Here is a 1,069,302-nt window from a genome sequence, read left to right on the forward strand (position 1 = left end):
GAATATCAATTCAAAATCCAAAGATTAAATCTTCCAAACCAATTTACATGATAAACATTCGTGTGATAACAGAGCTGTTATAATAGATTCACCACCGACAATTTTATACGAGACTGCTAATCCATAATCTTCTCAAAAATTCGATTCAATATTCGTGCACACTGTGCCACACATTTCACTCGTCAACTTTGTTTACCTGTCCCAGAAAAATCCATATTTCGTATCCCTTTCAATTAGTTCATCAACCCAACTAAATATTTGAATACAACGGCAACAACAACAAAAAAAACGTTCGAAATAATTAATCATCTGCTGAAATCGAGGCAGAAATACAATGCATCATCGCATAGTATCAAATGATTGCCAGTAACATGAATGGAGCGAGGGATCCAATCTAAATAAAAGTGTCCATCCCAAAAATGTCCTAAGCAAATAAATTATTAATATTCATCAGGTTGATCTGATGGAATTGTAACGTGTAATCAACCAAAAACCATAATACATACAGATTCAAGCAAACATTTATGATGAGCATAACAACACTCATGTGAACAACAGAATTTATTTGACGGAGGAAAATTGATTAAAATTATGAAATTTGTTACATTTTACCGCTGCTGGACGGAGTGAAATATTTGTGTTTGATTTGTCGTGGAATGAATTCAATCTTGCTTACAGAATAACCAGATCACAGCACTGCTCCAGCATGAACACTGAGTTGACAAGTGTCAAATTTGCAGGCTTTAATGATAAGATCTGTCGCTTAGGATTGCTTGTATTGTATGTTTTAACTCATACAACAAAAACAAGTCATTTATCTTTACAAAATCAACGCAGAGCATACTGCAATTTCAATATGTTTCATGTTCATGCTAGAAGCAGTGCTGAATTTAATTTAAAAAAAAAATGTTTTTCTGAGTTGAACACGTACAATTAAAGCCATTTCTGAAAACCCATCACATTTCTGAAAACATCACCGAAGAAATGTGAACGAAAAAATGTACCGAACGTTACGTGCGGTGGCTCCTTACACAGAATTAAGATAATTCCTTTCGTACCTCTACCAGACACTTACATTGTAAATATTTTAGCTTTCAAGACATCATATTTAACCGAACAGTTGTTGAACCGTATGAAAATGTAACAAATTTCTCAGAATTATCTTTGTAAATAAATCTTCGTTATACCTGACATCAGTCAATTTTTATTACAATTAATTACTTACATTACACTTTCTTACTACTGTTCCCACCCACCCACTGAAGGTGACGTCTATAATGAGTATACAATTACACTTTATTTAGTATTCTCTGCAAATGGCAAATTCTTTCGCTTTCATTCATACTTGAACATCTCTAACATATTATACTAATCGTATCGCATAATGATATACGTCGAACCATCTCTCGAGAAAGTTGATAGCCACCCACCACACAGCCAAATACTCTGGAGATTCTATAGTGTTGAATATTATAATAATAAGAATGGATAGAAAAACGCAATTCCACTCCGTTCCATCGACATTCAACATTATGCAAATGTTTGGCATTTTCCTTTTTATTTTTCTATTCTCAGAATATTTTTCTTCACTGTTCTTATTACTGCGTAACGTCCAAAAAAAAAAAACTAAACGAGCTTTTTATACCACATTAATCTTTATGATATTTTCGTGTTGTTGTTGTGGCTGTTTCGGTTTTTGTTCTACCTATATTCCAAGAGCCAATTGCAGATATAGAAGTATCAGTCAAAAAACCCTTAAAGTGTAAATGTGACGCAAGTCCTTATCTTACTTACAAAATAACTGATATCGCTGAGGGTGACGCATTGTGCGTCGTACGCAAAAGTTTTCTCAACAAAAATTAACTCAAAAAATTTGTGAAAGAAAATTTTGCAAAAAGAAATTTGCGTCACAAGTGATGGCACCTCACTTATATCGATAATAACCCAAATCCATGGAAAAATCCGATGGAAGTTAGGAAGTGCCAGAGGAATCATCTGTCATCCCAAAATTTAGGAACCAACCTTGGAACACCTCACTCATGTCGAAAACAACCCAAATCCATCAAAAAATCCGATGGAAGTTAGGTAGTGCCAGAGGAATCATCTGTCATCCCAAAATTTATAGAACCAACGTTGAAACATTTCACTAATGTCGAATATAACTCAAATCCATCAAAAAATCCGATGGAAGTTAGGAAGTGCCAGAGGAATCATCTGTCATCCCAAAATTTAGGAACCAACTTTGAAACACCTCACTAATGTCGAATAAAACCTAAATCCATCAAAAAATCCGATGGAAGTTAGGAAGTGCCAGAGGAATCATCTGTCATCCCAAAATTTAGGAACCAACCTTGGAACACCGCACTCATGTCGAAAATAACCCAAATCCATCAAAAAATCCGATGGAAGTTAGGAAGTGCCAGAGGAATCATCTGTCATCCCAAAATTTAGGAACCAACCTTGTCATCCCAAAATTTAGGAATCGACCTAGTGGCAGTTAATACTTAATGATCCCAACAATTCCCTACAAGAAATACATCCCAAAACAACATACACCATTCACCACATTACCATCCATATCATGCAACAAAATATACAACTTACAACACACACCCACATATAAATTGGCTTTTATATGGGATTTGTATGTAGACTTTGTGGAGCTCCAGCTCCCAAGATATGAGTTTTTTCCAACTTTTGAAAATTCCATTCTTATTTTTGGGGCATTATTAGCCTACAACCAAAATTTCAGGAAAATCTATAGAAACGTTTAGGAGTTGCTGGATCCACTTTTCCATAGGAACTAACGAGTAACTAACGTAGGCGATTTTAGTTTTCTGAAAAAACGAAATTTTGCTTCTTTTCATACAAACATCAATATTTCGAAGTTCAATATCTCGGCCAATGTTGAAGCTGCAGTAACGTGTGATAGCTCGTTGAACTCGTATGGATTCCTAGATTCCCTGTTTTGGGCCAATTGGGGCCAAGGGGAAGAAGTCAAAAAGTTGCTGCAAATATGCTCCGCCGTCCCCATTTTTTTAAAACATTTTTGGTAGTGGACTTGCGTCACGCCCGCTTACGAACGTGCGGGCATGATTCCTTGTTGAATTTCAAATTATTTCACATTTTGACTGTCATTTACTTGTGTTGACATTATTGCCGAGAATTAATGTAATTTAGTCGACGATTTTACTTGTAACAACAGTGAAACTCCCTGCAAAAGGTCGCTTTTGACTCTCGTTTTTATAATTTAGTCCTCACTTACACCGTGTCTTATTCGTTAGAGCGACGGTTTTTCATTATTTCTGTTGTGAGATATGATCTAAGAAGTACGATTTAGATACATGATTACCAACGATGCTGAACGAATCTTTTCTGCAATTGGAATAGAGATGATATTCATCTCATTGTATCAAGTAAAGAAAATGAATTGGATTGAACAGCTTAGTTGTAATATGTCTTCTTCTTCTTCTGTAATATTCAAGGCACTATTTGTTGTGCTCGGTTTAGTTTTGTAATTTTAAAACTAAAAAAAAGAGAATGAAAAATAATTCGGATTCGTGTTGAATAAGATTTCATGGCTAATTTTCTGACTGAACTAGTAGATTGTGGAAATTGTTATCGTCACTACTGCAAAACTCCGTGATGGCACTACCTTCGGGTCGGTATTTTAGACACAAAATTTAAAAATCAAATTAAATTTTCGATCACATTGCCCATGAAAATATTGTTCATTGAGAGGTCCTATGAAATAGTGCTCAAATCCACAATCTATTATGATTGATCAATTTGTGAGTCGAGCCGAACCACAGCAGAGTAAAATAGACCAGGTAGTAGCGGTTCATTTTTGAAAAGTCAAAGAAGCGACCTACTACACTGTATTAAAAAGTACTCAAATGTACACTGACATAAATAGAAAAATTGTATTCGCAAAAAGAAAGACTACTAGATAATTCAGATCCCAAGTCAAATCAAGCGCTCCTGCCTGGTTTACCTTACTCTGCCGTGGCCGAACTCACGTTTTAGGTACTCGTTAGCACATATATTAAATTTATGACTATTGAAAAAAGATATTGAAGTGTCATAAATTTTATTGCATCAAAAGATGTTCATTTGCTATATAAATATACAAAAAACAAACAATCAACCTTTGCAAAAATATTTAAACTAAAAATTTATTTTATATCCCATTCAGATGCTGAATTGTTTAAAATGTTTCTAAAAAAATCTTTTGTTTCGTAAAAAAACAAAAATAATTTGTGACAAAATAAAAATGTAAAATGTATACAACATAAACGAAGTTTTATTGATCCGTCCGGGAATAACATTAATAACCAAGGTAATAACATAACATGCTAAAAGAATACTTTGTGTTTAAAAAAATTAAAATCTGCTGAATGATTGAAGAGAGATAAAAACACAATACAGTGGCTAATTCTTAAAATCCAGCCACTATTGAGAATTTAATAAATCCACATTACATTCCATAATTTTTGGCAGTTGTCAAAAGCTGCATATGTGTGCGCGTCTATTATTTAAATACCGAATAAATTTGCTACAAGTCAAGTTCAATTTTTGCATTGATTAATCCACGCCATTACTCGTATAAATTTATACGTCAGAGAGAGCTTTTTTCTCCTCTGTCAGTTTTTCTATTTTGCCATTTAGTATGGAAATGAAAACTAAAATTGAAATATCTTTGCTATTTTAAGTGGTTTTTCATATTTTTTGGACCAAAATGTTTTAAAGTGTGTTTGGAATCGATTGACATTAACAAAATAATAAAATAGAAAAAATTATTTTCACACAATCTGTTGATGCCAATCGATTCCAAACACATTTTAAAACATTTTGGTCCAAAAAAATATGAAAAACCACTTAAAACATCAAAGATATCTCAATTTTAGTTTTCATTTCCATACTAAATCGCAAAATAGAAAAACTGACAGATTGTAACAAAGGAGAAAAAAGCTCTCTCTGACGTATAAATTTATACGACTAATGGCGTGGATAACAAAAGTATAGAATTTAACTAAACTCTATTCCCATGTACTGCGTAATCATCAAGAAACTGACTTGACTTGAAGCTAATTTATTCGATATTTCAAAAGGAGCCGCTAATATATGCAGCTACAGTACGTTTGACAACTGCCAAAAATTATGGAATTCGTGGGGATTTTGGTGATCAGAGCAGCGATTATTATTTGGAATTTCGATTCTGTTATTTCTCAAAAATTCTTAACTTCTTAAAATTTCCTAAAAAGTTCTAAAAAAAGGTCCTAAAATGTTTTAAGAATTCCCGAAAAAATTCCGAAAAGTAAGCCCAGGATTCGAGGCGAAGCCGAGGTAAATAAACACACGGAAACGGCTCTTTCTTTTTTATTCCAAGTTATGTAATGGCATTTTTATGCAATGTTGAGGGCGTTGAAAGAAGTGCATGCATTATGATGAGGACGATTTGTAGAGCCTGTAGCATGTAAAATTAAAATACTGTTCCGAGAAACAGACAAAGCTGGGAGCTTCCACATTATGAGAATTTAAAAAAAAAATCCTTCAATATAACAACTGAACAATGTACAATCCGTTCATGCGTCTAATGCAATTTCGATAAATTAAAGCTTGATTATAATATATAATACACATACCATTCGGCAACAAAATTAATACAAATCAAGCCAATTTAAATCATTGATATTCGACTGAGTATTCACATTAAAATGCATCGATAAATAATAATAATAAAAAAACTGGGAATATTTTCATCGGAAAATTTTACGAGCTTATCAAATGCTATTTTCGAAATAAATTTCGCATGATGAACCAACGCAAACATAATCACTTTTCAGCATAATTGCGCGTGATATTTATTATCATTTCGAGTGCTTGTAAAGCGACACACATCATTTCCCATTTTTGGTATAATATCATACGCGCACATTCGAGATTAATTTTTCCATTTAAATTCTAAACGTCTCATTAAACAAAATTCTCGTTCAGTTTTTGTTGTTGTTTGATTTTGAATATAACATAGAGCGGTTGTGGTGCTGCGCTATTTATGAAAATGCAAATGTAGAAATAAATTTGTTTAAAATGGTACAATTGCTAAAGGTTTCCTATGTGCAGAATGAGCACCAGAGCTGAATATCACCAGCTGGTGTACAAACAAAAACACTTTGTATTGTAAACAATTCAAAGACAACCTACACACAGTGCATTTCTACGTGTGTGTACAATAAGTGTGTGTTAGTAGATCCAGCTGGTGATATTCAGCTGGTGCTCATTCAGCACATAGGAAACTTTTAACAATTGTACGTGTAATTAAAATCAGGAAAATTAAACATGAACCTGCGAGTTATATCACGACAGAGTAAAGTTAACCAGGCAGGAGCGCTTGTTTGACTATGGACCTGAATAATCTAGTAGCCCTACATTTTTTGCGAATAAAATTTTTCAATTTAGGTGTTCGGTGTTCAGTGGTCGTTCATTTGAGTTCATTTTCATACAGTGTATTAGGTCCCTTATTTGACGTTTCGAAAATGGACCGCTACTGCCTCGTTTATTTTACTCTGCCGTGGTTGTATTCACAATAAGCAATAAGCAATGAAAGAGATGTTTTTTTTGGAATAATTCAAACAAAATATAAATTCATGTCTCCTCTCCCCCCCCCAATCCGAATTGAATGAAAGTTCTCTCGAATTGCTAGACTTATTTGAAGAAATAAACTTCGCATTGGCACGAGAAATCACAATTTTCTTCAAGCAGGACCGACTTCACGTATTTTTATTTCGATTTCCAACCAACAAATATACCGTAGATAGAAACGAATCGTACGGATATGGAGAAGTAATTTTCAAATTTTAAAGGCTTTTGCCATGGTTTTAGTACCTTTAATACCTTGACAAAAGAATTTAGAAGCCAATAAATAGTAAGACCTTTCGACCATTGTTTCGATCTGTGAGAAAATTAAATACGTCTTTCGACGTTTTGCATTAATATGCAGTTCAAAAATACCATTTCTCATCAGGCCATGGCAACAGTGGTACTCGATACAGTGCTCTATCGAACACTATACCGATTTGCACACGAATAAGTCTAGCGAATCATAATTGAAATAAATTTCTATTCGTTCCCAAACTCAACCACTCGTGACCAGTGTATGTGGTTAGCCACCACAAAGCTGGACATACAAAGTATCGTACGTAATACACGTGCTAAAACTTATGAAAGTTTTTTTTTCCAAAACTTCATAAGTCACACGTATAAATGTAACGTTGGTGATTCTGTTATAGACACAAGGTGCGATGTATCTATCAAAACAACTAGGTGAAAATTAATACAGGAAATACAGACTGTGACTCTGCGACCACTGGTCACTCACTAACAATCAGAAGTATTTAAAAAAAAAAAAAACAGGGAATGATTCTAATCGAGCATTTGTTCAAGGCTGTAGACTTTGGGAAGGTCATGCAGAACCCCATTTTATTAGATGTAAAAAATATATTAAATCGAATTTGTATAACGTGGTGAGTTTTTAGTATGTAGAAAATTTTCTTGTCTGTTCTGTTGTTATAAATATTTCTGTTTCCAAGTTTGTGAATGTCTGTCGACAATCAATCACAAAATTTGCAGATGGACAATTACGATAATCATGGACCTATACCTACAAATAATTCGAGTTAAGTTCTCTCTCAGTCGTTTTTCGAATATGTCTAATTGGAAGTGCGAACATTTGCCACCTAATTACATGACATGTAATGCAATTTTCCCTTTATCTCTAAATCATCAACATAATCAACTCGTTCTGTACTTTACTATGTTATAATGCACCTAATAAATCTGAAATTCCATTTTATAGCCACATGTGCAATGCAATTTCTCCGCAGCATAATTTTCACAAAGTCAATGTGAGGTTGCAATAATGTCACTAACTGGTCTGACATGGTAGACATTGTGGGCGATGGGCTAAGCTAACATACACACAGACAGCTTATTTTCGAACAAACGGAAATATCTGTTCAAGTATGGGAAAGCATTACGAAATATTCTGCCCATATCACGCCATATTTCATTTTGAAAATATTATTTGCGACAAGAAATTCTCTTTGTAAAAGTCAATGTTAACTTTTCATTCTTGTGCCGGGCTTTTTATATTCTTTACTTTCATTACACATGGTGCTGATGCACAAAATAAATTTTCTTGGGATTCTATGACCGTAAAATATTGTCGTTGGTGTTTTATAGTTTAATTAAATTAAACGAGCCATCAGAACAGTCGGAGCGTTTGCTGCGACTGAGCCCCGTACAAACCCGTATATCTATTGCGTACGTGACCCTAGTGCGTCTGTCACCCTACTTTGACCGTAAGCCTATGCGCCGGTTAAAGTAGTTAAAGTAAAATTATTATGTAATGTGTACGTACATCTTAGAAATTGCGCATAGCGCAATTACGAAGCCCGTACGACGTTCCTTTCAAATAAAACAAAAATTTCAAATAGCCCTAAAATTTTAATTTATTGAGTATAAATACACATATGGCCTAGTATCGGCCTCAGTCCGAGGATCCAAATTTAATTTTTTTTTCAACTACATTCTATTCGGCCTTTGATTACCTTCCAAATGAAACAAAAAATACGGAAAACGGATGAAATTTGCTCGAGTTATATGTAAAATACACATAGGGCCCTAGTAGCGGCCTTAGTCCGAGGACCCAAATTTAATTTTTTTTTCAACAACATTCTATTCGGCCTTTGATTACCTTCCAAATGAAACAAAAATTACGAAAAACGAATGAAATTTGCTCGAGTTATATGTAAAATACACATATGGCCCTAGTAGCGGCCTTAGTCCGAGGACCCAAATTTAATTTTTTTTTCAACAACATTCTATTCGGCCTTTGATTACCTTCCAAATGAAACAAAAATTACGAAAAACGAATGAAATTTGCTCGAGTTATATGTAAAATACACATATGGCCCTAGTAGCGGCCTTAGTCCAAGACCCAAATTTAATTTTTTTTTTCAAAAACATTCTATTCGGTGTTCGATTATCTTTCAAATGAAACAAAAATTACGAAAAACGGATGAAATTTACTCGAGTTGTATGTAAAATACGCATAGGGCCCTAGTAGCGGCCTTAGTCCAAGACCCAAATTTATTTTTTTTTTTCAAAAACATTCTATTCGGTGTTCGATTATCTTTCAAATGAAACAAAAATTACGAAAAACGGATGAAATTTACTCGAGCTGTATGTAAAATACGCATACGGCCCTAGTAGCGGCCTTAGTCCGAGGACCCAAATTTAATTTTTTTTTCAACAACATTCTATTCGGCCTTTGATTACCTTCCAAATGACACAAAAATTACGAAAAACGAATGAAATTTACTCGAGTTCAATGTAAAATACACATAGGGCCCTAGTAGTGGCCTTAGTCCAAGGACCCAAATTTAATTTTTTTCAACAACATTCTATTTGACCTTTGATTACCTTCCAAATGACACAAAAATTACGAAAAACGAATGAAATTTACTCGAGTTCAATGTAAAATACACATAGGGCCCTAGTAGTGGCCTTAGTCCGAGGACCCAAATTTTTTTTTTTTTCAACAACATTCTATTCGGCTTTTGATTACCTTCCAAATGCCACAAAAATTACGAAAAACGAATGAAATTTACTTGAGTTCTATGTAAAATACACACAGGGCCCTCGTAGCTTTTCACTTCTAAGGCCCTAACTCACGGTCCACTCACCCGATTTTACAAAAACTTTTTTTTTTTGGATTGGTATTGACAATACCTATCATTTGCCGTGTCATTTACATTTCCATCGTTTATTTTGCCATAAATATCACCAAAAGACCTTAAATCACTTAGGTGGCCCTAACTCACGAAGGGCCGACCCGAATATGCCCATCTTCGAACTTTTTGACTATCTTTCAGGGAAAAAAAAATTTTGAAATCGGATTTGATTTACTCAAGATATCGACGTGACAGACGGACGGACAGACGGACGGACAAAATTTTTATTGCGGATTCGTTATCTATGAACATAGGCAAACACTTTGCCCTTACCGTCTGCTTCGAATTCCATCAATTACACACGGCATCGTAATCCTATAAGCCCCTTCGTACTTCGTACGGGGCTAAAAAAAAAACCATAAGGGAAGGAGCGCAAAAACGGACATACAAAATATATATATCAATGTCATTGATATATTATATGGCGCAGAAAAATTTTCATGTCTTGGGCATAAATTTCTGAATTTTCCTTATAATTTAGGACATCAGCATGAAAAGTTGTTGTGTAGAACTTTATTGATCAAATTGACACTGCCAGTTCAAGTGCATTACCTTATGCTCAAAACAAACGAGGCATTGAAAACGTGTTTTGGTCCTAGTTTTCATTGACAGATGCAGCAATCGCGATTTTGAATAGAAAAAGTTCTAACTTCATTTGACAGTTTCGAAAATTTCGTCATGAAAAATAGGACCAAAACACGTTTTCAATGCCTCGTTTGTTTTGAGCATAAGACCTGTTCAAATGTTTATAATAAACAGTTTATTCACTTTCTGTTTACTTTACACTTTTCTGCTCGGCATAAACAATGTTCATTCTTTGCTGCGCAAAATTCTTTTCAAATCAAGAATTTCAAGTTTGATGACAATTTGATTTTACTTTCATGTTGTTACTGTCATTCATTCTGAAATTCGGTGTAATTAAATCATTCACATTCAACCGAAAAACACTTGAAGTTCAATCAGCAATTGAAGCAATCAGCAAAACTTATGGTTCGTTTCTCATTCATTCAATTACACCGACCAAATACACAGAGGCATTTATATGTTTACTCTTATTCGCTCCACCGACTTCATAATTCGTATATTTGAAACAATTTCTGAAATTTTCAATAAAATATGATATCGGTCCAGTCGGTATGTTTGGTTGGAATTTATTGGCAAATTCTCGGAAACATTTTAAATATTTATCAGCCTGTATACCGTAAACAAACTTATTCGGTCATCCAATATTCACTTTGACTAGGCTTCAACATCATTTTGCGGTTTTGTGACCTTTCGTGTATTTGTTTCATATTTTTTCCGGTTCTATAGGAAAATAAATTTTTTCTTAAGATGAAATTTTACCCCAAAAGAGTGGAGAATTTCCATAAAAAAGTTTGTCGTCAATTCTTCGTTAGGTAGGTACATTTGGTCTCCAATGTGATGAAAGGAATTCAATCGAAAATTGTGAACAACTTTTGGGTAATTTAATTTTCGTGGTAACGAAACAATTTTGGTATGAATTTAGGTTCTTGAGACAAGCCTTTGAAAACGTTCATCATTTTTCCGATCACCTCACCTTATCGCACAAAATGCCTAAAACCGAATTCAGTAGTTACGGGAAACCATATATTCTATTCTATTCTTGTGGAACTATTGAATGAATGTTTTAAAAGAAGCATCGTTTCCATTATTGCTCCCGAAGATTTGAGATACATATATGAATTACAAAAGCAAAATCTACATCGTTCTCAATTAATTTGAAACCGACATCACCATGTATAAGACATTCGTGAAGTACATAAAATCCTCAAAGAAAAAACGTCTCTTATATGATAAGAGTCTTATTGCATAAAAGTCGATTACGAAACTTTTCTTGAATATTCTCGCTCTTAGATGCAAAGTACTTTCAGTTTTTCTCTACTCGTTAAGCCACCTTTCTTTTATAAGAACCAGAAACAAACTAAAAAAAACTACCTCTCCCATACTCCCATATGTTCGGTTTCCATTAAAAAAGAAACTTAACTCAATTTTTAATGCAGGGAGCTGCGGGAATCGACCGAGAAACCCACCTTTTTGACCGTTATTGGAATAAGTCAATTTCTTCGTAATTTATTATAAGTCCTTCAATTTGAAGTGTACTGGAAAATCTCAAAGACTTTTCTTAAACCGGAGCTATATTTGAATGTCTTATGTATATTTTCACTGACTGTCAGATATTTTCGTTACTCGTCCCTTAGCGCTGTTACTATGTAAAATAATAAAAATTTCGTCATACTTTCGATTAAGCTTTCACATTTCCTCAAATTTTATCCTTTGAAAGTCTTTGATGGAAGAGGAGCACAACATCCAAAAAAAAATACTTTTCATGTTCAGCGCCACTAGAGATTCTACAGTTCATATTAAAGGAATTATAATAAATTACGAAAATATTGAAATAATCAAGGCTGTCACGCAGACCGACATTTTATTAGATACGCGGGAACACACCACGTCTGATGATTTTACATACAAATAAAATTCACCACATCATCACGGCGATGACAATCATCACAGTGGGTGAATTTTTGTATGAAATCCGCCATGTTATCATCAAGTGTGTTGTGTAACCTGCGTATCTGTAACTGCGTGACCTCCCCAAAGTGTACAGCCTTGGAAATAATGGCCGAAAAGGTTTTTTGTTGGTCCATTCCCGCAGCTGCATAACCATGTCTTGTATCATGTGAGCATTGTAAATGCTGATATAAATGGAAAATTTAAATGTGATCAGACTTTTTCCTCTAGACTATGGACAAAATAAAGGTAAATTGAACTATTTTCGCCATTATTGTCTCAAAAACATCTATCTCGAAACTCAACATCAGCAGCTCATAGATTTATAAGCGACTAACTTATATATAGTGTTGAGATACTCCGATGTGTTTTCCTTTGTCGACTTTTAATAAAATCGATTTCAGTATTGATTGGTAGCCAGGTAATTTACAACAATAATCGGATTAGAAACTTTGCCTCATGTGGGAATTATAACGATATCTGATGAAGTTTTGCTGCAATTCCTGGAATTGTGATGAAATTATTATTTCAATTCAATATAATATTTCTCTGGATAATACTACGAGAGGTTGAGGCACAGTTGTTAAATTTGAGTGAACGAGAATTGCAACTGTCTTCAAATTTATGCTTAAACAACACATTGTAACATTTAATGATTTACACTTGTCAACGACAAAAATTATTACCTCATTTCGTGGACACCAACGTTGAAAATAAAGAAAATTGAAAATTTGATTTAATGTATGACAACGTCATTTTTACACTCGACTTAATTTCATTTTTATTTTGTACAGTTTTCACCACCCCAAATTCCACTTAACATTGTTTTCTAGAGTGTTACGGTACTACGCCACAAATGTGGAACACCATTTTCCCCATTTTCTGTTTGTGTCCTTTCACTAATGGTTCCAATTTATTTGTGCTTTTTCACTTCAATTTGCCATATCCAAATCATTGTTAGTGTAAGTGCGAACAATGCTTTCACGATGGAGTAAAGAAAACGTTGACATTGATATTCATGCACTAGCGATATATGGTGACGTTTCATCGCCGACAAATGGATTGTATGTTCGGAAATAAAGTGACAGTTGGTACAAAAGAAAATCCAGCTACATGAAAAAACTTTCACATGCCTGCTGGCCGAAAATCGTTCTTTTCATCGAATTTCATGAACTTTCGACCGCATTGACACACAAAATCCATTGCATAACTCGGAATAAAAGTGAAAAAGTCAAGTTTTCGTTCGTTTATTGACCTCGGCTTCGCCTTGGATCAACTTCAGACAAAAACTGTACTTTTTATGCCTTGTTATGCAAATGACTATTATACATACTCGTCTCATACATACTCGAAGCAGAAATTTATTAAATTTGTGGATCAGCCTACGACATCGATGTCAAGTGAACGATTGAGAGGCTATTTTATTTATCTGACCGGAAAATTAATTGATTTAAATTTCCGTAGAATTTCAGTTCCTTAGCCGTAAATCTATCTACCTACGTCCTTCATCTATTTTTTTTTTTATTTCAGAAACGTAAATAAGGAAGAAATTCTTTCCACCTGACTATGGATAAGAAACGGCCTATCATTTACAATATTTTATTGCACAACATAAAACCCAACGTAACCTTTTCTATTTCAAATTTCAACCATTTTTTCTTGTCTCTGTTCTTGAAAATTACGTCATACACATAACGTGTGTCATGTTATAGATGAAAGCTGTGGAAAACCCTTTTTTCCCATCTGAGAGTGCCAGATGCTTTAACGGTTTCATTTATTATACAACATGGAGAATCTAGGAAATTGTGAACAAAATATGCAAATGTTTTATGTATGACTATAGCCAGTGTGTATAAATATTGTAAATTTTACAGTATATATGACAGATAGAATGGCCTCAGGTTTTATACGAGTGAGATGTTAACAAATCTTCACAAAAAAAGAAAATATTTTATAGGAAAACCCGGTTGGCCTGTCGAGGCGCCAACTTTTTTTCAGTATTTCATTCTTTGCTCTTTTTTCCTCGTGATACAACTTCACCAGGTGAAGTTTGTTCACAAAAAAATGGAGCTCTGACGTTAGTAACCTTATGATAAGATGTACTAGAAAGTAGAAATGTAGAAGAATTATACAAAAATCTGTTACATTTGACCTGAAATTTTTTAATTAAGAAAACACTTCTAACGTTTATTTTCTTCTGACATAATGAGCTCTGGGCGCCGATTCTCATGAATTCATAACTTGAAAGTCACCTTAAAAGTTATGAATCATATGGAACACTTGTCACCTGTCAAGTTACGAATTATTAAATTCACGAGAACTTGCGCCCTGGTTAATGTGCTGAGTAAAAAATTTCAAATTACGTTTCAAAATCTGTCAAAATAAAGGTGACTGTACAAAAAATCAGCTTGCTTTCCATTTCGAGAGTACTTATCGAGGCGTTCAGACATGCAAACATTCGAATTAAAAAATAAATTAAATGACACGGCTTCGTGTTTCATTTATTTAATTGAACACTTGCATAATGATTAATTATTTTTAATAATAAAGTACTGAACTGAACAGTGAACAATGCCAGTCAACTGTGAAAATTGACACAACATTTTTGTAGATCCAAAAGAGCATTCACATAACGTTTTCATTCTTTCACTTAGTAAGGCACCGATCAGGTTCAGGTCTACCTTATCCCGAATATAAGATTTCAGGTTCAACTCGAGCCCGACCTAATTTGAATCAGGCTTTCTCATTTCAGGTGCACCGATGTCTGAACGTCAAGAGCTGAAATAAAAATTGTATGTCCACGTTTATTCAGGTTGGACCTGACATGACTTACTTCTAGTTTTCTCGTTTCAGCTTAAGTCAGGTCAAATGTGACCTGTTCCGAGCAGTACTTACCTAGCCTTAATTTTCCTTTGTCAGTGTTCTTCCAAGAAGCTTGTTGACAGTTAACTGTAGATTTGCTGATTCATTGGTCTGGATTTGAATACACTCAGGACCTAGAATACCAGAAAAAAAAATCATAAAACGTATTGACATATTTCTGGCCAAGAAGATCTGGTTGTGGTCTACATTTTTCTCCATTTGACCAAAAATGAGCAACTAATTGTTTTCCGTTCGCTCGTTGTATATGGCTTAAGGGGGAACAGTTGCACGCACGCGCGTGGTAGTGGTAAAATCGTTTAAAAACTTTTACACTCGCCAAACCATGAAAACACTGAATATCACGCGTCAAAAGTTATCGGAAACCCCACTTTTTTAGTTCTCTCTCAGCAGACCTTGCAAACAGGCGATGTTTTACTTAATGGTGGAGTTTGTTTATGTTATTCGTCAAAGAGAGAAATTTGATACGAAGGCGGAGCTTACTCTCCGTATCAACGAGTAGCGTGATGCACATCGAACGATCAACTCGTTCGGCTTTACATCGCGTATTTTCGGTTTCGTTTTTATTCTCATTCTTTATCTATACATTCAAGTTCAACCTTGAACGGTGTGTTATTATATTTGATTTTGTTGTTTGTGTATTTCATGGTGTGACGAGTGTAAAGTTGTGTGCATCACAGGATTGAAACCACTCAATCACAATATATGAGTGAGTTCGTATACCACGAGAATAATTTTTGCATAAGTATACACGTATAGTGTAATTTCGTGGTTTCAATCCATGTGATGCAAATAACTATTGTTTGTATGAGTGAATAAACTGAAAGACGACTGAAACAAAATGCGTCACTATTTTCAAAGCCAGTGATAAACTCTCTAATGCTTAAGTTTCCTCTTACCAAAAAAGTTCTCCATGTGAGAGACAGAATTGAAATTTTTCAATTTTTTCTTTGTTTATTTGACAACTCGCTCTCTCACGGAGTACTTTTTGTTGAGTGGAGTGGACACTTAAATAGCCGTCTTTTTCTAAATTTCTTATTTCTCTTACTTCTCTCATTTATTTATATATTCGTTATGGAGAAATGAGAGAAGTTGGAGAAATAAGAGATTTAGCCAAACACGGTCATTTAGAGAGTTTATCACTGTAACTTTATTTTTAGGTAATTTTAAAATTCCTAAAAATAGTCCGTGACAAAAGTAAATCAAAAATCGAAATGAAATGACATGATTGCATTATTTTAATTGTTGAAACTGGAAATTTGAATATAAATAATTCAAAATTACTATCACGCACATCTGGTTGACAAAGTAATGTTTTAATTGAAAGAGATTGAACCAGTCAGTCATAAACACTGAACGAGATGTTGTTCAAATCGGTTTCTACTCGTAGCCCGTCTATGGAAAAATCTCTCTCAAAGACTACGTCAATCTATCAATGGATGGGGATTCAATACTTTTCCATTTTGCCGGAAACCTTAGAAGCTACTAGTAGGACGAATAGTTTGAATAGGAAGTTCAAGTGGATATTTGCAGTGAATATTATGATGACGATATGTGAATCTTGTGCGTTTTCATTTGCGATATATTTATCAAAACGTGAGAATAGACAGGGTAATGTTGCGACAGGTCAAATTGTACAATTCGCAGTCTCCAACTTGTTGATTGTTGTGCTCGTGGCCACAATACTAAACTCTCTACTGCTGCGACAAAAGACCAGACAGATCTTCAAAAATTGCAAATTTATTTCCAAATCTCTACTCAGTTTAAACCAATGCGTTGACTACAAAGCGTTTGCCGATGAATTCAAAAAATCTTTGGCCAAACTTTTGCTTTGTTTAATTGTATCCTTTTCGGCAGGACTGTTATTCAATTTTCTAAGCAACAGTACGAATGCATTTTTGTGGACAATTTTTGCAATTTATCCGCACTTCTTCATTGTAATCACATTCAGTTATTGGACTTTTCTGATTCGTTTAGTCCGAGAACAACTTCGGTTCGTAAAAGATAGTCTCGTCCAGCTGCAGAAAAATGTCCAAATTTTTAGAATCGATCCAGAGATACGCAATCACGATTCCAGGTTGAGAAGGAATCATGAAACCTACAACTTTTTCGTGAAATTGAAACGAATCTACGGCGTAATTTATGAGACATCCTTAATTGTGAACGAGTTCATTGCAGTTCCGATTTGTTTGATTATAATTTTCGTTCTCATCTCTAATGTGTCTAGTGGATATAAAGTGTTCTTGTCACTTCGAAATGATGTTCCTATGGAGCGTGTGGTCGGTGAGACGCTTTCGTTCAACGCACTTCAAGCAAGGGTACTTCTTATAACAGCTGCCAAATAGAGTACTATATTTTGTATGAAAATTTGTTTCACATTTTTTTACAGTGCCAAAAATTGTTCGATACACTGTCCAGTTTCAGTACTCTATTTGGAGTACCACTCATGCTTGAAGGGCATTGTTTCGTTCCATACGAGTCTGTGGTGCACAAATTATGTCACGTAAAATAATGTTTCAGGCCCGATATTTGCAATCTTCATCATGCTCGCAAGTCTTTGCACGCTGATATTTTCTTGCAGTTCAACATACGCTGCCAACAATGATGTTTTAAGGCATTTGCACAAATTCGAGTGCAACAAATTGGAGAGAGAGTTTGGCATTTCAGCAATTTTAACAGAATTTTCTACACAAATCGTGCAGCAACCGATTGAGTTCACAGTTGGAGGCTTTTGCTATTTAACTCAACCATTTTTGGCCACTGTAAGAAGTCGCTATCTAGGTTGTGCCTAACACTTACCATTTGTTTCCGTAATTTCAGATCATCACAGGCGCTATGACCTACGTCATGCTATTGGTTCAATTTTCCACATCTTAATTGGAATGTTTTCAAAGCTTTTACATTTTGTTGAATCCAGTCTTGAGGTTGAATAAAGCACGTCATCTTAAGCAAATTAAGCTTTCTTTAATTTTGTTAAAACGAACTGCTACAAAGTCAATGCTGTCAATCTGAACCTGACATTATTTACTTCAGGTTTTCTTGTTTCACGTTTAAGTCACACGGTGGGACTGAACGAATGCTGATTAAACTTGTAAGTTTCCATTACAGTTTTTTTTCATAAATGAGTTGGGGGAGGGAAGTGCTATTCAAGTAACCAATGTTTTGTGAAATCTCCTGAGATGTTTCTGAGAACCAGCACCACCGTCAGCTAGGTGTTAGGCAGTGGTTAGCTGAAGCTTTTCTGATTAATACGACTGGACTTGAATACAGTCAGGGCCTGTTTTGAGGCATTTTAAATTAAATTTACCAAAACTGATCCTATTCCTAAAAATAGTCCGTGACATAGACAGTGCCTAATAGACACGCTATACTACAAATCAAAAATCGAAATGAATGAAATTGTTAAATATGCAACTAAATATAATTATTGAAGCAGGAATTTTGAATATAAAAAATTCAAAATTATTATCACGCACACCTGGTTGACAAAATAACGTTTTAATTGATAGAGATTGAACCAGTCAGTCATAAACACTAACGAGATGTTGTTCAAATTGGTTTCTAGTCGTAACCCGTCTATGGAAAAATCGCCTTCGGCTCGACCAGCAATGCCCACACGTTTCGATAACAATTTTGGAAAGAGATGCATAATAGTTATTTACGTATCGATTGAGTAGGCCGAAAGAGTTACGTATTAAGTTTTGTATGCTTGCTAAGAGGACCGAAAGTAAAGCTGTCAATTCGCTGGGCGAAAGCTTTCGCTTTCGCCCCTTCAATTGACATTTCTTTACTTTCGGTCCTCTTAGCAAGCATACAAATCTTATATAGAGTGTTCCATTTCGGAGATGGTTCAAGTTTGTCCCACGGCATCGTCATATAAAAAATACCGAAAGTGAACACGTAATTCATTTTTTGTATGCATAAAAGTGAACTATATCCGAAATGGAACACTCTATTGTACCAAAGTTCATTCAATATGCCACCAGTTATTTATTACCGCACAACTTGGTAGCTCACACGATCACATGTCAAAATTTTACCAATTCACATCTGAAGAGTGTTTTATCAGAGAGTTACTCTTCTCTCTAAATGAGTGTCAAGGTCAAGTAACGTGAAAAATTACGGTACTCGACGTGGTTACGACACCTTCATTCATAAAATCCTTTCGAGCAATTTAAAGCTTCAATATTTACATGCATAATGAAAGCTGTTCCGCCCTGTTCCACCCTTTTTCGGAACAGAGTGTGTATCAAACACCTCATCCGATTTATTGAGTGTTCAACATTTTCGCTTTCTTACTTTCTCGGCGTCTACACTGTATTATATTGTAGACATTTAAATAATGGCTTCTGTAAGAGGCATCATTTTATTGTCGTTTGTATCCTTCATCGAAACATCTGCTGTTTATTACGGTGATTTATTTCACTTTATACAGTCAACCAAACCGTTATCCGTTGTTATTTTCAGTGAATTCAACTTTTATCTTACAGTGAAGAGCTCGAATTCGAAAACTTTATATAGCTGAGACGGCGGAAAAAAATTAAAGCGACGTTTTCGATTTGAAAACATGCAAAGTAGAGTGTCACAGAGAAGCTTACTTTCAGACTGTTGTGTCAGTCTTGTAAGAATCAGTGTTTGAAACTACTATTTACTCAGTTGACAATCTATTTTTTGAACTTAAACTCGACGATTCCAAGGTAAGTCTTTTCAACCAAAAATTATTAATTTTCTTTTTAAGAAATGTTTGGAAGATTAAACCCTTCATCCAAATCAGAGTAATTTTCCTTTTAAAAATAGTTTGCAAATTTAAAATTTTCATTCAAATCAAAGTAAGTTTTCTTTCAAGACTTCTTGAGAAAATTAAACATTTCACCCGAATCAGTCATTTTCCTTTTAAGAATTTTTTGGAAAATGAAACTTTTCATTCGAATCTGAGTAATTTTCCTTTTACGAATTGTTTGGACGCCAATATCGATCTGGACGATAATATCGTCCAGAACGATAATATCGTCCAGAACGATAATATCGTCCAGAACGATAATATCGTCCAGAACGATAATATCGTCCAGAACGATAATATCGTCCAGAACGATAATATCGTTTAAAATTTAGTTTTTTCAAAAACAATCTGGACATCACATGACATGTAGACATATTACACCCAAACTGGATTTTGTTTTTTTTTTTTTTAAATAGCAGATACCTGTTCGCTAGAATTGAACGACGAATCGAATGAGCTACAACTCAATCATATCGGTGCGAGCTGGTTTTCCAATTATCTGAGAAATTGGCGAATTGACTCTTAATATAAACTAGTCGAATAACCAATTAAATAAGGATCAGTCAAGGGACCCAACCCATCCAGAAGATGGGACCTAGTTTTAAAACAATTTAACGGCAACCACCTTCAAATAGTCCCATTCATTCAACTTCACGCCGAAAACAATCACAGTTTTATTATGATTAGAATTACACTTTACTTTCGCAGCGATGGTGTACAACTGATGTGCATGTAATAAATGGTGCACAATATTCCACGTTGATGTTGTATCATTGAAATAGAATAATTATTGAAACGCTACTCATACTCAATGATCTGCATAAAACCGTATAAATTATACGTTTCAGCTACCACAATTTCTCCTTCAGTATTTAGGTGAATACATTCGATAAACCGAGTGTTTAACTGCACCGTTGATACATCTATTCAAACACCTATGTATCATCGAAATAATTGCCTGTCTTTTTACTGTATTATTGCATGGGATCGTGATTCAGGAAACAAAACTTCAAATTGGATAGAAAATTTTCTGTTTGGAGTTGTTTCTGACTAGGGAAATTAGATCATTCGTTGGAATAAAATTACGGTTTTGTGCTGGAATAAATGTGCATAAAACGTTCATGTGATGCCTCTAGAAATCGTGATGACAGGTGTCAGTGTTGTTTATGACATATCCCGTTAAGTTTAGTTTATTCCATTCCGATATTTTCCAAAACTGACTCGTCCGAAAATTTTTAGCTACACTTCATGCTATGCGTTTATATCGACTTCGCATTCTCAAGTAAAATTGCATTTCGAACGTGCTCTGCATACAAATCGTTTATCATAAATGCAAGCTGGTTCCACAGTCCACGTTTTCCGTGATTTGGTAAATTTCTTCTCGGAATTTTTCTTTCGTTTTTGCACACTGTCGTTTTTCTTGTGAAATGTGAACCAGTGGAACGAATGTAATATTTTGATGGCATTGAAAATGCATTTTCCGACTCACATAACTGGCTGTACAGTGTTGGTAATCTTAATGTTTTTTTGTGGAATGCCCGGACATTAGGAACAGATTGATTTATGTATCCTGTCCTTTATCCTGCATTTTCTTATTCACAAGTTTATTCACATTTCATCTCGGTGAAAGTAGTGAATGCGACTATTCATTATTAGTCACGGCGGCTATTCATCTGTTATCGATAACGACGACAAAAATAATGTCAAGCTGGAGGTAATATGGTCCTTTATATAGTAAAATACATGTTAACAAAATTGAAGTACAAGATTTGCGAATTTACTGTCGCATTAAAAACTAATTGACATGGGGAACTTGGTCAAGGTACATTCGTTTTCGATGATTTCCAACTTTTCTAGGAATTTAAAATATATCTTAAACATCGATGGCTTGAAACGTTAAGGTTGTATAGTGTTCTAGCAAACAGACTCTTAGATGGGATTAAACCTTTCTATCTTTCTATCTGAAATGTTATGAGTGTTGACTATGACATCTGAGTCTACAATGAGGACCACTCATAAAGTAGCTAACACTGTTTAATAAACTATTATCTCTAAACGTGTAGAAGTGACAACATTCTGCATGAGATACAATTTGAATTGGAATTGGTTATTGAATTTCCTCAATATATTGGTCGTATGTTACCCATCTCAACCTTTTTCTTGTTATGAACCTGTCCTTTGATAAAATGAAGTCAATAAAACTTCTTTCAGACTTAAAATATTTACTATGGTTCCGCTTATACCACCACACATCCTTATTTTTTATTTAAAACTTACGTATTGCACAACCAAGTCACGCATTCTGTAAGATATCTTGTGTCGTGATCCCGTTTCCAGTTTGGATACAATGTCGTATAAGAAACCTTTTGTCGGCTTCTCTCACACACAAGAGGTTTGGTATTTATATCTATGGTCGCTTAGCTTTATAAGTATGTGCTGTGCGTACATTCATGTTCATATATTCATTTATGTGCCAGTGGCAACAAAAACTCTCGATGATTTTTTTTCCAATCGTCGACTGAAGTGTTTACCATTTCGAAAAGGATTAACTTTTGTATATACCTTACCAGCAACATTGTATGAACGTTTGTGCCAATGGGCTAGTGTCTCGCTTAAACCGTATCCGAGACGATGAAGAAGGTTCACGTTATATTGCATATACGAAGAGGAATGTTCACAAATTCCCGAACGTATCACCAGCTATTTTCTGTGTAACATTTTAAATTCCAGTCACGCCAGAACATATTTTCCATCTATCGTGTAAATCTATCTCAATCGTTTCTTATGTACGGCTTTTTTCGTACTTTGCCTATTCCTCGATTATTTTATCGATACCTCATGTTCGGTTGACTTGCATTTTTATCCGTTAAACTATGTCGTAAAATAGCATTTTTTTCTAGTGATAATCAATAATAAAATCGTTGGTGATTAGCACGATTTTAATTTTATCATCTTACCTCCTAGTTCTACAGTTTTTTTAAGACTATGAATTTGAGTTGTGACTGTTTTATTCGTTATTATTAGAAACAATGTAACCGAGTTCTGCGATTTGGATTTTCCATTAAAGTAAAGGTTAATCGAAATTGTATTTTAACACGAGGAACATGGGTCACGAGGTGATCTACACAATTAAGGGTTTTTTGGGAATATCGAAATAATCCAATTGTTTCAAAAGCTAAGTTATAAATAATAGTTAAACATTCCGTGCGATTGGAGACAAACTTATTATTCCACGGAAACGTCAGGCATTCTATTCTATTCTTCTGTCATGCAAGCCTTAGACCACCCTTCCCACTCTTGCGTTACAAAATTTATGAATGGCCCCCAATATGTTTTTATTTAGTTATGTAGTTTAGTGATACGCTTGCCAGTGAAATTATTCCTCCAATTGCACTTGTAACTATTACTGTAAGTTCTACTTACACAACACAAAAAATATTTTCAGCTTCTCTATTAACCCCTCTAGAAACAGATAGTGATCTGTTATCATCAACGACGACGAAGATAAGCGATGAGTACAACCTAATATCATCTTGTAAAATGTATGTTAAAAATAATGAAGTAAAAGATTTAACTCGCTACATTTCCTAGAAACTCGTTTTCCTTATCGGACACTAGCGCTCAAATTCATTTCTGGGGGGCTTCATGAGCAAAATAAACGACTCAATACTCAATGGTTTGGATCTCAATGTTAATGGATAAATCATTAAAAGTAGGGCGTTTTGACACAAAAGAAAGTGATAGATTTTATCATTCTACTTCTTTGAAATAACTTCTAGAAATCCCTCAATTTACATTATTTATGGATCGATTTTCAATTCCAATTAAAAGTAATCCAAGTTTTTACTGATAGTATAAGCGCTTAAATGAGTTGAGTGGTATTTTTTTAGCTTCAAATGGAAAACTAAGTTTGCTCGAGTTTAATTTAGACGTAAACTTCGCATTTAATTATGCCTAAGAGCCCTTCATTTGCAGTATTGTTCAAACGTTTAATGGTACAATGGAAGAATATCGAAATGAATAGAATGTTTGAATGTAGCACAAACGTGAAACCATTTAAAATACCATCATATCCCACCCCCATACCATCTTTGGGATTCTAATATAAATTTTCATAGTTTACTGTTCACATAATATGAGAATTATTGTGTTTAAGGATGGGTGGGATGGGTACACCTCACATAATGAAATTCCATTCAATGTAGAGACATCTTTTTCAAAATGGTATTGACCTCTTCAATCAACATTCCTTTGTGAGTCCTTCTCCCGTTTCATATTCAACAATTTACAATTTTTGAAGACTTTTTTCTTCAAACGAAACGAATTCTGTTCAACTTACAACATTTTTAAATTAAGATATCTTACTTGTGGAACAAAACGTGGGAGAATTTCTTCGAAATTGAATGAAGAAAATCGGAGAAAAAACCATTCAGACGAAATGTATGACCTCAAACTCGTTTCCTTTCTTGTCGGATTTTCGGTTTTCGACAACTGATCTTAAACTTTGCCAACAACAGATTATTTTTACCTTTTACATTGTATGAATTGAGTTTATTTTCGCATCAAAAGGCTTCACCCATTCAAACAAATTCAAGTCGAAAGATTTACTCCTTTTAATGTAAAATTTAATTCAAAACCTTATCTGATATAGAAAATATATTCCCAGTCGTTCATTCTCTTCATATACTTACTGTCAGATTTATATAGCTTCTTCCGGAGAGGAAATTACTTAATAACATCGCTAAACTTCTGTCTGTTTAACTTCACCAATGGAGGAATGAAGAACGTTTATGGTTGTCAAGATAGTAATGTTTGAGAAAACTGCCATTCAATGCAACCATTAAGAGTGATATCGCCAAAACTTGAACCAATTTTGGTGAAAATGAATACCATGGTTCGGCGATCCGGGCAAGCTATAGCTCGTTTGAATCGTCTTTCAATTCTGAGAAATAGGGATCTTTTACTTTTTCTGTTAGTTTCCCATTTTCGGAGTGAACACGTGAAAGTAATAGCATGTCAATGGGTCGTGAAAACAGTTTTTCGGTGATAGCTCGAGATAGAAATCTTTCTAAAATGTGAAATGTTGTAGGAATATAGGCCTCTAGCAGACCTTCAAAACGAGTATAATCATCGGTAAGGACAGCCACCCGTTCTGGACTTATGACCCAAAATATGGTGAATGTTTGGACAGTGCTGCTGGCTTGCAACAGAACTTTTCCGCGGAACTGACTATAGGGTGTTGCAGCTGGACTTACCCTCTTTCGTTCCACGTATAATACACCCCAGAAAAATTGTGTTGCAAGCCACAAAGTTAGTCGAAGTAAAATGTCGCTCCAATAGACCCATATTTTTCAGTGTTTTCAACTTGTTTTTGGTCTTCAAACAGGCTGGAGCGATAGGAATGAAATAAACTAAATCAAAATTACATGTTCAGCTCGAAATTGTGCTGAACCGTGCGATCATTGTCCTTGAAAATGTTGCTTTCCTCTTACTTCGTAGTAGGTGGAAAACATCATTTATTTGACTTCATAAAAATATCAGGAACTCAATTGCTTTCACCGAATATGGGCTTATTGTAAAGCAGAGATGCGCATCGTTCATTTGCAGTCAATAAATGGTCACCCAAGATGTAATTTGTACTTCACAAGAGGTCACGACCGTTCCCAGCTATGGAAAATGTATAAAAATCGAGTTTTTTTACAAAAATATTTTTTCTGTGGAGATTTTAACTGCTTTTAGTTAAGGTCTTAAGCTATGTATTCTTAAAACAATTGTTTTTGTGAAAAAAACTGGATTTTTGACACATTTTCTATAGCTGGGAACGGTCGTGACCTCTTGTGAAGTACAAATTAAATCTTGGGTGACCATTTATTGACTGTAAATGAACGATGCGCATCTCTGCTTTACAAAAAGCCCATATTCGGTGAAAGCAATTGAGTTCCTGATATTTTTATGAAGTCAAATAAATGATGTTTTCCACCTACTACGAAGTAGGAGGAAAGCAACATTTTCAAGGACAATGATCGCACGGTTCAGCACAATTTCGAGCTGAACATGTAATTTTGATTTAGTTTATTTCATTCCTATCGCTCCAGCCTGTTTGAACACCAAAAACAAGTTGAAAACACTGAAAAATATGGGTCTATTGGAGCGACATTTTACTTCGACTAACTTTGTGGCTTGCAACACAATTTTTCTGGGGTGTATTATACGAGGAACGAAAGAGGGTAAGTCCAGCTACAACACCCTATAGTCAGTTCCGCGGAAAAGTTCTGTTGCAAGCCAGCAGCACTGTCCAAACATTCACCATATTTTGAGTCATAAGTCCAGAACGGGTAGCTGTCCTTACCGATGATTATACTCGTTTTGAAGGTCTGCTAGAGGCCTATATTCCTACAACATTTCACATTTTAGAAAGATTTCTATCTCGAGCTATCACCGAAAAACTGTTTTCACGACCCATTGACATGCTATTACTTTCACGTGTTCACTCCGAAAATGGGAAACTAACAGAAAAAGTAAAAGATCCCTATTTCTCAGAATTGAATGACGATTCAAACGAGCTATAGCTTGCCCGAATCGCTGAGCCGTTGTTTTGAAATTGGTTCAAGTTTTGGCGATATCACTCTTAACAATAATTCATTAAAAGTCACCGAATTCAGTGCTTTTAAATAATGTTATTCAACGGTAGATTAGATCATGTACATAAAGTGGACAATGAATTATTTATGAAAAAAGATTATATCTCAAAAATGTCCAACGAATTACAAGTCCGTCCAATTTACATTTGTGAACAACTTCCATATACGAACACAACACTTCCATCCAAAGGAGTCTTTGCAGAAACGGATGGCATGAATGGTTCAAATACGAAGATTAAAATGAAATGAATACATTTTTTGCGACTTACATGTTCTCTAATTGTCTAATTGTCTCTCAGTCGGACGCACAACCTTTTTTTTGTCACACGTAGTCGTAAGTGATGAGATCAAAAAAATTGCAAACTTTCCATTACCAGCATTTTGTAAAGTTGCATTATATCATGGAAAATTTTCATTACAATCTGGGGATTGAGAGCGTACCTGTATCAGTTTTCTATTATTCAAATAAAGCCAAAACCTCAAACAATTAGAGCGGCTGACAAAAAAACCCTTTCAGTTCAACGCCATGTATAATTAATTTATTCACATTAAATTCGGTACAGCCGCAATGAAAACCAGAACGACGCATATATGCTCTTCGTTACCAGACACTGCGTGTAAAATATGGTTGTAATCAACCTAATATTCAAATAAACAAAAGTAACATCCAAAACATAACCATTCACAAAGTGTTTTAATACGGTGGATGAGAAACATCATGACATCATCGATACATAACAATCAATATCGATAGCTGCTGGATATGTTGAATGTATTATACGTCATATGGATACATTCACTAATCAATCGAGTGAAAGAAATCAATAATTAAATCAACAGGCTCTGCCACCGATTGAAAATAGATAAAATATTTGAAAATGAACGGAAATGCGAATTATATTTAACTTCCATCCATACATAATTGGACGGTGATCAATGTTACCTGTGGTAACACGTAACGAGAACATTCATTGGTAACAATCGGAATATATACATTATAAAGTGATGTGTGCAACGCCACATCCTGAATCAACCGCTTTTTAGATAGTTTTCAACTCGAATTGCAGACTAAATCGATTTTGAAACGAAGTCTGTGAGATGTACGTACACAATGCAAATGCATTGGAATATTGTCAAAGCAGACAGATTATGCAAGGTGAACAGTGAACAGGCAGAGGTGTTGAAATGTGCACAAAAAAGCCATTGGTCACCGAGTGATTCCATTTAGGAAAACTTCAGCATTTTCCAAGCGTGTGGACATTTGCAGAACTGATGAGTCAGCCTCAGACTTCTCTTAGCGAGGCCCAGATCGAGTATAGGCCCGTTTTAAAGAAGTCCGGAGTTATTATGTCCTGAGTTATTCTCCGCGAAGACATTTGCAGAACTGATTGGTGTAAAAATAATGATTAAGTCAGAGGTACAGGGCAAAGATGACTTCCTTTGTTCAGAGAGTTAGTCTTTGATTAAGGCCAAGATTAAGGCCTTATTTTCGTGATGAACAGGATTAGATAGAAAAGGTCACAACACCTACGTTTAATAATCTGGAAACGGACCTGACAACCTTACCTCTGCTGTGTCTATACCTCTATACCTATACTATGTCTGTGTCAACACAAGTATTTTCTACTATCTGCAATAACGTGAATAATGTGTTTTAGGGTACACTATTCATCTTTCCTATTTGCGGCGATACTTTACGATACGTATGTCTCTCAGTTGTGCATGTAAGTTTTAAAAATGTTACAAATAATGTTGAAATATCGTTTTGTTTCCTTCTAAAAGTATGGGATCTGTTTTAATGAAGACAGACATTGAACCATTCTGAAGACGGTCGCAGCATATTCTTTTGATATAAGCCAAAAATATTGATGGAAATTCGAAGCGTAATGACGGATTTCGGAATTCACGTAGTTTCGGTCAAAGAATCAATTGAACATTATGTGGTAGATGTGCCAAAGACGCCAAAGACTACGTATCACTATGTAAATGTATGGTACTGGTACATGATGAACAACGACAAATTTAATTGTATAATGGTATCTAATCTGGATGGTAGTTATTTCCACTTCTCTATTTTAATTATTCTAAGAATTCCAAGTTTTATTAATCATCAGTACCATCGTACCTTTTGGCATATTTTTGTGTCTGTATATATCAATAAAAGTTTTGTTTTCCACCTACAAAACATTATTTACGTAAAAGAGATGTTTAATTTATCAAAATTCCTGTGAACACAACTTCACAATGGATTTTCCAGAACAAAGCCATCCCACAAATTCCTTTGTGCAATGTATTTCGTATGCCACATTCTCGTTTCGCATTAGAGACGGAAAGTAACAATATCTATCAGAAGTAGAATTGCTATATCTGTGTAGATAGTTATGTCTGCAATAGATAAGAGGATGAAAATAAATTCTTGATTCACTCCTCCTCTTAATACGAATCATTGGAGTGACATTCCAGGAATATTGCATATTATTTGTATAAAATACTACTTTCAAACGGGTCTGTAGGCTTAGAGTATTTGGAAATTTTATTGGGTTTTACCTATTCGAAGAAAATTCGGTATTTCCCTTCTGTTGTTGTAACCGATAAAATTTCAAGAGAAAAATTTGAAGTTATTCTCGAATACTATACAATGAAATGTTAAATTAAAATTTGTATAATTTGTAAACGATTTCCATGTGAAACAATGAAGTCTCCACGTTAATAAAACTAGGCCTCACGATATGTATGTCACTGAAATTTTTTACACATAAGAGTAGCAGCTCTCTTTACATTTATTTTACCACATTTTCTGAATAAGGTCCTTAATATTTAGGACTTAAACGATTGGAAAGAAGGGTATAAAAGTTCCCGTGTAGGAGTCTAATGTTTTTTTGTCACCTAAGAAGCTCTGAAACGATAGCGGGTTATTGCCTCTAATTGTAAATAAAATTGTGTGAATTCGCTTCGCTCTGGCCACAAACTTCACACTCGTTAACGAGAAAAACTTTTTTCATTTGCTGTTTTTAACATTTTCAAAAAAATGATTTCATTCGTTCGTCTAGAGACCTCACTAACATTTTTTTACGGCCAGTACTAAGTGCAGCAGAACCGTCGGCATAAAGTGACTTCCGAACCACGCCTCGAAGTATGCAAGTACTATCTGAGGAAAGTTAGGTGCTAGCTGATGTATCACCTAAATGTAGGCCAAACATATGAACACAAAATCATCGTAATTTTTAGGTTCTGACAATTTTATTGGACGCCGAAGTACCAAGAACCAAAGTTTGATCACACGGTGAAGAAGTAGAAACTAAAAACTAGGGGTAAGTATCGAGAAAATGTGATTGAAATACGATAAAAACTGAGTAATTATAGCAAATGCAACAATTTTTTTAAGATTTCAGATGAAAAACAGAGGCATCGGTGCTGTGCTGAAAAGCAAACATTTAGGCGTCTTTTCAATACTGGATTTTAGTTCACTTTAGTTCAGCTTAATGTCGTTAGCCTCCTACAAATTTTTAGAATAAAAATCAAAAATAAATACAAAATTGACTTGTCCATGTCGCCATTTTTACGGGACATTGTTGTTGGGAATTATTGTTATTGTTGGACATTATCGTTTTTGTCCAAAAAAGCTGGCGTCCTCTAATGTATTAGCTTTCAACAGAAAATAGATTTGGTTGTAGCAGTTTGACCAACCCTGAGAAAACTGAGCATTTTATGAAAATTTCGTTAAGAGGCACCGATACTTAGCTAAAATTGTAGCCTACAGTGGTGTGCCTCATATTTCATTTTTGATGATATCTTTCCATCAGAATGCTCTTTCAAAAATGTACGACCGCAATTCCGATCACGAATGTGTTAGCTTTCAACAGAAAATACATTTGTTTGTAGTCGGTTGACCAGCTCTGAGAAAAGTGAGCAGTTCAACGAAATTTTCAACCAAATGTATTTTCTGCTGAAAGCTACCACGAACGTGGTCGGAATTGCGGTCGTACATTTTTCAAAAATGATTCTGATGAAAAGATAACATCACAAGTAAACTAAAATCCAAGTATTTATAAATTGCCCTAATGTATGCTTTTCAGCAAAGCACCGATGTCTCTTAAACTGCTCACTTTTCTTGCTCAGAGCTGGTCGAACGACTACAACGAAATCCATTTTCTGTTGAAAGCTAACACATTCGTGCTTGTTATTGCGGTCGTACATTTTTCAAAAAGGAGTCTCATGATTAGATATCATCAAAAATGAAATACGAGAAACGCTAATGTAGGTTACAATTTTAGCTTAGCACCGATTCAAAAAAAGATTTTAGTTCAGTGAAATCATCAAAAAACGAATATTTTTGCGCACAAATGTAGGCTAGAAAATTGCCAAGGGGTGAGCGCTCTTAAGTCATACGAGTTTGATGAGTGTCACACGCGTCACTATATTCAGCTCAATAAACACTATATACGAAAACACTTTGAAATTGCAATGTTCTGATAATTGCAACAATTTCATTTTAAATAAATGCAGAGTGATGCAGTTATTCACACATCAATTACACATATTGCATCTGTTTATAATTTATTCAGTAATTGTAATCAAAAGCTTGAAATGTTTACACAAAAAAAAACGTTTTTTGACACACATTTTCCCTTTGATTAAATATGTTCTTCAAATTACATGAATGAATTCAATTTTATAGAATGATAATTAACAGCGAAATACGCACACGTCATCTGGTGATTGAAATAATTTAAAAAGTTTCAATATTAAAAACATTTTTTAAATGTACAACACCTGTGCTGATTGAATATTTTATAATATTGAAATAATTGAATGAGTTGCTGCCAAATTCAATTTGTCGGACACAATTTTTCTCTCTCTCGTTTAATTTTATAGCCAGGTACATTCACATTTTAAATTTGATTATTTTACCTTGGTAACATGGTAACTACTATCGTATGAAAAATGATGTTGGAAAAACATTTTCAACAAGCACTCAATAAGTGTACCAATCTAATTTCCTCCGACGCTTTTTTCATAATTAAAGTTAAAAGTAGGTGCGAGAAATTTACTTGCTTTTTCCGACCTGGAAAACCACTAGCCAGATTTTGTACCACTTAATAATAGTGGATTTTTATGAAAAATTAAGTTATGTGAATTCTGACGTACATTTGACCAAGTCATTTCACTAATTATATCTCCTTCGATTCTTTCAGACTCTTATTCTTTCTGAAACTGAATATTTCGCATTGCCCAGTATCCTTGTACACCGGACAACTGAAATACGACATATTTTGCCATGATTTTTTGTGATTAAATGTAAAGTTTTTCTGAATTTATTCACGATTTATTGTGCGTGAAAGGAATTACATGAATTTTTCCATGACTATACGATTGATCAAATATGGTGAATTTGAAGTGTCTATGTTTTCAAGTAAATTGATGTGTTTTGTCTATTTCAGTTGTCCGGTCTCCGGTGCACAAAACGTTGTTCGTACCTTGACAGGAAATGGATTTTTTCAGCACACATCCTAATCGTCATTTCCTGGCTTGGTACGAAAAATACTATTTCCATCTAATTTCGATCAAAATAATGAACAAAAAACGTGGTGAAATTCTGTAGAAGTAATTGTATCCTTCCATCTCACATTAGCTTTAGTTAATGTTCAACATTTATTGGAATCAATTATTTGTAATGGAACTATCTGAGTGTATCTGTTGTATGCGACGAGTTTGAGATAGAATAACTAGAATAAGCAAGAGATTTATTCAGTAACTTACCAAAACTCTTGAAACTTTTGCACTATCCTATCCATGCACAATATTCGAATCTCAATGAGATGGTAATTGACTTAGTTTATGTTCAAAGTACTTCAAGTATTTACTGCAATGGTACGATTTAACGGCGAATTGTTCGTATACTTATACATGCAATCAATTTGAATCAGATGGTATGTTCGTTCTATGCACACAATATCCTCACTCATTCAATTACGATTCATGTTTAATTAAAAAACTTTGTTCAACTTCAACTTACTTGATTTGAATTATGCCAATCAAAATTTTGAAAATAGAAAACGAATTATCGTAAACTGGATATGTTAGTTGTAGTACGTCCGCAGGGCAAAATAGAATTTTCAGACTAAGTTATTGGAATTGTTGTAATTACATTTCTAATTAGAAAGAGAAAATCACACAGTCTCAAGCACATTCCTTCAGTCGTTTTCGGATTCAAACTTCAACTGCACCTATCACATTGATCAGTGTGGATGAATTTTAAGCCCAATAAGACGTAGTAAGACCTTTGGACTACTGTTTCGATCTGTGAGAAAATTGAATACGTCTTTCGACGTTTTGCATTAATATGCAGTTCAAAAATACCATTTCTCACCATGGCGACAGCGGTACTCGATACAGTGCTCTACCGAACACTATACCGATTTGCACACGAATAAGTCTAGTGAATCATAATTGAAACGAAATTTAGTTTAGGACCCAATAAGACCTAATTTGCCCCGACAGTGCATGCAATTTTACCTTTCTAACGATACCCCACACGACCTTGTACGGCTTGTGTAACTGGAGAGATTTATGTAAGAAAAGTGGATGTTTTCGATTTTCGATCACCTCTTGCTAGCCAAGCTTCGATGAATTAAAAACCAATATATTTTTGGCTTCACTGGACCAATACCTGTCTAGGCACATATAAACAAAAATGTGTCCGATTTCGGCAGGCTGTTTTTCGAAAGAATCCCTCTGCCCAAAAACCCAATTGCTTTCGAAATATCTTTCTAATAAAATTTATCTTCCAAACCAAAAACCAATTAACGTTATTATTAAACGAAATTGTTCACGTTAACCCAGCGTCCCGCCACGTATACAGTGTTTATCGTTCTGTTCAATTATTTGTACTGAAGTGTAGGGTTTCGCAGTCCTTGTTTGAACTGAGGGGACGGTATGTACTTATTAAATTACTAATATTTCGCACGCTGTTAATGTTGATTCAGTTCCCGAAATTATAAGTCGAAGCAAAAGAAAATGAAAATCTGGAACCATTTTGCCAGAAGTTATTAATGTGTGACTTCAGTAGGTACCGGTGATTGTATTCAATTTATCAGCGTTCGAAAAAACGTTTTACCAGAGAAATGTTTTTCTTTCACGTTGTTCATTATAAATGATCTTAATATTCTGTTTGATGGTGAACACATGCTACACATTCATGCCCAATTGACATCATTTATGTTTTGTTCTATATTTACTAAGAAAATGTTATCGTTAGGTGGCTGGAGGGTTTTTAATGGCAACGAAAATGTTGACATTGGTTAGTCAGGAGGAAAGCTAACATAAATAACGTTCGAATATAACTGATGGGAAACATCGATAATGAAAAAGCTACTTGTTCCTCTCTGTATTATTGAAAACAAATTAATTTTGAAATTTGTAATTCGATAATGTTGACCTTTAACAAACGACTAACATATAACGTAGAAAGTGATCCGTTGATATACACAGTTTATTGAATCGACCCAAAGTTATCTTGCCTTACACAACAGTTATTTGTTAACCAAAGGAAGAAAATAGGAAATTTCACTCTGAGCGAGGGCTGCAATTCGTTCAAGGTGGAATTTCCTATTCTCTTCCCGAGGTGAACACAACGTTTTTCATCTTAATCGTTTGATTTTGACCAACACTTCATAGTGGCTAAATAAAGATTTTCGCATCGCTAGCATGAAAAATGATTTTCGATTATTTCACAAACTGTATCAACACCATACGTTAGCTCTGCTTAATATATTACATGGTCAAACTTTCCTTACATGCCACTCAGCCACTCCCTCGAAGCAACGTGCCTATAAATTATTGCGACATTATTCAGTTTCAGATTCGATTATCTAAAAGCAACTGTATCTACTCTTTTAAATAAACTCAGAATGTATGGGAACCCACACATGGAAGGAAGTAATCCTCAATCCTAATATATGAATTTACAAAGTAAAGGTAAAAAAATAAATCGAAAAAAGGTAAGTAGGTGAATCGATACGTTGGTCCATTATAGGAGTGTGTTTCCGAACTTTACACTGTATTGGGTGTATCGTTGCGTTAGATAATGAAAGCGTTGATCACTAGTGAAGTGTAATTTAATTTGACCTTTTTTATAGAATTTATGAATTTTGTGACGATAGAGGCCACTTTAAATTGCGGCTAGTTCTATCATTAAAATATAAATTGCTAAGAGAACCGTTCATGAAAGGCGTCTGGCAGTGAGCAGTCTACCACATTTTGTCTTATACGATGTATACAAAAACAATAGTCATTCACATAAATTGAGCTAAAATGGTGAAAAGTTAAGTTTACGTGAAAACTTTGTAGATCCCAGGCGTAGCCGAGGTCAATAAAAACACGAAACTAGACTTTTGTCGTATTAGCACTAGTTTTGTGACAGACTTTTCATCAGGCCGACCAAAAATATCACATACTCTTACTGGATAGAGAGTCGAAACATCAACTGTTTCTCTCACGTTCGCTTTCACTTTTCGTTCCCAGCACGGAAAACTCATATATGCACCCCAGACGAAGAAATCGGGAACAGCTTCACGATTATAGAACATTAGTTGTGTGCTGCATATTGATCTGAGGATCATACAATGCCCGCCTAATGAATATTGTTGTTGTGTGCTGGATATTATTTTTCAGCGTGCAGGTCTTAGCTGTATGCCTGTTTTATAATATAAAATGACGCCATTTTTTTCAATTCAATAAACAACCTAATTTATCGTTTAATAGAAGAAATTGATTTAATTAACTTTATCAATTTTATTTGCGTTAGCAAAAAAAAAACAAAAAAAACTTTATCAAAATTTTTTTTTTTTTATTTTCAATTTTATTATTATTATTTGTTATTAGCCGTAGATTTATATTTAAATTCATCATATTAAATTGCTAACAGAATTTTTTTTTTGCTTACGTTTTTTCCGGTCACCCACCCAAGTACGGACCGCGACCATCGATGCTTAACCTCAGTTTCTGACTGCCGACGACTTTACCACTGCTGCTATACTGCTGGCATATAGTGGCAGTCTTATTTCGAACCGTTGTTACTTTGTATTTGCTTTATGCAGCACAGAGGCATATTTATACCTACATGCTGAATATTGACTAAATGAATAAAGTCGTCCGTATTTAGAATGGGTTATGCAACAACATTTAATTGAATTTATTTTCTATGAAATGTAGTACTTCTCCCCACTAAGCAATGTCATCGGATATTATTGTTTTAATTCTGAGCCTGGTTCTGAATTAGAGGTTTTTTCAATCGTTCTACAAAAAAACTGTTCACATTAATAGTGAGCATCTATTACGCGAATACCACCAACTATTTCTGTTAACATTTCAAAAGCCTTTAACACCGAAAATGGATTTAAAAGTTCGTTCGTCAAAATCTCTATTGAAATACATAAATGTAACATTATCATTGCATATTAATTCGGTAAAAATAGAAATATCTTTAAATGACGGAATAAAATTAGATTTTATAATCATCTTTATGCGTATGTTCTTGAGATCTTCCTTTTATTTCATTAAAACAATAAATTTATTGTTGCATAGTCCAATAGTCCATTCTAAATACAGACGACTTTATTAATTTAGTCAATATTCAGCATGCAGGTATAGTTCGATAGTACCATTTAGTCAATATTCGGCATGCAGGTAAAGTTAAGTAATACATCCCACAACTAATTTGAAGATATAATTCAACACACAGCAAATATATACCTGGGAACCTCACAATATTCCTACGAGCTGAATAATATTGTTGCCGGAACTATATTTTGAAAATATTCATATTACATGTTTATTGTAATACAACACACGGGAACATTATTCAGTCTGCAGCAAATATATGCAGCACACAACAAATGTCGAATTTGCCGAATTTGCCGAATTTTCCGTGAGTGACGTCACTTTTCGTTCCCAGTTCTGCAGTGATGTCCCTTTCGTTGTCAGCTGTTGTGTTTATTTTACTACAGAATTTGTTGAGCGAGCAATCAAAATCGGAATGTGACTTTTTGGTTAGCTTATGTGAAAAAAAAGTATGCGTGGCATTGTCACACGAAGCAAAAAGGTGCGTGTTTTTGACAACGGTGCTGAAAACGCGCCTTTTCGTTCCTAGTGACATAATATATATTACACACTTGTCACGAAGAAGTCGAGGCTTGCCGAGACTGATAGTGACAAGTGTGTACTCTATTTTATCACATAAGCGAAAACGAGACAGCAACATAGACCTGAAGTGTAATTTTTGAATTAAACTTCTAGTTAAGTAATTTTGACATCCGAACACCGCGCGTATGTGATAATATACTATTACATGCTATATGCGGTAAAAACCGTAATTTTCATACTTCAAGCACTACTTCTGACGCCCGCCCTCAGAATGTAAAGAATATTTCTGCAGACATTTTCAAAACTTTCACACTTTCATTCTTTATAAACAGTTTGTTTCAACGTTGTACGTAAGTAATTGGGGTAGTAAGTTTTTTCGCCGATAACACTAAATTCCACCGATAACAGTAACACTAACTGTAATGACCGGACTTTCACCGAAAAATCGTAACTGCAAAGTTTAGAGCAATAAAATCCAACACTAAGGTTCCTCTGAAATTATGATATTGCAAATGATTCTCTAGAATATCGATTTCCACCACAATTTTATTATTAGCAGAGTAAATCAAACCAATCCAAAGTTTTAATGTAATTCATGAAATTTCCATTTCTATTGATAAAGATCCCTTCGTTTTATTCGCTTACGCTTTCTCAATTTTCCAATCATATGTGCAGATTTTCATCAATCAAAGAAAAGTTGGTATAATACCATGTCAGTCACATTCAAAGGATAAAAAAAAAACTTTGAAAACTGACAGAAAAATCAATATCTTCTTCTGCACGCTTGAAATAATCCTACGTACTTTTAACTTCTGCAAAGATCGGTAACGACTGAAGAAAAATGTTTGAAATTATTCTATGAACGACATAAAAATGTATGAGCACAAGTAATTTTAAGTTAGACGAGTGTCATCTGCATAAGACGTCTATGCAAATCCTGCGAAAATCTTATAAAATTGCAAAGTAAATTGTAAACTTTAATGCGGCGTTTGTTAATAGACCCCAGACACTGATACTGGTGCTACTTACATCTTCTTCTTGTATACAAGATCTATGCATTCCTCGAGAGTCATTATAATATTTTCGTCGCAACGTTAAAGGACTTCATTTCCGTTGAATTACAACATATACATCATGCTTGAAGAGCACCCGCCTTTAGCTTGAACATGTTTAATATCAACTCCACCAACTTTTCCTTTTTCAAAGATTTTAAAGTAAATATTTATGGGACAATGTTCTTCGCTCGAGATATTCAGTAATATACCCGAAATATACCCATATTGAGATACTTGCATTATGCTTTAGAACACTCGGCTGAGGAAAATGGTTAACTATATTAACGTTCAGTTTTATGTTATTATATTAGAGGAGATTGAAGGTGGGATGTCTTACGATGAAATATATTAGCATAAACAGTGCTAGGAGGGTATAGCGAACTCATAATAAAACCATCGTTCTTAAAGGTTTAATAAACTGAAGTTATTGTGCAAGAAGTATGAGAATCTACATGAAGCTAGACCGAACGATTTGAACAAAGTCATGTTATTAAGACTGATACTCTACTCCGAATTTTCATTATAAACCACAACCAACAATTGTTTATAGTTGGGGAAATGTTTACAAAATGTGCGGCTTTAAAAGTTATGATTGTAGGTTAAAGTTGTACGACCATCGGATAATATTAGGGAACGTCAGATTGTTCGAACAGAAACGGAATGTCCAACACAAACGGAAACGCAAACGATTTTTCTTTGGCAAATCTACATTGTCCCAAAGAAAAACTGTTTGTGTTTCCGTTTTTGGTGGACATTCCGTTTCTGTTCGAACAATCTGACGTTCCTGATTTCCTTCGTAGTATCCAACGAGATGTTTATCCGAAAAGATTTGAATCAATTACAGAGCTACCGACGTCATGAGATAGTTTTGATATAACTGTTAACAAAATGTTGAACATTGGTGATTCTTTTCATGTCTGCCGAATGGATAATAATTCATTGTGGAGTTCACAAAGTAATTTTACGTTAATCACATGATGAATACGACTATTTAATATATCCGTTGGAAAATAGAATTTATTTTTCATTCGTGAGGGGTGAATATACTCATTTTCTTCGCTCAAAAGCTGTGAGAAGATGGCGTTTTGTTGACGCTCTCTCTGATGACAGTTCAGGTGAGAAAATTTTTATTTTCTCACTCTTGTTTTCGTGAACAAGAGTTTTTTTTCAAATGTCACTCTGTTTGTTCACGCCACGCACCGATGAAGATTTTTTTGTTCAGTTCGGGTAGAAATAGGAAATATCTCGCTTTACTCTGACTCTTGTTGGAATTTCTTATTTTTTCCCCTTGGTAACAAATACTTATTTCATTTTTTGCTCAGATGTAGAACAATAAAATCGAAGTAGTCGATTGAACAAAAAAAAAGCGCTGAAAGTGACAGGTGATTTAGTGTATGGATTTAATGGATTAGGATTTGCGAGCCACTTTCATTTTATTAATGGGGTGGTGTCCATGAGGGTTTATTAATTAAAGTTTTCTGTATTCCAACAGAGAATTGAGTCTGACCAGAAAAGTTAAATCGCTTTTCCAAGCAAAACACTTAATTTTAATTAATAACCTTATCATTTACTATCACAACACTCACCGTATGGAAATTAAAACCCCCCTCTGTTAAGCCATTGAGCTATCAATTTTCGAAAGCTTTCAACAGACTTGTTTTCCTGTGTACATTTATCCGAAGCGAAATATTATGTTACCACTTCGGTGTCGAGGAGCATACAATAATTTTTTGTGCCATCGCACGTACAAATATATGAGATTGTGATAAATTATGGTGTTCGTCTGTTTATGAAGCACGAGCCATAAATATTTTGCATATATGAGCATGACTTAGCGAATGTGGAAAATTGTGGAAATAATTGTGCGGAAACTTTTAATTTTGTAAATGAATAATGAATTGGAACTCAATGATATCGCTGTTTATAATTAGATTTTTTTTTTAATTTTATGTTTACGTTAAAAGTGAATAAAACTTTTTGGGTTCGTATCTATTCCTACCTGAGTATGGATATGGAACTTTATCAATTAATTAATGGAAGAGCATTGGCGCTGAGTTGTTGAGAAAATTAAAAATATTTATTTATGCCACCGAAATCTATTTTAAACACTATATGTAAGTTGTCACTCGAGGCCGGGTTGAGTGTGACAACATATATCGTGTGCCTAAAAAAGCAATTTCATTTTTTCTTTTTTGAACATGGTCAGCGTAGACGGAAATTTACTTTTGTGAATAAACAAAACTTATATAACGACGGCAGTACGAGTATCCAGAAGACGATTTATTAAGGAACCTAACGCTCTGGGCGAATCATTTCCAATATTTCAACTTGTCTAAATCAAATATGGGAGTAGCGTATGAGAGTGTGAGCGAGTGGGTATGTGTGTGTGGCCTGCTTGTTTTCTTCCCAAATTTATTTGCTTCATTTTCTTCCACCCTAAACGCTAAAAACTTTCGATAACAGTCGTGTTGTTTTAGGCCAAATATATACGTTGCTTCTCGGGTCCCGACTTCCATGAACGAATATATTTACCTACATCAAATAACAAATTGCCTGTGGACATGCTTATTCAAAAGAAATTTTCCTCAATGTAAGCTTTCCTTACGATACATGAATGTCCCTCGTGTCTTTATGTTTACAATTTTATAAATTATGTATACCGTATCCGTGCAGGATATACATAGAAATATATAGTACCAGCCAGGCAGATAGTAGTAGCTCGTATACAATTCACTGTTTTCTCTTGGGTAAAATATTTTTCAAATTTTTAAATTTTAGACGAAACCATACACTCGCTAAACAAACCAAAAAGTGGCCAGCGTATTCCAACGAGAGCGGTAGAAAGAGAGAGGTTGGAAAACTTTGTGCGCCTTTTTGTGCCTCTATCAAACTGTCTGACAATAAAATCGAGAACGGAATTTTAAGTTGCGTTACTCTTGAATCAATACATAGCAGGTATTTCAAATACTACATATCAGGTATTACGTTGCGAAATGTGAATATGTTGGCTTGTAATCGTGCTTGAAAAGGTAAAATCGTAAAATGTTGAACAAGGCGGATTTTTATGTTACGTAACATTTGCGTTCTATCGGCTCCAGTTTATTTGTGAGAAGATTCTTCTCCAATTACTTTAACTCTTAAAAGATTCGTTCATTACATTTTGTTTAGTTTTCTCTGTCAGACATGCATTCATGCATTCTTCATGTTATTTCTAGCTATTCTCTTGACAAATTGATTCAGTGCTTTCATCACCCACTTTTTCATTGAGACGTTACATGAGTAAAATAAGTATTTTCGTCTAGGACAACATCGTTTCTCCCATTACTGTTAGAGAAATCAGAGGAAAACAATTTTGTTTTAGTCTTTTTACTGTTTTAAATAAGTCATCGATATTCCTAGTCAATTAAAAGCCTATTATATTTTTCATTGACTGAATGAACCAACTGAAGTACGAATCTAGTATTTACACTTCCCTAAGATTCATAAATCATTTTAATGTGTACATGCAGAAAAAACTTTCATGGTATACCTGCACTTGCTGGAGCCAATCCGATGCCAGAGCTCATAATTTTCAAACTTTTTTTGTGTGTTCCGTAAACATATTCTTTTCATGTGTTCCGATATAATTACTTCCCCGTGAAAACAGGTATACATTAGCCACTATAGTCTCGCGTAATAAAATATCACAGATGACCACGAGTAGCATTATAGCAATGCAGATCGCTTCGCTGGCTTGTCGGAATTTCTTTATTTATGAGGCTTACGTTACATATTAGGGAAGGATGTGCTGCTATACGTACATATACATATATTGAGTTATGTTTCATTTTGAAGTATTTGGTTGAATTTACTGACTTAGGGCTTTTTTGGAAAAGAAAATTTCTCCCTTTTCTCATTTAATTTTGGAAGATAGATGGAACTACCACGAGATATAGTCTTGCAGCTCGTTCATTGCGCAATGTTTCAGTGATGCGACGATGTCAAAAAAATACAACAGAGCTCTAGCGTTTTTACGCGGATTTGACTGTACTTGGACTTAGAATATGGCCCTTCTGTCGTGGTTTTTATTGTTTTTATTGTTCTGTTTAGCTCGGTTGAAGTCTTGAATATGGTGACGCTGAGACTCTGAGTGAACGGTGGATCAGTGGACGAAATTTCTTTTCTTTCACAGATAATCCGTAGACCCTCTAAACCCCTGTGCGTCGTTCTTAAGACGACAGGTAAAAAAGTCCATTCTCATTGCGAGATGTATCAGATCAGAGCATTGTTTTGACTGTATTTCTATATACAGATGTGGTATTGGGTTCAGGAATGAATGTGTTAAGAGGTGGAAAGGACGAGAAGAAGACAATTGCTTCATGGATCGGCAAATTATGATTCACTTCAGGGTATACTATTCAATGAGTATATAGAAGAGAAACGGGCAAGGTAAGCTTAGTCCCAAACACACCGAGATTCAACATATAATCACCTATTTGGAAATAAGAAATGTACGTGAAATTAGCCCACATGTCTGATGTTTTTCACTTCTGTTGTATTCCTGTGAAATGTTTGAAAAGAATGTTCCGTTTTCCGTTTATAATAACTTTTCGCTGTAATCGGTACACAATACAGCATTGAGTATTGTTAAAGTTCAGTACGAAAATCAGCTTGCAAAAGGCGCACAATGGGAGAATCGAAATAGGAATTCATATCGTGAGCAATTGTATAATGTATATGAACAGCATGCAACTCAAATGGTGTTAACTTGCATTGTATGGTTTCCAGAGACACTTCTAACATACAAGCTCGTGGGACAAATCCCCCGCAGGCCCCTGTCTCGTCCCCCCCAGTTGACCTTGCTCTCTCTAACAAATCCCCCGCAGTGGGCCCCTAGTGTTCTTAGTCTAAAGGGTAATGTAAGGGCTCCCTACTAGAAAAAATTGGGCCCCTGCATAAAGCGGCCCCCGCACTGAAAAAGTCTTAAAAGTGTCTCTGATGGTTTCGGCTCTTGAATGAAAATTTTTGTTCGGCTTTCCGAATTTCTAGCTTTGTTCATCTTTCCATTTTACTACACTAAATTTGATTTCGGTTGGCGAGCTGATTTTCAGGCAAAGGATAGAGAAATTTGAAAGCTATATCATCATTGCGGAGTCGTGGAACCGCCTATATCAAAGGTAAGCAAGTACATTCAATGACGTCATCAGCTAACTGGCCTTCAATTTTTAAAAATTTCTTTAAACTCTAGTAAGTTTAGAAAATGTTTTCTAGAATATAAGCTCTGGGCCTCGATTCTCGTAGCGTTCGTAACTTTAAGAATTCGTAACTTGACAGTTCTTATGGAATTTTATACACGCAACCATCAAGTTACGAATATTTGGAGTTACGAAAATACGAGAATCGTCGCCCTGGGTGCAATTTTAACATTTCACCACATTTCTGTTCTATGTTATTACTTCCATAGTGTATGTTGGATATAATTAGCAGATTACGATGGTAACACTGTAACCACAGTTAAAGTTGGAGAAAAACTAGATCAACCCATATGATGCATCATTATCCATATGGATACAGTTAAACCACTTTGTGTTATGACAGGAAGTGGCATGCATTATGTAATAAATCATTATGTGGTAAATGGAATGTAAACACACGTTATTGTTTAATTCAAAATCCAATCAAACACTACAAGGCCATACGTCTAATTAATAGCCTGCAGGGCATCTAATTAATTGCGAGTAAATTACTGTCATAATAATGCGAGTATTTACCTTTGTAATTATGGATATTTAAACGCCTCGCATATAAAACGAAACCTCAGCGTAATACTATGCTATAGTTAAAGTGAAATTTACATGAAAAAGAGACACCGTTCTTTGTTAAAATCGCTAAACTCTGCGATACACTTATGTGCTGAAACCATACGGTGAAATTTCCGTTTCATGATAATAATGACTATGTTTAGCGTATGAAGTCATTTTATGTTCTTTTATGAGATCAAATTATAAAGCTATGCATACGATACGATATTCTAGTTTGGCTCATGTTTTGTCGGTTCACACGCTTAACTCAAAAATAAAAATAAAATGTAAAAGCAGACGATAAATTTTATAAAATTTGCAATATTTCTTCATAATAGAATATTGTAGCAAATTACATAGGAGATGGGAACGTAGTAGATGGAAATAAGTAGTTTAAAATTATGAAAATGAATTTAATTTAAATCAATTTGTAGAAGACTTTCTCTGTACGAGCAAACTGTGATACCGGTGGATTTGTACGGTATTATGTGAGTATGCTCGAACCTTGAACGAAAAAATCAATTTTAGAAATATGAATTCCAGAAAATGGTGATACACAAAAACACTAAATGCCAAATATCATTAGAAAGCTCAATAACTAGATGACCTCAGCTATCCAGTGATACCTTGGATACCTATTTCGCGCGTCACTTGTGGAAGAAAGACAGGTAAAGACATTGTACTTTTCTGTTACCTTCCCAGTGGCGAAACAGTGGACGGAAAAAAAAGTTGAGTAGTTTTTGAAATCTAGTGTTCAATTCCTGTCTGTCTAGGAGCCCGTACAAACATTCTATTTTTTTGTCGCTCAGTGAACGCGCTTCACTATTTGAACACAATGTCATCACTTAAAAATAATTAATCTCCTGTAATGTCATAATATTCACAATTTGAGTGTCACTTTTAGAATCAAAATGGGCTAGATTTAAACACGTCATTCACAGTCTACGTTTATTAACTGAAAATTTCGATAATTCCTTATTTGCGCACGGCTAACTTCGATAATTTCACATTTATTCACGGAAAACTTCGATAATTTCTCATTTATTCACTGAAAATTGACAAATTCTTGACAGTATACTAGACGTGTGTTTTATTTGTGGGTAATATGAATGAGTGACGACGTCATGGCGTGTTTATGTTTCAGTTTGATTTTTGTAATTGGTTTTTTATGGTGATTATGACATTACAGAAGATAAAACCTTTTGTTCATAACACGGTAGTAAATGGGGGTTTTGCGCACACGATGTGTTGCCGAACTCGTTTCGCTCGTATCGGAAATCTCATCTAGTGCGCAAAACAATCCCATTTACAACCTTATTATGAAAATAGCTATATTATTCATCAACACGAAAATCGAAAACTTTTTACATCAAAAATGTCAATTTTCACTGACAAGTTAATTCTTCACGGACAAAATCGGCCGTGGAGAGTCTAACCTCACAGTTAACTTTGACAGTATTAACTGAGCGACTAAAGTTAACGTCAGTGAATGAAATACAATTCCTGTCCATAAAAATGGTTCTCCTAAAAAATCAGTCCGATTTCGACAGGTCGTTTTTGCAAATAATCCCTTGCATAAACGATTCCAGTACAATCCTCTGCAGACACTGCGGATAGTATGAAAGTTTGTCACATGTACTTAAAAAATGTATAAAAGGCGAATTATTACGGAACAACCGACATCACAAAGTCTGCAATACGTTAACTGATGAACTGAAAACAATGAGATGGGAAAAACATTTAAATCAGGTTGATGAAATCAACGTTGAGAAACAGAACCATTATGTCGACACAAATCCAAATTACAAACAAAGATTTACAACAGTCGAAACTTAGGAAATTATTGGATTATTTTTTGGCGCACGAGGCGTAATACCACAATTTACAATTAACGTTTTGGAAAAGAAATTCAAAAATAAAAAGGAAAAAATTAAGGAAATCTTAATCACAATAATCAAAGATTCTGTAAGAATATTGCACCATCATTTGTATAATTAGAATCGGGGTCTCAATACAACAAAACTGCAAGAAAAATTTTCAACATGATTTATTCAGTATTCTGTGTATTTTACAATTCTATGCTTATAGAACAGACGTCTTAAATAAAGATATTACTCATCAATGGTCAAAACTGTCATATTGCTCAAAATGAAATACTATACATTCATTTTCGCAATTCCAGTCCATAATCATCACCTTTCCGTGCATTAATTTAATCAACGCACTTCAAGCAAAAGTGGTACTCTAAATAGGGTACTGAAACTTGACAGTGCTCCATACAAAATTTTACACTGTAAAAAGAGTGGGGATAAAATTTCATACAAAATAGTACTCTATTTGGCAGCTGTCATTAATAGCACTTTTGCTTGAAGTGCGTTGATTTAATACATGCATCCATTTAATTTCGGTTTGAAGATATTTATTTCACTGTATGTATTCCGGGACACAGTGAAATACGAACTTTCGCACACAGTGAAATAAGATCGCTACAGAACCCAATACCTTCAATAAAGAGTCAGCTTCGCCTCGCGACGACAATCGACATCTAGTGCGAAAAAGTACCTTCGTACCTACCTTGGCAGATAAATAACTATTATCGTGTTTGCGTCCCTTTCATCCCTTCACTCATTTCTTTACTGTGCATTACTGTAAACCGGTTTCTAGTTCGTATGACTTGAAATTTTCAATTCTTCTATACGATGCACACAGTTGGTATTTACCCATTGCAGGTAGAAGTTACTGTAGAAGTGTAGAAAATATTTTTTTTAAATTTAATCATGGATTTCAAATTTGCGAAAATATCGGAAGTGGACCTTAAAAACATAGATAATAGGAAAATGTTAATGTAAGGAAAACCTTTATGAATTTTCACTTTAAAAATTTAATTGCAATAAAAAACTAAAACCATTTGAGTGCTGGAAATCGGATTTTAAAAATTGTGTTCAAACAACGCACTTCAAGCATGAGTGGTACTCTAAATACTTCAATACTGCGATACCGAAACTTGACAGTGTGTCACACAACTGTATACAACACTGTAAAATATAGTACTTTCTGCAGCTGCCTGCGATGGTTCAGTGTGTAGTTACCGATTCTACATTAAAAATAATGTTTTGGCTGTCATATTTCAAAGAAAAAGTCAAAAAGCTGTAGTACGAGAAGACTACGATTAAAATTAGATTTAAAGGTGATTTTCACTTTGACCATCGCTACTTTTTCATGAAATCACTGAAGAAGATATCCTAAATACTTCCCACATAATGAAATTTCAGAGTTCCCACTCCTCCTAAAATTCATAAAATTCAAAAAATGGACCAAATCCTCCTAAAATCTCCTAAAATCTTCTAAAACTCCTAAAATTCCTAAAATGAGCTCACACTCTCGAAGAAATTTTGAATACTGAAAAACTAAAAACGGTAAATACAGCAAAATTATGCGGCAATGACTTTGAACTTCTGTATGAACCTGACTCAACTTGCGAAAACACTCCTTTCTTTGAGTCATGCAAATAGCGATCCTGAGCGTGGATTTAGCGAAAATAAATACATTATCGAGGATCGCAGTTTGTTAGAAGATGCGACTATCGTGTCACTTCGAACGTTTAAGGACACATTGAATAATATAAACGTCACTGACTTCCTAATGAATCGACGTATTTTCCAGATGTGCTCCAATGTACTTTACTTTTCTCGAACAACAAAAAGTCGAGAAGGTACTACTTCTTAAGAATAAAGAGGCGGAAGATAATCTCAATAAAGCATCTTCACAAAAAAAAATCGAGTTCAGAAAAACTTTCCGATATCGAGAAATCTCTCCAGATCCAGTAGAAAAAAACTTTTTAGTGCACAAGAGCTGATAAATGATGGAAACAAAAGTATGGTGAATCTTGTTAATTCGAAAGGCGCAGTAGACAAGAAAAACCTGATAAATGATCAGTTGCTGGCTAGTCGAGACTGGCGTCAGAAAAGAGGAAATCATAAAAGTTTCAATTATTAAACTACATAAGGAAAAATATGTTTTGACAAAAAAAAATAACTTTTTGTCAATTTTCTTAAACATTTTTAGTATTTTACGAAGTGTATGAGAAACAACCTTTCACATATTTTAAAAAATTCCTCCTAAAATTACCTTCCAAATCTCCTAAAATATTCCTAAAATTGCCTTAAAAATTTCCTAAAATTCCTAATTTTAGGAGCCTTCCTAAGCCGTGGGAATTTTGAAATTTGCAAATTTGCCTTGTATCTCCACAAGTAGTTTTTTTGCATATATTTGCGGCATAATGCCGCCAAAAACAACATTAAACATGTATAATGTGACTTGAGTTAATACTATTTTCAGTTGCCTCACAAAATGGTTGTCTGCCTCCATTTTGGAGTTTAGAGAAATGAAAGAACTAACACCTTTTACAACATTTACAGTAGACCATTTACAGCTACAGTGAAAAGTGTAGAAGAAAAGACTAAGAGAGACAACGGTAAAAAATATGGAATATTTTTATTGGCCCAAGGAAAATCGAAAATCGTAGCACTAGCCTTCGGTGATATTTATGAAGCGGCGAGAAATGTTTTAATGGTAACACTCTTGTCAAATTGTTCATTCGATTGGCATTAAACATTCCATTCCACTTTAAGCCCACCAAAAAGATCACTTTTCCAACCAAAACATTTTCATGCCAGCCTAGAAAAAAGAGTTTTGAATCAATGTCTACTTGCAAATACGAAATGTTTTTTCAGAACGGACCATTTATTTGGGACGCTAAAAAAACACTTGATACTTCTCAGGCACGAAGCACAATCAGTGAACCGTGTAGTAGTATCCAAGAAGGTATAAATTAAAAATGTTTCAAGTCTAGCCGTACATGCGATATAAAATGCGTTTTATTTCTCGTTGCAGTTCTCAATGAACTATCAAACACCAAACAAACAGTTACAAAAAAGTTGAAGTCAATAGAATTCCATGGTGGAAAAATTTACCGCTATTGGGGATGCGAAACTTGTTGCACCAGTGTAAGAAGACTTTAAATTTTTACATAAAAAAAATAAAAATTTTAATTCATTAACTCATAGATTCCTAGGAAACACACCGACGGACAGTACTACTGTAATGGAATAAAGTGCAACGATAAAAAAACTCGTAAGAGTAAAATTGGTGTTGCTACTCAGCGTAAACTATGTTTTACGGTTTATGTATGCTAACTGGTGCATGAACTTTATTGTACAAAGTTATTATCTTGAGCCTTCTTTCAACTGTAGGACCTTGAACTTTCGGACAACAAAAATGAAACCATCGCGTCAGCTGTTGTATTCGATAGAATATGTGGAAAACTTCTACAGAAATGTGGATATGAGTTCCGAGTAGATGAAGAAGTAGTAGAAGCATGGAACAAGCTAATAGCTAGATACCGTTTCGACATAACAATCAAACGCAACAAGGTTAAATATCTTTTATATTTATTGCAGGGGACGGCAGGACAATTTAGAGATGAATTTGCTACAACAAAATGCAAAACAGATGAAGCAAATTTATGTCTAAATTGCACTGACGTGCCCTGTAATTATATGTACTTACAGAAGAAGAAAGGCGATCAGTACCTTCCAGCAGTAATTGTAAATGAAGTGGATAACGTTGTTCAGCAGGATGCAGCGGGAGAAATGACAAATGAATATCGGGGACCATGGCCAAAATTTCCCAAATATGAAATGAAGTTGAAACAAATTGCAGAGCCATCTTGCAATGTAAGTTGTTGCGGAATCGTGATCTTACATGCTAAAAACGAAATGAAAATTTAATTACAACAGCCTTGCGACCGGAAATATAAAATTTCCTCAAAGCCACCGGGACTAGTCTTGCTCATCAATAACTATCATTACCCAAATATGCACGAGCAAGAGAGAAAAGGATCCGATATCGACATAGAAAGTATTTACAGCGGGTTCACGGAAATGGGATACAAAATTTTCGGTAACGAGTGGCTAATGGATATCCAGACAAGAGAGGTATAAATGACGTTATTGACAAACGTTGCATATTTTCCCGAACTAATAGTTCTAAATGAAACATTTCAGGACTTTTCAAATATAATTGCTGAATTTAAGAGACAATTGATCGAAGAGGAAGTCGACTCTATTTTCATCATTATATCGAGTCATGGTGTCAACCATGGTATTGATTTAGCTGGAGGCGATCGTATAAATGTGCTGACAGAGCTAATGATTCCATTTTCGGATGATAATTTTCCGGAATACCAGGGAAAACCGAAAGTTTTCATGCCGATTGTATGCCAACATATGGCCGGATTTGACGATGACTATACAAATTCTCTGGACGATCTTGGTCTGGATAATAAACTGTTTGATATGTTGATTTGCTGCCCTGCACTTCCTGGCTACGCACAAAATCGGATCAATAATTGTGGAACGTTATACTCACAGCTTTTGATGAAAAATCTCATGGATTATGCGCAATGGTGGGACTTGGTGCAGATTTTAAATAAGGTTTCGTCACTCATTACACACGCAATCCATACATCAGTATTAGCATCAAATAATTTGAAATCTGTTGCAGGTGCAATATGATGTTAAGGAGGAAATTGTAAAGAACGATCTAAAGAAGTGGACAGTACCCCATCATATTACAATCGTTTTTCGTCCATTCTATCTAATTCCGATAGCATCAGGTTAAAATTGATTTTACACCATTGGTTGCGAACATTCTATTTGCGGGCATTACTTAAATAAAATTTAAAAATTTGTTTTATGAAAATGGTTTTTTAAGACAATTATTATCAGACAATGGATATGCGAGCGGAGATGTGAGATGTGATGCACGCCTATGTGCGCAAAACTACGATCTATATGAATTCGTCCTTATGAAAATTTCAGTTTCCGGACCGATAACACCAAAGGTCTCAAAAGCGAGCAATGTAATTGTTGTGCTGATCGAAGAAAGGCTTAGATAAGAAGTAGCGGTATGGTGATGTTGTTGATCTCGCTTCAATTATGAGTGGAGCAATGCAAAAGATGTACGCGCAACACATGAATATGCTCCACTGGAGCATATTCATCGGTTGCGCGTACATCTTTGATTCTGGTCTGTGGTGCCTCTTCAGGCCAACGGAGGTTTCCTACATATAGTAAAGATACAATCGATCACTATCCTTCCCAGCATTCATCTGCTCTATATATAAATGTTTGGGTAACTGCACCTTGACACTACATCCTAAAAGGATTTCCTAAATATTTACAACTCAAGAATTACATTCCGTGTGTGGCTAAGACATGGAAAGAAACGTGATGATAATGAAAACACACAATGGAAAATATTTTTGAGAACGGCACTGTTAAAACCTCACCACTGTGTGTCACGTAGTAGATTTATCATAACAACCTAAATTAATAGGTTTTGTTTCGTTGTAGACCAAATAATATCGTCAGTCACGTACAACTATCGAATGTAAACATTTTAGTCGTTAGTCGATATAACTAATATCGTTGATGTACAGAAACTTTACTCAAGATCGTTAGGTAAAGGAAACTTTACATCCACTGCGGCAAAACTTTACCATGACAGATGATGGAAATGACTTCTTGTGTGTTTACCGACTTCGGCTACGACTCGAATCGGTAAATCTCACAAGTCCCCTTCGCACAAGAAGTACGTCATTTCCATCATTTGTCCCATCGGTAGGTAATGTACTATTAACAACAATGAAATTTGTCTTATCAAAATGGCACAGCATCTTCCTTTATTGTAGAAAAAATTGACAAAACGAAACTGGAATACCAATTCGATCAAATTTTCTACCGAATTTATTCTTTTAGAGCAATATGCGATGGAATGCTGGTCGCGAAATCGTGAAATGCATGTAATTCGTTGCTTCTTTTTGTTACGCAGCAAAGGTTATTAGAAGCTCTCTGTACGTATGGGTATGCATTTACTGAATAAACTGTGGAATTGACAGTATGGAGTCAATTTGACCAGGTTAAGCCTTATCCTTGTTTATTAACGAAATAAATTTCAATTCCAGGCAAAGAGACTAATCCTTTAGCAAATAAGGGGACAAACATTCAATGTAGCTAATGCATCACGTCACGGTATTTTAGATGAATTTTATTGGACTTTTTGTTATAACCAGAAGGGAGAAGAAGTACGAATTGATCATTTAAATTGTATGTTAAAGACTTCCGGGTGAACTCAAAGTTCATACAAACCACATAGTCGTTCAGAGTACTTTCCTCATAGCAAATTATAAGATAAAATGTGGCTCTCACCCTCCGTGTATCAAATTGTGCTAGTCAAACAATGTTTTAAATCCGACAATTTATGATTCTCGATATAATTCAGGGTGCAAGACTACACCACCGATTTTATAGCTTTGGCACAATTGATGTGTTTGTCTGGTTTCCACGCTGGAATGATATTATATGTTTTTGCTGTTAGGTAATAAGAAATCTTTATTCACGACCTGTATCACCGCAAGTTTTTATCCCTTACTTTCATCATAAATAGTCGACTGAATTAATGCTTCCTATAAAGACTTGACGTTTTTGTATTATTTATGGCAAGTAAGAAATTAATAAATTTTCCAAGAGAAAATGTGTGACTGGAAACAAAAAGCGAAAGAAACTTTTAAAAACTTTTTAGTTAAAGCTACAATAGTCACGGAGTTTTCCTGTCGACTCAATTTACTTTTGGCTCAAACGTTCGGCGTCTTACAATGTCCATGAAATTAATTTTATTGAAAATATTACGGGATACGAGTAGATGGAGGATCATTGTTTGAAAAAATGCTCTATTGGTATAGGGAATTGAAAGTAGACAGTGTATCGATATTGTGGACATTAGAAATTCTCCAAACATTAACGGACATCCAAACCAATACTCTCTCTAGCAAACGAGAGAGTATTGTCCGTTGTGATGTGGGATACATTTTAAGGGGTTGAAATCGTTGAGTGATGCAAAAGTCGACATTTCGTTTTTACCATTAGCTAAAACGGTAATTGAATTTCTGAGTTTTTAACTTGATTTAGAGTTATTTCACACATCGATCTGTGAGCTGAAATTTTCCGAAGAAAAGTTTACGGAAATGTTTTAGTTGGTTTTTTTTCTTTCTAATAGCTTATTTCACTCATATACACATGAAAACAATGAAATCTTGATGCCGATTACTTGCTATTTCTATGGGCAGCAAAAATTTCTCTTTGGCAGCAGGCATACCCAAAAACCTCTTAGAATCCAGAAATTCAAGCATCAAACGTTGAACCAATTATTGCTTCGCAAGGCGACTTGAATCTTATACGATCCAAATGATCTAGTTTCTTCGAATGATGAAGTTAAATTTTGACCATTTGGAGGATCAGCGGAATCGATGTTTTAGTTGTTAAATTTTATGGATAGTTTTGCAGATGCTTGAAATGAGAATTCATTTTTAATGATTTTATGTTCTACTTATTCAATAAGTTCATTGCAATAGTTGAATTGGTTAAAAGCAATTACAAGAATTTTGCAAGAGCTTTGCACACTTTTCTGAATCGCATAGCGAGTTTCAATAAAAAGTGCTGTGTACCGAAGAAATTAATTGTGATTATAAAGGCTTATAAAGACTGAAAGGATAAGGAGACCAGATAGATATTCTGTTGGAAATATATTTCAGAACGTTAAGACTACAATCATTGAACATAACCTCTTTTTGGAATATCTTTAAGATTGCCAGTCAGTCATAGCCCATCTTCGAATCTAACCTAAGGAATTTTATTCCTCGTCGATTAAAAAAAAGTTTTAGAAAATTGTTGAGGATTACTCAAGTTATTGGGTTATCAAAAAATGAACAAAGTGTGTGACAAACATTTTCATGTATTTAAGGTGAGTTTGGTCAATACATTCATGCATTTTTAATTATAGTGAACATTCTGTGACAACCATGTTAGAGGGTTGATAATCCGTAAGACCCATGACTTTCAGGTAAGGGAACAAGCTGAGACTATTTTATAAATCGATTTCTCAAAAAGCCATCACACCACTGTTCTATTTATCACTTCATAAGTCTCGAGTTGAACCCTTTCTAGCTATTATGTGCAGAATAAAAAAAAATCTGAAGAACAACAGCTCTATTCTATGTCATGCTATCAAGAAAATCCCACAAAAATTAATGAATTCTTCAGTTAATTTATTAACATAATTTACATTCTTATGAATCGCACATTTATCAATATAACCTCTCGCTGCTTGTACATACATACACTCCTCGTTGGCAAATAAATCTAAATCTTTCATATCTCTGTACATACCTACTGCTGATTAAATCAATATGTAGATAGATTTTTGGGTTTTTGCTCGAGATGAATTAAAATGATAATGGAAAATCGTTTAGCGGAAGAATGTATTTGTATTGCCAAGCCAAGAATTAATTAACTCTCGTATTGTGTGTAAAATCCAATTTGAATTCGGAAATGTAAATTCAATCGAAGGAATGTAATTTGTACACAAAAGATAGTCAGTCGGTCAGATTTAAGTAAATCTCTCATGAGGAGAATTAAATGTAAGGCCGTGTCGTTGCCACAGAATGTCCATGGAGTTTCGGAATAACGACAAACACTCTCAGGAATTTGTATCGATTTAATCACCAACATTGGGAAATTCCAATCATTTGTCCTAATTATGTAAAATATTCCAATTTAATGCTATAAGAATCAGAGTGTCACATGGAAATTCAATTTAAAAAATCTGGAAAACTTTTATTCAAGCTCCGATTGTTGACTACAATCGCTAGTTTCAAAGAGCTATAATAAAATGAGGATTTGCTGATGTCTTTTTCAACAAGAGACAAAGTTTCGACGAAACGAAAGTTGTTGCAGAAAACGTTAATGTGTAGGTAACATAGACAGACATTTTTCTAATAGGACTAAGATATTACTCTCAACAAAAGTTTTGAAATAAATTCTGCAAAATGACAACATCAAATAAATGTCTTGAAATTGCCTTAACTTTCAAACGGAACTACTGTTCAAATGTTAAACTTTCAATTTAATTTTCAAAAATTGCAGACGTGTTAATAATGCCATCCAGACTTGGTAGAGCAGAAGAACTAGCTGCCGTATAGAAAATGAGTTATTTTATATTCACATCAAGATTCATACTGAAAACTTACATAGACATAATGTGGCACAGGACCTGTGCTATATAGGTTACACCCACAAGACCTCAAGCAGATCTTAACTTGAATGTAATTTTATTTTATTTTTCTTCATTGTCTGATTTGTACTATAACTATGTACTGAGTATTCGCTTGTATTTTGCATTATTATCTTAAAAGCTCGTACTGTATAATGTGACGAGCAAATAATGTTTCATTGTGCGTCTAACATTGAATCGTAACGAAATCCCAAAATGGCATGCAAAGCTCACTTAATTAATACGTGCGTCTTATAGAATTATTTTGAGGTGATATGGAACTGATGGATTTACTTTATTACAGACGACAGGCGAAAGCGTACACGTGTTCGAATTTAGAAGCTTGTTGTGATAGTTAGTGCGTGAGTTGATGATAATCATGTACTTTATTTGCATTATCACGAAATTTACTAAAACACGTAGCAGGGATATGTAGCGTATCATGGGACACAATAGCAAGATCATGGTATAATGATTTTGCAAGTGAAATGAATTTTCAAAATTTAATTTGGAAATCATATCATGATTGTTAATATAGAATGGCATATGGGTGATTTCATTTGTTCCGCACGAAATTTCATAAACTTTGTTTCGTTAGGGCTTGCTACACTTATTCTCCTATGTAAATCGAATAGAGTTATAGTAGACCGGTAGGTATAATCGAGTAATGAGGCAAGATTTTACCAATAGCGAAATGCTGTTTGGTTCGATTGTAATAGATTTTGGACTGATTTTTTGTGTGTAGATTTTTCACATTTACCGAGAAGAAGCAAGACTTTCTTCAAGCATGTAAAGCACTGTACGTATACGATGTTCCAAATTTTTATGTTGTTGAGTGGAAATACAGCCCTTCCCTTGGGTCGGATATAAATAAAAATTTGGTACCTCAAACGTAATATTCTAGTACATTTCATCATAAAATTACTACTGTTGGCGATTTATTTTTTCGTGAACGAACTTTACTGCTATGAGATTTCATGGATGACCAGAGTGATGTTATGGTTATGAATTCCGAGGTTTCATATTACAGTATTAAGAAATTTGTTCCAATGGTTGGGAAATTGAAGGAAATGTGACTTGGCCTCAATGCATGGAAAGGACGATCCGAAATTTGGTGTGACTCTATTTTAGTTGGGTTCGTTTATTGCGTTTGTTTGTTGATTCTGTTTGAATGAATTTTTTCTGTTTTTTGCTGCGCTTGGGTGTTTTCACAGCAGTTTTCCACTTTATTTCCCGATTTTCCATCAGAAGATGAACTTGCTCTTGTAAACTTTCGAAACTCGTTCAACTGAAAGTGTACTGCTGTCTCGTGTAACGGACCAGTGGAAACGACTGAAGATGGTTAGACCACGTTAACCTCTGACCGCCACTGGTTCCGGAGGTCGAACCAGCATTTTATCTCCACTTTCGCTTCACGCGATCCATGGGAAAGGGAAGAGTAATTATGCTCTGTTTGTTTGTTTGTTTTGGTGATTGTTCTGCATATTAGATAACGCCACCCCTGGAGTTAGTCTGGCTTCCAGGTAAAATAAAGTTTTGTACCATTGGTCGATTACAATGATACTTATTTCGTATAATTTTACACCAATACATGCATGCGTAGACACTTTTTTGCTTTTGAGTTCAATTTACCATCTTAATTAAGAAAAACACACATACCAATAAACATTTCATGTTGAGACCACATATTTTACGTAATTTGGTTATAAATTTCCTCTCTAGGTATAATTACTCTTAGGTTCTAACATCACAAAAATGATACTTTCCTATCTGGAGAGGAATTACGGCTGCATTTCTCTATTCTCTACTCTACCTGGTAGAGAAATATTGTGCACATTCTGTGCACAGAAAATGTACAAAATGTGTATGTAATGTACACATAATTGTTAGTACACATTTAGTACACATATTGAGCATATTATGTGCACAGAATGTGCACAATAATTCTCTATCAGGTAGAGTAGAGAATAGAGAAATACAGCCGTAATTCCTCTCCTGGTTGTAAAACCAAGATAAGAATTATTGTACTCAGAAACAGTTACTGGTAATTAATAGATGTAACAGTAGGTAGAGTTTGAAAACGCTGTAAACTTTAGGGTCACGAAGATTACGCGACTGTTTCATATTTCGTGCTGGTATGATTTAGTAAATTTTGTTTGTATGGAAAAATTGCGTTCCTGCGCATCTAATAAATAAAGCTCACAACGAGTCAGGTTATCTGAAATTACCTGCAAAAACAGGTTCAGGTAAGTTAAGGTATTTTTCTGAGATTACCGATAGAATGTCATAGGATACCATCTATGGTTAGGACTTCTATGAAGTCGACTCAAAAGACTTCGGTAGATTTTACTTTTCTATAAAAAAATTTAATCATTTTTCCATAGAGCAATGATATTGATGTAATACATTTAAGTGTGTTCTTCCTGCTACATTGCATACATGATTTATTTCCTTAGAAGAAATAAAAGAGAATAATAACATCAAGCATCATTGTACGTACATATGGTTACAAAACTTTCAACTTTTAAAGGAAATGGAAATGCAAATATTACACAGATTTGCCATATATTCCAATTTCACTCGAAATGAGTGATCCGTTCGCATAAATATGTATTCTGAACATTACCTACTTTCTTCTATTCCCGAGAACAATATCGAATTCGCAAAATAATAATCATTATTTCTACAGCATGTAGAAATCATAAATCGGGTGTATGTATGTATGTAACGTCTAAATCCGTGCAGTATATACCAACATGTTGAAAGATAATATGAAAATCTGTTTTTTCTTTTATTTTATTTTCGCTTGAAACAAAATATTCGTTTCCATTATTATGAATGATGAGATTAGAGGAAAGGAAAAAGAATATTGCTCGTAGGAGAATGAATATTGGATGATAACTTAAGGGAGTCACTTGAAGTGGAAAAACTCTGGTGTAAAAATATGAAGAGCTTGCTTTATATGTGGAACATAAAGTATTGTAAATGTAAGAAGACGCATTGGCTGGTAGTGGCATTTAAATATAGGATTTTGTTCAATATAAGAAATTCTCCACCGAATTTTCAAACGACAACTTATTTAAATTCATAAAATATTTTCGTGACTATCATCCACCCACATAAATAAATCCAACGAAGGGATTCACAAGCTGTTCAAAAATCAATTAAATTCACTAGATTAACGAAGAGTAATTGACAGTGTAGAGTTAAATCTATCGACTTAATTGTACATCAGATTGAAAACCGAAAATGTGTAATTATATTCTCTCTAGTATCACTTGACTTTATACCCCATCATCACAAACTCTCGTTGGGCTGACGATTTAAATCTTTCACAATTGCTTGCTACCACAAGACTTCTATGATTGCATTTCGAGCAATTATTGCGTCTAGCTTTTGTATTATTCAAAAGAAACTTTGAGAGGAAAACAGAAATTATGTTTATCTAAATCTTTTGCTATATCATCGTGTACACAATTGCACAAATCAGAGTTTAACGTTAAAAAATCTTAAACGTAAAAAATATCGTGCATCAGATCCGTGGAAAATTTTATTATTATCAACAATGAATAGAACGTCTTGGATTGTTGAAGGTATTTTGCCATTTATCTATTTCCGTACCGGAAATTACGTTATAGCCTTTCCCTTTAAAGTCAGAAATCCAGAAGAAAATTTATTTATTATTAGCCTGATAATCAACGATACCGGAGTTATATAGGAAGTGGAAGGATATTCGCTTTATTGTCAAAAATTTCAACGTTGCAAGGAAAATCAGGTATCGATTTGCTCGCATTTGCTTCGTATTGTTCAGAAAAACCTTAAAACCAAAATAGTTTTATCATCCAGAAGAGAATCAGTAACACTTTTTACATAAAATGTCCATTTTTTACTTAAAACATTTCCGATTACAGGAAGTGGATGTTTACTGTCTTTTTTTCATTTCCAATGCCACCTAGAGAGTAATCAAATTTTAAAATTTTCATTCTAAAGCCGTTTCCGGCGATATTTTTTTTTACTTTATTAGGGAGGTAATAGGACCATTCCCTCCCGAGGGAAAACTTTTACCTCGCTCGTAAAGTAAAAAGCATGCTGCACACGGGAAATAATTTGATATCTCGTATCACGATGAGCATACCTCGGGCTGAGGCCCTCGGGTACTGTTACTCATCTGGAGATATCAAATTACTTCCCTGGTATAGTAATCTACTAATTCATGCCACAAAAATCACAAGACCATCAACGCACAGTTTGTGATAATTGAAAACATAGTTTTTCACATAAACATTTCCTCTCGAAGTGGACAAACTTTTTCTTGTCTTCTTTTCCTAATTTCTTTTTCCATGAAAACATAAACACTGGTGATGAAGGAAGAAAATTTCTCGGTTGGAGTGTTTTACGTTATTTGAAAAACTTTTCTTTTATGTTCACTTGTTTGCACTATATTATCAAATTTATTTATTAAAGGATGTTCACCTCTCACTCAATGCAACCGAAACTGGGTCATTCATTTTCTTTTCTTTTATGTTTTTTTATGTTTGACTTTACCGCAGAAAAGTTTTTTGTTCATTTGTTTAAGCAAATCTACATATAATTCTGATTAAATTCCGGGGAATTTAATCAATAAAAAATAAACTCCGACGATTTATGACGGCAAAATCACATCTAGTGCACAAGACAATAGCTATTATGTAATGTTATAGAAGGAGAATAATGTAAAAATTAAAAATAGAAATTTTATTGAACTACGTCTGAAGCATGCCTTCCACCCAATAAGAAACATAAATGCGGTATTTGAAGTTTAAACTTTGAACATTATGTTGATAAAGAAAAAATTTCCACCAGAAACCAACACTTTGCATCGTAAATTCCGTATTTCAACTACTAAAATAAATGAATAAAAAATCTCCACTAAAATACTTACCTTTCCACTTTTCACCTCTTAACGAAAAAGTTCAAGGTGTCCATTTATTTCCATTATATCAAGAGTAAGTTTACCGAAGTACAAGCGTGAAGCTAAATAAATCGTACGACTTCTGAAGTGCTTTTAAAGTTTTAAATGAATATTCAATTCAAAGCGTCTTAGATTTGAGATAAACCAATTTATTCCGTTGCATTTATCGCTCCACAATCCCACAGTTAGTGATGAATGGAAATAGTTAATAGAAATCCATTGAGATGTGGTAACTAGGAACTTTTCCCATTAACAAATGTGGACAAGCAATGCTTCATGAATCCGGTTGAAATGTAGAAAAATATTTAGTGATTTATCTCTTCATTTCACTAACACTATTGCAGTCTGCTTTATTTCATTAGAGGAAAATCCTTTGTAAGATCAATCGTTGCGTCCTTTTACAGGGCGTTTGGAATCACTGATAATACCCCCATCTAAAATGCCTACACATAACGAGCTGATGAAAGATTTTTTTCAACAAAAACATAGTTTTGTGCTCATGGTTCACGTTGTGTAAAATTATCAAAGACGACAGTGCTGTTTCGACCTCAGGATCAAGTGACGGCCTGAGACAAGCGTGATCTAGTCATCATCAGTTGTTTACACTGATCCCTTCCCAAGATTTTTTTAAAATCAAAAGTTTTGTGTGACAAATTCTAATTGTTCGCGCTAATTTGCCCACCAATTCGCACACATTTTTTACGTAATTTTGTTTGTAATTTCCAATCTAGGTATAATTCGTCTGGGAAGTTTACAATGAAAATTTTTTGATGCGAAGTTCGGACATGAACAAAAAGCTCTTTTAAGAATCCCCTATACTAGCCGAGCGTAGCAAAAAAGCAGCAGTAAAAACTTAATCAGCATTCGAGCAACAAAAAAATTAAAATGAACTCACACTTAACCAAACTTGTAACCGCCTCCGAAGGAAAGCAGCATGTACGAATCAATAGAAGATAATGGACAAATAGTCGAACGGTGGGAACAGATTTTCCATTATTGTTTCCCCCTCAGAAAAATCACATACAAACGATTCTCTCGCATGTGAATTTCTTCGCCAACTTGAAGCAGTCATAAGCATTGAAACATCGAAAGCGGTAATGTTCAAACTCAATCTTTAGATGTTGAGTGGGTATGAGATAAAATGCAGTCTTTAGATGTTGAGGTAACGTGGAGAACGGTCTTTAGATGTAATCCTTAGATGTTCAGTGTGGATATAAAATGCAGTCTTTTGATATTGGGACATGGAGAAAGTACTTTTTAGATGTTGAAGTGGATACGATAAATGATTTTATACGTTCCAGTACACTCCCTACGGAAGAGTCAGTAGGATCGAGTATATATCGAGACACCTCGATTTAATAAAACATTTCGTATCGATTCGTGATTGAATCGAAAGCATCATCACTTTTTTATTTCTCTACGAACAAAGCTTAATCCAAAAGCTTAATTCGCGTATCGTGGTAATCTCAAGGAGCTTTATAAGATTTTATTTTCGTTAGGTTTGAGACTGTCAAATAATTAAATTTTAAGGAGGATTTACGATGTTTAACTAATTTCATCTCTTTAATCTCATAATATAACGCAACTTAAGTAAATCGAACAGGAGCTTTCGTTAATGAACGGAACATTTTCGACATGAAATTTAACACAAATTATGTTGGCACTGGAGTCGAAGAATAGAAATCAATTCAGTAAATTAAAAATCCATTCCTTCAACGTCCGCTGATTCATTCCACAATTTTATGTTTCGAACGCCCTACTCAGAAACGCAACCAAATACAATTGTCGGTGGCACTTCGGTTAGGATGGTTTTTATGAGAAGTCCTCAGGGAAATCCTTCTTTATTGTACTTTCGTCACATATAACTGAGGAAGCAATAATTTCTGTTCTAAACCTCTTCACAAGCATATGTTTCATCGAATAAACAAACAAACAAAAAAATTCCATTGCTTGGAATGAATGATGAATGAATGATGGGAAATAAGAGAAATTCGATTGGAATTATTGTGAGGTCTGAAAATACATGACCAATTTTGCGTTGTTGACAATTATGCTGCGTTTTGCATTGTTTATCGGATCGTGAATTTTCGGCCAAAGACGTTTAACAATTATGCGATGATTTGCCGATATTCGGTGTCGGTAATATATATACACTCGAGTTATATATGTTGGCCATATTCACCAGTATCATAATGTACTAATTATGGGTGAGAGCAACTAATGTAATCTCGATAATGTACTAAGAAATACGTGGATACGTACACTCATCTACAATATTAGATTTAAACACTCGACCCTCTAATTCAATATTCCATTTTTAATCGTTTGTCGATTGCTTCACATTGTATTTTATGGTTGACGCAATTAAGATGAGTTATGGAGATGAAAGCATAGCTAACTCAAGCGTGAATTGAATTCAATTGATGCATTGTAGCACTGGTACACATCACAATATATGCAATTCGCTCAACTCATCTATATGGTAATTTTGGTTGAGATGATAATTACAAGTTAATTTAAGCCAATGAATTTCAAATTTATGGTAGGTTGATCGATAGATAGACAGGTAGAGTGATAAATAAATATTGTATGCATAGAAGCAAGATATTAATGAATCGTAATTCAATCTTGACATCACGTTGATACAACCAAAACTAAAGCAAACGTTAAGAGGCATCGATGTTTTGTTGAAAAGCATACATTTGGGTGTTTTTTAAATATTTGATTTTCGTTAACCTTTTCAAAAATGTACGACCGCAATAACGACCACAAATGTGTTAGCTTTCAAAAGAAAATAGATTTGCTTATCGCAGTTAGACCAGCTCTTAGAAAACTGAGCAGTTTATGAAAATGTCGTTAAACTGCTCACGTTTCTCAGAGACTACAACCAAAACTAACTTTTATTTAAAGCTAACACATTCGTGATCGGTATTGCGGTCGTACATTTTTCGAAAAGGATTCTGATGAAAAAATATCATCAAAAATTAAATACGAGACACTCAGATGTAGGCTACAATTTTGGCTAAGTACCGATGTCTCTTAACCAAATAATAATTAAATCACGTTGATATAACACTCAGAAATGATTAAAATCACCATTCAGCTGATGTTTTTTTTTGTTTAGGTCTGGACTTCCAAACCACGCCTCAAATTATGCAAATAATTAGGAAAGTTACCTAATTGATATCTCGCCTAAATATAGGCTAGACATGTGAATACAAACTCATCGTATTTGGGTTACGTCATACGAGTCCTAGAATGTGTAACATCAATGTAGTCACCAAACCCACTGCAACTACCGAAATTATGAATGGTGAGTAAACTTTTGGACGTTACCAATGCGATATTATGGCTAGGAAAATTCCATGTGGAATTGTCTCTCACGAAAATCAAACCCTAATCATTCTGGCGGAAGACTATTACGTAACGAATGATCCATTTCGTCGTGTTGGATATCCTTACAGTTCCTTATCATTTGTACAATAGTATCATTGCAATTGATGTAATTTAAACCATCAAATCAATACTAATTTCCAACTCAAGAAATTATCAGCTGCGATACATCATTTTACAACTTCTCGTATTCATCATTAACTTTACTAAGTATTCATCCCGACAAATTTTAATTAATTTACACAATCATATCGAATATCATCACTCATCGAACTTCATAATATGGTGGAACAAAATAAAGTCGAGCATGGTTGCATAATGCTACACTGGATTTCAAGTTTATTATTGCGAAATTGTCTTTTTTACCAGGCTTCGGAATGAATATTATGCAAAAATCTCAATGTAAAAGGATTTGCAGAAGGTAAAGACTAAAGTTTATGGTGGCATATGTGTTTCGCTTTTGACTACACTTATCCACACAACCATGCAAACAAAGATAACAATGTCTGATATGCTCGTTATTCTTGTATAGAGAGAGAGAGTAAAAAACGCAAATTGCTCGGCACGGGATATATTTACCCCTACGAAAATGGAAAATTTAATTACTTATCCATTTTATGTTGCTCTTTCCATATAAGGATATTATGTAATATATATCAACACTCAGCCGTATTATGTTCTTCTTTTAGTTTAGCAGCCACACATATTTGAATGCGAGGCTCTTATAATATTAAAATTAATCGTCTTAAGTTCCATTATCATTTTATCAAAGTCTTTTGATTGATAGGGCTGAAACGGCTGAAACTAATATAAAATGAGAGATTATTAATTTCACAAAGGAGTGGAAGGTCCATTCAATGTGATTGTAGTAATATCTAGATGGGTTCCCTTTATAGTCAGTTGTATGTCTACCTTTACGGTACTGGCTGTATCCCTTTATAGTCGTTTATAGTCGCTGTTTGTTTATGTTTGTTTAATGTGATTGCTATTTCTTTGGACAGTCTCAATCTATTGGTAAGTTAACAGGAAAAGAAAAATTCTGATATTTATCGTAGTTCATTCAACGATGGCTCATTCTTATACTGTCTCAAATATTTTTTTAGTTATAGAACGCCTGAAAATATTCACCTAGTACACGGAAGATGTTTGGAAATATAGGAAATTGAATCAGTTAAGGAAAACGTTAACCGTATCGTAGACGAACGTAGATAAATCAGATTGTCATACGACACCCAAATATACTAAATGTGTGTTTATAAGAATCAAAAACCAAATACTTGATACGTAACATATGCGTCAGTGAATTTATGAATGCAGTTTAATAGGGTTCAATCAGGGCCTATTTTGGGAAATTCATTTTCTAAAATTCCTAAAAATTTGTTACAAATTTCCGAAATTTCCTAAAACTTTCCAAAAAATTTTACATTTTCCTAAAATTGTTAGTAACTTTTAGAAATATTAAATTTTTTAATGAAATCCTGAAAAATGCAGAACATTATTTCCCAAGAAGACCTGGATTAAAGTACTCAATACTCAATTTGAGCTAGCAACTACACTTTATCTGATACACACTTCGACGACATATAATGCATGTCCATAGTGCATTACACGTACCTACACGAAAGTTCTAAGTTTATTTGATTAAATAGAACCATTGCCACAGTACCATTGCGAACTGAAACATTTCGTTTCATATGGAGGACATTTATTCACTTGGACTATTTATAGCAAGCTGTCTAAATTGAATATGTTTGTGAAATTAATCACACCATTAAACAACGTGCATAACATAGCATAATCATCAAATTATATTGATTTCATCTGAGATATTCGTTTATCTCGTTCACATTGTTCAAATAAGGTATTCCTATCACGTCCATTTATGAAACCCGAAAAACAGCAATAAAAGCAACACTTTCACCTTATACTATTCGTTTTCACATTTTCAACTATACCGTCGCTCATACTGACGACATACTCCGACCCTATCTAGCAAACAAACTACCTTTATTAAGGTGGTGAAAGTGTCAAGTAGTCTTTGTAACTTACATGCAAATTTCATGTATTCAGTCAAAATGTAGAATAGTGTTTGTAGAATACAAACAAAGAAATAGGGTGTGAATTTGACACAGATAGCTGAGAGTTTCTTTGCTAGAGAGAGTATTGATGTACCTCAACATACATTGAGTAAACGATGTGGATCAAAGAAATTGTTTGTGATGCTCACAAAAAACTTGCCATATTATTGAAGTAGGATATTAAATCGACTAGTACACAGTACTGACTACTTAACATCCAAAAGTTTTCCAATAAAACTTTCAGTCAGCTGACAAGAAAATATTTTATTCACTTAAAGTACAATAAAGCAACTCTCGTGGGTGATTGCATAGCATATCCGTTTGAATATATTATAACTCAAACAAATAACCAACAATCGGTCGTTTTACTCGAACCGAAAGACCAAATATTTTATCGAGACAAGGGGAAATTATTCATGAAAATTTGCAGCTCATGGGATGAATCCAATTTTCTTGTTGTTTAACGTTTTGGGAAGTTTTCGTGAATTTTTCTCGTTTTGTTGTCTTTAGAGATGTTGTACATGGAAATAAGGTGCAGTTTTCCATTGCATCCATTTTCAACTGTTTGAGTGGATTCCGGATTCGTATATAAAATGCATAACGCTCTTAACTTATGCAAATTCTTTTTTTTACTTTTAAGAGAGTACATAATCGTAATAACTGAGAATAGCCAGCATTTTTCAATCCAGTAAATAGCGAATTGTGTAACTTTGATTGCTTTTACTTGCCATTGAAAATGAATTAGTTTTGTATGCAAACAGCAATGGATAAACAATTCAACAAGATTCGGAGTTTTTCATGTACTCTGACGATTCAGACAATTTTTTGTGTAGATGGACAGTGGACCACGACTATGTTAAATGCTATATGCAATGTACAATTAAATGTAGTTTTTTAATGTTTTCAACCACTTTAATTATCAAAGGTCAAATTGACCTTTTTTTCAAAATCCTACACTGAAAATTCGAATATAATTTTAACGCAACATATCAAATCAACCATTGGATATTAATGGGCAAAGTTTGGCAATGAAACCAAGAAAACTTTTTCTGTAATAAAATTGGATTAACTCAAACAATAAAGATCTCTCGTTTACCTAATTCACATTGATTTACGAGTGTGACCATTTTCTTATAAGAAGTAGGTATAAATGGAAAATTCAAGGCGATTATATCGTTTATGGACGATACATTAGCGTAAATCTTTGACGTTTGCAATGGCTGTATTGATCCCAATGAATTATAAGATAAGTTTGCTTAATAGATCATTTATAACAGTCGAGAGTTTCTCCAACAGTTTTATTGTGCGAAAAAAGTTTTTCAATTTACCTGCATTGTTTTAAAACGTTGGCGGTTCAGTCACTCAAACGGAAAAAGAAAAGAAAATTTCTCTCGCATGAGACGAATTTGACATTTTATTAATTTTTAAACTGTTTGTTCATACTACAACTGTGCATTTCTGCGATCGTAAACAAAATATATTTATGCCATCACCATAAATTCCCTTGAATATTACAGCAATTACGATGCAATGTAAATTTCCATAATTTAATTAAATGAAAAAACTATTTCCTCACACAACCATTTTGAAAAAATAAAGTTTCCCTCCACTGACACAAATAACATATCTTCAGACAACGTCTGTGCGATTGTGGGTGGTGGCAAGGAATTAATATTTCAACTAATTTGTGAACTGCCGAGATGGAAATTTTTAAACTAATTTTCTGTTTCCGTAATTTCTTTTTTGTGTTACAGAAAGAAATTTACAGTTCTAAGAAAATGAAATGGTGAGATTTTCATTCGGAAATGTGTACAATACAGACGGGCTTTATTCGGATATATTGCGTACATCGAAAATGTTACAAAATAATAAGTAACTTGAAGAAGACTAATAGTTGTTTATGTTTTCCCGGATCCCAAGACGAGTGGTAGAGCCTTACAATTATTTAAAAAAACTGACATATTAACAGTCACAATTTGAATACTAATTTCAAATTGGTCCGCCTTCCAGCTGATAACCACATCTCATATATGGTTAAATTTGATTTATCACGACTGAGTAAAGTTACAGGTTTATTTTACTCTGCCGTGGATTTATGCTTAGTTTCCTCTTACCAAAAAAGTACTCCATGTGAGAGACAAAATTGAATTTTTTCAATTATTTCGTTGTTTATTTGACCAGGGCTTATTATTGGGAATTTTTGAATAATTTTTTAGAATTTTTGAGAATTTTAGGAATTTTTAAGAATTTTTAAAGAATTTTTTAAGAATTTTAAGAATTTTGAGAACTGAAATTCCCAATAATAAGCCCTGTATTTGACAGCTTGCTCTCTCATGGCTCTATCACGGAGTACTTTTTGTTGAGTGGAATGGACACTTTAGATAAATAAATTGATAAAATAATTCATGGAAACAAAATTCCAGCGATTAGTCGAATATGTAACTGTGAAGATGACGATAAATTAGAAGCAGATGCTGACTGACTCAAAAAATCTCTTCGGTCGGGTCATTGACTGTATATAAAATTTGTAAAAAAATCCCTTCATTCATACAAAAATCAAAAAGCCTGCGGTATAGTCCTAATGCACAAAGGGCCAGTTCTGGTCTGATTAGGATAAAGCTGTGCAATGGTTGAACATGACAATTAAATTGCAAAATTTTGTGCTGGCATCGAACCAGTAAATCGAAAATAATTTCAACGAACATTTTGTTTTGTAATTAAATGCTTTTTGCGCCAAACGAATTTTGTGTGGTGAAGTGATAATCAGTTGATAATCCAATATAATATTAGGTTTATTAGGATTGTGCAATATTTAAATATTACCAGCCTAAAGGGATTCGAATTGTGGTTTGTTTATGTATGGCGTTCATGTATTGTTAACGGTTGACAAGTGGTTTCATTTCAAATATTTAGTTTGAACAAAATGCCAACCAAATTTTCAGAAAATTAATTGTTTATGAAATGAAACTAAAATAAAAAAAGCCACAGATAGACCCATCGACTATCGATAACACAATTTTATATCAGAGTTTTAAAAGGCATCGATGTTCCCAGTAATTAAGCGATTCCAGTATATGATATTTTTGCGCAAAAATTGAATTCGCTACGGGATTTTCAGATTTTGAGACAAGCACTTTATTGACTGGAAACTGTAAAAAAACTCGAATATGTTCCGAACTAAAAATCACCCACTGTAAGTAAAACATGGTGAAACCGGAAATCGACATGATTGCACGTAAAACTTTTGATCATCTCATTACTATCATCGTGGAAGGATAGTAGTCGTGTTCAATCTTATTGCCGAAATGTCAGGAGTTACTTTCGTTGATACAGAAGACTTTTCCTGAATCCTTATTATTCAAAAGAGGATTTCCACAGGATGACACATTAGACCCTAATGGTTGAAATTTTGATTTTTTCAGTAAAAATGAAAAGTTTATTAGGGAGGTGCGGGAAAACAGGAAAATATCTCTGAATGTTTTCGCTCAAAAATGGTGTGCGATATGTCAATTAGTTTAAATTCTTAACCTGAAAATAACGGAAATACGGCGGCAATTAAAGACGACGAAATTGAGATGGTCGCGCGAATTCTTCTCAAATGAAAAGCAATCGATGAATAAACAAGAAAAAGAAAAGTTAAAATCAAAAAAGGGTTGGGTACATAACAATTAAAATGTAGATCTTTTCCGTACCGTTCTCGTTTTACACTCAATAATTTTAATTATTCAATTCCTTCTTGTGTGTATCCTTCGTCTTAATAAAGGCAATCCGTTAACGAACTGCCCCTTTTGAGAACTAGTGAATTTGAATAACATGTACCAAATTTTAAGATGGCAAGATGGAATTGATCTAATCTAGCGAAAATATTTGGAGCAATTTGATTTATAAACCTGCTTTCAGGTTTACACTTCGTTAACAAAGAATTTGAGAAAAAATATTTTGTCGTAGCATGAAAAATGAATAAATGTTAAAATTAGCATTTCTCCATTAAATACGGGCAGTGGTTGAAACTTTTTTGTACATTCACTAATGGTATTCCTTCTAATAATCACGACCACCATTGCTATCCTTTCCCTGTAAGCACCATTTTTATTATTTTTTAATTAAAGCGTAAACCATAGAAGGGATCTGTGCAGTTTTTCCGAGTAAACAATTTCAATTTACAAAAGGTGTATACCATCAAAGCTACCTGCAGTCGGAAATTATATTTAAATTATCCGTGTCCATTTCAAAGCGAGAGAAAAGTTTTTATTTATAGTCAATGTAAATTAAGAAGAAAAAGTCATGATTGTCCCGACAAAAAAAAATTAAAATAATTGCGCTCTGCTGATTGCAACTTCCAGTGCTATGATATTGTGCATTTTATGATTATTTATTTTTTAATATTTATGTTTGGGTTATTCAATTTAGCAATTCACAGACGGTATGCTTTAATCATGAACTACTTCCGCCCCATTGAGGTCCCTTCATTTGTACATTCATCATTACAATGATAAATATTTTCTCCTTTCCACGATTCGCTGTTACATATTAATTGTTGTGGTGCAACAAAAAAAGAGTTCATTTATTGGGTGGTGTGGTGGTGTTTCTGCTAATCTTATTCGACCTTGTCAACATCACATCCGCAATGATGATTAACAAAACGTTACAAGAATATTAATTAACAAACAAAAATCCCATTATAATGACATCTCTCATACGAAAATGGTGATTGATGATGATGGCATTTTTCTCGCTCGATGTTTTCCAAATGAAGTTTTCTTTCTTCATTTTTTCTTTTCTTTTGTTGAATGAAAACAAAATATTTTTTCCGCCGTCATGTCATAATTTGTTGTTTGCGTTGCTTGTCGACAAAATATAATGGTAACATTTTCATACGGTTTCGCATATCAATCATTTAAAAATAACGAAACGAAATGGGTAGGCCATATTTTCCAACTCTTAATTGGAAAACTTTGAATGTACATACAGCAGGAAACGAAACCATAAATTGAGATATACGAAAAACACTGTAATTCGATTGTTATAGTATAAGATGGACACAAAGCAGATCGCCACCAACCATAAATGGATGGAAAAGCAAGACTTTTTCAGAACTTTTATCATTAGAAAAAATTTTGTTGTTCGCTTCATGGGAAATTGAGTAGTCTACTACGATGGATGTTGAAATAGTAATTTTTTCAGCAACACTTCTAAAATCTAAATTAGGACGTGTGCTGAAAAAATCCATTTCCTTTCGAGGTACGAACAACGTTTTGTGCACCGGACAACTGAAATAGACAAAACACATCAATTTACTTAAGAGTGATATCGCCAAAACTTGAACCAATTTTGGTGAAAATGAATACCATGGTTCGGCGATCCGGGCAAGCTATAGCTCGTTTGAATCGTCTTTCAATTCTGAGAAATAGGGATCTTTTACTTTTTCTGTTAGTTTCCCATTTTCGGAGTGAACACGTGAAAGTAATAGCATGTCAATGGGTCGTGAAAACAGTTTTTCGGTGATAGCTCGAGATAGAAATCTTTCTAAAATGTGAAATGTTGTAGGAATATAGGCCTCTAGCAGACCTTCAAAACGAGTATAATCATCGGTAAGGACAGCCACCCGTTCTGGACTTATGACCCAAAATATGGTGAATGTTTGGACAGTGCTGCTGGCTTGCAACAGAACTTTTCCGCGGAACTGACTATAGGGTGTTGCAGCTGGACTTACCCTCTTTCGTTCCACGTATAATACACCCCAGAAAAATTGTGTTGCAAGCCACAAAGTTAGTCGAAGTAAAACGTCGCTCCAATAGATCCATATTTTTCAGTGTTTTCAACTTGTTTTTGGTGTTCAAACAGGCTGGAGCGATAGGAATGAAATAAACTAAATCAAAATTACATGTTCAGCTCGAAATTGTGCTGAACCGTGCGATCATTGTCCTTGAAAATGTTGCTTTCTTCTTACTTCGTAGTAGGTGGAAAACCTCATTTATTTGACTTCATAAAAATATCAGGAACTCAATTGCTTTCACCGAATATGGGCTTATTGTAAAGCAGAGATGCGCATCGTTCATTTGCAGTCAATAAATGGTCACCCAAGATGTAATTTGTACTTCACAAGAGGTCACGACCGTTCCCAGCTATGGAAAATGTATGAAAAATCGAGTTTTTTTACAAAAATATTTTTTCTGTGGAGATTTTAACTGCTTTTAGTTAAGGTCTTAAGCTATGTATTCTTAAAACAATTGTTTTTGTGAAAAAAACTGGATTTTTGACACATTTTCTATAGCTGGGAACGGTCGTGACCTCTTGTGAAGTACAAATTAAATCTTGGGTGACCATTTATTGACTGTAAATGAACGATGCGCATCTCTGCTTTACAAAAAGCCCATATTCGGTGAAAGCAATTGAGTTCCTGATATTTTTATGAAGTCAAAGAAATGAGGTTTTCCACCTACTACGAAGTAAGAAGAAAGCAACATTTTCAAGGACAATGATCGCACGGTTCAGCACAATTTCGAGCTGAACATGTAATTTTGATTTAGTTTATTTCATTCCTATCGCTCCAGCCTGTTTGAACACCAAAAACAAGTTGAAAACACTGAAAAATATGGATCTATTGGAGCGACGTTTTACTTCGACTAACTTTGTGGCTTGCAACACAATTTTTCTGGGGTGTATTATACGAGGAACGAAAGAGGGTAAGTCCAGCTACAACACCCTATAGTCAGTTCCGCGGAAAAGTTCTGTTGCAAGCCAGCAGCACTGTCCAAACATTCACCATATTTTGAGTCATAAGTCCAGAACGGGTAGCTGTCCTTACCGATGATTATACTCGTTTTGAAGGTCTGCTAGAGGCCTATATTCCTACAACATTTCACATTTTAGAAAGATTTCTATCTCGAGCTATCACCGAAAAACTGTTTTCACGACCCATTGACATGCTATTACTTTCACGTGTTCACTCCGAAAATGGGAAACTAACAGAAAAAGTAAAAGATCCCTATTTCTCAGAATTGAATGACGATTCAAACGAGCTATAGCTTGCCCGAATCGCTGAGCCGTTGTTTTGAAATTGGTTCAAGTTTTGGCGATATCACTCTTAAAAACATACACACTTCATGTTTACAATCACCATATTAAATTTGTTCATTCGAATAGTCATGGAAAAATTCATTCAAAACCGTTCTCCCACGTTAAATCGTAAAGAAATGAAATATATCGTTCAGGGAAACCTGACATTTTATTACAAGAAAATCATGGCAAAATATGTCGTATTTCAGTTGTCCGGTGCACAAAAATATTTTTATTGCCTATCCACCCGGAATATTGTTGTCACACGTACATTTCCCACCCGCGGGAAGCGGTCGTTACATATGGGAACTTTTTCATTACATCACAAGTGAAGGAATATTCATATGCAAATAGACCGAGTGCTATTTTGACAAAAAAGTTTCGAACGTCCATAAAAATCAAATTTAGCATGATTACCACAAGAACAAATGTTTATATTTATTTTTATTAAATTATTTAAGAAATACATTGCCATCCCGGTGCCATCCCGATGGTCAATTTGTTTCATAGCAGAAACTCTAAAAAATGTAAAATAGGATATTATTCCACAGCTGATAGGGATATTTTGTTTGTTATTATTTTTGGCAGTCATGTTCGTTTTGAAGCAAATTTTGGAGACTCACTTTGACGTCAATTTTCTATTATTTCGCAGCATTTTAATCGGTGCAGATGTATATTAAATGATTAATTGAACTGTTGTGGTCACTTTAGACGTAAAATATAAACATATCACTCAATAATTAATTATAGAAACAAACATCAACTACACACATACACCGGCACAAGTTTCGTTTCGATTTTTTATAATTTCACTGAACAAATGTTATACATATGTCGTTCGTTCATAAACATTTCGAACTTCATTTTTGACCACTTTCTTCTGGATAAAAAGTTTTATCTTTTACGTCCGCTATCGCTCATATTAAACTGTTTTTTCCGAAAATTTTCATGTGTTCACCATTTTAAACTATCAACATCACCAAACTGTCAACGATCAAAATATTCCATTCGGCGCCATTTTGGCTTTTCGTTTTAACTCTGGTAATTCAGAATGTGGTCTTTCTTTTTAAGCGCTTAAATTTTCAAAATTTTTCTGAATCTTTCATACTTAAAATTAAAATACTAACTAATACTTTTTCAACTATTTATACACGTTCCGAGCGTTTTTTCTATGTGTTCATTTGGTAAAAAATAAATTACGTCATATGAACACGGTCTATTCATTACATACCAGGAGATTTTCATTACTTATCAGCAGATTTTCATTACTTATCAGCAAAAATGTATCACATGAAATATTCTTTAACACTGAGAAACAATACTCGCGATGTTATTTTAGTTTTGATATTACAAACTTTGTCACTTGAATTAAGTGCACACCAATCTAAGCAAATTCATTAAAAACTATCGAAAAAAATGAAATAAAAAACACAAAAATAAGTGACGGCCATTTTGTCTATAGCCATAATTTCAATTTTTTCAACTTCGACGAACACCTATGGCCAAACAATTTTAATTTTTGCATTTTTCACTTATTTTCAAAAACAATCAACACTTTTGTCTTTATTATCATGTATTCACTTCACTTCACAGCAAAATTTATTGTAATACCACCAAAATCGACAAATATTACGCAAAATATGAATCTAGCACTTCACAAAAACAAAACAGTCGAAGTAGTCTGTCAACATGTCACCAAAACAATAGTGTTGCCAGTGATGCTTTCGGGATTAATATAATGAAGAAGTGTGAGCCGATTTCATCAGCAGACTAGATTCGTTTTAAAACGTTTCAATGCAACAACAGATATTTTTGTTTGTTTTGTTGTATCGGTAGTTTTTATGTTTAGTATTAGTCCGGCAGTGAATAAAATAGCGCGACATAAATGTTGTGAAATTGTGCATTAATTTAGAATAATCTTTTGATATTCAAGAGTCTGCCAGTTGTCTACTGGAACAGTGTTCCAGGAACACTTTTGGTTTTGAACTCTCAGGTCCTTGGGTGGGAAAATGTACTCGTAACAACAATATTCCGGGTGGATAGGCAATAAAACAGCATACATTGGATGCTGCTTGGTAGTTCATTACACTCGGAATCAATTTTGTGAACTCGCGAACTCACTCGTGTGGTGTTAAGCAACTCGCTTTGGAAACGGTTATTTTGACTCACACTTGTGAGTTCGGCTCGTATCACAAAATTGATCCCTCATGTAATGAACTACCTCCGCAGCATCCAATGTAATCTACTATTTTACTGAAATATTGCTCGAAGCAAAATCGAATGTTTTTACAGGTTGGTAACAGTGTTCACCTGTAACAGGGTTCCCATTTTTCAATTTTGAAAAAGAGGACATTCAAAAAAGAGGACGAAAAGTGAATTTCTGACACGGAATTACAGCAACTGTACATGCTTTTTGTGCGACTATTGTGTAATTTACACCAGTTCATGCTAAAAACAAATAAATCTGTGTACAATATGCATTGAAATCTTCCTGATATTCTTTTGGATTCCTTCTCAGTGACAACATCCACTCCATATTACCTATATAAAGACTTCGTTTTACCTTATCCTTGCGTGATCTTTGATCGCTACGCTGTTCTTGTAAAATGACTAACTTTTATTTTAACGTATGAAAAAATGAGGTGGTAAAGAATGCGAGCGAAGCGAGCGAATTTTTTTTTTGTGATGAAGATTTCGTTGTATTACCGTTCAGAGATTTTCTGACAGAGAAGATTGTTAGTTAAATCCGCGCAGCGAAATTTTTTCGTTCTTTTCGAGCTGAAAAAAAGAGGACAAAGACGACGTCTTCTTCGAAAAAGTGATGTTCTTAAAATTTTTGTAAAAAAGAAGAACGAGATGAAAAAAGAGGACATGTCCTCTAAAAAAGAGGACGAATGGGAACCCTAGGTAACACCAAAAGCAATAAAAAAAAATCGAAAAAGCACCGCTGCTAGCATGAGTACTGAATTGACAAGTGTCAAATTTGGAGGCTTTAGTGATAAGCTTAGGATTGTTTGTATTGTATGTTGTAAATCAGAAAACAAGTCATCTATCAGTCACCAGCCTCCGAATATTTTCTAGAAGTAGCGCTGTGTTTGTTGTCCCCTACAACAATTTAACATTGGATCGTTGTTAATTGGAGCGATTTACACGGATACAATATTATATACTCATTAGCGAGGCTATCAAACCTCTATTACACAGTAAATGTTTACAATTGCTTACAGTTTCATAGGAAGAAGGATTCCTTTTTAAGTCGATGTTTTACCAACCAATGAACCGACGCTTTTGATAAATTAATGTGAGTCTACGGTTTATATACGAAAGCAATTGTACGTTGCAAATTATTCACATTTCAATTTAAAATCAGCATTTTGACGGAATAAAACTCGAGAGATGAAATAATGGCCTATTTGAATTTATCTGTCTGGTGTCTGTCGTATGTTTAGAGTGTTTAACATAATGAAATAGCTTTGGTTCAGCCCTTGAATGATATACTCATTGCTTTGAATTTGCTCCTTTGATGTTGTTATGTACACGTAGGTGCAGAGTGCCACAATTACCAGATATGGAAACTGTAAGACAAATGAAGTTAATTTATTGTGAAATTGTGAAAATTGTCTGTAACATTCAAATTTAAATCATTAAAATGAAAGTAATGCGGTAAAATATCCGAGTCAAAATATTTAAAAAGTTCACTACTTTCGACAGGCCAGAGAGTAAGAAATCTATTTCTATCAGGCTCAATGCTTGATGGATTGAAAAATCGAAGTCATTTGCTTACCGCGGCTCGGGAACTCCTATTTCCTCCTAGAAGTGAACACATAATTTTATATCTTTTGGGGCCTACCACTGCTCCAAGCATTAACACAAACAAATATTTGAAGGCTATAATAGACTTTGCATTTCTTTCGGAAAGATACTAGCTATGCTTTCTTGTCGTGAGTTAAACACGTCCAAATACATACGCATTACGCATCATATATCAAAATGTAGAGGCTAGACGAGTGTTAATGCTAGGAGCAGTGCTATGTTCCTATAACGAACGTAGGAGAATTCCTGAAGTTTTCTCCTGACTGTGCCTTTTTGCATCCGTTGCATGCAAAGTTGGTTACGAATCTGTTTAGTACAAATACGTAAGTGATAAATACAGTCACTAAAGCAGCTGCTTGTGCCGAATCAGCAACAGCTGAACATCTCCAGCTGATCGACGAAGACAATACCTTTATATTACAATTCAAATGCAAGCTACATACGTTGAGGTCATCTATATGCGCACGTAACTAATATGCCTGTAGTAAACACGTTGTTTAGAATGTATTTCGATTGTACAAGTAGAGTGGTTTTGTTGATCAGCTGGTGAACAGCTGGTGATCAGATATTACTAATTCAGCTACTTTAGTGGTAGTATCTATAATTTAAGGTTGGGAGCAACAAGGTTCCATCAAGAAAAGATTGCGAGATAGCGAAAATTATCTCCGATTCCTAAGAATGAAGAAATGTAACCAACTCAATAAATACTATGCTTTCCGAATGCAAAATTCCACCATTCCGAACATTTACTACATTTACATTAATTATAAAAGTCTTGAAAGACTCGAATATATTTTTTATGTCGAAGAACCAGCTTCTGGTTACCAGAATCGCATGATGGTACTGAACGGTGTTGGGACTTACTGCATTGAAGCTGCATTTAATTATTATACGTTGAAACACAATATTAAGAATAATTAAAGTTAAATATATCTGCAATTGATGTTCGAATGGCTTAAAAAATGTCGACAGATTTTCTAAAAATATGCGACCCAAATTCAAATTTTATTGCTGCATCGAGTAATTATCAGACCAATTTTAGCATTTTAGCGGTTTATCTGGCCTTTAATGATTTTTATCAATCGAAATGAAATCTCAGTCGGAATAGGAAGGGCAAGGAGTGAACCAAGAGACTCCGTATTTCTTATCCGGAAAAATGAAATATTTTATCACCGAGAAATAATACAGAAAATCGATTGCGAAAATCTCATAATACCTGAAAGTAGATGTTCGTTTATCACATGATTTTATGCTTCTGTATCGCTTGTTTTCAGAACGAAATCTTCTTCTTTTTTTTAAATATTTTCCTTTTAATTAAAATTTATATCTCCGGTGGTGTCACACCATAAATTTAAGTTAATAATTTTTTCTCCATTCTTTTTTTTGTGTTTATGGTTGGGATTGGGACGATGAAAGTTTCAAATGTTTCTCGTTTCTTGGTAGAACATTTTTAATGTTTAATATTTATACACCAAACAAAAGATTAAATCCATCTTTGAAATGTGGATAAAGAGCTGGATGAAAAAATGCTTAAATTGAAAGCGTTGTCGTTTCATTTTCGTTTCTTCCTTTTTTCAATTCAATTAAATTAAAAAGTGTTACATTTCGGAATGAATTTAAGTCCTTCAATGTCGCTTAAAGCTTTTTATTTTACCCCGTCGAAATTGCATTCCCAAACACACGACTCGATAGACTAAAAACAAGCCCTTCTGCAGTGAAGTATAGTCAGTGATTTGAATTGTGAATTTCCCAACAAACACCATCTTATAATGCATTTTCTATATAACTACCGAAGACCTTTGTATCCCTGCGGTTTGAAGTTTGAATCGTTCCCAAGTACCTCCTTTACTCCAAACAGAGAGCCATAACCATGCCACAATTTTAACTTTTATTTTATCGTTTCTCGTCCTCCGTTTACTGTAAACGGAATGAATGGATCTTGTACTATGCTTTCATACCATACTTACATAACCGCATGATATCTCTGTAAAATACACAGCATTATGTTCGCGCATAAATAGTTTTCCTCGGCATGACTCAGAGAAAGGAAATATTTTCAATTAATTTTTCTAAGATTTTATGTGCTTCCATATTTCCACCAATTTTAGCTGGGGCAGTGGCGTTTTTCTTCTAACATCAAGCTGTATCTTCTTGAAAGAATTTACTTTTAAAACTTGTCAAACAGCTTTTATTAAGGTGGTGAAAGAATCAAGTAGCCTTTGAAATTTACATGTACATTACAACGTAGTCATTCAAAACGTACACTGATAAAAAAATTTCTTCAACATACATCCAGTATGTATGAAATGGCTGGCAGACAGCTTCATTTCTGCCTTACTTCGGATATGTATATTCCAACGTCTGGCAAGTATATCGTACATGTTCGACGTACAAACATACGAGTGACAAGAATAGTCACGAGCAGTACGTATGACTATACGTCGGACATGTACGATATACTTGCCAGACGTTGGATATACATGTCAGACGTTGGATATACATGTCAGACGTTGGAATATACATATCCGACGTAAGGCAGAAATGAAGCTGTCTGCCAGCCATTTCATACATACTGGACGTAAATTTTTTTATCAGTGTAGAACAGTGTTTGTAGAATACAAAGAAATAAGGTGTGAATTTGACACAGAGAGTTTGTTTGCTAGAGAGAGTATTGAATAAGTTCAATGAGTCAGTATATTTGTTGAAATTTAAAAATTGTCATTTTCTAGACTAGACATTTTCCCATCGGACTTGTGGTATAACCAACATCAAATATTTTTTAGTTTTTCATTTTCCATGTCAAAATAATTTCAGGTCAACAGGTCAACATGAAAATTTTCAGGTCAATTTTGACCTGATCTGAAATTTTCAGGTTGACCTGACCCGATAGTCAGCCTTACATCTAATCTCATTGTGCTGAGAACCTAACCCAGTTAATATCCATTAGCTGGCTGAATAAATTGATGTCGTTAATATCAAAATAAAGGAAGAACAAAATGGAAAAGTTTTTGTATTATGGTAAAACTTTTGCTGAAACATCGTCATCATAATTCGTCAGGCGCGGAGAATATCAGAATGAAACAAAAATGTTAGCAATGAAAAATTTCAGTTATCATTTTATTTTATGAACCTGATGGACGATAAAATGTAAATACTTCGCAGAAACAGTTTGATGAATCATTTCCATGAATTTGTAGGAAAAAAAAGGAAATGAATCTCCTGCTAGTGTTGCTGAATTACGATGGTTTATCTAGGAAGACAATCAAAAATATATAATTTTATATGCACAGCGGAAAATGTAATCAACGAACTTTCCCGTTCGTTTTATTCTGTTGAGCTGATTCTCACATTAGCAGCAACAAAAAATCGTTCTAATGATTTACATATGGCGATAAACATTACACTCGATTTATATTCTTGTTTTACACGACTAAAACTCGGTAAAACTGCACACAGAGACTAATTCCCCCTTTTTTTAACTTCTGTTACAAAACCAAACGAAAACATCGAAATTCACCAGAGAGAACATAAACCGCAACAATTATTTTTAAATGCACAAATTCAACATGCAATGCAATGTTTTGTACGAAGATTAAAAAAATTGCATGTTGCGAGTACAAAAAAAATTGTATTACAAAAGGCGAATAAACCTAAAAAATAATGGCTTTTGTGCACCAGTTGGCAATCTATTAATTTATTGGAAATTGCATTGAGAGGAGGAACAACGACAAAAACGAAGGTTTGCGATTTATATATTTTTTTAACAGTTTCACAGAATATAATGGATATTGAATTGCACAAAAAATATTATTTACTCTTACTATTCAACATGTGTGCACCACTTTCCATAAAATGTTTAAAAGCTTTTTTCAGTCTCCCAGTATGCTAATGGTGAGTAAAATGAATTCCATTTATTTGGATTTTATGTCACTTAAGCACTTCCAAAAATATAGCACTCAATAAATCGTGTGCACTCTAAAATTTAAAATGAAAATTTGGGAGTACAGGTATATTTCAACAGTTGAACAAAGCACATAAACGTAAATGACCATTTAACATACGTCCTAAAATTTCTTTGAAAGGGAAAGGGAAAGGGTGTATTCAAGAAAATTTAACTGTTCTTACAAATTTGGTTAAATTTGGACTCTTTTTGCGTGACGAGGGAGATGAGTGTCAAAAATTCCATAAAATAGCGTTAAGGCCAACACACTATAGCATCTAGTGTCATCGGGAATACGATATTTCTACTGTTTAAATCATTTAAAGTCTGTTACAACCGGTTTTAACAATAGAAATATCATATTCCCAACTGACACAAGATGCCAGTGTGTGTTGTCCTTTAACTTTCCATATACAGCTTACTTAAGAGGCATCGATGCTTAGCTAAAATTGTAGCCGTATTCTATTTTTGATGATATCCTTTCATCAGAATCCTTTTTGATGTGTTTAGCTGTAAATGGAAATTAGTTTTGGTTGTAGTCGTTCGACCAGCTCTGAGAAAAGTCAGCAGTTAAACGAAATTTTCATAAAATGCTCAGTTTTCTCAGAGCTGGTGAAACTGCTGCAACTAAATCTATTTTCTGTTGACATCGTCGTTATTGCGGCCCTATATTTAAAAAAAATGATTCTGGTGTAAAAGCAAACTAAAATCCAGTATTTTATTTACATCTTAGGGTGGTCTCATAGTTCCAGCCGTTTTGCCTAAGTTTTCCAGCCGTTTACAGTTTGAATTAAAGCAATGAACAAGTCATATAAACGATGGAAGCGATATGTAAATGGAGAGCTAGACGGAGGATGACTGTGAATTTTACGTTACGTTTATTGAAGGCCATGCTTCGTTCAATTCATACAATCTTCAGACTTCTCCTCTTAAAATTGCATAAAACGGCTACATTTCTGATTTTAATCAAATTATGTTTCGAAATTTTAATTAAAATTTACGAGATAAGGGCTCTGTAGTACAGAGTCTGTACCTAGGTACTGATTGTTTTCAATTTATCCACCTTCTCCACCTCTATTAAGTACAAAAATTTCATATTAAGTTTGTACGAAAAAATATTCAAGAAACGCCGCAATGCTTTCGACTGCGCTTTAATGACGGAACTCTCTGACTTGAAATGGAAATACGTGCGTGATTGTACTTACAATATACACGCACATCGAATACAAAATTCTGCAGGCAATACGTACTAGCGTGGTTTCCAACTTTCGAGTTTTAATACAATTTTTGATGATGTAGAAGAAAACATTTATTAAAATAATAAAGGTGCTGCCCTCGCCCTCGTAACAAAGGTTGCTCATATACACAGCGTATCCATCTATCACTTAAGACATTTCTTAAACTAAAAACAAATCGAATTTAACAATAGAAAATCGTCGTCAAACAACAAAAAAAAAATATAAATTTTTCAACTGTAAATATGCTCAACTATTAAATGAATAGTCTTTGTCAAAATTAGCTCGGACACGTTTTTAAGCTCGGTCTTATCAAGCTTAAATTGGTTAAAAAAGTCTATCTAAAAAAGTTTGGTAATAAAACGAAAAGTGGAAAACTGTTCATGTTAAACTGTTCATTTTAATAGAATAACATTACGTGGCTGGTAAGTTTGGTGTTCATAATTTCGGTAATTCATTGTTTGATTTATCCACTGTTGCGTGCTTTATGTATTACATTTTAATGGATGAGTTCAAGTTATTAAACAAAATTTTTGAAATAAGTTTTCGAAGAAATTGTGAGAAATTTTCTTTGCTTAAAAAAATAGACGATAGAATCAAGCCTTGTTATTTGGCACAGTATATTAACCACCTGAATTTATTTTAATTAGGGCTTTGGAGTGAAAAGTTTCAATAAATATAATTTTTATGCACAATCCAACGATTTCTCTTGATTTAAGTAGCAATTAGTCTTGAATGCAGTCTGTAAATTAGGGAATTTTGAGAATAAATTAAAGACTGGCCTGGCCCGATTTATTTTTTGTATGAAACAAGAGCTGTTTACAAATCTTCACTATGCAACGTCCGAAGGACCTTTGGGTAGCCAGTGTGGCACTGGTGAATTATCACTTTTTTCAACACAGTGCTGTCGGTGGGCATTGCCTTTGAAAATATATATTTCCTTTGAAATTTAAAAAAAAATTGTTGATGTTGAAACAAACATTTTTCAAAAACCACAGAATTATATGACATGACAGCCATATTATGGCATCATATTATTTACGTTGACAACCTATACAATGCGGTCACTGAAAATTGTTTTTTGCGATAACAATTTCTATGTAAATTATTCAATTCCAATAAACGTTCGATTGTCTACTTATGATCCTTAAGAGGCATCGGTACTTAGCTAAAATTGTAGCCTACATTTGCTTGTCTCGTGTTTCATTTTTGATGATTTCTTGATGATCAGAATCCTTTTTGAAAAATGTACGACCGCAATGACGACAAGGAAAGATATCGTCAAAGGTACATCCAGTAATTAAAAAAAAACGTCCAGATGTATGATTTTCAGCAAAGCATCGATGTCTCTTAATACTTTCAGTGTAATGGACATTTTGACTTTCTATAAAATTTAAAGCTTCCTAATCAATCTTAACCTGCTACAGACGGCAAGTATACGACAAATATTATTATCGGGTCCATTATCTCTATCAAAGTATTTTTAATCTCTTGATTTCAAATCTTGTACTTCAATTTCTTTAACACGAATTCTACTATATCAAAGACCATATTACCCAGAGTTTGTCATTATTTTTGTCGTCGTTATAGATAACAGGTGAATAGCCGTATGTGACAGGTTGATGGAACAGAAGGCACGGTTTTGATCCCCAGACGTGAATCTTTTTCTTTTTAAATCTAGTTTTCAAAATGCGAATTCATGATATTCTAGATAAATAAACTTTGGGAATTAGTGTTAAAGAAAGTCGGTATTCCGTTGTGATGCCAGTTGAAACTATGAAACTTTTCTGGTATGGTAACGAAAACAATGGATTTCGTATGTGTTGGATACCAAAACTTTTTTTTTTGAAGGAGTTTGGAGTGTAATTTTTAATAAGGCTCGGAATCAGGTCAGGTCGACCTGAAACCTTAGTCAGGTCACCTGAACCTGATTTGACCTGAAACCTGATCTTTTAAATTTTGACCTAACCTGATTGACCTGAAAACCTGAAAACCTGATTTTGAAAAAACCTGAATTGACCTGGTCAACCTGAATGACCTGAAGAATAAATATGCAGAACGTGCAGTTCAGCTTTTTCACTATATTATAAAAGCTGCATGTAAGACATCTGGTTTCAATTTTTGCCGCAAAATGATCTACTAAACGTATGCTATATTGCAAGTAACAGAATGTTGCTATGTAAGCTAGTTTCAATTGTAGATGTTGTCTCTTTTCAATAAATCTCATTGTGATAGGTTATAACACCTTGAACAATAAATTCTATCCCTCGATGTAACATCGAGGGATTATAAAACGTGTCATTTACGTTTGTAGCTTAATGAACTATTTCATCAAAAACTACGAGACGTCAGCACCAGCACCTGAAACAGTTTCAGCTCCTGACCTGCCACGAAAGAGAAAACACCCTTCCACCAATGCAGAGAATATGGATGGCGAGGACGATGACCTCCGAAAGCAGTCATGCTCAAACGATCGAAAACCACCAAAGCATCAACTGAATTCAACAAATACATCAATCGGCCATTATTTCACGAAGAAGTCGATAAGATCGAATTTTGGAAGGAAAATCAAAGAGACTTTCTGGATTAAGTGCGATTGCAAGAGATTTCCTCCCAATTCAATTTGGGTCTGGAACCAGATTTCTCTAAGGGAGTGCACATCGTGACACCCACTTGTGCATCGCTGCAGGAAAAAACAATCTCAGCGTTGATGAGCGTCAAGTCCTGCTACAAAGATTTAAAAGCTTAGTTCTTTAACATCTGACTAATCTTTACACATTAGCAAACTCACGCTTTAATTTTCTTGAATACATAGCTGAATTATAACCGAGGCTTCTTTTCTTGTTTTGATTTCGGTTGTTCTTTCACAATTTCATTCAACAATTATGGCCATCCCAAAGATTGATTGCTCAAATTTTACATAAGATTTCGAACTCACATTGCAAATCTAGAGAAATCTTTTTTGTGGGTCAGTAAAGAGGTCGGGAGTGTCGATAAATTACTGTTTTATAGTGAAAATTTCGAATTTACGATCAGGTCATTCAGGTTGACCAGGTCATTTCAGTTATTTCAAAAATCAGGTCAGGTCAGGTCAGGTCATTTTTTTCGGAGCAACCTGACCTGATTAGGTAAGCCAATTTCAGGTCACAGGTCAGGTTCCGTTCGGTCGACCTGTTCCGAGCCTTAATTTTTAAGGAACCAAAAAAGAAAATAAACATTTCGGTGTTTTTTCATAAAGTCGAAAATTGAAAACACATTGATTCTGCAGCTAAACATTTGCACCAACAACAATGAAAACATTTACCCACGGCAGAGACAAATAAACAGTTTATTTTACTGTGCCGTGATTTACCAGTTATAACTGCTTTAGAAGACATACTGAAATCTGGCTGAAGTATTTAGCTTGTGCATACTACTCCGTGCGAATGTTTTGATATATGTATTTACTCAATCTCGTCTACATATTTGAGGATAATTTTGCACATATTACAACAAATATGGCGTAAATAAACCAATAGCAAACTGTCGTGTGGATATTTGTACATGGCAAAAGCAATGTTTATTTTCCATTAGTTAGATCTAATTCATTTTCTAAATTACTCTTTCATTTAAACTCATTTCATACAAAATGTTTCTGGTAAATAGTTGCAAGAAGACGGTAATTGTAGCAATTATGTACGAGTACAGGTGTGAATACCATAAGAGAGAAATGTGTTTAGCCAATACCCTGATGAACGAATCAAGTAGCCTTTGGAATTTACATGTACATTACAACGTAGTCAGTCAAAATGTATAATAGTGTTTGTATAATACAAATAAATAAGGTGTGAATTTGACACAGAGTGCTGAGAGTTTGTTGGCTAGAGGGAGTATTGGTTCGGCAACGTGTTAGTGGTAGGTTAAAATCTGTACTCTTGCAGAGGTGATTTTAATAGCATATTCTGAATTAATCGGAAAAGTGATTTTGTGAGACCACATTTCTGTAAAGTAAGGCCCATTTAAGTATTTTGCCACATCAGAATGAATTTTCTACTTTAGTCTTACAGATTTACAATGATTAAATAATTTCGGCCTATCTAGCAACAGCTGGTTTTGTCTCGGCTGGTGAACATTGTAACGATTTTTGACTTGTTTGCTCGTTTGATCGTGCTAACAATGAAATAGAAAGCAGCTGATATAAAACCAGCTGATGCTAGATCGGCACACTGAAATTATTTAATCATTGTATGTTCCTAAATATTGCTAATGTTCTTCAATTTGTTTGTTTTGTGTCTGAGCTGAACGCTCGGAACTTCCTAATATTTCATTTGCTAAATCTTACAAACCGTTTTGTTTCTCTGCATTAAAATTACGACTTTATGAATTATCGTCTCGTTATCGCAATGCACACACTGATCGCTGTCCGCCATAGTAATAGATGGCGCACAGCGATCAGGGACTATTTTTAGGAAAACATTTTTCATATTTTTCCAAGATTTTCACAATTTTCCAATTTTTTTCCAGAATTTTCCCTATTTTGAGGAAAAGCGCGAAAATTTCAAGTCGTTTTCCCAAAACTAATCCCTGATAACGATACACGAAGACATATTTTACATTGTAATGAAGGCGATGAGTTGGTCTTATCCACGGAGCAGGAGCTCTAGGTAAAAAGCCAAATTTATGATAATATTGATACTACCACCACCGTTTTTATTTAATGCAAAACTGAGGCGAATTCATTCTACATACATTCATGGCCAGTGAATTACATTTTCCGACAGACTGCATAATCTAAAGTGGCAAATTTATGTCGAGCTGCTATCTGAAATTAAACAATTTGCATAGTTTGAGCAGGAAAATTCAATTGCCGAGAACGGGTAGGTATTTTAAAATACAAAACCAGCTACAAGCAACAGCAAGCGATATGTCGATTAAATGCGAAAAGATTCACTCGGCTGGAATACGGTTTTTTCTACTTTTTTTACTATTTACCTCACGCTCTATGAACATTAGACATTAAATGAAGATTTGCGTGCGATTTGTTTCATTGAAACTTTCATGGATTGTGAAGACTGAGTAAAGGAATATTGTCACGCTTATTAATGTGATGGGGTACATTAATAAATGAGTGTTGCGCATGAATATCAAAGGAACGTAAGTTGGCTTTCAGCTGTCTTCTATTTACAAAGGGGACATACAAAGTGGCTATATACATCTTGAATAAGAATGTTTATGGCATACACCACACACTTATTCGAAACATATCACATTTTCTCAATTAGGTTAGGAATTTGGCACGAAACACCTTAATTCAAAGGGAAGTAATACATCAAAATGTTGTGTGTGTAGAACATGGTTCTATGCACGTAAAATTCATGCAAAATTCGTCCGAAAATTTCGGAATTCCAGACGAGAGACCATTAACAGTGTATGGTTGGACCACAATAAATTGAACTGGAATTGCTCACCATATAAATTTTAGCCATACTCATTTGTCTGAACAGCTTGTGGTAAATAACGGCTGCATATTACCATGTAGAGGAGATTTTGAACTTTAATCGTGATTGAGAGTGTGTTTTCCAGCCAGAATTTTACCGCTGTAATTGTTGGGTTGATCGTAAATAATGCGAAAATGAGTAACACGTGATACAAAATTAACCGTTCTACCGTCTGTGAGCAATCGGATTTATTACAATTCTTTTGATTTAACATTTTTTAAGAAATCTTTTACTTCATTACTATACAATCGTATGTCTTGAAATGATACAGCAATTTTCAGGACCGTGTTTATCTCTTTATTCAGTTATACTTCGTTGTCAAGAATAATTCGACTATATGCACCGTTTCGGTTGTGTTAACACGTGGTGGTGATTTTACTAAATACAGTAAGAGGGAATATGGGCTCTGAAGAAATGACCCGCAACCCTCGACTTTGATGGTTTTTAGAAATGCTTATTTTAGCATTCACATAACAAGATTGCCACATTCATACATATAAGCCATGATACACTTCGCAATAACGTAAAGATAAAATATTTTATTTTCTGAAGAATAAAAGGCAAGGATGAAAGCTTCACTCTTGGTAAGGTTAATTTGTTTGTTTTTTTTTTATAAAATACGGAGATTAAATGATGCAAATATTCCAGCTCTGTCCGCCTCACACGTAACACTTGAAAGAACATTTGTAACTCGTTCACTTCCAAAGCAGCAAAAAAACCATTAAAATCAGATAACGAAAGTCAGAATTAGATTACAATCTACATCTACACGTTATGCCACACTTCTCGGTAAATGAAATTTTTAGGCTTTTCCTTATGCGAATTCAAATTTTTATATTTTTTTGTCCGTTTGTTCCTTTTTTTATATTATTAGAACAAAGGTTGGCTTGCTCCTCCAGGCAGTTTCGCTCGTATATAAATAATGAAAATGTTTAATTTTCTATTTAGAATCAAACAAATTAAATGAAATTGCTATTGTTACCATGCTCTGCGTTTTTTTATTGGTTGAAATGTTTTTTTTTATAAAATATTTGTATAGAACGCGACACATAAAATTACAGGATTATGCTAATCTTCCTTGGGTTATTTTGTGTGAGTAGGAGTTGGATTATATCCTGTGTTCCACGTGAAACAGAAGACAAGGTGTAACACAGTTTCCTTAACTTAAGTCGTTAACTCCTCGGACGGAAGGCGTAATTGTGTATCTAGTTACCTTTTACTCGGACATATAGTCTTAGTCCTATCTGAAATTACGATAACAATTCAGTTTTCGCATTTAGCTCTGATTTAATGCGCTTACATTGCACAAATGTCTCAATTGAAATAAATAAATCTAAACTGAACTGAAACTAAATTTTAGTAAATAAGGATAAGTATGATGATCGGAAAAAGTAACGATTTCCTGGTGTATTTAGTCTAATTTACTATTTATTTATTTATTTTTATTTGTTGTAAAATTTATTTTTTGAAAAGATCGAATTATTGCTGGCTGCGCCATTGTGAGCAATCTTTTTTTTCGCTTGTCATTTACTTTCAATTCCCCTACAATTCCTTATAATTCCATCAATTTTTTGTCTTTCCATCAATTACAATTATTTACCAGAGAGCGGAGTATCCGGAAAAGTGCAACATAACTGTTCCAAATTTTAGTTTCGTACATTCTGACCATTCTTCTTTCAATGCGCCGAAAGCGTTTCGAAATAATCTGTTCATTTCAAAACGCACGATTAACTTTGACAACTCTCTATTTTGACAACTATATTTATAGTGAGTCACCAATATCCTCTCTAGCAACCAAACTTCGTTTTGACGCAGTCCCATGAAAACACGTATCGACTAGAATCAAAAACTCTATAAAATTGTCTTTTACACGAGGTTTCTATCTGCCGTATTTTCCGAGTTATGGCTGACATACTAGCTGACATAGCTCGCACTTAAAACGTACATAGCTCTCAAATAAACGACTTTTTAGGGAAACTATGAAACATGCGTCTACTAGAATGTGAAACTCTATAAAATTGTCTTTCAAACGAACTTTCTATCTGCACATAGCTTAATAGCTTAACACACTCATAGCTTCGAAATTATAAGCTTTTATGAAAATTTCTTTAAATTAGTTTCTTAGAATTACGTCCTTGACATACCCTAAAAATTTCAGCCAAATCCACCGGTAAATTTAAAAGTTTCGTTGTAACAGAAGGACAAAGTGACAAAGGTTGGTAAAATTCATCAATTTCAAAATGTATGAAAATCAATTTCTTCATACAAATTTCTACAACTCGTATTACGAATAAAATACTTTGGGGGTAGTAGGAGCGAAGGGGGAAAAGTCAAAAAAGTCATGTATATATGTTCCTCAGTCCTACGAAAAAAAAAATTGTCAAATTTTTCAGTGTAAACGGACTTGCGTCACGGCGCTTGACTAACGTAGGGCCATGATACAAATTGGTAAGTTGTGAACTGTATTTCCACACATTTTTCAAGTAAATATTCAGCCAGTGGACCGTATGAGGTTAAGTTGCCTTCTGTGGATGAAATTTGACATTTTGAAATGACCTTGGAACACACTGAGGAAAAAGTAGTTACCTGCTACAGCTGCGATCTGTCTCCCGCTGTAGTTTTTGAGAAAATACAGCTGTCACAGAAAATATTTCGGCCCGTAGCTGTCACAGCTGCATTTTTCTACTTGCTATCAGAGCTGTAGTTGTGATTACCTACAATAGCTGTGTGATTGCCTACAATCAAAATGTTGTGATCGATAGGCACGGGTTCGAATCATGTCGGATCCTGTTTTTTTTTTTAAATATTATTAATAAAAATAATTTTGGTTTCATTTCTGATAAAAGTCAGCTCAAAATTAACTTAATAATTTAAAAAGAAAATATTTCTGGCCTTTCGGAGTTACATTTCACACAGTACTGGGGAGTATTTTGATATTCTGTTGTATTACATCCTACGAGTTAATTTTGAACTGAATTTTAGCTGAAATGAAACGAAATTGATTTTTTATTAATAATTATTTAAAAACTTGCCTTGTTGGGGCGCGAACCCGGGACCTCTTGATCTCCAGTCCAGAATAATCCACCTGAGCTACGGAACATGTATGCTACAAATGCCTTATGTTAATGTAAGCTACACAACGCATATTCCCGTTGATAGGTAATATACATCCCTGTAGTAGCTGTATTGTATGTGTAACATTACCTACATGAGCTACACATATGAAAACTGTGTATACAACACGTAATTTGTCATTAATAGTTGAAAGATATTATTGCGACAATATTGATTCACGTAAAAATAAAAATCAAAATATTAAGACTAAAGTCTGGAAAAATGGTTCAACGAGCACAGGCTAGAGACCCGCCCGACCTTCATAAAGTTTGATGATAAACGGCCGAAAATATGACATCCGAAAAATTTCTCAGTATCGATGGAACCTCGGTGAACTTTGACGAGGGCTGTGACCTCACTAATGCAATTATTTGATTAAGTTATTTTATATTATGAATGTGGAGGACTTCAGCTTTAAAGAATGACTAATATGCAGTAGTTTGGCGGGGTGGAACACACAGTTTTTATCTGAAAGTAGTCACGTGCCAAACTACTACATGTTGGTATTGCTATAAAGCTGACGTCCTCCAGATTCATAATAAATCAAATAATTGCATAAGTGAGGTCACAGCCCTCGTCAACGTTCACCGAGGTTCCATCGATTCTGAGAAATTTGTTGGATGGCATATTTTCGGCCGTTTATCATAAAACTTTATGAAGGTAATATTTGCTTCGAGAGCACTCGACCTCAGATTTCCAACGAGCCCATACACGTCCGTGTCCTCATCACCTTACGTAAATGAAATCCAGACTACGAAACCTCATTTTTCGACTTTTGGCCGCTTACCACCCGCCAGTTATGGAAGATCAAAAATATATGAGCCTAACTATCCATATAAGTCCCGGAAAAAATAGCACCGATTTCGGCCTGTCTATTACAATAACTAGCTCCCGTCAATTGCGTTTTTTTAATAAAAAATTTCGATGAGCGGACAATAAGTAAGTCGTGTTAAAGTTTTATCTTAATTTTTTTTGTCCCATTTTCTCGAAAGATTTCGTTTCCTGAATATGCAGAGCTGCTGGAAAGACCCAACATTAGCCGTAGCAGGTAATCATTGAGAGCGGCTGTTGTAGGTAATTTCTTAAAAAATTACCGTCATTGAGTAACTTTTTCAAAAATTACTCACCACAGGTAATACGTTACTTGCTGTGGGTAATTTTTCCAAACATTACCAATTACAGCTGATCTATTACCTACTGCAGCTGTAGTTTTCAAATCTTTTTCCTCAGTGCAAACCTATTTTGCAGTCATTTTTAACCGATTTTTACGAACTGTGTACTCGCCGTTTGCGTTAAGATTACCCTTAACTTCATTACATTTCGCTCATAATTCATGTAGGTAGTCAAACTCGATGAGTGTGATTGTACACATCATGAGCGTTTATACACATTTTCAATATTATTACAATTGTAGAGTAGATATGACAGTAAATTCGTTCAATATTCACATGCAGAAGGCTTGTTATAATAGTGTCAAAAGCCACAATTTAAACCTATGAATGTTAAAACGCTGATCAATCAACTTACTAACAGTTTTGGATAACATTATATTTAACAACGCTGTTACTAATATAAGCGCTACAGTACCTATACTTATATGATGCGGGCACATAATATCAAAATTCGTATGATGTTAAAATTGAGTTTAGCCATTCGGTAGCCATACATATAGAGAACACTAGTACATGCTAAATTAAATTACACTATCGAATACAATAGGGCATTAAGGCCTTTGTATATTATTTTCCAATACGGCCGAATGTTTTTTTTTAATCTATGCAAATTAGATTGAAACTACAATTACAATTCGGGACGTTGAACGGAATTTACGCAAATTTATCAAAATTTAAATGCAACCTTTTCAGATCATGGAAATATTGTTTATTGGGCGACGTTCAGAAATGACGTTCACTGTTCATCCACTGTTTTAGACTCCCTACCTCATCGTCCACAATTTTGCTGAATATGGTGTGTCCTAATTCACCGGACAATTCTTCCCCTGAAAGTGGACATAATTTATGGTTATAGTTACCACTCACAGCTGATATCTGCATTTCATTGAACATTAAAAAGCTTTAAGGCAGCTCGCATATTTCGGATTGAGCACGTTATTAATCCGTAAGTTCTTGTTCTTAACAACGAAACGAACACGAACCGAGCCCGCAAACAGTTTCTCGAAAAACATTTCATTCGTGCGGCGTTAGTAGATGGCGTTTTGTTGAAGCTCTCTTTGATGACAGTTCGGGTAAGAAAATCTGTTTGCCATGGAGCGAATAAGAGTTTCTTCTCTTTGCAACTATCCCTTTGTTTTGATTTTGAAAATTGGTGAACCAAATTGATGTGTTATTTCGTGGATAATTGTTATTTACATGCTACATACGTCGAAAACTGTACTTTTCATGTTTTAAGCACTTCTTTCGACGCCCTCAGCATGTAAAATCCATTACATAACTCGGGATAAAAATGAAAAGTCTCGTTTTCGTGTGTTTATTGACCTCGACTTCGCCTCGGATCAACAAAATTCACACGAAAACTCTACTTTTCATCTTTTTATCCCTAGTCATGTAAAAGACTATTACATAACTAGGGATAAAAAGTTGAAAAGCAGAGTTTTTATGTGAATTTATGTGAAACACACGAAAACTAGAATTTTCATTTTTATCCCGTTACATTTTCATTATGTAGCGGGTAGCCCGAACGAAGTGAAAGTGACAAGCGAAAGTGTAAAATCAACTGACCACAACAGATGCGTATACAACTTTTCATGTAAGGGACCGAAAACCCGAGCAAATTTTATTCAAAACCACCGACACATGAAAATAACTGTTACATGCTTTTGAAAACCTAAACCAATTTCCTTGTTTTCCCTAGGTGTGTAATAATCTAGGGAAAACAAATGCATGTGTTCAACTCGGGTAGAAATAAGAAATTCTAACTACACTCGCGGAATTTTGAAAATCGACACATTTTCTGTTTCGTGGCTTACTGTACTGGTTTTTTGTGAATGTTACATGTATCTTGATATGGAGAAATCAAAAACTCAAGTAAAACACAGAACTACTAAACGTAAGCAGAACAAGACTGAAAATCTTCACCGGCGTAACAACTGGACACTACGGATTTAACAAACACCTCACAACTATAGGAAAACGAACGGATCCAGGGTGTGATCTGTGTGGCCATCACACTGACACAGCCGAACATTACCTCTGCCATTGCCCAGCTTTCATCATGAAAAGGCGAAAGCACTTAGGCAACTACATCATCAGGTATAACCTGATCAAAAACATTCACCCAAGGGACATCCTAAACTACATTACTAGTACAGGAAGGTTCCAATAACCAGCAACTGCACTAATAAGTCATAGCCAGCACAATGGGCCCAAACAGAGGCCCCCGTGCGTGTTCTACCACGGTAGAACGGCTACTTAAAAAAAAAAAAAAAAAAAAAAAAAACACAGAAACAGAAAATGTGTCGGTTTTCAAAATTCGAATTGTTGGAATTTCCTATTTTCTCCCCTCGGTAAACGAATAACCAATTTACTAACTTGTGTCATACATGTATGTCTGTATTATTAATGAAAGATCTTTGAAACTATTAAACATACAATTCAAATTTACACTGAAAAATTAAATATTTAAGGTGAATTTTTGTAGAATTGTGAGTTGATAAAACATGTGAACATGAGTGTTACGACAATATTTATGTTTGTGGTATAATCGTTTCATGTACACTATCAACAAATTGTGAATATAAAACCGCCTGCACTGAACGTGTATTCAAGGTCAACACCTGAGTTTTTTTTAATTACAATTTAACGAAATAGTATCGATGTATATCGAACAATGCTGTCTAATTTCACTTGTTATGATAATACAGCAGTAACGAATACGTTTTAATAGCACGAGATCAATAAAATTTCGGCTAGTATCATCAGTATCGCGTATCATCTTGGTGAAGTCTTTGATCTAATCAAAACGTTAGAGGTGTGTTTTGTGTTCAATATATCGGTTTCCGCAGAAAACTGTAACAAACGGACATTACATAACTTTTATTTTCGATAAAGGCAGATGATATCAGCAAATGATTAATGAAGATGGAACTCGAGTGTTAAGACCATTCACAAAAATCAATTAACCATTTCGCATATGTTTAAAAATAAATCCAATGCATTAATGAAACGCAATTGTGAAAGATAATGTGTACATAATGGCTTATCATCAACCTGAATTGACTTTATACACAGCCAGCGATTGTGTTGGAATTGTAAATATTTTCGTGGTTTGAGAGAGGATGTTTATGACAGTTCTGAGAATTGGTTGCCGTAATTGTTGGCCTTTTAATCACGTAATCAGTCTATACACAGAAAAATATATTATTTGGAGTCGCGAGGTCTAGTCATTATCGTGTTGTTGAACTTAGTGCTTGCCTTCCTAAGAAACGTAATCGTTGGATCAGATTCTGCCAACTACCAAACCGGAAGTGACAAAATTCGTTGTCTGGTTGAATCTGGACCTTAGGACCTCGAAAACTGTACTTTTCAAATTTAATTTCCTAAAAAATGATTTTGATTTTTAAATTTCGTATCTCAAAAGACCGACTCGAAGGCAGTGCCATCTCTAATTTTTGCGGTAGTGACGACAACAATTTCCACAATCTACTCGGAAGAAAAATGAAAGGTCTCGTTTTTGTGTGTTTTTGTTGACCTCCGCTGTCATTTATACGATTTGTACTCGATATATGGCATATACCACACCACACAGCTCCTAGCATGAACACTGAATTGACAAGTGTCAAATTTGGAGGCTTTAGTTATAGGAGCTACAGCTTAGCATTGTTTTAACTCATTCAACGAAAAAAGTCATTCATCTGTACAAAAGAAACGCAGTGCCTACTGTGATTTCATCAGCCTCCGAATTATTCTCTACGTTCATGCTCGAAGCAGTGCTGTGTATAATACTCATTATAATCGAGTATAAAATCGAGACTTGGAATACTGTTAACGGAAAACGCATAATTTTAGAACTCAGCAACTCAAAATTGTTCGTGTTGTTTCACCCTTGAGCCCCCTTTACGACTTTAATATTCTGAGTTCTTGCAAAAAGAAAAATTGAGTTCTTGTTAAAGTCGTCAGATATAGGAATGAAGTCTTCACTAGATAATGTATTAAAAACTTGTAATACCTCAACAGGCCAACAGAGTTTTTCTACAGCAAATGTTAGGTCGTTAGGAAGAAAGGAATAATTCTTTACGACGGCACGAAAGCGTATAGATCATCTTCAAGGACGTTTAAAATGCCATCCACGATAAAGCTCAAAACACACTAGGGTTTCGACCAAAATTTTCTTTGTTTTTTGATACTTAACGAAACTGTATCAAAGAGAATTTTGATCGAAACACTTTTTCGATGCCTATAGTGTGTTTTGAGCTTAAGAAGTACGATTCACGGTGAAAAAATTCAAACAAATAAATGAACGAAACATTTAACGAAACTTAAGTGAGGTTACGTGTGAAAGTACCGGTACTTGATGATTTATTCCACAAAAATTCCAAATTTTTTCAGTGTAGATGCCGGTTCTAATTTATGACAAAGATTACGGCAAATTATTGGTTTTAGTACTTACAAATCAAAATTATCTGCGCGTTTTCTTTTTATTGGAATGGAATAGTCGAAATTATAAACATAAAAAATTTATGAATTTTAGACAATCTAAAAGTGTGATATTAATAAACTCATAAATATACAATCAATGACACCGTACCTTACGCTTATACTATTAGATTAGTAGGTAACCAATTCGTTCTCAGACAGTATAATTAACTTGTTCCAAATACACCGTTTTCCGTTGAAACATTTAATTTTTTTTTTTGAATTCATCGGGTACGGGTACACGAACACTTTTATATGAATTACATTTATAACAACGATTTTTAGTTATTGGTTTAAGTGTAAAATATACTAATATAATGATGGACGCATAACATGACCAGGCAGTGAAAAAAAAACGGAAGCAAAACTTTTAAAGTCTTACCTTTCATTCTCTTTGTCCATTGAGTGCTTCTGTATCCGCCGCATACAGTCTTAACGATTTCAACTATAACAATTTATGAACAACATGGATAACTTTGGTGAAATAAACCTCGCGTATGAAGAAAACAATGACGACCGGAAAACTAAAGGTGCTGAAGATCCAACCATAAATGATCTACCTCCAATTACGCCAAATATAAATTATGGACCGAAAGAGGGTAGGAGAATGCTGAAGAACGTCTTATTGATCAGCTTCTCTTTTACCTTTCTTTTCACCGCATTTCAAAGTATGGCCAGTTTACAGAGTTCGTTGAATACAGTAAGTCAATGTTGCTTGACCTGGCTTGTCGAATAAATTAAAATTTCTTTACCTTTGAGGGTGGACTGGGAACATACTCATTAAGTGTCATCTATGGAAGCATGATTGTGTAAGTAACAATATTGCCACATTCTCACAATGTAAGCTCAGTTTAAAAATTGTGGTTCACCGTAACACAGATCAAGCATGTTCCTGCCAACATTTTTAATTCGAAAATTGACTGCAAAATGGACTCTCGTATTGTCCGTTTTCACGTATTCAACATACATTGCTGCCCAATTTAAGCCGAGCTACGGTACATTGATTCCCTTCGCGGTTGTCGTTGGGTTGGGTGCGGCCCCACTGTGGTCGGCAAAGTGTATGATTTTATCGCACATTGGACATCAGTACAGCCAATTGACTGGAAGGAAGGATGCAGAGGTAGTGATAGTTCGGTTTTTCGGGATATTTTTTCTGTTCTTTCAATCATCGTCGATATGGGGAAACTTAATTTCTTCGGCGGTGTTGGCTCAAGATGCTAGAAAGTGTACAAATGACGTGGATAAAATATGTGGAGTTAATTATTGTCCAGACACGAAATTTTGCAATGCTGCTGAAAATGTCACTGATACGATTCGGGACTCAACGAGATACACATTAGCTGGAATTTATTTAGCATGCTCGTTGACAGCCGCTGTAATTCTTGCTATTTTCCTGGATCCACTCACAAGGTAATTGCGCACTTAATTGCGCAGATTTCTGAAGCAATACTAGACTACACATTTTGACGCAGATATGGTGAAAAGGAACGATCTGGCAGCTCCTCTAAACTAGCCGGGAATCAATTGTTTATTGCCACATTTAAGCACATGAAGAAACCGATTCAAATGTTGATGATTCCACTAACAGTTTGGTCCGGAATGGAACAAGGATTTTTCGGTGCTGAATATACCGCCGTGAGTATATTGCGTGGATTTTGGCCCAATCGAAGTTTGTGAAAATTTTAATTTTCATTTACTTCCAAGGGTTACGTGAATTGTGCGTGGGGCATAGAGAAAATCGGTTATGTTCTGATTTGTTACGGAGTGGTGGACGCAATTGGATCGGTTTGCTGTGCGCCGATCGTACGATACACGGGACGCATCGTAATTCTTACTTTCGGAGCTATTGTGAACATTACCACTATAATTGTCATGTTTACGTGGAAACCAAGTGCAGACGCTCCGATCATGTTTTTTGTCGTAGCCGGTTTATGGGGACTCGCAGATTCAATCTGGCAGACGCAAATCAATGGTCAGTTTACACATAAATTTGTATACAGTTAGATGCAGTGAATTTTCAGCATGAATTTGCTTTAGATGATCCAAACATGCAACCAAAACTGTTTATACGGTTCAAGGTGTTACACGCAAGTGCGTGGCGGTAGTGAAACCTTTATACGTTATCTTTATACCTTTATTGAAAACGTATAAACAGTTTGGACTTTTTGTGTAGATCATCTGGAAAACAGGTGAGACACATTCATGCTGAAATTCCACTGCCTCTATCTGCAACTCAGTTTTGTCTACATTTTCAATATCTTTCGGCTATACACAGCACTGTATGGAGTTCTGTTTCCACAAGATGAGGAACCGTCATTCAGCAATTACAGGCTATGGGAATCATTGGGCTTCATTCTAGCTTACATATTTTCGAATGTTTTATGTGTAAATGTGAAGCTCTACATTTTACTTGGTGTAATTTTGGCCGGAATGGCGGGATATTTTGCAGTAGAATTCTTAGAAAATCGACGAAAAAAACGCAAGGATGCTCCTTGATGGTCGATTTATCGAATAAATGTTTTCAATCATTCAATATTTCAACAACGATTGTTTTACTTAATTAATTGCAGCAACCTCACTTTTTAAAACAACCCCCTATTAAGTAGTCGTTGATAATTTAGTACTCTCTCAGCACAACTTACAAATTGTGAGTCAGATATTTGCATAAATCTCTCTCATAAATCTATGTTGCTGATTCTGACACACATTGCAACAGAAATAACTTTTATTTCGCCTTAACGTTCACTTCCATATATTTTATACTTTTTGTTTATAATACGAAAATCTCAGGTATAATACGGAACAGAGTGAGCTTAAACATTTTCAAAGAGACAAACTAAAATGGATCATCCGCAACTACTACACCCTACACTAATCTTAAGAACCACATAAGCTTCTTTGTGAATATTTTAGAAAACGTGAGGGAAATTTTGTCGTCATTTTGCATGTTGTTGCTAGTTTGTTTTCTTTGTGCCTTCAGTTCAGAGGATTTCTACATTAAAGTTTCGTAATGGCATGGCGTACGGTACATGTTTCTAAAGTAGCTTGTACGTAGCAAGAACAGCATGTGTGTAACCAATTTCTGTATGAATGTCGGTTAATGCTTAACACCAATGCACTTCAAGCAAAAGTGCTTATTGCGACAGCTGCCAAATAGAGGACCATTTTGAACGAGTTTAATACTCTGTCCAGATCCGCTTTTCTATTTAGAGTACCATTCATGCTTGAAGTGTGATGTTAACACCGAAATTTTCTTATTTTCGCAGAAAATAGCGTATGACAGTGGAGAACTATAAAATTTTTTATTTAGAACTATAAAACAAATCTACTTAAATTCACTCAAATGTCGTTGTATGTTAGATCTGCTACTTCTTTTGACCCAACAATTTCCTGGCTGGAGCTCATACTTTATCCACCATTTCTGCCGGAGACTGGTATGAATATACACTACAATTAAAGTATATAAGAAGTAGTAAACTATGTGAGCTAGTAATTCTCAAAGGATTTGTTCATTGTTCTATGGATAAAGTTTTGTCTTAAATTCAAATTTGTGCGCACAAATTTCATAAAATTATTCTAAATGGATCCTCGGACAAATAAAATGTTTAATGTCTGCACTACTTACACACCAAATGTATTTACGGATGATATTCACACGAATGTTGAACTTATAATGAGTTCGAATCCATATAATTAACACGCCGACCTAATGAACGTTATATCTGACTTTTTTGAACAATATCCCTAAATTCCAAATTCTTTAACCGAAAAATAATTTGTACCATTAACAGTAACGCAGGTACAACAGAACAATGGAATACCATTTACCAGTAGGTAATTCCTCCTTTATTATGCTACATTACATGCGTTTAGCTTTGGGATCAGCATTAAATTTATAGACTTTATGTTTACGGTCCCATTGTGACACTAAAGCGACAATGTGGTAATATAGGGAATCTAATGTCGTGTACCTTTTGTTTATTTTGTTGTAAAGTACTCCCACTGTTGTGACGATTATAAAAACCGACAAGCTATGTGGACAAAATGACCAAACATTTGCAACTTGTAATAGAACATTTCGTCGGTGGTTCCAAATTTTCATTTTGATGAGTGAGAATACCCTTCGAGTCGGCCTGTAAAGTCGCCACTCGACAAAATAAAAATTTGGAACCACGTACGTACTGTGCTGTACGTCATTGGCTCTACGTGATTAAGAATGTAATAGTATGTTACGTCACTGTTTGTAAATATTTGTTTAGGCAAGTGTGAGGTTTGCGGAACGAGCCGTAAGCGAGTGGAGTAATAACACGTGCCTAAACATTTTACATGTTTGTGGACGGTAAGTGCATTTTCCCTGTCACAAGCAGTGATGTAAAGTGCACTTTACCGTGCATAAGCATGTAATAGTATATTACTTCCGAGGTTCCAAGTTGTGTATTTGATAAGTGGGGTGTTACAGCCCGACCCGAAGGGGAGGACTGTATTCCCCACTTGTCAAATACACAACTTGGAACCTCGTAAGTACAATGCTTTACGTGATTAGGCAATGTAAATGAAAATGAAACATGCCGTAACACGTAAAGTATACTAATATAACGTACTGCTTTGGTGATTGCTATTTTGACTCGTTTGTTTGCAGCTTGAGCCTTCACTCGTCAAAATAAAAATCTTCATCTACTATCAACGCTACTGTCATTCAATATCAACACTTACCAAAGCAATGCTAACCGATACGGCTTCTCACACACGGCATACCTTCAGACTCCTTCAAAACTAAAACAGATTTTAAACAGAGCGACGTCCTATCAACTCTGTTATTTCAAAACATGAGAAGAGAAGTATTTCAAATGAAAGAAAGCTTTGAGGAAATGCACAGTGAAGGAATAAAGGGTTAAATGTCAACGTCAACGATGAAAAAAGCCAAGGCAGCTCTCTAGCATATAAGGAATACGTAATGAAATTCACAAGGCACACTGAGTGATTTTAGGCCTCCAAATTTTGAAAATAATCGGTGTGATATTGCTAGAGAGCTGTCTTGAAAAAGCCAAATACTTGGTGATAAACTGAAAGATAGTGACTTGGACAGAACATAACAACTTCGAAGTAGTTCAATCTTTTAAGTATTCGGGGTCTGTACGCTGTAGCTACCCGTTGCCAACGAACTGGACGAATAAACTTTTTTTTTAAGATTTTCGAAATGAAAATACAAACAGTAATCTATGGCACGGTTAGAGGATATGGTGAACATCGTCAGCGTGATTAAGTCACCAAGACTGAGATGGGCTGGTCATGGATAAAAGACGGTTGACTGACCAAAAAACGTTTTCATGAATAAAGTTGATGGAACGAAACCGAAGAAGATATGGATCGACTGCGTAGAAATCGACCTAAAAGATATTGATGGAATGACGTTTACTGGTTCTATTCTTACGTTACACATCGTTATGAGACAAATGTTTCTGATGTTTCCTTTCTAAAAAAATTGTCAGTCCCAGCCAAGGACGAATCCAAACAGTTCGAACCCCACTTTAGAATCTAGAGTCTAGATGTCACATTCCTAATGCAACATTGAATTTTTAATAGCATAATTGTCGACGCAAAATTGATCTAATGTTTTCAATCTAGCGTTGCTCAAACGGTAACACAAAATTATTTTGTTATTCTACTGGAAACATAACAAACGAAATTCAATTTGATTGTGTAGTTTAAGCATGTTTAAATGAAAATAAGAAAATGTACAAAATTCAAAAACTATAGTCATATCACATAACAGATTCTGATTGCCCAAAACAGCTCGTTCCAATCAAACTTTAATTCTTTTAAGGCTGCGCTAGCTTCTCTTTAGAGTGGACTTCTAGGTGCTTCTTCAAACTAGATCGACGGCGAAATTCCTTTTGGCATACGTTGCACTTGTGCGACTTTTTACCTAAAATCAAAATTTCGATTTATTTTGGCCACTTCATTCTCAAACTGGATAGACTAACCGCTGTGAATATCCATATGATTCGCCAAAGTACCCTTTTGTCGGAATGATTTTTTGCAAATATCGCACGCGAACGGCTTTTCATCTAAAGCAGAAATTCTCGTAAGAAATTATGATTTTGGGTTACGTGAGTCGAAATTTTATTTGCAGGTTAGTGGCGTGGATGATAAAGGTTTAGAAATTAACTGTATTTGACTTACCGGAATGAATCCATTGATGTCTTTTCAAATTGCTTAAATGAGTGAAAGCGGCAGCGCATTCCTTACACTTGTAGGGCTTTTCATCTGAAAACAATTTTCGAAGTTTAAATTTTGTGCAGCGCCCGTCTTTTAAATTTTTGCACTTACTAGAATGAATCCGTTGATGTCTTTTCAAATTGCATAAATGAGTGAAAGCGGCAGCGCATTCCTTACACCTGTAGGGCTTTTCATCTAAAAACAATTTTCGAAGTTTAAATTTTGTGCAGCCAGCGCCTGCGTTGTACATTTTTTAACTTACTAGAATGAATTCGTTGATGTGTTTTTAAACTGCTTGATTGACTGAATGCAGAATCGCACTCCTTACAATGGAATGGCTTCTCACCTAAGAAACAAATTTTTTGGCTTTGCATCGCCCGAGACCGACAATTATATTTATTTCTACTTACCACTGTGGACTCTTAAATGTCTCGTAAAATTGGACTTCCAATTGAATCGCTTCGAACACTCTCCACAGAAAAACGTTTTTATTTCTTTGAAAGAATGGACGACAATCACTTTAATCGATTCAAGGTGCGAAACGGTTTTTAAAAAAGAAACTTACTTTTACGAGAGTTCTGACGGTTTTTATGAGACACCTCGGTGCTATCCAAGTCATACGTAATTCGTTTCCCAACACCCTTCCTAGTCTGTAAGGAACGAATCTTGAATGATCGGGCATTGAGTAAAGGAAAGAGGAGTCAATTGCAAACATCAAGAAAACAAAAATTGAATTAATTCCAGAGTGAGGAAGGACTTGACCAACACAGAAGTGGCAATTTCTAATGTCAAAAATGGGATACCTGATGCTTCACACGCATTGATCCTTCTGATTGGATGAAATTCAAATTATCTTCTTCCGATGACAGCGTCGAATTGGCTGATTGCCCTACTCTGTCCGATTTATTGTGCTGTTCTACATCGAGTGAAATATCGTTCGATCCCGTCATAATCACGCTTCCTTCATGCCATTCCTCTGCACCCGACTGTACGCCTTCAATTCTGCAATCAGTCCGACGATTTTAAATTTAAAAATGTTACAGACACGAACCCTGTCCTTACTCTTGAAGTTGTCCCATTTGACCAGAGTCATTTAGTAATGTTCGTTCATTCGTCGTGAAGACGTTCATTTCGGCGATTTCTATCTGCGTTCTATCACTAATTTCAGCTGTCAGGTCTTGATCAACCTACAAAAATGAATTATGGAAAATGGTTCGTAGAACGAAGCATAATCTTGGCATACTTCTTGTGTTGCAAGTAACCTTTCGTCTAACAAAGCCTCATTCATCCGATGAGCCTCGGTCAAGGTATTCAACTGACTTCGCAATTCTAAAATCATCTCGTATTGATGTTGCTGCTGCTGCGAGCTATTCTTCCGTAATTCTAAAATCATTTCATGTTGTTGCGTCACTTGATCCTTTAAGTCCGAATTACTTTTTTGCAATTTCAAGATCATGTCCTGCTGCTGTTGCAATTGAGTTTTCACGGCAACTAATTCTTCTCCTAAAACTGTCGAATTATCCTGAAGGTCGTTTCCGGCCGGACTATTTTCTACACACTTTTCTTCGACAAAATTGCTTTCGCTGCTAGCCCCACTGCTTAGATTAGTTGTTGGCGATCGGATGTCTCTACCACTTGATGGCTTATCGTCGAGTTCTGAGCCTACATTGAGTGCAGGAAGTTCCGGCCCAAATTTGGCTAACATTTCGTCGAGATACACACTGTCGCATCGACTGTGATTCAGAAGGAGACTATCAAACATGGCAGTAGAGTTATCAAATGGTACAGGTTGCAGTCGGTCTATTTCAGAAACAATAGCGCAGAGCAAACCTTCCGTGGCAACATCAGCTGTTGAATCGACCATCATACGCTGTTTTTTAAGTAAAGAAAAATGTATCAAAAAGACAGGACTAGGACTGCCTGTACATCAGTTTTATTATGTGCCTCGACAGTTCTCAACATTTTACCTCTGATGAAGTGTCCATTTCTTTATTGAAATTAGTTATAAACAAATCGATTATGAAAACCAATGAATCGAGTATAAAAGGTGATCTAAAAGCAATACGTCAAAACGCAACAAAAGCGAAAACATTTCTTAACTCAGTGACGAAAAGTAAAACTTTGTATGCAACTCGATGCTTTTTTCGACACACGATGTGTATCGTCATACTCGGCCTACGGACTAAAGATAAGAGTCATTTATATCTCGGTGGCATTAATAACTATTGTGCAGCACGTTGAGAATTGATGTTGTCAACCGAGCGAAGCGACTATTATTACATCCTGCACTCGATCTAGATCTTTGAAATGTCGAAAAAAGCTTGAAGGTGAGATGCGGCGCAAATATAGCAAATTGAAAGAAAATCACAAAAGCGCAGTTGTTGTTTGCTAAATTGTCACATATGGCTAGTGTAGGCCACTATACGCATCGTGTAGCTATTGAAACACCTCGCACTGAGATTCGTACAACGTTTTATGCAACAGATGCATCTAAAGTTCGCACTTTTGGAACATTATGATGCTGAATTGCATAAATAGCTAATTTACCATAATGAGTCAAACTTGTCAAGTCAAATGTGTTACCAGAGGTACAAGATTAATAAAAAAAAACGATGATATTTATCGTTTTACAATAACTCTGTTGTGATGAGAGATAATGAAATATGATTCGGACGAAAGGTAAGTTTTTTTCATATTTATAATCATCGTTATTTCCTCCACTATTTTTAGACCCGTACGAAGTACTGGGGTCTTATGCGTTTACGCATACGTCCGTAACACGTCGAATTGGACTCCCTGAGTAAGGGGAAACCTATTGTGGTTGTCTAGAGATGCCAAATCAGTGAAAAAAAAATGTCCGTCTGTCCGTCTGTCCGTCTGCACGATAGCTTGAGTAAAACGCATCTGATTTTGAAAATTCTTTTTTTTCCCGTTTGGTAATGTCAAAAGACAGGCTAAGTTCGAAGATGAGTGATTTTGGGTTGACCCTTCCCGAGCTGCGGCCCAATAAGTGCTTTACGGTTTTTCGAAGATATCTCCGGACATTCAAACGTTACACTTGTGACTGATACGTCAAATAAAAGGTATTTACAATACCGATCGACAAAAAAAAAGTTTATGGAAATCGGATGACCGACTCGTGAGTTAGACCCCTTCGTGTGAAACAGGCACAGGGCGGCAAGCAGTTTTTGCTTGTAGGTCGGCCACATTTCAACATATTTCGTCTGTTTCAGCTTTATTAGATAGGTATTGACCGTACCAATCAGGGAAAAAAAGTTTTTGAAATTATGTTCTCCGGAGCGTGAGCTAGGTCTCTTGGAGTGAGCTCTTATCTGGCTACTCGGCCGTACAGTGAACGTGGAGTATTTTGTCAATATCTCGAGTAAATTTTGACCGAATTTCATGAATTTTTTTTTGTTTGAAAGGTATTAACGAATGTAAAGCGTCGGTAAAATTTCCGGTCTCCTAACAAAATGGCTGCCGGTGGCCATATTGGATTTTAATAAAAGTGATATATATTGGGAAAAATGGTAGAGTGTTTCTGTTAACATGGAAATAATTTGTTATGTGTGTGGGGTGTTTCAGGAATTCCATATATGGACATTCACCTATATTGAGCTATATACAGGCATATAGAGCTATATAATAGCATATTCATCTGTGAAATGTTTATTTATAGGAAAATATAGGTAAATATAGCGGTATATAGCTGTTTAAATAGGAATTTATGAAAGTTGACTTCGTACGGGGCTGTCTATATTGCCTCCGGCAATTTATTTGTATATGCTAACAAGGCAAAGAAAGATAATGTAAGTGATTCTAAAGGGCGAATAGCTTTTCAGTAGAGAATGAAGTAAAAGAAATGAAGAGTTTCACAGTAAAGGCTTTTGATACGAAAAGGTGTTTCGTACGGGTCGGCGTTAGCTATGTTTAAATTTTGACATTCGTCATAAAATTGCTAATGTGAGTGTTTTTGTAAAAAAATATCTGCTATCACATTTCACGGATATTTTACCAGTTAAAAATTTGGTTCATTTCGCTGCATTTTATTATGAAAACGGAAATTGTATCAGATTTTTGTTTGGGAATCATAGCAGAACGAACTAATTTTTGCGATAACTGTCCGGTACCTGCTGACATAACACCTTGGTTTTTATCACTGACCTAGTACGTCTGTCTATAGGGAAACTCAATCTTAATCGTAAAAGATTTTTGCATAATTTCATTACATTTCTAGTACTTTATGATATAAAATTGCTAATGTCAGCGCTCTATTTTTTATGCACCAACTTCACTGCCACGACCATTCATGGATATCATGGATATTTACCAGAGTGAAGTTGTTTCACCAGAAAATTGAGCGCAAAGAATGAAGTACTGAAATACAGGCCAGTGGTTTCTTGTCTGTTTAACAAGTCCTAACAATAAACTTACGGTTGGAGAAATGATAGAAGTCATATTTGCAAACTATTTCAGTCGAATTGATGTTATTCATTCCAAATTCAATGTCCACGTTGATATAGGTACATACATAGGTAAACGACTTAACATTAGTAGGTAATGCATGAGTATAAACGAATAGGATTGAAATTGTGGCTTCTTATTTTTCACCGACAGTAATTTGTTTTCGGTTAGTTTCTGGAAAAGTATCTTAAGATTTTAAATGTCTTAACAAGTAAAACTCGTATCAGACGGAAACTTTCCGGTGACACTAGTCAAAATAAATAAAATCTTACCTGTAGCAGGTAAGTATGTCTCCAGGTAATCTACAATAGCTGCCATAGCTGTAGTGTCTCATACAAAAAATATAGCTGCGACAGGTAATGTACATTACCTTAAGACAAAGTTACCTGCTCCAGGTAAGATTTTCAACTCTTTTTAGTCAGTGTACTGTCATTCAATATAACTACAGTTTTGGTAAGACTTACCAAACCAATGTTAACAGATGCCCGATGCAAAATTCTTACATACGGCATACGAAGCCAAGGATAGTGAATTGGACAGAACATAACAACGTCGAGGTAGTTCAATATTTTTTAAGTATTTGGGGGTCTGTAAAATTAACGTTTCCAACGAACTGGACGAAGAATTTAAAACGAGAATAAAGCAAGTCAACAGGTGTTGTTTAGATCGACAACTCTGCAGCATTTTCCATTGTATAACCTAAGCTCACGCCATAAACCAGGCAGGTGCAGTTCATTCTTAAAATGTTAAATAAGAGACCTAATAAACTGTATGAAAATTAATTCAAATGAACACTGACATAAATTGAAAAATTTTATTCGCAAAACACAAAGGCTACTAGATAATACAGGCCCCTAGTCAAATCAAGCGCTCCAGTCTGGTTTACTTTACAATGCCATGGTAAGCTACAAATCGGATTACAAAGTACAGCGTAATTGTCGACGCAAAATTGCTCTTATGTTTTCAACCGAGTGATTTTTATGAAAATTGGGACATTGGTAGTGTGAGAGAACTAATAAATTGGAAAACTATGCTAAACCATGCTAACAGATTATTATTATTTTGTTGACTTGCGGCCAGAAAATGTGTCATTACTGTCTTGCTACAAGCCGGTTTTTCTGGTCACAAGACAACAAAGTACCGTGGTACTGTCTTACTGGGATTTTTTTTTTGAAGTTGAGGCGTGTAAGATGAATAATTCCTCGCCTTCGGCATGAAATACAACCTAAAATACACACCTAAAAAAACGTCCCAGCAAGACAAAAGTATTGTTATTCTATCGGAAACATGATAAAAACGATTTAACATAAGAAAATGTACAAAATTCAAAAACTCAAGTCAAATCACAAAGCTGAAACCTATTGCCCAAAATAGATCGTTACAATCAAACTTTAATTCTTTTGAGACTGCGCTAGCTTCTCGTTAGAGTGGACTTCGAGGTGCTGCTTCAAATTAGATCGAAAGCGAAATTCCTTTTGGCATACGTTGCACTTGTGCGACTTTTTACCTAAAATCAAAATTTCGATTTATTTTGGCCACTTCATTCTCAAACTGGATAGACTAACCGCTGTGAATATCCATATGAATCGCCAAAGTACCCTTTTGTCGGAATGATTTTTTGCAAATATCGCACGCGAACGGCTTTTCATCTAAAGCAGAAATTCTCGTAAGAAATTATGATTTTGGGTTACGTGAGTCGAAATCTTATTTGCAGGTTAGTGGCGTGGATGATAAAGGTTTAGAAATTAACTGTATTTCACTTACCGGAATGAATCCATTGATGTCTTTTCAAATTGCCTAATTGAGTGAAAGCGGCAGCGCATTCCTTGCACTTGTAGGGCTTCTCATCTGAAAACAATTTTCGAAGTTTAAATTTTGTGGAGCCAACGTCCGTCTTTTAAATTTTTCCACTTACGAGAATGAATCCGTTCATGTGCTTTCAAACTGCCTAATTGACTGAAAGCAGCATCGCAATCCTTGCACTCGTAGGGTTTCTCATCTAAAAGTAATTTCCACAGTTTAAATTTTGTGCAGCCAGCGCCTGCGTTGTACATTTTTTAACTTACTAGAATGAATTCGTTGATGTGTTTTTAAACTGCTTGATTGACTGAATGCAGCATCGCATTCCTCGCACTTGTAGGGTTTCTCATCTAAAAACAATTTTCGAAATTTTAATTTTGTGCAGCCAGCGCCCGTCTTTCAAATTTTTGCACTTACTAGAATGAATACGTTGATGTGCTTTGAAACTGCCTAAATGATTGAATGCAGCGTTGCATTCCTTGCACTTGTAGGGCTTCTCATCTAAAAACAATTTTCGAAGTTTAAATTTTGTGCAGCGCCCGTCTTTTACATTTTTTAACTTACTAGAATGAATCCATTGATGTGTTTTCAAATTGCCTGATTGACTGAATGCAGCATCGCATTCCTTACATTTGAATGGCTTCTCACCTAAGAAACAAATTTTTTTGGCTTTGCAGAACTTCTCTATCGCCCGAGACCGACAATTATATTTATTTCTACTTACCACTGTGGACTCTTAAATGTTTCGTAAAATTGGACTTCCAATTGAATCGCTTCGAACACTCTCCACAGAAAAACGTTTTTATTTCTTTGAAAGAATGGACGACAATCACTTTAATCGATTCAAGGTGCGAAACGGTTTTTAAAAAAGAAACTTACTTTTACGAGAGTTCTGACGGTTTTTATGAGACACCTCGGTGCTATCCAAGTCATACGTAATTCGTTTCCCAACACCCTTCCTAGTCTGTAAGGAACGAATCTTGAATGATCGGGCATTGAGTAAAGGAAAGAGGAGTCAATTGCAAACATCAAGAAAACAAAAATTGAATTAATTCCAGAGTGAGGAAGGACTTGACCAACACAGAAGTGGCAATTTCTAATGTCAAAAATGGGATACCTGATGCTTCACACGCATTGATCCTTCTGATTGGATGAAATTCAAATTATCTTCTTCCGATGACAGCGTCGAATTGGCTGATTGCCCTACTCTGTCCGATTTATTGTGCTGTTCTACATCGAGTGAAATATCGTTCGATCCCGTCATAATCACGCTTCCTTCATGCCATTCCTCTGCACCCGACTGTACGCCTTCAATTCTGCAATCAGTCCGACGATTTTAAATTTAAAAATGTTACAGACACGAACCCTGTCCTTACTCTTGAAGTTGTCCCATTTGACCAGAGTCACTTAGTAATGTTCGTTCATTCGTCGTGAAGACGTTCATTTCGGCGATTTCTATCTGCGTTCTATCACTAATTTCAGCTGTCAGGTCTTGATCAACCTACAAAAATGAATTATGGAAAATGGTTCGTAGAACGAAGCATAATCTTGGCATACTTCTTGTGTTGCAAGTAACCTTTCGTCTAACAAAGCCTCATTCATCCGATGAGCCTCGGTCAAGGTATTCAACTGACTTCGCAATTCTAAAATCATCTCGTATTGATGTTGCTGCTGCTGCGAGCTATTCTTCCGTAATTCTAAAATCATTTCATGTTGTTGCGTCACTTGATCCTTTAAGTCCGAATTACTTTTTTGCAATTTCAAGATCATGTCCTGCTGCTGTTGCAATTGAGTTTTCACGGCAACTAATTCTTCTCCTAAAACTGTCGAATTATCCTGAAGGTCGTTTCCGGCCGGACTATTTTCTACACACTTTTCTTCGACAAAATTGCTTTCGCTGCTAGCCCCACTGCTTAGATTAGTTGTTGGCGATCGGATGTCTCTACCACTTGATGGCTTATCGTCGAGTTCTGAGCCTACATTGAGTGCAGGAAGTTCCGGCCCAAATTTGGCTAACATTTCGTCGAGATACACACTGTCGCATCGACTGTGATTCAGAAGGAGACTATCAAACATGGCAGTAGAGTTATCAAATGGTACAGGTTGCAGTCGGTCTATTTCAGAAACAATAGCGCAGAGCAAACCTTCCGTGGCAACATCAGCTGTTGAATCGACCATCATACGCTGTTTTTTAAGTAAAGAAAAATGTATCAAAAAGACAGGACTAGGACTGCCTGTACATCAGTTTTATTATGTGCCTCGACAGTTCTCAACATTTTACCTCTGATGAAGTGTCCATTTCTTTACTGCAATTAATTATAAACAAATCGATTATGAAAACCAATGAATCGAGTATAAAAGGTGATCTAAAAGCAATACGTCAAAACGCAACAAAAGCGAAAACATTTCTTAACTCAGTGACGAAAAGTAAAACTTTGTATGCAACTCGATGCTTTTTTCGACACACGATATGCATCGTCATACTCGGCCTATGGACTAAAGAATCAGTTAAATCTCGGTGGCATAAATAACTTTTGTGCAGCAAGTTGGGAAATTGGGTTGTTTTCGTTACTAGATGTGAAGTTATCAAACGTTCGCAGCGACTATTATGACATCCTGCACTCGATCTAAATCATCTAAATCCTTGAAATGTAGAACAAGAATAGACCGGCGAAAGCGGCTGGTGAGGTCTTTTTTCTAATTTTTGTTTGGAACTACCAACTATTTGACCTACCAAAACTACCACATTTTCGAATTGCAATGTTAACTGTGAACTATCGGTGATCAGATAACGAATAATTATTATTTGCCTGGTGTCGATATGCTCATGGTGGCTTTGCAATTTTGAATGTTAATCCAGCTCGAAACTACCAACCACCAAAAATACCAACTACCGACTGAGAGCTACCAAAACTACCAAATTTGTGGAACAGACAGACGGACAGACAGACAGACAAACCGGCCATAATAGGGTATTTTTTCTAGAAGAAAAAAGACCTTAAAAAGGCTTGAAGGTGATATATGGCATTAAAAAGCCTTATAGCCATAACAGCAAATTGAAAGAAAATTACAAAAGTGTAGTTGTGATTTGCTAAATTACCGCATATGGCTAGGGTGGGCCACAATAAGCATCATGTAGCTATTAAAGCGAATTCATACAACGTTTTACAACGTGATTTACAATATTATTATATTATGTTGTGATGAGGGAAAAGGAAATATGATTCGAATCAGTTATTTTCAAACAAAGTACAAACCATCGCTCTATTTTTTGTGAACCAACTTTACTGCTATCACATCTCACGGATATTTTACCAGAGTGAAGTTATTTCACCAGAAAATAGAGCGCAAAGAATGAAGCACTAAAAAAAACATTTTGCGTCCGTTTTCATACGGAAGCCCATACAATGAATGGGTGCCGACTTGCATCAGCGTTAGTGAGTCTCGATTTTTCTCTAAGGTAATATCGCAAAAAATTTTGTTCGGAAACCTCAGTAGAACGTACAAAAATTATATACCCAGAGTAGCCTCCTAACATAAAACATTGGTTTTTATCGCGGACCAGAGTACATTTGCATATATTTATGACAGCGTATAGCCGGTATAGCCTTAAAAGGGAATGGGTAAGGTTTGATAGGTCAAATGAAAAATAATTAAACTTTTATTGCCTATACCCAGTTGTCCGTTTAAGATTGTTTCTAGCTTATACGGTGTTTAAGTAGAGGAAATATAACTGATATCGGGGTATACAAGGCTGTATACAGCCTTGGGGGCATAGCTGTCACAATAAAGTGAGCTGAAAATTTGATTTTTCGTGGCAGTATGTTTTCACGTGAAAACAATTTTGAGTTTTCTTCGTTTTAATTGCATGTAGATGTAGTGTGTTTGACTTCAAAACAATTGAATAGTAAACTATAATCTTTCATTCGGTTGAATTTGTCTTTCCCAAATTTTAATTTAATTTTGTTTGCAAAATACAAAACAAATTCGAATTTTGCCTCCTGTTTTGACAGCTATACCCCGAGATCACTTTACACTTAATTGGTCAAAAAACTCTCTGCTCAAACACTGTATAACAGACAAGGACTACATAAGTAAATAATATCATTTTAACATACTTTTCACAATATTAATAGGACATTACACATCGTTTATTCGTGTCTACGTCTACGGTAACAGATAACTATTCGTTCAAAATTCACGGGAAAGATATTTCTAATCCACACACAGATGTCACTGCAACCAAAATTATCTGATGATGAGGATGATGACATCCACGTACCCATCATCCCACGCCATGATGACCATCTGTCATAACAGTGTTACCTGAGCTGTAAACACACGTCATTTTAGCATAAAAATAACAAAATTTCTTCGGAATCGTTACCGTGATAAAAATGTGCAAATTCGCCCAAAACTCAGAATTGAATTAATTTTCTGAAGCAGTAAAAGGACACAAAATGCAAATTCCATACATGAGAGTTGCAATTTATGCACTGACATTCTTAACGTACGCTTACTCCGGCTATGGATCGAATATAATATCCAGTTTACGAGATGCAATCATTGCTGCTGAAGCTGTTTTCGGTGATGTATTCAAGGCATTTCATCATTGGTTCAAATAACATTCGGATTTTTTTTTAATTTTTTTTTTTTCGTTCAATTAGAATGCAATACATCTGGCAAAGAAATTCCATTCCGTACACGAAATATTTGACGCTGCAGTGGACGAAAATTGTGTCTACAATTGTCCCGGAGGTATTATTGCCTCATTCTAAATCAAACTCTTGAACATGTTCAGCTTAGCTTGAATTTTGTAGGTGAAAAGCCGACACGAAATAAGTTCCATCAGCCTAGCAAAGATGGGTGCGGAAGTCTTGGAATAGGAATTAGTACCGAATATTTACCAGCCGCTGAAATGGCTACTTGTTGTGACGATCACGATATTTGTTATGATACGTGCAACAAGGATAAGGAATTGTGTGATCTTGATTTTAAGCGATGCCTTTACAGTTACTGCGATAAATACGAAAAATCAACAGTTGGAGGTGAAATAATGGTTAAAGGTACGGTTGGAACGAATAATTCACCGGAAAAATTCCAATCTATTGAAGAACTGACTTTTTGATAGGATGTAAAACTGCGGCCAAAATGCTGTTCACCGCCACACATACATTGGGATGCAAACCGTATCTGGATGCTCAGTCCAAGGCGTGTTATTGTCCGTCCACAGATAGTAGTAGCAGTCGAAGCAGTAAAAGTAAATCGAAGGACAGTAATAAGCGAGAAAGTCGACAACAAGATAACAAGCAAAAACCACCAAATTATGGCTGGAAAAACACCGACGAAATGTAAAACGAATTAATAGTCCTTCCGACTATTTGGGTTATTTTATACTAACATCATCAGCCTAGTCATTGGGTATTATCTGATATTTTCATAGTTTCATTTTCTGCGATAACTTTCATTTGAATGTCCATAGTGTGGATTTTTTGGATAGAATGAGGATCATTTTTCGTTTGTTTTTGTCACCCACCGCAATTTGGCTTTATATAGAAAATTGCAATTTTTTATGGGATTAAACGCTCCTTGCTACCCGAGTATTAAAAACGTTTCAAAATGTCAGTTGAATCGAACAGTGCCAGAGCAGTTCCAGTACCTGCATTAGTTTACTATAGCTGATCGACAATAGCCCTCAATCGATTTTCTTAAATGGTGCTTCTGTTACACATATGTGACTGGAATTTTCTGTGGACTCTGTATCAGGACCAATTTTAAGGAATTTATTTACTAAATTTACCGGAATTCCCAAAAATTACTTTTCAAAATTTTTCCTAAAAATGGGCCCTGCGTATACTTCATGGCACAATAGTTACCACGACGAACATAAGATAATTTTGCACAGTGAAAATCTCTACTAGTCCGTAAGTATTTCAACATTTATGTATGCATTGCTGTGTTTGAACAATCACAATGAATTCGGGTAACCCCCGAAGATCTTTGATGCAGAAAAACATTGAACTGGCTATAACGCGTTATTACATCCCATCTACTGGAAAATAGTTTCGCGCGTTTCTTTTAAATTTTTCAATAGTAATTTTTTCTTTCGGGTTCAGCCAGAAGTTTTTACTTGAAACCCGACCAGATCCGACCCGACTGAAGTACAGACCCGCCAGAACAGAACCAGTTCGGGTCGGGTTTAAAAGTCGGGTTGCCCGAAAATTCGGGCTGCCCGCACATCTCTAGTTTTAATTCTGAAAAAATCTGAAAATACGAAAAATTCCGAATTTTTTGCTTCTGAATTTTCAGAATTAAAACTCCTTAAAATAAGGCCTGACTAAATAAAACTAAAGGAGACGCACCCTTCGAAAAATACTAAGAAGTCAGTCCAGCTTAAGTGTTAATGCTAAAATCAAGTGCATTTAGGATTGGGCTAATTAGTACCTACTGTCCCAAGTATTAAAAAATATAAAAATCGCGAGGGGCACCGCACTGAATTTGCAACTCTTTTTCCTCGTGCAACTCTTTTTTTCGGCATGCAACTCTTTTTTTCGGCGTGCAACTCTTTTGCAACTCTTTTTTTCATATTGCAACTCTATGCAACTCTTTTCAGTGCGGTCCCCCTCGAAAAATCGGCTAGTTTTCACATATTTCGCACAATACACTATATTACAGTCAGAGGCAGCGAAATTTCAGCATGAATTTGCTTCAGCTGTTGTGCACATGATCGACACAAACAAAACTGTTTTTAGTCTTTATATGGTTTTACAACTGCGTGTACCTGCTTCAACCGTATAAATAAACAGTTTTGATTGTATGTGTGGATCAGCTGATACACAGCTGAAGCAAATTCAAACTGAAATTTCACTGTCTCTAACTGTAAAAAAAACTACCCAACATTGCACGGACGACGACGTCGCTTTAGATTGTTACGTGGAATTCAGTTCCAACAAATTTGACCGCGATAGTAAGAAAGATATCTTCATTCATAAAAGCAAAAGCTTATTCAAATAGGATAACATTTTCTCATGTTGTTAAGATAACAACGAATGAAAGACTTGGCTAGACTTACTACCACACTCCAAAGTAACTAAACAAAGACAATGTAATAAAAACCCTAAGCGGATCAAAAAAGTACGGAACCCAACTTTCGGGTGACTACGCAGTAAGTTCACCACAAACTCACCTCTTGTGTTTTTATGGATTTCAATTGCTTTGCTTTTCCATACTTCGACCACACTCCGCGTTCCGAAATCGACACGTTAAATGTTATAAAAATTGGATGCTTTAAAGGCTGTATTTGCCTTTGGAACTCACCTTACGGATTGAATTTTTGGGTTTACCAATGAACTTTTTCATTTTTAAAATTTTAAAGAGCGCTTTGCCGGCTCGATTTTGACGGTAATTTCATTAATTATAATGGTACAATCATATAAAACAAGGCCCAATGTTAACATATCTTCTGCTTATCAAGGCTGTCAAGACTTTCGTTGTTGGGCTCTAGGACGCACCTAACGACAGAAAGTTCTAGTGTACCATCATCTGTCAGATATTACAAAAAATTGACGTTAAAATAAAGGAATTGGTCCCGAATGAAGAATGAAATTCAAAAGTTATGTATGCCGTGTCAGACAAGTCATCTATAATTCGTTTAGATTTTCAAAAAAGAAAAATGAAAATTTCATTCGTCACTGGACAGCAATTCCGTTTTTATGTTGACGCCAAATCTAGATTTGTAACAAAGTGTGAATGCATAATACGTCCTCGGGATAATACGTCCTCGACATAATACGTCCTCGACATAATACGTCCTCGACATAATACGTCCTCGACATAATACGTCCTCGACATAATACGTCCTCGACATAATACGTCCTCGACATAATACGTCCTCGACATAATACGTCCTCGGCATAATACGTCCTCGGCATAATACGTCCTCGACTATACCAAACTAAAATTTGGAACAGCTATGTTGCAGCCTCCCGGATACCTGGTAAATAAGTGTAATTGATGGAAGTACGAAGTGTGAAAGTGTGAACATTCACTAGGTCGTCAGGGCACTCTCAGCGCCCAAAAAAGGTCGTAGAACAAAGGTTTTTCATATCGGTATGTCGTATAGTCAGCGTTAGTAATGTGGCATAGCTTTCAAACAGCGTTCTGCAGAGCAGAGTGGAAAGCCAAAAATCAGCCGTCATCTCCAATCAATAATAACGTCTTAGGACATCGATGGATCACAACAGTGTCTAAGCAGCCGATGTTGCCCTGTAGTCCGATTTTCCGCTGAGGTCTAATCAACTTTGATTTTCACAAAATTCGCGTACGACCTGTGAGAGTGTGATGTGGGCAACCTTCACTGCTTGAGACGATTGTGATCCGTAGTTGTCATTATTATTGATTAAAAGTGACGTCTGACTTTTAGACGATTTTTGGCTCTCCACTCTGGAGCAGACAGGTATTTGTATTGTATTGTATTGCAATGAACTTAAACAATGTCTTGATGAAAGGACTAAAAATTGATTTTAAAATTTGCAAGAAAATTTGTCGAGTGATGGAACGATTCAATTAAATTCACCATTCCCAAATGAAACGCACTAGAGTCACTCCTAATATTTATGATCCATTCTACAACTCAGCTCTGGAAGCGAAGAACTGATTCAGCACGAAGTCTTGCCATCACAAAATATGTCCATGAAATTGTTGGCGATTTGACGATCCAGTGCCACTTTAAAACAAATGAAATTGACACACAAGACTTTTATGCAATGAATCCAAAACCAAATTTTATTCGAAAAGATATGCAAAACAGAAACGGCTTTAGATCTTATTGAAGGCAGCTACATCGACGGATTGAACAACATCTTCGAATGCTTCGATCTGTTCGGACAACAAATCGATCGACACCTTATCGTCTTCGATGACGCACATAATTTGCAATTTCTTGATACCGTAACCGACTGGAACCAATTTCGATGCTCCCCATAAAAGACCATCCATTTCGATGGAACGAACATTTTTCTCCATTGCGCCCATGTCTGTTTCATCGTCCCAAGGCTTAACGTCGAGCAGAACGGAACTCTTAGCAATCAGTGCAGGTTTCTTGGATTTCTTGGCGGTATATGCAGCGACACGTTCGGCCTTGATGCGCTCGGCCTCGGCGCTTTCCTCTTCATCTTCAGATCCGAACAGGTCAACATCATCATCATCATCGGCAGCTGCTGTCGTTGGTTTTGCTCCGGCGACTTGTGGTAAAGCTTGGCCACCCCATGACGAACGTTCTTGAGCGGAGAACGATGCAATATGTTTGTACCATCTTTGCACGTGAGCGGCAGATCCAGCTGGTGCCTTACCAAGGGCCTCGAAAACGGACAAGTCAGCTTTCGATGGAGTGTATCTTAAATGATGAAATTGTAAGGAACATAACCTAAAAACAATTTAAATTCCTGAAATCGTTACCCTTCGATATAACTGTGTTCAGCTAAAAATGCATCGAGTTCCTGTAGTCCCTTTGGTGTTTTTACATCTCCGAAAGCCATTTTTGTAAGATTTATCGGCGTTTTCTTAACCACGGGTAAGTTTAATCAACGTGCACGTCGCGTTGGCGAAAGAAAAAGGAGAGCGCTTTTGTCAAGATCTTTGACAGATGTGTACCATCGAGTGGTTTACATCATTTTTTTCATCGACGTTTTTTTATCTAAGGTAAATGAGGCAGTAGCTGGCCACTTTTGGGATTTTTCAAGTTTCGTCAGCATTTTGACATTTTATAATTTTATCGGAAACTTTTATCGGCTCTTTGCATGTAATAGTTATTTTCATGCTTCGGGGACGAAATTTTGGATATTTTTTTTTCGAGTTTTCTTCCCTTTGCGCGAAAAATTGTATGTGTACCTGTGTGGGATAGTTGAGAAATTGCATGAGATCAATCATTCAAAACAGGTATATGTATACAGCTTTATACGCAGAGGGCTGGAAATCCGAGAAAAAATTAAAATTCCATCATTTCTAGTCCAGTGTATGTAAAGTTGTATTACCTGTATGATTGTATGCTTGGGCAACAACAAACGAAATTACCTTAAATAAATCGTGCAAAACAAGTACCTAAATCAAGGTTCTGAGAGAACAGGTTAAGACACTTTCGAGTTGATGACGAAGGCGGTGTGATCAAAATTTTCCTGTAGCGCCAACTAGGTTTGGAAAATATTAAATGACGATTTCAACTTAACAAAAAAAAAATTGTTTTCAAGTTGACTTTTCAAACAATATACATGTCTGAATTGTTAAGATTTGTGTTTCACCCGCCTTCGTAAGTGTCTTAACCTGTTCTTTCAGAACCTAGTTTATGTTCGAAAGAACTCTATTGCCGTAAGGCTCAATGTCAGGTCTCATATCGAGCCTGATTTAAATGTTCCCAGGAACTCTTGGCTGACGGCTTGGTTGATTATTTCGAATTCGAAACATCTTTGTTTGCTAGTTCTTCATCAATAACAGTTACGCGCTTCATTAACGTTACGTACATGTGAATACGCAGAAATTCGTTATTAATTCATTATAGTTGTTTTCTTAAATTAGTTGGAAGAAGCAGTACAAAGAAAGAGAATTCAGTTTCAGGAACAGCCAAAAAAAAAAGAGTTTTGTAACCCGAGGATTTACCTAACTACATTGTTAGTTGAGGAAATTCCCATACAACAGCAAATTTCTATCAAAACATAATAGTGAGGACAATGGACCCAACTAGATGGCATCCGTGCGTGTTCTATCTCATCGAGGTAGAAAAATGATTTAAAAAAAAGGATAAATTTCGTGCCACGAGACAAAATTTCAAAATGTTTCGTAATTTGTTCACTTTGAAAAATCGGATCTCTTGTGGACGTTACGAACTTTCAACATTCCAAGAAATCCATTTTTTCCAAGAATTCAATTATTCTTCTTTTGCTCTAAAAATGGATGCAGTATTCGTTCGGTTTATTTTAAGAAAACTCTTTGTGATGCTCACTGAACTATCGTCACATATGAAACCCAAAACGCTTTAGTACCTCTGTTCGAACCGAAGTTCTGAAAGAACAGGTTAAGACACTTTCGAGTTGATCACTAAGGCAGTGGAATCAAGATATTCATGTGGCACCAACTAGGTTTAAGAGACTTTATATGACGATTTCAACTTAACATAAAAACAATTGTTTATTTTTCATCTCTTATTTCCCTTTTTGTAGTTGTTGTAATGAAAAGTAAACCTGGATGAAAAATTCGTGCACTAACTTAACAGCTGTCAGAAGCTGTCAAAAATGATCTAATTTTCATGACTGGAGCATGAAATAGTGATTTACTTCGTTCGGGCTTCAACTTGCTTGATTCTTGGAACTATCAGAAAAAGTTTCCATCGCCCTTGTGATCAACGCAGAGGGGTTTCAGCTTGCTCTTCCATCTTGTAAACCACTTGTTTAGTCATCTCATATTGTAAAACTTCAAAGTTATCCGTCAAAGTTTCCCGTCAAATCCCTCTAGGTGTGAATCGCTGATTTTTGCTTTGAAACACCTAACCTTACAATACAGTCGATTCACTTAGTAAAAGGAAATGCTGTGAAATGGCTATGAAAAAGTCATTATTCCAAACCAATCTATTCAAATCGTTGACCATTTACAATGGAAAAACAAACGTAAGGTTTACCAAATCAACTGCCACCAGCGCAGCTGAGACATCTGAGACGGAAAACGATTCTGCCACTGACGTTACCCCGGCCACTGTTTTGTTCGATGGCGATGATACCGAATTAAGGGAAGCGACTATTGAGAAGAATCGCAACAAATCTCGTCTGTTGCCGCAGCACCAAAAAATGTTGCACGACACTCGTCCCTACGATGAGGCGCATTCTTGGATTCATAATACGGTTAAATATAAGCGAATGATGTTTGGCAGGTACGGGCTAGCAAGCGGTGTTGATCCTCGCATTTGCTTCTACAGCAACAACGAGTTAGCAGATCAAAGAGAATACGAACAAGTTGCATTCCCATTCACGTTGCAGGAAATGATGAAGGAGAATGCACAAATCAAAGCCGAAAAGGAGGAAAAAATTCGAAAGCGAGAGGACGACATTGACAAAAAAATGGCCAAACTCGATATGTGGACCAAGGAACTCAATGCAAAAATTGCGAAGAAAGAAGCCGATGCTAAAGCAGCGAAGGAACGAAAAGAAAGACTTGTCGAAGAGGTACGACGGCAGTTCGGCTTCAAATTGGATACAAAGGATGACAGATTCAAGGAACTTGTGGCTCAGAAGGAGAAAGAGGACAAAAAGAAACAGAAGGAAGAGCGCCGAAAAATTAAAGAAGAGAAAATGATGGCCAAATTGCTACAACGAACGACACCATCCAGCGAGGAGAAACTATCACCAACCGAGGGCAAACCACCAACCACATAAGGCTTATGACTTACGGTTGTACAAAGAATAGTTAATAAATTTAGTGACTCAAACGACATCACGGTGGTTTATTTCAATAAATAAATTCACAAAATCAGCAGAATCCCTACCTTGCCGCGCCTCCTTCAGGATTCGATGCACCTGAAAGCAAGACTAACACGACGACTGGAAGAAGATACATCCAATATTTGGCTAAGAAACCTCGATTGTCTTTCACATCGCCCCGTTCTCTGGCTTCTCTTTCTCTTTCCATTTTCTGAATGAAACTTGCTGTGTCCGGGCTGAAAAACAAAAGTCAACAATGAAATCGTTGCTACAGAGCGCAAATTATTTCGAATTTACATTGGTGCCAATTCGGTATGCTTGACCACTACGTCTGTATTGAATTCTTCCAGGGCATCAACTTGTTGGAAGTGGCTTTGATCGCGACAATTGCCAGTGCCGTATATCGTTTGGCTTACACCGAGTACATGGCCGACATGGTTGAGTGATACCCATAGGACATCTTTCAATTGAGAAGCAGCTAATGCACACTGGAAGAATAGAAAAAATCCGCTTAGTCATAACGTTGACATGCTTCGATTGATCAATGAACTTACAGCTCGTGAGTACGTCAAAAAATTGTACTCCTCACCGTTCTGACCTGACACGACTGCTTTTAATCGGTACATGCTGTCACTTTCTGCCAATTTCTATTGAAGGAAATCAGGGATTAGGTCGGGAAATCCAAGAGAAATCCACACACAAACCTTAATTTTCAGGCGTTCGTTATTCGACAATGGTTCTTGAACCATTGTAAACGAACCCGAGTTCAGACTAGAAATAGTTATGTTACCGCGAGGCGTAAATTTGTCGGGCAGGTCTTTGTCGATTGCGTGGTACAAGTTTATGTGAAGCCAACCATCGTACTCTAAAGATGACTATTGAATGGATGGAACAGTGATTTTTGAAAAATTGTTATTTTTATGTCAGACTTACTCCTGAAATTGATGAAATTAACAGAATCGTCAGGCAGAGCTGTAAGAACATGTTCACTGAATATTTAATTAATGATTTTTTCTCGATACGATGTCAATTCAATCCAGCCAGTGTGTAAAATAAACTGTGACATGACATACACGCACACATCCGTACATTTGACATTTACTACTGTCATTATTTGGTACGTTAAAACTATAAAATTCAAATATAGGTGGCGGAATTTCGATAGAGAAATAAGAAAATTAACTACTGTTGTATTCGTGGTATTGCAAAGTTAGAGACTTGAAAGATTTATCTTTCAACAACGAGTTGAAGTCTTGCCAGAACATAGAAAATTTTCTGTTGGAAATTTGAATGATTCGATATTTTCCTTGAAAGACTTTGTTAATTAACACTACCTTCTGTACACATTTTTACGTAGAGATAACCACCGCACCCAATAATTGCAACCTACTAAATTAAGCAATTTCATAGAATTTGTCTATTTGCAAAACAAATCTAATCGACTAATCGCATCCAAAAATCATATGCGCACCCTAGTTTCATGGGGCACCCAAATATGTTTAAAAATATTAGTCCTACGGGCGGGAAATTTAGTTTAAAGGACATTAAAATGTACACTTCCCGGCCATTACAATGTTTTAAGGGATGTCGCTCAATAATCGAAAGGTACCGTATTCTTCAATTTGTATTTAATAGTACACTATGATACCGGTGAATATAGCCAGCATCTATAACTCGAGTGTATATGACACAAACACGGGTGCAACGAGCGTGATCGCAAACATGTAAACCGAACGATCAAACGACACAAAAATGTAAGACCTATAAACTCCAATGAAAGTACAAACCAGGTATGGTCTATTGGTCTATACATACAGAACGGAGGAAATATCGATTTCATATAAACAAACGGCGACATGTATTATCACCCGGGGAATTATCCCCCAGACTGGAATTATCACCCGGGGAATTAACACCCAGGCATTATCACCCAGATCAAAAGGAATTATCACCCGGGGAATTAACGCCCAGGCATTATCACCCAGATCATTTTGAATTATCACCCGGGGAATTAACAACCAGGCATTATCACCCAGCTATGTGAGAATGATTTCCCAGCAGTTTGTAGCTTAGAAATTATTACCAACTGAATTGGGAATTATCACCCGGGGAATTATCACCCGGGAATTAACGCCCAGATCAATAGGAATTATCACCCGGGGAATTAACGCCCAGGCATTATCACCCAGCTATCTGAGAAGTCATGCTTAATTAGTCTAGTTAATTGTGTATCGTCTGAGAGACAAGCGCAATTAGGTAATAATGCATCATCTTAGAGACATGCACATTTAGTCTAGTTATTTGTGCATCGTCCAAGAGACATGCACAATTAGTCTAATCATCTAGTCATCTAGTCTAGTCTAGTAGATTGTGTATCGTCTTAGAGACATTCACAATCAGTCTAGTTGATTGTGCATCGTCTTAGAGACATGCACAATTAGTCTAGTTAATTGTGCATCGTCCTAGAGACATGCACAATTAGTCTAGTTAATTGTGCATCGTCTTAGAGACATGCACAATTAGTCTAGTTAATTGTGCATCGTCTTAGAGACATGCACAATTAGTCTAGTTAATTGTACATCATCTTAGAGACATTCACAATTAGTCTGGTTCGTTGTGCATCGTCTCAGAGACATTCACAATTAGTCTAGTTGATTGTGCATCGTCTTAGAGACATTCACAATTAGTCTAGTTGATTGTGCATGTCTCTAAGACGGTGCACAATTAACTAGACTAATTGTGCATGCATCTTAGACGATGCACAATTAACTAGACTAATTGTGCATGTCTCTAAGATGATGTACAATTAACTAGACTAATTGTGCATGTCTTAAGGACGATGCACAATTAACTAGACTAATTGTGCATGTCTCTAAGATGATGTACAATTAACTAAACTAATTGTGAATGTCTCTAAGATGATGCACAATCAGCTAGACTAATTGTGCATGTCTCTAAGACGATGAACAATCAACTAGACTAATTGTGCATGTCTCTAAGACGGTGCATAATTAACTAGACTAATTGTGTATTCATCTTAGACGATGCACAATTAACTAGACTAATTGTGCATGTCTCTAAGATGGTGTACAATTAACTAGACTAATTGTGCATGTCTCTAAGACGATGCACAACCAACTAGACTAATTGTGCATGTCTTAAAGACGATGCACAATTAACTAGACTGATTGTGAATGTCTCTAAGACGATGCACAATTAACTAGACTAACTGTGCATGTCTCTAAGATGATGTACAATTAACTAGACTAATTGTGCATGTCTCTAAGACGGTGCACAATTAACTAGACTAATTGTGCATGCATCTTAGACGATGCACAATTAACTAGACTAATTGTGCATGTCTCTAAGTCGATGCACAATTAACTAGACTAATTGTGCGTGTCTCTAAGACGATGCACAATCAACTAGACTAATTGTGAATGTCTCTAAGACGGTGCACAATTAACTAGACTAATTGTGCATGCATCTTAGACGATGCACAATTAACTAGACTAATTGTGCATGTCTCTAAGACGATGCACAACCAACTAGACTAATTGTGAATGTCTCTGAGACGATGCACAACGAACCAGACTAATTGTGAATGTCTCTAAGATGATGTACAATTAACTAGACTAATTGTGCATGTCTCTAAGACGATGCACAATTAACTAGACTAATTGTGCATGTCTCTAAGACGATGCACAATTAACTAGACTAATTGTGCATGTCTCTAGGACGATGCACAATTAACTAGACTAATTGTGCATGTCTCTAAGACGATGCACAATCAACTAGACTAATTGTGAATGTCTCTAAGACGGTGCACAATTAACTAGACTAATTGTGCATGCATCTTAGACGATGCACAATTAACTAGACTAATTGTGCATGTCTCTAAGACGATGCACAACCAACTAGACTAATTGTGCATGTCTTAAGGACGATGCACAATTAACTAGACTAATTGTGAATGTCTCAAGGACGATGCACAATTAACTAGACTAATTGTGCATGTCTCTAGGACGATGCACAATTAACTAGACTAATTGTGCATGTCTCTAAGACGATGCACAATCAACTAGACTAATTGTGAATGTCTCTAAGACGGTGCACAATTAACTAGACTAATTGTGCATGCATCTTAGACGATGCACAATTAACTAGACTAATTGTGCATGTCTCTAAGACGATGCACAACCAACTAGACTAATTGTGCATGCATCTTAGACGATGCACAATTAACTAGACTAATTGTGCATGTCTCTAAGATGATGTACAATTAACTAAACTAATTGTGAATGTCTCTAAGATGATGCACAATCAGCTAGACTAATTGTGCATGTCTCTAAGACGATGCACAATCAACTAGACTAATTGTGCATGTCTCTAAGATGGTGTACAATCACGGTGAGCTTGAAGAAAATTTTATTCGACCTCTCGTGGACATGAAAAGTTTCTAGTGGTTTTTGTAGAGGGCGGCACCACGAATAAGAATAACATAACAAGAAAATATTTCGATGGGAAAATTTTTAATTAGATCTTTTTTTCATTTTTTTGGAAGCTGCGGGAAGCTTTGAAGACTGTTCGGACTCCACTGGTGACTCGTTTGATCACAAAAATATAGTTGCTGTTTAGCCTGAGGTCTAAGCTTATTAAGGCTCGGAACAGGTCAGGTCAACCTGAAACCTGACCTGAATTATCTGTTAACCTGACCTGACCTGAAATTTAATTACCTGACCTGACCTGACCTGAAGTGATCTTTAACCTGTTTCGACCTGACCTGAAAAAACCTGACCTGACCTGATTTTTTTTAAAAAAATTTTACATTTCTGATAATTTTATAAATTATGTCAAAATTATATAAAAGTTCTATTCTGCTAAGTATTTATTAATTAAAAACGAAAAAAAAAAACATTTTTAAAAACAGTCAAGCAATGAAGGCTATTTTAAACACGAGTCTGATGTTGATTTCGGGTACTTTTAAGAGGCAAGTCTACACAATTACTACAGTACATCCCACCTAAATGATTTATTTTTACAGTCAAATGATATGCCTCAATATTTCATTGTTTTGTTGAACTATTGTTTTGTCCTGACAAGCGTCATGTAAATTGTCCTTGAAGATCAACGACATTAATGTTTTGGACTACTGGAATTCCTATTCTGGAACATTTCCCTCTTTGCCGAGTATAGCCCGCGATTTTTTCGCGGTTCAGTCCGGATCGGCCTGTGTTGAACTGTTTGGAGCTGTTGACGTTATTACCCCCACCAGATGCTCTCTCACACACAAAACTAAACACGCGGTTATGTGCGTTAAATCGTTGTACAAAGAGCGATCACCCCTTGGCAAAATTCTAGCCTACATTTCTGCGCAAAAATATTCGTTTTTTGATGATTTCTCTGAAGCGAAATCTTTTTTTGAAAAAGTAAAACTATTAAAGCATGCAAAAATGTGTTACCTTAAAAAAAGTTGGTTTCTGGTTAATAACTTATCCCACTTGGAGAAACCTTTGAAAAATGTCTCATTTACACATTTTGCAAAGGTTTCGCCAAGTGGGATAAGTTATCAACCACAAACCAATTTTTCCTTTAAAAGTAACTGATTCTTGCATGCTTTAATGGTTGTGCTTTTTCAAAAAAAGATTTTGGTTCAGAGAAATTATCAAAAAACGAATACTTTTGCGCAGAAATGTAGACTAGAAATTTGCCAATGGGTGAGCACTCTTAAATTTTGTTCCTCTTCCGAAAATACTGAATTATTGTTTTTTATATTTATGATTTCTACCGTTTAAAATGTTCGACTTATTTCTTCAATAAATCACGAAGAAAACAATAACAATATATTGGCTAATCAGATCGTTTGGTATTCTCTTCAAAACAATGCTTCCTGACTCAGATCTAGGCTGAAAACGCCCATAATATTCAAATTTTTCTTTTATCAAATTCAGGTCAGATCAGGTCAGATCAGGTATTTTTCATATTAGGTCAGGTTCAGGTCAGGTCAGGTTTGGAAATTACCTGAACCTGACCTGATTCCCTCAGGTATTTTTTCTCATGACCTGACCTGACCTGAACCTGACCTGTTCCGAGCCTTATGAGCTTTACGGCGATACCAACAAACATCTTTTATGAAGCAAAGTCATACAACTAGGTCGCTGCAAATTTGAAAGGCCTTATCCCATGTGGATGATTTCTATTTTGTCTCAAAAAGTATGTTTAGTTATTTTACATAATTTGGAAGTTAATTAAGGTCGGAAAATAAATTTGTATTTCATTCTGATATAATCTTTGTTGTTAGACCTGAACGACCATCAATTTGTCTTCGTATAATGTCTCATTTTTTAGTGGAAACAACTAAAATGTTGCAGAGTTAGCTTAGAATGGCTATTGGAGAAGGTTTTTTAATTTGTGACTTGAGATAGTGCAATTTGCTCATCGCTGCGATTTATAAAAAAACATATTTCGAGTCAAAAATCTTCTTTCGACTTTTATTAAAATATGTAAAATAACTAAACATACTTTTTGAGTAAAAATAAAAATAGAAATCATCCACATGTGATAGAGCCTTTCAAATTCTCAGCGACCTAGTTTAATGACTTTGCTTCATAAAAGAAGTTTGGTGGTAGTCATTTATATCATGATTGGTAACGTTGTAAAACTTAGATCTCAGGCTAAACACCAACTATATTTTTGTGATCAAACGAGTCACCAGAGGAGTCCGAACAGTCTTCGAAGCTTCCCGCAGGTCCCAAAAAAATGAAAAATCGATCTCATTAAAAATTTTCCCATCGAAATATTTTCTTGTTATGTTATTCTTACTCGTGGTGCCGCCCTCTACAAAAACCACTAAAAACATTTCATGTCCACGAGAGGTCGAATAAAAAAAAATTTCAAGCTCACCGTGCAATTAACTAGACTAATTGTGCATGTATCTAAGACGATGCACAACCAACTAGACTAATTGTGCATGTCTTAAAGACGATGCACAATTAACTAGACTGATTGTGAATGTCTCTAAAACGATGCACAATTAACTAGACTAACTGTGCATGTCTCTAAGATGATGTACAATTAACTAGACTAATTGTGCATGTCTCTAAGACGGTGCACAATTAACTAGACTAATTGTGCATGCATCTTAGACGATGCACAATTAACTAGACTAATTGTGCATGTCTCTAGGACGATGCACAATTAACTAGACTAATTGTGCATGTCTCTAAGACGATGCACAATCAAGTAGACTAATTGTGAATGTCTCTAAGACGGTGCACAATTAACTAGACTAATTGTGCATGCATCTTAGACGATGCACAATTAACTAGACTAATTGTGCATGTCTCTAGGACGATGCACAATTAACTAGACTAATTGTGCATGTCTCTAAGACGATGCACAATCAAGTAGACTAATTGTGAATGTCTCTAAGACGGTGCACAATTAACTAGACTAATTGTGCATGCATCTTAGACGATGCACAATTAACTAGACTAATTGTGCATGTCTCTAAGACGATGCACAACCAACTAGACTAATTGTGCATGTCTCTAAGACGGTGCACAACCAACTAGACTAATTGTGCATGGCTTAAAGACGATGCACAATTAACTAGACTAATTGTGAATGTCTGTAAGATGGTGTACAATTAACTAGACTAATTGTGCATGTCTCTAAGACGATTCACAACCAACTAGACTAATTGTGCATGTCTTAAAGACGATGCTCAATTAACTAGACTGATTGTGAATGTCTGTAAGATGGTGTACAATTAACTAGACTAATTGTGCATGTCTCTAAGACGATGCACAATCAAGTAGACTAATTGTGAATGTCTCTAAGACGGTGCACAATTAACTAGACTAATTGTGCATGCATCTTAGACGATGCACAATTAACTAGACTAATTGTGCATGTCTCTAGGACGATGCACAATTAACTAGACTAATTGTGCATGTCTCTAAGACGATGCACAATCAAGTAGACTAATTGTGAATGTCTCTAAGACGGTGCACAATTAACTAGACTAATTGTGCATGCATCTTAGACGATGCACAATTAACTAGACTAATTGTGCATGTCTCTAAGACGATGCACAACCAACTAGACTAATTGTGCATGTCTTAAGGACGATGCACAATTAACTAGACTAATTGTGAATGTCTCTAAGATGATGTACAATTAACTAGACTAATTGTGCATGTCTCTAAGACGATGCACAATCAAGTAGACTAATTGTGAATGTCTCTAAGACGGTGCACAATTAACTAGACTAATTGTGCATGCATCTTAGACGATGCACAATTAACTAGACTAATTGTGCATGCATCTTAGACGATGCACAATTAACTAGACTAATTGTGCATGTCTCTAAGACGATGCACAATCAAGTAGACTAATTGTGAATGTCTCTAAGACGGTGCACAATTAACTAGACTAATTGTGCATGCATCTTAGACGATGCACAATTAACTAGACTAATTGTGCATGTCTCTAAGACGATGCACAACCAACTAGACTAATTGTGCATGTCTCTAAGACGGTGCACAACCAACTAGACTAATTGTGCATGGCTTAAAGACGATGCACAATTAACTAGACTAATTGTGAATGTCTGTAAGATGGTGTACAATTAACTAGACTAATTGTGCATGTCTCTAAGACGATTCACAACCAACTAGACTAATTGTGCATGTCTTAAAGACGATGCTCAATTAACTAGACTGATTGTGAATGTCTGTAAGATGGTGTACAATTAACTAGACTAATTGTGCATGTCTCTAAGACGATGCACAATCAAGTAGACTAATTGTGAATGTCTCTAAGACGGTGCACAATTAACTAGACTAATTGTGCATGCATCTTAGACGATGCACAATTAACTAGACTAATTGTGCATGTCTCTAGGACGATGCACAATTAACTAGACTAATTGTGCATGTCTCTAAGACGATGCACAATCAAGTAGACTAATTGTGAATGTCTCTAAGACGGTGCACAATTAACTAGACTAATTGTGCATGCATCTTAGACGATGCACAATTAACTAGACTAATTGTGCATGTCTCTAAGACGATGCACAACCAACTAGACTAATTGTGCATGTCTTAAGGACGATGCACAATTAACTAGACTAATTGTGAATGTCTCTAAGATGATGTACAATTAACTAGACTAATTGTGCATGTCTCTAAGACGATGCACAATCAGCTAGACTAATTGTGCATGTCTCTAAGATGATGTACAATTAACTAGACTAATTGTGCATGTCTCTAAGACGGTGCACAACCAACTAGACTAATTGTGCATGGCTTAAAGACGATGCACAATTAACTAGACTGATTGTGAATGTCTGTAAGATGGTGTACAATTAACTAGACTAATTGTGCATGTCTCTAAGACGATTCACAACCAACTAGACTAATTGTGCATGTCTTAAAGACGATGCACAATTAACTAGACTGATTGTGAATGTCTCTAAGACGATGCACAATTAACTAGACTAATTGTGCGTGTCTCTAAGACGATGCACAATTAACTAGACTAACTGTGCATGTCTCTAAGATGATGTACAATTAACTAGACTAATTGTGCATGTCTCTAAGACGGTGCACAATTAACTAGACTAATTGTGCATGCATCTTAGACGATGCACAATTAACTAGACTAATTGTGCGTGTCTCTAAGACGATGCACAATTAACTAGACTAATTGTGTATGTCTCTAGGACGATGCACAATTAACTAGACTAATTGTGCATGTCTCTAAGACGATGCACAATCAACTAGACTAATTGTGAATGTCTCTAAGACGGTGCACAATTAACTAGACTAATTGTGCATGCATCTTAGACGATGCACAATTAACTAGACTAATTGTGCATGTCTCTAAGACGATGCACAACCAACTAGACTAATTGTGCATGTCTTAAGGACGATGCACAATTAACTAGACTAATTGTGAATGTCTCAAGGACGATGCACAATTAACTAGACTAATTGTGCATGTCTCTACGATGATGTACAATTAACTAGACTAATTGTGCATGTCTCTAAGACGATGCACAATCAGCTAGACTAATTGTGCATGTCTCTAAGACGATGCACAATTAACTAGACTAATTGTGCATGTCTCTAAGACGATGCACAATCAACTAGACTAATTGTGCATGTCTCTAAGACGATGCACAATTAACTAGACTAATTGTGCATGTCTCTAGGACGATGAACAAATAACTACACTAATTGTGCATACATCTTAGGCGATGCACTATTACATGCATGTATCTCAGACGATACACAATTAACTAGACTAATTAAGCATGACTTCTTAGATAGCTGGGTGATAATTCCTGGGCGGTAATTCCCCGGGTGATAATTCCTATTGATCTGGGTGATAATTCCTGGGTGTTAATTCCCCGGGTGATAATTCCCAATTCAGTTGCTAATAATTTTTAAGCTACAAACTGCTGGGAAATCATTCTTACATAGCTGGGTGATAATGCCTGGGTGTTAATTCACCGGGTGATAATTCCAAATGATCTGGGTGATAATGCCTGGGCGTTAATTCCCCGGGTGATAATTCCTATTGATCTGGGTGATAATGCCTGGGCGTTAATTCACCGGGTGATAATTCCAATTTAATTTCAGTTTTTTCAGTCTGGGGGATAATTCCCCGGGTGATAATACCCGTCACCAAACAAACTCACCTTTCAATGAAAATCATAGAGAGGTGAGTTTGTTTATATTAAACAGCCTCGATGAAGCGAGGCGGTTTAGACAATACCTATAGAGTATACTTTCATTGATAAACTCTAGGTAAATAATAATGACGTCACGCATATCGCACACTATGACAGAATTAATGTTAGGTATAATACCCTGAAAAACAGCATTTAATCTAAAATTTGCCTAAAATTTGAATTTCAAGTGAACGATTCGATGAAAAAGTGAACCGAATTTTTTTTTTAACGCTTTCTTGTATGACTTGTATGAAAATGACGCTGCGTTAGAAAGTATGACGCGTATGACGGCACTTTCCACTTTGAATTTCGACCGCACTTACAGCGTCAATTGAAGTACAAGATTTGAAATCAACAGATTAAAAACACTTTAATTAATACTGGTCGAATGCTTGCCGTTTGTAACAAATTAATGTTGGTACATTCAAGCGTATGCAATAAAATCAATATTTCTTTGTATTCTACAATCACTATTATACATTTTGACTGACTACGCTGTAATGTACATGTAAATTCCAAAGGCTACTTGATTCTCTCACCACCTTAATAAAAGTAGTTTGGTTGCTAGAGAGGGTATTGAATAAAATGGATAAAAATGCCTTACCAGAAGTCTCTTTAGTCAATATTTCATGCCGTTGGGACTCGCTTACAGCAGCTTCTCGGGTGGCCGTGATAATAAAGATAGCAACGCAGAAGAGACCTTATCTCAAATTTTTCTTCTGTCAAGCTTGACAACAAAACATAAAGAAAATTCTAATTTGAGTTTCCACTCAACAAAAAGTACTCCGTGTGTCTCGCACAGAGTAATCATCCATGAAAGTGTACTCTATAGGTATGGTCTATATCAAAATTTGTATGGAGCTGAGGAAATAGCGATTTCATATAAACAGACTCACCTCTCAATGAGATTTTCGTTGAAAGGGGAGTTCGTTTATATAACGGCAGAGAAAAATAAACCAGGCAGTAGCGGTTCATTTTCGAAAAGTCAAATAAGGGACCTAATTCACGCCGTAAGTGTGCCTAAAATTTGAATTTTAAGTGAACGATTCGATGAGAAAGTGAACAGAAAAGTACATTTCAACGCTTCCTTGTATGAAAATGACGCTACGTTAGAAAGACCTCCGCACTTCCCATTTTGAATTTCGACCGCACTTACGGCGTGAATACACTGTATGAAAATGAACTCAAATGAACACTCACATAAATTGAATAATTTTATTCTCAAAAAATATTGGGCTACAGCTACTAGATTATTCAGGTCCGTAGTCAAATCAGCACTCCTGCCTGGTTAATTTTACTCTGTCGCGTTGATTTGAAATCGATATTTCCTCTGGTTTTTATGGATAGACCACCATACCTGGTTTGTACTTTCATTTCGTATGATGCTTAGATAGAGATGCTTTTTTCATCTTACCAAAATTGATGCCAACATTTATATCTCTGGTAAATTTTCGGGCTTCACTTCAAAGTTCGATTATTAAAAGGTAATAAAAGTCATTTGTTTCAAATTAAAAAGCAACTTTTTCGTGGATATATTTTGCTTTTTTTAAGATTTTATTTTCAGATTTCATTTTTATTTATTTCATTCTACACATTAAACGCACTCATACATTTAAAAAAATCATTCTCTCTGGTTTCACTAGGTTTTTTTTAGTAATATTTTATATAAATATTTTTTGTTCATATAATTAAATTAATTATATTTATAATATGTATAGTTTTTACCTTCTTCTTCTTCTTCTTCATTTTTTTTTTCTTTAATTATATTTTACAATTAATTTCTTTGTTTCATTTTTTATGTTTTTTTCATTTTTCTTTTTTTGTTAATAAGTTTAGGCTAATAATAATTTTGTCTTCAAATTTAAATTTATTCTTCACTATTTTTGTTTAGATATAACATTTTTTATTTTTTTCATTTTTTTCTTGTATTCAATTTATTAATCTGTAAATTTATTTATTAAACATAGTTGATTCAATTTGTGCTAAACTTTTATGTTTTCATATTCGTTTTTTATCAGTTTCCTTTTTTTTCAGATTTTTACCTATTTTCTCACTAATTTTGTTTCTTAGTTTTCCAATTGAATTTTCAATTCTTTTGATTTTTAAAATGACGGGCTCGTTATCTAAATAGTCAAGTTAATTGGTTTTTTAAGTTAAGAATTTTTCGGTCAAAAGACATTTTCAATAGTTTTAAAGGTTTTGTTTTTTAGGTTGGAATTATCGCGAAAACGATTGAATTTTTTTGTTTGTTAAAGTTTATTGAATTTGTAAAACATTAAATGGTTTAACTGGTTGCTTGTTTTGCTTATAATTTTCCTTTATTACGGTTTTGTCTAGAAGAATTACGGTTTTCGTTTAAGATTTAATACTGTATGAATATAAGTTTATGTGTGTTATTTCTGATATTGTGGAGGGGAAAAAGGGGAGACTGTTGGTATAACATTTTATGGGTTTTATTATGTTTATTGTCATTGTATACGTACCATTAAATTGGAAAATATATTAAGTACCTCAGTTAAATATTTTTTTTTCTTTTTAATTTTTTCTGTTATTTTAACGTTCAAATCTCCAAACAAACAATTTCTCTTTCATTTTCATTACTTTAAAACAGAAGTGCGATTCATTTGTCGTAATTTTTTGTTTCTTCTATATATATTCATACAATTTTAAATCGATTTTTATTGCTATAGTAAATTTGGTTTTATATTTTATTTATGTTGTTGTTAAGCTTTCCCGAGAGTATTTTTTTTTTTTAGAAAAAAAGAAGTTGAATTTTATCGCAAATGTTTTGGTTTTAAATTCTGATTCATACATAAAAACGATTTGATTTGATTCGTAATTGCAGATTAATATTTTTCTCTAACAGATCCCTAATTTCTTTTCTGTTCTTTATTTTCATCATTTCATTTTGTTTAACATTTAACATTAGCTGGAGTTATTCAATACTCCTAAAGGAACTAAATTTTATTATTACTTAAATACAAGTATACTTCAAATAGTAGCTCATGAAAAACCAATTTTTTTTCATCGAATTTTGAAAATTATTTTTTTCTTTTTTAATTTAAGTTTTTCTTTGAATAAATGGAGGATTAATAATCGAATCGTTGTCTTTTCAAGTTCGGTACAAAGCTGAGAAAATGATTTTTTAAAATTATGACTAGAGTTCATTTAAAAAAAAGGTCAGCAAACAAAGACGAACGGTTAGAATTAATACTTTTTAGGTTAATACGTCAGATAAATGAAACGTTAAGTTTAATTAAACATTTTTAAGAATTTATTTCTTAAAAGAATTTTTATTTTCAATTGGATGAGTGTTATGATTAACGTTATTTCTAGAAGTATATTTTGGCTTTAACTTTTAATTGAATTTTCCGGTATCTTTCCGGCAAGAACATTGCCGCATTTTTCATAGTCAATTTGAGAAAACTTTTAATTTGTTGTTGTTTTGTGTAATTTTCGTTAATTAGTTTTTCATAAGACTATTCAATTTATAATTTCTAGAAAAAATTCATTGTGCTAAATTTTAATTATTTTAGTTTTCTTCTGTTAATTTCTCATTTTTTTTAATTGTTAGTTTATTCGTTTAATTGTTTCCATTTTTTTGTTTGTTCTTTTAAATAAATTGCAACTATTTACAAGTGATATTTACACCAAAAAGCTCAAAATGTAAATTTGAAGTGCGCATAACATCAAAATTGAACCTAAAAACTGACATAAATTGTTGTTACATTTTTTGGATTTAGGTTTTTTTTAGTAATTTGGAAACGAAAAAAGGAATGAAAAATCCATTGATTTGCAAAGTGTTTTGTTGTTTTACTCAGTTTTTTTTTAAGTTATTTAATTTTTATGTTTCTCTTCTTTTATTTATTTTGTTGTAATTATAACACACCTAAACTTTTAATATTATTTTTTGTTTAAATTTAATTAATTGTTTATTTTTACTTTTAATTATTTGTTTTTTTTTCTTTTCTTTTTATTGAATAGCGCTAAAAGTAGCAAAGTTACTAAACTGTGATTTTCATTTTTCTTTTAATTCATTTTTTATTGGTTTTTAATTTTAATTTTTCCTTTTAATTTACTTTATGTATAAATAATAGTATTTACAAAACATATACAACAAGAGTTTTATTTTAAATAATTACTATCAATTATTTACTTTTTGTTCTTCTTCTTTTCATTAATTGGATTACAGTTAACAACTTAACGTTTTCTATGTAACACTTTTTATACAAAAGAAAAAAATTGTAATTAAACAGAAAAGAAAATTGTTGTTCATTCAGCTTCTTGAAATGAGAATCGTTTAAAGTATAGGAATGTGTGTGTCTGTTAAGTTCTTCGTCGTCTGATAATTTCGATTAGTTCAAATTATGTTGTTTTATCGATGATAGATGTAAATTAACAATTTTTTCTCAATCCATTTTCTTCATTTCTATTCTTTTGTTCCTATTTATCGATTTTATTTGTTCATTTCGTCATTCTATCGTTATCATTTGTCTGTTTTATTTCTTTTTCTTTAGTTTTTTTTCTCTGAATAAATGAAATAAACAACAGGTAATTTAGTGGAATTAATAAAAAAAAAAAGTTTTTTCTTCTTAATTTTCTTAATTTTTTTTCTCTTTAAATTTAATCGCCTTGTCGTCGAACAAGAGCGGTGGTTAAACGTTTCGAACGTCGCGATATCGCTGGGGTCGTTGTTTTCGATGTTGTATAACTGTTACTAGGGTAAACATTTGCAGTAGAGCTTTTAGGCCTTCTGGATTCATCGTCAGTACAATTATAATCGACATTACAGCAAAGTCGACCGTCCTATTGATTAAAATTTGAGGAATATTTTTTTTATTTTTTATTATTTTGTTCGAGTTAAAAGTTGTATTTTTTTAAGAAATATTGTCTCGTCTTGATGTTTGATGTGTTTGCTTATTGGAATGAAGGTTTTGATACCTTGATACTTACGTTATTTTTTCATTCATTTCGATTATTTAAGTATAAACGAAAAAAACTAATTTTTTCGGAATGGAATAAAGTAGCGGACTTATAATGATATATCTAGTGAGAAAACAAAGCCTTCAAAACATTCACTAAAAAAATTCTTTACTTTACTAGTGAGGTAATGTGGCCATTCCCTCACTAGTGAAGACCCTTTCCCTCGCTCGTAAAGTAAAACGTCATACTTTACACGTGAAATAATTTGATATCTCATATCACAATGAGTAAAAGTACCTCGGGCTGAAGCCCTCGGATACTTGTACTCATCTGGATACGAGATATCAAATTACTTCACTGGTATAGTAATGTACTATTGTCTCCTAAGACGTGAGTACAGGTTTCTCGAACTTTGGAAACTTTGTTTTTGGAAAAGAAATTAGTATAGAAGTATCTGCACCATCTAGAAATTATTTGTAATTGTTCTAATTACTTCCGTTGCTTCATTTTGTTGTTCTGGTTTTTATAAATTTTAAACTTCTCATCAAACATCAAGACTTCAACAATATCAACAACCTTCGTCTATGTATGTACAATTAAATGTTCAACCTTAACACAGTAAACCTCATCAATTTTGCCTGCATCAATTATTTACACAGACTAACGTCTGACTATATCGTTAGCTCGAGTTATTCTCGTAGATGAATTTTATCGTTCGGGGATCCTTTGAAATGTAATCTTTCGAGTAGTTGGCCTATGATATAGGTTTTCAGTGAACGGGAATTTTTCTTCAGAAAAAACTTTGTGATCACAGTTCTTACGGGCACAAAATCGAACACATGGCGAACGAATACTTCTGAATTCTGAATAGGAAGCTTGACTTCTCTCGAAAAAATACTTTGCCTGGACTGGACTTTAAAGGTTGAGTTGTTTCTCTGTCACTCATACCTGTTCCAATAAAAAGTGATGCAACAGAAATAAATGTTAAATCTATTGAAGTAATAGATCTCAAAGAAATGTTCAAATCGACTTTATCAAGAAGTTTAAGTAGAAGGTTAAGAAGGCATCGATTTTGCTGTGTCTAAGTTCTGCAGCAGAATTTTCATCCAAGCATCAGTTTTCTGTTGCATTGTCGACCATATACATTTACACTTAATCTTTGGCATCCTTATGTTATGACTAAGAGTTTCAATGCTTTTAATGTACAGTGAAGAATGATTTCGGCTGTTTTCACATTCTAAAGATACCAAATGCCTGTCTTATCTGGGTTCCGAATGTAGGACGATTTTTGATGGAGAGAAATGATTTTATTGAAAACAAATCATTATCTCGATGAATTAAAAACATTTGTTTATGACGAACATAAACATTGTTTATTGCGGAAATAAACTTTGACCGAATAAAAATGTTGATGTGAATTGAAATTTCCGTAGTTAATAGATTGATTTCTCTAATTATGCATTAGAGTGTCCGGCCTTATTCACTATTTTTATGGATGCAATTAGGGAACGAACTATAATTTTGTTTTACGTTTCAAAAATTATGTTTTCTTTCCATATTGAAACTCCCGTCATAACATGATAATTACCTGACCACAAAATACCCTTAATAATTATTTTTAAGTATAATTTCTAACGACCACTATTTACCACTAACAACAACAACTACCACTACAATTATTTTAGTTTAAAAAAACACATTCGGAATTAATTTTTGTTATTCAAACAAAGAAACATGCATCATGCAAGCAAAAGAAAAATACAGAAAATTTTCGCTATAAATATAAAAAATGGCATAGAGAATTCGTTAAATTTTTTTAAATTTTGGTTTCGCTGTTTTTTTTGTATTTGTTTTAATGTTTAACATTTTATTCTTGTTTGTAGAATTTTTTTTGTATTTACTTTTAACGGATATTCATCTGAAAACTAATTAAAATTTACCATAAAAACAAAATAGATTTTAAGAAAAACTTTGTCAATTTAATTTTTCTTTTCTTTTGAAGGCACAACTACACATTGATTGAAAGATGTGAACATAGGGAGAAAGAAGAAAGAGAAGAAGTAGTGAGAAGATAGAGAATTTTTATACATTGAATATGGACAGCAAAGATACGGAAGGTGTATATTTAAGTCAAATTACGAATTTAAACAAAAAAATCAAATCAAATTCTGTGTATCATTACGAAATAAATTCGTGAACTTGTACAATATGAAAAACATTACAAGACATGCTGACTTTGGAGATGTGATTTAAATTGTGCTCGTGCTGTTTCAGGTCAAACAAAAAATCGAAATAAATTAAAGTTAAAGGAAATCAATCGAAATAATTTTTCACGTTTACAACCCAATAAAACTATTTTAGAAACGTTTTTCTGATTCGATTCTTTTTGCTGATTGTTGAACCCACAAATCCACTTTCGTTTTGGCCTCGAAGTACTGCATTCAGACAAATGTCGGATACAATGTTGTTATAAAAGTAAATAACCAATCTAATACTTCAAAATCCAAGAAAGCTTGAAGTACTACATTCAGATGAATGTCGGGTGCGATGTTGTTCTAAGTAAATAACGAATCTAATACTTCAAAATCCGAGAAAGCTTAAGTGAATTTGTGGGTGAAACTTGATTAAAACGAAGAAAAGTTTCGAGCGTAGTTTTTCTAGGTGTATTTCGTTAACCATTTTTTTGTTTTAAATTTAAAAAAACGTAAAATGATAATAAATTTACGAAAAGTGAAATGAAATTAAAAACTAAAAGTTTTGCTGGAATGTAACATTTAATGTGTTTGTGTGTATGTGTATTATATTCATGGTGTAGTTATGTTGACAAAATATTTTCTTAAAAACTGAGAAGTTTTTAGTGTTTTCAAGGATTTGGTTTATCGTATTTATGAATGCGCCAGGTGAAATAATATCTCAAGATTTTTAAGTCAAAATTTGCACAATTTGTTTGACGGACAATATTATGTAGTTTCTGCTACTCTGACAAAAATATTTCTTTAAAATGAGCAGGTAATCTGATTTTACTTTACTAGGGATGTAAAGTGACCTTTCCCTCAACGTTTTCGTGTGAATTTTATTGATCCGAGGCGAAACCGAGCTCAACTTTTTACCCCTTGTCATGTACATTTCATACTATTTCATATAAAAACAGAGTGCCTGCGTAGGTAATCCAGTTTTTATATATGATAGAAGATTAACTGCTGTAGACATACGCTTTTTCAACGCACTTCAAGCATGAGTGGTACTGTAAAGAGGGTACTAATACTTGACAGGGTGACATATAACTGTAATACACTGTAAAAAATACAATTTCATACAAAATAGTACTCTATTTGGCAGATGACTATGGTCACTTTTGCTTGAAGTGCGCTGGTTTTTTATATGTAATATCAGTGTACAGTTTGCATTGTAAATAAAACTTGCAAAGCTTGGTTCTCGATGTATTCATTGTTTTATTCTTGAATAGGCACCATTATAAGAGTTCCATAAACTCCTTTCGAGTGTACAATGAAACAGTGAACAGGGAGCCTTTATATGCGATTTCAACATTTAAAGCTCCCTCGAAATTGGATTATTGTAAATCGACACGTGTGACGCAAAAATTGTTTTTTACCACTTCAAATGGAAATTAGTTGCTCGAGATTCTAACGATTCTTAAAAAGAATTCTCTAAGACACTTTGTTGTTCACATTTTGTTTTGTTCAACTTAAATTTTTTTTTTAAAGAAGAAATAGGGGTCTGTGTCTGTATGAATTCATTCCCAGATTTCTCTGTCTGATTTGTAATCGAGCGATTTTTATCTAACCAAAATCAGTTCCGTCTCTTTCATAAACAAAATGAATGCACAATTCACAATGTGCCGGGTGCGACCAATTTAACTTTTCAAATTTTCATGGTGATGGAAATACAAATGCAAAAAGAAACGTTTTATGTGAATTGTGAATGAAAGCAACTGATTGAAATTGTAAACAGAAAAATGCACGGTCTATTCAATTTGTATAACTAACAAATTTGACTAATAAAACTTGACTTAATTTATAAGTGGCACATTCATTATAACGAAAATAATTAGAATATTAAAAAGAAAAATTGGTAAAAACTCATATAAAATCGAAATACAAAAATGAAAACGAAAAGAAAACCGAAAACCCAATCGAATAAAATCAAAATATCGAAACGAAAGATCAAAACCAATCAAAAACAAAATCATAATTAATTAGGCAAGGTTAGTGTAGTTAAAGAGTGAATTTTTACCGATGCACACAACACGCGGAATTGCTCACCAGTTGGGCACAGTACGGGACCTGGAAGAATTCGCAGGTTACAAGAGTTACGGCTTAGTTCTCATATGTCAAAAAAAGTTTTTTTTTTAATTCTTTTAAATAACTTTTCCCTCTCTTTTTTTAAAAACTCAAAACTCCTTTCATCGAAACGTTTTGCATTATCTTTTCAGACAATTTTTTTCTTTGATTGATAAAAGTTTTTCCTTTTTTAAAATATGAAAACAAGCAATAAATGAACCAAGTAGCGAGTTAATTATAAAATTCTTAATTAGTTAATTTGGCTAAATTTTTAATGAGTTATTTGTTGATTATTGACAAACAAAATGAGAAAATGAAACGAAAAAAAATATGAAAATATTGTTAAAGAAACAATAAATTCAATGAAATTAATAATGTTAAAGAACATGATGAAATGGAAAAATGTTTTTAATTGTAATGGAAGATAAATGTGAATGTCATGAGTATAATATTTAAGCGAGAAAGTAATTGTAAATTGACGATTGTTAGAATTTTTTGCCTTTCAGGAAATTTGATAAGGTGAACTAAATAAGTTACGAGAAACTTTACAATTTATAAATCATTAAAATGTCAACGTGTAACTTTATTCACGAATTTCATTTCCCTTTCTATGATGTGTGGAGTTACAGGATAATTAGAAACTCTATAGGGTATATGGCGCTCGAGGTGCAATACAGGAGATTTCGGAAGGCAGGGCTGATTTTAAGGAAATTTAATTCTGAAACTTTCGAAAAATTCTGAAAAACTTACAACTTTTTAAGAATTTTCAGAATAAAAATTCCCAAAAATAAGCCCTGTCTAAAGCATTTATCAAATTTTAATAGCTACAGAGGAAATTCTTGCTATGTTGATACGGAAAATTCTGCTTGCTCGCGATGGAAATGATTACCATAGGAACAGACAACATGAGAACTACACAGTTTCCATAACGTAATTTAATAAATAAGCGATGATCTCTGGCCTTGAGCCTAATTAGAGGTGTGCTCCGGCGTATGCTGTTTAAAGCATCGGACCAATCTGTAGTCCAAATGAGAGAATTACATAGCACACAATGTTCTACAAAAGTGTGCAGATAGACGTTTTCCTGTAAACTTTTGAATCCTCCCAAAATTCATTAAAATTGCGCCAACTCGACAAAGAATCGGTGCGCTGATTCCTTATAAAATCGACGTTGCTAAAATGACGTCTCTTAGAGACCGTCTCAAGAAAAGTCATCTTCAAAGGTCGACTATGGAAATACCACCTGTACATTTTTGTGGATCATCGATTGCATCGAAAGAGTCACATTCAGCAAAAATTGGAAGAGAAGTGAAAAGGACTCATAGAAGTCGTGAGCAGGGAGATTTGAAATTCTCCATGGCTGTCCATGTTGGACTGTTTTCAAACATATCTGAAAACAGCGCCTTAGTAGATCACACAACGTATAACACATATTAGTAGAAAGTGAAGAGGCTGTAGGTGCGACAGTAACCTAGATAACACTATCAGAATCTATGTGGTTTGGACTGTCGCTAGCCACATTCATTCAATTGGGAAGTTTAAAAATATACTTAGGAAGGTGTTTTAATGGTCCGCAAGGCTAAAATAATGAATCCGTGTTTTTTTATATTAAAAAAAATATTTTAGCTTCCTGTCTGACACTGCAGCCATTTTCAATTTTTAGATATAATTGTCCACGCTAGGATACTGAATCCTTCAAATGTTCAGAGACACTTATTCTACCCCAAATTCGACTTAGATGTACATCATACAGTCGATTTTTGTATTATTTTTTGAATATTAAAACTTTCACTTCTCACACACTGAACTGTGTTACATAATCTATCAATCAGGTTAGTAATTTCTATCGATTATGGATTAGCTGCAATATAATGGCATAAACACTAGCATTTATTGTTAGCTCTTACGCAATTAATAACGTCCCCTCTGACGACGACGCCTGACGAACCGGTTAAATAATATTGTTTTTTGAATACTAAATCGTCAATTCACAATCGTTTCCATTAATCACTAAATTGTTATTGGCTTTTTTTTATTTTCTATGACATAGCAGCGACGGTAGCGGCTTCTAGCAAGAAGTCTTATCGATAAATAAATATTAAATTAATTTTATTTGGTTAAAAAAGAAAAAAAAATGATTAGAAATTAATAAATATCAATCGAACAATGCTCATTCATTAACACTGATAAATATATAGGCACACTGTTTAATACAGATAAATATAAATAATTAATGACAAATGCTCGTTAAGTAAATTTAACGGATCATAATAATGACGTTCACCTCTCCTATTCGTTGGAAAATTATTTCCAAAATAAAAATTTTTTAATTTTAATTTAACTTAAGAGGCACCGGTACTTTTCCGAAAAGCATACATTAGGGCGATTTTTAAATACAGGATTTTAGTTTACTTTTGATATCTTTCCATCAGAATCCTTTTTCAAAAATGTACGACCGCAATTCCAACCACAAATGTGTTAGCTTTTAACAGAAAATAGATTTGGTTGTAACAATTTGACCAGCTCTGAGAACAATGAGCAGTTTATGAAAATTTCATGAAACTGCTCACTTTTCTCAGAGCTGATCAAACGACTACAACCAAAACTAATTTTTATTTAAAGCTAGCAGATTCGTGGTCGGAATTGCGGTCGTACATTTTTCAAAAAGGATTCTGATGAAAAGATATTAACAAAAATGAAATACGAAACACGCAAATGTAGGCTACAATTTTAGCTAAGTGCCGGTGCCTCTTAAACGAGTAAAAAATGACAAATTATATAGTCGAACGTATGACGCCTAATGAACGGAATATAGTTTCGGGAAAAAAAAAACAAAACTGTCTCGGTAACTAAATGGATCTTGCTTAGGTTTTTGATTTTAATCGAAACCGAACCCATTTCTCGCACATAGACTTACCTTACAAGCACATTGTGTACATTGACTGGACAGATCACTAAAACTCTGACCAGATGCGTATGTATGGCCCTTGTATGTGCAAGTTTTTCCTGAAGTACTATTTGTTGGGCCTCTACACGGGTCGTCCTCGCATCGTTGACAACAGTCCCCTGACGTTAACGGTAAAGGATTATCACAAGTTAACGGAGGACATTCTAACTTCCAGCAGTCGAATTCACCGTACTGTAAAATGGCGGTAAGAAAAACGTATTTTGAATCGAAATCCGAAGTCCGCCGTATCCGAACGAAAAGATCACACTTACCAAACACTCACACGTTTGGCATTGATATATCCATTGCTCTCCACTCTTAAATACTACATTTTTCAATTCCTGATGCTGGCACGACTGAAATAGGGAATCATTTCAAGTTGTAAGTAAAGTAGTCTGATAGAGCGCGACAAACGACGTCACTGCACTCCTAAACACTTATCACTTTAACTCACCCATTTTGGATCACATTGAGGACAGCACATATCTCGCCCGCTGCTACCCGTCCATGTTGAACAGTTGCATTGCTGATCTTCGCACGAAATAACACCTTTACGACACGTACATATCTTACATGGTTGATTGCGAGGAAAAACTCGATCTCCGTCCTTGATTTCGGCGTCTTCGAACATACAACCTGCATAGAACAAGCATCATTTGAATTCGTGATCATCATCAGATCGTCATTTCGAAAATGCCTACTTAAACGACACGATGGATCGTCGGCTGAACATTCACATTCGAAATGTCCTTCCGTATTCACGCATTTCGCCGTCGGATGGCAACTGTGAGTATTGTAGTAGCATTCGTTGATGTCACGGCATTCGTTGCCATGCGTTTCATAGCCTGGTTTACATTTACAATAAGACCAGCCAGGCATATTAACACACACGGCGGAATCGTTACACGTTCCTAGTGGGAAGATAAATGAAACGGAAGGGTGAGTGAATGAACTATTAGAATTTTTTCGATAAGTCTCATACTTAGACCAGTTGCGCATTCGTCCAAATCTTGTTCGCATGAATTACCAACAAAACCATAACAGGTACAAACACCTGGTGACGAGCAGTGTCCCCCATTTAAGCATGGCTGTTCACAATAAGCTGAAAATGAACGAATGAGCATCCAGATATGCACATACATTGATCAAATGGTCAAACGTACGTTCACAGTAGGTTCCGTTTCCCTTGTAGCCATCCTTACAGTAGCACTCATAAGAACCTTGCGTGTTCGTGCATACAGCATTTTTGTCACATTGATGTTGGCCAGTTAAGCATTCGTTTACTTCGGCACAATTGAATTTGTCCACCTGCCGATAGCCGGGCAAACACTCACATACGTATCCACCTTCGATGTTAATACATTTGGTGTTTAGGTGACAGTGGTTTCCATTTACTCCACCCTTTTGAGCACATTCATCGATGTCTGAAATTTTATTATTTCGCATTTAGACCAACGATAAGATGGACATTTTTGTGTTACACAAAACAGTGCAAGAAACTACAAAACATATTTGGGAAGACGAAAATGTAACAAAATAAATGAAAAATTTTATGCATGAAGATTGCAAGTTACTTGACAATGAAATTGAAATTTGGAAATAAAATTTTTTGTTTTACGCGCCCTGACGAGATTTGAACCCCAGACCTCTTGCGTATGAAGCAAGCGTTCTACGTATCAAACCACAGGACTGTTCAGTCCTGTGGTTTGATACGTAGAACGCTTGCTTCATACGCAAGAGGTCTGGGGTTCAAATCTCGTCAGGGCGCGTAAAACAAAAAATTTTATTTCCAAATTTCAATTTCATTGTCAAGTAACTTGCAATCTTCATGCATAAAATATTATTTCAATGTTCGGAACACCACCGAAGCAATACAACATTCAAAATATAAATGAAAAATGTTTCTACATTTGTATTTAATGTTTATTAGGAGTCACCATCGCCTTAGTCTGTACATTAGTAATCTACGTTTTAGATAAGTATCAAGCTGTAGAGACCACACCACCTTCATAATCTCCATGGAAACATTCAAACGATTTTTATAAATGATGATTAACTTAGACTTCAAACGATGAGGAGAGTCTCCCAATCAATAAAAATTGACAAACGGAAAGAAGACGATAAATTGCAGTTCGAACGAAAGTCCGGTTTCTTACCAAGGAAATGAAATTTTAGGCGACTCAAATTTTTCTTACCCTTCCTAAGTATTTCTTTAGCGACAAGATCTCGGACAAAACTGCGTTTCTGAGACTTTGTTGTTTTCAGAATTGAGACTTTTACTTTTTGATACTCAGTCCAAGACTTATACTATCAACAGCTGTAAGGGGTCATCTTTGAAGAGTTGAATGCACAGATTAGGAGGAATTAGGGGAAAATGTCTAAAATCAGAAAGGAATCCGAAGGAGGAAAGTAAATTATGTTTTTTTAAGTACTTACCTACTAGGGAGGTTACATTATTTAAGATAATTTCCGAAATTCTGTTCAATTAAACAGAAGTTGGAAAATTCAATGATGGACGTCAGGCTAACTTCGTTTATGGTCAAACTAAAAGTCTTCATCGATTAATGCGTTAGGTCATTATCACTGTATTTTACACGACAGCGTGTAGATCGTGTAGACGCTCTCGCACTACCTCAGGAAGGATGGTAAACTTGATTTTCTTACCGACATCGTGTAAAAAATGGTTCAATACTGATAAGGCACTGTTGATAAATTACGTCAGGATTTTAAAGATCCGCCCCTGTCATGCTATTTTCAAACAGATGTTTGGATCGTCACGCAAATCCTATACCCCAATACCCCATCCTACCCTGTTGCCTTACTAAATTCATGAACGATTCAAGTTGCGTTCTCGAATGGTCGATGACCTCAGTTGAACAAATTTCAGACCAAAAGTCCACTTTTACTCTTTAAAGAATAGCTATCGTTGTAAAACCAATATTTTGTGTTTCCCTTTCTATCTACTTACATTGTTCACTTCATAGCTGCAATTCGGTAATTTTTATGAATTTTTCTCTCTGAAAAAGATTCCTGCAATCCAGCTGTTCGATTTCTTGGGATGCGTATAAAATGGACACTCAAAAGAGATTTGCACTAATACGAAGACACTCAGAAAAACGTCTCTGTTTTTCCCTCGAAATCAACCAAGGTGTGGTTAAATGAATTTTAATTGAGCATTTGGATACACTTTCGATATTTTCGTGCAGCTGACTTATAAAACTCGGAACCCTGAAACTGATTGAAAACTGGTTGGGGTTGCAATTGGTGGTGGTTGGAATTTTTATAGCAATGGTCCTCTGAGTGCAAAGGAAGTGGGTGGAGATAGGCCAAGTTAAAAAAAACATGTTTTCAAAGGGTCGTGGATACTTGAGGGATGAAGGTTCTGTAGTAGTAGACGGACATTACCTCTACCAATATCCAAAAAAATAATTTTTCAAACACTCTCTCTGTAGAATGGATGGGCTAGGTTCCACTGCCACCGATGTTGCGGATGAAAATAAAATAAAAAAATTATGGAACCTTGGTCAGGGCTCCGAGCCGAAAACATCGAAAAATCAAAAGTGCCTCCAAAAGCTCCATTAAAGTTCATTCAACCGCACCGTGAACGGATTGTTGATGCGAGACTTTAATGTGTCAGACATATTTCACTCCTTTCTATATCTAATTGAAACTACCAAATAATACAAACGAAATCAAAAAATGGGACACAGAAACACTATCAGTGCAAACAAAATACACAAAAAACTTTTTTAAAACAAAACAAATGTCTACAAATCGAATCAAACTTACCCGAGCAAAAAAACCCATCTCCTTGGAAGCCCGGATGACAGGTACACATGTACTTGGTGTTAAGATTAAGACACGTAGCATTAGTATGACATGCGTGACCCTTTGAGCAATAGTCTTCCCCTGATGATGCATGTATGATTTTTGCACAAGAAAGTTTCAGGCATAGATGATGATGATAGGACGAAGTAGTTTAGAGGATGTTGGTTTTTTATGATTTTGTTTTTAGTCACATAAGCGTAGATGAATAGGATTTTTGGTTTTGTTTTTTGTGTAAGCATAGGAAAGAAGAAAAAGTTATTTATTGTTAGTGTGGTAAAATTATTTGTCGGGTTAGTAATTTGTTTTAATTAACAATCAGTCGTAAAAAAGTAATAAAAATGAAAGCAAGAGAGATATAAAAAAATGATACGAAAAAAGCTTTTAAAAATTTATGGAATGTTTGGAAGTTATTGTTAAAAAAAAGCCTTAAAGCAACAAAATTGTATTAAAAATGGAACAAAAAATATTTATCCAAATGTTCAATTCAGACGAGTTTATTAATCACAAAGGAAAACATTCAGTTTTTGGAATAAAAATAAAAATAAAATGAAAAAAAAAGTAAAACAAAAGAAAAAACATTCAAATATTGAATGAAACAAATGAATTTTCCGTTTTTGGATAAAAAAGTGATATATTTTACTCAACAAAAAAAAATTATTATTTATAAACAATTAAGCTTTCTCGTAGGTAAATGTTAAAACACAAATACCAAGTACAGTGAAACCCGAACAATTTTTTTTTCGAAACAATTGTTTGTTTGCTTTTATTCGCGTCAAATTGACTTTCATCGGGAAAATGTCTAATTGCAAAAAAAAATTGTGTGACAATAATTATATTGTTCGATGACCGGGATGCGCGCGGTGTCGTTTCACTTATTTATGTGGATTTAATTTATCTCATTTAAAAAATTATTATTTTTTTGCTGCTCTGGATTTTTTTTTTGTTCGCTCTCTGTTTAGTTCATAAATTCATTAGATTTATCATTGGGTCATCTCAACACAGGTTTCACTGAATTTATTTGATCCAAATACTCGTAATTATCACCTGGACAGTACGGGCAACATTCTCCTGGTGTTTTCTTTTGCTGTTCCGGTGGACATTTCAGATCTGTACAAAAATTCAGACACGCCATATTGCCATCCTTACACGTACAATCGGAGCAACCGATCCGCTTCTTTTCACCATCGTCGTATTCAGTTCCATTTATGTAGCATTTTTCTAAACGAAACAGACAAATTTTTAGCAATGGGACGCACTTTATATCGATTGATGGATTTACTTTTACACTGTGGACAGCATTCCCCTACCACAGGTTGTGGATTTTTACATTTCGGCACACCGCAATTCATTGGTCCACACTTTATATCACCTTGATGACATTTGCACGTAGTACACTCAACATTCCACTCTTCACCATCATTCCTTATCACATTATCTATCTTACACGATTTTTTACAGTCACATGATTCAAGTCGCTGCACTCGCTCCTCTGCATCCACTAGCTGATAGAAAGAACAGAATTTTAATTAATATTTGTGATCGGCGGACGGGTCGTATTGTGGTTACATTTACCCTTTGTTTTAAATCAATTAAGTTATTTTGTAATGAAACTATTGCATCTTGAAGAAGGCTAAATTGTGCACACGTAGGACATGATTGTTCTATGTGCGGGCACTGTTTTAAATATCCGTAAGGTCCTGGTATAATATGGGCCTCTTCAATATCACCCTGAAATAAAAATGGAAAAAATGTCTTGATTTACATGTCCGTTGAAAGCAGTACGACAGAACATTAAAGCTATTTCCTAAATTGATATAGTCATTGAACCGGACGAAGGAGAACAGTTTATAACCGAACGGAGTTCTCTTTAATTGGAATAGAATTTAAGAGAAAAACGGTATATAGTACCACTTCAGACAAAAGTTCAATTTACGAGCCTTGGGGCGTCTTGTATCCGCAATCGTCTTGTTCGAATAAAATGGAAAATCTTCGCGCTGATGTAATTTTACATGTAGGAACAGTGACTGCTAAAAACAATCAATTAAAGGACGGTACTAATCAATACTAAGGACATAAAAATGTTTTATGTTCATTACAACATTAAATCAAATGACACACTCGAGGCTGCTGCAGTAGTGAGTCGATATATCATCCCAATCAATCCATATTGAATTTTTAATTTAGTTAATTTAGCAAAACGATTTCGTCATAAAATAAGGAAACAGCAGTCTTTACGCCTCCAATATACCTTTGTATATAGAATCTTTGTAGAGAAGGATTGCTTTGAAAAACAGCCGACCGAATTCGGACTCATTTTCCGTTAGACTGTATTTGCATGTACTTCCGTGCAAATGGAGTCTTATTAGGTTTACAATTCATCCGCACTGAGTGCAGTTAGCATCTTCAACCGAAAAAGACTGAGAAATTACACTTTTCCTACAGAAATTTCTCGAGGTACATGAAATGTACATGGTCGTGAGGGGTGGCATTAGAAAGGTAATTTAATCTTCTTTCGGGGCAAAAAGGGTCTTATTGGGGTTTGGAGGCACCTACGATGAAATATGAGAAGTTCATATGTTTAAGTGCTCATATTTCATCGTAGATACTACCAAACTTCCGTAAGAATCCAAGCGCCCTGAAACAACTTAAAATATCCTTTCTAATGACACCCCACACAACCATGTACGTTTCGTGTATCTCGAGAAATTTCTGTAAGAAAAGTGTAAGTTTTCAGTCATTTTTGGTTCAAAACTTCAACTACACAGATCTCAGTGCGGATGAAATTTAAACCCAATAAGACCCTATTTTCCCTGGAAGTACATGCAATTACCTTTTTAATGACACCTCACACGACTTTGTAGGGCTCGTGCAATTGGAGAATTTTCAGTAAGAAAAGTGAATGCTTTTGATTTTTCATCACCTTGCAAGAGCCACACAAGCTTCGAAGATTTTTTTAAGTGGTTTTGGCTTCTAGGGTAGAATACCTTTCGAATACCCTTTCACTGGAAATTGGTCCGATTTCGGTCGGCCATTTTTCAAAAGAATCCCTCAGAAGGAAAACGCCTGAATGTGACATTATGTTCCAGTTTTTTGATTAAAGCTTCCGCAAACGATAAATCCATATAATTAACGATAAATTGTTTTGTGTTCATTGCATTACAGAACAACATACCGTCAAATCATAGATAATTAATCTAAAATTGGATGCTTTTGACATTTTGAGTGTTTGATGATACGGTTGAAATTGGGTTAGATCGGACGAAAATTAAATAATTCATTCGGACATGTGTCGCTATACACCGCTGGTCGATTGACCACATAGCTGTGTTTATTTCAATGTTTACTCTATCAGTGAATTTGTTTAAGGGAACACGCTCATTTAATTTATTGGTCAAAGGGATAATCAGTACCGACGACAATACACACATTTGACTATTTGATTTCCGATTGTGATCTGAATAACTACCGTCAACTCGTATAATCACGGTTTTTTGAAGGGAAAATAAAAAAGACTTTTTGATAAATTGAATGATATAAAATTAGTTCACTCACCTTAAACGGAAACTGGCTTTCTAAATCTCTTTGTCCAACAAACAATTTCATACTGGAAGCACTAAAATTTCTATCTGGCATATAATGTATCACTCGTCTATATAATGGATGGCAGTCAATTAATAGTTGAATTTCGGTTCCACTTACTGAAAGTGCAACCTTGTGCCATGTATAATCAGCTAAACGATACGAAAATTCTTCTTCGTGAAACATTGTAATACCATTCGATGTTGTTTGAAAATGAAATCTGATTTGATCTTTTCGGCCGCTTGATTGAAGTTCTAAATACCTGACAATATTTACTTACTCATATGGCTGAAGATATTTTATGTTATGTGGCTATCGCTTCGACAAGGTTTACCTATTTTCGCCGTGTGAGAATGATATGATCGTTCCAATGTTTAATTGTTCCTGTCGCACGGTGGCAGTAAATGTGAAATCTGCAGATCGTCGTATGTATTCGGCCGCCCGTTGGTATGTGACCATAGGAAGCACAAGATTTCGTTTTTTCATGTCACTGCCTTGAAATAAAATCTTGGTGTTAATGAAGAAACTATTGATTTCGGAATAAAAGTAAATAAATTTTGTTGTTGGCTTGCGGCTAGAAAATGTGTCATTACGTCTCGTCTCAAAGTCGCATCTTCCGTTCACAGCACAACAAAGTACTGTATTATCTTGCCTCCCACACGCCTCAACAAAAAAAATGTCCCAGCAAGACAGTAATGTACTATAATCGCTTCACAGAAATATAAAAAAATGGCCAAAAAAATCAATTTTATTTCCTGCCCGATGCGAAAGTTACCCATTACATAGCAGTTTATCCCCTCCGAAAATGATCCATTACATGAAGCATATTTTCGGTTCATTTCGCATAGGACAAACAATAAATTACGTAATTACGTAATCAATTAATTCGAAAGCAACATTGTGATACTAGCAAACACCCGCATGTGTTTTTGAGCAACTTGCTTCGAAAAATATTTTTCAAAAAATTGTTGTTTGTATATCTCGCCTTCGGCTCGGATAGAAACTTATCCTAATGTCAGTTACCGAAGTTATTTTCACAGCAACCAATGTAGTCTCTACTATTCTTCAACGTTATGTACAATTATCGCGAATGTCAAATTCAAAGACATCCCCTACCCCTAGTCTGCTTCAGTGAAATTTCGGAAATGCTTTCTCTTATTCTATGTTCGTTGGAAATAAAATTTAATTGCTACCTCTGCCGCAGTATTACAAGCAAAATAATTAGTTCTAACAGCGAACCATTCTACCTTCACATTAAATTCAAATTTTGGATATAACAATTTCCTTGAATAAATTATTTAAAATTTAATAACCCAAGAAGTAGTTGAAGGTTTCTATAAAATTCACCGTTGCAATGGACAGTTAGGGCTTGAATTGACCTTGAGAAAAGTTCGTTTTTTTTGCAACCAAATTTTAATTTGCAATAAATTATGGCTTGTGAAATCCAAACTCTTTCAGCCTTTTTTTTTAAACAAAAAACCAAACGATTTCCTATACCTTTCAACTTCAATGAATTGCAGAACGAAGAGGAAATCGTTGAAGGTTTCTTTTCTGCCAATTATAATATCCGAAGAGTTACAATGGTATCGATAAAGTTTAATTGAAATCACATTTTTTAACTCAGCGATCATTTCATGTGCCGATCTGTAGCCGAGTTGTTATATTGAATCATCGATAAAATTTATTGAAGTGATCAATTGAAAGAAGACTAATTGTTGTTGACTCAATTAAATAGAAAGTTCAAGGAGTCTAACTTTATACTTGTTCAGGCCAATATTGTAATTATACAGTAAAAGAGTAAGAATTAAGAATTCAATAAAACTAAACATTGACAAGCTTTCAGAAACAAGTCTTAATGCACAGCATAGTGAAACAAGTTTAGATCGTTTAGTGAATTATATAAATGGATGTAGGATGTTAAGAGTAAGGTTCACTGGTACAATACACGATTCCCCAGTGAAATTTTTTTTAGTGAGACTTCTAAAAAACCTAAATCGAACGAATTCAGACTTCTCAGTTCTCAGTTTCATACAAAATTTTCCTCACTGTGAGAAGTCTGAATTCGATCGATTTAGTCCTTGTGAGAACTTTTTTTATCGAGATGTGACGACAATTCCGTGGGTGTTTTTTTTGATAGATATGAACACCTTTCATAATTTGATGAAAACCGATTAAATAATTGGTTACGTGAAAAGTAATAAGAATTCCAAATATTGCCTGAACTTTGACCTTTTAAAAACAAAAAAATGATTCTAATTTTATGGAAAAAAACTGCGACCACTGAATTTTCATCGAATTAATTGACCAATGAAGCCATTCATAGACATGATTGACATGATTTGAGAAATATGAAATTTCGGCAGCACTAACATTAATCAATTAGTTATTAATCATTCAGAAAAAAAACGTTGAAATATATATCGATATTGCTGCCCAAACAACAAAATATTAATTGCCATTAGAAAGCAGTTCAGCATCATAAAGATTCAAATTTCTACAGTGCAGAGTCGTAAATTTTGAGAAGGCCCGCCAGGGAGAAACTGAAAAATCGTTTAATGTAATCGTGCAGTTAGCAGAACATATCCACTAAAGTCATGGCTGAATTGCCACTATCCACACCATTCATACTAGATTTAACTATGCAGAAGTACTTTCTATATTATTCAAATTGGAAATCTATGTCGAGTGATCTGAATGGTCTGAGTTTTAGATCTTGAGGTCAAGGTTGAGAAATGGCAACTTACACATGAATGAAAGTGACGTGATAGGATTGTGTATGGAAGTTACAGTTAGATAAATCTAAAAGGACACGATCTGTTCATATGGCTTAGTTTGGATACTTTCCGAAAAGTAGACACTGATCAGTCCATTAGTTTCATAACTTTTACTGGTATACCTGGTTACGGATCTGATTCCATTTAGTCAGTACCTATTGTAAAACTATCTCAGAGGGAAGACTTATCACCTGATTTATGTACACCAATTACCTTTTAACACTTTTAGCCAGAGGACCTCAACAAATAACCTATTGAAACTAATTTGTCAATTATGGTGAGATCAACTGTTGTACGTATTTTAATAGCGCACTTTAGCGCCGTTTATTACAATCTAAATGTTTATTAATTTTATGTATACACAACTTACGTATAATATTAATATATCATTTAAATGAGACTATATACATGTCATATAATAATACCGGCATCATACTGGTTCTAATAATAAATATCGTTCGTTAAGCCAACATTACTTTTGTAAAATATAATTATTATTTATATTGAGTATTTAAAAACTAGGAGTGTACTTGTCAAAAATGTCTTAAATAAACTTAGTTATTTGTTTGAAAGCTTAATGAAGTTGATGAGCTTCTCTCGAAGTGCGTTTGCATTTTATATTTTAATTATGGTCTGGTATTTCTACCTTTCGCGTTCGTTTTTTCGAAAAAGAAAAAAAATTAATAAATTTGTGTCATATTGCTGGAGATTAAGAAATTCATTGATTTGATTGGTTTTTACGTATGTACAGAGAATTTAATCTGACAGTCTATATCACTGCAACTGAATGGTCTGCATTGGCGACACATCACTATCGCTACGTGCAATAGTAACAGAAACTAACAAAAGCAAAAAATAAGTCGACAGACGAAAGAAATACGCGACATGAACAACTTTGAGGTGAATTTACATCATACTTTCAAAAGTTTTAATCCCAATCGTTGTAATAAATGTTAGATAAAGATTGCAAGATGGGATAATTGTTTATGTAGGTGGCAAAGGATGGCAAAAGAGAATAGATTAAGGTTAGCCCGTTTAGTTTGTGTTTATTCCGTAGATGGAAGCACGGGTTTTCAGGTGGTATAATGTACCAATCCACGTGTACCAACTTGTAAAAACAAAAAATCAAAACCAACTGCTGACCAGAGAAACGATCTGTTATCAATTCTCTGCCGCTGACCGGTGGCGATTTGCTTGACGAACGAATAAATAGAGAAATAATTCCTTACTTTATTTTATCTTGGATATTGGTTGGAATTTTAGGGTGAATTCTTTGATGACTTTTAAGGGTTTTGAAAGTTCTAGGGACATTTTTAAGATTTAAATAATTTCTATGAATGTGATGAATTTCTTCGAACGTTACACAATGGTTTTTCGATTTTTGAAAAGATTTTCGACATCTTTTATAATTTGGGAGTTATTGTGCTTTGTAATTGATTCCACAAGAATTTTGTTGAACCAATGAAAATCTAGATTTTTCTTTTCTGGATTTGGTTAGACACGCGAAAATACTAAAAAATATAAAATCTAGATCTTCATTTGTTAAACAAATTTTGTGTGGAATCATTTACAAACCTCAACAACTCTTAAAACAGAAAACATGTCGAATTTTACTTTTCGCTCCCTGTAACTGATTTCTTACATTTTTCCGCTCCTTGATTTCCTACATTTTTATTTTTCAGATAGAGTTAGTTCCACCACTTCGCAAAAATCTTTAGTCTTTTCCCTATTGCACATATTTAGCGAACAGTTTCTCTTGAGTGCGACAGAGGTCTGGATTGTTGAAAATTTAAAAAGATGAGTTCGTTCTCCCATTTAACTACCACTGGTTGGTAATGGGTTTTCATCTTGTTCTTCACCGGTCATTTAAACGAACTTTTGAATACTTTAACCTTAGATACAGATTGCAGAACATTTAACACAGTTAACGAGCAGTGAAAAATGTAAAAACCAATTTTCCGCTAATTAATGTCGACCAATGTTCGCACAGTTAATGGATATTCAATTGTTTATAGATTTTCACTCACTTCGGCGTTGTATTGTAAAAGCAATTTACTTTGAAAAGTACTTTACTTTCAAATTCGATAAAGAAATTAGAGTTGAACGACATTGACAGCAAATTCTACTAAAAAGGCGTAGAATGGACATATCGGCTTATAACTGCATTATTACATCTTAGACTATTAACAATTGTACGAAATACGTTCTGGTTAAATTTATACTTTTTATATCTTAATATGCACACTGACTGCCACATATGGCTGGAGGGCTAGCCATAAAAATTATTAACATATTTTCCAAGTAACTAACTTATAAATTCGTAAAATTAAAATCCATAAAAATTGAACTTTACATGAAGCTCGACATTGTGCACTAAAGCAATAAAATGTGCATTTGCTGTTACAGAAATTACGATCGAAAATTTACCACTGCTTCTTGTATTGTTGTAGCATTACATCATCCATTTTCAGTTAAATTAGTCGGAAGGGTTGAAAGTAACTCGAATAACATGTGTAAATGCAAAACAATTGTCGTATGGTTTACGGTATAGAAACGAAATAACTGTTAAATGTTGGGGAAAAAAATCAGAACGGATTTATGGAAAATGTAATAGCCTCTGAGCTAAACCTGTAGAAACGAAAAAAAACTATTCATACAATTCATGTAACACTGCAATGGAATGAAGAAACAATGGAAAAAGTTGTTATAATTTAAGATTCAACTTTTCACATAACTGCCTTGGCTGACATAATATTTTTATGCAGACATTAAACTTAGCTGTTTAGACGTGATGTTTGCAACTTTTTGAATAAAAATACTTTTACTAAATAAGCAGGGGTATGGAGTTCCCACTCTAATAGCGGTTCGCTCTCGATAATGTCTGTTCTGTCACTAAAAATACAGACCAATTTTTTGCCGATTACGCATTAATAAATGAAGCGCATGGATATGGTAAATAAAAGTCAATTTTCACCCGGGTGAAAATGAAGATCTCAAAACCCCGAAATACGTGGTCTCACGTCTCAAAAGACAATAGATTTCAGACTGTTAGACCACGTATTTCGAGCCTTTGAGACCTACGTTTTTTACCAGGACAGTCTTGTATCTTAGATATCTTACACAAACTTATACAGCTCTTAGGGACGATCTTCTGGTAAATCAACTTACAGAGATAGAAACAAATTACCAGACGGGACGCAAAAACCAACGTAAGAAGCTAAAGATTGAAGTTTATACATGCTCACTCTGCCTATTAAGACTTTTGCTAAGTCACTCAGCCCGATACGTATAATTAACTCATTGCCTTTAGCTTTTATTCTGAGGTGAAAGTCCTAATGTTACAATTTCCCCAAGTACTTTGAACGCATCTACCATAGACAATGCCAATGCGATAGATCAACAGATTTTGGTTTAAAGAATACCGGAAAATTGCCTTATGCCACTCAGCATCATGCAAAATTTGCAAACTTTAGACGCCTCTGAGGCATAAAACGTTGTATGAATCTAGGTGTAAAGTACTTTCGAAGGCTCACGATGCTTAGCCTGCGACCTCTTGTCATAATTCTACATCTAGAGCCTAATAAAGTACTTCGCACTCGATGTCATAAATAACTGTTATACAGCTCAGCATCATAATATGCAAAATTTGCTCATTTTAGATGCCACTGTTGCATAAATTATTATATGAATCTCGATGTCGTTATAGTTATTTTGCCGTATTTTGCTTACTAGTTAGTAAATAGGGGGTTTGCGGGTGTGTTGCTGAACTCGCTTCGCTCGTATTCGCAATCACTAGATGTGAGATTAATTAACTAGTTAGCAGAATAGCTATGTTCCATAATGTCTTAGGAGCCATTCACACAAAATATAATGGAATAGAATTGATTGTCTTAATCTCTCTCCGCCCTTAGAAGTGTGCGTACTTTGTGAAGACCACTTATCACATATAATTTTTAAAAAAATCGAAAACACAAGCCCAACCACCCTCTTTCTTCGAAAAAAATGACCCGTAGCATGAAATTCATAACAGTGTCTGTGCATTTCTTCGTAATATATTGCATGATGTTGTAAAGGTGATTCAAAGAAGAAGAAAAAATAGATGAGAAACTTACTGAGACGATAAGCGTATTTCATCGTGAAGCCCTGTGTTATCTGTGTGACGCCGAGGTACTGCGAATGGTTATTGTGGAGGTTGAGCGCTTCTAGAAGATCTATGCCAGGTTCCAAAGCGCTCGCTGTAAAGAAAAAACAAAACAAATGTAAATAAGTTGTAAAAAGCACACTTAAGCTAAGTATAATTTATATAATTCGAAGTATAGTCAGTTGAAGCTTCAACATAAATTATTCAAGAATATAAATCCATTATCTGTGGCAATTAATCTATTTCCCAAAGATAATAAAACAGGAAAACTCATGAATATTGTGCCAATTTAACATAAAGCGAAACACATAGGCATATCCTGTCTCACTGGAAGACGTTTTTCGCGATGGTTATTGCGGCTGGTATCCGAGCATATATATAAAAATTAAACAAGGCGAATAACTGATGTAAAGAATTCATTAAACATTTTATGAAACGCTAACGCACATACAATACATGGCATTAAAAATACCACCGCCACACGACTATGCTTGTTTTCCATTTATTTATTTATTTCTGGTGCATGTTTTTCTTGGTGGGCCCCATAAATTCGAATATATACGTACACAATCCCCCAAATGAACTAGAACCACTTTAATATTAAAAAATTCATGAACAATATCCTATTGATCAAATAATATTTTATATAAATTCGTTGCTGAAGTATATTGTAAGTAAAGTTAGATGATGGTGATGGCATTATACGACGATTCGACGGTTCTCCTTACGTGATACGTATATGTATATAACAGACAATTTCTGTAAATGCAAGCCTATCTATTTGATCAATAAATTACCTGCCCTTTTTACCGATTTCAATGGCATCCCTTCACCAAATAAATGTATGAATTAGTGATTAGTTATACTATACCCTTACCCCAATCTGTCTATACACAACAACAGTTTGTTGTGTCATGTACACCTATCAATCCATTTACTGTCGCAGTGTTTACGGCCTAAACACCGAAATTACAGTAACATATTTTCAACTGTCCAGTGAGCTAACATGAAAAATTAACGAATAATTAGAGACGAATTAACGAAAACTAAGAATTTTTGTAATTTTGTGGTTGCAATGCAGTGAAATGACGCCGAGAGTGTATAGAAGTAGAAGGTGGAACTGAATGGCTCTTATTTTATTGTGAAAATTGTAATATCGTTTTTACTTTAAAAAGAAATTTACATTTTTATTTCGTTCTGTTTATACAGAAACATATATCATCCGTCTGGTATGAACCTAGCCACACAAAAAAAAACTCTTAAAAAAAAAGAAGTACGAAAACTATATACCTTATGTGTTATCATTGCGTGCTGTTGTTTTTATTCTGTTTACCAATTCATGAGTAAATAACTTTGAGTAGAAAAATGTGGGTGGCAAGGGAGTGTATTTGGTGTTGTAACAAACGGTAGACGACGAAAAAAAACCTTAGAATTCAAACTTAAAAATAAAGAAAGCAAAAAGAAATCGGTCTCGGTTCGATAAGAAGTAGAAAAACATTCATGGAAAAGCTTTAAAATAAAATTTAAGATTATGAATCACGATAGCTGACCGGTCTTAATCTTATCAAAACAAGTAATTCATTTTGATGGCGTGCTTACACCAAACTTTGGGAATCCATAAGCCATTAGAATTACGTATACATTCACGAAATCTGTAAACTTTTGGCAATGAAATCGGACTTTTTTACATGCATACGTTCTCCCTATGTTACCCATTAATTCAAACACGATGCTTGTCTAATAGAACTAATAAGAACAACTTATTTAAAATATCAGACAGAAATATGAACATTTCTTTATTAACTCTTCAAAGCAATTACTTCTACCTAATGAATACAGTACATGAGATCAAAATTGGCCTGGGAATATTTATAAAATTACAACAAAATTGTAGCTGGTTGCTTATAAAGGTTAAATGAAGTTACAATTCAACTGCAACGTATGAATTATGCAACAAAAAGGCGATATATTTCTTTAAATAAATTCGAACAGCGTTAATGTTTAAAAAAAGAAAGAAAGAAAATTTGTCCATATGTTTGTCCAAGAAGAATGTAAAGTACATTCAGATCATTCTAATTATAAAACAGAATAAGTTTTATAAGAATTAATGCCTTTCCGTCACGAATGTGCAATCGATTATGTTATCGCGGGTGTCTGTTGTTTGTACGAGCGTGTAGTGTATTTTCTTTTCCACAACGAGGGGATGGATTAAATTAACCACATGGAAAAGCCGCATTCAATAACTCAAACCGAAATCATTAAAATAATGGAAAATTGTCTTTGAAAAATAGTTGAGATTTTTGTTTATTGTTGTATGGTGGGCATTTGTCTTCTGGCACATATAAACCACATAAAATCTACCATTCGACTGTTAATATGTTTACCAACAAGATTACAGAAATAAATCAAACGAACAAAAAAAATTGTTACTCGGACACGTATATCAAGACAAATTTATGTTTAAAATTACTTAAAGCTGATTATTTATGGGTATGACTTTGCGAAAGTAAATTCGGCTCGATGCAAACGCTTAAGAGTGCACAGTTTGTAAGGTGCTGTTATTATGAAGGTGTTAAAATAAGCCGAGGAAAACATATAAAGTAGTTTCGTAATTTATCGATTTTCTTATAGTTCGGAAGATAAGTTTGATGTTATAAAAACAGGAATGTTTGGATAAAGAGTTGGATATTGATTTAAAATTTATGTAAAAACTTCAATTTGATATTATTGTACGAGCGATATTCATTGAACCGATTGTATGGACACTGGAAAGGCATTCTTATCAAAAACTGAACAAAAGAAATTAATGAAATTGTTATTGATCCAATGAGTTTCATGGCAAAGTCTTTCTTTTATGACTTTGCGGTACGATTACATAGTCTTTCAATATGCTTGAAGATTGTTGTTTTTCCGTCTTCATGTTATTCAACGTTGAAATTGTTATTTCATAGATCTCTTCATTTGAGTACGTTTGAGGCGTACATCCAGTATTTTCTACACATTCTGCGAATAGTCACACTATTATACTTTGGATAATCGCACATCGTATGCACGATGTGCGAATAGCATTTTCGTCTTCTGTATTCGTTATCTGAATTTGTTTTTTTTATCAAACTACAGAATACCGGCCGCGTGTGGAAATTTTGTTTTCTTCCCGGTATCCGAGTCAAATTTCCCGGTATCTAAAATCGTAAATTTGATTTTTCGCCACATATTTTTCCCGATTTTTTCGATTTCCCGGTATCTAAAGAATTTTTCTGAAAACTTCCCGGTATTCAGGATACCGCGGATAGCGTGAACTTCCACACGCGCTACCGCCTAAGACATGGTCTGTAATTTTAAAATTTGGTAGCGCCTGTGAGCACTCTATAGCTAAAGCTCTCAGATACCTTTCATCACTTGGATAGATACATTGTTTGTCAAATTAAATTCCAAGCCTTTTACCTTAGTCAAAATTAATCGTCGGAGAACAAGACGAACATGGTTTATACTCATCTGTGTCATCTGTTATCATCTGCAGCAACAAAAATAAGATGTGAGCTCTAGCTAACAAGTACAAGTGGTCTTATACAGGTACAAACAAAAGTGTAGCTTAAAACAAATGAAGTAAAAGATTTTTTTCTACCATTTAGTAGATTGATAATTATAGTGACGATATGCTTCACAAGGAATAGCTGTGAAATGTTACAATTAAAAAATAAGTCGAGTACTTGATCAGCTAGCATAAATGTCTCAATGTATTTCCACCAACATTTAAATACTAAAACACTTAATTGATATTACACGTTACATTCGAAATTTATGGCAGGACATATATCACTCATTTAAATTTGTTACACATAATTACAAATAAACAATTATCAAAACAGAAGAGACTGAACAAAATAGTTACGAGCTTTTCAACAGACATCTTCTGACGAAGTTAAAACTGAGAGCAATCCAATGTAAACAACTGTAGCAATAAAAACAGTTTAAAGATTATTTATAGTTAACTATAAAGTGAAATTATGAGTTTTAAATTGGCTGGGTGAATATTGAAATTGTTTTCGAGAAAAGCATATTGTAATTGTATTATAGCTTGCATATGCATACGCTTATCGATTGCATGATGCAGAATGATGTTTATTTGTTCACTCAGCTTAAAACAAAATAATTAAAAATGAATTATACCCGTGGGAATCGTCCGTGAACTTAGCAAATTCATTGGATTTTTGGCCATTAGCTACCTTTACAATTTTGAAATTATTTGAGTTCAAAGACCGTCTATGTTGGTGATTACGTAGTTATGTTTTTGCGTCTCATTTAAAATTCGGTTGGTACATATCGATAGGGTTAAAATCATTTCTAATTTGGTTCGAATAAACCACACACTACATCCTCTGCTTCGGTTTCCATTCAGGTATATAACCATAATAAAAAACGATAAAAACCAAATAATAAATCCAATTAAATTGGATTGTAAACACATAATAGAATTTGAATGGAAAAAAATGTTAAAAAAGGAAATATAATAAAATAGAAAAATTTACAAATGATAGTAAAATATTCTTTTATGTGACGTGGTTAATTTTAAAGGGAACTAAGAATATTGTCGGAACTATATTATTTATTGAACAATATGAAACTCAACACACAATATTATATATTGTAACAATACACACAGCCCGACAACAAAAACTGATAAAAAATTCAAAATGTCTTCTTCGAATAGCCGACTGCAAAAGGATCAACAAAAACATGAAATTTGACACTCGGCATTTTTTTTTGTTCTTCTTCTTGTGTAAGGGGTGCAATATTGTGTGTATTATACACATAGAGAGAGGAAAAAAAACCACAAGAACAGTTGGGACACGTGCTTGAAATTAGTGACAATATGCGATGCATATAAGGATGAAATGTGTATGATATTGACACGTTTATATTCCATCACCGGGGTATTGATTACTTACACTCTTAAAATGCACTGGAGCATTGCTCGCATGCATAGTTTTGTCCATACATATAATAGTGAATCGACATAATTTTAATCGATTGGAAAATTTTCTAATTTTGGGATATAAATGTTGGTTTCGAGGACGAAACACATTCAATATTGAATGCTATTATATGCCACTAATGGGCATTACATATTAGGTTCTTTCAGGCACATAATTTAATTGGTTTTAACGGGTGGTCGTTAGTCGAAAGTGTTTCAAACTATTTGTGTTAATACACAAAAATATGAAATTAATTTTATTAATTTCTTTAATTAGAGCTATTACGATGACTTAAATATAGACCGGGTATATTTATAGGTCCATTGAAAAAAGAGAAAGTTTTTACTGATTTGGCGTTATCGAGCATTTTGTAAAAATAGTCTTCGAAGGGTTGTTTCTTCGATGGTATATTTGATAATTATCGGTTAGCGTTAAATGGTTGTGTATATTGCCAGAAATATATTTGAATTAGACATTATCAGCTGCATGACAATGGAGATCTGACTCAATTTAATTAACTTCACAGTCATTCGTAAGAAAACTAAACAGTTGCCAGGTTTGCTCTGCTGACTTAATTATTCAATTAAAAAGGTATGTAACACTTTTTCAAAAACTTTATAGAATATCTTATAAGGTCATGGGGACAGCTTCACTCTTAAGTTTTTGGGCTAATTTAGAGCCGAAGTGCGTTGGCATTGTTTTAGATACACTGACTCAGAAAAAGGTAATCAGCAGCTGAGATTGCAGCATAAATAATATTTTTTGATCTAGCGGGAACCAGACCTCAAATTTACACTTCAAAGCCATATTCACCTATGAATTAGAAAACTTAAACCTTAAACCAGTGGCAATTAGGGGAAACAATTTTTTTGCTGTTTTTGTTGCTCTTCGAATGCACAGGAACCGCCAGAAGTTCGCCGAAATAATGACACTTTTACCCTTACTTTTAACTGCTTGTAACTCGTCTTGGTTGCATTTAACTCCCCATTTAAGATATATTTGCCTGAAAACACATGACACCTCACATCTTTCTAATGACACCTCACACGATCTTGTATGTTTTGTATAGACATTGAATTTTCCACAAGAAAAGTGCTAGTTTTCGGTTTCGATAGAGTCGACGAATTTTCAAAAAATTATTTTTGGCTTTGAGTGACCAATACCTATATAGGCACATATAAGTAAGTCCACTGGAAAATGCTCTCCGATTTTGATAGGTCAAAAGAATCCCTCAAGAACAAATAAACCAGCACTTTGTGAAGAGCTTTGTTCAATTACATGTCGTGTGAAACTTAGCAGAAGCGTGATTGTCATCAATCCATAGGTTTTAGATAATGTGACCCAACGTCCAAATTAGTACAAAAACAATACTAAAAACGATAATTAAATCGATTTTAATACAAATGCAATAAAAATGAATTGCTATAATCACAAAAAAAAGTATTATTAAGCCTTTCATACGAATGGTAATCATTACAATGCATTTTCTACCCTCACTGCACACGCTAGTATATGTTGGTTGCACCTGTCCGTATTTATTGTTTATTGTACAGCACGTAATGTCTTTTTAATGACGTCATTCCTTTTTGATCGGTTATCCTTTCCTAATTTTTTTTTTTATTTCGATTTTGATTCAAACTAAAATTCTTTTTTTTTTAAACAAAACCAGTCACTACGAAGTAAGTGCAGCCGCTATGCCAATAAACTGGATAAAATTATTAACTGCCTGAATAATGTTCCATAATGATTCATTGAATATGATTATCAAATTAATTTATGACTGCAAAAAGCTATTAAATTGTAATAATAATCTCCGTAACACCAAATTTATCTTGCAGTGATTTATAGTCGACAATAATTCCTTTTGCAATAATTAATATTAATGAGACCCGTTCATCAACGATAATTAATTAATAAATTACTCCAGGCCACAGTTGATGCAAAATAGTGTTAAAAGCAAAATTATATAGAGACATCGCCATTCTCAAGTCCTCGAGGCATTTGTTCCAGTGTAATTTCTTATCCATTAATGAAGCTATCATTATTTTCTTCTTTATACTTTCAAAAAAGGTTTACTCGTAGACATTTAAGAGAGTAGAATTCTCACGAGATATAAGCCAATAATTAAAATATAACGAAAAAAGGCACAAAATTTCAGAAAAATGTTATTTACTAAACGAAATACATTTATTTTCGTCATATAATGTTGTTAACCTTTTACGGACGGCAAGCATACTAATTGTAAGATAGTTTTAAACAGATTAAAATAAAAAGTATTTGTTTATCGATTGAAGAAAATAGGAAATTCCAACAAGAGCGAAGTGTCGCTCGTGTTAAAATTTCCTATTTTCTTCTACCGGTAAACGCAAAATTTTTTATATGTGAAAGGTGTGATCAATATTTTTTTCCATCAAACAAAAACTTGTTACACAATTTTTCAAAACAGAAACAAAAATAAAGGTTAAGTATCGGGGAAGAAAATTTCTATTTTCTCCCCTGTCGAAACAAGTGGCAAGAAAAAAGACATTTTGCCACCCGAACTGTCATCAGGAAGTCGTCATCAAAATGGCCTCTTGAGCTAAGAAAATAAGGTTCATCCATATATGAAAAATCTTTTACTTCATTTGTTTCAACACGTATTTGGCTGTGTAGGACAACGTTAGTTGTAGCTCGTTATTTACTTTTGTCGTTGTTGTCGATAATAAATGATGTAGTCATCCGTGAAAGGTTAACTTTCTGGTGTATGCCTTCACAGAGCAATATATAATATTGCTGTTACGGTTCGGTCTCTGTTGTAAACGTGCACAAGACTATCATTTTTCTAAACACCTTTGAGCCGGTTTTTAGTTAGTTATGTGTACAGTGTACACACATTTTCCAATGTAAAGTTCCAGTTAATATTGATAGGGTAATTTAAATGAATTTGAATAGAATTTGATAAATAATGTTATCTCGTGCAATGTAAATACAAATAATGTTTTAATATTAATTGACAGACATTAGCAATATTGAAAATTTTATGTTTTCATTTGATTATACCAAGGTATTAATTCGCTAAACGAATGCCATGAAATATGATTCGAAAATGCAAGACATAAAATTAATCAATTTTCTTGAGTGTTTTATTGGGTCACATTGAACACATTTTAAACTTAAAATTTTCATAATCTCGTTTAACATTCTCAACCAGCTGTAGGTATGATACATAACATAATACTCTATTACACTAAGCATCAATCTTTCGTATTATATATTCTCGAAAACATTTACCACATCTATTATCCCATCGATCCATATTCTGATTGATTTACACCACCGAAAGGTATTTGAATTACATTAACTTGACCGTTTATATCTCTTTACAAGTGGCTTGTTTATGATATTTTGGGGTTGAATCTACTTTACAACCTATATAAATTCATATTGTGTGAACGATATAATGTATTCATACGGCTATTGAGGGAGATTGGCCACTTACACATACACTACACGATACGAGGGTAAAATGACAAAATCCAATTTTCACCGAATAAATGGTGCTCTTTAAAAAATGAAGTAGAAATGGAGCTTTAAGATGCAGTGTAAGTGATGATTTCTTCAATTTTTCTTATTTAACAATTTAGATCACGTCTCCGCTCGACAGTTTAGTCTTTCAGTTTGGCTTGACTTTTGTAGATAAGGAAATGAAAGTAAATGATTTGAGTGCTATGAATAATATTAAACAACGCTACAAACGAAACGAGGGACAACAAAATAAAATGTAACATACAAATGACTGTGTTGACGTTAATATTTAAACATATTTTTTTGAGCATTCCGTGGTGGTCGTGAATAGAATTTAATCTGAAATTATATTCAAGAGAGTGTGCCGACGATTTCTGTGTACATGTTCTTATCTGATGTACAGTAAATAAAAAGTGTTCCATGCGAGGCGAATGCAGGTTTTTTGTCGTTGATTTGATTTTTATTGGTGCATCGTACACTTATTGCTATTTAGTAATATGCGATTAAGACGATTTTTGTGAATTTGTGAATTGAGAATAATCGTTTTTTGAGTTAATGAGCTATTCAGGCAATTCGAGAGCATACTTTTTTCAGAAAATATTTTCCTGAATTTTTTCTTCAAAAATTTGAATGGTTGAATGGAACCATACGTGGCGTAGACTAGGACGTCTTTCAGACCTCCTTTCACCTTTTTTTAAGACATACTTTGCAGACGAAGCCTTAAGAGACCATTCACAGTGTTAGAAAGTGAACAATTACGAATTTCAGTACTTCCTCTCTTTCGCCTTTACTCCCTATACTACTTCTCGTTTTTAGTCTCAGTCTCCTTTTTTACGAAAATTCTAAGAACATCACTTTTATCATAAAAACATTCTCTTTGTCCTCTTTTTTCCAAAACAAACGTTTTTTAGGTAGATTTGACGTAGCTAATTCCCACAGAGTAAAAAATTCTTACTGCTAACCGTTTAGCTAACAAAACGGACTTATTAATTCAATAAATTCATTTTCACAAAAAATTTCACTCGCTTCGCTCGTGTTGATAGCCTTAATTTTATATCATTAAACAAAGAAAGAAAATCAAAAATATTTTTAAACAATTTGATAGAGAAAATTGAAATCCATATTAGCGTAATATTCGGATGATGTCACTAACGACAAAGAATCCAACGATATAAGTGCCTACATAGGTATTTGAATGCTTGTCTTTCACCGTGAATTCCGATGCAAATTATATAAAAGTTGTGCAAAATGCGTGTGCAATCGTTGTAAATCCACTTTTCGTCCCCTTTTTTGTAATCGACAGCGTCCTCTTCTTGTCCTCTTTTTAATGCCGAAATGTCCTCTATTTTAAAATTCAAAAATGGGAACCCCATCTTAAGTCGCTAAGCTATTTTCCAAATAATCTTAAAATGTACTGGAAGTGGCTGTCTCATTCAATTGTTTCTGATTTACATCACTAATTTAACAGACAGCAATGCCTATTTTCATGCTTCAAAAAAGGCTTAATTTTGTTTCAATTAGTCATTTGTAACGTGTTAAATATGTAATTGCATTTACAGCAACACACTTGTGAACGAAGAAAAATCAAAAAATTTAATTAAAACCATTCGTTTCATTTAAGAACCCGGTAGGTATATATAACGTTCATTTGATACACGTTTTTAAAGACATTCCCCAAAGTCATTATCCCATGCATTTTAATACAAAATAGAACATCAAATATGCTATACTAACTATTATGAATCGAATGCATGGCACGAATGCAAACGCTTCCACATACTTGTGAAAATTCCTCCGACTTTTCGAACAATAGTGCCCTCTCATCCAATTAAAAACTTTTGCTGAATATTATTCATTAGATTGCATAATATTTTATACATCAGAAAAATTTCATATATGAAGGTTAAGGCTGCAACTGTTTTATTCTCTTTGTGTATGGTTTTGCGAGTGAGTTTTTTTTTTTCGTTCATCATCTTCTTTCTTTCATAATTTTTTTCATCGTAGACAGAAATATTTTCGAAATGCTCAGGAATGCACCACATTGATAATGAAATTACATTTAATTAAATGCTTCTCGCCTATGTATTGCAAATGAATGGACGGCGAACGGAGATAACAATGAGCGCTCAAATGCAACGTCTTGGTTATTGTCGCACTTATTGAGGTTACAATCGAGATTTGTTGTATAGGAAAGGGCAATCAAATTTCAGCCTAAATTTGCTTCAGTGGATATTCAGCTCATTCCGAGGCTCATTCACTCTACCACTATCACGCGTGTGCGTGTACTGTTAAATCCGTATAAACACAACTGTCTTAACTTCATAGGGACCATAGGGACCAAGTGACCCATGGACTGGACACATGGCCACTGGAAAAATAGGGGCACTGGAAAATCTTTATTCGCTTAAATTAACCGATGTAATAAAAATAATTTCAATTTGGGTTCTTTAACCTGTCACATACATCTGTTATCGATAACGATGACAAAAATAATGGCCAGCTCTGGGTAATACGGTCCTTTATATAGGAAAATACATGTTAAAAAATTGAAGTACAAGATTTGAAATCAACAGATTAAAAATACTTTGGTCGATGGAAGTAATATACCCGATAATAATACTGGTCATATGCTTGTCGTTTCATTAACCTGAGTGGCGGCCAATGAACATTTATTCAAATTACCAATGTCTGACCAAAATGATCAAATAATCCGTATAATATCTTAACGTTTTTGCTGCAATAATAAATATGGCCGCTAATAGACTTTAAAATCGTAATAGTTTTACATAAAAAATCAATATTTATGATAGGTGCATAGCACACACAACTTAAAAAAAACACACTTTTTTTTCCAATTCATTTCATGATGAGGTTAATATGGCGGGTTGTTTTGCGACAAAGTCATAAGTGTACATTTGAATCGGTTTACATTTTTTTATTATTATTTTTAATTATTGAGCATACACATTCTTGGCAATAAAATAAATGAAGTTGTTTCATTTTAATTAATGTGTGATGACGGTGATAATGAAGCGACTTCTAGTTTTATAAGTGGAATGATGTTTCTGTCGCCCACATTAACTATTTTAATGGAAAATCAGGTAATGTTTTGACAATACTCTTTAAATAATTCAATATTAAATGCGACTGTGGCGCTTATAAAGCAATAACAATCTGAAAGAATTATTAACAATAACTTTTGATACTGGCTTAAGATATAAGAAGCGATAAGACAGTTTGTTTGCGTAATAATAATACTGCAAAGATAAACAATCCGAAAAGGTCTAAACACCAATTGTATAATAAAACAAGTGAGTGCAATTAATGAAGAATTTAAACAATTTTTGTAATTAATAACGGGCACCTGCATACGCAGACATAACTAGATGAAATTCTTTATTGAATAAAATGTTTGAAGACAAACAATAGAAATACCTGATGCGCAGAGATTCTTCTTACATATGAATGCCAAATGAGTGAGAAATATGTATTTGCATAATAAATTTTGCTCGTCTTTTATCTACCATGTAAGACTTTAAATATGAATTATATTCAATTAAAAGGAACATAATAATAACCGCAAAGAGTTCTGTTTCTATACTCATATTATATGTGTGTCCCCGCCTATAACATTCTAAACAGCACCAAAATAAAAATAAAGCGAAAATATTGCACGCCAAGATGTTGTTAATGTCTTGTAAAGAACCGCAAAAGCCAGCATATTATGCACAATAAATTATGGTCAAGAACAAAATAGTCATCAGAAGGATCACGTTTAAAGTTTATTAACCAAAGCATAAACTCCAGGACATTATTATTTACGATTATTTACAATTCGATTTTTTTCTTGTTACCACGATACCACAATGCTAACCAATGTGGCATATAAATTAGAAATGAATTCTATCGCTGCATCCCTCATTTATTTTAACCTCTATCGCCTGTTAAATACACTTTACGGTAGAGTACAGTCTCAATCCGAGATACCTTTTACAGTTCTAGTGTAAGGAGTTATTTTAGGGACTTGCTTTTATGGAATTAAAACTTCTATTGTTGTGAATTTAATGTAAGGTAACGTCTATATCGCATGCGGAATGAATAAAATGAATTGGATTGCAATGACATTACAACGATAAAAGTTATACAGCCGACGTCAGTGAAATTGAGGCAGGAATTTGATACAGCGGTTTTTCAGTTCTTTTCAGTCCACAACACAAAAGTTCTTTTATCCTCCTAATGAAATTTCTAGTGAGAAAAGTGCAGCACTTTCTCTTCAGTGGGTAGAAAATAAAACTTTTCTCACTCGAACTGTCACGTTGTTGATGCTGTTTCATGGTGAAAAACGGTAAATGCACATATAAAAAACTCTAGAAAACTGTAGTTTGACCCATCGTCATGTATGGTTGTGTGTGAGACGTGGTCCATGACATCCAAACAAGAGCAGATGCTGAACTGCGTTGAAAGAAGAATCTTAAGATCGATATGTGGACCAGTACATGAAGCAGATGGTTGGAGAAGGCGACCGAATATGGAATTATCCGAAATTTTTGGGAGGAATTAGCATCACAGCTGCAGTAAAATCAGCGAGGCATGTGGCTAGGACGAATGATGACCGGACTGCTGAGAAAGCCCTCGACAGGAAATTTGAAGGACGTAGACCGAGAGGGCGACCACGGAAGAGATGGATGGACTGTGTGGTCCAAGATACTAGATCATTGGGGGTCGCGGATTGGAGAAGTCTGGCCGAGGACAGGAACGAGTAGAGTCATCCAAAACCCGCTTGGGTTGACAAAGGCTGTTAAGTAAGTAAGTAAGTATGTTCACCTCTCGGTTAAATTCAAACTCGAACGAAATTGCGTCCTTGCCCCCAGTAAACAAAAAACTTTTTCATACATGCGGTGTGATTAACGGTATATTCTCCACTCGAGAGGCTATGAGAAAAAGACCTTTTGCTGATGTGTTGTTTTGACAGGTGAGAAAATAGAAGTTTTCTTCACCGAACTGTCACGTTTGGTTTTTTTTTGAAAAATTGTGTAATAAGTTGATGTTGTTGATTCGTGAACGTCCCTCTCTTTAGAATTTTCTATTTTCTTCCCACGGGTAAACTTTCTACATATTGTTTCCTTTTTTAGTAATTTCTCAGCTGTTCTATTTGGAAAGTTGATATATTACGACGAGTATTCATTTTTAATTTGTAAAATTACTATTAGTCATGAGTTATCTGTTATCGTCTACAAGGACATACATAATTACTTGGCTTTGAAAATTCTGTATATAAAGCAAACGTGCGTCAAAACTAATGAAGTGAAAGATTTTGTGACAAAAACAAACAAAGTAAGTAACAGATTCTAACAATTTTATCACACGATATGCTAGCCCAGTTAAATGACTTAATAAAATATTGTTAAAAAACAATTCGGTGTACCTGCAACGGATGCCAAGCAACCACGTTACCACGTTGCTCAATCAATATTACGGTTAGATTTCTTCCAATTAAATATTATCTACGAACATCCACATACCGTTTATTGCATTTTAATTGTACTACCTACTGTTATATGAATGCGTTAAATTAATGTCAATAATGACACGAGGTGATGATGATATAAGTTTTATGATCTTCAATAAATATATTACGTTCGAGCGTATTACAATACGTTCTGCTGAGGCTATGAACTTTTTTTGTTTGATGAAAAGAAAACTTTTTATTTTGTATATAAATATTGAATGTTTTGTTAGCGTAAAAAAAAAACTGAACTTCCTTCGAGATACGAAAACATTGGTTTCTAACAAGTCGAAAATAGCAAATCTTTGAACACCTGATCAAAAAGAAAATTTAAATATTTTATATGCAATTAAGCCATATATTTGAAGAAGCAACACAAAACGCCGATGGTGAGAGTTCGTAACACACATCCGTTGATTAAACAGCTTCGGTTTATTCGGGTATCCGAAAAAATTTTAACAACAAGAAGAGGAGAGAGAAGAAAAAAAAACAACGAACAAAAAATAAATATTTACAAAAATCACTTAAATACCGAAGCAGATTAAAATCATACGATGTTTACATAATTTTTACAGCTCAATTAGATAAAGAAGATGCGCTTCTCTCCATTCAAATTTGTATATAAAATTCAAATATTAACTAACATAATCGGATTCAAGAATTTTATATAGATATTCTGCTTCTATACGCGTTCGAATCAAACTATAACCGAACTATACAGTAATATATATAGAAACGATATAATGGTGTAGCTTAGCTGAAAAAAAAAACGGCAAATCGAAATTTGCATATCAACTACAAGTCTTTTAAGACTCAATTTCAGATTGTTTTTGATCTTAAAACTTTTATGACTTTTTAATATACTTACGGGTACGTCTTTAATGAGCTATTTAATATTTGTAATTTAGTATCGAAAGCTAAGCTGACGGGGATAGGATCGTCGGAATGGATGTTCTATAAATCATAGTCGCGTACTGTGCGATCTTTGATTTTAGTATGATTGTACATTATAATACAAAATGTGATCTTAATGTCGCACGTCGAACAACTCATTTCCATTCATTCAACAAAAGTGTGAGCCTGTCATTGTAATACAAAATTTTAATATGGGAAAATCAAAGTTAAAAATCACATCGTTAAAATTACGACCACTTTTTATTACCATTTGACGATAAATGTCACCACAGAGTGTAATATGGCAAATGAGTTATTGTGCGATCGTGTTTTCTTTAAATTATTTTTTTTTCTCCCTCTTGTTTTCTCACTTCAGTTCGGACACTGTGTGAGGTCGAATTTTTTTTATTTATTCGGCGCTGACTTTTTTACGCTTTTTAATCGACCATTCATTTCTATACTTTATGAATTGCAAAAACATGTTTTACATTAAGAGTGTATACTAATGAAGTGAATTCTTTTTTTTTTACTTTATTGATTTGGCGCCGTTGAACATAATTCTAATTTATTGATTTTAGAATAGTTTTATTCTAGATAAAACTGTTGTATGTCTTGCAAATTTGTTGCAATGAACGGTTCTGCTGTCCTTGAACGTTGATCTAAATTAATATGTACACTTGAAGTTGTACGGCTCGTTCAAGTCTTTTTTTAATTACCTTTAAGAAAGTAGCTGAACCAGTTAAGATGTTCATTTAAGATGTTCTGTTTGAAAGAAAGGCGCAACCCTTCGTTTATGATTATCATATATATATCACAAGCATAAACCAATGTAGTGAGCATCTTCATCTGTATTCCACAATATTCCAACCTGTTATAACCTCCTCAATTTGCATTTAAGAGACTTTGAAGTACTAGATTTGGAATTTATTCAAAACAATTCGTAAATAGTGAATTAAGTGGATTTATGTACTTTATTGACTTGAAAAGTTTTTTTAACAAATTATGATACACTATCCACTTCCCAAATTATGAGATTTAACAAATCACCCGAGAAAATGCAATTTTCATCTTTTTCCCCGATGTAAATTCAAGTTTTTCGCACGATGTTTCAGCGGAGGGGAGAAAATAGCTATTTTCTCACCTGTGTTTCAAAACATCGATTTGTGTGTATTTAAGGCCTGTCATAGGGAAATGACAGGACAGTTTCCCGAAAATGTATGGAAAATTTTATCACAAAAATTCGCCAAAAAATTCAAAGTGTCAGTTGCGTCGAAATATTTTCTGTGTTTTTGTCGCAACAAAACAAAAACAAAATTTTGTTTTTGCATCGAGTAAAAAGTGTTTAGTGTTCAAATATGAGGCGACCTAAAGAGACTATGCCCGAATACAATGGATTTGCCTATGACGGGCCTTAAAAAAAGACGCTATAGCAATCCAAGAGTTGAAGCAATTTATTTTAGTTTGGCCTGTTCATGTCTTTTTTTTTACCTTCAAGAAAGTAGCTGAACCAATACATACATTTAGAATGTTCTACTTGAAAAAAAGTCGAGCCTATTCTTTTATGATTATCGTATATCACACGGATAAATGTTCAATCTAAATAGCCTCAATACAAACAACACACACTCTACGGTTCCAGGTGGTTCCGGGTGGTTCCTGTGGTCCAATCGAAAAGTGATGTATGGAAGCGGAAGGTGCCCCTTATTTTTGATAATGAACAAGTCGTCCTTACATCATTTTGTCCAAAAACTTCGAATTTAGCCGATATAATTTTGGGTCATTTTGACTCTGCCGCTATTATCTGTAGAGTGTGTGTTGTTTGTATTGAGGCTATTTAGTTCAATCTATTGAACATCCAGAATGCATCCCACAACATTTTTAACAATTCCTGAAAGTTCTAGCCTCATTCGTTTACATTTCATAGACTTTGAAGTAGTAGATTTGGAATTTACTTAAATCAACTCATAAATAGTAGTAGATTAAGAGTATTTGTGGATTAAATAGACCGAAAAAATCGAAACATTAAAACCGTTTCTAAGATAATTTGTTTGGCTGTAATGAGTTCACCAACAGTTTCAATTTGTAAAAAAAAGAACCCATGATATTCCGCACCCTATACCTCATAAATCAACACACAAATCGCCGTAAAGTCTCATCCGACATTTTACTGTAACATCATTAAGAACATTTACTACCCGAAATGAAAAAGGAAAGAAAGTATAAAATAACTTGTGCAACGATCTAATAATATTATTGTTGGTAGTGAGACCCATATTGCCGTGTGGTTTCTTTATCGAAAAAACAAAATGTATAGAGAGATGCATCCAGAGATAGAGTTTATTTTCTGGAAACACCATTATATGAGACACTGAAATGGTGTTATTTCAGTAAACATAAACGACAAACGATTGTTAATAAAATATATTGAGGGATGTGTTGACTGTGTCGTTTAATAACTTTCTTCTTTCACTGGGGTGCAAAAATTTCCAAACAAACAACAATGACTATTATCACAACATACCGCATTTATATTGTGATGTATTGTAACCCCTAAATCCCTAATTATTTGCTAAGTGTAAACACATTCTATATTGCCCAGTCGTAACTAAACAGTAGGTTTCATGAAATGTATGAGGAGAGAAGGAAAAGAAAAACCTTTTAACAAATTCGTTTCCAACGAACATGATGTTATATTTTGTTGCAGCTTTACATTTTATTTCATTTGTTGAACCGCTCAGACAAGTGTGAGAAATACTTTACCGAATTCATTCATTACCTTTCGTCGTTATAGTTAAAATATTACTTTTTTTACGTTCAATGCTTCTTCGTTATTTTATAAATTTAAATTTAAATTTAAAACAAAAAAAAACTTATTTATTATTACTATCAGTAAGTTATATCGATCGCACGCGATGAAATGAATAACTGGATAAGTATAATTTTTCCGGTGAAATACAGTGGAGAAAAAATGTGGAATATTATGTGAAGCAGACGTTTCGACAAAAATAAAACGATTCTTCTTTTCAAAGGAATTAAATTAATTAAATTATGAATTTGTTAAAATTGATGTCATATTTTCATCGTCTTACTCAAACTGTTAACTTAAATCTCGTGTGAAAGTTTGTGCATTCTTACAACAGACAAAAAAGATAAAGAAACATCTTTCCGAACGAATTAATCTGCTCATTATCACATAATTTATCTGTGATTTCGGTAGTAAACTACACAAATTAATGACAAGTAGTGGACGCGATTACAAGATAAAACATATTTATATTGAAACATCAACAAATTAATCCGTTATACGAACCCAACGTACTGAATTTAATCTCATCACCGATAGAAAAAGTTTTAACAAACACAAAAAAAAAACAAATACCAAAATATGTCTCTAAACGATCAATTTGATTTCGAATTTAAAGAAATTTGGGTTTTATTTCGTTTATCGGATGTAAAATGACATTCTTCATAATCTGTTGTATTCACCATGCATCCTCAATTGGCTTTGAATTACCTCAGATCAGTATAATATACTTGAAACATAACTAATTAGTTGATTAAAGCATTTTTGGTTGAAACATTTTGTAAAATAGACTCTCTGTAACCTTACCATCTATTAAGAGCCATTCACAAATGACGTCACGCTCGAAGAATATTATGACGTCACGCTCGAAGAATATTTGTGTCAATTTCTTTACGTGACGGAGAGGAGGAAAAAAACATGACGTCAGTTGTGAACAACCCCTTATAGCATGTGATAAGTTCGTGCTCTTTTGTAGCTAAACGATTGTTAAAACTAATGAAGTAATAGATTTTGTAAAAATCTGCTGTAAGTAATGGTATCAAATGAAGTAACAGATTGGATCATATTCCTACAGATATATGCCGTTGATGAAAGGTTAATCCATCTACTATTTAAAAATTAGAATAGTGAATCAAAGGACTCTCCGGAATTATTTCTCCGGTTCAATGAAAGTTCAATTCTTTTCCGAGTCATTCTACATATAGCGAGCGTTTGTATGTTGGTCGTATAATATTGTTCAATGCATCAGCAGCATACATAAAACCACTATTTTACATGACGCTATCATCAGTACATTTAAATTGTTTATTTCACATTAAAGACAAAATTTATGAGGAATAAGAATGAAACCTTAGCTAGTAATAAAATTGAATTTATGGAAGGTACATAATGAGACCATAAAAGCCATAAAGCCGTGACAATATAACATCTAGCCTTAATGTTTCAAGTCTCATACATCAGTTAGGAAAACTTTACCGACTTCAAAAGTTATTTCCGTTGTGGCTGTGAAAAATCGATTTCTTCGTATAGTTTTTATAAGCAGAGGCTATAGCAATCCAGGAGTTGATCCATTTTTTTTGAGTTTCGAATCCGGTACACTTTCTAGAGCTCCCCATCTTCATAAGCAAATTATTTTTATTTTAGTGCACAATCTCATAATCTTTATTTAGCCAATGTGTGCAGAGAAAAATTAAATTCACACAACGTCAATACAGCGGCATAATGTCTGGGAGTTGATGAGTGCGACTTACACATCAAGTGGAATTAATTAATCGTCGTTGACACTCATCCAAATGATTTTCTTTTTAATTCAGCGAAAAAACTTTTTTTTGGAACAAAGCATACAAGATGATAAACACACGCACACATTCGTTAGGAGGTCTATCGAAGAAAAAATGGAACAACTTCAATGTATTAGACTAACAGAAAACTGGCAATAAATTAGCAGCTTAAAACTGAAACACTTTCGAGGAATTTAAATTATCGTGCGATATTATTGTTTTGACTTTGATCCATGTTACGTAAAAGTGTAAAATGTTCTGATCAATGCCAGAATGACTGCATTTAGAGGACGTTAACCACTGAGTGCAGACGTACGGGGGACTCCTATCCGATAAGAAGTCGGTTCTGATTGTTAAAAAATCCCCAAACATGACCTACATCAGTTCATTGTCTGTTAATTTTAACTGAAAATCAAGTTACTTTTACGAACAGTTTTAATCACCCCCATCTTTACTCAGACTAATTATTTCTAATTCGCTTAATCTTTAACCCTTCCGTCGTGTTTGCTCATTTTATTCAATTGGAAACGTAATTATTGCGCGTATTTAGCGATGTAAATTTCGTATATATATGCCATGCCTTACTCAATTCATCTGTAATTCTTGACAACGTTAAACAGAACTGTAGTAGAGCTAAACAGAAATCAGTTAAACATAATTAGATTTGTTTAACGAAAACCCCCTCGATATACTATGTGTATGAAGTTTTCACTCGTCAAAGCAAACTAAATAACTGAAATGAGTGTGAAAATTAAATTAGCTGTGAAGCGGATAATTGGTGTGTTTGAGAAGAACATGGGATAATTAATTATTATTTTGTTTATTCATTCACTGCGGTGGAATAATATTAGACGAAAAAAAAAAAGGTAAATGCTGTGATGTTGTCGAAAAGAATAGTTTCGTTTATAGGTGTGGTTGTGGAAATTGTATCATGACTTATTGTTGACTTTTTCGAATTTTTATTCGCTAAGGATATGCACACCAGTCTCAGGTGCCAGACCACAAGAACAAATAGTGTCGATCTATTCTGCGGAGATGATCGATAAGCTTGCAATGGTTCTCGATGTCACCAACTTGCCTTATTTCCGATCTCGTAAGCTTAAGGAGTTCATTAATCCAGGATTTCGACACAACTGGTCGCGGAATAGCTTAGTATGAATTCTGCCTTGGTATGCAGTCCATAGCTGTTGACGTTCTTATTGCAAGCATTACGCAACCGAAGTTTTTATAGCTTTCGTAGACAGCCCTAGTTTTGCCAAAAAAACCTGTCCGATCCTAGATTGGCGAGCTCGTAGCCTAACAAAAGGCAAACCCGATACATTAAACGCGATTTTCAGTTTCTGTGAGGTATAGCTCGATTCGGTTTGGGTTTCAATATCTGTCGGGCTAATCAGGCTCGTATTTGAAAAATTCAATTCTGGTCGACACTCAATCACCTCTAGTGTGTCTCCCGCTGTTTGATGCGTATTTTAACGGTTACATTACCAGAAATACAATTTGCTCTTTTAGACAAGTGTTAAAAATCAATTTCTAAATTTCGCTTAATATTTCTGACTTTCCAATCGTCTGCACGTGATCGGCACGTGTTTGCAACTAGAACGTATCCACTTCATGTCTGATTTCAATATTTCGTCAATATGCAATGTTACCATGTCATTTCCATTCGCAAACATCAAATCCACAACAACGGTGTGCATAGTACAATCTCTCTTTGAAAAACGCTGGTGAATTAACACTTGTAATGTTCACACATCAACACCGCCACAAAGTGTTTTAATTAATGTTCAAGCGACATAGTAGTGTTTTAGGACGCTATTTTTAGTCACCGCGAAAATTTTTGCATTCATGTGCGATACATCACATAATATTTGGTGTGAACCGAAATGTTCATAAATTATGTGCAAAGTAAATGAAGATGTGAATCTTATGAATTTTGTTGGCATTAAACAGCAAGCAATTAAATGACATTTATAAATTTGCTGGTAATTTAATGCAATTTGATTCATTAATTATGTGTCAGCGACACGTTAAATACGACATAGGAAAATTTGCGATTGTTAATTTATTAGCAAGAAAAACTGATAAAAATCATTTTTAATTGAAAATGAATCGAAATGACATCTATCTGAATAGGATCAATTTGACAAAACGTACCACCCGATTGTATTTCTCTAGCTATCGCATAAGCAGATACTTCACCGAACAGTTTTCTTTGATGTATAAAATATAACGGTTTCCATCAGAATATTGATTTTCTTCATTACCTGACATGAAACCAAACGAAAAACAACTAAAATAACCGAAAAACGCATAATAAATACACCCTCGTAACACTCTATGTAGGTACGTGTACAAGTCAAATGGATATGGATAGTTGTTTTTCTACCATTTCCCCGTATAGAGTTTTGATGTATTGTTCAGCTAAAAAGTCGGTTCGTGTTCAGGGTAATTTATTTTCTCAGGAAAAATGTTAACTTGGCAATATATTATGACCGGCTTTTATGAATTCTGTTATTTTCTAGTCTTTTTTTTCATATGTAGTTCGGTTTTAATTCTAAAAATAAAGAACCTCGTCGAAATGGACGTTAGATTAACCTCTTTTTTGGTTTATTATCAGTGTTTTGTGTATTTTAAATAATTTAAAACTCAAACACAAGCTTATATGCTCATGACCACATATCGATTTTTCGTTTCGCTGGTGAGTGTTATGAGAATTAATTTACGAATTATGCATCGCCAAAATTAGACTGAATAAACGAATATCAAAATGACAGAATATCTCGTAATTTCCGTTTGATAAATTTGATTCAACGAGTTCCTCCTTCATTTCTTTTTACTATCGAACGACAACTCATGCGCTTATTACAATTGAATATTCGATTTCCACCCTCCAAATATATATTTTATCTTTGGTAAACAGCATGAAATCAATTCGAGTAGAAAATGCAAGTTTCCAGTTGAACATTCGATTTTTTTTCATTCTTTCTTTCTTTATTTTATACTTTAACACACTTGACGATCTTATAACAATCGAAGACTAATACCCAGTTTGAATGTACCCCGATATACATAATTCCTTTAAATCTACAATATCCTTGAACACACACACACAATAAGGACATGGAAATTTATTTTTCCCGTTCATCGAAAGCTAAGCCTCCTCAAATAACTGGGGTAATTACATAATATATAACGAGATACATCAAATAATATAATATAAGGAGCACACAAATCTCTAAATAGTATACTAATACCATGCATGTATTAGAGTCCACTAAAAGTAAAAAGCGGTATTTATTGTCAGAGAGAGTGAAAATCGATGAATTCTTTTCGTTCTTTTTTTTTTCGTTTTAGTCACCAATGATAAAATGAAATATTTATGCAATTTCTGTATAGTGTGTTGTCAAGCTTCCTACATCATATTCAGTCAATAACCTTAATATGCAGACATAGTAAAGTATATATTAGCTCTACTGTGTGTACATGTATATATGACAAATAACTCCGAGTAAACAGAGTACATAATATTATGTATGAACGTAGTATATACATGAACCTACGACAGACAGTGACTAGACTGATTTTTTAAATGCATTTAATGTGTAAGACATGAGAATTTACGACAAAAAACTTTTTTCTCCATTTTTATTAATGAAAATTTAATTTTCACCCCGACAGACGATAAAACCGCAGTGACACATCAACAATGTTGTTGAGAAGGGAACTGGAAGAAGTGGAGAATGACATTTTTTTGTCGCTGTAAATCGTCAATAACATAAATTTGTAAATTACATAACAGAACGACTAAGAACTCCGAACGGCTATAGTTACTAGATATTGCATTCAACTATTTCATCTGTTAATGACATCAGCAGCGTCAAGCTCTTGCTGATTTATTTGTTAAAAAAAAGAAGTAATAGTAATTTGTTCACCGAGGGAAGAAAATAGGAAATTCCAACGAGACAGAAGCTTTATGACCAGGGCCGAACGAAGGCTGCGAACTGTTCGAGTTGAAATTTCCTATTTTCTTCCAGAGGTAACACATCGTTTTTCATCTGTGTAAGGTGTGATTAACCTTTTTTCTCCACGATACGAAATCATCAATTTGTTACACAATTTCAAAACAAAAGCTAAGGCGACAGTTCGGGGAAGAAAATTGCTATTTTCTTCACTGTCAAAATGAGGGACGAGAAAAATAGACTTTCCTTCACCCGAATTGCCATCATTTTTTCATGGCCTTTTGAGTTCAGAAAATAACGTCAGATATGAAAAAAAAAACTTTTCACAACGCAGGCGAGAAGATGGCCATTTTCTCCCCTTACTCAAACAAAACCCTCGAAATGTAATTTTCAACTTTTCTTCGCTCGTTGATTAAATAACTATTGTGACAATCTGTTGTCAAAAATCTGTAAAAACAAGGCTAGAAAATAGACATTTTCTCCCCCGAACTGTCATTAGACAACGTGTCAACTCAACATATCTAAATACAATCTTCTCACACGCCTTAATAAAAAACGTCCCAGCAAGACAGTAATATACTAAATCACACCGCACACATGAAAAACATTCTGCTGAAAGTAGGTAGATCAAAAGAAGTATTAAACATATTCGATGACAAGCACGTCTTTGCAGTCTTTGATAAGTTATTAACCATATTATTCCATGACAATAATTACTTTTGCTTAAAAACTACAATTGTTGCACTTGAGCAACGTGCAATTATAAAATGTACATTTTTCATATGAGACGGCGAGCCAACATAATACATTGAGGTTGTTCACCATAACCGTAGGTAATCCGGCTCATTTAGCATGGTCGAAATTATAGTTTTTAACATTTTTATCAACGCATATTTGCACAGTCAAAAGCAAATGTACAGTACTGTGGCGCCCATACGACGCTTTTGGTATAGTTATCACAGTTCGCACTTCCACATAACTTTATACATGTACTACGATATTTCGGCACAATTCGATTGCTGAACTGCTGGTTACCAAACAGGCTGTGCCTGGTGGAGAAGACAGCTAAACGTTTGTGTTTTCCACTATGCAATAAAGTTTTGGGACGAGAACGAGAACAGAAATATAACAAAAAAATTATTTTGTTGAAAACTACAGTATATAGCAAGAGAACTTGTTGTTGGCTGTCACAGTATGAGTCATAGTTTTTTTTATGTGATCCACGTGATGCGGAAAATTTATTTTCCCTCTCTGAGTTCGGAAAGAAAACTTCCTTTTTGCAGATTTAATTCTCCAGATACGAAATCGTTAAATGGAAAAATCTTCAGCAGTAGAACGTTATCCAACACAAAGATCAATACGATGAGATATTCTCATACGTATAGGTATATTATTGGCTTTGTTCCCATTCTATATACAAATAGATGTTCGGTTAGTGTTTTACATGTAACTATGTGATAAAATGATGTAAAATCAATACCCAATAACATATTTTTACGTTATATGTTAAGGGCGATGTCGTGTACAACATATTTAAGAAACTGACTAGCAACATCGCTTTTGATTTGTGAATTCAATTTGTGATTGTTTGTTCAATTTGGTTGATAAAAGGACATTCGATAAAATTACGCTTAATCGCTTGTGAAACCACGTGCTCTCGTGAACGCATTAAAAACACACCAGCGCATAAGATGTGTGTATATCCATATCCGTTACATAAACCGACCATGCCTTTTTGTCTGATTCGTTTGCAGAACCAGTAGCATGTCGCGACCCCATGATGCTGTATGTAATAACATCGTTCGATATTTTAAATCATCCAATAAATTCTGGTTCCACTTCACATTCAAGAATTGTGGCCCTCCTAAGCCATTTAAAATGTGCATTCCATGCGTTTTGATAAAACTCGTTTTTATTTTCCTTTCCTACTATACTCTACATTCGCATTATGCTCGAACGATGAAAAAAAAAAAAATTCGGCATCGTGCACATGTGCACACTGATGAGATTTCGCCAAGAACACGATTAAATTTGGACTACCCTTTTTTCGCGTGTAATCAAAGTGTATAACTGCGTGTTGTATACATATATATAACATCGATACAGAAACAGCTTCAGATCAAAGATGAGAGACGATACACAGTGAGTGTTTTGTTAAACAGTGCGCCCGATGGCCTGATGTGTTTTACTCCTTTTTGGAATGTTGAACCGCATATTTCGGCTACTCGTTTTGTAATTCAGATTGAATAGTTTGTTTTTAGAAGCCGGTTGAATTTGATTTTTGTTTTAGTTTTTGTTTTTCTGTGTTCTTTTCAACCAATTGAAATTTACCGACGTGGAGGTAAGGTATTTTGGCTGTTGCTAACCAAAGAATTTGACAAACATCGACATAAACGGAAAATAGTACGAAAATGTTGCTGAAAAGTATATTTCGTAGAAGCTTGGGACTTTAGTGTTGAAAGTCTCTATCAATGATCGTGACGCAAGTCATACTCTGTCCTCTATTGGTACTAATTACTGATTGATCAGCTTCATATTTTACTAAATTCAAGACTGCAAAGCGAAGAATTTCAGTACAAACCTAGACAAATTTCCCGTAGAAATGATTCATCCGACTTGCAAGGTGAAAAACGTGTTTCCCTTTAAATGTACGTAAACGGAAACTAAATGAGTCATCCGATAATTGATCGTTTACAATTTCAAGTTAAGACGAGATTATGTATGGATGAAGAATATTACGTCATTTCTTGTATCATCCGATGAAGTTGAATTGCCAACACTAACACACCATTCAACACATTTTAAATATTTAATTTCACTTTAAGAAAAACAATTTAAAAAGTTTTTTTTTCGCCAATTTATAATTAGAATTAAATTTTTTTTTGCTAATATATATTGCAAGGAAACACATGTTATTCAAAGTGTGTCTACTAGACATTAAACATGTGTTTTTCTTTTTTAGGTTCGGCGTCTGGTTTTATTTCGAGGAAGATTGTCGGAAAATGTTTTTCTCTTTTATCGGCGTGTACACATTTACATATATATGTGTACATGAATGGGTTAAGTGATTTATCGATGCACTGAAAATACCTTGATGTAAAGCATAACATAATTAAAAGCTAATAATAAAACATTTCTAGCGATATTACCACTCAATTAAAGAAAAGAGAATCGGAAAATGGATCCCACCATTCGACGGAAATATAACTCACCCACAAAAAAAATGTTCTCGAGTCATTTTGATGTCCTTGTTAAATTTTATTGATAAAAACATAAAGCTTAACTGGCCTAGATTTGCTACATTTTCCACAAGAACTGGTGTGTTCCATTTCATTTTTTCTTTTCTTTTCCGAATCAACCAGCAAAAAACGGCAACGTCATCATTTCCTTAGGTATAAATTGGGCAATCTTCGCATAAACCACATTACATAAAAAGAGAGTGATTTGCAAACGATGATTTTGCAATCTCCTCTGTGTAATATATAAATTCACAAATCGCTTGGAATAGCGTTTATAGTTTCATTGAATCATCAATGGAAATAGTAAAATAAAATGAAAATCTTTCCTTTGATTAAATTATTTATTATTTGAGTATATATCATGACAAGGTAATCGGATTAACGTTTTAACGGCGGTCGGTGATCATGTAAGGAATTACTCGTAATAATTTGTTTTATGCGAGAGAAGAAAATAAAAACTTTGAAATTTTAGCTACACAAGAGATTATGATTATGTGCTGTAAGAGACATCAGGTAAGATAAAAGTGCTGAATCCTGAACAAATACGTCAACAGAAATGTGCAAAAGCGGAATTAATGAAAGAATAAACAATTTAATGGTGAGAATAACTGATTTCTGTTGCTTACTGAAATAATGGGATTAAAGTGGCTGTGAATTAAGACGCTTGACAACGATATTTTAAAAGTTACACAGATATTATTATCGAGATAATATCAAGTTATCCGATGACAAAATGAAATTGAAGATACGAATTGATTGCAGACAATTTATGAAGGTTACGTAACTTACTTCACATGCTGCACACTGACAAAAAAGACCTGAAAATCTTACCTGTAACAGGTAACTTTGTCTCCAGGTAATGTACAATATCTGCCACAACTGTATTTTTTGTATGTGGCACGCTACAGCCGTGGCAGCTATTGTAGATTACCTGGAAACAAAGTTACCTGTTACAGGTAAGATTTTCAAATCTTCTTTGTCAGTGTGTAGCATGTGAAGTAATATAAGTAGGAAAACAACATTATTTCGCATGCTTCGAAAACCATACTTTTCATGTTTCAGTTACTACTTTTGACACCCTCAGCATGTAAACTCCATTACATAACTCAGGATAATTCGGCTACGCCTCGGATCAACAAAACTCACACAATAACTCTCCTCCGAGTTATACAATGGACTTGACATGCTTTTGAAACCTAAAGCAGTTTTTTTTGTTTTCCCTAGGTGTGTAAGAAGCCACTTTCGACCCTACGGAAAACAATAGCATATAAATGACAATTATGACATACACGTCATGCTTCCCCTGAAGAATTATTAACCTAATTAACAAGAACCGACTTTATTAACTTCTGACAGCTCGTGTGCAAATTGTGTGTATCCGCGGTATTCAGGATATTTGGAATTTTTGTTAAAAATTTCGGATACCGTGAGAAATTTCGACTCGGATACCGGTTTGACATTTCTCCTTGCGTTCAGCTCAGTCGATTTTATATTTTTCGCTTATGGCCAGATGAAGGTGTTTACTATCGCAATGTTTGTAAATAGCCTTCACCTGCCCTTATGCAATAACCTTTATTGAATAAAGCATCGTATTGTCATGGCAAGAATCTCGATTGTTTCCCTCATATGCCAATAATATACTATTAGATTCCGATATTCCGCAGCACAGCCATTCCATCGACTCCTCGTTCATCATCTTCCGTAATTCTAAATCTATTTATTTTCGGAAATTGACTGAATAACATAAACGAGAACAATTTCTTATTTCATAAATTAATCCACGCTTATGCATAATACCAAACTTTATTTATTTCCACCATCATAACACAAAATGAAACATTTTCGGAAAACTATATGGAAATAGAGAGAGGCCTAACACGGATTGACCTATCAAGTCAATAAATCAAAATCAAAATAAATGAATCAACGGTTAATGCTACAGGGCCTACATTCAGCAAATGAAATGGAATATATATATATATCAACTGGCGCGGACGGTAACACACATATATATATGTGTAAAAAGTAAATCAAAAGCAAACATTATAACCGATGTATTTGTGATTCTGATGTGAATGTACAATATTTCCATCCATCCCCCATTAATTTTCAGTACACTGAACAAACATTATTAATCACTGGTTGGTAAAATGTGTTTAAAGTTGTACTTAGACTTAAACGAATTGAGTTTTGTTTGCTTTTGGTGCAAGTGCTTTTAGTTGTTATTAATACTTACAGTGATATAATGTTCACTCGCAGTCAAATACATTCGTGGTTAAACTGACTAATAGAAGACAAAAATTCTAGAAACAATTTAAACAAGAAATAAAAATCATGTTGACTTTTATTACTTCAAACGAATTTTTTTATTTGATATTCTGTTTCAATTTAAGCGTTTCCTTTTAAAATTATGGCCATTTGTTTCTGCAAAATAAAAAACTTCTCCATTTGAAATATTTCTTTCAATGGAAATGATGAACACAATAATTTATTTCAAATATAAATTACAGTTCTTTAAAGTAATGCAAAACGCCTTCATTTGCTAAATGGCTATTATTTGCGTTGCTTCTTTTAGCCATCAGTATTAGAAATGAATTTAATGTAAATACAAATCAATTACTACACATAATACAACCGTATATTATATACGTTACGTACGTGACTGTTAATAAAGTGATTTTTACGAAGAAGTTAAATTAAATGCGAAAAAGAAACCCATATTAACCCGAAACAAGAATGAAAAATGCCGACTTGATATAGCTAATAAACTGCGACCGTGTCGTTTAAGCATATTCCGTAATTATTCTTATTCTTGTCGTTCTAAATTGCCCGGTGCCATGATTCATAAAATACCTTCACAATGGGTCCCGATGGTATTATGTACATATTGTGTAATGTGTGTTCTTGCGTGGATTGTAAGATTATTGTAGCCGCACAGCCGTTGACACTGACAACGGCTCGGCAATTAATTATGCTAGCTGAAAAGCATCTAGATGATTTTTTGATTGTGTGATAAACTAATTGGATCGTTTGTTTTATTGTTTTGTATTGTTTATTAGACTGGTTGGGAGTGTGTGATTAAACGAAACGAAGAATAGGAGACAAATTGACGAGAGATGGTAAGTGATGATTGGATAGAAGGTTAACAAAATAACTTCACGAATGATAATAATGTCACTGGAAATGTTTATGGTTGGGTGTAGTTTTTCGTTGAGAATTTCTTTTGGAGAGAACACTTCATTACATAATACGTGATGGACAGATTTATGAACATTCATAAGGGCAACATTAGGTGAAACGTGTCGAAATTTCAACTTAACATTCGGACAATTCGAGGAAAATTCTTAAATCTGAATTTGAATAAACGAAACATTAAATTTATGAAACCTAAAATGTAGGTCCCCTTCCAGTAGTAACGAAAACTCCTGAAAAAGAGGTAATCTTATAAACGAGCTATGAGATGCTATTTGCAGCCGCTGTCAAATAACATTTTCCTATTAAAATAGATATTTACATGATTCTGCACCGAAACCCGATCATTTCATCAATTAAGAATTTATGATTCTGACCCAAAACCAGTGCATTTCATCAATTAAGCATTTATTTCGATGCAGCATGTAAAATATCGTAACTCGGACGAAAAGCGAAAAGTCACGTTTTCGGGCTCGTTTTCTGGTGGTTGTTGACCTCCGCTTCGCCTCTAATCAACAAACCTCACACGAAAGCTCGACTTTTCACACCTTTTCCGTCACAAGGACTAAAAAGTTGAAAAGTCTAGTTTTTGCATGAGGTTTATTGATCCGAGGCGAAGCTGAGGTCAATAATCAATCGAACAATTGACTTTTCATTTTTCGTCCGCAGGCTGACACCACTGAAAAAATGGTTCATTGATGAAATGAACGGTTTTCGGTGCAGATGTTAAACATTAGTCCGATTGTCTATTATGGCTATGACACACGGTCCTTGCAAATGAAAAGTATTTCGCAAGTTCCTATGAACTACATCTTCATAATGTGGTGAACATGTAGCTGTGGCTTGCTACCCCATGCAAATCATAGGCGCATCTATTTTGTCAATTGACATTTTTTTTCCTTTTTGTGATATGCGCCGCAAAGTTCTACCAGTGGCCATATTTTCTATCGCTTCGGATGCAATCGAAGACAGAGACGTTTCAATGACAATTGCAGAATCGGGAAGAAAAATTACGTCATGTCTACTAAACCACAATAAATCTTAAAAGATCCCTCTGCGAAAGTTTTCACCTGATAACAATGTTTGAAATAAAAATTTCCGAGAAACGTCTTTGGGTATTGTCACGCACATAAAATCGGCGGATGATGGAATTTTAATAGGGAAAAAATTGATTCTCCATTTCGAATGAATTCACATTTTCAACTGCGAAGCAGACAAAAAACTATGCTGAACATTTAACAAAAATTAGGGTGCAAGATGAATACGGTTTTTTTTTCTGCCGCCGCTAAGTTCTTGAGTAAACCGAAATGGGTTTGGTATGGTTATAAATACAGGGTGTTGTGTTTATGAGATGTAGTATTCATATGCAAGTGGGTTATTTATGTATTATTTAGAACATTCCGTTAGGGAATTTATGGTTTGTGCAGTAATGGTTATAATATGCAGACAATTTTCTATGGAGTTTCTTGTTCACATAGCTGGGAAGGGTGTATGGGTGGATTTAGCGATGATATACGGAAAATTTATTGATTTTTTTGTTTATTCCAATCTAGTGTTGTACAATGCGTGCTTTTAACTTTACAAAATATATTTTCTGCGAACTGACTAGATTTGAAACATTTTCCATCGTTTCTATACTCTACAGCTTGCCACAAATGCATGACGTAATTTTTCCATTAAATTACAGAGGGGCAGTTTAACGTACATAACATAGAAAAGAGAATGAGAAATAAGTTCATTGCATGCAAATTATATGTAATTTACCACATATTATTCAACTGCTCTATAAATAAAGTCAGTTTTCGAAATTTAAATACTAAAAAAAAAGACAAAAAAAGAATGGCATTGAAAATAATTCTCGAAACAAATCAAAGACAAAATCAAAAATTCGTCGGTTTTAAAAAGTTCTTGGTTTCGTTTTCGGTATATCCGTAACCGTATTATAAGCCTAAACCAAATTCGCCTTTTTTTTCCAATACACCTTCTTCGTGTGCTTCTTATAATGTTAAGAGTTTGATTTTCAATTCATTTCGGTTGATTATTTTTTTCTGCCTGAAGGGTCTCTTCAAATTCCTTTTCTCTTGTCCTTGATCTTTTTGATTCTGATTATTCGGGCAAATTTTTTCTGCTGCTGCTCTTCTTATTTAAAAAAAAATAGCGCATTTATATACTCGCAAACACAATTCAGCTAATGCAGAAAATTGATTTATGCTTTGAAGAATCTGGTTTCGGTTTCATACAAACAAACAAAAAATTTTATTCGGAATCGGAAAGTTACAAAATTGGATAGAAATTAAAATTATTCAGAGATGGAATTCATATACCTTTGAAAGTAAATATAAATTGTGCTAAATCCACAAAACTCGATTTTATCGAGCTCGTTTTTACTGATTTCGACGATGGTGTCGCTAATTTAAATTCAATTTGAATCGATTCAATTGCAGTTGTTAGTAACGAGTCACCAAAAAAAAAAATTTTTTTTTTCGTTTTAATCGAAATGAAAAGCATTTCAAATTTATACGGTGAATCGGACGATAACGTTTCGGATTCTTTTTTTTATATTCTTTTCTTTCGATAAATATATTCCGCATTACATGTTTCAGTTTTACGTAAAATACAAATACGAATTAAGTTCAATTCCACCTTGAACAATTGCAAATTACAGCAAATTATAATTTTAAATTGAATCATCTTATTAAATCGTCCGGTATTGACTAATAATCGATTTTTATTTGAATGTGGTGACCGATTACTTTGAGTATTTATTGGAAAAAAAATGGTGTGAATTTCTACTCAAGCATTTTTATTGTAACTCGTTTACCAACAGTCCTATGATACTGATTATTGGGTGTATAAATTTTAGAAGGTGGGTCTATTTTTAGCGAATGTTTAAGTTAAACTATAAGTATGTACAAATCAAATATGAACAAATTTTGGTACTAGAAAAGGCGCTATGTTAGCCTGTTGAAGTTCCTCTCAATAACTTTAAGACTAACTAAGGTAAAATTGGGGAAAGTGTATTGGAATTCGAGCAAACTTTTACGAACTCAATTTCATTTGAAAAGTGGAGTAGTCGCCGAAGAAGAAAAGACATTCATCAAACATCATTTACAGTCACAATCTCAGTTTTATACGAACAAAATTTAAAAAAAAATCAAATCCATAAAGTACGACCGCAATTCAGTGTTGCCATACAGATCTTAATCTTTAATATCTCGAGAAATATGAATTTCTGAGGTGTCAAATGGGGCATAAATTTACGTGTTTCACGAGTTAAAACTCTGTCTGACAACACTGAATTGCGGACGTCCTTTATGGACGTCCCACAGTAAGAAATTTATACATTGTCAATTCACCGTGTGTAGACGCAACGCATGGTCAAAATTGCCTGGTATTTGTTACAATTATAGGCTGATGTCGAGTATGAAAGATCACTTTATCAAAAAGATTAACGTAAGTGTATGCGTTGTAAAATTGTTACAACCGATCGGATAGTTAACGGAAATAGTACAGAAGAGTGTGGTAGTACAGCCGACTGCAGATCTGTTTTATATGTATTCGAAAACAACGAAAAAAATGATCCGTAAAAATGTCTCAATTATTCTCATTGATCGTCACTGTTAGGTGTCGATTGAAATTTTGATTTAGGCGAATTTTATAACGAATCGAACAACTAACAAATTCAATTCGAACTTTAAATCCCAAATCAAAATTTCTCTCCATTTCCTTTCGGTCATTCATACACTAGTCTTACAGTTTACGGTTAATAGGTCATGACAAAACTAAACCGCCGGTACTCTTGCTACTATAGCAGCAACGAGGAAAAAAAACCGAATTTATCACCCTACTACACAAACATAGAGTACACATATTGCAAAATGTAATACCTACATAAAGTCTAACAAAAGGATAATGTGAAACAATAGGCCTTGTAAAACACAACCAAACTATACCGTAATTGAAATGTATGTCACACTACAACACCCTGTTTAGCATTTTCGCACTGCACAAATTTACAAATTTGGAAAATCAATGGTAACCGTTTAAGGTTCTTGTTCCACATTTTCACACTAAATTAGTTCCCTAATTTGTTAACAATTTAATCGTCTATGCCGCAGCATAGATTATGGAGAAAATCACTTTTATTTAATCGGTTTCAATTGAATTAGGTCTTAATTACTAGAATAAAAATAAAAATAAAAATTTTTGTTGAACGTACCTGGAAGTGGCAAAAATAGGATGGCCAAGGTCACAATGAGAGCCTGGACACATCCCCAGGATGACCAAATCCTTCCAGGAAGTTGGGTCATGGCAGAGCTACACGATGCGCGGCCTCGGCCGGTCGGGCTCTTTATAAAAATCCTCGGTGAGCACCATTACAGTACGCGGAACAAGTTACAAAATGTCACTTGTCGGTAGTTTTTCATCCACAACCACATGAAATTTTCTCGAATGTACAAATTAAAACAAAAAACCAAAATAAACCACAACAAAATCGGAAGGAAAGTGACTCGGTTCTGATATTTATTTATTTTCTATTAAACAAAATCGAATTGACCGTAGAACCAGATGGGAGAGAGAAAAAAAATTCAATTGTGCGAACCGAAAAAGAGAATTTAATTTTTTTTTAAAGAAATATTTTTACGCACTCAAAAGCAAATCAAATCAAATAAAAAAAAACACACCGCAGAAAATGAAAATTATTTTTCAGATTTTCACACACAAACACAAGACCAGTGTCAGAGAAAAAAAAAACTATTTATCGAATGATTGTATGCGCTACGTGTTCTTTGAGTATATAAAATACAAGGTAAATAAGAATCCCTTTAATATTTCTCTATATTATATAAGTGGTTCAACCACCACTCTGCGGAAGGGTATAACGTTTCGTTTGACACAACAGAACTTAGCCAAATGTCACTTACTTACAATGTTTATTTCAATTATCTAACTTTTTCCAGCATTTTATTTCACAAAATCCACAATTTCTGTTTTCGCGCATCATATATCATCAAGCTCTGCAGCTAAACTTCAGTGAAATTATGAAAATTACACGGTGTTCACGATTTAGACTCTTTTTTTTCTCTTAAATTTCTTTCACAAAATTAATTGTTTGCATGTGGTGTTCATTTATTGTCGCGATTCGATTTTTTTTTTATTCCTTTTTTCACAGTGTTATAAAATCAGCGAACAATCAAAAAGAAACGAAAAAAAAATAATTTAATTCAAAGATAATCTTTTTTAGTACCTACAATCGTGTGACAATGCCGCGACAAACTAGAAAATCCTTTTACTCTTCTCGATATCCGCTGAACAACTGAACAGAAATGAATTTTCTAACACCACCTCAAACCTCGTTGAATGAAATTGTATGAGAATGAAAAGAGTAGAAGTGCTGCTCCGAACGTGAATAGTAGTGAATATATAAAATGTTTCGGCATATACGAATGTGAGCGAATTCCTGTTTGAAAAATATAAAAACGACATTGGAGTGAATAAAGCGACACGAAAATTTTGAAAATAGGAAATATCAGATGAACACGGATTCTGCTTATGTTTCTGTACGTTAAAAATTGTTCATGTGCAAAATTCGATAAATGTTCAGGGAAATACATTTACGGTGTTTTCAAACCATTTTTTTGTTTTAATTGATTTATCAATTTAAATTTCACTTACTTTTACTCAGTTATACATCCAGTCACATGATTTTTGATCGGAAAAGCATTTTTTGCTAGTAGACTAGACTGAAGACCAGCTCTGTTAAGTTAGGATGACTGACCCAGTGTTACGTTTGGGGATGAGTGTTTTATGGACTTTTCGTTTAAACATTGGAATAGGTTAGGTATTCAGGCTATTTCAAAGTTTAAAACCTTGAAATCAGATGGTCAGCAAATTTCAGTAAGGGTTTGTTTTACAAGTTGGGCTTTATCAACAAAAACATGACGAGACCGGACGTCGAGGCAGAGGTATTAGGTCAAACGTGACAAGAAGTTCATTCTAAAAAAAACCGTTAGTTCACAAATTTTTGTGATAGCTGCGATAGCTTGGCTAGGCGACCTGTGTTGCATGGTCCCATGAAGTTTCTCCACGTTTTCTGTGTGACTTGATTGGGTCGTTCTGCTAACCGATATTTTTTTAAACTGAAAATGTTGACTATAAGTCAGTATTGGGTTTGGGAATGGATCGTTAAGAGGACGATTAACCTGTTACAGACGGCTGTCATCTGTTATCGACAACGACAACAATAATAAACGACAAACTCTGCCAAATGAGGTCTCATATAGCAAAACAGTATGTTCAAAACAAATGAAGTAAAAGATTTCTGAAATCAATCTATGAAAATCTTCGATCAAATGAAGTAATAGATCAGATATTAAAACTGTTAATATGCTTGCCGTCTGTGACAGGTTTAGTCGCAGGAGAAGATCAATATACACTTTGATTCGTGTGGTAATTTTATGGCGGAGACCAATAAAGACTTACAATTTTAAAATTTTAAAATCATTTCGTTCTCAGTTTATCCGTTTATGTAACAAGAAAAGAACCATTCATTCTAATATGCTACAGTCGAAATAATATACAACAAAATGAAATGAAATATGCCAACCGCATTTGGTAAATCGATTGCGATTTGTTGAATGGTTCACTTCGCGCACTTCATTATAATCAATAAAAGTTTAATTTAAAAAATTGGGTTGCCAAAATGTTTTTTTTTATATTCATCTTCTGATCGTTTATGTGTTTCTTATACACACGTTGGTCGAATCAAACTATTTCGTTTGTACGTTATATGCATCGGCATTCAGTATATAATTTACGAGTTCGGTTTCAATGTTGATAAAATATGAAATAACTTAACTTTTTTGTATTGAGTCATCAGTTTTCTATTAAACTTTTTTATTTTCTTTGAAGTAACTTATAATTGATTTAATGAATTTTTCAGTTTGGCAAGTAAATGGAAAACTATTTTCAAGATTGTATCGGTCTAGATATATCGCCATTCATTTATTTATTGTGAAAAGTTTAGGATGAGAATGTGAGGAGAATATTATCACAAAGCCAATTTTAGTTGAACCGAATTTGAAATTTATATATTGAAGTAGAGAGGTTTCCTCAAGAATGAGTATTTAATGTCAACGAATTAAAAATGTCCCTTCTTGAATGAATCATACCCACTAAAAATCTACTGTTGTAGTCTGCAAAGTGCAAACAGTAATTTTGTCTATAAATTCTTCGGCAAAATTATTGGTAACAACGCCGAACCGGCTTTTCCCAAAGTAATTTATAGTCATTTATGGATGATCTAATTATTGTAGAATTTAGAAATAACATTTGTTTCTGAAGCTTAAAATAACCTCCAAGGCACACTTGCCGGATATATGGCAAGTTTTTCGAAATTTCTATACGGTGTTTAAGTAGAGCCAGATGTAAAATCAAATCGGGGTCTGCTGTCATTGATAATACAAAAGAATCTTACAGCAGACCCCTAGATGGAACAATAGGTTGTTGTTTCGCCATCTCTCTCACTTAAACACTGGAAAAATTTACCGTTATTTCCCTAGTAACTGCCATTTTGACAATATTTTCAGGCTCACACATCACATCACACAATTTAATCACAATGAGCACATTTTTTGTCTGTGCCCGATATCAGCGCCATCTCACACTATACGGCTTAACAATTGTGTATGATGTCTTGAATGAAGAATCTCTAAGAATATGATTTTCCAAATTCATGTTTTACCTGTGTAACCATTTCTTGGTGAAAAGGACTTTAAAACCTTGTCCAGTCTTTGACACTGCAATAGGGAAATGCTCTTTGGAAACTAAATCTTAACCGTAAAAGATTTTTGCATAATTCTATTACATTTCTAGTAATTTTTGCCGTAAAATTACTAATGTCAGCGCTCTATTTTTTTGTGAGCCAAATTGGCAAATTCACAGCCATGACATTTCATGGATATTTTACCGGAGTGAAGTTATATCACCGGAAAATAGAGCGCAAAAAATCAAGTACTTAAAAATAAAATTGTGGCGCCTCTACAGGCCAAAGAAGAGAGATTAAAGAGATTTTCAGAAATTCCGTTAGTTCAAAAAATTCGCTGTTGTAACCTTAGATAGCGATTTAGCCTATAGTTAGGAAGTATTCTTCTTGTTTTGCAAGGTTTTTTTTGTTGTTGTTCATATCTTATCCGACCCATCGATACTTGAAGCCTTCGTAAGATATATTGCACGAATTGTTTTTTTTTTTAAAGAAAAATGGATATTTGTTTTGAGATAATAGACCCTGGTCATCAAAAGTACAATGCCCAAATTTGCATTTCAATGAAAACCAAATTAAAATGGACTTTCAATGGTCAATGAAAATTTACAACGTTGAATGCCATCGGTGGTAGATTCTAGAACCATTCACCTAGTTTTTCCGCAAAATTTATTTTAAACGAAAAACGTTCTAAATGACAATTTTCGATCAAACGTTGTAAGAAAGAAAAAAGTACAAAAAATCGAAGAGCTTTTTTTTCCCTAATCCCCTCAATCATTTTGATATAGTCGACACTTTTATGGTTTTCAATATAAATCGAAATATGATGAAGATGACCAATTTGGGGCAGAACGCAATGAAAAATATTGCTGGAAAGTGTTTTTTTCCTATGTCGATATTATGAATTCAACCCTTAAAATGGTGTCATATAAAATATCAATTTGATGTGTAACATATGGCAATTCATTCAAGAGTGTTTTCTCGTGTATTAGGTTCTTCTGTTTCTCGTTTTTTTTTTTAAATAAAAAATAGACCTAAACAGTAGAAATTCGTAAAATGGAAAGGTCTTCGTCTCCATAGCATGAGAAATGAAGTACTAATAGGGTCGAAATATATTAATTTTTTAGTGGAATAAGCATACATAAGTAACTAATAAAATGCTAAAAAATGGGGTGATGAAATTGAGTTGATTCGTAGGGGTGTTTGGTATTTTCATATTTAGATAGAAATTTTTATTGTAATTATGTGAAAACATACAAAAGAGACACAAAACACAATCCAGTCAGGTTAAAAAATGAACCTAATTACATGATCGTTTAAATATTTTTCCGTTTCTCTTTTGATATTTTGATGGGCAGCTAAGTTCAATTGAACAGGTAAGTATTTCGATATTTAACGACGAAATCGAACTCTAATTGGGAAACTATCCGAAAATATTAAATGTCATTGCAGTAGGGCAGTTATTGAGACACTAGTATGGTGCTGGCATAGAGATATAGAGCTTATATGAGCTGAAATTTTATACAGGACAACGTTTTCTAAATAAAGGTGTTTCAACTGTTAACTTAAGCAATAATATTTCCGGGATACATTATGCGTGTCCGATTCTTCAAACACATCGTCACATCAAAGATATAGTCGCTTGACATCATGATATGACATCATGGTGTGTAAAACAAAGATGAGTGTTAATCAAATCATACAAAGAAATTGGTTTCTCTAAATTTTCTTTAAAAAAATATTTTGGAATAAGAGCAAGAGTCTGTTTCTTTGCATCCTGAGCCCATAACCTGTTACATTTTAAAACAAATAAAGTTTTACTTCTTTTCTGACGCCTCACCTTTTACAGCCGTGGACCACCGGCTGCACGTGACTTCCGAACCACGCCGCCTCGAAGTATGCGATAACTCTTTGAAGAAAGTAAGTTGCTTAATTGATATCACGCCTAAATATAGCCTAGACAAATTAATCGTATTTGGATTACGTCAGACGAGTCATTCAGTGTGTACATGGTAGCAGCCATCAAACACACTGAAACTACCCAAATTATGAAGCTTTAACGAACTTTACTACTAATCGCTAGAAAAATGCCATGTGGAATTGTCTAATATGGGTTTCGAACCCCGATAATATTGGTGGAAGGCTAGTACGCAATCATTGAGCTATCCCGTCCGTCTATTATTTCCCCTATTAGAAACTTTAGGAGATTGATACAAAATCTATTACGTCATCAGTTTCAACATTTATTTTACTACTATTATGACCGCATAAAATGAGATATCATATCATCGTTATCGATAACAGATGGCATATGCAGCAATCAATCACATGTCAACTTTCTGAAGAACGAAAGTCCTGTGAAAATTTCCCAGAAAGTGTGAATGATTATCTTCAACAATACAGCTCTAAGACATCTTCAACGATACAACTCTAAGATATCTTCTACGATGCAACTATGATATATCTTCCACTACGAAAGTATTCGTTGATTCAATTTTAAATAAATATTCTTCTCCCTTTCATTAACTGGTACAATTATTCGATCGTCTTTTCGAAACCATGTCGCTCAACTGAAATATTTTTTTTTTTCAAATCAAACTCCAAATGGGTTTAGTCAACAACCAAGCGAACATTTTATATTTTTCTACGTTGTTATTCTTCAGCATAATTCTTGTTCGTTATGGTTGATGCTTCCACCTGGTAACTACATCCATGTAAACATATTTTGTATTTTGTCGGAATGAGTAAGGACACATACAGACACTGTGGCACGAGGCGAGAAGTTTATCATATTTCACATGATTTCTCTATGCATAATATAACCAGTAGCATGTTGTATTACATTATGTATGTTATCGATGTTCCTTTCGACTTTATTGAATGTTATTCTAATTTGTCGACTAATCCTTCACAAGACGACTATTTTAAATGTGAAATAGACAAGATGAAGAAAAAAATTCCGTTGACAATTTCTACAAATTTAATTTATTGGTTTTTCTTAGTAAGACAACTGATCAAGATGTTATACACGAGTGGTATAGAGATGTAATACAAGAGTGGTATAGATTGGAGAAAGAAAAAGAGGTCGTTGATTTTGTCGAGTAAAACGACCATCGATTCATAGAGGCTATCATAGTACATTTAACATATTCTTATTTTGGGTGATTCGGATATTAGTTTATAACCGAGTTTCATATTTTATGAAGATTTACGATTTATTGATATGCCGAAATGAATATTTTTACAATAAATCGTATAAAATCTGTCACATTTTTGAATTATGACCGTACACACACGCAGTCAGCTCTAGTTGCTTCCGAGTTATTATGACTGTATTACTCTCCAGGCAAGGCAAATAAAATTTGTGTATTTTGTGTAATTTTTTTTTTATGACAGGTGCGTTATGGCATTATAGCCATTACTCCATAGATATATATATATATATATATATACGTGACTGTGAGCATTATATATATAATATAAATGAAGAAAAAAAATTTGTTGCTATATAGTCTGTTGGTGAAATCAATATTGTTTTTGTTTGGTTCTTTTTAATTTTAGTTGTGATCAACCATCCGTGATAATTCATATTTTTATACATTTTAATATTCATAGTCGGATAATATTCTGTGTTCTCATAGAAAACAGAACGATGTTGTGCTCATAAAACCGGCTAACTGGTGGGCGTTTTTTTTTTTGCTTGTAGGAATTACAGGATTTGGATTTATAAAAATTTTATCGAATGTAACGCTTGAGCTACTCAAACGGATCAACCCCGTAGTGTAACTTTTTCGTATTTACAGCATATTATAATAAGCTCGAGGGACGGGGGAAAAATCAATTGATAAATTCATTTATTGTCACATAAAACAATTACCAAATTTTCCGTTTGTGGTTGTATGGATATGATCCACCATTTATATTGACTTGGTGTTAAATAATTTTCCATTTAGCGTTTTCTTTCATTTAACTTTTTCTTTTTTTTTTTGATTAAATTGCATTCTTTCCAAATGGTGACTTGAGGTCTCCTATGGCTAAATCTCTGACCAAGTTTATAATATATTTTAAAACGTGCGCCGAATCTGTTGAGTTGTGGTTTCATGAATATAACTGTACGAATACATTCATTTTTCTGCTGATTCGTTTCGTGTTTCCATTTCCGTTCGATGTGTCCAAACACACAACCACAAAAATAATATAATTATTATTATCAGTTTATGTTCCGAAATGTTTATATAAACAATGCCCCGGTTATGTATTACACATTTATTTGTCGAAAATATGATATTGATTTTATGAATGGAATTTTAAATGCTTTCGAAAATCGCTATCGAATCCGGAGAGACTTTAATCGGGCCTTTGTTGCAAATCAATTTCGATTAGATGAATGCAGTAGGTATAAAAATGAAACTGCTTATCAACAGAGGGGGTACCTAAAAATGCGGTAATACCCTCTCTGTAGGTATATATGTGAACATCGTCGATGAAGTGTCATTATCAAGTGCACTTTAAATTCCACATGTCTTACCAAATCAACATTTAATTTGAGCAACAAAAAAAAAATTCTGCTAATTGAGCGAATTATTAACATGGCATGAGGCATTTTAGGTTTCGCTAACGTTCACGAATAATGTTCTCACAAGCGAATGTCGTTGGATGTAATCGGAGATTTATTGAGTCAACGAAATAACAGAAATAAGCTATTTCTTAGCACAAAAATGTGGCTTTATAAATTCCAGTGCTAAATGTACAAATTACTATATTATAACGTGTAGATCAACCATTGAACAACCTTGGCTTTGCATTGTGGTTTCATCTTCACTTTTGTATCGAAGGGTCTATTTGACTAGAATTTGTTTTCGATGATTAGACAAAAAAACGCGTTCTGTTTCAACTGATCATATGACACTTGTCCCCTGAAACGTTTCAACTGAACCCTCTGTATCTGTAGTACCGAAATTACTATATTTTCTAATAGAGCGTGGATTGTATGGGTGTATGCACCAACACAAGTTATAATTTTACGTACCAATATGAAATTTTGTATATAATATATATAAGTTTACCGTCCGAATTGCCGACAGCGCTGTACTAAAACCTACTAAAATGCGGTCAAATGTTGAACAAATCCCACAATCTATTACTGTGCGATTTCTCAATAACTGCCGCTAATATGCCCACCCATGAACTTACTAATTTACTTCCACTATGCCCACCCATGAACTTACTAATTTATACTTCTTTCCAACGCGAAACATTAAACGATTCCAGAGAAATGTGTTGATGCCATCGTTGACATTATGTAAATCTTTAATTAGCAATTTACAATCGGCATTTCTCACATTCCAGTCAAACACGCCTTCGTCGACCAACAAATCAAATGTGACCGCTCAATTAACTGAGTTTGACGAAATCAATTTTTCAAAGTCAATAAATGATCTTCAATTGGTTCGAGTGTTGTATATAATACACTGTATGGTGTATACAATATTGTTCATTCCAACGGACTTCACTGATCAAATAAATATTTATTTAAAAGCTGCGATATATATGGAAGACTGATGCCATTCTCTAACATAGCTACACTACAGCGATTTATTCATTTCTGATAAACGATGTTTTATAATAATTGTGACCTTCGAAGCAATTAGGAAAATTTCAAAGTTTATTGGATCGGATTGCTTTTATTCATCTGAACATGTGTATGTATTTTACCGCAATGATATAGATGACCTTACCGGTCATCGGCGTCATCGGAGACAATATAATTTATTCTTTGATCTGAAAGCAGATCAGTGCAAATTATTATCATCTCCTGATCAGTTTTGTTTGTGACGTCTGGTTAAGGAAAAATTTACGTAAATTTAATTTGCGGCTTTTATACTGAACGACTGAACCAATTAACATTAATTTCGATTTTAACCCCAGGTGAAAGCTATGCCAATTTCTGCTAAGGATTTCTGGAACTTACTGGAAGAATTTACCGTATAGGTCTATTCATCTGTTATCGATAACGACGACAAAAATAATGACAAGTTCTGGGTAATATGGACCTTTATATAGTAAAATGCATGTTAAAAAATTGAAGTACAAGATTTAAAATCAGCCGATTAAAATTACTTTGATCGATGGAAGTAATAGACCCTATAATTATACTGGTCATATGCTTGCTGTCTGTAACAGGTTAAGCCTAGGATCCATTATTTGGATCACAAAATATGGGTGAATAAGGTGGACAATTGCTTTTGAGTTGTTCAGATCAAAAAAGCAAGACAAAATAGGGTGGCGACACCACTCTCCATGTAGCTATTACTATAAAATGTGTCCAAAAGGCATTTTTTCCGCAATGATCTTAAAAATTGTCATTACGAGGCGCAGCCGAAAATCCACAATTTTTCGGACACGATTTAATTGTATCTCCAAAATAACAATAGATCGAAGCGTCTCCGTTGTTTTTTTGGCATTTTTTTGGTGTTTTTTTTTAAGTGTAGAAGCTAATTCGGATGGTATTTGGGTGAAATAAGAATCCATAAATTTTCAGTAAATTTTGAAATTTTCGGAAATTTAGTTCCTTACGATAGGCCCTGAGACTTCCACGGATAAAGACGTGTTTATCAATATTTATAATTTTTCTTTTTAAAGCATACTTTGAAATTAGCCTTTTGCCTCCAACGAACCGAAGAGAAGTCAGCGCCACAAGTAGCTGTAGATATGAAGCATGAAGCAATCCTTAACATGCCCTGTGACTCACCAAGCTTTAAACCAAAAAAGTCTACTTTTCTTAGACCATCTGGGATTCCTTTGAATCCGGTTCATTGGCAGATGAGATAAAGTTCCATGAATGGAACTAAGAAAATGCGACAGTTTTCGATCTATTTCAAGCCGATTTCTTTTCATCTTATCTGCCATTTTAGGCTTTTGAATAAGTCATTAAAAATTAGATTGATTGGAAGACATAACAAAATGATTATCAGAAATTTATGACTTGTAAGGAATTTGGAACCGTTTTTGAGATAATAAATGAAATTCGGAATTTCGTATTAAATACTGTATGTGTACAGGTTGGGTAAAACATTTTGTGCAGTCGTAGTTTGGGTCGTAGCTCAATCTGTATTTCATGTTCTAATTTCCTGTTACATTTTGAATCTAATGCAACCACAGCTTTACACAGCCAATATATCAGAACATATATTGTCATTTCCACACGGGACAGAAAAATGATTATCATCACCTCTCCGGCCACCATCCAAATAATATTTGTTTTCTTTTGCATGATATAATTTTTGTGAAATGAAATTAATTAAATTTTATGTCTTTTGACATTCATACAAAACGAATCTCCATTTGCATATATATATGCAAACATAATTAATATATGAAATGGCATTCCATGTGTGTCTCTCTCACTGAATATGATATTTTAATTAAAATCAAGATTGGTATATCGAATCGGATTGATGTACGAATTATACCTATATGCAAATATTGTTACAATGTATTCAAAATCTGCATTCCTTTTTGATACATAGCACAGCATTTGGATGATTAATTTATTAATTTATGATTGATAGTTGGTTTTCGCTTTTAATTGGCAAAAAGCATGTATTTTGAGTTGCTATTGGCTTTTTCAATTAGAATATTATTTAACTTAACGCAAAACAGCTCTATCAATATTTCGTCATGGAGCCGTTATAATAAGCAAAATCGAGTTCGAAATTCGGTGCTGCGCCAAAATATAGAAGCACACGAACTTTTAGAGTTTTCAGCGAGCGTCGAAAGATGAGGAAGGTAGAACAATTGGTCGGTTCAGAAGATTCATGAAATGAGGTCGTGCTACTCTTCCGAAGAACGATGGTGATTGAGAGTGGGGAGACCATTGCAAGTGGAGTCTAACTGAAAGCAAACCTGACCATACGGCATCTTTCCTGTAAGTAATCACTTTAGAATCGCTAAACCATCAATATTGGGGCATACATTTTCAATTCATTTGCAGTGAAATAAACAGACCAAACTTTTTGGCCTTTTTCAGTCATTAAACACACTGTTTTAGTTCAACCATTCAATCTATTACTTTGTTTGGTAATCGTTAACAGATTGGTATAAACATTTTGAGTTCATTATTTAGTTTACACCAACGCACTTCAAGCATGAGTGGTACTAGAAAAGGGACCGAAACTTGACATTGTGTCACACAACTGTAAAACACAGTAAAAAATCGTTTCATACAAAATACTACTCTATTTGGCAGCTGTCGACCAAAATACTATTTGGCAGTTTCTATGGTTGATATGAAGTGTGTTGTTTCCACATATTTTTGCTATAGATCGCTTCAGGTGGCAAAACTAACGACAGTACCTAGTTCACTTTGATGACCACACATTATCCAATCACGGTGGGGCTGAACGAACTTTAAATGAACATGTCGACTTCCATCTCGGTTCTTTTCATAGCTGAGTTAGGGGAGGCGTGTACTATCCAACGGCACATGTTGCAGGTCAGTTCGTTCAGCCCCACCGTGGCAATTCTAATTAGTTTCAGCGGTTTCAGCATTTTCAATAGCTCTGGGAAAACTCAGCAGTTTATGTAAATTTCGGTAACCTCTTGACTTTTCCGAGAGCTGATAAAACTGCAGCAAGCAAATCTATTTAAATTTTTTTTAAATAAAAGCAATTTTTACCAAAATTCTTTTTCAAAAATGCAAGGCCTTTATTTCCAGAAGAAATGTGTTTGCATTTAATCAACGCACTCCAAGCAAAAGTGCTTCGATTGACTCCTGCCAAATAGAGTACTATTTTGTATGAATTTTTATCCCCATTCTTTTTACAGTGTAAAATTGTGTATGTAGCACTGTCAAGTTTCAGTACCCTATTTAGAGTACCGCGTTTGCTTGAAGTGCGTTGATTTAATACAAAATTGAGGTTGTTATTCTTGATCTGCACTTATGGAATAAGCACTTCGTTTTCTCTCCATTTACACTTTAAACAATAGAAATGAGGCTTGGCTTAGCTAAACGGAAGCAAGACAGAGTGGTTTTCTTTGTTAGTGAAAATCAAGCCTTATGTCAGTTTGACGGTCAAACTTTGACCAACTCTGAGAAAATTGAGAAGTTTATAAAAATTTCTGTTAACTACGTCTATTATTTCAGCTAAAAGAAATCTTCACTTAGAAAATTTGTAGCCTACATTTGGGCTCAAAAATATAATATTTTATAATGAAAATTTTGCATCTTTTTGGAAAAAGTGAAAACATCGTTGGGTGTTGAAATATGTTAGGTTTCAATCATAAATAGAAATGTTTGTAACCTAATTAAGAAAAAACGCAAAGTTTACGAAAAATGACAAACATTTCGAGTTTTCTCGGACCTCGGTTTTTATTACATTAACACAAATATTTCTATTTTTGATTCAAAGCTGACACATTTACAGCGCGCTCACACCTTGGCAAATTTCTAACCTACATTTGTGCGCAAAAATATTCGTTTTTTTGATGATTTCTCAGAACCAAAATCTTTTTTTTTTTTTTAAGTAAAACCACTAAAGCTTGGTTAAAGGTTTCTACAAGTGGGTAAAGCTATGACTCACAAAATAAATTTTCCTTTAAGAGTAACACATTTTTGCAAGCTTTAATGGTTTTAATTTTTCAAAAAAAGATTTTGGTTCAGAGAAATAATCAAAAAACGAATTTTTTTGCGCACAAATGTAGGCTAGAAATTTGCCAAGGTGTGAGAGCTCTTAAGAGGCACCGGTACTTTTCCGAAAAGCATACATTAGGGCGATTTTTAAATACAGGATTTTAGTTTACTTTTGATGATATCTTTCCATCAGAATCCTTTTTCAAAAATGTACGACCGCAATTCCGACCACGAATGTGTTAGCTTTTAACAGAAAATAGATTTGGTTGTAACAATTTGACCAGCTCTGAGAACAATGAGCAGTTTATGAAAATTTCATGAAACTGCTCACTTTTCTCAGAGCTGATCAAACGACTACAACCAAAACTAATTTTTATATAAAGCTAGCAGATTCGTGGTCGGAATTGCGGTCGTACATTTTTCAAAAAGGATTCTGATGAAAAGATATTAACAAAAATGAAATAAGAAACACGCAAATGTAGGCTACAATTTTAGCTAAGTGCCGGTGCCTCTTAAGAGGTTCCGAGCGTACGCTGAAATTGTAGCCTACATTTGTGCGTTTCGAAATTTTTGATCGCTGATATCTTTTTACGAGACACCTTTTTGAAAAATGTACGACCACATTTTCGAGTAAAAATATGTCAGCTTTGAATAAAAAATAAAATTGACTGTGAAAGGTCCATGTGCTTTGAGAAAAGTGTACCTTTGATGCAAATTTGGGGCATCGGTACAGTTTTCTCAAAGCACATGGACCTTTCACAGTCAATTTTATTTTTTATTCAAAGCTGACATATTTTTACTCGAAAATGTGGTCGTACATTTTTCAAAAAGGTGTCTCGTAAAAAGATATCAGCGATCAAAAATTTCGAAACGCACAAATGTAGGCTACAATTTCAGCGTACGCTCGGAAGCTCTTAAGAGGTACCGGTAATTAGCTAAAATTGTAGCCTACATTTGTATGCCTCGTATTTCATTTTTGATGATATCTGTAGTCGTTCGACCCAAGGTTCTGAAAGAACAGGTTAAGACAACTCTGAGTTGATCACGAAGGCGATGACACACAATTGCGTCAACGGCTGCGAAGTTTATATGTAAAATAGAACTTAACAAAAACAAAATTCTGAATTTTCAAGAAAAACATTTTCTTCAAGTGGATTTCTCACACTATCTGTTTATAAAATTTGGTGTCACCCGCCTTCGTGGTTGTCTTAACCTGTTCTTTCAGAACTTGGTTCGACCGGCTCTGAGGAACGTGAGCAGTTTAACGAAATTTTCATAAAATGCTCAGTTTTCTCAGGGCTGGTCAAATTGCTGCAACCAAAATTAATTTTTATTAAAAGCAACCACATTCGTGGTTGTCATTGCTGTCGTACAATTTTGAAAAAGGATTCTGGTGGAAAGACATCACCAAGAATAAACTAAAATTCAGCATTCAAAAAACGCCCAAATGTTTGCTTTTCAGCAAAGATCCGATGCCTCTAACACCCAACGATGTTTTTAGTTTAAAAAAAAAGCCCAAATTAATGTAGGCTACAAATTTACCAAGTGAAGATTCCTCTTAAGAAATCATAAAATTTTCACATTTTACAGAATTTTCACATTTATGACCTGGCGAAGTAGAGGTAAATAGCTTTGTGACAAAAATACCGGGGGTGCGATGTTTTTATTTTTAATTTTTGTGTGAACATATTTTGTTGATTCGACTTTTAGAAACGGCTAGAATGAAAATGTATGTTAACACCAGGGCGAAAATATTTTCTCGAATATAGGAACTGGTTAACACTGATGCAAGCAGAACTTATGTAATTGCTTGGACTTGGACGTTGTCATTTCGACTAGTGGACTAACAGTTTCTTCCTTCACCGAGGGCTGGTCTGGGCTCACTGATTTTATGACGATACCACCACTCGCAAAAAGAAGAAAAACCAGATTTTACGTGTGATACTCACTTTACTTTCAAATCAATTTCCATTGCGAATAAACCAACCAGTACTTATGAAATTGTCATTCAGCTATTATAACTGCTATACAAAATGTGACCTTATTTCTCAAACACAATATTTAATTTTTGGCACATCTCCATGAACTCTGTGTATACGATTTATGAGTCTACTCCACTTTATATGTTTCAGGTCTAGTCGAACCCTGGTCGGATATCGTTGATGATTCCAATGAAGAAAAAAAATCTAAATGCTTATTTACGAGCCCTTCGTCACAGCATGATGATGTTATCACGATACACCGCACCGTTGGAAGACGGTTAGACTGTTTTGTTGATATGTTGATTAGATCTCCGAATTGTATGGAATAATCGGCAATCAAATTAAAAAAAAAAACAGAAGAGAAAAGAAAAATACGAAACGAACGAAAGAAAATCCCCAAATTTGTAGTAACGTTGTATAATAGAAAGCAGTCGGTTCCGTCGGTCCAGAACATTGGGAAATGGTAATTGTGGCAAACATAAAAGACAAACTTCGACATTATAACTCATTTATTTCTACAATTTTGTGGAAAAAACCACAAGACCATTTTTCCGAACTTGATTACAAACAAAGTCGTAGATTCATACAAGACGGCCCAATTAACGATAATCACAGCGAAAATTGGTCTGTGAATTTTCCAACAACAAAACGGGGAAAAAACAACACCAACATTAACCAAATGTATATATTGGATGGCGTAGTAAATTACGACCTATCACAACAGAAAATTGATGCTGTGACCTTCACTTCAGACATTACACAGTAACAGTAGATAAATTATGATTGGGATGGTATTTCGATGAATATTTGCCGCGATTACAAGACACAATTTGAAACGAACAACAATCACGGTCATTAAATGCTACACCCGCTATTCCGTTGATTTTTCTTATCCCCTATGAGCATTTGCTACACATACACTTTTCCCTCTCCCATTTCGATGAAATGAGAATGTTGATTGTCACAGCATATTTGCTTGGATTTTGTCGCTTTCCAATGAGAACTAATCAGCGTGCTTGTACTTTTCCGTACTATATACGCGGACACATTGCGTTACAATGAAATTGTTGCAAATTTGAAATTGAAAAAGAAAAAGAAAATCCCCGACCTGCAATATGACCAAGCTATCCAGCTATTGTAAAAAATCTTTAACCTCCTCAAGTTCGCGTGCCCTAGCTTGTTTGTTCGCCCATCGTGCTTCTGCAAGCTTCGGACTCAGTCCCCATCGATCGTGATGTAACGGTAACGAACATGCTGTGTTTGGTGCTTTCGATTTTTTGTTTTGATTGGCCATTGCCGCAGTCATTGAAAAGGGTATGGTATCGGCTCTAGCATGTCGCTTTAATGCCGGACAGGGTTTGCCAGCCTTGACAAACGGTGGTTCTCGTAAATATTTTTTCAAACATCCCTGATGATAAACGTGCCCGCACAGAACCCGTTCAACGTACATATCGTCGGTGTCATTCACAATGACGTCCGACGGATTTTCCGGTAAACATTTTTGCAAACAAATCGGACACACTTCTATGCAGAAATCGTTGGTCGCTTCAATGAGGAATGACAGCGTCTTGTACAGCGACGGCTGTATGGTGAATGGAGGCGTTCCTTTCGGCGGATTCAGTGGCGGTTCCACACATTTTCTTGAAATTTCTTTTGCTTGACCGTTCAAAAATCGAACCAGCACAACCGGCAAATTACTCTCGAAATTGTTCCAGCTGGAAATTTAAAATTGAAGTTGGATGTTGCAGTGACACTAAATGACATGTTAATGTAACGCACCTTACACCTTCCGCAGGATACAGTTTCGGTACGGTAACTTTCGTTTTAAAGAAATACTTGCCACCATTTGCGCATAGAGATACGCAGGAAGTTTTTTGCTTCAGTTTTATCTCACTACCACTGGTATCAGCGAGTAACTTTTTAAGGTTCGCTATCTCATCATAGACAACACACAGAGAGTTTTCAGTCAAATAACTAGCCAAAAATGCAGTGACGTGGATGATCTACGGATAAAATGTTTGAAAAGCCGCATTGCGAACTGAAATCGAACATCCGTGTCAGCAGTGTACCTGAGGTTTTCCCAAATATTCCTTGGCTTTCAGATCGCCCATGGTTGTGAGACATTGCAAAAGCTTGGGACTTAAAGTTTTGCTTTTCAGTTCGATTAAGATACTATTGTCGGGATACTTTTCCGGATGTCGGAAGCAAACGGTAAGTTTCTTATAGTCGGTGTAAGTTAAATCTATGCGGATCTGAAACGGCAGAAATTTAGGAAAAATTGAGGAAAAATATGATGTTTGGACTATACCAGAGAGCTAATTGCTGTTACAACTTTAGAATTTTCAATCAATTTCTCACATCTTGCTTGAATATCCGCTATTTCTGCTGGTATGTCCATATTTTCTAATGTTTTTGATATTTTTTGGGTCGTTCAAATGTCAAATCTAAACTGTCAGATCAGTTCATAGATGTCATGTCAAGTTCTTTTTTGAGTGATGTGTTAGATGTCGCTACCGACAGATAAGATCGGCGCCAATTTTTATGGAACAGATGAAATAAATCCATAAAGTGAGAACGCCATTCAGTGTAACAAGTCTATGCTCTAGACTCAGACGGTTGGTTCATTTTGTCACAGCTGATAAGAACATTGCAAATAAAACCGCGACATGTGGAGAAAACAGTCATGCATCATGCTGTTTCTACCCCACAACTAGTGACTTAAGGCCAGTTCATGGTCGCATATATCGCAAAAATGTATGCGAGTATGAACTGGCCTTAATTTCATTGTGTGAAGTATTCTAACACGCTACAGTTCACCAAGAGCGACTTCTGACCTCTTAAGATTATCTAGTCTGTGGGTCACACAGGTCACATGTCGAAACCAGAAGGCAAGTTATAATTGACTCTGCAGTCCGCTAAAAATTCAAAATTAAAAGTGTCCAATCCAAATCAAACCCAGTTCCGTATATAAATACTTATATAGACTGTTATGATCAGAGCGAGAGTTCCCAAGACCAGTTAATGATAACTTGCCTTGGAGTACTTTGTTAGAGTATGCATGCAATCGTAGCACTCTCGAGTATCATAGTTTACATACTTTGTCATTAAAGAAAATTTTCTTCTCATTCCAAAATAAAACTTCGTTCTGTTAAGACGTGTTTTCACTGAAACGTAATAGGTTATGCGCCCAGCAACTGAAACGGAACAGAAAAACAACAGAGGGTTGTAACGAAGTACATAAGGAATCAACACGCGACAGCAGTGGGTTGTCGAAAAAGAAAATTGGACAGAAAAAGCAGTGGGCTTTCCGGTGAAACGATCTTGGCAGTGGGTCAAGCGTTCATATAGCAGAGGGCTATATCCGGTGAATCGATCTTGACAGTGGGTCAAGTGTTCATATAGCAGTGAGCTATATCCAGTGAATCGATCTTGACAGTGGGTCAAGCGTTAATATAGCAGTGGGCTACATCCAGTGTAAGGATCTTTACAGTGGGTCAAGCGTTCATATAGCAGTGGGCTGTATAAATTCATTGAACTCGGCAGTGGGTCGAGCGGACGAACAGCAGTGGACTGTATCAATTCATAAAACTTGGCGGAGGGTCAAGCATTCATAAAATCAGTTGGTTGAACATTCATGCAGCAGTGGGCTATATCGTTTCATCAAACTTGGCAGAGAATCAAGCGTTTACATATCAGCGTAGGAGCGTGCTACATATCAAGTCGAATCTCATTTGAAGAAAATGGAGTCGGAAAAACACGAAATCAAGAAACAATTTATCTTCAACGGTAAAGACTTCAACAACTGGAAGTTTCGTGTGGAGATACTATTGAGGGAGCATGATGTTGAAGAGTTCATAACAAAATCGTTGGGAGAATATGATGAAGCCATCGTGAATGAAGGCGATGCTCAAAACGTCATAGAAAGAAAGAACAAACTGAAGGAAGAACTCAAGAAGAAGGAACGAAAATGCTTTTCTCTAATTGTTCAACGCATCGGCAACGATTATCTCGAATATGTCAAAGAAAAGGATAACCCGAAGATGCATGGACGTCTCTATGTGCAGCATTCGAAAGAAAAGGCGTTTCCAATCGAATGTTTCTCCGTCGTAAGCTGTTGACATTGAAGATGAAAGAAAACAAGAACTTGGAGAATCATTTGCTGACATTCGACAAAATATTGCGCGATTTGAAGGCCGTTGGAGCAAAGATGGAAGAAGAGGATATCGTATGCCAGCTATTGTTATCACTTCCGGCGAGCTATGATTCTGTAGTAACAGCGCTTGAAACAATGAAAGCAGAAGAACTAACCATGGAGTTCGTCAAAGGACGCTTATTGGACAGTGACATTAAAAAGAAATCAATGGTCAGTGGAGGTCAAGATCGCGAAAGTTGTACCGAAGATCATCCGTCTGCAATGATGGGATACAACAAGAAACAAATCACCTGTTACCTATGTGGCAAGAAAGGACATTTTCAAAACAACTGCCCCGATTATGAGAAACGATGCAATTGCGAGTACAACCGAAAGAATCGTGCAAACTTTGTCGAGAAACAAGAAGACTCTGATTCTTCAGCTTCTTCATTTTGAGGTGCTTCGATTGAGGGGGCGTGTTAGAGTATGCATGCAATCGTAGCACTCTCGAGTATCATAGTTCACATACTTTGTCATTAAAGTAAATTTTCTTCTCATTCCAAAATAAAACTTCGTTCTGTTAAGACGTGTTTTCACTGAAACGTAATATACTTGTCATTACATATTTTCATATAAATTTTTGAAATATCCCCAAGGTTAAATTCATCCGCAACTAGGGTTCCGCAAAGTTTGTGTTTATATACTTTGGTCTAGCCAAGACTGCATACTTTGGGGAGGTCATGCAGACCGCCATTTTATTAGATACGCGGGAACACAGCACTTCTGAACCTCCCCAAAGTATACAGCGTTGAGTTAAAATATCTGGTCTGAACTATATCCCTCATCATTCTATATCAGTCTAATCTCATATCACCCTAAATTCAGATTTTTAACCGCTTCCTCAATTTGTCATCAGACTTCTCACTCTGATCATAACAGTATATTCATAAATTTTTGACACCTGACCCACAGATCAGTTAAATTTAACTGGTTTTCGTTCTCTTTGAACGAAAACTATATAAATAACAAAGTATATAAACACTGAAGGTAACGCAGACCCTCAGCGGATCAGAGAAATTACAGATACAAACTTTCAGGTGAATTCATTTTCGTATGTTGTCTAACTTATGTATGTCCTTCACATTTCATTTTCGCGTGACGTATTAAGTTTTTCGGAGCCGGAGCTAAAATTCACTGGAAAGTTTGGATCCATGTGTATGTGTATGTGCAACTGTGGATTTGCATTACCTTAAGTGTTTATATATACTTTTGTAAATATGGCAAAAACAAATTCATCTGTCAGACAAACCAACACCCGCATCAGTCGTTGTTTGACACTCATCGAGACCAGTATAGTAATTGGCTATTTTTTTCTTTTTGACGCTCCTTTAAGACTGTATATACATACAGCGCGGATTAGAACGATATTTCTCAAAACTGTCACTAATTGACTGTGTCGGCAGCACAGTGTATAAACAAAGAGGAGGTAATGCCAAATTATAGCAATATTGTGTTCATATACTTTGGATATGCTGCCGTTTCCCATATGGAAGATAAACGTCAGTGATCGATATAATCGAGAAAAATCTTATAGAGTGTTAAAAGAGAATGTCGAAAAGCGTGTATACCCCTATCGAACTCAGCTAAATAGATAATTATGATGAGAGAGAAGGAAATATAATTTAGACCAGTTATTTTAACTTTCCTTGGAGTATTCTCGAAAATTTATATGAAAATATGGTATGACAAGTACCCCAAGGCAATATATTATTATTTGGTCTTCGAAGCTCTTCGTAGCTCTTTCGAATTGACTTCGTCACACTAGAGCTACCAGAGCTACGCAGATGTTTTTGTATTTGTAATCACTTTGAAACTGAAATAAATGAAATGAAATGAACTCTCGTTCTGATCATAAGAGTTAACTGGACTTTCCATACAAATTTTTACCCATCGAGACTAGTTGAATAATTTTTTTTTCTCTTCAGCTCTTCACTATACAGTGTTAAAAGAGCGTAAAAACAGAGGGAAAAACCAGTTAATTCAACTGATCTCCATAGGTGATATGTCAAAATTTCGACTCTCTTTTAACACTGTTAGACATTTTTTTCCTAAAAATTACAATATGAGTCCAAGTCTGATTCATAATGTAAGATCCCTCCAGTTTTCAAATTTTATCTATAAGAAATGTATCGCCATCTATTGCGATTGACACATTGAATGACTTAATCGAGCTAGTCCCAGTCGTCGCAGTCATCCCAGTAAACAGCAGTTCTAATTATTAGAGTAAACAAATTAAATGAGAAGTAACACTAAAATCGAGCGTTCCCTATTAAAACGGAACCTATCTCAAAATCATAATTCCAGATTAACCGGTCAAATCAAACATAAAATTGAAGAATCCTTTCGTATGCTGGCCATGGGAATAAATCGAAGGCGGATTCCCGAGCATTTTGACATTTCGGTTCGGAGACGGATTGCCAGGCTCGTGATTTTGTCAAACGATAAAACATATGTCATTCGTACACAGTTATTCGATGGAGATAGTCGGGCAGTGACTTATTTTCATATAATTATTTATTCGACAATTGAATTCATTATTTAATTGTTAATCATAAATCGAAACACTTCGATAACATTGCCCATCAAATTGATTTCGTTTCAATGCGAATTATTTTACTGTGATAAATAGGAAAAAAATTATTGTTTTATGTGTACACACACACGCATTCCATCATATACTTCAAACGAAATGATCGTAAAAACTTGGTATTTAGATGCTAAACAGTGAGAATATTTGTTTTTTCAAAGAAAAAGTGTATTTAACGAACGTATCCAGTAATTAAATTAAATTAGTGCCGTGATCGAAAACGTGTGTTGTATTGATACTCGGGCCAAGTTCGATTTACATTTCCAAATTCAATTATTGCCACACACTTGCAATGTAAGAAAAGAAAAAAAAAGAGGTAGAAGAAGCAGAAACCTTTTCATTTCGTTGAAATGACGTTGCCCATCATCGTAAGTAAGCATCGAAGCATTACACCGTCCTAATTAGGCCAGTTAGCTGTGTCTTCGGAAAAAAAATAATATTCATCTTATCTCCACATTAAGTTGAAGTTTGTGTTTGTATGCTTCGGTCTTAGTCAGCTGCTCTTAGTTCAAAAAAAAAATTGTGCTGTGTTTTGTTAATATAATTACGAAAAAGAAGAGAAAAAATTGATAAGGAAGTAAATAAAATATTATGTGTGATATTCAGGAGGTTACACCATCATTGTAGCAGGAATCAGTAGTCATAGGATTAACAAGACCATTGGTAAGTAAATGCGCAATCTAAATCACATTTCAGCTCCCCATTACCATGATTATATACTTTTCCCAAATGTTCCGTACCAAGGAAAAAGTTTTTCCTTGACCTTTCCAATCAATTTTTCCGTTTAGAGGTTGTGTCCTTTTCGGTTGTGCGTAAAGAAGAAACGATTCCAGAAAATATTAAATTTATTTTTCCTCTGCCATTTCTCCTGCGCATGTCGTCACATCGATGGGGGCAAGGAACGAAATAATATTTCTTTTTTTTTGTGGATATGTTTTCTATATGTGCACTTTAGTGCTACACTGTCAAATTGTAGTACTAAATTTCGATGAAAAACACAGCCGAAGGGCATCTCTGTGATGATATTTCTGTATACGTAGTGCTCGATTTTATATTGTATATACGTATGTACAACATGTTCCATGTCCAATAGTTTTTATATTGGACAACTCAAGGTTGTATTATACTTGATGTGTTAAAAATATGTTGGGTTTTACTGGATAATGAACGTGTATTATAGATGTACGTACGTATGTTGTATACATTCGTATTTACTGTAATATAGTTTGCTTCGAACATGGCTTCTCGGTCTAATATGATGGTTTATTTCGGGAATATAATTCTTATCCGTCACAATTCACAAGTTTTATATTGTCTGTTCCATTTTATAATTAATTACAGGATCAGTGACCTTCGTAACCTAATAAAGTAGTTTTTGTTTTGTTGCTTTTACAAAAAGGTAACAATTATTAGCGAATGTGCTCGTCCAGAACCGGTACACTCATTCACAAGTTTTAATGAATTTATCTTGGCATTTATCGCTTAAATTGATAAGCAATATTAAGTAAACGATTACGATTGGCAGCCTAGAAAGTAATATCTAACTGTGTGATATATAGTGGGCTACGCCAGGGTCATAACAAAAAACTATTACAGCGAACGACCATATGACCCTAATTTTGCTGTAATAAATCTGACTTTTATCTTCAAAAAATATTTGATGTTCCGAATTCACTTTCAGTCCCTATGACATGGTGTGTGGAGTGGATATGAGTATGTTTGAGGTCGAAATCTGGTTGTTGTTACCCACTGAATTGAAACATATGAAGCAATTTTAGCCTCAGACTCGGTGCTTTCATTATTTTTCGTTATCATGGAAACATATATCAGTTTTAGCATCTCGCATGTCGATTGATTTCATAAGGAGGTATTTATCCGCATAGTTGGGCACTGAGGTCATCCTCTGTTGTCTTTTTGTTAAATTCTCTGCACGTGGTCTGTTTGCTAATCTGTATCGATGCAGCAATAGTCCAATCTTCCTCTACTCTCATTACAGACTTAACAGAAAGCTCAAATAAGTTAAAAGAAGGATTGATCAGAGATTGGCTAGTTATGATAAAATTTTGGTGGACAACATTTTTGGTTGAAGATACTCAGTTTTGAAGTCTTACCAAAAATTGGTCGGTCATCTTTTTACCGACTTTTATTTCCTTGGTGGCTGAACTGGCTACCAAGGTTTTCTTTCAAGACACAAAACACAACACAACACAAAAAACCTCACCGGATGACGTATTCTAAAACAAATTTCGAAAGTCCCGAAAAATTGTAAGTTTCAATCAAAGATTGAAAATGCCCAGTACTTCCAGTCCGGATCTGAAAAAATCACGTCCCAAATGTGGCAATTCTATTTACAATTTGAATGAATGATTAAGTGTGATTTGCATACTCCTTCGTCAACGTAACACATCCCCTCTAAAGTTGCATTCATTAAATGAAAGCACCAACGAATGCAATTTCGGTATTGTCCCTGAAACTATGCGTAGATTTGTACACTTTAACTAATCATAACCAGTCATTAACACGGCAGAAAAATATGTAAAAATGTTCCATCTCATATTGACTATCTAGGTGTGGTATATAATGTACAAGTATGCCCATACTTCATTGCATTTCACAGCCACAGGTTTTCATATTATAACATTTCGGAATTCATCATAAATAGAATGAAGCAATATACACCGTCGACTTTTATTAATTCCACCGCATTGGCTCATAACATGCTGTTTTTTTTTTGTCTTCGTCGTTTTAACTCATGGATGGAAAGACTAAACTAAAGTAAAAGATTTTTCGTAGTAACACATCTTTCTCCTCTCACATGCGATATATCGATCGAATGTTAATATGTTTTCCGTTTTATCATTGTAATGTTTGTGTTTCGCCTGTTAAACTACAAAATGATTCCGAAAAAAAACCACATACACAAAGTACAAAAGAAACTTTAAAATCCTGTTACACGTTTTCACATTTCAAAATAAGGTCAGCGCTCAGTAAAGCGAATACAGAATTTAAAAAAAATGTTGATAAATCGGTGATGTTTAGTTAGCATAAAAGTAGTTCATATACTTGTTCCATATGAGGTAAAATTATTATAGTTTTGTGTTATTATTGTAACCTACCTGTTCACGGTTCTGTTTGTGTGTGCACGTTCTGTATAATATTTTATGAGCGTTGTAATCATTTGTGAGTTGCACTGAACGTAATTTATTGAATACCCGCACATGAATAAAAATTTCAGCTATAAATACTTAAAACTATGCTTCGTAGTGAGGTGAATAATCTATGTTCCCTAGTAAATATTGTGGTTTTAACGGTAATCTTCCAGCCCTTCTAACCACTTCGTTCGCCACATCGACCACATTACCGTTCGCCCATTTTCTTCGTTCGAAATTCCATCACATCAATAATTGAATTCAATGGCAACCAGGGCTTTTTTTTGGGAATTTCATTTCTTAAAAATTCTGAAAATTCCCAAAACAATCTCATTTTTTGCGGAATTTTTTTAGAATTTAAATTCTTAAAAATAAGCCCTGAGGCAAAAAGCAAAAAAAAATGCAATTTTAGTAGTCGGAGAGTTTGAAATGAGTTTCAGCTGTTTATCAGCTGATCCACTCATACAAGCATATGTGCTAATGCTCGCTTATACGGGTGAACAAAGTACACGCATGCGCGTGGTATCACCATTAAACGGTAACACCGTTTAAAGAGGTTAAACCATATTTGTGGGAGCTGAAAAACATCTGAAACGAGATACGTCACTTATTTCTAAGTCATCGACTGTAGAAGGTGTTACTAAAACAGATATTGGCATGCATTGTTCTACCAAAACAACACAACTAGAATGTACTTATTAAAGTAGTGTATGAATTGACTAAAAATTCTTAAACTGACGAAATGTTCACGCTATCAAGGTATGGAGAATTTATCAAAAATGTTTGAACCGTGTTCTCTTGTCAGAGGCCCTTCTTCCTGCTAAATAGAATACCTAATTTGTGAATGCCTCCTAACATGAAAATGGCATTCGCATACGCTTGCGAAAAGATCTTTTTTTTACAGACTGCTATTACAAAATTACCAGTTCATCCACCTGTTTGTTTTATTATCTCATTTCCTTAACGATGATGAATCCCAACCATTTTCAAGACTAATGATGGTGAATAATAAACGTAAACTTTAGGGACAATTAGTTCCTAATTATGTGAAATTATCCCAAAAATATTACTTCTTCCTTGTAAAAGAAATTGACGCGTATTTGCTGTACTGTATTGAACAGGTAGAAAAACAACAGAAACGAAACATGACATGAATCAGATCATTTAATGACCATGATAGGTACACTTCTTTACCATCCTCAGGTGTAGTGATAAATTTCAGCAACTCGCCGAAGATAACTCGGTCAAACTGGTTTGGGGCCCAGGCCATAGTAACATTTAAGGCAACGAAATTTCCGATACTCTAGCAAAAGCTGGAGCAACGAAACCAGTCTACGCACTGGAACCCTTCTGGAAAAGGCCACCATCCTTCTTCACAAATCTAAACAGTAAATGGAAAAGAAAAAAGTTCAAACAACACTGCGATTCCACGCTAGACAATCAGAAAATGTATGAAAATCAACGCCAAGAATTCTACTTATCTCCTCTCACTCAGCAGGAAAAATATCAGATCATCCTTTCTTATTGGCCATTGCTTCCTAAACAAGCACTTGTTTACTAGTCCCCCCACAGCTTGTGCAACTGTGGAGACATAGAATCAGCTGAACATTTAATGCAAATATCCAGCCTACATCTCGGCTAGAGCTTTAAACTTTGGGATCTACATTGTCCTATATAATAGGTTTCTTCCAAGGTTGTTCAAAATGTCAATCGTCATCCACAGTTGTTTTCAGCCTGTCAAAATTCGTTTTTACCGTACGATGGAAGAAACCTATTGGAGCCTTCCGCCCAGTGCTATTCTGTATTATCTCAATCACACAACAAAGATTTAGGTAACACTGGTTAGTATGCACAATCGGTCCACTAGAGGCTTAGGTGCTGAGGCTCTGCTTCACCAACTCTAACTAACTAACTATGTTTGTCTCATGCAGAAAAATTTCGTTAGCATTGATGAGGAGGATGATCATTAACGTATGTTTTGAGCTGACTGCCTTAAATATCGCTTACAGTGTTCAGAAATCCAAGCTTCCGTACCATGAAAGCTAATGAACTAAAAGTTATCAAAGTCCAAATCTCATTGGGCGTATTGCATGTCTGTAGTTTAAAACAGTTTACCTATTACTCGTCTTCTTCGGTTCTGATGTTCAAAGTAGATCTCTTTACATAAACTTTGTCCAGGGTCAAATTACCACTTCGTATATACGAAAACTGAATTATCGGTTCTTGAATGGTAAATTAAACAAAACGTCTGCTATTTCCTTAACTTGTTTCGATTGTTTCACTCACAAGTCGAATTGCACAGTGTATATGTTCAAGCAATCCCAGTAAACTTCTAAAATTACAACCATCACGTCACTAACTTTAAGCAATATTTGATCAAAATACAATTCTTATAATTGGTAATCATCCAACTACTGCGCGCGTTTTTGTATACAAACTTTAAAATTATACGGCCCATAGCCATTGGTTACATTTATGTCACAAAAATGTCTATGCGAACACAGTGCGATCAGAATTAATTTCAATAAATGGACTACGGCTGTACGGCTAATATGGCTGTATTTAGGTAACGAAGTCACAAAAACGGGATTTTCAAATTTCTTTTCCATGTTTATATACCTACAGTATACTGTACGAAACCATGTTAAACAATTAATTGAGGTCAATTTGTGTGTAAGATCTTACAAAATATTATGGATATTTTCAATTCGATTTGAGTTTTTATTTCTTTCATTTATTTTATTTTATAAAAACAATTTTGTATTTAAGGAATTCAAGCCAAGTCGGTTAGAGTGTGTTTGAAACTTTAACACTTGATTGCTTGAACGTTTACAATGGTAGTGTGTTGCAGCACCCAATAGAATTGCATAAGTCTGAGAAATCAAAAGTCGTTGTCTTCGTTTGTTGAAATTGTCGTTAACCTGTTACAGACGGCTGTCATCTGTTATCGATAAAGACAGAAATAATAAACGACAAACTTATGAGGTTATATATAGCAAAAATCATGTTCAAAACAAATGAAGTAAAAGAGTTCTGAAATCAATCCCTGAAAATCTTCGATCAAATGAAGTGATAGATTGAATAGAAAACTGTTTAGCCTTCCGTTTGTGACAAAACTGTTAAGACAAGTCAACACAACACTAAATTGAAGCCTTTTATATGCAAAATTAATAGATTTTTGATGATAACTTTAAATCCGCGTTCTTTCTGGAAAAAGTGGGACCATCGTTTTGTGTCAAGAAGAATTACAATAATTTCATTAAGATTGGCTTTGAGTAACAATGATAAATTAATATCTGTGGTGATGTAGCCTACAACGAGAAAACGCAATAGTTGACGAAAATTGACATAAATTCTGAGTTTTCTCGTAGTGTGCTACACCACCACAGATATTTACCATTGTTACTCAAAGCCAGCACTTCAGAAAGGACGCTGATACGAAGTTATCATCAAAAATATATTATTTTTCCGCACAAATTTAGGCTACACTTTAGTGTTGTATTGATTCGTCTGAAGAGCTCTCACCCCTTCGCAAATTTTTAGCCTACATTTGTGAAGAAAAATATTCGATTTTTGATGATTTCTCTGAACCAAAATCTTTTTGTTTTTTGAAAAGTAAAACCATTAAAGCAAAAATGTGTTACATTTTAAAGAAAAATTGGTTTGTTGGTTATAACTGATCCCACTTGGAGAAACCTTTGCAGATTGTCTAAATTTGTGTAATCTGCACAGGTTTCTCCAACTGGGTAAAGTTAAGACTCACAAACAACTTTTTCATTTAAAAGTAACACACTTTTGCGTGCTTTGATGGTTTTACCTCTTCAAAAAAAGGTTTTGGTTCAAATAAATCATCAAAAAACGAATATTTTCCCGCCTAAATGTGGGCTGCAAATTTGCAAAAGGTCCATCGCTATTAATGGTTGTACTTTTTCTAAAAAAGATTCTGGTTCAGAGAAATCTTCAAAAAACGAATATTTTTCCGTCTAAATGAAGGCTAAAAATTTGCAAAAGGGTCATCCTACTATCCTGTTACGTTAAATAAATTGTAAGCATATTTCTAATGCCCGATAAGGATGGTCTAATACATGGAAACACATAATGACCGATTAAATATTCCAAGCAAGTTTTAACAAAATTTAGTTATTCGAACTAAACCAAAAGTATAATGTTGTGACACAAAGCCTACAAACATTTTCAATACGAAACGTGACCCAATTAATCCAGCAGCTCTCATACAAACAATTTCTCAAAAAAAATAAATATTTCCATGCACCAATCCTCCAAGTAATTCAGTCCATTAACATTATTATTAATGAGAAACGACTTACTTAACATCCACGAAAAATATTTTTACCATGAAACGAAAAATTCAAACATACAGACAATGCATACATAATCTCAACTTGAATCTCAATTCCATGCCAGCGTTGTTCGAAATAAATAAATTTTCTATATTTTAAGAAGTCGCTCAAAAAACACAACCATTTTTCCACTAACTCAATCTCTCAATTATTAGGTATCCCTACTCTATAGAACGTCACACCGCACTCCCAATCAGTTAAATAATGTATGCCGACCTGTAGAAATATATATAAACGCTTTTTATATATAGAAATATCTGTATAACTCTTATGCTTGAGTGTTTTGAACTTTTCAAAAATCTGGTCATTGGCCTATTTTCGAATCAAATTTTTTTTTAAAGTTTTTTAGATTTCGCACACTTTACGAATGGTTTCAGTTTAATAATTTTATATGGTTAATGTAAGTTATTGGTTTTGAAATGCGATAGTGAGGTAATGAATGTTGCGTTTAACGTCTAAGATGTGTGGAAATGTGTTTGGATATGGACTTTACTATCGAAAATAATTTTTATAAATTAAACAGGTTTCTCTTTTAATTTATTGTGTTATTGGGATTGTCTTGCATCATTCAGTCAGGAATTGTGTTTTCTCTAGTTGAAACTGAAATGCCTATTAAATACGACTGTGTTGACAGCGGTATATTTCACCAAAACCAATAATTAGTTAGGCTTGTAAATTGTGCCATTTGGATGTGTGTTTTTCAGATTAAAATCTTGTCAGTACAGCTACCTGTGTACACAGAAGAGAGAGAGAGAGAGAGAAAAAAAAACTGTGTTTCACCATGCTACTTATATTAATATACAAACGAATTACTGTGAATCTGTCTGTGCCGACCTAATATGCATTTACACTTATCGATAGAATTACAAATTTTTTAAATATTTTTTTGGAATATCAGTATGAATGGAAGAGAATTCTTTTACTGTTTTACTCATCTCAAATGCCACTTTCTGTGTATATCGACAGATACTTATCACAAATAATTACGTAAAACAAACAAAAAAAATCTTTGGGAACTGGTTTTTTATATGGAGTTTATTTGAGGAGGAGTTTTAAATGAGTTTTGTTTTTCTGATGAATCTTCACCAAAAATTAATTCCGTTTAATTCTCGATGTAAATGGGTTGTATATCTGTATGTACCGATCGGATTTCGTTGTCAGTTGAAGTAAAAAAATATATCTTTACATTAAAAACGATGGTGTTGCTCCTTCAGCAAGACTGGAAAAGAAAACAATCGTAACAACAAACTCATCGCTGGTTTTGTTAGAAAGAAAAAATTTGTCCAAATATTGTTAGAAAGTCTTCACCAACCTTAGTTTGTTTTGCCTCTTAGTATCCTAAAGGCTGAAGAAAAAAAACGGAAAATACCAGTCTTCATTTAGACTCAAATACACTTCTTGCGTTGAATATACATTTAAGGCGTTGAATTTTGCATCTTACTCGAATATTTAGCAAATTAGTCAACCGTTTCGTTGCGATATTATTATCAAATCTGTTACTTCGTTTGTTTAAAGTAACTTCTTGCTAATAAAAATCTTTTACTTCATTTGTTTCAACACACATTTTGCTATTATAAAAGAGGCGCTACCAAGAGCTCATCGCTTATCTTGTTCATCATTGTCGATAACAAATGACTGTAAGATTAATAAACTAGGATCTTCTCTGTTTCTTTCTCCAGGTTTTACGAAACTGATTTATCTGAATACAATCCACATTAAGGTTAACTGTACACTAGTTGCTTGACGCCATTTGGGGGTTGCGAAATTGTCCAAATGAAACTGATCCGTATATATAGGTAAACCTAGTCGAAAATATTTTTACCGTTCCACTATCACATGTCAAGCCCTGAACTAAATTTTGTTACAACTTATTGTATAAACATTTGTTTAAATATACTACAATGTTTGTTGTTAATGTTAATCAAATTAAGTTTGTTGTTTGAAAAATGTTTGCTGCTGTTTCTGTTGTAAAAAAATATTTGGAAAATTCTTTGAATTAAGTCATTTATCATTCGAGAAGTTAATTGCTTGAAATGGACAAAACCTTTAACTGTGCAATTACTAATGGGCAATGTGACTATATGACGTTAATTTGCAATTTTGTTTAATTTTGCTCGGCACATCGGGCATTGACGACTTGTATAATCTTCTTCGGTGATTATGAAAACCTTTCATAAAACGCTACATTTTTCTAAACAATTGAATATTTACATCAGGTTTCTACGCGGTAACCAAACAATTTTGACGATAAGTCAAAATGAATTGTTGGAAAAAAAATTGTTTTTTATTTTCAGTTTACAAATTATTGTTTCATTACGCTGCTCAAAGTTGTTGTTGTTTTTAGTTTTTTTTTTAATCAAATTTGAGAATCTTATAATTTTCGTCGAAGTACCATGTACACAAGAAGTTTCTCAATAAATTAATTTCTAGTCATCAAATTTGATATTTAATAATTATTTATCATTCTCCATCTTCCACAACCCAACTCTGGTAAATGTCAAGAAAACCGATCTGAAATCTATATGTACAATATTTAAACAATTCGTTCAATGAGAACATGTACCATTGTCGTCTTCATCATCTTCTTTTTTTTGCACCAAAATCTCAAAGTATGACGTGTTGATCAAGATTTGAAAGTTTTTTTTTCTTCTCGCAAAAGAGTTTTATTGCAGTTTCATTTACGTTCATTGTGTAAAAAGTATTTCTACTTTTTAAAGAAAATATATATCAAGTGCTGTGACTGCGAAATATAGGTCGGAATGTCTGAATTATACAGTTATCACTTATATACCTATACCTCTTGTATTATATATATAATATGTACGAGTAATGTACTTCACTTACCTCATTTTATAGCCTGATAGAAATCAAGTCTAAAAAGTGAGCTAAAAACATTTTTAATATGAAATTATACGAGACATTTGTTAAGAGTAATATTGTTTTGATCGCACCGTCCCGTCACTATACACAAAGAGAAGGAGAGAGAGATAGAGAAAAGAGAGTAAAACCTCTAAGCGTTATACATATTTTTATTTCAACAAATTATTTTATTTTCATTTAGGTATATTTTTATGCCTCTACAGCTACGAGAGTTAAAACTAGCATTAAACTCAACAAGAAGTTTAAAATATGTTTTTTTCTTTTTATTTATAATTTATATTTTCCATATTTTATTTTGTTTTATGCAATTTGTTCGTTTTGTTGTAATGTTTTTGTACTGATTGTTTCATTTTATTATGTTCTTGTAATGATTGCTTTATTGTTGCATGTCGACCTATAGAGCCGCGGAGAGAAAAGTTTTTTTTCGAATTGTGTCATGTTTCATATTTTATTCGTGTATTAGTTAATAAGCATTTTCCTATATATAATATTGTTTCTTCTCCATGCATAAACATTATGGCATGGTTAATGATGCTGCACGAATAACCAACAGGTGAACGTTGTTTTTTTGGTCTAGCAAAATATTGTTCCAAAAAAAATTTAGATTTTTTTTCCCAAACTTGTTTCCTCTCCAAAGTAAAACATGAGCTTTATTCAAATATTAACAAATATACTTAAGGTCTGTTGGTCTATTCACTTAAAAATGTATTATGCAATTTGTGAACTATGGTTGGCTTTAAGTGTAATAGAAATGGCCATAAATATCGATTAAGTTAAATGTTAAAGATCATTACCCACTTGCATCAGGTGTTGTTTTTTTGTTCTTGTAATTTGTCATCTTCAGAATGGAAAAATGAATACAAAAACAATTCGTTCTAAGGTGTGAACCGGGGACTATTTTTAGGGAAAACAAGTTTCGCATATTCTCCAGCATTTTTTCGAATTTTCCTAAATTTCTTAGAATTCAAAAAATTTAGGAAAATACAACAAAATATGAGAAACTTTTTCACAAAAATTGTTGCTGCGACATCGCGAATACCTTTATTAGTATATAGATGCGCAAACCAATCCTGGATGAATTCCTTAAATTACCTTCCAGTTGATTGTAATGAAGGTTTGTTGAATTGATGCCATATAAGGATTTCGATACCACCGGAAGGTTTTAAACAGATATGAGATCATTTGATTTCCGCAACATACATTGTTAAACTATGACAGTTGCATGGAATATATTAGCTCCCATGGAAATGATGTAGAAACACTTTACTCATAAAGTAGTACTTTAAAAGTACAGGTGCCTTTGCTAAAGGTTCTAGTGGGGACTGGGATGGAATAGCTAATCCACATGTCATTTTTCTATTGACTATGTCGCATTGGTAACGTCACTCATACTATATAGTTTGGGTAATGGCTAGGTGCAGTGTGGGATTACCTAGATAATATTATCGAGCCAATGGGGGACTGAAGTTTTGAAAAGCTATTTTTAATCGACGTAAAACATTATTCTAAACAAAAAAAAATTTACGGTATCTATGTCTCTAAAATGCACTGATCTTTTTATAAGTTCGTCTAAACTTCAAAACGTACAGCCGTAAGAAAATTGCAAAATGGCAGCCCTACATTTTTGATTTTACACTGTGTTTAGAAATTCTTTTGATCAGAATTGTCGATATCCATGTAGTTCTTGCTGCTGAACACCTTCCACATACTTATTTTCATCGAGACTGGAAATGGCCTCCGGCACATTTTAGACGGCTGGCAAAATTATGTCGATTTAGGGTCGAACTTTGTCAACAAAATTAATTGTATAAAAAAATCTGTGCATTTTAGAGTCCCACCGTAGACAATTTTTTGCTTAGAATAACGTTATGCCTCGAATTGGTCAAAACTTCAATTCCCCATTAACATTGAGTGTTAAATCTCGCTGCTTGTAGAACTAAATAAGAATTTTCTTCAGTGAAAGGTTCCCTTTTATGCTTAGTACACCCACTAAACCTAAAGCTTGTGCCGAACAGCTGAACATCTCCAGCTGGTCTACAAAGACAATACCTTTGTATTGTATTGAAAACAATTCAAAGACAAGCTACATACGTTGAGGTCATCTATGTACGCACATAGACGAATAACTGTAGCAAACTCGTTGTTTAGAATGTGTTTTGATTGTATATTATACAAGTAGAGTGAGTTTGTTGATCAGCTGGTGAAATTCAGCTATTGCTGTTTCGGCACAAGCTTCTGGTTTAGTGAGTGTGTAAGGATAAAGATGCTATTTCCAAGGATCCAGTCATTTCTTTGAATAGAAAATTGTTACAATTATTGCGATGGCATTGCCATCATGTCAATTAAACTTTTTATGTGTTTGCCGTCCTACAGTTTTATTTGTTCCACATCATTGCACATGTTGTCAGTAAATGAAACATATAGAGCGTCGATGTACTCACTCATACGTGTGGAGTGGACGAAATGTAAAGGCAGTCGAAGAGACAGGGAGATGCGGGAAATCAGAAACAAAACTACATTTTTTATTTACATCTTTAAAAAAAAAATCTATTTAAAATCGCTTGATAAGATTTTAGTGTAGACAATTGAGTCGTACAACTTTACTATTGCATAGAAAAATAGGTCAGCATCCTCTTAAATTTTTTGTGTAACAGTAACTTATTAACCGTACGAAGAAACACCTTTGGATTTTTGGCTAAAACATGAAGAATCGATTTTTTTAACTGTGAAAATTCTATGTCTCCAGTTTCGTGGCTGATCACAATGTGAATGTGAGATACTCTCAGAGTTCTACAACAACCAAATACAAAGTATACAGTAGAAGGTTCCAAAAATAACCAGATAAAATTGTACCAAGTCATACAAATCGAAACACTCCGATCCGAAACATGTTTCGAAGACTCTGCAGAATTCTGTGAATCTTGAAGACAGTGATACCGTACATCAAATGCAATGGAGGCGAAGGGAAAATGAATTTTGCCTGGTTTATGGTCCTCATAGACAGAGGACCTCGGCATTGCACGATATTTGTTTCTAAATTTGGTCACCCATGTCAAAAATGGTCTAAAATATCAGTCGATACTGTCCAGAATCTGGAAATAATCTGCAATTCTGGAAAAATTGGTCACTTACATCAAACGCAATGGAGGCGAAACGAAATTTAATTTTGTCTGGTTTATGGCATACATAGACAGAGGACCTGGGCATTGCACGATATTTATTCCAAAACAGGGTCACCCATATCAAAAATAGCGTGAAAAATGGGTAAATAAACCGTCGTTACCGTGCAATATTGCACGGTATCGACTGATTTCAAACTAATATTTCGACTTATTTTTGATATGGGTGACCCTGTTTTGGAATAAATATCGTGCAATGCCCAGGTCCTCTGTCTATGTATGCCATAAACCAGACAAAATTAAATTTCGTTTCGCCTCCATTGCGTTTGATGTAAGTGACCAATTTTTCCAGAATTGCAGATTATTTCCAGATTCTGGACAGTATCGACTGATATTTTAGACCATTTTTGACATGGGTGACCAAATTTAGAAACAAATATCGTGCAATGCCGAGGTCCTCTGTCTATGAGGACCATAAACCAGGCAAAATTCATTTTCCCTTCCCTTCCATTTCATTTGATGTACGGTATCACTGTCTCCAAGATTCACAGAATTCTGCAGAGTCTTCGAAACATGTTTCGGATCGGAGTGTTTCGATTTGTATGACTTGGTACAATTTTATTTGGTTATTTTTGGAACCTTCTACTGTATACTTTGTATTTGGTTGTTGTAGAACTCTGAGAGTATCTCACATTCACATTGTGATCAGCCACGAAACTGAAGACATAGAATTTTCACAGTTAAAAAAATCGATTCTTCATGTTTTAGCCAAAAATCCAAAGGTGTTTCTTCGTACGGTTAATAAGTTACTGTTACACAAAAAATTTAAGAGGATGCTGACCTATTTTTCTATGCAATAGTAAAGTTGTACGACTCAATTGTCTGCACTAAAATCTTATCAAGCGATTTTAAATAGAATTTTTTTTTAAAGATGTAAATAAAAAATGTAGTTTTGTTTCTGATTTCCCGCATCTCCCAGTGGAAAACGAACAAATCGAATGAAAAAGTAAAGAATTTCCTTCAGTCACATTGAAGGGTATGTGAAGGGTTCGTGATAAACCACGAAGTGAAAAATGGTTTTTGGATCAGTGCAGCAATTGAGCAATGATCCAACTTTTGGGTATGGAACCAAGAAATTGCAAATGCTTTCAATGAACCAGATCAATAAACTAAAGTGAAAATTTATAGAAATTCATATTTTAACAGTTTTCTATTCAAACTCTTACTTTATTTGATGAAAGATTTTCAGAGATTGTTTTCAGAACTCTTTTACTTCATTTGTTTTGAACATGCTTTTTTCTATAATAAGACCCCATTAGTCAAAGCTTGTCGTTTGCTATTTTTTGTCGTTATCGATAACAGATGACAACCATCTGCAACAGGTTAATATTAGTTTCTGACTTCGAATCGACATCACATCTGACCTTCGCAACTATTTCCACATTAAAGCAGTCAAGGAATAGAATGTCGATTTCAGATTCTATTATTAGAAGACGTATGTGCTTCAATCAATAAAATCAAAATTCCTCTTCGCATTCATGCAAAGCATTTTCCTTTTCTATTTACCATGAACAGCAATATTCAGTGTAGTAGTTACAACAAATTAATGAAATGCAGAAAAACGTCTGATGATGTAATTATCTTAAGAAACCATAAAAATGAGTTTTTGAGTTACTTCTCAGCAACAACCTTTCGCCTTGGCTTTCGCAAACAGAAACGAGCATACTCTATTATGCTATTAGTCTTAATGAATAAAATAAGATTATTGGGCCGATGTTCGTTGCTAACTTTTATCGCTTTTGTCTCGTTCCGTTTTTCGGTAGACCCTACAATTTTGGTTAATCAAAAGGCCCAATGATTATTGGCTCCGGTTTATAATGACTTACCCGAATTTATATGATTTCACCTTTTAAAATTCTTGCAAGTCTTTTCATACCCTGATGTCCATTTTTACCATTTCTTTTCTGCGAATTTATAATACTCTTGGTATTCGCGTTTGTTATTGCCACTCCATCTTTTGTAACGATTGTTTCTTTCATTCCAGTAAATACATCAGAATCATTCCAAATTTGCCGCTACAAAAATGTCTGGTGAACCAGATTCAGGTACAGGACCCGGGGGCTCTGGTGTCAAGTTAGAGTCCCCTATCAACAACAATAATAATGATGACACAGAATGTGATAAAGTGACGGCATCCAATACGAATTTTGAATCGAAAGACGGACTCAAAATACTGCAATGTGAACGTTGCGGTGAATTTGAAACAATCTCGTTGGCATTGCTGCTGGTCCATGTGGCCCAATGTAATCCAACCAATCGGGTCGAAGCAGAAAATCACAACGATACGAATAGTAATGATCAACCGCCACCTAGTGACGCAACTAAACAATCTCGAAAGCTGTTTGAGGTAAGTTTGAGAGTTCACTGAACTGTTCACATTTGCGACAACGTTTTTATTCCGTAAATTTTCCCCGATAGTGTGATGTGTGCAATATGAAATTTTCAAACGGAGCGAACATGCGCCGGCATAAAATGCGGCACACCGGAGTCAAACCGTATGAATGTCGAGTTTGCCAGAAACGATTTTTTCGCAAAGATCATTTGGCCGAACATTTTACCACTCATACGAAAACACTGCCGTACCACTGTCCCATATGCAATAGAGGTTTCCAACGACAGATCGCTATGCGAGCCCACTTTCAGAACGAGCATGTTGGCCAGCACGATTTAGTGAAAACGTGTCCGCTGTGTAGTTACCGGGCCGGTACTATGAAATCGTTACGTGTTCACTTCTTCAATCGGCATGGTATCGATTTGGACAATCCGGGACCGAATGCTCCGTCATCGTTACTGTTAGCTCTCGATCCTCAGAATGCTGGAAACTATTTGGCGGCGGTGGCCGCTGCATCAGCTGGCGCAGCTAATCAACAACCAAATTATAGTGATAGTGGTGATTCATTACGGTCGGCTGACAATGCAACGCCACCAATGCATTTCTTAACACCTCACGTGGAAATATCCATGGCCGATGACAGCAGTTTCAAGGTGAGAAAGTGTAACATTACGGTCCGTGCTGCGAACCATGCAATAATGTTCAAATTTTCAGCCCGACCAAGGAACAATTAGTGTTAGTTCAGCGTTAGAGATTAAGCCTTGCCTTTCTAATCGAATGAATGGTGGGTCACCGGCATCACCTCACTCAGCAGATTCGAATTCAAACGTTCCAAGCAGCTCCCAGTCACTGTTAGGAAATGTCATACAAAACTCTAGGCATCTATTGGTTGATGGTCAGATCACTCCGTCGATTAGCTTAATACCGATCAAACAGGAACCATCCAACGATGACTACAATGACAGTTCCCAGCGCAAATCGGACGGGACAAAAGACGACGCATCAGCACCACCAAATAGTTCACACACAAATAATTCAATTGAAACAAATAACAGCACTCCGTCATCATCTCTTACATCACTGATTAAGGTATGTGATTCGGAGTTTTGCTCTTGTTGGAATTTTAAGCAAATAACTTCCCGTAGGTGTCTCCACTGAAGTCATTATTACGCGAGGATCTGAAGCGGAGAATATCCGCACGGGCCAGCAATCGAGCTTCACGTAATACAACCAATAATAGTCAACAGAATTCCGTTACTGTCACTCCCGAAACGACGCCATCAGCTGCGACCACTTCCAATGGCACAATCACATCGACGGGTCCCGAAACCGAATTGATTCCAACATCACGAAAGCGAATGCTGCAATGTCTGTTTTGTGGCATCGAATTTCCCGATCAGACGCTGTACTTTTTGCACAAGGGCTGTCATAGCGAAAGTAATCCGTGGAAATGTAACATTTGCGGCGAACAACTCAATAACGTTTACGATTTCAATTCGCATTTGTTAAGCAAAAGTCATCAGTAGCAACTATAGATCATTTTCTTTTCGTCCGTTATTGAGAGACTCGTACGAGACCTTTAGATTTTACTTCACCTTAGGATCTTCCATTTTCGTTTTATTGGACGAAAGTTTTATGAAAACTTTTCCTGAATCACCTTTGTTGATTTGATCATCTTTGGCAAAACATTATCTTCAAATACATTCCAAAGAGTAAATTGATTAATTTTAATCTCTTCTAATTCTATCTAATTACATTGTTCGTGCAACAGTTGAAAACATGGATACAGTGGAAAAAAAGAATTCTTCTTTGAATTAAGATGACTAGTTTCAGAGCTTCGATTTTCCATTTTGAGTCACGAATTACTAATTTTTAACCTTTACAAACGACCTACGTATCACATTACAGTCATTGAATCTGCTACTTCTCTTATTTAGAAACGTCTTTAAGTTTTCAACTCAAAATCTTCTACTTCATTTGTTTTAACATTTATTTCGCTATATAACACAGCAATAACTTGTGAACAACGCACATTTTTTGTTGTCTTTGTCGCTAACAGATGATTAGCCGTATTTGAAAGACTTTTTAGGGCTTTCTCGATTTTTTGGTTTCTTATTATTTTAATGAATAAGACTCGAAACAATTCAGGCATACCTTGATCTGAAACTGAAATTCAATTAGGTCTGATTAAGTCCTAACTGAACTGTTCTGAATTGACCTGAAATCTTAAATCAAAAGAAATTCAGGTAAATCAAGTCAGTTTTTAAACGAATCCCAGATATACGTGAAATCGGACCTGATTTACCTGAATTTTTATTGGTCTTCCGGTTGCAAGTTCATGCCAGCTTCAGGAAATCTGTGCTTCAGGTAGTCTGAGCATCAGGTAATCTGAGCTTCAAGTAATCCTAGCTTCAGTTTATTTTGAGCTTTAAGTAATCGGAGTTTCAGTTGATCTAAGCTTCGGGTTTCAGATCCGAGCCGTCATAGCATAGCAATTGAAACCTCGCTCGATTGGGAAAGTGAAGTCGGATTCGGATCTCAAAAGAAATAATTTGTTTTCGAACTGCAACACTGACGATTATGCGTTTGGTAATTTGTTTGCAATTTCGTTTATATTAGAAATTTAATTACAATTTTCCTACAATCCGTGATGTCCGCTTTAGACCTAAAAGATTCTTGAATCTTAAGATTTCTTGAATAAGTCATTCGTGAGAAGTAACTCTCTAATTCCGAATAAGGCGTACAGATTTGAATGAATAGCTTTTGCTCATGTGTTGTAATGTCAAACTAGGGGTGGATAAATGTAGAAGATCTTCAGAAGATTTTCTTTTAAACAACTCATTAAAATTCCTAAATTCAGAAAAGTTTGCAGAAATTTGAGAAAACTTTTTAAAATTCGATTGAGCAAGTCCTCTAAAAATTGCCTGAATTTTTTTAAATAGCGTTTATCCTTCCCTCAATCTCAAATGAATGAACGAAAAGAAAATAAGAAATTCGCTTCTAATGGCAGAATTACTAACAATTCCAAAATTATTAAAAGGACAACAAGTATTATCAAGATTTCAAATAGATTTTCTTTTTTTAAATATAAAATCACAACAACAGTGTAAAATAAAGTTAAATTAAAAGAAAACTAAAAATAAAAAACAAAAAATAAAAACCGTGAAAGTGCAAAGTATAAAATATAAGATAAATAAATGAAAATTATTATGAAAGAAAAATAAAAACAAAAAAAAGGATTTATCCGTCCAGTCCAACTAAACAAAAAATGAATTTTATTTAAAACACACTTTTGTGACCAAATACATTCACAAAACTCACATAGCAATGGAATTATAAATTAAAACAAATCTAAATATTTTTAAAAATGAAAACAAAAATGAAGAAAATGAAATTTATATTTCTACAATTTCTATTTTATAAACAGAGTTAAAAAAAGAAAGGAGAAAAAAAAATATTTGAGATTTTCCTTTTGCGTCTTCAGAAAGTAAACAAAGCGGTTAAGGGGTTTAATAATTATTATTGATTGATTGTACAGTATTTATTTAAAAAAAGAGAAATAAATTAGAAAAAAAATTAAATTTTATTGAAGTTGATAGCAAAATAAAACAAAATATAAAAACAAAAAAAATTATTGAAATTTAAAAAATTCTTTAACAAATAAATTTAAAGTAAAACTTAGAACGAATTGTATGATAATATTATGATTTAGTGTAGATAGCATAAGAATATTAAATTTTAATTCAAACAAAAGATAAAAGAAAATATGAAAAATTTTTAGAGGCAAATATATTTATTGTTATAACAAAAAAAAGAGAGAGAAAAAATCATGTTGGCAAGCAACAATATTCCTCCCATATTTCTTACAAATTATATAGTTTTGTTATCTAATTTAAAAGAAAAAGAAAGAAAAAAATATTTTTTATGGAAAAACGATTTAAACTTTATCAGTGCACTCGACTGGAATTGTCTAAAAATTATAAAAATTGCAAATATTATAAGTGTTAGAGAAGACACTGTAGGAGTTGCGGGAATTGTTCACAATTATTACACGGCGAAAATTTATTAGAAAAATTTACATGAACTTTAAAACGAACTCAATTTCAAATTTTATTTCTTTACCTCCCTATATCAAGCTTATCATACAGTAAAATGACAAGATTGTTTAAGAGACATGTATGGTTGGCTGAAATCATTTTTCACAAATGTACGACTGCAATCTAAAAATGTTTTAACTTTCAATAAAAATTGATTTTGGTTATAGAAGTTGACCAACTCAGTTTTCTCAGAGATAGTCAAACTACTACAACCAATATTTTTATTGAAAGCTAAAACATTCAAAAAAGGTGAACAGATATCATTAATCTGAAATTAAGTTACGAAAAACGCCTCCTTTAGAGGCATGTATGCTTAGCTAAGAGTTTAGCCTACAATTGTGCGTAGGCTACAAATTAAGATAGCATCAATAAATAGTTGTTGATGATATGAAGTTGCTCGAATGTTTGTTTATGCTTTCTTTGTCGTTGAGAATAGGTTATTACATGCTACATGCGTCGAAAACCTTGTTTTTCATAATTCATTCACTTCTTTTGACGTTCTCATTCATTACATAACTCAGAATAAAAATGAGAAGTCTCGTTTTCGTGTGTTTATTGACATCGGCTTCGCCTTGGATCAACAAAATTCACGAAAACTCAACTTTTCGTCTTTCAGACCTAGTCGTGTCAATTGCAATTGTTTCATTCGACGTTTAAAAACTGATTGATTTGAAATCATCGTCTGGCCTCGCGAGAAAATTTAAATGAAAATAAATTATCGAGCTCGATATCAGAGTGAATATTGAAAATATTTGAACAATTGCGGCGTTAAGAAAATGTTAAAACTGAAGACATAAGAATTTAGTCTTGATTTCCACTTACGAAAAAAACACTCCATTTTCACTCCATTTACTCTTTAAACAATGGAAAAGAGGTGTGGTTTAGCTAAACGGGGACAAAATTGAGTCTTTTTTTGCAAGTGGAAATCAAGCCTAAGAACGCAACGTTTACAATTCCAGTCGAAAATTTTAATTTGAAGAAAGTCGAAAAGTCGAAATTTGTTATCAACAGTTAGACCACTTATGAAATCAACACTGCCTTGTCGATTGTTTCAGCTGTATTTACCTACTGGTTGGTATGGCACGACTAGAAAATGTCGATGCTGTAAGTGTTCTAATTGTAATTGGTTTAGTTTAAAGAAAACGTTTCATGAACACATTTAACACTTGTTACATCATGTCTTTTTTGAAAAGATTTTACGTTTGAAGAGAGCGATGAGCCGGGAAATTAGTAAAACATTTTGAGTTGATCGAATTTGATTGATTGATTTTAGAGAGCTCAAACAATACAAATAAAGATTAAAAACATAAAATCAAGAAACTAGAGTGCAATGTTTAGAAAAAACTACAAAAACAAATTTTAAATTTAAACCTTTTGAAACCTACAAAATGTAAATTGTTTAAAAAACACACAACACAACACAAATAAATAAATAAATTTGAAAAGTTTGTTACAAAAATGAGGTGCCTTTAATGAAGTATAAATTGAAAAGTTCAAGAATATTAGGAAGAATAAAAAAGATCTAACAAAAATCCAAACAAAACATATAGACAAGGAACATAAAAAGAAAATATTTAATTTGTGAGATACATTTAAGACAAAAAACAGAGAGAGATATATAGAGAAAATATATTTTAAAGAAGAAAAAAACAAATATAAAATACGAACGCCTATGCTTTTAAAAAGTAACGTAATTGATTTAGACAAAAAAAAAAGACAAAAGAAGAAGAAGAAATTAATTACTAAAATATGGGCCTTAAAAACTAAGAAATTACAAAATGAATTGTACATTCCATCTTTGTGATGAAAATGAAATTATTGCGTAAAATGAATACAACAACAACAGCAACAACAAAAGAAGAAGAAAATTGCAGATGAAAGAGATAAATTTAAATTACTAAACTTTAAATTATTGTACAATTTGGTGATGGATTTAAATTATTTTGAAATAAAATTAATTATGTAAAACGAATGCATTTATCATTCCTGTCACGATGGACAGCCTCTTTTTATTAACCGGGTAGTACTTGGCCTGTTCTTTAGTTTTCATTTCATTTTATTAATCCTAAATTTGTACCTGTACATGACACAAATTGTCTATCAGCGGGAAGTACTCACTGGTAAATATCTATAAGCAGGAAGAATTCAGATTTAACCGGGAAATAGCTGTCACCGGGAAATCGGAAACAGCTATCACATGGAAGAACTCACACCGGGGGATATCTCTCAGCGGGAAGTTCTCACTGGGAAATATCTATCAACGGGAAGAATTCAGAACTAACAGGAAAGTAGCTGTCACTGGGAAGAACTCACCGGGAAATCTTATCAGCTCGAAGAACCTATCGAGAAGTTTCTAGCGACGGGGATGAACTTATTGGGAAGTTTCTGTTAGCGGGAAGTCTATCAGCGAGAAATTTTTTTCTTGTCAGTGTTCAGCGGGAAGTCTTTATGATTAGGAAGTACTCAACTGGAAGTTTTTATTAGCGGGAAGAACTTATCGAGAAGTTTCTACCAACGGGAAGAACTCATTGGGAAGTTTCTAACAGGTGGAATTCTATCAGCGGGAATTTTTATTTTGTTAGAGGACAGTGTTAAGTCTCTATCAGCGGGAAGTACTCCTCGGGAAATTTTTATCAGCGGGAAGAGTTTATCAAGAAGTTTTCGTCACCATCCCGATCCCGATGAATTATTCTCTTCAACGAACTAAACTTTTGATGAGTTACTACTTCTGGTGAAACAGTTCCTAATAGGGTGCATAGACCTAAGAATTTTAAAACTTCGTCTGTGGCGCTTTTGCTCAAATTAAAGTTTCATTTAGAATTTTGAGTTTGTACAGTTTCAAAGAATGGTACCATTTTTGCATTATCAAAAGTCAAAATTTCACACGCTCCGCTCGCGACTTACTTTTTTTATTTAAATAAATTAAGGCAGAATTTCGGAAAGATTGTTATGCCCAACATATCTGTCAGATTAGACCATAAGATAATTTTCCAATGAGTTTATATCTGTTTTATCAAAGGATGGACTCGTGCAGTCAGCATCTTTACAAACATTCTCTTCTACATATTAATGAGTGAAAATTCATACAGAAGAAAGTTACGAAAAGGTTTCAGCGTTGTAAAAACTAATGTTAGACTTAAATCTGCACAAAAAGACTAGAAAGGGCTTGGGAAATAATATTCGCGCCACCGGGAAGTTAATTGCGACCCACCGGGAAATTTTTGTCAAAATTTTCGGATACCGGGAAGTTTTGACTTGGTTACCGGGAAGAAAACATTATTTCCATGCACGCAGGTAGAACACTTTCAATTTTCCAGGGTACGAGGATAATCTAAATAGATATTAGCACCTTCTTGTTAAGTACTAGAAAATTTAGTAGAAACCTACCATCACAACAATTACAATCATCACAATATTAGAAAAAGTGAGAAAAAGTGAATGCGAGCGAAGCGAGATCAAAATTTGTACATGCACGGAATTTTGAAAGCCGACACATTTTCTGTTTTTGTCGTTAGAATATTTCGTAGCGTTGCTCTTACATATTTCACTTCTGTCATTATTTTTGTCGTCGTTACTGATAACAGATGAATAGCCGTATGTGACAGGTCAAATTCCGACTTTCTAGTTGATCTCCTCGAAAAATAGTAAACAATAAACACAATCCCAACCGAAACATCTCTGATATAGAATTTTGTAAGATTTTCCATATAAAGTGGGTGGTAAGGTAACAAATGAAAAACTTCGTTTTCAAATGGTTCTAATCGTTTTATTTTATATTTTAAAAAATACTTTTTTCTATACAAAAAAAATGATCTTTAAGTATAAATAGTATGTTGAATATAGAGGATCATGCTTTTAAAATATTGATTTCGATTCTAAAGTGGGATTCTTTTGAAAGCAGCATGCACGAAATAAGACATTACCATTCACAGGGGCGTTTAATAGTACATTACTATGCAAGGGAAGTAAAGTGATATCTCGTATCCAGATGAGAAAAAGTATCCGAGGGCGGCAGCCCGAGGTACTTTTACTCATCGTGATACGAGATATAACTTTATTTTCCGTGTGTAGTACGACGTTTTACTATGCGAGTGATGTAAAGGTTATTGCCTATACATGTAACAGCCTTATTACATGCACCAGCATAGTAAAAGTCTTTAATAGTCGAAAAAATGTTCTTCTCAACTCAGTAAAGAAATGTGAAACTTTCGTTGGCTTTTTTAAGAAAAAACGTTTTGCATACAACTCGGTGATATATAATTGTTTAGTCACACGGTCACACATCTAATGTCTAAAAAAACATTTATTACTCGGTGGCAAAAATAACTACTTTTCAACTCAGCGAACCCTTCGTTGGAGCGAGATCTATGGACCAGTATAGACATTTTATATAAAGATCCACCGGGAAAACTCGGATTTATTTCGTCGAATATAGTGATCAGTGATGTACTCCGATTAAATAAAGACAATTTTATAAATTTAGCTGCTTATCAAAGCCTCTTATCTAGCTGTTTCTGTGCTTGCCGAAAGTATGCAAAATTGTTTTTTAAGACCAATCCACACAACGCTAAATTGTAGCCTAAATTTGTGCGAAAAGATTATATATTTTCGATGATAACTTCGTATCCGCGTCCTTTCGTGAAAAACTTTACTAACATAGAGGCTTTGATATGGTAAAACAACACTATGAACAAGTTTAGATTCGGCTGCTTTTGAAACTATTAGGATGTTCGGTGTGCAGGTTTCTCTGTTGGGAGAAATTTCCATGTTCAGAGAGACGAAATATGGAAAGAAATTCACCGAGACGTTAATACCTGCTACTAGACTAACATGTTTCACAGGTGAGTCGAAAAATGTGTAATCTTGTTCTCATAATTGAATCTGCACCATCTGCACCTATCACATAATTAATTTCGAATTTCGTAATTTTACGTACAAACTTGGAATCGTTATTCCGATTTTGATTTTATTTTTGTATGGAAATCTTTCTCTGTAAAGCGGTCCTGCCAAAATTATAATTTGCATTTTTGTTGTGTTCGATTATTGAGCAAATTTCTATAAACAAAAATTCTGTGTTTCTCTTAAGGCGCATTCAATTAAGTTTATTTTGCAGAAAAATATGTGTGGCTCTAATCTATTTATCATTTTCATTTATTTCCATTTGATTCTTTGTACAAATTTTAAATCGTTCATAGAGTTCAGAGGGTATAAAAATAAAAATAAAATTCGAATAAATTAAAAATAAAAAATTATTTTAATTTCGATTATAATTACTGATGAAATTAACAAAACAAACTTTCAATTTAAATATATTTTGACTGAGAAGGAATGATTATTATTATTGTGTGAATTGGATTGTCTCGTAAAACAACAAAACACATTCTTTACAATTTTCTTTTTGTTTTATCTAATTCCATTCTAGTTTTGGTTGTATTTAGTACATTTTACACTTCTTTTTTCATTGCGAGGATATTGCACATTTAAACATATAAATACGGTCGAGTCGGATGGATTTGACATTATCGTTGAACTAAGGCGGTATAACAAATAAAAGCGACGCAAATTACATCGCATAAGGCTTGTGTGAAAGCAAATGTTAAATTTTTTAAAAAGAAGCTGATCAACGCACTTCCAATAAAAGTGCTTCTAATGACAACTGCCAAATGGAGTACTATTTTGTATGAGTAATCTACTTAAGGTACCACTCATGCTTGAAGACCTTTGAGCTGACACAAATGTTGTGGAAGCAAATGAATATCCAAAACAAGGACAAAAAGGACGAAGGAGAAGATTGTTGCCTCATTCTATCACTCGACAGTTGATAAAAAATTTCCTTCACATACATTTGACACGTCAATGTAATAGCGCCGTTCACTATAGTCTTGCATCAAATGAATGAGCATTCATATTGCTTTTTTGAATAACAAAACCAGAGATCACATCAAAACTTCAGGTTTGGGAAATGTTTGTAGTCACATCGTATACTACATTTGTAAACGAAAACTGTTAATGTTCACAAGTTTGTAAAGCACTGGAGCTTTAAATAAAAAATATTTCCAGAATTAGTCAAATTAGGATAAAACTAGAACAAAATCTGTTACATACGGCTATTCATCTGTTATCGATAACGATGGCGACAAAAATAATGACAAGCGCTGGGTAATATAGTAAAATATATGTTAAAAAAATTGAAGTACAAGATTTGAAATCAACAGATTAAAAATACTTTGATCGATGGAAGTAATTGACTATAGACCACATAATAATACTGGTCATCTTGCCGTCTGTTAAAAACACTCTCGTTGGCTTATCATGCCTGTTTTACTCTGTGAACATTTGCCGATGTGAAGGTACCACATACAGATGTTGCGTAATGTACGTCTTACAAAAAAATTAAAAAAAAATCGTTCACGGTTTGAAACGCAGGGCCTACTTTTTGAAAACTAATTTCTTGAATTTCTCGAAATTTCTCGAATTTTCTGGAATTTCTTAAAATTTCTCGAATTCGAGAAACTTCAAGAAACTCGAGAAATTAGTTTCTTGAAATTTCTTGAATTTCTCGAAGTTTCTCGAATTTCTTGAATTTTCTGAAATTTCTTGAAATTTATCGAATTCGAGAAAATCAAGAAACTTTGAGAAATTCAAGAAATATTTTTCGAAGTTTCTTGATTTTCTCGAAGTTTCTTGAATTTCTCAAAGTTTCTTGATTTTCTCGATTTTCTCTAAAAGTTTCTAAAAAATATTTTAAGAAATCTGAATAGATGTTAATATTACAATCAGGGTTTCAAATTAAAAATATTTTTTTATTGACGCCTGTGGTGGTGCACGAAAAAGTTGAAAATTGGAAAATCTGAATTTTGTACAGTTAGATGCTGTGAAATTTCAGCATGAATTTGCTTCAGTTGTTTTTCAGCTGATCGAATCACACAATCAAAAATGTTTGTACTTGTGTATAAATACGTTGAAGCTGCTACACGCACGTGCTTGATAGTACTAAAACCATATAAAGACGTATAAACAGTTGTGGTTGTGTGTGTATATCAGTTGAAAAGCAGCTGAAGCAAATTCATGCTGAAGTTGCCTCTAACTTCACGTAACCCCACTTAATTTTTCGTTAAGTAGTCCTTAACCTCAATAGGGCGTTCCATTTCGGATATAGTTCACTTTTATGCCGTGGGACACCATATAAAAAATGAGTTACGTGTTCACTTTCGGTATTTTTTATATGAAGATGCCGTGGGACAAACTCGAACCATCTCCGAAATGGAACACTCTATCAATTTACTGATTTTTATATGAGAATCGTTCGTTCAATTCATTCGATATTCGACATGTCTGACAGTTGGGATCGTGTCTGACGTTTACAAGGTCATGAAAATGATCTATATGTTTCGTTCATTCATTTGTACGATATTTTTTTGTTTTATACGTAAATGGCATCAAGGTTCTGAAAGAACAGGTTAAGAGACCCACGAAGGCGGCTGACACCAGCTTTGTTAAACGCACTCATTACAAATTGTGTAAAAACTCAACTTGAACAAAATAATTAATCTTTTTTGCCAAGTTGAAGTTGTCATAAAAATGTTCATAAACGTGAACGGCGCAACAGAGAAATATTGGTGTCACCGCCTTCGTGATCAACTCAGAGGTGTCGAAACCTGTTCTTTCAGAACCTTGGATGGCATTTCTCAAGGTAAATATATTTACCTTGGCATTTCTTAACGTGGATAAAATTTCAAACGTCCTTGAAGTTGATCTATAGCGATTTCTTATCAAATTAGTTGTCAAATTCATCCAATTAACCTCAAATAAATTTTACAGATGTAAGCTAGATGAAATCGACATGTCAAATGACATTGACAATGATCTCTTTAACTACTGTGCACATTTCTCATTTGGTGCGGTGAGATTGCCAATTTTTACAGTGTACACCAGACCATCATTTAAGTCCTTGTAGCTCTTTAAAAGGAAAGTGACAGAACAAATGTTGTTCGTTTCGGCTAGTATGTGACATAGACATTGGTTTAAGACCGTTGTCCTATGAGCGATTTGTTTCCACACAGGCTTTTTGTCTATTCGTTAGTGATCAGACTGTGAAGCTAAGTTTTTTTCTTGACGAAGGAATGACTTTCTATTTGCAATTAAAAACCAACCGTTTCTTATATTCAACATAATCGTCGTTCTCGCAGTCGTTTTTTCTTTTCTCATTGTTTTTTAGTGTCTTATATCGATAAATTTCGCTAGTTTTTCATTTCTCATTTTTCTATTTACAATGAATTGACATGTTTCGTGATACAATCTTCTTCTGTTAATCTCTTGTTTAGTACCGTGAAAAATCTTTTCTTTTAAATTTATTTTGGCAAAGTCTTAGTCTAAGTTTTTGACAAATATTTTTACTAAATTTTATACATTTTGCAAGACGATGACCAACCATAATTGTCGATTTTATCGTAAAAAATAAAATTGCCTAACACCATCATGTCGGTATACATCGTTTTGTGTAAAATTTACATCCATTCGGAATATTAATTACTGGAACAAATTTAAGTTTTCGTTTTAACCGGTTATCAGTATAAGCTTTTGAGTCTGTCCTCTTTAACCGATTCGCTTTTTTGTTTAAGAAAAATTACACCACACTCATGCACGAGTGTCTTTTTTATGGCACAATTTCATCATTAAAAATTCAACTTAATCCTAAGCACTAACACTACAATAATCACATCGTTTAATTTTCTTTTAGGTATTCCGATTTACTCTAACCTCCTTCCCCGTTGACATCTATAATTTCAGTTGATTTTGCGTTCGTTTTAAAATAAATTTCTCTTCAAACAATGCCCAGTGAAATTCACTTTGTCATGTCACTCGCACACTTCCCGATAACACACTTAACAGTACGGCAAACATTTTACAACATTTCCGACTTGTTGCTGTAGATTGGAAAAATGAAAACAAAGTCGAAGCAAAAATGCGTTTGGATTTTATCACAACCATTACAATAAGTAAACTCTTACCGCGACGATTACTGTTTCGTTAAGTTCTGTTTGAGTTCATCGTTCAATGTTTCGATTGAATTAACTTGTCTCTTTTTACGCAGCGATCCCCATTCAGGCCATCATATTGTGACCATTGTTTTTACTTAAATCTACAGCCTCTCCATTGATCAGTAGTAAACCGTCACGATTGCCATGATGGGCATTGAAGTGATGGTTACCGGGAGTTAGAAGATCGTCCGTACTCAAAACAATGTCTTCATCATCATCGTCTAAAAGATCGGCGGTGATGCGACCGTTAATGTCGAGTGGCAGATCTTGACTTAGGTTCTCAGTGCTTAATGACGGCGACAGCAGTACATCACCGTGGACGATATGCGGTGCTTCATTGAATTCGTCCAATTCATCCATGCCGGCGTAATTGGTACCGGCGAGCAGTAAATATTGACCTGATTGGGATGACATGGATTTTGAGAAAAGATTTTTAATCGAAAAAAAAAACTTGGTCGGACAACAGTACCTGCTCGGTTAGGCCAAAGTAATCCGGTCATTACACAGTATCCTAATAAATCAGCTGAATTTGTTATTCCTAGAAGGGTTGAACGTAATTAGGTCAAGTTACTCGGTCATGAACCAGATATGGACAAACCTAATAGTAGTTTGTATCGCCACATTGGACTAACTTGAAGTGCAACAATGGCTACGATGGGCAAGTAAATAAACCAAACTAAACTCGATGCACCGAAATGCAGTAGAAAGTCGAGCTTCTTCGAAGAGTGTTCATACTTCATAGTGTTCCGCAGTTCCCATAGAAACCACAGCATGATACAGGATCTAGATCAATGAAATGGGTAAGTGGAATCATTCGGCGATGGTGTTCGTAAATTTACCTGCACGCTAGGACTAACCATCCCGGCCATGTTTGATATTCATCAATGTCTGATATGATATCGACCTCAGTCTGTGGAGTTAATTAGATTCGAAAATTAGCGCGGCGGTCTTAGTGTTGATTCGCAGGAATTTTCCCGATTTTCTTACCCGATTCCACACATAGAGAACCATGTGAAAAGCCACATATGGAATCCAAATTGCCATCAAAATGAACCAACTCGTTTTGCTAATCTGTTGTCTCGTCACTGCCCATCCTTTGGCGAGTAGCAGCAATATCAACATGAACGATGTCTGTAACATGAAACGTCGTAGTGTAAACTAACTGACCGCGTGAACACATTTTAAAATGAATTTCGCTTACTCGACTCAAAATATCAAAAATGTCACCGATCGTTCGTGACGCCTCATTTCCGACCCCACTCACAGCAAACCGTATCGAATAGCTGAGTATGAAGCACAGGCTAATGAATTCCAAAATCAAACTGAGCGTAAACAATTTCGTCACTGGATGCTTCTGTATGCGCACTGCATACACTTGCATCGGCACCAGAAACAGATAGACCGCAAAGAAAATCAAATTCATTTCCAATATGTTCTGCTGTTCGAACGAAAAGTGATAGGTGAATCGGCTAGACGGTGACTGATACGGATTTCCATTCACCAGCTGGATGTCATAGTCGATGTCATAGGCGTGTTTCGAGGCGTTGGGAAATTTTTTCGGATCGAAATGGTGCCATGTACACGACGAGTCACGATAGCAGGCTACAATTGATACGTACCAGAATCTGAAAAAAATGGGAAGTCAATTTTGCAATTTTGTAATGGAATTAGGTCATTCAATGGCATTGACGGCATAATGTAATTCTCGAGAGTTGATTCACCTTCAAATTCAACTGTGCGGACGATTAAAACAAAATAATTCTTATCTTGGGTATTGCCCTTTCAATAGCTACACTAGGCGCAATCACAGCTCAAAAATTTCGTTTAACTTGTTAGCAAATAATAAAAACAAAATTTAGATAAACGACCTTATCTACAGCGAGATACCTACACTATTTTCAAACACAACGGGGTAAATATGCTAGAAACGACGATTATTATGACCCTATCATCAATCACCATACCATAGAGGTCGCTGCTTCTTTTTTATTTTAAGAAATCAATTCGATTGGAGAAAATAAAAATTAGCAAAAAACATTACGAGTACTCCATATAAACCAGAGCAAAGTGAAAGTAGTGCGCTCACCAAATACGTGGTAGATACGAGATCAATGATCCGAATCATGAGAGACAAAACAATAGGCAAATGGAAAAATTACCGTGGTTGCATTAGATCACTAATGACGTAGGTGAATTGACTATCTGGCACAACATTTTCCGGCGTATCCTCATCACTGCACAGTTTCCCTTTATCACACGGCACTTTTCTCAGGAAATCCACTTTCGCTTGCTGGTTACACGTTTTATCGTACGCAAAATTGTCCAATCGTTCGAACATTCTTCGACATGCCACATCTTTGTTTAAAATCGTTCGATTGCCGTAATACTCCAAGAAGCTGTATTTGTCCAATACAGCAAATGTAACTGGCACGGGAAAACTGTCTCTCGCCGTAATATTACCGAAAATGTAGCCAAATGAATCTTTTTGCGGATGTCTTTCGGTTTTTTGAAATCCGAATTTGACGATGAATTTGAAAAAGTCATTCGTTCGAAAGGTTCCACTTAAATGTGCACTTTGGTTGAATAATATTAATTGAAAGAATAGCAAAATAAATAGTAAATAACGAATTAGCATTGATTGCAGCATCTTTTGTCTTTAAATTATTTTTGTTTCTGCTTCGAGCTGTACGCGAATGACATGTGTCATCACTAAATTGTTTTTTTTTATTTCATTTGACAAAATCGCACTTTAGAATCCATCTCAAGCAAAACGTCAAAATGTCTAGAATCCAGCTCTCTTTACACTCTTTATCCTCTTTTCCTCGGTTTTCTTCAATTAAAATTATTGCACATTTCGCTAAATTCGCAAAAAAGTTCTGTTGAGTCAACAGAGCAACGTTGAAATAGGGCAAGCGTTGTAGTTAATTCTATTTTCATTAATTAACAAACATTCAAAGTCTTTGTACGGAATGTCATTTAAAAAATTCCACCAAAAAATGCACTGAACGGAAATATTTACACTGTCACTTCTACTTTTACACTTTTAATATGCTTGCATGGTTCCGGTCGGTGGTGGACTTTCTTTGTGATACGATTTTTTTTTAATTATTTGTTTAGTATTCACCAAGGCCTGTCGGATTTAAAAAAAAACTCGGCCCGCACAACTCTTGTACAGACCATATACGAGCGGCTTTACGCTTCCTCATTTCGATGTAGTGATATCTGTATGCCTTACTTTCAGTTTGGAATTTTTATTGGCGTATAAGGTAATCTGGCACACGGTGCGAACAAAGACACATTGATCAAACTTCTTAAGAAGATAATTAGGTCGAATTCTTATCATATTGCCAAAAGGTATTTGTTACGTTAAAAATTCACACATGCTATTCTGAAGGAACTTTCAGAATATTGGTATAGATTACCAGGTTCTGAAAGAACAGGTTAGGGAGGTTAGAATAGACAAAAATAGACAAATTTTGTTAAACACATCCATAATACGAAAAGAGTTGCAAATCGAGTGGTCTGGAGACTCACCCAATCCTTTGCCCAACGGGAATACGATATTTCTATTGTTTGATTCAGCTAAAATCGGTTAAAACTGGTTTTAACAATAGATGCTAGTGTGTGTTGGCCATAAGTGTTTTCAATGATGAATTGGGCCACACAATAAATTGTTGAATGGAGCTAACGTTTTGTTGGCTGTATACCGACCTTACCACTCGCGTCGCGTATCATTCTTTGTAAAATCTACGTTTTTTCACTACACTAGTTCCTCTCACAGACCCGAAGATATTTCCGAATTTAAAGGGAAGCCTATAGGAAGACTCCTGAAGATTTTATACCTTCCACCTTTATATAGGTGGCACATATTGTAATTGTAACTACAATTTTAGAGCGAATGCGCCATACAATTTTTCACAGCAAAGAAAGGCACTCATTTTTCGTGAATCTTTAAGAGGAATCACCACTTGGCTAAATTGTAGCCTACATTTTTGCGTTTTTTATTATTTGATCGGCTATATCTTTAAAAAGAAAAAGTTTTTCAAAAATGTGGAACCATTATTTTCTCTAAAAGTATGTTAGTTTTAAATGAAAAATATTTTTTTAGCCATAGGTTTTATGTGCACCGAGAAAATCGTGCAGATTACCCAAATTTGCATAATCTGCACGATTTTCTCGGAGCACATAAAACTACAGCTAAAAAAATATTTTTCATTTAAAGCTAACATACTTTTAGAGAAAATAATGGTTCCACACATTTTTGAAAAACTTTTTCTTTTTAAAGATATCGCCGATCAAATAATAAAAAACGCAGAAATGTAGGCTATAATTTAGCCAAGTGGTGATTCCTCTTAAGTCATAGTCATTTTTCGAATGGGACAGGTAGTAAACGTAGTAAACAGGAAGGCAGATTACACTCGACGCTGTTAAGTAATTCATTTATTCGGAAACAATTTTATGATAATACTAGTAAACTCACTTGCTCGAAATTTATTGCTCGAAAACACAATTGTGAGTTTGGATTTATCATAGAAATGTTACCTCATGCACTCGAGTCCACTCGATGAAACTATTTTTTCAATAGGGGAAATAATGTTTGGAAACTAACGCTCAAATGTAGTAGATTTTCGTAAGTTTTATTAGATTTTGTCAGAGATCTACTTTTTTGTGAACTAACTTCACTGCAATGATGTTTAATGGAAATTTACCAAGGTGAAGTTCTGAAAAAATAGTGGTGCCAACCGACAGAAGCAGTACTGTGGTTCCACAGCCTTAAAGTTTCATGTTGACACATTCGATTCGTTTAATTTTCATTGTTTCGTCTCAACGTTCACCAGTGTCTGATCAAGATTTTCTTGCACTAAACTAAACCTTTATTGTGATTTCAATTAATAATTACAAAAAGAAAATCAAATGGATGTGATTAATGCAGCTGAGGTAAGTTTACATTATTTTACCAATGGAAATATTTTAATCGTAAATTACCATCGAAAATCTCGACCACGTGATTCCACACATTTTTGCATTATTTAATCTAACAACAGAGATTGATCTTATTAATGAAACTGCACACTGTGCAGTGTACAGCCAGTTCTGCCGTATTTGATTCCCATTAAATTTATGAGTAAAGCCATCCGAGAAGTTTGCAATCTAAATAAATTTTACTCGCTTTAAGAAACAGCCTACGGTGGCCAATCCAACAGCAAGTATTCACACTGACGACGGATTGTCCGGCAAAACCGTTACCGAAATAGAACGTGTGGAACAGCAGTCTGATCAATTTAATGGTATTCAAAGGGTTGCCAGTCTCTTTATACATCACAGTAGATGCTGCAATGTATATCTGGACGAAATGGTAGCCAGGATGACTAGTGAATGTGTTGCTTCAAAAAGTGAATTGAAGCAGCAACATGAAATCATTCAAGAATTGCAAAAGCAGTTGAAAACCTTAAGTGACATTCATCGGATGAATCCCCAGACCTTTTCGGATGAGGGACAACAGTTCCATCAAGCACAAGTGAGCTCTGATTTGCTTCAGTTGAACCATTGTTGACATGAATAATATTCGTAGGTAGAGGAAGAACCAACGGTTGAAGTAACCGATCGAACACCTTTAGTTATTAACAAGACTGTCACGACAAATGAACCATCGTCGCCAAGCGACTCTTTTCACGCGGAACAACCTGACGAGTAAGGACGGAGAGTTGTTTTTAGTGGAATCGTTTCAGATTTAAAATCATCAACTATTTTCAGAATTGAGAGCGCACAGGCGTCTACAGACGAATTCACTGAGGGAAGCGTTATTGTTCCGCAACCGAACGACGAGGTTTCCCTCAATACTGAAGAGCATGATGATTAACATAATAACATAACTGAATTTCATAGATGGAACAAGAACCAACCGCTGAAGTTAGTCAACATGTAACGCAGTTAGAAATTGCCGAAATTGGCACGATGAATGAACAACCGTTTCTAAGTGACTCTGGTCAAATAGATCAACTTCAGGCGTAAGGAAGGACACTGCAAGATTTTCAAGTTTATTATAACGGACTAATTTCAGAATGGAGAGTGTGCTGTCGCATGCAGAGGAATGTAATGAGAGAAGCGTAATCGTCACGCGATCGAGCGACGATGTTTCACTAGATGTTGGCCAGCTGAATGAATCGGAGGAGGCAGTGCAGGCAGAATATTTTCTGAGGACCCAGGTATTTACTTGACTTGACTAAACGATGGCAGTTTATGGATATCTGCCGCCCTTAAATTTACGTTTCTTTTCGTAGGCAATTCGTTGTTTTTTTTAATTTTTTGGAAGATAAATTCTTTTTTTGATATTTAAGTACAGTAGCTGCAAGCGAATCATGCATTTTATTTCGTTAAGTTTATTTCACTTTAGCGCTGAGCATTATTAATTTATGTAAAATTTACCTCAATTTACCTGACTGGTCCAGTCGTTTCTAAACTCTCGAATTATTCCATCAAACGTTCCCTTCCCGGTTGTCATGGATCCCTTCTTCTTTCGATACATAACGATACACTGGATGTATGCGATTCTTTAAATATTTTGCACCGATTTCAAGTGTTCGTTGATTTTTCGATTCGATTCAGATTCGATTCGGGCTTAGGAAACGTGATGGGAAACAAATTACGTATAGCCTACGAAGCACCGACACATCTCATCAAAACCCTCGAAACTGTCGCAAAAGTAAGTTTTTTTTCTCGACATAATTTTTCGCAATTTGAACCGATAAAACTGACTGTTGTTGTTCGCACTTTTAAAAGGATCGAAAAATCATACCTGTGGAGAGTGTAAGAAACGATTCAACCGGAAGAGCCATCTGGTCATACATTTAAGAGTCCACAGTGGTAAGTACGCAGGAATGTAAATGGTGTAAAACTGAAAAAAGATTGTTTTTGAGAATTGAGAATTCTTTGCGTCTGCAAGAGCAACGCTACGCCATATTTTGATGTCAAAAATTACTTTTAGGTGAGAGACCCTTCAAGTGTAAGGAGTGCATTGCTGCGTTCAAACATGCTAACACTCTGAAGGCACATCAACGGATTCATTCCGGTAAGTGAAGAGACAGAAAAGTCTGCAAGAACAACGCCACGCGACATTTTCAACTTCAAAAATTATTTTCAGGTGAGAAGCCATACAAGTGTAAGGAATGTAATTCTGCTTTCAGACAATCAAGCAATTTGAGAACACATCAACGGATTCATTCCGGTAAGTGAAGAGAATTCTATGCGTCTGCAAGAGCAACGCTACGCCATATTTTGACGTCAAAAATTATTTTCAGGTGAGAAGCCCTACAAGTGTAAGGATTGTAATTCTGCTTTCAGACAATCTAACACTCTGAAGGCACATCAACGGATTCATTCCGGTAAGTGAAGAGACAGAATAGTCTACAAGAACAACGCTACGCGACATTTTCAACTTCAAAAATTATTTTTGGGTCAGAAGCCCTATAAATGCAAGGATTATGCTTTAAGCGATCTAAGCACTTTTTAAACACGCTAACTTGCAACTTAAATTTCCACTAACATTTTCCGGTCCCAGAACCCAAAATCGAAATTTTTAACGAGAATTTCGTCTTTAGGTGAAAAACCATTCATGTGCGACATTTGCAAGAAGTCGTTCCGACACAAAAATCATTTGTTGCTTCACATGGATACTCATAGAGGTTAGTTTATCCACTACGAGAGCGCAGCAAATGTGTTAAAAATAAATTTTGATTTTAGGTAAAACGTCGCACAAGTGCAACGTATGCCAAAAGGAATTTCGATTTCGAAGTAATTTGAGAAATCATCTCAAAATCCACGGCACGACATTAAAAAAGTTTTCTATGCAATAGGTCAAACCTTTGATCTGATTTTTGATAAGATTTTAAGATTTTTGTTATTGCTCTTTTCGTATTTGTTCTAGTAAGTAATGTGAACATATGAGTGAAGTGTACTGTGAGAGTGGATGGTCATTAGTTTTTGTTTGCTTTGTGAATTAAAATATAAATAAAGTGAATCAAGATGCATTTATTCTTATTGTCATCTCACGATGCCCTGTTGTGCAATAATGGTCAAGATAAATCTAAATTTTCACAATAATTTTCGACGCAAAAACAAGCGAAATCCGTATGTTCTCCGGTACCGAGGGATTATTTATTATTTGGGTATATTTTGAAGCCGATGACCCCTTCGTACGGCGTATATGGACATACATAGTGTTTTATATAAGAATGGGGTGGGGATCCATTTATATGTATTCTGAGATGGACTTACTGCCAGTAAGTTACTGGCCAGTAGCATATGTCAGATTTGAACTATTGAAAGCCTTTTTCGGGACAAACAAGTATTTGTCTTTTTTTAATTAAAAATAGTTGTTCTCTACATTACTACACAGAAACGTGCACTGAGGCCACTGCTTGGCCCATTGTGTGCAATATTTGGTAGATTAGATATGTGCTTCTCAATGGAACTTTTCCCTAACTAATATGCGAAAAGCTTCTGGCGAACCACGATAAATGGATTACCTATTACAAAAGGTTTCTATGGACTTTGGGAAGTAGTAGAACCAATCTCACAATCAACTCGAGAAAGTATTATTAGTAGAATATTGTCCATAGCATCACGTGTGGCTAATGAAAAATCCCGGAAAACGAGATTGATAATTTTTTTCCAACTTTTTGCTATTTTGCCTTTATTTTACTCACAAATTTCTGAGACCTTGACCATGAAACAGTAACATTTTAACCATTACACTGCCTACTCTGATCTATTGTACCGAACTTCATAAACTGTTTAGTTTCAGATTCGTGTAGTTATTTCTTTGCTTTTTCGGCTTTAATAATTATTGTGTGATCTACCAGTTTGCAAATATAATCGAAAAAGTTTGAAAAATCTCAAAAATGCTCGAAAACATGATATATTGGGCCCCTTCTAACAATTTTGCTCATCTACGAACTTTAAGCCACAATTTTAATTAAAAAAACCGTTTTGAAATCGCGAGCTAGGGAATGCAATCCCGGGATTAATCCCGGTACTAATCCCGTAAAACTCCAGTACCGAAAACCGGTTTTCACCAAAAAAATACCGGGATTTATCCCGAAAGATTAAAATTAAATAAATTGAAAATTTTTAGTCGGATTTTTAGCATTTATTTTTTCGAAAACGGTGAGAATCTAGTGATCAAAAGCATATGACAAAATGACAACGTGTTAACTACGCGTTTACAACGCATCATAAGGTGCCTGAGCTTTGATTTGGCATGGCTACATACATTTAAGCGAGCAGATGTTGTACATATCAATAGATAAGGTTCCAGGTATTTGCCTACACAAGGATTGATTCACGCCTTCTGTCCTGAGAATCTTATACAAACATCGGAATAAAGTCCAGAGATACTGGATCACTTTTTAAAAAAGTCGCATCATGAAATGGTCTTAATGTACATGATTTAATGTTCATACATATTCATGAGTGTAAACTACTCATCAAACCGACTAGCGTAGAGTTGAGTAAAGTAGAGTAGAGATGGCTTTTTCTGATTGCGGTTATTTGTGTCGTTCAAGATTTAACGGTGAGACGCTGCAACACTTGTGCTTTCTTTGAGCGTTTTTCAGAGAGAAAATTGACGTTGCTAATGTCATTAGAAATGAGTATATTAAGGTTTGTACGTTAAATTTAAGAATTTGTCAAGCCCGTAGTTAGGAGGAAATTTGCTGTGATCCTTTTGGGATTTAGAAAGAAAATAAAAATTTTAAACTAATAGGCCAAAAATTTTTTTAAATTCCAAAAATTCTTTACTTGCCTCACTGGCATATTTCTAACTCTTCATTTATCTTGCATAAGTTACTAATCAAAGAAAATCTAATAATTAGCAATGTTAGACTTAACATTTGTGTAAGTTGAAACGAAAATTTCTTTGCTTTTGAAAACTCATGTAGTTTCATAGTATTGCACACAGCCCGTCTTGTAAAACCACCCTGACCACAGGACCCAGAGTACAGACTACATTGTAAAGTTTCAAACAAAACGACGATAAGTTTTTTTAATTCTGCTTTTTAAAATTTTTTCTTAGAAATCCAAATTTTTATCAAGAAATAAGTCATTTCGATTTTTCTTTCCAATCCCGAAAATACCGGTATTCCCGGTATTGATACTGAATCAAATCCCGAATCCCGGTTTTGTAAAAACGGTCCGGGATTGCATTCCCTAATCGCGACCGACCAACGCGTTTATTCAATTTTTTTTTGCAGATTCGTAGTCTGTAGTCATACTTAAATATATTCCTTTACTCAAGGCAGATTGTTCGCACCTCGTACGGGGTAAAAAGTTCGCGAAAATTGTTTAGGAAGGTTACTCGAGATTGAGGCAGAATCTTGCTAGCTGATTTCTGATAATGCTGTTTTTGAAAAATGACAGGGGGAGCAGTTTTCAAGTCGACATCGATAGCCTAACATACTGTTCCATCAGGATGCGCGCAAACTCTGAGCTGCTAGCTGATTCATCTGAGACAGATTTTGAAAAACCGAAAGAAATTCAAATGTAGTTTTCGAAAATCACCTTCTACTGTCTAACATGCCGTTCCGTCGGAAGCCGATTATGAAGAATGGCATCTGAGACGAGGGGGAAACAACAATGGAAAATCTTGTCACACCGTTTGGCCATTCTCCCACTATTCGCCTATTATTTCCCCATTATTCGCCTTCATTCGCTCATTTTTCGCCAATATTCGTTCATTATTCGCTTAGCACTGTCCCACCATTTGCTCGTGTTGTTTCCCCCGCGATCTGAGGACTGACCGGCTGATCTGTAGAAGGTCTATTTTAAAAAACGGTCGCGGAGAGCTGACCCACTAAATTCTAGGAGGACGATTTTCAAAAGGGCCTTGCTGGGCTGACTGGCTGATCTGTCGGAGATCGATTTTGAAAAACGGCTTCAGAGAGCTGACCCGCTGGCTTCTAGGAGGCCGATTTTAAAAAAATGTCGTCGGAGGTCTGACCGGCTGAATCGTTGGAGGCCGAGTTTGAAAATCTGCCTCGGAGGACTGACCGGATGATCAGTCGGAGGCCGATTTCTAAAAATGGCCTCGGACGGCTGACCGGCTGACCACTAGGAGGCCACATTGTGCCCCGAGGTGCGCCGAGGGGCGTCGTGGTGCGCCGATGTTCAGATTTATATGTATAGACTAACAATGAATGGAAGACCAAAAATTTGAACTTCAAACTATCATTAATCGGCTAATCTTAGCTACTTCTTTCCTTTACCTACTTTCGCATGCAATTTTTTCGATGAGCAAGGGGTCGTTCACAAATGACGTCACGCTGCGAAAGTGCATTAGTGATTTTAATCAGCTGACAGCGCTGAAAAAACGTTACGTTATTTGTATACGACCCCCACAATGCGTACTCTATAAAACAACGGCTTTTCTAACAAAACCTGTGTAGAAATAGCGGTGTAGGTCTTATTCTGAATGGCCAAAGTTTTGAACTTCGAAAAAAAAATCGCCAAAATGAGAAGAATCGTAAAAATATCGTTAAATGCGAAGAAAAATTAAAAAACGCCTGAAAACAGTCGCACAATTTTTTTTTGGCGATACTTCTCATTTTGGCGATTTTTATTGGCGTTTTTTCACAATGTTGATATTCTTGTGTCCCTGGACTTTCCTCTTACAAATGTAAAGGCGTTTCGTGCGATTCTAGCAATTGCATCCTTCTTCAACGTAAATTTAGGTTAATTTAGCTGGACCCTAAAGACTTTCTTCTTCTACAAAATTAATCTAAACCATCTAAAGAAGGTTTGTGCGATCGCATGGACTTTCTTCTTCGGCAAAATGAAAAAGGTTTTTCGTGTGATCCTGGATCCTGGCAATTTTATCCTTCGGCAAAATGTAATGTAAAGTTGTTTCTTCACACTTTTGTGATTTTTTCTGGTGATTAAACAAAATTAATGGATTGCCAAGAACAATCGCCAAAAATTTTTTGGTGATACTTCACTGGTATCGAAATACCTCCTCACACGCCTCAACAGAAAATGATACGGATAATGTGAAATCTTAATTTCATTTACGGTTGGTTCGTTTATAAACCCATTGACGATATGGAATTCGTTTCAACGAAATTTTTTTGTCATTCACCGAGTGTAAGAGAACCTTCAACCTTCTCAATTTTAACCGTATCGCAAGGTGTTAACAGCTCTCACTTTATTGGGTTTGATTAAATAAGCTAGACAATATAGTGCTAGACAATTGATTTGCACAAATATCGTGTAATCGAATTCCCAGCATAACAATTACGATAAATGGGTTGGGTTTTTTCCAGGTAATTTTAGTTTTTTTGCATATATAATGTAGGTTAATGTGATTTTTCCTACACTGAATCGAATCTCGGATAATTTGTAATGAATAGGAACATTATTTTCCAATCCATTACTGGATAAGTAGTTGATTTTCCTTTTTGCATTGAACCGTGATTTGATTTATTGGCGTAGGGTGTGGAGTGGTGTGGATCACGTTCATTTATTTGCCAATTTCATGACGTGCAACCCAATTCATTATATTTGATATATAATAATGGAAAAACAGCTAATTATATTCCATCATATAAACGACCTTCACAAAAAATCTGGGTTAACCGAAAAAGCGAATAGGGCCAACATCTACGCACATGTTTACGAATTACGTTTGAACGCTTCACTTTTTTGGATGGATATTATACATAATCGAGCCGGGTGTATTATAGCCGTTTTATATGTTCAAACATTTTTATTGTTTGACCCTGTTACAGAAAAGTCTGTGAAAAACGTTATAAAAAGAAAGTTCTGCGATTAAAATCAAGATAATATGCAAATTAGTGTGAGCTTCCCCTGTATTATTTACCAAGAAAATTGTATTTCTTTGCAAAGCCTTTGAGTCTGATGAGCTAGCATTGTACAACCGGTGATTTACCTTTTAAAAGGCAAAACTGCTGAATGCACATTCGCCATACAAACAACCTATATAATTTACCGAATGGGAAAGTTGGTCAGTCACATAAAACAAAATATAAAATGAAAATCATTTTTGCATGTTTCTATACATAACATTATACCCTTACCTCCATAGTACACATTATGTACGTAAAGCATTTACAAAATCAACGTAAAAATTCAAATATTTTCCTTAAAACTGTTGTGTATGAAACTCTCCACTATGTCCACTATACAGCCGAGTGTATATACTGTAATATAAGCGTTCACAAAATGAATTACAGAAAAGAAAACCTCGCATACTTTCATGTCCAAGGAGAATTTATAAGTCCACCGGAACCAAAGTGGATTGACCTATAGGCGAATACGGTTGAATTGTAAAATTTGCTCATTGTTTCGTATATCCTTGGACTGTTCGTCTTCGATAAAATGCTGAAGGTTGAGGATTTTCATGTAAAAATTATTTAAAGTTTGCGTTGATAGTCGCATACTAAAACATCGCTATTCATCGCTATAATACATCTGATTTTAATGTTGATTCATTAAATTTAGTCGTTTGATTTGTTCTGATTTCTTACCTAAAGTTTTATGAGATCATCGGTTGGTGTGGAATACTATTCCATTGGAATAGTAACAATTTTATGGATGAAACATGAATAATAAAATTGGCCCGAATCGTAAAAATATGAATACGCAGGGGAACATTTCATTGTTGTTTTTAACACTAATTTGAGAGTATTGAATTAGCTCTGAATCTGCGATTTATACACACGAAATTCTCTGTCAATTCCAAATTTATTAACTTCAAAAAACCTGTACGAAGAAAGGTCGAGAAATAGTTATTTACCTACCAGGGTAGGCATGAAGATATTTTATGGAACTAGTTGACGATTGTCGACCCGAGGCGAATCCGACATTTTTTGTTTCGCACGCTCCTCTTGGATTAAATTAACTAGTCTCATATAATATTAGAAACAGGAGCGCAAGAGTTCATATCCGTCATTGAATTGCGAAAAAGTGAGTCGAATGACAGTTCATCATTTTCTTACAATCTTTTGGTGTCAAGGAGCTGGAGCAGTGATCATATTTATTATGAAGATTGACTTCATAAATGCTGACTTTGAAGGCTTTTTCGGTAAATGCAATTTTTGCGTGTGCATTTTCGCATTTACCGACCACTCACGTAAAATATAGTAAGTACGTGGCTACAAATTTGTACTTTGACGAGTGGGAATACCGCCCTTTATTTCGGGTCGGGCCAATACCCCCTCTAGCAAACAAACTAAGACAACTAAGGTGGTAAAACTATACAGTGTACGCTGTCATAGAAAATTTTACACTTTTAAAAATAAATCAAACGAAGTACGAGCAGCGACGCTCTTTTTTGTGTTGAAAATATTACATGTCATATCACCATTTTGGTTTTCGAAAGTGAATAATTTGTGATTGTGATGCCTTTTTTAGTGTTTTTCTACATCATTTTGATGTGCAAAAATGAAATGAAGTTAAAAATTTGTGTACGTCGATATTGATTTAAAAAAAAGCGCGGTACGGCACTTCTAACACAGAAAAAGTCAGTGTCAAATTTGTCAAAATAAAATGGTATTTTGACTGCGTTAAAATGAAGTTTGTTTGCTAGAGAGGGTATTGGTCGGGCTAAAGGGAAAGGATACAGTTTCGTTAACACAAAAATTTTAAACCACGGACGATGAAAGGAAGTAAAACATATCGCAAGTATTTGAGGTTACACATTACGCGTATAATATCCATACAGAACGTATTAGTACACGTGCCGCAAGGATAACTTCCTTATTAATATACTTTTGTTAGTGTACTTCAATGGTGCTTAATGATGGCGTTCAGGCTCGTGTGCGATTTTCCACTGATCATTTCGACAGAAATATGTAGTAAAAGGTGAAATTATAAATTTGCGATCAATAAAAATGATCGATAAAAAAGGGAATGGTCCGAACATATAGATCAACTGCATGATTTATTTAATTACAATGACGTTCCATGACCATGTAAAGGTTTAATTAGGGAAACAATTATAGGAAACCTCCACAAATATTATCATTATCTTAATTTTTTACATTCAGGACCTTCGGGACGTAGTAATCGTCAACCGGTAATCATAACAAGCCCACACAAATTTTTAAATTAAGCTGAATAGGAAATGTCCTAGAGGCTAAACAAAATTTCCTAATTTATTATATAAATATACAGAGCGAAACAAGAGCATTCATATAATATATAGTCCTCGAACGTCATTTACAACAAAGAATGAGTCAAGAAACAAGAAGAAAAAAAATTCTTGTCACCGGCTCGGAAACTTTCAAAGAAATTAGAGAATAAAATGGTGGTAGTGGAACATAGAGTAAACTTAAAATAACATGAAATTTTCAAGAACGACCGGTTTCCAGTTACAAACAATATAAAGTTCATGTTTAGGACGAATTTAAATAATTCGCAAACGGTCGTAGAAAATTCGTTCGATCAAAAAGTATACATTTTCTTACATATACTAACACCAATGGAAATAGTGCTGCTGCCACAAGAAAATGTTATTCTTTGAAAGAAAATGTTTCAATGGCCCGGAATGGTAGGCGAATGAAAATCGTGTGCGAATGATGAAAGAAAAGTATCGTTTTTTGTAGTCTCTGCTATAAGCTTTTACGGCCGGTAGCCGGCTATGCCATTGGTTTTATTGACAGTGAGTTTAAACAAATGAAAATTATTTGGTTTTAATATTGTCACAAATACGAGACTGAAACAACCGAAAAGCTGAATCAATTGATTTTTTTCAAGAATACGACGTTCATAGCCCTCTTTCCAATTTTTTCAAATTTATCCAATATATGTTGCGCTCGAAATTCCGTACCCTATTCATTCTTTCTATATACAACAGGTAACACGACTCGAAGTCCAGCTAATATTTTCCACTTTAGTTCAAATCGTTACGTCGTATAAGTAGTATATATACGTTTCGTGCGCTGTGAATTTCTTTAAGTTTTTGTTATAGAGAAAAAGTCGATTTAAATATTATTTTTCGAAAAAATTATTTAAAGTTTTTTTATGCTAAAATACTAAGGTACAATAAACCTTCTACGTTTTCGATAGCTGTTGCTACAAATGGAAATTGTGGATTATAACTCGGATTATACAGTTGAACAGAAGTGATTTGTTAAAACCACCGATAGTTAATTCAAAAAAAAACTTTTTATTGCAGAATTGGTGGTTGTTAAGTTTACTGAAAAAGTTTGTGTTTATTAAAGTAAACTCTGAAGTTAATAAAATTTTATTAGAGGTCGTAATTAGGGGTCCTGAATCGTAAATTATTTTGTTAAAGTAAAATAATTGTTTTTTATGATCAAAAATAGTGATCTGGCTCATTCTGATTTTCTTTTCTTTTTTAATCAAATAATTAATTCAGCAGACGTGAAAGAGTGACGATATCGGATAAAGAAAGTTATACAAAAACTAACCGTTCTATTGAAAACACTATTGCAATTATCGTCTCCTCCCAATCAGAATCGCACAACAATAAAGTCATTCTTGCATTTACAACTAGATTATTGTGAAGTGCTCCGCAAAGATAATATTAACAACCGTAAGAAAAGTGCACATTAAAAATTTGATTCGTTTTCGTTCATGTGCAATATGGTTTTCGTTGTTTTTAGACCATGACATAATCGCATTTTCAGATTATTGTTTTTGTGTTGAGTTTTTTTTAGTTCATGAGTTGATCAATGATGAGAGAGAGACTTGGTTGTTAAATAATGATATGTTGAAGTCTAGGAGGAATTCTAATAAGTTATGATTAACTATTAAGTGTTTCAAAGTGTGTGAAATGATAAAGTTATTGATTTGTGATTTGAGATTCAGTTATGACAATGGATATGCCTTGGGTTATACGTCGGTCTATTGGGTTTTATATAACCTATATCTTAGAGCACAGTCTGCAATTAAGCATGTGGTTCTAGCAGGACAAAGCTCATAATTTCATATTTTTCGAAGAACATTCGACAAATTCCATTTTGTTACGAAAAATTTATATGACCGGTAGACACTAGTAAGATAAAATATTCCAACTAAACATTTCTTCGTTGCTACAAATGTTTTAAACGAACCTTTTTTGCGCTTAAGATACGTATCTTGTAGTTGACGTACTATACCAAGAAACAGATTTCCATTTCCATGGCTTTAGACTATTGGTTGTTAAGTGTTGTTAAACGATGTTAGAGTTTTAAAACGACGCTATTGAAATTTTTTAGTGGCAATTACGCTCAATAATGAAATTGATGGGAAAGCGTATAAAATAAAATAAAAAATTCAAAAAACTGTAGGAAACTTTCTTGCCTAAATGGAAATGTACCCTGATAAAACATGTACATATATGGGTGCAATTCGATCCGAGTTGATTTAGGAGTCGCTCTTTTACGAAATATGTGAAAAACACAGTGGTTTTCCATAAATTTTTTCCGTTACTTTCTACAGAGAATGTATCACCGCACTTCAAGAAAAAGTGTCTCGAGTGACAGATGCCAAATAGAGTACTATTTTGTAAAAAAAATGTGTCCAAATATTTTTAAAGCCCACTTTTAGTACTCTATTTAGAGTACTACTCATCCTTGAAGTGCGTTGATTGCATGCAAGAGCAACAAAAATTCATTTTTTCATTTTTTGGAGATTTTATATCATCTGGGCATACCTAACAATATTGGTATAGACAAAAATCCACAGATAATTTTCGAGTGATACAAATCCATGCTAAGTGACTCCTTCAGTTAAGTGTTAGGTGTTATTATAAAGGTAATCCCAATGGCTCTCTACTGAGAACTCATTCAATAAGTTCTGAGTTGGCATCTTGTCGTAATGGTCCTTTGAAATTTGCCTGAGTTCGCGACCCTGGTATTTTTACCCTAGAATCGATTTCTGTAGCTTCAGAGAATCTGTCGTAAGCTCTCGTATCATATAAATACAATCGACTGACTCGCTACACACTTGATAGATGCGAATGTTAGTTAGTTAAGTTAAGTTCGGTTTATTAGTTAAAATAACTACTCAAATTCACATTCTAGACTTATACACTATTCATAAGAATACTTCATTTTCACGAATTCTCTACAAAAATTCTTATACAATTTCAAATCATCTTAATTCTTAACACTCAATGGTACTTCATTATACATCTTAACTCCATCAAACATTAGGCTCTTTTGCGTTGAACTCTTTCGAAACAATGGAAGCCGTAGATTGCCATGATTACGCAGCACATAGACAGTCCTTCATTCGATTGGAAACAATTTAATGCACTAAGCAATCATTAAATCAGTCTCTTCGAACCAGTTTGGAGTGAAATCAACGAACTCACCTTAACACGTCACCTCAGCATCTGTTAGCTACGTTCGTCTTCTTCTTATAACTACGTTCAATTTTGCTTAAAACCACATTTTCATCGATTTTCGTGTTTTTAACATATTTCGTCATATACTCCTGAATCAACTCGGAGCCAACCTTACAATTTTTTTGTCAAGACACCGCAAAGGTTTGTTTTCAGTCAAGTCCGTCAAACTTATCGTGAAAAACCTTTATGGCTTAAATTAACAAATTTCCAAATTTGAAAATTTTTATGAATTTTTAAGAACTTTCAAAGAATTTAAGAATAATTATTCCGAATAATAGGCTCTGTCGTCCTCCACTTGTTCTGAATTTTCGTCAGTTCATTTAAAATTTGCAAGCGTGTGCTCTAAAAAATCACCAAAAACCCCAAGCATCTAATGTAAATGGTGAAATTTAAAAGAAAAGAATCAGATGAAGTGCTGTACATTATGTGATAAAGTGGCAGCTGCATAAAAATAATACTACGGCTCTGAATGGGAAAATTAACGATATTCTATCAAACGAACAATTTAAAATGTCATGACCATACGTTCAACAAAAACCCATTAGCCGAACCAAAAAATGAGGGCCACTCTATCGCCGACACTGAGATCTCGGTACGATTACTACTATTCAGCCATGTCACCAGCATCAACGGCAACCAATTTTTATGAAAATCAAAATCAGAGCTTATTTGGCGATCCCGTTCCACCGGCCGTTGACTTTTTGGAAACCCTAGACAACCATTTGTATGGAAGTCTACGTAGAGGCAGCTCGGCACTTGCCTCTAACAATGCGCCCTTCCTACCGGAGCTGCGACCGGTTCCAATCGGTGGAAATCATTTAGGATCCAAATCTGGAACAGAAACCAATAATAATGTTCAACGAATTCCATTGACTGATAGACGTGATAGTAATGAAACATTTTATAGCTATAACAGAAAGTGCTCGAGCTCATCGTTTTCGGATGATTTTCGGGCGAATTTAGATAATTTTCGGTAATTCACATGCCTGAATATATTGAAATTGACTCAGAAGATGTAAAACTGTGTCTTTCCTCTTCATTTTAGCAACACACACGAAATACTGCCTCCTATTCCACCCATTCCATCGAAACGAATCTTCTCATCGGAACCTCTCTATACGCGTCGACCATCAAATCAGATCGAATCGAACCGACAATCTTCGAGTAGTGATTCTCGCGATAGCAACAGTGAGTGGCATCGACCCATACGACCCACATCGAAAAATGTCGTCGAAATTAGTCACGTTGGCGACGCAATGGTAGCAGTGATTCAGGACTCTACAGCATCGAGTAGTGAAGATCATTCGCCAAAGATTGCCAGAAGCGCAACTGCCCATACCATTCAAGAAGTTCTGCCTTATGAACAGAGAAGACATAGCCAGCCTGTGATAATAACGAAACCAATTTCACTATCATCGACATCAGCGACATTGTCAGTTGAAAGTGAAAGTGATCTACTCATGCAAACGAAAACAAGGGATCTATCGCCAGCTATTATTACACAAACTGTTCAAACCGGATCAGCGTATAGGTAGGTCTTGCAAGATATTGATAACACCAAACGAAATTCTAAACCGGATATTTACAGAATAAATCCGGTGAGGCAGCACAAAAAGTCTTCTTTTGCAATTTTGAACGAACTGAAACCGAATCAATCAAGAGCTACTAGCCCATCCGGCAGAGTTTCTCCGTTTCGTGGCAAAGGTTTCAAACCATCATCTAGAGTATCGTCACGACCACAGTCCCCATCTAATGATGTAGGCGACAACAGTAAACCAATGGTACAATTTAATACGAAAACGTTTGCCGAGAAAATTGGACCGTCTACATCTAAAGGCATTCTTCTTAGAAGACCCAGTCTATCGGCATCGTATGCTGATTTAAGTTATAGGGACCGCGAAATGGAGAGTTTTGAATTTAGAACTGATGTAAAACATAGGACCCTCATACCGACCAGAACAAAAGAAACATTACCGAAGAGACCATTTTCAGTGCTTCCAGACTCAATGAAAGTAGCCCCATCACCAGCTCCACGTCGTAGATTTTACAACTCTACCGGCGATTTGAATTCTCAGACACCAGCGACGACTGAAAATCCTAAAAGTTATCATAAAGGATTACTTCAAATTGTGCGAAACGGTAGCACGTCCCCATCAAAAATACCCAGGAGAAAAAGTTTGACTTCCGAGACAGAAAAAGGATTAGAACGCCGACGCAGTTCTGTTTCACCGAGACGAAGATTTTCCATTACAACGAACAACAACGTTCAAAATAACACAAGCTCTTCCATAATTGACTTGGGAACTCCTACTTCTAATCCATCACGGTCAGGTAGTAGAATTTCGAAGCCAACAACGTTATCACCAATCATCGGAACACCTAACAAGGATTCCGAACATTCCGCCCAAGAAGACGAGAACAATGAAAACTTAGCTTCACCCACAAAACTGCCGGTTCGTGCAAATAGTTCTAGTTTAGTAGCCCGAGCCAATTCAAGAGCTGCATCTAGAAGCAATTCTCGTAACACATCTCGAGAAGCTAGCCCTGGAATATTAGGGATAAATAATAATCTCACTGGATCCATGCGAGGGAGTAGTAAGAATCAAACTAAATCGAGTTCAAGTAGATCAGACACTGGAAGCTTAAAAAAGACCAAAACAAAAGAAGAAAGCCGATCGTCGCAATCTATTCCTGCGAAAACGTCTGCAGTGTCTCCTCGTATTCCGATCAGAAAAAGCATAAATGTCAATGGCACGAAGAAAGAACCAGCCAGTACGAAAAAAGAACCGTCGTCCGTGAAACGTGAAACATCAAATCTAAAGAAACCACCGACCAGTATTAAAAGAGAAGGATCCACCTCTAAGATTGCAAAGTCGTCGTTCAAACGAGAATCATCGAATCTAAAGCGCGAACCTTCAAGCTTAAAGCGTGAACCTTCAAACTTAAAGCGTGAACCTTCAAACTTAAAGCGCGAACCTTCAAACTTGAAACGTGAACCATCAAACCTTAAACGAGAGCCGTCCAATCTGAAACGCGAACCGTCCAAATCGAACTTGAAACGACAAACTTCGAAACTGATGATGACTGCAGTACTATCAAAAAACAATTCGGACTCTGCACTGGGGAAGAAGCTGGAAAAACAAAACAGTTTTAAAGTTGAAAAGCGTCGAACAATATCGGAATCGGACGGGCCAGTAGATGCAGAGGATGCTGGAAGTCATCAAGCAAGCAAACCAGAGACTAATGGTCGGACAGATTCGAAAGATAAATTGGTACCGTTGACTAAATCCAACGTTGTGTCAATGACAACCGCCGCTATTACCGCACAACCTGTCCAGGTGACTATTTCAAATGTAAAGTCTCTCTCTTTGACACAGTTTTACAGTTGTAATTCATTTCAGATTACTACAGCAGTTACGAATTCAGTAACTTCACTCGATAGCGTGGCGACCAACAATCACGATTCGTCCAGTGAATTAGCTAAGGATAGCTTAATGTCAGCGGATCCTGCATCGATCATTGAAAAATCTCAGAAAACTCTAGAGACGATTCAAAAGACTGTGACCGAAGCCACTGACGAGATCCACAAGACGATTGAAGAAAATCTGACCGACCTAAAGTCGTTAGAAAATGACATAAAAAACGATACGAAGGTACCGTCTGTGTTAGAGAAAAAGGATAGTACTCGGACACTAGTAGATCATAGCAACGACACCACTTCAACTGTGAAGACTTTAAATAATGAGCACAACACGCCAACGGTGATAACCACAAGTGCATCGCCCATTGAACCAAATGTTTCCATTGTGGATGCTACAGCTAATAGCCTTCGACCGCAGGACAATGACGAAAGGATTAGTGTACGATCGATATCGATGCTACCGGATGTAGAGCTTGAAAGCGGAAACGTGAATAGGTCAAGCAAGGAAAATTCTGAAGCAAAGATTGGGTCCGAAAAGGGAAGCGGTGCTGGCTCAAGCAACGATGTCAAGTAAGTAAAAATTTGTTAATTAGCATGGGAAAGTTGGAAAACTCGAGTTTTCCAGATCACTTTTTTCATGAGAACGTAAAATGATGCCCATTTGAAAAGGATTAACTTGATTTATTCGGGATTGCGGAACTAAAATATTTGCAGTGAAAGTTACTCTGCCGCAAATGATAAGAAAATTGGGTTAGATGGAAAGCCACAGAGTTTTACTAAAACTTTTCTCATTTTCTCTACATCAGAAGTTAGGGTTTATACATGGGATACTACTTCTACTACTTCCTCAATTGAGAAATACAATTACATAAGTGATTTTGCTTGGTACGCTCGCGGTAAATGAACGTTAACTCTCATGTCAAGGAAGTAATGACTAATTGTCCGGAAATGCATAGAGCACAACAGTTTTCTGATTTCTCGTCACCGATTTGAGTAACCAATTTATTTGGATTAAAAGAACGTAATTTTAAACTACTTTTAAATGTGAACTCGCACACGCAAGTTTATTGCTGCAAATGCTTTTTAGCCATGTGATCAACCTAATGAATCCTTTTACCAAATTTTGGTATTGAAAAATCGTGTGCGATTTCACCTTTTATGTAGTTGAAAAACGCGTTGTTTTAGCAACGTGTGCCAAATTACCCCGCGCCTATTAATCACGTTGGGTGTTATTGAAGAGCTCATCGTCTCCTATTGTACACCTACTGTACTTGTTTGGACTGTAATTCGAAGTCAAAACCGTTAAAACTACTGATAGAATTGACTCATTTCGCTTTACAATGGTATTTTGTTCACCTAGTGAAAAAGAGTTGAAAATTTCATATCGAGGTCGTTGTTTGTGGCCAGAGCGAAGCGAGGGCAACAAGTCACCCGAGAAAATGAAATTTCCAACTTTTTTCCTAAAGTCAACCGGTAAGAACGTATCGACAACTATTGCTCACTAAGAGATCCACGAAATCAGTTTTTCAAGCCTTGTGGTCAAATTTTTGAGTTTTTTCCCGTGATTCCTCGTCTTTGCATGAAAAGTTGTGTACGTATCTGTTGTGAACGAAAGTAAATGGATAGGTATGGCCAAACGTTCAAATTTGTTCTAGCAAATTTCCACTAGAAATGAGTTCGTTTGAGGTGGCGCCATGCAAATCCGTATGTGCTCCGACTTGTATGGACTGGCCATACCTACTTATCTACGTTCATTGGTGAACGTTTCATTACATAAATTACAATTCACACTTTTATGCACTGTAGTGCGCATATATTCATTTCGCGTGCGTAAATATTCTTTCGATGGAAGTGTAAATTTGCTACAGTACATAAAAAATCTTGTTGCTAACTTGTACCTAAACTAGAATTTTGAGCATACGATGTGTTGTCAACCTCGGCTTCGCCTCGGGCTGACAATTTTCACATCCATTGCGCAAAATTTCCATTTAGGCACATGTTAGCAAAATAGCTAATATCAATGAAGTAATGACTAAAGTTCCGTGGATGCAGTGGATAATATATATTACTGGTGAAAACCCTTTCCATCGCTCGTAAAGTAAAATAGCAAACTATACACGGGAAATAATTTTATAATTTTATCGGGGTGAAGCCCTCGGATACTTTTACTCATTTGGATACGAAATATCAAATTACTTCCCTGATGTAGTCATCTACTATTACTTGCTGAGGGCGCTCCAAACGCTTCAAACATGAAAAGTACGGCATGTAGATTTTCGATCCAATATTAGTCATGTGTTAACCTGGGTCAACACAACGTTTTTCACAGCAAAGAACTCCGAAGTTTCAACTGATGTGAGAAAATGACTATTTTCTTACCTGTGTTGTGAAAAATCGATTTGTAAATCAATGATGATTAAGAGCAAATTTGGGAAATTTGGAGTCTACATGTAGGTTGGAAAATATTCGTTTTTTGATGATGTCTCTTACTTTTAAAGGAAAAATTGTTGTATGGGTGATGCAGATTGTGTAAATTTACACAATCTGAAAAAGCTTCTTCAAGTGGGATAAATTATGACCCACAAACCAACACTTTTCTTTAAAAGTAACACATTTCTGCGACCCTTTATTTTTCAACGAATTTTTTTCAGAGAAATCATCAAAAAACAAATATTTTCCCACTGTAGGCAGAAAATTTGCAAAGGGTCGATTGCTCTTCAATCATTATTTAACCGACGCTTATTTCTTCTAAAGATAATTTTAAAACCGAAATTCTCCCATGCATCTAAAAAAAATTCTTTGTCGTATTATTGAATGAATCGATACGAAAAATCACAGGATTATTGTGTCAAATTAAGGTTTTACAGTAGCATTTATTTACACAAATACGTGGTGATGTTATACATAATCGTTAGATTTTCTTTTCTAATACTTTCTTAGTCACGCAAATTTCTTTCGTACAAGATTTTCCATTCAAAAAGAAAGGTAAAATATTTCATACGATAAAAATCTGGCTAGTGACGAAATACGTAGCGTGTACCCGTTAGGAAGTTGTAAGACTTTGCGATATAGGTTACCTTTTTTCACGTTAGCAAATCGAGAAAAAATGTTTCAATTGAACTTCGGTAATCGGTAAAATTCGCTATCAATTTGGAATTCTGTCGACGATTTCACTTTCGCATATAAAACGACATAAAATCAAATTGGAACAGATTCACTTCGGAAAACTTTTCACCTGGTAATTTTCTGTGATTCTTTTTTCGTGTCACATTGTAAGTGGCTCAATTGCCACACGATAAAATTTGACACACTTTTCTGTATCAAAATGAAATTTATTTGTTCACGTGAACTTCTTTTTAATATGTTCCTATAATAAGGACTGCGAAAATTATGTGAAAACATGATTAATTGGACATGTGAAGGGTTTTCCCCGGTGGATATAATATTTACTGTTACACACACACACACACACTTTGTTTTGAGTGGTATAATAGAAAATTGTACATTAAATCGGTGGAATGGTTCGGTTTGTTTCGATTTCAAATGTGTGTTCCATAAAATTTAATTTACTGAGAATAGAGATGATGATAATTAACATTGATTCAAATAGAAAAATAAGGTGTAATCGCTTTGGTTCAGCCCAGTTGAACAGCACTTATAATACATTTTCACTCGAAACGAACAGTTTATATCGAAATTAATTGTAATGTAGAGTGTAGAACATGCAACGTTTTTCATATTTTAATTTTTTTTGTTTTGTATGTTTTCGATACAAATTTTACATTACTTTAATTAAGTTAAAAGTAAAATTATTTGCATATCTTTCGAATTAATGTTGCCCGCTACATGAGTATTTTCTTACTTTTCTTTTTTTCTCTTTTTCTTGGAAATTTTTTCCCGTCATGCATATTATACGAAATGTTTGGAATTCAAAGCTATTTTAATAACATTGTTTGTACATACATGAATTGCTTAGATATCAAATAATGGGAATATTGGTGGTACTACACATCGTTGCGTTATGGTTTAGATCCTGTAATGTGCGTTAATCTCTCGTCAATTTCATTTAGCGATAAATCTGGAGCCATAATTTATATGTACTTTTACATGCTTTTGTTTGCCCTAGGGTCGAAAGTGGCTTATTACAGCACAAGGAAACCAAAAAAAAATGGTGTGCACTTCAAAATCCGTTGCATAACTCGGTTTAAGAACGAAAAGTCTCGTTCTCGTGTGTTTATTGACCTTGGCTTCGCCTCGGATCCTTTATCATGAAAATAGCTATTGAATCGTCATTTTATTTCTAAAAGGAAAAAATCAGCTACTAAGATAGCTAGTCTCAACGTTAGCGACAGTTAGTTGACCAGAGCCTATTTTCAAGAATTAATATTTGTAAATTTCGTGAAATTTTTCAAAATTTATTTTACTCAACACAATTCAAGCATGAGTTGCACCGAGGGGTGACGCACTCGGGATTAAATGGATTTTAATCCATTTCATCCCATGTATTTCTTGGATTAAATGTATTAAATGGATTAAATTTGAAGAAGTGCGTGACCCCTCGAGTTGTACTCTAAATTGGGTACAGAAAGTGGACAGCGTGCCATACAACTGTAAAACACTGTAAAAAAACAATTTCCTACAAAATACAGTGATTCCAGGAATGAACCGCAGAGAATTCATGTACTCTATTTGGCAGCTGTCAACTATGATCAGTGTTGATATGAGCACAAGCCAACCTTTTTCTCTTACTCCAGGTTCCAGGTTCTGACTACAGGTTAGCAGGAATTGTTTTAAAATGCATACAATAATTCGAGGCTAGGCTAGAACATGTGTACATAATTCGTTTTTCTACAACGTTATTGTATTTACCTGAAAATACTCGCCAAAAATTCTCACCAAACTTCTCTACATGCTAAATGCTAATGTCTGACTTCGTTTATGTAAACTACTAAGAAAACCCAAAAAGAAAACTCACACGTCATGCTGCCCAATAGCATAATGATTATTTACATTTTCGGAAAATATTCGTGTGGGTAGATTAATAATTTTTTTGTTTTGTTATCAAAGCATCACATCGACAAGTCATATTTTCACAAAACTTTATGGTTACAAGGTCAAATTTTTAACACCATTACACGGTCATTGCAGATATTCATGAACTAATTTAGTTTTATGTTTATTGTATGCATGGTCTGGTAAAATGTAATGGCACTACTGTTGAATGGACCGATCGCTTTGTTTGTTTTCGTAATTGTTATTTAAGTTACCAAAATTAAAAATTTATTATCCTTTTTGGGACTCGGCCGTAAACCATAGATATTTACGTCGCAAGGAAGGAAAAGTTGAAAAATCGAGTTGCTTTAAGTTACTCCAGGAGGTTACCAAGTAAGGATCCAAGGTGAAGCCGAGATCTTTTATTTTTCGTCAGAGTTACTTACAATATGTTACATGCTACATGCTTCGAAAACTGTACTTTTCTTGTTTCAAGCACTTCTTTCGACGCCCTCCAGCATGTAAAATCCATTACATAACTCGGGATAAAAATGGAAAGTCTCGTTTTCGTGTGTTTATTGACCTCGGCTACGCCTCGGATCAACAAAATTCATCTTTTTAGTATATAATATTACATGCTGAAGACATAAAAAAAACGCATGATTGATGAAATGAACGGTTCTTGCTGCAGAAGATTATTTTTGTTGGCTAAAAAATTGCTTTTATCACTCAGTGTCACATCTAGTGTCTAAAAGAGCATTTTTGGCTTGGCAAAATGACATTTGGTTGACATTCGCTATCCCAATATGCAATAACAATGACAAATAAATACTAAAATCACGAGATATGACCCGCCCATAAGGCAACAATTTTGCTTTTTTATAAATGTATGTTAAAATGGAAGCTATGACTATTGAAGTAACGTGCGATTTGTGCTTGAGCGTATATAATAAAAGAAATGTTTTTCTCAAATATTAAAATTAATTGTGTTTGGTGCAGGGGCTATTTAGTTGAATTTTTGGCGAATTTTTACGAATTTGGAGAATTTCGGCAAATTGGCGAATTTGGTGAATTTCGGCGAATTTTGACGAATTTTGACGAATTTTGACGAATTTTCTTTGTAATTAAAAAATTGTTGGATTATATTTTTTCATAATCTTATCAATAATATTTTCGGAAAATCAAATTAGTTATCTATCTTAGGTTGACGATTATTTTCAATATTCTTCTCAATAAATTTCTCTTAAAAACCTCACGAGCATCCCCAAAATCTAAAAAAAAGTCCAATAAGAACCTCACAAACATCTCCGATATCTCAAAATGATGTCGGATAAACGATAAAGCCTCACGAAACTCTACAAGACAGAGGTCTTTAGATCAGTTATTTTTCTAAAGCATGCTAAAATGCTTTTTTAGCGAATGAGACATTTCCAGCTCGAAGCGGAGGTGTGTACTGGAGTCAAATTCGCTAAAAATGCCTCTTAGCATAAGTTAGGAACAACGCTTTTCCTAAACGACGTGGGAAATGAGAGACGACGTCGCGATATTTCAACACTAGTTAGGAAAAAGTACTTTTAAGTACAGAAACGTACTCTACTGAGACAAAAAAGGCCTATATCAATCAAATTCAAAATTCTCCGGTTTGTTTTTCGGGTTGCTCCTTCCTCAGGTTATTGCTAAAAATGTATGACATCACATGACAGACACATTACACCCAAAGTGAATTTTATTTTTATTTTTTAAATGGGATATTCGTGTTAGCTAGAATTGATCAACGAATCGAATGAGCTATAACTCAATAATATCAGAGCGAGCTGGCTTTCCAATTGTCTTAGAAATTGGAGAATTGACTCCTGAGATGATAAAGTCGTAATCAGTCTAAAAACCCTTAATGGGTAAATGTGACGCAAGTCCTTTATCTTACTTACAAAATAACTGATATCGCTTAGGGTGACGCATTGAGCGTCGTACGCAAAAGTTTTATCAACAAAAAATTTACTCAAAAAATTTGTGAAGGAAAATTTTACAACAGGAAATTTGCGTCACAAGTGGCAGATGATTCGGTTTTCTTTCGTTTATATTCTTTCAGTACCATTTGGAAGCATAATACAATATATAACATAAAACTGCTGATTATGAGTTTCCATAGATAGTTTCCATTTACATTTTTCAACCATTTTCCTAACAATAGGTACGTTCCTCAACATCTGCCACTCGTGACGCAAACTTCTTGTTGTAAAATTTTCTTTCACTTTTTTGAGTCAATTGTTTGTTGATAAAACTTTTACGTACGGCGCACAATGCGTCACCCTCAGCGATATCAGTGGTTTTATAAGTAAGCTAAAGGACTTGCGTCACATTTACTCTTTAAAGGTTTTTTTTGACTGATATCACTACTTTTGTAAGTATGTCATTTCGACAACATCAAAAGACCTTATGAAATTAAAAAATTATAGAGAAATTAGTCTAAATCCCAAAATCTACAAATCTTGGAACACCTCACTCATGTCGAAGATCACCCAAAACCATTGAAAAATCCGATTGAAGTTAGGAAGTGCTAGAGGAATCATCTCCCATCCCAAAATAACCCAAATCCATCAAAAAATCCGATGGAAGTTAGGTAGTGCCATTGAATGCAACAAAAAAAAATTGACACCTTGCAAAGTTTCGACACTTCCAACTATTATTGCTTAGTTCAATATATCCATTTTCTCCTTTACTGTGACTTTCTAAATTTTGGTTGTTATTTTGGTCGCGCTATAGCTTTAGACATTTGGCATTTTTACTTAAACATGTTAACGACAGAACGGATGACAACGATCAATGTATCAGAAGTTCGATCGATGGTGAAATCAGAAATTCGGCAGACAATCATGTACAAGTTTTTTCGATTTTATTCTGAAAATATTCGAGTAGAGCTATTTTTCTACTTTTCTAGTATTTTAACTAAATAGAAGTCGTTCCATTAATGGAAATTAGTGTGTGTGAATAATATTTTCTTCAAATTAAAGCTCAGAACAATATCTCACTTTAGTTTTTTCTTTAGTTTCTTTGTGAGGACAAATATACAGTCGAATTGAATATAAAAGTACTCCTTGGTAAGCTAGGAAGTCGGGAAAATTTTTGGAGAATTTTGGCGAATTTCGGTGAATTTGGCAAATTTTTGTGAATTTTGATGAATTCGGCGAATTTCGGTGAATTTGGAGAATTTTTACGAATTTGGCGAATTTTTACGAATTTGGAGAATTTCAGCGAATTAATTCAACTAAATAGCCCCTGGTTTGGTGTTCCCATTTTATACGAAAATTAGATTAGAAAGATTAAAATCTAAAAATATAATTTCCTCATAAATATTTTATTTTTAATGAAAACACCTCGGAAAACACATCCTGTCCTACAATATTACTTCCGCATAAATACACCAGTATATGATAATGATATCATGCAGGGGTTGTTTCTGATTTTCATTATTTAAATGGTCTCTTATCAATGTCAAGATATTCAAGTGAAAATAAACGAAAGTGGGTAGCAATGTTAACCGGGTCTGTAAGATAATTGGAAGAAATGTAAACCATATTTTACGCTAATATTATGTTTCAGTCATTCCGAATTCGAATAATTCTTTCTCCAGACAGTATACGCAATCTTTTGTACTGAATTAATGCACAAAATTCAATGTATATTGAGTCAGAATTCGGTTATTGTTGTTATTTAGAGGGATAATCCGATCCTTCTGGCCTGTCAAATTTTGAGCCATCGTAACAAAACTTGCCATACGTTCAGCAGACTCTAAAGAATTATTCGAGTAGAGGAACTGAGTAACAAATTTACACCGCAAAGGTACATTCATCATGACACTACCCACGCATGTTTGGTGTCATTGCAAAGCTAGTGGTGATCAGTGATAATTTGATGTTATCGTTGCGTTTAGAGGAATCACTAAAAGTTGACCAAAATAGTCAAATTTTTACCCATTTTTTTAACTGCTCATATCTCAGTGTCGATGATTTTCAAACCTTTGGTGGTTTGAAAATCATCGACACAGAGATATGAAATGCAAAATTACCTTTCTAATGACATACGACTTTTTACGTTTCATGTACCTCCCCACAAGCCACTCGAGTGTCGATTTTTTTTTTAAGTGGTTTTGGCTTCTAGGTCTAGAATGACCATAAAAGAAAATCCACTTAAAAATGCGTCCGATTTCGGTGGGCTATTTTTTATAAGAAATTCTCAAATGGATGTTTCATACCACAGCAGAGTAAAATAAACCAGGGAGGAGCGTTTGATTAACTAGGGTGTTCAGTTGAGTTCATTTTCATACAGTGTATTAGGCCCCTTATTTGACGTTTCAAAAATGAACCACTCCTGCCTGGTTTATTTTACTCTGTCGTGTTCATACTCAATGTTGTATACATCTTTCGCAGTCCATCTGGTTGCAAGATGTCCATTAGCCATAGCGATACAATATACTAGTTTTCGAAATTCTAACCTAAATGTTTTGAAATAGGAACTTAAGAATAAAAAACTGTAAAATTCAGAAGTCGTGAGAATCGTTAGTTATACCAATACCAGCATAAATTTACAATTGACCCTTTTTGCGATAAGAAATTGATTTTCTTCTCGGATTTGACCTCATTTTAGGTATACATTTTATTATGTAAATATATCCTAGCCAACATAATCCACACTAATTTTTACAGCGAAAACAACTACTAGCTTAAACTTATATTATTGTAATATAAGCGTGTTAGACTACACTATACCACAGGGAATAATTGTACCACCCTCTTTCTTTTCTACGTCTACCCATAATACATAAAATATAAAAAAAAAAATGTTTAACTTAATTACCATATAGATTTTATTACACATATTAGCCGTTTTGTGGTTAAGTCTTTATATTGTTATGTACTTCTTTTACCCGCCACTCCAGTGTAACGTTACCTGGACAGTATATTGAGTATATTTTGTATAAAAATCACGAAAACTTAGCGAAAATTCACGGTTTTTACTTAATTCGAATCGTACGTAAGTTCTGTATACCCCTTGCATGGGAGTATAAACTTCATACATAAGACGTAAAATGTTCGTTCTTTTGACTATATAGCCATACCTAAGCGCCAAGAAGTGTTATGCGTCAAAAGGGTGGTGAAGTTTTACTTTCAGTTGGGTATGGACAGTTATTACGTTGAGTTTGTTTGGACAAAATGGTAGACATTTTTACTGGTTGAGAGTTCGTTTTCTCTTATAAATAATTAAAATTTGATTGAGCCGAGAGATTGTCGAGTTAATTGCCATATTAGTTGTTATTACGACGTTTAAAATGTTGCAAAAAATGAATAAGCCAGGTGTTGTTTTCAATATAACATTACCGAATGATTTTGAGGACCAGACGAAATTCATTGAATGGTAAAGTTGGTTTATCGAAGCTTTTTTCGTTTTGTTTGAATGTGAATTCTGTTACGCTAGAAAGTTAAGTGCATTTAGTCACTTTAGTTAGCTAACTAGTTTTTGTTGCCAGTTGAGTTGAGAGTGCAAAATTGAAAGCTTTGATACACTAATGTGATTCTTGGTGCGGTAAGTTACTATACACGGTACTTCATCCACTCTATGATCTATCCTTTTATTTGATATTTTGATTTTATTTGGTCAACGGTATGGTGTAAATATACGAGATAGAGCTACCTAGTAGATATAATGTCCTAGTTGCACTGAGTAATAAAATTCACTGAGCTTTAAATACTGGTATAGTGAGTCAATGGGATCGGCTACACTACATACTTCATTCTTTACGTATCATGCAATTGTAATACTTTAAACCTGAGACTAATAATTGGTCTTAGCTCGAAAATATTTCTTCGTAACAAGCACACAAGTCCAATTTTCATTCCGAAAGTCGTGGCACATTTTTATACTCGTTTCAAGGAGCCACAGCTAATTAAAACAAGTGGAAACAATTTGATAATAAACACCAATGTCGAGGGTTGAGGGAAAAAAATTCAATTCCAATGTCGTTTAATACATTCGAATTGAATTGATTTATGCTAATTTTTGCTTCTGTTTTCGTTAGAAAAATTTATCAAACTTTTAAACACATACCGCGAATTAAGTTAAGCACATAAAGCTTACTACATAACCAGTTGTGCTTTAATTGAAGTTCGCAAAAAATGTGTCGCAAGTCCGAAACGTACAGTGGAAGTCAGTGAAATTTAGACATGAATTTGACTCAGCTGTTTTTCAGTTGGCCCACTCATACAAACAAATGTCTTTATACGGACGAAACAATTACTCGTATGTGTGTGGTCGTAAAACCGTGTAAAGACTTATGTCAGTTGAAAACAGCTGAATCTCATTAATGTCTAAATTAGGGTGACATTCACTTAATTTTTCTCTTCTTTGATCTAAACATTGAACTGCTACTAGCTCGAACACTCGTTCTATCAACGTCAAAATAGCCTCCAAATTTCGAAGATGTATGCGTGTACGATTACATGTGTTGTGCGTTTTTATTCACACTAATAACGTAGATGCTATTGGCAGGCCATTTCACCTGCAAATAGTCTTTGTAAAAGGAAAAATACTATTGGCGCCTGCGAATAGTCACTACGCACTAATAAATCATGACTCCTGTCTTTACGAAAGAAATGTAACAGCTATTAAGATAGCATTAACCAATTAGCCTCCAAATATTTCTTATGTTCATGCTAGTAGCAGAGCTGTGATCTTAATCTGTACCGCCATTGTTTTCTTAGATGTGAGTTAGGAAAGAGAGGAACTAATGTATATGTTTCGACAACGGCTTTACGGCTTTACATGTACTTGCGCCACTCTCCTCGTTTTAAGAGCGTTTTGACTGATTGGTAATAACTGAAATTTTCCATCACGTAATATAACAGCAATGGGAAAACCTTATCACATCAATTTTTTATGAATTATAAAGGTCCGTTCGTGTAGAGTTGAATGATGTGATTGCTATTTTACTAGTGTAATCGGCCTGTATTACATAGAGGTTTGATTACATAAGTAAATAGGCAATTAAATGAATCACGGACGATTAGCTGGTGGTGAGTTTTAAATTCTTTCATTTTTTTAAAAATTTTGATCGAAGAAACACCAGTTTTACCGTGGAAATTATACTCGTGGGATTACGTTTTCCCGATTTTCTTTTACCAATATTTTTAATGACATTACCGTTATAAAGTCGAAATTGGTACCAATTTGATGAAAGTGCAAATAACGAACGTCCCGACAAAATATTTGGTCGTTAATTACCATTCGCTTCAGCGATACATCTGATACAAACCACAATTTAAAAAACAAGCTCGCAATCGCAATTAAATTGCATTTAGGGCCTTACCTGGTTTTTGCAGACAGGGAAAATTGAACAAAAAAAAACCTCATCCTTCATGTGATAGCCTAGAAACTTTTCGTTTCAAGGGAGTGGATACATTGTACAAATTCTGCATAGAATAGATTTGATGTAACGATTGCTGTTTTAATCTAACTTTGCACATACTTTATCATAATTTATTAAAGTAAGGGAGAGAGTGCTGCAAAATATTATCGTGTCGTAGTTAAAATGTTAAAGAATTTCCTTTCGTCACGCGAATTTTTTTCACAGGAATATGGTAGTGAAACTAAGAAAGTTGAAATGTGTAGTTTGCCAATCGTCTGAAATGTATGTAGAAATCATAAAGTAAAAACAGTCGAACCGGAAAAGTTGAAAAATTATTTTGAGTACGGAGTACAGGTGTGGTATCGAGATCTAATTCATTTAATCGCTCCTTGATCTTGGCTTATTGTGATCACTTACTTCGTCTCTATTTATCTTGCTATTTTTCCATTACAAGTACGAACTAAATGAAAAAACAAAAATCTTTAGCGGAATCAAAATTGAAATTTCATTCTTTCGTAGGTCCGAAAATGGTGACGCTGAAGAACCACAAGGTTGTTGTAAATGCTCGAAGTGCTGTGCTCCATGTTTCTCCAAGCTATGTATACCGTGTCGACGTTTGAAAAACTTGCCATGCTGCAAACGCTGTAAACGTAAATCACCAAGTCCATCAAGCTCCGAACCGGTTAAACCGTCCTGTTGGAAACGTATGAAGTGCTGTGGGAAAAAAGCAGCAAAAGTGATGTCTGAACAGTCGCTGGAACGAGTGTCAACCGTCGCACAAATGGAAAGCGGATTACGACCAGAAACAGCAGCAGCACCGGGGAAATGCTCATTGTGTTTGGACAAATTTCTGTGTTGCCGGAAAACGAATAAAATCGAAAGTACCAGCGATACGGAGGAAGAGGGTCGAAAGTGTTGTTGTTTTCCATGTCGAAAATCGAAGAAAGAAACTAATGCATGGGCCGATAATCGTCGTGAGAGCATACTCAGCGAGCCGAAGAAACAGTATGTCTCGAACTATGTCTGCTCTTCAATCCCTAAAAATCTCTCAATCTTTTGCAGAGGTTGCTGTTCCCGAATCTTCTGCTGTAAAAGTAAGGAACCAACGGAAAGTCGACGGACTAGTATGAACAGCAAAAAACAAAGTATTGCCCCGACTTTACCACCGGAAGATAATCGCCCCAAATTAGATGAATCGCTCATCGAGCACATATCAATGATGAAAGGCGCTATTCCGATTTTGCCTATTTGCCTGGCTTGGTTCTGTTTGATCTGCAACTGTTTCGTTCCTGGATTTGGTAAGTCTATTAAGATTTCTTTTACTTTCTATACAATGTATTGAATCAACTGTTCACTCTAACATCAATGTATCCACCTTTGAAACAGGAACTATTTTGTCGGGCTTATTTTGCTTATGTCTGGGAATACCACGATTTTCTCAGCACGACGGGGCCAGAGTCAGAATTGGATCTTTTGTTATCAATTGTATAGTTGGTGTTTCCCAGGCATTTACATTACTGTTTTGCCTTGTTGGATGGGGCTGGTCCATTTGGTGGGGAACAATTATGCTTAGAGTAGCAAGTAAAGTTTTAAAATCGAACAACTGGTGCTTCATAAACCAAATACCTTTGTTTACTATAGGAAAACATCGCAAACTAAAATTAGCTGCAGACATGGAACAAGAGGAACAAACCACATCATCGAATCGTACGTCAAATCCGCCACTAGTTTCACAAAATCATCGAGATGTTGAGGCAGCAAATCGTGCTTCATAAGACAATTTCTTAATCCAGTCGCACGAGACACAAACACATTAATTTACTAACAATTTTGTACATTTTTCTACAATCCAAAAAAGAAAAGGAGTAAAACAACGACACAGCAAACTGTTACCATAGTAAAATATTGTTCGATTTTAGGTATTTTCTGTTATACCGAAGATTTTGTCTTACCGAACGAATGTTGAATTCATTTGAAAATTTTAATAAAATGTTTAGATAAGTTAACGGAATCGTTGCGGCTGGTTAGTACAGAGAAATAATTATTCGTTTCCATCGACTAAAATGCATCAATTTGATGAACGCTCTACGCAGGACCGGAATCCGGTCACCGGATCTTCTTTTAAATCTTTGAATTTGAAAAAACGGGAACGGCTGAAAAAACTTCAAATCCCAACAAAAATCTCTTCGAGAAAAGTGTGACACAGTCTTTGAAGTACAATTTCTAAAATGAATGATATCGCTAGAGTTGACGCTTTCAGCTTCGTTACGCAAAAATTAAATTTTACACCCAATTTTAGTTCAAACAAGCTGGCTTAGTTTTTCTCATCATCTGCCAAATAATTTTTACCAAAAAAAATTTAGACTGTAAACAACCAAAATTTTACCAAAAAAATCTGCGTCGCAAAGTGGCAGATGTTCAGGAACAGACCAGCAAGAAAATTTATCTGCCACATGCGACGCAGATTTTTTTGGTAAAATTTTGGTTGTTTCCAGTCTAAATTTTTTTTTGTAAAAATTATTTGGCAGATGTTGAGAAAAACTAAGCCAGCTTGTTTGAACTAAAATTGGGTGTAAAATTTAATTTTTGCGTAACGAAGCTGAAAGCGTCAACTCTAGCGATATCATTCATTTTAGAAATTGTACTTCAAAGACTGCGTCACACTTTTCTCGAAGAGATTTTTGTTGGGATATCAGTCGTTTTAGAAGTTTTAGAACACTGCTTTTTATAACAGTTTATAACAGAAATTCGAAAATTTGACGAAATTCGAAAATTTGACAAAATTCGAAATTTGACGAAAATCGAAAATTTGACGAAATTCGAAATTTGACGAAAATCGAAAATTTGACGAAAATCAAAAATTTGACGAAATTCGAAAATTTGACGAAAATCAAAAATTTGACGAAATTCGAAAATTTGACGAAATTAGAAAATTTGACGAAAATCGAAAATTTGACGAAATTTGAAAATTTGACGAAATTTGAAAATTTGACGAAATTTGAAAATTTGAGGAAAATTGAAAATTTGACGAATATGGAAAATTTGACGAAAATCGAAAATTTGACGAAATTTGAAAGACGAAAATCGAAAATTTGACGAAGAAAGTAATTCTCTATCTGCCACCATTCAAGAAATATCTCTAAAACCCCAATTGACCCACCCATTTCCAACTTTCGACATTTTTCACAAATGCCCTTCTTTTCTCTAAAACTCTGAGACTTTGCCGAAGAAAGTAACTCTCTATCTGCCACCATTCAAGAAATACCTCTAAAAACATAATTGACCCACCCATTTCCAACTTTCGACATTTTTCACATATGCCACTCTGTTCTACTCGTAAAACTCTGAGACTTTGCCGAAGAAAGTAATTCTCTATCTCTCATAACCCAAAAAAATATTAGTCCTTTCATCCTACGCTCGAGTAGCTCAAAATTTGGTCACTCTAATCACTCTAGCTCAAACGAATCTGCCCCGATTTTTTTTTTGTTCGAATCGTGTTACGAATACCTTTCATTTGATGGGTCGCACGCCTCTGTAGGTTTCAATACAGCTAAGCTACAGCCGAAAACGCGTTCCCGACCCTCGAAAACCACACTCAGAAACCACTTCGAGGCCAATAAAACAAAATTCTGGTTTTTCCTGGGGTAGTGGCGTATCACATTTTCTTTTTTATGCCCACCCTGAGGTTCCTGCAAAATTTCATGGAGATTGGCTGACTAGTTTCCGAGATCGACCGTCGATAGATAGACAGATAGACAGATAGATAGAAACATACAGAGTAAGTTGAAAGATTTTGATTGTTTGGAAAACGTTAATTTGGTGCATTTTCTATCAAAATGACCAACTTCAAAACGATGTATCTCCGGCAATTTGAAAGTTACATAGTCGAGTGATAGCTCGTTTTGCTCGTATTTGAAGCGCGAATAAGATAGAATAGGATTTGTGGTGATACTGGCCAAAGGAAAGAAACTTAAATTCTCGCCTATATATAGTTGCCGCGTCTCAAAAAAATTTCTTCGTTCTTTTTTTGGAAGTTAGACTGCGTCAAGTCCTCCGCTATCGCTCCGGACATGATCAGGTAATTAAGATCACATGCACTCGGTGACTACCATTTTTGCCTCTACCTTCGGGAATAGATTCTGATGATAAATTTAAAACAAAATATTTAAGGAAAACGTCGGGGAAAAATTTATTTCCTTAAATTTAGAAAATTATTAACAGAAATTCGATTTACATATATGTTCGTTAAGCACACGTCGCGTGTGTAAATAACGAATAGGTCAATAGAAGAAATGTTAAAATTTGAAGAACAAAAATGTCATAAAAAAGTTTTTCTCACGGAACAGCTCGTTCCCATCGAACAGCAATAAGTCTGGCATCAGTTGCACATTTTTTTTTGGATTTCTTTTTAATCATGTTGATTTTTCATCAGAGTGGACTTTGAAGTGCTTTTTCAAGTTAGATTGGAAGCGAAATTCCTTTTCACATACGTTGCACTTGTGACACTTTTTAGCTAAAATCAAAACTCAACCTCTATGAATATCCAATTGTCACACACTAGCATTTTACTTACCGGAATGAATCCGTTGATGTATTGTCAAATGGATTGATTGTCTGAAAGCAGAATTACAATCCTTACACTTATAGGGCTTCTCACCTGAAAATTATTTTTGAAGTTGAGATATTGCTCTTGCAGATTTCTTTTTTTCTCTTCACTTACCGAAATGAATTCGTTGATGTGCCTTCAGAGTGCTAGAATGTTTGAACGCAGCAACGCACTCCTTACACTTGTAGGGTCTCTCACCTAAAAATAATTCTTGACGTCAAAATATGGCGTAGCGTTGCTCTTGCAGACTCAAAGAATTTTCTTCACTTACTGGAATGAACCCGTTGATGTGATGTCAAATCGCCTGATCGACTGAAAGCAGAATTACATTCCTTACACTTGTAGGGCTTCTCGCCTAAAAATAGTGTTTGAAGATGAAAAGGTCGCGTATCGTTGCTCTTGCGGAATTTATTTCTTTTCACTTACCAGAGTGAATCCGTTCATGTGATGTCAAATCGCCTGATCGACTGAAAGCAGAATTACATTCCTTACACTTGTAGGGCTTCTCGCCTGAAAATTATTTTTGAAGTTGAAATATTGCGCAGCGTTGCTCTTGCAGACTTTTCTTTCTCTTCACTCACCAGAATGAATCTGTTGTTGGTGTCTTTTCAGAGAGTTAGCATGTTTGAACGCAGCACTGCAGTCCTTACACCTGTTAGGTTTCTCATCTGAAAATTATTTTTGAAGTTGAAATAATGCGCAGCGTTGCTCTTGCAGACTTTTCGTTTTCATCACTTACCGGAATGAGTCCGTTGATGTGCTCTCAAATTGCTTGATTGATTGAAAGCAGAATCACATTCGTTACACTTATATGGCTTCTCACCTGAAAATTATTTTTGAAGTTGAAATATTGCGTGGCGTTGCTCAAAGCAGACGTTTCTTTCTCTTCATCTTCACTTACCGGAATGAATCTGTTGATGTCTTTTCAGAGTGTCAGCATATTTGAACACAGTACTGCAGTCCTTACACTTGTAGGGCTTCTCGCCTAAAAATAATGTTTGAAGTTGAGAATGCTTCGAAGTGTTGCTCTTGCAGACTTTTCTTTCTCTTTATTTACCAGAATGAGTCCGTCGGTGTATTATCAAATTGCATGAAAGCAGAATTACAATCCATACACTGGTAGGGTCTCTCACCGAAAATTAATTTCGAAGTTGGAATTCGGTGTCAAAACATTGACAACACATCAACGGATCCATACTGGTGAAATGAAAAGAAAATTTGCAATCCTTACAACTACAATGGCTTCTCACCTTGAACACATTTTTTTGCCACGAAAAAGACGAGGACTAGGTAGTAACATTTCTTTGTGTACTTACCACTGTGCGCCCTTAAATGTGTCATCAATTGAGACTTGTAATCGAATCGCTTGTTACACTCCGCACAGGGATACGTTTTTGATTTTTCTGAGTGTATGGACAACAATCAGTTTAATTTGCTTTGCGAAAAATTGATTCCAAAGAACTTACTTTTGCGAGAGTTTCGTGGATTTTCAAGAGACACCTCGATGCTTTCCATGTTATAAGTAATTCGTTTCCCAGCACCCTTCCTATTTCGGACGGAACGCATCTGAATATATGAACGAAAATTAGAAAAATCAATCAGACATACACGTGAACTGAGAGGAAAACTCTTAGAAAATACTCATATTCGTTCAACGAGTATTGTGAAAAGCAAGAACATCATGTCCGGAGCGATAGCGGAAAAAAGAACGAAGAAATTTTTTTGAGACGCGGCAACTATATATAGGCGAGAATTTAAGTTTCTTTCCTTTGGCCTGTATCACCACAAATCCTTATCTATCTTATTCGCGCTTCAAATACGAGCAAAACGAGCTATCACTCGACTATGTAACTTTAAAATTGCCGGAGATACATCGTTTTGAAGTTGGTCATTTTGATAGAAAATGCACCAAATTAACGTTTTCCAAACAATCAAAATCTTTCAACTTACTCTGTATGTTTCTATCTATCTGTCTATCTGTCTATCTATCGACGGTCGATCTCGGAAACTAGTCAGCCAATCCATGAAATTTTGTAGGAACCTCAGGGTGGGCATAAAAATGAAAATGTGATACGCCATTACCCCAGGAAAAACCAGAATTTTGTTTTATTGGTCTCGAAGTGGTTTCTGAGTGTGGTTTTCGAGGGTCGGGAACGCGTTTTCGGCCTCAAATGAAAGGTATTTGTAACACGATTCGAACAAAAAAATAATAAAAAAAAATCGGGGCTACTCGAGCGTAGGATGAAAGGACTAATATTTTTTTGTGTTATGAGAAATAGAGAATTACTTTCTTCGGCAAAGTCTCAGAGTTTTACGAGTAGAACAGAGGGGCATATGTGAAAAATGTCGAAAGTTGGAAATGGGTGGGTCAATTATGTTTTTAGAGGTATTTCTTGAATGGTGGCAGATAGAGAGTTACTTTCTTCGGCAAAGTCTCAGAGTTTTACGAGTAGAAAAGAAGGGCGTTTGTGAAAAATGTCGAAAGTTGGAAATGGGTTGAATGGTGGCAGATAGAGAATTACTTTCTTCGTCTAATTTTCGATTTTAGTCAAATTTTCGATTTTCGTCAAATTTTCGAATTTCGTCAAATTTTCGAATTTCGTCAAATTTTCGAATTTCGTCAAATTTTCAAATTTCGTCAAATTTTCAAATTTCGTCAAATTTTCAAATTTCGTCAAATTTCCGATTTTCGTTAAATTTTCGAATTTTGTCAAATTTTCGATTTTCGTCAAATTTCCGAATTTCTGTTATAAACTGTTATAAAAAGCAGTGTTCTAAAACTTCTAAAACGACTGATATCCCAACAAAAATCTCTTCGAGAAAAGTGTGACGCAGTCTTTGAAGTTCAATTTCTAAAATGAATGATATCGCTAGAGTTGACGCTTTGAGCTTCGTTACGCAAAAATTAAATTTTACACCCAATTTTAGTTCAAACAAGCTGGCTTAGTTTTTCTCATCATCTGCCAAATAATTTTTACCAAAAAAAATTTGACTGGAAACAACCAAAATTTTACCAAAAAAATCTGCGTCGCAAAGTGGCAAATGTTCAGGAACAGACCAGCAAGAAAATTTATCTGCCACATGCGACGCAGATTTTTTTGGTAAAATTTTGGTTGTTTCCAGTCAAATTTTTTTTGGTAAAAATTATTTGGCAGATGATGAGAAAAACTAAGCCAGCTTGTTTGAACTAAAATTGGGTGTAAAATTTAATTTTTGCGTAACGATGCTGAAAGCGTCAACTCTAGCGATATCATTCATTTTAGAAATTGTACTTCAAAGACTGCGTCACACTTTTCTCGAAGAGATTTTTGTTGGGATAAAGCAATTACAAACGAGGGAGAAAACTATAAATCGAGAGTTTCAGGGTTGTGCCAGTATAATTAAGTCAAGTACCTGTTTCAATGAGCTTTCTGATTGGTCGAAATTATCCTCTTGGCCTTGGCACAACGGCGTTGAATGTGTTGCCTGTTCCACTACTTCCTTTGATTCATTATGCTCATGCTGGTCAACATCATGTGAACCATCGTTTTTCGATCTCGTGATAATTACCCTTCTCTCATTGCATTCCCCATCAGGCGACTCTACACTTTCGATTCTGCAAAGAAATCCGTGAAGAACGCGTTTGAAAAGATTGCAGAACAAACTCCGTTCTTACCCTTGAAGTTGTTCCATTTGATCAGAATCACTGAGTTGCGATCGTTCAATCGTCGTGACATTTTCAATCTCGACGATTTCCAACTGTTTTCGATCATCTGTTGGTCTTTGATCAACCTATGAAAATGAAATATGGCAATCGTTTGTAGCAAGGTAGAACGACGAGCATAATCGGGTAGTACCATGTGTATAATGAGGAGATAATAAGTCAAGTACCTGCTTCGATGAGCTGTCTGATTGGTCGAAATTATCTTCTTGACCTTGGTACAACGTCGTGGAATGTGTTGCCTGTTCCACTTCCTTTGATTCATTATGCTCATGCTGGTCAACATCAAGTGCACCATTGTTTTTCGATCCCGTGATAATTACCCTTCTCTCATTACATTCCTCATCAAGTGACTGTACCACACTCTCGATTCTACAAAAAAAAAATCCGTGAACATCGAGCTCGAAAAGATTGCAGAACAAATTCTTACTCTTGAAGTTGATCCATTTGATCAGAGTCACTGAGCTGCGATCGTTCAATCGTCGAAACATTGTCAATCTCAACAATTTCTAACTGTCTTCGATCAGCTGTTGGTCCTTGATCAACCTACGAAAATGAATTTCGGTAATGATTTGTAGAACGGTGACACGACGAGCATGATTAGAGCTTACTTGTGTTTGCTGTAAATGCTTTCGTAAATCTGAAATAATCTCGTATTGCTGCTTCACTTGACTTCTTAAATCCGAATTACTCTTTTGCAATTCAACAATTATGTCCTGTTGCGGTTGCAATTGACTTTTTAGGACCAAGTTATTCTTTTGCAATTCAAGAATCATATGCTGTTGCGGTTGCAATTGACTTTTTAGGACCAAGTTATTCTTTTGCAATTCAAAGATCATGTCCTGTTGCGTTTGCAATTGACTTTTTAGTGCCAAATTATTCTTTTGCAGTTCAAAAATCTTGTTTTGTTGCGGTTGCAATTGACTTTTTAGGACCAAGTTATTCTTTTGCAAATCAAAAATCATGTCCTGTAGCTGATGTAATTGACTTTTTATGAAAACTAATTCTTGATTTGTCACCGTTGAATTTTCCTGAGTCCTCAGATCGCTTTTGCTAAGACTAATTCTTACAGAATTCTCTTCAATAAAAGCTTCATTACCAGGAACTCTGTTTAGATTATTTGATGACGATCGGATATCTCTACCGCTTGAAGCTTCATCACCGAGTTCAGTTCCTAGTTCGAGTGCTGGAAATTCCGATCCAAATGTACCTAACATTTCGTTAAGATGTACACTGTCGCATCGACTGTGATTGAGAAGGAAGCTATCGATCATGTCGGTTGTACAATCGAAAGGTTGATGTTGCAGTTCTTCTATTTCAGTAATAATTGCGTGGAGCAGGTCTTCTGTGGGAATTTCAGATGTTGAATCGACCATGATACGCTGTTTTTGAAGCAAGTGAAAATTTATTTAACTCGAGCTTTCTTTACTGATGAACAAACGGCTGCGTGTATGGTTTGAATAAAATAATTATTTGAAATTGAAATGCAAAAATCATGTGGCACTATTTCAACGTATAAAATGGGATATTTTACCTCTGACGTATGCAGAACATCCATTTTCGAGTATAGCTACAATATTATGAACAAAACGAAAAAATTAAACGCATCAGTATTCATGAACGCCAAAGCGAAACAAAACGAAAATTTTTTATCAAATGCGTCAAACTGGTCAAACTTTACAGAGGCAGTAAGTGAGTATGTACCAGATCAATCACAAAAACGGAAACCGATGATATGTACATAATAACCATCTCTATGATGATAATAAGGACAATAACCTAATGAATGTACAAATAAGCACCAGGTATGATCTGTCCATGTCCATACAAACCGGAGGAAATAGCCAAGGTAATAATTGGCACTGATAGTGTGGAGGTAATGCCATTCAGACGCGCGGCATAAGTTCTTTTTTTCAATGGTTGACTACGATTACTTGTATTTCACAAAATATTTTCACTATCTCACAACAGATGTCCCGACTTTCTATTCCATTTTTTGCTTTTGACGAAGGGATGAGATGGCGTTTACATCGAACTTTCGTGCCACCGCACATCTGATTCGGTTATATATGGTATACCTCCTCACTATTGGCCTGTAGAGGCGCCACATTTTTTATAGTACTTCAATCTCACTGGACTATTTCTTTGTGTAACAACTTCACATTGATTCATTCCTGTGAAGTTTGTTCATGAAAAAATAATTCAGTACAGCAGTCTTTTTGTGAAGAAAAGTACTAAATTGTAATAGATTTTACCCTTAGTTTCCTATATTTACCTTGGAAATAGCGATTTCATATAATGAAACTCACCTTTCAATGATTTTCATTGATAGAGGTGAGTTTGTTTATATGTAATCGCTATTTCCTCCGCTCTATACAAATTTTGACATTAGACCATATCTTTATAGAGTATTCTTTCATTGATTAAGTACCTTTAAGGCACTATCGAGTTGATCACTAGAGCGGTAGAATCAAAAGTTTCCTGTGGCGCCAACTAGGTTTGAGCAATTTTATATGTATGAAGATTTCAACTTAACAAAAAAAATATTTTCAAGATTATACAATATGTAATGAGTGCGTTTAATGATTTCACCCGCCTTCGTGAGTGTCTTAACGGTCTTAACCTTTTGTGTAAATTCTATTACATTTCGTCTTAGACTTCGTAATGTCAACGCTCTATTTTTTTACCAGCTTCAATGCTTTCTTTTTTTAACCAACTTCAATGCTATGACATTTCATGGATATTTGCCAGAGTGAAGTTATTTAACCATAAAAAACAGAAAGAATAAAGTATTGTCTTCAGGCCGGCAAAGGTTTCCCCAACACGTTGAAGTTAATTGCGGCTTGTCAACTTTCGGCACCCTGGACTTTACTTAAATCGTCGAGGAATACCTTCAAATAAATTTCTAAAAATCTAGAATTCCGTTTTGGATTTTTAGAAATTTATTTGGAGGCATTCCTCGACGATTTAAGTAAAGTCCAGGGTGCTGAAAGTTGACAAGCCGCAATTAACTTCAACGTAAACACTTTCTCGTTGCAACGTTAAAACAAAGGTTCTGAAAGAACAGGTTAAGACACTAGCGAAGGCGTGACACACAAATTTTGACAAATTTGATGCTTTTTGTTGAAAACACTCATTACAGATTGTTTGAAATGTCAACTTGAAGAAAGAAAATTTTTTTTGTCAAGTTGATGTTTCAAACAATCTGTAATGAGTGTGCGTGTCACCGCCTTCGTGATCAACTCAAGAGTGTCTTAACATGTTCTTTCAGAACCTTGGTTAAAACAACCACTAAGAGTGTCTTGACAGTGTCTTATGTCTTAATCCGATGATATAATTTGTCTAAGTGTTTCCCATAAATCTTAAGGTCTCATTATAGTGAGGTAGTGTAAATCGTAACAAATAATTTTTATGAAAACTGAAATTGCACTAAACTTTTGATGGCGAAAAGAATAAAGTACTGAAGAATTGTAGCACCTCTAGAGGCCAGCCGAGGATTGCTCCAATGCAAAGCTTTTAACTTTAGCATTAAGGGAGGGATCGACTTTTTACCAGACACAGTAGGAGAATATTCGTATGAAATCGTCAACTGTGGTGTGTCATTCGCGTATCTGTATCTGCGTGATCTCCCCAAAGTTTACAGTCTTGCCCCAATGCTCCTTATTTTGACTTTCGAAAAATGAGCCTCTCCTGGTCTATGTATTTACATCCGTTTATTTAATTTAGAGTGTATTGATGGGTTATCGAATATAATCGATAAACATTGCCCGTACACCTCACCAAGGTATATAAACACTGAAGGTAATGCAGACCCTCAGCGGATCAGAGAAATTACCAAGGTAAATATATGGGCGGAGGTAATGCCATAAATAACCGAATCAGATGTGCAGTGGCACGAAAGTTCGCTATAAACGCCATCTCTCTCTTTCTTTAAAATTACAAAATTGCTTAGAAACCTAGGCCATCTGTTTTGTGATAGGAGCAATATTTTGTGAAACACAAGCAAATCATAGTAAACCATTTTAAAAAAAGGTGTCACTTGCATCGAACTATTGTGCTAGGCCGCGCGTCTGTATGGCATTACCTCCGTCCGTATGGCATTACCTTGGAAATTACGGATCCAAACTTTCAGATGAATTCATTTTCGTATATTGTCGAACTTAGACTTGTGCAATATGATGACGGCGCAAAATCCTTCCGATTCACCACTAAATACAACTTGACGCAAATGAATGTTAGATGTGTGCAACATGACGCCGCTAAATCGTTCTAAATTCACCACTAGATGCAACTTGACGCAAACGAATTCATTACGTGTGCAACATGACGGTGTTTATAATATACTTTATATACTTTGCACTTCACAGCAAAGTATATAAACACTGAAGGTAATGCAAATCCACAGTTACATACGGATCCAAACTTTCAGGTGAAATTTAGCTCCTTCATGTTGCACACTATTGAATTCGTTTGCGTCAAGTTGCATCTAGTGGTGAATTTCGAACGATTTAGCGGCGTTATGTTGCACATATATTGAATTTGTTTGCGTCAAGTTGTATTTAGTGGTGAATTGGAAAGATTTAGGGCCGTCATGTTGCACAAGTCTAAGTTAGACAACATACGAAAATGAACTCACCTTAAAGTTTGGATCCGTAATTTCTCTGATCCGCTGAGAGTCTGCATTACCTTCAGTGTTTATATACTTTGCTTCACAGTGCCTTTTTTAAACATAAACGGCTGTTCACACTGGCCACTTCACCATATTGATTTTTCAACAACTGCAACCAACTTAACTTTTATTGTGGTGTTACGTATATGTCAAATAATTTTCTTTCTGAGGAATACAATTCGATCGAACCAAAAAGTGAGCCAGTCTCCGGATCCTGAAACTATTTTTATTAATTAAATTATTTGTACATCTCAAATAAGAATGGCTACATCGCCAGCAGCTAGTCGAGGTTTGGTTGCTCTATTTAAGCGTGGTTGGAATGAGATCCCCGAGGTCGTAGGCAGTGGTTTTATGGCCGTAATTGGATTAGGATTGGGAACCTTTGGTTTATGGAAATATTACGATGAAGATGGTGAAAACCGACGATTTAAACAATCTATGATGATCTACAGACCAGATGATCCTAGAGTGGAAAAAATTAGATACGATTGAAGACGCTGTATACACATTCTGCAGTCTTCGATGTAAAATTAGAGTTTGTCGATTAATAAAACTTTGTTTCATTTACATAAAGAAGTTTTATTGGGAAATACTAAAGAAGTGGCTACGATCTCATATTTTTTATGAAGCCTTCCAGTTCGACTCTTGTGATTTCATCCTGTTTATTGAGTGATTTTTTCGCTTCGTCCAGATTCGGCATTAAATTATCGCTGCAAAAACAATGTTGTGACTTTGTTACATAATATATAAATTTGAGTTAATGGAATTCGATCCTACCGGCAAATGAATGATGTGCCCGCTATAAACAGAAATGATCCAAAGATAATTGGAAATCTTAACGCTGTAAAATTTAACATTTCCGACAAAATATTTTCTATATGAACTTTGTAATGACAGCAGCTTTGATGGATTCAAATGCGGTGAGTTTTGTTGAATCTACATGCAGAGGAAGGGATTGTTTCACATTTTCACCTAAGTGTTATAGAAGAGGGAGATGTTTCATCACCAAGTAAATGCATACAAATACAAAACTTGATTTGGTGCATATTTATTGATCAAAAGTAACAAATCTACATGATTTCCGTTTAAGACTACCGATGAATATTCATATTAATTAACAAAATAAAACTCAAAACTCAGTAAAAAAAAATTGAACATCCCCCCGATGACTGACAGCAAATCCAGTGAATTTGTGTTGCTAACTTCACTGTTGTAGATAACCTTAAATTATCGTGGCGTTGAAATTGGTGCCTGAAACATTTTCCTCTTAAAATTAAATTAAGTTTAAATGTTAGGCGTAAGTTGAATGTCGAAAATTATTTAATTAAAGGTGTTCGGTCGTGCAAAGTGTGTTAAAAAACAGTAATTTAATTCAAATTCGGTGAGAAAATCGATTGTTCTGTGGTCAAGTCATTTTCAAACGCCATATTCTGCAATATTTTTTGTTTTGATTTTTTTTTTGTTCTCTCGCTTATGTCAATATTTCGTTTTGTTGTTATCTCCAATCTCCAAGTGACAATTTTTGTTTGGTGTCAATTGAATTTCGAGTTCAATTTTCGACATTTCTGAATTTCATTCGGTTTTCAAGTTTAAGGTAGTAAACAAGGTGCAGTCAGTTGTTACAGTACATGTTATTATAAAATTGTCTTTGTTTAAGTTGAGAAACCTTTCGAATTGAACTCCGTCAAATTCTACTTTTTATGTTAATTATATCAATGAATGTGAACGTTTGCTTTAAGTTAATTCGAATTTTTATTTCAATTTGTTTTCGCTTCACATCGTGTTTACATCAGTCGCTACGTGTATTAAACGTTACATTAAAACCAATTGCTTTGTCTTAAACGAAATTGAATTTCATTAAACCTCTTCAGTGAAGAATTTGTGACAAATAATTGAACATTAGGTCTGTAGGCCAATCACATTAGGTTTCTCTTGTTGGGACCTTTATTACTCTCCGATTTTTTTTTTTTTAATTATAAATATTAAACAGCTGGAAACCACAGTTTATCTATACTATAGATGTACCTGAAAATTTCAATATGAACTGTTTTTCCCTAATAAATGTCATGCTAAAAAAATCTTGAACTTCTACTCTGTATGTTTTAATCAAATATTCGTTTCACATTTCCATTATTTTTGCAAACATATTTTCGTAAATATATATGTATGATTGAGAAGCATGCTATCTGTTTACCTACCTACATTATTTACAACCTACTACCTTATATACTCAACATTCTTCTTTGAAACTCAGTCACTCAATTGTGGACAGAAAAAACTCTCACAAACACTGCCGATTTGCTCCCTCACACATGATTCTGATTCATATAAATTCATATTTTAACCCTCTTTCTGGATGTTAAGCGTATAATAAACTGAGAGCATCAGGGAAAACGTCTAGTACAACAACGAAATTTTTATTGATCGGGAGACGGGAGTGTGTGTTTTATATGGACGTGGGCACTGAAGAGAGCGATTTATATTACCCAGCATTTTCCATAATAAACGAAAAATTATTTTCGATTTCTTGATGACAGTGTGCTGCAGTGATCAGTTAGTGTAGTACGTTCGAATAATCCACATTCAGTTTTTAGTGATAGAACAACATAAGTTTTGTTAAAGATTCTAAACTAAGTTCAAGTTATCGTTAACGTTAAGTGTGTTTGTAACAAGAGAAAAGAAACCAAATCAATGATTGCCAGTGAAAATGATCGGTAAAATTCGGCATTGTGATTGGGGCTACAGTGTACCATAAAACATTTTGGTAAAGGTGACCAATAATAATTATGTGGTGTATGATTGGCAGAGGCCTGCTCTAGTGAATGTAGAGGGCCACAGCATAATAATAGCCCGCATCGAAATTAAACCATCCGCATTAATTCGTTGAAATATTAGAGGCAATTCCGAATATCTTTTGGTTCTGCTGGTGTTGTTCAAAAAGTTTGTTTTTTTTTTGATTCTGTGCGTGGATTAATAAACGGGGAAAAATGGGAGCAACTCCAAGTCAAATTGAAAATGAAGTAGCTGAGCCCGATTCGGAATCAGATGACGATGAAGTAATAAAAATTCAACATCATCGACGTTATCGGGTAAGTGTACATTGCTAACATACTTTTCGATTCCCAAAAAAAAAACACTCACAAACAATTGACTATCTGAACTATTTTGTGTTTGATACTTGTTTTCATTATGCAACCACCATTTCCTGACTCAATACACTTTGTTTTGTCGTGGCTCGGTTGTTATTATCTGCTGTGCAGTGTTTTTATTGATTTTTTTTGTCTTACTGAACGATTTACTTAAGTTAAACACGGTTTCCTATCGCATCAGTATTTGGTATTTGAAATAGGTAATTTTGTTTCGTGTCAGCTAAATTTAAATCTTATACATACATCGCACCATAGTGTATGCAAAAGCCAATCAAACGCTTTAGCGTTACACGTGCCTCTCTAGATCTATATACAGAGGACGTTAGCGCCTATTCTTCTCACTGTTTCTGTAGACGTAATAAATTGAGGTCAATGAACAAAGTTATGTAACAAACGAACAGGACGAATGTGAATATAATACCTGTTACAGCATTGTATAATGCCTCGTACAACGCATTATGCTGCTTGATATAATGAAATGGCTTTGATGTGTCACCAATTGCATAATGTAATTACCAGAGCAGATTGCGAATATGCCTTTGAAAGCTTTACTTATTCGTTTTTGGCTTCATTATTTCGATATTAGAGTATATTCCAGTGATGTTCTGGGAAATGGGGAAATGAACAGATTATCCTTGGAAGCGGAAGCTAATAACTTCTTTATGGGAAAATTTGTTGCAATATTGCTACTACGTCAGGGCCGTACCTGGACCATGTTTTTAGAGTGAGCTGGGCTTCTATGAATTTCTTCGAGAAATTAGCTTTGACCTGAAGTGTTGCCCTATGTGTTATCTATGTTACCTGTACTTTATTATAGAATTTAAAAATGAAGTTTCTGAAGTGTTTGACTGCTGGTTGTACTTGGAGCATTTATGAACGGTCGTTTTTGGTCATACCTCTGAAAATATTTATAAAGTTTGTGAACATGGCTTACAGTCAAATTCTGATCATCTTAGGGTCGTTCGTTTACGTCTGAAAACGAAGTGTACGTCAAGGAACTCTCCTACTGTTTTGCACACGTAAAAAATCCCACTTTTTAGGTTTCTCTCATTTGCCTGGGTTCACTCTATTTTGCTAGAAATATTTGTGGGAAGCTAAATCAATTTTAAGAACAGACTGCGATTGTAATCACTTGCTGAAAAATACTTTGAATCAAAAAGATTTCTTACTATAATGTAAGGATTGCTCTCATCTCTCAGGATCCTTAGAAGAAAACTGAGCAGCAGCCGAAAATTTTGAAAAATTTATCCATTTTATAGAAGAAATATTAGTACGAATAAGATTTGTCCGAATTAGCTGTAAGTCTGGATCTAGGTTGCAATAAAACGGATGACTGTGAGGCCACCTTAAGAGTGATTATTTAGTTTGAAAATAAATTTTCTCAGAGCTTAGCTCACCTTCGCTTCCAGAGTGGAGAGCCGAAAAAAAAACGCCGGCGGCGTCTAGCCGTCCAAAAAAGCGGTGGCGGCGGCGGCTAAGTACGGCTTAGCCGTTAAAAAAGTTCAGGCGGCGACTGGGCCTAGCCGCCGACCAAAAAGGTCGGCTGGCGGCGGCTGGATGTCAAATTTTTGTAATTTCACGAATTTTTCACGAATTTTTGCGATTTTTTTACGAATTTTCTAGCTTTTTACGAATTTTCGATCTGTTCACAAGTTTTGGCGGTTTTAACGAATTTTTGCGCTTTTCATGAAATTTCACATCTGTTACGATTTTCATAAAATTTGGGATTTTCACAAACAAATGACCATGTCCATAGACAAGACTTTCTACAAATTCTTGAAAATTTTCTTAAATTTCTCAATTTGCTTGGAATGTCGTTTTGAAGAAAAAATAAAAAAAATACGAAAATCAAAGTAGAAAATATCTTAAAGATAGGCATCGCAAGGGACATTAAAAGTACGGGTGTATTCTCAAGTAACGGTATTGTCCCAAAAAATTAATTTAATTTTGTTGGTTTGTGTCATCTTTTTGTCTTTTATGGATAAAATATGCACGAGCCGCCGAGTTAGCCGACCTAAACCTCTGGCGGCGGCTTGCGGCGGCTAGCTGCAATTAGCCGACAAAAATCTCCGGCGGTGGCGGCGGGTCGTTTTGGGCCTAGCCGCCGTTTTTCGGCGGCTGAAATTTGGCGGTTCTCCAGTCTGTTCGCTTCCACGTAGCTACGACCCTGCACTACGTCAACTTAAGCAACTTGGATTTGAATAGAGAATCTCCTGTTAATATTGTTCAAAACGGTCTTATCCAACATCCGAGATAGTCAATAAAACTGTTCCTCCGCAACGAACCATAATATGACGATAAAATACTTATTGATGTTTGATCGCAAGATAAACAGTTTTGGTTTTAATAAAGTGAAATTCATATAACCTATCCGATAATGTTTACAATAAAATTCAATATATCTATGCTCGGCTCGTGTAATTGTATCGATACATGTGTCCGATAGTTTGATGTAAGCATTTAGCATTAACAAAATTTCAGTAGTTAGAAATATCATGTCAATTGATGTTAATTGAAACAGAAAACGTTTCATTCATTAAGCATTAGATTGATTTTTTTCTTTGTTTGTTTAAATGTAATCGAATCTGGTTAGAATGATGTTGCTCGTTCCACTAGATTGTACAACATGTTTTTGCTGAATTTAGTCGATTTTTTCCATGTTCATTGGCGTGCAGAATTTCCATAATCAATCTGTTTGTACATTCTATGAGAGCAGTCAATTAAGTTAAATTTTTGAGTCCCGTACAAATTGGAGCGGGCTAATTGTTTTGATGCACCCTTTGCGATTGTAGAAAGTGAATAGCATCGATATATACAACATTATGCCTTCTGTGTCAAACTGAAAAACAAATTGTAAGAACTCGTACTGTTGACTTCTCTTACGTTGAAACTGTCATCCGTTTTCCAGTGGTTTTGTTTCCGTTTTCCCAAGGTTCTGAAACAACTGATGAAGACACTTTGAAAGGCATGTGGCACCTTGCGTTTTCCATTCAGTTGGAATTAAAACAATTAAAAAGTCATCGAAACAATAGAAACGTCACGTTAACGAAGAGCTAAACGGCTGGAAAACGGACGACTGAATTCAACTTACGATAACGTAAATCTGCAAGAATGTGCTGAATGGTAACTATTTTGAAGCATAGGTCTGTTGCTACACGACATCCTATGGGTTTTCGTGTAGCCAACTTGTTTATGTGTAGGAAATGATTTAGAATTTCTGACGGAATCATTTAAGTTGTATTGGAAATTTCTGAAGTGAGCTGGCATGTGATAAAGAGAAAATGAATTAATTTCACTTTATAGTGTTGATGGTGTCCGATCTGATGAGATGTTTGTCGCTTTGTTATTAGATGTAGATACACATTTTTCAATCAAATACCAAGGCAACAATTTTCATCTTAACACAAATATCGATCGAAATGTCGTCGACTATGTATGCACCAGCACCACGATTAAATGACGAGAAATTAATTTTCATTGTCAAGTTTTTTAACTGATTAAATTGTCAGCATATTTACTAAGTAGCGATAGATGCTTCATTGAAACGGTTTATTTATGCTAGATTATATCCGGGTGAAAATAGCAGCTGCAATTCTTTGATAGTATCTGAGTCAGATAAACTGACCCCTGGAAATGTTCACCACAACAACACCAAACGCCAAATTGTTCTGTTATGACAACACCTAATTTCATTCATAAAATCAGATGAGCTGTCACTTTCGTGTTGGCAAAACTGAAATCTTTCGGTATAGCATAAATTACGTGTTGTAGCGTAGATTCAGTGTAGCGGTAAAAGATTTTAAGAATGAAAAATTTTAAAATCTCGCGTGGGAAGACAGCATCGGAAACCTCGCAGACGTCTTTGGGTAAAGGAGGCACAGTTACTATGCGTATCCTTTTTTCTCACTTCGCATGACATAAAATGTCAAACTTTCATTTGTTAACAATTTTCCATGATTGATTCAATTCAATTGAGAAAATTTAGCAGCAAATGCAAGTTTGACATTTTAAGACAACGCGAAAAGATCTGAAAACAAAAGAAAATTTTCATTAACTTCACATTGCTAATTGCTATCTACTCTACCATTCAAAAGTTTTCGATCATTCAGTGTAAATTGACAAACTTTGATAGGCCGCCAAAAATCGAAATAGTACTGGATTTTCACGAAAGATGGCGCATTCTATAGCTTGATCCTTAATCTTTGAAGGAAAAATATACAAAATATTTTCAATTTTTCCGAAGGTTTGCACAGTCGCTTTACCATTTCGATTTTTGGCGCCCTATTAAAGTTTGACAATTTACACTGAAAACACACAATGAGCGAATACTTTTGGATGGTAGTGTAAATCAGCAGTTGCTGTGCCTTTGCACAACATCGTATGCAAGGTTTCCAGTGCTTAATTGCGACTCAAGATTTTAAAATTTTGCATTCATACATATTAGAGTCATATTCTGAATCTGCGCTACAACACAAATTTTACACTACGTCGATAGTGTTGACCTTTCATTCTTGATGAGCTGAATTGCTGCATTGGAACGTCACTGGAAAGACACGTTGGCAAAAAAAAAATTTCGATGCGAAAGTACAGCTCATCTGATTTTATGAATGAAATTTGGAGTTGCCATAACACTTGGCATTTGACATTCATTGTTGTTGTTGCAAATATTTTAGCGTACGTCGCTGTGTGTAGGGTCAGTTACATTGTTAACTTCTCTCAAGAATTTTAATTATAACTCTACATTCCCAAAATAGTACTTGCTATCGTTGCTCTCAAATACAATTAAAGACGTAACACATTTCTGTCACTCGTTTCAATTTAAATAATGCAGAAATGTTGGTAGATGTCTGTGACATTGAAATGTACGGCATTGTCATTGGTGCTGGTACATTAAACCAAAATCACGAATTCTTCACCTGTATAGCAGGGATCAGCTGGCTGTTGCCATCTATGTGGCAGAATAAACTATACAAAGTACAGAGAAATCATTACAACATCTATCTCTTTGCTATTGCACATAGTTTCATGAACGTAATTCACTGCAGTACTTTCGTTTCGAATATATTTATTTACAAAATATGCAATCATCGTTCGGTCTGTGTATTTGTAGGCCCATAAACAACATTTCATGTAAATATTGTCACAAAGACAAACTTCGTGAAAATACCTGTCGGCGAAATAACTTGCGACAAAATCTGTGTTTATTGGAAACGATATATTTATTCAAATACTTTAAGTGCGTTGGTATTGAGCACTTCGATCTTGAGTACAGTCTGATGTAAATATACACAATTCGTAACGATTCAATGTGGTTCTCTCTTGATAAAAGAACTTTCAACAAAAACGATTAGATTTTTAACAGAAAACTCTTCGGAAAAGACTTTACTTGAGCAGTCAACTAAACTTTTGAATGAGACTGTCGTTTTGACAGCACTGATGTTCACTAACACTGCAACAATTTTTTTTTATTTCATTGATACTTTAAATACAAAGGCGTTGAAACTAACTAATATATTCGCAATTAATGAAACACACACTCACCATGCTATACGCTAAAAAAAAATCTGTTCAGAAATAACTGGTTGGTTGAGTGGTGATAACTTTGTTATTGTTTTTAGTAGCCTCTAACGTGCAAGTTCGCGAATGTTATTAAACAATAATTCGTTCTTTTCGATTCTCATTCATCATGTAAGGTAGAATCAAATTGTGCGTTTAACTGAGAGGAGTCACTAAGGATTTTTGTTGTGCTGAAAACAATTTTTAGTCTAACAGTCTAGTCTATAGTGGAGTGTTGACCTTTTAAATTCTTTCGTCTGTGATGAATGAACGGAAAATTTTTTTGTGGATTTCTGTGAATAAATCGGTGAATATCTGGATCTAAATATTGTTGTGGTTAAACGAATAAAAATATTGTGATATCGTTGATGACTATCGCAATAATCAAAATATTTGAATATTTATCTATAAATAAACCGACACTAGTCCTTGAATATTTTATCGTGGGTGAATTGCACATTGTGCCGTAAAATGCAATTTCCGTGTGATTTTTGTTTTTGTATCTTTTGTTCGAATATATTAATTAGTTCGGTTCAAAACACCCAAAAATTTCACCGAGTTGAAAAAATGAACTGATTTCAATTAAATGCTATGCAGAACATTAAATTTGCCTATGTTGCGTATCAGATACAACATTTCCGTGTGCAATAAAAATGTATTGAAAATTGCAATTATTCAAAATTTAAATTAAAAAATGGAAAATTTATTGTCAAAGTACGAAGTACGATCGTGCCAATATTTAAAACACGTATAATTACGCTTTGATTTGCTCTAAATCAAACACTCTGCTCATATTTACATTCGTACGTTTTGTTCCTCATTTTGTTATTGAGCTTAAGCTCAACAAATGCCAACATGTATAGCCTAGTCAGTAAAGTTTCAATGAAAAATCGCTTTACATAGTGCAAACACATATGTGTGTATGCATAGTGTACAATTACAGAGCAGGTGAGCAGTATAGTATTGTTCAGGTGATTTTGTGATATTGCCTCGTCTCTATTAAATCCAATATAATATATATTCTTCACTAGATAGACAGTCCGACACATTCATTGAATTTATTGTACCGCATACGTCAGGAGTTCTTTTCGTTATACGTTTCATTGCCCCACACGAGTCTATAAATATTGCTGTAAATTTTTTCCTTGTTTCCTGCGCTTTGTTCGGTTGCTTTGTATACACTTTTCTGCCCGCATACAAAAGAGTCTTTCGTTCAGTTTAATTATCGGGTATATATCGCAGGTTCATTGAAATCATCAGCAAAACATTTAAAACAGCAAGGAGAATTTTCATTGTTACAAACTTTCTGAAAATTAGGATCATGGTCATCATTCAATTTTACGACTTTTGTTTCGAACAGCACAGTTTCAATCTTTGATTGTACCACTTTTCCATTTGGACTTTCTACCATAATCACACCATAAATAAGCACAGGATACTGGGGGGAAAATTACCAAATTGTTGCTCAACTGGCATTTTACATTATTTCTAAATGAATTCGTTATTTAGAGCAGTTATTTATCCCGCGATGCAAGTATTTGTCTTTCGTCATTTGGTTGAAACATCCACTATTTTGACCACAATATTCTTACTACTATTGATCACGAGTTAATCACCTGATGAGTGATGACCACTCGAACCTTTCTAACTATTGAAAACTTATTAACCGATTTGTCTTATGCACTGCTTAGTGATGCCAAATATCTTGCACGGCTTTAGTTTTCAATGAGCAGACGTTTCGAAACAGTGGCTCATTTCCGTGTTTTTTGATCTTTTCCCTTCGAGATCGAGGTACTATAGGCAAGATGACTTTCTGTCACAGTTGGTGAAGAATGTGGTGTGTGTGGTAGAATGGAGTATATCAACAATCCATTCAGCAATTCAATTAATATCTTGGACTTCATTGCATTGAGAATCTTAATTTAAGATTGGTGTAATACTGTCAGCAGCTGTACATACAGTCAGAGGCAGAAACAGTTTTGATTGCTTGTGTGAATCAGCAGAATTCAGCTGAAGAAAATTCATGCTGAAATTTCAATGCCTCTAACTGTACAGTACAGTCTGTACCGGTAAAAGAATCAATGAAAAAAAAGTGGTACAACAAATGGTTTCCATATCTTCAAATTCCTAAGCTGTATGTTAGAAAGCAATCCTCATTAATCTCCCCTTTATGAATCAATTCATCAATAGATTAGTGTTTATCAGTCGATTTCATTTTCCTATAAAGATCCATGTGATGGTTTGTGTTAGAAAACGTTTCCATCGATTTGTAAACAATTATTTTCAAAAAATTGTTCAAATACTCGCATGTTTATACACAACCACGTTATACTACTTTAACAAAGCTGGTAATATCTGAAGCATTTTATTACATGATGTGGCGGCTTCATTGTTCAATACAGCTTATTCTTTGTGTTTATTTAATGCGAACACAACAAGTAAATAGTAACACTCGTTCAGATGTATTATCATTTTGATAAGATATTGAAACATCAGAACAAAGTATGGGATTAGAGTCAAAGATTTTGTTATCACGCCTTTGTTCAACAAGTAAGCAAGTAGCAACAGAACATTGTAGCGTAAATTAGTCTGTGATCCTAAATTGCTTAATTAATGAAAGAAAACAACAATATTTTAATGAGTTTCTCTGAAAAAAAAATCGCATTTTTGTATTTACCGAATGATTCATCCTTTTCAAACATTCAAACAAAGTTGAACCTTTTCTCTGCTCATTAAACTCGACTAATCTATAATACATGTTCAATCACTAGTTTGTAAACAAAATTGCATTTTCAATGAACCGTATGATGCTATTTTCAATTTATTACCAACAATGCAACTGATGTGGAACTGTTGAATATTTGATCACAATATTTAGATGAAATTGAAATGTATTTTGTTTAACTTTTGAATAGTTAAAGTAATTAAATTCCAACAGGAAATGTTCGACGAAATGAATTGAATGATAGCGATGACAAGCGGAAGGGATAATAACTAATTTTGCGAAAATTATGGGAGATATGGAGCCAATGTTTTTGGGTTTTGCAATTTAAAATGTTGTTTGCTTTCAGTTGGAAGTCACAAGCAGAGAATATTTGGAATTTTCAGAAATTGTCTAATTGTTCTACCACTCCGTGGCTTTTACGGTCTTTTTGCTGTTTTTTATTCCATAGAAGTCAACTTTTATGAGATTTAAGAGGAACCAGAGTACGGAAAATGTTTGAGAATTTTAGGGAATTTTCGGGGTTTGAATTCCCTAAAATAGACCCTCCTTTTAAGGCATCCTACGATTCGTACACCAAAAATCACTTTGAAATTTTTCAAGAGAAGTTCAATAAATGTAAAGAATTCCCACAACCTGATGGACTACAGAAATTATTGAATTACACTTCTATGTGAGGAAGTGCGGTGCTATGACGGAATATGGAAAAACAACATTTTTACATTCTAATTGTTTTTTCCATATCATTCCTTTCAACTTACTCATTTTTCCATGCTAGCCAAAGAGTAAACACTGGTATCATGGAAACAAACATCACCAGTCCGATAAGCGATTTATTTTCTTCCATACAACAATGCAGATACACTGCTCCGATTGAGAAATTTACTTGCAAAGACGAGTGTATGTTTATTTAGGTCATTAGATATGATGGTGGTCAATGGTTTCATGGTTTGTTTAAATACAATAAAAAGGGAACTTGGGTAATTGTGAATATTCAGATACATTTTTTTTTGCTGCAAAGCTATATCCACCACATGCAGACATACATACACTTTACATTTTTCAACATGAATATCATTATGTTCACTTGACATTAACGATATTGTACTTGCTATACATTCGTATCTTAAATTAATATTTGTAAACGATAGCGAATAATGGCACACGATCTTTAGTATATTATGCTGGAACTACAGTGAAATTACATTGTTCCTCCGGCGACTACGGACTATAATTCACTGTTTTTTCAGTTAAGAGTTAAAAATTGCAAATTTCCTCACATTGAAATAATATTCACCCGACGATAAACGTATTTAGAAGCAAAAACTTTTACGCAGAACAACCGAATAAATGAGTGTGTTCGTTAATGTGATTAGTAAGCGAATTCGAAAACTATAAGTGCAATCAGCAATTATAAATTACCAAATGTGTTTTTAACAATTTGTTGTTGTTATTGAATAAAACTGGGTGTTGTTAAATATTGAATAAAATGTCGTCCGGACTGTTGCATCAACAGCAAATTAATAAAGATTTGCCACCGCTGCCGCCATCCGCGCAACAAAATGTCTCTGGTGTTAAACCGACTTCGAGACGAGTACGGAAAATCAGTAGGGTAAGCGAAATGTTTTATGTTTTGAAGATGGAAGGTATGTGATACGTATGTCACTAGGTGCCGGAATAGGAATTGGTTCTTGATGCTTCAATATTTCGGTTCCGAAGTCAGTGTTATTGGGCAGCGCCCAATTTTTCAAGAAATTCGAGAGGATTTTCTTGAAAATTCTTGAAGATCTTGAAATTCTCAAAACTCGTGAAATCAGAAATTCTGGAAATTTCCGTTTGTAAAATTTCAATTACGGATCTCACAAACCATGATTCTGAAAAGCTATGCGAAATGCTTTAAGAGCACTTCGTTCAGCCTATCTCTCTGACTGGTTCGTTGTCCATTTTATTTAAAATATTTCACAAATGACAAAAGTGTGAACGTTCTACTCTTGGAACTTCGAAACGTGTGAGCTCCAGCCCAGTAATTATTCCTACAGCAAGCAAAAGAAAATTTATTTAAAAAAAAACGAAAAAGCAACGAAAATTGATAGCATCGAAGGTCTATAATTTGTACATTTCTGGCAAACTTCTCTAAGTACCTTTATGACGAGGGGGAAACCACTTTGATTCACCAAAATTTTGATCTAGACTAATCAATGAATTCTTCGGGGGTTAACATTGATTTACTATGATAAGCAACTAACTTACGACGATTAGCAAAGTTCATTACCTGTTAATAACTTGATTGAAATTTAGTCAATCATCTGAGTGGTTTCGTCTTCGCTTTATGATGCGATGTTAAACATTCTGGAACCCCTCTTTTCAAATGAATATTCTAAAGCCCAAGGTTCAAAAAGAACAGACCCTCTCAGAACCTTCCTAAAACTATCCTATACCGTTCACCTTCACTTGCGTCTAGCTTATCCCATACAAGTGTATCTCATTGATTTGATTGAATAATTACTCTTGCATATGCTCTACAGCAACATACTTCCATCAACGAAGTCCACTTAACCGTGAATAGGTTTTTGTCTATCGAATCTATAAATTGTTAAAGCATAGTCTTTCGCAAACAATGCGACACTTACCACACACAACATGATGTATACCAACATTATATTATGGATAAAACCACAAAACCACTGCTCTCAATAACCCTTCGTTGTATCGACATCGACCATTAAATGGATGTAAAAAAGAAAATTGAAATAATTTTCCTTTCGATTTAGATTGGACAGGGTTGTTGAAATAATGATTTATAAGTAAAATGAATATGCGGCCACTTAGACTAAGGATTCGGGTAATTATGTTGGCCCTCAAAAAGCGTAACAGAACGAAAAGTCGCAAAAGGTTTTTCTGATTATTCTACGATTTTGCTTAAATGGTGTGACAGTGGTTATATCGGGTTACGATCTGTTTATATGGTAATGTGAGACACGTTTCGATGACAAGTACGTGTAGAGTTCTATGAAGGTTGAATGATATCCCTGGATTAATTTGTTGTATTTAAACAAAACAAAATTTTGTTCTTTTTTTTTGTTTCAATTTTGAATCTTATTTCAGTACAATTGAACCAACTGCGACATATTGTCGGTGCATTTTTGTTGTGAATGTAATGAAAAACAGATCCGTGAATCATTTTCATTTTGTAAAAATATTTTTTTTCATTATCATTCTTTTCGTGCATGCATTTTGTCATTCCCGGCGCGATTCAAATGACCGTAATTTAATAGAATTTTGTGGCAATATCTGCGCAATACTCGCATAGTATTTTGAACTCGAAACTTTCCTTAGCTAAATATAAATATATTTCTTTGTATACACTACGCACACATTAAATTGTTTTCTCTGATTAAAAACAAAATGATTTTATTCTCACAACAAAAAAAAAATCATAATTTCTTTGAATAAAAGAACAGTCGGAACATGAGTGTGTCTGAAGTGATGATAATGAATATTATGATCTGGATTCTCTTGTTTTTATTTTGTCGTAAAAATATATGTTGTTTACATGCTGCGTAAAAGTTTCGTTATGTTTGAATTCACATTTAATCATGTGAAACTGTACACATATTCATTACAGCTGCTATCGCTTTGCTATGCATATTGTGATTGTCATTAGTGATTCGCAAACGTTTTCGAACAGTCATTTATGTACGGCCAATGTCACATAACTTTGCATTTACTATTCTATGTACTTTGTATGCTAGACTTCTACTAAATTATCTCGTCTAATGCAAATAAATGGAAACCTTAACACATATAGTCTAACTTGAAAAATATCTGATATTCCGTTGGCAACTGCATAAAATAAGGATTTCATTTGTTGAGAAAAAGGGACAGCAACAGCGTGCCACACATGTACTCATAATCCTCGTTTTAATTTCTTTCATAAAAGTAGATTAGTAATGCGAAAATTGTGTTTTCTTCTCTGGATAGTAAGTGGATTTTCAGATGCATAATAGAAGTATTCCGTAGGAGGATTAGACTGAATAGGAAGATAGTGCGATGCATTGTAATAGTTTTGCTTGCTTGTATTATAAATCTGTTTGACTTTGTCCTTGAAACTGGACGAGAATTGCTAAAAAGATAGATTTTTGGAAAGTTTCTTGGTTTTAAATTTTCCTCGCAAATTTAGAAAATATTTATTTCATCGACTGTAAGGGTCTGATGGTAGAAAATATGTCTTGAAGTTAAGTTAAGTAATTCTGAACCGTTTTACAAAATTTGGTTTCAAGGTAAAGTTCGTAGATGGGCAATATCAGCCTAATGATCCGAGAGATATTCTTAAAATAAATTTTTACTGGTTTTTCGATTGCATGACTTTATCAGTCCTTATCGGTTTTAAATCAATTTTGGAAATTTTGGTTTGACGTCAAGTTCGTGAATGGGCAATATTGGACTGATGGCACGATAACTTGAGTAGTTCACTGAACCTTATTTTCGAACTTTTTGTTTCCCAAAATTATTAAATTCATGGCATATGATTCACAGATGAGCAAAATCGACCTAATGTTCTTTGAACTATTCCCAACGAGTTTTTTGCATGAATTTTTGATGGCCCATAACTGTATAGTAGTTAGCTCTGAACCGATTTTCGAATACTTTCTTCCAATCGACAAAGAATACAGTTTGTTATGTGTCCAGTTCATACACGTACCATGTCAGACTAATAACGTTTGACAGATAACATCTGGGACATATTGGTATAACCATAAGAGTTTAATTCAATGGATGTAGTAACCACTTATAGCTAATGAATCTATTATTGATAACTCGGGTAAAGTTCGACGAGGAATTAATGGGAAGTATCGGAGTAAATGTGTGAGAGTTATTTCTGAAAATGTCAAAGAAAATGAGAAAACGAGAGGTATTTTCACGAGATGCATTTTTTTTACGAGATCTATTCAGCTCTTCAACACTCACTTCCTTTTAATTATTAAAGCCTCAATTTAGAAAATGGAGTTTTGAAGAATGTTTCAATGCTTTTTGATAACTTCACAGTGGAGTTTGTTTATTTTCATTTTTTTCTTTAGTTACGTTGAAGTTAATTGCGGCCTGTCAACTTTCGGCACCCTGGACTTTACTTAAATCGTCTAGGAATGCCTCCAAATAAATTTCTAAAAATCCAAAACGGAATTCTAGATTTTTAGAAATTTATTTGGAGGCATTCTTCGACGATTTAAGTAAAGTCCAGGGTGCCGGAAGTTGACAAGCCGCAATTAACTTCAACGTAAGAATTGAAATTTCATGATGCAGAGACCTGACCCACCCATAAGGTGGAACCTAGTTTCATCAAATATTTTATCAGGAATTTCAAATAGCCAATGACATAATAGTGGGATAGACGGGAATTACATAGACGAAATCGTATTTGCTTCAGCGCTTGAACAAAATATTTACATAGAAGGCCTGTCTATCCCACTATTATGTCATTGCACCCAGTTATGTCTCAATTTTTAACAACCACCAAAAATTAAACTTCACATGTGATGACAACTGCTGGTTTCTACGATATGGGATTTTCGCAATAATGCAAGGGAATTGGTTCCATCCTCTGACATAAGAGAACCAGCACTCACATGTTCCTTTTCATTCCGGCGACCCTTCTCTCAAATTTTTCACATTCAACGTACAGATCATGTTTTGCAACAACGTGCCTCATTTCGCCAATAGCGACTTTCATTTATTTTCATGGCTGAATATATGGATCCAGTTCAACACAGAACTGGGGATTTTTGCTAGTGACGTCATCCACGCTTTTTATATAGGTTTACAACTCACCGTACAATCTATTGATATCAAAGACCTGTGTTTGTTACAGGAACACGATGTTCTAGTCTCAGTGCACGTTTTGCACACGTTTCATACTATTATACTCTTAACGCTAAATTAAATGAAAATATTTTAGATTCTAATTAAAACGTATATTGTGTGTAGTTTCACGTTCGTGGTATGGATATATTGCACGATATACTCGAGAGGATACGGTAAACACCAATTCATTAAGTTAATAAATAGTCGATGGCACAATGACGAATGAAACGTGTTGATGGAAAAGTAAATTAACTTGAAGGAGTCCCATCATTTGAATAGATTGTACATTCAGTTAAAAACGATCTTCGTTAAGTTGGAAAGGTATGAAATATTACAAATTCGGTAGCTATGAAAACAGAGAAAGTTTCTGAATTAATGAGAAAAGAGCTGAGCTGAAGAAAAGAAATGCCAAAAATTTAATTTTTGAATTATTGTAGAGCGCAAATATCATTCCTTATAAGAAGGAAGTTATATCTTGAGTTATATATAAAACAAAAAATTTAATTAATTTCCGACAAGCTTCACATTAATCAACTATCGACCAACTAATTGGCATAATATGTAATATGTTCTGGCTAATCTGTAAGCCTTACAATGTACATACAACTACTGTATAGTTCTAAAACGACAACCCATAAACAATTATTTCTCGTTGCGATAAGTTAAATAAGATTTTTATTGTTTCATAATGAAACTGTAGTTTTTTTCCGAACATTCATTCGATTAACGTGAATGATTACAGAACGAAGTTAATTCGTATGAATCTATGTACAACGTTATATAATCCATCCATCGATATAATGCACGATTGTGTCAAGCATCGTTATTTATAGCTCATTTGTTGCACTTCAATAAAATGCATCTATATTACTGCATAAATTAATGAATTGATTGGTCTTAAACAAATGCACGAGCGCTGCGCCATACTGATAAAATGTTTTTCATTATCTAACAATTGGCAGCCAGCCACATGAAGAACGAGACACTATGTCTAATGACTATAGTTGAATTTCAAGGTTTTAACTTTATTTCTGTTGTAGCTTATTCGTTGAGAGTGTAGGAAAAAGAGCTTTTATTTTTATTGCATTGTTTCGATTTAATGCATTTTTCCTGTTGAAAGCTACAGTTTTGTCCCTGTTAGTAAATGGTCGTTGAGGATGAATTGAAATACTTACCAGCATGTTAATGTGGAAACAATGAGTGGCTTCAGTCGACAATAGAAATTGTGGAATATCAATTTCACCGGTCTTCAACAAGCTGTTGTTGGTTAGTTTAAATCTTTCTGATTGCTTGCGACAAACATGCATAGAAACATGAGTTAAATGAATGTACCTGTTACTGGGTGTTGTTTATGAGACGTCATGGAAAACTGTTAAATATTTATTATTGACGAACAAACAAGGTGCTTGAATGTTAAGAAAGTAATCACAGTATCGATGTCAAGACAAGACAAGACAAGAGCTATTAATAAATTATGAATTCTTATTTTATTATGACAAACACTGATATTAAAGATAAGACTACCATTCTCAATCATCTGTCTGTAGCAGATTATAATGGTCGAATAAAACATCGTTCGTCTTTACGATATTAGTGGGAAAGCCTAAATGTGTTGTCAGAAAAAAAATCACTTTAATCCGACCTGTAATCCATGAAAATGTAAAACAAAGCTATTCTTCTGACACAGAAATGACTGTAGTCTGTATCCAACCTCAATGCAAACATATAACAATGTCAATTGGTTACAATAATAATTACTCGATGTGAGCTATGAGAAGTATCGCCGCCACTCATAATCATTCTCTCGGTTACAGATATAAATCCCTTGACTGAAAGTCAGGGTCTTATGACAAAAATACTTGAAATGTCTGACACGCTGAGTTCACTATGATTTTTTGAAAATGTAAATTGGTAAAAATGCTAAACACAGAAAACGTCCGTAACATTTATGTTACCACGATAACTCGAGTATAATTCTCAAATATTTTTCGAATATTTTCAAATATTTTTCGAATTCGCCAAAAAGTTTGGAACAATATTTCGTCTATCGAGTGTCGGAGACTCGCTCCAAAATGAATCTATTTCCTATTTGCCAACCGATTTAAAAGAATCCGATGAAACGATCTGAAAGTATTTCCAGAAAGAAGTTTTTTCTCTTTTCTCGACAACTTCAATAAGCATTAACGAGTGTGAAGTTTGCGGCTGGAGCGAAGATTGCACTGACAAAACGACGCCACGAGAAATGACGACTTTCTGTAGAAACGGTGAGTTCCTGAAAAAGAGGTGAGTAGTTGACGATTTTTCATGAATTCACCTTTTCTTCAGGGAATCGCAGTTTTTTTCATGTTGTAGAAGGGGATATTCTTTGTACGAAATTTTCAAAAAAGCGAGAAGAAATGACGACCTTCTGAAGAAAAGGCGAGTCCATGAAGAATCGTCGACTACTCACCTCTTTTTCAGGAACTTCTTTAGAAAGTCGACGATTCTCGTGGCGTCGATTTTTCAGTGCAATCGAGCGAAGCGAGAACAAAAAGAACCTTAGATCCGACCGCATGAACTTTTTCTCCTTTATTTTTCCCATGTTTGCCACTAGTTATTGAGGACCTTATTTAGGAAATGGAGTTGAATAAATGTAAAGGGAGTCGCTGCCCTTATGTATGTGGGACGAATGGAACGAACAAAACTTATTATCAAATTTATTTTTTTTAAATTCGAAATTGAAAAACATTTCAATCAAGGGACCTGACTCACCCAAGTAGTGGAGCCTTGTAGAGATATGGGAATCAAGGCTTACATTCCGATTGCTCCACATAAGTGCAATGTAATCGAATATTTGTTTGACATTTCGTACAGCGCTGGTATTTGTAAACAATCATGTATAAGCCATCTACTTATCGTCATCATAAAATCATACTAGCAGTGATACTGATGTAAACGTTATTGCTGGTGATATGATTAGTGTATACGTTTACATGATTATTTTTTTTTGATGTCGTAACCAAATATCCACACTAGTTACTACCAGCGATATTAGCTCATAGCCATTTTCAAGAGGCTTCAGATAGTAGCATTTTTTTCCACTAGAATGTCGATCAAGAAGACAATTACGTTCAGTTCAATCATTCTTCTCTATCATCTAAATTACTGAAGAGAAAAAGACAAAAACACAATTTAATCTAAGACCGTCAATTGATTTTGATTAATTCGCAGCGTAAAGCAAAAATAATTTAGTCTGCATCAATACTCGGTCAGCACATAAACCATTGTGGAAACATACATCCTTAATTCGATGCATGTTTGTTTCGGATCAGCTGTGCATTTTGTGTGAACGGATTTATTTGGTGAATAAAGTACAACAAAAACATTTTGTGGTGCTCCTTTGACAGCACATATATAGCGATACTGCGAAATCGCCAGCCGAATTTCGCAAGGAAAATGGAAAAACATGAATACTCTGCGGTAAATCTTTCTTACATCGTTCATAAATCTTTACATCCATCGTTGCTTTTCCGTTTGTGAACATTTATGATTGAAATGTGTACATATTTCGATGAATCAAAATTGTGTTGTGTATAAGACGTTAAGGTTGTGCAGTGCATTACTGAATATTTTTTATAATATCAATGAAAATTCTCAAGCCACAAACTTCAACGACCTCATAAATTCTTACTCACATTCTTTACAATTTCTTAACAAAAAACGTAAAATGATTGCTAGGTATGCACTTGCTCGAGAACCGTGATGTTATAGACATGCTGTCAAGTTTCCCGACAAATCCTCAGTGGGAAGATGTTTGCCATTCCCTTCCTGAAATAGACATTACCAATACGGTGAATGTCTTGGAAAAATGACAAAATTATTGTGTATAATTTAGCCAGTATTACAGTTATTGCCCTCCTATTTAGCATTTGCTAGATTTAACAACCGAACAACTGTAGTAGAAGGTTAATTATTCTTTGGACCGAAAATAACAAAAATGATTTCCTCATTTCTTCTACGACGTCTGTATGTCTGCGATGAGCGCAAAAAAGGCGAACGTTCATCCACTCAAGTCGAATAATCAATCGAAAATATAGTTAATTTCGCGGATGAATGTACCTGGTACACTGTGCGTGTACTTGAGCTGTCTAAATTTGAAAAAACGGTCAGATCTACTCAATCACACTTCAACAAATCAATAAAAAGAGATATGCAGGGAATCATGGATCTTCATAGCCAGTGAGCTAGTAAAGATGTGAATGTGGCATTTTATTGGTTAACGTTAAATGTGGCACAAAAATGTCTGAAATGGGTTCATTTTTGCACGATTCTGTCGTTGCTAGTTCAAATCCCACCGTTGACACATGAACAGAAACGTCTTCACTTCAGATATTGATATTTCACTTAATCGAAAATTTAAAGTTTGCAGAACCAGAGTTCATAGGAACTCATAATTTTGAAAATTTGTTCTGTTTGAGTTATGCTCATGTCTCCACGTGGTCTTTCACGTGGTCGGGATTTGTTGATATCGAACTGATGCCGAATGTGCACGTACAAATGCGAATGGAGAACGAAATGTATTGAATGGATCAGTGTTGTTGATAATGTGTGGCAACAGTACTCATGCGAGCCGGTGAGCTAGTAAAGGCGTGAATATTGTAGCCTAACAGATTTGTGGTGGTTTAAAAATTATTCTGATAAAAACACATCATTGAAAAACGCACAAATGCAGGCTTGAAATGACAAAACACCGATACTTGGCTACGAAAATTGAGCAGTTTCTGAAAATTTCGGAGAACTGCTAAATTTTCACAGAGCTGGTCCAGTCTTAGACTAATCATATGATATGTAGACTAATATTTCTAGACTGGTATTTCGTACGATAAAATATGGTCCCGACATCAATTTTTCTTACACCAATACAATATACGCGCTCACGCTTTTGATAGTTCAATTTGCCCTCTTAACACATTGAAATTAATTGCGGCTTGCCAGCTTTCGGCACCCTGGACTTTACTTAAATAGTCAAAGAATGCCTCCAAAAAAATTTCTAAAAATCCAAAAATGAATTCTTGATTTTTAGAAATTTATTTGGAGGCATTCCTCTACTATTTAAGTAAAGTCCGGGGTGCCGAAAGTTGACAAGCCGCAATTATTTTGAATGTGTTAATTAGACGTCCAGGTAGCCAAACTGTAGAGCGATGGACTCACGCCCTATATGTCACGGGTTCGACTTCCGTGTCAGACATAGTTCATAGTGTTTTTCCTAATCGTAAATGATTAGTCTCTGCTATTAGTAATCACTAGCTAGCTCTATCGACCGTAACAGGTCTCTAAGAAAACACCAAAAAATGCTGAACACAGTTCTTGTACGTCATGCGTAAGTCACAATCGTGATTATAAAATGTCAACTACTAGCGACACCTATGTTCTAATAGATGAATCATACGATTTATAATTCATAATTGTAAAATATCTCTAAAATATGGGTAATGCCCATTGGCAGCTTAGGTGCTTGGAAACACAACAATTTATCAACACGTTCAATAATGGCGATGCAATGCCGTAATGGTGGAATATTAATTGATGAACCTATTATGATAGCTAACATGAAAAATAACGTTGCGAGGCGTTTTTTTTTCCTTCGATAACCCAATCTAAATTACACTAAAAATAACCGATAAACTGATTGTATTGTATTACAAATTGTATCAATCTCTCTCAAGATATTAATTGTCGATGACCTTAATTTTGTTGAACCTCATTTTGGATTTACGAAAAACAAAAATTGAGTTTGCTCCAAATTTTGGACTTTTATCATCAACACACAATCGAATGTAGGTTAGAGATACTTCAGTTAGATGAAATGTTGCAAGGATCGTTTGGTTTAATCATTGTGTTTTGATGAATTTTTTTCTTGTGTATCCCACGTTTGAATTCCATTAAATTAATGGCGTGTGCCTAATGTTTACTTTACAGACGGACAGTGAAGTTGCATGCGAAGAAGCTGCTCGTTTAACGGCTGAAATTCAAGAAGAAAATACACCAGACGATGAAGATGATATGTGCGAATACCATACCATGGCACCGCCGGACGGAGGGTAAGTAAATTTTGATATTTTATTGTTTCATTAACCGGAAACTTTTTATTGCCGACGCGATGGTTGGAGAAATTAGATATTCTTGTAAATTAATGCGAAAATGAATTTTTGGGACTGGTTATGCTAAAATTGAATGGCTCAGGCTTCCCACGCTCAAAGGATCCTAAACTAAAACGAAGAATTTCTCATAAAAATTAGTAGAATTTAAGTACAAATTTTTGAATCGTATAACATATTCTCTCAGTTTATTTTCACCACTTGAAACCAGATCGGTTTAGCTACTGTATTTTCTTCCATTGTATTAGAATCAACAAAGCTCTTCACTTGCCGACTGAGTGAACGTGTCTCTGGTGCTTGACCTTGTTATAGTGTTTCACTTCAAGAAACCGCTTAAAATATTCTATAACAATGTGACTATGCTTTTCAACACCTGTCTCCAGCCGGAAGAGAGCTTGAACATAGACACATTTTAATTGGGAGCGTAAGGATTTATGTAACAATCTTTTGTTATGCTTTTCTATCGATATGTATTCCCCTTTTACGAGTGTTCTTCTTATGAGAAAATGACAGAAAATGCACAGCTGGAACATCAATGAGTGGGATGAGAATGTTGATGACGTCATATTTCATCGTAGTTTGATGATAAGAGAGTACAAAAAAAATTATGACGCCTGAGATATACGGGTTACGTGCGGTGTGACGTAATTTGTGTAAAATTTGAATTACTTTTGCGTTAAAACTCCCAAACTCGGGGGACTTAAATAATCAAAATATGATTGAAAGTTGTTGGAAAACAAGTAATAAAAGCTTTACTAATCAGTGAACCGCTTCGTCGAGACATAGTTACTATAGTTACAGTATTGGATGTAACGAATGTAATTTGGGAAAAAGTGTTTTTTAGGGCGAATGAGAGTCTGGTTGCCCACGCGACGCGGTAGACAATTTGGAATTGCCACCACAGATCTCTTAAAATGTATACGTACAACAAAAGGCATTCGTACTTTGCCGTGTTGAAGCTTTTATGAATATGAAAGTCGGATACTCAGTCAAATTCCTTCAAATTTAATGATTGTAAATTCTAATAAGGCTTTGCGACACAACAAGAATCCGTTGATGACTCGAAACCATTTCTTGACATAAAATTTTGATCGAAAACTTTTTATTTTACAGATACGGCTGGGTGATAGTATTTGCTTCATTCATGTGCAACATGATCGTTGATGGTATAGCTTACACATTCGGTGTATTTTTAGGTGAATTCGTTTCATACTTCGGCGAGGGTAAGGGCAAAGTAGCCTGGGTCGGTAGTTTGCTCTCTGGAGTGTATTTAAGTGCAGGTATGTTCAATACTGGTATTTTGAAGTTGAGAAACGAAATTTTGATTTTTATTTTATTCCATTAGGACCGGTGGTATCTGCATTAGCTAATAAGTATGGATGTAGGGCAGTTTGTATAGCTGGAAGTATCATATCGTGTGTGGCTTTTGTGCTTAGTACATTTAGTACGTCTGTTAATATGCTCATGTTGACCTATGGTGTTCTTGGAGGTAATTTTGAATTTATGTCAGATCTACTGGTAGACTCAACCAATACTTTGTTTTTCGTAAAATTAGGATTTGGTTTCGGTCTCATTTACTTACCTGCTGTGGTCGCAGTGGGATATTACTTTGAAACAAAACGATCTCTTGCAACTGGAATTGCAGTGTGTGGCTCTGGATTCGGTAGGTTTCGCAATATTTCGAGTCCATCAGACCAGTATGGTAATCAAATTTGTTTGCAGGAACATTCACTTTTGCTCCGTTCGCCAATTATCTTCTCGAACACTTTGACTGGAAAAACGCAAACTTAATTTTAGCCGGCCTTATTCTTAACTGTGGAATTTTTGGTGCTTTGATGAGACCGTTAACGTAACTACAAATACCGATTCTTACCGCTTCTTGAGTTAATCTCTTTCGTATTGTTCAGGTATCCGAAAGAAAGTAAAGTGAAACCTCTAATGCAACGCATGTACGAGGAAAAACGTCTTCAACTTGAACGTGGATCAATCGGTGGTTCCTATTTTATGGTCCAGTTACCTGATGGCACAATGGAAAAGAGACAGAAGTAAGTGGATTGACCCTTTTGCAAAGAAAGCAGGAAATTAACCGAAGCAATTTAACAAATTCCAGAATGCCAATAAACATTGATCCAGGGGTACATTCTAGTCTTAATTTAGAGCAATTAGCTGCACAAAGTGGCTTTCATCCGGTGGCCACACTACCAACTATAGCTGAGGCTAAAGTCAACGACAGTGATAGTCCTTCGAGTCCGGATAGTCAATTAGAAATTAAAATAACAACACGTCCGCAACGGCCTCATCGTAACTCAGAATCTGATGGCAATCAAGCCGAGTTCGGTAACAACAAAAACATACCACGGAATGCGTCCCAACCGGCGTTCACGTCTCACCATCAAGGTTCGACCGATTTTCGGTTTTTTTACACAGTTCTGTTCTAACGATTCGTTTCCACAGGACTCCCGAAAAATGGTTCGGTACCATCGTTCGATCGCGTCAGAAAAACATCGCAAAGTGAGCGATTCAAGCCGTCGTTGGCAGCTATCAAAACCAGATCACGTGCTGATGTTGAGGGAGCTAGTGATGTACGTAAGCCACATTATATAAAATATTCGGCGAATTCACTTGCACCAGGATATAAGCTGGGTTCCAATGATGTCGTTAGTACACACAATGAACTTTTATTGATTCGAGTTTCGATTTACCAGTTTAGAACATTGCGTTGATTGTTCTACTTAGCTAGATTCTGTTGACGCTTTTACTAATAACATTTTCGTATTTGAATGACGGAGTAACGTCCCTGTTTCCGACTATAATGTCTCAGACGACGTAGTTGTAGATAAACGTAGTTGAAGAATTGGTTGGTACAAGTACTGTCTAAGTACTAGAGACTGGAAAATTCGAAGTAATTATTGACGAAACAAATTATAAGCGATGTAGTGAACGAGTGGTAGAAACGTTTTGGATGTCTGATTTTGAACTGAAACTGAAGTAATGGTGGTAAGCCATTATTGTTCGTAAATTTCGTGACTTCGTACACTTTTGACATAAAATTATAGTAAAAATGTCAAAAGTTCACTAAATTGTCATACTTACGAACTTTACGAGCCATAATGGTTTACCCCTAATGTTCCATTCAATAGTGTGTTAACCCTGAGCTTTAATACTGCATTTATTGAACTTTTGAGAACATCATCAACCCCTGGATTGAAATCTGTGCTATGTTTTGACACAATCAAAGACTAGAAAGTTCTGGCACTAATGAGTATTGAATATTTTACGACATGCGTTTTGACGTCTTTCTGAAGAGGCGTCGAGTTCTTGAAGAAACGATGAGTAGACGCCACTTCGTCACAAACTCACCTCTTCTTCAGTAAGTCGTCGTTCCTTTCCTTTTTAACGCGATGTCATTTTACGAAATTTTGACGAAACGACGAGAAGAAATGACGACTTTATGAAAAAACGGTGAGTTACTGAAGAAACAGCGACTACTCATCGTTTCTTCAGGAACTAGCTGTGTCCTCAGAAAGTCGTCGTACTCATGTAGTCAAATAATCAGATTAATTTAACGATTGTAAGCCATATGACGATTGAAATCCCAAAAAGATTTTTTTTTATTGAAATGTCCTTCGTTCCTTCAAAGGTAAAAATGGACACCACAGACTTTTCACTAAAAAAATTATTTTTTAATTTAATCTTCATTCGCTGACAAAAATAGTTACAAATCTTACCTGCAGCAGGTAACTTTGTCTCCAGGTAATGTACATAATCTGCCACAGCTGTATTCTTTGTATGAGGCCGTACAGTGGCTGTGGCAGCTATTGTAGATTACCTGGAGACAAAGTTACCTGCTAATGGTAAGCTACCAGGTAAGATTTAAAGGACTTTTTTGTCAGTATGTGTCATCAATATGTTCCTTTTGACATCAAGACGATTTCTTAAAGTGTAAGCAGACTAAGATATATGCTACACATAAGCTCCTAGCAATCAACAACAAAAGTGCCAGAAGAAACATTTCTACTCTTAGATAGTATAACATGGCATAGCCTTCAATCCGGAGGTGAAGAAGAAGTATGAACCTTTTTTATGACCTCTCAGTCTATTAGTTTAGTCGTAACGCTAAATGAGTCTTGTAGAATCCAAGTGAATTAATTTTGATAAGACGACTAACATCCCCTTTACACTCCACAATCCCACTTCGAATGAATTGCGATTTGTGACTGCGCTTTTATACTAACCACAGCTCAATCTTCTACTTTACACTAAACTTTGCATTAATTTTGTAGGAAACGGAATCCATGTTTACATCATCCAAAATGTCGTTGTCAGTTCGCGAACCATCGAAAATGGTTCGACCAATGTCACGAAAGGACATTTTCTATTCCGGCTCCGTAACCAATTTGCGTGAATTCCAATCGCAAAAATCGCTGTCGAGCTACAGAAATTCTGTGATTTCATTGCCAAAGTATGAGAAAGAAATGAGAGACGCTCGGGACGGTGACGCTGAGAAAGGCGAACGTGAGTGCATTTGGACTGGCTTAGAAATTGTAAATCTAAAATTCAAATTTGCATTTTTTACCCCATCAGAATACGATTTATGTCCGTGTTTCGTTTTACCGGAATCGTTTAAATCGGCAATTTCCACCATGCTTGATGTTAGTTTACTGAAGGATCCAGTTTTCATGCTAATCGGAATCTCGAATGTGTTCGGAATGGCTGGTCTTTATGTACCCTTCGTGTATTTGGTGGATGCTGCCACCATCAATGTAAGAAAACTGTCTAATGGGATTTCTTTCAGTCGATTAACCGAATTACTTCTTTTTCATTATTTTTGCAGGGCATCGATCACAACTCTGCATCATTCCTCATTTCAATTATTGGCATAACGAATACATTCGGCAGAGTTTTTTGCGGTTATATTGCTGATTTTCCGAAGGTTAACTCCTTGCTGCTCAATAATTGTTGCCTTGTGATATCAACGATTGCTGTTGCTGCAACTCCATTCTGTAAATCTTATGCTTCTTATGTTATAATGGCCATTTTCTTCGGTCTGGCGATTGGTGAGTTTTAACAGCCGACGTTTCATTCAATTTTACATTTGCCAATAAAAAATTGTCTCTTCGCACAGCTGGATATATTTCACTAACGTCAATTATTCTGGTCGATTTGTTGGGTCTCGACAAACTAACCAACGCCTTTGGTCTACTCATTTTGTTCAGAGGAGCGGCTGCAATTGTTGGATCGCCATTGGCTGGTGCAGTGTACGACGCCACGAATAGTTATGATATTCCGTTTTTCATGGCTGCCGCCTTCTTTGCCGTGGCAACCGTTACTAGTTTTATGGCACCAGCGTTAACAAAGTGAGTAAGAGTGATTAAAAGTCACAGACGGTTACTTAAAGCTCTCTGCGGAGTTTTAGTAACAATAGTAAGTCCCTGACTACTCGTCATATTTTAAGACTATTCTTCTTCTTCTTCTTCTTTAGCCTGTTTGTATCCACTGCTGGATGTAGGCCTCCCCTAAATTTTTCCATGTTGTACGATCCATTGCCACTTGTTGCCAGTTCGTGTGTCCATATGTACCTTTGATGTATTTCTTTATTCCGTTTGTCCATCTCTCTGGTGGTCTTCCGACAGGTCTTGTTGTGGGGGTCTCCAGTCCATGATGGCTTTGGTCCAACGGTCATCTGGCCTTCTTGCAATATGTCCTGCCCAACTCCACTTTAGAGACGCAATTCTTTCCATGACATCAACGACTTTTGTTTGTTGGCGAATCCATTGGTTTGTCATTTTGTCTCTGAGTGTAATTCCAAGCATACTTCGTTCCATGGCTCTTTGTGCCACTCTCAACTTATTTTCAGATGCTTTGGTTAATGTTAACGTTTCTGCTCCATATGTCAACACTGGAAGGACACACCTATCGAAAACTTTCCGTTTTAGACTATTATTCATTTTGCTTTTGAAAATCAGGCTGAGTTTCCCGAAAGCTGCCCATCCAAGACCAATTCTACGCTTGATTTCTGCAGTTTGGTTGTCTAGACCTAATTTCAGTTTGTGACCAAGGTATACATAGCTGTCGACTCTTTCAATAACTGTATCTCCAATTTTTATTTGTCTGTCGTCGTCAATGTTTGTCATGATTTTCGTTTTAGATAAGTTCATCTTGAGACCAACTTTGTTAGCCTCTTCATTCAACTCTTCTAACATGACTTGTGCTTGGTATAGATTTAGTGCGACTAGGACAATGTCATCTGCGAAACGGAGATGACTAAGGAATTCTCCTTTTATGTCAATTCCCTTTTTGCTCCAGTCTAATTTCTTGAAAACACTCTCCAGGACTGATGTGAACAGTTTCGGTGAGATGGTGTCACCCTGTCTTCTGTGTTCTCATGAAGTTTAATACATGACGTAGCATTTTCGTACACATATTGGAGCACCTTGGAGTACCTTGAGTCCACTCTACATTCGTCCAATGAGTCCCATATCGACCATGTTTCAACTGAATCAAAAGCTTTTTCGAAGTCAATGAATATCAAGACTATGCTAATCTTGTATTCGTTGCATTTTTCAATCAACGTTCTCATCACTTGTAAATGATCGTTCGTGCTGAAACCTGATTTAAATCCACCTTGTTCGACTGGTTGGTAGAAGTCGAACTTTTTCGTGTTCCTTTTTGTGATGATTTTCATGAATAGCTTGTACAGTGTTGATAAAAGACTTATGGGCCGGTAATTTTCTAGCTTTGTTATGTCCCCTTTTTTGTGCAGTAATGTGATCTCTGCATTTTCCCATGCTTCCGGGATTGTTTCCCATTGGAGGCACTGATTGAACAAAGCCGTTATTGCACTTAATAGGGAGTCTCCACCTAGTTTAATGGCTTCGATGGGAACACCATCTTCACCAGGTGACTTTTTGTTTTTCATTTCGTTGACTGCAGCCTTTACTTCTTCAACAAGTATGTCAGGCAGATCTTCTATTCGTCGAACCTTAAGTGGTCCAGTGTGCACTTAATGCCTTATAGTAAGGTCAAATGACCAAATTTCAACGAGAAAATTGTGATCTACTTTCTGTTCGACCTAGAATTGGCTATGACTGCATTAAAGTATGATAAACATTCATCAACAATTTTACTGTGTGAATCGAGTAAAAATAATGCAAGATCGGTATCGCCAGATGAAACTTTAAAGCACAAAAACGTTACACGTTTGCCTACAGTTTTACATTTAGCGGCCAATTTGTTGTACTACCAACCATTGCAACAATTTTTCTGAAATTTGTCATTTCTTGGCAAGTCAAAGATTTCATTATTGATCAGCAAACCCTCAACTTATTTACTCGTCTTCATATTTAGATATTCAATTTAGATTATGAGAAAAAGTTTTGTCAAAGTCGGTTTCGATTTGTTTGTATTTGTTAACCTTCCACATAATCTGCTCCTTCTTTCGATCTATATTTAACAGATCTTTTAACAAAATCTTCTACTTCATTAGTTATAGCAAACAGTTTGCTAAAGAGCACCAAATAAGTCCAATCTCGTTGCTTTCCGTAAAAGGTTTTTCTTTTGTGTGAGCCTGGTCAGAAATAAAAGTATTTCGCTTTCTGAGAAACCCTAAATCAGTAATTGTACAAACGGCAGTACACAAAACTTCGTAAGGAGTTAGTGACACCATCACTGTCCGACATCACACAGTCTACATCAATCGACGAATCAATATTGACTGAATTGCCTTCTCATTGCAGATGTACAAAACCAAATCGTGTACCTGTCAAAATGGTTGAACTGACACCCATTGACGAAGAGCCGAGCGAAGCTGACGAAGATCAACCCATTACAATGATACCAAAAATAATGCACACCGCACCAAGTCCCACCGTTGAGAATCCCCTAACCGCCATTGCGTCCAACACAACCATACAGAGCGATCAGAAACAGTCCACAACAACTTCCGCTGATCCGCTAATTGAGAAAAACGATAAAAGTGCGAAAATTGAGCAAAATGCCGACGAACCATCGGTTGACGTACAACAGCCGAATGAGAATGGCAACATAGTTAGCAATAATAAAGAATCAGCAATAAATGGGAACGCAAGCGAAAAAGAAATTAGCCAAATCGAATCGGTGTTATAAAATTTTGAACTTAAGGGTTAATTTATTAGAACCGTAGGAAGAGCCCTAGGCCGTCGCGCCGGTAGGGATTGTTTTTATTTTTTATTATTTCTTTTTTTTAATGAATAAATTACATTTGTTAAGCCTTTGTATAGAGAATATTTTACAAATTTATTTTAATTTTACGATTCATATGTGTGTGTAGTGTATGTACATACAAAATGTTTTCTCGATCCACCGGAACGAATGTTGGTTGCTCTATCGAAGTATTATCTTTATATAAAAAAAAATTAAATTGTTAACGATGCACAAAGTCGGTATTTATGTGTAAATGGTACTAAAGTGTCAGTCACAGTCTGTTTCACAAAATACATCGGAACAGAGAATTGCGGAAAGTTTGCGCATTTCGATCTGTTTGTACGGGAAAACATATCAAAAATTTTAATTAAATGTATAAAAGTAACGAATTGATTAGTAAATGCGAGGTGGTCTATTAACCAATGAACCGTTTGACTAAGCTCTCACCTTTACTGTCATACGTTTAGCGTTACTCAAAATTTATGGGACTTTTAAACAACATGAACAAATATTTACAGAAGCGACCACATTCACTTTTAATCAAGAAAATATTCTGTTTTGCAATCGGTCTACAATTGGCTTGGAGAATTATTTAACGGATATATCAGTGCTCCACGTCACTCCCTCATTAGGGAACAGTTCAAAACCTATGCCAATATTTTACATTACCCGATATGAAAAACGTTCTCTACTTTTCGATTTTATCCCTAGAACTGCTTTAACGAGTGTATAACTCGGCCGTCAGACATCGTAGAAAATTCATGATGGTGAAGAGTATGGAAGAGAAAATGAAGATATTGGAACCTATTGAAGAATCGAGAAATAAAATTTCGGTTGTAAGATCTGCCGTGCCTAACCATTCAGAATTTTGGATTTAAGACTTGTCAGGCACACCAGGCCAGCGAATTTTATTTATTTTATTTTTCAATTTCATTCTTCATTGAGCTCCAATCCCTTCGTTTTGACGCAAATTTAGATTTTTTTATGATGTGTGACACCCGAGGTACCTTTCAAGGCGCTTCTAGGGCTCAAATCAAAAAGTAGTGGAATAAATGTTTTTCGTATCGGATAATGAAATAAATTGGCATCGGTTTTAAACTGTGGCCTTATGGAGGAACTCAAAGCGAAGCAGGTCACCAGTGTAGGAATACCGGGGAAACGTAGATATTGATTGTGCTGCGTGTACATCACTCTACACTTTCGTCAATTTTGAGACACAAAAACAATTTTAAAAATAAAAAGAAACTTCACTCGTAGCACCCCGCTGAGATGACCTTATTTTGTGGAAATTTTCATTTCACGGGACTTTGCGAGTGAAATAACATTTGTTATTGTTTGGACATTGTTATTTTGACTAGAAGAACTATATCCCTTGTCATAGGCACGATTTTCCCTCTCGTGAAAATACAAATGTCCAAGACAAAGACGCATCTACTATTACATACTTCAGGGTCGAAAATCCTACCGTTCATCGAGCAGGCACTTCTTTCGAGAGAAAAATAAAACGTAGCGTCTTCGACTGATCGTAGACCTCAAACTCGGCTCGGATCAATAGATTTCACATGGAAACACGACCTTTCCTCCCTGAATATGTAAATACCTCAAGTCGAACTTAATTCACTTGCTTCTTTTCGAATATTACATAAACAATAAGAAACAGAATTCGCTTGCTTAAAACAATTATAAATCGTAAGCAGCAAAACTAAATCAAACAATTAACATTCACTCAAAACAATTTGCAACTGTTAGAACTTTAAGCGCTTTTGATACAAAAAATTTAAAGAAATAAAAACGAGAACAAGCAACAAAGCCAAGGTAGCTACAGTGGGTAGATATAACGACCCCACTGTATCTATCTTGAACAAGACATTAAACATAATAACCAGGAAAACTTGAAAATTGAAGGAAAAGCAATAATGTGATTTGATTAAAACTAAATACAAGATCCCATCAACAATATTGATCGTTAACATAATTTTCCCTTTTGTTCAAGCGATTCGATTTACGTTGCATGTGTACAATATAAAAACAGTCAAGTACCCTCACAAAATGTAGGATATAAAAGGATATAAAGTGAGTCTAATTTGTATAAAAAAAAGATTATAAGAAAATCGTTGAAATTAAAAGAAAATATTTATTTGTACAGAGAAATGTCTTTATTTGCCATATCAGATCAGAACGGATTTTTGAATTTGATTTTTAATTTTTTGCTCGATCAATCGTTCTGGGTGGGGTCTAATTTTCTAGTGCTCCTCCTAGAATCATAATAGTCAATGTTAGCGCATGCTGATCGCATCGAGGAAAGTGTTTGAATTGTGAAAATACCATTAGCCTCAGAGGCGCCGACTTCTTTTTTCGTATAGTGTTGCCCAAAAAAGTATTTTCGCTTTTTTGTATGATCGAAAATTGATGTTTTATTAATTGATGCTTTTGTAAAATTTAATTATCGATAAACAGCCGTGTCTTGGGCACTTTTGAACATTGGGCGAAACTTCTTTATAAGAACCATAAGCTTTGTAAAGAATAAAAGATAATTGCGAGCGTAGCGAGCGATTTTTTTCTTAATTGTGCTGCCAGTGTAAATTCGGATGAAGATAAAGTTCGTTTCAATACGCCCTTGTTTCATAAACATTCACACTTGAATTCATATACTCACACACACATTCAAATTTGTCATGTAATGACTCACTTACTTTCCTAATGTTGTAACATACTCTTACAAAACTAGAACAGCGATAAAAAGATGTTAGTCGAGTTATCGTGTGGAACCGAAGGATTTCTTTTAAATTATGTAGAATTCCGAGAAAGTAGTGAAGCTAACGTTGGAATTGTACTTAAAGTGAAATGCCACGCAGCGAGAATTTTTGACTTACATGCTCGTTTTCTTCTACAGTTTAAATCATTTTTGATGTAAAAATGATATTTATTGTGTCGTCGAGTCATAGTGTTGCTCAGCCTCGACTAATTTGGTCATAGTGTTCGTCCTCGTTTGGACCCATTATAAATTATAAACCCACTAGACAACGTGACAATGTACCAGGCCAAACAATTACGGAAGTTATTTCCCTCATTATTGAAGATTCTTACACAGTTAATCCGAATGTTTGTGAAAGACCACTAAAATTGAGTCGAGTTAAAGCTATCACAGTGCCGGAAGAATACAAAATTCTTTAACATTCAATTTTGAAAGAATTAAGAAAATGTGTTGTTGGTCGAAGGTATAAAAAATCAAATCCGAACGAAGGCAATCACTTCAAAACTAACCTAATTTTCGAATTTCGAATTTTATTGTCGTGACGTACGACTAACTATTTGTTCATAAGTAAATAATCAGAAATGAAAAAATGATTGTAAAGAATAGTTACCACGGCTGTCTCTGCTTCCAATGTCTTTCAGTCGTTCTGAAATGGAAATTCAGAAAGATTGATCAGAGAACAAGACCCAACGAAATTTTTATTTTGTTAAAATGTCAATCGAGTGTGAGGCTAGTATGCAAATAATGTAACGAGAAGCTCCTTGAAAATATTTTATTTTTGGGAGTCTTGAGACTTTACCGAAGAAATTTATCGGGGGAAATGTGTGAGAGGGAAGTACATTTGATAAAATTGTTGGTTTCGGGGAAATTTTTACTTGTTACCATGAGAAAGAAAACTTTATTTCCATGATCAGTGTGACGTGTTTAATGAAATTAGAGTTTCGAGCTTTTTAATTTGGCCGGTAGAATTCAGTGACGAGCTTCTCAGATTTAATTTGTTTATTAAAAAAAAAGAAAATAGAAAACGTGGTGTGTGTAAATTCAAGCTAGGAACTATTTTTGAGTAAAATAAAATTAGAAAAGAAAGCGAGGAAAGCAAAGAGAAAATATATTGAAAAACGTTAATATTAAGAAAAATGGACAAATTGTATTATTTCGAGTTAATAAAGCTGTGCAGTGATGTTAGTTAGATGATTAAAATTTATAAAATATTTAAAAAACAAAGAAAAAAAATATTTTTTTTCCTCATCAAACTAAATGAACATTTAAAACTGAAATAGGAGTTAATGGAAAGGGGATGTATAATTGTTGAATTATATATTGAAACTCTGATGTTTTATATTTTTTATCGATTTTACAAATTGTAATGATTTTCAAAAAATTCATGCAACAAAAAAACAAAACCATTTTTCGACAAAAAAAAAACAAAATGCAAAAAATGCAAAGATTTTTTATATAAATTAGTAGATTGTGCGCGCCATTTACATAATAATTTAAATGAATGAATGGAATTCAACAGGATAGTAATACGCATCATCGTTATGATTTTGAATTTTTTTTTTTGATAGATTTTAAGTGTCTTATTCTTACCTTTTTTTCGGAAAGGAAGAAATCCAATTCAAGCAACAGATAAAATTTGAAATGTGTATATAGAACTTAACTGAAATACTGTTTATAGAAGCGCCATCTCTAGTTATGTGTATATTATAAGTGTAACTAGGCAAAATAAAATGAACAATTATTGATGATTATATAAATCAAGGAGTTTCTATTCTTGCTCCATCTTTGTCTATTGTGCGAAGAGTTCGTTCATGAAACAAAGATCATTTATTTTACTCTTACAGACTCTTACACATCATGTCGCAATGTTTGCATCGGTTTCAGAAGTAATTTATTTCTCGCGAGAATATCGAAATATTTGGTAAGTGTGTTGGTTATTTAACTTGGATTTGGTTTGTCTTCGAATTTAGTCTTAATGTTGTATGAAATACCACAAGCCACGCCACGGTCGTCATGACGCAAGTCTTAATTTACTGAAAACATTGAGTTTTTACACCCAAAAACCCATTTAAAATTAGTTAATTATTGATTATAGTGCATTTACTCTAACACTGGAGTGCGAACATTATTGCGCCATAAGAAATACACGGTATGCAAATACATACATGAAGCTCGGACGAGGACAACTAAGACCTGTAATACCTATAAAGTAATCTAAAAATTAAGGAAGTAATTGTAAATAAACGAACAGAGCTTTGCTCTTCCCTTTCCCATGGTTCGCGTGAAGCGAATCAAAGAAGAACAAATCTGTTTCGACCTCCGGATCCAGTGGCGGTCAGTGGTTAATTATTTTCGAGTGCAATTATAATACGATGAAGAATGAATCTTTACTATAAAAGTTCTACGTAGAAGGTTCAAGCAATAACGCTTCGAAACTGAAAATCTTTTTATTATCTCCCACCCCTCGGTCAAATACATTACATCGAAATACCTACCTGATTGAGCTCTTACGGCTCTAACACCATCATCTACTCAAAGAATTGCAGATAACTACTCATACTCACTCATAAAATGCATCAGCGTTCGCGATTACCGAACATTTGGTATTTTTTTGTTTTTTGAAAAGTTTTTTTTGGGCCGATCCGATACTGCAATACCTGGCCAACCAGTGACAAAGGTGGAGCAAGGTCCTAGCACTTTGTCTGAATTCAAAAAAAAAAGTTTAATATTCATAGGTTTCTTCCAAGGCCGTTCAAAATGTCAATCGTCATCCACAGAGAAGGCAACACAACCTCACTTTGAAGTTTCAACGAACAAATTTTTTTCAAGTTGCGGTTATGTTTGCTTCTGTGGATGCTCTCGTTCGTTTTCGGCTTGTCAAAATTCGTTTTTACCGTACGATGGAAGAAACCTATATGTTAGCTAATAAGAACAGATACTACGCAAGTTACTTAAGTCTTTGTGCCATCAAACGTTACAACATTTACTTATTTTCCGTTTTTTGCTAAAATTTCATACATTTCACAAAATCGATCATAGTGAATATCAAAACATATTTTCTGACTTAAGACCCTTGACTGTTAAGCAATAAGTCTTACAGTACTTAACAATAGTTGTATACACTGACATATGCAGAAAAGAACATCCGCAAGATCATAGAAAGTCCTTTTGAAGAAGAAATTCTTTAAAAATAAAAATAAAACATTTTCAAACTTTGGATTCAGAATCATTCAAAAATTAAGTGATAATCCTTGAAAACGAAAGGAAAATCCTTGAAATCCTCAGTGGATTGTCTTTTTGAAAATCCTTTGTCAACGAAATTTACAAATATTTGCTCCCCGTTTTGTGCTTACTGACAATGAACGTCAACACTTTATACTAAAGGTCACTAATTTTCAACCATTAGGTCTGGAATGGGGAAAAATTTGGTTCCTTTCTACATCATTATTGCGTCTGCAGCACCTCTTCCGACTTATTTACATAATTTCAATGTGGAATGATAATTTCTTAAAAGTAACTACGTTCAGGACTTTTCAGCTTTCAGCTTGGCATATGTGGCTTCAATATTCGCTTCACATAAATTCATCAAAGTTACCTCTTCATCAAAAACTTTGAAGGAGAGCACCTGGGGCGGAAATTTTGAGGTCCCTATCCAAAAATTCTCAGAATTTCAATCTGTATCGATGGTGTAATTTTCACGCCTGCATCATCAAATGCACAAAAAAATCAGTTTGAACCTCCACTATTATACTTTCATTGCTTACTGTCGCAAATCTGCCGTAATTCGGAAGAAAAACAATTTCCAATAAAATAACAAAAGAAATACTGGAAATTCTTTTGTTATTTCCACTGGAAATTGTTTTTCTTACAAATTACGGCAGAAATGTTCTACAACTCGTTCCTGTGTCATTGTATTAATTGACATTCATTGCTAAAATTGCCATAATTTTAAATTTCAGCTACACGAATATTTGATCAAAAAACCCTAAAAGGGTACATGTGACGCAAGTTTCTTTGTTTTTATTTACTTACAAAATAACTGATATCGGTAATCGTGACGTATTTTGCGTCACAAGTGGCAAATGTTGAGGAAACTACTGTTAAGGTTGAAATAGGAAAAGATACGTCCTGAGAGAATCAGATTCAAAAGGAAGGAAACCGAATGGGGTAAAATGTTTCGCTCAAAACAATTTTTACCGCTGTGGCGCAGGTATAAAACGATATTTATAAACCGATCGCACATCCAAATCAAAGAACTTATTCGACACTGGCGTGTTGCTTGCGCGTTGCTCGTTTGAGAAGTACATTCGTAAAAACTCGTTCATTCATTTTAATAATTTTCTTTTACGGTCAGTTTATTTGTAGTGCCGATTTAATTCGGTCAAAGCTCTTTTAGCGGAAAAGTTAATTTGTTCTCAGCATAGAAGGATGGGCACAAAAGCATTGGCAATTTGCGGTGCAGTATTTCTCATCGTAATTGGAATGAGTGTGTCATTAATAAGTTTCAAGTATGCGTCCGAAAGCGGTAATTAAGTAATTAAGTTGTTATACAGTATTGCGTCCGTGGTTCCAATTTGGAACTGAACCACGTATACATACTGTGCTAGACGTGATTAGGAAATGTAAATATTTCATATGAACGAAGCGTCAGTTACATTGCCGTACCACGTAAAATATTTATCTTTGGGACAAGAAATTTCCCAGCCTGCCCAAACTGTAGTTATAGCCATGGATTTATAACGGTTTTCAGTAGAAGTTTAACACTTTTCGTTATATTTTAATCGTTGTGAATAATTATGAAAACATTGTATTCAATTAACTAGTTTATGCAGTGCTTCAAAGGAAAAACATGAAGAAAAACATAGCTAACGCCGACCCGTACGATACACCTATTCGTATCAAAAGCCTTTAATGTGAAACTCTTCATTTCTCTTACTTCATTTTCTTCTCTGCTGAAAAACTATTCTCCCTTTAAAATCACTTACATTATCCACTCTTTGCCTTGTTATCATATACAACTAAATTGCCGGAGGCAATATAGACAGCCCCGTACGAAGACAAATTTCATAAATTCCTATTTAAACAGCTATATACCGCTATATTTAACTATATTTCACTATAAATAAACATTTCACAGATAAATATATGCTATTTTATAGCTCTATATGCCTGTATATAGCCCAATATAGCTGTATATAGGTATATATAGATGTCCGTATATGAAATCCCTGAAACCCCACCCACATAACAAATTATTTCCATGTTAACAGAAACTCTCTAAGCATCATTTTTCCCAAGATATTTCTATTTTACTAAAATCCAATATGGCCGCCGGCAGCCATTTTGTTAGGAGACCGGAAATAGTACCGACGCTTTACATTCGTTAATACCTTTCAAACAAAAAAAAATCATGAAATTCGGTCAAAATTTACTCGAGATATTGTCAAAATACACCACGTTCACTGTACTTCCGAGTAGCCAGATAAGAGCTCACTCCAAGAGACCTAGCTCACGCTCCGGAGAACATAATTTCATAATTTTTTTTCCCTGATTGGTACGGTCAATACCTATCTAATAAAGCTAAAACAGACGAAATATGTTCAAATGTGGCCGACCTACAAGCAAAAACTGCTTGCCGCCCTGTGCCTGTTCCACACCACAACTCACGAGTCGGTCATCCGATTTCCATAAACTTTTTTTTTGTCGATCGGTATTGTAAATACCTTTTGTTTGACTTGTATCACTGACAAGTGTACCGTTTGAATGTCCGGAGATATCTTCGAAAAACCGTAAAGCACTTATTGGGCCGCAGCTCGGGAGGGGTCGATCCAAAATCACTCATTTTCGAACTTAGCCTGTCTTTTGACATTACCAAACGGGAAAAAAAAAGAATTTTCAAAATCGGATGCGTTTTACTCAAGTTATCGTGCAGACAGACAGACGGACAGACGGACAGACGGACATTTTTTTTTCGCGGATTTGGCATCTCTAGACAACCACAATAGGTTTCCCCTTACTCAGGGAGTCCAATTCGACGTGTTACAAACGTATGCGTAAACCTATAAGACCCCAGTACTTCGTACGGGTCTAAAAAATGTTTACGCATGATCATGCTGATTGAGATGTTGTTCTTGTAATGAGTTTCAACTGCAGAGTAATGATCGTTACGCATTAGCGGGAAAGTTCGTTTATCTTGGAGGAGGAAGTTTGTATATTTAATCCTCCTCCAGCATCAATAAATTCTGCCGCTAGGGTAAATAAAGCATCAGATAGAGAACCAGTGGCACTTATATTAACTTGAAATTAGGAATAAATTCGCTTCGTTCGAATATCAACGACAGTTTTAGGAGACATTGAACATTAATTAGCAAAACGTTTTAACGTAAAGTTTTCACTTTAGTGATTATGGAACACAATCAATCAACACTATCACAAGACTTAGTATCTCAGAAATAAACGGAAAGTAATCCAAGAAATAGTCTATCAATCAAAGGATGAATTATTTAGTGTTACTTAAGCTTCTTGCAATTACAGGTGGGCAAGCTATTGCTATCATTCTGTTCGGACCAGTGATAGCAGGAGTTTTTGCAATAGCTAAGCTTTTGACGCCAGCTGAAGACCAACTTAAGGATGTGGATTCATCTGAAGTCCAAGTGTAATTACTGACGTTTAGTCGTTCGTTAAGCGTTTAGTATTACAAAACCATACACATTACTAACATAACAGTAAGTATTAACGAAGGAACTAGAATATCCAAATATATTCATTTTAGAAAATTGCCCTACACTTTGCCAATTAATTCGAATAATTTATCGTAACGACTAAACTAGTTCGAAATCAATCGAAGTCAGCCCATAAAATGGCCACCAGACCTTTCAAAAACATTAAAATTTATAAAGAGGCCTAAATTGAAAGTTATTTTTAAATGTTTTCCGTATGTTAGAAGTGCATAATGTTTATGGCCTATTCTTTCTTACAGGTCAACTGATCATCTCAACAGCACATCCAACTCCAACTTATCTGAATTATCATCCTGATATGCCTTATTTTAATAGATATAAGTGGAGAGATTAAATCAATGCAATGAAAGAATGCTTCGAAAGGAAAGGATGGCGAAGAATTAGTTGCTAAATTTGGAAATGCTGGAAAAATTAAGAATCAGACAACAGTTGTTCCAGATAAAAGTATTTCCTTACACACTATGACAACGGGCAAGGATGGAGTCTCTTTACATTCGACAACAACAACTCCTCGAGCAAGGAATTCGTTCGGGTGGAATCTGTTAAATTCGACAACGACAACAACTGCATCACGTTGCACCGAGGGGGTAACAACTATTTTTATTCTTCTCATAGTTATTTCATGATTTTAATTTTTTGGTCTTCTGCTTTTTTTATTGATCGCTTTTTACCGTATTTAAGGATTGCATTTTACTGACTGTGTCTAGTATTTACAAAAAAGAAACAATTTTTCCGATGTTTGTGATTTTTATTGTTTTTTTTTTATTCTTTGTGGTTTGTGGCCAAAAATCAGGGAACTATTCCTATTTTCACTTCGATAATCATAGCTTGCTGTAGATAAATGACAACTCAAGTAGGCCTCTGAGCATCTAAAGTTCGGAAAAACGAAAAATGCTGAGAATCAACTGAGACGAAAACTATTTTGTATTAGGAGGCACCGGCACTCAGCTAAAATTGTAGCCTACATTTGCGTGTTTCGTATTTCATTTTGGTTAATATCTTTTCATCAGAATCATTTTTGAAAAATGTACGACCGCAATTCCAACCACGAATCTGTTAGCTTTCAACAGAAAATAAATTTGGTTGTAGTCGTTTCATCAGCTCTGAGAAAAGTGAGCAGTTTGATGAAATTTTCATAAACTGCTCATTGTTCTTAGAGCTGGTCAAATTGCTACAACCAAATCTATTTTCTGTTGAAAGCTAACACATTCGTGGTCGGAATTGCGGTCGTACATTTTTGAAAAAGGATTCTGATGGAAAGATATCATCACAAGTAAGGGGCCGTTCATAAATTACGTAACGCTAGAGGGGGGAGGGGGGGGTATGAGGCAAGCGTTACGGTTCTAACAAAATTGGGTCAAACTTGACCCTTTTAGCGTTACAGACCCGGGGGGGGGGTCTGAAAAATGTTGATTTTTGCGTTACGTAATTTATGAACGGCCCCTAAAGTAAAATCCAGTATTTAAAAATCGCCCTAATGTATGCTTTTCGGCAAAGTACCGGTGCTCCACCTGTCTCCAATATATGGCACTTAACTGACGAATTTTTTATAAGAATTAATTTCACTCCGAGTTTTAGTACAATTTACGATAAATGTCCATTTGTGGATTTATGTGGATTAAGTGGATTTATGAGCGCTAAATAAAAAAAGCTCAAATGCCGCCACTTTTTGCGAATGAAACATCGTTCTACTTCTTTGAGCCACGTAATGTCAAACCAAACCTCTAACTTCAAAACAAACGCACTCTAAGAACAGGGAAAAGAGAATAATTTAAATCAGAGACCTCCAAGACGCAGTAGTCCAAAATTCTCAAATAAATTTAGTTACGGACATTCCATACAAATTAAGAGGCCAAATGACACCTAAGAAAACTTCTGATAAAACCTGTTCTTTTGCTTATTCTTGGAGTGCGTTGTCATAACGCCTCGAGATTCACTTTTACGCATACAAGCAAAACACTCATTTGACATGTATATGGGGCTGCTATGGCTTCTATAGCTTCATAACAGGGTCATGTAGATACAAATTTATTTCTGTCAAATGTCACGCTCTCGAACTACTCTTTTAATGTCATCAAAATCGCTTGGCCTATCTCGAGGTAGAAATTGACCACAAACAAGCAGGCAATTAAAGGTTGGCAAAATTCATCATGCAATGTCTCGGCCCTAAATTTTTTATAGTGTGGACTTGCGTCACTGCGACTTACTAACGTGGCGCCATGACGAGCATAGTCAATCACTTCCTTTCCTAAAAATGTGTTTCTACCACGTTTGTTGAGAACAGGACCCGAAGCATTCAACTGCCAAACTTATTACGATCGACAAATAAACCTAATAAATGTAGGTCCAGATCAAAACCGTAAAAAACAAATAAACACTTAATAGCGCGTGTCCTCAGTGTTATTCTTGTTCAAGATAATTTCATTTTTTTAAGTGATAACATGATAGTCATAAACGGAGACCTCTCATGAAGTCTTTTACGTAAAGTGTTGTTCTATCAATGAAAAATTGACTGGCCTCTCGATTTTTTCTGTTTTCGCAAAGACCAGCGACATGATTATTCCGAAGTCATGTTTTCATTGGTTTGAGAAGGTTATCTCTAAAGGGCACTCATATGATCGCTCGTATTTATTTGCAAAATCCCAACATTTTCAGAAATGATAACAAATAATTGTGACTGGATGTTGAACGCGGTGGTACCACATGATGTTTTGTATCAATTGAATTTACCAGTACAGCCAATTTATCCAATAGTTCGGTCGGACTCTCGCTTTTGACATCAGGGGAGCATCATGAGAAATTCTCCTTGAACATTACCGTAAGCACTTTTCTCAGAAGTACAAGATTTCTGGTGATATACATAGAATAGTTAATGTAAACCAGTTCATGTTTTGTCCCGAAGAATTCAACACCCTAATAATTGGCAGGTAATGTAAAGGCGTTGCAAATTTGAGTATAAATTTTGTTTTGTTCAATAATTGGTTCAAATTTTGTGAAATCCTGGAGCTGCGCCGTTGAACCGAAGGAACAAAAGGAAAAGTGTTCATATACTTAAAGCTGAGGTCTAAAGAAATTGTTTCTTGTAACAATGTAACAAGCATGAGTGGTATTTTAAGCAGGGTACTGAAAGTTGACAGTGTGTGACAAACACTGTAATAGTACTTCAGCCCGAGGTACTTTTACTCATCGTGATACGAGATATCAAATTATTTCACGTGTAAAGTATAACGTTTTACTTTACGAGCGAGGGAAAAGGTTTTCACTAGTGAGGGAATAGCCACATTACCTCACTAGTAAAGTAAAAAAGCATTTCATACAAAATACTCTATTTGGCAGCTGTCGACTATGATAACTTTTTCTTGAAGTGCGTTGGTCCAATCCGTAGATCAAACTTTTGCAAACATTTTATCTCCAACATACCTTTCACGTCTAATATTTCTTTCTTCCCATTTCCAATGTAATTTTCATACCAAATCTTTTACATGCTACACGAAGCCATCAGCATGTAAAATCCATTACATAACTCGAGATAACAATGAAAAGTCTCGTTTTCGTGTGTTTATTGACCTAGGCTTCGACTCGGATCAACAAAATTCACACGAAAACTCTACTTCTCATCTTTTTATCCCTAGTCATGTAATAGTTATTTGTGTATCTGTTTTGGACGATTGTTTTTAGGCAATTTCGCGAGTTGTCCCTCATTTTCGGCCCCGACACATGAAAAATACTATTACTTCACTTGTTTCGACATTCAGTTTAATTTTCAACTTAATATAAAGAGCTCAGTACAGCGAAAACTCATATTTTTTTGTAATCGCTTTCGATAACAGATAACATAGCTTTCGCGTCTCTTTCTTTAGGGAAGCACCTCCATACCTGGTTTTTTGTTTAATTTTTTTTTGTAGTTTCATTTCAGTTTTTTTTTTTAATAACAAAATCTTATTTGTTTTACAAGGTTTGAGTTTTCGGTCTCTTTGAAACTCATTTTTGCTGTTCATTCACCCCTCGACATCATTCTGTCAATCTGATATCATCCGAATGAACGAAACATTTAACGAAACTTAAGTGAGGTTACGTCTGAAAGTACAGTATCTTGAAGATGATCTACAGGGAAACGCTGTTTGGAAACTAAAGCTCAAATTTAAGGGATTTTCATATAATTCTACGAAAAAGCTATTGGCACAAAGTGCACCCGAAATATTAAATTTCTCGAAAATCATTGAAAAATCATTGTTCGCAGGCCGTATGAATGGTATGAATAAAATTATTGAAAATGCTAGGAGTTTTGTTTTTTCCAACTGAATTCATCCTTCTACAGATTGTGTATGGAAGGAGTTTGTTTTGTTCTAACTGAATGCATCCTTCTACAAACTATGTAAACTCTACAAACTCAGTTGGTTCCGACTGAATTCATCCTTCTAGAGATTGTGTTAGGAAGAAGTTTGGTTTGTTCCTACTGAATTCATCCTTCTACAGATTGTGTATGGAAGGAGTTTGGTTAGCTCCAACTGAATTCATCCTTCTACAGATTGTGTTAGGAAGCAGTTTGGTTTGTTCCAACTGAATTCATCCTTCTACAGATTGTGTATGGAAGGAGTTTGTTTTGTTCTAACTGAATGCATCCTTCTACAAACTATGTAAACTCTACAAACTCGGTTGGTTCCGACTGAATTCATCCTTCTACAGATTGTGTATGGAAGGAGTTTGGTTAGCTCCAACTAAATTCATCCTTCTACAGATTGTGTTAGGAAGCAGTTTGGTTTGTTCCAACTGAATTCATCCTTCTACAGATTGTGTATGAAGGAGTTTGTTTTGTTCTAACTGAATGCATCCTTCTACAAACTATGTAAACTCTACAAACTCGGTTGGTTCCGACTGAATTCATCCTTCTAGAGATTGTGTTAGGAAGAAGTTTGGTTTGTTCCTACTGAATTCATCCTTCTACAGATTGTGTATGGAAGGAGTTTGGTTATCTCCAACTAAATTCATCCTTCTACAAATTGTGTTAGGATAGAGTTTGGTTTGTTCCAACTGAATTCATCCTTCTACAGATTGTGTATGGAAGGAGTTTGGTTAGCTCCAACTGAATTCATCCTTCTACAGATTGTGTATGGAAGGAGTTTGGTTAGCTCCAACTGAATTCATCCTTCTACAGATTGTGTTAGGAAGCAGTTTGGTTTGTTCCAACTGAATTCATCCTTCTACAGATTGTGTATGGAAGGAGTTTGGTTATCTCCAACTAAATTCATCCTTCTACAAATTGTGTTAGGATAGAGTTTGGTTTGTTCCAACTGAATTCATCCTTCTACAGATTGTGTATGGAAGGAGTTTGTTTTGTTCTAACTGAATGCATCCTTCTACAAACTATGTAAACTCTACAAACTCGGTTGGTTCCGACTGAATTCATCCTTCTAGAGATTGTGTTAGGAAGAAGTTTGGTTTGTTCCTACTGAATTCATCCTTCTACAGATTGTGTATGGAAGGAGTTTGGTTATCTCCAACTAAATTCATCCTTCTACAAATTGTGTTAGGATAGAGTTTGGTTTGTTCCAACTGAATTCATCCTTCTACAGATTGTGTATGGAAGGAGTTTGGTTAGCTCCAACTGAATTCATCCTTCTACAGATTGTGTATGGAAGGAGTTTGGTTAGCTCCAACTGAATTCATCCTTCTACAGATTGTGTTAGGAAGCAGTTTGGTTTGTTCCAACTGAATTCATCCTTCTACAGATTGTGTATGGAAGGAGTTTGGTTATCTCCAACTAAATTCATCCTTCTACAAATTGTGTTAGGATAGAGTTTGGTTTGTTCCAACTGAATTCATCCTTCTACAGATTGTGTATGGAAGGAGTTTGGTTAGCTCCAACTGAATTCATCCTTCTACAGATTGTGTATGGAAGGAGTTTGGTTAGCTCCAACTGAATTCATCCTTCTACAGATTGTGTTAGGAAGCAGTTTGGTTTGTTCCAACTGAATTCATCCTTCTACAGATTGTGTATGGAAGGAGTTTGTTTTGTTCTAACTGAATGCATCCTTCTACAAACTATGTAAACTCTACAAACTCGGTTGGTTCCGACTGAATTCATCCTTCTACAGATTGTGTATGGAAGGAGTTTGGTTAGCTCCAACTAAATTCATCCTTCTACAGATTGTGTTAGGAAGCAGTTTGGTTTGTTCCAACTGAATTCATCCTTCTACAGATTGTGTATGGAAGGAGTTTGTTTTGTTCTAACTGAATGCATCCTTCTACAAACTATGTAAACTCTACAAACTCGGTTGGTTCCGACTGAATTCATCCTTCTAGAGATTGTGTTAGGAAGAAGTTTGGTTTGTTCCTACTGAATTCATCCTTCTACAGATTGTGTATGGAAGGAGTTTGGTTATCTCCAACTAAATTCATCCTTCTACAAATTGTGTTAGGATAGAGTTTGGTTTGTTCCAACTGAATTCATCCTTCTACAGATTGTGTATGGAAGGAGTTTGGTTAGCTCCAACTGAATTCATCCTTCTACAGATTGTGTATGGAAGGAGTTTGGTTAGCTCCAACTGAATTCATCCTTCTACAAATTGTGTTAGGAAGCAGTTTCGTTTGTTTCAACTGAATACATCCTTCTACAAACTATGCAGGGAAGGAGGTTGGTTTGTTTCAACTGAATTGATCCTTCTACAGATTGTGTTAGGAAGAAGTTTCGTTTGTTCCAACTGAATTATTCATCTCAATAATCTCAAAGCGTCGGAAGTAAAAAATATTGATTATTTTTGTTCAGATTGTTGTCACGACTCAATGTCAATGTAATTCACTAAATCTAACGAAATAAAATTTTGGTTTGAAAAGCATGTTCTTTTGATAGTTGAAACGAAAGATTAGTCAATGTATGAGCTATTTGCAGTCGAATGGTCTGCAAACATTTTGAAATTGGCAGAGATTAACGTTAGTTTTTCTTAAATTGTGAAAGAACAACAGATTTTTCATTGCACTTTGGCCAATGACTATTGCCTTTCAGTGCGAATGGTCTCCTTATTATAGTGTAGGTGTAGTCCAAATATTGAAATAGAGACTATTTTCAATGGAGCTTACGTCGATTGAATCGAACTTAGACCAACAATACGAAATAAAATCATACCAAAGTTTTCAGTCCTCAAAGTTGTGTGCCAATAGTCACATTATAATATTGTAGCCACATTATGATGAAGAGACTATTGACACTGAGTGCCAATAGTCCTAACCATAATTCTATTACATTTCTAGTACATTAAGTCATACTATTACTAATGTCAACGCTCTATTTTTTTGTGAACCAACTTCATAGCTATAAAATTTCATGGATATTTTACCAGAATGAAGTTATATCACCGGAAAATAGAGCTCAAAGAATGAAGTACTGAAAAAAAATTTTGACACCTCTGCAACCGAGGTTTCCCATAAAATGTGTAAAATCTAGCTAGTAAAGAGCAGGTCGAACAATTTTTTTTTTATCACGGCTGACAAAATGTGGTGCTGTGCGGTGTAATTATTATGACAATTTTTATAAAATAATCTACACATTTTACAGACATGTATCTAGAAACACTTAAGGTAAGTGAGGTAGTAGCTGACCGGCTAAGCAATTTTTCAACTTTGGTCATCAGTATCTCAAGATGGTTTCGATGAAGCTAAGTTTTTCCTTCGTCAGAATTTAATTTGATCTGTTCCCATTCCGTAGAATATCAGAAATATTGACAATTAATTAATTTTTATTGTAAAAAACTGATTTTACTGAGACACTGTTTTTGATGCAGTAGCTGACCACAAAAAAACGAGTGTTTTTATACCTGACCAGTCTTGTTGCAGTAGTTGAAGCCTAAAGTTAAGACATTTTTCACATTTTTCGCAATAATTTCGCATTATTCGACACATTTTCACGCTTAATTCACTGATATTATGCTCAAAACAAACGAGGCATTGAAAACGTGTTTTGGTCCTATTTTTCATGACGAAATTTTCGAAACTGTCAAATGAAGTTAGAACTTTTTCTATTCAAAATCGCGACTGCTGCATCTGTCAATGAAAACTAGGACCAAAACACGTTTTCAATGCCTCGTTTGTTTTGAGCATTAACCAAATTCAATGATGAAAACGCATAAAAACACAAAATATCAACGAATTTTAATCACATCATTTTGTACACAACAATGCGCAGGGAAGGTGAATTTGTCACATGAAGAAAAATGTACGGAATTTGGTGCGGTCAACTACACAAACATGGCATATTTTTGATGCAACGTTTTGACCACCATGTAATTAATCAAATATTAACTTTTACCCGCTATTTATGTTAATAATATTAATTGTCGAACTATTTACTACCTCAAAACACCAAAACTTTGTCCATTAATAATTCTTTTGTCAATAAAAACCTTAAATTAGGCCACACCGATCTTACGATTTTCTAAAGAATTCTGCAACTTTGTACTGAGATGGTGCACTGGTTTCATTTTATGGTTTTATCAAATAAGTAGACATAATAATCGCATTATTTTCATGAAAAAATTAATCTTTAGGCTCTAAAGATTAATTAGAACGTTAATTTGCGTATTTTCATTTGTAATTAATTTTCCAAAACTGATAAATAATGTAGTTGGTCAGGTACACCTGCACGGTCAGCTACACCATCGTTTACCTTATTGCTTAGAATAACATTGTGCGTCGAAAAGGTCGAAATACCCCAACTCTATTGATGTTGACCATTCGCATAAAAAATCTAAAATTTTGGTTATTTCACTCGCTATTGTGCAATGAACGATCATGATCATTATTCACAACAAAACTGCAATATTAATCGTTCGCCAAATTTTGCACTTGATTTACGATGTAAAGAGGTCGAATTGTTTGTGTTTACATTCGATCAAAACTCACTTTCACTTTCATTGAACATTGAAGTGATTTGCTTCTGACTTTACTATAGAACACCAGAGACTATAGCTATTGAATTACACATTATTCACGTGAATTCCATTAAGTAACGCCAAATTAAAACATTTTGGAAAAATGAATCATTCGCTAATGCGGCGTACATTCCATGCCCCCGCACTATATACAACAAGAAAAAATCTTATCTAAAAATGTTTGAATGCGTGAAACCTACATTTTGCGAGGTGTTTCATGGCAAGTAGAATTTACAGTAAAAAAACCGAACCGGAAGAATTGTCGTCATTACAAATACTTACGACTAAAATAAAAACTTGCGTCACAGACCAAATACTTACTTATGACCATGATTATCGGTATTTGGTTTTTCTTCTTCTTCGGATTAAATTGCATCTCTTTGCATTAAAAGGAATTGGTAGTTAAATGGACAGTATTATCAACAACGTCATCAGCAAAAAATCAATTGATTCGGTTTTTGTTTTCACAGATAATCAGTGGGACGGAAAGTTTTAGGTTCTTTCGATAAACATTTGATTGTTTTGTTAGTTGCATAAAGAAAGTATGTCTTTGACGCATTTATTTTGGTTCTGCGAACCTGAAGAATGACTAACACATAAAAATTGCTATCAATTATGCCGTCCAAACTATACATTTGATTTCAATTATGCGATAGTGACACTGTGATAATTTGCGTCGCCTTCACCATGTGATAAGAGAAATTTGTAGGCAACAAGTGTTCGAATGTGTCCAACACCTAAACTAAGTCTAGACTGTATCAATTTGCAAAACTGAAGGCTTTTTACGTGTTGCACATATGCTAAACTGTTTATTTGACTCAGATGTGATGGAAGTACGTAAATAAGTCGTTTTCAAAGTTTAAATAAGAACACGATAATTGGTTGGTGAAACAACTAAGTTGGTTGATCAGAAACGGTCGAAAATAGCTTTTACAATAAATTGATTTGGATGGCAGTGTCAGCACACGGTTTTTAATTAGTAAGGAGCATTTAATTGCAAATTAAAGTTGCTAATTTTCTTGTTTATCGGATTGTCGCAAGGTGGAATGACAGACACATTGAATGAGCAAAAATTACGTAAAATTCTAGAACCCCCGTCAGTTCACAATATTGGACATAATCATTACGTTCATCAGATGAAAAGCGGTTCTAACTAGTCAAAGTTTACAATTTGCTTTTCCAGTTAAAGCGATTGAAGGTTTTATTTTTGATCGATTGACAATAATAATCGACTGATCTGAATAATAAAATATTGACGGCATGAGATAACCTTTTCAACTAATAATTATTTGAGTCGTTACTATCGATAACATCTGCGACTAAATTAGGAAACTCGCAAAAACGTTTCACTTGCCAGAAGGCCTAATATACGCGACATTGCACAAGTGCATATACTTTCTCCGTTGTACAATCAAACTAAAGGTCATATCGAATCCTTGATACCGAATGGTTTAATACTTACTACCATTGGTAACAGCAACGTAACGTAACGTTAACGGTTAACCTACCATAACGTTGTTGGTTTAACACATGAAATTTTTGTTGTTTTTTTTTTCTTCTTTTCATGTTTGTGTTGAAAAGAGCGACCATTCACAATAGTCGTACATTCATTTAGCAACTTCAAACAACCGCGAAGTTATTTCTTTTAGACTTCTTCAGTAACATTTCGACTTTTCGACGATCAAGTTGGATTTGGTTTTTTTAACGTAAATTTTTTTACTTAGTTTACGTCTTCCATTTGAATATCATTTTATTTATTTATTTATTTTCCTTTTATTTTCATTTCATTTTGTTGTTCTTCGGGTGTTCTGTCAGTTTTTTTTTTGTATTTTATTTTCGGTTTCTCATTTGCTCCGGTTTTTCGTTATTTTTAAATATTTATAAATTCAACAAAGTTCTATATAACCATTGTCGATTCAATAATTTTGTGGTAGTGCGTGTGTTTTTGCGGTTTTTTTTAATGGAAAATTGGTGATAATACGAATGCTACACTGCTACACATTGGATAGATTGAATTAAAATATTTTTATTTGAACACATGGACTGGAAAGTTCAAGTTTAATTTTGGTTTTTTTTGGGTGTACAACAGACTTAATTTTGGGTGATTAAATTTGGAGCAAACAGATAGTAAGTAAAATGAGATTACCTTAGAATTATTGAAATGAGAAGCTTACGTAAATTCGACAAACTTGCACGTACTTCATGTCTATATACTACGTTGATCAGCAATTCCAATTAAATTACAAACAGAGATATATGTTTCGATTAGAGACTGTATAAATTTCTGAAAATGTGGCAAAAATGAAAACATTTGAATTGAATTGGTGGTATTACTTTGTGCGACAATTGAACATTTTTCACAAGGTTTTCTTTTGGTGATTTTTTTTCTCTCCTTCAGACAGTCTAACCGTAGGCAATAAAAGTACCTTGATAGGCTTTCGGCGCAACCTCCAGATTTTTTCTTTCGTCATTTTGTTCTACGAAAATATTTAAAATTTAACATTTCTCAAAGACATCAGTTTGGGTGAATATATTTATTTGTAAATATTATTGTAAAAAGAACAAGTCACCGCGACTTGAATTGGCAACATTGGAAGTACACGAAATAAATTTACATTTTTATCAGTATGAAGGTACTGCTTGTGAATTAAGCGAAATTCTGATATGTTTCATTCAAAATTTGGCCGAAGGGAACATAGTTCAATGAAATTGTTTGTAATCTCATACTAAACTAGTCATTCATCGATAAACGCCGAATTTCTTGTTATAAAAGTATCTAATCGATTTGAGCAGATCAAGTGATCGATTAATCCGAAATTCGTGATGAAACTTTCATCATCATTTCATTTCCTAGAGACGCTTGTGACTCTTTTTTCTTTATATAAAACCGATTTCCAGAGACACTTAAAGAGGTGTGTCAAATGCCTTATCTGTACTCTATAAAAATGGTGTTTTAGTTTCCATTTAACGCCGACACATATTACATTTTGTTTGTTTTTCTTTTTAACATGCGTACCTTAATCGGCTGCAAACAGCTACACACGAGAAGAATTGATAGCGCATGACGGCATGACCTTAAGTTCTCTTTTACCACTGTGGATTTTCTTTTATCTAATCGGAACGTTAAAGGATTTGTGGAACAATAAAAACATTTCATGTGTCCTAAATTTAACTCATCGACGACAGATGGAAAAGTTTACTTTACTGGGGATGTCACATCTTGCAAGTATTACATAAGTCGCTTCAGATCAATCGAATTGAAACGTTTAACAAATAACTCAAATGCTAAAATTTAATGACAACAACGGCAAACGCTTCAAAAATATTTGTCAATACTCTACAAATGCAAATTGTATATATACAAACGAAGTAATAGATGGAATCGCTTGCTGCTTCCGAAAAGTTGGGAACTTATTCTCTTTCGAAACTTCTACACAATAGGCATTTAGTCGTAAACGAAATGTTTCATATTTACTATGAAATAAAAAGGGCTTCACAGTCGCTGGAATGTGTGATAAGTGTGATAACTTCGTCAGAAAAAAAACCCGCCAGTTTTTGTAACGGTTCCTTATCATTTTTTTTTTTATTAAATTTTGTGTAATGTTTGAAATGGTTTTATCAGAGATTATGATCGATTAGACATTACGCGAAGATTCCACCAAATTACGAGTCACAAAATCTGAATTAACTTGAGCCTTTGTTGACGAACTGAATTCAAAGAACATTCTATTTGTACTGAAATCAAAATTCATTCGCTTAATTGGTAAATTGTATTCTGATTCGACGTTTCTTTAAGTTTTCCCACAAAATTAATCCGATTAGTATGTTCTGAAGTACTATACCTCATTGTTCTGAGTAAATGAAAATCTAGTGCTTCAAAGTGTAAGAAACATAAAGAGAATGGGGTGCAAGCTTTAAACGTACTTTTGCTGTTTCATTGCTTCACACACACGTTCCTCTTAGTTCAAAGATGTGAACAATCGGTTAAGCAGTTGCCAGGGCGTTGCGTCAGTTTAAACAGTGTTTTTATTATACAAACGGAAATACAGACTCAGAAACAGCTGTTAAAACAACAAATAAAAGATTGAGATGATAATAACAATAAAAAAAATTAGTTCAGTAGTGCGTGACTTTGGTCTATGTAGGACATGAATGACCGAGCAAAAGTTGAGCTATTCGTTTAATCTAGGAAACATGACCAATCTTTCTAATTTTAAGCCCAAAAACAATGACGAAATGACGAAAAGGTAGCTCAATATAAGCTTTGTTTTTCCACTAATTTTGCAACGATGATAAGACGAAAATTATTTACAAATTTAGAGTCATCTACTTTGTTGTTCAACTGAACTGTAGGGGTGGCTATGAGTTCTACGCATCGAAAAAAAGCTTACTAAGAACAAAGTGACTGACATTCGCTAAAATTACAAATTAAACTCTATTGTTTGCCACGGATTAAATGATTAATGTGCGCACCCAATCGATCATAAATTAATCTCCTTATCTCACCAATTAACTCAAGTGGTTAAAAGATTGATTTTCGATTTTAATTGCCAAGTAATTAAAAAGCACTCTAACGGAGGTGTGAATCTGTTCTTGATGAAATATATTTTTCTCATAATCATAATTATGTTATACGATCGCGCAAAAAAATAATCTGCAAAGTGACGCTGGTGTTCTGCTGAAAATTTGCTAATGAAATTAATTTTTCGTTTAATTTTGGAAACATTTGGACGATGAAAATCAGCAGAGATTTTATTATTTTTTACAATTTATTCAAAGGCAATTTTGTTGCAGCATCCGCAGTTTAGCTAGGCACTCGCCTATGAAATTATCTAAAAATATCTAAAAATAAAAGAAAAGAAAAAAGAAAATTTTCCTAACATTTTCAGCATGTGAGTAAAAAAAAGTCACTAACTACGCATTATGAAGAAATAAAAATTGTTGAACTAACGTCATTCAGAATGTGGATAAACGAGCCTCCAATTTCCATTTTTCAAAACTCTCAAAATGAAATATTAATTTTTTTTTTGGTTTGTAGATCTATAAATAATTACGTAGACGATGTGCCATGTGATTCGACGACATGGTATGTGAATATATCGCTAAAAACACATTTCATGTATTATATAGTATCTGATACAACGCAGACCAATGTACCCATACTAAATATACATATATTCGTAATGTTAGAATGTGGTTTATTTAACTTTACTAAACGATATTCGTACATATACGACATATATTCCAGTTTTAGTTTTAACACACAAAAAATTCACATGAAACTTTAAATTGCCCCACGAGTGTTAAAAACTTTGAAGGTTATTCCAATTAGTGCATTTTTAAGAATAACTCAACTTTACAGGTAAAAATTATGAGTAAGCGCGCAGCTTTATGTCACTGGTTTTAAAACTCGTTGGCTTACGAAATTAAGCAAATTGAGAATAATTCTGATGGCGGGCATATTGTGCGTTTAATCGGACATCTATAGAGTGCATCACCTCTCGGGAGTTATGGCAAAAGATGGATGCATATAATGCTAAAAGTAAAGAATGGAAAAAGAGGACGAGAAAGGATTGGAAAATTCGAAGGAAAGATCTATGTAGGGATCTATGAAATCATTGCCATTTTCAATTACTCTTGCTAGACCTTTAGACCTTCAGAGTAACCTATAGTCGTCCTATCCATCGCTATAATTCAAAGCTGAATTGAAAACGAAACTTGGTATCTTTCGAGTATAATTCCGGTTCTTCCCTTTAATTAAAAGTTTACGCTTCATATTCTGTTCAATATTAATAGGTGTACGATCGTTAAAGGAAATTAATATTTTTCATTAAAATGAATAACAAAAAGTTCTTCGCATGAATGAAGCTGCAAAAGAATTTCCTTTTTATGCTTAATGCACTTACTTTGGAGCACCAGTTAAACGTACGGCTCGTTAAAAAAAAATATTCTAGAGACATGCTCTTAGTCTCTTTGATACATTAAACGTTGATTTTAAAATTATTTACTTAAATGAAATTATACAACGTCGTCGTTGGTCGTATGTGCATTGTGCATAATGCTTGCAAAAATCAGTTCGTGTATACCATTAAGCTTAGATTTATTCCATCGTGTTTTTTCTGGATCTGGCCATAAAATGATAATAAATTCTAATCATTGACGATCCATTTATGAAAAATGTATGTCTAGTGTTGCGTGCAGTCGTGTGTAGGATTTCGATTTATTGAAACAACTTCCTTTTTTTAATAAAAATCAATGGAAATGACTTCAAGGTAAAGAATTTCTTTTGTAAATAACTGCAGGTGACCGTGTGGACATCAAGGTTTTTTTAAAAGAAAATTTATTCCATTTTCTATTCAACAATTAAATTTGAAAACAAAACGCAGATAAAATTGATGATGAAGTGGTATTATCACATGGATTAGAAAATAGAGTCTGCATTTAGGCGTTTCGTACTTTCGATGATATCTTCATTAGAAAAATACTTTTTGAAAAATGTTTGACGACAATAACCTCCACAAATTTGATAGCTTTCAATAGGAAAGTTGATTCGTTTGTTGCAATTGGACCAGTTTCCACGTGTGGAAATTCACGCTATCCGCGGTATCCTGGATACCGGGAAGTTTTCAGAAAAATTCTTTAGAAACCGGGAAATCGAAAAAATCGGGAAAAATATGTGGCGAAAAATCAAATTTACGATTTTAGATACCGGGAAATTTGACTCGGATACCGGGAAGAAAACAAAATTTCCACACAAGCCAGTTTCGAGAAAATTCGGCTGGTAAATTTGCTTAAATTCGCATAAACTCCTGAGTTTTCTAAGAGACGGTCATCTGACACAAACAAATCTTTTTTTATTAAAACTAACATATTTGGTGGTTATTTTCGTCGTACATTTTTCAAAAGGGATTTTTGTAAAAAAAAGCTTTATCGAAAACGTAGTACCTAAAAAGCTCCCTAAAATAAGCTTTTCAGCAAAGCATCCATTCCTCTTAAAACTTTAATTACCGATGTCGTAACGCACAAATTACTAAACTAAACAACGAAATTGCATCAAATAAAACGTGTCGTCGTAACAACAGCTCTTCAATCAAACCCATCACCCGGACACATATATAATTATCTTCATTGTTTGTAGAAATATCATAAATTCCATCCAAAATCTAATTTACTGCTGAAACGCAAATGTTTAATCCTTCAATCATGTGACATACGGTCTACAATATATTTAATATTCACGAAAATTTTGATGAAAAAAATAAATATTTTCCCATAATCAACAATTTGCATTAGGTAAGACTGTTTGCAAAAAAAAAATTAAATTATTTATTGAGACGTTGGTTGTCGGGTTATCTAAAACCCCCAAGTCTTATGCATTTAAATATAGCAATGGACTGATAACATTTTTAAAAACTTGTTTTCTTTCACATACAATTTTCCAAACTTAAATTATGTTCGGTTGTAATATTCGTGTGCATGATGTGTGTATGTAACTACTACCGTCTGTACTTGAAAGGCAAACCTCATATATGTTTACTTTTGTTATTTTTATCTTTATGTGTAACTTACGAATTTTATGTTTATACGCAACTTAAATGTGTTAAGCATAAGCGACGCAGAATACAAGAAAAATGCCAACCCAACACGACAAACATTGCCATTGTGAATGACTTAGATCCATTTTATAAATTCAATTTATAATTAGACGATTCTCGTGGATCACAAAAATAGCAAAATCTCTAATCGTAAGATCGCGAGCAATTTAATATCAGTATATTGAACTACAACTGCGACTTATGTGATGTCTGTATGGTTGGCGCCGAACGAAACCTCTTTCGCATGCGATTTTTTTTATGTTGTTTCTTTTTCATGTTGTATGACTGAATATCGTTATACTATTGAGCCGGCCGGCTCACTGTTTTTTTGCAGACATTATGTACTGCGCAAGTTAAGGTTAAAGGAATTTTATTTTCTTGTACGTACATCATACATATCGACTAATGTTTTTTTTCTTGCTGTACCTCTCTATATTTATGTTTAGGTGTCACCATGTAATATTAATTCATTTTGCGTCTGAGCTCGTCTGACTATGTAAACAATTTTTTATTTTGCATAAAGTTATATTGCTAATATGTGGTGTTTCATTGATCGGTTTAATATGCCTATCTTGTAAAACTACTACCCGTCAATCCGACGCGTTTCGTTGAGCTGAATGTTTGGAATTCCGATGATATTATCGGTCTAAAGGAATTTCGAAATATTGCGCCGTATTAGGCTTGTTCTGAGACTTATTCTATTTTCAAAGTCGTTCATTGGCCAAACTGGCTGACTACTTATTGATAACGGTTTGGATGGAAGTTTTATATTTCTGTTGAAATACTCGAATGCTTGTTTGTGCACAAACAAAAATAAACAAAACGATTCAGATTATGTGCCAAAGTCAGCATTTACGAGGAGTAACATTTTTCGGGAATATGGTTGAATCGATTTCCTTTTTCTCAAATTAATCTAAGGGTGAAGACAGGTAATCTGTATTTTAACCTGTCACATACGGCCATTCATCTGTTATCGATAAGAACGACAAAAATAATGATAAGCAGATAAGCTCTGAGTAATATGGTTATTTATATATGAAAATGCATGTTAAAAAAATTGAAGTACAAGATTTGAAATCAACATATCAACAATACTGGTCATCTGCTTGCGTCTGTAGGAGGTTAAATTTGAAGAGGTAACCTAAATGTATTAACTAGCAGCTTTTTCTGTAGCAGACTTTCAGTCTATGGTCAACATAACTATTGAGTCTGCTACTTCTTTCGATCGGTTTTTTAACAGTTTGATACAAAATCTTTTACTTCATTTGGTTAAATATAGATTTAACATAGACACTTTATCGAGGTCTTATCACTTATTTAGTCGCTGTTGCTGATAATAGATGCCAAAGCCGTACTGAACTACCTGTTATAACAGCACTCCACATGAACAAATTCTTAAGATCCGTTACAACAATATGTCTTAAACAGAGAAACGCATTTCCTGCCAATTTAATTAATTATGGGTCTTATCTTGTGAAGCTGTCGTTTATCGTATTTATTAATTATAATTTCAAACCCTCTGCACAGAACTGCAACTTATTGTTGTTATTAAAAACATTTTTATCAATTTATTCGTCAATATCATTTTGACTCCCGAATTCTATTGGCTGTCTGCACAATGAAGCGATTATCTTGCTCAATCGTTCTGAAGAATATCAAACATTAAATACAACTTCAAACATATCGCATATCGTCATCGTTTGGATTTTTCATTATCTGGCGGGCATTAATATTGAATTTTGTTTGAATCAATAAATAATTTTTTGAGAATTTCAAAATTTTCCATTCACTTTTTTTTCCGTAAGTCATAATTTACACTCATTTAAGATTAACATGCGAGATAAGCACAAAAATAAAATCATCGGAAAAGAACCAGCAACATAAAAGAAACAGAACGTTTACACTTTATTGGGTTGAGAACTGAAATTGATACAATGTATGTGGCCGCCTCATGAGTGTAATGGTAAAATCGACACAAGACTTAAGTTCGTAAATAAAATATTTTGTGTGAACGAAATTGTATTCTTGTTCGTACTCTAACCCTGAGAACGTAATAGGATGAAAATAAAACTAAAATAAAATGAAGCCGATCAACATCGGGTACGCAATTTAAGTACCAAAGCTGAACCAACTGAAACACTTAAAAAATACAATGCAGAAGTTTGTTCCTTCGTGGAAAAACTATCGGCTGAGTTCGTCTCGTTTTTATTATTTCGTCATTTCATTGATAAATATAAAAACCACGTGCTCAGTTTTAGTATACGTATAAGTTGTCATACAACATGTTATGATCTGTAGGTGGCTACGCAACACTACAACTGCATTCATTAACAAGGCATCAGAACAGTCGGAGCGTTTGCTGCGACTTAGCCCCGTACAACCCGTAATCCTATTTCGTCCGCAACCATAATACGTCCGTAGCCCTAAAAAGCCCGGAACCCTAATACGTCTACAACCCTCTAATGCGTCTGTTACCAAAATGCAAGTCAAGTTGGGCATTGTCAAATTTACTGAAACTGTTCATTTTTAAAATTGCGCATAGCGCAATTACGAAAGCCCGTACGAAGTACCTTTCAAATAAAACCAACAATTTACGACATTATTTTAGAAACCCAAAATTTCTTGCCAACTTTCCATTGGGTATTCAATTACTTCTCAAATGAAACAAAAACTAGCAAAATCGGATGAGATTTACTCGATTTAACTTTTTTGAAACTTTTTTCGTCACGTTCTTTTCGGTATTCAATTACCTTCCATAAAAAACAAAAACTAGCAAAATCGGATGAGATTTACTCGATTTATGTGCAAAAAACACTTAGGGCCGAATAACGACCTTTGAGCCCTCCCAACAAGCCCACGTTGCATCTTACCCAAAAACAATGTTCAGCAACTTTGTTCTACTCGTCAATACCTTTCATTTGATATATCACAAGCAGCTATTGCGTGCGTATTTCGGTAGATATCGTCGAAAGACTGAAAAACACCTATAGGGCCCTAGCTCTGGAGGGGCCGACCCTACCATGCCCATTTTCGAACTTGACCTTACTTTTGTCGATACCAATCGGGGAAAAAAAGAATTTTGAAAAAAGGTTGTGATTTACTCAAGCTAGAGGGGTCACGGACGGACGGACGGACGGACGGACGGACGGACGGACATTTTTTTTATTGCGGATTCGTCATCTATGAACATAACCAAATGCTTTGCCCTTACTGTCTGCTTCCAATTCGACGTGTTACAAACGGCATATTAATCTTATAAGCCCCCAGTACTTCGTACGGGGCTAATAAAATATTTTCATCGGAAAATGTCGGACAGCATAGTGGTACGTTTTATGTCGTATTGTATATGAACTATATGTCGTTGTTATGTGTTTGCCTAACAAACGTACATTACTTTGATGGTCACTGGTCATTGAACTGTTCGCAATTTCCTAACCAATTAAACATTCCAACTGACGTCTTAACGAAACGAAGAAGTAAGCGTAAAAAAATGGTTTTTATTTAATCGAAAAGCGCAAATTTCGATACATGCGAGATGTTGAGTTCTCGCAACATTGCAGATCGTTAAAAAATGAGGAACGGACACACAAAAAAACAGTTCAAAGAATTTTTGCCGCAATTAAGAGTTTGAAATTGATGTTGACCACCTCAAGCCTTTAATTCATTATACGAATTAAAATTATGGTAATTTTTTTAGGAGAATTATTTCGATTAAATTTTTGATTAAAACGGCTGCTTAGTCAGTGTTACACGTGCTGCCAATATTATAATAAATTTACTTAGATATTAATGATGATGATGATGAACGTTACATGATGTTAGCGCCCATCTACACGATCCCAATGAAAAATTGCTATTAAAAAAATTGATCAAAACAAACAAGCGTTAGGAGATGAAAGTAAAAAGTAGTTCAGGTCAACAGTCCACGAGGTATTAGAACCAAAGATCATCACACTAACTCATCTGTTATCGATAGTGACGACAAAAATAATGACAAGCTCTGGGTAATATGGTCCTTTATATAGCAAAATGCATGTTAAAACAATTGAAGTACAAGATTTGAAATCACCCGATTACAAATACTTTGATCGATGGAAGTAATAGACCCGATCATAATACTCGTCATATGCTTTCCATGTGTAACAGGTTAAGTGCGTCACACGCAGAGTGGGGTATGGACTTCCGTGAGTGACGATACATATATTGGACCTATTTGTGAGATATGAGATCTGAAAAACATCGATCTTACCGTGACAAAATTTGCACATAAATTTCCGGTAATAGTTCGCACAGGTAGTATTTACGAATATATTAAAAGTACATTCACATTCGACGTCCGAGATATTGGTTAGCAGATAAAGTTCAAATAATTGTGAATTCATAATGCATTTGAAAGACCTTACACGCAACAAATTACGATCGTGGAACAGATATACTGGCGTTTTACGATTTTCGTGATATTTGCATAATTTGTTAGCCAGTTGACTCATGGATTTGCTATTTTAAAAAAAAACGGTGAAGATATTATCATATCTGATCTGTACATTAGATACGCGTATATATTGGGCATCACCTAAAGTTTTGGTACAAGACAAAAATTGAATTATTTGTATATCGCACGAAAAACCATATTGTCTCACGCACATGTTTCTTGTTTACTTTAGATTCAACACATGTAAACATGCAAAACTGAGGATAGTATTTATCATCGAGAACAAAACGTTCTCTCTTCCAATATTTTTTTTTCATTCAATAAACAACACACACACAAAAAACACGACTACATTTCTGTATCATCTCTGTCCTAAGGCTGCGATTATATGTGAAAAGTAATAAATAGACAAAAAAAAGGAATTCGTAGAACTCTCCCAAATCATATAATGAAGCGGCTGTAACTCAAAAGACATTTCACACAAAAAAAGGTTTTTTTTTCTTCTTCTCTGTTGCAGAATGATAATCGAAGTGTTCAAGAAAAAGGGACGCTGCGTTAAAGGCAAAATGTGTTAATTTCATTGAAGATTCGTCTCCACTTTGTCATTTGCGATTTCTTCTCTACGAGTGTATCATTTTGGTACATTCGGTTAGTTTGCTTTATCGGTTATCGATAACGACGACAAAAATAATAACAAGCTTTGGGTAATATGGTTATTTATATAGCAAAATGCATGTTAAAAAAGTGAAGTACAAGATTTGATATTAACCGGTTAAAAATCGATGTAAGTAATATGCTTGCTGTCTGTAACAGGTAAAATGTTGGAGATAGAATTTTTGTTAACAAGAGTCAGTTTCATGAACAGCAGTGTCTAGTGTATAAAATACTATCTGATCTTAAGTAAAAATTAAATTCAGATATCAATTCCATCTGATGATTTTTAGATAAATAAATAATTTCATCACTTGTTTCATAACGATCGTTCACGATAAAACAAGCTCTTGTTGATGATCGTTGTTTGTTGTTAGTTATCTTTCATGATCGAACATGTCTGACAGAGCATTGGTTCTTATGAATGAATCTCTTCTGTCTACTTGCATTCTATTGGGTGATCTCACCTGTGTTGTATTAATGCTGCAAAAGTTGAACATATCGCCTGGATGGATGGACCCATACGTGCAGGTAGAAGTAGCATGTCTATAAAACAATTAATTTTAAGCGCCATGCGCCACTATTTAATTTAATATTTTCGGCGATACCAGTTTTGAAATAAAAGTGAATTTAGTATTCATAACTCGTTGGAATTTTATATTCAAGTTTTGGAATTAATTTGGCAACTTTTTGCTACTTTTTTTTTCAATTGCAATAAGGTCTAGTACGCGTATTGTGTGAAAATATTTCAGTTATTCAATCTTATATAACATTAGTATCATTCAATAATGCTGACGGTAAAAATTCTTTTTCTACGTTGACTCTAACGAGTGTTGAAGATGCAGATGAGTCACACTTGTTAAGACAAACATGAAATGTGGTAAGGTGCGTTCATAACGCTAATAATTTCATCGTATCTCATTATGCAGTTTAAAAAAAAAGAAAGAAAATCTTGACATTTTTTCTCGGTCTTTAACTGTAACCGAATTGTTTTGACGTCATTTTTCTCAATAAATCGACAGTAAATGGCATACAATTTCCGGAATTTCATTAATCGATCAACAAATTTACATATTTTTTATTGATTTCACGATGCGAATCTTTTTTATCAATCAAAGTTAATAAAGTCGAGTTAGTTCGCTTTAATAATTTTAATTTTTTTTTGTTGTTTTATATATAGAATTACAGTGAATGGGTTTATCAATTTCGGCGGTGAAACCAGTTTAGTCCGGTTTACAGTGCTGTATCCAGTTAATAAATTCATCAATAATTTGTCGATAATTTAAAACAATTTTCTGAGTTATTTATATATGACACAATTAGAATTGTCTCACATGTCTTCTCATAGTATATCATGTCACAGTTGCTGATTATTATTATACATTTTAAAATGCAAATGTTTTTCTTCCAATCAATAATAAAATTCAACCTCAACCCAATGTAGACTGTAATATAGAATAATTATCGACTTTCTAAAATTTATAAATCACACAAATCAAACATAAAAAAAATCATTTCAAATTACTTCCACAATGCAAATAGCGTGGCAACTAATCTAAAGCGACTTTTAATTATAATGAAGCATATCAATCATGAGGTCAGATCAATTTTCTTTGAGTAAACAAATAATATTTATTAGCAGAGGGAAATAAATAAAATATTTTTGCCGTTTCGCGTAAACTTTTCTATTAAACTGCACTTTATCTCGCGCTCTTTGTGTAACACTGTCAATGTTGAATGTTGGAACTTGCATTGAAATTGCAAATTGTTTTAATTTACTGAAATGCAACAAATATGTGCAATAAATTAAATTAAATTAGAATTTTAACAGAACAAGGTTCAATGTCCTCACTCCAGACAATATTTACAATTTACACAGAGAAAAATCTCGGATTGAATTGAAATCTCATTCGGATAACATCATCTAGGATACGCTACATGTTTGACTTTTTTTCTTCAAATAATGGATTCCTGTCGAATTTCATATCCAGAGAAGAGTATACTATTTGCCTTATACTCATAATCTAGTGAGGTTTATTTTTGAAACACAGAATAGGACAAAACTTTATTTTGAAAGGACACGTGCCAGCTTCAATTGAATATTTTCGGAACATTGCATCTACTGTTACCATTTAAAACATAATCATTAACCATCCGTACCAGTACAATCATTGAATCTGAGACTTCTTTTGATCTAGGTTACTTTTTTAAATCTTTTACTTCCTCAGATTTGACACACACACTTTTATAAAACCGAATAAATCTTTAATCATTGCTTAACTATGTCAACAAATGATTTCTTTTATATGGAGTCACAAACGCACTGACGTGGACATCATTCTTCAATGTCCTCTTTGAGGACTTCTCCGTAATTCAGTGTTGCCACACAGAGTTGTAACTCGTGAAATATGCAATAAGGAGATAACATACATTTAAGACCTGTGCGTCAACACTGAATCGCGGACGTACTTTATGGATGTCCTCTAGCGTTGTTTCATCTTTATATTAACTAAGAGTCGGTTTAGGTTTGACTTCATTCTTCAGTGGAATTAGATATTATATTAGATTTTAAACGTAAACCTCGCGTTACCTTGCCTTTTATTTGCTATTTGTTCAAACTGAAGTCAAAATTATCATTATCGTGCGATAGTTACACGAAAAGGCTTCAACTTATTATAAAATGCAGGTTGTTGTGAGAGGCAAATAACCTGTTTCACAAGTTAACAAGTCAAGAAAATATTACTATAATTAAGTTGCATTGGACAATTATTGCAAAGGCCAATATCATTTTGAAGGATTGAAGGTCAGTCAATTTTAGATATTTTTGGAACGGGAATCTTACAAAATACTTAATGGAATGAAAAGAATTGTGTAGAAGAAAGCCATCTTAGATTTGTAGCCTACATTTAGGCAGAAAAATATTCGTTTTTTGTTAATTTTTCTGAACAAAAACCTTTTTCTGAAAAAGTAAAACCATCAAAGCACGCAAAAGTGTTACTTTTAAAGGACAAATTGGACAAATTGTGGATGATAACTTATCACACTTGGAGAAAACTTTGCAGATATTTTTCCGCCTCAATGTAGGCTACACATTTGCAGAGGGTTCATTGCTCTTAAAGATTTTTTTAATAAAACTCCATTATATTCGCACTATACGGTTTCAACGTTAATCGACATATGTATCTGTATATTCCCAAATAGATACAGAAACCGTGCAATCAATCATTCTATTAATACCATTCTTAAGTCCAAGAAATGACTTGCTGACTTGCTAAAATGAGTATGCTATGACTTACACTGTTTCGTCACTTTTTTTCGGTACACCATCGTAATAATGACCTTGACGTTGCCAATTTTCTAAACCAAATTTTTTATCGATCGAAAATTGAATCCATAGTTCAGTTTTTATTACGTACATAGCTTCAATCATCTTAATTTGTAACGAATTAAGAATAAATTATTTTTGGTTGAGTTATTTTTAATAAAAAAAAAAATGTAATAAAAACGCTGCAGTAGGTCTATTGGCATGTTATAAAAATACAATGAACACAAATTGGTTTATTCACAAATGGTGTGCTTGCTAAATAGAATTAAGCTCAAGTTCGTAATTTGAACACTGTCTTCTACTCTGTCAATAATATTGATATCTCAATTAACTTGTAGTAAATTCGTAAATTGATTGTAAGGATAGGATTCCAGTCATTGCTCGTTATTAAACAGCCTCGATGAAGCGGGTAACAGTGGCAGAGACAGAAATATGCGACATGAGAAAATGCGACAATGTCGTAAAGTTTGCATTTTCTTAGCGCAACATTTTTGAATTTGAATATTTAAGAATTCGATTTTAATTGACTGAACACAAGAAATAATCAAAATTTTACTAATTACTGCTCGCTACAGCTCAAACCTGGCCTGAAACGAGAAAATCTAATTTAAATCAGGTTGGGTTTAGGCTTTGAATTGATTGATCACAGGAACTGAATCAGCGAAAATATCATCACATAAACTGATTCAGAAAAAATCTCAGGTCTAGAATCTAGACCATTTAGATCACAGAAAATGAATCAGATCGTTTGAGTGCTAGCCTTGGTACATATCTCAATATAACAAATTATTTGGATCTATTCACATAAAACCAAATTTAATGTTTATGAAAGCGAGAACATTTGCCACGGATTTTATGTTTTTGAAAACATTGAACAACGATTTTAATATTTATGGGAACACCGGAACACTGTACACGGATTGTACATTGTTAAACAATTATTATAAATAAAATCATAGTTTTGTACACTTTTTCACAAGAAAACCGAAAAATCATCAGAATCAACCACATCAAAACAAGAAATTTAATTTAGAATTTTCTCAACTGTCACTTTTTCCTTGTACCACTTTGTCGCAATATGACGCAACGACAAAACGACTCTGCCACTGTTACCTGCTTCATCGAGGCTGTTTACTCGTTATGTGTTTATTTGTATTGTGACCAGTTGTTCGTATCAAACGACGTTCATGAACTAGAATCATTTGTTATCGACGGTGACGATAAAAATTACTAATTTTTGTAACAGAAGAAGTAGCAGATTGTCCAAGTGTCAGATTTTTTTTTATTTTGACAATTCTTTAGAAAATAATTATTGAAAATAGGGTCTGAACAATACCCTCCCTAGTAACCAAACTACAATTATTAAGGTGGTAGATACGTTTATGAATCACTGCTACTTTGTTCGCTCGTGTTGTTGTTGTTGTGTTTAAGCCATATTAAAAATCAGCGTTTCTCAAACTTATTTTCCCCCCTAAGTCGATTTTTTGAGAGAGTTTGGATGCTAGAGAGAGTATTGGTCTGAATAAAAAAAATCACCTTCTAAAGATCCTTCAGATTAGAGATGTTAGAGATCTTCGTACCATAGAAAATATTAATATTTGGAGGCTGATGGTATCAGGAACAGGCTTTGGATTGATTTCGTTAAAACTTGATTTAAGATTTCTTGGTGTGACTTAAAACATACAACACATGATGCAAGTGTAGATACGCAATGAAAGTATACTCTATATGTACGGTCTAATGTCAACGGAGCGGAGGAAACAGCGATTTCATATAAACAAACTCATCTCTCAATGAAAATTATCGAAAGGTGAATTTTTTTATATGAAATCGCTATTTCCTCCGGCTGGTATGGACAGACCATACCTGGTTTGTACATTTATTGTAGATGTATGCATATTGGGTGGCTTTTTGACGTCTGACATACGATTGTTTAATGCTAGTAGCAGTGCTATGATAAAATCAACCACGAATTTTGCGACCGAATTTGTGAGTAACTAGGCAAGAAATACCTTTGCGACAATATTTTTGATTGATTTAATATATTTGGCCAGTCTATTTTTAAAACACAGGTGTAAATCTGCATAATATGAGTCAGTTACATGAGACATCATTTTCCACCAGTAGCACACAGAAGCGCTTTTTTGAAACAAAAAAAAATAATTCTTAGTTAACGACTTCATAACAGTGGAATATGCCATGGAAAGATTTTCAATTTATTTTTATCTTAAAATATTTTTTTGTTAGGAATATTTTTTGTAAATTTCGTATATATTTGTTTACCGCTATGACTATGTATGTGAAACAGTGTACGCACGGAATTTTCACAGATTTTTTGTGTTATTTTTTCGTTTAAAAAAATCAAGCAATCAAGGTTAGGTATGTGTGCCGGCGAGCTAACACCAAAGTTAGGCGCCGGCGCCGAAAACAAAATCGACTAGTACACATCTAAAAATCTGAAATATGTTGTGCAGATTGAATGTACATTCAAAAGTTAGCTTTTAAGATTGTACAGCGAAAGGAACGAACACTAAACATTCAATAAAAGAAATTTAAATCAAAAGAAGTAAAAGATTCAGAAATATAATGCCGATACGATATTCTTGTCTTGGATGGAGGGTTGCATTTCACTACTGTCAAAGGATCTGAGATGTTAAGTCAGAATACCAACAGTATAAAATAGACCAGGCAGGAGCGCAACGATTTAACTACGGACCATAATTATCTAGTTTACTGATATTTTGTGAATAAAATTAATTCAATTTTTGTCACCGTTCATTTGAGTTCATTTTCATACAGTGTATTAGGTCCCTTATTTGACGTATCAAATAAGAACCGCTACTGCCTGGTTTATTTTACTCTTTGCATTGAATTGAAAGAGTTTCCGATAGCTTTAAGCTTCTTTTGTATTCCACTGAAATGTTCCAATTTTCCAATGAAGATGCTCGGAGCTTTCGAAAGCTCTCCAAAGCACACAAACAATGCGATGTTTTGGCTTAACAAGGTTGTATCTGCTTTCATCTGCATAAGCTTCTTCTGTTGGTAGGATCCAAAACAGTTCAAATCAATGTCAAAGTCAGAGTGATTGATGTTATTAAGTTGGAGGTGTTAAAATGTGTCATGTCTGTTGTGTATACAGACGTTTTACTCGTTATTTACAAACTTAGTCATTTTTGTATAAGTTAAATTTGGTGGATTCTGGTTAGTTTAGTTGTTAAGCAATATTATCGCATTTAAGTGTACGTCACCGATATTTTTCGATCGGCACACACTTCTAACGATGGCGTTTGAAAGTTGTTCTTGGATACAAGCGGAAAATCCACCGTCAGTATTCAATCGCATTAATTTGACAAGCCAAATTGAGTAACAAAAAATAGTTCAAATAGACTTTTCACTTCAAAATAAAATGAAAATTAGAAAAACGAAAAAATTCCCCATGGCTATTGATTATAAACAACGTATTTCGTGATTGTTTCATTTTGTTTTCCTTCGAAAATAAAAAGAGAGAAGAGAAGAAAAAAAACAATCTAATGATTTGCTGATCGTTAAATAAATTAACTTTTGGCTGAATGTGTATCTTTTGAATGAAAGATGACGAATCTTAAGTGTGAAAAAAGTCTAAACATTGCAAACAATATATATAAAGCATACAGCGAAAGATATCTGTGTACATTCGATGTATTTTAATGAGTTTCTCTGGTTGTTGCTTAAAATAGACCGGCCAATGTTTGAGTAATTGGTTTCGTTTCCCTTCAAAATGTATATGGCCTAAAATGGAGTGCGTAGATAATTTGCGTCATTTTGTACCAATTTCACCCGTTTGCTTCCCTTTCATTAGAGCAATCAAAGTATACAACCAATTCAATCACATCATTACGTCGTTCTGTTATGAATTGTTTACTTTCCATTTGCAGATTCGTTGAAAAATGCCACCGTCCAATACAATTGCGACAACCGATCCGAAGCAACAACATGAACAGAATGGCAATGGAGTTAAAGAAGTCATGAACCTTGAACCTCCAACGACTACAATCGTTGTGCCTCCAGATGGAGGATGGGGATGGGTGGTAAGTAGATGGAGAAACGAGTCTCTACTCCTTCGACATCATCTGCAGTGAAATTGTGGGATAACTTATTACATCTTTCAGGTTGTTGTTGCATCCTTTGTAAGCAATGTCATAGTTGATGGTATCGTTATGAGCGCTGGAATGTTCAAAGAACCAATGACAAAAGACTTTGGTGCATCAGCATCAGCCGTACGTTCGCACTGACTATCTCCAAATTCCATCTCTTATTAACAGTTTTCCTTTCCCACAGATTTCGCTAGTATTTTCACTACTCAGTGGATTCTATTTGATAGCCGGCCCATTTGCTGCCTCATTAGCCAATAGGTATGGATTCAGACCGATCACAATAATCGGATCTTTTATCGCATCGTTTGCATTCGGAATTTCCTACTTAGCGGACGGTGTAGTGTACATGTATATTATTTACGGTGTGATTGGCGGAGTCGGATTCAGTATGATCTATATTCCGTCTGTCATTATTGTCGGATATTATTTCGAGCGATGGAGAGCACTTGCAACTGGTGTTGCGTTGTGCGGCAGTGGTGTCGGAACGTTTCTGTTCGCACCGTTTAATGAAGCCATGATCAAAGCAGTAGGATGGAGAACCACGCTGCTAATTCAAAGTGCCATAATATTGACGTGTACAATAACCGGTTCAATGTATCGGCCGTTGAAACCAATCCAAGTGACTGTTGACGAAGAACAGGAAGAGAAGAAAATTATGCTTCCGATCGTTTTCACAAAACCATTACCGGAAGGACGGTATGCGTTCAGTGTACCGAATAGTGTACATAACACATGGATCGGTGCAAGCAATAACACGACCTATCCAACAGCAGCCGAGGTCTTCCGTGGCATGGGTGCCAATATGGAACGCACTGAGAGACGAACATCATCGTCAGCAACTCCTCCAACGAATGTTTTGACATCCGTTACGTCAAAAAAATTGGAGCAATTGCATCGGGCTCAACGTCGTTCGTCTGGCCACTCGACTCCTGAACATGATCATCAACAGCCGCCATTGTTCAATCTAACCAAGGAACTCAATACTCTCGGTGAGGCAGACGAAGAAAATGAAAATGACACTCTGATTGATGAGGAAATCAAACCTGTCAGCTTGATGGAACGTAGACACACTGTATCTGGTCGTCGTCCGATTCTACCGAAAAACCGAAAAGGTGCCTTAACCGACAACCGTCCTATGTATCGTGACGATGTGTTCTTCCATGGATCACTTGCTAGAATTCCCCAGTATCAGTCACAATCTTCACTGGGCTACCACATGGCTGTTACTAGAATGCCAACGCAACATGACGTCGAAGAGGTTTGTGTGTTTAAACCTCGTAGATCGTTTCAATTGTATTCTGATCTGATTGATTTCCATTCAGGAGGAGCAAAATCGCTGTGCTGTGTGTTCTGAGGCTGTGCGTCGAACACTGGCAACTATGTTAGATCTTAGTCTGTTAAAGTCACCATCCTTTATGCTGCTAGCATTGAGTGGTTTTCTCACGATGATGGGCTTCTTCGTTCCGTTCATGTTCATGAAAGATCGAGGTGTTCAAGAAATGGATGAAAGTACGGCCGCCTTCACAGTGGCAGCGATTGGCATTGCGAATACAATTGCTAGGATCGTTTGCGGTATATTGAGTTCATTCAAAGGGGTCAACGCGTTGTGGTTAAACAACGTTGCCATTACACTCGGTGGCATTGCTACAATGTTAAGTGGATTGTATTTGACTGAAGCGTATCAGTTCACGTACGCAGCTATTTTTGGAGTTGCCATTGGTAAGTGTGGATATGTTTTAAAAATTAAAATTTGGAACTCCTTACCTTCTCGAGTACAACAATCCAACTATAATCCCCAAATTTATTTCATCAGCTTGCTTCTCGGCACTACGATCTCTAATAGCTGTTGATTTGATGGGCTTGGAGAAATTGACAAACGCTTTCGGTATTCTTATGTTATTCCAAGGATTGGCGGCTGTTATGGGCGGCCCAATAGCCGGTAATTGTTTGATTTTCTCTTCAAAAGTTTTAAGATTTAACTTTCGATCCGATTGGCCCCGACTAGGTATGCTATACGATGCCACAAAGAGTTTTGACTATTCTTTCTACTTTGCCGGTGCATTGATAACCCTGTCCGCCATTCTCTGCTATCCACTCAATTACGTCAACAAATGGGAAAAAGCGAGAGCTGAGAAAGATAGTAAGAAACCTGCCGTTTAACCATCCGTGTTGAGCTGGATATTCAACACGACATGAATGTAGGGGGCCCGGTAACTACAAAGACGTTACTATGAGGTAAGGCAAGCGCAATCGAAATTAGCTGCAAACCTGCAATACTTGACAATAATTTTGAAACGGACAAGGGAAATTGAATGGGAGCGTACACGATGATGTGTTGGAGTGTTAGGCTCTGAAGTGAAGAACATATAATTCACTGGTCATTCCTTTTCCTTTTTTGACAATTTTACGCATAAATCCATCCCAATTATGTAGTGACCGTCAAGCTTAAAATGAGAATTATTTAACGCAAATTTTTTTTATTCTTCTGTATAATCCAAGACCTCAATGGTATAAACGCTATGTAGTCCGCAAACAAAACAGAGCACACGAAATCCGATTGAATATCAAAAAAAAAAATTAAAGAAAAATAAAGTTCCGAGAACTTAATTTTAAACAAATGAGAGAAAAGACCGAATTCAAATCAATTATACTGTTTTGCCTTACATTACTTACGTATAGAAATATCATTGCATAAAACGTAAAATTTATTTTAATTTTTAAGCATTTTTATAAGCTCAAGACTTAATAGTTTAGTGGTTGAATAATAATTTCTTTTCCTTTTTTTTTGGTTTTAAATACTAAGTTTTAAGAAGGCATATTATTGTGGCACAGTCACGTCTTTTAATTTTAATATTTTTTTCTTGTAAAAATTTGTATTCTACAGCTGAAGAAAAGGTGCATAAATGTTAATAATACAATAAAAATTATGAATACGCGAAACACATCACCGCTGGAACATGATCTAACAATATTTTTAATTCATGAGCAATTTTCAATATTAGAGGTATGCGAGCCGTCTAAGGTACAGCTGTCCTGTCCCCGATTCAACCCTAATCCCTAAAAGGTTCTTTTTCCTTGTAAACGAAAATATTGGAAGTGTTTTTGTTCGGACGGGTTGGATCGGACTTTTCGGATAAATTTTCCGGTTGTATCGGGTTCAAGTTTAAAACAACGGCTGTAAACTTTGGGGAGGTCATGCAGTTGCACACCACAGTTGACGATAAAGTGACATATTTCACAATGAATTGAATACCAGGTACGGTCGATTGGGCCGTTTCTTCGAAACCCGGTTGACTTATCTGGAACGCATTCATTATTTATGTCAAAATTAAATGAAAATGAGTGCGTTTGAGTCCGTTGTTAAAATCGTTATGTCCTCCACGGTGACATTAGGCCATTTTCTTACAAAAATCCATCTCCTGGGATGATTCTCGTCGCCGTAATGATGTGGGGATTCTTTTTAATATGTAAAATCATCAGAAAGGCTTATGAAACGCGGTAACTCAAAGTTTACAGATTTGATTTAAAAGAGGGACGTTAACATGGAAATGGATTAAATCCTGACATTTGGCGTGCTCCGCAAAATGTCACTTCCAAATGACCTCTTTAAGTCGAGTCGGTTCGCGTTTTAAGATCATTGATCAAGTTGGACCGGACTGAAATATCCCGGCTCGCAGATCTCTATAACGGAATTTCCGATAGAAAACGAATGGAAAAATTAGTTCATTCACTTCATTCATCGCGATGACTCAAAATTTGGTAATAAATTTGCATTAAATTTGGTATTTTGTGTTAAAAATAATTTGAATAGTTAAGCAGATTACGAAAATTCTGTGATGTGTAAATATGTTTGGATATTGTTGTTTTTGTAGCATTTTTTTTGTTTCTCTTTTTTTAAATACAGTGTCTGTGACTAAATTCAATTTTTCTCTAGTAAATTTTGTGGCACTCGACAATAAAATCTCTTAGAATCAGAGACATTATCACTTAGGACCAAAAAAGTGTGTTTTTGACCCAGATGGTGAATAAGTCCGAGGATTTAGCCCCGATGGTTCATTTAAATTTAAGTTACAAAAACCGAAAATCAGAACGTTTGTCTTCTTCTTATTTAATCATTTTTTACCCTTTCTTCCTTAACTCATCCAACTACAATCACTGATCAGAAAAATACATTTTCTGATTATGACAGCTTGTGTTTTCTCTTCTGGTTTCTTAGAGAGTTTAAAAGACTAGAAAAAGTCGTCTCTACGAGCTAAGTTGAGTAAATTTTGATAAAAAAAAAATTTGTGAAAGATAATCAAAATTAGGATCTAGATTATCGCTGAGATAGGGTATTTCATGAGCTATTAGAATATTGAACAGGAACATAACCAGGAAAACCTTTTGTAAAATCGATTCAGTAAAGCTGATGGTTCATAGAGCAAGCGAAAGTCAAAACATAGACTTAAAAGTCATTCGTAAAATCTTCTACAAATGCTAAGTTTTCAATAACTGAGAGAAAACGTCAAAGCTGGATCCTGTTAGGTATATATATCATTTGTGATCAAGATAAATATATATCATGTCGATTATGAAAGAAAAATATCATTGAAATACTAACATTAATTGTCGCATCCGCAAATCTTATCGTATTTTTGTGTGTATGGAACAAATCATGGGCGTTACAAATTCTCTTCATACAACGCCCAAAGGGCTTTTTCGAGCCAGTCCTTGCGCTTTAATAGAAACTTGTATTTCAAAAGATAGAAAGTTAAGAGCAGCAAAAGGGAGTTCACCTAAAGGTGGAATAATTCCAGAAAGAAATGATAAAGTATTTCTGTTCGTGCCAAACGTCCTCTTATACACATAACTTGATGAAAGCTTGAAGCAACGTCCCGAATGATATGAATATTTTTTTACCTAAATAATTTCGTCATTTAGCCTGTCCTGTCAAAAACAACTGGCTTCCATATAGAGACTTATCACTACCATTTTATCCGTATATGTTCCTTAAAATATGCTTAAAATTCACACTCATAAATCAGTTTTGTAATAGAAATTGCGAGTTTGAAAGTTGATATATAAGTCATCATCATATTATACGATAACAAGAAATTAACGAAATAGCTTTAAATGAAAATTATTTTATGAATTTACTTAAATTTAGAAAAATGAGAAATATTTTAATTAACAAAAATCTTTTACTTAATTTTACAATTAAAATTTAAATAAAATAAAATCGATAATGTGGACGGTGCTCATACAAAGAAACTCAGTAAAACCACATACAAGACTTCTCCGAACACATCTACTTTTACACTCTAATGGCCTTCAATCACCCACACGAAACCGCCACAACATAATTACGTCTTCAAATTAAATGCCATTTTATGTCGAACATAATAATTACAGTAATAAGGTTTCAAGTATGAACACAGTCCCAAAGTAAGTGATAGTGGAAAACAATATGAAACATTTTTGGTGCTTTATACAATGCGTCAATGTAAAATGAATTGTTTTTGTAATGAAAATTCAAGATCCGAAATAAAATTTTATTTAATTGAACTTTGAGTTGTTTTTGCAAGGATAATTGTATGAAATTGACGACAATCTGCTGAAGGAGACATGTTCGTGTTGTCATCTGTTATCGGAAGCTTCGACAAAATAAGCGATAAACTCTTTGAAATGACGGCTTATGTTGGAAAGTATTTGATAAAACCAGTAAAGGAAAAGGATTTGGAATAAGGCTGCAAACACACGAGCATATTTGCGATGTTGGGTTCGACAATTATGTTGGTGAACAATAGAAAATGCAGCATATCTGTCGATCTTGGCAGCTTATTGCTCGTGTGCTTTCGGCTTAAAGCCATGTGGAAAATACAAAAATCTAGCGAAGTACCAGATTTGATAACTCAACTGATAACATGCTTGCAGTGATGGGCATATATAGCGTGAAAACTTTATACAAAAAGTTCCAAGAACGTTATTGTTTCGATTTTTGTAAATACTTTCCTACAATTCGTAACGTTACAAGCACACGTTACCACCTATAACGTTACAACTCTATTTCTGATAGTCGTTCAACGTGCTGACACCATTATTTTTAAATAAAGTACAAATAACGTTGCTGGTGTCGAATAACCTTTTTGCTATAACGGAACATAACCATAACTTGTTGGTTCTGTTATTGTATCAGTTAACGAGAAAATAACTCTCGTGGACATGGACCACTAGAATCTTATTTATGTAAATGGAAGGACTTTTCTTCAAGAACGAGAACTTTTAAAAAATTACCTTCATCAGTAATCACGTATAGTAGTGGAACCAAGTTTATCTCAAGCACGGCTGATTTTCATCTAAAATTTGTGCATCCCGAAAAAGAGCAACTTCAATGATTAGACACGTTATGTTCTCCTCAATTCAATTTATTTTTTCGATTTTTTATTCAAAGTTTTCAAATCACCTCCACTCACTGTTACCGCACTGTTGTTCGGCTTAGCAGTTTTCGTCTCAATAGTTTTAGGCTTCGACAACCTACTGGTATAACTTCTCTTAATTTTGAAATCCATCGGTTCGTATTGGGTCTCCTGATGAATTAAATCGGGAATGGATTTCGAGGACGTTCTCCTGTCATACAATGTTATTTTCTTGGAATTATCATCATTCATTTCGTTCAAATACAATTTGTATTCCAGTCCGCTTTCACCGATTTGCTGTTCGATTTGATTCAAGATTTTCTTCAATTTCGTCGTCTCATTCTTATCACGACAGGTGCACCACGCTATCGATTTAGTACAGATACACGGCGAAAATCCCATGCTCTGAATCATTTTTTTAATCTTCCATTCCAATTCGTCACCGCTGTTGAACGAAGTTTTGGATAGTTTTATGTCACATCTGGTGATGGGCAGAGTGTCGCATGGATAATAATTGAGAAAATGACTCATTCGCATTTTTATAATTTTCGGTAATTTTCCCGGTTGCCAGTCCTACACGGCAATTGGTGAATAAATTGGATGAAAACGCAAAATGAATGTCTCACCTCCGAATGCGTAATCTTCCAATTCCACCCCATGTCTTTGGGAATACGAGTGTCTGTTACTTGCATTGCTTTCAATTGTCGGTGCGGAACTGATGGTCCACAGTTCAGAATGCAATATGAGTAACGATTATCGTTATACGTTTTCCGTAGAAAATTCTCAAATTCCATTTTCGATTGAAATGACTTAGGGTTACTAAAAAATTGTTTTGTACAAGTTAAAGTCTCTTCTTTAGTTGATGAATGCTCACAAGGATACAAGCTACCAACAACTAACGCCATCTAACACTTCCTACCCTACGGATGTGTCACGTCTATTCATAAGACTTACCGTTTCAATTTTGAATTTTCCAACGCATCGTTACACCTCTGCACGTGAGCATTTAATTTATTCAGCTGGTTCAACTTAAAATGCAATTTATCGAGAATATTTGACTTCGACAATTTACAATTAGGCATTGAGTTATGGTCGAACGGCTGAAAATGGAATAGAAATTGATTACACAGAGATCACGAAAATGAATACCAAAATCGATTACATTTTTTGCATTGACTGTGGGATCGCTTACGGTCATTTTATCGGGACAATTTGAGCAACATCCGGATAATTTGCTAAATTCGTACAGAAGGGAGAAAAGGTAAATTTGAAAATTTGGTTAGCGAATAAAAATTGTGTGCTCTATTACTCCGAACCGGCCAGACTAGTGCCGTTGCCTTCTCTACATTGGGTTCGACAGACTGTCATCGCAGGAAAAATCGTTGGATGAGATGTTGTTATTGAACGTTTAAAAAAATGAATAAAAAATGAATTATATGAATGGTGCAAAGCGAATGGCAACTTTAATTGTTTGTCACCGATTTCGCATAACATTTTACAGTCAGAGGCAGTAAAAATTCAGTACGAATTTGATTGAGCTGTTTTTCAGACATACAATCAAAACTGTTTATCCCTATTTATATGGTTAAAACTAGTACCCGTACGCGCGTGGTGAAAAGTTTATGTGGATCAGTTGTAAAACAGCTGAAGCAAATTCGTGCTGAATTTTCACTGCCTCTGACTGTATATACACAGTCTCCTCAAAATTAGGCATGGGCGATAATGATAATGATTATCGATAATCGATAATTATCGACTTTCTTTTATCGAAAATTATCAAAAAAATATCGATAATCGATAATTATTGATATTTTGATAATTATCAAGATATCGATAATTCGATATATGGATATTTCGGTCCGAAAATCCGATATTTATCGATATATTCCGATATATCGGTATATCATGAATTTTCAGATAAATATCAAAATATCGATATTTTGATAATTATCGAATTTCGATATTTTGATAATTATCGATAATTATTAAATTATCGATAACGATATGATTAATCAATTATCGATAATTTCTTTCGATTGATATTATCGATAATTTTGAACGTCTCCCATCCCTACTCAAAATACTTAACGATATTCATGCGACTCTCCATTTTTCGAAGTCCCGAAAATTTCATATGTTTTGTACGATTCGCTATATACTCGGATTTACTGCTTACACGAGCACGTATGTGTAAAACATGTTGCGAGAAGTGGAACTGTAGGAATTTAAGAAAAACAACGAAAGTCATGAATATCTTGCTAACTGTTTTGATGGGAGTGTAAATTCCTCTATCAATTTTTCACCTTTAACGACAATGACGAGAAAAATAAGAGCTCATAACGGATTAATGATATGGTCATGTGATTTTATACAAGGATAACCACTGACAGTTTCCAGTTTAATTACGAAAATTTAGTGGTTTCAGAAGTGATAATATCAACAAAAAAATTCAAATAAAACATTAAAAACTAAAATTTAAGCGAAGTAAAGGTCCCCTACCTGACCTGACACATTCAAAACTGGTGCCTTTTCACACGACCAAAAGGGTATCAGCGTTGGAACTTTGGTAGCACAAATTATATATGAACCTGAGTCCAAAAATAACGGCGCTGGCCCGCACATTGATATGTACAACTTAAAACTAACAACAACCACCGTCGACTTGTGGCCGGACTAGCTACTAATTTTGTCTTAATATAGTTCATTCAAGTTGGTACCTTGCTTGCCCATTCCATTCAATTCGTTGCCATAATAAAAAATTAAAAGAAGTTAAATTTATAAGGTGTATAAATACCATATTTCAGTTACATGATGGTTATGTTACATCTGACCAGATCGCTAATAGTTAGATTCATCTGTTGTTGAGTTGTCATTATATTGCATTACATTTCGCCTCGAGAGAGTAAAGTTAACCAGGCAGGAGCGCTTATTTTACTCTGCCGTGATTTCGTGTTGTGAAGTGCAGTGTTGTTGATACTCTCAACTTGATAGTGTCGTCCCACAGTTGAGTACCTGAGCGTTGTTCAGCACGTTGTAGCAAATTGTTCCATGTAAAACATCAGTTTTCAGTTTTCCAGGTATACGATAATTCAATGCCTTTCTCAATACATATCCAGCTGGGCGTCTACGTATATGACCCCAATATTTAAGTCTTGCTTCTTGCTTCTTGGAGGTTTCGCGACAAGTCATGCATTCGGATTACCATCTCTTGTTCCATGCGACGTAAAGACATTCGCTTCCTTTTGGTTAGTGTAGCCACTTTTACTCTAAACATGACATTAGGGACGATGATGTCTTGATAAATTCGCAGTAATGCGGTTACAAAATCACAAATCCTGATTGCTGTCATTACCAAACTGATACCACTGAGACAAAAGTGAAACAAAGACAAAATCAGGCGAACAGTGAGGCGAAATTAAAAACTATAAATGAAGCTAAAACCGAATAGATCGCGAGCCTTTGTCCATATGTATTTTTGTTTCAATGAACACATCAAAAAAAAACACTGAAAATGTACATTGACATTGGAAAAGTGTTAATTGGAGTTTTTAATTTGAGTTTAAGAAGCCGCTCTAATTTTCGAAAATTTTCGCGATTTAAAAAAAGTACCAATTTCGTGAGTTACAGTCGAAGAAATTTAGTTTTCGGGTTTTCCAAAGGTATTAATCTTATTTAACCCACACTTTATCCCACAACAATGGAATCCACAAATTTAAATTTAATTAACTCAGCGGTCGCAATGACGGCGCTGCAGTCACGATTTCAAAATGTGATATAGGGTGGATAAACTAAATTTTGGTTTTGGTTACATTTTCTCTTGGTTTTTAATTATTACATCAGGCTTCTAAATTAAGAGTACCTTTATGCAATATAAACCGTTTGAGTTTGAAAAAAGATGTTTTGTATCAGTGAACGATATAGAAAAGCGTTCAGTACGTCTCAACATACAAAAGAACGTAAAATATAATTGTACATTTAGCTACCCTACGTCCGTCATCGCTTCTATTGTCTTCAAAAACATATTGTGTGCTTGTCATGATATGTATCAGACGTTTGTTTATTTATGTGTCTCATCTAAAATGCTGGCCAGCAAAATTTTGATCATTAAATTCAACGGCAAAATTGATCTAAATGTTAAAATAATTGTGAATAATAGTGAAGTTAATGTGGTTTTGTTTTCTCTGCATAAAGGAATTTGCATCAGTTCGATGTAAAGTGCGGAGCACCATTAGAAAAAAAACTTGTCGCTGAAGAATGATCAAAAAGTTGCTGGACGCAGTAGCTACAATTAATGCTTTGCAGGATATAGAATAAAAATTAGAGAAACACCAAGAGCCGTCCATTTGAAATCTTCACAATCATCATTTCAACTAAAGACTTACAAATTACAATTTGGCATAGGAAATAAATTCAACTCTTTGTATAAGTGAAGCTCATGATTGAGCTCAATCATGAAAACAGAATCTGGTCAGGAATAAGATAAGAATATGAATATATGACGAACTTCAAAGTTCCTGATTTATAATCCTGAGATGCCTGCTCATGCAATTATGCGATTTACGATTTCCAAAGAATTTTAATATCAACTTTTAGACAAAATAACAATTTCCACGTTTGTTTTCTATTTGATTTATTTGATGTATTTCCGACCTCGTTCTAGGGTAATAAAATTTTCTGTGGATTATTTGTAACTTCATGAAAATATTAAGATGGAAAACCTCAGAAACATTCACATAAAAATTATTCTTTCCTAACTAATGTTGAAATAGCCTTTCTGCACTCATTAGGAACTTAGGAAAATAACTACTGGGCAGTCGAGGCGGTTTACTTGTAGTCCGAAATTATATTTTGGCTTCGTAGAACACAGATAAACACAAGAGAGAGGAATTATATGATATGCAGTACATACTGTCCCGTACAATCTTTTTCTAAATAAAAGTTATAGTCAAATCGGCAATATTGTATTATTTGGCGATTTGTCATATTTTGGAGTTTCTTCACACTTTGGCGATTTTTCTTGACAATTCATCATATTTAGTTGATTTGTTAAATCATCAAGAAAAGTCTCAGAAGTGTGAAGAAACGCCATAAAGACAAATTTTCAATTCTCTATGATCCTTGGAGTTTCTTTACTCTTTGGCGATATTTCTTGGTTTTTCTTCACATTATGGCGATTTTTCTTGTTGATTTAACAAATCAACCATAATGATGAATTGCCAAGAAAAATCGATAGAGTGTGAAGAGAAGAAGAGAAAAATCGCCAGAGTGTGAGGAAACGCCAAAGTGTAAAAATACGTTTTTGAAATGTCTCTACATTATCTTTCGTAAAATGATAGTGTCCTCGGGATCTTTCGTTAAAGTATGAATTCCCTAGGATCGAACAAGATGACGTTACCTGACGTAAAATAAGAGTTTCCTTAAGATCGAACCAGGCAGCATTTCGTAACTTTTATAAAAGGATAGATTCACTAGCTTCGAACAAATAACGCCTTTTAGATAAATTTCGTAAAAGGATAAATTTCAAAGGATTTGTTTAATCACCACGAAGAATCGCCAAAGTGTGAAGAAACGCAACAAAGACAAATTTATCATTCTTTGTTTTTGCCGGCGTTTCTTCATCCCTTGCCAATTTTTTATTTTTGGCGATTCTTCATGGGAATCATGATTAATGACGGCTACGAGCTTTAGCGAAAACGAATGAGATGTTCCGATCCGAATCTGCGAGCGAACTTCCGTTTCGTTAAAAAAAGCCTTTAGTTGAAATGATGATGATGAAGATTTCAAATGGACGGTGTTTCTCTAATTTTGATTCTATATCCTGCAAAGCATTAGTTGAAGCTATTGCGTCCAGCAACTTTTTGATCATTCTTCAGCGACAAGTTTTTTTTCTAATGGTGCTCCTCACTTTACATCGAACTGATGCAAATTCTTTAATGAAGAGAAAACAAAACCACATTAACTTCACTATTATTCACAATTATTTTAACATTTAGATCAATTTTGCCGTTGAATTTAATGATCAAAATTTTGCTGGCCAGCATTTTAGATGAGACACATAAATAAACAAACGTCTGATACATATCATGACAAGCACACAATATGTTTTTGAAGACAATAGAAGCGATGACGGACGTAGGGTGGCTAAATGTACAATTATATTTTACGTTCTTTTGTATGTTGAGACGTACTGAACGCTTTCCTATATCGTTCACTGATACAAAACATCTTTTTTCAAACTCAAACGGTTTATATTGCATAAATTTACTCTTAATTGAGAAGCCTGATGTAATAATTAAAAACCAAGAGAAAATGTAACCAAAACCAAAATTTAGTTTATCCACCCTATATCACATTTTGAAATCGTGACTGCAGCGCCGTCATTGCGACCGCTGAGTTAATTAAATTTAAATTTGTGGATTCCATTGTTGTGGGATAAAGTGTGGGTTAAATAAGATTAATACCTTTGGAAAACCCGAAATCTAAATTTCCTCGACTGTACCAACGTAAGAAATAACAAATTGGGATGTTTTATTTGTTGACAATAGATCAGTGTCAAATAGCGGTACATCTCTCTAAAATAGTGTCAAATAAGTTGTCAATTTCACAAAGCTAACCTCAAACAATGACAGCTTCATATAAATTTTTTTAATATTGTGGTTAGCTTTGTGAAAATGACAGCTTATTTGACGTCTCAAACGACATTGACAATGATCTATTGGTTTTGGTGTTCATTTTGATTGTGATCACCGAGATAACCAAAAAACCAACACTAACAAAAAAAACTAACTAACACGCAAAAAGATATGCGTCACAAATGGCAGCTGATGAGGCAAGCACGCAAAAGTTTGATCAACAAAAATTTTACCCGAAAAATTTTAGAAAGAAAATTTTAACAGAAAAAATTGTGGCAGATGTTGAGGAAGGAAAATTTAAAAAATTGTGAAATATGTTTCTTTAAAGAATGGAATTCAAACGGAAGAAAGCCAAATCATCTGCCACTTGTTGACGCATTTTTTTTTAAATAATTTTCTTTCTAAAATTTTTCGGGTAAAATTTTTGTTGATCAAACTTTCGGGTGCTTTCCTCAACAGCTGCCATTTGTGACGCATATCTTTTTGCGTGTCAAATCTGTAAGCGTCACTTACACCGATATCAGTTATTTGGTAAGTGGATAACAATACTTGCGTCACACCTCCACTGTAAGTGGTTTTGGGCGATTTCATATGTCGGGGCCGAAAATGAGTGAGTTTTGAGATTTTTCTCGGGTTTTCGGCCCCTAACATGAAAATTTCTTTGGGTATCTGAACACAATAGTTAATTGTGTTTCTCTTTTGGACGATTGATTCTAGGCACTTTCGCATGTACAACTCACGGAATTGCCTAAAATCAATCCTCCAAATAAGAAAACACAAATAACTATTGTGTTCCGCGCAAAACCAATTTTGGAACGATAATAAAAAGCTTTATTTTAAAAAATCCTGAAACTCAATAAAAATGTTCCTGCAGTTAGCAATCGAAATGATCCAAACGATTCGAATTAGTATCCGCTTCCAGAGACCAACAACCCCAATGGTCCAGCACCCATTGAATTGAATTATATAGAGTTGCCTCTGATATTGCCTATATCTACTAGTTCATTTATCGAAAATAAAACCATTAGATTCAAGCATCGGTAACACAACTCTGTATTTCATCTGTAGAGTGTATAATTTAGACTAAATAGACTAAGTTATTTCCCCCAGGTTAGAGCTGATAAAGTGAAGCGCTCAATCTTAGACTAACTAGTTAATCTTAGCGCCCAACGCAGAAACAAGTAAAAAACATAAAGCCGCCACAACTACCTCCATTTGAGTAACCCCTTTGAACGCAACACTGAAAACAATTCCCTCCATTGTAGACAGGGCATCCTGGACATCCAATATCGACACCACGTTGATTGGGCAAATTTGCAAATCCTAATAACATTTAAAAAAATTAATATGAAAGAATAGTTTGTTAAAAATTGATGAAAGATCACCGAAATGTTCAATGTTCGTTGCTCCGAAGAAAGCAGATGTTTTGTCGTACACATTCGACTGCCCCAATCCAACAAAACATGAGGCAATGATAAGTATGAAAACAATATTCATTTTTTAAGAATATACTGAATTTGAAGAACTTTGACGAACACAGCGTGTGTTGTAAAAAAAAAGATGTCGATACCACAAATAACGCTACGAAATTGTGTTTTAAGCTAATACTGCATTTGATTACTTATATACTGCCGCATCAAACCGATAAGTAAATGAAGAAAAAATGGACGATAAAATGTGCGTTATCTCAGTGTCTGAACCGCCCCGGTGAAAAAAAAAAACGTATTTGAGACCCTTTTTGAGACCGAAACTTTTGTATGGCCGTGAGACTACGTATTTCGAGCCTTTGAGAATATTTGAGACCGAGAATTTATCGAAATAGTTCATCGGAGTTCATCCAAAATTCATGAGACGTCTCTCTTTAGACTCATTTGAGGATGTTCTAGTCTGACTGAGTGGTCTGGTTTCGGATTTCCTAGACGTAGTGAGACTGACTGAGTGGTCTGCTTTCGGATTTGCTAGACGTAGTGAGACTGACTGAGTGGTCTGCTTTCGGATTTGCTAGACGTAGTGAGACTGGATGAGTGGTCTGGTCTCGGATTTGCTAGACGTAGTGAGACTGGATGAGTGGTCTGGTCTCGGATTTGCTAGACGTAGTGAGACTGGATGAGTGGTCTGGTTTCGGATTTGCTAGACGTAGTGAGACTGGATGAGTGGTCTGGTTTCGGATTTGCTAGACGTAGTGAGACTGGATGAGTGGTCTGGTTTCGGATTTGCTAGACGTAGTGAGACTGGATGAGTGGTCTGGTTTCGGATTTGCTAGACGTAGTGAGACTGACTGAGTGGTCTCATTTTGGATTTGTTAGACCTTGTGAGACTGGATGAGTGGTCTCATTTTGGATTTGTTAGACCTTGTGAGACTGGATGAGTGGTCTCCTTTTGGGTTTGTTAGACGTTGTGAGAATGGATGAGTGGTCTCATTTTGGATTTGTTAGACCTTGTGAGACTGGATGAGGATAAATGAGTGTCATAAAAAAAAAAACTTTTTCAGACTTCTAATTTTTGAGTTTTTTCTAGACCGTTTGAGACTTCTCTTTTTTCAGTTTTTTCTAGACCGTTTGAGACTTTTCATATTTGATTTCTTTTTAGAACTTTTTTCTTCGTTCGTTATTTATCGGAAGATTTTTTTTGTACTTCTATGTTGAGTTCACAGATGGCCACTACCCTTTACTTTTTTTATAATTCGCTAGACCAAACTGACTGAAATTGTAGAATCGTTAGTAATATTTGAATTTTTTTATTTTACCTTTTTTTATTTGTAATGTTTTTTCCGGTCACCCATCCAAGTACTAACCGCGACGAATGATGCTTAACTTTCAATTTGGACGGCCGTCGACGTTCACGTGCTGCTAAATCAGATATATCTATTTGGAGTTCTAATTTTGAACCGTTGTTACAATTTCCGAGGTCGGATGAGCAGTCTCATTGGCAGGCGGCTTGAGACCGAGTGAGTGGTCTTTTTTGAAGAAAATAATTTCTTCAATTACTGAGACCGGTTCAGTGGTCTCATTTGAAGAAAATATTTTCTTCGATATCTGAGACCGAGTGAGTGGTCTTTTTGGAAGAAAATATTTTCTTCAATTACTGAGACCGGTTGAGTGGTCTCATTTGAAGAAAATATTTTCTTTGATATCTGAGACCGGTTGAGTGGTCTCATTTGAAGAAAATATTTTCTTTGATATCTGAGACCGGTAGAGTGGTCTCATTTGAAGAAATCATTTTTTCGATTTCTGAGACCGGTAGAGTGGTCTCATTTGAAGAAATAATTTTTTCGATTTCTGAGACCGGTTCAGTGGTCTCATTTGAAGAAAATATTATCTTCGATTACTGAGACCGGTTCAGTGGTCTCATTTGAAGAAAATATTTTCTTTGATATCTGAGACCGGTTGAGTGGTCTCATTTGAAGAAAATATTTTCTTTGATATCTGAGACCGGTTGAGTGGTCTCATTTGAAGAAAATATTTTCTTTGATATCTGAGACCGGTTGAGTGGTCTCATTTGAAGAAAATATTATCTTCGATTACTGAGACCGGTTGAGTGGTCTCATTTGAAGAAAATATTTTCTTTGATATCTGAGACCGGTTGAGTGGTCTCATTTGAAGAAAATATTTTCTTTGATATCTGAGACCGGTTGAGTGGTCTCATTTGAAGAAAATATTTTTTCGATTTCTGAGACCGGTTTAGTGGTCTCATTTGAAGAAATAATTTTTTCGATTGCTGAGACCGGTTCAGTGGTCTCATTTGAAGAAAATATTATCTTCGATTACTGAGACCGGTTCAGTGGTCTCATTTGAAGAAAATATTTTCTTCGATATCTGAGACCGGTTGAAAGCTGTTGAGGAAGACATTGACTTGTCCGAGGTGCTGCTGTTTCGAATGGGTTCAGCAGAAGAAACATCTGCTTCAATATCATCAGAAACGAGCGACAAAGATCCTGAATAGAAATTGTTACCTCTTTGTCTCTTACCTTTGGTGTACATTTGCATGAATCTTTTTTGACGCAAAAAACGTCATTTTCGTACCTTTAGTGTACATTCGCATTTATCTTTTTTCGTTTTGTTGACGCAAAAAGCGTCGTGTTCATACCTTTAGTGTACATTCGCATTTATCTTTTTTCGTTTTGTTGACGCAAAAAACGTCATTTTCGTACCTTTAGTGTACATTCGCATTTATCTTTTTTCATTTTGTTGACGCAAAAAGCGTCGTTTTCATACTTTTTTCGTTGTTTTGACCAATTCAATTTCCTTTGTTAATAAAACGTTTGATTTAATTTAAAACAGTTGTCTCACTGGATCTGCAGAACGAACCAAAAGAACGCAAAACCTCAACTATTCGGTTGCATTTATTTTTAAAATTAGCATTTTCTTCGAAAGAGACCACTCGACCGGTCTCAAAGAATTGAAAAAATATTTTCTTCGAAAGAGACCACTCGACCGGTCTCAAAGAATTGAAAAAATATTTTCTTCGAAAGAGACCACTCGACCAGTCTCAAAGAATTGAAAAAATATTTTCTTCAAAAGAGACCACTCGACCGGTCTCAAAGAATTGAAAAAATATTTTCTTCAAAAGAGACCACTCGACCGGTCTCAAAGAATTGAAAAAATATTTTCTTCAAATGAGAACACTCAACCGGTCTCAGAAATCGGAAAAATTATTTCTTCAAATGAGACCACTCAACCGGTCTCAGATATCAAAGAAAATATTTTCTTCAAATGAGACCACTCAACCGGTCTCAGATATCAAAGAAAATATTTTCTTCAAATGAGACCACTCAACCGGTCTCAGATATCAAAGAAAATATTTTCTTCAAATGAGACCACTCAACCGGTCTCAGTAATTGAAGAAAATATTTTCTTCCAAAAAGACCACTCACTCGGTCTCAGATATCAAAGAAAATATTTTCTTCAAACAAGACCACTCAACCGGTCTCAGATATCAAAGAAAATATTTTCTTCAAACAAGACCACTCAACCGGTCTCAGATATCAAAGAAAATATTTTCTTCAAATGAGACCACTCAACCGGTCTCAGTAATTGAAGAAAATATTTTCTTCCAAAAAGACCACTCACTCGGTCTCAGATATCAAAGAAAATATTTTCTTCAAATGAGACCACTCAACCGGTCTCAGTAATTGAAGAAAATATTTTCTTCCAAAAAGACCACTCACTCGGTCTCAGATATCAAAGAAAATATTTTCTTCAAACAAGACCACTCAACCGGTCTCAGATATCAAAGAAAATATTTTCTTCAAACAAGACCACTCAACCGGTCTCAGATATCAAAGAAAATATTTTCTTCAAACAAGACCACTCAACCGGTCTCAGATATCGAAGAAAATATTTTCTTCAAACGAGACCACTCATCCAGTTTCGCACAGTTCACCAATAAATGTTAGCAAAGAGACTACTTGTTCCGTCTCAAGCGATCTGGACATATAACTGCAACGAGACCACTCATCCAGTCTCGCACAGTTCACCAATAAATGTTAGCAAAGAGACTACTTGTTTCGTCTCAAGCGATCTGAGTATATTACTGCAACGAGACGACTCATCCAGTCTCGCACAGTCTGGCGAAATAATATTCGAAAAGAGACTACTCGTTTGGTCTACGGTATTCTCATTTGTTCATCCGAAATGATTTTAGCAAAAACAAAAATATTTTGAGACCTAATTGAGAATTCCAGCAATTTTGAGACTGGAATTAGACCGTTGAGAATACGTATTTCATGGTCTCGTGAGACCGACATTTTCACTGGGGCGAACTCCACTTTTATGGAAAGGGGGTTACCGCTGCCCGAAAATCTGTCCAAACAGATTATATTATATTTTATTCCAATTCAATTCCAAAATTCCAACTTACTTCGACGAATTCCACTCAATTATAAATTTCGAAACAAAATATCGTTCCACTAAATTCCAGTTGAATTTCGAAAATTCTAAATAAATTCCACTCAATTCAAAATTCCAAATTCTGAAATGAATTTGAAAAGCTGGACGAGATTTTTGTATACTCTGATTGATTTCCGAGTTCCAAATTATTTAAAATGGGTTATCTATCTTTCTGATTTTTGTACTTCTCAATCGTTGTTTGTAAGTTAGTTCATTAGTTATACATGTAGTAATTTACAAATATTTCTCGAGATTTGCAAATTTCACATTTGTAGAAAATTCTAACTTGCAAGTTACGTGGATTTGTCCAATAACGCACCCTTTTTCACTTTTGTGCCACGAATTGAGAAAAACCAGCCACATCTACTCCAAACTAATTTTCCAAATGAAGAAAAAAAAAATACTTGTCACAAAGTTCAATGTTCAAGATCTATCGACACAGAACCTGTTTCGGCCTCATGATACTAAAATAGTGGCCAGGGAACAGTTGCTTAATAGTATCCCTTCACAAGGCAGGACCATGAATAATTTTTTTACAAGCAAGGGTTTCCTTGAGTTTCGTAATTTTCCAAATTTTGTTGATTTTCTCTCATTTTCTTTACTTTTTTTTTCTGAAGAAAGCCTCGAAAAAAGCTCTAAATATAAAATTTAGTTCATTTTACGTGTTTCTGGTCGGTAAGTGTAATTTTTCGAGTACATTTTTCGTATTTCCCGACCAGAAGCACGTAAAGCACTGTACGTACGAGGTTCCAAATTTTTATTTTGATCATAACGTTCCCACTCGTCAAAATAAAAATTAGAAGCCCCGGACGTAATGTACTATTACATGAGAATCGAGTGGTTCGCCCCGCGAAGTTCACCATATTTTTATTTGTATTCGTATAAATAAAAAAATCTTGATAATTATGTCACAAGTCACAAATATGTCAATCTGAAATAAATTCTGTGATAAATTAACACTTTTTTTTAAGTGGTTTTCACCGGATGCTACGACTCACCACATCGTTATTCGCGATGTATGATGTAACTAAAGTTATTATTAGGCATTTTCTGCGCAAGGGTTTGTTAAAGAAAATTTTAGATTCCATCTACTTGTTAAATTGACCTTTATATTGATCTAGTAGTTGAGGTAAGTGTTCATGTTTTGCTACTTTTTTCAAAACTCGGTTCGGTGGGTTTTCGACAGAAATAAATTGTTGCTGCGAGCTACACATTCGTTCAGTAACTTTTCAACATCGCTTTTATCAACCGCAGCTTGCTCTTAATTTTTGAAAAAATTTCTCATTTCACAAGGCAGCTAGAGGGTGGTTCACAGAAAGCTGTAAGTAGGCAAAAATGATGCAGCTCGAAAAGTTATAGAACGAATATGGCTCTCGCGGTACCCAATTTTTTTTTCGGCGGTAGAGGAAGGGACATTGAGAGTCTAAAATTTTGTCATTATTGCTTTCACCCTCTCAATACGCCGAATTCCATTGACCGAAAGTCTAGGGCTCTACAAAATTAAAGTGCGTTTACTACTAAATGGTGAAAAAACGTTAAATATGTTGTATCAGATGTATTTTAGGAGAACAATTCATTTAATTTCTTTTATTTTGCGAAGAATTTCGTATCCAGTTCTTATTTTGAAGATGGGTGGTAATAATAAAATGGATTACTCATTTGTGTACCTGATTTCCATGATTGATTCTAGGCAATTTCGCGAGTTGTAGGCCGAACGGAGTAAGGCTTACAAGCGAAAGTGCCTAAAATCAATCGTCCAAAGCAGGTAAACATGTTGAAAGCTCGAGAAAAAAAAAATCAAAAAGTGCCATCATTTTTGGCCCGAAGCATGAAACGAGTTATACATCACTGGCACATACGCGAGGATTTGGTTATTTAACCTGTTACAGACGGCAAGCATATAACCAGTATTATTATCGGGTCTATTACTACCGTCGATCAAAGTATTTTTAATCGGTTGATTTGAAATCTTGTACTTCAATTTTTTTAAACATTTATTTTACTATATTAAGGACCATATTACCCAGTCATTATTGTCATTATTTTTGTCGTCGTTATCTATAACATCCCGGTAATGTACGGCTGATGCAATGATTTACAATGAATGTTATCATTAAATAACCTCCATACGGGAAATAATGGTCGAGATGTGCGTAGCACTGCTACAGAGCTGTGACGGTAACATCGGTATCTTTTCATCTCGAATGAATCAAACATTCAGTAAAATATAAAAAGAACAATTGGACTTTCCGAAAGTCACTTTCGTATCTCTAGTGGTGCTTCGACGAATTGTTTTAGACCGAACAAATATCGCGTGGGTAATAATTTGGTGATTATATTATTGTTCTCCTTAACAACCAATGTTAACCGACGATGATGCAATAGTGAATTACAATTGTTTTTGTAATTTAATTTCAACCGTTGTTAAGTTTGACTCGAATTTAGATTTAACGTTGCGGTGGCTCTCCTCGGCTTTAATTTTGAATGATTTCGGGTCAGGCCAGACTTCGGATTGATAATTTCGAAAATGATCGTCTGCGAAATAATTTTGAATGGCGAAGCCGCTGTACTTATGAAATGTTCAGCTGCATTCTTTTTCCAGTCATTCACTTTCCAAACGGTTTCCAGGCGAAGTATTGTTTCATGTCCTTCGATAGGTCTGCAATCTGGTTGCTTCCTTTCTTCGATTCATTTTCTGTCTGTCTTATACCGTTGGACTGGAAAGCTAATTTAGTGATAAAAGAAAATTCTGATTTTTCCTGGGATGAAGATGAACATTCACTGATCACTTACCAAGAAAAAAGTAGCCATCAGAACAGTCGGAGCATTTGCTTGCAACATGAAGCATTTTGGCCAAATTAAAATATTCGGCTATACATAGTGGCGCGCAGTCAATGTCAGACAAGTATTCGTCAACGCAACAATCCTAAATATTCAATTTAATTGCCACTCGATATTCCAATATTTCCATTTAATTCCCAAAAATTCCACTAACTTCCATAAATCCCAATTCTCATTTCCACAAATTCCGTTGGCCTGTCCCAAAAATTCGACAGTGGTTCACTCATCGTTTGATTACAAATCCAAAGGATTTGGAGATTACTAATTCACAAATTTTACTAGGCCCCACCTTATGGGTGGGTCAGGTCCCTTGACTGACTGAATAAATATTCGTAACTTGACGGTTGCGTGTATAAAATCCTACAAGAACTGTCAAGTTACGAATTCTTTAAAGTTACGAAAATACGACAATCTGCACTCTGGGCGCCGATTCTCGTGAATTCAAGAATTCCAGTTGTCACCTTAATGCGAATGTCCATACGATTCGTAACTTTTAAGATGACAACTGTCAAGTTACGAAATCTTAAATTCACGAGAATCTGCGCGCTTCCTATTTTCTTATAAATTGCGCATTCGCTTTATTATATTTAAAAAAATTTTTTTTCAGAAAGTCCCATTGTCTGCTATAAACGGTGGTAAAAAGATTTCTTGATTATGTATTGAGTCGTGTGGATTACGGCCCTCGCTTCGCTCTGGCCGCAAAGTCCATACTTGTTCAATTTTTTGTATACAAACAACTACCACGAAATCACTCAAAAAAATCTTTTCGAAATAAAGTCTACATTGTTACTCCAATACTTTCCATTTACTAACCTAAGCCTCATGAATTTCAGTCCTAGTCGATTAAAAAAAAATTATGGAAGGCCTCGCTTTGCTCTGGCTGTAAAGCTCACGTTCGTTTAAATTTTCTAAATTATGAGAATTTTTTTAGCAATTAAATCTACTGAAACTCGGCCTCATTTGATCATGAATAAAGTATGAAACTCGTGTGATTACGGCCCTCGCTTCGCTCTGGCCGCAAAGTTCACACTCGTTGATTTTTTTTCTAGCATAGACAACAATAAATGACACATAAAAATTTTTCGGAATAAATAACAGATTATTACTTCAGTATTTTCCATTAACGAACTTAACCCGAGTTATTTCAGTACTTATCAAACAAAATTTTCTTGGAAAGTCGAAAATTACTCCGTATGATAAGGAGACTATTATTTAGACAGGTAATCTGTTTTTTTTTTTGAAATCCGTTGAGGATTACTTAAGTTATCGTGTTATCAAGCGACAAGACAAAAATTCTTTTGGGAATATCTCAGAGAATACCCGTCCGTTATAGCCCATCTTCGAACTTAACCTCAGGAATGTAATTCCCCGTCAAATAAAAAAAAGTTTTTGGAAATCCATTGAAAATTACTCGAGTCATCGTGTTATCAAGGAATGAACAAAGTGTGACAAACATTTTCTGTATTTAAGGATTTTGGTCGCACATTCATGTATTTTCAATCATAGTAGTGAACATTGGGTGACAAACATTTTAGAGTGTTTATCATCCGTAAGACCCATGACTTTCAGTCAAGTGAATTATGAATCCTAGAATCATGAGTCCGAAAGTCGATTTTGTAGATCTGACATCGTAAGGGTGTGCCTTATATCCTTCTATTATACTGGAGGAAACGATATTTCAGAGAATGTGGAACTGAATTTCAGTTTTTTTTCCCTTAAATTGCTTACAAAAGAGCTGTCATTTGAACTTAAGTTTTGATCCGTATCAAATCCAAAAGTGGTTGGGTAATTATAGCGAGGACGAACAACTCGCCAACATTTTGTAAGGATTAAGCAACATAACCATCATTTACATTCCAAAAATAAAGAGCTTCCACATCAAAACCATTTATTTATTCGTCCTTTTCTTTGGTAGCTACAACCACATCATCCTGTTGCCGACACATCAACGACGTCCAAAATATGATCCAAACTGGTACAAATATCACCGTGACCAGATCAAAAATCCAGTTACCATAAATCTAAAAATATAATTCGTTAGACTCGATAGGATGTCGGCGAGATTTATATGTTCATACAATGGAATCCACAATCGAGAATGTTATTGCATTCATTGTGGCCTTAAATGCTCGTTCCATTAGAAGAGGTAACGGTAACTCGTGGAATGTGTATACTGTTACACCAAGCACGGATGCGAATGTTACGAGAAGCGGATGATAGATGATGCTGACCGCTCTGTGAACACTGTTGATGGACGAAAAAAAAAATATTCAAATGGCCAGGTGCGTAAAGGACGGATATGAAGTTACTTTTTAAAGGATCCAGGTGCTGGATTCACCAAAATGGCAAACGGAACGACAAACACACAAAGCAGCAAGGCCAGCGAAAAGTTAACCATGCCAATGATAATCAAAACCGTTCCGAGTTCAAGTAAAGCGGCAATGTGAAGGATCTGCAAATGTGATCGAAAACGTTTGTGTCACATGCGAAAAATTATAGAAATCAAAGTCACCTACCTGAACACTCAGTGAACTGAACAACACGAAGAAAGGAATGACTAGGGTCAGATTTGTGATCGTTACGAATTCGTAAAATATAAATTGCTCCGTCTTAACGCCGTGGTCGATTTGAGTGATAAACGGTAGATACGCTAACAGAAATCCGATAGCATGAGCGACAATCAAAAATTTACCAACGCCAACGAAATTGAAATTTAAATTTTGCTGTTCAGCATCATCGTTGTCCTCTTTCTTATTGATCGTTAGCCAAACGATAAATGCTTTGATTAACAGAGCACCAGCCATGGCCGCCACGCTAGGCATATAGTCACCAATGGATACGAATCGATCACTAGCCACCAGTAAATAGAAGAAGTAGCTTTGATGGAATCGTTCCAGTAGATTGTTCAAACTTCGTGAAATTCCTTCGATGAGCCGAAGAAGTGAGGCGGCGCCGTGCGTTCGTCGCTGGTAATTTGTTGACGGTGATTTGTGTCCCTCCAACGTTAAGGCTTCAATGCCGTATCGGTGAAAGAGTCCATGATTACCATTCGGCACACCTGTCGCCTGTGTCAACACCATTGACACCATATGCGCCAAATTTTCTTCCAGTTTGCTTTTCAACGCACTTCTTCGTTTATTCGACGTTTGCCGGTGACCACATGATATGCCCTCTTTCAGTGTCAATCGTTGCACCAAATTCACCAAATCCAAATTCGGTAGCTGACCGTTCAGGCCTTCGATCTTTACGTCGATGAAATCGATGTCGTAATTTTGTATTTCCAAATTGATGGCAGCTTGTATCGATCCGGCTGTTGCGTCCAGGGTTCCCGATTTCAATACGTCATTCTCTTCGGTTCCATGATATGCTTGTAACCACGCTTGCATACCCAGTTGCTCCTGTTCGGTTATCAAAAATATTATGTCCTTGGCCCAGTACTTTTGGTCTGATAAATGTTCAAAATTGGCTCGTTAGTATAATGCACCAGTCAATGACCGAGCTCCACACTGTAACACTTACTGCGTGCAAAATTCGCAAATGCGAGTAACAACGGAATGCTATGCGTTATCTCTGGATGAATAGAATCTGGTGGACGATACGGTGCCGTAATGACAAACGACTCTGTCGATCCGATGCGGGGAGCACGTAGAATGCCATAGACATTCTTGCCAGTGAAAGTCTTTCCACCTCCCAGCGGATAGTTTAATGTAAAATTGTGAGAGTAAGTGTCTAGGCCAATTTGACGCATTTTCGACAGCAACCATGCGTGTGGTGTTCCGGTTTTATGGGATTCTCGTTCTCTTTCCAGTTCGTCGTACAAATTGAGGGCGTAGTTCACATTGTCCGTTTTGATTTCCGAATAGACGAGTCCTTGAAAGATTACATTTTGTTCTGTGACGATCGATCAAAAATTCGGTTCAACGTCACGTACCTGGCAGCAAGGCGTTTTCCGAAAAGTATGTCGCATGATTAAATTCCTTGTGGCTTAACAGACAGAACCATCCCAATCCGAGCAAGTATAAGAAGAGACAGAGCCGCCTGTTTACTTTAATTAGTAATTTCGCGTACTTTGACTTTTGCTGCGACGATCCTGGGTCAGTTAAGAGACCCATTTTTTGTTCGTTTTGGTTTGTTTTGGTTTTCACACACTTGACAGGTAAAACCAGCAGCCCGGTTATGATTTTGACATTTGTAAAATGCAGATGCTGTCAGTCAGAAAATGTAAAAGAATATGGATGAGTTTAACGATGAGCCTAACTTTTATATGGCGCGAAATTTAAATTTAGAAAATCAGAAAATTAATGTCGACGAGTGTGAGTCGACTCAGTTGTGAAAGAACAAGTTAAGACACTTCTGAGTTGATCACGAAGGCGGTGAAACACAAATTTTCACAATGTAGGCAGGTTTTTTAAACACACTCATTACAGATTGTGTGATATGTCAACTTAATAATAGTTATTTGTGTAATTGGTTGGGACGATGTATTTAAGCTATTTTCGCGAGTGGTAGCCCGAACGAAGTGAGACCATAACACGGGTAGCAAGTAAAAGACGAAATATTCAAATGGTACACCAGTTACTCTTAAAATTCACCAGTAGTCACCAGCACTGTAAATGAGATATCACTGGAAAGCTTTAATAATACACGTTACAACTAGCATGTTAGGTTCACAATAACCGTCATCAGTACCAGCTCAGTTCTGTCTGAAGCTCACACGGATTTCAAACATTTTTGTTGGACATTTTCTCTAACATACAGATGATCGCAAACCTGTCATGACCTGAAAGTACTTGACCTCAGCTTTACCAATGAAAGTAGATAAGTAGGTATGGCCAGTCCATACAAGTCGGAGCACATACGGATTTGCATAGCGCCACCTCAAACGAACTCATTTCTAGTGGAAATTTGCACTAGAAATGAGTTTGTTTGAGGTGGCACCATGCAAATCCGTATGTGCTCCGGCTAGAACAAATTTGAACGTTTGGCCATACCTATCTATTTACTTTCATTGAGCTTTACACATTTAGCGGCCAAAAATGAGTTTAAAGAACACACTTTTTCCACCTTCGGAGATCTTCCACCAGTAACTAGGAGATTATCTGAGGTCTGTTTTGAGGTCTACTGGCAAATACCTTTCAAACCATGTATATTTATCACAGACGAAATGGGTCTGATTTTGATAGGTGGATTTTCAAAAGAATCACTCGTTATGTTGATGAATATGTACGATATGAGAAGCGACAGTTGGGAATAGGCTTGTTACCAACTTGGTAGTGACAAAAAAGTTTGGTATTTCAGAGATTTCTTGGAATCACGGCAGAGTAAAATAAATCAGGCAGGAGCGGTTCATTTTCGAAACGTCAAATAATGGACCTAATGCACTGTATGAAAATGAACTCAAATGAACACTGACATAAATTGAAAAATTTTATTCGCAAAAAATATAGGGCTACTAGATTATTCAGGTCCCTAGTCAAATCAGCGCTACTGCCTGGTTAACTTTACTCTGTCGTGCTTGGAATCTCTTGAATGGCGAAAAAAATTTCCTCTCCACTGCCGTGCAGAATCCTATGATTTCTTTTTTTCTTCTTGAATTTTGTGATTATTTAGGTGGTACTTCGCTTGGTCCACCATCTTTCCTGTTCTAGAATTTCAGGGTTTTGAGCGATTTTTTTTTCGGGTTCCCCTCCTCGACTTTTGGGATTATTGATGTCATAATGTGATGGTTACTACACAGTACTTCATTCAAATAGTAATGGTATACTTGCATTTGAGAAATATGTGGGCATATACCTAGCATCATTTTCTTTAAATGTAGTATATGATAAACAATTTCTTACTTTAACCTGTTACAGACGGCTGTCATCTGATATCGACCACGAACAACAATAATAAACGACCAACCGACCGAATTTCGTCAGCATCGGGTGATGCGCGTAAAACATGGACTCTCTACAAAAAGATTGTATTCAACCTATTTCAAGCGAAACAAGACAAATCTGTCACGATCAATGGCATTCCAATGGACGGTTCAACTAAATCATGCAACACGATCAATGCTCACTTCTGTTGTGCTGGTGAACACTTAGCGGCGTCAATTGTATCGATTCATGGATATAGCCTCGACGATATCGATGAACTGTACCCCGAATTTGCTGGTAATGATTGGAATTTTAATGAAGTCAGCTCGAACGACGTTGTCAGGGCGATAAATGAAGTTCCCAACAAACGCTCAACTGGCGTCGACAACGTGCCAGTTAGTCTACTCAAAGCCACCTCAGTGATGATTGCACCGTTAATTGCATTTTGCTTGAACTTAGCCATTCGGACAGCGTTCTTTCCGGATGCATTATTGAAAGGACGTCTTAAGCTAATTCACAAATCTGGCGATTGCGATATTGAGAATTTCCGTGGACTGACCATCTTGTCAGCTTTGTCAAAGATTTTCGAATACCTCTTGGCTGCACAACTTACTGGATACCTGAATGATATTGGATTTTTTGTCAGCGACCAATTTGGCTTCCTCAAGAAATCTAGCTGTGTCAACGCTGCCCATCAACTAGTCGACTTTCTCAAGCTCAACTTCCGGAGGAGTTCTGGGAAACGAAAGAAAAATTGCGCCTGCATCTTCGTAGACTTGAAACGGGCATTCGATACGGTAGATCCAATAAGACTTGAGCCTAAACTATTACGTGTAGGATTGTCAGCACATGCCGCTAAGCTCATTCTCAGCTACTTACACAACCGTAGCACGGCTGCAGTCATTGGTGAGAATTCCAGCATATTCCGACGAATCCTGGATGGTGTCGCTCAAGGATCTGTTATCTCTGCACTTCATCATCTACATGAACGACATACTTCGACTGTCATTTCTGGGCAAGATCCTACTGTACGCTGACGACACTGTCTTGTATTATGCTGCTGACTCTGCTGAAGAACTCCAACGGATTATGCAGCACGACATTACGTTGCTATATAAGTTTCTATGCCGGAACGTATTGACAATGAATACAGGTAAAACGTGTTACATGACATTCGGACGAGCAAGTAACCTCCCAGACTTCAGCATTGTTGTCGACAACGATGAAATTAAACGAGTGCGGTCGTACAAATATCTTGGTCTGGTTCTAGACGAAAATCTGACCTTCGACAAGCATGTCGACCACGTTAAGAAGATGATTCGGCCATTTATCCCGCTTATGTGGAGGAAAAGCAAGTTCATTCCGGCTGACAAACGTAAACAACTGTACTTCTCCTATGTCCAAAGCCACTTGTCTTACATGCTGCCAATATACAGTCTTGGCAACAAAACTAAACTCAATGAACTGCAAATTCTTCAGAACGGCTGCATCAAGGCGCTATTTCGATTACCCAGGAGAACCTCCACGACCTATCTCTACAGCACCAGCATACTTCCGCTCGGGCAGCTAGCTTTTGTTGATCGAGTCACGCATCTCCACAAAATGATTAAAATGATGACAAAGCATAGCTTCGACATTAGGCTCAACCGTACTGTTTATCAACGCTCGTCGAGGAGAATGAGTCAAATCTATAATTCACAACTTCATCCCACTCTCCGCTCCAATCAACGAGTACAATAGACTTAGCTCCGAGCTACGACAGTGCAACAACATTGATGTTTTTCGGACAAAGGTGAAGCTTAAAGTGATGGTTGAGAGTGATGAGTTTGGACCGGTGTCACCTTTTTATTTTATAAACTGAGAACGGTGTCTTAATCAGTGATATTTAACTGTGATATGACTAGTCAAAATGCTTCTTTCTTTCTTTTATGTTTTTGTTAAACCATATTAATCCTATATGACCTGTGATATCATCATCAAATGAGCGTATTCTATTATTTGTAAAATCTTTATTTTTATTTATTTTGACGTAATGTAATCTTTCTATTGTAAGAAAAATTTGCTATATGAGCCCTATTTTGTACTTCACACTAGTGTAAAAAGAAGTGATAATTAAAACTATATTTAAAAAAAAGCTCTTACCAATGAGGCTTTATATAGCATATTCTGAAATCAATCTATGTAAATCTTCGATCAAATGAAGTAATAGTTTGAACAGTAAAACTGTTAATATGCTTGCCGTCTGTGACAGGATCTATTAAATAATTTTTTTAAAACTTCATCAAAACCCTTTAAAGAGTAAAATGTGACGCAAGTCCCTGTGTTTCCAAAAACAACTGATATGGTGCGCCACTATCCGCAAAACAAAAAGTTTATTCAACAAATTTAGAAATTTTTACCACCTTTATAAAAGTAGCTACTATATCCTTAGGTTACTAGAGAGTGTATTGAAACGGCGGACACGAAAATTATTATCGCGAAGTAATTGCGTCTGTAAAAGAGTGATGGAGTTGATGGCATACAGTTTTTTTTGGTTGTGAAACTTTATTTTATGATATGAACGTGCAACTTTCTTCTTATAGTAAGTTTTGAGTGAGTAGCGAGTATATTCAATAAGCATGACGTCGATCAGCAGCGTATCCCAACTTATCCAAATTAGGATTGCAAGCAAATTCAATCATTGGCGGGGGTCCACAAATAAGAGTAATTGTATCATTGGATGGCCCAAACAGATGATTCTTGAGCATTTCAGCTGTAATGAAACCACTTCCATATTTCCATCCTGAATGGAAAAAAAACATTTTCTTGTGACAAAGATATTACGTTTCACATGGTCTTGGTTTTTACCATCTGATGGTACATCCAAAGTCAACCATAATTTGACACGATGGGGATATTGATCTCGAATACTTTCCAATTCTTCGCGACACAAAATATCGTCTTCGGTACGATTTGCAAATAGCAAACAAATTGACGTTAAATCATCTGAATTTTTCAAAATCGCTTTGATGATTTGCAACATTGGCGTTATTCCACTTCCACCTTTAACACAAAAGATAAAAATCAAATTTACCACCTGGAAAACGTAACTGATGATGTCACATTAACCTGCAATCATGTTGACTTTCTTGATGCCGTTCACTGGATTGTAATTCGATATCTTATCTGGTCTGGTCTCGAAATGACCTTGACCATTATATAACAACCGACCGGTTGGACCACGAATATCCAAAGTTTCACCAACCTCAAGTCCATGGATGTACTGGGACATAAGTCCGCCGTTGGGAAACTTTGGATGTACGTCTTTGAAGTAAACTTTGATTATCAAATCCATGTGTCCCAAATCATCATCACTGGAAACAGGAGTGTATGCTCGTATAACATCTTCACCGTCTATGGTTGCCCTTACTTGAATATTTTGTCCGATTGGCAATCCAAGTTTGTGGGTCAGAGATGGTAATGCAAATCGAAATATGAAGGTATCATGAGTTACCCTAATCCGTTTGGATAGCACCAACGATATGAAAGTATCTGGACCCTGTAGGGTAATCGCGGAACTCATTTTCAGAAACGTTCTTTCTTGTTAAAATGAAATGCAACTGAACTGTGTGCGTGATTAACTTTTGTAGCAGAGTAACACTGACGACGTATTTTCCATAAACTTTGCATTATCGTGGTATCAACGGTTATAGATAATTTAACGTAAATAAAGATAAAAGTATGTAGTTAATTGAATGTCCGCACTGAAGCCGTTGCCTAGACACGGGTTTTCATTATGTTTGATATAATAAATCAAATACCGAACATCGAAAGAATTTAAACAGTTTTTGTTGGTATTTTGGATTTATCGATAGATTTGCAAACATCCAGCTTGAACACGCAAAGCAGAAGTGACCGTATTCGTTCTTTTTTACTTAAAAAGCGATCAATTAAACCATGCCGTAGGATTTAGCCTGTAAAATGGATTTCATTTTTATACATGGAATTAATTATATTTAATGTGTTCAATGGACAACTGATTTGCAAGATAATTTTCATTCAACATTTTGCTTGAGGATGTATTGTTTGCGTTATATATGAATTGCATTGAGTTGTCTCTGGCTACGTTCGTTCGACGAAAACATTGAAGCAGAAAACTGAAGGTGTAAAGAAAATGAGCGAAAAACATGCAACATGGGAGTTGCGGGAATTTTCTACTTTTGATGCAAACCTTTGCAGATTCCGTTGTATTAGGGCTACGGAAGGATTAGGGTTACGGACGCAATAGATTTACTGTTCTGACAGCTTGTTGGAGACTGAAAATATCTGCATGTGAAAATTGGAATATTTTCTTTACTAGAGAGTTCTGTAACAATTATCACGATCTTATGAGAGTTCACTTAAAAAGAAATAAAAGTGTCGACAAAAATAAATCAAATTGGCGAAAGTTTATTTAAATCATTTTCTGATGATCGTACAGTTGTCAACGTTTGAGCATTTAGTCGAACAGACTTTTGAAAATGTCTTTCATTTTCATCCCAGTTTCTTGCTCCATTTCCTTCTGGGCTTCAACCAAGCGTACAGCTGCATGATCACCTTTGGAGGCCTGTTTGACGTTTTCTTTTAATTTTTCTTCGAAGTCGGCTACTTTAGAATTGCGTTCCTCTTCCATTTGTTTCCTGTAAGCAAGTGCCCCCATGTCACTCTGAGCTTCACGTTTAGCGTCTCGTTCAACAACTTTCTTCTGATAATAGCCACAGCTTTTTCTTGTCTATCGAGAATGGCTTTATTGTCATAGTAAGAGCGCGAATTCGGGCTTAACAATTTTTTGTAACTCGCTAAGACTTCAGCTGCAGCTGCACTGAATTCGGGATCATTCATTTCTGCTCCTGCGTCTTCCAACGATTTCAAGTGACCCATCATTGTTTGACTCCGAAAATTCGATCGATGAAATGAACAATTTGTTAGGCTAAAATTTAGCGGTACTTGAAGAATGACACGACAAGATTTTAAAACGACGATTTGAAGCAATTTTTCAGTCGAATCAGTAGAATCGATTTGTGACGTCATCCAGAGTAAGTAAACGTCAGTCACGCTAATAATCCGAACGAATATTAAACGAACGATTTTGATCTGCCGCAAAGTCCGCGGTATTTAAAATAATAATGAAAACAATCAGTTGTCAATTTTATTATGCAAAATTGAATTATTTATTATAAATGGAGTGTTCGGTATGTTGTTCATCAATTTGAAGACCCCAAAATACAATTTTACATTCAGTACTCAATGACAGCGGCAGCTCTTTTTCGCTGTGAAAATTTTTGTTACAAATTGTTCAACGAAACCAATACCCTCTCTAGCAACCAAACTAGGAAAATTAAGGTGGTAAAACTTTACAGTGTATTCTGTCATAGAAAATTTTACACTTTTAAAAATAAATTAAATGAAGTATGAGCAGCGATTTAATTTTTTGTGTTGAAAATATTACGTCTTGATTAACCATTTTGGTGTTCGAAAATGAATAATTTGTGATTGTGACGTGTTTTTTTGTGTGTTGCTTCGTTATGTTGGTGTGCAAAAATGAAATAAAGTTTAAAGTTTGTCTTTTTCGAGTGACGCCAATATTGCTTTAAAAAACAGCGCGGCACGGCAACTCTATTACAAGAAAAAGTCAGTAGCACATTTGTCAAAATAAGGTGGTATTTTGACTGCGTCAAAACGAAGTTTGGTTGCTAGAGAGGGTATTGACGAAACTAAAGTGAGGTTGTTTTTCAAGTACCATATACAATACCGACTCAACAATGTTTTACTTTGATCGTCAAACCGACAAGATTGAAAAGATTTTATCCTAACATTTGAAAGATTAAATTTCTTAATCATCAATACTCACACGATTATATGTTTCACTTGTTGCTACGAAAAAGTTTAAAAGTAAAATGTATGGAATGGCGTTTGTCTCTTGACGGAAATGATGTTTGCTTCGCAATCAGTTTGCCATGTATGCCGAAAGAGAGAGCTATCTGTTAGCATTTCAAGGCCGTTCAAAATGTCAATCGTCATCCACAGCTCACTCCAAGGGACCAAATTTCACGATTTTTTTTTTGTTTGAAAGGTATTAACGAATGTAAAGCGTCAGAACTCTTTTCGGTCTCCTAACAAAATGGCTGCCGGCGGCCATATTGGATTTTAGTAAAAGTGATATATGCTTATTTGTGTGGGGTGTTTCAGGCATTCCATAATAAAGATATGTCGTATATGGACACGGTGATCCAATTTGAGTTCCTAAAATTTCCTCGTAAATTTTTGTTTTATTTGAGAGGTACTTCGTACGGGCTTTCGTAATTGCGCGACTTGCAATTTTTAAGATGAATATTAATACTTTCATTAAAATTACGCACAACATTTACCTATTATGATGAAGAAAAGATCAAACAATTCTACGATTACATGCTAAAAACATTTTAACCGCACACCTGACATAAAAATTTTCTCATGACTGTTAATGAATCACAATCACAACATCATAAAAATAGCATCGTTAATCAAGTTGTGAAATAATCAGACAAAAAAACTACTTCAAACGAAAAGACAATCCAACGATGAGTCTAACCGACTGACTTTAATTGCGAATCGATTTGATAAGGCAATTATGTGCAAACAATTTAAAATTTGAAAAACAACGACTTTTATTGTTCATTGATTCATTGAACGGGTCTTTCAACTATATTCTATAGTTCGGGTAAATACCTATCCCAATCGATAGGGTACTCTGAAGTGATAAATCAAAAAAGACAATAATTCGGTATTATTTGCGCATTAAATCCATACTGCTACTATTACTTCCTTATGTGCCTCTAAGCAGACCGATTCGAAAATGTGTACCTTGGGAAGACTAATGGCATTGAAGTATTAGCTGAATTCGGTCGTAAGTATGTAAGATAAGAAAAACTTGTAGACTCGTACCTCATATTGCATTTTATCAGAGATTGGATAGCAGATGGCGATGATTCCAGAAGCAACGCTATCTGTTATCATCTCTCTGCATTTTATTTATAAGCTTAAATAAGATGTAGTGCTACAGACGATATTCGAAAGTAAAGTAAGAGATTGAGGGACTGACTAGACAGATCACGATACTCTTTCCGTTGGTTTCCTTCGGTCTTTTAAGGACTAAGTAAAGTGATTTTTGAAGTGGAATAGATAATAATAGATATATACGATCAATGCATGTACGGGCCTCCCTTCATTCCTCACACAGCGATTCAAATTTTTCACGAAATCATCAGATTTTTCTGATTACTTATCTTATCAAAAAATCATTTCTAATTGCCAATTCATTGTTGGTGAGTATGGCATTGTGATTTAAGTTCTGTTTTTTATACTCATCTGTCTAAAGGCAACAACTGAACAAATCGGTCATGGATCGTAAACGACAAATTTGTAGTTTGATTGTACTGTTTGCAGTATCGGTACAATCCGTAGAAAAATATGTTGGTGAGGTCAGCATAGGAAAGCGACAAGAATTCTTGGATAGCGACGGAAAATATTTGGTTGAATGGGAGGCTTACACCGATACGCAGACAATTGTTTTTCAATTGACTGTAGAAACAACGGGCTATGTGGGATTTGGAATATCTCCCGTTGGCGGAATGACTGGAGCGGACATTATTATTGGAGGTGTTTACCCAAATGCGACGCATTACTTTTCCGTAAGAAAGGAGATACATCTCCACGCGCTTTGTATGCCATAAAAATCTATTTTTTCCTGTTTGGGTTTTCGTTATTAGAATCGTCACGGAGTTGGAAACCGTATGCCCGAAATAGATGACAATGAAACATGGGAGTTACTAGAGGCCTCTGAAAATGGTACACACACTTATCTTAAAGTCGGTCGTCAGTTAGATACTTGTGATTTGCAAGATGTTGCCATCGGAGTGAGTTCAATTCATTTTCACCGAAGAATTTTCCTCAAAATTTTTTATTTTTTCTGCTCCGATCTTGTGATTGCAGAACAGTACAACTAATTTTATTTGGTCGATGGGAGATGATGACGACATTTCATATCATGGAGTTAGACGAGGAACATCAGCTGACATAATACTGGATCCTCCGATGCCACCTATTGATACGACAAAGTAAATTGAACAGCGATACCGTAGGTAGTGGAATCAACATAATTAAATGGACAAATTTTAGTTTTCAATTTTGGAGAATGTCTCACACAATGGAAATGCCAGCAAGGGCAACCACTTATTGGTGTACAATTCAAAAAAGCCCACCGTTGCCTTCAAAGCATCATATTGTTGGTGTAAGACGTTGTTATCTGTGACCAACATCGGAATTTTTCTACAATTTTTTTGTTTTTGTTTTTTAGTACCGTCCCATTTTAGGGACTCCGGAAGCATTGAAGTACACACATCATTTCATTGTTCACAAATGTAGAGCGCCGGCTGGAAGCACTGACGAAGAATATTTCGAAAGGTACATCGATCAACCGGGAGATAATTGTTACCAAGGTACAAGAAACGTACCGACGGGTGATTGTGAAACGTATTTGTTTCTATGGGCAGTGGGCGGAAAGGTATGTAATTGGTTCCTATAAAGTATATTCATTACCACACGCCGCGGTTTCCGTTTTCGTTTAACTAAAATTCGATTTTCTAAACATTCAGCCTGTCGTCTTCCCAGATCATACTGGGTACCCGTTCGCTGTGGACGGTAAACAGAATTACTATATGTTAGAAGTTCATCTGGACAATCCCCAAGGTCTAGCAGGCCTAACTTTTGAAACTGGTTTGGAGATTTTCTACACTTCCCAGCTCAGGTGAGTTTAACCAGCACCAAGCAAAGTCTCTGAATTTGATGAACAAAACAGTTTTTGAGGAGGATCGCAATGAGTTGAAGGAGCTTATGACAAGTCTTGTTCCGATTGAATTATCACTCTATCTGATTAAGTGTTCAATTCCTTTCAGAACATACGACGCTGGCACGATAACGGCAGGCCATACAACGACGTTACCAATAGTTATTCCACCAAAGTCGGAAAGTCACATGATTGTGGGTCACTGTGCTCCAAATTGTTCCGCTAATATACCAGAAAGTGGCATTCATGTGTTTAATGTTCTACTTCATTCGCATTTGGCCGGTAAGTCAGTTTTCCCAGGGCCCGTTCCAAGTTAGTGAATTTTTAAACAAATTAGGACGAAAACTTCGGCTCAGACATTTTCGCGATGGTCAAGAATTACCTTGGATAGCTACAGACGACAACTATGATTTCAATTTTCAACAGAATCGTCCACTACTGGAGGAAGTTACGATTTTGCCGGGAGATCAACTCATCTATGGTAAAGAAAATTGTCCATTTAATGACCTTCTTCTAACAAAAATTGATGTGGTCAACAGAATGTACTTATAACAGCATGGATGCGAACGGAACAGTAGTTGGTGGATTGTCCACGTCGGAAGAAATGTGCAACGCCTTTATTGTGTACTATCCGGAAATTGACTTAGACGTGTGCAGCAGTATGTTTCCTCAGGAAGAATTAAGAAAATTGTTCGGCATTGAGTCCTATCGAGGGTAAATGATTTGTTTTCTTGTATGACGAACCGAACCTCCAATATAGCAACAAAATTCTTCTCGACTATATTCAGCTCCTCATGGAATCCGACAATCACCGCTCCCGAAAGTATGGCGAATAAAACATTTACTGAAGTGCTGGATACCATGGTCGATTGGTCGGAAGAATATCGTGCTGACTTTCAACAGAGACTTCGGTATGATGGTCACTTAGCTGTCTGTGGTCTGGCCGGAAAATACTTCGCCTTGCCGGATTCAATCGAATATCCAAATGTCACGACAGAGTATGTACCGGTTGATGTGTGTTCAACTCGGGATTTGCCTGACAGTGGTAGTAGACAGGCTGTGACTCAGTCTGTAAACATTTTTGCAATAATTTTAGTCGCAATTGTTGTTTGTTGCTTACGGAATTAAGGTTGTTGGCCATTAAGTAAAATTACTGCGCTGCTATTCACTCGAATAGAACAGGAGTTTGTAGCGAATAAATATTTCAGGTTTTTATTCCAGTGTTTTTCTTGAATCATTTGCTAAAATAATTTGAATATCCTAGCAGACAATATGGTCCTTAATTTAGCCGTAAAAGGAGTCGGTTAATTATTCGAGAATTTCAGCCAATTTATTCACATCTCAAGTTCGTTTCTTCTTCTTCTAAAAACTCGAATAAACCTGCCTGCATTGGACGCTTAACTAATTGAAGGTGTCCAGAAACACGGAAAAGATACTGAAACAGTCGTGCCTCTGTAAAATGGAAATATGTAGCAGGTTGTGGACACTGTGAAAAAACATCGACAGAGACTTTCTGGATATCATTTCACAATAAGTGATAACACAGAAACAATGTTTTCGTACACCAAAATTACTTGTAACATATTTTCAGTTCTCGTCGACAATGGTAAAATAGTAGATCGTTCAAGTTGGCTCATTCAAAACATTCTTATTCGGAATTTCTATCCTTCTGAAATTCTGAAAATTCAAATCAAAAACTCTTCCACCAAAACTCTTAAAAATTTTAGGATAATTTTTGAGAAACAAAGTGCTCGAGAGGCCTTCCACCCACCGCTGCCGAAGGTGCACATGTTTTCTATTGCAAAATTAAAATGCCCTCGATACAAGTCTTTATACTACAACTCAGTGATGAAGTATTAGTTGGATGAAGGAATCGATGGAAATTTTGGCAACGCAGGATTTTATTACCAAAGTGAAATTCGAATGATAAAAGACGATTCATTCACAATCCAAAACTACAACGTTTGGGCTCACATTAAAATTTTCGGGCTACAACTCGTGAAATTGCCTAAAATCAATCGTCCAAAACAGATACACAAATAACTGTTTCATGTGTCGGGGCTGAAAACGGGGGTTTTGCAGCAATGTTCTCGGGTTTTAGGTCGCTTACATGAAAACTTGTATACACATCTGTTGCGTCCGAGGTTGCATCACTTCGTTCGGTCCACAACAGATACGTAAATGACTATTTACCTTATGTTGAAGGTAGAACTACGTTTTGCATTTCAAAAGTTCACTTTTTGCAACTGATTGCAGAAAACGTTGTACATGCAACACCCCTCGAAATGCGGTGTATTTGACACATCTAGTGACAGAAACAACCTCTTTCGCAACTCGTTGCATAATAGCCATTAAGCACACGATGTGCAGTCACTTTAGATCCAGTGCCTTAAAAGTTACTTATCTTGGTTGCATGAATGTTGACATTTAATGACTTATCAGATAAGTCTTATCAATGAAATTCTTCATATTTAACTAGAAACTTGCGTCACAACCTTGATTTAAAGATGGTAAACCTTCAGCTGGTTTATGTTAATATCTACAGATATCCCAAAAAAGATAAATTCAACGACGATCGGCTTTGTATGAAAAGCTCAGATGCGGCTTCGGAAAATCTTTTGTTTTAAATTTTTCTTACGATACTTTACTCTGTAGCGCAATTGCAGCGTAAATTTATCTTTTTTGTGATAGCTGTAATCGAATTCATGACAAATCGGTGCTTTCTACATAACACAAGCAAAAAGCTCAATCGTACCTATCTATAATCATCCCAGGCGTCCCACTTGTCCGAAATGTCCGAAATTTTACACATTTCTCCGAAATTGTCCGAAATGTCCGAAATATTCTTCAATACCTGACCAGAATTAAATATATAAACTTATAAACATCTCATTTTCAAAAAAATTGCCTGCGGCGCGCTTTACAGAATTTTTAATTGAACTTTCAGTCTATCAATACTTTGTCCCTAAATTTTTATTCACTTGACTGTAAGTCATATGGGTCTTTATGGCAGAAAATACCGGAAAATGTGTATAGGTACCGCGATCACTATAATTGAAAATTATGTGGAAATATGACGTTAAATATGAAACGTTAAATGTGTACTATTTTTTTAACTTGAGTAAATCTAAATCGATTTTCAAAAACGTTTTGTTCGAAGGAGAACTGAATTCCTCAGGTCAAGTTTTTAAATGGGCGTTATCAGCTCAATGGTCTGGGAGTAGTTCTCGAAAAACCGATATGCTCATTGTTTATTTTCCTATGGAACACGATAACTAACTCAGCTAATTTTCTAGACCTGGTTTTCATTCAAAAAAGCATTTCCTCAAAAAAAAAAAAATTCCTGTTTTTCTGATTATGGTACTCGGGCATAATGTTACAATTCTTCCTTCGAGTGAAAATCAATAAATCAATATTAAGATAATAATATAACGAGTGAGCGCAGCGAATGAATATGTTAGAAAATAGCTGTAGCTCTAAAAGACAGCCACGTTAAGAGTTTCCTGCGTCACATCTTGGCTGACTCCAATATCTTTTTTAAGCATTTTTTCAGTATAGTCGACATTAAAAAATTTCGAATAGAAGGGAGAATATGATCGAATTTTTGAAGTAATAGTAGGAAAAGTAGACAAAATTTCCAAATTCGCCTGTGGCGCATCGAAATTTTAACATTGCTTGTGATCATTATTTCTTCCATCCTTCGATGAAATACATGCAAATGATGTAGGTCAACGAAGGAAGTGTATTGACTAAAAACCACATATTTGAGGAAATTATTCTATGCGAGGAAAATGTATTTCTCAGCATTTGTCCAAAATTTGAGGAACGGAAAGAAGCCTGACCCGTATTCAACCTGGTTTTATTTAAACATACAGTCTCGCAAGGTTGAAATACGACATGTTTCTGATTGGGAGTTGTGGTTTGTAATTGAATTCACAAGAATTTCGTTTGACAAATGAAGATCTGGATTTCTGTTTTCTGAATTTTTATACTAAAATACCAAATCTAGATTTTCGTTTGTTTGACGAAATTTATATGGGATCTATTACAAACCCTTACCTCAGAAACATGTCAGATATTATTCTTCCGCGACATGCATTAGTTAACCTACATCTTTAACACTATCTTTTCGTGAAGGTTTCAAGCCCTCTATTCAGGTTTATGATCTGTACAGCTACAGGTCATGTCAAAGTATACTTTAAAAAAAATCTCATCTCTCATCTCATATAAAGCCTTAGAATTTGTTGGTGGAATGGACTGAAATGACTTACAGACTTTTTCTAATGCGTAACTTTAGTGAAAATTAGAAAAAAAAATGTCCGAAATTTTTGCAGAAAATGTCCGAAATTTTTATGAATTGTCCGAAATGTTCGAATTTCGGACAAGGCAAAATTTAGTGGGACGCCTGAATCATCCCTTATTGAGTTAACGCACCATTCGTAATTGAATGGTTAAGTGTGTATATGTAAATCGACTCAAACCTTTCAAGAAGCAATGCAGATAGGTTGTTCTATTCGCTTGTATTTAAAGAAACAAAACGACCGTTGACAATTTTACCATATTTTTCGTTTTTATTTTGAAAACAAATTTGTTAGCATTTTCCATTTTGTGCATGCGGACAGTAGATAAAATACAAACAATATAAAAAACCTTAATTGATTAACAAACGATAAATGAAAAATCCCATAAATTTGATTTAGATTATTCTTTTAGCAGCATTTTCGTTTAAATTAGTTCTAAAAATGTCTAAATGTTTCATTCCATTGTTCTGTTTCTTTGTTTGTTTGTTTTTTTTTGTTAATTTTTTTTCTTCAATATTTTGTTTATAAAGATTAAGTTATAAGTAAAATGTTGTTTTCTCCTCTCCAATCATTTCATTTCATGGTTGCACCTTCAATCAAATATCTCGTCCTTGATATTCTTTTTTTTTTCGTCTTCGTCTCTTCGATCGTAATTGTGTGTAGGTAAAAAATAAACTAACAACTGCAACCTCCTTCCGAATCTTGCGATTCACCTGAACATGATGTTTGTGTTTGCAAATCAACAGCTGTTGTTAGTGGTGGAAGTAGAATTTCGGTTAAGGAAAATTTATTCTAATTTTGTAGGAGCGGAAATTTTTAGACATTTTTCTTATAAGCATTATTAACTGTCGAAATATACTAACCGCATCATGTAGATGCTTTCTTATCGCGCAACTAGTTATACAATAAAGAACATCGTGTCAATAACCTTGATTAATATTGAAGAAGTTGAATGAAAAATTTGTAAAAAATCTCCTGAATGTAGGCTGATAGTAAACAAAAAAATATTCAATTCAACGAATAAGCTACACTTCGGTGGTGAATCATCAAACTTTCAGTGCAGTTGAATTTTAAGACTACACGTCCATCTCTCAAAAGAACGCAAGCGAACAGAAAAATTAAACCGAGTAACTGAAAGAGAATGGTCGACTACGATTTCCATGTTGATAAAATCTAATGTCTCGTTCGCAGATGACAAACTCGTTCACAGATGACAAACCAATTTACCAATTTTGAAATCTGTTACTTGTTTCGATGAAAAGTATTTTCTCAACAGATTGATGCTATGGAACATTGGCGAAAAGTCAACCCATTTTTCGTAATTGTTACGAGGTTATCCACAACCAATTCCGCTTTCATCCAAGGCAGCCAGCCTGTTTATTTCAACAAATCCAGAAACAAAAATTTTTCTTACTTTTTTTTGTAACGGCTCTGTAGATACCTAAGATTCTCAGGGCTGATTTTCGTCAAATTGATTCTTGAAAATTCTCGAATTAAGAATTTCAAGAATTTAAAACGGACGAAATTACTGAACTTCTTAGAAATTCCAGCAATTCTTGAAAATTCTTGAACTTTTCGAAAAAAATAATCGTGAAAATAGGCCTTGCCTGAGAACTACGACCAAAGTAAGCAGTAAACATTGGTTAGTGTCCGCTGCATCTTATATGGTAATTAAAACTAATGAAGTAATAGATTTCGTAGAAAATGCTAGATAATACTTTAAACAACAAAAGATACTGATTTAATGATACGAGCGCATGGGTTGCCGTTGGTAAAAGGTGAGAGGTTAAATATATATGTTCAACTTAAAGTCAACAACGCAATACGGTAGCGCCGCTCTATCTTACTGTAGAAATAGCCCGATCTAACTTTTTTCATTCCGTTTATTGAATTCCTTTGCTGGACCAAGACAAAGTTTCGATTTGGAGAGACAGTGACCAGAATATTCTTAGATCTTAGAGAATTTACAAATTTAGTTGGTTGTATCACAAACCAAATGTAAAACCTCCACTGTTCCTAGATCGGTTTAATAAGAATTCGGAGGATAACCACAGTTCCGTATAGATTTTGTGCTGGCTCGCTCGAAACTAAAATCAACGTAAAAACCAAATGAAAATTGAATAGAAAACGAAACGATTTTTGTTTTACAATAATCAATGATTTGTATTAAAGACAATTTAGAAACATAAATTTTTAAATTATTGCTTGAAACTTAACCTAAAAATATATTTTCCTTCTTTAGTTTTCTTCGTTTACTTTATTATTAATAAATTAATTTAAATTATTTTTAAGCAAAAGAAAAATTCAACAACCACTGACGTTAATAATAGCAAAATTAAAATTAAAATCGTGAGCGGCTGCTTCCCTGGATACTGTAGAAAAAATTGTTTTCGTGGTAAAAATTCTAACGGTCTCTCAAAGGTGTAAAAGATTTCATAGGATGAAAATAATAAATTGTAGATGGTGATGCTGTGTCTGGTGTGCCAATTGTGTTTGCAAATCGTAGACTTATATTTCAGCAGGAAATTTGTAGAAATCTTCTGAATGAATCGTCTGAATAGATCACTAGCATTTGTGAAGAAAGTAACAAGTTCTAGTGAAACGACGAAAAAAAATTGTGGATACGAAAGACGAAAGAGAGACATTAGCAGTCGGGTTATAGTCTTAAATGCAATTAAGCTAAAAATAACTTCCATTTTTGTTTCGAAAATGTCCTGCACAACAAACGGACGGCCGATCTTTTTTTCTTTTAGTTTTGTTTTTTGTTAAGTTTTGCTACAGTTAAAGTCAACCAAAGTGTCTAGGTTTGCTTCAGAGGTTCTATCAACTAGTCCAGTCATACGATCATTACACGTACCTTTTACGGTGTAATCACTACCACGCACGCGTATGACCATTAAACCCATATACAAAGACGTATTTAAGCAGTATGTTGTTTGTATGAGTGAACCAGCTGGGTAATGCGACTGAAGCAAATTTAGACACGAATTTGGCTGACTCTTTTTTTTATTAAAAACTGAAAATTTTCGTCATTTCCTCAACTTCTTAAATTTAATGCGAAACAAGTGAATTTATTGCGCATTTTAAGTAGAAAATCTTTTTTCCTTTATCGAAGTACACAAAAAAAATCTCAACTAAAAAACAGAAGAAAAAAAATTATTCACGCTTTTCAACAGGCACAACCACCTTCCGGATCTTTTGTTTCGTTTGGTGAGTCCTTGAGCACTACTTCTTGCACTAATAAAAAGAAAAAAAAATTAAGAAAAAAATGAGTTAAGGAAAATAAATCAAAAAATTGCAACTCATAAACCATTTACTGAAGTGTCGCTGTCATATCGCTTGCTTCTTCAAAACTTTTCTCGCTAATTTTCAACACTTAGTCACACATTCATATTACGCATTCGAAAAGTCACACCTTTCTTATCGGAACCATATTCATCAGTTAGTCACAGAACTCTTCGGAAAAGACATAGAAACCTTGACGGTACGATCATGAACTCGTCAGACCTTAGAACAAACGGAGTGTTCTGATCACAACAACACGCTATATATCATTACCACGCACACTAGAAACGAACAACAATCATGCTGATAAAAGACAAAATATTTTCATTGAAAAGGATACTGTCTTCCGGTGGCTTATTTTCGGTTGAATCCATTCCTGGCAACGCGGCCGCTACTCTTCGGAATAACTAAGTAAAATGAGTTTTTGGATTAAATTATTTGTTAAAAAGAGTTAAAACTAAATTCTCACTTGTTTAACATTGTAACCAGCTTTAGCACTCGTTTCTATAAACATAACATTTAATTCTTTCGCTTTTCGTTCACCTTCCTCCGTCGACACTTGACGCTTATCGGATAAATCTGTTTTGTTGCCAACTAACATTATTATCACATCGCTACCTCGTTCTGTTCGCACATCATCGATCCATTTCGATGTCTGATGAAAGGAATTAGCGCCTGCAAGTTTAGAAAATTATTGCGGTTAACGAGCGGTGATGTCATTGTCTTATTAGGTGAGTGCTCGGTAATTAAATTAATTTAAATTGGAAGGAAATAACACAAAAAAATCCGAAAGAATTCCTATACGAGGTGTCGTCTGTCGATCGCCGACCTTTAAAAACTTGAACTGCTAGGGTGGTTCAATTTGATTTTATTTTTTCTTTGTTAGCAAGCTTTCCCTGACAAAACTCTGTGCTATGTTCGAATGTTAAACTTAAGACAACCAGTAGTTATACCAGAGAAAGTTTTATTGCACAAGTATTATATGTCCAAAATTATTATTGTCCTAGCACCTCGCCTAGCACTTATAACCAGTCATTATTTGAAATTTAGAGAGTAATTTGTCGTTCCCCTACGTCTGTTTTCTCTTTTTCGCTTATGCAATAAAACAGCGTATTGACATATAAATGGAAATCTCGGCAAGTCTCGATGCTCTCCCTCGTATGTCAATAATCTACTATTGCTCCTTCATGCAATTCAACGCTCATTCGCTCAACCCTAGTACACAAACCAATAAACTGACCGACAGAAAAAGGTACGCCGGCACATTTACATGAATTATATGTATTTTAATCGAGACCATTCGACACCAAACCTAAAAAAAGAACCCCCAAACCCTCCACTCATGAAATGAATACAAAAAAAAAACCAAACAAACAAATTACATATTTCCCTGTACCAGCTAAATTACAAGGCGAACGGTGACATCACTCGAACATTATCATAGAAAATCTAAATAAAATTGTCCTTTTTTCATATTATACCGCTGTGTTTGCTATATCATATGACGACGAATGGTCGTACCCATTCATCAATGTAATATGGAAAGCTTTTAAAATGTGGAGACAGAAAAAAAACTGTGTGACACAGAAATTCTTATCAATTGCGGTCACTGCCCTCACTCGTAAATCAATAAAATTTGGATTTTAAATATATCACTGGAAATGGAAACAGTCAACATGACAACACTTACTTGTAATATCATAAACGACAACAGCAACAGTTGAATCTCGAATGTACGAAGGTATTAAAGATCTAAAGCGTTCCTGACCGGCTGTATCCCAAAGTTGTAGTCGTACGGTTCGATCTTCTAAATACATTGTTTTCGATAGAAAGTCAATTCCTATCGTTGCCTGCAAAACGAAAGAAAAAAACAATTTATGTTGAACGTCTACATTTGAGAGTATTGGGTTGGGTAGTCGTCTGTACGTTCGTTCATTTATTCATGAAGTACGCACGCCAGAGGGTGTTTTTTGAATATCATTTTCTCAGGCCCGCAAAAGGAAACCGAAACGCTATTTTTATTCGATGAAATTTATGGAAATTGTTATAATTATACTTTGCTACTCTTACGCTTGTTTCTGCGACGGAGACGTTCACATAATTGGCAAACTCAACAGAAACCTCAACGTTATTATAAAGTTTATTTCACGGTAACTTTGCTGCTCTTGCCTTATGTTTGAACAAGAAATTGGTAATTTGAACCATAAAGTGCGCTTCAAATGCAAAAGAAACTTAAACATGAACTAGGAGACACCAATTGTGGTGACTGCATATAAATAACTTAACGTTGAAACGTACTTTTTTTGTTCATTTATTCGTTTTTAGGAGCATCCTTATCGTATAAAAGTTTTGTTTTAAAAAAAGATATAGACGAACAAAAGAACATTCGCCACATTTTGTCCATATTTTGATACAAATACAATAGTGCCACCACAGACAAACTTTAAGTTTAGCTCAAATGTGCAATTATTTCGAGGAAGCGCAGAATTTTCCTTGTTCTTTTGTTATGTATTTTACCTTGGCTAAGGATGCTCACGGCATTAATTTATTCAATTTTAAAGCACACTAGCACTGCAAGTGTGAAAATTTTGGAGTGTTATTTCGAGACGAATTCTACTTTTAAGAGTGATAAAGCGAAATCTTTAGGCGATTGGGGAAGAAACCGATAGTACCGATAGTGGGTGTGATCAGCTATTACACCGCATACTAAGTTCTGCGGAACATTAATGTTGTAGGAAAGGCGAACTCTCTGAACATTTGCCATATTTTTGGTCCCGTGGATGTACTTGCACCAACCGGTGTCTATGTATATGGTAAGTGTTTTCAATGCCGACATTAGTACAATATTCCTATGTTTTAAAACAATTATTTCTTTCCAGAAAAACTGTTTTCGAGATCCTCACATGAGTTTACTTTTGAACGCTATAAAAACACTTATTCTCTAGAATTGAAAGACGAATCCGACGAGTTTTCACTCATTTAAATTGGAGTCCCCTAGTTAATAACTTCATCAGAAGTTTTCGCGTTATCTCTCTTAAATTCTAAGGAACTTCTTTACTAAAAAAAAACATATTCCTGATCGAGTCTTCAAAATTGGATATGATTGATACTATCAAATTAATAGCCACATAACAACAGTGTCCCGTTTCCCGGGCTGCACACAAAGGTAAAGAAAATAAATATTCCCAGACGCCCATAAACATAAAACGTTTCCCGTATTAAATTTCATTCGAAAATTCACGATAGTAATGATGTGCACAATTTAATGGCCCCATTATTGTTGCATTCTGTGAAAAAGCAGTATACCCAAAGCCCTATATAAAACTGAAGGAGACATTGAGTTTCAATTATTATTGTAGAGCATCGCAACCCGTAGTCTGTGTATGCATGCATTTTATTTAGTAGAACGATGCACACGATACTCTAAGATGTGCTGTATGCATTTTCAGTGAGAGAAGAAAATAAATTCACCCACTTTACGACTGACATTCCCGAATTTATGGAATCAAGTTCTTGTGATGATAAAAGTAAGGAAATGGGGTCACATAAAGCATTTTGGGCTAAAGAAGAAAATTGAAACGGTTTTTTTTCGGTTCATTATTTTCCTTCCAATTTTGGTTTTCTGTCCAAATTAAATTGGAAATACAACAATCATGCATCAGCGCATTCCGATAAAGCCGATAACCAAAGTAACAAGCAGCCAATTGTAAGGTCTATTATTTGTATACGTAAACGAAACCGTAACACAATTTACGAACACCCGAGTAAAAGTGCTTATCAGAAAAATATATGGCATATACAAGTCTGTGTGTGCCGTTTTAAATCGAACTATTGTTTACTCATGCACAGTGAATCAAATATCGATAAAAGAATCGATTTGTTGGAGAAAATTGATTTTTGTTTGTGACCATTGATTTGGTAATTTTTTATTTCCGATTCCGAGAATCACATGAATCCGAAACTACTACGCACGACTACTTCATCAACTCAATTGACAGCATAGTTCGGTTAGTAATTTAAAAGCTGACAAGTGGAAATTAATACAGTGGAAGTAGAACATGCAATACATTTGCTATTGGTATTCGATTTTTGACGCAATTATTAAGATTGATGTGATTGGTATATTTACCCGGAGGTTGATTCATTTGTCGAACCAAAATCAATTACTCATGTCAACATAAGAGCTTAAGTTAGACTTCACTCGTTTGGTGTCGTTGACAATAAATTAAAATTGAGGAAAATGATGAAAGAAGGGCAGTCTTGAGGTGCCATGCCGTCGAATACCATTTTCCCTCAACATTAGAATCAGTAGATCAGCCTCCCTCGATGAAGCTTCATCGAGGCTGTTTGGAATCAGTTAAATATTCTGACTTTTGCTTGGCTCCTCTGCTAATATAGTCTTATGAATATCACTCTAATAGTCAGTTTTACCTTGTGTTTTAAATCATCGGATTGAGTTGCTAGTAAAAGAGGAACTATTGAGAGGGTCTATCGGGCAGTAACTATTAAATTCACTGCCATGGACTAACTATAAATAGATTCTGATTGAAACACGAGAGGGGTAGAGGAGGTTGACTAAACGTGACATGAACAAAAAGAAGTTGCATTAGTCGTTGTATTGTCCACTTTTTTTGTTTACATAATAAACGTGTCTCATGTTCCTACATTGCTGTGGGTGGATAAAAAAAATCAATGTTTTGTAGGGTGACAGAATATGACTATGTGATGTCTACATAGAGTGGAAAGGACAAGTATGGCTAAAGAGGACGACAGAGACAGAGAAAAAATAAAAACTCATGTGGTCATCCTTTATGCAAAGCCCCGAACCGCTTCTTGAATCAACAATCCAATTTTTTTTTTTACAAAACACCTGATGTACCTTTAGTATTCCCCATAAGTTGTCAACCCTACAAAAAATGTTTTCTTTTTATTAAAAGCAAAAAGATTACAGAAAGGTCGACGATATATTAGAATTCTTAGTAATATTAAATTGAAATATGGTCCGATATATGTCGCCGGAGGTTGCTTTACGACTACAAGAGACAAAACTAATTTATTGCACATAAAGCCGTAAAGACATAAAATGAAAGCCAAAGAGAAAATCGATACACGCGATCACATGCTTTCCAGCCATATATGTTTTACAATGCTGGGGGCTAGGCAAGTCAATAATATTGACTCAATATATATGTGTTTATGTGGGTACCGGTACACATATTGTAGTACGGATGTTGCAGGATGTTGTATAGGTCACATCATAAAACATTCAAAACCGATAAAAGGTAAAAAGTTTATCCAACCAATGTCAGATAGATACAAGGTGATAAAATATTCATTGGTTTATCTCGTTCCAAGTTCTGATGCCGGTGGACTTGGGTTTGCCTTTCTTTAGTAAAGGTTCTTTAAATGAATGAATGAATGAATTGAAGATGTAGCGAACGTAGTGAAAAGGTAGGGAGATGGAAGCACGTAAATTCTGCTTAGCTACCGAAGAAGACTGATTTTGATAGATTTTGTGGCGAATCAGGACAATGACTTTTAGACAGTACTGGCTAGTATCACCAATGTGACGACTGACGAACAGGGGGTTTTCTGAACATATTTGAGATTGTTTAGAGTTTTAAAAGTCATCGATGTTCCCAGTCAATAAAGGGTTTCCCGGTTATAATATTTTGGCACAAAATTTGCAAAACACTTAGTGAATTCAAATTTCGCGCCAAAATATCATATATATGGGAATCAGTTAATATGACTGGAAACATCGATGACTTTCGAAACTCTGATAAATCTAAAATTGCGTTTTCTTAAGGTGAATAAACTGTAAAAGAGAAAAATAAAGTTGGAAAAGCTTCATGGGAAACGAGAGACGCTTTGAATTAATTTTTCATGACGTGGGGTCGAAAACGAGGGGTTTTTCGAAAGCTTTTCAACTGTTTCGACTACTTACATGGAATCTTGTTCAGATCTGTCTTGAACGGTTGATTTAGTCACTTCCGCGTGTATACAATCACGATATTGCCTAAAATCAATCGTACAAAACGGATACGCAACAAACTACTTCCTGTAGTATTTCCCTGATCTGCTGCGTCAATTTTCAATTTTTTCATCTTTCGGCTCCATTCTTCGCCAAAATAATCTCAATTCATCTGGCAATGTATAAATACGAATATTGGTTCGTTTTCAAAGTCCCGGAAGAAATCATTCAAAATGAACGAATACATATCATCGCTACCCGCTACAATCATTATGACCTAATGATCTATTTGTTTAAACAAAGTCTCAATGTAAATTTATTTTACCAGATCAGAAGTTGATATTCCAGCCACAATATTTATGTTGAAGAGCACATGTGTTTTCTGAATTTTTTTTTTTTTTATTATTTCATCGAATTAGAATTCATATATCAAGATGGAATTTTAAATTTATTTAAGTGATCTACTTAGTCACCATACCAAGTTTGTGTGGATGGCATTTTTTGAGAAGACTAAACGACCGGCATTTAGACATTGAACCGCATAACATCAACTAAATTGGAATATACTGTCTAGATATAACAAGGGTATTGCCCTCAGCCCTCTTCAAGTATAATTTATCAAATTGACAAGAAGACCACATCATAAAAAGTTTATGTGTGGACACAGCACCAGCGATAAAATTCTGTCTGTATAATGTGGCTTGGTAAGGCTTGGCATTTTACCAAAAAACCTACCTGTCTTGGTAAATATAAAATTACAGTAAACGTCAGTTAAATTTAGACATGAATTTGCTTCAGATGTTTGCTTGTACAAACAAAACTGAATACGTTTTCAATAGCCTTTTATGTTGCGAATAAAATTAATTCAATTTATGTCAGGGCTGCTAGGAATTTCGTGCTGCGTCATTCACAATAATTGACAAAATGACACATTTTGTATAAGGAAAATGTCACTTTGTGGGTTACAGAGACATAACCAAAAAATTATTGTTGACGAAAATGTTATCTTCCGTTTTCGGCTTGTCAAAAATCGTTTTTACAGTACGATGGAACAGACCTATATGTTTCTATATGGAGTGGCTCACCTGAACTGAAAATGAGCTGAAGCAAATTCAGGTCTAAATTTCAGTGATGTCGACTGTATGTTGTGGTGAGTGGCGACCTTTATAATTGCGCTTTAAACCCGAGAAACAAAGCAAACACATTTCCAAATTGCACATCATACAATCTAGGGCCTTCTGTTAAGAAGCTCTCTTGAAGCAAATATTTATAAAATAAACAAAACTCAAAGAAAGTTAAGACTTTGAAGAATTCAATTCCTTTAGAATCCTCACCAATCAAATTTAATTATTATGCAAAACTTTGAAAGTGTAATTTTAGCATAACTGCACTTATAAAAGACGACCCCTTATAAAAGTCGAGTGGTTTGCAGCAAATAAATTCAAATAAAGTTCTTGTTCTATGATGAACCTCAACTATATTTGACGGCTCTCTGTATTCATCCGACCGTAGTGTATAAAACACTTGAAGTTTCTTCTACTATATGCCAGGATATATCAAAATTGTATGATGGTTTATTATACAACTTGTTATCCAAGTATAAGTAAATTGGATTCGACTTAATTTGACATTAAAAGTGATTGTTAGCAGATTGTAATTTCTGCAATGTTTACCACGAATAAAATTCCTCAGTCAGGATAGTCAACTGACTAGACGTTGTTAGTGTCACATCTCATCCACTTTAGGTTATAAGAATTTTGTTTCGTTTTAATTAAAATGCCAAATTGAATAAAGTTTGTCGTTACATACCTGATACGTGTTGTCGAAACTATCGTACATAAACCTTGTTATAAGCGATGTCTTCCCCACTGAAACAGAAAGAAATTACCGATTAGTTAGACGTAATTAGGTATGAGGTGATGTAAGTACGTTTGGATGAATGTTTATTTTTACGAATGATGAGTTATGCTAATTTAGTTGTTGAATAAAACAGATATCAAGCAGTTGTTACCCGTTACAGAATTTAACACAGTTAAAACAACAGTTGAGAATTGAGAGTTTTGTAAATTTCTACTGTTACTAGTTTGGACAATATTTTCGATTTGAGCGGAACCTTGATTAAAAGATTGCAAATACCGTTAGTTCATTCTCATTGAGAGCGATTCAAAATTGTTTTGAAATCATCTTTTCCTCCATATTTCTCTTCGAAAGCTCTGCACTTAACACTGTTCAAACACTGTTGTATTAGGAATTCTCCAAATCTGTTTCAGTTAAGGCTCGGAACAGGTCAGATCACCCGAATTTTACCTGAAATATAATTCACCTGGACCTGACTTGATAAATTGTTTACCTGACCTGAAACCAGAAATGTCGCAATTTGGTCAACCTGTTGTTGGGTCAGGTCAGGTCAGGTTTTAGGTTCATCTGATTTTTTTTTCAATTTGTATAAAAACAGGTCAACCTGAAATCTGACCGCACAGTTTTCATAAATTCAGGTTCAGGCCAGGTCAGGCTTTTAAAAAAAAAAATATTCACCTGCTCAGCTCAGTTATGATTTCCAAGCTGACCCCATATGGAAGTTCCGAGTCAGTCTTTGAGTTGAGAAAGGTAGATGAACATTTTCAATTTGAGAAATGATCAAGAAATGCCCGAAAATGGAAAGGGAAGGCAACTACATTTTTCTTTAAAGATTGTTTGAACTAATTACGCCAAAAATATAAAATAGCTTGTGCAGTGGGTAAATTACTTGGTTGGGTAGATGTTGTCGCAGGCACGGACAAACTCCTGTTTATTTGAGGATTGCTTACTAAAGTGCGGAGTTTAAATGCCAAGTGAATGCTGATAAAACGTGTATACGCACACGTAAGGAGAGAATATAATTAGAGCTAATTAACGGGACGGGCTGTACAAAAAAATAAGATCTTATAGTCGAATGGGGCAAATCCTACTCCCACGTGATTGTCCCGAGTCGTTTTACCTTCGGCTGAACCTTTTTAATGTCCTCTGGATTCTATTTATCCATAGAAAATAAAATCGATTTTGTCTTTCGTGTGAAGTGTTCACATTCCGTAAGTGAGATGAATTGCGTAAAATTGATACGTTTGTGTTGATTTTCTTGTACAATGCTACTGTATACGTAGAACAATATTAAAAATACATTTCAAGCGGCAAATGGAATGGAACAAGAAAACACAAGTGTTCGATTTCCCAGCCCACGGGATGAAAAATGAGAAGTGAATGAAGAAAATTATGCAGTCCATATTTTGGAGATGCCGCTACGGGTTTGTGAATAAGACAGTGAATACCAAATATTTAATGGAAAATAGATTGGACATCAGGTCGGTGTATCAATCAAAAATGTATATCAAGAACCGACAGCTTGCTTCGAAAAACAAACTAATTGTTTGGTAAACAACATCCCGATATATCTTGAAACATTTCCATTATTCATAATAGATGATGATTCGTGTTATTAATAAAAATGTAACAATTTCTGCGAATCCGTTCCCTTCTCTTAATTCATTCAATTTCTCTGTAACTGGAAAAAACCCAGCTAGAAACCCAAACCCATCAAACCATTCTGCCATAAATTAATGTGGAACACGAGATCACATAAATAAATCAATTTGGAATTTGCACAATAGAGCCCATTATCGTTGAAAGGAGAAATTGTAAACCTTTGGTGGATAAAACAACATAAGCCGGGTGTTTCAGATTTCACAAGTCCTTGACACTCCCATATAATTTTCAGTGAAATACAACACATCGAAATGACTGGAACATTTAATCACCAACAGAGTTCTATCAAAAATGTTCGTTGAACCCATCACTTTGTCAATTTAATCTTTTTTGTTTGTAAAAGAAATGGCATTTAGGATATGAAGAATTTGTAATATTTGTCGATATTGGAGGGAAGACCTAGGGACAATTGAAATCTTTGACAAACTTTTTTTTTCGATCCAACATACATTCACACAAATTCGATTTGATTTCAAATTATATTTGAAAAGTGAGTTGGTAAATACAATATAGGAAAAAAGTAAAATCACAGGCCGGTCTTCACTGCTGCTCGGCCTGGTACTCATCTCGTAGTGCCTGCCATCCTCTAGACGCGACGTCTTCGCACTCCTGGTCACTGAACGGTGATCCAAGTTCTTTCTCCGAACCGGCTCTGATGACTTCTTTCACCACACTAGCCAGATTTGGACCCATGCGATTGAATTCTTCGAAATTCGGTATGGTCATAAATAAATTCTTGGTCATCAAATATTTATAGATGCACATCACTTTCGCCAGGAAATATGCATCAACGGCCACAACGCATATCTTTGTGAAAAGTTTTTGCATCGCTCTCGTCTGGCGTCTCGACGGCATTATCGTTTGCTTTCTTCCGTTTTTTTTTACGGGAAAATTATTAATTGAACAATTGAAAATATTCTTTGATACGACTGACCTTACTGAAGTCAAGAGATAGATAAAGTTTTTTTTCGTTTCATTCAAGGCCTACTATACGTTTTGGACTAATGAAGTTTAAAGTTTGAATTCGATATGGTAAATTATGAGTCATATCGCCAAGACTTCAGGCGATTGGGGAACAAGCGGTCTCCGATTTTTATGGGTGATAGCTCGTTGGATTCGTCTTTCAATTGTAGCGAACACGTATCTTTCACTTTTTCGAAAAGAAATTTATTTTCTTTGAAAAACCTTCAAAAGTAAAGACATGTCAGAGGGTACCGAAAACAGTTTTTCGGCAATAACTCAAGAGAGAATAATTTTAAATTATTGTAATGTTGTACTATTGTCGGCCTTGGAAAGACCTACAGGTAGAGTATACGCAATGTTCAGCGAGTATATCCACGAGAGTTATGATTAAAAATATAGACTACTATATGACTGTCATAGTACCGTTCCAGATGCTGTTCCAGCTGTAGAGTGCCCAGAAATAAGCAGAAAAATCTGCATTTTGGCACCAACTTTTCTTTCAAGACTTCTGTAGGCTTGCAGCCCAAAAGTACTGGGTTCATTTATATGTGGAACGAGAGTGGGTGAGGCCAGCTACGACATCCCATACTCCATCAGTTCCGTGGAACATTGATGCTGCAGGGTAGGCGGACTCTCCGAACATCTGCTATATTTTTAGTCATAGCTCTCGTGGATCAACTAGCACCAAGCGGTGCGTATACTCTACCTGTAGGTCTTTCCAAGGCCGACAATAGTACAACATTACAATAATTTAAAATATTTTTTTCTTGAGTTATTGCCCAAAAACTGTTCTCGGTACCCTCTGACATGTCTTAACTTTTGAACGTTGTTCAAAGAAACTAATTTTCTTTTCGAAAAAGTGAAAGATGTGTGTTCGCTACAATTGAAAGACGAATCCAACGACCTATATCCCATATCCCAATATAATCGGAGACCTCTTGTTCCCAAAGTTAATAAAATCACCTGAAGTTTTGGCGATATGACTCTTATATGATTGTTTTGCATCAGATGGTAAAAACTTTGACCTGCAAAAGAATAACCTGTAGATGCCATCAGCAACAGAAATTTCGATGTGGAGTTAAACTATGACACTCACTTGTATGTTTGTATACAGAAATACTGTTCTTACGGAACGTTGAGTACGGCAAATATTTTTAATCCATTCATAAGTCATAAGTGGATGATGCAAAAAAAAAACTTGTTGGTTTTATGTCACATCACCGTATCAAGGTAAAGAGGAAAGGTGTGACTCATCACTCCATACATCAATAATAACACACACGACAGAATAACTTAATAAAGTCGGTCGGAACGCGAAATTATGACATTTGTTTTTCTGTACAAGTTGCAATTATAACCACGTCACAAAACAAATCCGAGAAACAGTAAAACGTTACAACATGAATTCAACGGTGGAAGCGACAGATTTATTTCAAATAAGCCAGTGTGTCTGCTTAGCGTACAAAAAATCGATTTCTTGACGCCACTCAATGTTTTCCCAACCGTGTCAGACATTGTGAAGGTCCAGACATTTAATCGGCGGAATCAAAAAAATTAACAATTCAACTAAAAAAGAAATTATGCCGTCCACATATACCTTACACGTTAAACTTCAGTGGGTGGTTGCATGAATTCATTTTTCATACCACGATCATTATGTGTAAAGCGAAAAAAACGAATGGTTCATTGAAATCACTTACCGCTTTGTTCACCCAAAAAAACTAGCTTAAATTTCCTAAGCGGATTTCCAAAATCTCCGGACGTCGACATTTTTTCTTCTCTTTTCGATAAAATTTCCTTCTTCACAACACTACACGTCTACACGATAGGCTTACGTTCAGTTTTTCACATAGAATTTAATTAACAAACATGAAATCGGAATGTTTTCTTCTTGATTATTTTTGCACAATTTTTATTAAACTCCAAAACTCTGAATACACACCACTCCTATACTGACGTGAAAATTGCTTAGTTGAACTGGAGACACGGCGATGACACTTCTAAACGCTCCGAATGGTTACCAAACTACAACGAGTTTCGTTTTGTCAAGTTAATTTTTCTTGTATGCACTGTCTGATGTAGCATTTCACACATTTCAGACAGCGGTCAAATTCAAATGATTATGCTACACGATATAATAGGGATGTGATATCTATATAATAGGGCATGGGACCAAGTGCTAGTTTACTCTGAAAACTACAAAGAAGTCATAAAGCAATAAAGATTCTGTAACAAAATTTAAAAGCGTTTTTTTTGATATATTGTGTCGATCGGAATGGAAAATTCGAATAATTAAAGACTTTAATTTAAAGTTTAGTGTTACAAATTACAATTGGGGGCGTTTGAAAATTGCGATGAAATAGGCGCTGCCGCTGAGTCCTATAGGTCTGTTCCAAGTGCAACAACGAAATGTCAAATTTCATCCACAGAACCATAACCGAACAAATATTGTTTACAAAGTGTTCGTAAAATCGTTGAGGTTATGGCTCTGTGGATGAAATTTGACATTTAAATGCACTAAAATTACTCTTGCACTTGCACTTGGAACAGACCTATAGATTTGTTCCAAGGTCATTTTTAAAAGTCAAATTTCATCCACCAGAAGGCAATTTAGCCTCAACTTTCAGATTGACGAAAATTTTAACGAAAAATTTACAAAGACATCTGTTGACGTTTATGTTCATCTCTGTGGATGAAATCATTATCGTTCGTGTTGTCAACGTTCGAGTTTACAGTTAAGGTAAAAGCAAAATAAAATGATCGAGTCTGGTTTTTGACAATTGAAATTCAATTGTCAAAAACCAGACTCGTTCATTTTATTTTGCTTTCATTTTATTTGGAACAAACCTATAAACCCGTCTCCATCATGTGGTTTGGCGGGTTTGGCACAGATATTTAACGAAGATTCAAATATATTAGCGTACATATTACGTTAAGAACTCCTTCAGGAACTAAAAATTCGTTACCAAAAGTGAAGATTTTGACATATTTTATATGAAAGAAGTGTCAAAATCCTCACCAGTGAAACTTGACGAAGAGTTTCTGAACGGAGAGTGTAAGGGTTGTAACGAGACTACCTGAAACATGTTATACAAAACCAGTATCTTATTTTCAGGCTGCAAGCATGTCATTACTACACCTTTATCCAAAATCGTTCTTTCGTATTTTGTAATACAAGATTCTATTGAATATGGTGTAACCATTTGAAAGCTGAAATATCACACATTAAGAAACAGTTGGACTTTCGTTCACATTATTTCATATTTATTATGGAATATATATTGGAAGGGGTTGAAACGCTCTCTTACATTTAATATTGAAGCATATTTTCCAGATAATTTATAGGTAAAATTTCTTTTCTTTTTTTCGAGAAAGCTGTTGGAAAATGCAGATCAATTAAGGCCTAAAATACAAGAATGCACAAACGATCTTAATTGAAGTGGACGTAGGTACGTAGGTTGTAATACCTAGAAAGACAATCATACACTTTACTGTTCGATTTTTGAATTTCACAATTCGTACAACTAACTTTACATATAATGTCTACAACGAAAAACGGAAATTTAATTTCTTTAATTGATGGAACAAGATAGAAAGCGATTTCCTTATCAAATCAAAAGTAACGTGACTTTTTGCTCACATTATAATGCAACATGTTAGCAATTTTAGTGTGGACTGTTTGTGATGAAAGAATTTTTGCTCAAAGTTCTTAATAAAGAAGTTTGCGATGATTTTTTATGTTGAAGAAAACTTGACGGAATGATACATTCTGACTCAATTCTTAGGGCTGTTTTAGGGAAACACGCATCTCGTAATGTGTGAATTTAGCTCACAAATTAGGAAATTGCATCGGTTCCGGATTTTTAATTTTGCATGAAAAGTTCTAAAATTGTACCTTATGAGCCCTAACTTGCGGTTGAATGACGATACCTCATTTCGCCACCAAAGACATTGCTATAAATAGCTTTCGATTTTTGATATCTCACAATATGTGTCGATTTTTGTGGCTTTCAAGTTCGTTTTCAATAGAGGACCGATAAAGTAGGAGTAAGTAACTAATTATTTTTCCTTATAATTATACTATGCACAACTTTCATTCGTCATTTTGTTCGAAACATGAGATTGAACCATATTACAATCAAATAGGGAGTAAAGAGAAAAAAATGGAAATTCGACATGTTTTCTAATGTAGGAGTTGTTGTGGGTAGGCAAGCGCTTGCAACGAGAACGAAATTCTAAAATAAAAAATCTAGATCTTCATTAGTTAAACAAATTTTGTGTGGAATCATTTACAAACCACAACAACTTCCAACACAGAAAGCTTGTCGAATTTCACTTTTGTCTCACTGTACAAATCAAACCTTTTGAGATAAAACTAAAATCCGAAATTTGAAGCAGAACTCAAATAAATTCACAATTTTTCATTACTGAATTCATTTCCCTCTTAAATCATGAAAAATAGTGAAAATTGAATTAAATTCAATTCAATTATTTGCGAGCTACGCTCATTCCAATGGAGTCGTGTACCTTTTCGAACGTACCGATTGACTCATTCGGATTTTGCTTATTTTGGAATTTGAACTTACAGTTTCGCCCTGGTTAAAGGAAACGTCTCAAAAGTTCGACAAACTTCTGAGACTGTAGCGAACCAAAAAGAATTTTCAAAATCGTTTATGATTCACACGGGCCAATAAACTTTTCTTCGTGATGTGCATTTGAAAACTGCTCCAGGGCTTAACCTGTTACAGACTTCAAGCACATCGGCAATATCAAGCATAATTATTGGGTATATTGCTTCCATCGATCAAAGTATTTTTAATCGGTTGATTTCAAATCTTGTACTTCAATTTTTTTAACATGCTTTTATACTATATGAAGGACCATGTTACCCAGAGCTTGTCATTATTTTTGTCATCGTTATCGATAACAGATGTGCCAGGTTACACGCTCAATTTTTTACTTCCTGTCGAACTAAATTTCATGGTGAAATAAATATTTTGGCTATGAAGCAGCGTGAAATCTGCAGAAATTTTTTTGAAGTTCAACGGTTTATTTCCTGCCTATTAACGATGACGAAGTAATATAATTAATAAAAATGAAAAATGTGTCGCATCGATTTTCTAATTAGATTGTTAGTTATCACAACGAAGATAAAATTTTACATTTTTTATTCGCGAGGATTCCCCTTTAATTTCGATAAAACTGTCGAAGCAAAAAGTGCAACCAGTCCTTTCCGAATAAAAGAATTTTTTTTGTATAAAATGAAGGTCTCAACCATAAATCATCAGTCACTTCACTTCTGCGTTACCCCAGCGCACATTTAATTAATATTTTTACAAAAATTTTCTGTATTGGTCCCATTTAGACCTATCGTCAGACTACCGATTACTGAATCAAAATGGCGAAACTAATTCTGATTTCTCTGCAAGCTGTATTTGCAATTACCGCTGTGCTATCAACGAATGCACCATCTGGAAGTTCTGGTAAAACTGCAAGAACTCTAACGCAATGACACACTTATTTGAGTAAAATCCCTTTCTTTCTTAAGACTTCAAATACATCGGGTCGTTCAGATCTAGATTGGATGTTCAGGGAAGAAGCACACAGCTGTTTGATGAGAGTAATTATTACGTCAGTCAGAATTGGGTAAGTTCGGAGGACTTTATTTGAACGATTCCCACAACAAGGCGACAATTTTAACAGAGTAACCACTTTTACTTAGGGTGCCTGGAATACTGCCGAGTTTGATTGTGAACGTTTGCTAAATACTAAATTACTTGCTGTAGAAACGGAAGAAGAATGGAAGTTCATCAAAGAAATGCTCAGAAATTATGGATTTGGTAGGATACACTGACCACGATTCCACCCTTAACAGATTGTCGCTTAAAAACGATTTTTTACTTTCCGATAAAGGAACGTCCTACTGGACCAGTGGACAGTATGCTCTAAATGAATTCCGTTGGTCAGCGACGAATATTGCATTGGCACCATTTGCACCATGGGAAAGAGGTTATCCGAAGAAAGCGAACGCCGGTGTGGGTGTGTTAATTAATTATATAAATCGTTACAATGCCACTTGGAGTACCGTTCCATACACACAGTTGCATCGATATATTTGCGAGGTAAAGTAATTTAAATTTTCGATCATAGGGGCAGATTGTAAAGTCTTTTCAATCTATTTCCGATAGGAAAGGGTACCAGCTCCGTCAGTAATAGCTCCACCTTGCTATCAAACCAATGACCTAGTGATTGTACTCGATTCATCGGGAAGCATCGGAAGCGGAAATTTCGAAAAAGCAAAACAATTTGTAGAACGCCTGATCAGCGCATTCACCGTTTACAGTCCGAATCGAGTTTCTTTTGTGACGTTTTCGCATTTCGCTACCACTCACATCGACTTAACGAGTGGATTAAGTCCTGCAGACATAAGTTCGACGATTTTGATGACACAGTTTGAAGCTGGTAGCACTAACACCCATTGGGGAATTGAGTTGGCAACAGAACAATTGATTTCGTCTTACCGAGGAGTTCCAATGAATATGGTCATATTAACGGACGGCGAATCCAATTTGCCGTCTAAGACTGTTGAAGTTGCAAAAGAAGCTATCAGTCGTGGCATCCGGACAATTTCCGTTGGCATAACACAGTACATCAATCAGAACGAACTGCTTGAAATGGCTGGAAACGATATTAGTCGAGTTTTTACAACAGATAATTTTGATCAACTGATCAATTTGTTGGCGCCACTTAGTCTTAAAATATGCTCGTCGAATGAATTAGTGAATTAATTGCTCGTCGAGAGAATTAGTTTCGAACAATAAAATGAAATGACAGAGCGAAGAGTGGCCTTTCATTATTCATACCTGATCAATAAGTCTCTTTTCGGCTTCGATGGAGATTGAACAGTTTCCCAGTTACTGTCGGTCAAAGAAATTCTTTCCACAGCAACAGGAAAACTCAAATTGACGTTCGTAGATACTCAGTTTATTGTCGCTTCTCTGCCGTATTCCAATTCAGTCAAATATCTCAAAATATTCACTTTCGCGAACGCCTTCTTTTGCGGGGAAATTCGTTGTAGTATGCCCGCCAATGCCAGCGCAAAATATTTATCTTCCTCGTTGCTGATATGTACTGATGCGGACGGATTCTCGTTCGATTTGCTGCTGGTAGACGACGAGACCACTGCTGCTGCTGCACCATAATGCCGGACACTTTGATTGTCGCTCAGTTCCATCAGTTCGTCCGGAGGTTTATTCAAATTTTGTTTCGCAACCGAGGATGTGTCGAGAGGAATGTCAGACGTTGTTTCTATTTTCATGTCTGGTTTTTCGATTCTAATTTCGTGGAAATATGTTGGTGATTGATGTGGTAGTGCTTCGAGTAGAATAATCTCTTCGCCGTTGGTTTGTTGATCGATTTCACTATTTAGCATGTTGTCCATCATGTATTCGTCGGACTGTGAATGTTCTTCAGACTCAATTTCCACCAGTTCGATCCCTTCGGCTTCATCGATGTGATGGTTTTCGTAATCGTTTACGTCAGCATATTCATCCTCGTTTGAGATTAATTTATCTGGAAAATGGGTTCGATTTACAATACAGCAAACTTCACTTCAACGACATCCTACCGTGTGGATCATCTTTAATGTCATCGTTATCTGTTATCTCGATTGGTTCTACAACAAACGATTCCGACGAGCTGTTTAATATATCAGCATCCCATCTCTCCGGCACAGCATCCCTTTTCGATAGCGGAAAGACAATGATGATTTTTCTTTGTTTTTGTTTGAAACTGTCCTGTCGCACACCTTACCTGCTTAGTGTCGTTCTGTGAAATTGAATCCGCAGGGAATGAGGACTGAAATGTTTTTGACAGACTACTCGTCTGGCCGACTCAGACAGTGTCGAGAGCTCGGGATTCCCTGAATTTTCTATCCACAGTCGACGACGATAGTCTTTCGGTAACGAAAAGAATGCTAAACTGCAGAATGGTTTCCTAAAATACGAAAACAAATGCAATTGTTGGGAATGCATTGGACAATTTTAATACATACTGTACAGATGTGCAGTTTCTGTAGATGCACATCGCCATCGTCCAAAATTTGCTTTTTTTGTGTTTTTATTTTTGTTATTTTTTTGACAGTTGCGTCTTCGTTAAAAAAAATTGTTGTGGGCCTTTTAGTACTTTTCATCGTTTTAGTACGCCTGTGGTGTAGTACGTGTATCAGAGCAGCAAACTTAACAAAACAAAAATATTCCGATGACATTTCGTGTTTGTTTTGCATGTTTTGGATTTACCATAATCCACTTTCGCTTTCATTAAAAACAAGTTTAAAACGATCATTCAACAATGAATCCTCCAGATAGTGGTGTTGATCCAGTAAGTGATCCTCAGCTGACCACTAGACATTACATTTTAAGTGTTGCAATCGAATTGACGAAAATCAATTTTTCAGTCGAATGATCAACTTCCTGATTCGAAGCTGACGACAAAAGAGGCATACTTCGAAGTGCTCAGAGTATGGGTAGCACAGGCTAAACAACAGCAGGCGGCTGCCGCTAATTTTCCGTATTATCTTATGGCCAATCCACATCTACTCCAACAATCTCAGTATCCATTAAATGGCATGCAATATGCAAACACTGCCCAACAGAGACATCCACTCAATCTGCCAGATATTGGACGGCAACCAGCCGATGAAGCGGCTATCAATCGGTTGCTCATGAATTATATGAATCGGAACAATCGGCAAAATCAATTTCTCAATAATCAGCAACGGAATGAAGACAGTGAGTTCGAATTTTATTGAGCAACTCAAGGCGGAAGTCTTTTTGTTGCTCTGATTGAGTTTTATTCGCCTCGCCCTGCATAACTATGGGAGGAACAATTTAGACAAAAAATTAAATAAATTTCGTTATTGTCTATGCTCCTCCGCTGACCTAACGTTACCGATTCAATTTCAGTAATCAATCAAAACGGTGGATTTGAATATGTCCTGGCGCCGTTGTACAAACGATTTTTCGCCGAGGTGATCGACGTGGTAATTTTATTCATTTTAAAATTAATTGTAGCCTTTATGATCATCGACATCTTCGAAATTGATTTGTGAGTAAAATATTTGCCCTCTCTTGCCCACCAAAATGCGCAACAATTTGCTGAAAAAATTTCGATTCGTTTATTTTTAGTGGATTTGATTTTGATGCAATCAAATCGTCGATCGAAGACGACTACAGTGAATTCATCCAATTCTCGTCGGAAATGGTGTACATTGAAATAATTACGAAAATCGTTGTTTGCTTTTATGAAGGTATTGGCGCATAACAGTTGTTATTGTTCGGTGGTGTTAGTACAGCTGTTATTAAATTTCTTTCATAAAAAAATAGCTCTGTGGACTCGTCAAAGTCACGGACAAATCATCGGAGGAGCTACGCCCGGGAAAATTGTAATGGGGATTCGAATCCTATACGTTGAGGCTGTCCTGCCGTTAGATCCAATTCCACCGGTGGATATCAATTTGAATCAACTCAATCACACACCGCTTCGGGCACTCGTATTCCCGGGTAACTGTTGCTGGCCAAATTGTATATGATCCAATTTACCAGACGATAACACACAATGAAATTACAGGATCCAATCTCGGTTTTAAAAAGGCACTTCTTCGTGCACTGGCCAAAAATTTGCTGATGGCTCTACTGTTCCCATTCTGTTTCGCTATGTTCTTCTTTCGCAGCAATCGAACCAGTTACGATATTATGACCAAAACGATTGTCGTTGAGGAAAATCCAGCACCGGTGCTAAGACGACGATAATATAGAACGACAGAATGAATTGTATGAGAATGGTGTTAAATTGTGAAATGGCGAATTTGACGTTAAAGTGATGCGATTTAAGTCAAGCGGAACGGATTTAAGGATATTTTATCAGGTTAATGTAAATAATTATTTCCCTTCTCGTCAAATTGATATATTTGAAATATTCTTTATTTGTTACATCAAACAATCAATTAAATTATTCAAAATTGGCCAAAAGTGTGGTTTACCCTGGTAGAATTTTAACTATTTTGCTGCTCCAAAAATTTGATGTGTCGAAGAGGAATACTTTAGAAAAACAACCAACCGAAATCGAACGCATTTTCCAGTTAACTTTATATGCGCCTCGAAAGATGTTGGTCCCTAGAAGCGAAAATCACTTTCCAAAAAATTCCTCGCTTATATATGGCTAGTGGGAGGTGATCAATGATCATAAACCGAAAACATGCACTTTCCTCATCGAAATATTTGCAGTTACATGAAACACAAACGATTGTTTAGAGTGTCGTTCGAAAGGTAAGTACAGTACATCTACTTTCGAGGAAAATTGGTTCTTACTGGGTTTAAAATTCATCTACACTGAAATATGATAAAATTACCATTTACGTGAACTTCTAGAGTTCCTCCAGGGCTTATGTTAAAGAATTTTAATTCTAAAAATTCCGATAAATTCTGAAAATTATTTTCGGAATTTTTTCAGAACTTTTCCTAATTTTCCAGAATCAAAATTCACTAAAATAAGCCCTGAGATCCTCTGAATCCTAACCGCAACGAACACATACAAAAACGGGTTTTCCTGATCCCTACTGGCCTCAGCTTTGTGATGACAGGAAAAATGCAGTGGAATTGACACAATGATTGTAAATTTGATGTGCTCACTTGAGACTCAATTCCTCCACCTGCTTCTACTCAAAAATTGTTGTGCGCTGGAAAGATTTGATCAAAACATATTTTTATATGGCTCGTCAACTCATCCGATTCCGGATGTTTTTTTTTTTTTTGAGGAAAGTAGGCTGATGAGGAAAGTAGGCGAAAGTTTTATCAACAAAAATCTTACCAGAAAAATTTTAGGAAGAAAATTCTAATAAAAAAGTTTGCGTCAAAAAGTGGCAGATGATTCGGCTTTCTTCCGTTTGAATTCCATTCTTTAAAAGAATATATATCACAATTATGAAAATTTTCCTTCCTCAACATCTGCCACTTGTGACGCAAATTTTTTTTGTTATAAATGTCTTCCTAAAATTTTTCTGGTAAGATTTTTGTTGATAAAACTTTCGCGTACTTTCCTCATCAGCTGCCATTTGTGACGCATATCTTTTTGCGTGTCGAATCTGCAAGCGTCACCTACACCGATATCAGTTCTTTTGTAAGTGGATAACAGGACTTGCGTCACACCTCCACTGTAAGTGGTTTTGGGCAATATCAGCTCTTCTGTAAGTTGTGATTTTTTAGAATTTGGTCGCAGATAACAGACAATCATATTGTGCAGTTTGAACGAAAATATTCTTCTTACAAAACTGTATAACTTTCTCTTTGATCTGAACCTTCCAGTTTTTATTTGACAAAAATGGAAAATTTTACGAAATTCAAAAATTTGACGAAAATCAAAAATTTGATTAAAATTGAAAATTTGACAAAAAACGCTCATAGCTCCCAAATAAGCTACTTTTTAGGGAAACCACGAAACACGCATCGACTAGAATCTAAAACTCTATAACTTTGATTTTTACATGAGGTTTCCATCTGCCGTATTTTCTGAGTTATGGCTGACATAGCTCGCACTTAAAACGCTCAAAGCTCCCAAATAAGCGACTTTTTAGGGAAACCATGAAACGTGTGTCGACTAGAATCTAAAACTCTATAACTTTGTCTTTTACACGAACTTTCTATCTGCCGTATTTTCCGAGTTATGGCTGACATAGCTCGTACTTAAAACGCTCGTAGCTCCCAAATAGACGACTTTTTAGGAAAACCATGAAACACGTGTCGACTGAAATCTAAAACTCTATAAATTTGTTTTTTAAACGCACTTTCTATCTGCCACATTTTCTGAGTTATGGGTCCTATAGCTCAATAGCTTAACACGCTCATAGCTCCGTAATTATAAGCTTTTATAAAATTTCCTTCAAATTAGTTTCTTAGAATTACGTCCTTAACATACCCTGAAAATTTCAGCCAAATCCGCCGGTAAATTCAAAAGTTTCAGTTAACAGAGTAACAAAGTGACAAAGTAACAAAGGTTGGTAAAATTCATCAATTTGCAAATGTATGAAAATCAATTTCTTCATACAAATTTCTACAAATTTCCAAGTTTTGAAATTTAATATCTCGGCCAAATCTGAACCTTATAAGGCGTGTGATAGCTCGTTGAACTCGTATGGACGCCCAGGATGGACGAATAAAATACTTTGGGGGTAGTAGGAGCAAAGGGGGAAAAGTCAAAAAGTTCGTGTATATATGTTCCTCAGTCCTGCGGAAAAAATTTTTTGTCAAATTTTTCAGTGTGAACGGACTTGCGTTCACTAACGTAGGGCCATGATCTAGATACGAAAATGTTGGTGCGTTGCTTGCAATATAGTTATTTACGTATCTGTGCGTATTGGAGCTTTGAGCGTCAATCTATCTGGTATCAATACTTTTCTAAGTAGAATTTAAAGAAGTTGCCTCATTCCTTCCTGTTTTAAGAGCTTTGTCGCCAGGTAATATACAAAAGCCTCATCCAGAAGATACAGCTGTGGCAGATTATGTCCATTACCTGGAGACAAGGTTAACTGCTACAGGTAAGATTTAAAACTCTTCTTTGCCAGTGCGAATGATCTGAGATCATCCGCACTGACAAAGAAGAGTTGATCATTGATCTCCGTCTACTTTATATTTTTGGAGAACAATTTTAGGCATTTTGATTATTGAAAATGAATATAATGATGGAGATGAATATCTACATAAATGGTACTAAATCAACGATTTATCAACCCTTTGTACCAAATCAAAATCAAAAACTTTTTCCTCTGAAAGGTAATAAAAACTAATGAATTTGATGAATCGGCGATACGCCCTTTAGTGATGTTATGTTGCCCACGAATTTTTTGACTTTACCACTTTTCTCTTACGAGTTCAACGAGCTGCCATATACTTCAAAATCTGTTAAGATTTGGCCAAGATATTAACCTGTCACAGACGGCAAGCAGTTTTACTATTCAAACTATTACTTCATTTGTTTTGAACATGATTTTTGCTATATAAGACCTCATCAGTCTTATTCTTACTGTCTTTGTCGATAACAGATGACAGCCGTCTGTAGCAGGTTAAATTTAAAACTTTGGAAATTTTTATGAGGTTCTATCAAATCAACCGTCCACAGATATAACTTTTGAAGCCGAGGGTCTAAATTACGAGGAAAACTCCGTAATTTATGAAAATTGTTTTTGTGGAGGAAAGCGAGAATCTACACAATTGCTAGATCTTTAAATTTTCTTAAAGGACATATGGTTTCCTCAACATTGATCAACAATTTTTTCATTATCACGTTGTTTCCATTCAATTTTAAGGTTTTAGGTCTCACAAATTTTGGTCTCCACGCCCTCACTTTTACCAACTATTTTCAACATCTTAAAAACAGAGCAACTATTTGCTCTATTTCTCACTTTTTTCAACTATTTTCAAACCATTTACTCACTTTTTTTAAAAATCAATTAAGATAAAATGAAAGCAAAATAAAATGATCGAGTCTGGTTTTTGATAATTGAATTTCAATTGTCAAAAACCAGACTCGATCATTTTATTTTGCTTCCACCTTATGTTAGAAAATGTTGGAATTGTAAAGTTTCGCCTGCGGCGCTAGAAAATTTCCTTTTTTCTTCTATAAAAATTGTATTACCTTACAAAAACATTATACTAGAGTAGCCTCCAGGGCACACAGAAGCGTCGCATCGTCTCTCCGCATCTACTCTTTGTGTCTTTTCACTTTAGTATTATCTGAGATTAGTCTACATATGTTCACTACGTATCGTTTAATGTATCCGTTTGGAATTCTTATCAACAAGGATGACAATCTTCTATACAAATTATGATGGAGAAAACAGAAATCGCCAATTGAAAGAGGTGTGAACTGATAGTGCAACGTCTTTTCGATTTTTTTAGAAGGATTGTGCAAATGACCTATTTGGCTTATAAGGTTTAACTCATACGTAATAAGCTAGACGCTTTTAAGTTATACATTATAAGTAAATTTTCAAAACATACAAATACTTCACTCTCAACATTTTTGATATTTTATAAAGTTTTTACAAATTTGCTAATAAGTTATTAGTGCTTGACATTTAACAAAAAACTTCCACCTGAGTCGCTTGAACAATATTTCTATGTAACCTGAAAAACCTTAGGCTTCACTATATTGTAGCCAGAATTTGTGGATTCATACCCTAGAGGTATGACCCTTGAAAAGTTCCTAACACCCAAAGTGCATTAAATTTCTGTAAACGATGCTTACGCGAACACACTCCGTCGACCTAACCTCTCATGTTGTACATAATTTCTCTACCAATTTCCGACAGTTGCTCTTAGGACTGTCACAAAACTGCAAGGAGAACTTTTCCGCTTCAGGTTTAGTAAATGCTGATTCGTGAGTATAGGATTTGGACCTAGATTTGCAAAGTTCCTAAAAACTCTTTACCAACTTTTTCATCAGAAAATATCTATTTCTAGCAACTATTTTCGTTCTTTTTACTCACTTTTCCACTTTTCTACTTTAAATTTTCCGTGAAATCCATGTATTGAATTTAGTCAATTTAGTCTTGTGCGATTTAGTCCTAGAATTGCGAAAACCCATCGGCCTTTTTTAGTTAGTTTTACTAGAGTCTGTTGAGGCTTTTAATCTTGCCTGATTTTGTTTTGTTGAGTGACAGCCAATCATCATCCCTTTTGAACAGTTAGAATTCTGTTGTTAAACGGTTCTAAAAGCATTCATTTTCATGAAATTAACAATAAAATCTCGAATGCCTTTTTCATTGATCTGAATACAAACTGGATAATTCAGAGCCGAAAATCATGGATCGAGGTCCGTACAAGAAAGTTTATCGAAAGTAAAACGGAAATTGAAAGTGGTTCGGACATGTACTAAAGACGGATGAAAAATCAAAGAGATTATAGAGATATATCCAAATAAAAGTATTCTTGCCGACAATGCATTTATAATAACATTAAAAATTACAAGTTTCTTGACCACTCAACTCACGTTCGATCCGAAAAAATTAAACAATAATTTAACCTTTCATTCCCTTATTTCTCGACCCCCATTCAAACCACTTCAAATGTTCAGAATCTAAGCCATACGTTGATCCGTTAGAACTTTTCTCCCCTCATCGTCTATATATATTAATATTATACATCACCTACACCTTCGGAAACGTCACAAAAAGTTTGTGACACAGTGGAAGCTTTTTCCGTACAGCGCAAAATCTAATTGAAATGAAAAGCTTCCATCCTCGGCAGCTATACGAAAATAATTTGTTGTTTAAGCAGTAAGTTTTTTCTCGCATAAAAGTTAGTTGAGCCTTGGATAACGGCTGGTCAGGTCGTATTTTCAGTGTTTTTAAAATCGCAGCGCGGAATTGTTTAAGAATGAAATAGTTTGTGCAATTGGTAGTGTGTCTGTGGTGGTTATATACACTCTTGTTATGTGGGTTGTAAATATTTAAGAAAATGAAGAAACTAATCAAACATTAATACTGAGTTCGGTGTCAGGAATATGCGGTACCGCTAAAGGATTATGATTGTAAATGAAAACATAAAATTCGTTGAATTTATCGTGAGTGAAATTGTTTCATAGCTGAATTTGCATAAGAAAAAAAAAACACAAACAAAACAAACAAAAAAGGAATTGCAAATTTGTGTAAATTTTACTAAAAAGAGGAAAAGAAAAAATTGAATTCAACATTTTGAGTGTTCACAGAAATTTCGATTTTTTTTTTTCAATTTCAAATTGGAATTATGGAATAATCCGGCATTATTTTACATATACCCTCCTAAACCAGCGCCGTTATTTTATACGAAATGGATAATATAGTGGTGGTTTATCTGATCCTTGCAAGTGGTTTGATGGAAATTCAAGGTATATAATTTATTGAAGTTGTTTTCATTGTTTTTTTTTAGAAATATTTTTGTTTGAAAAATAACGTAGATTTTCCACTGCATGTTAGATATATACAGAATTTTCCTTTAAGCTGCCATGTATACACAATCGTAACAGGAACTTCAATTTTTATTTACCGAAAACAAAACAAAAAGCAGAAGAAAAAAAAAACATTTTTATTTTCTACAACACACAGAAAACAACGTTACATTGTCGGTCGTGTATATATAACGCACATATATAAGAATCTTGAGATATTTATGCTTGGTTTTGGCTCGGTGAATACAAATGTATAATGCCATGAATGGAGAAAGTGTACAAGAGTTGACTGTTGAGTTTTTCCGAAAGAAAATTGTATAATACTCTTGGGTCGGTCTAACGTTGTGTGGAAGATATATGGGCTGTAAATTTGTCTAAATTTGTCTATGTATTTGGGAACTTGCTCAAGTTTAAATTTATATGTTGAAGCACTTCGTGAAACAATTGTGTAGGTTGTATTCATCGTGGAAACAATGGATACATTTTTTTTGTGTTTGTCGGAAGAAATAAACGGTGGAGTTGGGACGTCTTGAGTTTAAGGTTATGGTTTTTCAGAATTCAAGAAAATTAGTAAATTTCTTTGAGAATTCGCTAATCATCTGTTGTCGACAACGACGACGATCTTATTAAAAATGAATGAATGTTAAAACTAGTGAAGTAATAGAATCTATCTTTAAATAGAATACTTTAAACGAAGGAAGTAGCAGATTTAATGATAGTATAGCTAGTATCATAACTCAATTTCTTGAAATAGTTTTTTCTACTAATTGATTTGCTACAGCGCCGAACCAACATTAAATTATTTCAGCTAGAAAGCTGCTCACACTTACCCTGTCTACTATCGGTTCAAGAACGATATTAATTTCCTGACTGCATCCCGGGAACTGAGTATTACTGTATTGAAATGAGCATTAAAACTAATTTCTTTCAAGATCCTTAAAAGACTCTCATTACACTAAAATTTACAAAAATCTAGCCCACACAGTACAAAGAAAATTCTTTAGAGTTCATGAGTTGCAACATAAGGGAACCATTTTTTTAAAATTCATTTATTATCATTTCACAGTGACTAAGACATACATGTGTGGAAGCACAAATCCTTTTCGTGATATGAAGCAAAATTTTGAAATAATAATGTTCTGTTGGACATATTCTAATACAAAGAAAACGTACGACATCTACCCCTTACGGAAATAAGGATTTTTTTTGTATTATTCTCAAACACCTGTTGTAGATTTCATAATTCATAAAATGTATACAGAAAAATAACTAATATAGTGCTGCCACGACCTACACTATACAATCTACTACACAAAAATAATGCTGTGCATTTATTTAATTTATGGTATAATTACATTAGGGGTGGAAGGTATTTGATCGACCGCTATAAGCAGTTTTCATTTCTATCAAATACGCTTTAAATATTAAAAGAACGCAATGTGTCGAGCCTTGATATTAACCATTCGAACTTGCGGTAAAGATTTTCTTTGTAGATTATTTAAGGCGGATAGGAACGAATCGGCGGATCTAGTATGTAAATTACAGACAACATAGTCATTTACATGACGAGAAGTAACAAGTCGAAAAGTAGTGTGAATTTTGTTAATCCGAGGCGAAGCTGAGGTCAATAAACACACGAAATCTCGACTTTTCAACTTCTATACCGAATTTTGTAATGGATGTTAATTGTTGAAAGTTGATGATATTTGAAGTAAAGAACAATTTTCGACCCGCAAAATTTACCCATACCCCCATGCGAAAGTTGACCATTACACAGCAATTCACCAACGGCGAAAATGGTCCATTACATGTGGACTAATTTCGGTTTCCTATAAAAAAAATCAACTTTTTCATCGTGCAGATAGTTAACCAGAATACATTGGATGCTGCTACGTACTTCATTACTTGTTTCGCCTTCGGCTCGAATATACAAACTTGTTGAAAAAACAGTTACGGAAGCTTTGTGCTCAAAAACACATTAATTATTAATCCATTTTCAATGCGATGCTCCAAAATAGGACCCCATTACTGCTTCATCACTTCGAATTACTATTAATTAGTCTACAAAATTCTTTATTAAAACCGTACAGCTGGTTGATTTATCGCTTTTTAGAGTCCCCGTCTTTTAACATTATCTGAATTGATTTTTTTCTCCACATTAAATACATAAGTGACTTAATTTCATCGCGAGTGAATGTGGTCTCAACGTTATAAATTGCATTTCACATTTATTGCACCCCTATATTTCAAATGAAAACGTCTTTTTCAATTATAGCTTACATTCCACTTATTGATCGTATTCAAACGAGGATATTGTATTCGAAGTTGAAATAATCGGTTTCCGCGGAATAATAATCCTTTTGTGATACAAAGCCAAATGGCTTGTATGCAGGTACAATGGGTATGGGAATATGAATAGCTTGATTGACTTTCGAGCACCCATTAGTAATATAATTAATCAAACAAAGCGTTTATCCGTAATTATATTTGTATTAATTAATGTTAAATACAAAAATGTGTTTGATAGTGATAACAACTAAGTAATTAACAGAGGATGTAGGATTAATAGAGACACATAATTGACAATGATTGGTGTAATTGAGTCTCGAATTACATCGTTAGTAGCAATAGCTCCTGAGTAAATACTGACCACAAACGTGGATGATGACTAAAGACTTTGTCAGAACTTTCGGTAAATTGAACATTATTTTCCCACGATTTTTTAACGACTCGTTAATAACGAGATCTTTTATTTGGAAAATTTACAGAGCAGACTTAAATTGGAACATTTTAAAAATCTAGTCACGCATACCAGTTCCTCAAGAGCTATGCTGTGTGATATTAAATTGATCTAAATGTCATTTAAATCACACCATTTGGATAAGTTGTTTCTTTGGCTGTTACATCTTTTGATTGATTTACTCCTGATAGTGTCAAAGATAGTCTAGAATTATTGGAAACTGGCCTAAAGGCTCTAGATTTTTAATGTATGCTGACATAATTGTTTCTTAATAGAACTCCCTATCGGAAAAATTCACGAAAGTTCGCATTAGCACTAAGTCAGGAAATCTTCTTCGATAATTTATATCATCTACCACCTCTTCTAATTTTGAGTTAGGATAATACGGAATACGCCTCAATTTGTCTACGGATCTGCTTTTTGCATTTTAAATTTGATTGACTAGGATATCCATCCATTTTCTCTGTGGTTACAGAGTGTTCCAAAGCCACCAAATCAAAGCTAAAACTTTTGTTTATTTGTTTAAGAAAAGTTTTCCCCCACACAAAATTTATTGATAATTTCCTGGTAATTGCCGTTAGCATGCAACATGTGTATTTGTTGTGTACACTGTACACAAATGTTTTCATTCTAATTCAAAATTAATTATACATGAAAGGCCACCAAAACGTTAAGTGCGTGTAAACTGAAAATTTACTTGAATATTCCACTCTTTCGCTGCTCTCTTTTGCTGTGTATATCTTAACCAATTTTGTGCTTTATAAAACCTATTTTCATGGTTGTGGTGACCGAATAAGCGAACATTTGTAGACGTAGGTCCTTCTAATGTATGTTGATGGTGTGATTATGGACTTTATTAAGTAACGTATTTTTTTGCGTTTACATCAGTTCCCATTCATTAATAAACATTATTGGTGTAGGCTTTGTGGTGTTCGTTTTATTTATGTTGATTACGCAAATAAAATGAAAGAGCTTACGATATAGGCGTGACGGGACAATACATATATTATATGTCCTTGATGGAGGCTTTCAGAACATTACGGATTATTGGTCTTTTTCATGACTAAGCAAGAGGAAACATAAAGACGAAAATCGTGCTAATTCGTTTTCTAATTTTCATATTTCGCTGTTTGATGGTCTTTGTCGCTCGATGAAGAGTTATTTTCGGTTTAAATGTGGCGAAGGTGTGATTAATACTTTTGCCTAAACGATATACAACTATCACAACGGCCCAATGAATGTAAAAATGAAACCGGAAAATTTGCCGTTTCCATTTCTAAATTAACAAAACCGTTAGTATCCGGAAAGCCAATTAAAAATTCATTATACCAACGATCGGAAGATTAATCTAAATTGAGTAATTATATATCCCAGAAACATTCAACCAAACACAAAGTAGACGTCTGCTCGGTCTGTACACCATTTAGCATATCTATCGAAGACTTTTCCTCGGTGAATTGTCTGGTACCAGCGAGCAATTCCCGTTTATCATTAACCCAAAACAATAATCTTCAACAAACTAAGACCTTCCCAAACGGTTTAACGACAACATAAATTTGCATTGCAAATTAAACTTTAAGACTTGAGACGTTTCTTATTCACTCACATCACACCGAGGCGCTAGATGTGTTAACGATAATGTATCGTATATATATCATCAAGCGTTTCGATTCAAAGATATTTTCCTTTTCTATACCTGATAAACATTACATTATGGGTACCCGCTGCCATAGAATGAAAATGTGTTTTCATGTAAATTGGAAAATTGAGTCTTATACATTTCATTCCAACGTAATAGAATTTAGAACATTAGAAGTTTATATTTCACTTCGGCAACACGGGACGTATTATTTAATATGGTTTGTGGGAACAGGTAAAATGTTTTCGGTATGGTTTCATGGTTAGATAAATATATATAAATGTAATGAAAGACAGAATTATTAATTCGACCTACTTTTATGTGCTTTGAATTTCGATTCATTTGTTTAGCTACTTCCTCACATCGAATTTGTAAGCGAACATTTCCTTTTCCATAGTTTAGCTACTTACATTATGTAACATTTCGAATTTGTAACATTTCCGAACAAGAAATTATCTAAAAGTCTTGAGAATGACTGTAGTCTGTATAGTTTTACATAGAAAGTTCCTATTAGGAACCCGAAATACACCTAATGCGAAGTTATCTTTAGTCTTTAGTTCTTTGACAACTATACAGAAACTTTGCACATCCATTCACTTCAATTAATTTATTTGTCCAAAATCAGGTTCGGCTTCGCATGGCCAATCAATTCAGTCTTTTAGAGAATTTATTGACAATACGCCATGATTAACTAATATTTCGTATTAGGTTGAAACATAGCACTGTTCTTAGCATTCAAATAGAAAATGTTTGAAAGTTGTTGGACCATCAGTCATGGTATCATAATAGGCTTTGCATTTTTTTCATTTAGACAGTTGTTATACTTTCTTGGTGTGACACAACACATGAATTCTTACATGTATCAAAATTTATAGACTTTTTGACATATGACATGATGAGTGTTAATGCTAGGAGCAGTGCTATGGTCACTCGCTTCCCAGAATTAGGCAAACAATTATGCAAAAATACAAAGACGAGAAAAATAAAATTTCGACTATGTATCAAGTGCCTGTTGAGTGCATTCAATCTCGATTGGTGCAGAAAATTCGTCAGATACCTCATTATGGTAATTTGTTAATAGGACGGATGAAAAACTTGAATTTTTATCCTTGTTTTTGTTCGACAGTTTCGACCTTTTGTACATCCATCATTCATCTGTAAACAACATAACTTTCTTCCGTAAATTGTAGAACTACATAAGGTGCTCAGGTTCGGTCAAACGACTGCAATTGATTGTAGAGATAGCGCTAACACATGGCAGTTGCGACTGTTCCCGTGCCCATTTAAATAGTAACATGTTTGTTCATTTCGCTCGAGTTGGAATCTTATATTTCTCCCAGAAGTGAACACAGCTCTGCTACTAGCATGAATACTGAATTGACAAGAGTCAAATTTGGAGGCTTTAGTGATACGAGCTACCGCTTAGGATTGTTTGTATTGTATGTTTTAACTCATACAACGAAAACAAGTCATCTATCTGTATAACAGAAACGCAGTGCCTACTGTGATTTCATCAGCCTCCGAATATTTTCCATGTTCGTGCTAGTAGCAGTGCTGTGCTAAGACACAAAAAACATCGATTTATCACACCATTTTTGAAAACATGAACAAAATGACAGTTCAAGTGAGAAAAGTTCTATTTTCTTTTATTTTCTCCCCACTGGAGAGAACACACTGCACTTTTCTTACTAGAAATATCATCCAACCAACCGTCAATAAAATAGTCATTTCCGTCACAAAGGACTGAAGTCTGAAAGTACTTTTCCGTGTGATGTATCGAGCTTTCGCCCCTCGAAATGTACATGTAATTACTTTTGGTTCTCTTAGCAGGCCTACAAAGAGATTATCCCAAGACTATTCATGCTAATTGATTTGAAGTAGATATCGTGAAATTTTTAGATTATTAAAGGGTTAAATGTCAAATTGAAGGACTTTGCAGCTATTAAATCCACTTTTTCATTTAAATACTTCCAGAAGTGTACCATATCAAAATCTAGTACTTCGTGGTCAAAAAGTAATATTAAGTTGATGTGTGGATTAAAGAAACATAAAACAAGAATTCAGTTTAAATGAATAACTAAATAACTAAAAAGGCTGTTGTATACTTCACAACACTAATTGTTCGAAAGATGCAAATGTTTCGCGTGGTTAATCTTTTTGTTCGGTTCGTTGATTTCGATAAAATATTTCGAAAACCAAAAAAAATAATTAAAAACTGAAATTTCCGACCAAGTGTCACTTGAAAAAGAGCTTACCCGCAAAAAACGAACCCTAATGTGCATTTCCCAAAAGCTTAATTGCAATGTATTCTACCGAGCCATCGTCAACAACAATATATAAGTAATTCACATAAACCATTCAACAATTTATATTTTTGTTTCCTCTGCATATTTTGCAAAAAAATCTCTCTCGTATACAATATAATCCGCACTCCATGAAGATGATATTATGACAATAAAAATCCGTTCGCAAAATGTAAAAACGTTCATAAACGTTCATATTCTATATGCCCTTACGAAAATGTTGATTTTAAATATTTTAAATGAAAACTCAAACAGATTATTTTGAGAACTTCATTTTTTTTTCATATAACATTTTCCAAAGTGCTGGCGTGTTGCATTTTATACTACATAGTATTATATGAATTTTGTGCAAATGCTGTATAGATGACACACTGCACAAAGTTTGTCGTTTATTACTCAGGAAAAAGCTCATTACGAGAAGGGCATGGGAAAATAATATTTGAAAAAAAGATATTTTTCACAAAAAAAATGAGAATGGAAACTGTTTTGTCATGAGTTTTTCGATGTTGGAAAAGTAATTTCGTATGATAAATATCTCTCTGTTATATGCTTTTTATGTACGCTAAGTATGTATATTTGAACCATCGCGCGGTTGTGATACGATTTAGATGGAAACGATTCGCAAATCATATACTTATACGTAGATGGGTTGTTTGATGTACCAAATTAATGAGACCCCGTTTTTCTGTGTGTGTGGAAATATATTTACACCAAGTGGAAGATCCGACACAATAAATCGTAACAAGTTGTCGAATTTATATTCGTTCGTGAACGTGATTTACAAGCGAACGTTCCAGCGAGATAACCTATTTCGTATTTATATGAGTGTGTGTAGGTAAAGTTGGAGAAAACGAAAATAATTCTAATTTATCGAAACGGTTAAGGCGAACAATTTATGGTTGCCAGTTATTCTCCGTGTAACATGAATACCGTACTGTAACATAAAACATTAAACAAAGCATGTTACTTTCACATAACGCTTTTACAAGATAATATAAAGACAACAATGAACACTGTTTAGCGAGCAGTTCGCCAGTTGTTAATGGCCTGAAATATTGAGTTAGCAACCAGTGGCGTAACGAGTTTCGTTACATCCGTCTATGAGGAATTCGGACAGGTTTAATGTTAACTCACCCTAAACAGATTAAGCGCTGCAGTTACATACAAAAAGAGTATTCAGTCTAACGTCCACTTCCATTGTGCGTGGTCAAGCACTAAAAGAATTTTGCAAATGAAACTTATTTTTGAACAGAAGTAGTCCTCCACCTCTGTGTTCAAAGTGCTGAACATGGAAACGGTTTGAACTTTCAATACAAAATTTATATTGTGCATATAAATGTACTTCATGGTACGATGGTACAACACTTTTGCAAGATTTTTTTACAAGATACCAGTAAAGTTTTGATATGGTGAGCGTAATCTTGCGCCTTAAGCTGTTAACATAAGGAACAATTTTTAATTACATTTTAATTGTGGCATTATTACTTATGCCATTATAGTCAGCTAACAATGCCGGAACGAGTGCCATCTGTAGACCGTGGAATTCATTCAATTTACCATCATTTTCCACTACAGTATTTTATTCGATTCAGACATGCTAAGTGTTCCTTTTGTTATGTTAATTATTCTCATGGCGAAATTATGTATCGTATAAAGACATCTATAGAACCTCCTTTTTTTGTTTATATAAAACACAGTCAAGCTTCTATACATTCGATCGATGATGATGTCAGTCAGTCAGCGACTAAAACAACCAACCACCCACCCAAAAATCAACGTTCATAAGGTTATACACATTTAAAGAGTATTCATTCCAGTAGGGCCAGAGCATTATATGCTGCCCGTTGTATTATTTATATTAAAATGCCCATCTCGGCTACATTGCAGAAAAGTAATGGAATGGAACAAATAAGCGGGTAAAGCTAATTGTGCATCGAATTTTTCTATTTTATAAATCCCTGCATAGCAAGAAAACATTTTGCTCTTTTTTGTCAGTGTAGGTTTGTATAGTAAAGGCATGAGGGAGGGTGGAGAGTTTAAACAATTGTGGGTTCTACAAATTATTTTTGGGGGTCGTTTGGGAAATGTGAATTAAATGCAGTTATGGGCTGACGTCTGAAGTGGTAACTAATGACAAATGACTGGAGTGGTGAAAGATGCAAGAACTTTTTTTTGTTGAATTGTAGGGATTTATTAAGTTAAACTTGAAAGTTGTAATTAAATTGTCGAAAATTTTCGGCTTAGTGAAAATGGCTGTACTTTACAACGATACGATTCCGTCCTGTTAATTCTTTCGCGGTCATCAACTCTGTTACCATCAGGAGACATGACTCAGGACCGAACTGATAGGCGATAGTCAAAATATTTTTGCCAGTTTAGAGTATGGCACAAGGATAGTATTCAATCGATTTTACATATCTTCTTGGTATTCCTCTCAATGTTAGGGCAAAATATATAAAACCAGAAAGAAGGTAAGAGAACAATAAGTGAGTCTCTGGTATCTGAACCCGTAATATCCAATAGTGCAATACATTGTAGGCCTCTACATTAACTTGAAGCTTCACATTTTTATGCAAATATTTCCACTTTAAACGTTCAATTAATGTGTGCGGGGACTATTTTTGGGAAAAGTTTTTCGCGTATTTTCTTGAATTTTCCTAGATTTTCCATGTTTTCCTTAATTTTCATAAAAATATCTTTGGGAAAATATGGGAAAATGTTTTCTCAAAAATAGTCTCAAGTGTTATGCGATTTACGGTAAACAAACGTCCAAAACACAGCAGTGAGCTTAGCTTTGTATTTTAATGGGATACCCTGTTGCAAACTCTTCAGTTTCGGTAACTACCTCCTTTATTTCTTTTCATTTACCAGAGATGTTAGCATACCCACTGTACATTTACCTTAAGTTTTATGGTTTTAAGCACATTACTACGTTTTACTGGCGGTCCCTTGTTGGTTGTTTGTTCAAAACGAAGAAAATAAAAAATTGAAGAAAACGGCAACCAAATACAACTCTCGAGAACCATAATTTTCGGTCAAATTCTTGTATATCGCAATCCGACATGAACATGAAGAACCCAATAGTTTTGTTATATTGTAACGAAACTACACACAAAACAATATTTATATTCATAATAGGAAAATACGTAAAACAATTCATCGAGAAGTGGGTGTGGGTGTGGGCCACCTTCCGTTGTACCTACAACTTCCTTAATTGCCCTAACTAAACATAAATTTTATATTTGACATAAACCAGGCAGTAACCGCTTCCTTTTAACAACAACCAAACAGTTTATATATTTCTAGATCCATATCACTAATTATTTTAGATAAAACCGTTTTGTGGGTTTATTCATTTAATACTCTTGTACAAGGCAGAGAGTATAACCTCTATAATACGATATTTTGTGTAATAATATGTGATTCGGAGTTTTCGATTACATTTTTTTATAGGAAACAAAAAAACATAGAAAATGACGTCGTCGCATTTACACAAAAAAGAAAGTAAAAGCGAAAAAAAAGGAAATTTATGACCAGGCTTATTGTATTTACGATCGGACTTTTTATACATTACAACTTGAAGTAAAAATGAAGTAAAAATGTTGTAAAAAATAAATTGAATTTCCTGCGATATAAAAAAGATAATTTCGTCGTAATTAGTGAATTTTCTTTCGTTTCTTTTACCATATCGCAACGACTACACGACAATTTAATGTAGATGATGTACGCACAAGTACATTATAGACTAAACAATATATAAATAAAATGTATATGTGACGACGACAGGCATTAGCACCCTCTTAATTAGTACACAGATCGCTTACAGAAAATATAATTTTCAAGTTATAAAACCTGTTTTGTTGTTTTGCTGGAAGGGTGTGGAATTTGATTTGGTATTCAGTCGACGCATTTGTAACTTTTTTCTTTATTTCGTCTGTTGCACGTGGTATGAATTTGAAATTATACTCGAAATTTAATCGTTATGTGATTATAATGGTTAAAGTGAAAAATTTCTAAATGGCAAGCCAGTAGGTACGCCAGACAGTAAAACTCATTAGTCATTAAAATAGATTTTTTGTTTGTTTATTAATTCATTAATTTTGAATCTAATTATGCCAGACCGATGGTAGATGATAATGTCTTATGAAAATGAATCCCATTAAGGAATGCTAATGTGACGCAAATGACTGTGCTTGTGAAAATTATAATAATAATCGTCTGTCTTAAGAGCCTACAAAGGGTTTGGGGATCGATCATTATCATACCAGTTCAGCCGCTTATAGGCTCTACTATTTGAGTCACTTCCACTACCAAAATATCTTACTTTACCAGTGGTAAACATGGAACATATTGCCATCTATGATTTACTAGGAGCGAAACGACTAGGAATAGCCTGATAATAATATGTCTGGACGTTTTTTTAGGAACTACGGCGAACGGTCGAAATTTGTACAACAATGTGTTTGTAGCTGCGTCAGAAGGTGTGAAATATCTCTGCAAGATGTGGAACCTATGGGTGTCGGGGAATCTCGCACACGCGATCATAGTATGCGTCCTTTTACGACATGTAACGAAAAGTCATGACTGTGCGAGATTCACCACTTAGAGGTGAATCTCGCACACCATGAATTTGTGTGGTGTGCGAGATTACCCTACCCCAACCTATGTTTTGATCTACTTCTTAAATTCAAACAAGATATTGACACAATAGTTATTTACGCATCTGTTGTGGACAGATTTTAGGCAATTTTGCGAGTTGTTGCCCGAACGAAGTGAAGGCGACAAGCGAAAGTGCCTAAAATATACCGTCCACAACAGATACATGCTGAGCGCCTAAATTACGAGAAAAATTCCGAAATTAATGCCTCAGGCATGAAAAACCTTTTCACAACGAAGAGGCTAGAAAATAGATATTTTCTCCCATCCGATGAAACAACGGAAGACTTTGTTGTGAAAAAGTTTTGTTAAAAGTTGGAAATGGCATTTTCTCTGGTGAAACAACACACTCGAAATGAAATTTCCAACTTTTCGTCCCTCATTGAACAAATAACATTTCAAGCGCGCATTGTGTTTTGCCTTATTTCCTCCTCTCAATAGGCCATGAGAAAATTGTGTTTACTTGACGACTGGTCGAATGACATTTCCAGTGAGAAAATTCCAGCAATTTCTCTACCGTGGGTAGAAAATAGAACTTTTCTCATTAGAACTGTCACTTTGTTTATGTTTTCATGTAAAACGTTGTGTTCACCTCTGAGAGAAGTAGGAAATTCCAACTCGAGCGGAAATGCAACATCGCTTTCTCCCCTAGGTAAGCAAATAACTATTCCTTAGGTTGTTATAAAGTACGTTTAACTATATTGATTACATTAGCCAGAACGATCCTCCAACAATAACATATATGACTGTCGATAAAAGGTCATTTCAGTTCATGTTCACGCATAATTCCTATATCATACCATTGATACAGTTAAATACATTTCTTGTCAAGTAATATCTATTGATCTTGTCCCGCTACTCGACAATTGTCAGCCAATCTTCACATTGTCGAACAAACAAAATTTTGATGTCATTATTAGACATTTAGTGAATGGTTTGATGAGCACAAAAAAATCTAATTTCCATATTGTACTGATATACTCATATAGCATGTGTGTGATGATTTCCGGTTGACTGATTTGCGATTGAGTTAGACGAATTATGATTAGTCGCGAAGTATTCCTTTTACAGAGAGTTTAGATCGCTAATTTAACTCTACTAATCTTTTCTAGTGTTGCTGGGGCGCCAAAACCCAAAACGTTATTCGTTGTACCGTCTCCAAACACCTGCAATTATTTTGCTATTTACTTAACAAAATTGAAGCACAATTTCTCAATGCAAACAAAAAAAGGGGTTTCCATTTCGGGATATTTACAATTCATACATGTTTCGTTTAGCCGGTTATTAATGTTGTATTGAGTCGCATAACACATCCATTAACGTCTGTTTATCAATCCCAAATAAAACAGAAATTCCTCTCATAGTTCTTTGAACCATTTCATTTCATTTTTTTTTTCTAAAAAAAAGGGATGAAACGACCGATCCCTCTCAGATACTGGTTATTTGATGGAAATATCCATCATTTCAATTTCACACAAGAAAGATTTGTTTGCTCTTAAACGATATTTTACGCATCCTTTTCCATGCATACCATCATTCACGCTGAATGTAAGGCAATATTTTCGCCCTCATACTTGCTGCGTTTATTCACCCCAACGAAATATTTCTTCAAAATTGAAAAACTAAAGTGAATATAAATAATAGACTAAGAACCGACCCGATTTCACGTTGAAAATGCGTAACGAAAAACAGTGGAAATGATTAGTTCAATGGAAATTCATTGATGAATGACTGAATTTGACTATTTACTAGACACACCCGCCATGTGCATTGAAGTACGTATTGGAAGGTGTCTGTCTGTTGTCTCTACTCCCTTTATTTTCATTGAATGCCATTTTCTGAATCAGATAGCCGAACATTTTGTTCTCATCCACAGGCGTGTGACAAAAGATTGTACATTGCGATACCAGCCGTGCTGAGTGTTTTATCGTTCACGTTGTAATCACCCTACCGATGTATACGCTATTATGCAAATAATGTCGGGTTTGTTATTCATGCATTTCGGAAGTTTTGCTATGTTTGAATCTGGCTTCAGATATGAACATTTTGTCCGCAACTATCCACAATTTTGGTATTTGCTTTGGTGACGCGACGTAACATACTTCCATGCTTTAAAACTTAGTTGGGCCCTCTCGACTTGAGACGATCTATTGTTAGTGGGCAACTTCTATCGATAACAAAGACGAAAATAAACGGTGACCGCTGACCAGTGCGGTCTTATATAACAAAATAAGTTGTCAAACTAATGAAGTATTAGATTGTGTTTTCACCACATGAAAATACGTTGATGAATAGAAGCAGCAGTTTCATCAATTACAATAACGATGTGACAGCGGCTTCAGATTGGCTAAAAAATGGAATAAAAATGATTGCGGCGCTTCTCTATTTAGAGCTTATTCCTTTCGTTTTTCACCTATTCTGTAAAATTTTAATTGAAGATGTGTTGGAAAGTCACATTATCTTTCAAGCAACGGAAGCTTAGTCACTCGTTCGTAGTACCATAATTACGCCGTTATCTGGACGCGGCATGATATCGATAATCCACTACTACTATAAATACTATAAATACTAATTATTTTGAAAACTCTAATATAAGTATTGAAAGATCTACCCACAGCACTGCTTCTAGCAACAACATAAAAAAATATTCAGAGGCTGAAAACAATCGATTTGATGCAACATTTAACTATCGAAACCAAAATACTGTCAACAACTAGCGCATGTGTGTCCAAAATATAGTAAGCCGGCAACTCTCATCATTTATAATGACAACATTGTTGTATGTTCTAGTGCTTGGTTTAGTGCTTTGGTTAAAACATACAATACAAACAATCCTAAGCGGTAGCTCTTATCACTAAAGCCTCCAAATTTGACACTTGTCAATTCAGTGTTCTACTACATATTTCTGCACTCGCTCTTCAGTCTTACATTTTTATTAGATTGAGCCCAATAAAATTCTGCCAACCTTAAGTCGCTTGAAATAATCACTGACACCAACGTAATGCCACATCCTATCACATACGGCTATTCATCTGTTATCGATAACGACGACGACATAATGACAAGCTCTGGATAATATGGTCCTTTTTATATTGTAAAACGTATGTTACAAAAATTGAAGTACAAGATTTCAAATCAACAGATTAAAAATACTTTGATCGTTGGGAGTAATAGACCCGATAATAATACTGGTCATATGTTTGCCGTCTGTAACAGGTTAAAGATCGTAACGGAACGATCAACAAGTGAACAAATAACAATGCAATGCTCACACTCCTTCTCAATATTATCATTTCAACGCCACACTTCCCCCCAATAGTCCCAGGGGATTTGTGAAATGTCATCACATCAAATGTTATTAAGTAAATCCAATTCGCTATTAAATTCCGATACAGAAAAGCGCATAGACTTGACATTAAGATGGGAAAACAAGGATAAATAGGATGGCAGAGGGAAGTTTAACCCTAAATCTCCATTATTTTTCCTTTAGTTTAAAATTAACATACATCCGCAATATAAAAGAAAATCCCTAAAACCAATGCCGTTTTTGTTGTTGAAATTTTTCCCGACAGAGCGTACCAAAAAATAACAGAACGCTGTGTCTTATCTTAATGGCCCACACATATGCCGCGTTTATTGCCGTTCGGTTAAACAAGTTGGAAACAAAATTGGAATATATTATCCAGATTAAACTTTAGTTTTTTCTTCTGCAGTTTTGAACCTTAAAAAGCGCACGAATTCAATACACCCTTAGTTGGTTGTGCGATTGAAAAAGGGGATATAACTGACAGAGCAGCACCGTTTTTCGAATGGGGCAGATTTTCGTGACTTGATAGATGTTCTTTCAATTTTGACCTATAATGAGATGTTGGATGTGCGTAGAACTGAATATCTTTCCTACAATAACTTGAAATTAATTGAATCTCCAAGTTATTCTCTCTCCAGAAATGATAGATTCCAGAAATTCACTTCTCAAAATGACTATAGCTCATCCACTGTCTGAATCAATATCATGTTTTTTGGCAAATTTTTTTTTTGTTTCCTGCGAAAAACGATAAAGAAAAATCACCAACACATTCATATGACTCATTTATGCTGTTCCAGCAGTCTTTGCATGCATTCATACACCGAAGTGTAAAAAAGAAAAGCTTTCCATTCATTTTCCCTCGTTTATGCAAACATAAAATTCGAAAAACGAACAGATATCATTGTGTAGAGGAGAGGTTATAAATTTATATGCACACATAGCAAAACCTCTGCAAGTCTAGGCAACATATCCGTTCTATAGATATACGATTTTCGGTGGAATGAGCGGATTTAAAAACTTCCATAGAGACCCCCACCGCCGCACAAAATTGTTCGCCGGATATGCGAGATTAGATTATTGTTGTTTATACAAAAGGAATGGAGAAGAACAAAAAAAAGTGTAAGAAGTGAAAGAACTGAAAAACTTTGGTGCAGATGAAAGAGCAGAGGTTGAAAATTTTATTGAGTTAAGGATTGAGTTAAGAAATTTCCATAATGATGTTTGATTGTATGAATTGAATGTGAAAAGTTTAGGATAATTTTATTTAAGACGGAAAATACGATTCCGTTTTTGCTCTTCTCTGGTTTACACTCGTTTTGTTGGTACAATTCTTGTGAACTTATATTTCATTTAACATATTTTGCATATTTTATTTATTATGCTGATGGAAGTGCATGCGATTTATTAGAATTTATTCGATTCGATTCGATGGAATATTGGAAAATGTTGAGTGTATAACAAATGCAGATTTTAGTTGGTTGCGAAGGTGAATAATCTTTTCATTGATCATAAATCTTTGAAACGAAAAAGATTGTAAGGAGTTCGATAAATTACAAGTAAAAGTGCACTTCATTCGCTTATCATAGAAAAGCCTCAAACCTCCATTTGACATAATTTTGTTCTGTGTCATTGCTAGAGAGCTTTCTTCATTGTATAGTTTAAGAGTCATATCGCCAAGACTTCAGGCGATTGGGGAACAAGCGGTCTCCGATTTTAATGAGTGATAGCTCGTTGGATTCGTCTTTCAATTCTAGGAAACACGTAATCTTTCACTTTTTCTAAAAAACAATATTTTCTGTCAAAAGCTCTCAAAAGTAAAGACATGTCAGAGTGTACTGAAAACAGTTTTTCGGCAATAACTCAAGAAAAAATTATTTTAAATTGTTGTAATGTTGTACGAATGACGGCCTTGGAAAGACTTACAGGTAGAGTATACGCACTGCTTGGTGCGAGTACATCCACGAGAGTTATGACTAAAAATATAGTGAATGTTCGGAGAGTCCGGATTCTCTGCAGCTTCGTTGTCCCACGGAACTGAGTATGGGGTGTTGTAGCTGGCCTCACCCACTATCGTTGCACATATAAATCAACCTAGTACTTTTGTGCTGCAAGCCCACAGATGTCTTGGAAAAAAAGTTGGTCCCAAAATGCAGATTTTTTCCTTCTTTCTGAGGGCTATACAGCTGGAACAGCATCTGGAACGGTACTACGGCAGTCATTTTTTATCGTCTGGCTGAAGCCCTCGGATAATTTTACTCATCTGGATACGAGATATCAAATTATTTCACGTGTAAAGTATAACGTTTTACTTTACGAGTGAGGGAAAAGGTTTTCACTAGTGAGGGAATAGCCACATTACCTCACTAGTAAAATAAATCCATTTTAAAAAGCACTTTACTGCGCGCTGCGTAAAGTGCTTTTTACATCACCGTTCATGACAGATTACATTGGATGCTGTGGAGGTAGTTCATTACATGAGGGATCAATTTTGTGATACGAGTCGAACTCACAAGTGTGGTTATAAGCAACAAGTTTTGGAAACGGTTATTTTGACAAGTGTAGAGTTTGCATATCCGAGCCGAAGGCGTGGTATGCAACTACACGAGTCAAAATAACCGTTTCCAAAGCGAGTTGCTTAAAACCACACGAGTGAGTTCGCGAGTTCATGTAAAATGAGCATGTAAAATATTGTTAATCGACAAATCAAAGCAAATTGTGACAGTATGAAGTAATATCCTATTTATCTTCCCAGTTCAGTATTATTTTTTATTGTACTCAAATTGTAGTTGTTTCGTGCTAGTATAGTGCATACTACACAGCTCCTTAAAATATTACATTTTGCCGGTTGATAAAGTGTTGAGCACAAAAAAGTGCGACTGCAAACAATTAGCTTTCGAATAATTTTGTTGGAATCAATATCATAAACTTGTAGATAACGACCAGATTGTGTTTATCTGAAGTCTTTTCTTTCATTTGTAAAGGGAACGTAATTTGTTGAGTCATTTCTTTTCGAGATATTTACTAATCATAAGTGAGATTGCACTTTCGCTGCAGATTTTTCTGTTACACGTCTAACATTCACTGGCCACAACATTCTTTTTTCTGAAGCCTATGGTTCTAAATCGCGAATCGGTAGGTAAAGTAAAATCAGAATATCATCAAAGCGCAGAGTTTTTATTTAAAATGAATCGTCTTGCATTATTGATTAAGTTTTTTGACTTTGATGTTTAATAGTAAGTTCAGTCACATTGACATAGTATGGCGTTGAAAGCAAATACATGAAGGCATCAGAAACATCTTTTGCTTGAATGCTGGGTAGTTTAGAAAAAAGCTGTTCTTCGCCTTCTTTTATGTAGCCAGCTGCTTCAAATATCTCAGTTTCCACTACACCGGGTGATAGACTCTAAGATAAATGAAACAAACGGTCAAACAAACATTGGAACATTCGATAAACTTTCACCGAAGAGTTTAAGTCAACGAAAAAATTACTTACCGTAACTCGTATCTTATCGTTGTCCTGACAAATCAACTCCTGACGCATCACTTCGCTTGTTGCTGTTACGGCAAATTTTGATCCTTGATAAACGTTGTGTGACAAATTTTTATCCATGGGAAACGGTATTCTGTGGCCGAGGTTGCTGTTAATATTACAGATGAATCCGTAATCGTTCGACTTTTTAATCAGCCGAAACGCTTCACGAGTAACATGAACAAGCCCGTTGAAATTGGTTCGGATTACCTCTTCGATTTTCTGACTTACATCCTCGTCGCTAAGGATTTTTATGTTACGCGCACATCCAGAGTTATTAACCAGAATATGGATGTAGCCAAAGGTTTCTTCAATCCATTTGAAGGCATCTTTAATGGACTGTAAATCCGAAACATCGCATTTGTAAGCGTAGATTTTGCCGGGTGTTTCACCCAATTCTTTGGCAATTTCTTGGATCCTCTCATGCCGTCTTGCTAATCCAATTACGTGAATGCCATTTTTGGCAAGATCTTTAACAAATTGAGCGCCTATGCCAGCACTTCCGCCTGTTACTACGGCTATTTTTCCGTTCCACTTTTCCATGTTGCTTACTGAATGACCGAGAAAGTACGACTGCATGCTATTTCTGGATAATTAATTTCTCAGACATTTTTATCAGTTTGAAGATAGCAATAAAACTGATAGTGCTTGCTTGCTTATCTTAAATTTAGAATTTAGCAATTTTCCATGTCTCTACGACCCAATCATCCAAGTTCAAGTGCTGAACAAGTCAGTATTAGATTAGTTCCAGTTTTGTAAAGTACCAATAAAATAACAGAATTGAGTCAAAACTAAATGTGAGAAGAGAACACAAGGGTTGCTGGACAATGGTAGTCATTTCAGAATCCAAAAATCAATCTTCAATCAAATTTAAAAAATTTATTTCCAATTTCGAAAGTTCATGAAAAATATTACGTGCACTCTGGATCATTCTTAGCAATGCAAATATTGTCGAATCTTACGATTTCATCCCTCAATTGCTGAGCATTATTCAAACTTCGATAAATGCCCCACTTTCCTCGATAATAACGAGCACCACTACGCCACATCTGTATGTTTCCAGAATGTGACATCAGAGTGCGCCCATTGTTTATACTGAGCGTAAACGAAAAGCGTCCTACAGCTGCCACACCATATGTCACATAAACCCTGGCCTTAATCCACGTATTCAAAAATGGAGTAAGATCAGCCGTTTGCAATCTCGTCGTTGTGTGTGCTGAATTTATGTAAATGACCTCCATAATGTTCGGTGTTCCTCTTCGCGGTGTGAAAGTAATTAACGGTTGGGTGTCATTGCCACCAACGGCCTTGATTTGGAAAAGATGAGTGAAGCTGTTGGACGGTTGAAAACCATCGGGTAGTCTGAATATCCATGAAAAAGACATTCGCTCGCCATTTCCTCCCGTTAAGTCACCTTCATCGGGTCGAATTTCGTTGCGTTGTCGATCGAAATTTCTGCATCGGTCGTTATCCGGATTCACATGCGAAACGAAAAAGAAAACCTAAACGAAATATTTGATTTTTCTGGATGAAATGGGCTTGCTGTCCGAAGCATTCAGAGTCAATTACTTGTTTATTCAATGCACCATCGTTGCCTTGATAAATGTGTCTGCCAAAAGATGGATGACTGCAATCTGGGTTTTCGGATGTTGCACCAGAACCCCACACCGAATTTATCAACGTATACACATTTGATGTTCCGCCTTCAGCCGGACGGAGGTACACGCGACGTGCGTTTATTATTGATGGGACAATAACAATGAGTAAGCAGAACACCTTCGCGTACATTTTTGAAAAAATACTCTGATTCAACATTGCAAATCGTTTGCTGCTTTTATATAACGTTGGAATGGGTGTGATACGTCTATCAAGTTGTCATTACTACTATTTTATAGTCTTGTCGATGTTATACCAAACATGTACACTAATTTTTGATTGACGATTATGACATTTTTAATTAATTCGCGATGAGAAATAGAATGTTCAATTCAGAAAAGATTAATTAAATTTCACGAGGACATGAAGTTACACTGTCACGTCTAATCCGGCTATTCATCTGTTATCGGTGACGACAAAAATAATGACAAGCTCTTGATAATATGTTCCTTTATATTGTAAAATGCATGTTAAAAAACTTGAAGTACAAGATTTCAAATCAACCGATTAAAAATACTTTGATCGATGGAAGTAATAGACCCGAAAATAGCACTGGTCATATGCTTGCCGTTTGTAATAGGTTAAAACGGAACAAACTTGTGTACCATATCTTGCACACATTGGAGTTGTGATAATTTACAAAACGTTAGAATGAGTTAAAATTATCGGAAATTCGATACCTTTGAAGACCAATCCTAAAGGCGACATAATTCAATCGGACATGTGCATCAAAAAAACATTTCGAAACTTATGCCGACGGCGTCTAAAATGTTTTTCCCTCTTCGAATAGGTGCGAACTGATGCATGAAGATAATTTGTTTCTATTGGTCTAAACCATTCTATTCTATGCAGTGGAAACTAAATTTTTCTGATAAACAGCAAACAGCAATTCACATTAAAACCTTGAGTTCGTTCATAAATAACGTAACGAAAAAATGAGGATTTTCGTCACCCCATTCCCAATCCTGTCACGGAAAATGTACGAGAATTTCCACAAAAAAATTATGAACCCTCCCCCTCTCTGCGTTACGTAATTTATGAACAATCACCAATGGAGTATGTCTACCAGGAAAATTTATGTTCATCAAGTTGGGCGTTCGATGTCCAGCGTTTCATCACACAGATGTGGCACTCTTTGTTCTTGAATACGTAACACAAGTTTAAAATACAAAAATCAGTTAAAAAATTGAGCAAGAAGACGACACAATTAACAGTAAATTACATTGAATGCGGTGGAAGCGCTTCATTACAAGAGGGATTTTTTGATACGAGTTGAACTCACGAACTCATGTGTATGTAAGCAAAGTGATTTGTAAACTGTTAGGTGAAATAACAGGTTATAAAGCGAGGTGCTTAAAACACAAGTGAGCACCGATTTATGCTGGTTTATTCGCTGTACCATCCGTAAAGTTGTCATTACATGTATGTACGTACATGCATGTAATGAGTCATTGTCATGGGTCATACATACATGAATAGAAAACTTTAATAATAGTACATTACTATACCAGTGAAGTAATTTGATATCTAGTATCCAGATGGGCTTCAGTCCGAGGTACTTTTACTCATCGTGATACGAGATATCAAATTATTTCAAGTGTAAAGTATAACGTTTTACTTTACGAGCGAGGTAAAAGGTTTTCACTTGTGAGGGAATAGACACATTACCTTACTAGTAAAGTAAATTAGTTTTCTTTGGATTTTATAATTTGTACTTCTGTTTTCACGTACCAATTAGGACGCGTACACCTAGTAGTTATTACCTACACATTTCTAGTTACGTACCTATTAAAAGTGCAACAGTACGCATGAGTGATTAAACTGGTATAAACGCGTGTCTAAACTTTGAAGACTCATCAACCGGTTCGTTCAGCTAAAGAAGACTTCGACACATAAATTACTGGCACAAGCTGTATCACGTCATTTATCTAGTACGTTTCTTTCATGTGGTTTCGTCCCCCGCTCTAAATTACAGATTTCAGAAGAGATTTCATGAATTTCTTTGATAAAATTTATTGAAATGAATCTTTGTTTCCGCTTATTGTTAGTTAGCGACACAGGCAAATAAACATCCAACAGATGCATGGACTATTGTTATTACCATTCTTCTAAGGGACGAAAAAAAATTTAATGAAAAATCAGCATTTAATCAAGATAATTAATCAAACAATTTTTCTTTATTTCATTTTTTTTTTCGTTAATATACAAACGTATACTCGGTACTTCCTATCGGGTTAACAACTCCATTAATCAAAGCCTAAAAATTTTCGAAAACGTTCATCATCGCATAATATAATAAACCCTTGTCATAATGAATTCATTTTGCTTTACGTTTCATCATCCTTATTACATAATAATGATGGATTTAAACAATTTTCGAAACGTTCGGTGTGTTTTTGTGTATCAGACATTTTATGCTCAGCGTTGTATATTTCGAGTGTGCAATGCTGGATAAAGTGTAATTTGAAGAGCGAAATTATTCCGAAGGTACTTGATGGATAAAACATCGTTGCTCGCCAACCAACCCCTTATATTTGTCTCTAACCCCGAAAAAAAATTGAAATAAAAGAAACTCTTGTATGAGCGTTGTGCGTTGTATTATTATTTGCGAAGGAAATTTTCAAATGAATAATAGATAAACAAAGAATTCCTTTGATGTCCTCGGAAATTAAGCATCGACCAAATTAATACAAATATTTGATTATTGATTTTTATAGTACAAATTACAAATTGTGTGGAGAGTGAAAACCATCGAAATTTATTCGTTACGTAATATGAATATATATTCCCGGTGTTCCCGCCAGTAATCTAACTCAGCTGGAGTGTGCATTAAAATGTACGTCTCCTCTGTCAAGCCAATACAATAATATTGAATGTTTGTATACCAAAATGTTGTACGCCACCCTCCCATGTCAATAATGCAAGTTTACACTAAGCCGAATGTTTGATTCGACTGTCGAATATGTTAAGGGAAAATATTGTTGAGGTCCTCTCCGCTCCACCTCAATTCACAAAACACTTGAAACTTGAGTGGTATATACAACAAATGAAACCACTCACTCCATCTCTATAAATGTGTGTATGATTTCCAGTTCATATGATTGTATGTATGGTACATGTGACATTATATACTCGAACGACTTTCACCATGCTAAATGCCTATGTTGTTCTTATATCAATACACACGACACATTATTTGTTGGGAGGAAAGGCGATTTCTAATGTCAACAGAAGATGGTTCAGTCAGTCACTGTTCCACACCGATATATTTTCTTGAGAGGATTTCGTTGGTGTCTTGGAAAATTATTTGTTTTATTGTCGAATAAATGCGACGCACTTTTTTTTTGTTGAAATAAAATATTATTTATGGCATTCGTTGTCGTTGACATATACCGAAACATGCGTTTCTAGCGTAAGCACATTGTATATAACGTTCGTTGGGATGAAGAATAAATTCTGGTTTGTTAAGTACACACAATAATACCATGTTCATGTTCAATGTGAGTTCAGGTGTGTTTTTTCTGTTCAACAACTGAATGTTCGTTACGGTAATTAGTGCAAGAACAATGACGATACATTGCGTGGAGGGGAATATTTTTGTTTATTTGTTCAATCGATAAAACGCAAAGCGGTGGTTACATCTGCAGAATGACTATTTCTGATTGGATATTTAGAAAAAAGTAAATAAAAATTAAACCCTTCAATCATTGCATCAAATCACGAATATAGCATCTCGTGTCAAGGTTCATTTTAAGGTAGAAAATCTTAATCATTCTAACCTGTTACAGACGGCAAGCATATGACCAGTATTATTATCGGGTCTATTACTTCCATCGATCAAAGTATTTTTAATCTGTTGACCGTATTACTCCGAGCTTGTCAATATTTTTTTCGTCGTTATCGGTAATGGATGAATGAACGAATGTGACTGATAACGAGGTAACACTTAATCCTCTTTAGTCTGTCCACCTCGCCCGGTGATAAGTAATAGTACGAAAATGTCTAGAAATCCATGATTTCATTAGTTACATTATGTACAGTCAGAGTCAGTTAAATTTCAGCAAGAATTTGCATCAGCTGTTTTTCAGCTGATCGGCTTATCCGCACATATACAATCGATTATCCAAAATTTTCCAAAAATAATTTTTTTTAGACATTAAGGAAAATATGGAAAAAAACAGGACAATTTGGGAAAATTCAATATGGAAATTATTTTCTTAAAAATAGTTTTTGATTCATAATAGAATTGTCATTCGAATACACTGGCAAGGAAACTGCAGTTTTCAAATAGCCAAAAAAAATTGTCACAATAAATTCAACAAATATATTCAAGGTACAATCACATCTAACGAACCGTATGTGCAACGTTGCCAATTTAAATTCTTGTGCAAAGTTTGGTTGAAACAACTTTCGAGACATGAACGGTACTTTACCCAACTCAAATTCATCCTGTTCTTTCTTACCTGGACCTAGTTGAATGTGCAGTGCTTTGTCGTAGCAGCGACATCGATTTGACAAAATGTCATAAGCATTTTTCCTTCGGAAATGAAAATAACCGACACACAATAGTTATGTTCAACACTTTTCCCATTTCTCAATGCGGAATAGGTTTCTTTCAAGTGACATTGCCACTCTTACCGTGGTATTTGTTGCAGTAATGCTTATACTTACGTACGTACAGCCTCTGTACTTTAATGTACTACTACGACATTATAAATATTCAAGTGTACAGCAAACACTCACCATGAAAATACGAAAATTGAAAGCTCCCATGTTTTCTAAAAATGGAATGTATAGCGAACTTTATAGCACAAGGTATACACGTCGGTTATATCTACATACACAACACATCCATAACAAGTTACACGACCTTAAATCACACATCAAAGTTTGTGAGCACTAATTCCCTGGAAAATCGCATGTGTCTGTGTGCTAGTTAGCTGTGAAATCAAAGGCTACAGCACACGTTAACATCTCACTGATGGAAAGTTTCTTCAAAGGATGATATTTAATTATCTGTTTGTGCACGGGCACGAGAACGTCAATGCTTGTTTACACAAAATTGTATACGAATTGAATGAAATGGGATATACATGTACACAGCCATCCGACGGAGTCACACAATAACTCCACCAATGCAATATACACTTGGATAGGATGATGGATGCTTTGAATTTTGCCGAAAAAAAAATACCTTGAATATAAACACGAAAAGGAATTTCCGACGTAATCAGAGTTGATTAAAGTGCTGAATCGTGTTATTTATGAGCGCCAGCATTATTCGTTACGGCCATTTTCAGATTGAATAGGAAAAAAAAGCGAATGTTCAATGAATCATAATCAAATCGATGAGAATGGATGCAGACCAATGCATCGCTTTTTTTTGTTTTTCCGGATATTTATAGCGTTGGTATTTGCTTCAATTTTTTTTATTGAAAGCGTTGGAAGATGATTTTTACTTTGCAATCGTATACACACTAGAGTCGCTTTGTCGTCACTCTGTAAACATTCATCGTAAAAAACATCGTTTAGCACTTTGAATCTGATAGAAAGAAGTAAAATTAATGAAAATCAGAAAGCTAATTTCATCGAATTTATATCTCACGACAATTTTACTTCGGAAAATTGGAAAATTTACCTCGAACTAATTGATGGAACGGTTTTTTTTTATTGAAATAAAATCTCATATAAAGCCAGTCGTCTTTTTATGGTGTTCATTAAAAATTACCGCAATTCAGCAAAATTTTATTCAAATTATCATCCAATAAACTATTCACAACCACCGCAGCTCGTAAACAACACCAACACTTACACCATACTATAACACAGAACCATTAAAATACTATCACAAAATCAAACCCTAATTTAAGTTTAACGACTTTGATGGTCTATTAAAAACAGGATAGGAACGAGAAAAAAAACCCGAACAGAAAATAGTTTAATATGCGAGGAAAATGGCAAACTCCATAAAAAATCTATAACAAAATAATATCGACTTTGGAAAGCTCTTCAACGAACTTACTTTTCTGCATGGCTTTGCGGTTATTAACAATTCCATTGGCGTTGATAGCGAACGTCGGCGACGATCGTCGTTTGGAAAATGAAGGAATATTAAGTGCTTAAAAATATAATAAACTTTTTCATTACCTATTTGTCGCCAAAACGGTATATTACCGTTCAATGGCTTGTGTGTCTTGTCGTCATAATAAAAATGGCATGGTTTTTAACGATGTTTTATGGTTTTTAATTAGTAATGACTGGAGGGGATGTCGTTGAATAAAAATTTTACATTTTCATGGTAATCGCACAGTTTAGTACGGTGGAAATTACTTGATTTTTATTTTTTTAAGAATTGAGAGAGAAAGCGTAAATTTCACTTTATCTCGTCCGGTTTTTCGGAAGAGGAGTGTAGGTTCATGATAGTAGATTTACATTAAAAAACATGAAATTTCCATATTTAAACCACTCATCATACCGAAATCAGCCACAGCTTCCGGCACGATATTACATCGTATATGGACAAACATTTTGCGATTGATTCACCAAACCCCCCTGGTTCCTCACAGGAAATGTTCGCTTTATCAATCGTTGTATATTTAATTGGAAAGAATAGAAGACATGTACCATACAATGTCTCTGAGTGAACAAGTTTCATCCATAAACATAGCTAACGCCGACCCGTACGAAACACCTATTCGTATCAAAAGCCTTTAATGTGAAACTCTTCATTTCTCTTACTTCATTTTCTTATCTGCTGAAAAACTATTCTCCCTTTAAAATCACTTACATTATCCACTCTTTGCCTTGTTATCATGTACAACTAAATTGCCGGAGGCAATATAGACAGCCCCGTACGAAGACAAATTTCATAAATTCCTATTTAAACAGCTATATACCGCTATATTTAACTATATTTCACTATAAATAAACATTTCACAGATAAATATATGCTATTATATAGCTCTATATGCCTGTATATAGCTCAATATAGCTGTATATAGGTATATATAGATGTCCGTATATGTAATCCCTGAAACCCCACACACATAACAAATTATTTCCATGTTAACAGAAACTCTCTAAGTATCATTTTTCCCAAGATATTTCTATTTTACTAAAATCCAATATGGCCGCCGGCAGCCATTTTGTTAGGAGACCGGAAATAGTACCGACGCTTTACATTCGTTAATACCTTTCAAACAAAAAAAAATTCATGAAATTCGGTCAAAATTTACTCGAGATATTGTCAAAATACACCACGTTCACTGTACTTCCGAGTAGCCAGATAAGAGCTCACTCCAAGAGACCTAGCTCACGCTCCGGAGAACATAATTTCATAAATTTTTTTTTCCCTGATTGGTACGGTCAATACCTATCTAATAAAGCTAAAACAGACGAAATATGTTCAAATGTGGCCGACCTACAAGCAAAAACTGCTTGCCGCCCTGTGCCTGTTCCACACCAAGGGGTCTAACTCACGAGTCGGTCATCCGATTTCCATAAACTTTTTTTTTGTCGATCGGTATTGTAAATACCTTTTATTTGACGTATCACTTACAAGTTTGACGTTTAAATGTCCGGAGATATCTTCGAAAAACCGTAAAGCACTTATTGGGCCACAGCTCGGGAGGGGTCGATCCAAAATCACTCATCTTCGAACTTAGCCTGTCTTTTGACATTACCAAACGGGAAAAAAAAGAATTTTCAAAATCGGATGCGTTTTACTCAAGTTATCGTGCAGACAGACGGACAGACGGACAGACGGACATTTTTTTTTCGCGGATTTGGCATCTCTAGACAACCACAATAGGTTTCCCCTTACTCAGGGAGTCCAATTCGACGTGTTACAAACGTATGCGTAAACCCATAAGACCCCAGTACTTCGTACGGGTCTAAAAATCGACTTTCTACTGTCATACCTTAAGCAGTTGTTTAGGTAGATGAGTAAATTTCTTAATTATTTTATCTACCTAGGTGAAATAATAGCAGTGAAAAAGTGCTATTATTTCGCCGTCGGTAGATAAAATAGCGTATTCACCTCTGTCCAAATGTTTATTTAGACACTTGGGGTTATACCATTCGCCTTCGGCTCATGCAATAACTCCCCAAGTGTCTAAATAAACATGTGGACAGAGGTGAATAATCTACTATTATGAGTTTAATTTAGCCACCCTTGTTTTAACAACAGTCCGATCCATTCCCCTAAAACTAAACGTTTCTCCATACATATATCTGAATATAATAACAACCCTCGTAAGTAAACGGAGCCGATGGGACATATAACAGTCTACACTTTAGCATAGAGATATTTTACGGGAAAAGCTTAACATTAATATACACTGAACTGGCGCTCTGTCTCTCTCTCTCGACGCAGTATTATCGTACACGTATTATATAGCTTCGACCAAATTTATTATGTCATGTTTCATGTAAAGTGGTTTTCCTATGCAGCATTTGTTTTGGAATGGCCAATTTTAAGTAAAACATTGTTTTTGTGCGAAAAGTTGAAAATTGTTTGCAGCGTATACGATATGATAGCGGGGGGAACGTGTTTTGTAATGATTCTGCGAGTGGAACATGTATATTCACACAACCTTAATTTACCGAGGGCAATTTCGGTGTGCGTGTGTTGCTAGTTTCTCTAATAAATTTTAAATGTTTTCAAAATTAAATACCTTTTTCGGTCGGTGTTGTTGTGTGTTCCTCCGTCCAGAACCATAACAATTTAAACAAATTATGAATTTGTGTTCTACATGATTGTGTAGCGCGGTGTCATCTGTGTGGATGAGTGAGTGGAGATAAAATGAAATTGTTTTCAGTTTTTTTCTTCTTTTTATTTCACAGGATCAAATATACCACGGATAACAGAACATCCAATCGATACAACGGTGCCGAGACATGAACCCGCCACGCTAAATTGTAAGGCTGAAGGGTCACCCTCGCCGACCATTCAGTGGTACAAGGATGGTGTTCCGTTGAAAATCTTACCAGGATCTCATCGCATTCTTTTGCCAGCTGGAGGATTATTCTTTCTCAAGGTATGTACCATCCTAACCATTGGATCAAAATACACTAAAAGTTGTCTTAAATTGATTTTGGACCAAAATACACTGAAAATTTTCAAGTAAGTCTTGATGATGTCCATCTATAGGATCTATAGAAGACCAGTGATGGAAAACTCACGAAATCTGTTCCTCTCCAAAGGTCACAACTCTTTATCAATTATTCTAGAAGACACAAATAATTCAGATGTCTGGGGCAAATTTTACTATTAAAATGCGTTTTTCAAACAATACTATTTCCCTCATAGAAATTCAGAAGAGTTCAGCTCACCCTGAAAATAAGGGCTAGCTACGGCTCTGCTTCATAACTCCACACACGAATCCTAGTCATAAAATTGCTGTACCTGGTGCAAAATTGCTAATTTATCGATAAATTGAAGAGATAAGAAATCAGTGAAATTGACAAACTCGGAATTGTTTTGCCCCTCCTTCTGCCGTGCAACTACTTTCACTAATCTCGTAAAATTTATCCCAACTAAATCCCATAAATTTTTTATTTTCCTTCAAAAGCAATTTATTTCCATCAATTTTTGATCCTATTTCCAAATGAAACATTTAACAAAAAATCTAATTACAAAAGTACACCTTAATCCCCTTCGTTAGATAGATAGATAGCCCCGGCTGATGATGACTGTAAAAACATCCAATTTTATCTTTACTTCGAAACCCCCTTTTCGTCTTTCATATTTACAGAATGCCGTACACCGTACATGATATATACATAACATGCAACATAATAATGTTAGATAATACCATCAGATCAAGAGTACCATGCAGAAACCTTACAACACAAAACATGAGCGCACATATAAACTGCCTCATCGTTTAGCAAAAACTCCTCAACTTTTGTGTACAGCATTCGTATTCACCATATTTTCACTGTTCTCACCCACAACCCCAATTGTTACACACATACAGTTCTCGTTACAACACATCTCATTCCAACTTTTATTCTGTACGATATAGCAGTACGGTGGTTGTATATATTCTATTTTTCTCGTATTTTGTTGCAGGTTGTAAATTCTCGTAGAGAAAGTGATGCTGGAAACTATTGGTGTGAGGCGAAAAATGAATTGGGGGTGTCGCGCAGTAGAAATGCTACGTTACAAGTAGCAGGTGAGTATTTTTTTTAGTTCATAGGCTTTAAGTCATACACACGTTACACGTATATAGTAAGTGTATATACTCAAATAATTGCAATATTTTTCATATTTCAAAAACATTTTCATTTATGCGCTTTGTCGTATATCATCACACAAAATGTGAGTGAGAAGGAAAATTATATTTTTCCACTTGACGGTTTTGCAGGCAAGAGAATAGGGAATTTATAGTTCGTTTTTGTTGAGTGTGTATGGTGTAAGTGTCGGCACTTTATGCTGAAATTGCTTTGATGGAACTAAGAAAGGCAAACAAGTGGTTTAAACAATTACTTAGGCGTTTTACACTTGCTTGTTGGAGTAAGTTATGTCGAAACAATTTCGAAATACGGATTAAAATGTTCAATGTTTGGACAGAGTATCGTCGACAAATGTTTATTTTGGCAAATTCAAATCTTTGACGAAGCTCCTATGAGTCCTTAAGAATTAAGGAATTTAATCGCTAGAGAGAACATGATTTCAAAAAGGTCGATCAGATACGTTCGTTTAACCTGGAGCGTTTTCCGAAAGTAGCTTGCCTCTAGGGTCTGCAGTATATTGCCGCTTACCACTGAAAGCACTATAAAACTTTTTAAAACTCGAACTTTTCGTGCTTTCCTAAAAATCAAAATTTTGGTAGCTCGAAATCGAGATTATTTCTGCTTAAAGTATAAATGGAAATTGATCAAATTAGTATGATAGCTTAAGTATAGTTTCCACTTAACAAAAAGTATTCCGTGAGAGGCGTAAGAGAGAGCTGTCAAGTAAACAATGTAAAAATTGGAAAAAAAATCTGTCTCTCACACTGGGTACTTTTTGGTAAGTGGAAATCAAACCTTACTCGCAGGATTGTGGCTTCAGTACTTTAAAGTTTTAAAAAAATTGTTTCTCCGAAAAATAACAAAAAGTGTTCCCGATTATGACTTTCTCAGAAATTTTTACATTTTGGATCATCGTCAGTCCTACAAATGGGAAGTAAATTAGTTGTGTTACAGCTTGTTTTGTAGGAAATTTCAAACGAATTCTTGTGATAACTCCTAATTGTTCTTAATATTGCTTTAATGGAGAAACTAATGATTCTGTTAACTTTGGTTGGATGAGCCGTAATGAGCTTATATCAAAATGTTAGAGTTGAAAGTTCGGATTTCCTCAATTTATAGTTTTATTGATGACCAAATATTTCGTCCTCACATCGAGGACATTATCAAATCAATGGCTTAGGACTTTTAGAGGACTATCGACATATTACCTTAAAACGAAAGAGGAAACTAAGTTTTTTTTCTTGCTAGAATCACTTAAGGTATTCGTTATGTCATTGAAGCTAATGTATCAGCCTTTGATACTGTTCTTGATGTGAGAACGATTGATTCTGGTTATGAATAACCCAAGTTTTATGAAATTAAAAAAAAACTACCGCCCCAAGGGATACAATTCGATGGTCATGTGGATTTATGTGGAACGAATTAAATGAATTGATGTGACACCACATACAATGAAAGACAATTCTTTCGGTTGGTGGATATATTAGAAATGAAAACGTAAGCACGTCGAGATGAAGCTAGTACAAATGATTGGAAAAATCATTAGAGTCAATCTTTCAAAATATAATAAGGAATTTATTCGACAAACGAATCGACATCGGTCAGCAGTGGGTTTTCATTTTTTTTACTTAAACATGTTGGCACACGAGAAGTGGTGCTTCAACCTACGTAATAAAGACGAGTCTTCCGAATTTCACTGTTCAACTGTTACAAATTTAGTAGAAAAGATCAAGTCCCCATTTTAATTCAATATATTGGAACAACTTTGGTGTTTGATACATTAAAAAAGTTTCTAAATTGAATCAAACCCAACAAAAAACATTTTTCTATAAACAAACCAAAACCACCACAAAATGGAGATTTTTTTTAACGGAAAAGAACTTAATTAATTTCAAATTACCATTGTTTACCCTCAATTTATTTATGTTATTTATTATGACTGAAAATATCTGAGGGGCATTTCTCTGTGTAACAATACAGAAAAAGAATTGCTAATGGTTACGCTCGCAATACAATACAATTTTACCATACTAACCAACCTTTATTTCGCCACCGAAAAGATGATTCTTAAGAAAGTATATTTCTCAAAACCATTCTCAAGTGGAAAGGTATCGAACGTCATTAGTCTGTTTTACGTATTCAAGTTATACAAATTTACCAAAAAAGAAAATTCGTTGAGGGTCTTTCAAGTGTTCGCATTTAATTTCCATTCCAAAACCAGCAATAACACAAAAGCGGTTCAAGTCATTAATTATACCTTTAGTAACATGTAATTGATGATTCTCACCTTCCCATAATTTGAGAAACTTTTACGAGCTTTTTTTTCGCATAATACAACAAGATTTTTTTGCCCTCTGTTTTCCAAAGCAATTAGTTGCTCTTCCAAAAGTTTCCGTCGAAATTAAAACTTACTTAAAAAACGTTGGCAAAAAAATGGGAATTTATTACCAGCGAAATGGTGCACGGTTCCATGTACGGATCGAGGAAATTATTTTCTCGTTTGCCTTACTACTTTATTTTGCAATGAGAAAAAGATTTCTTTTTTCGTACGCTCATCAGAATGTTACGTGAGATTTACGATAAAGCTGTGGAATTCTGACTACCACGTGAATGTGCAATCTGAACTGCAATTAATCTAACGTATGCAATTGTATAAATGGTTAATGGGTTGCTAATTACCATCATCAATTCGACATTTTGATTTATATCCACATTTTAGGCATTGCCATTGTGGAGTCAATCGTTTGTATGAATGAAATTGCTTGAGTGAAAAACGTAACGGGTAAGGTACCTAATTTTAAGACGAATCGAAAAAAACTGATTTAACCAGTTACAGACGTCAAACATATGACCAGTATTATTATCGGATCTATTACTTCCATCGATAAAGCATTTTTAATCAGTTGATTACAAATCTTGTACTTCAATTTTTTTAACATTCATTTTACTATATAGTCACCCAGAGTTTGTCATTAATTTTGTCGTTGCTATCGATAACAAATGAATAGCAGTATGTGACAGGTTACCACTGGGACATATAAGAACAAGAATAGACCGGCTAAAGCCTGGTGAGGTCTTTTTTCTAATTTCTGTTTGGAACTACCAACTACCAACTATTTGACCTACCAAAACTACCACATTTTCGAATTGCAATGTTAACTGTGAACTATCGGTTATCAGATAACAGATAATTATTATTTGCCTGGTGTTGATATGCTCATGGTGGCTTTGCAATTTTGAATGTCAATCCAGCTCACAACTACCAAAACTACCGACTACCAAATTTTCGATTTATAAATAGGCGAGCAGTTAGAATAACTTCGTCAGTCGGTGCGTAGTTCTTGAATAGTAAACATCTCTTCCCCAAAAATTACGTTTGGAAGTCAATTATAGCCTTGGTAGTCCAACTACCAAATTTTCGAATTGCAATGTTAACTGTGAGCTATCGGTGATCAGATAACAAATAATTATTATTTGCCTGGTGTCGATATGCTCATGGTGGCTTTGCAATTTTGAATGTCAATCCATCTCGTAACTACCAACTACCAAAGCTACCGACTACCAAATTTCCGATTAATAAATAGCCGAGCATGTAGAATAATTTCGTCAGTCGGTGCGTAGTTCTCGAATAGTAAACATCTCTTCCCCAAAAATTACGTTTGGAAGTCAATTATAGCCTTGGTAGTCCAACTACCAACTACCAAATTTTCGAATTGCAACGTTAACTGTGAGCTATCGGTGATCAGATAACAAATAATTATTATTTGCCTGGTGTCGATATGCTCATGGTGGCTTTGCAATTTTGAATGTCAATCCATCTCGTAACTACCAACTACCAAAGCTACCGACTACCAAATTTCCGATTTATAAATAGCCGAGCATGTAGAATAATTTCGTCAGTCGGTGCGTAGTTCTCGAATAGTAAACATCTCTTCCCCAAAAATTACGTTTGGTGGTCAATTATAGCCTTGGTAGTCCAACTACCAACTACCAAATTTTCGAATTGCAATGTTAACTGTGAGCTATCGGTGATCAGATAACAAATAATTATTATTTGCCTGGTGTCGATATGCTCATGGTGGCTTTGCAATTTTGAATGTCAATCCATCTCGTAACTACCAACTACCAAAGCTACCGACTACCAAATTTCCGATTTATAAATAGCCGAGCATGTAGAATAATTTCGTCAGTCGGTGCGTAGTTCTCGAATAGTAAACATCTCTTCCCCAAAAATTACGTTTGGTGGTCAATTATAGCCTTGGTAGTCCAACTACCAACTACCAAATTTTCGAATTGCAATGTTAACTGTGAGCTATCGGTGATCAGATAACAAATAATTATTATTTGCCTGGTGTCGATATGCTCATGGTGGCTTTGCAATTTTGAATGTCAATCCATCTCGTAACTACCAACTACCAAAAATACCAACTACCGACTGAGAGCTACCAAAACTACCAAATTTGTGGAACAGACAGACGGACAGACAGACAGACAGACAGACAGACAAACCGGCCATAATAGGGTATTTTTTCTAGAAGAAAAAAGACCTAAAAATCCACGCTTTACCTAAACCTTTTTTGTAACTTCAGTTATTCGTTCAGTTTAAAAGAATTTCTATGTGTGAACCATTTTATACGAGCTTGGTATTTCCGACTCATCCGCCTTGTCTAGCAGTAAGATTCAAGGACCATTACTTGAGTACAAATTAGCTCAGTCTGTCAGTTTAGATGTGTAAAATTTCGAAATTGTGGTATTTGTTCTTACATTCATACAAGTAGTACCGGATTTATTTAAAGGATATCCAGCTGCAACATTTCCGACATCCGCCCCTTAAGAGCGATCGATTATGGCCTCATAAAATGGAAGTTCATCCACTTTTTTCACTCTTTTCAACCTTTAACAACCGGAATATAATTAAATCGGTCGCTTTTTGGTTTCACAATTGACTTAGTGTTCATACAATGAATTCCTTTAACTTACGAGATTAAAAATAAGGCGATTAGTTGGTGCGTCACGAACCACTGCAAGCTTAACGATCATCTACACAGAATAGATCGATCCTACCTGCTCTTGTTGTCTGGCACCTCACACTAGCATACATATCCTAAAGGACTGTCCATGTCCACTTTACACCAATCTCAGATTTCTCAACTTCAGGTATTATGAATTCAAAGATGAGGATCTACCATCATTAGATGGAAAATGTCTTAACTTCCTATCGAAAACGGAGAAATTTCCCTGATAGAAGTAGTAAGGTCAGAGAGAAGGGAACAAATCATCTTTAATGTTTCTCAATTAAAGACTCCGAAAACTCTAATCTATCTAGCGTTGTTACAAAATCTTTTACTTCATTAACTATAACTTATAGATAGAGCTCTCCAGAGAACATCGATTTTATTAAATTTTGTCGTTGTCGATGACAAATGAATATCAGTTGCTTAAAAACGTTTCAACTCTATGAAACCGATAGACACGCTGAAAAACACAATTCCTATTTAGACTGACTTGGATAGGGGTAATAGATTCAGCCATGATAATTAACACATATCAACTGTTAGATTGACTTGAAACATTTTACTTTCGTTATTTCAAAACCAGCAACAACATCATTAAATTACGGAAACCTATAAGTACATTCATGTGCACAGTGTGTGCACGATAAAAAGAAATGAAAGGGAAAAAATAAACTTTTGCATCTACTCTGCATATTTTCGCAATATCTTTTTGCCATGCATCGCCAAAAGCGGTTTTTAAAATATTTTATGCACAAAAAACGCTACAAATCCTCCTTCATATCATGAAATAGCTCAAAACAATGTAAATCATAGACTTTTAATTTTCTGATTTTTTTCCCGTTAGTTTTGTTCATTTTTCTTTTTATTTTGTGTTTTTTTCCCTGCTTTTGCTGGTTTTTAATGTTGGCGGTTAAAAAAAAAGATGAAATCACCGTTAGGTACTAGATGAAGCTTTTGAAATGCCTGGGGGGCATTTTAATTGTAGTTTTTTTCCCTTTACGGTTGCACATTGCATAGTTGTTGTCATGGGATGATTTTACGATTTTTTTTACATTATTTCTGCGAGACATTTCGGTCTAATTTCTACAAAATTTATTTCAACAGTTGAGATAGATTGCTATACCATTGCAAGGACTCTGTGTATGTTTAATTAATTTGTTTTACTTCGTCGACATTTGCATGAATATTTGAACATTTGTTGAATTGTTGACTTTGGCGTGGCAAAACAAACGACATTTCAATATTCTAAACGAAACATTTCCATTCAAAAGCTTCCATCTCGTCTTAACTGGCAAATTTCGGAAACGCTAAAAGTTTCTTAATTGGTTTCTGCTTCTGAGAAATAATTTGGGTCAGTGTTTTGATAATGAGTTGGAAGACACGCCCATATCTCTCCTTTAAAATGGAGCAGACAAACTGAAAATATATAAATCCATTTGTACAGTTTCCATCTCATAGACCGGCATTCACCACATTCATTTTGAAAACGGCTTATCGGAATGGTAATTTCAAATATTGATCATGTTGCATCTGTACTATAAATCAAACGCCGCACATCAATTTTAGCTATATTACAGCCAATAAAAAAAATCCCCGAAAACTTTTTTTTAAAAAAATCAACATTCCGACAATCCTCTTAAACCCATTTTTATACATTCACTCCCTTTATAGTCAATAAAAAGGAATTCAGGAAACATATGTGCAATCGATCCGGTATATTACTTATATAACGTTGATGCTTTTTGCCAATATAAATGTTTATTTTTTTGGTTGTTTAGGGAAATTTTTATTGTATGCTTTAAAATGGCTTTCATTCGATGGGAAATGAAATAAAAATTCTCTCAAATGTTTGAAACCGAAAACCTCTGTAACAATCAAATTTAATGTACATTTGATTTTCGCCGGAAAGCCATATGGTTTATTGTATTGAATTTTCATTAGTTTCGTCAACAAATTCATTCGGAGTGTTGTTATTTGACTGTAAATTAAATATCATTACGCGTCATGTCGTGATGGGTTTTGGTATGGTGTGTGAGATATTAAAGAACGAATTTTCGAAAACTTCATTCAGGTCATTTTTTATGTGTTACGGCAATGTAAAGCGTGTAAAGCACAGTACGTACGTGGTTCAATAAAAATTTTGAACGACTAATATACTATTACAGTTGTTCGTTTACCTTGACAATGGAGTTGTCGTATGGGCCATGTCGTATAGTAACAGTATCATCACATAAGGTGTGCCGAGTGCGCAGCACGAGAATAGTACACACCGCGTATTTTGAAACATATTTTCCTTTACTAGGGAGGGAAAATGGACTTTCCGTCCCTAAGTCTTTCCCTCCTTCATAAAGGAAAACATCATACTATACTCGGGAAATAATTTGATATTTCGTATCACGATGAGGAAAAGTACATCGGGCTAAAGCCCTATTACTCATCTGGATACAAAATATCAAATTCCTTCCCTTGTTAACTGTAATGGCGAGAGTGTGTTGGTGTATATACAGTGGAAGTTACTTTTCCATCTCTAGTTATGGGAAAATACTTTCCCTCACACTAATACACATTACACTGCTGCGAGAGTAATAGTACACAACTAAACCAGTGAAGGAATTTGAAAAATTTAATGTATCTCCTTTACGGGCAAGTTTATGGGAGAGAAAACGGGTGAAATTCTCTCACAAAATCGTGCATCTCTTTTTATTAAGTTTGTTATGTGTTATAGTGAAGTTCAGGAGACCACCCTTTAATATTCAATAACAATATTTTTGGTTGCTGTCCTCCGAAGCCTGAAATCAAATATCGATTTTCGATAGTTTTCAAAAATTAATTTTTCTTTACCCAATAGACCCAACTCTATTGCCAAATATGAAAGGACAAAAAAATTGTTCTACAAAAATTGTCTTTTCTATGGAGCCAAAGGTTTTTCAGATCGCAAATGGATTGCATCTTGGTTCGAGATTTTTGCGAATTCATTCATAATTGTCAGAGAGCGTACTTTCAAGTTTTACTTTTGTAAATTCAGTCTAATTTTTCTATTACAAATTAGAAATTACTTCACTTACATTGGATATACAACTATTACATTAAATTTAAATTACTTTACAGTCCTGCGCGACGATTTTCGACTAGAACCACAAAATACACGAGTAGCCCAAGGTGACACAGCACTACTAGAATGCGCTCCACCACGTGGAACACCGGAACCAACTCTTATCTGGCGTAAAAATGGACAAAAACTCGAAGTTGAAAATTCTAAAAGAATTCGAATTGTCGATGGAGGAAATTTAGCCATTCAGGATACTCGACAAACCGACGAAGGCCAGTATCAGTGTGTTGCGAAAAATATTGTTGGTGTTCGTGAATCGACAATATCATCGTTGAAAGTTTATGGTGAGTGCGAAGAGGTTTTATATCTGGTAAAAGGTTAATCGATGCAATTTTTGGGTTCATTAGTAAAACCATTCCTGGTGCGAGGTCCTCATGATCAGACGGTAGTTGAAGGTTCATCCGTGACATTTCAATGTAGGGTCGGCGGAGATCCTTTCCCAGATGTATTATGGAGGAGAAGTGCATCCGGTGGTAATATGCCTCTAGGTAAGATGATATTTACGACAATATGTTTATTCGAAGAACGTGAGAAGAGCATCACTGGTTCACAAAAAATTATTATTTTTTTCTGATGAGCAACCAAATTTACGTACCCATTTGAATGTTCTAACAGATCGGGTTCAAATTCTTGAAGACCGTAGTCTACGCTTAGAAGACGTAACTGTTGATGATGAAGGCGAATACAGTTGTGAAGCTGATAACATTGTTGGTTCAATCACAGCTATGGGATCACTTACAGTTCACTGTATGTTTCTGTTTACAGCAATCTTTATCCGCACAGTTACCTTAATCTTTCAATTTATGAATTCAGCTCCTCCATCATTCGTTATTAGACCAACGGCCCAATCCATTGAAGCATCCAACGATGCATCGTTCGAATGCAAGTCAATGGGAACTCCTAAGCCCACAATGTTTTGGTCAATTGAAGGCAATCGTTCGCTGATATTTCCTGGCGTCAAATTAAATAATTTCGAAGCCAAATCGACACCAGAGGGATTGACAGTGTTAACAGTGTCACAGGCAAAACGTAGCGACAATGGCCTGGTAATAATATGCAGTGCCATCAATTTAGTGGGATCGATAAGTGTTCGCTCGAAACTTACGATAACTTCGCAAGAAGATCGACCACCTCCGATTATAATCCAAGGTCCGGTCAATCAAACACTGCCAGTGAAATCGGTTGCGTTGTTAAATTGTCGAGCCAGTGGAACGCCAACTCCAATAATATCATGGTATAGGGACGGCATACCAGTTATTCCATCGCATAAGATCAATATCACCGAATCGGGGCTGTTAACAATTGTAGATTTGGATAAGGACACCGATCAAGGCCTCTACACGTGTGTTGCTAGTTCTCGCAGTGGTAAATCTACTTGGAGCGGATTTCTTCGATTAGAAATACCAACCAATCCGAATATCAAATTTTTTCGAGCACCAGAAACATCAAAAATGCCCAGCGCACCATCGAAACCGCAAGTTATCAATGTTACGGACGACAGCATAACAATCTCATGGCTACCAAGTAATAAAATTGGTGGATCAGAAATTATTGGATATTCGGTGGAGATTTTCTCAAATAACATGAGCAAAGGCTGGATTGAAGTGGCCTCGAAGGTTGTCGACACAACGTACACTCAACGTGATTTGACATTAGACGCCACATACATTTTCATTGTACGGGCTGAAAATTTGCATGGAGTCTCAAATCCTAGTCCTATGTCGGATCCTGCTGTTGCCGGCAAGCAAATCATTTTCGACGAAGACATTGTACTAACTGAAGCGCAGGCGGTCTTGTCTTCGGGTGATGTTGTTGAACTATTGGAAGCAAATGCAACCGACTCTACCAGTGTTCGATTAGCTTGGGAGATCATTAATGGACAATTCGTTGAAGGATTTTACATTTATTCTCGGGAATTATCGTCGATCGGTGGCTATAAAATGTTAACAGTTCTGCACGGTGGTGGTGCTTCGGCGTGCACAATTTCAGGCCTCGATAAATATGCGGAGTACGAATTTTTCTTGGTACCATTTTACAAGACCGTTGAAGGTCGACCATCGAATTCGCGACGTGCAAGAACGATTGAAGACATTCCGAGCAGTTCACCCATTAACATGGAGGCTATTTTATTGAACTCGACAGCTGTGTACTTAAAATGGCAACCACCACCAAATCAAACCATCAACGGTATGTATATTACAACCGACATTATGTAACCGATATAACCGACATGTTCCTCTTTTTCTCATCTACCGATAGGATTGTTGAAAAATTTCCACGTCATTGTTCGAGGATTCGATGCGCACAATATGTCGAAAATTCTTACAAACATGACGGTCGACGGTACAATACCATCGTTGCTTCTAGCAAATCTGTCATCCGGAGTTATGTACTCCGTCAGCGTGGCAGCTTCTACTAAAGTGGGCATGGGTCCGTATAGTTTGCCAGCGATTTTGCGATTGGATCCACATACCAAAAAATTGGATCAAGGATATACGAGGTAAGAAACGAATGAAATTGTTTATTTTACTCATTTGACTGCCGTCAAAAGCCTATACCGATATAATTGTGAAATCTTTTACTTCTTTTATTGAAAGTATTGCCTAATGATTGGTACAATTCTTTTACTTCATCTGTTTCAACATAACAATTTTGTTATAATGGCCCTTAGACTACACTACTTGGAAGTCATTGCTTACTTTTTGTCGTCGCTGTAGATAACAGATGATTATCCGTTTCTAGGGTTTTGACATCTTTCTGGTGTTTCGAGAGAACTTTAAATGACTCTTCTCTGGCAAAGAAATGATGACAGATGTCGCTACGCTGACCCTCGGGGCGGAAGCAACATCATCTGTTATCATTTCTCTGATCTCCGGTAATTCTTCTCAGGACAAAAACCGAATGGTTAAACACTAGAAGTCTTCAATAATTCACGAGTTTTGCAATTACCGCCCTTTTTTAATTCTCAATCGTGAGAAGTAAGGAAATATTGTTTACATGCGTGGAAAACCGTATTTTTCATGTTTCAAGCACCACTTTCAACGCATGTAAAATCGGCTACGCACTACTTTTCATGTTTTATCACTAGTCACTAGTTAATTATACAGTTTTCCATCCGTTACGAAACGTCGGTTTTCAAATTTCATCTCCATTCTACAAACTGTACTGGGCATTTCGCGTGATGAGTCTGAGAAGTTATTGGTGAAACATTTTGCAAGTCCGCCAAAAATTGAAGCATTCCTAGTTAAAAATGGACCATAGGATGAATATAATTGTTCATTTAGGAAGAGATCATAGTCCACTGAACCGAACACGTAAATAAATTCTTAAATTCCAGTACTTTGACCAATGAGATTTATTGTGTCTTTAGTAGAATGTCTTTATAAACAGGACATAGTATTGAGAAATATTTCTCTAATTTTCAATAAATTTCACTAAAAAACTCACCAAATTTAGTGAATTTTCTAGTGAAATTTGGTGAAATACCTCTCAAAATTAGGCCCTGTTTATAAGGTTTGAACGGTTCATCTCTTCGAAATGCTAGATTCAAGATAGGTTTTGTCTAGTTTTATTCCCAGTTGAACGTTAGTAGAGTTTAGGCAAATTGATTGAGACAAGAAGGACCAATACAATCCTTTCAAATTTGATATACAATTTACTCATGAGATGATGTTCAAGGTCCTCAGAAAAATAAATTGATTCATGAGTGTTGGAGATGTGTCCGTTTTGAAATCTTTTGATTTAACTGGCTTTTTCATAAAACTCCGTTTATCATCCCTATTCTGCTTTTTCAAGATAATTGTTGTGTCAAATACTTTTCCCAGTTAATTTGTACAATAATTCCATTAGTACGTCCATGCAATAAATAAATGTATTAATTTACCGCCCGAGGGATTACTGTTAAATAAATTGACAACATCAAATGAATTTTTTTCTCTTTTTCCACAGATATCCAATAAACCACAATTTATCCGATGACATTCTCACCCAAACGTGGTTCATTGTTTTGTTGGGTTCGATCATCGCGGTGATTGTATTCCTTTTCGGAGCAATGGTCCTCTTCAAACGTATTCAATTTATTAAACAAACTTCCTTAGGCAGTATTCATGGTAAGTGAAGTGTTGATTTTATTTTTCTATTCCAAGTGTTATTGTCTATTCGGTTATTTCTTGGCAATTTAATTTTGCCCATAAATATCCAACTAGGTTAAAACGAAAGGGTACGATAATTTCGGAGCTTTTGTTTTTTGTATTATATTCGAGAAAAATGAGAGCGGAAAATATTTTGTGAACTCGTTTTTTTCCTGCTTTCTTCTCTCGTTTGTTTTCATTTTATTATCGATGTGGAAAAAGGTTAAAATTTTTGGTAAAAAACAAATAACCGGAAGTAATTGAAATTAATTTCGTGGAAGAGATAAAGTGTGAAATAAGCTAAATATTTTCGCTTTTTGCGGATAGGTGAGTGGGGGATGAGCTTAAGCTTAATTTGAACGGAACTGAAGTGTATCTTTGCTTTACGATTAATGAATCCAAAACACTTCTCTGTGTCACGAATTTTGATTCGTACGCATCAAAGGGTCATTATTACAGTCGATAAATTTACAAGCATGAAAGGGTTTTCTGTGTCCAAAAGACTGTTAATTCGTTGCTTAAAAAATACAATTCGTGCCCATATTCGCTCAACGGTGAAGGTATTAATATCAAACCGAAAGATTTTGTTGTAGGCTTAATGGACAATCTCTAACCCTACTCGAATGGATCGATTTATAATGTATGGGTCTGGTTAATAGGACATTCATGGATTATATGCGTGAGAACGTATAACCATTCAGAGGTATATGGGTCGGTAGTATAATACTGTCTTCGTGAGGACATTTTATTGGCACAATGACAAACAAACACTGTCACCGTTGCGTTAAACCAATCATTTACACTGATTTTTCGAATGATACATTTTAAATGATACCATCTCCGCACGCAACCAGCAATTTAAAATAATTGTACAGTTCGTTCCAGTCATTATTTATGCTTATCAATACCACATTGATTGAGTACTTATGTATGCATTGTAGGCGTCCTCCTTCCGTACTTAAGGCCATGAAATTTATTGTATGAATGGTATGAATACGCATTCACTCGCTTCTATTTGTTCAATAAAACAACCCAACGAGACCGCAATAATCCGTACGTAATAACAGGGAATGTCTCGTATAAAAATGACAAACGCATTTTTTTTCTGTAACCTCGTCAGGTAGTGTAATACCGTGACAAGCGGATATAACGTTTTATTCAATAATGCGATAAGGGGTTGAAAGCAGAGGAAAAAAAGAACTGTACAAACCGAGCTTAAATACAAATTTGTAGGTAACCCAACTCAACACATTTTATATATTGCCGTCGTCGACGTATACTTACACTCAGAAACAACGTCAAGCAATTTTTACTGGAACATATTCGCCTTTCTAAGCCAATATATAACACACACTTTCACATCGTTTTATAAATGTCTTTAAAAATATATAAGACCGCAAGACTTGACGACGACGACAGCACATACAAGGGAAAAAAAACAGAAATTTCATTTTTCAATTTGAAAATTATTACAGGAAATCACGCAATTGGAACGGTAAGAAAATTTCCTACACTGCCATTGAATTCGAACGGTGTGTGGATTGATCCGGCAGGTGGAATTTGGAGACAGGCATCATCGGATCATGGACAATGTGAGTGAAATTTGATTTGTTGGTTTTTCTGTCTTTATCATTTCATGGAATCGGATTAGTGGGAAAGTGAAAATCATTTCCGACGAAAAATAAACTATGTCAAGGCAGGTGCTCATGTCGTAATTTTATCCGGCAAAATGGAAATCACATTTTTTTCTGGGTTTGTAATACTCCGCTAAAATAATAGAAAAGAAAACTAAGCCGAGTCGGTTTTACTTTCGTGCAGTCTTCGATAAAAGAATGGAAAAATCGTTTGGATTTGTGTTTCATTGAAAAATCGATATTCGCAATCGGGTGCGAATTGTCAGAGTTGTGAATATTAGTCTCGGAATTACTGTAGATGTTATTTACAGTTGTAATTTCAACAGGAAGGTCATTCTTGATGTGAACATAATTTTTTTAACTTCATTTCTCCTTGTTAAAAAAGGCACTGTGCCATATGCAAGGTTTCTACTCAAAAATATTTTCCGACTGTTCGCACCCGAACAGATTGGTCTGACACAAGAAATACGTAGGTTACATTGTTCCATGCAATTGTTCATCGATTTACAGAATTTAGTTGTTCCAATATCAACCTAATCGTAACTTCCCCGGAATCAATACGCAAACTACACACATTATTCTCCAATCGATTTCGAAATAACATTTCCGCGCATATCCTACAATATCATTCCCTCTTTTAAAATTCATTTTTCAGCCACTGTCACACGAAAAGATCAGATACCGGATTATGCACAAATTTCTGGAGCGCCAATACTTCCGCTTCCTGACTACGAACGGTAAGTTATGTGAACAGATGAATTGATGATAATTAAAGGATTAATTAAATTTACATTGCGAACGAACGTGTGTGTGTGCGTATGTGCGGGACCGTTCACAAATTACGCAAACGAAAAATGACGATGCTTCCTAGCCGTTTTTGTATGAAGAAAATTTCGAAAATGAATGGAACGTTTGCTGTTATCAGACCCCATCCTCCCTCCCAGAGAGCGTTGGTAGTTTGTGAACGGTCCCCACGAATGTATATGTACCATGTGTGTCACTTATATAAATGATTTGTACGAATGTATATATTTACCGGATTGTTCTGGTATAACTAAATTCATCCACAAATATATTCATGGCATAAATGAGAGTACAATGTCACATTTAAACAGCATAATGGTTACATTATGTTTTGTGGTATTCCTGTGTATTCCTATACGTATGTAGATTCTGATAGGTTAAATAAATAATTTATTATCTCTGGTGGGATTAATCCAGTACTAATTTAACCGTTAATGCTTTAACGGAATTGATGCCGAGAAGAGTAACTAGGATCTATGGCGTGATTAAGGTTAATTAGTTGTACAAAATTACGTACCATTGAAGCGAGATAAATGTTTTCAACATTATTTTTTCGTAGTTTCAAAATGTTTCAGCTGTGCTGTTGCCAGTGCACTCAAAACTCGTTGTGAACAGGAACTATTGGAGATATAAACTTGATTTTTTGAAATTTTCCTTGTTACAGACGGTTGTTATCTGTTGTATAGTATTCGACTCGTATAACATTTGAAGTAACCGCGATATTTGAATTGTATAATTACACTAGAGCTTTTCCCATAAATTAATGTAGACTTGTGTACAGCGGGTGAACGATGGTCTAGATCTCTTTTATATTCAACCGTGTACTGATTAACATGTAAATTAGAACAAACATAAAATAAAGATTTCACAGAGAAAGAAGAGGTCATATATAGCAAAAGACATGTTCAAAACAAATGAAGTAAAAGATTTCTGAAATAAATCTCTGAAAATCTTCGATCACATGAAGTAATATATCAAATAATAAAACTGTTAATATGCTGACTGTCTATGACAGGTTAATGTATTTAGGAGATGTATTTAGAGACCAGAGTAAAAATGAAATCCTCAATTTGTTAAAATGAGTAGCCCCACTACTTAAAAGACTGTAGAGATTGTTCATTTCCACAAATTGTGGATTTCATTTCCATCCCCGAGTCCTAATAGATATGCGGTTGGCTAACGATAATCTTTATAAAACTCAATCAGTTAAAGAAGACTTAAATCAGACTCGGTTTTATACATATTTACCATTTTTAGCAGCATCAGGTTTTATTGCAACGTCTACAATCTGTAGAAATAATCTTCTTTAACAAATAGTACATAAACATTCGACCACTGTTTCGATCTGAGAGAAAATTCAAATACGTCTTTTAACATTTTGCATTAATATGCAGTTCAAAAATACCATTTCTCATCAGGTCATGGCGTACCACTCGATACAATGCTCTAAGAACACTATACCGATTTGCGCACGAAAAAGTCAGCGAATCATAGTCGAAATGAAATTTCATTGCTGGAATCCCTGTAGAAAACTCATAAGTGTACGAAAGAGATTGTGTTAGTCATCTAGGACTGAAGTAAAAGACTTTACACCAGAAAAGGTTTAAACGACGGAAGGTGTACAGACGGTTATACGCAATGAGATGTAATAAGGCGCAGGCAGCCTTTACAGTTAGATGGAGTGATTTCATGAAATTTCACTGTCTCTTACTGTTATTAGTTTTGATCCAGACAACTAAATAAAATTTAAAGTGCAGTGCACGAAAGCACTGAAATTATGGTGCAGTGCACCAAAGCAGTAGAAATTATGGTGCAGTACAACATAGACATCACTTGTGTTCCAGTTCTTAAAATCATTCAAAATATCGTCTATTTTGATACAAAATCTTGTACTTCATTTGTTTTAACATACATTTTACTGTATAGGTCGTCGCTTGTTTCTATATTTGCTGTATAGGAATTTCTGTTAAGATAAATGTGTTTGTTATATGGATAAAATATGATCAAAAAGTAGATTCATAAACCCCACAGATTTGAATTGCGTAGTCGTTTTATTTAGTGTCACAACACATTTATTGGTCAAATGATTGCAAATTTAATTACAATTTCGCAATGAAAATTTCATTCTTATCTAATTTATCCATTACCGACCATTCCGACCAACCCTCGTAAACAAAAACGTAAATTCACAAAAACAACAACAAATACGTACTTGTTCCCGCACGAGATGTAAAAACAATAAAAAATATTATTTTTTTGTCGTTGTTCCAGATTAACTCCCCTAAATATGCCAGACTATGCCGAGGTAGCCGGATGTTCGACATTCAAAAATCCAACCTCACCCCTATACGATAGCTGTGGAGCCTATGCGACAACAAATCTCGTCAAAAATGCCAACATTTTCACAAATAATTTTCACAACAACAATAAAAATAGCATTTATTCAGCACCAACGAGTTGCCATTACAACGTCGCCGATAGGGATGGTGTGGGCGGCAGTGGTGGCAATAGTAATAATGGCAACATTGCCGGCATGGGACATTCGTTCGCATACTCTGAATCGAATTTTCCAACGCACAATAAAGCTACAAAAATGAATATAATTGAAAATAAAATGGACATGATAAATAATCTAAATCGTTCATCGTCATCAGCTAGTGTGCCGATGAATGGCTATGGTGGCGGTGTAATTGGTGTGGGTGGAGGCATGAAATGCGGTTCGGTCGGTACAATTCGACGCAATCGTTTACCCAAACTTGGTCATTGTGATAAAATAAGTTTCGGTGGTAGTGATAATGGAAGGACATTAGAGCAACCGTTATTTGTTAAGTCGAAAGAAGATGGTAGTTGGACGACCGTTCAAAATTCAACATATCATTTTCAAGGGAATTCGAACAGCAGTGATAATCATAATTTAAATAGTAAACATAATTTTAGTGGAAATAATGTGTATGGAGGCGGTGGCGGCGGAGGTAGCGGTTATTTGAGCAGTTTCGGCAAAAGCGATAATGTGTAATGAAACTGTGAGAATGCCGTGGTTGCATATTGGAATTGTGAAATTATTAAATTTGGTTGGGGAAAATTTTACATCGACACGAAATGGTAAGAGATTTTTGTAATATTTTAATGGACTAGAAACGAGCTGGAGCAAATTCATACCTTTCTCGCCATCGTTTGAAACGTTCATTTAACTTTCATAACTGGGGTTTTTCTAAAAAAGAGAATCCATAACGGTAGCCATTCACTAACAACAAAGTCAATTTACGTCACATCTTTCTTTATTAACCATAACAGCGAGTGTTCAAAATCTCAATAAATAAATTTCCATTGAAATCTAAACGGCCTAAATTGAGTGAACTATTCTCGCCCATTCCTGATTCACAGAATAGGTTTTTACCTAAAATATGAGCCACTCTACCAAACCGTGTATTGCAACGACATGAAGTTTGTGGCACGAGGAGAAAACATTTCAAAGCTCGCTCGCTTCGCTCGTGCAGCAATCACTCGAGTTGCAATTTTTTTCTCCGATTAAAACTGTTTTTATTTTTTTAAGAGGTGCTCAACGATGACGGCCTACGATGCCTAATTTTAGTGGGGCTGCAGCACAATTCGCTGTAATCTTTTTCTTTAATATTAAATTACTGTTGAGGCCGTGGTCTCCGTTGGAGAGACATAATATTGGTATAAAAACTGCCAATCCAATCCGCTCTGATTTGAAGCATATGGGTGAACAATGGTCAGGGTCAATTCTAATAATATGTGTAATGTAACGTAACAAATGCAGTAAAATAATGATCTTTGCCAAGACTACCTATACTGGTAACAATGGTAACATGATTGCCGTTTGTGAAAGGTTAAAAGTTTCATTTGCTGCCAAGATTTGATTCGAATTTTTATTCAATGCTTAAAATCGTGGACTATTATTCGATGTGGTCCAACACAAATAAGTCAAGCATTACTGAAAGTCTGACACCAAATTCAAATTCCCGAAAACGGACATCATAATTCAGCAGGATTACTGAAAAATTATTTATTAATTTAATTCAATACTAACGGGCTAATTGTAGGAATTGTCCATTAAAATATGAAGTGAAACAATGCGAGTGAATTACTAACATTTTGTTCAAGTCAGAGCTTGGCTGAAAAATGTCCCTCGGGGTTTCAATAAAAAAAAATTGTAAAACCCTTCATTGTCACACAAAAATTAAAAAGTCTTTCGGGTATCGCTCTAATACTCATAGGGTTAGGCCGACCCTGTTGCTTGGAGTCTTCAGTGATGTTAATTTGAAGATATTGCGTTTTTGATGTACAATTCCTCTCGCCCATCTCACTACAATACAAGAAACGACTTAATTTGACCAAAGGCATTTTATTTTCTTTTCGATGTCATCCTAGTCCATTGAATTTATGTAAAGTGTAAATCCTACGTGTGTGTCTCTTCCAAATAAGTGAATAATTGAAATTCAACGTTATTCTCCTATTAAACCGTGTACATTTTGTAAATGAAACCAAAATTACTCCAAGTAATATTATAAATATAACACAAAGGCATAAATAGTGTAGAGAACTAACTTGATTTGTTTTTTATTATTAAAAAAATTGAGAAAAAAAAATTTAAAAAAATTGAAACCTAAAAAGTATTTACCTGAAACTGTAACGCTCAAAGTCAATGTAATATCAGTCATTATAAAGTCATTATAGTTAAGCTTGGAATATTCCGAATAATATATTCGTTAATCAAAACATGTTGATTATATTATAAACAAAACGCAAATAAAGTTACAATTATCGCGAGCATATTTACTTTTGCATCACATTTCAGCAATGAAAAGTTTATATTGTTATAATTCCGAAACGTGCGGTTTTCTTCTAACATAATTAGTATAAATTAGTCGGTTATAGTCAACGTTTACCAGTTGTAACGAATAAAATCTAACCGGTGAAAAGTAGATTTTTTTGTGGTTTTATATAATTGTTATACATATCGTCTGATGATCCACAATTGATAAAAATTTTAATTCGATTTTCGAGTTTAAGGTCATTAGATCAAGCCCATTTTTGTTTACCTTTTTCTCTATTCGTATATCGTCGATTTATTGGTATGTACATAGCAATGCTCTTAGCATTAACACTCGCAAGTCAAACGTTGAAAAGCTTCCAATATTTTATACGTGTTCAATTGTATTCTGTCGTAACGACAGAGATGCAGCGCCTATTTTAATTACATCAGCCTCCAACTTTTTTTAATGTTATTGCTAGTAGCAGTGCTATGACATGAACAAATAATATCCGAAATGATGCGCTCGATACGCTCACACTGAAGACGCACAATTTTTTGTTTACTGATCGAGAGTGAGTTTATGAAAGTTATTCTTTCCCGGAAAATTTCTGAAATTGAAATAATGTTCATTCGGGTACAATGACTTACTGATCATATCAGATTTCGATGCAAGCAAGTCGACACTTCAAGTTTAAGTTGGTTCAGTGAAAAAAAAATAATAATTTATATTTTGTTTAGCTGATTCGAGTAAAAGTCGTAAACTGCTGTCGACTCTCTTTTCGTAAATTTTTTATTTCAATTATACCGATATGACCGATATGTAATGTCTATGTAATACATAGTATGACAATACGCTTGACAAGATCCGTATAAAGTAAAGCATGTACAATCGACTTTACCACTACATCAAGCGCTTGCCTCTGACTGTTTCACCCGTTTAAAGATGTCCAAACACTTTTGTTTGTATGAGTGCATCAGCTGAAAAATATCTGAACCAAAATGCCTAATTTACAGTCTCGGAATTATAAGAAGTAACAATTACAATCCAATCGACGCTATTCATTCCATATGCATTATGTTACGACATTTGTGTATGTATATGTGTGTAAATCGCACGTGGAATTAATAACGTCGATTGAAATTTTTGAAAATGTAACTTCTTATAATTCTTCCACCGTATTTCAAAGTCGCCGACTGTAGGGAGGATTGATGAAGTTTGCATGCAAGTTTATTTGAAGAATGCTATACCGATAGCTCTCTCACGCTTTAATGCTTTACGAAACTTTTGAATTTAATCATTTTTCATATCACATATCGTAGAACGTGACACCATCAATAGATTGTAGACTTCTGAAAATTCGCAGAAAGTTCTGATGGTCCGTTCATCAAACGATGGTTAAATTTTACAATAATCGATACAATATCAAAAGCGAATGTTTTATCAACTGATAGCTATTGATAATAAGCCAAATATTGATAATTGATAAAGACAAACTTACGATTTCTCAATTTATTATTTTCATTATTTGAAAGATTAAGATCGATTCATCGAACATTATCTAATCCAAACTATTTCAGTAGTTCCGGAACGTTGATAACCGTTGATAAAGCTGATGCTAAAATGGTTTGTAAAAAAATATGACTAAGCGCTCAGATTAAAGATAATTAAATCGGAATACGCTAATGACCAGCAATGCTAATTGTGTCTATAGACTTGTTGGGAGCAAATTCAAGCAAATCCGTTGTTATCATTCGCAATGATTTAAATTATAAATAAGAAAAAAACAAACAAACAAACAAAATGAGTAAATCTACAAACATAAATGTCGTGCAGTACTAATTGAATCTATTTAATTAAAATGCAAGCAAAAAAAAACTTTTTATTGGAAAAGTTCGTCAAGAAGTCATGCTTTCACAACTCCTACAAACAACATAATACATTCATTCATCTTATGGTAAAACTTTTTCAAGTAATGACTTTTTCCAATTTTTTTCTCTCTCTCTCTCTCTCTGTCGATTTTTTTCTTCCTTCATTTGGTTTGGTTCCACTTCGGTGTACACTGGGTGCACCATTTTTCCCCTTGTTAAAACGAAAACGAAATAACGGAATATAAAAAAAGGAAAAAGAAAGTTTTCCAGTTTGATTGACGTTTGTAGTTTATTTTCGTACGAAATTTATTGCTACCATGCCCAATAACCATGGATTCGGAACAAAGTAGTTTCTTTTTTCTTTCATTTTCATTTGATTTGGAGTACTAATTGTTGGCTAAGTAGTATTACTAAGTCAACACATAAAATTACTTTTTGTGTATAAAGCTAATATCAATTGAAAATGTAAATGGAACTTTTATTGGAATTGTGTGTACATAATACTTTCAATGCTGGTGCAAGTATATGGGTGAACTGAAAGTTTGCAAATATATTATGTGTTTGTCAGCAATAAAGACTGAATAAAATGGTAATTTATGTTTAATTTGTTGTATTCATCATCGGTTTGCTGATTAATAATCATAAATGTGGATGTTCAGATAATATTCACATCGCAAAGCGTACACACGAAATTTGAAAAAATGTGTACGGTCTGTACCCAAACATCTACTCATCATCTCGTAAGACTCATAAAAACTTATTGCCTAATGCAATTTATGCCCGAACTGATCATCCCAATCTCAATCATTAAAGAGGGTTTTTTCGAAGAAAAACCATGCCAAAAACGGACGAATTTTTGCAATAGGTCTCGGGTGTTGGGTAATCTAACACGAAGCGAAAAAATGGTAGTGTCAGGTAAAGTTGAAATTATGGAATTTTTTGGAACCGCTTTACTGGAACTGGTCCGGATCGAGGTCCGGACCAGATCAGGTCCATTGGTATATCAAGTAGTTATGGGTAAGATTCGGCTTAGAATTCAAAATAGATTTTAGAAAAAAAATGGTTTTTGCAATTATTTTGAATTCGAGCAGAAAATGTCATCGATCGTGAAAAAATACGTCCGATTTCGGCAGGTTCTTTTTCAATAGAATCCCTCTAATCAAAATTCAATTCATAAATAAATCAACTACCTCTCTCTTCAGAACATTAACTTTTTTGATTTTTCCTTTCTTTCTAAAGTTTGTACGTTCGTAAATTTTTATTATTAAACACAATAAACTGAAGAAAAAAGATATTTTTAAGCAAGTTTAACGTTTTTCTACTGCAAAACAAATCAGCTGAGAAATATTATTGAGAAATGAGAAAGTTAAAAATAAAAAAGAAAAAACCTAACCTTTTAACGCTTTTTGTAAATACATAAACTGAAAAAAAATGCTAAAAGTTAAAAACAAAAACTAAGTGGAAACTAAATAAATTTTTGAAAAGAAAATAAAATTTAAAAAATATTAAATTATTCAACAATTGAACAGCATAATTTAAGGATTAAACATGAAGAAAAAAGGAAATAAGAAGGAAAAAACTAAAATAATAATGTGCCATTATTACAGAAAATGACGACATCTCTTGTAAAATTGTACATTTGACCGTCCAAAACATATCGAATAAAATTATATTATTGATAAAAGAAATCGTTTCTGTTGCTAAATTTTTCATCTTAGCAAAACGACATAAATAAACATGGAGAATCAAAGAAGGTAATTGAATTGACTCTCAAAATAAGATCGATAAGACCAGAATATTCATCAAATATACGAATACACATTTGCGAATAGGCACTACGTATAATACTTTTCGCAATTCCGGTCCATAATCATCACCTTTCCATGCATCCATTTAATGTCGTCTTGAAGGTATTTATTTCACTGTATTCCTGGACGCAGTGCGATATTAACTTTTTTTTCGCACGCAGTGCGATATCAACTTTTTTTTCGCACGCTAAAGAACCTATTACCTTCAACGAAGGCCAAATTTTTATAAATAAAAATCTTGCATTGACCAGAAATCGAACCCCCGACACCAAAAGGTTTTTGAACACAAAGCAGCGACTATAGCCATTCGGCTATAGAGTCACACAATTATACCGAACGTATTGTTGAAGCGTATATACTAAGCATTGACTACTCGATTTCATTCAACGCGTCTCTTTACATCACATTGCAATGTGTATTGTAATGGAGCCTTCTTGATCGTTCAAATGAATTTCTGTATACACAAGAATTTTGGAAGAAAATGTAGGACATGTTTTGCATTGGAAAGGTGATTATGGCCCGAAATTGCGAAAAACGTTGTATCTACCAAGGTAGGTATGCCGGTATTTTTTCGCACACGACGTCTTGTCGACCTCGGCTTCGCCTCGGGTCGACAATCGACATCTAGTGCGAAAAAATACATTCATACCTACCTTGGTAGATAAATAACTATTAGCTATTCGCACATTGTACGAATCATCTCTTCATAGCGAAAGTATTGTAAATTGACTATTGACAATGTTAAAAAAAATTGCGTCACAGATGGCAGATGACGAGGAAAACTCTTATTTAGAAAAATGATTTCAGATGTCATTTGGGCTGCAATAGTATTACACATATAGGTATAAAAAGGTGAAAAGTAGAGTTTTCGTGTGAAGTTTGTTGATCCGAGGCGAAGCCGAGGTCTATAAACGCATGAAAACGACAAATATCATTTTTATTCCGAGTGTTATGTAATGGATTTTTTATGCTGAGGGCTTCGATGGAAGTGCTTGAAACATGAAAAGTACGGTTTTCTATGCATTTTATAGTTATTTTCCACGAGCCGGAGCCGAGTTCTGGAATCGAATTCGCTAAAAAAGCCTTTTAGCATGAGTTAGGAACAACGTTTTTTCTAAACGACGGTTGAAATACTACAAGACTAGTTAGGAAAAATAATTTATTGACAATTTGTTTTCAGTAATACTTATTTCTTCTGCACTCAGGCGCAACACCAAAACTAATATCGAATGTTTGAAAGTTTGGTTAAAGAAAATGTGTTCAGAAACAAAATTTACACAAGAAATTGTGCATATTGAACGTATGCTTTCGGAACTATAATGCACATAAGCAAGCATCTAAAGAGTAAATTTGAAACAAATAATTGGGCATACGTCAAAGAGAGTCTCCCAAAATGTTTCTAGTCAATTTGATCATTACCGATTTTCTCTTACGCATCTGGAATAAACATTAGCAACGCACTGGTCTGAATCGAAGATAATTTCATAAGCAGTTGATGATCTTTTTGTTGACCTTCATCTTCTAGATGGAAAAAATTGTAATTCAGAGCCAATTTAAGGTTCATGTATGAATACCACAGATAAACGTATCGCATATTTGCTTATTTGAAAGAAAAACTCACTGTCAACGATATTACGTAGGAACTCTTTTCAATTTACTTCTTACTTATCACAACGAACCCTAAGTTCGAAAATTTGGTTGATTCGAATCCGATTTGATTTACAGCACTGATGTGATAAGCAGATAAGCTGCATCTATCGTGGCAATGTAGTTTATATATTTATTGATATTAGCTCCTTTTCACTTTCCAAAGTCATTATCGATTCACTAATTTCACTGTGTTCAACTGGCGACAAGAAACGCCAAGCGTTGTCGTCACTATCGCCAGTAATTCCAAAAAGTCAAGAGTAACATCGAACTTGATATCACGCGGAACTGAGCCAACGAACTATCGAAGATCAACAGGTTGTTCACGCTTAATATTACCATTAAGCCATCCCTGATTCTCTTAGTCGTTTGAGATTTTCCAATTGCGTCTGTTAGGCTGAAAGCACGCTAGCAATTCTGAGTTGATGGGATCGATAATTATGCTGCATTTTCCCTTGTTTAGCATGTGGTGAATATCGAATTACAATGGAAAACGCAGCATAATTGTGTATCCTATCAATGCAAAATTCCTCGTGTGTTTCCCGCCTATCAAAGCAGTAGATTTGCCAACACACAAAGGCAGATGAAACGAATGAAGTGTACAGAGCCCATTAGAAACAATGTATGTTGATGGAGGAATAGTTATACATGGCAAACGACAACTTGTACATTTTCTATTTTTTTTATTCGAATAGTTCCTTCCTCTGCTTATAGACATAGATATCTTTCTTTCATATTTTACCGTTAAAATCTGTTAGATTCGTTTTATTTTTTCTTATTCATAGTTTAGACTGATTCTTGATTCAATCAAATTTTCTGCATCTTCCCTCGTTTTAAATACAAATAAATCAATGTCAACCGTCCCCAGAACTTGTTTAGAATCAGTAATAACGCTATCTGCTCCGGGATATAATGGAGTGGTTACTTTCCCTTCGCCTGGTTTTAAACCACCTGTCTCTATAGTTTTTCCGTCAACACCAATAACGCCATCACTCTGCATCGGCGCACTTGAAGGTTTCAGATCACTGTCGACTTCATATCTTTTTCCGTTCCTTATAAACGCAATATATTTCCAAGCTTTGACGGTTACGCGACGGTATCCAATTGCCTGTTTGGTTGGAATGTTCAAATTTTTAGTCGAATCAATTATAATAGGTCTTTTCGAGCTTTCATAATAAGATATTCCAGCGAAATTATTTGGAGCAGCTATTCCAGTACAAATGGCATCTCCTTCGTCCGGTACAATGCTGTACACAAGTCCCCCATGGTTTACAATCTCAACTTGGAAATTTAATGCTGTTCCCTTTTCACAAAGAACTACATAAGCAAAGTCCGCATTTATATCATTTCTGACCGTTTTCACGTGTTTCAGCATTACCGGAGCAAATTTCCCCGGTGTAATGCTATCCAACCGTTCAACTCTAACTCTAAGTTCTCCACCTAACAGATACTCCGTTTCAGTACCAACTAGATCGGCATGTATTTTGTCACCTTTTCTATTCACCATGCGTATTTTGTTACTGCCATAGAGAAATTTTTCCACCAGAAGCTCCTTTTCACTTTCCAGAGGCATTATTGATTCACTAATATCGCCGTGTTCAACTGGTGACAAGAAACGCCAAGCGTAGTCATCATTATCGTCAGGAATGAATTTTTGTTTGATCAAAAAATTTCGCAATTCCAAAAGGTCAAGAGTAACATCGAACTTGATATCACGCGGAACTGAGCCAACGAACAATCGAAGATCGACTTGTTGTGGATGCTTAATGTTCGCCACATGTACTTTGTTGGTGTCGTCAATGAATTCGCTGACCGGAATAAATTTTTCCAACGACTCGTCCACAGCTTTATTTTTTTTCCCACCACTGACATCGACAAAACGCCAGCCTTTATTCTCATCGTCGTTTGAGATGTACTTTTGGTTTATTAACGCCCGGCGTAAATCGCTAAGTTTTCCAGCGGTATTGAAGTCGATTTGCACTTCGCGCTTTTCAATCACAACAATAATTTTTTGCACTCCCATTTCTAACAGACAGAAATTGAAATTAGATCGCCACTTTGAAAGACAACAGTCGTCTATGTTCTGATAAAGCAAACTCTGAGTGCGCGTTTTATAAAGTACACAAACTCCATGTTTCATTATCTCTGAATTATTTACTTTTCGTCTCATAAAAAACGCTCAAATTTAAAAAAAACAAATCTTTTTTTCAACTACTAGGCCCCACCATTTGGTAGGTGAGATCGCTTGAGTGAAAATATTTTATTCGTTCTATCCGTCATACATAAGAGTAGACTAGCCACCAAAGCTGTAAAGTAAACTTATAGTATTTGAAAGTACCGCAGCTTGAAGACGATCTATAGATCAGTGCTATGCTTCATCAATAATTTCCTTTTAAATCGCTCTTATAAATGATTCAGTAATGGAGTTATCCACTGGATTTCTTCAATGTCATCGCTCCCCACATACAAAATTAACCTCAAGACTAAGAATGTAATGTAATGTAAGAATCGATTGGATCAAAAATTTCGGAAATCGGCGAAGAATTACTAAAGTTATTGTGCTAACAAAGGCTACTGACATTTTAAGCGATTTTCTGTTATAAGACCCTGACTTTCGATCAAGGGAATTAGTTCTTTATCCGGAGAGTAGACTAGCCAGCCGCCGAAAAGAGTTAAAAGTGATTTTAAGTCGTATGTTGAAGAAGCATAGAGATGAACGTAATAAATTTCCCTCAATATTATGTCGAACATTTTCCCAAAAAAGTCAAATGAAAAAGAGTCCTTCAAGCAAAACAAAAGACTCTTTGAATAATTTATAAATTTCAGTAAGTGAATGTAGGGCAATTTCAATCTAAGAATAATTTATTTCGGTGGCAATTCCACCCCTTCAGAGAGAAAGAAAAAAAATTCTATCAAAATTTACATTCAAATCCAATTTAATGAAATGAACCGAACATTTAAAACTCCAATCCGGCATAACAACAAATCATTATCATTATGAAAATAACAAACCAATTTTTCACCCAAAAAATATGAAATGAAATAAATATTCCATCAAATGAACGTCATAACCACACACAGTCTCTGTCTGCCTACAGATATATTTCGTTATGCTGTAAGTATGTACGCCAAATTACCCATTCTCATACAAACACAATTGACTGATAGACGTAAGACCCTTTCGCTTAAATTTAATATTAGAAAACAGGGCTGAATGGAGAAGAACGACTTCCAAATGCTATTATGTAAAATATATTTCATTTCGAGTTATTTATGTATCTATATATGCGTACACAACAACGTCGAAAAACCCGAAATATAATAAAATATTTTTCCATATCTCCATATTTACAATTACCATAAAACGGAGAAAACCTAATTTTTTTCTGGGTTATGCAGAAGTAAATGGGCCATACAAGTTGGCAGAGAGAAGTTGAAGAAAAAAAAAACGAAAGAAAAAAAAACAGCACAAAGGAAGCGTTTGCATTCAGTGGAGAAGAGATATAACAAACGCTTTCCTTAACTCATAATTTTCTTTCCGACTGAAAGAATATTATATATTATTCGCCTCGTATTTATATGAATTGAGCTTTCTTTTTCCTTCCAAACGCTAAATGTGAATGTGATGTAATACAGCAAAAGTACTTCACTCACTTTCCTTTTAATCATAACACACGAAATGAAAGCAAAAAAAAACATCGACCCTAAATTCATACGTTTAAGCATTCATACGTCGCACATTTATAGCAATCATAATAGCTATTCAAGGATGTGTGTTCAACGAATATAATGAAGGATTTCCATTCGAGCTACTCAACTCGCTCTCATATATATACACATTACCGACCGAGAATAAAAGAAGGAAAATGAACACATCTTTCCTGCCACATTACATATCTCAGAAATGATGTCTGTGCCGTTCGGAACGAACGGTTTTTTTTTTATCCTTCCTTCTCGTTGTTGTGTTTATGGGAGAATGAATTTTCAACAACATTCTTCATTTTTCACATAATATATATCAAAAACAAATAAATATTAATATTAATGCTGAAGTGGAAAAAAGGACGGAAAATTTATGTGAAATTCAGGTTTCTCATCTCTCCTCTACTGTGTTATATATATTAATACACCTACATCAACTGGATCTTATGCACTGTCGTGTTGTAGTATATATATACGGAAAAGGTGAGTTATTATCGAAGTGGAAGGATGTTGTTGTTTTTTTTGCCGCCGTGTTATTTCTTTGAATAATTGTTTTGTTTGAGTTTTACGTCGGAAAGCCTTTTAGTTGATGGTATCTTATCTTTTGTAAATACAACACAATGTTCACATGAATTTAAACTAGACACAAACATTTGAAGATAATTTTGATGACTTTTCTCTGAAGCGATTAAGATTAATGTTAATGTGGATCAATGGCTCCAAGATTTAGAAATAGGAACATGTGGTTTTTCGTCTAATTCAACGTATAAGTAACAGTTACAGTCGACGGCAGAGTGTATGAATTTGCTTCAATTGTTTTTCAGCCGGTCCAGAACAGAGCACTAACCGTCACAAAAAGATATTTCCCAAGTAAAAAATTTCCGGTTCTCTCTCCATGTATACAAACAAAATTGCTTATACCCGTTGTACGGGCGAAATACACTTATGTGTGTTTTAGTGGTCCTTATAAAGACGATTTTATTGTAGGAGTGTACCAGCTAAAAAACAGCTGAAGCAAATTTTTACACAAATTTCACTCACGTCGACTGTACGTTATAGAAACGGTAAGATTTCTGTCTGTACGTCTGTGCAAGATTACTGTGGCAATGCGTGACCACAGCAATAGTTTTAAATCATCAGCTGCCGTAATTTGCATATTTAGTGAATTTTAAACAAAAGAATTCTTTTGTTTACATTTTTCACTAAGTTTCTTAAGCAAATTACGGCAGTGAGTAGCTACAAAACTTTCAGAATAACAAATTTCACAAAATTATCAATCCTTGTTGCAAGTAACCAGGCTTCTATTGGAAGGAACACTTACCAATGACCGAAAAATATGAAACCTCTACACATTAGAAAAAAATCTACAAATCAAAAATTTTCATACAAAATTCCATAGTTGACCTTGGGGATCAAGGTTCACAGAATGGCCAGTATGGTAACGTAATTTAGGACTATGTATCCTGAAAATTCGATAAATTCTGAATAATTCTGACAGAACTCAGAAAAAATTCTGATTTTCCTCCAATAAACCATCTAAACTTAATGTAAGATATCTGTGCCTCATGCAGGCCCGGACTGGCCATATGGTGAATTCGGGGAATTCCCGATGGGCCTTTTGGATTTTTGTATGAGAATTTTTAATTTGTGGGCCTTTTTAAATTGAGTTGCATGGAGCCTCGATGGGCTTTTTCGAGCCAGTCCGGTACTGGCCTCATGATCTTTCCTTCCCCTCTCCAATGATACAGTACAGATAGCTTCATTTTAGACAGTTTAGATGGTTTACTGGAGGAGCATCTGAGAAATTCCGAAAAAACCAGAGATTTGGGAGCAATAACCTTCCAAGTGCACGATGGCCGAATTTTTTTTTTAATCGGCTAGGCACAACCTCTGCGGTACTCAAAAGTAGTCGAGTTCGAAGAAGCTATGATAAAGTTAGGTAAGTCTCCTCAAGCTTTGAAAGGGGTAGGGTGTGGAATTTCAAGTCGGAAAAATCGATTCACCCTAATTGCGAGTCCGAGTCTAAGAACCCTTTATATAAATTACAGCAAGAGAAGTACGAATGTACAAACTATTCCAAAAAAAAAAAAAATTTGACACTATGACTGCAATAGATAGGGAAATTGAACTCGTGAAAATTTCATGACCATCACCATCACAAATACCTTTTCATACAATGTTTCTATATAACAGTAGTCACAGTTGCGAAACTGTTTATCTGAAGGTGAGAATTGAATTATTCCCATTTCCAATCGATTCGGCTCCATTTGTATTACAGGCTGTCTTTCAGAAAACTATGTCTGGATCAGAAGTGTGATTCGGAATCGTAGTCCGTAATTAACATGCCATTACTTATACTGTACACGATGAGAGAGTATTAACGATGAGTGATGAATCGGTCGGGAAGTAATGAAACGGCAGAGTCGAAAGAAGAACTTCGATCCATACCATAGAAAGGTGCACATTTATTTCAATAAAGGATATTCAAGATACCTTAATACACACGCGATGTATATACTTCACTCATTCTTCGAACTCCGATATGTATATTTTGCGTGTTGAAAAATATTGTTAATTAACATGAAGAATCTCAATAGGAAATTGATCAGAATTGAATTCACTCGTTTATAAGAAATATAGAAAATGCTCAAATGAATTTCTCTAACAACCTTTACTGTGAACCGAAGCTTTATTTTTATTGATTCAGGAATATATAGATAAACTTATGATTAACGTATACAACTCGTAAACGTTTTTCTCCGAATATGACACGTTAATCACTAACGTGTTCCGTCCGAATAATGTGGCTATTTGGTACTAGCGAAAAAAGAAGTGAATTTGAGAATCGATTTTCGTTTCTGGTATATCCCACGTCACTCTAGTGTTCATGCGTAATCTACGTATTCTAAAAATCGAACTCACGTTTTATTCTAATGGTTCTATTTTAAGATACGCCTGTTGGTCGTCAGACCGATGTTTTATACGTGCGGGGGGAAAATTTCGCTACAATACGATGAATAAGTAGAAGAACTGACTTACACATCACAAAAAATGTTATACACAGGTTACGCAGCGTCACAACAACTGCAATAAAAGGCGTCCATTGTGTTGATGATATAAATGGTATTGTGTGTACACTTAGATTAATTTCATTTCATTTATTATGTTTTCTGATGATCAATACACTTTTTTCGCCATTGAAAACAACTAATTAACATATACCTTGGAATCGGTGTGGTTATTGAAAAACTCGTCAATTTTAGTACTAATTAGACAAGAGTGGATCGATCTGGTATGAAAGCAGAATTGTTTTGGCATCATTACATGACCGACACACAGCTCGAATATGTGTTTCAGTGAACAGAGGATTTCAGTTATGGACTGTTATTTAGTAGTTTAACAATCAGTGTGTATGGACGTGATTTGAATCTTTGAATTTTTCTTAATTAATAATCTGGACTCGATGAATAAAAAAGACTGAAAAAGTGAAATTTTGATTTTAATAAAATTTTTACCAAAATAATGTTAAGCTTCAATTCAATCAGATCTGGTGTGCGGTGATTATTAGAAGTTCTCTGGGTGCTTAAGCTATACACGAACTGTGTGCAGTCTCTGTGAATTATGGGTCTCTCGAGTCAGAATGGAATTAAAAAGGAAAAGTCGGATGATCTGAAGCAGGAATTGGATATTGATTTTCATAAAATCTCAAAGTCGGAACTGTATCAACGATTCAAAACACATCCGGAAAATGTAAATGCATTTACTGATATTTTTAGTCGGGGTACTTTTGTCATTGCATTTTCTATATATAATTTTCTGAACTTTTTCACAACTATCAACGTACATAGTGGTACATTGGTACATACAATGTAGGATGAATTGGATTGAACCGGAATAAAGTTATTGAAGTTATTTTGTGGTGATAGTAAAAATAAACATTTCCTGGTTGAATGGAAAACGGTTTTTTCTACTACAATTGCTAAATGTTTCTCATATGCAGAATGAGCACCAGCTGAATATCACCAGCTGGTGTACAAACAACAACACTTTGTATTGTATACAATTCAAAGACAACCTACACACAGTGCATTTCTACGTTAACGTCATCTACGCGCACATAACACGTATGAATGAAGTAAACACATTGTTAAGAACGTGTTTTGATTGTTTATCATACAATAAGTGTGTGTTAGCAGATCCAGCTGGTGATATTCAGCTGGTGCTCATTCTGCATATGAAAAATATTTACAGGCTGTAGAAATAACCTTTATAGTGAATTAGTGAAAATTGGAATATCTTCAAATTTCTCAAGGTTGTCTTAAGCCTTTATAGTGCGCCAATCAGGACAGGAATTATTCCCTTGGCTGAAAGTCATGGGTCTTACGTATGATAAACACTCTAAAATGTTTGTCACACAATGTTCACTACTATGATTGAAAATACATGAATGTGTCCAAAAACCTTTAATACAGAAAATGTTTGTCACACTTTGTTGATTCAGGAGGTAGGCAAGAAATACGTCCCCTTTACAGTGTCTTTTAGCAGGCAATAAAGATGAAGCATCTTTTGCTTAAACATGTTGAAATAAGTTCATTTGGTTTATTCTGAAAACTGATTTTCAATAAAATAAAAGGAGTGAACAATTTATGACAAAATAAGACAAAAAGCTGCTTTCAGAAAGGTCAATCTATATTTTTGTTGCAATTAAAAAAGCCTATTGAGAAAATATCAATTAGTCAGTCAAGGGACCTGACCCACCCAAAAGATGGGGCCTAGTTTTTGGGAATGTAAATTTTGAAAATTCAAGAATTCTCAGAATTTTCTAAAGTTTTCACAATTAAAATTCCAAGCAGTAACGGAGGAGTTTTCAGATAATTGACTAATTTTTGACCTTGTTTAAGATAGTGACAGTTTTTGTAATAGCTCAGATTATCTGTGCTAACTGCTAACACAATTGTTTTAAAAGTTTGTTCAGATTTTTCGTTGTAACACAAATATTTACTGAAACTGAACCAAACAAAAAATTTTGTGCTAACACAAATATTTGTGTTATAATGAAAAGTCTGAACAAACTTGACACATTGAGGAGCTATCTGAGCTATCACAAAAATTTTCTCTATCTTAAACTGAGACTCCGTTACTGCTTGGAGCCAGGCCAAGGAGCTTTAATTGTTAAAAATTTCTAGAGAAAAATTTTGGCACTGAATCCCTCTACCAAAGAAAATCGCAATTTCCGTAAAAAAAAACGTTTCCTCTACTCACCGTACGATTGAATAGACCAATGTTAAAATGCCATTTCGACACAAGCAACCGCACTATATCAACGAAACTTGCAAATTAAAAAATTTAATTGTTCGATAATTCGATTGAAGGGTCTGTCTCATGCACAAGCAAAATTCAATTTAGAACGAGATGGACCGAATACGCTTACGCCGCCGAAGGAAACGCCTGAATGGATTAAATTTTGTAAGACAATGTTCGGTGGCTTTGCAATGCTGCTGTGGATCGGTTGCATTTTGTGCATGATAGCGTACACAATTCAAGCGGTTACTAGTGAAGAACCATCGGACGATAATTTGTACTTGGGTATTGCACTTGCTGTTGTGAATATCGTTACCGGCATTTTTTCGTATTATCAGGTAAGGTGTTTCTTTGAGACTAGAATAGCGGGGAGAGAGTTGATCGGCAACCTGGTTGCATTTTTCAAACTAAGGAATCTAAGAGCAACAAGATTATGGAATCGTTCAAAAAAATGGTTCCACAATACGCTACAGTTATTCGAGGCGGTGAAAAGCTTACTCTACATTCCGAGAATCTCGTAGTTGGTGATATTGTCGAAGTGAAATTCGGCGATAGATTACCAGCCGATATTTGTGTTATTGAAGCGAAAAACTTCAAGGTCAGTCTTCAAACCAACTCATTCCAGACACCACTTTACCAACGCAATTTTCCTCTCTCCGTCTAGGTGGACAACTCATCTCTAACCGGTGAATCGGAACCGCAATCTCGTGGACCGAATTTCACCCACGAAAATCCATTGGAAACGAAAAATTTAGCATTTTTCTCTACAAATGTTGTTGAAGGTACCGCCAAAGGTGTGGTCGTCACTTGCGGTGACAATTCGGTAATGGGACGCATTGCTGGATTGGCAACATCTATTGATTCTGGCGAAACACCCATTGCGAAAGAATTGCATCGGTTCATTCATCTCATTACCATTGTGGCCGTATTCTTCGGTGTCTTGTTCTTCATAGTATCGTTCGCTATTGGATATCATTGGTTGGACTCGGCCATTTTTTTGATTGGTGTTATTGTTGCCAATGTACCGGAAGGACTCTTACCCACAGTTACGGTTTGCTTGACTTTAACGGCTAAGCGAATGGCATCGAAAAATTGTTTGGTGAAAAACTTGGAAGCTGTCGAAACACTCGGGTCAACGTCCATAATCTGCTCCGACAAAACTGGAACATTAACGCAGAATCGAATGACCGTGTCACATATGTGGTTTGATGGTCAAATCGTTGCTAGTGATACGTCGGAGCATCAGAGCGAGTTTCAGTATGATCGTAACAGTTCCGGATTCAAGGCTTTATCGCGTGTGGCCACACTGTGTAGCCGGGCTGAGTTTAAGGGTGGTCAAGATGGACTAGCAGTTCAAAAGAAAGAAGTTAGCGGTGATGCGTCCGAATCAGCTCTTCTGAAGTGTATGGAAATCGCTCTGGGCGATGTTATGGCGATTCGTAAACGCAACAGAAAAATAGCGGAGATCCCATTCAACTCGACGAACAAATTCCAAATATCGATCCACGAAACAGACGACCCTTGTGACCCGCGTTATTTGTTGGCGATGAAAGGAGCACCCGAACAGATTTTGGAACGATGCAGCACCATTTTCATTGATGGTAAGGAACACGTGATGACGACTGACTTGAAAGACGATTTCAACAGAGCGTACTTGGAATTGGGAAGTCTTGGTGAGCGTGTTCTAGGCTTCTGCGATCTGATGCTACCAGCCGATCAATACCCCAATGGTTTCGAATTCAACACTGATACGATCAATTTTCCTACTCAAAATCTACGTTTCGTTGGTTTGATATCAATGATTGATCCACCTCGGGCTGCAGTTCCCGATGCAGTGTCGAAATGTCGGTCTGCAGGCATCAAAGTCATTATGGTTACTGGCGATCATCCAATTACAGCTAAAGCAATCGCACGATGCGTGGGAATAATTTCGGCTGGTAATGAAACCGTCGAAGATATCGCAAAGAGATTGAACATTCCCGTGTCTTCGGTAAATCCACGCGAAGCAAAAGCTGCCGTTGTGCATGGAAACGATTTGAAAGATTTATCAAGTGATGAGTTGGACGATATTTTACGTTATCACACAGAAATCGTATTCGCTCGTACGTCGCCCCAGCAGAAATTGATTATTGTCGAGGGTTGTCAACGCTTGGGAGCTATTGTCGCTGTGACTGGGGATGGTGTTAACGATTCACCGGCCTTGAAAAAGGCTGACATTGGTGTTGCTATGGGCATTTCCGGTTCAGATGTCTCGAAACAGGCCGCCGACATGATTCTTCTGGATGACAATTTTGCATCCATTGTGACTGGTGTGGAAGAAGGTCGACTAATTTTCGATAACTTGAAGAAATCAATTGCCTATACACTGTCATCGAAAATACCGGAAATGTCGCCGTTCTTGGCGTTCATTTTGATTGGCATTCCATTACCGCTGGGAGCGGTTACCATTCTTTGCATCGATTTAGGAACCGATATGGTAAGTGCTTCCATTTGTCTTCACTGCTGTGATTCACACTGATGACTCATGTCCCCTAGGTGCCGGCAATTTCATTGGCTTATGAAAGAGCCGAAAGCGATATCATGAAGAGGAGGCCTCGAAATCCCAACAAAGACAATCTGGTCAATCGGAAGTAAGTTCAGTTAATCAGTTTAGTAATTTCAAGATAAGCTCACGGATAACTAGCGAAGAGTTAAGTATTTTCGAGCTACTTTTTGTAAAAATTTCTTTTTTGCACAATTCAGTCTCATCTCAATGGCATACGGTCAAATAGGCATGATTCAAACGGCCGGTGGTTTTTTCACATATTTCGTCATCATGGCGGAGAATGGATTCCTGCCGACAAGATTAATAGGACTTCGTGAACAATGGGAATCGAAATTTGTGAATGACTTAACGGATTCTTACGGACAGGAATGGGTATGCGAAGACGTTTTAAGCCGTGAATGCTGTGGCTCTAAATAAATCCTTCATTTCAGACATATCGAGACCGTAAAGCACTCGAATACACTTGCCACACGGCCTTTTTCATTTCAATTGTAATCGTCCAATGGACCGATCTGATCATTTGCAAAACACGTCGGAATTCATTGTTCCATCAGGGCATGACCAATTGGGTACTGAATTTCGGCTTAGTTTTCGAAACCGCGTTGGCTGCATTTCTATCATATTGTCCAGGCACCGACAAAGGTCTCCGAATGTATCCATTAAAGTATGTGGCTGTGCGTTCCGTGTTTACCGGCACTGGGTTTTATGTTCCAATTTATTTTAAAGGTTTAATTGGTGGTTACCGCCCGTACCGTTTATGCTTGCTATCCTGATCTACGATGAAGTGCGAAAATTGTACCTGCGACGTCATGCCAACAGTTGGTTGGAGAAGGAAACGTATTATTAAAATTTAAGTTTGATTTCTCTCCGTGTAATACTCATCATGAGGTAGAGTTAAGGTTTAAATAAATGAGACGCTCGAATGTTTTGTTAAATGCACACATTAAACAGTAGTAATCATCCTGCAAATTTTCGTTTTAATTCTATTTACCTAATTGGCTCTATTATTTCCATTCTCACTTGAACACTTGAACTTAACACTTGAACCTTACCCCACAATCCTTACCAATGAACACAATCCTGACCTCACGTACTCTCCTTCTATAGTTGCAAATAAGCCAACCAAATGGCCTTAGACTGAATCGCGAAAAGTGAAAAAACAACTTTCGACACAACTACATGCGCGTAATGTAGTAATAATGCTGATTGCTGACATTTGACGAAAGTCAACGCATTTCAAGTGACCAGGTGGCTCAGGAGCTAGCGGCACGTCTTTGTCAAGACCGATGTCGTGGTTTCGAGTCCATCGTCGGTTGCGGTGATTTTTTTTTATTTCACCGTTTGAATATTATTTACATTTTAGAATGCTCACAAAAACTCTAATTGCCGAACTTACAGTATAAGATTTGTGACCCCTAGCGGTCGACTAGCGTGATTCGAGTGTATGTACTAGATGTGTAGATTAAACTGTGAAGCTAAAACAACATTTTCTCAATAAAGCCGACGAAAGTTTCTATCGTGACTGAGTTAAAAAAATCTTTTATCTGTCTAGAACGATAATCTCGAGCTTATCCCTCTAGGGAGTTTTTGTTTATCTCGATATATCTCTTCTCGACAGATAAAATATGGTATGCACCTATTGCCAGACTGTTATTTTGACGTATAGGTATTATGGCCCACGCCTTCGGCTAGGGCAATAATGTCCTACACGTCAAAATACCAATCTTGGCAACAGGTACATAATATATATTATTTATTTATTTCATAAAAAAAAGTTGTACGGCGCTGGGTTCGAACCCGAAACCATCAACTTACTGAGATGTTACGCTACAGACTACACCATCACGCCTCGATTAAATTGTTATTAGTTATGGACTCTTCAGTACACATATTGGTATAATGGGCGTCTACTTCGCTAGAGTTAGTCTACGGCATGAAAATAAAGTCAAGAAAAAGACATGATTTTCCGATGAATCATGTGTACTTGTTTGTTCCTGTTCTACTAGATAGACACATTTTTTAGAAAAATCAACAAAAATAAAAATATTTTGTAGGTTTCGTTGCCAGTAATTAATTAAAAGTCAATCGGAGGTTACATCAGATAATACATACAAGGTATGTGAGTCCCTTTGTGTTGACAATGAAAAATTATTAGTTATGATCATAAACCGTGTTACCAGCCGATTTCCTCAAGATAGCCTAAATACAAAACCAACGTAAAAACAGCAAAAAAAAGGAACAAAAAGGAACTTGTTGGTTTGCATGTTAATAATATTTTTACAAGGATTTTTCGATTAAACTCTCAGGCTCCCGACCTTACGCATCCAATAAAAAAATTTAGAAGACTCAGAACGAAAAAAAAAATAAAAAAAGTTTTTGTATCTTATACAATTTACGCAAATTCGTTGATATCGAAATCGCGCTTTAGATATAAGACCGTAAATTTGTTGTCCCCGGACGAATTAACACCACAAACACTAAACGCTTGTATGTTGTACGGACCGGGTGGGAATCGATCCACTAACCTCTGGACCGTAACGCAGCGACGCTAACCACTAAGCCACGAAAACCCCATGGAATGCACGAAAAAATGTTAACAATAACATGACCAACGTATGAGTAGAAAGTTTTTCACAGAAGTGATTGTATGTGTGCGACGCACACTGTGCGTGTAGTTTATATGGACAAATAAACAACTTTTTGTTATCGGTTGGGAGGAATTTTTGTTAATTAAATTTAAACCAATGAGCTTGGATCAAGAAAACATTGAAGGAGATTTCTTCGCTCACATTATTAGGAAATCGGCAACAGATCTTTTTACGTAGAAAATGGTAGAATAAGCAGATCAATGCATTTTTGAACTTAAGCCGACAATGTTGCCTGCTTCCTTGCCATACCTATGAAGTTAGAGCTACAAAATTTCATTTTATTTGGTTTAGGTGCGGGGGAGCTTTCTGTATTGCTGGCTGTGATGTTGCCAGGGAGTTTTAAAAGCAGATCCCTTGAATTGCTGCAGTGCAGATCTCGCCGCATTGGTTATTAAACGAAGCACATTAAAACAAAAGTGAGCTTCTGCGAGAACGGTCAACAAGAAAACCGAAAAGATATAATCCGCAAAGAAGCGCAAAATAAAATTCAATTTTTGGACGTAAAAATGTTTTATTGTCAACGAAATCATAATTTCTTCAACCTTGACCTACAAATAGTCTGTGGCACGTACCCAATAGACGCGCAAAATTATTAAGTATTGATATCCTACGAGCACATTGATTAACATCAATCATTCCATTTTGTGTAAGAGTTGGTTCAGTTTTTTGAGCTGTACTTGTTTGAGTGGACATCATAGCGGGGGCAATTGCAATACTTTTTGGTTTCCATTTTAAGGTTCATCATTAAGTAGTACATCACTGGTATATATCCGGCTTACCTCGACCTCATTGAATGTATACCGGCAAATTCAGTGACTCGAGTGCTTTACGGTCTCGAAATGTCTGAAATGAAGCGGCTTAAAACTTCTTTCATACCCATTCCTGCCCGTCAGTTAAGTCATTCACAAATTTCGATTCCAATTGCTCGCGAAACCCTATCAATCTTGTCGGCGGGAATCCATTCTGAGTGCCGTGATCACGATTTGACCGTACGTCATTGAGATGAGACTGATTTGTTTAAAAGAAATTTTAGCAAATTCTTCGAAAACGCTTCATGCTCCGCTGGTTATCTTCCAGCTTATCGTGAAATGATTGATTGAACTTACTTTCGATTAGCCAGATTGTCTTTGTTGGGATTTCGAAGTCTACTCTTCATGATATCGGCGATCGACTTATCCAATAGAGGGTATTGACTTATCCATTTCATAGACCAATAATATTGGCGGAACCTAGGGGTCATTTATATTGCATTGTGAATTACATCAATCAAGACAAATGGGAGCACTTACCATATCCGCTCTTAAATCGATGCAAAAAATGGTCAAATTTCAATTTGGTATTTCCACTCGGCTGATCTAGTCAAGATTAATTTAAATTCACAAAATTTTCTCGTAATCAACCGAAAAAAGAACAGAAATTTTGGTCAACTAAAATTGTTTACACTTCTACACAAACTACACGCACACATACATTCACATCTGTGAAAAGCTTTCTATTCATACATGGTCGTGTATAGTTCACATTTTTCTTGCATTTCATTGGGTCTTCGTGGCGTAGTGGTTAGCATCGCTGCGTTGGGATTCAGAGGTAAGTGGTTCGATTCCCACCCGGTCGGTAAACATGCAAACACTCAATGTTTGTAATGTTAAGTTAATCGGGGGATATCAAATTGACGGTCTTGTAGATTTCGGCGTGCTTTCGATATCATCGGAGATGCGTTATATTCTATAATACACAAAAACTTTATTTTTTATTTTTTTTTATCATTTTGAGTCTGCCAACTTTTTTTTTATTTGTTTAGTAAAGACAGACCAAAAAAAATGTCATCAAAAAATCCTTTAAGAATAATTTTGATATGGAAACCAATGTAATTATGAAACTCACACTCTCATTGTCTAACGAACGACATTATGTTCGACAATTTTATTTTCTTTCAGCATTCTAAAATGGTAATAAATATATCAGGTGAAATAAATAAAAAAAAAAACCGCAACCCACGATGGACTCTACTCGAGCCCTCGGCGTCTCGTCTTCTAAAGCCCTGCGCGTTAGTCTTCGAGCCACCTTGTCACTTGAAATGAGTTGTCTTTCGCCAAAGGCCAACATTATTAGTGCAATTATTATTGCGCATATAGTTGTGTCGAAATAAGTGGTAAGTAGAATTTCCAGACGAAATTTTTGTACAATAATGCAACAATAGATTGTTTGCCCGAGGTCAGATTGTTGTTGATTGGGATTAGTTAAGGTTTAATTAATTCTGGCAAATTGAGGGCGACATGCATTGTGGTAAGCGGAACGTTTTTTTTTTGTTATAACGAGAATTCGTGATATTCTGTGCTGCAGATACCAAAGGATAAAAAGCGTTGGATAAGTTTCTATAATTGTATTCAAACTTGGGAAGCATCTAGACAAATCTATGGATTCGTTTAGATATGAGTTCGCCACTAACGTAGTTCATAGCCATCTGACATGCATTCTGTAAGAAAATATAGTCCGAAAAAACCATTGCAATAGCTATAGGTTGGTTGAAAATGGTTGAAAATCAAAGAAAAATTTGATGATATCCGCCATCCGATGCTCAGCAATACTTTAACGTTTTGAATGCTGACAGCAACTCTGCCGGCCTTACGGTATAAAATTTTTGACCCATAGCGGAGGCCGACTAGCGAGAGTCGAGTGTAGCCACTAGATGTGTAGATTGAACTGTGAACTAATACAAAATTTTCTCAATAAGCTGACAAAAGTTTCACCTTTTTAAACTGATGTGTGTCATTTCGTTCGTTCTTTCATTAAAAAAAAATGCATCGTGCCGGGATCGAACCCGAAACCATCAACTTACCAAGATGTTACGCTACAGACTACACCACCAAGCATTGATAAAATTATTATTAGTTATGGAACTCTTCAGTACACATATTCTTCTAATAAGGGTCTACTTAACTAGGGTTGATCATGAACTTTTTACTTCAAGTAAATAATTAAAGGAAAATTCTTAGCTATGATGTGGAAGTCTTAAATCGTATTACCGGCCAATTTCCCATGTATAGCCTAAATGCAAATCCAACGTAAAAACTTCAAAAAGGTAGAAAAGACGAGTTTTCGAGTGATCCGATGCGCAGCCGAAGTCAATAAACATGCGAAAACGAGATTTTACGATCACAATTGAAATGAAAAATGCTGTGTGCGAAATAAAGGATTTATTTTGAATCACAATATTCGGCTCAAAACTTCTTCGGATACCCACTCCTGTCTGTAAGAATCGGTTAAGTCATTCACAGATTTCTGTTCTCATTGTTCACGAAGCACTATCATTCTTGTCGGCAGGAGTCCATTCTGTGCCATGTTCACGATTCGACCGTACGCCGTTGAGATGAGACCGATTTGTTTAAAAGGAATTTAAGAAAAACACTACAAACATTGAACGCTTGTATGTTTTACTGACCGGGATGGGAATCGATCCGCTAACCTCTGGATCATAACAATAACATGACCAATAGAAAGCTTTTCATAGAAGTGATTGTATGTGTGGACTTGTAAACAACTTTTATTTTGAAAAATTTTCTTTTTTATCGGTTGGAAGAAAGTTTTGTGAATTAAATTTTAAAACAATTTCGAATTTAGAAGGAGCTGGAAAATGGATAAGCTTTCGCAAAGGTACAAAAGCTGCATTATGTGTAAATTTAAGTTAAAAAGGACGATTGACTTTTTCGTAGACTGCTGATTTTATTGAAAGGAAGTGCGGGGATGATCGGAAGTCCAATGTGGAAAATGTTGTAAGTTTTGATACAGTTTTCAAATTATGCCTAACCGAATCGTTGTTCAAGAGACCGTTGATGACGATTTGTTCGCTACCATTGTTAGGAAATCAGCAACGGTTCTTTTTTAAGTAGAAATGGGTAGAATGGGTATAAGATCAATTTCATTTTATTTGGTTTAGGTGTAAGAGATAAATCGTGGAACAGCAACTTTATTCACAAGCTGTGATCTGCAGTACAGATTTCGGTCCCATTAAATTAAAAGTGAACTGCGAAAACGGTCAGCAAGAAAATCACACTTCCGAAGAGATATTATTTTTTGGATGTTTAGAAGCGCAAAATAAAATTCGATTTTATTCTTTGTATGGATGCGGCAACAGCCAAAAAAGTTTGTCAATGGATAACAAAGAGTGTCCAACGATACTACGGAAGACATTGATCGTTGCTGTCCAAGGCTGTGACAAGAAACTGCATAAATTTGACTACGTCAGAGATCTTGTCAAGGCTCCTCTTACGCTACGACGCCACTAAAAAATGAAAAACTTATCAGACCTCGTTGATATTGGTCTCTTTCGAATGATACCAAACATAAGCGGATAGAGACCCGGCGAATGCATCTTTAATTAGTCAATGTGACAACACATAGTACAGAGGGGAAAAAAATTGTCAAGAAATGCATTCAGAAGTAAATAACTCTTCTAATTGTGCCTTGCAACTGTTTTTACTTACAACACTAACTATTCGTAGCCGATGCTAACAGAAGATAGCTAAAACAAAATCGCTTGTCTTTGGTCAATAAGAACTTTATTTAACGACAACAAATTTTCCCATTTTTCACAAATAACTATAAATTTACATAATGTGTCGAAAACCGTACTGTCCTAGATTCAAACACTTGTTCCGTCGTCCTCTCTCAGCACGATTATTTACATTAGACTAGGGACAAAATGTTGAAAAACACTGTCGGCTTGGCCTCACCAATTTCGCGCAAAACCTCGACTTTTCAACATTTCATCCCTAGGTTTGTAAATGTTCAACGTTGTAGACAAAAATTGTGCACCATACATATTAGGCATAAATCAGGAACGCAAAGAAAATTGTGACAAAATCAAACCTTTGTGCAACTCTTTCCGGAAGTCAATTAAAAAAATTTACAAATTAACTTCTGACCTAAACCACCTCGATTCGATGATCCGAAATGCTCCCATGTATTGTAATACCGAACAATGAAGTTTTCCGGTCGCCTTCAGTTATGTTAAAGATCATCCTATATCTTCCAGCTGGCATTATTTGCGGAAGCGCGAACATTTGAGCAGATATATTATCCATTTTGCCGAATACAAATCCAGTGTACGGACACGAATGGTTAAGATTGGAATATTTTTGGAATACCGGCTTCATAAACTCCAGAAAAAATGAATATTTATCTCCACCTAACCATGCACATAGATCGTCCCAGTATTCCGTTGCGATTTTTTTGTAGGTGTAATATTTGTAGTAAATGACTCCATGGATCCAAGCTTCAGTAACTGGTTTGCGTAAATTCATCGCTATATATACTCGCAAATTGTTGCGATCGATATAATTAATTCGGCACGAGACATTGGAAAGTTTATTGGGCGAATATGTCTGACAATCAACCCGTTCGTAATGGATAACGTTTATCTAATTGAAAATATCGATTATTAAAATAAAGGAAACATTTATGACGATCATGCATTTACCCCTTCCCGGAACGCTGTCCTCTCAACTGTTGGTGCAAAAAGCGAAAATGTCAACACGATGAGTAACATCATTGACGAGCCACGAACAAAAATGTTCATTTTGGTAGCAGATTCTATTCGTTGTTTTTTGGCGTTATGGTCAGCTTCACCAATCCCAACTTTGCAAGTAAAACCGTTGGCTGACTTAGACAGAACAAAAACAAAAAACACCCACTCGAAAAAGAGTGTGGCGCAAGTTCTTGCATTTGCAAACTTCAAAAACAACAGAAGAAACAAGAATATCGTCCATGAATGTCGTAAACCCACAGTTCTTGTCAACTCAGCGAATTGCAAATTGACACTTACTGTAGCTGCACATAGCGACGCGAAGGAGATCTTATTCAAATTTTTCTTTTGTTAGCTGCCTAGCTTGACAAAGAATAAAAGAAAAATTGGAGTTCGCGTCGCTAACTCTCTGACCTATGGATTCAAGGAAGTTCATTTCTGTGAACATTAATAGCGAGAGGGGAAGTCTAAAAAAAATTATTTCTCTTTCCTGATAGGAGGCGGTGTTGCATTTTCAGGAAATCTTGTAGTGACCGCGCCTAAGTAAGTCTGTTCTCAGAATTTAAAAAAAAATCCGGTGGATGGTCGTCAAAAATTGTAACAATTCTTTTTCACACACGTAACGAACTGGTATCACGTACGGATACAAAACATGCAAAAATGATTCGATAGATTTTATCATTTATTGAAAAAAACATAGCTAACGTCGACCCGTACGAAACACCTATTCGTATCAAAAGCCTTTACTGTGAAACTCTTCATTTCTTTTACTTCATTCTCTACTGAAAAGCTATTCGCCCTTTAAAATCACTTACATTATCTTTCTTTGCCTTGTTAGCAGGCAATATAGACAGCCCCGTACGAAGTCAACTTTCATAAATTCCTATTTAAACAGCTATATACCGCTATATTTACCTATATTTTCCTATAAATAAACATTTCACAGATGAATATGCTATTATATAGCTCTATATGCCTGTATATAGCTCAATATAGGTGAATATAGATATATATAGATGTCCATATATGGAATGCCTGAAACACCCCACACACATAACAAATTATTTCCATGTTAACAGAAACACTCTAAGTACCATTTTTCCCAAGATATATCACTTTTATTAAAATCCGATATGGCCACCGGCAGCCATTTTGTTAGGAGACCGGAAATTTTACCGACGCTTTACATTCGTTAATACCTTTCAAACAAAAAAAAAATTCATGAAATTCGGTCAAAATTTACTCGAGATATTGACAAAATACTCCACGTTCACTGTACGGCCGAGTAGCCCGATAAGAGCTCACTCCAAGAGACCTAGCTCACGCTCCGGAGAACATAATTTCAAAAACTATTTTTTCCCTGATTGGTACGGTCAATACCTATCTAATAAAGTTAAAACAGACGAAATATGTTCAAATGTGGCCGACCTACAAGCAAAAACTGCTTCCCGCCCTGTGCCTGTTTCACACCAAGGGGTCTAACTCACGAGTCGGTCATCCGATTTCCATAAACTTTTTTTTGTCGATCGGTATTGTAAATACATTTTATTTGACGTATCAGTTACAAGTGTAACGTTTAAATGTCCGGAGATATCTTCGAAAAACCGTAAAGCACTTATTGGGCCACAGCTCGGGAAGGGTCGATCCAAAATCACTCATCTTCGAACTTAGCCTGTCTTTTGACATTACCAAACGGGAAAAAAAAGAATTTTCAAAATCGGATGCGTTTTACTCAAGTTATCGTGCAGACGGACAGGCGGACAGACGGACAGACGGACATTTTTTTTTCATTGATTTGGCATCTCTAGACAACCACAATAGGTTTCCCCTTACTCAGGGAGTCCAATTCGACGTGTTACGGACGTATGCGTAAACGCAGAAGACCCCAGTACTTCGTACGGGTCTAAAAATCTTTCTCGTACAATTCACAGAGATGACATATTATACTGATTACCGATACGAAATTGTTAGTACAAATAATTTTGACGGGAGTTCGGAAATGATTCTAGAACGATTACTATCTGAGGACCGTAAGCATGATTATAATAATTTGCAGCATCCGTTCACGGCTCCAATTCTAATGTTTTCTATTTTAATTTTTAATCAGACATGTGCCTACCTTGTATTGAAAAATTTCTAGCAATAGCAATTGCCTTGCCTTACCCATGAAGTAAGGCTACAAAATTTCATTTTATTTGGTTTAGGTGTAAGGGAGCTTTCTGTATTGCCAGGCTGTGATGTTGCCAGGGAGTTTTAAAAGCAGATCCCTTGAATTGCTGCAGTGCAGATCTCGCCGCATTGGTTATTAAACGAAGCACATTAAAACAAAAGTGAGCTTCTGCGAGAACGGTCAACAAGAAAACCGAAAAGATATAATCCGCAAAGAAGCGCAAAATAAAATTCAATTTTGGACGTAAAAATGTTTTATTGCTACCGAAATCATAATTTCTTCAATTTCTTCTACATGGAGATTGTGGCACATACCCAAAAGATACGCAAAATTATTAAGAATTGATATCCTACGAGCACATTTTGTGTTAGAGTTGGTTAGAGCTAGTGATTAATTCTTGAGAATCGCTGCAAAATTTTATGATATTCGCCTCCGATCCCACGATTTCCTGGGGGGCAATTACAATACTTTTTCGTTTCCGTTCTAAGTTTTGTCATTCCAGCTTCCTTTGACCATATTTTCTCATACATGCCGGATTTGGGTATGAACTGCGCCAGAGGCAAATTCATGAAGCACTATCAAACTTGTCGGCAGGAATCCATTCTGTACGCCATTGGACTGATTTGTTTAACAGAAATTTTAGAAAATTCTTCGAAAACGCTTCATGCTCCGCTGCTCCAGCTTATCGTGAAATTTAAACTGATTTATTGAACTTACTTTCAATTGGCCAGATTGTCTTTGTTGTGGTTTCGAGGTTTACTCTTCATGATATCGCTTTCGGCTATCGACTTATCCATTTTGTAGGCCAGTAATATTGCCGGAACCTAGGGGACATTTATATTGCATTGTGAATTACATTAATCAAGACAAATGGCAGCAGTTACTATATCCGTTCCTAAATCAATTCAAAAAACTTCAAATTTCAATTTGGTATTTCCACTTGGAATTTGCATTTTCCCTTTTTCTTTTGATCAGCAAGGATACAATCTATGAGATTGTAACGTGATGGTTACTAGGAAGGGTTATGAAATCGTGATTTCTTGAGATTGTCATCCTCTAAAAATAAGCTAAGTCAGGATCGCATTATGCCCATCAGGCATGAATAAAACGTTTGAGGAATCTGACAATTTTAGAAGATCGGTTCGTACTGTCCAAACACCTTAAGTTGTTTCATGCGGTGATTAATGTCACACAAATTAGTTAGTAGAGTTTAGGTCATTGTTAGATTGTCGTTTGAGTACAATAAAGTGTGATCAAGATATTGAAATCGAATTGAAAAAATAAATGAAAGTTTGTCTTTTTCTTCTGACTTCCCGCACCTACACATTCAAAATTGACGGTAATATATTATCATTTAATAGTTCAAGGCAGCCTGACGTCTTCTAAATTTAATGATTCGAAATTGTCTTTATTACATAGTGTTCCCATATTTAACCATAAATTGGCAGATTCTAACATCCCAATACATTGTAACATATTATCCCTACATTCACATTCACAGTTAACTCTTTGTCGATCTTTGACGCCTTACTACCGCGATGTAAGAAGCATCTAATGACTGTAATCTATTAGATACTTTACCAGTTGTGTCTCACAATATAATTATTGAATAATTCAATTTAATTTAGATAATAATCCATATATGTTGAGTATACACGTACAACACACACTGGCTCCAACTATTTCCGTATTGTGATTTCAATTTGCCATTTAACAGAGTGGAAAGTTGTGTATCTGTCCATTATTTCGACATTGACTTAATTTGAATTGCAAACTACCATCGTACAATTGAGAATATATTCGGGACATATGCATGCATCTCTATACTCTCTACTAGTCTACCCTACCCACCTACCTATATGTGTATGGTAAATTACATAAGAATAGACTAGAACAATAACCAATTTTGTGAAAATACAACATCTCTACAGCATAACATGATCTCTCTCTCCATCCCCTCCCGGTCTACCAATCATACATAACACAGAGCAATGAGAAAATGCATTATAAATTGGTTTCGATTTTCCATTCGCATGTCTGACAATTTAATGGTTTATGGATTGAAGGTAGGATGGTTGTAAATAATAATGTAGCATCATATGTCGGTTAAGATTATTGAATTGAGTGGAATTTATCTAACGACACGTCAATTTGAACTAGAAATTTTGGCTGGTGAAATGAATTAACTTGAATTTATTGATTTTGCTTTGTATGATATTTACGGGTGAATGTTGGTTGTGTCCGACGTTATTATACGACATTGGTGGATCAAATTTAATGATTGAAGGGGAAATCATTATGGTTGGAAAGGTCAATCAGAACTGTGTGGACACTTCAGCGGCTGTTATTTAGGCCGATTTTAGTCTGTGGCAGGGCAGCTGAAAAACGAACCGATGGCAGGGAAAAAATTTATTCCAAAAACAGGTTTAAAATTTATAGTTTTTGGTCACACAAAAATGGGTCATTTTTCGTTTCGAGGTTTCGACGTAGCTTATGACTTTTAACCACTTAACTTAGAACTAATAACCGACTGACTTATAACTTATAAATTGCCATTTAAAAGTCGACATATAATTATATGTCATTTGCGCAAACTCTCTAATAAGCCCTGCTCCCTCTGGAATTCTCAGTTTTCAATAAGAGGGCGATTGTCATCCAAAGATCTTAGTGCTCATAATACCCGAAGATGGTGTAAAAGTGTAAATCCCTGAGGATATGTGTACCAGTCTCAGGTGACCTGAGTCAGGTGTCGGTGCCGGATCACAATAACAGATAAGGTCAATAGGTTGATCTATTCTGTGAAGATGATCGCTGACTACTCAGAGAAATCAATGAGGTCACTTGTAAGATATCTCTAATTGAGTGATGCATTCTGTGTCTGAACTTGAAAATATTACCAAAGGAATTTTTACTTCCCAAAGAATTGCGTCACAAGTGGTTTGTAATCTTTATATCTTTCAGTCCCTACTGTTAAAATTTTCTTAAAAGAATTTTCCTCAACATAAAATGATTTTTACTATACCTGTAAGAACAATTTCGATATACAAACCAATGTAGAAATCCACACTCTCATCTTCTAACGAACGACATTAAGTCCGACAATTTTCTGTCAGCATTCTATTATGTTAATATGACCTGATGAATGGTCACCATCAGAAATCAAAATCACTGCTACCGACGATGGACTCGAATCCGTGGCGTCTCGTCTTCAAAAGCCCAGCGAGTTAGTCTTCGAGTCACCTGGTCACTTGAAATGAGTTGTCTTTCGTCGTCATTTAATAGTTCAATAGGCCGCCTGATGGCTTCTAAAGATAATTCGGAATTGTCTTTACTGCATAGTGTTATACCATATTTAACCATAAATTGGTTTTTAGGTAGCACATAGCTTTATCAGGTTCACCCGGCTGGATTATCACCGGAAAAACAGAAGTACTTGAGTGGAGAATATTAATGACGCCTCATTTATGAATGAAGCATGAAGATTGAACTGGTAAAACCCTGACAAGGACCCCACACCCCAGTTTCACCACGACAAAAAATTCTTCCATACTTCCATATTTCAGCCATACTTTCTCAAAAATATTCTTTAGTTTCGGAGATATTCGTCCTATAAGTGCTTCATATAAATGGTTTTTCCTGGAAAATCGTTTTTCCATTTTCCGGAATAAAATTTTCTTCTACAGTCTGAAAGCGAGCCGAGCCAATTTTGACGACCCAAGCTCATGGACTTTGAATCCATATCATATGGACCCAAATGCAAAAAAACACAAGACGGATCACACATAGAGAAAAAGGCTCGGGCTTAGTATTTAATGTTTTAATGGGCCGTAAATCACTCGTATCGTCATTTTTCTCTGTGTAAACGTACCCCCATAATAATTGCTTTATGTTCTACATTTAATTTACGAAATTTTGCAATGCAGTGGAACGTATGGTTGGTTGGAATTTCAACACACATTCATATATAATATCCCTGCTAATAAAACTTCATTAAACTTAATTTCATACCAAATATGAACAAGTAAACATATTGCATCCATCCCTTTTGATAATAACAAATTTTAAACGATTCATATTAAAATGTGTTGACGTAATGAAGATGCGAAAGATTATTATTAGATAGAAAAGCAGCAACACAACCTCCCCCAAAAATAAAATCATTTTTGTTTGGATATGTGTGCCGTCAAAATCAGCTTTATCCCATGATTTTTAATTGAATCAACAAAGTGTATACTATACATTCATATCGTATTAAATGATGAAAGCAAAATTAATATAAAATGTGACGACGTCTGCTTTTGGGCATAGTGATTAGGATTACACACTTAGTAAATTGACAAGTTAGAGGACGGGATCGCATGACAGACCCTAAGTAAATGTTTTGTTTGAGAAAAATTCATTTTATACGAAACATGAACTCTCGGTTTTCTATCAGATTAAAAGTAAAGGAAGAGGGGAGAAGTCATTCGACAGATTTCTTTAATTTTACGTCGTCAGTGATACACTCTTTTATGCTCCAACCGATCAATTGTAGCGACTACATGCTAACGTAACTGTCGTACCATATTTATATAGCAAAATATATGCTGAGAAGAAGAAGAAATTATTAGAATGCTTACACTATTCGCTTCTGGGGAGTGCAAAACCTATTGAAAATTAAAACTACTTTCTCAGACTGACAATTAGAGTTGCAAATTTTACGTGTTACCGCATATTTCATTTTCATTTACATTGCCTAATCACGTAAAGCATTGTACTTACGAGGTTCCAAGTTGTTATTTGACAAGTGGGGAATACAACTTCCCTTCGGGCCGGACTGTAACACCCCACTTATCAAATACACAACTTGGAACCTCGGAAGTAATATACTATTACCTGTAGCAGGTAACCTTGTCTGCAGGTAATGTACATTATCTGCCACAGCTGTATTTTTCGTATGAGGCGCTGCAGCTGTGACATATATTGTAGAGACAAAATTACCTGGCACAGGTAATATTTTCAACTCTTTATTGTCAGTGTGCTCTCGTTGAAATAGTATAGCAATAATATTGTTGCTGAAGTTAAAGTCATTGTAGAATTTCAAGCAACGAAAAATCATTGGCAGAAATTTTCACGAGCCAATTCAAATATCTTTCAATAAAATACGATGTAATAAGTATGTAGGATGAAAATCTTACATTCGAAACAATGAAAATCGTGATCACATTAAACCTCCTACACATAAATCGAACCAATTTTCAATTGTTAACTCAAACTTTTTTCTTTTGAATTTCCAATCATTCCAGTTTTTTTTATGCTAAAATATTTTTTTGTATTATTTCCCGTAAAGCGGACGATTGTGTGCGTGTGGAACACAAACGCCGGTGGAAAGTTGCTCGTATTGGAAAATTAAATTAAAGAAAACAAGGAATCAAACAAATAAAAAAGGAAGAGAAAAATGTGCCTTCAAAGACGAAAATGTATTCAAAACATACCGCAGCACATATGAGAAAGAAAGTTGTTTGTTATGGTACCGTGTTGTATTATATTCAACAAGATGAAAATAAACGTAGCGTTAAATTTCCCTGCAGGCTGTTAGCAAATAAAGATTTTTTTTCGTTCGTTTCGTTCGTCGAATTTTGAATTATTTTTTTCCTTTCTTTTCTTTTTTGTGATAAAGAACTGCAAATATTCTAAAGGGCATCTTTATTTGACAACATATGTATTTTGGATATTATTTTTTTCTTGCCTTTACTTCATCTTTCTCTCTCGATATAAGTAATGTTCCGTTTCGTTCACGGTAATATGGTTTATCGTGCCGATGTAATGCCTAGCAAAAGTATTTACGAAGGCAAAATATGTTTGAGAACAAAAACATGTGCCTCATACCGTTTTGCTTCAGATAGATATCGTTATTTTTAAGGACGGTGTTTTATGTGCATTTCCAATGTAATATATGTTAATGCTAACACAACATCGTCTTTAAAACGAAACATGTTTTTGCTATATTTTTTTTCTCGATCCGAAAACATTTTTCGCATCGATTCACTTAAATTTGGCTCGATTTATGTTGTGTTTTGTGTTTGTCTTAATTTTATTCGGAAAACTTTCACCCTTACATTTTTCATCTTCAGTTTCGTTTACCATTTTTTTCTTCTTATATTTTGACACATCTGACAACAATTTGATTGACTTTAATATCTTAAGTCCTTTTAACAAATCATTTCCGTATTTATAAATTGATATTCTTCGTCACATTGCGGAGGGGTTGGTGAAATTATTTTTATTCGCCGTTGATTAATTCTACGCTGAAGGCTTTTTCGATTATTAAAAAAAGGCGGCAGCGTCTTATTCAATCGAATTTTTCTTCTTTTTTTATCACTGAACGTTAGAATGGACCTGAAGATTCGAGAGTGACTTCTACAATGAGCCAATCCTCCAGAAGAATAAGTCAACGAACAAGTCTTGTCAATCTCTAACGCGTTTCGAATATTAGATAAATGGGTCGTTTTTGGTTTGAGCAAGGCAGCTGCCTTGGTTTGAGAAATGAAAAAGTTTATAAACTCGGGTAGCCTTCTTAAACGTTTCAGGCTATATTAATTACTTTAACCTTCTTTTATTATGGTTTTTAATATTATAACAGCCCTATATAGCATAGCAACCTAATACCATCAACAATGAGATCTGATCCATGTAGTGTTATCGTCCGAATAGTCAAATCAACCCTCAATGACATAAATAAACAGATAAAAACATCAGTGTTGTGCTGCTAAATCGCACCCGCCTGAAGTAGTCGCAAAATTCGTATATATTGAGTAGTATCTTGTGCAACAAGTTATTGATAGTTGAATTTATCAGCATTGACCCTAATACTCCATACGAACGGAGCGCGTGCTGAGAAAATCAATACTCCAAAAATAGGTGCACACGATGCTTTCTGCAAACCGATGGTCATAACAGTTTTTAAAAAAAAAATCTCTGTAGAAATCACTTCATAAGTACATGTATTAGCGTACGTGACGGTACGTGACTTACATACTACTCGTGGTCTGGGGTTCAAACCCAGTAAAGGTGGAGAATTTCTACTTCGAGGAATATTTTGAATTATAACTACTTCTTAAGAAAATTGACCAAAACAGTGGGGAAATGAAAAAGCAGTGCGTTAATAAACAAGCAGTGCTGAAACATCTTACGTTTTCACACTAATACAACACAGAGAAAAAAGTCGGATTAAATGTTTAATCTACGGAAAGATTACGAACATTTTAAATATTTTGAAAGATTTCGTTTCAATCTTTTTTCAAAGATTACAAAAATTAAATCTTTCGATAGATTGCGTTTCGGGTTAAAATGGCTAAAATTGATGGTAGCAATAATATTTTCCATACGCTTATGATACTTTTCAATAGTTTTGCCAGGCTCAACTTCCTTATCGTTGCTCATACAGATTTATGATAATAGTTAATTAAATAATTGGAAAAATGAAAAAAAAAAATGTTGCCTTCGATTAGGATTTGAACTCGTTTACTATGATGGTTACCTCAGTTGGTACAAAGGTTTCGTTCAGAAGATTATTTTTTAATCTTTGAAAGAGTAAAATCACCGCAACAACGGTTCGAAAATAATCTTGCTAAGATTAAGAACCCAATAGCTCAGTGGTAAAGTACAGGACTGGAGATACGATACCGAGGTGAACGAGTTCAAATCCTGATCATAGTAAGTAAAAAAAACATTTATTTTAATTAAACAAATAAAATTTCCAATTTCAGAATAAATAAAACAAATAAGTCTGACTCCAATATTCAAATAAATTTTGGAAAAAAAATTAATTTCAAAATAAAAAAAATTGAAATCTCTTGGAAGATTTCGATCTAATCCATTGACAGATTATTTTCGAATGCAAGTAATCTTTGGAAAAATTAGATTTCAATCCAAAAATAAATTTGGTCCTATATGTAATCCGAAAAAGATTTAAATCTAATCCATGATTTTTGTCTGTGTTAAGTTACAAAATATGTCGTAATGTCACACCCCCCCTGAACCAAAATAAAGTTTTACCGAAAATGCACCCAAAAATTGATTGCTGTTCTAAATAGAGGGACCCTAGGGGAGTTCAAAACGATGGTCCGTTAAGCTGGACCAGATGCTTCCCCATCCCATATATTTTTTTTCTTAGTTGTATGGGGTTGGGGTAGCATCTGGTCCAGCTTAACGGACCATCGTTTTGAACTCCCCTAGGGTCCCTCTATTGAGAACAGCAATCAATTTTTAGGTGCATTTTCATCAAACCTTTATTTTGATTCAGGGGGACCGTGATGTGCAGAGATTTTTTTTGCAACTCCTTGAAAATGCTCTGTATCGCTGTTTCAAAAACCCCGTTCCCTAGTTCAAAATTGCGTTGCCGTCCTCTGCGTAACTTCATAAACGTCAATCAATTCTAGAAGAAACTCTTCCATTCCATTCATCGTTGTTGTCAGATTAGTTATCACTTTCCAATCCCCAATTGGCACCAATGGTGGGAAGTCTAATGTTGAATCCATTTTACCGTATCGATATCTTAGTCCCTAAACAACAACCGCTACAAAATCAAAATTTGATGCAATGTTTCCAATGTTTACCGTCCACGGACACGGTTCCAACAGATTTGTATCGGAATTTTTGAGTGCTGATCGCAGTACCTGAGCCAAAGGTGTATACGATTTATTTCCGTATGCGTCGCATAAACTATCTTTTATTTTAAGCAGAGTCGGCCGCCAAACCGTTCCGAATTTTTTTCGAGTTGACAATTCCACCTAGCGATTGAATTTATTTGTGTTACGAGAGTATACGAAATTCACGAAAACTTTTTACGAAAACTTTGTCCACTGCTAGTCCAGGATTGATGTAGACCTCAAGTTTTGTTTCTTGTTTCGAACGTTTGACGAATTTGTAAGGACATGCCACTTTATAAACAAATTTTGTGTTGAAACTCTTACATTCAGTCCATTTGAAAATATAATTTATTTCTTTAGGCATCTGAAATATTCTAAATTAATAACTATTCTAAAGTTCAATCTACAATTTCCAGAGTTCCCACTCCTCCTAAAATTCATAAAGTTCATAAAATGGACCAAATCCTCCTAAAATCTCCTAAAATCTTCTAAAACTCCTAAAATTCCTAAAATGAGCTCACACTCTCGAAGAAATTTTTTAATAATACTGGAAAACTAAAAACGGTAAAAACAGCAAAATTATGCGGCAATGAATTAGAACTTCTGTATGAACCTGACTCAACTTGCGAAAACACTCCTTTCTTTGAGTCATGCAAATAGCGATCCTGAACGTGGATTTAGCGAAAATAAATACATTATCGAGGATCGCAGTTTGTTAGAAGATGCGACTATCGTGTCACTTCGAACGTTTAAGAGTGATATCGCCAAATCTTCAGGTGATTGGGAAACAAGCGGTCTCCGATTTTAATGAGTCTTTTCAAGGCCGACAATCGTACAACATTACAACAATTTAAAATAATTTTTTCTTGAGTTATTGCCGAAAAACTGTTTTAGGTACCCTCTGACATGTCTTCACTTTTGAGCGCTTTTCAAAGAAAACAAATTTTTTTAAGAAAAAGTGAAAGACACGTGTTTCCTAGAATTGAAAGACGAATCCAACGAGCTATCACTCATTAAAATCGGAGACCGCTTGTTTCCAAAGTTAAAAAAATCACCTGAAGATTTGGCGATATCACTCTTAAGGACACATTGAGTAATATAAACGTCACTGACTTCCTAATGAATCGACGTATTTTCCAGGTGTGCTCCAATGTACTTTACTTTTCTCGAACAACAAAAAGTCGAGAAGGTACTACTACAATGCTGCGAGTGTAATGGCTACATTCGATACGTCGGAAAATATGAACGAGATATTTTATGTTTTGTAAACGCTTTATTTCTTGTAAAAAAAAAAACGTTTTGTAAAAAACTAAATAAAATGAAAAGGTATTAGAAGGTACTACTTCTTAAGAATAAAGAGGCGGAAGATAATCTCAATAAAGCATCTTCACAAAAAAAAGCGAGTTCAGAAAAACTTTCCGATATCGAGAAATCTCTCCAGATCCAGTAGAAAAAAACTTTTTAGTGCACAAGAGCTGATAAAGATGGAAACAAAATTATGGTGAATCTTGTTAATTCGAAAGGCGCAGTCGACAAGAAAAACCTGATAAAGGATCAGTTGCTGGCTAGTCGAGACTGGCGTCAGAAAAGAGGAAATTATAAAAGTTTCAATTATTAAAGAAAAACATAAGGAAAAATATGTTTTGACAAAAAAAATAACTTTTTGTCAATTTTCGTAAACATTTTTAGTATTTTACGAAGTGTATGAGAAACAGAGAAACAGAGCAAAAATTCCTCCGGAAATTACTTATACAACCTTTCCCACATTTTAAAAAATTCCTCCTAAAATTTTCCTAAAATTACCTTCCAAATCTCCTAAAATACTCCTAAAATTTCCTAAAATTCCTAATTTTAGGAGCCTTCCTAAGCCGTGGGAACTCTGAATAATTTCTCACCATTGTCCATTGCCATTGGCAATAAATTAAAGGAACAATTGATGCCAACACAACAATAACTGAGGCAATAACTCGCATTTTCCAATGCACCAAACCGGTAGGTAAACAACTCAAAACTAAACTCTCAAATTTAAACAAAACTTCTTTACACGTAACCGGAAGAATAATTGCGCTTGTGATATCATCGGCGTACACTCATCAAGCCATATTTCAATTTTCAGATAGACATTACCTGCGTTCTTATGCCACTTTTTGTCGTCGTTGTCACTAACAGATAGTCATCTGTTTCTAAACCGGATTGATATTAAAACAATAAATATGATTACTAAATCAATTTTCAAAAAATTTTCGTACATTTAGCATTTTGATCATTTAAATAACGTTAAGGTAAAGTATAATGACAGCACTTTAAAATATGCAAATCCGCTTCCGGATAACTTTATTTTAAAGTCTACAATTGCTAAAAGTTTCCTATGTGCAGAATAAGCACCACCTACGTTAATGTCATCTATGCGCGCACATAACACGTATGAATGAAGTAAACACATTGTGAAGAATGTGTTTTGATTGTTTATCATACAATAAGTGTGTGTTGGTAGATCCAGCTGGTGATATTCAGATGGTGCTCATTCTGCACATAGGAAACATTTAACAATTGTAGGTAATACAGCCGACGGTTCAAAAGCTTTCAATTTACGAATACTAAGATAAACGTCAATTCAAATGTAAATGTAAAAACTAAACTTCAAGCGCACCGACATTCACTCCAAAAATCAAGAGATTCTGACACCCAACTATTCAACAAGTTGTCAGGAATCGTCATTAAAGCAGAACGGAACTGAGTCAGTTCAACTGACTGTGTGATAGTGTGGGGTCGATATGTCGAGCTGCGATGGTAAACAAATGCCACAGTGACAGGTGACTTGTCGTGCATTCCAACCCTGATGAAGTTAGGATTAACGTGATATGCGTGTTCCTGTAGCTCTTCGATCGTAAGAGCGGCGATTTATATTTACCGATTATTATCGTGTGAATAAACAATATAATTGCGCTGATGCGACATCTGATGAGAGTTGTTAAACGCTCGTACGATTGCGTCAGATGTCGTTTGTCATCACCAAGCAGAAATAGAACTAAACAGTTACACTACACAGGAAACATCAGTGAAATGTCATTCGACCAGTTGTCAAGAAAACACAATTTTCTCTTGACATGTTGAGGGAGAAAATAAGGCAAAACACGACGCGCACATTAAAATATAATATCCGTTTCAGTTAATGTTACACAGAAAGCGAACATATTGCCAGTGTAATTATCGAATCTGTTACTTCTGCTTTCTAAATATTTTAGACTGGTTGATGCAGGCCATTATTTAATAATTTTTGATATACGCTGTAACAGATCAGATCGATGAAAGGTTTAACCATAGCACTTCTTCTAGCATTAACAATCGTTTGACAGACGTCAAAAAGCCTTCAAATTTTGATATGTGTGCCTTTGCATGTGTTTTGTGTAAGTTAAAACGAAATAACCATAACTTCTGTCTGTAAGAAAGAAATGCAAAGTCTATTCCAGATACGCCTACAAAAAATTTCTATGTTAATGCAAGAAGCAGTGCTATGGTTTATTTCATTATTGGACCAACTTTGATTTTGTTTGTGTGGTTTGTTTATTTTTCTGTCATGTATGTGTGGAAATTAACCAACTGCAACTAAAATTTCACGAATATCCAGATGCACCTCAAAATTATATACAGAGAAAAGTGTGAACTCCATTCAAATTTTATATCGCCGTCAGACATTGTGCTCGTTGGTTTTATTATATACATTTCAGAATTAATCACACACCAACCCCAAATCTACATAATTAATAACAATCACAGTCATAATTTCCAACAATTTATCTATGCCAGCGCACATGTGACATGAAATATTTTCGAGTCAAAATCAGATTTTTTTTGCTCTCTCGTTGTTTATAAATTTCAATAGAAATTCCCGTTTTGTAATGCGGCCGATGGATATATATGGCATATTTGTACGTTTCATTATTATTTGCACATATCACGCTTAGCACGTTGCTGTATAGACAGACTAGTCGCATTTAGCGAAATACATACGTACTTATCAGGGGCTATTTAGTTGAATTAATTCGCTTAAATTCTCCAAATTCGTAAAAATTCGCCAAATTCGTAAAAATTCTCCAAATTCACCGAAATTCGCCGAATTCATCAAAATTCACAAAAATTTGCCAAATTCACCGAAATTCGCCAAAATTCTCCAAAAATTTACCCGACTTCCTAGCTTACCAAGGAGTACTTTTATATTCAATTCGACTGTATATTTGTCCTCACAAAGAAACTCAAGAAAAAACTAAAGTGGGATATTGTTCTGATCTTTAATTTTAAGAAAATATTATTCACTATTTCCATAAATGGAACGACTTCTATTCATTTAAAATACTTGAAAAGTAGAACAGCTCTACTCGAATATTTTCAGAATAAAATCGAAAAAACTTAGACAGGATTGTCTACCGAGTCGCTCATTTCACCATCAATCGAACTTCTGATACGTTGATCGTTGTCATCCGTTCTATCGTTATCGTTCGGGCTTTAGGTTCAAATGTCTAAAGCTTTAGCGCGACCAAAATAACAACCAAAATTTAGGAAGTCACAGTAACGAAGGAGAAAATGGATATTGAACTAAACAATAATAGTTGGCAGTGTCGAAACTCTGCAATATGTCAATTTCTAAATTTCTAAATTTTTAGATGACAGATGATTCCTCGGGCACATGCTAACTCTCATCTGATTTTTTGATGGATCTAGGTTATTTTCGACATGAGTGACGTGTTCCAAGGTTAGATCCTAAATTTTGGGATGAGAGATGATACCTCAAGCACTTCCTAACTTCCATCGCATTTTTTAATGGTTTTGGGTTATCTTCGACATGAGTGAGGTGTTCCAAGATTTGTTTCTAGATTTTGGGACTTAGACTAATTTCTCTAGAATTTTTTAATTTCATAAGGTCTTTTGATGTTGTCGAAATGACATACTTACAAAAGTAGTGATATCAGTCAAAAAACCCTTAAAGGGTGAATGTGACGCTAGTTCTTTATCTTACTTACAAAATAACTGATATCGCTGAGGGTGACGCATTGTGCGCCGGACGCAAAAGTTTTATCAACCAAAAATTGACCCAAAAAATTTGTAAAAGAAAATTTTACAAAAAGAAATTTGCGTCACAAGTGGCAGATGTTGAGAAACCTATTGTTAGGAAAATGGTTAAAATTGTATTGAAGGAATTTACGGAAAAAACCGAATCACTTGTGACGCAAATTTCTTTTTGTAAAATTTTCTTTCACAAATTTTTTGGTCAATTTTTTGTTGATAAAACTTTTGCGTACGGCGCACAATGCGTCACCCTCAGCGATATCAGCTATTTTGTAAGTAAGATAAAGGACTTGCGTCACATTCACCCTTTAAGGGTTTTTTTTACTGATTACGACTTTATCATCTTAGGAGTCAATTCGCCAATTTCTAAGACAATTGGAAAACTAGCTCGCTCTGATATTATTGAGTTATAGCTCACTCGATTCGTCGATCGATTCTAGCTAACACGAATATTCCATTTAAAAAAAAAAAAAAATCACTTTGGGTTTTGGGTGTAATGTGTCTGTCATGTGATGTCAGGGGGTGGTCAAAACACATTTTTAGCAATAACCTTAGGAATGAGCAACCCGAAAAATAAAGCTGAGAATTCTCAATTTGATTGATATAGGCCTTTTTTGTCTCAGTAGAGTACGTTTCTGTACTTAAAAGTACTTTTTCGCAACAAGTGACGAAAAGTAGGACTTTCCGTTGCCTTTATTGCGAAAAACGTTGTATACAACTCGATGATAAATGCTTTTTTAGGCACAAGATGTGTATTGTCACACTCGGCCTGCGGCCTCGAGTGACAATCTAGACATCTAGTGCCTAAAAAAGGATTCATCACTCGGTTGTATAAATAACTATTTCCTAACTAGAGTCGTCGTCGTCGCTCATTTTCCGCGTCGTTTAGGAAAAACGTTATTCCTAACTTATGCTAAAAGGCATTTTTAGCGAATTTTACTCCAGCACTCGGCTCCGGCTCGAGCTGGAAACGTCTCATTCGCTAAAAAAGCATTTTAGCATGCTTTAGGAAAATAACTAAATCGATTGTGAGGTCTTGGAGATTCTCGTGAGGCTTTATCCGACATCATTTTGAGATATCCTTGATGTTGGTGAGGTTTTTATTGGACTGTTTTTTTTGAGATTTTGGAGATGCTCGTGAGGTTTTTATGAGACATTTTTTGAGAAGGGAATTGAAAATAATCGTAAACCTAAGATAGATATTTATTTTTTTTCCGAAGATATTTTGGATAAGATTATAAAAAAATATAATCCAACAATGGAATGAATCAAACGCTTGGTTAAATGTTATTCCATCCAAACACATCGGTACGTTCCTCGATAATAATTCCGTCAGAGTATGTATGGCACTTAGAATCGGAGCTCATATTTGCCGTCCTCACATTTGTTCGTGCGGATCTTCAGTGAATGAACTCGGAATTCATGGTTTGAGCTGTCAAAAGAGGGTCGGCAAGTTGTCAAGACACTCGGAGTTGAATAGGATCTTATGTCAAGCGCTATCTCCAGCACATGTACACGCCAGGCTAGAACCACCGGGCTTGTTTCGGGATGACGGCAAGAGGCCCGACGGATTGACTTTGGTTCCTTGGTTGAACGGGCGCTATCTCGTTTGGGACGCCACCTGCTGGGACACTTTGGCTCCCAGCCATCGCGACATCTCGTCTAGACAAGCCAGACGCACCGCCGAGCTCGCTGCCAGAACAAAACACAGCAAGTACACCGAACTAAAAGCCAACAATTACATCTTGAACGCCTTTGCCGTCGAAACTTTCGGCCCTTGGTCGTCCGAAGCAATAGACTTGATAAACAAAATCGGTCCCATGCTCAACGAAGTGAGCGGCGACCCACGTTCTCACAGTTATTTAGTGCAGCGCATCTCCCTCGCCATTCAGAGAGCCAATGTTTCTTGCGTTTTGGGCACGATTCCCCAATCTGCGAGCCTTAATCAGATTTTCTATTTATAAATTTTGTAAACACAACCTGTATGTACATGAATAACCTCAATAAAAAGATTTTAAAATCCAACAATTTTTTAATTACAAAGAAAATTCGTGAAAATTCGTCAAAATTCGCCGAAATTCACCAAATTCGCCAATTTGCCAAAATTCTCCAAATTAGTAAAAATTCGCCAAAAATTCAACTAAATAGCCCCTGGTACTTATCCATGTTTGGTACATATTAATATTGTGTACTGGTGAACGCTTTCCACTTCACATAAAATTAGTCCTGTAGTTGATCATACTCATCAAGTGGATGGATATACATATATCCATATTTATGCCAATTTAGCCCTTAATGAGTGGCTGCATCAGTTTGGAAATGACGTTGAAAATATAATGAAATTAATGCGAGAACATAATTTGAGTCATTTCAATCATCCCAATTAAAAGTTCATTTATTTGTTTGAAATAGTTATGGGAACATAAAGCATTAGCCGGATGCATATCGCGGAAAGTAAATAAAATTATTTCAGCTGATTATTAGCGTCGATCAGGAAGTTTGTGAAAAAGTTTACAAAAATGAACTGATTCAGACGTTTTCGAAATGAAAACATTTAGTCTGTATTAGAGTGGAAAAACATGTCTTTCTATAGTCGATTCGTGTATGATAGGTTCTTATCAGAAAAGGGCAGACAAGAACTCGTTGAAAATAATTGTCAGAAACATATTCTTATGTGCCAACTTCATAAATATTTCAATTTGTTTACAAGAAATAGGGAACAGAAAGGGTGGAAAGTTAATTGTCTGATTGAAGCTTCTAAATTTTCAGTTCATAAGAAAATCACCTTAAGAGTGAGCATAATCAAGCAGAATGATTTAGTACGCGTAGAACCGTGTGCCGGTTTTAGAAAAGTCAGTAGCGGCACGAGAATGAAAATTTCTTTTTCGGAACAAGTGACGAAAAGTAGGACTATCCATTGCCTTTATTGCGAAAAACGATATATACAACTCGATGGTACATGGTTTTTTAGGCACACGATTTGTATTGTCACAATCCAGGTAGCTCAATCGGTAGAGCGATGGACACACGCCCTACATATCACGGGTTCGACTCCCGTGTCAGACATAGTTCATAGGGTTTTTCCTAATCGTAAATGACTAGTCTCTGCTGCTAGTTATCACTAACCAGCTCTACCGACCATAATAGGTCTCTAAGAAAACAACAAAGTGATTCTAAAATGTCAACTACTAGCCACATCTATGTTCTAATAGATACTACTATTAATACTATTAATAATTCATAATTGTAAAATCTCTCGAAAATATGGGTAATGCACAACAGGCGGCTTAGGTGCTTGGAAAGCATCTGCTTTACTGCCCATCTTATTCTATCCTATTGTCACACATCTAGTCACTAAAAAAGCATTTATCACTCTGTTGTAAAAATAACTATTTCGCAACAAGCGACGAAAAGTAGGACTTTCCATTGCCTTTATTGCGAAAAACGTTGTATACAACTCGATGATAAATGCTTTTTTCGGCACACAACGTCCAGGTAATTTCCTACACTACAATACTTATAGTTATATTAGATTAGAGTTTCTGAGGCATCTGCAAGATCCTTTGTTTTTTACCTGACCTTATTTCCTCTTTCGGAAAAACTTCCAATTTTTCAATAATAAGATGATTGATATATAAAGATGGTAGATCATCATCTTGATGCTCATAATACTCGAAGGTGAAAAATCTAACCCTATAAGGTTGGTATAAAGCGTTAAATCCCTGAGGATATGTGCATCAGTCTCAGGTCTAGGTGTCATATCACAATAACAGATATGGTCAATAGATTGATCTATTCTGTGGAGATGATCGCTTGTCACTTAAAACTCAGAGAAACCAAGTTGCTTTTGACTTCAATGAAAATACTTCGCGAATAACATGCCTATTTGTTATATTGGTGAATTTAATTATTAGAAATCATCCAAACACGTAGAGCACAATCTGCTCATAGCCTAACTTCGAAATGGTGTAGAGAAACGAGGGGATTATTTAATAACGGCATATGCTCATCGTTTATAAAAGGTTAACAATTCAGTTCTAGTTCTGGAAGTTTGTTTGCCTTTTACGTGCTATCATTCTTAAAGGATAAAGATGACGCAAGTGCTTGTGTGGTCATTTATAAGATATCTTTAAGAGTGACGCCTTCTGTGTCTGAACATGAAACTTGAATTGCATCACAAGTGGTCTGTAATCTTTATAACATTCAGTCTCTACTATTAGAATTTTCTTCAATATAAATTGATTAACACTGCCTCCCCATGCGAAAGTTCACCATTACATCGCAACAGAAACAACTTTGTGATACTCGCAAACTCACTTGTTTGTTTTTGAGCAACTCTCCTTCGGCTCGAATATGCATACACTACACTTGACCAAAAGACAGTTACCGAAGCTTGTTTGCTTCTTGTCACAAGATTGTTACCGCATGTAATGAATTACTTTCGCAGCATCCAACGCAACATACCATTATTTAACAATTGTCTTACCGAAATTACCCAACAACATTTATATCCACACAATTCTCAGAATTAGCTTACATTCACAAGTGTCCTTTTGCACAGTTTCAAATTTTAAATTTTCGTGTTACGTAAGGAAACGTGTTCAACAATAAATCAAAAGAAAATTTAAAGTTTTATTTTCCACGATTATTGGAAATGTCATTTTTCAAATGGTGAAAATGATTTATCGGCGAACCAAGTTTTTTATACTTTTTTTTCGTCTATATATAGCACATCCAACGAAACTTTCTGAAAAATAAACATTTTCCGTTTTCTCATAGGGAGTGGGGGCGTTCTTTTTTCCTTTCTTTTCATTTTCTTATTACAGCATCCTGTTACATTGTCGAACGTTTTTCAGTTAAAAGTCGGTTCGACATAAAGTGCCGTCTCTCTGGGTAGATGAATTTAAATAATCTACTGACTTCCACAATAAATAAATTTACTTTTTTTCTTTGCATCGGACGCCTTTAGATTATGTATATACGAATCCATATACGTAACACTCCATCGCAATTTCTTCAAGTCATTATTTTCATATTTAAAATTTCTCTCATCCAACAACATCGTTTGTTATTCTGTTTCAAAAAAAGCACAAGTTATTTTTATGTGTTACATTACGTGCTTCTCGGGTTGACTAACGTATCGATCTTTATGTGTAAAAACAGCAACGTACAAAGTATATGTGTAAACGGTAGGTACACCCTTTTCAAATCAACTGACACTTTTGTAGCATGAAAATCACTTTTTTTAATCTCGAAAAGTACATGATTGTAATTTTCCAGCATTTTGTCCTATTTAAGTATTCATTTTGTTTAAGCAAGGAAGCAAAAAAAAGGAAGAAAAAAATCCGAGTTACAAGTGAAACGAATCGCTTTTATGGTCGTAAGCATCAGCAATGTATAACTAATGGGTAGAGGTTACTTAACTTGTCTCATGTAGAAATTTCTGTAATATTTTTTTCCCCGTTCTCTCACAGAGATTTTTCACATTGACTTTGAGCACCACTGTACGTTGGATGTCATGGATAGAAATTTATGTTTTAGCCACATTGCAGTTAAAAGGATTCGTATTTCAATTTAATGACATTTATGGGATTTACGGGGCTTTCAATGATGTTTTTGCACAAGGAGATTTAGAGCAGATTTCCAATTGAATGTTTTATCAATTTCAATCGTTATCAGCGGAGTAAACCGATGTTAGAATATGAATGTGTACCTAGCAACATCATCCGAACATCACGGTGCAGTCTTTCATAACGATCACCAGCAGAATATGATTTGAATAAAATATGAATTACTTCGAGAATAACATCCTTTAATGATGGCGGTAACCATAACATAAGCATCCACTTTCCAAGGGACAGTGGTGCAATATATTCAGTCGAATGCATAGTTATACATTGTCAGCCCATCTTGAAAATATCCACCATTGAGCAGGCCTGGACTGGCCATATTAGGCGACTTGGAAAATCACAAGAGCGCCTTTATATTAGTAATTTCATTAAATTTTCTTATATTGTCGTCTCCTACATTTCACAGGAGCGCCTTTTGGTAACAAATACCGCCCTGCAATTGAGTGCAGTCAAATGAGGCAGATTTATTAAACGAAAATGGTATCGAACTGAGAGATGATATTATAATGGCATCTTACGATTTGCATTTAATATCGATGCTGCTCAAAAATACCACATCTCATGCGGACATGGCGACAGTGGCAAAGAAATGACGAATCTTTATGAAATAGGTTATACTCTTTTGCATGTACAAGTCTAGCGAATCACAAATGAAATGAAAGTAAACTTTCATATCATTTATTGCTCTCACTAAAGTCAAGTTTCTCGCAACCGCAGTGGTTTAATAATTTATTTCCAAAATCCTTACCCTACATTCACTTAAAATTTAAAAACGACAACACCTACAATGAACATTGATATCGCACTCATTGTGTAAAGGTTACTCGAACCGTTGCAACCGCTTTCAAAGCATTGACACGATGTTTCCAGATGACCCTCATTGTCAGCTTTATAGCAGGGACGCCTATGTTTTATCCAACCACAAGATCGAGTTGTGCGCAATACTTTGTCTGGCAGGAGAACTTTACGTGGACAATCAAAAGACATTTCGAATTAATTCGTTAAAATTGCTCTCCACGAATTGATCAAATACCTTCAATTACGGTCTTTCGACAAAACGGCATCGAATTGTTGTATTTCAGAAATTCGGTGCATTCCTTGAAAAAGCCAGCTGTTAAGTGTGGTCGATATGATCCTAAATCGTTGCATTCCGGATCTTTGGCGGAATTGCATTGATAACAACTGATGGCAGTGACTGCAACAAAATTTACTGGTAAGTATGAATACTTAGGCGCTGGTTTCCACAAGGTTGTATATGAGGAGGTTACGCCGATCGCCATTATTTCACTGCGGCCGTAACTCAAACTGAATCGGCGTAGCCTCCTCATATACAACATTGGGTTTGGTTTCCATGCTTGTAGTTGTATTTGTTTAAGTGCATTCGAAATACGTAAATAGATAAAGAAAAGGAAATGATCGGAAATGCCACACTCCGTTTCTATTTAAAATAAAAGTTCGACCAAACTTTCAAACTTCAATCCATGTGGTCCTTAGAGTCACCAGTGGATTATAATTTTATTAGACAATAGGATTTCCTCTCCGAGGTTGATTATTATGTTCAATTGTTATTTACAAAACTTTGCTATACCTGCTATTAACATTGACGACAAAACTATCGAAAACAGCACAAAATTTCTTGAAAACATTTTCGATTGTACTTCAGGTAGGTTGTATACGAAATGAGCACGTATGTGGATATCGAAAGAATGCACTCAACAGTTTCTCATATGGACAATTTTCCCAAAAAAATATATTTGCAGAACTTTCACAACCGAAATCCGTTCAACAAACCGGACACGTACTCAGTTCACTAATGAACGATAATTCCGATTGTGCCCATATTTATAAACAACAACATCATACTCCAGCAGCTCATCTATGAATGGAGCGAACGGTGTGGTTCTAACCAGATTCGTGTCCAGATATTTAAGTGATAATACTGAATTACGCTGACATTACTTTTGTGTAGAATGTTTAAATTTGCTGTGAAGTTTCATTCGCGTCTTAGTCAAGCATGATATAGTCCAGTTTCGGTGTGATCAGCGTGGTTGGCAATTAAGTTTAATAAGCCATTCGTAAATACAGCAGCGGTAACATAATTCTCACTAAATTTAATTTCCCAAATTGTCGGTAATTGAGTGGCTGATTAATAATGTACGCTCCAAGTCTCATAACTGTCGAAATATTTATAATTCAATGCAAATCATGATTCCACAATCCACATGAATTGCTGTTGTCAGTAATTGTCATGCCGCAGGAATCGCAGTACCTCGGAAATCGCTTTTTCCTGAAAATCGAGCTCAAAAACTAGTTTTCAAATGTGAGCATACACTCAATGAGTTAGCGAAGAGCTATAAAATCGTTCTGCTTTGGGTAGCCATTCTGGAGAGGAAGACAATGAAATCGCAGAAGATTTAGCCCGTCTTGGGAAGTAGGTCACGGCACAGAGCGTTGTTTATTAGTGAGGGTGGATAAGAGGAGAAACGGGAGTCCCTAGAGTATTTTGTTGAAAATTGGAAGGGCTGAACGTTTACACTAAAAGGGGGTGCAGGGAACATTACCTTAGTGACGGCTGAAGGAAGACTTGGAAAGAGATTTGTGTCCTCAGGTGAGAGAATCAATGGTTAGTTGTTGGAAGAAAGGTTAGAACGAAGACCGAATAGTCTGGGTTCGTATTTCATTACAGAATCGAACGCTCCAAAAAATTACTCGACAACTTCATTAGGACGTTTTACATCCAAAATCCGTTCAACAGGTCAGTTTGGCTTAAACCTGAAGTCAGGTTACCTGAACTTGATTAGATCTGATGAATATAATTTGGACCTGACCTGAACAAATCTGAATGGCGTGGCGATGCGACCTCAAAGATAGTAATCTGACCTGGCAGGTTTTCAGGTTACCTGATTTTTTTAAGATAAAATGTTTCTATTTTTACTCATTGAAATTTACTTCATGTCGCTTCAGGTCACCGATAAATCAGGCCGTGTCATTTTAATGAGAGACCTGAACCTGACCTTAATCCAGTCAAGTCAACTATTTCAGGTTTAGGTCAGGTTAAAATCGACCTGTACCGAGTCTTCGAAATTATGCAAGCTTTGAATATTCAAACACTTATTGTCATTCTAAACTTTCAAACTCTCAAAAGCAAATATCAAATCGATCTGTATTGTTTTAACTTAACGCAGCACTGTCGACGACAATTTTACATACGAATTTACGAAAGTGGAAATGAATACTTTCCCCGGGGAACGTTAAAGCAATGAGATTGACATCTTACAAAGCAATATTTCCAGAATATGATTTTCAATTACATGTTAAGACGTTTTTTGCGAGATTTCTCATATTGCATCCTTTCTAAATGGATCGTCAAAGGACTTTAAAGGACTTTGAAATTTATCTCGAAAACTATTCCATAAAAATACGCAAATTAATCAAATTTGTTATTTGAGGAAGCACTTACACTTGTCCTACCACAAATACCAAGTTTTTTTTTTGCAATAAAATTAATGCTAACTGACTAAATGTACGTGAGTGTACCCGTAGTCATAGATACGAGGTAACAGGAAAAAAATATTTAATCAGAATATTTTAATCAAAGCAAAACATCCAGCTGTGTATGCAAGCACACATTATACAAATACATAGACCCGTATAGTTCAAGTTCTCCATTCTTTTTTCTTGTTTAATTTTTGTTTTGATAATATTTGAATGGAACACTGATAGCAACTTTTGAACAATTTTTACTTTCTCTTGCTGGGTCAAGATTATTCTGATTTTAACTCAATTTTGTTATCTCTTCAACGCAGTGTTTTTCAAAACATCGACCAAACTGTCTGGAAAGTTGCATTATATACGTACAACATTGATCAGATTTTCTACGGTTTCTAATTAATTAGGCTCGGATTCGGATAGGACAAGTGTGTCTATGTCTATTCTGCTGTATAATTTACACTTTACCCAACGGTAATCTTATCACGATCTAAATCTATCGAATCTTCTGTTTTAATGTTTGACATAAAATCTTTTACTTCATTAGTTTTAACATTTTGCTATAAACAGAACACTAAGTATACCGATTGCTCTATCAAGAATCTTTTGCATTTTCAATGTTTATTCTATAATCACGACAGAGTAAAGTTAACCAGGCAGGAGCGCTTGTTTGACTAGGGACCTGAATAATCTAGTAGCCCTATATTTTTTGCGAATAAAATTTTTCAATTTATGTCAGTGTTCATTTGAGTTCATTTTTATACAATGTATTAGGTCCCTTATTTGACGTTTCGAAAATGAACCGCTCCTGCCTGGTTTATTTTACACTGCCTTGCTATAATCTTATTGTAGTTCATGGAAGATACGTTTATCGTTCAATATTTTCCTTTTTAAATGTATGACTACCCGTTACATCTGACAGATTCACTGACAGACATCCTTTCACTAGCAACTTACATTTTCTTCCTTTGAAAAACATTTTTCCCCAAAATGAATCCAATCTCACGAAGATGCCCCAACGTTTCTGGCATTGCCACATAATATTGAGTTAAAACCCAATGAAGAAAAATGTATCAAAAACCGGGCTTTTTTTCCTCTCTTTTAAATAATTAATTTCTTTATGCATGGCTGCTGTTATGTTCGTTCTTCATTCGTCTAGGCAATAATACTGTAAAATTCATGAAAAATATCTTACCTATTTGTGTATGCAGAGGTTAGCGCATCAACAACACATAACATAAAGGAATAAAAAAAAGACGAAAAACAACACAGCCAAAAGAAATTGAGAAAAATATGAATATGAAAAATGTAAAATAAATTATAAACATATAACCCATATGCCATACATTTTATGCTGAAGTGACATGAAATTAGATTTTTATGTAACGGAATTTTATATATACGTTTTAGAAGAAGGGAAGATTGGAAGAAAATTGCATCCATTCTCTTAAAAAATACATATATAAACCGTACCCGACGAGTATATATATACGACACACGACGCATTATATATTATTTATGAAAGTGTATTTGCTGTTCGGTTCGGTGTTTTAGCTGGAGGGTGTCAAAACTGAAGGCATTGTTGTTTCGGTGTTATCTTCTCTACTTTTTTTCGTTGCTTGGAATGCTATAATGTGAGAGATTTCCACAAAAACGTTATATGCGATTTCACCTACAATATTGTTAATGTGCTGTATGCGTCTATCTTTCTTCATGTAGTACGGACGCATCAGAAAATATCTGTAACTTTTTACATGCATTATTTTGGGTGACGTTATGAAGGGGATTTTTCACTGTTTCACTGGAGTCTAGTGTCCAAGACGTAACCTAATTACTGGTTCAATCAGATGTTATTATAGTGGACAACAACCTGATGAAACGAATTATTTGTGTTGCGGTTGAATTTCGAACCCACAACTGGCAATTCAATAATTCAAAGTAAAGTCTAGACTTACACACTGCGTTATTGAGTTGTTCCAGTTGTTAATTGTTTATTTAACTAAATCATTTGAAGAACAAGGCCATTATCAACAATGGGCTCACCTTAAGAAAATAAATTTTAGATTTATCAGTCATCGATGTTCACAATCAATTAGGTGCTTCCAAGTCTAGGATAATTTGATTGGTTGGTTTAGATTGGTTGTTTTTCTCACCCTTAGTGACTATGGAGCTCCTCACCGGATGTGATCATGGAGCACCACATCTAGTCACAAAAACAACCATTACGCAACTTATTGCACAAATAACTATGACAGCCTCTGTAATACAGACCATTTAGCGATAGCTTAGTAACCTCGTAGTTTTACATTGTAATGTACATCAACGTTTCATTCTGCACAAGAACTATGGCTGGGTCTTACATAGCAATGTTGTTGCTAAAACTATTAAAGTTTTGAAGTGAGTGCGGCCTAACATTCAAAATGATCTCTCCGTTTTCATTCCGGTTACGCCTCCGTTTACTTGACAGATGCGTTTAAACAATAGCGTATGTGTACTTAAACAATGGAGCACTTGTTATAAAAGGGGTAGCCTAACATGTGCTCTATTCACGCCGTAAGTGCGGTCGAAATTCAAAATCTTCCTAACGCAGCGTCGGTTCACTTTTTCGTTGACTCGTTTACTTGAAATTCAAATTTTAGGCACACTTACGGCGTGAATTATTTAAATGCATATGTCAAGTAAAGGACAATGTTTTTGAGTGTGACGGCGCCAGTTGAAAATACTTCGATGAAAAGAAGTAACATTACAGACCGGACTATCCCACATTTCATGACAATGTTTGTATTTATAACCGACACAAAACTAGCAAGAAAATATGGATAAAAGAAAAGTATTTTTCACCGTACCTTGGTACGCGATGAAAAAATATTTTCTGATGATATGCCTTGTTCCATTTGGAAAAAAAATTTGGAATGATATCGTACACGTTTTAGGCTTTAATTCCGGGGTACTTTACGTTTTCCTTAAGCTTAACACATCTTCATATAGAAAATATGTATAATGTCTTTCAGTGAAATTGGGGGGAAAAATGGATATGATATGCGAAGATATGAAAAATGAAAGTTGAAAACGGATGTTTAGTCACCTGCTAACGAGGGTAAATAAGATGACTTGCTAAGTAATTGAACTTCAAACATAAAACGATGTTTATTTGGAATGTAAATCGTAGAGAATATTTTTTGCTTCGTTCTTTTTCTATTTGTTACGAACGCAGGTGAAATTTTCTAAAAAGAACGGTTTTCGGTTGAATCGTAGGGGACTGGGACCGGAATTGATATATGTGAAGTGAATAAGCTAATGTCGTAAGTACGAAAATCATCCCTTTGATATGCGGAAAATGTTGAAAGAAATATTATCAGGGCATGTTACGGTAAAGTATTTTCATATGTGATGCCGACATATAAATAGAACAGAATAAACAGCAATAGCAGTCGACGTGAATTATATTCAGACAACAATGTAAGGCTTATCGCATGAAAATTATTTTGGTAAGTTGACTTCATGAAAGAAATACTCAATTAGGGCTTAAATGATGCTTAGTAGGAGAGTAGTAGTAGTAGTAGTATTAATAACTTCGTCGTACTATACGAACTGGTATTTGAGTTTTCCGTCTGAATCAAAGAAAATAGGGAACCATCTCCTACCCTTCGGCTTGATTAGTTGAAAACAGTTTCCAATTCAGATTCATGGAAAGCATACATTTGAGAGTTTTGAAAATGCTGAATTTTATATTTGTTTTGATGATATCTTTTCACCAGAATCCTTTTTCAAAAATGTTTGACCGCAACGAATGTTTTAGCTTTCAATGGAAATTGGTTTTACATGCTACATGAGTCGAAAACAGTACTTTTCATGTTTCAAGCACTACCTTCGACATCCTCTCGTTTTCGTGTGTTTATTGACCTCGGCTACGCCTCGGATCAACAAAATTCACACGAAAACTCTACCTTACTTCTTTTTATCCCTAGTTATGTAATAGTACATTACTGCTATAAGGCTGCATATAAGAGACGTGTCCGTATACGAGAACTTGCGCGACATGTTTATTTATCTAGAAGGATAAATCGGCTGTCTAGATGGATAAATGGAAATTATTGACAAGTGCAACTGTTGTTGTCTCGTTTTTACTCATATGATAAAATAGAATATCAATACATGAGACGGACAATCGTATCGATAAATCTTATATTACTCTTATGTACGTCGTGTACATAGGGCACAATACACACACACATACACACATACACACACACATACACACACATACATACACACACACATACACATACACACATACACACACACCATATGCGATAAAATACTATTGTTTGTAGTAGTTTGACCAGCTCTGAGAAAACTGAGAACTGAGAAGTTTATGAAAATTTCGGTAAACTGCTGACTTTTCTCATTAGAGCTGGTCAAATTGCTACAATCAAAACCAATTTTTATTGAACGCTAACACATTCGTGGTCGTTATGTACGGCCGGTACATTTCTTTAAAAAAATACTTTGGCGATAAAATAAAATAAAATATGAAACACACAAATGTAGGCTATAATTGCAGCTAGGCATCCATGTATTTTAAAGTTTTAATGTACATTGACTCACAACGTATAGACACTCTCTTCCTTTTACATCTTATTGACTGAACGTTGAGAAAAAAAAACCTTGAACTCGAAGAAACTTTTTGAAAATGTCGTGTATCTTTTGACATTATAAATCGACAGCTTTCAGCTAAAAAACAAATTTCGATAAAAACATGTTTAACAATTTTAAAGTACAACATTTTGTCAAAGTTTCAGCATAAAAAAAGCAGAGTCGGTATAAACTTTGTCGAAAGAATCTTTCATATTTTATGTGTTGTCCTCTCTGCACTTCTAATGTAAGCTATACCTTTTGATAGGTTACGTATAATACACCACAGGAAAAATTATTAACGATTTTTTTCTCTTCAATAATTTTGCCATGGTCTTTTCTCTTCTTTTTTTTATTTTCCTTATTTTCCGGTGGAATGCTACTTCTCCGTTGAAAAACATAAAAGCTTGTCAGAGTTTGATATAAAGATTAAAACAGAAAAAAAAATCATTTTATAGTTACGGCGTAGACCAACAACAGTGCACTTAGTTTGGTGCAGTTATGTCTAAGCCTCTTACATTAAGCTGTATTAATTGTTATCGACAGAGGTAACAAGAGTACCTGGTTAATGTAGTGTCATCCTATATATATCGACGTTTGTGAAGTAACAGATTTTGTATCAATAAATTTTTCGATCAAAAGAGATATTCTTATTTTCAAGCTTTTCTTTAGTAAGCCAAAGTTCCTAAAAGCTTGAGGCTTGCTAACAGCTAATTATATACCGCCTAAAGTTAGTCTCACATACTTATACAGAAAAATTCATTGTGAATTGGTCGCATCATTCATGTCATTCTTCTATGTACGGTAGATTATGAAGGTTGAGGATGCTTTGGAACATTACCTTCTATGCTAAACATTAAAGAAAAATTCTATACAGAATTTACCCTCACCGTGATTGAACCCGGGGTTTCTAAGTGGAAGACTATCTCAGCAAAATCATTAAATTTGTGTAAAGCTACTCTTGACATTTGATTTAGAATCTATTACTTCAATTTTTTGTCATACAGCGATACTACCATTTAAGCCAGAGCTTATTTATGTTATCATCGTCAATAACATATGACTATCTGTCACAAGAAGGTTAATTCTAAATTTTCTTTTTGTAACCTTTTCAGGACAGTAGCCCAGTTGTTCGGTCATTATAAAAATGGCAAATAGCACCGTACTAAACAGAAACACAACTCGAAAATTTCGGAACTAACAAGCGGATAATGTAATGCAATTGGATACCATTATATACAACCAGGGATATGCAATTAAAGTCATTGTTTTAAATGAACATAAATGCAACCCAATAACACACACAGTTTTGTAAGTTGTTCGAATGAATTTCAGTTTTTCGTAGTAACGTCTCATTTTTTCGGTGCTGACCGTGAACACAAAGCGTCGCGTCGCTGACATGCTTTGCACGAATGGGATTTGGATTTCATATATCATTTACATTATACAGCAATGTATATTGTATGATGCATAGTTTTCCTTTCACAGACTATATATCTATTCCATTGTGGTTTGCCTGTTAGACATATAAAAATGTTAACTTTTGTTTCACAAAATGCGAACGTTTGTTGATTTTTTTTACAAACAAAGTTTCAGTTGTTTTTTTAGTGAAAATGTTTAATTTGAAATTGTTTTCACAAAAAAGTTTTGCAAAAAATGTATTGTAGGTTGACAGCAAGTTTACAGTTTGTCTATTTATTTATTCCAAAGAAAAATAAAGTTTCTGAGCAAAAATTTTGATAGAAAATTACAAATATGATGATGTAGATGTAGATGGAGCGATGGAGCCATAAGAAAATATAAGAAATAAATTCACTTTATATTCGAAGATATTTGTATTTGGTCCCATTGGTATTTGACCCTTTATCAACTAACACAACGACAACAGACAACAGGCCACTCCGCTTTAGCCTGTTACAGACGGCTGTCATCTATTATCGACAACGACAGCAAGAATAAACGACAAGCTATAGCAAGATGGCATTATATAAAAAAAACGTTTAAAACAAATGAAGTAAAAGATTTTCGATCAAATGAAGTAATAGATTGAACAGTAAAACTGTTAATATGCTGGCGGTCTGTGACAGGTTACTTACATAATCTTAAAGGTCAAGTAGACGTGCTTAAAGATTTGATTTCTATCTGTCGAAAATATATAGATCAAACCAAGTATGGATCCGACAGCTTACGCTTGCCATTTGCGAACGATTAATGGGCAGTGGACAGTGAAATCAGTACGTCTCAGTATCATCCATACGCAATATATAGAGAATGATTGCGACGTGTGCGTTGTTGTGTCACTTTGTAAGGAAAAATATTTGTTTTATGAACGATCTAGGGCATCTCCTTTGTACAATCTGATCTGGTTATATTTGTGGTAAGGGCTGCACTGGCTGTGGATCATCTCGTAAGGTTGAATTTTAAAGAGAATGGAAATTGGTGTCAAAGTTTGAACCACATTAGAAATGAATATTGAATTTGTTTTAACGTAGTGACTATTCGCAGACGCTTGCCAATAGTCAAATTATTACTAAAGATGCTATTGACAGGCGCCTGCCAATAGCATCTCCCTTATACAAAAAGCTATTGGCAGGCGAACTTGCCTGCGAATAATGTTTTTTTTACGGAGGCTATTAACAGGCGCCTGTCAATAGCATTTGCACTTTTACACAGGCTATTGGCAGGCGCCTGCCACTAGCATTTTTCCTTTTACAAAGACTATTTGCAGGTCAAATGGCCTGACCTGAAATGACCTGAAATTCATTGAAAAATTATATCGCACACATCACTAACACGAAAACGTTAACTTTGCTTTGCTTTGCTTTTGACGTTATGAGTCCCTTTACTTTTGACATTAAGAGTCCCTGTTAACTGTATGTACACTGAGCTGAGCTGTCACACACATATTTATATATTCGATTTTTCATTTTAATTTGTCAATTTGTTCTATCAGGGACTAACGTAAGGATTTTCCCGTGGGTGGGAATTCGACGAAAAGGCGCAGAAATGACTTACTAATTCTTACTTACAGGTGCCAAACACAATGATTAAAAAAAGTCGAATTTTTCGTAGGGAGATTAGAAACCTATTTTTCTTCCACTTCTGAGCCCTTCTTCTGGTGGAAAACCTCGCGTTTGTTTTGTTGTCATTTAATTTGATTTCGTATTTTGCAGAATAATTTGAGATCTTACCAATAGGTTTGTTCCAAGTAACTGTAAACACGAACTTTGACAACCAGAACAACGACAATTTCATCCATAGCAACGTCGCTTACGTGGTATTTCATACAAATCGAGCAACGTCGCCTACGCGATTTACACAGAGATATTATTAAGGTTATGGTTCTATGGATGAAATTTGACAATTCATATGGCCTTGGAACAAACCTATGGCATGCAATTGATAATTTTGCCATTTGGCAAAACATATATGCAGTTATCATCTGCGAAAAACGTTTTTTCACTATGACTTACGTTACAATCAAATCTGAAGTGAATATGTAATAAAGGGTAGGACTCAGCACGCTTCCTTGTGGGACTGCTGCTAGGATGTGAGCTAGATATCCTAGATTTCTGACAATTTGTTAGAAATAACGTTTTTGTGGAAATGATTGAACAATTTTAATAAGATAGAAAGGAAACTTTCGAAGGAACATTTTGTGTATTAGACTCTTATGCCATGCACTATCAGAGGCCTTATCTATGTCAAATGTGAACAATCCTGTAGAGTTTTTCTTATTTACAGCTTGTTGGATATGATTAGCTACCCTGAAAAGTTGATGATTTGTCGAATGACCATAGCTCGAAAACCGAGCAACAAACAAAGATGTTGTTGGTTTTAATAAACAGCCGTAATCGATTCAAAATAATTTTTTCAAAGATTTAGCTGATGGAGTTTGGCAGGCTAATTGGTCTAGCACCTGATGTATCCTTAAGGAATGAAGACTGCTTTTGCAATTGCTAACCAGCCTAGTTATCTTCCACAGTTGGTTAGAGTATTTTTTCAACTGTGAAAGTCTGTCGTTCCATCTTTCCTTATTGAAGAATTTAAATTGAGCTTTGATCAATTTGTTCAGATGGTTAATTTTCTTGTCAATGCTAAGGACATGGTTTCGCTGCCACTGTCGATTTTTGTAATTTCTAACTGATATTAACTTTAATATCGTGTTGTCTAGAGTCGGCGAATGGTCGACAGTCTTGTACACAGGAATGGTGAGGCTGTCAGCCTCTTAATTCTTAATCAAATCATCAATCAACGACTTGGAATTTAAGTGGTACGGATCTGTCGACCTCCTGATTGTTACGCTTAAACCAACTTGTCACGAACTAAACGAAAACTAAACTAAAACTAATCGAAAACTTGGAATAAAATCAAAATACTTTTTACATTTTCGTAAAAATTTATAGTGTGGACAAAATTGAATTCGTGGATGGGAATTCAAAAGGCGCTGGTGGGAAAATTCCCACCCACGATGTTCCTTAGGTTAGTCCCTGTGTTCTATTGATGGGGCCCATTTCCATCAAACTCGATAGTTCTGATAAAAGTTGACGAAATTAGCTTTGTCTAATCTGCTTTACGTAGCAATCTTTTTCATCCGAGAGCTTCTGTACAATCACGAAAAGTGCCACTGTTTCGAATTCACCGAGGGTTGTCATCTAATGCTGTCAATCTTTGAACATTATAATCCCTAAGAGTGTCGAAAGCCGCAAGGTTTTTTCTTCGAAAGCTCATCCAATTCAATAGGTATGATTCTTTCAGAATTCCGCTTGACTACATCACAGTCAATGTTTATTTAACTCATGTGGAATCCACATTGTGGATTCTAAATATCTAAGTTTGGAGGTCGTTGGGCCCAAAGGGAGAAGTCAGAAAGTTGCTGTAATATGTTCCTTAGTCACTAAAAATGTTCTTGGATTATTTTATAGTAGAGAACTTGCGTCACGCCCGCTTACTAACGTGCGGACATGATGATCGTTGTACGAAAAAATGTATTTAATTTCAAGCAATTCTATACGTTAAAGCTTCTCACAATATTCATGTGACAAACAGCTAAACATTAATTCAAACAGCCCGAATTAAATGAAATAAGTTGTGTGCTCAATGTTCATGCTTAATTAGTCTCGCGGGGAATATAAGCACTAGTTTATATATGTACAATGTACGTACACCACACGAAGCATATGTGTGTATGTTCGTCGCATTCGGAAGAAAAGCCACACTTTCTGTGCAATAAAACTTTACAAACGATTTACACGGATTTGATATCTAGAATTTCATTTATGAATTCCATTTCCCAAATGATATGCCGTATAATCAAGTCAAACAAGGAAAATATATTCAGACTCGTCGCTTTCCACTTATCATACACAGTGTTATACACAAAAACGTTTTCCTTTTTCGGGTTTTGATTTGAAACACGAAATGCATTTTAACTTGCCTACAACATACGTGTACCATTGTAAGCACTCGTGTAGAGCTTCAGAAAATGTGAAATTGTGCACATAAAACCATGTTTATTTTCCGAATAGAACATTAACTAAATTAAATGTTCAAATTCGACATAAGAGGCCCCCACATATTCAGTATAATGCTTTTAGATGACTAATAATAACACTGCGTAAGATAGTCAATTATTTCAAATGAAAGTCAAGTACCCACTAGACTACACTACACACACATACTCAGTGATAGCAATGGTATAAGTTGATTTAGCGTTTACCTTAAGGCAGCTTCATTTAAACAGATTAAGTGCTCCATTAAAATACTAAACAGAACGTGGCACTTGTCTTACACATATTACATTGTCAGATTGTTCTAAATGTAAGTGCTTCGTACACAGAGCGAAGTCAACGAGCAACTTAAAGTCTCTCGTCTATGCATTATTTTTCGTTGAGAAAGAATGTAAATAAAAGCCACCTTTGAAAAACCCTTCTCTCGTCTGTTTCAACCTGGAAATGGAAATTCTTATCTCCATCTAAAGCCCGCGCAAAGAGTTGGTAGAGTATAGCATTTTCGGTTTGCAAGCATATGACCAGTATTATTATCGGGTCTATTACTTCCATCGATCAAAGTATTTTTAATCTCTTGATTTGAAATCTTGTACTTCAATTTTTTTAGCATGCATTTTACTATATAAAAGGACCATATTATCCAGAGCTTGTCATTACTTTTGTTGTCGTTATCGATAGCAGATGAATAGCCGTATGTGACAGAGATGTGAAGAAATGATCGTCACATATCGAGAGACCAACCTTGATTGGAAATTTTATCGCCTTAGTTGGATTTCTGTCAGATAAAGTAAAAATGAAATACATACCGTATTGCCCTAATAATTAAATCTACTGCAGCTTTTGTTTAAGTTTAAAATATTGCTGGCTCTAGTGTGCTATATAAGAAGATATAAGGCAATGAAAGTTGCTTATTTTTGTCGGTAGCAGATGATATTTGTGCCACCGAGAATTGAAATACGACTCTTTTCAGCACTTATTTTAGTGTTGTAAAGTGACTTATTTCAACATCCGTTTGATGTGATATTACAACACTCAAAGCAGTGTTGATATGGAATTTGTATGAGTTGTTACAGCATTCGTTTGAATGCAAAGCAATGTGATCGATCAAATTTGAATAGTGATTGTTTACAATGAAAATTATGATTTTTTGTGCTCTTGTCTATTTCAATTCTCGGTTGGCACAAAGCATGATGTGTTACACGTATTGTAATGAGATTTTTTCAGCACACGACCCAATTTTCCTTACTCGCTCTGCTCGTAAGGAAAACTTGGATCTAGTGCTGAAAAAATCAACATTACAATACTTGTAACACAACATACTATTGTAAACTGAATAAAATAATTTCACTGTACTTACTGGAGACCCAAGAAAATGGTTCTGTTGTAACGTTCATTCGCACTGACAAAAACTGACATATAACTTTTGTTAAATTAGGATTTATACCTGACTTCAACTTATCGGCTGACAGTATAGTTAAGAAACGTGTAACGTACTTTCAATCATTTCTATACCTTATATTGGATAACGATTACAATTTCACTGTCGTTCGCCCCTGTTTCCGAATAATGGCAACAACGAATTGTAAAATATCACTTGCAGTTCCGTGATATTTTACAAGGGAATCACTCTACGACGTGTCTGTTTGTCTGTTGCCTGTTTTCACGATTATAGAGCTAAGAAAATTGTAAAAATATTTAGAAAGGTCAATTCTCTGTCAAAGTAAAAATTCAATTGAATTTTGTTCAACATTTCACGAACATGAACGTGTTATCAGGTGTGGTGATTATCTTCATGTCAATAAAACATAAATTACCAACGACAATGGCATTTGTGCCGTGTCTTTGTGATTTTACTGAACACAATGTGCTCATCTTATTATTCTAAAAAAAAAATATTTGTACTTAGTGAAGGCGTGAAGACGGTTCCATGTACCATGTGATAATTGGCTCTTCTTTCTTTTCACATTTTTGTATTCATTTTTGAAAGTCATTGTAAAAAACCATGTGTAATAAACTAGAGCTTTCAATTCGACAGTTTTCTTCCTCTTGTCTTCGATTTAATTTGTTTTCGTTCAGTAATTTTCCATTAAAATTTCCACCGGTTGAATGGTTTTAAGCCCAACTTTCACTCTTTATTATGATAAGCTTACTCTGACATTAAGGCTTTATGCATAAAGATTATAATAATTCGACGCGATGGTGAATTGTAAAAATTTATTGGCCGAATGAGCCATAAAAATTTATATCACTTAAAGTTTATGCGTCCTTTAGTATACGTCATTAAATCATCAAAGATATGACGGTGACTTTTATCATCATAAAGTATAAGGAAAAAATGAAAATTTCAATATCACTCTCCCCAACGAGGACTTATACCAGAATCCTTCATCTTCAACCGAAAATAAGTTTTTTCTTGAAAAAAATTTTGTTTCGAGATTTTTCATTCTACAGAGACATTTTATATCTTATTACCCTGCTGCTAAAATACATATAAAGCTCATTTTAACGGCATTACTTATATATTTTAAGGTAACGAATATTATTTTATGCAAATCCACCATAAAACTTGCATTCATAAACATAAGCAAAACATTACTCAACAGAGATATAAGTTAAAAACAAACATAAAAACTTCTTACAGGAAAAAAAAGTTTTTTTTTTCCTCTCTTTTGGTAGAAAGTTTTGTAACCGTGTTTCCTTTGCTCATCCTTATTTCAATAAGGATAAACAAAAGCATAACGTGCTGTGTGTGCGCGCTAATATAAACAGAAAAAGTATATTTTTATGCGTAAAATTTATGGTTAACCAGAGGGAGGGTGTGTGCAAATGTATATACGAAATGTTTAACATTCGCAAAAAAAAAAGTTTGTGACTTAAATGGTTTTCAAATCCCAGACTGATCCCGTGTCAAAATATGGAAATAATGGAATTTTTGAATTTTAATCTAAAAGTATTTATGTTTGTCGATGTTTATCGTAGCGAGGCGTTTAGGCATGAATGGGAATTGGTCGTCAGTATAGATCTCTAAGTAAGGTAAATCCATAGTTATGTTTTGGTTAAATTCTTCTGAACGTTGCTTAAAAATAATAAAAAATTACCCGCGATGTCATTTCAGTTCTGCATTTAAATAGACTATGCCAATCAGCTTTAACTAAAGCCATTTTGAAGGTCCTGAATAGTGGTGACTTTATCACTAATTTATAACCAGAAACGTGCACATTCAAATAAGAGCATTTCCATTAACAAATCTGTTTTTAAATTAACGACCAAAATAATTTCAGATTTATGTGCCACTGTATCTTCACAACAGAAAATTGTCAAAAATTTTTGTTTACTGATTGGTAACACATTTTTGGTATTTTTTCGTTTTCTTCACATTTCACCGACTGAATTGTAAGGAACTGAACACTGCCCAATCAAAGTAAAATTACGGCGTCCCAGCCGTCATTCACAGTTAATTGGTTGATTTCAAATCTTGTACTTCAATTTTTTTTAACATGCGTTTTACTATATAAAAGACCATATTACCCAGAGCTTGTCATTATTTTTGTCTTCTTTATCGATAACAGATGAATTTGAGTTTGAACTATTTTTTCGCCGATTCTTAGGAATTTATTTAGAGGTATTCCTTTACTACTCAAGTAGGTTCCAGGGTCAAAGTCATCAAAACACAATTCATTGAAATTTGAGTGAACGGGATGAGCTGAGTGAACAATAAGACATTAATTCTAGCGTTGCAAACTTAAGACCTTATGTGGAATTTGGAAGTGTTGGGTGGAAAATAGCGCAAATCACATCATGTTTCAGGTGAAAAGTGAAAAATATTTTCGGTTTCACTTTTTTTTTGTCAAAAGACGAGACCCTGGTATCTTTATTTTCAATTTTTAGCTGTTTTTTGCAAGAAAAAAGAAGAGAAAAACAGTAATTTTGTATGCCAACCCATCAAGTTGCGTAAATTTCTAACATTTGATGACTTCAACGATGGCAACATCGATGGAAATTCGATGGCAACATCACTAAGAGGCATATCTCCGATATCTCAGGAACTACTGAACCGATTTTGAAAACCTTTTTTTCCCTGAATATGAAAGGCATTTTTCATCATATTCTCAGGAAAAAAAAGGTGATAAAAATCGGTTCAGTAGTTTCTGAGATATTAGAGATATGACCTTTAGTAATGTTGCCTACGATATTATCGAAATTAACAGCAGCTGGTAATAAACCATTTAATCTTTCAGAATAAACATTTAAATTTTACATTGTACAATTGAATGATTTCGTTCACATAAACAGGTTCGTTCTACATAATTGATTTGTGGCTAGACATTTTTTGATTGATTCATAAACCAAAACTAACGATGAAAAACTAAAATCATGAAGAAAATCTGAAAGTCGTACGACTGTCATCACTGCAGATAGGCGTGATTCGATTGATAAAATATCGATTATATCCTTAGAATCGATTATCGATATTTTCGAATCGGTAAATATCGAATAACAATCGGTGAATATCGAATAACAATCGGTGAATATTGAATATCGAATGTTAATCGGTAAATATAATTATCTGTCTAGAACGATAATCTCGAGCTTATCCCTCTAGGGAGTTTTTGTTTATCTCGATATATCTGTTCTCGACAGATAAAATATGATATGCACCTATTGCCAGACTGTTATTTTGACGTGTAGGCATTATGACCCACGCCTTCGGCTAGGGCAATAATGTCCTACACGTCAAAATACCAATCTTGTCAACAGGTGCATAATATATATTATCAGTCGATATTTATCGACTATCGATAAAACATTTAATCGATATTGTATCGATTATTTGAAAATTTTACCATCGATTAATTGTATTTTTCAATGAACATTTCCACTTTCAGACGAAAATACACGAATTTATTCTCACATAAACGTTTCAAATTCAACCACTTGAAAATTACAATTTGTTTTTTTTTGCTAGATTCTATATAATGTAGAATATTACATAAGTATATGTTACCAAGTTGAAGTGAATGTGAGGTTGGCATGACTTTGACTTTGATTTTTCGGTGAGATCATCGCTAGACTTACAATATTAGAAAATTATTGAGGAAAATAAAAGTGTTGTTATATGGTTGGAAGTAACAATGCAATTTTGCTATCTACTGATAGCGTCGCTTCAGCAATATTTGGCAAGCTATTCGGTCGGGCTACAATTCGCGAAATTGCCTAACATCTACCGTCCACAGCAGCAACGCAAATATCACTTTTGTTTGAATTTTCTATTTTCTCCCCTCGGTAAACAAATAACTATTAAAACTGATTGACATCGATACAATTCCATCACTATCTAGTTTTTATCACGTTTTCATGAGGAAAGCCAAAAATGTTGTTACTTTTGCAGTGTAATCTGTGCTTGTATACAGACGTTTTGCATCTGTACGGAATGCTTGGCCGTTGAGGTGGTAATTTTGGGTCATAGACATTTTCTCACCGTAACAGTCTGAACATTCGAATATTGAAATAGGTCTGGTATAATAACTAAATAAGGTATTTGACCGGGAGTTGCAGTAGCGAAAACCTGACGGTGAGTTGCTTGTGTAAATTTGCATACAAAGAAAATAATCTTTTTATGAGCCGTGAATTGTGTTATGGCGTTTCTAAAACAACCAACTATCGGTTCTGCTATTTTATATGAAATAACGACGACCACCATAACAATGACCATTCTGAAAACATTCAATTTCAATCCAAACACTCATTTAAAATGTATTAATTACGATGCCAAAGGATCAATCTTCGATATAAAACTGATATTTGCTCGTCTTTCGTAAGCAATCAGACTTCTAAACTGAAAATATTTCGATAACTCCAACTCTCGGTCAAATACCTTACACAAAAATTGAATGTTTTGAAAAGTTGGCATCAAATTCTAAGCGACAACGTAATATGCTCGCAAACGCCAATGTGTTATATGCGTCGGAAAATTGCCTTGAAAACTGAAAGACATAATTAACTATTATTCAAAATAGTTTTTCACCTCTCAATCCACAGTAAATGTTTATTTTTGATTATCTCAAAATATACCTTTCAGTTTTATGTAAATCGTTCGAAGTGTAGGATATAGTTCAATTTTGATTATATTTTGTGCAAAAAAGAAAATTTTATAACAATCAAAATGGTTTATGAATTCGAATTTCACCGTCCATCGTATTACAATTCACGGATATTTTCGTCGTATTATCCGGTAGGACAAGTCACTCATTTCATGAATTATGATTTCAAATTTTTATGAAATCATTTACAGCCTACCAAGTCCAACCGATCATCAGACGAAAGACCCTACAGTGCTGGAAGATACTATGCAAGTGTTGACAAATTAGTTCGAGTGTGAAGTGTGAATTTCCTTAATGAAATAATAATTTTTAAATTAGAAGCCGTACTGGTCGTACAATCCATACATCCCCCTTCCTTCTAGTTACAGTCCATACACATCCAGCTCTTTATATAATCTGCCAGTCTACTCATACAGATATGTGAGTTATGAGTTTAAACAAATTTAATAACTTTGGAATAATCGACTTTTTTGTGAATATTAAATTGCGTTAGATAAATCCCAAGCTACCGACTCTAACGGAGATTTTGGCAAGGAAAGAAGTTAATCGATTCAGGAATTGTGCCCGTTCAAAGTGTGTTGCATTGGAGGTGGACAACTTTGACTTCAGCTCCTATGTATGACTACGGTGGTATTTGTGGTAAAATGATACTATTTCAATTGATTTTCTTGGTAGAATGCATCAAGGGAAAGAGTTCGGAATGCGACTCGTGCTAGCAGTGTTCCACGTTTCGTTCGTGAGTCAAGCTTGCCACCGAGCTTCGACAGATTTTTACGCAGCTCTTTAGAACGCGACTTGTTTTAAGAGAAGAGAAAAATGTGCTGCTAATAAAACGCTTCGCTTTTTACCCGAGCTGCTGCTGACGCAATTCTATGGTAAGAACATTTCATTGGGAAAAGCGAGAAAGTTTTATTTTTGTTTGAGTAAGATTCGAACCGCTCTATTGTATCCAATATTTTTCTTATTCATTCAGGTTGGCATACCTTCTCTCTTCTCACCTTTCTGAAGCAGCACTTCTCACGACTTTTCATCTATGTAGAGCTAACAGCGAACAAAATACCTTAGAACTGTTCCCATTTAAACTTTTTGACAGAAATACAATGCAACTGTTTCCGTAACTTTTAGAATTTTTTTCAAAGTCTTCTGTTGCACTTGTTGGTGAAACTCTGCAATCATTTTACCAGAAGCGATTTGGAATACAGTCGCTCAATTCCAAAGATTTGGTGTATTTGACAGTGTTTATAATGAGCGTTAAAGTAATGGTTATTTACATGCTACATGTGTCAAAAATCGTACTTTTCATGTTTAAAACACTACTTTCGTCGCTCTCAGTATGTAATAGTACATTACACAACTCGGTTTAACTATTAAAAGTCTCGTTTTCGTGTGTAGACATAATTCACACGAAAACTTTACTTTTCATTTTTAATCCCCCGTCATGATGTAAAGTACTATTGTGTTCCATGTCTTGGGAATTTTTCTCGTAATTTAGACACTCTGCTTGAAAAGTTGTATACGCAGACGGTAGATTTTAGGGAGCTGTAACCAGAACGAAGTGAAATCACGGCAGAGGAAAATAAACCAGGCCAGGAGCGGTTTATTTTTGAAACGTCAAATAAGGGACCTAAATGAAGAAATTTGGAAATTCTAACAAGAGCGAAAGTTTGCGGCTAGAGCGAAGAGAGGTGAACACACAAATCTTACATCCGTGTAACACATTTTATCTACGAACCAAATACATCTCACCATTTTTAAAAATTAAAACAAATTGACAGTTTCAAAGCAAAGAGAAAAAAACTAGTGGGAAAAACCAGAACTTAGACAAAAAATCCCTTGAATATCATCAGAGAGAGCGTCAACAAAAGCAATCTTCTCACCGTATTTGTATGTAAAATAAGGTTTTTCACGCCGCACGGATGAAAAGAATTTAGATATAAATAGATATGTAAAATCTGCATCAGTAGATATACCCATAAAGGTGGAGTCATCATCTAAACTAAAGTGAATGAACTTGTGAAAATTTTCGATTGTAAGGTATAGTAAACATTTGTTCTCTCTACCAATTTTAATTCTATCGATTCATGATGGAGAAACTTTGAAATAAAAACTTTTAAGTTAAAATCTGAGTTTAATCGCATTTTCTACTAAATCATAAGTCATTAAAGATAGGAGAAAAAAATCCATTTAAATATTAAATCCTTTTAAATTCCTCTATGTGGCAGATTTAATATTATCCTTTCCCCATTTTTTTTTATAGATAACCCATATGAATACATCCTTTTGTGCTTTACCTTCGTTATATTATAGTTTTCCGCTACCGACTCGCTTTTACTACCATGTCCTATATATAAATTCTCTCTATATAAATTTTCATATCATAATGCAGCCCTAAGGATATGACCATAAAAAAGAAATCTCGTCGTCCACATGCTCATTTTCGTTTTTTTCTTCTTCATTCTTCTTACATTTCATTCTTTCGCATCGTTTCTAAACAAAGTCTGTAAGCTTACAGCAATACTCTCTCTAGCAAACGAATTCTCAGCTCCCTGTGTCAAATTCACATCTTATTTCTTCGTATTCTACAAACACTATTCAACTTTTTGACTGACTATGCTGTAACTTACGTGCAAATTCCAAAATCCAAAGGCTACTTGACACTTTCACCACCTTAATAAAAGTAGTTAGTTTGCTAGAGAGAGTATTGCTTACAGTCAAACGTACAAAGTTTTTTTTAAACTGCTTATCGAAGCTAACGGCCCGTAAAGAAAATCTCATATCCAATTGACCATCTGACATAGATGAACCCATAAAGACATATCTTAATCTATATTCTCGACGAGAAAAAAAAAGTAAAAAGAAAATTCTGCCAATAAGAAAATATATAAATTTTCGGTGTGTGGCGATTTATGTTTTTCTTCGTCCCACTGTATCAATATCATATAGAAAAGGTATAAATAGAAAATTTTGGAAGATAAATTTTAAATGGCATCGAGGGTACGGTTATCGTCTCGAAAAAGGTTGATCTCTGCTTACATTCCACTTTGTTGGACTTTGTATTATAGTAATAGACGGTGTGTGTAGGTAAAATTTATATTCCGAATACTCGTCGATACCAAGGAGTATAATAACAACGAGAGAAGAAGAAAAAAAAAACATTTTCGTTTGTAGCGCTCCAGAAATGGGGAACAGATAACGACCAACAATTTTACTTAATCCAAATACATTACCCTCATTATCCTTTTGTAATGGCGGTTAGTGTATACCAAAGCGTGCATTGTGGTATTATTTTTCAAGTTAACTATTTTTTGAGTTTCTGTTATTTTTTCATTCTTTTCTTTTCACAAGTTGAAAAGACGTGTGTTCGAATAAAAGTTTGGTGTTTTTTTTCCTTTAATGTTCATCTGTAACAGCAGCCACATCTGTCAATTTATTGATTATTCTCCCTTGGTAGGGGAAACCGAATTTTCTTAAGAAAAATTTCTTTAATTTTTTTTTGCTCGTGTAACTGTAAGAAAACATCTGGGAATTGGGATCGTTAATCATTTTGGATATTTTCGTCTTTTTATTTGTATTTCGAGGGAATGGATTCTATGCCGTGCGATAAATGATGATAGATAAAAATATTTTTGGACTAACAGCAAATCAACAAGACACATCGTCGCAAATACCATTGCTGTTTGTCCAATGTAATCATTACAAGGCTTTTGTTTACGCCGTATTACGTGAAGCGTGAATGGTGTTTATTTGCTGAAAATTAATGAAGTAATTTCATAATGCACCTCAGAAACTAATCGACGGTTGTTACCTGTATATTCTACGAATTATGTATTCCTAAGAGTCAAACCGAATATTTTACGGTTTTTTGCCCCACATTTCATAGTCCCATTCGAAACAAGTGATTAAATTCAGGAGAGTACTCTCCTGCGGCTCGGAGGTAAATAAGGAAATGGTTAGAGGCACTTATCGAATGTGAAGCAAAATTAATCATTTTCTTTTGCTCAGGTGGTACAGTTCGGCTCGTAAGCAAGTGAATTTTTATTTTCTCACTACGTAACTTACACACAATGCTTACCATTACCATAGTAGTTTGTTGTAATGAAATATTTGTACCTAGTCTCTGCCCCCCAAAGTTAAAGACTATAACATCTTTGTGGAACTCCTTAGTCTTTGATCACGTACATCTGAGACATCTTCTATACGATATTTTCACATAGAAAACAATTTTTCATAATTCAGGCGAGAAAATAGTTGGAGAATGGTCCCCTCGGCGATACTTCGGAAGCCTTTGTTTTGAAAAGCATTGTGGGTTTGGAAAAAAGCTGGAAACTGCAATTTCGCGAGGAACAACACCCACGAAATGCATTCTCCATTTCTTTTCCTTTTTTTGGTAGATTACGTCCGTGTTTGGAACTTTTTATTTTGCCAAGTATGGAAGCTCGAGCCGTAGATGCTATTGGCAGGCCATTTCACCTTTGTAAAAGGAAAAATGCTATTGGCAGGCGCCTGCCAATAGCCTGTGTAAATGAGAAAATGCTATTGGAAGGCGCCTGCTAATAGCCTCCGCAAACACTATTCGCAGGCAAGTTCGCCTTGAATTCATCCTTTTACAAAACTTAACGAGAGGCGTTTTGTTCGTTCCTAGGGAATTCATCCTTCTACGAAATGTAACTTAGAGACGTTTCGTCAATTCTTCACTTTTGTCGCTTTCTGAATCGTCGAAAAAAAATCGAGAAGAATATCTATCGGTTTTTTTTTAATTTTTTACCAAAGTGAAAGAGTCCTCTCATCGTTCCACATTCGTAAAACTTCGCATCTACTCTGATTAAATTTGACAAAACGGCAATCAAACAGAATAATAGATAGCATATCCTTATTTCTTGCAATCAAATTCTTTATTTTTTGTGATCAATTCACTAATTTCTTCTGTCATGCTCCTAATTTTTTACTATCAATTATTTATTTTCTCTTTCAAGTTCTATTTTTTTGTGATCAATTCCTTATTTCATTTCATATTTTGAAGCAATCATATGTTAGTTGTAAGACTGCATAAATTTAGCGATCAAATTCTTATTTTCTTGTGATCAAAATTTATTTTTATTGCGATCACGAAGACTTGCGATCAATTCTTTATTTTTTGCGATCGTTTCTTATTAAATATCGATCACTTTAATTACATGCCTTTTAAAAGACTTATTTGCTCACATTTCGATTACAACACGACAACACTCGGATATTTTATCTGCGAGCGCAGAACTTTACGAAATCCAACACCATCGACACCGTGTGTGTCTAGACCGAATTCAGAGTCGAATTAAAAACATATGTGCGGTGTTATCTACCTTATTTTCTTCCTCCAATAAGCGATGAGAAACTTGGGCTTTGTTGACGATTTGTGGAATGACATTCCTAGTGAGAAAAGTGCAACAGTTTCTCTCCAGTGGGGAGAAAAAAGAACTTTTCTCACTTAAACTGTCACTTTGGACAAAAAGGTTTTCAAAGGTTTTCAAAAATGGTAGGGTGAATTCATGTTTTTTTGTTTCGTGGAGAAAAACGGTGTGATCCAACTCGCACGTTGAATTCACTTCTGTGAGAAATACGAAATTCCTTGCCTCGCTCTGTCCACAAAAATCGCAAAAAACTACAGCATTTCGTCATCTAAACATTCCCAGACTAGTAATATCATGTCACAATTTGTCTGGAAGACAAGTTCAGCAACACAAATTATGGAAAACGACAGACTTCAACAATGTTCTCGAAATTTTTAATTTATTGCGATCTAACATCCGTTACACTATAAAATCTGTAAAAAGTTCTTATTTTACCTTATTATACCTTAAACATTCCAGTATGTGAATAGCAATCGTTATACCTCTTCACGGGTGAATGTCTGCATCTCAAATAATAAACGATGCCATAAAAATGTAAGATGATTTTTTCTTCTCCTCGTCTTCGTCTTCGTTACCTTTGGTTATATCCCATTCCCCCCGGAAAATGCATAAACAACATACAACTAAGAATATTGTGCTTAATGTATCTGGATGGTATACATAGTTGCTGAAGTGATACCATTCTTTCCATACTCCGGTAACGTTAAGTAACTACACAACAACAACACATCACCCACAACTTAAGATGAACGATAGCGATAGAGGGTGGGTACATTATACAACAATATTCTCCCACTTCAATCTATTTATAGGGAAAAGGTAAAGTTTCTCTGGTGTAAGAGAGCATGGGGATTTGAAACGAAATCTTGCAGGGATTATTACGTCACAGTTGGAAACAACTTGATGTGCCAACTATATAATAATAACATCATTATATATAGGTATACAAAAGGCAACGGCATTGAATGTCAGGAAAGAAAAAAAACCGTTCAACCTAAAGTGGCTTTCCCATTTTACTGGTTAACGTTTTTTGCGCTATATGAACGCCACACAATGGATCTTCTAATTAATGTTGATTTTCAATGAAATGTTTTAACTTTCGGGAGGTCTTTTCGCAGCCATACAACATTGTCAGCCAAGAACGAATTTCTAGAATAATTTTTGAAATTTAAGAAAAGTTCAAACTGAAACCCTTTCCTAACATGAATGTATCCTTGAATAGACCAGCAACAAAGCTTTCTAATTGCTGACTCCAAAACGATTCGCTCGATAGAAATTTCTACGAGTCTCTCAAATCGCCCGAGCTCAATCAGTAACTCCCACATGAAGGCATACAAAATGAAACTCTCTGTGACATATGACTCCTTGTCGTACACAATATAATTTACATTCAAACGACGGGTATATCTATACGACAAACTATGTATACTCAAGTCGACAAAACATGCCGTATAGCTGCCTCTCATCTTACATTTCAAAACCATTTTTACTTTGAACAACCCATGGTAGAAATACTATACACCAAAAAGAGTTGCAATTAATACGGCCCCATTAAAATTAGATGAAGCTGATTAATTGCTATAATTGTCCCTGTTTACTAGGGTTAAGTGGTAAATAAAGTTTAGTTGGAAGGCATGGGATTTCTGTTTTTTGTTTTCGACAATCAATTTTGTGAGCACGGTGCCTGTAATACTGATAATGTGAATAAGGACGGAATACACAAACGACTACGACGACGGGGGGAGGTGTTGAGGTTTTATGGGTGGTGTATATGTGATAAGAATGGTGATTGATGACCTTTTTACACAGTTTACGGTAATTCTTGTTGTATTTAGTATAATGAACGATGATTAAAATTTAGAGATCAAATTTTTGATAATAAATTTGCCAATTTATTTTAAAGGGTTAAAATGCCGAGATATTTGATATTTTCTGGCAGAGCATTTTTCGTATGACACTCGAAAGTGAAAAGGTTTGTGTCACAGTATATGACACTGATAAGTGGTTGGAATTTTGGCGCGTTGGTGTAACTATATGGTAAAGTTTGATAAAACAAGGCGATATATATTATGACACTTGCCACGATATTTTATCGCGAATTGTTGTTGTAGACTTGTTGTGTGCCATATATTTCAACTCGTAAGCCATATGTTCGATTAAAATTCAAATAAATCTGAAGAAGCATCCATTGGCATGATGTCAGACATTCGCAGACACTTTTTCTTATCAATTTACTCTGCCACTCTTTGGCGTCAATCAACTGTCAGATTGTCACATATATATATATGCAAAGGGGAACGAAAATAAAATTCGTAAAATGTTTCCGTGAAGTTTTTGTGTATTCCAATTCGATTTTAACGGTAAACTTTTACCCATTTTTATTGAATGTTCAGAAAGTTTCTGGCAATGAATGTTGAATGTAATTTTGTACTTCGCTTGTCGTTATTTTGAAATATTAATCAATTGTCACTGCCGGTAATACGTTAGGTGAAATGTAACAGAGAATAGCAGGGCTATGAACAGGAGCTTTTGACGAGCTTAACAGAAGCGACGTCAGAACACACATGTCAGCATCACTCATTTTATATAATCTCTCTGCTGTATAGTGTAAAGAACAATCGAATTTTCAGCCGCTCAATACATGCAATACAAGGCTGTAAACAATTGGGAGGACATCGTGCGTCATTTAAGTGCGTTGTTTTAGGGGTCTTTTTAAATATCTGTTTTTCTATACTTTCTTTTTGTCCCTGAGAGAATCAAGAGAATCAAATAAACAGCCGCTCCATTTTCAGCAACAAAATTAATTTTTATTTCTCTCTGTGTCTGGTCGAACATTTACAACACGACTTGCGTTCTTTCGTTCCAAACGATCGCATCTTTCGCTCGTACTTCTCCCGAATAATCTTCAATTGGTTAAGACTTCCCTCAAAATCGCTTTTGATTTGGTTGCATTTTACAACAAAATCGTTAGTCATCTGCGAGATCAAATGGAGCGATCGACAACGTATAATCATTGCCTTTTCCGTCTTCGGAGCTACGGAGGGTCTGATTTGATTCGCGTAGATTTTCGTTCCTTGTTTGACCTTGATTTTCGTTGGATTGGTCACGGGAATTGTAAACTTCGATTGCAAGCTTTTTATGAGTAATAAGATTTCCTCAACGTTGCCATTTATTTCGTGGCATCTCGTTATGGCTATGTTGTATTGGTATATTTCATCACTGTCCGTCGTGTGAATTTCCATAACTTTGAAATATTTGTTTATTTTTGGAAAATGGATGATGGTTGATCGAAATAGTGAAGTTTTCTTTCTCGGAAACATTGATTCATTCTAGGAGTTGCTGGAATTGTTATAAAAAATAAATAGTGCAGTGCATAGAGCACGGTGGGGCTGAACGAACTTTAAATAAACATGTCGACTTCCATCTCGGTTCTTTTCATAGCTGAGTTAGGGGAGCCGTTTCTGAGAACTAGGAATATCGTCGCCTGGCTCCGCGGAAGTTGCTGGACCAGTGTTTGAAACTGGAATCGGTAGAGGGACAAATTCTAAGAACAACCATGTAAAAATTATTGCTCTCGGTCATTTGGTCGCAGAGCAATAGAAGCTGAAAGTCGAAAATTCCACCTCTTCAAGGGGTGATGCCTCCTCGACGAAGTTCTCGATCCAGCACTTTAATAGCGTTTCTAGACAAGGTTAATGTGCTCTTTCGAATGGCAATAAATTTTTTTTGAAAGTGGTCACTTTTGGTACATTTTCAGAAAAGTCACTTTTTTGCAACCCTCGGTGAACTTTGGCTACTCCCATACGTTGCCGGTTGAAATATTTCAACACGACATACGTTGTAACAGTTAGCCTGAAGTCTAAGCTTTCCAATGATACCAAATATGTCATGTATGATTGTCAGCAAGAACTGTTTATGATAAAGATTTTGCAACGAGGTCGGGCTACTAGCAAATTTAGGGTCATTGAAAACGAAATTTACAAATATTACAAATTAATGTCTTTGAGTTATGTCTCATCGACTAACGTGAGTTATCCATTGTTTAATGTCTGCTTATTTTGCCATAATAAACATAAAAATAGAACACGCCTCCCCTAACTCAGCTATGAAAAGAACCGAGATAGAAGTCGACATGTTTATTTAAAGTTCGTTCAGCCCCACCGTGAGAGGTAGACTACCTAACGTCAACTTTGCTTCTTTTGACGTTATGAGTCCCTTTACTTTTGACATTAAGAGTCTTTTTTTACTGTCGATACACGAAGCCGTCACACACACACACACACATTTAAATGTATGATTTTTCATTTTAATTTGTCAGTTTGTTCTATTGAGAGAGCCCTTGGTGCAGAGTAATTTAATTTCCAGACTTCACGGCGAGCTTGAAAAAAAATTTAGTTGAAAGTTGATGTACATCCACAAAATGTTATATTTGTTTTTGTACGAGGACTAGACCATGAGGCTGGATTCATATTCAAGAAAAAAAAATCTTGAGTGTGAATACAGCCTGATCATTTAAATCAGATTCCCAACATGAAAATAACTAGTTGATCGTTCGATTTGTTGATTGAGTTGAACAAGCAACAGAACAAAGAAAGCATGTCTAGACGAAGGATGAGTATAAAAACGAAGACGAGCACACGTACATACACAAATCATTTGTACGGAGAGTCAGCGGCATCTATGTTTACATTTCAAAAGAATCAAATTTCTCTCGTTGACAAATAATATACTCTCACATGGAATGTCGTTGTTCAATAAAACACCATTTCAATCCCTAGACCTGATATAAAAAGCTGAGAGAGAACTAAGCAGGGTCGTAGTGTATTCATGATATGGCTCGTGTAATTTTTTTTGATAAGACAATGCTTCCATTGCATTGTTAATGACGTTGATATTTTAGTTGCAATAAATAAATCTGACGTGAAATATTACGCATGGGATGAGCCTAATGAATTGCAATGAATTTTCAAGCGAGTAGTTTTCAGATGAGATCATTAAAGTTAGGAACAGATCACTTTTATCTGATCTGAAACTGAAAAAAGACGATCTGAAATTTTCATATTCAGTTCAGATTGATTTAAAATTTATCTGATCTGAATCTGAAATTTTCAGATTAAATCTGAGTTCAAACTGAAATCTGAAAATCTGATTTTTTTCAATCTGATCTGAAAATTTTCAGATTGATCTGAAAATTTCTGAAATTTTCATGCAAATATTCCAGATAAACAGATCAAATCAGTTTTTACCTGAACTGAATCTGAAATTAAGCGATCTGAAATTTCAGATTCAGATTAGATTCAATTCAATAGTAATCTGATCTGAATCTGAAAATTTCAGATCGAATTTTTCAGATTCAGTTCAGATCTGATCTGAAAATTTATAATCTGATATGAAAATTTTCAGATTAGTCTTATCTGTTCCGAGCTTTAGAGATCATGTCAGGTGCCTATAATGCAAACAATGGAAAAAAAGTACTGACATCAACCAATTTGTATGGGAATGCCGCTCCTTGGAAGATTTATTGGCTGGCCAAATGTTAACCTAGAATAATGTGTGATAGCTCGTTGAAAAACAATCGGAAAAACAATATTTTTCTTTTTAATTCTCCATTTATAGAAAAAGAAAACGAGAATTTTTGGTAAAATGTGACCGTCGGGTACTTCGGTGACTCGCTCTCATGTTAATTTGGTTTTCTTGGTACAGCAAACTGTTCCATAATGTAGCTCAGGGCCCTAGGAGCATTTATCACACGGATCCAACCAACCACAAACTTGGCTGCTTCATAAAAGTCAACAAATTTCACATTTTATGTAAGAAGTAAAGTCAGGAAAATTATCATTGGAAAGTTGAGGTACCAAGGAACTGTGTGAATTACATTTAAGGTGAAAAAAATGAAATTGGTCGACAAACCGGTCGAAATTTCTTTGGAGTAATACGTGACATTTTAACTGAGCCTAAGCCTTCTAATGGAACCCTAAACCGTTAGGCTTGCTGATGCGCTCACCCGTTAGTAGTCAGAGAAATTTTTTCTTAATACAGTCACTGAAGCCAGTACAGTCAACAGTCCGACGTATTTGGTAGCTTATATGATCGGTCTAGTCTAGCACTACAATCCCCTAAAATTTGAACGAAGTCGACCCTTTATTACCACAGATAATCAGGATGAAAAAATGTCCACCTGAAAACCACCGATTTTTCAAACAGCTCTACCACGAAACCGACAATTTCGAGAGAGTCGAGATATACCTCGTTGAACTCGTAATGAAGCAAGGATTCGATGGGTACCATATTCGTCAAAAATCCGGATGGAATGGCTAGCCGATTGCTCGAAGATTTCGCGATATCACTCTTAATATTAAAAAAAATCGTCCTGGCAAGTATGTGAAAATGGAAAATGTCGCGGAAAATCGACGGTAAATGCTCATTTTCACATACCTGCCATTTCTTAACGACGAAATATTTTTCTGATATTAAAGTTGAGAATGATGAATCCATATTAGATCTTTCAGTGCCCAAAGTTTCATAACATAATGTTTATAACATAACATTTTCGTGCATGGTGTTTTTTCAATACAAAATAAAGATATTGCAAACATTGGAAATGATTTGAAAACTGTTTCTTAATGATAAATGAGGATGAATCTTCATATTAAGACAAAAAAATCTACATTTTTATGCAAAATCTGCCAAGTACAACAAAATCAATCGTCGTTCCGAACGTTTCTAAAGTGAGAAAAATTGTATGCAGTCATCGACGGCAAAGGTGTTTTCTTATAGTTTCATAATTAAATTTGAACCATTGCTTAATTTAAAAATAAGAAGAAGGGCAAAACTTCATTTTAATCACAGATTAAGTTAAATTTGATTGAAAAATTAATATAAAATAATTAAAAATATCACCGTTCCGAACGTTTCCTTAGTAAAAAAATCCAAAACATCATACCGATAGGCAAACATTTTTCGAACAAACCGCTACTAAAGTGCATTAAATTGGTATACAAATAGCGCTTTGCGCATTGAAAACAAAAGATTAATGACGCCAAATACCGGTAGCAACCAAAAATCCGCTACAAATTTCTGTAAAATACTGGTAAATGTATATTTTTAACACTAGTACGACAGTCCCTGTGTGTTTGTACAAATTGTGAATTCTCACTGAGCGTGGAAACTGCCAGGTACAAGCATGTACCAATTTGTATACCAATTTAATGCACTTTAGTAGCGGTTTGTTCGAAAAATGTTTGCCTATCGGTATGATGTTTTGGATTTTTTTACTAAGGAAACGTTCGGAACGGTGATATTTTTAACGGAGTGACTATTCGACACCAGTGTCGAATAGCCACACAACACAGTGCATGCTATTTGACACCGGTGTCGATTAGCCATACAACACAGGGCATGCTATTTGACACCGGTGTCGAATAGCCACACAACACAGTGTATGCTATTTGACACCGGTGTCGAATAGCCCAACAACACAGTACATGCTAATTGACACCAGACGCACTCATTTGTTTGGTTTTAAATATACGCAATGGTTAAAATTACTATTAAATGTGAAATTCAAATATTGATGTCAATAGGTTGTGGTTTCCGCAATGTTGGTATTTCGTGTAAGAAGGTCAAGAGGGGTCGATATTAGTAACGATGATAAATTGACATATTAGCTAAAAATTGTTGGTGCTCTGAACGTTGGAGATCCGTTGTTGTTGTTCTCTTTTCAAATAATTACATTCTGAATTTCTAATTGGAGTTTCCGACAATTGTAAAAAATATTCTCAGTGTATAGAGAAAACTGAAAATTAAAAATCAAAGAATAAAACATTTTTGCACTCAAGAAATAGCGAAATCATATTGGTTCCCCGTCTGATGATTGTTCTAAACCTGGATCGAAATATAGCGAAATTATAATTTTGACTAATGGTTAGTTAAAGTAACTAGAACTGGTACAATAATTATCAGAAATCGTAAACCGTATTGGAATGAAATTAAATTTGAAAAGAAAAATTTGGTTCACGGGTGGGGACCGAACCCACAACCTTCAACTTGCCGGGAGACAGTAAGTGTTCGTATGTACGGAAAGCGACAGCGTTACATGTTGAGTATGTGTGTGTTGTAGAAAAGTTCGACAATTGATCAGCTTGTGTGCAACACACGATATGAGCTGTGACGTAGCATTTGAAAGAACGGTTCAAAATTAGAGTTGAAAAGAAGATGTCCACGGTGGCCCAATGGATAGAGCATCAGCCCGGCAAGTTGAAGGTTGTGGGTTCGGTCCCCACCCGTGAACCAAATTTTTCTTTTCAAATTTAATTTCATTCCAATACGGTTTACGATTTCCGAAATTATAAATTCACAACCAGATCCAAATCATCAGTGAAATAATGAAACATACCAAAACATCTTCAATGCCAGGCTCAACCCGTAATTCCCAACATTTATTATTTTCAATGCATATCAGTCTTACAGTTCCAACAAAATAACGAATTCTAAGAATTTAAATTTTTTTTCGCAATTCCGGTCCATAATCATCACCTTTCCATGCATCCATTTAATGTCGTTTTGAAGGTACTTATTTCACTGTATTCCCGGACACAGTGCAATATGAACTTTTTTTTCGCACGCAGTGCGATACCAACTTTTTTTCGCACGCTAAAGAATCTATTACCTTCAACGAAGGCTAAATTTTTATAAACGGCTATAGAGTCAAGGCTGTATACTTTGGGGAGGTCACGCAGATGCAGATACGCGGGTTACACACCACGTTTTATACAAAAAATTCACTACGCCATACAAATTTAATTTTGGTGAATTTGTTTGTATGGAAAAGGTGTGTTCCCGCATATCTAATAAAATGGCGGTCTGCGTGACCTCCCCAAAGTATACAGCCTTGTATAGAGTCACACAATTATACCGAACGTATTGTTGAAGCGTATATACTAAGCATTGACTACTCGATTTCATTCAACGCGTTACATCACATTGCAATGTGTATTATAATGCAGCCTTCTTGATCGTTCATGACCCAAAATCACATAAATTCTTGTCAGGTTTAAATTTTTATTCCTTAAAAGTATGTGGTCTAAAACTAGGATCCCATATGCTTGTGTTTCTGATCTTATATTAAAAATAATTTAATGAGTAAAGTCTGTTAAAATTAGAAGCTATACTGTATCTGTTCTTAATGATTAGGTCTCTCCTATAAAGTTACGCTAGAAATGTTAAAATTTGACGCCAATGTGATTTAGATATCTTTTTATCACAATTTCAAAAATGCAATGCGAAGATATGCATCTGAAAAAGTGAGAGAAATCAAAAATGGTGGTTTGATGAACTTTGCGAAGTGTTAAAAAAACTCAAATACTTTATCTACAGCTAGGGAAAAGCACTTATTAAACAAATAAAGTTTTCGTTTCTAGTTAACCTGTGATTTTTTTAGAAAACAAAATATATAGTCTAGATTAGCCAGACAACACAGCTGATGCTATTCGACACCCACCTTTGGGAGCCAGAAATAAATTTCGCGCGCGCGAAATTTATTTCTGGCTCCCAAAGGTGGGTGTCGAATAGCATCAGCTGTGTTGTCTGGCTAATCGACACTAGTGTCAATTAGCATGTACTGTGTTGTGTGGCTAATCGACACCGGATGCAAATAGCACGCACTGTGTTGTCTGGCTATTCGACACCGGTGTCAAATAGCATGCACTGTGTTGTTTGGCTATTCGCATCCGGTGTCAAATAGCCACACAACACAGTGCATGCTATTTGACACCGGTGCCGAATAGCATCGGCCTATTTTTAATTATTTTATATTAATTTTTCAATCAAATTTAACTTAATCTGTGATTAAAATGAAGTTTTGCCCTTCTTCTTATTTTTAAATTAAGCAATGGTTCAAATTTAATTATGAAACTATAAGAAAACACCTTTGCCGTCGATGACTGCATACAATTTTTCTCACTTTAGAAACGTTCGGAACGACGATTGATTTTGTTGTACTTGGCAGATTTTGCATAAAAATGTAGATTTTTTTGTCTTAATATGAAGATTCATCCTCATTTATCATTAAGAAACAGTTTTCAAATCATTTCCAATGTTTGCAATATCTTTATTTTGTATTGAAAAAACACCATGCACGAAAATGTTACAAAAGAACATGCCACATACAACTGTCGTACGTTACATGTACGCTTAGAAAAATGGCTATACTTTTACGCTAGTCCTTTTCATCGGAACAGTGCTGTCCAACAGTTAATAATGTTGCCAGTAAATAGCTTCAATACAACTTACAGACACACTCCTCGGGGTGTGTGTGTAAGTTGTATTGAGGCTATTTAGTTGCCAGCACCTTCGGAATTAAAACAACTTTTACGTGAAACGATAGTTTTGTTTATTGTATTGCAAATGAAAATGTCCATCGACCAAACATTAAAAAAAAATCATTTCGCTCTGTAGCATTTCGGCTTATCAAAGACATCGGAGCTTTGTACGACAATCGTATCTTGATACACGAATATCTGCCTGGATCCATCTCTGGTCACATTTGAACCAACACTTTTCAATTTACTTTGAACCAAATTGCTCCTCTTCACTCTCACTACCCAATCGGCGCGCCCCTTAAATGCCGAATTTATTCCGCCGTAGTTGTTTTTTAGAATGTCATCGCGAAAGAAATCGTTTGGTCTTAAATTCGTCATGTAGACTCCGACACCGAAGGCACCAGAAGAGCCACTCATTTTTAGATAACCGGCAGCCTTGATCGCTTGAGCGCCTGTAGTGTTTGTGTAGTGATAGAGATACTCATCTGTACCACCCCACGCATTGTTAGATCTGAAATTAGTTTCTTTTTGTACTTCAGTTTAGCGAAGCATAAAAGGTTTTTCTCACCCATGCTTATTACACTGCGGCTTGTCCATAACATGAGCCGGATTAATCGATATAGAAGCACCGTACTCGTACACTGTGCCATTTTTCTGCAGCTTGTTCACATCCAGTTTCGAGCGATCAACTTTGATACACCAATCGGCACACGTCGCGTGCTGGGTCCGATCGTATCTTTTCCCATAAATTGCGTCGAGAATCTCATTTCGGTAATGTCTCTCCGGTTCCATTGATACCAAGTAGATAGTTGATTGGTATGGAATGCTTCCCGTTCGCATGATCGAAGTAGCGTTTACTTTATTTGTGTAGTAATACAACCATTGGGAGTTTTGTGGCGAACCACCCCAACCACTACCGCTTCCGCCACTAACGCATCGAGGTTTGTCTATTACATCATTGGCACTCACACGTATTTCCGCTGAGTATCGATACAACGTGGCTGTTATTGAATTCAGCTTTGAAGTGTCCAGAATGGACATTTTGACAAGGACAACATTGTCGGCTTTATTTCGTGCATTGGATGGAATTCGGCGGCCGTAAATGTTTTGCAGAATGTCATCGCGACTGTGATCTTCCGGTTTAAGGGTTGATAATATAATTCCACTCTGAGATCGTATTAATCCGTCATTCCGAATTCCATTGGCTCCAGCTGTGCTCGTGTAGTGGTACAAGTACTGCACCGATGCCATTTCCTTCGCTACAAAATTTAAAAAAAAATCGAGAAAATTCACACTAAACGTGATAACACAAAGAAAAGTGTCACTTCGAACGTTCTAAAAAAATAAAATGACTTTAGTATACCAAGCCCATTTAATATGAATTTGGAAAGCTGTTATTATTCGAATGTCGTGTCCAAATATCTCGTTCAGTATAATGGGAATAATTAACTGAAGAGAGCCAATTAAGTTAGGAATTGTCTGATGAAGTTATACCTTTGTAGATACAACAATAGTTGACTCTTTTATCAGTATATTGAGTAGTTGGGTTAAAGGCACCTGAGTAAAGAGAGATATGATTTCTGCAGCAGCTCATCGGCAGAGTCTCCGTAATAGTACATTAAGATACCCTCAGAGTATTATTATACCCAGAGAGGAATCGAACTAAATTACGTAAAATATGTGGTCCCAACATGAAATACGAAATATGTGTTTGTCCTCTTAATTAAGAGGTCAAACTGAACTGTGAAAAGCTTCATCGCATGTATTGGTGTAAAATTATATGAAATGTGTATGTTATACAACCTGATGTTAGGACCACATTGCGTCGAACAAATTTCCTCTCTAGGTATAATTGCTCTTAGAAGAAACCGGTAAATATGACTAGCGTTATACACTCGTGTATATTACACAAAATAGGAGTGCAACGAGTGCCTGTGTAACATTCAAGACACTATCAACATAATAATGTAGGACTTACGAACTTTAGGTATACTGACGTCACGCACCATAACAAAATTAATGTTCGAAAACCAGTGTTTTTTATGCGTAGGGGCCGAAAACGGTGGTTTTGCAGAAATGTTTTGCGGGTTTTCGGACCCTCACATGAAAAGTTGTATATGCATCTGATGTAAACGGTTTTTTTTTGGCACTTTCACTTGGCGCCCTTACTTTGTGCGTTCTAAAACTCGCGACATTGCCTAAAATCTACCATAGCCGCAGGCCGTGTGTCATAATACACATCGTAAGCCTAATAAAGTACTTCGCGCCGAGATTCATACAACGTTTTATGCAACAGAGTTATCTAAAGATCACAGTTTTCGAACATTATGATCTTGAGTTGCATAAATAACTATTAATGTTGCCAATGTAATAAAAAACGTTTTCGTAGAATTTACAAAAAATTGAAATAACAATCTTCAGTTAGCGCGCCGTTAAAATCTGATACTTCTTTGGTTCAAGATTTCACTTAACGTTTGGAACAAAAATTTTGATTAGTTTTACGGTACATATTTTAACGCACGTTTTGATATAACGACAAACTAAAATCTTTGTCTCCTAACAGCCAAAATTTTATTTAAAAAAAAATAGCTATTCGGACGCTAGCTCGGCTCAAATTAAAAAAAGAGCACCCTGTTTTGCAACTGTTTTTTTTAGTACGTAAAATAAAATTGATAAAAATTGATAAGAAAAATGGAGATAAAATTGTAAATCAAACAAAAAAGAAGGGAAGATATCTTCGACATTAACCTTCCTTTCTGCGAAACTTTATCTACAAAATTTTATATCATCTTCGTTGAATACCTATTTTTTCAGCAAATTTCATTGTTTCTATGTGCTAAAAATATCGAAATGAATTTCTTATTTGGTCGTAGTGATGAAAAAATGAACGAAAAAAAGATGGTAAGTCTGGCTGGAATCGAATAAACTAAGGTTTAACGTATTCGAATTGACTCCATCATTGCTTCAGGTCCTATCTATTATTACTTCACAAGTGGCCCATTCCATATCGCGAGATGAACGAATTATGCCTTCCCCTCAATATGGAGTTCTGTTGACTACGATGGCGCCAGAACAGCACTTTCGAAGCGAAATTTTGTACAACAATTACGGTGGAAACGTACAAGCAACGCACTGCTCCTAGCATGAACACTACTTTGACAAATGTCCAATTCGGAGACTTTTGTGATGAGAGCTATCGTTTAAGATTGATTGTATTGTGTGTTTTAACGTAAGAAGGCATCTGTCTTTACGAAAGAAACGCAGTGCCTACTGTGACTTTGTCAGCCTCCAAATATTTCTTATGTTCATGCTAGGAGCGGTGCTTTGGTACAAGCTAATTTACACAACAGAGCCGATTATTGTGTGAGAGTACTCCCTAGCAAAATGAAAGACAAGAAACTGCATAAAATTCAGTATGATTCGAGAAGACTGATCTACTTATATGACGATGATATACGAGTATATCGATGTGATGTTTTCGATAAACCGAAGTGTACCAAGCGTTCGGAGGCGACGAAATCTACAGGAAGTATGACTTGAAGTGGACGCTTTGCTATCACAAGAACAGACCATTTTCAAAATTAGAATTACACGCCCGACCATTTCAGTATGTATGATACGGAACGTCATGTATACACCGAATTCAATCACATTGACAATTGTTACTCTACAAAAATTGAAATGGAAAGTGTGCACGGTAGCTCAATTGGTTAGAGCATCACCCCCAAGGGGCAAATCAATTTCTAATTACTTTCGATTTAGTTTAATTTCCTCAATTACCGGAGCAACTCGTCTAATTGCCGGATTCGCTCTATTTCCTTTCAATTCCTTTCAATTCCCTTTCAATTTCTATAGGTACTTCCTGTCAATTTGTTTCAATTCTCATTAATTCCTGTCAATTCCATTTAATTACCTCAATTACCGGATCAATTCTTCTAATTGCCGGATTCGCTATACTTCCTTTCAATTCATTTCAATTCCTTTCAATTTCTTTCAATTCCCTTTCAATTTCTAAAGGTACTTACTGTCAATTTCTTTCAATTCCCTTCAATTCCCATTTATTCCTGTCAATTCCTTTCAATTCTTGTCAATTCCGTTTAATTACCGGATTCTCCGTCAATTCCGAGCAGGGTGTGTAATCAATTACCCGAGTGGTGTCCCCTCGATCACCCCGGAAAGGTGAAGATTGTGGATTGGTTTTAGGTCTGCAACAATCACCTTAAACATCCACTTCAAAACCGTTCCGTTTCTCTGTTTCCACAAATGCGGAATTTGCGGTAGAGGTAATACACATGCGAAATGTCCACATGAAAATGACTCAATTTTTAGGCTTCACCGACACCGACAAAGAGTAGAAAAATCAACATCGTCTGCAAGACTTTTCGTTTTTACAATTAGGGCCCTGGAACTTTATATTTTCTTCATTTTTTTTTTGTTTTTTATTGAAAATCAAAATTGGAAGTGCCTTTAAAATGTATTTTTAGGATGGAATTGTAGTTCAACTTTCACTGACTAATTAAATTATAAAAATTAAATTATTTCTCAATTCCTTCTTCACCGCAGCTCTCCATCATCATGATCATCATGATAATCATTGTCATCATCACCATGATAATCATCAATAATAATCATCAGCATCGTCATCATCATCATCATTATCGCCATCATCATCATCATCATCATCATCATCATTATCGTCATCATCATCATCATCATCATCATCATCATCGTCATCATCATCATCATCGTCATCATTATCATCATCATCATCATCATCATCTTCTTCTTCTTCTTCTTCTTCTTCTTCTTCTTCGTTTTTGTAGCTCCTTAAGCATGTAGGCTTGTCATAAACTTGACCGGAGTCAATCCAAATGAGATATGGATACACAAAAATCCGTCGATGTCTTTCACCTGGAACGTGAACCCTCCGCAACAATTGCAGGTTCATATTTTCCTCCAGCACCTCGACCACCCAATCGGCACGACTATGATATTTCCAATGCATCCCACCGTAATTGTTGGCCAGAATTTCGTTTCGAAAGAATTTGTGCGGATCCAGATCGGTAAGATAGACACCACATCCGAAGGCTCCACTTACACCACTCGGTCGTAAATAGCCGGATTGACGAATCAACATTGCACCGCTATTGTTCGTGTAGTGATAGTACATTCTTTTTAATGACCAAGTTTCGAGGCATAGAACCGGAGCGAATTAGAAATGAGGAAACGGTGAACACAATATACGAAGAAAGCCATTTGACAACTCAAAATTTCTGAACAACACTATCAGTAGAGGAAGGAGTGGTTGTTTGTCGCTTGTTATTTATTATAAATTTGCTAGTGAGAAGATAACAGAAGAAGTTGAGTTATCACTAGTATTGCCAACATTGCACACCGTAGCACTTTTTGCAGAGATTTAATAACTTATTGTTCAACAAAATCTTCAAGCACAGACCACTGTTTCGATCCTGGTAGATTTAGTGCAATGCAAATGTTAACAGTGATTCCAAAATTCTCCACACTCTCACCAGGCAGTGAGAAACATACGTACAACTCGACGCGGTCTATACATTCAGTCGAATGCGACGATTTAGAGAATTATTGCTAAGATGAAACTTTCCTTCAAAAATTTCATGTAACATTTTGTAATTTTTTTAAAAATAATTCTCCAAATCTTTGCGTTGCGCTGAACATATATCCCGCTTGAAATTGTGAGCAGATTTACCACTACCTGGTACCTTGCGTAAAGCAGCTATATGCGTATACAATTTTGTTAAACAAAAGTTATTAAATCTCTGCAAAAAGTATTACGGTGAGCAATGTTGGCAATAGGTCTGTTCCAAGGTGATTTGAGCTGTCAAAACGTCATCCATAGACCCATTATTTTTTTATTACTTTGGCCCATGAGATAATCTGGCTGGTAAAAGCGGAGATATAAGATGCGATATCTTACTTTTGCTTGTCGGCCTCACTTCGTTCTGTCTACAACTCGGTAAATTACCTAAATCCAACTTTCCATAACGGATACGTAAAAGGTTAAACACAGCATGCACGTATCAATAATAGTTATTTATACTACAAGAACTGTAAAGGGTGTTTTATGTTCGAGGAATGGTAAACCTATTTGCCATTTCGAGAACATAAAACACCCATACAGTTCTTGTAGAATAAAAAAATCGAAGTGACTACTTGCACTTAAGTGCAAATAGTCTTTTTTTACACTATTTGCACTTAAGTGTAATTAGTGTTTTAATACACTATTTGCACTTAAGTGCAAATAGTATTCTAATGCACTAATTACACTTAAGTGCAAATAGTGTAAAAGAAGACTATTTGCACTTAAATTCATCGATTGTTCATCTTTTTTGATCCAATTTTAATTTGATAACTGGGTCTCAAGGCGATATTTTCATGAAGGCGACATCCACTTATTCATTCAATCTTATTGTAAAGAGGTTACAAGAGCTTACATAGCCTCTTCTTCGCTATTCGCACCCTGTAAGGTAAAAAACATGAATCCAGATATTATTTTTAGGACAGAATTCGCTCAGAAACTGAAAATATATGGAGAGATGATGATATAAATGACCAGAAAATGATCTTGTCAGAAAAATTACGTAATGGTAGCTTTCGAAACCAAATATTATTAATGTATTCATTCAGTCTTTATATCAGAATATTAATTAGATCAAATAGTCAGCTTATATTAACCTTTTATGAATCGTATGGTTGAGGTGTTTGTTTTGTTCCTAATTCATCCTTCTACAGATTGTGTGAGGGAGGAGTTTTCTTTAATACAAACTAAATTCATCCTGCTACAAACTTTGCAATAAAAGAGTTTTGTTTGGTCTTACCGAATTCGTCCTTCTCCATCCACATGCTGAGTAAGGGTGTAGTTTGGTTTGTTATAACTGAATTCAGCCTTGTACAAACTGTTAAGGAAGGATTTTGGCTTGTTCCTACTGAATTCATCCTTCTACAAACTTTGCAATGAAAGAGTTTTGTTTGGTCCTACCGAATTCGTCCTTCTCCATCTACATACTGCGTAGGGATGTTGTTTGGTTTGTTCCAACTGAATTCATCCTTCTACAAACTGTTAAGAAAGGATTTTGGCTTGTTCCTACTGAATTCATCCTTCTACAAATTGTATTAGGAAGGTGTCTGTTTGATCAACTGAAATCATCCTTCTACTAATTGAAGTGGATATTCCAGCTAATTTGTGACTTTTCGAAATATTTTCACCAAATGTTAACAGATTTCGGTAAACTTTTTTTCCCTGAAAGCTGTTGGCCAGACGCGTAGCGTTAGGTCAGTGGCCCAAATTCTCAGGGAGATACCACCATTAAAGTGTGTGCATTTTTTTAGCTAATTTGTGAAAAGACGCGTAGTTTGACACCAATATGAGGTCATTATAGGCATAAAGTCTCGGGGAGATATGACCAAAAAATGTTTGTTTGGTTTTAGCTAAATTTCGACATTTCGAGATGTTCCCACTAAATCTCTAACGATGCCGAAATTACTACATTGAAAAGTTACTGCATATTACGTCACGAAAAGAATAGCATTGGGTTGATCAGGTTGGGTGAGTGAAGTAAGTGAAAGCAGCTTCCCAGTGGTGATAAGTGACTCAAGCGAAATTGCGGCCCTCTTCGCTCTAGCCGCAAGCATCAATTTTATTATAATTTGCTTTTTTCTGCCCTCGGTTAACAAAAAATTATATTTTATGAATTTGATAAGTCAGTGAAAGCTAAACAAAACGTTTTTGCATCAGTCCGTTGATGATCGGCGAGAATTTGATGGCCTTACCAGAGAGATTCTCGGCAATGGCACCATCGACACTACCGAAACCCATTTTATTGCCAGTCATACTATGAGAATCGGCACTATTAGTTGTAGCCGTTATACATTCCGCTAGTGTACTTTTCAGCGCATCCTCTTTGCCATACCTCAACTCCAGATTGTGCTGGGAACATGCGACATCGATAGCAGCATTTCGATCAAAGTACGGTAATTCTATTCCTCTGATTCGATGATTTTCTGGCAGATTTTTCAGAAGATTCTCTAAACCTTCTGCAACTCCTTGTCCTTTAACGATTCTTTGAATTATCATCGTGAAGAAAGCGTGATACTCGCACTCACTCACCTATAAATCTATCAAGCAAGTGCCTGAATGGACCAGCGTAGAATCCGGTGCCATATTTCAAGAATTTAAAATTTAACGGTTCAGTAGCGCTTTGGTTAAGAGCAATACCCGCTAGCAGTACATCGTGAGCTACGAATTTCACATAGGCTGTAGAATCAAAATAAACGCCAGAACATTCAATGAAACGACCACTGCAGTCACTCCGAACGTTGTCAATTGTAGGCTTCTCTTGCTGGACCACACGCGTGTAGATGAAATCATCCAAAACTCCCCTCGGTAGATCTTCGCCTAAAACAGAAAATTCACCATTATTGATCGATCGAATGATTTCAGAAACGAAAACCTACCCACGAGTACAAGGCGACCGGTGTTGTATTTCTGTTGGAATTGAAGGCCAATGAGATCGCAGATGTAAACCGATTCACTTTGTGATTCTGTTTGAGGATATCGACCGGGGTTGGTGACTAGGTCCTTGCCTATCTGAAAAATGAAAAATACAATTTTGTTGCCCTGATACTCATCCACGTTCACACTCACAATCACAGTTTGTCTATTCAGGTCTTTCAGTGAGTAAATCAATTCGTGGCTGATTCCACTGTAATTTCTAAAATCGATCAGGCCACTCGTATTCGACGACTCGTTTCGAGAGACAATCTGTAAGTCTTTCAGGTCAAAGTCGATTTTCTTCATGTAATACTTCTTCGAATCGGCAACATTCACTAGTGTCTCATCATCCAATATATTTCCAATGAGCTTCAATCCCTCTTCGACCCAATCGAATGCAAAAATGGTCACACTTTCGTCTTGGTACTCGTTTGCTTGGCACTGTGACAAGTTTAGATCGCACCGAAGCTGAACTCTGATTTCGTTGATTGGTCTACTCTTTGTCGGTGAAGCCTAAAAATTGAGTCATTTTCATGTGGACATTTCGTAAGTGTATCTGACACTACCTCCACTTCAGATTCCGCATTTGTGGCAACAGAGGAACGGACGGGTTTCGGAGCAGATGTTGAAGATGACTGTTGCAGACCTTAAACCAAATTAAATTTAAAAATTCCAATTTTTAAAATGGGCGGTTCTTGTAATAGACGGAGTCCACTCTAAGTCATACTTCCTGTATTCGTCGCTTCATGCTTGGTACACTTCGGCTTATCGAAAACATCACATCGACTCACTCGTATATCATCGTCATATACGTAGATCAGTCTTCTCGAATCATACTGAATTTTATGCAGTTTCTTGTCTTTCATTTTGCTAGGGAGTACTCTCACACAATAATCAGCTCTGTTGCGTAAATTAGCTGGTACGTTTCCACCGTAATTGTTGTACAAAATTTCCTGGCGAAAATGGTGTTCTGGCGCCATCGTAGTCAACAGAACTCCATCCCTTCCACTCCGAATTCGTCCATCTCGCGATATGGAATGGGCTGCTGATCCACTTGTGTAGTGATAATAGATAGGACCTGAAGCAATGATGGAGTCAATTCGAATATGTTACCCCTTAGCTGTAGTTGATTCCAGCCAGACTTACCATCTTTTTTTTCGTTAATTTTTTCATCACTACGACCAAATAAGAAATTCATTTCGATATTTTAAGCTCATAGAGACACAGAAATTTGCTGAAAAATTATTCAACGGAGATTGATAATAAAATTTTGTAGATAAAGTTTCGCAGAAAGGAAGATTAATCGTTAATGTCGAGATATCGTCCCTTCTTTTTTGTTTCATTTACAATTTTATCTCCATTTTTCTTATCTCAACTCTTTTATCAATTTTATTTTACGTACTAATACAAAATGATAATATTTGTGCTGTTGCCTAAGTTTTAGTTTCGTGCTTTTTTTGCCTTATTATCGTGAATTTTAAGGTGAAATGTTTGCATCACATTTTCACACATGGCGAATGTGTTTTTTGTTACAAACTGTAACGATAGATTAAGGAAATTGTTTATGTATTGTCCGTTGATAAGTGGATCGCCACGATCGCCACCGGTTTCTGGTGGGTTTTGATTTTTTTTTGCACGTTGCCACGCGTTATTGACAATTTCAAGATATATGTTCAGAATATTCAGAAATATACATCACACCTACACATTCAATCTTGCATGCTAACCGACATAAAAGTCGGCGTTCGACGGAAATATCATTTTGTCTGAATTCGTGGCTCTGGCGCTAGAGTTCTCGACTCATAATCGAGAGGTACCGTGTTCAAATCCGCGGCTGGGCAAGATGATTTTTCCTTCATTCGTTTCAATTTAACACTCACTTCTTTGATATTCTATTATTCCGTTGTCAATTCGCAACGTTAAAAACGTTTTCAATATTTAAATAATCAATAAATAACGTTAAAAATATCGAATGTAACAGGAAGAATGTGGCCATCTAACTTCTATTGGCCATACAACCAATAGTAGAACACACGGTGGGGCTGAACCACATTATTTTGAGACTTCCGTGAACATGGGGATATTGGCTTGGAAATGATTGGAGAATGTTTTTCGAGTGATTTGACCGCAAAGTCAAAATCGTTTGGGTGGGAATGCTCGCAAAAGCTATATTTGTTGCTCAAAATGTAATCGATGGAACACTCCTGATTAAGCCGCGAATCAGAATGTTTTAGAATAAAGTTTTAAGGTTGTAAAATGATTTGTATGACTCAAATAAGTCTCTACCATTCAACTGAAACCCATTTCACAGGTAATTAGACGATAAAAACTTAATTTTAAGATATTTAGTGTCCCCCACGCTCCTCCTCAGCAAAAAAGAAGTTTTTCCGAAATGTACCCAAAAACTAAAAACGTACATCGATTCAGGGATCTTTTGGGAGCTCAGAACAGCATTCAGTAAAATCGGACCAGCTCCTTCCCTATACAAAATTTTTCATTTCATGAAATTTCATGCACCCCTTCGAAACCATTTTGTCACAAAAGTTCAGTGAGTGGACATATTTTGATCGAAGTTAATTTGTATCTTATAGTCAGAGGTCATACCTTTCTAACGATACCCCACTCAATGTATTTCATGTGAGAAAAATTAGTTTGTTGCCTTGAAAATTGTCGTGAAGTCGACCAACTCGAAAATAGAGTAAACGGAGTAATCAAAGACGATGATTCTTTGATCATTTTTACTGTGATATTTTCACTGTGATTTTAATATTTTTAGTGTACTCCGTTTTCTTGATCTTTTCTTAATTTTAATTTAGTATTCGTCTTCCCGATTTGTGATATTTTTGTACCTTAACTATAATCGAAATAAAAGTTGAATCAAAGAAAGTTTAGTTTTCATTTTCATAAATTTGTCTTTAAAAAACGTTTTATTTACGTTCCTTCTATCGAAGCCAAATAAAATATGGAAAGTATAAGAAGACTCAATATGAGTGTCCTAACTATTTAGCCTGTTTTCGAGTTAGCGACTCGATACATTGAGTGGGGTATCGTTAGAAAGGTATGACCTCTGACTATAAGACACAAATTAACTTCGATCAAAATATGTAAACTCAGTGAACTTTTGTGACAAAATGGTTTCGAAGGGGTGCATGAAATTTCATGAAATGAAAAATTTTGTATAGTGAAGGAGCTGGTCCGATTTTACTGAATGCTGTTCTGAGCTCCCAAAAGGTCCCTGAATCGATGTGCGTTTTTAGTTTTTGGGTACATTTCGGAAAAACTTCTTTTTTGTTGAGGAGGGGCGTGGGGGACACTAAATATCTTAAAATTAAGTTTTTATCGTCTAATTACCTGTGAAATGGGTTTCAGTTGAATGGTAGAGACTTATTTGAGTCATACAAATCATTTTACAACCTTAAAACTTTATTCTAAAACATTCTGATTCGCGGCTTAACACTCTGCCGGTTACTGTGACTTGTCGACTTTAGGCACCCTGGGAAGTAGTAAAGGAGTCGAGGAATACCTCCAAATAAATTTCTAAAAATCTAAAATTTAATTTTTGATTGTTAGAAATTTATTTGGAGGTACAGGTACTCAATTATATTATGACTATGGGATTGTAGGATTCATTCCTTTCACATCCTACACACTTCCCACATTCAATTGAACCAACGAATTCAATTTCATTTTTGATTTTGTCGATTGGCACCATTGACATACAAGTGGTTAGTTCTCATTATCTGCTTGTGGTGGCACCATATACTTTGCGTGTCCAAGCAGTTAAAGAAGTACTAGGTAGCGTCAATCAAAATTCTGAAAGAACAGTTTAGATCAAATCTGATTTGATCGCAAAGGCAGTAAGCAATTTAGAAGGTTTTTTTTGTGCATTATATGTATTTTACATGCTACATGCGTCGAAAACGGTAATTTTCATGTTTCACGCACTAATTTCGACTTCCAAAGCATGCAAAAACCACTTGGGATAAAAAGATGAAATGTCTCGTTTTCGCGTGTTTATTGACCTCGGCTACGCCTCGGATCAACAAAATTCACACGAAAACCATACTTCTCATCTTTTTATACCAAGTCATGTAAAATACTAATGCTTTTCTGATCTTTCAAACGTGAGAAGCAAGTTCGTGTGAAATGGGAGAAATGTAAAACGCTAATGAAATACATGTATAGAATGAATGGAATGAATTGGATGAAAAAAACCAACAAAAGCGGTAAAAACGTATGTTGATTGTTGAGTTTAAATTGGACAAAATAGCAAAATTCTAATCATAAGATGTTGTGCAACAAAATGACGATCTGCTGTACCTCCACCGTTTTTGATATCCGCCTTCTTGGTAAATAACATATGCAAGATTCTTTTCATAACATTTTCATTGTTCATTTGTCAACAGATTGCGAAGTGACATTTCAGTTATTTTTAAGCTTTTCGTGATATCGCAAAAACTGCAGGTTATTTCATTATCTTTGGGAACACGGGTTCCCCAATTGAAATGAGTGATAGGTCGTCGAATTCTTCTTTGAATTCTAGAGTCACATGGAGGTGTACTTGCACCAACCAGTGCATACACTCCACCTGTAGTACGTCTTCCCAAGACCGACATTAGTACAGCATACCAATGATTTTAAATAATTATTTCTTGAGTTATTGCTGAAAAACTGTTCACAGGACCCTCTGACAAGCCTTCACTTTTGAACACTTTGCACCGAAAACAAACAAAATTAATCGAAAAAATTAAAGATGCGACTTCTCTAGAATTGAAAGACGAATCCAACGATCTATCACTCATTTGAATTGGAGAACCCGTGTTCCCAAAGATAATGAAATAACCTACAGTTTTTGCGATATTACGAAAAGCTTAAAAATAACTGAAATGTCACTTCGCAATCTGTTGACAAATGAACAATGAAAATGTTATGAAATAGTATTTTGCATAACAAGGGGCGAAAGTAAAAAAATTCAAACGTGTGAAGTTTGCAGCCCGCGCCGCAGGCAAGGGCGGCAATCACACGATTTGAATTTTTTTACTTTTGCCCGAGTGATGCATACTATTTTTTATGCCAAATAATGCGGAAGATTTGTATTTTCGGTCCGAAACAAAACATAATTTTAATTAAACTGTTGAGTTATCAACAAAATTTGCTGTAGAAACACCAAAATGCCGAAAAGCGCGGGGGTCCAGGGGGCGGCAGCTCCCTGGTATATACATAAAAACAATTTAACAAATGAAATTACTGTAAACATACATTCACTTGCTCACAAAACATTTGGCTATCGTCAACACAACACTACACTCAATGCGTACTTTCAATCAAGTGAACATGTGTTTTCGAGACATATGAGGACCGAAAGTAAAATGATGACAGTGACATTTACTTTCGGCCCGCAAATACGCAAGCCCACGGGGCGAAAGTAAAATGATGACAGTGACATTTACTTTCGGCCCAAGGCCTGAAATTTTTTAACTTTCGGTCACCATTTGAGGACCGAAAATACAAACTTTCGCAGTATTTGGCATAAAAAGAATCTTGCATATGTTATGTACCAAGAAGGCGGATATCGAAAACGGTAGAGGTACAGCCGATCGCTAATTTGTTGCACAACATCTTATGATTAGAATTTTGCTATTTTGTCCAATTTAAACTCAACAATCAACACACGTTTTTAACGGTTTTGTTTCTTCATGTAATTCGTTCCATTCATTCTACATATATTTGATTAGGGTTTTACATTTCTCCCATTTCACACGAATTTCCTTTTCATGTTTGAAAGATCAGAAAAGCATTAGTATTTTATATAACTTGGTATAAAAAGATGAAAAGTATGGTTTTCGTGTGAATTTTGTTGATACGAGGTGTAGCCGAGGTCAATAAACACGCGAAAACGAGACATTTCATCTTTTTATCCCGAGTGGTTTTTGCATGCTTTGGAAGTCGAAATTAGTGCGTGAAACATGAAAAGTACGTTTTCGACGCATGTAGCATGTAAAATACATATAGTGCACAAAAAAAACCTTCTAAATTGCTTAGGGGCCATTCACAAATTACGCACGCATCAAATTCGAAATTTCAGACCCCCCTCCCCCCTTGCACGCAAAAATGTATGGAGAAAATTTCAAAAATGTATGAAGCGTACGCTTTTGTCAAACCCCCCCTCCCCCCTTAAGAGCGTGCGTAATTTGTGAATGGCCCCTTACTGCCTTTGCGATCAAATCAGATTTGATCTAAACTGTTCTTTCAGAATTTTGATTGACGCTACCTAGTACTTCTTTAACTGCTTGGACACGCAAAGTATATGGTGCCACCACAAGCAGATAATGAGAACTAACCACTTGTCTGTCAATGGTGCCAATCGACAAAATCAAAAATGAAATTGAATTCGTTGGTTCAATTGAATGTGGGAAGTGTGTAGGATGTAAAAGGAATGAATCCCACAACCGTAGTCATAATATAATTGGGTAACTGTATTCCCAGAATATTTAAGTAAAGTCCAGGGAGCCTAAAGTTCCAGCGTGCGCATTATTATGCAAGGTGTTCCGTCGATTACATTTTGAGCAACAAATATAGCTTTTGCGAGCATTCCCACCCAAACGATTTTGATTTTGCGGTCAAATCACTCAAAAAACATTCTCCATTCATTTCCAAACCAATATCCCCATGTTCACGGAAGTCCCAAAATAATGTGGTTCAGCCCCACCGTGGAACAGTTTTTTTTTTGCTGAGAATAGTCTCTCACAGCGTTTAAAAATAGCCTGGAAAACTTCTATTACAATAGGAAGCTAGCTTGGAGTGGAACAAGCTAACGTCTCATTGCAAAAAAACGCTCATTTATGCTGGTGAAAGTGATATTTATTGGCAGCTAACTTTTACTCTATTCAATCCAATCAAATTTAGAGAGGTGTGACTGCTACGCATGTAACATATCTAACAGTTCTAATTATTTCCAAGCTTGTTAAGTAAGGTGAAACAAGAAAACGAAAGTTTTAAACTCTGAAAAGTATAAGTCATTACAAAAAGTCTCGCCCATTTACGATTTCACTTACAGTCACAAATAAATCCCAACCAAGATTGAAAAATTTACCGCCAGTGATAACGAGCGATTTTTGGGTGTTTGCCAAAACAATGACAATGAGTCGCTGGAATTTGACATCGAATCGATACCACTGGGAACGTAGAAGGGCATCACCGACTTTAAGACTCTACACGAGAAAGGGAATTGAGTAAAGCTACTTGAAACACGCACAAGTATTAGGCCTTTTTATTCGAAATTTTTAAGTTCATTTGCCTGTTCATAAGTTAAGACTCACCTCAGTCTTAATAATTTCACCAGCGTAGCACAACATGGCTAAGTCAAATATGGCCATCATTCCGTATTCGATGAACGAGACCATTACCGGGCCCGATATCTTAAAGATAAAGCGTTGTCATTTCTGACAAAAATTCTTCAAAATCAATAGACGTTGAGACTATACCTTCAGAATAGTCACAAAGAGAGTGCAAAGCAGTGTGGTAACCTGTGTATATTTCACCAAAATAATTGGACTCATGATGTCCTCCAAAATTCGATGAGCTTCGATAATGGTCTGATGATGTAAAACGTTTTCCCGCAACGCATCACGGAGTTCGTTATAGAGCTTTGGATGGCTATCCTTTGGGGACGATGACGATGGTTTAGTGGTAAGACTATAAATCAAATGACAACAATTGGATAAATTTCTCTTTGATTAAATACGTGTTTTTGGACCTTTTGCAATTCAACGAACCATTCTGGACTGGTGTAGGGTTCACACCATCATCTAGATTGTCCATTTCCTCTTTGCTCATGTAATAAACGTTTGAATCGTCGTAGAGTATTTCGTGTTTTTCTTGGAGCTTTCTGAAAGGACGTAAGACCGTACACACTTGAGCGTCAGCAATGAAATCACATCGAATATTAAATAACCTCAGCTCCGAAATACGTCCAGCGTTAAACATAGCTGTGTGCAGTATATTTTTGTTTGATACAGCCAGTATATCATACTGGGTACCAATAAGCATTGCAATGACGACACCGAAATTGACACAAATCAAAAAACCGAATCCGACATTCACTTGAGCTATTGACTGTAGAATCATTAAAATTTCATACGTAGGACTTTCCTGGAAATCAACGTTAATTTGACAGAAATCCGGCGGAGTAGAGCAGGATGGTACTTACCAGTGTCTCAAATGGATACATCAATTTCAACGGCAACATTCGTTTTCGAGTTATTATCGGAGTCAGGCCAAACTTTAGTGTTGATACCACGCCCGTGAGTGTCCAGTAAAATGATAGAGTTTTGGTTATGAAATAAATTCGTTCGGAGGTGACGTAGGTCAATCCTAATAGAATGGACAAAAATTGAATTAAAAAAAAGTAGTAGATTACGTTATTCGCCTTCGGCTCGAGCTGCAAACGCCACAATTGGCAAAATACAAAATTCCAAACAATTAACTAAGATATTTTACCCACTAAGCTTGCGGGAAATGAGTTTTAACGCAATGAAGTCGATGCAGTAATGACTCATTTCCTTGGGGCTCAGAGAGCAAAAGGTTTTATACGAAATCCTTCCTACAAAGCATTGAAGTTGGACTTCGTTTAACATTACGAAATTTTTATTTCACCAAACCCCTAACGAATTGTACTATTTGAAATAGTCTATTTCACCATCTCATTCTCTCGCTAAAAGACGTTCAAACCAAAAATTAAGAGCTAATGTTCAACATTCACCTTTATTCGATCGAAATCGAAAATGTCGATTCACATAGTTCAGTAGCTCAATATGCCGTTTGCTTCTGATGCGACAATAATAGTGCATGAATGTGGTGAATCCGTAAACATTTATCTGTGACACAGCATCGGTTATTTCATTAAAAGAGATTTCATCGTATCCCAGCTTCGCCTTCAGCGTAATAAAGTACAATATGAGGATGTGCGACAGCAATGTCAATATGAAGATATCATAGATCCAATTCAAAATTCTGGTTATCCGCGGTGAAATGTTCAAAATTTTCTCAACATTAAACCAAATGCCAACGAATACCAGATTGACCGTTTGTACGCTAAAATAATTTTCAATTTTAGATAGTCTTTTGGCTGCCATTTATGAAATCCTTTCGTTGTTCCAATTGAAAAGAAATTCTTTCAAACTTTTCTGTCTCAAGAGAAAATGGTGAACACAATTCAGCACAATGTTTTAAGTATATCCAACCGCTTATGAAATGTTAAAACATACTGGCAGACCGAATGATGAAGATTTTTAATTTATATGAAAAGCGAGAGCCAAAGTTCATGAATAGAGTTAATGTGTAATGTGTATAATGTACGACGTGTATACGTACGGCTGTATAATATCTCTTATATGTATAGTCGGATAGAAATTAAATTAATAAAGGGACTTTTCATTTTCAGTTTTCCGAAATGGATAAGGGGCTCATATTTTCGTAAAGTTTTCGAAGCAATTATGGTAATTTAATGTTTTAATTAATTCAGAAATTTCTCTTGAATGTTTTACCATCTTGAGGTATTTCAAGATTTTTTTTTCTTCTTCATAGAAATATTTTTTTTTGTTAGAATTTTTAATTAGTTGAAAATGAGCGTCTTTCATACTATGAAGTGGTTTGTAAGTTCAAATATTTATTGGAAACGGATGACTCTTTTTCAAATGAGGGGGGCGGCGTTTGTATCTTGTTTAATTATCTTTAATTTGACTTGTGTTTTGGGGAGTTAATTTGAACAGATGATACACATTTTTCAATTAACTTTTGATTACTTTATTAACTTAGGAATTCGTAAATATTTTTAGTTCATTAAAACAGGACATTTACAATGATACACGAAATGGGTGATCTACTCGAAGAGTAATATAGGTACGATGGACGGACAACTTCAATCTAGGTCAAAACTTCCCTTTGTCTATAACGCTCAAAGACCCCACATATTATATGGCTAAAGGATTCTTCGAAACTCAACGAACATTTTAGAGGGTTAGTTGTAGAGCTTTTACTCTAAATCGTGACTGTAAAGTAAAGTGGGCCGATTTTTGACCTTTTTTTCTTCAAACCTCTGTTACAATGTGAAATTCGTTTTCCAATGCCTCGTGATTTTTTGGGTTCGCCAAGTGAGTCTGCATACTCACTGAATGATTTCTCTTGCATGTGTGAGGCGTCATTCGTATTGGGTAGAGGTAATGGCCCCAAAGCAGTTTTAAAATGGCATAAGAATGTTGGACTTCAACAATATCTGCTGATAACAACTACAACCATAACATATAAGACATGCCTCCCCGAGTAAAAATGAAAGTCTCAAAGGTTCGAAAAGATATAGGAAAGGAAATATTAATTACAGGAATCATCGTTTAACGTTGTTAGCGATCGGCTGGAGATAGCGCGGATTTGTAACAAGCGACACAATGAACTTTTGTTGGTTTTTTGGTGGTTGAAAACGTAAAAATGACCCGAAAGCGACACAGCTAGTATCTTTTAGATTATTTTTTTAGAATGGTTTCGCCGATCTATTGACAAACTTATGGCCCTAAAATAAAGCAGTCAGATTCCATTTTATAAAACGTAGTGACTATTCGCAGGCGCCTGCCAATAGCCAAATTATTACTAAAGATGCTATTGGCAGGCGCCTGCCAATAGCATTTTTCATTTTACAAATACTATGCAGGTGAAATGGCCTGCCAATAGCATCTATGTTTATAAAAATCAATCAAAAAGTTTGGGCTTCCGAAAACAGAGCTCCTACGAGTTTTTTCAACTCGTTTTCAACAAACTCCTCTGCAATGGATTCTCCATGAGATGACATGTTCAGACATACCTCACACGACATATTATGGCATGATTTGTCGATTTTATTTCCAAATAAAGTTAACATTTTTTGTCGAAAAGTCTTAGTCGGGAACACTGACAGAGTTACTTTGTCCGAGTGAAGGCGAAGGGCAACAACGTTCTTAAGGTATTTCATAGCTGGACTCCTTAGCCATTAACTACAGCTAGCTAGCAGTAATGCCTTCTATTCCCGAATTCCCGAGATATCAGTCAATTTCATGCTACTACCCCGAAAATAAAAATCATCCTAGCAGGCAAGGGAAAAATTAATTTTTGAATTTTTTTATGCCGTTTCGCATTCCTTGGTCGATTTTAGGTAGACCCACCCTACTAAACATGTCCAAAAATGTGTTAAAACTTACTTTGATGTTAATTATCTTCACTATATTATATCGATAGACATTAGTAATGCCGACTATTAACTTTCTATTAGGTTTCACTAAAGGTCGAACGTGTTTGCTTTACGGCAGTATCCATACATTGCAGTAGATATCATATCTTAGCACAAAATTAGCACTCAAACTCCACAACTCGAGCTCATGAGCTCATGAATTCATTTCCTTGAGCATTCGTTTTACTATATAAAAATAGTACTCTATTTCACTGCCGTTGACATCGTTGGCTCGGTTGGGAAGTTTGTCAGACGTTGCAACTTCTCGTACTCGCTAATTGCATTTTTCTCAGCCGAGCCAACAGTATACTATTGCGTGCGCATATTAATGCAAAACGTCGAAAGACGTATTTAATTTTCTCACAGATCGAAACAGTGGTCGAAAGGTCTTACTTGTTCAGATAATGTGCCTGTCTAATGGCACCAGATTCGTTGTTGATGTGATGAATGCTTTGCATTCTGTGTTGACCAGTGTAATGATGATCGGTTCATATTTGGTTTAACAAATTCAACAATACATTGCACCTTGTATCTATAAAAGAATCACCCACGTTACATGAATACGTGCGACTTATGAAGTTTTGGAAAAAAAACTCTCATAAGTTTAACACGTGTACGATACTTCGTATTACCAGCTTTGTGGTGGCTAACTACACACACTAGCCACGAGTGGTTGAGTTTGGGACCGAATTGAAATTTCATTTCAATTATGAGTCGCTAGACTTTTTCGTGTGCAAATCGGTATAGTGTTCGATAGAGCACTGTATCGAGTACCACTGTCGCCATGGCCTGATGAGAAATGGTATTTTTGAACTGCATATTAATGCAAAACGTCGAAAGACGTATAATTTAATTCACAGATCGAAACAGTGGTCGAAAGGTCTTACGCCTTCGATTGATTTTCGCATTTACGTACAGACCACTACCCATTTATTTATCAATTTGGTGTTATCAGCTTTCTTCACACGAAAGCATGATTCCGGTACATGTGGACGGCGAAAAAAAAATGCAAAAATATTAACGGGAAATTGCGTTTCTAAAAATTCCGAAATATAAGTACAAATATTTATCAAGGAAAGTCAAGTTCAAACTTATTTGAGACGAGCTGATATTTAGGTCATCGGGTCATTGTGTGAATTTCGAATGATTTCAGTATAGACCCCGCACGCCGCACAATTATTTTCCTTGGCGCGGCGTTTAGAAGCAATTCATAGTAATCGAAAGCGCCCGTAATTTGTTCACGATAATTTTTCTATCTCGGAAAATACTGGAAGCTTAACCGCCCTATCGGGGAGATTCGTATCATACTACTGATTTTTAGTTTTCATTGTATGTGCAGCAGTACCAATTTTGAGGCGTTTTTTCAGTGATGTCGGCGCACCAGTCTAGCACTGTAACTAGAGATTACTCTTGAATTTAGATAACATTTCGACATTTTTGATTGCAAACAGGAGCTATAACTATAAATTGAATGGTCGACCTATAATCGTCTTTATTTGCGTTGGTTGCAAGAATTTCTCAGTAAATAGTCGAAACAAGAAAAGTTTCAGAAATGGTTGCAATAAAATTATTCGCATTTTTGTTCGCCATTTGCGTGATCAACGTAAGTATTCTTTAAAGGAAAATTTGGGTTGTATGAACCATCATCGAATCTGAACTGTTGTTATTTCGACTCTGTTTAGGAGTCCGCGGCCTTTCGTATACCTCGTGAAATAGCTGCTGAAGCCGAACCAACAAGTCAAGAAGCTGGCGAATACATAACAAGCTTAATCAGTAGCGAATTGAATGGCAAGGTACCAAGAAATCGTATCAATGACGTCAATAAAGTCGTCATGGATATGATGTTGGCCAAAACGTCTGCTGAACAAGGTGCTAATGGCGTGAGTACATAGTGGAATTGTATCTCTTTCTGGTTTCCATCTCTAAAATTTTAATTTTCCAGTTGAAATTCTTGAAATTATTGATCGAGTCTACATTAGCCGTAAGAAACATTCCTTTTACACCGGAACAATTCACTGCTCTGGAAAATGCTGTAGATTCAGCGTTGACCGATGACGACAAAAATCCCAACGAAATTACGGACAGAGACATTGCCGCCATTCGAACTGAATTGCTAAAAATATTTTCCGCTGAGGTTACCACAATCGTTACGGATATTTTGTCAACATTCAAAGAGAATGTCTCTTCCGATGAATCAGGTCAAACAATGGTAAGAGTGACCTAATAAAAATTGAGTTCGCCGTTTCAGATAAACAAAATGTGAATTTCAGATCAATTGGATAAACACCATCATCAGAGGAACTAAAAAACGTTATGGAACTAGAAGTCGTTTACGCTACCACCCACGTGCATAAGACCATTTTCTTGTGGTATTAAAATCGCCAACCACAAACTAATTTTGGAGTAAACTGTACGTTAAACTTCTAGCTGATTTCTTTTTTTCAGTTTGGCTCAGAATTTTGTAATGGAATTTTAAGTCTGCCCAATAAAGTTACTCTAACAGTATTTTATTCAGGTGTAATTGTGAACACGTTTAAATAAAAAATGTTCCTGCAATGCTCTATCTAGCAATCGAATTAGAATGTGAGATTGTGAGATAACCCCCTACTTCAGAAGCGGTGCTTCTCCATATAGCTCAAAGTGAACAGACTCAGTGTTCAAGAACATCAGAAAATATCCGGAAGTGAAATGACTGTAATAATATTCTCTACGATTCTGTATCGCAGGGGAGGAAGTTTGTATGCTACGTCGTCAGAAGCCTAACTTTCAGCTATGCTAAACCATACAAAGTAATACCCGAATGTCGGCAGCGCCTCTATATTACAGATTACGATCTTCTCGAAAAGTACGTTGTCCCACATGTAGAGCAACCAATCACGGTGTTCTGCTTGATGTTCTGTAACATCAATGGTTAATTGTAGGGACCAGTAAGCGTGACCGGCAAGGGTGACGACAGACGTGTGCATTTCCATCTGACTTAAAATACATTATCGCCTCCAGAGCAATGCATTCAATGTAGCAATTTTGTATAGTGGTAGTAGATATATGAAACATGATGATGCAACACATTGTTGTACATGAATAATTCATCTTTATTTTCATCTGGTTTTTTAAATATTCAGAAATATATTGGTAAAAGGAATAGTTCAGCCATTAATATCAGTAATTCTCTTCGCTAATTATTCAACAAAAATTCAAATCTACAAATTGGATTGGCTACAAGGAATTTCGCGCCGCGTCATTCACAATAATTGACAAAATGACACATTTTGTAAAAGGAAAATGTCACTTTGGGGGTTATTGTGAATGACGCGGCGCGAAATTCCTCAACACCATTGGATTGCACTTCAATTTGATCAAATAGAACATCGAGAGACACATTGCTGCTGACTTACAATATGTACATTCACCCAGTCCTCACGTACGGAGAAGAATTACTGATAACAGCTAGTGATTCAGTCAACAAACAACTCGAAATATTACAAAACAAGGCATTGAGGACGATTTGTGGTGGAGTGAAATTTACACCGATTACGTCAATGGAAATGTTCACCGATGTAAAAACATTGCAATTCTCCAGAGAAGAAGCAGCTTTGAAATTATATCAAAGAATTGTAAGGACCCCGAACAACTTATGGAACAATTTCATTACAACCGAACAACGTCTTAAATCGAAATATTCATTTGTGAATAAAATCGAACAATTACACCGGAAATACGAGTTAAATTTGCCGAATAAAGTTCGGAAGGTCACGAATCAAAATTACGCAAACGCGAACAAAACATTGATCAAGCAGACTGTACGAAATGCAATCACGAAAAGCAATACCGAATTGTCCGAAGAGAAAGCATGGTCGATGATCAACCCGAAGACTGTGCGATCGACTTTACAAACATTTGCATCGAATGAAATTGGTGCCCTCCCCACTTTGCAAGTTCTGTGAAAAAGAAGACCAAACGTCAGAACATATCATGCAATGCCCTGGACTGAAGAGATAAATCGAAGACCTAAAAAAAATCTGCCCGGACGAGGAAGAATTATTTTCGAAACTATATTGGCTTGTTCGAGGAAAATACTGAATTGAATTTATGATATTTTCGAAAATAAATGAGCATTAGATACAAAAAAAAATAGTTTCCGCTATAAATTCGTAAACATTTCAATGTTTATCTCTTGTCCCTAACGAACAATGACTGTGGCATCCAATTAATCCAGTGGCATTCCAATTTTCAAAATAAAACTCTATTCAATCTAATCGATTCATACCAGTGACATCCGAAAAAAATATTGTTCCAACACAACAGCCACTAGTATTTTTTTTTCAGGTCTAAGACCTCTTCAGAAAAAATGGAAACCATTTTTCGAAGTCAATTTTCAAAAGTATCGCTGTTGTACGATTTCAATGTGACACTGTAGTGACCAGTGACCACACACATCCTCTTTAAATTGGCGTCTCCTTAAGTAATATCCTGCATCGACTATCATTGCTTAATGAAACCCATAATTCATTACCAAAACCTCAAATTGGACATGAAAATGCATGCAATAATATGAAAACTCAATAAAATATTTATTTATACCGTTCGTACAATCGGAATTGTGAAATATTAAAGCAAAACTTTAGTAAGCATAATACGCAGTAAAAGACATCACCCTCTTCCACTGCAACAAAAACACATAAAATAAAAGGAATTCCGTCAAGCATAAATTGTTCGAAAATAAAAGAAAATTCATAAATTACCATGTAGCTACTTGATCTTTTTCATTTTCGTTTGAATCTTGACTCCCCTTCTAATTCATTACAGCATTTTGGTGTCCATGACCATTATACATAACAAGAAAAATAAATAAAATATTTATACATTCCGTAGCACACAGCACGGAGGGTGGTCCAAACATATAATCTGACCAATGTTCTATTGTGTAGTCGTGTGTTTATATGTGTGTGCTCACAGAACCAAACAAAAACATTTTGAGCCTTTTCTGAAAGAACAAGTTTTTCTCCGTTAGTTTTTCCTCATTTTCCCGGAGTTTTTCCATGCGATATAATGTTATAAAGATGCTGATTTGATTTTCTCTTTTTTCTTCCTTTTGTATTATCTATGGTTCGGAATCGACGAGTGTGGTAAATATGTTTAGGTTTATGGTTATGAAACGAGGGGGTTTGGATGTGAGAGCATATGGCTGGTTTTTTTTTCTTCGTAAGAAAAGGCGATTTATTGCGTTTGTATAAATGGAAATATCATTCATTTTTGATTATCTTAAATAACCTATTTAGATGTGTTTTTGATGGATGCGGATGTATTATTGGATTTTTCTGTATAGTTGTGTGCTCAATATGAATCATTAAAAGCGTTCATATGAAAAATTAATGTTAAGTTGGTCGAAGATTGTATTCTCTTCGCTTCCTATTTATAATATTCAAACATAAACGATTAGGCTTCACTTTGTAATGCTGTGCAGTTCTATAGATTGTGGATTTGAGCACTATTTCACAGGACTCTCAATGTCTTAATGAAAATACAAATTTCTGCTATCGTGAGTTGTCATTGTCCTAGTCCACAACTCTGCTTCTGGCATGAACATAAGAAATATTCGGAGGCATATGCAATTGAAATACGCCTTGCATTTTCTCGTAAAGATAGTAGTCATGACACATACGCAAACATATGTAAAAATTTGTAGGCTATTTGATGAGGAAAGTTCGTATCCAGAGCCGAAGGTTACAATGGATGCTGCGAAAGTAATTCATTACATGATGTTATCATTTTGTGATAAAAGAAAACTCACAAGTGTGTTTTTGAGCTTAACTGTCTTTTCGAAGTGTTGAGTTTGTATATCCCAGCCACTTGTTAAAAAAACAGTTTCCGAAGTAAGTTGCTCAAAACACACGAGCTACTTTGCGAGTATCACAAACTTGTTTCCGAAATAATGAAGTACGTAGCAGCATCCACTGTATTCTGATTAACTACCATCCTCTACCATACGACAATATATATCCATATAGAAAAACGAGCCATCAGAACAGTCGGAGCGTTTGCTGCGACTGAGCCCCGTACAAACCCGTATATCTATTGCGTACGTGACCCTAGTGCGTCTGTCACCCTACTTTGACCGTAAGCCTATTGCGCCGGTTAATGTAGTTAAAGTAAAATTATTATGTAATATGTACATCTTACAAATTGCGCATAGCGCAATTACGAAGCCCCGTACGACGTTCCTTTCAAATGAAACAAAAATTTCAAATCGCCCTAAAATTTTATTTTTTTGAAGGGCCTAGTATCGGCCTCAGTCCGAGGACCCAAATTTAAAATTTTTTTCAACTACATTCTATTCGGCCTTTGATTACCTTCCAAATGAAACAAAAATTACGAAAAACGGATGAAATTTGCTCGAGTTATATGTAAAATACACATAGGGCCCTAGTAGTGGCCTAAGTCCAAGGACCCAAATTTAATTTTTTTTCAACGACATTCTATTCGGCCTTTGATTACCTTCCAAATGAAACAAAAATTACGAAAAACGGATGAAATTTACTCGAGTTATATGTGAAATACACATAGGGCCCTAGTAGCGGCCTTAGGCCAAGGACCCAAATTTAATTTTTTTTCAACAACATTCTATTCGGCATTCGATTACCTTCCAAATCAAACAAAAATTACGAAAAACGAATGAAATTTACTCGAGTTCTATGTAAAATACACATAGGGACCTAGTAGCATTTCACTTCTAAGGCCCTAACTCGCGGTCCACTCACCCGATTTAAAAAAAACTTTTTTTTCCTGGATTGGTATTGACAATACCTATCATTTGCCGTGTCATTTACATTTCCATCGTTTATTTTGCCATAAATATCACCAAAAGACCTTAAATCACTTAGGTGGCCCTAACTCACGAAGGGCCGACCCGAATATGCCCATCTTCGAACTCAGCCTCACTATTTCGACTATCTTTCAGGGAAAAAAAAAATTTGAAATCGGATTTGATTTACTCAAGATATCGACGTGACAGACGGACAGACGGACAGACGGACAGACAAAATTTTTATTGCAGATTCGTCATCTATGAACATAGGCAAACACTTTGCCCTTACCGTCTGCTTCGAATTCCATCAATTACACACGGCATCGTAATCCTATAAGCCCCTTTGTACTTCGTACGGGGCTAATGAGTATAATCCACAGATAATGGATCATTTTTGCAATGTGATGGTCAACTATAGAATGGGTAGTCACGCTAAAATGAAATGTCCTTGTGACGTAAATAACTCAAGAAATTGTTGACAGTACAATTTACATTCAATCAAAGGAACCTAATTTACTTGTACAAAATAAGGAAACTAATAATTTTCATTCTGTTTCTTGAAGTCATTCAATAAAGACGTGTTTAACTAGTTGTCTGAAAGATTAGTCTTTTAACAGGTTATGGTGCCCAGACACCAGATAATTAGTTGATTAAGTCGCAGAATCATTAAAGAAAAACTAAGGAAAACTGCGGATGCAAACTAAAGAAAAACTAAGGAAAACTCTGGAACTGCGGATGCAAACTAAGGAAAACGGCGGATGCAAACTAAGGTAAAACGGCAGATGCAAGTAAGGAAAATAGTGGAAACAAAATGCCAGATTTAAAAGAATCCAGGATTGTAAAATTAAACAATTCGAATTACTCAACCTGGAAGTACAAAATGGAACTAATTCTCATCAAAAAAAATCTATGGGAAAAAGTAATGAAAATTCGAGTGGTACAAAATGCAGTAGTGGCAGGTGGAAATGGTGTAGCAGCGGCAGCAGCAGCAGCAGCGGAGGAAGAAGAGTGGAAAAAGCTTGATAACAAAGCCCGAGCACTAATTGGTTTGGCTGTTGAGGATGATCAGCTCGCTCACATTCGAAGAAAGGCTACAGCCTGGGACTCGTGGGAAGCGTTACGAAAATACCATGAAAAAGCAACTCTAAGCAACAAAGTTCATATCATGCGACAAATAGATCATTGTCAATGTCGTTTGAGATGTCAAATGAGCTGTCATTTTCACAAAGTTAACCACAATGTTAGAAAAATTTATATGGAGCTGTCATTGTTTGAGGTTAGCTTTGTGAAATTGACAACTCATTTGACACTATTTTGATAGAAAAACCGTTATTTGACACTGATCTATTTACAGCTTGAAAATGGCAGAGAACGGTAATGTTGAAACTCACATAAACGAAATGAGCAATTTGTTTCAAAAATTGGTTGATATTGGTGAAGAAGAAATCTCGGAGTCGTGGAATGTGGCAATGCTGTTAAGTAGTTTACCAAAAAGTTACGATACACTTATTACTGCATTGGAAGCAAGAGAAGAAGATGACTTATCATTCGGGTTTGTTCAACAAAAGGTGTTGGGCGAATATCAACGGCGTTCAAACAATTCAAATTATGATGAATCGGAATCGGCATTGGCTGTATCAACCGAATGCTACTTCTGCAAGAGAATGGGTCACATAAAGAAGGACTGTAGTCGGTACAAAACATGGCTATCAAAGCAAGGTGAAAAGGAAAATGAAGACACATCCAACCACACAGCCAAGAAGACAGTCATGTACGATGACGATGAGTCCTACCAGACCGATTATTCGTTTTGAAGGTGTAGCGGAATTCTATGATTCAGCGAATTTAGCAGGAGTTGTGTTTTTGTAAATTAAGGAGGAGTGTTGACAGTACAATTTACATTCAAAGGAACCAAATTTACTTGTACAAAATGAGGAAACCAATAATTTTCATTCTGTTTCTTGAAGTCATTCAATAAAGACGTGTTTAACTAGTTGTCTGAAAGATTAGTCTTTTAACAGAAATAACTATTAGATTCGCCTTTCATCGCAAATATGACTTTTAATCGAATTTGCATATTTAGAAAATGTCAAAATGTTCCCCACTAACACATAGGCAAATGTAGGGATTGAATATTGGAAATTGTTAACCTAGAGTTAACAAACTGGAAACATTGCGCTTTATTGATCATTATTGTAGTAGACATAGCAACCTGGGAGACTTCTCTATTCAAAAACGAACGATGTCAAGAATCGTTGTAGTATTGCTGCAATAGATTAAGATTAACTCGCTCGGTACGTGTTTTTAATGTAGATGGTAGCACGGGGTTTCGGTGGTTTTGAAATTAAGTTTCTCTATGTGGCCCACATTGCACTGTGAAACTATTTCCAAGGCCTTTAATTTGTGCTAGGTGAAGTCCTTTTTCACCAAACGATCAGCGTAACCTCCCAATTGAAATATCTTGAAGTTGTCAATAACGTGTGGCAACGTGTAACAAACAAAAATCAAAACCCACCAGAAACCGGTGGCGATCCACTGACAATACGGACAATACATAAACAAGTTCCTTAATCTATATTTTTAAATCGACAATTTTTGGTGTTTTTCGTGATTTTCGATGAAAGGCGAATGTGAACGCCATTAAATGGCACGAGTCGAAATAGTATTTTACATAAGTAGGTAATTTTTTATGGTACGGTCAATACCTATCTAATAAAGCTAAAACAGACGAAATATGTTCAAATGTGGCCGACCTACAAGCAAAAACGGCGGTGTGCCTGTTCCACACCAAGGGGTCTAACTCACGAGTCGGTCATCCGATTTCCATAAACTTTTTTTTTGTCGATCGGTATTGTAAATACCTTTTATTTGACGTATCACTTACAAGTTTAACGTTTAAATGTCCGGAGATATCTTCGAAAAACCGTAAAGCACTTATTGGGCCACAGCTCGGGAGGGGTCGATCCAAAATCACTCATCTTCGAACTTAGCCTGTCTTTTGACATTACCAAACGGGAAAAAAAAGAATTTTCAAAATCGGATGCGTTTTACTCAAGTTATCGTGCAGACAGACAGACGGACAGACGGACATATTTTTTTTCGCGGATTTGGCATCTCTAGACAACCACAATAGGTTTCCCCTTACTCAGGGAGTCCAATTCGACGTGTTACAAACGTATGCGTAAACCTATAAGACCCCAGTACTTTGTACGGGTCTAAAAATTCGAGGTGTATGTGTGAGCTGAGAGGGTATTGTAACATGAGAATGCGTGTTTGTGAACCGAGGTTTATCGAGGTTCACAATCGCATTCCAACCTCTCGTTCGCTGGAAAAGCCTTTTAGCATGCGTTGGAAAAATACTATTTTAACCAAATTTGTTTTCCTTAAAAGATCTCGTAATCTATGTATCTGATGTATCTCACAACGATTTTTTTATCAGAATTCCGGAATACATGGAAAGATGAGGTGAGACTTTTTTGTTTTTAAAAAGAAATCAAGGAAAAAATGTGCTGGGTAAAATTTTTCAAAATGGGTCGAATGCTATGCACGTAGTGGGAATAGCCGGCTTTAATTAAAAAAGGATCAACATAACGTTAGGAAAGGAAGTTTTTCCCATACATTTAACCAGCGCCTAAATTCTCATGCACCAATAACTTCAAATATTCGTAACTTGACAGTTGCGTGTATAAAATCCCATAAAAACTGAGAAATTACGAATTCCTAAATTTACGAATTCTTTGAGAATCTGCGCCCAGACGTTATTTAACACCCACACTACTAGGTCCCACCTTTTGGGCGGGTCAGGTCCCTTGACTGACACTTTTCTAAATGTATTTTTGACGTATTCATAAAAACTTGTCACATTAATATATATTACACACTTGTCACGAAGAAGTCGAGGCTTGCCGAGACTGATAGTGACAACTGTGTACTCTATTTTATCACACAAGCGAAAACGAGACAACAACATAGAACTGAAGCGTAATTTTTGAATTATTCTTCTAGGTAAGTAATTTTGACATCCGAACACTGCGCCTATGTGATAACACATAACATATTTACTATATTAATGACTCCACGCAAATGACAGTAAAATGTGACAAATTTTTTTTCCTTGGAAACCATCGAGCGTAAGGTGGAATGATTTTGACCACTTTTTGAGCTCTCAATTTTCAATTTTCAATTTTAATTTTCAAGATTTTCAATCAACCTCAAATCATAGATAAAATATGACTCGTGTAGATTACCAATCGTATGAGCTGTCTATTATTCTGTTTGATTTGCCTTTTCGTTACATCAGAGTAGATACGAAGTCTATTTGTGAATGTGGAACCAGGACTGTTTCACAAAATAAAAAAGTGCGATAGATGTTCTTCTCTTACACTTTTGCGTAAAAAAAGAAGTCCCTAATATACCTTCACATGGTAATAAATGAACTTTATTACTTTATTTGAGTAATTGGAACAAATGTTTCACACCGTCCACTGGTACCATACCATACCATACCATACCTTACGACCTTTACCGTTTCAGTAATAGCACACAGGCATTGTTGGTATATCTTTATCGTTATGAACTTATATGTTGTCATTGGTTTTTGATTATGTTGTTGATGCGTACAGTCCGCTATGACTCTTCTTTATTGTCTTTTATTTTTATTTTTATTTTTTGTTATCTTCAGTTTTTTTTTCTTTTTTGATTGAGGCTCAAGTTAAATTGTACTACTTTCACTCATTTCTTTCTTGTTTTTGTTTATTTTAAAAAAAAATTATACTTTGTTAACGTCGGAACATTTGTATAAGGAGTGATCCTTTTTGTTCTTTGATTACAAATAAATTGAAATTGAAATTTATTAGTTTTTGGTTCATCGTTAAAAATAACTCAGTTTACCAATATTTTCGGTAAATTGGTAACAAATTCGACTCTAAAATGGTAAAGGGATTAAACATATTTGTAAAAGGAGAAATTTATTGGTAGACCGAGAAAAAATAATCCCTCGAATATAACTTTCCATATACAAAACCTTCAATCGTGAATAAAATGTCCCGACTCTTGTGAATTACGGCCCTCGTTTCGCTCTGGCCGCAAAATTCACACTAAAATTTTTACAATATTCTCTTTGATTCATTTAATTCCATGTATTTTAAAAAAATCTTCAGAAATTAGTTAAGATAATTCATCTTACAGTCGAGGAAATTTAGATTTCGGGTTTTCCAAAGGTATTAATCTTATTTAACCCACACTTTATCCCACAACAATGGAATCCACAAATTTAAATTTAGTTAACACAACGGTCACAATGACGGCGCTGCAGTCACGATTTCAAAATGTGATATAGGGTGGCTAATTAAATTTTGGTTTTGGTTACATTTTCTCTTGGTTTTTAATTATTATATTAGGCTTCTAAATTAAGAGTAAATTTATGCAATATAAACCGTTTGAGTTTGAAAAAAGATGTTTTGTATCAGTGAACGATATAGGAAAGCGTTCAGTACGTCTCAACATACAAAAGAACGTAAAATATAATTGTACATTTAGCCACCCTACGTCCGTCATCGCTTCTATTGTCTTCAAAAACATATTGTGTGCTTGTCATGATATGTATCAGACGTTTGTTTATTTATGTGTCTCATCTAAAATGCTGGCCAGCAAAATTTTGATCATTAAATTCAACGGCCAAATTGATCTAAATGTTAAAATAATTGTGAATAATAGTGAAGTTAATGTGGTTTTGTTTTCTCTTCATAAAGGAATTTGCATCAGGATGTAAAGTGCGGAGCACCATTAGAAAAAAAAACTTGTCGCTGAAGAATGATCAAAAAGTTGCTGGACGCAGTAGCTACAATTAATGCTTTGCAGGATATAGAATAAAAATTAGAGAAACACCAAGAGCCGTCCATTTGAAATCTTCACAATCATCATTTCAACTAAAGGCTTTTTTTTAAACGAAACGCAGATTCGGAACATTCTTTTTCGCCAAATTACAATTTGGCATAGGAAATAAATTCAACTCTTTGTATAAGTGAAGCTCATGATTGAGCTCAATCATGAAAACAGAATCTGGTCAGGAATAAGATAAGAATATGAATATATGACGAACTTCAAAGTTCCTGATTTATAATCCTGAGATGCCTGCTCATGCAATTATGCGATTTACGATTTCCAAAGAATTTTAATATCAACTTTTAGACAAAATAACAATTTCCAAGTCTGTTTTCTATTTGATTTATTTGATGTATTTCCGACCTCGTTCTAGGGTAATAAAATTTTCTGTGGATTATTTGTAACTTCATGAAAATATTAGATGGAAAACCTCAGAAACATTCACATAAAAATTATGCTTTCCTAACTAATGTTGAAATAGCCTTTTTGCACTCATTAGGAACTTAGGAAAATAACTACTGGGCAGTCGAGACGGTTTACTTGTAGTCCGAAATTATATTTTGGCTTCGTAGAACACAGATAAACACAAGATAGAGGAATTATATGATATGCAGTACATACTGTCCCGTACAATCTTTTTCTAAATAAAAGTTATAGTCAAATCGACAATATTGTATTATTTGGCATTTGTCATATTTTGGAGTTTCTTCACACTTTGGCGATTTTTCTTGACAATTCATCATATTTAGTTGATTTGTTAAATCATCAAGAAAAGTCTCAGAAGTGTGAAGAAACGCCATAAAGACAAATTTTCAATTCTCTATGATCCTTGGAGTTTCTTTACTCTTTGGCGATATTTCTTGGTTTTTCTTCACATTATGGCGATTTTTCTTGTTGATTTAACAAATCAACCATAATGATGAGTTGCCAAGAAAAATCGATAGAGTGTGAAGAGAAGAAGAGAAAAATCGCCAGAGTGTGAGGAAACGCCAAGGTGTAAAAATACGTTTTTGAAATGTCTCTACATTATCTTTCGTAAAATGATAGTGTCCTCGGGATCTTTCGTTAAAGTATGAATTCCCTAGGATCGAACAAGATGCCGTTACCTGACGTAAAATAAGAGTTTCCTTAGGATCGAACCAGGCAGCATTTCGTAACTTTTATAAAAGGATAGATTCACTAGCTTCGAACAAATAACGCCTTTTAGATAAATTTCGTAAAAGGATAAATTTCCAAGGATTTGTTTAATCACCACGAAGAATCGCCAAAGTGTGAAGAAACGCAACAAAGACAAATTTATCATTCTTTGTTTTTGCCGGCGTTTCTTCATCCCTTGCCAATTTTTTATTTTTGGCGATTCTTCATGGGAATCATGATTAATGACGGCTACGAGCTTTAGCGAAAACGAATGAGATGTTCCGATCCGAATCTGCGAGCGAACTTTCGTTTCGTTAAAAAAAACCTTTAGTTGAAATGATGATGATGAAGATTTCAAATGGACGGCTCTTGGTGTTTCTCTAATTTTGATTCTATATCCTGCAAAGCATTAGTTGAAGCTATTGCGTCCAGCAACTTTTTGATCATTCTTCAGCGACAAGTTTTTTTTCTAATGGTACTCCGCACTTTACATCGAACTGATGCAAATTCCTTTATGAAGAGAAAACAAAACCACATTAACTTCACTATTATTCACAATTATTTTAACATTTAGATCAATTTTGCCGTTGAATTTAATGATCAAAATTTTGCTGGCCAGCATTTTAGATGAGACACATAAATAAACAAACGTCTGATACATATCATGACAAGCACACAATATGTTTTTGAAGACAATAGAAGCGATGACGGACGTAGGGTGGCTAAATGTACAATTATATTTTACGTTCTTTTGTATGTTGAGACGTACTGAACGCTTTCCTATATCGTTCACTGATACAAAACATCTTTTTTCAAACTCAAACGGTTTATATTGCATAAATTTACTCTTAATTTAGAAGCCTAATATAATAATTAAAAACCAAGAGAAAATGTAACCAAAACCAAAATTTAGTTTATCCACCCTATATCACATTTTGAAATCGTGACTGCAGCGCCGTCATTGCGACCGCTGAGTTAACTAAATTTAAATTTGTGGATTCCAATGTTGTGGGATAAAGTGTGGGTTAAATAAGATTAATACCTTTGGAAAACCCGAAAACTAAATTTCTTCGACTGTATATTGCCTGCAAAAATTTAACTTTTTTATTAAAATTAAAATTTCTTATACTTTTTAATCAAAGTGTGCTAATTTGATAACAGGCATTTTGCTGGCGTAAGATGTGCTTGTAAAGGGAGTAAAAAACTACATCCTTGATAAATGACAAACAACTTGATAATCAACTGTCAAGTTGTTAGTCAACTATCAAATTTGATAGTCAACTATCAAGTTGTTAGTAGTTCCTAGTTCACTAGTAAGAGATGTTTACACGTTAAAAGATGGGCATCGAATGATGAAATTATTTTTCCTACTAGTTTCATGCACGTCGAAAACAAACTTATATGATTTACCCACACTACCAAACAAAATCAAATTTCATCAAAGTAATCTTTTTTAATTGAGGCTATGATCAACAGTATAAAATCCCGTTTTTCTCGGATAGCTTCCATCTTCGAACTTAGCCTCGGGATTTTAATTCCACGTATTTAAAAAAAAGAATCATCCAAATTGGTTGAGAATTACTCAAGTTATCGTGCCCTCAACGATTTTTTGTTACCCACATTTAACGTTTTTCATAGCATTTCATACATTTTCAATCACAGTGAACCTTTTTGTTACCCACATTTTTCGGTATTTTCTGGTGTAAGACCCTGAATTTCAGTCAAGGGAATAAGTTTACGCATTCTAGTACTCACATATTTATTTCATTGATAGATTATGATTTTCTAAGCGCTAATCAGAGGTCTTTAGGTTTTATTCTAGTACTGTACACATTTTGACTTGTTGAATTTGACGCATTCGATAACACGTTTTCTTCTGTTTCGTTTTTGTGTTAACTGTTCATATCGAGATTTTATTCGATTTACAGCTACTTTCACATTCGTTTTGTGTTTTTTAATTAAGATTTAATTACTGAGTGTTACTAGAGTGAAATGGATCCATTAGAGGTAAAGAATTGAATCTTGAATGTTACTGGATACATAGAAACTCGCCGTTGAGAGCAACGCGATTTTCAACATTTTCTCTTCGTAATTATTTCAATTATTTTGTTTAATCTGGACAACCAGTACAGTCGTTTGCGATAAACATAATTTTAAAATTGAGATCATCAGAAAGAATGCGAACGTTAAACAAATTTGTTTTTTTTTTTTAAAAACAGCGGGACATGGACGATTCATTTGCTGGAATTCCTGCAGAAGGATTGTTCCAAACAATTCTATCGGAAGTTGAACGACTGCAACTTGAACATTTCAATAATACTACTGTCACCTTCGATAGTCTCCTTCTGAATCACAGTAGATGTGATAGTGTATATCTGGACGAAATGTTAACCGAGTTCGGATCGGAATTTCCAGCAGTTGAATCAGACGCTGGACTCTACGACAGAGCTCCAAGTGATTGTGGCATCCGACTACCGAAAACTAATCATAACAAAGTGATACGTAGCCACATTAGCAACTTCGTCGAAGAAAACTGCGAAGAAATCAGTCCGATCAAAAACGGCTGTGGTTGTGAGATACAGACAAATTCGACGGTATCAGGTGGAGAGTTTATGACTATAATAAGTCAATTGAAACAGCAGCAGGACATGATTCTAGAATTGCTAAAGAATAACTTGGCTGTGAACAGTCACACGAAGCAGCAAGATGAAATGATATTACAATTGCGACAGCAGTTGAACACCTTAACCGAGCTTCACCAGACGAGTCGGATAGACGAAAGCCTGCAGAACACACAAGTGAGCTCTGATTATACTTTGCTGCACTACGAACCATGACCGTAATGCATTTTCACAGGTTGATCAAGAACCAGCAGCTGAACCTAGTGACGGAACGCAGTTCAATGAAATCAATGAAATTGTCACTAACACAACGAATGAACTATCGCCACTAAGTGACTCTGGTCGAATGGAACAACTTCAAGAGTAAGGACGGGGATCGCTCTACAACTTTTTCAATTCACGAGGACTAATTTCAGAATCGAGGGTGTGCAGTCGCCTACAGCGGACATAACGCAATCGATCGACGATGCCTCAGAATTAGGGCGGCCAGAACACCCAATGCCGTTATATCAAGAAGATAATTTGAACCAATCAGAACGCTCATTGAGGATTAAACAGGTATATTGCTCGACTTTAGTTGACCCAAGGTTATTTGTCATAGAAATTGTGTTTTTGTGCTGGTCAAGTCTTCATAAAGTCTGGAAATATTTCAATTCTTTCTTCAAAACTAAATGCTCGTTCGTTGCTCCGAGCTCAAGTGTTTGCTGATTTTTCGTTCATTGCTTTAGGTTCGCTCCATCCGGATTAGGAAAGCTTATGGGAAACATAGTACGTGTAATTTAGGCAGCACCGAGACATCTGCTGAAAACCCACGAAACTCTCGTAAAAGTAAGTTTTTTTCTCGAAATAACTTTTCACAATGTGAACCGATAAAACTGACTTTTGTCCAACCTCGAAAAGGATCGAAAATTTATACCTGTGGAGAGTGTAAAAAGCAATTCAATAGGAAGAGCAATTTTACCGTTCATTTGAGGATCCATAGTGGTAAGTATGCAGAAATATAACTGGTGGTAGCCATTTTTTCGTCTGAGAGAAATTCTGCTTAAAATTTTATTTTCTAGGTGAGAAGCCATTTCAGTGTGAGGAGAGCAGTGCCGCTTTCAATCGATCAGACAATTTGAGAACACATCAACGGACTCACTCTGGTAAGTGAAAAGAAAAGTCTGCAAGAGCAACGCTACGCAATAGTTCAACTTCAAAAGTAATTTTCAGGTGAGAAGCCCTACCAGTGTAAGGAGTGTAATTCTGCTTTCAATCGATTAGGCAATTTGAGAACACATCAACGGACTCACTCTGGTAAGTGACGAGACAGAAAAGTCTGCAAGAGCAGCGCGACGGAATATTTCAACTTCAAAAATAATTTTCAGGTGAGAAGCCCTACCAGTGTAAGGAGTGTAATTCTGCTTTCAATCGATCAAACAATTTGAGAACACATCAACGGATTCATTCCGGTAAGTGAAGAGACAGAAAAGTCTGCAAGAGCAGCGCGACGGAATATTTCAACTTCAAAAATAATTTTCAGGTGAGAAGCCCTACCAGTGTAAGGAGTGTAATTCTGCTTTCAGTCAATCAAGCAGTTTGAGAACACATCAACGGATTCATTCCGGTAAGTGAAGAGACAGAAAAGTCTGCAAGAGCAGCACGACGGAATATTTCAACTTCAAAAATAATTTTCAGGTGAGAAGCCCTACCAGTGTAAGGAGTGTAATTCTGCTTTCAATCAATCAGAGCATTTGAGAAGACATCAACGGATGCACTCTGGTAAGTGAAGAGACAGAAAGGTCTGCAAGAGCAGCGCGACACCATATCTGAACTTCAAAACTTATTTTCAGGTGAAAAACCTTGCAAATGTAAGGAGTGTGGTATTGCGTTCAAACATTCTAGGTCTCTGAAAAGACATCAAAGGATTCATTCTGGTAAGTGAAATGCACTTCATCTAATCTTGTATCGATGGCATGGAAATAGCAGATGACACTCACACATACCACAAAATAGAAGTTTTAAACGAGAATTTCTACTTTAGGTGAGGGGCCGTTCATGTGTGGTATTTGCAAGAAGTCGTTCCAACAAAAAAATTCTTTGTCGTTTCACATGGATGTTCACAGCGGTTAGTTTATGCGTTTCTAGATCGAAAGTAAAGTTGCCCAATTTAAATCGACTCATTTTTAGCAGGTGAAAAGTCTCACAAATGAAAAAGAATTCAAATCAAAGGTCTCACTTAATACACCATCTCAAAATCCATAAATCTCTAAAGTGAAAGCGGCGCAACGAAAAATAATTCCAAAAAATGTGTACGCGAAAATGTAAAATTAAGCCAAGTCCTTCGTCCGCAAGAGTGAGTGATTTTCCTTTTTTTAACTTTGTATTTATATTCACGTAGTCGTTATGTTAGTACAAACAGTGTTATTCTAGTTATAAGTGCAAGCAGATGAATAAAGAAACATTTGAATTTACAATTTATCATCATCCCAATCTTTACGGATAAATGTGAGTCAGGCGATTCTTTGTCATTAAAGGGAAGCAAATACATACTATGTTTCGGACAAGTCTACGCACATCAATGCATGACGACTGCACTGTCGTAGTTACCCATTTAAAATGTGCCATACATTACGCAGCCTAGGAAAAAATTACGAAATAGTTTTTTCATTGAATTCATAGCCATCGAAGGGGGTAAGGAATTTGTTATCGCATTATTCGTTCGTCAAGCGAGTCGCCACCGGTCCCATTTTTCCCAAGATATTTCACTTTGTTAATAGACCGGACACGGCTGTCCTCAACGAAGATAAAGTTTTTCGAAAATGTACCCACAAAATGACTTCAGATCTGAGTTCTGGGACCTAAATAGAGATCAAAACCACTTTACTTAGTCTTCACCTAGATCCTTCCCCATAGTCGAATTCGAAGAAAACGATTTTCTCCATACATTTTCCCGATTATTCTGAAAGCGACGAAAAAAAAAGTTGCTTAATGACGTTTTTATATTTTTTATCGATAAAGACCGTTATTCTGAGCAAAAAATTGTTCTACGGCAAGTCTGTAAAATTTTTCGTTTTTTATATAAAGTTAGCTTAGGGTCCTTTTTTAGTACAATTTGGTACATGATAGCTGCTTCATAAAAAAAACGAAAATTTCACAGACTTGTCGTAGAACAATTTTTTGCTCAGAATAACGGTCTTTATCGATAAAAAGTATAAAAACGTCATTACGCAAAAAAAAAAATTCGTCGTTTTCAGAATAATCGGGAAAATGTATGGAGAAAATCGTTTTCTTCGAATTCGATTATGGGGAAGGATCTAGGTGAAGACTAAGAAAAGTGGTTTTGATCTCTATTTAGGTCCCAGAACTCAGATCTGAAGTCATTTTGTGGTTACATTTTCGAAAAACTTTATCTTCGTTGAGGACAGCCGTGCGGAAATAGTACTGCCGCTTCACATTTATTAATACCTTTCAAACAAAAAAAATCATGAAATTCGGTCAAAGTTTACTCGAGATATTGACAAAATACTCCACTTTCACTGTACGGCCGAGTAGCCGGAAATGAGCTCACTCCAAGAGATCTAGCAAAAAAAAAAGTTTATGGAAATTGGATCACCGACTCTTGAGTTAGGGCCCTTGGTGTGAACTAGATACAGAGCGCCAAGCAGTTTTTGTAGGGCGCCCAAATTTGAACATATTTCGTCGCTTTATTAGATAGGTATTGACTGTACCAATCAGGAAAAAAAAAAGTTTATGAAATTAGGTTCACCGGAGCGTGAGCTAGGTCTCTTGGAATGAGCCGTACAGTGAACGTGGAGTATTTTGTCAATATCTCGAGTAAATTTTGACCGAATTTCATGAATTTTTTTTTGTTTGAAAGGTATTAACGAATGTAGAGCGTCAGTACTATTTCCGGTCTACTAACGAAATGGCTGCCGGCGGCCATATTGGATTTTATTAAAAGTAAAATATCTTGGGAAAAATGGTACTTAGAGAGTTTCTGTTAACAGAGAAGTAATTGTTTATGTGTTTTCGGCATCCTATATATGGACATACATACCTATATTCAGCTATATTGAGCTATATACAGGCATATAGAGCTACATTGAGCTATATACAGGCATATAGAGCTATATAATAGCATTGTCATCTGTGAAATGTTTATTTATAGTGAATATAGTATAGTATAGTATAGGTAAATATAGTGGTATATAGCTGTTAAAATAGAAATTTATGAAATTTGACTTCGTACGGGGCTGTCTATATTGCCTCCGGCAATTTATTTGTATATGATAACAAGGCAAAGAGTGGATAATGTAAGCGATTTTAAAGGGCGAATAGCTTTTCATCAGAGAAGAGATTGAAGTAAGAGAAATGAAGAGTTTTACATTAAAGGCTTTTGATACGAATAGGTGTTTCATACGGGTCGGCGTTAGCTATGTTTTTTCTCTGAACAATCACAATAGGTTTCCCCTTACTCAGGGAGTTCAATTCGACGTGTTACAAACGTATGCGTAAACCTATAAGACCCCAGTACTTCGTGCGGGTCTAAAAACACTAGGCATAGCCTGTAGTCTATTTATTAGTTGAGTTATTGCTTGAACTTGTTAACTGTTTTGCCAGGGTCGGATTAAGAGTTAGAGCGCCACTGGGCTATTTCATTTCCAGCGCAACGCTTAAACACATCGTTTAAATTTGCAGCGCCACTGGGCTAAGCCGGCTAAGCCAATCGGTAAAAAAAACAACATGTAAATCACTAAAAACGGTGTTATTAGCATCGAGCTAATGTGCTAAGCCGCGCGTAATATATATTACACACTTGTCACGAAGAAGTAGAGGCTTGCCGAGACTGATAGTGACAAGTGTGTACTCTATTTTATCACATAAGCGAAAACGAGACAACAACGTAGAACTGAAGTGTAATTTTTGAATTAAACTTCTAGTTAAGTAATTTTGACATCCGAACATCGCTCGTATGTGATAAAAGTTACATCACCTCCCAACTACACCTACCTTAAACAAGGCATCAGAACAGTCGGAGCGTTTGCTGCGACTTAGCCCCGTACGACCCGTAATCCTATTTCGTCCGTAACCATAATACGTCCGTAGCCGTAATACGCCCGGAACCCTAATACGTCTACAACCCTCTAATGCGTCTGTTACCAAAATGCATGGTCAAATTTACTGAAAGTATTCATTTTTAAAATTGCGCATTGCGAAATTACGAAAGCCCGTACGAAGTACCTCTAAAAAAAACGACATTATTTTAGAAACCCAAAATTTTTTGCCAACTTTCCATTGGGTATTCAAGTACCTCTCAAATAAAACAAAAATTAGGAAAATCGGATGATATTTACTCGATTTATGTGCAAAAAACACTTATGGCCGAGTAGCGGCCTTAAACCAAGGGCCCAAATTTAAAACTTTTTTTGCCACCATTCTATTCGGCATTCAATTATCTCTCAAATGAAACAAAAACTAGCAAAATCGGATGAGAATTTCTCAATTTATGTGCAAAAAACACTTAGGGCCGAGTAGCGGCCTTAGTCCAAGGGCCCAAATTTGAAATTTTTTTCGACACGTTCTTTTCGGTATTCCATTACCTTCCATAAAAAACTAAATCTAGCAAAATCGGATGAGATTTAGTCGATTTATGTGCAAAAAACACTTAGGGCCGAGTAGCGGCCTTAGTCCAAGGACCCAAATTTAAAACTTTTTTTGCCACCATTCTATTCGGCATTCAATTATCTCTCAAATGAAACAAAAACTAGCAAAATCGGATGAGAATTTCTCAATTTATGTGCAAAAAACACTTAGGGCCGAGTAGCGGCCTTAGTCCAAGGGCCCAAATTTGAAATTTTTTTCGACACGTTCTTTTCGGTATTCCATTACCTTCCATAAAAAACTAAATCTAGCAAAATCGGATGAGATTTAGTCGATTTATGTGCAAAAAACACTTAGGGCCGAGTAGCGGCCTTAGTCCAAGGGCCCAAATTTGAAACTTTTTTCGACACGTTCTTTTCGGTATTCAATTACCTTCCATAAAAAACTAAATCTAGCAAAATCGGATGAGATTTACTCGATTTATGTGCAAAAAACACTTAGGGCCGAGTAACGACCTTTGAGCCCTCCCAACAAGCCCTCGTTGCATCTTACACAAAAAAAATGTTCAGCAACTTTGTTCTACTCGTCAATACCTTTCATTTGATATATCACAAGCAGCTATTGCGTGCGTATTTCGGTAGATATCGTCGAAAGACTGAAAAACACCTATAGGGCCCTAGCTCTGGAAGGACCGACCCTACCATGCTCATTTTCGAACTTGACAGACGGACAGGCGGACATTTTTTTTATTGCGGATTCGTTATCTATGAACATAGACAAATTCTTTGCCCTTACCGTCTGCTTCCAATTCAACATGTTACAAACGGCATATTAATCTTATAAGCCCCCAGTACTTCGTACGGGGCTAAAAAGTAGAAATTAGAGGTTACACAAACATTTGTTTCTTCCGATCCTCACACTATGTTTCAATTATGTTTCAAAGGCAAAAATGTTATTTACCCTATGTGTGAGAACTTGAATCAATCAGACGATAATGTTTGCCTTACATTAGAGAAATTTAAAGTATTTTCCACATGAGTTCACCTCTAACCGAATCAAAAAAAAATGCAATGAAGAGGTGAACAAACCTTGAAATATAGCGAAAATCCACCATATTTTCATCTTCGCTTTCCCTTTGGTAAAAGAAAATGAAATACTTATTTACCGTGGTACAAACAATTATCACATTTTCGTTTTTAACAGATCCTACGTATTTCTAGACCCACAGATCTGACAGCTGAATAAATTTTTTTAATTTTTTCCTAATCTTTTTTTTTAAATCGTACGAATTTAACAACTTCTTTTCTGGGATAAAATCCACGAAAATCCATTCAATATCAAGGTTATCAAAATTTGAGGAGTGATTTAGAATGCTGAGATACATTGTAAAATACAGTGTTACATACGATACTGATGAAAGAACAACCGACACATCAAACCAAATTGCTTAGGATCATTAATTCTGAGATCTTCATCATAATATTATACAATAAAGGAATCACAAAATACTTTTCCCAGCATTAATACCATCCTAACAGATAAGAGGCGTATCCCCACTTATTACAGAAATGTACCAGCATCATCGCTCGCATTGCTGGTGAAAAGACAATAAATAATAACAACACGAAAATATATACACAAAACGCAAAATTATTGCTTGCGTCTAAAGGAATATATTTAGGGATAAAATGTGGAAAATGAACGTACTTAATGCGATCTGTAACAATGTTTCATTATAAAATGTGCGTGTTTATTACTCATGTAGAAAAGGGAATTCAATTTAATTGTGATTTATGTTATCTTCATGGTTGTGCTACCTAAAAAACCGCACAGTTTTGTACTAATTGAAGCCTTGCTATTTTGCATGTATCTCGGATATTAGCTCGATTTAGCATAGTAATTTAAAATAAAATAAAAATCCGTCTGCCACCACGAATCGACATTATTATGATTGGATCTGATTAACAGAACATACTGACTGATTCCTACTTTCTTCATTCTACATTCGCAGTATGTCTCATCAAAAGTATCAGGCTCTGCCAAACACGACAACAATGTGAATACATTGATCGACCCGAACGGGATGTCCTTTACAACCGGAAAATTAATCCTGGCTTACTGTAAGATTCTTTGTAATGTACTGTTACGCATGCTTCAGATATCTAATGACGTAAATCGGTGATAGATTTAGGGAAGTCTTTGCTACCAAATGTGTTGTATTGTCTCCTCTAATCAAAACATTCAACTTCCAACCAAAGACGCAATTATACTGTTACGCAAGACAATCTGCGCTTAGGGATATAAATAATACGTTACTTCGATTCTCTCGATTTACGTTCGATTTAAAACGCAATAGCAAAATATGGTATAGATCATCTTCAAGTACGTTTAAAATGCCATCCGCGAACGAAACATTAAATGACACTAAAAACATAGCTAACGCCGACCCGTACGAAACACCTATTCGTATCAAAAGCCTTTAATGTGAAACTCTTCATTTGTTTTACTTACATTATCCACTCTTTGCCTTGTTATCATACACAAATAAATTGCCGGAGGCAATATAGACAGCCCCGTACGAAGTCAACTTTCATAAATTCCTATTTAAACAGCTATATACCGCTATATTTACCTATAAATAAACATTTCACAGATGAATATGCTATTATATAACTCTATCTGCCTGTATATAGCTCAATATAGCTGTGTATAGGTATATATAGATGTCCATATATGGAATGCCTGAAGCACCCCACACACATAACAAATTATTTCCATGTTAACAGAAACTCTCTAAGTACCATTTTTCCCAAGATATATCACTTTTAATAAAATCCAATATGGCCGCCGGCAGCCATTTTGTTAGGAGACCGGAAATAGTACCGACGCTTTACATTCGTTAATACCTTTCAAACAAAAAAAAATTCATGAAATTCGGTCAAAATTTACTCGAGATATTGACAAAATACTCCACGTTCACTGTACGGCCGAGTAGCCCGATAAGAGCTCACTCCAAGAGACCTAGCTCACGCTCCGGAGAACATAATTTCATTTTTTTCCCTGATTGGTACGGTCAATACCTATCTAATAAAGCTAAAACAGACGAAATATGTTCAAATGTGGCCGACCTACAAGCAAAAACTGCTTGCCGCCCTGTGCCTGTTCCACACCAAGGGGTCTAACTCACGAGTCGGTCATCCGATTTCCATAAACTTTTTTTTTGTCGATCGGTATTGTAAATATCTTTTATTTGACGTATCACTTACAAGTTTAACGTTTAAATGTCCGGAGATATCTTCGAAAAACCGTAAAGCACTTATTGGGCCACAGCTCGGGAGGGGTCGATCCAAAATCACTCATCTTCGAACTTAGCCTGTCTTTTGACATTACCAAACGGGAAAAAAAAGAATTTTCAAAATCGGATGCGTTTTACTCAAGTTATCGTGCAGACAGACAGACGGACAGACAGACGGACAGACAGACGGACATTTTTTTTCGCGGATTTGGCATCTCTAGACAACCACAATAGGTTTCCCCTTACTCAGGGAGTCCAATTCGACGTGTTACAAACGTATGCGTAAACCTATAAGACCCCAGTACTTCGTACGGGTCTAAAGAGGCTGCGTTTGAATGTACAGTAATAACTTGAAGATGATCTATTACTTCATTCGTTTTATGTTTCGCTTTGTGTGATATATATTATAAGTGGACAGTAGCCAGAGCTCGTTGCTAATTTTTGTCGTCGCTGTGGTTAACAAATGATTTGCTATTTCGAATAATCTACGTAGCTCCTAGCATGAACACTGAATCGACAACTGTCAAATTTGGAGGCTTTTTTATTGATAAGAGCTACCGTTTAGGATTGTTTGTATAGGTTTGTTCCAAGTAACTTTAAGCACGAATTTGGCTAGCCGAACGAACACGATTTCATCCACAGAGATCGGTTTTCATACAAAGGTCTCTTAACTTTACAAAAGAAACGTAGGGCTTCCTAATAGTTTCTATATTCAAGCTAGAAGCAGTACTGTGTAGAAACAAATTTTCAACATTTTTCAGCAGAAACAGGTGTGCAGTGCATTGACATATATCACAAGTGATATAAAAGGTTCAATTATTAGGTAGTTTTCATTTTTACGATAAACACATTTCACCGACACTAGCCCATATATCCTCGGTCTCTCGGTTCAAATCTAATAATATTTTACGATGTACCAGCACATGGAGCGATGAGAACTATGAAAAGAAAGCAGATAAATTATATTTCTTCGTTGGATTAAGATTGTTTTTGGGACGAGGGGTTGTGCGCGCATATGCTGCGGAAAGCTTATATGCCATACTATATCCGTCTCGGAAATGGAAGAAATATTGTCGATTGCCATATGATACAAGGGAATAAATCTAAACTTGAAATTAAAGACCTATTCGCACTCGAAGCACGCATAGATTTTTCGTGATTTGAACATTTCTCGTTTATTTTTAGACGTATACACATGGCCCCGTTGTGTGTAGAATGTGTTTAAAATGTTGGTTTTTATTTCGATTTTATTCTGAATGAACCCGAAAAGTTTTCAATTGATGGTTGCAATTTTAACATTTCAATAAAAGCCATCGTGGAGAGGGAGTCTTTTCGAGGGATAATTTATGGACCAAATTTTGATATAAAAACATTACGAAAATAGCTGACTTTGGATTCACCCCTTCTAAATCTTCTATTTTGTAGATGAAAAGAAAGTATGGATCTGAAACTTCAGTGTATGATTATGTCTTAAGCAAGTATATCATTGGGATCGATACCTCTGCCACAATTAGTCACGATATAGTGGAACTGCCTTCCTCGTATTCTATGGTACGTAATTTATGAACAACCTCTAAGACTCGAAGTTCGAAGATTCAAGTTAAAATTAAAAATGGGTGAGAAAAAACACTGATTTTGTTGGAATATTCTTAGTCTGAGTGTACGGAAATCGTATAGCTCATAAGATTGGGTAACGACACCAGTTACGAGCCCTTTTAAGTCCGGTTACGAGCCAACCAATCTATTGTTCTGGGGCTCGGAACTGATACATTGTTTCTTCTGGTAACAACTGAGTGGGGCTCGTAACTGAAACATTTTCTTATTGTGAGAGGAGGCTCGTAACTGGCGCGGTGCTCGTAATCGGAGCCGTTACTTTAACGGGAATTTTACAAATGCAAAGAGTTTGTAACATTGATCCAAAATTCGCGGTCAACATCTCAAACTATATTTTTGACAATAAACGAGATAAATCAGATACAATCACAGTCTCTTTGTCTATCTAGGGTGCCTACACTTTTTTAAATTTTAGAACACATTCGTTCTAAACCCGAATTCGCTTACAATGCCATTCAGAAACAGCAGCTATCTCTCTTATTGTAGCAAAATATAATACAAACACACCCTTTGTAACATCTACTCGGCAATACTAATCTATTAATATTCCACAGCATGTATGTGCCTTCAAATCGCACAACAACTTTTCAAATTGGTCTGAAAATAATTTTCCTTTTGAAACATAAACAACTTTGAAGAACGTAAGGATAAGGCCAAAAAACGCATATCAACATTGTAAATAGATCCATACAAAACGCTGCGTCAAAGCCTACATTTGCACCATTTCCTTTAAATCTGAAGCACACCGTATGTACCTTTTATGCCGAGTTGACTTTTCTGAAATGTTGACGCAGTGTAAAAATAGAACATTCATCAGTTTGCCAAGTAATAGTTCTCGTAGACCCGATTTTCCCTGATGATACGGGTGACGGGCCCAAAGTTGTTATACGTCTAAATACTCATCCATATGCTCCCCTATTTTCCATTGTCGTCCAAATATGATAATCTGTTCAAGTCGTCCACAAAAACCCTTTCCGTTGTCAAAGAATTAGTTTTTACTGCCGAGGATTAATTAATTTGCATATGTATAACAATTTCCATTCAAATGACCTCCCCAAAGGGACATTTTCTTTCATACACACAGTTTCTATGCGTATGCAAACTAAGCTCAAATTCAAACTTAATAAGAAAGTAAAATGTTTCCGAAAAAGCGTTTTATCTAAAAACCGTATAAACTTTCTGTATTGAGCGTAATTTTCTAAATAAATTCTCCATTTAACCATTTACCGAACCACACACAAAAACAAATTTCAGCAGAACAAAAACCAAAGCTCACCGAAATTAAGAACTAAAGCCAGAAGAAGTCTCGAACAATATCCCTTCCCGTTATATTTTGCATTCAAACATTTATTACGAATAAACTGAATGTATGGTTCGGTGGGGGAGGTGAATGTTTTAAGTGCTCGAAAACAAAAACCCGCAAAAACAAATGAATACAATTTTCTCTTTGCATTTAACTAAAAACAGCCAAAATGTATAATATTATTCGATATAATCCCAATGGCCCATTCAAACTTAAATCCTTCGGAAAAGTGTGTGTGTGTGCTGGTTGTTTTGTATTCGTATATATGAGGCTTTCTTCACCCGAAAGCAGTTAAACTTTCATTCCTTCTGGTACTTAATCATGAAAAGGAAAGCTAATATTTCGTTATGATGGTGTTTATGTGCACTTGAAAACCACTTTAATATAACTCTATGGATAGTAGAATGGGTGGCGGTGTGCGTGTAGGTTGTTCTACATAAACATTCCACTTAAAATAACGTAAAAAAGAGACACCCCGATGTCGTCGGTAAGATTTTGCTACATTATGGAAAAAAAGTCGTTTTGAATTTTATTAAAATAACAACGCAACCCCAACCAAACATCATCTGTTTATCTTTGAGGAAAAATATACTTCATTTGATGTGGGAGCGGCTGACTGTGTCCACAGAAGTAATTTATTTAAATTGTTGCGTCATTTTCTATATTCCTTTTTTCTATTCATACCCGAGCACACCGAACCGAACATAGTGTCACTTCTGTATTTTCAGTTTATTTATGCGAAGGAAAATATGAGTTGCCATGTCTTATCACACGTTTTAAGCGTTTACTTTCGCTTTTCTTTTTTTTTTCTTCCACCCTCTCTCACTCATCCATTCGAAATGTTGAAATAAAGAAATGCCATCCGAAATGAAAAATGCCAAATAATTTACACCGAACGTACATTTGATAAAAAACGAACAAGAAAAACCCAAAAGGCAAAAGGCGAATGGGAAAAAATGAACATTTACTTTAGGTGAATAAATAAACTGCAGATACGCAAAGTAATTTGATTCAATTCATTGATACCCTCAAGCTAAGATGTTGCAAAGCTTTATCTGGAATTATAAATCCTTCGAAGTTGACAACTTAGATGGATATCGCTTTTTTTGGAAGTCTATTAAGATTTGGCGCAAAGATTTTCCTCTTTATTTTCCTATCGTGGAGACGATGAGGAGAATTTTTTTTATATCAGAATCAGACAGAACTTTTGAGTTTAATTGGCCACCCTCTTTACTCTTTTTTTATACGAAAAGGCATAGAAAAAGCGTACACAATGTTCGCATAGTTCGGGGACGTGGCTATTATCGAAGTCTTAATCTTTAATTAATTTTTGTTTTTCTCGATATTCCGACTAATTTATGGCTTTTCTTATTTATTAATTTGAGAATTTATTACATTGGAAAATTAAAGTGGCTGATAATGGGTAATCTATTTCATCGTCTGCTGTTGCTGCTGGGGATCGATAAATTTATTGTAGACGAGTAACGGAATCTCAAGGGTATAGAGTTATGTAGTTTCTTTTTAAGAAGCTAAACGACAAATACTTACGAAGAACTCTGACAAATTTCATTTTATACGTATTGCTTGAACCATTGAAGTAAAAGATTCTTGTCGATCTGATGATTATACTTATAGAAAGAAGTAGAATATTCAATAATGGTGTGAGTTAATTAGAGTAATTATACCTAGAGAGGTATTTCGTACGATAAAATGTGGTCCCGACATCAGTTTGTATAAGATTCACATTTCGTACAATTTTACGTAGAGCTTTTACTAACACATGTAGGCGTTGACAATTTTGATAGTTGTCAGTTTTGTATTTTCTAAATCGCGTACCTCTATTTTGAAATTTTGTTTGAAATCATTCGCAATAATAATAATTAAATATGGTGCAAATGTGATTCATTACGGGATGCCAAAGTAAAGGAGTCAAGGGCAATGCCTGTTCATTTTTCCGGTGATTTTATGCGCTTAATAAAAAATTGCGCGAGTTGCATCTGTTTGTTGATTTGTAGTTTTCCTTCAAGAGACCGATTGCCCAACTATAATTTGCTGCATAAAACAACACGGGTCAATTTCTATTATTTTCGTTGTGTTAAACCTGTTAAACACAATGTGTTTGCTGATATCAGTTCATATCAGTGGTACGTAAAAGATTCACATTTTAAAAAGAATCCTTCTCGCAGGCACATTTAAATTTTTTGCGCTAATTTGCCCACCAATTTAGTAGGGAAAAACCCACACTATCAAATATTACGTTGTTCATGTCGGTACCACAAATTTTACGTAATTCTGTTCGTAATTTCCTCTCTAGGTATAATTACTCTAAGGTGAGTTACATACAAACAGGACTTGTAATACTAACCTTTTCCAACACGTGACCATTTCGTGAATACAGTCTTTCAACGGGCTTTGAAATAGATGACACATTTCGTTTCAACTGATGTACTCGTTTTTATGGTTTTACAGCCCTAGGGAAAACAAGAAAACTTACTTAGGGCTCAAAAGTATGCGAACTCGTATGTGAACAGAACGGCACGTGAATTAGGTTGTGCAGCGAAAAAAGCAGATGCTGATAAATTTGATCATTACACCGATTTGATGAGCCAATTCATATTCGTTCCGATTGCAACGGAAACCTCTGGCGTGATTGGCAAATGCGGTTTAGATTTAATTAAAAAAATTGGCAGCAGAATTACGGAAAAAACACATGAAAAACGAGCGACGAACTACCTAATTCAAAGATTAGGGTTGGTTATTCAACGTGGCAATGTTGCGTCCATTTTAGGAACATTACCACATTCAAAGGATTTAAATGAAATACATTATTTGTAAACTAATTTTGTTAAAGAACGTATAAATAAAAAACCGGATAAATGTAAAAAAAAGAAAATTCTCGTGTTCGTGTGTTTTCGGCTTCGTCTCGGATCAATAAAATTCACACGAAAACTTTAGTTTTCATCTTTTTATCCATTCACCTGTGAAACGCTATAAGTATGTGCGTGACTATTTCACTCGGACAAACAACTGTAAGCTCTTTTATGTGTATATGCATGCATGGATCAGCTGAAACAAAGTGCGTCACTTATTTCAAAGTCACTGACTGTATCTATTTCCAACGAAATGAGCTCCATATTCTTCATCAAATGAAATGATTTAGGCAAAATACTGCGATGAAAACTTAAAGTGGCCCCCTAAAATGACTTCGTATTCCACACCAGGCGACTTTTACACTATTCTTAATACGCTTAAGCTTCTACTGCTGTTTCGGTCGTACATAACACATTTATATGCATCATTGTTATTTCAAAGCATTTTATTGTATCGCATCTCCTAAGCTGAGAAAGTAAAAAAAGGCTGAGGCATTCACGCCGTACATACATATACATCTCATCTGAAATCCCTTTTTAGCTATGCTTGGATTACATAGAAATCATATATTTCTGCGTGACTTGACTTTCAAATCATTTATTTTAGATTAAATTGATGGATTGTTTGTACGGTTATCCATTTTCACCATTTTTTTTCTGTTCTGTTGTTGTTAAAGATTTTCCATCGATATTTCTTACAGCGTGCCGTATAGCATAATACGTCTGTAGACGATCGACGTTTACTTTTGTTATATATACGCGTGAGATGTGAATTTTTTTTTAAGAAAATGAAAATCATTGTTTGCGTCGGCTTTGTTTTGTGTGTAGAATGTGAGTTGAATTATATGTGATGGCTCTGCCATTGAGCCTTTGGTAGCTTAATGTATAACTTTACACATTGAGAAGAGAGAAAAACACAGTGCGTGAATGGTTTTGTTGGCGGGTGAAAGGAACGTGATTAATTGATTGGCAAAAGTAAATTTTCTTCCCAATCAAAACGAATTCGCGAATTCAAATTAGGAGTTTTCGATAAGTGCTAGGTCTGCATTTTCTACCTGTACATAGAAAATTGGCAAGAAACTTTACCGAAGCATATTCTATTATTATGTGCTGCAAGTGACGTTGCACTATGTGATTTGTATTAGGTATATTTGAGACACTGTTTGACTTATTAAATAAGCATGCAGCTCGCCAAATGTTTTGCAACAATAAACGTAGCGTTAGTTTGTATATTGTATTGTAACTGGAGGTACATTGTACATATAGCGACGCGAAAGAGAACTAATTCAAATTTTTCTTTTGTTTTACTGTCAAACTTGACAGAAGAACAAAAGAAAATTTTTAATTAGGTCTCTTTCGTGTCGCTATGTGTAGCTGCAGTAAGGATCTAAATCATTCTCATCATGTCAATGTCCGTCATGTTATTTTTTACCTTTTATAAATAACTTTTTAAATGAAATTTCACGTCCTACTGCGAAAAGCGGATGTGAAAAAATAAAAGAAGTGAAAACACTCACCATTATTTGGGTGCGCTATTCTGAAATCCAACAGTTCCCCAAATCTATTGCATTATTACCACTGTATTCGACACAATACGCTGGAACATTAAATTAATGAAATGTTTTCGTCGACTTCTTTGTACACCAGCTGTATGCTTGCTTCTTTTGTGGAAACTCTGTTCCGTACTTTTTGTGTGTTATTACTTTTTTCTCTCCAAATGCTACCCACTCTGTATAAACCACACGGGAAGAAAGAAAATACATAACAAAAGGATTGTGACAAAGTGTCATTTAGTAAATGGTTGGTCGTACGCCCATTTCATGTATTGAACGATTGATTCCGCCTCTGAATTTATTTCTTCGAAAATATTTTCGCAAAAATATTTTTGGGGTACATTCAAGCGTGTGTGTTGCATGGATGTGTATTCATCGTAGTCATGTTTTCAATGCTCGACACAACGCTATTTATGCAATAACAACCCATCGATTTTCATAATACCTGATGTATACGAAATGGCATCTATATACGGACTTATCACGTGTGTGGGATGCGATGGTCGTATACGAAACGTGGAAAACAATCAAATTTCCTAGACTCGAACTGTTAATATAACACTCCTTTAGTTAATATAACTGTAAACGTAGGCTATAAATTTTGCACAAAATGAGAGAATGTAACAATGCTTGCTGTTACTTCTCGAGTGTGTGTATATATGGTGTGTTGGATACGAACGTTTTATAAATTTATTTGTTTCGTTCGCTAGTTTTCCAGTGAGGGTTGAAAAGGGAAATGCCTTTAGGATTAAAAAAAAAAACGCAGAAGGAGGAAATAAAATTATAAAAGCTGTGTAAATTATAATGATTTGGAGACCAAGCTGAGGGATAATAATTATAATAAACCACGAGAGAGCGATATGGGTTCTTTGTTTTGCGTTAACTTTAAATTTTTCATTCGGTTTTCCGTTGTTTGTTGTGCGATATGGTTTTCACTCCGGGTTACGCAACCGTAATTTGATTTATCGGAAGAGGAGTCAGCGATTGCTAACTCCGATGTTAGACAAATCGCTTTTACCCAAAATTTATCTGGCATTCAGCCTAAAAGCACAAGTTAAATCTTCAAAAGTATAATTGATAGAGAACAACCGGCTGGCTCTTATGGAAAATTAAATGCCAATAGTGATTGAAAGCCAATTTTCTTTTCCGTAGAGAATCGCCATCGAAATAGGGATGTTTGTTTGAAAAGCGTAAGGTTCACCCTCACGTTAAATCATTGGAAATGTGAAGTGGAACAAAGAAATGTACAAAATAAAACTTTTTGCTGGAAAGAAAACTTTTTTTTTGATGTGTCACAATGCCTACACTCATCGATCCTCGTTAGCAGGATGTATGGTCATAATTGAACAAACAGGTTTACTAATCACGTTTTTAGCATTGTCATGCCATTTAGGGATAGAGACTTTGAATTCTTAAATTTAACTAACTTTTGATTTTCTAACCTTATCCATCATAATGAATGAGGTCATGAACATCCCGAAAGAGAAGCAAAGTTACGATGCCTTGCCTATCTGTCCCCAATTACTGCAAATAATTTTACATAAATTCTGATTTGCTATCGTCCTACGATAGATACTCACAGTACACTTAATTTGTCAATTAATTATTTTTTCCCCAAGATATAAGCAGCTCTCAATTATGCTACGCAGCTACAGTTACATGTTAATAGAAAGATGAGATTATCTCAAGTATATTACCAATTTTGATACCCCGAGAGACCAAACCCACGCTAAGTGTCTCAAATATTATGTCACGTAAACACATAACACACAACATGTCACATTAATCCGCCCAGACCGCATACATTTTCATTAAGAAACATTCATTCATAAGGTGACGTATCCGTAGGCCATGTACGCTAAAAAAAAGAGAGAAAGAACAAACAACCATAAACCATCATCAAGACGACCATATCGTAGTGAAAGTATCCACAAAAAAAAAATCTGAAAAAAATTCACGTCCATCTAATTACATATCAAATGACAAATAAAGACATCCCCATCTTTGTTATTTATGACAAGCAATTAAAACTAATCCATCAGGTTTGTCCTTCTTCAATAGATTAACGACTCAAAATGCCAAAAATAAAACGAACATAAACAATTCTTCGTTCCCAAAGGGGGTGGTTGGTACAACTGTATACGGAATGATATATTTTCCGTATACATACATCTCCCGGAAAAGTTGAAAACGTGTAGAATAATACATTCTTTGTCTTGGTTGCCACATAACACATACAGTTGGCGAACCGTAACGAAAATGTCTTGTACTTTTTTTCTTTCGAATACTTTTGCACTTGTTTCTTTACCATTTAGTCCAGTCGGGAGGGTGTTTACAAATTAAAAAAAAAAATCTCATTCTGCTGCTAAAGATGTAGCTTCACCATAAGTAAGCATTTAAAAGCCGACAGGATGCATGTTCAAACTGATAAAATTAAAATTAATTTTCGAAGAATTGAATATGGAACTTTGTTTGTTAGGCAAACTCAACCCTTCCTACTATCACATTATGCACCAATTGATTTCAAAGCCGATTCAATAACGTGCTGAAAGTCCTGATAAGTCTAAACTCAATTGCAAGTTGCAGTTTCAATGAGCTTTTGCATATTGTGTGGTAAATATCTCCACTCCCATGTTATACAAATAATTCAAAATACAATCGCTAATCTGACCAAACTAACTCCACCATACTACCCAAAAACTTTCTGTACAGTTTGAGTTTCAGTGGGAGAGATAATTCCCTTCAATAGCACACCATGGTATTGCTATCACCTCCATAAAGTGTTATATTATATATTGCAACCGTTGCTACTTTGATATTCTTTGCGAGCCACCACCTCTTCTCTCTGTGTGTAATGTAATCCGATTGTTTTAGCATTCTGGTCACGAATTGTTCCAAAATAAAAATTCGCGAGTTCTGGCGTGTTTTTCTTCGCTTCATAATATGTCGCAATAAAAGAACATTGATTTGATGGAAATTAAGATAAATATTTTGAGAACGTTAAAATTCAACTCCTCGACGACGTGCACGTTCGTTATCAGGTTTGTGGCATCATTTGAACAGATTTTGGCTGCGCTAGTTGTTGTGCTTGGAAGCATATGGCACGTAAAAGAAAAGTTAAAAACTCGACCAGCATTTTACATTTTTTCTCTTGGGCTTACTCTTGTAGTACTATTCAGTAGGTGTGCACTATTCAGTTCATAAAATTCTTCACCGATTAAAATTCGATTATCATTAAAAGCACTGCACCAAATTAGCTCCTGGATGAGCGTGTTGGTTTTAAACATTAAAGAAACGGATAGTCATTTGCTACCGACAATGAGGACAAAAAAAGCAATTTATTCTGATTTCTGACTAGTGTTCCATTCTGTAACAAAATGATATAAATATTGAAGTGATAGATTCTGTATCAAACTGTGTCAAATGAGGTAACACATTTAATGATTGCGTTGTGATACTACATCACAAAGTGTTAGTTCAGTTGCGAACATCATTTTCGTCGTTTAGTGTCATTTAAATCCAGGATATAATGTACTTGAGACTGAGCGCATACACAATGGAATATCATTGGAACGAGAGACATCGTAGGCAATAAACCTCCTCATCTAAATATTTAGAATGGAAAGTGAAATGATTAAAAAAGTACTCATTCCCATTAGGATTCGTGAATAATAAATGGATTCATTTCAAGCAATTAGTGTGGTGCCAATGTGAAAATTTTTCTTGAACCGAAAATTGTGCAAAGTTGAAATTGACAGAAAATTCTTTGCTTGTTAATTCATTGTCAAACCTTGTAAAGACGGATAACGTTTGACTCTGTCACTTCTCCTAAATGTATTTTAAAAGAAATAAATGCAAAATCTACTACTTCATTCATTTTAACATACATTTTGCGATAAAAGACCTCGTTATCAAAGCTCTGATATCAACCTAAATTCTTCACAATAAAAACACCTGAATGATCCTGCATCATACGTTTCTACTAGACAAGGTCTCTTATACCAGTTATTCAGATGTGTTTTAAGGCGTTTAAGAGGGCAGACTAGGTGTGAAGTAGGCTATATATTGAAAAATTGGTTTTAAAATTAATGTAGACCATTTAATGAAAATCTGTTCCAGCAATTAGATGAGCAATATGTTTATCTATCTCTAAAAAATGAAAAACGATTTACAATAAGCAACAGTTGGAAGAAAACCGATTTCCAAAAAAATATTGCATAGCCTAACTTTAAGCGACGTTCATATTTTGGAAATCGGTTTTCTTCCAACTGTTGCTTATTGTAAATCGTTTTTCATTTTTTAGAGATAGATAAACATATTGCTCATCTAATTGCTGGAACAGATTTTCATTAAATGGTCTACATTAATTTTAAAACCAATTTTTCAATATATAGCCTACTTCGCACCTAGTCTGCCCTCTTAAGGTATACGCTTCACCCAAAATAAGGTAATTCGAATGAATTTTTAATATTCTTTAAGAAACGTATTCTCGACAATTGAGGGTGGCCAACAATCGAAAAGTGTCTCAATTTTCGGTAATAAAAATCCAAAATGTTTTCTCTCATCCAACGACATCCGTTCACCCTACTACAGCATTTAAGACGTTTTCGTGACTAAAAGTAGATCGTGATTTGAAAAATCTGTTGAAATTACTTTTTCGTTGAATGAATGCAATTTTAATACAACAGCAGCTGTAGCATCACGAACATTGTAATGGCGAAGATAGGATACTGGTATATACGCAGAAAAAGGGAAAGAATCTTTACTTTCATAGAATTTGAGTAAGCGAAATTTTAACCCTTCATGGAAATGGATAAATCGATTTTCCATTTCCGACTCAATGAATTTTTAATGGGCCAATGGAAGAAAATTCTTTTTCTTTTTTTTTGTTAACATTTGCTTCTTAGGGAATTGGAGGCGTCTTTGCGTATTATTAAGACGCAGTCTTTTATGGTAATTTCGAGTTTGCTTTCTTGATGGGACGGTGTTTTTGATTGATTTTACAAAGAAAGTTAACTAAATCGCCAAATCCAATTGAGACGCAATGGATTTAACTGGCGATGATCCGTAATTTTGTTTAATTTGGATTTAGAATTGAAATTTCTTTGGTGGTTGATCAGATAACAAATATAATTAATTAAATTTGACTTTACCTTTTTGTTAGTGTCTTGTTCGACTATTAAATTAATCTGTTACTTCTTTCCTTCAGTATCGTCTATAGAGTGTCTGTTGTTTATAGTTATTTATTTACCGAAGGGACAAAATAGGAAATTCCAAGAAAAGCAATGTTTGTGGTCAGAGCGAAGCAACGGCCACACTTTCACTCGAGTTGGAATTTTCTATTTCTCCCAGAGGTGAACACAACGATTTTCATAGGTGAGAAGTGTGATTTACCGCCTTCTCCACGAAAAGAAAAAACATCAATTCACCATACCATTTTTAAAATATAAACAAAATGACAGTTCAAGTTCTATTTCCTCTCCACTGGAGATTTTTTTTTTTTTTTAGATTTATCAGTTTGGGACGATCATTTAAGATCTCGAAACACAGATCTGTTGATCCTTTGTTTCCATTCCCGGTCATCATGTAAATCATGGTAGCCTTCCTGTTGCCGATAGGAACCTGTCTAAGATGTCAGGTCCTATTGCAGCAATTTCCGAAGGAACCACCTCGTAGTCTCCGAGCATCCTGCGTCTTAGTTGAAGAAATTTGGGGCAGTCACATATCAAGTGTGCACCCGTTTCTTCTTCTAGGTCGCAGGAACATCTCGGAGTGTCCGAAAGCCTCAACTTATTCATGTGCCGATTCAGCCCGCAATGTCCCGTAATCGCTCCTACTACTCTTCTAATGCGATTTCGGTCCATTTTGAGCAAATCTTTGGCCCATTTTTTGTTAGGCTTAGGGAAGAAGCATTTCGTGTGAACGCCTCCGTTATACGCTTCCCAGCGTTCTGCGTGTTTACGCTTAACCCAGTCTTCCAGTGCTCTTTTACACTCTGACTGGGGAATCGGAAGGTACGGTTCTGGCCCGTTTGCCTGAGCCGCCGAGCCTTCTTTGGCCAGCTTATCTGCTTCCTCATTTCCCTCCACGCCGGAATGTCCTGGTACCCAGACCAAATTGATCCGATTGCTCAGACCAAGAAGGTTCAGGTATTCCTTACATTCCTTCACCAGCTTGGAGGTGACTACGGGCGATACGAGTGCCTTGATCATTCCTATATTGTCAAGACATATAAGGACCTCTTCGCCTTGCGTCCCTATAGGCAGAGTTTCATGTGCTCCCATGAGTGCCGCATAAAGCTCCGCCTGAGGTACGCTGGCGATCTCTCCCAGGTGGAAGGAATTGCCTAGCTCCGTTTCGGGGGCATACACTCCAGCTCCTGTTCCATTTGGAGTTTTCGAACCGTCAGTGAATCTGACTTTACTTCCCCTTGATAGGCCAGTAGGCCAGCCGTTAAGCCAGTCTGCTCTGCCTAAGAAGGTAGCGTCGAATCGCTTCGTGAAGTCAATCACCGGTGTCATCCGGTCTCTGGGCATGCCGAAAACTGGGCTTTCTACCACGCCACATATTTTCCCATGCCCTGCCCGGAAGTTAGAAGTCCACAAGCCATTTTGCACCAACCGATCCGCCGTGGCGAAGGCTCTAGCCTGAATTATCAGGTCGAGCGGTGGTACATTCAGCAGTGTCTCCATGGCCGCGGTAGCTGTGGTCTTCATAGCTCCAGTTATGCAAATGCACACTAGCCTTTGAATTTCCCCTAGCTCTTTCCGCGCTCTCTCTATGTCTAGTCTCGGCCACCACACCACCGACCCATGACATATCATGGGTCTGATGACGGCCTCATAGAGCCACAGAATAGCCTTCGACGGCAGACCCCAATTCCTCCCGAAGGAGTTCTTACAGATCCAAAAAGCCGTCAAAGCCTTCTGCGTTTTGTCCTTGACGTGAGCAATCCAGTTAAGTTTGCTATCAAGCGTCACTCCCAGGTATTTAACCTGGGGCGAGAGTTCCACGTTGACGTCGAATAGCCTGATCCTACCCACAAGTTCCGATCCAGTGCGTCTTCTGCTGAAGAGCACCAGGTCGGTCTTTCTAGGATTCACTCTCAGGCCCTTCTCGTGGCACCACTTTTCCACAATCTTCAACGCAGCCCTCACACGGTCTCCCAATGTACTCTCAAACTTTCCCCTGATCAAAATCGTCAGGTCATCCGAGTACCCTTGAGCGTAGATTCCCTCATCATTCAACTTTTTGATGAGGGAGTCTACTACAAGACACCAGAGTATTGGTGATAGTATGCCTCCTTGAGGGCATCCTTTCGCTACCCAGAGATTGGTCTTATGACCACACACGTGTGATTCAACGGTTCTGTCTCTGAGCATAGCGCTCACCCATCTCACTATCACCCTTCCCGCTCCTCTCTCAACCAACGCTTGGCGAATGACATCAAAACTGGTGTTGTCAAAGGCCCCTTCGATGTCCATAAAACATCCCAAGGCCACTTCTCCACTGGAGATAAAGTTTGCACTTTTCTCACTAGAAATGTCATTCGATCAATTGTCAACAGAATTTTCTCATGGGTAAATCACACCGCACATATGAAATAGTTTTTTAAGGATCTGTGGTGGACGCTAGATTTTAGAATCGCTTCGTGAAGTCAATCACCGGTGTCATCCGGTCTCTGGGCATGCCGAAAACTGGGCTTTCTACCACGCCACATATTTTCCCATGCCCTGCCCGGAAGTTAGAAGTCCACAAGCCATTTTGCACCAACCGATCCGCCGTGGCGAAGGCTCTAGCCTGAATTATCAGGTCGAGCGGTGGTACATTCAGCAGTGTCTCCATGGCCGCGGTAGCTGTGGTCTTCATAGCTCCAGTTATGCAAATGCACACTAGCCTTTGAATTTCCCCTAGCTCTTTCCGCGCTCTCTCTATGTCTAGTCTCGGCCACCACACCACCGACCCATGACATATCATGGGTCTGATGACGGCCTCATAGAGCCACAGAATAGCCTTCGACGGCAGACCCCAATTCCTCCCGAAGGAGTTCTTACAGATCCAAAAAGCCGTCAAAGCCTTCTGCGTTTTGTCCTTGACGTGAGCAATCCAGTTAAGTTTGCTATCAAGCGTCACTCCCAGGTATTTAACCTGGGGCGAGAGTTCCACGTTGACGTCGAATAGCCTGATCCTACCCACAAGTTCCGATCCAGTGCGTCTTCTGCTGAAGAGCACCAGGTCGGTCTTTCTAGGATTCACTCTCAGGCCCTTCTCGTGGCACCACTTTTCCACAATCTTCAACGCAGCCCTCACACGGTCTCCCAATGTACTCTCAAACTTTCCCCTGATCAAAATCGTCAGGTCATCCGAGTACCCTTGAGCGTAGATTCCCTCATCATTCAACTTTTTGATGAGGGAGTCTACTACAAGACACCAGAGTATTGGTGATAGTATGCCTCCTTGAGGGCATCCTTTCGCTACCCAGAGATTGGTCTTATGACCACACACGTGTGATTCAACGGTTCTGTCTCTGAGCATAGCGCTCACCCATCTCACTATCACCCTTCCCGCTCCTCTCTCAACCAACGCTTGGCGAATGACATCAAAACTGGTGTTGTCAAAGGCCCCTTCGATGTCCATAAAACATCCCAAGGCCACTTCTCCACTGGAGATAAAGTTTGCACTTTTCTCACTAGAAATGTCATTCGATCAATTGTCAACAGAATTTTCTCATGGGTAAATCACACCGCACATATGAAATAGTTTTTTAAGGATCTGTGGTGGACGCTAGATTTTAGGTAATTTCGCAAGTTGTAGCCCGAACGAATTGAGGGCGACAAGTGAAAGTGCATTTAATCGACCGTCTACAACAGTTGCTTACACACTTTTTAATGCTGGGGCCTAAATTACGAGGAATATTCTGAAATCTATGCGCCCAAGGCATGAAAAAACGTAAAAACCTATTCACAAAGCAGGCTGGGAAATAGTCATTTTCTCGCCACAGCTGAAACTTCGAGAGCTTTTCTTGTGAAAGACGTTGTGTTCGAGGTTGCGTTGACCTCGGAATTTCATTTCTCTGGTGACTTGTGGCCCTCACAACACTCGAGATGAGATTTCAAACTTTTTCCATCGATGAACAAATAGATATAGTCTTACTGTAAGTCTTACTATACAAGAAAGCATCAGCCACTTCTCATCTCTAATTTTACAATTTCTGAATTTCGATCACAAAGGCAGCTCTACCTTTTTCTGAGAAAGTAAAGTCCTGCAGCTAGTTTCTAGTTGGATCGTGGCGTCGAAGTGTTATTGTCGAAAGATCGAAAAAGCTGTAACGACTTGAAACTTCTAGATGGTTGACAAACAGCAATTGATCATCCATGTCAAGGCTTTTATAATTTGGTGAATAACGTCAAGGTTGGGCTTTCTGCAAATTTCTAGTCTAGATCTGAAACCATCTTTACACGGGTGTGATACTATTCGCGCTATTCACATATATTTTATGTCGGAGTGATTGGGGGTGCATCTTTACGACTAATACTTTCGTCTGAACAGAAGGTGTGGTCAAATGATTTTTTTTTAAATAGCAAGTCATCAAGACCAACCTAACTACTCAATTATTGCCACAAAAAACCAGACGCGGAAACATTATGATTTTTTTTCTTTCAAAAACGGAAATACACTTTCTGTATATTGTGTTAGTGTATTTGTCTATTACATTTCTAGACAATATTGGTCCGTTTCTCGTTCAATATTAATTTCATGCCATTGCTCACTACAATCAAACAAACCATCATTTCCCATCGGAATACACCGAAAACATAACAATAAAGTTAACGCTGAAAACCATTTTGTGAGACTAAACAAACATTGTCCATTTAAATGCCAAATAAAAAAGAATGCGCTAAGTGATACGCAAACAATGGGGGCCAACGATGGAAATTTTTATTTGAATTTTTAAAGAATCGTACATTCACGTATAGTGTAGCCATTACGATGAACATGAAATTGGGTAGGTATGTATATGCTTATCAACCGATGAAAAAAAAATGTTGATTTTATACGTGAAAAATATGCAAATTAATTGTTATGGGACTGAATCAACACCATTAATTCAACAAAAAAAAACTTTCGGCATTTTAAACTTTCTTACGCAAGCTTTTCGTAACGGAAAATTGTTTGTTTATTGTTTTAATTTATAATGGCAAAAGGAAAAACTTTTTTTATTGTTTATTCGTGTCCCTCTTTTTTCAAACACATTATACGTACGTTTTCCGGCATAAATGCACAATTTATCTTCCTTTCTGTAAAATTTGAAAGTTCATGGCTCATTATGCAAAACTTTGTCGAGTTACGATAACATCGAAAAAAAAGGATTATCAATATCACATTTACATTTTATTTATTCAACCTGAGGGGTACCAAGAATAAAGGTGAACGGTCTGATCCATTGTATAATCCGACCCGATTTCATCACATTTTGCGGAGTAATATAGACAGTTTTGAATGCCAAAACCCAAGTCAATGCTCTCTCAACTATTTCGTGACAGTTATCTTCGTTCGGTGCGCGAGAGAGCATTGCCCAAGTTTTATTTTGTCCAGTGGACTGACTCTTTTATTGGTTGATGATGTCAGCTCACTTAGTTGAACTTGCAGGTACAACGAACAGAAATTTGTTGTCTACGAAGACCAAAATAAACAATTATTCTGGTGAATGCGGTCTAATATAAGTAGTAAAAATCGATGTTACAACAAATGAAGTAAAAGATTCAGCTGAAAGTATTTAGATCAAAAGAAGTACCAGATCCGACAATTATATAGATGATAATGTTTTTCGTCACTAAAAGGTTAAAGAGGTACAATGAATGATAAATGTAAAGAAGTAAAGATGTTGAGTCCGATATTAATGTAACAGAGATTAAATCTATCAAGTATCGTTGAATTGAACGGTGTAGAAGCGGATTGTAATAAATTTTCCTACGTCATGTCATTATACTAGAGCTTATAAATCAACCTAGCTTTGACGAGACAATTGAAAAGTCTCGCTGCACCTTTATTCCATCAATAAACCATTCGCAGTTCAACGTAAATTCCATCCAGATACAAAACATGGCAAAGAAAGTTTTTCATTTGACAATGTAACTATAACTCAAAATCCCTTATATATATGGCCCGACTGTGTGTTACACATTTCACATAATAGTGAAAACATTGTTAAAAAGACTCACGTAAGTTGTTTGATGGTAGTTGTCAGATGAACTTAGGATAAAAAGAGCCAAACAATCCGAGAAAAACGTTTTGCCAGAAGTACCCTGAAGGGAAATTTCATGGTACAGTGAGCTTTAGAACAATTTTTACGGACAAGGGTTTTTTTTTTGCTCGTTCTCGTTTCGAGAGTTTCTGTTTAATGTTGGAACATTTTCGTTTTATTTTATTTTTTTTTCTTCTTATTAGAATCTTCAAATATGTTTGAAAATTTACCCATGACGAGTGTAACAACGAAACACTCTCTGTTCATGTATATGATGGTGTATACAATACAACACGTACACTGTGCAATGGCATAAATTTATTCAAATGTTTGAAAACAGCAGAAAAAGGAGAAAGTCGAAATGTAATATAAAGATCGTTTTGCTTTTAATCCTTAAATTTGCATGCTAATTAGATGCGTTCATCCGAAAACACGACCGTTTTATTTAGTGTTTAAATAATAATTAGAAATTGGGTGAGTGTATCTGTATATACGGTAGCATCTAGCCCCCGAATGAGATAGGAAATAAATGAAAGTATTTTCCCAATAAATTTTATTACTTTCCTGCTCTTAAATGAGATGCGGTAAAATGAGGGGGAAAATTTCTAATCGAGATAGCATCCGTTTCGACATCAAAACAACAAATTAAAAATTATTGACTGTTGTTTCCTGTCGGTAATTAGTATTTAGTTGCTCGGGGGCTCTTACAACGGAACATACGAAGTTCATAAAAAAAATAACAGCAAAATGTCAAATGTTGTATGGATAAGCGTGATACGGCAGGTCTCGAAATAATTTTTCAACTTCTAAACGACATTTTGTTGTTCTGACAAAGCTGCAACGTGACACCAACCATAAAATTCACTTGGTTAACATTCTTTAGCTCTCATCGCACTTCTTCATTTTCTTGATCCAGAAACTAGAAAATAAATTTTGTGTTGTCCTGTCGTACAGAAAACATATTTCATTTATCTATGAGTGAGACATAGTGCCTTTACCGTGCCGTCCCATTTATGTTCGGAATAAATAAATAAAATATTACGGTAAATGTAGTTATCCTAGCCTTGAGGTGTAATGTCCTTGTGGGAATTAATCTCAAAGTTATGAGCGAAAATGGCATCGTCTCCGCTTGCTTACGGTTGATTGTAAAGGATGTGTGTTGTAACAATGCAAACTCGTGTATAAAATACACTGCCTTACTATACACGACTAATGATATTATCGTTGTTCGTTAGGGACTGTAATGAGATCAGAGTTGGGTTGATAGAATACACGGAATTAGATATTATTTGATTTAAATATTTATTTAGCTAGTTGGGCTGTAGTTGTAGTTGCTTTGAGCTGATTGTACTGCATTTCAAGTATTATTTTTAGTCGTTAAATGTGTTACAATACCGAGATAAATACCTCAAATTATATTTCAATGCCTATGGGATTCGACACTAAACTCAAAGCTTACACCTGGTCATACTACACGTTAGATTATGTTTACCTCCGTGTCCTTGACATAATGCTTTCGAGACACATAAATCTGGAAAATTCTCAAGAAATTTCGATAATTCCTCGGTTATTCCCATTTTGACAGTACATGCAATGCTTCTAAAATCAATCACTTAAGTATGACAAATGAGGTCCTTTTCAATATTGAAACGTAAAAAAACGACAAAGTTTTCAGATTAAACAAGCCATCGAAAAATTTCTTTGATCTTACTTTGACAAAGATATTCGTCCAAAACGTTCTCCTTCAAAGCTGTGATTTTTCAAGGAATTCAAAGGTGACTACTTCGTCTGATAAAGTGGTAACCGACTTGGGAAATGAGTGAGACACATTTAGTCACATGTTTTTTGTCATTTATCCATCAATTTATACTGATATTTGCTGTACATAAACCATGGCAATAGTGGGTCACATTGGATGTTACGAAAGTCATTCATTACATTAGGTAATAATTTTGTGATAAAGTTTACTTTTACCCAAGTGCGTTTTTGAGCAACAAGCTTCGGTAACTGTCTTTTCAACTACATTTGTCGAAAAACAGTTACCCAGGCGAGTTACTCAAAAACACACGACTGAGTTTGCGAGTGTCACAATAGTATTTTTCCTAACGCATGCTAAGAGGCTTTTTTAGCGAACGAGAAGTTCGCTAAAAAAGCCTCTTAGCATAAGTTAGGAACAACGTTTTGTTTGTAGTGGGCTGGAAATGAGCGACGAAGTCGCGATATTTTAACACTATACAAACAAAGTTGTTTCTGGTTGCAATGCATTCTAATACCTGCCCCATGCGGAAGCTGATTTTCACATAGGAAAATGAAAAAAATGAACCGAAAATAGTCCACATGTAATGAATCATTTTCGTAGGGGCGAATTGCTATGTAATGGTCAACTTTCGCATGGGGCAGTTAGAAAAATCATTCATCCATCAATTTACACTGGTATTTGTTGTACTTAATCGCTGACAAATAGTCGCTTCGCTCTGGCCGCAAACATCACTCTTGTTGAAATCTCGTATTTCTACCAGAAGTAAACAAAACGTTTTTCATGTTGCGTTTTGTCATTTTTCTTCGCGAAACGAAAAACAACGATTCGCCATACCATTTTCGAAAACCTAAACAAAGTGACAGTTCCGATGAAAAAAGTACTATTTTCTCCCCACGGGAGACAAAGTGCTGCACTTTTCTCACTTGTCATTAGACAAGTTGTCAAGAAAACGCAATTTTCTCATAGTATCAGCATCAGCAATAGCATTTACATTCTTAGAGGACGAAAGTTAGGGATTTTTGGATTTCGTAACTATCGCATCTAGATGAAAAGTTGTGAACGTTGGGACGATTTATTTTTGGCAATTTCGTGGACGCCCGAACGAAGGGAGCGCAATCGTCCAAAACAGACACGCAAACAACGATTGCTTTGTGTATTTACCCAGATATACAAATCATTACATTGGCACTCGTAACTTTACGGAAATTACGGTAGTCTGGTGCTTACCCAATTTACCCAATTCCCTAGTTGTTTTCACCTCTGGCTCTGGTATAATTTTGATTTTTTATAGTTTTAAAACAGGTTTAGTTTTCAGGATTTCGTACAATTTAGATTTTTGAATAAATTAGTGGAAATTAAATCGACGCAATCAATAAATTACTTTGTGAATGTATCGACAGATACATTCGTCACTATTTTTTTTTCTTTATTAAAATTCTATATAAATAAGTACAGTGATTCAAGACACATTTTTTTTTGTTGTAGAGCCAATACAAGTCGTAAAAAATAATTATCGGTTGATGTTAGTTCAAAAGTTAAAGTGCTCCAAATAAAAAACAAAAAGGATGAAAACAGAAATTAAAAAATTTGAAAAGAAGAGAAATAGAGATAGAAAAAAGAGCGAAACTTAATTAAAACGAAATAAAAAAAATCCGAACTATAATGTAAGTAAGGCACATATTTGATCACGAAAAGCATATGTTTGCACCATAGGAAACATTTTGTTTTTATTAATTAGAGTTAATTAAAATTAAAATTATTTAAATAAAAATAATGATAATGATCGCATCCAGCACGCAACAGCGTTTGTATTGTGGACTTTGTTTTCTGTTTTTACAATTCTTATAAATTCTCAAAATTTCCAAACGGATACTGTAATTGTACGTCCTTTAAGCTGGCAAAATGTCAATTAATAACTCCTTTTCCGATGTGCTAAGTCTTTCAGGAAATTTAATATCGAAAGCTACCAGCATATCGCCTTTTCTCGACGGATCTTTCGGAAATGGTAACCCGTAGCCGGCGATCCGTTTTACCGTATTCGGTTTGATAACTTCTTGCATTGTGCTAATTCTCAGCTTTTCACCGCTCAATGTTGGCACTTCGAAAACAACGCCGCATAGAGCCTGAAAGGAAGAAAAAAAAAATTTAAATCTTTATTAATCGCCCGAAAGACAAGCGGGACCAAAGAGCTGTAAAATTAGATTTTTCAGTTCATCTGTTATCGATAACGACGATAAAAATTGTCATTAAGCTCTGGGTAATATGGTCCTTTATAATAGTAAAATGCATGTTAACGAAATTGAAGTACAAGATTTGAAATCAACTGATTCAAAATACTTTGATCGATGGAAGTAATAGACCCGATAATAATACTGGTCATATGCTTGTCGTATGTTTGTCCTTAAAACCAACAAATCATTATGTGTAAGATGTTGACACAGTCAGCAAGTAGTGTATCAACAGTTTTAATGTCGAATTTACTACTGCATTCTTCATCTAAGTATTTTCAAGAGATTGATTTCGAGTCTTTTTCTTCACTTGTGTGAACGTGTATACTAACACGACCGCTTGAAATAACAGATGAAAACCACCCGTAAGTAACAGGCCGTAACAGGTTCTAAACTATATTCGGCTGTGTTTTTATGCCACTGAGTTAACGCATTCACTTGAAATGTGCCGAATCCTGACATTTTGCTAAACCCTAAACCCTTCCAAGTGAGGGCGTTAAACTATTTATTTATGCAACTCAGCACCATAATTTTCGAAAAATGTGAGCTTTAGATGCGTCTGTTTTGCATAAAACGTTGTGTGAATCTTGGTGTAAAGTGCTTTATTAGGCACACGACCTGCGATCTTATTTGGAGACATGGTTAAAAAATGAATTTAGAGACGAAAGCTTGTTGAAGTTTACTGATTCATCGATCTGAATTTGAGATAAAATATCTTATTACCGACCAAATTTCCTTCTAAATGAAGTTAACGGTACGTCTCTGACATCCATCATCCATCATGCATTAAAGTACTACTTTTAATGAAGCTGTAATTTTAAGCGAATCACAACGCTTTCATCAGTTTATACTGCTAATATGCATGAATGTGGCTCACCGAGCATAGAAAAATGCGACTCTGCTAAAAAAAAAACAAAATCTTTTGCTACATGTAAAAAAAACCTGAACAACAACCTATGCCTTACTTTGCATGCATTAAATTTCCATTCATTTCTCATAAAATAATTGAAATATTTTACAAGTAAGGAATACGGAGCCATGAATATTTTTTGCACCATAAAAGCGAGACATTGACACAACATTGGTTGGTTTAAAAAAAAATCATTTTCATTTTTCCATAAATTTATAGTCAATTTCAGTTTAACACACAAACAGACAACGACAACGACAAAAATCCAATAACTGTCCATAAATATTTATAGATCCATTCATGTTGATTTAGCCCATAACTATATTTTTATACGATGAACCTTACCATTATTTCCTTTAGATAAAAACGACAACAACAAAAAATAATAATTTATTTTCACACACGAGAAAAACAAAATCGCTCTCAAAACATTGAATTGCACATTTTTCAAACTATTTGGCTAAATATATTGATGGCAAAAAAATTATTTACAAATTTTTTTTTTGTTCATTTATTATAATCTATGCCCATTTACGTCCTCGCCAATCCATGTTCGGTGCAATGGAAAATATTTTTACGATAAATAAAAATTTATGTTCAAAGTTGCATTACATAAAGTTAACATCATGTTATATTTTCCGAACAACGAGAATAAAAAAAAAGGAGAGTTTAAATAATTTTCCAATATTTGATTTAATAACACACCAAGCAAAATCTATGTTTTAAAAGTGCTAATGAGCTGAGGTCTATAAATTTTAATTGAGAAATGAAAATACCAGTCGATGTTCTTAATCAATTTCAATTCCTCGTTTTATACACTCAGCAATTTTTCCAGCAACAACAACGAACCAAAAAAAAAAAAATCCTCAATATCAACTCTCAGCTCTACCGTATGTAATAATGTTCGATCGACAAGTATGTTCCATCCGAATATGGTACGGATGAATGTGAATTAATGGTTTCGCATAGTAAAACTTGTGGATTTTTATTTAATTAAATTTTAAAACTGATTGATTTATTGAAAATTGCACAGATTTTTTGTTTGCAGAGCTGTAAGTGGATTTTATTTAATTTGAAACTATTTATGGTAGTGGATTGTGGTAACGTTTTTTTGTGTCCAAATTGATATGTGAAAAACCGTTTTATTTTTCGACTGGAAATTAGTATGGGTAGTAGCAGTAGTAGTAGTTGGTAGACAAAAATTATAACAATGGAACACTGAACAATTCATGTATTGGGCATATTGGTTAAAATGCCTCTTCAAATCTGGTACTTGTTTTGTTAAGCTTATCAACTTGTGTTTGATAGCAAATCTTTACCTTCATTGTTTCTGTCACACGTGTTCCATATATAAGTAAAGCACTAGCAACGTCACATCACTTATGTTTAACTCCATTGTCGATAACAGATGAACTGTTTTGATCTACGACCCTGCTAATACAGGCGCTATGGAACTAGGTGCGGGAACGAGTAGGTCGACAGCATGTTATTGCTGGAATCGATGGTAAATGGGTCACTGATGAAAAATAGTTTGGATGATAGGCTTGATTTTTGGTCATTCTCGGGTTATGGGCATCCTAACCTCAAAAATTGTGGTTTTTCACATACTTGACATCACAGAGCGGAAAGTACTAAAAATTAAATAAAAGTTTTTTCGGCAATTCGTCAGAGTATTGAATTCTGCACAAAAGTCTCCATACAAGTTAATTCGCAGAAAACACAAGGTGGTCAGTACGATGCCCCGAAATTGTAAAAAATCGATTTTTTCTCATTTTTCCGCAGATTTTAGCATTTATGCCACAGATATCATTGAAAAAATATTGTTTCTTCGACTGTTCGTTAGATAATTAAATTTCCGACAGAAGTTCCATCAAAAGTCACCCTGTAGAAAATACAGGGTAGTCAATAAATTTTTTTTAAGATTTATAATCAGGAGGGAAAAATACCCATAGGTTTTCGAACTCGTAACTGCAACGTACGGGGTGTCGAGTAGTGAATTGGTGACTGGCTGAGTTGCGTGAGAATCGTAAGTACGGTGCGTGGACAATCTTCACTTTTTGGAGCTCAGGCTCAATTCTTTTCTTTGCTGCATTTTTTGGGTGATTTCTTAGCAGCTTTCCACAATTTCCCAAGTTTCCATCAGTAGATGGCAATGTCTCAATGCAAACTATCCTACTTTGCAAGAAAAACTTCTTAGCCTATTTTCAATTTTTTTGTAATAAAAAAAATCGCAGGGTACATTCTGCCAATAACGGTCTGTTGCGTTACAATTTTTAAGACTGAAAACTCTAGTTTCAAGAAAAAATCGTAGTTTCAGGCATTTCTCTATTGCCTCAAAGTGTTAAAAATTTGATCTGAGGTAACTGGTCATACAAAACTATTGCAATTGGCGGAGGTCTGCATTTTCAAACCCATATTCTACGGCGATCTCCTGCTCTTAAAATTAGCAGTACACTTGTTCATGGAAAGCTTTGCTGCTGTCTTGTGTAAGAGGCTAGCGGAAGCAACTGAAGATGGTCAGTCCACTCTGATCTATGACCGCCGCTAGTTCTCGAGGTCGAAACAGCTTTTCTTTCTTAATTTTTGTCACTTTAAGTGATGGGCAAGGGATGGGCTATTGCTCTGTTTGTCGTTACGAAGAGTTTTTCTTTCAAAGTCGTAGAATGTGAAAGGAATTCGGTTCTTGCAATCTGCGCCCCCGAGCTTTTCGTCTCAGGTTAAAGCAAAGTTGGTATGCAGAACCAAAAACAAAACGATCCTAGAACTTTCCGCTGCATTTTGTATAACGTAAATCCACTTTTGTACAAGAAAAATATTTTTGGTCGTTTTGTTTTTGGCTAAAACTTCTCAGTAATCTTTTTCATATATACGGTGTAACCATGAAAAACAGCACGGTAGCTGCCTTGAAAACAGACAGTTTGTCTGATCTTATGACAGTTCGGTATAGAAATAGTTATTTGTTCGCAAAGGAGGAAAAAAGTTGGAAAATTCATTACGAGGGCTTTATTGTGAAAATTGCAACCTTTTCTCGAGGTCAACATAATGTTTTTCACAAAAGGGCTCCCAAAGTTTCAGTGGAGTCGTTAAAATTATTATTTTTCGACCTGCGTTGTAAAGATGTCTATTTTTACCCTTTTGTTTTGACATGGTACTTAACACCAATTTTATACTCGGAACTGTGACCATTGGTTTCTTCATAGAAAATTGTACAACAAATTGATGTTTTTGCTTCGTGGAGAAAAACGTTTGCACACTTATAAAAAACGCTGTGTTCAATGGAAATTCAGACATTCCCTATTTTCTTCCCCCGGATATTTTGACAGGACCGTACATTATGAAAATGTTTACAGAATTTTTTAGGAACGCTACGGTTCAGATTTTCAAAAGACTTTTCTGCAGCACTAATGAGTCGATCAAAAAGAAAAGAATTGAAAGTGATTCTTCGAGATTTTATGGTTCCTTTCAAAACAATGTTAATGTGGTTGAAGGTTGAAGTTATGAAAACTTTGAAAATAATAATTTTGGGTGAAAAGGGAGAGAAGTTTAGGAAACAAAAGTTCGACAAAGATATTACAAGTAAAATCTTCCCAAAGTAATTTAAGGAAACTCAAACATCGGTAAACTTTCTCAAGACTTTCAGTATGTCAGGCAACTATATTTAACCTCATTTTTAATCCTAAAAAGATTTTATTTGACGAGTTCTCTTTACATAGATGATGTGTAATAAGCACATTGCTCGATGTGATAAAACCCAACATTTTATGAACGCATATCTCCATGAGATATGCAGAATGTTATTAATGGATTCAAAAGGTTTTGTTTTTAACAGCTTTTTTACGCTCCACATTTAAAACCTGTAACACAAAACAATAATCCGATCTAATGGATCTAATGGTTGATAAATAAAGTTGTCAAGGTTTTTGCATAAATTTACCTTACAGAAACATTTCAGCCATAATAAATATATGAGGAAAATAGTTTCCCATCTACACCACATAAACATATTAAAACTTTTCATCCCGAAACTATATTAAAATTAGAAGTTGAATAAATTATCTCATTTGCAGACATTTTCTATTACAGTTTATAACACACACTATCCAAAATATTCACGTACATTACAGGATATATAGGTACGTGGTATGGTACATACCAGCATTGAATATATATATATCTCTCTCTACATTCGACTATCCATTCGGGTATCTTCTTCAAGGCTATACACATTTACACCACCAAAAATGATTCTTCCCGTATTAAATTCAATGGCCCTCTTCTCCAGTTAACCATCGCCCATACCACAGAGTCGACATACATAAACATTTCTGGAATTGTTTTAATGGAAATGGTTGTCCGTATCATAATTTATTTGTTTTCTATTAAATAATTTGTATTCTATACATCCGACCGACCGAATGGGTAAAATTCCAAACATTTTCTGGCAACACATGTTCGACATAAAAACATTATGTACCATGCGAATATAGATTCGACATTACTATATATGCATACATGGCCAAAATGTTGTGGGTTGTAATGATTCAAAATGTTGTTTATGCTTGTGTGTACCACGAAACATTTTTCGTCTATGTGCTTATGTGTCTATATAGTGTAGTATAAGCTGTTTGAGGTAAGTATACGTACGTTTATTAGATGAATAATGAGACAAAATTAATGCTCTGAATAAATGAGAAGTTTTTCTTCTTCATTTAAATCTTATTACGGCGACGATGGGCAATTCATGTAGGAATGTATTTTTGTTTGAAATGAAAGAATCGGTTTGGACTTTAATGAATTGTAACCAGCTGACACCGCTGACACCTTCCTCTGTATAAATAAATACAAATATCGCTACACATTTTAATTTTTTTTAATTTAAGGATTATTCGTCATACGAATACAATTCACACAAAAAAGAAGAAGAAATTTTACGATGATAAATACGCCTTTAATTCTAGTTAAATCGCAGTTGTTCCGAAAACATCACCGCATTTTTCAAGTAAAGAATAATTTGGTTTTGATCGTCCATGACCGTGATGACAAGAGATTTTGTGTGCGAAGATTATATGTGATTTTTCATCAGTGCTTATGCTTAATATTATTATTTTAAATTTAATTTTTTTCCGAAGTTTCCCTTTCTGTTTCTTTATATTTAGATCAATATCAAACATAATGACCACAACCTCTCCAAAACCAAGGAAAATAAAGTCAAAAATCGTTAAGGGAGTAGCGACTAGCGAGTAGTTCTGAAAGTACCATTTTAGCCCATTTCAGATGTTTCAAAGTCAAGAGAGGACCGATAATGACAATTGAAATTTAAGCCACAAGGATGGAAAAATTGAAAAGTCGAGCTTTCCCGTGAAGTTTAATACATGCTCAGGGTGCCGAATGTTGCATCGCTGAAATTAATGGTTGTCGTTGTCGACTTTAGAGATGACCATAACCAGATTAGAGATAGGGAGGAACTACACCACACCTTAAACCCTTGACCTGAAACACCCTTTTATGAAAAACAACTTGTTTTTTTAAGCTAATGTAAACTCATCCTACAACATAGATAAAGCTCTACTAAGCTACGTTGCTCAAAAAAATAAAAAAATATTTTGCGGAACGGCACTGCTGTTTTCGGTTATTATTTTTTTAAGAAATTGATGTTCTGAAGCAGTGCCTATTTTTAAGATTCTTAAATTTTCGAATGATTCAATTTACAGTGTTCTATATTGTTTGCCAAGAAAAGTTCTAAAACAAAACAAATTCAGGAAAATGGAAAATTCCTTTAAAAGCCATTTTATACGAAAACCTTTTAAGGCAAAGCTTTATTTTCACATACAGCTTATGAAGGTTTGAAAAAACTTTACTAAGTTCACGTCGTATGAGACAGAAAAGTCTAAACTTTGTTTAGCTTTTGTGGTGGCTTAGCCACAGATCGCCACTAGTCTGCAAGGATAGTGATGAACTGGAATTTCATTTCGATTATGATTCGCTATACTTGTTCGTGTGAAAATTGATATAGTTTTTCTAGAGTACCACTATCGCCATGGCCTGATGAGAAATGGTATTTTTGAACTGCATATTAATGCAACATGTCGAAAGACGTATTTAATTTTCTCACAAATCGAAACAGTGGTCAAACGTACCTTAATTTCCTACGACATTCTTGCCTGTCTAATGGCATGGGTTCGTTTTGTTGATGTGATGAATGCATTAAGCATTCGATGTTAGCCAATTTAATGATAATCGGTTCATCTTTTGGTTTCTTCAACAGTTATAGTACAGATACATTGCACTTCGTATCTATAGAATAATCAAAACACCGTCGTCACATACATGTGGTACGGCTTATGAAGATTTAAAAAAACTTTCTTAAGTTCACATCGTATGAGACACAAAAGTCCAAACTTTATTTTGTAATACTTTCTAGTGTTTCTTGCACAGACACTGCCTTCCATCTCGCTGGTTTCTGTTCAAGGATTATGGATTAAGAAATTTTAAGAGTTTTATGGAATTAAATTGCTAAAAATAGGTCCTGTTCTAAGGATGAACACTTTTTCCATATTTTGTACTGGAATTGTCAATAGCAACCAATTTTCATAGACATTGCCTAACACGAACACCACCATACCTTGTTACCAATATGACATTATTATTCGATGTATTTTCATTAGTAAAAATAATAATTTCTAATTAACGGAAAGATACATTAAACAGTTCTAACAGTTCCTGCTGCAAAATACACCATTCCTAATTTGCCTTTCATTTAGATAAATACAAGAAGTTTAAAATTAATTAAAATTATTCCTAAGTTACATTCCGTTTTCCCTCGCTCCATATTTACTCTGTATGTTAAATTATCGAAAAGTTTTCTTCTTTTTTTTGCTATTTCAAATGAAAGTGACTATACGGTGTGCCATGTATACCGTCTGTAAATATTTAGAAGGAAATTGGAAGTATAAGTTTATCGTTGCTGAGATAGCAATATCATCGTTTGAACTCACAAGAATAGTAAATTTTCAATTTCAGTTTTGATTCGGAAGTGCGATGAGCTGTAATTATCAATAAATCTAAGAAGAGGTGATGCAGCAATCTTACACCTTTCTGAAATTACATAGCGGAAGAGAATAGATCACTTTCGAGGAATTGATCGCATAAAATGGAAAATTTGAAATTTACGACGCTTCTTTCTACATAAATCCAAGAGTTTATCGAAATTCGATAGTAAACTTTATTATATTTCCAATACGAATGCAATTTCGAGAAAAGTGTTATGTGCATCGTCTGCAACTGTTGTTTTCAGCAAGGTTCGGCTTTTGTTAAGGTTGAGGCGGGTACTATAGCAAAATGTTCACATTGCAATCTAAAGCGCCTTAATCTGGCCTTTACCGACGCTATAGTGGATTTTAGTCTGTGTCAGAGCTTTTGCGTTGCGTACGTCTCTGCTACTGTAAAAAGCACAAGCCGATTTAATTTATCTCCAAAGACCAGAAAATTGACCTGATGCTAGCCCAATTCCTAAGGTGGTCCGTTTATAACACTTTTAGACAATTAAGACTCGAAACATGTGTATGTGAAGCTGACCTGACCTTTAGACTGAACTCTCTCGCGAGAGCATTAACCCTAATACTCTCTCGCGAGAGCATTAACCCCAATACTCTCATGCGAGAGCTTAACCCCCATTACTCTCTCGCAGTAGCATTGTACAACCCGATCATCAATAGGAAGCATGTACATTTTTTATGAGTCGCGTTAGCTTTTAAGTTTTATATTATTTGCGTGGAAGAGGAAATATTATACTGAGTCTGAGTCATTTGAGTGGAAATATATACTGGGACTGTTCACAACAACCGCGTTCGATTTGATTATTCTAAATGAAATCGCAAAGGCAGTCATAACGACGGCATTTGAATTCGTCATTCTTTTCAAAAAATATTTCGTTTTCATTCTGTTAAATTTTGTGAAGCAAAACAAACCATAAACGTCGCTATTCAAACGTTTTTTTTATTAAATAAACAAATCCGAAGTGAATTCCGCTTTTCAGCCGAACAAATCATTACCATTCAAAGTGACCAAATTAAAATAAAAAAAAAATTAACAATAAATTTACGACAGAATTTCAATTCAACTCTTTTTGCCGAACCGTATGGCAGGTACGCTGAGATGGAGCTCCATTTTTATAAATTGCGTGTACCTTAAGAGTTTCAAGTGTAGGTAAACGAATGTATTCGATTTAAATAAGGTGTTCACACAGAGAGTGTACCACACGAACAACAAGCTCAAAAAGATTTTTTGGCTTCAACAACAACAACGAAAAAAAAAACTTGTTTGATGACCTAAGACGTCATCCATATTTGGTGAGGTCGTGTTTTCAATCATGATGCCAAAACCGTCATCCATTTATTTCAATTATTAGTAACGATACGAAAATGTAATAGTTGATCGTAGCTAGGACCATTTATCGGCGGAGACATTGAAAACATTGAGACTGATAATTGAGCAATTATTTAAATGTTATACGGTCAGATTTTGCACACATTCTCTCTCAGGCTATTCCAACTGGTTTTTTTATCACTCCATCAATCAATGCTTTAAGGTAAAAATTAAAAGTAAAAAAAAACCATTTACCTGTTTCAGTGTTAATCTTGCTGTGTATCTTAAATCGCTTCCTTCTCGTTTGAACAGCGAATGCGGTTTATCCCTGATAATGAACACTATGTCCGATGGTATTTTGCCTCTAGATTGATCGCCCTCTTTTTGGAAGGTGACCTTTGTGCCGGATTTCCATCCGGGCTTTATTGCTATGCTAACGTATTTGTCTTCTTTCTTTGGTGTTCCATCTGACTGGATGATTCGTCTTGAAATTTTCATTTTTTTCACACAGCCTTTGTTGATTTCTTCGAGAGTCGCGTAAAGGTCATGTTCGATGGGTGGATCCTGAGTTTTTTCTTTTTTTAACGGCGTATGAACGTTAAACGAATGTGATCTGATTGGAGAGTGGAAAGAGATGCGATTAGGTGGGAAATTTCTTAGAAGGAACATTTACAGGGTGGAAGAACACCTTTCTTAGATGCAGATTCGATTGATTGTTAAATTTAAATTTATAAGTCGGACAGCAAAGGGTAATTGATTTTCCGTTAACAAAAATTTACCTAAATGCACCACCTAATCCATGCCGTTGACCCAATCCACCAAACGGTGAAAAGAAGTCTGTGTCTGTGTCGAGACTGTCGAATACATTTTTCTCAAACAAATTGTCCGACATATCAAAGAAAGACGCAAATGGATTACTGGAACCGAAGAATTGAGCAAATGTGGCACGAGGATCGCCGTGGAATTGATATGAGAAATTACTTGTATTATTGCTGTGCCCATTTGTTGTGCCTGGAATGGGAAAACAAACCGATTCGAAATGTTCACGAAAAGTCAAAATAGAAAAAGAATTTTCACCTCTATTTCCTTTAAGACCATCTTCGCCATATTTATCGTAAATGTCCCGTTTCTTTTTATCCGACAGAACCTCATACGCTTCAGCGATTTCTTTGAATTTATCCTCAGCGCCGGCAGCCTTATTTTTGTCTGGATGGTAGCGTAACGCTAATTTCCGGTAAGCTTTTTTTATTTCCTCATCGGTAGCTCCCTTTGTAATGCCTAATACCCGATAGTAGTCTTTACCCATTTTGATGAATCAGCTGAAAATATGTGTGAAAAAAACAAATAAATTAATTTAAAATAAAAAAAAAGAATTCACACGACTCTTCAATGAAAGTTATGTGAAGAACAAGAGTCTCTTTTCTCTTGTGTGTGATGGTGTACATAAATCGAGTTTTGATAAAAATAGACGGTCAAGGTTACATTTACTCCAAGAATAGAATGATTATTGACCAAAAATATCGCACACTATTTTAACACAGCATAAAGACTCTTGAGTCTTGAATTAACGATAAATAATATTAAAAGCACTTGTCGATTCACTCGTTCGTGCAACTAGGGTGACCATTATTTTCACATATTCTACAAAAATATTTCTGAAATGCATTTTTGCACTGAAATGATAGTACACACTTCTTCGGGTCATTATGAGAACATCTGAACATAACTATGTGTCATTTAAGTAATAACCTGGAAAAGAAACTTTTGGGGCCGTCAGGGGTTTCAGTTGCTGATATACAGTCCCTGCAGTTTTTCATCCATTTCGAAGTTATCGTCTGATTCTACTAATGTCTACTCCATTGGCTTGTCTGACTTGTTTAGTTAAACAATCATTTCATATTTCGCAAAATTCTCAAATATCTCAAAATTCCAGTCACCCTATTGTACATCTTTGTACATTCCACGTCAAAGCACATTACATTTCAGAAAATTATATTTAATACGAAAACAACATTTTTGATGTGGGTCAACGCTAAGTAAATAAACGGGAAAGAGAGACATTGTTTAATGGAAGGTCTTCGTTAATATAAAATAAAATTTTTATCCAAACAAGATACTGTTTTGTCGTTTCATGTCACAATAAATAATAACGTTTATGTAGTCATAGGTCATCATTCGTTAATTTTAAAGTGGTGCGATTGTTGGCTCTTTCTGTTTTGTTTAGATGAGATATATACCTAACATCGTTTATTGTATGTACACAGACAAAAGAAAAAATGGTTCAAGTTGATTGACGTCGTGCCAAATTGCCGAAAATTGTAGGTGAAAATGAATGAAAAATAAATTTTCTTGATAAAATTTATTGCAGAATCGTTGTTTCAATTTGTAACCAAGCGTATCATGATCGTGCAATTTTTCCTACTTTTCTTTGTGATGAAACTGAAAAATCTGGTGTACATTTTACACGTTCGACACATTGTCATAAAGGTAATATTTTATCTCTACAATACCCACCTATTACTTCATTCTGATTTAAAGTATTCCCTCGTTAAATTGTTTGAAAATTTCCATTTTTTTCATAGATCAGGTAATTTAAATTCTTCAAATACAGAGAGGATAAGCATATCATGAAAATTGTCGTTGAATTTTTTACATGATTTGATCTGATTATTTTTCATCTGATTGGACAAATAGCAGTGGAGTATGTACTTGGGACTGCTAATATGTGAGCGTTGCTTCCCCTGCCCAAAGCCCACGTAAAATCATTTTAATGCTGATGTCATTGACTTGAATTTCCTGGGGTGCAGTGAGTAAAATAGTTTTAACACCTTATCACCCAACAGCCATTGACACAACAAGGGATGAAAAGTTAAAAAGTCAAGTGGACTCGCACTCGAAAACTAGGTTTTCTACATGTTTGTTTATGCACAATAAAGTGCGCTTTACGTCACTGTTTGTGACATGTGTGAGCTCAAAACAACAAACTTACAAGCAAGGATCTAATATACCACTACATGACTGAGGAGGAAAAGATGAAAAGTAGAGTTTTCGTGTGAATTTTGTTGATCCGAGGCGTAGCCGACTTCTCATTTTTATCCCGAGTTACGCAAGTCGAAAGTAGAGCTTGAAAAATGAAAAGTACGGTTCTCGACGCATTAGCATGTAAATTAAATTGAAAAGTGCCTTGGAAAATTAATTCGTACAACAGTCTTACTACTTCAATCTAAAAGAATATTATATCGCTTTGGTAACGTTCTAACGCTAACTGAAGCCTTGGGTAGTTGCAGTGTGTTTTGTGACTGCAACCATGTACGAATTCAGTAATATAGATACATTGCACCTTGTATCTGTAAAAGAATCACCCACGTTACATGTTATACGCGCGACTTATGAAGTTTTGGAAAAACTTTCATAAATTTTAGCACGTGTATATTACGACACTTAGTATGTCCAGCTCCACACGCACTGGCCGCGAGTGGTTGAGTTTAGGAGCGAATTGAAATTTTATTTCAATTATGAATCGCTAGATATATTCGTGTGTAAATCGGTATAGTGTTCGATATTACACTGCATCGAGTACCACTGTCGCCATGGCCTGATGAGAAATGATATTTTTGAACTGCATATTAATGCAAAGCGTCGAAAAACATATTTTTCTTCCTGTAGTACCAAAACCGTCACATTCACTCACCAAATTTAGTATCGAAAGAGCAACATTCTCCCCTACCTTTTTCTCTCAATTTTCATTCCCGCTTATGTCATTTTCGATCCTATCTTTATTCTTTCCCAGATGTGTCATGTGATATAATGAAGTCAATTTAAACTCAAATCCAGCAATTTATTGTGTGAACTGCAATAACATGCACGAATTTTATGTTCAATATTCATTCTGTATTAATATTGAGCGTTGCTTCACTACATTTCGAATTTCGAAGCGTATTAAATATGATTTTTTTGTTATAAAGAATGCATTAAATGATAATGCTACGCGCGTATGCATTAATTGATATTGCTACGCGCTGAACGAATAATGCTGTACGGTCAACAAATGTAAACAACGACATAAAATTTTTGTATGTTGTTTTGTTCGGAATGTGACTTTGGTACTACAGGAAGAAAAATAGTATACATACCACGGATCAAAAAGGTGTGTTTTAGACCACGGTGTTGAAAACGTCCTTGGTCTCCGCTCCGCTTCGCGTCGCTCCATCCCTGGACGTTTTCACCACCTGGGTCTAAAACACACCTTTTTGATCCTTGGTATGTAACATACTATTATTTTCTCACAGATCGAAACAGTGGTCGAAATGTCTGACTTCTATAGGTCTGTTCCATTGTACTATAAAAACCATTTTTGACGAGCTGACGAACGAGAGCATCCTCAGGGCCATAATATCAACGCTTTTGCAAACATTTCGTCAACAATAATTTTTTGGTTTGGATAACGATTTAGCTTAAATAACCTTGGAACAGACCTATGCCCAAATACGGTGAATTTGTCTGCAAATGTCTAGCCTACATTTAGGCAAGATGTCAATTAAGCACTTAAGCTCGAGGCCTGGTTTGAAGTCTCGTTAAGACAGTGTTTCGGACTGGGCAATGAAAATGAAATGTCTTTTACTTTCACTGCTTTTCATGATTTCCCAATATAACTCATTTCACGCCTTGAGGGCCAGAATTTTATTGAATAGGCAATTATGATCATTGCATTTTTGTGTGAAGGAAATGAAATTGCGACGAAACAAAAATGTGTAGCTAGTTACCCATTTTTGACTGTAATGAACCAATTTCATTGACTCGTTCTGTTTCCATAATAATTGAAGCAAAACATAAATATTAATTAATATAATTAGCTAGGTCGTAATATTCGGATTATAAAAATTTTATGAATACACACTACCCTCGTCGGTACTACACCTCGTTTATTCGAAAAAAAAGTGGTCATAAAAAAACCTCTCTAATGGCATAGAATATGATGAAAGAAACTTTTTTTTGCTTTAAATTTTTAGCAAAAGAACATGTAAATAAAAACATCACTTGAATGAAACGAACAGAAAAAGTGTATTATAACAGAAAAGAAAACCGACATTATATTCAGAGAAGCATAATGAAATAAGTAAACATATGAAATTAATGAATGTATCAAGATGTTAAGAGATGTAAAGTCCATTGAAAACGTAGATGTATATTTATCACTATATATCTCTGTAATGAAATTTTTATAAATAATTTCTATTTTTAGATAAACACGTAATCTAGTGTCTTATGGCGTCTCGAAGCATATCTGATTCTATATAAAAGAAAACTACAAAACATGTTGAACTTTTGTTGAACTTTTTATTAATAATAGTCAATGCATCAAAGTCATTAGAGATTTCTCGTGGATCAGCTTAAAGTATTAATAGTATGGATGGGATAATCTGCACATAATAGAAACAATCGGTACGTGCAGATATGCTGTTTTATCCTGTAAGCGAAAATGAGACTGAACAATATAGGATAAAAAAAATATGCAGGGTATGTCGTTACATCTGTTATGGACAGCGACGCCACTCAAATGATAACAAATCTAACTATTTCATGGCCTTATATAGCAAAAAATAGTTAAAATTAATGAAGTAAAAGATTTTGGGTCAATCTGTTGAAAATGCTATGATCAATGGCCGTAGCTTGTAATTCGCCAGTACTGCCTACAACACATAAAAAACTTAGTGATGCAAGATTTTGATAGAGTAAAAGCATGTAATTTTCTCACAAAAAATCTAGCTAGAGTATAGCTAGCTGTCTGCGAAGGTCCAGGCGTTTAATGGACTGCATGTCCAATTAATTATTGGAATTTCGATATTTAAGCTATACTTCGATCGCCATTCATTGCATGATAGCATTATATCCCAGAGGAAGTGACAGAATAATAAAATAATTGTTAAATGGTAAACATGTGTGATTTATTGGTTCAGAGGAAAAAAAAACTCTTCGTTTTATGTGATGATGCAAAGTGGTATTGCCCATTTACGAATTTAATCCGTCTGTTCAATGAAAACAAATTCAACGCATATTTCATTAAATAAATTTTAATTTATGAATATAACGAATAACGGTTTTAGTGCTTTTATCCATTCACTATAACGACCAATTAAAATTGAAGCATTAATTCATAAAATATATTATTATAGTGACTAAGGATAAAACTATTGCATCAACTAAACAAAACTGAATTTATTAATTACTCAAATTTGACGAGTGATAATTTGAACGAATTCAGTGATTAAGTACAACAAAGTTCAGGCATTAAAAGTTGAAATAATTTGCATAATTTGAATACACTGTGTAAATTTCACTGCAGTGCAGAATTAGCAACAGATTTGATTTTTACCGGTTGATGCTGCTGGTATTGTTTAATGTTTATAAATGTTTGTCTGTTTACTCACTTACACTGTCTGGATGTGTGTGTGAGGAGTGAATACACCTGCTAATACACTACTAATATAAACAATAGCATGATCGGCTGCTGCAAATTCTGCACTCCAGTAAAATTTACACAGTGGTAATTTTGAATATTTTTGGCTAATTTTGCCACCACATTTTTTCCACATTTTTATATCGTCTCTTGTCGCGACGTTTAATAGGGACACGTCGTGATAAAGGTATAATTTTCCCTATATTTTTCGCAAGACGTGTTACATCCCACCTTAAAAGTGAACGTCAATTATCGACAGCTAAAAGATACTTTGTTTTAAATAATTAAAATCTCACTCGGAAGAAAAGGAATGGCTCAGATATTATTCAATTCATTGGTTAGGGTTCCCTGATTCCTAGGCTACTACTTAGACTACTGCATATAGTTAAATATACAGTACTTCTACTGAAACTACCTGTTAAACGATTCGAGTAATTACTCACCTAAATTCGTGTAATGGTAAAAATTATCTGTCAAGAATTGGTATCCAGACTTAGATGCTAAAGGCTCACGAAATTTTCAAATTTTCGGAAGTCAAATTTATTTACAATTTACAATTTATTTCATTAGTAAGATCGATAAGCACAAAGTTTTAATTTAAACAGATTTGACTGTCGAAAAATGAGCCACTTATGCCTGTGTTTACTATATCTTGTATTCATTCGATGAGAGACAAAATAAAAGGAGAGATCGTTTATTTCTTCATATATACACGTAACGTAAAGTCTGTTCTGCGTTATACAAATTCAATAAATCCTTAGTTAACAAGTTTTCTTCTTTGTTTCTATGAACATAGGAAACCCAACTTATTACTTGATTAACTTGTATGCGGTTCTTTCTTTATCGATATATTCCATATGCAATGAGAGTAGTTGAAAGTTTCAACTTGAAACTAAATTGATCCCTGAAATAGTTTCTTCTTCTGATAAAAATACAATAGTTTGGGTCCTCCCGCCAAATTTCTGATTAAAAATCAGTGAATCTCAACCAATACGAAGCCGATTTAAACTATTTAATATGAGTCGAAATTCTATTAGGGAAATTAGCCATATTCGTGATACTTCTGTTATTTCCAACGAAATCAATAACTAATATCACTTCTTATCATTATGAATGGGAACACTATAGCTAGCCAGCCATAATTAGGCATAGAATTGTTATTCTGTGAAATGTTATCAGATCTATTACTTCATTTGATCTAAGTATTTCCAAGAGAGAGATTTCAAATCTTTAACTTCATTTCTTTGAACATGTTTTTGCTATATAAGACAGAGCTTCATTTACTCCTAAAGTCAATAACAGATAGCAATCACTGATTGAAGGACTGTTTACAAAATACAACATGAAAATCTTAATGCAAGAGCTTGCAAAATTTGTAAAATGTTTTTGTTGCCATGTGAAATGTTCCAGAAAAAATGCTTAAATTGTTCGGATTTATTTTCTGCTATGCAAAAAATGTCTTTATATTGCTCCCGTATATATTTTCATTTCGTTATCTATCCTATAGAAATATAATTCACAATTCCCTTTCAATGTACGACTACAACTGCATGAATATATTGTGTCCATTGTTCCAGATAGTTATATATTTTCCAATGCAATTCAAATTGAGAGATAGAAAATTGAATAAAATAAGCAGGATTTACGCAAGATTGAGTTTTATATAGAATTGAATTACATCGAATTTAATAAGATGAGGTTATTAAACTACTTTTCAATCTAAATTTGCCTTTTCTAACAATGATATTGACTCGTTTTACATCACTTGTAGTCGACATTCTCGTGTCCTCGTTCAAAAGCCGATCAATGTGCAAAAATAATAATAAAAAAAATCTTATTTTTTCTCACAAAAAGTACTTTCCATCGCAAACATTTAATAGAAAAGCTATAAATATATTTCCCATTCCCGAAATTACCATTCGAAATGTGGGCGGACTTTGCTATTTTACATTTTATTTTATAAGAAAAACTGAATATTTTTAGGTTAATTGGTCTTGTGGTCGTTGGAGAGGCCCGTGCGATAATTATGTTTTAATGTTTTCTATTTCCTCTGTAAGAGAAATGACCCTTCACCTATCCGAGTCATCTGTTGTCGACTGTGACTACCACAACAAGTACATGTTAAAACTAACGAAGTAATAGATTTCGAACGAATATATTGAAAATATCACAATCAAATGAAGTAATAGAGTCGACAATTAAACTGGTGATATGTTTGCATCTATGATAAGGCAAATAAGTCATTCATTAACACAAATATGGAAAATAATGACAACTGACAGGTGTACAATATTTATTATGCTGAAGTAAGCTTGAATGCACATTGAATAATGGAACGTCTCGACGAAGTGTGTCAAATCTCTGCAAGTATAACTATCGACTGTTCCGATTCGCAAGGTTCTTGAGTCAAGGATGACAGCTTTACAGGAATCAACTTATGGAATTGCAGCTATTGAAAATTGATCACAACTATCGATTTTCCCGATTCTCGAGACCAGATCTCACAAGTGAAAAATGTGAGACCCACATGGAGGTACGAGTCGACGTGAAAATTTTGAATGTCGTTATTTTGAAGAGAAAACTGATCATCTTCAGTGGTAAAAATCGTGATTTATGCGCAGAAAAAAAAAGTAAAAGAAAAACATTCTCCTCAATTAAATGGACACGAATCATGTGAACATGTGAAACGATTGTACACATATTCGTATGCATGTAGAGACATCAGGTATATATGGTCAAGAATGTTGAAGGCGAATGAACATATGCAAGAATTATGTGATTTTTAACAATTACCTTGTATGGGTAAATCCACTTTTTGTACACACCGCAGACGAAAGTGAATTTCTGTTTTACGGTTGAATTTATTTTATTTTTTTTCGCGTCACTTGGAGGTTAAAAAAAATTAATCCTTCAAAAGTTGTCTATTTTTAAACGCATTCAACACTGTAATATCGGTTAAATACAATTACTAATTTAACCACCCACACTTAGATTACACCGAAATGTAATTCTTCGAAACACATTCACCAAACAAAAAAAAAATTCCACACAAAAAATGATTTTTATTATTTGATTATTATTCCATGCTGGCTGCGGATATTAAGAAAAAAAAAAGAAGAAGTAAAATTAACAAATTAAAGTCCAGTGTGCGATTTTCGGTGTATTTAACCCGCGGGTTGTTCACTAAATTGGAAAACGAGAAAAATCTTGTTCCAAATGGATTTTTCAAACTAATACGCTACGGTGTGTCATGGCTTAAAAATATCAACAACAAAAAAAACCGACGACGACGACGACAACGAAAAAGAAATCATGAACTGAAGAACATCATTTCGCATTGCTTCATTTTTCGATCATATTAGATTTGTGATCTTTTCGGTTCAGCGTATAAATACCATACAGCATTTTGAAGTATTATATGATGACTGTCGTGGACTGTTCGACAAAATGCTAGGCATGGGAGTTCTAAAAAAATATTTCTTTTTTTTTGCAACTCGAATGAGATAGAAAAATAAAGGTGACGCGTGAATGTCTTTGAGAAACTATAAAAATATGAAGGTAATCTTCACGGAAAAATGTTTGTGATGAGAAATATACAGCGCAACGACAGTCGAAAATGTAGGAAAAAAAATAATTAAATTTAGAGGCACACACCGAAATGATGAGTATTATTTTCGTTACTTGGCTGTGTGTGCAGCAACGAAGGTGTGTTGTTTTTTTATTCACGAATCTGAATAAAGATATTGACTACACACAGTATACACAACACCGCGTTTGCTTCACGCGTAAGTGTGATCGCGTATATATATCTCGGCTCCGACACAATGAATGAATATTGTACGACTGATTCAAGTGATCGCAATCCATTTGGCTGGGAGCGAGAAATTTAATTTTTCGATATGAACCACGATATTCTCGTTCGTTAAATTTCAATTCAAATTAGATATAGGTGGAAGGTATGACGGTTTTTTTTTAACTCGATGATCGTAAAATGCGAATAATCACGAAGTCGGTTAGTGTGGTCTCTAGAGGAATTTTAAAATTTGGTTTTGATTTGATTTCATTAGAAAAATTTCATTCCGAGTCACATTTACAATAGTACAATGTCCATCGGGTTGTCTGATTATCTCTGGCTGCTACACGAAACGGTCTACGCACTTTGCGACGCAAGTATCAGTCAACTCTCTTGCCACCAAGTCTGTACTAACTAAAGGAATGACGATTTGAATCCAATGATCGTAAATTTAATGCGAACAATTACGAACGGTTGCATCTCAGAAATTTATTTAAATAAATCGGTGAGTCTACAAGCTCGATAAAGTGTTCACTGTGTTCAACTTAGTTGAAAACGAGAAACGGAGAATAACAAAATTGATGATTTATTGAAATGTATATTGTTTGAGTCGACGAATTGATTGAATGAATTAAACTTTAAGAAAATCTGGACTACATATTCAATGAGCAGCCAACAACCTTGACTCAATAAATTTTTTTTATTGAATTCTACTTCCGACTTTATAAGACTGTTGAGATCATGCGTGTATAGAATGGGTACTGTGCTTAGTGGTATTTAGAAGAATTAAATAAATGAGAGAAACGGGGTTCTAATCTCGCAGCTGTGATTTGGTCACATACAATTCAACAAGGCAACGCAGCAAGCACTTTAGGTACAAGTTTGACGAAATTTTTAAGCTATAAATTTTCAAACGTAGAACTCATGTAAAATTATCGAGATTAACTTTGATGCATTTCCATACAGAAGAAATGATTGCAATAAATGGTGGAAAAGACTATCCATGGACTTTTCATGTAGAAACCATTTCCCATATTTTCCTTCATTTTCCCACATTTTCCTGAATTTTTAATAAAAATATTTTTTGGGAAAATTGAGGAAAATATGGAAAATGTTGGAAAAGTCAACTATCATCTTGTTGGAAATGCTTTCTCAAAAATAGTCTCTGATACACGAAACAGCATACAGAAGTCGACACTTCACGCTTCGTCTGAACAGAGCAGTCACCCCTCGAACTTTGGACTACTTCTAGAAGAAATGACGACTTTCATAAAATCATTACTTTTTAATTTGAGAACTTTGCTCTGCGTAATTATCTATAGGACACCCTTTCAACAGAAATGTTTACTTTTCAAAGATTTGTCAACACGACTGAGTGTAAGTTGACTGTTGAGATTTAAAAAGAACGGAAATACGCTAATGGCTTTTCGTCCATAAAGCTTAAAGCACTGCGATCTCATTTCACATTAAAATAATCCAATCGCTGAAAAAAAATCTTCCAGAAAAAAATATTTGCAATAAAAGTGATTTTTCAACGTAATAGACGCAAATAAATAACACAAATTTATGGTTTTGTAGCGCACAGAATCCCAAAAACATTTTCACTGTATGAACGCCAAAGCCAAACACTAGCTAGAGCAAATAGACTGAATTTTAGCTATTCCTTTCATTTATTATCCTTTGATTCATTTGTATTCATTTCGACGGGTATCCTTTTTAAACGCACGACTGAATTTCGTAATAGACAACGACCGATAAAATATATCACCATTGTTAGAACGACAGTGATATAGAAGAATCGGGTATATGGTGCACAGATATGTCTTTACACATCCATATCACATACTGCCGAGACAGTGACCGAATATATACAACATGTTGGCGTGAATATCGAAGCCGAAAAGTGTAGTGTTTGATCGAATTGAATATAATTCTGATTTGGAAGGCAGTACGTTTCGGATTTCGTTAAAATTTTAACAATTCAGATGTTTGTACGATATGACATTTACATGTGAGATACATTTACGGTGCAACATCACATGCATAATCAACAATACTCTTGTAGGACAGATGATATGAATAATTGATTTTGGATTCAGCTAGGATTTTGAGTACATTTTGGGGTGATGTTTATAGACACATACAGTTAATGTGCAGTTTTTGCATACGTTTGAGAACCGTGAAGTTGTGGTTGATGTCATACAGAATATGAAAAAAGGAAAATCTTCAGAAGTTAAAACGATTTTCCATGGATAAGTAGTTTCGTTCTGGTAATATTACGTAGATCTATCATGTCTCATCTAAATGAATTTTACATTTTTGCCGAGAAATGTTTTCAAAATTTAGGTATCGCTTCCTAGCCTACCCTTTAAGATCTCAACCAGAGACCGAAAAATATCCGTTGAGCTATGAGTGTCTCTCATACAATAAATAATTCGAAAAAAAACGATTTTTATGCAGCTAATGATCCCTGACTCCCGTAGTGAAGACCACATAAATTCGGAAGTCACGTTAGGCCAGTGGTTCAGACTTCACTTGTTATTGGTCTTAAATGGCTACCAGTGAGGTCCTTAAATAAACAAATCAAATATTACAATTTAGAAGTCTATAGAGAGAGGATGGAGTGATGGTGTGATTGCTTGCAGCGACAATGCTACTAGATTTTTAAATGTTTTTAACACTATCTATAAATGGATGTTCGTCTATAAATACATTTGATCAGCAAGGGTAATAAATCTGACACACCAAAGGTATATACAATTGTAGTACACCAGTGAATGGTATGACCATTGACCATTCATCACTCCTTTTTAACAATAATAAAATAAATCGTCTGTCGTCGTTAAAGTGTTGCAATATTACTCTTTGCTTCGAATTGTTAAATCAAAAAAACACCGAGCACATTAACATACATTTTAACATGTTTGAGGTGAGCAGTGCACTGAGCACACCTTAAGTATAGCTATCAAATCTATTACTTGACTTCTTTGATCTAAACATTTTCGGCAGAGGCAGATTAATACAAAGTCGCTTAGGTCATTAGTCGTAGCACATAATTATGCCTCATATTTAAGCTAAAGTTTTTCGTCGTCCCTCTAGATGACAAATGACTGGTCCCGGACCAGTGGTCCGTGTGTGATGACTTGGCAAGGCAAGACACCATTTGAATGTATTTCAAATGAAAGTAAAAACAAAAGTCCACTTCTCACCTTTTTTGAACGGGAATCGTATGCCCATGCAACGATTATATCTTTCGTTGCTAGTAAATCTTGTTGTTTGATTTCAAATCTTTTACTTCATTTGTTTTACCAGAAAATTTGCTATAAATGGAAAGGGAACACTGGCAAGTGTGGCTATTCGCTGGTTAATCATTCATTTCTGTCATTGTTGCCCATTACAGAGGTTTAGCCTTTTCTAAAAGTTGGCGTGATCTCCGATTTACACCAAATACCGCTACTTAATCGAATCGACAAGCCCCCAAATAGATGAATATTTGAATAAATTGGATAAATCAGCCTCCCCACCGAAACGAGAAAAATTCCTTAAATTATTAAATTCGGAAATTGCGAAAGTTACGGCAATTTCATAATAAAAAATAATCATCTCGTTGAAAATAGACACATCTCTTATGTACAATCTGTTTCTTAAGTACTTACTCTTGTCCCATACCCGTACCCACCTTCAAGGAAATATCGTTGCCATAATACAATAACTACTACCCTCCATAAACTAAGAAAATTACGAAGATCTGCTTTATTTCAAGCTTCATTAAAATATTCACCCTCATCGTTTTACGCAGACCAGAGAAACGATAAAGCAGCTAAAACGTATATAGTTATAGATATACATAAGCCGAGAGTAGTAGTAAGCGGTAAGGAGCAACATTGTAAAAAGCTTTCAACATCTGAAAATGTGTCTAAACCCATCATCATCCCCAAAAACAAGCATAAGTTTTTTAGATTGTATATTCATCTCGACATCTGATACGAGTACGGTTGTGTAACATACCATTGAACTCACGCGTTAAGTACAATTTTTTATGGTTTTGTATTTACTGTTGAGTTTCCTTTAAAAATTGTCGTGAAACGTTTCGTACAAGAGCGGGCATATCGAATATCTTAAGCCGTAGCTTGCATATTATTCAACATAAATTCTCAGTTTTCAGTTGAAGTAATTTTAAACGGCCATATTCTTGGACTGGGACATTCGTCTAAAATATTGTAGTCACACAATAAGCTTAAATTCGATCATCAATGTAAATATATTATCAAGTAAACTACAATTGCACTGATGGTATTAGAGGATGTACTCTCAGAGATAAGGGATTGCATTACCATTTAACGACGACTATGCCATCCCTTATCGACAACTACGACGAATAAATGATTGTAACGTAATAAGAGTTGAATTTTCCAATTTATTGCAATCAGAACGCGAGGTAAAACAATTGTCGGGAGAACATCGTAGAGTCATTATTATAGAGGATTCATATCACTCCTGTATTTGTAAGTCTTTAGTATTACCATCACTGGAAGATGACAGAGACTCCTTATACTCGTTGATTGATGGTTTTTCACTGAAAAAATGTTTTTCGAGCAAACTCAAAGCGCTTGAGACTTGACAATTATACAGAAGTCATAAGTCTCCGTCAGTTGAAACTCACAATGAAATTGTTGTTGTGGTAGCTGTTTTGGTGTTGAATCTTTTGTTTTGGACAGTCTACCGTTTCCATCGTTTCCATTAAGAGGCACCGGTACTTTGCCGAAAAGCATACATTAGGGAGATTTTTAAATACTGGATTTTAGTTTACTTTTGATGATATCTTTCCATCAGAATTCTTTTTCAAAAATGTACGACCGCAATTCCGACCACGAATGTGTTAGCTTTCAACAGAAAATAGATTCGGTTGCAGCAATTTGACCAGCTCTGAGAACAATGAGCAGTTTATGAAAATTTCATTAAACTGCTCACTTTTCTCAAAGCTGATCAAACGACTACAACCAAAACTAATTTTTATTTAAAGCTAACAGATTCTTGGTCGGAATTGCGGTCGTACATTTTTCAAAAAGGATTCTGATGAAAAGATATTAACAAAAATGACATACGAAACACGCAAATGTAGGCTACAATTTTAGCTAAGTGCCGGTGCCTCTTAATAATAAACTTAGAAAACTGGATGTTAAAATTAATGAAGTAAAAGATTTTCTCTTTTTATTACCCAAAGAAGTAACAGACCTGATAACTTCATTGGGGATTTACATGTCGCTTGTGAAAGTTTCAATTTCAATCCATGGTGAAAGCTTTGTCTCTTATTCATTCAGTGGTAGCATATCCATCGAAATACTCCAAATTTCAACAATTAAACAAAATAATCAATTTAGTAAAGTGTTGTGAAATTGAACCATATGGGTGAAAGGTTCTGCTAAAATCACACTACTCGGCTGTCTGTTAATAAATTGCCTTGAATATTAAGTGGTGTTTGCCAAGCGCCAAGCGAAATTGGAAAATTCGCAAAATCCATATTATATACTCAACAAAATAAATCAGTTAGACTAGATAGATTTCCAAAAATTCCATTAAGAAATTCGAAATGAAATTGGAGAATTTTTCTCGAATTACGTTATAACACTCGAACCAAAGCCGCACAGAACCGTTAATATTTTTCATTCCATACGACATTAAATTCCATACATTTTATATTTATACATATTTTCTGCGTGGCTGGAAGGTATACTAAAATATATACACCACACAGCCGAGCTCTATATCAACCGACTGAAAAGCCATAGCCATCCATTTTTCATACAAAACACACACACAAAATCAAAATTCCTTTTTCGGATTTCCATTCCACAGAATGCGAACGAAACAAGCTTATTTTCGGAATATTAAAAATTTTGTTGTTTAAACTATTTTTTAATACGATTATGTATGTTTTGTGTATGTGCGGAGTCTGCACATGGTGATTTTATGTATTGCAGAGATATGCAGATGATGCACAATAATATTGTGTTGTGAGGAATAATGCGAGAAGTTGGTAATGCATTATGAAAGATTGGTTTTTGGAAATATTTCCGAGATGAAAAGACGATAGAGGAAAATTCGTGCTGCAGGGTAATAAACTTATAAAAATCGAAAAATTTCAGACGGTTTTTTTTTGTGGATTTATCTTTTTGGTAGAATATTTATACTAAAGCGTCTAGATCTAGAGCGATTCAAATACGGCGAACGTATCACGACTTCATCTTTTCATTACGTTTTTTGCTTCAACTATCGCTTAAATTTTGAGAAGAAATCTGTTACTTCATTTCTTGTAACAAACATCTTCACTCTTTTTTGTAATAGTCGACAACATATGATTAACACGTAGGGGATAATGTTCGAGCAGGCACTTTAGGCACGCCTGAAAGTGCTAAGGGAGTCGAGGAATAATTAATAATACATTTTTGATTTTTAGAAATTTATTTGGAGGTATTCCTCGACTACCTTAGCACTTTCAGGCGTGCCTAAAGTTGACAAGTCGCAATAACCGGCAACGTGTTAGCCAACACATCTACATCCACGCTACACACTCTAGCCAACTAATCCACCCTCAAAACGATCATTCAGTTTTTATTTTCGGTAGGTTGAGCACAAGTGCTTAAAATCAGCTGCCAAATAGAGTTCTAATTTGTCTGGAAAACTCTGCCAATTTTTTTTAGAGTGCAAAAATGTACACTGATACACTGTTCAGTTTCAGGTACTCTATTTAGAGTACTGCTCGTGCTTGAAGTTTGAAAAGTGTTGTTTACTATTTCACCTATGACTTAAATGTGGTCGGCTCACCAAATTCCATACCAACATTTTCCCGGTGAGTTGGTTTTCGTTTTCGTTTTCGCACTTACTTTTTTTGCTTACACTTTCCTGAGTAATCATTCAATTTGTTACAAAATTAGCTCAATATTACAGTGTCAAGACATTGTTGTAACCATTGAAATCTCAACTAGAATGTATGGACTGATCTGAAGGTAATTATTTCCCCGTTGATTGAATTTATTGTTTCTACACTAGTCCTTCTGGTACTCACTCAACATTTGCTTACCGTATAAATTATTGAAAGCTTCCTATACCTGCGATAACTTCGGAACCAATTTTCTCGTTTATGAGACTATATCAAAAAAAATATTGTACCCCAAAAAGTCATATATACCCATCTAACCTGCCTCCGAATCAGTATGATGCCATTTTATGTGTGAGTAATACCTTGATTCGCTACAATCCATTGTATCAATAAATAATACTTTTACTACCTTTCTATTCATGGCGTTACACTTTTGCTATATAAAACCCAGCACCGTATGTCATTTTCCTAAATATTACCAAACAGAAAAAGAACAAAATATATTCGTCTGCTTTATCATACCCGTAATAATACACACACCGATATGTGTAAGTGGTAACATCTTTGAGCTGAGCTCTCAGGTGTCTTTTTCCTTGACTAAACATATAAAGTGATTTTCATTATACCCATGACAATATATGGACTGTGTTTGTATACTAAAAATATTTTCATCGATATTTGTCGACATGTTAGGGATGGCAGAAGGTTACATGACATATAAAAGGGTTTTTATATCGAAACTTTTATACATAGGGGATGATGAGAACGCTTTTTCGTTATGAATTATGGTAAAATAATAAAAAAAAATTGGCTTCTAAGTGGCTGCAATGATGGTGACGAGAATTTTTTTTTACTTTAGAGATCGAAAGAACTCCAGCCAGATTGTTGTCTAGGAGACAATGTCTACTACTGTTAACGATACAAGAAAATTCCGAAAGTCATTTTTCAGATAGGAGAATTTTATATAGCGGTTATGTCTCGAAGTATAAAAAAAATTTCAAAAATTCTTAGTTCAAAATTTCTTACATATTTGGTGAGTTTCTATGAACTTTACATTGTCATAACATCATCACCGTGGTACATACCACTTACCCGATTTACAGTGGGCGACTTTGATATAAGTAACTCATTTCGTTTCAGCTGATCCCCTCATTCAAACAAAATTGTGTGTACGTCTTCAAATGGTTTTAGCACTACCATGCGTGTAACTTATTTCATCCGTATAAACAAGTGTTAGGCTTGAATTCCACCGAACAAAAAAGTACTCATTGTGAGAGACAAAATTGATTTTTTCCAATTTTTGCTTTGTTTACTTGACAGCTCGCTCTCTCACGGCTCTTCACACTGAGTACTTTTTGTCGAGTGTAAAATCATATTTTAAAATTGCAGCTGTAATCCACACGAGGGTATAACGACACAAACAGATTAGCGACCCAAGATGATGTCAAAGTAACTTTCGCGTGGTGAGGCAGTATGCTAGAGGACATGTAGGAGAAAAATTTGTTCACAAATGGAACACGAATATAGAATTTTCATCTTGGTGGGGTGAAGCTTTAAGGCCAGATTATGTCGCTTTCTAACGCATTGTGAACATAGTCACTATGCACACTTTTTGTTTCAAATTATGTTGAGTTATTGTGAATATATTTACCTCCTGTCCAGCTGAAGCTCGAACCAATTAAGCTGACGCTCGAACCAATTAAGCTGCCGTGCACACCCTATCATAAAATAAGGATTCCTATAACTTTGGCAAATGATCCTGTCGTTCTAAATAGCTCTTTTCATAGAATGTGCCTAAATGGAAATTTGGCGCGATAGATGCGAAACTTGTCAAGCCGAGGCGAGGCCGTGGTTGACAAAATATGGTAGGTGAAAACTTCCAGTTTGAACACAAATTAGGAACAAGATATTATATACAGGCGTGAGATCCTCATTTTTATAAAAGTCAGTTTTACGCACTTGTGCGTCAAAAGAACGTAAAAGTTGAAAACTCGAGTTTTCGCGTGAAGTTTGTTGATCTGAGGTTCGATGAATCAATTCCAAAACGCCAAAATAAACATTTTGAACAATGGTGAACATTCAACTAAATTCGATGTTATATGATCCCAGACAGAAGAATATTCTCCTGTTCACTTCATCAGCCACACCATCTTGAAAGCATGGATCTCTGTTGTGAGAACTGTTCACCAACTCTAATTTTTTGATCATTTATCTAAGCATTTAAGCGATTTGTACAATATTGAGGAAGCTTGAACTCAGCGATGAGGGTTACGAAAATTAGCGGTTTGAATTGCGTGTGCGTTTTATTTTACTGATATCTTGAAATGACAATTTTTACAACTTCAGGATTGGTGTATGCGATTATGGGAACGTAGTCCCTTATTTGATTTGAATTTCCTGTGACAATCTGGAAAAGTGCACGAAAACGTTTTCTCATCGGAGTGCGAACGCTCATGAACTCTTAAGTCACTGTTCGAACAAAATTTCTTATCGCATTGCTCATACGAACAAATGTATTTCTTTCCTAAATGAAACTTTTGATGCGATCTTAAACAATCTTTTGTTTTAAATTTCTTTCCACAATTTACATGTGAACAAGAGTATTGTCTGACGAGTGAATGAGTAATTTGGTGAACACGAAGTGTTTTACTGGTTTTGAATGATTTATTACATTCTGGATGAGTGAAGATCTCTGATCCATGTGCACTGTCATATGCGATTTGAGTTCAGGCTTCGATTTAAATGACTTTCCACACTCTTCATAATTACAAGTATGTGGCCGTGTGGTCATGTGCGTGCGCTTGTGCAAGCGAAGATATTCCTTACATTTAAATTTTTTTCCACACTGATCACATTCGTATGATCTGTCAACCAAGTGGCTGGAACTATGACGTTTTAAGACTTGTTTGAATGCAAAACTCTTCCCACATTGTGGAACAGGACAAACAAAAGGTCTTGGTCGTTCTACCACATCATGTCCCTTCTTATGTCTTACAAAATTAGGATAATCTTGAAATTTCTTCCCACATCCTGGATGGGTACATGTGTGCGGTCTATCGTTAATATGTCTGGCCACATGAGACTTTAAAAGAGCTTTCGACGTGAATCGTTTTTCGCATTGAGTGAACGTGCACGCATGAATTCTGTCTGAATGGGTGGCGAAGTGACGATTGAGGGCGGTTTTATCTTTGAATTTTTTTTCACATTGCGAATAGTCGCAAGAATACTGTCTAGCACTCATATGTGTGATGTGATGACGAGTTAATTTAGACTTCTTAAAAAACGCTTTATCACAATTGGCATATTCGCATTTGTGACGCTTAGCATCGGCTTTGTGGATGTTCTCATGTTCCCGAAGGTAGCTGCGAAGTTTAAATTTTTTGCCACACTGTTCATGAGCACACACATACTTTCTCTGATCGGAATGTATGAGTCTATGCATGGAAAGAGCCTTCGCAGTGAAAAATGTCGCATTACAGTCTGAGTAGTTGCAGGCGTGTCTTCTGTCATTGGTGGACTTTCCGTCATTAACTTTTAAGCAATCGACCAATTTCTAAAAGTAAAAAAGTTAGAAAGTTGCTAAGGGCAATGAGTCTGGAGCGGACATACGACAATTCGAAATTTGTTGGTAGTCGTGGATGCAATCTGATTGGGCTTTTTTCTACATAAACCTTTTTCAATATGATGCGTGAGGTGACGATGCAATTCGGCGCGACTTTGCAAATTTTTATCACAGATTCTGCAAACAAACGGAGAAAAGCAACAGAGAAACATGTGGCGCCTACAATCACTGTCATCGTAAAACATTTGATGGCAAAGGTAACATTCGAAACTGCTCACATCATCGGCGACACTATTTTGTAACAAAACTGACTCTTGAAGTGCTGGTGCTGATGATGGTGATGTCGTTGTAGTTGAACCAACAGTACAATCACTCTCAGTGTTTTGTTGGATGCAATCAAGCTGTCCCAGTCCCTGCGATCGGAGAAAAAACTTTTGAATGAAGGAGCGAACTGAATATTGGTTAATGCTTCAAGTCATTTTACCAGAAGCTGATGCGTGTCGTACACAACTGCAGGAATATTTTCGTATTCATCGAAGATATTCAGTTTATTCTCTTGTTTAAGCTTGACGATTACATCGGTAACTTCCAGACCACCTGGCACAATGTTTCGTACAAAATTTTCTTCCTTCACATTGTTGGCACAAAACAGCTGTTCTTTGCTTCGGTCATAATTTTGCATCGGTTTGACCTGTTTTAAGGAAGTTTTTTCTAAAACCCATTTCTTCTTCGCAATATCCGTATCAATTACCAAATCATTGAAGCGGCCATCATCGATGATTGTCAATTCTGGTTCAGCCTTCACTTCGATTTTGTAGATTCTCAACATTTTTGTAATCGAACCAATTAATTACATCAACAATGCACGAAGTACAGCCTGCCTTACTTATAGGTTTACTATCGTAATGTTTGTAGCACTTTGAATTTCTGGGTAGGAGAAATCATTTTGGTATTTTGCAGAAATTAAATTCGTTCACCACTTTCATTTACTTATTTTTCATATTTTATCACAATTCTTTTCGAATCCGCGCGAAACAATTAGCAGCGGACAACAAATCACAATGTGGTGTTACGAAAAAAGTGACATCACAACCAACGCAACACATTTAGTGGTTTCCAGCAGAAAAAAGGTCAGTCTTTTTTACCTACTGGTCATAAAATTGTTGTATATACAGTCGGTTTGACAAAGAAAAAGACAAAGAGAAATGTCAGCACCTTCAATTTTATAAGAACGACGCAAAGGGCTCGGAGGGTTTATAGGTTGCACAAGACTAATAGCTAAACAGTAGTCTTTGTCTGAATGACCCCCAAATTATTTTATTTGTAAGCAATCTGTACGTGTTCAACGAGATATTGAATTTTACATGCTTTTGTTTTCCCTAGGGTCGAAAGTGCTTGTTACACACCTGGGGAAAACAAGAAATTCGGTTTAGGTTTTAAAAGCATTTACATGCTACATGCGTCGAAAACCGTACTTTTCATGTTTTAAGCACTTCTTTCGACGCCCTCAGCATGTAAAATCCATTACATAACTCGGGATAAAAATGAAAAGTCTCGTTTTCGTGTGTTTATTGACCTCGGCTTAGCCTCGGATCAACAAAATTCCACGAAAACTCTACTTTTCATCTTTTTATCCCTAGTCATGTAAAATACTAATAAAATCCATTACAAAACTCGGGATAAAAGTTGAAAAGTCTCGTTTTCGTGTGATTATTGACATCGGCTTAGCCTCGGATCAACAAAATTCATATGAAAACTCTACTTTTCAACTTTTTATCCCTTGTTATGTAAATAACTAGTACATAGCAGCACGCGGTAAAATGCACTTTACATCACTGTTTGTCAGAAATCGTAAACCGTATTGGAATGAAATTAAATTTGAAAAGAAAAAATAGGTTCACGGGTGGATACCGAACCCACAATCTTCAACTTGCCGGGCTGATGCTCTGCATGCTGGAGTAATTGATAAAAAACGATTTTCGCGACCACTTCGACCGAACAAAATTTTTTCGGGAAGAAAGTTGTTCCACGATATTCTTAGAATTGAACGACGGCTCATTTGAGCCATAGCTCGATTGGATCCCCGTCGGCTTGAATCCCGACTGTTCGAAGTTTTGGCGAATTCACTCTTAACGTTTCGGTTTTCGATTTTTCGGAAATTTGGAATATAAATAGAGTCTTTTGCATGATTAACAAAATCTATTCACAAGTCGGTGCTATGAGGTACTCCAATGGCGGTTTCTGGATTTTGGGACTTCAGATTGATTTCTTTAGCAGATATCGAGTTCTCAGAGTTTTTGATGGAATTGGTAATATACTATTATAACAAATAGTAAAGTGATAGTATTCGTGTTGGAAGTGTCAGAACTTGGATCAAAAGATATCCCACAGTGGAAGACGAATTGTTAAGAAAGAATAATTTTGATGTTTATTTAATGACTACAACAGAAAGAATGATTAGCTAACACGATTATAATTTACATTTAAGTTTCCTTAGGATCACTAGATGATTATGAAAATTGCATATTCCAACACTCCTCCTCAATTTATATATTACTCTTTCTCAAATATGTAACTCTTCCAACCATTAATAAGCGTAATTCACATAACCGTCCGATTCATCTCCATCCTTTTCTGAAAAGGATATGGTTGTTTCAACTGAATTCCTGTTATAGATTTTGCTTCTTGATGTGTCATCCACACCGGAATCTTTACTGCCATATGCTGGCGTATACCTTTAACTTTCTTATCCTCCTTATTATTTTAGGATAATAGCCGTTGGAGAAGAACTTGTGACCAATTCATACGTAGCTGATTTCTTTTCTTCATCGCCTCTTTTCAATGATGAAAATCGGTCTTCCAATTGCTGCTTTAATTTCTGTATCTCGTTTAGATCTTTTACTGTCACCAATTTATTTAATGTCCGTGTGAACGCTCCTTGAAACGCCTCACACTATCCTTTAATTGATGTTGATGTCATAACGACTGCCCATACATTTCTTTGCAAGAAAATTTATTTCGTTTCACCGTTAGTCGTTGCAAACTTTGTTGATTCGTTGCTGCTGCCTTGACGACTGCCCTTAAATTTCTTCGATTGTCGTCGAAAAAACTTTAATTTAGTCGTGAATTTTACTTTCACAAGTTATTCTTTCAATCTCTGGGCCCATAACCTGTTGGAAGTGTCAGATCTTGGATCAAAAGATATCCCACAGTGGAAGACGAATTGTTAAGAAAGAATAATTTTGATGTTTATTTAATGACTACAACAGAACGAATGATTAGCTAACACGATTATAATTTACATTTAAGTTTCCTTAGGATCACTAGATGAATATATAAATTGCATATTCCAACAATTCGACTAAACATTCTACTAATGAACGTAGGAATGTAAATCTACCTCTTGTAAGAGTGGGGATGGGTTGAATGGAAGCAGTACAGAGAACGGTCCCATTGAAAGCTAATAACATCCCAACCAGACTAAGACAGCAGCAATCACAATTTAAATCTCCAAGTAATTAGCGAATATGCATAAGAACAACGAACCCGAACAGAAAAAAAAAATCGTAGAAATTAATCACCCAGATTTTCTCATTTTCCGTTAACGACATCATTTATTACTTCGGATGATCCTCCCTTGCTGTGTAAATTCGAGATGGCAAACACAATGTAAAATGTTACCCATAAAGACCGTATGAACGCAAAATTTTGCACATATAAATTTTCCAACGTTACGCACATTTTCCCGAATATATTACAGGCAAAACAATTTAATTTAATTCGAAAATAATTATAGCAAAAGCAAAATGTACGCTCATACACACGACGACAACATCGCATTTAATTTACCATGCGGTAGTTTTTATACATTCAGTTTTACGTATCCCCCGTTTGCATCTTCTACACGATTATACGGGTGCTGTTGCGGTAAAACACTATTCGGAATTGATAATTTGGAGCAAATTTACATTGTTCCAAAGTTCCATACATGAAGGTATGGTGACAATATCATCCGAAAGACAGAACTTTATGCTGAATGGATTAAAATCGAGAGTAAAGACATTTTCCACTTGAATTCTCTGTCGTTAACAGTTTCAAATCAGAAGGTACACACGTGAGATACATTATAACAGTTACAACTCTATCGACCGAGTCTTTAATCCATTGAATTTAATAACAAAAACATTGTTACTGACATAACATTACATACTGAACGTGTGGCTCTTTCTACCGTCCACTAATGAATCACCTGGGAGTCTTTTCCATTTTACATCGTCGTTCCACTTGAACTAGATCACCACAAGCTAGCTTCAACGTTATCTCAATCTTTGGCCGAATATCGCTCATTTTTAAATGTGTACTGAACCGAAAATGACGTAGCATCATTGCGACCATAATTTTCATCGAAATTTTCCCGTATTGCATGCTAAAACGATTTTCTTAGTTCTCTGAGCTGTTATAACCCCATGCCCGTTAATTGTACTTACCCGATGCAGTTTCTCGGGCCGAGAGAAAATGCGGCAAATGAGTTCGGGTTGCGGTTTCTCACTTCGTCCGGATGAAAGTGATCCGGATGGAAGTCGTTCGGTCGTGCCCAAATTTCCGGTTTTCGATGCATATCATACACGGAAACGGCAACCGTTGTGCCGCGTGGTATCGTGCACTTACTTATTTTTGTATCAGCTTGGCATAGTCGAAAAATGTACGGAGCGATCGGATACAAACGCATAGCTTCGTAAAGAACCTGCTCAACGTATACCAATTTCGTCACGTGATTGTATGTTAAGGGAGCGCCCATTGGTATGTCTTCGCATACTTGGTCGACTTCTTCAGCAGCACGTTGTTGAATGTCTGGATGCATTGCTAACAGTAAGATGGCATGTGCTGTCGTTAAAGCAGAAGTGTCGTTTCCAGCAAAGATCATCATATTGACTTGATCACGGATGCCCTTTTCGTCGATACCTTTGCGTCCATACAATCGGAACAGTTTATTAATAAAGATCTGTGGTTTATCGTACGCTAGACCGTCATCGTCCTCATTTGCATCCGGTAATTCTTCCGGTAGATGTGTTGGGTTCTCGACGAAATATTCTTCCTTTTTCTGTTCGATAATCTAAGTGCAGACGGTGCTTTGCTCAGAAATACTGGGTAGGAATTTTGTATTATACAGACACGAACCTTTTGAGGCAGTGCATCCATAGCCTCGTTGTATTTCTGTTCCATTTGAAATTCCTTCGATCTTTTGTATATGAAGTCGGAATAGTGGAACACATTAACCATACGCTTACATATCAGGGCCAGTACACTGAAAATGAATTCGTTTGAAATTGTTGAGGTCAGAATTTCATCGTTCATTTTACGTTTTCCATGCGTAAAGATAGTCGCCGTTTTTTCCACTTTGAGAATCTAAGTTCACACCGAGTGTTGTTGCTGAAAGGAAAAGCGTTTCTGAATGATTTCTGAATAATACTTTTGAAATGCATCCTGTTCTTTCCGCTTGACGGCTGTTACTGCTAGTCCATCACCATCAACGCCATCAATCACAATTTATACTTTGAACACTTACAACAGATCATATCCAGCGTACATGAGTGTAACAGCTTAAGAATGTCGAATGTCCCCTCGCCCACTTGACGATCAATGTTCTTAATCAAGTAGGTGGATTTCTCATTGAAAACTGGAACGAACGACTGCAGAATACGTAGATTAAATGCTGAATTCAGTAGTTTCCTCATCGGCTTCCAAATGTGAACTAGAAAGTTTGTAAAGATCGAGGCAAAGTTAGACAATCATTGGAACAAAATGAACTGGACATTTCAAGTCAATGTAAACTCTACCTGGAGCGGTAAGTAGACCTACACGTTTAAAGAACTTGTAAGTGGCAGATTTCTCCATGCATGATTTCGATGTCAGAACAGTATATGCGTCGTCCGGATTATCGACAACAATTAGCAGATATCTACCGATCCAAGCGTAGAATGGAGTTTTATGGCTGGACATAAACTCAATGCAATCCTTCATTACTTCTGCAATTGGGTGGGGTGTTTGATCAGTACCGTATTGTTACTCCTCAGACGAGAATTACCTTCGCTATTTTTCCAAACGAATCTTAGGCCACTTCCAATGATTGGTAAACCCTCTGTCGACGGTAAATGACCGACGTATTTCAAAAGGCGCTTCTTTCTCCGTTGCAATCTTATAACAAAACGGACAGGCACAACAATTAAGAAGATGAAAAACAACAGCACGAGTATCAATAACAACGAACGAAGTAGTATCATGGTGCGTAAATTTAAAAGTAAAAATTTTTGAAAGTAACACGATGCGATCACATAGATCTTATTCCTACGACTAATACGCTTTAAGATAAAGTCATCATCATAATCTCCAGTCGTGATCGCTCTTAATTCAATTAACGAACGACGACAATCCAAGTTTATCTCTACAAAACTTTTGTTGCATAAAAATGTAACTTCAAATGGCCCGTAAACGTGCTAATTGAAATGTTTTCATTATTTTAAGACTATTTTCTCAACGCTAGTCCAATGATTGACCAACTCAACTAGTATAATGATTTTAATTGATCACGACCAATGACGCACCATCGAAAACGAGACTAAAGTTGCGCTGACTTTCATTCATCATAAAAATGAAATGAAGATAATGTGTGATGATGACTGTTGCATTTTCTATCGTTCGTTTTATTGTTGTGCTGTTTTTGTGGGACGCCCTCGCCCTCTAATCACTCTAATCTTTCTAGGCAAATGAGAGGTATTAGAATTAAGATCCAACACTAGTTGCTACAAAACTTGTGTGTCCTGTCTTGTGGGCCTTGTGTCACAGTCACTTAGGACAGTAACGAAATGTCATTTGATGCAACGATGCAACATTTATGTGTGTCTTATGTATTTGAGTAGAAGCGTTAAGTATCCTAGCCTTTAATTCTAACTCTATGGTGCTTAAGTCGTATTTGTTTGTCTGCTTGCTTCTTTTACACTCAATGTCTTTTTTATTGCATTAACGTTTTGCGGAACTAGTGGAAAAATTTGCAAATTCAAAGGGGTCTAATTTATATGTGAGGATGAGACCTGTTTTTAAGTTAAGCTAAGTGATAAAATAAACAAAAAAAAATCTCGAATTAAAATACTTTCAGTTTCGAATCGACTTCGTTTCGGAATATGTGTGACAATTAATTCGTAAACTGTGTCAATGAAAATTTGTAACAAGGATTCGAGAGAATAAAATATAGATACAGAAAACTGCCTGAGAGGTCTTCAACTAACATATTTGAAACATTTGAAATAAAAATCGAAAACTTTGAAATAACGTCAAATAAACTTGCAAAGGTAGCAAAAATGTTAGTCGAAAGTTGCTTATTACACACCTAGGGAAACCAGAAATTTTGTACTTACAAAAACATGTAATGGGGGGTTCTCGTCACACGTGGTTATCAAACGAGCGAGGCGACGAAAACAACACCGCTTTTCAACATGCTGTATAAATAACCGTTTATGGGTTAGAATACCTAGGGCAGAAATCACACGAGCAATTGCTGTGGTGAATATCGAATTACGACGCAGCATAATCGTCGATCCCATCAATGCTTTCCGCCTCAATTTTTCTCGATCGTGAACAAATTCAAATGAAGGAGTTGGAAATTACCAGATTTTTCGATCAATGAGAAGTAACAGGCAAACGTAGCTTAAGAGAAGTTTTAATGGAATTAATTTAGATGGCAGTGATCGTCATTTCAGTTAAAATTCGCTAGTCCCATCTTGACAGAAGATTGTTCATATAGAACTTACGACTTTCGGTTCAGTTCATAATCAAGTTGAATGATTTGACTGACGATTGGCACGATACGCCGAAATGTTGATGCTTCAATAACATGTTCAAGAATACAACTGTTCTAGTTGAGTTCGCATTGAATAACATTCAATTACAAAAGTAATTCCAATATAATTTCTCTCGAGCTATGTTTGCCTGCTATATTTCTCATTCAACAAAAAATCAAGTAAACTCCTTCATAAATAACTATTATGCAACTCAGCTACGGAAAGTAAACTTTCTCATGCCTTATTTTTTCACAACTTGTTGAATAAATAACTATTTCCTAACTAGTCCTGAAATATCGCGGCTTCGTCGCTTATTTCCTATGTCGTTTAGAACCAACATTGTTCCTAACTTATGCTAAAAGGTTTTTTTTAGCTAATTCTTTTAGCTATAAAATCCTTTTAGCATTGGTTAGGAACAACGTTGGGAGTGATATTACAACAATAGTTATTTTACTAACGCATGCTAAAAAGCGTTGTTAGCAAGTGAGAGGTTTCCAGCTCGAATCGAATTCTTTAAAAAAGTCTTTCAGCATAAGTCAGGAACAACGTTTTTCCTAAACGGACCTGGGAAATAAGCGACGAAGCGATAGTTTAAGACTAGTTAAGAAAAGTCCATTGCATAACTGTGGATAAAACTAAACGGTCTCGTTTTCGTATGTTTGTTGACCTATGCTTCGCCTCGGATCAACAAAATTTACACAAAAACTCTAATTTTTAAATTTTCTTAACTCTTGTTATGTAAATACCTATTTTTGGAGTCAGCTTCCAATTTTTTTCTTACTGTCATTATTCTTTGATTCGTGGTAATTGAAATCTTTATTAACAAACAATCGAGGGTAATTTGTTATTTACAAATAAAATACTTCATTTAAATTTTTGGAAGGCGAAGGCGTACCAAGGATTGATGCAACGTTTCCTCGTTGAATTGCCACTGATATTCTTTGGAAGAGGTAGCTTGTTGCTCTTTTTTCTTTCGTCACTTCAGTGATTCTGCTTCCAATTTGTTTTAATAATTGAAGCCTAATTTTTCCGAAAACTCCTGTCGTTTCGGATGCCACTGGTACAAAGATGAATTGATCTCGTAAGTGGGCATATTTTTCAAGTTTTTTGTCCTCTGCTTGTTTTGCGACATAATCTAATTGGCGTGAAGATCTGTTGATATATGATTGGGCAAATGTGTCGGAACATGTATAATCCCAGAGCAGTGACTTTCCTCTGGCCCAAGGCACAAGGCTTAGACCATCGGGTTTCTTGCCATCCGGTGCAGAACAACCAGGTGGTTCACGTGTGCACGGAACTTCGCCCGACTTAAGCCCTCTTTGCATCGAATTGTTTACATATTCTTACTGTCATTATTAGTTAGAACAGCGAAAATACCTGCCTGCTTAAAGAAACACCATTTTGTTCCCGAGCCTCAAAAATGGCAATTTTGTCACAGTAATAACTTTTGCTCAGCAGTAAAGTCTTTCCAGTAAAACTATTACGAGATAGTTCAAGACTGTTTTGTTAATTAAGCTTATAGAATAGGGTACTCACCATCGTTTGAATAAAGCGGGCATTCGAAAAGAGTAGGATGGATTGTTTTGCTTTGCGCAATTTCATTCGCACATAGTCGAGTCCATTGAGCTCCATTTGTAAAAAGTATCGTTGCATTTACCATGATTCGTTCCGATTCTGTTCAATGGACACCATAATTTCCTTGGAAGGTCGAATTCGGATGGATTCTCATTTCTGTTGTTTTCTTTAATTTGTTGAATCTTGCATTACATAGGTATATTAATCTTCCATTCTTCTAATCATTTGCAATGAATGGTGAAGTTATTTGGATTGACTGATTGGAAGTTCAAGGGTGGTGAATGCCTTTTTTTCTGACTCTTGTCGTTTAAAGTCTTGATGGTAGATCAGTATTAATGTCAGCATGAATTCGTATACTTCACAAACTGTTGAGGCCTCTCGTTAAACTTGACTTAGTTAATTGAATCCATTGAATCCAACACCCGCACATATATGAAAAAGTGTATGGAATTTTAAGAAAATGGAACCGAAGTCTAAAAACCTCTAATTTAGATAATTCGGGATATAGATCCTCATTTGGGTTCCACTCTGCTGCTAAGTGAATTGAAAACGCTCAATGTTTTCGCGTTACGTTTCAACAAAACTTTATTTTCACCACAAACATCAGTCATCTTTTCAGTCGTAGAAAAAACGCATGCTTCGACTGCTTCGAATCTTTGGGCAGATACTTTTCGTAGAAGTCTAAAATCACCTCTTCGATCTTAAAACCAAACTTCTGATACAAACAAATGGCCGGATTCGATGCGGACACATGCAGCGTAATGTCTTTTCCCATACACGTTTGTGTGAGATGATACAGCATGAACGTAGCCACACCAGCTCGTTGCCATCCGGGTCGAACGGCCATAAATGAAACGTAGGCTGCACAGTGACCAACATCCGGAACAAGGAACGCGCAACCGATTACCAGTTTTTTGTACAGTGCAACAATTGAAAAATCGGGATAGCTTAGGCATTCGGACACTATGAGAAAAAGGAAAAATGGAGTCACTGACGGAACGTACAACCATTAATTAAACGGACTCACTGTCAATCCCCGGCCAGAAATTATTTTGCAGTAAGCTGTTCACAGCGGCAATGTGGTGTGGTCTCACGTAACAGTAGTCTATGGAAGCTCGTGATGGCAGCACACCGTTGACAGCGTATTGAAGTTCACACATCAGCTAAGAGACAGAGAAATTTCATTTTCAGTATCCGACTTCAAATGTTAACAGTTCACGCTTACCTTCACCCACATCGGCATTGATTTCGAATTCCGATAGATGAACGGGTGCAGTACTCTGCCAGTGTGTGGTGATTCAAACATTTCATGTTCCATGGACCCGGCCAATGTCGAGTAAAACGTTTTCTTCCGACCCGATGTTCCAACCAACAAGTGATAGCGATCCAAAATTTGCCCACTGCCGTTCGTTCCTCTACCGGTGGTCAAATGGTCAATATCGAAAATGGGTTGTATCAGGCCTCGTTTCAGTTCGCGAACGCACAATTTACGATAGAATTGGTTCACCCATGGCGGTACTGTCATTATATCGCTCTCTATCACATTTCTCAATTTGCCCAGCATTTCGTTTTCTTCGTACTCTGACATCGGAACAATGTCTTCGTCTTGATCGACACAATCCGCTGTAGTCGTTCCATCAACTTCCCACGGTAATCTACGTCTAACCGATTGCGTGAAGAGACTCTTTTCGCAAACGTACTTCCTTGAATAGTCGTCTATGTCCTCGTCGGTATCGGTATCGATCTCATTTTTTATATTTTCGGCTGCATAGCCGAATTCTACATCGTTCTCACCGGCCTCCTGAAAATTGGTTACTTGCACAATGCGTGGTTTGTGCTCTGAATTGTCGTCGGTATCGTTTTCCTCGTGCGGAAATTCCACGTTCATAAAATCATCTGGCCAGTCATTCACCGCTAATGGTACACTAACCACCGAACTGTCGTCAAGATTCAGATCAGGAAAGTCGATTGTTTGGTCGCTGTCCGACTAGATGTGAGAGAGTTGGTTAAAGCCAAAGCATCGAAAAATGGAAATTGCTCGTAACTTACGCTCAAAAAGTCGACAATGAGTCTGCTGGACTTTTCGGATGATGTGGGTTTGTTCCAAGGATGTCGTCCCATGAATGGTCTAAAGAAAATTTTCCAATTTAATCGACGTGAAGTCAACCACATTTGACAATTGGACTTACAAAGATCTGCTGAATACTTCTTCTTCGTCGAGCCGGCGTCGTTTTGGTTCTTGAGTCGATCCAACCGAAGCCGCATCTGCTGATGTAGACGGTACAATACGAGGCACGACTTCGATACTTTTTTTCTCTGTGCGAAGTTGCTGGTCTGTGAAAAATGCGATTGCAATGTTTAGAATCGAAACCGAACCCTTTGAACCATCAGTGACATACAAAGTTCCATATATCGCTTAGGGCTTTGATTGTACGTCAATTTCCACCATCCCGAGTCTTGAAATGTTTCCAACCCAGACGTGAATAGAATCGGTGTATTGTGTGACAGTGCACCGGATATTGTTCCCGTCCATTTCTTTTTTCGCTTTCTGAAACAAATTCGAACGAAATCCGTTAATTCAAATCAATTGTCGCGAAGACAGGGCCTTACGCTGCTCCCATTAATGCCGTCCAATTCTTTTCAATGAAGCACGCTATGTGAATCCGCCAATGAAAGAATCCCTGTCGTCCTAGACCTTTCGACCGGATTGACAGATTATGAATGGCCAGTACGATCAAGATAGCCCTGACGAAAAGTGGATATTTAGTTACCAAATGATGAATGCAACATATCAATGTCTTACCATGGCAGAGCAATTCTTTCGAAACTTTCATTTCCATCGGGGGAGCAATCGGAACACACAAACTCGAAGAAAACATCACCCAACAGATCTCCTGGCGTAGAATTGTTCAAACAGTTGATGTGAATATATAACTTACAAATGTTACAATTTAAGTAATCGTCGTTGTCAATCACTTTGTGACAGTAATTGCATTCCTTCTGATTATCCATTTTCTATAAATTGCATTTTTTGCAAGCTGTGTCAAAATATTGTTACACTGCTGATTAAACATAAACAATAACACAATGCGTTTGATTTACATACACGTACATTTTGACAGAAGTGAGAAATCACCTAAACCACCATCACGTGCGACGATATTTTTATCGATAAAGTACGCATTGCTGTGTTGGTGCAAGAAATTTTTGGTATGGTAGAACCATTTGAAGTGGAAATGTTGAAGTTATGCGCGCGTTTTGCTTAAAATACACAGTCGCGTACGTTCGGCCTTTTGCCAGTGAAAATTCGTGTGTACAGTTACTTGGAACAAACCCGCACTTCACCACCCTTGCTATCTGTTGTAATTTAAGCAAAGCAGTTAAAATACGGACAGTAGTTTGAACAATTTTTTTTGTTCGGGGATGAATGTCAAAATCGAGGTCAAAATGGACGAATTTTTTTTTGTTAAATGCTTGACGATGCCCTCGAACCTCTATCAATTACCATCTCCGTTCGCACTGTATACAGACAGAATGAAACATAGTTCGGAAAAGTCCTTTTGAGCAAAGTATATAAACACTGAAGGTAACGCAAATCGAATATAGTTTGTATAATGTTGGACACAAGTCAAATTTACTTTGTTATGTTGCAACACATGCCATAACTCAATACTATACAACACACTTCCAACAACATTATCGCGCCAAGCGTCACGGATTCAACATAACAAATCTTATATTCACCCGGAACTTGGGGTTGAGTATTGAGATGCAACCTAACAAAGTGAATTTTGCTCCATTTTACTTGTGTCCAACGTTATGAAAATTATTTTCACCCGAAAGTAGGGATCCGCTTGTTTTTGCGGATCTGCGCTACCTTCAGTGTTTATATACTTTGTATTTACCTTGCTTTTGAGTGTCTCTAGGTACTAGTCATGATTGACACTTCGTTACCATCATTTCAAGAACTGATCGTTAAAAGTTCGCAGCCTAATATGCAATACACAACTCAGGTAACACTTAAATCATATCAAAATACCCTAAAAGTCAAAATATACAAAGTTCAGTCGAAACGCGTTACAAAATCCGAGTCCTAGTACAAATAAACATTAAAATACGATGATGGCTCAGAAAGTGCCAATAAAATTAACGTTCACTCGGACAGTGCTACCACTTAAAGTAGATTCGCACAAGACTGGGGTTCTCCCTACAAAAAACAAAGTCGAAATCGACGACGCATACAAAGATTTTTTTGCTGCACTTTTTAAAATCAAGGATCGGGATGTGCACCAGAGAGTTTTGCAAGCGGTTAATGGACAAAATCTAACATGTGCCAACTGTGCCAATAAAATTGAATCAAACGAATCGTCCGCGCCCAATAAATCCAAAAATCCAACGTCATCGTTCAGTTTTGCGACACAAACTCTTGCCAGAGATTTCGAATTTTTGGAAAAAATCAACAGTTCTGCGAAACGAGCAGCCACAATGAAGAGCACCAATGAGTGCCATTTATTTAACAAGATACAATTGGGACGCGCCAGACGCAAGGTTGGGCCATATGCGAAGAAAACGGACAACGAATTGGATAAATCTATTTTACCCAGAAAAAAGGCCAATCATCTGCGATACACCTACTATGAACCCAACAGTCTTTTGGTGAGTTTGATGTCGTTAGAAATATGCATGCGATTAGTAGTTGACGTAGAGATTGAATTTGAGAGGCAAATTTAATCATAATCATTTTAAGTCTGCAATGTCATGAGTTTGGAACGCTCTAAAAAAGAGCTAAGTTGCCAGCACTGCACGGGATATAGCATGCAGTACTGACAACGTAACATTACTCTGTTATAAGCACAACATTTTATTTCTATATTTGACATTGCGCGCAATATAATTTGTACTACAGTAAGTGCTCGCATTTCGATGAAAACTGGCCTGATTTTATTTATAACATTGGAAGTGTAAGTGTGTAAGCTCTGTGAGCATTAAGTATTTGTCTGAAAATCATATTCAGTGCTACAGGTGGGGAATTTTAAGATCCAACAATTCGAAAACATTGCATGCTTATTCGTTCCACACTACATCCTTCAGTTTTCGTTCCAGTATTTTTTCGATTGCTGAATCGTTTCCTTTTCCCTGCCACTTGTAGTGAATTCAATGAACAGTTCCCATTATTTCCGAAATTCTTTATCCGATTCCTACAACTTGAGAGATTGAGACGTAGAGTCTGTGTTTTCTCCATCCATTCATCAGTAAAGATTGATCATAATAATTATCGCCAGGACACTTTAAAAGACTTTTCTCCCACTTTTTTAGTGTTTTCAACAAATTTTTAAATGAAAAACTCCCCTTTACGTTGATACAATGCACTGTGGTTGGCATTGTCCGTATAGCCCGGAGCATACAGTATCGGGGGATTTTTTTTTGTGATAAAGTCAAAGCAGTTTTGGGGTCATCACGATAGTGATAAATCTCTGTGCATTTTTACGATTTTGTTAATGAACAAGAGAATTTTCGGAGAAAGATTGCTCATCGAAAGTCATAATAAAACTGAAAAAAATCCCATAATGTAGGTACCTACTCTACTTTTTCAAGACAAAATATGCTGGACTTTATTGTTTTGTCTCTCTTTCTCAAAAATTTCTCTACACTTAATTTACCTAACCCCTGATTTCAACAAATATGCTTCTAAATTCAGTATTATTTCACAATAAGTGATCAGTGTCTTTATACCAACAGTTCTGTCCATATATACGAAAAATGAACAACAATGTTCAGTACCGATAATATACGTGACGCAGCAGCATTGACGCTGTATAAGTAATACCTACAAAACAATAATCTTTCACTATATATTCGTAGGGGAATTCCCGTTCTCAGAAACGAATTTTTTAGTGTAGTATAGGATTTTATACGCGATAGTGGCGCGGAGAACGTGTCGGATATTTTATTTTTAAGTGCGGTAAAACAATTTTATCTTATCAACTTAAAAAAGTAATTGTTAAAATAATAATAACAGTGAGCCAAGGGTGTAGTAGACACGGTCCATCATTCGTTGGATATTGGGATAAGTTTCTACAAAAGAGAACTTTTTGTGTTGTTTTTAATAATTCTGTGTTGAATTTAGATGAAGGATGTTTAGTGCTAGAATAATTAAACATTTCCTTTAATGCAAGTGCATAGATCGTATGACGAAGCCACAAACACAAAATCTTCTCTTGGATGCAGATTCAAAATTGTTTAAAATTTTTGATGAACAAAATACCAAAGTCATTTTAATCATTTACTTATGTGACGATCTACCCTTTTAATCAACTAAATTTATTGTGACCTAGAGACAATTTATTTGAAGTGGAAAGATAAGACAGTGAATCTAATAAAATCCAGATTAAGATCATTGAACGTGACGATGTGATTGTCTTTTCTCTAGCATCTTCTCATATACATGACTTTAGATTTGCTAATTTATTTTCAAAATTGAGAAAAATAAAATAAAATTCCGTTTTAACGAAGACTATTAGGTTATATCTTACTCGGGGCTTGTACGTTTACATCAAATGTGAATTTCATCATCACATAACAATTTCAGATTGACTATTAGTCACTGACTATCCTGTTACTAGAATGACTTCTTATAATTGAAAATCAATTCGACATAATGTGTAATAAACAAGTTATTCAAATGTTTCTAATGTTTTGGGTATGAAATGTAGCCTACATGCAATCCCCGAGAATGATTCATTATCTATCATCATGTTTTATTGTCAGAGGACTTCGGCAAATTAAATAACTCACTTAGTGGACATTGGTATTTTTACTGTTGTGATACGATCAAAACTCCTGCCGTCGCCACGGACAAGGAAGTTTCCACTTGACAAAAAGAAAATGTTATAAATATTATTATTATCATCTATACCATCTATACCATCTATATCATCTATCAATATGTCCCATAATAAAACTTCTCAACCTTTTCCCTATTTTCCTACTGATGGTGGGACCGAACCTTTTAAAACTAGGAGCTGGTTGGTATAAATGGAGGGTCGCATTTTGATACAATTTACGATGACCGTTAACGGCCTTGTTGCGAAGATTTTTCTGGCTAAATGGTTCCTAAAACCGTCGTGTTGATGGTGGTTCAAATTCAACCTTTTCGCAACTCTCGCCCATTGAAATTTGTTCAGTACTTTCACAGACGGTAGTTCTAATGTACGACCTATTTAATTGCTTTGAGTTCACAAAGTCAGGGCCTACAAATGAAATTTGTAATTTTTTTTTAACGAAATTATTACCACGATGATGACGACAGGTATAAATCAGATTTTTGCTGAAAAGTGATTTGAGTTCGACACTAGTCGCTAGTGCACTGAGCTGGTACTCCCTCAATCTAGTATTCGTACGCATCAAAACAATTGTAACGAATTCTTAACTGAGTCGGAGACGTAATAAAAACTTTTTTTTAAAATTATTTTCTGTTATTTCTAGGACGGATGCACTTTATGCTTGACGCTTTACGCTATCAGACATAGAACGTTTCTTTACTCTACTAATCACTTAATTTAATCAAATTCATTCACTGAGAGCGTGATGTCGTTGATTTGTTCGTTCTAATTTCACTGTGATCTTATAACAAAAATTGAACGCAGAGTTGCACATTGAATGTTGTTGCATAAACGGAACCATCATCGTTATGGATTAATTGAAAAATTATTTTGCTGCAGAATAGACAATGGGATGCAGTAAGCATGTATCCGATACAACAGTCTTGTGAAATCTGTGAAATGTTTAGCTCCTTTCGGAAATATACACCACACCAACCCAATGATGCTATCGAAGATATGTGCAAGTCAAGTAGATTTTTAGCCAAGATTATTAAAGAATTAATACTATTTGTGTTGTCGTCGGCATTAGAAATGAGTAGTGCCAGGAATACGGCGTTGTAATAATAGGGCTCGATAACAAAGTTATTTACACCGAGAAAAACGGTTCAATTTCCTTTTGGTAGATATCTAACCCAATGTCCCATTTTTGTGCTTTTCCAGGAGAAAGCCCGAAAACCTTTCACCAAAGTCGAACCGCCACCAATCCAAAAGATAACGGAAAACTATTCAATCACCGAGAAATTGCTGCTTGACAATTTGGACGGCGATCAGTCAATGCCGCCTCATGGTTTCTTCGATTTCGTATCGAATGAACAGCCGACAAAGTACAACGATTTCTTCCTCGTTTCGAGAATGGAAGAGGAAATGCGCACAGCCGGTATACCTGATGAAGAAGGATTGTTGTAAGTTGCACACATAACTTGTGGTAAAATACTTTTTTAATAACGGAAAATCGGTTGACCTTTCCAGTTCAATACACAAGGCCACAATAACTGGAGATCTATTTAAGCTGAGGCGACTTATGGTCATTTTCAAATTCAACAAATGGAATGTCAATATCCGTTCGGAGGATGAAAAGAAAGAGGTAAATAGACTCAGAGGCCTCTCATTTTTGGTCCTCTCTCCCATTCTTTAAACTTTTACATTCCAGACGCCCCTTCATTTCGCGATGGCTTGCACGAAAAACGATCGCAACAACGACATCATCAATTTGCTGTGCAAGAGCGGTGCCGATGTTATGGCAACCAACGATGTCGGTGATACCGTTCTACATCTGGCTGCTGAAACAATCGTCGATTTCGGTGTTATCACAAGACTACTCAGCAACAAAATTAGTCTCGATGACCTGGCTAAACAAAACGACAAAGGTCAAACTATTTTGCACGTCGCTGTCACCAACAACAACCGCTTGTTCGTCAAGGCAATACTCAATTTTATCGATGAAGCGTTGAATATTTCATCAATCGGCAAAGACGTTCCATTCGTCACCGATGGTTTCCAGGAATTGGACACGGTGCACTTGAATTTCGTGAAAACTTTCATCGACGAAGATTTCCAAAAACCGCCACTCAATGCCACCAAAATGAGAATTTTGAATCAACAGGATGGACGAATGGGTAAAACGGCCGCCTTTCTGGCATTGGAAAACAACGACCAGTCGACCTGCTTAATGTTACTGGCGCATTTTGTCGACACACGGATCGAAGACTTCAGCAATACGTCGTGTGCGTTTTACAGTACGGAGGTGTTGAAGAACCGCATACTGTCGCAGGCTATTTATTATGCGGACTCGATGCATAATGCAGTCGGATTTAAAACGCTTAAGCAGACGGTACGGTATCGATCTAGTGAGGGTAGAAAGTCTAGTGAGGGTAGAAAACGGGTGGTATTGAATGAAGAAGACCGTGACGATGGCGGCGACATTATGTCGAAGGTGGCAAAAGTTTTCAGTTGAACATCAATTTGTTGTAAGAAATGTCGATTGCTATCGTTAAATTAGCTTCGACGATGTAAATGTTAACACGAAATGGAACACGAATACAAGTTAAGAATTCGAAACGAAATGTTGTGTACCTTTGATTCCATCAAGACTCTAGATGCTCAAGATGATTGATAAGAAGGTAAGTAGAAAGTTCCATCTTCACAGCTCACATTTATTTCGCCCATCATCCCCATTCTGACAATTCGTTCGGAATACGATTCGGATCAAGTTTATGAAGAGATTTCGGTAGATCGTAAACACCAGCCACCAGTTCGTCGGGATAGTTCCAAATTTGCGACAATTGCCTGATTTCGGGGTCACATTTTTCCGGTCTTGATAAAAACGATGCCAAGCGATTTTCATCGATCGATTTCGGTTGTTCCTGGTACCATTTCATGTACGCGTTGGTGTTGACTGACGAAATCGGTTTGGAAAATTTTAATTTCATTTTAAAATCGTTTCCCGATAGCCATACCTTCGCATTGCAAATTGGATAGTTCTTCCGGCGTGTAATGACTAAACCGACAATTACCACCGAATTTGCATTCACCGCGGAAGTAACGCTGACACGGTGCTTTGGGCGATTCTTCCGTTAAAATAGTTTGTGGATCTGCCAAAATTGGACACACGATTTTGATTAACGTTCGAGTGGACATAGAAATCGTTTTGCATTATCTACCCTTGAACTTGGTGTAATGTTCATTTCTTGCTGCAGTATGTGCTAAACCGGCAATGTGCTTTTTAATTACTTGTGCATCGTTCTTTAGGCGCTTGTCACAGTATTCACAGTAATAATTCTTTCCCATGTCTAGCAAGATTTTGTGTTTTAAAATCAAAACAAATCATCAAAGGAGAGGAAACCAAAATTCGTTTGTTATTGTCGCAAAATGTCACAAGTGACGTCTCTCTTGAATTTCTATCTTTTCCCGCTGTGATGAGCCTACAGTACGCATCCAAATAATTCGAATAAACGCGGGACAGTTGTCAGTTAGTTAGAGAGCAACGAACGTAAATAATGAAATTGATGACCTGTAGAGAACTTGTCAAATAGCTATTTTGCGAACTAGTTAGTAAATGTGGTTGTTTTGTGCATTAGATGTGAAATTTCCGATACCGGCGAAGCGAGTTCGACTTCGGCAACACATCGTGTGCGTAAACCCCCATTTACGATCTACTGTAATGTCAAAATCACCACAAACTAACTCAGTTTTAGTCAAAAGATTGGTCATTTTTGTGCAAAAAACATCGTCAGCCGTAACTACATTGTGCTACATATACATGAATCACCTACTGCAATACCAATAGAATCCGTTCCTAACGCATGCTAAAATTCTTTTTTAAGCGAATGACAGATTTCCAGCTCGAGCCGGAGGCTAGAAAAGCCTTTTAGTATAAGTTAGGAACAACGTTTTTCTTAAACGACGTAGGCGACGAATTCGCGATATTTCAACACTAGTTAGGGGAAGTATATTTACTTTACTATAGGGAGTGAATGTGCCTTACATTACATTACCATAAGTGTGTCTAAAATTTGAATTTCCAGTGAACGAGTCGATGAAAAAGTCAAAGTAAAAATAGTGAGGAGGTACGCGTCTGAATGGCATTACCTCCAAGGTTCTGAAAGAACAGGTTAAGACACATCTGAGTTGATCACGAAGGCGGTGACACACAAATTTTGACAAATAGATGCTATTTATTGAACATACTCATTACAGATTGTTTGAAATGTCAACCCGACAAAAACTATTTTTTTTCTTCAAGTTGACATTTCAAACAATCTGTAATGAGTATGTTCAACAAATAGCATCTATTTGTCAAAATTTGTGTGTCAGCCGCCCTCGTGGGTGTCTTAACCAATGAAAGTCTAGAACAGATATGGTTTCAAGTTTGACTGTAGAAGAACGCTGCGCATCTCTGCTTAGCAAGAAACCTATATTCGTAGCAAACAATTGAGTTTCTGTTCATTTTGTGAAGTCAAAGAAATGAGGTTTTCCACCTACTACGAAGTAGGAGGAAAGCAACATTTTCAAGACCAACGATCGCTCGGTTCAGGACAATTTTGAGCTGAACATGTAATTTTGATTTAGTTTATTTCATTTCAATCGCTCCAGCTTGTTAGAAGACCAAAAACAAGTTGAAAACACTGAAAAATATGGGTCTCCTGGAGCAACATTTTACCTCGACTAACTTTAAGGCTTGCAACAGAATTTATCTGGGGTTTTTTATACGTGAAATGAAAGAGGGTAAGTCCAGCTACAACACCCTATAGTCAGTTCCGCGGATAAATTCTGTTGCAAGCCAGTAGGACTGTCCAAACATTGACCATATTTTGAGTCATAAGTCTAGAACGGGTGGCGGCCCATACCGATGATTATACTCTTTATGAAGGTCTGCCAAAGGCCTATATTCCTACAAGTTTTCAACTTTTAGAAACATGTCTATCTTGAGCTATCACAAAAAAACTGTTTTCACCACCCCTTGACATGCTATGACTTTTCACGTGTTCACTCCGAAAATGGGAAACTAACAGAAAAACTAAAAGATCCCTATTTCTTAGAATTGAAAGACGATTCAAACGAGCTATAGCTTGCCTGGATCGCCGAACCATTGTATTTATTTTCACCAAAATTGGTTCAACTTTTGGCGATATCACTCTTAAACGCACTCACATTTTATGTCAAAATAATATGAAAATGAATGCGTTTAAGTACGAAAATCAAATTTTTATGTCCTCCGGGCGGACAATAGACCATACCTGTTTTACACTTTCATTACACTTACATCCGCCCATTACCTTGGAAAAAGTGAACCGAAAAAAACATTTCAACGCTTCCTTGTATAGAAATGACGCTGCGTTAGAAAGACTTGCGTGAGAAAGATTTGGAATTTCGACCGCACTTACGGCGTGAATTTGATATCTCGTATCTTTATGAGGAAAAGAATCCGAGGGCCTTAGCCCGAGGTACTTTGACTCATCGTGATACGAGACTTAAAAATATTTCACGTGTAATGAAGTTTTCGGTAAAAGGGCACTCCACTGACACTTGCTATAATTTTCATTTGCGCAGGGCTTCACAAGTAAAATACCTTTACGTAATTGTTTGCAGATTGTTATTTTCCGCGAAGGAGTAATGGCCCTTGTCTTTGGCTCGAGCTACAAACCTCCCTCTCGGCAAAATAAAAATTTCCAAACAAGGACATAATCTACCTGTCCCTCCCAAGTAAAGTAAAAATTAAAGAAACTCAAAGATAAAATATTTCGTCAAGCTGTGTGGTAGATGAGGAATTATGCCCCGTTATCGATGATGCATTTCAATCGTTGAATCGGGGAGGTAGCTGGTAGCATGGGATGAAGATTATGGTCGCCATGATGATGTTTGAATTTATGTAAAATCATTAGAAGTAGTGTATTCCCGCGCATATCTAATAAAGTGGCGGTCTAAATGACCTCTCCAACAGTGTACAGCCTTTCTTATAATTTCAACAGGCTATTAGTTGCGTCGTCGGATTGGGTTCGTGCCGAGTTTTGATCTATAAAAACTGAATGTCGTCAATCAGTTAATTTTTTGGATCCATTCGTGAAAGCATTAGAAGTAAAGTTAAATCCAGGCAAAAAAAGAACGAGTAACGCAAGGAAGGAATATAGGCCAGTCGTAATAAAGTGAAAACATTAACAGAACAAACATAGGTGAATCTAAGTCTACAGAGGTAAAGCTGCTATCGGCGAAATGGATTATGAAACACGACAATTTGTCAAGCGAAAGAAACTTCAGCCAGTCGAAAGAAAGTCGTCGTTGTATATGAAAGTAGTAAACTTTGGCGAATTTGATTGGAACGAAAAAATTGATTCGGAAAAAATTAGTTTCCTTGATGGTGATGATGTCTGGTAAATTTTACCAACCGGTGAAGCAATACTGAATGTAGCGGTTCAAATTATGTTTACATTTACGTTACAGGTGGCTGTCACTTAAAAAAATGAAGCAGAAGGATCTATCGTACATTAACATACAGTATTTCATCGAGACGAGTGACTACATTTGGCAGTCGGGAATGGGGTCCTTGTCCATTTCAGGAAACATTAATGAAGTCAGAATTTGTAAAAATCAGTGTAAAATCGATCAAATCACTGGAAAATTAACCGAAATCAACGATGATTTCATTATGAAATTGGCAAATGTTGTGGAGATAAAATTGACAGTAACGATTTCACAATCAAACATTCCGTCCCATCAACTTCCGATTCACAAGTTAATCGATTCCACTGTCCAATATAAGAAAATACTTTGCAACAACAAAAAACTTCTAAACGATCCGAAATACTCCGATTTTACGTTCGTAGTTCAAGATGAAAAATACAAAGTTCACAAGAACATTCTCGCTTCGGCCAGTCCAGTTTTCGACAAGTTATTTACATCGAAATTCCGGGAAAATGAAACTAACGAATGTTGTGTCGAAGCTATTGAGCCGACCATTTTCCAGTATCTACTAAACTTCATATACAGTGGTGAATTACCGGAACAGCTAAATGGAGTATCACGAGCCCTTTTCGAAGCAGCACATTATTATCAGATCAACGAGCTCGCAGACATTTGCCTTTCTGTGGAATGTTATCACTTATCCAAGGATAATGCAGTAGTTGTGTACGAGTGGGCGGACAAGATGAATTTGGAAAATGTTAAGAAGAGCGCTTGGCCTATTATCCAATTGTGAGTAATTCAATGGAAATTCACATAAATCACATCACATAAGTAATATGAAATACGTTCGGACATTTGCAGCGAAATATTGGACATTTGTGAAGAAATCCCACCTCCACCATTCCAATCCGTAGAGTCGATGATTAAAAACAAGATTGAAAATGATGAGTTGCTGAAGCAGTATCGGCTGAAGGTCAGCGAATTGAAAAATGTGACGAAGGATCTGTTCAAGTAAAATTGTTACGGGTCAATATTTCAACCGATTGAAGGAAGCGTTGATGTTGTTGGGATCAAGGTAGAGCTGACTTTCGCATACCATTTCAGTATTTAGTCCCATGTCTTTGTCATCTTTGTGTAAGAACTTATTGTCCAACCAATTTTAACTATTTCGATTAAAATCATATGAACAAGGAAGCTAATCCATTAAATTAAAACATTTTTTGAACGTGAGATTGTAATTCGTTTATGCTGATTCGGCAACAGAAAAACGGCAATTTCCTTGATCCTTTTTTCACTTTACGTTCGAATAGTCGTTTCAGAGTTCCGGTTTCTGTCAGCTTCCAGTGTGTAATCAATTTCTATGTCGGTTTCTCTGACAATTTCGTATTGTGGAGCCAATCTTTTTTGAAACATGAAAGCAAAAATTACGAAAATAGCTCCAAAAAATGGTAAAATGTGCAATCGATTTGGTTGATTACTTACTCGTACGCATCGAAATCCTCTACGTTGTATACAACCACGTCATCATTTAACCCGTACTCATCATAATCCAAGTTATAATGTGTGTCTCGGTCGTAGTTATAATCGTAATCGACCTCAACTGTGGCTTCAGAGGTTTCTTAGAAAATTAAAGGGAGTTAGGTACAATATAATCAACTAGTCATGGAGGAATAGGTTCCACGTTACTTTTAATTGGTTTGGCCATGGCAATTGCCACTAAAACAATGAGTACGACGATACCACTTTTCATTTTTAGTTCTAATTCACAGATACAAAGAACGAAGTCGATTGGACTGATAACATTTTCGGATGTTCTTGCTTTTATACTTTCGGTTTGGTTAGAGCGAATTTATTCCTGATTCACGTTAATCGTGTAGTCGTGAGAACTCATAATAGGTGTAAGATAAGCTTAAAACCGGAAACTTTCAAGGTTTGTCATTTTTAATATCAGTTAGTGCACAAACTGCAGGGCTTACTTGAAAGAAATACTCTTGGATTCACATTGACTAATCATCTTTAAAATATTGTCGATACTCAGACGAAGCCATTTTTAGAATGAATGGGACTTGAACGATTGCTTTGTTAGTTCAATGAAGGTTCAGCTTAAAATACTTTGTGACTTTACAGAACTTCTCAGATCCTAAACTCACCACAACGACAAATACTCATTTATCTGCCTAGATCGCCTAGAACGATAATCTTGCATTTATCCCTCTCCGGCAAATATGTTTATCTCGATTATATACTTTCGGCAGATAAAATAGAGTTTGCACTTCGGTCCAAAATGTTTTTGACGATTTGGAAGTTACGTACCGAATATAAGAACACATTGAGAGAGAGAGAGAGAGAGAGATTATTGCTTTTTTCGTTGCGGCAGACAACATAGTATCCGTTTCTGAAATGGAGTTGCTGTGCTAAAGAAAGGTGTCCTTTATTACTAGGCAATGCTTAGAGGAATGTGGAATAATTCATTCAAATCGAATCAGGTCGAACAAGGCAAAATACTTTATTGTATTTGTCTCTTAATAGGGATGATTTTCTCGAAATATCGCCCTTCCATATCTTTGTGATTTTACTGAGAGTTCTACAAGATGAATGTATTTTGTTTTTCATCTTGAGGTAGACATTTAAGGCTGCAGAGGTAAGTTCCATCGATTGTCGAATTATCTTTTTCAATGCTACGACTCCAGCTGACGCTCTTTTATATAAGAAACAGACTGCCCAAATAAGAGATTTTTTTTAATGACACCCCAGACGACCATGTACGGCTCATATAACTAGAGAAATTTCCATAAGCAAAGTATAAGTTTTCGATTTTCGATCACCTTCCACCAGTCACACTTTTTAACAAGTCCACTGGAAAATACAGCCAATCTCGATGAATTGTTTATTGGTAGATTCCCTATGTGAAAGTCACCCTCCTCATACCCATTTTCCATCATTTCTTTCATAGATGTAACCTACTATTAATAACGTGATAAGCTCCCCGTTACCAAAAGGTTAAAATCATAAAATTATCTCGAAACGTTTAAGAATCCTATACATTCTATCTACCCTCTAATTCAGTCTGGTAAGTTCGACTTTCAGATTCGAACATTTTAAACATTTTGACAGCATTTCTAGTAGAACTCAAGGAAATATTCCATCGTGCCATCCTTGTCTTATTCGATCGGATTAGAGAGAGGTTATGAGACATTATTCCTGAACAGTTTTACCAGGTGCAAATCCTGAGAATTTTATTCCAGGTTATCCCTTTATTCAAATTTCAATTCATATACCAACAGAATGATATTTTTTCGATTTATCATTCGTATTAAATTCATGCTCTGCAACATATCCCAATAGGGTGGTTCAAAAAGCACTTTGTTCGACATTTCAACAACATAACTAAGATTGTCAATAAAAATCCAAAATCGACCGCTTTTCCGGTAGCGTCAATACTCTCTCTAGCAAACAAACTCTCAGCTCTCTGTGTCAAATTCACACCTTATTTGTATTCTACATTTTGACTGACTACGCTGTAATTTACATGTAAATTCCAAAAGCTACTTGACACATTCAGCACCTTAATAAAAGTAGTTTATTTGCTAGAGATTGGTAGTGCAAAATCAAAATGTGAAAAGTGTACCAACAAATGTAGATTTCGTAGTAAATTTGAATTTAATTGATTTTTCAGTTCTTTCTAAATCTTGAAAATTTACGGAAAATATCATTTTCTTCGCAGTCGACTATGATCTAATTGAAGACTAAGTAAAGTGGTTTTCATCTCTATTTAGGTCCCACAACTCAGATCTGAAGTTGTGGGAACATTTTCATAAAACTTTATCTTCGTTGAAGACATCTGTGGCTAGTTTAGACTCCGATTTTGAGGGTACTACATTTGGAACCTTTATCACATTTTGATTTTCTGACCACAAATATGAACCACCCTAATGTCCCAACCCACCTACGACATTCTTCTACAGATATAACAGTCTTCTGCAAGAAAGAACTCAAGCCACAATACATTGACGATGGTCAACATGTTAAGACAATATAAATTGTCTCTTTTACCATTACTGGAATTAAGATGGTGTTAAAAGGAAAAAAATATTTTCATTGTTCGTTGCGCAACTTATTCCATTGTATCATTTAAATTGTATTGGTTTTACCTGTATATGAGTATAAATTCATCATATAAATAACTTGATACACTTTTATACCTGCTGCTAGCAAAGATACATAATAATAACCCATACTAATAACATTATACCGATGGATGATGCAGTTTCTAATACAAATAAAATGTACCTGTCGAACCGTAGCATAACAGAGTTTTTCGTTGATAAATAACGATACAACAGTTTTTATATACATTGACTTTATAGCTGAAATCAACAGGTTAAAAATGTATATAACATTCATTGAATGCACGAAAGATTGATCCCATACTTGCCGTAAATATGTGTGGTAAAGTCTCGTACAATACGCCGTGGTGTTCGGACGCGTATTATATGTACCTGCATCATAAATAGTATAGACAGTGTTGATATTAAATTGTTAAAGAGCAAACTTCATTTGAAGAATAAAATTCAGTTCAACAAAAGTACTCGTTTCGCTCATAATAATCGACATTATGGTGCATGCAGACAATGTATCATTATAATGTTATTCATTAGCAGCGCACGTAGTTTTTCATAACTAACATTTTTGCTGTACATGTACAACAAACTATCAATATTTTAAGTAAATTTTGCTGCTAGTGAGAATTTCTATACGAATAACTAGTCATATACAAATGAGTGCGCGATTAATGTGTTTCTAACGTTGACTTAGTGATCAATCCAATATTAAAACAAGTTTTCAAAAAATAAATATTTTGTTTGAAAACTGGATGGTGTCTCAATGAAATGACTCATCATCATCGTCAGTGTGGTGAACAATGTGTAAAGCGAAAGAAGTTAAATGACTTCTTGTATCAATCGGAATATATATAATTTTGTGTCAGTTTTGAATTAACATTCAGTTAATTGTGCGGTGTTCAATAATGTGACTAATAATTTTTGGATTTGAACAGTTTTAGTGCCCGAAACATCAAACACCTCTGAAGATTATTTTTTTCTAAAACAATTTTTCGACGTAGAATAATCAAATGAATTCGTTCATCATGTTTGTCTCGGTCATTGTGATTACAATATTACTGCCAGCATCCATTGCTGGACTTGCTGTAACGGGAGCGAGATGTGGTACAAAAGTTTGTGACCCGTTGCAGTATTGTTCCAACTATACCAAACATTGTGATAGTTGTGCGAATATCTGCGAAAATTCGTCGCACAATCTTGATTTACATTTATGCGCTGATGTGTGCCAAGGTATGTGTTTTGTTTGTGTTTTTGCTACGTATCAGCGAAGGAGTGCTAATTATTCAAATAAATTTTGTAGAGATTTTTATAGGAAAATTTTATAAGTTTTGATTCTGTGACCTTGGGATGAGTAATGACTTTGTATACCGATAGTAAGATTTATGTAACCAAACCAATAATTGTGTAAACGTCTACACATTGATACATTCGATGTCTAAGAAAAATTGCATATTAAATTCTAACTGAGATCATTTTAACATTCTAAAAATGTCTGAACGTTCTTCCTCACAGGTGTGTGAAACACAGGTGTATCACTTAACAATTGAATTTAAATCAAGTTTTATCAAAATCTTTCTTTCTCACTGTTCTCTTTCTGATGGAAAACAAAACATTTCAACAATGTAAAGGTTTGTGGTGTCTTTTCATTGAAGTCTTTTATTGAAGTCGAAAGTATATGCAAGACGGAGAGTTAACAACCATGTGTCGGCCGATTTTGAAACATATATCAGAATGGTTGAACTTCAACGAAAAAATTAAGAAATAAAGAAATTGGTTAGACAGTGATCTTTCACCGTAACCACCGTCGTCATTTTGTACGTTTAATTTTCATTCATTTGTTTTCAAAATATATGAAAGATATTGGGGGGGGCTTTGCGACACCGGTTGCAAGCAGAGGATTTCTCCCTAAAAAAGTTGCGTAGCAGAATGATAGACGGGAAAGTTCAATAAAATCTTCCTCTTTCTGCTGTTGTCGTGTTCCAAGTTCCAATATAATTAGGGAATGATATTAATGATGAAAAACATGATCAAAGTTTGAAGCAGAAGACTCCAAATTAACTGAAATTTTTGTTTCGTTCAAAAAACAAAGCTGGAAAAGTAAACGTAAGGGCAACGCACCAATCATACTGGCAGAATATTCCCTATATGAAATAGTTTGTACTATAACCTTGAGACAGTGCAAAAATGTGAAATTGCTTGGTACACCGTCAAGACTTACTGACTTACTACTCCATTTTCTTCTTCTATTACTATGCTTGGTGCTTTGACCAGATCATGGCCGTCGTTTCGAAAATAATTTTAAGGCGTGAAGTCTTATTTTAAGTGAGCTAAAATATCCCGACTCGACAAGACCGGTCAGGAAATTTTAAAGGGGAAGTGCCACAAAATCGTGCGAAAACGTGCGATCAACTGAGGAAGTAATCAAGTTTCATTTAATAATCTTCGCACACTGGTTTTAAGTTGATTTAATTCGATAATGATCAACCGACGAAACAATCTTTTTCACAAATTAAATAGTTCCTAAGTGGTGGTCTTTCATTGATATGATGCGACCGAACTAAATTGCGATCAGACAATTTGCTTAGAAACGAAGGGCAGAACTATTCCTAAAGAAATGCTTCCTTTTTGGGGTAAATTTCCTCTAACATGCAGCGAAATCAACTTTATGTTGGTCTATTACTTCCATCGATCAAAGTAATTTTAATCTGTTGATTTCAAATCTTGTACTTCAATTTTTCTAACATTCATTTTACTATATGAAAGACCCTACTACCCAGAGCTTGTCATTATTTTTGTCGTCGTTATCGATAACAGATGAACAGCCGTATGTGACAGGTAAATGATAAATTGAAAATTTCGTCGTAGAGTGACCTTGCTGCAAACGAAATGTCGTAACAGATACTTGTTCTGAGGCTGGTATGGCAAGTTTGGTATCGTTGTAAAGCTAAGACTGCAGGCTGATCAGGCATTATTGTTTTGATACAAGAAGGGTCTACCTGTGTATTACAGATGAGTTGAAGTTTCGTCGAGGATGGTGAAAATAAACTTTTCAAATAGTGTACAATTCAGACAAATTTTGTAAAATCCATTCTCGGCATTTAATAGAGCATGGAATCCTCTACCATTATCGCCATTCAAAGAGTTTCAAACTTTTTTCGTTTCTTAGAAATGTCGAAATTTAGCTCGCTGTTGCTCCGTGGCCAGGTTGTTGAGAGAAGCAATTTTGACACGAATTAACTTACAATTAGTCCCTTTATCCGTTGCTATAACAATATGTATTTAAATTGACTCGTGGGTCCCGCACGGCCACGTGTGACGGTTTTCCGAAACGGCTGGACAGATCCGAAAACTGAATACAGTTTCGTTTAGTAATCGAGTTCCTCAAAGAGAACATGAAAAAAATCAGAGGTGGTGTCGCGAATCTATTTAAGTTTTGTTCAACCCTACCGTGCAGTAACCTTAGTGTTTACTGGTCCCTTTTCTAAAATATCTAACTCATCTCAAAGAGAACTAATTTTAAAGGAATGTAAATTGCGGTAAGATGTCTACCTCAGGTCATGGGAAATACAGAATCTAGAATATGCACAGCTTGAAATCATGTCAAATTACTGGGTACTCTTCTTTTAATTTCTATCCATTCTATTTGATTTCAGATTACCTTCACGAAACCAGATACATTAAAGCAGCAAATTATGCAGGTAAATTACCCATGTCTCAGTTATTGTTATAAGAACTAATTATAACGACGACAACGGCTCCAAGCGTACAGAAAATGTGACAAATTACATTGAATTTATCGAATTAATTTAATTCATCATTCCATGCAGTAGTAACTACGCCGTTATTTTCTATAAGATGTACCTACATATCGTAACCGTTTTGCGTTTATTTAATTCTTTCCATTCGTCTCATCATTTCAGCCGATATACAGAAATTGCAGAAGCAGCAGACAATCATTCTAATTATTTTAATCGTTTTACTGATTATGTTCGTTGGAATACACGGATGCCAATGCATTCGTTGGTTGAGAAGGAAAGACTATTTATCGTTCGAATATCTGAAACGATTCAGGGCCAGTACGCGTCGTGAAAAGCAACAACCAGCTCCGCAAAGTGATTTTACGCATGCAAATCCACACACTCAAAGCCCTCAACAGATGCGAAAGAACAATGGAGCACGATCCGTTTTCTCCATATCGGGTAAATGTTTTCACAATCACTTTCACAAGTGATTTGGTATGCTAATCTTAAGTGGTCTCTTAATGTAGGTAATGAGTCAACAGTACAAACGGTTTCAACACCAATCAGTAGACATCCAGCTGAGGATAATTTAGACTATACATACGACAATGTGGCACTACAAATGACTCCAGGCGATAAACCGAAAACAGAAACTAATTTTTAGGATTTTTTTATGTGAATGAAAGGGTTAGGTAACCTAACTTGGGTCTTTAAGTGTGGCGAATTTAGTGTGTTCTTGATTAGTTCATTGTACAAAATAACAATAGTTGAATTTTTCTTTAATTTAATTAATCATTTGCGCGGGCAAGAACGATTTTGTGATTGTACTCTTAGGGAAATATTTGGCCGTCGATTTTTACGACTCAGATTTTGAAGCATTTTTCAGTGAAACTTCAATTTTCTAAATTCAAACACATTTCAATACACCACTGAACTCTACAAATACCAAATTTGTAGTAAGTTCGTTCATGCATCAAAAATACCCACAAAAGCATACTAGTAATAAGACATGTAACCTTCGACCTCTTAACTCAAAAAACATTATTGAAGCTTAGGGCCTAAGCCTTTCTGGAATAGGAAAATGAATAAATCTTGAAAATTGTCGTTTCCTATTAATTCTGTTAGAAATTGCCAATTGTGGCCCTGGACTCCGTTGTTAAGTTAAAAGTCAATTTAAATGTTATTATCGTATTTGATCTTGAAAGAGTTTTAACGCACCCTTTAATAGTAAGAATTTTTAGTTACTTTTGATATAATAGAAGCAGTTGCACTGTTACCTGCATATTAGTTTTAGAATTAAGTAGCATTCATGAGGAGCGCTCGTGACGAACGCGTTTCGACAATATGTGGTTCAATTTGAGTTGATATTGCTGAATACTAGTCGTGAATACTAATTGTGTAGTTCCGTACGACTTAAGTTCTTCAAGATTTCTCTTTGTGCCACGAAAAGTTTTGGAACAAAATTTTTTCAGAAAAATGGAAAACCTCCTTCTAAGGAATTTGTAAGTTTTTTCTAGATCTACAAAAGTGTTTCTTGCACATACAATTCGTCACTACTTCCCTTCTCCTTGATTTTTGTTCAAGGATTATGGAAACATCCATATTTGGGATGGTTTGATAATTTTACGTATGAAAATATCAATTTACTTCTATAAAAGCTTCTTCGTGTGTAAGTAACTCATCAAAAATAATGTCCTACTTACCCTTTGTTCTAGAAATTTCTTACGTTTTTGGCCATTTTTTCGGTTAAAACTTGGACTTTTAACAAGTTTGATGTCAGATCATCAGATGTCAGTTCCTAAAAATGAACTTCTCCTCTTCCATGAAATATCGGTAATGATGAGCTATTCTTTCCAGAACAGAAGTACTTTTTAAAAAGATATTGTATTTTCGGAGATATTCGACTTTGAAGGTTTTTACATGAAACTATTTTCCATTTTCCGGGAAAAAAGATTTGTTCCACTACTTTTAGTGGTAACCAACATTGAACATAGAAAAATCTTAAAAAACTTAAGGCACACGGAGCCTTTTCTCGACACAATTCGGAAGATTCTGACATAAATTCCGAAAAAATTGTAAAATGTTTTTCGGAATTTTTTCCGAATTTTCTGAATTAAAATTCCCAATAATAAGGCCTGATACACTTTACACTTCAGCTTCGAGCAATTGAAAATCTTTTTCGATCAATTTTCGTTGTTCTTTTGTCACTTTCGAGGCTTACCGAAGCTGTAAGAAAGAAAAGTTTGGTGGAAATACGTTCTCAATTGTGTGTTAGTTTGTGTATTACGAAGCGATGTCTTTCGTGAATGCTGTCCTAGATGTAAATACTTTTTAGCATTAAATTTTGTGATTTTTTAAAATCCTTATTGTACTCCGTCCATTGATATTTTAACGATAAGTTGTTTATGAAGTCGGGAAACCAGTTTGTACAGTCCGCTGCTCTCGCTCAGAAACACTTCATAAGTTTAGCTTTTAGAAGTTTTATTTTCGAAAATTTATTTGCTACAAAAACAAAATTTAAAACGAAAATATTGAAAATCCACACACGCAAGACATCACTTAAAATTTATTGATTCTTAGGGTTTTCAAAGTATTTACGAATATTCATCCGTTCTAGTTGAATGCATAGCATTAAGTGTTCATTCACCTAAGATTTAAATAAAATCGAATGGATTGTCGGTTGCGAAAATTTGGGGCATACGTCAATTGATTACTAATTTAAGAGAATTTGTTCTATGTAGTTGTAAGTGCAAGTCGAGGACAATAAAAAATTTTAAACAAAAGTTTTGTTCTATTCAGAGCCCAGAAATCCTGATACAATTGACTTACGATGGATTAAGAGCTCCTGCTATCATTTTTCGTTGACGGTTGACTTGTATCGTCGAATAATTCATCTCATTACCAATGCCATACGACACCATTCATCATTATCTTCCCTATACGGATACAGGTGCCTAGTCATTTGCTGATTATCGGCGACATTCAAGTCTCCTATGTCATCCGATTCGGAGTCTTCAAATTCAATTGGCGTAACTTTACAGTGCGGTATACTACTTAAAACTGGCAGTGGCGTTGATTATGCTGTTTGAGATCAAAAGACCTCGACGCATGTATTAGATTTATTCCACCAATCTCGAAGAAGTATGACCGTTTCGTAGGTGCTACTATAACAGCAGCAAAAAAGCATGTGTCACCAAGAGGATATCGGAATATATTCCAGGATGGAACGAAGAGAGCGAAAAATTATATATAGACCTCGAAGAGAGTGGAGATCCTGAAATAGCTGATGTCTTATTATGTTCCCTTGATTCAAATAGACAAGAAATATGGACTTCTAATATAAAAAACATGGATTTCATAAAAATAGCAGAGAACCTGGAACCGCACCAGTCGAATGGCTGCCAGTTTTGTGCAATATTGAACCATTCACTCTGTCGTGAACCATTACATGTGCGACGTTGTCATGCATCATTAAAAGAGTACGACAAAATCATGAGTTTTAGCATATCAAGATTTCGTAACACCAATTACTCAACGATTGCATCACCATCCTGTGATTGTGGAGCCCCGAAACAAACAATTCTTCACATAGTCAACGAATGTCATTTACTCGCTTACCAAGGCCTATTAACAGACTATCGAAATTCATGAATTAGTTATTTGTGTATCTGTTTTGGACGATTGTTTTTAGGCAATTTCGCGAACGAAGTGAGGGCTACATGTGGAAGTGCCTAAAATCAATCGTCCAAAATTTCGTGTAAGGGGTCGAAAACCAGAGAAAAATCTCAAAACTTCCTCATTTTCGGCCCCGACACATGGAAATTCGTTTTTATATTAAGCAAATATTCTCCCCTCCTCCGCTGAAACTTCGGAAGCCTTGGTTGTGAAAAATATTGTGTTTACCTCGGGAAAAAGGTTGGAACACCCTCAAAATGCAGTTTCCAACTTTTTAGCCCCGTACGAAGTACGAAGGGGCTTATAGGATTACGATGCCGTGTGTAATTGATGGAATTCGAAGGAGACGGTAAGGGCAAAGTGTTTGCCTATGTTCATAGATAACGAATCCGCAATAAAAATTTTGTCTGTCCGTCTGTCCGTCTGTCCTTCTGTCCGTCTGTCCGTCTGTCCGTCTGTCCGTCTGTCACGTCGATATCTTGAGTAAATCAAATCCGATTTCAAAATTATTTTTTTTCCCTGAAAGGTAGTTGAAATAGTGAGGCTAAGTTCGAAGATGGGCGATTTTGGGTCGACCCCTCCAGAGCTGGGGCCCCATAAGTGCTTTAACGTTTTCCAAAGATTTCTCTGGCCATTTAAAGGCTACACTTGTAAGTGATACATCAAATGAAAGGTATTTACAATACCTATCCACAAAAAAAAAAGTTTATGGAAATTGGATGACCGACTCGTGAGTTAGACCCCTTGGTGTGAACTAGGTACAGGGCGGCAATCCGTTTTTGCTTGTAGGTTAGTCAAATTTGAACGGATTTAGATGGATTTTGATTTATTAGATAGGTATTGATAGGGTTCCCATTCGTCCTCTTTTTAGAGGACATGTCCTCTTTTTTCGCCTCGTTCTTCTTTTTTACAAAAATTCCAAGAACATCACTTTTTTGATGAAAACGTCCTCTTTGTCCTCTTTTTTCAGGTCTTCTTCTTTTTTAAGTAAATTTAATACCTAAAAAACGAAAAATTTTCGCTGCGCGGCATTAACTAATGATCTTCTCTGTCAGAGAATCTCTAAAAGGTAATACAACAAACTCTTCACATCAAAAAAAAATTCGCTCGCTCCGCTCGCATTCTTTACCTAATTCTTTCCTTACATTAAAACAAAAGTTAGTAATTTTACCAGAAAGAAAATAGTGTAGCGTTGTGTGAAATACCAAAGATCACGCAATGATAAGGTAAAACGAATTATGTATTCAGATAATATGGTGTGGATGTTATCACTGAGAAGGAATCCAAAAGAATATCAGGACTATTTCAGTGCATATTGCACAGAGCATTTTTGAATTTTTTGTTTTCAGCATGAACTGTGGTGTAAATTACACAATAGTTGCACAAAGTGAATGTACAGTCGTTGTAATTCCGCGTCAGAAATTCACTTTTCGTCCTCTTTTTTGAATGTGAAGGCGTCCTCTTTTTGTCCTCTTTTTTGACGCCGAAATGTCCTCTTTTTCAAAATTGAAAAATGGGAACCCTAGGTATTGACCGTACCAATCAGGGAACAAAAAGTTTATGAAATTCGGTTTACCGGAGCGTGAGCTAGGTCTCTTGGAGTGAGGTTATATGTGGCTACTCGGCCGTACAGTGAAGGTGGTGTTTTTTGTTAATATCTCGAGTAAAATTTAACCGAATTTCATGAATTTTTTTTTGTTTGAAAGGTACTAATGAATGTAAAGCAGCCGTTGTACTTTTCACCTCCTAACAAAATGGCCGTCGGCCGCCATTTTGGATTTTTGTAAAATCAATATAAATAGGTGAAAATGATAATTCCAAAATCACTGATCAGTGGGAAGTGTAGTTTGTGTTACTTTTGAAAGGAACGTCGTACGGGGCTTCGTAATTGCGCTATGCGCAATTTTTAAGAATTTTACGACGTTTACGGGCGCAATAGGCTTACGGTAAGAGTAGGGCGACGGACGAAGTAGGTCACGTGCGCAATAGATGTACGGGTTTGTACGGGGCTCAGTCGCAGCAAACGCTCCGACTGTTCTGACGGCTCGTTTTTCCTTCGTTGTACAAATAATTATTTAATTAATTATTAATAAAATTGTTGTATTGCTTGGTCAGTAATTCAACATTGACAAAGTGTTGTATTGCTTTGACTTGACCAAAATTGTTGAAAACATTTCTTTTTTTCAACGAAGGGCGAACGAAACGTGTTACCATTTACAATCATAGGGCGGACGAAGAACAGGACAAAACAATGCTGATTTCGGCGTATCACGCCATAATCAGTGCACCTATGTCTTGCGATGACACGAGCGTTATATACACTTTTTCGTCATTTGTTAGGACTCTCTGTTTTTTGTGCTATATCTCTCACATACAGCTTTTGTGGATCTCTCACATCCGACAATTTGTTTTTCGGTAATTTTAGTGACAATAAATAAATAAATTTTAGTGACAATAAATAAATTGTCACTAAAACCACGCACAGTATGGCAGCCGAGTAGGCGCCACCCACAGCTGCGATGCCAAACTTCAAAAAGCATCGATACAATTATTAATAAAATTGTTGTATCGATGCTTTTTGAAGTTTGGCATCGCAGCTGTGGGTGGCGCCACGGCTGCCATACTGTGCGTGGCGCCACGGCTGCCATACTGTGCGTGGCGCCACGGCTGCCATACTGTGCGTGGCGCCACGGCTGCCATACTGTGCGTGGTTTTAGTGACAATTTATTTATTGTCACTAAAATTACCGAAAAACAAATTGTCGGATGTGAGAGATCCACAAAAGCTGTATGTGAGAGATATAGCCCGAAAAACAGATAGTCCTACCAAATGACGAAAAAGTGTATATAATTCTCGTACGATTGCTCACTTCAGTTTGTGTCGTGCTGCTATGCACATGGTCATCGCAAGACATAGGTGCACTGATGATGGCGTGATACGCCGAAATCAGCATTGTTCTGTCCTGTTGTTCGTCCGCCCTATGACTGTAAACGGTAAAACGTTTCGTCACGAATCGTAAACGGTAAAACGTTTCGTCACGAATCGTAAACGGTAAAACGTTTCGTCACGAATCGTAAACGGTAACACGTTTCGTTCGCCCTTCGTTGAATAAAAGAAATTTTTTCAACAATTTTGGTCAAGTCAAAGCAATACAACACTTTGTCAATATTTAATTATTTCTCCAACAGAATCTATGTGGGCCATCATTGGAAAGTGTGATATCGTACCTCAAGATAACATTCAGTTTCAGGTTTACATTTCAGTTCGTTGAATATCTAGTGGACAAAGTGTGTAATTTCATATTTTTTTTCTCTGTATGGGATGACATCTGGGGCCCATTTACTCAAACGTTGTCTTTGACATGTACATACACGTCAACGAGACAATAGTTCCAAGTAGAGGGACTCTAGGGGATCCAGAAACAATTTGTGGGCTTCAAATTTATTTTTGCTCAGTAGGACTTTAAATGATTCATATCGAGGGCAACATATAACTATAGGACATATCTGCGATATCTCAGAAAAGACTGAACTGATTTTGATAATCTTTTTTTTTCTGAAAAGTAGGAAAAAGTTATAAATTTTAAGCCTAATATTAAGTCAATTGGCCATATGCTGTGGAAGATATTGTCGAAAAACCAGCTTTTTAAAAAAAAACCTAAGATGTTTTTGAATCTAAAGAAACGATTTTGATAAAATTTTATTTTTCCCTAAAAGGCAGTATGGCCATATGGTTCGGAAGCAATTGTCGAAAAACTAAAAATTCTCTAGAGAATACAACGAAAAATGCGAATTCCACTGAAATTTGTGCCGGGCTTCATATCTTTTTACTACTTTCAGGGAAAAAAAGTTTATCGAAAGCTGTTCAGTCGTTTCCGTCATCGGAGATATGCCCTTTAGTGATGTTGCCCTCGATCTATTATTCGGTCGTTTAGGCCAAGGTTCTAAAAGAAAAGGGACACCTACGAAGGCTGAAGGAAACAAATTTGCTTGGTTTTGTTGAAATCGTAAAATTGACTTTCACAAATCTAGTAAGCGCCACAAAGAAATTTTGATGCTGATCGTTCAATAAACGAGTAAATAAATAAATAAAAGACTTCAAATATTTCTAAACAAATTATATGTATTTACACAAAGAATTTTTATGTTTACACTTTGACTTATTGCACGACAGAGTAAAGTTAACCGGGCAGGAGCGCTTGTTTGACTAGGGACCTGATTAATCTAGTAGCCCTTGATATTTTGCGAATTAGTTTTTTCAATTTATGTCAATGTTCATTTGAGTTCATTTTCATCCCGTGTATTAGGTCCCTTATTTGACGTTTCGAAAATGAACCGCTCCTGCCTGGTTTATTTTACTCTTGCTAAATATTAGTAAGATACATCCGAAATGTCAGAAATGTCAGAAAAAATTCAAATGTTTGAGTTGTTAAAACGGTTTTCTTGTAAAAGTTTAAACACCTGTACCATGCAAGAAATAATTATAAGTTCACCTTATGTACATTGGAAATCTATGAAATCAATAATTTAAATTTTATCTCGGGAGTTAGGATTCTCTGTGGATCACGATGCAGCTGTTAGCGTTTGGGTTTAGCTGTATGTATGCAATAATAGGCAACTTCGACCAATGTAGGATTAATGTAGATCATTCCAAAACGGCAAAGTAAGAGCTTCAGTTGAACTTATGCGTCGTGAGGGCTCATGTTGCAGCATTCTTTCCATAGCATAAAATAGATCATCGAGGTATTGGCTGTCGTCCATTCGAAAGTCTTCCAAAGGTCGTCGATTATACTGTGCATGTTCTTCGGCGTTGTTCCAATTAAAATCCAAATTTCCGTTTTTGAAATACGTTGTGTTCGATGCATTTGTCATTTCTGCTGGAATTTTTCCGATTATTGCTTCTATCAGCGCCAAATGCTCATAGTCGTATTCAGTTGGGAACAGCATCTCTCCCGAATACAGCTCGAACAATGTGCATCCAAGTGCCCAGACGTCGCACGTGCTATTCCAGTCCAGTCTTAATATCACCTCTGGGGATCGGTAATATCTCGTTCCAATTATTATCGGGTGATATTCGCCATCACGGACTACATTTCCGAAGTCACCGAGACGAATATTTGTAGATCGTAGACGTTTCAATTCCAAGTTCCTTTCTTCACAGTAGACAGTTGTGTAGCTCGAATTCACGAAGAGAATGTTGTCTGGCTTCAGGTCGGTGTGAGTGATGTTGTGTTCATGTAGAAATGATACCGCTGCACATAGCTGGTGACCGATGTGTTGGACCTCGTCAAGCAAAAACGGTTTAAAGTGGTTGTCCTTCATGAAGTCGTAGACACTGGAGCCCAATAGCGGGAACGCTATGCATATATGTCCGCCACAGGAAAACCAGCTGATCATGTTTACGCATAAGCTGCTTTTGATGTCGTCCCTCCATCCGATCACCGTCAGAGCGATCACTTCATCCATCACTGATTTTCTTTGACTTGGCTGGTTTTTAACCACTTTTAATGCAGCAGCTTGGCCCGTATTTATGTCTCGCACTTTCATAACCCGTCCGAATGTTCCTTCGCCAAGCTCGGTTTCAATTTTATAATCACCGATCTGCTGGCCAGTATACCATTTTATATGTCCTGTATCATCCGTCAACAATTCCTTCGGTTCATTGGGCTGTCTTTTAAGTCTTTTCGCACTGTTATCACAATCACTGTCCCAGTCACTTTCGCTGCTATGGGATTCTCTTGCATATAATAATCCTTTCAATTCAACAATGTCCTGCGTTTTACGCTTTTTTGCACTATTCTCACAATCACTGTCCCAGTCACTTTCGTCAAAGTGCTGCTGCGTTTTACGCTTTTTTGCACTGTTCTCACAATCACTGTCCCAGTCACTTTCGTCAAAGTGCTGCTGCGTTTCACGCTTTTTTGCACCGGCCTCACAATCACTGTCCCAATCACTTTCGTCAAAGTGCTGCGTTTTACGCTTCTTTTCACTGTTATCACAATCACTGTCCCAATCACTGTCCCAATCACTTTTGGTGCTCTTATAATGATTCATTTTACTATTTATAGCTTTGTGCGTGCGTTTTAATAAGAGTTTTAATTGTCCTTTATTTATTCAAACTTCTTTTGCGTTATAATTTCAAGTTGTCGGGTTAAATCTTAAGATTTTTTTTAAAATAGCAAATCTGAGTAAACAAGTGTTTCACTTGAAGACTGTATGTATTCTGAGGATTTGACAAAAGGATGTTTCTATTTATACGCTGTGCTGACGGTTTAGGCTCACTCTGTTTCCGTTTTTCTTGACATTTGTGTTTAAACAATACAAAAGAGGCGTGGCTTACGTAAACGGAGACAATACGGGAAACAAAACGGATTAACTGTGAATTCAGACTTAAAATGCTTCAATATATCGACGCAAAAATTATTGTCGCAGCTTTACCGTAATGCGAGTAACAAAGACAACAAATGTCAATATATAGTCGCATTTTGTGTATTTTAAACCGTTCGCACTAATAATTGATGTATACCATTATGCACCCCTTCCACAGATCCAACAAGAACAGCACAATAAAATGTGTCTTTTGAAAAAATCTTTTTTTTCAATTTTTATTGCACTCATCTGCTTCCTTTTTAGACCACTTTGACTGGTCAACGTCATACTTAGAAAAGATATTTACCTGCGACTTAGCTTAAAATTGTTTATACCTAAATTACATTTACAACGCAATTAGCAAACGACAATGGCAAAAAAGTACAAAAAGTTTGATATTTAACTTTTTGTGCTATTGTTAACGATTTACGAATGGGAAAATATATTCCAGCAACGGAATTTTTGGGTTTACCAATGGAATTTTTCCCTTTAAAATTTTATAAATCATTTTACCAATATTTTTATCAAATCGGTACTAATTCGATGAAAATATTGGTAGATATTCAGCTCTCACTAAACAACAATCGAATATTACCATCCATTTACTAATTGCATCGTAAAAAGACAAGAAGAAAAAAATGGACGGAAATCGTAAGAAATTTCCAAAAATTGATGGAGAGCAAGAGAATGCAGGTTTATAAAACAATAGCTACAGCCATTGAGCCAAATTATCATTATTTTTTAATGATTTATTTTTCATATTTTCCGTAGTTTTTTTGTATAAGGTAAAAACACCAATATTCGACATGATTTAGAAATTCGACAATCCATTGTTTAGAACAATAAAACCCATTCTTTTGGCCAAACCATTTCTTTTTCTTGAAGATTGTACTTTAGGTCAACTAATAAGGTAACAAAAGGTACTGCCATACAGCCCTGCAAAACAAAGAAATCTCAGTACAAAAGGGATAATAAATGTAGCAACATTCGCCATGGTAAGAGACGAAGGAAATTTCTTCGAAGTTTCCCGAGGTATCAATGTAGAACAATATTCTATGAAATCGGAGATTGACTACCAGACTGACGCTAAGAGATGTTGGTGGATTTTGAGGATCATTATGAAAATTCATTCCAAAAAATTATTTGTGATCTGGATAGTGAGTGCTCTCCCATTTGTTCAAACCAGTACTATCGATACTTTCTGTACCTATCCTCCTACTAGAACAGAATTATATAATGCATTCCAACTGTTCATGTTATTATTCGGTCCCAATTCCTCTCGAGTAAGAAATCGGTTAAAGCCAAATCTATGCTTTGTATGCAAAGTACACCAAGGGCCTAGTAGCTACCTCACTCCGAGTCAGTGGTTTTTTGTTCAATGATGTTGTGTAGGAGGCTGAGAAATTGTTTCCTGATTTGGGAGTCGTGTGAGAAGAACGGGTTGTGGGGTATTCCATCGAATTTGGAGGTTGGATCAGCAAGATTTCTTTTGCAGTGCTGTTGCTGGTTTTTGAATAGGTATGGACTCACACGTGCAGGTTAGTGCTGGATTTATGTGAGTGGTGTTATCACAGTGTGTCGTTTATGAGTCGATCCATGGTATTATTTTCGTGGTTACGTTCTTGTGTGGACTTGTGCCTTTGCAGTGATCGTTTCTGCCCTGTTTCTTTGTGATTCCATACAAACAGCCGAAATCAATCACTATACAATGAAAAATGTGACTCTACAAAAATTGAAATGAAAAGTGTGAACGGTAGCTCAATATGATGACCAAAACGTCCTAAAAGGATTTGATAACAGAACCTCTGGTCCTTATGAGCTTCATAATAAGTTCCACAAGAGTTTAGCTGACCAATTGGTTTTACCTTGTTTGTTTGTTTGTTTGTTTGTTTATTTCGATCAATACACAGGCACTGCCCTAATTACATATTAATCGTTTATCATTTTGTACAAATCGTCATTAAGTTATTGAATTCAATAGAAAATTAAGAATAAAAAATAAAAATCAAATGAAAATCAAATGAAAAAAGAAGAAAGAAAAATTTACATAATCGAGCCAGTTACAAGCGCTAAACTTCATAAAGAGTTTTACTCGGCTTTTAAACACAAAGAAATTCGGTTCCAACACGTCAACCGAAGAAAAATATTCGTTGTGGTTATTCTGAAGTCTGTACATAGGAGAATTGCGTTGGATGTTTGATTTCTTGTTGAATGGCAGGTAAAACGTGGGCTGGTTGCGCGTGACACGAATTGGGTGGTTGAATTTAAGTTCAGAGCCTAGAGTTCATTCGATATTGCCGTGAACCAGTCTATGAAGAAGGAATTCATCGAACTGTAGCCGACGCGTTTCGAGTGACTGCAAATTCAGATACTTTAATCGTGTGTGATAGTCCGGCTTTTGCCAATGGAATTTGTGATAGAGCATGCGGGTGAATTTTCGCTGGACTCGTTCAATGCTGTCACTGTACATGTTGTAGATGGGACTCCAGATGGAACAACAGTACTCCAATCTGCTTCGCACGTATGCATTGTATAAGATGATGAGGCTCTTTGGTGATCTAAAGGACTTGGTCGATCGGAAAATGAATCCTAGCATGTTGTACGCCTTCCGGATGATACCATCGATGTGATTCTTAAAACTGAGCTTTTCGTCGAAAATTACGCCCAAGTCAGATTTCATGGTTAAAGGTGTTAAAACCAATCCATCGATATTGTAGGCGAAATTGGTTTTGTTTCTTTTGTTCGATGTAGTAAAGCTGAAGCATTTTTCGACATTCATGTGCAAGTTACGCGTGATACACCAATCTTTTAGTGAGTTGATGTCTTCTTGAAGCAATTTGCAGTCGTTTTCGTTCTCGATTTTCCGGTAGAGTTTCAGGTCGTCAGCAAAGAGCGATGCGTTCGCTGATTCGAAAACCGACGGCACACTGTTGATAAAGATCAGGAACAGGAGTGGACCAAGAATTGATCCTTGAGGAATTCCGGAAGTAGTCAAGATTGTTTTTTAAGTCACTGAGGGAACAGATGGTCCTAAGTCATGAGCTAAGCTTCATGTCTCCGTTTATCACAGATGGTGATAAGTTATTTGCATGCACAAAATCCATTTGTAATTTTCATTTTCTCCCCTATCAAAGATTGTTATTGAGAATTTTAATTCTGAAAATTCCGAATAATTCTGACATAAATTCAGAAAAAATTGTGAAAATAAAATTCTCAATAATAAGGCCTTATATGCATTACACTTGAGCTTCGAGCAATTTAAAATCTTTTTCGATCCAATTTCCGTTGTTCTTTTGTCACTTTCGAGGCTTAACTGTAAGAGAGAAAAGTTTGATCTAAACACATTCTTAATTGTGTGCTAGTTTGTGTATCATGACGCAACGTCTTTCGTTGCCACTGGCCAAAAGGGTGGCAATTCAATTTCTGATTCCTTTCAATTCCTTTTAATTACCTCTTTTACCGGAGCAACTCGTCTAATTGCCGGCTTTGCTCTATTGGCTTTCAATTCCCTATCAATTTCTATATGAACTTCCCGTACTTCCTGACAATTTCTTTCAACTCCTGTCAATTCCTGTCAATTCTGTTTACGTCAATTACCGGATCCATTATTCATCTAATTGCCGGATTCGCTCTACTTCCTTTCAATTGATTTTAATTCCGTTCCATTCCTTTCAATTCCCTTTATTTCCTGTCAATTCCGTTTAATTATCGGATTCTCCGGCAATTCCAAGCAGGGTGTGGTTTCCCCTCGCTTCTTAGCATTATTGTATTGTGATTTAATAAATCCTTATTGATACAACTGCTATCGCTCAGAAACACTTTAGAAGCTTAGCTTTTAGAAGTTTTATTTTAGAAAATTTATTTGCTACAAAAACAAAATTTAAAACTAAAATATTGAACAAGCACACACACACACAAGACATCACTTAAAATTTATTGATTCTTAGGGTTTTTAAAGTATTTACGATTGAATATTCATCCGTTCCAGTAGAATGCATAGCATTAAGTGGTCATTCACCTAAGATTTAAATAAAATCGAATGGATTGTCGGTGGCGAAAATTTGGGGCGTACGTCAATTGATTACTAATTTAAGAGAATTTGTTCTATGTAGCTGTAAGTGCAAGTCGAGGACAATATATTTGAAACAAAAGTCTTGTTCTATTCAGAGAGCAGCAATCCTGATATAATTGACTTACGATGGATTGAGAACTCCTACTATCATTTTTCGTTGACTTGTGTCGACTCTTACAATTTACCTACACCCAATACTGGTTCCGCCTCAACAACGGATTGTTCATTCGTTGCTGTTGGCCTTGTTGCGGTTGTGCTATCGTCGAATAATTCACCTCATTGCCAATGTCACACGACGAACTCCATTCATCATTATCATCCCCATACGGATACAAGTGCCTAGCCATTTGCTGATTATCGCCGACATTCAAGTCTCCGATGTCATCCGATTCGGAATCTTCAAATTCGATTGGCGTAACTTTACAGTGCGGTATACTACTTAAAACTGGTAGTGGCGTTGATGATGCTGTTTGAGATCCATCCGACGATGAATAAATGCGATTGTTATTCAGACCCATAAAATCGGGTGGTCGTGGCAGTGGCGGCGGGAAGTCTTTTTCCGAATTGTTTTTGATTGCACTTCTCGAATGACGACACCGGATGAAGAGGATCGTCAGCAATGCAATTACGAGCATTATCAGTCCCATTGAAATGATGACAATGTAGTTGAATGGGAACGCTTCGGAGGTGGCGATGTCAACGTCCACTCCCTGATCGGTGCTCAGAATTTTATGGATTTCAATCGGAACAAAGCCCTGACCTGGCTGTACACTTTTTATGTGGAGAGTGTACTCGAAGCAGTCGTTAATCGATGCAACTTCATCGGGAAGTTTTCGTGCAACAAAGTAAACAATTCCACTCTTCAGTTCTTTGTATGTGAAGGAACTCACGTCCTTATCGTTCAAATGTTCGCTGTCGCCGGATGTACGGATAATTTTCCGAATTTTACCATGGTCCGGTTTGCGAGTGATGGTGATTTTCGGGTTGTAACGGTTCAATTTGTGCTGAGTGGGATTATCCGTGACTATGGTTGAGGTGAGACGAATTTTATCGGATGATATGAGCGAAATGCCGTTGATTTTTATGAATGGTTCGACGATAATTTTTACATCGAAGTTGACGACATTGTTCGGATTGGTGTCAGGTATGTACACACGTACCTACGATGGAAGAACGGCTTAGTAAAAAATTCAACGAAATTGTGACCAACAAGAGCAGTTTTACCTTAAATTCATCACTCGATCGATTCATGTTCGTTTGCATGTATTTAATTTGCTGACGCACCAACTGATCCTGATCGAATCGAAAACTTGCCCTATTCTCCACCAAAATATATCCGTTCGTTGGACTCTCTGTGATGTTGTAGACCAGACGACTTTTGTCGGCATTCGTCTCGATCGGTAAATGCTTCGATTCAATTAATGCTAAATTCGATCCCTGTTGAACGCTGACCACATCGTTTTCCAATCCTGGACCAATGGTGATCGGCAACACTCTTAGATTGAATATTTCATAGGCCGGTTTGAATTTTCCGTCCGACACTTTAAAGTAGAACGTCGTCGATTGTGGTAGTCCATAATGCACGTACTGGATTCGATGTTCATTGATGTCAAGCTGGGAGAATTGATTGCCATACGTAAATATGTCCTGTGCAAAACCATCGTCGGCTATCTTAATCAATTGACCCAATGTGGGACCGCTGATTATATCGTAGACGATATTCGCTGCATTTGTGTCAGCATCTTCCGTCAGCAATTCCTTCTCGGTTATCGTCCGATTTTCCCCTTCTACAATGGACATCTGAGGCGATTGCGTCACCAAATGGAATGGATGATCGTTGATGGGATTGACGACAACGGGAATGCTCAGGTTGCATAAGAAAATTTGTCCTTGGATCAGATACACCGACATGAGAATTTTGTCTTCGGTGGTGTCGCTGTGGTCATGCCGATAGAACACTTTACCCATGGTGAAATCGTTCAACGAAAATCGGGTAACATTCGTTCTCGCATCGATCACTTCGATGTAGCCGTGTTTGGGTGGATAGGAATCGATGTACAGTTCGGGAAATTGGATGCCGGCTCGTGTCTCCAAATATTCTAGAACTTTGGACAAATCCAAACGGACTGGTGCACTGTCGCCCTCGTCTAGCTGAAGCTTCGGAACCGGCAGGAATCGCAATAGACCGCCAGATGATACGGAAATTTCAATGTTGAATATTTGATCAATCAAACTGTTGGCTAATTTGGCAGTGACATCGAAATAGAATGAATCGTTGGACTTCAGTTCCACCATTGAATGGGTGTGTTCGTACAAGCTGTAAACCGAATAAAAAACGTTAAATTAGTTAGGACTGCATCAGGCAGTAGTTTTGGTTGTTAAATACATGCGACCGTTGTTGACATCATTTTGTGTGAACTCTTTCACCTCGATTGTAGTTCCGTTCTCAAGAAACTCGTACAACACTTTACCAGTCTGTGGTGCTATTGTAACGACGAATTTAACGTCTCTATCCTGATCGGAACAGCTGTGGGAGAAAAAACATTCTTTGCATCTAGCGATTGAACTATGACGACTGTAGTTATATCACGTACCGAAACTGCAATTGGTCGGGTAGTATTTGCTTCCGTGTCAATGGAAAAACGTGAAGATTCTCGTTTTTCACCAATTCCAGCGAAACCGGATTAGTGGTAATGTGCAACACCTGCTCGGAATTGATGTGATCGCCATCGGTTATGGCAAAATTGATCTGACCATTCAGATGATTGGAGTCGTGAACAAAGAAGATTTCGTTGTTGTTGATGTTGCCTTGAGTAAAACTTGTGATTGTGGCATTCGGATGTAGTTTAGACTCGATACGTCCACCGGTTAAGTGACTTATAATGTAGGTGAGCTTATCAGGCGGTGTGTCGTAATCTTGAGCGGCTGGAAATGATTCAATTTACTTTGGACCTTCAATGTAAGATTGTAAAATCGACTCACTCAGATCCGAGTTTCTAATTGCAGCTCGTCCACCAACCCACATTTGAAGTCCAGTATTTGTCACAATTTGTGGTATTTCGTCGTTGACCGGTATAATATTGATGAGCAAATCGTACGGCACACTCTCCTTGTTCCGTGCTATCGCTATCAATCGTATGAAGTCCGTTGAATTTTCGCTGCCATCATGAACATACTGAATTTGTCCAGCTTCCAACTGCTTGTGGGTAAATCTGTTAATTTTCGATTTGCCTGATTTTACGTTCCCGAACGATGGCTGCTGGATGATTTTGTATTCCAAAATTTTGTTAAAATAGTACTCGGAGAACGGGCTCATTATGTTCGCTTCGAGACGCAGAGACTTGCCTATTGGGGAACATTATTCGGTTAACTTTGCACTCTGAACACCAATCAGAATACTGTCACCTTCTTCCACCGAAACACTCGTCGTGTCCATGTACAAATTTTCCGGGATGATAACAATTTTCAGCATCAATCCTCTCAGCCAAGTGATGCCATTTGTCACATCAAAGATGAAATGGTCGGTCGACTGATTCACTCCAGCTTGGATGTAAAACATCTTTTCCGAATTAATGGTCGATTGATCGAACACCTTACAATTGTATTCGTCATCGGATGTTATTGATTGAATTTCCAAGTAGCCGTGCTGCGGAGATGTCGTCACGAGATAGGTTATGTCTCCTGGACTTATGTTCGGATGGATAATCTGAATTGAATGTAACGGAAAGGGAATGTGAGTTTGGTGAATAGTTTTGTAGGCATTTCCATCATGTCCCTCCTTTGGCCGCTCAAACGGAACATTGAGATTCGAAAGACGTATTGAAACAGCAACTTACCTCGAGAATTTCCCGTGATATTATAACGCTGGTTGACTCTTCAACGTACAGTGTTTGATTCCGGCGAATTTGCAATAAGTCCCAATAGGCAGCTGGATAAATGCGGATAAGAATTTCTCCTTCGGCCCAGATACCTTTCGTTGACACTCGATACCTAGTTGAAAAGATCGTTTGAATCTTACGTTCGTTCCAAGCAGCAATTGTATACAAACCTTATTTTATCCATGGACGCAACACCCGTGTTCCAGTAGATCAATCTCTCACGCTGAACATCGTGTTGCGTAAAGTTCTTCGTCGATGTGATATTGTTGCTTCGCGGCAGTATCGTCCCGTTGAATTTCCGTCTCAAAATCTTGATCACGCCATAGTTCGGTTCACTCAGCACCCGATACTCAATTTCATCGGGCTTCGAATTCAAATTCGTTTCAATGGCCAGATCGTTTGTCTTCAGCACAATATACTTTCCCTCCTGGACAATCGACGCATTTCTCTCGGAAATTTTGATAAACGGTTCAGACGCTTGAATCAGTAGCTCGCCGGGTACCTCGTAATATCCGTCGGTTACCACAAACGATGCAGTGCCATTGTCCGGATCGGTATGCTTGAGAAGAACGCGTCCATGATTCACGTCATCTTGAGTGAAATGGTCGGTCAGGACATCGTCTTTGTAAAATTCCCCGTTCGTAGTTAACAGCCGCTTATATACGATGTCCGTTTCATTGCTGTTTATGTCGGGATCGACATATTTCAGATCATTTGCACTGATTGACTTACTCTCGTTGCGGACCACATGGAAAATATTTTCGCTGATGCGATACGGACCGTTGTCGTTCATCAACGTTATGTTTATTTGAACCTCGCAAATCAGTTGGAAATCACTTGCATCGTCTGATAGAACTAGAAAGTCAATGGAATCCTCAACTGACTCCGAATCATCGTGACAATAATAAATGTCTTGAGCGTACAGACTGTCCAGCGTGAACGTATCGATTTCGATTATTTTTGACTCTTTCATATCATAGTTGCACAAGACTCCATGTTGCGGTGCAAGGGACACTTTAAATAGGAGCTGATTGAATGGTGTAAATGAGACATGGAAATTGAGAGGAGATACTACGGCCCGATCACCTTCGTTCACTTGGATCACTTCTCGCGTTTGATACGACAGCATTTTCATTAGAGCTTCCGGTGGATTGTAAATTATCTTTATGCTCCCCTTGATGTCATCACATTCGGGTACTGTTATAAGAAACTCGAACATATCAATGAAGCTCGAATAGCATGTGTGATGGGTCTTGTAGCGAATGAGATTTTTGTCGATATCTTGCTGGGTGAATGAATCCATCTCTTTCGCATAGTTCGGATGACCGTCGACATAGATCAGACCATATTTCGGTGGGGCTAGCACAGTGTAGATAATGTTGCGCGGAAATGTGGACAGTGGCGTTGTTTGGTGAAATAAATTTTGTGCCGTTATCGTGGTCTCCCTGGTTCCGTCGATCTGAAGGCTGTTCTGGTTCTGAATGCCGATGCGTAGTTTTGTGAACGTTAGGCGAAAATCATATTTAATGGTCTTGATGGGTCCGAACGAGGCAGTAAACTGTGAAAGAAGGGAATGGTAAACGAAGTTGTTAGAGCGGCTCAACAGATTTTTACGAGTTGGCAGAGCGTACCTTAAATTCATCATGAACAGGAAAGTCGATATTGTGAATGTACCGAATTTGTCCGAGAAGAATTTGGTCGCTCGTGAACGAGTCCACGGTGATCCATGATGAGTCAACGGTTCTCAATTTTTGAATATTTCCGAATTGTGGCGGTTGTACTATTTGGTACCTACCGGTCGTAAAGAGTAAGTTGAGTAAAGTTCGTCCGAAAAATTTCTACAAAAAGACACCTACTTCACGTCCACATTGTCGTCGTCGGAATTTGACACGAACGATAGATTCCACGGCGAAATCAGGCCAAAGGATTTGTGCACCAAAACTAGGCCAGTGTTGTTGACCATTCTTAGCTGAAGCGGCAGCACAGAGACAGGTAGAAAAACTGCCGGGCTAGTTTCCATTCCATCTGATACTTGGATCGCAATTTCGTACGAAATATCGTCAGATGTCTAGTAACAGAAATTCGTTTCAATATTCGATAATTCCAAATAGATCTCTCGGCACAACCCACCTGTTTATTCATTAAATAAGTGACCAGACCTTGATTGACATCGGCTTGAGAGAATGTCGACACAACCCTTCCACCTATTTCAATTTGACCATGCTGTCCTTCTGATTCTGGCTTCGACAAGATTGTGTACATCAGTGATGTAGGCGGACTATCAGGATCGATAGCCGTCAACAGTTCAGGTCCGATGATTTTCGGTATGCCTTGGGTTAGTCGAAAGATTCGATTCACGGGTAGACTCAGTACTGGCGCATCATTGACCGGTGTTATGTTTACGTGGAGTACGAATCTGTGTCGACCTTGTAGAAACTCTGGCAACGGTTCGCGATTGCTTGTTATCAACTGAAGATCAATGGTCAAATGATCGGTGAGTTGCTCCCCTCCGTTGTGCGTGTACTTGATTTTGTCGGTACTCAGGTCAATCAACGAGAAAAATTTGTTTTGAGTCGTGCTATTATCCTCCGTTCCGAAGGGCATGACTAGGACTTTGCCATGTTTCGGAGCTTGGACCACGTTGAATACGACTCCGGCTTCCATTACATTCAGTTTTGCATAATCAATTAGAACATTGATGCAATTGGGAGATAGGAAGGCACTGTCACCTTCTAACAGTTCTAGTGGTGAGACTGATAGAATTGGCATTTCAATAGGGAGATCGGATCTTGTGAATATCTGTTGGGGAAATTGTATTTCAATAAAGAGTTTCTAGGCAGGGACATTGGTCCGTTGTACCTTATACTTATCGGTAAAATCTGCTTTAATGCAGTACGCCTGATCGCAGTAACAAATAAAATCGTCGACGTCGTATTGTTGGCAGATGCTACTCGATATGCACGGCAATTTTTCGATGCACGGATATTGCCAAACACATTCAACGGACACGCCCTGCGTTATTTTCATATGGGGAAAACCGATTTTCTGCTCATCAACCACCAAATTTCGCACACATCCTTTCAAACTCTGTTCAACAGCTCTTAAGCCCTTCAACAGAGCCCGTTTCTTTTTGTGCGCAGCTAATCCACCGATGAAATATTCATCGCCGAGTTCGATCACATGACTGCTGCCGTTCGCAAAACTTGCCGTTTGAAATGAGTCGTCCAGTTGCAACTAAAGACAGTATTGATTGTATGTGCGATTCGGTCATGGGTTTTTGAATTAACTGTCGAATTACCTCAACCTTGGTGGGACTGTAACTGATGGAGACATTGTGCCAAGTGCCATCGGATACATTTCGTTCGGGTATCAGCTCAACCTGTAATTGTTTAGTATTATGTAAGAGACAACAATCTAATAACATTGGCTGGTTTTGGCTCAACAATCCAACAATTTCAAACGTTTAAAAACTTACCGCATTCGATCCTTTACCAACTAGAAGCCTCAGTTTACCATCCACAATTTCTAGTCCCACATAATCGTGGCCGTTATTGTACAAAACAGTTGCTGTTTGTTCGATCGTTCGAAGTTCTAAGTTCCAGCTAAATGTTTTGTGATGACGATGAATATTGAGATGAACAACATAGTGCCAATATAAAATGATTTTCCATACCTCTCGCCGGTCTGAACTGGAGACCTGGCTAGCATTACGAACGCATCATCATCCACAAAACTGATGCTCTGATTTTCGTCCGCGTCGAATTCAGGACTACAATTCCACTCAACTTGTACACTACTCACATGAGATGTTCGTTCTTTCGCCCGTTTAAGTACGTTAATGTTGTTATAGTACACCTAGAGGCAGTTTATTTGCATTGAATGAGTAAGCAGAGAGACAAAGAGCATTGCGTTGCACTTACGTCCGAAATGCAGCCTCGATAGTTGTCTACAGTTCCCAGATATGTTTCCGAAAAATCACCCAATCCACCCAGGAAAACACCAAAATGTACATTGAATTCATTTATCCGTGTCGGCAAAGTTTTTCTGTAGAAGACGTAAAATTTTCGGGCTACCATCATCGTTAATGTGCAATTATGTATACCTGACAAAGTGTTCGTCAATTTGAAGAGTTATATTTGTCTCGTATCTCTGAATCGACACATCATGCCACTGCAAATCATTAAATGCTATTTTCTTTGGAGTCGTCAACTGCGAGAAAAAATTATTAAAAGTTTAGTTCTTGTGGTTATTGAGCATATGAACATACCTCTGCTACAAAGTCGTCAACTTTAAATAAAAATTTGATTCGACCAGCGTCTAGGCCAACCAAGCAGTAATCAGTTCTACCGGCTGCCAGCAGTAATAACGCGTTTTCTTGATGTGTTCGAAAACGCAGTCGAATATTCGTAGATATTTTGGCCTCCTGCAGTGGCATTGCAATGTGGCTTGCACCAAAAAACGATACTGAAACAGGTGCGTGAATTTTGAGTTTTATTTAATTTATAATGAACACACGGCAACTAATAACGCACTTCAAGCATGAGTGGCGCTCAAATTAAAGTACTGAAACTGGACAGCGTATCAAAGAAATTTTGAAACTGTAAATTTCGATAAAAATTCTCTATTTGAAAGCTGTTATTAGAAGCAGTTTTGCTTGAAGCGCGTTGCAGCTCAGAATAATTCGCATAAAAGATTTGTGTTTTGCAGAAATCTTCCAGTGCCATAACTAGACCGTATTTTCAGGGTAAGCTGTGCTCCTCTACATTTCTTTGAAGGTACTGAAATAGGGTACTGAAACTTGATAGTGTGTCACACAACTGTAAAAAACCAGTTCATCAACGGACTTCAAGCAAACGTGATCATTGTCGACAGCTGCCGAATAGAGTACTATTTTGTATGAAATAGCTTTTTTACTTACAGTGTTTTACAGTTGTGTAACACACTGTCAAGTTTCACTACTCTATTTAGAGTACCGCTCATGCTTGTAGTGCGTTGATTTCATAAAATATAGTACTCTATTGGACAACTGTCGACTATGATCTCTTTTGCTTGAATTATGTTGATTGGATTGCAGTATCAAATTGTTTCGAAAACCGTTGATTTTGTTCGAAAATCAAGATGAGAAAATTTTCAGTACATTTTGGTTGCAAATTTTCAAACTACTTTCAGATTTACCCACATAATGAAAGGTAAGTAAATTAGAACTTCCCGAAAATTAGTCATTCGACAGCAGAAATGTCACTTCTATAAAGGAGAAAAGATCCATGATTAAACTATCCTCATCACAAGTGGGTTTCGTTAGTCTCTTTCGTTTTATTTAATCCATACGTATTTCACCACATAGAAGTAGTGCTTGTCTTAATATTTCTTCATCAGTGACAAAAAAGAGTTGAAAATCCTACCTGTAGCAGGTAACTTTGTATCCAGGTAATCTAAAATAGCTACCACAGCTGTAGCGCCTCATACAAAAAATACAACTGTAGAAGCTACTCTAAATTACCTGTAGACAACGTTACCTGCTACAGGTAAGAAATTCAACTATCATCAGTGATTGACATGCACATGTACGTGTGAGTGAAACGATGTGAAACAATGAATGAACTGTAGAATGCTAACCAAGTAAAAAGTTTAATTTCGAGTTAGAATTTATCGGAGTGATCTGTAGGGTTTCCAGGAGAGCTCAGCTCACGCTCAAAACTTCCGCTTATATCAATTAATCGTGCAGGATTCTATCCTTGGAAACCGTATACTGTATTTGTTATTGGAATCTGTTACTTCTTTTAATCACACTATTTTTAACATGTGGATCCAAAATCTTATACTTCATCAGTCCTAACATTTATTTGGCTATATAACACCAACTCAGCTAGAGCTCATTGCTTATTTCTGTCATTTTTGTCAATAACATATGTATTTCAGATCGAAAATTTCCTTTCAGGACGGTCTGACACCTGAATAACGTCGTAACATTAACGAACGAGCTTAGTGAATCACAGAGTTAAGATGAATGAGTAATGAGTAATGACGAGTAATGCGCTGTGAAAATTGCACAGTCTGGAAACAGGGAAAATGTCACTTCGTTTTTTACGTAGTCCAGACCACTGCTAGAAGTAGTCAGACAGTATAGGTTTAAAAACGCAAAAGCTTACGGAAACCCTGTTTGAATATGGTTAGTGAACAAACTTCACGGTCTATCCAAAAACAATTTATCATTTAACCTCAGCTACACAACAAAAACAAATCACAATTTATCACTTTTCGAATCCTCTTCTGATTCATTGGATAACAGAGGACAAACCAAGGCATGCCCTTTAACAGCTAATAGATATTTTCTTTAAAAAAATCATTTCCATTCTTCACTTTGTCAGTCTGCATTTCAATTAAATATAGAAGAGGAAAACCTAAATCAAATTCAACGAAAATTTAACATTCTATACAAGACAACTTACCTTTTACACATTGCACCGTTAGTATCACATAAAAAATCCAAATGAATGTAAATATCAGGTGATCCATCTGTCCCATTAATTCACGTAATCCCAAAAATGTTTACATCAATCACAAAACTCATAATAAAATTCATCACATTTTTTTTAGATCGCCCCGAAAAAAAAGTTAATTTCTTTTTCCGGATCCAATAAGTGCTTTTTTACGAAACTTTATTTTTAGAATTTCCATTCAACTTTTCCGCTTACTTGTTGTAAATATGGTTTATTGGTTGATGTGGCCTCAGTCGCTGTTTTCACGATTTTTTAATTTAATTTTATTTGATTTTGAATGCAATTATTAGTTACACTAAATCCCAAGCGATTGTTAAAATAATCTCGAATACACACAAGACGAAGAAGTGAACCAATTTATTTTTTTTTTTTTTGTTTTCTTTTTTTTTTATGAAGCATAATATCTTTTATTATTGCTTGCATTGAATAAATCCTAAATTTGTATCAGTAAATGAAACAAATTCCACCCATGGAGTGACTTCTATTCTGAACAAAAATTACCCTACTCTTTTTGTCCAGAACCATGGAAACTGGCCTGATTCTTGAGAAACAGGAGAAAAACTTAACCAATTTATTATTTATTATGTGTGAAGATGATGATCATCTATACTCAATTAATCAATCAATTACGATATCGTGTTGATGGACTTAAGCACGCACTTTTCGACTCGATACACTTAAGACAAGTTCAATATTAATATAAAATTCTGAATGTCTATGCAATTCAATTTTAAAATTACAACCAACAGCAACAACACAAAAAGAAGACGGTGCGGGGCTTACCACATTGATATAACGTTATACATTAATTTATTTGATTGGTTTATTTTTAATTATATTTCGTTTTATTGGTTCGTTTTATTGGAGCAATAATCACCAGTCTGTGTGAGAAAAAAAAACGAATTTTAACTTTAAACGTTTGGAGCATTAAAAGCAAGAGATAAACATTAAATTCTCAGTTTTTGTTGTTGGTTCTTTTTCGGTTTTTAGGCAGTTTGTGTTATGTTTTTTTTGGTAGTAAAATATTCGAAACACACATTGTTGTAAGAAGCGCCAAATAAACAAAATTTAAAAAGCGCGACAACGAAAAGTTTTATTACGAAAATAGTCGGCTTGTTTTAGGGCGTTTACTTCCTGAACTCTCTATTTAAAATATTGGAATTTTATTTGATCTTAAAAGGTAAAATATTTAATATGTGAAGTGTGACAGCTAAATTGATCGTAAATGATTCCTCTTTGCGTTGAAGTGGAAACGGGTGTCAAGTAAATTTGTAGGAGTGAAATTGGTAGAATTTTGAAAATAAAATGAACAAGACAAAAGTTTTACACCCAAGACTTCAGTCGGCTACTAAAATTAGGACTACAACCATCTGTAATCGAGAGCGACGACAAAAACAGTTAAATGTTCCCTTATAAAGAAAGTTACCGTTCATCTGTTATCGACAGCGACAACAGGAGTAATCGTAGACTGCAGCCCCGTGAATTCATATAGCGAGACTAGTGTCAAAACATATGAAGTAAGAGACTGTTTATTAGGAACTGAAACGTAGGTTATGCATCAGAAGAAGCAGATTTGATACAACCACATCAATTTAGTTAATTAATTTTTTGAAGTGAATTGAAGTGTGGAATTGTTGGAACTTAAAAAAATAATCGAACCAACCACAGCAGAGTAAAATTAACCAGGCAGTAGCGGTTCATTTTTGACCACCCGTCAAATAAGGGACCTAATGAAAATGAACTCAAATGAACACTGACACAATTTTATTCGCAAAAAATAAGGCTACCGGATAATTCACGCCGTAAGTGCGGCCGAAATTCAAAATGGAAAGTGCGGAGGTCTTTCTAACGTAGCGTCATTTTCATACAATGAAGCGTTGAAACGTACTTTTCGGTTCACTTTTTCATCGAATCGTTCACTTAAAATTCAAATTTTAGGCACACTTACGGCGTGAATTCAAGCCCCTAATCCAAACAAGCGCTCCTGCCTGGTTTACTTTTTTATGCCGTGAAACAACGCACTTCAAGCAAAAATGTTTCGAGTGACAGCTGCCAAATATAGTACTATTTTGTATGACAAATTTTTTATATATTTTTTACAGTGTCAAAATTTGTTTCATACACTGTCCTGTTTCAGTACTCTATTTAGTACTCATGCTTGAAGTGGATTGATCGAACACATGAATTTATTGTCAGCCGAATTGAGTTGGGTAAATCCATGATACGTTTCATCAAATTAGAGAATATAAAAGTTTGAGTAAATAAAGTTTCTGGAGTACGCTTCTCTAATCTCTAGTTTCTTTAGTAAAATAAGCAAGGTCGTCTATTTGATGTACCTTGACATATTTTTGTATGAAGCTCTTCTATCTGACTGGTAAAATGTCCAGAGACGTACGTTATTGGTCAGACCTACACATAATAATAACAAAAATCGTGTGTTCCACCGAGTGTACTCCTGAAATCTCTTTTATTCATTTTACCGGTTAGGGAAATCCTTCAAAAATTTGAGAAAATTTTCTCAAAAAAGTTTTGCGAAATTTGAGAAATCGCTTTTCAGAAATACTTTATGTGAGAAACCGATTTCTCAAAATAATCCCTGAATTAATTGCAAAATGGATCTGGACATTCAAAATATTCATCGTTCTAAATACTTGTAAATAAAGCATCGACTACACTTCTAACCCAATTATGTCTGCTAATAAATAATTCCAACTCGAATCAACTATTAATCAGCAATAAAACGAGCTTAGAAGAGATTAACAGTTTTTGTTGCAAGAAAAGAAGTAGATTTAGAAAATTCAAAATGTTTGCATTATGTGTCGCAGAAATGCCATTCATCATTCAGAATCCTTATTTGTTAAACTTACAAGACGTTTACAAACAAAAATAAATTTGAGAAAAAGAAGAAAGTAAAATGAAAGTATCTTCCATGTAATTAAAAGTGATAGGTGAAATGTTTATTGATTCACTGTCAACGATTAATCTTCATTAAATGTTAAAGCAACATAAACATTTGTTTTTAGAGTTTTCCGATTATATATGGAGCCCATACATTCATAATGCGATCAAAATTTTAAACAATTTTTATTTTATATTATGTTTCACAGTGATGAAAGAAAACTCACTTCTTCTTTCACATATTCGGCGTGCTGCACCATTTTTGAATGATGGCACTCCTCCCATTTCTGAACTTCAAAATTCAAACGAAGAGAAGTAAAAAAAAACCAGCGGCATTTAGATTTACACAAACCAGCTGAGAAATAATCCAAGACAAACAACAACTGAATGTTGTCACTCAAGTTAATAATTTAACCCTTCAGTAACTATATACTTATATATGCAACGTGCAAGGCAATATAATATAAATGTTCCGAAAATAGAGCACTTTCGTTATAGAGTTTGTATGCATTCATAAATAAATGGAAAATTAGATTTAGAATCATTTTAGGTATTTAAATCTCGTATTAAATACAAATTAACGAATTGAGTACTGTTTCATTATGGTATGGAAGCCGGTTGCAAGTTCACGAGAAGTTGAGGCATTTTTTTATAAACAAATAGAAGTTCCTTGGTGGGTGTAGTTCGAAAATGCATTTAACCTATACTTCTTAAGAAATTTCGGGATATATTCCTAACCTACTTATATATACACCGTTGGTTATAACTTATATGTAACTCAGCATCATAATGGGATTAAAATTCACAAACTTTCGATGCCTTTGTTGCACAAATCGTTGTACGAGTCTCGGCGGCCTCATGTTATAATTACACATCTAGAATCTAATAAAGTACTTTGAAGTCGAAGTCATGAATAACAATCTAATTGCGGCGATACTGAATCAATTCTACATTTCCTTTGCAGATGCTCGGTAAACACTACGGCCCGATCGAAATCCCATATATCCTGCCTCACAATAATACCTGGAGGTTACCTCCTCATAGTGCCCTGGCCTTTCTCAATCGAATTTCTAGATTGTAGATAGTCCAATGTGGTACAATAGGCCCAATAAAGGCTTCGGTGCAAGGAAATTTTCCTACTCCGGAGGATTTCGAATCTCTATCTGATAGCAAACAATAATCAAGAACATCATAATTGACAAAAATTTTGTTCTGATTGCGCAACGCAATCGAAAATGTATGCATTTCTATGGCCTAACATCAAAGCACCTAGCAGGGTATTAGAAAAAAATGAAGTAGTACTTTAATCGAAGTATGCGAATATTTCCATACCTTTTTTTTCTTAATGTCATTGCAAAATTACCATTCAGGCTGCTAATGGTATTTTACTATGCTGGTGCATGTAATAAGGCTATTACATGTATAGGCAATAACCTTTACATCACTCGCATTGTAAAACGTCGTACTACACACGGGAAATAAAGTGATATCTCGTATCACGATGAGTAAAAGTACCTCGGGCTGCCGCCCTCGGATACTTTTTCTCATCTGGATACGAGATATCACTTTACTTCCCTTGCATAGTAATGTACTATTAAGATTTTTGACGTTCGTCTGAGCATGTAACGAAATTTACGTGGGATTGGAAAAACTCCTCTAAAGCTTATGGTATTATTGGTATCAAAATACTACTCTATTTGACGTGTAAAAACCTCTATTACCCTGCAAGGTGCTTTGCCTACCATGCGTTTTCTGCGTCTTCATGTTACCTTTGATTGCTTTGCGCAACTCAGAAACTACTTCTTAACAATTTTGGCAACGGATATTTTACTTTTTGACAAAGTTATATTTTAAAATATTTTTTACATGCTACATGCGTCGAAAACCGTACTTTTCATGTTTCAAGCACTTCTTTCGACGCCCTTAGCATGTAAAATCCGTTACATAACTCGGGATAAAAAAAAGAAAAGTCTCGTTTTCATGTGTTTATTGACCTCGGCTTTCGCCTCGGATGAACAAAATTTACACGAAAACTCTATTTTTCATCTTTTTATCCCCAGTCATGTAATATATATTACACACTTGTCACGAAGAAGTCGAGGCTTGCCGAGACTGATAGTGACAAGTGTGTACTCTATTTTATCACATAAGCGACGATCACACAACGTAACCTCCAACGCATGCACAAAACGTAAACAAATTGGACAGTGGAAGTCTAAGAACGAACAAAATAGCCGATGATTTTGGGAAACTTCATCGCTCACGCATCAATGTTTTCTTGGATTTCGTGTTTGGATGTTGATAGCCGCAATTATTTTTAATAATCAGGCCCGAACTGATCAAGTTTAACTAAACGGTTCGCCGGAGTAATTAAACCGACAAAATATCAACACAAAGGAGCCGCACCTGTTACACATTGTAACCTCACGGCACTATTACAACCTTCCACATCAACTCTACATATTGCCCCGTAAGCTTTGGAAAACAATAAATCGACTGCGCACCGGACATAGGTGCTGTGCAGAGAAAATGTTTCAATGGAGTTACGTGGACTCTCCATTGTGCGATTGCGACCGTTCATCGATACAATCAATGAGTCACATCATAAATGACTGTCCTGCTAGACGATTCTCAGGTGGCATATCTGAGATACATTCAATGACTACGGAATCAATTTTGTGGTTGGAAAACCTGGATTTGAATTTATGAAGTGAGTGACTTAATTTATCTGTGATATTTTCGTTTGAGCTTAATTTGGTCTTTTTTGTTGTCTTTTTTTTGTTATCTTTTTGATAGTTTTCGGTGTAAGAAGTTTTTGTAATTTGGAACCATACGCATAAATAAAAAATCACATAAGCGAAAACGAGACAACAACATAGAACTGAAGTGTAATTTTTGAATTAAACTTCTAGTGAAGTAATTTTGACATCCGAACACCGCGCGTATGTGATAAAATACTATTTCTTATTGATCGACATAAGCCGACTCGACTTATTGCTACTGAAGTTTCTTTCTATTCATGTCAATTAGGCAAGACTTTTGTTAAAAGTTGTGAAGTACAAGATTTCGCATCAATGTAGAAAGTAAAGGAAATTTTAGATAATTATTCTGGTACTACTAGACTGGTAGTAATAACATGTTTAATAACCTAAAAAATCCAATGATATCGGAACTTAAAGAAATGAAATGTTGTGACGATAAATACCATCTCTCCAATCCCTATAAAATTTAAATCAAATAAAACGAGATACAACTCTGTGGGTGGTATCTTACACGGATTTGTGCATTTTTTTTTCACCGAAATTAAATCCCATATGTTTGATATAATACTTCAACTATGTTTCAGTGATCCTATTCCAATTAGCCGTCATTTCAGACCGACGCTAATTTTTCATATGGCAAAAGAACGAAGCATCTCAAAGTGCATTTAATTCATTTATGACGTTGCGCTTCTCGGTAAAATTTAAATTATGCAATAAATCATGGTTCTTGTTACTTTTATTAAAATTAGATTTGCCTTTACTGCGGTGCTTCACCATTTACTTTTTGTTAGTGTTTGAATGGTTTTGTGGAGTAATTATATTATATTGTGTATGGAGGGTTTTGTTGTTGTTGCTGTGCTAAATTTGTTGCGAACTGGATGGATATTGTAGTGCGGTGTCAGATTAAACTTCTAACCACATTGTCATACAAATGCATCTATTTCAAGCCAATAGTAATTATACTGAGCAATTTCGAAAGGTTTAAAGCAAAACATTGATTGAACAAGTTATACTAATAAGAAAATAAATGAGAGCGAAGAGAAAGAAGCGAAGTAAAAGAACCATTGGAACATTTTCTTTTTATGAACTGAAACAGAAAATTAATTGATTTGCCCCAACTCACTACAAACAGGCACCAGAACAATTTTTTTTAAGGTGAAAATAGCTATTTTGCAAACTAGTTAGTAAATGGGCTTGTTTTGCGCACTAGATGTGCGTTTGCCACTACGAGCGGAGCGAGTTCAACAACACATCGTGTGCGCAAAACCCCATTTACTAACGTGTTAGCAACAAGATTTTATCTACTGTTAGTTGAAATATTCATAATTTTCAAGCAAAACACATCAACACAAAATCCTGTTACACATGATCGTGGTAGGATTCTGTCAATTGCGTGCGCACAAGTTGCTACATTGGTTATATGCATAAAACTAACTTTGCTAACTAGATTCATGCTGAAAATTATGAATTTTTTCAACTTACAGCAGATAAAGTCTCTTAAATATAAGAAAATTTCTGACTACTGCGTCGAGTAGACCCCTAGCTTATATCAATAATCTGGTAACTGTTTATAGTGCTTTGGTTGCCCTTGTTTCACATGTTTTACACTTAATCAAACTCACGTTACGGAACGACTGCCCAACCATAGAAATACGATCTATAAATGAATATGTTCGGAACTTGACAGTATAGAGTTCCGATTATATCGGATTAAATTCAGAGCTTGTCTTGTCAGGTGGCTATACCCAATTGCCACTCAAAAAATTGATTTTTGAAGTTTGAATAATTTGAGCAGAGAGTCACCGATCTCTACAGAATTACTTGTAAGCTGTTTTTTAGTCTTGTGTGGATGGTTAACTAGATATGATTGCTTAGGACATTTGTATAAGGAGTGATCCTTGATGTTTCGAACGTAAATAAATGAAATGAAATGAAAGTATGGCCAGTCCGGGCCTGCGTTCTTGTTTACCAACAATAACAAACGACATTTTTGACTTTGTTGATTTACTGTGATTTACTAGAGATTTACTGGAGTGAGTCCCCCTCGATATGACCAATATTATTATCGGGTTTATTAATTCCATTTCATAGATCAAAGTTTTTTTAATCTGTTGATTTCGAATCTTGTACTTCAATTTTTTTAACATGTATTTTACTATTATAAAGGACAATATTGGCCAGAGCCTGTCATTATTTTTGTCGTCGTCATCGATAACAGATGAAAAGCCGTATGGGACAGGTTAACAGCTGTAGACAGTGTGGACTCTGTAAGAGTTAAAGTTTCAGGTTGTTTCATTTATATGTTGGGCATTTACTGTTACAAAACATGATCCCATGATTATTAAGTGAAGTGAAATTTTCCGAGAAAAATACAGGCTATTAAGGGACTATTCAAAAACAAAAGCTATAGCTGGGTTGAAACGACTACTAGTAAATTCTCTTTAGCACATCACAGCAACTATTGAACAAAACATACGAATAAAAAAAAACAACAACATTTGCTGTTCTACAGCAACGAAAGCCAACAAAATAAAAATGAAATGGTTCATTAACTTCTTTAATAGAAGGGGCTCATTGTCTTGTGCCGTATTATGATAATTTCTTATAGAGCCGATATGATCGCAATATACATTTTATTCCTATATTGCATCCCGTGTGTTGAGTGATGTGACTGTTAAAATTAATACACATGTGCACATTCACTTACTTTATATATATATATTTCAGTTCCGAAATAAAATAATTTCAGTCGGTTTATATATGCATATGATTTCTGACTGAAAGAGCACAACATCATCGGTTCTATTACAATACGCACCCACATCCCGCCGCCGAGACGAGGCACTTTGAATTTTATGAATGAATAATGATTTTCTGTGGAAATAGTTCAGCGAAAAGCATTACTCAAAGAAAAATTCAAAATTTCATATTTACAAAAATGAAATACGAAACTGTCGGATCGCGCTTGTTATTACTAACTTGCTACAGATTTATAATGAAAGAAGGAAACATTTTTGATCTTCGTTTTTTTTTTGCGTCACATCGTTAAATGAAAATATTGTCACAATTTTCCCGGTTTTCCTCATCGCACCTAAACATAATTTACCTTCTGTAATATATACATTAAGAAAGAGAATCGTTAACGTGCGTGCTCTACGCTTTTAACGTTTTTCAACTACATCGCTCAAGATTATGGTGACTTTCTCGTTGGTGTTGGAAGATATATTTTCATCAATTTTATAAATATAAATCCACTCGGAAAAGTTATATATAAATCTTACGACAAAATGACTCATTTATCTTAAAGATATCTTGTTCGGTACAAAGACACTTTGGTAGTGTTTTCGATTTTATGTTTTTCAAAAAAAAAATACTTTTCGATTTTTTGTAGTTTAAAACTTTCCCTTGTTTTCTTTTCTTTTTCTTTTTGTGTTGTCGGTTAATTTTTTTTTTTAATAAATTGTTGTTGCGATTTTAATCCATGTTACGATTCACAACTGACCGTTCAAAATGTTGTGGTCTCCTATTGTTCCATTAAAATTGTGTCACTTTATCCCACTGGTTTTCCAATCATCATAACAAATACATTTCCACTTAAATTTATTTTTAATTAATCTTCACTCAATTATATATCTACACGAAATGCGTGCATATACGAGTTAAAAAAAAAATTGTAATACTAAAAACCACAACAACAACAACCACAAAAAAAGGCCGCTACCGTATTACCAATTTTCTCAACACCACACAAAAATAAATAAAAATGAAATGAAAACACACGCCGCCACAGAACATAACATACGAAAACAAACTGATCGCGACGATGCACTCGTTAGAACTAAAAACCGATGAACACAGGAGTTTTCTTTTTTGATGGTAAAAATGTTTCATTTATTGTGAGTGTATAAAAAGAATGATGACTTGGAGTAGGGGAGTTGTATACACTATATTAGTAGCCTGGTAGTCTTAAGTGTTAGAGAGTGTTTTGAATGGATATGACGTCGCTGACTACGGGGACAGTTTTGCGTCATAAGAATTTCTGAATTTCTTCTACAGCATGGGTAGAAATTTATTGGAAGTAAAATTTGTTGGTTGATGACTAATGATAGTGTTTGGTAAAGTGAGATGACTTTCCTTTTAATACACAGCTTCTAATCCAATAATATAGAATTTTTTTTGGTGTTTGGCAATAATTATAATTATTTATGTATATAGAACACCGTGGTATATACGGCAGATATGCCTTTACCCTTTGACCGATAACAGTTTCACTATAGAATCTGGTACTTCATTTGATCTAAGTATGGCTTTTTAACATTGATTTTGAATCTTTTACTTCATTTATTGAAAATGTTTTTTGTAGTATAAGACCACATTAGAATGGAGTTTGTCGTCCATTCCTCAATTCGTTATCAATAACAGATGCTAGCCTTCCATAACATTTTTATTCAATTTGAGTTACAGCTTCAATATGAAATCTCTTGCTTTTTTAGTTTAAACATAAGTTTTACTACAAGCTGCACGGTCAATGCCACGACAGAGTAAAATAAACCAGGCCAAATAAGTGACCTAATACACTGTATGAAAATGAACATAAATTGAAAAATTTTATTCGCAAAAAATATAGGGCTACTAGATTATTCAGGTCCCTAGTCAAATCAGCGCTCCTGCCTGGTTAACTTTACTCTGTCGTGTCAATGCGTATTCCTTCTGATTCGGTCGTGGATATAGATAGCAAATGATTTGCAGACTTGATCTGTTTTTAGTTTGTTCAGCGAGTTTTATACTGACTAGAGAAGATAGTTAATAAAACGAATGTTTTCCATTTCCAACTGGTTTGTGAGTACGAAAATCGTCAAATTTTGATTTATTCACTGATTCATTAGAATTTGGCAAAACTAACGCTCTCTTAAATTGTCGTTCGACGATTCTGACAATCCCTTTTTCTGAAGCACATTACAACAAAACTGGGCTGGCGAGAACAGTCTCCGGGCATAAACCAGTGGTCAGTCACCTATTGTTCTTTCATACATAATAATATTTTTTACATGCTACATGCGTCGAAAACTGTACTTTTCATGTTTCAAGCACTACTTTCGACGCCCTCAGCACGTAAAATCCATTACATAACTCGGGATAAAAATGAAAAGTCTCGTTTTCGTGTGTTTATTGACCTCGGCTTCGCCTCGGATCAACAAAATTCACACGAAAACTCTACTTTTCATCTTTTTATTCCTAGTCATGTAAAATACTATTACAACGCAAATAGTAATTTTCTCCCCTCCGCTGAAAATTCTGAAGGTTTTGTTGTGAAAAACGTTATTTGAACAAAATTTGGAAATTCTGACGGTTCCTGTGCATCCAAGAAGCTATAAAAAAACGAATTTCCCCTAATTATCACTGGCTTTAGCTTTCTAATGACACCGCACATGCGGGTAGTGTATCGATGAATATCAAGGTAAATATACATACTGAAGGTAACGCAGACCCTCAGGGAATTGCAGGAAATTCGGATCCAAAGTTTCGGGTGAATATAAGATTAGTTAAGTTGCATCTGTGACATTTGGCAGGGTATTTTCTGGCGTAAGATCATTGACTTTCAGCAATACTCTCCCTAGCAACCAAACTACAATTATTAAGGTGGTAGAGGTAGATACGTTTACTTTGTTCGCTGGTGTTGTTGTTGTTGGTTTTAAGTCATATTAAAAATCAGCGTTTCTCAAACTTATTTTCCCCCCTACATCGATTTTTTGAGAGAGTTTGGATGCTTTCAGTCAAGGGAACAAGTGAAAATCGTAATGCGTCCAATATATGAGACTTTTAATGCAAAATTACAAGCTAAAATGCAAAGACCACAAGCAATATAATAATGAATTTGCTGAGACGATGTAAATCCTAAGTATTTGAGTATAAATATAGAAATGAAAAGAAACTGAAAAGAATATGAAAATGAGAAAGACGTGATCTAAAACCGAATCGAAATAAAAACAAAGTTCATTAAACCGTTACATATTCATCCCCTCACATAATTTAACATTTCAAAAAAAAAGGAAGATAAATTAACTGCTTTCTGACGCATGTTTTTGGTTGAATGTTAAAAATTATCTTACAATTTTACGATGCATTCACTTTCTCATATCATATTTTCCCCCTTCCAACATCGTATCTTAAGTTCTGCTTGGTATTTTAGTCAGCTAAAGTGAATTAACCGTTTTTGGACGGCGATAATTTCAATGTTAGTATTATTTATCGATTCTGTTACTTCTTTAGATCGAAGCATTTTCCAAAGATTAGTGCAAAATCTATTACTTCACTACTTCACAAATGCTGATTCATTTCCTGTATCAATTCACGTACTTACATACATCACGTATCCGAAAAACTAAGGGCAGATGTTGGTCCTGATCCTGAGGATGTCAGGATTATAAGCTATTCCCGTTTTAAGTTAAATGGAAATAGATGATGATCCTGACGTCGTTGATTTTTCTTGTCTTCATGATTCGTAATCAGATCCGCAACTCGTATTCCTAACTTAGATAATTTCAGATGTCGAGTAGTGATTTAACACCTATATTCTGAGCTTTATATAATACCTTGTTATCAATAGCTTATTGTTGTCGCTAACCGTTTCTAAGGGAAGAGCTTGTCGGGAAGTCGAACGGCTTCTGGTGAATGAAGAAATACGTGTTCAGCTTTGGTTTTTATTATCCTCATTTAGACTAGCATCCTCCATTGCGGGATATTGCGCACTGACCTTCACAAAGAATTTTTAGCAGACTTCTTTCTGGATAGTCTTGACAAACTAATGAAGACAATAGTAGCGATGAACTTTGGCTGACTTTTACATGTATATCAAAACCATAAAGGTCGTAACTAATGAAGTAAAAGATGTTGAACATTTTTAGATTAAAAGCCTGATCAAGGTTGAGCAGATTCGACAATTACATTGGTAACATGTTTATCGCTTGACCCAATTGCTCAAAACTGAAAATGTTACTTGAAAAGTTTGATTTTTGCCATTTAAATTGACCAAAGAGATTTTAAGGTTTCATTTTTGGGCTTCAGCTGGTCATTTCATTATTTCTGCATAAACAGTTGAATGAGAGCAAGAGGTAAACTCTGGGGCGTCACGACACTTTGACAAATTACTACGTTTTCGTTTGTGGTTTTGGGCGCCAGCTTCTTTTCGAGCGCCACTTTTTTCGGGCTACATCGGCATATGTGTCCCTATGAAAAAGATGGCACTGACTGGATGTATTCTATGAAGCAGAGGATATCTTATTGGTCTTGTTGTCCATAACGTGTCCATCAGAGTTACGAAGAAAATAAAAAAATCGGTTGAGGCAATGTCCAACAGGTCTTTTGTTAAATGTTTGACATGATATCCCCAAACCTCGTTTGAAGGAAAATTTGAAAAAACTCCCATTGCCCTTCAAAATAAAAAAAATCCCATCGGGCGTCCGCCGAACACCCATAGGGCCAATCCCAGTGAAACGAACGTTCTGTTGCAGTTATTCTAAATTGTTATTTCAGTTAATTTAGTAGTCGACAAAAACAAAATGTTTTGCATCAAATTTTTATGAATGGAAAATTGAACACTTCTTCATCAAAAACAAATATTGAGACACCAACGACCGTTTCCAACTAATTAAATGAAAATCCAAATGTGGGACCTGCACTGTACTGGAAAAACTGTCTGTACATTTGGTTCGGATCGAATCCGGAATGATCTTCATCCAAATCCTGTCCATTGTCGTAGCGCGACTTCTTTTGTGAATCGGATAGAATTGTGTACGCTTCGCCCACTTCTTTGAACTGTCGTTCCTGTTCCCGTTTCTCTTCATCGGATGCATTCGCATGCCGATCCGGATGATGAACAAGGGCCCGCTTTCGATAAGCTTTCTTTATGTCGTTATCGGTCGCGTATTTATCGATGCCCAGTATTTTGTAGTAATCCTTACGCTTGGATAGTTTCAGCGAATGTTTTGCTTCTTTAAGTAAATTCTTGATTTCGGATGTCCTTTCCATTTTCAATGCAGCTTCGTAATCTTTCACGCATTCCTCATACTTCTCCATCGCGTTGTGTGATTTTGCACGTAATATCAGAGCTTTCAAGTAAGCGGGATTGTTGTCCAACGCTGATGTACAATCTCTTACAGCATCGGCATGAACCGCTAGGCGTGAATTAACCAACGCTCGATTGTAGAATAGTTTAGAGTTCATGTCTTTGTTGGTGGGATCGATGACTAACGCTTCGGTGTAAGCAGTCTGTGCATCACGTAGTTTTCCAGTTTTAAAAAGTTCATTGCCTGAGGGAAAAGATTTTTGTTTTTAGAAAATCGGATATCAGTCCGATCAAACATTCAGTTAGACTTACCCAGTTCCTTTTTCTCTTTCAGATTCTTAGCCTTAAATCGCATTTCTCGCGCATTTTTATTATCCGGATCGAGACTAAGTGCCCGCTCGAAATGAATGAGCCCTTTCTCCAAGTTATCTTTGTAGTACAAACACAATCCACGAACATAAACTGCTTCAGCGTTGGAACTATCTGCCTGCATGCACAACACTGCCAAATCATTAGCATCCTGCAAATAAAAAGACATTCGTTCGAATCTTGTGCAAACAGACTCCCAATTCATTCTATATACTCACTCCAATGCGTCCCAGTAAGACCAGACATTCGGCTTTCAGTAATTTGTATTTCAAACTTGCCGGTGCATATTTCAAACAGCCGTCGGTATGATACAGTGCCGTACGATAGTCTTTCTGATTGTACGACGAAAATGCTTTGCCCTCAAGCGCACGGAGTTGCTTGCAATTTTCCAGCTCAACATTGACAGCCAAATTTTTCGGATCATTTTCCAGCAATTTTTTGATGGCCTGTTCGCATCCGACAATGTCGCCGAGTGCCAAACAGCATTTGACGATGCGAATGTAACTCTTTTCGAATTTACTGTCCAAGAAAATTGAGTGCCTGGAATCAGCCAGTGCCGATTTGAAATCGCCCAACATCATGTAGCATGCAGCACGATTGCCGTAGTAGGCAGGCGTTTCTGGGCATATTGTTATCGCGTCGGAATATAGTCGAAGTGCCTGTTTGTAGTTTTGTGCTTTGTAGTGTTCATTGCCTTCATTCTTTTTTTCCTCTGCAATACTGGAAGGTGAAAGGAGGGAAAACATGAGTAAAATTAGTCAAAGATGTGTACTTGGATGGTTATGATGCTATGGCTAATCAGAGTGATGATCAAAAACTGATTCAGGAGGCACCATGTAACTTATAACCTTAAAAATCAGAAATGTCTGCATTTCTAAGGACCTTCCGATTCGTCTTTCCACAGATTTGTCAAACAATTAGTTATCTGTTAAACGACCAAGAGTTTCATTTGCGGAAATCGTAAGAGCACAACGTATCCTTTCGACGAAAACCCAGCGAGTTTTGAGAGAAAACAACGCACTGTCAGTGCTATGGACAGTGCTATGGAGAAAATAATTGTTAAAAGTAAGTGAAGGCTACAGTTACTCGGCTAAAGCCAAGTATACAGTCAGCCGTGAAATGAAAATTTGACAGAAAATATATGGACTATCTGTCATTTTCTGTCAAAATTTTATTTTACAGCTGACTGTAAACTTAGCTGAAGACTTCATCAGAGAGGCTAACGCAAAAAAACCCTTTTCCACTAAAGGGCACTATTTTTCACTTTAAATCGCAAGTCTTATAGAGTGTTATGATGAAAGAGAAAGAGATATTTTGACAAGTACCCTGGTCTTCGGTCCTTTCGCTCTCAACGTACTACGTTGAAAGAGAAGTAAATACTTTAACAAGTACCCCAAGGCAAGTTATAATAACTAGTCTTCGGTTTTCTCGCTCTGATCATAACAGTCTATAAACAGACAAAAATACTGTTCGCCGACTTAAAGGGCACTATTATTTCACTTTGAATTCCGAGTTTTTACTCCTAAAAATAGACAAAACCAAGGTGACAGTTCATTAGAGCTGTCATGTCATGCGAAATTCTTTAAACAATTTTGCAAAAAAATTTAATCTTTTTGTGCACCGAACCATGACTAATCCTTTTTAATTTTTCGGACGTAATACACTTTCGCAAAATCACTTTCCCAATGGTTGGACGCGAGGTTGGATGAGTCATTTTCACTCGCATCGAAATGGTAAATGGTATTACAGGTATCGACACAAAGAACGGTGATATGGTGCAATAATTTTGGTCACACTCGCCTACAATCTCCGTAGATCTTTTTTCCGCTTTTGATGGGATTTCTCATTTCTATTGCAAAAATTACCACAAAACTATACACACAAATTTATCAGTCGACTAACCTCGCGACTGACCCAAACCACAAAATTTTAGTCAAAGAATAATTTTACGACGGAAAACGCTGTAATCTATGATTAGATAACGTACAAAGTGTTCACAGTGTTGACGATTAGACGGATTAGAGAATATTAACTTTGAGAGTGTGGATGGTTTGGTGCATTTTTATTGCCACACTCAAATATGATAATTGAAAGTGTCAATTACTATACAACCAAAAAAAAAACCTCAGATCCACCATTTGCAAGAAAACTTTTACCAACACTTTGATCACCTTTGTTTGGACACAACACGTTCGGACAAATTTGTTCAGTTTGTTTTCAACAAAATTAGTAAAACGGGATCAATTGCACTCACGTTAAATTTGTTTTGGGCACTATTTCATTCGGATCGACATCCATTTCTTGCAATATTTCTGTGTTTTCCTGTTCGTTGTCACCGTCAATAATTATTGTTTCCATAAAGCTGGATTAACGCAATTAACTAGCTCAAATTTTGAACACCGAATACGGAAATCGTGGAGCAATTCAATTTTTGATGAATTGAAATAAAATGCACAGGTTCTTGAGATTGAATTTAAGTTTTGAGACTTTCAAATCACAAGTTCCGTGCATCTATTTGAGGTCAACGTGTATTGAAAGAAGGAAAAAGAAGAATCAGAACGTTAAAGAAGGAGAGAAGAAAATATGAGAGAGACGAGAAATAACAAATGTACCCAGTAGATAAAAGTTTTGACGTTTTATTTGAACCGTTTGAACCTCTATGTTTGAATGGTTTGGTTTGAACCGTTTGAACTCAATGAAAGTATAGAACAGGTGTGGTCGATTTGGTCCAACAGAAGTTTCTCAAAGGACAGGTCAAGACACTTCTGAGTTGATCACGAAGGCGTTAGCACACAAGTTTTGACAATATAAATAAATTTTGTTAAACTCATTACAGAAATGTCAACTTGATAAAACACATTTGTGGCCAGTGCCACCCGCCTTCGTGGAAGTCTTAACCTGTTTTTTAATCGCCATTTACGCAGAAAACAGAAAGAAGAAGAAACGTCAATTCGAGGAGAAAAGTTTATTTTTGCCCCTGGTATTGACATTTTTTACTAATAAAGCATGCAAAGACCTTGGCTGAATGTCGCCCGGCACCAAGGTAAATGTAGTTAGGAGGTAATGCTATTCAGACACGCGGTCTAGCACATAAGTTCGATGCCAATGACATCTTTTTTTAAAATGGTTGACTACGATTTACTTGTATTTCACAAAAATATTTTCGCTATCTCACAACAGATGGCCCGACTTTCTATTCCATTTTTTGCTTTCAACGAAGGGATGAGATGGCGTTGGTATCAAACTTTCGTGCCACCGCACATCTGATTCGGTTATGTATGGCATTACCTCCTCACTATTTGCCCGGAACGCCTGGAGGACATATAGAGCAAAATCATTCTTCATGCAAGGAATTAGTATCTGCATTCAATAGTGGATGTATTTTATCAACAATCGTCTTGATGACAAGATGGCGCTGATGTTAATCGTAGCCAACGCGCCACCTTGACATTTCTCGAGCAAAATTTTATGGTCGTCAGAGCCGGTTTATCCAATGGGCAAAGTGGGCCCGGCCCAGGGCGCTGGGAAAATTGGGGCGCTGAGATGTGAGAAATTTAGGCGCTCAGAAGTGAGAAATCAAAAGTTTTGAAATTAGAAATCGCAAAAACTTTTCGCTCGCTCCGCTTGCGATCATTAGCTCACTCCTTCAGTGTCAGATGCCCAGGGCGCTAGAATCCTTAACCCGGCCCTGATGGTCGTTGATGTTCAAATCATATGATTAGATTCAAATTAAAAAGATTCGGTCACTTTGGACACATTGACGCCTTGGAATACACGTATTAATATAGGTTTCTTCCAAGGTCGTTCAAAATGTCAATCGTCATCCACAGAGAAGCCAACACAACCTCACTTTGAAGTTTTAACGAACAAATTTGTTTAAGTTGCGGTTATGTTTGCTTCTGTGGATGACGGTCGGTTGTTTTCGGCCTGTCAAAATTCGTTTTTACCGTACGATGGAAGAAACCTACCGCTCAGCTGAACAGTCCCTTAAGCGGTACAGATTTTTCAGTTCGTCCCAGGAAGAAAAACTTTCGCATTTTGTTTTTGTGTCACGTCAAAAACACCAGATCAAACGTCAAAGTCAAACCGTCATCAACACAGTAGTGTTCCTTTATTTTTAAAACATAAATAATAAACATGACGAATCTTAAAAATGATTTGGACGAATATTTACTGCTGCAGAGCGATCAAAAGAAATCGTTTAAGATCGACATGAAAATGCCAACCATAAAAGTACCGGAAATAAAAAGCTTTTTCGGTAGAAATGAGCCACAGGAAACAAATAGTTGGCTTCAAGACACACAAGAGAGTTGTTTTCCGAAATTGGTATGATAGTAAACGCAATCAGCCATACGTGGTGTACTAAAGAATTCGTTATTCCATTTCTAGTCACGTATGCAACGAATAATTGGGTTTATCACATGTATAGGTCTTGGAATTTTTTGCATGGTAAAGTAAGAGTGGAGTTATGGATATAACATACTTTATTACAGCCGTTCAATTTACAGACTGTGTCAACCTTCTATATTCCCGTTCTGATACTGAAAGCACGAAAATTTTCGCTATTATTTTCACTCGGTAGTTTGTTCTTCATTTTGAGGTGAGTTCAAAGAACAAAATGATCCTTCCGCCCCGAATGTACACAGTAGCCTTTCGTTCCATTCGAATCTAACATTTTCTTTTCGCAGTTTCTGTTTCCTGAGCGGTTTTTTGGCCTTCTTCAAACAAGCATTTTCCAGATCCCGACTCACCGTCTCATTATGTTATGCTAGCAGTTTACTGGCGACGCTGTATTTCGCAATGTTTGTTCAAAGTACAGCATTCACCGTACTATTTGCTGTAGCACAAATAATCACATTACTGCTGATGATAATGGCAGAAATTCCTGGTGGAACGAGTGGACTGAAATTCTTCGGCTCAATGTTTAAAAGCAAAGTGTCGTCGACGTTGCCGATTTAATGCGATAGTGAACCGTATAGAATCGCGTAGATCATTCGGTAAACGACGGATGACCTGTTAATTTATCCCAAAATATTAATCTACCCAAATTGTGATAAAAAGAAATGTGAGAACGAAAATTGAGCTTTTGATCAAAACAACATCTGAACAAAGGTCCGGATCTACGATGATTTCTATGAATAGGTACCTATCGTTTTCGGATCCATTTGCTCCACATTATTTGCAATGATCTGTCCTGAATGGCTTCCAAAGGACCAAAGGATTTTAGGAGTCTCACATAACTCTATCAGCTCTAACAGCATTCTTAATCCTTCAACATGAATTCTAAAATTCTCCATCTAATTTTTGATTTTCGTATCGTCTCGTAAATTTTCATTGATTTCTAATCTCAGACGAATTATGTTCTCTGCATACCAGCTTTGCTTAACCTGAGACGGAAAGCTCAGGGGCGCAGATTGCAAGAGCCAAATTCCCTTAGACACCCTCCGACTTTCAAAGAAGGACTCTTCGGAATGACAAACAGAGCTATAGCCTCTTCCCTTGCCCATCACGTAAAGTGGCAAAAAAAAAGAATAAAGAAAATGTGTTTCGACCTCGAGAACTAGCGGCGGGCATAGGTCAGAGTGGACCGTCTTCGTCTTCAGTTGCTTCCGTTGGCCTCTTACACATGACAGCAGCAAAACTTTCCAAGAACAAGTGTAGGATAATTTACATTGAGACATTGCCATCTGCTGATGGAAACTTGGGAAATTGTGGAAAGCTGCTAAGAAATCACAAAAAAATGCAGCAAAAAGAAAGAAAATAATTGAGTCCGGGCTCCAAAAACAAAAGTGATAACCTGACGATAACCCGATTTAACTCTCAATTGTGAAGAGATTTTTAAACACGAATTAACCTTTCCGAAGACGCCAAGGATAACACTTATGTAAGTATCGAATCTTGTACTTCATTTGTTTTCTTTTTACCTGTAGACCTGTAGAAGACGGCATTACTCATCGGTCTTCTTGAAAGTAATTTAAGTCAGGGTTATGTATACATTCCTGAGATGCTACATTTCAGTAGTATTTATGGACTGACTGATACGTGAACGGATGAGTAGTTCAGTCAATCAAAATCCTGTTCAATGGACTAGTTTCTTCTCCTAAACCGACTTCCAGGTTTGATTCATACGGGAATTCTTATTGTTTTATGAAATCTGCGTTTGCAACGCTTTGTGTTTTTGTAAATACTTTCTGTTTTCATATTCCTGGGCCGGAAAAGAGGCTTTCCAGCTCCTGCGACCCCTGACATCAATTTTTCTTTGAGTATATTTTGGGGACGTTTGATTTTATTCAATTTGCAACGAGTTATAGTCCAAACGAAAGTGAAGGTGCTTACATATACTCACATAGCTATCCATGCCAAGGGGCACAGCACTGCTCCTAGCATGAATCACTGTATTGACAAGTGTCAAATTTGGAGGATTTAGTGATAAGAGCCACCGCATAGAATTGTTCTTTGATTTTCAAACGACGGGTAAAATAAATTTCAACGCTCTCTTATATGAAAATGGGACTATTTAACGCTGCGTTACAAAGTCCTTCTCACGTTCCTTTTTGAATTGTCAGCGCATTTACGGCGTGATCCATATTTAATTGGAAATGTAGAAGGTGGTTTATATACTTTGGCGCCACTGTGACATCATTTCTCTAGTGATGACACATGTCGCATATTTCTACGACACTGTCATTATTGTGTGTTACCCGATGTTACCACACATGTATTTTGTTTTTGTTTACATTCTGAAATTGTTTTGCGTCAAGTAGAAGAGAAAAATGGATTTCCCAATTAAAAGAGAAGTCGGGGAACCGGCCGAAAATTTTATACTTTCGACTAGCGAACACGAGCACATAACTGCTCCATTCCGTCTGGAATGCTCCAAGAAAGGAATAATTGTTTCGGTACAGGTTCTCAGTCGCTGTCACTGTCTTGTTCACATCATTTATTCAAAATTGTATCCATAGCAGAACGGATTCATCAAGAAAGAAATTAAACAAGAGCCGAAAAATAATTATGACAACGACCATTCAGAGTTCGACGAAGAATACCTTGACGAAGATAGTGAAACGGAATACACACAAGAAGCCAGTCAGACGCACACCAGGGAATCGAACAGTTGTGGTAAAAACAGACAGGCGCGAACATCTCCAGCCCAAATACAAAAGCTGGCTGACTTTATGAACAATAAAGGCAAACAACCAGATTCAGATGAAGCGCTGCGTATTTTGACAGACGAGTTGAATGCGATAGGTCCACCGATCCGCACGACCGCTCAGTGGAGAAGAACATGGTCGATCATGAAATACAACAATAAACGGAAACGACGAGCCGTCCTTGATGAGAGTGAGACATCGAAACGATTACGATTAGGTATGTTGTCTGTCGATGCCTCATAGGACTTAGTACAAGTGCCGAGTGAAATGCATAGAGAAAAATCATCACTTCGCTGCCGGAAACTGTTTCCTTAACGGTTTTTGTTACTCTTTCAGATCAAAACGACGATGCGGATGCTACAAATTCCACAAGTTCAAAGACTCATGATACCAACGAAGAAGACATTCCCAATACCAACGATCATTTTCATTCGGAAATGGTAAAGGCAATGAATTCAGTGCTGCAGCAACAGACGAAACAGACCATTCAATTGGAAAAATTGAACAAAAACTTGGAAAAGCTGATTGGCGTTCTGGCGGAGAAAATTACTTGAATTAAACATTTGTGTCTCGTCTAATGAAAATGCGGTTTCTTAAATTTGTACATTTCCTTGAATTTATTTTCGTACCGAAAACGATTTTGTCATTATCTGGCACACAGTTCTTTCGGAGGTGGAATGGTCGGTATTGCTCCAAGCACAAAATTGGGAGCATTAAACCATTGCAAATCTTCGGGTTCCAAGTCTTCCATTTTACTGTAAGCGCTGTGGTTCACTTGTTCCACAGCCTGCTGTCCAAACACACTGCCACCGAATACAGATCCGACTGCCGGCACGTTCGACTGATTTTGAAATATATTCGATCCAGTAGAAGCATTCGACTGATTTTGAAAAATGTTCGGTGCAGCGGTGTTCGATTGACCAAAAATACTCGGCTGCTGTTCTTGTGGCACTCCAAAAACATTCTGTGTGTTGCCTTGTTGTTGTAAAGCATTCGCAAAAATGTTCGAACTTTGATTGGCTTGCTGTGGATTAGCTCCGAACGGACTCTGATTACTGCTGGTGTTCTGATTGATTTGCTGTTGGTTCGCCCCAAACACGCTCTGATTGCTGTTGGTACTTTGTCCGAAAATCGATTTATTTTCATTGGCTGCACCGAAAAGACCTTGTGACTGTGTTTGCGGCTGAGCCGATGCACCAAACGATGAGAACAAATTTCCAGAATTGACTGGTTGATTGGCCGGTTGATTGCTTTGGCCGAATAATCCAGAAGGAGTAGCTGCTTGACCGAACATACTGCCCGTACCAAATAAACCGCTAGGCTTTGTTGGCTGTATTGGATTGCTGAATGCAGGTGCCGCACCAAAGACTGAATTTTGAGTTTGTTGGAATGCAGAGGCTCCAAATATGCTACTGGTCGGTTTCGGTGCTTCTGCTGGCTGACCAATTTGTGACAGAGAAAAAGGACTGGCCGCTGTTTGCCCAAATGAGCTCGTTCCAAAGGTATTGTTAGCGGCTGTAGTAGTGCCACCGAATGCACCTTGTCCACCGAATGCAGTCTGACCTCCGAAAGCCGATTGTCCACCACTTCCGAACGTGCTTTGTTGTCCGAAAAAATTGCCTGTTGTGGAACTGCTTGTGTTTGCACTGCCGAATATGCCACTTGGTGGAGGTGCTTTGTTGTTACCGAATAGGCTGCCGCCGAACGGATTTTGTTGCTGAGTTGTGTTCGTACCGAATAAACTGGGCGTTTGGCCTCCGCCCACCGCCGAACTGACTGCAAACGGATTACCGGTGCCCAGATTGCTCTGAGTGTTTGCCGTCGACTCTCCGGTATCGTACAAATTGACCAGCATATTCAACAAATTGTTGTTCACATGGTTCTGATCGCACAGCATCGATATTTTGTATGAAGCGTCAGCAGCCTGTTGGCTCAACTGTGGTAATAGTGCCTGTAGATTGCCATTATTTTTCGCCTCGTAACACAGCGACCGTATCTCTTCGAATGATTGATCCTCGAAATTGGGCAATGACGGTTTGTCCTTGAACGGTCCGTAAGAGGACAGCATCCATTGTTTCCCTTTTATCGACGCTTCAGCATCGGTCTTCACAACCGTTCTGATTCGTGTGAGAAAATTTATATTATTGCCAGAGCCAAGACAAATCGAAATGTTTAATACTCACGCGACATTTATGTGCTCGTTCTTGCATTGAGGGCCAAAGCTGCAAGAGTTCTTTAAAAAATATTTGCAGATGACCATGTTCGATACAAAATTGATTTGAAAAGAAGGTAGTGTTTATCACAACAAACTTTCGCCCTCATCCATCCAAACTGTCAAAATATGACATTTCCCGCGGTACGGATTTTCGCCGCTCAACAACGATGTCATATTAAGGCGCCTTTGTTTGAATATACGGCAAGTGCAAATAGCGGGTCTATCTACTGTAAAGTTTCCATTCTACTAAACAAAAAGTACTCCGTAAGAGAGCCGTGGGAGACAGGGCCTATTTTAAGGTAATTAAATTTCCAAAAATTCTCAAATTTTTCCATCACTTTTCGTCATTTCATCTAAAAACACAACAGATTGCATCGTAAATGTTGTTTTTACTGCCTTTTTAGTTGTTTTTCATGTCTTTGAGCTTGACTGATTACTTTGGAATGAGATCTAACAGAAAACAAAATTTGGAAATTTTAAGATATTTTGTGAAATTTTGGAAATTTTTGGAGTACTTTTTTGGTAAGAGCAAATTAAGCATAATGCTTAGTTTCCTCTTACAAAAACGTACTCCGTGGGAAACACAATTTTTTTTTAAATTTTTGCTTTATTTATTTGACAGCTTGATCTCCCACGGCCCGTCCCACAGAGTACTTTTTGTTGAGTTAAGTGGACACTTAATGCTTGATTTCCTCTGACGCCGTTTATGCTTGATTTCCTCTTACTCCGTTTACGCTCCGTTTACTCTTTAAACAATAAAAAAGAGGCGTGGTTTAGCTAAACGAAGCGTAAACGGCGTAAGAAGAAATCAAGCATAAGGCAAATACCATATCATCGGCTTGGCTCACACCCTCACCTGTAAGGCAAATGGCGTTGTCTGATTGGATTTCTTATTCTCTTTTGCTCTCTGCACTTGCCTTATAAAGTTCCGATGATAATTTTCTGTTATGGCGGGGAAATTTTCTTTTGTTCGAACTTGCGAGAGGTGTCAAATGAAGGAGAAATTCTTTTCTGGAAACGTTTGACAGTTCCCGCAAGTTCTTTGTTCAAATAGAAATTTCCCTTGTCATCACAACAGTCTATTCGCTGGAACCGGATTCTCGATCAGGCCAAGGCCCATAAGTGGCTGTAGCGCCGGAGAAGTAAGAAGTAAGTAAGTATCTTTATTTTCACGCACACAGTACAGGTATATTCGAGAAGTATAAAGAGTGATAAAGAGAAATGTTAGAGGAAAAACTCGTGTTGTATTAGGTAGCTAACACCGAGGCTGACACCCATAAGTTTTTGTTGTTGCATACATTCTAATGTGTTTGCCATTAAACAAACCAATTCATTTTACAAAAATCGAGGACTTACCGACTCAAGGAAATGATGTCACACGTCTAGAAGCAAATGACATACAAAAGCGTAAAGTTACAGTGAAACTAAAGAAAATGCGAGGTAAATGGACAACGGTTGCACACAATTTTAAGTAGTCCATATCCGTAGCCTCTCGACAAAGTGTTTACACAGAGCACAGAAGTTGTTGTTTTCAAGAATTCCCGCAACTCTTGCCGGTTTATTGCCGCTCACTAACAACGCAGAATCGGGTATGACAGTATGTTGATATGAAAGGCGCGTTTGAATACGTTTTACCTCAGCAGCAAAAATGGCAAGTGAGGAATTCTTAAAGTGGCTAAATAATAAATTGCGTGAATTGAAAACCGACGAAAGTGTCTACGGATCATACATAAGTGGTATACTGGATGGGGACGAAGATATTGCCGAGAAAAAAGAAGCGCTAGAGGAAATCCTATCTCAAATAATTGTAAGTTAAATTCAGATGGGGCCAGACGTGTTGCGTTTCGGTTGCGATGTTTGTTTTCTTTTATGGACATAAATCCAACGTGGACTGATATGATTTTTCAATCCGTTGTCAATTAGGAAGATGACATCGAAACCATTCTGCAAACAATCATTGACAAATGGGAACAATGCAGCACCAAAGTCGAAGAACAGCCGAAAGTTGTCGAAGATGTGGACAGTAAATTGGCTAAACTAATGGAAAGCAACAGCATCCCTGCTACAGTCACTCGACAACAATATACGGCAGAGGAGCTGAGAATTCGTGAGCAGATTCTGGCACAGTACAGTCAAGTCGAACTCGATGAGTGCGAAGATGACGATGATGTTGGTGGTGGCAGTGCTGGTGGTGGTGGAGGCGGACCGACTACGACAACAAGCGATCCTATGGTTAAAAATACAAATGCAAGTGACGTAGCTCAACTGGCTAAAGAACGCCGCGAACAGGTAACACTTTCGAATTGAGTTACTTTGGTGTAGATGAACCTAATGCAAAACCCTTGTACACAGGCAAAGTTGGACAGCAAGGCGAAAAAGGATAAGGATAAGGAAGACAGGTAAACATAATACAGGAACGGAGTGAAGTGCTGGAACACGGTTCTGTCAAGCCGTTACACCGTTCCAATGAACAACTACTCTAGATTTATGTGATCAAAACCATTTCTATTTCAGGGAAAAGCAAAAGCAAATGCGCGAAGAGAAAAAGGAGAAACGTAAAACTGTTAAAGGCGAACGGCGTCGGTAGCGGCGGTGTGAATAACGAATTATTATTTTTCTAAATTTGTTGTTTAAGAATCGCATATCTGGATTTGTATTTGGACTGGCAAAAAGAGTGACACAAGAAATACACTTCTAATGTAAAAAAAAAGAAAAACTTAAATTGTCGTGAGTAGCTTTTTACATATTTATTTCGGTTGTTCCGGCGTTAGTCCGTCTAACACTACTGTCGAGAACTTGACTTGATTTTATGTTGGATGAACGTGGTTCATCGTTTTTGAATATATTTTTTTCTAAACTAACGGCTCTTTGTTTGTTGCATGGATTATGCTTGTCACAATGAAATAGCCGGAAGAGAACCAATAATTCAGTCAAGAATCAGTACATCTCAGATTTATTCCAGAAAGTCAATGGCTATGTCCAGGACGAATTATTTTATAAACTCGTCGATAGCATTGGTTATTGGATGTTTTCTATTAAATTCGTAAAGACACAATGATAAAAATTATGTTCCCCACTGGTTGGGTCGATTTCAGAAAGCTCAGAAAATATATTCCGAGAGGCTGTGAACGTTTGGAAAAATATTTGAATATTTGCCTGAATATGTGTCTTAAAAAGTCCTAAAAAACATTTTATTTATCACCTAGTTGGACGCAATGCTTTGCTCAATGAAGACAACATAAATTTCAATTTTCGTCACTGAGTTGAGAAATATTTGTCAACTACACTATTAGCCACACTGAGTCAGGCCTCCCACGCCTTAAAAATCCGCCTATTTTAGGAGTTTTAGGAGCTTTTTAGACTTACATTTTAGGAGATTTTTAGGAACTTTCGTTCGCAGGTAAGAATATATTTGTTTACAAGCTTTTATGTTTCCTTGCACAAATACCTCGATGTGAAAGATAAATTCATCATTGAACGAATGTTGATAAGCCTCAATTGTTCTGCTATTGCTGGGAAGTCTCTATTTCTTGTAACATCCTTTGATTTTCGTTGCAGTATGCAGCAAAATTAAACTCAAATTGCAGCATACTCTTAAAGTACCTAGTTTAGGCCGATTTTACAGGATGGGAAATGGATCAATTCAGAAAAATTGTAGTCATCCAAAGTTACCAAAGCTCTAAGTTTTCGTCAGGCCTCTCACACATCCTTATTTCCTTATTTTTCCTTATTTTTATAAAAACCTCGTTATTCATCCTAATTTTATTAAAAAATCCTTATTTTCCTTATTTTTCGCAAATTTCATCGACGGAAATCAAAATTAGGAAAAAAAAATTCGTTGCGCGGCATAAATAACAATTTTTATTATTTAACTCTAATAAAAAGGTAACATTTGGTATCGTAGCTCATGATCGTTCCAACATGACTGGTTTAACATATATTTTTGTGGTTCCACGCCGCCTCTCGGTTCGAGAGTCTCGAGTAGAACTATTTGATTTACCATGTAAATCACCCTTAACATTGTCTCAGACATGCGTCCTTATTACAAACAATTCAAGGTTTTAGCCTTATTTACACTTACTTCTTTCAAATTTATACTTTTATACTTTCACCAATTTATTATTTTTTCGAAATTCGAACGGGATAACAAACAACAGCTTTTGCAGTTAACGAGATCAAAACCTAATCCAGCAAGTTTTTAAACTTGAGGGTGGGGTCAAGTAAGAATTCATGCCGAAAGTACGTCTTAAATTTCAAAAATTTTGTCGCATCGAAAACTAATTGAAAACTGCCACCCTACAAAAACGATAGGTACGTCAAAATAAACAGTGACGCGTTTTATTTTGAATTTTGAAGCGCACTTACAGATAATTGGTAAAGCTAAGCTAATCTAATTTAAGCCTTAAATGCGCCCAAAATATTCAAATTTTCATCGTGATAAAAGTGAATTTTACAATACAACTTTACAAAAACGATACGTCAAAATAAACAATAATGCGTTTTATTTTAAAGTTGAGACGGAGTTCCGATGTTAATTGCTGTATCTTAGAATAATTTCGATTTTTATCGAAAAATTTCTCTTAATTTTTCCTTAATTCCAATAAACAATTTCCTTATTTCTCCTTATTTTTGTGCTAAAACCTCCTTAATTCCTTAATAAGGAGTCCAAATTTAGAGTGAGAGGCCTGGTTTTGGTCTTACCTCTTCCTACACCAAATTACATTTTACGTTTTTTTCATTCGTTGAAAGTTGTTTTTGTGAGAGTCATAGCACAAAAAAAAAGTCAAAAAAATAGGATGGAAAATAGGAAAAAAATAAAAACTTTGATGACATTTATGTGATTGTCAAAAGTATGTCGATATGTGATTGCGACAATTAATTGAAAAAGCGAATTCAGGACTGGAAAGTTTTCCAACATATTTCACAATTGGTTCGAGCTACAACCGAAAATCTTTAGAACTAAATAAAAAGCATTTTTAGTTGAAAAATTCTGATTTATTGGAGTTTAATTCAAGGTCACATTTTGGGAGTTTTAGTTGATTTTTGGAGGTGTGGGAGGCCTGCGAAGACACAAAGGATTCGAGTGAAAGATCTAGTGCCTAAACGGCTAAATGGTGTATGGACTTAGAGAAACCGTTCTCATAAATACCTATTTATAAATATGGAAATTTTCGAGAGCACTATCGTAATCAGAGAACACAGAACAAAGGTAATGGAATTTGTTTTATAGTTTCATCCGAGTAAATCTCAATTCACTCAAAAACTTTTTTGTAGAGGCGTGTAGAACTTTGGAAAACAGTTTAAATTTTTGAGTTCTCATTTTGTATAGGCATCATGGGCATAAAGAGGTTTTGCCTCCGAAAAGACAGTTTCTTTCGATATGACAAAAAGTTTGTGATGAATTTTGAACGTTAGCAGACTTTCTATACATTTATCACACGATTCTACACGATTCTGAAATACTATCCTTTACTCCTATTACTCATCGCTTTTAAGGATTTGTTTTTTGGAAAAAAAATCACTTTCAATGGTCCATCGTTGTAATAAAAATAAACAAAAAACTGCGGTTCATCGTTTTGGTTTTTTATCGTCACGTTTTAGTGGATTATAAGCGACGGTAGTTAAGTTCGGTGCCATTGCAAATATTCTTTCGATTCCACCATTTCTATCGAGCACCTTGTCTTTCTTCATTACTTCATATGTCTGTGAGTCATCATCGAAAGTGTAGATTCGAGTTACTGCCCATTCTGTTTTAGTGACTTTACGATCTTTCAGCTTTACATTTTTGATGGCTTTTTGAGGTCGACTAGTTAGCTCGTTGTGGTTTTGGTTGCCTGCTGGTTTTCGATTCGATAAATACGAGTCTACAGAGTTCCCACTCCTCCTAATATTCATAAATTTCATAAAGTGGACCAAATCCTCCTAAAATCTCCTAAAATCTTCTAAAACTCCTAAAATTCCTAAAATGAGCTCACACTCTCGAATAAATTTTTTAATAATACTGAAAAACTAAAAACGGTAAAAACGGCAAAATTATGCGGCAATGAATTTGAACTTCTGTATGAACCTGACTCAAATTGCGAAAACACTCCTTTCTTTGAGTCATGCAAATAGCGATCCTGAGCGTGGATTTAGCGAAAATAAATACATTATCGAGGATCGTAGTTTGTTAGAAGATGCGACTATCTTGTCACTTCGAACTTTTAAGGACACATTGAATAATATAAACGTCACTGACTTCCTAATGAATCGACGTATTTTCCAGATGTGCTCCAATGCACTTTACTTTTCTCGAACAACAAAAAGTCGAGAAGGTACTACATCTTAAGAATAAAGAGGCGGAAGATAATCTCAATAAAGCGTCTTCACAAAAAAAATCGAGTTCAGAAAAACTTTCCGATATCGAGAAATCTCTCCAGATCCAGTAGAAAAAAACTTTTTAGTGCACAAGAGCTGATAAATGATGGAAACAAAATTATGGTGAATCTTGTTAATTCGAAAGGCGCAGTCGACAAGAAAAACATGATGAAGGATCAGTTGCTGGCTAGTCAGACTGGCGTCAGAAAAGAGGAAATCATAAAAGTTTCAAGGAAAAATAAGGAAAAATATGTTTTGACAAAAAAAATAACTTTTTGTCAATTTTCTTAAACATTTTTAGTATTTTACGAAGTGTAAGAGAAACAGAGAAACAGAGCAAAAATTCCTCCGGAAATTACTTATACAACCTTTCCCACATTTTAAAAAATTCCTCCTAAAATTCTCCTAAAATTACCTTCCAAATCTCCTAAAATACTCCTAAAATTGCCTTTAAAATTTCCTAAAATTCCTAATTTTAGGAGCCTTCCTTTGCCGTGGGAACTCTGAGTCTACCAATATGTCAATGTATCTCTTTAAAATCTCTTTGGCTTACATCGTCCCATTCGGTTATTAGTATTCCGAGAAGCTTGAATGTTATGATGCTTCGTCTCTTGCTTTAAAATCGATTCAAAGCGATTTCTGCCATCCGACCGGAATAGTTTCTTTTCAATTTTATCCTGAACAACCGTGACTGAATCACCGAATCCTTTCGTCTGAGTAAATGTTTTCGTCGAACATTTCGTAAATCTTTACGGAATTTTGTTAAATCTCATGCAAACGATTGAATCGATTAAAACCCACCTGTTCGCCCTTTTAGTACCAGACACGGGACTTGAATGTACGCTTTTTTTTGTAATACAAATTCTTGATAGGGGAAAATTACACTCCATGGAACTGGTCGTCTTCAGAATTGATTTAGGTGTCGAAATATGTTTAAGTTCTTGAGGTGGTTCGATTGATTCGTTCACTTTATCAGAATCTAAGACGGTTATACATTCTACGGGGCTTCTCTTAGAGGTTTGGCTAGAATTCTCTACTAATTCCAAACTTATTTTTTCCTAGGAGTAGAAATACAACGGATAAAATGAAATGTCATATATCTTGAGCTATGGGAGTTGGGAATGCTCGAGAACAAAAAATATTCGTGTCATTAGAATAAATAAATTAAAATCAATTTTCGTTAAGAGTTATATCGCCAAAATAACGAACAAAATCAGACATTTTGGGACAAGGTGTCACGGATTTTACAGAGTTACAACTCATTCGATTCGTTGAACTGATGCGAGTAAAACGTAGTACTACGTTTGGTGAAATTTATTTTGTTGTCGACGATCGAGGTAGTGAAGTAAGGGTCTGCCAAAAGGGGCCCAAAATCGTTTTTTTTTGCAATTACTCGAGTGAAACAATTTCGGGAAAAAACTTTTTTAGCTACGTTTGAAGGTCTTGAAGAGACGAAAAATTTGAGTATACTTACCACCAGGTCCATGTTCACCTGACGGTGATATTAATGACTTTAGACTTTCCCGAAATTGTTTCACTCGAGTAATTGCAAAAAAACGATTTTGGGCCCCTTTTGGCAGACCCTTACTTCACTACGTCGATCGTCAACAGCAAAATAAATTTCACCAAACGTAGTACTACGTTTTACTCGCATCAGTTCAACGAATCGAATGAGCTATAACTCAATAAAATCCGTGACACCTTGTCCCAAAGTTGTTCGAAGATTTGGCGATATCACTCTTAAGCGTTGTACATGAAAACTAGAGGAAAATCATGCTCTGATTAGATATCGTTTTTGAAACTCACCATTACCGTTACATCCGTTACACCATTATCGGTAGTCACCGCGGCATCCATTGTATGATTTCCAGTTGCATCCGTTCTATCATTCCCAGTAGCCACCGTTACATCATCATTCGCAGTAGTCGTCTCAGTACAGACTTCATTAATTTTTTCGACGACAGAAACCGCCGTGTCAGTTTGTTTTTCACCATCCTTACATTTCAATTTTGAATCAAATTTATGGAAAAGTCCGAGTATTTTATCGAAACTATAAAGCAACGGTTCGTCGGGAAATGGGCCAAAGAAACTTTTGAACATGTTTGTTTTGGAGCGAGACAACACAAAGCCGATTGGAACAGTGATTGGTATGGTTACTTGTTATTAATAATTAGATAAATCTAAAGTTATTCGAATCGATACGTCGTTATGTTTATAGCATATAAGATTGATAAGACCCTAAGACCACTACATCTACATTTTCCTTCTTCTTCTCGAAAGTTAACGCATAGAGGTTCAAAACATCAGCTCATGCTAAATATATGACTAATAATATTCGAGTAAATTGCAACTGATAACTTTTTGTTTCTCTATGAAAATTAAAGTTTTCCTCATGCTACCGATATACATACCAAAGTCCACGATGTCTTCTCCATTTTCGCTTTAAAAAAACGAAAAGAAAATTAGTCTTTCCTTTGACATTAACAGTAATAAGAAAAGAAAAGCTCTGCTGGCTGTGCAGACAGTCCCATAATATAGAGTATAGTCATTTCACAGCTACTCTATACGTACTGTTATAGCACTGGAGTCATTTAGATATAGAATATTATGCGGAGAAATAATGGATGAAGGAAAAGTTTTTCTCATGACAGTTGTGATGATGTGATACGCTGGGGCTCAGTTTATATATGCTTTGTTTAATTTCACAAAGGACTTGTTAATAATGTGGTGATGATTGTGGTTTTTATGATATGTCTCTATCGCATAGAACGAATCTCCTTCAGCAGCATACTTTTCTTTGGAGCATTACACTTGTTTGCGGTTGCATATACTATAGTTGCTTGTATAGTTGTGACACCGTAGACACAATTAACTAGATACAAGCACATGTATGATGTGAAGATGATCGAGATAAAGATATCACAGCTGGTTATATTCTTAAGTTTTTAAGGCAAATATATTTTCCGGCATTTGCTCGAACACAATTGATTGTTTGTTGTGACATTTTATCTTCAACCTTTTTCGTGAAAAAGAGCCGATATTCACTTCTCGCAATTTAGCCATAACAAATAGAACCATAAAACGAGAATAAAGTCGAAAGGAAAAGTGCTGCAATAATATTATTGTCAACGCAGCCGTAATAAATGGAATAATGTTCGTTGAACACATATTTTCCCATAATAAAATTCTCTTCTGGTCTTTCGACTTCTTTTTTTTTTGAAATATTATCTAATAAAAGATTCTTATTATTCGTAGACTTCAAGTTCGAATTTATAGTCAGAGTCTGTTAGTATGGTCTGCATTTCAATGTTCCAGCTTACTTTAAAACTGCATACTGTAAGTTATGTATAGTAAATTTTGTTTTTTGTTTTTCCGACATCAAAAACACAATAAATACAATAAGGTTGTAACAACGTAGCCTCTTTTTGGGATAACAATTTAATCAGTCCAAAACCCCTAATAGGGGAAAAAGTGACGCAAGTCTCAGTGCATACTTCCAAAACAACTGTATATGCTGTATATGCGTCACTTCTGCGCTTGTACGCAAAAATTGTCAAAGCAAAAATTTGATCACGTTTTACTCTTTTTACTCCATGGACTTTACTTAAATCGTCGAGGAATGCCTCCAAATAAATTTCTAAAAATCTAGAATTCCGTTTTGGATTTTTAGAAATTTATTTGGAGGCATTCCTCGACGATTTAAGTAAAGTCCAGGGTGCTAAAAGTTGACAAGCCGCAATTAACTTCAACGTGGGTTTTTGACTGATTTCAGATTTTCTTGAACAATACTTCTATTTTCCTTTACTTTCCTTGAGTGTAAACGGAGAGAAATCAGAATGTTTTTTTCGGAAGTGGAAATCAAGACTAAGTCTGAATTCACAGTCATCCATTTTCATTCCGTTTTGCCTCCGTGTATATGACATTTAGCATTTCTTACAATAGCGCATAACGGAATGAAAACGGATGACTGTGAGGCCACCCTAAATCAAGCCTAATTCATATGATTAATTTGTATCATACGCGATCATTTTTATTTATTTTAAATTGAGAAACATCAAAGCACTGTCTAACGTCAAAGTCAGCTTCGGTGCTAGACAGTGCGTTGGAAACATTCTTTTTCTGGCGAATACGGCTAAAATAGGTACAGGTAACGTTACACAATTACAGTCCTTGTGACATAGATGGTTATAGTTGATTTCTGCTTTAGAAGAGTAAATAACCCGATCATTTATGCAGTCGCAAAAAAATATTTATTCATCAATTCCATATGTTCCTTATCACTATGACGCGCAATTTATGTAAACGACCATTTTAGATCAGTCCACCATCATTACTCAACAATTGCCATGACTTTCTGCCCCAAGCTTTGAGGTCATCTATCCAATCACTGACTGGATTACCTTCAGAAACTGGAACGCCTGAAAATGACGAACTCGTTCAAATTATAGATGGTGAAGTAGGAAGTGAAAGATCAATCAATATGTTAGAAAAAAAAGGACTTAGCAATGGAACATGCGATGGAAATGGCACTTCTTGTATGAAGTTTACTAGTTAGAGGCGATTGGCAACCGATGTCGCCATGGATCGATAAACTTTAGACAAGAATGAATGAATGAAATGAACTCAAATGAACACTGACATAAATTGAATATTTATATTCACAAAAAAACTAGACTACTAGATTATTCAGGTGCTTGGTTTACTTTACTCTGCCGTAATAGGATCGAAAATGACATAGCGGGAATGAAAAGTGAGCGAAAAAAAGTAGGGGACAATGTTACTGTTTTGGTACTAAATTTGGTGAGAGAATGTGACGTTTTTGGTAATCCACGATGAAAAGTGAATATCATCTCATCTCATTTTTGAGCAAACTCATTTTAATGACCACCGTTAACTAACAGGTTTAACAGATTTGTGTGTTCGACATCATTCCAACCTAGTCAATTGTAGATATTTTCAAAAATTACATACCTTCCGCTAAAGTTACGAGATATACGAAAAGAATGACGAAAAGTATTTTCATATTTAGATTTTCCGACACCAAAGTTCTGCGTATTTTTTAAGATGTTGCCCAACTAACGATCTCTTTTATACTAAAACTCTTTTTTGCGCATTATGGTTACTGGTTGTTCAATTCAATTCTTTAATTTATTTTTAAATTTTATACAATGCGAGACGTTGATCATCTAACGAATATTGTATTAGGTGTAACTTATGGTAATCAACGAATATGGAAAACGTTTTCGAGGCAAACATCAATAAATTTTCATTCAGCTATATAAATAGCACGTGCGTAGGCTCTAACATTTAAGAGCAATGGACACCCTTTCCAAATTTATTTCCCACATTTGAACGACTCTGAACCAAAATCTTTTTTTGAAAAAGTAAAACGATTAAATAAAAGCGCTCAAAAATGTGTTACTTTTAAAGGAAAAATTGGTTTGTGAGTCATAACTTAACTGGAGAAACTTTGCAGAGGTTTCTCCAATCGGGATAAGATATCACCCACAAACCAATTTCCCCTTTAAAAGTAACACATTTTTGAGTGCTTTACTCGTTTTACTATTCAAAAAAGATTTTGTCTCAGAGAAATCATCAAACAACGAATATTTTCCGCCTAAATGAAGGCTACAAATTTGCAAAGGGTCCAATGCTCTTAAGGGATGATTTACATAGTACTTACTCACAAAATGGGTAAATGGGATAAGAAAAATCGGACGAATTAGAGCAAAGTGTTACGAAACTAGAAAAAAAAATTAAATCGAGCGATCAAGTTATTTCTCTCCAAACCGGCCTAGTACATCGACACTATTTGATGAAACATTGGCACTTGAAGTGATCATTTGAAATTACTGAAAAACCATTACAGCTGGGAGTACTTTAAGTAATTCCAAACGTCCTGCATAAGGACGTAACGATTTGATCTACACTGGATCTTCGTGAAATAAAGCAAGGAAAACGAGTTTATATAAACGTTGAATGGTCGACGACGCTTTGACATCTTAAAATAAGCCCGAAACAGATCCATTACACACCATTTGAAGGGTACGTTGTGAGCTCCGCGATTTCAGTCGAACGTCTTCAATTCTTGAGTGCATTCTTTCGTCAATCGTAAAATCCTTCAGATCTAATTCATAATTAGATCTAATTTTTCCAAAGCAACAAGACAACCGACCATGTAGACCACGTCGACAGAAACGATTTCAGACGATTCTAATAAATGATGCATTTCTGCCAGCAGGTTAAAGTCTGTGAGACTGAGACATTCACAGTGTTGAATATCTAGAACTTCTAGCATTTTCCGCTGAACAAGAGCCGATACAATTCCAGTAACACAACGAACTTTGAACAATTCGAGAGTTCTCAATGACGGCAAGTTATTTACCTATCGAATGAATTCCAAAGCATTTTGATCTTCACAAATCACGAGCTCCTTCAAGTTCTTCAGTACGGAAATGCTCTTGACAGAAGTTTTATACTGGACAGGGTGTTCGGTTCCATCGGTACAGATCAATAATTTTTTTTCAGCTCCGTACAATTTCTATCTAATACTAGCAATATAACTGAGTTATCCGATATGTTGAACATGTGAATCGACTCCAATTTCTTCTGACACGAAAAAAAAATCGAAATCAAACTCTCTACTGTTATAAACACAGGAAAATATCGCAAAGCTAATTGGAATCCAGAACTTAGAATTTCCGATATTCATCCGGATGTATGATTCGCTCCACATTTAAATAATGTACTAAAAGCTGGGATATGGAACATACCAGCTTGTCGGAAAGTATAGAACTCTATTATTGATTCCGAAATTCTAATTAAGCACAGAAGACTTCTGTTAGAAGTGTGAAGATATCTGGCTTACTCAGTTTGTGGAAACCGTTAAGTGTAAGCAAGCTCGTTGCCAAATATTGCATTTAAAAGATTAAATGAAAATTGTTAAGTTTTGAAACTTTAAATCAAAAAATTTAGTGGACTTGCGTCACGCCCGCTTACTAACGTGCGAGCATGATTACATTTTCTTGAATTTTACCACATCATAAAAATATTTGTTGGAAAATTTGGAAAAAGGTTAGAAAAATTCATGAAAATTTGGGAAAATACGGAAAAAAGGTTTTCCCAAAAAAGTCCCTGCGCCAAGGTAATACTTAGTGATAGTGATCCATGTATGTCCATTAGCCCTACTCACGTTAAAAAAATTTGGTTCAGATCCTTCGGAGGAATGTCGATTTCGTTTCTTTATTGGACACTAAACAATTCTCTAGAACATCATAATTGACAAAAAATTGTTTCCGAGTCGCGCAACGCAATCGAAAATGCATGCGTTTCTATGCGTTACCATGCGTTTCTATGCGTTTTCATGTAAACTTCAAACGCGTTGCGCGACTCGGAAACAATTTTTTGTCAATTATGATGTTCTAGAGAATTGTTTAGTGTCCAATAAAGAAACGAAATCGACATTCCTCCGAAGGATCTGAACCAATTTTTTTTAACGTGAGTAGGGCTAATGTCCATCTAGAACGATATCGACTGATATCCAAATCAATGATTCAAGATCCGAAGGCAACAGTACTTAGTACAAACAGCGGCTTTACAATTGCAAGATTGTCCGAGTTCCTAAAACTCAAAGACCTGACTATTACACGCACTTAACAGCGAACTCGCTTAGGACAACATTTTCTTTGACTTGGTAATAGGCGCCGAATTGGATTTATCCGACTATAATCTCCTTATTATGGTATCGTAAATAAATTTTAGTATTCAATGAAACAGCATCGGTATACGAATTTATGATATCTGAATACTTATAATTCGATGGGCGAACGTAATATCAATGTTTATGCCAAAATACTTACGAAAATTCAGATGTTGTGAGCATGTCCTCAATTTTACATAATGTTAAGTGAAAACAATTCATTTCTTTCGGGTTTTTTTAGCATAGTTTTTACGCTGCTTTCGGTAGCCCAGTGCTAGTCACTCTTAATTGAACTGTCGGTGAAAAAGTAAAACAATACAAAGCTGTGTATATGTGAGATGTATTTTGTTACTTTTAGTGATGTATGTGAGTCCTCTTCGTGTAAAGCAATCAAATTATTTGACTTTTCCACTCTTTCCCTCATTGTTTAATAACATTTCCCTTAATTTGATTCTAGTTCATTCAACGCCAAAAGTGCGTTAATGTTATTGAAAAATGTATTAAAAGTACATAAATCCAGTTGACTGTCTAGCCCTATAATTCTTTTTAATAAAAAAAGTTTTCTAATTCCATTTCTCGTATTTTTACAGAGAACAATCAAGCGCACATTTTCATTTTCTTTATAACATAGTCAATTTAGTTTTCCACTCAATTGAAAATCGACAGACAACAACTTTACGCTCTGTGTTGTCTTATGGCAAATGTTTTTAGCCCCGTACGAAGTACTGGGGGCTTATAAGATTAATATGCCGTTTGTAACACGTCGAATTGGAAGCAGACAGTAAGGGCAAAGCATTTGGTTGTGTTCATAGATGACGAATCCGCAATAAAAAAAATGTCCGTCCGTCCGTCCGTCCGTCCGTCTGTGACCCCTCTAGCGTGAGCAAATCACAACCTTTTTTCAAAATTCTTTTTTTCCCCGATTGGTATCGACAAAAGTAAGGTCAAGTTCGAAAATGGGCATGGTAGGGTCGGCCCTTCCAGAGCTAGGGCCCTATAGGTGTTTTTCAGTCTTTCGACGATATCTACCGAAATACGCACGCAATAGCTGCTGATATATCAAATGAAAGGTATTGACGAGTAGAACAAAGTTGCTGAACATTGTTTTTGGGTAAGATGCAACGCGGGCTTGTTGGGAGGGCTCAAAGGTCGTTACTCGGCCCTAAGTGTTTTTTGCACATAAATCGAGTAAATCTCATCCGATTTTGCTAGATTTAGTTTTTTATGGAAGGTAATTGAATACCGAAAAGAACGTGTCGAAAAAAGTTTCAAATTTGGGCCCTTGGACAAAGGCCGCTACTCGGCCCTAAGTGTTTTTTGCACATAAATCGAGTAAATCTCATCCGATTTTGCTAGATTTTGTTTCATTTGAGAGATAATTGAATACCGAAAATAACGTGGCGAAAAAAGTTTCAAATTTGGGCCCTTGGACTAAGGCCGCTACTCGGCCCTAAGTGTTTTTTTGCACATAAATCGAGTAAATCTCATCCGATTTTGCTAGATTTTGTTCCATTTGAGAGATAATTGAATGCCGAATAGAATGATAGCAAAAAAAGTTTCAAATTTGGGCCCTTGGACTAAGGCCGCTACTCGGCCCTAAGTGCTTTTTGCACATAAATCGAGTAAATCTCATCCGATTTTGCTAGATTTAGTTTTTTATGGAAGGTAATTGAATACCGAAAAGAACGTGGCGAAAAAATTTTCAAATTTGGGCCCTTGGACTAAGGCCGCTACTCGGCCCTAAGTGTTTTTTGCACATAAATCGAGTAAATCTCATCCGATTTTGCTAGATTTTGTTCCATTTGAGAGATAATTGAATGCCGAATAGAATGATAGCAAAAAAAGTTTCAAATTTGGGCCCTTGGACTAAGGCCGCTACTCGGCCCTAAGTGCTTTTTGCACATAAATCGAGTAAATCTCATCCGATTTTGCTAGATTTAGTTTTTTATGGAAGGTAATTGAATACCGAAAAGAACGTGGCGAAAAAAGTTTCAAATTTGGGCCCTTGGACTAAGGCCGATACTCGGCCCTAAGTGCTTTTTGCACATAAATCGAGTAAATCTCAACCGATTTTGCTAGTTTTTGTTTCATTTGAGAGGTAATTGAATACCCAATGGAAAGTTGGCAAAAAATTTTGGGTTTCTAAAATAATGTCGTAAGTTGTTGGTTTTATTTGAAAGGTACTTCGTACGGGCTTTCGTAATTGCGCTATGCGCAATTTTAAAAATGAACAGTTTCAGTAAATTTGACAATGCCCAACTTGACTTGCATTTTGGTAACAGACGCATTAGAGGGTTGTAGACGTATTAGGGTTCCGGGCGTATTACGGGTCGTACGGGGCTAAGTCGCAGCAAACGCTCCGACTGTTCTGATGCCTTGTTTTTACTACATCCTTGCAAGTTTGAGACATCATTTTCTCTTTGTTTCACAAAGACTGGAGCAAATACATTATTTCTTTAGTGCAACAAAACTGTTTGAAATAACGATAAATTCTACGAAAAATCGAATCTGGAACTAGAAAATTAGATATACCAGAGACAGTGATAGAAGGTTGTTAATGTCGATGAGTCACCAGTTGGTCACATTGGATATAAAAATTGTCTCGCCACCCGCTCATACTGTGATAAAAATGATGAAATTATCGATTGATCTATTCTAAGTGTCAATGTCAAGCAATTAATGTCATTAATCTAGATAGAAACTCGTAACTGATGAAAGCATGAAATGCTCAATTTTAAGGCTTGATTTCCACCTACAAAAAAACTCTTCGTTTTGCCTCCGCCTCTTTAAAATTTAAGTTTAAAATAAAAACGGAGAGGAAACGGAGTGATTTTTTCGTAGGTGGAAATCAAGACTAACCATTTATTTATTAATTTATTGTTTTAACTAGTTTTTTGAAAGTTTTTTTTTTTTAATTAGTTTTGTAAAATTAGCTTTACCAATACTCTCAACGAGAGCGAATTAGTCCGGTTTACACAATTTCAAATTTAATTTTTAGAGCGTTAGGTCCATATACCACAAATTAAAACATTGTTACTTACTGTAGCTACACATAGCAACGCGAAAGACACCTAATTCAAAGTATCGCAATGTTGTTGCTTCCAGTTTGAAGCAAAGTTAAATATGACTCCCGTTGAGGATGCTTTGGCCCAAGTTCGTTTCCACAATTTTCTCTTTGCCGTCACTTTGGTTTGACTTTGCTACAGATTATTTCGCACATGAAAACAATCACACTCGCAATCCAACCGTACCAAAGCAGGCTCGGTATGGAAACATTATCAGTGCTTAATTGGAGACTAAAGTCGATTCGTCGATAAGCATTTTTTTTCATAATGTCACTGATTCTAACCTCGGACGATCGATCGTGCCACAAAGCGATCAGTCCTGCGCTTTTCATTCGATGGATGATGTCGTTCAAGCGCTCAAGGAGAACATGATGCTGATGGATTTGAAATGAAAAAAAGAATTTGTCCGCAGTTACTCCAGGAATAACGTAATATGCTTTCATGCCAAGCCGCTTCTGCACCTCCAAAAGGTTCTTAGCATGACTGTTGAAATTGCAAAATGCTATAGATCGATTGAATAATGATATTTGATCTAAAAATTGTGGATAAACTAGCGGATGTACTTTGCCCATCCAGCCACTATGATTCGATATCCCCTCCAAAACTTCTATGGCCAATTCTGCCCATAGACCTTCATCGGCAACAATTGGAACTGTCGATCGAAATAGATCCTCGATGGTGTTGATTTGTGACTGATAGATCGGCACAGTCAAATAGCTTTGAAATATCGAAACTATGCCATTTACCGCAATTAAGCCAGTGAACGTCAATGGCACAACGACACAATTTTCAGCAAAATGCAATTGGTCATACCGAATAGCTCCATTGTCGTTCATCAAGAGATTGAAAATGTCGGCAACAGATTGGAAGAGCAAAATTTTCTTCTTTGTCCAATATCGCGTTGCAATCAGCGTCAGCGTTGTCAATGCAATTACAACGAAGACGTAAGCGAAAAGACGTCCCCATGTTTCATTTTTCAAATAGATCACAAAGTCCGAGTAGGGTGTGGCATGTGGAACGACTATGACGTACGTATCCAATAGAAGTGGATACAGAACGTAGCGTGTGTCTTCACGTGTAGCAACTGCGTGTACCAATATTTCTTCAGGCTCAACTTTTCGTGAGCTGTGATTCGCCTCACTGACATGAGACCATATTATTGACATGTTCAGCACGCGTATGACATTGTCCCATACGTTAGTTTCCACAACACCTGTGGGAGTTCCTTCAATCTTTATCAATCGAATTGGATATTTGCGTAGATTCGTTAATCTGCTGGGGAAGTAATTTTGAATGGATTCACTGCCCGTAATATTGACCAAGTCGATAATTCTGCCGAATGGATTGAAATTAAAGACGTTCAACAATGGCTCAGAATTTGGCCCCTTTACAGCAGATGAGTAAAAGGCGCAGAAAATATTCAAAATTTGGTTGCTCCAACTCCACTCGAACAATTCTAGGACTTGGTCCATTGACTCCACGTTTTCTGTGACAAATATTCCAATTTTCACTTGGATATCAACTTGTCGCACCGTTAAAACGTGATAAAACAATTGCGAAAAATTTCCATGAATCAAATGGTCTTCAACGACAATCAAAAACAAATTTGTGCTTTTGACTACGTTGACCACCATTCCGGTGATGTTGGTAATCGAGTCATCGTTGACTATGATTACAGTGTTGGGAGTGTTAGAAGCGTCTGCGTTCACTTTGGCATCGTTCGGTGACGGAATGTAGCGATCGGGGTCAGTTGAGGTCTTAAACAGAAAAATGTTATGGTCGAAGCGGAAAAAATTGTCAAGGTGATTTATGAGCCTTGCTTCTTGATCCTGGGTGCGAATCGACGACAACAAGCCCAGGACTGTTGTAACAATCTCGTATTTCATGAGTCCCCAAGTGATTAATGTATTGTAACGTGTGAAACCTGGAAAGAAAATGGTTTACACCAAGGAAGGACTAGTGTTTTGTCTTTGACTGAGAACTCAGCTTTATGTGACTTCATTTGTTTTATGTGATTCTAATGTACCAATTTTCGGTATAAAAAGCAGAAAAACTTACTGCAGAATACAAGTGTGAAGGAGCAAAGTTTTTTAATTTGCTATCACCCGAACGCGTGATACAGAAACGGATGTTGACGATTGACGCACCGGACAATTTCGATTTCTGAATAGCCTAACATCTGACCCGATTGGAAATTAATTATTAATTTTGATTAACAACCGGCACGACTTTTAATTTCACTGCATGATTACAGTCGATGTTCCGATAAACGTTTTAGTGTTGCCTTAAGCAATTCGACATTAATAAACGATGCGATCATAATGAAAAATTTGGGTTAGGAACAACGTTTTTTGTACCTTAAGAGCCATAATGAGACGAAACCACAAAATTTGTTCCGTGGGCGACTCATTGAAGTTTAAAAATTACGATTTTTGGAAAGACTCTACTGGCGTGGATACTTGAGACTTGAGTCACAGAGATGGTAATTAGTTGTTCAAGTAGCTGAACCAATATCCAAAAAACTATTTTTTATAACCGTCTACATAGGAACTGTACAGTGGTCCAAAGTTTTTGTTTGTTATTTGACAAAAACTCAGCAACACATAAGTTACACTCATGACAATTTCTCGCAACCAAACTGCTTAATTTTGTTTTGCTGCTAGTCTCAGCTTTCCAACAACACTCCATTTGATATATCTCTGGTCAACAGTGCCGTTCTATTGAGTGCCTAAGTGAGAAGTGCGTCTACGACGAAATTTTAGGCAACAAAGCGAAGCTCAATTTTTTAAGTCCCCTGTGTCAATGCTCTCACCTATTATAACACTATCGCCTCGTACTTGTTTATTATGTCGAATTATTATTGGAATTACTCGAAACGCAAGAGTGAAATTTTTATTAAAACATCGACCTCGACCATACTTACAATGGAATAAATATTCGTGTGGATTATTTGTTATCAAAATTAATAATTAAGTAATATCGGGTCATTGGTCATATCACGGCAGAGGAAAATAAACCAGGCAGGAGCGGTTCATTTTCGAAACGTCAAATAAGGGACCTAATACACTGTAAAATGAACTCAAATGCTGACATAAATTGAAAAATTTTATTCGCAAAAAATATAGGGCTACTAGATTATTCAGGTCCCTAGTCAAATCAGCGCTCCTGCCTGGTTAACTTTACTCTGTCGTGGTCATATTCAAATATTCAAAATCGATTGAATTGTTTGTAGTAACTCTGAAATAGAAGTTACTCCCTGTACGTTTGGGTGATAGTTAATACTTTGCTTTTCGAACAATTGAATTTAACTCCTGTAGAATCCCCCCACACCATAGACAAAATGAACAAATTTGCGGCACAAAACCTTCACCCTCGGAGCAAAAAAATTTCTTTCTAGGTTTGACGCATACTCTTGGCCTCATGAAATACGAGAAAAATCAACAGTTATTGGCGTTTTATTATACTTGGGAACCCACAGAGATGCTGGTTTGGTGATTCCTAAGATTCCAACACTCCCCTTTAGTGTGCATCGCGAGGTAGATACTTGGTACGGGTTTTCGTAATAGACCGTGTGCGATTTTGAGAAAAAAGTTTCATATTTCAATAAAAAGAAGATTTACCATGAAAACCATTGAAAAAAATATTTAATTTTTTTTATAGAAATTATTGAAAAATATTGTTGCCATCCCACTTATTAAAATCTTAGTGAGAATCCAATTAGAATGAATTAGAATGGTTCGGATATCCTTTTAGTTTCATTCAAATTACAGCTCTTAAAGTGAGATATCAAGCAGACATTTTTCAGATATTCTGTTTACACTTTTGTTCTACAGAATAATAATCTAAATCAATTAAAAATAAATTATTTATACTGCACACGGTATGTACAATTCATAAGATGTGTATTAAACGAAGAGAAGGTCGTTTTTCGAAGTCAAACGTAAAATCGAGATGAAAGGAAGATGTAGATTTTCTGTCAAAATTTCACGTTTCGCACTATAATTACGAGCGCACTCGGATTGCTGACGCATTAGGATTACGGACGGACTGGGATGCAAAAAGTCTACGTGTCGTACGGGGCTACAACTGCTCTGGCGGTTGTTTCTGTTTCGCCTTGTTGTCATTTATGAAAGCTGTTTTAAGATTAACTCTTAAATGATTTGACTGACGATTGGCACGATATGCCGAAATGTTGATGCTTCTAATATATGTTCAAGAACACAACTCTTCTAGATGAGTTCATACTGAGCGTCATTCAATGACAAAACTAATTCCATTAAAATTTCTCTCAAGCTATGTGTGCCTGTTACTTCTCTTTGATCGATAAATCGAGTAAAAAATCAAATTAACTCTTACCTTTCAACTAATCAAATTGCTCTTACCGTAAACTTTGATTGGTCATGAAAATTAAAGTTGTATAACTGATGAAGACGTCGTTATGTACAGCATGTACTTACAGATTCAATATGCATCATTCGATACGGAAGCATCTACATGTAAAACTTTTTCAATAATTTAGTCGGAAACAACATCTTATGCCAATGTCTCTACGACCGACAAAAAAAGCACAGTCATTGGTAATGTACATTTATTTCCAATATTTGACTAACGGCACCAATGTTCAGAGCACAATTCTCCCTAAAATAACTAACTTTTTGCCATTTCACATTACTTAATCGGCTTTATAATCAATATATCCCTAATGGTAATATATACGAGGAGAAGAAGACCCAGAAAATTCCATTCTCGATTCCAATCCATCGTTAGTATATTGAAAGTTTTTGAAAGTATTTAATGCTGTGAATCAGACATGTAAGTCGATGATTTGACAACATCGAACCACGAATGTCTCCAAGTGAGAGGTGGTACTGAAATGGTTAGGTTTGACTTGTCAACGATTCTGATTTTTTTTTTATAAAAAAAGGATTTTGTGTCTGATCACCAATCACTGTTCCTCCTTTCATATCCGTAAGTTGAATGATATTGATTTTTGAGTCATCGGGTCAGTAATCTTTGGCTCATCAACGTTATTCTGAAAACTCACTAACCAGGTGATTTGGATGAAGAGAATAGCCCGCCGACGACCTTAGTTCAATCGACTAACATGTCTGCTCTGGATGTGTGGTGTATAAAGTAGTGTATATATGCCATCACAAGATCCAACAACGTTTCATCGCATAAAATAATTTTTGAATCTTGAAAATACTTTAAACATGCAAATGAATTCAAGATTTCCCATCTTATATCTCCATATCTTCTACGCGCCAGAACAGAAGAGTCTTCACAACAACCAAATGAGTGCTATGTCGAACACAAAATTTTGCATATAATAGACATACAAGGGAACTTTCTGTTTTTTTTTTCTTCTTTACTACTTCTTCTTCTATCTTTCTTTTAGTCATTCCTTATTTACCAACATCCCTGGCTACATATCTAACATGTATAATGAAAATTCTGAAGTAAAGATATTTATCGATTTGAGTTTTTGAAGGAAAAAGCTGGTTAGAGGATTTTCTAATACACCAAATGGAACTTAAAGAATTTTATTGATATTATATGTGTGCGGTTTCTGGTGTAACGGATTCTGTTTGGGGAAAATAAAGGGCGATATATTTTCTATTGTTGAAAACCATATTCGAGTGTGTAGAACAAATTTAAATAATAATTTATTTTTTGTGCAGAGTTTTGAATTTTATCTGGATTAAACGTAAACAGCCGACTCGAAGACTCGAATACGATGGAACAATTTATATTTTCATTTCAAATTACTTCATCTCTACATATATACAGCATATACCTTCACCAACTATAACGCAGACAATTTTATTTATGAGCAAAATGGAAAATGAGAGAATAGTTCAAAGAAAATGGTTATTTCTTGATTTATTTTTGAATTTCAACTCTTATGACATAAGAGCGATAAAACATTGTCGAGGATAAAATTATCAAAGAACAATTGGCCATTTCGGTTTTCATGAACTCATATTTTTAGCTTTTTGTGAATAGGTCAAGGATTGAGTTCAATTGATCGCTAGATTTGAATTTTAAGTAAGAAACAATCATTAAATCTACTACTTCTTTTGCTAAAATGATGGCAAATGTTTGGTACAAATTCTTTTACTTCATTTATTTTAACATTCATTTATAGCTATATTAAGGGAAGACTCGGCATCTCTGTCATTGTTGTCGAGCAGCAGATGGATAGTCGTTTCTGAGAGATGAAACGGATTTAGAGAAATTATACCTTTTTACCAGAATTCTTTTTGAAAAATGTCCAACCGGAATAACGACCCAAAGTGTAAGTTTATGCAAATTTAGGCAGACTGCTTACTTTTCTCAGAACTGGTAAAACTGGTTGTAAACCGTTTTTTTATTCGTTGAATTTCATTAATTTCAACGGCCTTAACATGAAAAGTCTATTACAAAACTCGGGATAAAAGTGAAAAGTCGCTTTTTTGTGTGACTCGGTTTCGCCTCGTATCAACAAAATTAACACTCGACTTTTCAATTTTTATCCCTTGTTGTGTGTATAATGAACCAGCTGAAAATCAGCTAAAGCAATCTTAAGCTGAGATTTGATTGCCCTTTCCTGTAATGATTTTGTCTGAAAAACATTCTTTCCGAATGCTTCAACAAAATATTCTAGAAGCGGTCATACGACCATTACCTCTTCAATTTAAAACTTTCGCTGCTTTTAAAATTATAGTTACATGTTCCACCTAAAACGACGGAGACATTGAGTCTATGATGTTTTTGGAAATGAAAATGTCTTGTTTTTTTGGCATCAACCACTGCATTCGCTTGCCAATGTTTTATCACCGAGTGGAATATTACACAATTTGGTCATGTCGCAAATAGGTTTACTTTTTCTTCTATTTTTATGTTTTGTGAGATAACGAGGTAATGTATGAGCTTTACATTCGGCAATTTGCGGTCATAATTTTTACGTTTAATAGTTATGTCTTGGGTGTCATACGACAGTCAATTATAAATCGAGGGAATATTTATACAGCGACTCTAGTGTCACTATCTCGAGACCATGTTCAATTACAGTGCAAGATTAATTCGATTTTAATTCTACTGAAATTATAACACGTACCGTACCACTGACACCACATACACCTAACACACCGTCATAGTATACGCATTATGTGATGTTATTACAAGACATGGTACTCCAACCGTACTTATACCATTGTCTGCATTATAAGGTCTGGCTCAGCGCTAAGTGGTTATAATTGGTTTGTCTACGTGTATTTTATGCTCTCATGGAAGGATCATTTGTTAACATCTCGTGTTCATGTCTGCAATGATATAGCACTGAACGACGTACGATTACGACTTTGAATATGTGGCAGGTGAGCCCACACATTTACTACAGAGGGTAAATGCACTTTTTCACTCTGCTGCAGGTGGATTAATTAACAGGAATGTTGAACATTCTTACAAGCAGAAAATATTCCGTGATTTTTCATTCCAACTCATTGAGATTTGTTTATTTGGTTGGAATTATAATGAAAATGGTTTTTTTTTGTCATTCTGTTTGTGGGTTTGTGTTCATTAATAGGTCTGTTGTACATGTTCCGATGATTCGATCAGATCAAAAGAAGTTACTTCAAGTAACATAATCAGTAGTTTCGTCTGTGCATAAGCAACGGTTTTATCTATCACCCTTCAAGTTATCCAATGATTTCTCTGCAAATACAGTATCTAAATAATGAGTAGTTACTCCGAAAGATTGCACTCCGAAAAACGTAATAGGTACAATTATCAAAACTATTATCATCTTCTCGAACTTCATTCCAACACCACGAACATCTCTCACGTCTAATAGAAAATTTGATAAAAAAAAGTGTGAAGAAAGAAAAGCTCCGATTATACCCTCTTTCCATGTAGCACCAGCATACTCACATGTGTCATTTTCTCAATGTTGTAAAAAGTTTTATGACTTTTCGTAGATTTTATCAAATGCTGATGGTATTATACGTTTCATGAAGTTGCAGAACAAAATATTTTAAAAGTTTTTCGATAGCCGTTTCAGTTGACGTTTTTTTCCCTTTCTACATTCACGGAAAATTTGAAAATTTTCATAAAAATAAAAGGTTTTCGAAATAAAGTTCGCTGTATGAATATGGTATGCGGTATTATGGCGTACATGCACTTTATATAATACGGAATAATAATTCCTAGCCATGTGTGAATCAGTTATTGACATCACGAACGACATAATTATCAAGGATGTGAATGGGTACAGTGTAAATATATTACAATATTCTAGAACAGAGATGTTAGGTGGAACAGAAACTTTTTGTTAACCTTTCAGTAAGAACAAGCTTATTATTATATGGAATGATATCGTTTTTAAGAGTGATATCACCAAAACATGAGGTGATTTTTTTTTAAAACTTTGGGAACAAGCGGTGGTCTCCGATTATAGTGAGTGATAGCTCGTTGGTTTCGTCTTTCAATTCTAGGAAACACGTATCATTCACTTTTTCGAAAAAAAAAAGTTTTTGTTAAAAGTTTTCAAAAGTAAAGACATGTCAGACGGTACCGAAAACAGTTTTTCGGCAATAACTCAAGAAAAAATTATTTTCAATTGTTGTAATGTTGTACGAATGTTAACCTTGGAAAGACTTACAGGTAGAGTATACGCACTGGCTGGTGCGAGTACATCCACGTAAGTTATGGCTAAAAATATAGAGAATGTTCGGAGAGTCCGCCTTACCTGCAGCTTCGATGTTCCACGGAAATGAGTATGGGGTGTTGTAGATGGCCTCACCCCCACATATAAATGAAACTAGTACTTTTGTGCTGCAAGCCTTCAGAAGTCTTGGAAAAAAATTTGGTGCCAAATTGAAGATTTTTTCCTTCTTTCTTGTTTCCCAACTGCTAGAACAGCGTCTGGAACGATATTACGGCAGTCATTTTTTATCGTCTACTATTCTTTTATCTTATCAATAAAAAAAACGCTTCGCTATGTCGCGAATATATGTCGTTAAAACAGATCAAATATTAGTAATATTAGTAATTAGCCGACATTCGTACAATTTACAACAATTGAAAATAATTTTCTCTTGAGTTATTGCCGAAAAACTGTTTTCGGTACTCTCTGACATGGCTTTACTTTTGAACGCTTTTCCCAGAATTTTTTTTTCTTCGAAAAAGTGAAAGATACGTGTTACTTAGAATTGAAAGACGAATCCAACGAGCTATCACTCATTAAAATCGGAGACCGCTTGTTCCCCAGTCGCCTGAAGTCTTGTCTATGTCACTCTTAATGTGTTGGTTCTCTCATGCATTTTGTAGTTATTTGAAAAAAAAAAAAAGAGTTTTCGTGCTAGGAGCACTGCTATTCACTTACACATATTAATTAATCCGACCAAAAGCTTATTCTTTTTTTTTAGGCTTGAAACTTACATCCTGTCATTATTACGAATTGATTTTTATACACAAAATTAATAATCAACCTTTAACTTTTTTTTAATACGTGTGGCTCAAACGCTTCGAATATCACATCCGTACACACAGGCAAAAAATCGACATAAAAAGCTTGTTTGATCTAAAAGGATGTGAGGGTGACAACTGGGTTCTGTCAGAATAGACAAGGATCGCGCCAATTTTGGATGGAAGTCTATCTGACCAGGCGCGGACTGACCATACTGCGATTTCGGTTAGGCGATTGAGTTTTTGTACGAGAACATTTTTAGTTTTGTGGCTCTTTCAAATGAGTTGTACTTGGAGGGGTTTCTTCGGACCCTGTTTCTCTTCATTTCTCCCATAAAACATAGAACCATGATGCGATCCACATGTTCGTTCTATCCCGTGTAGCTTAGCTCTAACTTCTTAATTGGTCTTTCAGAATATCGTATTTTAGGTAAGCAATTCATCACTGAACGAACTTAGCTCTGGCTTTGAAAATTTTATTTATTATAGTTACTGTTCAATGAAACTGTAAGGTTTGCTTTAGATTTTTTGTTCTGGACATGTAAATTGTTTTGGTTTCTCATCTTGAAATTTAAGATTTGTATGAGAGATTAGCTCTGGCCAGTATTCACTTATATCGATGTGTATCGCTTATTCCAGCGTAACCCTCATTACATTCTCGTTTTACAAAATTCAACAGAAATTCACAGAAATTCTTTCGTTCTCACCTAAAATTATGTGCAATTTCGTAGAATTGTGAGAATGTAATGAATGTTAAAATAATGAAGTAAAAGATTTCGTATATCAAACATTAAGAAATGATCTAAGAAAAGGAGTTAATAGAACTTACCACCTGCTAAAGAGTTAAAGAACCGCTCCTAAGAAGTAATCCCAAACAGATTGAAATCTGATCCTAGATTTTCCACTGTGTACATTTGGTGTGTTTATCAAAAATTCAAAACATTTCGCACGAAATTTACATAAATATTAGACGAAATGAAAAGAAGACGAAGTGAAACGGTGAAGTGCCCAAATTGAGTTGTTTCCAGTTACCGCATTTTTGCTATACCTTTATACCCACACATCCCGCTGTCATGATTGAATTCTTCTACGGAATTCACCTCACAACACCACCATCGTTTGTATACGTATAGTTATGTGGCAGCACATTATTACATTATGGCATCACGCAGTGGGTTATACTGTATAGCGAGACAAACAAAATAGATATTCAGCAAAGTTGCTTGTTATCCATAACTTTCAAGAGCGGATTATTTCGAGTCTAGACAAAACCGTAATTTTAATATGTAATCCGTAGGATGTTTTCGGACAAAACCAATTTACCACATTTGCATGAAATCAATTTTAGGTTTTCGGCGAGTCGTGAGATAGCACGATTATGCGGTTGAATTAAATTGCGGAAAGTTGCACGACTTAAATTATTTTCCCATAATTTTCTATGATAGAACAACCCCCCATGCCAGAGACTAATTGATTTGGATGCTAAAATAATGGGATTATAAGCATTCAAAACGCCAGTGTTTATGAATTGAGTAAGGAATTTAGCCATAAATGGTATACATTCAAATAAAGTACTCAATTTTCCGTGCAGTAAATTCGGCAAATAAAGTTCTCGCACTATAATCTTGTTAGGAGTCACGTTTCACATTTACTATTCTGATGTAAATACTCCTAAATAATTTTCAGAAATAAATAAAACTTTATCACGCTGCAGCACGTTCCACAACGTACGACACAGTTACTGTCTTCACCAAACTGCATGCGGAAATGAAGAAAAATCATATAAAAAAGAATTTCAACATCCTCTCCCTTCGTCGTACTAAAGACGTTAGGCTGGCGAATTAACTACACTTTTCGTTTAGTCATTGTTTTTCAGTCTGCGAAAAAATAGGAAATGGCTTTGGTTACGTGCTTTACACAAATATAAGTGCTCGAACACCATCGCATATAAATTAAAATTAGATAAGAATTTTCCGGAATGAAACATGTTGGCTGGACATAAAAAACGTGTCTTGTTGGATCATACATTTTTTAACGAAAATATTTTCTTCTGGCCATCCTCATCCACTCGGCAGTAAATTTAAGTTGAATGGTCTCTGCTTAAACATTCAGAGCTGAATATTTTCAAAAGAAATAATAAAAAACCTAATTTTTGTGCCGAGAGAATTTAGACTAAGCGAATAACGTATTCCATGCTACAGAAACACCACCTTCAATTTTTATGACATACACTGTACGTTATATGGCTGAGTAGTTGAGCTTTTTCCGTTTCGACACTTCTTTGCACATTTTTTTTTTCGTGGTTTGATTACGATAGCACCATGTGGAACATAGAACATGACTGCAGCTGGAGAGCCACAAAGACGGGCTATTTAGATTCATTTCGTTTGATAGACGTATTCATCTCATATTTTGTGGCATAATAAAAAATATTGCATTTTCTGGAGCAGTTTATGTCTGGAATTACTGTAGAGTTCGGTGAAAAGAAGACAGTCTGCAAAAATTTTATTTTCTCGATTTTCATTTCCGCAGAAATCTTATGATTATTGAAAGACTTAAATCCTCTCCAGAACCGTAAGATTTATACAAGATACATAAAACCCCATTCAAAACCCTATAAATTTGTAATTGAAGTTGTTTATGACGACAAATAACAACCGAAAATTGCTTGTAATATTCTATTCCAATTTGCAAGTTATAAACCATCCAACGAATTCACAAACGGATACAACCACATCACAATACATACTGACTAAAGAATTGAACCTAAAATTTATTCAACATTCATATCTTCACTCCAGGCAACAATATCAAAAGTGAGTAATTGCAACCAAGAACTTATAATATACATCGCAGATATGCATAAATTCTCAATATGATAACATTCACTCCCAAATTGTTGTGTTGTTTAACAAATTACTGCAACACACACAGAGCAAAAGTTTAGTTCCATTAAAACTTTGTATATGCTGTTATAATCCTTTATCTGTAGTGCTTTAATGCAACGTGTCTAAGAGCGTTGCAAGTAGAACGTTTATGAATAGGAACGAATTATGCCAAAAAATAACCCAAGAGACAATTTACGTAAGAAGAAAAAAGTAATGCCTCAGTTATTGTGAAAGTATGGGGAGTTAAAAGTCGGTTAGAATTTGAAATTGAAGTTTATGGAAGTACGTTTTTAGAAAGGGTTTGGGTTCATGTTTCGACGAATCTTCCAGGGCATATTTTTGGAAAATGTTGCAAATTTTAATGAATCAATTTTCCAAAAGTAGGCCCTGGAAGTTTCTTATTGACTTCGTTCGGGATACCCTCACGAAATTCCCTCAGATAAATCATCCAAAATAGGGTATGCAAATAGCGTACGCAAATAGGGTACGATAGATTTTAGGCAATTTTGCGAGTTGTAGCCCGAACGAAGTGAGATACACAAATAACTAGTGATAAAAGTATGAAAAGTATTCATATTCAAATTTTGTTGATCTGCGGCGATGCCGAGGTCAATAAACACTCGAAAACGAGACTTTCCATTTTTATCTCTTGTTATAAATGGCTTTTAAATGCTAAGGGCGTCGAAGGAAGCGCTTGCAAAATGAAAAGTACGATTTTCGATGCATGTAGAATGTAAATGTAGTTTTGTAGCCTTTGAGCAACTCAAAGAAAATGTAAGAAAATTCCGTACCTACCATCATACCAATTGAAAACTCCAAAAAGTAGTGCTGATATGGTTTAGACAAGAATCATCAACTTATCATTGTAGCAACCACTTGGAATGAACTAAATCACAATCCTAGCAATTATATTCGAAATGCCAATCGTCTTGTCATATATCATCGGGCGACAATATTTTCTTCAATTTAACCACTCAAAGCCACCAGCATAAAGGACTCCTTTGAAAGGCTGGTGAGTTTCACAGACAGAGCTCTAACATAGTTGCCCATGTACAATACACAGGCTCAGAAGAAGCAGACAGCGATTTGCTCCTCCTGAATTAAAATCAGTCAGATCAAAGCCACTGAAACGATGTTTAGATAATCTAGGAACATACATGTGGCATCCAAGTGAAGCTTTTCACTGACACTGAGGAATTTGAGCCGTGGAAGAAAACATTGTCATGATACATTGGACGATCAGTAAAATCTGTGAAAATTCCGTGTGTGAGCACAATACCAACATCGAATCTGTTACTTCACTTAATCTAAATTGATGCAAAATCTTTCACTTCATTTGCTTTAATATCCATTTTACCGCAAAGGCAAATTGGCCCAGAGCTATCGATTATTTTCATCGTTGCAATCAATAGCAGGACCCGTCGGTATAAGGTGGAAATCTCAAGTGTCAAACCAACAGCCTGAATTGAGAAACAAAATTGAAAACAATTTTCATACCCAAAAATTGGGTTCAGAGTACTTCAGATTTTTGTTGTTTGGATCAGAAAGTGGTTTCGATTTAAGGGAGAGTGGTTCTAAAAATCTGTAAAACGTGAGTACTGACTTTATGAACGGTCTCCAATCTCTGGAACCACGGTAAAAAATGTACATCACACGACTGTAGAGAGCTTCAAACAGAGAACAACAGTGACTGTAGAAATGTCCTGGAATACAGAACGTGGAGCTTCTTTCGAATGACTAAGTATTTAATCATGGATGTCACAATATGCATATTGATGACTTTATTACTTTTTTTACTACCGCCTGTCCACAAAGGATACAATTTGAATATGACGACGTTGAATTTCGTTCCATATCTAACCCTCTCAAGCAGATTTATTTTTGCCCAGTCATAAGAATACGAATAATCCAAACGGTTTTACATTTCAATTTCATAAAAATACACGTCCTACATTCTCCCGCATCAAAAAGGCAAACGGAAAAAAATATACATAAGCTCTAAGCCCACTCTAAGCACTTATGTTCATCGACGAACGAAGAAAAAGATCCGATGTTTTAATAAAATCGAACAACACACAAACGACCGCATCTTTTCGAATCCTCTACATAAATCTTATTATTCCACTTTGAACTTTTCCATTCGTTTTTATTGTAATTGTTATTCAGTATTTATATTAAAAAAGCGACCCTTAAGAGTAAGCTGTTTGCGCCCAAATAAAAACGAAAAAAAAAAAATATTTTTCTTTGCTCTTCGAATAGAATCAATTTCAGCAATTTTTTTCTTCTGCTTGTTTGTTCGTCCTTGATACACTCTGGTATTTACACACGCAAAGACATCTCTTATATTACAACCCATTTCGGTATCGAAATTATGTTATTGTAACTGGGAACAATGTTTTCCAATATCATATCCATTTTCTCGTTCTTGTGCATATCGGTAACATTATATTGATTCTATGGACGTGAGATATACTGTGCTTTGTTTAAGATACAAAAAAGGACAGTTATTTCTGTTTTGGGACTATTTAGAAAAATTTATCCATTTTCTTTACATTGCCAAGAACGAACCTTTATTCACGAGAACGAATCTGTCAACATTATACCGCATATACAACACTCCCATTCTATATACAGCTAGACATTTTATATATAGCCCAACAAAATAAAAGAATGGAATTGTAAACGATGTCACATATTTTGTTCATCATTTTTCCGTTTTTTTTATTCAAATAAAACACACATCTGTAATCCGACTCACAATCCACGTTTTGTGATTGCAACTTATATTTGAAAATATGGAAAAGAGTGTACGAAAATTCTTTAAATGGTAGCATTGCCATTCAGATGAAAGAATAAAACTTTCACGGACGGCAAGCATATCGCAGTTATTCTAGAGACTGTTACTTCTTCTGAAGTATTCTGCGGGCTAGTCAGTGGTTTGTTACTATTAAGGTATACATTTTACTATGAAGCTTAGCAGTAGCCAGAGCCTGTGTTTGTCGTCGCTGTGGATATCAAATGGGAATGGGACAACAGTCTGTGAAAACTTCAACCACATTACACAATTGAGTATGCAATTCGATGATACTCACTAAAATATACAACAAGAGCAGAAACGGTTTCTTATACTATAAAAACCACATCAATATCGTGCTTTGAATGTGCACTCGCATACCGTGCAAACGACTCCTTATGACAATAATTTAAATTTTTTGAACCGACGAGCTAGTCGCAACCAGCTTTCTGACCTAATCTGTTGCACTAAACTTTTTCGTTGACTGTTGACTGTAAAAGGCTATTGGAAGATTTGGACAATAAATAAACGTGTGGATTCTAATGCGAAATGGACTCTTAAATTGAGTTCGTGAAAAATGCATGCAAAATATGACCGAAAATGTAAGAGCCAAATGTAATATTTTGCAGGGGTCAATTTTTCACGATCTGTGTACTAGCCTTTACATAGAAAGTATCCACTACCCACTTAACTGCTCAAATTTGGGTATCAGCTACCTTTGTAGGTGTCTCAACCTGTTCTTTTAGAACCTATTTATTGCATAGAAATTCGACCTCATGAGTATCGACGACTTTCTGAACAGACTTATAGTTCCTCGAGAATGGCGAGTAGTCGACGTACCGTTTCTTAAGAAAGTCGCCACGAAATATTTAAAAAAAAAACAGTTAAAGAATAACGTCTAGCTGAATAGTGCATTAAGAATCGTCGACAATACTCTTCACTTCTTCAGAAATTCGTCGATACTCTACTCATGTCGTCGAATTTTCAGAGCGATGAGAGAATGCTAAGTCTACTATACTTCCACACTTCTTCTCATTCTCATAATTTGTTCAAGATGGAAACCCGTCCTCCGCTACTTATATTTCTTCTCTCCATACTTCCTATTCTCTTCTTCCACTTTTTTCTTCTTCTTTCTTCCTCATCTTTTCTTCCTCTTTTTCTCTTCTTTTCCTTTCTGTTCTGTTCCTAACTGTTGTGTTCCTTTCTTTTCTTTTGTCCATTTTAACATTGCCATAGTCGTTGTCGTATGATGATGATATTTGAGAATTAAAATGCATAATACACTACGAAGTCCTCGTCTTTCATCACTAATATAGCCGTTTTACCTCTAGATTGCTTTCTTTCCATCCACTCTTTGTACTCCTCACAACTTTTTTTGAAATGAGCTTCCTAGTAGATTTACAATTCAATTTATAAACTAAAAACCGTTAAATAAAAGGAATGTCACACCATTTATAAGCTGTCAACGATTCAACTTCAACGTTTCTTTCTTTTCGCCGATTGTATTCATCAATCAACTTTGAGCAAACAACACTCGAGGTTAGTTCTTCATTGCGAGATTCCAAAACTGTTGCCAGTGCACTGTATCTCTCTGGTAACGAGCCAATTAACGTCGCGCTGAGGATAAATTCAGGCATGAATTCTTCGCCAAGAGCCAACAGTTTTTGAAACAACTTATTCATCGCATTCACATGGGCACCATATCTCCATTTTCTTCCAACTTCTTTGTCATTCATTTTCGCAGAATCGCAACGCGACTGTTTGCAGTGTCCTTTTCATGAAATTCCTTCGACAGACAAAGCAATTAGTAAATGATATTTTGATCTTTTTCCGTCTTCGGTGACTGGATCAGGAACATTATCCTTAATGACTTTCCAATAGCCCTTTCCTATAAGCAGCATTTCCATCTTGTAGCGCCAGTTAAAGTAATTGTTTCCATTTAATTTCGTCAACGTTATCTTGTCGTTCAATTCCATTTCTACTTAGTTTTATTACTAAACTGGGTCCATAACCTGTTAGAGATTTGATTTCTGCAGTGAGATAATCAAACTTAGTTGAAAGCTTCTTCTTTTATTAATGAAAGACTCAGAATGAATGTACTAAGAATTTTCCTGTATAAGGGCCAACGTGATTGAATTAACTGAATTACAAATTATGAGAATGCTAAGTCTACTATACTTCAACACTAGGGGCAGTCAAAATAATCCTTGGAAAGTCCTTCAAAAATATACGAAATAAAATCCTCAAGTTCATAGAAAATTCATAGAAAATGCTTTAAAATCCATCCAGAATCAGCGACAATAAAGTCCTTGGAAAACGATACAAAAATTCTTGAAAATCCTTTTTTTCACGAAATTGACAAATATCTGCCCCTCGTCCTCGTGTTAATGTAAAATCGTAGTCATGCAAAAATTTCATTTCTCACCTTGTTCATAAAACGAAAGTACGGAAGAAACGGGACAACGTTTATAATCGAGAAGTAAATATACCCAACAGTCATAACACTAAACAACAATACATTTTATATGAGATGCCAAACTCCGACTTCGCATGTTCTAATGATTATCGACATTATCTCAAGTTGTAGTTCTCAATAAACATCACATCACGTTTATCCGTTAATTATTCATACGAGATAATGTCGTATGGGTAGAGAATGAGCGCTTCGGGGAAAATCATGTTCGTATCGTGCAGTTTTGTACGATAGTCACATGAAACGGAACTTTAATGATGGGGAAATACACTACACAGTGTATAACACACAGGAACCAAGAGTTGGTGTATGGTAAAATTGAAATAAAAATTTCGCGATGAGGTTGAACAATTTCTATGTTGAAGTTTTTTGTCGGACATACAGGTTACCAAAAGCGACGAGGAAAATGTAAAAAAAAACAATAAACTATAAAGCCCTCGCTATAAGATCTTTTGTATATTGAAACTAATGAAGTAGTAGATTTTCAACAATGTGTTGACGTCCAATGAAACTACCACTTTTTGCTTTATGAATACGAAGACGAAGATGAATGATTTACACCACAAAAATCATCGTCTCCCTTTCCACTTTTATCATATCATCCACGTAATTCCATTGTATGTACACACACATTTTCTTAACTAAAGAACAACTTTCTATCAAGTGAATTTATGGTAAAGAGGTTCAACTTATCATTAACGTGCGTTTCGGTTTTGCATTCTTGTCTGAAACACTACACGGTTGTTAACCCAAAAAGTTTATTTATCGCTGATTTATAGAAAACTTTATTATATCAAACGACTGTTAAAGCAAATGATGCCATCGAATATTCTGAGTTCGTCTTTATTATTAAGTTACACTTTACGGATGATTTACACACAGTTGACGCTCTCGGGTGATGGAACTAATTTTATATTAGTGGTTGCAGAGTATAAGGCGGCAATAACGATGGAATATTTCTACACACCCTACACACCACACAACTCCAAGTTTCTTTGAACTCTGTAGTTTTCATAAAGCAGATCCAAAAATTACATTGCAAATTTTTCATCAAAACCATTGACTTGCGTCAGATGATGATACATTGTTTCCATTGTTTAGTCACCGACAACGTCGTTAGAACGACGTTGGTTTTTCGGTAAAATTGAAATTGTGTATGCAATTGAATCTGTTTGGGTGAAGATAAAGTTTTATTTAAATGGATACGATTTAGATGCTTGTTCAAAATGTATTACCTCCAACAAGAAAGGAAAAGAAAAGAAAAAAACTTTTTGGATGGTTCGATGTTCGAGACAACGAAGTTTTCGTTCCAGAATGATTGGATAGACAGACCTATTACATTTTGATGGAGAAACGAAAGAAACAGTCACCCGGGTAGAAGTTGAATGTTGAAATAATGGAATCATTCTCTTAGAAACCTTTCGCTAGATATAGAGACGAATGCCTGAAGGGCATCATTAGCAACAAAGTAATATAACGATACATAAGTTTACCATATAGATTTTTTCGTCACATATCTCGGAACAATCAGCGATCATCCTAGAAAAATAGACGTCTTAAATTATTTATTTATGGGAGGGTCTGATGAACTATCGCTAGACGTTGAAACATTCTTCTATTTTAATTTCACTTAGGTCTCACTTAGAGTGACCAGATAGTACATAAGCTGTAAAAATAAACAATAAAACTGAAGACATAGTTTAGGAGGTAATACCGCAGAAAGTGGGGAAATATCCAAAAATAATTGACATCTCTTGTAAAACAGAAAATTTATACATTGCGTTTACTGATGACCCAAGAGGTAGGGCCTGGTTATATTAGTCTGTGAATAAAGTTTGAAAAAAGAATTCCAGTTGCAGGTAATCATTAATCGGAATTCCTTTTCGATTAGAACAAAGTTTTTCAAAATCGGTTCAGATCTGCCATTAAATATTCAGGGTAAAAATCTTCTCGGAGTAAGCTCCTAAAACATTAGATAGATTTTGTTCATCTGTAAACTACACCTCATGAATTTGATTCTTTAATGAAGAAAACAAAAATTTTGAAAATCGCTTCAGCGAAACCCAAGGTATCGTCCCATTTAAAAAATTGACAAAAATTCTCACGGTGGGGCTGAATGAACTTTAAATAAAAGGGTATGTTAACATCCCGGGTTTTTTCATAAGTGAGTTGGGGGAGGGAAGTGATATTCAAGTAAACAAGTTTTAGCAAAATCCACTGAGCTGTATCTGAGAACCAGCATCAGCGCCAGCCAGGGCTTGTGAAACACCGAGGACTTAAGACTAAGATATTTTCTTCATAGAGCAATATCAGCTGAAAGTCAAAATTTCAGCATGTTGAAAGACTGATACCTCCCACACGAAGTAACTGAGGAAGCTTTGAATGGTAATCCCAGACTAGTTTTGAAAACCGTTTCGAATAGCAAAACAATTTTTGAATCGAAGTTCTCTGTTACATTTTCAGAAATTGTACTTTTAGGTTACCCTCGGCAAACTTTGGCCGCTTCTATACCTTTCTGGTAGGAATATTTCACATTTGCTAATGTGATAGCCTCAGCTTTACAACGATACCAAATATGCCATGTTTGATCCTGTACAAGAAATACTGATGAAAGAGTTTTGCATCGAGATCGTTCCACTCGCAAATCTAGAGCTATCTTGACAAATTGTCCTATCAATTCCTGTCTCCTATCTCCTATCTCTATCAATTCCAATTTCAGTCTTAAGTCCTCAGTGTTTCACAAGCCCTGGCTGGCGCTGATGCTGGTTCTCAGAAACAGCTCAGGGGACTTTGCTAAAACTTGTTTACTTGAATAGCACTTCCCTCCCCCAACTCACTTATGAAAAAACCGGGATGTTAACTTACACTTTTGTTTAAAGTTCGTTCAGCCCCACCGTGTTCTTTTAAGGAAGACTCCGATATTACTCCTCATCGATTAAAACCAAAAGTTTTAAAATTGGTTCTTAATTTCTCAAGTTATCGTGCCATCAAAACACCAGAAAAAATTTCTTTTGAGAACAACTTCCAAAACATTAGATCGATATTGCCCATCTACGAACTTGACATCATGAATTTTATTCCTCGTAGATTGAAACAAAATTTTTGAAAATCGGTTTAGAATTACTTAAGGTATTGTGCCATCATGCGTTACAGACATTTCTGTGTTTTTTTTTTTCGTTTTTTGCTAACATTTCATATAATCGATCATAGCGTATGTAATGAACGTAATGGGTATTTTCCGACATAAGACCCTGGACTTAATAGTCAAGTGATTGGTAATACTTTACACATTGTGTGCTTTATTCAAAAAGTCTAATTTTTGAAAAAACTTGATAGTAATATTGATGAAATAATCCAGCATTTTTTCGGCGTGGAAACATTGTCTTCACCACTATATTTTCACTTACCAAACAGCGAGCAAAAGCAAAGCAAATCAACAAACAATTTGTTCAAAATTTTCAATCACGTAACACAGCTCAAAAAATCTACTTAGTTCGCCATAACATAATACACGTATGTACCCCTAAATTGATGCACCTACTTCCAAGTATAAAATTACATCAACAAAACCACGGAAATATTTCCTCTTCCACCGAGAAATTTGTAAGTGCAGACAATGTTACATAAAGTAGACAAATTGTGTATGATGATAAATGTACATCGGTGGAAATGAATAGAATCAACTTTTTATATTTTATCGAAAGAAAAATAAATATACTCGTAAACTGGTACAATTTGTGTTTATGGAAATGTGGCGGCGCCCGTTTAAGACATATAAACAAAACGAAAATATGTGCCATCCATGGATACCGAAATAGAATAATAATTTATACGTGAAAATTGAATTGAGATGTAATTTTCCGATGAATTCCTGTTTATTTTCGTCGTTGTTTTTTTTCTCTCTCGTCTTCATTTCTGAAGACGGTGAATGTATATAGTTAGTTTGCTTTGTTGAGATCTTTTTTCTTATTCTAAATTCAAATTCGTTGTGATTCATCGAGTTTAAATCGAAAAACGTCTCTACCTCTACTCATTGATTGATTGACTTAGATTGACTTGGAAATGTGTACCTGAAGCATGCATATACTACACGAAATGGAATATTTGCGTAAAACTTAATAGTATGGGGAATACCTGTAATATGTATGCGATAGAATTTATTCGGAACGTTTCTAGACTTTGCACACCGTGTTTAGTAGAATCTAGGAACATTTAACTATTAAACTATTGAACACACACAGAAGTGTTCACGTGCCACAACCTAAGTGGGGTTACAGCACCTCGCCTTCGGCTCGGATAACTCAACTATTCGCTTTTAAGTTATACGCCGCTTGCATGAGCACTGACAGTTAGTTCCAAAATTGTAACATAAGTTTGTTTTTTCTGCTTATTGGAACAATCTATTTGTCAGCAACCAACGCGCTTCAAGCATGAGTGGTGTGGTACTTTAAATATGGTACTGAAACTTGATAGTGTGTCACACATCTGTAAAACACTAAAAAACCATTTCATACAAGATTGTCTATTTGACAGCTGTTGACTATGATCTCTTTTGCTTGAAGTGCGTTGTAGCAACACTTTTTTCAATGAAAAATTGATGGTTAATAATATTTATCACATACGCACGGTGTTCGGATGTCAAAATTACTTAACTAAAAGAATAATTCAAAAATTACACTTCAGTTCTATGTTGTTGTCTCGTTTTCGCTTATGTGATAATATATATTATACACTTGTCACGAAGAAGTCGGGGCTTGCCGAGACTGATAGTGACAAGTGTGTACTCTATTTTATCTACCTAGGTGAAAAAATAGCAGTGAAAAAGTGCTATTATTTCGCCGTCGGCTCATGCAATAACTCCCCAAGTGTCTAAATAAACATATGGACAGAGGTGAATAATCTACTATTATCACATAAGCGAAAACGAGACAACAACGTAGACCTGAAGTGTAATTTTTGAATTATTTTTCTAGGTAAGTAATTTTGACATCCGAACACCGAAGCGTAATCTACGCATGATACAGCCTTTAAAATTCACAGCTACCTAGTTGAATAACTTTCCATCATAAAAGATGTTTGTTGGTAGTCATGAGTGTCATGATTGGTATCGCTGTAAAGCTTAGACCTCAGGCTAAACAGTAACTATATTTTTGTGATCAAACAAGTCACCAGTAGGGGCCAAACAGTCTTCGAAGCTTCTCGCAGGTCCCAAAAAACGAAAAATCGATCTAATTAAAAATTTTCTCATCGAAATATTTTCTTGTTATGTTATTCTTACTCGTGGTGCCGTCCTCTACAGAAACCACTAAAAACATTTCATGTCCACGAGAGGTCACAAGCAGAGATGTAAAGTGCACTTTACCGTGCATAAGCATGTAAAAACTGATGATGCCATCTTAAGGCCAGTTCATACTCGCATACATTTTTGCGATATATACGACCATGAACTGGCCTTAAAGGTCCCTAATAATGACTGCGTCGACGGCGTCGACACTAATTTATTTTACCAGAAACGTGAGACAATCAAATGAAAGTATTTCCGAAAAACAACCGTTTTTTAAATTGTCGACTAAAATAATTTGAGGTTTGTTGTCTAACTTTACGGCTAGCTTCACATCAGACTTGTCCAAAATTTTGTTTACCTGAATGGCAACATATTTCTTATTTGATTTCTTCAAAATTCTACGGTCAATTTACAAAAAAAGTCTATTTCGGGGAGCTGCTAAACACATAAATTTAGAAAATTGAACTTTAGAATGCAAATCATATATTTTAGAATTTTAGAAAGTGAAAAATATTTTCGGTCTTACGTTTTTACGTCAAAAGACGAGACACTAGCATCTTTATTTTTACCACAGAGATGGTATCAACGCTCGCCAAGTAGTTCGAGAAACACAAATCAGGACTGATCGCAAAGATTGGAAAGGTGATAAATCAATTCAACACTAAGCAAGCTTACTCTAAACCATCATTGCTGCTGTACGGTCCGAGAATCATATATTCAAGCGTCGGATGTCAACAGGGTGACCCACTCGGTCCCCTATGCTTCAGTCTCGCTATTCATCCTCTTGTCATGAATATTAATTCAGTTTTTAACGTGTTCTACCTGGATGACGGTACGGTCGGTGACGATTACGAAATCGTTTTAAACGATTTTCGAACTTTCTCTACAGAGTGCAAGAAATTGGGTCTATCAGTGAACCAATCAAAGTGTGAGTTGTATATCCCACACGATCTGCACAAGGAGACAATTATCAGTGCTTTCCGAGAAGTAGCTCCTGAAATCAGAATCATTGAACAAGAAGATCTAACTTTGTTGGGTTCGCCATTAACGGACTTAGCCGCAAACTCAATTTTGTCATCAAAAATCAACAGCTACCAACTGTTATCCGACCGCATGAAGAACATTCATCATCACACGGCTTTATTTTTGCTACGGAATTGTATGGCAATTCCAATGATGTCATATTTGTTGCGTTCCGCTCCAATCTTCCAAAATGTTTTGCTCAAGAGACTGGACAATGTCCTAAAATCATCGTTAGAACACATACTTAATGCATCCCTCGATGGCGATCATTGGATTCAAGCTACGCTGCCCGTTTCTTTGGGTGGAATCGGAGTACGAAATCTCGACAGCATCGCCATTCCCGCATATTGTTCATCGGTCCACTCAACTAGGGATTTGGTCGACCAAATTCTCGAATCATCAGCCGATGTAAGCAATGAACATCTTGAATTGGCGGAAAATATTTGGATAAACATGTCTTGTCTCGACGAAACCCCAATGAACCCTTCACATCAGAAAAACTGGGATATTCCACTGGCCACAGCCAAATTCAATTCGCTGGAACGTAACGACTTGATTACTAAGGCTCGCTTAATGGCGGTATCTGTGAAAGAATCCGGAGACTGGTTACATGCTGTTCCTTCTCCAAATCTTGGCACTCTCCTCGATCCGGAATCTTTAAGAATCGCTGTTGCGCTGCGTCTCGGTTTGAAAGTTTACAGAGCCCACACTTGTCGTTGTGGTCAATTGGCGGACGCTTACGGACTTCACGGCCTCAAATGCTTGAAAAGCGCGGGCAGATTCTCCCGGCACTCAGCACTGAACGATTTAATTAAACGAGGACTCGCTACTGCCGAAGTACCGTCAAGGTTGGAACCAGTCGACATTTCCAGGGACAACAATCTAAAGAGAGTCGACGGTGTAACTATGGTTCCTTGGAGCCACGGTCGTCAATTGGCTTGGGACGCAACCTGCGTGGATCCAGTCTGTGCAACATTTTGCGAGGTTCCGCCACTCAACCTTGCTCTGCCGCAAACAGAGCAGCTGTGAGCAAGAGAAACGATTACAGGACAGTTTGTAACACGTACCATTTCGTGGCTTTTGCAGTGGATTGTTTCGGTGGTTGGTCAGAGGAGGCGCAAAATTTCGGTTCGGAATTGGGGAAGAGAATGAAGATTTGCACGGGTGAGCCTAGGTCATTTTCTTTCTTCCGCCAGAGTGTGAGTATTGCCATCCAGAGAGGGAATTCTGCTAGTGTACTCGGAACAATTCCTCCGAGCTCAAAGTTTGACGAAATCTATTACTTTAGATGATAATTAAAAGTTTTTATGTAGCTTACCATGTAACACATTGTTGGTAAATAAATGTCATAAAAAATCAATTCCAAATGTTTAAGGTAAAAAACGTCAAAATAATTTTATTTTTGTGCTGAAAAGCACAGAGAATCGAATAAAGATTACGTGAACATAAAAAATAAAAAAATAAAAATACAAAAAACGAAAACATCAAAAGGGGCGTGGCATCAACTGTTGACGTACATGATTACTTTTAGGGCTGTGCTACTTTCTTTTTAGAGTGGAGGTGTTGCTTTAAATTAGATCGACAAGTGAATTCCTTTTCACATTCGTTGCATTTTTACCTAAAATCAAAATTTCGATTAATTTTGGCAGTGTGATTCTCGTATTGGATAGACTAACTGATATGAATATCCATGTGAAGCATCAAATGATCCTTTCGTCGGAATGACTTTTTGCAAATATGGGCTATGCGACTGGACTGTACTGTTAGGAGAAGCGATTCTATTTGCAAGGGAAAGACATGGATCGATAAAAGATTACATGAAGTTCATTTCACTTACCGGAATGAACCCATTGATGTGATCTCAAATTGCTTAGATCGCTCAATCTTTACACTTATAGGGCTTCTCGCCTAAAAATAATTGAATTATTGCGTAGCGTTGCACTGGCAGACGTTTCTTTCGTTTCACTTACCAGAGTGAGTTCGTTGATGTCCCTTCAAATGGGCTAGTTGCCTGAAACCAGATTTACAATCCTTACACTGGTAGGGCTTCTCACCTGAAATAATGTTGAATTATTGCGTATCCTTGCTCCTGCAAACTTTTTTCTCTACACTTACCGGAATGAATTCGTTGATGTCTTCTCAAACTTCCTGATCGACTGAAAGCAGAATTACAATCATTACACTTGTAGGGCTTGTCGCCTAAAAACAATTTTTGAAGTTGAATTATTCCGTTGCGCTGCTCTGGTATACGTTGCTTTCTCTTCACTTACCAGAGTGAATACGTTGATGTGTTCTCAAACTGCTTGGTTGAATGAAAGCAGAATTACAATCCTTACATTTGTAGGGCTTCTCGCCTAAGAAACAAATTTTGAAGATAAACAATTGCGTTGCTCTTGTATACGTTTCTTTCTTTTCACTTACCAGAGTGAACCAGTTGATGTGTTCTTAAATTGCTTAATTGACTGAAAGAAGAATCACAATCCTTACACTTGTGGGGCTTCTCGCCTAAGAAACAAAATTTTTCAGTTTTGCAGAATTTCTCTCTTGGACGAAAACAAAGACCACCAGTTACATTTCGCCGTACTTACCACTGTGTACCCTTAAATGTAAGACAAGATTGGACTTCCGATTGAATTCCTTCTTACACTCTCCACAGGTATGAATTTTCGATCCTTCAAAGTTCGGACAAAAGTCAGTTGTATCGATTCACTTTGCGAAAAGTTATTTCGAGAAAGAAACTTACTTTTAGGAGAGTCTCGTGGCTTTCTAGTAGATGCCTCGGTTTCACCTCTCCTAATCTGATCGCAACGAGCCTAAAGTGATGAACGAGAAATTAGCAAAATATTTAGAATCACATTCGTTCCGACGAACGAGTATTGAGCTTTGAAGAAAGAAGAAGAGCAGAACCAGCAAAAAAAATGGCATTTTTAAGTTCAGAGCTCACTTTTGTCTGTAGTGGTAGCTGTAGCTGTTGGTCTATCGTCGGGACATTCAGCTGATGAAACTCGTGTTCCGTATTCAACTGCTTTGGAAATTCTAAAATAGTCTCGTATCGCTGCTTTATTTGACCATTTAAACCTAAGTTATTCTTTTGCAATTGAATTATTTTTGCCGTTATTGTTGAGTTTTCCTCTACGCCTGAACCACAGTTGTTGCTGGTCGGACAAATGTCTGCACAGAAATCTGCGGCATATTCGCGAATGTTGCTGCACATCACTCTGTTGATGTTAGTTTTTGGTGGTCCGATGTCACAATCACTTGGAGCTAGATCACCATCGAATGCAGCGCCTAATTCGACTGTTGGAAATTCCGGCCCAAATTCGGCTAATACTTTGTTCAGGTTTTCACTGTTGCATCCCCTGTGATGTAAAAGGAGATTGTCAAGCGTGACAGTCGAGGTGCCAGTAGTACTATGGAACTGTTCATGTTGCAATCGTTCTATTTCGGAAACAATTGCTTGGATCAATCCATCTTCGGAAATTTCAGCAAGTGAATCGGCCAAATTACACTGCTTTTTAAGCAAAAAAAAATGATTTAACTTTCTGGTGATAAAATCATGGTAATCAACGACGGACATTGTTGTACAGATTGAAAAAAAAAATGTTTTTTTGTGGAATCACGCATGACTACTTTCTATGTATTCTGCAATGTGACCGACGAAATATTTTACCTCTGAGGTAATCAGATCCATTTCTCTCTAGTAATTAATTCTACACGAAACGAATGTGAAAATATTTAAATTGAGTAAAATCCTAAACTAAACACTGACCGCTAACACGAAACAAAAGAAAACTTGTAATCGAATGTGTCAAATTCGACAGGTTCCATGTGTACCAGAAGAACAATGATAAGAAGCCCTTTTATAAACATCAATGTACTTGAATGATGATTTGATCGTTTCACATACCAACGAAAATTACCAGAATTGTTAGATTAGTTCCCTGGATAGTCAGGATCCGAAAGAACTATAAGAACTCACTAACTCACAAGACTGGAAAACTATTTTTTATTTTTGAATGGATACAACTCTATCTATATTGCGTGTAATGGTATTTGTTTACCAAGGGTAGAAAATAGAAAATTCCAACAATAGCGAAAGTTTGATGCAATAGAAAAAAGAGATAGACAGTTGCAAAGAGAAAAAATCCCATGGATGTGAGAACTAAGAAAATTAAAATTTGAGACGAATCTCACTGGAAAATGACATCACTTTTGTTTCTCATGATTAGGGACTCTGAACTGTCATCTAAGGCGCAACCTTCTCTTCACATTTGAATTAAGAAAATAAGGTTATTCACGCCACGCTTCGCTTTCGCCCCTTTGGCTTACATTTTTATGTCACTTTCGCTCCTTGGGCTTATTTGAACACATTTTGCTTAAATAGTAAGCATTATGAGTGCCATTCAAGAATGTTAGGAACTGATCGATCCGAAAGAAGACAAATTTTGTTGGGTTAAAACTGGAAAACGGAAATAATGATAATAAAAAACACGTTCCACTACGATGAATGTCAGATAATTTCTTTTACACGCTCCCCTCTATGAAAACAGAGAATATCAAGCGTCAAAAGTTATTGGAAATCACACGTTTTTAGCTCTCTCACAGCAGACCATGCAAACAGGTCTAGGGATCCCGGCGATGTTTTACTTAATGGTGGAGTTTATGTTATTCGTCAAAGAAAGAAATTTGATACGAAGGCGGAGCTTACCCTCCGTCAACGAGAACTGTGATGCACATCGAACGATCAACTCGTTCGTCTTTGTATCGCGTATTTTCGGTTTCGTCTTTATTCTTATACTTCTTCTACACATTTAAGTTTAACCTTGAGCGATGTGTAACAATGTGATAAAAATGCTTTGTATTTGGTTTTGTTGTTTGTGTATTTCATGGTGTGACGAGTGTAAAATTTTGTGCATCACTGGATTGAAACCACTCAATCACAGTATGTGTGTGAATTCGTATCCCACGCGAATTATTTTTGCGTACGTATGTATGTTGCGTCTCGACTTCGTCTTGACGACACATACATACGCATGCGAAAATTATTCTCTCGGTATACTAATTCACACGTATACTGTAATTTCGTGGTTTCAATCCAAGTGATGCAAATAACTATTACAGGCGCCCCTCTATGAAAACAGAGAATATCAAGCGTCAAAAGTTATTGGAAATCACACGTTTTTAGCTCTCTCACAGCAGACCCTGCAAACAGGTCTAGGGATCCAGGCGATGTTTTACTTAATGGTGGAGTTTATGTTATTCGTCAAAGAGAGAAATTTGATACGAAGACGGTGCTTACCCTCCGTCAACGAGAACTGTGATGCACATCGAGCGATCAACTCGTTCGGCTTTACATCGCGTATTTTCGGTTTCTTTTTTTAGCCCCGTACGAAGTACTGGGGGCTTATAAGATTAATATGCCGTTTGTAACACATCGAATTGGAAGCAGACAGTAAGGGCAAAGCATTTGGCTATGTTCATAGATGACGAATCAGCAATAAAAAAAATGTCCGTCCGTCCGTCCGTGACCCCTCTAGCTTGAGTAAATCACAACCTTTTTTCAAAATTCTTTTTTTCCCCGACTGGTATCGACAAAAGTAAGGTCAAGTTCGAAAATGGGCATGGTAGGGTCGGCCCCTCCAGAGCTAGGGCCCTATAGGTGTTTTTCAGTCTTTGGACGATATCTACCGAAATACGCACGCAATAGCTGCTTGTGATATATCAAATGAAAGGTATTGACGAGTAGAACAAAGTTGCTGAACATTGCTTTGGGTAAGATGCAACGTGGGCTTGTTGGGAGGGCTCAAAGGTCGTTACTCGGCCCTAAGTGTTTTTTGCACATAAATCGAGTAAATCTCATCCGATTTTGCTAGTTTAAGTTATTTATGGAAGGTAATTGAATACCGAAAAGAACGTGACGAAAAAAGTTTCAAATTTGGGCCCTTGGACTAAGGCCGCTACTCGGCCCTAAGTGTTTTTTGCACATAAATCGAGTAAATTTCATCCGATTTTGCTAGTTTTTGTTTCATTTGAGAGATAATTGAATGCCGAATAGAATGATGGCAAAAAACGTTTCAAATTTGGGCCCTTGCACTAAGGCCGCTACTCGGCCCTAAGTGTTTTTTGCACATAAATCGAGTAAATCTCATCCGATTTTGCTAGTTTTTGTTTCATTTGAATGATAATTGAATGCCGAATAGAATGATGGCAAAAAAAGTTTCAATGGGTCCTTGGACTAAGGCCGCTACTCGGCCCTAAGTGTTTTTTGCACATAAATCGAGTAAATCTCATCCGATTTTGCTAGTTTTTGTTTCATTTGAATGATAATTGAATGCCGAATAGAATGATGGCAAAAAAAGTTTCAATGGGTCCTTGGACTAAGGCCGCTACTCGGCCCTAAGTGTTTTTTGCACATAAATCGAGTAAATCTCATCCGATTTTGCTAGTTTTTGTTTCATTTGAGAGATAATTGAATGCCGAATAGAATGATGGCGAAAAAAGTTTCAAATTTGGGTCCTTGGACTAAGGCCGCTACTCGGCCCTAAGTGTTTTTTGCACATAAATCGAGTAAATCTCAACCGATTTTGCTAGATTTAGGTTTTTATGGAAGGTAATTGAATACCGAAAAGAATGATGGCGAAAAAAGTTTCAAATTTGGGTCCTTGGACTAAGGCCGCTACTCGGCCCTAAGTGTTTTTTGCACATAAATCGAGTAAATCTCATCCGATTTTGCTAGTTTTTGTTTCATTTGAGAGATAATTGAATGCCGAATAGAATGATGGCGAAAAAAGTTTCAAATTTGGGCCCTTGGACTAAGGCCGCTACTCGGCCTTAAGTGTTTTTTGCACATAAATCGAGTAAATTTCATCCGATTTTGCTAGTTTTTGTTTCATTTGAGAGATAATTGAATGCCGAATAGAATGATGGCAAAAAAAGTTTCAAATTTGGGTCCTTGGACTAAGGCCGCTACTCGGCCCTAAGTGTTTTTTGCACATAAATCGAGTAAATCTCAACCGATTTTGCTAGTTTTTGTTTCATTTGAGAGGTAATTGAATACCCAATGGAAAGTTGGCAAAAAATTTTGGGTTTCTAAAATAATGTCGTAAATTGTTGGTTTTATTTGAAAGGTACTTCTTGCGGGCTTTCGTAATTGCGCTATGCGCAATTTTAAAAATGAACAGTTTCAGTAAATTTGACAATGCCCAACTTGACTTGCATTTTGGTAACAGACGCATTAGAGGGTTGTAGACGTATTAGGGTTATGGGCTTATTAGGGCTACGGACGTATTATGGTTGCGGACCAAATAGGATTACGGGTTGTACGGGGCTAAGTCGCAGCAAACGCTCCGACTGTTCTGATGCCTTGTTATTCTAATTCTTCTTCTATACATTCAAGTTCAACCTTGAACGATGTGTACAAATTCATTATGAATGCTTAATTTGTTTTCGTTGTTTCTGTGTTCCATGGAGGGGCGCGTGTAAAATTGTGTACATCATTCGGCTTGAATAACTCAATTGTAGTATGAGTGTGAATTCGTTTAACCTCGAGAATTATTGTCACATTCGTAAGTATGCTTCGTCTCGACAACTCATGCATGCTCATGTAACAATAATTCTCTCGGTGAGCGAATTCACACTTATACTGCAATTTCGTTGTTTCAAGCCTAATGATGCTAATGATGTAAATAACTATTAAAAACGCCATTTTTTACTAAGTATGACCCGAATGACTAAGTATGACAGTATCAATTCAAATTTGTTTAATCAGAAATTTGCAACTGACAAAAGAATGTAATTTTGCATTTCACATTTCACATGATTTCCGCAAAAAGACGGTTTTTTTGCATTTCAAGTAACATCACAACAATTTGGTTTTAATTAAATATTGAACAATCGGTACACGAAAATGCTGCGGCAAATAATTTAAGTCTTGCTACTCATGCAGATGTTTTTCTTCCCGCAACTTCCTCAGTGGACCAGCGAGAAACACAAATCAGGATTGATTGCAAGGATTGGAAACATGATAAATCAATTCCATAGGTTTAAGGAAAAAATGTCAAAATAATTTTATTTTTGGCCTGAAAGCACTTTCCAGAGAATAACATAAGGATTGCGTGAACATACAAAAATTGCAAAAAAAATAGCCAAAAAACGGTTCAACTCATTCCAAAAGGATTAGCTGTAGAGTAGTTGTAAGTAACTGTTTGCGTACATGAATTCTTTTAGGGCTGTGCTACTTTCTTTTTAGAGTGGATTTGGAGGTGCTGCTTTAGATCGACAAGTGAATTCCATTTCACATTCTTTTTTACCTAAAATCAAAATTTCGATTAATTTTGGCAGTGTCATTCTCGTAGTGGATAGACTAACTGCTGTGAATATCCAAGTGAGCAGTCAAATAATCCTTTCGTGGGAATGGCTTTTGGTAAATATTACAGATGAACGGCTTTTCATCTGAAGTTAAAAATTGGATTATTATAATTGGATCGATAAAAGATTACACTTACTGGAATGAACCCGTTGATGTCTTATCAAACCGCCTGATTGACTGAAAGCAGAATTACAATCCTTACACTTGTAGGGTCTCTCACCTAAAAATAATTTTTGAAGTTAAACTATTGCGTAGCGCTGCTCTTGCAGATTTTTTTTTCTTTTCACTTACCGGTATGAAGCCGTTGATGTATTTTCAAAGTGTTTAATAGACTGAAAGCAGAATTACAATCCTTACACTTGTAGGGTCTCTCACCTAAAAATAATTGAATTATTGCGTAGTGATGCTCTAGGAGACTTTTCTTTCTTTTCACTTACCAGAGTGAACCAGTTGATGTTTTTTCAAACCGCTTGATTGACTGAAAGCAGAATTACAATGCTTACACTTGTAGGGTCTCTCACCTAAAAATAATTTTTGAAGTTAAACTATTGCGTAGCGCTGCTCTTGCAGATTTTTTTTTCTTTTCACTTACCGGTATGAAGCCGTTGATGTATTTTCAAAGTGTTTAATAGACTGAAAGCAGAATTACAATCCTTACACTTGTAGGGTCTCTCACCTAAAAATAATTGAATTATTGCGTAGTGATGCTCTAGGAGACTATTCTTTCTTTTCACTTACCAGAGTGAACCAGTTGATGTTTTTTCAAACCGCTTGATTGACTGAAAGCAGAATTACAATGCTTACACTTGTAGGGTCTCTCACCTAAAAATAATTTTTGAAGTTAAACTATTGCGTAGCGCTGCTCTTGCAGATTTTTTTTTCTTTTCACTTACCGGTATGAACCCGTTGATGTATTTTCAAAGTGTTTAATAGACTGAAAGCAGAATTACAATCCTTACACTTGTAGGGTCTCTCACCTAAAAATAATTTTTGAAGTTAAACTATTGCGTAGCGCTGCTCTTGCAGATTTTTTTTTTCTTTTCACTTACCGGAATGAACCCGTTGATGTCTTATTAAACCGCCTGATTGACTGAAAGCAGAATTACAATCCTTACACTTGTAGGGTCTCTCACCTAAAAATAATTGAATTATTGCGTAGTGATGCTCTAGGAGACTTTTCTTTCTTTTCACTTACCAGAGTGAACCAGTTGATGTTTTATCAAATTGCTTAATTGACAGAAAGCAGAATTACAATCCTTACACTTGTGGGGCTTCTCGCCTAAGAAACAAAATTTTTCAGTTTTGCAGAATTTCTCTCTTGGACGAAAACAAAGACCACCAGTTACATTCCCGCGTACTTACCACTGTGTACCCTTAAATGTAAGATAAGATTCCACTTCCGCTTGAATTCCTTCTTACACTCTCCACAGGTATGAATTTTCGATCCTTCAAAGTTCGGACAAAAGTCAGTTGTATCGATTCACTTTGCGAAAAGTTATTTCGAGAAAGAAACTTACTTTTAGGAGAGTCTCGTGGCTTTCTAGTAGATGTCTCGGTTTCACCTTTACTAATCTGGTCGGAACGAACCTGAAGCGATGAACGATAATTAGCAAAATATTTAGAATCACATTCGTTCCGACGAACGAGTATTGAGCTTTGAAGAAAGAAGAAGAAGAAGACCAGCAAAAAAATTGCATTTTTAAGTTAGATAAAATAAGGACAACTAAAGTCCAGTGAGTTACCTGCTTCATCCTAAATGACTCTTCTGATAGGTTGAAACTATCTTCTTGGTATGATGGCGTTGGATGTTCTGATTTACAATACATTTCTGCATCGTCTTCTGATCGTGTGACGTCTCCTGTAGACGAGTGCAAAATGTCAATTCTGAAATTAGTCCGCAACATAAAACTTCCATATAAAAATTGCAGAACGATTGCCATCCTTACTCTTGGAATTGTTCCATTCGACCAGAGTACCTTAGTGACGACAGTTGATTCGTCGTGATTGTTTCGGCGATTTCCGAGTGCGTTCCATCAAAATGTTCAGACGTTGGGACTTGATAAAACTACGAAAATTAGTTATGGAAATCATTTTGTGATTGAAATATGTACAGAGCTCACCTTCGTCTGTAGTGGTAGCTGTAGCTGTTGGTCTATCGTCGGGACATTCAGCCGATGAAACTCGTGTTCCGTATTCAACTGCCTTGGAAATTCTAAAATCGTCTCGTATCGCTGCTTTATTTGACCATTTAAGCCTAACATATTCTCTTGCAATGCTAGGAACTTCTCTCGCTGCTGTTGTAATTGAATTCTTATAGCCGTTATTGTTGAGTTTTCCTCTAAGCCTGAACCACAGTTGTTGCTGGTCGGACAAATTTCTGCACAGAGATCTGTGCCATATTCGCGAACGTTGCTATACATCACTCTGTTGAGGTTAGTTTTTGGTAGTTCGATGTCACAACCACTTGGAGCTTGATCACCATCGAATTCAGCGCCTAATTCGGCTCTTGGAAATTCCGGTCCTAATTCGGCTAACGCTTCGTTCGGGTAATCACTATTGGATGATCTGTGATTTAAAAGGAGACTATCGAATGTGATAGTCGGGATGACAGTGGTGGTATTATGGAACTGTTCATGTTGCAGTCGTTCTATTCCAGCAATAATTGTTTGGACCACTTCTGGGGGAATTTCAACAGGTGTATCGTCCCAGTTCCGCTGTTTTTTAAGCAAGAAAAATTGATTTAACTTTCTGGTGATAAAATTAAGGGTATCAACGACGGCACATTTGTTGTACAGGTTGAACAAAGTATATGGGCAATTGAAATGCAACATGAATCACGCATAACCAGTTTCTATATATTCTGCAATGTAACTGACGAAATACTTTACCTCTGAGGTATTAATCAGATCCATTTCCCTCTAGTAATTAATGTTAAACAAAACGAATGTTAAAATAATTAAGTTGAGTAAAATCTATATCTAAGCTTTAAATAACACTTATGACGAAACGAAACGAAAACGTGTAATCGAATGGATCAAATACGACAGGTCTAATGTGTACCAGAAGAATACTGATATCACATTGAAATTATTTGCGGCTTGCCAACTTTCGACACCCTGGACTTTACTTAATAAGTCGAGGAATGACTCCAAATAAATTTCTAAAAATCCAAAACTGAATTCTAGATTTTTAGAAATTTATTTGGAGGTATTCCACGACTATTGAAGTAAAGTCCAGGGTGCCGAAAGTTGACAAGCCGCAATTATGTTGAATGTGATATCAAGCGCTTTAAAATCATCAATGCAAAATGTACTTGAATGTGTAAACTTTGCAGATTTGATTGTTTCACACACGACAGTGTAAAGTTAACCAGGCAGTAGCGCTGATTCGACTAGGGACCAGTGTATAAGGTCCCTTATTTGGCGTTTTGAAAATGAACCGCTTCTGCCTGGTTTATTTTACTCTGCCGTGTTTCACATCAACGAAAATTACCAGAATTGTTGAATGAGTTCCTTGGATAGTCAGGATCCGAACGATAAAAGTTATAAAAACTCACAAACTAAAATGTGTACGGCTATGTGGTCTTTTTCCATATGAATTGTTTAGGACCAACGCACTTCAAGCAAGAGTGCTTTTAATGACAGCTGCCAAAGTAGCCTCTCGAAAATTATGCTGTCAAACTCATGCACATCTACATATTTTTGCGTCGGCGCTCAACATTTCAAAGTAAACTCAGCACAAAAGTAATTTATTCTTTAAATAATAATAAAAAGCTTTATTTAAAAAAAACATCAATTGAAGGCACAAGACTGGAAAACGATCTTTTCGGTGACATCACTTTTGTTTCTCATGATTGAAAATAGGGACTCTGAACTGTCATCTAAAACGCAATTTATCTACACATTTGAATTAAGAAAATAAGGTTATTCACGCCACGCTTCGCTTTCGCTACTTTGGCTTACATTTTTATGTCACTTTCGCTCCTTGGGCTTATTTGAACACATTTTGCTTAAATAGTAAGCACTATGAGTGCCATTCAAGAATGTTAAGAACTGATCGCTCCGAAAGAAGACAAATTTAGTTGGGTTAAAACTGGAAAACGGAAATGATGATAAAAAAAACACGCTCCACTACGATGAATGTCAGATAATTTCTTTTACACGCTCCCCTCTATGAAAACAGAGAATATCAAGCGTCAAAAGTTATTGGAAATCACACGTTTTTAGCTCTCTCACAGCAGACCATGCAAACAGGTCTAGGGATCCCGGCGATGTTTTACTTACCCTCCGTCAACGAGAACTGTGATGCACATCGAGCGATCAACTCGTTCGGCTTTACATCGCGTATTTTCGGTTTCTTTTTTTATTCTAATTCTTCTTCTATACATTCAAGTTCAACCTTGAACGATGTGTACAAATTCATTATGAATGCTTAATTTGTTTTCGTTGTTTCTGTCCCATGGAGGGGCGCGTGTAAAATTGTGTACATCATTCTGCTTGAACAACTCAATTGTAGTATGTGTGGGAATTCGTTTAACCTCGAGAATTATTGTCACATTCGTAAGTATGCTTCGTCTCGACAACGCATACATAACATACTCATGTAACAATAATTCTCTCGGTGAGCGAATTCACACTTATACTGCAATTTCGTTGTTTCAAGCCTAATGATGCTAATGATGTAAATAACTATTTCATGTGTCGGGGCCGAAAATGAGGGAGTTTCGATATTTTTCTCAGGTTTTCGACCCCTTACATGAAAATTTTTTTGAGTATCTGTTTTGGACGATTGATTTTAGGCACTTTCGCATGTAGCCCTCACTTCGTTCGGGCTACAACAAGCGAAATTGCCTAAAAACAATCGTCCAAAACAGATACACAAATAACTATTAAAAACGCCATTTTTTACTAAGTATGACCCGAATGACTAAGTATGACAGTATCAATTCAAATTTGTTTAATCACAAATTTGCAACTGACAAAAGAATGTAAAAATTTACAGAACAGCAAAGACGTTTTTTTTTGCATTTCACATTATGATTTCCGCAAAAAGACGGTTTTTTTGCATTTCAAGTAACATCACAACAATTTGGTTTAAATTAAATATTGAACAATCGGTACACGTAAATGCTGCGGCAAATAATTTAAGTCTTACTACTCATATAGATGTTTTTCTTCCCGCAACTTCCTCAGTGGACCAGCGAGAAACACAAATCAGGATTGATTGCAAGGATTGGAAACATAGGTTTAAGGAAAAAACGTCAAAATAATTTTATTTTTGGCCTGAAAGCACTTTACAGAGAATAAAATAAGGATTGCGTGAACATACAAAAATTGCAAAAAAAATAGCCAAAAAACGGTTCAACTCATTCCAAAAGGATTAGCTGTAGAGTAGTTGTAAGGAACTGTTTGCGTACATGAATTCTTTTAGGGCTGTGCTACTTTCTTTTTAGAGTGGATTTGGAGGTGCTGCGTTAAATTACATCGGAAAGTGAATTCCTTTTCACATTCGTTACATTTGTGAGTCTTTTTACCTAAAATTAAAATTTCGATTAATTTTGGCAGTGTGATTCTCGTAGTGGATAGACTAACTGCTGTGAATTTGCAAGTGAGCCTTCAAATAATCCTTTAGTGGGAATGGCTTTTGGCAAATATTACAGATGAACGGCCTTTCATCTGAAGTTAAAAATTGGATTATAGGTTAGGAGAAGAGATTCTATTTGCAAGTTACCGACATGGATCGATAAAAGATTACATGTTCACTTACTGGAATGAACCACTTGATGTCTTATCAAACCGCTTGATTGACTGAAAGCAGAATTACAATACTTACACTTGTAGGGTCTCTCACCTAAAAATAATTTTTGAAGTTGAACTATTGCGTAGCGCTGCTCTTGCAGATTTTCTTTTCTTTTCACTTACCGGTATGAACCCGTTGATGTGTTTTCAAACCGCTTGATCGACTGAAAGCAGAATTACAATCCTTACACTTGTAGGGTCTCTCACCTAAAAATAATTGAATTATTGCGTAGTGTTGCTCTAGGAGACTATTCTTTCTTTTCACTTACCAGAGTGAACCAGTTGATGTTTTTTAAGATCGCCTGGTTGACTGAAAGCAGAATTACAATGCTTACACTTGTGGGGCTTCTCGCCTAGGAAACAAAATTTTTCAGTTTTGCAGCATTTCGTTGTACGAACACATTTCCCCGTACTTACCACTGTGGATCCTTAAATGTACGGTAAGACTGCCCTTCCAATTGAATTCCTTCTTACACTCTCCACAGGTATAAATTTTCGATCCTTCAAAGTTCGGACAAAAGTCAGTTGTATCTATTCACTTTGCGAAAAGTTATTTCGAGACAGAAACTTACTTTTAGGAGAGTCTCGTGGCTTTCTAGTAGATGTCTCGGTTTCAACTTTCCTAATCTGGTCGGAACGAACCTGAAGCGATGAACGAGAAATTAGCAAAATATTTAGAATCACATTCGTTCCGACGAACGAGTATTGAGCTTTGAAGAAAAAAGAAGAAGAAGACCAGCAAAAAAATTGCATTTTTAAGTTAGTTAAAATAAGGACAACTAAAGTCCAGTGAGTTACCTGCTTCATCCTAAATGACTCTTCTGATAGATTGAAACTATCTTCTTGGTATGATGGCGTTGGATGTTCTGATTCACAATGCAGTTCTGCATCGTCTTCCGATCGTGTGACGTCTCCTGTAGACGAGTGCAAAATGTCAATTCTGAAATTAGTCCGCAAGTTAAAACTTTTAAAAATTGCAGAACGATTGCCATCCTTACTCTTGGAATTGTTCCGTTCGACCAGAGTACCTTAGTGACGACAGTTGATTCGTCGTGATTGTTTCGGCGATTTCCGAGTGCGTTCCATCAAAATGTTCAGACGTTGGGACTTGATAAACCTACGAAAATTAGTTATGGAAATCATTTTGTGATTGAAATATGTACAGAGCTCACCTTCGTCTGTAGTGGTAGCTGTAGCTGTTGGTCTATCGTCGGGACATTCAGCCGATGAAACTCGTGTTCCGTATTCAACTGCCTTGGAAATTCTAAAATCGTCTCGTATCGCTGCTTTATTTGACCATTTAAGCCTAACATATTCTCTTGCAATGCTAGGAACTTCTCTCGCTGCTGTTGTAATTGAATTCTTATAGCCGTTATTGTTGAGTTTTCCTCTACGCCTGAACCACAGTTGTTGCTGGTCGGACAAATTTCTGCATAGAGATCTGTGCCATATTCGCGAACGTTGCTATACATCACTCTGTTGAGGTTAGTTTTTGGTAGTTCGATGTCACAACCACTTGGAGCTTGATCACCATCGAATTCAGCGCCTAATTCGACTGTTGGAAATTCCGGCCCAAATTCGGCTAACGTTTCGTTCGGGTAATCACTATTGGATGCTCTGTGATTTAAAAGGAGACTATCGAACGTGATAGTCGGGATGACAGTGGTGGTATTATGGAACTGTTCATGTTGCAGTCGTTCTATTCCAGCAATAATTGTTTGGACCACTTCTGGGGGAATTTCAACAGGTGTATCGTCCCAGTTCCGCTGTTTTTTAAGCAAGAAAAATTGATTTAACTTTCTGGTGATAAAATTAAGGGTATCAACGACGGCACATTTGTTGTACAGGTTGAACAAAGTATATGGGCAATTGAAATGGAACATGAATCACGCATAACCAGTTTCTATATATTCTGCAATGTAACTGACGAAATGCTTTACCTCTGAGGTATTAATCAGATCCATTTCCCTCTAGTAATTAATGCTAAACAAAACGAATGTGAAAATAATTAAGTTGAGTAAAATCTATATCTAAACTTTAAATAACACTGATGACGAAACGAAACGAAAACGTGTAATCGAATGGATCAAATACGACAGGTCTAATGTGTACCAGAAGAATACTGATATCAAGCGCTTTAAAATCATCAATGCAAAATGTACTTGAATGTGTAAACTTTGCAGATTTGATTGTTTCAAACACGACAGTGTAAAGTTAACCAGGCAGTAGCGCTGATTCGACTAGGGACCAGTGTATAAGGTCCCTTATTTGGCGTTTTGAAAATGAACCGCTCCTGCCTGGTTTATTTTACTCTGCCGTGTTTCACATCAACGAAAATTACCAGAATTGTTGAATGAGTTCCTTGGATAGTCAGGATCCGAACGATAAAAGTTATAAAAACTCACAAACTAAAATGTGTACGGCTATGTGGTCTTTTTCCTTATAAATTGTTTAGGACCAACGCACTTCAAGCAAGAGTGCTTTTAATGACAGCTGCCAAAGGAGCCTCTCGAAAATTATGCTGTCAAACTCATGCACATCTACATATTTTTGCGTCGGCGCTCAACATTTCAAAGTAAACTCAGCACAAAAGTAATTTATTCTTTAAATAAAAAGCGTTATTTAAAAAATGATCAATTGAAGCCACAAGACTGGAAAACGATCTTTTCGGTGACATCTTTTTTGTTTCTCATGGTTGAAAATAGGGACTCTGAACTGTCATCTAAAACGCAATTTATCTACACATTTGAATTAAGAAAATAAGGTTATTCACGCCACGCTTCGCTTTCGCTACTTTGGCTTACATTTTTATGTCACTTTCGCTCCTTGGGCTTATTTGAACACATTTTGCTTAAATAGTAAGCACTATGAGTGCCATTCAAGAATGTTAGGAACTGATCGATCCGAAAGAAGACAAATTTTGTTGGGTTAAAACTGGAAAACGGAAACAATGATAATAAAAAAACACGCTCCACTACGACGAATGTCAGATAATTTCTTTTACACGCTCCCCTCTATGAAAACAGAGAATATCAAGCGTCAAAAGTTATTGGAAATCACACGTTTTTAGCTCTCTCACAGCAGACCATGCAAACAGGTCTAGGGATCCCGGCGATGTTTTACTTAATGGTGGAGTTTATGTTATTCGTCAAAGAAAGAAATTTGATACGAAGGTGGAGCTTACCCTCCGTCAACGAGAACTGTGATGCACATCGAGCGATCAACTCGTTCGGCTTTACATCGCGTATTTTCGGTTTCTTTTTTTTATTCTAATTCTTCTTCTATACATTCAAGTTCAACCTTGAACGATGTGTACAAATTCATTATGAATGCTTAATTTGTTTTCGTTGTGTCTGTGTTCCATGGAGGGGCGCGTGTAAAATTGTGTACATCATTCGGCTTGAATAACTCAATTGTAGTATGAGTGTGAATTCGTTTAACCTCGAAAATTATTGTCACATTCGTAAGTATGCTTCGTCTCGACAACGCATACATACTCATGTAACAATAATTCTCTCGGTGAGCGAATTCACACTTATACTGCAATTTCGTTGTTTCAAGCCTAATGATGCTAACGATGTAAATAAATGACTAAGTATGACAGTATCAATTCAAAGTTTAATCAGAAATTTGCAACTGACAAAAGAATGTAAAAATTTACAGAACAGCAAAGACGGTTTTTTTGCATTTCACATTATGATTTCCGCAAAAAGACGGTTTTTTTGCATTTCAAGTAACATCACAACAATTTGGTTTTAATTAAATATTGAACAATCGGTACACGTAAATGCTGCGGCAAATAATTTAAGTCTTACTACTCATGCAGATGTTTTTCTTCCCGCAACTTCCTCAGTGGACTAGCGAGAAACACAAATCAGGATTAATTGCAAGGATTGGAAACATGATAAATCAATTCCATAGGTTTAAGGAGAAAACGTCAATAGTTATTTAAATCACATGGGTCGAAAAACGATTTTTAAAAATTCGAGGTGTATGTGTGAGCTGAGAGGGTATTGTAACATGAGAATGCGTGTTTGTGAACCGAGGTTTACCGAGGTTCACAATCGCATTCGAATGTTACAATACCCTCGAGGCTCACACATACACCGAGAATTTTTAAAAATCTTTTTCGACCCGAGTCATTTAATGGCTTTTACATTCGCCTTTCATCGAAAATCACGCAAAACACCAAAAATTATCAATTTAATCGAAAACTAAGCACCAAACAAACACAAAATATGTCGATCACTTCAATAGCACACAAAAATATTGCAACAACACGACAACGATTCTTGACAGCATTCGTTTTTGAAGAGAGAGAAGTCTCTCAGTTTGCTATGTCTACTACAATTATGATCGATTTGTATCATATACACGGCGCTTTCCAGTTTGTTAACTCTAGGTTAACAATTTCCAATATTTCATCCCTAGAGATTACAAATTCCAATATTTCATCCCTAGAGATTACAAATTTGTCTATGTGTTAGCGGTGAACATTTTGACATTTTCTAAATATGCGAATTCGATTTAAAGTCTTATTTTCGATGGAAGGCGAATGTAAAATAATTTTATTTTTGGCCTGAAAGCACTTTCCAGAGAATAACATAAGGATTGCGTGAACATACAAAAATTGCAAAAAAAAATTAGTCAAAAAACGGTTCAACTCATTCCAAAAGGATTAGCTGTAGAGTAGTTGTAACTGTTTGCGTACATGAATTCTTTTAGGGCTGTGCTACTTTCTTTTTAGAGTGGATTTGGAGGTGCTGCGTTAAATTAGATCGAAAAGTGAATTCCTTTTCACATTCGTTACATTAGTGAGTCTTTTTACCTAAAATTTAAATTTCGATTAATTTTGGCAGTGTGATTCTCGTAGTGGATAGACTAACTGCTGTGAATATCCAAGTGAGCCGTCAAATAATCCTTTCGTGGGAATGGCTTTTGGTAAATATTACAGATGAACGGCTTTTCATCTGAAGTTAAAAATTGGATTATTATAATTGGATCGATAAAAGATTACATGAAGTAATCTTACTGGAATGAACCCGTTGATGTCTTACCGCCTGATTGACTGAAAGCAGAATTACAATCCTTACACTTGTAGGGTCTCTCACCTAAAAATAATTTTTGAAGTTGAACTATTGCGTAGCACTGCTCTTGCAATTTTTTTTTTCTTTTCACTTACCGGTATGAACCCGTTGATGTGTTTTCAAAGTGCGTAATAGACCGAAAGCAAAATTACAATCTTTACACTTGTAGGGTCTCTCACCTAAAAATAATTGAATTATTGCGTAGTGTTGCTCTAGGAGACTATTCTTTCTTTTCACTTACCAGAGTGAACCAGTTGATGTTTTTTCAAACCGCTTGATTGACTGAAAGCAGAATTACAATGCTTACACTTGTAGGGTCTCTCACCTAAAAATAATTTTTGAAGTTAAACTATTGCGTAGCGCTGCTCTTGCAGATTTTTTTTTCTTTTCACTTACCGGTATGAACCCGTTGATGTATTTTCAAAGTGTTTAATAGACTGAAAGCAGAATTACAATCCTTACACTTGTAGGGTCTCTCACCTAAAAATAATTTTTGAAGTTGAACTATTGCGTAGCACTGCTCTTGCAGATTTTTTTTTCTTTTCACTTACCGGTATGAACCCGTTGATGTGTTTTCAAAGTGCGTAATAGACCGAAAGCAGAATTACAATCTTTACACTTGTACGGTCTCTCACCTAAAAATAATTGAATTATTGCGTAGTGTTGCTCTAGGAGACTATTCTTTCTTTTCACTTACCAGAGTGAACCAGTTGATGTTTTTTCAAACCGCTTGATTGACTGAAAGCAGAATTACAATCCTTACACTTGTAGGGTCTCTCACCTAAAAATAATTTTTGAAGTTGAACTATTGCGTAGCACTGCTCTTGCAGATTTTTTTTTCTTTTCACTTACCGGTATGAACCCGTTGATGTGCTTTCAATGTGTTTAATAGACTGAAAGCAGAATTACAATCCTTACACTTGTAGGGTCTCTCACCTAAAAATAATTGAATTATTGCGTAGTGTTGCTCTAGGAGACTATTCTTTCTTTTCACTTACCAGAGTGAACCAGTTGATGTTTTTTCAAACCGCTTGATTGACTGAAAGCAGAATTACAATGCTTACACTTGTAGGGTCTCTCACCTAAAAATAATTTTTGAAGTTAAACTATTGCGTAGCGCTGCTCTTGCAGATTTTTTTTTCTTTTCACTTACCGGTATGAACCCGTTGATGTATTTTCAAAGTGTTTAATAGACTGAAAGCAGAATTACAATCCTTACACTTGTAGGGTCTCTCACCTAAAAATAATTGAATTATTGCGTAGTGTTGCTCTAGGAGACTATTCTTTCTTTTCACTTACCAGAGTGAACCAGTTGATGTTTTTTCAAACCGCTTGATTGACTGAAAGCAGAATTACAATGCTTACACTTGTGGGGCTTCTCGCCTAGGAAACAAAATTTTTCAGTTTTGCTGCATTTCGTTGTACGAACACATTTCCCCGTACTTACCACTGTGGATCCTTAAATGTACGGTAAGACTGCCCTTCCAATTGAATTCCTTCTTACACTCTCCACAGGTATAAATTTTCGATCCTTCAAAGTTCGGACAAAAGTCAGTTGTATCGATTCACTTTGCGAAAAGTTATTTCGAGAAAGAAACTTACTTTTAGGAGAGTCTCGTGGCTTTCTAGTAGATGTCTCGGTTTCACCTTTACTAATCTGGTCGGAACGAACCTGAAGCGATGAACGATAATTAGCAAAATATTTAGAATCACATTCGTTCCGACGAACGAGTATTGAGCTTTGAAGAAAGAAGAAGAGCAGAACCAGCAAAAAATTGAATTTTTAAGTTAGTTAAAATAAGGACAACTAAAGTCCAGTGAGTTACCTGCTTCATCCTAAATGACTCTTCTGATAGGTTGAAACTATCTTCTTGATATGATGGCGTTGGATGTTCTGATTTACAATGCAGTTCTGCATCGTCTTCCGATCGTGTGACGTCTCCTGTAGACGAGTGCAAAATGTCAATTCTGAAATTAGTCCGCAAGTTAAAACTTTTAAAAATTGCAGAACGATTGCCATCCTTACTCTTGGATATGTTCCATTCGACCAGAGTACCTTAGTGACGACAGTTGATTCGTCCTGATTGTTTCGGCGATTTCCGAGTGCGTTCCATCAAAATGTTCAGACGTTGGGACTTGATAAACCTACGAAAATTAGTTATGGAAATCATTTTGTGATTGAAATATGTACAGAGCTCACCTTCGTCTGTAGTGGTAGCTGTAGCTGTTGGTCTATCGTCGGGACATTCGGCCGATGAAACTCGTGTTCCGTATTCAACTGCCTTGGAAATTCTAAAATCGTCTCGTATCGCTGCTTTATTTGACCATTTAAGCCTAACATATTCTCTTGCAATGCTAGGAACTTCTCTCGCTGCTGTTGTAATTGAATTCTTATAGCCGTTATTGTTGAGTTTTCCTCTAAGCCTGAACCACAGTTGTTGCTGGTCGGACAAATTTCTGCACAGAGATCTGTGCCATATTCGCGAACGTTGCTATACATCACTCTGTTGAGGTTAGTTTTTGGTAGTTCGATGTCACAACCACTTGGAGCTTGATCACCATCGAATTCAGCGCCTAATTCGGCTCTTGGAAATTCCGGTCCTAATTCGGCTAACGCTTCGTTCGGGTAATCACTATTGGATGCTCTGTGATTTAAAAGGAGACTATCGAACGTGATAGTCGGGATGACAGTGGTGGTATTATGGAACTGTTCATGTTGCAGTCGTTCTATTCCAATAATTGTTTGGACCACTTCTGGGGGAATTTCAACAGGTGTATCGTCCCAGTTCCGCTGTTTTTTAAGCAAGAAAAATTGATTTAACTTTCTGGTGATAAAATTAAGGGTATCAACGACGGCACATTTGTTGTACAGGTTGAACAAAGTATATGGGCAATTGAAATGGAACATGAATCACGCATAACCAGTTTCTATATATTCTGCAATGTAACTGACGAAATGCTTTACCTCTGAAGTATTAATCAGATCCATTTCCCTCTAGTAATTAATGCTAAACAAAACGAATGTGAAAATAATTAAGTTGAGTAAAATCTATATCTAAACTTGAAATAACACTGATGACGAAACGAAACGAAAACGTGTAATCGAATGGATCAAATACGACAGGTCTAATGTGTACCAGAAGAATACTGATATCAAGCGCTTTAAAATCATCAATGCAAAATGTACTTGAATGATTACTGGTACGCCAGCACATGAGAGAAACCAGCACATGAAAAGTGAACGCATCCTAAGCTCTCTCTTGAGAGAGAGTTGAATTTCTGAAATAAAAAATCGCACATCTCTGGGATCGAACACGGGCCCTCTCACACATCAGCTCATGACAATTCATGTGAGCTAAATCGTTCTTACATGAAGTACGGTAATTGTCGAATAGTATTTATCTGGGCTCATTGATTGTACCAATTGCTTTTATTGGTTTTGGATGAGAAGGAAGCCTCGGATCGACGTCTTCTTATAATATTTTGAAAGCTTGTAAATTAAGACTTCAAAATCCAAAATACCTCATGGGTCCAAGGCTCCTGGCCCGAGATATAGCTTCTAGAATTTTTCATCCCATACAAAGGACTTTGTTCCAGAGCTACCAGATGTCAGCCTTGGACTCATGTCTCACTATACTCAATCGATAGCTACTAATGCTAGGCATATACTGACAAAAAATTGTATGAGTCCAAGCCTCCTAGCCCGAGATATAGCTTCTAGAATTTTTCATCCCATACAAAGGACTTTGTTCCAGAGCTACCAGATGTCAGCCTTGGACTCATGTCTCACTATACTCAATCGATTGCTACTAGTGCCAGGCAAATATTGACAAAAAATTGTATGAGTCCAAGCCTCCTGGCCCGAGATATAGCTTCTAGAATTTTTCATCCCATACAAAGGACTTTGTTCCAGAGCTACCAGAAGTCAGCCTTGGACTCATGTCTCACTATAATCAATCGATAACTACTAGCGATAGGTAAACACTGACAAAAAATTGTATGAGTCCAAGCCTCCTAGCCCGAGATATAGCTTCTAGAATTTTTCATTCCATACAAAGGACTTTGTTCCAGAGCTACCAGATGTCAGCCTTGGACTCATGTCTTACTATGCTCAATCGATTGCTACTATTGCTAGGAAAATATTGACAAAAAATTGTATGAGTCCAAGTCTCCTGGCCCGAGATATAGCTTCTAGAATTTTTCATTCCATACAAAGGACTTTGTTCCAGAGCTACCATATGTCAGCCTTGGACTCATGTCTTACTATGCTCAATCGATAGCTACTAGTGCTAGGTAAATACTGATAAAAAATTATATGAGTCCAAGCCTCCTCGCCCGAGATATAGCTTCTTGAATTTTTCATCCCATACAAAGGACTTTGTTCCAGAGCTACCAGATGTCAGCCTTGGACTCATGTCTCACTATACTCAATCGATTGCTACTAGTGCTAGGCAAATATTGACAAAAAATTGTATGAGTCCAAGCCTCCTGGCCCGAGATATAGCTTCTAGAATTTTTCATTCCATACAAAGGACTTTGTTCCAGAGCTACCAGATGTCAGTCTTGGACTCATGTCTCACTATAATCAATCGATAGCTACTAGTGATAGGTAAACACTGACAAAAAATTATATGAGTCCAAGCCTCCTAGCCCGAGATATAGCTTCTAGAAATTTTCATCCCATACAAAGGACTTTGTTCCAGAGCTACCAGATGTCAGCCTTGGACTCATGTCTCACTATACTCAATCGATAGCTACTAATGCTAGGCATATACTGACAAAAAATTGTATGAGTCCAAGCCTCCTGGCCCGAGATATAGCTTCTAGAATTTTTCATCCCATACAAAGGACTTTGTTCCAGAGCTACCAGATGTCAGCCTTGGACTCATGTCTCACTATACTCAATCGATAGCTACTAATGCTAGGCATATACTGACAAAAAATTGTATGAGTCCAAGCCTCCTGGCCCGAGATATAGCTTCTAGAAATTTTCATCCCATACAAAGGACTTTGTTCCAGAGCTACCAGATGTCAGCCTTGGACTCATGTCTCACTATACTCAATCGATAGCTACTAATGCTAGGCATATACTGACAAAAAATTGTATGAGTCCAAGCCTCCTAGCCCGAGATATAGCTTCTAGAATTTTTCATCCCATACAAAGGACTTTGTTCCAGAGCTACCAGATGTCAGCCTTGGACTCATGTCTCACTATACTCAATCGATAGCTACTAATGCTAGGCATATACTGACAAAAAATTGTATGAGTCCAAGCCTCCTGGCCCGAGATATAGCTTCTAGAATTTTTCATCCCATACAAAGGACTTTGTTCCAGAGCTACCAGATGTCAGCCTTGGACTCATGTCTCACTATACTCAATCGATAGCTACTAATGCTAGGCATATACTGACAAAAAATTGTATGAGTCCAAGCCTCCTAGCCCGAGATATAGCTTCTAGAATTTTTCATCCCATACAAAGGACTTTGTTCCAGAGCTACCAGATGTCAGCCTTGGACTCATGTCTCACTATACTCAATCGATAGCTACTAATGCTAGGTATATACTGACAAAAAATTGTATGAGTCCAAGCCTCCTAGCCCGAGATATAGCTTATAGAATTTTTCATCCCATACAAAGGACTTTGTTCCAGAGCTACCAGATGTCAGCCTTGGACTCATGTCTCACTATACTCAATCGATAGCTACTAGTGATAGGTAAACACTGACAAAAAATTATATGAGTCCAAGCCTCCTAGCCCGAGATATAGCTTATAGAATTTTTCATCCCATACAAAGGACTTTGTTCCAGAGCTACCAGATGTCAGCCTTGGACTCATGTCTCACTATACTCAATCGATTGCTACTAGTGCTAGGCAAATATTGACAAAAAATTGTATGAGTCCAAGCCTCCTGGCCCGAGATAAAGCTTCTAGAATTTTTCATCCCATACAAAGGACTTTGTTCCAGAGCTACCAGAAGTCAGCCTTGGACTCATGTCTCACTATAATCAATCGATAACTACTAGCGATAGGTAAACACTGACAAAAAATTATATGAGTCCAAGCCTCCTAGCCCGAGATATAGCTTCTAGAATTTTTCATCCCATACAGAGGACTTTGTTCCAGAGCTACCAGAAGTCAGCCTTGGACCCATGTATCACTATGCTCAACCGATAGCTGCTAGTGCTAGGTAAATACTGACAAAAAATTATATGAGTCCAAGCCTCCTGGCCCGAGATATAGCTTCTAGAATTTTACATTCCATACAAAGGACTTTGTTCCAGAGCTACCAGATGTCAGCCTTGGACTCATGTCTCACTATAATCAATCGATAGCTACTAGTGATAGGTAAACACTGACAAAAAATTATATGAGTCCAAGCCTCCTAGCCCGAGATATAGCTTATAGAATTTTTCATCCCATACAAAGGACTTTGTTCCAGAGCTACCAGATGTCAGCCTTGGACTCATGTCTCACTATACTCAATCGATAGCTACTAGTGATAGGTAAACACTGACAAAAAATTATATGAGTCCAAGCCTCCTAGCCCGAGATATAGCTTATAGAATTTTTCATCCCATACAAAGGACTTTGTTCCAGAGCTACCAGATGTCAGCCTTGGACTCATGTCTCACTATACTCAATCGATTGCTACTAGTGCTAGGCAAATATTGACAAAAAATTGTATGAGTCCAAGCCTCCTGGCCCGAGATATAGCTTCTAGAATTTTTCATTCCATACAAAGGACTTTGTTCCAGAGCTACCAGATGTCAGCCTTGGACTCATGTCTTACTATGCTCAATCGATTGCTACTATTGCTAGGAAAATATTGACAAAAAATTGTATGAGTCCAAGCCTCCTGGCCCGAGATATAGCTTCTAGAATTTTTCATTCCATACAAAGTCCTTTGTTCCAGAGCTACCAGATGTCAGCCTTGGACTCATGTCTTACTATGCTCAATCGATAGCTACTAGTGCTAGGTAAATACTGATAAAAAATTATATGAGTCCAAGCCTCCTCGCCCGAGATATAGCTTCTTGAATTTTTCATCCCATACAAAGGACTTTGTTCCAGAGCTACCAGATGTCAGCCTTGGACTCATGTCTCACTATACTCAATCGATTGCTACTAGTGCTAGGCAAATATTGACAAAAAATTGTATGAGTCCAAGCCTCCTGGCCCGAGATATAGCTTCTAGAATTTTTCATTCCATACAAAGGACTTTGTTCCAGAGCTACCAGATGTCAGCCTTGGACCCATGTATCACTATGCTCAACCGATAGCTGCTAGTGCTAGGTAAATACTGACAAAAAATTATATGAGTCCAAGCCTCCTGGCCCGAGATATAGCTTCTAGAATTTTACATTCCATACAAAGGACTTTGTTCCAGAGCTACCAGATGTCAGCCTTGGACTCATGTCTCACTATAATCAATCGATAGCTACTAGTGATAGGTAAACACTGACAAAAAATTATATGAGTCCAAGCCTCCTAGCCCGAGATATAGCTTATAGAATTTTTCATCCCATACAAAGGACTTTGTTCCAGAGCTACCAGATGTCAGCCTTGGACTCATGTCTCACTATACTCAATCGATAGCTACTAGTGATAGGTAAACACTGACAAAAAATTATATGAGTCCAAGCCTCCTAGCCCGAGATATAGCTTATAGAATTTTTCATCCCATACAAAGGACTTTGTTCCAGAGCTACCAGATGTCAGCCTTGGACTCATGTCTCACTATACTCAATCGATTGCTACTAGTGCTAGGCAAATATTGACAAAAAATTGTATGAGTCCAAGTCTCCTGGCCCGAGATATAGCTTCTAGAATTTTTCATTCCATACAAAGTCCTTTGTTCCAGAGCTACCAGATGTCAGCCTTGGACTCATGTCTTACTATGCTCAATCGATAGCTACTAGTGCTAGGTAAATACTGATAAAAAATTATATGAGTCCAAGCCTCCTCGCCCGAGATATAGCTTCTTGAATTTTTCATCCCATACAAAGGACTTTGTTCCAGAGCTACCAGATGTCAGCCTTGGACTCATGTCTCACTATACTCAATCGATAGCTACTAGTGCTAGGTAAACACTGACAAAAAATTATATGAGTCCAAGCCTCCTGGCCCGAGATATAGCTTCTAGAATTGTTCATCCCATACGAAGGACTTTGTTCCAAAACTACCAGATGTCAGCCTTGGACCCATGTCTCACTATACTCATTCGATAGTGCTAGGCATTGACAGAAAATTATATAAGTCCAAGACTCCTGGCCAGAGTTATAGCTTCTAGAATGTTTTCTCCCCTACAACGGACTTTGTTCCAGAAGGAAGCCTTAGACCCATGTCAAACTATACACATCAATTCTCATTAAATAAGAGAAAAATTTTGGAAGTCAGTTGAGAATCACTCAAGGCATCGTGCTCTGAAGGAATGAACAAAGTGTGACAAATATTTTCTTACATTGACAAAGATTTTTTGAAAGGTCAATTTTGCTTACAATTAAGCCACACAGACATTAAAAACATCGTTGAAGAAAATCCACAAAAATTGGATTGATTTTCACTTCATACCAGAAAAACGTACCCTAGGCTTGTTGATATGGCATGTGGAGTATTATTGTAATTATTGTTGTATCATATCTATCAGGGCATCTACTGATCTAAATGTATACATTTACGAAGTGCGAAATACCAATTCATCAAAATTTTTGGCTTTAAGTTCGACTTTAGTTCTTTCAGATATTTTCTAACAACGATTAGGGACGTGTTCATCGTATGTAAATCACGGACAAAAAAGCACCCTACAGACAATAAGCAAATATGACAGTGGTTTATTTAAACGACAGCGGCGTTTGTTACCGACTGATCTCTTAAATTAGGCTCCAATGGGACCAGGTCCACCTGAAAAATCTCTTTTACAGTTTTCGGTCATACATGCCTTTTCAATTACACCGAACATTTTTTGACAAACATTTTCGAGTGATTTGTCTCTGTAAGACAACGGCTTTCAGTCAAAAGAATTAAGTTGGTCCCAGACTTCTGGCGTGAATTCTATCTTCTAGATGGTTTTTTGTATTTCATAAAGGTTTTGTTCAGAAAATTTTTACATTCTAACCCCGAAAGAAGGTCTTCTATTCAAATCTGTAATAAAAAGTTTTATCACCGTGCACGACTCCGCGTCCCACCAAACCGATTTGTCTCATTCCACTTTCTTCCAAAAACACATGTCATGTTGCTCTACTTTTCCAAAACCCCCAACTCTAAAAACCGAAATCGAAACCCTTTCTTTAGACCTCCGTCATTTTTCCAGGCTCCACAGAATAATACCATTTTAAAGCATTCAAAATATTCACACATCATATTGACCAAATTCAAATTTAAAACTCCCACGCGCAAGTCAAATTTAAAATATATGCAAATTTTGCGCAACAGGAGGCGTTGACAAATCAATTCAACACTTACTGCAATTTAAGATCGTAGTAGCATTTGAAAATAGAGTTAATTTGATTTGTAACGTTGTCGTGGATAGACGTGTTTATCTAGTCACAAAACGAAAATATTACAAAACGCAATTAAAAATTTAGTGAGTTTACCAAAATCATTAAGTAAAAGTTCAATTAACCAATATGAAAGATTTGGAATTGAAATTTATTGAAATTGTTTCGAAGTCATTCGACGACTTTGAAATGATGAAAATTTCTAAAAGTAAAACATTTTGTGAGATCACCTCAAGAATTTTGAGTGAGATGGGCATGAAGTATCACACTGGTGATTTACGAAATGCTCAGAAGGTTTACAAAATGTGGAAGAACAAAAATATTGAGATGGAAATTCGGAAACGAATTGAGGTTAGACTGTCTTCATCAAACGTTAATAGTAACATAGATGAGTCAATGACCTCAATGATCAGTACTCCTATGAACGAAAATCGAGAAGAAGATGGACAGCCTCAAGATATTGAATCTGTAGTAGAAACAATGACTCCCACGGAAGGAGCTCGAAACACTGAGTCTGTGGTTGAGACAATGACTGTTATAGAAAAGACTAAATCAGGTGTAGAGTTAGGGAGCAATGAGTTGGATGGGTCAATGTCTCGTAAAGGCAGCACCCCCAATGAAAATGCAAAAGTGGAAGAGTCAACGACTTTAACAGTCGGTACTCCCACAATTCAAAACAATAATATGGATGGGTCAATGTCTCGTAAAGGCAGCACCCCCAATGAAAATGCGAAAGTGGAAGAGTCAACGACTTCAACAGTCGGTACTCCCACAATTCAAAACAATAATATGGATGGGTCAATGTCTCGTAAAGGCAGCACCCCCAATGAAAATGCGAAAGTGGAAGAGTCAACGACTTCAACAGTCGGTACTCCCACAATTCAAAACAATAATATGGATGGGTCAATGTCTCGTAAAGGCAGCACCCCCAATGAAAATGCGAAAGTGGAAGAGTCAACGACTTCAACAGTCGGTACTCCCACAATTCAAAACAATAATATGGATGGGTCAATGTCTCGTAAAGGCAGCACCCCCAATGAAAATATGAAAGTGGAAGAGTCAACGACTGTAATAGTCGGTACTCCCACAATTCAAAACATTAATATGGATGGGTCAATGTCTCGTAAAGGCAGCACCCCCAATGAAAATATGAAAGTGGAAGAGTCAACGACTTCAACAGTCGGTACTCCCACAATTCAAAACAATAATATGGATGGGTCAATGTCTCGTAAAGCCAGCACCCTCAATGAAAATATGAAAATAGAAGAGTCAACGACTGTAGTAGTCGGTAGTCCCACAATTCCAAACAATAATGTGGATGGGTCAATGTCTCCTAAAGGCAGCACCCCCAATGTAAATGTAAAATTGGAAGAGTCGACAACTTTAACAGTCGGTACTCCCACAGTTCTTAACGATAATGTGGATGGGTCTATGACTGAAAACATCAGCACTCCTAATAACGAAAATGAAGTTATTTATGTTGTATATGAACACACACTTCAAGGTTTTGAACAGTTTATTTATAAAGGAAAAATATCCGAAAGTCAAAAGATTTTTAAGATGGACTCCAACAGTATACTTGAGCAAGGAGTCGCTAAACTCCATAAAAGTATTCTAAAAATTTCCAAACTTAAGCAACAATGCGATATTCTGGATGGGTCAACGACTAAAAAAGGCATCGCACCGATTAATAAAAAGGAAGAACTTGAGTCAACGACTTTAAAAAATTACACTTTCACAATACTAAATAAACCAGAAGGGTCAATGCATAAAGAAGTCAGCGACCCTAAAAACAAAGATGAACAGGTGAAAAAGTCAACAACTTTAGAAGTCGGTACTCTTACAACACAAAATGAAAATTTAGATATTTCAATAAGTAAAGAAATCAGCGACCTCAAAAACAAAAGTATGAATGTGGATGAGTCAACGACTTTAGAAGTAACAACACAAAATAAAAATTCGGCTTATGAAAATGTGGAATCCACAAAAAGTGTGACTGAATGTGTTGATCGAATTGAACCAGAAATAGTATTGTACGATAAGATGAATCTAAAATTGGGATGGGGAAACTCTTGTTATGGCAATAGCTGTTTCGGATTGAAAAATTTTGGCAATTCATGCTATTTGAATTCGATCTTTCAGGCATTATTTAGTTTGCCTGTTTTTGTCAGATGGCTAGAGTCTGAGGTACACATGGATTGTAGTGATACCTGCGATGATGTCTCGTGTATAATATGTGTGCTGAATTTATTACTAACGTCGAATGGTGAAAAGACAGTTCTAAGTCTTATTAACAATTTCATATTGAGATTAGCACATCCCTTAATTATAAAAAATCGTCAAGAAGACGCTCATGAATTTCTTTTAATTTTGTTTGCGATTATAAGAGAAACCTTTTACTCTCAATGTGAAATTGAAGTCCCAAAGAATGATGAATTATCATTACGAACCAATCCGATCGATCAAATGTTTGGAGGCTATATTCAGTCGGTTGTAAAATGCTGTAAGTGTCATGTAGAGTCTGTGACTATACAGCCTGTTAATGGCTTTGAATTAGAAATAGGAAATGACAACATAGAGTCAGTTAGCGATGCTATAAAGGAATACTTTTCTAATGTTGACATAGAATATCGCTGTGGTTGCACTATAGAAAACCAAGCAGAAGTGAATGTACAAAAAAAATTTCATATCCAAACGTATCCCCATGCTCTGTGTCTGCAATTAAAAAGATTTAAAAATTTAGATGATAAAAACAATAAAAAAGTAAAAATTAATTACGAAATTGATTTATCTACGTACTCAATCAGAGATTTAGATGATACACCAATAAAATATAGGCTCGTATCAATTGTAAATCATATAGGAGACAAATTGCGTGCAGGCCACTATACTACTAACGCTTTTAAAGAAAACGATGATTTTTACTTGTTCGACGATAATTATGCCAGAAAAATTCCTTTCAACGAAGAGTCTCTAACAAATTCGTATATACTGTTCTATGAATTAATAGAGAGTTCTTCAACAAAAACTTCAGAAATTAAAGAAAACGCAATTCCTATGTCAGATTCTATCGAAAATTCTATTGACGGTATGAACAATCAGACATGTGAAAAACTCTCAGACGATACTGAGCCCAAAGCAACAGGTAAATTTAAATATGATTACATAGAAGAGCCTAACAAATTATTTATCGAAGAATCCGACTGGTTAAATATTTTTAATGAAACTACAAAAAAATATAAAACTGAATCTTATATAACTTATTTTGCGAATAGATTAAACGGGGAATATGAAAACATTCCCTGCATCATAAAAGCAATAGGTAATTATTGTACCAAAACGGAATGTACTGTTCGTCTGGAATGTTCCTCATATTCATGTGAAAGAAAGTATAGGCTCACTGTCAAAATAAATTCGTTGCATCTGACTCCCAAAGAAATTACTGTTTCCTCTCTGAATGTTCCATGGAAACATGAAGAAGAGCGTGCAAGAACACGACACGTGAAAGGAAAAGAGAGGGAACAGTATATGGAAGAACTGGTAACTAAATATCCTCAGGAACATAGAAGTAGTGTACTGAAGGATATTAGACATGATAAGGATAAGCTGCAATTATATTATAAAAAAAATGGTCAAAGGCTGAAATCAGAACCCACAATAAGAAGAATTCGACACCAAGCATTAGCGAAGCAAGATTTAGATCCTGACGACATTAATGATTTAATTCTTTTAAAAGAAAGAGAGCAAATGGACTTTGATGCAGGAAACAAATATGCTAAAAACATTCAATTTATAGGCTCAGATCCATTTGTGGTGTTTGAATTTAATAGAAAACAGATGGATGTTCTTGTAAGCGAAAAACATAAGAAAGGTGAACTTACTGGCCATTCTGACGCTACAGGATCTCTTGTGAGGAAGCCACAAGATATTAATAAAAAAATTCTTTATTATATTTTCTCAATTCCTGTATTGCCTGCAGAAGGTGATGACGACCCCGACGAAAAAAATTGCAGAGTATTACCATTCATGCAAAGTGTTTCTGGTGCTCACGACCAATTTATTATTGGTACTGGGCTGAAACTCTTCAAACGTGAATTTTGCAAAATTTATCCAAATGAATGGCCTATACTAACGTACGCTGCTACCGACTTTAGTCTTGCAATAATAAATGCAATTTCTGTGGATTGGAATTGCTTAACATTGGGGGAATATTTGCAAACAGTTTACGATAATTTGTCAGATGTATCAAAGTTAAAGGGTCGATATACTTTAATAATATTATGTTGCTCGCACTTAACTAAAAATATGAGTAGTGATATCGATGATAATTTTGTAACTGATCACGCCAGAAAATTTATGAAGGAGATTGTTGCAGCGATGTTCAATTTTTCTACTTTAATTGAATTAAAAGAGTTTTGGAAAAATTTGTCTGTGTTGTTAAGAAGCAAATATCACACTTCAGCTGTTCTCGATGCAACAAAGTTTCTTGTATCATACGTGGTAGATGAAAAAGATAACGTCAAAAAAGATAATGATAATACCATGGTCGAAGGCGAAGATAATAGTGGCGTTGATGATTACTCTGATGAAAATAAGAAACAAAAAATTTTACCTGACTATAAGCAGAGTCCATTCTACAAAGACTTCTTAGAGCTAGAATACGATAAAGACAAGGAATTTTTAAAAGAAAATGGGTCCAATGAGTTGAATGAATTTTATTCAATTGGCTTCGCTGAGATTATGATGAAAAAGTATATACCCATTTTACCATTATGGACTTGTCTTGTAGTTAAAAATAGAAAAAGCAATGGTCGGGCAGAAGTGTCATTTAAAATTGTAAAGAAACGAATGCATGATGCAGCGAGGCGTCTAGGAAATCCACCGCTGAAATGCGGTAGATTTCTCAAAGAAATGCGTGAATTCGTTGATGAAATTGTTATTGAGTATGAAATGAACGCACCTCGGAAGCGGATGTGTACACCAAAGCAAAAAAAGGAAACTCAACTTGATGATGACAAAATATTGAAAAGTATCAGAAAAGAAAAAATAAGCATAAAAATGAAAGCAAAGAACAGAATTCCCTTTTGCGATAAGCTAGAAACTATTGATGAGGAAATGAATACGACGAAAGAATTTGAAGATTTCGTTGATTCACTTCCTGCCGATATCAAGAATGATGCCGAAAAATTACGAGAATGTATTGATAGATACCAAACAGAAAAAGAAAAGTTAGGCCGTGTATCGCTAAAGCGTCGTCAAAATTACGACGTAGCAACCCCAAAGCGCCGAAAAATTGATGACACTGTCGTTACACAAACTACTCCGAAATTCCGGAAATGTGACGACATAAACGAGTCTACGCCAAAACGTCGAAAAATCAACGATATTGACTTAGACGACCCTGACCCTCATGAAAGTTGGAAAGGAAATGTCTCGAAATCTCGCCACACTTACTTTGATTATCAATACCTGCGAAAATGCAAAAGCAAAGGATTTCAGAAAAGTGCTCCGACGTCAAAAAAAACTGGAAAAAAGCCGCAACAGACAAATAAATATAAAAATTGTTTAAGGGCTAATCCAGAGATTTATATGAATTTAAAGTATCCCTTCACAGTTGCTTTTTTCGACAAATATATTGTTCGCAGGGATGATTACATCACAATCTCAGATGGACAATGGCTTAGCGACGCTTTGATAGAATACATTTTCAAAACTTTCGAATCTGAATCGGAAGAGACGAATAAAAGTATTCAATTTGAAGTGTCACGAGCGAATCTTTTATGTTTTCCCAACACGAGAAATTTGCGATTGCCTAAGATTGAGAAAAAAGTTTTGGTTGCAGCTCTATTACATAAAGATCATTACACGTTGCTCATTATTGATGTAATGAAGAAGACCTTCAGTTACATGGATCCATTGAGCCTGAGCCCACCTGTAACAGAAGTTTATTTGAATGCATTTAAAGATTTTATTATCAGACATAATGCATCATATCCTAAATGTAGTCTCCCGAATGATGGGTGGACAATAAAAAACTTTAGTTATCCACTTCAAAAAGATGGATTTAACTGTGGTGTTTTTGTTATTTATTGTGCTAAAGAATTTCTTAAAACAGTATCCGTTTGTAAGATTTCAGAAGAATTTTGTCCAAACGCATTCCGCGAACACCTGCAGCACTATGTTCTCAGATCTTCTGCTCAAATGAGAAATAGATGTGTAATTTGTGGTATATTAATTCAGAAAAATGCACAAGCGTGGGTGAAGTGTGATAATGGCTCTTGTTCACGACTTACTCACCTTCAGTGCTTGGGAGAGGAAATAGCTCCTGAACAGCTACACAATAAATTCTTTTTATGTAACATATGTAAAGACTAAGAAACTTAATAATCAGACATATGCTTGAGTTTACCACATAACAGATGAAATGCCATCGGTAACAGGAAAAAAGGAGGAGTTAGGCCTACTGGGGAAACCTCCTTAAAAAAAACGCGTCGTCGAACTACCTCTAGGGTGATGGGGAAACGTTTGTAGATATTTTTTTTTTGTTCTTTTTGTGACAAAAGACTGCATCCTCGTCTAGAACCAAAAGTATGTACTGAGTGTATGTAGGAAGCATGTTTGATAATTCATTCGTTTGATAAAATATCAACTATTTCCGTAGAACCGATTATTATAAATATCAACCGAATGTATTATGGATAATCGATGAATATCGACTGATAATCGGTAAATTTACAATGTTAATTCCATAAATATGAAATTCAGTGAACATGACTAAAATTGGGGAATGCATAAGACATTCAACACTAACGATTTTGGCGAATATTTCAGAGACAAGCATTTTGTCGTTAGGATAATAATTAAAAATCCATTCATTGCCTTCACCTAAGTATTTTCGACAGAGACAAATGCATAAACCGAATAGTTTATATTTCTGGCCAGGAGACTTCTGGTAGCTCTGGAACAAAGTCTTTTATATGGTATGAAAATTCTAGAAGCCATATCTCTTGCCAGGAGTCCTGGACTCATATAATATTTTGTCAGCATTCGCCTAGTACTAGTAGCTATCGATTGAGCATAGTGAGACATGAGTCCAAGGCTGACATCTGGTAGCTCTGGAACAAAGTCCTTTGTATGGGATGAAAAATTCTAGAAGCTATATCTCGGGCCAGGAGGCTTGGAATCATATAATTTTTTGTCAGTATTTACCTAGCACTAGCAGCTATCGATTGAGCATAGTGAGACATGGGTCCAAGGCTGACTTCTGGTAGCTCTGGAACAAAGTCCTTTGTATGGGATGAAAAATTCTAGAAGCTATATCTCGGGCTAGGAGGCTTGGACTCATAGAATTTTTTGTCAGTGTTTACCTAGCACTAGTAGCTATCGATTGAGTATAGTGTTTTTGTCAGTGTTTACCTAGCACTAGTAGCTATCGATTGAGTATAGTGAGACATGAGTTCAAGGCTGACATCTGGTAGCTCTGGAACAAAGTCCTTTGTATGGAATGAAAAATTCTAGAAGCTATATCTCGGGCCAGGAGGCTTGGACTCATATAATTTTTTGTCAGTGTTTACCTATCATTAGTAGCTATCGATTGAGTATAGTGAGACATGGGTCCAAGGCTGACTTCTGGTAGCTCTGGAACAAAGTCCTTTGTACGGGATGAAAAATTCTAGAAGCTATATCTCGGGCTAGGAGGCTTGAACTCATACAATTTTTTGTCAGTATATGCCTAGCATTAGTAGCTATCGATTGAGTATAGTGAGACATGAGTCCAAGGCTGACATCTGGTAGCTCTGGAACAAAGTCCTTTGTATGGGATGAAAAATTCTAGAAGCTATATCTCGGGCTAGGAGGCTTGGACTCATACAATTTTTTGTCAGTATATGCCTAGCATTAGTAGCTATCGATTGAGTATAGTGAGACATGAGTCCAAGGCTGACATCTGGTAGCTCTGGAACAAAGTCCTTTGTATGGGATGAAAATTTCTAGAAGCTATATCTCGGGCTAGGAGGCTTGGACTCATATAATTTTTTGTCAGTGTTTACCTATCACTAGTAGCTATCGATTGAGTATAGTGAGACATGAGTCCAAGGCTGACATCTGGTAGCTCTGGAACAAAGTCCTTTGTATGGAATGAAAAATTCTAGAAGCTATATCTCGGGCCAGGAGGCTTGGACTCATACAATTTTTTGTCAATATTTGCCTAGCACTAGTAGCAATCGATTGAGTATAGTGAGACATGAGTCCAAGGCTGACATCTGGTAGCTCTGGAACAAAGTCCTTTGTATGGGATGAAAAATTCTATAAGCTATATCTCGGGCTAGGAGGCTTGGACTCATATAATTTTTTGTCAGTGTTTACCTATCATTAGTAGCTATCGATTGAGTATAGTGAGACATGAGTCCAAGGCTGACATCTGGTAGCTCTGGAACAAAGTCCTTTGTATGGAATGAAAAATTCTAGAAGCTATATCTCGGGCCAGGAGGCTTGGACTCATACAATTTTTTGTCAATATTTGCCTAGCACTAGTAGCAATCGATTGAGTATAGTGAGACATGAGTCCAAGGCTGACATCTGGTAGCTCTGGAACAAAGTCCTTTGTATGGGATGAAAAATTCTATAAGCTATATCTCGGGCTAGGAGGCTTGGACTCATATAATTTTTTGTCAGTGTTTACCTATCACTAGTAGCTATCGATTGAGTATAGTGAGACATGAGTCCAAGGCTGACATCTGGTAGCTCTGGAACAAAGTCCTTTGTATGGGATGAAAAATTCTATAAGCTATATCTCGGGCTAGGAGGCTTGGACTCATATAATTTTTTGTCAGTGTTTACCTATCATTAGTAGCTATCGATTGAGTATAGTGAGACATGAGTCCAAGGCTGACATCTGGTAGCTCTGGAACAAAGTCCTTTGTATGGGATGAAAAATTCTATAAGCTATATCTCGGGCTAGGAGGCTTGGACTCATATAATTTTTTGTCAGTGTTTACCTATCACTAGTAGCTATCGATTGAGTATAGTGAGACATGAGTCCAAGGCTGACATCTGGTAGCTCTGGAACAAAGTCCTTTGTATGGGATGAAAAATTCTATAAGCTATATCTCGGGCTAGGAGGCTTGGACTCATATAATTTTTTGTCAGTGTTTACCTATCATTAGTAGCTATCGATTGAGTATAGTGAGACATGAGTCCAAGGCTGACATCTGGTAGCTCTGGAACAAAGTCCTTTGTATGGAATGAAAAATTCTAGAAGCTATATCTCGGGCCAGGAGGCTTGGACTCATACAATTTTTTGTCAATATTTGCCTAGCACTAGTAGCAATCGAATGAGTATAGTGAGACATGAGTCCAAGGCTGACATCTGGTAGCTCTGGAACAAAGTCCTTTGTATGAGATGAAAAATTCTAGAAGCTATATCTCGGGCCAGGAGGCTTGGACTCATATAATTTTTTGTCAGTATTTACCTAGCACTAGCAGCTATCGATTGAGCATAGTGAGACATGGGTCCAAGGCTGACTTCTGGTAGCTCTGGAACAAAGTCCTTTGTATGGGATGAAAAATTCTAGAAGCTATATCTCGGGCTAGGAGGCTTGGACTCATACAATTTTTTGTCAGTATATGCCTAGCATTAGTAGCTATCGATTGAGTATAGTGAGACATGAGTCCAAGGCTGACATCTGGTAGCTCTGGAACAAAGTCCTTTGTATGGGATGAAAAATTCTATAAGCTATATCTCGGGCTAGGAGGTTTGGACTCATATAATTTTTTGTCAGTGTTTACCTATCATTAGTAGCTATCGATTGAGTATAGTGAGACATGAGTCCAAGGCTGACATCTGGTAGCTCTGGAACAAAGTCCTTTGTATGGAATGAAAAATTCTAGAAGCTATATCTCGGGCCAGGAGGCTTGGACTCATACAATTTTTTGTCAATATTTGCCTAGCACTAGTAGCAATCGATTGAGTATAGTGAGACATGAGTCCAAGGCTGACATCTGGTAGCTCTGGAACAAAGTCCTTTGTATGGGATGAAAAATTCTAGAAGCTATATCTCGGGCTAGGAGGCTTGGACTCATACAATTTTTTGTCAGTATATGCCTAGCATTAGTAGCTATCTATTGAGTATAGTGAGACATGAGTCCAAGGCTGACATCTGGTAGCTCTGGAACAAAGTCCTTTGTATGGGATGAAAAATTCTAGAAGCTATATCTCGGGCCAGGAGTCTTGGACCCATGAGGTATTTTGGATTTTGAAGTCTTAATTTACAAGCTTTCAAAATATTATAAGAAGACGTCGATCCGAGGCTTCCTTCTCATCCAAAACCAATAAAAGCAATTGGTACAATCAATGAGCCCAGATAAATACTATTCGACAATTACCGTACTTCATGTAAGAACGATTTAGCTCACATGAATTGTCATGAGCTGATGTGTGAGAGGGCCCGTGTTCGATCCCAGAGATGTGCGGTTTTTTATTTCAGAAATTCAACTCTCTCTCAAGAGAGAGCTTAGGATGCGTTCACTTTTCATGTGCTGGTTTCTCTCATGTGCTGGCGTACCAGTAATTGTAACGCTCGGTTGCAGGCGTACCAACTTTACTACTTCTTTTAGATATAGCTCGAATCACAATATTTCATCGGATCAAAGTATCGAAGCCACGGCCGCCACTATTGGAAGTCATCTTTTACGTTTATTTTCGAAAGGACGTACAGTTTTTGGCTGTGTGAGGGTTCTTATTTTCACCTATTTAGTCATCAACTTTAGCTATATCCACGAAAGAGTAAAGTTAACCAGGCAGGAGCGCTTGTTTGACTAGGGACCTGAATAATCTAGTAGTATTTTGCGAATAAAATCTTTCATACAGTGTATTAGGTCCCTAGGGATTCTACAAACGTATCTCCATGAAAGCTATATATTCAGATTTTTGTTTCAGAGAGATGCTAATATGACGGCTGGGACGCCGTTCCGTCGAAACGGCGTCCCAGCCATTATCTTAGCATCTCTCTGAATACAACCAATAGTAGATGTGTTGTTGGATAGTGTCCTCTGTTGGTGGAAGTGTTGTAGCTTCTCAAAGACACTTGTAGTACTTCATTGACGATAGATGTCTTGTACGTTAATCAAGTGTCAAACAGAGATCAATAAGCCAAGTCGAAACACGATGCGATTTGAGAAATTACATTGTGCCCGTTTTTGGTAAGAACGGTAGAGCACTTGACTCACAATCGAGAGGTTCCAGTGGGGACAGGAGTCGAATCAAGGGCAATTTGTAATTTTTCATTTCCGTACTCAGTTTAAATTCATATTTCACAGACCGTATATACGCTGGAAAGCAATTTAGTATTCGGTTTAAATGTGGCAAACAATGTTCAATAGTAGTAGTTTGCTACGGAATTTCGACTAGTAGGTATTTTTTGGGTGCCGATTAACATCAACGTCACCATGTCACCATGCGCGGCTGGTGGCGCTGTCATTTCTGAACATGTTTAAGCATATGCATCTCGAGTATAACTCTATAATAAATTCTTAAGGCTAAGCTGTCAAATAGAGAACTATTTTGTATGACATATGACATACTTTCACGTTTCAGTACCTTATTTAGAGTGCGCTGCCAAATGCAAATTGTTGGCAGAATATGTATGACTTATCTGTCAAACATTTTGCAAACTCGGTGTCAAGCTGTCACTGTTCTTGCAATTATTTGACATTTGGCTCATACATTTTCTGTCACTTTTTTGAGTCCAATTATCTTTATACTTAGCATATTCGACAAATAAACACAGCGAGATGGTCACCATTGTTCTCAAGTTGTCATCTCTCTGATCGTTTTCGCTGTCTTTTTTTATAAAATGGCGGACATTTTGTATTATTTATATGGATTGCATTCATCTAAAGCGAAGGCGGAAAATGGTGGATACAAACACAGAAACAATGTTCTTGATGCGAATCACTACTTCTTCCCCATCTCTGAAAATCGACAAATATTTCCGCAATTTACTATTACGACTGGCATAACAAATCTAACTCCACTCTACTTTGCGAGCTAATTTTAAAGTGAAAAACCACAATTTAGTTTCTTCAAATTTACTCGAAATATACCGCAACCAAAGAACTATTACCTGAAAGTGAATGTAAATCCAAAAATTCCGTTCCATGTTCATCCATAAATATTGTTCGTGCTTGTAAATTCATTGTAAGAAAAAAAGAAACCCAAACCCCGACCATCCGCAACCGAATAACTTCTAGACTATACACAGTAAAGCCTAAGTTATAACCACGTTATTACACATCAGAAGGATGTACGGCTTTTACAACACATATTACGGAATAGGAAGCATAGGATACGTGATTGCCAGGAATAACAATAACGAAAAACAGGGAATACTATTTATTTTAAGGGAGTGTTTATGAGGGCGAATAGTATAAATTTCTACTTGCATAAATGTCAAAAAACGCAAAAATTTTTGGTTTTTATTTGTTGGCAAATAAAATGCATGTTTATGTGTTGTAGGGTGTGGTGTGCTAGGGATATGTTTCGTATGCTTTTTTACAATAATTCTAGATATAACCAAATGTGGAAAACGTACATTTATGTCACTGCGAGAACGGTAATAAAAAATTTAATTAGATAATTGGCTTTTAAAATTAAATTCTGGGAAATTTATCTATGCGAACAATTTCAAACTCTCGGTGTGCATTTTCTAATCCACGATCTAAATGCATAATACTCGGTTTTAATTAAGTTTTTTCGGGAACAGTGTGTGTGCGCGCTACTATCTGTTATAGACAATTTTTGAATGTATGTACAAAGTTTTATAAATAATCTCAACGTTCTATATTTATAAATAATATGAAGTCGACTAAACTCTTTTGATCGTGCTTACAAGCGTAATGGGTGGTGTGTGGTAAAATTTCACAAAATTTATGAATGTTTGTATATGGTTCACTTATATGTATAATCTAAACTTGTTACATGTGTATACACATACAAATATGTTACCCCTTTCTATTCAGCTCTAACAAAACTCCTAGCTCCACTTTAATATGAAAAAAGAGTTTCGAGTAGATTATTATTATGCTTCTTTTCTTGTATGAAAATATATTATGGTGAACCATATTTGAGCTTGTAGAATACCTTAGGGGTGTTTGAAGGCAATCTAAAAATGTAATACAAGTGTACTATGAAAAGAAAAGTGCTAAAATTATGCAAAGATGGGGTCTTTGCGTGTTTTGTTTTCTTCATCGTCGGATAAAAATAACTTGTGCGAGACTTGCTATCAACTTTACTGTTCATTTTACGTTCAGCTAAGACGACAGAACTTACTGGTATGTTTGTATGAGTTGTCAATGTTTGGTTTCATCTAATATTCATAAACACTATGAATGAACTTCATACAGAATTCGTTTTATACATATTGTTCATGCATTCATGCTTACACATCCATTATACCATTATTGTAATGTGACTTCAATTTTGAGTAGTATACATTCAGGTCTGGTATAAAATATGATGCATTCATCTTATATTTGAATTGCCTACAAAAAGGCGATTTCAATATTGAATGCAAATGAATGTTTTTTCTGTGAACGCTCACACATGTATAAAATAGAAGCTGTTTTTTGTAGAACTGTTACTTGTATAGGTAGAACTGAAGTGAATGCGTTTTTGCTGAACTAATACATAGAATGAATGCATCTGTATTTTAAGAGTATTTTTGTAGCTAAATTTCGGATGAAAACTATTTTATCTCCTGTAATGTCATAATATTCACAATTTGAGTGTCACTTTTAGAATCAAAATGGGCTAGATTTAAACACGTCATTCACAGAACGTACGTTTATTAAGAGGCACCGGTACTTTACCGAAAAGCATACATTAGGGCGATTTTTAAATAATGGATTTTACTTTGATTTTGATGATATCTTTCCACCGGAATCCTTTTTCAAAAATGTACGACCGCAATTCCGACCACGAATGTGTTAGCTTTTAACAAAAAATAGATTTGGTTGCAGCAATTTGACCAGCTCTGAGAATAATGAGCAGTTTATGAAAATTTCATTAAACTGCTCACTTTTCTCAGAGCTGATCGAACGACTACAACCAAAACTAATTTTTATTTAAAGCTAACAGATTCGTGGTCGGAATTGCGGTCGTACATTTTTGAAAAAGGATTCTGGTGGAAAGATATTAACAAAAATGAGATACGAAACACGCAAATGTAGGCTACAATTTTAGCTAAGTGCCGGTGCCTCTTAACTGAAAATTTCGATACATGGTCATTTGCGCACGGCTAACTTCGATATTTTCTCATTTATTCACTGAAAATTGACAAATTCTTGACAGTATACTAGATGTGTGTTTTATTTGTGGGGAATATGAATTGTTTTTTATGGTGATTATGACATTACAGGAGATAAAACCTTGTTCCTAACACGGTAGTAAATGGGGGTTTTGCGCACACGATGTGTTGCCGAACTCGCTTCGCTCGTATCGGCATTCGGCAATCTCACATCTAGTGCGCAAAACAATCCCATTTACTACCTTATTATGAAAATAGCTATAATTTAATCTAAGGACGTTTTTAAATCTTTTAGCTCTTTTGTTTTAAGTATCATGTAATGTTTGATACCAAATCTTGTACTTCATTTATTTCATCATTTTTCTATCTATGACCTGCGTAACTCTAGCTTGCATTTATCAATTCTAAAGAGCTATAGGTACTTCTCTGGTTTCACCATCCATTTTTTGCTATAATAACATGATTTTAATTTGGCTTTGAGTAATTCGAAAACGGTTTTTTACTGGAATTTCTTCCGAAAACATTTTGCAAACAGTTATGTCCGAGAGTGTGATTTGTATTTTCGAATAATATATTCGAAATTACGTGTGGGAGTTTGATTTGAAGTGCGGATGGGAATTAATTTGAATGACGGTCAACTGGAAAAGTATTTCAATTTCATGGTTTTATGTAACAGTGGCAGATATAGTATTGGTTTCGTAGGCAAAATCTCAGAGCTTCGAGAGTGGATCGGTATGGCATTCGTGAAAAATGTCTAGTCTACAATGTCTAGTTGGAAAATAGTTACTATTTTATGGTTTTAGCTTATTTTTGAAACTGTGTCGTTTGACATATGAAGTGCTGGTTTCTTAGGTAAAGCCTTAAGATGGATCGAACCACACTCCGATTACTCACTGTGTTCAAAATAACAAAGAAAACTGTTATAACGTACACGGCGATCAAAACGGAGTGACTGCAAATCGGCCTTTAGTAGTTTCAGGTGATTCTTGGAACTGTGATGCCTTTGATATTTCTATGGAGACTACGCCATTTTTGGGCGGTATTGTGACGTTGGCTACGGTATTCCTATATGAGAGCTATATAATAGTGTGTAAAACGTACTTATGTAAAAATTGTATGAAAGTTATGTAAAAAATTGTGAAATAGTAAGTAAAAGTTGTGTGAAAGTAATGAAAAAATGTGTAATCATCTTTGGGATACAATTAGAACAGCTATACATACTTAGCTAGGCAGATTATTCCAAGTTTTTGAAGGATTTGTTTATTGTTCAATTCTAGATCTTAATATCTCGAACCATTTTTTATGATTATTTCTCCTTAAATAGGAGCTGGTAGTCCATAATAAATAAAGAAGAAATATTCAGATGTTGCACCACCTAAAACATAAATGGGTTTATTTCTCAATACTATATTTTTTCGGCTTCATTTTGAATTAAATCCGATTAGTACTAATGTTCCAGCCATAAATCCGTGTAAAAATAATTAATGACTAAACCCCCATTGACTGTGTAGCACATCTTGATTTCAAAGTCGTTTAAAACATCTATATTTAATTTTTGTTAACTGAACCAATCCTCCTTTTAAAACAGAAATATCACAAGTTTTATTATCCATTGTACGACCGGTAATACGATATATAACCGGGTAAAAAAGCACAGCGTCTTTTGATTTATTGAAATAATTCAGCAGGTGATTCCTAAAAACAAGTTTTACGGAACGTAACGAGTTTAAATAAATACTTTTTTCGAAAAATGTTTCCCTATATAAGGTTCTCTTGATGAGGAATATAACAAGAACCGAAGAAGAAGAAGAAAAAAATTAAAATAATAATTCAAGTTATTTATATTAATGCCTACAACAAAATGTAAAAACAATTTATGACTTTATTATTGAAGATGATGACCGTAGTGGTGCAGTGTTTCGTTATTCTTCGAAGGAGAAAAAAATAAGATAATAATTCGGTCTGAATTAATGACATAATATTGGTAGAGACGAGATAATATGGATACCCCGAAACTCAGTCGCTATATATTTTAAACCACAGGCAATCACTGTTTTACGAACTTGGCAAACGGGACCGTTATTTACAAAAATGTTGTCTATTCATTGTATATCAGTCAATAAATAAAAGGGATTTACACCTGCATAGGATAATTATAATTTTGTTGGACTGTTAAAACTACATTTTTCACACAGAGAGTGATAGATATTTGAGTTACTGAGGTCCGGTGTCGGTTAAACAAATGAATTTTTGGAAATTTGATTTAGATTCTGATTTTTCATTATTTTTCAGTTTCATGCTGGAATTGTATTCTTTGTTTGTACAGTCAGAGGCAGGAAAATTTCAGCATGAATTTGCTTCAGCTGTTTTTCAGCTAATTATTTATACGGTTGAAGCTGCTACAAGCCACGTGTGGCTGTGGTAAAACCGTATAAAGACGTGTCAGCAGTATTGATTGTTTGCGTGGATCAGCTGAAAAACAACTGGAACAAATTCATGCTGAAATTTCACTGCCTCTAACTGTTGTTCATTTCTGCTATCATCTAATAATCTTTTCAGAAACTTCTAGGAATCACAGAAATCTGTTCTTTCGTTGGACATTTTAAGATACAAAAGTTTCTATTTCGACCAAGAGGCACCAGTACTTAGAGCTAAAATTGTAGCCTACATTTGTGAGCTTCGTATTTCATTTTTGACGATGTCTTTTCATCAGAATCCTTTTTTGAAAAATGTACAGCAGCAATAACGACCATGAATGTGGTACGTTTAAATAAAAATTAGTTTTGTTTTTAGTTGTTTTACCAGCTCTGAGAAACGTAAACAGTTTAAGACGAATCTACACATGGCTAAATTTTTGCCTACATTTCGGGGCAAATAATTTTTGACTCGCATCCTTTTTCGAAAAAGTACGACCATCGTTTGGTGTTAAAATGTGTTAGCTTTCAGTAAAAATTTAGCCATGTGTAGATTCGTCTTAACGAAATTTTCATTTTTCACTTTTCTCAGGGCTGGTCAAACTGCTGCAACCAAAACTAATTCTTATTTAAAGCTACCACATTCGTGGTCGGAATTGCGGTCATACATTTTTGAAAAAGGATTCTGGTGGAAAGATATCATCAGAAGTAAACTAAAATCCAGTGTTAAAAAAACGCCCAAATGTATGCTTTTCAGCAAAGTACCGTTGCGTTTTAACTTACGTGTTATGATGAAGTTATGTAGAGTACAAATATCTCTCCATATAATTGGTTTATATGGAAAACGTACAATGTTTCATATATACTATGGAGCATGGTAATGTACTATAACATAATAAAGTATTAAGAGCAATGGACCCTTTGCAAATTTGTAGCCTACATTTAGGCGGAAAAATATTCGTTTTTTTGACAATTTCTCCGAGCCCAAATCTTTTTTTGAAGAAGTAAAACCATTGAAGCACGCAAAAAATGTGTTACTTTCAAAGGAAAAATTGGTTTATGGGTGATAACTGATCCCACTTTGAGGAACCATTGCAGATTGTGTAAGTTCACGTAATCTACGCAGGTTTCTCTAGTGATAGTTGCAGTGTATTTTGTGGCTGTAACTATGTACACACTGAAAGACTCAAATGACGTAACAAAAATACGATGAATTGATGTGCTTATGTCTAGCCAACATTCAGGCGAGATATCAATTAGGCGCCCCTAACTTTCCTCAGAAACTATTTGCATTACTCGAGGCGTGGTTGGGAAGTCACGTTTAGCCGGTGGGTCCAGAATGCTTTTGTTATTGTCAGTAAGAAGGCTGTTTGTGAGTCTACAAATCAATTAAATCAAATCAAATCATCATCTGCTCCAGAGCATAAAGCACCAACAGTCGCCAGCGAACGCGCTCATGCGCCTGGTCTTTACACAAATCGCACATCACTAATATCTTCTTCTTAACATCTAATATCCACTCTTTAATTTTCATGTTTCTCTGTCACATTTATTTCCAACGATCACAATTTGTCATGTCGCTCCATTCAATTCATAAAATATTTTACAAAAATAAAAAATATTTTCTATAAAATCATTTTGAGTTAGCAATATTAGCTCGTGTAGTTCATGTACACAATAGCAGACGATATATGATTACGTATTGACATGATAAATTGCTTCCGATTCATGCTTTCATATATTCATAACATATTTTTTTCGGGGCATATTATATTTGTAAAATTTGTCAACGATGGGTGATTTGCAGGTGAAGTGTGTACAATAATATACAAATAAAAACGATTGCGATCGACTTTCTCTCGCTAATTCCACCACTACCATTACGAGATTGGAATCCTAGATTATTGTGTTAAAAACATCATTATAAATTCGTTTACCGACGACGGTTAATGAACCACCAACAAACGAGCCATTGTAATGAATTGTTCTGTATTCGTAATGAGTGATAAAATCATTTCAAAATTTTAAAAATATTCCGAATAGTCTAGACACATTACTCAGTTATTCATATCGTAGGTATGATGTACAGTACACACAATAAATGAGTTCAATACAAGTCTTCATTCGAGTGTGTATCCAACTCTCTGCATTCGACGAATAAATGGTCGAATAAAAAATTAAATAAACTCTAAGCTCATCACATCAAATTTACCGAATGCAGTAGACACACATTTATAAAAATAATTATAGTCGAGTGGAGTGATGCTCGCCAACGGGAAACATTAGCATGAGAATCGTTCAAATCATATTAGGGAAGAGCCATATGCAAATGAGTAACCGTAATTTATGGAAAAATACTGAATGTTATTGATTGGGAAATTTCTGTCGATATCACCGATATCACCAATTTATTGTAGCAATTGGTATTCTGGAGTAATTTAAATTGGGGTAATAGTGAAATGCAGACAGCGAGTCATCTGTTATCGATAATATGACAAAAATAAGCGATATTCTGGACAAGTTTCATTTATAGCAACTAAAGTTAAACTAAAGAAGTAGTAGATTTGACAATTAAACACTAAGCGATACTTGAAACAAATGGAGTAGCAGATTTAACAAATTATCATGCATATGATACTACAGTTGCTCAATTATATTATGACTACGATTACAATGAATCCTACATTTACCTCCTACACTTCTCACATTCAATGCATTCAACTCACCGCACTAAATTAGTTTGGGTTTTTAAGGATTTAAGGAAATTGACTTTTTTATTTGGTACATTTTTGAATGATTTTCTTCTGGCTGACAAAGGATGTTCTATGAATATTTGGCTTTGGCTACAACGTAAGACAGAATCAAACTTTTTCCGATTAAACGGTCATAACGGCAAGTCATATACTATTGATAATATGAAAAAAATGCTATTTTCTCTTCAGCCGAGTTCTATTATAGCAAAAATGTAGTTGAAATTAAGAAGTATTAGATTTGACATTCAAACACTAAGCGATACTTGAAACCAACGAAGTAGCAGATTTCAGAAATCTTCATATTTATGATACTATATGCTGTATGATACGTTTGCTTGTTTGCTGAAGATTTTCCTATCGTTTTTACTGATTCTGGATTTTCAAAGGATTATTTTCAAGGATTTTCTTCTTTTGTGGATTTTTTTGAGGATTTTATTTCGTAAACTTTGCAATGATTTTCTTTTGACTGACATAAGATTTTCTATTAATGTTTTCCCTTCGGCTACAAGTTAAGACAGCATCAAACTTTTTCCAATTAAATATTCAACTTATTGATTGGGAAATTTCTAACGATATCATCAGTTGACTTTATTTAAATTGAATTATTCTTAACGAAATGCAAGACATCTGTTATAATATAAAAATTAAAATTGCTATTTTCTACAGCCGAGTTCTCTTTATAGCAAAAATATAGTTGAAATTGAGAAGTAGCAGATTTGATATCCAAACACTAAGCGATACTTGAAAACAAGTAGCAGCAGATTTAACAAATATTCATATGATACTATTTGTATACTGTATGCGCTCGCTTGTCATATTAAAGAAGTAGCATATTTTAAACGCTATGAATCCAACTTGTTCCGCTATTCATACACAATAGGTTGGTCCAAAGTAAAGTATGTAAAATTTTTGGAGATTACTTTAGAATCCGCAGAGATTCTGAACGCCCTAAACATTAAAAAAAAAATTGAAAAAAGTCTGCTTTTTGGGGTCAGCGCAGATTGAGAAAGGAGAAATGGTCCAAAAATGTGTTTTCATAAAATCAGTGCTAAATTGAATATTAGTCAGTTTCTCAATTCTAAAATGGTAACTATAACTATTTATGCAGTAGAGTCCAATGTATGCAATACAAACGATAAACGCACTTGTCTATATCATACTCTCGAGTGGCAATGGCTCAAAGAAACAGATTTTTTGGGTGAAATTTACTCTGCCCAAAGAATTTAGAGAGTCCGAGTCAGGTAGTTCTGGATCTAACTGGAATTAATATAGACAGGCCTCAGATACTACTTAAGTTGGCATCCAATTTTTTTCGATTAAAACGACAAATTAATGATTGGGAAGTTTCTATCGATATCACCAATTTACTGTATCATCTACTTATTTAAACAACAGTCATAGCGAAATGCAGATGGAAAGTCGACAATCAACAATAAGACAAAATTAAGATATTTTCTCTTTATAGTTGAACTAACAAAGTAGTAGATTTTATGTCTACTAAGTGAAACTTGAAACGAAAGAAGTAGTAGATTTTCAGATCTTCATATAATATGCTCTGCGTTCATAAAAGATTAACAATCGATATTTGTGGGGATTATTCACAACGTTATGTATTTTAACAAAGCCAATTAAATCCTCGGAATAAAAAATCGTATTATAACAATTTGTAGCCGACTGATGACGACGCCGTTGCTTACAAATGAATTTTATAATTGTATTACAATCTTGAATAGCCCAGACTAGACAAGGTGATCTCAATCCTTTATTTCGATTTTAATAACAAAAAAAATTGTATGATTCTACACGTGAATCAAAATCCCATTCGTGAGAAACGATATCCATCCATCGTATTCATATGCATTCATTTTAAAAAAAATAAACAAAAAGTTATTCAACTATTTAAAAATGTAGATATCATTAAAATATCATCGTTCATCGTTCGTTAAAGATTATTAAATAACAATATATCCAGAGCGAACATTTTCAAACGATATGGAAGAGTTCTAACAAAATAGAGAAAAAAAAAACCGTTTAAAAGAAGCTGAACAAAAAGAAGCAAACCATCCATTCCTCACAATAATGTCTACAATCCAAAATACTTCCAGTCTCAAATGAAATGAAATTAAATAATAAAAAAATAAAAAAAAATTATTGAAATCGCTGGTATGTTTTCGTATTGATTTCGAAATTGATAAAAATTGAATCGATCAATAAAATGGAATCTTCATTCGGTCTACATTTATTTAAAAATTATACTAATGAGATGGCATTTTTAGCATTGTTATTTATTTTAATATGGTTCGGTTCAGACTTAATATTATATCCATAGAAATGTACATAAGATCCGTATCATGATTATTCAACAAAGTATGGGTATAGAATTTAAAGTGTTTTTGTTCAGTGACCATTCAATAAAATTGATACGTTTAACCAATGTGAATCCTTTTACAAAAGAGGTCAACTTGAATTCGAAATATATCTATCTTTGATGTGGATCGGTAAGTGGTCATTTTGAATGCATTTTTTTTGTTGGTGTTCTTTGGATAGACTTTTATTTTTTAAGATCAATTATGTAAGATGATTTTTTGTTCGGAAAGAAATTATTTCATTCTCAACAAAAGACAGTTGTTATAGTTGTAAGGCAACTGAATTTACATGCCACACTTTTTGAAATTATGTAACTCCAAAAGGTTAAGAAGGTTAATCTTCAATAAACTTTGATCGAAATACTTTTAAGGATTTACAGAAGAATGGTAAGGTATTCCATTATTTTAAAAGCATTACATCTCATACTTCACATACTCCACATAAATATAAGTTTCTGAATTATTTACCCTGTCAGATAGTCTACCTCTTCAATTCACAGCATTAGTTTCCACATTCATGCTTTCGCATTCATATTATCTTTTAATGTCAAGCTCAATTATAACGAAAAGTTTTTTTTTGTTACTCTCAGGTAGGTTCACGTTGAATAATTTTATAACCCAGCCATAATATAGTGTTTGTGAAAATAGTTCAAACGCTTTTTTCATTATGAAAACGTCCGAATTTATGGTATACATGCCATAGCCATTTCACAAGTTTCTTTTAAAATATGGGAATCACGTGCTGTCTGAATCATAAAATAAACTATAAACTCTTCAAGCGCACACGGCGGCGATGCCGCCAAACAAGAGGGTAACATCTCATATTAAATTAATGGTTTTCCTTTCTCGTTTCTCGATTTTTATGATGTCGTTCATCTATATTTCCTAAACAAATTCTTATTCTTGGAGCGTTTTATCCCTCATATTATGACGATTCTGTCCATTGCTCTCTCTTCGGTGTTACAAACAAGACAAACATTGAATGTAATGAACATTAGTAACGACTCAACCTCAATAAAAATTTAGGATTTTGTTACGAGTAAAAAATTGAAACATTTTTTTTAAAAACTTTTTGTTACGCAATTGCACGTTGTAAAGTTGAATAATCTTACCTTATGTACCCTCCATAAACAAAAGTTTTCCATTTCGTTTAATATATTCATATTGCTTCAAAGATGTCTTACCCAAAATTTAATCGCACAAATGTCAGGTAGACGAACATACATTCCACATTTACGTTCGTCACTGCAGTGCCATTATAATTCCAATTAAATAATTACTATTCCTCAATATGTGCCTGTGTGTGTGTGTGTGTAACGCTTCGACAAACTATAATTATTTTATGGTTCATTTTTATGGCATGCAGAGTGTGGAGAAATGCATGGAAATAGTTTCAAACTGCAATTACCTGTAAATATAAATTTTAATTTTAGAGAAACATTTTCATCGCTTGTAGCCGTTCAGTGCTTTTCTTTAACCTAAATCCTATTCCAGGTGTTTAAGAGTGTAAGAAGTAAGTACATTGTGAAAGTTAGCTGCATACACGCTCGCTTGTTTTTGTCATGTTTAGGGTTGGGCGAGTAAAAATTTATATGTTTTAATAGGATACGAGAGCCGAGATTTACAACATTCACGGTTTAGCGTTTACATCATTGTGCGCAAAGTCGACGATGTAGATTCACCAGTCAAACAAAAAGTTACAGGCAGGTAATGATTACGAAATATGAATAACAAAGACGGGCTCTTGTGGTAAATACAATATTCCATGTTTGGTATTCGCTGTACAGTATGATAAATTAAAGACAACTTGTTCCACTATTCATACACTGTGTAGTGTATGTAGAAATGTAATTAAATTGGATTGAAATGTTCCGTCCGTAAAATTCTTACTCTGTAGTGTAGTGTGACAATGAGATGTTATTTTTAGCACTAGCAATACAGGATTGAACTAGCTACCCATAATAATTCGAGGATTGAATGACGACAATTTGTAAAAGGTAGTAGGCTTTCATACGAACAATACGGATCTGACAATAAAATGTAAAACTTCCTCTGATAAATTACTCTCGCACACACTAGGAAACCATCGTTGGCCTGTAGAGAGGCCACAATTTTTTTCAGTACTTCATACTGTACGATCTATTTTCTTGTGAAATAACTTCACTCTGTGAATGTTAAGGAAATGGCATAGCAGTGAAGTTGGTTCAGAAAAAAATAGAGGGTTGACATTAGTAATTTTATAGCGAAATGTACTAGAAATGTAATAGATTTATGCAAAAATCTATTACATTTGAGCTTTAGTTTCCAAACAGAAATTCCAAACAGTATGTCATCTTCTACTAAGTGTCCTAGAAGAAATAGATCTTCAAACAAGGTACTGAAGTATAGCAGTTTGTAACGAAGGTGATCACATCGAGATTTGTGTTCGTTATAGATTGCGAAACCTTACGAAAATTCGCATTCGTTATATACAATACTGCCATGGAATATAAAACATGTACAGCCACTTTACAACACAAAGGGAGTCAGCGTCGTTCTTGACTGACTTGATCTTTTAGAATCGTAGATTTTATACACCTGTGAACTCAAAATTTATTCACATGAGCTCCTTCTGTTCGAAACAGCAACGTCAAATTTAGTGTGAAAGTCAACCCCGATCGATACTTGTGTGAAAAATAGCTATTCGTTTTTTCAACGTGTCTTTGAACCAGACGAATTGGTTCAGAATTTAGAATATTCAAGGTGCTTGTTATTTTACTTTTTTTTCGAATTGAAATATTCTGTAATCTACAATTTAACATAACATTTTAGACAAGAAATTTATTAATGAAAAATTCAGAAAAAAATTCTAATTTTTTCATAAACGTTAATAAATAAACTCATCACGTTTTTTATCCGTTAAACCATTTCAACACTTATTGTGTAATTACGTTCTTATGCTGTAGAGCAACCCATACAATTATGGCGTTAGATCATGCATTTATTTCATTTAAGAAATCGCTCAGCAATACGCTATATAAACATCAAAACAAAACCACAATTTTATATTAAAGAGAAAGAATGAAGAGAAAAAAAAACGAAAAACATAAACAATAAATGCAAAGAATGAAACCACAATCCATCATCAACACGACCATGGATGGTATTTCTTGTATTTAATTTTTTTTTTTTGGTTTCATATTATTATTAACCTGGAGCCTTTTTTATCTTTTTTAAACATCGTTATTTTATAGATATTTTTTTACTCGTAAGCATGTTTATACCATACTTACTACTTAAAGGTACAAAAAAAAAACGAAAACGAGAATATTTCAGATGAAGTAAAGCAAAAACAAAAAAAAAATGCTCGCCACAAATACATGTGGGCAGGTGTGCTTCTCACGAATAACGATCGGTGTTATTTGTTATGATGATATGCGATGGTGTATACATATAGGATGTAGAACAGATAATTGTTTTTAAAACAATACTAAAAGCAGCGGTCGATATATTTTTTTAGGCGGTTTCTTATTGACTTCAATTATAGAGCAGCAGAAATCGTTCGTGTTTTAGAAGTATTGCAGCTATTACAGTCATAGAATGCTAAAATTTCCTATAATTAAATCGAAACCGATATCCAAAACGTCAATCCATTCATCACGATTAACGACTATTTTCGGAAAACATTTTTTGCCTTAGACAGAAAATTATGCAATAATAGTGCGTCACATTTAGCTAGATGTCTCTTGACTTTTTGCATTTGGGTTTTCATCGCTGATTATACTCCACGGGCAATACCCTCTCTAGCAATCAAACTTCGTTTTGTCGCAGTCGAAATACCACCTTATTTCGATAAATGTGACACTGTCTTTTTTTGTAATGGAGTTGCCGTGACGCGCTCTTTTTTAAAGCAATATCGACGTCACGCGAAAAAGACAAATTGTAAACTTTATTTGCACACAAAAAAGACGTCAAAATTGCAAATTATTCATTTTCGCCTTCGGCTCTGTCTGGAAACTTCTCACACGCTAAAAAAGACTTTTAGTCCCAGGTACGAAATGTACTATTATCAATTATTCAATTTTTTACCGAAATTTTCGAGTGTGACAGTATGTTAAGAGAATATATTCTACCACTACAATCGCTCGATCCCAGGTTTCGACCGGTTTCGACCCCACAAACACTTTTGCACAGTCAAAGTGAATATGAAAAAACTTTTTTATTTAACTTTTTTTAAGCTCACCGTGATCAGTTGAACAACTGAGAGCGTGCCACCTAGTTGCATGCCCAGATTTAGAGCTGGCTTATGTCGAAGAGTACCAACAGTCTTCTCCTGTACAATTACTGAAATTTCTCTGTCAGAACAAAGACGATTCGATACCGTCAAAACAGTGCTCGCACGATTAGTGGAAGCAAAACCGCATTCCGCGGATGTGGAAAGAATCATCTGTCCGTACAATTAAATTAAATCAGAGTATAGATCGAATATGCGACTGCTTCAATTTCGCTTTCAACCGACGATACAATGAATTGGCTCACAGTCAAAAAAAGACGAGATCTTCCCGTATTGAAGAAAAAGTCCGAACGATTTTTTAAAGATCTGTTTAAGACCAAGAGCCTGTCAGAAAACCTGTCCAACACAAAGTTGGATTTTGATTGTTTTTAATTTTAAAATATTGTTACAATATACCCGGCTCCGGCTTACGATGGTAATTACCTAAGATTCTGAAGCATCTGTTGTCGACAACGACGAAAAAATAAACGATAAACTGTCGGTCTTTTTATATATAGCGAAAGTGTGGCAAAACTGTTAAAACAAACGAGGTAAAAGAAATCTAATGTAGCATATAAAAGACGTTAGTCTATGAAATGAAGTAGTAGATAGCGGATGGTTTTGATAACTGTTTCTAAAGTGAGAAGATCTAACATCCAGCTCGACAATTCAGTGGCAAAGAAATGACCAAATTCTAGGAAGTAGTAGATTTATTGATATCACATTACGTTTGCAGTTTGTAAAAGATAAAAATTAATCTAAAATATCTGGGGTGTAAGCAGTTTCTCGTTTTGAACCGGACATCTCAGTCTCAACAGAAATTGGGTTGTTTTTGCGTTGCTATTCTACAGAAGTTCAAACTCGTTTCAATCCATTACATAGGTAAATAAACTGGCGCTAGGTCGTACGAACACCGTAGTATGATTTGCAATCGTTGTGTTCCGTCTAAATGGTCGCTGGTATCGAAGTCATATCATAGGAAGTTAGTTTTGAATTCTGCTTCTTATATTTCTTTACAAAAGCGAACAAGACTTTAAAACCATTATCTTTACAGCAGCTTACAAGCCATTGAAAATAATACAAATAAAAGTTGTGTGTCGTTATTCCCTATAAAATCGCAATGATTTTTCTTATTTTTATTTGAACAATAAAACGGAAGTTTTTTGTGACAAATTTTTTTTTTAATACTTTTGATTGTAGTGTGTACAAGACCGGAAGATTGCCTTTTTAGAGAAAGAAAAAATGGTTTTTATCGAATGTGTTCCTATTGAACCCAATAATGCCAAAAGCCTATAAAAATCTATATTTTGTTGTTTGTTTACTTCTGGAACGGCATTTTTTCGGTTTGTGTAGTCACATCACACATATTAAGGTAAAAACGAAATAATATTTGTTGTTGTTTGAGGTTTTTTTTTTGTTTGGGGGGAAATTTAATACTTTATTAAATAGAAAAATGGTATAAAAGGTAAACGGCTGCCGGTATACTTTCGATATAACAATATTATGGGAGCCTCTAAACACACAGATGATATTTCGGTTTTATTAAAGTCTTCCATATACTAAATATTTATGGATCTGTACAAATACGATGCGGAACCATATTTTTTGCAAATAGAATTATTCACCGGAAGATACACTCATTTATCTTATTTTTACGATCCATAAAAATTCATTTTTATCGATATTTCAGCAAGACGTAATTTATTAATAAAAAATATCATTCGAAATTATTTGTGGTTATTGATTTTTCGGGGGCAATTCATATCGTAGAGGTAAGCATATTTAAAATAGATTTGAACACTTAAAGAGGCGCGTACTATGCCGTCTTGCTTCGTAGACAAATACGGGATTCTTTTTGCATTATAATGTTTTTATGACCACCCCAATAAATTTCCATCTACCGAAATTTTGCATGCTATTCAAAAGCAGTTTGATTTACTGGTCGTAAAAGGAAAATAGTTTTCTGTTATTCGCAAAACAATTTGAAGAACGATCGGTGCAGTGTACGTGCATATTTGTCCAATTTTCGTACCTATTTTCAATTGCAACAAATACCTAATTCAAATGAATTTGTCATTTCCATTCGAAACAATTTATTCAAAAGAAAACTTTTGAGTTGCCGGTTGAGAAATTTCTCAGTCTTACGGAACACAATTGGCTTGTGTGCAAAAGTTATCATGTACGATTCAAACCAAATCAAAAAGGTCTTGAATGCTTTTTTAGATATGATTGATATACCCAAACCAATCATCCACACTCTCATTCGCCGTCCATACCAGACCGTAACTGGAAACCATACCAAGTCTATGATTCAATGTAATTCTCTTGTAACAATCTCCGTCGTCGATTTGAACCAATTTGTCTCTTCTCCTGTGCCATGTAAATTTTCTCCTTTACTCAGTGGTTTGAATTACATTGAAAAAATCTCGGAGAATATACTCGCTGGTAAAAATGAGTCAAATCGTTGCTTCGAAACATCTGTTTCATTCGCATAACATTTTATCCCCTCTGTGTTTCAGCATTTTTACATGCTTGTAGCTCGTTTCATTCATTCTCTTTTATTCTCTGTATACTATTAACGCCACAATTTCAACCTCTGTAACATAACCATCATCATCTACACCTCTTAAATATTATACTCTTCTCCGTAGGTATCTTCACTTCACTTTCCATTGTTTTCTTTGACTCTGGACTTTGGGTGAAAATAAAACACACAAAACTATAAATTCATATTCTGGATGTATTCTGGTCGGTTTAGTTCATCGCCAACAGTCGGTCTGCATAGACGTATTTTTCGCTTGCTCCGCTTCGTGTTTACAAAATCAATTCGTAAATAGAAAATATTTTTTTGTTCCGTAAAAATGATTGTTTGGTTCGTTTAAACATTGTATGAAAATATGTGCTCGTTGAGTGTTTGTTCATTGTAGAACTGTTCTGGACATTTTGTGTATTTTATGATTTTGAATGATTTTTGTTATGTTTTATGAAAATATGTATACGAACGAAACTATATAGGAATGACAACAGTAACAGACCCAAAGTGCTTATTCAAATTATTTGTTCAATTTTGAGTAGAAAAACGTTTATGAACAATATTGACGAGTAGGAACTAATGAAATAACTTTTGAAGTTATACCAAATTATAATGTAAAAAAAAACTCAGAGTAAACAAAAAAACATCTTTAAGGCGGTAAAACGATTCACGGAACAATACACTCTTCGTCTTTAGCGTGGAAGAATTGGTTTTTTTTTACAATTTGAGGTAAGTGAAATTTGTAGGTTGATTTTGAAGATGTATAATTATGAGAAATTCATTTAACCCGAATTGAGTTGAGAAATTAAATTTTTGTTTGTTTGGTCAAAGAATTTTTTTTTCACATAATGCCTTTACTTCACCAATTTGCTTTACAAAAAAATAATAATAATTCAAAAACATTGTCTTATTAACCTTATTGAAATGGTACATCGTCATATAACGCTAAAATCTATTACTTCTTTTGTTCAAAGTATCGCCTAGTGTTCGATACAAATTCCTGTACTTCATTTGTTTCAACAAACATTTCACTATATAAGACAACATTAACGGGATGTCATGGTTTTTTTGTGTGTCGATAACAGATAATTAGCCTTGACAATTATTTATGTAGGAATTTCTTACAGGTTGGCTTAAGACGAATCGACCCAACACTAAATTGTAGCCTAAATTTGTGCGAAAAATTGTTATATTTCCGATGATACCGTCGTATCCGCGTCCTTTCTGTAGGCACATCACCACAAACATTTATCATTGTTATTCAAAGCAAACACATTTTAACACAAAATGATGGTCCCGCGTTTTCCAGGTAGAACGTGGATGCAAAGTGATCATCGAAAATAGTATATCATTTTTGCACACTTTAGGCTACAATTTAGCGTGTCGTCTTAATATACGTAGTCGCTTGGTACTGTTTGCCGCCAAGACCATTCTTAGTTTCTTGGTGAGCACGTCTTATTTCGGCCAACATCAGTCTAAATGTGGAATCGTACATCGCAATTCAATAAAATGATTACCAAACGATGTACTCCAACGGTTCTGTTACTTTCTTCTGGTTGAATAGGCGAATAGCATTGGTTTCACAAGCCAAAATTATACCATCTACCAACAATAAAGTCCTTTATTTTCCCAGTTAGGTGAATGTAACCTATTCTCTCTGTCACACAACCGCATGTCCAATCCAGTATGTCCACATTTATGCACATAAAATAAACTTTGCTCCAATTTGCCATCATAATTCCATTTATTCATGTTTAAAATAACTTAAATACGAACGACTTTAATTCAACAAATATATGTGGCACAGAAGTCTGTTGAAGCTGAGACTATATAACTACTGAAAATAACGAAAATTATATTCGAAATATTAATGTGAAGTTCGTTTTTCCTCTTCTATCTCGCTTGTGATAATATTTTCCTTTTAATGAAACGTCTATTCGAGTGGACATTTATTTAATATATGACAGTCGTAGCAGTGTAAGCTGCAACTTAAACAGAAGAACAGAATTTATTTTGTTATCCTTCAATGCCTTCAATAAACAAATGTTTACATTCAATTTGCTATAAAGTTTTTAAAATTTCTGGTGAAATGAGTTGAACAAATTTCATAAAGGCAATCAAACGGAAGGAAAATGATCAAACGGTGGAAAATGTTATTTACTTTAGTAAAGCACGCCGTCCCATGTTCCGAAGAATTTGAATCGTTCACCGCAATATTACCCAGAGAGTTGATGATTCGCTGCTAATGAGTAAAATCATGTGTACTGTACGTGTACTTTACGGTTCTGTAATTTCTTCGAATACCACAGAAGTCAATAGACTTGCGACTAACGTGGCACACACCGACAAGTACTGATAATATTCAACATTAATAATGATAAAGTCGCTTTAGTGACTGGCAACGATATAATGCTATTAGCGACGGGGATATGTATAGGTAATCAATGTGAATTGAGAGCTTAATTCAATCTAAAATTAAATTTAAAATTAATTGATCTATTAAGTCGTGTAGCTGCATGATATGTACGTATTTAAAATGAATTAAATCTCGTTAATTAGATTAAATTTTATCGTGGACACTGTCAGGCTTTTAGGGATTTAATATTCATAACGCTTGATGCAGTCTCGTTTCCAGAGAGTAGTCGAAAGTGCATACAGGACATTTTATTGTGAAAGCTATAAAATTTATTGAATTTCAATTAAATCGGTTCGGGTAATACCATTAATTTATTAAAGTGGGAGTGTATTATGCTACATGTTGCGAATGGATGTTGGTAATACAAAAGAGTAATCAAAATAGTCGAACATGGACAAAGTTCATCGATACCCAGTATTATACACGTGTATATGTATCGAGTAGAAATCGGTTTTAATTGATTTATCGGAAGTCCATTTACAAGTCGACCAAAACTTCTAATCAAATTATACGAAACTCCATGGCACTTTCGTAAAGTGTACCGGTTTCGATAGTAAAACCTCTACTTAAAAAAAATTATTTTATCGATCGATATCGATTCAAAAGAGCACACATTCTTTAACATACAGCTCGATAGAGGAGCACAAAAAAAAGTTTAATTCGTTCGTCTATTATAGTCTTGATTTGATACACATCTTACATGTTCACACAATAGCTGCAAGAAGTAGTTCAGTCAGTGTACAATTACAATAATTTGATTTTATTGTATGTACAAGAAAATTTAATTCGATCACATTGTCAGCTGAGTGTTTTCTATACGTACGGTAACAATAGAAAGAAATGACCCAGATCTCTTTTATGGCATTTCGGAAGCAAGATGCGGCTTTCACAGTGTTATAGAATATTTTGATTCTATTTTGGGCTATTATCTATATATCTACACGTTGAGGGGCAAGCAATCCATCTTTTAAAACACGGACAAAGAAAAAGAAATTTTGTTTTCATTCTCATAGATCGTCTCATTCATTAAAGGATTTATCGAACATAATGTTCGAAATTGACAGAAGCTTCCGCCGCTGCTCAGTTAAAAGTATTTACATTGTAAAATTATCCAATTAAAAGTTTATCAATTGCATTTTATCTATATGTTCGTTGCACATTTCCGAAGAATTTATGTGCTGGTTCTTGCGCCACAATGTCTTATCTTTCACTTTATCGAAATTATTTTCGTATATATATAGAAGTATACGCAACGTCTCATCATGGTCTGTCGAGTGTCGTTTCGTTTTGATGTCGTCTATTTAATGCTTTAAAATAATGTAAAAGAAAGTGACAATGAAGTTGTAGCATTGCATGCTATTGTATGTTCTACGCTGTTTTGTTTGTAAACTATACACTCTCGTTTGTTCCAACAATTGTAGCTTTAAAGCGAAACACCAAACACAACAATTCTTTCACAGAGGCACACAATTTATTGGCATTTATCTCATTTTCATGACTATTTCGGTAAGGTCTTTTAAAATGTTCGTTGCTTTGTTTATAAGTACGAGCCGTTGTTTTTGTCAATTTATTTTAAACAAATCTGATTTACGTAATTTTGTGAACAGACTTTGCAACTTACGACAACGATCATCAATTATTGTACCACAAAATAAGTTAAATCAAAATCACGAGAATGACTTATTTACCGGCTAAAGGTTATTTTCTTTCGCTTCGAATGCCTTAATGTGTACGATTGGTCTGATTTAACTTTCTAATGGAAATAAATTAATTAGAAAAGTACTATGGCTAATGAACAAGTAAATATTCAGAGAAAAATAGCGCAAATGCTGTCACACTACCTTTCCCTAGTCATTTACCTTTCGATCTTTCACCTGTAAAGTTATCTTTACCTTCAGTGAATTTTCAGAGACTCGTCAAATAGAAATATTTATGATCCATCGACTTCCTCTCGGTGCCATGAGATACTATTTAACATGTGTAGTTGCTTCAACTTTTGTTCTTATTTGTGAATTTTAGATTAATATTCTACATCCTCATACCAAAACGCCTCCCAACTGATGATTTGCAGCATCTTCTTTCGGGAAGTTGCGGGAAATGACAAATTTGTACCAAGAAAATACTGAATGAAACGAATTTAGGATTTACTTAAAAGCAATTTGTCGAAGCCAAATAATGAGTTTTGCTTGACTTTACAGTATTCTTTTAACAAAGCCGACCAAATCCAAGCATAGCGATTCAAATTTTCTTCCAGTAATACGCCTCTGTTTAAACGATTTACTTGGAGCAAATTCTCCATTTTCCGCAACTCTCGGTGGTAAAGAATTCACGAAGGATGAAGATGATTTAACAGTCCACCAACACCAGTACTACCGTAAATCTATACAAGTTGTCTTATACCATAAATTTATCAATTTTGCAGCAAAAAGAAAACCAACAAACATTGAACATAAAGGCCCCTCTGTTACAAACCTCATATACATCGCAATTTTGTTTATTTGAAAGTATGTCTGCAGCCGCATGCCCATTCACGAATATATATCCTATTAAAACAAAAAACTCTTATCACATTTCTTTGTTTTCATACAGAAAATTATATGCTTCCTTCCTCTTGTCTAAGGCAATATTCCCTGCTATACGATTCTCTTTGAAATTTATATGGAGATGAATTACTTGAAGTGAGTATTGGTACGCATATTTCAACTTAGCTCATACCTTCTGGCAACAAAAAACCGAAGAACAAGAAACCCTTGTCTATTTCATAGTAAATTTATATACAACTACACATGTACAAGTCGAGCACACACATATATATGTATATTTGCACACAATATCCCTGAGGAAACATTTCGCAGATTGTGTTGTGGTGAAAATAAAAATATAGAAAATTGACTTGGTTTTTCGGGTTTTCTTGGTTTATGCAAGGAAAATATAACCAATACATATTTTACACGCATAAGCCCGATGTGTAAACCTATACATTTACCCCGGAAATAAATTCAAATCGTGCGGAATGCTCCCTAAACACCGAACCAAAAAAAAAGAAATGTAATGCATGGGGCAAGTACCGTCAAATGGGTATAATACATGTTTTCGTTATATTCTTGGTGGATGTATTTTTTGTTGGTTTTGGTTTCGGTTCGCTCGTACGTCTACTTATTTTCGGTTATTTTGATTGGAACCGATTATCCTTCAGAAGGAACATAGATATTGTTTTTGATGGGATTATTTTACTTTATTATCTTCTTTTAACGAGGCTGAATTACGGCAACAATAAATCGTGCCATCGATTCCGAAACCAATTCGGTGGAACCGGTTCTTTTTCTTCTCTCGGCATTTTTGTACGGAACTATTTTTGTATGGCGAAGCAAAACAGTTTTGATTTATCACTTGTACTCTCGGAATTAGTTCCGATATAAGTCCTATATCGAAAATACATTTTTAAATAATGAAGCTGACCTTCTTATTCGCTAGATGCGGGAGCCAAAAAAGCTCAACATTTTTTTCCCCAACAATTTTCTTCATTTTATTTCCATATTGTCCTACTTCATTAGACTCGTTTTTTGTGTGTGCATGAAACCTACTTTTGCATGTCGCCCGTTATATACAACTGGAATATATATCCGAACTTAAGGGCAAATAAAATGAAAATAATGGTACACTTCCTCTGGAAATACACCTGGAAAGTTAGAAAAATGTGTTTTATTATGCTCTGTGTATCTGTTCCCGTTTGCACATTTTTCTTTCGGATTCATATCCGGTAGATATACATATAATGTACAGTGAATGAAACTTCACGATCTTGTTTTTCTCAAGGAAAAGGCAAATATTTTTCTGTGAAACAAAATTCAATACAACGAAATGAAACAGATAAAAAGCATGTTAAGAACAACATACAACAACAAAAAAAAACATTTCTTTCTTCTATTTAGCATTGGGTATATTCGTTCTTAATAATTCATATTTCCATGCTTTTTACTCGCATAATATTAGTAGCCTACAGCCATTATTCAAAATCATAGTAACGGCTTGATGTGATATCCTTTACCATAATAAACATGACTTGAAAAGGCTCTTAAATAAAAACCAGACTTTTTTTGATACATAAATTTGTATGTCTGAGTTTTTCTATGTCGCAGAAAAAGTATTCAGTAGATCCATACGAAGTTCAAAGTCTTGTCGGTTTGTTAGGAATGATTGTGGTGTCAGTTGTGTCTCATCACTGACAATACATCACTAATGTAAGTCTGTATAGAATGGAGAGAGTTTTTTTTTGAATATGAGTGGAAAGCAGGAAAATGGATAAATCGGGAAAATCTAGGAAAATATGGAAAAATGAACAAAAATTTTGAAAAATATGGAAAAATGAGTAAAAGTTTGAAAAAATAAGAAAAATTTGCAAAAATTAGGAAAATTTGGAAAAATCAGGAAAATTTGGAAAAATCAGGAAAATTTGGAAAAATCAGGAAAATTTGGAAAAATCAGGAAAAATTATAAAAGATCTGCAAAAATTAGGAAAATTTGGAAAAATCAGGAAAAATTAGCAAAAATCTGGAAAATCTAGCAAAATATCGAAAACATTTTCACAAAAATAGTCCCTGACAGAATGACCGAACTGGAGTGAATACAATTTAAAAAAAAAACCAGAAATTTTATTCATACGTACATCAATGGCAGTACAAAGATATTCCCACCTCGATTCCAACTCAGCAGGCCCGGACTGGCCATCGGGATGCGCCTTTCCAATTCAACGCTTTTTTCCTATATTTTCCTATATGGCGTCTTTCGGCAGCCATTCCATTCCTGCAACACAGTGTTCCAATGAAATCCTTCTCAAACTACCAGCGAGCATTTAACCCATCCAACCGACCTAACAAAGTCAATTTTACTTCTCGCATGTTTTTATCATTGTTAGGACTTGAGTTGAATAAAAGAGTAGAATTCCTTCCAAAAAGTTCTGTGTATATGAAAAACTCTTTACCGCACAGCTTCAACGAAGGAAAAAAAAACTTGATTTATTGATCTATGAAGATTTCGCTTACTTGAACAACGTTTGATGGATAGAAGTAAAAACGTTTGTGAAAAGAATGAATTAGCTTTGCTTTCAATGGTATAGTGAATACGGTCTGCGGTTATTGTTCGGATGTAACTGATTCGACTGGCTGAAAATAATAAAATATTCTCTATGCTAATCATTATTGTGCTGTATCATCATCATTATCCTCAATTAATTTGGCTTTTTTTCCATTTATTTCAGCACAATGACGACTAAAATGACTGCTGCTATTGTAATCGTCATGACCATCTTAGCAGCGCTTGTTCTACCAACAACTCAATTGGCAAATTGTCCAAACAGTTGCCACTGTAACGATGATACCCTAATCGTTGAATGTGGCGAAGGTCACTTGGACGTTCTACCAATCGCCCTGAATCCATCGATAAACCGTTTAGCCATCAAAAACAATAAAATAAAAACTATTGATTCATCGATTCAATTTTACGCCGAACTAACTTTATTGGATTTGAGCTACAATCATTTGTTCAACATTCCACCGCGAACTTTTTACTATCAGAAAAAGTTACAGGAATTACACTTGAATCACAACAAAATCGGTTCAATATCGAATAAAACTTTTACGGGACTTACAACTTTGACAGTTTTGAATTTAAGAGGGTAAGTTTCTAGTTTGACTATACATTCTTTTCCCTTATTTAATGAGCACCTGAAGAATACTCCGTTCCTTTTTTGTAACGTTGTTAAAATGCACAAGTTATTTTTTGTCTGCTTGATCTATATCTCTGTGCCGAAAATACATTGCCGTAGCAAGCAGTAATTTTCATATAATTTAAACAGATTCACTGTTGATACTCATTCAGCATCTTGAGCAATAACTTTCAATTAAACATTATGAACATTAGTTAAATCTCTCTATACACAGTGCACTTGTTAGCTGATTAAACCCATAGCCACGGTGCTAGTAAATTGCAACCATTTCTCACAATTCATTTTGTTTCATTTTCCAGAAATTTCTTGGATGAATTGAGCCAAGGCGTTTTTGCATCGCTAAGCAATTTGGAGGAATTGAATTTGGGACAAAATCGAATATCACGCATCGATTCCAATGCCTTCGAGGGACTAACCAATTTACGAATACTGTATTTGGATGACAATACACTAACAGCCGTGCCATCGCAGTCGTTTCCATTTTTATCCCGTCTAGCCGAACTGTATTTGGGTATCAATACGTTTGCATCGGTCGGTCAAGGTGCATTCGAAAATCTGAAGGAACTGAATCTACTCGATTTACGCAGTTCGTCGCTGAATAACATATCCTTGGACACATTTAAAGGACTGAATGCGGTTCGAGTGTTAGATTTATCGGATAACCGTTTGAAGCGTATCCCAACGGTGGAGCTGAGCCAACTGACGAGATTGGAGTCACTTGTTCTGGGACAGAATGATTTCACAATTATTCCGGAGGGAGCATTTTTCGGAATGACCAATTTGAAACGTATCGACATATCCGGTTCACTGAAGTTGACTAAAGTCCAGGCTGGTGCATTTGCTACAAATCCGAATTTGGAGTCAATTGTCTTAACGGCGAATAAAGGTTTAGTGGAGCTGCAAGAAGGAGCTTTGAGTGGATTGCCCCATTTGAAGAAAGTGATTTTAAGGGGAAACTCATTGACAACACTAGCTGAAGGACTGTTTCCGTGGTACAATCTCGAAACTTTAGATTTGACTGAAAATCCTATCATTTGCGACTGTCGACTGGCTTGGTTACGAAATTTGTTAGCTTCGCGAAACATCAGTCAAACTCTCGAGCATGTACTATGCGCGGCGCCAGAAAGACTTCGTGAAGAGCCGTTAAAGATTTTGTCACTAGAACTCTTAGGCTGCTCGCATTTAGACTCACGAAGACAAGCCATGGTTGGAGTTATCTTGGTAGGAGTAGCAGCTTTGACAACCACTTTACTTCTCATATCCTACAAATGCCGGAGACAGATACGGGAAATGATTAAAGGTCGATGGAGCAGCACACCTCTCAGTCAAAAGGAACGTGAATACCAGAAAACATTTACGGACGAAGACTACATGTACCGTCATCCCCATCAATGTAGCTTCAGCGGTCATCCAACCTTGAACCACTACACACACCATCATCCCGGTGTCCGGTCAATTCCGATAACGGAATTATAGCTAGAGGCCCCTCCTCCACCACCACCGCGGAGGAGTCCCATTCATCAATTAAAAGTGCCTGTGGAAAATAACGCATGCGGAACGAATTTCATTCAATTGAGCCAAGACCATTTGTATCCCGAAGCGAAAGTGTTGAACGGTTATCCGAATTATAATCCACCGCCATCGCCGAATCACTATTCGGAAATCTGTTTAAATCAAGATAGTTACGTGAGAAGTCAAAGTTATAATTTCAGTTCGATGCGATTGTCGCCGAATAATCAAAGAGTGTACGACAGTGAGAGATAGCAAGGAAATTGAAATGTTTGTGTGAGAACGTTTTATCTATCAGCGACATAGTTCGCCATTATATTGACTATTGATATTGATCTTCAAAACTTTTACTTAAAACTCTATTTATGAATTGCATTCTTTTTATCATCGTAAATTATTCGACTTAAGACTTGTAAATTTATGTGAAACAGAAATTGTTAGTGATTTTAGAGATTCAATAGTTTCGAAAGATAAAATTTGAAAATTGTACATAATGAAGGAAGGATTGAAAGGAAACTATTCTTAGTGTTATAAGGCAAAAAAAGAGACTTGTGATATTTAATTTTATTATGAAAAATCAGTATTGTATCTAAAGCAATAAATTTATTTCCGAAATGAGTTTTCCATCTGTTTTCAATGGTTAAATTAAGTCAAACGAAATTTCTCATTTGAAATTCTCAGAGATGAAACACGATTCTGGGACACAAATGGCGAAGGAGCATAGTAGGCCACATGAACAATGAGTGAAAAATTAAAGATGAGGTAAGTTAAACAATTCGTGAATCCAACCGATAAAGAATTTCTATGAAATTTACCGGAAAATATCACATTGATACCAGTAAATTTCATACAAATTTCTTACCGATTGAATTGACCAAAGAAACGAAAAAAGGAGCTGCAGAGACTTGAAGGCATAAATGACATATTCATCGTAAATACAGTCCCGGAATCATCAGAAGTAGCAATTAGAATCCAATCGACGCTATAGATCGTTGATTTGAGCACTATTTCACAGGACTCTCAATGATTGACGCTGTCGGCAAGTCGGTCACTTCCGTCACTTCATCGAACAATACCGAAAATTCGTAACTCAAAAGACCGACTCGACGACAGTGCCATCGCTGATTTTTGCGGTAGTGACGATAACAATTTCCACAATCTATTCATTCCACACGCATTACCAACGTTACGACATTTACGAATGAATATGTATTATAACGTGTAAATCGCATGTGGAATGAATAACGTCGATTGGATTGCAATTGTTGAAAATGTAACTTCTTATGTGTCTTCCACCGTTACTTGGGTAAATTTAAAGACAGGCTTCGGGAATAGATTGCGAAAAATCGTTTGCATGACAACGGATAAAAAATTGAAAAATCCAGGCTTCATTGATCCGAGGCGAAGCCGAAAGCGTGGGTTTTCATCCCGAGTATTGTAATGGATTTACATGCTGTGATTTCCCAAACAAATTCTCTTACCCTAGGAACATGCCATTTTCGACCCTAAGAAAATCAAAAGAATAGAAGATGTACGATATATGCTACCAGAGACTATTTTTCGGAAAATGTTTTCCTATTTTTCCCAAATTTTCTCATATTTTCCCAATTTTTTCTTATATTTTCCCACTTTTTTCAGAATATAGGAAAACATTTCCCAATGTGTTCTCTGGAACACAGTAAATAAATTAATTAGTCGTCCAACTATGCACCGCTAGCATCTTTGTTAATTAACTTAAGCGAATCAGCTTCACAATTTTCCTTATTGAATTGCTATTCCCGACTATAAAAGATCAGAAAAAATATAGACGCAAGAAACATTGATATATACGGTCTCTTACTTCTGTTATATCGCGAAGTCTTCGATACAAAATCTTTTACTTCATTTGTTTTAACATTAACTTTACTATATAATACCCTGCTATCAGTAAGCCATCGTGCATTCTTTCGATGCTCTCGATAACAGATGATTGATTAGCCTTTCGTAGAAATGTAGAGCGGAAAAGTCTGGATCGCATTTAACGCGTTTTTTCCAAAGAGACATACAACTTACGAAATTTCATGTATCGATCAATAAATGATCGAATTTTTTACCTGAAGTCTTGAGAAAGACGCACAGGGGCTTAGAGTATTTATACGATCATATGTGTAAGAGGGGAATCTGGGCCAACATTCCATCATTTATCCATTATTCCATCGTTAGCTCGCTTAGTTCAAAATATTAATCGTACTCAAATCCTTTTACAAAACGGAAACCGAAATAAAACAACATTGCAGGTACACATAAGCCCCCTTTGCCTCTCAGCCAATTTTTATTAGTATTTCTAGAAATTTCGTTTCACTTAGCCGGTGCGGTTTGTACTTGATTTTTCAACAACTAAAGCGTATGTTTGAAAAATCGTCCAATCTATTGCATCTTTTGATAATGTTTGATATCAAATCTATTACTGCTTTAGTTGTACAATACATTTTGCTATATACGAGAACCCTAATCGGACTTCATGGCATATTTTTGTGGTTGTTGTAGATAACAGATGATTATTAGTTAGACAAAAAAGGTAGCGCTGAAGTAAGCCTGCTCACGAATATGGTAACATTGCCCTAATTTACCAAACACTCTTTTTTTATTTGGATTCAAGTGTCACATACATCCATGACTGTTCTAAATGCACCTAACGCAAAATATAATCTTACTAAATTTGTAACTTTTCTTAAATGTTATGTGGTTTTTGACAATTTTGTATTGATTTCATTCGAACCATTGATTTTATCCGTAAAAAGTTTACTCCTTTTTCAGATCAGATTATGTGATTAACTTGTTCGTAAACATTTTCTACTTTAATTCACAACGAACCGTCTTCATACAAATTAATTCTAAAATATGGTAATTTAAATCGAGAGTCGTTTTGTACACTTGACTCAATTAGTAAAAGATGGGTATGGTCACTTTGTCAAGCACTTTGTCTTATTGGATTATAAATTGAAGTATTTAGCTAATTTCAAAAGCAAAGACATTTTAATCCTGACAGTGGTTGTATGGAAAATTGGAACTTAAAACTAAATATACAAAATTCGTTCGATACACACAACTTGTCTATCCGTGAAATGGGAGTTGTGGCACCATATACAGATTGAGCGTATATGCGGTTCTTTATATAGCCAGGCTAGTAGCCTTTGGACGTATTTATTAAGTGTGCTTTCCTGTTGTCTAATTGGCAAAAAGGATTTTCCCTTTAAAATCCAACGATAAATTGACCAACCATTTTATTTCGAATGAGTGGTCACAAACAAAGTAATTAAAAGGAATTTAAATGTACATCTGACCCTTTTTATGGAGGAATTTTAATCTTAAAAAAAATTTATTGTTTGTGGAATGACAATTGAGAATGTACAAAAAAATGTATTGCTTGGCGGGCTTGGCAAAGCTTTTTTTTCAAACACTGCATTGGTTAAACACAATTCTACAATTGATATACCTATAGATTTCGGTTAAACCTTACCCGGTTCGTTTAATTTATGCTTGCAAATTATCCCGTCTCCAGATTTATAAAAGGCTATTCAGAAATTTGTCGAAAATATCCAGAACATCTACGTGCTTATAAAGAATATAAGTTCTTGGAAATTGGTTTCTGTTTTTTTTTTTTTTTAAGAAAAAGCAACAACAACAACAACAACAAATTGGTTTTTACTGCAAAGGGAAATTTTGCTTGCGTGTCATGTAAATTTAGTGTTTTACGTACGTATATTAAACTGGTCATGGAAACGAAATTCTCATAAAGAACTTTTTACACACAAAAAAAACGTTGACAGATATACCTAGGTACGTTACATTTTCTGTAAAAATGTATTTTCGTGACAAGCTGAATCCTTAGCTTGCAGCACTTTACCAACTATAAAGCGGCGAATGCTTTAAGCAACATGTCTGTCTATGTTTGTAGGGCGTCTTTAGAATTTTGCTTGGAATGATAAAAAAACGTATGAGACAACATGTACTGGTTACTGGTTCAACGCTATATTACATTAATGGTTCCATCGAGCAAGTGTATTCTTAGGAGTTTTGAGAACTGTTAGGCACGACAATAAACCCTATCTGATTGGAGAGTTATATTCTCAATGTATATACGGTGATGTATTTCATGGTTATGTACTGAACTAAACTCAAATAAAGTTTTTACGTGCACAACGATCTGCGGATTTGCTCGTTCCACATAGTTCGCTATGCAGAAGAAACGTAAAGAGAGTCGTTGCACTCACTCGTTACGTGCAGAATAGAATATTTGAAAAGAGAATCGCTATGTGGAACGAACAGGTCTGTTCCAAGGTCATTGGAAATGTCAATCGTCGTCCACAGAGGAGTCAACATAACCTTATTTGAAGTTTTAACAAAAGAATTTCTTCGAGTAGCTGTTATATTTGTTTCTGTTGATGATGGTCGGTTTTTTCGGCCTGTCAAAATTCGTTTTTATCGTACGATGAAACATACCTACATAGCAATACATCATGTTTATGACCTTCCAAACGTCAAACACGATTCCAGTTGTCAGACATGTCGAATGAATTGAACGAACGATTTGCACGAAGTCTACGTCAATCGAATCAGGTTGACGAAAAAGCTTAACACGTAGGGGATAATGCTTGAGTAGGCCCTCTAGGCACACCGGAAAGTGCTAAAAATATGGGAAAAAGTTTTCTCAAAAATAGTCACTGAGTTAAAGTATTGTCTTTTCGTAAGCATTATATGAACATAAAATCTTTTACTTTTTTTGTTCAAAATATCGCCAAGTTTTATTTATGGAAAATCTTCTACTTCTTTAGTTTAACATTTTGCTATACTTATAAGAGCGCAGTATAGATAGATGTGTTATCTTATTTTTTGTCGTCGTTGTCGATAGCAGGTGACAGGGACTAAAATAAGGATTTTTCAGAGCGGAGCCAATTCGTGATTAGGGAACTATTTTCTCTGTTTTAGGGCACTAATTTTTGAAGTCTTTTTTATCATCGCTTCATTTGATGAAAAATTATTATTTTCGCTAATACAATTATCAAAAATTAGGAATTATCACATTTTGGTTTTACGTATGTTTTATCTACGAAAATGAAAATGTGATAATTCGTTAATTTAGTTTTCTGTATTAGCTAGACTACTTTGTTTTACCAAAGTGTTACTGTTTGTGACGCAAGCGAAGCGAGCGAGATTTTTTTGATTCGACGCTCCTGTTGGCAAAACTAACACTCACTGGAACACCTTCAGTGAAGTCAAGGCATTTATTTTAGCGAGATTTTATTTAATTCATTTAATGATTTTACTGGGAGAAATTGTGGCTTAGAGCCCGAATGAGAAAATTTTCAAATATAAACTGAGGTAAGCAATTGTGAAGTGTCCAAATGCCATATCTTTTAACTTTGTTTGTTGTTTCTGTTGATTAATGCGGATTTATCTAGCACTTTCAAATGATATTGCAAAGATTTATTCTTTAACTTATTAATTACATTAATGTTCGAGCAGGCACTTAAGATACGCTGGAAAGTAGTAAAGGAGCCGAGGAATACAGGTACTCAATTATATTATGACTATGGGATTGTAGGATTCATTCCTTTTACATCCTACACACTTCCCACATTCAATTGAACCAACGAATTCAATTTCATTTTTGATTTTGTCGATTGGCACCATTGACATACAAGTGGTTAGTTCTCATTATCTGCTTGTGGTGGCACCATATACTTTGCGTGTCCAAGCAGTTAAAGAAGTACTAGGTAGCGTCAATCAAAATTCTGAAAGAACAGTTTAGATCAAATCTGATTTGATCGCAAAGGCAGTAAGCAATTTAGAAGGTTTTTTGTGTGCATTATATGTATTTTACATGCTACATGCGTCGAAAACGGTACTTTTCATGTTTCACGCACTAATTTCGACTTCCAAAGCATGCAAAAACCACTCGGGATAAAAAGATGAAATGTCTCGTTTTCGCGTGTTTATTGACCTCGGCTACGCCTCGGATCAACAAAATTCACACGAAAACCATACTTTTCATCTTTTAATCCCAAGTCATGTAAAATACTAATGCTTTTCTGATCTTTCAAACATGAGAAGGAAATTCGTGTGAAATGGGAGACATGTAAAACCCTAATGAAATACATGTAGAATGAATGGAACGAATTACATGAAGAAAACCAACAAAACCGTTAAAAACGTGTGTTGATTGTTGAGTTTAAATTGGACAAAATAGCAAAATTCTAATCATAAGATGTTGTGCAACAAAATAGCGATCGGCTGTACCTCTACCGTTTTTGATATCCGCCTTCTTGGTACATAACATATGCAAGATTCTTTTCATAACATTTTCATTGTTCATTTGTCAACAGATTGCGAAGTGACATTTCAGTTATTTTTAAGCTTTTCGTAATATCGCAAAAACTGCAGGTTATTTCATTATCTTTGGGAACACGGGTTCCCCAATTGAAATGAGTGATAGGTCGTCGGATTCTTCTTTGAATTCTAGAGAAGTCACATCTTTATTTTTTTCGATAAATTTTGTTTGTTTTCGGTGCAAAGTGTTCAAAAGTGAAGGCTTGTCAGAGGTCTCGTGAACAGTTTTTCAGCAATAACTCAAGAAATAATTATTTAAAATCATTGGTATGCTGTACTAATGTCCGTCTTGGAAAGACGTACTACAGGTGGAGTGTATGCACTGGTTGGTGCAAGTATACCTCCACAAAAGTTATGACAAAAACATTTTTTTGGACCTAATAACGTTTTACCGTTTTATTTCTTTTTATTGACAAGCGAAAAAAAAGACTGCTCACCAAATATATAGTGTTCAGAGAGTCCACCTTCTCTGCAAAATTGATGTTCCAAGGGACTGACTGTGTAGTGTTGTAGCTTGCCTCACCCACTATTGTTCCAGATATATAAGTACTTCTGTGTTGCAAGCCTACAAAACCTGCAAGTCTTAGGAAAAAGGTTACTGTAAAGTTGAAAATTTTAACTTTCTTTCTAGGGGCTCTGCTACTGAAACAGCGTCTGGAAGTGCAGTCATATTTATCTACTTTTTTCCTTTTTCCGAAGACTTGTAGTTTCTATAGGCTTGGCACACAGAAGACCTGGGATCTTATATATGTGAAACGATAGTGGGTGAGGCAGGCTAGAACACTACACAGCCAGTACCGTGAAACATCAATTTTGCAGAGAAGGCGAACACTATATTTTTGGTCATAAATCTTGTGGAGGTGTACTTGCACCAACCAGTGCATACACTCCACCTGTAGTACGTCTTCCCAAGACCGACATTAGTACAGCATACCAATGATTTTAAATAATTATTTCTTGAGTTATTGCTGAAAAACTGTTCACGGGACCCTCTGACAAGCCTTCACTTTTGAACACTTTGCACCGAAAACAAACAAAATTAATCGAAAAAATTAAAGATGCGACTTCTCTAGAATTGAAAGACGAATCCAACGATCTATCACTCATTTGAATTGGAGAACCCGTGTTCCCAAAGATAATGAAATAACCTGCAGTTTTTGCGATATTACGAAAAGCTTAAAAATAACTGAAATGTCACTTCGCAATCTGTTGACAAATGAACAATGAAAATGTTATGAAAAGAATCTTGCATATGTTATGTACCAAGAAGGCGGATATCAAAAACGGTAGAGGTACAGCCGATCGCTATTTTGTTGCACAACATCTTATGATTAGAATTTTGCTATTTTGTCCAATTTAAACTCAACAATCAACACACGTTTTTAACGGTTTTGTTGGTTTTCTTCATGTAATTCGTTCCATTCATTCTACATGTATTTCATTAGGGTTTTACATGTCTCCCATTTCACACGAATTTCCTTCTCATGTTTGAAAGATCAGAAAAGCATTAGTATTTTACATGACTTGGGATTAAAAGATGAAAAGTATGGTTTTCGTGTGAATTTTGTTGATCCGAGGCGTAGCCGAGGTCAATAAACACGCGAAAACGAGACATTTCATCTTTTTATCCCGAGTGGTTTTTGCATGCTTTGGAAGTCGAAATTAGTGCGTGAAACATGAAAAGTACCGTTTTCGACGCATGTAGCATGTAAAATACATATAGTGCACAAAAAAAACCTTCTAAATTGCTTACTGCCTTTGCGATCAAATCAGATTTGATCTAAACTGTTCTTTCAGAATTTTGATTGACGCTACCTAATACTTCTTTAACTGCTTGGACACGCAAAGTATATGGTGCCACCACAAGCAGATAATGAGAACTAACCACTTGTATGTCAATGGTGCCAATCGACAAAATCAAAAATGAAATTGAATTCGTTGGTTCAATTGAATGTGGGAAGTGTGTAGGATGTAAAAGGAATGAATCCCACAACCGTAGTCATAATATAATTGGGTAACTGTACCTCTAAATATTTTCTAAATTCAAAAGTTAAACTTTACATTTTTAGAAAATTATTTTATTATCATTATTAAAATACATCCTTACAATGTGTTAAAGGTTATAAGTAATATGAGGGTTGTCCTATATGAACCATGAGTTGTCCTATTTCATACAAGTTCAATGAATCGTTACTTCGTCCCATATACAAACGTTTATGAACCGTTGAACTATCATTTTTCTTTCATAAAAATGTACACGGACATCTTAACATCAACTTTCCATTAGGACACTTCACGGTTGCTTACCTTATAAAGAAGACAGATTTTTTTAATAAATTAGTATATTTACAGAAATTTTACATTTCACAGTAATATGTTTGGGCCCAAGCTACGGGGCCACTTGGGCTAAGTCATGGAGCCATTGTCGAGGGCCTCGGAGCCATTTGGCTCCACACTATGTTCCTTATTTTAGTCCCTGGCAGATGATATTACAAATTACCTAAATCGTTTTTTAGAATCTTTGATTATTCAAAATGGTGTTTGCACACACAATTGATTAAACTGATTACAATAGACCTAAAGAAAATTGAATTTTGGTAAGTGTTTTTCCAGACAAGTTATTCGATGTTGCCACAACCGCATCAATTTTAATTTGCATGATTAATTTGATCAATTTCCATACATTACGTGGCCAAATCGATTATACATTATGACCGTGAAACCGTGAATTTCGATAGTTAATGTAAGGAAATTCGGTTATGACAATGCCGAGATGGCTCATTTTATTTGCCATCCAATATTTTTTTATGAGACACTCAAAACTAACAGTTAACAATATTCCAAAGATATGAATAAATTTATCATAAAGAATCCTCAGTCGGATGATATAAGTTTCGTTCTTTTTTATTGTCGCAACGGAAATAATATTTATTAAATTTTAAACAATTTCGCTGCTGCAAAACCATAATATTATGCAATACAAGTGATTTCAACAGAACTTTTGGTTTTAAACTCTACCATTTTTCATTTTGAAAATGGCGAATATATAGAAATAGAAAATCTTCAAACATCTTAAACACAGCATCTCAACTATTTCCAACATTATTATATTCTACGGATAAGAGTTTCCGTCTTATATCAATAGAGAAGAAAAGCTTTGAAAAGTTTTTCGTTTTTTTTTTTATTATAGTTATACACAATATGAAAGTTTTTAAATCACCCAGCTATGCAGGTCTCATCAACTGTTCCTGTATGTGTATGTATGTGTATAACGTAATCTGTGTTTTATTCTTTTGTATAATGGAGAATATAACCTGCTTTTTCGCAAAGGATTTTCTTATAATCGCACTAGTTTAATATTAAAACGCGGACAAGAATTAACAGCAGTCAAGATAAAGGCAAAATTAATAATGGTTTCGTGTTATACTCATTTCTATCGAAAAATGTTCCAGCATTGCATGTTTGGAAAGTGACGTTTAACTTTTCAAATTAAGACGTTAACATTCCCCCATTCAGTGTTGCTGAGCCATTTAAGACAAAAGACTATATTTATTTCCATTTTGTGCAAATAATAGAAAATTGTATCCCGAAATGTCGTTTCGCTGAAGATTATTTTTAACGCTACATCATGACATATTTGAGGTGATTTTCCAAGTGTTTTCTGTACGAGAGTCATTCAATTTAATATAAAATGGAAGTTTTTCGTTTTCTTTAACTTTGCTTTTGCAGTAATAAAGATCATCATTCGTTATTTAAACGACAAAAATATTTCAATTTTAAATCAATTGAATTGTTTCACAATCCCAACACAAAATATATATCTCCAGATTACACTTATGGTATAAACTGGGATGTGGGGGGGGTGGAGTTGCTATCAATTTCAGTTTTTATTTTCTGCTTTACTCTCCATTTTCTTTAATGCAAAGTAGTTCATTCTGCCGTTATACACAATCCGCACACAATCAGACATTGAATATTTTATATGCTAAAATGCTGATCTATTCTCGCTCTTCGCAGTTTTTTCTTTTGATAAACGAATGTTTACCCATTAAATGGGACTTAAAAATTTTATTGGCAACAACCAATTGTACTTATCGAATATTTCTCGTTTACTACTTTATATCTTGTTTGGAGCGAGCATGGAATGGGTATCTTCAAATTGACATTTTTTTCTCCAAAATTCCACAAAAATTGTTCATCTTAAATAAAGAAATTCGTGGAAGTGCTTGTATCTTGACTAATATTAGTATTATGAAGGTTTAAGGAATATTAAGGATATACGAGTAATATAGTGATTTACCCTAGGTTTCGTAGTTATCCTTTAAATTTCAAAAAATTTGAACGTTTCACCACATAACGATTTGTTGAATCTCCTTCTCAGTTCAAGTATCGTTTAAAGTTTTTAAGATTTTAAAAGGGAGGGACGATCAGTTAATGATCTCTAATGATCTGTTGATTCTTTGTTTTCTTCCCTGTCATTATTTAATGGCTTTCCCATCGCCCTTAGAAACTCGTCGACGATGACAGATCCGAAAATGGCAGTTTCAGAATGTGTAACGACATAGGATCTTGCGCTTTAGTTGCAGAAATTTGAGCCAATGTATGGACAATTCTAGCTAAAACGTGGGAATTGCTACAAACGTTACATACACTTTACCAGGTTTATCTCGGTTGTTTATTCTTACATGAAATGGAAACACGCCACGATATTTTTGAAGATAGAGCTGTAAGTTTGTAAAATAATAAAAATTTCGTCATCCTTTCGATTTAGCTTCCACATTTCTCGGCTAGACTTTTATAACGAGCCCTTATTCACAAAAATCTGAACACTTTTAGTGGAAATTTTAGGATATTTTTGACCTTTCCAAAGACCCCCATTTGTGAAATTTGGACCACTTTAGATGTAATTTGAGGAAACTTTCGCTCAAATTTCACCTAAAAGTGATCTAAATTCAACAAATGTGGGTTCTTTGGCCAAGACATTCTTTAAATCGATTTTTCGTCATAAAGCCATGATGGCTCACTTTTGGCCAAATGACGAAAAATGTAGATCTGGTTGTGGTCTACATTTTTCTCCATTTGACCAAGAATGAGCCATCATGGCTTCATTGTGAAAAATCGATTTAAAGAACGTCTTGGCCAGAAATATGTCAATAAGTTTTATGATTCTATTCTACAAGGTTGCAGCGCTAAGGGAAGCGTAACGAAAATATGTAACAGTGGCGTGTAGCTTGTTTTAATTAAGTCAGTGATAGTCGACATAACACATTAAAATATAGTAATATGGAATACTCTTTGAATACCACACATTCTTTTTGATGGAAGAGGAGCACCACGTACAAAAAAAACCTTTCACGTTCAGCTCCACTGGAGATTCTCCAGTACACTTCAAATTGAAGGAATTTTAATAAATTACGAAAATACTGAAATAATGGTTCAAAAATGTGGTTTTCTTGATCGATTCCCGCAGCTCTCATGAGAAACGTTGTATAATCTCTGATGAAGCTGCATGGGGTGCAAAGATATCAAAGTTTAAAATAATGTGGATAGCAAACAGTGGAAATTGCCATATAATTTGTATGCTCGTTTCCTCTTCTGGACCACATTATCACCTAGGAGTCGCCGAGAGCCTTAGCTTGCTCAAGTGCTGTTTCAGCCCACCGTGTAAGGTGATCGCACCGAGGATCGTATACATTGTCTTTGACCTATTTGGCATCATTTAGAGTGTTATATCGAAGTTGTTAATTCCTTAGTTTAATTATTCTCTTTGTAACAGAACAGATCGAGCAGTAGCAATACGTTTTTATTTTTATCACATACGCGCGGTGTTCGGATGTCAAAATTACTTCACTAGAAGTTTAATTCAAAAATTACACTTCAGGTCTATGTTAGCTTGCATTAGCTTGCATTGCTATCCTGGTAAATCCGAACCTCCATTCACATTAGCACTTCCTCACATTCGGTCTGAGTGATTTACTTTGTGATGGATGTGTTCAACATCAACACGACAAATGAAACGACCGAAAGATTATCCGGAATGGGAATGTGAAGTGTTCATTGAATGATAATAATGTTGCTCAGCATACCGCCTGATCTTTAAATAAAAATCGAATCGATTGAAGATAAAAATTCAATTCATCATCATCGTTATCCAACACCGCAACAATTCCTGCTGCATGTACACTCAATAACATTAGTCTAATTTCGCACTTGGACTACAACCAACATTGGCACCGCAATCAGACTCGGTCGACATTTCAATAATTTAGCATTGACTTCGGTGTGGGAATAGGGCACAAGATCAATCGCATCGAAAATGAAATGGATGCAAATTTTGCATGCTCACGATTGCACTGACGTGATACTTGATTAGTTGAAAGCTTCACAATTTATTCAATATTTTAATTTGTTTAAGAATTTATTCACATGCTTCTTGCGCCATGGAAACCGGGAACGTTGAGAGTACATTTGCTCAATATAATACATGGGGTCTCACGGATGAGCGTAACAATTTTGTTTTTCTATTCATTTGTCCATTAAGGACATACATCGTACTAGTTACTTATATGTCGTGTGCACGGACGCTATTCAGTATTCTATAGGATCGTAGTTTCGTGGCCTTCGTGAATATTTGAGACCAAGCGTTTCGCTCTCCTCGGCAATAACTTGAATGGCATAATCTAATTGTTCTTTGGTATGCGCTGCGGACAAACAAAATCGAACTCTGCCGTAAAATAGACGAGTAGCTGGGAAACCGACACCAACGACAGCAATATTCCTTTCAGTTAACCTTCGTACGACAGCGCTGAAAGAAGATTTTTTTTTAAGCTTCGTTCTCTCTTATCAATTGAAATATGACTTACGTTAACTTCGAGTAAAAATAGACAATCATCGGCACGACCATTGAGTCTTCGTGACCGTATACAATGACGCCCAGTTGAGAGAATTTCCGTCGAAAGTATTTTGTGTTTCTAGCTAATTGAATGATTCGGCGTTGACCTTCATCGGTTCCATCGAGTCCCATGACAATTTTCATTGCCGTCAAAATTTGTTGAGCCACTGGTGGTGACATACTGGACGCATAACAATGAGCATGACTATTCTGCCGCAGGAAATCGATCAGTTTCTTGAAGTTGAAAAAGGGAATTGTAACGCAAAAGACATCGAGGACAAATCTAATTTTACCTTCGATCCAGCAATGTATCCACCAGATGATGCGAAACTTTTCGTAAACGTTCCCATCAAAATGTCAACATCTTTCGGATCGATACCGAAATAATCCAACACTCCACGACCATGTTTTCCCATCGCTCCAACGCTATGCGCCTCATCCAAATACAAGTAAGCTTTGTACTTTTTCTTCAACGCCACAACTTCGGGCAACTTGACTATGGAACCTTCCATACTGTAAATACCTTCGACGATAATCAAAATCTTCTTCCACGGTGCACCGTTCGGTTGTCCCTTACAGACGGCTTCCTCCAATTTCGTTTCCAAGCTCCGCATATTGTTGTGCTTGAACACCCGAATTGTCGCGCCGGATAGTCGAAGTCCCAGTATAATCGAAGCGTGATTCTTTTCGTCGCTGATCACCAGACATCCCGGCGATAGAAGTGCTGGCAAATTCAATGCATTCGATGCGAATCCCATTCCGAACACAATTGAGTCTTCGACGCCTAATAGTTGAGCGGTTAGCTGTTCCAATTCGACGAGAAGTGTCGTTGTTCCCAATTCACTTCGCGGACTACATGATACCAAACCGAATTCCTGAATGGTTTTGATGGTATTTTCAGCACAGGTTCCTGTATTTGAAGCGAATCCTAGATAGTTGTACGAGGCCAAATTCAAACATTTTGTTTCAGTTCCACTAAATCTGTAAAAAGCGACGACAGGTGGATTGAGTTCCGATTTATTGCTGATGGGAAACCATTCAACTCACTCGAAAGTCCATCCAAAATCATCGCTCTTTCTGTCTTTGATTGTGATTTCAGCACCAGGCACACCCACAACTGGACGATTGAAGCAATCACGAATTCGCCGGTACACATAGCCGAAGTAGAACAATTCGAATTTGTTATAGAGAGGAACGTAACCCTGCGAAAATTACCAGTTTCATATCAACATAACTACAAGAAGTTGCCGGTTGCGGTTTATACTCACATCACGATTTTTCTCAGTCTCCACATTTTGTTTGACAAACAATTGACTCACGAAGCCGGCAAGCATCAAAATATAGAAACCTAAATTTGTGAGTAAGCCCGTTATCATGGGCATGTCTTCATTTTCCATATTATCGTCATATTTCCGAACGACGGTTTTGAAAGTCATTTTGATAAGACAACAGCATACGCGTGACTGTTGCTGTGGAATATACAGAAAGTGAGATTGATATCGCATAATATTTGAAAGTATTGAGTGGGCTTAACGAACGAAGTCCATTGACCATTCTATTGGATCGAATAAAAAATTAATTTTCATTTCTGATTTACGCAGACATTTTTCACCGAACAGTCACTTATCAATTACTAAATAGTTGCAGACACACACACACACACGTACACACTCCGGAATATTTCTTGCACTTCACACGCAATTTGTCACTATATCTACCTATGGTTAATGAATTATTATCTACAATGAATGCGCCCCGCAACAACCATTCGTACACATTAAATCAGCATAACAAAACTGAGATGTGTTCGCACAAAAAAGATTCAAATTTTTGACTTCAATAAATTCACACACGTTCGTTAACTAAGAGTAGAGACTACTATGCTTCCATACTCTCGTCAATCGGCCGACTGACCTATTAATGAATGTCTATTACTTCATGTGCCATCACCATTCGTATCTATTGACTATCTGAGATAGTGTATATCGTAAAACGCGATAATTGTTGCGTTAGATAAGAACTTCGAAAATTTAATACCAACATTTTTTCAACGTCACAGACGGTGTTTCAGTGTATTGTATACACCATCAAAAAGTGGCCAATAAAAAAATTAGAGTTTCATTTGATGGTGAAGATCTCTCTATACTTGTGTGCACGTATATAGCAATTATGAAAGCTCGTACGAAGTATACAATTCAAATTATCATTTATGAGATAAAACTAAACCCGAAAATTAAAAACACTTTCGTAACAACAGCAATAGAGGTCATTTTTTGTGATATATTAATCCGCAATTTTCACATGATTATTACGTTTCGGTCTTCATTTACCTATCTGTTCTACTGTGCTAGGCCCCACCTTTTGGGTGAGTCATGTCACTGAACTGAATTATTTTCTCAATAAATTTTTGCAATTGTTAGAAAAATCTTACTTTATCATAAATTAAAACAAATTTTCATAATAAACAAAGCGAACTTATTTTTGCACCTTCAAACAAGCGATGCTTAGTCTTTTTGTCATGAAAGGAGCTGAATTTGAAGCTCTTGTGCATTACTGCACTCGCTTCGCTTGGATCAAAAATTTCACACTCGCTGACATTTTCTCTGCTGAAAAGTTGTCATATTTGATCATGGCATTGTAAACACGTCACACATTTTGAATGAATGGAACGAGTGATTTGCTTTGCACTCAGTTAACGTCAACCGATTGAAGTTAATGACAACTTAACGAAAATTTAAGTGGGGTTGTTACGTTGACGAGTACCGTATAATGAACATGATGTATTTGCACTCATTGAAATGTTTTTTTTTTTTTTTTTTTTCAAAAAACCAAGGAATTACAGAAAAAATTCTTTTCGGAAAAACTCCTAGATTATTACTCCGGTATTTTCCATTAACGAACTTAACCCGAGAAATTTCGTCCTCGTCGAATAAGAAAAGGGGTTTGGATGAAAATTTCTCCTGTTGTCAAGCGACGACGAGCCAAAAACTCTTTTGAAAATATCTCAAGATCAATGTTCTTCAAAAGAATTTCCTCACGAATTTCATTCCCCGTCGAAAAAAAAAAGTTTTTGGAAATCCAATTCCTCGAATCATCGTGCTTTCAAAGTGTGACAAACATTTAAGGCTGTTGGTTGGTCATACATTTTCAATCACAGTGAACACATTTTGTAACATTTTCGAGTGATTTGTTGGAGTAAGACCCAATACAGTCATGGGAACATTGAACATATACGAAAAACTTGTTTCTTGAAAATGGGTTCTACCACCTTTGCTAGGAAGGAATGCTAGGAACAGTGCTATGTATCAACGCTTCGCCCTTGCCGTGTCTGCTTCGAATTCTGTCAGTTATTAAATCACTTAGAACTTTCTATGCCGATAATAAAGGTCACTGCTCCGAGCTGTAAACATTCAACGTTTCCAAATCTATCATTTAACGTAACTAGTTATTTAGATCGATTTATTACCAGTAGGTTGCAGTGCCAATTTTCAGGATTTTTTTCGCAGAATTTCGAGAATTTTCAAGAGGTTAAAGACTTTTTAAGTATTACGGGAATTATTTGAAAATTCTGGAACATTCTCGAATTGAGAGAATTTTGAAGATTTTTGGAAAATTTCATTCGTATATAGTCGCTGCCCGGTGTTATTATAATACGAATTTAGCGAACAATAAGTGACAGCCCCAGTGGCCTAATGGATAAGGCGTCGCCCTCCTATGGCGGTGATTGTGGGTTCGAGTCCCACCTGGGGTACTCTATTTTTTTTTCGTTTCACAATATTGAATAACAATATTCGTATTGCTCAACTCAGGCCATTGTTTTGGTCGGTAGATCGAAAATACGTAAATTCACACAACGAAGATAACATCAAAAACATAGCTAACGCCGACCCGTACGAAACACCTATTCGTATCAAAAGCCTTTAATGTGAAACTCTTCATTTCTCTTACTTCATTTTCTTCTCTGCTGAAAAACTATTCTTTCTTTTAAATCACTTACATTATCCACTCTTTGCCTTGTTATCATATACAATTAAATTGCCGGAGGCAATATAGACAGCCCCGTACGAAGTCAAATTTCATAAATTCCTATTTAAACAGCTATATACCGCTATATTTACCTATATTTCACTGTAAATAAACATTTCACAGAGGAATATGCTATTATATAGCTCTATATGCCTGTATATAGCTCAATATAGCTGTATATAGGTATATATAGATGTCCATATATGGAATCCCTGAAACCCCTCACACTTAACACATTATTTCCATGTTAACAGAAACTTTCTAAGCATCATTTTTTCCACTTTATATCACTTTTAATAAAATCCAATATGGCCGCCGGCAGCCATTTTGTTAGGAAACCGAAAATAGTACCGACGCTTTACATTCGTTAATACCTTTCAAACAAAAAAAAATCATGAAATTCGGTCAAAATTTACTCGAGATATTGACAAAATATTCCACGTTCACTGTACGGCCGAGTAGCCAGATAAGAGCTCACTCCAAGAGACCTAGCTCACGCTCCGGAGAACATAATTTCATAAACTTTTTTTTCCCTGATTGGTACGGTCAATACCTATCTAATAAAGCTAAAACGAACGAAATATGTTCAAATTTGGCCGATCTACAAGCAAAAACTGCTTGCCGCCCTGTGCCTGTTTCACACCAAGGGGTCTAACTCCCAAGTCGGTCATCCGATTTCCATAAACTTTTTTTTTTGTCGATCGGTATTGTAAATATCTTTCATTCGATGTATCATTTACGAGTAAAGCGTTTAAATGTCCGGAGATATCTTCGAAAAACCGTAAAGCACTTATTGGGCCCCAGCTCAGGAGGGGTCGATCCAAAATCACTCATCTTCGAACTTAGCTTGTATTTTGACATTACCAAACGGAGAAAAAAAAGAATTTTCAAAATCGGATGCGTTTTACTCAAGTTATCGTGCAGACAGACAGACGGACGGACGGACGGACGGACGGACAGACGGACATTTTTTTTCTTGCTGATTTGGCATCTCTGGACAACCACAATAGGTTTCCCCTTACTCAGGGAGTCCAATTCGACGTGTTATAAACGTATGCGTAAACCTATAAGACCCCAGTACTTCGTACGGGTCTAAAAATTGAGTTTTAGACAGGAAAGAAGGTTGTGTAGAACATGCAATTCGGTTATATGAAGTTGAAATACAGAGAAATAGAATGAGTAATTGAAGACAAATTGAGTTTAAAATTGTAGTAAGCCAGTTCACTCACCATCTGTTAGATACTTCGATACTCAGAAACTTCACTAGCTAAGCTATCAAGTCCCTCTTTTTCGAATCGTGCTTTCGCTCCAACAGAATTATTGTCAGCCGTTTAAATTTTTGATTTCATCCATAGCGACTAAACTTGTTTAAATTCTTCATATTCTTCAAAGTTCCTCAAAAATCTTAATTCGAAAATTTTCATGAATCTAGAATCAATTTCACGAAAGTAGGCTCTAGCATGTTGCAAAACAATTAATTTAATTTTACTTTTATTTTTTTGACTGCTTTCTTTCTTGCATTTATTCCAATTTTTTTTTTTAAAGAAATTCCAATCAAATACACTCGAAAAATCGAGACAGGATGAGCACATCCTGTCAACGTTTGCTTGATTGTTAAAGTTGAAAGTACTAAACGTCGATATTATTCGCCTTAACGAACAGACATGATAAATGTTCATCAATTTTTCGTCATATCCAGTCGTTCACACGTCCACAAACTTTTCATATGCACAATTTGCAATATAGCTTTATCATAATAAAACTGGGCGGAATATCTGAAGTGAATTTTACGTTTTTTCGGAATACCAAATCGTAAATCAGCAAAAAGAAAATCACTTTTCAATAACAGGATAGCTTTCAATCAGACAGAAACTTCAATTTATTTTCTGTACGAACATTCTACATCCATTTCATCCGATAAGAATCTACTGAGTGTTTTGATTATTGGTTAAACCACGATTTAAGTTTCATTCACTTGAAGTTTCATCCGTTTTAAGTTTCATTCGTTTTGATTTCTACGTTTTATTGCCAAAAGCTTTCGTGAAAAGAAAAATCATATCCCGAGCATGTGCTGCCATTACAGTTGCGTTATTATCGTTTTCTTTTTAACAAGACGTAAACACTTGAATATCACCAACACACACGTTTACATATTTCTATTTGTAAAAAGAATTTAAAACATAAAAGTGAATGGAAGCACTTTCAAAGAGCCTCATCATATACCATAACGTATTGTTTAAGTACTGAGTACTGTTAGGGGGGTGGTTATTCATCGAGCACATCGAATGCGACACGTTTCTTATGTTGTGTATGTAATATGATGAAAGGAATGTCTGAGAGGGTCATCCATTCATCTTAGTCATATAATATTTTCGCAATACTTGTATAACGTTCTCTTCAGGCTTTATGCTGGAAAAACACGTTCGCTTTCGCACTTAAAAAATACAAACAAACTCTGAATGCTAGAGAATATATGGAAGGAAATTCTTCAATTTTCCTGACGATGCTTTCAAACCTTGTTTTGTTTTTTGAATAGGTGATGAATAGAAATTTTTTTAATTAATGCTGGAATTTATGACATTAAATTTCACATGGAAGTAGCGAATGAAGAATGTTTTTATTGTTTGTTACAATTCTAAAAACATTTCTCTCCAGCAAAAGCTCAAATACTTGAAATTGGAAGCTGCGGGAAATTCATCTGTTATCAATCGCTCCGACTAGTACACTTAAATAGTAAAGAATTGTAAAGTAAAACTAATGAAGTAAGAGATTTTGCACCTCACACACTAAGTTATACTTTAAGCAAAAGAAGTAAAAGATTTTACATATCAGTTTCTGGCGATTGACTATCTCACTTTGTCCCTGCTACAACAAGCGAAATGGCTCAAATTAGCCGAATTCAATCACTTCTATCCATGTAAAACTCTGTAACGTTTTATCGGTATAGGCCTGTCATTTAATCACTCGAAAATACCTTAATCTTTATACAGGCGGCGTCAGTAAAATTTACACAAAAAATTGTTTCAGCTGTTTTTTAAACAATACTGCTCATACGGTGCAACCACTACCACGCGTGTGCGTGTAACAATTTCAGTTCTAACCACTGTTCTATTAAACAGCTGAAAAATTCATGACTAAATTTCACTGACGGTCCCTGTACATTTAGACTCGTTGGAAGGCTGAAGTCATCAGATGATAGACTTTCGGCTTCTTTGGAATATTTCATAAAATCAAAAAATATTTCTAACGAAAACTCGTCCGAATGGTTCGAATAAGGGTACACCTACGTGCGGAATTTTACCCATTTATTTCCCGCAACACCCCGGATTTGAAAATAATCAAATATTGTTCGAAAAACACATACATTTGGTTTGATTCGGTAACTTCAATGCTTTGCTACACTTTGAAATCTTGTTCAAATTCAAAGCTTGCGCAACGCCCGTTCAAATTCTGATACGTCTACAAACAAATAAATTCAATTCCATGAATGAGGTTTCGAGAGCAAATAGACACAATCTGATACACACAGGAGATCCCAATAATTACAATGGACAAACCAGCTAATGTTCCTTGTTCTTCAAACCGAAATGGGATATTGTTAGTTTGTTGAGCTTCAAAACTCAATTAAGACAGATATTCGAGTTGACAAAGATTTAATTTAAAGGGTTTCTGTTACCAAGGTTGCAGAACTTTGTGTTTACATCGTCCAACTTTATGTCCAACCATGTCTCTAAATTGAAAACTATTTTCAAACAAAAGGTTTCTTAATGATAAATATACAGCACACATACGATTATTTCACATTGTGCATACATAGTTACTGCTACGTTTCATGCATTTGATTGCAACATTGCGGGTTAAATAGAATTTTCCCTGGATGATTTCGAATTTGATGCGTCACAACGGTAGACTTTCTGATCAAGTGAAATTGTTATAGCGCATGTATGGAATATGAATATTGAATTTGCATTATCGAATCAGACAGATTGAAAATACAAAAAAAAGAAAATTACTCAGAAAACGATCATCCAACAAAGATGCTGAATGAATACATCCATATGCATACGTTGTAACGGCTTTGGAAATTTCATTCAGCCAATTTACGATTATAGCATTACATCGAGAGAGAGAAAAAATATTCACAGACTCAAAGAATAATTTACAATCAATCGATTCAGTGGAAAAGTTTTATTTTTTCGTTTTATATGCTAATTTGTTAACGGTTTTCAATTTTCATTTCTAGACATAAAACACTAAAACTGTATAAGAGGAACAGAGTGAAATTTTTTAATATTTTGTGTTGTTTTACGTTTTCTTCTAGAATTACGTGATTATGTATGGACCACAGACAGTACAGATATATACAAGTATTGAACAAACATGTGCGATAGGGGTGGTCGATTACAAAAAAAAATCTAGCGGTCCATAGACCACAAAAAAAAACAATTTTCAGACTATGGTCTGGAACAATTTCTGTTAACGAAAAATCAAATACAGACATTTCACTATAACAAATATATCAAATACATTGCACTATTCAAGCCCCTCCTCAACAGAAAAGAAGTTTTTCCGAAATGCACCCAAAAACTAAGGACGCACATCGATTCAGGGACCTATTGGGAGATCAAAACAGCATTCAGTAAAATCGGACCAGTTCCTTCCCCATTCAAAATTTTTCATTTCATGAAATTTCATGCACCTCTCTCAAACCGTTTTGTCACAAAAGTTCAGTGAGTGGACATATTTTTTCATCGAAGCTAATTTTTATCTCATAGTCAGAGGTCATACCTTTCTAACGATACCCCACTCATTGTATTTCATTTGAGAAAAATCACTTTGTAGACTTGAAAATTGTCGTGAAGTCGCCAACTCGAAAATAGAGTAATCAAAGAAAGTACAGTTTACGTTTTCAAAAATTTGTCTTCTAAAAACGTTTTATTTACGATCCTTTTATCAAAGCCAAATAAAATATGAAAAGCGTGGAGACTTCATATAAAAGTTCTAACTTTTGTGACAAAACGGTTTGAGAGAGGTACATGAAATTTCATGAAATGAAAAATTTTGTATGGGGAAGGAACTGGTCCGATTTTACTGAATGCTGTTTTGAGCTCCCAATAGGTCCCTGAATCGATGCGCGTCCTTAGTTTTTGAGTGCATTTCGGAAAAACTTCTTTTCTGTTGAGGAGGGGCGTGTATTCTCATCTCTACCAAAAAATGCTTTGAGATATTTTGGTTCGTTTTTTTTATTTCTACTCTACACACTCCACGCTATCATAAAAAAATGGAAAACGTTTGGAAAAAGTGAAAACTTGATTTCGGTATATGACCAAAGTTTCCGATGCGATGGTCGATTTTCAGAACAAATTGGAAACTCCAATAATTCAGAAATGTGATGGTTCTTTTTAAAATGTATTTCAATAGAGAGTGCTAATACAGAAAGATTTCGCAAATTTTTCTTATTTTGGTTGAGTTATTACATTTTTCGGGACTAAAACTGTGGTCAATATGGGAATTATGCGGGAGGTCGACAACAAAATTATTTTCAAATTTTTTCTTCATTAGCATTATATATCGAAATACCTTGAGCTATCACAACAAACTATTAACTGATTTTCGATTATATTTATGAATTATCAAAGTTTTGAATTTGATATGCAAATCAACCTTCGGGAACTTTCGTCATGTTTCGTGATGTTTTCGGGAACTTTCGTGATGTTTTTCCAAACGTTTTTCATTTTATTGTTATTGTGTGAACCGAGGGGTAAACCACTCTTTTGTGATTAACATGGTTAATCAGTTAATCAGCAACATGATTTTTGTGAATGCGTTAATTATTGATTAACCTTGATTAACCACAATATTTCACGATTAATTGTAGTTTTGCGATGATTCCCCCAGTTGAATGCTGGTTAATCACTGATTCATCATCATGTTAGTTAGGATGGGTCGTATTTTCATTTTGTTTTTATTTTAAAAAGGCCTGACCCCAGGCTGTACTTACAATTAAACAAGGAATCCGAAACAGAAAAAAAAGTGATTCTCAACGAAATCGCTCACTCAATGATTTCCGATCTGAATCTGAATTGACGACGGCACTATAGGCGGAAAAATGGACACAGTCATCAGTGATCTAATGACATTGCAAGAAAGATTCACTTCGCTGGGGCTAAAGTTAAATTTCTCCAAATGCGAAGCTTTCATTCTTCCACATGTCAACGATGACAGAAGTCATGAAATCCAGACACAGTTGAACATCTTTGCACTAGGAATTCCATTTGTAACAGAATGACAACTTTGTCTACTGGGCGCCCCAGTCATCGGATCAATCCTCAAAAATAACGATATTGAGATCGCGTACATGGAAGAGGCACTAAATGAATGGAAATTGTCATCACTTTCGAGCACAGTGCCCGATCATCCCGAACGTCAATTGTAATGGGATCTACCAATTATCGAACGTAAAATGAAAAACATTTCGTAACAGTCGCCGGAAGATGTAGCACGACTCCTTGCTCTCTCACGACCTGAATCTGGGGCATGGCTCCACGCATTACCGTAAAAAAACCTATGAACAATACTGGACAGCACTTCATTACGCATCGACATATCACTGAGAATCGGAGGGCCAATCTGCAAACAATTCGAGTGTCGTTGTGGTGCAATCATGAAACCAAACGTAATACATGGACTATCATGCAACACAAGCACAGGTAGATACGGTCGTCACGCAACGTTCAATGCGATCTTGAAACGCTCTCTCAACACAATCGGCCAACCAGCTATCATGGAACCCCCAGGCTTGATCCGCGAAGATGGACATTTCTGATTCAAAGAATCGGAATCGAAGTTCAGAGAGGAACCGTCCCAAATAACGAATCGCTGGGCGAGATTTCTTATCTATAAATTTATGTTGAAATTTAAGTTCCAATAAATATACATACTTGAATCATAAAAAAAAAAATCTCATGTTACTCTTTGTCTGTCGCAACCAGCATGACTGATTTACCACATCGGTAACGTGTTAGCTTGGAACGCCAGTGGGCCTGGGTTCGAGGCTTATTGGCACCACCAAAAATTTTTATTTCAAATTTTCGTTTTAACGCATTATGTAAGACTTATAATCATCGATCGTCGGGTGACCGGTTGGCTCAGTGACAACATCGGCCAATTGTCGTTGTCAGTTAAAACGGAACGTAGCGCAAAATGCATTGAAAAAATGCGGTCACCCTTTTGCTAGTGTTCGAATTCTGGCCAGGGACAGACAATTTTTTTTTCTTTCCTTTTCTTGGTTTTTATGCAAAGCCAAAGTTGCAACGAATGAATTGGAGATACATTTTTGGTTTTTTGGATGAAAAATTTGCTAATTGTTTTGTTTACAAAATATTTTGCATCATTTACTACTTACGCGCCAGTTTCAATCATAGGTCTGCAATTTAAAAGTTTCGATATTTGAGCAAGCAGCGTGTGCGCAAAGATTTCCATTCCTCATATTATAGGATATAAAATCAAGGATGCAAGAGCAGGATGGAGTAAGGATAATTGGTGGGCAAGGTGAAACATTCGGAAGTTTGGACTACAAATGGTGGACGGTGGATCCCTCAATGTTGAAGGGTATTCATGTTTTAACAATTTAATTTTTTTAAATGTGTCATAGTCTCTAGCGGCAGTAAATCACGGACAAAAACTGTTTCCTTTTTCGACTTTCGAACCTCTACCACTAGCCATTAAACATATATTCAAATTCAACTATTGCGGTTTTGGACTATTGGGGTCAAGAGCTATATGGGCATATAAACAAATCGCTCTGACAAAGGCTCTGATGGAGCCTAGTCCACTTAAAAAAAATCCCTCCGTTTTTTTCCAAATGTCCGAGTTATCAGTCGGCAATATGTGCAACCTCAAGAATGTGAAAATTAAAAATCAGCCTTGGCTACGGAAAAAACAATTCCGACAAATCCGACAACTACAATTTCTTGTGGAGCAGTCTATTTTGCGCTAGCAAACAAACTACATTTACTAAGGTGGTAAGGACGTTTGTGAAACCCGTGAAACCCTGCTACTTGTTTAAAATTCGTGAGTCTGTTCACTTTAAGCCTTTAAAAATGCGTTGATCAATGGAAGTAATAGACCCGATAATAATGCTGGTCATATGCTTACCGGGTGTAACAGGTGAAGATTGATTGTCAAATTAAATATTTATATTTACCGACATATTATTTAATAACAAACTCCGACAGGTACATGTCATTGCTGAATCTCATGCTTTTGTTTATTTAAAAATGTTCCCCCGAAAAAGCACTCAAATCGCATTAGTGTGTGTTTTAGTCATTTATGATTATACAGCATGGCCTCAAAGTGTGTTGATTTCAATTTATGCATGCAAATTTCGGATGCGATGCATATTTGTATTCCACTTCTCGCTTTTATGTGTACGCACATGAAAAGAGTAAATGTTAATATTTAAATGGAAATTTCGATTTCGAACCGATGCGGATAGTAATTACTTTCGGCCGGTGTGTTTACTTCACAGTGCGCTTAAATAAATATTTATTTGGGAATACACCATTTCAATTACAAAAGGAATGGAATCATAGCTTTTACAATTTTAATTTGATTTTATGCCATGTTGGAGTGGCGTTGGTAGGATTTCTGTGTGAGTAGCCAAATAATGTTGACGAACTATTTCTAGCAGATCTCTGCATTGCTTATCAAATTCAATCAGCTTTTTACAGATTTTAATAATTAAATCAGTTACAGCCGGCACATTTATCTGATTCGATTCTGTTCCACAAACATGATCCTCATAAAATGTATATTACCCTCAAATCACTGGATTTAATAAATGCCGTGTACAATGTGTACGCGTTCTACGTAAATGCCAAATCAAGTACTTCAACGTCAAAGAAACATAAGTAAATGTAGGCTGAGGTTGTTAAAAAGTGTTTGTTAGAAAATCTTTCACTTCATTAGTTTTAGCATAAATTTTACTACAGGAGCAAACTACCCAGGGAACATTTATAGATTGATTTTCCCGTCGTTAACAGATGAGAAGTCGTATTTAATTCAAAGGCTTTCACCATTGGATATCTCTGTAATTGCATATAGAACAATAAACATCTTCATTCTCACATTAAAAACAACAGAAGTTTCCCGATAAAAGCTAACTTAAGAAAACCAACAGCAAGATAAATCAATAATTCAGAGCACTTTTGCTGAATAATTCTAGTTTTCGACAAAGACATTACTCATGAGAGCAATTGAATGTACTTTTCACACAGAATTAGTACATATTTTATGGTAGGAATAGTGGTAAATTTTCCAATATTCAATTTAATGTTCACAAGGAGCTTAGAAAATCGTTTATTCCTACATTTATATGTTTGTGGTGCATCATCATATCGTGTAACGACAGTGAGAATGAGTCTTTAAGAATGAAAAATTGCAACTGTTAGGTGGAAGTACTTTCCTTTTATTATCTGTTTCAGTAATTGTTTTATTAAGCACTCTAAATTGTCCTATCTTCCGAGCCAGTCGAAAATCTTATATTTGGGTAACTTCTCAGGCAATTTATCAAATCGAAATTGAGCGACAGAGATCAACAAATAAAATTTTCTGCTGATTCTGTATCTATAGAATCTAGGGATTCTAATTCTAATTGTGTCAGTAAAGAATAATGACAAACAATGTCTCTTTATGTCTCACGGGGTTAACATTGAGTATTCCAATTGAGTTAACAAGAGTGACTGTCTTTTATACTTACTAACCATAATGTGAAGGATTTAATTATTGTCTCAAGTTCAAATTTTACGTATGACCACCGCTCTTGATTGTTAAATGCGATGAGTAAAGAATTAAATTGACAGTGAAGATTACAGAACAGGCGACAACAGAAGCCACTTAATTATTTTGGAAACACAAACCCAGATAGATCAAAATGTTTTTCTTTTGTAAAAGCGTCGTTATAACTTTGCATAAAGGATTTTAACAATTTAGTCAAAGTCTCAGCAGAAAACATTAATTTCTGCAAACAAAACAAAAATAATTTTCTTATCTCCACTCTTCCACCGCCTTCAATTATTACTTTTAACTAAATTCCATACTTTGCATAATACTTTTTAGGCTTTTCGTTATTTGAAAACCACACCTTTCGCTTTAAGTCATACTGTAAGCGGGTATTTCATTAATCATTCAAATGCTAATTAAACGTCTCATCATATTATAAATGCGATACCTTTTAAAGTGTATTGCATAGTGTTACAATTTTCCAGCGAATGGAAAAAGAAAATGAAAAAGCTTTGCATTTTGAATATTTGTATGTGCTTTGTATTGTCTCTCTAGCATGGTACACCCCCGGTATTATTATACGGGAAATTCGTGGAATGGGGCAAGTTATTTATAAAAGAAGTGAATGAACGACCAGACCATTTTGTTTTGTAATTAATACGCAAGTCATTGTTCGTTATCCTTTTCAGATTTTGTGTCAGAATATTGTGTCAGGAATTCTGTCATTTAATATTTCAACAATTTTGCGTTCATTTTTTTTTCTGCCGTCGAAAATACTTCCTTTTTCTTTTATCTTTGTTTGAAATGTTATTCAGTATTAACATCTTCTCATAGCATATTAAGTAGGAATATATTAATTAATAATGTAATGAGTTTTTGAAGGTTGGGAATATGGTTGTGTTTCCGTATTCCGTATTAATTTGGAATTGAAACCATTACCGGGAAGTAAAAAGTAATTAGAAATGTGTCAGTGTGTGTGGAAAATTGAACAGCCTCATAAACATTCAGATTTTTTTGAATCAATATTTAGCAAATTGAAATTGGTAGACGATTAGTTGAGGATATTCGAGTTCTTGTTTTGAAATTTATTGATAATTTGGTTAATTGAATGAACTGAATTTGAATCTAATCCTGTATTCTTTGCAATTTAGAAATGTTTCCCTCCAAACAAAGGATCAACCGACTCGATATGGAGTAATTATTAAATTCAGCCCTTTTGACTGCTGTCGGCAGATTAAAATGATAATTCACTAATCAAAGCAGATAACATGAATTCGAATTTTGAATTCGTTTAATATTTATATCTATTACAGTTGGAGGCAGTAAAATTTCAGCATGAATTTGCTTCAGCTGATCCATACACGCAATCCAAACTGTTTATACGTCTTTATACGGTTTTACTATTACCACGCGCGTGTAGCAGCTTCAACCGTATAAACAAGTACAAACCGTTTTGATTGCGTGTATGGACCCGTTTTTAAGAAGCTAACGCTAAGGTCTATGCCATAGCTATTGAGCTTCAAGGTTCTACTAGTTTGCAGTGTAGTGATCATAGCTGTCTTTTCAATGAGACTCGCAGTGATTTCTTCCACTGAAACAGCCCTGGCGGCCACTCGTATACTTGCACTTAGATGCCACGGTACAACCGTGACAGTTAACAACAGCCGCGCCGATTAGTTTTGGCTGGACTAACTACAAAATTCATCGAAATAATTCGCAGAAACAGGTAACTTCTGTCCTCCCATGACTTACTACCTTTCTTTCACATATTTACAAATCATTCATCATTTCCACCATTCAATCACACACCAGTCACAAGACAGTAAATCGCATCCCATCCACAAGCAATACGTCACAGGCTGCTATTGATTTCAAGCCATAAGCCAAATTCTTCTAAGCAAAAAAATTTTGATCGATTGAAGTAATAGACCCGATAATACCGGTCATATGCTTGCCGTCTGTAACAGGTTAATGTTAATGCGTGTTCAGTGCAACTCTTCGCAACGCATTCACTGAAGCATATTTATGCTGAAATTTTACTGCCTGTGACTCTAGAAGCGGCAGATCTTTTACTTCATTTACGTAAAGAATTTCTTCATTTCAATATTTTAATCCTATATTACTTGACATAGTATAACACCAGCGACAGCCACATCAGTTGTCATTGTCGTCATTGTCGATATCCGATAAATTTAAATGTTCGAGCAACTAGATTTATGTCACTCGAGACAGTATAGTTAGGTGCGTAATGTTTCTTCGTCTGATAGCCATCCCTTAGAAATTAGTCATGAGCTCTGGGTAACATTTCAGAGACGACCAGTACCTATACCTACCATATGCTACATTAAAATTTAAAACAAATTGTCACAAAATCTTTTACTTCATTAGTTATAGCAATAATTTTGCTATTATATATGACCATATTAGCCAGAGCTCAGTCTATGATTTGATGTTAATAACAGATGAATAAATCGCCATCTTCACATATTACCAAATGTGTATTTTCTAACGTAGTATTTATAAAAAATGCAATGCGTTGTATCGCCTGGATTCGACAAAAATGAAAACTTTAAAAGTGGTTTGAACAAACTATTTTGCCTAGCTTTCGACTGTTTGACCAGTCAAGACTGAATTTTTTTTATTTTGGACACTCAATCACTTGAGTTATGAAATGACACAGAAGACAGAAGTTGAAAATGGTGTATGTTTCATGGAAATTGAATGCCAAAACTGGTCATTTTTTGATAATGTTTGATTTTGGCCAAATCTACGAAGGACTGATACTGACATTGTCAAACTTTTATATTTTTCTAATAAAAAAAGTTAAGTTCGATTCGAGAATTGCCTTTTAACGAACTGAAAGATGAATCTGTTCTCTTTTGAAAATGTCGAGAGAAGGACCAAACTGAATTAATTTACAGATATAAGAGCCGTCTGTGAAACGTTAAATAGCACGACATTAGTCCAATAATCAAATAATTTAATGATCGACATAAAAATAAAAAAAAGTTCAAAGGCTTCGAAAGACAAACTTAGCACTAAAACCGAAAACTAAAATTTAGTCAATTTGCTCGACACGATATTTTATGGCAACGATTATTATTTTAGTAGTGTTGTTTTGTGTACATACATAGCATCGCAGTATAGGTTTTTATCTGAGTAAAATATTATTGATTTTGTCATAAACATTTTTGTCGACTCAATAACAAACGAGCCAGATAAAAGCCAAAAATAGAAAAAAAAACAAAATATTTATTGAAAACAGTTGTGCTAAGAGCATCACATGCAACAACAACACTAAAAAAGTGCTACTACCAAAACAATCCATTAAGCGCGTGTTTCCGAGGATTATATTGCTGTGCTGGCCTGAATAGTTACTCTTTTTTTCCTGGGGTAGCTAATAAATTAACTTTTTTTTACAATTCGATATTATATATTGAATGAACGTTTATGAAAAACTGAAAATATAAAACATTAAATCGTGAACGGGAGAGAAGAGGAAAAAATGTTATTACATTTTCACATGCCAGATTTGATTTTCACATAATAAATGGCAAATCGCATATAAGTCGATTTGGTTTTTGTTTTTATTTTTCCAGTTATTCCAATCATTTTCATTGTGCCATTGAATCAACGATAAACCATTAAAAAAACAAAACAAAAGACGATTTTTCATGGCTGCGGTATGATTAACCTTATTTTCTCCCCTCAATAGGCCATGAGAAAATAACGTTTTCTTGACGAATGGGAGAGATGACATTTCACTAGAAAATTTCGTTGAAAATGATAAAATTCATAGTCGAACAGAACAAATTAATTTTATTATTCCCGGCTTCTTCCGGTTGGAAATTATAGGATGTTTTACTATTGAAAGAAAATATTTAGTCAAATTGTAATACAGTCGAGGAAATTTAGATTTCGGGTTTTCCAAAGGTATTAATCTTATTTAACCCACACTTTATCCCACAACAATGGAATCCACAAATTTAAATTTAGTTAACACAACGGTCACAATGACGGCGCTGCAGTCACGATTTCAAAATGTGATATAGGGTGGATAAACTAAATTTTGGTTTTGGTTACATTTTCTCTTGGTTTTTAATTATTACGTCAGGCTTCTAAATTAAGAGTACCTTTATGCAATATAAACCGTTTGAGTTTGAAAAAAGATGTTTTGTATCAGTGAACGATATAGGAAAGCGTTCAGTACGTCTCAACATACAAAAGAACGTAAAATATAATTGTACATTTAGCCACCCTACGTCCGTCATCGCTTCTATTGTCTTCAAAAACATATTGTGTGCTTGTCATGATATGTATCAGACGTTTGTTTATTTATGTGTCTCATCTAAAATGCTGGCCAGCAAAATTTTGATCATTAAATTCAACGGCAAAATTGATCTAAATGTTAAAGTAATTGTGAATAATAGTGAAGTTAATGTGGTTTTGTTTTCTCTTCATAAAGGAATTTGCATCAGTTCGATGTAAAGTGCGGAGCACCATTGGAAAAAAAACTTGTCGCTGAAGAATGATCAAAAAGTTGCTGGACGCAATAGCTTCAACTAATGCTTTGCAGGATATAGAATCGAAATTAGAGAAACACCAAGAGCCGTCCATTTGAAATCTTCATCATCATCATTTCAACTAAAGGTTTTTTTTAACGAAACGGAAGTTCGCTCGCAGATTCGGATCGGAACATCTCATTCGTTTTCGCTGAAGCTCGTAGCCGTCATTAATCATGATTCCCATGAAGAATCGCCAAAAATACAAAATTGGCAAGGGATGAAGAAACGCCGGCAAAAACAAAGAATGATAAATTTGTCTTTGTTGCGTTTCTTCACACTTTGGCGATTCTTCGTGGTGATTAAACAAATCCTTGGAAATTTATCCTTTTACGAAATTTATCTAAAAGGCGTTATTTGTTCGAAGCTAGTGAATCTATCCTTTTATAAAAGTTACGAAATGCTGCCTGGTTCGATCCTAAGGAAACTCTTATTTTACGTCAGGTAACGGCATCTTGTTCGATCCTAGGGAATTCATACTTTAACAAAAGATCCCGAGGACACTATCATTTTACGAAAGATAATGTAGAGACATTTCAAAAACGTATTTTTACACTTTAACGTTTCCTCACACTCTGGCGATTTTTCTCTTCTTCTCTTCACACTATCGATTTTTCTTGGCAATTCATCATTATGAGGTTCCGAGCCTACGCTGAAATTGTAGCCTATATTTCTGCGTTTCGAAATTTTTGATCGCTGATATCTTTTTACGAGAGCCCTTTTTGAAAAATGTACGACCACATTTTCGAGTAAAAATATGTCAGCTTTGAATAAAAAATAAAATTGTCTGTGAAAGTTCCATTTGCTTTGAGAAAACTGTACCGATGCCCCAAATTTGCATCAAAGGTATGTGTACAATGAAGTGCCATTTGTTTTTTGCCATTTGCAAAAAAATGTAAAATGTGGTTTAATACTGTCCTGTATTCCACTTCATTTTCTGGCGTTTAAATGACTTTTGAGAAGGAATGAAGTATTAACACCAAGTTTGCTAGATTGGTAAGACCAACGCACTTGAAGCAAAAGTGCTATTCTAAATAGTGTACTGAAACTTGACAGTGCTCCACAGAAATTTTACACTGTAAAAAGAGTAGGGATAAAATAAAATACAAAATAGTATTCAGTTTGGCAGCTGTCATTAATAGCACTTTTGCTTGAAGAGCGTTGTTAAGACTCATAAACAATCGAATGACAAAATCATTCCAAATCTGTGTTACCGACTAATTGATTTTGTTTTTTATGAATGTTGGAAAGTAATTTCGATGTCTTAGTTTCGTGGAGAAAAACTGTTAATCATGCCATGAAGCCATTAAAACGTTGTGTTCACCTCTGGGAGAAAATATGTAGAAATTTCCAGCCAAAGTCCTCGCTTCGCTCTTGTCTCAAACGTCGCTCTTGACGGAATTTTCTATTTTCTCGACTCGGTAAACAAATAACTTTTTCTCTCATTAAATACGTTTGCCGGATGGTTTATTTTTACCATTTCAAATTGGTTTTCAATCTTTTTATTGACCGTAAAAAATGCTGGTGACAAATAAATTGGCGATGAAATCAGACACATTTCGAGGATCATCGGAGGTCACCATCTCCTTGTCACCCGTGTTCATAATTCAAAATCAATAATTCTGTATAGACAGCACACTTAAAATTGTTATGACGTGATAGATTTGCGAGAAACGCAAGAACATCGCATATAACCATAATAATAATAAAACGTCGAACGCATTAAAAATGTGAAAAATAGAAAATAGTAAAGTAAAGGAATATATTTTGTTGAGCGGAAAACGTACACCACCGAATCTTTTATGGTACACACACACGCCAAATTTTTGTTATAGGTGATCTGAATTTTAATTAACCACAAAATTCTAATTATGAGCCAAAATAAGAGGATTTAGATGTATAAAAATGGATCAGACGTGAGATTTATGTTCTTTCATGTTAATGTATAATGCACGAACGTCCTTTTTTTGGCTCTTTTATGAAAGGTTTAGTTCACTGAACCATTGAAAATAAATTTATATTAGACTCCCGGTTGATGGATAAACTCCGTATACATGTACGTACATATTCATTAGGTTTATAGCAATTTTGGTTTATTTCGATGTTAATGAAAATTATGTTTCAGTAATAGAAAATGGTTTATTGCGCACTGATACACAAGTCTTTCCATACACATAAAACCGACTACCATACAGGCATCCGTTCAAAGGATCTTAGATTAACATTTTTATAGACTTGCTCTTGGTTTGTAATTAAAGTAATGGAGTAATGTGGTTTTGTGCTCATTCATCACGTAAAATATCGTATAAAATAAAGTTAAAGCGCCCGGAGAAGCGAATCTGGGAAAATTCTGGTGATTAATTTTGATGGAGATATAACCATTTCAGCCGATTGTATACGGATATCGCTATCAATTATCTCAATTTGCTTGGCATTAACAAGTTTATCGATGAATAACAAGACAAAGAGTGTAATTAATTTGTGATACATGTTTTTCTGTTCGGGCGGTGGTCGTGTTTCAGCACAGTACTCACATTGAAACCAATTATTAATGGACTGGTACACTAGGTACACTGTCGCATCTTTTGTAAATTAATCACGTTAGGATCTTGGACACATTGTGTCGCAACATTTTTTTTGGTGTGTGTAGTTAATCGTCGAATAAACTGAATGAAATAAACTTTTACCATCAATGTCAACGTTTAAAACATTGCATATAACTCCCATTATCTGCTGGTATGAAAACTCAGTTTTTTTGGCGAAACAATTTCGTTGGAATGTAGCCAAACAAAAATGGTATACGAAAATGGCTTTTGTTTGCAAAATAATAATAATTTTGCGACACAATACGAGCAGGTAATAAAAATGCCGACATAATTGTTATGACACTGAGGAAACACAAATATTAAAAGTAATAGAAGTCTAAAGTTGTATGAAAAATCGATGGCAAAATACCGTTTCCAATTTATTTGCTAAAACTATACAAGACAAAAAGGCAGTGTTGACCTAACTAAGGTAAAGTGAATGCTCAAAGATGGCACTACCTGCCATGAGACTGGTCATTATGACCGTCATAATAACGCCGTGAAAATATTGAACATACAAAAAACTACGGTCGAAAGAACTCTACGTAAACTCACCATAGATTACACCAATGAATCCGTTACTTTAGTCTGTTGTTTGAAGCTCTGTCCAAAGTATTCGGTTTTCTGGTCGAGTGAAGGATCTTAAACATAAATTTCGTTCACAGTTAAGTGGATCCTGAACAGTTCAATTTGAAATTTATGTTAGTTACGCCTAAATTGCATTGCATTTGAATTGAGTCAAGTACTAAAAAGAAAGTCCCAATAAAAAGTGGAAATCCAGCTCAAAAATTCTCAAATTACGTTCGGTTGTTATTGTCACCGACAAGAGTTAGAAATACGATCTGGTTACTACGATCTTATGTTGAATAATGTATGTATATGTTATAGCACATGAATGAGATTTCAAATATGTGCGGTGTGATTAACTTTATTTTCTCCACTCAAATGGCCATTTGACGCCTTATTTGATGACATTTCGGGTGAGAAAACGTCTCTTTTCTCGCCCCTTGTTTTGAAAGGACAGAAAATGGAAATGAACATGATTTTCTTGTACCTAGAGTCGAAAGTGGCTTTTTACACACCCAGGGAAAACAAGCTTCAAAAACATTAAAAAATTCATTTAAAAAAAATCGGGATAAAAATTCGTGTAATCAGATTCGCCTCGGATCAACAAACTTCACACGAAATTGGACTTTTCAAATTTGTTATCACTTGCCTGAGAAAGTCATGTATGTCCTTTTAAGGATTTTTCAAGTTATTTCTAGATCAATAAAACATATGTAGCTACAATTTGATATACTAATTCCAGTGTTTCTACATATACTTCGTGACCATGGTATAAGACCATAGTCAAGCTTTCAACCATCTGTTATCAACAGCAACGATATTAATTATAGATGATCTATGGTTAATATGGTATTATATAGCGAAATATATGTTATAACAAATGAAGTAGAAGATCTTGCATCAAGCGATACTTTAATGCGCTTGGTACAATCTATTGTTGGAAACAAACGAACAAGAATTGCATTCTTGTATTTTTGTGCACGTTTTATTTGCGTTAAACAAAAGAAGGAATAGATTTGAAAACTGTATCTGTATATTCTGCTGAATGTAGTGCTAAGTCTATCAAACTCTATAGGACTGTGTCTATTGAACCTGTGAAACTTCTAGAAAAAGGAAAAGAAGGTTTTCTAACGTAAGTTTGTTGGCTGTAACTAGCATTTTAAAACTTAAATATAAACAAAACACATATTTTCTATGTTAAAAATTAAACTATTGCATGTCGCATGTGTATCGATCCATTTCGTTGGTATAAAATTAGATGACGTAAATTAAATAATTTAATTAAAATACGGAAAACTTTTTTTTCTGTTTCAACACAAACGGCAATTTTTAAACTTAAATGAAAACTTCGAGTGAAATGTGTCAGAAAAAAAAATTAGAAAAAAAGAGGAAAAAAATTAAACCTAAAAATAAAAAGTAACTTTTGTATGTTTAAAAAAAAAAAAATAACGAAAAGAAAAATCGGTTTGGGTTGTGTTGGTTTTGTTATGTTTTTATACATTTTCCAACGTTTTCGTTGTATTTATTTTTCTCTCTGATGATTGTGTATTTACTTTTTCACTTAAAATTTTCGCAAAAGGCTGGAAAAAGTTCTGTCTGTAAAATGTAAACACAACAGCATGAATTATTTAATTAAGTTTTGAGAAAAATAGAAGTTTCTCGGAAGGAAACACGAAACGAACGTATCGCTATATAATGAACAGGCTTACAATTGAGTGAAACCGAACAACCATGGAGGGAATATCGCAATTAAATTATAACATTGTAACTTATTGGAGAAGTTGTGTGTTGCAATGAAGCAATTCGGATCTCGAAGAAAACCGTAGAATAATAAAATGTTACAATGCTAATTCTTCGCGCAAAAATATTCGTTGATTTAACAATAATAACAATTATTAGTGGCACTTTGTCGTGCAAAAAGCGGCAGAAACTTTTGTTTCAAGATGAACATGAACAATGAATAGATTAACTTGGAAATGTTTTTCTTATTCAGAAAAATTGCAATGAATAATTTATGTGGAAAGTTTTGTTTGTTGAAATGTCAAGATAGAGCTGTTCTGGCAATGTTTTAATTGAGAAGAAAATAAGAAACATTGACACATTCTGAAGCATACTTTCATTTACATGACTAGGGATAAAAAGATGAAAAGTAGAGTCTTCGTGTGAATTTTGTTATCCGAGGCGTAGCCGACGGTACGGTTTTCGACACATATATAGTAGAATACTATACTAGGGAAATAATTTGGTATCGCGCATCCACATCCAGATCCAGATACGAGATAACAAATTATTTCCCGTGTGCAGTATGCTATTTTACGTGTTACGGCATGTTTCATTTTCATTTACATTGCCTAATCACGTAAAGCATTGTACTTACGAGGTTCCAAGTTGTTATTTGACAAGTGGGGAATACAGCCCTCCCCTTCGGGACACAACTTGGAACCTCGGAAGTAATATATTATTACTTTACGAGCGAAGTAAAGGGTTTTCCCTAGGGAGGGAATGGCCCTATTACTTCCCAAGTAAAGTAAAATACTATTTATTTATAAAAATTTCATGAAATCTTTAGCAGTACTCAAAAAGTGAGGTGGGAGAAAAAATTGTTGTTTTGGCTCCCTATCTGGTTCGTGGTCCGCCTGAATGAAAAAAATATTGCGCGTCTTCGCAAACAGTAAATTGAAACACAACAGTTATGTTTGCTTCACTAAAAGGTAACAACCTTTCAGCCGACGAAAATTTGATAAAAAAAATATTTTTTTCTCTGTGTCTAGCCTGTGTCGTCAGCAAAGCGAAATAATTCAATTTTCCTTTTTTTTTTGCAGAGGACACATATGTTTGTTGACTGTGTATCCGAAAATATTTTTGATTGAAATCTCCGGCACATCCATGTTACTATCCATCTATCTATCTTGTAACAAATCTTTAACGTCAAATACAATGACAACATGAAAATCATAAGATTGATTGAATTTCAATTGCACTGATTAATGCTTCGCATCACATCAAAAACAATTCATTTTTACTGCATTAGATATGCACCAGCTGTTGGGGTGAGATTAAGTTGTAAAAAGTGGTAGCAAATCTCTCGGGAAAAGTAAAATAAAAAAATAAATTTCACTTCTCCCCTCGTAACATAACAGTAAAACCAACACACTACATCCATAATATGTACCTTGTAAATAATGCATGTTCAGATATCAATAACTCTTGAATAAGAAAACATCAAATTTATGGATGAACACGAAGTAACCAAAAAATAAAAACACACCGAGCAGCAAGGAGGAGGCGAAAAAAAAAATGTGTTCAGCCCAAACTTTACAGACGACCGAGGAATAAAAAATCAACAACATTGCATCCAAATCAAATATCAATCGATAATCGTTTATTGTAAGTGAATTTCAACGTCTTTTGCCTTGGAAAGTTTTCCAATTGCAAAGCAAGAACTTTCCGAATAACTTTAAGGAAACTTTTAACATATTACACATTGCATGAGCTTCATGTAACGTGTAATAATATTCTCAGTTTTCATACATGAAAAACGATTTCGTGCATGGAAAGTTTTATCAGTTCTTTTTACGCTGATACAAGTCGTTTATTTAAGAAAGTGTTTGAGTAACTTTTTTTTCGCCGTCTTCTTCAAATGATTCGCAAATTCGTCAATTCGTTGAACATATAAGTGCAATAGATTTTAAGTCTGACAACTTCTTATTATTGTAGACATAGAAAATAAGCAAAGCTGATTACATTAAAAGCAGAAAAGCACCTTTTCAGTCGCGACGTTTATTCAATTAACTTTCGCAAAAGAAAAATATGAAAAATATCAGAGATTTGTATCGTTCGACGTGAAATAATCTAGTCATTGCACCTGCTCTACAGGAACCTATTATTAAACGAGCACATATATGTTGTTGATATACACGATCAAACATTTTCTGTATGTTTACATCTTATATGTCTATACATGTCCAGTCCATCCACACCATACTCGCATCACTTACTTTATATGTATGGAAAGAACAACACAAAACCAGAAAGCCAAAATTTGAATTTTTAATTTTTTGACGGGCAGGTGCAAAATTGTATTTGAATTCTCAGAGGTAAACACGAAAATGGATTTAAAAAAAAAAATCAGTGTCTGCAGGTGAAATGTTAAACCTTTTTTTTATATTTTACCTTTTTTTACCACTATACGCTTGAATATTTTCGATGTAAAAAGAAATGATCAAACTACCAAAGTGAAGGCGAGGTTCTGAAGAGGTCTGCTTTATAAATATAATGGTGAACACGAATGTGGAGTAATAAACTAATTGAACGTTACTGCGCATTTGGTTTTGTACATTTTCGAGAAGTTTTACAAACGGCCACAAACGACTAAGTCATCTGTCCTGATACCAACAATTAGGGCGTATTGAATATTGAGACTTTTAAGGTACATGATAGCATATATGCTTTAAATATAGATCATCGAAAACTCAGTCTAGACATGTGGCCGTATAGTCTGAGGAGATGTCACGGAAGAAGAACTTCCGATCTACTGTGTGTTTCCGATGGTGAATTCTCAGAAAGTTGAGAGTATTTAAAAAAAAGATGTTCTAGTAGAATGTGGAGCGTTGAAAACTCTACAAAACTGTTGAAGAAGCAGATGGACACTGTCAAGATTGCCTAACATCGAAAATCTAACCTTTGAAACTTTTTCTTATATTTCCTGATAGACAATTGATTATGTTTAGCTTGTGGATTGAGGTCGTAGTGGAGGTCAAGTACTACCAGCATATCAGCTTTTTGAATGGAGTATTGAAGTATGTTCACGTCGTCCACGAAGCGAGTGCAAGCACTGCAACCGGTGGTGAAGAGTCAAGGACACTTTTGCCAGTAAGTATAGATAACATTACCTGATAGTAGCTAAACTTTGAAGGGATACTACGCGAGTAAACTCTGTCCCACCTACTTCAATTGGCGAGTCTATTGGCACATCTATGCACTATTTCCTTCTATTGGCTTACTGGACAGTTTGCGCAAATGACGTATAAGTTATAAGTCAACATATAAGTTGGAAATTATAAGTAACATTCCGGAACATCTTGTATCAAGATGTGACTTATAATTTCCAACTTATAAGTTGACTTATAACTTATACATCATTTGCGCATACTGTCCACTATTTCATTCTTGTGAACCTCGCTGAACTCTTCAGGCGCGCCGAGTTCTGTACGGCGAGTAGGGCGAATGCCCCATACAAGCGAATTCGTATAGGGCAATGCCCCATACGTACATCACAAAATATGCATTCTTATTTATACGATTTATAAAGTAACTCAGTAAATCAAAATCATGATGAAATTAAGAAATACACTGCACATAGTGTAACTTACACTGTGTAAGTATGTAAAGTAGAAAATACTGAGTTATGCTCTTTAATCTACATTATTTATATTGTAAAACAGGTTTTTAAATTCATTCGCACATTTTATCAAATATCTGTGTTATCAGAACACGTCCAGCACGGCAGAGTAACATAAACCAGGCAGGAGCGGTTCATTTTCGAAACGTCAAATAAGGGACCTAATACACTGTACAAAAATGAACTCAAATGAACACTGATATTTTCAAAAAATATAGGGCTACTAGATTATTCAGGTCCTTGTCAAACGTCCACTCTTGCCTGGTTAACTTTACTCTGCCGTGAGTCCAGTCAAAGACTAAAGTAAGGAACAAGTATGTAGGCAATTGGCGACAGTGCTCCTAAAAGTAGCGACACTGCCATCGACTTCGACATTTGCCACCACAGAAATTTCACTGTATTATATGGCGAAACGGTTTTTCTAACTGACAGGCATATTTACAGCTAATCAAGGAAAGTGAGTCAATTTAAAAAGAAAATCAAAAAAATTGTCAATAATTTATTTATTTTCGACCCTGTGGGATATGTTTTTAAATTGACTCACTTTCCTTGATAATTTTATCAAATTTGTAGTGTTCGTAATTTATACCGTAACTCATTTTTAAATTACGAACCAAAAGATTTTCAAATATTTACAGAATTTGACTTCCCCTTATGGCTCCAATAACCGTGCAATTAATGCGTCGACTGAACTCAACAAATTTAACGAATAAATTACCAACAAAATTTGCGTCCCAAATGGCAATTGTTGAGGAAACCACACCATTTTCTAGAAAATTTTAGGATAAAATAAAATAACTTTAAAGACGAAAACCGAATTATTGGCTAAATTTGTTGAGTTCAGACGCAGAATGCGACACCATTAGCGGTCATGAGTTTGAAAGTTTGAATTACCACGCCAAAATTCTAACTTCAAGTTTGCAGTCATAATATACCGATATATCTAGATATTTCCCGGTCAGTTCTTCCCGCTGCGCTGAAAGAAACTTCTTCACCAGAAAGTTTCAGCCCGATGAAATATAAATACTTCTGGTCAGAAGATTCCCTGTTGGCTGCACAAACCAGGGAATTCAAAAATTTCGTCTGCGCTGCATTTTTCCTTTAAATGTTTTTAAATAATTATTTGCTCGAACCAGAGATTCATTTATACTTTAAGAGTTCTGCAGTTTCCTATTTTTGCACCATCCATCAAAAGTCAGAATTAAAAAAAAAAAAACGCTCGCTCCGCTCGCAATTCCTTTCCCTTTTGAAGAAGGTGAAAACCATTTTTTAATAGTTTTTTAAGCGGGTGAGGGTTTGTTATCACAAATTAATTCATATTAAAATTTTCTCCATGCCCCATACGACCAAAATCAAAGTCTGGAACTCTTACACAAAAAATTTGTGATTTCGATGGTGTAGTGAATTTTTTAGTATGAAATGTCAAATGGCAACTCGTGTTTGCATCTGCGTGTTCTTCCCAAAGCTTACAGCCTTAAAAGAGAAATCTCCAAATCAAGTAGTAGATCGACTCATGTTTTAACGCTTGTTTGTGTCAGTAGCTAGTGAAACCAGTTAACTTAATTTACACTTTGAATCTATTACTTCTTTTGATATAACTTTTTAGCATCAATCTGATGCACAATCTTTTACTTTTTTAGATTAAACATGTGTCTTGCATTAGCCTGATAGAGTTAAATATTTATTTTTGTCATCGTTTTGTTGATGGCAGATGATATGAATTATGATGATGTCTTCGTCCTCTGTTACGTTCCGGCGTCTAGTCTATAAATCAAATAAACTTTTTACATCGAAGCTCAAAATTCATTTATTGTTATGCTCTAGCCTTACATGATAAAACTGCAAAAGGTTATTGTAGTGGATTTTCTGTCTAAATAAAATTGACGTCGTACTGTATGTACTAATAATAAAGTGTATGAAGACACGTGATGAAAAACCAACAAATATTTTAAAATAAATAAAGTGAAGTGCCTTCTACTCTTCTTTAGCCTCATTGAAATTCAAACAACATTTTCTTTTCGTTCAAATAAATTAAATTTCATTCCATTCCATTCAATCAATGAAAATCGGTTTCTATTCGAACGTTTCCTCTCTTACTCACACTCTTGTTCTTTTTTTAAAAGATGCCTGCATATTTTCTACTACACTTAATAATATATAAGAAAACCCTGTTCTTCCATCATCAAAACCGAAAAACTTTTAATTGCCTCGTATAATCTAATCTAATAAAATGTGCAAAAAAACATGTTCTATTTATTATGTGTGTATTATACTCGGTATTATCTGAAATGAGAATGTAGAAGTGATATATTTTATCCTATTCGAATTCAATTAAGGTGTTCTATGTCGTACTCTCTACTTCTTCTTCATTTCTGTGCTTTTTTTGTTTGCTTAAAGGCATTTAAGGTTGCATGTTCACAGAGATAAGGTCTTGAACGTAACAAAACGACAAAAGGATATGTAATCTTATTATGGTAGACACTTTAAACATACGAAAATAGATGTTTTTCACGAAGGAAAAAGTATTACATTGGAGAGGCTTACAGAGCACGTGATAAAAACGGATGGTTTTTAGATTGGGAGGGAAGCTAATAATTGTTGGGTTGAATCTTAAACTTTAAATTTAATTAGTTTCCAATAAAATTGTTCATCTTCCGTACGTTTTCATTCAAATCATTTTAAACAGAGACTGGACATTTAGTCACAAGGTGTGATGTAGCTATCCATCATCCACAACACAACTGATCGATGTTACGTTGTAATGAACAACAGGATAGTATGGTTGGTGACGAGTTCAATTCGATTAAGGTACTGGTACAGTGTTCGTACCGGATATATCCCTACGACGGAACTAATGAAAGTCATTCTTGTAGGTCAAATTGCTGTCAGCAATTCATTTTATATTTCACAATGGTTGACTTGCAGCACGAATATTACGGATTTAAATCATAATAACAAGGTAACAATGTCTATCCGTATTGTCAACAACTCGAAATCATGCTATTGTATAAAACATACTATACTCTACTAGGTCAATACTAAATTTTTCATTATACAATACCATCCCCATCAGACATTGCAGTGAAATATTGATTTCGGAAGTAATAAATCAGCAATTTTCGTATCCTCCGATTTTCTTTGGTTGTAAGAAACTGAAGAATTGGGTTTTCTATTATTCATGTGTTACGAATAGAATTTCATATATGTGTATTGTCAGCAAAGGTTGTGTCTATTCAAATGACATACAAAACATGCTAAATAACTAATATGAAAAATATGGACGGCAAAAGGAAAAGTATAGAAAATAACAAATCGGGGTAGGTTTGAATTCTGGTGCTCGTTATTATTAGAGGCTATAAATGGTGTATAGGGAGAAACCAGGGTATGATATGTTGAAATGAAGACGGATGATATATTGATGGTATTTAAGGTCAATAAAAGTGTTAGTCATAACATACGTCTTTGAAGATGCCAAGCCAATCATAAAGCTTTACGAAAACAATGCGGATTGAAAGTTAAGATCGTCATCTTAAAATAGATTTTTTTTCTTCGAAGAGTCAGACCGTCTGACCCATAAATAACTACACTGCGGTCATTTTACTGACAATTTATTTAAAAAAAATTGTTTTGCTATGAAGCTCACAATGAAGCAACGAACGTTAGGGCAACAAAAAGTTTTTTGTTTACTCTTGCTCCGCTCTAGCCGCGCAACTTCGCTCTGGTTTGAATTTTCTATTTTCTTCCAGAGGTGAACACACGGATGTTGTAGATATTTCTCAAATTCGTTGACATTGAGCGTGTAAAGTGTTTGATGATTCACTTGATTGCTTGTCGAGAATAAACTTTTGAAGATTCTCTTCATGGATGGTACAAGTGGCATCGGCTGAATGATTTCTTTGATTAGAAAATTAAGATAAAATTATGAACACAGACGACACACTCACAATGTGATCGATTGAGCCAACAGCCAACCCAAGCGCATCAGATCGTCGGCACTTACCTGTTACAGACGGCAAGATATGACCAGTATTATTACCGGGTCTATTACTTCCATCGATCAAGTATTTTTAAACGGTTGATTTCAAATCTTGTACTTCAATTTTTTAACATTCATTTTTCTACATAAAGGACGATATTACCCAGAGCTTGTCATTATTTTTATCGTCGTTATCGATAACAGATGAATAGCCGTATGCGACTAAACAATAATCTAAACAACAACAAACGATCAACACATTGTTGTGAGGCACTGAGAGGACTGATAGAGATATGCTAAAGTAGAGAGCAACGAAAGACACATTGACAGTCAATCTGGTAACGTGCAGTATTACGATACACGATACGACAAACAGCGCAATATTTTTGATTTGATTTTGAACATGTAATGGGAATGATAAAAAGCGCCCGAATATTACTGTCAATTTATCTGGGCGTTTTTAAATTCATTTTTTTATAAATGTTTTAGCGCAAACGCTTTAGCGTAAATGTGTGTACGTTTACGGTGAATTAAAATTAGTGCGCAAGCATCCATTTTTGAGGATCTTTACGACGAAAAAAAAATCATTCAAATATTATTAACCCTAAAGCGCCCGAATTCTGTTAACTCACCCTAAAACGCCCGAATCTGTCTAAAACACTACAGTTAATCCTAAAAAGCGCCCGAATACAAATTTGAAATGATTAATTTCTGTCTTCTTTACCTTTCGAACACTTTGCAGTAATATTGTTACTTCTTTGTCATCCATACCGTCATGTGTTAGATGACGCTCGGTTAAATGCCCTGACGCCCTGACTAATGGACCGCTAGAGAAAGGGAACCTGGATTAAACGCACCAAATGGGATGAACGTCGGAGGTGTTTCGCTAATTCGCTTAGAAACGGTGGATAATATGTACGTGGTGATTGTGAATCGAGATCTGCCATCTATTAAATGTCCGCGTCACCCGCATTCCTCGCTTGAGTTGAGACAAACCAACTTTTGCACCCAAGACCATCCAAAGACCAGCGCTTTCTACGCATGCAACATCACAATCAATGGTGACATCGCTACACCATGCGGATTTAACATGTACCCATTGTATCCGATCGACAAATTTGCCCGACAGATCGTTGCGTCCGGTGGGAACCAACTTATGGCACCCATGATGGCGTACAGCTGTCTTAGTCTTCTCTTGTACCTCCTAACTACCTTACTACCTCCCGATTTTTTTAATGTTGCGGCTTCAATTATTAAAAGCAAAAAAAAACAAAAACTAAAATGTTCCAGAGAATCGCGGACGATCAACCAAACGAGACAACGCCAAGCCGCTGAATTCGAGAGCAAGAGATGGAAGCAAACAGCCGAAAGTGGAATCAAGTCGATGGATTTCTGCAATCAACCGTGCCAGACAGTTCGGAAGATGAACATGTTCGTGAAGCAGTTTCGAATTGGTCTCAATCGTGTAGTGACAGGACTGACGGAACCAAAGTAAGTCCGAAATCTCGGTCGAAGGGCGTTGCTTCACGGAACTACGATTTGATGGCCGCTTATAGCCAGCAACCGAAACAGCCAGAGACTCATCATCCACAACAAAAACGCTGCAGCCGACCCTCATTCCAAGATCATCGCCAGCATCTTCATCCCAATCCGTCTACAACGGTTCGCTATACAACATCGTGGAAGCGTTACACCAAGGACGAGATTCGAACCAGCAAGGACGTGATTGGAACCAGCCAGGTTCATCATCCACCACAAAAACGCTGAAGCTGACTCTTATTCCAAGACCATCGCCAGCATCATCCAGTTTCCAAACAGTTTACGACAACTTCAAGTCGAAAGTTGGAAATGGTTCACACTAAATAGCCTCAATACAAACAACACACACTCTACGGATAATAGCGGCAGAGTCGAAATTTTGCTTGATTTTTGCAAGTGGTTCCAGGTGGTTCCGGGTGGTTCCCGTGGTCCAATCGAAAAGTGATGTATGGAATGTGATGTATTTTTGATAATGAACAAGTCGTCCATACATCAACAAGTCGTCCATACATCATTTTGTCCAAAAACTTCGAATTTAGCCGATATAATTTTGGGTCATTTTGACTCTGCCGCTATTATCCGTAGGGTGTGTGTTGTTTGTATTGAGGCTATTTAGTTCACACTACGACAGGTCTTCAGCAGCGTCATCCGAAACAGCTAAGCCATTGAAGTGATTGACGCTACTGACACAACAACAAATGCACACTTAAGATGTGAATAACCGTTTTAGTTCACGAAACGAAAGTATCAATTTAAAAAAAGCAAAGATGACAGTTTCGTGAAGAAAATGTCTATTTCCTTCACTGAGTGGAGAAAATAAACATTTTCTTCACTGAGTGGAGAAAATAAACATTTTCTCTTCTGACTTGTCATCAGACGAAGTGTGGAGAAATAGTAAATTGTTTACCGAGGGAAAAAAAAGAGTTGGAAATTGCATTTCGAGAGTGTCGTCACCAGAGAAAATTAAATTTCCAACTTTTTCCCGAGGTCAATACGACGCTTTTCGCAACAAAATCGAAGTTTCAGCTGAGGTGAGAAATAGTTATTAACGCCACCGAGTGATAAATGCTTTTTTAGGCACTAGATGAAAAGTTATTTGCCAGTGAGAAGACACATCGTGTGCCTAAAAAAACATTTATCACCGAGTTACATACAACGTTTTTCTCGAAAAAAGCAACAAAAGTTCACATTTCGTCACAGAGTTGAGAAAATGACTATTTTCTCGCCTGCGTTGTGAAAAAGTCGTTTTCTCATGGTTTTTCGAGTGAAGAAAACAAGGTTAATTGTGCGGCGTGATACGAAAAAATTTCATTAATACTGTCTAGTGAAACTACAAGGTCCAGATTTCTCTCAGTCATTTTAAGCGTAAAAAATTCTTAGCAAACTGAATATTGGCTACTGTAACATTGTGGTAAAGAATTCTCAGATTTATATTTTCCACTAACAATGCCAGCAACCACAAACCCCATATCAGATTGAAATTCATACGAAACCAATCGCTCTTTTCCATCAACTAAATACACGTTTTCTCCAAAGTTACCATGGCAAATGTTCGCCTCCCGTAAGTCTTTCTCGTTTCCCCATGAAGATGTGGAGTTAACAGCCTTACCTCAATTAATTTCCTAAAGCTTTTTACTTTGTGTCAATGCTTTCCATATTCTTAAACTGATTGAATGAACCTATCTGAAAAGATCCGGGTTATTTATCTTCCCGAATTGAAACATTAACGCAGAATATCAAATGGAATGTGGGTGCCAAATTAATTGACAAGGTGTCGTTATAATATGACGCTTAACACACATATGTAAGAATCGTATCGTGATGATGTTCAAACAGGCAAATATTTGATGAATCTGGTTGCGTTAATCAATTAAATGTTCAAAGAGATTTCTAATACGGAGCCATCCGTTTTCAGTCAATGGGAATCGTCTTTTTACCGTTGTGTACACATAAATTAATGTAAAATGATGGTGTAGAAAACGCTGAGTGCGTTCGTTTCATTACTATCAACTTTGTATTCATTTATTTATGTTATGCTTAAAGTAGACAGAGTGGAATGTAATTTAACACAGGCCAAAGTTTAGGGTTTCAAATGCAATTATACGTATGTCCAGCTATTAATTATTATAACCATGAATATAAAGGTTGGAAAAAGAAAGTTTTCCCGTTTTAGAATTCGGGGCCACAAAATAATTGTATATCCTTGAATGTCACTAATAGTCACATTAAAATTAGCCCCTGGTAACAAAAACGTAGTTTTTGGTCAGTTTTAAATAAATTAAGGTTCATAATATCGGCTGTTTTAGAATGCATACATGAATCGTACGTGGTAGGAAAATGTCACAAAAGCTATACAACCATTTGTGTTAATTACATTTGAATAAATTATTTTAATCTTTCGCTTAAATGGGGTGTACCTATGCGTGTTCCTTTATTTGCATAATAAATTGAAAAGTAAGAGGGGCTATCAAATAAAACTGGAGAACACTAGTGAATTTGATTAGGTGAATTAAAACGTAGGGTGATGGGAAACTCAATTTCTGAACAAGACGGAACGTTTTTGTTTGTACCATTTGACTCTTAGAAAATGTTTAAGTTCACGTTTGGTTTTTTTTTACTCGTTTCACAACGAAAACCTTTCCCTTTTCTTAATTTGATAAAAAGTTATTTGTCCAAGATCTTCGATTTCACTGCCTATATGTAAATAAAATTCAATTCCGTACATTAAGTTAATTCTGAAATGTTTGAGAAGGGTTCCATTGGGATCGGGGGAGCTATGGAGATGCTGTATATTTATGTTATTTGTATAATTTTCGGCTTGAGTTAATTCTGAATCGGATGGTCTGCTTGAACAAGTATTATGTACGACTGACAACAAGCTTGATCCAAAACCGAATGCAACTGAAGTCCAGAACTCCAATTACGTTCATTAGTAGGCAAATGCTTTGGTGGAATAATCAAATCTTATATTTACTTAGACGCTATTTGTTTATATCATCAATGTAAGCAGCATGAGTAGTGTATTGTCAATATCAGAAATTTCTAAGAATTTCACTCAACTGGGTTATGGTTAAATATACTGTTAATCATGTCCGCACGTTAGTAAGCGGGAGTGACGCAAGTCAACTACCAAAAGTTTTAAAAAAATTAGGGAAACGACAGAACATATTTACAGCAACTTTTTCACTTCTATCCTATAGCTGTATATAGCTAGTACATAGCTGTGTATAACTAGTACATATTTCCAGAGTGCTGCGTTTTTAGCCATTTATCCATATATAGTCTTATTTAGCCATATATAGCTAGTATAAACCTATCTGCGTCTGAAGTACAGACTCTGTACACAAGAATTTCAACAACAAACATTTATTGCCTTACAAGTGGAAGATATTCTGATTTTATTTTCGAAGATAAGTTTGCAGGTTGCGTCACCTGCAGCGATATCACATATTTTGTAAGTTGAGACAGAAGAACTTGCGTCACATTTACCATTTAAGGGTTGTTTGACCTTTTGTAATTTTCCTTGCTTGTATAGATTGCAATTGAGTTAGGATTCCAGGAGTATAATGGAAATATTTACAAACGTTTAGTGACCCAGAAAATTTTTATTCAACACTCCATTTCGGAGAAACCTGTACATTTAACTATAAATATTTAGATTTGCCTTACCTTCGCTAACGACTAAATGTTGTTCCAACATACAGAGCGTTTATAAATGCATAAGCAAGTAAAAGCAGGAAACATTAATTAGTCTATTCGACGATACGGGGCAAATAGAAGAAATAAACAACTAAAATATACATCCACGTCGGATACGGATTCTGAATACAGCTACATTATATACCAGAGATATTATATAATTGGGCTGTGTATATTGTCAACTGTTGAAAGAGCAATCATTATTCACTCATCAAAAATCACTCTCTTCAAAATTGGCATAAAAATTAATAGGACATGACACTTAATTTGATTAAAAAACATTTCGTTTTAAGCATCCGTTTGTATCAAATTAGAAGTTAATTTGATTTTGAAAGGAAAGCACGTATATAGGAGCTTCAATACATTCAACCGACGTTTTTTTTTGTATGTGTATAAGCCAAACTCGATAATAATTTTCAGTTTTATTCGAAAGAAAATATCTAAATATCTATCTCTATTACATAACACATCTTTATAACTGTTCGTCTCTTCATATTATACACACAGTATTTAAATTCAGCACCGTGATTACCACAGAGTTTAAAAGACCATGAAAAAGCAAATTGGTTTATGCTGGGGGTATCTCTGAATATATTTTCAAAGAAAGTTTGTTTTTATTTATAATTTAAATTTCGAATAATTTAAGCTTTTCCGTTGAACATTCTTTTTTCGAAGGTTCGATAAAACAACAACAACAAAAAAATGCTCGGCAAAACCTTGAAAAATTTACCCAAAAATTTTTTTTGGGATTTTTCGTGGGAGTTTTGAGGTAACGCTTGATTTGATTCATTAATCAAAATCATCATTGTTAAGTCACACGAAAATTTATGGTCATTTTGATTTCGGTTGATCAATTTTCTATCGATGAACAACTGAAAATCGAACTTTTATCAGTTCAAAGTAACGAACTCAACAATCTTTGTGTTTTTAAGCGGACCAAGAAACTTTCATTTCATCACGCTAATTGCTTCCTAACTTTTATTTCGAAACTTGAGAAAGATTTGCTACCAGCTACAATTCGTAAGATACTTTAATTACGCAGTTTAACAGCTTCTCATTGTTCAATGTAACAACTGTTTAAAAATGAAGAGGAACATTTGCGACGTACTTTCATGACGTACATCCACAGACCTGAAATTCATTAAAAAATTGAATCACACACACCTCCAACACGGAAACGCCAACTTAGCTTCTTTTGACGTTATCAGTCCCTTTACTATTGACATTGGGAGTCCCTTTTTTCTGGTTTTACACAAAGTTGTCACACACACATTGAAATACATGGTTTTTCATTTTAATTTGTCAGTTTGTTCTATTGAGATGGCCCTTGCGTACTTATTCGAAGATGAAGTCAGTCAACAAAATATTTAAGAATTTCATCACGATTTTTAATGAAATTCTGGTATCGAGTAATCTGGCACACGAAGCTAAAATATGACATTCTTAAAGTCCATTTTCACAATCTCGCACACGCAAATTAATGCTATAAATGTTTGTTAGCTCTGTCATCAACTGAATTATCCCTTTACGACATTTTAGTGGAGCAAAATTGTGTGCGAGTTCACCTTTTACGCAGTTGAAAATTGCGTTTTTTTGCACCTTGTGCCAAATTACCCCACGCTGAAATTCTTGAAATTATTCACCTAAGTAGCGCCTAATGGCAATAGTCTGAGTCTGGCTAAACGAAATACCATATTAGCGTTAAAAAAACCTTTCAGAAACGACTTTTTATCTTAAAATTATCTTATATAAAAAAGATGTTAAAATAAGTGAAGTAAATGATTTTGTATTAATAACTAAGCGATTCTTCGAACCTATAAGTCCCTGATCGTTTCATTACAGAATCTTGAACCAATATATTTAACAAATTTAATATGACTGCAGGTTCGTAACTTGAGTGAGGATACATCTTTTCCCAATTAACCGCCATGCATCTGATGTAATAAGAAAAAAAAAACTTTTCACATTCCTTTCTTTTCACATTATACTATTCAACTTGCTGTACGTACGCCTTGTAAACAAACTTTGCAAAACTTTAAAATTACATTGCCTTCTGTCTATTGTAACGAACTTAATATTATTATTAGACAGCGATGGAAGTACACACAAGCTTTAAGAGCTGATGAACGCAATTTGAGGTAAATTTTGTGCATATAAAATTCAATCAATGTTGGGAAAAGAGCAGGGTAATGCCTTTCATTCTATCGAGTATTCCGAGAATACATTTTATTAAATTCGCAGAACTATATAAAGACTCTAATTATTCACTTAAAATTTGACAGGATTCGGACCAAATTTCATTCAAATCTGTAGATGGGAAGTTTTGCTAGCTTTGCAACTATTTAAGCTGGAAAATTTATATCACTTTTATGTAGCGTGTTTTACAAACCAAATTCTGTTAATTGTACACAAATTTATGCAAATATCGTGTACATGAAACGAAAATATCCACGGCAGCGTAAATAAACCAGGCAGGTGCGGTTCATTTTTGGAACGTCAAATGAGGGCCCTAATACACTGTATTAAAATGAACACTGGCATAAAGTGAATTAACAAAAAATAGGGCTACAAGATAATTCAGGTCCCCAGTCTAATCAAGCATTTCTGCCTGGTTTATTTCACTCTGCCGTGATATTTCGGATATACTCAAATAAGCTGTACACAGAGAATAAAAGGAATTGCCTTAATACTTTTCTTGGAATTTCATTATAGAATTCATTTATTTTAAATACCAAGTGGTCAGTAACTTTCGAACCGTTCAGAAAATATTGGTATCGCATGATGTATCGTGCATGCTACGTATTCGTAATTAAAACTGTAATATTGTGAACAAATTTCCCGCACAAATCTATGAAAATGTGGTCTGGCCGAGAAGCGAGTTTAACTCAGTATCATGATTCCGAAAATCCTTGTATTTCCAGAATGCTGTTGATCTCTATCCGTTTCCAGATTTTGAACGTATTACGAGTACAGAATCGGATTAGCTTTTAGCAAATTTGTAAAATACACAATACGTTTATCGTATAATTTTTTTTAGCAGAGTTCATGTTATAACCGAACATTCGACAATGTGATAAAACGCCATACTTCATATTCATATTATTTACAACTCGCAACGGAATCCTTAAACAAATTTACATGTTATTTTGTTCTATTTGCAAGTAAATAAATTCAATGGCAAATATTTTCTGTACAAATTCGCTAGCTTCTGTAACATAACCCGAAGAATTGTATGGAGATGAGACTATCAAAAACATTTATATAATACACACATAGTCGCATATGTACACATTTTCCAAGGGAAGAGGATTTTCTACTTTTCGGCTCAGAGAAGTAAAAACAGAAAAAGCATAGGGAAAATAAACGTTTTATGTATTTCGGAATATAAGGCATATCAAGGATTCAAGGTGATTCAATTTATATTCTGGTTATTTTTTGTAAATAATTCGTTAGATATGTAAAGTGTATTGTGTTCGACTAGTGACTTTATTTCGTTAGCATTTCAATATTGTATGCTCCGTTCGATAAACCTTAGGATAGACGAATTTGCAAGAAATCAATAACAACACAGCATTGTTTTAGTACGGCCATGAGCCAAGTGTTGTTTACGAGCTCATTGAAACTCCAATAACCTAAACATACAAAAATAAAGTGAAGGAAATTTTACTTACCATTTCAGATCTGGCAGTTGTACATCTTGTAGACGAATTTCAACACCAATACCAAAATATCGTCAAATGTGTGTATGTGTGTGTAGTGTATATTGAGGAAGCCTTTTCATCAAAATTTATTTTTTAAACAAATTCAGGTAATGCCATCCGAATTTGTGTCTAAATTTGCATCAGCCGTTTTACCAGATGGTCTACTCAAACCACCACATTGCCTTTTACTTCAATGTACAAGTTTCCTACACGCACGTGGTAAACCATGAGCAACAATGAGATTGTATAAGTGGGCAAGCTGGTAAAACAACTGAACTTAGACATAGATTCGGTTGACACTAACTGTTAGTATAATTCAAGAAATCTTCTTGTGGCTCAAGTAAATTTTTTCCCCTTCCATAAGTTCTCTTACTTACACCATCGATGATTCTTTGAGGAAATTGTGTTCTGTGCTCATGCTATTATAAGACAATGTTAGAGACGGCTATCATCTGTTTTCGACAACGTCAGCAATAATAAACGACAAGGTCTGACTAATGAGGTCGTATATCGCAGAAAGCATGTTCAAAACAAATGAAGTAAAAGATTTTTGAAATCAATATCTGAAAATCTTCGATCTAATGAAGTAATAGTTTGAATATTAAAGCTGTTAATATGCTTGCCGTCTGCGACAGATTAATAGTTTCACACATTGAAGTAACCTTCATTTTTCATACTACCCGTTATGTCAGTCGAATAAGTGTCAGTTGTCGGTAGTGTGGTCACATACATCACGTATGATACGTGTTTCTATTTATTTAAATATGGAAAGTGCATTCGAATGAAAAATAGGTCTGTTCCAAGGTTATTTGAGCTGTCAAAACGTCATCCATAGAGCCATAACAAAAAAAAAATATTGTTGACGAAATGTTCGCAAAAGCGTTGAGGGATGGCTCTGTGGATGCTCTCGGTTCGTAATCGGCTTGACAAGAATCGTTTTTACAGTACGATGGAATCATGGAATAGACCTATTAGTGATACCATAACTAAACGTCGTGAAGTAGGCAAGAAACTTAACTTTTGATAGGTCTGTTCCATCGTACGGTAAAAACCAATTTTGACAGACCGAAATCAACCGGAAGTCATCCACAGAAGCAGACAAAATCGGATCTTAATCAAATTCTGTCATTAACCTGTTACAGGCGGCAAGCAAATGACGAGTATTATTATCAGGTCAATTACTTCCATCGATCAAAGTCTTTTCAATCGATTGATTTCAAATCTTGTACTTCAATTCGTTAACATGCATCTTACTTTATAAAGGATCATATTACCCAGAGTTTGTCATTATTTTTGTCGTCGTTATCGATAACAGATGAATAGCCGTATGTGACATGTAATTACATATTATATACTTTTGGAACGGATCTATTGATCATTGTCAATGTCATTTGAGATGTCAAAACAATATGTGAAGAAACCGCTATTTGGCATAATCAATTGGATCACGGACCAACGAAATAATAGAATTGAAGAATTTGCAGAATAAAAGCGTACATATTGTGATTAGTGGTTTCGAATAAAATTTTTGTTATCTGTGCGTGCAGTTACTACATTGTACGATGCTTCATTGGATGATTGCTAGAATGATGCAGGTAACTATTAATAAAATGGTAGATTATAGAAAAAAATAGTCGAGACAAGTCACTAAAGATTTAAATAAAAACTTTCAGAATTTTCATAAATCACATATAATCTACTATCTCCAATTCTATTAAATAATAATCTCCAAAATACCAAAATAAATGGAAAAACTGCAAAAAAAACTCCCATTATTCATACACAAAAAAAAGGAATACACTTTAAGACACCGAAGCGATGTTATTCGATATGTAATGGTGAAAATTTTGACTCCCTATGCGTTACCTGGTACGGAAAATATTACAGAGTAACAACTCATTTCTCCACATATTTTTCATTTGAAATTCAAAAAACGTTTTTTACCTTTTCCGAATAATTTTCCCATTTATCCTCACTGAGCATTTCCGATACCTATTATGAACTGAAATAACAGCAGGTTTAATGCAAAGAAAGAAAAAAAAAGGTTTGATATGAGCTATTTGCATTTTATGCGGAAATGGGTTTAGTGGAAAACTGGAAAAAACAGATTTTATGTTTATGGTTTATTGTGTATGGAACGTGTGTTAAAACAATAAGAAACTCGTTCGATGTTGGTTTGAAGGTTTTTTTTTCCATTTTGCGAGTTTCTTTATAGCCGATTTTCTGGCTATAGAGATGTACGGCACCTATAGTACGGGATGTTTTAGTGCAAATATTCGTGTACAAAGGAGATAGGCCTAGTCAAATGATTTATTGGTTGTTTAATCTGATTGAAAATAAACGTAAAACGTAAAAGATGTTGTTTGGAATATTTTATCAAGGATTTGAAATGCGAATTTCGGTATGAAAATATTGATTCGAAATTTTATCTAGTTTGCGTGAAATGCATTCACAATTCACCAAATTTGAATACGTTTTTTACGATTAGACAGTCGGCTATAATTTGACGGAAACATTTATTTTTCGCATTAACAGAAAAGTATGTTTTTCAACTCAGTGACGAAAAGTAAAACTTTCGATGGCTTTATCGAGAAAACATTGTTGTATGCAACACGGTTGGTTATAATGATTTTTAGGCACACGAGTAACGTTTGCATAATAGTTATTTATACCACCGAGTGATAAATGCTAAAACTAAAACTACATTTGCGTTCTTTGAGAGAACCCTTGTATGCAACTCGGTGATAAATGCCTTTTTAGGCACACGACATATATTATAGCCTGCGGCCTCGAGTGACAATCTACACATCTAGTACCTAAAAACATTAATCAATCGATTGCATAATAGTTATTTATGACAGCGAGGGAGAATTTCCGTAGGCCGAGTGAAGTGAGACAACGGAAGCTTTACTTTTCGTCACTAAAGTAAGAAGATATGTTGTATGCAACTCGGTGTTGATGCTTTTTTAGGCACACATGTATTGTTAAAACACTCCGTCTGCGGCCTCAAGTGTCAGGTTACACATCTAGTGCCGAAAAAAACATTTATCACTATGTGACCAAGAAGGCAACGAAAGTTTCACTTCTTGTCACTGAATGGAGATTTCAGTAAAGCCAACGAAAATTTTACTTTTCGTCACTGAGTGGAGAAAATAACTATTTTGTACATGAACTGGTAAAGGTAAAACCTGAAAACGAAAACGTTTGTTCTTTCCTATAAAGAAACCCTACATATGCAACTCATTCAGTTTACTTATGTTCTTATGTATATGTATATCGGACGCCGAATAATTAAATAATGATGATAATCTTGGTCGTTCATTCTTTATTTAGTAATTATATAGTTTTGCTTTGTGTACTATTCAATAATGAAAATGGAAATGAACGCTTTGTTGGGATACATACACATAATCTAACTGTTTTTGGGGGAGTTCTCGCATGATTAATCATATTTAATAGTCCATCGCCTGAAGGGATAATCGGGTGTGTTGTTCGTAGGATATACCTAATGTTATAAGCAGACTAGCAGACATATAGTAAAAGTTCCAGCAACAAGAAAGTTGAAACGATACGAATGTCTGTTTGTGTGTAACTTCTTAAAATTAAACTTTGTCTTGTCAGACAATATTTCCAACAAGGGATGCAGGTGTATATAGCGTTAATTATGGTCAATTTAAGAATTCTGTATCTCGTTTTACAACACAAAACCCATTATTAACAGGTAGATTATCGTTCAGAATCTCTAACTGTATAGGAGAGTCGTCGTCGTCGACGGGAACTTATTTCGTGAAATCTTTTGTTTTTTCCAAATATTTTAAAATGGAATGTGGTGGCCAAAATAGAATGTAGTGGCAAACAAAAAGCGCCTTAACTTACTTGTACATTTGATTAAATAAATGAATTTAAAAGGGATTCCAACATAAAGAATAAATTTAATTCCTGTCAAATACAAAGCAACGAAACAGTGTTTCTGTGTAACGTCGACTCGATGATTTTGTTGTTCCATGAAAGATTTAAAGAAAAATTAAATTCAGACGAAAAACCATAGAAAACTTTATTCCGAAACAATTTTCACCCAAAAAAAAAGTTCATTTTAAATCCGACAATCCCAAGTTTTATGCAATGCAATTGCAACTAGCCAACACAACTCTGAAAATGTTAACGCTTGAAAACATTATTTATGTGCTTTGGTATTAATGTTATAGTAGCAAAGATGCATAAATATTTAGATCTGAACATCGAACTGATATTTTAAATGGTTCGTTTACACGGTGTCTTTTTATGAGTCACAGTTGCAATGGAACTTACAACCAACGACATATAATGCGACAGGAAGACTTTACTTGAGCTTCAACAGCTACCTGTGTAAAGACTTGAATAATTTTGAACTCAAAGCAAAGACATAATCAAGGGTCTGTTCATAAATTACGTAATGCGAAAATCTCAATTTTCAAGACTCCAACCTCAAAATAAATTGGACTTTAAAATAAAATGTGTGAACTGTCACAAATGTATGAACTGTCCCACAAGCTTCTCCCGCCTCTTGAGTACATTATTTATTAACGACTCCCAAATAGAGCAAACGTAAAGTTTCGCAACTTTGAGAAGCCTTATCTTCATTAAATATACAAATTCTGTCGTGGATTGGATTTTACAACCACCTGGTATTTCCTTAGCAACGCTTCCTCACCGTGTGAGCAGTGCTTTATTTTCAAAAGCCCAGTACCATCTCCTGATTCTGCAGACACTGCTAAATATATATAATACGTGTGTTCCTGCTATATTAGCCATACCTTTTCTCCACAGAACGTGTACAACAAAATATTCTATGAATTTTAAGTATTCTAGAAATCCAACCACGAACCATATCAAATTTAATACCCTGGGCTGCATTGTACTTGGGTATTGCTTCTGCTAGAACAGCATTGCAAACCATAAACATTCCACTTTTGGCAATTCAGATAAACTATGTTAGAATTATTTGTATATAATTATTTGGTACGTTGTGTGTAGTAAGTGTATTTATGTCTACCAGTTTACCTATTTCAAATTTATGCGAAGCCATGGAAGATAATTTTGTCTGGGAATGAACGGGATGGTTGATATATGGAAGACGAAGGTATTATTGAGAAAAATAAATTTTGAAAGAGAAATGGATTTGCGGTGTGGTGGTAGGCATACTGATATACTATTATTGGCATTCCATGGTCCGATCAAATTACGAAACGTTCATGTGAAGGAATTTAAAGCTTACTAGAATTTAGTTTCGCAAATGAGCGGATTAAACTTTGCCGAAGTCCTACTAGCCACATACAGCTTTGATTCTCTACATTGAAGAAGATTTTTGATAAATAATTTTTGGCAGAGGGTTATAGGGATAATTCTGGTTTATGGGATTCACATTTTGCTTCTTCACATTCTTAAACATTAATAATTGGAAAGCGAGTATTGAAGTCATTTGACTGACTGTCCACTAGCAACACACTCTTCTCGCGTAGTTTAGACATATGCCAAGCAGAGGGGCAGATATTTGTAAATTTCGTTAACAAAACATTTTCAATAAGGCATTCCTCTGAGGATTTTCATATAGTTTTCTCAGAATTTTCTACTGACTTTGGATGGAATTCTCCCGTTGTACCGTCGCTAAATTTATCGGTATTCTCTTTGTCTATGTAAGTCGGTTTATTTGCTAGAGGCTTGGTTTGATACTTGTGGTGTATGGATAACTGAAATATGACCTGTAACTGGTACTTCACTTTACTGACTGCCACACGTGAAAGTTAAACATTACATACCAATTTCCCGCCTGTGGAAATGATCGATTACGTGTAGAATATTTTCGTTTCATTTTTCGTGAGTTTTTATGTGAATTTACACTTTCATATGTCGTATGCAGCAAGCCAGAATACATTGGATGCTGTTACGTAATCCATTAATTCGGAAACAATTTTGTGATTCTCGCCAACTCGCTTGCTTCATTAAATGTCTTTTCAGGTGTAGTTGTTGTACATCTCGCCTTCGGCTCGGATATGCATGAACTAAACTCATCGTAAGGTTTTATTTTTAGTGGGTTTCGTTTGTTTCTCTCGTTCTATTTGTTCCACTTGCATTCCATCACAAAGGAGCAGCGCTTGTCTATACGGTTCTTCAATTCTAGACGTACGTGTGAGTGAAACGACTCTCTTTATCCACAAAAAGTAAAATCTTGTGATGAGTACATTTTACTCTACACTTGTCGCAAAGACGGTAATCGAAGCTTGTTGCACATTTGGGAGATTGCTTTTATCGCAAACATGTTACCTCATGCAAGGAATTTCGAAACATGTAAGAACTCATTTACAAATGCCGTTTGATGTAACGTGGGCTCGATAATACCAAGTTTTTACCATCACAATTACAGTAACGATGGCCTATCACATTGAATCTATAATCAAATTACCAAATACTACCCCATTTGCTACGGTCGGTACTGATGTTGAATTTGATCCACTAATTCCGATAGCAAAGTATTTGCATTTTTTGCCATTATCGTAATTGGATAAAACCAATAATTCATGCACTAACTGTGACACTCGCACGTACTTTATCTTGAAGTAATTGCATATTGGTCATTAAATTATATTTGGCTGAATGCACATACATCAAAGCTTAAACTATCAAAGAGAATGTATTACATCATCAATTTGAAATGGTACACTATATATGTGATGACTGTGCTGTGTTCAATGAGTCGTGAGTTAGGGAGATAAGATGAACAAGCGCAAACGAAAATCGGTGGCTGTGTGGAATCTTTCCTGATTTTTCTACAAACGCCCAAATTGTACATCATAACATAAAAACAGTTGTACGATGCTTAATTTGAACTAAAAAAAAATTCTTATTTACATAAATTACAACAAAATTTAATTTTCGCATGAATGCAGCTATTACTCTGCCTCGACTGGAAATTGAAAACTTACGAAAATGTTATATCGGTTGGAGAAAAAAAAACGTTAAATGAAAAGAAAATTTAATGCAGCATACCCGCCCAGACGTTGGAGGTTGAGGTAGGTTTTTAATAAATTTGATTTATATGTGGCATTGGTAGATTGTAAATCTGTTAGCGCATTTCGCAAATGATTTACTACCGTTCCCCGTTAATGTTAAGGTGAAATACCATTAACGCTATGTATTCATTTATGCACAGAAATAAGCGAAATAAATGAATTACAGGTTCGAGGGTTGTAGTGAAGGAAGTAGAAAGAAAAGCGTAAAAGTAAATATCTTTAAGCACCCTGGTTGCTCTACATTCTACCCATTGCACGTACAAAAATTATGAATGGAAACTTTGCGCCTTCTTTCAACAAATTCTTTAAGTTCCACACACATTTACTTATGTTTGTTAAATTTTGAAGAACCAGATTCATCATTTACTTAGCATTGAATATAATAGATTGTGCACCTCTGTCCAAAATGTTTATTTTGAGAATTTGGAGACTATGTACCAAACCGATGAACAGTTATATCGAGATAAACAAAACAAACTGCAGATAAAGTGAAATAACGTGCACATAGTGCATGTGAGTAGTCTAAATCTAGTACTTCGAAGACTATACATTTACATATTAGGTGAATATTATTTTATGATAAGATAAAAAATCGAATCGAAAGAACGTTTCCATTGGCTGTATCCTTAATTAAAGATGTTGAAACGTTCAAGCTCAATATTTTTCATGGCTTTAAATAGTTTACAGTGATGGCCATCAATAACAGAATTTATTTCCTCGATTACTTTTATTGACTCCAGTCAGTCAGGTCAACGAATATTTACGTTCGTTTATCGTTCTGTGCGAGATATATTTTCTTTCTCAATTGTTTGTAGCAAAATTTTCCACAAACAAAGTAAAAATTCACTTGCCAAACAATTTATTTTTCAATTTCTCGCCTAACCTATAAAATCAAGCAAATGTTCATGACAATATATGTATACGATTCAACCTGATATTTAACTTTGAACCAGTTTTATATACACAGTTGAATGTCTTATATCGATAGTGGATGGGGATGTTCAGATGTGCATTTAGAAAGTATTGACATTGGAAAAAGTTTTGTTTTCGATTTATATGTTAATTTTTTTTGCGTATTATCTGAATTTTAATGGAAATATATTTTCGTGTGGTGTGTGAAACGATAAAATAGTAATTTCCGTTGCAAAATCTATTTCTGTAGTGGCTTTTTAATCTCAATTTATTTTAAATTTGTATCTTGCTAAAAACAATCGAAGAACGCTATTCTTCACGATATTGGCTGAATTTACGATACAAGACGGAGGTCACTTTTCAATCCATACACTGCTACACTTATTTGAGTGCTACTTGCATTAATTAACTTTCTTTGAACAATGTGCGGTAATCTTAATGAATTAACGTTTGCAGTCTGACTTGTTTTCCACCCTAATGTGCCCTCAAAAAGTGAAAAGTGCTAAAACAACAAAATAAGCAATGAGCTCTAGAATGTGTGGTAAAAGAAAAAAATATGTTTGAACTAATGAAGTAATAGACCAGTTCCACATGGTTCTTTGTGTTCCACATAATGTCATGGATTCAAACTTATGCCAAACTGTTCCTTTAAATGATACGAAAAACATTTGCTCTACCATCTTTGTTATCTAGCGCTAGAAGGGCTTGAACAAGGACAGCCCTAGTATATATCTCAGCAGTCAAATCGTAGAAAATGCAAATTTCTGTCAAAATGAAAGAATTGGATCCAATTGAAGAATTAAATTAAAAAATAAATTTATTTTTTTCGCAGGCCTGACAAGTTCAAAATTCGAAAATTTGACTTGTCAGGAACGCACAACCAAATTTTTCTTTCACTGCTATTATTTCACCTAGGTAGATAATAGTACATTTTCTACCTTGGTGTATATTTCGAGAATAACTTCGTATGTTCAATTGTATATAACGAGCGCCAGCGAGTGTATATACAATTGTACATAAGAAGTGATTCGAGAAATATACACCAAGGTAGAACAATGTTTTATCTCCTGCAAGCTGATATTTCATACATTAGCGAAATAACCACAAAAATTTGGATTTAAAATTAATTAATTAAGCATGTTGTTTTAAAACACATTCACAACAAAAGAAAACATCATCCTTTATTTACTTACTCACACACATATACTATCCACCTCAACATTTCGTTGAAATCACATCATTCCGACTACTCTGATTATTTGATCGATGTAGAAGTGACTAACGAACCACTACCGACACCAATTGCATCGCGTTATGTGATTTGTTGGCGTAGTGGTCAGCATGTTTGGTTGATATGCTGCTGGTCCCGTGTTCGCTTCCGCCGTTCGGCGATTATTTTTTTTTTCAAATATGTAGATGGAAGGTAAATTTACCCTAGGTGGGTTATGTGTGAATTATCCAATCGCATAGGCTGTGGTTATGTATGTGTTTGTGTTTATATGCAGAAACGCGTAATGTATGAAATATCAGCTTGCAGGAGATAAAAAATATTTTCTATCTAGTATTTGGCGATGCGTTGAACAAAATAAGTAATAGATTTTGATGATTGCATCGCGATACAGTTGCCGTTTGTAAAATGTTAACATATGCATAGATTGGAATATTAATCGACTGAATAAATTTCGAACTCAAATATTGAGCAAAATTCCTAATTAACATGTTAGTAAAGTGGTCTGACAGTTTCGTTGTGAATATGACATCATCAGCATTATATGTATAAGCAATCACAAATTAGAGACTTTGGTGTTTTCGACCAATACGTCGACTGAAAACAAACGAACGCTGTTCACAATTCTCCACACCATGATGTAATTGGTAAATTCGAATGTTTGTATCGACTTGTAATTATTAAACAAAGTTGCTTCTCTAATATCTGAAATGAGTAAAGTTTAGGAACTAACACCATGACTAAATGACTTCACAAACATCCATAGCAATGAACAGCGAATATAGTTTGAAATAATGTTGTGTGCAGAGTGCAGTTGGAGAAACATTATCTGAATCCGTCGAACACATATTGATGGTTTGAACCATCACAACCATTTGACCTAGGAAATATTGTTATGTTCATAAAGTACCATTATAATCAAAGTACATTTGGTACGAAACTCCCAATAATTTATACAAGCATACTCCCTTTAATTACACTTCATTATAATCTATCACAGTTCCAGAATTATTGTACGTAAAGCGTTTTAAACATTAAAGCTTTTACTCGCAGTGAAATCGAGTTATGTAGTGTGTGCAGAATTATTTGCATACAAATTGAAGTTTTGTCAGAATTTAATCCCTTTCACAGCATGTCGTCGATGGTATAAACGAATTCGTACATATCTACCCTAACAAATACAAACATGCAGCACATTCATTCATAGTGCACACAAACAGTTTTACAGAGTACTGATGATGATTCTGTTCTTGATGTGTTTTGTTCCGTTTTCCGCTTTCAAGGAAAGACTTGAAGTGTTGATTACATATTCCATTTAAACGAAATAATTTTCCTATGTTTATATGAGGTTTTCCGTTAAGTTCTTTTGTTTTTGAAAAATTATTTAGATTTCTGGATTAAAAGTTGTGCCCGTAGTTTTCCCATCATGGGGAATAAAATGCGTTTATAATGAGTTTGACCCATTTCCAGTTTTATTTGTATTTTGTCAATTTAAATGCGATTTGCAGCTGTGCATGGCTGTGTATTTATTTTGTCATTGCTATTGTTTAACTGTGAATTGTACAATAAAAATGCAATTACTATGTCGTCACTCAGTGGAAAGCACACTAAGCTTTCTTTTCACTCTCACATTTTCCATTTATATTTTTCTTCTGACGAAGCATTTTACAGCATTAAACACCGTTTATGAGCATGGTTTGCCAGCTAATAATGGTTTTGTGTTCCGTCACGGTGACATCAACAAACATAATACATATTTGTGTGTGATGAAAGCTGGTCCACAAATGACGTCCTCGCTAAATAATGAGGAGGCTTCACTAAAACTAAACAAATTCCCTATGCATGGACGTTCGAGAACGGGCTGGGTTTGTCAGTTATTTGTAAACGGTATGGGGAGATGGGTAAAAATCACGAATTTTGCATGAACGTCATTTGTTAGACAGCCACTTGCTTTGCATATTTGATGATATAATTTGCATATCGCTTTCAATATATCAAATATCGGACACAATCATTACACCCTCAACTTGACCTGAACGGTGTTAGTGGATGCTAATCATGTATATTGAACGGAATTCATTATGACAACGATATTTTATGGATTCCTAATCCAGGAAAATTAAAATGCAAATGACTTCAGGACGTAACTTAAAACGCGGACTTTGTGTATGTTTTAAATGTATGTAATTTAAGTTAATTGAAAAACAAAGAATTAAACAAAACAAACATCTAGAGAAGACAAACTAGCTAAAGACTACTTTCTTCAACATATTTTGGTTGATTTGCAGCTTCTAAAATGATAAAATTTAATTAGAAATAATCAGAGAGTCGTGATGGTATAATCAATTCTAGTACTTCTTTTGTTTAAAGTATAACTAAGTGTTTGATAAAAAAATCTGTTACTTCATAGTTAGTAACACAAACAATTTGTTGCATAAGTTACAACAATATAAGTTCATTGCTCACTTTTATTGTTGTCATTGTTGTCGATAACAAATATTAGTTATTAGTCATGCAAGACTTGCAGTTTTAAAGTTTTAAAATTCGTACAGAGACAGAGTAATTTCAGCATGAATTTGCTTCAGCTTTTCAACTGACATACAACACATACAATCAAACAAATTTATGCGTCTTATACGGTTTTACAACAATCATACATGTGCGTGAGCTTCAACCATATAAAACACAGTTGAAGCAAATTCATGCTGAAATTTTACTGTCTCTGTAATAACCGGAATAAAGATTGTAAATCAACTAAAATGATAAATGGTAACCACGAGATCTTGAGTTATTTAAAATACAAAAAAAAAGTTGTTTTTAATAGGGTAAAACATCTAAATAGGAACTACGAGCATTTCTTTTTTTTTACGAGCCCCTGAATTCTTTTGTACAGAAGGCTAGTAATATTATGTCTTATGGTAGTAATGGTGATGTAGTCGTGTAATTATGGCAACAGATCAGCGAAAACTCACTGGAAACTCTGGTAATTTTTGCAATAAAAATGTTTTTAAGGAAAATTACGAAAATGAAAGCTCTGGAACTAGGGCCCAGCCCTTCAAGACGTATTTCGATAACGATTTTAGGGCATGATTTTGGACAAAAATACTCGACCAATGACCAATGTGTTGATGGGAGCGGCAATTCTGCCGTAGCTTGGATGAAAAACTGTTTTCATTGGATTGATGGATGTGCACCCGGCTTTGTGTGTCTTTAGGAAGTCCTTGGGTAGCTGTAGGTTCAATTATTTGTTGCGTTCTTCTAAAGCGTATCTTTTTAGTAGATACGTCTGAGGCAGGTTGACGAGATTTATCGATCAATTCTCGGGGACATTGCGAATGTTAAGGTTTCAGGTTTTGCTTGGGATCAGGCTTCTCTCCCTTTGATTTCGGGTGGCTTAGGTATTAGGAAAGTAGAAGATATTGCAGTTCCAGCTTATCTTCTGTCTATTCTACTTTAGACTTATCAAATGAGATTTTGAGAAAATTCAATTTTCCAATGATCGATTCAAATATTTTTGAGTTAATTGAGGAAATTCCTCGAGATTTCGTTCCATAGAATGATGAAAAGAAAAAGAAACAAACGAATCGGGATCTGCCAAGGATTAACAGTAAGTTTGACGAGATGTTTGCATCTAGTGAACCCGTTGCTCGTGCAAGACTCCTTGCGTCATCAACTAAAGAATCTTCAAAGTGGCTGCAAGTAGTTCCATCGAGCCAATTGGGTTTACTCTTAGGTAACAACTCCGCTAGAATTGCTGTTGGTCTTCGTTTGGGTTCTAATTTATGCGAGGAACACAGATGTGGTTGTGGCGAAATGGTCAAAAAGGATGGTTTACATGGTCTATCATGCAAGATGATAACAAGAGCCAAAATAGCTGAACATGACGAAGTTAACAAAGCAGGATTTCCAAATATCATACAACCAGGAATATGTAGAGATGATGGTAAAGGGCCGGATGGTATGACCTTAATTCCTTGGAGTCATGGAAAAGCTATTCTATGGAATGTAACAATTGGGGATACATTAGCGCCTTCATACATTAAGGAATCTAGTAAGAAAAAACGGTCAATTGCGGATAAGGCGGAAAGATTTAAACATAATCATTACAAACATTTAAAAGAAAATTATTTGTTCACTCCGTTAGCTTTCGAAACTTTAGGTTGTATGGGGCCTGTGATATCCCGGATATCACATTTCTTCAATACTTTTATTTCAATGTATAAATTAGTCATATGAAAAGAAATGCGCGAATAAAATGCAAGGTTCGCGGAAATTTACTTTAACTGTGCCAATTTATTGCAGTTCATTTGAGTTCTAATTAATGCAACATGGCAATTTGATATCTCGGTCAAGTGAGTTTTGTTTTTCGATCTATCCGAACTAAAGTTTTCAGTCCTAATTGGGGACTCGAAAGAGTCGGTCTCTATAAGAGACCAGTAAAAAATGTATTTTGGAAAAAATAACTTAAAAAAAGTATTTTTGGCATTAAAATTAAAATTGTGAATTTGGCATTATTAAAAGAAAATGTGAAATGAAAAGTTAGTGGTTTGATCATGTTTCTGTGACCCTAGAACCCGGGTTATCACAGGCCAGAAACTATGAAATTTGTTCAAAAATTAGGATCAATCATGAAGGCTGCTTCAGGGGAACCACGTTCAGCAGATTATTTATTACAGAAAATTTCAATTGCCATTCAAAGAGGGAACGCGGCATGCATTTTGGAAACATTAGTAGCTAGTAGAGTAGATGATTTTTATTTATTGTAAAATTTATTTTTTGAAAAGATCAATTTTTTACTGGCTACTACATTGTGAGCTGTCTTTTTTTTCGCTTGTCAATAAAAAGAAAATATTTACTTAAAATTTTTTTTTATTGGAAATAAAAAAGAAAATTTCAGTAATTCTACTGTCATTTAATTGTAAATTATTTTTCGTCCGAATAACGGCTGCGTTTTCTATTATAATCAGATAATCACCACCACAAGCTATACAATGAAAAACACAGCCTAATTGTCGATCCGATCAACGGAAAAGTGGCTCGTGTGTTTCCGGCATTTTTGTGCACATTACTTTAATTTAAAAACAACTCTCTTATAGACACTGGACATGGTCATAAACTTTCTGTAACATAATACATTTACCAATATATTTTGTCTTGTTAGCCACTTTTCTAAATTAAAGAATCCAATATTCTAAACCGATGTGATTAGGGGCTGTATGTAAATGATTTTGCTGATCTATTCAGTGACATTGATTGAAATACTAAAAAGCAGGCAATATATTTCTACCAAAAGCATTTGACGTCGAAAGCCAATCAGACATTTTTAAAAGAGATACAATTTAGCTGAGGAAATGCGAAATGCCGTAGAATTTCAAACGAGTAATACGTAATGTCTTATCTTTACTTCAAGCTACATTAATCTTTATTTCATGTTTTTACTTATATATACGTGATATAATTTTATGATAGAACATTTCGAAAGCGAAACGGTTTTCACATTGATGGATGTTACCGACTTTTCGAAACGGATTCGATTCAAGACACAGCGTTTGAATTGAAGAAAAACGGGAGCCAGCCGAAAACGAATTGCCAGTCAAAAATCGAAATTAATTTTCGAAAATAATTTCCTATTTCAACCCCGATACAAAAATATTTTGGTTCTAATCCAAAAACCTCTAATGGAAAATCAATACAAACATAGTGCCTTTGTTGTAACGAACAATTATTTTCTTAACCTCCCCTTGTGAATTAATAACGCACTGATGAATCACAATGTTCTTAAAGCAAAAAAAGTTTTTATGTATTCCCTGTGGATTTGTCGGAACGAGGCACAAAGTGTGTGTGTGTACATATTCAGGAAAGTTAATGCTTCGATGTGCAATTTGATTAAAATGTATACAAAATAATAAATAATTTCTTAGTTCCTTTTTTATGTACGTGGAGTTGATGGATTTTGAGGGACGTGTTTGTTCGATGTGTTGTATATGCGTTTCGTATCGATGTTGTTATTTCACTTCCATATTTTGTTCGACTCAATTCGTTTTTACTTTGGAATCACATCTTTGATTGATTTATGATCGATCGTTATTCGTATTTTGTATTTTACTCAGGTATGGAAGGGAAATGTGTGTAGTTTTCAGAATGCTCTGTAATCAGTTGAGCAAATCGACTTCCCAAGTCAAAACAAATTTCGAATCCCCGTAGAAAATGAAAACAAAACTCGGAGTTGAAATATCTGATTATTTTAATAGTCTTCTGGGGTTTTCTTTGTACTCACACTCAGTGTAAATATTGTATTACGCTGCATATGAATCTCGTTCTGTAACCGTTTTAAAAACCCATTTTTTTTGTTTGTGAGAAGATACTTGAGAGGTATACGCATATCTGAGATAAATCATTTTCATATTATAAATTTCAGCAGTACTGTCCATCTTTGTCCGAGCTCCGGACAATGCTCATAAAAAAAACTTATTTTTCGATCATTTACTTGTTATTATGTACCACAATGTGATTCCATTATGAGTCCCTTCTACTAAAATCACAGAAATCGACAATAAATTATGTTTTTTTGTTGCATTGTTCAAGTAAAAATATTTTTTTTGTTTCGTTTGTTTAAAAAAAAAATGGAGAAGATAAATGTACCACATAAAAGAGAACAATGTGACTTTAAAGGTGTGCAAATACTCACACAAAGCAAACCATATAAGTTCTAACAATAATTTAAAATGAATTCGACAATCGTAAAAATACAATTTAGGCGTACCAATTGAACGATAGATTTTTTGTCAATGTCTCTTCCAGGTAGAAAATGAAAAATGGTCAAGCATGAAACTGAAATTTTATCAGACCCAGCTAAAACTATGAAATAGGAACATTAGACGGACGTTAAAAATGATCCAAAATTAAGTAATTTCGAATGATCCAGGTGATAATTTTATCTTTAAATCCAATTATGTTGTGCCAATACAATACAATAAAAAATGTGTTAAAGGAATGCACCTGTAAAGTGATAATATTTACATCATCATTGGATATCGTGTGTGAATATCTAGGAAATCAAAACTCAGTTTTCGTTTTAATTCCGAAAAATCCATTAAAATTCTTAACCACAAAAATGTGTTCCAGGCTCTTTTTTTGCTTTTAAATCGAAAACCGCACACTCTTTATCCCAACCATGGCTAATCTCTAATATAATCAATTTCAATTATTTCGCCCGAAAAACGAAATGTTATAAAGATGCACGAAACAGCATACCCAGGCGTGATTATAAAAAAGGGATAATCCGTAAAAACCCTAATTTAATGTAACAAATCGAGAAGGAATTTTTATACATTTACAGTGAGAAGTGTTATGGGATGTTTTGAGCAGGGAGCAGTTTTTTTTTTCTCATTCAAATAAAAAATTTAAAATATTTAACGGAAGCAAAAGAGATATGTGTTTGGAGAATTGAAATTGTAAGAGTCATGGTCATGTTTTGGTAACCGAATATGTTCTCTGATTTGTACCGAAATATCCAAGGGAGTGAAATATAAATACTAGGCGGTAGATTGGTCATTGATATTTGCACGCTCGATTTTCAAATTTCCATCATTTAATCATTCACACACACAAACCATAAATGTGTCGAATCTACTAATTCTTCTTCGTATTTTAAACAAATTAAAACAAAATCTGTTACTTCATTCATTTTAACATGCATTTTGCCTTTGTCTTTGTCCTTAGTTAAACCTCGTTGCCTTATTTTGTCGACACTAGCAATAACATATGTGATACATAGACAAAGCTACGTCTTCATCCTTCATTGAATTCGTTATTATTTTCATGAACAAGACATCAAATTAAAATAATTCTGACGAACAGTAAAGCATACTGTTCACTTCATCCTAAAATTAAACCAACCATCAACCACAAGATGCATGGGAGCTCTACAATCTACCATAAGACGTATACTTACAGAGAATCTTTATGTGGCAGGCCAAATTAACATAAACGTCAGACCATTTTTGGCATGAATGATTAATTAAGTTATTTTATACGACATCTAATGAATTACTCGATTTTATGAAGATTACTGAAATAATGAATGATGCTCTGCGAAGTGTATATGTAATTTTGTGACATTTTGTTTAACCATTGAATGACACAACGTCGATGAACTGAAATTAGATGTCGATCAGACACAACAATTATTTAGATTACGTATTGGTTGATTGAAATTGGATTTGTTTTTGCTGTAATTAATGTAATTTGGATTTGGCATAGGAAACGTTTGTCATGGAAAAAAGTCCTATGATGTTATTGATTGGTGGTTTTTGCTATTGCTTTGAAATTAGAAAGGAAGTGTAAATATCTGTTTCGAATATTCTCAGAATTGTTTAGTAAACGTCAATTTGCTCGCGAGCTTCGTCCGGGATACACTGACAATCTTAACCATACTGACACATTAGACTCAAATGACGCTCCTAACAAACCGATACTCCCAACTCACTCCTAACCATGCTGACACTCAAAGTAACATCGATATTCCTAACCATACAGATACTCCAAATCACACTGACACTTCTAATCGCACTTTCTGGGAAATCATAATTCCTTTGGAATTTGATTTCCTATTCCAAGTGAAGCTACAAGCTAGATGAATCTAAGTGAATCTTCTCTTCGAATCGGGCTGTAAACTCGTCAAAAGAAAAATTTTGGACGTAATGTACTAATAATTGTGATGCAAGTCTCTGCATCAACTTACAAAAAAACTGATATCGCTAAGGATGACACTTTCTGCTAAAGCTGCTACATGAGTACATTTCGGTGTAATGGAGACCAGTAGAACAATTTTTTGCTCGGATCTAAATATTTAATCGATAACAAAATAGAAAACGTTGAAAATTAGAAGATCATCATTTTGAAGTACTAGATTTTGAGGAGCGATATAAAATAAACGGTACATTTTAGAGGCAAGCTGTAGAACAATTTTTTGCTAGAATTGAAGAGTTGCATCATTTAAAAATAGAAAACCACAAAAGAAAAATTTCGGTCATAGCCTTGGTCATGGCTCATTAGGAGAAAAGACAAAAAATTGCTGAATCTAGAAAACCCTTTCATCTAATGAAATTCACTTGATTAACCAGCAATTGTCCGAATAAAATTACGTCTTGCAGTATAGTATAGTAAGCCAGTTCTCAATATTCGATGCAAAAATCGGCATCATGAGTAACTTCTAAACAATACCAGTCAGTCACAACTAACTATTAAACAATGAAGACATTAATCGCACAATTTAATTCGATCGGAAGGGAATATATTTTTTTGCCGAAGAATTTTTCATTTGATTTTCCTGTAATAAATTACCACCGACCATACACTCATGCAATGAATTATCTATGAAAAATGTTCCTCGTTGATGGTATCAATATGGATAAATCACACAGTTGAATTGTCCGACACAATGCATCCATATTATACACAAAGCTAAACATATTTCAATGTTTTTGAACAATATTGTGCACAAGATAACGCTCGACTAAGCTTTTTTGATTGATTCATGTTCATACGTCAAATTCGTTGCGCATATCACATTTCGGTTATCTCTCTCTTTTTTTCTGTTTGAATTGCATACAATTTACAATTTGTAATTTGGCCAATTTTTCATCGTCACATTTGCATATTAATTTGAGAGTTTGGATTTGGTTTAATTTTATTGAAAAATTGAAAATACAAAAAATTGGAGCATTTCCCGCAATGAAACATAAAATTTTATTTTTTTTTCGGTTTTTTATTAACATCGAAATTGGTCAATTAAAATTCATGAATAAAATCGGGAAATTATTTTTCATTTTAATTACAGTTGGTTTTTCCAGTTCGGAACGTATTTGAGATTTTTTAAAGTTTTAAAAGTCATCTATGTTCCCAGTCAATAAAGTGTTTCTAGGTTATGATATTTTGGCGCAAAATTTGAATATCCCTAAGCGAATTCAAATTTTGCGCCAAAATATCATAACCTGAAAACAATATATTGACTGGGAGCATCGATGATTTTTAAATCTAAAATAATTTTAAATTGTGTTTTCTAAAGGTGAACAAACTGTATTTCACAAAATAAAGTTCACTCCATCCACTTAACAACAGTCAGTATGTGACATAGATATTACTTTTTTGAAAAGCTCCCGGTATATCTTGAAAACTATAAATTACGTTTTAACCACACCTAAAACACCACTCATTTTCATTAATCATTTTAAAAGTTAATAAAGATAAGGATAATGTCCTATGTATTTACCATGAATCGGGAAAATGTGTTTCCTTCTTTTTAGGTATATTGTTTCGCCTCATTAACAACATGCTGTGCTTGTTATTAGTTTTGATTTAGAGAGCTTTGGCATGATTTATTAACGCTTTTATTATGGCACATTAGAAACATATAATACACAACAGACTACGGTAATTATTTCAGTGTGACTTAACATTTCACGAAACGTATTTTCTAAAGCTAACAAAAGGAGTTTAATGTTCTCGTGAGTATTATCCAACATTTTTGGAGTTCATCAGATTGAATGTCACAAATTAAAATTGGCCGTTGACAATCGTCCGCGCTTGCGAATAGCGTTTTATAGACTACTTGTCCGCGTGTGCGAATAACTAATAACATCTTAGACTATTCACCCGAGGGTGTGAATACAGTCTTATAGACTATTCACCCGCCAATGAGACTATCATCAGACTATTCGCCCGAAAATGACTTTTTTTAGGCGATAGACATTACTGTTAGTGGAAATAGCTTAGAAACATATAAATCAGATGAAAGAGTAACAAATGAAATGTAAACTAATCAAGAGAAAAGTGATAGTTGAACAACTTTATTTTCTGAAAGTCAAAGTCAAAGGATTGTCAAATTTTGTTGTTATTCTAAAAGTGCAAATTGTTTTGAAAATAGAACCGTGGCCAATAGTTCCTCCTGCTTCACACTTTCAGCTCCTTGTGTCCCAATCTCTAAAAGGCATGCTTCTCTTCGTAAAATACATAATGCAAAACAGAACACGAGCTATACTTCGAGTTTTGTTTGACGCAATGAGATTGGGGTGGAGTGATGCGGCAACACACGTTACAAAGGACAAGTCATCAACAACAGTAGAAGTAAGCGACGAGTTGTTGCTGGTATTTCCTTATAGCCAAATGATTGCTTTAACAAATGAAATAGAAGATTTTCAAATAGTTTGAATAAGTAACAGATTTAATTCAGTTAATCCTGTGAAAGTTAACTTTGAGGTTACGTTCTTCTAAGTCAATTTTGATCGAGAAGAATTAAACTGTCAAAGCTAACGTAGTATTGTCAAATTTTGTTGTTATTCTAAAAGTCCGACCGTTGTTTTTGTTTTAAAAGAAGAAAAGTTGCCAATTGTTCCTCCTGATATATTTTGTATTCTTTCTTGCGTCACAATTTCTAAAAGGCATCCTTGTCTTCGTAACTACATAATGCAAAACAGACGAGCTCCTTTGTCACATTTGCGTGCGAAAAGTCTATAAAGATGCTATTTGCACGCGCGGGCAAATAGTCTTTCAGGTGCTATTCGCGCTCGCGGCCGAATAGTCACTTCAAAATTTTGTGACTTTCTGTTGAAACAATTTTTGATTATGCTTCCTCGTATCATCAGGCCTGCAATTCCAACGTATAATTTACCTTCAAGAGAATAATTTAAAGTCATTTATTAGCGGAAGCTATTTGTTCACATTATTTGTACCATAAAATCCATAGAAGGGATGAGTTGCAATTTCAATATCGTTGATTCCTCTACACTGTTTGGATTTTGAAACTATTTTAACGTCACATTCGATGATTCCAGTCCGTTGTAATAAAGTTTTATCCAATTTTCACAATAACGATATATGAATTAATGTCTAACGGGAATCTTAACAAACACGGTAAAACATTAATGTTCGAGCACTGTGGAACTTAATAATTAATTTTCAGGTATATCTGCCTTATAGTTCCGACAATTAAATTTAAGACTTTCTAAGGACGCGACAACCGAACGTACACGACACAAATTAAAAATCAAAAATTATAAAACAAACCTCTCAAACGTTTTCGAAATCAACGATTTCATCTTCGGGAGATGATACACGATACACGATACACGAGTATCGTGTATCATCTCCCGAAGATGAAATCGTTGATTTCGAAAACGTTTGAGAGGTTTGTTTTATAATTTTTGATTTTTAATTTGTGTCGTGTACGTTCGGTTGTCGCGTCCTTAGAAAGTCTTAAATTTAATTGTCGGAACTATAAGGCAGATATACCTGAAAATTAATCACAATAACGAGTTTCAACTTTTATATCTAATTGAGCGAGTGTTGTACAGACCAGGAAATCTTGTACGAAAATTTGTACCACCATTTTTATGACACAAGTCTTAATTCTTTCAAACAGTTTTATTACAAATGTGCAAGAAATGTCCACACAATTACTTTCAAAGTCAAAAATATCTTCTGTACAGCATTAAAGCTACTTCACCGAGTATAATTCCGGTTCGATAAATCATTTTAAAAGCACTTAAATAAACTTACATTTACCGACGCTTGCTATAAAGTAACTTTTTCCATTCTATTTCTGGCATATAACTTTGCAATAGCATTTAAGAGCATTGTGGTAAGAAAAAGTTATTTCTGCATTCTGAAAACCTGAAATGAAATCTTCCAAAAGCAGCGGAAGAAAATTGCGAACCGAAGCGATGAATGGGTGTATACCTTTTGATATTTTGCTCATGGGTGGTGCAATAGTAAATTTCTATGCTTCTACTGCTGCTACCACGTATAAATATATAGAAAAAGAACGAAAAAGTAATTCACAGAATTTTTCGCTTCCTTCGTTTTATTCCTTTGGTTGCTGTCAACAATAGTTTTCTCGAAAGTAGAACAGCTTTCATTGTGGAAATGTTGAATTTATATCAATTGGCTCGGATTTATTTGCGAATTTCTAAATAAATTTCGATTATAATTATGCGAAGTAATTTACACTTCCCTATTTGTACTCTTGTTGTACACTATATAACTCTGAAGTTTCTTATAAATCATAGTTTGTTATGTGCCTGGTGGATTCATTCTTTTTTCTCGTCTACATTCAGCATGAAATAAAGACGAAGAAGTTATATTGGGCATAAAGAACTGTACATGTAATATTTATAGATATCGTCTCTGTTTCTCTCTGAATTAAATTCGAGAAAAAAAAAGTTTTATGGCAACCAACGATCAAAACTAACCCATCTATAACCAATAACCCCATTTATTTTCAATTAACTTTTCTTTCATCGGTCGGAAAAAGTGTGTGTGTGCAGAGTTTCATAGAATTGGCTTATCTCAATACCATTTTCGTTTCCAGCCATAAAAACCAAAATGAACGAGAATTCAATATATGTGCCAATTGCTGCAACATGGGTGGTAATTTGACCACATAGCTTATCCACAAATTAGTTCTTACATATTGGACTATATTACATTGAATAGAGTTACAATCTAATGACAGCTATTATAGAAGGATAGGGAATATGTGAGTTTCACTGAAGTTTACGTTTATGTGAAAGCATGAATCGTGATCAGAAAATATTAATAATATTATCAGGAATATGGAGGGGACGAAATGTATTCCAACAAAATTCGAGAGTTCTTTGATTTTTTTTGTGTTCATTAATTACGCAATCGTCTTCAGTTTTGGGGTACTTTGATACCAGCGATCTCTAGCATACACTTTGTTATCTACGAATATAATGGTGTAGTATGAGGTCCCATCCCATCCTGTTAGAAAAGGCATCTGCTACCAACAACTGCTATCAAAATAAGCAATGAGTGGGCAGAGTGCCGTCATTTTCTTATATAACAGAGTACAAGGCATAACTAATGAAATAACAGATTTTTCTACAGTAGAAACAAACGAAGTAACAGATTTTAATCTGATATAGCGATGTAGTTTCAAAAGTTACACATCAATGTTGAACGATATTGCATAGCACTTCTTCTAGCATTAACTTTAACACTGAATTAACTACGAGCTACCGCTTACGTTTGTTTGTATTTTGTTTTTGACTCATACAACGAAAACAAGTAGGACCATAGAGCCTACTGTCATCTCATTTTCGAGTTAATGCGAAGTAGTGCTATGGCTTTCATTATAAAATTTAGAAAGATAGTAGGACGATCCTAATCACCCATTAGAGTAGTAAGCTATAAAAATACGGAAGTCTCATACAGGCAGTTAGTGACTGTCAATACATTTTTATTCAATTAGATTTGACAAAATCAATTATGAGTTTTATTTGACGTAACAAGGCATCTGTTGTCGATAACAACAGTAGAAGTAAGCGACACTTCAAATTTCAACGATGATAGTCTCGATTTTGTAAAGCTGTGAGTAGTTACCGCCGTGCAATTTTGTTTTTGTTTTCTTTCGTGTGTTGGATTTTTTGTTTTGTTTCTTTCTCTTGCAACGCATTGGGTTCTTCAGAAGTTGCACTTCAGTTTTCTCTGCATTCCACAAGAAAGTGGCAAAGTTTTCTGTGTAAACCGTCTGATACTCGTTCACCTAGACGGAATACTGCTGTCTCGGGAAGAATACAACGGCAACGACTGATGAAAGCTAGCCCTCTCTAGCCTTTGACCGCCGTTGTAATTCGAGGTCGAAACAGTTCCTTTTCTGGTATTTTGCTTAACGTAATCCATGGGGGGGAAGAGAATTTGTTTCTCTGTTTGTTTTGATTTAATTTTTAGCGATTTATTTGTAGGCATTCCAGCTGGGAAAGGTTTCAGTGATTCCAAACGTCCTGAAATAGGACGCAACGTTTTGATCTACACAGGATCGTCAGCAAACAATAAATTCGAGCAATTTTGTTTTACTGTCTCGGCTGTTTTTTACCCCTAATAAATTTGTGAAAGGAGAATTTGTGTTTACTGTCTCTGCTGTTGTCCCCGAATAAATTTGTAAAGGAGGATATGTTTTGGTTGCCTGGAATTAGCTTAATAGCTTCGCGCTGTGGGTAGCCCTATTGTTGTTTTTGGTCCGTTGCAAAAATCGTAACGTAAAAAAGACTATAGAGGAATTTGCTTCTGTTATGACTCGAACTTAATGTGTAGAATGATAATGATCAGCATTCAGCAGGGAGTCACTTGCAGGATTGCACCGATGCGCTCGACTCGATAGATACCACATTGGGTTGTGAAGATTGTCTAAGCGATAATGAATACGTTGCCACGATAATAATTGACGAAAGTCGTTGATCATGACAGTATGTTAGTAAGCAAGTCCACTACCAAAAAATTAAAAAAAAATGATTTGGGGTCGGTGGAGCATATTTACAGCAACTTTTTGACTTTTTCCCCTTGGCTCTGATGCTGTGATTGTTCAACGATCTATCACATGTGACAAATGGTTAAGATTTGGCCGAGATATTGAATTTCAAAATCTTGATTTTTATTTGAAAATAAGTAAAATTTCGAATTTTTTGCAGAAATCAGACGACCAATTTTGAATTGACGTGATCGGCAATTTCGATGCATTTCGTCGTTTTTAGAAAATGGAAAATTACAGAAATAGAAAATTTTTCTAATTCGCTGCAACTTTTCACTGACAATTGGTGATTTTAATGAAAAGAAAATGTTTGATTATTGACTTGTGACGCAAATTTGTTTTTGTAAAATTTTCTTTAAAAAAATTTTTGGGTAAAATTTTTGTTGATTAAACTTTTTCCGTACTGCGCACAATACGTCACCCTCAGAGATATCAGTTATTTTGTAAGTAAAACAAAGGACTTGCGTCACATTTACCCCTTAAAGGTTTTTTGACTGATTAATGTTACTGATGGGGAAGTTGTTCAGATGTTCAGAAGCAAGTGGAGTTGCAAACTTTGTAACAGATCATTTATGTCGAATACGCAATCCATCAATGGAAGATACCGGAATGTGAAACTTCCTTGAAGACATTCAAATGTCATAAATGACATCTACTTAACATGATTTAATAAATTTTTCTGTGTGTATACAAGTAGATTTGCTCTAAGCGATGTATTTTGAATTATACACAAAAATGACAAATTTTTTTCGCCAAACTTTGCTTCTCATTAACGTGCTTATTGTTAAAAACAGCGCTATTTCGCCTGTCAGGCAAATCCAATATCAAGTTTCCGCAAATTAACTCATCTATTAACAACCACCTAAAAAAAAAACTTTCCAAAATATTAATTCGAATGATTTTCATTTTAGTGTCATTGCAAACCAAACATAACTTTTCTGCCATGATATTTCAATTTCTATTTTCGTATATCAATATTTCAATTCCAGGTGCGTCCATTTATTTATGTGTACGCTACGTAGTGCCACGTACTATACCTATCCGAGCAGATATGCTTTTCAATAATAAAAAAGGGTATTATTGTTCATAACATTTTTTTTTATAGCTTGATCGGGAAGTTAATGACTCCACAAAATATATTTTATTATTTATTTGTATAGTGTAACCCTCATGGTTGAACCATCCATGGCATATTGCGAGCTGCGACACGAAAAATGGTTTTACTGTAATCATATAGGATAAAATTAGATATAAAAGTAGGCATAAAATAGAGACATTAATTTTTTTATGGCGAACCCATGTTTTTTTGGCTACAAGAATTTTGCACCTGGAAGTTATGTATGTAATTCAGCGTAGTAATTTATCGGAGGTGACTTCTCACACATATATATGTGTGTGATTGAGGAACGAAAGAAAAATATCTAATTTGCAGAGTATAAGAAACATAATTTATGAGTAGCTCACCTGAGGTGACTCACTCGTTTCCATAAATCATCCAATTATATTTCAGATAATAACATATAAATAAATAAATTTGCAACAGAGATCCTAACCCTTTCAACTATACGTCACCCTTTTAATAACGTTTCCTTGTAATGGGATGTTTTACATTAAATATCCATTTATACTCAAAATAGTTTTTAATAATTAATATATCACTCAAGACTGTATTTTCAAGACTGCAAACATGTTACAATATATTCGTATAGAAAAGGGTTGAACGATGGAACATAAATTATTGTTTGGTATTAAGCTTAACGTATGAATATTTATTAACATTTGCAACTCTTAAATTGCAATACGAGGGAGTATTAGATTGATGGCTGTAGGGTCAAATTTTTTTTTGCAGGCAACGAATTACTTTTTGACATGCATAGAACCGCGTTTTAAATTTAAATTTTTGTTGTTTGTAGAAGTTTTTACTGAAATGTTTACATGTTACTATTGCTGCCGTTTCTGTTTGCTTTAATTAATTGTATCCAAATATTATGTCCGGCATATATTGAATTAAGCAATCAAATCTTGTTAAATACAAACATGGACAAATTGACAGTTAGAGGGTTCGAGCTATTTAATGTCTACATGAGATTACTGTCGGATTCATCCCTATAGGGATCTACATTATGAACGTATGTTTACGGACATCATTTTTTTGACGAAAGTATTTAAAAACTGAGGTTGAACTTAAACAGGAAAGGGCAATCAAATTTCGCCAGAAATTTTCTTCAGCTGATTCACACATACAACCAAAATTGGCTATGCATGTTTGTAAGGTTATACCAGTAACACGCGAGTGCGTCTACTGTTTTATCCGTACAAACACTTAACCAGTTTTGGTTGTATGAGTGAATTAGCTAAAAACTTAGGCTTAAATTTGATTACCCTCTTGTTGAGAATTCTGGCTTCGAAGAAAATGGTGATCAAGATTGCCATTGAAACGGATTTGATGAAAGTGTACACTGGACAGTTTAAATGGATAAGATGGAGAAGAAAAGCTTCAGCTACAATTTTACGATCGATCAATAAAGTGAATTCACGGGGACAACATTGTCAATTCTGAGTTTTTCCAGAAACCTTTCCTGTAAAACAAAATCTTTGAAAAACGGTGTTTCGCCAAACGCCAATTAATATGATTGAATCTGTTACTTCTTTTGTTTCGACCATATGTATAGGCTGGAGTGATATACGTGCCAAAAAGTTTCTATACGAAAGAATTTCTTTGGCCATTCAACTAGGGAATGCGCGTAGCATTCTTGGAACACAACCGAAAAAAGAAAAGCTTAACGAAATTTATAACTTATAATTCCCATGTAAAATGATGTACTTTTCGATTGTTTGTAATAAAATTTGACTCGATAGGCTGGAGTTTGATGTAAAGTCTCTTACTTCATTAACATACATTTTGATATATAAGGGAACTCTAACCAGAGGACATCGCCGTTGTTTTCGATGGATACATTGTCATGTACACTAGCTGAGTAAACGTACGACTATGTAACAAGAAGAAAATAAAGGACATTGTTGATCGAGAAGTTCAAGGAACAATATCCCCTATTAAGTATTTCATTGCAGAAATCGTGGAATTCCTGACTTACATAGTTGCCTCCTTTATTTCCTATTACTTCTTGTAGTTCCTAATATTGCTGACGCTCTACAATTGAGGCACATACAAAAAACCCACAAAAGATGAAAACACACTCGTCAATTATGTATAAGAATGAGGGCCAACCAACGAAAAACTTTCATAATTAAATTAAAGTCATGCAGACGTGGTTATTTGTGGTTATTGTAGACATCATGTCCTGTCGTAATTTTTATTTTTCACTTCAAGTTTACTTAAAGGTACTTTATACGCTATGTGTACATATCCCTTTCCGTTCCTTTTTTTTTATTTATTATTGTTTTTTTCCATCACAATAAATACTCGTCGTATACGCAATAATAAACGTCTTCTCATAGAAATAAAAAATGAAATAAAATGTAAAAGTAAAACCCCAAATAACAATTCATAAAATACGATAAAATGTAAACAAACATATGCTGAAGATGTGTATATCATTGAAAAGAAAAAAAAATATTTCTAGACGAAACGAAGAACAAGACTTATGTAGCCGCGTGTACTTCAAAAGCATGAAATATTTTCTATTTTATCAATGGCAACAAGCAAAACAAAACCAACCCCTTTTTTAAGGACTTTTTTATGGTTTTGTAATGATTCTCTAGTGCAATAAGAGAACCTCTTCTGTTTATTTATTATACTTTTTTTTTATTGCTGCGTATATTTGAATCACTTTCTTATCATACTGAAAGTATGGCATTCATTAGAAAAAAGTACTCCGACAAATAATAAATAATAATAAGTTTCCAGATGATGAGGGATGTATAGCGAGACACTTTAACTATTGTAATGTACCAAAACACTTCAAAGTTTATATCTCTCATGATTTAGTAAAAAAAACTTCAAAATTGAATGCAGCTGGTTTGTCATAATGCACCGGGTATAATCATTAGTGCACTTTTTCAATGTTCTCGAAAAGAAATTCGAAAAAAATGAAAATTTTTAGAAATATTGAGACTTTGACATTAAATAATGAAACAAGGTTAAAATTACGATATATTGAAAACAGACAGTCGTTGTCGAGGCAGCACTAACCAGCTGGTAATTTTAAAAGCGATCTGCAAAATGCAAAAATCCTTAAAATCTATTACTTCATTTCAACGACGTTTCGTATTTCTTATAAAAAAAATTAATCTTGTATACAATCAGATGGCGATGGTTATGTAATTGAGACCCACAAAAAATGCTAATCGCGTAATGTTAAAACAAAAACCGATCATACTGGAGAAAATGCCCTATTTTTAGTCCTAACAACAGCTCAATAACTCAATAGCTCAATCATTTGTTTACCAACTCTCTCGAGGTGAACAAAACATTTTTCATGCGTGCATGTTGAGTTTTGCTGTTTTTCTCCACAAAATGAAATTATTCGCCATTCCATTTTTGAACGTGCCGCACTTTTCTCACTAGAAATGTCATTCGGCCAATAGGTTTGTTCCAAATAACTGTAAGCCCGAACTTTGCCAACACTAACGATGACGATTTCATCCACAGAGATGAACATAACCTAAACGTCAACCAATTTCTTTGTAAATTTTTCGTTAAAATATCCGTCACCCTGAAAGTTGAGGTCTTCTGTGGATGAAATTTGACATTACGAAATGATCTTGGAACAAACTTATCGTCAAGAAAATATAATTTTCTCATGGCCTATTGAGAGGAGAAAATAAGGCAAAACGCGCTCATGAAAAGTAATTTGAATTTATTCCTGAGAAAGTTTTTTTTGTATCTGAAGCCACTATGGAAATACCCTCGGAAATACCTCTTCAATCTAAAAAAATTGGGCAAAATATACGCTTTTTCATATTGAAAATTCTGGACAATCGGACCTTTACAAAACTTGATGACTCAAGAAAACTCGCAGAAAACTTTTTCAACTTTTTTCATTTATTGATGCCAGCGTAGACCTCATAGTAGGATAAAATGATGATTCAAGTGAAAAAGAAGGTACAATTATGAAAAATTACGAATTATCACATTTTTGTTTTATGTGGGATCTGATATTACTAGTCCCACTGATTCTGACAGCTGTTATATTGAATGCAATTTTGAATTTTTTCCCAGTCGAAATTTTTGTCGCACATGTAAAACGACAAAAAAAAAACAAAAAACCATTCAATATCACGACTACCAAATTTGTGGATCTAGAAATTATGTGATAATTCGGTAATTTTGTTAAGTGTAAGCGTACAAAATTACCAAAATGACACTTTTTACATAAGCAATTTTTTATGACAGTTGAATGAATTTTGATTATTATCAACGCACTTCAAGCAAAGTGCTATTAATGACAGCTGCCAAATAGAGTACTACTTTGTATGAAATTTTATCCCCACTCTTTTACAATGTAAAATTTTGTATGGAGCACTGTCAAGTTTCAGTACCCTATTTAGAGTACCACTTTTGCTTGAAGTGTGTTGTTATTATTGTAGTTTAATAGTTTATACAATGTATAGCATACATGTAAAGACACATTGCACAGTAAGTATGAAGAAAGCCCTACTTACTATTTAGCTACGCTAAAGTCATCTGTTGTCGCTAATTAGGGCGAAAATAAGAAATGAGCTGTGGTTATTGCGGTCTTTTATAGTAAAATGTATTGTTAAACCAATGAAGTAAAAGATTTTGTTTCAATCGGTCGACAATACACTAGCAGTTTTGTGTTGATAGGATCGACTTTTATGCGGAGTTTTCCATTGTAATTCAATATTCACCACAGACTAAACAATGGAAAACACAGCATAATTGTCGATCCGATCAACGCAAAGTTGCTCGTGTGCTTTCGGCCTAAAGAAGATTCAATTTGTAAACCTTTCTACATAGAAAACGTCAGACTTTTGTTTACAGTCGTCAAAATATTCATTTGAAGTGAATGTCGTTTCAATGATTAAATGAATATTATGGATTGTAGCAGTTGTAACGGAAACATTATGACAAGAAAAAAAAAACCATTGGACTGATAAGCTGAAACAGTAAAGTTAGCGTCGCGTGATTGAATCCATTACAAAAATGAAAAAAAAAAAAAAAATAATGCTCGAATATAGTTAAGGAGAACGACAAGTCATTAAAATTAAAATGCATTTCCATATAAGATTACCATTTTGTTATAACTGAGCTGACGTACATTATACCTTCTTTAGTGTAATTATTTTGAAAAACATAACATTCAAATGACAAACCCGCTTCAAAAAAGTAAACATATTTTGAACAACTGCTATCGAATGAGGTACCAATCAATCTCAATTTGTTATTTTCATCTAACTCGTTCTAATTATACCATATTACACAGATATGTTGTGTATTATAATACGAGACACACAGAAATAATGGAGTTTCGGTTAAAATGGTGCGTCTCTGGAAATTGAGATGAGTTAATTTGTTGAATATTGTGTTTTGTCTACGGCAGTCAAATGTATTATTATTTATACGTAAAACATTGTATTATGTAATTAGATGTTGAGCACATAAATAGCATAACATGTTATCACTTTTATCCGCACCCCTTTTTTTGTGTAAATATATGCATGTTAATGGGCTCAGTTATATACTCCTCTAATTACTTGATTAATTTATATTTATTTCTCAGTCTGCTTCTCCAGTAAGTGCTCGAGCATAATGAGCTTCAGCCAGCATTATCAATAAATTCGATTTTTTTTTAATGATCACGATCAATCATTGCAATTTCAATTACCCGGATGACAACAATATCCTCAGTCATTCATTGATTTTATCGGAAAAAGGAACGAAGTATTTACAGAATGACAATGAAAGACAATGAAATTATGCTCCCTTTTACAAAATGGAACAAATGGGATTAATGCTTACATGGCATGCGTGCGCACGTAAGGAACCCATGCTACCTTTTTCAACATGGAACTTAAAGATCTTATGCCTCCTTTTACAACATGGAACTTAAGAAGCTTATGCATCCATTTACAAAATGGAGCTTTTACAACATGGACCGTCAGTAACCTATGCTTCCTTTTACAACATGTAACATAAGGAACTTATGCTCTTTTTTACAACATGGAACGTAAGTAACCTATGCTCCCTTTTACAACATTGAACACAAGTAGCTCCGTAGCTCATTTGAATTGATTTCGTCATACTAGAGCTACGCGGATGTTTTTTGTAATAATTTTTTTTTAAACTGAAAGAATTAAGTGAAATGAAGGTCCCATTTTCAAAATAGAAAATAAATCCACTGCGTGGAAGGGGACTTACGTGAGCTGGGTATTCGCAATTGGAAAGTTGTCGCCGATGATCGTCAAAGATGGCGAAATGCTTGGGTTAATAACGGCTGTTAAGTAAGTAAGTAACATAAGGAGTTTATGCTTCCTTTTATAACGGGACAATGGGGAACGGGGAAGCTTTTGTAAAACAATATATATTTTATAGTAATGCAGGTCGTGCACAAAGAACCGCTTTCAAACACGACCCTTATAGAGTTACACCTAAAGTTAAAAAGCTGGAACTTGTGTCATTTTAACTTTTATCCACAATTACAACTGAAACAAATGAAGAAGAGAAAAATTCCTATGCGAATAGTCTCACAATTGACTATTCGCACTGGTGTGCGTTTTACCCAGCTTACAGCCAACTCCTCAGCTTGATTTTTCGATAAACGGAATCAATACAAATTTGAAATTCTAAGCACACGCAACCGACAATAATTCCTTTGACATTAAATTACACTGAAACAAAAGTGAAAATGCCAGATTTTCTTTCGCAATAAAAAATAAAACTTTTCCTATTTATCATAAAAACACTCGCATTTTCACATTAATTACAGAAAATTTTCTCTTAAAGAATTATTTATTTGTAAGCTACAACATATGTGTTGAAATGTATAAATCATCACTTAAGCGGAGTAATTTTCTATTACAACTGTTGGGTAAAAAAAATAGGCCGTACATAACATGCAGGGAATCATATTTCACTTTGGGTTATATGCCTTTTTTTTCTACGAAACAATTGTGGTTGAAGTCACTTAGTGTATTACAAAATTGTTTTTTGAAGACGACGAGAAAAAAATTTCTTTGAGTAAAGTCGTTCCTCACACGTTTTTCTTTTTTTCTTTTTTTTTTTCTTTTACGGTACTCATTTACTAGAGATACATTATCGTACATTTTGCCACATATTATGATGTAGTACTGATTAGTATATTTTTCAAGCAATATAAGGAGTGAGTAATGTTTGTGTGTTGTTTGAAACAATAATCGTAATCTCAGATAATAAAATACTGAAAAGTTTTGTGTTATGAATATGAACGTCACTAGCATAACAAGCTATTTCGATTTTTTTTTTTAATTCTACGAATTTCTCATCACTTCTGTTAACTATGTTCGCGTAGAAGTGTCAGGATATTGTACCTAATTAGCGTGTTAGAAGTGTTAATATAATAAAATAGCACAGCACAGCCCATTAAATCCAACATTTTCCCGTATATTAGGCCTTGTGACACAATACACAACATAATTATAAGCCACATGTCGCTGATATGTCTCTCCATGTGTAGTGTATACGTGCATAAGTACAAACATTATAATACATAAAAACTTTATGAATTCGAAAAAAAAGCAAGAATTAAAGGGTGTGTAAATGAGCTATTACAGATGGAAATAGGTTGCACGAAAACAAAACCCTAATGTGCATTCAAGAGGGCGAAAGTAGTGCTATTAGCTACACAAGAGTAACAAATGTCACATATGTAATAATGTGAATGTATGAACTGTATGGTATTTACAGTAAGGTGGCTTAAAAAAAAAGCGATTCCGATTCTACGATATAATATACATTCGTGCAATAGAAGGCGGTATTTTCTAAGTAAGATATATGCGGCTGTGATGGCAAAGGGGATTTATAGTCCATTTTTGGTCGGAGAGTGGAGTGTGTGGTGTATATTTTGAAATAAATGGCTTAAGGCTAATGTTGTGAAATTGGCAACATTTCTTTTAAGTAAGGGTCGTTAATGGTCTTACTGTTCGTACTAGCTTTGGAAATCGATTTGCCTATTAATTTTACTAATTTTTTTTTTCTAACAAATAATTAGGCGTCCTTATAATATTGAATGTCCATAAATATGTCATCAAACAAACTTGCTGGCATACAATATTCCCAAGGCAAATTATACATTTGGTAGTCTTCGGAGAAAAATTATTTTCCTTCATTATTTTCATTGCAATAAATTGACTGCACTGCACATGCATATATACTTTTCCAATTCAGTAAGAAATCAAAAAGTCCAACAAATAAATAACTTCAAAATTTATGTTTATTCACAAAATTGAATTGAACTGTGTAGAGAGTTTACAACAAGAACACGAAAATCTGTTGAACGTATAATTCAAGTAAAATGTGCTGTAATTTGAGTGCAATTTTATTTCTGATTTTTTTTTTTGTATTTTCCGTATTATGCAACGCTTTGCATTTTGTTGGCAACAATACTCTTGTTTGGCAGAAAAGAATAGTAATTTTATATTGTGTTATGTTATAGGTTGATTTGACATTATTTTATTTGCAAATGTTTGTAAATAATAAAAGTCAAATGTGTTAAAGAACGATGTGGAGATTACAGGAATTTATTGTAAGGACCATTTACAGACGTATCACACGATGCAATCATTAAATCTGTTACTTCCGTTGCTGAAACTATTTTCAGAATTTGACACATAGAGCGATTCTTTTGAAAAACAGCCAACCGAAATCGGACGTATTTTCTAGTGGAATTTTCTATATGTACCTAGAAAGAACTTCGACCCTAGAAGCCAAAACCACTTTCAAAAAAAGATGTTCGAAGCTTGTGTGGCTGGTGAAAGGTGAGCAAAAACTCACCAGTTACCAAAATTTCGACATGGTTGTGTGGGGTATCATTTGAAAGGCAATTTTATGTGCTTTTGGGTCTTATGCGATGCATAGACGATGAAATAGAAGTTGAAAAGTTTAAGTGCACATATTTCACTGCAAATGCATCTAAGCCCCATAAGTCTATATTTGGCCCAAAAGCAAATAAAATTTCCTTTCAAATGATGCCCCACATGACCATGTACGTTTTTGTGGACCTTGAGAAATTTTTGTAAGAACAGTGTAAGTATTCGGTTGAAAACTTTAACTGCACATATTTCAGTGTGGATGAATTGTAAAACCAATGAGTCCCTATTCGGGTCAATAGAACATGTGATTTCCTTCCAAATGACACCCCACACGACCCAGTACGGCTCGTGTAACTTGAGAAATTTTTGAAAAAAAAAGTGGAAGTTTTCGGTTTTTTCTCACCTTTCACGAGCCACACAAGCTTCGAAATTTTTTTTTTAACGTGGATTTGGCTTCTATGATCGAAGTCCTTTAAAGGTACATATAAAAAATTCCACTAGAAAATTCGTCCGATTTCGGTAGGCTGTTTTTCAAAAGAATCCTTATAATCTTTTACTTCATTGGATTAAACATACTCTTTTACTTTTTAAGAAGACGAAAGCTTTGATGCCTTATTTTTGCGTTCGTTGTAGCTAACAGATGAAAGTGCTTTACTTTTTAATTCTTAACCAAGCTTCCAGTCATTGGTTTGATCTTCGAAAATATCCATTTCATCTTGCAGTTTGCATGATAATCGATTAATTAAGCCTGAGGCGTGAAAGTAAAATCTTACCTGTGAGAAAATTGTTTTCAGTAAGTCTGGTGTGGCTTAAGATATAATGGAATGACCTTTAGTTTGAGGTATATTTCACAGTCAGAAGTCGGAAGGTTGTCACCGTTGTCACTATACAGAATTTTTATTAAGTGGTAACCTGGCAAAAGTGAAAGTCTTAGTTTTGTAAACGTAGTCTCACGATCTCTATTGTTATTTGAGATGTTAGACTACGTTCTTGGAACCTTTGCGACTTTTATTTTCACCAGGGCACAATAGGCGTAAAATAACGCTTCTTACATATATTCAACAAAAATTTCCCATAAACATTTCGACTTCTTGTCGTGATTAGGACAAATCGATGAATAATTGATTGACAGAAACATTTCTGTTACAGGACACTTTAAACATAAATGGATTCAAACACGTTCATGTATCGTTCGTCTCGTTACGTGAACGCAATTTAATTATTTGCTTCAATATAAATATGGTCGGCAAACATTAAACTCTCAATCACATTTACATTTGCCTCAGCAAGGAGTGACCACATTCACAGCATATATATGTGTACAAAATGCGACCGTTTTGCATCCCTTTTGTCTCATGATCAATACGTTTAACTGCTGTATGTCATTTAAGCCTTAAACAATGGTGACAGTTTATCCCGGTGAACTTCAAACTTGTGCAATCACGAAAATATGTTTTTACTAAATCAATATTGAATATTGCAACCATAAATCATACAATTTGTGCAATAGGGATACAGATGATGTCTCCCTCGAGTCGATAATACGTGTTTATTACATCGATTAATCAAATTTATTTGATCCCAATAGCATTTCGGTTAAATAAGAACATTCCTCATATGCATGTTTTCAGTTATTTTGCGCTATAAATAGATTAATGGACGAAGTGGATGATTTTCATTTTCTATGTCCTATGGTGTTGTAATAAAGGTTGGATAATGTTGGAATGGTTGAGTCAATAAAAAATAATTTTCCAAAGTTTGAGCCCATTCAAAATCTACTACTTATTTTTCCAAAATGTCGCAACGTAATTAATACAAAATCTTTTACTTCATTTGTTTTTATTATTGTTCTGCTAATATATAAGAGATATAGTTTGAACTCTTCGTTCATTTATTGTCTATTTGTCGATATCAGATGACTGCTCGTTCCTAAAACAGTTTGAAGTTGAAGTTGTTCTCGAAGAAGTTATGTAGTGGCTAGTCCGTTAAAATTGGCCTAAGATCCCAAAATAATGTAAATTCTAAAATACGAAGGAAATCACTTAGAACATCCACCCTAACTTCACCACATAAATTTTGTTTTTCAATAAAAACATCTTCCATCCAGTATCTTTCAAATGTATTTGTACAGCGAAGGGTGTGAAACTTACACATAAACGTTACGCTGAAATTATGGTTTTTCGAAACGTAGATTCCTCATGCTCACCTTCCCTATTCCATCAAAATGTAAGTGACTGTGGGTTGGATATATCTGTATATGGATATGGGGATGTACAGCTCACATATTTCATTTCGCAATATTATATAACCTAACACCCTTGTTTACATATCTTTATCCAACATAACATGAGTATACTTTCAAATTGTCTCTAAGTACCCGAAGGCATCATGTTATGCCAATATAATATCAAATATGCAAAAGTGTTCTACTGTATGTTGTGCAGGAGAAGAGATGAGAAAAGCCATATTATAGCGAAAGCATATATATAGGAGGGAAATAAATGCAGAACACGAGTTAGGAGAACTGTAATGTTTGAGTCGAAGGGCTGATACGGGTAAATATCATTGGGGATGCTTACTTGCTTACACATAGGGGATAACTATTATTTATATTTGTGGATTATAAACAGTTTGTGTGAAGGGTTTCAAATGGGTTGTGTTAATTTAAATGTGTTGGACCGGTTTAATTATTTAGATTCATTCCGCATACATATAACGTAAGACGATCGGAGCGACCGTCTTCGTAAAAGTGGTATGTTTTCAAAGATTATTTATTGAAAATAACATCATCCATTCTGCAGAAATATGTTTACCAGAGGAAACTCCCAACAAGAGAAATTTTTATAAATTTATAAAATATCAAAAATATTTGCATATAAATTGAACTCATAATTCACTGCGGAAATCACGTTTGTTTTACATGAAAATTTATCGAAGCTTAAAGCATGTTTTTGCATATACTTCAGAACACATAAATTATTTTATGAAAATATTTACTTTTTTTGTTTTGGTGTTATTTTGCGCGCATTTTATTTTAATGAATAAAAAAAAGCTTCTATCTACTCCGCGAAATCATCGAAATCGAACAATGGGTTTTTTTATCGGAACGGGAATGCACGAAAAACTTTTTTTATCAATAAAATATGTGCAATTACTGAACTACATATATGTTATACCATTTTCCATTAGAGATTTACGTTCCATCAAAAGTCACAAAACAATATCAATTTTCAGAATTTGACACCGAATCTTTTACTTCATTTGTTTACATACTCTTTTCTTATTTAAGAAGACACTAGTTAGCTTTCTTAACTTATTTTTGCGTTCATTGTAGCTAACAGATGATAGCTCGATCGTGCTAATGTTATATTTATTGTGATTATCTTTGGAGGGTGCCTTCATTGCCTGGATGCGCTTTATTCATCGTAAGAGACGTTTTGGGTTCCTTGCCTATCACTTACCTTAAGTGTAAGAGCTCATCTTTTATTCACACTCGTGAACCGAGCTTTCTGTGCTGCCGTAATTTGCATAAAATACTTATTGATAATTTTAAACAAAAGAATTTTTCACTAAGTCCCTCATAAAAATTACGGCATAATGTACGACAAGCGAGTGGGGTCAATTAGCCGCTAGCTCGTAATTCCTAGACAATCATCGGGGTTATTTCTTGTCAGAGCCATAGCCTCCGTTAACTCTGTTCCTGCCTGGACCTGAACTGTGTTTGTCATCTTTGTTTGATTTCTTCATTTTTCGATTCAGCCGTGCTAGGTGTAGTACCTTGGTCCCACTGTGAAGTAAGTTGTTCAATTGCTTTGTACCATCTTTTCTGCGTTTCATTTTTCTTTTAAATTTTATCCGTTTAATGTTGTGGTCTATTACTTCCATAAAGTATTTTTAATCTGTTGATCTCAAGTCTTCTACTTCAATTTCTTTAACAAGTGTTTTATTGTATTAAGGATAATATTATCCATAGCCTGTCATTATTTTTGTCGTCGTATTTATTGATAACAGATGAATTTCGTTGACAAGGGATTGCCTTTATTTGTATGGGATTGTCCTAGATTATGTGAAGGATTGTCTTTTTTTATGAAATTTGACAAAGAATTGTCCACAAATTCATTTATTTTATCATACCTTTATTATAATGTGGGGAATACTGTTGGTACAAATTAATTTTATAGATAGATTTTATAAATACATTTTCATCGAAAATTTGGTCTAAGAAACTTTAGTTCAGCGATCAGAAATCAAACTTTTGTATAACCGTTAGGCTTCACAGAATCAAATAAATAAATAAGTTCAAACTTCACATCTCAATTCAAGTAAAAGTAAGGCGATTTCACATTATAATCACTGGCACCTTTCATCACTTCGATTTTCAAGTTAGATTTTAAAGTTTTTATACAGACATAATCATTGGTGTAGTTGGGGTGGTCCAAATGTGTATGAAAAATGTTTGGAGCTTTTACTTCAAATAGTTTTTTTATCTGGACGGGAATGTATGGAATAAAAGAATGTGCAATCACTGAACTACATGTTTTATACCGTGTTCCATTAAAGATTTACATCCCATCAAAAGTCACAAAACAATATCAATAGCAAGCGAGAAGGTTCCGTGCTTATAATGGATGCTTCACCGCATCAATTTAGAGTTTTATGAGCAAAATGTACATTTACATTTCTGCTGAATTTGCATTTACAAATTGAAATTAGCACACAAACACACGATGCCTAAATATGCTAACTGGTTTACATATGAAAATTGTCCTTTTGAATTGAGCGTTTCATGGCTGTAACCATATTATATATTGGGCTCTGCGTTCTATATACACAGACACACAGTGTGCGCTACACGACGGAATATCCACCGAGAGTCACCTATAACTAATCAAATTCAAATGGTACATGCAAAACGAATCGGGACCCATATCCATTCAAATGTAGATTTAAAATACATAAAGGGTATGGGAGAATGGAAACGTAAATTTTGGAAATGAAACAACACACAGTATTTTGATTGCAGGAACCTTCTAAATTGGCTTTTGGTTGTTTCGTTGAATGAAACAACCGAAATGCGAAATGTTTATGACTTCAAGTTGCTGTTGTAAAGTGGATTGTGCGTTTTTTTCCAGTTTTAAATGAAGCATTCAACATTCAACGTATATTAACTGCTTTTGTACAGTATGGTTCGCAATTTATACATTCATTGAATAAAATATTGCCATTCACGTCGAATATGGACGATTCGATTGCATTTAAAACGGGTGCACAAAACAATACGTAACTTTTGATGCACATATTGGTAGTGCCGAAATGTATGAATTTAAAACAAACAAAAAAAATGGTTTTGACGCCAGTAGTATCACATGGTTGTGGTAGTTGTGGAAATTAACGAAGATGAACGTTTCTTACCTATATAATTTGAAAGTATCGCTGAAGACTCAACAGATCTCAAAAGCTCTTGACTTGGAGCACTCTTACCGTAGGAGTGTTCAAACTCCGTGTACAGAAATATATTGCATGGCTTAGTATGAACATCAGTGATAGATATACATATGATATTGACAAAGACGACAATAAGAATTGAAGACGTCCAGCTCATACTATATGACTGTGCCTTAACAAACTAAGTATAAGATTTTGAGCAAAAAGAATAGTTATTTGTTTACCAACCAAGGGAATGAAATAGGAAATTCCAACAAAATCGACGTTTTTTAGCCAGAGCGAATGCCGCGAACTTTCTTTTTTCTACCTTAGGTGAACACATTGGTTTTCATTTGTGCGAGGCGTGATTAACCTTTTTGCTCCACGAAACAAAAACATGAATTTTAATGCTTCCTAAGGCAGCCAAAAGTAGAAAATATCGATTGAATTGACATTTTTCCTACTTTCGGTCACTTCAGCAAGCATGAAAAACTCAATATGTAAAACGGAAAGTACTTTCGATCTTTGTCCTTGTTTCGTAAATGACTATTAAGTATTAATATCACCATTTTTTAAAACAAAAGCAAAGTTGACAGTTCTGGGTGAAAATTTGTATTTTCTATGAACTCAGTGGCGAAAAATGAAAATTTTGTTGCCCCTTTTTGAGAAAAGGTGGCATAAATAACTATTTCTCCATTCTTAAAACAATGGGGGATAACATAGGTATTTTATCTCCCGAGCTATCAGCATATAGAAGTGTCAACAAAATGTCGACAACGAAGGTTTTTCTAAAAAAACACTTAGATTGTTCAACAACTGAAAAAAGTTTTTCCTATCTGTTTTAAGGTTGATTTTAGGAAGCTACTGAAGTGAGCTTAATTATAATACACTTGTAAGCTTCGACCTGTCACATACAGCTATTCATCTGTTGTCGATAACGACGACAAAAATAATGACAAGCTCGAGGTAATACGATCCTTTATCTTGTAAAATGCATGTTGAAAAAATTGAAGTAAAAGATTTGAAATTAACAAATAAAAAATTCTTTGATCGACGGAAGTAATAGACCCGATAATAATACTGGTCATATGATTGCCGTCTGTAACAGGTTAAGGACCTCCCAACCCGGATGGTTGTTCAACTTTTATTTGACCTGTTGATTTTTAGTGGCCCGGTACATCTGAAGCAACTGGTCCAGTGACTAACGAAATTTCAAATACAAATCAAGATATCTCGAAATTGATTAGACTTTTCTTACAGCATATTAGATTCTTCTGAATTCTGTCCACTGTTCCATTAACCTTAAAGGCGTGTAAAGACAAGTCCTATAGAATTCGAGCTGTTTCAAAATTCAATTTCGTTCATCACAGGGTACGTCATGTAATTATTCGTTATGCCTAAACGATAGAGCTCCTACATGCAAGGGCTCATTAATAAATTACTTAACGAAAGAGGGTGTGTAAAAGACCTGCGTGACAAACCATACATTTTTTTAAGTGTAATACATTTCGCGTTAGAGGGAGAGGAGGTCTTGAAAATGAAGATCTTAGCGTTATGAAATTTATGAACGGCTCTTAGAGGAAATGTTGCATGTCAAAAGTTTTTCTGCAGAGAGAGGTGTAGACTTTGCATTTCGACTTCTTACAAACTTTTCTTTAGATTTCGAAATTTAATTTAATTTTCGATCAGGAAGGTGCGGGAAAGTAGAAAAAGTAGGAAAATATGCAGTTTTACTTGCTTTCTCGCCGATAGCTACAAACCAGTTTTTCTTAAAAATTAAATATTTGTTTCGTCTCGTCAAAACGTTGCACTTAAGGCCCGTCATTGGGAAATGACAGAACAGTTTCCCGAAAGTGTATGGAAAATTTTATCGCAAAAATTCACCGAAAAGATTCAAAGAAACTCACGCATGATGCTTTCCATTGTATTCGTGCACCGTCTCTTTATGTCCCCAAGGTATATTTAAACACTAAAACACTTTTTACTCGATGCAAAAACAAAATTTTTTTTTGTTTTGTCGCGATAAAACACAGAAAATATTTCGACACAACTGTGACACTCCGCTATTATAAGGACTAGAATGAATGTTTGCTGTGTTCACTTCGGCGGTAAAATATTTTCATTTAAAAAATTCGCCGACACTTCAACGATGGTAGACATTTATTAAAATTGTAACCTATCCCACTTATTTAGTAAGCTAACAAGACTTCGCTGAGTCTAATTATGCCATCTCTTCGAACAAAAATATCGGCTGAGGTCGAATAATTCTCCGCTGAGCTTTAACAAACCTCCGCTGAGCTCTAATAATTCTCCGCTGAGCTTTGACAAACCTCTAATGAGTTCTAATAATTCTCCGCTAGGCTTCAGTAAGAGTCCGTCAGGCCTTAGCACGTTGTAGTAAGGCAATGAAGCTAAGCGAACACTCAATAAGCATCAGCGAATACCTAGTAAGTGTTCAAAGAGGTGGCACAATTAGACTTCGCGAAGTCTTCTTAGCTTACTAAAGAGGAACGAACATTTATTTACGCTCAGCGCAGTCTTACGAGAGGCTAAATTTTTAATAAATGCTCTCCCATCGTTGAGAGAATGTCCGCTGAGCTCTCGTAAAGCTTTAAAAAATGGTCGATGAACATTATTAAATGTATACGCTACCCTTTGTCAACCGTTTGATGATTGTTTTTTAATGTCCGACACTTTTTTGAATGAAAATATTTTACTGCCGAAGTGAACACAGCAAACATTGATTCTAGTACTTATAGTAGCAGAGTGTCACAGTTGTGTCGCGACAAAACAAAAAAAAACTTTGTTTTTGCATCGAGTAAAAAGTGTTTTAGTGCTCAAATATGCCTTGGCGACCTAAAGAGACTATGCCCGAATACAATGGAAAGCATAAGAGGTGAGTTTCTTTGAATTTTTTCGGTGAATTTTTGTGATAAAATTTTACATACATTTTCGGGAAACTGTTCTGTCATTTCCCAATGACGGGCCTTAACGATACGAATAAGAAACAGCGTGTCTTGCCTGTTTGTCACCAGTTCTTCAAGCATATCTCTGGATTTTTTCGCTCAACAATGGTGTGCGATGTGTCAAATGAAAGGCACTGACTAGATAAATCAGAATATTAGGAAAATCTCTCTTTTCCCGCACCTCCAGAATACAGAGTTGATACGTTTAACTCTACACTTCCAAATCAAAACCAAGAGTGATGCCAAGTAAGTTGAAACTATGCGAATTTTGATAACGTTTAAAAGAATTTTTTATTTTCGACTTAAATATTATATCACATTCTTCATTTTTGTGTCAAGTTACTTAATTTTGAAATTCCATACACATTGTATAGTATACCACTAGTAATGCTAAATATATATTTACAACTTCTATTCCTACTTTATACATATAGTACTTGCATCATTTCCATTCTGTCTAATTAAATTAAATTTGTACAGGAGCAAATTTTGAGTCTGGTTTATATTCATTGAATATTATAATAGGAACATGCGACAAATTATTTTGTTCCCTAACATCCGAGCAAAAAGTTCACAACGATTTTACATTCATTACCTCAAATATGCACAAAGCATTTAAGTGAGCACGTAACACAAACTCTAGGAAATCTGTCAGTCTTACATTAGTTCTTTTTAACAAGAAAGTCAAGCGTAATTTTGTCATCATTTAACTAAGGAATTGCTTTTGATAAGAGGCACAATACATCATTCAAACACATTTCCTTAATTAATTACAATTCAGTGGTTGGAATAGAACGAATAGTCGGATTCACGTACGAGTAATGATTCATTGTGGAAAAGGAACTAAGTCCGCACGGATGAGGATGTCGGAACATAAAATCGTCATCGTAAAATGTTTTCTGATACTCCAATTCTTTCGGGCTCATTGGCACATTGCGCCACTTTCCAACCAACATGTCACGGATTTGACGACGACACTTAACTGCCGCCAAGACTATTGCAGTTATAAAAGCTGCACAGCCAACCACTATGATGCTCAAATTTGTTTGACCATGAGAAACGGATTGCGTACAACCGAGAATGTCGGACGATATTTTTTGTAAGCTTTGCCCGCGAAGTTTCTCTGGATAAGCACAGAGTACGTGTTCCTGACGGTGGCTAGCGTTCTTGGCTAATAATAGATCTCTCAACCATGACATACGGCAGTCACATGTCAAAGGATTGTCGGTTAGGTCCAGGGTCTCAAGATCATTCCAATGTGTTAGGCTCTCTGTTAGTGTAACCAGTGCGTTGTCCCGTAATATTAATTGCTTCAAGTATGGTAATCCGCTGAAGGCTCCCTCGTGCAGATCCGAAAATGCTTTGTTTGACGTGATTGATATGATTTCCAAATTCGAATTGGACAAGAAAGCTCCTGACTCAACAGTTGTCAGTTTAATCGAACCGGAAATGTCGATTTTCTTTAAGTTCTTTAGACCGGTGAATGCTTTTTCAGGAACAATTTTAAAGTCATTTTGCCCGATATACAGCTCTTCCAGACGTTTCAGTTTGCTTAGCTCAACACTCGGTATGCGAACCAGTTGATTGTCGGATATATCCAGAGCTCGGATGTTTTCAACTCCTTTAAACACATCGACCGGTATCGTGTCTAATAATGTGCTGCGGATATCCAATCGACTCAGTTCTCTCAAATTTTCAAATGCTCCACTCTTTATCGCCGAGAAACGGTTGACCCCCAAGTAAATTTCGGCCAAATTCGGAATATGAACAAACGATGGCGATGGTACCGACACCATGGAATTGTCATCCAAATATAAAACGCGTAACTTTGCGAGTCCTTCGAATGCATCCGGGTCGATACGAGTCAGACGATTCTGTCCAATATTTAAGTCTTCCAAATTGGTCAGTGCTGAGAACACACCCTTCGGTAATTCATCCAAAAAGTTATCTCGTAAATTTAAAACAATCAGAGACGACAGACCGACGAATGTTTTGTTGGAAATTGTCCCGATTTTATTGTGATTCAGATGCAATTCCTGTAGCTTCTTTTGATAACTGAATGTCCTCGGTGGTATGGTGAACAGGTGGTTGAAGCTCAGGTCCAAATGACTGAGGTCAGCATAGAATTGCATCGACGAGTCGATTGTTTTGATTTTGTTGTTTTTGATCTGCAGCCGTTGAATCGACGGATTCAGTGCGATCGGTAGAACATCCAGATTCCCCTCGCCACAGTTGACCACCAGCGATACATCGTTGCACTGGCAACTGTTTGGACAATTGGCTAGCGTATTTGTTGTCGTGATGAATGAAGCGACCAAGGTGACCGAAAGTAGGTGCCAAATGGAAAACATTTCCGTTGATTTGATGCGGAACTGTGGCAGTCTAAAAAGATAGAAGAAAAGAAAAACGTTCAATGACTTTTTGCATATATACACAATGGAACGAAAGGACAGAGTAGCTTCCTGTTTGTATTGATAGCAGAGTGAATAATAAAACGACAAACTTTTATTGTAAACCAGAGTTTTCATAAAAATGTTTTTTTCATTTGAATGCAACGAGAGAGAAACGGTGTGTAAATAGTGTAACAATAACAAAATGGAAAAATACACCATCTAAAGGCAAAATAGAATCGATTTGTGTGTAAATTCTTAGTCGTTCCCATAAAACACAAATTTTTGATCCTTGAATGGTTTCGAAAGAAATTCGAATTATCTACTGTGTTAGAAGGTGCACAATGTCTAACACACATAATACGAGTATTCCTTTCAAATAGAAAAAAAAATCTTTTCACAAAGAATTTCTCACAAGACCTGACCTAAATAAAAAAAAATATTTTTTTTCCTTTCCTTTTTCGGTCTCGGGTTTGACAAACTGTTCGATAATGGTCATACATTCAGTATGGGTTTTATATTATTTTATTTATGTGTTTTTTTCTCCGATATATATTTTTACGACCTTTGAATGTTTTTTATTGGAACAGATCTAATTAAGTACATAATTCGAAGTCTCTTTTTTTGGCTATTTTTACGGCACGGTAGTAATAAAAAAATATAAATTTTAATTAGGAAGGTTCGAATACCATGTTCTTCTGCAGATACATAGATCTACGAGGGTCTTTCCACTGATTGTCCCAATTACATCGGACATTAAGAAATCGTCTCTAAAAACCTGAAATGACTAACTGGATCCAGAATAGCTATTTTGCTAACTAGTTCGTAAATGGGGGTGTTTTGCGCACTAGAAGCGCCCTCGCTTCGCTCGAATCGGCAACACATCGTTTGCGCCATTTACTAGCCATTTACAAGACTGCTAGTGAACATATTCATAATTTTCAAGCAAAACAACATGAACTGTAACTAACACAGAATGCTTCTTCACATTTCCGTGGTAGATATCTTGATAATATACCCCTATGCATTACTACGTTTGCTAATTAGAATGTTGCTGAAAATTATGAATATTTTCAACTTGCAGTGGATAAATATGTTTTTCTCTGCACATTCACCATTCGTTAAAACCAGTCGTATGTCAAGAGTGTTTTATACGTGTAAATATTGTAAACAAACATTAAATTGTAATGAATCAAAATCGTCCATAATTTATACATCCGATTCAAATTGCCATAGTAAATTATAGGTGGGAAAAATTAATTCAATAAAACGATATGTTAAAACAATTGAGAAGATAATTTTGGTGTGCTATAATCGAACTCTGCACTGGATAATAATAATTGACTGGGATTAAAATGTTTACAATGGTGTACAGAGAGAACAAGAGCAGTGTAATATATTGAGTACCTCTAAATATAGATATAAATGCTCTTGGAAAAACGCTTCCAATATTGTTTATCTGTTGCAACCAGTAATCAGTTCAGGTAAAATGTGAGTAGATTCGTGTTTATTTAAATTGCTTTCGTTGTCTTACAAGCGGGCAATTTATTATAATTTTTTTTTGGTTTTGTTTTAATAACAAACCATAAATGGAGAGGAAGAGTTAAGTTAATTATATGGCTTTGATTAACATTGGATAAGAATATATGGGTAAAAGTGAGTTTCATTTCTTCCATAGTATTTGTCTATTTAATAATTTTTATTTTTTTTAAAGAGTCTTATCGGTATAATCAATCTTGTCTGGCTATGCGAGTGGATAATTTTTAAATGTAAAACTAGTCTAGAAAAATCATGAAATACAATAGTGGCCTAAAGCTCTTTTTTGTTCGGGTTTAATAGTCGAGAACCAGTTCGATAAATTAATATTAGCTGAATGAAAAAAAGTAAAATGTTTTGAACAAAAAAAAAGTCTCGGACATAATTAAATTTGTACTCTAGACAAAAAACAACGAATGATTGAAGATGAATTTAATGATTTTATCTTGATTTGTTGATTACATAGTGGTATGGATATGCGTGTATTTGACACAAGAAATTAATTTCAAATGTTTTTTTCTTCTTTCAGAAACTTTCTATATTTAATTATAAATTGTTTTTCGGATGATGACCATTTTATATTATAATAATGTTCTGTTGGAATGTATTTCATTTAATTATTACCCGTATAACCTTCCCAGCCACCTATATGTATTAAGAGCATTTTCGTGTGGTATTTAAATGCAAACATGTATTAAAAGTTTCATCGAAACCGCAGCACAGAAATATGATAATAATAACCACAAAGTCGTAACCTTTACGTATATATTTGTATAAATGTGTAACCTCATACCGCTGAGAAACACAAATATTTATCCCCATAAACTGTGGGATTACTTATGGAAATTGTTGTCTAAGGTTTGTTTAATGAAAACAAAAAATAAATTCTTTTTATGGGAGTTTTTGTGCTAAATTAAAAAAAAATTTAAACGGCAAGTACGAATTGCGATGAAAACATTACATTTAGAACTTCTTTTGCTTGTAGTATGAGCCGGTGTTTGGAACAAAGTCTACTACTTCATTAGTTTTGCCATTAATTTTTCTATAAAAGAGAATGAAATCCTGAGTTGTCCCTAAGTTGTGTCATCGTTGTCGATAACAGATGACTAGTCTTTCTGAACGAAGTTATTCGTTGTCTATTTTTTGTGGCTTATCTTCCAAAAAGTACAATACATGTTGAAGAAACAAAAAGCCTATAATAATATGAAACTTACAATTTTTCTGTTTGCTGTTCAACGGCAATCCCTGGACCACAAAACGTATCACACTCAAGTATTTTGTCTTTGATAAACCCTGTGACGCTGAGGGTTTTTGTGTGTGTATACTCTGCACTTTATTCAAATCCAAAAAGAAATTAACTCAAAAACCACAAGTCACTGTAATTAACCACAATTTCCAAATATCAATTTATGATGCCTGCCAAGTACTTCGACAGCGAATCGTTTCGAATTTTTCACACACCAGAACGAAAAAAAAAACAGTCTCAAATATCCAGAACTTTTCAGTGCGCATGTACAAGCCCAAAGAGCAGCGATGGTACGAATGGTACAAAATGTTTGCTAGCAAAATGTTCTCGGTATTCAAATTTCAGGATCGATTTTAGAACACATCCGTTGCGGTCGATATAATACTCTCAACTAAAAATCTCATCGCTGTACTCTTCTTCAGCACACCCATGTTCAGAGTTGTACCGGGCAAGTGGTAAATTATACGTATACATATGCTGATATACGCTCTTTTCTTCTTGCACAGTCGAAGAGTGACGGTGTGGCAAAGAGATGATGGTGTGGTAAGAAAAAGAAGAAAGAGAAGATGCAAGAGATATTTTTTACCATGAATTTATCGATATACGGCCGGTGTATTTTGTTATTATAGTCTTTCAACATGTGAGCGACGACATATATATATATATATATGTGAGATGTACTCACTATACATACAAAAATATACGCGCACTATCCGTTATAAGATTGAAAATGTCGTAACAATATCGACTGGTGTGATCAATTTTAATTATCGCATAATTAGTTCGCCAACGAAACTATGGGTAGTTATTATGATGAGGGTCGAAGGTTTTGCGAAAAGCAATTTGTTTTAAATCTATAGACAAGATGCCCGAATAAATGCTGTTAACATCTCGATGTTATTCTGCATTCTGCATGTTATTATTCTGCAAACAATATTCCATTCGATTGAACAAACAACTAATCTAGTTTAAAACGAGAAAACTTCTCGATAGCAGGGAATCTAACTTGTCGTACCTTGATCAACAGATCCATCAGCTGTGGTTTCGTTTTAGGCTGTTTCAATCCAAATGTTTTACACATCAATTGTAGTGTGGATATTGGTGGCAGCTTTTCAGCTGTTGTTGCTGCTATCCAACGCTTAATCAATTGATTTTTCGTTCCATAAGCAGGCAGCCCATACTTCTTTAGAATGCTTTGGATATATGTGTACGGTTGGTCGACGGTTAAAGTCGTCACTTCTTCCGGCGAAATCATTCTAAAATTATGAAATAGACACTTATAATTCAATATTTTCTTTAAGACCGCTTACCCCTTGGCAATTCTCTAGCCTACATTTGTGCGCAAAAATATTGGTTTTTTGATGATTTCTCTGAACCAAAATCTTTTTTTGAAGAAACCTTTGCAAAACACATAAATTTACACATTTGCAAAGGTTTCTCCAAGTGGGTTAAGTTATCGACACCAAACCAATTTTTCCCTTAAAAGTAACACATTTTTGCATGCTTTAATGGCTCTACTTTTTCAAAAAAAGATTTTGGTTCAGAGAAATCATCAAAAAAACGAATTTTTTTGCGCACAAATGTAGGCTAGAAAATTGTCAACTTTACGACGCACAGTTAGCCGAAATTTGCGATTTACTCTTTCCAATTCTGAAGTTGGTTGCGAGATGAAGCAACGCACGTCAAGCATGAATGGTACTATAAATAGATTACTGAAACGGGACAGTATATCAAACAAAGCTTGAAGTGCGTTGGATGAAACCATGACATTATATCATCAAATCATTCGAGACCTATACGGTTCGGTCAATAGTGCTATCCGTTAAGATTGAAAATGTCGTAACAATATCGACTGGTGTGATCAATTTTAATTATCGCATAATTAGTTCGCCAACGAAACTATGGGTAGTTATTATGATGAGGGTCGAAGGTTTTGCGAAAAGCAATTTGTTTTAAACCCATTGACAAGATGCCCGAATAAATGCTGTTAACATCTCGATGTCTTAACATTGAGCTAGGTTTCCTATTCCGACGTATTTAGGTGCAAGAAAAAACAAAATTCGTATTTTAAACGAAGCCTCCGGGCTCCTAAAACCCACAAATAACTTGCAAAATGTTAAGGAATTGGTCAACATTCATTCTCGTTAACATTCCGAAACAAGTGCCTACCAAAACAAAACCGAAGAATTTTTGTGACATCCTTTTCGCATAACGTTATGCTCAATATAAGCCACTCGAAAATTATTCAATTTAGAATAAACACATATTCCATTGACTTATAGCCCCGGCCACAGATGCTTTGTTATTTTAATGTACATGTGCCACTCATAGAAATTATGTTTACTTTATATGAGCTTAATGAAGGGTTGTTTAAGTTTGTTTAAGCGGATATTTACAACACAAAAGCTTTCGAGTATTTTACACTTTCCCACATAATGTTTAAAATATATAGACACACGAAATGTTGATTTAGCTGCCGAAAAGCATATATAATCTAAATAGCACATATTAAATACATGTTGTATATTATATGTGTGTACCTCTCATTAGGTAATTAAGGTGTTTAAGATTAACATTAAATTAATGTTTCGTGGTTGAATGCCTTTTATAGTAAATTTCCCATACCGAACACACATTTTCCTTGCGGAATACATAAACGGTAATTGAACACAAAGTAGAGAAATCTTTCATTAAATGACTAATTGTGTCCCAATTAAGGTACGTCTTTGTTGATTATAACAACCATGGTTTCTTAGTATAAGACAATTTTACCGAAGAGAATCAGAGCATAGTGTTTTGTTGGGTGTTTGTTTGGTTTATCGATTTCGATACATTCATAGAAAATACGGTCCGTTTTGGTCATATCCCATTTTCACACACTCATGGACCCGATACACCCAAAGGGCAGTTTACGGTTTTAAAATATCTGGGTCAATGTAAAGTACAGGTAGCTGAGACAGCTGACAACAGCTCGGTTGAAATAGATAACCAATAAGCACTTAAAGCAATTTTCAACTTTCTAAAATTAAGTATCAACAGAAATTGTGTTGCTATTTGCGAATCATGAATCAATATTTTACCTTTAAAAAAATAATTTATGGCCAAAAGCAAGATTTAGCACTTAATATTTATACATATATATGAAATAAGATCTCTTGCAAATTGTAATGCCACGCTCTAACTACGATATTCCTCTGGGCGCACCATTTTTATATACCCAAGCATATTATACGAGATGAAGTAGAAGAAGAAGAAGACGACGAATATAAAACTGCTGCAATTGTTGGCTCTATAATCTTCACTCTGTGTTGTATGTTACATGAAATAAATTCATGAACCCGTGAAGATTACAGAGAGAATACCGATGCCGATAATTTATGGCAGCGCCATTATTTTTACTTCTTTTCGTTTTGAATATATATACCAAAATGCAACATCCTCACATTTGTATATAATACATTTAATGCCGACAGTTTATTTCAGAGTAGATTAACGTTGCATTTTTATCTGCAAATCGTAAATTCAGAATCTATACAGTACACTTTTTTATAGTTCCACTTTAGCCCGATCAAACCGAAAGAATTACCTTAGAATCGTTTCTTTATTTTTCAAAAAAGAAGAGAATATAAACCAACTGTCTTATAGTCGCTTCCTCTTGTTGGTGTAGTTAATTTAATTAAGTATTAATGCTGTGTAATGGACTTTTATTGTATGGGACAAAACTGAGGATTTCTGCTTAATAGCACACGTTATTTAGTGCTTTTCAAGGATTTTTCGCGAGCGAATCTGTATAATGATTTTCATTTACTTGTTATTGGTTCACCGTACACCAATCCAAAGAGGATTGTGTTATGAAGATGAAGACATTGATGTTGTTTTAATATCTACTGATTTTTAAGAAGTCCAATGTCACCGCAGAATTTTATTCATTTTTTTTTTTTTGGCGTATAACCAGGTCCCGCCTGATGGATGGACCAAGTCGCTTGACTAATGGGATGTTGAAACATTCTATTATTTTAAATTCAAGACTCCATTCGCTGAATTAGGACCGGATAAGTCCAAACGTGCTGCAATCAGTCAAAAAAACGACTGTAAAAAGAAACAATAGAAACGACGGCATAAGTGAAGAGATAATACCACAAGGAGTGGACAAACATCCAAAAAAAAAATTGGTAAAACAGAACTCCTATGCATTGTGCAGGTATTACATTCTTCGTCGATTAGAACAAAGTTTGTTTTTGAAAGTTAAGAATTACTATAGTTATCGGCCAATGAAAACTCTTCCGGAAATAAACTCCCAGAACGTTAGATCGATTTCGTTCATCATCAAACCTGACCTCATGAATTTGATTCTTCAATGAAGGAAACAAAAATGTAGAAAATTAGTTCAGCACAACCCGAGTTATCGTCCCATCTAGAAAGTAGGCAATTTCTCAAATTATCGTGCTATCAAAAAACCAGAAAAAAATTCTTTTGTGAATTAATTCCAGGTCATTTGGTCGATATTGTCCATCTACGATTTAACTTAATTAATTTAACCTAACGAACGCCCTCAAGCGTTACAGACATTTCTGGATTTTATGGGTTTTGCTAACATTTCACACGTTTCACAGAAGCGATCATAGTGAACGTAAAACGTGTTCTTTGACTTAAGGCCCTTGACTTTAGATAATTGAAATATCCATCAGTCAACCTCTCAGACCGAAGCAATGCAATGGCAGACATCAGGGCTTATTTTACGGAAGTCTAATTCTGAAAATTCCGAAAATTTCTGGAAAAATTCAAGAAAATTCCTATAATTTCGGAAATTTTTCGGAATATTTCAGAAATAAGCTGTATCAGAAACACGTTTTTGGCACAGCGTTTTGATGGTTTTATGCAACATACTTTTGGTCGTTATAGCTTTGGCAGCTTTGGAGGTACGGAGCCCTCAGTCTGCACATGAAATCTAGTCTTTTATATCAGGAATGCATAGCGTTATGGACATGCAACATCAAATTTTCTATGTCATTTCAATATTCCACAGTCTGTGTGTGTGGCACAGTCGACTAATTAATGTAAAAAATTCGAATTCAAATTAACTTACCATTTCATTCTAAGTTGTTGACGCTTGATTTCGTTCTTTTAACGTGTGTGGGAAAGACACGCTGTTCACTCATTCATGACGTACTATTAACCGGTATAATTACTTTCCGTTTTATACCGATCAAATTTTATTTTGGAACTGGACGCTGAACGGTTGATACGTTGGCGATGAGAATAATGGTGTAAACGTGTTTTTCACACCTGCCCCGACCCTATTCTATGAAAAGGGTTTAGAATGTTCACATTCGTTTTAAAGAATTGAATGATATCTAGCGACGACACGGCTTGTCGTCAATACAATCTCAACCGAATAATCAACAAAAACTAAAATTTGCTTCGGTCGACATAGTCGTAATGTTATACCTGGTAGAATACGGAATCGGCACAGTTTTTATATAAAACATTTTCGAACACTAATTAGGATTTATTCTTATTAAATTGGTCGTGAGACGAAGTTCTTTTATTGTATTCAAAAGAAATAACAAAAAAAGAAACGCGGACTTGAGTTAAAATATAAAATTCAACCGAAAGAATCACACAGAAGAAGAAGAAAAAACACAACAAAAGGAAGCAGGTGAAAATGTTTATGAGCCTCAAACAAGTTAATATATCAAATCATCGAGATGGATTTATATTTTAAAATGTGGATACATAATGATAGGGAATATTTATAGCCGACTTAGAAGCGTCTCTCTCGTTATTTTTATTTTATATATTTTTAAGATTTGTTCGTGTAATTCGTAGAACGTATCATTCGAAAGATGACGACAGTGTTTACGAAGTACGCTATTGAGAAGGTCTGCATTAAGAGCAATGGACTCTTTGTAAATTTGTAGCCTACATTTAGGCGGAAAAAAATTCGTTTTTCTTGATGATTTCCCTGAACCAAAATCTTTTCTTGAAAAAGTAAAACCATTAAAGCACTCGTAAATGGGTTACTTTTAAAAGGAAAATTGGTTTATGGGTGATTACTAGATCATCTGCATTTTTCACCATTTCGCCAAAAATGTGCCATCATGGATTTTCAGAATGTGTAGGCCCAAAATTGACATTGAAGTGGTAACTTTCTTTATGTAATCTGCACAGGTTTCTCCAAGTGGGATAAGTTATCACCCACAAACCAATTTTTCCATTGAAAGTAACACATTTTTACGTGCTTGCTGTAAATACTTTTTCAAAAAAAGATTTTGGTTCGAAGAAATCATCAAAAAACAAATATTTTCCGCCTAAATGTAGACTACAAATTTGCAACGGGTCCATTGCTCTTAATCGGAATAAATGTGAAAAAATAAAATCTAAATTCATCGATTCCTAAAAAAAATTGGAAATATACAAAGTAATTGGAGAATTCATGTGGATACTGGTACCCGTTGCAGCCGGCTCGTGGGTTTTGCTTTCCCATAGCATATTTTATTGGCAAAACGTTTTTTCAATCTAATTTCCCATACCAAATCTTATCAAAAATGAAGAAATGTTTACGTTTGGTGTAAGTGTAAAAGAGCAGTAACGCAAAAAACTTTTTTTTTTTTTTAAATAAATTCGATCCTGTGGATTCTGTTATTATTATATCTATACGTAAATGATATCTGGTATAATGTTAGCGGAAGAGAACTCACACAAAAATGTATCCATATTTATATATGCTTATCTCAGATTTGATGAATCGCCACCCCACATAAATTGTCAATTTGAATTTCGAGGAATTTTTTTTTTGTACTGTTGTGCTGAACGCATATCACCGCAGGGGATGGAATGATTATATATTAAAATATAACGAAATGAGGGAAAGAAGGAAAATATAAAATATTCCCATTTTGCAGGATCGGGGGGTCACATATTTTCACGTTATAATTTATTTTTATTTTATGTATTTTATGGCATGATGCATGAATTAGTCACGCAATATCAGATAATTGTTTTGATAAAAGGCTCGGCTCATAAGTGCTGTCGACTTCTGTTGGGTGTGCATCGCATGTAGATTGTATGTGTGGTGTGTGTTGTGCAACGGCAACATTATTTAGTCATTAAATTTAATTTTAATTTCGTATTTAATCAAATTAGATTTGTATCTTAATTACCCATGCTTGATATTCGAAATAGCGTTGCCAGATAAGGCTATTTACCAATGACGGGGCTCTCCTAAAACAATTTCCGAGAATTCAACGGTGGAAAAAGGTATACAAATTTCACAATGTTTATTTAATTAAATTCCCTTCATACTTTTTTCTTCCCTTGTAAACCTACGTATACCTATACAATATTGGCAAATAAAGCAAAAGCGTATGTTGTTCGTATTGTCATCATACAACTCTGACTCGGAGGAACAATTACATTAAGCACAGTTCAATGAACTAAGTGGATTCCTTTAAAGTTAAGATCAAAAAGCATATAGAAACACACAACAAAATATCTGAAAGCTTTTTTTTGCGTAGAGAACAGGGTGCCCAGTTATTGTTCAGATTCTTATCGGTGACATATGGGGCTGTCCCTATATTATGTAGAAACCTTTTCAGTGTTGTCATCATATTTAAATCACTAATAACTCGAAAAGTATTAGTCCAGTCTATCGCTTTACGTTTTTAGAGCCTTTAAGCTGAACAGGCCAGACAACTTTAGAAAACAAACCTGACCTCACATGAATCTAGTTTCAATCAAACCTGAGTTTTTTTAGAAAAATTGTCAGATCCACCTGTCAGGTTTCAGATTATCTCAGACCAGATCTCTATAGTCATGTTTCCGGTGAAATCAGGTCAAAATTGATTGATTCATGTTCAGGTAAAAACCGGTTCAGGTATTTTCGTTCAGGTAACACCGACCTGTTCCAAGCCGTAAGTGTAATGTCAAGTAAAATTTTCTATTGCCAATTTTTTCCAATGTAACATAGAAAGAAATTCATGTTCACCCTGTCAGTGGCAAACAAAATGTATGAAAGCTTACTCCGGCAATCGAATAAATTATTAAAGATTGTTTTGTTTGAGCATTAAAGCATGGATTCATGGGAGAATATTGAGAAAATACTTTTCTTGCAAGCAAAGGTTATGAGTTTGTTGAATAAGAAAAGTTTAAAAGAAAAATGACAGACAATCTTCTAAGAAATTTGTCTTGCCATAAAATTTGATCATTAGGGCTGTACCTGATGATGTTTCAATCGGTAAATTAATCGAAAAAGATATCTTGATTTTTGACCAAATTTATTTTGTAACAATTTACTTTACACGTAAGAGTTAATTAAATATCAACCTAGCGTGGCGTCACAATCCAACAAAAAAAAGCTTCATCATCCTTCCTCATTTTATGGATTATGCCCTAGGCAGCGAAATAACTCTATGTAAAATAACCCTCATTCATTATCAAGAACTCTTGAAAAGACACAAAGACAATGAAGTTAAGGTGAAATCTTAATACAAGAGTGAGTTTTAAATTAAGATGATGATGAATATATATACCTACACTATGAAGGTGAACACTACCAGAGCTAATTACAAGAGAATTATTTCGCCTGAAGATTGAACAAAACACTGCTCATCATTGTGTGCTTCTGTTCTAAAGCCACGTTCATAAAAAGAATGATTCTGACGAGACCTTTAACAACATCAACACATATTTGGTTTATAACTCCATTAAAGCAGCTCGGTTCAATCGCCTCTTCAATGTTCTCCTGAACACCCAACACAAATAAATTTTATTATTTGTGTTGTCACTTGAATGAATCTCTTTAACGGCTGACTTATTCTACGAGTTATTTACTGTTGCTTTTATTTTAATGGAAATGGTTCTTGATGTTGATGAAAAATATTAGTTTTCGTTTGGGGATGGTTGTTTAGTGGATGGCAGAGAGAAAAAAAGAAAAAAAAGAAAAGTTCTTATTTTATGAAAATAATCACACTGCTGATGAAAAGGAAGGAAGTTTATAATTCAACATCCGATTGAGTAAATTGATGAATTTCATTTAATATTGCGATCGATGGTTGGATGAATAAATGGATTAAATCACTTGGCTGTTGTAAGGGGAAAAAAGCCAGTTCAAAAGGTCACGTGCAGTTATTTTGCTTTGCATTCGGTGAAAGTCAATTGGAAAATATTTGCCTTAAGTTTCGTTAAAATTTTAAAATGTTGACAAAGTGAAAAGTGAACTTGAATCAAAGCAAAATGCGACGACAAAAATCCAAAATATTCATCGAATTTCAGCGAGGGGGAAACAACTGGAGAGAATGGTGGGTAGGTGGAGCAGATCTAATTTTTGATCAACAATGAAAGAGGTTCATAAGATATTTGAGCAAATCGGCTGTAAATTATATTCAATAGTTTTGAAAACCCAAGGTTGTATGTGTGCAGGTTACGTCGATCGCCACTTTTTTACAGGGTCCGTATCGCAAAGAAAAGGTGCCTATCGGCAACTCAGTCTGCAATTTAATACAAAATTTCAACTGAACTGAAACTGAGCTACCATTTTGTATGAAAATTACAGCACAGTAATTTACGAAAACCGCATGTAGTCCCCATGTCAGACCTTTGAGAAAACGGGACGAATCATCGTTGATAAAGTAGATCGAATTATCGGCAAAGTAGGTCGAATTGTCGGTAGAGTAGATCGAATTATCGGCAAAATAGATCGAACCGTCTGGAAAGTAGACTGAATCGTTGGCAAAGTAGATAAATGGTAAAATCACAGGATAAATTAGTATTTGACTTTATAACAACTGATGATCAACATTAAAGCAAACAAAAAGAAACATGGAGGCGTGGGACACGATTTTGTGTTGATGTTGTCCCCTCGATTTTCTGTTTTACCTTTTGCCAGTAATGCGATAAATTACTGAAAAGCTCTCAATTCGACCTTCTAAACAAAATGCCATTTTCAGCAAAACTTTCGAATATGACACCATCTTGTAAAATCACCGAAGTTTTATTTGAGTTTTGATTTATATAGGTACTCTACATTCCTTTTCTTCTTTTCGCGCGCGTCTGGAACGTACCACTCTCAAGACATTCATGTGTACTTTAAAACTTATATATATTGTTTGGCTGGGATCGATAAATGATTTTGCAGACTTGCGGTTGGAGTTAAAATTAATTTATTGATTAGCATTTGGTTTCTTAATTACTCGTTGTTTGTTTAACAATCCGTCGGGTTTACACTATCAAGACTTTGTAGTTGAGTAGTTGAGGAAACCGACATTGTTGTAGTTTTGTCAGAAGTACTCGTGGTAAAATCTATAATGGATGGTAATAAATTGAGCACTTTAACAGCTGTAAATGTTGAATTATATAGAGCACACCGAACAATTCATTTCATTCTTACCCATTGTTTGTTCAACAGCTAAATATTTGGTAGATGCTATTCGCACAATGTGTGAATAGCCTCTTCTTCGCTTTTCGCACATTCTGAGGATGTAGCCTTTTTTCAAGGTAAAACAAAATGACTAAATGTGGCGCATTTCGTCAAAGGATAAATTCAGTAAACAAAAACCGAACACCTTCACTGGTTCAGTTTGTAGAAAGATGAATTCACATCAAACAGACACCTTCCTCATACAATTTGTAAAAGCATGAATTCATTTAGAACATACCAAACTCCTTCTTTACACAGTTTGTAGAAGGATGCATTTAGTAGGAACAAACCAAACTCCTTCCTTACACATTTTGCAGAAGGATGAATTCAGTTCGAACAAACCCAACTCCTTCCTCATAGAAATTGTGGAAGGATAAATTCAGTATGAGCAAGCCGAAATCCTTCCTTAAGAGTTTGTAGAAGGAAGAAATTTAATTGTATCAAACTAAACTATTCCCTCACACAATCTGTAGGAGAATGAAGTAGGAACAAAACAAACACCTCAACCATACGATTCATAAAAGGTTAATAAAGGCTGACTATTTTATCTAATAAATATTCTGATATAAAGACTGTGGAAATACATCAACCTGTCACATGCGGCTGTTCATCTGTTATCGATAACGACGACAAAAATAATGACAATCTCTGGGTAATAGGGTTTTTCATGAATGTTAGAAAAATTGAAGTACAAGACTTGAAATCAACAGATTAAAATACTTTGATCGATGGAAGTAATAGAACCGGTAATAATACTGGTTATATGCTTGCCGTCTATAAGAGGTTAATAATATTTGGTTTCGAAAGCTCTCATTACGTAATTTTTCTGACACGATCAAATTCTGGTCATTTATATCAACAACATCTCCTTATATATTTTCCGTTTCTGAACGAATACTGTCCTTAAAATAATATTTGGATTCATGTTTTTTACCTGACGGTGTGTGAATAGCGAAGAAGAGGCTATTTGCACATTGTGCGATAGTCACTTTGTAATACTTTGGCTATTCGCACAATGTGCGAATTGTATCTTCTTAGCTATTCGTACAACGTGCGAAAAGTCAAAGTATTATAAGGTGACTATTCGCACATTGTGCGAATAGCCAAAGTATTACAAAGTGTGAATAGCATTTTCGTAAATATTTTGTGGAGTTGTTCACAATTTTTTACATTTTTCTTTTCATTCACTGACATTTCAGTCTTCGTAAACCATTTCATAATTGCAATAAAACAATCACACAACACATAATGTGTCCACCTTTTCGGGTAGCATCGAATGTTTGGGATGAATTCCTGAAAATAATTTTATTTTGCGGTTGTAAATGGCTTAACTAAAGTTTTAAATTTACAACGAGCATCAATCACTGTTTGGGGATGAAATGTTTTGAAACCGTAAAAATAAAAAAAAAATAAAAAAAAAATATTTCTACAAAAATCATTCCAATGCTATTAAAGCCTTACAAATAATTATCGTCATATTGTCATATGTTTTGCACACATTAATACTCGGCAACAATTAAACATTAAACAATAAGCTTTTAATATTATGGATTTTAAATATTGATTTACTCAATTTCATGTATACATAGGCTTTTTCCATACATTTCCATCCATTGTGTCTATACGTTCAGCTGTATATAATACGTACATATCGACTTAGTAGAATACAGAGAAAATGCAAATAAACCCATCGACGATGTTTTAATATTGTGCGTGCTTATGAGCTTTTGTGTATGGCTTTTAATGCTGTGTTTACTTTGGCTTTCAATTGGTTTCATTTCAATGACTTCGGAAATTAATATTTGAAAAGTAATATTAAAATTTATATGGCTAATATTCGTTCGGTTCGTTCGCCCCGATGTGTGTGCATGGTATTGTCGAAAATTTTCGATTGGTGTTTGTGTATTTTAAGTATTTTGGGGTTGGAAAACTTGTTTGTCAACGGAATAATTAATCTGAGTTTGGAACCGTTCATCATATTTTATTTACCCAAACATGGGATTGTGAAATTTTTGATTGACCCAATTTTCGTCTTCGGTCAATAGTGCCGAGCAGAGGGAGAGACCAGGTAAATTTGAACAGTTTATTAAATATGCACCATTGAAAACTGCGGCGCGTGAATTGAACGCAATTATTAATTTATTAAAATTAAACATGTTCTATGTTTTACGGACGGAAGTAAAATATGAATATTTGCGAATATATGAAATTGTAATTAGGTTTAGGTGTTTGTCGATTAAATATTTATTTGGTCATTATTTTATTAATTGATGCTGGAGGCAAGTGAATGAAATTAAATAAAAAATGTTTTTCATCTGCACACATGATGAAAGCGATCTCGTTTATAAGCGCAAATATTCTGACTATTATAAAGGAATAGTTTTGCATTTTCGAGTGTACAGGTGTTGGTCAGAAATCGAAAGCTTTAAAACTTTTCCAGACATATGAAACATGAAAGGTCGTGTGAGATATCATTAAAAAGGAAATTTGTGTGTATCTTTAAGCAAATATGGTCTCATTTCGTTTAAAATTCATCTACACTGAGATATGAAGAGTTGAAAAAATTGGACTATTTCGGTGAAATTTTAGCGGTTCCTCTGTATCCGAAGCACAATGAAAACATTAAAAAAAGTCAATGCTGCTGGTCTCAGATTTGACACCAAATATGAAAGGGTATTATCACGAAGAATTAACCTTTGAAGTATTAATTTGAGACTCACTTCACCTATTCGTACAATTCCGAGCCTATGAAAGATCTGGTCAAAATAGTATGTAATGTTACTGGGAACGAACGTCTTCCTTCCGAGTGACATATTAGTCATTTTTGGTTAAAGTTTTCTGTACTTCTCAGAGAGAGGTATTTGCGGCCAAGAAAGCACTTTCTCGGACGTTCTCTAGGGCCGAAAATGGATTTTCATATATATATTTTTCCGGCCGCGATCATTGATCAAGTGTCCATGTTTTGTTGTTAAAATGGCTGCTGAGTGATTTCAATGTTAATGGTGTTGTGGTTTCGTCTCATTTCAGTTTTCAAGCACAAAAATCGTCGTTTGTGACTCGTGATGAATAAGCTGAATTTTTCGGTACACGCCGTAAGCTTGCCCTACTCGCCTCCGCCTCGTTAGGACAAGCTTACGACTAGTACCGAAAAATGCAACTTTTCATCACTCGTAACAAAATGTACTATTTCCTAACGCATGCTAAAATGCTTTTTTAGCCGGATGCGATTTGACAATGTGAGAAATAAGCTACGAAATCACGACGTTTCACCACTAGTTAGGAAAACTATTTTTCATACCTAGGACCCGAAAAGTGCGACTTCGTCACACTTTTTCTCAGTCCCATATGAAAAATACTATTCGTACCATGGACTAAAAGTCTTTTTTAGCGTGTGAGAAGTTTCCAGACAGAGCCGAAGGCAAACCTAGACATGCTCTGACTAATGTTTAAAAATATGAAGTAGACGATTTTAAATCAATTTCTTGAAAATACTTCAATCAACTAAAGTAATGCATCCTATGGTGAACCCCCACATAACAGCAACATATTTTATGTGAACATGTACATCAACATTATGAAACATAATTTTTGGTGCGACCCCCCCCCCCCCCCCCCCTTTGCCCTGCTATGTACCGCTATTTACCGCTTCAATAGAAACTTTCAACTTATACTTGCTAAAGAAGCTACCTCAACCGGCTACGCGAATTTTTAGCCCCGTACGAAGTACGAAGGGGCTTATAGGATTACGATGCCGTGTGTAATTGATGGAATTCGAAGCAGACGGTAAGGGCAAAGTGTTTGCCTATGTTCATAGATGACGAATCCGCAATAAAAATTTGGGCCGTCTGTCCGTCTGTCCGTCTGTCCGTCTGTCCGTCACGTCGATATCTTGAGTAAATCAAATCCGATTTCAAAATTTTTTTTTTTCCCTGAAAGATAGTCAAAATAGTGAGGCTAAGTTCGAAGATGGGCATATTCGGGTCGGCCCTTCGTGAGTTAGGGCCACCTAAGTGATTTAAGGTCTTTTGGTGATATTTATGGCAAAATAAACGATGGAAATGTAAATGACACGGCAAATGATAGGTATTGTCAATACCAATCCAGGAAAAAAAAGTTTTTTAAAATCGGGTGAGTGGACTGTGAGTTAGGGCCTTAGAAGTGAAAAGCTACTAGGGCCCTATGTGTATTTTACATAGAACTCAAGTAAATTTCATCCGTTTTTCGTAATTTTTGTTTCATTTGAAAGATAATCGAACACCGAATAGAATGTTGTTGAAAAAAAAATTAAATTTGGGTCCTTGGACTAAGGCCGCTACTAGGGCCCTATGTGTATTTTACATATAACTCGAGCAAATTTCATCCGTTTTTCTGTAATTTTTGTTTCATTTGAAAGGTAATCAAAGGCCGAATAGAATGTTGTTGAAAAAAATTAAATTTGGGTCCTCGGACTAAGGCCGCTACTAGGGCCCTATGTGTATTTTACATATAACTCGAGCAAATTTCATCCGTTTTTCGTAATTTTTGTTTCATTTGGAAGGTAATCAAAGGCCGAATAGAATGTTGTTGAAAAAAAATTAAATTTGGGTCCTCGGACTAAGGCCGCTACTAGGGCCCTATGCGTATTTTACATACAACTCGAGTAAATTTCATCCGTTTTTCGTATTTTTTGTTTCATTTGGAAGGTAATCAAAGGCCGAATAGAATGTAGTTGAAAAAAAAAAATTGGATCCTCGGACTGAGGCCGATACTAGGCCCTATGTGTATTTATACTCAATAAATTAAAATTTTAGGGCTATTTGAAATTTTTGTTTTATTTGAAAGGAACGTCGTACGGGGCTTCGTAATTGCGCTATGCGCAATTTATAAGATGTACACATTAAATAATAATTTTACTTTAACTACTTTAACCGGCGCATAGGCTTACGGTCAAAGTAGGGTGACAGACGCACTAGGGTCACGTACGCAATAGATATACGGGTTTGTACGGGGCTCAGTCGCAGCAAACGCTCCGACTGTTCTGATGGCTCGTTTTAATTGACATTGAAAAAAAGTTTATCGAAACGTTATAGTGCCCGTTAATCATGTGAGGTACGAGCATAAAATGAATTCTCAAAATCGTAAGTGGTCAAAAGGTTGGAATGAGAATCAATACCCATGTGCTGATAAATTGAACAGCACCGTTCTAATCAATATATATAGACATCGTCTGATGCCAATATTTATTTTAGTTTTTGTTATGTCATGATAAGACTATAACACTCGGATTCGCAGTAGAAGTGCCAGATTAAATACCTTTGTTTCGTCTGGTGCCAATATTTGGAATCGAGAAAGTATCAGTCTGTTGTAAAATTCTTATATTTTATTGTAGTCAGCTTGGTAAAAATATGGGCAAAAGTCGAATAATTGGACGTAGCATCATATTTATAGAAAATGGTTGTGTGATGCATTATCGAGAAATCGGTACCAGGATTTCCATTAGAAACTAGCAGCACGATGCAACGAATTCTCATATTTTTAGTCATCTGTTGTCGATTGCGACGACAAAACCGACTAGTCATCTGTTCGAAAGCGACGACAAAATAAGCGATGAGCCCTAGCTTGCGTTATCTTATATAGCTAAATGTAACGTTAAAACTATTGAAGTTACAGATTTACTATCAAACAGTAAAAAGTTGAAACAAAAGAAGTAGCAGATTTAACAATTAAGGTACGCTATCGTTACGACAATATAGATGACTGGACTGTGACTTTTCGTTGTTATTTCGTTCAAAACGTTATCAACATCTTCAACATAAGACACAACGTAAAGCCATTCCAATATTACATCTGTATATACCATCGCTTCCGCCAAATCGAGTTTGCGTTGCTGTTGATATATACACTTAACATTGCAAAAGCAATCATGTCAGATATTAATGTTCCAGCAAAAGTAACAAAACTTTCTGCTTAAAAAAAGAATAACTTCTATAACTGCAAAGTTTATAATATTGTCGTTAAATAAATTCTTCGTGTGTATGTCAATAGCAGATGTTGTAGCCGAAAAGCTTTTTCTTGTGGAAAAATATGTTTCGGTATCAGCTGCTGCTATGTGTTTTATAGAAAAATGTATAAGAGGAAACAATTTCTAAAATTGAAAATTGATAAGTTTTTGTTTTGCTTCAAAATACAATGTTATAGGAAGGTCTCCGTTGCTTTCGATGCCTTTGTTGTCGAAGTTAGATATAGTTTAACTTTGAAGTTAAACCGCTGTATCAAGTGTAGGTTTAAACAGTGGAAAGAAATTTTCAACATAAATTTGAGAAGTAGGTTAGTTGGCTATATATACAGCAGCACGAAATTTAGTCTTCAATATGTTTGCATTGGAATTTTATGTTCTGTAAGCTTATGTGTTAAAATAACTTTACAGAACTTTACTGCTGTTTGATCAGAAAAGGAAAATTCAATCTCGGCCCATTAGCCCATTTCATATATAAATCATAGGCAAATATTTTTCGATTATAGAAATTTCCTTGATTTTTCAAGGCGCGAACAAATTTTTATTGATTTCTTGGGGTGGTATTGAGCTTGTGTGGAATTTATGAATAATAATCGTTTTCTCGTTTATGTTGACATTGACAAAAATTTAAAGACGCACACAGGGCACAGGTATAGTAATGAATCATATCATCATCCAACATCAGACTTCCACTTCAGACAAATGACCTTGAAACAAAGTAAAGGTCGCAAGAATCTGCAATAACAAGCTGAAAGCATTACATTTGTTTGTTTTTTTGTATGGGAACGTCCATAAAGGACGTCCGCATTTTCCAACCCCCCAATACCACTTTCATAGATTAATTCGATAAGAAATGACAGCGTCGACTGGCGGCAGAATATAGAAAAAAAGTGAGCTGCCGTCATCAAAACGCTGGTCATTGAAACAGTGCGACATAACTAAATATGACGTCTATTTATGTCAAATTCCACTTCATTTCTTCTGTAAAAGATTCCCCCTTACCTAAATGCTGACATCATATATGAACACTCCCTATAATGTATATACATCAATCCATAGAAGGAAGGTGTTATGTTAAGTTTGAATGAAGTTTCTTTACCCGAAAAATAAATTAAACTTTACGTGAGCTTAATGCGCCATCCCGTTATTTCTATACGCCATCATTCCTATAACTTTCAGTTCTCTACCCGGGAAAGAACCGCAAAATATTTTCTATAAAACCTGAAAATCTCAGTTTATATAAATATGTCATTCATGTCAGAGCTTTAGATGTGATAACAGTCTAATATGATTTGATGATGGATATCATCAAAAGTGACATTATGTATGTGACATAAGGGCTATGCTAAAATGATTGATCGAATGTTTTAATATAAAAATGTATAACTGACGAAAGGTTTTTAAAGATTTTTCCCATAGATTCGGTGTGTGCGCTTCCTGTTTATTTTAAATGTAAATTCTGTTACACAATAAAAATAATTTAATGTGGAAATTTATGCCTTTGATCAACGCGATGCCTTGAATGCCAAAAAGTAGTATTAACGGATCGAATTTAGAATTAATCCAGTCAATCGGTTTGTTACCAAATGCACTGAAAGCCAACCGTTTCCAGAGATTCAGTTGAACACAGCTCAGTAAGAGTAGTATGTCATACGAATTGTTCCTATTTGAATATTAATAAGATAATTTGAACATCTGTAACCGTTGCAAGAGGACTCATTTTACCATATTTAATAAATTTAGTTGTTTGAACAGACCGAAAATATTAATTAATGAAAAATGTTGACAAAATTGTCCACACAACCACACCAAACATCTGCTTGTTCTATTTTAAGTTATGCAAATTAAACATAAAAAAATTGAGTGATTATCCCTTAATTTTTTTGTCCGACGCCGCCGTAAAGGATATTTTAATTTCATGGTAAAGCACATAAATTGAATAAAGAAATTATTACGAGAATTTTAAGCTACAACTCGGATCTTGTAAATTTTACACCGTAACAGCCAGCACCTGGAAAAATAAACACTGAAATTTTCGTATAATAAATTCACTCGAATAGTTTATCATTGTTATATGTATGGTACTTGTGTACGGTGTATTATGCTCTGCATATTTTATAGTTTAAATGCACACATATTTTACTCGGGAATTGTTGCGCTGGTTGAGCAAATGAATTTTCTTTGTGCTTTTTCTGTTAATATCCAGAGTGGACTGGTAAAATTATCATTTTAAACAAATTTTGACCCCGTAAACTCAGCTTATGCACTTTTTAAATGCTAAAATGTTTGTAAGATGACTCAAAATTTCGAAAATAAACAGAAACAGAAATCAGATATAAAATAATTTGATGGATCCATCTGCTGTCGATAACGGCGATCAAAATTAAGTGTTGAGCTCTACGAAGTTTCCTCATATATACCAAACGATTTGTAAAATTAAGGATGTACAAGATTTGATATTAGGCACTATGCGCTACCTGGAACAAAAGAAGTAACAGATTTTTTCGAAATGTGGTGATATGGTTGTCATTTATACAACGTTAAACTAACAAATAAATTACAACTGCAAAGCACAACAGTTCTGCAATACGAACTATAATACTGAAAAATAAATCCGTTTTCCTTTGTGATCTTCATTGTGATCATGATCTATGCATAGAGTACTTCATTAGAGTAGAAACTCTTCATCATTGGTCGACAACATAAGCGATGGCCTCAAGCTAGAGTTCCCTGACATTGTGAGAAGTGTATTGCATACGCTTGACACTTACAAAAGGTTAATGTCTGTCGACATACGGAGAAAAAAAGATGCGATCGCAATTACAATTTTACAATCCAATTCTCATCGTCCATTCCTATATGCAAAATGTCTATCAACGTGGATATCGCATGTGGAATGAATGACATCGATTGGATTGTAATCGCTGAAACTGCGACGTTTTTGGTTTTTCATTTCTCCCACTGTACAGTACAGGGTTCATTTTATATAAATTCCTCGGTGATATCGTAGATTACGTTGTTTTGCCAACCACATAAGGCAAAATACGAAATTCGGGAAATGAGCTTTAACGCTCATATCAATGAATTAATGACTCATTTCCCAGGTGTTAAGTTAGTAATAGTACGTTACTATATAAGGGATGTAATTTGATACTCCGTATACTTGCTTACTTAGGTGGGCAGGCTCTACAACCTACTATTGGTTACGGCTTCCTCCAGCAATCTTCTCCAATCGGACCTATTCCGCGCCGTTCTCCAGTCGCTCACTCTTAGTACTTTCAGATCAGAATTATTGCATTTTTAACTCACTCTCGGTCTTCCTGATCTGCGGTTACCATCGAGATTTGGTATTTAGCAGTTTCATTCATCACTTTCTCTCATGCACCAAGCTTCTGATCCATATGCTAAAACTGGCCGAATCAGCGATCTTACAATTCACACTTAAGGTTGTGGTTGAGTGTTTTTGACCGGAGGAGTTTTTGAAGACTGTTGTAACTCCTATTACCATGCGTTACCCATACCCTTCTACGTATTTCCTCTCCGATGCTATTATCGCTCTTAACCAGCGACCCAAGGTAAATAAAGCTGTCGACAGTCTCGAAGTGTTTTCCATTCATCTCCAGCATATGGCTTGTTCGTCCATTGGTCTGCCATCAGACAATGATGTTGTCATGTACTCGGTCTTTTTCATACTGACCCTTAAGCCGAGCTCAGCACCCTTGTCTTCAGTTTTCGTGAAATTCTCTTTTCTCATTTTGTATCCAGATAAGTAAAAGTGTCCGAGGGCTCAGCCCAAGATACGTTTTCTCATCGATATACGAAATATCAAATTATTTCCCGATTGTAGTATAACGTTTTACTTTATGAGCGACGTAAAGACTTTTCCCTAGGGAGAAAAAAGAGTTCCAGAAGCTTGTTCCTAAAAAAACATTTGTGAGTTTGACCTTAGCACAAAATTGTTACCTGATGTAATGAAGTGCTTTCGCAGCATCCAATGTAATCTACTATTACATAGTGTACTACACAATGACATTTATTCTATCATTACTTTCCTGAGAGTTGTGGTGTTGTGAAAATCAAAATTACGGAACTACGGTACACTTTCAGAAACAGGCATAATATAAAATTATGATGACTCGCAGCCCTCCAGTTTTTCTCTACCAGCATTTTATCTTGTTTATATATATCATGTATTAAGTTAAGCATTTGTCACGTTGGGTGTTAAAAATACCCACATATCATATTTTCTAGGTCGAGCCACACAATCCCTAGATATCACTTTTCATTTTGATAAGCCTTTTTATAGATTAGTTACGTACCCTGACATTAACGTCACACGAAAAATCCTCTTTTTTCGATCAAATTCATACCCGAATTTTGTGTAGATTAGCCTCTATACTTCGCACACATAAAACCAATTCACATTCTATTTGGCTTCTACCATCAAAATCATTTCTATAACGTTATAAAAACCACTTCAGTATATCTTATCTGAACGAGGAAAAAGAACTGATCCTCTTTAGATAATTCCAGGTTTTGGTGTGGTGTGTCGAGTTTTTTTTTATTATACCTTCAATTTCACCTTTTTATATTCATTCAATGTATAGCACGGTGTGTATTACTCTCTATCTATCTATATATACACCGTTTATGTATAAGCGAAGGTAGAAACTTGAATTAACTGTACCTAGCACTGAACATTCGTGCATACACACACCTCCTCATTCATTCATTCATTCGCGTGTATATCTAACATCCGTTTTAAATGACAGAAATGTTTAGGGTTGAAACTACTTTAAATTCAAAAAATGTACCAATCCTCTTTCGAATTGACATGATTGAGTGAAACGAAGAAAAACCTGCGAATTTCTTGTGTTTTTTTTCTACTCGTTTTTTTTTGTGGAGAAGTAGCTTTTAGCTATTTTGTAGGGAAATACCTGCGTTTGGTTTTTAGATTTGGTATGTCAAGTGATGGGTATGAGAAATTTATGTATTTTTGAATTGAACATGAAAATATTTTCGTAATCAAATTTACGATAACTTGGGTAACCGGTGATGGTTTGCATTTCTTTTGAGTTGTTCCTGGACCATTGGACGTACACACTGCTATAAACAGCTATTTATCTGTTATCAAAACCTACGATTAAAATGAGCGTTGACCACTGCGACTAATGTATTTATATAGTAAAACATGTGTTCAGACAATTGAAGTAAAAGATTTTTTTTAAACACTGAAAAATAAAGTAAACAGTAGAGGTAGTAGATTTTGTGATTATAACGTGATATGATTCTGTTCTTGAAATGTTATACTTCATCGTTAAATTTTACCTTTAATAGAATACAATAGATCTTTAACATCGAATCAATACCTAATAACCGCACTAGTTTAAACTATGCGACAAAATCTAAAATCAATATTAGAAGAATTTCTTTCTTAATCAAATTTTTGTTTTTCGATCTTTTTGACACTTCCCAATATTTAAAATGTCAAAAAACATTAATTTAATACGACTGTACTTATCACCAATGAATGTACATGCCATACGAGGTATGGCCGATTCTTCAAAATCTGTCGACTTATCTTGAACGCACTCATTATTTTTGTCAAAATAATATGAAAATGGGAGCGTTAGAATCGGTGTGTCCTCCGCGGTGACATTAGACTATACCTGGGTGGTTTATAGACATTGCTTTGTGTGTCACGAAAACCAATTTCAATTTCAATTTAATTTATTTCCAAGAAAAAACTTCTAACATTAAACACACAGCGTAGCTCCAGTATGCGTTACAATTCTAAGGAGCTACCACTGACATTTGACATTTTAAACACTAAGAACCTCAAAAACATTGAAAAATTATAATTCCTTCCAGTGACTCCTTTTAGGACGTTATCATTGTAAATCGACTTAACCAATACTCTCTCTAGCACCAGTGTTACAATAGTACCGTAAAAGGAAAAACTGGAACTATCTTCACGTCGCATATTTGCAGCGTTACAATAGTTCCACTTTTCCCCTTTTACCAAAAACAGTGGAACGAAAAGAGTGGTACTATTGTAACGCTGGTCTCCCTAGCACCGAAGCTAACTGTGACGTGAGTCAGATAGACAGCGAAAATCATATCGAGCTTGTTTTTGAAAATCAGTTTCATGAACAAGAAAAACTCTTATTGTGTTGGTCCTTCGAAGGATCATTTGACCCACGTCAGAGTTAGAGTCAGAGCATTGTTTTGACAAAATAACAAAGGCAATATTTCTGCTAACGTAAATAAGTAAATGGATACGAAATGTGTAATACACATGTGCACCCAATCTCCGAGTCAAAGGTATCGAAATTCGAAACAAGAAATGGCACTCACACGTCCCGCACGTGATAACGTTTAACAAAATTATTTCTGCTGATTTATCAGTTATCGAAAAAAAAAAAAATCGTTCAACTAAACTGTGCACAGTTCCATGTGCCATCCACTTCGTAAAAAGGACATCTTTATGAGATTTTCAGCATTGTTTTTATTCGATAAGGATAATTACAATAAATGATTTAACATATTTGACCGACCAATTAGATTTATTTTTGCTAAAATTATATTTACAAAAAAAAAAATCTGAAAGTAAACAGATTTACATTCGTCGGGTTAGCTTAAATCCCGAGGTGACATCAGAAGGTTGTTTATTCAAGTGTTGCCATAAATCCAAATTTGAATGCTCATCATTACTAGTGAGATAAAATTTTATGTTCGATTGGACCGTGTCTAACAAGAATGTTTTTGTTCAGCCCTCAATGTTTGCCTGTTGTGATATTTAATTTAAATTTATTCTTGACACATTTCAAGGCTTACACAGCCTATCGATGTGAGTGCGTAGCGAATTCAAATATCGAAAAAAATACATTTTAAATGAACTACGAGCTATCCAAATAAACAAACGAACATCTCCTCAATGTCTTATCGTTAAATTCTGCACACCTAAAAAAAACTGACTTCACAGCGGGAAATTTATATAATCTTGTCAAAGAGACCAATAGTTTCCTTTCAAAATAACAATGGGTGTCATAATTCATTGTCCAAACAAGAAGTGGGAAACTTGAATGCAAGCAATAATAATAACAGCAATAAATTACGAAAAGGTGAAAAGAACAGGCATTGCTCTTTCCAAGAGGTATAGATAGACGTTTTAAGGGTGTAGAATGGAGATAGATTTCTAATTTTTTTTCTGCGAAAAATGCTGATAGAAAACCACATATTTATTTCAGCTGTAAAAATTTCATTAAATAGCAATTTTGGCTCAAGTTCTGTGACGCCACACCCCGAAAACCACAAAACTATTAGATTTCCGTTAAAATAAAAAAAAACCCGAGCATGCACTCACTTCTCGGTAAATGGGGGAATTTCGTTGAACATTTTTTCTCCCATACAATCGAGACTTGCTTTATATTGATAATCTCAAAACCCATAAATGTGCAGCTCTTAATCACTTTCAAATTAGCGTAAAATTAAAATTCTGCATGAACGGATTGTATTTCTATCGAACGGCATTCTATACACACTGCCTTCTCCTCATAAACACAGGAACTCACAGATGCATGATTCACATTACCATTTTCAAAATCTAATATGCGTAAATACGAAAGAGGCACTTGTCCGTATGTATGTGCCGGGTGTTTGAATTGTGCTGATAGGATTTATTATGAAGCGTGATTTATCGATTTTGGCATAACACACACCGGCTCTATACTACATCCCATATGTGTGAATAATACTTGAGAATAATGTATGGACCGTTCAGAAAATTTTTAATTAAAAATTATTTTCAATGAAACGTCCGTAAAACATCCATCGCAACAATCCGATAAACACATTTTCATCTACCGATAAACTGTAATTACTGCATTAATGGATAGATAATTACTCTAAATATGAAAGAATTAATGCTCGAGCTCATCAAAAGGTAAAACATAATTGGGGTGTGCTTCACAATGTTATAGGTCGTGAGGGTTAAGTTGGACTATAAAATTATTTATGAATAATATTTTACTCTGTGCAAAGGTGGCATAGCACTTCAGTTACAATGGCAAGAAAAAAGCGAAGAAGAAATTTAATGCGTAGAGAATTAAATTTCAACAAAATATCCCAGGGTGTAATGAAAAGACAATGAAGGTAACATATTTCACGATTCATTAAACACTTGATGAGGTTTTAATATAATCGACATTACGGTGTGTTTCGTCAGATAAGTGTATATAATTGGATATTTTGTTATTAGTACCTATATACTGTTAATTTTGTGCACAACAGGTAGGTAGATTTGGTAGGGGCGTACGTAGTCATTTTTTTTGTAGAAGAATTTGAGACGTTATATTCAAATTTAAAAGTCTTTAGCGAGGTCTTTAGTGCTGTGAGTACGAACAAGTGGCTCTGAAAGATTATCTTCCACTTAAGTAGTCATGACTACCAATTACCACTTCAACATATGTCTCATATACCGTGGAAGCTGCGGGAAAAGACAGTACTTTCGAAGTGCGTAAGTCGGAAAATTTTATCTCCCCTTAATGGCTTCAGAAATCCAATGTGCAGTTTGCAATATTACATTACATTCACGGCAGAGTAAAATAGACCAGGCAGGAGCGGTAAGTTTTTGAAACGTGAAATAAAGGACCTGGTGCATATGCACTGTATGAAAATGGACTCAAATGAACACTGACAAAAATTCAATTAATTTTATTCGCAAAATCTAAGGCTAATAGATAGTTCAAGTCCATAGTCAAATCAAGCGCTCCTGCCTGTTTTTTTTTACTCTACTGTGATTGCATTACATGACATTGCATTACAATGTAATGCTTGATTTCTTTAGTTATTGGGCTACATCTTGAAAGAGCTTGGAAAAGTGTAGCAAAGTACGCTGTCAAACCCAAAAAAGATTAGATCCATGTCTTCAGGATCGATCCCAGGACTTAGTGGAGCACGTGGATTTTTAGTTCTTAGATTTATGGAGTTTTCTAGTGACTTAAAATTAGATTTTAGCGGGTAGACTATTACTATTACTATTCAACTGTAATGATGTTATTGTCAATTTGTTTTTGTTTTGGCAGTATTAGACAGTTTGCGCAAATGACATATAACTTATAAGTCAACTTATAACTTCGAAATTATAAGTTATAAGTCAGCCAGTTATCAGTTATAAGTTAGGTGGTTATAAGTCGGCTACATATAAAGTGAAATTTATAAGTTATAAGTCAATGAGTTATAAGCTATAAGTGAATTTTCAAAATCTCTCAAAAACGTCGCATTCACACTTTTTTGATACTTCTGGACGTTTCTGAGAGATTTTGAAAATTCACTTATAGCTTATAACTCATTGACTTATAACTTATAAATTTCACTTTATATGTTGCCGACTTATAACCTATGACTTATAACCACCTAACTTATAACTGATAAGTGACTGACTTATAACTTTTAATTTCGAAGTTATAAGTTGACTTATAATTTATATGTCACTTGCGCAAACTGTCTATTAACTCAACGCAGATTAGTTTGTAGAAATAGTAAAAAATTGGGCGTGTACGCTTACATAAAGTTTGGAGTTAGAAATGTTCGTACTAAAAATGTCAAATTTTTTTGAAGAATGTTCTGCGACATGGCAAAATTGTACCGAATTAAATCTTTTGCGATTTTTGTGTCTTTTACCGCATCTTCCATTGAAAAAATTCGTTTCGTTTCACTGTCATTCGTTGAAGTAACATAACTTTTACCCATTCGATAAGATCCATTAATTAGTTAACTATCTACTACCGTCCTAATGAATGCACTTTGAGCATAGAAAATTTCTCTGACCTGACAACACACCCAAATCCGTTACAAAAACCCAGTGAGCAACTGGGGAGCATATAACTTTGTTCCATTACAGATTTTATGCCAAACGAACGGTAAGGTACTGTGAGATTCGATTAAGAGTTCTGCTCTCATGCATGCTTGGTTTTTGGCTGATAAGTTTTCCGAACGTAATGCATAACTGACCTATTGCACACAAAATTGCATTGTTTACAAAACAACAAACTCGATTACCAATACAAACAGATATTACAGTTGGGGATTCTACATAGGATTTAGGTGGTTGTGTTAATTATGCATACACTGTGCATTTGATAATGCTATCGATGAAATAATTTAATTTCGAGAAATAGTAATTAACTTCGCAGTGGGGTTAGGACTCATCGCAAAACAATGCGGAGTCGTATGGACAATAGTGTGTATGCTTGAGCGGGTAAGAGGGGATTACAAAAGTTTTTAATTCTATTTAATCGTAAACTCGGTCAGTTTTTGAATGAAATGCTTTTGGAAATATAGAACTGGCGCTGTTTGTACTCCGAGTGATAGTGAGTTTTTCCGACTGAATTTTAATTTAATAAATCTTCTCCTGCTATGAAAGCTACTGTTATGAGGATATCAAGGTAGATTATTAAAATTCATTAAACTTTGTGTTGCCATAACACTAACTTTTCTTTGCATATGGTATAAAGTTGGACGTTTCAACCGCTAATTACTCTTTATAAGCATCTTAATCCATAATTCGTTTTGCCTATTATTTTTGACGGCACTATTAAGCTTAAATTTTCTTGTAAGAGCACTAAAAATGAGAACAACAACATCAGAAACGGTGTGTGTATACAACAACTAAGTTTTCTGCTTTTCTGCAATAAATTTACTTGATGTTAAGTAAGGATACTATGAAACACGAGCAACAGGAACGTAGTAAATTTTAGAAAATCATCATAAATTTGTGTATTGTATGGTATATATACTAAAGTGATATAAAGGGCTCGGTATATATAGCAGTAGTGATACAATGTTATGCAATACATATACTTATCATACGTATATAATACATCCACACCGACGAACCAAAATATACAGACATCGGAATAACACTGCAGCATTATGTTAAGTATGATTTATGGATTGTTGTTTGCCGACAAGCTTTCAACATTTTCTCTCTGGTGTGGTGTTATATGTTGTGTATGTCGTTTTGGGAACATATAAATTTTGCACATTATGATTGTTGGGTCTGTTTAATACCAAAATATTGTATGCACAAAGTATGAAGTTCTTAATACGAGATACCGTCAGCGTGGAACGAGTTTGGAGTATATTTTTATTTATGTTTGCCATGCATGCAATTTCCCAAACAATTTCCAAAGACATGGAAAATTAATAGGAATTCTGGCAGACTATTAATAAGGAATTGTTTAGTTGAGTTTGCTTGTTTTTGGTGTTTTACAAGAGAGAATTCACAAAATTCTTGTAAGTTCTTGTCTATGTACAAACAAAGTGAACTGAAAAAAGGTCTTGTGATCGCAAATTTAGTCAAAATGCAACTGTTATATAAATACTTGTATATGCTCGAACTGACTTGAGAAATTTGTGTGACGAAAAACGAAACATTTTGATGCAGCGAAGTGAACGAAACGGCTAGTCATCTGTTATCGACACGATAACTACCATAATAAACGATGAGCTCTGACTGGTGTTCCCTCATAAAGCAAAATTTATTTCAAAATGAATGAAGTAGAAGATTTTGCGTCAACCAAGACAAGGCTAAACTGCAAACAATAGACGAAGCAGATTTAACTATTATATCGTGACATGCTTACTGTTATGGTTGCCAACTTTTAAATATTTAACCTGTTACAGACGGCAGCAAGTAAATGACTATTATTATTTTCGGGTCTATTACTTTAATCGGTCCAAGTATTTTCAATCTGTTGATTTCAAATCTTGTACTTCAATTTTTTAACAGGCATTTTATTATATAATTAACCATATTACCCAGAGCTTGTCATTATTTTCGTCGTCGTTATCGATAACAGATGAATAAAAAAATTTTCTCCACCGAACTGTCATTATTTTCTCATGGCATTTCGAGTGGAGAAAATAATGTTGATCACATCGCAAATATGAAATAGTTATTTATTCACCGAAAAAAAAGGTTAGAAATTTCATTTCGAGGGTCAACCGGGAAAATGATGTGTTCTTCTATTTCCCGAGGTCAACTCAACGTTTTTTCCAACAAAGATCCCAGAAGTTTTCGATAGAATCCTCCTCATACAAACAATAAAACTTGTTTATTCTAATGGAATAGTTACACGCACACGCGTGGCAGCGGTAAAACGTATGAGAGATGTATGAGTACTCCGCAATAAGCAGTTTTGGTTGCATGAATGGGCCATATGAAAAAGAGCTGAAATTCATGTCGAAATTTCGTTGACGTCCGCTGTCTATTGATTATGGTATAAGATTTCCGATGACGACCAATACGGTTTACGTTAAAAAAAAACTTCAGTTCCAGAATGGTTCAATCAAAAATTTGTGTTATTATTTCAAAAACATAACTTCCGATTTTCTTTATAATTTTTTTTCGGATAGCTTTTGGGCATCTAAAAAGAAGCACAGATCATCTTCAGAACTTGTTTTTATAAAAAAAGTGGAAATGTGTAGAAAAGTTTCCAGCATCGCTTTCATAACGATAATTGAAAATAAACGTTATACCTATTTTCCCATTATACTAATTCTCCTCCAACAAAGAAGGATTACATTTCATATAAAAAAATTTCAATTTCTTAATTCACTTTAGTACAATCTTAAACATGTAAAGTTCAAATAACCGTCTTTGTAGAAGAATTTCCCGAGGCCATTTCTGCTAAATTAATTTGTTCTATAAAAAGGGTTTTTCTTTGAAGTGAAATGTATTATATCGTATCAAGAATCTACTATTTTCATTGTTCAATGTGTAGAAGGTTGTCGATTTTAATAACGCTAGAAAAATAAAGCGAATTAAATGCTACAACAATCCTTGTACTGTAAAGAGAAAAATAATGTAGGCCAGTGGTGGTTTTAGATTCAAAACAAGGCTACTTCAATGAGGGGTAGGGTAATCTCGCACACCACACAAATTCATGGTGTGCGAGATTCACATCTAAGTGGTGAATCTCGCACAGTCATGACTTTTCGTTACATGTCGTAAAAGGACGCATACTATGATCGCGTGTGCGAGATTCCCCGACACCTTCAATGATGCAAAGTTATAATAGCTAAATCTCTATCGTCTATGTTGGGAATTTTAAGACGTGACAACGTTGAATTGAACTGATGGACGTTGTTTGTCCGTTTTCTAGCCATTTTTTCAATTTTCTGAGGTAAATTATTTTCAAGCTAGTCCTGATGGAAACGGCTAGTCAATGATAATGACGAAAAAAATATGCAAAAAAAGCTCTTTTCTTATATAGTAAATTGATCGTGTTAAATCTATTGAAGTAGAAGATTATACATTAATTCCCTTTGATATGCGTTCAGCAAATGATGTAACAGATTCAATCATCATACTACGATACGCTTCCCGTTTGTAATAGGTTAAGAGCAACTCCAATTGTTGTTAGTGTGAATGGTTTTTGTCATTAGTCTTTGTAGAAGACATCCTTCACAAAAAAAAACTTTTAATTTTCATTTTAACTTTCGTAATTGAAGTTTAACGATGCAGTTTTCGGTTACAGAGAGCATTGGTAACAATACATTTTCACATTCCTAAAGTATTTCATTGAACCTATCTTTACCAACAAATTCAATTCACATTCCTTTGCTGTAGTATGCTTGTCGACATTAGATAGTTTGCGCCGATGTATAGTCCATAGTATTATAAACGGGGAATTATTCATGTTCATGATCTGTGTACAACAATGCGTCAAAGTTTCAGACTACTCTAGTTATTTGAATACTAGTAATATTTCGAAGATTTTATTCTCTTGTTCCGGATCTGGATCCAGGGATTATCGGGCAAAATCCTATATGGTCCTTCCTATTCACTACATTCACTAAAACATTCTTTCTACTGTAGTGTCAATTGCAAAAATTATAGTGTGTACCTCGTTGGACAAAGTTGTTTCTTTAACCCTAGTACCAAGTTTTCCTTGCACGAGGTGCATACTATACTTTTTGCAATTGACAACTACAGTATACAGACAAATTTTGATACGAAATCTGTTACATCGTTAATTTTTGAAACGAAATCGGTTATTTCATTAGTTTTAGTGGTGCTATGTACTAAATTAACACTAAGCCAAATCAAATCATTTAACTTTTGTCCTACCTGTCCATAACAGATGGGTGACCGTTTCTAAATAGTGCTAGATAAGAATGTGTAAAATAGTTTTTAATAGAAATAAACGAAAACAAAATTGAGAGGAAGCCAGTTTCATTCATTTCGATACAAGTGTGAAAAAGGATGTCACCATTTCGTGTGATGCCATTGCGAAAACAGTTATCTACGACTTCCAAAAATCTTAGTTATGGACATAGGGTGGGTCGATTTTAACAACTTGAAAATCCACAGCCAGTGACATGTGCAGCTTGCCAAAACTAATCAAACTGCATCATTACTTTTTCGTTTCCGAATACTTTTGAGTACCGCATAACTGTTTGAATGGGTTTGTTAGGCTACTCGTATTTCCTTTCAAAATTTTATAAACAATTTTCTTAAAAAAGCTTTGATAAGCCTTGCAGAGGCTGTAATAGACTGAAATAAACATAATACAACTTAATTTGAAAAAATCGGTTCAGTCGAAGTGAAAATATGTACATTTTCTATGTAATATTGGGAGTCTATGAACTTTAAGCCACCATTTGTACGAAAGAATTCCACAAATGTGGTTAGTTCTTTCTGCTAGAGTAAAAATAGGTAAAAACGACAATGATGGATATTTTCAGAATGTTTCAGATTGGTTATCAACGATGTAATAGTTCTAGGAGATCGAACTACTCTATTAGAAAAAATATTCCGTGTTAGAAACGTCATTTTTCGTAGTAGATTCGGATGTTAGTATGAAATAGGTGATTTGTTTCGCTCTATAGGCAACTGTAAACCCAAACTTTGATAATACGAACGGCAACGATTTCATCCACAGCAACATAACCTACGTGATTTTACATATAAATGTTGATGAGGTTTTGTCTCTAAGGATGAAATTTGACAGTAATTTGACCTTGGAACAGACCTATTTTATTTTTATCATGAAGACAAACAGACCGAAGCCCAATAACAGGTCAATCAGCGAGTTACAAAAACAGAAAACATTAGGAAAAATCATAAACCAAAAGCACAGCAAAATGTGAACAATATGAAACTGCCATTTGCATAATCAAAAAACGAAATGATCCTTGATTGATTAGACTTTCAAAAACAGGAAACCTGTCATCCATTATATTCAATCGTTGGAAATACACGTCATGGTGCTCTTGCAAGCGATAAATAGGACAATTTCTCTGGACATTAGTCTTGAACTTTGGAAGATAAAACAAATTCTTTTGCCGTGTGGGTTTAGATCGTCCGTCAAACTTAAGATAATGATAAAGTTCAGAATCGATACGAGGATGGATCAGTTTGAACAGAGTCAGCTCATCATTCTCCAACCGACGCGATTCCAATGAGTGTAATTTGAGAAACTTGAGTCTTTTAAAAATATGTGTTTAATACTACTTCAGAAGTAATATAAGTCCATTTGATATTTCCAAAGAGCTCTTCAACAAACGTGTTCAAAAATAACATATTTTTGATTTTAATGAATTCTACAAATTTTGACAGCCCTGATATTGAATGGTTTTTTTTGGGTTTTGTCTCAGAAAACTAGTCTTACGTATGCGTAGAAAGTTTTGACTTCGAAAAATATTTACACAATATCACAGCTGCCAGAATCTGTGGGTCGAGAAAATCGTAGGATCCGTTAAAAACAAAAATGTGATAAATGAGTAATAACACACGACTTTACTGTAGAGGTGTACCAATAGAACTGACTAACAAATCATTGACCTCAATGCACATTATGCTACGATAGTACAGACTTTACAAAAGTGCTATGTTATTCCCAGGCCACTGAAAGACACTTTAAACTGCTTGCTGAAGTGGCGTCGCTTTTCACCACCCATGAGCGTAAAGAAGGTGCTATCATTACGATAAATGAAGGACGAAAAATTCGTTTAAACTTCGATTCGAAGAAAGATTTTGTATAATGACGTAATTCAGGGAATACAAATATTCTTGAAAAATTTAAACACCTGAACTTTTCTTCAGTTTCACAATTCTACAGTAGAGCGAAACTAATCACCTATTTCATACTAACATCCGAATCTACTACGAAAAATGACGTTTCTAACACGGAATATTTTTTCTAATAGAGTAGTTCGATCTCCTAGAACTATTACATCGTTGATAACCAATCTGAAACATTCTGAAAATATCCATCATTGTCGTTTTTACCTATTTTTACTCTAGCAGAAAGAACTAACCACATTTGTGGAATTCTTTCGTACAAATGGTGGCTTAAAGTTCATAGACTCCCAATATTACATAGAAAATGTACATATTTTCACTTCGACTGAACCGATTTTTTCAAATTAAGTTGTATTATGTTTATTTCAGTCTATTACAGCCTCTGCAAGGCTTATCAAAGCTTTTTTAAGAAAATTGTTTATAAAATTTTGAAAGGAAATACGAGTAGCCTAACAAACCCATTCAAACAGTTGTGCGGTACTCAAAAGTATTCGGAAACGAAAAAGTAATGATGCAGTTTGATTAGTTTTGGCAAGCTGCACATGTCACTGGCTGTGGATTTTCAAGTTGTTAAAATCGACCCACCCTAGGACATTGCTCAGGGCCTATTTTAAGGAAATTTTTCTCTCACTTTTCGTCATTTCATCTAAAACCACAACAGATTGCATCGTAAATGTTGTTTTTACTGCCTTTTTAGTTGTTTTTCATGTCTTTGAGCTTGACTGATTACTTCAGAATGAGATCTAACAGAAAACAAAATTTGGAAACTTTAAGAAATTTTTTGAAATTTTGGAAATTTTTGGAAATTAAATTCCTTAAAATAGGCCCTGATATTGCTACCTGCTAGCAACATCACAATCAGTCACATTGCAGTTGTCAATCGCAGTTGTTAATTCTTCTTTTCGCGAGGAATTCTCACTGATAAATTTTCTGCCGCTAAACTTAATTAGAATTTTTCCGTTCACATTAAAGCACTTTTAATAAATTTAAAAGTTTATCCCATCTCTGTACTAAAGATTCTCTAGTCCTACAAACATAATGTTCAAACAATATGATGCAAAAATTATGAGATCCTTTAAAATTAATTTCGCCGCATATGCACCATCTTCCTTATCCATCCGTAGTCTCTATACTACAAATGCGATGCGGTAAAGCATAAAGTTTTTGTTTTAATAAAGTGTTTAATCTTAAAAGTTTTGTGAACCGAATCCGTAAGTTTGACAGTTTACATTTAAAACGTATCTATGTGTCATCTACAGATGTGAAATTAAATAAATTGTAAACTTACTTTTCATGAGAGATTTGTCATATTCCACAACACCTAGTAAAATAAAAGGTGTAATAACCCCATGTAGATGATGAAGCATACGGCATTCCTTCTAACCTACTTCCATAAATGTTGTGCCAGCAACCCATATTCCATTCGTTTATTATCGTTTATGTGAAGTTCTGAAGAAATTTAAGTTTTCTGGAAATTTAACGAAAACTTTTAGCTCTCACACATAAGTTGTGGTAATCTGGTGACGTTTGAATAATTGAAATAGCTGAAATTTTCTTACGTTCAACGTAAATGAGTATTCATGGTAAATCATGCATATTTCAAATTATCAAAGTCTTTATTTTGTGGTGTCTTTATGTATCGGGTATTTGTATTTCCTTTAACCCGAATAGATGGGAACTCATGTATAATGCGTTCATAAGTAGGTGAAAGTAATTATTTACATACAGGAACGATTTTAAAACGATTCGGTGGAAATTTTAGCACAAATTTTCGTAACAGAACATAAACGAGAACAGCAGGAATTTCGGTTTGATTAAAATTTATTTAAATGGGAAACTGCAGTTAAAGAGAAATTTCTGGTATTTGTCAATCTCTAACAAACTCTATCAGCTAATATTATCAAAGTGGAAAAGTTGGGTTGTGTTTCTTGATAATTATTTCCCATTCATGTACCGAGTAAAAACTGTAGGTAGTAGCACAATTCTTTGTGTATGAAATATGATACTAGTTTGAACTATTTAGAAACATCCGCAGTCATCTGTTACGGACAAAAGTCAAATGATTTGATATAGTGCTAGTGCTCATTTATACAGTACTTAAAATAATGAAGTAACAGATTTCATGTCAAAATTTACAAAATAGTCTTCAGTTTTGATGCAAACCAACTTGTTTCATTTGAGTTTTCAACTCAGAGTTGTCTTAAACTGTTCTTTCAGAGCTTTGAGTCAAATGTGCAGAATGATTGTTGATTTATCAAATAATTTACTAAATGTTTTGATTGTTAAGGTTCAAAATAAGTATTCGTGACGTGAGTTCATACTTTCGTCATTATTTGGCAGTGTGTCTAAACTGAACGCTCGGAGCCTTTTTAGCTGCGAAATCAGAGTCACGAATGTGTTAGCTTTCAATACAAAATAGATTTGTTTGCAGTAGTTCGACCACTTCTAAGAAAACTCAACAGTTTTCTTAGATTTGCATAAAATACTGAGTTTTCTCACAAGTCGTCGAACTGTATAGAAAACAAATCTCTATTTTATTGAAAGCTAACCCATTTGTGGTGGTTATTGTCATATTTCGTCTTAAAGTTTTCAAAAACAATTTTTGTAAATAGTCCAGATCCTTGTGTCAGAAGAAATGGCTCCATTCAATGAAAGTGTAAAAGTGTTCTAGACTTTCATTGGCTCCGTTTGCCAAAAATGTACTGAAATAGACGATTTGCAAAAGAAAATTTGTTCCACAACTTTTCATTCTCAATCACGTATGATAACTGAAAAGCTCGAAAAATGGAAAGTGAGCGGATTGACACAATGGACCCGACTAAAAAAGACATCGCAAACATACAATACGAAACGCCCGAATGTAGACTCTTCTAACTTCAGCTAAAAATCCATGCCTCTTAAGCATCTGAAAATCAATAAGACTAACCATAGTATAGGTGAAATAACTTACTTCGCAAGGAATATACACGAAATCACCACGATGTCTCTTAATAGAACTGATTTTAACTCCTTGTGGATCTCACTTTTCTGTAATAACTTTGTGGTTACCATTATCCTCGTATCCTCGTATTTTTCATGGGAAATCTTTTAATCGAATTTAGGAGACGCCTGTGAGAACCTCTATTCATAGGTACCATAGGTCACACACTGTTGCCGTTGAAAGTGTGTTTTGACTTTGCAAAAGGGCTTGAAGTCGACAAAAACGTCGCAAAAGGAAAAATGGTCCAATTCACCATTACCTATAAGTTGCAATTGCAATTCAAATTCGTAATCTCTCTAATGTTTGAAGAGTCGAGTCCCTTTCACGTTATTGGCTTAAAGCTTATAATATTTTTATTCAAATGTTTATGGACCCAGATTTTTCAAAAAAACATCTGTTTTTGCAATAGCACATTTGGATATCCAGCATTGCTGCAGAATTTTTTATTCAGCGAATTTAAAACTTTTAATCCCTTGTGACGATGTTCCACATTAGTTTGTGTTCAGTTCCTCAAATCCTTACCAGAAATATGAAAATATATTCACAAAACACCGAAATGTTTCTGACTGTTTAATTAAACTTGAAAGTTTTATCTCATTTTATGTACATATCCCCCCTGTATTCATAAAATAAGGAATGTTGATATTTGGATTATACCAAAGCCACTCACCGATTTACTTAATTTTATATAATAGATAAAAAAAATAAAATAAAAATTGACTTCAATGAACCCTATCTTCGACTGATTTTCATATTTATTTTTGACTGAATAGCTTCATTTAGTATTTTCAAAAACCCATTTTCTTTTTGATAAAAGCTCATACAAAACAAACATTAACGTAAATTGGTACATATAACATTTTGTGTGTAGCATGTAACCATATTCCATTCGGTATGTATACACATTTATGGTTCATCAACATAACATTTTATACTGGAATATGTTCCAACTTTTATGCTAAAACATTTTCAAATAATTTGAATGTGTGCTTCATAGAAGCGAAAACCGTATACAATTTCGATTTTGCTTTTGGAAAAATATATATTTAGGAAAAAAAAGAAGAAGAAAATTTTCGGTATACACACAAGAGGAGGAATGGAGTAAACAAAATGTTTGCACACACATATTCACGTCATGCTTAAATGTGTAAAGCTTTCAGCGGTTTAAATATAATATTTGCATGATTTCACTAGAGCAAATGAATTTTTGAGTCATTTTAAAATGTTGTTGATCCAGTATCAAATAAATGAAAGGAGATACGATTTTGATATAGAAATAACACTTCATACAATCACTGTTTCATATTGAAAGGAGTGAACTTTGATGGAATAGGGCAAAAGTTATACTGGGAGATGAAGAGGTGTCCTAAATAGAATCGTTGTGCTGTCATACCTACGACCTATGAAGTACTTATAACATTTGAATAGGTAAATTCAGAAAGGGATCATAGAATACATCGACCTCTGGGTACCAACTTATTTCTATAATGACGAATTATGTCTAAAAAGACATTTTATGAAATAAAACGTGGCGACTCGGGGAAGTTAAGTAAGTTTTCTATGAAAAACACCGTCTCAACACATTGCAGAATAATGCGCACGCTGGAACTTTTGACACCCTGGAAAGTAGTAAAGGAGTCGAATAAAATTTGAAAAATCTAAAATTTAATTTTTTATTTTTAGAAATTTATTTGGAGGTATTCCTCAACTTCTTTACTGATTTCCAGGGTACCTAAAGTCGACGAGTCACAGTAACCGGCAAAGTGTTAAACTATTATAAAAATAGCGTCTTTGATTTTTTGTGAACAGTTCAGAGGGTAGTTTCCATGATAACTTACTTAGCTTCCAAGAGAACTCCACTTTCTCTTCATGACTTTTATAGCAGTTCAGAGCGTGCTTTTCCTTGATTATTCGTAACTTCCAAAATTACGACCCTTTTTAGTTCATAAAATGTATTTTTACAGCAGAACTATTTTACAAGACAGCTGAATACAACTTTTTAGCACATACGTTATGAATATTTGATTTAATTCCGGAACTATGTGCAGGCTATTCTTCAATTTTTACAGTAAAATAGTACAGATCTCTCAAAAAGTAGCAGTACATTCTGAACAACATAACAAAAAAATCACAAACAATAGAGCAATAGAAACTATATTGTTCTATTGTTCATATTCCACACATTTTGTACTATCCAGATGTAAATAAATTGATCAGCTGGGCTGAACATAAATTTTTTAGGTGTATCTTCTAGCTACGACCATGATTAGCGAATTCTATGAAAAATGAAATTTGTGTTTTTCACTACTTTCATCACAAATACAATGTACTTAGAATATCATTCTTTCTATTTGATCCCAGTCATATCGAGGGTAACATCACAAGAGGGCATATTTCAATTTCAATTTCAATTTATTTGTAATCAAAGAACAAAAAGGATCACTCCTTATACAAATGTTCTGACGTTAACAAGGTATACGTTTTTTTAAAAATAAACAAAAACAAGAAAGAAATGAGTGAAAGTAGTACAATTTAACTTGAGCCTCAATCAAAAAAGAAAAAAAAACTGAAGATAACAAAAAATAAAAATAAAAATAAAAGACAATAAAGAAGAGTCATAGCGGACTGTACGCATCAACAACATAATCAAAAACCAATGACAACATATAAGTTCATAACGATAAAGATATACCAACAATGCCTGTGTGCTATTACTGAAACGGTAAAGGTCGTAAGGTATGGTATGGTATGGTATGGTACCAGTGAACGGTGTGAAACATTTGTTCTAATTACTCAAATAATCCGTTGTCGATTGATGAAATGTTCCAGACAACGCCTTTTGAAAGATGGTAGGGATCCTGTTTGTTTAACGACATTTGGTAACCTGTTGTATTCCGATACAGCATCAACAAAGAATGAATGATTGTATTGACTAGTAGTGTGACGAGGAATGATTAGTAAGCTGGAGCGCCTCGATAGTTGTAGATTATCAAAAAGATAACTCGGTGACTTGTCGATGAGTAGTTTGAAGACGAGGATTATTGACCGGTGCTTAAGAAATTCCATAATTGGGCAGCCCAAAATACGATTTACATATTCCCTCGTACTACCACGTCTCCGAATTCCAAACACAAACCGTACGCACGCAGCAAAAGCTCTCTCAACCACTTGTATAGATTTCGCATTCAGATTTGACGAGTAAACTGATCCGCAGTATGTGAATAAGGGCAGAATGAGTGACTTGACCAACATGAGTCTGGTATGCCATGAAAGAACGTGGTGATTCGGCCATAAACTTCTCAGCCTCGAAAACACTTTGGCACTGAGATCAGTCGCGTGAGCACTAAACATAAGATTTGCATCCATGGTGATTCCAAGATTACGAACATTATCAGAATAGTTAACCGTGACCCCATCAATAATAATGTTAGGTATAATGGTCCTCAGTACACCACTAGTAAAGATGATGGCCTGGGTCTTTCTGGCATTAAGCAGCAATCCATTTTCATTAGCCCATAAACAAATAGCAGCAATGTCGTCATTAATCTTCGAAAATGCATCAGCGACATCAGCTTCAGCACACGAATAATGTAGTTGGACATCATCAGCAAACATATGGTGTAACATGTACTTTAGTGAGCTCGGAAGATTATTGATGTAAAGCGAGAATACGAGAGGCCCGAGTACAGAACCTTGCGGAATGCCTTGACGGATTGAAATCGGAGGTGAAGTGTGATCATCGATGGTGACGCATTGCATCCGATCCGTTAAATAGTTGGCCACAAATGATGTAGCGGACGAAGATAGCCTGAATTCCAGACGCAGCTTACGTAGCAGTTTGTCATGTCGGATAGTGTCGAATGCTTTGGTAAAGTCCAGAAGCAACAAAATCGTAATCTGTTTTTTTTTCAAAAGCTCGTCTGATGTGATCCGTTAAGTGCAACAAAACAGTTTCCGTACTGTGCTTCTTCCTATAACTTGATTGGTAACGATCAATAAAATCATTTCGCTGCAAGTATTCGACCAATTGTTCCTTTGCCAAAATTTCAAGCACTTTCGAAAGACAGGGCAATATACTGAGTGGACGAAAATCACCTAATTCACGTGTTCTTGTTTTCTTATGATTAGGAATGATGTTAGCCAGTTTCCAGCATTTGGGTACGTTCGATGATGTGAAGCAATGATTTACGATGTGTGTCAGAACGGGAAGAATGAATGGAAGCGTAGACTTAACAAAAACGATCGAAATGTTATCTAGCCCAATTGCTTTGGACTTGATCGACTGAACCGCCTTTATTACTTCACCAGACGTGGCATTCCTGAACGAAAAATCTCCATCAGCATGATTTGAGTTTGTAGTTTCAGGTAGATCGATACGGTGACATGATGTGGATGTAAGATAACGGTTGTACTCGTCAGCAGTGAAACATGGGACCACTTTACTGGATGAAACTATTCCCGCGCTACGTAGATTTTGCCATATGATCTTAGATCCCAATTTAACATCCAGTTTCGGTATCTCCGATATCTCAGAAACAATTGAACAGTTTTTGATATACTTTTTTCTCCTGAATATTAGTAAAAAGTTATGAATTTTGTGCGAGGGGTAACTCACTTCTAGATTAAATGGATTAAATGGATTAATGGTATTAAATGGATTTAATGGATTAAATGGATTAAATGGATTTAATGGATTAAATGGAATAAAAATTGGATTAAATGGATTAAATACGAAAAAACTTCATTTTACAAAATACTGTAAAAGTCTTAAAAATTGTTGATTTTGATCGAACCACGTACTACAACTCATACTACAATGTTAAAAAGCGAAAAAAATCCACTTTTAGGAGTTTTTGGTGTAAAGTGGATTAAATGGATTAAATGGATTAAATGGATTAAATGGTATTAAATGGATTTAATGGATTAAATGGATTAAATGGATTTAATGGATTAAATGGAATAAAAATTGGATTAAATGGATTAAATACGAAAAAACTTCATTTTACAAAATACTGTAAAAGTCTTAAAAATTGTTGATTTTGATCGAACCACGTACTACAACTCATACTACAATGTTAAAAAGCGAAAAAAATCCACTTTTAGGAGTTTTTGGTGTAAAGTGGATTAAATGGATTAAATGGATTAAATGGTATTAAATGGATTTAATGGATTAAATGGATTAAATGGATTTAATGGATTAAATGGAATAAAAATTGGATTAAATGGATTAAATACGAAAAAACTTCATTTTACAAAATACTGTAAAAGTCTTAAAAATTGTTGATTTTGATCGAACCACGTACTACAACTCATACTACAATGTTAAAAAGCGAAAAAAATCCACTTTTAGGAGTTTTTGGTGTAAAGTGGATTAAATGGATTAAATGGATTAAATGGATTAAATAAATTTAATACCATTTTTAGCAAAAAAAAATTTCCTTTACCTCACGAGTACTTAAACGAGCTGGTGATCGTGCAAATCTATTTTTCGCAATTACTTTACAAATTTTTCAGGTGGGTAGCCTAATTATTTCGGTAAAACTAAAAAATTTTTTTTGGATTAAATGGATTAAATGGATTTAATGGATTAAATGGATTAAATGGAAGTGCGTCACCCCTCGATTTTGTGCCCAAGAATCGTAAAACTTACTGACATATTTCTGGCCAATACATTCTTTAAATCGATTTTTCACCATGAAGCCATGATGGCTCATTTTTAATGGCCAAAAATGAGCCACCATGGCTTCATGGTGAAAAGTCGATTTAAAGAATGTATTGGCCAGAAATATGTCAGTAGATTTTATGTTTCTTTCAGTGAAATTATCATTTTTCATAGTATTCTCTCTAGAGAGGTTTTCGAAAAGCCAACAAAATCATGTCACAAATTGTTGTTTGTTGCCTTGAAGTAGTAGATTCGAGTAAATTCTATAAAGTCTGACAAAAAATTTAAGCATTTCCTCTCTAGTGGACCTTTTGCAAAGGTGATTTTGAATATTCTTTTAGATTTTTCTGATAACATTGGCTTTGTTGCAGCGACACCTTTCAGTTAAATAGTAAATCGTTCTCTATTCGTTGACAAAGATAAGATTAAAGAGAATTGAGGCCGTAATATCTCTTCAATTCTATGTACGCCTTGTATTCATCTATGAAAATTAACAGTGCTATAGTCACAATTGACCAATTCAATTAGAATGTCTCTCTCCCTCTCTTTATTTTTCTGTGCACTGCACATCTCAAATCGTACACCATTTTCAAAAGTAATAAATCAAAAACAATTAGACTATTAACCCATAACTATTCAATTATCCACTTTCATCCAAAAGTTTTTCTTTATTCTACGAGCGAAACAAGCTGTCAGCAATACAAAATACCAGCCACCACATTACGCTTTAAATTTTCACAAAAAGCTTTTATCTCTTATGCAAAACCGTTCACACAATTTACCATAACCAAACTTAATATGTGCATAACAGGACACGACATAAAAAAAAACTTTTCTTTTATCCTCCGAAAGCAGATAATATGCTTTGCACAACTTCATTTAGAATGAAAAAATAGCCTCACACCAAATTCAGTAAAAAAAAGTGTAATACACACACACACACACTCCATAAAATGTATCAAAATCATAAAATTTCATTTATTAAGTTCAAGTGTAATAAAAACATGAAAGCTTTTTAATTGCGATGCGAAAAAGTTTGATTATGAGTCTGGCTGCCGGGCACCAAATGGTAAAGTTTTAATGGAATGTGCAAAAATTTTACTTTGAAGGTTTTTAATAGAATATTCAAAAGAGGGACTTTCCACTGTAACGTCTGTACCAATAGGATATCTTCTAAACGTGCATTACGAACACGTTACTCAACATTAGAATCATTATACCATTTTAATTTCATGATATGGGTTTTTGTAATATGCTCGAGTCGAAAACAATTTTTAAGTGCTTTTCACAAATTTCGCTGAATGGACGTTGGCCTTTCAGTTTCAGTAGAGCTAAATGGTAACTTCAAAGGAAGAATTATCCAAAATATCAAAGGTGTACTGCAGATGCATATGTTTACTGCAATATGTTTTATTAACTGTAAGCGTTACATCGAATCTTTTACTTTTTTTGTTTAAACTATTTGATTTGTGCTTGATTCACAATCTAGGTCTTTATTAGTTTGAGTCACCACTTTGCTCTCTACTTACCAATTTAAGAAAGCACTAGCTACTATTCATCACCTACTTTTGTTATTGTTCTTGCTTCAAATTTCTTAAAATCACCTAAATCTGTTCCTTCTTTTGTTGCAAAGTTGATGAAATAAAATCTTTTACTTCTTCTTTCTTTAACATAACTGTCGGTTCTCAGGTGAAGCGCATCATCTGTTATTTTTGCCATTGTTGATGATAAATTGACAGTTTTTCCAATCTTCAAAGGTGGAACGTTTCCGTAAACTTTAATCTACTATGTGTCAAATTTATGGTTAGCTAACACTCATAGCGCCAACCATTTCCCAGCATATTAATTGAATCATTACCCTACACCATAACAAACATCACAAGTGAGAAAAAAAAGGTTATCGTCTCAAAGGCTACCTCATAAGTAATTCCAACCGTTCAAAATCGCCTCTAGCAAACGAACAACATCAATTAATCTTCCCCAGTTCAAATAAAAATTTCCGTTTTTCTGGCATTATTTAAAAACGAACAAAAAAAAATTATGGAAATTCCCGCGGCACCAAAAGCTATTCGGTAGTTTGGTAGGGAAAAAAAAGCGCAAACAAAATAGAAAATTCTTTTGAGATGAAAAATATTTCCAAATGAGAAATTTCGCTGTTGGATTTTTTCGGGCTTGCAAATTAGTTATACTGAGTTTTCTGTACCAGAATTGAAAATGAAAACTTTCTAGTTCAAATATTAGAGAATGTTCATCGATGCACATAGAAACATTTGAAAATTCTGAACACTGAGAGCTGCTAATTTGAAAGTGTGTTATTTGTTCAGCGAAATAAGTTTTCTAAATGTGTATGAATGGCGGGGTTGATGTTCCGTCAAATAGTAAAGTTTCAGTGTGGATCATTATATTAAACTGACTAAAGTTTCGCATTTTTCTCCTTCGTTTGGAAACATTTTCTTAAATTAATAATTTCGGATAATTCGAAACTGAAACAAGAAGACAAGAAGAAAATTGAAAATATCCAGCAAATGAGTGACTCGACAACAATATTTAAATGCGTCTTCCCTAAATTACAGTTTTAACGTTTCACATTTATCGAAATGATTGGCGTGATTAATACCCAGAACGTCAAATCAAAGAATTTCCGTTTCTTTTCTGCTATGATTTATTTAAAACGTTTTGTTCTTTCAACGTTGTTCGGAATTTTCATAAAATTAAATGAATTGTTCAGCTTCCGAATAAATATCGACTTTTCCTCTTCTTTTTTCTTCCTTACTCCTCTCATTCGGTAAAAGCTATGACGAAGGGTAATTTATTTAAAATAAAAAAAGGAACGTATATCCGGGGAAAAAGCTGACCTATGTTCACCGGAAATTTTTCTCAAAACTGTAGAGGGAAAATATTATCGTTTTTCTTCTTCTTTTCATTCTTTAAAGTATAGTTAATACAGATTAGTTGTTGTTGTTGTTTCGATTTTCCATTGGAATCACATCACTTCAGAAAAAAAAGGTTCCCAGTGATTAATGATTGATTTCGATTCTGATAAATAGAATGCAAAAAAAGTATTTAATTTCGTTTCGTTGTAACGATGAATCTTAGAAATTCCAAAGAATTTTCGGTTCGCAATTTAGATGTACGATGGAAAACCGGATACTTCAATAATAAGTACCGTCTGACAATTTTCTTTGAATGATGCGATGATGTTGAAAAATACAAAATAAAAATTGCCAAAAATTCGAAAATCGCTTCGTAATAAATTCAATCAATCATTTGTCATGTTTCCATAAATTTTCTTCTTTTTTTTCGCCGAATATTAACCCTTTGCTTTGGGTTAAGATGTCTAGTTTCAGTAATTCGAACTTGCCAAAGATGAGATAGTAGCTGCACAATTTATTAAGATTCTCGCCACTCCGCGTAGAGTGTGTGAGAAGTTTGTTATTTAACTGACACCACGCAGTTCCTTTTCCACAATTTGAAACACTGAAGGTAGTCTGATATAAAACTGGTTCCGCTGAAGCAACTAATAACTTTCGTGACACTGATTTTCGACTCTTCATCGTCAATGGTCGAGTAAGTTAATTCTTTTACTTTACTAGTGAGGTAATGTGGCCTTTCCCTCACTAGTGAAGACCCTTTCCCTCGCTCGTAAAGTAAAACGCCATACTTTACACGTGAAATAATTTGATATCTCGTATCACGATGAGTAAAAGTACCTCGGGCTGAAGCCCTCGGATACTTTTACTCATCTGGATACGAGATATCAAATTACTTCACTGGTACAGTAATGTACTATTATAATATATAGCTCGTAAGGAATATGTTATATCATTAGAAAGATTAAGACTCAGGCTATAACAGATCAGTCAAAAAACCCTAAGGGGTGAAAGTGACGCAAGTCCTTGTGTTTACTTACAAAATAACTGATATCGCTGAGAGTGCTGCATTCAACAAAAAATTTCCCCACAAAATTTTAGAAAGAAAACTTTACTTTTTCAGAACTTATTTTAACCATTTTCCTCTTTCTTCCGCTTTCAGAATATATTTCAACCATTTTCCTAACAGTTTTAACATCTGTCACTTATGACGCCATTTTTTTGCCAAACTTTCCTTCTAAAATTTTTTGGGTCAATTTTTTGTTGATAAAACTTTTGCGAGCAGGTATCAAATAAGGGAAGTCAAAAAGTCGGTGAAGTCCTTCAACACATTGAAATTAATTGCGGCTTGCCAACTTTCGGCACCCTGGACTTTACTTTAATCGCCGAGGAATGCCTCCAAATAAATTTCTAAAAATCCAAAACTGAATTCTAGATTTTTAGAAATTTATTTGGAGGCATTCCACGACTGTCTAAGTAAAATCCAGGGTGCCGAAAGTTGACAAGCCGCAATTATTTTGAATGTACCAGTTACATACCGCTTTCATCTGATCGACAACGACAACAAGAATAAACGACAAGCTCTGACTGATGAGGTCTTATATAGCAAAAAGCATGTTCAAAACAAATAAAGTAAAAAATTTCTGAAATCAATTTTTAAAAATTTTCCATCAAATGAAGTAATAGATCAGATAGTAAAACTATTAATATGTTTGCCATCTGTGACAGGTTAACAAGAACAGTCACAACATTTTGAATACATAAGCTTTGAACTAAATTTTCTCCATGAGGACATGGCACTGCGTCACCATGAACTATCATAATCATACATATCTCTGATACCAAAATACAAGAAAGACTGGCGGTTGGAACCCATATCTTCATATTGGAGATTTATGTTTCAAAACTATTACTTCCACATTTGAAGTGTATGAAGTGCTTTATGGTATTTACGTGGTACGAAGTATTTTGTGCGATGAGTTGACGAAACACGGATGCACGATGGTCAGAAATTTTTTTAGTTTGCAGCTAGTCTAACTGTTGACCGACTGGACACAGTTTAGTACCTAGCTCTGTTCGTATGGACATTACTAAGAATATCGGGTCTGGAAGTGAAATCGTGTCACATGTCCGTTCTGTGAAATCTGAGCCTGATCTACTACTTCAACATTAGAATTAGCTGCGTTTATCTTTAAGGTAAGTAGATATTCTACTACCCTAAGTATTCATTCCAAATAACATCTTTAAATTGAACTAATAGAACAAAAATTAGGTCAACAAATCTTAGACTGCCCCCTAAAACCGGCCAGTAGCAAGATTATCTGATTCTCAATTCTCACCAAAATGCATAGTTTTCAAAATAACAATATTCTGCGTGACATCAGCTAACAAATTACTTCTTAATTATTTCCACACTATCCTGTAGATATTCCTTATTATAACAGATGATAAACTGTGCGAACTTTAAACTTTTTAAATGAAAAGGATATCTCGGGGCGATGAGAAGCATCGAGGAAAATATTTTTTTTGGGGGAATTGTACCAGTGTGTTAACAGTTGGAAAAATTATCACTTTCAAAGCATAATTTTTTAAAGCGTAGTATCACAACTGTGGAGAGGGAAAGAGTTTAAAATTAATATATTATGTTCAAAATATTAAATTGCATTCTAAATATTTAACCAACATTAATGTCTGTGTGCTATTACGTTTTATAAAGACGAGCCTTATGCCTTTCTACACCATATTCGGCATGAATACACCAGGGTTTAAATATAATATATTTTTGCCTTCATAAGCTTTAATGCTTTCGCTTCTTGTTTACTTAGCCTCGATGTATACTATAAACAAGACTTCGTTTGCATAATATGATGCATAAAAGGAGAAAATGCAAAATTTCACAATCTAATTAAGAAACTGCAGTGCTTCAAGGTATATGTGTATGTATAGCCATCATTGCATATGTATATACCGTCGGATGGATATACGTTTTCCCTATACAAAATTTGATAACGAGAGTTGAAACATAAAATTATACTCCCCAAAGAGGGAAAATCTATAAAGTTTTTGGGAAACATCCTAAATTTGATTATATGTTTTATTTCACATACATGAAAAGATGGGTTTATATATTGTTGAATTTCCAATTTTAAATTAAATTTTCGGTTATTTTTTTGTGTGTACTTGCATTTGGCAGTGGGAGTAAAATCGCTCATGGAATCGATGAACAATAATATCCTAATTTAACTGATGGTATATGGAATTTGTGTGAAGACTTTCCCGTTAAAACTCCGATTTGCCAGTTTTAATTTGCAAATTTTAATTGGGGCTTGAAACTTGCAATTAATATGAAAAAAATAAATTTTATCTGTAGTTTCCGAAGGGAAACTATGCGAACAAATCTTGTCGCACCCACTTCTATTGGTAGCTATTGAGCTATTGGTGTCTATTGATAGATATTAATACCTATTGACGTCTATTGGTTACTATTGACGGCTGTATGTGTCTCTTGGCATCTATAGGTACCAATACCAAATAGCGCCTGTCCCAGTATTTGCTCGCGTAGTTTACCCCTCGGTAGTTTCAGAGTTGTACTGTTGAATCTAAAAAGGTGATATCTGGAAAATAGTACGGCAAAAATCATTGGACCGTTATAAAATTTAAAACACGTGATTATGGGGAATTGGATTCTGATCCGCTTTTATGTAGTGCTGTGTATAATATTATAACAATTCAATAGCGTAACTAGGTTACGACAGATAAAAAACCGATTGTCGTGTACAAAACAAAGCTGATTGAATCGGTTCAAGTAATGTTGACTGTGTTCAAGCATTTTCTGGAGCAAAGTACATAAACACTGAAAGTAATGCAAATGAGCAGTTACTCAGGGAATCCCACTTTCAGGTTAAGGTGAATTTAGTTTTGTCACGTTGCGCATAGCTGTAAACTTTGGGGAGGTCACCACTTTATTAGATACGCGGGAACTCACCACTTCTGAAGATTTTACATTGAGTTCGTCTGCATCAGGTTACGTCATGTTGCAGCTAGTGTTGAGGTAAATTCGATTCCATACAAACATTAGTCACAAGAAAATATGATAATGAAAATAATACAAAAATCAATTCAGCTGAAAGTCGGAATCCAAAATAACTCTCTGAGGGTTTGCATTACCTTCAGTTATAATATACTTCGGTCGGTAGAACCGGTAGTCGACTTATTCTAGTTTTGCTTCTAGTACATCATAGATGACACTAGGTTTATTGCTGAGCTTAAAATATTTCCCAAATAAAAGGATCTCAAAGAGAAGAACCAGAGTAGAAGCAGCGAAACTGGTATATTAATGATCCAGCCGCTGGGTTGTTAAGGTAAATTATTATTTTAATGATTTTGACGAGAAAATCAGTAAACTAAAATCGGGAAATGGAAAATGTGTTTATGATCTACAAAGTTAAATTTAAAAATCTAAAACAAGGAGATCAAAATCAATTGAGTGGATAAAAGTCGAGAAACTTCTGAAATGATGTCGTTGCCAAACTAAAGCTGAAAAATCAAATAACGTTTGAACGTGGAAATTCAAACCGAGAGGAAAACTACTTCGAAAAACGCTTTACCACATACTTCGTGGCTTTATATGGAGCTGAGTAAAAAGATGAGCGAATGACTTTGATTTTACTTGTATTTGCATACTGACTTTTCTGGGCCTTGCCCAACAAAGTTGCAAAAATGGACTGTCATTCGTACTGGGTGACAATTTTCTAAGTAAATTCAAATTGCGTAAAATTGGAATAATGTCGGGTGCAAAGTAGCAGAACGAAAAACCGTTTCCTAGAAAAAAAATGTATTTTTGTTGCACATCAGGGATATGAATTCGTAGTAAGTGGCTGACATTAAAACATTTTTATTCGACAAGAACATGCTAATGTGAACACGACTGGTGTACACGTTTCCTTGCAGATTATGGTTGGTATTTGAATGAAAGTCGGAACTAATTTTTTAATACGATGTCGGTTGCAAGCGAAAGTTTACGATATTAGCATCTAATTGTGTTAATATGCACAATAGGCATCCTTATTTTTGTGAAAACATTTTCAATATTTTCTTGAATTTTCCACATTCTTATAGATATTCTTTAATTTTCCAAAAAAAAAATTGTGGTAGCTTGGGAAGATGTAGGAAAATTCGGGCCACCAGTTTAAGAAAATATTCTTAATTGTTTTCCTAAAAGTAGTTCATGTCAATAGCCCCAACTGAAAACTGTGGCTCAGTGGTTACGCAATACACTTCCAACAAAATGATCCAAGTTAAATTGCCATGTTCCACATTCAATTTTTCTAGCGATTATATCTCATTGGTGGCGTCTTAAAGTTTAATCAGGCTTCATATATTGGGTAGTTTTAGTGTGTTTGGTGGCTGTAACGATGCACACACCGAGCGGAAAAAACAGCTCCGGAAACTCGTGGCCCTGGGCCGCAAAAAGGTCACTTTATCCGAAAAGTCAAAAAGTCACGTAAAGTCACTGAAAATCCAGAAAGTCACAGTAAGTGACGAAAAGTCACAGAAAATCACAAAAAGTAACGAAAAGTAGCTGAAAGTTACTGAAAAGTAGAAGAAATTGACAGAAAAGTCACGAAATTATGAAAGTGACAGAAAAGTAATAAAAAGTAGCGGAAAGTGACAGCAAAGTCACAAAAAGACAAAGAAAAGTCACGAAGTCATGAAAACTCGGCGATATCCGGAAAACCCCTGATCTATTAAAAAGTCACGTAAAGGCAAAGTCCTTTTCCCGTTTTTCGAAGTAGTCTCCCCATCGGCACCTGATTGAGTCAATTAGGGACCTGATTCTCCTCCAAGAGTCCAGAATAAACAAACTGCTGAATTGGTTTTTGAGTTCCTTTACAATTAGGCCACTCATCTTATCGTCATTTATTCGACTTAAAATTACATACGAAATATGAATCTTAACTTCAACCTGCTATTATAATAATCCTATACCCGCATCTATAGAATCCCAATACATAGTTTCATGTTACAATTTGCATTAAATGTAGTTTATATATTTGCTGGCATATGAAATAAAAAAAGTGCTGAAAAACTCTATTCTTCTAGGATATTTTGCAACTTCCATCGAGACGTTTATAAATATACTTTTCAATACAAATACAATACATAATAACATGGTATCATATCCTACATGGCACAACATTATAAACAACGTCATATATCATCCATATATTTCTTAAGGAAAGCTTTTTAAACCATTTCTGACATGAGAATGGGGTGAATTGGTAAAGCGCTCTTTGGTGCAATATAAATTGTGGTATGTGTCAAAAAAGATTGAATGTAAACTGTCTACATCGAATTTTGTGAAACGGGAGGGATGATATTAAAAATCATATAAATATATTGATGTTATATTTCAAAAATGAAAATGGTGTCGTGGTGCTATATATGTGTCTGACGTGAAATTGGATTTGAATTGGTGTTTATTGGTTATTATGTATTTTTATTTATTGCCATAAATAAAGAGCGTACACTTTCGAATTCGAGTTACAGGGAGTGGGAAAATTGGATAAACATTTACACAAATCTCTAAGAACGAGTTGCAATTACGATTTTTATTGGCGAGTAATAAAAAATGTAACCAAGTGGGACTGCCGTACAGAATATTTTCTTTTTATTTATTTACATTTTATTGGAATTGGATGACGGAGCAATTAACTATATATTTATGTCTCTAAAAACTTATTGTACATTCTCGTTTCTCGTCTACGATCCACAACTTTTTACGGGTTTCAGCCTCGTCCATAAAATGTAGCACCCATTCACTCGAAACATCTTTAAAACTTGTATAACACTAACGACTATGTGATGGATTTTCCATTGTTAAAGAAATACGTACAGTCTACATTAATAAATAATAAGAAGTAACTTTATTGTTGTACGAAAGTAAATATGAGGCAAGTGTTTATAAACGTATGATAGAGAAGATAAAGCTACTTAAAAGCGGAAAATTTTACAAAGACTTTCAACTCCTTGAGTTTTTATGAGGGCGATTTTATAATACCTTACGCTGTGTGTTTTACAAGATAAATAGAAAAAAGGAATTGTTTGTCCCGGAGCTTCTCTATGAATTTTTAGGTAGATTCAAAGCAGCTGAATGAATAGAAATTTTAAGTAGATACTTAAGGGATAATGTGAACCATATTTATTAATCCTCCAAGAAGTTAAAGTTTCGTTATCAGTTGGCGTGATAGATTTAAGGGCTTCTGGTGCAAATACACGAGCGCATTATTTAACTAAAATGTTGTTCAGATAGGGAAATTTAACCTTTTAGAAGCGACTAGTCATCGGCTATCGATGTTCCTAAAAGGACTAACAGATAATTCATAAATTTACGCAGTAACGCTTTTTCACTGCTGTCAGCAAAATTGAATCCTAAATAACTCGTGAGATACAAACTCTGTGAAGTCGAAACCCATTTAGAGGGATATATTAGAGTGTAGAATATAGTCTTAACATCACAGGTCGTGCATTTCTCTAGTTATTTAAGAATTTATTTGGATGACAGCACTGAAAAAGCGTAATTTAATTTATAAAAGATCCCAAGGGGCCATTCAAAATCAAAAAGTGCGTTTCCTCCACGCAAGTTTAAAGGTGGAAACATTTTTTTTGATAATTTTTGAAGCGTGAGCTTTCAGCGAGATCTTGATCATCAACCTAAATGTTATTTATTTCGATAAAAGTGCGAAAAAGTATGTCAAATAATTGTTGTTTTCATAGGTTATAACACTAGCTGAAACGGTTCAGATGTCAAAAAGAAACAATGTGATTCTTATAGGGAAATGTATAAGATAACTAAAGAAGTAAAAGGTTTTTTTTCATCAAATTCGAAACAACAGATTTCAAATCATAATAAGTCAATGACACTTGCCAACTATGAAGAGGAAGGATTCTTTTGAAAAACAGTCTGCCGAAATCGGAAGTATTTTCCAGTGGACCTAAGAAGGTATTCGACCCTAGAAGCCAAAACTACTTTCGAAAAAATTCTTTGAAGCTTGTGTGGCTGTTGAAAGGTGATCAAAAATCGAAAACTTGAACTTTTCTTACAAAAATTTCTCCATTTACACTAGCCGTACAGTGTCGTGTAGGGTGTTATTAGAAAGGTACTATTGAGTTTAAAATTTATCCACACTGAAGTTCAACTTGAAGTTTTCAACCGAAAAAGACTGAGAACTTAAACTTTTCTTATAGAAGTTTGCACTGCATAAATTTTTGTAGGAAAAGTGCAAGTTTTTGGTTTTTGATGACCTCTCGCTAGCCACACAAGGTGCGAAGAATTTTTTTAAAAATGTTTTTGGTTTCTGGTTTCTGGGGTCGAATTCCTTTCCAGGTACATATAAAAAATTCCACTAGCAAATGCGTCCGATTTCGGTAGGCTGCTTTTAAAAGAAGCCCTCGAAAGATTAATCTTTCTAAGGTGGTTATAATCGCACAACAAACCAGGGCCTATTTTTGGATTTTTTTCTTTCAAAATTTCCAAAAAATTGCCAAAAATTTACAAAAACTGCAAACGTCCAAAAACCGATGTCTTCCACCATTTCGAACGGTTTTGGCAACTCCTGAGCTCAGCCTTGCGTTTTAGCTGACTCTCAATTGTTTTGTTTGATTCTTGGCACTATCAGATTCAATAATAAAACAAAATCATTTGGAATAGGTCCTGCCTGGCGAGTGAGAGATTTCCAGTACGAGCCCAGAGACGACGAGTTCTGGAATCGAGTTAACAACGTTTTTCCTAAACAACATCGGAAATACGCGCCTAGGGCGCGATATTTTAACACTAGTTAGGAAAAGAATTGTCACTAAGTATCGTTGGTAGCTTGTTATATCTTGTAGTATTCTAAAATAAAAATGCTGCATCGATGGCCTACCCTTCATTCCGTAACACCATTGACAAACTGTTTTAACCGGCCTTCACAAAATGGAATGCTTCTAGCATTTATTTTGAAATATGAATATCACAAGCATAAGGTTTAATCGATAAAATTTCTCCAGTATACGCAAAAAGGATATCAAATACAATAATAATGCCGATTCAAATTAACAAACTTTTGGTTGATTTATTGCAAAAGTTAAATATAAATGAACTGGAATTCGATGTGTTATCATCATCAGTTATCGGTTGGATAATTAATAGCTAAAGTTTCCTTTTATTTCTGACTTTCTTGAAATATATTGTACGTATGAAAATTCAATCGCAAAGACAAGTTATTTATGGACTGATTTCCGGTAACGTATACGTATAATATTTGTGAAAACTAGGGTATAAGGAGACTGAAAGTGCTCTAAACTGGGTGTCATTTGCTTCTCTCGTTTTTTTCTTCTTTAACGTTATACGAACACGGAAATGCGATCTTGAATAAATATACATTTTTACTTTAACTTTCCATCCAATATATAAATCATTTATACGTCTCAAATGTGTGTTAAAATAACGTGTACCATATCGATAACTAAAAACATGTTTACACTTCCACCATATATCGACAATATTATTTCCATTTTAATTTCCATGAAAATATTGCAATTTCTACGTTAGAGAATTTTACCCTCTAATACATATAATATCCAATTGAATTCACACCCTAACATTATTATAAATATGCAATAACCCCGACAACAACTAAGTGAAAACATTTTTTTTCTCTGGTGCTGCTGCTGCTGGAACGTATGTGCGACATATTTCTTTTACAATCATCATGTTAGTCAATCGAACTGGAAGAATATTTCAATTTCAGATTTAATTTAATGATTTATTTTTCGACATTTTCGTTCTGACTTAAATTTTCTTTCGGATTTTATTGCATTAATGTTTTCATTCGAACTAATGGCGATTTAACAGAACATTCATTTGGGTCTGTGCTGCACCGTCTGCTGACTCTGATCGAAATCAGTCAGATGTGAACCTATAACAGGAGGTTATGACCCTATAAATTGATCCCTGTCACAAGGTGTTCAAGCACATAGGTTAAAAGATCACCGCCAAACCCATATAAGTCCGATTGAAAAACTGATTACTGTTCCAGATTTCTAAGGTCACGTGCAATACGATGGCATTTCATTTGACACCGTTGAGTACACATTGGTTTTGTTGCAGCGACAACTTTCAGTAAAATAGTTAATCGTTCTCTACCGGTAGAGTTGACGTAGACTTGAGAAAAGAGAACTTATGCCGTAATACATCTCCAGATAAAGTGCTTCTTATATTAGAAAAAAGATTACCTGGAGACGAATTACCGGTCACAGGTCAATCTCCTGAAATCTTTTTGTTTTTAAGCGAACGTCTACAATGATGCCACAGATATAAAAATTAAAAAAAAAAATTGATTCGAACTAGTAGGGTGGCGGCACCAGCATCCGTACATGTACTAGTAGTGGACACCATATTGTTCTTTAATTAAAAAAAAATCTTTCGATATAACGACAAAATGATGGTAGTTAGTAAATGTCCGGGGTGAGGTAAATTTTATCAGGCGTGAAGTAAGTTCACATTTTACAAACGGCGAACATGAAATCTTCTACTTCGATTGGTTAACGTTTAGCATAGAGTTTTATGACCAATCTACTACTTCATAAAACTATGATACAATTTGCTATTTAAGACAGTACAAACCAGATCTTTATTTTCGCCGTCGCTGTTGATAACAAATGGCTAGCCGTTTTATGAAATGTAATAGTCGCCTTTAATCTTTCATAATTTTATTTTATTAAGAACTTGATCCAAAAGTTCTTGGTAAAGATTTTATTTTGGACAAACTTTTGTATCAAACGATATTTTGTTTCCTACATGGTAAGTAAGTACCAAAAAAGTTCCATTACCATTACGCAATCATTTCGAAAGTATCTTAATAGCTTTCTTATCTAAATTGTAAATATTAAAAACATAACTCAAATGGAAAGGGAGATACAGCACAGTTAATTACATTAAATTACATTGGTCAAGCTTAAACCTAATTGCTCAATTAAGATTATCTTATGAACCACTCTCCAAAGTTCAAAACTCTCTTGTCCATTAATTTATTGAAACAAAAATTTGTGTACGCAGTTCCCAGCACGAATTCCTGAAATAATCACCATGACTTATATCAAATTTCCGTGATACACAGAGATTTTCGCCACAACAACGGTGTTACTTTGAAAAGCCTGTTTAGAAATGGGCTTTTTTTTACCGAACCCCTTGATGTTGACATATATCATAAAGCATCTTCACATGCACATAATATTATCATAAATCCAAAAATTGTTCAAGAGGCACACACTTTTACACGACACACACAACAAAAGTAATAAATTATTTTCGCAACCACACCTTCAGCAAAGCGCTCATTTTCATTAATCACTTAAAAAAGTTAATAAAGATAAGGATATAATGTCCTGGTTCTGAGTGAGAAAATATGTTGTGTGTTCTTACAGACTTTTTGGAATTGTTTTTGTTATTCCATAAACGACGACTTTTGAACATGCTGTGCGTATTGATATTAATTGTGATTTAACACATGATTTATGAGAGTGCTTTTGCGGGTTCCAGGTTTTGTATAATTCTGTTTGCCAGAACACGGGCGAGACACACACATACACACTCACAATTCTATTTGTTAAATATCTGTAACAGACAACCCATATATATTTTCGCTCACTCAACAACAAACGATGTCGTAGCTACAATGTGAAAAAGTATGCTCGTTTCACTGCAGAAATCTCTGAAGAAAGTAGAAAAGTCGCATACCACGTCTTCAAGTTTTTAATAGCGGTTTAAAAGCAAGATTAAGGAACGTCTTCTTTCGTTTGAACTCTTTGGAATATATTTGCGCCAGAAATGTACATAATACAAAATGCATAAGCGAGTTCAATCTTTCAAATCCTGTTTAAAACGAGAGATTTTAAGCGAAGCAATAGCTTATGTTTGTGTATGTGTGTGTGTGTGTGCCTGTGTATATTTAAAATATGTAAAATATTAATATTATAGGTTTATGCAAACCATTTTTGAATACATTTGCTTCCTCTTGAACGGATATTGAATTGTAGTTAAATTGAAACGGATGAAAGCTTTTTCGTATTAATGCAAATAAATAATGGTGAACGGCTTCTTTAAATCAAAGTCAAAATCGATGGAAAAAGTTTTCAAATATATTTCACTTTATATACGAAAAATCTTTGAGGCGCGCTCTTTTATTGAACTTTTTTTTTTTGTTATGAGTGTATATTATAACTTATTATATTTAAGTACAACCATCGAGACGGAGTGAAAACAAAAGTTTTTTTTTTTCACAGACAAAATTGTCTTTCCATTACATTTTTATTGAAAATTGTTAGCCTTTTTCACAACATTTTTCCAGGAAAACGTTCATTCTTAACGTCGGAATTTTCCTAATTCGGAATTTTGATTTTTTTTTTCTAAACATCTGGTGTCGCCAACGACGTGGAATATAGGCGATGAGCTTTGGGGTTTGTGGTCTTTGTATATAAAGGCTAGTACCCAATTCGTGAGACCGTGGGATAGAATAGAGTGGGAAATGAAAGCAATCTTTCACTGGCTCCTAGGCCACCAATGGGCCTGTTGGGCATTCTCAAGTTTATGTTATAGATACTTATTTTGGCTATTTGAATGTAGATGCCGCACTTCTATGTCTAAGATGGTGTCAAATGATAATTTCGTTTTATTTTGTGAGGCTTTGTTAGAGTCATTAGAGCTAATTTGATATTACCAATAGCTATGACCACAGATAGGTGATCGAGACCAATGTAGTTGTTATTGGAACTCAGGAGGTCCGAATAGCTTTCCACACCAACGGCCGACCGGATCGGTGCACTTTCATTGTCATATATTCGAGTGGGTTAACTCTCCACACAGACGTGACTGGGACGAACAGAGGTGTGTTCCATATTCAGGGCACCAAGACGAATCAAACGCACTATGTCACTATCCGTGTACATTACCTCTGTTGCCTATTTGATTAGTCTATATAGCAGAGACTAATCATCAATGATCAATGTTTACATCAGGTTTACATCTTGCATGAAAAATATTTGACAGATCGCTCATACTTTTTCTGTCAACATTGTTCAATCATTTTGCATGGGCGTCAAGCACATTTTCAACTCATTTTGAGATCACAGTTCGTGATAAATCGCTGAAAAATTGACCCATGCAAAATGTTTGAAAAATGTTGATAGAAAATCACGGTCACACTAACTGTGTGCTAGCTTTAAGAGGCAGTTCATGAGTCCATGAAAAATGATTGAGAAATGGTCAGGTTTACATCGTGTATGAAAAGCGTTTGAGTCATACCTTTTCTGTCAACATACCTCAATCATTTTGCATGAGTCTGTTCTTCACAGATTGTTCAGAAATTTTTCACAAACTGTGTACTCATCTTAAACACAAGCAAAACAGTGTGTTTGTTATCCACAAAAAGCTTAAGCATATAAATGACGTCAACGTAACAAAGACGCTATGTAGCGGATAAGTTGGTGAATTCAGTTTTTCAGTTCAAATTATTTCAGCTTTTGTTATAATGAGTTGTTAGACTTATTGCATTATAACTTTTACCGTTGACAACGATTCGTTGTAATGCGATGCCAATCCATCTATCAAGACGTATATTTTTAAGTCAACTTATCAGTTGGAAATTATAAGTAACCTTCTAGAACCTCTTGGATGAAGATGTGTCTTATGATTTCCAACTGATAAGTTGACTTAAAAATTACACATCATTTGCGCAAACTGTCTATTACTGCGTTAATAGGGAAATTGTATGTGTATTGAATATGATTGAAACCACATCTCGCATGCAGTGGTGAAAATAACTATTCCATTACTGTAAATCCGTCAAAATAATGAACCGGAGAAGAAAAGTAAAGAAAAGCTCAAGGATTGTTCGGAATATCTACAATAGGAACGATGGAGTTGTAACCTTTAATAAAGAATTAATTGTGTTCCAACAATTCAATCTTTTACTTCTTCATTTAAAGTACTTTCCAATCTTTTACTTCATTATATTCAACATACATTATGCTATATAAGTGATCACAAGCACAACTTAATTACTTTTTTTGTGAACACTTGACGATAACAGATGACTAACGTAAAAATTTACAAAATTTTCATTTTTTGTGGAAGCGGTGGAAGTGAAGAGATCTGCAATCTATTAATTCCCTACCATTCACTCATGGGAACTACTAGCATTAGAAGTGAGATTTTTTTTTGAAAAAGAAGTGGTAAGACCATTTTTTTAAACTTCAAAGTACACCAAATTGTAGGTAGAGACCCTTGAAAAAATTATCATGCAACATCCCATTTACACGCCTAGCACAAAAATGACTAAGAAGACACTACACCCTCGATCCGGGTGGAGTAAAACAATAGTCATGTATGTAACCAATAATACGAACAGCTAATATTAGTTCGCCGAGACCTGCAATGGTCGGTACGGCACTGGTAAAATTTTAAATAATTTAATAAGCTTTTAAAGCTGAAATAAAAAAAAAGTTGTCGCATTCAATTTTGTCAACAAATAATAATATTGTTATTGGGTTTTACAATTTAGGTTGCGACAAGTCATGGCTTTTGTCAGGGTGAAATAAAGAAAATTCTTGCAATTTAGTGAATAAATATTTGTGGATGAAGAAATATAAATACAGAAAACATTTACGGCGTGTCATGTTCGGTGAAAACTTTATGGGTTGATTTGCCAAATATATATATTTTTGCTTATTCCACATGTTGCACAGAATGTTGGAATTTTAAAATAGAAAAAGAAAAACGAATGGTTTTATTTTGCGACATAAATACAAGAAAAATTTCACGGTTTTGTCTTATCGATTTAGATTGTTATAATGAGAGCTTTGAGAGTAGTTAAGCATTAATTTTTTGATATTGGGACATGTAAAAATAAGTACGATTCCCTCAGTTTTCTTCTGTTTATGCGTTAGATAAGGACTGCTCCCATAATTACAATGATGACAGTCCTCAAAACCCACTGATCCAGTCACATACTCAACTAAGCACTACAGGCCCACTGGCGGCTTAGGTGCAGGGACTATGTCCCGCCCATTCATATTAAACATATACTCAACTCAGTTTAGTTAGCAAGAAATTCATGTGTTCAGTTGTTTTTTAAGTTCCAACAGTTCCACAATCAATAAACTGAGCACTGATTGTGTACCAATTATGTCAGAAATGTTTATGCGACTTCTTGTTTTTTTATTTTCTTCCAACACGTTCTACATTGTTCTACATGTTAATACGATTCCAATGCCGAGTGACAAGCATTTGAAAATGTGATGTTTGTATTGATGACATCAAAGTCTTATCGGTCGGAAAACATTTGCCTGATTGAATTCAGGTTGAAATTAGAATTTAATTATTCTTCAGTGAATCTGTCAAACTTGCCCTTTTCGTTTGGATTTTCTGTTCTGTCCATTAATAAGTGTGTAACTTAAAAAAACAATCGAAACACATGAATTTCTTGCTAACAAAATTGAGTTGAGTGTAAGTTACGCCTGCTCTCTAGGCTCGTAGAAACAGTAAGTCCGAGCGTCAATGCGAATTGTATTAACATCTAACAATGTAGAAGATGTGGGACAACAAATAAATGGAAGTCGCATAAAAATTGCTAACTAAATTGAGGTCGTTGTATATTTAAGCGGAATGGACTTGGTCACTTCTCTTTGGCCTAAAGTTTATTTAATATTCGAAAGTCATATCCTGAAACATATTTTTTTTCTCCTACAAAAAATATGCTACAGTCGTTTGTTATTTCCGTTTGCGTCTCAAACTTCATATTCAGAAGGTTTTCACTTTTGACTAATAATATCACGTTATATATTGTTCTAATATGTTGTGAAGAGTTTTCCTGCCATTTTTTTCCCTAGCTATTGTTTAATGCTAGCAATTTAAAATTTTTACGAAAAGAAAAATTGAACGCGTCAAGGACTATAAACATGAAGAAAAGCGATAAATTATCTAACATACATACAAACGACCAACACACATTACATTTTTACAAAAAAGAAAAAGAATAAAAAAAATACAGGAAAAATAAAAAATCAGCAACGGAAAAAAGAAAAATGGTTTTACAGTGTTGTTCTACCGACTTTCTATCACGTTTTTACTTTAGAACTGAGTTTGTTTTATCGTCTTGGGAGCCATATCGTGGAAATTTTGCAATAAAAGAAACAGTTTTATTGGGCTCTTGACTATTACTCTTGTGTTTTCTCATATTATAACTCTAAAGCAAAGATTGCAAAGAAGCTGGTTTAGGTGGCCGCATGCGGATTTTATCCGAATGTACATTCATTTAAAAAGATTTAAATTACTTTACACATTTTAAACAAAATAAACGTACATCTTGCGCTACGAACAAAAAAGAAATTATTAAAAAGAAAAAAACTTTTAATGCCTTGCTTGATTAAAGTGGTTGCTGCCACTTACAAAGACCTACTAGACATTGAAGCAAATTTTTTCCATGGAAACATAACAAAACAAGTTTGTTAACAAACTTATGATTTTTGTATGAACTGAGACTGCGGTGGTACGATGTGTACATGTATGTAACTCCACTGTGTATTACAGAAACAATGTTCTGTTTGAAGCGAACTGGTGGCTACTCAGACGTCTGGTAATGATAAAAACCCAGTCAGAACACAAATAATTTCGCGTAGTAACTAATTGTTTCAGTTAATTTAAATTTTTCGGTGAAGAATAGAGATTGGAACTGTTTTATAAAGTGAAAAAAATACCCGAGCTGGGATAGGTACAATGGGGCCACTGAAGCGAATCAACCTTATTGTATTTTCTTGCGAATTTTCTGGATCGAGGAGTCCGGGCCTGATTTATCCGCAGTTAAAAAAATACGTGACGAATCTATAATGGCGATGGCAATTTAGAGGAAAAATATATTTTGTAACGCGGATGTTTGTCCTATAAATTTTTGTGTTATATCGATTCCATACAATGATTCTTCAGATAAAGCATTGTAAAGAATAGTAACTTATGCTACAAGTTGCGACAAGTAGTTGTGAAGTCATGTGTTAATAGTGTATGATAAAAACTGAACTACTTTCGTAACTTGTTGCATACAATGTTTTTTGCAAATCTTGGCAGCATTTCATTGGTATGTACTTTAAATCACTAGTGGCAAAAAGTTGTATGAAAATCCTTTTTGTCACTGGTATGATGAAAAGTACACCAATATACGACGTATGGATTTATTTGGATTCTCCTTACATGTGAACAATTAAAGTCCTATTGAAAGTTGGAAATCTACTTTTTACAACGCAGGCAAGAAAACAATAATTTTCTCCCATCCGCTGAAACTTCTGAAGCCTTTGTTGTGAAAACTCTGGAAAAAAGTTGGAAATTGCATTTTCCCTAGAAATACGATTTCCAACTTTTCTTCCCTCGTTGAACAAATAACCATTTCACAACGCAGTTGAGAAATATTATTTTCTCACCTCAACTGAAGCTTTAGGAGCCTTTTTGTGAGAAAAGCCCAAAACGAATCATATTTTTCGGCTGACATGTAGCCGTCGTTACGCTCTGGCCACAGGCAACACCCTCAAAACGAAATTTCCAATGTTTTTCCCTCAGTCAACAAGTAACTATTTTATCAACCTTATTTTCTCCTCTCAATGAGAAAATTGGGTTTTGTTGACGACTCTCTTCATTTATTCATTCTCTCTCAAATTCAACTACCTTCGTGGAGAAAAATGGTTAATCACACCACGCACACATGAGAAACGTTCTGTTCACCTCTGGTAGAAATGGGAAATTACAACTCTAGGGAACATAAAGCACGAATCGATTAACTCCGTTTTGCATTCGTTTTCGCTCATTTGAGAGAGAGAGAGAGAGTTCAGTAAACGGAACAAAAATTGAACATTGTAATCGGAGTGCAGTGCGACTCACGCTTAACTCTTGTTTAATTTCCTATTTTCTCCCCTCGGTAAAAATAACTTGGGTCAGTCTCATTTTCGTGTGTTCATTGAACTCGGCTTCGCCTCGGATCAGCAAAATTCACACGAAAATTCTACTTTTCATCTTTTTATCACTAGAAATTCATTAAATTAAAAATACTATTTTATTCAGAAGGAACTAAGAAAGTAGGCTACGTGCAAGAATCTGGATCATCAAATGGTAAAACATTGATTAATTTAAATATAGAAACCTGCTCTGACTTGCAATTGCCAACTCTGCATAAGTTGGTCTGAATTTTTTCATATTTTCATATTCAAAGCTGAATGAGAAACATAGTCGAATTGGTAATGAAAAACTGTGTCAAGAGGCAAGCTTGTCCTTTCTTTTACACACAATCACCCCCTGGTTTCTTAACCTAAGAAGTTTTTCCATTTTCCTTTGAAATTTTTAGTATGGACAAAGATTTGTCGCAAACACTTTATTAAGATAAGCCAAGAAATATTTTTTGTGAGAACAAAGACAACAATCGCATCTTATCTAAAAAATATTTTTGGTTCGAAAAACTTTCACCATTGTCCAAACGCAATTTATAAACGACAGAAACAATATTTACTTATGATAAAGTCCTAAATTGATTTCTTTTGTCTAGGAAAATTCTTAAGAAAATTGTTATGCGCATAATATAAATAAATTTTCTTTTTTTTTCTTCATTTCATTCTATTCATTTTACTATCTATAAAAGTATGGTATAAGGTGACTGTTACTTGAATTTAAAATAGGGTTTGATACTTCTTGAAAAATAATGCAATATCCTCTGGTGACTGACTATAAGACACAAAATACATTGTACTGTATGTACCCGAATGAAGAAAATGTGATGTATAAGCATTGTGTACATTTTATAGGTGATGAGGGATCATTTTATATAAATAAGTCATATCAACCACTTCGTTTTCGGGTTTTTTTTTTCTTCTAGAGGGTTTAAAAGCCTTTTGGGCAATATTGAACCCAACTAAAAAATGTGGTTTTTCATTGTATGTATACTTATATCAAACATAGGTATTCAATTCAATGAAGCAGTTTTTGTTGAAAGCAAATTTCATATTCCCAATAAAAAAGGTGGTTTTCGGATGATTTTGATTCTCATTTTATAGAGGTTTTAATATTTATGAGGTGCCTTTAAGGCGAGGAAATGGACGAGGGACTTTTTCTTTTCCCATTTTTTTTTCTTCTTCTTCTACTTCGGATAAATTGCCTTGATAATTTATTATGAATGGAAATATTTCGAGAAAGGATCTTTTTGAAAACTATTAAGAGGAATTGTGCTAGACATGCAATAGAACTTTTCGTTTATTTATTTTGATTTAGTGAAAAAAAAGAAAAGAAAATGGGATTGTCGTCAAAATGTTTTCGTGTGGATTTTAGTATTGAAAAAAGGGACGCACGGTAATAGACGTTTTTATGATATAAAAAGGGATGAGGTTATTGTATAGTGCGAATGCAAAAGGTCAATACAATATCTGAACTGGAATGGGGAATACGAATGTTTGTTTAAGAGAGTCACTCAAACGGTGGATGTATTCGTATTGTCCGAAACATTCACTAGATATTTTTGGTGTGGCCTTGTATAAATAACTTGCCATCTGCTATCGACAGCGACGATAAAGAAAACGGTAAGCGGTGTAAGTTTTCTCTTATGTAGCGAAACGCATGGTAGAACTAATGAAGTAAAGAATTAGGTACCTTAGGGACGAACATAACTTATACTAGGAAAAACATGAGAATCTGTTTGGGAAATCGTAGTATGAAAAATCAATTACAAAGCTGCGAATAAATCCGGAACGTCACGTTTTCGTGTTTTTTTTTACCTCGGCTTCGCCTCGGATCAACCACACAAAATCTAGCGTTTTCAACGTTTTATCACTTAATCCAGTAATTTCATGTTGTCAGCTGCTCAAAACTTGATTGAGGCGCCGTTTGTAGCTGCGATGTGAAGAAATATGTTTGAACTGTCCGGTAGCTAGAACTATGTTTTCGACTGCATTTTTAATCAATAGAATGTCTTAAAACAGTGTAAAATCAAAAATGTGGGTTCATAATTTTTTATGGACGCTTTACATTTTAAAGGTTTCTTCAGACTAGCTTATAAGAAAATCAGGTCATTTTGGCGGTATGTCACAGAACATTTTTTTCTTCTTAGAATCGGGCTTTTCGTTGACAAAAATAACTTGCCTGAAATGCTCGAAGTTTTTCGAATTCCGACCAATCGGCCCAAAGATATGATCGTTTAAAAAATGGTAGGACGCCCTTTAGTCATGTTGCCGACGCGACGATATGTTATCTGCTGCAGCTATATTTTTTGTATGGAGAGCTGTAGCAGATATTGTAGTTTAACTGGTCAGTGGAGACAAATTTACCTGCAACAGGTAATATTTTCAGCTCTTTTTTGTAAGTACAATAATGTAGATACGTCACTTTGTTACGAGGCCGTTAAGTTAAGTCATTAAGTATGGTTTCTTCCACTCAACAAAAAGTACTCCGTAAGAGAGCCGTAAGATAGCAGGCTGTCAAGTAAACAAAGCAAAAATTAAAAAAATTCTATTTTGTCTCTCACACGCAGTACGTTTTTGGTAAGTGGAAATCAAGCATTTACGTATGTAGGGTACATCTGACTACGATATCCCCATGATAATTCCACAGCTGTAACTTTACATTCAATTTTACGACATGGCCAGTTTTCATGCGAACAAAAATACTGTTGTCTACATTCGCTAACATTTGTTTCAAAGCGAGCTTATAAAATTAGGTTTGCTGGTACATATTCAAGCGTTATTTATTGTGTGCGACACCCTACATCAATGGAAAATAGACGAAGAAAAAAAAAGTGGTAGCAGTCAACCCTTAAATAAAAAAACACACACACCATTCGTGTTTAACACTTGTAAGTGAATTTGTCATAATACAAAATTTACATATGAATATGACCTCATTTCGAGAGAACTGTTTTATTTTTGGGGTTTATATTTTTTTTCGTTTATTGCTTTATGGTTTTTATAGTTCCGCGATGAATATCATCTGATTTGAATTGAGCTATGTATATAACATGTGATGAGTTGAATTGTTGAAACATTTTTTTTATGGAAATTTCACTTTACTCTTTTTGTGTCACTTGTCCGGAAATGTCTGAACCATTTTTTTTTTTTGAATTTATGTTATTTTATTCCATATAACCATAAATTGTCGTTGTAACGAATTATTGTCTGATGTTGTTACAAAAACACTGTTTGTAACGTTGTTTCTTTGTTAGAATGTTGTTGATGTATATTCCTTTCTATCACATTTGTATTTTATATCTTCAACTTTTATGTGAAAATTTGACTATGAATACGAAAAAGGTTCGTATAAATTTTCAACAAGCAAAGCCATAAACTGAAATTCATTACGAAAACGAATTAAACGAATTATAGTCCGTGTCGTTGTTTGTTTATCCATCTTCTTTTGAAGAGAATTTTTACTAAAACTGTACTAAAGCTAGACATGAAATTTTACTGTCCGGGTTCACTTATTGAAATGCCTTTAATGGGTTCATAAGATATTGATCAGTGTGTAAATTATGAATGTTGATGGTTGATCAACTGATGTTATTCCCAGAAAGAGATTCATAAAAGACTAAAAATACCATAGAAAATGTCCAGAGCGTTGCAATTAGATTTTGATATGTAACGTATTGAAGTAGAAATTCGTGGAATGTGCCTGACTTAATTAATTACTTATGGAAGAACAGAAAATAAACGAAGTAAAAATACTATTTTACTAAGTTACTTTTTTAGGAAATAGTCTCATTTCTTAGTCATATTAGAGGTTTACAACATCGATAACCGAAAAGACCATACTTATTATGTGAAGGCATAACTGATTTACCGTGGACCGTGTTTTAACAATTTAAGTTCAATTATGTTTTTAACGACGGGTTAAATATTGGACCAGCTAGAAAACAGCTGAAACAAATCCACGCCTAAATTTCAGTGACATCAACTGTAGCTACATTTTTTAGTGCGTCGCACTCAGTGCCAGATTGAGCCTGTTTTAAATAAAATTGGCTTTTTCGTTCGTATCTCAATAGCTACGTATAAGACATTTCGATTTTTTCGGCGGTCACAGCCTATGGCTCATGGTATTATTTCTTAATTCACAGCTGCACACGTTTTACAGATTTAGAGACAGTGAGGGCAAACCAATGGTCAATAACTTCCATCCCATTCAGCCACATTATGATCGAGGTATTTTTTACTACAGTCGTCGAGATAGCTTTTTAAGGCTTGATTACCAAAAAGTAATCCGTTTGAGAGACAAAATTTAATGTTTTCAATTTTTTCTTTGTTTATTTGACAGCTTGCTCTCTCACGTCTCTCTCACGGAGTACTTTTTGTTGAGTAAAAACCATACATAAGAGGAAAAATAATTTCGAAAGTCGCTAAGTTCTACAACTTTTATGAACAATAAAGCCTGGCTCGATGTCACTTAAAAATTATAAATTTCTGATATTTATTTCCAATGTTTTTTTTTTATTACAGTCGGCGACTCTCACATAAGTGACGTATTTTGCTGCAGCTATTTTTCAGCTGATCCACTCATACAGACAACATTTTGTTATGCTTGTTGATACGGGTTGAATATGTACGCGCGTGATAGTGGTAAAACAGTTTGAAGACGTAAGAACACTTCAATTTGTATGAGTGAATCAGCTGAAAAAGAGCTGACACAAAATGCATCACATATTTGAGAGTCGCCGACTGTAAGTAATTTCTTTCAAATATCATTGGAAGAATACATTCTCACAGAAAAATGGCAGTTATGAAAAACAAAAACATCCATTGCCTCTTGTTGTTATATTGTCTTCTTTGTTTTATTAAATTAAGGCAATTCCCGACCCGAGTATAAGACGTAAAGAATAAAATTTTGACAGAACTGGTATAACAATGGTCAGTAACTTGATGATAATTGCCACCAAAGTGTTCGAATCTAGATTTTACTGATAAAATCAGTAGAGCTGATGTCTCTGAAGCTAGAGGCAGTAAGCTGGAAAAAATACTTTACTTACATGTAGAGCTGTTGAATGAAAACTAATAACATTGAACGTCAAACACGTGCTCCGGTGCAATTACAAGAGAGCACATTTTCGATTATCAACAACTATTTACCAATAATTTTTTCTAGCTCAATGCTTCTATCTTCAGAAACATCACCTCCACGGATTTCATCATTAAAACCAAGATTCAGTCACACTTTGGTGGTAATTATTATCAAATTACTCATCAAATCATTCATCGATATAACCAGTTCTGTCAAAATTTGATACTCGAGTGTAGATTAGGGAATTGCCCTATTATCTACAAAAAGATAACAAGTTACGTGGGATAAATCCACTTATTTCCGCCAATACCGAGTTGGAAGATATATGCATAACGGCCAACATTCGTGCAGCGAAACCATTAGCGGAAGTTATCTTTATTGCTGAATAACGAATCTGTTACCCATCATCCATAAATATTTGCAATGAAAAAACCTGACTTCCATTTCCTTTTCACATTTAAATCCGTCTACCACTAATCAAACGATTGTATATCATCGAAATAAACACAACAAACGAATTGCAATTTCACTTGCGAATTGCAATTCAGCAAATATTTTCGGTCTCGGTTAGACTCTCATGAGACATAAATAATAATATTGGAAAGTGCATGTAAATCGTGGAAGTGTTTTGATTTAATATCAAGCTCAAAATAACTCAATCGAATGATCTGCACTGAAACTATCTGCATCAGCGGTATTTTAATATTGAATTTGAGAGCGCATTTGCCAGATATACACATCTATCTGTACCGAATAAATAAACGCAATAATCCAGCCAGACGAAGGAAATATTATTTAACAAAGAATAGATTATTTCGATGCTGTTTATGTGTACATGGCTCTGGTACACTATTACGAGCCTTGGTGAGTACATTGCTGTGAATCAGTCAGTTGTGATAAGCTTTATTGCATTGAATGGTAATCGAAATGGGTGTACGGTACGGTATGTGTTAAAAGTTATTTGCTGCAAATAATAAATTTAATTAAAATTCATTTCACTGGGAATCACATACACTTGTGTGATGACGAGCTGCTGGAGCTCAATATAAATTGATATTGCAGAGAGCTAACACAGTTTGTGACGTGAGCTATTTTTTGGCACGAATTTTGTAGTTAAATTCAGTGAACCGAATCCATAGTGACCTTCAAAGCTTAAAAAGTCAACAAACTTTGAGTGTCTGCTTGTTCTTTGAATGACCATTGCACCTTTCATTCAATTAAGGCATGAAATACGTTCTGTAGACAGTTGACATTTAACAGTGAAAGCTCATAGTCTACGAAATCCATCAAATGTAAACCTGAGCATATCTAGACCTACAACGCAACGTATATGTTGTAGAATGGATTGTTTCTATTCGCAGTTGTATTTTTGGGTAGCAACATTTTAGCATTTGATACCAATGGAGATTCCGATGTGTATAAAGTGGCAATGTTTTTTTCTCGTTCACAAAGTCGAAAATGGTTTTTTTTTTCTTTAATTCTTTCTGTTTGTCACCACATACAATAGCTCTATTTCGTCCAAAATAATTCACATTACAAAAAAGAAAGATAATCTCCGTGTGTGACAATATGTTTTCATTCGACAAAAGTTTCATGGACTAACGTTATACAATATTGTTAATAATTTATATCCATTTTTTGTGTGTGTTGTGCGTATGAAGCCCATTATGGTTTAGGATATGATGATGAAAACCGAATGAAAAATAATAAAGTCACAAAAATATAAATATCAACGTCGTGGTAGGTATAAATAAATAAAAAAAAACCTTCTGCAGACAATAAAGATTATGGTGAATTGTGTATATTTTCATAATATCATTATCATTTTGATGTGTTCATAACAGCTTAAAGAGCAAATAAAGGCCCAGAAATTTTTCGATTATATTATCGAAAGCATTGAAATTACATTTCTAAAAAAATCTCATCGTCTTCAAGGGACAACACCTTAAGAAATATTGCGTCAATTCTATTGCACGAAATAGGTTTCTTTTGAAACAACATTCCTTTGATACACTTTCACCAATTCATAGAGTTAGACTGAAATTGAAATTCACATGAATTCCGTTCGAGATATACCTAGCATTACCGGGGATAGGATAAAATCTCCAGTTTTTTTGGTCATCTATAAAATCCACGTACACGCAATTACCGAATGATCACTTAAACCAAGGGGGCCCTTTTGACGTTTCCCAGACGTAAAAAATTATTTGGCAAATTTTGAATTGATTTTGAAAAATTTAGAAACTTTGTTACTTGACAGTGATTGCAACTCGTGTAGTACCATCTGAAGTAAATATTTTTGTTTAGGATTACTTGCGGAAGAAGCAAACTGCAGCAGGTAATCCAGATAATTTATTAGTCATCCCAGGTTTTCCATACAATAACATTGACAGATATTTGCAACGGCGGAAGGACTTTTTTGGTAAATATAACGTTCGAGGTCACTGGTTCCATCCCAACAATAAGATTATTGTGAAGTTATTCGCCATAAGACGCAGAGCCTAAAATAACATATATCGTTGGAAAAGTGCACCAGACGCCCTCCGGCGGAGGATGGCTCTTATTTTCCGTCTGAAAAAATATTTAGAAAAATACCACGAAAAGAAATATTTTTGAGACCAGCAAAAAAAATGAAAACTATGCTTATTTCAAATCTATGCTTTTAACTTGTTGACCGCGTGATTATTTAGATTTTTATGTCTTTGAGGAAACATAGCTCTCTGAAAATTAAGACTAGTTCGCTGCGCTCACCCCTTACATTTTCACACACGGAACTTGTACTATCTAATGGTAGTGGGTTATATCTCTCTAAAACTAAAACTCTCATTGTGCGTTGAACCAAAAATTTCGAAAAATTTCTATGGGAGAAAATTACTCGAGTTTTAGTGACGACAAGATAGAAATAATGGACCCATTCACGAAATTATCCTGTAAATTTTGAGATCTGCAGGAAAATAGTTCTTCTAGAATTATCTTCCAGATTTTCAGGTTTTCCCGAACGATATATCTTGCGGGAAAAAAAATCATTTCCTTACGAATAATCGTGTGAGAACGATTTTGAATGAATTTCTCCATGACTATTGAACTTTAATATGGTGAATGTAAAATTTGAATTTTTTCAGTTGTCCTGTGCACAAAACGTTGTTTGTACCTCGACAGGAAAGTGATTTTTCAGCACACGTCCTAATTTTCCATACTCGCTACGCTCGTAGCTTCACTTTTCTTAGTGTTAGTGTCAGTGTTTCATGACTGTGAGTTTCGTTGACTTCTATATACTCAGTGAAGAGTATAACCTGAAGTGAATCACAGCGAGCTGGCGTTCCTCAACTTCATTACTGAGTATATAGAAGTAAATGACGGATTAGCCTTAGACCAACCACTGATAAATCACAAATTTGAGTCGCTCGACCGACGTTTACAGGGCATTAAAGTCGTGGTGCTATGGTAAATGGTAGGTGGTATGCAAAAACCTATATCTGAAGTTAAGAAATGTGACTTTGTTAAAAGGTATCTTGAGAACCAAAAGGTATGCGCCTTTTAGCGAAAAGTGCACCCCAGTCGAAAATTCTTACTTTAGGCTCTGATAAGACGCCATAACATACTAATTCATTCGTCATAGTCATCTGTTTTCGACAGCTGCGACTAAAGAAGCAAGACATCTAGAAAAGTCTCTTATACACCAAAATCTGTATAAAAACAACTGAAGTAAAAGATTTCGTATCAGGCACTAGAAGATCCGTTAAACAGTAGTAATAACCGATTTCTTGATCATAATCATATCATGATGTACCCAACAGTTATAAAAGGCAATTTAAAGCGAATTATACTAAAAGCCCACAAGTCAGTTGTTTAAATAAAATTTCTTAATTTCAACAAGTGTTCATGTGGTGCGAGTGTAAAGTACGTAGCTTGACAAATGAACAATCATTGGCTAAAGTTTATTATTCGTAAATACTGTGAGGGGTAACTGCTTGCATTCGCTAACACTCAATAAAATAGAATGTCGATTTAACGAAGTATTCAAATCATATTTCAAAAAAACTACTCGACTGACTAATTTGTTGTTAAATTGTTTTTAATGACGCCAAAATCGCAATCTGATTTCCATCGACGGCAAGCTCCGTTACTCATTAATTACAAACAACAGTGAAACAAAGAGGAAAAAATAAACCGACCATCTACGGTCACATTTTCTGTTTACTGATTTCCAGTTTCATTTTCATCAAATCCACAGTCAAACCATCTGCCTCCATCGTTTATAAACGTTTTTTAATCATTATTTTCCCCTCCAATATTTTTTTCATGTTTATTCCGCTGTTATTACCGAAATGCGACTTATCTGCACGTCAACAGAATAGAAAAGAAAAGCCCTCCACATTTAAAAAAAAAGCAAGAAGAAGTAGAAGAAGCGAAAAAAATTGTATCATGAATCTTTAATTTTCTTTCCTTTATTTTTCAAATGAAATACCAGAGGCGTCAATTCAAAAATAATATTTTGAAAACACAATTTTTTGGAAATTAACCGTGATTAAATGAGATAGGAATTGATTGAGGAAATGGTAAATGTAAATTCTCATCAAATTAACTAACAAAGCACGTAATTTATGGAACTTTTTCCAATTAATACGAACTTCGTCGTAATGTGCCAACGACACCCTTGCTATTGCCTATCGTAAACTAAAAGAAAACTCATTGTTATTTGGAGTTTATTCTTTGTATTATAACCAAAAACGCAATTTTTTTTCTCTTCATTTTTTTTTTGTCATACCGCCGTCGATCCTTTCCACTTCACATTCAACATTGTCCCATTTTATATGCGTATTTTTATTTATGTTATGTATGGCGTGCATGATATAATATGGTGTGTATACATGTTAACATAGAACACACATTTATATACCAAAAAAAACGTACATAATAAAAAAATCTTTAATTTTTTTCGTCATAGAGCATTATACAACATGGAATCATATATCTTGCTCAAAAGGATGATTTTATTTGAAAAGCTGTCGTTTTAAGGATTTGCAATTTTCTTATTGTCATAAAAGAAATTGGATTTTCTTGTTATATAATTTTCTTAGAGTAAAATGTTTATATTGTGATAGTTATTGGATGCAATTTTTGTAGCTTTTATTTTCGTATAATTTTCTACATTTTCATTTTTATTGAAGATGAAGTTAAAGAGAAATTTATAATGTTTCTTTTCATTTTAGTTTCTTTTTCTGTAAGAAACGTGTACATTGCTAAAACTTTTCATTGTCGAGGTGAGCAGGTCGAGAAAACACCTCCGTCCCGAAACTATAGGGCTTCGAAAATACATTTTCGTTGATGTCTTCGTGTTACATATATGGCAACTTCCAATGCACTTCCAGCATGAGTGTTACTCTAAATAGGGTACTGAAACTTAACAGTGTGTCACACAACTGCTAAACACTGTAAAAACATTTTCATGTAAAATAAAGTACTTTCTGCAGCTGCCCACTATAATCACTTTTGCTTGAAGTGCGTTGGAGACATCATTAAAGAACGTCAGCAATTCAGTGTTGCCATACAAGTTCTAAATCTGTTATATGTAGATGTTATTCGTATAATGTGCGAATAGTCACTTGATAATACTTCTGCTATTCGCAGTGCGAGTTAAGAAGTGACGCTATTCGCACCTTCTGAGGAAGAAGCCAAGTCAAGGTCGAACAAAATGACATTTTGTCAAAGGATAGATTCAGTAAAAAAAATTGAACACCTTCATCATTCGATTTGTGGAAGGATGAATTCAGTTGATAAAACAGACACCTTCCTCCTAGAATTTCAAAAAAGAAGGAATTCTATAGGTACATACCAAACTCCATCTTTACACAGTTTGTAGGAGGATTTTGGTTTGATCCAAAAACCAAACTCCTACTTAGTATGTAGCATTGATGTGGCCAGACATCAATTTCAGGGTGTGCTTAAAGCGGTGAAAAAAATGTTTGTATTGGGAAATTATAGAAAAACTGGTAAAACCGGTTTTTTGACATTCCTGTTATGTAGAAGGATGAATTTGGTATAAACAAACAAAACTCTTTCCTTGCAAAGTTTGTAGAAGGATGAATTCAGTAGGAACAAGCCAAAATCCTTCCTTATACAGTTTGTAGAAGGATGAAATTAGGTGCATCCAACCAGAAAACTCCCTTACACCTCGACTATACGAATCATAAAAGGAAAAATGGCCTTCAAAAAAGATCCAGCCTGTGGCGAGATAGAATGAACATGAGGGATTCTTTTGAAAAACAGCCTACCGAAATCGAACGCATTTTCCAGTGGATTTTTTTATATGTACCTAGAAAGGACTTCGATCCTAGAACCCAAAACCACTTTCAAAAAAATTCTTCGAAGCTTTTGTGACTGGTGAAAGGTGATCAAAAACCGAAAACTTGCACTTTTCTTACCAAAATTTCTCCGGGTACACGAGCCGTACAGGGTCGTGTGGGGTGTCATTAGAAAGGTAATCACATGTACTATTGAGCCGAATAGAGACTCATTGGTTTTAAAATTAATCCACACTGAAATATGTGCAGTTGAAGTTTTCAACAGAAAACTTGCACTTTTCTTACCAATATTTCTCCAGTTACACGAGCCGTACATGGTGGTGTGGGGTATCATTTGAAAGGTAATTTTATGTGCTTTTGGGCCAAATAGGGTCTTATGGGGGTTTGAAAGCATCTACGATGAAATATGAGAAGTTGAAATGTTTAAGTGCCCATATTTCATTGCATATGCATCCAAACCCCATAAGACCCTATTTGGCCCAAAAGCACATAAAATTACCTTTCAAATGATACCCCACACCACCATATACGGCTCGTGTAACTGGAGAAATATTGGTAAGAAAAGTGCAAGTTTTCTGTTGAAAACTTCAACTGCACATATTTCAGTGTGGATTAATTTTAAAACCAATGAGTCTCTATTCGGCTCAATAGTACATGTGATTACGTTTCTAATGACACCCCACACGACCCTGTACGGCTCGTGTACCTGGAGAAATGTTGGTAAGAAAAGTGCAAGTTTTCGGTTTTTGATCACCTTTCACCAGTCACAAAAGCTTCGAAGAATTTTTTTGAATGTGGTTTTGGGTTCTAGGATCGAAGTCCTTTCTAGGTACCTATAAAAAGTTCCACTAGAAAACACGCCCGATTTCGGTAGGCTGTTTTTCAAAAGAATCCCTCACATTGGAATTATATGTTCCTTCTATCTCGCCACAGGCGTACCAACTTATCATTTCTCTGACCAGATTAGTAGATTTTACGGAGAGTTACAAATGCTAACAGTCAGAGGCACTGAAATTTCAGCATGAATTTGCTTCAGCTGTTTTTCAGCTGATCAACACAAACAATCAAAACTGTTTATACGTCTTTATACGTCTTTATATGGTTTTACCGCTTCCGCGAGCGTTCAGCTGCTTCATCCGTATAAACAAGTATAAACAGTTTTGCGAGTATGTGTGGATCAGTGGAAAAACAACTGAAGCGAATTCATGCAGCGATTTCACTGCCTCTGACTGTACATTCCTTTATTCTGGATTTGAATTAGTTACAATTGTTTATAATTTAAAAAAAAAATCACTTTTAACGAGTTATAAATGCTTGAGACCAGTTAATTTTTCAGAATTACAAATTCTTCACAGTTGCAGTCTTTTTAATGGTTTAGAGTAATAGCGATCACCGATGATCTAGTTATGACTGCTAGAGAGAGAGAGAGAGAGAGAGTTATGATCATCGAAATACTCATGCTGTTTAACATAGTTATTGATATCGTTGACGTTATCGCTTTTTTCTTAAATATCACTGCAGTGATTTATTATTAGTTAAAGGGGAAGGATCGCATAGAATGATCATGAAGAATCTTCATTGAAGATTACACGCAAGAAATACGTTTTATAGAAACTGTGAACTGATACTGATAAATTGAGTTGTCTCGTTGACAACCGATTCTTTTATCATTCGTTCCATTTATGACTCACAATACAAAGGATATCGAACAAACAAACACACAACCGAATGGAACTCATATTTTACAACAATAACACGAAATATGTTACTGTATCATACACCTGGAATAACCACAACAATTGAATTGAAGAGAGAGAAAAAAATTAATCACATCGAAATTATAAGCTGCTCAAAATCACATTTCACAGCAACAATGTCGAACTTCGAATATAAAATGCGAAAAGAAAATATAAGACGAACGAAATAAACACAACAACAAAGAAACTCTTTTTTTTCTTTGCATATTGCAATACGTACCGAATATAAATACAAGTCGAAATGACCCTTCAGCAGCAGGTGATAGTGAAACGAAAATTGCAATCCTTTCATGGGAAATATAAATTAAATAAACTGAAATATACCGAGTGGTTCGGGTTATTATTATCATCAACTTCATCGATTGGCATTTATTTTTTCAGAGTGTTACAGTGCACAAAATTGGAAGGTTTCATGCAGATGCGAAATAATGCTGAGATGGACAGGTAAAAATTATAATAAAGCAGATTGTCTGCATCGTTTTCAGCTTTTTTTAAATTTTGTTTTCGAATTTCAATCTTTTACCCAAAATGATGAAGATTAGGCATTGTTTGTGAGCAGTTGCCAGTATAATGTGATCGCAGGGCATTATAGGCATCAGCTTTTATGTAAAGTATGGATGAAATACACCGAATCCTGAACTAAAGCGGCATGGGTCTTATTTTCGTAAATAACAATTCACGGCGACATGACTTCAATCGGACGATAATTTACGCACATACATCGCATTAATATCATACGAAACACACGGTGTCAGTGTAAATTTTCTTCTTCTTTTTTTGTTCTAAAATCCTTCAACCGATCTGACTGACAGGTCAGCATTTCAAAATCACAAACATTAACAAGATATTGCATTAAAATAACGATGCGTTGCGCTCTGGTATATAATATTCCTAAAGTTTTCTGAAATGAATCTGATTTCAGCACTATAAACCTGCTCCATCAAATAGTTTTCTTTATACACATTGAACATATGCAAATGTTAAAGAAGAAAAGAATAACCAGTTTCTTGTCGCCTAAGAGGTTGTTACACTGATCACCCATCTGAACAGTCACAATATTGTCTTTCGTACTTTTTATCATGCTGGTGAACATGAAGATTGTTATACTTAATCCAACCCACCACCTGCTTTCGTTCTGAAACGGAATGGAATGCTCGCTTTATGCACAATAGCATTTTCATGTAAAATACTTGTAGTTATGTGCATGCGATGAATCTGATTTATATATAAATATGATTTCATTGCTCTACTTCCGGTGAGATGAATGTATTCGATGTTCCATCGCTCAATGTAAACGTAAACAATAATTATCCATCTGTGAATTCCAATCATGCCAATTCACATAAACCCATACCGTTCCCATTTAATTCTATTATGCAACCGTATACCGCACGATCAAATGGAAAGTGTCGAATGTATTTAATATAAATCATTATTTTGAGTGGTTTTACTTCTATCCCCAAAAAAAGAACGAGGAAAAAGGTTGTACCCATCGACAGCGGAATCATATTTCATCATTCTATTTGCCACAAGAAAGCAAAAAAATGCGGTTAAGGCGTTAATGAGGATCCTCTTCATTTCTTTCTTTTGCTGCTGAAATTATATTTTGTTGAAAGATATACTAAGTAGCTACACGGTATGTCTGTACAGAAAATGATTTCTTCGTTTTCTTCTTCTTCTTTTTTTCTTTCATATTTTAACAATATTGTTCGTGTCACGTTATTCGATATACGGAGAGTGTTCTCATGTTTCAAAAAAAATTGAATTTATCACAGAAATTATTTCGAATTGGCGTTGAAAGGAGATTAGTCTTGTGATCTCTTATTACTCAAAAAGTTTTGTGTCACTTCTTGTTACATCTGTTGAACCATCCCGAATTGGATTCATAGTTTCGGCTGGAAGAAGTGTGAAAAACGGATATATATTCCATGGAAGAAAGTTTGTCATATGAATAATCGAGCGTTCATTTCCATTGAATTTGTTGAATTTCGGAAAGAGGAGGAACGAACATACTCGCTTTCCATTTACACCAAATGATATTTTCCGAATAATATACCACAATCGCTATAACAAATCATAATAAAATTTAGAATTCGAAAATTAAATTTTCACTTCAAATATTCCATTCCATTCACTAAAGTTTCACTGCGAACGCTCTGTCAGAATTGTTGTTTCGCAACTTTTCATTTGAAGATTTTAGTTTATTTTCATGCAAATCCAATCCATATGATATGCCACTTTTATTTCAACATTAACATTGGTTTACTCAGCCAGAAGCATGAACACAGCAGCAAGGATAGTGCAATATTTGTGTTATGAATTTTTATCCGATTATTGAACACCACAGTATGGTGAACGGTGATACGTAAGTTTATTTCATGTTTCTATTTTCAATGCGTTATGCAACTGATGCCACGATTGCATAACTGCATCGGAGGTGAAGTAATAGATTTCAACAATGTTGAACCAATTTAGCCTAGCATTCACAAGAACGAATGCCGAGCGTGGATTGCGCAATTTTACCGTAATAAATAAGAAGGTTAAACGACCTACGAAAATCTACCGATCATTTTCCACATTTGCAAAATTATAGTTATTGAGTATGACTCGGTAATTTATTGACTTTGCGCTAAAATTTACTGGAATTTTCCAGTCGTGTATTTAGTTTACCCTTTCAACAACAACAACAACGAAAATTCATTGAACAATTGTTCGTTATGAGTTAATCATAAAATTTGGTTTTGTACATTGGGAAATGCAGCGTCAAATTTGTGGTGTATTAGATGTGGAAGGACAGACGTATTGGAACGAAATTCGAGACAAACCAATCTGAGGCATCTGCAACCGTATTCGTTTGTGGCTCTGGTTCTTCTCTAATTGCGTACCTTTGTTTGTTCTGATTGTCTGCGGTCTGCCTTTATCTACCATTATCTGTATAGTTACCCACCCCTGTCCGCGATTATCTGCTCTAACTATCTGCCTTTATCTGTATAGTTACCCATACCCACCCTTATCTGCACTTATCTGATTTGGATAGTTACCCACTCCTATCTGAACCGTTGCTCAACTTTTATCTGCTCTTGATTTGTGTCGGTTCCGACTTACTGACCGTTGAGTCACCGGTGTTGACTCTTTTGTTTCGCTTGTCTGAATTTGTGTTTTCGTTTTGTGAGGAATTATTGAGGATAAAGTACGTTCGTTTTGTTTTTCGTTTTGTTTTTCTTTTAGTTTTCCACGCAATAACCGTAGAACGCATACGGTTTTAATGCTCTACACTCTACAACGTTCCTGACGATGGCCCCTGAAAGAGTTTGTTTTCACTCTATTTAATAATAAAATAGAGATGAACTGTCGAAACTAGCGGGCCGAAACGGTGTCTATAGAGAAGTTTCGATTAGGGATAGGTGGTTGGGAACGATGGAGAGATTCTAAAGGTTGGTGGTTTAAGGTTTGGTCAAATGATGACTGTAAGAGCAGTTACACCTCGGCTGGTGCACATGGGATGCGAGTCAAATTCATTTTCCTCTTCGAGTACATTTCTTTCGGTTGTATTACAGATAGAGAAAAGTGAAATTCGAAATCTTTTTCTGATTTAAGAGTTGTTTTTGTTTGTAATTGACTCCACAAGAATTTCGTAGCAAGGCATAGCAGCACATCTAAATGGATCAGGATCAACTGGAGACATTACTTATTTCGGTGAATTTTGAAGATTTATGAGACGTGGCTTTGGTATAGATCTGCATAGCAACGACAAAGCAAATGGCGTAGCTGAGCATAGCAATTGGCGTAGCTGAGCATAGCAATTGGGGTAGCTGAGAGGAGCAATCGGCATAGATGAGACGTGGCTTTGGTATAGATTTGCATTACAACGACATCATTTACGGTATCATTTACAGACCACAGCAACTCCCTAGTCAGAAAATATGTCGAATTACACTTTTCTCTATCTGTTTAACGATGTACATAAAAAATTCCAAATTAATTTGTATTCTTAATCAGCTGACGCTAAATTATAAAAACAATTCATTACCGAGACCGAGATACCATCTTACGCTTTTATTCTTTGATTATATTTTTTTCTCGAAAATATACCTTCATTCCGGAATCTATGGCCCAGCCGTAATACCAACGACATGGACCTCTTTCTTTGAATTTAATATAAATTAGATCAAGGTAACATTAACTTTCAATTATCTCCAGCAGCACAAAAAATACATTACATCAAATTCAAGATCAGAAACTGCTCTCTAAATATTACCGTGTCTTCGCCGAAAGAAGAGCTTAAAGACAGAAGACAAGGTCTTTTAAAATATAAATATCTTTAAAAGTCTTATTTTATTGCGCCATAAATTTTTAAGTGAGACACGTGTAAGTTGTCATTTAATTTCTTTTTTTTTTATTTGAAACCAAACTTTCTTCGGCGTTCTTCTTCATCGTCTATGTTTAGATTAAACTTGAAAGAGCATTACACCATCTTATAAAATGTAATCTGTTCTTAACATAAAATTCACATTAATTCTTTTCGTAAACAATATGGGTTAAGGATACACAGTTTTCGTAGAATAATTTAAATTTTTGTTTTTGTTTTTTTTTTTCCTCTCCTCAAATAAAATTCCATTTTTGTTTTCATATTCATTTCGTTTATGGATGTATTTAATCTCTTATAAAGTATTCACTGGTTTGGGGTATAATTAGAGAAATGTTTTATAAACAAAGAATTGTACCTGCTTCCAACTCTGACGACAACAGTTGTACAGATTTACTTGCTCGAATAATTTCCAAAATGTTACATGCATCTCATGTTCTCCATCATCATTCAACGAACAACATCGATTGTTACATTATGCAGAGATATGCTTGTGCTCTTGTCAGAAAAACATCAGATATTTAAGCAAAAAAGTTTGTTAGACTAATGTAAAACGTCCTTGAAATCTTTGCATAAAAGAAGGAATGTATGAAAAGGTCAATGAAGAATTACTATGACTAACTGTAACTATCGTCATCTGTTATCGACAACGATCAAAATAAGTAATGATTACTGGCGGTTTTCTTAGATAAACAGTAAAATTTAAGAAATTAAACAATTGAAGTAAAAGATTTTGTATCGGAAATATTTTTAACAATAGACGTACCAGATTTGTCCATTTGTTTAGTGAATGTAAAACTAAAAAAATCTGACATTCGAAAAGCGATTCTAAACGTCTTATGAAAGGTTTGGATGCGATAGTGGATGTTAGTGACATGGTTGTTAGTTGATGCCATTTAATTGCGTCGTATATGTCTCTGCCGTGTTAAAAATCCTTATACACAGTTAAATCTCAAAACACGTAAACTTCAGGTTCAACCAAGTATTTCAACCTGAGGTTCATCTATTACAATTGTAGCAACTTACAGATAGTCTTTTTACTGCAACAGAGAACATATTGTTGTTCCGATTTTTTAGCGACATAGCAGTTGAAATCGTCGAAATGCATCTCAGTAAATGTTCGACATCAATGTTATGCTTCGTGAAATTTGTTTAAGAACCGAATGTGTAACAAACAACATTTTGTTGAAATACGGAAAAGAAGCATTAATCTCATGCACAAATGAACAGCATGACTAATTTGAAGACATTAAAACGATGTCTTGTTTTCTAGGAAATGAGGTTGTGCAACGAAAGGTAAAACAACATTGTTTCAATATCCTTGCGAAGTAACGCATGAGGTGCCATATCTTGTAACGAATCACACACAAACATCGGAGACAAACACAATGTAAAGCATATAAATCGTACACAGCCTGAATTTATTCCGGACAATACACCTGAAACTTTCTTCGAATTAATTTATGAGATTTACACATTTACATCACCAAGTACATAGCCGAAGCCAATCATCCTAATTTAATTTAATGAATGAAAATGAATACATTGACTCACATTCAATTATCTTACAGGTCAGTGATATACACAACTGCTTTATTTGCTTAATGGAATGGTAAATGGTTGATGATATAATGCATGCTTATTGTTTATGTATATTCACGGATAATATTAATAATCGCTGTTAGTTAGTGATAAATGGATTGTCGGCTGCCGTGTATTATGTGTATGTGAGTTGATGTTTCATGAGTGGAATTGTAATTAGGAAAGGCTGCGAAGTAACATAAAATGGTTTCGAGTTGAAAATGTAAATTTTCCGTTATGCAAAAGCTTCCGAACGTATGAAATTCTTCGTGTGTGTTTCCATCAACTCTTTCCTCAGAAACACAGAAAATGTGTTTGCATTAAATCCCACGTCTATTCACTGCCAGGCTAAATTAGTCGATTTATTCACCGATCATCACACAAAACGAAGATAATAAATTCGTAACACTCGGTAAAATTTATTAGAATCATCTGCAAAATTCGTTTAGGCATTTAATTCAGGGCCCATTTACCGTTCACAAAATGTAAGATTAATTTAAGCTTCATCATAAATAGTAATAAAACCTATCAACGACATTGTGTGTTGTTAGTTTACGATTTCCAAAATTACAAATTTTCGTTGCTATAAACCACCCATTTGTTTCTGGTCTGAAACTCTTATTATATTGCTTCTAATATATCCCACGAAGGAAGCAATAAATCTCCCAACACAAAACACATTACATCTTAATGCGCACATAATTATTACTTCTTTTATTTTCCAACACAATAAACATAATGGCAATAACTTAACATTCCCATTTGAATTTTTATCATTACATACCAATCGTTTTACACCTTTTCAACGTGTATTAAGTTGTTCGCTTCGCATACATACATATATGGACATTATAATGGCTGTATGAGGTTTTAGACCATAGGTGATTTTCTTCTTCATAAAACAGAAAAAAAAACAGAACCAACCGCTTAATTTATTCACCAAAAAATCGTGCTATTATTAAAGACAATAAAATGTTAAGAAAACACATTGGTGTACGACAAAAAAATTATTTTAAAAATTTCTCAGAGATCTGATTATAATCTCAACGAAACTTAATGAAAAAAAAAAATCTGCATTTTATCTGATAACACAAAAAGTTTTTTTTTATTTAACGCAGTTAGTGAAATTTATGTTTTATTTCACATCTTCTGGATGGCTTAATCTCAATCAGCAACATAACATTCCTGTGAACAGGCATAATTCCCTTGACGGAAAGTCAGGGTCTTACCAGAAAATACCTTAAATTATGTGTAGCAAAACAAGTTATGTCATGAATGAATCGATGCGGAATCGAATTCTCGAGGCTATTGCAAATTCACACGAGTCAAGATTACTCTTGTGCTCTAGACAACTCCGACGAGTGTGAAGTTTGTGACCAGAGCGAAGCGAGGGCCGTAATTCACACGAGTTAAGACATGTCAATGGAATATTATGCAACTTCGACGAGTGTGTGTGCCAATTGATTATCTAGCTTCTACCTTGAAAGTTCTTGCTTAATTTGGCCATTTTTTAAAGAATTAAACTGATGAAAAAATCAGTTAGAATAAAGTCTAGATCTTTAGTGATTTCAAGATGATCAAGCATCCATACTACGACATAATGTGTGACATCTTTTCTTTAAAGTATCTACTAGTAACATCGGGTTTTCAGGACTGTTTCGATTTGATAGAAATCATAATTTTTCTAATTCATAGAAGAGTCAGCAGCAAAGAGATGACCAACCTCAAAAGGCTAGTCATAACCTTTTGCATGAAAATGTCTGGCGAATTGTAAGGGCAATGAAGTTCGCTTTCAATCACTAGACAAGCATCACACAAGTACATGTGAGATGTTTGGTTCAAATATAGAGACACATTCAAAAGTGGAGGCCTTGGAATCAGAAAAGTGTCAGAAATTTGTTTACCATCGGTAAGCTCGGTTCATTCGGTTATCGATCTCGTCACCTCGATGTACCCACAATTATCGGATGAGACAATGGTATCCGACTACAGTCGTGCTTTGGAGAAGTGGTTTACTCATTTCGATGAAATTCCTGTCCATGTGTCGAACCAAAGATCTTGGGATAACTTGTTAATTTCTCAAAAGATTGAATCTTTAACTTTTGATTCTCAATTAGATAAAGCAAGATTCTTAGCATCAACGGTAAAGGAATCGAATTCTTGGCTGGCAGCCCTTCCGTCGAAATCAATTGGAACGTTACTTGATAATAACACGTTTCGAATTTCAATCGGATTGAGAATCGGTACAGACATTTGTAGTCGTCATAAGTGTGAGTGCGGTGAAGTTGTGAGGGAAGATGGAACCCATGGATTAAGTTGTGCAGTATAGAATTTCTCGTCATTCTGAATTTAATAATATAATGCATCGTTCACTTAAAACAGCGAATTTTCCATCGATGAGAGAACCACCTGGAATGTTCAGAGAAGATATGAGAAGAGAAGGAGTCACATTGATACCATGGTGTAATGGTCAATTGTTGGTCTGGGATGCAACATGTTCCGACACCTAAGCTCCGTCATACTTAGGTTTTAGTTCAGAAAAGGCTGGTTCAGTCGCGAGAAAAGCAGCAGGCGTCAAATTAAACCGTTACAAAGAGCTTTCCGACCGAGATTATTTCATTTTACCATTCGCAGTAGAGACGCTAGGTCCTTGGTGCGAGGAAACTGTTCGGTTCGTGGATATTCTTTGCAATTTGATCTCTGAAAGAACTGGTGAAACAAGATGTAAGGCTTATTTGAAGTAAAAAATAGGTATTGCTTTACAGCGTCCAAATGCAGCTTGTGTTATGGGTGAAGATGAATTCGGATGGTTGGACTCTGATTTCATGATTTGTTGAATTGTTCCTTAGTTAAGTTTTTAGCTTTTCTCCTGTTTCTCCTGAATCAGGCCAGTTTTCCTGGTTCTGGATAAATATAATAGGGCAATTTTTGTTAAGAATAGAAGCCACTCCATGGGTGGAATTTGTTTCATGCTTTGATAGAAATTTAGGGTTTAATCAATAAAAATAAATTTTAAAACATAAAAGACACACAGAATGTTTCTATATTGTTGGATCGGTTAACCAAACTGACGTCGAGCAAGTCTATCTATTAGTGTTTAAATACCGAATCTTGTACTTCTTTAGTTATACTATATGCTTTGCTATAAAAGAAAACACTAGCCCGAGGTTATCGATTATTTTTGTGGTCGTTGTCGATAACAAATCGGAATTAATTTTTATATTTTGTGGCAGCTAACTTTTCGTAACATTACCATCTGTAGGAAATCTGTTTGAAAAAATTATCTGTCACAGGTAACCTAAAAAAATGTTTTTTTTGTCAGTGTACTTAAAATAAACAAAATTATATTGGGAAAACTGTCAGTCAAGTGACCTGTCTTACCCAAATGGTGGGACCTAGTATATTTAATCGACTTCATATATGAGAGCTGAATTTTTATTTTTAATAATAAAAACAAAAATTAATTTCATTATTGTGATGGAAATTTTAACATCTTTCTGCATTCGATATAATTTTTAAATTTATTTATCTTTTAAAACGAAATTCATTCATTCGTACGAAAATGTGTTGTGATATGATAATTAGACGAATATCGTAGAGTGTTAATTAAGTTGTTTATAACTAACGTTTCAACTTCACATTCAGACACTCAAGGCATCAGTTGCACATATTTTTTTATATAACGTTAAAAAATAGAGGCGCATTAAAAATTCGGAAATAATAAGCCCTTTGATACGTGTTTTCTCTCTGCCATTCATGAATTTATATTTTTTTAATTCATTCTGAAGAAAAATGGTTTTATGTTTCATTGTTTGTTGTGCATGTTCTCTAATTAAAATTGTTCAAACGGTTAATTAGCAATGGAGAAGAATATTCTTTAAGCATTTTCAAAAGATAATTCTCGGCTAATGATGTTATTTAACAAGAAAATCAAATTATTATATCCTTTAGAAGAAAATTGTGAATGAAATCTCTTGGCCGGTTTCTTCTTCTTTTCCAAGAAATGCGTTTTTGATTGAATTACAGTGAATTAAAGCGAAATAAATTTTATGTTTTTTAATGAGATTTTAAGTTTCGAATGAACTAAAAGGAGTACTATTCGTTTGTCTAATTGAAAATGTTAATTGGATTTTTTATTTGAATCAAATAACCGATTGAGTTGTATAAGTCTTTGCAAATCGACGAAAAATATCACTCTCAACCAAAAAAAAACTGTTCAACAACATGATGGATCAAAGGGGACACATCTTATTTTCTATAAATTTGGTTAAGTTTAAACGATTTGATCGTACACTCTAAAATAATTGGATTTGTATACAACGCAGTTCAAGCAGAAGTGATCATAGTCGACAGCTGTCAAATAGAATACTATTTTATATGAAATGGTTTTTACAGTGTTTTCGAGTTGTGTGACACACTGACACTGTCAATATGCAGTGCCCTATTTAGAGTACCACTCATGCTTGAAGAGCGTTTATTTATATGGTGAAAAATTGAAATTTTACCATTTCTCAGCGTAATCAGTAGTTGGCAAATGTCGATATAAAATCGAGTATAAAGTTCTAAGGCATTTTGCTTGGACATTTATTGTTAGGAATGATTATTTCCACCATTCAAAAATAATTTGGAAAAATATGTCAACCTCGAAGACAATCGCATCATTTAGCCTTTCAGAAGCGGCTAATCATCTGTTACCGACAGCAAGATAAAATTAGACGAGGATCCACGGTTACTGTTGTTTTATACAGAAAAATGCTTCTTAAACTAATGAAGTAAAAGATTTTGGAAAAATATGTCAACCTCGAAGACAATCGCATCATTTAGCCTTTCAGAAGCGGCTAATCATCTGTTACCGACAGCAAGATAAAATTAGACGAGGATCCACGGTTACTGTTGTTTTATACAGAAAAATGCTTCTTAAACTAATGAAGTAAAAGATTTTGTATCAAATACTATAGATTTATATCATTATACCACAATCCAATAACTTGGTCAGGGTTGTGTTATATAATAGGTAAATGAACGATAAAACTATTGAAGTGATAGATTTTGGGTCAATCACTAGGAATTACACGTAGGAAGTAAGAGATTTGTACACATCAAAATTTTGTTTTTCAATTCAGACTCGGAACAGATTGGTCTGGGGTATGGAATGAAAAACCGGATCTGAAATTTTCAAATTAATCTGTAATCGTCACAGGTTTGGTAATACAGCGATAAACTCTCTAAATGGTCGTCTTTTTCTAAATCGCTTATTTATCCAAGAGAAATAAGATATTTAGAAAAAGACGGTCATTTAGAGAGTTTATCGTTGTAATTAAGTTCTTAAAAATTTCAAACACCGACGTCAGTTCGATAATTTTTTCAAATTTTAGATCAGATCCACAGTTTCAGATCGGATAAATTGTAATTCAATCTGAAAATTAAACAGATCATGGAAGTCATAAGAAATTGTCGTATTTAGAAATTGTGGTCAGTTTAACAACAATTACATACATTGACCTCGGGCCATAGTACAATTTGTCTGCAGAGGTCTAAAAGATGAATTGATGTCAAACCGAACGTCGGCAGACAATGGTATCAAAGGCCTAGCCGAAAGTCTGTAGGCGTGATGTTACCAACTGGATTAGTTGGGAAATGAACAATCAAAGTTGAAAAATCGAGTTACGTATAATTTTCTAAAATTCAGGTAGAGTCCAGAAGTATGAGGTTTACATTGATTGCAAGATTAAGGAGGAGTGTTGGAAATCACAGTAATCCTGAAATCAAATTAATTTGTTCATTCTGTTTCGATCGGTTTAAAACAAAACATCTTTAAACATTGTAAAAATGAAATACATATGAAATAAAATCACATCAAACATCTAAATTATTCTGTTCTCAATAAATCCAATATTTGGATTCAGATCAAGTTATTTTGCCACGCATATCCTCAACTTCCATAACATGACACACTTCTTATAATGAACGTGAAAACAAATTCTTTGAAAGGTCTCCTCATTGACTATAATTTGGATATTTTATACACAGAATACACGTCCATGGACGTATGCCGGCAAACATAAATGAACTCTGCCAAAAGCATTGGAACGACAAAGCGTTTTTAAATGAAACTATTAAAATTTAAATTAAAAAAAAAATCCGTATTATAACCAGGAACGTTTGTGAAACCGTCTTTTCGCCAAAATCAGAGGAGAAAAAATCCTTTTTATTATATAGTAGAAACCGTCTTTATGTCTCATAACAACAAAATAAATATTTGAGCCATATTACTATATAGTGCTCGTTCATAAAAGAATCTAATTTCGTATTCAAACACAAATATAATAAAATACTTATATGCATTTTTGTTATTCATTTCGTTTCATATGCTACGTATATGTATGCCTTTGCCTTCCATATACACCTTCTAAGCGAAAAATCTACCTGCGCATTTCCAGGAATTATTTTCATAAAAAAACTGCTATATTTAGCACATCATAAACAGGAATAAATATGCGCTGCGATGAAAACGCTATCATTTATTTATATTCGTAATATAATTTTTAACAACTCACTGTTATTTTGATGAAGTTCCCAAGTAAACAGACCATCGTTAGTGCCCTATATAGATGTAGATGAAGAACGATTTTTTCTTTAATATATCAAAAACATCAACTCTATAAAAAAAATACAGCGAAACATCGCATGCAACATCTTCGCTCAAGTTTACTGAACAATTTGCACTCCAATATGCATATTTTACTCTTCCGCAGCATATTGAAGAGCATTTCGAATAAGCGGAATAAAAATTCAAAGTTTACAACAAAATGATGAAATATATAAATTTAGACCATTAAATTACCGCTATATAAAGTTTTACGAGCTAATTGTAAAGGTGGATAATATAGCGAAAAAAAAGGTAAGAAAAAAAACTCAAAGGAAGAGAGAGAACAAAAAAATTATGTTGAGCAACGAGCATTATAGTAATAAAAGTCACACGTATACCTGTTAAGTCGAATGAAAGATATCGAAAAATGGTATTCAAAACGAAGAATTCAAATTTGTACCCAGACCCGACAGAAAATTGTTCAAACGATTTTTTCTTTTAATACCTGAAGCACTTAACATAAATTCAATGTACTATAAAATAATGAATTTCCGATTGAAAAGTAAGAAAAAAGAAGGTAAAGGTAACACAATGATAAATGGCTCTTTATCACCGCATATCACAACATGCATGAACGGACACTCTACAATTTTTTTTTTTTTCATTTTCACGCGATCGTAAATTTCACTTCAATCAATTATCGTTGCGGAGCCTTTGTTCTACATAGAACCATAAAAATTCATTTAGTTCCATTCAAAGTCTGTATTAAAACATCGTTAAATGGTTAAAGACCTGCATATTGAGTAGATGAAAATGTGTGGCGTTTTTTTCGTTCTTTTTTCTTTTTTTCTTTAAACGCGGGTAATTAAATTAGAAAAACGAAACGTATACTGAAAAAAGGCGATTAAATAATTAGAGATATTTAATTCATTAGAATTCATTTTCATAACAACAACAAAAAATGAATTTATCTCAAATGTCCAAAATATAATTATGTTGTCGTCCAATTTATGAAACACATTTGAACTTACATTGGGAATTGCAGTGTGTGTGTGTGTTGCAGATGTAGAATTTATAGCGTAAAATGCATATATCATAGGGGTATTCGCGGTTGCGACTTATACTCGAGTATATCCGGTATAACGGAGTATAACGACAACTGTCAACTGAAAAATAATTAAATTTCGAGTCGACGGATTTTGATCAATAAAAATGCTAGTGTGTAGTGCGTGATCTCAGGACACCGGTGAAGCAATTAGTATGTGAAGAACATGCAAATGAAAACATTTTTCCAAAGTCTTATCGTCTTATCGTCGGAGAACTAATTACTTCACTAGAGTTCTGAAATCGCGCACTGCATACTGGCGTTTTGTTTGACCAAAATCCGCCACCTCGAAATTTAATTATTTTTCAGTTGACAGTTGTCGTTATACTCGATATACGAGATGTACTCGACATACTGCACTAAAAAAAATTAAATTTTGGATGTACATTACAATTTACGGATGAGTAAACCATTGGTCTTATCGTGTTTTTTGGGAGTTCATCCCTACTTCGATGTACACTTGATCCCTACTTATCAGGTGACAGTTGCAATTTCTATATTTGACACATGAGACGCCTACGACACTGTATATCCTCAAACAAGTTAATTTTGATGTGGTTAGCCAATGCTTAGATTTGTTAAGTAAAAACTATTTGCTGGCGGAAGACTGTCAAAACGATGTGTCAGTTATCAATATAAACGCTCCTTTTTTTTACTCAAAACGTGTCAGTTATCAATATAAACGTTCCTTTTTATAGATTTGGCCGACCTCGATCGGTAATTATATGTTTGATTAATTGGGAAAAATTCAATTGCAGAATAAAACTTTAATAAATTTTTTTTTAAATCGACAAACATTTTGATAATTAGAAGTTGAAACTTAAAAATCCCAATCAATGGTTAACTTTGCTTTTCAACCGTACATTATAAGCTGTTCGAAATTACATTCAATCTTTTCAACAGGCCGTTAGTTCAACTAGTACGTCTGAGCCCGGCAAGTAAGAGGTGCTGGGTTCAAATCCAGTGCAAACTTTTTATTTTTTTTATTTTTGCTTGTTTTCTCGTCAAAATAAAAGCAGATGATGTGATATGATTGTATCATTACGAATCATCAATTAAGTTGCATTTATTCTTAAATAAACATTTTAACGTCATTGTCTGTCTGACATTTACTGTACGTTTTAGATGTACATAGTGAATGGATAAGTAAACCATTGGTCTTATCGTGTTTTTGGGCGATTGAAACGTAGAACTTTTTTTTCGGTGTGGATATACTCGAGTATAAGTTCCAACCGCGAATACCCTTAATATAGACAATGTGTGTGCATTTCAATTCAATATCACAATTACACAAAATGAAAAATATTATGAATGGGAAGGGGGGACAGCCAGGAATAAAGTGCACAATAAATTTAATTGAACATATTGTCGATAGCAATAATTCATTGCCAGATATATCATGACAATATCTGTATAAAACTACTTCAGCACATTAATATTTTGATAATAAATTATCGGGTTCTGAAGAACCCTTAAAACATTTCAAATATACTTAGTATTTTACGGTTTCGGTACACACAACGGAAAATATGGTCTACGTGTACGACGACGATGATGATGATGATGGTGGTGGTAAAGTCTCGGTTTCAGTTAAAAATTCTCACACAAGCAACTGGAAAACGTTTGTCGTTCCATAAAAGTCGACATGTTGGTCTCATTAAGGGATCATGGTTTTCAGTTCATTCATATTCATATATTAATTAATAACCATAATGACAAGACAATATTTCCAACAAGATTTATAGTTTTGTACAAAAAAACCAACAAGCTGTTTAATAAGCTGAATAACAAATGAGATTTCATATTGTGGAATAGTTTCATGCTTGTGCGTTGAATGAGGAATACGAACAAAAAAAGAATTGACTGTAAATTGTATCATGTTAATGCGAGTCTCTGGTAACAGAACACACACAAAAAAAAACGAGAATAAATGAAAACAAACTTTCCTAAACATGACTTTACTTAACTAGCCATTTCATTTAATTTATTAAAAGTCATGGCGATGTGACTTTTTTTTCCACCGTATGCTAACTATATCCAATCTAAAGATTAAACTCTATAATTGGAATCAACAAATTTACATAGAAATAGAATATTAAAAGTTTAAAACATCGGTTCGTAGTTACAATAAATTTTTTTCTTTTAAACTTTGAACATACCTTCATAAGATTTGATGCAAGATGAAATTGCTATTTATGTAACATTAAACTTGCGTTTTTTCTCTATAATATTGTCTCGTTATACGCTTTGTGCCAATTAGTAGTTTCACAATTTACCAAAGTTTAACACTCAGTCAGAATTTAAAATAAATTTTGCAGAATAATGGGGAATTTGACGAACCAGCGAATCAAGTCTATGTAATTTATCTAGTCGTTTCATACAAAATGCATGGAGGAATCGCATTATAATTGCAATAATTGTTTAAATCACACGTACCAAAACGGTGTTTAGAATTCACCACCATTCGATATGAATTTTGAGCATTAAGTAAAATGACGAGATGAACTTCGCGGTTAGGATTTACCGCTATGGGGGAAATGGAAATTTGAATGGGATTTTGGGATTTCCTTTGAACTCAACCATTATGTCATTGTGATTCCAACTAAATTACAAAACAAAAAAAAAATGTGTGGCTACGCTTGTCCAAATAACAGTGCTGTAGGGAAAGTAGCGATCTTTTTCGATAATGATGGAATCATCTATTCATCACAGGTTAGGTTGGTATAAAAGCTTTCTAACCACCTGAACTGAGGAGGGGAGACAATAAAGCTATTTCGTGCTTCAGGGACGAAAATAAAGTCAATTTTGGATTTTTCCCTCAAGTTATCGTTCGTTTGTATGACGTACGTATGTAACCTGTTTTGAACAATTAATTTTAGGCACAGCTCACTACATCTGTTGTGGGCAGCAGACCCTAGGCAATATCCCCAGTTGCGACCCAAACGAAAGGCACATGTACAACTTTCGGCCCTTTGAAAACCCGATAAAAATTTTACCACTCCCTCATTTTATGAAAAAACATAACACAACCGAAATCTGTTAAAGCTTAATAGACGGATATGAGAGTAGTTTAAAAAAAAAATTAAATCCATTTTTATGCCACCATCAATTTGTAAACCTACTCCAACCTAATCGCATTCCGTTCATTCATAAAAAAATTGTGTGCGTTAAACCTAGCACTGTACCTGTTAAAATGCTTCAAACGCTACCTAATAATTATTTTACATCGAAATCTATTATTTGAAAATCGATTCTGAAAACCCATCCATTACTAAATTCCATAATTCCAATTTGAAAAGAAAAATGTAAAAAAATAATAATTTTAAACTCATACGTTGGTGTGGTGTTGAGCAAACGGTTCAGAACTCAGGGCTTCTGACGGTCCTTGAGAGTTATATAACATCGCTTCAGTTTGTGCAATAATCGAAAAGGAGGACATTATGATCAGGATGACAACATTCAATTGGATATTGTCTATCGACTTGGGTAACTGCTTTAAGATATTTGATGACTAACATTGTGAGATATGCTTTTTTTCCAACAAGGAACGATTTGTTGCGAGTCTATTATAATCCCTTTGTTACACTCCGCATAACTACAAAAGCAATGATCTTGCCCATCGCCGATTATTGCTCACCGATCTGGATGCGAAGTGCACACGTCAAACTCATCGACACACAGATCAACGTTGCAATGCGAATCATCACTGGAACCGTCCACTCAACACCAATACCATGGATATATGCGCTGAGCAACATCTCCCCGGCCGCAATTATGAGGGAACAATCGGCAATAAGAGAATGCATAAAAATTCGCGACAACCCAAGGCTACCCATCAACAATGACATCCAATCGGCTCCAGCCATACCAAGACTCAAGTCTCGCAAACCGTTTTGGAATTTCTATCGAAACTTCCAAGAACTTGAAAACTTGAAAACAGTGGTGGACTGCTTCGGATGTGACGAATCGAGATCTCATAGACGACCCTACTACCGAAATAGAAGGAGCCGAATTGCCACGAAGTCTTTGGTCCCGTCTAAATCGTGTCAGAACGGGTCATGGCTGTTGTGCTTATATGATGCACAAATGGGGACTGGTTTCGTCACCATTATGCGAATGTGGTCAACCCCAAACAATTGATCACCTCGTACGTCACTGTGTAATTCATCGGTTCGAGGGTTCAATAGACGAATTAAGACACATCAGCGGCCGAGCAATAAACTGGCTAGAAAATCTAGCGGTCAATATCTAAAAAAAAATACTTCGGTTAGTTGAATTGATTTATAAAATGAAACGACGAACTTATTTATATACTTGTAAATTGTTATTTGAATTCATCGGAATAAATAAATAAAAAATAAATATTATAATCCCTAAGCTATGCGTTTGGATTCTTATAAGATTAGTATAGATTACATTAGCAAAAGAAGCGATATCAGTTTCATATCACTTCACCTGTTTTTAAGTCGATGTAACTTTTTCACGTTAATCCCAAATCGCCATCACACACATTCTACTCATTTATATCTACATTTCACTACATGTCTATAATTCGCCCATTACGCATTGTTCCATATATATTGTAAATTGAATACCATACTGACCCTTACTGACGATATTGTACAACTTTCGACTCCAACGTTTTGTATGTAACACCCCATATGATTACTTTCGGATTCTATTACCTTCGTACAGTTAGAGGCAGTGAAATTTCAGCTTGAATTTGTTTCAGCTGTTTATCAGCTGATCGACAGCTGACTGTATTTTACTTTCTTTATTTTTTAAATGTTTCGGTAGTATTACGTAACATTTGAAAAATTACCAAATCTACTACTTCTTTTGATCGACGTATTTCCAACAAAATGACTCGAAATCTTTTACTTCATTGGTTTTATCATACACAGAATTCGATATAAAGGTTACGCAAATCAGAGCTCATCACATATTTTTGTCGTCCATATCGATAACAGATATATTGAACTGCTCATAGCTGCTTGAAAAAATTGCCGGAAGAAAATTGTGAATTTCTGAAAATACGACCCATACTTATTACAAGACAAAACGAAATAATTACTTACATGCACAAGGCTTGTAAATCCCTTAATACTTCGTTCGCAATTACATAAATCAGTAATCTCTCCTTTCATTTCAATGAGAAACGTTGAAGTGTAATTATAACATGAAACGGAATTTATTGAGTCAACTGAATACTGAATTATATCTGGGAAATGCATTTTTTCCCCGTTTCAGCACTGTAATGCTTTACAATTGATTGCAATCATACGGAACAACAACATATTACGATAATTGTCGTTGAAGTTCGAATATATATATTTTCTTCAAATTAAATGTCTGGCTTTTATATTGAGAGTAAAATTCTTTTTTATCTAGAATATAATAAGCCGAGCAATATAATAGCAAGCCATAGACTTCTATTTTTTTCTTCGTATACACTTTGAAAGTCGTGAGAACCATAAATTATTGATAAATGTAAAAAAATTAAACAAATAACTAAGTTCAATATTTTATTGTTCGAAATTTATTCCCTTTGCATGAATAATATTCTTAATCATTAAAATATCATAGTTATTCTTTTCAGCATGATTCATATAAACAAAAAATTACAGGGAATTTCATATGAAAAGAAAACACTCTGTACTTAATACTCGAGAATGGAGAGGAAAAAAATAAAAATAATTCTTTAAAAGAATCATATACAGAGATAGAGGTAAAAAAAAATTATATTTGATTTTGAAATGGATAAAAATTTGAATCGATCAATATTAAAAGAATCTTTCTGAGTCGACTTGTCTTACAATGAAAATATACTAATGAGAAGGCATTTTTACGAAACGCGATTGTTATTTTTTTAACGTTTTTTTTTTCCTGAATTTTTATATATGTGTGCACACCGCAAGAGACATATAGCTCTTTCACACAGACAACCACTTTTTTCGTTCCTTATTTTCTTGTTTGTGACTCTCGTTTTGATTTGAATAGATTTTTTTCTGCTTATTTTCGATATCAAGATTTGAAGATTACCACAATAGATTCTTTTGTGGCGACCGCCCGTAAAACAGATAAAGCTTGAACGAGCATAAAAGATTTATTCGTGGTTATTGTTGTACGAAAAGAAAAAAAGTTTTTGTTGATTAGTTTTAAATGATCATGTCAAATCTTAGAATTGGAGAGAGAGGAGATTTTTTCTTTCTTCTCTATTACTGGATGGGTTTAGACTTGGAATATGTTTATTGAGGTAAGTTATTGTTGATTATTTTGTAATTTAGATGTAATTTTTTGATTAATTTTTTGTGCTTGTGCATCTAATAACATTGAATATTATGATCATTATCACAAATATAGCTGTTAGTACGTCAATTAAGTTGGCTATAGTTGGCTGTGGGTAATTGAGTTTACAAGCCGACAAAAGCTGATGGCAAATTTTTATAAGATTTAATAAAATAAATTAACACCAGAAGAATGTTGTGAAGCGACCTTAATGGATTAATGGTGTTTTTGATTCAACGGATCATTATTATTGGATCTGTGAAACTTGAATGAAACACGTAATCCTTTCTTAGATGATTTTATTTCTGTATTCAAAAGATAGGTTTGTGTTATAGGATAAGCAGCAACAACAAGAGAATATATATCACAATATAGTTAAGATTCCATACTCACTATTAGCAGACTCACATTTGCATGTCACTTCATTATTTGAAATTTGAAATTTACCGCTAAAAGCATTGTCTTTGAAACATTGATGTTGGAATGAACAAACTTACATAATTCCACAGGCTGTCAGAACTAATTGCCTTCTCTTATCTTTAATCTCTCTCTTTTCCTTTCCAGTCTTTATTAATCTGAAAAAATTTGAGTGTGGTTTTATATTTACGGTCTACACGTCTTTATTGCGACATCGGCTTATGTCAAAGTATATTGAATTCAATGATGTGATTAACCAGAACATGTCAATTGCTCCACTCAGGTTGTGCAGTGAAATTCAATATACTTTGACCAGAGATTATCTGAGAAATGATAACAGATGGCACTGCGCCGGCCCAGCCAGAAAGAATGCATATGTCAACATTTTTTGAAAAATGTCAAAATACCCCAGCTGTCAAAAAATGTGGTTCAAAATCTTTTTCGATTCGAAGAATTTGCTGAGGCGACAGCAACGCCATCTGTTATCATTTCTATGACTTTGACATAAGCCGATGTCGCAATAATAGGGAGGATTCTAATTTATATGTAACGACGGCCATTTTATTTGCAACTTCTTTTGATGCGCGTTTTCTGATTAGCTTGTCAGTTATCATTCACCTGTCTGTCCGAAAGGTTCAGTCGTATCTTGTAAATTTGTAAAAAAAAGAAGGAAAAAAATAAAAACGTGCATCATGGACATTGAAGAGAATAATATCGGCGTTGAGATCACCGAGGTCAGTATTACAGACATTCATAATGTCATAATTATAAGATAGTAAAGGTGAACTGTTTGTTTCAGACAAATGACGAACAAGCGGAATTATCGCTAACCAGCGTCGCATCTGGTACTGATCTTCAAAATATTATTGATGATTGTGTCCTCGAAATATTTTCCTTTTTACCGGCGATGGAGTTTTGTTCCGTTGCCGAGACTTGTGCGCGGTTTCAGTCAATGATTCGAAATACTTTGCCGATAAAACTTTCTGTTTGGAATAATGAATGTGGCATTTCCTATGTAACATGGGGTCACTTGAGCAGAATCTACTTTGAAAATGAGCTCGAAAGAGTTTTAAGGACGTTTGGTAAGACACTATCTCAGCTTTTGCTATCGAATTTTGAGTCACCTTATCTGATCAAAGTGGCACTTCAGAACTGTGACCACACTTTAAACATCCTTACGATTCACCATTCGATAATACCCGCAATTAACCCAGTGAAATTTACAAAACTTAAGAGCCTTCAACTAGAGTATGTTGATATCGACCCGAATGCGTCATTTTCAGGATTAAATTCATTGGCTGAATTGAGAATGGTTGAGGTACGAAACAGCAAAGCTGTTTTGGTAAACAATTTTCCCAAGTTGAAACATTTCACGTACATCGGCAAAATCCGCCGTGCGCGTGTATTGTTGTTTACCAGATTGTGGGCGAAATTGACTTGTAATTCATCAGAAATAGTGGATGATTCAAGAGTTTTGGCTACCTTTTTCCAATGCAATAAGACATTAAGAACGATCGATTTAAAATTAAAAGACGTTGCAGACACTATCGTTTTGAAAGCAATCGTGAACAGCTGTAAGGAATTGGATGTTTTGCGTGTGAACTGTGGAAATGTCATGTACACTGACTTCATTGAACCAATGAAATCTAACATTTCTCTGGGATACCTAGAACTATCGAAAGCGGCATCAGAAAATCTTGATATTTTCTCGTCTCTCACTGCATTCCGTTCATTATGTTTGTTCAGTTGCAAATTGCCGAAACCCAGGCAATTTTCTTCGTTGACACAAATTACTAAATTGGAATTAGAGTCATTTCAGTTTCCAAATAAGCTCGATGTGGTCGGCATTATCAGTCAACTGGTAAATTTGGAAGTGTTCAATATTAATCGGAGGTTGATATCGGATGAGGAACCTTTTGTTTTAGATAAAGAAACATTCACGAATATTGTAGACGTAGTTAAGGTAAGAGAAAATGTTTTAACGATGCGTTGTAAAACCAATTTTATTCCGAAAGTTTTTGAAAAATTTCGATTGATACGACTTCGACCTAATTCGTTATACTAAATCAAATCCGAAGCTTGTTCGGTTGTGTAAATATTTTATCAAATTTTATTATTTACGCGCTCAAATGTGAATCTGAGAAAAATTGGAATTTATGTACCGCAAAACTAATGTTTAAAAAAATGAAGTAAAAGATGTGAATCCAATCTATTGAAAATAATTAGATCAAATTAAGTAGTAGATCCAATAGCAAAACTGATGATATGCTTGCCGTCTGTGGAAAGTTATAATCTGGATTTCGGATAGTTAAAACAAAAGTTCGAAATAAAATAAAAGTCGAATTAACAAAAAATTACAAAGATTAAATATAGCAATAAATTAAGGTCTAAGTTAAGTTAACAAAAATGAAACATCAGTTCAAAAATGAGAGTAGAAAAACATACGTTTGCCAATAACTTCAGTTGTTTTAAGTAGATGAATAAGGATTTTCGATTAAGTTACCTACTAAAATTCAATAAAAATTGTGAAGAAAGCCGAGAAAAGAATATTTTTTTACGAATATGCTATTGGCACCGGGTGCCAATATTCTCTTTATAATACTGTGGCTAATGGCACCGGGTGCCAATAATCTCATTATAATACTGTGGCTACTTACCACAGGTGCCAATAGTGACTTTATAATACTCTGGCTAATGGCACCGGGTGTATTATTGGCACCTTCTTCTTTTTTTAATGGATTGAAAAAATCCAGTATCCATCTTGTCCATATTGTTTCATATCTACCAACCTATAGTTGAAAAAACGACCGTCGATATTCCATCATCTTTGCTTTCACTGCTCTTTTGAGGTGATTCCAAGATAATTGTACAAAAGGCTTAATGGTCATAGCTAAACTAAACTCCACATAATCTCTTATTCTTGGACGGATCATTTTGAAAATTACCTGATTTGAGTTCATTACAAATTCATTTTAGGATACATTTCCATGACCGAAACAATTAGCTCACGTTCATCTATTGCCGAAATTGTTTAAAATTCGCTGTCTCACGTTTGGAATTGAGGAATTTATTTCAACATTAGAGAATGCTTGTGCAGATAATGTGTCGGTGTCACTCAGTGGTGACTCACGTGTTTAGATACAGATGGAACTGGAACCCGTTTTGTTTTGATTGGATTTGTGGTTCTGACTTCTGTTTCCTTTTTTTATTGTCAGCATTCAATTTGTCAGCTAAGCCCTGACCGAAATGATTAAACCTTTCGTACAATCATTGTAATAAATCAATCTACTCCATTTGTGACGCTGATGACGTAGCTCTTTCATGTATGGCTACGTCAAGGTATAGTAAATTTCATTATGATACGCTCATCGAGACTATCGAATTTACTGGCTATGCGTCTATTACTTTGACATAAGCCGACGACGCATATATGGGGTGGATTGAAAAGTACGCATTACATAATACGCGATTTTCATTCGACTAAAGCTGGATGTAGAAACACTGTTTCCTTGTAAAACCTTACGTATATGAAATTTCAAAACGAATCGATAGGAAAATTCCCTTAAATCTATATTCTACTTTTCACTTAAAATTTTTTTAGTACAAAACCTTGGTTATGCGACCACTGATATTTCCTCGTTGCATTTCGTTGAATTTTTTTTTTTTATGAAACCACATTATATAAAATTGTTGGACATTGATATTGATGTGGTTGACCGAATGAAATAAAATATTTTGAATACCTTTCAATTATGCGATTTCGAGAGATCGTAAAAATCACCAATTGAACAACAAAAATCTGTTGTTTTTAACCGAACTGAAAGAAAACATTTTGGCATTTTAACATTGTTGACGTTGATTTTTATTTTCTTGGCATTGTGGTATAAACGAGAGAAAGAATACAAAAAAAAAAACCATCAACAACCATCAACACACAGACGTTTCAAAATATTATGTTACTTCTGTCTGATAATTTCAATTCCAGTTTGATGGTTCTTGATGCAATTCGTATTTGAAGAGCGCATTGTTTCTACTTTATTTTCGTTTGAAAATGAGTGATATTTATTTTCACTTTGTGAAGATATTTTGATACAATTTCGAAGTATGTGGAAAGTGTTTTGTTATGTGAAACTAAAACGGAAACTTTGTAAATAGCGTTCACCATCTTAGTGCAACCCATAATAAATAGAATGAAAAATTTTATTGATTATTTCGTTGCCCCGATAATGGAATTGTAATCGTTGGTTTTTAACAGTAACATCCAAGCAGATAGGTAACTAAGCCGCAATTGAATGAACCATATTTTCAATTTACAGATCATAATAACAGTGTTTTGTTTGTAACTACAAATAGATATCATTTGAACGAGTGCCGACATTTGCGGCTAGTCGGATTTCGGCTTCCTGGAATTTTGTCTAAGGGAACACCTCAAAAAAATAATCTAAAAATCAAAGACAAAGTTTTAGATTTTTAGAATTTTTTTTGGAGTTGTGTCCTCACTCCTTAACAGCAATCGAGGGAACCGAGATTCGGCGAGACGCAATTATCTTTAGTCACACTGATGATAATTGCGGCTCGGCGAATCTATGTGATCGAATGATGATTATAACATCTTAAGAGTCAATTCGCCAAAACTTCGAACAGCTTATATGGAATCGGGATTCAAGCCGACGGCGATCCAAATGAGCTATGGCTCAAATGAATCGTCGTTCAATTCTGATAATATCGTGGAACAACTTTTTTCCCGAATTTTTCTTTGTTAAGCTGACATGGCCCTTAGAAAAATGTTCTCCGATGTGGTCGCGAAAATCGCTTTCTATCAATTAGTCTAACATGCGAGATGTGAATAATGTCAAATTGTGTACGTTTATGAAGGTCGATGAACTGAATATTATTGACCAACAAACGCCGATATTTGACCCACCCAGCACAACAAGTGAAAAACCTCGAAAAAAACGAAAGTTAGTAGCAGGAAGCTCTAACCGGAGTTTTGTAGCTTACCTCTCGCCCTATCCATTGACACCCCACTCTACCATACTCACCGTCCCAGATAGAAATGGAGTAGATTTTTCACAATGTATCTCAACCCATCAAATTTTCGAAACTCTTCGAACTTTAAGGCTCTAAGGCTCTTTAAGGCTTTAAGACTTAGAAAATTTTTCTAAGGGCCATGTCAGCCCAACAAAAAGTTTTCGGGAAAAAAGTTGTTCTACGATATTTTCATAATTAAACGAGGATTCATTTGAGCCATAGCTCGTTTGGATCGCCATCAGCTTGAATCCCGACTGTTCGAAGTTTTGGCGAATTGACTCTTGACACTCATATGTATTTTACATTTCCAAATCATAACATTTAAAAACGCAAAGCTTCCGCTTATAACGTCCATTTTAACACCCTCAACATAATAAAGACTTAATTTCAACTGCACAACATTAACAAAGTAATAGTAGATTACATTGGATGCTGCGGAGGTAGTTCATTACATGAGTGATCAATTTTGTGATACGAGCCGAACTCACAAGTGTGATTTTAAGCAACAAGCTTTGGAAACGGTTATTTTGACAAGTGTAGAGTTTGCATATCCGAGCCGAAGGCGATGTATGCAACTACACGAGTCAAAATAACCGTTTACAAAGCGAGTTGCTTAAAACCACACGAGTGAGTTCGCGAGTTCATAAAATTGATTCCGAGGGTAATGAACTACCAAGCAGCATCCAATGTCTGCTGTTTTATTGCCTATTCACCCGGAATATTGTTGTTACGAACACATTTTTCCACCCAAGGACCTGACAGTTCAAAACCAAAAGTGTTCAAGAAGACACTAGCAGATTCTTGAATACCAAAAGATTATTCTAAATTAATGTATAATTTCACAACATTTATCGCCCGCTATTTCATTCACTGCCAGACTAATAATAAACATAAAAAATACCGATAGCAAAAAAACAAAAAAAAAAATCTGTTGTTGCATTGAAACGTTTATAAACGAATCTAGTCTGCTCATGAAATCGGCTCACACTTCTTCTTAACATTAATAGGTTTGTTCCAAGTAACTGTAAACACGAACTTTGACAACCCGAACAACGACAATTTCATCCATAGCAACGTCGCTTACGTGATATTTCATACAAATCGACCAACGTCGCCTACGCGATTTACACAGAGGTATTATTGAGGTTATGGTTATATGGATGAAATTTGACAATTCATATGGCCTTGGAACAAACCTATCCCGAAAGCATCACTGGCAACACTACTGTTTTGATGACATGTTGACAAACTACTTCGACTGTTTTGTTTTTGTTTTTGTTTTTGTTTCATATTTTGCGTAATATTTGTCGATTTTGGTGGTGTTACAATAAATTTTGCTGTGAAGTGAAGTGAATACATGATAATAAAGACAAAAGTGTTGATTGTTTTTGAAAATAAGTGAAAAATGCAAAAATTAAAATTGTTTGGCCATAGGTGTTCGTCGAAGTTGAAAAAATTGAAATTATGGCTATAGACAAAATAGCCGTCGTTTATTTTTTTTTTTGAAAGTTTTTAATGAATTTGCTTAGATTGGTGTGCACTTAATTCAAGTGACAAAGTTTGTGATATTAAAACTAAAATAACATCGCGAGCATTGTTTCGATTTTAGTGCTAAAGAACATTTTATGTGATACATTTTTGCTGATAAGTAATGAAATTCTGCTGGTATGTAATGAAAATCTCCTGATATGTAATGAATTTTCATATGAATATTCCTTCACTTGTGATGTAATGAAAAAGTTCCCACATGTAACGATCGCTTTCCGCGGGTGGGAAATGTACGTGTAACAACAATATTCCGGGTGGATAGGCAATAAAATCATAGTCTACTGGCACTCACACAAAATACTTGCAATAGCAGGTTATGTCGTCGGGCATGTAGGAGGGTGAAGAAAGAAGAATGACAAATTTATGCATGGTCATCTGTTAGTGACAACGACGAGAAAAATGAAAAATAATGAGTTCTGACTAATGTCATTTTATATAGTCAGATAAATGTAAAACAAATGAAGTACAAGATTTTATTTCAGATAGATTATCCACATCATCCACAAGTGGACGTCCACTAACCTCTATTTTTCTCGTCGTTTATGGATCGAAGCGTCACTCCCTGTCTCCAGATTTACTTTAAAAGTGAACATAGAGTTTTGCGGCTTACTTAATAGATTTGTTTGATAGAGTATTGGATTTTGTTAGTTTATAACAATCAAATGCACTCCAGAATTATGTTCGGCGAAACATAACACATTATCCACGCAGATTTAAGTTGTGTGAAAACATAGTTAGCATAAATTGTGTGTGAAAACTATAAAATTATTCTGTAATAAATCGGTCTACTGACCTGATGTGTTTGAGTTTATTCTGAATCATCAACACCGACACGTTTCAGGCAGATTTTCAAATTTTCTATCATAAATATTCCAATTTTTTGCCAAAATCTATTTTTATAAAAAAGTGGCAAAGATGGTCAAAATGCGGGAAAATATGAGTAAATTTGAAAAATATTGGAAGACGTTATCCTTTCAACACTTTCTTACTCTCGCACCTAAAATAGTAATGACGTCTGAAAATGTATCCTGAAATATTTGTTTTTGGAATAGAAGGGACACCCTGACTTAAGATGTTTTTTTAATTTACATTTTATTACAGTGCTCAGCATTACGTGCTGCTGGGTACTAAGATTGATTAAGGACACAGTGTCGAATCGCTGTCAATTAGGTTTCCATTTGAATCTCGTTATAGCATTCAAAAACCAATTATTTTAACTTAATTGCCTCTGTAACGTTAAATTTAAAAGCGAAAATTGGACGTAAAATACTAATTTCCCTTAATCATTGTCTATTTATATACAAATCATCGCATTCTTACATTTATAACAGCCAGGCATACGGAAACATATGCAACGATTTAAATTATCGAGCAGACAAGTGTGAAATTGCTTGTTTAGGATATGAAATAATAAAATGACTTGTCTGACGGGTATTTAATTTGGTATTTGATTCTCTTTCGCTGTATGTCATATCTACTCGACTTTGATGCCATTTCACGAGTTCTTGTATTTTAGGTAGAGTTACGGTTTTCTGTTTATTTGTATAAATATAGCATGCAGTTAACATTTTATGAACACTGTGTGCACAACGTTGAACACCCTCGTCGTTCGATAGATTTAAATGGCCTGATTATCTATTCTAAAATTACTAACAAATTATACGAAAATGTATCTGACGGCACGGTATTTTTGTGCATTATGTAACCTTTGCCAAACTCCGAAAACATGGAAATGCTATGCTTCGGTTGTCCCGGAGGGCCAATAAAATTGTTCTAGTATCTACGTTAATAGTAGCTACATGTACCGAAAAAGCAAAATACACGGGGGTTGAACATACATTTTAAAATAAAAATTATTCTTAATTTGTAGAGTGCGATGATACGATCGTATAATGTATCTACAAAGAATAAGAATTCGAATTACGGCCAAAGGACTGAACATACATTCGAATTTTCGGAAATTATCGTGTTCTACAATTTTCGGATCCTTTTTAATCCCCAATATTTTTCAATGTTTTAAATAATAAATTACATTAAAAGACGAGTGCTACACTCTCGTTTGTATAATATAGGATTTCATGTCAGTCATATGCTGCTTGTATTCGCCCGTTCCGTATGAAATAGATGTGCGTCGAATGTATTTATATTGCTAAACCTTTTTCGGTTATTTAAATTTATTGCAATCAAGACGAATGGATACAGCAAAAGAAACCAAAAAATAGGATTTATGGAATACATTCTACTCTTAACTCTATGTGGCGCTTCATAGGTATACTGATTCGTACAAATGGAAATGTACGCATTAGTCGGCTAATCTGATAAATGTGTTTAAGCTGGATGCTCAGGATTTCGGTTATCCATTTAGAATAAATGGAATTTAGAGAAACATGTTCTTAATTTCATTAGCATTGTCTGAAAACTCGAAACTCCACACCGTCTATACGAATCGGATAGTTTAGTTTCGGTTATAGTTCTGCAGTGAATTGTGTCTGACGGCTTTGATTGCAATAGCATGTTGTTTAAAATTGTATTTGCCGGTTACAGCTCCTTGCCATTTTTGCAAATTTCTTTTTGTGTTTTCTGTAACGACGACCAAAAAATAAGTAATGGACTCTGCCTGTTGTTTTCTTACATAGCAAATCTACTTAAAACATTTGAAGTAAAAGATTTTCGCCATTTACTGTTACGAGTAATTTCGCGATTGCCATTTGAAATTCAAGCGTTCTTTAATATTTTGAAGTATTTTGAGGTATGCCTCTTTCGAAAGCTTACCCTTCGCTGAGAAAGGCGTAGTACAAGTTTTTACTTTAGGTACTATTGTTGTGGCTGTAGCACTCAGTAAAAAATCTATTCCGGACCCTCTATTATCTTTTTAGACTAACTATCTGATCTTTGATTGAATATTTATTTGAATATTTCATCGATGCAGTCAATAAGATACAGATAATACAAGACCACATACCCGACCGGGACGTCAGACTCTTCAAAGTTCCCTCGCTCAACGCTCAATGCACGATCATGGACAGACATGACATTCGTAAGCGAGTCTTGCATGACTGAGCCGCCTTTTACGCTTCAGATGAGTGAAGATGAGTTGCACGAAATAGTAGACGCACCTCTTGAAGTTCCGAAATTCAAATGTCATACTCAAATGGTAGAGCGGGCTGTAATGGTTATTTTTATGCCAAATACTGCGAAAGTTTGTATTTTCGGTCCTCAAATGGTGACCGAAAGTAAAAAAATTCAGGCATTGGGCCGAAAGTAAATGTCACTGTCATCATTTTACTTTCGCCCCGTGGGCTTGCGTATTTGCGGGCCGAAAGTAAATGTCACTGTCATCATTTTACTTTCGGTCCTCATATGTCTTGAAAACACATGTTCACTTGATTGAAAGTACGCATTGAGTGTAGTGTTGTGTTGACGATAGCCAAATATTTTGTGAGCAAGTGAATGTATGTTTACAGTAATTTCATTTGTTAAATTGTTTTTATTTTTATACCAGGGGGCTGCCGCCCCCTGGACCCCCGCGCTTTTCGGCATTTTGGTGTTTCTACAGCAAATTTTGTTGAAAACTCAACAGTTTAATTAAAATTATGTTTTGTTTCGGACCGAAAATACAAATCTTCCGCAGTATTTGGCATAAAAAATAGTATGCATCACTCGGGGCAAAAGTAAAAAAATTCAAATCGTGTGATTGCCGCCCTTGCCTGCGGCGCGGGCTGCAAACTTCACACGTTTGAATTTTTTTACTTTCGCCCCTTGTTATGCAAAATACTATTGTGTACCTGTTTTGGACGATTGATTTTAGGCAATTTCGCGGATTGTAGGCCGAACGAAGTGAGGCTTACAAGCGAAAGTGCCTTAAATCAACCGTCCCAAACAGGTGCACATGTAAGTTTTCATGCAGAGGGCCGGAAACCCGAGAAAATTCAAAAAATTGCCCTCATTTTCGGCCCCGAAGCATGAAAAGTAGGTGACGAGAGTCTCGAAAACAATAGTTAGTCAAGACAAACGGAATTCAATGATAAAACTCACTTTGATTAACAGAGCTATGTATCCACAATTTGAATCGAAAAAGGATTTCTCATTCAATGGGTCAGTTTCTTATTTGCCAAAAATTTGATGTACTCTTTAATCAAAATAAAGAAACTTTTAAATCATAATCTCCTTCGTGTTGTTGTTTTGTTCGCTATATATGTACCAATGAGTTGATTTTTCGTTCGTACAGCCAACTGATTTAAATCGTATAATTTAAGGACAATGGTTATTTTCATGCTTCGGGGCCGAAAATGAGGGCAATTTTTCGAATTTTCTCGGGTTTCCGGCCCTCTGCATGAAAACTTACATGTGCACCTGTTTTGGACGGTTGATTTAAGGCACTTTCGCTTGTAAGCCTCACTTCGTTCGGCCTACAATCCGCGAAATCGCCTAAAATCAATCGTCCAAAACAGGTACACAAAACAAATTGAAAGAAAAACTGACTAAAACAAGCGCAAAATCTTAGTCGAAGTAAGGTAAAACAAGAGTAATGGTCTACCTACCAACAATAGAAATTTAAAGAGTTCCAGCAAAGGCATGTGATCTGCACGTATGCAAACAAGGAGGTAATCCATAGCAAACTGTAGGCAGAATACTCAATATAATCGGTACCATTCACTCAACAAACAGTTTGCAAAACGTAAGTTAACTTAAGGCAGACACTTTCAAAAATTTGAGTTAGTGCGTGAAAAACCAGCGCTTAATTTATTGGCAAATCAGTAGCAAAACAGCGTCATACTATGAGGAAATAAGGCACGAAGAATATCCCAGAGAAACCTTTCAATGTCTGTGTGAGATTTGTCTACAATTTAGGAAGATTTGAGATGGTCTCTGATCGTCGTGACAGGCTTCTGGGTAATCTCTTCACTTAATTCGAATATCGTACGGCCACGTTAAGGTGGTCATCTCAAAGGAACCTATATATGTTTACGATAACCTTAGTTTCGGATCATCAACCAAAAACTCCCTGTTGCGAAAGAAAATAACTTTAACTTCTAATCATTTGTTATCGACATCAGCGAAAGAAATAAGCGATAACCTTCAGTAATTCTGGTCTGATATAGTGAAATATAAGTTACAGTGAATGAAGTAGTAGATTGTGTATCAAACAATTCAATATATTTTCAACAATAGAAGTAGCAGATTTGAATGTTGTTATATGTATCGATACGTTCGTTATTTCGAAATTTTGTTCACCAACAGCAAAAACTGATTGATCAGCAAAATTACCAACTAATACAAAATGCATTGAAATTTTTACCAAGCCGATTTTCGGTCTATGACTTCAAAAATCAAAACTTTAGAAATATATTTTTCGCATTAGTTTCAGTTCCCAGAAATTATTGAGAATTTTGGTAGACAAGCATCCACACAAATGACTTATAAACAAGAATTATATTATTCCAGGGCGTGGTAATCTTGTATTTTTAAAAGATTATGGTAACAAATAGAATAAACAACCATGAACGTTTAGGTAGAAAGGAGCTATTATTGTTGTTCTTGTTTATTGTTAAGTCAAACAACAATTACCATCTAATTCTTAACCAATTATTTCATGTTTTGCATTGTATAACATTGCATTCTATTGTGCGATCGACTCTATAAACTGAATATAAAAACATCTGTCCATCAAAAATTAGGGTTTTCGTTTATTATTATATTTTCTCTACAAAATTTAATGCTACCTATATATGCTACGGGTCGTACCTTTACTGTAATGCACCCTTTGTCATTATTGCAAATGTTCAGTTCGGTTAACATTTTGTTACACAAAGCTGTACCGCAGCGCCACACTATTGTTGCGAAGTCTTTAGGCGTATCGGCATTGAATAGTTTAGAAATTTTTGACCATTAGATTTTACCGTGACGATTGAGGTGACGAGTACCTCATATTGCATAAGTTTCTTTGATTCAACAATGGTCAGTTTCGAGGTCAAGCATTTTTTTTTAAGTTAGAGTTTTGTTATTGAATTTTTCCTGCAATGAATGCAACTACCATCTGCATCTGTAACAAAAGCGAAGTCATGTTTGCCGGTCGGTGTTTCAGTCTACTGTTTCTTTGTACTTCACTGTTACAATTTTTACCACGAACTGAATACTCTCGGCAATAAATTCAATTTTAGCAAAAAAAATAGATCGAATATTCACCTCGGCATTTACTAATGTCCCCTAATTTTTCTGGCAGAATTTTATCATATTACCAACGTAATTTTATTAAAAGATTAAGGGCTACCGATACAACTAAACGAAGCCATTAAAGTCCCAGATGGTCAATGACTATTATGTGGTACCAACTCAAACCATCTCAACATATCCCACATATTTATATCAAAACATACATGGAAACGTACATCGGAAAATGTGTTTCAACGACCGAACCGAACAAATGTATGAAAAACTCTGATAAATCAAAAGTGGCAATAATCTATGTATAATCGCAATGAATGGCCATACTTAAGTATCATATAACATGCTCCCACATGGAATTATTATTATAACATAACCCAACCCAAAAATAGCACCCTTCACACTTTACAAAAAGTCGAAGCAATGTGTGGATATGGGCGATTATTATCTTTCTGTTGGCAGAAAGCAATTATTAGACGATGTCTGTGTATACATTCTATCATCGTTACATAAATATAGAAAGCCGGATAATATATTTTATATTAAACGGTAGACTACCATCTGATGCCAATGCAATTCAATGTAGAAGAAACGAAGAAATGAATGTACATTCATGAGGGCTGCATTAAAGAACTTCCAATTATATAGAATAGATAATAGAATGAGGTCTTAGGTTTTGTTTAATCTTTTGTAATTGCGGAGTTTAAGTTGAGTTCAGAAATTGAATTTAGATTTGATGTTGGAAATTCGAGTTAAGGTTGTTTGTTCAATTGTTAAATTCTTGCTATTTATTTTACAAGGAAGTCAAGCAATTCGTTATCGTGCACTAGTGTAATGAGTCGTTTTTTTTTGCTTCGTCTAATTTTGTCTCGAGACGGCGGGAGATGCAAATGTATAAAATTGAATTAAAACTGAAAACGGCAACCATTAAGTTAGAGTGGAAGTTGGCAGTGAAAATGAAAATTGAACTACGCTGGGAGTCCCTAACATACATCATACACACATCATGGATGAAAATAATATTCCTGTAAATGCCTCTAAAGAAGGTCAGTTTTTGGTTTTCTCATTTCGTGTATAAAAAGCAATACAATCGTTAGCTAGTTACAATCGTTCCGATTACTTCTGATTCCGTAGTCTTAATTCTGTAGTTGCTATTCAACTATTCACAGTCATGATTCTTGATTCCAATTAAATTTTTGCCTCGCTTTCGTATTGTTCACCTAGACTTTCTAAGAATATTCTTTATATTCTAAACCTGGGCCCATAACCTTTTGGCTATCTAATTCCGTGATTGGCATAATAGTGCTATATTAACACAACACGTCTTTAAGTCAGACTTTAACTTAACAAGAATAATACCATCTGGCGATAGTAGATAACGTCCTTGTTTGTAACTTTTTATTTTATCAAGTGTGACTTTTGCTGCTCGAGCCGAAGACGAGGGATGCAACCACGTAATGTAGAATACAAGCCGAATACGAGGGATGCAACCACGTAATGTAAAATACACAGTTCCAAACAAGTGCGTTAGTTATTTTACTCGCAAAGCCTCCGGGAAATGAGTTAAAACGCTGACGTCAATGAAAAAATGACTAATTTCCCGGGGGAAGTGAGTAAAACCTAATTTAAGACTAATTCACATGTAAATTCCATAGGCTACTTGATTCGTTCACCACCTTAATAAAAGTAGTCTGTTTGCTAGAGAGAGTATTGGTTTTACACATGGGAAATCTTTTTTACGATTCCAATTATTGCGTACGAAGTTTTTACTGTCGATGATGCTTATTATAGATATCTGAGAGCATACGCTAATCATCCACAATTAGGAAAATCCATATGGGCATGTTCACAGCGGAAGTCGAACCCGGGACCCATGTGTTGTCAGTCAAGCGCTCTACTAACTGAGCTAACTGAACACCAAGCAAGAAGCTATTATAAAGAATAATAACCGTTCATCAGGGAACCGCGCAATTCGTTCAAATATTTTCGAACTCTCTCGATTTAATTGGTCTATTGTGTTACAGTAATAAACATTTACGAACACTACTTCTGCAACTCCTTCTCATCACAACTTGCTTAGCGTAAAGTGAACAGTAAAATAACAATCTCAAAACTTCGAACTGAAAATTGGGTACCGCACATTCAAACAATAATACATTTCCATGTTTCCACTTCAATTCTTGCATAATTTCCATTTCCAACGTGTCGGTTTACCTATACCATAAATGTCTACAGAAGATCCACGGTAGAACCATCGTTAAAACAAAACTTTGCCAATGAATTCATTATGAAGAAAAAAATTCAAATTAAATGATGTAGTCCATTCAAACAATAAAAAAAAATTTAACAATAAAAGATTTGTTGAAGCATACAAAGATTTCTCGAAAAAAAAGTGTGTTCATGAAAATTCTGTTGAAAAACCGTAACGAATGTTAAATATTAAACATTGATGAAAGGAATATAAAAGAAAGACCATACTTTAATGAATCTGATTATGAATGGAAAGAAAAGTCGCTTCCGGACATCGTTTCATGAATATGAACCTTTCCATTGAGTGTATGCATCCGCCAGATTGTTTTCATCACAATTGAAGAATGAAATGAATTCTTTCTTTTGAGTTATTTATTCATGTTATATCCAAAAAAATGATTTTTTTTCTTCTCTCTCAACAATATGACCTATTCGTAAAAGTGTCCTCTTTTCAGTGAAGCATAAATGTAATAGCAAAACGGCAAAGGAAATTCGGGAAAAAAGGAAAGAAAATTCCTATGAAATTGTCATTAAAATTCACGCTGCCGGCTATTGTCATTACTATATGGGACGAACTAACACCGTACATATACACCATTATTATTACTATACAAGTGCGGTGAGACTCTTGTTCCACATTAAACCTCTTTTACGACTCGCTGACACCGCAAACACAATCATTATGCATTCAACGGATAGACACTCACAATATGGCTTTAGAATTAAAATTAATGAGGAACAGTGAATCGTTATTATAACAATTCTCTCCAGCACAACCTAAAGACAATTCATTTTTCAAAACATAAAAACCATTGTCATTATCCCTTCAAGTTGAATAGTTTAATTAATTATTAACATGACTGCGAGATGTATGCCTGTTACCATGTAACGAGTACGAGGCACGTATTGTTGTGACTTAAAATGTAAACCACACTCATTTGTAAGCCAAACACCATTTAGATTTTTTTCTGTGAAGAATTCTTTTTTGTGAGTTTCTCGATTTGCTTTTGGAATAATTTGTTTTTCCGATTTCATTAGTTTCGTTAATTTATTTAGGATCATTTGGAACAGAATCGACGACTGTTAACCAACAACAAAAAAAAACGCTGTAAGTACTTAGCTGATCATTAATCTTCTGCGGAAATTTGGTTCTCGTGTTTCTGTCAGTTTTGTTTTTCATAACGTACACGTACCCAAGTAAAAGTACGGTAATTTTAGTTATTTTCATGTAATGTTCTGCTATTGAATGCATTGCAACTGCTAATAAATATCATTATCTCACGACCCATAAGAACAGTATTCGGTGTGGAGTTTGTTTTTAGGAAATTCTTCTAAAACAATTTATAGATTTACAGACAAAAACAATTTTATGGATACCTTTTGTCATCCTTTCAAGAGCGGCCACCGCTGTTTGATCTGTTACTTCATTTGATCAAATTAACGCCTTGTGTTTGGTAAAAAATCTTTTACTTCGTTTGTTTTAACATAATATTGTTGTTAAAAGACATTAGCTGAAGATCACTGGTTGTTTTTATCGTTGTTGGCGACAATAGATGACTGTTTCTGTAAGGTTATTATACCAGGCGGATCCAGGTTTCAAGAAGAGACAAAATGTAAGTTTGGACGAAAGTAAAAAAGAAATCGATCGTATGTGAATCTTGCAGCCAGTGCTCTCTCCGCTCGTGTTACAACAGAAGAAAATGCTTCAAATCAACCATAGAAGATGTACACATTCACAATTTTATAAAAACACCAACTTTCGTCCCCGCAGCATTTACATAACTATTTTTGCAACGGCGCTGTGAAAAGTGAACTTTTTTATGAGTAATATGGGTGACGTTCGAGGGGCCTTTTTTTCTCTCTTTTCCTATATTTTGCTTTTTGTGTTGATTTTGCTGATTTCAGATTTCCAATTAATAGACCGAAGATAGAAAAGCAAGTCTTTATTTATAAAAGCGCCTGACTCAGAAGACGATTTAGAACAAACTAGACCGAACAAATCATTTCGTCTAACAACATACTATAACTAAATATCAGGTCAAGCCACATTTGGATTGCACAGTAGGGTGGGACGTGTTTTCAAATTTGTTTTTATTTTAAAAAGCCTGACCCCAGGCTGTACTTAGAATTAAACAAGGAATCCGAAACAGCAAAAAAGATCTTTAAGCTATTAAATACAGTTAGTAGTAATGGCTTCTCATCCAAAATGCCTGATATATCAATCAGCAATGTGTGCAACCTCATGCTACGACAACGAAAGTCAAAAATCAACCTAAAGGCAAGTGAAAAATATTTTTTTGATTTTTTTGATGTTTTGGATTTCTTGTTTATTTGTAAGTACAGCCTGGTGTCAGGCCCTTTAACCTGTTACAGACGGCAAACACAGGACCAGAATTCTTATCGGGTCTTATACTTCCATCGATCAAAGTATTTTTAATCGGTTGATTTCAAATCTTGTACTTAAATTTTTTTACCATCCATTTTACTGTATAAAGAACCATTTTACACAGAGTTTGTTATTATTTTGGTCGTCGTTATCGATAACAGATGATTACAGATAAAACCAAATGAAATTACGATACACCCTATTGCAGAACCAACATTTTATCACTCTTACATAAAAATCCTTCTCTGACCAAATATCGAACGCCCGACACTGAAATCCAATGTTAATCGAGTAACACCTCTAAACATTCGGCCATTCTGTAGTATATGTTTTGCATTTACAATGTTTATTTTTCGCAGCTGGTTGCATAAATAACTATTTATATAAAAAAAAAACATTGACGGCTAAATACCAATTGACACCTGACGCGACGCTGGCCGTAAATTGTATTAAAGGTATAATTAATATAAGTGAAAAAAAAATCTATCGAAAAAGAGCGAATGCAGCTCCGTTTGTACAAGAATTATTCCATTTGTTTTTTCCATTCAATGTCGTTGTAACTTGGAAAATGAACAAATCTTATTTCTTGTTGCTCTGTATTTTTTTTACTGTAAATCTATAGCAGCTTATATTATCACATAACTCATTCTATATTGCTTGTACTATGTTTACTTTGCTTATACTTTTATTTACCGAAAATATATTGAATATTGAACGAAAAGCAATAATTGCGTTTTCAATAAAATACAGAAGCGAATAATAAAAAAAAAAAATTGAAATTGAATTACAGAGCTCCATAATAACGTCCTTTTTATTATATATCATATAAATCGATGAAAAAAAAAATGTTTTATATTAGACAGCTGCTCTACCGTCTATACATACAAGTCTGGAAAAGCAGAGGAAAACGAAATTTAGTTAAGGGTAATCAAATACATTTTGTGTTCCAATTATATCAGGAGGAATCTTCGGATATGAATTTATGTGAGGGGATGTTTATTTTGTTGTCACATAATATTTTCGATGAAATTTTTGTGAAATATTTTCAATATCGGGACTGACTTATCCATTTGTGTATTTTGTATTTAACTTTGTTGGAAATTTTACCGGCTAACATTCATAGAATCTAAAAATTGAAGAGCAATTATCGATTATGGTAACATTGTAATATATGTAAATAATAGTCGCTGTCAGAAAGTTTCTTACATTTTATACAATCTCTATCATCCTGAACATTTGACTAGACATCTGTGATCTAGATTATCTAAGATTGGAACAAATGAAGTAAAAGATTTGTGTCAAACACCAAGCTTATGCAAATAATGAACGCAAATAATTATTTGCTAGGCAACACAGGTTTTGTACACAAATAGTGGCGTTGTGTATTGGATAGGTCTCGGTGCCCTGTGTACTAAACCGAAACATGCATCTGTTGGTCCCAATGACGCCTATGGATCCGCTGCAGCTGCTTCACAAAAAGTCTAAAAAGTAATGGGAATGAGACAGTGGGTTCAACTTAACACTACAAAGGTATTCACTACCTATTATTGGTACAATATGGAATAAAGACAAAAGTTACTCACATATGCCCTCACATCGATATTGTACTAATGATATGTAGTGAATTTCTTTGTGGTGTTTATTTGAACTCGCTATACCCTTAGTGCCTACTGCACCAAGAACTGTCTCATTCCCATTACTTTCTAGAATTTTTGTAAAGAGTCTGCAGCGAAACCATAGACGTCATTGGGACCAAAGGATGTATGTTTCTTACTCAGGGCACCAAGCCCTATACAATACACTACCATTTTGCAAAATTTGAAAAATTCAAAAAATGCAAAGAAATATCTGAGAAACCGATCTCTTAAAATAGTCCCTGATATCACTCCACTGACTGTAGTGAGGTTTCTTGTACAGGAAACAGCAAGGCATTTGGATAGTTATCGAATCTATTACTTGATTCGATGTATTAGTATTTGTTACAGATTAAAATAAAATCTTGTACTTCGTTTGTTTAAACATTATTTTGCTATATATGACGATGTTGGTCCTAATCGTCTATAACAGATGCAAACCATCAGTTCGATCCTTTGTTTGTTATGACTTTACACAAACCTAAACAAAATGAAGATACTTAAAATTATTGCCGTTCAGGAAACAACCTACCCTGTTCCATTAGCTAACGGAATTTCTGAATGTTACCAAAGAAATTAATTATCGATGCGACGAATTCAAAAAAAATGCTTACACCTTCTGAAATGAAAATTATGGAAATTAAATCTAATTAGCTGACTAAATTCTTATTAAATTCAACAAAAAATTATTGTGATTTCGTATTTTACTAATTTATTTCCAATTAAAATTCGAAAATTATCAATATAACACCATGTGCCACCTACTCAATAAATTTTTGAAAATATAGAAGATGAAAAAAAAACGTTCTTGACACATACCACGTCTACTCACATAAGATTTTTTTTTCCTCCTTATGACTAAATTAACATATCTTTCATTATGATGCGCCGTTTGGGTAATTTATTTTTCAAAATTCATAAAAATCGAATAATATATCCATAAAATATTAAATTTTTTTCAAGCACAAATATTGAAACGAGAAAATCGTTGAAGACGAAGAAGTAGAAGGAAAAAATTGTAATATGAAAAGATGTGATTTAAATTTAAATATTTATGAGGTTGATATGCAACATCAGAAATAGTTTTTTTTATCTTCTTTTCATTCGTCTACATTCCACCGTACCATCTTTACCATGCTAACGACGAAGTTTCCAGCGATATGATGAGTTTTTATTGTTGTTAATAATATTAATTTGTTTGATAATTTTTACCGCTGTTTTTATTAGTTATTTTATATGTGACGTTATGTAGCTGTAAGTTATTAGTGGCATAAATTATGAAATTAATAATCATAATGCATATAATTGAGTAAAATATAGACAATTAATGCAATCGTATAAATTCTACAGTTTTTAATACAATCGCTGTGATTATTGACATTAATATGGAGATGACAAAATGGTTCGTAAATGGATATATGAGTTTATTGGATATGCGAGTAATAATAGGGATTTTCTTTCTTTCTGTGGGCTTATGATGTTATGCATAAATTAAATACTGAGATTAATGTTAATTTAGGCGAGTATATAAAAGGAAAATTAATTTAAATTAAGTGGAGAGGATTTTGCAGCATTCGATTTTAGAATGAATCGATGCGTCCCGTTGATTTTACTACATTATAATAAGAAACTTAATATTTTGACTATTAACATGGCAGATGTGGAACGAACAGGACAAATCTCAAAGAAAAGAATATTTTAGCAAATGAAACTTAATAATAAATTGTTACTGTTATGACTTTGAACGGCATGCACTAGGACTGTATTTTCAAAAGTGGTCTCAGTTTTATCGCAGCAGGTCCAACCTGTTCTTCAGCGATATTCCATCAAACGTTAACGTGGCTATAGTCCAATTTGCCGATGACACGGCATTACTCAAGACGTTGCTTGACCCTAAACTGAACTATGATGGTGCTCATGTCGAATACCAAGTCTTTAGGAAAGACTTCCAACCCTCTAAAGTGGAGTGTAAATGATTGTTTGAAATAGACCGAAGTGCACTCCCGCTACAGATGTTTACAATGATCTGAAGGTTGAGCTTGTTTTGAAATGTTTAAGCAAAGTGAGTCAGAACATTGAAGGCCAGTGCTGTGTTAAATCTAATCATAATATCAGGGACTCCAAAGAAAATCTATAAAAAGAAGAAAATCCTTGATCATGGAAAAAAAATCCATTGAAAATTCATGCAGATTCAGCAGAAAATCCTCTGAAAATCCTTGAAAGACGATAGGAAAACCATTGAAAATCTTCAGTCTTTTCGAAATTTACAAATATCTGTCCAGCTAGCCGAACCATCATCGCTGTCTTGTTTAGTCTCATCCTCGGACTCAGCAGGTATAACATTAAACAAATATTGGAAAATTTGCTATCGAAAACGTTGACGAAATAAGTTAGATTAAATTGAGTATAATGACCGCTAGCCAACATCGTCTTATATAGCAATATATAGAAATATATGTTAAAACGAATGAAGTGAAAGATTTGATTTTAGTCTTGTTGAAAATACTTAGACCAAATGAAGTAATAGATTCGATCTTAATTATGTTCTTCCTGTCTGCGAAAGATTAATCGACAGCTCAATCTATCAGTGCCTAATGAGAAAAGAAAAACACTGAAAGTTCTTTCAACTAACTTTAACCATTTCTCAGCAGCAATATGTTAGACGTTATAATGATTTCTCTTCAGTATTAATTCACTGAGTAAGATTTTGACCACAAAATATTAAGATTGTATAGTTAGTCTGTGTGTACGAAAATTAAAGGGTCAGTTCCTTAACCACTGACCTAACCTAATCTAAACAACACAGTGTTGATAGCATCTCTTGTTTGATAAATATAACAAGAAGTCCACGTCGAAATAGACTAAACATTTTCTGTTAAAAACGTAACAGGTTGATTTGAATTACGTTATTACTATTTATGATCTGATGGTGTAAGTAATGTAAAAAACATTTTCTCGCTTTTCTATACTTGCCTAAATAACGTTACCAAATCAAAAATTTAAACTCAAATCTAAATTAATGTACACAAAAAAAAGGAAAAACCTTTTCCAACTTTTCACGTTTTCACCATTTTATAAACATTCATTTCTGGTGTGTCTGGTTGGTAGTCGTTGTATTAAATTACAAAATGAAAATAACAATTAAAATGCAACGATTCGAGAAATTAAACCTATTCATTTTCCTCCCCTTATTCTCCAAAAGGATTACTATAAATTTTCCAAAGTCACGCCAGCATTGGTGTATGGCCTTGTTTATGATTGCATTTTGTAATAGTGTTTTATGGGATTGCTTCGAGGATTGCTTGTAAATGAAAATGAATTGTTTTGATTTTGCATGTTTGAGTAGGTTTTTTTTTTTGTTATTCTGCGCTGTAGAGAAACTTTTGCTTTTATTTGTTTGCTGAAATTTTCCAATCAGATAAAATATTGGAAAATGTATAAAACGATTAATCATGTGTAAAGATATACCATGCAATTCAACAGGAATGGATAACATGTAATTATTTTTCATTCGTAGAAATTACATACCTGAGAATGTTTATCGATGGGTTGAATCAAATTGTAATAATAAATTGTCAATTTTTCGAATATAACCATTCTGCTGTATAAATATTCTGAAATTAATACTACTCGCAATGATACTTGATGTTACAAATAAATCATAGGTCGGTAAATGTGTCTTTACAGTGAGGGATGATGACCATTCGTGACACGACTAATTTGAAAAAGTAGTAGATTCGTCAAAGAGGTAGAAACTTATTTGGATCACAAAGAATCCTACGTGATATATATTCCCTAGAATAATAGTGCCCGATGCAAATAATCTATCATCATGTAATATAAGATGCCACCTTTAAATATATTTGTGTCAGCATACGAAAGGGTTTCACTATTTCACTGTTAAAACAGACTTTTTAGCATCGTCAAAGCGATAAAAACATTGGAAAATGGTCAAATTTTGACTTCCAGTTGCTGTTGCTCCGCGACTAGATGACTGAGAGGAATAAATTTAAAATGTTTTTACCATTTTGTGCCGTTTTCAGTAGAGACTATGGGACCGTGGTGTCAGGACGCGCTAATATTTTTCGAAGAACTGGGAAAGATGATCGAATTTAAGACCGAAGAGCCAAGATCAACATCTTTCTTGAAGCAGCGCATAAGTATGGCCATCCAGAAGGGAAATGCGGCATCGGTAATGGGATGCTTCGAACCCAGCGAAGGCATGGAGGAAGTCTTCTGTCTGTGATTTCTTCTGATTTTTTGTATTTTTTTTTTTTTGTAAAGTCTGTACTAATGCTGCAATAAACCTATTTATATCTCAGGAATCTCAGATCCTGGATTGTCATTTTCACAAATATATTTCGGTTTTCGGAAATTGTTTTTCTACAAACGGTTCTCTGCATTACTCACTAACAGAAAATTTTTAAGGTTAAAGTCCTTTATATTTTTTAAAAACTAAAGCGAAGCGAGGGCCGTAATTCTCATAAGTTACATACTTTATTCACGAGTGGATTCTTTTGAAAATTTCCACGAGTGAGGACCTTGGGGTCAGACGGAAGCGAGGGTCGTAATTCACACGAGTTTCATATTTATTTATTAAGAAATACGTCCTCTTTCCAGCGTTTTTTAGCAGACAATAAAACTGAAACATCTTTTGTTTGAAAATGTAGGAATCCCTTTGTTTATTCTGAAAATTTGTTTTGAATAAAAGAAAAAGAATGAACAATTGATGAAAAATCAAGGCAATGTGCTGCTTTGAGCAAGACTATTCTATAACTCTACAAAAAACTATTGAAAAAAGGTGTCAGTCAAGGGATCTTACACATCCAAAAGACGATGCCTGTTTTCTTTTTTAACAAACGGCAAGAAGATAACCATATAATAAGTAATTGAATCTAGTACTTGATTAAGTCATTCTCATGTGTTCGACACAATCTCTATTACTTCGTTAGTTTCAACTTAGATTTTTCTACATAAGAAGCTATTCCAGTCGCCTCTTCGCTTACTTTTGTCATAGTTATCGACAACAGGTGAAGTAATTTGGATCTCTTTTGCCTCAGCCAAAATATAAGTATTCGACTTATTTCCACTACACACCACACTCTTCGTTGCAAATGGCCAATACGATTGCTTACTAGTGTGTAATGCATTGTACCATCACTGTTACCATTACAAGAATCATTCAACACATTTTTATGTGTCAAAAGACAATGCATAAAAACTTCTTATTAATGAGCACAATTCAACTTAGAACAATGACAAGATGCAGGGTCGAACTGACTACCTGTAGGCGCATCAAACATTTTGTCTGGACGCAAAATCCTACTATCTAAGCATACAATTATGTGAGACAGGCGACAATGTAGGAATTTCAATAGAAAAAACTAAGAGGTGAAATCGGGCAAGCTGATTTGGCGAGTTCATCACTGATAAGATGATGATACCAAAAATCCTGTGCATATGACCGGATCACGAATTTTAGCTTTTAAATTAGAATTCATTTATCCATACGAACCACTCAGCAAATCACTACCGACATTGTTCGAGTGGTTTACAATATTTGTAGGAATTGTAGCACTACAGATGGTTTTTAAAGAAAAATGTGATGCATTTAATAGAATAATTTCCTTCAAAAGACCACTGATCGAAGATTGTTGTATTGACGCTGATAAAACGCATACTTCAATTTTATCTCAACGAAACATGTCTTATGTTGTATGCTACGCCTGCCTTCATATCTTCATAAAACCGTCGCCATATTAAAGAAAATAATAAAATCCGACATGGTTTGGAAGAATTGCTAAAGTCAAATAAAATTACCCACAAGAAATTCCTATCCAATAGTAATGCGAACCGAAACACATTTGTCTGCTGTGTAATTTGACTAACCAAAAAAAATAAAATTGTATGAAATAGAAGTATGTCAGGCACATTTCTGGCTACCCTCACAGTAAATAGACTCGGGCATACTGCTGTGATAAGTTCCCATAAAATTTACGTAAAATGCGAATGTCACATTTCGTTATCTTTCACTAAATTTACTGAGTGCATAACAAAAACAAAACCATTATGGAAAGCAATTTCAAACAATAGCCAGAAACTACCCTCTCGAAACCGATATACATTTCATAATAGCGCAGATAAATCGAAAATAGCGGGAGATAATAATTTTCGTCAACTTTCAATACCAAAATGTTTAATAGAATCGGGGGGTTAGATTCATCCGAATGTTGTATGTATATCCGTGGCATAAATACTTTACTTAAATGGCATTTAATTCTGCACGGAACGACAACATCATCGTTGTTTCGCATGCGATATCGTCCATAATGTAATATGAACAGTACACAATAAATTAATCTCATCGAGCATGGAGATGATAAAACTTTACTGGAAATTTGTCACAGACAATTGAAAATAAATTGCTGCATCCCGAATAAAATATAAGAAACAAGAGTGGATTTATTGGAATAGACTGCTTTGCCATCGACACAGCGCTTCAGATATGAATAGAAAAAAGAGGAACAATACGGTTTCAGTTGTATCCTCTCTTTCACTGTAGTCATCGTCAAAACACACACTACAACCTTTTATTTTGTATCGGATAAATAGATATTGTTCCAAGCCATAAAATGTCAAGGGTACTTTGGAAAAACAAAATCAATTGTACAATGTGTCGACTGCAAACACAATGTTGCATTCAATGCTGTTAAGCTGTGTGTTTATATTGCTGAATGAATTCCATTTTTTTTCCATTCACTGTTCTCTGCTCATATTGAAAGAGTTTTTACTGAAATCATTATTGAAGTATTTGTGTAATTGAAGATGAGTTTCGATATGGCGGTGGAAAAGGGAATCCCGTATTTGGTATGTACAAACTGAGAATAATCGAACGATTACTTACAGCATTACTGACAGGCTTGACTGTAATAATGAATTACAGAACGAGCATTTAACTTTGATTTTAACAACACTTCACTCAATATATTCGACGTCCGTCGGTGCAACTGATCTGTAAATTTATAGATTCTAACATTTCCTATTTATTCGACTGATTTACAGAATTTAATTGGTGACTCATATGTTTTAGCAAAAAGTCACGACCAAACGACGAACCCAATGATCATTCCTCAGATTACCCATTGTATCATGATTTACACGGTGCACTCTACCTCCCGCTAGTTCAGTGGAGAAATATGTCTACCGCCCACTGACAGAAGAAAAATTACGTGTAACTTTTCTCAACACAGTTTTAGCTATGATATCAGCCCCTGCGTTCGGTCCGGGCTATAAAATTGTTAATTGGAAAAATAAAAATTTGGAGGCACGTATGTGCAATAATAGTTATTTATGACATCGAGTGCGAAGTAC

The 1,069,302-nt window shown here is 35.2% G+C and overlaps 55 protein-coding genes, 16 long non-coding RNA genes and 1 other non-coding gene across 107 annotated transcripts; 32 read left to right on the forward strand and 40 right to left on the reverse strand.

Moving 5' to 3' along the window:
• Window positions 1-4,427: 4,427 nt before the first annotated feature.
• On the reverse strand, window positions 4,428-27,219 carry LOC119083227. Its single transcript, XR_005088822.1, has 3 exons — window positions 27,210-27,219; window positions 19,849-19,857; window positions 4,428-4,510 (listed from the first exon to the last, which is right to left on the reverse strand). It is a non-coding gene; the product is annotated as an uncharacterized LOC119083227 (long non-coding RNA).
• On the forward strand, window positions 16,532-18,150 carry LOC119083224. The gene is made up of 3 exons (XM_037192890.1): window positions 16,532-17,489; window positions 17,727-17,968; window positions 18,027-18,150. The coding sequence occupies exons 1-3, from the start codon at window positions 16,568-16,570 to the stop codon at window positions 18,081-18,083; spliced, it is 1,221 nt and encodes a 406-aa protein (XP_037048785.1). The 5' UTR covers window positions 16,532-16,567; the 3' UTR covers window positions 18,084-18,150.
• LOC119083226 lies at window positions 19,133-35,027 on the forward strand. The gene is made up of 3 exons (XR_005088821.1): window positions 19,133-19,163; window positions 33,999-34,004; window positions 35,017-35,027. It is a non-coding gene; the product is annotated as an uncharacterized LOC119083226 (long non-coding RNA).
• A 13,008-nt stretch (window positions 35,028-48,035) lies between these two features.
• Window positions 48,036-50,325, forward strand: LOC119083223. The gene is made up of 9 exons (XM_037192888.1): window positions 48,036-48,177; window positions 48,237-48,429; window positions 48,499-48,611; window positions 48,672-48,791; window positions 48,858-49,037; window positions 49,176-49,340; window positions 49,404-49,601; window positions 49,671-50,099; window positions 50,170-50,325. The coding sequence occupies exons 1-9, from the start codon at window positions 48,175-48,177 to the stop codon at window positions 50,284-50,286; spliced, it is 1,518 nt and encodes a 505-aa protein (XP_037048783.1). The 5' UTR covers window positions 48,036-48,174; the 3' UTR covers window positions 50,287-50,325.
• Window positions 50,326-93,712: 43,387 nt separating this feature from the next.
• On the forward strand, window positions 93,713-98,023 carry LOC119083244 (UNC93-like protein). 3 transcript variants are annotated; one of them, XM_037192905.1, is made up of 8 exons: window positions 93,713-94,037; window positions 95,771-95,776; window positions 95,916-96,185; window positions 96,245-96,294; window positions 96,365-96,895; window positions 96,958-97,120; window positions 97,190-97,457; window positions 97,761-98,023. In XM_037192905.1, exons 3-8 carry the CDS (start codon window positions 95,943-95,945, stop codon window positions 97,979-97,981), a joined length of 1,476 nt encoding a protein of 491 aa, XP_037048800.1. In that variant the 5' UTR covers window positions 93,713-94,037; window positions 95,771-95,776; window positions 95,916-95,942; the 3' UTR covers window positions 97,982-98,023. The 3 variants fall into 3 exon arrangements, with proteins under 3 accessions (XP_037048800.1, XP_037048799.1, XP_037048798.1); XM_037192904.1 differs by lacking the exon at window positions 95,771-95,776 and having other exon boundaries at window positions 93,713-94,189; XM_037192903.1 differs by lacking the exons at window positions 93,713-94,037; window positions 95,771-95,776 and having other exon boundaries at window positions 95,792-96,185.
• A 3,163-nt stretch (window positions 98,024-101,186) lies between these two features.
• Window positions 101,187-801,441, reverse strand: LOC119083231 (zinc finger protein 271-like). Its single transcript, XM_037192892.1, has 37 exons — window positions 801,418-801,441; window positions 800,644-801,243; window positions 800,479-800,597; window positions 800,279-800,420; window positions 800,055-800,124; window positions 799,900-799,983; window positions 799,752-799,835; window positions 799,606-799,689; window positions 799,451-799,534; window positions 799,305-799,388; window positions 799,150-799,233; window positions 799,004-799,087; window positions 798,849-798,932; window positions 798,694-798,777; window positions 798,590-798,631; window positions 793,662-793,667; window positions 788,763-788,798; window positions 788,617-788,700; window positions 788,461-788,544; window positions 788,306-788,389; window positions 788,160-788,243; window positions 788,005-788,088; window positions 787,859-787,942; window positions 787,704-787,787; window positions 781,621-781,704; window positions 781,470-781,553; window positions 781,315-781,398; window positions 281,610-281,693; window positions 108,533-108,616; window positions 108,386-108,469; window positions 108,235-108,318; window positions 108,084-108,167; window positions 107,933-108,016; window positions 101,816-101,899; window positions 101,669-101,752; window positions 101,470-101,553; window positions 101,187-101,411 (listed from the first exon to the last, which is right to left on the reverse strand). Exons 1-37 carry the CDS (start codon window positions 801,439-801,441, stop codon window positions 101,305-101,307), a joined length of 3,498 nt encoding a protein of 1,165 aa, XP_037048787.1. The 3' UTR covers window positions 101,187-101,304.
• LOC119083288 (group XIIA secretory phospholipase A2) lies at window positions 112,279-113,571 on the forward strand. Of its 2 annotated transcripts, none has more exons than XM_037192980.1 (4): window positions 112,279-112,569; window positions 112,636-112,726; window positions 112,789-113,034; window positions 113,100-113,571. In XM_037192980.1, exons 1-4 carry the CDS (start codon window positions 112,429-112,431, stop codon window positions 113,321-113,323), a joined length of 702 nt encoding a protein of 233 aa, XP_037048875.1. In that variant the 5' UTR covers window positions 112,279-112,428; the 3' UTR covers window positions 113,324-113,571. The 2 variants fall into 2 exon arrangements, with proteins under 2 accessions (XP_037048875.1, XP_037048876.1); XM_037192981.1 differs by having other exon boundaries at window positions 112,279-112,560.
• LOC119083292 (probable elongation factor 1-beta) lies at window positions 116,725-117,617 on the reverse strand. Its single transcript, XM_037192984.1, has 2 exons — window positions 117,425-117,617; window positions 116,725-117,362 (listed from the first exon to the last, which is right to left on the reverse strand). The coding sequence occupies exons 1-2, from the start codon at window positions 117,502-117,504 to the stop codon at window positions 116,786-116,788; spliced, it is 657 nt and encodes a 218-aa protein (XP_037048879.1). The 5' UTR covers window positions 117,505-117,617; the 3' UTR covers window positions 116,725-116,785.
• Window positions 119,464-120,442, forward strand: LOC119083284 (growth arrest and DNA damage-inducible proteins-interacting protein 1). Its single transcript, XM_037192972.1, has one exon. The coding sequence runs from the start codon at window positions 119,551-119,553 to the stop codon at window positions 120,382-120,384; it is 834 nt and encodes a 277-aa protein (XP_037048867.1). The 5' UTR covers window positions 119,464-119,550; the 3' UTR covers window positions 120,385-120,442.
• On the reverse strand, window positions 120,420-121,522 carry LOC119083289 (ER membrane protein complex subunit 10). Its single transcript, XM_037192982.1, has 5 exons — window positions 121,363-121,522; window positions 121,134-121,304; window positions 120,984-121,076; window positions 120,727-120,917; window positions 120,420-120,665 (listed from the first exon to the last, which is right to left on the reverse strand). The coding sequence occupies exons 1-5, from the start codon at window positions 121,411-121,413 to the stop codon at window positions 120,491-120,493; spliced, it is 681 nt and encodes a 226-aa protein (XP_037048877.1). The 5' UTR covers window positions 121,414-121,522; the 3' UTR covers window positions 120,420-120,490.
• On the reverse strand, window positions 133,202-192,852 carry LOC119083252 (protein kinase C-binding protein NELL1-like). Of its 5 annotated transcripts, XM_037192922.1 has the most exons (16): window positions 191,737-192,852; window positions 157,635-157,757; window positions 151,083-151,242; window positions 150,722-151,010; window positions 148,742-148,897; window positions 148,449-148,671; window positions 148,214-148,387; window positions 147,131-147,250; window positions 144,505-144,765; window positions 144,324-144,443; window positions 144,043-144,252; window positions 143,796-143,977; window positions 143,614-143,697; window positions 143,312-143,533; window positions 140,377-140,397; window positions 133,202-135,976 (listed from the first exon to the last, which is right to left on the reverse strand). In XM_037192922.1, exons 1-16 carry the CDS (start codon window positions 191,825-191,827, stop codon window positions 135,794-135,796), a joined length of 2,619 nt encoding a protein of 872 aa, XP_037048817.1. In that variant the 5' UTR covers window positions 191,828-192,852; the 3' UTR covers window positions 133,202-135,793. The 5 variants fall into 5 exon arrangements, with proteins under 5 accessions (XP_037048817.1, XP_037048819.1, XP_037048818.1 ...); XM_037192924.1 differs by lacking the exon at window positions 147,131-147,250; XM_037192923.1 differs by lacking the exon at window positions 140,377-140,397 and having other exon boundaries at window positions 191,737-192,851.
• LOC119083274 lies at window positions 207,384-209,353 on the reverse strand. The gene is made up of 4 exons (XM_037192961.1): window positions 209,201-209,353; window positions 208,962-209,144; window positions 208,672-208,895; window positions 207,384-208,607 (listed from the first exon to the last, which is right to left on the reverse strand). The coding sequence occupies exons 1-4, from the start codon at window positions 209,288-209,290 to the stop codon at window positions 208,025-208,027; spliced, it is 1,080 nt and encodes a 359-aa protein (XP_037048856.1). The 5' UTR covers window positions 209,291-209,353; the 3' UTR covers window positions 207,384-208,024.
• On the forward strand, window positions 213,278-233,499 carry LOC119083261 (zinc finger protein ztf-16). The gene is made up of 5 exons (XM_037192942.1): window positions 213,278-214,334; window positions 229,225-229,587; window positions 229,659-230,225; window positions 230,287-230,661; window positions 230,718-233,499. Exons 2-5 carry the CDS (start codon window positions 229,264-229,266, stop codon window positions 231,096-231,098), a joined length of 1,647 nt encoding a protein of 548 aa, XP_037048837.1. The 5' UTR covers window positions 213,278-214,334; window positions 229,225-229,263; the 3' UTR covers window positions 231,099-233,499.
• On the reverse strand, window positions 242,591-245,445 carry LOC119083258 (integral membrane protein GPR180). The gene is made up of 7 exons (XM_037192935.1): window positions 244,870-245,445; window positions 243,912-244,335; window positions 243,698-243,841; window positions 243,550-243,620; window positions 243,309-243,493; window positions 243,180-243,248; window positions 242,591-243,108 (listed from the first exon to the last, which is right to left on the reverse strand). The coding sequence occupies exons 1-7, from the start codon at window positions 245,355-245,357 to the stop codon at window positions 242,774-242,776; spliced, it is 1,716 nt and encodes a 571-aa protein (XP_037048830.1). The 5' UTR covers window positions 245,358-245,445; the 3' UTR covers window positions 242,591-242,773.
• Window positions 247,535-250,737, forward strand: LOC119083268 (zinc finger protein 160-like). Of its 4 annotated transcripts, XM_037192948.1 has the most exons (13): window positions 247,535-247,648; window positions 247,887-248,228; window positions 248,283-248,401; window positions 248,465-248,537; window positions 248,597-248,718; window positions 248,772-248,916; window positions 249,317-249,413; window positions 249,491-249,574; window positions 249,696-249,779; window positions 249,852-249,935; window positions 250,009-250,092; window positions 250,309-250,392; window positions 250,451-250,737. In XM_037192948.1, exons 1-13 carry the CDS (start codon window positions 247,625-247,627, stop codon window positions 250,561-250,563), a joined length of 1,455 nt encoding a protein of 484 aa, XP_037048843.1. In that variant the 5' UTR covers window positions 247,535-247,624; the 3' UTR covers window positions 250,564-250,737. The 4 variants fall into 4 exon arrangements, with proteins under 4 accessions (XP_037048843.1, XP_037048844.1, XP_037048847.1 ...); XM_037192949.1 differs by lacking the exon at window positions 250,009-250,092 and having other exon boundaries at window positions 247,537-247,648; XM_037192952.1 differs by lacking the exon at window positions 249,852-249,935 and having other exon boundaries at window positions 247,537-247,648.
• On the forward strand, window positions 261,423-278,894 carry LOC119083247 (protein stum). The gene is made up of 8 exons (XM_037192909.1): window positions 261,423-262,050; window positions 262,123-262,608; window positions 262,666-264,415; window positions 264,479-265,068; window positions 277,409-277,894; window positions 277,952-278,187; window positions 278,276-278,470; window positions 278,531-278,894. Exons 1-8 carry the CDS (start codon window positions 261,635-261,637, stop codon window positions 278,662-278,664), a joined length of 4,293 nt encoding a protein of 1,430 aa, XP_037048804.1. The 5' UTR covers window positions 261,423-261,634; the 3' UTR covers window positions 278,665-278,894.
• Window positions 282,664-286,869, reverse strand: LOC119083262 (cytadherence high molecular weight protein 2-like). Its single transcript, XM_037192943.1, has 9 exons — window positions 286,730-286,869; window positions 285,807-286,577; window positions 285,626-285,741; window positions 285,366-285,567; window positions 285,151-285,266; window positions 284,889-285,090; window positions 282,962-283,061; window positions 282,812-282,898; window positions 282,664-282,692 (listed from the first exon to the last, which is right to left on the reverse strand). Exons 1-9 carry the CDS (start codon window positions 286,751-286,753, stop codon window positions 282,679-282,681), a joined length of 1,632 nt encoding a protein of 543 aa, XP_037048838.1. The 5' UTR covers window positions 286,754-286,869; the 3' UTR covers window positions 282,664-282,678.
• On the forward strand, window positions 289,933-290,431 carry LOC119083299. The gene is made up of 2 exons (XM_037192993.1): window positions 289,933-290,059; window positions 290,125-290,431. Exon 2 carries the CDS (start codon window positions 290,126-290,128, stop codon window positions 290,354-290,356), a length of 231 nt encoding a protein of 76 aa, XP_037048888.1. The 5' UTR covers window positions 289,933-290,059; window position 290,125; the 3' UTR covers window positions 290,357-290,431.
• Window positions 290,423-290,795, reverse strand: LOC119083301. Its single transcript, XR_005088832.1, has 2 exons — window positions 290,642-290,795; window positions 290,423-290,574 (listed from the first exon to the last, which is right to left on the reverse strand). It is a non-coding gene; the product is annotated as an uncharacterized LOC119083301 (long non-coding RNA).
• Window positions 291,090-323,486, forward strand: LOC119083250. 8 transcript variants are annotated; one of them, XM_037192917.1, is made up of 15 exons: window positions 291,090-291,245; window positions 292,402-292,953; window positions 313,109-313,230; window positions 314,401-314,567; window positions 314,633-314,776; window positions 314,843-314,950; window positions 315,010-315,136; window positions 315,195-315,332; window positions 315,398-315,684; window positions 315,742-315,944; window positions 317,571-317,802; window positions 317,872-318,050; window positions 318,122-318,344; window positions 318,413-318,644; window positions 321,024-323,486. In XM_037192917.1, exons 2-15 carry the CDS (start codon window positions 292,852-292,854, stop codon window positions 321,409-321,411), a joined length of 2,652 nt encoding a protein of 883 aa, XP_037048812.1. In that variant the 5' UTR covers window positions 291,090-291,245; window positions 292,402-292,851; the 3' UTR covers window positions 321,412-323,486. The 8 variants fall into 8 exon arrangements, with proteins under 8 accessions (XP_037048812.1, XP_037048815.1, XP_037048809.1 ...); XM_037192920.1 differs by having other exon boundaries at window positions 291,091-291,245; window positions 315,742-315,869; XM_037192914.1 differs by lacking the exons at window positions 291,090-291,245; window positions 292,402-292,953 and adding exons at window positions 298,584-298,706; window positions 302,542-302,903.
• Window positions 341,550-362,588, forward strand: LOC119083253 (monocarboxylate transporter 9). 4 transcript variants are annotated; one of them, XM_037192928.1, is made up of 8 exons: window positions 341,550-341,593; window positions 341,783-342,014; window positions 359,805-359,957; window positions 360,039-360,146; window positions 360,208-361,281; window positions 361,346-361,742; window positions 361,837-361,962; window positions 362,029-362,588. In XM_037192928.1, the coding sequence occupies exons 3-8, from the start codon at window positions 359,817-359,819 to the stop codon at window positions 362,181-362,183; spliced, it is 2,001 nt and encodes a 666-aa protein (XP_037048823.1). In that variant the 5' UTR covers window positions 341,550-341,593; window positions 341,783-342,014; window positions 359,805-359,816; the 3' UTR covers window positions 362,184-362,588. The 4 variants fall into 4 exon arrangements, with proteins under 4 accessions (XP_037048823.1, XP_037048826.1, XP_037048824.1 ...); XM_037192931.1 differs by lacking the exon at window positions 341,783-342,014; XM_037192929.1 differs by lacking the exons at window positions 341,550-341,593; window positions 341,783-342,014 and adding an exon at window positions 358,964-359,091.
• LOC119083277 lies at window positions 366,412-367,868 on the reverse strand. The gene is made up of 5 exons (XM_037192965.1): window positions 367,728-367,868; window positions 367,581-367,653; window positions 367,373-367,518; window positions 367,045-367,237; window positions 366,412-366,991 (listed from the first exon to the last, which is right to left on the reverse strand). Exons 1-5 carry the CDS (start codon window positions 367,784-367,786, stop codon window positions 366,428-366,430), a joined length of 1,035 nt encoding a protein of 344 aa, XP_037048860.1. The 5' UTR covers window positions 367,787-367,868; the 3' UTR covers window positions 366,412-366,427.
• Window positions 372,438-388,379, reverse strand: LOC119083304. The gene is made up of 3 exons (XR_005088834.1): window positions 388,110-388,379; window positions 378,353-378,359; window positions 372,438-372,448 (listed from the first exon to the last, which is right to left on the reverse strand). It is a non-coding gene; the product is annotated as an uncharacterized LOC119083304 (long non-coding RNA).
• Window positions 383,651-385,955, reverse strand: LOC119083255 (glycosylphosphatidylinositol anchor attachment 1 protein). The gene is made up of 6 exons (XM_037192933.1): window positions 385,711-385,955; window positions 385,299-385,649; window positions 384,296-385,224; window positions 384,089-384,231; window positions 383,858-384,023; window positions 383,651-383,800 (listed from the first exon to the last, which is right to left on the reverse strand). The coding sequence occupies exons 1-6, from the start codon at window positions 385,889-385,891 to the stop codon at window positions 383,672-383,674; spliced, it is 1,899 nt and encodes a 632-aa protein (XP_037048828.1). The 5' UTR covers window positions 385,892-385,955; the 3' UTR covers window positions 383,651-383,671.
• Window positions 390,176-391,456, reverse strand: LOC119083285 (NADH-cytochrome b5 reductase 3-like). Its single transcript, XM_037192973.1, has 3 exons — window positions 390,749-391,456; window positions 390,488-390,682; window positions 390,176-390,422 (listed from the first exon to the last, which is right to left on the reverse strand). Exons 1-3 carry the CDS (start codon window positions 391,200-391,202, stop codon window positions 390,250-390,252), a joined length of 822 nt encoding a protein of 273 aa, XP_037048868.1. The 5' UTR covers window positions 391,203-391,456; the 3' UTR covers window positions 390,176-390,249.
• LOC119083256 (DBH-like monooxygenase protein 1 homolog) lies at window positions 394,989-397,611 on the forward strand. Its single transcript, XM_037192934.1, has 10 exons — window positions 394,989-395,328; window positions 395,407-395,553; window positions 395,630-395,754; window positions 395,816-395,927; window positions 395,994-396,200; window positions 396,292-396,443; window positions 396,592-396,764; window positions 396,820-396,963; window positions 397,022-397,196; window positions 397,271-397,611. Exons 1-10 carry the CDS (start codon window positions 395,038-395,040, stop codon window positions 397,608-397,610), a joined length of 1,866 nt encoding a protein of 621 aa, XP_037048829.1. The 5' UTR covers window positions 394,989-395,037; the 3' UTR covers window position 397,611.
• LOC119083294 (ras-related protein Rab6) lies at window positions 401,027-416,517 on the reverse strand. Of its 2 annotated transcripts, none has more exons than XM_037192986.1 (6): window positions 416,225-416,517; window positions 411,852-411,910; window positions 405,759-405,918; window positions 404,538-404,743; window positions 404,409-404,475; window positions 401,027-401,529 (listed from the first exon to the last, which is right to left on the reverse strand). In XM_037192986.1, the coding sequence occupies exons 1-6, from the start codon at window positions 416,292-416,294 to the stop codon at window positions 401,459-401,461; spliced, it is 633 nt and encodes a 210-aa protein (XP_037048881.1). In that variant the 5' UTR covers window positions 416,295-416,517; the 3' UTR covers window positions 401,027-401,458. The 2 variants fall into 2 exon arrangements, with proteins under 2 accessions (XP_037048881.1, XP_037048882.1); XM_037192987.1 differs by lacking the exon at window positions 401,027-401,529 and adding an exon at window positions 403,352-404,020.
• On the forward strand, window positions 418,461-421,327 carry LOC119083272. 2 transcript variants are annotated; one of them, XM_037192960.1, is made up of 6 exons: window positions 418,461-418,571; window positions 419,890-420,007; window positions 420,073-420,170; window positions 420,247-420,364; window positions 420,438-420,646; window positions 420,713-421,327. In XM_037192960.1, exons 2-6 carry the CDS (start codon window positions 419,923-419,925, stop codon window positions 421,310-421,312), a joined length of 1,110 nt encoding a protein of 369 aa, XP_037048855.1. In that variant the 5' UTR covers window positions 418,461-418,571; window positions 419,890-419,922; the 3' UTR covers window positions 421,313-421,327. The 2 variants fall into 2 exon arrangements, with proteins under 2 accessions (XP_037048855.1, XP_037048854.1); XM_037192959.1 differs by lacking the exon at window positions 418,461-418,571 and having other exon boundaries at window positions 419,818-420,007.
• On the reverse strand, window positions 421,487-422,727 carry LOC119083280. Its single transcript, XM_037192969.1, has 4 exons — window positions 422,578-422,727; window positions 422,337-422,519; window positions 422,152-422,264; window positions 421,487-422,096 (listed from the first exon to the last, which is right to left on the reverse strand). The coding sequence occupies exons 1-4, from the start codon at window positions 422,613-422,615 to the stop codon at window positions 421,504-421,506; spliced, it is 927 nt and encodes a 308-aa protein (XP_037048864.1). The 5' UTR covers window positions 422,616-422,727; the 3' UTR covers window positions 421,487-421,503.
• LOC119083279 (protein FAM8A1) lies at window positions 422,756-424,447 on the forward strand. Of its 2 annotated transcripts, none has more exons than XM_037192968.1 (6): window positions 422,756-422,903; window positions 422,980-423,313; window positions 423,488-423,629; window positions 423,710-423,831; window positions 423,908-424,105; window positions 424,175-424,447. In XM_037192968.1, exons 1-6 carry the CDS (start codon window positions 422,874-422,876, stop codon window positions 424,297-424,299), a joined length of 951 nt encoding a protein of 316 aa, XP_037048863.1. In that variant the 5' UTR covers window positions 422,756-422,873; the 3' UTR covers window positions 424,300-424,447. The 2 variants fall into 2 exon arrangements, with proteins under 2 accessions (XP_037048863.1, XP_037048862.1); XM_037192967.1 differs by having other exon boundaries at window positions 423,908-424,084; window positions 424,152-424,447.
• On the forward strand, window positions 429,884-483,405 carry LOC119083248 (roundabout homolog 2). The gene is made up of 12 exons (XM_037192910.1): window positions 429,884-430,442; window positions 459,177-459,370; window positions 460,408-460,510; window positions 468,695-468,979; window positions 469,043-469,183; window positions 469,311-469,442; window positions 469,509-470,882; window positions 470,955-471,195; window positions 472,644-472,804; window positions 474,301-474,417; window positions 475,115-475,196; window positions 477,535-483,405. The coding sequence occupies exons 1-12, from the start codon at window positions 430,385-430,387 to the stop codon at window positions 478,277-478,279; spliced, it is 3,633 nt and encodes a 1,210-aa protein (XP_037048805.1). The 5' UTR covers window positions 429,884-430,384; the 3' UTR covers window positions 478,280-483,405.
• Window positions 448,301-449,269, reverse strand: LOC119083286 (farnesol dehydrogenase-like). Its single transcript, XM_037192974.1, has 2 exons — window positions 448,641-449,269; window positions 448,301-448,550 (listed from the first exon to the last, which is right to left on the reverse strand). Exons 1-2 carry the CDS (start codon window positions 449,253-449,255, stop codon window positions 448,353-448,355), a joined length of 813 nt encoding a protein of 270 aa, XP_037048869.1. The 5' UTR covers window positions 449,256-449,269; the 3' UTR covers window positions 448,301-448,352.
• LOC119083282 lies at window positions 449,530-450,492 on the reverse strand. Its single transcript, XM_037192971.1, has 2 exons — window positions 450,246-450,492; window positions 449,530-450,178 (listed from the first exon to the last, which is right to left on the reverse strand). Exons 1-2 carry the CDS (start codon window positions 450,489-450,491, stop codon window positions 449,588-449,590), a joined length of 837 nt encoding a protein of 278 aa, XP_037048866.1. The 5' UTR covers window position 450,492; the 3' UTR covers window positions 449,530-449,587.
• On the forward strand, window positions 492,383-497,884 carry LOC119083249 (sodium/potassium-transporting ATPase subunit alpha-like). Of its 2 annotated transcripts, XM_037192913.1 has the most exons (9): window positions 492,383-492,479; window positions 492,615-492,819; window positions 494,442-494,708; window positions 494,783-494,968; window positions 495,035-496,846; window positions 496,906-497,000; window positions 497,113-497,287; window positions 497,347-497,579; window positions 497,642-497,861. In XM_037192913.1, the coding sequence occupies exons 2-9, from the start codon at window positions 492,691-492,693 to the stop codon at window positions 497,760-497,762; spliced, it is 3,018 nt and encodes a 1,005-aa protein (XP_037048808.1). In that variant the 5' UTR covers window positions 492,383-492,479; window positions 492,615-492,690; the 3' UTR covers window positions 497,763-497,861. The 2 variants fall into 2 exon arrangements, with proteins under 2 accessions (XP_037048808.1, XP_037048807.1); XM_037192912.1 differs by having other exon boundaries at window positions 492,390-492,819; window positions 497,642-497,884.
• On the forward strand, window positions 539,121-547,938 carry LOC119083307. The gene is made up of 3 exons (XR_005088837.1): window positions 539,121-539,130; window positions 539,883-539,887; window positions 547,873-547,938. It is a non-coding gene; the product is annotated as an uncharacterized LOC119083307 (long non-coding RNA).
• Window positions 546,255-547,437, forward strand: LOC119083300. Its single transcript, XR_005088831.1, has 5 exons — window positions 546,255-546,447; window positions 546,508-546,736; window positions 546,810-546,932; window positions 546,992-547,191; window positions 547,290-547,437. It is a non-coding gene; the product is annotated as an uncharacterized LOC119083300 (long non-coding RNA).
• LOC119083275 lies at window positions 562,088-563,341 on the reverse strand. Its single transcript, XM_037192962.1, has 2 exons — window positions 562,591-563,341; window positions 562,088-562,533 (listed from the first exon to the last, which is right to left on the reverse strand). Exons 1-2 carry the CDS (start codon window positions 563,271-563,273, stop codon window positions 562,143-562,145), a joined length of 1,074 nt encoding a protein of 357 aa, XP_037048857.1. The 5' UTR covers window positions 563,274-563,341; the 3' UTR covers window positions 562,088-562,142.
• LOC119083264 lies at window positions 569,522-571,784 on the reverse strand. The gene is made up of 7 exons (XM_037192945.1): window positions 571,696-571,784; window positions 571,277-571,627; window positions 571,116-571,195; window positions 570,703-571,062; window positions 570,513-570,645; window positions 570,166-570,453; window positions 569,522-570,107 (listed from the first exon to the last, which is right to left on the reverse strand). The coding sequence occupies exons 1-7, from the start codon at window positions 571,745-571,747 to the stop codon at window positions 569,770-569,772; spliced, it is 1,602 nt and encodes a 533-aa protein (XP_037048840.1). The 5' UTR covers window positions 571,748-571,784; the 3' UTR covers window positions 569,522-569,769.
• On the reverse strand, window positions 571,972-582,647 carry LOC119083305. Its single transcript, XR_005088835.1, has 3 exons — window positions 582,464-582,647; window positions 576,887-576,892; window positions 571,972-571,982 (listed from the first exon to the last, which is right to left on the reverse strand). It is a non-coding gene; the product is annotated as an uncharacterized LOC119083305 (long non-coding RNA).
• LOC119083270 (putative odorant receptor 85e) lies at window positions 577,465-579,759 on the reverse strand. The gene is made up of 8 exons (XM_037192956.1): window positions 579,311-579,759; window positions 578,759-578,922; window positions 578,504-578,700; window positions 578,306-578,437; window positions 578,034-578,244; window positions 577,869-577,967; window positions 577,605-577,760; window positions 577,465-577,551 (listed from the first exon to the last, which is right to left on the reverse strand). Exons 1-8 carry the CDS (start codon window positions 579,681-579,683, stop codon window positions 577,495-577,497), a joined length of 1,389 nt encoding a protein of 462 aa, XP_037048851.1. The 5' UTR covers window positions 579,684-579,759; the 3' UTR covers window positions 577,465-577,494.
• On the forward strand, window positions 583,266-584,308 carry LOC119083296. The gene is made up of 4 exons (XM_037192990.1): window positions 583,266-583,406; window positions 583,486-583,683; window positions 583,746-584,012; window positions 584,074-584,308. The coding sequence occupies exons 1-4, from the start codon at window positions 583,356-583,358 to the stop codon at window positions 584,155-584,157; spliced, it is 600 nt and encodes a 199-aa protein (XP_037048885.1). The 5' UTR covers window positions 583,266-583,355; the 3' UTR covers window positions 584,158-584,308.
• LOC119083260 (zinc finger protein 415-like) lies at window positions 597,455-600,497 on the forward strand. 4 transcript variants are annotated; one of them, XM_037192937.1, is made up of 14 exons: window positions 597,472-597,635; window positions 597,848-598,426; window positions 598,485-598,612; window positions 598,666-598,807; window positions 598,978-599,077; window positions 599,150-599,233; window positions 599,311-599,394; window positions 599,462-599,545; window positions 599,617-599,700; window positions 599,772-599,855; window positions 599,927-600,010; window positions 600,082-600,165; window positions 600,273-600,356; window positions 600,419-600,497. In XM_037192937.1, the coding sequence occupies exons 1-14, from the start codon at window positions 597,621-597,623 to the stop codon at window positions 600,439-600,441; spliced, it is 1,659 nt and encodes a 552-aa protein (XP_037048832.1). In that variant the 5' UTR covers window positions 597,472-597,620; the 3' UTR covers window positions 600,442-600,497. The 4 variants fall into 4 exon arrangements, with proteins under 4 accessions (XP_037048835.1, XP_037048832.1, XP_037048834.1 ...); XM_037192940.1 differs by lacking the exon at window positions 599,311-599,394 and having other exon boundaries at window positions 597,455-597,635; XM_037192939.1 differs by lacking the exon at window positions 599,462-599,545.
• On the forward strand, window positions 611,709-629,022 carry LOC119083306. Its single transcript, XR_005088836.1, has 3 exons — window positions 611,709-611,719; window positions 620,926-620,928; window positions 628,804-629,022. It is a non-coding gene; the product is annotated as an uncharacterized LOC119083306 (long non-coding RNA).
• LOC119083271 (dnaJ protein homolog 1) lies at window positions 628,849-649,270 on the reverse strand. 2 transcript variants are annotated; one of them, XM_037192958.1, is made up of 6 exons: window positions 649,085-649,270; window positions 648,224-648,520; window positions 640,051-640,292; window positions 639,753-639,984; window positions 639,229-639,586; window positions 628,849-629,594 (listed from the first exon to the last, which is right to left on the reverse strand). In XM_037192958.1, the coding sequence occupies exons 3-6, from the start codon at window positions 640,277-640,279 to the stop codon at window positions 629,361-629,363; spliced, it is 1,053 nt and encodes a 350-aa protein (XP_037048853.1). In that variant the 5' UTR covers window positions 640,280-640,292; window positions 648,224-648,520; window positions 649,085-649,270; the 3' UTR covers window positions 628,849-629,360. The 2 variants fall into 2 exon arrangements, with proteins under 2 accessions (XP_037048853.1, XP_037048852.1); XM_037192957.1 differs by lacking the exon at window positions 649,085-649,270 and having other exon boundaries at window positions 639,753-640,292; window positions 648,224-648,497.
• On the reverse strand, window positions 658,599-660,835 carry LOC119083263 (oocyte zinc finger protein XlCOF6-like). The gene is made up of 4 exons (XM_037192944.1): window positions 660,417-660,835; window positions 660,150-660,356; window positions 659,713-660,078; window positions 658,599-659,656 (listed from the first exon to the last, which is right to left on the reverse strand). Exons 1-4 carry the CDS (start codon window positions 660,492-660,494, stop codon window positions 658,688-658,690), a joined length of 1,620 nt encoding a protein of 539 aa, XP_037048839.1. The 5' UTR covers window positions 660,495-660,835; the 3' UTR covers window positions 658,599-658,687.
• On the reverse strand, window positions 663,796-666,034 carry LOC119083265 (cytochrome P450 4c21-like). The gene is made up of 7 exons (XM_037192946.1): window positions 665,751-666,034; window positions 665,503-665,691; window positions 665,232-665,417; window positions 665,026-665,095; window positions 664,844-664,970; window positions 664,153-664,778; window positions 663,796-664,091 (listed from the first exon to the last, which is right to left on the reverse strand). The coding sequence occupies exons 1-7, from the start codon at window positions 665,944-665,946 to the stop codon at window positions 663,911-663,913; spliced, it is 1,575 nt and encodes a 524-aa protein (XP_037048841.1). The 5' UTR covers window positions 665,947-666,034; the 3' UTR covers window positions 663,796-663,910.
• Window positions 669,642-672,347, reverse strand: LOC119083254 (cysteine-rich protein 2-binding protein). The gene is made up of 8 exons (XM_037192932.1): window positions 671,879-672,347; window positions 671,686-671,820; window positions 671,475-671,623; window positions 671,265-671,409; window positions 671,125-671,203; window positions 670,301-671,062; window positions 670,103-670,238; window positions 669,642-670,038 (listed from the first exon to the last, which is right to left on the reverse strand). The coding sequence occupies exons 1-8, from the start codon at window positions 672,085-672,087 to the stop codon at window positions 669,683-669,685; spliced, it is 1,971 nt and encodes a 656-aa protein (XP_037048827.1). The 5' UTR covers window positions 672,088-672,347; the 3' UTR covers window positions 669,642-669,682.
• Window positions 673,116-678,516, forward strand: LOC119083259. The gene is made up of 4 exons (XM_037192936.1): window positions 673,116-673,731; window positions 677,118-677,359; window positions 677,427-677,541; window positions 677,608-678,516. Exons 1-4 carry the CDS (start codon window positions 673,195-673,197, stop codon window positions 678,409-678,411), a joined length of 1,698 nt encoding a protein of 565 aa, XP_037048831.1. The 5' UTR covers window positions 673,116-673,194; the 3' UTR covers window positions 678,412-678,516.
• On the reverse strand, window positions 678,594-679,330 carry LOC119083297 (zinc finger matrin-type protein 5). The gene is made up of 3 exons (XM_037192991.1): window positions 679,118-679,330; window positions 678,914-679,048; window positions 678,594-678,852 (listed from the first exon to the last, which is right to left on the reverse strand). The coding sequence occupies exons 1-3, from the start codon at window positions 679,242-679,244 to the stop codon at window positions 678,623-678,625; spliced, it is 492 nt and encodes a 163-aa protein (XP_037048886.1). The 5' UTR covers window positions 679,245-679,330; the 3' UTR covers window positions 678,594-678,622.
• LOC119083276 (speckle-type POZ protein-like B) lies at window positions 681,936-683,554 on the forward strand. The gene is made up of 4 exons (XM_037192963.1): window positions 681,936-682,100; window positions 682,153-682,324; window positions 682,395-683,144; window positions 683,217-683,554. Exons 2-4 carry the CDS (start codon window positions 682,167-682,169, stop codon window positions 683,368-683,370), a joined length of 1,062 nt encoding a protein of 353 aa, XP_037048858.1. The 5' UTR covers window positions 681,936-682,100; window positions 682,153-682,166; the 3' UTR covers window positions 683,371-683,554.
• Window positions 683,585-684,178, reverse strand: LOC119083298. Its single transcript, XM_037192992.1, has 3 exons — window positions 684,042-684,178; window positions 683,838-683,973; window positions 683,585-683,754 (listed from the first exon to the last, which is right to left on the reverse strand). The coding sequence occupies exons 1-3, from the start codon at window positions 684,103-684,105 to the stop codon at window positions 683,652-683,654; spliced, it is 303 nt and encodes a 100-aa protein (XP_037048887.1). The 5' UTR covers window positions 684,106-684,178; the 3' UTR covers window positions 683,585-683,651.
• LOC119083290 (protein grindelwald) lies at window positions 686,799-691,287 on the forward strand. The gene is made up of 4 exons (XM_037192983.1): window positions 686,799-687,706; window positions 690,130-690,174; window positions 690,397-690,675; window positions 690,744-691,287. The coding sequence occupies exons 1-4, from the start codon at window positions 687,487-687,489 to the stop codon at window positions 690,878-690,880; spliced, it is 681 nt and encodes a 226-aa protein (XP_037048878.1). The 5' UTR covers window positions 686,799-687,486; the 3' UTR covers window positions 690,881-691,287.
• On the reverse strand, window positions 704,220-724,224 carry LOC119083245 (chondroitin sulfate proteoglycan 4). Of its 3 annotated transcripts, none has more exons than XM_037192907.1 (20): window positions 724,099-724,224; window positions 714,659-715,590; window positions 712,477-712,673; window positions 712,312-712,418; window positions 712,130-712,253; window positions 711,883-712,064; window positions 711,685-711,811; window positions 711,508-711,588; window positions 711,069-711,443; window positions 710,340-711,008; window positions 710,066-710,277; window positions 709,841-710,000; window positions 708,380-709,767; window positions 708,168-708,321; window positions 707,737-708,037; window positions 707,314-707,676; window positions 706,926-707,256; window positions 706,718-706,858; window positions 705,556-706,648; window positions 704,220-705,491 (listed from the first exon to the last, which is right to left on the reverse strand). In XM_037192907.1, the coding sequence occupies exons 2-20, from the start codon at window positions 714,732-714,734 to the stop codon at window positions 704,517-704,519; spliced, it is 7,056 nt and encodes a 2,351-aa protein (XP_037048802.1). In that variant the 5' UTR covers window positions 714,735-715,590; window positions 724,099-724,224; the 3' UTR covers window positions 704,220-704,516. The 3 variants fall into 3 exon arrangements, with proteins under 3 accessions (XP_037048802.1, XP_037048803.1, XP_037048801.1); XM_037192908.1 differs by having other exon boundaries at window positions 714,659-714,945; window positions 723,872-724,195; XM_037192906.1 differs by having other exon boundaries at window positions 723,872-724,195.
• LOC119083303 lies at window positions 713,047-720,681 on the forward strand. Its single transcript, XR_005088833.1, has 3 exons — window positions 713,047-713,158; window positions 713,198-713,200; window positions 720,643-720,681. It is a non-coding gene; the product is annotated as an uncharacterized LOC119083303 (long non-coding RNA).
• LOC119083269 (dnaJ homolog subfamily C member 7) lies at window positions 727,875-731,417 on the reverse strand. Of its 2 annotated transcripts, none has more exons than XM_037192955.1 (4): window positions 731,058-731,417; window positions 729,022-729,523; window positions 728,747-728,954; window positions 727,875-728,678 (listed from the first exon to the last, which is right to left on the reverse strand). In XM_037192955.1, exons 1-4 carry the CDS (start codon window positions 731,159-731,161, stop codon window positions 728,014-728,016), a joined length of 1,479 nt encoding a protein of 492 aa, XP_037048850.1. In that variant the 5' UTR covers window positions 731,162-731,417; the 3' UTR covers window positions 727,875-728,013. The 2 variants fall into 2 exon arrangements, with proteins under 2 accessions (XP_037048850.1, XP_037048849.1); XM_037192954.1 differs by lacking the exon at window positions 731,058-731,417 and adding an exon at window positions 730,604-730,742 and having other exon boundaries at window positions 727,876-728,678.
• On the forward strand, window positions 732,861-733,881 carry LOC119083295 (protein transport protein SFT2). The gene is made up of 4 exons (XM_037192989.1): window positions 732,861-733,129; window positions 733,193-733,252; window positions 733,312-733,403; window positions 733,492-733,881. The coding sequence occupies exons 1-4, from the start codon at window positions 732,941-732,943 to the stop codon at window positions 733,760-733,762; spliced, it is 612 nt and encodes a 203-aa protein (XP_037048884.1). The 5' UTR covers window positions 732,861-732,940; the 3' UTR covers window positions 733,763-733,881.
• Window positions 735,480-736,509, forward strand: LOC119083287. 4 transcript variants are annotated; one of them, XM_037192979.1, is made up of 3 exons: window positions 735,480-735,708; window positions 735,769-736,138; window positions 736,291-736,509. In XM_037192979.1, exons 1-3 carry the CDS (start codon window positions 735,577-735,579, stop codon window positions 736,506-736,508), a joined length of 720 nt encoding a protein of 239 aa, XP_037048874.1. In that variant the 5' UTR covers window positions 735,480-735,576; the 3' UTR covers window position 736,509. The 4 variants fall into 4 exon arrangements, with proteins under 4 accessions (XP_037048874.1, XP_037048872.1, XP_037048871.1 ...); XM_037192977.1 differs by having other exon boundaries at window positions 735,484-735,702; window positions 735,766-736,171; XM_037192976.1 differs by having other exon boundaries at window positions 735,485-735,708; window positions 735,769-736,171.
• On the reverse strand, window positions 736,517-738,297 carry LOC119083267 (nuclear pore complex protein Nup98-Nup96-like). The gene is made up of 2 exons (XM_037192947.1): window positions 738,138-738,297; window positions 736,517-738,071 (listed from the first exon to the last, which is right to left on the reverse strand). The coding sequence occupies exons 1-2, from the start codon at window positions 738,212-738,214 to the stop codon at window positions 736,601-736,603; spliced, it is 1,548 nt and encodes a 515-aa protein (XP_037048842.1). The 5' UTR covers window positions 738,215-738,297; the 3' UTR covers window positions 736,517-736,600.
• Window positions 739,780-740,892, forward strand: LOC119083293 (coiled-coil domain-containing protein 43). Its single transcript, XM_037192985.1, has 4 exons — window positions 739,780-739,976; window positions 740,093-740,458; window positions 740,522-740,568; window positions 740,684-740,892. Exons 1-4 carry the CDS (start codon window positions 739,818-739,820, stop codon window positions 740,754-740,756), a joined length of 645 nt encoding a protein of 214 aa, XP_037048880.1. The 5' UTR covers window positions 739,780-739,817; the 3' UTR covers window positions 740,757-740,892.
• Window positions 741,672-758,028, reverse strand: LOC119083308. Its single transcript, XR_005088838.1, has 3 exons — window positions 757,930-758,028; window positions 753,267-753,276; window positions 741,672-741,681 (listed from the first exon to the last, which is right to left on the reverse strand). It is a non-coding gene; the product is annotated as an uncharacterized LOC119083308 (long non-coding RNA).
• On the reverse strand, window positions 743,738-746,667 carry LOC119083278. The gene is made up of 4 exons (XM_037192966.1): window positions 746,333-746,667; window positions 745,328-745,584; window positions 745,080-745,273; window positions 743,738-744,006 (listed from the first exon to the last, which is right to left on the reverse strand). Exons 1-4 carry the CDS (start codon window positions 746,624-746,626, stop codon window positions 743,738-743,740), a joined length of 1,014 nt encoding a protein of 337 aa, XP_037048861.1. The 5' UTR covers window positions 746,627-746,667.
• Window positions 793,982-795,401, reverse strand: LOC119083281. Its single transcript, XM_037192970.1, has 5 exons — window positions 795,306-795,401; window positions 794,529-795,131; window positions 794,364-794,482; window positions 794,164-794,305; window positions 793,982-794,075 (listed from the first exon to the last, which is right to left on the reverse strand). The coding sequence occupies exons 1-5, from the start codon at window positions 795,327-795,329 to the stop codon at window positions 794,046-794,048; spliced, it is 918 nt and encodes a 305-aa protein (XP_037048865.1). The 5' UTR covers window positions 795,330-795,401; the 3' UTR covers window positions 793,982-794,045.
• A 35,257-nt stretch (window positions 801,442-836,698) lies between the features above and the next one.
• LOC119083241 (protein slit-like) lies at window positions 836,699-846,834 on the forward strand. Its single transcript, XM_037192899.1, has 3 exons — window positions 836,699-837,301; window positions 844,246-844,662; window positions 845,013-846,834. The coding sequence occupies exons 2-3, from the start codon at window positions 844,250-844,252 to the stop codon at window positions 846,187-846,189; spliced, it is 1,590 nt and encodes a 529-aa protein (XP_037048794.1). The 5' UTR covers window positions 836,699-837,301; window positions 844,246-844,249; the 3' UTR covers window positions 846,190-846,834.
• Window positions 846,835-847,387: 553 nt separating this feature from the next.
• On the reverse strand, window positions 847,388-865,813 carry LOC119083243. Its single transcript, XR_005088830.1, has 3 exons — window positions 865,804-865,813; window positions 862,725-862,730; window positions 847,388-847,523 (listed from the first exon to the last, which is right to left on the reverse strand). It is a non-coding gene; the product is annotated as an uncharacterized LOC119083243 (long non-coding RNA).
• LOC119083242 (serine palmitoyltransferase 2-like) lies at window positions 858,994-861,577 on the reverse strand. 2 transcript variants are annotated; one of them, XM_037192901.1, is made up of 6 exons: window positions 861,202-861,577; window positions 860,752-860,952; window positions 860,531-860,685; window positions 859,777-860,464; window positions 859,455-859,717; window positions 858,994-859,396 (listed from the first exon to the last, which is right to left on the reverse strand). In XM_037192901.1, exons 2-6 carry the CDS (start codon window positions 860,917-860,919, stop codon window positions 859,180-859,182), a joined length of 1,491 nt encoding a protein of 496 aa, XP_037048796.1. In that variant the 5' UTR covers window positions 860,920-860,952; window positions 861,202-861,577; the 3' UTR covers window positions 858,994-859,179. The 2 variants fall into 2 exon arrangements, with proteins under 2 accessions (XP_037048796.1, XP_037048795.1); XM_037192900.1 differs by having other exon boundaries at window positions 860,752-860,954; window positions 861,206-861,432.
• Trnar-ccu lies at window positions 863,162-863,234 on the forward strand. Its single transcript has one exon. It is a non-coding gene; the product is annotated as a tRNA-Arg (tRNA).
• An 18,975-nt stretch (window positions 865,814-884,788) lies between the features above and the next one.
• Window positions 884,789-899,943, reverse strand: LOC119083228. Its single transcript, XR_005088823.1, has 3 exons — window positions 899,754-899,943; window positions 897,667-897,674; window positions 884,789-884,798 (listed from the first exon to the last, which is right to left on the reverse strand). It is a non-coding gene; the product is annotated as an uncharacterized LOC119083228 (long non-coding RNA).
• A 20,409-nt stretch (window positions 899,944-920,352) lies between these two features.
• Window positions 920,353-920,748, reverse strand: LOC119083238. The gene is made up of 2 exons (XR_005088828.1): window positions 920,637-920,748; window positions 920,353-920,476 (listed from the first exon to the last, which is right to left on the reverse strand). It is a non-coding gene; the product is annotated as an uncharacterized LOC119083238 (long non-coding RNA).
• A 14,291-nt stretch (window positions 920,749-935,039) lies between these two features.
• Window positions 935,040-958,575, reverse strand: LOC119083222. Its single transcript, XR_005088819.1, has 3 exons — window positions 958,390-958,575; window positions 940,208-940,210; window positions 935,040-935,052 (listed from the first exon to the last, which is right to left on the reverse strand). It is a non-coding gene; the product is annotated as an uncharacterized LOC119083222 (long non-coding RNA).
• Window positions 942,486-947,838, reverse strand: LOC119083221 (insulin-like growth factor-binding protein complex acid labile subunit). Its single transcript, XM_037192887.1, has 2 exons — window positions 947,357-947,838; window positions 942,486-944,598 (listed from the first exon to the last, which is right to left on the reverse strand). Exon 2 carries the CDS (start codon window positions 944,565-944,567, stop codon window positions 942,987-942,989), a length of 1,581 nt encoding a protein of 526 aa, XP_037048782.1. The 5' UTR covers window positions 944,568-944,598; window positions 947,357-947,838; the 3' UTR covers window positions 942,486-942,986.
• A 23,850-nt stretch (window positions 958,576-982,425) lies between the features above and the next one.
• Window positions 982,426-998,939, forward strand: LOC119083237. The gene is made up of 3 exons (XR_005088827.1): window positions 982,426-982,460; window positions 988,976-988,978; window positions 998,926-998,939. It is a non-coding gene; the product is annotated as an uncharacterized LOC119083237 (long non-coding RNA).
• Window positions 998,940-999,990: 1,051 nt separating this feature from the next.
• Window positions 999,991-1,028,182, reverse strand: LOC119083312. The gene is made up of 3 exons (XR_005088839.1): window positions 1,028,166-1,028,182; window positions 1,011,133-1,011,142; window positions 999,991-1,000,043 (listed from the first exon to the last, which is right to left on the reverse strand). It is a non-coding gene; the product is annotated as an uncharacterized LOC119083312 (long non-coding RNA).
• Window positions 1,028,183-1,069,302: the final 41,120 nt, after the last annotated feature.

The sequence above is a fragment of the Bradysia coprophila genome, unplaced genomic scaffold (assembly GCF_014529535.1).
Source record: "Bradysia coprophila strain Holo2 unplaced genomic scaffold, BU_Bcop_v1 contig_583, whole genome shotgun sequence".
Classification (NCBI taxonomy): Eukaryota; Metazoa; Arthropoda; class Insecta; order Diptera; family Sciaridae; genus Bradysia; species Bradysia coprophila.

Excerpts from the sequence above, each read along its gene's own strand:
- LOC119083276 (XM_037192963.1), top strand. The coding sequence starts at position 682,167 with ATGGATTATGAAACACGACAATTTGTCAAGCGAAAGAAACTTCAGCCA. Across the intron at positions 682,325-682,394 it reads CTTGATGGTGATGATGTCTG|GTGGCTGTCACTTAAAAAAA; the intron begins GTAAATTTTACC and ends TTTACGTTACAG. Across the intron at positions 683,145-683,216 it reads GCTTGGCCTATTATCCAATT|CGAAATATTGGACATTTGTG; the intron begins GTGAGTAATTCA and ends GGACATTTGCAG.
- LOC119083284 (XM_037192972.1), top strand. The coding sequence starts at position 119,551 with ATGGCTATGAAAAAGTCATTATTCCAAACCAATCTATTCAAATCGTTG.
- LOC119083280 (XM_037192969.1), bottom strand. The coding sequence starts at position 422,615 with ATGGCGATGTGCATCTACAGAAACTGCACATCTGTACA. Across the intron at positions 422,520-422,577 it reads AGAAACTGCACATCTGTACA|GAAACCATTCTGCAGTTTAG; the intron begins GTATGTATTAAA and ends TTCGTATTTTAG. Across the intron at positions 422,097-422,151 it reads CATTAAAGATGATCCACACG|ATAAATTAATCTCAAACGAG; the intron begins GTAGGATGTCGT and ends CCCATTTTCCAG.
- LOC119083292 (XM_037192984.1), bottom strand. The coding sequence starts at position 117,504 with ATGGCTTTCGGAGATGTAAAAACACCAAAGGGACTACAGGAACTCGAT. Across the intron at positions 117,363-117,424 it reads GAACACAGTTATATCGAAGG|ATACACTCCATCGAAAGCTG; the intron begins GTAACGATTTCA and ends TCATCATTTAAG.
- LOC119083297 (XM_037192991.1), bottom strand. The coding sequence starts at position 679,244 with ATGGGAAAGAATTATTACTGTGAATACTGTGACAAGCGCCTAAAGAAC. Across the intron at positions 679,049-679,117 it reads ACATTACACCAAGTTCAAGG|ATCCACAAACTATTTTAACG; the intron begins GTAGATAATGCA and ends CAATTTTGGCAG. Across the intron at positions 678,853-678,913 it reads ATCCAATTTGCAATGCGAAG|TCAACACCAACGCGTACATG; the intron begins GTATGGCTATCG and ends CGATTTCGTCAG.
- LOC119083270 (XM_037192956.1), bottom strand. The coding sequence starts at position 579,683 with ATGGCAGCCAAAAGACTATCTAAAATTGAAAATTATTTTAGCGTACAA. Across the intron at positions 578,923-579,310 it reads TCGATTTCGATCGAATAAAG|GATTGACCTACGTCACCTCC; the intron begins GTGAATGTTGAA and ends CCATTCTATTAG. Across the intron at positions 578,701-578,758 it reads TGTATCCATTTGAGACACTG|GAAAGTCCTACGTATGAAAT; the intron begins GTAAGTACCATC and ends GTTGATTTCCAG.
- LOC119083252 (XM_037192922.1), bottom strand. The coding sequence starts at position 191,827 with ATGACCCAACTTCCTGGAAGGATTTGGTCATCCTGGGGATGTGTCCAG. Across the intron at positions 151,243-157,634 it reads GAAATACGCTTATCGTCTCA|GCAGTGACATGAAAAAACGA; the intron begins GTAAGTTTCTCA and ends TTTTATTTCAAG. Across the intron at positions 151,011-151,082 it reads TTCTCACACGGCGAAAATAG|GTATTTAGAACTTCAATCAA; the intron begins GTAAACCTTGTC and ends AAATATTGTCAG.
- LOC119083241 (XM_037192899.1), top strand. The coding sequence starts at position 844,250 with ATGACGACTAAAATGACTGCTGCTATTGTAATCGTCATGACCATCTTA. Across the intron at positions 844,663-845,012 it reads ACAGTTTTGAATTTAAGAGG|AAATTTCTTGGATGAATTGA; the intron begins GTAAGTTTCTAG and ends TTCATTTTCCAG.
- LOC119083258 (XM_037192935.1), bottom strand. The coding sequence starts at position 245,357 with ATGCTGCAATCAATGCTAATTCGTTATTTACTATTTATTTTGCTATTC. Across the intron at positions 243,249-243,308 it reads GCGATACAAACTACTATTAG|GAATAACAAATTCAGCTGAT; the intron begins GTTTGTCCATAT and ends CAACCCTTCTAG. Across the intron at positions 243,109-243,179 it reads ACTTTGGCCTAACCGAGCAG|GTCAATATTTACTGCTCGCC; the intron begins GTACTGTTGTCC and ends CATCCCAATCAG.
- LOC119083248 (XM_037192910.1), top strand. The coding sequence starts at position 430,385 with ATGGATAATATAGTGGTGGTTTATCTGATCCTTGCAAGTGGTTTGATG. Across the intron at positions 430,443-459,176 it reads TGGTTTGATGGAAATTCAAG|GATCAAATATACCACGGATA; the intron begins GTATATAATTTA and ends TTTATTTCACAG. Across the intron at positions 469,184-469,310 it reads CGGTGGTAATATGCCTCTAG|ATCGGGTTCAAATTCTTGAA; the intron begins GTAAGATGATAT and ends ATGTTCTAACAG.
- LOC119083299 (XM_037192993.1), top strand. The coding sequence starts at position 290,126 with ATGGCTACATCGCCAGCAGCTAGTCGAGGTTTGGTTGCTCTATTTAAG.
- LOC119083264 (XM_037192945.1), bottom strand. The coding sequence starts at position 571,747 with ATGAATTTCTTATTTGGTCGTAGTGATGAAAAAATTAACGAAAAAAAA. Across the intron at positions 571,063-571,115 it reads ATGCGGAATCTGAAGTGGAG|GCTTCACCGACAAAGAGTAG; the intron begins GTAGTGTCAGAT and ends CTCAATTTTTAG. Across the intron at positions 570,454-570,512 it reads CGGTCGCCTTGTACTCGTGG|GCGAAGATCTACCGAGGGGA; the intron begins GTAGGTTTTCGT and ends TTTCTGTTTTAG.
- LOC119083285 (XM_037192973.1), bottom strand. The coding sequence starts at position 391,202 with ATGAGTTCCGCGATTACCCTACAGGGTCCAGATACTTTCATATCGTTG. Across the intron at positions 390,683-390,748 it reads GAAAGTCAACATGATTGCAG|GTGGAAGTGGAATAACGCCA; the intron begins GTTAATGTGACA and ends TTTGTGTTAAAG. Across the intron at positions 390,423-390,487 it reads TTTGGATGTACCATCAGATG|GATGGAAATATGGAAGTGGT; the intron begins GTAAAAACCAAG and ends TTTTCCATTCAG.
- LOC119083263 (XM_037192944.1), bottom strand. The coding sequence starts at position 660,494 with ATGTTGAGAATCTACAAAATCGAAGTGAAGGCTGAACCAGAATTGACA. Across the intron at positions 660,357-660,416 it reads ATGGCCGCTTCAATGATTTG|GTCAAACCGATGCAAAATTA; the intron begins GTAATTGATACG and ends TCCTTAAAACAG. Across the intron at positions 659,657-659,712 it reads CCAACAAATTTCGAATTGTC|AAATTGGTCGATTGCTTAAA; the intron begins GTATGTCCGCTC and ends TTTTACTTTTAG.
- LOC119083250 (XM_037192914.1), top strand. The coding sequence starts at position 302,781 with ATGTCGTCCGGACTGTTGCATCAACAGCAAATTAATAAAGATTTGCCA. Across the intron at positions 313,231-314,400 it reads ATGGCACCGCCGGACGGAGG|ATACGGCTGGGTGATAGTAT; the intron begins GTAAGTAAATTT and ends TTTATTTTACAG. Across the intron at positions 314,568-314,632 it reads TGGAGTGTATTTAAGTGCAG|GACCGGTGGTATCTGCATTA; the intron begins GTATGTTCAATA and ends TTATTCCATTAG.
- LOC119083221 (XM_037192887.1), bottom strand. The coding sequence starts at position 944,567 with ATGTTTTCCATTTGGCACCTACTTTCGGTCACCTTGGTCGCTTCATTC.
- LOC119083274 (XM_037192961.1), bottom strand. The coding sequence starts at position 209,290 with ATGGACATACCAGCAGAAATAGCGGATATTCAAGCAAGATGTGAGAAA. Across the intron at positions 209,145-209,200 it reads TAACAGCAATTAGCTCTCTG|ATCCGCATAGATTTAACTTA; the intron begins GTATAGTCCAAA and ends CTGCCGTTTCAG. Across the intron at positions 208,608-208,671 it reads TATCCTGCGGAAGGTGTAAG|CTGGAACAATTTCGAGAGTA; the intron begins GTGCGTTACATT and ends TTAAATTTCCAG.
- LOC119083275 (XM_037192962.1), bottom strand. The coding sequence starts at position 563,273 with ATGGCATCGGTGCAGTACTTGTACCACTACACGAGCACAGCTGGAGCC. Across the intron at positions 562,534-562,590 it reads CCGCAGTGTAATAAGCATGG|ATCTAACAATGCGTGGGGTG; the intron begins GTGAGAAAAACC and ends AACTAATTTCAG.
- LOC119083296 (XM_037192990.1), top strand. The coding sequence starts at position 583,356 with ATGGTTGCAATAAAATTATTCGCATTTTTGTTCGCCATTTGCGTGATC. Across the intron at positions 583,407-583,485 it reads TCGCCATTTGCGTGATCAAC|GAGTCCGCGGCCTTTCGTAT; the intron begins GTAAGTATTCTT and ends GACTCTGTTTAG. Across the intron at positions 583,684-583,745 it reads CTGAACAAGGTGCTAATGGC|TTGAAATTCTTGAAATTATT; the intron begins GTGAGTACATAG and ends TTAATTTTCCAG.
- LOC119083295 (XM_037192989.1), top strand. The coding sequence starts at position 732,941 with ATGACGAATCTTAAAAATGATTTGGACGAATATTTACTGCTGCAGAGC. Across the intron at positions 733,130-733,192 it reads AGAGTTGTTTTCCGAAATTG|TCACGTATGCAACGAATAAT; the intron begins GTATGATAGTAA and ends TTCCATTTCTAG. Across the intron at positions 733,253-733,311 it reads GTCTTGGAATTTTTTGCATG|ACTGTGTCAACCTTCTATAT; the intron begins GTAAAGTAAGAG and ends TTCAATTTACAG.
- LOC119083255 (XM_037192933.1), bottom strand. The coding sequence starts at position 385,891 with ATGGGTCTCTTAACTGACCCAGGATCGTCGCAGCAAAAGTCAAAGTAC. Across the intron at positions 385,650-385,710 it reads GGAAAACGCCTTGCTGCCAG|GACTCGTCTATTCGGAAATC; the intron begins GTACGTGACGTT and ends TAATCTTTCAAG. Across the intron at positions 385,225-385,298 it reads ATTTGCGAATTTTGCACGCA|ACCAAAAGTACTGGGCCAAG; the intron begins GTAAGTGTTACA and ends AACATTTATCAG.
- LOC119083278 (XM_037192966.1), bottom strand. The coding sequence starts at position 746,626 with ATGTTCAAAAGTTTCTTTGGCCCATTTCCCGACGAACCGTTGCTTTAT. Across the intron at positions 745,585-746,332 it reads TAACGGATGTAACGGTAATG|GAAAAAATAAGTTTGGAATT; the intron begins GTGAGTTTCAAA and ends TTCTACTCCTAG. Across the intron at positions 745,274-745,327 it reads GGTACTAAAAGGGCGAACAG|ATTTACGAAATGTTCGACGA; the intron begins GTGGGTTTTAAT and ends AATTCCGTAAAG.
- LOC119083271 (XM_037192957.1), bottom strand. The coding sequence starts at position 640,279 with ATGGGTAAAGACTACTATCGGGTATTAGGCATTACAAAGGGAGCTACC. Across the intron at positions 639,587-639,752 it reads GGATTAGGTGGTGCATTTAG|ATCACATTCGTTTAACGTTC; the intron begins GTAAATTTTTGT and ends CTCTCCAATCAG. Across the intron at positions 629,595-639,228 it reads CAAGATTAACACTGAAACAG|GCTCTATGCGGCGTTGTTTT; the intron begins GTAAATGGTTTT and ends TCTTCCTTTCAG.
- LOC119083293 (XM_037192985.1), top strand. The coding sequence starts at position 739,818 with ATGGCAAGTGAGGAATTCTTAAAGTGGCTAAATAATAAATTGCGTGAA. Across the intron at positions 740,459-740,521 it reads CTAAAGAACGCCGCGAACAG|GCAAAGTTGGACAGCAAGGC; the intron begins GTAACACTTTCG and ends CCTTGTACACAG. Across the intron at positions 740,569-740,683 it reads GATAAGGATAAGGAAGACAG|GGAAAAGCAAAAGCAAATGC; the intron begins GTAAACATAATA and ends TTTCTATTTCAG.
- LOC119083231 (XM_037192892.1), bottom strand. The coding sequence starts at position 801,441 with ATGGATCTGATTAATACTTCAGAG. Across the intron at positions 799,690-799,751 it reads ACATCAACTGGTTCACTCTG|GTGAGAGACCCTACAAGTGT; the intron begins GTAAGTGAAAAG and ends AATTATTTTTAG. Across the intron at positions 101,753-101,815 it reads ACATCAACGGATTCATTCTA|ATGAAAAGCCCTACAAGTGT; the intron begins GTAAGTGCAAAA and ends AATTGTTTTCAG.
- LOC119083286 (XM_037192974.1), bottom strand. The coding sequence starts at position 449,255 with ATGCAGTCGTACTTTCTCGGTCATTCAGTAAGCAACATGGAAAAGTGG. Across the intron at positions 448,551-448,640 it reads ACGATAAGATACGAGTTACG|AGTCTATCACCCGGTGTAGT; the intron begins GTAAGTAATTTT and ends CATTTATCTTAG.
- LOC119083259 (XM_037192936.1), top strand. The coding sequence starts at position 673,195 with ATGATGGCTCAGAAAGTGCCAATAAAATTAACGTTCACTCGGACAGTG. Across the intron at positions 673,732-677,117 it reads ATGAACCCAACAGTCTTTTG|GAGAAAGCCCGAAAACCTTT; the intron begins GTGAGTTTGATG and ends GTGCTTTTCCAG. Across the intron at positions 677,360-677,426 it reads CCTGATGAAGAAGGATTGTT|TTCAATACACAAGGCCACAA; the intron begins GTAAGTTGCACA and ends TGACCTTTCCAG.
- LOC119083256 (XM_037192934.1), top strand. The coding sequence starts at position 395,038 with ATGGATCGTAAACGACAAATTTGTAGTTTGATTGTACTGTTTGCAGTA. Across the intron at positions 396,765-396,819 it reads ACTTCATTCGCATTTGGCCG|GACGAAAACTTCGGCTCAGA; the intron begins GTAAGTCAGTTT and ends TAAACAAATTAG. Across the intron at positions 397,197-397,270 it reads GGCATTGAGTCCTATCGAGG|CTCCTCATGGAATCCGACAA; the intron begins GTAAATGATTTG and ends GACTATATTCAG.
- LOC119083281 (XM_037192970.1), bottom strand. The coding sequence starts at position 795,329 with ATGGATCTGATTAATACCTCAGAG. Across the intron at positions 794,483-794,528 it reads TACAGACGAAGGTGAGCTCT|GTTTATCAAGTCCCAACGTC; the intron begins GTACATATTTCA and ends TAATTTTCGTAG. Across the intron at positions 794,076-794,163 it reads AGTCATTTAGGATGAAGCAG|CTCAATACTCGTTCGTCGGA; the intron begins GTAACTCACTGG and ends TTTTCTTCAAAG.
- LOC119083224 (XM_037192890.1), top strand. The coding sequence starts at position 16,568 with ATGTTGTTCAAATCGGTTTCTACTCGTAGCCCGTCTATGGAAAAATCT. Across the intron at positions 17,490-17,726 it reads TCCTATGGAGCGTGTGGTCG|GCCCGATATTTGCAATCTTC; the intron begins GTGAGACGCTTT and ends ATAATGTTTCAG. Across the intron at positions 17,969-18,026 it reads CTCAACCATTTTTGGCCACT|ATCATCACAGGCGCTATGAC; the intron begins GTAAGAAGTCGC and ends CCGTAATTTCAG.
- LOC119083279 (XM_037192967.1), top strand. The coding sequence starts at position 422,874 with ATGAATCCTCCAGATAGTGGTGTTGATCCA. Across the intron at positions 423,314-423,487 it reads TCAGCAACGGAATGAAGACA|TAATCAATCAAAACGGTGGA; the intron begins GTGAGTTCGAAT and ends ATTCAATTTCAG. Across the intron at positions 424,085-424,151 it reads TCGGGCACTCGTATTCCCGG|GATCCAATCTCGGTTTTAAA; the intron begins GTAACTGTTGCT and ends ATGAAATTACAG.
- LOC119083260 (XM_037192937.1), top strand. Across the intron at positions 599,078-599,149 it reads CCCACGAAACTCTCGTAAAA|GATCGAAAATTTATACCTGT; the intron begins GTAAGTTTTTTT and ends AACCTCGAAAAG. Across the intron at positions 599,701-599,771 it reads ACATCAACGGATTCATTCCG|GTGAGAAGCCCTACCAGTGT; the intron begins GTAAGTGAAGAG and ends AATAATTTTCAG.
- LOC119083267 (XM_037192947.1), bottom strand. The coding sequence starts at position 738,214 with ATGGTCATCTGCAAATATTTTTTAAAGAACTCTTGCAGCTTTGGCCCT. Across the intron at positions 738,072-738,137 it reads AACGAGCACATAAATGTCGC|AACGGTTGTGAAGACCGATG; the intron begins GTGAGTATTAAA and ends CACACGAATCAG.
- LOC119083262 (XM_037192943.1), bottom strand. The coding sequence starts at position 286,753 with ATGGATGTTCTGCATACGTCAGAG. Across the intron at positions 285,568-285,625 it reads CAAATGGATCAACTTCAAGA|AATCGAGAGTGTGGTACAGT; the intron begins GTAAGAATTTGT and ends TTTTTTTTGTAG. Across the intron at positions 282,899-282,961 it reads TCCACGAAACTCTCGCAAAA|AAAAATCAAAAACGTATCCC; the intron begins GTAAGTTCTTTG and ends CCATACACTCAG.
- LOC119083254 (XM_037192932.1), bottom strand. The coding sequence starts at position 672,087 with ATGGATAATCAGAAGGAATGCAATTACTGTCACAAAGTGATTGACAAC. Across the intron at positions 671,063-671,124 it reads TCATTGTCGACTTTTTGAGC|TCGGACAGCGACCAAACAAT; the intron begins GTAAGTTACGAG and ends TCTCACATCTAG. Across the intron at positions 670,239-670,300 it reads CAATGCCGATGTGGGTGAAG|CTGATGTGTGAACTTCAATA; the intron begins GTAAGCGTGAAC and ends TCTGTCTCTTAG.
- LOC119083289 (XM_037192982.1), bottom strand. The coding sequence starts at position 121,413 with ATGTTCTTACAGCTCTGCCTGACGATTCTGTTAATTTCATCAATTTCA. Across the intron at positions 121,305-121,362 it reads TAATTTCATCAATTTCAGGA|TCATCTTTAGAGTACGATGG; the intron begins GTAAGTCTGACA and ends TCCATTCAATAG. Across the intron at positions 120,666-120,726 it reads CATACCGAATTGGCACCAAT|CCCGGACACAGCAAGTTTCA; the intron begins GTAAATTCGAAA and ends TTTGTTTTTCAG.
- LOC119083265 (XM_037192946.1), bottom strand. The coding sequence starts at position 665,946 with ATGATACTACTTCGTTCGTTGTTATTGATACTCGTGCTGTTGTTTTTC. Across the intron at positions 665,096-665,231 it reads TACGCTGGATATGATCTGTT|CAACAACACTCGGTGTGAAC; the intron begins GTAAGTGTTCAA and ends TTTTCCTTTCAG. Across the intron at positions 664,971-665,025 it reads TATCTTTACGCATGGAAAAC|TGTACTGGCCCTGATATGTA; the intron begins GTAAAATGAACG and ends ATTCATTTTCAG.
- LOC119083282 (XM_037192971.1), bottom strand. The coding sequence starts at position 450,491 with ATGTTGAATCAGAGTATTTTTTCAAAAATGTACGCGAAGGTGTTCTGC. Across the intron at positions 450,179-450,245 it reads ATGGTGCATTGAATAAACAA|GTTTTCTTTTTCGTTTCGCA; the intron begins GTAATTGACTCT and ends TATTTCGTTTAG.
- LOC119083288 (XM_037192980.1), top strand. The coding sequence starts at position 112,429 with ATGCAAATTCCATACATGAGAGTTGCAATTTATGCACTGACATTCTTA. Across the intron at positions 112,727-112,788 it reads TGTCTACAATTGTCCCGGAG|GTGAAAAGCCGACACGAAAT; the intron begins GTATTATTGCCT and ends TGAATTTTGTAG. Across the intron at positions 113,035-113,099 it reads AGGTGAAATAATGGTTAAAG|GATGTAAAACTGCGGCCAAA; the intron begins GTACGGTTGGAA and ends ACTTTTTGATAG.
- LOC119083294 (XM_037192986.1), bottom strand. The coding sequence starts at position 416,294 with ATGTCGACGTCCGGAGATTTTGGAAATCCGCTTAGGAAATTTAAGCTA. Across the intron at positions 411,911-416,224 it reads TTTTTTGGGTGAACAAAGCG|TGGGGAAGACATCGCTTATA; the intron begins GTAAGTGATTTC and ends TTTCTGTTTCAG. Across the intron at positions 404,476-404,537 it reads CTGGTTACAATGTTAAACAA|TTATTCCGAAGAGTAGCGGC; the intron begins GTGAGAATTTAG and ends CATTTTACTTAG.
- LOC119083249 (XM_037192913.1), top strand. The coding sequence starts at position 492,691 with ATGGGTCTCTCGAGTCAGAATGGAATTAAAAAGGAAAAGTCGGATGAT. Across the intron at positions 494,709-494,782 it reads GCATTTTTTCGTATTATCAG|GAATCTAAGAGCAACAAGAT; the intron begins GTAAGGTGTTTC and ends TTTCAAACTAAG. Across the intron at positions 497,580-497,641 it reads CTCCGAATGTATCCATTAAA|GTTTAATTGGTGGTTACCGC; the intron begins GTATGTGGCTGT and ends TTTATTTTAAAG.
- LOC119083223 (XM_037192888.1), top strand. Across the intron at positions 48,430-48,498 it reads GTGTAGTAGTATCCAAGAAG|TTCTCAATGAACTATCAAAC; the intron begins GTATAAATTAAA and ends TTCTCGTTGCAG. Across the intron at positions 48,792-48,857 it reads AACTATGTTTTACGGTTTAT|GACCTTGAACTTTCGGACAA; the intron begins GTATGCTAACTG and ends TTTCAACTGTAG.
- LOC119083290 (XM_037192983.1), top strand. The coding sequence starts at position 687,487 with ATGAATTCGTTCATCATGTTTGTCTCGGTCATTGTGATTACAATATTA. Across the intron at positions 687,707-690,129 it reads ATGCGCTGATGTGTGCCAAG|ATTACCTTCACGAAACCAGA; the intron begins GTATGTGTTTTG and ends ATTTGATTTCAG. Across the intron at positions 690,175-690,396 it reads TAAAGCAGCAAATTATGCAG|CCGATATACAGAAATTGCAG; the intron begins GTAAATTACCCA and ends TCATCATTTCAG.
- LOC119083247 (XM_037192909.1), top strand. The coding sequence starts at position 261,635 with ATGAGGGCCACTCTATCGCCGACACTGAGATCTCGGTACGATTACTAC. Across the intron at positions 262,051-262,122 it reads GCGAATTTAGATAATTTTCG|CAACACACACGAAATACTGC; the intron begins GTAATTCACATG and ends TCTTCATTTTAG. Across the intron at positions 277,895-277,951 it reads CTCAGCGAGCCGAAGAAACA|AGGTTGCTGTTCCCGAATCT; the intron begins GTATGTCTCGAA and ends AATCTTTTGCAG.
- LOC119083268 (XM_037192948.1), top strand. The coding sequence starts at position 247,625 with ATGGATGTGATTAATGCAGCTGAG. Across the intron at positions 248,538-248,596 it reads TTCCGCAACCGAACGACGAG|ATGGAACAAGAACCAACCGC; the intron begins GTTTCCCTCAAT and ends TGAATTTCATAG. Across the intron at positions 249,575-249,695 it reads ACATTTAAGAGTCCACAGTG|GTGAGAGACCCTTCAAGTGT; the intron begins GTAAGTACGCAG and ends AATTACTTTTAG.
- LOC119083244 (XM_037192904.1), top strand. The coding sequence starts at position 95,943 with ATGAACAACATGGATAACTTTGGTGAAATAAACCTCGCGTATGAAGAA. Across the intron at positions 97,121-97,189 it reads TCGGTGCTGAATATACCGCC|GGTTACGTGAATTGTGCGTG; the intron begins GTGAGTATATTG and ends TTTACTTCCAAG. Across the intron at positions 97,458-97,760 it reads CTGGCAGACGCAAATCAATG|CACTGTATGGAGTTCTGTTT; the intron begins GTCAGTTTACAC and ends GGCTATACACAG.
- LOC119083253 (XM_037192928.1), top strand. The coding sequence starts at position 359,817 with ATGCCACCGTCCAATACAATTGCGACAACCGATCCGAAGCAACAACAT. Across the intron at positions 359,958-360,038 it reads ATGGAGGATGGGGATGGGTG|GTTGTTGTTGCATCCTTTGT; the intron begins GTAAGTAGATGG and ends TACATCTTTCAG. Across the intron at positions 361,963-362,028 it reads TATGGGCGGCCCAATAGCCG|GTATGCTATACGATGCCACA; the intron begins GTAATTGTTTGA and ends GGCCCCGACTAG.
- LOC119083269 (XM_037192955.1), bottom strand. The coding sequence starts at position 731,161 with ATGGAAACAATAATTATTGACGGTGACAACGAACAGGAAAACACAGAA. Across the intron at positions 729,524-731,057 it reads GTGCCCAAAACAAATTTAAC|TATTGCAGAGGAAAAAAAGA; the intron begins GTGAGTGCAATT and ends TTCACCTTCCAG. Across the intron at positions 728,679-728,746 it reads GAAAGAGAAAAAGGAACTGG|GCAATGAACTTTTTAAAACT; the intron begins GTAAGTCTAACT and ends CTTTTCCCTCAG.
- LOC119083245 (XM_037192907.1), bottom strand. The coding sequence starts at position 714,734 with ATGGGACAGATGGATCACCTGATATTTACATTCATTTGGATTTTTTAT. Across the intron at positions 708,038-708,167 it reads TATCACGGGAAATTCTCGAG|ATTATCCATCCGAACATAAG; the intron begins GTAAGTTGCTGT and ends CATTCAATTCAG. Across the intron at positions 706,649-706,717 it reads GATGTCAACAACGGTCGCAT|CTTGTACGAACACACCCATT; the intron begins GTATTTAACAAC and ends TTCGGTTTACAG.
- LOC119083298 (XM_037192992.1), bottom strand. The coding sequence starts at position 684,105 with ATGAAAAGTGGTATCGTCGTACTCATTGTTTTAGTGGCAATTGCCATG. Across the intron at positions 683,974-684,041 it reads CATGGCCAAACCAATTAAAA|AAACCTCTGAAGCCACAGTT; the intron begins GTAACGTGGAAC and ends TAATTTTCTAAG. Across the intron at positions 683,755-683,837 it reads GAGGATTTCGATGCGTACGA|ATTGGCTCCACAATACGAAA; the intron begins GTAAGTAATCAA and ends GTTTCAAAAAAG.
- LOC119083287 (XM_037192976.1), top strand. The coding sequence starts at position 735,577 with ATGGATTTCCCAATTAAAAGAGAAGTCGGGGAACCGGCCGAAAATTTT. Across the intron at positions 735,709-735,768 it reads GAATAATTGTTTCGGTACAG|AACGGATTCATCAAGAAAGA; the intron begins GTTCTCAGTCGC and ends TATCCATAGCAG. Across the intron at positions 736,172-736,290 it reads ATCGAAACGATTACGATTAG|ATCAAAACGACGATGCGGAT; the intron begins GTATGTTGTCTG and ends TTACTCTTTCAG.
- LOC119083272 (XM_037192960.1), top strand. The coding sequence starts at position 419,923 with ATGGCGAAACTAATTCTGATTTCTCTGCAAGCTGTATTTGCAATTACC. Across the intron at positions 420,008-420,072 it reads TGCACCATCTGGAAGTTCTG|ACTTCAAATACATCGGGTCG; the intron begins GTAAAACTGCAA and ends TTCTTTCTTAAG. Across the intron at positions 420,365-420,437 it reads GCTCAGAAATTATGGATTTG|GAACGTCCTACTGGACCAGT; the intron begins GTAGGATACACT and ends TTTCCGATAAAG.
- LOC119083261 (XM_037192942.1), top strand. The coding sequence starts at position 229,264 with ATGTCTGGTGAACCAGATTCAGGTACAGGACCCGGGGGCTCTGGTGTC. Across the intron at positions 229,588-229,658 it reads AATCTCGAAAGCTGTTTGAG|TGTGATGTGTGCAATATGAA; the intron begins GTAAGTTTGAGA and ends TTTCCCCGATAG. Across the intron at positions 230,226-230,286 it reads CCGATGACAGCAGTTTCAAG|CCCGACCAAGGAACAATTAG; the intron begins GTGAGAAAGTGT and ends TCAAATTTTCAG.
- LOC119083277 (XM_037192965.1), bottom strand. The coding sequence starts at position 367,786 with ATGACAGTCTGTCGAACCCAATGTAGAGAAGGCAACGGCACTAGTCTG. Across the intron at positions 367,238-367,372 it reads GAAAATTCAAAATTGAAACG|TAACCCTAAGTCATTTCAAT; the intron begins GTAAGTCTTATG and ends ACAATTTTTTAG. Across the intron at positions 366,992-367,044 it reads GGAAGATTACGCATTCGGAG|GACTGGCAACCGGGAAAATT; the intron begins GTGAGACATTCA and ends ATTGCCGTGTAG.
- LOC119083242 (XM_037192901.1), bottom strand. The coding sequence starts at position 860,919 with ATGACTTTCAAAACCGTCGTTCGGAAATATGACGATAATATGGAAAAT. Across the intron at positions 860,686-860,751 it reads AGACTGAGAAAAATCGTGAT|GGTTACGTTCCTCTCTATAA; the intron begins GTGAGTATAAAC and ends TAATTTTCGCAG. Across the intron at positions 860,465-860,530 it reads GATTTTGGATGGACTTTCGA|ATTTAGTGGAACTGAAACAA; the intron begins GTGAGTTGAATG and ends CGCTTTTTACAG.